This window comes from Dendrobates tinctorius, unplaced genomic scaffold (assembly GCF_039654945.1).
Source record: "Dendrobates tinctorius isolate UK_male_01 unplaced genomic scaffold, ASM3965494v1 ptg000070l, whole genome shotgun sequence".
NCBI classification, from domain to species: domain Eukaryota; kingdom Metazoa; phylum Chordata; class Amphibia; order Anura; family Dendrobatidae; genus Dendrobates; species Dendrobates tinctorius.
In genome coordinates, this window is record NW_027361738.1 from 69,479,642 (window position 1) to 70,633,074 (window position 1,153,433).

At 43.5% G+C, this 1,153,433-nt stretch overlaps 3 protein-coding genes across 5 annotated transcripts in view; all 3 read right to left on the reverse strand.

Moving 5' to 3' along the window:
• Positions 1–206,180: 206,180 nt before the first annotated feature.
• On the reverse strand, positions 206,181–881,021 carry PLXDC2 (plexin domain containing 2). 2 transcript variants are annotated; one of them, XM_073581846.1, is made up of 14 exons: positions 880,080–881,021; positions 634,781–634,974; positions 523,267–523,413; positions 497,625–497,694; positions 442,598–442,720; positions 438,647–438,765; positions 380,288–380,387; positions 372,781–372,876; positions 357,842–357,923; positions 273,768–273,828; positions 268,844–268,991; positions 267,103–267,141; positions 210,782–210,942; positions 206,181–208,235 (listed from the first exon to the last, which is right to left on the reverse strand). In XM_073581846.1, the coding sequence occupies exons 1-14, from the start codon at positions 880,177–880,179 to the stop codon at positions 208,119–208,121; spliced, it is 1,557 nt and encodes a 518-aa protein (XP_073437947.1). In that variant the 5' UTR covers positions 880,180–881,021; the 3' UTR covers positions 206,181–208,118. The 2 variants fall into 2 exon arrangements, with proteins under 2 accessions (XP_073437947.1, XP_073437948.1); XM_073581847.1 differs by lacking the exon at positions 880,080–881,021 and adding an exon at positions 776,581–776,653.
• Positions 825,773–828,792, reverse strand: LOC141095662 (uncharacterized). Its single transcript, XM_073581845.1, has 2 exons — positions 827,381–828,792; positions 825,773–827,270 (listed from the first exon to the last, which is right to left on the reverse strand). Exon 2 carries the CDS (start codon positions 827,033–827,035, stop codon positions 825,833–825,835), a length of 1,203 nt encoding a protein of 400 aa, XP_073437946.1. The 5' UTR covers positions 827,036–827,270; positions 827,381–828,792; the 3' UTR covers positions 825,773–825,832.
• Positions 881,022–959,302: 78,281 nt separating the features above from the next.
• The window catches only part of MALRD1 (MAM and LDL receptor class A domain containing 1), a 586,417-nt gene continuing 392,286 nt past the window's right edge, over positions 959,303–1,153,433 (reverse strand). Inside the window, exons 30-41 of one of the 2 annotated variants that reach the window (XM_073581848.1) lie at positions 1,142,938–1,143,066; positions 1,138,671–1,138,820; positions 1,118,539–1,118,696; positions 1,114,336–1,114,537; positions 1,089,042–1,089,311; positions 1,076,565–1,076,687; positions 1,075,094–1,075,160; positions 998,580–998,662; positions 985,700–985,781; positions 974,399–974,474; positions 970,368–970,430; positions 959,303–959,691 (exon numbers count right to left, since the gene is read on the reverse strand). In XM_073581848.1, the coding sequence (XP_073437949.1) occupies positions 959,620–959,691; positions 970,368–970,430; positions 974,399–974,474; positions 985,700–985,781; positions 998,580–998,662; positions 1,075,094–1,075,160; positions 1,076,565–1,076,687; positions 1,089,042–1,089,311; positions 1,114,336–1,114,537; positions 1,118,539–1,118,696; positions 1,138,671–1,138,820; positions 1,142,938–1,143,066 (1,475 nt within the window). In that variant the 3' untranslated portion in view covers positions 959,303–959,619. Of the gene's footprint in view, positions 959,692–970,367; positions 970,431–974,398; positions 974,475–985,699; positions 985,782–998,579; positions 998,663–1,029,241; positions 1,032,040–1,075,093; positions 1,075,161–1,076,564; positions 1,076,688–1,089,041; positions 1,089,312–1,114,335; positions 1,114,538–1,118,538; positions 1,118,697–1,138,670; positions 1,138,821–1,142,937; positions 1,143,067–1,153,433 lie in introns of those variants that run through there. The other variant, XR_012233447.1, reaches the window with a different exon arrangement.

Below are 1,153,433 nucleotides of genomic sequence, written 5' to 3' on the forward strand. Positions count from 1 at the left end.
GTATTGTTAGCGTTGTTACTAGAGTTGAGCGATACCGTCCGATACTTCAAAGTATCGGATCGGAATGGATCGGCCAATCTTAAAAAAAAGTATCGGTATCGGAATAAGAAAAACCCTGTTTTTGCCTTGTACAGCCTCTCTGGGGTCTGTACGGGCCTTTCGGGGGGCTGTGCCGGCCTGCCAGGGGGTCTGTGCAGGCTCCGGTGGTCTGTGCCGGCCTGCCGGGGGGGGCTGTGCCGGCCTGCCGGGGGGGCTGTGCAGGCTCCGGTGGGCTGTGCCGGCCTGCCGGGGGGCTGTGCAGGCTCCGGTGGGCTGTGCCGGCCTGCCGGGGGGGCTGTGCCGGCCTGCCGGTGGTCTGTGCAGGCTCCGGTGGGCTGTGCCGGCCTGCCGGGGGGCTGTGCCGGCCTGCCGGGGGGCTGTGCAGGCTTCGGGGGGCTGTGCAGGCATCGTCCGATGGGACTACAAGTCCCATCGGGCGATGCCTGCTACCATGACAGTGATTGACACATTAGCCAATGATGGGACAGTAGTAGTCCCATCATCCGGCTAATGTGTTGAATGTAAAAAAAAAATAAAAAAAAAAAATTACATGCTACATACATGCTACATTCATACTACATACATGCTACATTCATACTACATATATACTACATGCAACATACATACTACATATATACTACATGCATGCAACATGCATACTACATATATACTACATGCATGCAACATGCATACTACATATATACTACACGCTACATACATACTACATATATGCTACATATATACTACATGCATGCTACATACATACTGCATGCTACATACATACTACATATATACTACATGCATGCTACATACATACTACATATATACTACATACATACTACATGCATGCTACATGCTACATACATACCACATACATACTACATACATACTACATACATACTACATGCTACATACATACTACATATATACTACATGCATGCTACATACATACTACATGCTACATATATACTACATGCTACATACATACTACATGCATGCTACATACATGCTACATACATACTACATGCATGCTACATACATACTACATGCTACATACATACCACATACATACTACATATATACTACATGCATGCTACATACATACTACATGCTACATACATACTACATATATACTACATGCATGCTACATACATACTACATGCTACATATATACTACATGCTACATACATACTACATGCATGCTACATACATACTACATACATACTACATGCATGCTACATACATACTACATGCTACATACATACCACATACATACTACATATATACTACATGCATGCTACATACATACTACATGCTACATACATACTACATATATACTACATGCATGCTACATACATACTACATGCTACATATATACTACATGCTACATACATACTACATACATACTACATGCATGCTACATACATACTACATGCTACATACATACCACATACATACTACATATATACTACATGCATGCTACATACATACTGCATGCTACATACATACTACATACATACTACATGCTACATACATACCACATATATACTACATACATACTACATACAATACATTCATACAATACATACATAGACATACAGTACATATAACATAGAGTAACATACTTACCAATACTTGTCACATTGTTCCCCGAAGCCATTGTCTTTTAAAGGAATAAATATTAACATAACAAACCACAAAAAATACTCACCCACGATCCGAAGCAGTCCACGAGTGTGTCCCACGACGATCTTGGGTAGAGAACTGCAGCATCAGCTGATGCCGCCGTTCTCTACGGGCTGCAGGAATCCAATGACGGAAGGTAGGTATCCTTCCGCACTGTATTCCTCCGCCACTTAAAAAAAAAAAGTCCCTAGTCTCACTTTATGCCATTGCTGTGTGGGAATTTCCCACGCAGCAATGGCATAAAGTGAGACTAGGGACTTTTTTTTTTTTTAAGTGGCGGAGGAATACAGTGCGGAAGGATACCTACCTTCCGTCATTGGATTCCTGCAGCCCGTAGAGAACGGCGGCATCAGCTGATGCTGCAGTTCTCTACCCAAGATCGTCATGGGACACACTCGTGGACTGCTTCGGATCGTGGGTGAGTATTTTTGTGGTTTGTTATGTTAATATTTATTCCTTTAAAAGACCATGGCTTCGGGGAACAATGTGACAAGTATTGGTAAGTATGTTACTCTATGTTATATGTACTGTATGTCTATGTATGTATTGTATGAATGTATTGTATGTAGTATGTATGTAGTATATATGTGGTATGTATGTAGCATGTAGTATGTATGTAGTATGTATGTAGCATGCATGTAGCATGCAGTATGTATGTAGCATGCATGTAGTATATATGTAGTATGTATGTGGTATGTATGTAGCATGTAGTATGTATGTAGCATGCATGTAGTATGTATGTAGTATGTATGTAGCATGCATGTAGTATGTATGTAGCATGTAGTATATATGTAGCATGTAGTATGTATGTAGCATGCATGTAGTATATATGTAGTATGTATGTAGCATGTAGTATGTATGTAGCATGCATGTAGTATGTATGTAGTATGTATGTAGTATGTATGTAGTATATATGTGTTATGTAGTATGTATGTAGCATGCAGTATGTATGTAGCATGCATGTAGTATATATGTAGTATGTATGTAGTATGTATGTAGCATGCATGTAGTATGTATGTAGCATGCATGTAGTCTGTATGTAGCATGCATGTAGTATGTATGTAGTATGTATGTAGTATATATGTAGTATGTATGTAGCATGTAGTATGTATGTAGTATGTATGTAGCATGTAGTATATATGTAGTATGTATGTAGTATGTATGTAGCATGTATGTAGTATGTATGTAGCATGTAGTATGTATGTAGCATGCATGTAGTATATATGTTATGTATGTAGCATGCATGTAGTATGTATGTAGTATGTATGTAGCATGCATGTAGTATGTATGTAGTATATATGTGGTATGTATGTAGTATGTATGTAGCATGCAGTATGTATGTAGCATGCATGTAGTATATATGTAGTATGTATGTAGCATGTAGTATGTATGTAGCATGTATGTAGTTTTTTTTTTTTTTTTTTTTAACATTTAACACATTAGCCGGATGATGGGACTACTACTGTCCCATCATTGGCTAATGTGTCAATCACTGTCATGGTAGCAGGCATCGCCAGATGGGACTTATAGTCCCATCGGACGATGCTTGCACAGACCCCCGGACATCAGCACAGCCCCCCGGCAGGCCGGCACAGCCCCCCGGCAGGCCGGTACAGACCCCCACAGGGTGCACAGACCACCGGCAGGCCGGCACAGCCCCCCGGCAGGCCGGTACAGACCCCGGGCAGTCCACACAGCCCCCCGGCAGGCCGGCAGAGACCCCCGGAAGGCCGGAAATGACGGCGCATCATGATGCGCACACACCGCGCATCATGATGACGTCAGGCTGTCAATCAACTTTGAACTTCCGATTCCGATGCCGACTTCCGATATTGAAAAAATATCGTAAGTCTGTATCGGAATTCCGATACAGCAAGTATCGGCCGATACCCGATACTTGCGGTATCGGAATGCTCAACACTAGTTGTTACTTATGACTTGTGTTTTGAAACTGTTAAACTGTAAAGCGCTGCGGAATATGTTGGCGCTATATAAATAAAGATTATTATTATTATTATTATTGATCATGTCACAAGGGCTTGAAACGGGTAGCCTAAATTATTATTTGCCTGGCATCCTGCATTTCCACCAGTTTTCCCCTTTGCAGTCTATATCTAAAATTTCAGTTGTCTCTAAGCTAGAGGGTGGAGACTCTCTATGTTGTCTCCCACTCACAGCACACACAGACATGATGGTTTCTTGCTCCATTATTCCTTTCTAGCACACCCTTAGAAGCAGCAGGAGCAGCATGGAGGACATTATACAGCAGCAATGTACTGTGTAATACAGTGGTGAGATAAAACACAAAAAAGAAAGTAGCAACATCCTCTCTGCGTGTCTCGGGTCTCTACCTTTGTTTTTTTCTGCAGCTGCTTCTTCCTTTTTTTTCAAATTCCATTTCACTATATAGGTGGCGGAGACAGCTGCGCTCCTTAACATCATTGACCAGGACATACAATATACTTTAAGAATACATATAACAAGTACTTTTTTAACTTTTCCACTTAATACCTGTCAGGAACACCGCACTGCACTTGCTCACTGAGCCAGTGCGCGTGTCCTGAATACAAAAACAGTGCTCAAAGATACCTGTGGAGCGGGACAGCAGCGGTGACGATACGTGCTTCAGACTATCAGGACCTGAAGCACGTGACTGCTGGGGGCATGACCTAAGCTCCACAGAGCTAGGAGCTGCAGGGAAACTCCTAGAAAGGTAACTACAGGACAAGTTACCAAGGGGCATAGACAGAGACAGAAACCAGATCAAGCCGGGTCAAAGCATGAGATAGCAGGACAGTACCAAAGGGTTAGACAGAATGGATAGTCAGGATGTAGCAATAGATTAGAAAACCAGAAAGGGCAATAGACGGTACAATAGGGACAAACTGTAACAGAGTAACGATAGCCAAGCCGGGAGGTCAGAACCGGAAAAGACAATGGTACCAAAACGAGAGACAGAGTTCAGAGTGAGGGGACAGACCGGGTCATACACGGGAATCAAACAAGCAATGCAGTATACACGCACACCAGGGGTCAGACACACAGCCAGAATAACAGTATAGCTGACAGGGAATCCTAGTCTGGAGTGAGTATAAATACCCCTCCCAGATCCAAAGAGAGGCTGTTAAAAGTTAACCCTGTGAGAACAGGACATTAACCATGTCCTAACCATGACAATACCACTATATGTCACCATTGCTCACAGGTGAAAGGAGTAACTTAGACATGAAAACTTGAAAAAACATTATTATAAATCTACATACATTTTAAAAAAATTAATCTTAGGAATTTCATTGGACCTGGTTAATTCGAACAATTTGCAATTTGATTTGCGCAACTGGCTCAAAAAATGCCCACCATTATTTTACACGAATCAGAAGATTTTGCATGAGCCGGAAAAGGTTCACATGACCTTTCATGTGGTCATGCAGGCTTCTCCATAATGCCTTGCATCTATCACATTATACTTTCCAGCACTATTGATCAGGAAGGATGATCATAGACTGTATAAAAGCAGAGACAGTTAATGCAGCGGCCATTTTTTAGTGACTAGTGTGTAACAGCAGTGGAGTAAAAAACAGCTACTATCGGTTGACCCATATTCATATCTGTTGCAATTCCTAAGGCGATATCTGGGTTAAAAATATTGAAATGTGCTCTAGAAAGCCCTGGGAGTGTCACACACTTGTTTTCAGGGCATTTGGAGGCTTTGCATTACTTGCTATTTGCTGCAAATCTATGAGCTACAACTCAAATTTTTAGGAACAATTTGATAATACTGGAGAATTTGATTTAAAAAATATCACTCACTTTAGTAGATAAAGTATGCGTTTATCTGTAATTTTATATCCATTAGTTTTAATTATTATTTATTATGCATTTAGCCTAAGACTTGAAGCTTTTGTCTGGACCTTGATGTCAGTTTTGCTTATTAAACTTGTAAAACTTACAATAAAGCACAGAAATATTTAACTTAGTGTAAAACACTCCCTTTAATCTAATCAGATATCTGACTAGACAGAGGTATACATTTTCTGCAATTTGCCATTGACGCTAACTGTGATTTTGAATTGAAGAGCTGGGGAATGATTGATGGCAGAATATGTACGTTGGACGACCTGACAGCTCTTTTCTTTCCTCGGCAGTATGCCTTTTAAAATGTTTTAGCTGTAGACAAATAGGTTTAATGACGGCCACTTCAGATAACCTGTCTTTAAGAGGGAACACTGACAACTGTGTAAATTGCATTTTTACAGTCTTCTCCAGCGGCTCCTCATTGCCTTCGACTGTCTGTAGAACATATTGGATATACTAAGTCAAGCTGAGGTTAATTTACGGCTTGCAGATTTAGGTTTCTGAATATTTTCATAAAACATAGTAAGGCAATCAAACACATGCTGACCCCAATCCTCGGAGGCCACGTTTCAATGGTATTTCTAATCAAAAGGATCAACAGTATAGATTGACTGTGCATGAAAAGACTGTACTTGTGTTCGAACATACAGAGAAAAATCAAAACAAACCAATCATTCTATTTGCTGAATTCTCCTCCCTTCACCTTATTGCTGAGAACCACCTTGCGCTGCTGAATAATCATATGTCCAGACATATTTCACATTACGGCTATGTGCACACGTGCTGAATTCCACAACTCTCTGCCGCGGGAAATACATGGGAAATACGCATGCGAAATTCCCGTGAAAAACTAGCGTTTTGCAAGCGTAATTAGCTTGCAGAATGCTAGCTTTTTCCAAACAATCTTTAGCGTGGGCATAGTTCGCCTTGAACAACATTGGCCAAACCCCATTCCTCCTTAACTACGGCCAACATCCTCGTGTCCCGGTGCCCATGCCCGTGTCTTCCACCGACTCTAGGGTGGCAGACTGGGCAGTGGAGGCACGCAATATTTGGGACCGCACCCAGGATGCTATTTGGGCCTCTAAGGAGAGGATGAGGGCCTCAGCGGACCCACACTGGCGTCCTGCTCCAACCTTCTCCCCCTGCAACTTAGTGTGGCTCTCCGCCCGTAACATCAGGCTGCGAGTTGAGTCCACTAAGTTCGCTCCTACATTTGTCCCTTTAAGGTCCTCGAGCAGATCAGTTCTGTGGTCTATTGGCTGGCTCTTCCACCACACTTGGCTATCTCTGACACCTTCCACGTGTCCCTTCTTAAGCCGGTCCACATGTCTCAGTTCTCCGAGTCATCTGCCGGAACATCAGACCTGTCCTCAGACAAGTTTGAGGTTAATGCCATCGTGGGATGCAGGGTGGTACGTGGAAAAAAGTTTTATTTGGTGGACTGGAAGGGTCATGATCCAGAAGCTCAGACCTGGGAGCCAGTGGAGAACATCCGCTCTCTGCTTCTCATTGCGGCATTTGAGCGTAGCAAAGCTCAGAGTGGAGGGGGCCCTAGGAGGGGGGTAATGTTAGGCGTCGGGTTCCTGCCGCTGCACTGCAGGAATCCCGAGCCTTGCATTTGGCAGTCTCCCATTCCTCTCCGGCCTCAGAGGAGGCTGCTCAGCAGACTCATCAATCCAGGCGCTCTGCTCAGACCAGCTCTGCAGGTTTGGTTGCTGCTGCCACCTCTGGTCCAGCTATAGCAACGCATGCTGGTCAGCAGAGAGCTACTCCAGGGACTAAATCCTCCTTTTGGTCCACTGAGAATGCCCGTGGGACGATCTCTCATTGGAGATCGGAGGTCACATGCTCAGGTCCTTCTACAGCTTGGATTGGACCACCAGGAAGGTCAGGAAGGTCCCGGAAGAACACGGCTATAAAAGGTTCACATGGCCGCTCGGCCATGCCCTAATATAGAGAAAGATTTAGACCATGTGGAATGAGAGTTGTATGCATGTATGAATGTCTCTGGTGAATGACTCATTGGAAACCCCTACCCTTGGTACGCATGTGTTGTGTAGCCTAGCCTGTTAGCGCCCAGGTTGAGGAGCAAGTAGGAGGCATAGTTAGAGACTGGCATGAACGCCAAGTGGTGGCTTGGTCTGTATGCCACGGTTCACTTGGTCGACACTCCACGGTCGTCAGCGTCACTTAGTGGCGTCCGCAGTTGCGACGCCGAAAGCTTAGTAGGTCTACAGGGACTATGACCCTGTGTCCTTGGGGCTGAGTTCTGTGACCTGATACTGAGCATTTACCTTGCCGAGCTCTGTGAGCTTTAACAGGCTCCGACATTTATGTTCAGTGGTAGTGCGGCTCTGTGAAGCAACAGAGTCCGCCCCTGTACACACAGGGTGACGTTAACCCACATGTGTTCCTCTATTATACCGCCATATAGCGTCCGCCATTACTGAGCAGCAGTTTACCACCCCTGCACGGTGGACCCCGGGCTGCGAACGCACCTTATTACCATCTTTATTATTTGGTGCGTTACGCCAGCCCTAACAGAAAGTGAGCGGATCAATGCATTCCGATGTGTGCGGATTTCCCGAGATTCCACACAAAGAATGAGCATGCTGTGTATTTTTCTGTGATGCGATTCCGCCGTGGAAAAATATGCAACATTAGCACAGCATGTGCGGAATGCCATTGAATTCAATGGGTTGCGTTTTGTATGAGTTTTTGCAGCGTTTTCGCGGCGAAAAAACGCGGAAAAAATGCCTACAATCCGCAAAGTGTGCACATAGCCTAAGAGAGGTGGTTTATTCAATGCATTTAAAAGTCTCAGTAACTTATTCATCAGGAAATACCACCAAGGTATTCGTGTGGTATTTCCTAATGAAGAAGTCACTGAGAGTTTGAAACGTGCTGAATAAACCACCTCTCTTTATGTGAAATACAGTACAGAACAAAAGTTTGCACACACCTTCTCTTTCAAAGAGTTTTCTTTATTTTCATGACTATGAAAATTGCAGATTCTCTCTGAAGGCATCAAAACTATGAATTAACACATGTGGTATTATGTAATTAGCAAAAAAGTGTGAAACAACTGAAAATATGTCTTATATTCTAGGTTCTTCAAAGTAGCCATCTTTTGCTTTGATTACTGCTTTGCACACTCTTGGCATTCTCTTGATGAGAGGTAGTCACCGGGAATGGTTTTCACTTCACAGGTGTGCCCTGTCAGGGTTAATAAGTGGGATTTCTTGCCTTATAAATGGGGTTGGGACCATCAGTTGTGTTGTGCAGAAGTCTGGTGGATACACAGCTGATAGTCGTACTGAATAGACTGTTAGAATTTGTATTATGGCAAGAAAAAAAGCAGCTAAGCAAAGAAAAACAAGTGGCCATCATTACTTTAAGAAATGAAGGTCAGTCAGTCCGAAAAATTGGGAAAATTTTGAAAGTGTCCCCAAGTGCATTGGCAAAAACCATCAAGCGCTACAAAGAAACTGGCTCACATGAGGACTGCCCCAGGAAAGGAAGACCAAGAGTCACCTCTGCTGCGGAGGATAAGCTCATCCGAGTCACCAGCCTCAGAAATCGCAGGTTAACAGCAGCTCAGAATAGAGACCAGGTCAATGCCACACAGAGTTCTAGCAGCAGACACATCTCTACAACAGCTGTTAAGAGGAGACTTTGTGCAGCAGGCCTTCATGGTAAAATAGCTGCTAGGAAACCACTGCTAAGGACAGGCAACAAGCAGAAGAGACTTGTTTGGGCTAAAGAACACAAGGAATGGACATTAGACCAGTGGAAATCTGTGCTTTGGTATGAGGAGTCCAAATTTGAGATCTTTGGTTTCAACCACCGTGTCTTTGTGCGACGCAGAAAAGGTGAACAGATGGACTCTACATGCCTGGTTGTCACCGTCAAGCATGGAGGAGGAGGTATGATGGTGTGGGGGTACTTTGCTGGTGACACTGTTTGGGATTTATTCAAAATTGAAGGCATACTGAACCAGCATGGCTACCACAGCATCTTGCAGCCGCATGCTATTCCATCCGGTTTGTGTTTAGTTGGACCATCATTTATTTTTCAACAGGACAATGACCCCAATCACACCTCCAGGCTGTGTAAGGGCTATTTGACCAAGAAGGACAGTGATGGGGTGCTACGCCAGATGACCTGGCCTCCACAGTCACCAGACCTGAACTCAATCGAGATGGTTTGGGGTGAGCTGGACCGCAGAGTGAAGGCAAAAGGGCCAACAAGTGCTAAGCATCTCTGGGAACTCCTTGAAGACTGTTGGAAGACCATTTCAGGTGACTACCTCTTGAAGCTCATCAAGAGAATGCCAAGAGCGTGCAAAGCAGTAATCAAAGCAAAAGGTGGCTACTTTGAAGAACCTAGAATATAAGACATATTTTCAGTTTTTTCACACTTTTTTGTTAATTATATAATTCCACATGTGTTAATTCATAGTTTTGATGCCTTCAGAGTAAATCTGCAATTTTCATAGTCATGAAAATAAAGAAAACTCTTTGAATGAGAAGGTGTGTCCAAACTTTTGGTCTGTACTGTAGTTGAAGAGTGATCTGCAGTGAGAATTATCTAGAGTTTTATGTAGAGCAGAAAAAAACAGGTGCTAGACAAGAAAAAAAAGCAATGTACTAATATGACTTTCCTTTAAACAAGGCAAAAAATTCAGTTTGTTACCCCGAGTCTTTTATTTAAACATCATGGCCGAGATTACATAATTGAGGCAAAAACCATATGTTTAAAGTTAATTTTGTGAACATCACGGCAAAAATGGCAACATAAGTGTGACATATGACTGAACTTAAAGTTACTTCTTAACCCGATTATTTAGCACATATTTTTCATAAATTTTGACAGATTTATAAAGCACATATTCATGTGCCGAGGGAACATCAGTGCAATATAACTAAAACAAAGCAAAAAAAGAAAGAAAACAGTAAAAGATTTTGTTTCAGTATGGTAGAAAGTGCAGCAGTGTAACCGTGTAGAGTTTATTATAGATCACAGAAATGAAAAGTCTATGTTGTAGCCTTGGACTTTGCACCTTCTGGGAAAAAAAAAACAAAACTGGTGAAGAACGTAATCAGCTGAAACTTCGGAACATTTCATGAAATAGAGTTTTTACCTTGGGCAGAAGAAATCCAATATATTGGAGTAATAAACAATCTAAGTTACATATGTCCATATCCGTATTTGTGCTCCTAAATTGTTCAAATCCAGCAAGGGCAGAATGTTGTTCTTTGTAACATTCCATAAAAAAATATGGGCTGAGAAAATTTATATTGGAAAACGCTCTTATAGAGGACCTGTCACGAGGTTAAAAGAGACCAGTTTTTGCTTCTATTTTATTCCCACTTCTCTCCTGATTTTTCAATTTTTTTTTGTAAATCTACCAAATGGCTCGAGAGTGTTTACTACTCTGTGGCCTTTGCCAAGGGAGCGTTGCTTACAGATCTCTTTCGGGGCAAGTCTTGAGGCTGTTCTGCAAAATTATCCTGTTGGTAACGCCCCTTTGGCTAAGACCATACATTTAGCAGTAAATAAAAAGATTCAAATTTCTGGAACTGTACAGTGGACTTCTAAAAAACAAAAAACAAAAAAAGACCCTGAATACTCAGAGGAGCTGTGGGAATAAAAAGTGAGCAAAAATGGTTCATGCTCGACCTAGTGTCAACAATGGAGATAAGCAAACCCAAATTTAAAAGTTCGGGGTTCGTACCGGACAGTTACTTAAATGCAATGTTCGGACTTCCGGGGAAAGTCTGTTGCAGGGAGAGAGGGAATTTTTCAAGCTGAAAAGTTCTGGTCCCAATTGATTTCAATTGGGTTCGGGTTTTGGCTCAAGTTCGGGTTCAGTTCTGGTACCCAAACTGAACTTTGGAATAAAGTTTGGGTCGGGTACCAGCACCCGAACTTCTATGGGTTCCGTCTATCCCTAGTCAAGAAGTAATGTAATCAACTTTGGCACAAAGTATAATCTATTGAAATACTTGGCGGTTTATTGATCCGGTAAGTGAAAAAAAAAACAATATTTGATAACATGTTTCGACCTTAAGTCATCTTTCTCAAGGTTTATCTAGGTGCATGTAATGCAATATAGTCATAAAATGGTGACCAAATATAATATCAAATAAAATATTTACATTGATAAATTTCTATGAAAAGTTCTCACACACATCCCTTATTACATTTACATTAATATGCATAGGACAACATTTTAGAGAAAGATAAAGAGATAAATGTAATGCTTGTAACTTTTTACAGAGATTCAGAGATGGGAACATACTGTAGAACTAGGTATGTGGGAAGGATCATTGGGCTAAGGTCTATGTAGGCCTGTGAAAAAAGGGGGATATGCGTGAATATAAGACAAGTAGGAAAGTAGACCAAGATAGTAGAAAAAGAGGTATTGAGATAATGAGATAACAAAAAGAATAGATGAGAGATTGAACAACAATGATCAGCATTTTTATGAAAAAATAGTGACATATAATAAAAAATAAATAAAAATAAATGAAATATAAAAATAAAACATAAAAAAAATATGGCGGTAAAAAGGTGAAAAAGGAAAACAAAAATAAGTAATGAAATGAATAAAAATGAAATTAATAAAAAAATGATTAATCATATTCACTAAACTCTGGTGCTCCTCCTCGTTTCTCATTGCATTGTTTAATCACAGGGTGAGGTGGACAGACTGCAGCTCCATCCTCCTCCTCCCCTTGTCCTTTTTTATTTACTGTTTTATACTACATCAATTTTTTTGTAATATTGTATATTTGCAGAAAGTCAGCTTGACGGCCAGTAAGATGCACCTTTCCTTGTTTTTTTAAGAATAGTTTCTTCCTTCTACATACATGATTCATTATCAAATGATCAGATTTTAGATACTACCTGAGGGGATTTTTGTCTTTTAACAAACCTCCCTAGGAATGATTGACAATCTCTTCACTGCCTTAGGATAGGTTATCAATGTCAGATCATTCGAAGCCCGACACCCGGCACCACTGCCGATGAGCTGTTCTCGGTGTCGGCGGTGCTCAATTACGGAGCTGCTCCATCATCTGATAGTGCCCATGGCTAAGTACTGCACATCCGCCTACTATTCAAATCAATAGGAGGCGGATGTGCAGGACCCGACCACGGCCACCATTAGAAGACCTCTTTAAATACTTTAAATATGAGATTAGCAATAACTGAGAGTGATTCACATTCTGCAGAACTTGTTTATTCCTGTTCCCAAATCTAACAATAAAGCAGAATCCATCAAGCTGATATAATTTAATATTATATAGTTGGATCAATTGGAAAAAAAATAAAAATAAATAAAACAAGCCTGTATTAAAATTCACCCATTATCATTGTTTAACACCTTATTTCAGTAAATAATTCTTTTTTTCATAAACATTTCTTTTTTAAACTTTATCTTGTGCCAGTCCTTTGTTACTCTGCCTAGAACTTTATCAGGTGATAATTGGGTGTTACCATTCTAAGGGAGGGTGTCCCTCCACAATATGACACTGGGAACAATGTTTGGACAGCATAAGCGTGTAGAGAACCCACCCCAACTGTTTACACACAGTTGTAATTTTTTTCATAAATGTCTAGGAAGAATAACAGGGGAGCAACACAATGTAGAAATATATGACAAGGTGTTCTAGAATTGTTATTTCACGGGAAATACAATTATTTATCGTAACAGTCATCCCTGGAGAAATAACAGGTCTAAAGATGAGCGGATGTGACAAAATTTGAATTTGCTAAATCACACAACTTCTCCTGGAAAAATCGATTCACTGCAAAGAATTTCCCTTATTGTGGTCTGGGGTCTTTGTAAAAAGAAATATAAAACTCATACCTTGCCGCTCACCTGTCTCTGCTGTGTCTGGTCCTTTGTCATGCTGCATTTCTGGCCCAGTATTCTTGACCGGGGCTTCCAGAGTGCTGTCTTATTTGTTTGCGTGTATATGAGTTGGTGACTCTAGGTAAGCACCTGTTCACACCTAGTTTATGTTTGGATGTGGCGATCAGTTTTTGAAATTTGTATTCATTAGCCTTCTGACAGCACTCCGCCTCTTAGCCACAGGCGTTTTTAATCACAGCAGGACCACTACCCCTCCACAGAGATATAGATTTCAGTTTAAGAGAGGATTCACATTAGGTTCCCATACAAATGAAGACTTTAGTCTAAGAGAGGATTGGCATTAGGTTAGGTCCTGGAAACGAGAATCGCCTTAACGTGGCTTCCAGGTACACATGAATCGGCCATTATATGGGCTAAGCTTTCTCAATTTTTCATATTTCTAATGCAGTAATGCAATTCAATTTTCATATTTCATATTTGCATGTTATGGCGCTACAGAGTGCTGCCTTATTTGTTTGAGTGTATATGAGTTGGTGACTCTAGGTAAGCACCTGTTCACACCTAGCTTATGTTTGGATGTGACGGTCAGGTTTTTGAAATTTTCACCCATGAGCAGACGTCAGAATTCTCTGCATATTCAACTATCGTTATGCACCTATTCCGGTTTCGGGCTTTGCTTCCCTCACCCCTGTCTGCTAAACTCTGTTGTGTGCCACATCAGGCTTTGCAGATGCCCTGGCATGATCCCATGTGATCATCTGCCCGTGCCTATATAAGGCCTACCAAGACACACCCTCTGCCATGGTATTAAGATTTTAGTGTTCCTGAGCACTGTCTGTGGTCTCCAAGACCCCTGCTACCAGTCTGCAGTCTCCAGGACAACTGCTATCTGTCTTCAGTCTCCATGAAATTTGCTACCTGTCTAAAGTACCTCTTCTATCTGTCTGCAGTTTCCATCATGTCTTCTGCCTGCCTGTGGTCTCCAGCACTTCTCCTAGCTGACACCAGTGGCCCGTGAGCCCACTTGGACCTTGGGCTTGAAGGATCCACCTAACCAGATAAGCCTAACACCTATTGAGTTAATAATATCTGATATATTTGGATTTGTTTCAGAGGAACTAAATATATCCGGGAATTATATAGGGAACCCCTGTACCTGGTGAAAGATGGCCACTGGACAGGTCCTTCATGGGAGATATGTATCGTCGAGGTTGGTAGCTTTGGTGATGTAAGCCCAGGAAAGCATGCTTCAGCACGTATCGTGCTGATAGAGTTAATAGGGCATATAATGGCCAGGTTTTTCGAGAAGTCAAAAGAGATGGGTGGGAATGACTGCTCACATATCCCTACTCCTGGGGCATGGTTTGGGAGATAAAATGGAGACCAAGGGTCTCATTCAGTTTCTGTGACTGGTGGTGGGGAGGCCTCCAATGTGTATTCCGAAAGACACTGACCTGAGTGGGCAGACCTGCAGTACTAAATGGACTGTTTATTTTATCATTTTTTCACTTTGGGCCAGAAAAGCCTGTCTTTTGTTTGCTCATGCTGCGTTTTATGCAGTTTTAATAAACCTGCCTGGACATTTTAATGAAACTGCTTCCTGTGCCTACCTTAACTGCAGTTGAGCGAGCACAAAACCCTACACTGGTCACATCTATCTGGGTATACTAATATCAAAGACTGACTGTCACTTCCAAACAGAATTGGTGTGCACAGGTGCTTTCTAAAAGTAGCCATCTCCATATATATATCGAACAAATAAAGCTGCACTCTGTAACGCTATAACATGCAAACATGAAATTGGAATTGCACTACTGCTCTAGAAAATAGGAAAAAATGAAGACACTTTGTGGATAAATTGACACCCAGCAGCCGAGGCAAGGCGATTTTCATTGCTGGGAACCTAATTTAATGTGACTCCTCTCAAGGACCTGCTGTGGTTAAAACCGCCACAGGCTAATGGGTGAAGTGCTCAGTCAGAGGGCCTATGTACCTAGTGTACAAATATCAAATACTGACCATCACTTTCTAATAGAAAACTGTTAATAAATAGTGATGAGCGAGAGTGCTCGGATAAGGTGTTATTTGAGCATGCTCGTGTCCTAATCGAGCATTTTTGCTGTGCCCGAAAAATATGCTGAAGTCCCCTCGGCTGCATTTCTCGCTACTGTTCGACAGCCGCAATATATGAAGGGATTGTTCAACAAACAGACAATCAGTGTATGACTCAACCATTTTTTTTGAGCACAACGAAAATTCTCGATTAGGACATGAGAATGCTCAGATAACACCTTATCCGAGTTTGCTTGCTCATCACTATTAATAAACTAATAATACCTAAAATATTTGGATTCCTTTCTGGGGAACTAAATATATCTGGGGAATATACTGGGGACCCAATGTACCTGGTCACATCTATCTGAGTATTCCTATTTATGCCCCTTATTATTTGTGCTCTTGCTGTTTATTTGTCAGCGGTGCTTTTCATTAGACCATTTCCTTTCCATGTTCCATTGTGGTGTTTATGCTATAAAAAATAGTTTTAATAATAATGAAATAAAGGTATTGTTTTTAGTGTTCTTTCTTTTTTGGTCATTGTGTTTTTTTTTTTTTTTAAATAATTTCCCCCTTGAGTTTATTTCCTTTTTGGTAAGTGGTTTCACACATGCACTGATGACCCATATGACAGAAGGGCACTCTTTAGGCATACATTTTTCCCCATATCAAATTTCTTGGGATATCTCTGGGCAAGTAGGCGTATGGATCACTTCATCTATCGTAATAGTATCGCATTGTTGTGTTCTTTTGCTTATTTTGATTATTTGACTGTGATGAGATTTGGACACAAAGGCGTTGGATCATCTGCTCTGAAGCACATAGTTAATAACAGATAAGACGTTAGACACAATTTTTACGATTCCTTACGTTCGAAGTGACAGCATCAATTTCTGTCAATGTCAAAAACGCTGACACGAGTTTTGTATTTATTGGCAAATCTGCTACCACAACATCTGTCAGAAAAATCAACTTTACCCTCATACATAAGCAATCTTACCCCCGTCTTATAAATCATAATTCAGAGCTTCTTCTCCCTCTGTCCTAAGTCATTTTTCGAGACATCATTCATAAAGTTATGCTTTTTTGGCTCAGGTTGCAAATATTAATAACTCAGGCTGTTTCATAGCGGTACTTATTTTTGTCACACGTAAAGATGTTATAGTTTTCATAGAGGGAGTAAATAGAAGAAAAAGTTGACTTTTTTGGCCACATTTTTTTTTTGTCAACTTCAAACGTATAAACCTTTGTAGTAAAGACAAAAAATATTTTTACTCGACCAGAAATTATTATTTTCAGTGCTTTCTTGTCGTCAAAAACATAGAAACCCTACCGGCAGGGCCGGCCCGAACGTATAGGCGAACTAGGCAGCCGCCTAGGGCGCCGACCCAAAGGGGGCGCCAAAGAAAAAATAGAAAAAATTATAAAAAATCTTTTCAAAAGGCAAAAAGTTTTAGGGATGGAAAGAAAAGTGTACATATTTAAGGGTAAATATGACGCAAGAGAGGTTGGTTGGGTTGGCAACAATTTCGATAGAATCTGAAGTTGCTAAACAAATTAATCTCGGTGACTTAGTGTCATCCTTTTCAAAAAAAAGGCAAGGAAACAAAATTTTTTATTACCTATGGTCGTTCTTGTTTTGTGTTATTGATTACTTTGTATATATTTGTCCTGTTCAACTTCTCAGAAGATTAAAGAGTTAGGAGAGAGTTAATTAATCATTGTTGTTGTGGTTTATTTTGCTCCTAAATTTATATCCCAAGTTTTCATCTACTGCCAAGAATAGTAGGAGCGCAACAAATTAGTTTCGCCTAGGCTCCGTAATCTCTTGGGCTGGCCCTGCCTACCGGAAACTTGAAACATGCGAGTGTTAATCAAAGGGATCCTAAAGGATTTGTAAAAATGCATCTAATATACTGGAGCATGGATGTATGTGTGCAGAGGTAGTCACATATGAACCCTACTGCCTGAAAAAAACAAATGCCCCTCTGCCACGTAACAATATACCAGTATTATAAAAGCGTTCAAAAGGTTGAGAATTTAGTTTGGAGCTCAAAAGACTCTTTAACAGCATTTATGGCTTCATTAAGAATTGAAACAAACCATGATGGTAATGTGAACAAAGCCTTAAAGAAGAAAATATTTGATGGTCTCCTCATAAACATATTAGTCCCATAAAACATGTGACTGGTGTATTCTTAGATGTCAAATGGCACAACATTTTTTGTGCCATTTTGGCAGCAAGAAGTCCAAACCTGTAAGTATAATATTACCCTAGCACTGGGCAGCAAAATAAAATGATAGTTCAAATATAACATACTTTTATTTCAACAAGGTTTGCATAAATCAATAGTACAAATGAATATCAGAAGTTTTGTAACATAGAGAAATCAGCTTCTTTTCTCCACTTATGAGCCACATCTTCCCCTTCACCCTTCATCCTGATCTCATAATTCACTCTGAACCCACCCCAACTCAAATCCATCATAGTCGAAGCAAGATGGACAATAAGCAAAATGGGGAATTGGGTTAGGCTCATAATAGTGGTTCAAAAGGGTAATCAATACCAACTGACAAAAAATAAAACCTTTAAAATTAATGTTTCACTTCCCTCTATCCCCATAGGTGAATATACAGACAAATACACTATAATATATTGTAAATACCAGATAAGATATATAGTAAATTATAACCGCAGTGATTTAATGTATATTCTATAAGCCTAAAAAAATGGGAAGATTCTTTTGTTACATACTGTATGTTATCAGAGAAATCTTCTTTTCTCCACTAATGAGCCACTTCATCCCCTCTGCCCTGTATCCTGAACTTATCATCCACTCTGGATAAAAACCCATCTCGTATTAGTCAAAGTATTATGGACAATAAATTAAGTGTGGGACCAGGTTATACATTGTATTAAACTCTAAGAAGACGGGAAGAGGAGTGAGGAACACAGCACAGTGAGAAATCAGACAGTGCAGAAAGAGGTAGAAAAATACATACTTTAAAAGCCAACGGGGACCAAGACTAGTTGAAAAGGTCAGTCTCCAGAGGCTTCTTCTTGTCCATTCCCCTTGACTGACAGGTCTTTCCCTGCTTGCATGTAAAGGGAGAGACCTGTCAGTCATTGGCAGTGGGCGGAGATTGATCTTTCCCACCAGTCTCCCAGTAGGGCTCATAATTTAGGTAGTACATTTTCCCTGTAAGGTCCCCTTTAACAAATATCTGTACATTCTTTGCAGAAAGAAGAGAAAATTAACATCTCCCTTCTGGTGAACCAAATATAAATAAAACGTAATCGTTATCAAAATAGCTACTATCGAATATGTAATGACACTGCAGACTACATGAAAGCACATCATACTTTTTTAGGTCAAAGGTGCCTTAATAGTTCCAGAGACTGTACAGATTTTTATATGAAATCTCAGTCTGAAAAATGAAAATGGATTCAAAATGGAGGTGACCCGACATTAAACTAAATATATCCTTTATGCCATCCATAAAATTGGATTATAAAATATTTTATTTTAGGCACTTTGCAGAATAATTGTGATATCAAAGTGCTTGAAATGGATCTGCAGGAGAGATACATCTTCATGGAGACTGGAATCCATTAAACGTTGATTAGATAAATGATCCAAATTTTTTTTTATATATTTAGGTGGCATCTATTATATGACGACACGGTGAAACTAGAAAGACATGCTCGAAAGCCATCTTTTATATACATTGGTGCTCCTGTATAAAATGTGCTCAAATAAGAACAGTGGTAGAAGAACCCCCCAAAAAATGATTAGCTACAAGCTGAAATTTCGTAGGAAAAATGTCAAAAAATATTCATTAGATGTCATGTTATAACTTTTCTATTGCTTTATATTCTGTAGACAATCTGGATAAATTTTGGTGGGGGCCACTATGCTAATTCTGCAACCTGAATCTCAACTGATCGTCTATTGTAACCATAAACAGAAGAGGTGTGCGTGTGTGATGCCCTACCGAGATGTTTATGCAAGATATAAATATAACTGAGCCAATGAGTCACCAGGAGCAGGGTCAGACTGGCCAACCGGGGAACCGTAGGATTTTCCGAAGGGCCCAGGCACTTACACCTGCTGGCATACAGGGCTAGTAGCTGCCTAGGGCCCCCACTGCTCCAGGGACCCCCAGCCAGTGGCGTTTCACTAATAGCGGCACACCCAGCTGCTATGGGGCCCCTGAGTCAGGAGCCTGTCCCCACTGCTAAAGAGAAATGAATATTCACACTTCCCCACGTCCCCATGGGCGTGGAGCAGAGCTGCAGGTTTCTGATGCCGTCCTGCTTGCTGCCAGGCGCTTCCTGTGTGACAAAGCAGCGCAGGTGGATGACATAATTCAGAACGCGGCTGTTTCAGAGAGAAAGCTTCCGGCGACGAAGATGCTTCCGGGATGTGCTGCGACTACAGGGTATGTGCGGAGAGGTGAGTGGTGCTGTGTGTGTGTCTGCCTGCATGCATGCGTGTGTGTGTGTATGTGGTGCGTTGCGGTGCTGTGTGTGTGTGTGGTGCAGTGTGTGTGTGGTGCTGTGTCTGTGTATTGGAGAGGGCAATGATGTGGGTGATGGAGAGAGCATTGATGGGGTGGTGGGGGAGAAGGCAATGATGGTAGTGGTGGAAAGGATGATGAGGGTGGTGGGGGAGGAGGCAATGATAGAGGTGGTGGAATGGTCAATGATGGTGTGGTGTGGGAGAAGGCAATGAGGGTTGTGGTGGAAAGGACAATGATAGTGATGGGGGAGGCAATGCTGAAGGTGTTGGGATGGACAATGATGGGGTCGTGGGGAAGGCAATGATGGAGATGGAGAGGGCAATGATAGGAGTGGTGGGGGAGAAAGTAATGATATAGGTGGAGGAAAGGGCAATGATGGGATGATGGGGAGAAGGCAATGACAGTAGTGGTGGAAAGGACAATGATAGTAGTGGTGGAAAGGATAATGATGGTGGTCGTGGGGGAGGCAATGATGGAGGTGGTGGATGGGCAATGATGGGGTGGTGGGGAGAAAGCAATGATGAGGTGGTGGAAAGGGCAATGATAGGGGTTGCGGATGAGAAGGCAATGATGGAGGTGGTGATGAGGACAATGATGGGGGTGGAGCAGAGAACAATGACGGAGGTGGGGGGCTGCATTACACCCTATGAGGGGGTTACATTATACCCTATGAAGGGGCAGCATTATACTCTATGAGGGGGGCAGCATTATACCCTATGGGGGGCTGCATTATACTATATGAGGGGGCTGCGTTATACTTTTTGAGGTGGCTACATTATATTCTGTGGGGGCTGCATTATTCTCTCAGGGGGCTACATTATATTCTGGGGGGCTACATTATACTATATGAGAGGTGCTGCATTATGCCCTATGAGGGAGCTACAGTATATTCTATGGGGGGGCTGCATTATACCTTATGAGGGGGTTGCATTATATTTCGTAGTGGGCTGCATTATACCCTATGAGGGGGGCTGAATTATGTTCTATGATGGAGGCTGCATTATATTCCATGAGGGGGGCTGTATTGTATTCCATGAGTAAGACTACATTATATTCTATGAGGGGGCTTCCACAACCACTGCTACATAAGTAAGACATGCACTACCTTATATTATACCTTGACAAATGGTGGTCTTGTATTTATTTCTATGTAGCTACTATAGTGGGCCCCAAGAATGATTTTTATCTGGTGGGCCCAAGGCTCCCATATACACCAGACTAAAGCTGCCTGAACCTGCCAATATCAGTGAGACCAATTTACAATCTAGTATGTAGTTGGATATTCCCTACCCGGACATATGATATTGGTCAAGAGAAGGATATGGCTTGTTGGATTTCCAATAGCCGATTCTGTTCTCCTGTTCTCCAGGAAATAAGCTGCGACAAGAGGAATCTGGCTGCGACTCTCTCATAGAGAACAAAGGAACTCTTGGCCGAGCCTGAGCATTCCTGTGTATGGCTGTGTTGGGATATAGCTCTAGGCTGAACATCTAATCTGTATGGTAAACTTAAAAGTGTTGCCCAGACTTGTCCAGGAGCGGGCGGTCACGTGACCGCAAGTATGCTATTAGCATACTTATTGAAACATTTCAACTAGACATGTCCAGCGTCGTTCAATTCACTTGTGTTGAGTGAGGCTGTGCATGTCCAGTTGGCACGTGACTTCATGCATGCAAATTGTATACTTGCGGTCACGTGCCTGCCCGTTCCAGTTGCCAGAGAATCCTGACAGTAAGCACATTGCACATTGTGAGGATTCACAAATGTGCAGTCACATAGAGTGATTGCACACTTGAACCCCAAGTGTGGTAAATCCCTTTAAGGCAAAGGTAGTTGAGATGAGTGCAATGATTTAAGTGGAATTGAATTCTACTCCAATTTTACAAAATCGCATTCGCCATTTCTCTGAACTGTAAAATGTAAAAAACAAAAATGCTTATACTCACCTCTCCTGCCCCTCTGTTTCACCCATCCAGTTCCTGCCTCATCTTCTCAATGTTCTTTCTCGATATGAAATACTCAAACCTTTTACACCGTTGTAGAGTGATGTGGGGCGGTAGTGCGACTGAGGCACTCATCTCCTTTTATGCCCTGGCGTTCTTCATGAATGTGTGAGTCCTGGCTGGATGTGTGGACTTGTGCTGTGAGGGTCTTACACCCATGCAGAATGCGGATAGCCTGTGGTGTGGGTGGGCAAGGACCATAGTTTCCACAGTTCAATAAAGGAGACTGTTGTTCAAACGGTCTTTACTGAATGATAACTTGGCAGCTTGGCAAAGGTTTTATGCAAGGGATACCAGGCACAAAGTCTTTTGTCCTATGTCACCACAACCCAGCCTGAACGCAGCAGTTCCATGTCCTGTTTATTTCATCATTGGAACCCTTGACCTAACACTCAGGACCCCCACAAGTCCCACAAACTCAGTCATTTTATAGGTCCGTTACCTTTGGCTTTGCAAGTTGGGAGTTCATGACTCAGACACCAACTTACAGGAGGCAGTCACTTGCCCCAACACCAATACCCTCCCACTGTGGTAAAATCCCAAACATAAACTATATCTTACTTTAATGTCACTACCTTTGATACAGTCAACTATCTACATCTTACACTACCTATCTTATACACTATGCCTTACATTATCACATCTTACACTTTACATCACTTAACAATACTTATCACACTCTATACATTACACAATTCACACTAAACAATATATACAAAATAAGTATGACACAATACACATTACAATACAACACAACGTGATTGGCGTCATCAGGGGTAGGAACACGACAGCACAGGTCACATCCTTACCTTCCTCCCCTCTTTAATTATGGTCGAACATCCGTACATCTGGAAGATGCCAACGTAATGCACGTAAAACAGTTTCTCCTATGAGGCAAGCAAAATCTCTCTCCTTAATGGATCAGCATGACCCTGGTCCTACTAGGTTGGGACACCGGAACATAGAATCCAAGTTCTTATAACTTGTTGGCCATTTTCGACCGTCAACATGGGGGAACACACACAACACATCTGCCATAGACACAACTGGGCCCACTTGACATTTCACTCTCTTTTTTTTCTTGAAGGCCACCTCCACCTGTTCCCTGGAGCTCGGTTTTTGACATATAGAAGTGAACCACTGAACCTTGCATCACCTGAACCACCTCTGGCCAGGCTTGTGTGTGGGATGAAAGGGCCACCAGGAGTATTCTGAAACACCGGAGATGGTAGCTCCAGTTTGGGACGCCTCCAAGTCCCTCTCTAAGGCACTCTCATTTTGCAAAAGAGCTCATCCTGCTCTTTGCCTTCACGGATTAGACCAATGGCAAACTACCAATGGTGACCCTCCATTTTCAGGAAGGTAACCCTTGTGCCAGCCGTAAGCTTCTGCAGTCTTCGGAGCAGGTACTCCGTATTGATCTCTCTCTGGTTAAAAAGTATATTGTGGTGGGTCCCAAATTCCTCTATGAGCCCCTGCCAATGCTGCGGGTCATAGGTGATGAACTCTCCTTGGGAATCCAGTCCCTGATACTTTTCAGCTAGCGGATCCGCTAACATATCTCTGGCCTGGGTTCTGGCCCATCCGCTCCTCTCTTCCTTCCACTCCAGACCCTTCATGTTGCTTACCAGCTGCTGAATCCTGGGTGTCCCCTCTTCAGTCTTCAGGAACCCCCGGAGATGTAGGCCACATCAAAGACTTAGATGATTTGATGAGGGAGATCACCTGATCACCAAATACTCGGAGATCACCCGAGCATGCTCGGGAAAACCCGAGCAACGCACATACTGGCTCATTACCAGTGATGATCTGAAGATGTGGTGAAGACCAGACGCGTGACAGTGAAGAGCTGAGGGGCTGGAGAAGTGAGCGATGAGGGAAGTATAAGGATTTTTTTTTATTGTTCACGTATTTCACATGTTTATTATGGTCTGGGGTCTACAGAGAGCCCAGAGCATCATAAGGAACATTAAATTTGAGGAGAATAACTTCTCTGCAAATCGGCAGGAAAAAATGCACAGACTAATTTAAATATTGCCTTATTCTCGCTCATCTTTAATAAGTAGGATCCCCAGGTATAATAGGATAATGATAATGGTGGTATGATCAGACCATGTTCCTGCACGGTCAGACACAGCCATTACACAATACGCAGCAGGGACACATTTATAAGATTATCTCAGCACAGGAACATTTTATTTAAACACATCCAATTGTGGAGATTATTATTATTCCAAGATCTATTGTTTAAAATTAACTTTTATTTGTGGGAAAACACCTTTAAGGCTTTTCGAATTATGCTTTATCCATCGCTGGGTGATATAAACACAATGTACACATCTTTTATTGTTACGTGATCTGAGTGACCTTAATAGTCAATCGTTTCGTACCTATAACCTCATCTTTATATATTTCCTCAATCTTGGGGAATAAACGTTTGGCTTGTGTTAAAATAATATAAAAACAATACACTAAGTACATAATTCTGTGCCTAATGTAGAACTATTGAATTTATTATGTGAAGAATCTCAGCAGAAAACCAGACTGAAACACAATAATATCTTTTATGAATGGACAGTTTTTATTGAACTAAGTTAAAGGGGTTGCCTCATCTCTTTACAATTGGTAAAATTGCAAAGTGATAGTAAAAAGAAGTTTGCAATTTACCTTGTATTTAAAATTCCATCCATGTTTAAAAAGAACAGAGGGATTATTATTTATATAGGTTACTGCTCACTGCCAAGGTTATCAGCCACCTCAGAGGTTGCTACACAGTTTGTAAGAGCTGCTGCTGATCCGGGCAGCTACTCTGAGTCTTGCCACTGGGCCGAACTGTCAATCATCAGGAGCACATAGTTCTCTACAAAGCTCTTTCATTGTGGGAATTATTGGTCAAGGAGATAATTTTGTATTAACAACATTGCTCTCTCATAAACAATATATGCAAATATACCTAACCAATGAATAACATAAAATTATTTTAAAATAAAACACGGAAATAAAAAAATATCGATGATTTTTATTTGCTGAATAAGAAAATGGGTTCCATTTTGAAATGCATAGAAAAATAAAAGACACTGTTATTTTAGAATAGTTCTGGAGTCTGACGCTTCTTCACAAACTGGCAGCGCAGATGTGGACCACAAATTTTCCATGTTTTATTTGCTCTTTTGGTGAAATCATCCGTGGATCTGCAACAGCCTATCAACCCTGGATCAGGTCAGCATATAGCGATACAATTCATGATATTTATCAATCAGTTTAATTTTTCTCCTCAGCTTTTTTTGCATAAAATTATTTTTGTGAAAAGGGATTTTCTCACATTCGGTCCTCAGGAGTGCACAACTCCCCTACCTTTCAGCCTCCTGTTTTCTGGGAGCAATGTGCTCCTGAAGACTTAAAGTGCGAAAACCCCTTTTCATAAAAATTATTTTTTATGATTTATTGAATAGCTATTGTGTTGGCTTGCCTGACCTGAGCCTGAGCGGGTGTTGGTGCAGCAGGCAGTTAAGGTACGCGGGAAGCAGGTAGTAGAAGCACTATAGACCAAAGGCAGACATGAGATTGGGAAGTAGGAATGGAGCAGGTGTAGGGAAGGTGACCTGACGGACGGACAGACTTGTCAGAATAGAGAAAGGAAGGTTTGCACAGTTTAGACAGGTGTCAGTTACTACAGTGGGGAAACAGCTGAGAAAGTGTAGTAGACGTGCAGTACCTTGGGTTGACCATTAGAGGGGAGGGAGGAGTGTGAGCAAAGAACTTGACATCAGCTTAGGGCTTAGGAAACCGTTGGTCATGGGGGGCGGAGTTACAGGGAACCGGGAATGATATAAATTTGACAGGAGGGTTCCAGAAAGTTCCAGTCCCCAGGGGGAGCTCCAGTGACAGGAGGACTATGACAGTTTGTGCACTGTGAGGAAAACCGTATCAGGGGGACTGAGGAGAGAGAAAGTCAGGGGGGTGGTCCTGACAGGAAGAACCGCAGTATAGACGAGACACCGGGTGTGGGACACCGTATTTGGCACGACGTCTGACCAGTGAAACTACTGTTGGTGTACAGGCCTACGGCAGCCACAGTGACGGAGCTGACAGGAGCGTCGAAGAGTGAAAAGGTACAGGACGTACATATACGTCTCAGGTGAAAAGTACGGTGTGTGAAACGGCCCTGAACACAGAGGGCAGTGAGAAAGGTACTGTGTCACATTGTGAGGAGCGTCAGTCGGACGGCGAGAGTACGAATAAACTTGGACCTGTTGGACCCGGAACCTGCCACCATCTTGTCGCTGTTTTGTCTCTGCGCGGTATACAGAGGGACCACCCCCAGCTCGGCCCACCGACCCTATACAGGGACTAGAAGCACCGGAGGCCTCAGGCAGACAAGAGACCAGGAAGCAGTTAGAAGAGGTACCGAGGCCGCAGGCAGACAGGCGACTGGGAAGCAGGTAGCAGAGGTGCTGAAGACTCCAGTCAGACAGAAGTCTGGAAAGCAGGTAGCAGAGGCACAGGAGTCCACAGACAAGCAGGAGATGGGGATGCGCTTAGCAGAGGTACTGAAGGCTGCAGGCAGACAGAAGTCTGGAAAGCAGGTAACAGAGGCACTGGAGGCCGCAGACAGAAAGGAGGCAGAGGTATTGAAGGCTGCAGGTAGACAGGAATAAGGAACACTAAAAGTCTTAATACATAGTCGCAGGTCTGTGTCTGACAGGCCTCACATAGGAGCAGAACCTAACGTGGGGTGAGGTGAGCAAATCCGGGATCTGGCACAGGTGTATCACAGCTATATTCTCGTTTTTTTATGAGAGAGAAATGTTGTTAAAACTGAATAGTCTCCTTGACTAATAATTTAAACAATGATAGAGTTTTGAAAAGAGATCAAACCATCTGTAGAGGCTTCTCAATATAGAAATCGGTGGTAATCAGATATCCTAGACTTTCTTGATGCAAATATTTTCCTATCTACTGGCTAACACGGTACAAAGATATACATCTTTCCTGACCCTAAGCCAAGTCACTTACGAGGAGACTAAGGATGAGTGAACCTGAATGGTAAAGTTTGGGATTTGTACCTGTGCTGAACCCCGAACACATTCTCTAAATGGAAGTCCATCTTACTGTTTGGCTTTGCCAGCCTAATAAAGCTTGTTGAAAGGCAATTACCCCTATAGCCTATGTACCAGGGCAATCGGAAAAGCCGAGGCTAAGCCCTAGAATTGGCGCATCTAATGAATGCACTATTTCTGGGGTGGATGAGGGCTGGTGTTTTTAGGCTGGGAAAGATCCAGTATCAAAGGACCTTCCCAGCCAATTAATATCAGCCCGCGACTGTCTGTATTGCCTTAGCTGATTATTAAATAGGGAGACTCCACGTCATTTATTTAAGGTCTCCCATTTTTAATAACTAGCAAAGGGAAAGCAGACAGGCGTAGACTGATATTAATAGGCTGGGAAGGTCCATGGTTATCTTGTCCTTCTCAGCTTAAAAATACAAGCCTACAGCTGTCTGCTTTCCCTTAGCTGGTTATTAAAAACAGGGGGGAACCCTGGCAGTTTATTTATTTATTTCATAGGTTAAGTAAGGCTAAAACATTCCAAGTGAAAGGCACTAAAGCATTCTAGTCTATTATATGTAGGTGGCTTGTAACATTAAATGTCCACAGGATATCTATTCTATCTATCTATCTATCTATCTATCTATCTATCTATCCATCATCATTCCCCTTTTTACATTTGTTTGCAAGACTATTGTCCTGCTCTTACCTCCATTTTGCTTCCTTTTCAGTCCCCTAACCCTTACTACTCCCATGTTACAGTGCCAAAGTGGGTCTATGGGGTCCGTGGTCAAGTTCGGGTCAATCCTGGGTACCCGTACGGAACTTTGGACTAAGTTTGTCAGAACCCAAACTTCCACAGGTCGATTCATCCCTAGAGAAGACCAATTTGAAGAGGAGAATGCCTTCCTTTATGGCTCTATCCACTGAGGTCCATTTAGCCCATTGTATATCTCTGCCCTCTGACTTGGCTTGAATAAGAGAGAACCAGAGAGGCACTGGACCAAGAAGGGAGACACCCCTCGGACTGGACCGCCCCGCAGGTGAGTATAATAACAGTTATTTTTCTCTCACACGTCTGGTTGGGGTTAGATATACAGCATTATGGAATGTTATATATCAGACTTTACAAGTGGTGGCCATAACTCATACAGTGTTTGCCAAACCTGGTGACAGGTTTGCTTTAATATTTATGCACTGAAACAACTTTGAGTAAGATCACTAAAATTCTCTTTTATATTTTCGATTAATTCCCATTGCAGTTGTCTCAAATTTTTTGTGGTAACAGACATGTTGCTTTCCTCCCACCAGACAAGTTGATATAATTCCTCCCTCTTGTATTTCTTCACTGAATAATAACAAATTTATTTAAGAGCTGTAATCAATTTGCAGGAACATCTTGTATGTACATTTTTTCTTTAGGAAATGAAAAATGTGAAAATGTGATCTGTGGGATTGTACTTTGTCAGCAATGTGCTCTTATTCGTAAAGATGTGCCACGGGCATTTTATACAACTTTTCTGCAGCCACTTAATACATGAAGTGCTGGGACAATGTGTTTATTGAGACAAAAATAAAGAGGGTTAGAAAAGCTAAAAAGTACAAATAATGTGTTGCACAGAATGCTGTCCCGCTTTAAGAATAAATATGTAAAAAATGCATGCTATGTTAAATTGCATACATTATTGCATAAATAACACAGGTCAACGAAAAAAATTTTTTTTTCTGGTGTCCAAAATATTTTAATGAATTTGGGGTATTTTTGGGGTGCTGATTCTGAATATGTCATCAGTTTTGCCAGATTGGCTCAAGTTTTTGAGATTTTTGGTATCTTATTTATAGCACTTGTTGGTAAATGCGACGCATCATCTCATTAATTTCTTTGGATTAGTACTTGAACTGAGCAGTTCTCAATATAGTTTTGTGTTAATTAGTGTTCTAAAAGTTTGTTCATAGCTTGATTTTTGCACTAACTTTATGTTGTTGTCTGTTTTCCAGTGAAAAGCATGAACTCATCATGAAGAAGTTGTCTTAACGATCCAGACTCATTCTGTTACATTTGTGGTGAATATACACTGCCAAAACATAGAAGAAACATAACAGACTTCGTAAAAAAAGTGTATTTTGCCTATTTTGGGGTTATGCTTGGGGACCAAGACAAGTTTTGGGCACCACACATAGTGTGCAAAGCATGTATCGAATTATTACGAAAATGGAGCAAAGGACAAAGAAAAAGCTTCAAATTTGGTGTTCCAATGGTGTGGAGAGAGCCAAAAAATCATCATGATGACTGTTATTTCTGTGCAGTGCAAGTGCAAGGATTCAATAAGCATAAGAAACGAAAATGGGAGTAACATGGAATCTGCAAGAAGGCCTGTCCCTCATTGTGAAGATGTGCCTGTACCTGTGTTTACCATAAATAACAGTCATCATGATGATTTTTTGGCTCTCTCCACACCATTGGAACACCAAATTTGAAGCTTTTTCTTTGTCCTTTGCTCCATTTTCGTAATAATTCGATACATGCTTTGCACACTATGTGTGGTGCCCAAAACTTGTCTTGGTCCCCAAGCATAACCCCAAAATAGGCAAAATACACTTTTTTTACGAAGTCTGTTATGTTTCTTCTATGTTTTGGCAGTGTGTATTCACCACAAATGTAACAGAATGAGTCTGGATCGTTAAGACAACTTCTTCTTGATGAGTTCATGCTTTTCACTGGAAAACAGACAACAACATAAAGTTAGTGCAAAAATCAAGCTATGAACAAACTTTTAGAACACTAATTAACACAAAACTATATTGAGAACTGCTCAGTTCAAGTACTAATCCAAAGAAATTAATGAGATGATGCGTCGCATTTACCAACAAGTGCTATAAATAAGATACCAAAAATCTCAAAAACTTGAGCCAATCTGGCAAAACTGATGACATATTCAGAATCAGCACCCCAAAAATACCCTAAATTCGATGAAATATCTTTGGCACCAAAAATGCTGTTGACCAGTGTAATAGATATGATGAGGCAGGTGGGGATGGAACACAGTGGCATGTAAAAGTTTGGGCATTTGACACGCCTGGTCAAAATTACTGTAATTGTGAACAATTAAGCAAGTTGAAGATGAAATGATCTATAAAATAGCTAAAGTTAAAGATGACACATTTCCTTTGTATTTCAGGCAAAAAATATATATATTTTCATCTTCTACAATTTAAAAATAAAAAAAAAAGGAAAAAATGCTTTTTATAGTCAGACAAGAATCTTTCAATTCTTATTTGAGGGATTTTCATCCATTCTTTCTTGTCAAATTCTTCCAGTTCTGTGAGATTCCTGGGTCGTCTTGCATCCTTTGCTATTTTGACGTCTAGCTACAGATTTTCAATGATGGTCAGATCAGGTTACTGTGAGGGCCATTGCAAAACCTTCAGCTTGCACTTTTTGAGGTTGTCTATTGTGGATTTGTTGAAGCCTTCCTCTTTTCAACTTTTGCTTTCTTTACAGATGGTGTTATTTTTGCATCAGAATATTGTTGAAATTTCATTGAATCCATTCTTCCCTCTACCCATGAAATGTTCGCCGTGCCATTGGCTACAACACAACCACAAAACACGATTGACCCACCCCCATGCTTAATGGTTGTCAAGATGTTCAATACCTGAAATTCTGTGGCCTTTTTTCTCCAAAGAAAAAAAGGTTTGGTACCTTGCTAGCCAGTTGTAAAAAGAATACTCTCAATGGGAAAAACAGGATAATCTTGTAGTTAGGAATCATGAGGAAGTTTTCCCACTGAGAGCATTCTTTTTCCCACACATACCTTTGATCATTGTGGACAAAGAGTGCTATTTTAACCTCATTGGTCCAATGGACTTGTTTCAAAGATGCAACAGGCTTGTTTAGTTGTTCTTTTATATACTTTTGATGCTTATTTATATGGTGAGGATGCAGGAAAGATTTTCGTCTGATGCCCCATATTTGTGCAGTTGTGCTCAGTAGAGCAATGTATCACAACTTCAGAGTCTGCAAAATCTTTCTGAAGGTCTTTTGCAGTCAAGCATTTGCCTTTCTAGCAATCCTACAAGCAGCTCTCAATAAAATGTTGCTTGGTCTTCCAGACTTTATCTTGACCTCCACTGTTCCTGTTTACTGCCATTTTTAAATTACATTTCTACCTTGGTCAAAGTTATCTGAGCACACAAATTTCCAAGAGTGCCTAAACTTTTGCATTGGCCAATTTTCCTTTTTGAATAAAAAAAATACATATATATTTTTCCCTAAAATACAAAGAAAATGTGTTACCTTTAATTTTAGTCCCTTTAGAGATCATTTAATCTTCAATTTGCTTAACTGTTCACAATAACAGTAATTTGGACCAGGGGTGTCCAAACCTTTACATGCCACTATGATGCAGGAATGGATGTATAATACCTTTTGAAAGTTTAACATACTGTAGTTTCCACCCACATACCATAATTGACAGCTCCTCAATGTCCCTCCTCCCTGCTGTGATTTCACACAGCTTAGTGCAAGTTGCAGCTGTCAGATAGGCTACATGGGTGGAGGCTATCTACAAGTGGATTTCTGATATCTCTCAAACTTTGATTGCACTCCTAAAATATTCATTTTAATATATGGATTATGCAATCAGGTCTTAGAGAGCTAGTTCATATTGCATGCAGTTTATCAAGTTTGGTGGCAGGCTTTAAATAAGACCTGTCACTTTCTCAAAAAAATGAGAAAAAAGCCTTTAAAAAATCCCTGTGCTTCCATGATTTTGATTTTTTTTTTCCATTTTGCGCTGCGTCTTTCCATTTCACAAATATTCACATTTATTTATTTTGAAGCACAGTAGGTAAAATCTTTTCTTGTACTTCAGCTAAGCCTTTCTTCAGTCTTCTATGGGGTGTGCACTTTAACCTCTCCCTCATAGATGTCGTCAATCACAGCCCAGCAGTGTCTGAGACTCATTGACTGGTAGGTCATCTGCCAAGCTCTTAAGGAACGCCCCAGCTGGACTGTCAGCAGAGATTTCACATACTGCACTTCACAAGCAACAAATGTGAAAATCTCTGCAATGGAGCGACATAGCACAGAATGGAAAAGAGTAGCAGATTCAGGGGACTTCGGGGATTTTTACAATGTTATTTATTTTATTTATTTATTTAGCAAGTGACAGCATATAGCTTTCTCAAGGGTAGGTGTCATAGTGGTACTGTCCCATCTGCTATTTGTTCCGATTCCACAGGTGCCAAATTAGTGGTGCTTGACTGCTGCCACTCCCGCCATAGGTATCGGCGATAGCCATTTTTTTTTTTTTTTTAGCAAGTGACAGATTTTCAGGCCCTAAGCTATCCAAACACGTTTTATGATAGTGCTAGTCAACCATCTAATGTACATGGACCCCTCCTGATTCTCAATTGACAGATGATTTAAGGAAAAAAATAACACCTACATGCTCAGCTGGACTGCACAAACTTGTGTATGTAGGATCAGGACTAGTGATGAGCGAACGTGCACGGATAAGGTCCTATCTGAGCATGCTCAGGTGTTATCCGAGCATCTGGGCGTGCTTGTATATATTATGTTCGATTTTCTGAGGCTGCATACATAATTTGAGGCACATGTGGGGATTCACTAGCAAACAGGCAAACCCCACATGTGTTCAGGCTGGCTAACAGCCACAAATCATGCAGCCGCAGGGACTTGAACATAGCATATTAGCACACCCAGATGCTAAGATAACATCGGAGCATGCTTGGATAAAACATTATCCAAGCACTTTCGCTCATCATTAGTCCTGACCCCACCCCACATACACGAGTATGTGTAGTTCAGCTGAGCATGAAAGTGTTATTTTTTCCCTTAACATTGTCTATCAATTGAGATTCAGGAGAAGTCCATGTACATTAGATGGTTTACCAGCACTATCATTAGACATGTTTGGATAGATTAGGGCCTGAGAATTTGTCACTTGCTTAAAAAAATAAATAGCTACAGCAAATACCTATGGTGGGAGCAGCAGCACTCATGCGCCGCTTTAATTTGACACTTGTGGATTTGGTACAAATAGCAGATGGGGCAGTACCACTCTGACATCTCCCCTTGAGAAAGCTATACATGAAACGCGCGTCGGGGCTGTGTTGGTGGGCCAATCTGATCCTCCCCTATTATGGGTAAGCAACATCATGGATAACCTTTCTTCTCTGTCTCACCCTATATCTATAGCCATCTGTGCTTTGCTATTATATATGGTGTTTTGAGACTGGTTGTACAGGTGCTCCACACATTATGTGCTGTTTGATATTTTGGATCTTGTTGTTGCTCTCCACTTTTTATTCCTCCTAATGTAACACATGTGTATGTAATGGTATCTATTTTTATGAATTGTTTCAATAATTTTTTTTTTTAAGTTTATTGGTGGTGTATAGCGACTCCATTTTTTCAGTGTTTGGTCTTTTTTGGCACATTGTAAGGTATTTGTTATACAGTATTGCAGATCGGCCAACGCTCTTTATTCCAATTTTTTGTTTTTTTGTGTGCAAACAACCAGTTTGAAGTAAACGGCAGTGCGAATATATAAGTGTGCGAATATATAAGTGTGCACTCTGTGAGCGTGTGTGCAGCTTCTTACAAAATGCTGCACCGTGACGATAAGCAGTAAACAGCGTTGAACTTGTGACCTCTTAGATAAGATCCTCTTAATTTTTGCTGGAGTTTGAAAGGTGCATGTTCGGAGGATTAACTATGGGCCCCTGGAATGGAATTTTAATCAATAAAATAAATAGGTCTAATCAAGAAATCTATAGAGTTAACTGGAAAGTACTGGTGCGTGCAATGTTCCCGAGCTCAGCTGATTTGTTAGAATCTTTCAGGACCGGGAAAAGCAGCTCAACATGATGTCGAAAACGTGATTCTTAAAAATAAAGAGATTATATTCCCTGGTGTATTTGTAGCACACTCTATATTTACTGATTTACCATTGCAATAGTAGGTAATAAATATTGATGACAAGCAAATCTTCACAGCAGAGAACAGAGGGAGCGAAGTAAAGCTGAAGAACTCACGCCAATTTCCTAACTTCTAGGCACTCTGAATGCCATTAGAATGGGTTCTGCACTGTAATCTAATATTTAATAATTATAGCATAACATCATCTTGGACATCACAAAGGGGTTTGATGATACATAGTGACCCCCCATATATAGGTTCCAATTACTATACTTTGCATAACCACACTATGATTGAATAAAGAGAGAAAAATATGATACCATTGTTACATAAATATGATTTTGTGATGCTCGGTCAGAAGACATTAATTCTACATGTATCTACATGTGACCACTAAGTAGTTGTGACATGAGCTGCATCGTGTCAAGGGTTATGCTGGCATGTCATAACAATGCATTGTGAAAAATTGGGGTCTTTAATAACAAAATCCGAGGAAGGTGTAAAGTTTAGGTAAACATCAACCGAAAATGGACACTCTTTCCTAGTCTTGGGTGTCCCTGGGGTGGTAATGTGGGTAGAACTTAAATGTCCCTATTTTGCCAACCGAGATGTTGTTAATAGAGTTGAGCGACTTTTGTTTTTTTAGGGTCGAGTTTCGTCTCGTGAAACCCGACTTTTCCAAAAGTCGGGTCGAGCAAGATCGGCCGATTATAGGGAAAAGTCGGGGTCGTCCCGAAACACGAAACCCAATGTAAGTCAATGGGGAATAAAAGTCGGCAGTGAGAGGAGGACAGGAAACACACCTACAGTGCTCATTTGAATGCCAAAAGCATCAATTCTTCTTACTTAAGCTTGTCAACCTTAATTAACTTAATAATACAAGTTACACACTGAAAAATGGGGGTTATTTGGCTAAAGTTGTGGGGGGTAGGGCTGGCTCCAGGTTTTCATGTGCCCTGGGCGAAAGAGCGCCCCTTTAACACATACCACAACTCATCATGCTCCGATACGGCAGAGAAATAGCGGTATAGTACAATGAAAAATACTTCACTTTTTACATCTCATGACGAGGCCCATCTATTTCTCCATACAGAATCATTGGTCCCATATAATGTTTGAAACAGTATATGATGAGCTCCACATAATGCTACAGTATATGTTGGTCCCCATGGATGAAGCTCCACTGTCTTATGGGCCCAAATAATGCTCCAAACATAATGGGCCCCATTTCTAATGCTCTAGAGTATAATGGGCCCTGTAAATGCTGCTCCAGTGTCTGACGTCCACCTTTGGAATGTTCCAGTGTATGGTGGGCCCCATCTATCATTCTCCAGAGTATAGTGCTCCCCAAAAATTGCTGTCCCAACATTGAAAACAATCAAATAAGTCTCCTCGCTAGGGAATCCCTGTACTAGTCTGGACTCCTCGTCGTCCCCATCTTCCATCTCACTGCACAGTATTTCAACCTTGCAAGTGCTGTGATCCTGAGCAAGCAGGGGGGGCCCACTCGTTGGCGACGGCACTGGCACAGGGCCCCTGATAGTACGGTGGTGTGTCTGATGGCGGGTGGGCCGAACCTGCACTTTCATCTGCAGCTTCCTCTTTGTCACCGTGTAAGATGGAACTGTATATGGGAAGGGTAACCTGAGTTTCATCAGGGTCAGATTTAGGCCGTGTAGCGTGCGAGGGGAATGTAGTGGTCTGGGTCAATGTACCAGCAGATTCATCGAGCAGTGGCTGGGCATCAGTGCACTTGTGTCGCCCCCAGGAGTACGGTCGCCACAGTGGCATTACCTTCCTCCTAGGGAGTGTGATGTCATGCTTGGGAGCAACGAAGGATCTCTCTAGCAGGTTAACTGATTTGGCGGCTTTATTCCCACGAGTCATGACCCTCCAAACAGCGTTCATGAAGGCAAAGTGTTTGTTTTACATGGGCAGTATGGTTGCAAAGCTGAACCTTAAAGGAATGTCCAGAAGGGCACCACCAGGAGTGGAGCCTACGGTTAAATTCGACTCCACCTGGGAAACCTCAACCATGCCAGCTACAGAACAGATGCACACATTGCAAGCTTAATTCCGTTAACGAACGAGACTCCGTCATGCCCCACGGTCCGAGTCCGGCTTACTAGAGGGACACGTGAGGCTCTGGCACATGAGATTGGCCAATAACTGGTGTGTCATGCCCTTACATGTCCGTGGCTGCATGTGCGCTACACTGAAAAGGCCAGCGTTTGTCGCTTACAGGTGCAGATAACCCGCTGAACAACGTTAGTGATGGGGATCACTGATTACAATTATTACCCGCGAACGATGATTTCCCAGTAAGTGCAGGTCAACCGCAGTTCCGGAATTAGGCCTAACCGTCATTCCTGAAAAAATGAAAACCTTACGTGTGCAAACCACAGGTGCTGTAGCTTGCTTAACAGCTCGCCAGCCGTTCTCACGCCCAGTATGGATTACACGTGATTGCACAAAGGTGAGAAAGGGTACCGTATCCCCGGATAACATGTATGGATAGCGTACACATTCAAAATATATGTCTATACATCAGGAGGCAGGCTCAGACGGTGTTAGGCCCAGTATGGATTGCACGTGATTGCACAAAGGTGAGAAAGGGTACCGAATCCCAGGATAACATGTATGGATAGCGTACACATTCAAAATATATGTCTATACATCAGGAGGCAGGCTCAGACGGTGTTAGGCCCAGTATGGCTTGCACGTGATTGCACAAAGGTGAGAAAGGGTACCGTATCCCCGGATAACATGTATGGATAGCGTACACATTCAAAATATATGTCTATACATCAGGAGGCAGGCTCAGACGGTGTTAGGCCCAGTATGGCTTGCACGTGATTGCACAACGGTGAGAAAGGGTACCGTATCCCCGGATAACATGTATGGATAGCGTACACATTCAAAATATATGTCTATACATCAGGAGGCAGGCTCAGATGGTGTTAGGCCCAGTATGGATTGCACGTGATTGCACAAAGGTGAGAAAGGGTACCGTATCACAGGATAACATGTATGGATAGCGTACACATTCAAAATATATGTCTATACATCAGGAGGCAGGCTCAGACAGTGTTAGGCCCAGTATGGCTTGCACGTGACTGCACAAAGGTGAGAGAGGGTACCGTATCCCAGGATAACATGTATGGATAGCGTACACATTCAAAATATATGTCTATACATCAGGAGGCAGGCTCAGACGGTGTTAGGCCCAGTATGGATTTCACGTGATTGCACAAAGGTGAGAAAGGGTACCGTATCCCCGGATAACATGTATGGATAGCGTACACATTAAAAATATATGTCTATACATCAGGAGGCAGGCTCAGACGGTGTCAGGCACAGTATGGATTTGACGGCCCAGACTACACAGCGGAGGAGCAGGGAGAGGTAAAGATTGCAAATGCTGGGGCCCTGCCCAAGCAAGGGGGGCCCACTCGTGGGCGTCGGCACTGGCACTGGGCCCCTCATAGTACGGCGGTCTGTCTGACGGTGGGTGTGCACCACCACCGTCAGAGACACTTGATTGCACTATGAGGGACCCTGTGCCAGTGCCCGCGCCCAAGAGTCAGCCTACCCACCTGTCCAGGACAACGGCACTCGCACGGTGTCGTGCGCTAGGTGGTGACCCCGGCCATGGGGGGGAGGCAGCACAGTTAGGGAGTTTTAGAAAGTGGCATATGTTGATGTTGGACATTCAGCTGATGCAAAAGGCGAAATAGGTCAAGTCCCAGGAAGAGGTGGACCAAAGCAAGCCATTTTTCTGTCACCCTATGTGTCATCAGGGGAAGGTGGGACAAAAACCTTGGAAACCCATGCATGGTTCATTTTAATGAAGGTTAGATCATCCACATTTTGGGTTGACAGACGGGTCCTTTTTTCTGTCAGGATTGATCCAGCTGCACTGAAGACTCTTTCCGATAGCACACTTGCAGCTGGGCAAGCGAGCTCCTGTAAGGCATATTGTGCCAATTCAGGCCAGGTGTCCAGTTTAGCGGCCCAATAGTCAAAGGGGAATGACCTGTGTGGGAGAACATCGATATGGGAGGAAAAGTAGTTTGTAACCATAGTTGACAACTGCTGTCTCCTGTCACTTTCCATCGATGCAGTATTACCAGTTGTGTGAGCGGTACTTGAAAAATCAGTCCACAACATTGTCATGAAACCCCTGTCTCCAATGCCACTTCTGCTGTGTGCACCATGAACACCTCTGCCAAGCTGCCCCCGGCCCGTATGGCTCGTGTGAGAACCATCACTGCTGCTGTGTGCTGGGAATGCCTCAAGCAACCGATTTACCAGAGTTGCTTGTTTATTAGCCAATATTAGGTCAAGGTTCTCCTGTGGCATGATGTTTTGTAATTTGCCTTTATAGCGTGGATCTAGGATGCTGGCCAACCAGTAGTCGTCATCGTTCATCATTTTGGCAATGCGGGGGTCCCTTTTTAGGATCTGCAAGGCATAATCTGACATGTGGGCCAATGTTCCCGGTGTCAATGATGCACTGCGAGTGCTGGGTGGAGGAGCACTTTCTGGCAAATCCACATCCCTCCAGTCACGCACAAACCCTGTACCAGACCTTGCTACGCCAACATTTTCACTTGCCCCACGAGATGCATCCTCCTCCCCTAAGTAATCATCCCCATCATCATCCTCCTCCTCCTCTTCTTCCTCCACCTCGTCCAGGAGAGGTCCCTGAGCAGACAATGGCTGAACGTCATCAAGGATTCCCTCCTCCTCTTCCTCCTCATCAACATTGGCTGCAGACGCCTGCTCCTTAAGGTGCGTCAAAGTTTGCATGAGCAGACGCATAAGTGGGATGCTCATGCTTAGGATGGCGTCGTCTGCGCTTACCAGCCGTGTGCATTCCTCAAAACACTGAAGGACTTTACAGAGGTCTTTCAGCTTCGACCACTGCACACCTGTCAACTCCATGTCTGCTCTCAAAGTGCCTGGCCGTGTATCCTCCCACAAATGCATTATGGCCTGCCTCTGCTCGCACAGCCGCTCCACCATGTGCAGGGTGGAGTTCCACCTTGTTGCAATGTCGATAATGAGGCGGTGGTTGGGAAGATGGAGCAATCGCTGCAGCTTCTGCATACGAACGGAGTGTACAGGCGACCGGCGGATGTGCGCGCACAGTCTTCGCACCTTCTGGAGCAGGGCTGTTAACTCCGGATAATTTTTGAGGAAGCACTGCACCACCAGGTTCAAGGTGTGAGCCAAGCAAGGTATGTGGCTGAGTTTTGAAAGGGCTATGGCTGCCACAAAATTACGGCCGTTATCACTAACTACCTTGCCTGCCTCAAGATGTACACTGCCCAGCCATGACTCAGTTTGTCGCTTCAAGTACTCGGCCAGCACCTCGGCGGTGTGTCTGTCGCCCAAACACATCATCTGCAACACAGTCTGCTGACGCTTTCCACTAGCTGCTCGATAGGGGGACACCTCGTGTGCAACAGTGGCAGCTGCAGATGGAGTGCTCGTACGACTGCGCTCTGTGGACGAGCTTTCGCTTCTGGAGGAGGAGGAGGGTCGAACGCCTACAGCCAACTGTTTCCTATACCGTGGGCTAGGCAGCACTGTCCCACCACCGCTGTCCCCTGTGAACCCTGCATCCACCACATTAACCCAGTGCGCAGTGATGGACACGTAACGGCCCTGGCCATGCCGACTGGACCATGCATCAGTTGTGAGGTGCACCTTTCCACTCACTGACTGCTTGAGTGCATGGACAATGCGGTCTTTTACATGATGGTGGAGGGCTGGGATGGCTTTGCGAGAGAAGAAGTGGCGACTGGGTAGGTCATAGCGTGGTACTGCATAGGCCATGAGTTCGCGGAAAGCTGCGCTTTCCACCAACCGATAGGGCATCATCTCAAACGAGATTAGTTTGGCAATGTGGGCGTTCAAACCCAGTGTACGCGGATGAGAGACTGAGTACTTTCTTGACCTACTCATAGTGTCTGGGAGGGTGAGCTGGACTTGAGAGCTGCATATGGTGGGAGTAGCGGTGGACAGGGCGGACTGAGAGAGGGTTGATGATGGTGATGGAGTTGGTGTTCTTTCTGATGGCCTAGATTCAGTATTTCGTTGATATAACAGTGGGATTCCCTGACTGCTGTGGCCTTGCAACGACACCTCAACATTTGCTGCTGTGCTAACCGGTGGGCTTACAGTGGGGGAAACAATGTAGCGTTGTTGACTACCTTCTTTGTGATCAGTTGCACATGTGGCACTTGAGGTTTGGTGTTGTGTCCACGCTTGCAAGTGCATGCTGGTTAAATGTCTAAGCGTGCAACTGGTATTCAAATTTTTCAGATTTTTCCTCGGCTAAAGGTCTTTGCGTACTTCTTACAGATAACCTTGGCCTGATCATGAGGATTTTGTTCAAAAAAGTGCCACACTGCACTCTTCCTACTTTGGTAGACATTTTGCGGCCTAGCACGCTGTGATCTTTTGACCCTCTGGACAAGCTGTCCAGCAACTCTTTTGATTTTTGGAACCTGTCTTTGGAGTGCTCCGGGCCTGCCAGATAACAGCTGTTGCGATGTCGATGTCTACTGTGGATGCTCCTCCTCATCTGAGCTATTGGAAGCAGCACCCTCTTCCCCCAATGGATGCCAATCTGGGTCAACAACTGGGTCATCCATCACCTCCTCTTCAATGTCATGTGCACCTTCCTCTGTGTCACTGTGTATGGTGGTATAGTGTGCGGGAAGGGGCACCTGAGTCTCATCAGGGTCAGAATCTGGCTCTGTACACTGCGAGGACAATGTAGTGCTCTGAGTGAATGTACCAGCAGAATCATCTATCAGCGGCTGTGCATCAGTGCACTCCATGTCAGATTCATCTTGGCCTGGGTAATTCACCATTTGACTTGATAATCCAGGCATGGTATGTGAAAACAGCTCCATGGAGTAATCAGTAGTATGGCCTGCGTCATCCTTCAATCTTGGTTGGGGTGAAGGACACAAGGAAAGGTGTGGTTCATGAACATGAGCCTCCAATGACGACTCAGTGCTTTTATTTTTTACAACTTCAGAAGAGGAGGCGATAGAGCTGGAGGCTGAGTCAGCAATGTAAGACAAAACTTTTTCCTGAAGCTCTGGCTTTAAAAGCGGTTTGCCAACTCCTAGAAAACTAAGCCTTCGAGGCCTTGTGGAGCCAGACGATGACGCAGGCTCAACACCTCCTGCATTCGGTCCTATTTTGCTTTTGCCACTACCATCAGATCCACCACCAACACCATCATTACCAGCTGCCAACCCCTGCCCAATTCCACGGCCTCTTCCACCAGCCTTCCTCATTTTTGGTAGAAATGTAGACAAAATCCAACAAACTATATAGTAATGTAAAACAAGGTACAAGGTGTCTATAGGACAGGGGAGATTTTGAATTTCTGCAGACACTTGTGGACACTGGACACTTTTGGATTGTGTGAGGCCCACTGAATATCACAGCGCTATGTCACTGGCTCGATGTCGCAGGTGTGAAAAAAGTGACTACAGGATAAGGGAGATTTTGAATTTCTGCACACACTAGTGGACACTGGACACTTTTGGATTGTGTGAGGCCCACTGAATATCAGAGCGCTATGTCACAGGCTCGATGGCACAGGTGTGAAAAAAGTGACTACAGGATAAGGGAGATTTTGAATTTCTGCACACACTAGTGGAAACTGGACACTTTTGGATTGTGTGAGGCCCACTGAATATCAGAGTGCTATGTCACAGGCTCGATGACACAGGTGTGAAAAAAGTGACTACAGGATAAGGGAGATTTTGAATTTCTGCACACACTAGTGGACACTGGACACTTTTGGATTGTGTGAGACCCACTGAATATCAGAGCGCTATGTCACAGGCAGAAATTGGCTAGTGTATCACAAACTACAAGGTGTATGTAGAATTGGGCAGAATAGGAATCTCCCTAGAGTGTAGGTCTGTAAGAACGGAACAAGTCCTCCACTTATCCTTCCACAGTGACACACAGATAGCTTCACTGTGGCTGTGATAACAGCCGTTACATGGTACTGTGTGAGGAGCGTACACCGCTGTATGGTGTGAAAAAATGCACGCTCAGTACCTCAGCAGGACAAAAAAAAAAATTGGGATTGCTTTTAAAAAAGCAGTTTGCAGAGCAGTGGGTAAACAGCAATGCAGCTGTCAGGAAGCCTTAGAAGGCAGCCTAACAACCAACACCGCTGATCCACCACAATATAGCCTCCCCTTGCACTGCACACACAGTGACTGGTGTGCTGTGCAGGCAAAATCGCTAGCAGCAGAAGCAGTTTTTTTTTCTTCTTCCCTGCCTAACGCTCTCCCTACAGAATCAGCAACCTCTCCCTATGCTAAGATCGGCAGAAGTAAGATGGCGGTCGGCGTGCACGCCCTTTTATAACCCCTGTGACGCCCACCAAAGCAAGCCAATCACTCGCATGCCCTTCTGAAAGATGGTGGTGACCCCTGCCTATGTCATCACGTTGCCCACAGTGTCCGTGGATCCTGATTGGCTGAAAAAGAGCGCAAAATAAACTTTTGAAACGTGACTTTGGCGCGTAAGTCGCCGACCTCGTGGCCGACCTCATCCTAGGGTCGGGTTTCGTTTCATGAAACCCGACTTTGCCAAAAGTCGGCGACTTTTGAAATTTTTCGACCCGTTTCGCTCAACTCTAGTTGTTAAGTAAACTATGGTAGATTGATGCTAGATCAGAATTAGAGAGGCCGGAGGCCGAGCGTGCTCAGATTAAAATCTCAACGGCAATCGGCTTCAGAAAAAAGGCCAGTGAGATTTCAATCTCCGCACGTCAAGCCTCCGATGGCCCATGGCTTCAGGAAGATGGCAGCAGGGAAACTGGTGATGCGCTCGCTGTGGACACTGGAGAGCAGCGTGGACACCGGACATCAGCGTGGACACATTCCTGCCGCCGGCATTCTGAGGAAGGGACCCTGCTCCGGTGCTCTGCCTCACCGCCAACACCGGACCCGCAGCATCGCACCTCGGGACTGTATCATTGCCCCACTTCTGCCGCTGCTGGCTTCCTGAGGAAGGGACCATGCCTCCTGTGACCCCGCTGTACCACCACTGGCCCCCAGGTAAGAAACCTTAAATTCAGACAATAAGACGGACCCCCATCTCATAAAAATCTTTTTTCTGCTACTTTCCACCCCACAATTTGGGGTGCGTCTTATGGTCCGGTACGTCTTATAGTCCGAAAAATACGGTAGTTACTCCAGAAACAAGAAGAGATACATTATAATAAAACATATATTATTTATTTATTTAATTTAAAACCATAAATGTAACAACAGGAACGTAAAAAAGCAGAGTGCCTCATAAGGAAAACGCCATAAATTCCCAATAATACATATACAAAAAATGAGATAAACTCCTAAATAATAATATATAGAGAGGTAGGTAAGTATATAGACAGATATAAAGAGGTGGACAAGAAATGCATTATATAATACCAATTAGTAATTGGATAGTAAGAGTTGCATAAAGTTATACCTCCGCTCAAAATAGAACAGTAACCAGCAGAATCAGTAATCCAAGATGTCCTTGCCAAAAAATAGCCAGTGCATGCACAAGTGTCACTGTATCTCCATTGCCCATAGGCTATTACCCCACTGTGAGGAGAGTTTACAGACAAAAAAGCACATAGCAAAAATAAACAAGCCCAAGTAGTTACATCAAGCAGATAGGATTGTGTCTCCCCACCCCGATGCGCGTTTCACCACTGCCTTCTTCTGGGGGCATCTTTTTTTAATATTCCGTATGTATTATTGGGAATTTGTGGCATTCTCCTCATGAGGCAATCTGCTTTTTTACCTTCCTGTATTTACATTTATGGTTTTAAATGAAATAAATATATAATATATACTTTATCATAATATATCTCTTCTTGTTTCTGAAGTAACTATACTCCAGATTGTTTTGAATTATAAGCTTATATATGCAGCAATGTGGTATCCGGATAAATTTCATAAGATGTAGCAAATTGGGACAAAGTAGTGCATGCTGTGATTTTTTCCAAGCAGAACGTTGGTGGAAAGTGTGGAAAGGCAACAATGTGCACTAGCACACTGGCTATCTATAATGTGTGCGGGTGCTCTCTGTGTGCGGTACGTGGCACACAATGACAGGATACGTCCATATAATACGCTCATCTGAATAACCCCATAAACATATTATTGATTCGATAGGAAACAAATTAATGTGGGAGAGAATAGCAGGTATATTTACACCTCTGAATACCATGTGGTCACACTGAACTGTAGTTTCCCCCTTGTCTTTCCCTCTTTTTTAATTCCTTGGTTACATTTTGTTGTCCTTGGTTGGGGTAATTTAACACAAGACTGTTGTAAGTGCAGTATTTGCCCGAGATGTGGTTTCTTATCAGACGAGATATACGCAGTGGTGGTTATGAATAATGTATGCCTTTATTGTCACATTGCTTACATACTATGTACAACTCATTCCTCTGATTTTTGCAAGCTGTATGTAAGCTTTGCAATTTTATTGTTCATGTGCAACTCTTTTTATTAAACTTTCATTTATAAAAATAACATGATGTCTGGTGGTTCAACCTGTGGGCTTGTCTACCGATCTTGTGACTGAAGAGAACACCTTGCTAATTTCAGAGATGCTTCTCCATGATAGTTTTCCCTGCCCTCCCAGCCGTCCATTTGTGAATGGACCTGCACCTGTGAAAGGACAGAATTAACTTGAATACATCCAATCTTAAGGCAACCTGCTGAGAATGGTATCTGATCTGCAGTTAGTATGTTATAGAACAGGAGGGACTGATCAGATCAATATTCATGTTTGTGTGAAAAGTTTTAGTAACTCTTACAATTTATTAATTGAAATATCTGATGTTTGCATATGATTTCAGTGGGCAGTCCTATTCAGTGATTGACAGTCTTCCTTTTATGACTGCATGAAGAGATAGCTACTAGTCTATCACTAGTAGGACTGCCCACTGGACTGAGCTGTCACTAGTGTGACTGCCCACCGGACTGAGCTGTCACTGGTAGGACTGCCCACTGGACTGAGCTGTCACTGGTAGGACTGCCCTCTGGACTGAGCTGTCACTAGTAGGACTGCCCTCTGGACTGAGCTGTCACTGTTGAACTGCCCACTGGACTGAGCTGTCACTGTAGGACTGACCGCTGGACTGAGCTGTCACTAGTAGGACTGCCCTCTGGACTGAGCTGTCACTGGTAGGACTGCCCTGTGGACTGAGCTGTCACTAGTTGGACTGCCCTCTGGACTGAGCTGTCACTGTAGGACTGCCCACTGGACTGAGCTGTCACTAGTAGGACTGCCCACTGGACTAAGCTGTCACTAGTAGGACCTCCCACTGGACTAATGAGGGGGTTGTCCAGTCTTAAGATCCAAGTCTGCAGTTATTATTTAATCATTTACTTTTTGAGTGTAAATGTTAAGTGATGTTCAAAAATTAGAACAAACCTTCTAAAAATACTTCACAAAATTATAATGTCCAAAAGAACTGTTCCATGGGATTTTTGTGTGAATCGAGGTTAGAAGCTCCTGCATATTCCAACAGAAGACAAACATTCATATTGTTGCTTCTGACAGGACGGCACAGAATAATTATCAATGACTCGATACAGATCTTATTTACTGCCCTTTGTTTTCCGTGTCTCGCTTTCTTCTTTCATTTATTTCCTGCCTTGTAAATTTTTCATTAGTTTCTCATTTATTCTCATTACATTTTGACTATAGGTTTCCCTGTATTGGCTCTGACCCAACTCTTTTCCACCTTTATGATGGGTAGCCTGTTAAGACAAAGACCATTATTGAAATAATCTATGGCGAGAACTATCTCCAATGAGGGATAATATAAATCAGCATTCCTGTCTTGAAGCAAATTACAGTTTAATAAGATTAATGTCAGAATGTGACGAGACAATGCACTTTCCGCCAGCTTCTATTGTCTATGATTTTGAAGTCTTTGTAATTGAGATTATATTATATTATTATGGAGCATTTTGAATTCCTATTTTGTAGCCATATGTAAAGCTTACATCACATATTACTCTCGTAATAGTCTTGGTAAATGTCCTAATGTTCAATCTGACTTTAAGATCTCATGGACGATAAATATTAATGCCACGCTGAAGTCAAGCCAGAATGAAGGAACGTGCAATAAGTCTTTAGAAAGGATCAGGTATACCTCATCATGAAAAAGTGAATTTAGTCAAATAAATTGGATTCTTTTTCATTCTTATATATTGTAACTTGATTATGTAGATTTCTAGCCATGAAGAAAGATGCACAATTAGATTCTAGAAATATTTTTTGTCAAAGTTTTTGAATTTAGAATCTATTGAACTACTTTGACTATCAAAATTGGAAAAATAAGAGCAGCACTAGCAACCGCCAGCTGGGTACAGAGCCTCCCAGGTATCCACCAAACCTTAATTAGATATCCAGAGATTGGAGGCGGGACACCAGCCAAAGTGAAAACGTCTTCTGTTTAATGGCCCAACATGGTGACGTTTCGGTTAATTTGTGAGAACCTTTCACAAGACTTTGACTATCAAAGACAAAATTCTCACAAAGTACATTTGTAGCCAGGGAAATAGCTACAAGCTGCAAGCTATACTATAGGGCAGGGGTCCTCGACTTGTAACTCGAAAGCCACATGTGTCTACCAGCTTGGGGCATTAGCACCAGGTGTAGCAAACAGATACTAAGAGTAGATCTCTAAATGGTGACTTTTGTGTGTAGCCCTGCACAGAAGAGGAGATCTGAATGGGGGTAAGATAGGAAATCCTAGAGCTTGGCACACTACCTTGGTGTGATTTCAGTGGAAAAGTTTTGGCTGTCAGGATACCGGTAATGAGGGCTCTGGGTGTCTCTACTGTGAGTGGAGCAGGAGCTGGATTTGGCTCGCCACCCTCTCTCAGAGCTGATTGTGGCTCGCGACCCTTTTTCATAGCTGAATGTGGCTCTCAAGGACAGAAAGTTTGGGGACCTCTAGTCTAGGCATAAGAAATGTGCATACTAAACCTATATGAGCTACCTGGGCATCACAATCCATAACCATGGGTGTTAGTAAGGAGTTTTATGCAAATTGTCTCTCCAGAGTGGAAAATGGCTTGAACTCAAGTGTCACCTTTTGGAAGTAGTAATACTAAAAGTCAATATCGGGGGGCATGGCCTGAGCTCAGCTGGATGGTGGACGTGTGAGCTCAGAGCTCCTGCGTGACCAGTCAGACAAGCAACAAAAAATATAGGAAAAAAGGAAGAACATGGATTAAATTAATCCCTGAAGTTGTTCACAACCTTCCTGAAATCGTTTGATATAATTTTCTAAAGTGTGGGACTTGTTTTTCACCTGCTACAGCTGACTGAAATAAGCGGTGAGTGAAGCCGGGATATTGGCGGGAAGCCAGCGTCAAGAGTCCGGGAGTCCCCCCTCGGTGAGGTATCACTGGTCTTTCTGGGGTAGTCAGAAGCTGTGAAGGAAAAAAAAGGACTGCCACCATTTTACCTGTGAGACCGGGGAGCCCAAGGAGTTAAGCGGTGTTGCAGTGAGTGAAGCTGCGGTATTGGAGGGAAACTGGTCGCAGAAGACTGGGAGTCCCTCCTTAGTGAAGCTTCAGTGGCTGTTCCAGAGGAGTCAGGAGCTGTGGAGTCTGCCGCCGCTGCACCTGAGCCTGAGGAGATAGAGAAGTCCAGCGTCGCTATGAGATAAGTTGAGCCGGCGCCGCCATTAAAAGAGAGGGAAAGTGAGGCGCCGCTGTGAAGAAAAAAAGGCGGGAAAATCACCGCGCTGAGGTAAACAGGAAGCGGAGGAAAGGAGAAGCAGCAACAGAGCCGGAGGAGGAAGACGTCTGATAGAACAAAAGCAGGAGGAAGAAAGAAGAGTCAGAAAGGAGCGAGAGAGAGAAGAAGCAGATAATAAAGCCGTGAGTCCTGAAAGAAACAGAGGAAAGCAGTAAGATACCGGAGCTGCTACAAGAAGAAGCGGAGACTCTGGGAAAAGCTGCAAGACGTCTGGTACACATCGCGGCAAGGAGGAAAGGCATAAGTAGCTATATTAAACCTAAATAATAGCCCTGCTGTTGCTGTGGGACGCAAAAGAGTTAAAAAACTCTGCGCTGCAGGAGATATATATTAAATCTTGTGGCTACATTGTGGGGTGGAGGTTCCTGTCAGCAGAGAGAGGCCTAGTGAATCCTGCATAAAAGTGGTGGTAAGCACATAAAGAGGAGTAGGGAGGGCATTGGAACATAAAGGGTGCCTGGAGACAGTGCATCTTAACAATACAAGCCACAACTGGTGTCAGGGGTGTGCAGACTTATTCTACAAGGGGAGAGGAATCCCTTAGGAGGCAGCATACAAATAAACTGGTGCATTATACTGTCGCGGCCTTCTTGCACATTTCTGTGAGACTGAAACTCCAACTAATATCCTCACAATCTATTGTGAAGGGAAGAATCCAGCCTGCCAGCTCCTAGTTCATCGATATCACTTGTGGGACACATATTGACTGGTATATATTACATATTGCTCAGTTATTTATAACAGTTCTCATTAATGGTTTATAAGTCTATCTTTGGATCTTTAAATGGCATCACTTGCTTTATATGCCTTTATATACTGCTTATAATAATACACAGGATTAGAGTGCTGGAAATCTGTTGTGCAAAGTGGAGTGTCTCTGCCTATAAGTTTTCACTCCCAACACAAAGATTGGCATTGCCTTTCTGTTCTACCCACCACTACACAGAGACCTCATTAACAATTTATATTTGTAAGTTATATTGAATTTCCTGCCATAACACCACCAGCGCTTGACAGAATGGCGACTGGTGGCTTGAAATTGAAAGGACAAACTAACAGAACACAAAGGACATGGAATACTGCAAAAACAAAGTTATCTGGTGACCCATTTAATCTGTTGAGCCCAACTAAATCTAGATCGCCTATTAAACGACATGAGGGACATGAGAGCCCCTCATCGAACACCTCAAACACACAGAGATTTACTCCCTGACTTCCAGAGTAATACACACAAACCTACTATAAGAGAGGGTACAAATATCGAGACAGGCAACAAAAGAGAGGATGGTATGGATATGACACATTCAGCTTAGGAAAGGGGGCTCAGGGGATGGGGGCTACAACCTTGGATTCTGACAGTACCTCAGAGGAATCTTTGATTAATGGTAGCCCGACTAAACCCCTTCCAAAAAAGGGTTGCCCAGGATCCTTCCACCAAACTATCCCCTCGCTTGATATGGTCAATTATGAGGCTTTTTTGGCCTCAGATAAACAAGTCTCAGAGGGAATCCTGGCCAACTTTTGCAAATCCTTAAAAGACTCCATTACAATGGGTTTTGAGTCACAGAGAAGCTTCATGCAGGAGATCTGTGATAAGTTTACAAATAGATTCAAGATCAATGAGGAGAGAATTGGGAAAGTGGAAACAAAAACAGAGTCACTCTTACAAAAAAGACTTAGATCTGAGGGAGGAAAATACATCTCTGAAATCCAAAATCACAGATCTAGAAGATAGGAGTCGACGCAATAACCTGAAAATCAGAGGAATACCAGAGACAGTCCTGCAAGATGATATCTCTAATTACACAAAGGCCCTGTTCAAAAAGGCAGTCCCCTCTTTATCAGATTTACAGCTGACAATTGATAGAGTCCATAGGTTGCCACGCCCACGGGGTATACCGCCAGATAAACCGAGGGACACTATCTTGCGTTTGCTCTTCTTTGAAACCAAAGACAAGGTTCTGAGATTTATAAGAGAACGTGGTGTTTTCCCGGCTCCTTATGAGCACATAAAAATTTTTTCCGACTTCTCCAGAAATACAGAGGAGGCGAGGAAAGTATTTCGGGAAGTTACTACTAAGCTAAGGGACTTGGAGATATCATATAGATGGGAGTTTCCGACCAAACTCATTGTTTGGTACAAGGGTAAGAACATCCCACTACTAAATATAGATGAAGGTCGGGATTTCATTGCCTTCCTTCACAAAGACCTTAGGGATAAGGGTTGAATATACATATTAATAATTCTAATTCTGGTTCCTTCCTTAGAGTTACTGGTTCTAACGTATTGTAATATTACAGCGTATTTTTATAGACCTTGGCTGGTCATGTAGGACCTTTGCCGCATTTTTTTTTATCCCCGAACTCAGAAGAGAAACCACAAGTGTTGGTTTCCTTCAAGAGCACTCCATTTATTTGTAATCATTTTTTCTCTTTTGTTCTTTCTTTGTTCGTTTTTCTTGTATTACATATTTCCCCAGACTACGTACCTTGGTTTGTGCCCTAGGGTGGGAACAGATGGATATTAATATCCTCTCATATAACGTCAGAGGCCTTAATAGCCATTATAAAAGATACACAAAATGGAAAGAAATCAAGCTATATCAAGCCGACGTGGCATGTCTACAAGAGGTAAAGTTGGCGATAGACAACCACCCAACTTTCATGCACAAACAATACCATCACATTTTTAAAGCATTGGGTGAGAAAAAAAGAGCTGGTGTCATAACCATTATCAGCAACAGAATATCGTTCCAACTGATTAGTGAGGAGGCCAATACTAGAGGTCGATACCACATTCTTACGTGTACGATCAATGGCAAATTGTTTACAATCGTCAACATTTATGCCCCTAATAAAAAGCAATTCCCTTTTTTTAGTAAATTAATTAAAAAAATTGACAAAGTTAAGAAAGGGGAATTGATGCTGGTTGGTGATTTCAATATTGTGCCTGATAGAAATATGGACTCGTCCTCCCTAGCATGACTATCATCTTCCTTCTTGAATAATTGGCTAATGAAAAATGAGCTATTTGACGTCTTCAGGTGCCTCAATTCGTCATCTCGGGAGTACACACATTACTCCGACGTTCACAATTCCGTATCAAGAATTGACCTTTTTCTTACTAATATCTTTTCATTGTCCAGATTCAGAAAGGTGGAAATTTTGAACAAGTCCTTCTCCAATCACACCCCGCCCATGGCAAAATTTAATGTAAGGCCCTCAACACAGAATACTTTTCTTTGGAAGTTAATCAAACTCTGCTCAAAATTCCCAAATATAGACAAATTATAGAAAAAAACATTAGTGACTATTTTATTGAAAACTCTTTAGGGGAAATTACTCCATTTACCTTATGGCAGGCGCATAAGGCTGTTGTTCGTGGATGTTTAATGCGGCTCTCTTCAAGATACAAAAAGGAAAGGAGAGAAAAAATAATCACGCTACAATTACAAATAAAATCCAAAGAAGAGCAACAGAACAGTCTAGCTACCCCATCCCACGCCCTTCATCTAGAAATATTAAAATGACGACAAGAGCTTAGCTCACAGATCCTGACCAAATGCGATTCAGCTCTTAGGGCTTCTAAATTTATTTCGTATTCGTCATCAAACAAGCCAACGAAACATATGATGGACAAGTTAAAAAGAGAACGCGCAATCAGACGAATACACAAGATTCAATCTCCATCAGGGATTGTTAAATCTCACCCGCAAGACATTGCGGATGTTTTTGCGGCATATTTCAGTGAGCTGTATAACTTAAAAAAAGACCCCTCAACTCCAATTCCTGACCAATTAGCGATTGATTCCTTTTTGGCTGGTTTAAATCTCCCGCAAATAGACCAGTCAGATTTAAGAATACTAAACCATCCTATTAGCATTGAGGAGATTACCAACACTATCAATAAGCTGAAACCACTAAAATCCCCTGGTCCTGACAGTTTCACTAATGAATATTTCAAAACATTCTCTAGTTATTTACTATTTCCCCGCAATTAAAAAATCTATTCGACCATGTATCCACTACTGGCTCCTTCCCAAAAGACATGCTAGAGACCACCATAATAATGCTTCCCAAGGAGAAAAGTGAGTCAGAAAAAATTCATAACTATAGGCCCATCTCCCTTCTCAATGGGGACATAAAAATTTATTCTAAAATTATGGCGGATCGTCTCAAAAATGCCCTACCACAATTAATAACAAATGACCAAGTCGGGTTCATAACAGGTAGGCAGGCACCTGATGGAACCAGGAGAATTCTGAATTTACTCCACTTGATCAAGACTTCAAGCGTTCCTTCTCTGTTCCTGTCTCTAGACGCAGAGAAGGCGTTTGACAGATTAAATTGGTTATATCTTAAAAACGTTTTAATTAAATTCGGATTCGACAATAAATTTCTTTCTTTCTTTAATTTACCAAATTAAAGAAAAAGAAAGATAAACTCTCTATTGTACAAAACTTTCCCCTTAAGTTGCTTACAGGGATATATAAGCTTTCTTTTCCCAATATATGGTTTGATTCAAATATAAAAAAGGTTGGAGATATCTGGAATGGTACTTGCATCGCTTCCTTTTCCAGGATTAGAGATATGTTCCATCTGCCATCAACGGAGTTTATGTCATATATGATTCTGAAAGACCACCTTCAACTATTATTGAATAATAGATCTCTAAATTTGGAAAATATTTTCTCTTTAGTGGGCAATCCAACACATAGGAATAAATGGAGCCTTAGAAATATTTACTTACAAATTATCGGGGATAATATATTCTCTAAAAATTGCTATATCACAAAGTGGGAAGCAGATCTTAAGATGACATTTCAGGAACATAAATGGGAATCGGCAATAAAATATTCTTATGGCTCTACTACATCTATGGCTTTGCATGGAGCTTACTTGAAGCTTATGGTACGGTGGTACTATACATCGACTAGGCTTTCTCACATTTGCAAAGACATATCTCTGTTATGATGGAGAGACTGTAAATTGCCGGGTAATCTCTACCACATTTTCTGGAGTTGTCCGAGTTTAAGAACTCTATGGACAGAGGTGGGAAATCACATAAATTCTATATCTTCAGTTAAAATAGAAGTTACTCCTAAGATGGCACTCTTGTCTCTGGACCTGGAATCCATTAGTCCCTCAATAAGATATAATAATTCACATTTTCCTGGTTGTCAAGAACTCCATCGCCTACTGGTGGAAAAAATCGAATGCGCCTTTGTTCTCAGATATCATTGAGACTTTGCGTTCACACAGTCTCATGGAGGAGAGGATAGCTTTTAACAATAATTCACTGATTAAATATCATCTTATATGGGAAGTATGGAATTCCAAATTTTTGTAAAACTCTGTTGCTACTCATGGGCTACATTTAATATTAGTTACACATGTTCTAAGTCTGGAAGGAAATGTTATTACCTGTATTTGTTTGCAAATGTCTTTGCACTAGAGCGGAGCTCTCCATTTTTAATTTTCCCCTATTTCCCTTGTTATTCCCCTTCTGTTCCCTTTAAATTTTAAAACTAATAAGAAATATTTAAAAGAAAAGTCAATATCGAGCCTTTAAAGAGCCTTGCCACATGACTTATAAAAAAGGCCAAACCATAATCTTAATTTGCAGACACGTGTTTCTGGCTGTTGCTCCTCCTTAGTGAAAAGCAAGAGATCTAATTTGGCTGTATGAGAAACCTCTGAATGAGGTCTAAGGGGTAACGTTTCTCTTCATGAAGAGTGGCATGATTGCGTAAGGAGACTTATAGGCCGCGCAATGCTCCTTTGGGAAATTAAATAATAAGGAGTTGGACATCCTTTGGTGTTTCTAGTCATTTAGGAAGGCTTTACCCAAGATTTTAGATGCTGTCTCTATAAACTTTTTGCCCATTCGGTCCAAAGAGTATTTGTGAGGTTAGATATTGATGCTGAAAGAGAATGTTTGGTTGGATAATGGCATTTTAATTAAACCCAAAAGTGTTGAGGTTAAAATTTATCACCTTTGTCCATCAGTGAATGTCCAAAAACACTTTTGGTGGCAGCTTGGAATTCTGTAGCGGAATGTGTGATATTTATGCACCACACGCTTCAGCGCTTTGTGAGTTTGAGTGATCTATACCTTGACGGCTGAGCTGTTGTAACGGCTAGGTGCTCACACTTATAATAGCACTTACAGAAGGCAGGTTATTGATCGGTCCGGTTGTTGAATCAGGAAGCTGCAGAAAAATGCAGAAACTATGGCTGCTACTAGGGTAAAATACCTTTGTGATATAGTATTCAATGGACGATATGACCGATATAAATAAACCTGGCACACCAAACTTCTGTGCAGCTCCATATTAAAACAGACACATCCGATAGAAGGGTAGGGCCCCTGGGTACTGTGGCTGCTGTGTGTAACCAAGCTGTACTATATCGTGTGTAACCAGCCTGAAATTCACCCCCAGGCATATCCAAGCACATAGGCCCATGCGACTCCCCTAAATTCACTCCCCAAAATGGGAGTCTCTTTTACAAACATGAGCCCGCTTGATATTAGAGTAAATAAGAAAGGGTAAAAATACCGCCAAGAAATGACCATATAATACCTCCACATAGTGACAGAAGACTACTACCATATCCATCATTATTACCAAACACAACCAATATTATAATCATTACTGCAACGTAAGACATAAACAATACTGCTTGGTCATAACCACATATTACCAGCATGCAGTAGTGATAATACCGCCATACTAAGCATTAATCAAAACTACTGTACTAAAACGGATATTACCACCATACTATGACCATAAAATGGTAGTTCCCAGCTCCACACCAGTGCTTTGCAGACAATATAAATGTATACAGTACAGATAAATCCACTGATTCACAGGTGACGTTCTCGATAATCGTAGTCATTAATTTTCACTTTTCTTTTCCATTTTGCCCAGACCGCCATGAACACGTCTTCCATCGTTAACTCGTCTCTGCAGAATATAACATACAGGCATTTTTCATGCACACTGATTTCCCAGCACATTGAAATTCTCCCATCTCGGCACAACATTTATCGTTCTACAATCAGTATTAATGCCCCCTATTAGCCCAGCCAATAATAGTACCCTCCTATTAAAGGGAATCTGTCAGTAGGATTACCACCTAGCAGGATTGTTTGCTGTGGACATGCTGACAGAACTACTGTACTCATTTTTTTTAGTCTGTCTATCTATCTATCTATCTATTATCCATCCATCCATCCATCCATCCATCCATCTATCTATTATCCATCCATCTATCTATCTATCTATTATCCATCCATCCATCCATCCATCCATCCATCTATCTATCTATTATCCATCCATCTATCTATCTATCTAAAGTAATAAATAGAGGCAGCACACCAAAACAATTAGAAAAATAATTAATTTTAAGGGTCCATGGTGGCGTCGTTTCAGTTCTTAGTGTTAGCTTGAAAAAGGTTCACATTATGAACCAAAACATTGTCACAACAGGCCATTAAAGCTTAATTATTTTTCATATTTTACGGTGTGCCGCCTCCATTTATTACTTATAAAAGGAAAGATGGATGAATAACTCAACAACACCTTCTAACAATATGAAGCAAATGTGAACAGGTGCAAGCTGCTATGTCTGTATATATAAGTATATTCTATTTGGCATCGATGCTGTTTAAAATAATTCCTATACTCATATACTCAGTTACTGCATATTTCTTGGCTCACACAACTTTATTATGTTATAGCCTCTAGCATATACAGTGTATATATATATATATATACAGTCATGGCCAAAAGTATTGACACCCCTGCAATTCTGTCAGATAATACTCAGTTTCTTCCTGAAAATGATTGCAAACACAAATTCTTTGGTATTATTATCTTCATTTAATTTGTCTTAAATGAAAAAACACAAAAAGAATTGTCCTAAAGCCACATTGGATATAATTCCACACCAAACATAACAAAGAGGGTGGACAAAAGTATTGGCACTGTTCGAAAAATCATGTGATGCTTCTCTAATTTGTGTAATTAACAGCACCTATAACTTACCTGTGGCACCTAACAGGTGTTGGCAATAACTAAATCACACTTGCAGCCAGCTGACATGGATTAAAGTTGACTCAACCTCTGTCCTGTGTCCTTGTGTGTACCACATTGAGCACGGAGAAAAGAAAGAAGACCAAAGAACTGTCTGAGGACTTGAGAAACCAAATTGTGAGGAAGCATGAGCAATCTCAAGGCTACAAGTCCATCTCCAAAGATCTGAATGTTCCTGTGTCTACCGTGCGCTGTGTCATCAAGAAGTTTAAAGCCCATGGCACTGTGGCTAACCTCCCTAGATGTGGCCGGAAAAGAAAAATTGACAAGAGATTTCAACGCAAGATTGTGCGGATGTTGGATAAAGAACCTCCACTAACATCCAAACAAGTTCAAGCTGCCCTGCAGTCCGAGGGTACAACAGTGTCAATCCGTACTATCCGTCGGCATCTGAATGAAAAGGGACTGTATGGTAGGAGACACAGGAAGACTCCACTTCTTACCCCGAGACATAAAAAAGCCAGGCTGGAGTTTGCCAAAACTTACCTGAAAAAGCCTAAAACATTTTGGAAGAATGTTCTCTGGTCAGATGAGACAAAAGTAGAGCTTTTAGGGCAAAAGCATCAACATAGAGTTTACAGGAGAAAAAAGAGGCATTCAAAGAAAAGTACACGGTCCCTACAGTCAAACATGGCGGAGGTTCCCTGATGTTTTGGGGTTGCTTTGCTGCCTCTGGCACTGGACTGCTTGACCGTGTGCATGGCATTATGAAGTCAGAAGACTACCAACAAATTTTGCAGCATAATGTAGGGCCCAGTGTGAGAAAGCTGGGTCTACCTCAGAGGTCATGGGTCTTCCAGCAGGACAATAACCCAAAACACACTTCAAAAAGCACTAGAAAATGGTTTGAGAGAAAGCACTGGAGACTTCTAAGGTGGCCAGCAATGAGTCCAGACCTGAATCCCATAGAACACCTGTGGAGAGATCTAAAAATGGCAGTTTGGAGAAGGCACCCTTCAAATATCAGGGACCTGGAGTAGTTTGCCAAAAAAGAATTGTCTAAAATTCCAGCAGAGCATTGTAAGAAACTCATTGATGGTTACCGGAAGCGGTTGGTCGCAGTTATTTTGGCTAAAGGTTGTGCAACCAAGTATTAGGCTGAGGGTGCCAATACTTTTGTCCGGCCCATTTTTGGAGTTTTGTGTGAAATGATCAATGTTTTGCTTTTTGCTTCATTCTCTTTTGTGTTTTTTCATTTAAGACAAATTAAATGAAGATAATAATACCAAAGAATTTGTGTTTGCAATCATTTTCAGGAAGAAACTGAATATTATCTGACAGAATTGCAGGGATGTCAATACTTTTGGCCATGACTGTATGTATCTCTATATGTAAATCTGAATGTTTGTGTGTGTGTGTGTATCACCAACCGATCACGAAGCAGCAGAGTGGGACACCAGCCAGTCACGAAGCAGCAGAACGGGGCTGAGGACGGATACAGCAGGACAGTGCATGTAGAGCGGGGCTGTGGAGGAAGGCAGTCTTCAGGACAGGGGCCGAATAGTGTCGGCACCCTCCCAACCCTGTCCCGGCTCAGTCGGCGCTCCCCGTCACCAACTGCGCTATCCCCCCTCTCCCCTGCAGCTTCCTGGCCTAAATTTAGTCCCCGGCTTCTACTGCGGCCTTCTACAGTGCTATGCCACGCCCCCGCAGGCTGCTCAATCACATGCGCTGCAGCTCAGCTCTAGCTCCACACACTCCAGCAAGCTCCGCCTGCTCCGGCCGACTGCACTAGGCTACGCCCCCCGCAGGCCGCCCAATCACATGCTCTGCAGCTCCGCTCTAGCTCCGCCCACTCCGACCAGCTCTGTCCACTCCGGCCAAACTAGCAATCTGCGCACCTCTCTCTCCTGGTCCCGGCGTCACCACGTGTGGTGCATGGAGAGCGGGGCTGTGGAGGAAGGAAGACAGCGGGGCTGTAGAGGGAGAGAGCGGGAGAGCAGGGCTGTGGACGAAGAGAGCGGGGCTGTGGAGGGACACCGGGACACGGATGTAGAGCGCGGCTGCAGAGGGATAGAACGGGATGGTGGGTGGAGAGCGGGGCTGTAGAAGGAGAGAGCATGATGGTGGGCGAAGAGCGGGGCTGTTAAGGAAGACAGTGGGACCCACAGTTAAGTACTATGCTCGGGCAACGCCAGGCTCTTCAGCTAGTATATATATATATTCAGCATATATACTGTATATTGTGGTGCAGTGACCGCTGTGTCCGCTAGGGGGCGCTGTGTGGGTGTCCCAGGACAGCAGTATAAGCATTTCCATTACCCTGATAGGTGTAGGATACTGAAAGATCATAATGATCAGCAGAGGTACTGCTGAGTAGCACGTTCCGTTACAATGTGTCAGGGAAGCCTATGTGTGGTTGTGTGCAATAGGACCTTGTGTGAGGTCATAGTCATGTGATCACCTGTGGGTGTGGTTATGGACCATATAAGGTACCTGAGGTCTGGTCACAGGGGGTGAATGCTGGGACCTGATTGGTCCAGTTTGGAAGGTCCCGTGAGGAGAAGGATCTCCTCACTAACAGCACGTGTGGACGCTGTGACTAATGGCGATGTGTGCCTGACCGTTCCCAGGGAGAGGGAAGGAACGTTTGCAGTGTAAAGCAGCATGCAAGGTAACCCGGAGACGGGACTGCTACTGAGAGACTGTATAGCCTGCTGGCTGGATGAAGCACAGCCTGTGTGACTAGGAGGGCTATAGGGGAGCAGAGCTCCAGTGTGACGATACCCTGCTGTCTGCTATAAGACTGTTGCATGTTACTGCTGGAGGTTTATGAAGGATGAATACACCTCATGGACTATGATTTCTTGAAAATCCTGTGCCGGATGTGTTTTTTGATCGCTGCAAGCGAGAACCCCCTACTTACATGACAGCGCTACCTCACAATATATATATATATATATATAATTGCCAAAATATTAAGATTTTACTTTTCAGTAAAATCTATATTTTAATATTACGTCGTGAGAATAGGACATAGATATAACATAAGCTGCTTTTTCCGTCATTACATATAAAAAGTGAATGCCTTAATGAACTGATAATTTGCCTACAATGACAGGCGATGTAATTTAATAGCTTCCCTGATTACGGTCCCATCAGCAGCAGAAAGCAGCAATCAGTATGGAAAGTTATTTAAGCTGCTTGACTCTGAAAGAAAAGCATAAAGTTAATTTCTAGCCACAGCGACATAATAGATGTAGACATCGGGTTTCTTTACCCTGTATCTAGAGAGCGCCAACATATTCCAAAGCCTTGTATGAAATTTGGAATCATTCATGATAAACCCTCTGCCCTTTTCCCTTCTCTCTGGGGGCATTTAGCTTTTTTGCTGTTGTTTTAAAGTGAAATTTTGTTCCTACTCACAAGGTTTCTGACTCTTTGATGGAGTCCTATACACTGGTACAATTGAATTAGAAGCACATTTACCTATCAGTATTAGAGATAAGTAAATCTTATAACATTTGAATTCACCAGTTTAGCCAAACTTAGAAATTTGATTACTAAATAATCAATTAGCTGCAAATAAAAAGTACCCCAAAGCTTTGAATTCCCTTTAAGATACGTGCATGTGTGATTAAATTGTGGCAGCACTATCAAGCAGCTGCTGCCAAGTGTTTGTTCCTCCCAGATCCTGCCTCACAGACACATTGATTCTCCTATCAATCTTTCTCACCCAACTAAATCTGTAGCATTCTCTTTTCCTAACACACTATCTGTACAGTTTCTTCACTGTTTTATAGCTTTCTTTCCCTATCTCTGACTGATTCACTACTAAACTGCTGCTGCATTTCTTGCTTCTGCTTTTATAGGGGCTATAATATTTTCTACTTATTGGCTGTAATATATCATGTAGCATATATCTCCTGAACACACCTTAGGTCATCTGATTCTTGTCTCACAGATGCAGTCTTCTGCTATGTGCAATATGGTGGCAGGTAAATACATTGCTGCCTTTTTTTCTGCTGTCTATTGTATTTTTGGAGGATTTGAGTCCTCTTTTAGTTGCTGTCTATTGATATGGATTAGTGTTAGGGACTCGCAAGTGTGGGGATCCTTGACGTTGGATTGTGAGCTTGTATACTTTGGCCAAAATATTGAATAATACCTCACATATTTCATATGTATTTTTTTTGCACTTTTATATCAGGGTGCAGCTAGGCCCTTTGTCTTGTAAACTATGGTGCCTGTTCACATGGGATGCATCTTGATAACGTTGGGCAGCCCGCCTGATCTAATAGAAGGGCGTCACTAATAGGCTGGCAATCTGAATGCTGTGCATCTCCACTGTGTGAACAGTGCTACATACAAGTCCTCATTGTGCAATCATATACTAAGCAGCCACCCCCTCCATGGATTGGTAGGTAGTGAGTGGCTGTCTCATCAGTATTTTTGCACCTGTGATACTGCCATCTTAACTACATGGGCCTGCTGCACCCTGAAGTGCATTTGGCTGGAGGCCTAGGCAGGTAAATACATTGCTGCCTTTTTTTCTGCTGTCTTTTGTATTTTTGGAGGATTTGAGTCCTCTTTTAGTTGCTGTCTATGGAGGTAATACGGCCAGCGAATCAGAATAATGCCGCTACCAAGGTGGCTACGGCATTACAGTGACTCGCAGACAATCCCCAAATGCTTACTGACTGTGTAACAGGTGCCAAACAAGCGGGGTGGGGACTCAAGCTTCAAATGATAGGGCCTAGCTTTATTTGTCGGGTACTCCTGACTGGCCATCAAGTTGTTGTTAGGGTTAATTTTTCTACTACCTTCCTCTTCCCCGGAGGGCGCAAAGGAATGGGTTAAATTTCAGCTGGGATCTTAACGGTGGTTATTTGCCATTGGAGGAGAGCGGGGCTGCCATGGAAATGGATCCTCCCCTTGATAGGGGTATTTCATGGTGAGCTCTGTTTGATCCCGCCCTCTTTGACAAGGTGTCGAGAGCGGCCCACCCTTCCCACCCTTTTTGTTTATTAATTTTGTTATTTTAGTGTGGAAATTGTTGCTTCGAAGAAATTAAAGTCGCAGTGTTGGCAGGAAGAAAAAACAAGGATGGGTAACATGTGCCGGGAGTCCGGTGACATATCCCCACAAGGTTTTACTGGATGATTAACATGATAAGCTGCGACCATAACCCTCCAAATGTGGGTGTTAAAGAGTTGGTGATTTTGTCATTCATTACCCGATAATAAAGTGGTGTTTTTCTTTTAAAAAATGGGTTTGGTTTGGTTTTCTTTGCGTCAGGGGAGGAGGAGGTGGGAAGGTTACTAATGTATGCACAGTCTCCGAGCACTCGTCGAGCGCTGAGAACATCCAAGCACCCAGATACTCGAGTGATAGGGGTCACTCATCCATAATTTTTATTAAATAGCATAAACCACCTTGATAATTGAGGTACATGTTAGTACTGTCTTTTCTATGTTTGCATTTTTTGATAAATATGCTCTATTGTGTTCAAATTTTCATTTTTTAGAATTATAAATAGAGATAATTAAACCTTCTTAAATTCGAGTTTGCTGGGTTTGACAAATTGTTTCCAAAAATGTGATTTGAGAAAAATCTCAAGTAGTCCAGTTGCCTTCAAAAGGTGTCTATAACATTTTGCAGTCCCCTAGTAGTACAATCAATATATATTTTTGTTAGTATAGCCTTATTGGAAGGAGAGAGGATGAGAGTAAAACATGATATGCTGGCTTGGTCTGTACATAGGTAATCTAGTTTATTGTGTTAACTACTGCTCATATAGGGATGTGGTAGATCCACTTTTGCAGAGGGGCCCACAGGGGAATTCAACTGTTCCCCTGTGAGCCAGTCTGCCTACCCTGTAAAAGCATAAAATAGCGCTGCTTGCCAGGCCCCGATCTTCCATACTAGCTACGACACTCCCCCTGATTGGATATGATGTGATAACTGCAAGGCATTATTAGCCCACTCTGTGACTATTGAGCAGTACGTGAAACGCTGCTGGGTATTTTTTGGGGGGGGTTGATCCGCAACCAAAACTGAAATGGAAACTTTTTAAATTTACTCGGATTTGTGAATGTCAAGAAATTTAACTGGAGCCTAAATCCATATTATGGGCTCAGGGCACTGAAACAATTATAATTTTTGCATAAAATTGATTTACGTTGATTCCCATGTACTTTAATTGTCCTTTAAAAATACTTGCAAAATTCTCTAAGACGGCATCCAAACAATTTCAAGCATTAGTAAGTTACAGTAACCTCAACATACAGTATATACAGTTGTGGCCAAAAGTATTGACACCCCTGCAATTCTGTCAGATAATACTCAGTTTCTTCCTGAAAATGATTGCAAACACAAATTCTTTGGTATTATTATCTTCATTTAATTTGTCTTAAATGAAAAAACACAAAAGAGAATGAAGCAAAAAGCAAAACATTGATCATTTCACACAAAACTCCAAAAATGGGCCAGACAAAAGTATTGGCACCCTCAGCCTAATACTTAGTTGCACAACCTTTAGCCAAAATAACTGCGACCAACCGTTTCCGGTAACCATCAATGAGTTTCTTACAATGCTCTGCTGGAATTTTAGACCATTCTTCTTTGGCAAACTACTCCAGGTCCCTGATATTAGAAGGGTGCCTTCTCCAAACTGCCATTTTTAGCTCTCTCCACAGGTGTTCTATGGGATTCAGGTCTGGACTAATTGCTGGCCACCTTAGAAGTCTCCAGTGCTTTCTCTCAAACCATTTTCTAGTGCTTTTTGAAGTGTGTTTTGGGTCATTGTCCTGCTGGAAGACCCATGACCTCTGAGGGAGACCCAGCTTTCTCACACTGGGCCCTACATTATGCTGCAAAATTTGTTGGTAGTCTTCAGACTTCATAATGCCATGCACAAGGTCAAGCAGTCCAGTGCCAGAGGCAGCAAAGCAACCCCAAAACATCAGGGAACCTCCGCCATGTTTGACTGTAGGGACCGTGTTTTTTTTCTTTGAATGCCTCTTTTTTTTCTCCTGTAAACTCTATGTTGATGCCTTTGCCCAAAAAGCTCTACTTTTGTCTCATCTGACCAGAGAACATTCTTCCAAAACGTTTTAGGCATTTTCAGGTAAGTTTTGGCAAACTCCAGCCTGGCTTTTTTATGCCTCGAGGTAAGAAGTGGGGTCTTTCTGGGTCTCCTACCATACAGTCCCTTTTCATTCAGACGCCGACGGATAGTATGGGTTGACACTGTTGTACTCTTGGACTGCAGGGCAGCTTGAACTTGTTTGGATGTTAGTCGAGGTTCTTTATCCAACATCCGCACAATCTTGTGTTGAAATCTCTTGTCAATTTTTCTTTTCTGTCCACATCTAGGGAGGTTAGCCACAGTGCCATGGGCTTTAAACTTCTTGATGACACTGCGCACGGTAGACACAGGAACATCCAGGTCTATGGAGATGGACTTGTAGCCTTGAGATTGCTCATGCTTCCTCACAATTTGGTTTCTCAAGTCCTCAGACAGTTCTTTGGTCTTCTTTCTTTTCTCCATGCTCAATGTGGTACACACAAGGACACAGGACAGAGGTTGAGTCAACTTTAATCCATGTCAACTGGCTTCAAGTGTGATTTAGTTATTGCCAACACATGTTAGGTGCCACAGCTAAGTTACAGGTGCTGTTAATTACACAAATTAGAGAAGCATCACATGATTTTTCGAACAGTGCCAATACTTTTGTCCACCCTCTTTTTTATGTTTGGTGTGGAATTATATCCAATTTGGCTTTAGGACAATTCTTTTTGTGTTTTTTCATTTAAGACAAATTAAATGAAGATAATAATAACAAAGAATTTGTGTTTGCAATAATTTTCAGGAAGAAACTGAGTATTATCTGACAAAATTGCAGGGGTGTCAATACTTTTGGCCACAACTGTAGTAATAGGGAAACAGAAGGTAACTGTTCTTCACAGCTGGGCTGTTACACACTATCTGTAATGTTTATTCAGTGTTTCGAAGGCTGTACAACCACACCTGAGGTCAAGTGATACTTCTGTGGCTGATGCAATCTTCTGCAATGTCTACAATGGAGGCGAGTATTTTTTTGGTGATTAACGTGAAATAAATTGCATGTTGTTCAAATTTGCTTGCTCCTGTGAATTTCCTAAAATTTGAAACAAATTTGATTCGTTCATCTCTAAATAATTTCCCTGGCAAAACAATGAAGACCAGATATACTGTCGTTCTTTAGGGGAAGGAAGTCATTTACAATGACCATGGGCAGAAGTGTAAGGAGGTGGCGGGGACCCTCAATTGCCTTCTCCCTCCTACACACCGAGTCCATGTGTCACATGCGACATCCCAATGGTTCCTTCATGTTTTATATTGTGATGTTGTATATTAATGTGTAATATGTAATGTACTGTATATGTTAAGTGACTGAATTTGTACATAGTTAGTTTAGGGACAGAAGGAGTTAAGAAGGGGGACGGTCCAACAGGCTTACAAAAGAAGGATTTCCTGTTTTTGGGGTAGAGCCCGGGCAGGCTTGCCCAGAGCAGGACGCTCTCCACAACCCAGAACAGAGTATACCCTGGTCGAGGGGATAAAAACTGCCACGGACAGTCGGGCAGTGCGGATGGGCCCTGGTACTGTGGGAACGCCCCCTGAAGGAGCATGGGTTTCCAAAGCAGGATGGGAGCAATTGATGCTGTGCAGCCTCATGACGTTGCAGGGACAGAGCAGGAAGCATTGTGTTGTTTACAGTAAAGTTTTCCCATTGGAACAGAATTGTGGCCTGTGGTGTTTTCCTGAGTACTCATCCCCAGCGGCTGAAGTGAGAGTGTGATGAAGGTAACTGACTGTATCGCAGGACTGGGACTTCACCTGTTGTTTTATGTGCAAGGTGCCAGGGTTCCCACTGACTGTAACTTAGTCAACTCACCCACGACTACCACCCCGTGTCTCCTTGTTACAGAAACATATGTATATCAGGGTGTTGAGGGAGTTGTCACATCTTCATTGGCACCAACAGTTTGCATCGATCCAAACCCCTAAATATGCTGGTCACAAAGGAACAAAATGATGAAGGGGTTAAGTAATAACACAGACATTCAATGCCGGTAACCTCTCTGACTTTACGTGTCAATGTACTGATATCGTCAACACAAAAGCATCATGAAACATTGCCGCTCTTTAAGAAAAAAAACTGTAGCGAGCAATTAATATGCTTTATGTATGCTGCAATGCTAAAATCCTTCATTTGCTGAATGCCATAAGTGCCCATTAAGGGCAGCATCTATTCTTGCCAAATATTGGAACATTTACAGTTTATGGAAAATGACAGAGGAAAGCGTTAGAAATAAATTCTTAACTACTTTTTGCTGTGACCTAAAAATTCGGATAGACTCTCGCTGCAAGTTTCTCTGTACCAGTGAATCATTAATTAAGAAATTCAGAGGTAGAAGGTTGTGCAAGTCTATTCACCCTCCTACGACATGAGTAATGATAAAGCTGAAGTGCTGCATGGCATGACATAGGGTTTATGTGCAAGGTCCGAGGTGACGTTCACATCTCAAATACACAATTAGAATAATAATTTTAATTTACAATTATAAAACAATTTAAAGCCCATTTAAGATAATGGAGATTTTTAGCATCAGATGATGTATTGATTATACGATATGCTGGAATGTAAATTTAAAGAGTAATACCTTATATGTCATTTACTTCTTATATGGTAATTACACTTTTACTAAACATTTTTATTGCTCTATTGCATTTAAAATTAAAATGAAGCAACTTTGCAAATTGTCTTTAACCCCTTCACTACCAAGGGTGGTTTGCACGTTAACTCCCGGGCCAATTTTTACAATTCTGACCACTGTCCCTTTATGAGGTAATAACTCTGAAACGCTCATATGGATCCCAGTGATTCTGACATAGTTTTCTCATGACATATCGTACTTCATGTTAGTGGTAAAATTTCATTCAAATAACTTGCGTTTATTTGTGAAAAAATGGAAATTTGGCTAAAATTTTTAAAATTTTGCAATTTTCCAAATTTGAATTTTTTTGCCCTTAAATCACAGAGATGTGGCACACAGAAAACTTGATAACTAACATTTCCCACATGTTTACTTTACATCAGCACAATTTTGGAACCAAAATTTTTTTTTGTTAGGAAGTTATAAGGGTTAAAAATTGACCAGCGATTTCTCATTTTTGCAACACCATTTTATTTTTATGGACCACATCACATTTGAAGCCACTTTGCGGGGTCTATATGATAGAAAATACCCAAAAGTGACACCATTCTAAAAACTGCACCCCTTAAGGTGCTCAAAACCACATTAAAGAGGTTTATTAACCCTTTAGGTGAGTCACAGGAATTTTTTGAATATTTAAAAAAAATGAACATTTAACTTTTTTTCACAAAAAAAATAATTCAGGTTCAATTTTTTTTATTTTACCAAGGGTAACAGGAGAAATTGGACTGCAAAAGTTATTGTGCAATTTGTCCTGAGTACACTGATACCTGATATGTGGGGGGAACCACTGTTTCGGCGCATGGCAGAGCTCAGAAGGGAAGGAGCGCCGTTTGACTTTTTCAATGCAAAATTGGCTGGAATTCAGATCGGACGCCATGTCGCATTTGGAGAGCCCCTGATGTACCTAAACAGTGGAAACCCCCCACAAGTGACCCCATTTTGGAAACTAGACCCCCCATGGAACTTATCTAGATATGTGGTGAGAACTTTGAACCCACAAGGGCTTCACAGAAGTTTATAACGTACAGCGATACAATTAAAAAAATCATATTTGTTCCACAATAATCTTTTCACCCCCAACTCTTATTTTTCCAAGGGTAACAGGACCCTAAAAGTTATTGTGCAATTTTTCCTGAGTACGCTGATACCCCACATGTGGGGGTAAACCACTATTTGGGCGCATGGCAGAGCTCGGAAGGGAAGCAGCACCATTTGACGTTTTTGGCTGGAATTGAGATCGGACACCATGTCACGATTGGAAAACCCCTGATGTACCAAAACAGTGGAAACCCCCCACAAATGACACCATTTTGGAAATTAGACCCCCCCAAGGAACTTATCTAGATGTGTGGTGAGAACGTTGAACCCCCCAGTGCTTCACAGAAGTTTATAATGCCTGGGAGTGAAAATAAAAAAATTGTATTTTTTCCACAAACATGATCTTTTAGTCACCAATTTTTTTATTTTCCCAAGGGTACCAGGAGAAATTAGACCCCAAAAGTTGTTGTCCAATTTGTCCTGAGTACGCCGACACCCCATATGTGGAAGAAAAATACTGTATGGGCACACGTTGGGGCTCGGAAGGGAAGTAGTGACGTTTTGGAATGCAGACTTTGATGGAATGGACTGCGGGTGTCATGTACGTTTGGAGAGCCCCTGATGTGCCTAAACTATTGAAACTCCTCACAAATGACCCCACGGAACTTATCTAGATGTGTGGTGAGCACTTTGAACCCCCAAGTGATTCACAGAAGTATATAACGCCCGGGCGTGAAAATAAAAAAATCATTTTTTCCACAAAAATGATATTTTTGCCCCCAATTTTTTTATTTTCCTAAGGGTAACAGGAGAAATTGGACCACAAAAGTTGTTTTGCAATTTGTCCTGAATAGGCTGATACCCTATATGTGGGGGTAAAACACTGTTTGGGCGCAAGGCAGAGCTTGGAAGGGAAGGAGCACCATTTGACTTTTTCAACGCAGAATTGGCAGGAATTGAGATCCGACGCCATGTTGCATTTGGAGAGCACCTAATGTGCCCAAACAGTGGAAACCCCCAATTCTAACTCCAATCCTAACCCCAACACACCCCTAATCCTAATCTCAGCCCTAACCCTAGCCCTAACCATAGCCCTAACCCTAGCCCTAGCCCTAACCCTAAAGGGAAAATAGAAATAAATACATTTTCTTTTAATTTTATTATTTTTCCCTAACTAAGGGGGTGATAACGGGGGGTTTGATTTACTATTTATGGCGGCTTTTATGTTTGGCAGCTGTCACACGCTTAAAGATGCTTTTCATTGTAAAAATAGTTTTTGCATCACCACATATTGAGAGCTATAATTTTTCCGTATTTTGACCCACTGAGTCATGTGAGGTCTTATTTTTTGCGGGACGAGTTGATGTTTTTATTGGTATCATTTTCGGGCACGTGACACTTTTTGATCGCTTTTTATTCCGATTTTTGGGACGCAGAATGAACAAAAACCAGCGTTTCATGAATTTCTTTTGGGGGGTGCGTTTCCACCGCTCCGCGTGCGGTAAAATTGATAAAGTGGTTTTATTCTTCGGATCGGTACGGTTACAGTGATACCTCATTTATTTTTTTTTTATGTTTTGGCGGTTTTATGCAATGAAAATTATTTTACATAAAAAATAATTATTTTTGCATCGCTTTATTCTGCGAGCTATAACTTTTTTAATTTTTTGCTGATGATGCTGTATGGTGGCTCGTTTTTTGCGGGACAAGATGATGTTTTCAGCGGTACCATGGATATTTATATGCGTCTTTTTGATCGTGCGTTATTGCACTTTTTGTTTGGCGGTATGATAATAAATCATTATTTTTTGCTTCGTTTTTTATTTTTAATTTTTAAGGGGTTCACTAAAGGGGTTAACTAATGGGACAGTTTTATAGGGCAGGTCGTTACGGACGCGGCGATACCAAATATGTGTACTTTTATTGTTTTTTTTTTATTTCCAAAAAATGAATTTATTTGGGAATATACAGTCATATGTAAAAGTTTGGGCACCCCTATTTATGTTAACCTTTTTTCTTTATAACAATTTTGTTTTTTGCAACAGCTATTTCAGTTTCATATATCTAATAACTGATGGACTCAGTTATATTTCTGGATTCAAATGAGGTTTATTGTACTAACAGAAAATGTGCAATCTGCATTTAAACAAAATTTGGCCGGTGCAAAAGTATGGGCACCCTTATCATTTTCTTGATTTGAACACTCCTAACTACTTTTTACTGACTTCCTGAAGCACTAAATTGGTTTTGTAACCTCATTGAGCTTTGAACTTCATAGCCAGGTGTATCAAATCATGAGAAAAGGTATTTAAAGTGACCACTTGCAAGTAGTTCTCCTATTTGATTCTCCTATGAAGAGTGGCATCATGGGCTCCTCAAAACAACTCTCAAATGATCTGAAAACCAAGATTATTCAACATAGCTTTTCAGGGGAAGGATACAAAAAGTTGTCTCAGAGATTTAACCTGTCAGTTTCCACTGTGAGGAACATAGTAAGGAAATGGAAGAACACAGGTACAGTTCTTGTTAAGCCCAGAAGTGGCAGGCCAAGAAAAATATCAGAAAGGCAGAGAAGAAGAATGGTGAGAACAGTCAAGGACAATCCACAGACCACCTCCAAAGACCTGCAGCATCATCTTGCTGCAGATGGTGTCACTGTGCATCGGTCAACAATACAGCGCATGCATAACGCCTTTTTGTATGACCAAACAACTCAATCTTTGTTTCATCAGTCCACAGGACCTTCTTCCAAAATGTAACTGGCTTGTCCAAATGTGCTTTTGCATACCTCAGGCGACTCTGTTTGTGGCGTGCTTGCAGAAACGGCTTCTTTCGCATCACTCTCCCATACAGCTTCTCCTTGTGCAAAGTGCGCTGTATTGTTGACCGATGCACAGTGACACCATCTGCAGCAAGATGATGCTGCAGGTCTTTGGAGGTGGTCTGTGGATTGTCCTTGACTGTTCTCACCATTCTTCTTCTCTGCCTTTCTGATAGTTTTCTTGGCCTGCCACTTCTGAGCTTAACAAGAACTGTACCTGTCTTCTTCCATTTCCTTACTATGTTCCTCACAGTGGAAACTGACAGGTTAAATCTCTGAGACAACTTTTTGTATCCTTCCCCTGAAAAGCTATGTTGAATAATCTTTGTTTTCAGATCATTTGAGAGTTGTTTTGAGGAGCCCATGATGCCACTCTTCATAGGAGAATCAAATAGGAGAACTACTTGCAAGTGGCCACCTTAAATACCTTTTCTCATGATTTGATACACCTGGCTATGAAGATCAAAGCTCAATGAGGTTACAAAACCAATTTAGTGCTTCAGAAAGTCAGTAAAAAGTAGTTAGGAGTGTTCAAATCAAGAAAATGATAAGGGTGCCCATACTTTTGCACCGGTGAAATTTTGTTTAAATGCAGATTGCACATTTTCTGTTAGTACAATAAACCTCATTTGAGTCCAGAAATATAACTGAGTCCATCAGTTATTAGATATATGAAACTGAAATACCTGTTGCAAAAACCAAAACTGTTATAAAGAAAAAAGGTTAACATTAATAGGGGTGCCCAAACTTTTACATATGACTGTATATATTTTTTTTCTAATTTATTTAGCGATTTTTTTAAAAATTATTTTTACACTTTTTTTTAATTTTTTTAACTTTATTAGGTTGTCCCAGGGGGGACATCACTGTCCTGTGACAGATTGCTGATCTATCACATCACAGATCACTGTGACAGATCAGCAATCTGTCACAGGCAGTGTGCAGGTTTCCTCCTTGCCTGTGCTTTGCAGGCACTGAGGAAGTCAGCTCCCTACAGGCCCCCGAAGGTCCCCGTCGCCATCTTGGATCCGGGGATCTGTAGGGAAAGAAACCCCCGCAGCAGCGCTGCACATTGCGCTGCTGTGGGGGGCTAAGGGAAGCACGGAGGGAGCCCCCTCTCTGACGATGCTTCCCTTTAACCCCCGGTACACCGCGATTGTGTTTGATCGCGGTGTGCAAGGGGTTAACGTGTCGGGGGTGGTCTGTGACCGCCCCTGACACATTGTGTCGGGTGTCAGCTGTGATAATCAGCTGACACCCGGCCGCGAACAGCGGCGCTCACCACGTGGGCGCCACTGATCGCATTAGATGTAATATTCCGTCCATGGGACTTAGGGCCCAGGTCACATGGATGGAATATTATGTCCAATGTAGGAAAGGGGTTAATGGTCTCTATTAGTGATGAGCGAGTGTGCTTGTTACTTGAGTTTTCCGAGTATGCTCGGGTGTTCTCCGAGTATTTTGGGCGTGCTAGTAAATTATGTCTGAGTCCCCATAGCTGCATGATTTGCGGCTGCTAGACAGCCTGAATACATGCAGGGATTGCCTGTTTGTTTTGTTACAAAGGGGAAGGGACTTTGCATTCAACTTGTAAAACCTCTTGGAAGTTCTTTACCTTGCTTAAATAACAAGAATGAGGGCAGCGTGTGGACTCAATATTGTGCTTTGTTGCTGTTGGGGATGGGGTCATGCAAATTGAGTTGGATAAAGAGGTGACGTAGGAGACAGATAATTGCTACCAATTGGTGGGAACAGACCTAGCTACCAATTTTGCATAAGCTTCACCACCTCACTCGGTTGTGATGGAGCATTGCTGCAACTCAAAACATTCGACCAGTGGGCCATTAAACTCATATATTACTCCACAGTTACTGCACCACCAGCACCAGCAAATTAAAGAGGTGAGAGTATAGTTGCCTCACAAGCAGATGACTGTTTCCTTGACACACAATCATGGATGGATATCTGCTGGAGTGACAGAGGAGGAGGCATACTTGGATTACGACAAGCAATAGTGGTGGATTACTATGATGATGCCAAGCAGGTACTACTTGAGATGGCTGACAGAAAGATGAGCAAGAAGAAGGGGTAGGAAGAAAACCTTAGGCTTACACCGATTGCTGGCAGGCTTTCATTTCTCAAATGAGCAGATGTTGTCTCTTAATGTGCTAATGGAGAGCCGTAGTTCCTAGCCTAAGTGGGCCGGGCCATCTATGGCTTATTTTTCTCTTGAATAGCCACAGAACAATCTAGTGGCAACAGGCGAAAGAACTCCCACAGACAAGATGCCCACAGGTACAATTCACCACAACCACAACCAGAGCTTTCAGTTGCTGTTGAGTCTCCTCCACCAACAGCACATGTGGCATCACCTGATCCAAAGCCAACCCCAGAGTATCTTTTAGGTGCACATAGCCTCTGTTGTGTATCGATGAGATGCTCACCCATCTTCTCTGATGACTTCACCTCCTCAGCAACCCTGTCTGGTTTTCAGGTTTTTTTCCACTACAGAATCATCATCGTTATCCCTGACCCAATTGACAGTTGTCTCTGTCTGGGAAATGGCCTTGCTTACCCCCACACACCTTCTTGATTCCCCCAGATTTGTCCTGGTTCAAAGTGCTACTACCCCTGTAAAAGCTCCTACCACCACAGCTCAAAGAGCTAGCAATACAGCTAGGCATTTGGAGCATCTTCTTCATCTCCACTGGCCCCATGTTATCTGACTACAAAGGCTGACTGTTCTTCACAGCTGGAAGAAGTTGTTATGGTAACGTATTCGGTATGCTTTGAGTTAGGGAACTAACGTGTATAACAGAAATGTACAGCATTAAGTGCTATTGATTCAAAGGATGTGGACTGGGCAGAACACTTGAGCTGATGATGTTGCTGTCAGAGGTTACATCATCCTGCTGGGATTGAGATGAGTGATGGGACCTATATACCATTAGTCTTTCCCCTTCCTCCTTTCTAATACGCTTGCTAGAGGCAAAGGATGTCTATTGTGACCGGCACTGGGTACTACTACTGAGTATATTATGTATCAGTGTGATGTGTACATGTCTCTGATTCGACTATCTACATAGGTGTACCAAAACAGATCTGCATAGTTAAATGTTTCGATTTAGTCTAATACTTTCTTTTTAGATTTTTAGCTAAGCAGAATAATTTCCCCTGCCCAAAAAGGATGACATAACAACAAATGCCAGGAAGCTTCCAAATGCAACACCAGCCCACAGTATAGTTGTGGGGTGTATGGTTGCCAAATTGGGCAAAAAAAAAAAACAGTTATACAAAATGAAAACTTTTCTTGAATTATGTACTGTATATATTTACATCTCCACCCTATTTGACAAAAATTACATAAGCCTAAAAAGTTATGTTGATAAATAGGCACTCGATCAATCAAACTGGAAATTGTTCTAATCTGCCGGGACCTGCGAATTTCAGGAAATTGGACTCGAAATAGATTTGTGGTGGATTGATTCTATCATTAATATTTCGGCAACAGAATAGAACTATTTGGTCACCGTACCGTGTGGCACTTAACTGATGTTGACTGTCATCAATAATATTATATGATTGATAGATAGATAGATAGATGTACAAACAGAACTTTGAATGAGACCAAATGCTCAAATTTGCTTTCACGACCATTAGCCACTGTGGGAGACTGGAGTTTTGGGTGTGTGGCCAACTGGACATCTGGTCTTAACCTAACTTATATAAGCTTTACAGCTCCACCAATCTTTAATTCAAGATAAACTTTCTTTACTAAGATCCTAAACAGCTGTGCCTTACAAAATACCATTTCCTTTTTTTTGCCTTATATAAAATAAAGTTATTTGGTTCTGGCTTTCTGTTTACTCGCATCTGTTGGATTGTAATTGATCTGGCATGCTAACATCAGAACAAAAGAGCTAACAGGTCTGACAACACACACTATAGGGAAAAGAAGAGACGAACAAAAGAAAAGCAAAATAAATATTAACTGGGAGAAAAGAGGAGCAAACAGCTGGGATAATATTATTTTAGTGGAATTCAGCAAATATTGCCATTAACTAATTCAAAGACACAAGTAAACTAAGGATGCAAACATGAAATTAGCCAGAGTAAAGAAAACATTTCACTCAGGTCCGCGAAGATGAACATTAATCGTAAAAGTAAATGTTCTTCGCTAATTTGCAGCTACGCATTTCTAGTGTAATAGTGAAAGGTTTTTTTTCCAGGAAATGGAGCTACATGTTTAACTTCATAGAAAACACTGATTAAAACTAATTAGGGGTTTAGTTGCATATTTTAACTTTTTTTTTTTTTTTTTACAAAATTTCAATATTGGTCCATTTATTTATTTAGATCTAATTACATATTTAGTGCTGATGTATTCCTAAGTACTGTGCATGGGCTGTGATTGCTTAGTCCCTTTTCCCCCTATGTGCAATAAAATTCCTTTGTATATTTCTTCCTGTTTACACATCCTTTAACCCTACAATTATCCCCATATAAGAAAGGGGAATACCTAATTTTTGTTTCTTTCCTTTAAATTTTCAATTAATCTTTTCTAGCCTGTTACCCCATACCTTTGTATCTTTGGACTTATGTACAGATTCAGATATTATGACCCTGTCTAGTCGTTTGCCACTTTTTCATTGAGTTCATAATAAAATCCCATTTTGTGTGCATGGTCTAAATATATATAAATATATTTATATAACTATAACAAAGACTAACTTACTATATATATATATATATATATCTCATGTGTCAGTGCACCATTTTTCAGCATTCTATGTGCCATTTCATTATTTTGTTTTTTTTTTATCATAATGACCTTAATTCTTAATGTGTGAACTATTAGGATATGTTTAATGTGTTGTTTATGCTGCATTTGTTTTTACGGCAAAAACATTGGTTTTTACAGAATCAAAAATCACATGCACTCGATTGTTTTGTTTCTTGCATTTCATGAGGTCCTGGGAGTTTCTTTTTTTAACGACAATTCTTTTAGCATTATTGCAGTGTTTTTTGACACTTTATTATAAAGAGGAACAAATGCAAAAAATGCTGCAAAAACACATGTAATTTATGTAGCAAAAACACCATTTGTGAACATTTCCTTAGAGTGGTAATTTCACTTTTTTCCTACATTGTTTTTTAAACCATTCTAGTTAACCCAAATTACATTTTGCAATATTTACAATTTTGCACTAGCTACCATTTTTTTTCCATATTGGCTTGATACGTACGTGTTCAGTCTTTCTACTCTTTATAAATTATAAATCTTAAGGGTACTTCACACATAGCGAGATCGTTAGCGAGAGCACTGAAACGTCACTGGTTTTGTGACGCAACAGCGATCTCGCTACGTGTGACACATAGCAGCAACCAGTCCCCCGCTGCGATATCACTGATCGTGCTCGAATGTCCTGGGCCATTTTTTGATCGTTGGTGTCCCGCTGGCCAGCATGCATCGCTGTGTTTGACGCCATAGCAGCGACGAGCGACCTCGTTGGCGACTCAGAACTCAGGGACGCAGACGTGAGTTGTCAGAATAGCTGCTGTGTGACAAGGTCCCAACGACCACCAAGGTCGTTATACGGATTGCCGTATCATTGCTGCGTCGTTGAGTAGATCTGCCTGTTTGACAGCTTACTAGCGACCATGTAGCGACGTACCAGCGATCCTTACCAGGTCGTATCATTGTCGGGATCGCTGGAGCGTCGCTATGTGTAGCGGGCCCCTTAGACCACGTTCACACGTTCAGTATTTGTTCAATATTTTACATCGGTATTTGTAAGCCAAAACCAGGAATAGGTGATAAATACAGAACTGGTGACGTGTTTCTATTATACTTTTCCTCTGATTTTTCCAGTCCTGATTTTGGCTTACAAATTCTGATGTAAAATACTTACGAAATACTGAACGTGTTGTGAATGTGGCCTTAAAGATGTCCACCACTTTACCATTGAAGCCCTGTCCTTACGATAGGTCCTCATTGTCTGATCAAAGGGGGTACAACATCAAACACCCCTGCCGATCAGCTGTTCCTGGTGTCAGCGGCGATCGGAACTGCTCAGTTACGGAGCTGCACAGCACAACTTTGTCAACTCTATTGTGGCCAAGACTGAGTACTGCACTCCCACCAATCAGACATTGGTGACTTATCCTAAGGATAGGCCATCAATGCTAAAGTACCGGATAACCCCTTTAAACATAAATTTACAGAAATTTACACACTGATACATGCTTCTCAAGTTCTTATGACACCAGGCCTAAAATCAGGTTTAATCACATTTATCTGCTTCCCATTCATATTACATATAAATTGCTAATAAATAAATATACCCCAACATGTGGTGGCGACATATCAGCTTCCTTTAACAGATAAGTGCCTAGTACAAATATGTAGTGAAAAGTAACTTGGCACTTAACTTAAGGGTCCATAGAAGAAAATTTTATTATGCAGTCTGCAAAACGTTTCGACCTACATGGCCTTCATCAGTCCACTTGCTTTAAAGTATTGTGGAGAAATAGGGAACAAGTGTTAGTTCCTACTGTAATGGAAAACTTGTAGGTGAGCTGTCCGGCTCCCTAGTATCGTATATTAATTCAGAATAGTTGTAGGAAGAACCTGTTACGTTGAAAAGGAGGCTTGTTACCAGTTTCTCTGTAGATATATTAGTTGCTGTGCGGTAGTATAGCCGGTCCTTATGAGGCATGGGAGGTCAGTGGTGATGGGCGTCAGGCTGTGACGAGACAAACGGCGGAAACTGGGTCTAGCCTGACGCCCATCACCACTGACCTCCCATGCCTCATAAGGACCTTCCTACAACTATTCTGAATTAATATACGATACTAGGGAGCCGGACAGCTCACCTACAAGTTTTCCATTACAGTAGGAACTCACGCTTGTTCCCCATTTCTAAACAATACTTTTAAGCAGTTGGACTGATGAAGGCCATGTAGGCCGAAACGTTTTGCAGACTGCATAATAAAATTTTCTTCTATGGACCCTTAAGTTGAGTGCCAAGTTACTTTTCACTATTGAGCTTTAGTTTGGGTAACCTACTTGCGCACCCTGCAGTACTGCCACGCTATATTATACATAGTACAAATATGTAAACTTATGACGACTTAGTGCTCTCTACAGGGAGAAGCTGTACCCTTTAGATTTCCTGCTAGAGGCCTCTCACTCAGCTATATCGATTCTCACTTTTGCACTGGTAAAACACCGGTATCCCAAAAGAGTTTCCGTTTTGGCTTTTTTCCCTACGTAATGTGACTGAAAATTGACTTTTTATTAATGTTACTTCCTTCCAACAGGTGGCAGTAGAGTTACAGTCCACTTCATTTCTGAACAGGCTATTTGCATAACATCAATAAGTGGTGTTTTATTACTCCACATCCTTATTATACATAGATACCAATATTTAATGTTTTTCTTTCACCTCAAACTGGACTGTTAAACAGGTAGTATAGTGCTTTGTGAAGCATTACCATTTTACTGGACAAAGACTATCTGCTTTTGACAATGGAATATATCCCATGTCCCTATTTTTTCTTATCAGTTTGGCCAGAAGTGAATATATACTATACAGTCTGATATTTCGTATCAAGGACCGTGTTTCTACTGTAGCAGCTCTCACTACTCCTCTGCACCCCAGGTTGCAATGTCAACCTGGCTCTTGTGTCCACACTCCCCCAGACTATGTAGATCAGTTTTGGTGGTGAGATACATCCCAAACATTCAGGAAGTTGCCACCAGCTACCGTTACTGGATCTTAATCACTGTGAGCTGCCAGTCTCATTCAGCCCTGTTTTACAACTTTGGTGTGCCACCATGGAAATACTGTACATTATCGCTCTTTTGCATCTGGGTGCCTCCTGACATCTACAGCTCTGCTGATCAGCTTCAATGAGTCTCCTGACAAGTAAAACTTTGCTCATCAGCTTCAGTGGGTCTCCTGACATATACCATCCTCTTCATCTGCTTCTGTGTGCCAACTGAGATATACCAGGAATCACAGAGGGAGCGCAGAGAAACTCCAGCAGTATCTAACAGGAACCACAGAGGGAGTGCAGCGAAACAACAGCAGTATCTAACAGGAACCACAGAGGGAGTGCAGCGAAACAACAGCAGTATCTAACAGGAATCACAGAGGGAGTGCAGCAAAACAACAGCAGTATCTAACAGGACTCACAGAGGGAGTGCAGCGAAACAACAGCAGTATCTAACAGGACTCACAGAGGGAGTGCAGCGAAACTACAGCAGTATCTAACAGAAACCACAGACGGAGTGCAGCGAAACTACAGCAGTATCTAACAGAAACCACAGACGGAGTGCAGCGAAACAACAGCAGTATCTAACAGGACTCACAGAGGGAGCACAGTGAAACTACTGCAGTATCTAACAGGAACCACAGAGGGAGCACAGTGAAACTACAGCAGTATCTAACAGAAACCACAGATGGAGCACAGTGAAACTACAGCAGTATCTAACAGGAACCACAGAGGGAGCACAGTGAAACTACAGCAGTATCTAACAGAAACCACAGATGGAGCACAGTGAAACTACAGCAGTATCTAACAGAAACCACAGATGGAGCACAGTGAAACTACTGCAGTATCTAACAGGAACCACAGAGGGAGCACAGTGAAACTACAGCAGTATCTAACAGAAACCACAGATGGAGCACAGTGAAACTACAGCAGTATCTAACAGAAACCACAGATGGAGCACAGTGAAACTACAGCAGTATCTAACAGAAACCACAGAGGGAGTGCAGCGAAACAACAGCAGTATCTAACAGGACTCACAGAGGGAGTGCAGCAAAACTACAGCAGTATCTAATAGAAACAACAGAGGGAGCACAGTGAAACTACAGCAGTATCTAACAGGAACCACAGAGGGAGTGCAGAAGCTCAAGTGTGTGTATGTATGTATGTGTGTGTGTGTATGTGTGTGTGTATGTCTGGGATTGGCATCCACACCGTCGCAGCTACAGCCACAAAATTTGGCACAGTCACACGTCTGGACCCCGAGAGCGTCCTAGGCTATGTTGTGAGGTGAAATTTTAACCCCGCGTGTTCCAATTCACCAAACAATTTTGCCCCTATCTACATAATGGGGAAAAAGTGTGTGTGCATCAAGCCCCGCCCCTCATTATGATGTCATAATGGTTGCCATGGCGACACTGATGCCATCATAGGTTGCAAGCCCCGCTGCTCATTATGATGTCATAATGGTTGACTATGGGATGGAGGATGTGTGATGGTATATGGGCACTGGACTATGGGATGGAGGATATGTATGACAGGTATATGGGCATGGGACTATGGGATGGAGGATGTGTGATGGGTATATGGGCACTGGACTATGGGATGGAGGATATGTATGACAGGTATATGGGCATGGGACTATGGGATGGAGGTTGTGTGATGGGTATATGGGCACTGGACTATGGGATGGAGGATATGTATGACGGGTATATGGTAATTTATATTAGCAACGGTACAGAGCCGCATCCTAAATATATTATATATCATTACTCATAGGTGTCACTCTGTTTGGAAAAAATAGAATCAATCGCTGATGTATACACCAAGAATTGTGGAAACCACAGTAAAAATTGCGACCATAGATCCATTATAATAAAAAAATTACTTCTCTTTATTGAATTATAAATAGGACAGGACAAAAAATGGGGAACTGTGCAAGGAACAAACAAAAAGTGCAATAGTATAAGTGCTCATACAAGCAGAACCCGCCCCAATCAGCCTGAACCATCATATACCAAGATAGATGCATAAATTTCCTGTGTTAATGTTCCATATGAGGAGCATTATATATCTTGCATAAAGAGGGAAACACTGCCCATCAACTATCACACAGGATAATTCTGTGCACTATCACAAAAAAAGGTAACTAGAGGGGTTAACAAATAAACAATACTACCCTCGGGCCATATAAACCATGTCTTACATCTATGGAAAGACGGAGGATGGTGCAGCAAACATTGCCCGAATTGCACCGGCAGGCAATTACCCGCCCTAAGAAAATAAGGACCCAAACCGTTACCTTAATGAGGCTCAAGGATGACCGGGCGGACCGCTCGTACCCCGACGCGCGTTTCGGAGCAATAAGCTCCTTCCTCAGGGGGCATAAATGTCAGCCACAAAGGCATCTTTATTTAAATGCGCCTGCCGGAAGTGCCGCAGCACGCGCCGTCCATCCCTCCCCCCTGCGGACACATCCCCCACCGGTGACGAGGCCGGAAGCACGTGGGCCCACGTGATCCGGCACCCGACGTCGGCAGGATACGTCACACCAGGGGTGGAGAGTGCGCGCATGCGCAGTATAATTGAAGCTCCGGCGGCCATATTGCAAGAGGGCTGATAAATGGATTCTACCCACGACAATACACCAATGCAAAACCATGTGAGCGGAGAAAAAAACAAACAAAGAAAAAACAACATGACATTATAAAATCATTATATATAAGGTCATTCAACATACTGAGATCCAATCCTCGGTTATTATGGTAACCTTAATAAGAACCATGATTATTAAGGAGGGGGAGACAGAAGGAGGAAGGAGGGGAAGAAGAGGAAAAGAAAGGAAGGAAGGGGGGAAAGAAGGAAGAAGGTAAGAAAAGGTAAATAAGGAAAAAAAGGGGATAGAAAAGGGGGCGGGGGGGGGGGGGGGGAGGGGGGGGGGTGTTATGAGACAGTATACAAAACTATAAAAAAGTTTACCTGTCTAAATATTCCCTAATATTAAATATATTATTACCTCCAAAACAGGATTATCTATAATGTATAACATGTCCCATATAACCCCACAAATACTAAAGAACCACAATAATAAGACCAAATAATCTCATATGTATAATAATCATATTCACAGACTCAATACCCAGATAAGGGGGCCCAATACTATCCCCCAATTAACGCAAAATGTCCCATATAGATGTGTTACACTGCAAGGTATCAAAACATAATATCTGCATACAAATATGGATAAAAGATCAAAATGTCTCAATAGATGTGCCAAAATTCACATCACTTCAATCATGAAGAAAGCTGTATGCCACGATGTCCAAGGTAAAGAGATCTGGATCTTCTCCATATGGTTCCATAAGAATTACCAGGTAGCCGAAATTCTGTTCTTCTTCACCGAGAGAAATATTTAAAGATATCCCCAGACCATCACCTTTAAACGACCTTAATAATAAACCAATAAAAACTAATGTTAAAAACAATTAAAACCAAAAACTACTGCACCATTATATGACCCCACACAGTCCCAAAACGAAGAACTGTCATCACAGGAAAGGGGCATAAGATAAACTTTCATTTAGTCCCCTAGGATGCACCGTATTAAGCATCCAGATCCAACGTGATTCTTTTTGAGCTAATCGTTGGGAGATATTCCCCCCTCGAATACCCATATCCACTATATCTATACCCTTAAATTTGAGGCCACTACTATCACAGTTATGATATAATTTAAAATGTTTGGGTAACGTTTTTAGTAGTTGCACCTCTTCCTCATTGGCCGCAGCCTGTATGCCCAGCACATGCTCCCTAACCCTAACTTTCAGTTGCCTAGTGGTAAGCCCTATATAGATCAGGGAGCATGGGCATGTGGCATAATAAATGACATTTCGGGACAAACAATTGATTTTTTTCTTAATAGCAAATTGTTTCTGTCCTGTGGAATCCGTAAATGTATCATCTGTAACCATGTTAACACATGCCACACAGTGTCCACACGCCACACTACCACCTTTCTTATCACGAGTGAAATTATCCAGAAAGGTTCTGGGAGGGTCTCCAACATAGTGGCTACGTACAAGATGATCACGTAGGTTCCTTGCTCTCCTAAAAGTGATTTGTGGTTTCTCCGGAATAATCTTACCCAAAATAGGATCAGTTTGCAGGATACTCCAAAATTTATTTAGAATACCCCGCACCTGACCAGACCGGGCATTAAAACTCGTGATAAACCTAACTATATCAGGTTTCATAGACTCATCCTTCTTTTTGTATAGAAGGGCATCCCTATTGTTATGTTTGGCACGTATATAGGCCCTTTTTATTGATCGGTTACTATATCCCCTATCTGCAAAACGGCCCCTCATGTCCTTAGCCTGAATTTCAAATTCTTCCTCTGTAGAACATAAACGTCTAAGACGTAAAAATTGACCTATCGGTACAGCACGTACCATGTGTCTCGGATGTGAGGAGGATGCGTGTAGGAGCATATTTGTGGCCGTTGGTTTCCTAAAGATCGTAGTCTGTATAATCCCTTCCTGGCCCTTACTAATTAGGACATCCAAAAATTCAATCCTTTCCCTGTCGTAATTGGCAGTAAGATGGACATTCAGACAATTATTATTTAATTCCAAAATGAATCCATCCAATTGATTCATATCCCCCTGCCAGAACAATAAAATGTCGTCTATGTAGCGCGTCCAAAGGGGGACGCGCTCCATAGACGACAGTTGATCTGACATCAGGAGGTCTCTCTCCCACAGCCCCAGGAACAGGTTAGCATAGGAGGGCGCGAAGGCTGCCCCCATCGCTGTCCCCTGGAGCTGTAGGAAGAAGGACCCCCTGAACGTGAAAAAATTATGCGTGAGGGCAAATTCCAAAACTTCCAAAACCAAGATCCTCAAACTCGGGGAAAGACTGGATGTCGATAGAAAGAACTTAACTGCTCGTAATCCATCGTCATGTCGAATATTCGTATATAACGATTCGACATCCATAGTGACGAGGATAGTATCAGCATCTAACGTCAAACCATCCATTTTACACAGCAATTGATTAGTATCCTTAAGATAAGATGGTAGATCTTCCACCAGTGGCTGAAGGAGAGAATCCAGCCACCTATTGACACGCTCCAAATAGCCACCACTCCCCGAAACTATAGGCCTACCCGGAGGGCATTGAATATTCTTATGAGTCTTGGGGAGGAGGTAAAACGTTGGCACCATAGGTTCCACTACTAGCAACGCCTTAAATAATTCTCCAGAAATAATATCAGCGTCCCTAGCTTTTATAAGGATCTTTTTCAACTGTGTACAAAAGGCGGACAAGGGGTTGAAAGTCAATCTCTTATAACATGTTGTATTCGAGAGCTGACGCATGGCTTCCTTTTCATACATATGTTTAGGCCACAAGACAACGTTCCCCCCCTTGTCCGCCGGCTTGATCACAATATCAGGGAGGCTTTTCAGGTGTCCCAAACGCTTCCTCTCCTCCCCTGTCAAATTGTCCCCTCGTATATGTTGTGGTATCTTAGCAAACTCATTACCAACAACTTTCACAAAGAGATCAATAGCACTACAGTTCGAGAGAGGGGGAAACTTCCTAGAGCGTACCCTCAAAGCCGGAGGAATCTTACCTCCCTCGGTGGCTGAATGCTCCTCCGCCAATTCCTCAAGGATCATCAAGGCTGATTGTTCCTCCTCTGTAGGAAACAATATACTCTTATTATCATCATAGAAGAAACGTTTAAATAATAGTGACCTCGCAAAGATATGTAGATCTTTAATAGCCGTGAATCTGTCAAAGCCCGCCATTGGTGAAAATGACAGGCCTTTATACAGTAAATCACAGTCAGCTCTGGTGAGCAAATGATCACTGAGGTTAATTACCTTATTCTCCCTACTTTGATTTTCCGGTGTTCGATTTTTCTTCCTCTTTTGTGTATGAAAGTTGGAATTCCTCATACGTCCATAATTAACTCGAGAACGAGTGATCATGGAAGCAGTAGAGGTCTCAGACGAGGCACTAAGTGATGATATAGAAGTATTGGAAACACTGCGATGTCCCACTGATAATTTATCAGTATATTTTCTCCATTGATAGACCGTTTTATCTTGATAGTCTTTACTATCCCGATTAAATTTTGAGACCTGCGTCTCATTGATTTTTTTCACCATGGTATCTACCGTTTTTTCCAAATTATCCTCATATACTTTCAATTGTTCCACAGAACAGCCAGCTTGAAGATCTAATAAAGTCTGATCAATATCTTTATCCAAAGCACTGAGGGATTTTGTATTATAATCAATCAATAGTTTCATTAATGCCACTGAACATGCCCCACACGCATCCTCCCAAACAGATATAAACTCAGCATCCTCCATGGGAAAATTTGGTAGGACCCGGACCCGTAGGCCTCTGGGTATCATATCCTTAACAATATATTTTTCCAGGAATATCCTACTCCACCAAATCTTTGTACGCTTAATGAGCAATTTTTTAAGAGACTCAAACAGCCCATCATTCCTGTGACCAACAGACAACGTTCCACCTGTCCCATCCCGTCCAAAAACTTCGTCAGCTTGTCCCAGCCAGGATTTTTCCCTGGCCTTATAATCCATTATACCAGTGCAAAAACCTGTGCAAAACACAGAAAATATTAGATAATTTATATTAGCAACGGTACAGAGCCGCATCCTAAATATATTATATATCATTACTCATAGGTGTCACTCTGTTTGGAAAAAATAGAATCAATCGCTGATGTATACACCAAGAATTGTGGAAACCACAGTAAAAATTGCGACCATAGATCCATTATAATAAAAAAATTACTTCTCTTTATTGAATTATAAATAGGACAGGACAAAAAATGGGGAACTGTGCAAGGAACAAACAAAAAGTGCAATAGTATAAGTGCTCATACAAGCAGAACCCGCCCCAATCAGCCTGAACCATCATATACCAAGATAGATGCATAAATTTCCTGTGTTAATGTTCCATATGAGGAGCATTATATATCTTGCATAAAGAGGGAAACACTGCCCATCAACTATCACACAGGATAATTCTGTGCACTATCACAAAAAAAGGTAACTAGAGGGGTTAACAAATAAACAATACTACCCTCGGGCCATATAAACCATGTCTTACATCTATGGAAAGACGGAGGATGGTGCACTTATACTATTGCACTTTTTGTTTGTTCCTTGCACAGTTCCCCATTTTTTGTCCTGTCCTATTTATAATTCAATAAAGAGAAGTAATTTTTTTATTATAATGGATCTATGGTCGCAATTTTTACTGTGGTTTCCACAATTCTTGGTGTATACATCAGCGATTGATTCTATTTTTTCCAAACAGAGTGACACCTATGAGTAATGATATATAATATATTTAGGATGCGGCTCTGTACCGTTGCTAATATAAATTATCTAATATTTTCTGTGTTTTGCACAGGTTTTTGCACTGGTATAATGGATTATAAGGCCAGGGAAAAATCCTGGCTGGGACAAGCTGACGAAGTTTTTGGACGGGATGGGACAGGTGGAACGTTGTCTGTTGGTCACAGGAATGATGGGCTGTTTGAGTCTCTTAAAAAATTGCTCATTAAGCGTACAAAGATTTGGTGGAGTAGGATATTCCTGGAAAAATATATTGTTAAGGATATGATACCCAGAGGCCTACGGGTCCGGGTCCTACCAAATTTTCCCATGGAGGATGCTGAGTTTATATCTGTTTGGGAGGATGCGTGTGGGGCATGTTCAGTGGCATTAATGAAACTATTGATTGATTATAATACAAAATCCCTCAGTGCTTTGGATAAAGATATTGATCAGACTTTATTAGATCTTCAAGCTGGCTGTTCTGTGGAACAATTGAAAGTATATGAGGATAATTTGGAAAAAACGGTAGATACCATGGTGAAAAAAATCAATGAGACGCAGGTCTCAAAATTTAATCGGGATAGTAAAGACTATCAAGATAAAACGGTCTATCAATGGAGAAAATATACTGATAAATTATCAGTGGGACATCGCAGTGTTTCCAATACTTCTATATCATCACTTAGTGCCTCGTCTGAGACCTCTACTGCTTCCATGATCACTCGTTCTCGAGTTAATTATGGACGTATGAGGAATTCCAACTTTCATACACAAAAGAGGAAGAAAAATCGAACACCGGAAAATCAAAGTAGGGAGAATAAGGTAATTAACCTCAGTGATCATTTGCTCACCAGAGCTGACTGTGATTTACTGTATAAAGGCCTGTCATTTTCACCAATGGCGGGCTTTGACAGATTCACGGCTATTAAAGATCTACATATCTTTGCGAGGTCACTATTATTTAAACGTTTCTTCTATGATGATAATAAGAGTATATTGTTTCCTACAGAGGAGGAACAATCAGCCTTGATGATCCTTGAGGAATTGGCGGAGGAGCATTCAGCCACCGAGGGAGGTAAGATTCCTCCGGCTTTGAGGGTACGCTCTAGGAAGTTTCCCCCTCTCTCGAACTGTAGTGCTATTGATCTCTTTGTGAAAGTTGTTGGTAATGAGTTTGCTAAGATACCACAACATATACGAGGGGACAATTTGACAGGGGAGGAGAGGAAGCGTTTGGGACACCTGAAAAGCCTCCCTGATATTGTGATCAAGCCGGCGGACAAGGGGGGGAACGTTGTCTTGTGGCCTAAACATATGTATGAAAAGGAAGCCATGCGTCAGCTCTCGAATACAACATGTTATAAGAGATTGACTTTCAACCCCTTGTCCGCCTTTTGTACACAGTTGAAAAAGATCCTTATAAAAGCTAGGGACGCTGATATTATTTCTGGAGAATTATTTAAGGCGTTGCTAGTAGTGGAACCTATGGTGCCAACGTTTTACCTCCTCCCCAAGACTCATAAGAATATTCAATGCCCTCCGGGTAGGCCTATAGTTTCGGGGAGTGGTGGCTATTTGGAGCGTGTCAATAGGTGGCTGGATTCTCTCCTTCAGCCACTGGTGGAAGATCTACCATCTTATCTTAAGGATACTAATCAATTGCTGTGTAAAATGGATGGTTTGACGTTAGATGCTGATACTATCCTCGTCACTATGGATGTCGAATCGTTATATACGAATATTCGACATGACGATGGATTACGAGCAGTTAAGTTCTTTCTATCGACATCCAGTCTTTCCCCGAGTTTGAGGATCTTGGTTTTGGAAGTTTTGGAATTTGCCCTCACGCATAATTTTTTCACGTTCAGGGGGTCCTTCTTCCTACAGCTCCAGGGGACAGCGATGGGGGCAGCCTTCGCGCCCTCCTATGCTAACCTGTTCCTGGGGCTGTGGGAGAGAGACCTCCTGATGTCAGATCAACTGTCGTCTATGGAGCGCGTCCCCCTTTGGACGCGCTACATAGACGACATTTTATTGTTCTGGCAGGGGGATATGAATCAATTGGATGGATTCATTTTGGAATTAAATAATAATTGTCTGAATGTCCATCTTACTGCCAATTACGACAGGGAAAGGATTGAATTTTTGGATGTCCTAATTAGTAAGGGCCAGGAAGGGATTATACAGACTACGATCTTTAGGAAACCAACGGCCACAAATATGCTCCTACACGCATCCTCCTCACATCCGAGACACATGGTACGTGCTGTACCGATAGGTCAATTTTTACGTCTTAGACGTTTATGTTCTACAGAGGAAGAATTTGAAATTCAGGCTAAGGACATGAGGGGCCGTTTTGCAGATAGGGGATATAGTAACCGATCAATAAAAAGGGCCTATATACGTGCCAAACATAACAATAGGGATGCCCTTCTATACAAAAAGAAGGATGAGTCTATGAAACCTGATATAGTTAGGTTTATCACGAGTTTTAATGCCCGGTCTGGTCAGGTGCGGGGTATTCTAAATAAATTTTGGAGTATCCTGCAAACTGATCCTATTTTGGGTAAGATTATTCCGGAGAAACCACAAATCACTTTTAGGAGAGCAAGGAACCTACGTGATCATCTTGTACGTAGCCACTATGTTGGAGACCCTCCCAGAACCTTTCTGGATAATTTCACTCGTGATAAGAAAGGTGGTAGTGTGGCGTGTGGACACTGTGTGGCATGTGTTAACATGGTTACAGATGATACATTTACGGATTCCACAGGACAGAAACAATTTGCTATTAAGAAAAAAATCAATTGTTTGTCCCGAAATGTCATTTATTATGCCACATGCCCATGCTCCCTGATCTATATAGGGCTTACCACTAGGCAACTGAAAGTTAGGGTTAGGGAGCATGTGCTGGGCATACAGGCTGCGGCCAATGAGGAAGAGGTGCAACTACTAAAAACGTTACCCAAACATTTTAAATTATATCATAACTGTGATAGTAGTGGCCTCAAATTTAAGGGTATAGATATAGTGGATATGGGTATTCGAGGGGGGAATATCTCCCAACGATTAGCTCAAAAAGAATCACGTTGGATCTGGATGCTTAATACGGTGCATCCTAGGGGACTAAATGAAAGTTTATCTTATGCCCCTTTCCTGTGATGACAGTTCTTCGTTTTGGGACTGTGTGGGGTCATATAATGGTGCAGTAGTTTTTGGTTTTAATTGTTTTTAACATTAGTTTTTATTGGTTTATTATTAAGGTCGTTTAAAGGTGATGGTCTGGGGATATCTTTAAATATTTCTCTCGGTGAAGAAGAACAGAATTTCGGCTACCTGGTAATTCTTATGGAACCATATGGAGAAGATCCAGATCTCTTTACCTTGGACATCGTGGCATACAGCTTTCTTCATGATTGAAGTGATGTGAATTTTGGCACATCTATTGAGACATTTTGATCTTTTATCCATATTTGTATGCAGATATTATGTTTTGATACCTTGCAGTGTAACACATCTATATGGGACATTTTGCGTTAATTGGGGGATAGTATTGGGCCCCCTTATCTGGGTATTGAGTCTGTGAATATGATTATTATACATATGAGATTATTTGGTCTTATTATTGTGGTTCTTTAGTATTTGTGGGGTTATATGGGACATGTTATACATTATAGATAATCCTGTTTTGGAGGTAATAATATATTTAATATTAGGGAATATTTAGACAGGTAAACTTTTTTATAGTTTTGTATACTGTCTCATAACACCCCCCCCCCTCCCCCCCCCCCCCCCCCCCCGCCCCCTTTTCTATCCCCTTTTTTTCCTTATTTACCTTTTCTTACCTTCTTCCTTCTTTCCCCCCTTCCTTCCTTTCTTTTCCTCTTCTTCCCCTCCTTCCTCCTTCTGTCTCCCCCTCCTTAATAATCATGGTTCTTATTAAGGTTACCATAATAACCGAGGATTGGATCTCAGTATGTTGAATGACCTTATATATAATGATTTTATAATGTCATGTTGTTTTTTCTTTGTTTGTTTTTTTCTCCGCTCACATGGTTTTGCATTGGTGTATTGTCGTGGGTAGAATCCATTTATCAGCCCTCTTGCAATATGGCCGCCGGAGCTTCAATTATACTGCGCATGCGCGCACTCTCCACCCCTGGTGTGACGTATCCTGCCGACGTCGGGTGCCGGATCACGTGGGCCCACGTGCTTCCGGCCTCGTCACCGGTGGGGGATGTGTCCGCAGGGGGGAGGGATGGACGGCGCGTGCTGCGGCACTTCCGGCAGGCGCATTTAAATAAAGATGCCTTTGTGGCTGACATTTATGCCCCCTGAGGAAGGAGCTTATTGCTCCGAAACGCGCGTCGGGGTACGAGCGGTCCGCCCGGTCATCCTTGAGCCTCATTAAGGTAACGGTTTGGGTCCTTATTTTCTTAGGGCGGGTAATTGCCTGCCGGTGCAATTCGGGCAATGTTTGCTGCACCATCCTCCGTCTTTCCATAGATGTAAGACATGGTTTATATGGCCCGAGGGTAGTATTGTTTATTTGTTAACCCCTCTAGTTACCTTTTTTTGTGATAGTGCACAGAATTATCCTGTGTGATAGTTGATGGGCAGTGTTTCCCTCTTTATGCAAGATATATAATGCTCCTCATATGGAACATTAACACAGGAAATTTATGCATCTATCTTGGTATATGATGGTTCAGGCTGATTGGGGCGGGTTCTGCTTGTATGAGCACTTATACTATTGCACTTTTTGTTTGTTCCTTGCACAGTTCCCCATTTTTTGTCCTGTCCTATTTATAATTCAATAAAGAGAAGTAATTTTTTTATTATAATGGATCTATGGTCGCAATTTTTACTGTGGTTTCCACAATTCTTGATGACGGGTATATGGGCACGGGACTATTGGATGGAGGATATGTATGATGGGTATATGGGCATGGGACTATGAGATGAAGCATGTGTGATGGGTATATGGGCACTTGACTATGGGATGGAGGATATGTATGATGGGTATATGGGCACGGGCCTATGGGATGGTGGATATGTATGATGGGTATATGGGCACGGGACTATGGGATGGAGGATAATTATAATTTGTTATAACTAACCACAGTTAGTTACTATGCCCGGGCAGCGCCGGGCTCTTCAGCTAGTGCCTAATAAAGTTCACATATTAGTCAGACTCTGGGCTTGTGTGTATTGGGATATCTGGTGATAGTGAAGGAGAGCACAGGGCCTGACTGACCTTTTCCACCAAGGGTAAAAAGAGCCATAGATACCAATTCCTCTCCTGAATCCTATTTTCTAGACTGCCCCATAGTCTGTGCAAAACTTCAGATGTGTCCTCATGCTTTAAAGGAGATGACACTGACAGGACACTTTGCCACCTTTGCGTCGGCTGAATTTGAACCTGTAGCACTTCACAATGTCAGACACTTCCTACGTTCCCTCTCTGCTCACTTTTGAACTAGGAATTGCCTCCCCTTTTTATCAGATCTAACCCCTCCCCACATGTGGGCTAATCCCCAGCTGTTAACTATACCTTACCCAAACTGCTGCAACTATATCCCTATGTCTTGTTTTGGTTCCCCTATGGATAGACCTCCTCAATCCCCGGGAATGGTCTTGAGGTAAAACTTCCAGGAAAACCGAGAAACAAAACGGTCATAAGGGTAAAATGCTAATTCTTTTATAAAAACATATAACTATAAAACATTATTATTCATATCATACCATTCAGCTTCTTCTTAACTCTGCATCTTTGTCACAACTCAGCTGTCGGGTGACCAGGGACTAGGGGCTCCTTCACTGTCCCTACCACTAGGGGTCGCCTTAGCTCACCCTATACCCCGAGTTACTTCTGAAGGTGATGAATTCTGGCCGCCACCCTTGCCCTATCTCCTGAGTTAGCCATCCATCAGTTCTCTTCCCCCACCCAGAGAAGAGGGGCGCTACTGTACACCATAGTGCACCAACCCAACAAACGAGGGAGTAACTGAAAATAGCAAGCATACAAATATTCCCTCACATATAACAGAAGAATGCACAGGGGAGTGGAGGTTTTGGAAAAACCAAAGTAAGAGGAGGGAAGAGAATTTCCACACTTACAATCCACGCAACAGCCACAGATAACGCCTCCAAAACTCCTCATATGAACACCTCTCCTCCTAAGCCAAGCAGCAAATGCTAGCTCTGGCATGGATTTACATTAGGACCCAGATTATAAAGGACATGGAAGTGGCTAACTGAGCTGAGAGTTCAGAGTTTCCAACATGGCCAATTAACCTCTGTTCTGCTAAAAGATATAAACAAAATTAAAATAAAGGAAAAGTGCTTCTTCTCAGCGCAGGAGTAGGAGCAATCAAACACTGCGGTCTTCTGGCTCCTCTCTGTTCTGGTAACCCCCGTGACAGTCTTCTTCTACCCCCTTACAATAGAGGGGCTGTAATTATGCTCCAGGCTGCCCCTCATTGAAGCCCCAATCTTTTTTCATAGCAGCCTGTATGCAAGTGCCCCTTTCCCTGTCATTATATTATTGTCCCTTATACAGGTAATAAATCCCAATTGTTGCAAGCTTCTAAACCCACCGTTATAGTAATAGAAAATTAGTAGTACATTGTAAGCAAATGTTGCAGCATGATAATTGTATAAATTTACAAAACATTTTCTTCTGTTTTAAGGAAAAAATCTATTTGTACCCTTGACTGAGCTGAACGTAGAAAATTAAATACGAGCAGGAACAAATTTTATTTTTCTTTCATTCTATCGTTTTATTAGTCTGAGGCAGATTTGTCTGCAGACTTTTGTTCTCGTTCTTGCCTTCAAATCGTGTTAGGTAGTTCATAAAGCAAAGTGTAATGTAGTTCTGTGATTCCTGCAGGACATAAGTTCTCAGCGGTTCTGGATTTTGTGTAGAGAGGTCACGATTTAGGAAATATTGGTTTGCTGAAGGGCGTCTCAGTGTTACGCCGAATATCAGCCCGACAACTTCTGTAATCATTTCCCAATTCATCGTAATATGTTTGTTGCTGTCTCCTGCTATAAAGAACATTAGTACATTTTCGTGGAAATAAGAAATGTCTTATGCAAAGATATTCCCTTAATAAAACATAAAATGCCGCAGTAGCCCAACAAAATGTAGTATACCAGTTTTGCATGATAGCCAATAGGCAAGAGGAAGCCTAGGGGTCAATATGGGCATTAAGCGTCTACTGTGGGAGGTAGCTATTGACCCAAACAGAACCTTTTCATTTTTGATAAATTATGTAATGTAAATAGATAATTTCCCACTATTCCCTGATTGTAGATGTTGGAAGTGGGAGGAAAGAAGACTTGAAAAAGAAAACATGTCGCATTCATTGTTCCAGTGTTGGAAAGCCATGGCCGGAGGGTAGCATATAAATGTTTGGGCACCCCTGGTGAAAATTACTGTAACAGTTAATAACTTTGAAGAAGAAATGATCTCTAAAAGGGATAAAGTAAAAGATTTACTTTGTATTTTAGGCAAAAAAAAAAATATATTGTCATTTTTTACATTTTAAAAATTACAAAAAGGACTAGGCTAAGGTCTGAGATCTAGGTGATTATCGGAATAAATTACTCTGTTTCAACTCTATATTCTCTAATTCCTCATTGGAAAGAGATGGTTTCTCCATATTTGCCATTTGTGTATTTTTTATAATTGCTTATTGGAAGGAGTCAGTTCTACTAACAGATATTTGTGGTTTTTTGTGTGAGTTTTCTAATTTCTTGTCGGAAAGATTTGGAAAGAGCAGCTTTTACTAATAAAGATCTGTGAGTACTATCAGTTATCAGTTAATTTTTTAATTCCTTATTGGAAGGAGTTCATTCTGTTTGTATGTCTCTTGTATGAATTAGGCCACTGTACCATTATTTACCACTGGGCTTATATGGCTAGGTATTTCATGTTCCATTGAAATGAATAGTCATCATACCAGTGGCAGACACAGACAGTAGATGGACCATGTGCAAAAAGAGTTTATGGGTCCTTTGCTTTCTAATAATGTGTTTGTGATCAAAGATGCTTGCAGCTTTGGAGGTATAAGTGGGCCCCCTTAACTCTTGGGCCCCTGTATGGCTGCACAGGTTGCACTAATGGTAAGTCCACCCCATATCATGTAAAAATTATTTCAGCTCACCATATCTGTTTTTCCTTAAAGTGCATTCAATCCGAGCACGGAATCATCTCCACTAAATGTAGAAAGTATCCAAAAAAATTGAGGTCCAACTCCTGGAATAAAATCAGTAAAGCTTTATTGCAAATTCAGTAAAAAGGTTAAGAAGGCTGCTATGTTCATAGAAGGTATAGAAGATATACCCCCGAAAGGGATTACCTTGGACTGGTCTGCAGAGCACCTAGGTGCGTTTCGAACAGCTGGTGTTCTTAAACTCAGGTTAAGCTCTGAGAGTAAAGGGCCTTTTACACATAGCGATATCGCTAAAGTGTCACCGATTTTGTGACGCAACAGCGATATTGGTAGCGATATCGCTACATGTGACACTTACCTCCGACCGGCACCCCCGTTGGCTATCGTTGATCGCGCGAGATTGTCCAATTGTCGTCATCGGCTTCCTGCTGGTGCAGACGAGCGACTCCATGGACGCGGGAGGAAGTCGTCAGCAGAGCTGCCGTCTGACAGGTAAGTAACGACCGCTGACCACTGCTGCATCGCTGGTGATATCTGCCTGTTTGGCAGCTCACTAGCGACCATTTAACGATGCACCAGCGATTCTGACCGGGTCGTATCGCTGTCGGGATTGCTGGTGCATCGCTAAATGTAAAGGGACCTTTACACTGCATCTTATGAAACAAGTAGACAGGTGAAAATAATTATTGCACAGCTAACATAATTAATTTAGAAAAAATACACTTAATTTTGAACATACCAAAATAAATGAAAAACAGAAAATACCCATATAAAACAGAAAACAATAAATAAAATCAATTATGTAACATGAATTCTTTTCTTAGATTGAGATCCAAAGGCGCGCATGTGTCCAAGAAGAAAATCCAAAGCGCTTCTTTGTTCTGTAAGGCTTGTTCCTGATCACCTCCTCTGGGATGTTTTTTAATGCGTTCGATTGCATAAACTCTGCAAAAAGAAACACTCCTGTTGTGTGTAGCAACAAAGTGTTTAGAAACATTAGATATATGTCTAGAGGAACAATGCAAAATATCATATAAATGCTCCTGAAATCTTTCCTTTAGTTTGCGGATAGTAGATCCTACATATTTTAATTTGCACTTAGTGCATTCAATAATATAAACCAGGGGTCCCCAACTGTCGGTCCGCGGCCCAGCATTGGGCCGATGCAGTGCCCCTGCGGGTCCACGGACACAAGGGGAGCCAGGGGCGGTGCAGCAGCTGATTCTCCTAGCCGCAGTCAGTGGCGTAGCGTGGGGGGGGCGGTCCGCCCCAGGCGGCACGTGTGTGGGGGCGTCGCGCAGCAACTCCTAGATTGCCCTCATGTGTAGCGGCGGCCAGGGAGCGATCCAAGCAGCTCCGTTGCCTGCAAGAGGGAATAGCAGGAGCGGAGCTGCAAGGACCCGTCCAGCTTCCTGCCCGCCACCCGCCCTTCCTGTCTCTGACTGACACAGAGAGGAGCGCGCCGCTGAATGACGTCATTCAGCGGCCGCTACTGTGTCAGAGCGAGGAAGCACGGGCAATGCTGCGGACAGGTGAGAGGAGAGAGGTGGTGTCTGTGTGTGTATATATAATGTGTGTATGTATGTCTGTGTGTGTGTGTATATATGTCTGTCTTTGTGTGTATATGTATGTCTGTGTGTGTGTATGTATGTATGTATGTATGTGTGGTTGTCTGTGTTTGTGTAGATTAGCCTGGCCCTGGAGGAGATGGGGACATGAGGAGAAGACCGTGATGGGGAGAGAAGGCCATGATGCCTGGGGTGATGGGAAAGGCCATGAGGGGGTGATGGGAGAAGGTCATGAGAGGGTAATGGGAGAAGGCCATGATGGGGGTGATGGAGAGAAGGCATTGATGGGATCATGGGAGTGATGGGGAGAAGGCAATGATGGGAGTGATGGAGAGACGGCAGTGATGGAGTGATGGAGAAGGCAATGATGGGGAGAAGGGAGTGATGGGGTGAAGGCAATGATGGGGTTGTAGGGAAGGTGACCGGACGGACGGACTAGTCAGAGTGAAGAAGGAAAGGTTTGCACAGTGTAGGTAGGTGTCAGTTATTACAGTGGGGAAACAGCTAGGAAAGTGCAGTGGACGTGCAGTACCTTGGGTTGACCATTAGATGGCAGGGAGGAGTGTGAGCAAAGGACTTGACATCAGCTTAGGGCTTTAGAAACCGTTGGTCATGGGGAGCGGGGTTACAGTGACAGGGGACCGGGAGAGCTATAAATACTGAGGGAGGGTTCCAGAAGGTTCCAGTACCCAGGGGGAGCTGAAGTGACAGGAGAACTGCGACAGTTTGTGCACGCTGAGGAAAACCAAACCAAGGGGACTGAGGAGAGAGAACGTCAGGGGAGTGGTCCTGACAGGAAAGTACTGCAGAATAGACGAGGCGACGAGGTAAAGCATACCGTACTGAAAGAGACTACTGTTCAGTGAGAGTACTGTTGGTTACAGGCCTAAGGCGGCCACAGTGACGGACCTGACAGGAGTGTCAACGAGTGAAGAGGGGAAGGTGTACGCATACACGTCCCTAGTGTAAAGTGCGGTGTGTGGAAAGCGGCCTTGGAAACGGAGGGCAGTGAGGTGAAAGAAGTGCGGTGTGCTTCTGAGGCCGTCAGGCGGACGGCAAGTGAGAAATAAACTTGGACTTGTTGCACCCAGAACCTGCCTTCATCTTGTCTCTGTTTCATCTCTGCGCGGTAAAGAGAGGGACCACCCCCCCAGCTCGGCCCACCGACCCAACAGGGTGATGGAGCAGGCAAGGATGGGGGTGATGGAGCAGGCAATGATGGGAGTGATGGGGAGAAGGCAATGATGGGAGTGATGGGGTGATGGAGCAGGCAATGATGGGAGTGATGGGGAGAAGGCAGTGATGGGGTGATGGAACATGCAGTGATGGGGAGAAGGCAGTGATGGGGTGATGGAGCAGGCAATGATGGGAGTCATGGGGTGACGAAGCAGGCAATGATGGGTGCTCTTCCGATGCTTCCGGATTATCAACGACCAAAGGGGCAGCAAATTTTTCGACCGCCTGGGCACCACAAACAGTTGCTACGCCACTGGCCACGGTCCCTGTCGTCATCGTCGTCGGCTTCATCCAGCGCTGAGTGGTAACGTGCTCATTTAAGGTCCTGAATATTGACACCACTGCTCTCCTATAGGCGTGGCGTCCATATTCATGGACCTTAATGAGCGGTAGCACGTGACCGCTCCACACAGGAAGAAGCTGAAGTGCCGCGAGATGCAGGGACGTGCAGCGACGGGAAGGAAGTTCAGCGACAGCGACGTGAGGGGTAAGTATGATGGGTGAGGATGGGGGAGCCGAGCGGAGCCATATATACATGGGATGGAGAGTGGGAGCGGAGCCATAAATAAGGGAGGGAGAGTGGGAGCGGAGCCATAAATACATGGGATGGAGAGTGGGAGTGGAGCCATAAATAAGGGAGGGAGAGTGGGAGCGGAGCCATAAATACATGTGAGGGAGAGTGGGAGCGGAGCCATAAATACATGGGATGGAGAGTGGGAGCGGAGCCATAAATACATGGGATGGAGAGTGGGAGTGGAGTCATAAATAAGGGAGGGAGAGTGGGAGCGGAGCCATAAATACATGGGATGGAGAGTGGGAGCGGAGCCATGTATACAGGATGGGAGAGTGAAGCCATGTATACAGGATGGGAGAGTGGAGCCATGTATACAGGATGGGAGAGTGGAGCCATGTATACAGGATGGGAGAGTGGGAGCGGAGCCATGTATACAAGAATGGAAGCATGCGAGCAGAGCCATGTATACAAGGATCGGACAGGGGAGCCATGCATACGGGATGGGACAGGGGGAGCCACACAGAGCTTGACAGGACGGGGGGAACCACACATACATTTTCTGATGATTAGAAAATAATCAGCATGTACAGTACTCCAGTACAATTTTTTTCTAAGTGCTCAATGCTCCATTTCCTTGTAGGTTCCAATCATCTTTAGCAGTGACGGTCATCAGTAGAAGTAGCCCAGTGCTCCCATTGAAACAGAGAAACAAGCCAGGTGCTCCCACTCATTCAAAACCTATGGTGAGTTGAGTCACATTATAAATGTTATAATTAAATGATAAGTGTTGTGAGCTCATTTTCAGGTTTGCCTCTGGCTTCTGGTGAGGGTTATGGAGCTGGCTGTGCTGACAGAGGAGTAGTGAGTTCTCTATCTGGACTCCCTCTGTTGGTGAAGGGAGGTAATGAAGCTGATCTAAATGGCAGAGACCGGCTACCTGAGGAAGAGGACTGTGATTGGACATCAGGAATTTCTGATTGGATTTAAGGCAGCCGACTCCCAAGTTTCTTGCTGGTAATTTCTCCTGACTTTGGCTTCTGGTTTCCAGTTTGGCTCCTGCCTTCTTAAAGCTAAGTTTTCTCTGCTATTGTTCATATGAGTTTTCGTCTGGTTTACTTCGTTTTTGTGTTCAGCCAGCCCTGGCTAGGACTGGGCTGAATCCCCATTTAGTCTCTGATCAGTTGATCTCTTTTGCTCTGCCTTCAGAATATACCTGAGTGCTGATACAGGGATTTGAAGTCTAGCGACTTCAGGGTCTTTTTCTATCAGACATGTTGGACATTTTTTGGCAGGGTTTTTTGCGTGATTGCAGACAGCAGCTTTTCTTTCCTGTCCTTTCTAGTTAGTGAGGGCCCCATCATTTGCTCAGCCTATCTTTCTATCTGTGTTTGTGTTTTCATCTTGTTTCACCGACAATACATGTTGGGGGCTGTCTATTGCTTTGGGGTCTGCTCTGGGGCAGTTTAGATTTTCCCTTTCTTTCTTTAGGCTTTTTTAGTTCTCCGGCCGTGACGAGGCATCTGGGACCACCCTGGGCGCGCTCCATGGCTACTGCTAGTTGTGTGGATAGGATCAAGGGTCTGCAATCTGTTAGTTACCAACCTCTCCGGTTTTCTGGGCTTAGCTTGCTTTTTGTTTTTTCCTCCTCGGTGACTCATTCATAACAGATAAGTATGCACTGCTAAACTACAACCACGTCAATAGCCCCGCCCCCTTATGACCAAAGCCCCGTCCCTGCCACACTTCCATCCCCGCCCTGCCGGGCCATGGAAGAATGGTCTTGCTTGAAACCGGTCTCTGGTGCAAAAACGGTTGGGGACCACTGATATAAACAACATAATTAGAATTACAATTCAAAAATTCCTGAATCTTGTGCTTAGTACCCATTGTATTATGAAAGCTGGAAGTTTTATAGGATAATGGACAAGTTTTACAATATGAGTGGCCACATTTGTGGTAGCCAGTAGTAGATAACCAATTATTGGTATGAGAATTTTTATTTGAATCAAGAAAACTAGGAGATAAAAAATTCCCTAAAGTAGGTGCCTTTCTAGAAACAATTTTTATACCATCACCCAACAAATTATCAATAATATTATCGATCCTTAATATATGCAAATTTTGGTTGATAATATTAGAAATAGACCTGAAGTAGGTACTATAGGTCAAAACTAAAGTAGGACAATCAGAAATATTGTTTTTTTTTGAGGACGTGAATATACATCAATAAGGGAATCTCTGGATTTGTTTTCAGTGATTTTTATTGCTCGATCTATAGTCCAAGTGGGGTAACCACATTTGTTAAGATGATTTTTAATAATTTTGACTTCATTATTAAAGGAAGATGTACTGCTATAATTATGTTTGGCACGGGTTAATTAACCTACAGGGATATATTTGATGGTATGGGCTGGAAGAAACTATGAGCGTGTAGAATGGTGTTACCTGCTATTTTTTTACGAAAAGAGGCACTAGAAATATGATGGTTTGGCGCAAATCCAGAAACCAAAATTCCTGGGAATGAAAAAAATGAGTAAGACTCAAATTGAATTGATTTGAATTGAGGTAATCAACAAAAGAAGAAATTAGATTAACATCTCCTTTCCAAATTAACAATAAATTGTCTATATATCTATAGTACCACTGAATATTAGTGAAAAAAGGATTATCAAGATTAAATATGAAAATCTCCTCCCACCACGCCATGACCAAGTTGGCGACTGAAGGGGAAAATTTAGCCCCCATCGAGACGCCATTGAGAACGTAGAAATTCCAAAACCAATATTATGAAATTTTATAAATCTGGGCTGAAAATACTATATTTTTTAAAATGAAATTTGACTGCTAAAATAGCAATCTGATGAGGTATAGAAGTGTACAAAGATATGACATCACATGAAAGCCATGTCCAATCAGGCTACCAAATTATATCATGAAACAATTGCAAAACATCTCTAGTATCCTTTAAATACCCTGGTATACATTGAACCAGGGGTTGGAGTACAGAGTCTAGCCATTGACCTAATCGTTCACTGAAAGAACCTATGCCCGATACTATGGGGCGCATGGGAGGTGGGAAGAGATTTTTATGCATTTTAGGTAACACGTGCAGGATTGGAATCATGGGAGAATCAACGCATAAAAATTCAGACTGTTTTTTAGAGAAAAAACCCATAGTTAAACCCTCATTAACAATTGATTTACATTCATCCACAAAATTATTAGTAGGATAATATTGCAAAGGAGTATAAACCTTGTCATCAGAAAGCAAATTGTGAACAGAAGAAACATAATCAGATGTACATTCATTACCACCACTGAACCCCCTTTGTCTGACATTTTCACAATTAAATCAGTATGTGATTCCCAAGACTTTAAAGCCTCTCTTTCAGCAAATGATAAATTGAAATGCCAAGAATTTTTTTCATGATTATCAAAAAGTTTTCTGATATCTCTTTCAACATTCTCCTGGAATCTATCCATTCCCTCTGTTCTAGTTTGGACAGGATAAAATAAAGAATTTTTTGTTCTAAATGGAAAATAAGAAGTAAGCATGTTAGAAGAGATATCAGAAGAATCCAAGTCCATAAGACATAATAGGCTATCCTGTTCTATGAAACTCTTTCCAAAAAATTGGTTTGTTGAGGAAATTTCCGAAGAAAATTCAGTTGTATCAGTGGAAAAAAATGTCTTTTGACGGTAAGATCCCTTATGAATTTATTGATGTCCTTCAACGTTGAAAAAATGTCCACTTTCTAGTTAGTAGGTGCAAAATTTAAGCCTTTTGAGAGGAGTTTAATCTCAGCTTGAGATAATGTTGCAGAGGAAAGATTAATTACATCTAATGGTTCATTCTGCTGGCACTCCTCAGACAATTTTTTTAAAAGGCCGGTGTATCGATGATGTTTTCTTCCACCCCTCCTGATCCGTTTTTTCAAAAATTTAATTTTCGTGCTTTTTTATAGTGTCTGGATTGTGATTTAGGTTCGTTCTCAATAGAATTAGAAAAATCACAAGAATGATCCACGGAAATATCCGAAGATTCACAATCAGAGGAAGAAAAAGTCACTTGGCTTTTGCGTGATGTATTCACAAACGTGTGATTGCGTTTTTTTAGAATAGATTTTGGTGAAAAAAAAGTCGCAAGCTGAAGGTTTTGCAATGGCCTACATAGTCCTCTGATCTGAACATCATTGAAAATCTGTGGCTAGACCTCAAAATAGCAGAAGACAACCCAGGAATCTCACAGAACCGGAAGAATTCTCCAAGGAAGAATGGATGAAACTATCCCAAACAAGAATTGAATGACACTTGTCTGGCTGCAAAAAGTGTTTACAAGCTGAAATGTTTTCTAAAGTGGGTGCTACTAGGTACTGACCATGTAGGGGGCCCAAACCTTTGCATTGGTAAATTTTCCTTTTTGTAATTTTTAAAATGTAAAAGATGAAGAAAAAAAAAAAATAAAAAAAAAAAATAAATAAATATATATATATAGACCTAAAATACAAAAGAAATTCCTCATCTTTTCCTTTAGGCCTTTTAGAGATCATTACATCTTCAAGTTGCTTAACTGTTCACAATAATAGTAATTTTGACTAGGGGTGCGCAAACATTTACATGCCACTGTAACCAGTAGTCTATGATACATTTCTATAGCCCAGAATTCTGATATGCAGACATCTGCTACTTTCTCCTGTTACTTGTAAAATAATGATAATTATAGTAAAATCTGTATAAGTTTCTTCAGGCTCAAAAAATAATGTATGCCTCAATTTTCTATTTTATGGACAAGGCAAAAAAGAGCCTCTATTTTTGTGGAGTGGAGTTGGCAAACCTGACCCCTTCTCTTAATGCTACAGACAACAGGTGGGTGGGAGAGAGTGTTATACATAGAATTTAAGAATAATTCTTGACAGTCTTTACAGTCTCAGGTAGGGCAGATAAAACGGGATATAGATATGAGGAGAAAGCATGAAGAGAATAATAAGTGCAGGATAGAAGCTGTGCTCATACGTGAGCAACTGAAGACGCTGCTGTCTTCAGTTACTCATATATCAGCACAGCTTCTATCCTGCACTTATTGTTCTCTTCACATGTTCTCTTCCTATCTTTCTCTTGCTGCTACCCTGAATACACACAGAAAAGTCATCCAGCCTGTATTACTGGGAGAGACACATCCACAAGAAAAAAAATCTGAAACTTGGACTAGACTTCAAACTGCATATCAGTAGGTCAGAAATGAATGAAGGAATGAAGACTGCAGACTGAAATTTAGTGAAACCAACCAAACACACGTTCTAAAATAACATTTCTATGTCAAAGATGTCCATAAACTTTAAATTTATTTATCTCAAGTCCATTTTGTTAGGAACGGCGGAACACACGAAATAAAAATAAATAATAAAGTGCGTTCGCCGCTCAGGGTCCACCGTGCAGTAGGTGATATAACCGCTGCTAAGTGGTGGCAGGAGCAATATGGTGGAAATGCGCACAGGGTTAAACTTCACCCAAGTGCGCAGAGCAATCTCAGTTAATTCACAGAGATGCCAAATAAGTACTAACACAAATGACTGAGCCTGTTGAGGTCACAGTACTCAGTAAAAACGCACACACGGTATCAGGTCACAGGAGTAGCCCATGACGGTGGCACTACGTCCGTCTAGACCTACCGTGTGCGGAGCGTCGCAACTGCGGACGCAAAGGGGCTGCTACTGCAGCGCGGCGTGGACACTGCCGCTAAACGACAAAGCTATGACGCAAGCGCAATGTCGGACGCTAGCAGCTGTGGATGTTGCAGCAGAGGAGCACTGGCGCTGATTCTACCTCAGTCCCTAACCACATACGTAATATCAGAGGGATGGGGTTTTTTAATGAGTCATTCACCAGAATCATACATCCGTCCTCATACACACAGCAGCAAGTAAGTCTATACTAGCACATGGCGGAACAGCCATGAACGCCTTTTATAGCAGCCGGGACCTTCCGCAAGCTTCCAGATCTCTGAGATGGACCAATGAGATCTGGAGCGGGACCTGAGCACATGACTCCCAATCTCCAATGGGAGATCGACCCATGAGCATGCTCAGTAGGAGGACAGAAGGACTTAAGCCCCCGTTACACACAGCGAGATCGCTAGCAATATCGCTGAAACGTCACAGGTTTTGGGACGCAGCAGCGATCTCACTAGCGATATCGCTGTGACTGATACTTACCTCCGACCGGCTCCCCCGCTGGTTATCGCTGATCGCGCGAGAAGGTCCTGGACCATTTCTCGTCGGGCGCTTCCTGCTGGGCTTCCTGTGGCGCTGACGAGCGACGCGTGGACGCGGGCGGGAGGACGTCAGGATCGCCGCGTCTGACAGGTAAGTAGCGACCCCCGACCCCTGCTATGTCGCTGGTGAGATCTTCCTGTGTGGCAGCGCACTAGCGACCACTTAACGATGCACCAGCGATCCATATCGTTGTCGGGATCGCTGGTGCATCGCTTAGTGTAGCGGTACCCTTAGCCTCAGGAGAGATTTGTTGCAAGGCAATCTCCTCTGCAATCTCCTCTGCAGTAGATAAATAGCAGGAGACTGCAGAATGTGAGGGTCTGGATCCCTGCGGAGTAAACACAGAAACCCGACGCCCATCACATTTTTTTTTTTTTTACTCTTCTAGATAAATAGCATTTGTCCTCTTGAATTTTGCATTGGCTACTTTTTGTCTTAATCTAAAAATCTATTTCTATTAGCCAAAATAACTTTTCTATACTTATATTTCAGATATATTTTGATGTACTTTGCCTAAATCATCTGATATTCAGTGCCAGAGATTTTTTTTTCCATTTCTAAACTGCACTTCATTACCAGAGTACCAAGCCTGGATTTACAGCACAGGGCCCCAGGGAAGTCTTTATTTTTGAGGTCTGTAAAGTCAATGCATCTCTCTGTAAGCCATCATCCACATCAGGACTTGTACTTTTATTATTGGATTAAGCCCTGGGCTTTTGCTATCACTTCTATTTCATGGGGAAGCTCTAGAAAGTACTATCAATAATGCAGGAGTGAATTCTGCAACAGTTTATCCTAAGTAATTATGTAAATCAGCCCACTGAATGGAGTTTCAATGACTTCAGCAGAAATGTACTTTCTATTCCAGTCTGAATAATAAATGACTCCACATTATTATCTCAGCAGTTTTAGGACATGCGGTAAAGTAAGGTGTGAAAAATATGTTTTGCTGTAGCATAAAGTCTCTGTACTTCCTCATCTTCATGATTCATCCTGCTAGAGGTGACTGACATTTAAAACTAATTAAAAACCACCACAAATTTTGGGGAGCAATTCAAATGAATGCATCCCCAATATAGAAAATTAAATTCTTCTTCTAAGTGCCTAATTAAGATATGAGGGTTACGGTTTCTCCTTGTGGAGAGTGACATGCCAGGTCTGACATGCCAGTATAAGGAGACTTAAACATCTTGCCTTCATACTGAGATTCTGATTTGCCTTCCAAGACTCGTTAAAGGATTGATAATGACTTGGAGGATTGCTACTTCCAATAGGTATCACTTGAGTTAAATTCCCCTTCCTCTCTGAAGAGACAATTTGCAGATTTAAAGGAGATATGATATCATGTTGGACGTGCGCACCTCGGCTCAATACAGGAATCCATCTAAAGTCTACCTCGGAATCGCTGGGTGTTAGAAAAAAAATACTTCAATTTTTTTTATTTTACTAAGAGTAACAGGAGAAATTGGACTGGAAAAGTTATTGTGCAATTTGTCCTGAGTACGCTGATACCTGATATGTGGGGGGGAACCACTGTTTCGGCGCATGGCAGAGCTCAGAATGGAAGGAGCGCCGTTTCACTTTTTCACTGCAAAATTGGCTGGAATTCAGATCGGACGCCATGTCACGTTTGGAGAGCCCCTGATGTACCTAAACAGTGGAAGCTACCCCCACTGTGACCCCATTTTGGAAACTAGACCCCCCATGGAACTTATCTAGATATGTGGTGAGAACTTTTAACCCACAAGGGCTTCACAGAAGTTTATAACGTACAGCGGTACAATTAAAAAATCATATTTTTTCCACAAAAATGATCTTTTCACCCCAATTTTTATTTTCCAAGGGTAACAGGACCCTAAAAGTTATTGTGCAATTTGTCCTGAGTACACTAATACCCCATATGTGGGTGTAAACAACTATTTGGGCGCATGGCAGAGCTCAGAAGGGAAGCATCGCCATTTGACTTTTTTGGCTGGAATTGAGATCGGACACCATGTCGCAATTGGAAAACCCCTGATGTACCAAAACAGTGAAAATCCCCCACAAATAACACCATTTTGGAAACTAGACCCCCCAAGGAACTTATCTAGATGTGTGGTGAGAACTTTGAACCCCCAAGGTCTTCACAGAAGTTTATAACGTACAGCCGTACAATTAAAAAATCATATTTTTTCCACAAAAATGATCTTTTCACCCTCAATTTTTATTTTCCCAAGGGTAACAGGACCCTAAAAGTTATTGTGCAATTTGTCCTGAGTACGCTGATACCCCACATGTGGGGGTAAACCACTATTTGTGCGCATGGCAGAGCTCGGAAGGGAAGCAGCACCATTTGACGTTTTTGGCTGGAATTGAGATTGGACACCATGTCGCGTTTGGAAAGCCCCTGATGTACCAAAACAGTGAAAACCCCCCACAAAAGACACCATTTTGGAAACTAGACCCCCCAAGGAACTTATCTAGATGTGTGGTGAGCACTTTGAACCCCCCAGTGCTTCACAGAAGTTTATAACGCCTGGGCGTGAAAATAAAAAAATCTTACTTTTTCCACAATCATGATCATTTAGTCACCAATTTTTTTATTTTCCCAAGGGTACCCGGAGAAATTGGACCTCAAAAGTTGTTGTCCAATTTGTCCTGAGTACACTGATACCTCATACGTGGGAGAAAACTACTGTATGGGTACACGTCGTGGCTCGGAAGGGAAGTAGTGACGTTTTGGAATGCCGACTTTGATGGAATGGTCTGCGGGTGTCATGTTGCTTTTGGAGAGACCCTGATGTACCTAAACAGTGGAAACTCCCCACAAGTGACCCTATTTTGGAAACTAGACCCCCTAAGGAACTTATCTAGATGTGTGGTGAGCACTTTGAACCCACCAGTGCTTCACAGAAGTTTATAACGACCGGGTGTGAAAATAAAAAAAAATGTATTTTTTCAACAAACATGATCTTTTAGTCCCCATATTTTTCATTTTCCCAATGGTAACAGGAGAAATTGGACCCCAAAAGTTGTTGTCCAATTTGTCCTGAGTACGCTGATACCTCATATGTGGGAGAAAACTACTGTATGGGCACACGCCGGGGCTCGAAAGGGAAGTAGTGACGTTTTGGAATGCAGACTTTGATAGAATGGTCTGCGGGTGTCATGTGCGTTTGGAGAGCCCCTGATGTACCTAAACTATTGAAACTCCCCACAAATGACTCCATTTTGAAAACTAGACCCCCCCACGGAACTTATCTAGATGTGTGGTGAGCACTTTGAACCCCCAAGTGCTTCACAGAAGTTTATAACGCCCGGGCGTGAAAATAAAAAAATCCTTTTTTTCCACAAAAATGATATTTTTGCCCCCAATTTTTTATTTTCCTAAGGGTAACAGAAGAAATTGGACCCCAAAAGTTGTTTTGCAATTTGTCCTGAGCAGGCTGATACCCTATATGTGGGGGTAAAACACTGTTTGGGCGCATGGTAGAGCTTGGAAAGGAAGGAGCACCATTTGACTTTTTCAACGCAGAATTGGCTGGAATTGAGATCAGATGCCATGTTGCATTTGGAGAGCACCTGATGTGCCCAAACAGTGGAAACCCCCCAATTATAACTCCAACCCTAACCCCAACACACCCCTAACCCTAATCTCAGCCCTAACCCTAATCTCATCCCTAACTCTAGCCCTAACCCTAACCCTAGCCCTAACCCTAACCCTAATGGGAAAATGGAAATAAATACATTTTCTTTTAATGTTGTTATTTTTCCCTAACTAAGGGGGTGATAACGGGGGGTTTGATTTACTATTTATGGCAGTTTTTATTTTTGGCAACTGTCACGCTAAAAGACGCTTTTTATTGTAAAAATAGTTTTTACATCGCCACATATTGAGAGCTATAATTTTTCCATATTTTGACCCACCGAGTCATGTGAGGTCTTATTTGTTGCGGGATGAGTTGACGTTTTTATTGGTATCATTTTCGGGTACGTGACATCTTTTGATCGCTTTTTATTCCGATTTCTATTCCGGTTTTTGAGACGCAGAATGAGCAAAAACCAGCTTTTCATGAATTTCTTTTGGGGGGTGCGCTTACACCGTTCCACGTGCAGTAAAATTGATAAAGCGGTTTTATTCTTCGGGTCAGTACGGTTACAGCGATACCTCATTTAGGTCATTTTGTTATGTTTTGGCGCTTTTATGCAATGAAAACAATTTTGTATAAAAGATAATTATTTTTGCATCGCTTTATTCTGCGAGCTATAACTTTTTTATTTTTTTGCTGATGGTGCTGTATGGCAGCTCATTTTTTGTGGGACAAGATGACGTTTTCAGCGGTACCATGGATATTTATATGCGTCTTTTTGATCGCGCGTTATTTCACTTTTTGTTCGGCAGTATGATAATAAATCATTCTTTTTTGCTTCGTTTTTTATTTTTATTTTATAAGGGGTTTGCTAAAGGGGTTAACTAATGGGACAGTTTTACAGGGCGGGTCGTTACGGACGTGGCGATACCAAATATGTGTCTTTTATTGGTTTTTTTTTTTTTTTTATCTCCAAAAAATGATTTTATTAGGGAATATTTCATTTATTTTTAATATATTTAGCGATTTTTTTTAAAATTATTTTTACGCTTTTTTTTTAACTTTATTACATTGTCCCAGGGGGGACATAACTGTCCTGTGACAGATCACTGTGACAGATCAGCGATCTGTCACTGGCATAGACGCAGACTTCCTCATGCCTGCGCTTCGCAGGCACTGAGGAAGTCAGCTCCCTGCAGGCCACCGAAGGTCCCCGTCGCCATCTTGGATCCGGGGACCTGCAGGGAAAGAGCCCCCTGCAGCAGCGCTGCACATTGCACTGCTGTGGGGGGCTCAGGGAAGCATGGAGGGAGCCCCCTCCCTGCCGATGCTTCCCTTTAACCCCCGGTACACCGCGATCGTGTTTGATCCATATTTTATCAGTCTTAAAGTTCAAATAACAAAGCAATAATGACGCTCGAACTTTATAATGTATGTGTAACATTAAAACCACTGACAAGTGAAATGATTAACATTTATTATATCGTTACGATGGTGCCTGTCATTGGGTGGGATAATTTAGGGAGCAAGAGGAATGATAGGTCTTGATGTTGATGTGCTGAGCGTGAGCGACTCTGGCAAGAGCCATATTTAGATGTAGACGACAGGGCCCAAAATTCTCCAGATTGGCAGGTCTTGTGAGGGTTCCCAATGTGAACTGGTTAGTACCTACCATAAGTTGTTGAAGAAAGGGCAACTTATGAACAGATGACTGAGTCATCGACACTCAAGTTTCATTGATGTTCATGGTATGTAAAGATTAACCCATCTACTCTGATCTAAAGGTGAGCTCCCATATGACTAACTGTTGATGGCCAATGGGCCCCCTTTATTCACTGCTGAAAGCACCACCAAAGGGCATGTGAGCTCTAGTTTTGGAATATGGAGAACTGGAAGAAGGCAGTCTGGTCCTGTAAATCATCCTTAGTTTCACAACATGGATGGCCGGGTGCATGTGTGTCAGTTACTCAGGAAAAGGATGGGAAAAGACAAACCAGAAGAAGCAGTGAGATAAGGCAATGTTCTGCTAGGAAACATGGGTCTTTGGATAATGTTTATGGCTGGGTGTATGTGTATCAGTTTTTCCAAGAAAAACATGCACCCTGAGAACAAGACAAGATGATGGAGTCAATGTATGATGTGGAGAGCAATGTTCTACTTGAAACGCTTGGGACCTTGGCACTCATGTGGCTGTGACACATACCACCTACCTAACATTGTACAGGCCAAGGGCCACCCTTTCTGGAAGAGTTATTCTCTATGGACAGTGACCTCTTTCAGGGGGATATTTTTCCTCCCAATACTGCAGAATTTTTCAAGAATTCTTGAAAGAACATGAAGAGGCGTTTAAGATGATGACTTGGCCTCCAAACTTCCCAGACCTCAAACAGATCAACTATGTGATGTACTGGAAATATAAGTCCAAGCCATGACGGACGCACCTCACAACAGAACATAAAGTATAGGCTGCTGATAGTCAGAGGCCTTCTGGAGTCCAGGCTTTACCAGGCAGAGATGTTTTGACTGCACAAGGGAAATGACAAGATTAGAAGCTCTAAATTTTAGAACATTTATTGAAAAATAAGCAAAACTTACTTGAAAGCGTAGAGAAACATTAGAAAGAAAGCCCAGGATAAAATGTTGAGATAAATGCAGTAATTTGGTAACCTTTCTATAATAAATTCTATGGCCCTGATTTATCAAGACTAATGCTTCCTATGCCAGTTTTGGCAAAGAATATGCTGGAGCAAGATGTGCCGAATTCATATAGAGGTGTTCACCTCTCAATAAATTTGGCACATCTTTCATAAGCCATGCAACGCTGCCAGAATGTACATCTGAATTTCTAATTCTTTTTTTAAGACTAATTTGTCAGCCACGCTATACCCCATCCTCCCTTAGTTAAGTTGCTTCAACTTCTCCCAAGTTGCAGGGTCTGGCCGGTACTGGCATAGAAACTCCAAGAACGCACAATTATGAGTTGGAAAAACATTATGCAAAATATTAAGCCGTTTTATGAGCCAGAAAACTGCTGAACACTACTTGATGAATCTTAATTGTTTTTTAATAAGTGGAAATTCCTAATTAGTTCTATATACTAAATTTACTGTTTTTGATCTTTGGAAATTCCACATGAGTTTGCAGTTCTGTAAAATTCAAAGGATTATCTGATTTTGTAGCTTAGGAAATGCTAATAATTGTAACGAATGGAAGAGGAGGCAGAGATGGTGAAGTTCACATTCGTTTTTATTTTTTAAGTGGAACCTCGAGACCACGGTCTGGGGGGCTCCGAAGGGGTCGTGACTAGTGAGCCCCGAGTACCCGCAGTAAAGCCCCTCAGGCAGGGCCAGAATGGAATACCTGGAGGACACAGGTGCTACATCCAGTTAGACCCCGAACACGTGGCAGCTGTCCCAGCGGGACCAAAAGGGATAACAAAAGTTACAGCAGAGTCCGTAATGAGCTGGGTCCTGGATCCGTTAGTTCACACAGTCCTTGGACTCAGATGGCTGTAGGCAGAACGGGATGGCTTAGGCCCAGATGGTTGCTGATGTAACCAGGTAACACAGGATACTGAGATGCTGTGGAAACAGAGAGCATTAGACAATGCACAGAGACTGCAGATGCAGCGCAGACAGGTAAGCATGAGAACCGGATGTAGCAATGATTGATACTCGTTGCTCCGGTGCTCTCCATATGAAGGAGAGGCCAGAAATAGCAGCCAGTGCGCTGCCATTGGTTAATTGCATTTTTTGAATAATGCACGCCGCCCTTTTAAGAAGGCAAGAGAGCGGGCGGGCGTGCCCTAATAGCCTTAGCTACAGATCTCCTCACAGGATGCCAGGAGGAGGAGGCAGGAGGGAGGACAGAACGCTGAGCAGCAGCATGAGAGGCTCAAGGTGAGTGCCCAGAATGGAGAGCAGCGGCAGGTGTTGTGAGTTCATTTTTCCCTTCATCATTGAAGTCTGAGGAACTCCCTCCTCTGGTGAAGGAAGGTAGTGAGACTGATTACCAAACACCTGGGCAGCTAGATGATAACTGGGTGGCTGGAATTGAGGACTGGATATAAGGCTGCCGACGCCCTTCTTCCTGGCTGGTGATTTTCCTGCTGGATTCTTGGAGACCAGTCTGATTCCTGCGTCTCAAAGCTAAGTTTTTCTGCTCTGCTTTGTACTCTTCAGTTTTGTTTTTGTTTTGCCTTGTTTTTTGGGAGTTCTGCCATCCCCGGCCGGGGGTGAGCTGAATTCCATTTTTGTCTCTGATCTGTTGATCTTTTGCTCTGTCTTCAGAATATACCTGAGTGCTGATATAGTCTTTTGAAGCCTAGCGACTTCAGGGCCTGTTTTTCCTATCAGTCGGTTGGCTCATTTTGATAGGGTTTTTGCGGATGGCAGACAGCAGCTTTCCTATCCTGTCCTATGTAGTTAGCTTGGGCCCCATCATTTGCTCAACCTATCTTTCTATCTGTGTTAGTGTTTTCATCTTGCTTCACCGTCATTATATGTTGGGGGCTGCCTATTGCTTTGGGGTCTGCTCTGGGGCAGTTTAGTTTTTCCCCTTTCTGTCTTTAGGCTATGTAGCTCTCCGGCTGTGATCGAGGGGTCTAGGGCACCGTAGGAACCCCCCACGGCTACTGCTAGTTGTTGTGGATAGGTTCAGGGGTCTGCAATCCGATAGCTGCCAACCTCTCTGGTTTTTCTGGACTTAGCTGGTATTTTGTTTTTTTCCTCCTTCGGTGACTCATCATAACAGAATCACCAGCCATACCGCAGATCCTAGGGTACTCAATAGCAGGAGAGAATTGTAAAAAAAAAAAAAGGAAAAAGTGTCAGAATTTTTTTTTTTTTCTTTTGTCTGCATATTTTTTCCTCTATATCTCTGAGGCCGTAGGGGGAATTTTTCTCTCAATGGAGATGAAGCAATTGTCTGATCGTGTGGAGCAGCTCGCTGCTGAAGTGCGGGGAATTTCCGCCTATCTTGCTCATTCACATGCTGCTGAACCAAAGATTCCTACTCCAGATGTGTTTTTTGGGGATCGGTCTAAATTCTTGAATTTTAAGAATAATTGTAAATTATTTTTGCCTTGAAGCCTAACTCGTCGGGGAACTCCGCGCAGCAGGTTAAAATTGTCATCTCTTTGCTGCACGGCGATCCCCAGGATTGGGCGTTTTCTTTGAAACCTGATGATCCTATTCTGAATAATGTGAACACATTTTTTCAAGCCTTGGGGTTGTTGTATGATGAACCTAATGCTATTGATCAGGCTGAAAAGACCCTGTTGGCATTAAGCCAGGGTCGGGATTCGGCAGAGTTGTACTGTCAAATTCCGAAAGTGGGCGGTCCTTACTACCTGGAATGATGCTGCCTTGGCAGCCCTCTTTAGGAAGGGTTTGTCAGAAACTGTAAAAGATACTATGGTGGGATTTTCTGTTCTCTCTGGTCTTGACGATTCTATGTCATTAGCCATTGAGGTGGATCAGCGTTTACGTGAACGCAAAACTACACGAGAGATGTTGCCACCTGTTGAACAAATGTCTGAACCTATGCAATGTGATAGAGTTTTGTGTAGGGTGCAACGTCAGGAGTTTAGAAGGCGTAATAAGCTGTGTTTTTTTGTGTGGAGATGCCTCGCATATTATTTCTGTCTGCCCTAAACGAGAGAAACGTTATGTACACACGTTTTCTGTGGGTGGTGTTCAACCTAAGTTTCTTCTGGCAATTACTCTGATCTGCTCCCTGTCCACATTTTCCACCAAGGCTTTTGTGGATTCAGGAGCAGCTCTGAACCTGATGGACTTGGATTTTGCTAAACGTTGTGGATTTCCTATGACACCTCTGCGGACGCCTATCCCTTTGAGGGGTATTGATGCTACTCCTTTGGCGAAGAATAAACCTCAGTTTTGGACCCAGGTGGTAATGGGGGTCGCCCCAGATCATCAAGAAAATTGCAGATTTTTGGTGTTGCATAATTTGCATGATACCACTGTTCTGGGGTTTCCCTGGTTGCAAATCCATAATCCAGTTCTGGATTGGAAATCTTTGTCTGTGGTGAGTTGGAGTTGTCGGTGTGCCCTTAGTGATGCTCCTGTTTTCTCCACCTCTCCCCAGTTGCATGATGTTCCTGACTATTTGGCTGACTTTTATTATGTATTTAGTGAGAATGAGTCTGCGTCTTTGCCTCCTCATAGGAGTTATGACTGTGCAATTGAGCTGAACCCGGGGTGTAAATTCCCCAAGGGTCGGCTTTTCAATTTATCTGTACCCGAGCACGAGGCTATGCGATCCTATATTAAGGAGGCATTGGAGAAGGGTCATATTAGACCATCCTCTTCACCCTTAGGTGCTGGTTTTTTTTTCATGGCTAAAAAGGATGGTCCATTAAGGCCTTGTATTGACTATCGTGCCCTCAACAAAATTACTGTTAAATATCAGTATCCGTTACCCCTGATTTCTGATCTATTCTCCAGAGTTAAAGGTGCTTGCTGGTTTACCAAGCTTGACCTCAGGGGGGCGTATAATCTTATTCGCATTAAGCATGGGGATGAATGGAAGACGGCGTTTAATACTCCGGAGGGACATTTTGAGTACCTGGTGATGCCTTTTGGGCTCACTAATGCCCCTTCTGTCTTCCAGTGCTTCATGAACGATATATTCCGAGACTTTGTGGATACATTTTTGATTATCTATCTGGATGATATTTTGATCTTCTCCAAGAATTGGGACTCTCATGTGGAACATGTTCGGACTGTGTTCCGGATTTTGAGGGAGAATTCCCTTTATGTCAAGGGATCGAAATGCCTTTTTGGGGTACAGAGGGTTTCATTTTTGGGATTTATTTTGTCTCCGTCAACTATTGAAATGGACCCGGCCAAGGTACAGGCCATTTATGATTGGGTTCAGCCCACTTCTTTGAAGGCCCTCCAGAAGTTTTTGGGTTTTGCTAATTTTTATCGGAAATTTATAGCTAATTTTTCTGGTATTGCCAAGCCATTGACGGATTTGACTAGGAAGGGTGCTGATGTGCTGAACTGGTCTCCGGAGGCTGTTTCTTCCTTTCAGGAGCTGAAGCGAAGATTCACTTCTGCTCCGGTTTTGCGGCAACCTGATGTCTCACTCCCGTTTCAGGTGGAAGTGGACGCTTCTGAGATTGGTGCAGGAGCGGTGTTGTCCCAAAAAGATCCTGTGACATCTAAAATGAATCCTTGTGCTTTCTTTTCCCGAAAGTTCTCCCCATCTGAACGTAACTATGATGTGGGGAATCGGGAACTGTTGGCCATGAAATGGGCATTTGAGGAGTGGAGACATTGGTTGGAGGGAGCCAAACACCAAGTCGTGGTCCTTACTGACCACAAGAATTTGATTTACCTGGAGTCGGCCAAGCGCTTGAATCATAGACAGGCTAGGTGGGCCTTGTTTTTCACACGTTTTGATTTTGTGGTCTCTTTTCTTCCGGGCACTAAGAATGTCAAAGCAGACGCCCTCTCTAGGAGCTTCCTTGCTGATTCTCCTGTTGTGACTAAGCCTGCTACCATCTTAGGCGAGGGGGTAGTTCTTTCTGCCATCTCGCCCGATTTGAGACGTGCTCTGAAAGAGTTTCAGGAGGACAAACCTGAGCATTGTCCCAGTGGAAAGTTGTATGTTCCTGACCAGTGGAGGAAGAGAGTGATGTCTGAAGTTCATTGCTCTGCATTGGCTGGTCATCCAGGTATTTTTGGTACTAGAGATCTGGTGAGTCGGTCTTTTTGGTGGCCCGCCTTGTCTCATGATGTCAGGAATTTTGTGCAGTCCTGTGGGACTTGCTCCCGGTCTAAACCTTGTTCTCGCTCTAGTGGCTTGTTGATGCCTTTGCCGGTGCCCAGGAGGCCATGGACCCATATTTCAATGGATTTTATCTCTGATATGCCTGTCTCTCAGAGAATGACTGTTATTTGGGTGATTTGTGATAGATTCTCTAAGATGGTCCATCTTGTACCACTCCCTAAGTTGCCATCTTCCTCTGAGTTGGTGCCCTTGTTTTTGCAACAGGTGGTTCGCTTGCACAGGATTCCTGAGAACATTGTATCTGACAGAGGAGTTCAGTTTGTGTCTAGATTTTGGAGGACTTTCTGTTCCAAGCTGGGAATTCAGTTGTCCTTCTCCTCTGCGTTTCACCCTCAGACCAATGGGCAGACGGAGAGAACAAACCAGACTTTGGAGTCGTATTTGAGATGTTTTATTTCTGCCGATCAGGATGATTGGGTTTCATTTTTGCCCTTGGCCGAATTTGCTTTAAATAATAGAGCTAGTTCTGCCACTTTGATGTCACCTTTTTTTTGTAACTTTGGTTTTCACCCTCGATTTTCTTCAGGGCAGGTGGAGCCTTCTGCCTGCCCAGGTGTTGACACTGTGGTGGAGAGAATGCACCAGATCTGGGACCAAGTAGTGGATAAGTTGTCTCTCTCCCAGGAAAAGGCCCAGCGGTTTTCCAACCGGCGTAGGACCGTTGGTCCCCAGTTTAAGGTGGGTGATATGGTTTGGTTGTCATCAAAAAATATCGCTATGAAGGTGGCTTCTCCTAAGTTTAAGCCTAGATTTATTGGACCTTACAAGATTTTGGAGATTATTAATCCGGTCTCTTTTCGGTTGGCTCTTCCTGTCACATTTAAAATTCATAATGTGTTTCGTAAGTCCTTGTTGAAGAGGTTTGTTGAACCAGTAGTTCCTGTGGTGGCACCTCCTGACCCTATATTGGTTGAAGGTAACATGGAATATGAGGTAGAGAAGATATTGGATTCCCGTCTGGCTAGACGGAGACTCCAGTATTTGGTTAAGTGGAAGGGTTATGGTGAGGAGGATAATTCCTGGGTCTCTGCCTCTGATACTCATGCCGAAAGATTGGTGCGTGCCTTTCATCGGGCTCACCCGGATCGCCCTGGTGGCATGGATGAGGGTTCGGTGACCCCCTCCTCAAGGGGGAGGTGCTGTTGTGAGTTCATTTTTCCCTTCATCATTGAAGTCTGAGGAACTCCCTCCTCTGGTGAAGGAAGGTAGTGAGACTGATTACCAAACACCTGGGCAGCTAGATGATAACTGGGTGGCTGGAATTGAGGACTGGATATAAGGCTGCCGACGCCCTTCTTCCTGGCTGGTGATTTTCCTGCTGGATTCTTGGAGACCAGTCTGATTCCTGCGTCTCAAAGCTAAGTTTTTCTGCTCTGCTTTGTACTCTTCAGTTTTGTTTTTGTTTTGCCTTGTTTTTTGGGAGTTCTGCCATCCATTCTGGCCGGGGGTGAGCTGAATTCCATTTTTGTCTCTGATCTGTTGATCTTTTGCTCTGTCTTCAGAATATACCTGAGTGCTGATATAGTCTTTTGAAGCCTAGCGACTTCAGGGCCTGTTCTTCCTATCAGTCGGTTGGCTCATTTTGATAGGGTTTTTGCGGATGGCAGACAGCAGCTTTCCTATCCTGTCCTATGTAGTTAGCTTGGGCCCCATCATTTGCTCAACCTATCTTTCTATCTGTGTTAGTGTTTTCATCTTGCGTCACCGTCATTATATGTTGGGGGCTGCCTATTGCTTTGGGGTCTGCTCTGGGGCAGTTTAGTTTTTCCCCTTTCTGTCTTTAGGCTATGTAGCTCTCCGGCTGTGATCGAGGGGTCTAGGGTACCGTAGGAACCCCCCACGGCTACTGCTACTTGTTGTGGATAGGTTCAGGGGTCTGCAATCCGATAGCTGCCAACCTCTCTGGTTTCATAGAATCATAGAATCATAGAATCGTAGAGTTGGAAGGGACCTCCTGGGCCATCTGGTCCAACCCCCTGCTCAAAGCAGGATTCGATAAATCATCCCAGTCAGATGTCTGTCCAGCCTCTGTTTGAAGACTTCCATTGAAGGAGAACTCACCACTTCTCGTGGCAGCCTGTTCCACTCATTGATCACTCTAACTGTCAAAAAGTTTTTTCTAATATCTAATCTGTGTCTCCTGCCATTCAGTTTCATCCCATTGCTTCTAGTCTTTCCTTGTGCAAATGAGAATAAAGTTGATCCTTCTACAATGTGACAGCCCTTTAGATATTTGTAGACAGCTATTAAGTCTCCTCTCAGTCTTCTCTTTTGCAAACTAAACATTCCCAAATCCTGCAACCTTTCCTCATAAGACAGGGTTTGCAGACGGGTCACCATTCTGGTCGCTCTTTTCTGAACTTGCTCCAGTTTGTTGATGTCTTTTTTTAAAATGTGGTGCCCACTGGACTTAGCTGGTATTTTGTTTTTTCCTCCTTCGGTGACTCATCATAACAGGCAGGCCTGGACGCAGCGCCAGGACGGGGGCCAGGTGTAACAGCTGCAGACCTGGGCGCAGCACCAGGATGGGGACTGGGTGTAACAATAATGTTATAATCTATTTTGAAACCATACTTGTATTAACTCCATTCCTTCAGGTCTCAATGCTCACAGCTAATCCCTGGCGCCCCCAATCTCCTGCAACAAAAATAAAATAATAAACCAACATATACTTACCTTTCCACCGTAGTCCATTTAATAAGGAGTGTCCCACGACGATCTCATGTGTAGAACTATCACATCGGGAGATGTGACCACTCTACAGGGCTCCGGTGACACACTGACATGAGGTATCCTCCCGCAGTGTATCACTGCGCTGCCATCAGAGGTCACCAGAGTTCATGCTGTCACTTGCAGCGCCGCTGCGTGAGAAAATTTTCACACAGCAGTACTGCCGTAAAGTGAGAGCGTGAACTCTCAGTGATACTGTTACGAATCCTGGCATGGACCCACTGGATCGTGGCGCCGACTGATCCCAGACGAGCTGACCAGATGGAACTGACCCTTATACAGGGACTGTTAGGGGCAGACCCAGGGGGACGATATGCCATGATAGCTAGTGCCAGAGGGACGGCTGAAAGGAAACGGAAGAACCAGGGTACTCACCAAGAAAATGAACAAACCAGAATTCATCATCTTTCCTCCATCTCACTCAAGACCCCCAAGCATCCCATCCATCAGTCAATAGCTGCTCACTCTCCTTCCCTCAATCTTGCTTTCTCGGGGTAATCCTTGACTCTGCTCACCTTCAAACCAAATATCCAAGCCCTTTCTACCTCCTGCTGACTCCAGCTCAAAAATATTTCCTGGATCCGCATGTTCCCAAATCAACAATCTGCAAATTCATCAAAATGGCGTATGCGGCTCTTGAATTTGGCACACAGTTAAAAATGGTCTTTTTTCCTGCCATTGGCTATTTTTGCAACTTTTTGAGCAACAAGTCGCATCTATTTCAAAATGTTATTTTTGAAAAACATACATAAAACCAGACAAAGAGAGTATGTGTGCTGATGTAGGAAGGGGGAAGAGCTGAAGTAGAGTTGCATCAAATTTTGCAAATTTTTAAAAAGTTTCAGTTGAATGGGAGACGAATATAACTACCAACAACTTAGTAATTCCCATTGGTTCCCACAAAAAGGAAAGGTTGATACATGATTGTATAAAAAGTGTATACTTATTATTGTCTCTCTTTACAGTTGCAGTAGATGGCGTTGCGCTAATTCTATCACAGCCGGATGCACATATGAAGGAAAGCTTCCGCTACCTATCACTCACTGCACTGATAGAAATGAGATCATTATCTCTCTAATTGGCGCCGAGTCTAATAATTTCTTATGCGGCAGGAAATCTAATTATAGGAACATGTATGTCTCTTCAGTTTCAGATTAGAAATCATCTCATGTGTAAATATGTTGCTCTCTTGTTCTCTTTTATGACCCTCATATTTCGGAATACCACAGAGAAGTGTAAGAGTGAAAACTTTTTAAAGGCGAACTATCCAAATGTGAGATAATGATTACATTCACAGCTCTGATGATTGTATTTTTGCCAATGTACGCATAACAAGACTTTGTGTACTGGTAGTTCAGTGTTGTCAAAATTCTAATTTGCCAAATTACGCAGATTTTCTTGTAAAATTTAATTTCCAGCAAAGTTAATATCTGCAAATTGAATGTCCTTTATTATGTTCTCTCTGCAGACCGCAAAGCATAATAAATGTGAAATGTAGAAAATAAAAAAATCTTTATTCCTCACTGCTCAGCTCACCGACCCGTCGCTCCTCACGGCACCCCGTCCGGTTCTTGCCACATCTTCTTATCACTGCCGCAAGCGCTGATATCCAGGACCTCTCCACACTAGGCTCTGATGAAGCAAGTGCATCATGACGTGCGTCGTCACCTTGTGTGTGCATGTACGAAAACGTTCCTTGCCCATCAGAGTCGGAAGACCTGGCTTAACATGATGAGGCCCAAGAATTTAGTGCTTGGTGGCAGTAATAAGATGCACCAGGGACGTGACAGGGAAAGGTGCAGAAGGGAGGGTCTAGATGGGTGAGCGATAAGGTGAGTATAGTTTTTTAAATTTTTTTACCTTTTCTTGGCCCCTAACGGTTAAACAAAATGGCAACCAACAAAGCGCTGTTTTACCGAATCCATGTGGAAGCAAATTGCACAAAATCCGCATTGTGGCAAAAGGGAATTATTGAAATATTCGAGTAGGTGGCAATAGAGTTCAAGTCCTTTTCCTCTCTGAAGAGACAATTTGCATATTTAATTTCCCAGAGGAGCACGCAATGCATTTAAGTCTATTTTACTGGCATGCCAGACCTGGCATGTCATTCTCCACAAGGAAAAACCTTACCCCGTAGATCCCTATTTTACATGGTGAATTAAAGATATTCGGTTGTACAGATGAACATAAACACATTTTGCTAAAAAAAAGATGTAATAAATATTAGCCACTAAATGTTATGCGCCAACATCATATAAAACATTTACCCTGGAAATCAAAAAAGCAAAAAAGCAAGAACACAAAGAGCAAGTTCATATTAAAAAAAATGTACAAATATTTTGCATCCTAATTAGAAGTAAGCAAATAAGGAAATAGTTTATATAGAATAATATAATTATACATTTTCATGATATTGGGATAGGAAATTTGGCTTTGAATTTGCATAAAGTTTATACATTTTCCCATTAACACTTTAATGAAAAAATTTTCAAAATTTCCTTGAATTTCCTCACCACAAACATTTATATTTGGCTGTCCTTATATAATAATTGCTAGGGGCATCATGGCCTATTAGTTTTTGGCACATTATTTTCTAATTAAAAATTAAATATGCGACTCCTGTCTATAAACCGACTCCCTGCAAAACATTCTCCATTTTTAGGAAGAAAAAAAAGAATTATCCTATAATTGAAAATTGCATGAAATTCAATTAGCATGTCATTTGCATACAGATGACTTTTTTTGTAAATTAATTATGAAATGTTGTGCTGTGTGCAGTTAGCATGTCTGCAGGCCACATCATAACATATGAGATCTGTTCTGTTCATCTGCAGTGGGGAATGTTTGCTGCATCTTCTACATCTCTCATCAGTTTCAACGGAAACATTTTCATTTTTTGTAAACAAGATCTTCACATCATTTACGTAAATTCTTTACATTTTTCTGATTCATTACTGCAAACTTTTAGTAAATCAGAAGTTTTCTTAAAAAGGGAAACTGTTCTTTAAACTAAAGTGCCAGGACAGGCAAGGAATGTGAGCAATTGGCAACACTTTATCAAAACTTAGGGTACACCACCTGTGTTCTCTTGTTGCGAGAAGTTCAAGGGGCTCACTGGGTGAGGTGGATCCTCGAAGCACAAGGTCTAGGTAGCATATGAGTCATGGGCGTCGGTGCAACAGGTTGGTGCGTAGAAGGACTGGAAAGCTGTAGGTAGACAGGTGGAGTGCAGGAAACCGCAGGCAGGCGGAGGATGTTAGGAAACCACTGGCAAGCAGATGGAGTGCAGGAAACTGCAGGCAGAGGGTATCAGGAAACCACAGGCAAATAGATGGAGTGCAGGAAACCGCTGGCAGGCGGAGGACGTCAAGAAATTGCAATCAAGCAGCTGGAGTGCAGGTAACTGAAGCAGTACGAGGACATTAGGAAACCACAGGCAGTCAGGTGGAGAGTAGGAAATCACAGGCAGGTGGAGGATGTCAGGAAACCACAGACAGACAGATGGAGTGCAGGAAACCGCAGGCAGGTAGCAGATAACACTCTGGAGTAGTGGGAAGGTCAACAACCATGGAAGCCAAACACAGCCAGGAAGACATCCTTAAAGCTGCAGATGGACCCAGAGTAGAGTTCCAGGAGACTCGGGAACAGGTAGCTGAAAGAACTCCGGAGTCACTAGAAGAGGCAGACAAGTAGGAAGAAGCATTACAAGCTGCTGGTCTACAAGAGACATTCTGCAGCCCACAGTCAGATTGCTGTGTAAACAAAAACAGTAAGTCAGTCTCAGATTAAATACCAAAGCCCAGGTATGTATTTTAGATATCCTTAAATAGGCCTGGCAGTTCATCACATGGAAGCACAAAAGGACACCTGCACAGCACAACATGGAGCACAAGAAAGTTCAACGGACCGGGACAGATGGAGCAGAGACCAGACCAGGGACGGGTGTGCATACTAGTTCCATATACTACTTTGTGAACACTAATGCAGGAGCTCGGTGCTCCTGAACAGTCTTTTGAATGATCGGTAAGAGTTCTGAAGGCCCAACTCTGTCCGCCACCAGGTTCTAAGGTTGGTACATTTTACTTTGAGCCCATTTTGAAAAAAGTCACTAGAAAAAGCAAAGTACAAAAAACTTTTGTCAAATTTGTCAAAAATGCAACAAATCTAACATTCAACCACCAGTAGAAAGTGGAGAAGAAATAGTAAACATTTAGCAATTTGTTTGAAGAATTTGTGAAGTGAAAAAAATAAAGGTTGAAAGCATGAACATCACCTTCAATTCAATTTCTGCGTTAAAATTGTCAGTAAGTGTAGAACCAAATGGTAAGAAAACAAAAATTTCCTCAGATCGCAAAAGCTTGTTTGAATTTGGCATTTTGGGTAAAAGAGGAATCTTACAAAATATAGAAAAGAATCAAACAAAATAAGGAAATTGTATATTCAGCATGAAAAATTACAGTATGTAAATCGATAAAGGGAAAAAAGTTACAGTATTCAGTATTACATCTTCCAAAATTCAAGTTCGTCAGATTCGCTCACAATAGCCCAGGATATTCGATTTGCCTCCAATTTATTCTACGCAAATTGAATGAGATGCACTTGCCATTAAAAAATCTATTTATAATGCTTGTATAGTAGGTCTCCGGACCCTAAAGAAAAATAAACTAATGGGCCGGAAAAAAGTTATCAAACAAAAATAAAATAAAAATAAATTCTCCCCTAGCCCCTCACCCGAGTCGTTGCCTAAGCTCCGCTCTTGTGCCAGTCTCCTCTTCACTCTTTGGCAACATTTCTGGTGTTTTCCCACATGATCACTACAGCAGAGACAGGTGGTGAACTTTGATGGCAGGGACAAGGATGTTGGTTATCGCCCTGGTAGAAGGTGTTATGGCAGCCATATTTGTTGCAGTTATTTATGCTTTTTAATTCTGGAGAATTTCCTTGAAAGTTCTAATACCAAAAATGAATTGCTGATGTTTTTGCTTTGTGCAGATCGCAGGATGTACATGGTGTGCTTTGTTCTGTATTATGCTGGCTCATATAAATAACAATGGGAATAACCACATGAGGATGTGGAATAAAAACAAATTCACAGCTAACGTGGAACTTGATACTTGGAAGGCTCAGTGGTCCATATGTTGTGAGGCAAACTTCCAGCAACCCTGCGGTATGCAAGTAATTTACTGCAGATGGACTCTTGTCTCTAGGACTCCGCTACATTTTCACGCTTACATTGTGCTGATCTACAATTTTATATCTCTATTTCTATCCATCTGTGCCCCTTTGCATTATCGAGCTGCTTTGTATTCCTGCATAGTCATTGATGCCAAGTAGTTTTATTTTCCACTGGCTGAAAATGATACAATACATTGAACTGTACCGTATATACAGTGGCATATAAAAGTTTAGACACCCTGGTCAAAATCACTGCTATTGTGAACAGTTTAGATGAAATGATCTCTAAAAGGTTAAAAGTTAAATGACACATTTGTTTGCATTTTAGGCTATATATATATATATATATATATATATATATATACAGTGCCTTATGAAAGTATTCAGACCCCTGGAACTTTTCAACCTTTTCCCACACATCATGCTTCAAACATAAAGATACCAAATGTAAATTTTTGGTGAAGAATAAAGAACAAATGGGACACAGTTGTGAAGTTGAATGAAATTTATTGGTTATTTTACTTTTTTGTGGAAATTCAAAAACTGAAAAGTTGGGCGTGCAATATTATTCGGCCCCTTAACTTTCAGTGCAGCAAACTCGCTCCAGAAGTTCATTGTGGATCTCTGAATATTGTCCTAAATGACTAATGATGATAAATATAATCCACCTGTGTGTAATCAAGTCTCCGTAAAAATGCACCTGCTCTGTGATAGTGTGGGAGGAACGGCCCCCGTCAAGTGTCCGGGCCGGAACCAAGGGAGCCGTCATCTGGGTTCCGGAGGAAACTGTCCCCGGAGGGACAGAGTTTGGGGATGGACCGTTGTGACAGACAGATGGGCTGGGGGAGGGACCAGTATAAAGGAGGCTGGGAATTCCCGGGGGGATGAGTCAGCAGACCGGGACAAAGGCAGCAGGAGACCGTGGGAGCGACTGTAAGTTAGAGCGACTTACCAGTGCCAGGGAAGACGCTCACTGAGGACTCCAGAGGGACAGCGCCAAGGCGGTCATCCGAGACTTGCTCCCCCGCTCCAGCCCGCAGCCACTGCGGCCCCAGTTCGATCCGCGGCCGATGCCGCCTCACCTCAGCTCGCGGTGGCGACCTGTCAGCGGTCGCCTACGGCCGCTGCCGTCTCGCTCCAGCCTGCGGCCTGTTCCCCGCCACCCGCAGCCGCCCTGCTCTCACCAGTGGCCATGGCAAGTACAGTGCCGTCGACCGGCCACCACTGTCCCGCTCCGGTCCGCAGCAGGGGCCGAGCCTCTGCTGGCCGTGGACTCCCTGTCACAGCCGTTAGCTGCGCAGGTGGCCTGTCATTCACCACCCCACATCGCTGCTGCTTGCCCAAGTCCGGGGGCTGCGGCCCATCCGTCCAAGGACTCCGCCGGAGCCTGTGGGGCTCCAGTGTTATCAGCGCGCCGGAGCGCGCGAAGACTTCGTCAACGCCTCAGCAACTGAGCCCAGCGACTACTACGCCGAAAGACCACCATCCTGAATGGCGAGGGACGTCTGGATGGCTAAGTTGACTATATAATTAAGGACTCGTAGTCGGCCATACCGCGTTCCTATAGTGACCGGCTATTGCCGGAAGTAGTCGTGTTCTACCCATTTGTGTTTGCTTGTGTAGAGCCCCTGCAAGGGCAAACCGTGTTACCCCTTTTGTTGATCAGGCCGTGACAGAGGAAAGTTCCCTCTAGCCTTATAAACGTTATTATAGAAAGCACCAAATTGTCTCGCGACTCGTCACTGCATCCTGCGTACCTGCAAACACCACATTTGGCGTAGTCGGCAGGATGCAGTCTCCGAGTGCAGAAACGGTGCGCCTGATCAGAGTGGGGCTGCAGGCGCTGCTGATGATGAGGGCCCCCGCTCCAGCATCTCCCTGGGGGCTATGCTAAGTAACTTGCCCCGGTTTTCTGGCTCCAATACGCTGTTGTGGAGCTGGACAGAATGCATGCGGGGCCTTTTCCGCATGCACCCCATGACCCCCAATTTAGAGGCTGAGGTGGCCCTTATGGTGCTAGATGTGGAAGCCCGGAAGTCGGTAAAGTTGAGACCCCCGCGGCGTCGCAACACCTTCGCCCGGCTCATGCAGATCCTGGAAGAGACCCACGGGGATCCAACAGACGTGGGGGAGTTGAGAACCCGGTTGTTCAGTCGGATGCAGGGGAAGGGGGAGACCATCACCCAGTATATTAACGCCCTCCAGGAGCTATATACCGCCATACAAAGGAAGGACGGAATAGGGGTAGGGCCCATCGACATTACCCTGCATGACCTGCTAGTGACTGGACTCCGGGACCCGCTAATCAAGCAGGCATTGCGGGAACAGGTTCGAGTGAACCCACGTTTAGCTTTCTCCAAAGTGGGGAGTCAGGCCTGGGTGCGAGAGCAAGAGCAGGGGATAACGGCTCCTGTGGGGAAGGCCCGAAGCATGGAGTCCTCCATAAGCATTGTCGAAGAACCCCAATGGATTGAGGAAATGAGACAAGAACTGAAGAGTATCCAGCGCGAGCTGGCTGAAGTGAAGAAGAGAACGGAGCCCGTGCCCGGCCGACCTGGCTACAATTCTGGGCCCTGGGGGCCTCGCAACACCCGGGGTGGCCAAGCCTCACCGCCCCGGTGTTGTGAGTGTGGAGAACTGGGCCACATCGCACGGGAGTGTCCACGGCGTGGGAAATATTCACCCCGGCGGACATTAAACAAGAGGACTCCGGGCATGGGGGATGCTGCTCAGAGCCGGAAGCCACAACAAGGGGTGATGGAAGTCCCAAAGAACTGGTCGCTAAGTGCCCAATAGTGTGGGCCGAAGTCGAGGGTCATGCTGTGCGGTGTCTAGTGGATACAGGGTCGCAGGTAATGACCTTGCCGGCAACGAACTTCTGGCAGCATTTCCCGGAAGCGGCAAGGCCCCAGTGGGGGCCCATGATACGACTGGTGGCCGGTACCTGTCGCCGGAGTGGTGTAGCTTCAGATGACATCGTGTAGTAAATCCCTCGGCCGTCAGGGAGTGGTCCTAACCCAAGGAGAGACTAACGACCGTCATCCGATCATATTGGGCATGAACATACTATGGGAGTTCGGCAATCTACTCCTCAACGATTCCACGCAGGAGACCCTAAGTCAGTGGGGTTCTCGCACGGCCCAGGGGCAAGTCTTCCAGTGGTTGGTGTGGGAGGCGCGAGTGCTCCAGGAGTGTCAGGAGGGAGAGGCGCTGGGCAAGGTCATCGCGCCGGCGGCCCCCCCACTCGTGCTTCCTCTGGGGCAGACGGTGGTGGCTCTGCTGATCTGTGCTCCGATGCTACTGGAGGGCATGGAGGTGCAGGTGGAACCATGTTACTCAGAGCGCCTGCACCCTGGCATCCTGGTGGCCCGCTCCCTGGCCACAGTGCGGGAAGGGACCGTCTTGGTAAATTGTGCCAACCTAGAAGATCAGGATATCGCCCTGAAGCCCCGGGCCGAAATGGCCAAACTAGTAAGGCCATTGGAGGAGATGCTGCCGGACCCCGCAGTCCAGTTGAAGGTGCAACCCGAAGATCCTTGGGCAGTACCGGTACGAACCCAACAGACTGCAGCATCCTCGGCCCCAGAAAAAGGTTGAGTCATCCTGGAGAGAATGTGGGCTGAACTTTCCGGCCTAGCACCAGCCCAGCTTCTCCAGGTAGAGACACTTCTTGGACAATTTTACAGTGTCTTCGCCAGCCACGAGGACGACTTTGGATGTACCACGGCCATCACGCATGGGATCCCCACGGCAGGGGCGGCCCCCATCCGGGAGCGATATCGGCAAATACCACCGCAGCTATACCAGGAAGTGAAAACTCTATTAACCCAAATGTTCCGGAAGAGGGTCATATGAGAAAGCCTGAGCCCTTGGGTGGCCCCTATTGTCCTGGTTCGGAAAAAAGATGGCATTCTGCATTTTTGCGTGGATTATCGGAAGTTGAACGCCTGCACCATCAAGGATTCGTATTCATTGCCCCGCATAGAAGAGTCTCTGTCCGCCCTGGGGAACGCGACGTACTTTTCAACCCTAGACCTGGCCAGTGGGTACTGGCAGGTGCCGATGTTGGAGGAAGACAGAGCCAAGACGGCATTCATCCTTCCCATGGGACTGTTCGAGTCCAATCGGATGCCGTTTGGGCTGGCCAACGCCCCAGGAACTTTTCAGCGGTTGATGGAGCGGTGTCTAGGAGACCTCAACTTTGAAGCCATGTTGATATACCTGGACGATGTTAGGAGTCAGATTTCTGCCTCTCCTTTGCTGAAATCTAGATCCTCACATTCTGCAGTCTCCTGCTCCTCATCTGCTGTAGAGGAGACTGCAGAGGAGATTGCCTTGCTGCAACTCTCTCCAGAGGCTAAGTCCTCTACTCCTGCATTTGAGCATGCTCATGGGACGAACTCCCATTGGAGTTCGGGAGTCAGGTGTTCAGGTCCTGTGTCGGATCCCATTGGCTCCTCTTGGAGACCTGGAGATTTCCGGAAGGTCCCGTTCGCTATAAAAAGTGCGCATGGCTGTTCTGCCATGCGCTAGGATAGCCATACTGCTGCTGTATGTTTGTTTGATGGATGCATGGACTGGTGAATGACTCATTGGAAACCCCTACCCTCTGATACTACGTTTGTGAGAGTGCCTGAGTTATTTCTAGTATTAGCGCCGCTATTGCTCCATTGCCACGCTGCAGTTGCAGCTCTTCGTGTGTCCGCGGTTGCGACGCTCTACATCCGATCCTTGTCGGTAGGTCTAGATGGAGTAAGTACCGCCATCTAGTGCTACTCCTGTGACCAGATACCGCGGGTGCACTGCTGTAGTTCTGTGTCCTAAACAGACTCAGCGGTTTTTGTGTTTTTTTTTTTTTTTTCTGTGACTCTGTGAGTTCAACAGAGTCTGAGCAGCGCACATTGGGTGCCATTAAACCCTGTGCACATTACCGCCAGATTGCTCTGCCATCACCTAGCAGCAATTATTACATCTTCTGCACGGTGGACCCCGAGTGGCGAAGGTACTTTATTTATATTTTTATTTAGTGCCTTCCGCCACTCCTAACAGACGATATTATCATCTATTCCACAACGTTCGAGGACCACCTGAGGCTGTTGGGGCAGATGCTCGGCCGGCTGCAGAAGTACAGGTTAAAGGTAAAGCCCCAGAAATGCCACCTGTTCCGCACCCAGATCGAATACCTGGGGCATACCGTCTCGGCAGAGGGCGTCTGACCATCCCTGGAAAAGGTCGTTGCCATCCAGGGGTGGCCTACCCCCGAGACGGTGAAGGACGTGCGGGCATTCATGGGGTTGGCCGGCTACTACCATCAGTTTGTGAAGAATTTTGCACGCCGAGCTCGAGCCCTGCAAGACCTGCTGAAGGGGGCTCCCGCCAGGGCGAATGGTCAGAAGATCCAGTGGTAGCAACCATAAGAGGATGCGTTTCAAGATCTCAAAGCTGCTCTCTCGGACGCCCCGGTATTGGCATATGCGGATTTCTCGCAACTGTTCATCCTACATACTGACGGGAGCCTCCAGGGACTAGGAGCTCTGTTGTCACAGGTGCAGGACGGCCGGGAGAAAGTGATCACCTACGGTAGCCGGTCGCTGCATGACTCGGAACGCAACCCGGACAATTACAGCTCCTTTAAGCTCGAACTCCTCGTGGTAGTGTGGGCAATGACGGAGCGATTCGCAGAGTACCTGGCGGGCTCCAAAGTAGTAGTGCAGACCGATAACAACCCATTAGCCCATTTGGAGAATGCCAAACTGGGGGCCCTAGAGCAGCGGTGGGTGGCTCGGATGGCCAAATTCAGTTACAAGATCATCTACAAATGGGGAGCTGAAAACGTGCACACCGACGCGCTCTCCAGAATCCGACTCACCACCCCAGGAAGAAGTCGAGACGACAATTTAGAAGCAGACGAGATGCCGTTCTCCCTAACCACTGCCGTGCTTACAGTCAACACGCAAGAAGCGCCTCCTCCGGGACTCCTAGAAGGGATACTGGAACAGCCCTGCGACAAGTGGATTCAGCAGCAACAGGAAGATACAGAAGTTGAACTCTTGCGCCGATGGGTGGCCACCGGTAAAATGCCCACGGGCTCACAGAGGTAGACTTTGACCCAAGATATGTTGCTGATGTTGCGCCAGTGGGAAAAACTAGTTATCAAAAAAGGACTTTTATATCGAAAAGCCATGTCACGAACCACGTCAGCTACGATATGGCAGGTGATCGTGCCCGGAGCCCATCTCAACCAACTGATCCGGGAAGCCCATGAGAAGGGGGCTCATATTGGTGCTCAAAAGACTTTACAATGGTTGCAGCAGATAGTGTACCACCCACTCTTGCACGCTGCTTTAGAAGAAGCTTGTCGAACCTGCCACCCGTGCGAGTTCGCTAAACCCCCCGCGCAACGAGCCCCGGTGCAAACTATTGTAACATCAGCACCTCTGGAGCTTCTTACGGTGGACTAACTGACAATAGGTCCTGCCTATCAGGGGTATGAACATTGTCTCGTTATGGTGGACCATTTCACCAAGTTCGCCGTGGTCACCCCCACCCGAGACCAAACAGCGGAATTGGCCGCCTATGCGATTTGTAAGAACTTTATTTAAGTGTACGGCTGTCCACAATGAATTCATTCGGACCAAGGAGCGTGCTTCTTAGGAAAAGTCATGGAAGAGCTACACCATCTTTACGGTATCGATAAATCGCGGACTACGCCGTACGACCCGCAGGGAAACGGAGCCTGCGAACGATTCAATCGTACGCTAATCCAAATGCTGCCCACCCTGGAGAGCGACCTCAAGGCCCGCTGGCCTGAATATGTCCCCGAGCTGGTATGGGTATATAACAATTGGGTGCATCGAGTGACTGGTTACACCCCCTACTCATTGCTGTTTGGACGGGAAGGCAAAGGAGTTACGGAGGTGGAATTGAACCCGGAAGAACCCCAACCCTGGACCGGGGTATCTTCGTGGGTCCGAAACCACCAGCACCGGCTGCAGACCCTCCACCGTATCGTCCATACGAAGCTCCAGGATCTAGAACACCAAGGGGGAGCACTGTTGAGTCGCCCTCCCAGGGCTGTGGGGTACTCGGTCCCGGGCCGGGGTCAGGGGGAAACGATCATGGCAGCTGTGACCCGGTCCATGGCCCTGGGCACCCAAATCAATGGTGGTTTGTAATTAATGAAATAGAATAGTTCGTGACGCCACCTGTGGTGTTCGGCAAGGGAGATGTTAAGCCGACGCTGCAGACAGATCCGCCGGGACTGATGGTGTGGTGCAGCAGCGATGGTATAGCCCTCTACAGGCAGGGCTAATGTCCCAGGGCAGTGTAGCGGTGGTTGGCACGGTGATGTAGGGTAGGAAGCAGACAAGACACAGCGGGGTGCAACTTCTGTACCTTTACTTGATAACTGCAGTCCAGGGTCCTGATTACAGATGGTATTGGAGCAGGCTAGCCTGGAAGTAACTCAGGGATTCTCTCTCACAGACGGGCTGTGCAGTCTCCTTCCTAGCGCCTTGTGGTGTGAAGCACTCCAGTACTTAGTTACTCTAGAGTTCCTCCTGTCAGATGTTCCCAAGAACCTCACTTGCACAGCAGACAGCTGTAGCCTCTCTCGGGAACTCCTCTTTAGTCCTGGCTCTCTATTCAAGCTGCTGTTGTGCCTCAAGTCTTAGATGGGAGTAGGGCATTTACAGCCTCCTACTCCTCTGGTATCTGCTGTAGGATTTTTAGTATCATAGAATCATAGAATCATAGAATCATAGAATCGTAGAGTTGGAAGGGACCTCCTGGGCCATCTGGTCCAACCCCCTGCTCAAAGCAGGATTCGCTAAATCATCCCAGTCAGATGTCTGTCCAGCCTCTGTTTGAAGACTTCCATTGAAGGAGAACTCACCACTTCTCGTGGCAGCCTGTTCCACTCATTGATCACTCTAACTGTCAAAAAGTTTTTTCTAATATCTAATCTGTGTCTCCTCCCATTCAGTTTCATCCCATTGCTTCTAGTCTTTCCTTGTGCAAATGAGAATAAAGTTGATCCTACTACAATGTGACAGCCCTTTAGATATTTGTAGACAGCTATTAAGTCTCCTCTCAGTCTTCTCTTTTGCAAACTAAACATTCCCAAATCCTGCAACCTTTCCTCATAAGACAGGGTTTGCAGACCGGTCACCATTCTGGTCGCTCTTTTCTGAACTTGCTCCAGTTTGTTGATGTCTTTTTTAAAATGTGGTGCCCAAAACTGGACACAATATTCCAGATGAGGTCTGACCAAAGAGGAGTAGAGGGAAATAATGACTTCACGTGATCTAGACTGTATGCTTCTGTTAATACATCCTAGAATTGCATTTGCCTTTTTTGCTGCTGCATCACACTGTTGACTCATATTCAGTCTGTGATCTATTAGTATACCCAAGTCTTTTTCACATGTGCTGTCACTTAGCCCTATTCCTCCCATTCTATATATGCTTTTTCCATTTTTATTGCCCAGATGTAGTACTTTGCATTTCTCCCTGTTAAAAACCATTCTGTTAGTTGCTGCCCACTTCTCCAGTTTATTTAAATCTTTTTGAATCCTCTCTCTCTCTTCTCTAGTATTAGCTATCCCTCCTAGCTTTGTGTCATCAGCAAATTTAATCAGTTTACCCTCAATTCCTTCATCTAAATCGTTGATAAAGATGTTGAACAATACAGGGCCCAGGACAGAGCCCTGTGGTACCCCACTTGAGACATTCTTCCAACTGGATGTGCAGCCATTTACGACCACTCTTTGGGTCCGATCACTAAGCCAGTTATGAATCCACCTAACAGTTGCCTTGTCCATTCCATACTTAATCATTTTTTCAATAAGGATTGTATGAGAGACTTTGTCAAATGCTTTGCTGAAGTCAAGATATACTATATCTACAGCATTTCCTTGATCCAACCAATCAGTGATACCGTCATAGAAGGAAATTAAGTTAGTCTGACATGACTTATTAGTTACAAACCCATGCTGACTCTGTTTAATCACTTCATTCTTATCCAGGTATTGACATACATGTTGTTTAATAATTTGTTCAAAGATCTTTCCTGGTATAGAAGTCAGACTCACCGGCCTATAGTTACCTGGGTCCACCTTCTTTCCCTTTTTGAAGATAGGAACAACATTTGCTCTTCTCCAGTCTTCTGGCACTTCTCCTGTTCTCCAAGAATTTTCAAAGATTATAGAGAGGGGTTCAAAAATTTCTTCTGCTATCTCCTTCAGTACTCTGGGGTGTAATTCATCTGGACCTGGAGACTTGAATTAATTTAGGCTAGCTAAGTGTTTCCTCACTATCTTTCTGTTTATAGATATCCTGGATTCTTCTATTCCCTTAATAGGACAGTGAATAACAGTTGATGTTACATTTCCTTTCTGAGAGAAAACAGATGCAAAATAGGAATTTAAAAGTTCAGCCTTCTCAACATCCTGTCTTACCATTTCATCATTTTCATCCTGTAAAAATCCTATAGCATCTTTGACTTTTCTTTTACTTTTGACATATCCCCAAAATCCTTTATTATTGCTTTTGACATCTCTTGCAAGCCTCAATTCATTTTCAGCTTTAGTAATCTGATTTGTGCCCTGCAGGTTCTGCAGACAGCATTATATTCTTCTTTAGATATGCCTCCCTCTTTCCATTTTATAAACATTTTTTTCTTCCTTTTTAGCATGTGCTTAAGTTCTGTGTTCATCCATCCTGGTTTCCTTAACTGCTTCCTATTCTTCCCTCTTCTCGGAATTGTTAACAACTGTGCTTTGAGAATTTCATTTTTCAAGATTTCCCATCCTTCCTGGACATTTTTGTCTTTAAGGATATCCAGCCATTGGATCCCTCCAATTCTCTTTCTGAATCCCTTAAAATCTGCCTTTCTGAAATCTAACCTTGACGTCTGAGTCTTCACAGGTCTTCCGCCTCTAGTTATCCAAAATTCTAAAATAGCATGGTCGCTACCTCCTAGGGTCCCAGCCACTTTTACCTCCTCAACCATTTCCTCCCTGTTTATAAGGATTAGATCCAAGGTAGCAGTTCCCCTTGTTTTCTCCCTTACTTTTACCTCCGTACAGCCGTGGACACCAGGCTCCATCTCGTGCGCTCTCAAGCTGAGGGAGCTCTCCTTCCTAGCTCAACCTCCAGCTTCCTTCTACGCGTCTGCACACTTCACCCTCCGCAGACTATCTGACCACTCCTTCCTCTTGGCCCTCAGAGGGCACCCCTCCCCTCCATCCTGGTTCAGAGTTCCCCCTGGTAGCCTGGAGTGGAACGGTGTTGCATGCATGGATTGACTGCGAGAGAGACCCATCATTGCCTCCAAGCCTGGCATTACCCTCCCCTGGAGGAAGGCAAAGCCACTGTGGCAAGCCAACAAGTTAGAACCACGGTGGGAGGTGAACCCGTACCGAGTGTTGCGCCGAATAAGCCCCGACGGGCCTGTGTACGAAATACAATCTGAAAGAAACAACACGCCTCTCACTCGGGTTGTGCACCGTAACATGTTACGGCCTTGTACGTCTACTGATCGACCAGGGCTCGAACCGACCCTCCAGGTCCCCAACCCCCTGCCCATGGTCTGGGACCTGGATGACGAAGAGGACGTCCCCGTCGCACCTGTGGGTCGCCCCAGTAGTGGCACTACAGTAGACCCGGGAATCCCACCAGAACCAACTATTCGACAACCCTCCACCACCCCAGAAGACTCCACTACACCCGAGCTTCAATGCTCTGAGCGGTCAACAGCTGGCAAACCCCCTGAACGTTACGAACAGGACCAGTTCGTATGGCGACAAGGACTGTCGTCCCAAAAAACTATCCCGAGTCTATGAAAACCCTCGCCCGAGGACTGGCGAGCATACAGGGCGGGGGAGTGTGGGAGGAACGGCCCCCGTCAAGTGTCCGAACCGGAACCAAGGGAGCTGTCATCTGGGTTCCGGAGGAAACTGTCCCCGGGGGAAAGAGTTTGGGAACGGACCGTTGTGATAGACAGATGGGCTGGGGGAGGGACCAGTATAAAGGAGGCGGGGAATTCCCAGGGGGATAAGTCAGCAGACCAGGACAGAGGCAGCAGGAGACCATGGGAGCGATTGAAAGCTAGAGCGACTTACCAGTGCCAGGGAAGACGCTCACTGAGGACTCCAGAGGGACGGCGCCAAGGCGGTCATCCGAGATTTGCTGCCCCGCTCCAGCCTGCGGCCACTGCGGCCCTAGTTCGACCCGCGGCCGCTGCCGCCTCCCTTCAGCCCGCAGCGTCGACCTGCCCGCGGTCGCCCGTGGCCGTTGCCATCTCGCTTCAGCCCGCGGCTGCGGCCTGTTCCCCGCCACCCGCAGCCGCCCTGCTCTCACCAGTGGCCGCGGCAAGTACAGTGCTGTCGGCGGCAACCACTGTCCCGCTCCGGTCCACAGCAGGGGCTGAGCCTCTGCTGGCCGTGGACTCCCCGTCACAGCCGTTAGCTGTGTAGGTGACCTGTCATTCGCCACCCCACATCACTGCCGCTTGCCCCAGTCCGGGGGCTGCGGCCCATCCGTGCAAGGACTCCGCCGGGGACTGTGGGGCTCCAATGTCATCAGCACACCTGAGCGTGCGAAGACTTCGTCAACGCCTCAGCAACTGGGCCCAGCGACTACTGCGCCGAAAGACCACCATCCTGAACGGCGAGGGCCGTCTGGACGGCTAAGTTGACTATATAATTAAGGACCCGTAGTCGGCCATACCGCGGCCCTATAGTGACTGGCTATTGCCGGAAGTAGTCGTGTTCTACCCGTTTGTGTTTGCTTGTGTAGAGCCCCTGCGAGGACAACCCGTGTTACCCCTTTTGTTGATCAGGCCGTGACAGAGGAAAGTTCCCTCAAGCCTTATAAACGTTATTATAGAAAGCACCAAATTGTCTCGCGACTCGTCACTGCATCCTGCGTACCTGCAAACACCACTATAGTCTCAGGGTTCTTTATATACAGTGATGGATCAGCTCATTCAACTGCTAATGGAGGTAGACAGAGGAACACTGTATCTTTAAATGTTTCCACTGGTTTATTGAGGTACAGCATAAACCCAGAAAAGGTTTGATACATAAACACGGTCTTTCTTGCCTAAAGGGAAAACAAAACAAAAACAAATGGCACAGTCCGCATTGCTGTGAGGATCTGTCCGCTCAGGAAACAAACATAGGGAAAAAAAAGGGTCCAACTTTTTTTTATCTTCACACACAGCTCTGGCATTCACATCTCCAGACACACCAAACAATGAATGACTCAGAAGGCTGATTATTTACCTCCTAAACTACACCCTGGGGTGGAGATATGGCAAACAGTCTCCCACTCACTCTACATTGCTCACTAAACCTAGCCCTTAACATGGCCGATTAAACCCTCTCAGCACTTAAGGCCCCTTTACATTTAGCGATGCACCAGCGATCCCGACCATGATACGACCCGGTCAGGATCGCTGGTGCATCGCTAAATGGTCGCTAGTGAGCTGCCACACAGGCAGATCTCACAGTGATGCAGCAGCGATACAGCGGTCGTTACTTACCTTTCAGATGCGGCGATCCTGACGTCCTCCCGTCCGCGTCCACGCGTCGCTCGTCGGCGCCAGCAGGAAGCCCGACGAGAAATGGAGCTGCGCGATCGATCTTGTGCTTTCAGCGACAGGCAGTGGGGAAGCCGGTCGGAGGTAAGTATCACACATAGCGATATCGCTGCTGCGTCACCAAATCGGTGATGCTTTAGCGATATTGCTAGTGATATCGCTATGTGTAAAACCCCCTTTAGTGTACTGAATAATTTTTCTGGGTTCATATCATTGACGCTAACAACCTCAGTGATACATATCTCCCGTCCAGTACTATGCCAGTGACTTTGTCACTATATATACAGTATATACATACACACACTATATGGAGAAAAGTGCTCCCCACTTTATAACATCTGGCCCTTTGCCGCAGTTTATAACATTAGGCCCTTTGCCCTCAGTATAAAACATCCGGCCGCTCACCCCAGGGGTATAACATCTGGGCCCCCCAGCATGCTGCCTGCCTTTATTCACATGTGACAGAATGGCTGGTCGTACAGAGCTCACTGATACCAGCTTAGAGCCACCAGGGTAATAAGCCCATTCATGACATTTCTTCCCTACTAATTCTTCAGTTATCATCTGTGAGTGATATTATCGAGAAGTGGAGGAAACCGCAGCAGCTCAGCCACGAAGTGGAGACCCCGTGATGTTATACAGTGGGGTCACTGAGTGCTGAGGAGCAGAGGGCAGAAAAAGTCACCCACACTCTGCTGACACCATAACTGCAGAGTCCAGACCTCCTCTGGAATTAACATCAGCACAATCACTGTGCTGGGAGCTTCATGGCATGGGTTTCCATAGCCATGTCACTGCATGCAGCCTTACATCACCAAGCACAATGTTAACAATAAAAACGTTGCCAAAGTATAGAAAATGACAAAGAAAGAAAAAAAAAGAAAAAGAAATCCTAATTTGCTTCCAATATAGCAAACCTGCATGTATAACTAAAAATGTTGGCCTCGACACTAGTTTTCTAATTGAGAGATGACCTCTGGCAGCATTTGCAACCATTTTAGACCTCTTATTCCCAGCGATGAAACATCCTATTATTTGTGAATGGCCTAGCAGTCAGTCTGTGGCCTGTAGAAGAAAATTCAATGAGTCAACAAGTTTGGGCAAAAATAAAGTTTTAACAATCAGGTTTCACAACACTTTATGCACTTTACTTTTTCTGGAGACAAACTAACTGCATAGGTTACCATTGCTGCACCAATGCAAAAAGAGTGGGTACCAAATACTTTTGGGGTCAACACCACGGGTGATAAGCAGGCCTGAAAAAATGCATTGAATTGGTACTTTGTAACCAGCAAACCATCCAGATTGTGATAAAAGGGAAGGGCAAAGAATTTGATCATTTCTAAAAACCTCCACCGCCAGTCAGCCATGAGCCCCTATCGTATATGTCAGTTTTAGACTCTTGAATTTGCATCACCACTAAAGTCATCTGCCAAGAGATTGACGGGTTGAGAACGAGATATTGTCAGAAAAATAATAATAGGTACGTTTAAACAAAGGAATCTCATACAGGATTCACACACTTGTTCTAAAGTCAGGCCTAACCGTTGTATCAGTTCATTGTATTTCTTTTTTTTCAAACCTTTTTTAAAAAAAAAAAAACTAAACAATTTTTTACATCAGACAAATCCCACACATGAAGGAGGAGCCCCCTGGCAGTTGCTTGACCACATGGACACCCCTTCTTTCCTAATTTTTCCTTATGTGCAGGCATTGCAGTACCTTGGGTATCCATGATTACGACCACTAGTGGTCCTGCAATGCCTGCACATGAGGAAAGAGACATAGTGAATCAGAACTATACTACATTTCTAATTGGAGGTATTTGCTAATATTATTATTAATACACATACTACATATTGGGACAGGATCTTGGAGATGGGAATACCCCTTAAAGTGTGCAAGAGAATTATAATTTCTCATAGCATAGCATGTGCTAGTGAACTTTGGCCAATAGGTGGCGCTAGTGCTATTTGTGCTGAACTACAAATGGAGTCTGACAGAAGAGCTCAGTAGTTGGGGCACAGGAGGAGGAGGAGGAGGAGGTAGGAGAGGCTGAACACTGAGTTGTCTGTAGTTCTGCTGCAAGAGTTCAGACTGTGCTGTAAAGCAATTCCTGTCACTGGCTGAGACCTGGCGATAGAAATCTTTGATCTTCCTGCCCTAAAGTGAACAGGCTGCTCAGCTACAGCTCATACAAAGAATCATGGAATTCTAGCATGGTAGAGTTATAAGTGACCTCCTGGGCCATCTGGTCCAAAGCAGGATTCGCTAAATCATCCCAGACAGATGTCTGTCCAGCCTCTGTTTGAAGACTTCTATTGAAGGAGAACTCATCACCTCTTGTGGCAGCCTGTTCCACTCATTGATCACTCTAACTACCCTAATAGATCTATTCAAATGTTTTCCTGTCGCCTCCTGCTTTGAGCAGGAGGAGAATGTCTGAGTTGGACTGGTGCCCTGCAAGTAGGCTGTTGGCATGTAGCTGCCAGTTGGGTGCTGAGAACACTCTCACTCACATCTGTGTCCAGCAGGGGTGACAGCCAGCTTGTGGCTTACATGTTAATCGTCCACCAGAAGTGGATGCTGTAGAGGCAAAGCTGCATCGGAGAATGCACTGGTCCGAACTATCAGTCTTCAGGAACACACCACCACCCCGGGCAAACAAGAAGCCTGGAGGCAGGTTAGTCATGTGCTCCTGAAGCTAAAAGTTCTGACTAAAGGTACTGTCACACTAAGTGATATCGCTAGCAATATCGCTATAACATGTGAAGTTATAGCGATATTGCTAGCGATATCGCTGTGTGTGACACTTACCTCTGACCCGCTCCCACCGCTGGTTATCGCTGGTCGCGTGAGAACGTCCTGGACCATTTCTCGTTGTCAGCTTCCTGCGGCGCTTCCTGTGGAGAGACGAGCGACGAGCGTGGAGCCGGGCGGGAGGACACAGGATTGCCTAGTGTGACAGGTAAGTAGCGACCCCCGCCCCCAGCGATGTCACTGGTGAGATCTGCCTGTGTGGCAGCTCACTAGCGACCACTGTTGTGAGTTCATTTTCCCCTTCACCTTTGATGTCTGATGAACTCCCTCTGCTGGTGAAGAGAGGTAGTGAAATTGATTGGGATGGGAAGAACCTGTCATCTGAACAGGCGGAGTGTGATTGGACATCTGGAATTTCTGAGTGGATATAAGGCAGCCGACGCCCTGCAGGGTTTGCTGGTGATCCTTTCTGCTCTGAGCTCTGGCATCCAGGTTTAGTTCCTGTCTACTAAAAGCTAAGTTTTGCCCTGCTATTATTCCATGAGATTTTGTCTGGTTTCCTTAGTGTTTGTATTCAGCCATTTTTGTCTCTCATCAGTTGATCTCTTTGCTCTGTTTTCAGAATATACCTGAGTGCTGATATAGTGATTTTGAAGTCTAGCGACTTCAGGGCCTTTTTTCCTATCAGACGGTTGGGACATTTTTGTAGGTTTTTTTGAGGATTGCAGCCAGCATCTTTTCTGTCCTGTCCTATCTAGATAGTTGGGCCCCATTGTTTACTCAGCCTGTCTTTCTGTCTGTGTTTGTGTTTTCATCTGTTTTTCACCGACAATACATGTTGGGGGTTGTCTATTGTTTTGGGGTCTGCTCTGAGGCAGTTTAGATTTCCCCTTTCTTTCTTTAGGCTTATGTAGTTCTCCGGCTGTGACGAGGAGTCTAGGGCACCCAGGGGTGGATTAAGGGTAGCCAGGGCCCGGGGCAGTTCAGACTCTGTGGGCCCCCCTCGTCACGTGACGGGGGTCACGAATCGTAGAGCCACACTCTACATAGAGAATAATGGGGCCTCCGACACCGACCTCCACCCGCAGAGCCGCACTCCACATAGAGAATAATGGGGCCTCCAGCACCGACCTCCACCCGCAGAGCCGCACTCCACATAGAGAATAATGGGGCCTCCAACACCGACCTCCACCCGCAGAGCCGCACTCCACATAGAGAATAATGGGGCCTCCAGCACCTACCTCCACCCGCAGAGCCGCACTCCACATAGAGAATAATGGGGCCTCCAGCACCTACCTCCATCCGCAGAGCCGCACTCCACATAGAGAATAATGGGGCCTCCAGCACCTACCTCCACCCGCAGTGCCGCACTCCACATAGAGAATAATGGGGCCTCCAGCACCTACCTCCACCCGCAGAGCCACACTCCACATAGAGAATAATGGGGCCTCCGGCACCTACCTCCACCCGCAGAGCCACACTCCACATAGAGAATAATGGAGCCTCCAGCACCGACCTCCACCCGCAGAGCCGCACTCCACATAGAGAATAATGGGGCCTCCAGCACCGACCTCCACCCACAGAGCCGCACTCCACATAGAGAACAATGGGGCCTCCGACACCGACCTCCACCCGCAGAGCCGCACTCCACATAGAGAATAATGGGGCCTCCAGCACCTACCTCCACCCGCAGAGCTGCACTCCACATAGAGAATAATGGGGCCTCCGACACCGACCTCCACCCGCAGAGCCGCACTCCACATAGAGAATAATGGGGCCTCCAGCACCTACCTCCACCCGCACTCCACATAGAGAATAATGGAGCCTCCGGCACCGACCTCCACCCGCAGAGCCGCACTCCACATAGAGAATAATGGGGCCTCCAGCACCTACCTCCACCCGCACTCCACATAGAGAATAATGGAGCCTCCGGCACCGACCTCCACCCGCAGAGCCGCACTCCACATAGAGAATAATGGGGCCTCCAGCACCTACCTCCACCCGCACTCCACATAGAGAATAATGGAGCCTCCGGCACCGACCTCCACCCGCAGAGCCGCACTCCACATAGAGAATAATGGGGCCTCCGACACCGACCTCCATCCGCAGAGCCGCACTCCACATAGAGAATAATGGGGCCTCCAGCACCTACCTCCACCCGCACTCCACATAGAGAATAATGGAGCCTCCGGCACCGACCTCCACCCGCAGAGCCGCACTCCACATAGAGAATAATGGGGCCTCCAGCACCGACCTCCACCCGCAGAGCCGCACTCCACATAGAGAATAATGGAGCCTCCGGCACCAACCTCCACCCGCAGAGCCGCACTCCACATACATGGCTGCTCTCAGTGTTCTGTGCTGTGCGCACAGGACCTGTGATGGGGTCACATGATCGGGGGCCCTGACACCTTACCTCCTGTGATCTCATCACAAGCCTTTGCACGCTACCAGCAGCATCAGCGTTCACGCTACTTGTAGATGCTGCTGGTAGCAGAGCACATAATGCCGCCCCCACGGTCACTCACTTTTAGGTGGGGAGAAGATGGAGTGCCATTGCAGCAGCCTGCAGGAATGTGATGGGGGGCCCCCTTAGAAGCTCTTGTGGTGGGGGCCCCGGGGCTGAAGCCCCGCCTGCCCTGCCTTTAATCCGGCCCTGCGCGGTGGCGGATTATAATGGGGCAATTTACTGGCCTGGGCTGTGGGCCCCTTAACCCCACTGGGCCCGGGGCAACTGCCCAAATTGACCTCATTATAATCCGCCACTGAGGGCACCATAGGAACCCCCCCCACGGCTACTGTTAGTTGTGGTGAATAGGATCAGGGGTCTGCAATCTGATAGCTACCAACCTCTCCGGTTTTCTGGACTTAGCTTGTATTTTTGTTTTCTCCTCCAGTGACTCATTCACAACAGACCACTTAGCGATGTACCAGCGATCCTGACCGCGTCATATTGCTGGTCGGGATCGCTGGTACATCGCTAAGTGTGACAGTACCTTTACCCTATAAGTTATCATAACACATTGTGAGGAGTGTTAGGAATTATAGAAAACAGCCCCTTTAAGTGATGAAATAATGGTATAATAACATGTGTACTGCAAACAGATTAGTTATCAGAGACTAAGATTCCAGTTTAGAGACACAGACAATAAAAGTTTAGCTCTCAAGGGAACGATTATTAGCATTTACGTTAAGCTTTTTCACATTTTACCGTCATTACCTTAACTGGCATTCAGACCTAACGTAAAGGTCATCACATATTACATTTTCAGCCGAGCAAAATAATTGTAGACTTTCATCTTATATAAATATAATTAATTATAGGTCAACAACTTGTAGCTTTGCTTACAGTAACAGCAATTTCGGGAGACAATCTGTCTTAGTTAAAATAAAATATATTACCGTAATTATGAATTTTGGCAAGACTATAGGGGCAGAGGTGGTAGTCACAACCTTGACCAGGGGGTCTAGGAGGAGCTGAAGGCATGATACTTGGTCTTTGGTGGAGCCAATAAGCTTTTGTTCGTTGATCAAATTATTCTGATACTGTGGTATGGGAGTGAGTTGCATTTTCGCCAAGTTACTACTCTACCGGTTGGCACATTAGAATAGGTGATAGGTTGCGGGATGGGAATCAGTGCAGATATGGAACGAGTCTATAGAACTTCAGCAATTGGGATTTTTCTTGCTGTCTTGCATATTAGAATATCCATGATTTATTCATTAATCAATTAATTTATTTAATGTTTTCGTTTGTTTTCTTGAGATTGGCTATTATTTTACTCCATGGGTTTTTTTTTTTTAAACATAATAAAGCACAGATAGTACTGCTTCCTTGTTTTTTCCATAAAATAACATAGGCACAGACAGTGCTGACTCCCAGCTATCCCTGTATGTGAGAAAAGCACAGAAAGCAATGGTACCAAAAAAAGTTAAAAAGCCAGCTCACCAATAAAGTGCAACGTCCTCCGACGCACGGAGCACAGCCACTGCCATCAACATAGTAACATAGTAACATAGTTTTGAAGGCTGAAGGAAGACCTTATGTCCATCTAGTTCAGCCTATTTTTAGTGCAGCTGTTCTGCATTGTTGATCCTGGGGAAGGCAAAAAACCCACACAGTAGAAGCCAATTTTCTCCATAGGGAAAAAAATTCCTTCTCCTAAGCTGGGTCAACCATCTACCTATAATATTCTGTTATTCGTAACCTTCTATACTCTTACTCACAAGAAAAGCATCCATTCCTTTCGTGAGTTGGCCATCTCCACTTCCTCAGGTAGAGAATTCCAGAGCCTCACTGCTCTTACCGTGAAGAACCCTCTTCTATGGTGGTGCAGAAATTGTCTTTCCTCCAAACGAAGAGAATGCCCCCTTGTTCTTGTCACAGTCCTTGGTACAAACAGTTCATTGGAGAGATCTCTGTATTGCCCTCTGATATGCTTGTACATATATATTAGGTCTCCCCTAAGTCTTCTCTTTTCTAGAGTAAATAGACCTAATTTTGATAACCTTTCTGGGTATTGTAGTGAACCAACTCCGTTTATCATTTTAGTAGCCCGCCTTTGAACCCTTTCAAGTTCAGTAATGTCTTTCTTGAGCACCGGCGTCCAAAAATTGCACACAATACTCCAAGTGTGGTCTGATGAGTGATTTGTACAGAGGGAGAATTATGTTTTCATCTTGTGTCCTCAGACCTCTTCTAATGCATCCCATGACCCTATTTGCTTTGGTGGCAGCTGCCTGACACTGGGCACTCCAATTTAGCTTCTTATTGACTAAGACTTAACAGTTAAGGATATAATGGAAATCCAATTTGGAGAAAAAATTACAGACTTTAACAAAGTGCTTGGAAATAGTGATAGTGCACCGGTAACACATAGGTGTATTTTTTGTGATTTTATCACAATTTTAACACACTTCATTAAAGTCTGGAATTTTTACTCCATCTTGAGCTGGATCTCCTCTATATCCTAAACATAAAGCAATACCTATCTGCATCTTTCTGCATATTGGTATACTGTAGGCACGGGCACAGTTAATACTGTTTCCCTATGTCGCCATAAAAATAATATGGGCACAGATAGTACTTACTCTCTAACTCTCTTTGTAAACGATGCAAGCAGAGAAAGCAACGTTTTTCTGAATCTCTCTTTATATGATTTTGGCACAGATAGTACTGCTTTCTTGAGCGCTTACAAATGATGTATACTGCCTTCTTGACCTCCTGTAAATTATGTACTTTTGACATTTATGCATGTATTGTAGTACTTAAGTCCCTGTTTGTAAGTGCACATTTTACTGCCTCACAATCTTTCTTTATAAAAAATAAAAAAGACTGGAGACAAAAAGAGTCAAAAAACTATATAATGAATATTTTATTAGTCTATTAAAAAACAAATGTGTGAGATACAGGACATGTAATATTAGATAAGATGGTCTGATGGTAAATTAGCCTAGAACAATTAAATAGAACAGCGACAAGGACAATGAAGAGGCCAATTGTAGCAATGATATCAAGGTAAATAAGTGCCTTTCAAATGTGCAATAGAAATAGTGAATGGTCATATGCAAAAAAATGTAAAGATATCAGGACATTGATCACAGTCTGTTGCACTCTACCCCTAAAAAAATATATATTAAGCTGCTGACATAGTGGTGAACCGTGCAGCTGCAGCAGACATGAGTTAGTCACCATCAACATAAAGTGCATATAATTGCTGTATACAGTATGAGCCAAAATGGCCCGTGGTAAAGTCAGCTGTAACTGCAGGACGTCACCACACAGATCAGAAAGTACAGCACTAGAGAGAGACGCAATATGCTGTCGATCGAAGTACTGTGGTCACATAAAAAGGTATATTGCACAATGCCCGCACATACACAAAAACAGTATAGTGAATCAGCACATATCCATCATGTCATGAACCAGCCGCTGGTCGGGAGACCCCAACACGCGTTTCGCGGTATAGATCCCACTTCCTGGGGGGGCGTGGCTAAAGAAGTAAATCCAACCCCTTTATATCCAGTCACATCAAGTCACATGACTACTGTAAGCCAATGCAAAGAGGAAGGTAGCGCATGTGTCCTGCGGTTGGATGGTGCCGCTACCCATAAGCAAATCCAGAGTGTGCCGACGTCACCAAGGGGCGACCGACACCTGGCCGTCTCCCAGGCAACACCAGAGACACAAAGGAAGAAACCCGAGTGTGCTGACGTCACACCGGGAGGGCCGGCGCCAGGCCGTCACCAGGGCAACGCAGTATGCAACTCAAGGATTACCAAGGGGCATGGAACATCCAAGTGCAGTGTAAAGACAATACTACATGAAGAAATAATAAGAGATAATGATGTTTTCTGTCTCCAAAAATAAATAGACCAAACATACAGATGCTATCAAATAACGTGGCACTATTGTTGGCAATATAAAATTAACCTCTCTTGGTGACATATTAATTACAATCAGATAATAAGCATCAAGTCAAGATATGACCAATATAATAACATAAGTCAACATAAAGACAGTATATAATATATTATAGAGAAATTTCTTTCTTCTTGTTGATTTTCCTAGAGATTCTTCAGAAGCATGATATATGGCGCAGACTACCAACACTCTCATAGGCATGGATATTGATGACAATGTGCATTATGTGAACCTGGATATAAGAAAAAACATGTCAAAAAATGAAAAAAAAGGATGTGAAATAAAAACAAAACCGGTTGCACATACATGTGCATACATATAGATATACATGCACATGCGTGCACACTACATGTACTACTCAATAAAAAAGAAAATAAAAACAAAAGGGAAGGAAATAAAGGGAAAACAGGGCGGCGAGATCCATTTGAGGGAGTTGGCAGACGCTCAATTTATAAAAAAGGCGCAAATCCTAATGATTCGTTTAACCCATGTGGAGTCATGGTTCCCAAAACCATGATCCACCTGCATTCCTTCTGGGCAAGGAGGCGTTTGATGTCGCCTCCCCTTATTCCACTCTTTATATGTTGGATACCTCTAACAAAAAAGGTTATCGGGTCACAGTTATGTACTGATTTATAGTGCCCAGGGATAGTTTTGAGTTGTGTCAGGTCCGTGACTGTCTTGGCTGCCAAAATATCACGGACATGCTCTCTAGTCGGTGTTTTAAGTTGACGGCTAGTTAGCCCAACATAAATTTTTGGGCACCCACATGTTGCATAATAGATCACCTGTGAGGTGTTGCAAGTTATATGCTGACATATGAAAAAAGTTTTCAAACCATCAGCTGATTGGAAAGATGAGGTGCGCAAAATATTTTTGCATGCCACACAGTCCCCACAGGGATAACATCCCAATGGGGGGCCACGAGAATTGAAATGGTTTTTACTGAAAGGGACATAATGGGAATGTACTAACATATCTGCCAGATTTGGACTTCCTTGATATGTCATGAGAGGACGTTCAGATATAACAATGGTTAAAGAAGATTCTGTTTTCAAAATATTCCAATGTTTGCTGAGTACGCCTCTCATATCATCCCATTCCCCATTGAATGTAGAGATGAATCTGACAACACCTTGCTGCTGTTTTTTATTATGATCGAGGGTAGGATGCAGTAAGGATAATCGATTAGCTCTTCTTGCTCTATCAAAACCCCTTTTTATACATCTCTTACTGTAGCCTCTAGTTAAAAAACGATCCCTAAGATCTTCCGCCTGATTGTGGAATTTGGTTTCAGAAGAGCAGATTCGTTTGATGCGTAAGAATTGGCCAACCGGGATGGCCCGTATGGTTGTCTGGGGGTGGCAGGATCGCGCATGGAGAAGAGAATTGACAGAGGTGGGCTTTCTGTACATATCCGTTTGTAGGTTTATGTGTTGATCAACCTGTATTTTAATGTCCAGAAAGTCCACCTCACTGTTGCTGAAAGTGTATGTCAATTTGATCTTATATCTATTACAGTTCAAATTCTCCATGAATTCCTTCAGTTGTTGTTGGGACCCCTGCCACACCATGAACACGTCATCAATGTACCGCAGCCAGCACTGCACATGGGCCGCGGCCTGCCCGCCCCCTCCGCAAAGACCTCCCTCTCCCAGTACCCCAGGAAGAGGCCCGCGAAAGAGGGCGCACAAGCCGAGCCAATGGGAGAGCTGCATAGCTGCAAATAAAACCTGTCCTTAAACACAAAGAAATTATGTGTTAACACGTCTTCAAGCAGTTCCAGCACCAGATCACATGTAGGGCCATCCCAGCAGCTGCCAAAAAGAAAGAATCTGCAAGCATCAACACCATCATGGTGGCGGATACAAGTACATAAGGACTCAATATCCGCCACGACTAGAGACATATCAGGTTCCAATGACATACCATCAATCCCGGCCAGGACGTCCATTATGTCATGAGCATAGGAGGGCAGCACCTCCACTATTGGTTTTAGATAATGGTCAATAAATTTACAGATGGGTTCGCACAGCCCCCCAATGCCCGACACGATTGGACGCCCTGGTGGGTCTAAAGGATCCTTATGGATCTTAGGTATAAAATATATTGTAGGGATCCTAGGAAATTTTGTGAGGAGACCCTCATAGGCCTGTTTTGGGATAATACCTTGTTCAAAGGCCCTAAAGAGGATCTCTTCTAAGCTGTCAGTAAATGTTTTTAGAGGACTATGATCTAACTTCCGATAGGTCACCCTGTCTCTTAACTGTCTGTTGGCCTCCTTCTCGTACATCTTTTGTGGCCATAACACTATGTTCCCCCCTTTGTCCGCAGGCTTAATCATGATATCTGAGAATGATCTTAGTTCCTGTATCACTGTCCATTGCTGTACCGTCAAATTATCATAATTCCGTCTAGTGGAGATTCTACGAAAATCTTCCATGACCAATTTGGTAAAAATTTCCACAGCCGGACACAAGGACAAAGGGGGAAACCTAGTGGATTTGGGACGTATAGACAGGGGAAACGTACCTGTGGGATTAGGATCCTGTTCCCTTAATAGTTCCTCCAATGCACATAGAGCCTCCTCCTCCAGCTGATCATTGTTGAGATTGTCTTGTTTGTTGCCGTTATGTAATTTTTTAGGATCAATTTACGAGAAAATAAATATAAGTCCTTTACTGCTGTAAGTAAATCAAAAGGACAAGTAGGAGAAAAACTTAGTCCCATAGACAATACCTCAATCTGTGGGGAGTCAGCACACGGGTAGACAAATTACTGTAATTACCTGAAGTGTTTGATTTTTAGATCTATCAACCTTCTTTTGTGGGGCTGGTTTAGATTTATTGGTTTGTAGATCACGATTGGTGCCAAACCTTGCTTCCATGGATTTAGAATTAGATCTAATAGATCCTTCACTAGAGGCATAAGAAGTAATAGAAGCTGATCTTCCATGATTGAAATTTTTGGGAAACTTGGATTTGGGGTTCCATCTATACACAGTATTAGACTGATGATCACCAATGTCTCTGAAATTTTTTGGTTTTAACCTCGCAAATCTCCTTTTCCCACTTTGTAAAATCAGTATCTAGGTCACAATTAAATGTGATTAATTCATCACCAGACATTTCTTTTTTAATAGAATTTTGCAGCTCTTCAATTTCAGTATCAAGATTACTTAGGCTACTTTCACACATCAGGTTTTCGGCGTCAGGCGCGATCCGGCGTCGTGCCGGAATGCCGGATCCGGCAAATGTTTTGTAAAACCTGATGTGCCGGATCCGGTTTTCTGCCGGATCCGTCTTGTTCTTGACAGACAAAACCGGATCCGTCTCATCCGGTTCATCCGTTTTTCTATCCGTTTTTTCGACGGATTACGCCGGATCCGGTTTTTAAAATTGACCCTTGTGGCCCCTCAAGGCAGAGTACACTGGCAGGATGACAGAGTGTGAAAGATTTGTGCCCTAACCAAACTTGTGTACCTTCTGGACCAACAGTATATACCTTTGCCAACCAAAGTTGGCTATCTTGTCATGGTCTTACTATTTTTAGCTTTAGGCCACAGGTGTGTACCTGGTTGTGTTTTATGCAAAGTATTTCACCTTTTAACAAAAGTTGTGTACATTGTTAGGAAATCACCAACAATAAACACAACTTTTTAGGTGAAATACTTTGCTTCAAACACAACCAGGAACACAACTGTGGCAAAAAGCTAAAATTTACCCACAGTTATATACCTGGTTTTGAATACCTTTTTACCTTTGAAATACCCTGTATTTAACCTTTTTTTTAAACATAGTTCGCCGCAGAAAGAAAAGACAGACAACCATTGTGAAACGATAATTTAACTTTTATTTAAAATTTTTTTTTTTTTTTTTAATTTTTTAAAGTGCAAAAAACTTTTTTAATAAAGGTTTTAAACCCAATGGGCATTTTTATTAAAAAACACACATTACAATTCTGTGTATTGTGGGGTGGAAATACTGCTGGAGGGGCTGCGGGACACTTCGACACTGGGAGTGTGGAGAGAGGACTGGGATCGTGGTGGGGAAGGAACAGTTAGAGGTGAAGGTGTGGAAAAAACTACAGAATGGGTGGACATGTGGGAAGCAGAAGAGGTGGTGGGTGGTGGAGTGAAGGGTTGGGCAGGGACTGTAGGAGCAGATGATGTTGATGGAAAGTTGTATGGGGAAGGAGTTTGGTACGGGGAAGGAGTTTGGTACGGGGAAGGAGTTTGGTACGGGGCAGGTTGCTGGAAGTGGGGAGATGACTGGTACTGGGGAGGTTGCTGGTACTGGTGAGGTTGCTGGTACTGGGCAGGTTGCTGGTATGTAGTAGGAGGGGGAGGATGAAAAGTGGCTGGAGGGGGTGCAGTTGTAATAGGAGGGGGAGGATGGAAAGTGGCTGGAGGGGGTGCAGGTGGAGGAACTACAGTGGTGGGAGGTGGAGGTTGGGAGGTAACCTGCTGTAGAGCACCGTGGCACGAATGCATTACATGCATCTGCTGGGCAGGAGAGAGCGTTTCCATGCGCTCCACAACAGACCTGAAAAAGGTGTGGTTTGGCGAAGATCTTGCTTCTGAATGCATGGTTTGCAGAAGTGTCTTCACCTCCAGAATGCTGGAGTTGATCTGCTGAAAGCCTGCGGAGATTTGCTCTGACAAGACTTTGAGACAGTTCTGGAAAGATGCATTCAGATGCAATAACTCTTGCGCATAACTCTTTTCCTGACCCCTCTGCCGCTGCCGCCCAGTACCCGCAGGTGTACTAGAGGCGGCAGGGGCAGAAGGGTGGGGTAAAGGGAAAGCGATCTCCTCACCAGCAGCTTCATGTAATGTAGGCGGCCACGATGCTCCTGTGCTGGTGGATGGGACAGATGGGTCGAATGTGTGGGAAGGCAGGGAAGGTGCAGATGTACCGGGGCGGTCGAAGTGTCCCTCGGTGCCGGTCTCCTCAGGGATCGCCTCAGAAGGGTCCAATCGTGCAGGCTCCCGAGTGCTGCTCACCGTGCTGTGGAATAAAGAGAAAAAAAAACAATTAAAATACTGACATGGTATGGCCCTGGCTGAAAAAAAAAAGTTACATCTTTTTCACATGTGGTGTGTAATATTTACCTTCTGGTGAGCATTGTTTCCCGGAGGAACGACAGGGCTTGTGCGTACTTGTACTTGCTCCTGCGTCCTCCAGATCCACTCGGGGCCCGCATCTCTTTATTGAACTCCTTCTTGAAACGATCCCTCACAGACCGCCACCGATTCACAATTCTGTTCCCTGAAACGAGAAAGGAGTGGTTAGTATACAACATCAGTGTTTCACAAACTCCAGTCCTCATGGTCCCCAGGGGTCATGTTTTCAGGATTTCAATAGTAAATAGAAATCCTGAACACATGATCCGTGGGGACCACGAGGACTGGAGTTCGGGAAACAATGGTTTACATCAAGCAACCGTTACTGTATATACTTACGCTCTTTAATCTGGTCCCGAGCTTCGAGGTCCTCCCAGCGGCCCACAAGGAGAGAACAGATTTCCTCCCAGAGTCGTCGGGTAATGATCAGGTCAGCGTGGCGGCGGTCAGCCATATTCCAGAGCGGCTCCCTTTCTCTGACGAGATCGATGAGGTGGTCCACATCAATCCCTCCATCCTCACCGTCAGAGTCGGGAGCAAGCTGTGAAGGCTGTTAAAGAAAAAGACAAAAATAACATAATTAGCCTCCACAAAAGAAATGAAATAAAAAGTGCAAAAAAACAAAGCAAAAATATTTATACTTACACGCTGGTGACCGCCGCGTTGCTGTCGCCGACGACCCTGGGAGGCACTGCGAGGACCTCTTGGCCGAGCACCAGATTGGGAAGACTAGAGAAGAAAACAAAAAATGTTATGAGTTTGGATGTAGGCATTTGTTTGCTGTGTGTGGTCTGCAGAACATTGTTTTCTATGTGTTGTGTGTAGTGTGATGTTGTGTTTCTGCGTTTGATGCAAAAAACTTACGAATTGTGAGCCCACTCCAAGCGTCTGTCCACCCCTTCCTTCTTCTTCTGGGAGCTCCTCTTCATCTTGTGATTCCTGTTTTGAAATAAAAGGCAATGAATAGACATATATTACAGAGATGATGGATTTTGGAAATAAAAACTTACCGTCAAACGCTGACGATGCGAGGGAGGGCTCCCAGAAGAAGATGTGCTGTCCTGTTGATGGCCAGACTCCATGGCTGTGGGTATTGCTGCTGCCAGTGATGCCATTTCTGCTGCTGCTGCTGCTGCATCTCTTTGGCGGCTGTTGAATAAAGAGAAACAAAGGGCCAATGAATATCTTGATATTCCATGGCCCTAGTTTGGAGGAATGGGGGATTTGATAATTACTGTCTCTCATCTGCTTCTGGACTCCCCTCCCGTTCAGCATGCTGCTCCATTTGGGGTGGTGCTGATGGTGCTGCTGCTGCATCTCTTTGGCGGCTGTTGAATAAAGAGAAACAAAGGGCCAATGAATATCTTGATATTCCATGGCCCTAGTTTGGAGGAATGGGGGATTTGATAATTACCGTCTCTCATCTGCTTCTGGACTCCCCTCCCGTTCAGCATGCTGCTCCATTTGGGGTGTTGCTGATGGTGCTGCTGCTGCAGATGTCTGCTGCCTTCTCCTGCGCCTGGTTGCTGTCTTGGGTGGCATGTTGGGTGTGGCTGAGGGTCCCATTGTCTTGCTTTTATATATCTCCTGTGGGCAGAGCTACTGAGCATGCTCAGACCAAAAAAACCGGATCCGGCCACCGGATCCGGCTTTCGCCGGATCCGGCGCACTGCGGCGCTCATAGGCTTTCATTGTGTGAAAAAGCCGGACGCGCCGGATCCGGCGTGTCCGGCTTTTTCGCCGGAGACAAAAAACGTTACAGTAGACGTTTTTTCCAGACGCCGGATCGCGACACATTGTGACACATTGCCGGATCCGGCGAAAACCGGATGAAACGCATGGCCATCCGGCGCGATCCGGCGCAAATGCAAGTCAATGGGGGGGAAACCGGATCCGGCATTGCATTTCGCCGGATCCGGTTTCTGTCAAAAGCGACGGATCGCGCCTGATGGCGAAAACCTGATGTGTGAAAGAGGCCTTATTGTATTCCCATTCAGCTGGATGAGGAGTTCCATAAAACCCCTGGAGCAACTACTCGCCAGGTCTCCCCATTTCTGTTTTACTGTCAGATCCTCAATAACAAAGGAAGGGAAAACTTGGACTCTAAGTCCACGTGGAATAAGACCCTTTTTGATAAATTTCTGAAGGAATGCACGGTTCCACCATGTTTTTGTGCGTCTATTTAATAAGGATCTCAATTTCCTGCCTGCCTCCCTTAAATCTCTGCTGTTCCCAGCCACAGAAGTTCCAGGTTTATCACTAAAGACCTCATCGATTTGGGTCATCCAAGTCTGTTCTCGTGCCTTATAGTCCATATGAGGCTTGGAGAGTGTAGCTGTGAATAACACAGAAAGAGTAAATATAAAAAAAGAACTCCAAAAATATATTTCAAGCACATATTATTAAATCCCTAAGTCTTGCCTGATGAAGTGCCCATAGAGACGACTCTATATCAATTGAAAAAACTGGAGAAAAAAAGAGTCAAAAAACTATATAATGAATATTTTATTAGTCTATTAAAAGACACATGTGTGAGATACAGGACATGTAATATTAGATAAGATGGTCTGAGGGTAAATTAGCCTAGAACAATGAAACAGACCAGCGACAAGGACAATGAAGAGGCCAGTTGTAGCAATGATATCAAGGTAAATAAGTGCAATAGAAATAGTGAATAGTCATATGCAAAAAAAAAAGTAAAGATATCAGGACATTGATCACAGTCTGTTGCACTCTACCCATAAAAAAATATATATTAAGCTGCTGACATAGTGGTGCAGCGTGCAGCTGCAGCAGACATGAGTTAGTCACCATCAACATAAAGTGCATATAATTGCTGTATATGAGCAATGATATCAAGGTAAATAAGTGCCTATCGACACTTAAGCTGGACTCACACATAGCGACTTACTAGCGATCCCGACAACGATATCAACGTGTCAGGATCGCTGGTAAGTCACTATGTGATCGCTGGCGATCAGCACCAGCGACGCCGAGCATGCGGCGTCGCTGTGTTCGTTAGTTACCAGCGCGCTGATGCAGGAAGCTTGTAACTAACATACACATCGGGTATCTAAGGGATGCGCGTCTCTTGGATACCCGATGTGTACGTTAGTTACCAGCAGATCGCTGGTCTCCCGCCTGTCACACGCAGCGATGCGTACTGGCCAGCGGGAGATCAGCGACGAAAGAAATGTCCAGAGGTTTCTTGCAGCGATCAGCGATACCGGCAGGGGGGCCGGTCGCTGATCGCTGGCACACACAGCGATCTCGCTGGTGAGATCGCTGTTGTGTCAGAAAACTTGTGACTCAGCAGCGATCTCGCTAGCGAGATTGCTATGTGTGACGGGGCCTTTATTCGATATGCACTTATTTACCTTGATATCATTGCTACAATTGGCCTCTTCATTGTCCTTGTCGCTGGTCTGTTTCATTGTTCTAGGCTTTCTTTTTTTATATTTATTCTTTCTGTGTTATTCACAGCTACACGCTCCAAGCCTCATATGGGCTATAAGGCACGAGAACAGACTTGGATGACCCAAATTGATGAGGTCTTTAATGATAAACCTGGAACTTCTGTGGCTGGGAACAGCAGAGATTTAAGGGAGGCAGGCAGGAAATTGAGATCCTTATTAAATAGACGCACAAAAACATGGTGGAACCGTGCATTCCTTCAGAAATATATCGAAAAGGGCCTTATTCCACATGGACTTAGAGTCCAAGTTTTCCCTTCCTTTGTTATTGAGGATCTGACAGTAAAACAGAAGTGGGAAGACCTGGCGAGTAGTTGCTCCAGGGGTTCGATAGGCACTTATTTACCTTGATATCATTGATGCAATTGGCCTCTTCATTGTCCTTGTCGCTGGTCTGTTTCATGGTTCTAGGCTAATTTACCCTCAGACCATCTTATCTAATATTTCATGTCCTGTATCTCACACATGTGTCTTTTAATAGACTAATAAAATATTCATCATATAGTTTTTGACTCTTTTTTTTTCTCCAGTTTTTTCAATTGATATAGAGTCGTGTCTATGGGCACTTCATTAGGCAAGACTTAGGGATTTAATAATAAGTGCTTTAAATGCATTTTTGGAGTTCTTTTTTTCATAAAAAATAAAGGCACAGATAGTACTACCTCCTATTTTCCTTTAAGGTACAATGCTGTGTTACATAAAGCAGAAAGGGGACCAGGCCATACTTTTTTCAGTCAGTATATAATTTAGGCACAGATTGTACCTTCACTCTATTTCTCCCTGTAATTGAGCTAGACACAGAGAGTACTACCTCCCTGTCTCTCCTTGGCACAGATAGTACAGTCTTTCTGTTTCCCTTGTAAATTTTCTAGCACAGATAATACTGGCTCCCAGTCTCTCTTTGGAAATGATGTAGCTAACACTGTCTCTATTTGAAAAACCAAGTAGGAAAAAAATGTGGCTCCTGAGATTTTAATTTTATATAAAGTATATTTAAAGAAAAAGAAAATTTAGAGATGGAATACCCTTATTTGTGGTAATAGCTAGATTTTAATCAGTCCCAAAGGATGCGTGGTGGATATTTTTTATTGTAATTTTATACTGTTAACGCCACTGTAAAGCTGCTTTGAGGTATTACGATTTCAAAGGGTCTGAGTGGCCTCTTTTATCTTAATTAAAACACAAATACGTGGTGGAATTTAGTATTGACCAAGCTACAAGCAGAAAGTTATAGCTATGAATTTCAGTAAAAATGTATCCCGGCTCTGACAGGGATACTAAATCACATCTTTGATCATAAATAATTATTTCACTTGGTTGGATTTATGTTTTCCAGCTGGCATATGTTCTGTATATTTTATGTTGCTGCTAGTGCTGAATTTATATACACAGTGCAGCCTTTTTCCAGTTTCTTGTAGTATTTAAAGTGCGCTTATCATCAAAGGCAACTTTTGAGGTCACACATCAGCAGCTGACATGGTGACTTTCTTTATACAGTTGTGGCCAAAAGTATTGACACCCCTGCAATTCTGTCAGATAATACTCAGTTTCTTCCTGAAAATGATTGCAAACACAAATTCTTTGGTATTATTATCTTCATTTAATTTGTCTTAAATGAAAAAACACAAAAAGAATTGTCCTAAAGCCAAATTGGATATAATTCCACACCAAACATAAAAAAGAGGGTGGACAAAAGTATTGGCACTGTTCAAAAAATCATGTGATGCTTCTCTAATTTGTGTAATTAACAGCACCTGTAACTTACCTGTGGCACCTAACAGGTGTTGGCAATAACTAAATCACACTTGCAGCCAGTTGACATAGATTAAAGTTGACTCAACCTCTGTCCTGTGTCCTTGTGTGTACCACATTGAGCACGGAGAAAAGAAAGAAGACCAAAGAACTGTCTGAGGACTTAAGAAACCAAATTGTGAGAAAGCATCTCCAAAGACCTGAATGTTCCTGTGTCTACCGTGTGCAGTGTCATCAAGAAGTTTAAAGCCCAAGGCACTGTGGCTAACCTCCCTAGATTTGGACGGAAAAGAAAAAGTGACAAGAGATTTCAACGCAAGATTGTGCGGATGTTGGATATAGAACCTCGACTAACATCCAAACAAGTTCAAGCTGCCCTGCAGTCCGAGGGTACAACAGTGTCAACCCATACTATCCATCGGCATTTGAATGAAATGGGACTGTATGGTAGGAGACCTAGGAAGACCCCACTTCTTACTCCGAGACATAAAAAAGCCAGGCTGGAGCTTGCCAAAACTTATCTGAAAAAGCCTAAAACATTTTGGAAGAATGTTCTCTGGTCAGATGAGACAAAAGTAGAGCTTTTTGGGCAAAGGCATCAACATAGAGTTTACAGGAGAAAAAAAGAGGCATTGAAAGAAAAAAACACGGTCCCTACAGTCAAACATGGCGGAGGTTCCCTGATGTTTTGGGGTTGCTTTGCTGCCTCTGGCACTGGACTGCTTGACCGTGTGCATGGCATTATGAAGTCTGAAGACTACCAACAAATTTTGCAGCATAATATAGGGCCCAGTGTGAGAAAGCTGGGTCTCCCTCAGAGGTCATGGGTCTTCCAGCAGGACAATGACCCAAAACACACTTCAAAAAGCACTAGAAAATGGTTTGAGAGAAAGCACTGGAGACTTCTAAGGTGGCCAGCAATGAGTCCAGACCTGAATCCCATAGAACACCTGTGGAGAGATCTAAAAATGGCAGTTTGGAGAAGGCACCCTTCAAATATCAGGGACCTGGAGCAGTTTGCCAAAGAAGAATGGTCTAAAATTCCAGCAGAGCATTGTAAGAAACTCATTGATGGTTACTGGAAGTGGTTGGTCGCAGTTATTTTGGCTAAAGGTTGTGCAACCAAGTATTAGGCTGAGGGTGCCAATACTTTTGTCTGGCCCATTTTTGGAGTTTTGTGTGAAATGATCAATGTTTTGCTTTTTGCTTCATTCTCTTTTGTGTTTTTTCATTTAAGACAAATCAAATGAATGTAGGTAATAATACCAAAGAATTTGTGTTTGCAATCATTTTCAGGAAGAAACTGAGTATTATCTGACAAAATTGCAGGGGTGTCAATACTTTTGGCCACAACTGTAGGTGCTAAGATCTCCATTACTATAAATAAATAGAATCTTTCATAAGAAAATAGGCTATTTGAAATAAAAACAATAGTTTTTTGTTATGTTTTTATTTAAAATATTTTTTCTGTGACTCATATAAAAATAAATCTCGAAATACTACACGTCTCCACACCGACCACTTGAGAACAAACAATACCCTGACACTTCCAGGTTTAAGCAGCTAAATTGTCAACTTTGCCATATATACTGGGAGAGGATTTAATGGCGTATGTCACCACTGCTGTACTGCTGGTGGGTTATATAAGGCAGGATACTAACACTACACACACAGGTAAAACTCTGCATCTCCTCCCTCTTTAGTCTCTGCAGATAAGGTTGTATTTCATCACGTCCTTGATACTGTGATAATCAAAATACATTAGTATGACAAAAAAAGCTATTATTATTTTTAAAGCTGCCATAATGCACTGCTCCTGTTACATACCTGTCCTGGGAATCCCGCGCTCCACTCTCTTCTCCGGGGGCCGCTGCCGTTGGTTGTGCTCCATGTAAAGTTTTAGAGGATGCCCGGCATGGATCAATGACCTAGACCTATTTAAGGCCCATTGATGCACCCACCTATGTCTTGGGATTGAGACTTTTATGTTCCTTGAATGGTTTGCTTCGTTATCCGTGCTACTTTGCTTCATCTTGCATCCATCCCTGCTGGGTTGCACTTCATCTGTCAGTCGGCTACTAAGTTTCCAGTTAGTTCCAATCCCGACTATTCCACTTGTCCTCTGGAATGTCTGGAATCTGTGTGCTCACCCGCACCAGGGGCTTAGAGGATCCACCGCATCGGGTGAGCCCTTCCAGCAGCATTGTCATTACTGACAATGCAATAATGAAGTTTATGGTTCTAATATGGCCGCTCCAGGATGGGTTTTATAATATGAGCACATTAGATGTCTCCCAACTCTTCGGTGCACGCTCATACCATGTATTTTCGTAATCACAGAAAGAAGCTACAGCTCTTCCTATGTACACTTTTTATATATGCCATGGATGCTTCTAAAAAGAAACCATCCAATCATGGAAAGAGAATGTACAGGTCGCAAAAAGATGATAAACGTTGCACTTTCCCATAATAACATACATTACGTTTGCAAAATATTTACATATAGAACTGATTAATGTAAACACGATTATATTGATTGGAACGCTGTAAAGAAAATTCAGTCTCAAATCGTTTTTTTAGTGTAAATTTAAACTAAAAAAAGTTTGAAAACTTTTTTTTTTTAAATTACTTTTGAAATCAATTGAATCATCCTTATGAATGGTTCCCTGGCCGCACACTCTTGTGCAGACGTGTGGATTCAATGTGTCGTCCTTAAAAGCCCTTTGAGAACTGTATCTATAACTTCAATATCAAACTAAATGGATGGGTAAATAGTGACTTTATGAAGAAGCTAAAAAAAAATGGTAGTGTCAACTCCCAGTAATTAACCCCGACAAGTACACAGAAAATGAGACTTGGGAAACATGTTTTGTTGGAGGTAATATGATTTCAAGCATAAAAATTCATTATAAATCAATTCATGCAACTGAAGAAATGGATTCCTTATTTGCAAGTAGTTCAATCTTGTTTATCTCACAACGGGGTAATTGGCATTTAATAGCAATATGAAATGTTTAAAATTGCCACAGTGTATTATCTGAAACATTCTGGAGTGTTCCCAGCTATTTATTTTAAAGGCTTCATGGATATTAAGAGTTTGTGAAATGTGGGATTTAGAAGTGTAAATTTTGCAAATCCATAGAAAGGTTTGTTTACTGTTATCAGGATTTTGCAACTCAAATTGACGGCTCAGCAAGAGCTGGCGCCATAAAAAACCAAAGCTAAGATAGTTGTATATCTGTTAGACAATATTTTAGATTTCTGGAATATATTGAATATATATGTCATACTATTATATTGATTTTACTTTTCTATAGCTATTTATATTACCTCTTAGGAGTAACTTCTGTACTTTCTTAGAATTGTTACAATAAATAAAAAAATTGTAGCTATAATACAATATTTTGCCACCCGGATCAAAAAAGAGAGGACTTAATAAAAAATAAAAAACAATTACCAAAAGTTACTGTTTTGAGAATATTTCCATGGGCATTTAGAGGACATGCTGAATTGTTAGAGGGAATTGTTCAGAATTTGAAAAGATAAAAACATTGATGTCTTGTTTTGTGATAGAGAGGCATTTGACACCCTTTGGCATTAGGGTCTTTGGCAATATATTCTTGCAAAGATTTAACGATTTTGTCAGCAGACTCCATTTGCTTCGTGGAGGAGGGCACAACCCCTACTCAGGTTAAGCAATTGATGTGTCACACAGGCAGTGATCAGCTGGCAGGTTCAAAATGGCTACCACAATCAGACTTGGCACAAGCTACTCTGTTTCCCACCCTTTAACTTTAGGGATCTAGACGTATGCAGGGGTCCCACAGTCTGTGGGCTAGGGCCACAAAGTCAGCTGCTGTTTAGTGGTGCAAACTGGCAAGACGGATGGTCAAGTAGCCAAGTCAGATCCAGGAGGTATGGGAGGTCTAAAATTGTCAAGGAGAAAAGACAATAAACTAACCGAGGTCAGAGAACAAAACAAATCAGGATGAAACTCCAGATGTACAGAACCCAGATAAAGCCAGGTAGCACAAACATTGACTGGCAGTGGGAACCAGATCTCAGGGGTTTATCTAGAGATCAGTCCCACCCAGTGCTGACAACAGGAAGAAACCCAAAGAGCATTAACACACAGCTTCTGAACTGGCAGAGCCACAAGTGTCAGGACTAAAATGGCATCAAGCATCACCTGAAACAAAACCGCAGTGCCTCCAGCACCTCAAAGCAGAAGCTGGCACAGGTAACATAAAATACCAATAATTTAACTGGTAAATTACAAGTAAATGTGTACATATAGGGATTAGTAGTATGCATCATTTTGTGGAAGAGAATAGATCTCTAATCTGACATATTGGAGGAAGCCACCACATAGGTCAATGTGGACCTCATTTGGGTTACAAAGTCAATGTCATTTTTCACATCTCCTATGGTTGTGAAGCGGAAGCATTAAACACTTGCTGCTGGATACCCAACAAATCACAGCAGATCACTGAGGTACTAGCAGCAGAATAGCCATTGACCAACTTAGAAGACCCTTCTAGCTAATAGGATTGTCAAGATCAGGAAAGACCTTTCCACTGTTTTACTTCCTTTATTTATTTAGAAAAGGTCATATTTATGTATAATCGCTTAATATGCTCTAATTCTATGAACCATCTGCCAAATAAATTCATCATCCTACTGCATCCTGCTTAAGAAACTAAGCAGAAATTCAAAATAAAATGTTCTTTTTCATTGAGATATTTTGAAGAGTTTGTCCCATGTTCTGTCTTGAACAGCGCACTGTTCTCCAGCTTCCTGCTTGCTAGGGGTTAGTGTGTTCCTGATGATTGATAGTTCAGATACGACCAACTTCAGAGCAACACTTGCAAGTTCTATAGAAAAATATTTGCATGCTGTCGCTCCTTGCATAAGGGACCTACAAGACTGGCAGCTGCTGATAGACAGAAGAGGCCAGTAATCCTGGCACTGAGCTGTAAACTGTAGCGCCGGCATCTCACCGTGCAGTCCCTCTCTTCCTGCAGAGACGCCAGTGTACTTACTGCCGTGGCCCCCATCCGGCTCTGTCTCCTTCTTCCGGGTCTGCTGCTGCCGGGGATGCGTGCACCACATTCAGGTCCCTGGGCACTGTGCTTAGGGCCCACGCACACTTCCTCTTTCTTAAAGGGACCTCGCGCATTCCCCAAAAGTGTCCCCAGCCAGTAGTTGGAGGACACTTACTATTTAAGGTACCTCCTGCAACATGGAAGTGCCTGTGCAATGTTGTAAGTTTCTTTCCTAGCACTCTTATGAGTTCTCAGGTCCCAGTGCTCATATCCCCATACACTGTACCGTCCAGTGCTCATCTGTAAGTCAGCCGGTCCCACTGCACCTGCCAGTGTTCATCTCTACATCAGCTGGTTCCACTGCACCTGACAGTGCTCATCTCTATGTCATCCAGTCCAGTTGCACCTGCCAGTGTTCATCTCCACGTCAGCTGGTCCTACTGCATCTGCTAGGGTTCATCTCTTCATCAGCTGCTCCCATATGCATACATGGTTTCCCGTGTTCTTTGGCACCTGCCTGCATTCACTGTACCTTCCTTCGGGTCGTCCCAGTTATCCATCCCTATGGGTTCAGCTGTCATCTACTCAAGGTCAGACCTGGTGTAGCACCTGGTCGACTTTTTGGTCTCTCCTCAGATCACGGTATTGTATGCTGTTGTGTATGTGAGGTCAGATTAGATGAAGCTCCTAGTTACGCCCCTCTAGGCTTTTCTTGGTCCACGGCACAGTGATTCCACCACCCAGCCAGATACATAAACTATAAGACCTAAAATTCCTCCATTCTTGAGATTGAAAAGTATTGACAATGTAAGACAATGTCTTATCTGAGCATGCTCGTGTGTTATCAGAGTATCTTGGGCGTGCTTGTACATTGTGTTCACGTCCTTGTGGCTGCATGATTTGTGGTTGTTAGACAGCCTCAACACATTTCTGTGGAGTTTCTCTAACAAACAGGCGATCCTCGCATATGTTCATACTGTCTAACAGCTGCAAATCATGCAGCTGCTGGGACTTAAACATAATATATGAGCGCTCCCGAGATACTCTGATAACACACGAGCATGCTCAGATAAGAAGTTATCCGAGCACATTTTCTCATCACTAGTAGATTGCAAAGTTGCTTGTTTTTACAAGTACTTTGCATTTTACTAATTTAATAAGATGAAGCAATCCCTTTAAGTTTGCCATGATATATAGTAAAGAAAGGTAAGTTTTATATACTTGTCGAAGTTGCCGCATGAACGGGGCACAGAGCTGGAAATAATTGCAATATTGTGACTTGAAATAACTTCAGAATTCAGTGAGTCTGGCGATGACCTCTGTATTCAGCGAGAACTTGCTGCTGTTTTATTTCCTTTGTTTGAAACACTCTTGGGAAGAATTTTTTTCCCAGTTCTGTGACTTCCATTTCACAAGGGTAATCTTCCATTTAGTGGTGATATAGTATCTCCAGGAACAAAAAGTATTAAGAGTATAGGTGTTGTTTTATGAAACCTGACATTTGCTAGTCATTACTTTTTTCTATGGTTCTAGGGAATGCATGAAGTAGCATATAAAATATTTAGTCAGAGCAGGTAATATTGATCTGTTTATCAGGTGCCGTCCATCACTGTATGACTTGCACCGAATAAAACAGCAGGATCTGATGTTCTTATACGAAGGTTGTAATCAAAATATGGAAATATAAAGAAAGAATGTCAAAAATTCATTGCCTCTGCTCAAAAATCAATCCAGTTCCCTTCCTTGTACTCAGAAAAGGTGTTTATGTGGTTATATTCTAACTTTAAATGAAAGACAACCACATTTTGAAAAAATTTGAAAGAGAGCTGGAAAATGTGATACAATGGAATACAAACTTCCCAACCACCAAGCCAATCCTAAGAATGAAGCTGAACCGCCATCACTCCGCTGATGCCAAAAGTGTGCTTTTTTGACATCCATTGGTAAACCTTTTTTTAACTACTCTATTTTATACAGAAACATCCAATAAAAACACGTAGTAAGCTTTTCTTTTAACCATTACAGCCTATGGTCTATATGTGCCAACCCATGTCGACACACTTGGTCAAAATTGTTGGTACCCCTCGTTTAATGACAGAAAATCCCACAATGGTCACAGAAATAACTAGAATCTGACAAAAGTAATAATAAATCAAAAATCCATTAAAATGAACAAATGACATTGCTTTTCATCCATGCTTCCACAGAATTAAAAAAAAATAAAACTCATGAAATAGGCCTGGACAGAAATAATGATACCCTAAACTTATATTTTGTTCCACAACCTTTTTAGGCAATCACTGCAATCAAATGATTCCTGTAACTGTCAATGAGACTTCAGTCTGGCATGACTTGTTTGTTACAAACCCATGCTGGCTCTGGTTAATTACTAAATTCTTATCCAAGTACTTACAAAGATGCTGTTTAATATAATAATAAGTTCAAAGATCTTTGCTGCTATAGAAGGTTCACTGCCCTGTCATTTCCTGGCTCCATCTTCTTTCCTTCTTTGAAGATAGGGACAACATTTGCCTTTCTCCAATCCTCGGGGACTTCTCCTGCTGTACAGGTTTTTTCAAAGATTCAGGGTAGTGGTTTTGCAATTTTCTCTGCTATCTTTTTCAGTACCATAGAATCTAATTTATCTGGATCAGAAAATTTAAATTAATATAAATTAGCTAAGCATTCCTTCTCCATCTCTATATTTATAGATAGTGTGGATTCTGTTATTCCTTCAGTAGCACAGTGAAGATCAGTAGATGTTAGATTTGCTTTCTTAGAGAACACACATGTAAAATAGGAATTTGAAAGTTCGGCCTTCTCAACATCATTTTTGACCACTTCATCCTTTTTCATCCTGCAAAAATCCCAACATCCTTTTTTATTGCTTTTGTTCTCCCTTGCAAGCCTGACTTCATTACTGGTTTTAGCTCTTCTAATGTTTGCCCTGCTTTCTCTGCAGACAGCATTATATTCTTCTTTAGATATGCCCCTCATTCCATTTGATACACATTTAGTTTTTCCTTTTTAGCAAGTGTTTAAGTTGCGTGTTCTCGTTAAATGCTTCCAATTCTTCTTTCTTGTTACTGATTGTGCTGTGAGAAATCCATTTAGCAAAATCTTCCATCCCTCTTGCATATTTCTGTCTTATAGAACATCCAGTCATTGCACCTATCCTACCCTCTTTATGAGTTCATTCAAATATGCCTCCTAAATTCCTAGTCACTATTACTTCCTCAACCATTTCCTCTCTTTTTGTAATGTTCAAGATGTCAATTCCTCTTGTTCTTTCTTCTACCTTTTGAAAGATAAAGTTGTCAGCAAAGGAAGATAAGAATTTTCTGGACCTAATAGTTTTGCCTAAGAGAGATTATTCACAAATATCTGGATAGTTAAAATCTCCCGTGATCACTGTCATGCTTTTTTGAGAGAAAAGACATCTGGTTTAAAAAGAGTTCATCTGTATCTTCAGTATGACCAGGTGGTCTATAGTAAAAACCTATAATAGTGTATTTTCTGTTCTTCTCTCCTTGTATTCTTACCCAAACAGTTTCTACAGAGCTACCATTCTCTGTAGCTTGGATCTCTGTGGAGATATAAACTTTCGTAACATACAATGCAACACCTTGTAGCCTTCAAGGTTTGCATTCCAAAAATATATATCATCCCACCAAATTACAGTGATTACTATGACATCATATTTCTCTTCATGCGTTAGCAGCTCCAATTCTCCTTGTTTGTTCCCCATGCTCTGTGCATTTGTATAGACACATTTTAATTTGTAGTCGGTTTCTCTTGCTCCTCTATTTTCATTCAGAATTTGCTGTCTTTATTCATTATTTCCACTTCTAAAAGAAGGGTTCTCAAAAGAATTCATTAGCTGCATATTTCTTCCTGGCCACATATTTCTGATCCCATATTGCTCTAGTTTAAAGCTCTCCTGGTATTGATTGTTTTTTTTTAATTCTTCATGTTATCATCTATTTTCAAAAGTCTTGTGGTTTTCACTCTGTCCATTGAGTTTCAAAATAGTCTGACTCTTACTGTTCTGTAGAGATCACTTCTCAGCAGTCATTTCATTATCATCACAGGCAGGATTACAATGAAAGGTTGAACTCCATTATAAGGCCAGAGGAAGAAAACAAAAAATCTACCGTTGACAATAGGTGATGGTTACTGCTCACCTCTCTGGGCACAATGGGGCAATAAGTTTTCTCCAGACACTTGTTTCGTTTGACCACAAAACTGCTGAAAAGCTTGTTTCTGAGCTGCCAAGACACCAGCCTCCATAATCAAAACCAAAAACTATAATAGAACAAGAGAAGGACATATTAAAAGAAAAGTCAATGATTCCCCACCTACATCCATTGGTTGCAGCTAATTTCTCCACTGTTTGTTGTTTTATTATTTAGATCAGTCAAATATTGCAGAGTTCACACTTTTTGAAATTTCGTCTTGTAATTTGGGATTTTAATGTTTTTCTAAAACTTCCCACATTTCCTAATACGTTTCCTATATTTATATAACTCCGTCTTACTGGGTGCTACATTATTACTGCTATCCATCTCTCTCAATCTTCTAAATGTTATATTAGTTGAAATGCAAGATGCTAAAACTCATATATAATTGATATGGAGCTCTTTTTACTTATATAAAATGTCTGTTATGGAAACAGCCACATAATCTGAGTGATAACTTCCAAAATAAACCCTCAGGGTCATTAAAAATGTATAATTCTCATATCCAATGGTTAATTTTATAAGAAAATGACGCGCAGAAAAAAAACTTGCTACACAAGCCAAGCATCCCAATATAAGCCAAAACAAATAATAAATACTTGACTTTACGTCTTTGCGATACAAGAGGAACGGGTCACGGTGACTTTCCGAAATAAACCTTTTAATGAGAAACAACATGGCAGCTATTAGCAGCAGTAAGAAGTTTTGGGGAACAAACTCGCTGTTAGAGACGAGAAAAATACTAACCTCGTCTGCCTCAAGGTTTGCGGTGACATGGCCTTCAGTACATTTCATGGTGAATTGGGAATGGGAAGAGTCAGTTTCGAGAGGTAGACTGCATCATGTGACATTTTTGACACAGAACTAAAAAGAGTTAAGTTACTTTGGCATTGGTGACATTTTTATCTTCTCCCACTATGAAATGCAAAAAAATATGCAGAACTTGAAGATAAATATTTATTGGTTTCCATTTGTAACATTGTGTGCACTGTTAAAGGGAATCTTACACATAGTACTCAACGACCAGTCCTATCTGTAGACGGCATTTTATAGAGATGGAGAAGATTGATATGTAGATTTCTTGGTAAAGATTCAGTATAACTTGTATTTTATTCAGTAAAATCTCTGGTGTTTGAATGCAGATGAGTCCAGTGGGCGGTCCTACTAGTAACTGAAAGCTATCATACAAGGAAGACTGTAAAGTCACTGACTAGGACTGACAACTGTAATATGCATGCAAATACCCAAAATTTCAATGAATGAAACTTTTTCGAGAAAACTGTATATCAATGTAATCAGCTCCTCCTGTTCTATAACATCCCCTGCCTGCTGATCACGTACTATTTACACCATGACACGGTCCCTTTAAATGTAGAAGAATATGGGTACTATATTCTATTAATTATAATAGAAATCTGGTGAAAAGCACTTTAAAAAGTTGCAAAATGTAAGCATGCGCAAAAAATCTTGGTGTTTTCAAAGTAGTGTCAGCCACCTCTGATAACATGGGTGGAGCGGGGGGTGGGACAGGATGTGGCGACACCCTCTCATTTCTTAGAAGCCTCATAGTAGTGCCATACCCTTTTCTAAATAGTAGTATTGTTTTCGAGGGTGTTTATTTATTTTTGTGCCCTCCTTCACCACATCACTAATTAAATGAAGGTCTTTGATTTCCCATTAGGAAAATGTAATTGAATATCTAAACACATTAGCAAAACCCATCAGAGGCTAAAAGTAACATCACAAACACTAGGTGAGAAGTGTGTGTGTGTGGGGGGAGACACATAGACATGTTTTGATTTCCAGGCTACTTATCTTTCACCGTTCTTCAAAGGATATATTAAAAATGGTATAACCAAAATCACAATTTATCCTCTATCCATGGGGATAACTGATCGATGGAGGTCCGATCCTAAGATATGGGCTTTGGAACCCTAACTTTGGGTCTATGCAGTCCTATCTTGAATGAGGGAGAAAAGCACATGCTTAACAAAAGCACCTGTACTCCATTCAAGACAGAGTCCAATTCTTGGGGTTCGCAGTATCATAGAAGCATAGAATGTTAGAGTTGGAAGGGACCTCTGGGGTCACCGTGTCCAACCCCCTGCTCAATGCAGGATTCACTAAACCATCTCAGACACATGTCTGTCCAGCCTCTGTTTGAAGACTTCCATTGAAGGAGAACTCGCCACCTCTCGTGGCAGCCTGTTCCTAACTCTGATCTTGTGATCGTTGGGTGTTCTAGTGATCAGACGTCAGAAATCAGCAAGTTATCCTCTATCCTATGAATAAGGAATAGTCTGTTATTTTGGGAATTACCCTTTACACTACAGGAAAGTTAAGAAAGGGCACATCTCTAATCGGTCTATTATCACCATTTGTGAACTTTGTACTGTTTCAGTCCTATGCTTCTTCCACAATGTTGAATAAAAGGATATATGTTAAGTATTCAGTCCATTCCCAGTTGGTTGGGATTTGCTTTTTCTTTTTCTTTTAATGACTGCATGCATGTAAATTTTGGACAAATTATAGCTATAATGAGGAGAGCTCATTCATTGGATCTGCCCTTTAGAAACATACAAAGATGTTGCTGGAATAGAAAATAATAACAATTTATTCAATATTAATAAGCCTCTTTGGCAAAGTTCTCTGAACTAATCAGCATCCAATTATGGCTAAGAAAGGAAAGACCATTTAATATTTCTCCCTTTGTTTGGAGCACATGGTCTCCCCAGGAACTAGTGTCTAACGAAAGTGATGAACAGGTTTTGGAGGAAAGGAGTCATTAAGTGTGTTTTTCTTCCAGAAGTAGACCTTGGAGACCGGAGTGAAGCCATATGCAGCATCAGCTTCTTACTTTTCTTGAACACATATTCACTCATAACAATATTTCACTGCACTGGTGATGAGGGTGTATTTCCATTCAGAGGGAAAACACTGCCCAAGAAATTTCTCGCCATTACCAAACGGAGAAACCTACTTATTTCCATACCTGCATCCTCCTGTTCAACTGAGCGACAGATGGCTCTAAATTTTCACCTTTTTTTTCTGAAATCACAAATGACTGTGGTTACCTTTGGCTGTAATGATAGAATACTTTAAGGCATTGTCTCCTATTAGAGGAAGATAATTTGGGATTTCATCTTCCTCGAATTTCTCACTTGAGCAGCAGATGGGGCAGCAACTTCCACTTTCCTATGGGTTTGTGTACATCAATCATATGTCAGAGGATGCTGTGTCTTGGGTGCCAGATCTGGTGCTTCTATTCATATTCTAGGGCCTGACATTACAAAAGGTAATTATTTTCCATGCTGCTCTCATTTCTTATGCTCTGGTGTTGTACGGCCTCAGTACGAACTATTGCATTTCCAAATATTACTTTTTCCTATCATTTTGCTCCTCAGGATGCTCTGGTGAATGTATTAACTTTTTTATTCTTTTTCATTGAAATATTTCTCTTCTTCCTCTCATTCTTCTTGGACAGGGCACCCAGAGATTTATATGATATATTTCTCTAAATATTTCGTATTTAACAGATACATCTGATTTACTTGTTGTTACGGTAATATATTCATGGAAATCTCTTTTTTCCTCCATCTCTTTCGTTTTTCTGAGGCTGGAGTCACACACAACCATTAAAAAATCGGTCCGATTTTTACGTTCCGAAATCGCACCAAGCTTTCTTGACCAGTGATCCGTCTGTGATCCGATTTTTCATCGTTGATCCCATTTTATTCGCATGTAAGCATCCGTTTGACATCTGTCTTGCGATTTTTATTCGGAGCCTTACTAAATGGACAAATAACGGTTTTTAGGCCTGAAACTAATTTAAAAATTCATCCCGCCCTATATTTATGGGCTCTACAACAGGTGTGAGCCTGTTACCTTTGCCATACAGTCAGTGCTTGGATTTTGTTATCTCTGCTTTGTGCTAAACATGACAGACAGGCTGACTTTTAACACCACTGAGCGTGTTCTTTTCTATTGGGTTATATCCCGACGTTTTGGGGAGCAATACCCTGTGATTGTGGATCTGAGGAGGCGTAGACGAATGTGGGTCCATCTGCTTTTGCTCAGAAGGATATCTAAAGGCCATTTCCATCATCTCTATACATCTCTGCGTAGCCATCCGGAGACGTTCTTTCAATATTGTCGTATGAGCCTTGCTACATTTGATCTTTTGCTCGAGATTGTGCGCCCTGGGATCACGTTTCAGGACACGAGGATGCGCAAAGCTATTTCTGCAGAGGAGCGTCTACTCCTCACCTTACGGTATGTCTTAAAGCAATATGTTGATGATGTGTGAAGCAGCATATTTCCTTACCAGACCTTGAACCTTATTATTGCCTTTTTTGATCACATTTTTACTAGCACATTTCCAAATAAACATTATATGCTTGTGTATTACTTAACCAAGCCATGGCATGTAATTTAATGTTGATCATGCCTACTTTAGAATTCCTAGACTTGAAATGCAATTTAAGCTTTATCTGTTGTTTGTGCTGTGTACTCATGTTTTTTTTTTTTAGCTTCCTTTCAACTGGCCTTTCATATGCTGGTCTGCATTTAGAATTTTTAATTGGGAAATCAACAATCTCTGGCATTGTCCGGTCTACATGCTCCGAAATCTGGTCCAGACTCCATCATGTGGTAATGCCGTAGCCCAAAATGGCAGACTGGTTGCGTATCTCCCATGGATTTGAGGCCACGTGCCAGTTTCCACAATGTATTGGAGCCCTGGATGGGAAGCACAACCGTGTGCGTAAGCTGCCGAACTCAGGGTCACAATTCTATAATTATAAACAATATTTTTCTGTAGTATTGTTGGCTCTGGTCGACACTCACTACAGGTTTATAATTGTAGATATTGGAGCCTATGGAAGAACTGGAGACTCCAGAGTCTTCAATTCTTCCATTATGGGTCGGCGGCTGCGTAATAATGAGCTTGACCTACCACCACCACGTCAGCTTCCAGACTCAAATCTGGAACCGGTGCCTTATGTTCTTGTAGCAGATGAGGCGTTTCAATTGACCAGACATGTCATAAGGCCATATTCGCGACGAACCCTTGACCGCCGGCGTAGAATATTTAACTTGCGCCTATCACGTGCTCGGCGACTGGTGGAGTGCGCCTTTGGTATTCTTTCGGCAAAATGGAGGGTCCTACAGTCCGCAATTCAGCTGATTGAAGCAAATGTCAATGAAGTTATTAAAGCCTGTGTTGTCCTACATAACTTCACAAGAATTCATGACTGGACTGCCCCTCACATGATGATGCTGAAGTTGAGTCTGCAAACGTGTCTAGGCCTAGGACACATGTAATCCCACCCCATCATCCAATTTCTGGACTCAAAGTACGTGATGTGTTCACTACTTATTTTCTAACACCTAAGGGTGCTACTCCCTGGCAAAATGATGCCTTATCTATGTAGTGGTTTGGTTGTGTTGTGTTCTCATAAAGATTTTTGCTTGCCCTTTTGTGTTTTTTTTCTGAGTAATTTTTAGTAGATCTATCTAACACATTACAGAACATGTATGAACAGGAACAGGCACACAATGTGAATGTTAACAAGTTTATTACTTGTTTTTTTTTTTTTTGGGAATGCCGAAAGCAAATGACCATATTAATGCCATATGGCATAATGTTTGCAGCACATTAGTAGTTAACATTAAAGACACAAAAAAGAAACATAATGTATAAAACAGACAACCTCAAAAAAAGGCCAAAAGGAAAACCTACAAGTCATGGTAGGTTGGGGGTGGTGAAGGTGGGGGTCCTGTTTGGACATTTGCCCTTGCTGGCTGGGCCACATCTCTGTCCCCCTGTGCGCTGCCAGTTGGCTGTGCCATCTGTTGCATCCTGGCAGGATCTATTTGGGGGTTTGGGTAGGGGTAATTTTGAAATTAGTGGGGGTAGTCATGGTAGGGCTGCCCTAATTGCCCATATCCCCCAATATGGCCATGTCTAACATACCCATGTTGGGGCCACCCTCCAACATTGGGTACGTTAAAGTGGCCATATTGGGCATGTGCGCCCAGGCCCATATATTGGACCTGTGGAGCCACATTGGGGATGTGTGCAGGCTGAGGCGGAGGTGTTGGCACCCGTGGTGGAGGAGGAGGAGGAGGAGGAACAGGTTCCAAGGATGGTTGACTTGTCACATCAAGTCCAACCAGCCTATCAATTTGATTTTCATCTGACAGCTGCCACCTTTCCAGAAACTAAAACACAGTGCGGGGATTATTGGGTGGTGTGCTGGCATCCAAAACGATTTGGAGAGCCTCTCTGGTATGCAGCCTGTACCCACGGGGAATTGCCCTCAAGTACTGTGCCAGACTGCGCCCATAAGCCTCCTCCCCATCATCATGAGCAGCTGTGGACAAGTAGTCCAAGACACCTCGGTCAACCTGCATCCTTGTTCACAATGGTGCTCCTTCTCTCCTGCGCCTGCCTTGTCGTGGTAGGGCAGAAGGCTGTGGAGAGGGATCCAGAGGCATGGTAGGGCTGCTACTGTTGCCCTGGTCATCATGCTGTGCTGCCTGGCTACCAGATTCTGGTGGTGGTGACCTTGGTGGTGGTGGTGTGGCTCTGGGAAGTCCTGCAGATGGGTCTGACCATGCAGCACCATCCGACTCTGGATCAATCACCACCTCAGAGTCGGAACCCGTCTCCCTCTCTGTGAAGTTTGACTCGGTGCTACAATTAAAAAAAAAAAAAATTTAGAGTTTGCATAGCGAAAATACAGAGTACTACATTAAACCCTGCCCTTACGGTCTCAGATCCATCACAGGAGCAAGGAAATGTAGGCGGACGAAGTAGAGGTATTTCCTCTTTGCGGTTCCGGCCGCTCCACTACGGACCCTCAGCTGTCTCTCCCTCCTATATGTGTCCCTACAGCTGCACCAACGCCTTGTCACATCAGTTACTACAATGTGAAACAAAACACAGGATTTCCTAAGACCACACATGGCTATGTTATCAACGGTATACATTTGCTTAGGCACACATTTTGAAACTTATATGAATATTTCTGATGGCTCGACACCAATACTACCAAAATAAGTAACAGGTTGAGGCCTACTACAAAAAAGGACCTTCTAAACAACTGAATTTCAAAGAAAATGTAGAAAAACTTGTGGTAATGATGCAAACATCTATTATATTTTGAGTCAAAAAACAAAAGATATATACTGGCTAAGATATGGACAAAAAAACAAGGAGAGCACTGCATTTGGTGGCAGAACAATTAGCTAAGTATTTACATTTTTAGGACTAAAAATCGTCATGATGTCACCAGTCAGGGAGGTGTAATTTAGATGTTGAAAATATGCACACATTAAATGGCGTAGGAATTTGTTACAGATATGTGAGCAATGACGCCACATCTTGTAACTTACATTGAGCATATTACATTAGGGTTTTTGATTATGTGTACTCATTATTTAACTTAGGCTGGTTTCACATTAGCGCTTTTTAAGCGCACGCACGGCCGGGGGTAGCTCCGCCCCCGAGCCGGCTCTCTGCCCGGCGTGCCCGCCCCTTGCTTGTAGCGCCGCCTCCTAGCGGACAGCGGCACCTGCGATCGGCGCACCCTATCTTTAGCATAGGGTGCGCAGATCGTGCGCAGGCCGTGCCCTAGTTGCGCTTTGACCTGCGCTGCGCACTTTTGACGGTGCGCCGGCAGGTGAGCCGGCTCGGAGGCGGAGCTACCCCCGGCCGTGCGTGCGCTTAAAAAGCGCTAATGTGAAACCAGCCTTACTAATTTGCTCATGCTCCTCCCGAGGTCTTGCCGCATAGCCACTGAACATCTGGGCACAGATTCTTCTCCACACTGCCTCCTTGCGTGTCCGGTCAGCATAGTAGGGATCTCTCTGGTCCCATAGTTCTGGCCTCTCCTGGACCAGAACTATCAGCATTTCCACATTGACTGGTGTGGACATGATGGAGGACTCTGTGGAGGCGTTCTTCCTGGGTTTTTTTTATGCTGCAAGTGTAATTTTCATCCCAAAGTTTCCTGCCAATTCCTGATGCTATTTCCTGTTGACCAGGAGAAGTGTTGCGATTTAATCGCCAGTCACACGTATGGTCTGTTTTGAATCTGATTTTTAATCGCACCCATAGACTTGCATTGGCGAATCCGATCTGAAAATCGCTGACAATCGCAGCATGCTGCGATTGTCTCGGTCCGAGGAACAGATCCGATAAAAAATCGGATGATGGGAGCTAAACCATAGAATAATATTGGGACGAAAGCAATGCGATTTTTTTATCGCATTGCATTCGTCCGATTTATTGACAAGACTGTTTGATGTATGGTAATAGAAAGTGGCTGGATAGGAGCAAAAATGTGTAAGATAATACTAGAGGTGAATATTTAAAAATGTAATATGCCATGACACCAAAGAGAGATATGTGTCAAAAGTAGTACTGAACCCATTGGGAATGCACCATATAGAAATAGATGGTAGACAGTCGATTTGGTTGAAGGGGGAGAGGAAGATTATAATATTATGATTTCGCGTAAAATTAGTTCGAATATGGCCAAGAAAAAAAAAGTTTATATAAAAAGATTGGGTTTCCTGTTTCACCCAAGCATGAGTTATTCTTCATGTTGGCTGCACCATAGTGAGGACCGAGCACCGGGAGATCAATGCTGGACTTCATGCTGATGAGTCGGTAACTTTTAACTTAAACATCCATTGTTTATAAGGTTGTTTTTTTTCAAATGTTTGAGTGGTACTGTATATGTCGACATGCCTTTTTTTTTTTACTGTATTGACATTGATAGTATAGGCAGTATAAGAGTTTTAGTCTGATCTTTCGTAGTGGTACACTACCTTTAAATTAATTGAGTTTATCAAATCACCCCACTTTTCTATATTGTTAAGCAACATGAAGTGGCTCAAATTTGGAAATTTTGGGCATTTTCACACCTATTTTGAACAAGTTCAGTGACGAGCTACCAGGATGGTGAGCGGACTGCAAATGGTGTCCTATGGGGAATGGTTAAAAGATCTGGGAATGTTTAGCTTGCAAAGAAGAAGGCTAAGAGGAGACTTAATAGGAGTCTACAAATATCTAAAGGATGTCACAGTGTAGAGGGATCATTATTCTCATTTGCACATGGAAACACAAGAAGCAGTGGGATGAAACTGAATGGGAGAAGATACAGATTAGATATTATGCTGATGACACTCAGACCTACCTCTCTGGCCCAGACATCACCTCTCTGCTGTCCAGAATCCCAGAGTGTCTGTCAGCCATATCCTCCTTCTCCTCTCGCTTCCTCATGCTCAATGTGGACAAATCTGAACGCATCATCTTTACTCCATCTCACAGATCTTCCTTACCCGACCTACCTATAACAATTAATGACATCGTAATTTCCCCAGTACCGGAAGTCCACTGCCTCGGAGTAACCATTGACTCTGCCCTGTCCTTCAAACTGCACATGCAAGCTCTTTCTACCTCCTGTCGCCTCCAGCTCAAAAATATTTCCAGAATCCGTCCTTTCCTCAACCCTCAATCTACTAAAATGCTTGTGCATTCCCTCATGATCTTCCTCCTCGACTACTGCAACATCCTTTTATGTGGTCTCCCTGCTAACACCCTTGTACCTCTCCAGTCCATCCTTAATTCTGCTGCCTGACTAATTCATCTCTCTCCTCGCTACTCCTCCGCTTCTCCCCTCTGCAAATCTCTTCACTGGCTCCCATTCCCTCAGCGCATCCAGTTCAAATTACTAATACTGACCTACAAGGCCATCTATAACCTGTCTCCCCCATATGTCTCTGAACTAATCTCCTGATACCTTCCCTCACGTAATCTCCGGTCCTACCAAGACATCCTTCTCTCCTTCACACTTATTCGCTCCTCACCCAACCTCCTCCAAGACTTCTCCCAAATAGCCCCTATCCTCTGGAATTCTTTGCCCCAAGACGTCCGGCTATCAACCACACTCGGATCCTTCAGACGGAACCAGAAAACCCACCTCTTCAAGAAAACCTACAGCCTGCAATCACTCCGCTACCTCCTCACCACTACCGGAGATATCACCTCAACCAACACCGGAACTGCTGCAACCCACCAACCTACTGTCTCCTCCCCCACCATCCTGTAGAATGTAAGCCCGAAAGGGCAGGGTCCTCTCCCCTCTGTATCAGTCTGTCATTGTTAGTTTGCTTACTGTAAGTGATATCGGTAATTTGTATGTAACCCCTTCTCATGTACAGCACCATGGAATCAATGGTGTTATATAAATAAATAAATAATAATAATAATATTAGAAAAAATTTTTTAGGCAGTGAGCATGATCAATGTTGAACAGGCTGCCACGAGAGGTAGTGAGTTCTCCTTCAATGGAAGTCTTCAAACATACCCTGGACATTTCTGTCTAATGAGTCCCAGAATAAACCTTTGTTTTTGACTTGTTTTTGCCAACTTTGTTTGGCATTTTTGCTATACCCAGCCCACTTTCATAAAATATATGTATTCCTGGGTTATTCTCTCTCGCTTTCTTGGGGTTTTTATCTGTCCCTCCTTGTATTATTCTCCACTGTATCGGGTGATTCTTGAGATGCAGATTTACCATATGTTGTTGCACTGAGGACTAGAGTTGAGCGAAACGGGTCGAAAAAATTCAAAAGTCGCCGACTTTTGGCAAAGTCGGGTTTCATGAAACGAAACCCGACCCTAGGATGAGGTCGGCCACGAGGTCGGCGACTTACGCGCCAAAGTCGCGTTTCAAAAGTTTGTTTTGCGCTCTTTTTCAGCCAATCAGGATCCACGGACACTGTGGGCAACGTGATGACATAGGCACGGGTCACCACCATCTTTCAGAAGGGCATGCAAGTGATTGGCTTTCTTTGGTGGGCGTCACAAGGGGTATAAAAGGGCGTGCACGCCGACCGCCATCTTACTTCTGCCGATCTTAGTATAGGGAGAGGTTGCTGCTGATTCTGTAGGGAGAGCGTTAGGCAGGGAAGAAGACAAAAAAACTGCTTCTGCTGCTAGCGATTTGGCCTGCACAACACACAAGTCACTGTGTGTGCAGTGCAAGGGGAGGCTATATTGTGGTGTATCAGTGGTGTTGGTTGTTGGGCTGCCTTTTAAGTCTTCCTGACACGCTGGCATTGCTGTTTACCCACTGCTCCGCAAACTGCTTTTTTAAAAGCAATCCAATCTCCCTTATCCTCTCGTCACTTTGGTCACAGGCAGCTGTGCCATCGAGCGTGTCACATAGCGCTCAGATATCAGTGGGCCGCACACAATCCACAAGTGTCCAGTGTCCACAAGTGTACGCAGAGATTCAAAATCTCCATTATCCTCTCGTCACTTTGGTCACAGGCAGCTGTGCCATCGAGCGTGTCACATAGCGCTCAGATATCAGTGGGCCGCACACAATCCACAAGTGTCCAGTGTCCAAAAGTGTACGCAGAGATTCAAAATCTCCATTATCCTCTCGTCACTTTGGTCACAGGCAGCTGTGCCATCGAGCGTGTCACATAGCGCTCAGATATCAGTGGCCGCACACAATCCACAAGTGTCCAGTGTCCAAAAGTGTACGCAGAGATTCAAAATCTCCATTATCCTCTCGTCACTTTGGTCACAGGCAGCTGTACCATCGAGCGTGTCACATAGCGCTCAGATATCAGTGGGCCGCACACAATCCACAAGTGTCCACTGTCCACAAGTGTACGCAGAGATTCAAAATCTCCATTATCCTCTCGTCACTTTGGTCACAGGCAGCTGTGCCATCGAGCGTGTCACATAGCGCTCAGATATCAGTGGGCCGCACACAATCCACAAGTGTCCGGTGTCCAAAAGTGTACGCAGAGATTCAAAATCTCCATTATCCTCTCGTCACTTTGGTCACAGGCAGCTGTGCCATCGAGCGTGTCACATAGCGCTCAGATATCAGTGGGCCGCACACAATCCACAAGTGTCCAGTGTCCAAAAGTGTACGCAGAGATTCAAAATCTCCAATATCCTCTCGTCACTTTGGTCACAGGCAGCTGTGCCATCGAGCGTGTCACATAGCGCTCAGATATCAGTGGCCGCACACAATCCACAAGTGTCCACTGTCCACAAGTGTATGCAGAGACTCAAAATCTCCATTATCCTCTCGTCACTTTGGTCACAGGCAGCTGTGCCATCGAGCGTGTCACATAGCGCTCAGATATCAGTGGGCCGCACACAATCCACAAGTGTCCACTGTCCACAAGTGTATGCAGAGATTCAAAATCTCCATTATCCTCTCGTCACTTTGGTCACAGGCAGCTGTGCCATCGAGCGTGTCACATAGCGCTCAGATATCAGTGGCCGCACACAATCCACAAGTGTCCAGTGTCCAAAAGTGTACGCAGAGATTCAAAATCTCCATTATCCTCTCGTCACTTTGGTCACAGGCAGCTGTGCCATCGAGCGTGTCACATAGCGCTCAGATATCAGTGGGCCGCACACAATCCACAAGTGTCCACTGTCCACAAGTGTACGCAGAGATTCAAAATCTCCATTATCCTCTCGTCACTTTGGTCACAGGCAGCTGTGCCATCGAGCGTGTCACATAGCGCTCAGATATCAGTGGGCCGCACACAATCCACAAGTGTCCACTGTCCACAAGTGTGTGCAGAAATTCTAAAACTCCCCTGTCCTATAGACACCTTGTACCTTGTTTTACATTACTATATAGTTTGTTGGATTTTGTCTACATTTCTACCAAAAATGAGGAAGGCTGGTGGAAGAGGCCGTGGAATTGGGCGGGGGTTGGCAGCTGGTAATGATGGTGTTGGTGGTGGATCTGATGGTAGTGGCAAGAGCAAAATAGGACCGAATGCAGGAGGTGCTGACCCTGCGTCATCGTCTGGCTACATAAGGACTCGAACGCTTAGTTTTCTAGGAGTTGGCAAACCGCTTTTAAAGGCAGAGCATCAGGAAAAAGTTTTGTCTTACATTGCTGACTCAGCCTCCAGCTCTATCGCCTCCTCTTCTTCAGTTGTAAAAAGTAAAAGCACTGAGTCGTCATTGGAGGCTCATGTTCATGAACCACACCTTTCCTTGTGTCCTTCACCCCAACCAAGATTGAAGGATGACGCAGGCCATACTACTGATTACTCCATGGAGCTGTTTTCACATACCATGCCTGGATTATCAAGTCAAATGGTGAATTACCCAGGCCAAGATGAATCTGACATGGAGTGCACTGATGCACAGCCGCTGATGGATGATTCTGCTGGTACATTCACTCAGAGCACTACATTGTCCTCGCAGTGTACAGAGCCAGATTTTGACCCTGATGAGACTCAGGTGCCCCTTCCCGCACACTATACCACCATACACGGTGACACAGAGAAAGGTGCACATGACATAGAAGAGGAGGTGATGGATGACCCAGTTGTTGACCCAGATTGGCATCCATTGGGGGAAGAGGGTGCTGCTTCCAATAGCTCAGATGAGGAGCATCCACAGCAGACATCGACATCGCAACAGCTGTTATCTGGCAGGCCCGGAGCACTCCAAAGACAGGTTCCAAACATCAAAAGAGTTGCTGGACAGCTTGTCCAGAGGGTCAAATGATCACAGCGTGCTAGGCCGCAAAATGTCTGCCAAAGTAGGAAGAGTGCAGTGTGGCAGTTTTTTGAACAAAATCCTCATGATCAGGCCAAGGTTATCTGTAAGAAGTGCGCAAAGACCTTTAGCCGAGGGAAAAATCTGAAAAATTTGAATACCAGTTGCATGCTTAGACATTTAACCAGCATGCACTTGCAAGCGTGGACACAACACCAAACCTCAAGTGCCACATGTGCAACTGATCACAACGAAGGTAGTCAGCAACGCTACATTGTTTCCCCCACTGTAAGCCCACCGGTTAGCACAGCAGCAAATGTTGAGGTGTCGTTGCAAGGCCACAGCAGTCAGGGAATCCCACTGTTATATCAACGAAAGACTGATTCTAGGCCATCAGAAAGAACACCAACTCCATCACCATCATCAACCCTCTCTCAGTCCGCCCTGTCCACCGCTACTTCCACCATATGCAGCTCTCAAGTCCAGCTCACCCTCCCAGACACTATGAGTAGGTCAAGAAAGTACTCAGTCTCTCATCCGCGTACACTGGGTTTGAACGCCCACATTGCCAAACTAATCTCGTTTGAGATGATGCCCTTTCGGTTGGTGGAAAGCACAGCTTTCCGCGAACTCATGGCCTATGCAGTACCACGCTATGACCTACCCAGTCGCCACTTCTTCTCTCGCAAAGCCATCCCAGCCCTCCACCATCATGTGAAAGACCGCATTGTCCATGCACTCAAGCAGTCAGTGAGCGGAAAGGTGCACCTCACAACTGATGCATGGTCCAGTCGGCATGGCCAGGGCCGTTACGTGTCCATCACTGCGCACTGGGTTAATGTGGTGGATGCAGGGTCCACAGGGGACAGCGGTGGTGGGACAGTGCTGCCTAGCCCACGGTATAGGAAACAGTTGGCTGTAGGCGTTCGACCCTCCTCCTCCTCCTCCTCCTCCAGAAGCGAAAGCTCGTCCACAGAGCGCAGTCGTACGAGCACTCCATCTGCAGCTGCCACTGTTGCACACGATGTGTCCCCCTATCGAGCAGCTAGTGGAAAGCGTCAGCAGGCTGTGTTGCAGATGATGTGTTTGGGCGACAGACACACCGCCGAGGTGCTGGCCGAGTACTTGAAGCGACAAACTGAGTCATGGCTGGGCAGTGTACATCTTGAGGCAGGCAAGGTAGTTAGTGATAACGGCCGTAATTTTGTGGCAGCCATAGCCCTTTCAAAACTCAGCCACATACCTTGCTTGGCTCACACCTTGAACCTGGTGGTGCAGTGCTTCCTCAAAAATTATCCGGAGTTAACAGCCCTGCTCCAGAAGGTGAGAAGACTGTGCGCGCACATCCGCCGGTCGCCTGTACACTCCGTTCGTATGCAGAAGCTGCAGCGATTGCTCCACCTTCCCAACCACCGCCTCATTATCGACATTGCAACAAGGTGGAACTCCACCCTGCACATGGTGGAGCGGCTGTGCGAGCAGAGGCAGGCCATAATGCATTTGTGGGAGGATACACGGCCAGGCACTTTGAGAGCAGACATGGAGTTGACAGGCGTGCAGTGGTCGAAGCTGAAAGACCTTTGTAAAGTCCTTCAGTGTTTTGAGGAATGCACACGGCTGGTAAGCGCAGACGACGCCATCCTAAGCATGAGCATCCCACTTATGCGTCTGCTCATGCAAACTTTGACGCACCTTAAGGAGCAGGCGTCTGCAGCCAATGTTGATGAGGAGGAGGGAATCCTTGATGACATTCAGCCATTGTCTGCTCAGGGACCTCTCCTGGACGAGGTGGAGGAAGAAGAGGAGGAGGAGGAGGAGGATGATGGGGATGATTACTTAGGGGAGGAGGATGCATCTCGTGGGGCAAGTGAAAATGTTGGCGTGGCAAGGTCTGGTACAGGGTTTGTGCGTGACTGGAGGGATGTGGATTTGCCAGAAAGTGCTCCTCCACCCAGCACTCGCAGTGCATCATTGACACCGGGAACATTGGCCCACATGTCAGATTATGCCTTGCGGATCCTAAAAAGGGACCCCCGCATTGCCAAAATGATGAACGATGACGACTACTGGTTGGCCAGCATCCTGGATCCACGCTATAAAGGCAAATTACAAAACATCATGCCACAGGAGAACCTTGACCTAATATTGGCTAATAAACAAGCAACTCTGGTAAATCGGTTGCTTGAGGCATTCCCAGCACACAGCAGCGGTGATGGTTCTCACACGAGCAGGTACGGGCCGGGGGCAGCTTGGCAGAGGTGTTCGTGGTGCACACAGCAGAAGTGGCGTTGGAGACAGGGGTTTCATGACAATGTTGTGGACTGATTTTTCAAATACCGCTCACACAACTGGTAATACTGCATCGATGGAAAGTGACAGGAGACAGCAGTTGTCAACTATGGTTACAAACTACTTTTCCTCCCATATCGATGTTCTCCCACACAGGTCATTCCCCTTTGACTATTGGGCCGCTAAACTGGACACCTGGCCTGAATTGGCCCAATATGCCTTACAGGAGCTCGCTTGCCCAGCTGCAAGTGTGCTATCGGAAAGAGTCTTCAGTGCAGCTGGATCAATCCTGACAGAAAAAAGGACCCGTCTGTCAACCCAAAATGTGGATGATCTAACCTTCATTAAAATGAACCACGCATGGGTTTCCAAGGATTTTGTCCCACCTTCCCCTGATGACACATAGGGTGACAGAAAAATGGCTTGCTTTGGTCCACCTCTTCCTGGTACTTCACCTATTTCGCCTTTTGCATCAGTTGAATGTCCAACATCAACATATGCCACTTTCTAAAACTCCCTAACTGTGCTGCCCCCCCCCATGGCCGGGGTCACCACCTAGCGCACGACACCGTGTGAGTGCTGTTGCCCTGGACAGGTGGGTAGGCCGACTCTTGGGCGCGGGCACTGGCACAGGGTCCCTCATAGTGCAATCAAGTGTCTCTGACGGTGGTGGTGCACACCCGCCGTCAGACACACCGCTGTACTATGAGGGGCCCAGTGCCAGTACCGACGCCCACGAGTGGGCCCCCCTTGCTTGGCCAGGGCCCCAGCATTTGCAATCTTTACCTCTCCCTGCTCCTCCGCTGCGTAATCTGGGCCGTCAAATCCATACTGTGCCTGACACCGTCTGAGCCTGCCTCCTGAGACATATATTTTGAATGTGTACGCTATCCATACATGTTATCCAGGGATACGGTACCCTTTCTAACCTTTGTGCAATGACGTGCAATCCATACTGGGCCTAACACCGTCTGAGCCTGCCTCATGCTGTATAGACATATATTTTGAATGTGTACGCTATCCATACATGTTATCCGGGGATACGGTACCCCTTCTAACCTTTGTGCAATGACGTGCAATCCATACTGGGCCTAACACCGTCTGAGCCTGCCTCATGCTGTATAGACATATATTTTGAATGTGTACGCTATCCATACATCTTATCCGGGGATACGGTACCCCTTCTAACCTTTGTGCAATGACGTGCAATCCATACTGGGCCTAACACCGTCTGAGCCTGCCTCATGCTGTATAGACATATATTTTGAATGTGTACGCTATCCATACATGTTATCCGGGGATACGGTACCCCTTCTAACCTTTGTGCAATGACGTGCAATCCATACTGGGCCTAACACCGTCTGAGCCTGCCTCATGCTGTATAGACATATATTTTGAATGTGTACGCTATCCATACATCTTATCCGGGGATACGGTACCCCTTCTAACCTTTGTGCAATGACGTGCAATCCATACTGGGCCTAACACCGTCTGAGACTGCCTCATGCTGTATAGACATATATTTTGAATGTGTACGCTATCCATACATGTTATCCGGGGATACGGTACCCCTTCTAACCTTTGTGCAATGACGTGCAATCCATACTGTGCCTAACACCGTCTGAGCCTGCCTCATGCTGTATAGACATATATTTTGAATGTGTACGCTATCCATACATGTTATCCGGGGATACGGTACCCCTTCTAACCTTTGTGCAATGACGTGCAATCCATACTGGGCCTAACACTGTCTGAGCCTGCCTCATGCTGTATAGACATATATTTTGAATGTGTACGCTATCCATACATGTTATCCGGGGATACGGTACCCCTTCTAACCTTTGTGCAATGACGTGCAATCCATACTGGGCCTAACACGGTCTGAGCCTGCCTCATGCTGTATAGACATATATTTTGAATGTGTACGCTATCCATACATGTTATCCGTGGATACGGTACCCTTTCTAACCTTTGTGCAATGACGTGCAATCCATACTGGGCCTAACACCGTCTGAGCCTGCCTCATGCTGTATAGACATATATTTTGAATGTGTACGCTATCCATACATGTTATCCGGGGATACGGTACCCTTTCTAACCTTTGTGCAATGACGTGCAATCCATACTGAGCCTAACACCGTCTGAGCCTGCCTCATGCTGTATAGACATATATTTTGAATGTGTACGCTATCCATACATGTTATCCGGGGATACGGTACCCCTTCTAACCTTTGTGCAATGACGTGCAATCCATACTGGGCCTAACACCGTCTGAGCCTGCCTCATGCTGTATAGACATATATTTTGAATGTGTACGCTATCCATACATGTTATCCGGGGATACGGTACCCCTTCTAACCTTTGTGCAATGACGTGCAATCCATACTGGGCCTAACACCGTCTGAGCCTGCCTCATGCTGTATACACATATATTTTGAATGTGTACGCTATCCATACATGTTATCCGGGGATACGGTACCCCTTCTAACCTTTGTGCAATGACGTGCAATCCATACTGGGCCTAACACCGTCTGAGCCTGCCTCATGCTGTATAGACATATATTTTGAATGTGTACGCTATCCATACATGTTATCCGGGGATACGGTACCCCTTCTAACCTTTGTGCAATGACGTGCAATCCATACTGGGCCTAACACCGTCTGAGCCTGCCTCATGCTGTATAGACATATATTTTGAATGTGTACGCTATCCATACATGTTATCCGGGGATACGGTACCCCTTCTAACCTTTGTGCAATGACGTGCAATCCATACTGGGCCTAACACCGTCTGAGCCTGCCTCATGCTGTATAGACATATATTTTGAATGTGTACGCTATCCATACATGTTATCCGGGGATACGGTACCCCTTCTAACCTTTGTGCAATGACGTGCAATCCATACTGGGCCTAACACCGTCTGAGCCTGCCTCATGCTGTATAGACATATATTTTGAATGTGTACGCTATCCATACATGTTATCCGGGGATACGGTACCCCTTCTAACCTTTGTGCAATGACGTGCAATCCATACTGGGCCTAACACCGTCTGAGCCTGCCTCATGCTGTATAGACATATATTTTGAATGTGTACGCTATCCATACATGTTATCCAGGGATACGGTACCCTTTCTAACCTTTGTGCAATCACATGCAATCCATACTGGGCGTGAGAACGGCTGGCGAGCTGTTAAGCAAGCTACAGCACCTGTCCAGACAAGTACAGGGATTCCCTAGCGAGGAGACTTATTTGATTGTTTTCTATGTTGGGACAGCAATTTTTGGGGAGCACTATACTCTGGAGAATGATAGATGGGGCCCACCATACACTGGAACATTCCAAATGTGGACATCAGACACTGGAGCAGCATTTACAGGGCCCATTATACACTAGTGCAGTAGAAATGGGGCCCATTATGTTTGGAGCATTATTTGGGCCCATAAGACAGTGGAGCTTCATCCATGGGGACCAACATATACTGTAGCATTATGTGGAGCTCATCATATACTGTTTCAAACATTATATGGGACCAATGATTTTGTATGGAGAAATAGATGGGCCTCGTCATGAGATGCAAAAAGTGAGGTATTTTTCATTGTACTATACCGCTATTTCTCTGCCGTATCGGAGCATGATGAGTTGTGGTATGTGTTAAAGGGGCGCTCTTTCGCCCAGGGCACATGAAAACCTGCAGCCAGCCCTCCCCCCCCACAAATTTAGCCAAATAACCCCCATTTTTCAGTGCGTAACTTGTATTATGAAGTTAATTAAGGTTGACAAGCTTAAGTAAGAAGAATTGATGCTTTTGGCATTCAAATGGGCACTGTAGGTGTGTTTCCTGTCCTCCTCTCACTGCCGACTTTTATTCCCCATTGACTTACATTGGGTTTCGTGTTTCGGGACGACCCCGACTTTTCCCTATAATCGGACGATCTTGCTCGACCCGACTTTTGGAAAAGTCGGGTTTCACGAAACGAAACGCGACCCTAAAAAAGCAAAAGTCGCTCAACTCTACTGAGGACTATTGAATATTTTCTTCATCTCTTTTTTTTAACTTTGTTAACAGAAGTTTATGGCAGCAGAGCTTAGAGAGATTTTTACTGTACTGTACTTTTGGAAGTGCATTGAGCAGCAGGGTGGTGTACTGGTAAAAGGGAAAAAAAAATCTTTTAAATCTTCTGCCTGAGCGAGTGTGAATGAGCTGAGTGTGACCTGAGCGTAAGTGTGTTACTTGAGATTCAGTGAAGAGGTATTTGGAAAACCTATAACAAATACCTGTGTGAGTTGCTGAATTGTAGGTTGCTGAGTGCTTTCTACCTGTTCAATTTTTGGGGGCTTGTTTAACCTATTTTTTCTCTCTACAGGGTTAATCTCTTATTTTACTATCTGTGTTTTTAAGGGTTAACTATATTGCATTTAAATTTTTAGGCGTAACTATATTCACAAGGGGTTAATTAAGGGTGGGAGTTCATAATTAATGGTTTATAAGGGGCAGCTGGTTGGGGCTCAACTCCTTTTGGAAGTGCATTGAGCAGCAGGGTGGTGTACTGGTAAAAGGTAAAAAAAAAAAAAATCTTTTAAATCTTCTGCCTGAGCGAGTGTGAACGAGCTGAGTGTGATCTGAGCATAAGTGCGAACTGTGGTAAGTGTTTGACTTGACATTCAGTGACTTTGGATTCAGGGAGTTTCCAAGGGAGGTATTACTGAATTGCTGTTATATTTTATTAATACTTTTTATTTATTTTTGCTTATCTTATTGTCTGGTGCAATCCCCATTAGGATGTGCTCCACTATTGCCAATGCCATCCAGTGCACGTCTTGCCGCATGTATGAAACCCTTGAACAGCCAGTCGAGGGTGCATACTGCTATGCGAGATGTGAGCACGTTGTGCATTTGGAAGCCCAGATACTGGATCTAAATGTGCAGCTGGTAACACTGAGATCCATAGACAATATGGAAAGGAGTCTTCTGCTCACTGAGCAGACGCTCAATGGGATAGATGAGGGGGGATGCTAGGTTGGAGCTGCAGGACAATGAAGCAGCTAGCTGGGTGACTGTTAGAAGGCGGGGTAGAGGGAAGAGCACCAGGGAGGCTAGTTCTGATCTGGCACACCCCAATAAGTTTGCTAAGTTGGCAGATGAGGGGAGTGTTAGTGCAGGAGTAGTACTGCTGCAGCAAGGCATGTCCTCTGAAAGCCGGAGGAGTGTCTGCTCCAGTAAGGGGGGAAATAGGAGAGCAGGGAAGGCCAGACAGGTTCTGGTAGTGGGAGACTCAGTTATTAGGGGAACAGATAGGGCAATCTGTCACAAAGACAGGGATCGTCGAACGGTGTGCTGCCTACCTAGCGCTTGAGTCCGACACATCGCTGATCGGGATGACAGATTACTGGGAGGGGCTGGAGAGGATCCAGCGGTCATGGTGCACATTGGCACAAATGACAAAGTTAGAGGTAGGTGGAAGGTCCTTAAAGATGATTTCAGGGAATTAGGCTGTAAGCTTAAAGCAAGGACCTCCAAGGTGGTATTTTCGGAAATACTTCCTGTACCACGTGCCACGCCAGAGAGGCAGCGGGAGATTAGGGAGGTTAATAAGTGGCTCAGGAAATGGTGTAGGAAGGAGGGGTTTGGGTTCCTGCAGAACTTGGCCGACTTCTCAGTTGGCTACAGGTTCTACGCTAGGGACGGGCTGCACCTCAATGGGGAGGGTGCAGATGTGCTGGGGGAGAAAATGGCTAGAAGGTTGGAGGAGTCTTTAAACTAGGGACGGGGGGAGGGTATTCTTTTTATAGGAGGGGAAGACAGTGCAGATGGAGACCTGGGCACAAATAATGAAACTGGGTGTGGGGTGGCATGGGGGGTGGGGTTAGAACAGTTAATAATTTAAGAAAGAATAGAGGTACAGAGAGATACATAAAGTGCATGTATACTAATGCCAGAAGCCTTGCCAACAAGATGGAGGAATTGGAGTTAATGTTGTTGGAACATAATTATGACATGGTGGGGATATCTGAGACATGTCTGGACGAGAGCCATGACTAGGCGGATAATTTACAGGGCTATAGTCTGTTCAGAGATGACCGTACAAATAAGCGAGGGGGAGGTGTGTGTTTATGTGTAAAATCATCCCTAAAACCCATCCTTTGTGATAATATATATGAATCTAATGAAAATGTAGAGTCCCTGTGGGTAGAGGTAAGGGGAGGGGGGAAAAATAATAAATTACTGATAGGGGTTTGTTATAAGTCTCCAAAAATAATGGAAGCAAAAGAGAATATCCTCATCAAGCAAATAGATGAAGCTGCGACTCAAGGAGAAGTCATTATTATGGGGGACTTCAACTACCCTGAAATACATTGGGGAACCGAAACCTGCAGTTCCAGCAAAGGTAATAGGTTTTTGACAACTATGAGAGACAATTACCTTTCACAACTGGTTCAGGACCCAACAAGGGGGGGGCACTGCTAGACCTAATATTAACCAACAGGCCAGACCGCATATCAAATGTAAGGGTTGGGGGTCACAAATTAATAAGTTTTCATGTATCCTTTAATAAGATGTGTAGTAGAGGGGTTACAAGGACACTAAACTTCAGGAAAGCAAATTTCCAAAGGATGAGAGATGATCTTGGTGCAATTAACTGGGACGATATCCTGAGACATAAAAATACACGAAGAAAATGGGAGACGTTTATTAGTATCCTGAATAGCACCTGTGCACAGTATATACCGTATGGGAATAAACATGCTAGAAATAGGAGGAAACCGCTATGGCTAAATAGAGCTGTAAGGGGCGCAGTAAGGGACAAAAATAAAGCATTTAGAGAATTAAAGCAAATAGGTAGTGATGAGGCATTAACTAAATACAGAAGATTAAATAAATTCTGTAAAAAGCAAATCAAGACAGCAAAGATTGAGACAGAGAGACTCATTGCCAGAGAAAGTAAAAATAATCCCAAAATATTCTTTAACTACATAAATAGTAAGAAACTAAAAAATGATAGTGTTGGTCCCCTTAAAAATAGTCTGGGTGAAATGGTGGATGAGGATGAGGAAAAAGCCAATATGCTAAATGACTTTTTTTCAACAGTATTTACACAAGAAAATCCCATGACGGATAGCATGATTAGGGATAAAAATTCTCCATTAAATGCCACCTGCTTAACCCAGCAGGAAGTACGGCGGCGTCTAAAAATCACTAAAATTGACAAATCCCCAGGCCCGGATGGGATACACCCCCGAGTACTGCAGGATTTAAGCACGGTTATAGATAGACCATTATTTTTAATCTTTAAAGATTCCATAATAACAGGGTCTGTACCACAGGACTGGCGTATAGAAAATGTGGTGCCAATATTCAAAAAGGGGACAAAAACTGAACTCGGAAATTATAGGCCAGTAAGTTTAACCTCAACTGTGGGTAAAATCCTGGAGGGTTTTTTAAGAGATACTATACTGGAGTATCTGGAGAAGAATAACCTCATGACCCAATATCAACATGGGTTTACAAGGGACCGTTCCTGTCAGACTAATCTGATAAGCTTTTATGAAGAGGTAAGTTCCAGACTGGACTAAGGGAATGCAGTGGACGTGGTGTACATGGACTTTTCAAAAGCTTTTGATACGGTGCCACACAAAAGGTTGATACATAAAATGAGAACAATGGGGATAGGGGAAAATATGTGTAGGTGGGTTAAGAGCTGGCTCAGGGATAGGAAACAAAGGGTGGTTATTAATGGAGCACACTAGGACTGGGTCACGGTTAGCAGTGGGGTACCACAGGGGTCAGTTTTGGGCCCGCTTCGTTTTAACATATTTATTAATGACCTTGTAGGGGGCATAGAGTTGAATTTCAATATTTGCAGATAACACTAAACTCTGCAGGGTAATCAATACAGAGGAGGACAATTTTATATTACAGGAGGATTTATGTAAACTAGAGGCCTGGGCTGATAAATGGCAAATGAGCTTTAAAGGGGATAAATGTAAGGTCATTTGGGTAGAACGAACAAGATGTATAATTATGTGCTTAATTGTAAAACACTGGGCAAAACAGTCACTGAAAAAGACCTGGGTGTATGGGTGGACGACAAACTCACATTTAGTGGCCAGAGTCAAGCAGCTGCTGCAAAGGCAAATAAAATAATGGGATGCATTAAAAGAGGCATAGATGTTCATGAGGAGAGCATAATTTTACCTCTATATAAGTCACTAGTGCGACCACACTTAGAATACTATGCACAGTTCTGGTCTCCGGTGTATAAGAAAGACATAGCTGAACTGAAGCGGGTGCAGAGAAGAGCGACCAAGGTTATTAGGGAACTAGGGGGTCTGCAATACCAAGACAGGTTATTACACTTGGGGTTATTTAGTTTGGAGAATTGAAGGCTTAGGGGTGATCTTATTACAATGTATAAATATATGCAGGGACAGTACAAAGACCTTTCTAATGATCTTTTTACTCTTAGACCTGTGACGGGACAAGGGGGCATCCTATATGTCTGGAAGAAAGAAAGTTTAAGCATACTCACAGATGCGGATTCTTTACTGTAAGAGCAGTGAGACTATGGAACTCTCTGCCATATGATGTTGTAATGAGTGATTCCCTACTAAAATTTAAGAAGGGACTGGATGCCTTTCTTGAAAAGTATAATATTACAGGGTATATACACTAGTTTCCTTAATATTGCGTTGATCCAGGGAGCTAGTCTGATTGCCGTATGTGGAGTCGGGAAGGAATTTTTTTTCCCCAATGTGAAGCTTACTGTTTGCCACATGGGTTTTTTTTTGCCTTCCTCTGGATCAACATGTTAGGGCAAGTTAGGATAGGATATGGGTTGAGCTAGATGGACTTAAAGTCTCCCTTCAACCTTAATAACTATGTTACTATGTTTGTAAGTTCCAAATCTGAAATAATATTCTGATGAACTCAGCAGTGCTATTTGTGGAAAGACTGTATTTCCAGTTATTTTATCAGCTTGAATGTGTGATAGATGTGGTGTGTAAGCTTTATCTCTTTTCAGTTTGTTTGCCAGGTTTTGGTCAAAGATTCAGTCAAAACAGCAAAATGTAATTATGTTCTCAGGGTCAGAAGTGGCATGTACCTTAATGCAGAAGGTTTGGAATTTGATCTATTTCCCTTGGTACAGATTAAAAATGAAAGATTTCTGCTGATGAAAACTGCAAAATATGATACAGGTATCTGGCTTTGTGAAAAAGAAACTGTCAGGATCCCTGGATAACCCCACAGAGAAACTTTTACAGCAGAAATAAATACTGTAGTTACAGTTAGCATAGGCAATAAATGTATCAAGTTCTCCAGCCTACATTATTAATAGCGGATTTTTGATAAGCACAAAAAAGGGCTGGGGTTCTATTGCCAGTGCCATATATCCTTCATAGTATGCATAGGCACCACGATGCATCCTTACATGTGACTGTGTCCAGTGCTGCTAACTTTCATCCAGTCTTATTCAAGCTTCCCTTATGGACCAATGTTATTCTATGGGGCTGTGCACATGTCCAATTTTTTCCAAGTACAAAGACTGTCCGAGGAAAAAATCTCTGCATGCCTGAGTGTGATCCAATATTTGAATCCATGGAAAACATCGAACTGCCCTCGGATGACAACTGAGTGTGGTCTGCTTTCTGCACACTGACACATTGGAGTATTTTTTTTATCCATCTTCTCTGTCCTCAACTGAGTGAATTGGATAACACTATCAACACCCTCTGATCAAACTGTGATCAGAGTTTGATCATAGAATCACAGAATCATAGAATGTTAGAGTTGGAAGGGAACTCCAGGGTCATAGTGTCCAACCCCCTGCTCAATGCAGGATTTACTAAACCATCTCAGACAGATGTCTGTCTAGCCTCTGTTAGCTTTCTTTTTTTCAACGTAAACATTCCCAGATCCTTTAACCGTTCCTCGTAGGACATGCTTTGCAGTCCGCTCACCATCCTGGTCACTGAACTTGCTCCAGTTTTTCAATGTCTTTTTTAAAATGTGGTGCCCATAACTGGACACAGTATTCCAGATGAGACCTGATGAAGAAGTAGTAGATGAGGATAATTACTTCACAAGATCTAGACTCAATGCTTCTCTTAATACATCCTAGAACTGTGTTTGACTTTTTTGCTGCTGCATCACACAGTTGACTCATGTGCAGTCTGTGATCTATTAGTATACCCAAGTCTTTCACATGTGCTGTTGCTTAGTTCTATTCCTCTTATTCTGTAGATGCAATTTTCGTTTTTCTTGCACAGGTGTGGAATCTTGCATTTCTCTCTGTTAAATACCATTCTATTAGTAACTGCCCACTGTTCAAGCTTATCTAGATCCTACTAAATCCTTTCTCTATCTTCTCTAGTGTTAGCTAACCCTCCTAGCTTTGCATCGTCTGCAAATTTGATTAGTTTACCTTCAGTTCCCTTATCTAGATCATTTATAAAAAATTTTGAACAAAACTAGGGCCAGGACAGAGCCTTGGTGTACCCCAATTGAAATACTCTTCAAATTGCATGTGAAATCATTTATTATTTTTTTATTGTATCAAATGCTTTGCTGAAGGTGAGATATACTATATCGACAGCATTTCCCTGATCCACCCAGTCAGTGATTCCATCATAGAGGTTAATTAGATTAGTCTGGCATGACTTGCTTGCTACAAACCCGTGCTGGCTTTGGTTATTTACTATATTCTTATCCAAGTACTTACATACATGCCGTTTAATAATTTGTTCAAAGATCTTTCCGAGTATAGAAGGAAAGCTCACTGGTTTGTAATTTCCTGGCGCCTTCTTCTTTCCTTTTTGAAGATAGGGACAACATTTGCCCTTCTCCAGTCTTCTGGGACTTCTCCTGTTCTCCAGGATTTTTCAAAGATTCTGGCTGTGGTTCTACAATTTCCTCTGCTACCTCATTCAGTACCCTAGGATGTAATTCATCTGGACCAGGAGATTTAAATTAATTTAAATTAGCTATGTGTTTCCTCAGCGTCGCTCTGATTATAGATAGTGTGGATTCTTTTATTCCTTTCAATGGCACCATGAAGATCAGTTGATGTTACAATTGCTTTCTTAACCCCCACGTCTCACATAGTGAGATCGCGAGCGAGATCACTGTTGCGTCACCGATTTTGTGACGCAACAGCGATCTCGCCTGCGATCTCGCTACGTGTGACGCATAGCGGCAATGGGGCCCCTGCTGCGATGTCGCTGATCGTGCACGAATGTCCTGGGCCATTTTTTGATTGCTGGTGTCCCGCTGGCCAGCATGCATCGTTGTGTTTGACAGGGACAACGACGAATGACCTCAATACGACAGGTCTGAGAGACAGGGTCCCAACGACCATCGTATCGTTCCGTATAGTTGCTGCGTCGCTGTTGAGATCTGACTGCTTGACAACTCACCAGTGACCTCGTAGCGACGCACCAGCGATCCCTACCAGGTTGTATCATTGTCGGGATCGCTAGTGCGTCACCAAGTGTGATGGTACCCTTAGAGAACAGAGATGCAAAATATAAATTTAAAAGTTCGGCCTTCTCAAAATAATTTTTGACTACTTCACACTTTTCAGCCTCTAAAAATCCTATAGCATCTTTGACTTTTCTTTTGCTTTGACATACTCCCAAAATCCTTTTTTGCTGCTTTTGGTCTCCCTTGCAAGCCTCACGCCATTTCTGGCTTTAGCTCTTCTAGATAAGAGTGTCATTTGCAATCAGCCCGATCCTCTCGAATGAAAGAATGTATGACTGTCTACACCTGCCTTTATAGAGATAAGCAATTTCTCGGAGGCAAATCAAATTTGTTTCAAATTTCACCAAAAATATGTAAAACTTTACAGAATTGTTTTGAAATTCAAAGCTATTTTTCTTGATTCCAAACAACTTTGAAAGGTCTAAAAAATCAATAAAAATAATACGGTTTGTTACAATCTTCAGTCTGATTCAGTCTCCTAGCATCTTTCTTGTTTCTGACACTTAATGAGTTTCTCAATAACAACATCACATGGCAAAAAAAGAGGAAAAGAAAAAGCTGAACAGAGCAGAGAACTGGTCAGAGGTCTGTGGTGGCAGCGGGACAGATGAACATAGAGGTGAATTTTATTCATTTTTTTCTACCCTACATTTTTTATGCTCAAGGATCTAAGGAAACCCCAATACCTAATATGCAACATTCAATTCACATCAAGCAACTTTGATACAAATCAAATTTTTCTGCCAAATACGAGTGATCTGCTGAATTCCAATAAATAAGGCAGCACTCTGTAGTGCCATAGCTTGCAAACATGAAATATGGCAGTTGAACTGCATAACTGCATTAGAAATATGAAAAATTGAGAATGCTTAGTGCATAAATTAAAGAAACAAAACAGGGCGCATCCACTGTGTGAAACCTTTAAAACACAATTGTAATGGTGAGGCAAGGAGAGACTCACCTGATAGGGTTGTGAAACTTCGGTCACAACACCTACAAACGCATGAAACAGCTGCTGCAGTCTGCACAGGGTCCAAGGACTTGTAAGTGAAGATGGCTTTAAGGTGCAATGATACACTGCGCTGCTGTAGGTATAATTCAAGGAACTTTATTGGTGCCTACGCGTTTCCTGAGCTGTCCCAGCTCACTTCATAAGGGCATAATACAAGCATGCAATGCAGGAGTTTATATACAATCCAAAGTGGAAAAAAAAAGAAAAAAAAAAAAAGGGGGCAAGACAAGGTAATATGAAAAATTGAGAATGCTTAGTGCATAAATTGGCCAATTCATGTGTACCTGGAAGCCACGTTAAGTGATTATCGTTTTCCAGGACCTAACACTGCCTTCTGACTGAGCATTCTGCCTTTCTGCCTTTTAGCCTCAGGCGTTTTTAATAACAGCAGGACCCTACCCCTCCACAAAGATGTAGATTTCAGTCCAAGAGAGGATTCACAGGTTCTCATACATATGAAGACTTTAGTCTAAGAGAGGTTTGGCAGGATCCTGGAAAACACCAGTGGCAGCACATCCTGAGTCAATGACACCGCTGGGACTGTGCTCATGAAGGTCAACTGTGCATGCATTGCCCAGGCTAGGATAGTGCTGGCACGCAATTTAGATTAAGAAGAAGATAAAGAAGCCAGAGGCAGAGAAAGCATTTTGCAACTGCGACAAACAAGTTGTAAAAAGTCCAACCGCATAGGATGTTTTGCAGCTTGATTGCTGCGGTCGCAGTATCCTTGGGTTCACAATGTGATCCCATTCACTTGTATTGCACTGTGATGTAGCAGCAGATTTTGCCTGTGCGACATGTGTTGTCGGTAAAGTCATCATGTAGTCCTAGCTAAAACATGCAATTGTTTCTGGTATGATGCTCCCATCCAGATTGTTTGTTGCCATGGTCATAGATAATGATAACTTAAAATGAGGAATGAAGAACAAAACTGGGTCAGAAAATGCGTCAAAGCAGGGAATGAAATAACTGGCAAGGAGTACAGTATGGATAACAAAGATTTAAACAAGGTTCCAAGCTTCTTTTTTAGCCACCAAACTTGCTGTTAGTGGTTTTCTGACTGGTCAAAGCAATCAACTGCTAAACAGGACCTTCATTTGCATGTACCATATAATGGCTGAGAGTCATTAAAGAAGCTCTCCCCCTCCTTCGCCCTTCAAAATTTGTATCCTCTTAATATATTGCACTCATCAAGTCATATAGCACTGTGTACTTACAATTGCTCATTTTGCCTTTCTACCCAGCTAATTCTTCTCTTTTCCATTAGATTTATGACATCATGTGATTAAAAACTGACTAGCTGAATCCTTCTAAGCTCCATGTAGAAACAGGTCGTCAGTTTTCCCTGTATGAATCATCAGTCACTGCAAAAGTCCCTGGCAGGAGGGGAGGGAGCAGCTGTGTCAGGAATGGAAGAAGGAAATGATAAATGCTGAGAAAAGAGACTTCCTGTTTCTACATAGACCAGAGAAAAGAGAAGAATTATCTGGGTAGAAAGGCAAAATGAGAAATTGGAAGTACACAGAGCTGTATAATATGATGATTGCAATATATTAAGTGGATAAAATGTTTGATGGGAGGATGAGGAGGAGTGCTTCTATAAGAAGTGAGCCTATAAAAATGCAGCAGTGACATCTAACAGTGGGAGGCAGACAGTGCGGGAGAGAGAACAGGTAAGGTTGTTTCCCTAAATAATTGCAGGATTGGACTACACAGAGTTTGTTTGTGGTTGAAGTCAATTCACTCTCTCTTTTTAAAGTCTTTACTTCCAGCTTATGACAGGAAACATCACAAACTTCTAATGTCGGCCAGAATTTGTGGATGAGAGATGAAGCCGTTAAACTCTCTACCAGTTCTTTCTCTTCTTTTGCCTCTAGGTATTTCTTGGGAAATGAACGGTCTTCACTGGCCCGAATGTCTGTATGGTGTTGGAAAGACGCGTGGACCCTCTCACCAAAAAAGGGAATGAGAAGACTGAGAAGTTATTTGAAAGCTTCGTATTTTCAAACAGGGGAACTTCAAAATCAATTAAAGAAGTTTAATGTGACTGTTACAAAGAGCTGAACCTGGGAACGTTGTGAATATGGATCAGTAAATTAATCAGTGAATCAAATCTGCACCAGTTATTTCATTCTGCTTCAATTATTTCCGCTCGCATGCTTCAGACCAAATGGCACTTCAGACTTAATCATGTATTACAAAGTTTCTGATGTTTCTGTAACATTTGATTTTTCGTTAATTCTCATGGCGTGATGGTAAAAGACAGCATTGCTATTACAGAAATGCCTGAAAACTCCATGGGGTTCTGCCGGAGATCTTCCTTTAGCGGGCGTGAATCCACACTACATAAGCTATTTTATATTGACGTCTTAGTTAAAACGATGCTTCCGTAGAGAAAACATGCACCGCACAGCGTTCTGGAGTGGAATCGAGTCATGAAGGAGCTGGATAACCGAGAGGTAAACATCCAGTCATTAACATCATTTTTAAAGCTTAATATCTTCAGAATTGCTCACTAATTTCTTAAAAGATACTTTATCTCACAGACTGCACAGACCTCCTGTCCACCACATGGCTGCTGGTGGAGGAGCCACTGATGAAACCTGTCCATCAGCCTCCTCCAATTGAAAAATACGGCAAATGGGAACGCATTTTTTCAGTTGGAGGAGGCAGGTGGACAGGTCTGGTTACACGTTTGTCCATTAGCTTTTCATGAACAGGAGAGCTGGTCAGTCTGTGAGGAAGGCTGGGCTAACAATGCATGAGAAGAACCTGCAAAATCATGACCCCATCCTCATACGTAGATTTACAAGCCCCTCTTAGTGCACGCTCTAAGCTATCTTATATTATTATGGGGGAGGAGCAATTCATTAAAGGGAACCTGTCAGGGGTGAATAAAGTTTATTTTCTCCCCACAACATTCAGCTAAATGCAGATGCCGGCCAGGTTAGTAACGCTATTAACTTGCAGATTAACAACATAACTGCAGGTTAATAGCATTTTTTTCTGGTAACAGGTTCCCTTCAATTACTTTGCGCTAGTTTTGTACTCTTGAATCTAAAGATCCATTGATCCCACTTTAGCAACAATTACTTCCAACAAATGCTAGTACTGATAAGAAAAAATTGCTAGCTTACTGTGTCTCAATAGCATTGATGCTTGGGTCAGCGTTATTTCATGGGTGCCGAATCCCACCGGTGAAGATCAGCAATCATGAAGAAAAGGGAGAAAATCAGAAGTTCCACTGGTAAAATAATAAATCTTTATTTTGGATACATATCTGCTTTTTTCTACAGTATGGGAATATTTTTTTTAATGGATCCAAAATAAAGATTTATTATTTTAGTAGTAGAAGTGCCCGTTTTTCTCACTTTTCTTCAGAAAAATTTCTTATAGCTACAAATAAAATTTGCACAATGCTGAAGAGCGATTGTGGACCACTTGAAAATGTGATTGAGCTGATCAATATTTCGGGGATGTCTTAGATGCAGACTTGTCTTTGTGTTATTCCACAGCATCTCAACAGGGTTAAGCTCAAGATTCTGACTTTGCCATTGCGAAGTGCAAATCTTCTTGTTTAAACATTGTTTTTCTTGATTTACTTATGTGCTTTGTGCCATTGTCTTATGGAATCACCCAATGTCAGCTTGCAGCGAAGTAGTGCTACTGTTACATTCTTGTGTAAAATGTACTGATACACCTTTAAATAAATGGTTTCCACAATGACAACAAGGTTGCTAGGCCATTAGTCCCAAAGCATGATGCTCCCTCCACCATGAAATTCCCTCCACCATGCTTCACCAACACAGTAATGCTTGTGTTCAGTCTTCTGTTTCCACCAACGCTAATGCTGTGCATTTCTACTTTTGTAGAAATTGAATATTTTCTTAAAATCATTGTGGAACATTAAGTGCTAGATCTTGGGCAAACTTAAGATGGGAAGAAACATTTTTTCCCGACAGCTGTGGCTTAATTCGTGTCATTTTTCATTCACACCATTCTCATTCGGTGTTTTTCTTATATTGGACACATGAGGTTTGCAGTTTGAGTTTTCATTAGGTCTTTTGAAAATCTAGTATTGTGTCCTACCTGGTTTTACTTTTTATTATTGCCCATTGGAGAATGATCTTAGCAAGAAGCTCGATTCTAAGAAGAGTAGCGACAGTCCAACATTTTCTCCATTGGTAGACATTTTGTCTAAATGTGAATCGATGTACATTCAGGTCCTTAGCATTTATTTAGTATCCTTTACTGTCTTCTTGCATCTCTATAATACACCTCTCAAAAATCTTCTCTTCTGAAAGTTTCTTGTCTCAAAATAGAGTTCACCCCAATATTTACAAGAACTGGTTTGTCAGGAACGAGGCTTTGTGTGCCTCGATTGAATGGGTAAGTCCTCTGAGAAACCCATGCTTCCAATGTCATCTACTCAACTGCAACACCTCAGTAGCTTTAGAGAAGTCATTAATACAGAGATTTACGTTCTCTTTTTCTCCTTACATAATAAAAAATATGAAGAGTACAAATATTTGTTAGTAGTTTAGTTCCATTGTGTTTGCTTGTAATGGTGATATAACAATCAGATCACATTTTATTAGTAATCAGTGCAAGATAGCTCCAAAAAATAAACTTACTTTTTTTCTTGTAGCTGTGTTAAGTGCATGTGTAAACATTTATAGTGGCAGAATGGTCGATTTTGACCAGGGAAGAGCTTATTGGAAATAACTACTTAACATGGGACAGAACCTCTCGGCAGGGGTGACCTGTTGATTTTCAGTATTTGCAAAACAAATTAATCAGAACCAGACGGCAGAAGACAGATACCACCTTCCCCGAGGCATCTGTCATGTAGCTTTATTACTGTCTCAGCATGGAGCTTAATGTCCTTTAAAAGACAGTTAATATATGTATTGAAAACAGAAATCCTGCAATTTACGAAATGAATGCATCTCCTTTCATTCTAGTTCTGGAATGCAAAAACACCTTCACTGAGAAACACAAGGGTTTATAGTCTGTAAATGCCCCTACAGATGGTAAATAGCCTCTGGAGATGGGATCTATCCCAATTTGGCAATGAGCCTTATTTCAATGGGAAGCTCCATCCACTGACTGTACAACGATAGTCAAGAATGAACTAACTGAAGGACTGGTGAAAGAAAATGGTCGTCAAATAAGTAATGACTGCAGATGGGCAAATTTATTCCAGTGAAATCGAATTCTATTCAGATTTTATCAATACCTCATTCTGGAGAATACAGATTTTTTGTAATTCACCTCAGCGTCAATTCAGAAAAACAGTGGCAAACTACAGCCACTATCTTGATGAATAGCAGAGGGCCACCAAAAGGTTGAAAAAAAACTCACTGCTTGCCTCTCCAGTGGCCTACACTGTTCCCTGCCCAATGTCCGGTTCTCTGCGCCTCCTCTGGTCACATCTCAGCACAGTGTTCACTCCAATTCAGGGCTTCCGGCTATAGGCAGATCACATAGTTGACTGCAAAAGCTTTGGGGCCTTTCCATGGCTCAGAAGCCACGGACTAAAGTGAACATTGGGCCGAGATGCGACCAGTCGGAGAAGATACAGAGTCCAGAATAGTGGGCCGTGAGCATCGGAGGTGGTTGGAGTGAAGCCCTGGCCTAGAGTGAATACAATGCAAAGGAGGTGCCGAGGACAAGAAAGTGGGAAGGCTGCTGTGGGAGTGTCCGGACAGGTGAGTAAAAGTATTTTTCTTTATTTTTATGTTTCCTATGCTCTGGGGTCTGGTGATTCTGTAGAGACCCTAGACCATAATATGGGACTATAAATTTGCGGAGAATAACTTCTCTTTGAATTGAATTTCCTGGTAAAATCCCTGCAAACAGGCAAATTTGAATTTTGTTTCTTCATCCCAAGTAATGAGATTTCTTTCCTTCGTGAGTTAGTGGAATAATGGTGTTAACCAGAATAAAAAAAAAGGGCATTTTAGTCCATGCCGGAAGGCCCAGAACCTTTATGTTTGCCTGATTAGAAATTGGGATTTTTCCTCCGTGCCAATGGAAAAAACAGTAATATGCTTTAGTTATAGGAATTGTTACCATTTTTCCATTTTTAACCTGTTTGTACTATGTTTACTCTTTTTTTTTTTATACAGCACAAAATGATCATGTAATGTGGATATTCTATCAAATCCAGCTTACCGGAATTACTTTCACTGAAGCCAATGATAAATAAAATGTGCAATAGTGTTAATAAAAAGTAAGAGGTTGCCATTTATAAATATATTTCTGTCATCCGGCAGTGCGAAGTGTGTACGTCAGAAGAAACCTGACATGTTGCAAATTAGTTTTCTTTAACAGTTGTCACATATCTGATAAATATCAAGAATTTTGCCATAAATTCAATGTGATAGCTAAAAAAGGAGCTTGTCCTACAAAAATGAAAGATTTTACTTGGTCCTCAATAGCTCTATAAGTTTTTTATTCTTGGTTCCCCGAAATTAAGACACAATTTTAATGAGCAGCATTGTATTTGTAACCCATCATACCAAGATTTTAGAGCAGTAGTGACTTTGTGGCAAAATATTACTCGATAGCATAAGGAGGCAGCTATTTTGAACTTTGAGCCAACAGCTATTTTAATTTTTCATTTTTGCAACTGTGTTTTTCAAGCAGCTTTTAATTTTTCTGTGAATATAGATGCATGTTGGCTTTTTGTTGGGTGACTTGTAAGTTTTAATGGCACTATTTGATGTATTGAAAAAAATGCATTTTTTTAAGAAGTCGAGAAACAGAAAAGTTGTGTTTTTTTAGATTTTGTGTTCTAAATTACAAATTAACTTTATTGTGCGGATTGATATGATTACATGTATGCTAGATATTTCTACAGTTTTTTAAAACTTTTTGCCCAATAGAAAAAAAAACTTAATGAAAAATTACGTACCATATGTTTTTGTGGGGTCTTACATTTTTATTATGCATAGGTCTTTTTGTCACAGGACGAGCTGTAGATTTATTGGTAGAATTTTGGGATATGTACTTTTTTTTATCTATTTATTCTTTTTATTGCTGAGGTATACAAAAATTAGTAATTATACTTTTTTATGGCATTCACGGTGAGGAAAAAGTTTGAATAGAAACTGTACTTTCACCAAACTTTGCATAAAGCAATAGTACATGCAAATTTAATAAACAAGTAAAAGATATATCTGCGCTAATGATACAAAGTGTTAATGGTGATTAACAATTACCTGTAGATGAATCTCATCTATGTTTGTGTCATAGGTAAAATCGGATATAAGGTGCGGAGGGATACACTATAAATGAATCTCTTCTATGTTTAGGACATAGATCGTTATAGAGTAAACTCAGTCCCTGAGTCTAGCGCACACTCCATAGGGTAGGTTAAAAAAATCAGTAGAAGTTTTATCCATTTTTTTTCTCGCGTGCAATCCGCATTTTTACAGCAGCAGTCATTAATTACAAGACCATTTATAGTTCCCTATGTTATGGAATTGCAATGTATCTGCAACAATTGGATGCCCTACTGTGGATCTGTATGATCCACATGATCCACATGATCTGATGAATTGTATGTACAATTTTCACATGCACCAATATTATTGAATGGAGAAGTCTCATATAATTTTCAGATTTGATCAGTGAAAAAAAAAATCGTTCTACTGCACTGTCTCATTGAATAGCATTGGTCCGAGTGCCGCCTGTTTCTTCCACGGACAGCATTCGGTGTGAATGAGCCCATATTATAATAATAATAATAATAATAATAATCTTTATTTTTATATAGCGCTAACATATTCCGCAGCGCTTTACAGTTTGCACACATTTTCATCATTGTCCCCGATGGGGGCTCACAATCTAAATTCCCTACCAGTATGTCTTTGGAGTGTGGGAGGAAACCGGAGTACCCGGAGGAAACCCACGCAAACACGGGGAGAACATACAAACTCCTTGCAGATGTTGTCCTTGGTGGGATACGAACCCAGGACCCCAGCGCTGCAGCGCTAACCACTGAGCCACCGTGTGCATATACTCACACTCTCACCATCACATTCTCACTAGAACATAATATTATTTCCTGGGGAGTTAAGGTGTTGAACTACATGACAAAGAATCGATAAAATATGTCAAAATGTAAATACAGGATTGTGATGAATACTTTGCTTTTTTTATACTTTTTTGTTCTAAAATATATTGTTTGGAAAATACCCATCATTTTCCATTATTTGTAAAATCATCTGTAAGGTTCCATATATTTATCTACTTTTAAGTCGACGAGACCTGCAGTGCTCATCCTGGGGCTCAAAAACCAGGTTGTCGTATTAAAACCACTTTTAAGCTCAGTCTTTGAAAGCTGTGCTCAGCGATGTGTGATCTCCGAATAGCCTGAGAAGCATGAGAATCAATGAAGCCTGTACAGGAACAGATGGCTAGTGTACACATGGCTTACGGAGAAGTATGGCAGTTTAGTAAAGCAGCAAACTTGGCTTTTTAAATTACAACGCTAAAGCTACATGGACAACTTTGTCTTCTACGGATGGGGCAGCAGAGCAGATTGTCACGCCGTTGGGCGTCTGCTCATACATCATGTGGTCCTCGTATGTGAGACTGCATTTCCAAAATTGCTAAAGTTATCAAATCCACAAACCATCATTCATTTTCATTTGCTAATATTACACTTGTCATTAAATCATTTAGACCTCACAGAAAAGCCGGGCAGATCAAAGAGCCCGTGTAAAGCGTGGCTTCCCATTACACAATCACTTATTCATGATCGCCCATGTAGTACTACATTTCCCTTGTAAGGTTTTCCTTGCAAAAAATGAACAAAATCAAACCACTGACCTCCATCCAGTCTCATGACTTCTGCCTCAAATCACACCTGAGCCAAGTGATTGGCTGCAGTGGTCACAAGTTGTAGACATGACATCATCACTGCCATCCGGTCAACAAAGACCATGAAGAGCAGCCAAGGCATGGAGTTGAAGCGGCGGATGCTTCAGTAGGTAAGTAATGATTTTTTAAAATATTTTAAAACAGAAATAGCATTGGCCCAATTTTGGATTAAACCGAAATGTTTGATGAAGGACAAAGTTTTTTAAATGTACAGTAACAATACTGGAGAGAATCCTACAAAGAAAGGCTATTTGACATGCGGAAATCAGCCACCTAAGAATTTGACACCAAGGGACCTTCAGAGGTCTTGTAAAGACATTAGAGGTAGATCTTCTTCTGGTGCTTTATGGTCCAGTTCTGATGCTCACTCGGTCATTTGTAGGCACTTGAGATGGCGGATAGGGGTCAACATGGCCACTCTTACCAGGCTTTGGTCTTACAGATCCCTTGATATCATTATATAGTACAGGGTGGGCCATTTATATGGATACACCTAAATAAAATGGGAATGGTTGGTGAATTGATATCAACTTCCTGTTTGTGACACATTAATATATGGGAGGGGAGAAACCTTTCAAGATGGGTGGTGACCATGGCGGCCATTTTGAAGTCAGCCATTTTGGATCCAACTTTTATTTTTTACAATGGGAAGAGGGTCATGTGACACATCAAACTCTTTGAGAATTTCACAAGGAAAACAATGGTGTGCTTCATTTTAATGTAAATGTATTATTTCATGAGTTATTTACAAGTTTATGACCACTTATAAAATGTGTTCAAAGTGCTGCCCATTGAGTTGGATTGTCAATGCCACCCTCTTCTCCCACTCTTGACACACTGATAGCAACACCTCAGAAGAAAAGCTAGTCTAAGGAGGTCAGATTCCTTGTAGGAATGCTCGGACCTGACACCCATAATGTGGTGGTTAGAGTTGAGCGATACCGTCCGATACTTCAAAGTATCGGATCGGAATGGATCGGCCGATCTTAAAAAAAAAGTATCGGTATCGCCGATTCCGATACCGGAAGTCCCATTCAAGTCTATGGGACTTCCGGTATCGGAATAAGAAAAACCCTGTTTTTGCCTTGTACAGCCTCTCTGGGGTCTGTACGGGCCTTTCGGGGGGCTGTGCCGGCCTGCCAGGGGGTCTGTGCAGGCTCCGGTGGTCTGTGCAGGCTCCGGTGGGCTGTGCCGGCCTGCCGGGTGGCTGTGCCGGCCTGCCGGTGGTCTGTGCAGGCTCCGGTGGGCTGTGCCGGCCTGCTGGGGGGCTGTGCCGGCCTGCCGGTGGTCTGTGCAGGCTTCGGGGGTCTGTGCAGGCATCGTCCGATGGGACTACAAGTCCCATCGGGCGATGCCTGCTACCATGACAGTGATTGACACATTAGCCAATGATGGGACAGTAGTAGTCCCATCATCCGGCTAATGTGTTGAATGTAAAAAAAAAAAAAAAAATGCATACAGTACATATAACATAGAGTAACATACTTACCAATACTTGTCACATTGTTCCCCGAAGCCATTGTCTTTTACGGAATAAATATTAACATAACAAACCACAAAAATACTCATCCACGATCCGAAGCAGTCCACGAGTGTGTCCCACGACGATCTTGGGTAGAGAACTGCAGCATCAGCTGATGCTGCCGTTCTCTACAGGCTGCAGGAATCCAATGACGGAAGGTAGGTATCCTTCCGCACTGTATTCCTCCGCCACTTAAAAAAAAAAAAAAGTCCCTAGTCTCACTTTATGCCATTGCTGTGTGGGAACTGATGCTGCAGTTCTCTACCCAAGATCGTCGTGGGACACACTCGTGGACTGCTTCGGATCGTGGGTGAGTATTTTTGTGGTTTGTTATGTTAATATTTATTCCGTAAAAGACAATGGCTTCGGGGAACAATGTGACAAGTATTGATAAGTATGTTACTCTATGTTATATGTACTGTATGTCTATGTATGTATTGTATGAATGTATTGTATGCATGTAGTATATATGTGGTATGTATGTAGCATGTAGTATGTATGTAGCATGCATAGCATGCAGTATGTATGTAGCATGCATGTAGTATATATGTAGTATGTATGTAGCATGTAACATGTAGTATGTATGTGGTATGCATGTGGTATGCATGTGGTATGCATGTGGTATGCATGTGGTATATATGTAGCATGCATGTAGCATATATGTAGTATGTATGTAGCATGTATGTAGCATGTAGTATGTATGTAGCATGCATGTAGTATATATGTGTTATGTATGTAGCATGCATGTAGTATATATGTAGTATGTAGTATGTATGTAGCATGCATGTAGTATGTATGTAGCATGCATGTAGTATGTATGTAGCATGCATGTAGTATGTAGCATGCATGTAGCATGCAGCATGCATGTAGCATGCATGTAGCATGCATGTAGCATGCATGTAGCATGCATGTAGCATGCATGTAGCATGCATGTAGCATGTAGCATGTATGTATGTAGTATGCATGTAGCATATATGTGTTATGCATGTCGCATGCATGTCGCATTTTTTTTTTTTTTTTTTTAACATTTAACACATTAGCCGGATGATGGGACTACTACTGTCCCATCATTGGCTAATGTGTCAATCACTGTCATGGTAGCAGGCATCGCCAGATGGGACTTATAGTCCCATCGGACGATGCTTGCACAGACCCCCGGACATCAGCACAGCCCCCCGGCAGGCCAGCACAGCCCCCCGGCAGGCCGGTACAGACTCCCACAGGGTGCACAGACCACCGGCAGGCCGGCACAGCCCCCCGGCAGGCCGGTACAGACCCCCACAGGGTGCACAGACCACCGGCAGGCCGGCACAGCCCCCCGGCAGGCCGGTACAGACCCCGGGCAGGCCACACAGCCCCCCGGCAGGCCGGCAGAGACCCCCGGAAGGCCCGAAATGACGGCGCATCATGATGCGCACACACCGCGCATCATGATGACGTCATTTCGGCTGTCAATCAACTTTGAACTTCCGATTCCGACTTCCGATATTGAAAAAATATCGGAAGTCGGTATCGGAATGCTCAACACTAGTGGTGGTGCACCATCTTGCTGGAAAAACTCAGGGAACGTGCCATCTTCAGTGCATAAAGATGGCAACACATCATCATGAGGCTATTTCAGATATCCAGTGACATTAAGGTTTCCATTGATGAAGAATGGCCCCACTATCTTTGTACCCCATATACCACACCATACCATCAATTATGCGTGTCAGGTCAGATCGTTTCTACATGAACAGTTTCACTGAAAATGGATTGGTCATCGTAGGCCAGTTGAATGTCCACCAAGGTCTCCTGATCTCACCCCCTTAGACTTTTATCTTTGGGGTCATCTGAAGGCAATTGTCTATGCTGTGAAGAAAAGCATCTGAAACAACGGATCCTGGAAGCCTGTGCTAGCATTTCTTCTGTGGTGGCCGACTTCAAAATGGCAGCCATGGTCACAACCCATCTTGAAAAGTTTCCCCCTCCCATATACTAATGTGCCACAAACAGGAAGTTGATATCACCAACCATTCCCATTTTATTTAGGTGTATCCATATACATGGCCCACCCTGTACATTGTATATTCTGACACCCATCTATCATAGAAAAACTTTATAAATCAAAGGGTGTGCACAACCAAATATATTTTATCCTTGAAAAAATAATGTGTCACACTTTGAAGTAATAAAATTAAATATCTTTATTTTAAAAAAGATAATAAAACTGTATAATTCAAATCAGGGAAATACAACAATAGCATGAAATGTATTATTCATTCTATGCTTTATATCTCCCTTATTTTAAACATACTTTTTATTATCTTTATTTTAATAATGAATTAATAGATAATTAATTTTAAAACTTCAAAGTTAATAAAGGGATATAATCTATCATAGAAAAACTAAAGAGAATGTGTAATCAGAAAACAGCCTATAATTTAAATTAAGTTTTCATGTTAAATGTGTATTTTTAAAAATCTTTAAATAGTAATTGTAGTTTAAATTTTTATTTCATAAATCAATATTACACGTAAAGAAAAACAACTTTGTAATCTTTGTAACTTTATTATCAGAGAAATCTATTTTTTTCTCTACCCAGACTGATCATTTATTTTCAAAATACCCAGGGAAAATCTGTAATCAGTGAAGACAGACTTTAATACTACGGAAATAGGAAATGGCAGTTGGTGCTTAGAATATTCTATGTAGACAGGGGGAGAGAAGGGAGGAGCTCTGCCTTTAGCTCCTCCCTCCTTACCCCACCCCTCCCCATAGGACTTTATGGGCAGAAACTGCCATTTCCTATTTCAGTAATGTAAAAATCTACCTTCACCGAATACACATTTTACCCAGGAGTTGAGAATTTTGAAAATTAATCATCAGTCCACCAGGAGAAAGGAGATTTCTCTGATGAGATATATCACAAAGTTGCTTATTTTTCACACGTATTCTTGTTTAATGACATTAAAATTACATCAATGGTTGCTCTTTATGGTTTTTTTTTCAATGTATGTAAAAAACCCCCAACAGAAATCTTCCAAGTTTAACCCTGGCTACTAGGCCTTATACTAGACTCACACTTCCTGTTCTGTTCAAAAGACTTTACAGCAGTCTTATTACCATCACAGTGAGGAATGCAATGAAACGTAAGACTTTCATATACAGTAGATAACACAGGATCTCTTATTCACACTACTGTAGGTGATGTCACAGCTCACCTCCTTCCCATCCCTTTGCAGATTAGAGCAAGGTCAAATAATGTAACTATACAACCAAATAGTGTCTGAGGCAGTCTATTGCTGCTAATCTGCAAGTGCCAATGGGAAGTTGGAGTCTAATATTAGGCTCAATGGAAAGTTAGAAAATTATTAGACTTTTTTATATAGATAGTGCTATGAAAATAAAATTAAAACATACATTCTCAATCATTTTTAAAACTTACGTTTACCATGAAAAAGTGATGGAGACAATGTCATTTTGTAATTTCCTATTTACTTTTTGAGCAATTTGTGCTCTAGGTGTTTTTCTGTAGGCAAGCTAGTCTTCACTCCCCCCCCACTAACCTCATTGACTCTTGGGATTTTGTTGCCTCTTTAATGGTTGTTCCATTTTTGGACCATTTTTAACTGTTGTGAAAGTCACTGAGATTCCAATGCTTGTCCAAGAACAGACTAATCACTTGTTGAGCAACGTATAGTATCCCTCGACAGGTCCCATTTTAACAAAATGATCAATGCTGCCTATTTCACACGCATCAAAGGGTTATTTCGCAAAAATCAAGTTATCCTTTATCCTATAGGTAGCGGATAACAAGAAGATCGTTGAAGGCCCGATTTCTAGTAATTTCAAGATTGGGAATTTTGCAGCACTAAAATGGAGCTCTGCAAGCCAAATAATAAATGAAGCGTGAGTGTGCATGAGTGACCTGCAAACCATTTATTGTCTATGGGACTTCCAAATACAGCAATCAACTTTTTCCTGCAGCCCCATAGAAAAACAATGGAGCGTAGGTCGCGCATGAGCACTTCTGCTCCATTCACAAAGTGGTGCAGCCACTCCAATTTCAGAATTGTTGGAGTTCCAACAGTTGGACCGATAACAATCAGCAAGTTTTTGGGAAATAACCTTTTAATTACGAACAATAGCATTGCATACGTTCCATGAATATGTACATATGACATTCATACCAACCCATGAAGATACACGACATGCAACCAGGCGAAAAGATAAGGCGGACATCTGTAGGTTTACACTGTGTTTATTATTATAAGTTGACCTGTTGAAGATGTAGCATTTCTAGAAATATTCCTGAGAAGACTTTGGGCAACATTTGCAAAGATCGGTTGATTTGATTTTTATATTTCAAGCACTGGCTGCAGTGGTAAGTTTACGGTCATAATACATATACATGTACTGTTAGGGTCCCTAGAGGGGACTGGTTCTACTACACAGCATGCATCTTGAACAATTTATGGAACTTTGGAAAGAAAATAATAGAACAAAGACTGGCCTGTCACATTCAGAAAAGATGAAGCATGGTAGAGCTTTTTGGTTTTATCTCAACCTGCCGAGATGAAGACGTGCGTGCAAGCAAACTCATTTTCTTCTTGCAAAGGAGAGTATGCTAATACCTCATCAATAATTATTTGGCTTCCTTCCAGTCATGTCTTCTGCAGTGCAGATATTTACAACCCTTACCTATCCACAAGATCATTTTCAGCACCATGGACAGCGCCGTGATCTAAGAGGTCAACACTATATGCGGCCAACATCGGAGAAACACAAGATCTTTGTAAATGTTACAAGACAAACCAGTAGAAAAACGGTGATACAAAATGTCTATAACCTTTATTACATGAAAAATATTATAACTGATTATTATGTTAAATAATCACAGATTAACTCAATGGAGGGCTAACAAGAAACTTTCCAAGATACATAAGCACTATTTAATTAGTATGCCCACATATCTATTGGAGTACATTCATCAGTGGTCAACGTTATAAATCAAGTAGAAGAGTGTAGGATGCAAACTTATATAGTGGTAATGTGGATCCCCAACATGTGTTTCACCCAGCTCCATCAGGGGGCATGTAAAAAAAAGCATGAAGGTGATTTTTTTTTGGCACGCCACCTGATGAAGCAGGGTGAAACACGTTTTGAAGTGCAGGGCTATACACCTAACAGGGCTCTACAACACCAATAAGTTTTCATCCTACACTCTTTTACTTGATGTTGACCACTAGAGAATGTACTGCAACAAATGTGTGCAAAATGATATACTGCTTGCAGCATTGGTAGATTTCTTGTTAGCCCTCCATTAACATACTGTGGGTTTTTTTTTTCCAAAATTAGTTACAATAATATTTTATATTTAATAAATTTTATATAAAAGAGTGAGATATTTTGCAGCGCCATTTTTCTTTTGCTTTTGGTTTATCTTGTGATGCTTAGATGTGTCTCTCTTCTTTAGCCAGATACTTTTGGTTATAGAAATATTGGATAGTCCTAACTTTGTAAATGTTACCCATCGTCTGCAGCCCCCCACATACTCGTTCACAAATACAGCTTAAATTTTGATGACAGTGCTTATAAAGGTTATCCACCCGGGTGTACCTATTTTGGGACATAAATAATAAGAATCACTTTGGCCACTTTTGTAATATTTAGATAAAAGCACAATACTAAGCAGACAGCAATAAACCACTTGTATCATGGTCACGTATCTGGGTCATTGATGTCTATGTGCACGGTTTGTAAAAATGTTTTCATAAATGCCTTATTCAGAACCCTTCATAATTCAACGCTAACATGTTGCATTGCCCGCTCATTAGCATTTGCTAGGCTGCACCATTAATTGTCCATAAAATTTCCATATATATATATCTCTTGTTGAAAGTCTCCTCTGAAGCCAGTAGAAGAGTCGTTGTCCGCTGACTACTGTTGTCCAGCTATGTTGCCCAGGACGTACTACTTGATTCCACAATAGGAAGACTACCGTGAGTGGCACTCGAACTTCAGAGCAAAGGAATCTTTTATCTCGATCGATGATCATGAAAAATAGTCGTTCTGTCTATGGATATAGGTAGCTCACAGCATTATTTTTCCTGGAAAATATATGCAAAAATTAAACGTCTTTCACCAGAAACCAGTACTGGTGCATTGTTCCAAAAAAAACCCTCAGCATTGCTCTGATACAATGAAGCCTTCTTTTTCTCCAACAGGTTCTACTTCAGCATAAGCAGGATGCCCTGATCCTCTCCTAAACTTCATTGCTGGCCACCTGCTAGGGCGTCTCTGTAAAGAAATAAATGTGAAATGATTGAAAACTCTTCATAAGATAAAAAGATATGGTGATTTTTTTGATGGCAACTTACAAGCTCATATTATCCACCCTGACTGAAGAGGCAATGGCCACACTTTTGTGCCTCGAGATGGACAAAAAGGACAAAGTGATTCCATCTGACTTATTTTGGGCAGTTCTGTCCAAATTCTATTTCTGTTGCTTTGGATGGACATCCTGATGAAGTCACTGATGTGTGGACCATATGAAAAGTGGCCATCCTTCTGGCTATGTTTACTGTCTATGAAGCGCAAACCTGGCAGAGATAGTGGTTGGCCAAACTATTGTTCGACCAACAGCTGTTCCACACAACCCTCCCATATACAAGTACGCTTGATTCAACTGAGCATATATGTTTTCTCAATGCGAGGAGGAGGAGTAAGCATCTGACAACTTATCTGCTGTGAGATCCAAGATATCGAACATCTGAAAATCTAAAAATACCCAACCCTTCTTTCTCCTAAATCAATGTGGGTAAGGTCGGTTGACATCCATCTAGTCTGTATGACCACTTCATGACTCACTGATAGACGGGGATGCAACACAGAGAGAGCAAAAAGGGCATAAACTCCAGGACCACCACCATGCGGTGGTGGCTTCTACTTTGGGGCACTTTGTATTTCAACTCGTCAAATTAAATTTACATTATCAAGACATCTAGGCCTCCCATCCCTTGAAATCAGAAATGTACCCAAAATGGCATTTTTTTATTGAGGTGTGCAAAAAATTTGCCACTTTTAGTTTTTTTTACTCTTTCTTTTGTAAGCTAGACCAGGGCAGGGCGAGTACAGTCTGATTTTATTATGTTAACAATGGCCAATAGTGGAAAACCCCTGTAAGCACTACTCTATGACAGTGTTTGATAGTCTTCCTTGGGTGTTGAAGACAGATGTGACAAGAGGTGTAGCGGGGACCATTAGCTTAAATCCTAGGGCATAACTTTACAAATTTATGAGCCCCCACTGTTCATTGGGGTAGTAATACAGCTAGTTGTTTCCTCTACGACAGGAGAACATTCAGGGGGTTCCTATCATAAAAATGACTGGGAATCAAAAAGCTTTCATGGAACATTTATCAGACAAGTACGTAACTCCTATGAGGATGGGTAGCGGAATATATGTGAAAGGAGTGAGAATTAAGAAACAAGTAAAAATCAAAAATAAATTGTAACTTCAAATGCAAATCCATATATACCGGTAATTCTCTATTTCTCTACAGTATTTTCTTCTCATGTACAAAGTATTATGGAAATGACTTTTCTCAAAAGTAACTGGTTCTCTTTGAAAAAAAAAATATATTTCACACTTGTGACTTTAAAGATATAGTAAGAAGGATTATTTGGCAAATAGTGAGCTCGGGTCTCGGGAGTGCTGTGTGATCAGCATTCTGCACAAGGTCATCACTCTTACTAAGATCTGACAGATATTTTAATAAGCTATTGTAAAGTCACATAGAAAACCTTTATCCAGCAAAAGACAGATCTGATGTTCATGAAAGAAACATGTTTTGGTATATTGTGCCATCTGAGAACCCGGCACAGGAATATGTTTATCATAATTACAATTTAGACAGCACATAGAAGACTCGAATATCATGTCAGATCAAGACGTGTAGGTCTTATGTGAGTAAGGTTTCCATGAGCACAGTAAATATATTTGTCAGAGGGAGCTTGTGTGTTGTACATGACATAATTCTGATAAAATGATGGTCCCCCTAATATATAGACAAATTTTCCCGTTGAAACAGCTTCTGGAAAATCTCCTTTTTAACGATACGTGAACATTGGCATCTTTCTGATGCCTGTAGAACTGCTGAGATGTTTAATGTGAAGCTGCTTCAGGAAAATGCCGGTCGATCTTTTTCCTGAACGGCTTGGTTGGCGGTCTTGACATAATTCCCGATGGATTCATTACATGAATCGTACAGTGACCTCTGAAGGCCTCTTTGTGCCCCGAAGACCCGGCCAAGAGTGAATAGGTTGGCGCTACGACAGCAGGAAACAGAGAACCCTAGGATCAACAGCACTGCCTGCCATCATTTTCTTTCCACGTTGACCTGTTCATTCTAGACTGTGACATCTGACTGTGACCGGGCCTCAGATATCACTGTGCATTGCACATCCATGATGTGATGACGTCAAGACATGGTCACAGCCAGAAGTCCTGCCTTACAGTGAACAGCATAGGAAATGTAGATCATGCTGGGAGATCATGCCTGTTCATGCCCGGCCTAGAGTGAATAGGTTGAAGCTGTGACAGCAGAAGAAAAGAGACCCCGAGGACCGTCAGCACTGCCTACTATCTGGTCATTTTCTTTCCACTTTCACATCTTCGACCTGTCCACTCTAGACTGGGACTTCCGACCGACCAGGTTCATCTCTAATAACTTCTCAAAACCACTCGACCCCTTTTAATGCAGGTAAGAAAATGGTCTCTAATTGAGCGGAGTCTTGTGAAGGCTCCAGGAGCCTAACCGTTTAAGAGAAATATAATTAACTTACCTCAATGAAAAAGAGACTTGCAGAAGATGTTGGATGATGGTACATGTAAATTGTTACAAGGATGGCAGCGACAACCACCAGTACGAGTACAAGTATTCCTATAATTAATCCCGTGTGCAAAGACCCGCGCTGCTTCTCCGCTGTACTGTCATCCGTCGAAGCTGCAAGGTGAGAAGAAAACACGACAAGACAGAATGAAGAACGAAACTTTGCTTTATGAAATATGGCACATTTATACATTGCAGCCTCTGGTACATGCTAATTTATTAATAGAAAATGTAAAACTATACATTGGTCTCTGTTGACACCTCTGTGGTGGTTTCTGTTTACAATGAAAGCCACAATGTAGGACCCATTGCATGATAAACCCCAACGACTTAGCTATTGATTCTGTCAGATTTTATTACTCATCAAACATGATGTAATATGAGACCGAAACTTCATTAACAATATTTACAAAACTCAGGCTCTGATTTATCAAGACTGGCGAGTTTTTTACCGGTCAGGGGTGTGGTGGCGTGAGATGCTGCTGATTCATGAAGACGTGCACGCCCCTCAATGAATCTGACAAGTGGTTTGTGCCTCTGTGCACAACCCCCAGAAATCTTTTACCTCAGTTAGTGACTGGAGTGACATTTCTGGCATAGGGAATGCCACAACTTGCCGTGAATTATATGAGCAGTGGGGTCCCACTGCCACCGCAACACCCTGTCCTGCCCAAGCTCCTCCCAGTTCGGCAAAAAACTGGTGTGAAAAACCAAAAGTTGCAACATTTTGGCACAACTTCAAGTTGCTCCAAAAATTCAAGGCTTTTACGCTACTTTTTTGGCATAAAAGCTTTGATGAATCGGGCCCTAAGGCTTTGAAGGTTGTGATAAAAACTATGGGGTCTATTCATAAAGATGTTTATGCCAGAAATCTGGCATAAACACATTTTAAGTTGCAATATTTTTTCTCAGCTCAGAAGATGTGCAAAAATATTGCTACTTTTTGCATTTACATAACGGTCCCGACCAGCTTTGCCAATATGGGCGTAGAATAAGTGGGATATAGGTGAGACACGACGTCACGATACCCAACAAATACATCATATTACAATGGCATACTTTTCTGGAGGCAGCGCATGATGGGTAACAGAAGCGCCTAAATCATAAAGTGGTACACTTAATGAATTACATGACTATGAGTGCCTCATTGAGACTGGTGTGAATCATAACATATGAGTCTTTGCAATGACTTCGGAAAACCATAGCAAAAAAATGCACAGTGGCCACAGTGGGTGAACAAAGACTAAGGTTGCGATTGATCAAAACAGGGCGTCATGGAGCACATACGTTCATGAGCACCATGCTACAAATCTTACTCCAGTCAAAGACTGGAGTAAGATTTTTGACATAGGAATGCTACCTCTTGTCATAAATTTGACGAGCTAGAGTTGCACACACCCAGTCCCACCCCGACTCTGCTCACTGAATCAGAGCTGGGCAAAAATGGTGTGTAAAAAGTTTCAAAATTTTGATATAGCCTTGGGTTGCAAAAAAGTTTTGAGACTTTTCAAAGAATTCGTGTGAAAAAGCTTTGAAGAATCAAGGCCTAAGAGTTTATATTCTATATCACTGTAAAACTTTATATATTTTTTCCAGGATTTCTCCTCAATCTATGCAAAATCACAATGTTTTAAATATTACTTGAAAAGCAATTCATTTTTAGCGCAAACCCCCCCCCCTGCAACACAGCTGTGTTAATCTAAATATCTAAATAAGAGGCTTAAAAGAGGCAAAAGAAAGCAAAAAATAAACAGCAAATACATTTCTCTAAGAATATCCTAACAAAATAAAGTACAAATAATAAATGTCCCCATCAGTTGCTCTTCCAGACAAACTTTTTAAGTGGATGTTTTGCCAAGACTTGTAGGGTATATGAATACGTTGTTTAATGTCACATATAAATGTCCCTTTGGGGCCAATATATATTTCTTTCCTATTTAATTGCTAGTTTAAACACATGACACCTTACATCTGCTTTAAAAACTAATGACACAAATAGTAGTGATAAATCCGCCGTAGCATAAAAACATAAATTGTCATATAACTTGTAAGATAAAAATTCTTCCATCATCCAAAAAAGTGAAGACGACGCTTCATTAGCCGATGTTTTATCGCCTGCAGTTGTGTAAACAAACTATATCTGAAAGCAATTTGGACACAGCGAGCGCCTTAATTACACAGATAATAAATGAGATTTCATCTTTTTTCACCATAAATCAGCAGAGTTGCCCTGCAGACAGTACACACACTCCCATTGTCCTTACAAAGTCGTAATTGATCAACGTCTAAAATATTTACATAGGCCAGAGAATGATGAATAATGTAGAATGGAGCAAAGCCCATACTTGCAGAAAATTTGTAAATAGTAATGGAATGGCGTAAGTTACCACTTGATTAACCTTTTTGCTGTCAGAACAATTTTCACACTTTTTACAAATAAAACCTTGATTGTAAAATAGTAACAGGATAGCTAAAAAAAAAATGCCTGAAAATCACTCAAAACGCAATTGTTCCTGTTCATTCGTATTGTAAAACCACTTTGCTGTTCTTCATATGTTCAGTCTTTTTTTTCTGCTTCAGGTTTCGAAACACATTTTTCAAAAAGAAAGTGCAATTCACTTCTTTGAAGGATTTCCTGATTGAAGTTGCTCTTATCAAATGGAAGCAAAAACAAAAAGGTTCAGGAAAAGATTTCTTCTAAAACCCCTATCGGCATCCGATACAGCGGCAGTAGTTTCTGCCACGCTGCAGTTAGCAGCACTTACCGGAATCCGCGGTAGCGACGCCGCACGCACGGTACAGTAGGTCAAGACGCACACCGACCTCTGCCTTGTGCCGTGTCCTGTGACCATATACCGTGTGTGCACGCCAGCTGAGACCTGTGAAGCTAACAGGCTTGGCGTTTATGCTTTATTTATACTAAAGCGCCTCTGTGAGTTTAACAGAGTCCGCTCTGCGCACCTCGGGTGACGTTTAACCCGAGCGCAGTATACCGCCATATAGCAAGTCTGCCATTACTCAGCAGCGGTTGTTACACCAACTGCACGGTGGACCCTGGGCCGCGAACACACTTCCTACTATTTATATTTTGTGCGTTCCGCCGTCCCTAACCGATACCAATCACAGCTCAGCAGCTAATCTAGCAGTTTCACATGCTGCTGAGCTTGGATTGGCAGCATCTGGGTTGGGCTGTAAGCAGAGATTTCACACCGTGTGCTCCAGAATAAACAAATGTGAATATCTCGGTAATAGACTGACACAGATCAAAATGGAAAAGAGGAAGAATCAGGGGATCTCAGCCATTTTTAAAAAGGTATTAATTAGTGATGAGTGAGCATGCTCCAATAAGATGTTATCTGGGTGCATTAAATCTTAGTCTTAGGTGAACAAAATCCTAGCCATGTATGTTCTGTATGTGCATTATTCTTCAAATTTTAAGCAAACTTAAAAAAAAAAAACACACATTGATGCAAAGATCTATAGTGAAACTCTCTAAGCCGAACTGAGGTCTATAAAAAGCCACTCTTAATGCTTTACTGTTGTCGGGCAAGACACAGATTTAAACAGCTTAGACTATTCTATAATATAATCTACCTGGCTTGATACAAACAAGTTCATTATGGAACTTTTTAAAATTTCAATTGCCTCAACAAAAATCATATTTCTAAACCAAATACGGTAATTCTCTAAACCTCTCCACCACAGTGATCTATTGGAATAGAAATCTGAAATGCAAAGAACACGTCTGAGTAACATGTAAGTCAGGGAGAAGATTGCTTCATGTAACACTGTAGACTCAGAATCAATTTTTGAATGATGTTTCTATTTTCTAGCAATAAAGTCCTGGTTTATTAGAGCATATGCGCTTATCGGTGGACCACAATGTCTAATATGGAAAACCAATCATTTCTAAAATATTGTCCTGCCTTTTCGAATTTGAAATATTTCATAGATTCTGAAAAAGAATGTAATTACCAACATACAGATCCCTACTTGTGGGACATTCTAAGCTCAACCCTGTTCCACCCCTCCCCACCAAAACAAAACCTTCCATTCTTAAAAAAAAAAATCTTTCTAAGCGCCACTTCTCTACTGTCCTATCAGTGGGACATTCCGGCAAAAAAGAGACTGTTGGATTGTGTTCAGTTGCTAACTATAAATTGTAATCGGACAAAAAATAAATTGGAAAGCTGGAGATGGTTTAGTGAATCCTGCGTTGAGCAGGGGGTTGGACACGATGACCCTTGAGGTCCCTTCCAGCTAGGGTTCTACGATTCTATGATAAGTGAAAACAGAACATGACGAAAAATAATGAGCCATTATGGATGACAATAAACTGGAAGAACATAATGACAATATCACAAAAGCCATGCTCTAATTGGGATTTATTTATATTTTCTCATGTCAAAAATTCACACTGCACTATATAAAATTTTACAGCAGCGTTGCGGATATCACCCCCGCCCCTTCATCAGACAAAGGAATATAAAGCAATGGACATTAATTGTAGTATTAAGTCCCCGGTCTGGAGTGGGATTCTCCAAGGAGCAGATCAGAAACGGTGAAGAGAAGTACAGCATCCTCATCATCCCTAGAAGCCTGATGTAGGGTGAAATACCTGAAACATTGCTATTCTCCATTATACCTAGAGTGGTGTGAATATTGGACATGAGAAAATATAATAAACCTCAATTGGAGGGTTCTTGGTGCCACCTTTTCTTCCTGAGTCCTGTGTACATTGATTAGAACTAAGCGTCAGCTCCATTGGAACAAGGACCCAGTTCCATCCAAACAATTCAGGAGAGAGCATCCTTTATTTTTCTGTTTTGAAATCTTACCAAATCATGATGGACTGTAACAGATTTGTATAATCCCAAATCATTGGAAATAAAAAAGGACATGATCATGCTTTTTAACGTTTCAAGCTGTTGCAGGCTTCTGAATTTTTTTTTTCATGGCTAGACCTTTTTGCAAGTCATTCTCCTTCAATGTCCTGTTTCCTGCTGTCCTCTGAATATGTGTCTGTACACCACAGCTCAGACTGGTCATGCTAGATCATAAAGAATCCAACATCTATCCTTTTTTTTTTTTTTAAAAAAAAGAAAAAGTTATGACATCAGTGAAAACAAAGCCTACGTGAGGGTTTTATTTGGTCTTTGAGAGGCCAACATATTTATTTTATTAAATTACTTTTTTACTGTTGGTCTTGTAATATTAAAATTGACTTACAGTTTTGCTCAAAAGTGTACATACCCAGGCCAAATTTTTGCTTTTTTCTTGGCCTTTTTTCAGAGAATATGAATGATGACACCAAAACTTTTTCTCACTCATGGTTAGTTGTTGGGTGAAGCCATTTACTGTCAAACTACTATGTTTTCTCTTTTTAAATCGTAATGACAACCCAAAACATCCAAATGACCATCATTAAAAGTTTACATACCATGGTGATTTGACCTGATAACATGCACAGAAGTTGACACAAATGGGTTTGAATGGCTACTAAAGGTAACATCCTCACCTGTGACAAATGCCAGGAAAATTGTTTGGGATGCAAATCAAAATCCACAAATAATTTTAGCTGAAATACTGGGCTCTCTGAAAACTAGTGATGTGGCTGTTTCAAGATGCACAATAAGGAGGCACTTGAAGAAAATTGGGCTGCATGGCGGAGTCGCCAGAAGAAAGCCATTACTGCGCAAATGCCAAAAGTATTTCGCCTACAATACGCAAAACAGCACATAGACAAGCATAAAAACTTCTGGAACAAGATAATTTGGAGTGATGAGACCAAAATAAAACTTTTTGGCCATAAGCATTACATTTGAAGAGAGATCAATAAGGCCTATGATGAAAGGAGCACCATTCCTACTGTAAAGCATGGAGGTGGATCACTGATGTTTTGGGGATGTGTGAGCTACAAAGATACAGGAAACTTTGTCAAAGATGAATGCAGCACGTTATCAGCAAATACTGGAGGCAAATTTGCAATCATCAGCCCGGAAGATGCGCATAGGTCACATTTGGATATTCCAACATGACACCATTCCAAAACACAAGGCCAAGTGGACCTGTTATTGGCTACAGCAGAACAAAGTGTAGGTTCTGGAGTGGCCACCTCAGTCTCCTGACCTCAATATCATTGAGCCACTCTGGGGAGATCTCAAGCACGCAGTTCATGCTAGACAGCCCAGGAATTTACAGAAACTGGAAGCTTTTTTGCCAAGAAGTGGGAGCTTTACCATCTGGGAAAATAAAGAACCTCATCCACAACTACCACAAAAGATTTCAAGCTGTCATTGATCTTAGAGGGGGCAATACACGGTATTAATAAATGGAGTATGAACTTTTCATCAGGGTCATTTGGCTTTCTTCTGGCGACTCGACCATGCAGCCCATTTTTCTTCAAGTGCCTCCTTGAAATAGCCACGCCGATAGTTTTCAGAGACTCCAGTATTTCAGCTCAAGTTATTTGTGGGTTTTTCTTTGCATCCCAAACAATTTTCTTGGCAGTTTTCACAGGTCACAGGTGAGGAAGTTACCTTTCAAAGCCATTCAAACCCATTTGTGGCAACTTCTGTGCATGCTATCAGACCAAAATCATCAGGGTATGTAAACTTTTGATCAGGGTCATTTGGATGTTTTGGGTTGTCATCATGATTTAAAAAAAGAAAACACAGTAGTTTGACAATAAATGGCTTCACCCAGCCACTAACCATGAGTGCAGAAAAAGTTTTGGATTTATCAATCATATTCTCTGAAATAAGGCCAAGAAAGCAAAAATTCTGCTTGGGTATGTAAACTTTTGAGCACAACTGTATATGCCACATTGTCATAATCAAACTGACTTGAATGTTAAGACTTTATGCACACTGCCATATTAAACCATCTTTAAGGGAATCAGTCACCAGGTTTTACTAATCCATCTGGGAGCAGTATGATATAGAAGCATATACTCTGATTACAGCAATGTGTCACTTACTGAGCTGCTTGCTGTCATTTTTATAAAATACCTGATTTATCTGGTGCAGATCTAGCAGTTCTCTGAATGCTGAGCTCTGTATAACCCTGCCCACCACACCATTGATTGGCAGCTTTCTGTGTGCATTACCCATAAGCAGAAAGCTGCCAATCAGTGGTGGGGGCGGGGTTAGACTACCTGGCGTATTGATTACTAGTCTTCTAGTGATGTTATACTGCTCATAAAGCTGTGACTTCATGAACACTACAGCAAGCAGCCCACTAAGTGACACTTCACTAGAATCAGGGTATCTGTCTCTACATTGTTCTGCTCACAGATTAGGTAGCAAAAACCTGCTGACAGATCCCCTTTAAGAAGTTATTACATTTCCATAGGATAGGTGATATCTTGCTGATCAAACTTGGTCCAACCTTTGAGAACAGAGTCAGCAATAGTATGGTCTGTATGACCCACTTGTAAATACTCTCAGTTAATATGTCTGACTAGCAAGAAAAGATGTTATAAATTAAAACAGAACTTTTGATCTAATAATGAGAAGCTGGATAAATCATACAAAAAAACAGTGATAAAGTGCAAGTGCAAGACGTTACCAGTGCTCAATAAGAAATGGTTTGCTCTCACCACGGTTGTAGAGCTTTACTGCAGGTTGCAGGTATACAGGAGTATGGAAGATGACCATATGGACATAGGGGCAATTTCTAATATCCCCTGTCATGCCCATGCATTGCTCCTGCTCTTACAAGGTCAGTCCCCAAGTAAGGCTACTAAGAAGTACCCACCAGATTGGTTATGGTCTCCCACATGTGCTGCTTGCACTTTATCACTGAGTTTTTGTATGATTTATCCAGTTTTACACTATTAGATTAAAAGTTATGTTTTAATTTATAACATCTCTCTTTGCCAGTCGGACAACCTTTGAGAACCTCACCAATCTCGAGAATGGAGTTATGCAGATTGTAGTCTGAATAGCAAGGAAAGAAGTATGCCTGTAAGGGTGTATTGGGGTCAAGTTATGCCCTGCATCCCTTCCTAGTAAAATGGGTATGTTTTCTTTGCGGGTTGCCAAGGTGAGCCGAAACAGCAGCCCCTCGCCATGACTACCACCCTGGCCACCTCACATGCTTACTACCAATGCTCCATTCAATCTCCATGGAGCTGCCATAAAAAGCCAAGAATTGTCCGCTCCTTTCAGATGGGACTCTGTAAAGCTTGGATCTTGGGATCACTGAGTGTCCCAGAGGTTGGACCCCCATGACCAACAAGTTATCACCTTGCCAATGGATAGGTGATATCGTCTAAAGATTGGAGTTACCCTGTGAGACAGACTTTGTGTTGTACAGAGCTGTATGGAGTATATGCTGTTTCTCCACAGTATGCCATATTATCACATTATTTCAGCATGGAGGCATTGATCCTAGAGGAGCATGACAGATAAACTGTTACGCGTCGGGTTCCTGGCGATGCACAGTGGGAATCCCGAGCCTTGCTTCTGGCGGTCTCCCATTCCTCTCCAGCCGCAGAGGAGGCTGCTCAGCAGACTCATCGGTCCCGGCGCTCTGCCCTGACTAGCTCCATGGGTTTGGTTGCTGCTGCCACCTCTGGTCCAGCTATAGCAACGCATGCTGGTCAGCAGCGAGCTACTCCAGGGACTAAGTCCTCCTTTCGGTCCACTGAGCATGTCCATGGGACGATCTCTCATTGGAGATCGGAGGTCACATGCACAGGTCCTTGTCCAGCTCGGATTGGACCATCAGAAAGGTCAAGAAAGTCTCGGAAGGACACGGCCATAAAAGGTTTGCATGGCCGATCGGCCATGCGCTAGTATAGACTGCATTACCAGACTATGAGGAATGAGTGTTGTATGCATGTATGAATGTCTCTGGTGACTGACTCATTTGAAACCCCTACCCTGGTACGCATGTGTTGTGCAGCCTAGCCTGTTAAGCGCCCAGGCTTAGGTGTAGGTAGAGTCTGAGACTGACATCAGTGTCCACTGGTGGCTCTTCACGCCACGGTGCATGTGCTTGACACTCCACCATAGTCAGCAGCTATAGTGGCGTCTGTAGCTGCGACGCCGTGCGCTCAGTAGGTCTAGAGGGACTCACACCTCATGTCCTTGGGGCTGAGTTCTGTGACCGCAAACTGAGTGCGCTCTTGCCGAGTGCTGTGATTTTAACAGGCTCTGGCATTTATGCTCAACGGTGGCGAAGCTCTGTGTCGTAACAGAGTTCGCTTCTGTTCACACTGGGTGAAGTTAACCCACGTGTGACCTCTTGTATACCGCTTTATACTTCCGCAATTACTAAGCAGCAGTTTACCAGCCCTGCACGATCGACCCCGGGCTGCGAACGCACCTTACTATTTTATTATTTGGTGCGTTCCACCAGCCCTAACATGAACTATATGGCACCAATCTCAATCATCATCTGTGTGCCGCTATTAAGCCTTACACACGCTACACCTATGTTCACTGGACTTTACTTTCTAGAGAATTTTTCACTACTTTTTTGGAAATGTAGAAATAAACATGAACTTTTATATGATAATTCCCTTGGAAGTTCTTCTCCTCCGCAAAGATTAATTTTATCCGAAAAAGATGGACAACTACAAAACATGAATCTGCTTATTCAATCTAAATCCTTCTTTTTACTTTATAAAGAAAATATTGTGAACCACAAGTGTTTTCTGATACTCTCCACAGTTATCACTAATCCAAATAGGCAATTCTCTGTGGTCCAGTTGATAGAGATATTAAAAACAGTGAGATAAGAATAAAACAACGAGGACTCGGCATGTCATAGATTGAAGATCTGCTCACGAAAGAGGAAATCACTGTAATCTATTGTGGTATTTTTTTTTGTATTTAGTAGTAAGACAATCCCGTCACTTCAAAGTGTCAGCGCGGTCCACGATACGCCTGTGATCACAGGAAATGTCTACAAGGTGACAACAAGGACCAAATTACCGGAGGCGCATTCATTTGGTTAACGGAATCAGAAATTGGCTGCACAAAATAATCAAGAATAATATAAAATGAAGAGCGCAAAAGTCATAAAAAATAATAACTATAAAGAAAGCAACAAAAAAATAAGTGGTGATTTCCATAATCAGAGCTCGAATCGTTCACCTCAAGGTTACACCTCTCAAGAGAAATTGATTTCAATCTGTTTTCGCCGAGACAATAAACAAAGCTGTCAACTTTGAAAATAAGCGATGCCACATATATCAAGTGACAGCTCCTAAGTATGAGAATAGCAACTGGTTCCTAGAGGCTTCTTGGAGGGAAAAACTTTATTACAATCGTTATTGAGCAGCTGGTCTTATAAATTAAAGGTTAACTAACTGGGTGGAATGTCAAAAAAGTAATTGGAGTATGGATGTCCTGCGTTTTTCAAAGCCTAATGTACTTACCGTATCTTATGCATCATGCAAACACATAAGAGGAGCATCTGGACAGATGAAATATTGATACAGTGATTAAAATAAAAAAGACAATTAATAAATTAAGATATATATAAAGGAAATAAAATGCATATAATAAATATATTGATGATATTATGAAGCCGCCGGCATTACATAGACTACTACACGTGTGTATACTACGAAAAAGTTCTTAGTAAAGTCAAAGCTACATTCATACAGTGTAGAACAAAGCTCCATTAACAATAGAAGTTGTATTATGACTCCATTAAAAAAGTTGTACCAAAATTGTATGGGGCTGAATGACAACTGTGGTTATAAGCCTGGAAAGTGGTGATCTGGGAAAATATATTATTATATTTATTATTATTATTACACCTAAAAAAGGCACGCTTATCTGCATGTCCACTTAGATAAATGACAGTGTATTTAATCAATTTCTAATGTGTTTTACCAAGAGGTCGTACAGGTGACTGGTATCCAAGCCACGCATACAAATTTGAATTGGGGAGAACGGAGTAAGTCGCTGTCAGACATCTCTGGTGATGGCTTTCCACCCAAAGATGAAATCTAAACTGCCCTAAAATTTTATCTTCTCAACATATGTCTACCAATAAGATGGTCAACTGGTCCAACCAAAATTGGGTTTGGCTAATGTGGCGCCCCGAGGCTCAGTCGCCACAGAGATACTGCACCTCCTCCTGAGGTGTGGTGCCCCACCATCCAGGTAAGTTGGAGGCTCCTGACCACGCTCCAACACCTGCATCCCACACAACACGGTAGTTCAGCAAAGCCACATTGCGGCTCCCTGCTTGGAGTGTAGCAGAGCACCTTTGATGGCTCCCTGCTTAGAACACGAAACGTGCTGGGAGGCGGGTGGAGTTAGAATACATAAAAGAGCGGGAGGGTTTAGGATTAGAGGTCAGTCAGTCAGAGAGTCACTCAGAGAGGAGTGAGGACAGAAGATCCCTGAGAGAGGGATGGAGAAAGGAGGTGCTGCAGCAGATCTCAGTGACCTGGGTCTGCTGGCACGGGAAAGGAGAGAAGGAGAAAGACATTGAACAGAAACCTGATCTTCCATAAGAAGGAAAGTCTAGTACGGAACGTAGGAGTAAAAGGGAACAGAGGACGTGGGTTAGAGGAAGAACCCTGCCTAGAAGTTGTAAGCACAAGGCCGGGGCCCGGTCCCCGAGGTTGTATGGACACTAATGGTTCTACAGCAGACACCGGTGAAGTAGTGGGCTGTAAATGCACTACTCCCATCTAAGACTTGGGGGCACAACAGCAACATTGATAGTGAGCCGGGACTCAGGAGTAAGGAGTCCCCGAAGCAGGCTACAGCTGTCTGCCGTACAAGTAGCGTTCTTGGGAACATCTGTCAGGAGGCACTCTAGTGTAACTCAGTACTAGGAGTGCTTCACACTTAAAGGCGCTATAAGAGGAGACGTTCAGAAAGGCACATGTTGGCGGAGTGTTGGAAGGGAGCATTCCATCTGGCCTGGAGGTTGATTGAGTCCCTGACCCGGAGAACACAGCACGGAGGCAGGCACCTGTGTGTAGAATCATAGATTCATAGAATCATAGAATCGTAGAGTTGGAAGGGACCTCCTGGGCCATCTGGTCCAACCCCCTGCTCAAAGCAGGATTCGCTAAATCATCCCAGTCAGATGTCTGTCCAGCCTCTGTTTGAAGACTTCCATTGAAGGAGAACTCACCACTTCTCGTGGCAGCCTGTTCCACTCATTGATCACTCTAACTGTCAAAAAGTTTTTTCTAATATCTAATCTGTGTCTCCTCCCATTCAGTTTCATCCCATTGCTTCTAGTCTTTCCTTGTGCAAATGAGAATAAAGTTGAGCCTTCTACAATGTGACAGCCCTTTAGATATTTGTAGACCGCAATTAAGTCTCCTCTCAGTCTTCTCTTTTGCAAACTAAACATTCCCAAATCCTGCAACCTTTCCTCATAAGACAGGGTTTGCAGACCGGTCACCATTCTGGTCGCTCTTTTCTGAACTTGCTCCAGTTTGTTGATGTCTTTTTTAAAATGTGGTGCCCAAAACTGGACACAATATTCCAGATGAGGTCTGACCAAAGAGGAGTAGAGGGAAATAATGACTTCACGTGATCTAGACTGTATGCTTCTGTTAATACATCCTAGAACTGCATTTGCCTTTTTTGCTGCTGCATCACACTGTTGACTCATATTCAGTCTGTGATCTATTAGTACTACAGACTGTGAGTAAAGCTTTGGAACTACAAGCCCTGGTGTCCTCCATTCATTCTTGCGCCAACGCACCCAGCACCGCTACATCTGGGTACCAGCTTCTACACCGCTTGTGCCTCTCCTCTCCCCCTACATCTACACTGCCCTGGGGCTACAGCTCCACCTGTGGGGAGCTTCACCATCTTGGCTGCAACACACCACCAGCCCCAGAGGATCTGCATGCAGCATCAGCTCAACATCTCACTTGCTGAACACCACAGGTGGCGTCACGAACTATTCCATTAACTACATTTCACCATTCAATCTCCCCTTGTGTACATTGGGTGCCCAGTACCACGGACCGGGTCACCGCTGCTGTGACACATCCCGCCGACGCCGGCCCGGTACCGAGTACCCCAGGGCCCTGGGAGGGCGACCCAACTTGGCGTCACGAACAGGATGACGAGACCTGATGCCATCGGGTTCTGTGTGCCTAAGACTTAAAGTTTTTGAAGATGTGCCGAAGACCCAATTTAATAGACTGTAAAATGAACATTAAAAATGGCCGCTGGCGCGGTGAAGAAGGGCGTGATGACATGGGAGGTCCTAAGAAAAGACCGCAAACTGTCCTGGGCCTCCCCTGCCTGAATTACTATGCGATAGCGACATGACCCACCCCCCGAGGGGTTCGTATACTGGCTTGGTATGGAGGAGTTGGAAGAGGACGCCGCCCCCAGAAGGAGGAGCGGAAGCCAGTGGCGGGAAAAGAGACGAGACAGGAAGAAGAACACCAGAACGCCATGATGGAAAGGGAAAAGAAGTCAGAAGAATCGGACTCCGAGGTAGCAGCGTCAACACCGGCTGAGTCGCGGACTGCAGCCGAAGTGCCATCGGTGGTAGCAGATATGCCGCCCCCGCGGGCAGTTGACATTTCCATGGCCCTTTCAATTACCCCGACCAGTCCTTATCTCTCCCTTTGGGAGGCAGAGTTCATGCTTATGGCAGGCAACCAGGAACAAGACGAAGCCACCCAAAGTATTTCCCCTAGAAGCAGTTCCAGTCCAGAAACCCCAGGAGGGGACAACAATTAGTCAAGATGCTTCTTCACAATAACTCTCGTTGCCCAGGAGGGTATTTGCACCGTTGTGCCTTTTGTTTCTTATTTTGACCATCATGGATTAGTTTTGTTTTTCCAGTTGTTGCCCAGTTGTATTGGCAGCCTTCACACTTGAACTGCAGAGATCATGAACGCTGAATGGTCCAGAACTGTTATTGTATAAAGTTTGCACCTCTTTAGGTGCACTCTCTTGGTTTTACATAGGACTCTCTCTTCTTGAAGGAAGAATTACCTCAGCATAAGGACATTTCCAGACATGTTGGCCAGACCCGTATCTATTATTTGCACTTATTGATAATGGTTAATATATTTTTGAAACAGAAAGCTAGAAAGAGATAATGCTTAATGACAGATTTTATGGAGAATAGTTGAGAAAGGAATACAGTGAATGTTTTACAGATGTCAAAATTTAGTAAACGATATACTAAAGAAATTTTGAAATACAATTGCCTTGAATGTGAATAAAGAATTGAAGTTACAGGTGATGAACCAAACACCAGCGGTTGTCATATAAGAAAGTAAGAGAATGTGTAAAGTAACAGAACAGAGATGTGTTGCTAGAGAAATGTGAATTGATATCGAGTTGCTTCCATAGCAGTTTAAATTAGATAGCATAATTTTGAATTTAGATAGCTAGTTAAAACTGTTTGCAACGTTCAAGAAATCATGCCTCCCACATTGGGAAGTTTAGTATAAGAAATGTTTATTCAGCATTACAAAAATTTTGTATGTTCCTGTATTGTCAACTTTGTTTGCCTTGCAGCCCGCGGACGTGCTGTTTAACGGGGGGTATGTGGTGCCCCTGAGGCTCAGTCGCCACAGAGGTACTGCACCTCCTCCTGAGGTGTGGTGCCCCACCATCCAGGTAAGTTGTAGGCTCCTGACCATGCTCCAACACCTGCATCCCACACAACACTGTAGTTGAGCAAAGCCACATTGCGGCTCCCTGCTTGGAGTGTAGCAGAGCACCTTTGGTGGCTCCCTGCTTGGAACACGAAACGTGCTGGGAGGCGGGTGGAGTTAGAATACATAAAAGAGCGAGAGGGTTTAGGATTAGAGGGAGTCAGAGAGGAGTGAGGACAGAAGATCTCTGAGAGCGGGATGGAGGAAGGAGGTGCTGCAGCAGATCTCAGTGACCTCGGTCTGCTGGCACAGGAAAGGAAAGAAGAAGGACATTGAACCGAAACCTGATCTTCCATAAGACGGAAAGACTAGTATGGAACGTAGGAGTAAAAGGGAATAGAGGACGTGGGTTAGAGGAAGAACCCTGCCTAGAAGTTCTAAGCGCAAGGCCAGGGCCCGGTTCCCGAGGTTGTATGGACACTAATGGTTCTACAGCAGACACCTGTGGAGTAGTGGCTGTAAATGCACTACTCCCATCTAAGACTTGGGGGCACAACAGAAACATTGATAGTGAGAAGGGACTCAGGAGTAAGGAATCCCCGAAACAGGCTACAGCTGTCTGCCGTACAAGTAGAGTTCTTGGGAACATCTGTCAGGAGGCACTCTAGTGTAACTCAGTACTAGGAGTGCTTCACACTTAAAGGCGCTATAAGAGGAGACGTTCAGAAAGGCACATGTTGGCGGAGTGTTGGAAGGGAGCATTCCATCTGGCCTGGAGGTTGATTGAGTCCCTGACCAGGAGAAGTCAGCACGGAGGCAGGCACCTGTGTGTACTACAGACTGTGAGTAAAGCTTTGGAACTACAAGCCCTGGTGTCCTCCATTCATTCTTGCGCCAACGCACCCAGCACCGCTACATCTGGGTACCAGCTTCTACACCGCTTGTGCCTCTCCTCTCCCCCTACATCTACACTGCCCTGGGGCTACAGCTCCACCTGTGGGGAGCTTCACCATCTTGGCTGCAACACACCACCAGCCCCAGAGGATCTGCATGCAGCGTCGGCTCAACATCTCACTTGCCGAACACCACAGGTGGCGTCACAAACTATTCCATTCATTCCACCATTCAATCTCCCCTGTTTACATTGGGCGCCCAGGGCCATGGACCGGGTCACCGCTGCTGTGACACATCCCGCCGACGCCGGCCCGGTACAGAGTACCCCACGGCCCTGGGAGGGCGACCCACTAACATCAATCTAAAGTCCTCCTTGAATTAAAGAGACTGCCCATGGAAAGATTGTAAGAACCTCCAAAGCAGGAGATGGTGTTTTTTTTTATTTAGCTCCACTCTTGTTTATGGGTGAGATTGGGGAGAATGTTTTATGATAAAGGAAAAACCTCTATGACATTAATCAGTGGGAATCATGGATGAAAGATGGCACCATAGCAAAGTTAAATGAGCCCCCATCACACTGCTGAATTTTTGTTACAAAGCTCTGGTTATTGGTTTCCATTTCTATGCCCGTTTCTTACCCCATTGATTGCTCACTATGCAATTTATTTGGGGAAGGGCAACACAGCTGCAAACATTTTGGCTACCCAATCGCAAAATAATGGATCCAACTTCTCTCTCCATGTATTCAATGGCAGCTGAATCGTTGGCTTCTGAAAGCACACAGTACTTTGAAAAAGTATTCATACCCCTTGAACTTTTCAACATTTTTGTCATGTTACACTCACAAACATTTAATGTATTTTATTTGTACTTTATGTGTCATACGAATACAAAGTAGAATATATTTGTGAATTGTAAAGGAAATGATACATGGTTTTGTAATTATTTTAGAAATATAAATCTGAAAATTGTGAGGTGCATTTATATTCAGCCTCTGTAGTCTGAAATCCCTAAATAAGACCCTGAAGTCACATAATTAGTAAATTGAGTCCACCTGTGTGTAATTTAATCTCAGTATAACTAAAGCTGTTCTTTGAAAGCCTCAGCAGTTTCTTTAATAAAATTAAGGACCAAACAACAACATGAAAAACAAGGAACGCACCAGACAGGTCAGGGGTAAAGTTGTGGAGAAGATTAAAGCAAGCTTAAGTAATGAAAAATAGTCCAAGGTCTAAACACTTCACTGAGCACTGTTCAATTAATCATCCAAAAATGGACGGAGTATGGCACAACTGCCAACTGACCAAGACATGGCCGTCCACCTAAACTAAAATCCCAAGCAAGGAGAGCACTAATTAGAGAAGCAGCCAAGAGACCCACAATCTCTCGGAGGAGAGGCAGAGATCCACAGCTCAGGTGGGAGAATCTGTCCAAAAGACAACTATTAGTCATATATTCCACAAAACTGGCCTGTATGGAAGAGTGGCAAGAAGAAAGCCATTTTTGAAAGCATGCCAAAATTCATTTAATTTGCAGTTTGCAAAAAAACTTTGGGGACATAGCGAGCATGTGAAAGGAAGTGCTCTGGTTAGATGAAACCAAAGTAGAACTTTTTGGGGTACATGAAAAACTGTATTTGCGGTGTAAAATTAATACTAAACAATACCACTCCCACCAACCAACATGGTGGTGACAGCATCATGCTGTGGGGATGCTTTTTTTCAGTAGAGGCAGAGAATCTGGGCAGAGTTGATGGCAAGATGGATGGAGCTAAATACAGGGCAATCCATGAGGAAACTGTCATGATCTGACAGTTTTAAATTGCACTGGGTGAACTTTTTTTACTTTGGAAAGTTCCAAGGTGTCTTGACTGTCCCCGGTGGTGGTTTTGATATTGCACTTTAGGTTTTTGTGCACGTAATCATGTATCAGGTGTGACACCCTATAAAGGTGTGCTAGGGGTGTGCAATCACGGCCTGTGATTGTGAGTTTGTGTCACTCTGAGTTGGAGAGCCTGGAGGAAGGATGGAGCTGGTGAGGAGTCCTGCGCAGCTTAGCCAGGGGGGGATGTGTTTCAGCTATGGTGTCTGGACGAAGGGCTGGCATGGCGTGGTGGAGTCGTAGTGATGGTGTCAGCGGGAAGTGTCTGCATGGGCTGGTGGAGTGGCGACTATGGAGAGTGGCACTCACCATGTGGGACTTGGCTGCTGAACTGGACTCAAGCATGCTCGACTTCGGGTCAGAAGCTGAACTCATCCCTGGGACTCTGGTTCTAAGCAGCTGCAACTGGTGGTGGACTCTGCTCCAAGGCTGCACTAAGGTGAAGGATCCTGTTATGGTGATGGATCCGGGTGGAGAAGACGCACGCAGGTGGTGGGCTCTGTTGCTGGGAGCGCACGCAGCAGAGCAAAGCTAAGTGGTGTTTCCCCTGTATTGTCTCTTTCCTCATGTGTGTTATTAGTGCAGTGGTGGGATTAGTCTCCGCACGGACCCATTCCCCAGTGAGGGTTTAGGGTCAGGGTGAGCAAGGGCGTTAAGGTACGCGTGCGGCGACAGGTGCGGAGCCTGTATAGGGAATGTAAGGAGTGCAGGGACACTGGCTCAGGGGAGCTTAGGAGGTCTCCATGTCCCCATTCCCTATCGCAGGGCCCACCATTGTTAAAGTTTCCCAGGTTCCCCCTTTATTATTTGATTATTGTATGTATAACGTGTAATACCTAAATTCGCCAGGTGGAGGCGGCGTATCCACCTGCACGTTTTATTATTTAAATGCGCCCCACTGGAGGCGGTGTATCCAGGGTCACGTGTGTTATGGGTCTGCCTTGTGGTATCATCTGCGTCCTGACACACGTGATCATGACAGAAACCCTGTTAGAGGCTGCAAAAGACTTGAGACTGGCGTAGTTTCACCTCTCATCAGAACAATGACCCTAAACAAATTGCCAGAGCTACAGTGGATGGTTTAGATGAAAGCGTATTCCTGTGTGTAAGTGCCCCAGTCACAGGCCAGACCTAAATCTCATTGAGAATCTGTGGAAAGGCTTGAAAATTGTGGTTCACAGACACCTCCATCCAATCTCACTGAGCTAGAGCGAGTGTGCAAAGAAGAAGGAGCAAAAAAGTCACCTCTAGATGTGCAAAGCTGGTAGAGACAGACCACACAATACTTACAGTTATAAGGTGTAAGGTGGTCCTAAAAAGTAAGGCTAGTTTCACATTAGCGTATGGAGGAGCTGCGGAGGGCTGCGGACTTCGTCCCTGAAGCTTCGCCCACTTCCGCACCTCCTCCAGTCAGTTCTGCCTATGTCCGCATGCGGCCTGCGTACCTATCTTTAGCACTGGGTACGCAAGCCGTGCGGATGTATGCGGATGCCTCCGCATGCATCATTTTGACGATGCGGCGACCGCATCAAAATTGCATCTTGTGTTCGATGCGAGTCGCCGCACCGTCAGAACGACACATGCGGAGGCATCCGCATACAGGAGGTGCGGCAGTGGGCGGAGCTTCACGGAGGAAGTCCGCAGCTCCTCCATCCGCAAATGTGAAACCAGCATAAGGACTTATATTTTTAAAATGTTTAGAAAACTATGTATCATTTCCTTTACACTTCACAAATACTCACTACTTTGTGTTTGTAGATAACATGAAATACAATTAACAAACATAAAAGTTTGTAGGTGTAACGTGAAAAAATCTGGAAAAGTTCACGGCATATGAATACTTTTTCAAGGCACTGTATGTACGTAGCAGAGTGTGGTTCATGCGCCAGAAAGGAAAAACGCTTTATGAGAGTGATTCCCATTCCAGCGGACTTAAGTCGCTGTTATCTTACATGAATGACCATTCAGCTAAAGGTCCACCATGTGATACCACACTTGCCGGCAAGAAAACTATCACTGCAATGCTAGCCATTTCCAGGGAAGAGAGAACAGCTCAGATAATAAAATGGTGTAAAGAAATTTTCTCGTGAAGAAAAAGAAAAGTCATGGAAGGGGTTCCATTGACCAAAACCGAGAGTGCCTGGGATTTTTGAGCTGTCCCTGCATTAGATGGCACTCATTTGACTGTCCGACATATAATACTATATTTCTCTAGAAATATTAAAAACCTTAAAAATCTGTTGTCTCCTGGGGGTGCTAGACACCTGAATTTTGCGAAAGGTTACCTCTGATGAGATAACCCCAATAAAGCTTCTGTTATATCTCTAAGTAGCATGCAGAAAAGCCAAATGAAAAATAATGATTAATCCATTTAAACTCTTCATGGTAAATGTATCTCAGCTTGAATCCGGCTCCGTAGCACCATCCCTGATGTTGATATAGCATTACAGGAAAGGTTAACTTTGTGTGTTTTGCCTTTGCTGACAAAATGACATTTCAGAGTTTATAGTGGTAGATTCTAAATGAGATAAAACAATGACATTTCCTGCGAGATCGAAAAGTCTAAAGATTTAACCACCGCTGTTTTATTCTCTCCCATGCTGTCAGATACAAGGGGAATTATACAGCTTAAAGTAACAGAAGTCCTGCAAAACTGTGCGCTATAAATGCTCTCTCCGAACATACAATGGTTTACTGGGAGAAGAAGAGAATGAACAGAGCTCTGCCGCTGGTGCCGTAAGGGAAACTTTCCAAAAATAGATCCAAACTGTAGGTTAATGAGAGTTCTGTCCCCATTTACAGAGATATACCGTATTTTTCGGATTATAAGCCACATTTTTTTTTTCCTAAAATTTTTTGGGGAAATGGGGATGTGTCTTATAATTCAAATATACCTTACCAGCTGTGGTGGAGCGGTGTCGCTGCTGGCGGAGCCAAGAGTGGGGCGATGCTGCGGGCCCCAGGCTGGGAGGAGGTGGTGGTCGGAGGTGCGACGTTGCGGGTGTCTTGGTGCTGAGATCTCCATCTGCGTATAGCCATTTTGTCAAAGTCCACCGCAAAGTAAACCATGGAAGAGCAGGGGATCCGGGCTATCACAAAATGTCGACTGAGCCCCCTCACCACCTAACACCCGCAGTGTCGCACCTCTGAACACCCCTTGATTCCAGATTTGGGTCCGCAGCATCGCCCCACTCCTGCCTCAGACAGCAGCGTTCCTGGAACTCCGCTTCACCAAAGCCACCACCCCCCGATAAGCATAAGATGCACGGATTATAAGAAGCACCACCATTTTTTTAAAAAAAAAGTTTTTTTTCCTATTTTTCTCCAAAATATTTCGGGTGCGTCTTACAATCCGGTGCATCTTATAAACAGCAATGTATGGTAGATAATAAAAAAGGAAGTTAAGTGAAATAGTCAAGCCAGATAGAAATCTAGCGGACCCAAAACTTTCACAGAAGAAAACTTTGATGATAGATAACAACTAGAGAAATACAAGATACATAGTATATGTATAAAAAGTGTACACACCCCTGTTAAAATGCCAGGTTTTCGCCATGTAAAAAAAAATTCTACCAAGAATAATAATTTCAGAACTTTTTCCACTTTTAATGTCGCCCATAATATGTACAATTCAATTGAACAAAATAAACTGATTTTTTTCCCAGTGGAATTAAAATAATGTGGTTGCATATATATATGCACACCCTTAATCTAATACTTTATTGAAGTATCCTTTGAATTTACAATAGCATTCAGCCTTTTTCCGTAGGAGTCATCAGCGTGGCACTTCTAGAATAGACAATTGCTGCCCACTCTGATTTGACTTGGCTCCAAATCTTTATATCCACTGTATATACATATATGTAACAGATAGCTAAATATGAGTAGGTAGATAGACAGGTACCTACAGTACATACATCTAAAAAAGTGTAGCAGCACACTTTGTGTGCCAAGATTTATGCAGAAATTGAATATGTGAAATGTAAACTTGTATTTCAAATATTCAATGTTTACATATATCTTGACTCCAGTGACTTTGCTAGCACCAATGATCCAAGTCATGTATGTAAGCAGGTTGCTTGGATGCAACAGCACCGACAAAGAGGAGACAGTGGTACATAGCCAACACTATTTAACTAACACAAAAATCTATTTATAAGTATATATATATATATACATACTTATAAATGGATTTATATATATAGTATGCAGTTGTGTTAAAAAGTATTTGCCCCTTCCTAATTTCCTATTCTTTTGCATGTCTGTCAAACTTAAATGTTTAAGATAACACAAGTAAGCACAAAATTCAGTTTTTAAATGGAGGACTTTATTATTAAGGGAAAAAGAAAATCAAACAGACAGGGCCATGTGAAAAAGGGATTACCCCCATTAAAACATAAATTAACTGCGGTTTATCACATTTCTATGAAGCTGTGTTCAAAGTCCCTAGCCACACGCAGACCTGATTGCCACACCTGTTCTCAATCAAGAAATCACTTAAATAGGACCTGCCTGACAAAGTGAAGCAGACCTACTTCATCCTACCTAGCGCAGTCAGGGTACCTCTGGCTTGGTAGGATTAAATGCCTCCCCACACCATTACTGACCCACTGCCAAACTGTCATGCTTGAGGATGCTGCAAGCAGCAGAATATTCTCCATCGCGTCTCCAGACTCTGTCATGGCTGTCACATATGCTCAGTGTGTACATGCTCTCATCCGTGAAGAGCACAGGACACCAATGTCAAATCTGCCAATCTTGGTGTTCTCTAGCAAATGCCAATTGCCCTGCTTGATGTTGGGCTATAAGCTTAACACCTACCTGTGTATGTCAGGCCCTGATATCACCCTCATTGAGTCTGCTTCTGACAGTTTGAGCAGACATATGGATGTTAGTGGCCTGATGGCCTGCTGGAGGTCATTTTAAGGGCTATGGTACTGCTCCTCCTGTTCCTTCTTGCACAAAGAGAAGGTTGAGGTCTTGCGGCTTTGTTGTTGCCCTCCTACGGCCCCCTCCACATCTCCAGACATACTGGCCTATCTCCTGGTATCTGCTCCATGTTCTGGACACTGTGCTGACAGACACAGCTACCCTTCTTGCCACAGCTTGTATTGATGTGCCATCCTGGATGAGCTGCACTACCTGAGCAACTTCTGTGGGATGTAGACACCACCTCATGCTACTGTACCTCTAGGGGTGAAAGCAATGACAAAATGCAAAAGTGACCAAAACAACAGCCAAAAAGGATGAGAACAGAGAAATGGACTGTTGTCACCCCCTGCAGAACCACTCCTTTATAGGGGTTGTCTTGCTAATTGCCTATAATTTCTACCTGTTGTCTGTTCCGTTTGCACAACAGCAAGAGAAATTGATTTATAATCAGTGTTGCTTCATTACTTTACAGCTTGATTTCACAGAAGTATGATTGACTTGGTGCTACATTGAGTTGTTTAAGAGTTCCCTTTATTTTTTTGAGCAGTGTATAAGTAATAACTACAGTTAGGTTCATATATATTTGGACAGAGACATTTTTCTAATTTTGGTTCTTGACATTACTGCAATGAATTTTAAACAAAACAATTCAGATGCAGTTGAAGTTCAGACTTTCAGCTTTCATTTAAGGGTATCTACATTAAAATTGGATGAAGGGTTTAGGAGTTTCAGCTTCTTAACATGTGCCACCCTGTTTTAAAGGGACCAAAAGTAATTGGACAATTGACTCCAAGGATATTTCATGGACAGGTGTGGGCAATCCCTTTGTTATGTCATTCTCAATTAAGCAGATAAAAGGCCTGGAGTAGATTTGAGGTGTGGTGCTGGCATTTGGAAGGTTTTGCTGTGAAGGAAACATGCAGTCAAAGGAGCTCTCCATGCAAGTGAAACAAGCCATCCTTAAGCTGCAAAAACAGAAAAAACCCATCCGAGAAATTGCTACAACATTAGGAGTGGCAAAATCTACAGTTTGGTACATCCTGAGAAAGAAAGAACTGGTGAACTCATCAATGCAAAAAGACCTGGGTGCCCACGGAAGACAACCGTGGTGGATGATCGCAGAATAATCTTCATGGTGAAGAGAAACCCCTTCACAACAGCCAACCAAGTGAACAACACTCTCCAGGAGGAAGGCGTATCAATATCCAAATCTCCCATAAAGAGAAGACTGCATGAAAGCAAATACAGAGGGTTCACTGCACGGTGCAAGCCACTCATAAGCATCAAGAATAAAAAGGCAAGACTGGACTTTGCTAAAAAACATCTAAAAAAGCCAGCACAGTGCTGGAAGAACATTCCTTGGACAGATGAAACCAAGATCAACCTCTACCAGAATGATGGAAAGAGAAAAGTATGGTGAAGGCGTGGTACAGCTCATGATCCAAAGCATACCACATCATCTGTAAAACACGGCGGAGGCAGTGTGATGGCTTGGGCATGCATGGCTGCCAGTGGCACTGGGTCACTAGTGTTTATTGATGATGTGACACAGGACAGAAGCAGCCGGATGAATTCTGAGGTATTCAGAGCCATACTGTGTGCTCAGATCCAGACAAATGCAGCCAAACTGATTGGTCGTCGTTTCATACTACAGATGGACAACGACCCAAAACATAAAGCCAAAGCAACCCATGAGTTTATTAAAGCAAAGAAGTGGAATATTCTTGAATGGCCAAGTCAGTCACCTGATCTCAACCCAATTGAGCATGCATTTCACTTGTTAAAGACTAAACTTCAGACAGAAAGGCCCACAAACAAACAGCAACTGAAAACCACCGCAGTGAAGGCCTGGCAGAGCATCAAAAAGGAGGAAACACAGCGTCTGGTGATGTCCATGAGTTCAAGACTTCAGGTAGTCATTGCCAACAAAGGGTTTTCAACCAAGTACTAGAAATGAACATTTTATTTACAATTATTTAATCTGCCCAATTACTTTTGGTCCCTTTAAAAACGGGGTGTCACATGTTAAGGAGCTGAAACTCCTAAACCCTTCATCCAATTTTAATGTGGATACCCTCAAATGAAAGCTGAAAGTCTGAACTTCAACTGCATCTGAATTGTTTTGTTTAAAAATTCATTGTGGTAATGTCTAGAACCAAAATTAGAAAAATGTTGTCTCTGTCCAAATATATATGGACCTACTGTATATGGTGGGTTATAATAACAGGGTCTATACAGTATATTATGACTCAGCAATATGACTAAATGCAATATTTATACAATGTTCTATTATATACACTGTTAATGCCTTTATATGTCAATTTCACAGTCACTCTCAGTACTAGGCACGTCCTTGATGTAGTCTCTATAAACACTTGACCAACAAGGGGTCATCGGTATTTCCTGCTAGGCCGCAAGTCCTAGATATGCGAGTTACTGGGTATACAGTGTGCTTGTCACACTGGTCGTCTCAATTCATTGAGCCCCAGCCCACACCCTGTACAGTACATCTACGCTGGAAGTAACGGCCCATGGGAACAGCTTCTGCTACAGCTGGATTGTCTCCCAAGCCTGGTTCAGATCTGGTCACGGTCTTCTACTGGTGCTACTTATGGATATTCTACTGGTGCGGGGTAGAAACCTTCTACCGGTACTGGTTTTGGGTCTTCTACTGTCGCTGTCTATGGATCTTCTACTGTCGCGGCTTATGGATCTTCTACTGGTGCGGGGTACAAATCTTACTCACAGCTCAAGCTTTCTCCAGCATCTGATCGCTCTTGGATCCTTCTGTAGCTATGGTGGCTGTAAGCCCACCCAGCAGCCTGTCCTGGTACAGGTTCTGGTGCCAACTGCCTCTTCTCGGCCCATCCAGGCCTTTTTTAAATTAGTAACTTCGACACAAATGTCACCTGACCTTGTGTTGTCTTCAAACTCTTCCAGTCAGAAAATAGATACCCACTATTAGGTTCCTATGACCGTACTTCTTCCCTGTCCTACAACTCTTTGTCCTGTAGGCTGCATGCTGCTGTAGTCCAGCAGCCAACAAGTTGTTGATGTTCTAGTGCTATCTGGGCAATGATATCACTGCATTACACCACCTGTACTGCACCCTCTTGAATGCATGCCCGAAGCGAACTTGGTGCATTGAGGGTTCAGATTGAGTATAAACATTACATTTTGAAATGGGTACGGCTCACACGGAGCATTATTACTGGGGAGGTAGGCATTACAACTGAAGACTGTTGTGGACATTATTATTCTCTTGGGGATATTTTTAAAATGTACACTCTTGATGCGCATTATTACTGAACGGAGCACTCTGACAAATTATTATTAAAAAGGGCACTGTGGGGGACATTATTACTTAAGGGTGCACTCTGCATGGTATTACTGAAGAGGGCCCTCTTAGGGGGCACCAATACTGAAGGAGGCAGTGTCATTTGCATTATTACTGAAGGGGACACTCTTGAGGGCATTAATACTTTGAGGGTCCCTCTTGATGATCATTATTACTTTAGGGGGCACGCTAAGAGCTGTTATTAATGAAGTGGGCACTCTTGTTGGAATTATTACTGAAGGTGATCCCTGTGGATGCCATTATTACTGCAGGTGGCACTATTACTGGGGGGGAGGCATACTGCAGGTGGTTAATTACTGGAGGAACACTATTACTGCAAGGGCATTTTGGAGTGACATTATTTCTACAGGGGATCTCTGGGGCACTATTACTTTAGCCACAGAATTAGGATACAGTCAAACGATCAGTATTTGGTCAGTATTTTAGATCAGTATTTGTAAGCCAAAACCAGTAATGGGTGAAAAATGCAGAAGTGGTGATGAATTTCTATGATACTTTTCTCTGATTGTTCCTCACCAGGCTTTGGCTTACAAAGACTGATGGAAAATACTGACCAAACACTGAAGGTGTGACCATACCATTTGGGGGTAACAGCAGAATGAAGAATTCGAGTAAGATGAAAATAATTGGAGGTGTGGAGGAAATACTGTATTTTGTGGATTATAGACGCTCCAGATTATAAGACGCACCCAAAATTTTCTTTTTTAATAAAATGGTGGTGCCTCTTATAATCCATGCGTCGTATTGCTTACCGGGGGTGGTGGCTGTGGTAAAGCAGGGTCCTAGGATTGCTGCTGGAGGAGGCAAGAGTGGAGCGTTGCTGCAGGCCGCAGACTGGGATGAGTGGTTGTTCTGATGCGCGGCGAGCCGCTGCGGGTGTCCGCTAATGCTGCTCTGTGCCTGGTGCTGCCGTTGCCCTGTGTCTGGTGCTGACGTTGCCCTGTGTCCGGTGCTGACGCTGCCCTGTGTCCGGTGCTGAAATCTCATCTCCTGAGATCTTGGTGCCAAGATCTCCATCTGAGCATGTGCCACCCCCGGCGGCCATCTTCCTGGAGTCCACCGCACAGGAGGACACCATGGAACTGCCGGGGGATCTAGCCTTTCACAAAATGTCGGCAGAGCCCCCCGCAGCACCGCCAGACACAGGGCAGGGTAGCGGCAGCACCGGACACAGGGCAGCGGCAGGACCGGACACCCGTAACGCCGCACCGATAAGGTATATACGCATCATAAGACACCCCCCCATTTTACCCCCAAATTTTGAGGAAAAAAGTGCATGTTATAATCTGAAAAATACGGTAAGTGAAGTAAAATGTGTGTGTATCACACACTCTGCATGTCATCAAGAAGTTGTCATGGTCGTCTGGGCCAGATGGAAAAGATGTGTAAAGTGAATGACTCCAATCAGAAAAAAACGTCAATTGTAAGTCACTATGTATAACTGTACTGCAATAATCACTTGCGTATATGGTCTGAAGAACTGTTATCTACCACTATATGGTCACTGTCTTTTATTGTTTTAGTATTTTTCTAAATAATTGTTTTCTTGTGCAATTTAGTCACTCTGTCATGGTAAATAGTATATGGAGGTTTATAGAAGAATTATTAGTAATATTGGTCTTAGTACAGTGTGTTCTGCTATGTAAAAGTATTATGTAGTCACTTTATTCCGATAATGGTAGTCGCAACATCAGAGACAGTGAGTTACATATGAAGAAAATGTGGGGGCAAGTCGGTAAGGTATTTTAAGACCATGATAACATTAAAGGAACACTTAGGCACTTTCTTAAAAGTGTCCCTGAACAGGGTCGGCTCCAGGTTTTCGTGGGCCCCGGGCAAAAGAGTCTCAGGGGGCACCTTTAACACATACCACAATTCATGATGCACAGATAATGGCAGAGAAATATACATATAGTAAACTTACTTTTTATGTTACGTGAGTGATAGCTATTGTAAATTCTACAATAGGCAGAAACCGGACAGTATTGTCCTCGATACAGTATTATGAGCCCCATATAATGCTCCATAAAGAATAATGAGCCCCATATATTGCTCCATACAGAAAAATTAGCCCCATATATTGCTAAAAAAATAATAATGAGCCCCATATAATGCTATATACAGTGTTATGGGCACCACATAGTGCTCCATAAAGAATAATGAGCCCCATATATTGCTCCATACAGAATAATGAGCCCCATATATTGCTCCATACAGTATAATGGGCCCCATATATTGTTCCATACAGTAAAATGAGCCCCATATATAGCTCCATACAGTATGAGCCCCATATATTGCTCCATAAAGTAAAATGGACCCCATATAAAGCTCCATAAAGAATAATGGACCCCATATATTGCTCCATACAGTATAATGAGCCCCATATAATAAAACAAAGAATGACACAAGCGCTTACCAGCAAAAACAGGGGAAACTGCGTCCTCAGCTGCTGAGGTCAAGTAAGGGTCGGTGTCAGCCCAAACTAAATAGGATAACAAAAGTGTACAGATTGACCTGCACTATAGGACTGGAGAAAATAAATAATAATAAGTACCAAACAGAAAAACAACTCACTCTAAAGTAAACATGAATAGAATAAGTACATGTATAAAGTTATGGCAAATGCAGTAAATGTAACGTAACGCTCACCAATTAGAGGCAGACCAATAGATATGATGCAGATTAGTGCTCTGTAAGAGAGGTGAGAAGACACACGGCAAGTGTCTTACTCCAATGGGTTAAATGAGCCTTGCTTCTTGACAAGGCAAGTGGCAGCTTGTAAAAGCTGGAGGGAATGAGCGCTTCTAAAAATAGTTTATAGCCAGATAAGTTTCAATGCAGTGGGGCTATAATGAAGCCCGGCACAGGAAGAAACTGTAGAGAGATGGACGCTGGCTAGCACAGAGTGGGGGGAGGGCAGCAGATTGAAAGTGCAAGGGAAAAGCAGGGGAACACTCCGGCCGAAAGTGTCCCTGGATACCTGCTTAAAAACTGCCGCCCAAAAGTACCTGAGCGTGTGACGTCACAGCCCGTACAGGGCAGCACAGGGATCAAAAAGCTAACCAATGCGTTTCAAAGGCCCAAGCTGCCTTCTTCATCAGGGTGCCTATGATCCTGGAATGACGCCCATAAATACCCTCGGTGACTGCTGCATTAACCCTTACCATGCCTCAGTGAAATTAACACCATGGAAATGGAGTGAACCACCCATTTCCTGACAGGACAATAAGATTGGAGAAGGCTGAGAGTTTAAAATTGTTGTAATATATTAATAAACTATAAAGGCATCTGAATACTCATGAGTCGGGTTGAAATTGGAGGGATTAGATAGAGTGGTGTGGATATATTCAGGAGATGGATGGGTCGTATACGCTGTTGTACATTTTGATTTTTTGAGAAAGTACTTTTTAATTGCTAGATTCCTTAAGTACTTCTTTAAGCAAATATACAAATCAAACGGTTTCGCCCTTGTAGTAGGTGCAAATTTTAAACCTTTTTTTTAACAAAGTGGTTTCACTCTCGGTCAGTTTGTATTAGCTGAGATTATAAATCTTTTAGGGGTTGATAACTTTAAATGTTGATTTGGTTTCTATTTTAATTTTGGAGAGTTTCCTTCCACTCCTACCCCTCTTGGTTTTAGTGGACCTGCCCGAAAAAAATGTGAGTGAATTAATGGGCATGTGTATGATGTAGTCAAATTTTTGGAGTTCACTTGGGTAGTGGGTTTATTTTTTAAACGCTTATGCATTTATTCACACTTGACTTTTTAGTAACTGTAGTCAATTAAGCAGTTTTTCTTTGGAATGCAGGTACAACTATGCACGTTAATTCACCTTACTGAAATTATGTGTACCTGCTAATTATTTACGTTGGTCAGTGCACCCTCTGTTAGTTCAACTGCTTTTGTTTATTTTGAGTTGATTTTTTACATTTTTTTGGGCGCTTGCATAAGCATATTATTATATATGCACATATAGGTGTTTGTAGTGAGGTTTCTTATGCCTTTTGTGCACTTTTATTCGCATTTTATTTTTAATTGTTTTTAATGTGTATTTATTAGAGTTGAGCGACTTTTGGTTTTTTAGGGTCGCGTTTCGTTTCGTGAAACCCGACTTTTCCAAAAGTCGGGTCGAGCAAGATCGTCCGATTATAGGGAAAAGTCGGGGTCGTCCCGAAACACGAAAACCCAATGTAAGTCAATGGGGAATAAAAGTCGGCAGTGAGAGGAGGACAGGAAACACACCTACAGTGCCCATTTGAATGCCAAAAGCATCAATTCTTCTTACTTAAGCTTGTCAACCTTAATTAACTTCATAATACAAGTTACGCACTGAAAAATGGGGGTTATTTGGCTAAAGTTGTGGGGGGGGAGGGCTGGCTGCAGGTTTTCATGTGCCCTGGGCGAAAGAGCGCCCCTTTAACACATACCACAACTCATCATGCTCCGATACGGTAGAGAAATAGCGGTATAGTACAATGAAAAATACCTCACTTTTTACATCTCATGACGAGGCCCATCTATTTCTCCATACAGAATCATTGGTCCCATATAATGTTTGAAACAGTATATGATGAGCTCCACATAATGCTACAGTATATGTTGGTCCCCATGGATGAACCTCCACTGTCTTATGGGCCCAAATAATGCTCCAAACATAATGGGCCCCATTTCTAATGCTCTAGTGTATAATGGGCCCTGTAAATGCTGCTCCAGTGTCTGATGTCCACCTTTGGAATGTTCCAGTGTATGGTGGACCCCATCTATCATTCTCCAGAGTATAGTGCTCCCCAAAAATTGCTGTCCCAACATTGAAAACAATCAAATAAGTCTCCTCGCTAGGGAATCCCTGTACTTGTCTGGATTCCTCGTCGTCCCCATCTTCCATCTCACTGCACAGTATTTCAACTTTGCAAGTGCTGTGATCCTGAGCAAGCAGGGGGGGCCCACTCGTTGGCAACGGCACTGGCACAGGGCCCCTGATAGTACGGTGGTGTGTCTGATGGCGGGTGGGCCGAACCTGCACTTTCATCTGCAGCTTCCTCTTTGTCACCGTGTAAGATGGAACTGTATATGGGAAGGGTAACCTGAGTTTCATCAGGGTCAGATTCAGGTCGTGTAGCATGCGAGGGGAATGTAGTGGTCTGGGTCAATGTACCAGCAGATTCATCGAGCAGTGGCTGGGCATCAGTGCACTTGTGTCGCCCCCAGGAGTACGGTCGCCACAGTGGCATTACCTTCTTCCTAGGGAGTGTGATGTCATGCTTGGGAGCAACAAAGGATCTCTCTAGCAGGTTAACTGATTGGGCGGCGTTATTCCCACGAGTCATGACCCTCCAAACAGCGTTCATGAAGGCAAAGTGTTTGTTTTACGTGGGCAGTATGGTTGCAAAGCTGAACCTTAAAGGAATGTCCAGAAGGGCACCACCAGGAGTGGAGCCTACGGTTAAATTCGACTCCACCTGGGAAACCTCAACCATGCCAGCTACAGAACAGATGCACACATTGCAAGCTTAATTCCGTTAACGAACGAGACTCCGTCATGCCCCACGGTCCGAGTCCAGCTTACTAGAGGGACACGTGAGGCTCTGGCACATGAGATTGGCCAATAACTGGTGTGTCATGCCCTTACATGTCCGTGGCTGCATGTGCGCTACACTGAAAAGGCCAGCGTTTGTCGCTTACAGGTGCAGATAACCAGCTGAACAACGTTAGTGATGGGGATCACTGATTACAATTATTACCCGCGAACAATGATTTCCCAGTAAGTGCAGGTCAACCGCAGTTCCGGAATTAGGCCTAACCGTCATTCCTGAAAAAATGAAAAACTTACGTGTGCAAACCACAGGTGCTGTAGCTTGCTTAACAGCTCGCCAGCCGTTCTCACGCCCAGTATGGATTACACGTGATTGCACAAAGGTAAGAAAGGGTACCGTATCCCCAGATAACATGTATGGATAGCGTACACATTCAAAATATATGTCTATACATCAGGAGGCAGGCTCAGACGGTGTTAGGCCCAGTATGGATTGCACGTGATTGCACAAAGGTTAGAAAGGGTACCGTTTCCCCGGATAACATGTATGGATAGCGTACACATTCAAAATATATGTCTCAGGAGGCAGGCTCAGACGGTGTTAGGCCCAGTATGGATTGCACGTGATTGCACAAAGGTTAGAAAGGGTACCGTATCCCCGGATAACATGTATGGATAGCGTACACATTCAAAATATATGTCTCAGGAGGCAGGCTCAGACGGTGTTAGGCCCAGTATGGATTGCACGTGATTGCACAAAGGTTAGAAAGGGTACCGTATCCCCAGATAACATGTATGGATAGCGTACACATTCAAAATATATGTCTCAGGAGGCAGGCTCAGACGGTGTTAAGCCCAGTATGGATTGCACGTGATTGCACAAAGGTTAGAAAGGGTACCGTATCCCCGGATAACATGTATGGATAGCGTACACATTCAAAATATATGTCTCAGGAGGCAGGCTCAGATGGTGTTAGGCCCAGTATGGATTGCACGTGATTGCACAAAGGTTAGAAAGGGTACCGTATCCCCGGATAACATGTATGGATAGCGTACACATTCAAAATATATGTCTCAGGAGGCAGGCTCAGACGGTGTTAGGCCCAGTATGGATTGCACGTCATTGCACAAAGGTTAGAAAGGGTACCGTTTCCCCGGATAACATGTATGGATAGCGTACACATTCAAAATATATGTCTCAGGAGGCAGGCTCAGACGGTGTTAGTCCCAGTATGGATTGCACGTGATTGCACAAAGGTTAGAAAGGGTACCGTATCCCCGGATAACATGTATGGATAGCGTACACATTCAAAATATATGTCTCAGGAGGCAGGCTCAGACGGTGTTAGGCCCAGTATGGATTGCACGTGATTGCACAAAGGTTAGAAAGGGTACCGTATCCCCGGATAACATGTATGGATAGCGTACACATTCAAAATATATGTCTCAGGAGGCAGGCTCAGACGGTGTTAGGCCCAGTATGGATTGCACGTGATTGCACAAAGGTTAGAAAGGGTACAGTATCCCCGGATAACATGTATGGATAGCGTACACATTCAAAATATATGTCTATACATCAGGAGGCAGGCTCAGACGGTGTCAGGCACAGTATGGATTTGACGGCCCAGACTACACAGCGGAGGAGCAGGGAGAGGTAAAGATTGCAAATGCTGGGGCCCTGCCCAAGCAAGGGGGGCCCACTCGTGGGCGTCGGTACTGGCACTGGGCCCCTCATAGTACGGCGGTGTGTCTGATGGCGGGTGTGCACCACCACCATCAGAGACACTTGATTGCACTATGAAGGACCCTGTACCAGTGCCCGCGCCCAAGAGTCGGCCTACCCACCTGTCCAGGGCAACGGCACTCGCACGGTGTCGTGCGCTAGGTGGTGACCCCGGCCATGGGGGGGGGAGGCAGCACAGTTAGGGAGTTTAAGAAAGTGGCATATGTTGATGTTGGACATTCAGCTGATGCAAAAGGTGAAATAGGTCAAGTCCCAGGAAGAGGTGGACCAAAGCAAGCCATTTTTCTGTCACCCTATGTGTCATCAGGGGAAGGTGGGACAAAATCCTTGGAAACCCATGCGTGGTTCATTTTAATGAAGGTTAGATCATCCACATTTTGGGTTGACAGACGGGTCCTTTTTTCTGTCAGGATTGATCCAGCTGCACTGAAGACTCTTTCCGATAGCACACTTGCAGCTGGGCAAGCGAGCTCCTGTAAGGCATATTGTGCCAATTCAGGCCAGGTGTCCAGTTTAGCGGCCCAATAGTCAAAGGGGAATGACCTGTGTGGGAGAACATCGATATGGGAGGAAAAGTAGTTTGTAACCATAGTTGACAACTGCTGTCTCCTGTCACTTTCCATCGATGCAGTATTACCAGTTGTGTGAACGGTACTTGAAAAATCAGTCCACAACATTGTCATGAAACCCCTGTCTCCAACGCCACTTCTGTTGTGTGTGCACCATGAACATCTCTGCCAAGCTGCCCCCGGCCCGTACGGCTCGTGTGAGAACCATCACTGCTGCTGTGTGCTGGGAATGCCTCAAGCAACCGATTTACCAGAGTTGCTTGTTTATTAGCCAATATTAGGTCAAGGTTCTCCTGTGGCATGATGTTTTGTAATTTGCCTTTATAGCGTGGATCCAGGATGCTTGCCAACCAGTAGTCGTCATTGTTCATCATTTTGGCAATGCGTGGGTCCCTTTTTAGGATCTGCAAGGCATAATCTGACATGTGGGCCAATGTTCCCGGTGTCAATAATGCACTGCGAGTGCTGGTTGGAGGAGCACTTTCTGGCAAATCCACATCCCTCCAGTCACGCACAAACCCTGTACCAGACCTTGCCACGCCAACATTTTCACTTGCCCCACGAGATGCATCCTCCTCCCCTAAGTAATCATCCCCATCATCCTCGTCCTCCTCCTCTTCTTCCTCCACCTCGTCCAGGAGAGGTCCCTGAGCAGACAATGGCTGAATGTCATCAAGGATTCCCTCCTCCTCTTCCTCCTCATCAACATTGTCTGCAGACGCCTGCTCCTTAAGGTGCGTCAAAGTTTGCATGAGCAGACGCATAAGTGGGATGCTCATGCTTAGGATGGCGTCGTCTGCGCTTACCAGCCGTGTGCATTCCTCAAAACACTGAAGGACTTTACAGAGGTCTTTCAGCTTCGACCACTGCACACCTGTCAACTCCATGTCTGCTCTCAAAGTGCCTGGCCGTGTATCCTCCCACAAATGCATTATGGCCTGCCTCTGCTCGCACAGCCGCTCCACCATGTGCAGGGTGGAGTTCTACCTTGTTGCAATGTCGATAATGAGGCGGTGGTTGGGAAGGTGGAGCAATCGCTGCAGCTTCTGCATACGAACGGAGTGTACAGGCGACCGGCGGATGTGCGCGCACAGTCTTCGCACCTTCTGGAGCAGGGCTGTTAACTCCGGATAATTTTTGAGGAAGCACTGCACCACCAGGTTCAAGGTGTGAGCCAAGCAAGGTATATGGCTGAGTTTTGAAAGGGCTACGGCTGCCACAAAATTACGGCCGTTATCACTAACTACCTTGCCTGCCTCAAGATGTACACTGCCCAGCCATGACTCAGTTTGTCGCTTCAAGTACTCGGCCAGCACCTCGGCGGTGTGTCTGTTGCCCAAACACATCATCTGCAACACAGCCTGCTGACGCTTTCCACTAGCTGCTCGATAGGGGGACACATCGTGTGCAACAGTGGCAGCTGCAGATGGAGTGCTCGTACGACTGCGCTCTGTGGACGAGCTTTCGCTTCTGGAGGAGGAGGAGGAGGGTCGAACGCCTACAGCCAACTGTTTCCTATACCGTGGGCTAGGCAGCACTGTCCTACCACCGCTGTCCCCTGTGGACCCTGCATCCACCACATTAACCCAGTGCGCAGTGATGGACACGTAACGGCCCTGGCCATGCCGACTGGACCATGCATCAGTTGTGAGGTGCACCTTTCCGCTCACTGACTGCTTGAGTGCATGGACAATGCGGTCTTTCACATGATGGTGGAGGGCTGGGATGGCTTTGCGAGAGAAGAAGTGGCGACTGGGTAGGTCATAGCATGGTACTGCATAGGCCATGAGTTCGCAGAAAGCTGTGCTTTCCACCAACCGAAAGGGCATCATCTCAAACGAGATTAGTTTGGCAATGTGGGCGTTCAAACCCAGTGTACGCGGATGAGAGACTGAGTACTTTCTTGACCTACTCATAGTGTCTGGGAGGGTGAGCTGGACTTGAGAGCTGCATATGGTGGAAGTAGCGGTGGACAGGGCGGACTGAGAGAGGGTTGATGATGGTGATGGAGTTGGTGTTCTTTCTGATGGCCTAGAATCAGTCTTTCGTTGATATAACAGTGGGATTCCCTGACTGCTGTGGCCTTGCAACGACACCTCAACATTTGCTGCTGTGCTAACCGGTGGGCTTACAGTGGGGGAAACAATGTAGCGTTGCTGACTACCTTCGTTGTGATCAGTTGCACATGTGGCACTTGAGGTTTGGTGTTGTGTCCACGCTTGCAAGTGCATGCTGGTTAAATGTCTAAGCATGCAACTGGTATTCAAATTTTTCAGATTTTTCCCTCGGCTAAAGGTCTTTGCGCACTTCTTACAGATAACTGATCATGAGGATTTTGTTCAAAAAAGTGCCACACTGCACTCTTCCTACTTTGGCAGACATTTTGCGGCCTAGCACGCTGTGATCTTTTGACCCTCTGGACAAGCTGTCCAGCAACTCTTTTGATGTTTGGAACCTGTCTTTGGAGTGCTCCGGGCCTGCCAGATAACAGCTGTTGCGATGTCGATGTCTGCTGTGGATGCTCCTCATCTGAGCTATTGGAAGCAGCACCCTCTTCCCCTAATGGATGCCAATCTGGGTCAACAACTGGGTCATCCATCACCTCCTCTTCTAAGTCATGTGCACCTTCCTCTGTGTCACCATGTATGGTGGTATAGTGTGCGGGAAGGGGCACCTGAGTCTCATCAGGGTCAGAATCTGGCTCTGTACACTGCGAGGACAATGTAGTGCTCTGAGTGAATGTACCAGCAGAATCATCCATCAGCGGCTGTGCATCAGTGCACTCCATGTCAGATTCATCTTGGCCTGGGTAATTCACCATTTCACTTGATAATCCAGGCATGGTATGTGAAAACAGCTCCATGGAGTAATCAGTAGTATGGCCTGCGTCATCCTTCAATCTTGGTTGGGGTGAAGGACACAAGGAAAGGTGTGGTTCATGAACATGAGCCTCCAATGACGACTCAGTGCTTTTACTTTTTACAACTGAAGAAGAGGAGGCGATAGAGCTGGAGGCTGAGTCAGCAATGTAAGACAAAACTTTTTCCTGATGCTCTGGCTTTAAAAGCGGTTTGCCAACTCCTAGAAAACTAAGCGTTCGAGGCCTTATGTAGCCAGACGATGACGCAGGCTCAACACCTCCTGCATTCGGTCCTATTTTGCTCTTGCCACTACCATCAGATCCACCACCAACACCATCATTACCAGCTGCCAACCCCCGCCCAATTCCACGGCCTCTTCCACCAGCCTTCCTCATTTTAGGTAGAAATGTAGACAAAATCCAACAAACTATATAGTAATGTAAAACAAGGTAAAAGGTGTCTATAGGACAGGGGAGATTTTGAATTTCTGCAGACACTTGTGGACACTGGACACTTTTGGATTGTGAGGCCCAATGAATATCTGAGCGCTATGTGACAGGCTCGATGGCACAGCTGTGACCAAAGTGACTAGAGGATAAGGGAGATTTTGAATTTCTGCAGACACTTGTGGACACTGGACACTTTTGGATTGTGTGAGGCCCAATGAATATCTGAGCGCTATGTGACAGGCTCGATGGCACAGCTGTGACCAAAGTGACTAGAGGATAAGGGAGATTTTGAATTTCTGCAGACACTTGTGGACACTGGACACTTTTGGATTGTGTGAGGCCCAATGAATATCTGAGCGCTATGTGACAGGCTCGATGGCACAGCTGTGACCAAAGTGACTAGAGGATAAGGGAGATTTTGAATTTCTGCAGACACTTGTGGACACTGGACACTTTTGGATTGTGTGAGGCCCAATGAATATCTGAGCGCTATGTGACAGGCTCGATGGCACAGCTGTGACCAAAGTGACTAGAGGATAAGGGAGATTTTGAATTTCTGCAGACACTTGTGGACACTGGACACTTTTGGATTGTGTGAGGCCCAATGAATATCTGAGCGCTATGTGACAGGCTCGATGGCACAGCTGTGACCAAAGTGACTAGAGGATAAGGGAGATTTTGAATCTCTGCACACACTTTTGGACACTGGACACTTTTGGATTGTGTGAGGCCCAATGAATATCTGAGCGCTATGTGACAGGCTCGATGGCACAGCTGTGACCAAAGTGACTAGAGGATAAGGGAGATTTTGAATCTCTGTACACACTTTTGGACACTGGACACTTTTGGATTGTGTGAGGCCCAATGAATATCTGAGCGCTATGTCACAGGCTCGATGGCACAGCTGTGACCAAAGTGACTAGAGGATAAGGGAGATTTTGAATCTCTGTACACACTTTTGGACACTGGACACTTTTGGATTGTGTGAGGCCCAATGAATATCTGAGCGCTATGTCACAGGCTCGATGGCACAGCTGTGACCAAAGTGACTAGAGGATAAGGGAGATTTTGAATCTCTGCACACACTTTTGGACACTGGACACTTTTGGATTGTGTGAGGCCCAATGAATATCTGAGCGCTATGTCACAGGCTCGATGGCACAGCTGTGACCAAAGTGACTAGAGGATAAGGGAGATTTGGAATCTCTGCACACACTTTTGGACACTGGACACTTTTGGATTGTGTGAGGCCCAATGAATATCTGAGCGCTATGTGACAGGCTCGATGGCACAGCTGTGACCAAAGTGACTAGAGGATAAGGGAGATTTTGAATTTCTGCAGACACTTGTGGACACTGGACACTTTTGGATTGTGTGAGGCCCAATGAATATCTGAGTGCTATGTGACAGGCTCGATGGCACAGCTGTGACCAAAGTGACTAGAGGATAAGGGATATTTGAATTTCTGCAGACACTTGTGGACACTGGACACTTTTGGATTGTGTGAGGCCCAATGAATATCTGAGCGCTATGTGACAGGCTCGATGGCACAGCTGTGACCAAAGTGACTAGAGGATAAGGGAGATTTTGAATTTCTGCAGACACTTGTGGACACTGGACACTTTTGGATTGTGTGAGGCCCAATGAATATCTGAGCGCTATGTGACAGGCTCGATGGCACAGCTGTGACCAAAGTGACTAGAGGATAAGGGAGATTTTGAATCTCTGCACACACTTTTGGACACTGGACACTTTTGGATTGTGTGAGGCCCAATGAATATCTGAGCGCTATGTGACAGGCTCGATGGCACAGCTGTGACCAAAGTGACTAGAGGATAAGGGAGATTTTGAATCTCTGTACACACTTTTGGACACTGGACACTTTTGGATTGTGTGAGGCCCAATGAATATCTGAGCGCTATGTCAAAGGCTCGATGGCACAGCTGTGACCAAAGTGACTAGAGGATAAGGGAGATTTTGAATCTCTGCACACACTTTTGGACACTGGACACTTTTGGATTGTGTGAGGCCCAATGAATATCTGAGCGCTATGTCACAGGCTCGATGGCACAGCTGTGACCAAAGTGACTAGAGGATAAGGGAGATTTTGAATCTCTGCACACACTTTTGGACACTGGACACTTTTGGATTGTGTGAGGCCCAATGAATATCTGAGCGCTATGTGACAGGCTCGATGGCACAGCTGTGACCAAAGTGACTAGAGGATAAGGGAGATTTTGAATCTCTGCACACACTTTTGGACACTGGACACTTTTGGATTGTGTGAGGCCCAATGAATATCTGAGCGCTATGTGACAGGCTCGATGGCACAGCTGTGACCAAAGTGACTAGAGGATAAGGGAGATTTTGAATCTCTGCACACACTTTTGGACACTGGACACTTTTGGATTGTGTGAGGCCCAATGAATATCTGAGCGCTATGTGACAGGCTCGATGGCACAGCTGTGACCAAAGTGACTAGAGGATAAGGGAGATTTTGAATCTCTGCACACACTTTTGGACACTGGACACTTTTGGATTGTGTGAGTCCCACTGATATCTGAGCGCTATGTCACAGGCTCGATGGCACAGCTGTGACAAAAGTGACTAGAGGATAAGGGAGATTGGATTGCTTTTAAAAAAGCAGTTTGCAGAGCAGTGGGTAAACAGCAATGCCAGCCTGTCAGGAAGCCTTAAAAGGCAGCCCAACAACCAACACCACTGATACACCACAATATAGCCTCCCCTTGCACTGCACACACAGTGACTGGTGTGTTGTGCAGGCCAAATTGCTAGCAGCAGAAGCAGTTTTTTTTTCTTCTCAGCAGGACAAAAAAAAAAATTGGGATTGCTTTTAAAAAAGCAGTTTGCGGAGCAGTGGGTAAACAGCAATGCAGGAATGTCAGGAAGCCTTAGAAGGCAGCCCAACAACCAACACCACTGATACACCACTATATAGCCTCCCCTTGCACTGCACACACAGTGACTGGTGTGTTGTGCAGGCCAAATCGCTAGCAGCAGAAGCAGTTTTTTTGTCTTCTTCCCTGCCTAACGCTCTCCCTACAGAATCAGCAGCAACCTCTCCCTATACTGAGATCGGCAGAAGTAAGATGGCGGTCGGCGTGCACGCCCTTTTATACCCCCTGTGACGCCCACCAAAGCAAGCCAATCACTTGCATGCCCTTCTGAAAGATGGTGGTGACCCCTGCCTATGTCATCACGTTGCCCACAGTGTCCGTGGATCCTGATTGGCTGAAAAAGAGCGCAAAACAAACTTTTGAAACGCGACTTTGGCGCGTAAGTCGCCGACCTCGTGGCCGACCTCATCCTAGGGTCGGGTTTCGTTTCATGAAACCCGACTTTGCCAAAAGTCGGCGACTTTTGAAATTTTTCGACCCGTTTCGCTCAACTCTAGTATTTATAATAAAGCATTTTTAGTTTATTAATATATTACAACAATTTTAAACTCTCAGCCTTCTCCAATCTTATTGTCCTGTCAGGAAATGGGTGGTTTACTCCATTTCCATGGTGTTAATTTCACCGAGGCATGGTAAGGGTTAATGCAGCAGTCACCAAGGGTATTTATGGGCGTCATTCCAGGATCATAGGCACCCTGATGAAGAAGGCAGCTTGGGCCTTTAAAACGCATTGGTTAGCTTTTTGATCCCTTTGCTGCCCTGTACGGGCTGTGACGTCACACGCTCAGGTACTTTTGGGCGGCTGTTTTTAAGCAGGTATCCAGGGACACTTTCGGCCGGAGTGTTCCCCTGCTTTTCCCTTGCACTTTCAATCTCCTCCCCTCCCCCCACTCTGTGCTAGCCAGCGTCCGTCTCTCTACAGTTTCTTCCTGTGCCGGGCTTCATTATAGCCCCACTGCATTGAAACTTATCTGGCTATAAACTATTTTTAGAAGCGCTCATTCCCTCCAGCTTTTACAAGCTGCCACTTGCCTTGTCAAGAAGCAAGGCTCATTTAACCCATTGAAGTAAGACACTTGCCGTGTGTCTTCTCACCTCTCTTACAGAGCAGCAGTCACAACAACTAATCTGCATCATATCTATTGGTCTGCCTCTAATTGGTGAGCGTTACGTTACATTTACTGCATTTGCCATAACTTTATACATGTACTTATTCTATTCATGTTTACTTTAGAGTGAGTTGTTTTTCTGTTTGGTACTTATTATGGTTGTATTTCAGAGGGGTCACGAGTTCTCTTTCCGGGCTCCCTCTGGTGGTTACTGGAGGTAATGGAGCTGATCTGATTAACAGAGGCCTGCCACCTGATAATGAGGAGGATGACTGGAGATCTGGAGTTTCTGACTGGATTTAAGACAGCCGACTGTCTCTATCCCTGCTGGTGATTTTTTTCCTGCCTCCTGAGGTCTTAGTTTCCAGCTCAGTCCCTGCATGCTCAGCTAAGTGTTCTTTTGCTATTGTTCTCATTTGATCTGGTTTTGTCTATTTCAGTTTTGTGTGTTCAGCCAGCTTCGGCTGGGGCTGTGCTGAATTTCCATCCTTATGTTACTGCTTGTGCCAGTTTGTTTTTGTCCCTTATTAGATTGGCCTCTTTTTGCTCTGCTTTCAGAATATACCAGAGTGCTGATATAGTGGGCGAAGTCTAGTGACTTCAGTATTTTTCTATCAGACGTGTTGGGTACTTTTTGAACCAGGGTTTTTTGCGTGATTGCAGACAGTCTTTCCTTTCCTGTCCTGTCTAGTCAGTGTAGGCCCCATCGTTTGCTCAGTCTATTTTCCTACCTGCGTTTGTGTTTTCATCTTGTCTCACCATCAATATATGTTTGGGGCTATCTATTCCTTTAGGGTCTGCTCTGGGGCAGTTTAGATTTCCCCTTTCTTGCTTTAGGCTTGTTTAATTCTCCGGCTGTGTCGAGGCGTCTAGGATCATTGTAGGTACACTCCACGGCTACTGCTAGTTGTGTGGATAGGATCAGGGGTCTGCAATCCGCTTAGTTACCAACCTCTCTGGTTTTCTGTGGCTTATCTTGGCCTTGCTTTCCTCCTCGGTAACCCAATCATAACAGGTGACGCCGGCCCTGTCCCTGAATAACTCCTAACAACTCGTCTTTTGCATTTAGTGATAATTTTTGTGGTTTTTACCAATGGGCCAGGCTCACATGGTAACAATGCAAAGCAGTCTAAAGACACGCCCCAGAGGATCATGTGAGCATCACCCCTTGGTCAAGACCCTAAAAATTGGCACTACAAGTATACCGGTTCTTATCTCTGGAACCGTATGGAAGATTTAAAAAAAAAACAAAAAAAAAAAAAACAAGAAACAAAATACTCAGGAGAGCAGTGAGAATAAATACAAAGCAAATATCTAGCCACTTTTAATGTGGTGACAAGCGCACTGTAAGAAGTTGTCTATGCTGAAAAATGATATTAATAGCTGACATTATAGTGGCAAGAATATGAATAGTCACAGCTTTTTAATTAATTGACTATGTTGTTTAATTCTTACAAACCAAGCTTTTTTCATCTTTTACTACCACAAATGACACATTATATATGTCCATTTTGTGAATGTCTCGATTCTCCCGACACATTTAATATCTTCTGTAAACCCTCTGTGAAGCCGCCTTTGATCTAATTGATCTGTATATTTTTCTGCTGCTAACAAATTGTTTCCTTTGCACCTGCAGAGATTAATGGAATTGCTACTTTCCTGTTTATCATATTACATACAGTTTTCTTAATGTGCCTCCAATTAAGTTTTGGTTTTAATTATCCCAAAGTCCAGACTGTGTCACATTTTAATGAGCGCTCTCATCTTTTAAGAGATGCCATCAACGACATTACATCCAAGAGGTCTTCTAAATCTTTGGCTTTAATTGGAAATGTTGCACACGAGGATGCAACAGAAAAAAAGGAAAAAGTCAATGATATCTAGTATAAAGGATTTTAGAAAAGAGGACTAATAAGATATTCCATTACCCGGAGATATCTCTGGTGTAAAGGCTGAATCACATAGCTACAAAAATTACAATCCAAGTCTTGTCAAGTGCCAAATGCAATGTTATTAGCAGAGACTGTATACAGAGGGTGAGCAATTGAAGAGCAGATAGCCTTGTCTTTACCGCTTCGTACTGTGTCTTTCACATTATTGTTTGTACAGATAGAAAAGTCAGTTAATATCAAAGTCAGGAAACTCAGAAAACCTATCTTTATATGGTAATTCTCAGCCTTGTTCTTCAGGAGCACACCGCTTGCTTGCTTCCTAGATCCTGGTTGCTGGGGGCGGTGCACTCCTGAAGATTGACAGTTTTGCCAGTGGCATGGCTGAGCCGATATCCAGAACCTTGCTCTCTCACATACTGCAATCAGATGCAGCTTTCCTCTGCAGCATCTGAGGAACGCAGGAACACTGAAGCATCGGAGGAATGCAGGGTCACTGAAGAATCGGAGGAAGCAGGAGCACTGAAGCATTTGAGGTGTGCAGGGGCACTGAAGCATTGGAGGAGTGCAGGGGCACTGAAGAATCGGAGGAAAACTGGGGCACTGAAATGTTGAAGGATTGCAGGAGCACTGAAGCATTGGAGGAAAAAAGGGGCACTGAAACATTGGAGGAGCACAGGGGCACTGAAGCATAGGAGGACCTCAGGAGCACTCAAGCATTGGATGAAGCAGGGACACTGAAGCATCTTTAGGAACGAATGGGTACTAAAACATCGGAGGAAGCAGGGGCACTGAAACATCAGAGGAGCAAGGGGCACTGAAGCATAGGAGGAGCACGGTGGCACTGAAGCATTGGAGTTGCACAGGGGCACTGAAGCATTGGAGTTGCACAGGGGCACTGAAGCATAGGAGGAGCACGGAGGCACTGAAGCATTGGAGTTGCACAGGGGCACTGAAGCATTGGAGTTGCACAGGGGCACTGAAGCATAGGAGGAGCACGGAGGCACTGAAGCATCGGAGGAACGCAATGGCACTGAAACATTGGTGGAACGCAAGGGCACTGAAACATTGGTGGAACGCAGGGGCACAGAAGCATTAGAGATGCACAGGGGAACTGAAACATTGGTGGAACGCAGGGGCACTGAAGCATTGGAGGAGCACAGTGACACTGAAGCACAGGAGGAGCACAGGGAACTGAAACATTGGTGGAACACAGGGTCACTGAAGCATAGGAGGAAGCAGGGGCACTGAAGCATTGGAGGAGCACAGGGGCACTGAAACATTTGTGGAACGCAGGGGAACTGAAGCATAGGAGGAAGCAGGGGCACTGAAGCATCAAAGGAGAACAGGGGCACTGAAGCATCGGAGGAGCGCAAGGGCACTGAAACATTGGTGGAACGCAGGGTCACTGAAGCATAGGAGGAACGCAGGAGCACTGAAATATCAGAGCAATGCAGGGTCACTGAAGCATCGGAGGAACACAGGGGTATGGAAGCTAGCCAAAGTCAGTGATCCAGCCTGCTTCATTGCAGCGTTTGCAAGCTGTATAGCAAAAAGCCTATAAGCGTGAAATCTTTGCCTTTAAAATCAGCTCCCTGTGACACTGCAGCAGTGGCCGGTAACCTAGGCAATCAGCAGTAAACTATAGAACTAAAGATCTCTTTGCTCTTGAGAACGGAGAAGATTTTTTAATAAGAGGAAAATTGTTTTTTACAAGCACTTTTACATGCAATTTTACCCACTATAGATGATAAAAACCCCTTTAAGTCACCATCTTTAAGCTTACAAATGAAATTACATGTCTCTCTGCAGAACAATGACTATGTAGTAATGGGCTCTAAATGTACAGTAATTGCCTGTACTGATATATTAAATGAGCCAAAATAACATAATGGAATCCTCAAATGGAAATATAATGGATATTGCAGGTGTTTAGCACAACCACAAAATGTTCACTAGAAAAGCTTTTAGTTAGCTAATTGCCAAGTGCTAAAGCAGCACAACACGTGCATAAATACCTTGTAAAATCTGTGCTCACATCATAACATACATTATCAGGTGTAAGTGGCCTCCACACATGGAAAGTGAATTGTCACCAAATCGGCACCTTTTTTTTTTTGCTAAATGAGTCCTACATTTAGTGCAGAAACCTGTTTTAATGGTTGGAGCACTTCTCACACAAGCTACAAGTTATTTGCACATTAAATACATGCAGTCACCACTAGAGAGGGCTTGAAGGGTTATTCCCCCCAAAAAATCCCATGTCTATACAGGAGATGATTTGCTGATCACTGGGGGTCCAAATGCTCTATTAAGGGCTGCAGGGTTATAAAACCCTGATCTCAGAATCTGGATCAGTGGCATCAAACAGCAACTTATCCAACAGATAGGGATAACTTGTTTTTTTTTTGGGGGGGGATTAACCGTTTCTGTATTCTACTTCTAGATTCATAGTTTTTAAGGTGGAAGTTAGACTTAAGTCCACCGAGATCAACATATAAGATAACACGTTGATCCAGAGAAAAGCAAAAGCTTCATGGGGCAGACACTAATAGCTCCATATTAAGGGATAATTTCCTTCCCGACTCCTCATTTGGTAGTCAGGCTAGTTCTCTGGACCAATGTCCCATCATATAATCGCCCATAACCTGTAATATTATATTTTTCAAGAAAGACATTCTTGAATTTTAGTAGTGAATCAACCATTACAACAGTTGGCAGAGAGTTCCACAATCTCACTGCTCTTACAGTAAATAATCCATAAGTCTCACTGCTCTTACAGTAAAGAATCCATAGTCTCTTCGCTCTTACAGTAAAGAATCTTCAACTGCGATTATGATTAAACCTTCTTTCCTCTAGATGTAGAAGTTGCGACTTGAGCTGAAAGTATGCAGCAAGCTACTAAGCTCCCTTTGAAGGTGCCAGCACTAGAACATCTTGGAGAATGCCAGTAGATATGACATCACTGGCTCCTATCACCTCCTGATATGGAAGTAAGAGGAATGCCAATTCAAATCTTCTACTAGGATTAAAAAAAGTTAATAAATCTCACTTGCCTTCTCGCCCTGGGTGCTGAAAAGGCATTTGCACCAGTGAATTGGAATTCATGAGATTCACCCCAGAAAGTTTATGCAGCCCAGTTCCTTAATCGCTTCCATTTATTCCCCCTAAACTTTCCACTATACTCGGATTAAAGTCAATTCTAACTCTTTTAGACCAAATCACAAAAAAGAATGGCATATATCAGACTTTCTCCTCTATCCTGCCATTTTTATCCAAAAAATTCAGGCAAACTCTGGAAAACCACAGTTTGAAAATTGTGAACTTTCCTCAAACAACAGCATCATTCACTGATGATTTAATCTCAACCCGGCTCCAGCAATCCCTTCTGTCCTACCGATTTTTTTTTACATATTTGAGAAAGTTTCTAACTTCAAAATAAACTTGGACAAGTAAAAAATATTTAATGTCTGCACTTCTTATTCACGGATTAAGATGTTAAAGGGAATATGTCAGCGAGCTTCTGCTATGTAATTTCAGCGGGTGTAAAGTATTGGAGAAGCTGCCGACATCCCCTTTTTATGGTTATATAATGCATTGCTATGTTTTAAATGCTGTTTTGTCTGGTTTGTGTTCTGCAACACTCCAGGACGGGAGTGGGCACAAAGAGAGACGGTTTCCTGTTGTCAGGCAGATAGGGAAAGTATTGAAAAGTGAACAGACCTAGTTGCCTGCAGATCTGCATGTAAATGGGTGTTTGTGATCCAAAAAGGTTGGCTATATAGGATAGATTATTCTGAAGATAAGAAGCAAGCAGATAATAACTGAAATGACGTGCTGTGCGAGTTACTAAGGCCCGGGGTCACACATGCGAGAAGCTTGCACAAGTCTCGGATCTCAATACCCGACACTGCCGCCGGCACTCGGGACCGAAGCGCTTAGCTGCATAGAAATACATGCAGCCGTACACTCCGGTCCCGAGTGCCGGCGGCAGCACCGGGTATTGAGACGCAAGACTTGTGCAAGTTTCTCGCATGTGTGACCCCGGTCTTAGACTCACAATATGATGGCTTAGGCTCAATGGACTGTGTTAGCAGGAGAACTAGTAGGTGTCAGCGCTGGAGAGATAATGACATTGTCAGCTTATTGTGAGTCTTAGTAACTCACACAACACACCACGCCATTTCAGCTATATCTGATGAAGGTCCACATTGGACCGAAACGGTATATATGCTGTTTCCCGGACTGCTTGAGTTGTATTAATAAATATCCCATCAAAAGTCAGACATGCTTTTAAAGGGAAACTGTCAGCAGGATTGGGCACACAGTGTCAGGTCGGCACCATTATACTGATTAAAATGATATCTTGGTTGATGAAATCCATCTTATGGTTGTTCTTTAACTTTTATTTTCAGTTTTGTGTTAATGAGATTCTTGTGCCTTAAGGCGAGGTTGGTGTATGTGGTGCTCTGATTAGATACTCATAATGCAGACTGCTGACAGGTCACTGCTCCCTCACTGACCTGCCCCCTAGTTTGCATAATGAATATCTGCAAAATCGCATGTTTTGTTTGCCAATAATACATTTTATTCAGGTTATTCAGCTAAGGAAAAAAAAATCAATTTGAAAATGGTGCCCATCGCGCCTGCGCAGTAGCTGCTATCAGTGTTTAGCTATGATCCCATAGCTGCTACTGCGCTTGTGCCGGCGGCGCCATCTTTCTGGAGAAGAAAAAAATAATTCCTTCTCCATGATGGCGCAGTATACAGTACTTTAAAACATGATTTCTCGCAGCCCGAGCATCACACTGGAATAACAGACGTCAACCTGCTTATGTTTTAAAGGTTACACAGTCATATGAATGGTTTGGGGACATAGAAGCTTCTAACAGGTCAGGACATAGAAGCTTCTAACAGGTCCTCTTTTACACATGGTTTCTTCTTTCCTTTAGTTTGCTGAACTCTATTCTACTTTTAGGATTTTTTTTTAAATACAACTTTTTTCTGATTCCCTACCTACAGGTGTTTCTTAATTCAAATTAATCCCTGTGTGGTGCTCTTTTATATTGCCATCAGTATAATGACCTTTTTCTCTTTTTATCACTGTTCAGTGAAAAATGCAATAAAAAACTAAAAAAAAAAATCAAATAAAAAATGAAAAATATTTTTTTCTTATAAATGCTTTAATATGTAAAAAATACAAGCAATAAACATACATTGGTAAGTAGCGAAACTATAAAATGAATGCCTTATTTATGGTGCATGGTAAATGTATTGGAAAAATAATGCCAGAATTTATGTATTTTAGTCCCCTTTTCTCAAAAAAAAAAAAAAGTGATCAAAAAGTTCTTTTTTATCTTAAAAAAGGCAATAAGAAAGCTACATCTAATCCTGTAAAAAAAAACAACAAAACAAAACGAGCTCTCACATAGCTCATTAGAGAAAAAATAAAAATTCATCAATGCTTTCTGACTGTGACAATGAAATAACTAACAAGTCACTCCATACTTGAAGAGGTATGGAAACCGCTGTAGGATAACATTAGTAACATATTATGAATTTGTACACTACTCAAAGGGAGGAGTCCGAAATATTGTATTGTGCACCAGTCCTCAAAAAATAAAATATAAATGGCAAAGGAGGTTGTCCAGGACTTTAACATGGATGACCTATCCTTACGATAGGCAATCAATGTCTGATCCGTGGGGGTGGGATACTGGGCACTCCATCCAATCATCTGTCCTTAGTGTCTGCACTGACGGAAATGCTCAGATATGAAGCTGCACAGCTCCGTTGACTGTATAGTGGCCGCGGCTGGGGACTGCACATCTGCCCCCTATTCAAATCAAATAGGTGGTGGATGTGCAGCACTCGGCTGCGGCCACTATTCCGTAGTTCCGTAACTGAGCAGTTCTGGCTGCAGCCGACATCGGGATCAGTGGGGTTACCTGGTGTTGCACCCCCACAGATCAGACATTCTGACCTATCCTAAATATACACCATCATTTTTAAAGTCCTGGACAACTCCTTTAAAGACTCCAGTACATTTATTAAAGGGGAAAAAATGGACGTGTTTTATATTACCATTCCTTTGAGCTACCAGAAGCCCAGAACATATTATAAAAGATATGACTTTCTGCTAAAATACCACTTTACCTAGGCTTCATGCAATCTTTGATCTAGATTAATTATAAAAAGGGGTTACATAATGCCAGAATACTGCTCGAAGTAATGCGCTGCCAAATGATCTTCATAGACTTCTCCGTAGGCTCTTATTGATTAAATACCTGCTCTAAAACTGGTCTATCTGATGGCAGTTTCACAAAATCCAGCCTGGAAGGAATTAACCACTCGACATTCATCACAGTTAAAACTATGAAAGACGCCTGGAACCTCACTGACGTTGTGCCCCCCAGCAACACAGAAACTTAATCTTATTAAAAATCTTCTGCTGGCATAAAAAGCATTGAATAATTGAAGTCTTCTTTACGCGATACGTCCCAGTAATGAAGGCATGTATTAAACCGCAACTGGGAAAGCGGTTTACTCCCTTTCAGCTTTAAAGTCTGTATCAAATATAAGAAATCTGCCCCGAGGAGGTGAATCTATAATGAGGTGGAGTCTGCGCACAGTAAATGTTCTCATACATCATGTCCGTTCACATGAAAGAAGCTCAGATCTTTGGTTATTCTATTGATTTTTCTCTTTGTTTTCAGATCTTGATCGGTTATGCTGTATAATTGAAAGCGGGGGGCACAATAGGTTAATGGTATACAGTCACGAACAAATCAAAATACCAAAGGTTTGTTATAAAGTTGCGAGAGTTTCCGAAATTGTTTTCTATTCATGGTTGGGAAAAAAGAGTAAAACTCAAAGTGGGAAAATATTCTTTGAATGGGAAAGGTGAGTAAAATTGTTTCTGATGAGTCTCAAAGAATAAAGACAAACAGCCAGACTTCAGTTATAAAGCAAGGTCAGTATTAATTTTACAGATATCCCCTTAAAGGAAAGCTATTATCAGAAAATGAATTACTATTCAAATCAGATTCTTGTATCACAAGTACTTAAACATGACAAGGATTTTTTTATATATATATGTTACGATCTTTATTAAAAAAATAAAAACAAAAATTAGTAATCTTTCAATTCAGACAATGGCCATTGGGGTTATTTTAGAATGTTACTTCCTCTCCTTTAAGGAACAGGTTTTCAGCAGGTTTCTTGTCATCAGAGGTGGGATTCCAATGACTGAGAAGATCTCAGACACTACACAGGATCCACCAATCACAATAGGTGATGTTGCAGCTCACCTCCTCCTCCTCATCCTGTACAATGACTGATAACACCTCTATATACAGTAGATAATACAGGATCCACCTTTTAATATAGGTGATGTCACAGCTCACCTCCTCCCCCTCCTGTACAATGACTGATAACATCTCTATATACAGTAGATAATACAGCATCCGCCAATCACAATATGTGATGTCACAACTCACCTACACCTTCAGTACAATGACTGATAACACCTCTCTATACAGTAGATAACACAGGATCCACCATCCACATTCACAATTGATGATATCACAGATCACCTCCTCCTCCTGTAAAATGACTGATAGCACTTTTATATACAGTAGATACAGTTGTGGCCAAAAGTATTGACACCCCTGTAATTCTGTCAGATAATACTCAGTTTCTTCCTGAAGATGATTGCAAACACAAATTCTTTGGTATTATTATCTTCATTTAATTTGTCTTAAATGAAAAAAACACAAAAGAGAATGAAGCAAAAAGCAAAACATTGATCATTTCACACAAAACTCCAAAAATGGGCCAGAAAAAAGTATTGGCACCCGCAGCCTAATACTTGGTTGCACAACCGTTAGCCAAAATAACTGCGACCAACCGCTTCCGGTAACCATCAATGAGTTTCTTACAATGCTCTGCTGGAATTTTAGACCATTCTTCTTTGGCAAACTGCTCCAGGTCCCTGATATTTGAAGGGTGCCTTCTCCAAACTGCCATTTTTAGATCTCTCCACAGGTGTTCTATGGGATTCAGGTCTGGACTCATTGCTAGCCACCTTAGAAGTCTCCAGTGCTTTCTCTCAAACCATTTTCTAGTGCTTTTTGAAGTGTGTTTTGGGTCATTGTCCTGCTGGAAGACCCACAACCTCTGAGGGAGACCCAGCTTTCTCACACTGGGCCCTACATTATGCTGCAAAATTTGTTGGTAGTCTTCAGACTTCATAATGCCATGCACACGGTCAAGCAGTCCAGTGCCAGAGGCAGCAAAGCAACCCCAAAACATCAGGGAACCTCTGCCATGTTTGACTGTAGGGACCGTGTTCTTTTCTTTGAATGCCTCTTTTTTTCTCCTGTAAACTCTATGTTGATGCCTTTGCCCAAAAAGTTCTACTTTTGTCTCATCTGACCAGAGAACATTCTTCCAAAACGTTTTAGGCTTTTTCAGGTAAGTTTTGGCAAACTCCAGCCTGGCTTTTTTATGTCTCGGGGTAAGAAGTGGGGTCTTCCTGGGTCTCCTACCATACAGTCCCTTTTCATTCAGACGCCGACTGATAGTACGGGTTGACACTTTAGTACCCTCGGACTGCAGGGCAGCTTGAACTTGTTTGGATGTTAGTCGAGGTTCTTTATCCAACATCTGCACAATCTTGCGTTGAAATCTCTTGTAAAATTTTTTTTCCGTCCACATCTAGGGAGGTTAGCCACAGTGCCATGGGCTTTAAACTTCTTCATGACACTGCACACGGTAGACACAGGAACATTCAGGTCTTTGGAGATGGACTTGTAGCCTTGAGATTGCTCATGCTTCCTCACAATTTGGTTTCTCAAGTCCTCAGACAGTTCTTTGGTCTTCTTTCTTTTCTCCATGCTCAGTGTGGTACACACAAGGACACAGGACAGAGGTTGAGTCAACTTTAATCCATGTCAACTGGCTGCAAGTGTGATTTAGTTATTGCCAACACCTGTTAGGTGCCACAGGTAAGTTACAGCTGCTGTTAATTACACAAATTAGAGAAGCATCACATGATTTTTCGAACAGTGTCAATACTTTTGTCCACCCTGTTTTTTATGTTTGGTGTGGAATTATATCCAATTTGGCTTTAGGACAATTCTTTTTGTGTTTTTTCATTTAAGACAAATTAAATGAAGATAAATATACCAAAGAATTTGTGTTTGCAATCATTTTCAGGAAGAAACTGAGTATTATCTGACAAAAGTGCAGGGGTGTCAATACTTTTGGCCACAACTGTAACACAGGATCCACCATTCACAATAGGTGATGTCACAGCTCCACTCCTCCTGTACAATGACTGATAACACATTTATAGACAGTTAAAAACACAGGATCTACCTATCACAATAGGTGATGTCACAGGTCACCTCCTCCTGTATAATGACTGACAACAACTTTATAGACAGTAGATAACACAGGCTCCACCAATCACAATAGGTGATGTCACAGCTCACCTTCTCCTCCTTCACTCACAATCACAGCTAGTGTTGATGCCTGACTATTATGACTAGTGTACATGTGCTGTTTCCAGAAACAAAAGGAAGATAGAGTCTAATAAAGCCCCCGTCATCAGTGTGAAAGTTGCAAGATAAATATATTTTTAGATTTAATACAGATTGTGATATGTAAACAAAAAAAAATTGCCTTTTTTAAATACATGTATCACACAATCATTTGATGACAGTTTCCTTGTAATCCCTTCATGACCTTGCTTTTTTCTGTTTATTCTTATCGCTTTTTCTTTCAAAAGCTAGAACTTTAACTTTTTTATTTTTTCCATCTACGCAGCCACGTGAGGGCTTTTTTTTGCGGCACGAGTTGTACTTTTGAATGACACCATTCATTTTATCATGTGATGCACTGGAAAGCGAGAAAAAAAATTACAAGTGCATTGAAATTGCAACAAAAAATTGCAAAAAATTGTTTTCTTTTCTATTTACCATGTTCATTGTATGGGAAAACTGACCTCACAATATGATTCCCCAGGTCAGTATGGGAACACAGATACCAAACATGTAAATATTTTTTTTTTATTTAAGTGCTAAAAAAAATGCGGAAATTTGTAAGAAAAAATTTTTTCACTTGTGTCACCATTTTCCAAGACCCATAACATTTTTATTTTCAGAATTAAACCCTTAATTCTGGTGTTTTGATTTTTTTTCTTGTTACGCTGTTTACCGAGCTGATTAATTTATTTTATATTTTGATAGACTGGACATTTATGAACGCGGCAATACCAAATATGTGTATTTTCTTTACTTTTAATTGTTTTATTTTTAATGGTGCTAAAGGGGGGTGATTTGAACTTTTGTGTTTTTTTAATTTATTCATGTTTTTGTAAACTTTTTTATCACTGTTTACTATATTTGTTAGTCGCCTTAGGGGACTTGAAGCTGCGATTGTCCATTCACTTGTGCTATAAGTAGAAGTGCTAATGCACGGCTACAGTGGGAGAATAAGTATTTCTCACGGTGCTAGCGGGGATCTTACCAAGGTCACGGCAGTTCAGCCCATCTGGGAACGCAGCCTCAGTGACCGAAGGTAACTTCGATGAGATCACCGCTGGTCCCTGAGTCTGCCCTGGCAGAAGCTCATTCACCAGTGGTTCTCAGCCTGGATGATTGCATCTTGGCACTGTCCAGGTTGGAAACTGTTCTTCATCCAAACATAGGAGAAAAAATATATATCCACCCTAAAAGTTTTTAATCATTATTTATTTAAGGAGACACACTAGAATGATATACCCAAAAGAAACTACTTAAAAATCAGACTTTTTCATAATACTCTTCAAATAGACAATTTTTATTAATTGTAGACACCAACAAGAGATTTTTTAAAAATTTGTTAAAATACAATAGAGGAAACAGATCAACACACACTGTAAGAATACAATAAATCATGACCCAGGCTATATGATATCTCCAAGAGGTTAGAGGACAATTAACATTACAATCTGTGAAAAAGTGCAGTGCTCATGTGCAATCTATTGCTAATATACTTCATCTACACTAATGGAGATATCATATAATATATCAAGTAACACAATATTAACATTATATATTAGAGACTCTGTAAAGTGCATAGTGCATTTTTCGTGTTTTAAAAGCATATTTAAGCCATAAAGATAAAGGGTTAAATAAACTACCGACCTGGATTCATGCTGTGTGAACGCTGTGGCCTCTCACTCCAACGAGTGTTTCACACATTTGTTTCCTCACTCCCTGAGGAGTGCACAACCTGCCTGATTTTCATATCGTTTGCACACTCATGACTGGCACATCGACCTTTTGAAGACACATCATTTTATCTTAATTAACCAGACGTCTACATTCAGTAAGCCAGGAGGAGTAGACTGTTATCTGTATGTTTATTTTTGCATTTATGTGTTTGTTCTTCATTTGGTCAAGAACCATACAGTGTTGTCATATGACACTTTAGGCCTCTTTCACACTTCCGTTTTTTACAATCAGTCACAATCCGCCAGGTTTTGAAAAAAAACGGATCCTCAATTTTTTTTGAGGATCCGTTTTTTTCCCATTGACTTGCATTAATGGCGGATTGTGACGGATTGCTGTCCGTTGCATCCGTTTTTTGTGAGGATCCGCCAAAAGTTGCTGTCCGTCACCATCCTCAAAGATTTCAAAACGGAGCATGCAACGTTTTTTTCTCTGGCGGATCCTCCAGACACTCATTTAACCCGAAATATTCATTCTCTCTCTCTCTCTCTCTCTCTCTCTCTCTATCTCCCCGGCCAGCGATTCCTTTAAATTTCTTCATTTTCAGGATCCGTCTGAAAACGGATCCTGTGCCATCCGTTCACATCAGTTGCGAACGGATCCGCTTGTCCGCCTTTTTGGCGGATTATAACTGATGCAAAAAACTGAAGTGTGAAAGAGGCCTTAACTGTTGACTTTTTGATCATTTTGAATGGCTAATGTTTGCCTCTTATATCAGCTTCTACAACTTATTGTCTATTATCTTTGCAAGACAGTGTTGCAGGGTCATTGAACAATGGACGTTTGCTTAATATGTTGAATGATCATTGTGTGGGTCCTGTGTCTTGTTAAACAGAGGAGTAAAAACTATGCAAATTGATTAAATAGTCAAACAATGTGAATATTAACCTCATCACATCTTTCTCTTGACCTCTACATGCTGGTTTGAAGGACAACAGTTCTGAGCTATTTAATTGGGATATGCCTCTAACAATATCCAGATAGCCAATAGAGCCAAATATCCAGAGAACCAGAGATTCTGTACAAAACCACAGCCAAGAACACTCTACAGGTTTGCCATGCTACAGGATGCCAAATTAGGGTACCATGGCCCCGGCTGAAAGAATACAGATCTGCTCCATTAACCATCACTAAACCTTGGATACGTTTTGGGTAGTCAGGATGTGGACCCACCGGTCACCTGAGCCCCATGGATACGTTTGGAAAAGTCAGGCTTGGGACCCACCGGTCACCTGGCTCCATGGAGATGTTTGGAGAATCAGGTTGTGACCTTCCGGTCACCTGGCCTTGTACTTCAATGGACTGTCAGCTTCCTGAGATTGTCATTACCTCTTCTCTGTGTGTGCCACAGGTGGGGGTAGCACTGAAATCACAGCTGCTCTTACCCCAGTGAGTCAACGGAATGGCGAGACTCTGCAATTTCGCACCATCTTTGGTATTTTGCTGGGACTGTTCTATATGCTATGGTTTGTTGGTGGTTAAGTAAATTATTACCTCACTATTTTACCCTCACCCTGTGTTGTCTGAGTAGTGTTCTGCCAACGGGAAAGGAGAGCAGGTGTTCGGTGGGATGAGCCCTGGTCCATGCGGTTTCGGCTTGCAGTCTAGAGCACCCACTGACCCCCTTGTCTCCTCAGACCTGTATGTCGGTTTTATGGGAGGCAGAAAAAAAGGATTTGACTGTAGGTCCACCCTACTACTAAGCTTATCTTAGTGTGCAGCGGTGAGTGCCCCATTTTCTTCTTACATTACTATGTGACTATTTCCTGGTTTGCACCGTTGAGATAGTTAATCAGCTGCTGAATCCGGTTAGCTTCATCTCTGCTGTCTTATCGCACACAGTGTGAATGGAAGCAGTGCCGGATCACTGTTTTTTTTACAATTAATAATAAAAAAATTTATTTACTAAAAAAAATGTAATAAATTTAATAAAATACTGTAAAAGATCCAGCATGTTTGCTCTACAGTAAAAAGCAAAGGGAGGAAGATCAATGCTAAGTTTTTAGGCTTTCCCTTTGAGTTTAGTAACTTCAGACATCTATTGTATTAATTATGCTGTACTAATTCTGAGTCCAGGTTTTCCTTTCTTAGATTACCGTACTGTAGAATAACAGTATAGGATTCTGGGAGAGTTCAGCTGTGAAGCCTGCAGACTGGTGAATACATCCATTGCTGTAAATCAGGATCAGTACAAGATAAATGATGAAATATATTTACAAAGTTGGTGAAGAATGATCTAATTAAGAAACTGTTTATGAGTTAGTGTTCTATAGACTGATAAAACTTGCTCTTACCTCCATTGTCTTTCAGATGCAGTGCAATCTTTGTGTCATCTAAAGAAAGAAAAATCACAGTTTTACCACCAGCTTTTGAAAGATAATTTAAAGCTGACAACCAATATGCCTGTACTTCCTGATGTTGTTTTAGAATAGCTACCAAAATTGAACACAAAAAGTCAATGGCCCGCAATTACTAAGTCTGGCATATCTCCCACCAGTATAAGGGCAGATGCATTCATCCATTTTTCTCTCTATCTGAGACTAATGGCCCAATCAGAGAAATCAGAATTTGACCAGAGTGGGATGAGTTATTAGTTTCTCCATGTTTTCCATGCAGTCAGTTCGTAAAAACTGGACCGCACTCTGATGTCATCCGAGTGTGATCCGATCTTTTCCACAAACCCATAGACTTGCATTTCCATTTTTTTTTTTCGATACTTCTACCAAAATTGGACATGATGTTGATTTTTTTCCTTGGACCATTCGGTCCCAGGGGAAAAAATAAGATGTGAACAGCCCCATAAAATATCATCGGTACGAGTCCTATCCATGAAAACCACAGATAACATTCGCTCAATATAAATGGTCTTGTGCACCTGTCCTAAGGGTAACTAATTGATATTATTTGTGTTAAACTTAATTAAAGGACCATAATAACTCCTCATACATTTGACACATGTGAAACTGTCCAAAGGTCATAAATCAAATATATGTCTGTTATGAGCAAAGTGTATATTTTCCCCATTTTCCCCAATTGTTTTTAACACTTTACATGAAAAAAATGATCCAAGTACAATACACGTAGATAAAAGGGTTTCCTGCTTTTCTGTCTCAATGTGGTACATGTCCAGAAGCACCAGCATTGACAACATTATACTGAGCAGTGTAGCTGTACATCCAGCACTGTGTGTGAGCTATAACACTTAGTAGAAATAATAGTAGCAACAACAACATCTGAATGTGTCTGTGTATCTATCTCACTTTGCTCTTCCATACTTCTCTTCCTCCCCTTGCCATGGACTTTAATAGGTAGCTGTAATCTGATCCCTCAGTGAGCTAACAGTCCGTCTTTTTTCTATTGGACTAAATTTAACCATTTTTCAGAGTGAATAATAAATTTAGGAGGTGATGGGGAGTAGGAGTGGTTTATAAGTGGAGAAAAGAGCATATTAATCTTATAAAGCATTTTGCTAAACTTCTTGCACGTGCTTGTACTATTGATTGGTGCAAAATTTGTTAAAAAAAAGCTGTGACCATTTAAGGTTAGGGCTACATGTGGCCATGCTTTTTTTTTTGCTGCCAAAAACACAACTATTTCTTAGTACTGTGACACTTAGCCGGGGACACATTTTTTGTCATGTATAATTTCTGAGGCTTGATGGTATGGGACAAAAGTTCCAATGCAAATTGTCTCTTCACAGAGGAAGAGGACTAGAACTCTAGTGCCACCTATTGGAAGTAGCAATCATAAAAGTCAATGTCGACCCTTTACCGAGCTTTGTTACATGACTTCAGATAAAAGCCAAACCAGAATCTCAATTTGCAGACACTGTGTTTTGGGGTACTGCCCCTCGTCAGTGCAAAGTGTGAGATCTGGTTTGGCTGTGTGAGAGGTGTTGCAATGTAGCCTTAGTCTGTGGATGACAAAAAAACAAAATTGTTGGAAAGTCTATATTTATTTCAACTTCATAAGAAAAAAAACTCTTTAAAACATCACATTTGCCATTACTATGGTACAATTGTTCCTTTCGCTCACCCTCTGTTGGGAGGCTGCTCGGTAGATGTGACGTGGTCGCTCTTGAAGCTGTGGTGTAATGTCTGGATGTTGTTACGTGTGATCTTCTGGTGGTGTCACGTGGGGCTGTTGTCGTCACCAAGAAGTCTTCACAAAGCTTCTCTCTGGACTATTAAAGGTGAAAAAGAACAGAGCAAAGTGAAATAATCTATGTAAAGTCCTCCCAAAAAAATAAGTTCCATACAGAACATTGCTCATGGTGGATGATCTCTGGACTCTGAAGATCTCTGGACATCTAAATGTTTGAAGAGAATGCAAGTTTTTTTTTTTATTGTTTTGTGATCTTTCCTATTTTTGTGAAGGAGGGAAAACACCCAACTAGCTGGACCTGGTAATTGTGTAAGGCGTACGGTTGCTTGTTCTCTAGTGTGGAGAGGCACCTGCTGCAGCTGGTTGTCTTACAACTAGGAACATAGAAGGATGACAAAATGGCTAATTTCCTGGGACACATAGAGAATTGTTAATTATACGTTTCGCAGTTTTAACTGCAACATGAGATAGAATAAGGTCGAAGGAAAGAAGATCAAAACAAATCGTGAATATTTTTAGGTGTATTTTCAATTTTTGTTGTGTTCCTTTGTAAGGGTGTGGCAGGAAACACCATTCGCCTCTCCCCCTAAATACAACATCTGCAAGGAATGTACTTAAATATGTGTTATGATGAGGTTTTATTGTATTTTGCGAGTAATGTGATTTGGGAATCCGCATAGAGTTTTAAGGACGCTAACGCCTCTTTCACACATCCGGCTTTTGTAATCTGGCACGATGCGGCGAAATTTTTAATAACCGGATCCAGCACCGGATCCGGTTTTGTCCCATAAGCTTTCATGGTCGCCGCATCGTGCCGGATGGTTATGCGCCGTGTCCGGTTGTTGCCGGACATGGCAAAAATTAGCCGTCCGGCATCTGCAAAAAACGTTCTCTGCAACGTTTTTTGTCAGCGCCGGACCGGCTTTTTCCACAGCGCATGCCCGGACTCTGTGAATGTTAACCCCACAAGTGCCCGGAGAGAGAGAGATCTCTCTCTGTCACCCGGACACTTGTGAGAGATCTCTCTCGCCGGGCACTTGTGGGGTTAACACTCACAGTGTCTGGGTGAGAGAGAGAGAGATCTCTCTGTGGGGTTAACCCCACAAGTGCCCGGCAAGAGAGAGAGATTCTCTCGCCTGGACACTGAGTGTTAACCCCACATGTCTCTCTCTCCACCCCCCTCCCCTCTCCTCTCCTCTCCCTCCCCTCTCCTCCCCTCCCTTTCAGCGGCTGCCTCTGTCCACCGGTGTATATGTTCCTCCTGCGGCTCCTTTAAATCATGTCCGAGCCATATCAGACGCCGCATACACATCTGGTGTCACCGCTGCAGGCCGGATCCGGCGGCCCGACTTTTCGCCGCCCGCCGCCGGACCCCACACACCGGATGTGTGAAAGTAGCCTAAGTGATAGGGTTACTGTAATGTAATGTAACTGATGGATAAGGTTATTCATGTATGGCGTATAGGGAAAGTCTAGGGTTAAGTTTAGAGTATATGAAGCATAGCATAGGACTTAGGGATTAAGTTATAAAGGGGGAAGATCTAGTTAGGGACACATTAGATATGGGAAGGTCAGTGCATACTGTCAGAGGGTAGTGACTGAAGTTATATAGGTGAATGGTGAAGTTTACCCAGCAACCAGCTGCTGGGGCAGACAGAGTAAGGATACAGTTGGTGATTGCTCCAACCTAAAGTGGGAGGGTAAGGACAAGTGAAAGGCAACCAGTTCCTGGATTAGTCAGTTAGTGAAGGAGTTTGTTGATGAACAGTTGCTAGGGCTAGTTCAAAGTTCAGTGGGCTGAAACATGATGTGGGCAAATATGTTTTGGTGGTATGAGGTCGCACAAAACTCCCTACAGTCATTTATGCAATGTCCAGAGCCTAAGGCTTGAGTGGGGGCTATGTAGAGTACTGACAACCCTTCTGTACAGTGGAAGATGGGCGTGGAACCGTATGAGGGAAATGTTGCAGATCTCGGTCATACTGAGGAGATGGATTGGTAAACCCTGTGGCTTCTAGATGGGAGCCTTAAAAACCTGCCTCTTATCTGATGGCATCTTCTGCTCTTCCTTTGATTAGTTGGCTTGGCGCGATGTCACATGTGCGTCACTCCGCAAACAATGGCGTTGTCCCAGGCTGGCTACTCAGAAGAGGAGTCGCAAATGCCGGGACGTAAGAGGCAGTTTTCAGAGTTCCCATTCGGAAGTCACAGATTACTGACATGGCTGGTGGCTGATGGACCAAGGCCTGCGAATACATTTTCACCAACTCTATTTATGTCATAACCGATCGGTGTACACTGTATGTATATACTATGATATAGGAAATATATAACGAATAAATTCATGTATTACTATTATTTACCACACCGGTAAGAAACTTAATGGAAATCAAATGTAAGTCTTAACATAGCATTGAACGGAAGCAATCCACTCTATAGGTGTATAACTTATAGACAATGCAATTATGCCGCCTAATTATGCAGGGTTGAAATGTGACATTGTCTTGTTCTGCGCGGCACTTCCATTACGAGTCCATTAGTTGTGTACGTTCTGAAGTGTTCACTTTGAGCCTTCGGTACGGAGCACTGGGTCACATGTGAGTGCTTTTTAGTCTACAGAAAAAAAAAAACCTGAAGCCTGCCTGGAATACAAATGGCGCGGTCACCACGTTTACTTACAACCTGTTATCAAGAGCCAAGAAATCATTAATTTGTTCCCCCGCAGTACTAGTGGCCCCTGTTATGTGTAAGTCAAAGCAAAAGATAATTGCACTTACTGTGACTTACAGAAGTAAAACATTGGATTTGAAAATGCCCCTTAAAGGGACATAATGGAAGGTCACTTATTATCCGCATATTATCTTCGTATAGTACATATTATATAGCGCTGATACAATTATACACATTCTAGATCTCATCATTTCATTTCTGCATCTTAAAATGCAGCCAAACAAATGTGCAAAATACACATAAACAGGAGGTGGCAGGTTATTTGTACATTAAATGCACTTTGAAACGACTAGCCAAATTTCCATTAAAAAGTAGTCTTCTAGGCAACGTGGGGGCCAGTATGCATAATACAGGGTGGAACTAAGAATTGACCACAAGATATCTGGTTTGGATAAGGGGGTGATTTTCTCTACCTGTGTAATGTCAAGATATACATAAAAGTTTTGGTACTCCAAGGCTTAACTTGTAATGTTATACTATATTTATTTATTTTACTCATTTACCGTATGTAGCGCCATTAATTCCACAGTGCTTTACAGACATTATTGGCACTGTCCCCATTGAGGCTCACAAACTAGATTCCCTATCAGGTTACATAGTAACATAGTAACATAGTTAGTAAGGCCGAAAAAAGACAATAGTCCATCCAGTTCAGCCTATAAAATAATAATAATAGAATAAATCCCCAGATCTACGTCCTTCTAAAGAACCTAACAATAACTGTAAAATACAATATTGTTACGCTCCAGGAAGACATCCAGGCCTCTCTTGAACCCTTCGACTGAGTTCGCCATCACCACCTCCTCAGGCAGGGAATTCCAGATTCTCACTGCCCTAACTGTAAAGCATCCTCTACTATGTTGGTGGAAAAACCTTTTCTCCTCCACATGCAGAGAATGCCCCCTTGTGACCATCACCTTCCTTGGTATAAACAAATCCTCGTAGAGGTATTTGTATTGTCCCCTTATTTACTTATACATGGTTATTACATCCCCCCTCAGTCGTCTTTTTTCTAGACTAAATAATCCTAATTTTGCTAATCTCTCTGGCTATTGTAGTTCCCCCATCCCCTTTATTAATTTTGTTGCCCTCCTTTGTACCCGCTCTAGTTCCATTATATCCTTCCTGAGCACCTGTGCCCAAAACTGTACACAGTACTCCATGTGCGGTCTAACCAGAGATTTGTACAGAGGCAGTATAATGCTTTCATTATGTGTATCCAGACCTCTTTTAATGCACCCCATGATCCTGTTTGCCTTGGCAGCCGCTGCCTGGCACTGGCTGCTCCAGGTAACTTTATCATTCACTAGGATCCCCAAGTCCTTCTCCATGTCAGATTTACCCAGTAGTTTACCGTTCAGTGTGTAATGGTGATATTGATTCCTTCTTCCCATGTATATAACCTTACATTTATCATTGTTAAACTGCATCTGCCACCTTTTGGCCCAAGTTCCCAACTTATCCAGATCCATCTGTAGCAGAATACTATCTTCTCTTGTATTGACTGCTTTACATAGTTTTGTATCATCTGCAAATATCGATATTTTACTGTGCAAACCTTCTACCAGATCATTAATAAATATGTTGAAGAGAATAGGTCCCAACACCGACCCCTGCGGTACCCCACTGGTCACAGCGACCCAGTTAGAGAATATACCATTTATAACCATCCTCTGCTTTTTATCACTAAGCCAGTTACTTACCCATTTACACACATTTTCCCCCAGACCCAGCAAACTCATTTTGTGTACCAGCCTCTTGTGTGGCACGGTATCAAACGCTTTGGAAAAATCAAGATATACCACGTCCAATGACTCTTGTCTTTGTCTTTGGCGTATGGGAGGAAACGGAGAACCCGGAGGAAACCCAGGCAATAACGTGGAGAACCTACAAACTCCTTGCAGATGTTGTCCTTGGTGGGATTTGACCCCAGCTCTAGAAAGCAACTGTGCTAACCACTAAGCCACCCTGTTCCTATACTCTGCGGTTGCATATTTCAGCTGTTTAGAAATACATACTCTTACACATGAGACTGTGTCATTCTAATTTTCTGTCCTTTCTTGAACCTCCTGAAATTATCGAGAACATAGACTAATACTAATGTAACCACGACTATATACTGTACCTCTTCCGGGCAGCTATTTTCTACCCAGTCTTGCCGATGGCGATCAAACCCACTGGAACATCTACAAAAATAAGAATAAAATATTAAAAATGTGGAAAAAAATGCATTCTGTAATGTAGTGCATCACTAAGATATTCAACACTCGGTCAACATTGCCAATTTAAGCTTATACAGTCAAGGCTGAAAGTGTTGGCACCCTTTAAATTGTTCCAGAAAAGGAAGTATTTTTCCCAGAAAATTATTGCAATTACACATGTTTATTTCCTTTGTGTATTTTGGAACAACACAAAAAACAAAGGAAAAAAAAGCAAATTGTACATAATTTCACAAAAAAAAAAACAAAATAGGCCGGACAAAATTGTTGGTGCCTTTCCAAAATTGTGAGTAAACAACTTTACGAGCATGTGATGCTCGTTCAAACTCACCCTTGGCAAGTAACAGGTGTGGGAAATATGAAACTCACACCTGAAACCAGATAAAAAGGAGAGAAGTTGACTCAATCTTTGCATTATGTGTCTGTGTGTGTCGCACTAAGCATGGAGAACAGAAAGACAAGATCATTTGAAATTGCAATAATTTTTTCTTTAGCTGAAATTAGGAATCCAATGGGCGGCTTCACTCAATAGTAAGCAGCTTTCCCAGCAGTGTGTATAGAAAGCTACCCACCAAACACTGATTAGAACCATCCGTTCCTAAATCCAGAATAAGCAAAAAAAAGTTAAAGGGGTTTTAGGTTTTGGATAAAACTCCTCTCCTACGACGGCAGCTTGTTTTAATAAAAACAAGTCCGGCCCTTACGCATCCTTGCCAGGTCTATCGCTCAGTCTTTCCCACTGCTCCTGGTGCATGTTGTTGTCTGTAGTGCTGACATCAGTGCTACAGACAATAATTGACACTGGGAGCAGTGGTGGAGTCTCAGCTTTGGACCGGAGAAGGGTGAGAAAGGCACATTGAAAAAAAAAAAAACCTGCCTTTGGAGGAAAAAGGGTTCTCCAAAACCAAAAAATCCCTTTCATATGAATAAAATAGTTTAAATAATGAATATTTTTTTCATAAATCTCTATTTCAATCTTCTCAGCTTCTTCTGCTGTCACACATCAGATGTCATGTTAACTGTTATGGATTTTTTAAGAAAGAAAGGAGAGTGTAAGTTATACACTAGGTGACATTCAGAACATACATGTACCACTTAAACCTCTTATGTAGGGTAAGTAGGATGAAATCCCAAAGTCATTCACTTTGGAGAAAGTCTTGATTGTGGACAGAGAGTGCAGCATATCCCACAGATGCTGAGTTTATCCATAGATGTCCATACGCAGAAGAATTTATGTGGCTATTTCTTATTGTAATAAAACTATTTAACACAGGGGCGTTCTGTATGGTGTTATTGACTATCATCCAATCAGTTATTCACTAGAATTAGAATATGGCTGACTTCACATCATGTGTGGGGTGAAACATGCTCACTTGTCAATGTAAGGGTGTGACAGAGACTGTCCTGTTGCTGCCCCTGATGACAACAATTGCACAGTGTGCATCCTGTTAGGCATTTTCATTGGGATTTATGGTGACATGTGAAATGTAAAATGTATAGCGTGCAATGTAAACAATGTAATGTAATAGGTACTGATGCTGCTGCGTGGGTACTGCAAAGGTAATGCCTAAGGTAACTGTCACGGGGGCTTAGTTCAACTAAGGCTGAAATACCCGGGGCCCCTGTGGTGTCCCTTTTACTAGGGGAAACCCTGTCTGACCCTCAACCCAGGGTTTTTGCTGAAGGTGCAAATGCCTGAGCCTCCGACCTTTCCTTATCTCCTGCTCAGCCCTGCACTTAACCCTCCACCCTCCACCCAGTGAGGAATCACACCACCAAAGCTCCCACACATATAATGACAGACAGGGAGAACTTAAACTGCACTGCGCCACACACACAGGAATAAACAGTAATGTGAACAGGGCACAACTAAACACAAATATGGGAAGGAGAAAGGATAACGACGGATCATACGACACCAGATATGAATCTCTCTCTCTTGAACACCTCCACTCCAGACCGGAACCACTTGGTATGAAACACAAGCTATAATCGGCGACGCCCATATGCCAGTAAGACTATTTAAAGACCGTGGGCGTGACTAACCTTCCAACCTGGTCTCCAGCAGGATTAACCCCCGAGAGCCTGAAGATCAAGCCGGCGCCACTGAGGCTATAGTGGCTGGAGGTGGAACTACCTCTGCCTGCCGGACGCTGTGGTGTGAACAGCGTCCGACATGACAGTACCCCGTCTTCTACGAGGGACCCCAGGGCCCTCAAGACTCATAGGACCCGGCTTGTCCGGATGACGACGGTGAAAAGAACTGACCAGCCGATCCGCATGTATGTCTGAGGCTGGAACCCAAGACCTCTCCTCCGGACCATACCCCCGCCAGTGCACCAAATACTGAAGAGTACGGCGTACTACTCGAGAGTCCACTACCTTGGCGACCTCGAACTCTAAATCGCCATCCACCATGACTGGAGGTGGCATCGGCGTCGTGTCCACCAAGCCTACCACCTTTTTCAATAAAGCCCTGTGAAAAACGTTATGTATTCTGTACACCGCAGGAAGTTCCAACCGATAAGCCACTGGGTTAATGATGGCAGCAATCCTAAAAGGCCCAATAAACCTTGGACCCAGTTTTAAAGATGGGATTTTGAGTTTTATGTTCTTCGTAGCTAACCACACCCATTCACCCACACACAGGTCCGGACCTGGCACGCGTCTACTGTCAGCCACCCGTTTGTACCTGGCACTCATGCTCAACAAACGCTGTTTCACCCGCCTCCAGACTGATGACAATTGGGCTCCTAGCTGATCCTCCTCCGGGACACCCCCGGAGTCACCCTGACGTAAGGTACAAAACTGAGGATGTTGACCGTACACACAAAAGAATGGAGACTCTCCTGATGACTCTTGGCGGTGATTATTTAACGCGAATTCGGCCAGAGGAAGGAAAGTAGACCACTCCTCCTGGTTGTCGGACACAAAGCATCGTAAATACTGTTCAAGATTTTGGTTCATGCGCTCAGTTTGTCCATTAGACTGTGGATGAAACGCCGATGAATGTGACAACTTGATCCCCAACCTTGAGCAAAAAGCTTTCCAAAACCTCGCCACAAATTGCGTACCCCTATCAGATACTATGTCAGACGGTACTCCGTGGAGTCTGACCACCTCCTTCACAAATACCTGAGCCAACGTCTTAGCATTGGGCAAAGAAGACAACGCCACAAAATGCGCCATCTTTGAAAAACGGTCAACCACCACCAGGATGACCGTGTTCCCTGCCGAGGCTGGCAAGTCAGTGATAAAATCCATGGAGATTTCTGTCCATGGCCTATTGGGTACCCCCAGAGGCTGTAGCGTGCCAGCAGGACGGGTTCGGGGTGACTTAGCCCTAGCGCACGTGATGCAAGCTGCCACGTACGTGACCACGTCCTGCCGGATTTTGGGCCACCAGAAACGACGCGATACCAGCTCTAAGGTGCCCTTCACCCCTGGGTGACCAGCCAGTACCGAATCGTGGTGTTCCTTCAACACCTTAAGCCGAAGATGCAGGGGTACAAATGATTTGTTGGCGGGAAGACCTGGTGGTACCTCCTCTTGGGCCTCGGCAATCTCCGCCTCTACCTCAGTCGTGAGAGCCGAGACCACTACCCCTTTCTGGAGGATGGGTACCGGCTCTTCCCGAGGTTCTCCCCCCGGAAAACACCTAGACAAAGCATCCGCCTTGGTGTTTTTAGCCCCGGGACGGTACGTCACAAGAAAATTGAAACGAGTAAAAAACAATGCCCAGCGAGCCTGCCTAGGAGACAGACGCTTGGCCGACTCCAGGTAGAGCAGATTCTTATGGTCAGTGATAACTGTGACCTGGTGAGCCGCCCCCTCCAAGAAGTGTCGCCATTCCTCAAAAGCCAGTTTGATGGCCAACAACTCCCTGTTGCCGATATCATAATTCCGTTCGGCCGGTGACAGCTTCTTGGAGAAGTAGGCGCATGGATGCATCTCGCTCAAGGACGAGCCTTGAGACAGTACTGCCCCCACTCCCACCTCCGACGCATCAACCTCTACCACAAAAGGTTTAGTCACGTCTGGTTGCACCAGAATGGGGGCTGAAGCAAAACTATTCTTCAGACGCTCAAATGCACGTATAGCCACCTCAGGCCAGTTCGCCAGATTGGCACCCTTTTTTGTCATGTCCGTGAGCGGTTTGGCGACAGTCGAAAAGTGTTTTATAAATTTCCTATAATAATTCGCAAACCCAAGGAACCGCTGGAGTGCTTTCAGACTCTCCGGCCTCTCCCATTGCAGCACCGCTTGCACCTTAGCGCTGTCCATTTTAAAACCGGCTGCGGACACAATATATCCCAAAAAGGGCAACTCCTGGACAAAAAATAAACATTTTTCCAGCTTAGCATAGAGCTGGTTCTCCCGGAGCAACTGTAACACCTGCCTAACATGCTCCAAATGAGTGTCCCGATCGCTAGAATAAATGAGGATATCATCCAGGTATACAATCACAAATCTCCCCAGGACATGAGCAAATACATCATTAATAAAATGTTGGAAAACGGCAGGCGCGGTGGTCAACCCAAACGGCATAACCAGACTCTCAAAATGACCCTCAGGAGTGTTAAACGCCGTCTTCCACTCATCCCCCTGACGGACCCTTATGAGGTTATACGCCCCCCTGAGGTCCAGCTTGGAAAACCATTTCGCCCCCGCTACCTGGTTGAACAAATCCGGGATCAACGGCATTGGGTAGGGATCACGGATAGTAATCTGGTTTAACTCTCGGAAATCCAGACACGGGCGTAACCCCCCATCTTTCTTCTTAATGAAGAAAAACCCCGCGGCTACAGGCGAGGACGAAGGCCGGATGTGACCTTTGCTCAGACTCTCCGCGATGTAGTCTTTCAGAGCCTGTCTCTCAGGACCAGAAATATTAAACATCCTGGCCTTAGGTAATTTGGCCCCGGGTTTTAACCTAATCGCACAGTCATAGGCTCTATGTGGAGGCAGTTCTGAGCAACCCTTCTCAGAGAAAACATCCGCGAAATCCTGCAAAGCCTCCGGCAGGCTGGGCGTCACGGCGGACACACATGTGGCCAAGCAATTGTCTTGGCAGAAACCACTCCATTGTACTATGTCCTGAGTTTTCCAATCAATTACCGGGTTGTGCCTGGACAGCCATGGAAAACCCAGGACCATTTGAGCTGGGAGATTACGGAGGACCCTACATGTAACCGACTCAGAATGTAGGACCCCAATGTGGAGTTTCACCTCTGCCACAAACTCAGTAATCTCCCCTTGAGGGAGGGGAACAGCATTAATGGTCACCACCTGTATGGGGTGAGGAAGTTTTTCGATCTTAAACCCGGCAGTGTGTGCAAACTCCTCATCTATGAGATTGGTGGCGGAACCACTATCCACAAATACTGATATAGGTAGCTCTCTGCCGGCGATAATAACCTTAGCAGGGAGCATACATTGAGATACCATCATGGAGGATATGCATACGCTCAGTTGGGTCTCCTCCATACCCTCTGAGCTTAACAGTTTTCCGCCGGTGTGACCCTCTTAGGTAGTACCGGGCAAACGTTAACATAATGACCTCCTTTACCACAGTAGAAACATGCTCCGGGCTTCCGGAATCCCGGAGCGCGAGGCTGAACCTGTGCCACGCCAGCAATCTGCATAAGTTCAGGGGACTCATCTACTTCAACCACACCTGCACCTCTGTTTTCCCCCAGAGGTAGCGTCTCCTGTGCCCCCTGACGAAAACGGCGATCAATACGTATCACCAAACTCATGGCAGACTCCAATGATGCCGGAGTCTCATACATCAGGAGGGCTTGTTTCACCCTCCCTGATACCCCATGAATAAACTGGCTCCGCAGTGCTGGGTCATTCCACTGTGTGTCTACAGCCCAGCGGCGAAATTCCGAACAATAGTCTTCTGCCAAGTGCTCCCCCTGGCGGAGGGCGCGGATTTTAGATTCCGCTAGAGCCAGTCGGTCAGGGTCATCGTAAATGAGCCCGAGGGCAGAAAAAACATTATCGACCGAATGAAATGTAGCAGAGTCAGCTGGTAAGGAAAATGCCCATGCTTGGGGGTCACCACTCAGTAATGACAACACCAGCCCTACTCGCTGGGCCTCATTACCTGAGGATATTGGCCGCATGCGGAAGTATAATTTGCAGGCCTCCCGAAATACAACAAATTTGCTGCGATCGCCTGAAAATCGTTCTGGCAGCGGAAACTTCGGCTCTGCACCGATACCTGCAGATGCCGTTTGCACCTTTGCTACTACCAGGCCCTGCTGCTGAACTGCCCCTTTCAACTCGGAGACCTGTATGGACAGCGCCGCCAACTGGCGGGTTATGGAATCTAATGGATCCATGGACTCCTGAAAAAATGTGGGCCGATTATAATGTCACGGGGGCTTAGTTCAACTAAGGCTGAAATACCCGGGGCCCCTGTGGTGTCCCTTTTACTAGGGGAAACCCTGTCTGACCCTCAACCCAGGGTTTTTGCTGAAGGTGCAAATGCCTGAGCCTCCGACCTTTCCTTATCTCCTGCTCAGCCCTGCACTTAACCCTCCACCCTCCACCCAGTGAGGAATCACACCACCAAAGCTCCCACACATATAATGACAGACAGGGAGAACTTAAACTGCACTGCGCCACACACACAGGAATAAACAGTAATGTGAACAGGGCACAACTAAACACAAATATGGGAAGGAGAAAGGATAACGACGGATCATACGACACCAGATATGAATCTCTCTCTCTTGAACACCTCCACTCCAGACCGGAACCACTTGGTATGAAACACAAGCTATAATCGGCGACGCCCATATGCCAGTAAGACTATTTAAAGACCGTGGGCGTGACTAACCTTCCAACCTGGTCTCCAGCAGGATTAACCCCCGAGAGCCTGAAGATCAAGCCGGCGCCACTGAGGCTATAGTGGCTGGAGGTGGAACTACCTCTGCCTGCCGGACGCTGTGGTGTGAACAGCGTCCGACATGACAGTAACTCTGGTACACTCAGCTCAGGTATAGGAAAATTATAGAAGATAGTTTAGAATTTAGAACATAGACAGTGATAGGCATTGTAAGTGTAATATGCTTAGTGCATACTGTACTAGAAGATAGTGACTGAAGTTAAGTATGTGAAAGGTTAAGTTTGCCCAGCAACAGACTGCTGTGGCAGACAGAGTAAAGAGACAGCTAATTATTGGTCTAGTCCACAGTGGGATGGGTTAGGGCAAGTAAAAGGGAACCACTTCCTCGATTAGTGAGTTAGTGAGGAGAGATCATTTGCTAAGTGATAAGGTGAACTTCAAGGGGAGTGGGCTGAAGGCATGTGGAGTACATATCATTCTGGTGGTATGAGGGATAGTACATTTCGTGCAGACATTCCTGCAACATCCGTGGCCTATGGTCTAAAATAAGCATGAGGAGAGTGCCTTAACCCCTTATATACAGAGGAAGATGAACAGAATGAGGGAAACGTAGTGGATCTTATCATCTCGGGAATACTGCGGTGCCAGACAGGGAGTCCCTAGGGCTAACAGGATCTGTTAAAGTAGGGATAGTCCAAACTGAACATAAGCAAATGCTTGAAATGTACTGTAATGATGGAGGAAGAGGGAGGTTGGAGGGTGCTGTGCTCAATACTGCATGCTAAAGACGGATGTACTTGAACTGTTCAGTGAAGTTGAACTTGTTCAAATGAATCGGGTGTCCTCTGACATGTGTGCGGCTTTTCCTGGAACTGATAACGTGAAGACAGCGATGGCCTGCAAGTGAGTACAATGCAATGTACACAGCACAACACTAATTGACTGGGACACGATTGGTTTGTAAAGTGCCAGGGTGTTATGGAGCAGCAACTTGCCCACGGCTACCATCCTTGCCACCTTACATCAATGCCCTGGCACTTCACTGATGCAATGGTTTTGTTTCTGGCGGTGATGATGACAGTGGAGAGGAGCCTTGGGTCCCTAATGCTTGGTGAGATAATTAACACATAGCAATAGCTAGTGTTGCCCAGATGCCACAGGAGCTGTCCAGTAGGCCAATAGTAGAAACATTTTACAGTTTATGGGGGGTTGGCCCGCACCCTAAAGTAATTCCTACAGAACACCCAGTCTTTCCCAGTAATTATATTGATTACGTTGCTGCTGGTGGTTTCAACCCAGACTGAAATACAATGAGATTGACAATGTACCAACAATGAAACTATGAAAAGTTCCAAAAAACTCAATTTCTATTGTGTAAAGTAAGTAAATGTTCTTCATAGCAACTAGAGATGAGTGACTTTGCCTTTTTCCGGGTCGAGTCAGATTTCATGAAACCCGACTTTCGCAAAAGTCGGGTCGAACGCAATCGGCCGATTATCGTGAAAAGTCGAAGGTCGACTGAAACACGAAACCCAATGCAAGTCAATGGGGAAGAAAAGTCGACAGTGAGTGTAGGACAGGAAACACACCTACTGTGCCCATTTAAATGCCAAAAACATCAATTCTTATTACTTAAGCTTGTCAACCTTAATTTACTTTATAATAATAGTTAGGCATTGGCTAAAGTTGTGGGGAGGGGGTAGGGCTGGCTCCAGATTTTCGTGGGCCCAGGGCCAAAGAGTGTCACTGGGCTCCTTTAACACATGCCACAATTCATGATCCTCTGATACGGCAGAGATATAGCGGTATAGTACAATGAAAAATACTTCGCTTCTTACATCACATGACTGATATCCATTTTAAATTCTCCAATAGCTTCAAAAACGGACAGTATATTACTCCATACAGTATTATGGCCACCGCATAGTGCGCCATACAGAGTAATGAGGCCCATATATTTCTCCATGCAGAATCATTGGTCCCATATAATGTTCGATACAGTATATGATGAGCTCGACGTAATGCTACAGTATATGTTGGTCCCCATGGATGAAGCTCCACTGTCTTCTGGGCACAAATAATGATCCATATATAATGGGCCCCATTTCTAATGCTCCAGTGTATAATGGGCCCTGTAAATGCTGCTCCAGTGTCTGATGTCCCCCATTTGGAAAGCTCCAGCATATGATGGGCCTCACGGATGATGCTCTAGTGTACGATTGGTCCAAATAATCCTCCATATATAATCTTCCCCATTTACAATGCTCCAGTATATGATGGGCCCCATGGATGATGCTCCAGTGTCTTATGGGCCTAAATAATGCTCCATATACAATGGGCCCCATTTCGAATGCTCAAGTGAATAATGGGCTCTGTAAATGCTGCTCCAGTGTCGGATGTCCACCCTTGGAATGCTCCAGTGTATGGTGGGCCCCATATATCATTCTCCAGAGTGTAGTGCTCCCCAAAAATTGCTCCCAACCTTTAAAACAATTAAATAAGTCTCCTCGCTAGGGAATCCCTGTACTCTGGACTCCTCGTCGTCCCCATCTTCCATCTCTCTGCACTTGGACTGTTTAGGCAGAGAGCGCACAGATGTGATGTCATCGCGCTCTCTGATCAGAATGTCACTGTCAGGAAACGTGGAAGACGTCACGGTGGTGGAGCAGGGAGAGGTAAGTATTTTAACTTTGCAAGTGCTGTGTGTCATGATCCAGTGTTGGATCTGGCGGTATTAAATTGACAAAGTGAACTTTTTTTACTTTGTCAGGTTCCAAGGTGTCTTGACTGTCCCCGGTGGTGGTTTTGATATTGCACTTTAGGTTTTGTGCACTTAATCATGTATCAGGTGTTACACCCTATAAAGGTGTGCTAGGAGTGTGCAATCACTGCCTGTGATATTGTTCACTTTGAGTTGGAGAGCCTGGATGAAGGATGGAGCTGGTGAGGAGTCCTGCGCAGCTTAGCCAGGGGGGATGTGTTTCAGCTATGGTGTCTGGACGAAGGGCTGGCATGGCGTGGTGGAGTCGCAGTGATGGTGTCAGCGGGAAGTGTCTGCATGGGCTGGTGGAGTGGCGACTATGGAGAGTGGCACTCACCATGTGGGACTTGGCTGCTGAACTGGACTCAAGCATGCTCGACTTCGTGTCAGAAGCTGAACTCATCCTTGGGACTCTGGTACTAAGCAGCTGCAACTGGTGGTGGACTCTGTTCCAAGGCTGCACTAAGGTGAAGGATCCTGTTATGGTGATGGATCCGGGTGGAGGAGAAGACGCACGCAGGTGGTGGGCTCTGTTGCTAGGAGCGCACGCAGCAGAGCAAAGCTAAGTGGTGTTTCCCCTGTATTGTCTCTTTCCTCATGTGTGTTATTAGTGCAGTGGTGGGATTAGTCTCCGCACCGACCCATTCCCTAGTGAGGGTTTAGGGTCAGGGTGAGCAAGGGCGTTAAGGTACGCGTGCGGCGACAGGTGCGGAGCCTGTTTAGGGAATGTAAGGAGTGCTGGGACACTGGCTCAGGGGAGCTTAGGAGGTCTCCATTTCCCCATTCCCTATCGCAGGGCCCACCATTGTTATAGTTTCCCAAGTTCCCCCTTTATTATTTGATTATTGTATGTATAACGTGTAATACCCAAATTCGCCAGGTGGAGGCGGCGTATCCACCTGCACGTTTTATTATTTAAATTCGCCCCACTGGAGGCGGTGTATCCAGGGTCACGTGTGTCACATGGGTTTGCCTTGCGGAAACATCTGCGTCCTGACACACGTGACCATGACATTATCACAGGCCATACAGTTTTTTTTTCTGGTGAGCTTTGGCCATGTGGAGACCGCTGAGTAATTGCTGCCGGGCCTCACTGAGGTGAGTGGGGAGCGGCATGGTGTGTTAGAGCCGCTGCAGCAGCAGTTATCAGGGTCTGGGGCCTCTGCTCAGCTAACCAGGAAATCAAAATGGCAGCTTTGGCAAATTGCGGGTCTGGCAAAAGCCCCTAGAGTCGCTGCTGGGGAGCGGGACTGGTTCATGCATGCGGGCGCACCCAGGTTGGTGGGAGGAATGGTGCCCCACGGAGCTGCCTGGTATTCCCCGAGGTGAAGGGGTACATCCCTGTGTTGAGCAGACTAGGTGTGTAGTCGCTGCTGGGGAGCGGGACTTGCTCTTACAGGGGACGCACCCAGGCAGGTGGGAGGAATGGTGCCCCACGGAGCTGCCTGGTATTCCCCGAGGTGAAGGGGTACGTCCCTGTAGTGAGCAGATTGGTGAATAGTCCGCGGGGCTCATGCCAAATCCTCAATGCCGCCCCCTCCTGGTCGTGTGGAGGCGACCAGCGAGTATATATATATATTTTCCTCCATATTCCTGCGGCTATGGTACTAAAACCCCCTTGAGTCGCTGCTGGGGAGCAGGACTGGTTCATGCAGGCGGGCGCACCCAGGCAGGTGGGAGGAATGGTGCCCCACGGAGCTGCCTGGTATTCCCCGAGGTGAAGGGGTACGCCCCTGTGGTGAGCTGACTGGTGTGATAGTCCGTGGGGTTTACGCCATATCTTCTATGCCATCGAAGAAGCCGCCCTCCTGGTCGTGTGGAGGCGACCAGCGAGAGTATATTTCCTCCATTTCCCGGTCCCCTTCTCCTCCTGGTGTGTGCAGCAGGTGTGCTGCGGGGGAGTAGGGACAAATCTCTACCCTCGCCATTAACCAACCCTAGGAGGCGCAGTCCTCATGGTGAAAGGGTTGGAGGGTGTGTCCCTTGGTGAATAGTGGGGGTGTGAGTGTGGTGACACAGGGGGACGCCTCTGTTGTCAAGTCCAGAGTGAGTTCACCAAGTTATGACATATGTATGTGTGCAATAAACGTTCAGGTCCGGACCTGTGTGTGAACGAGCATGTATGGGTGCCACCAAAAAAACATCTTGGAAATGTGTTGTGGAGTCTGATCAGCTCTTAGCATACATACACATACATAATCTCTTTCCCCAGGTCGGCGCTGTGGAGATGAGTGGTGCCTCCAAAATGAACTTTATTGCCATTACCAGCGGTGCGTTTGTCATAAACCTGAAGTGTCAGGTAATGGTGGGGTGAACTCAGGGTCTGGGCGTCCCCGCTGTAGGTGTTTCCCTAATGAGGGGTGGTCTTGAGGGTCCAGAGGCCCCTCATTAAGGAGGGGGTACTGTCATGATCCAGTGTTGGATCTGGCGGTATTAAATTGACAAAGTGAACTTTTTTTACTTTGTCAGGTTCCAAGGTGTCTTGACTGTCCCCGGTGGTGGTTTTGATATTGCACTTTAGGTTTTGTGCACTTAATCATGTATCAGGTGTTACACCCTATAAAGGTGTGCTAGGGGTGTGCAATCACTGCCTGTGATATTGTGAGATTGTTCACTTTGAGTTGGAGAGCCTGAATGAAGGATGGAGCTGGTGAGAAGTCCTGCGCAGCTTAGCCAGGGGGGATGTGTTTCAGCTATGGTGTCTGGACGAAGGGCTGGCATGGCGTGGTGGAGTCGCAGTGATGGTGTCAGCGGGAAGTGTCTGCATGGGCTGGTGGAGTGGCGACTATGGAGAGTGGCACTCACCATGTGGGACTTGGCTGCTGAACTGGACTCAAGCATGCTCGACTTCGTGTCAGAAGCTGAACTCATCCTTGGGACTCTGGTACTAAGCAGCTGCAACTGGTGGTGGACTCTGTTCCAAGGCTGCACTAAGGTGAAGGATCCTGTTATGGTGATGGATCCGGGTGGAGGAGAAGACGCACGCAGGTGGTGGGCTCTGTTGCTAGGAGCGCACGCAGCAGAGCAAAGCTAAGGCTGAGTTCACACGTGGCGTTTTTTTTGCGTTTCCGCGGCGGTTTTAACCGCGCGATTTTGCCGCGAAAACGCGAAAAATAAGCATCCCATGCATTCCTATGGGATTCCGCAATGTTGTGCTAATGCTGCGGTTTTTACCGCGGCGGAATCGCTTCGCGGTAAAAAACGCAGCATGCTCATTATTTTGCGGAATCGCTGCGATCCCCCACCCATAGGAATGCATTGTTCCGCTTCCTTCCCGCATGTGGCTGTGCACAACATGCGGAAAGTAAGCAGAACAATTGCGGATGGTACCCACGGTCCGGAGGAGAGGAGACTGTCCTCCGGGCTCTGGGTACCATATCCCTGTAAAAAATAGAATTATAAAATAAAAAATATTGTTATTCTCACCCTCCGGCGTCCCGCGCAGACTTCCCGCTTCTCTCCACGCTCCGGTCCCAGTAAGCCTTTGCGAAAATGCCCGAGATGGCGTCCGATCTCGCGGGATCGCGAAGTCTCGCGGTCATTCGCGCGACGTCATCGCGAATAACCGCGAGACGTCGCGATCCTGCGAGAACGGACGTCATCGCGGGCATTTTCGCAAAGGATTACTGGGAACGGATGCGCGGGACGTCGGAAGGTAAGAATAACAGTATTTTTTTTTTTTACATTCTATCTTTTACTACTGATGCCGCATAGGCCGCCTCAGTAGTAAAAAGTTGGTCACACTCATCAAACACTATGTTTGATGAGTGTGACCAACCTGTCAATCAGTTCTCCAAGCGATGCTACAGATCGCTTGGTGAACGCTAGCATTCTGCAAGCTAATTACGCTTGCAAAATGCTAGTTTTTCCGCGGGAAAATCGCGAGAATTTAAAATGCGATTTTCCCGCGGACTGGAATTCCGGAATTCTCGCGGTAATTGGTGCACTTAGCCTAAGTGGTGTTTCCCCTGTATTGTCTCTTTCCTCATGTGTGTTATTAGTGCAGTGGTGGGATTAGTCTCCGCACCGACCCATTCCCTAGTGAGGGTTTAGGGTCAGGGTGAGCAAGGGCGTTAAGGTACGCGTGCGGCGACAGGTGCGGAGCCTGTTTAGGGAATGTAAGGAGTGCAGGGACACTGGCTCAGGGGAGCTTAGGAGGTCTCCATTTCCCCATTCCCTATCGCAGGGCCCACCATTGTTATAGTTTCCCAGGTTCCCCCTTTATTATTTGATTATTGTATGTATAACGTGTAATACCCAAATTCGCCAGGTGGAGGCGGCGTATCCACCTGCACGTTTTATTATTTAAATTCGCCCCACTGGAGGAGGTGTATCCAGGGTCACGTGTGTCACATGGGTTCGCCTTGCGGAAACATCTGCGTCCTGACACATGTGACCATGACACTGTGATCCTGAGCAAGCAGGGGGGCCCACTCGTTGGTGACGGCACTGGCACAGGGCCCCTCATAGTACGGCGGTGTGTCTGATGGCGGGTGGGCCCTCCCAACCCTCCCAACCCTCCCACCGGCAGAAAGACTTTTGCGTACTATGAGGGGCCCTGTGCCAGTGCCGTCGCCCATGAGTATGCCCCCCCCCACCAGCTCAAGGAACCTGCACTTTCATCTGCACCTTCTTCTTTGTCACCGTGTAAGGTGATATAGTATGAAGGAAGGGGAACCTGAGTTTGATCAGGGTCAGATTCTGGCTGTGTAGAGTACGAGGGGAATGTAGTGGTCTGGGTCAATGTACCAGCAGAATCATCTAGCAGTGGCTGGGCCTCAGTGCACTTGTGGCACCCCAGGAGTACGGTCGCCACAGTGGCATTACCTTCCTCCTAGGGAGTGTGATGTCATGCTTGGGAGCAATGAAGGATCTCTCTAGCAGTTAAACCAACACACAACACAGTTCCCACTCCAGGCCATCAGGGAGAGCTCGGAACCTGACTGCTGAGGAGCTGCTCTCTGTGGTCGGGAGGAGGGAAGTTAGGGCAGTCTGTGAAGGGAAGGGGAAGTGTGTGGACATGAGAAGGGGAGCTGGAGGATGAGCAGAGTTAAGGCTCACTCCTAGCTGGAGTGCATGGTCCGGATTCCGGTCTCCGAGTTTGTAGGGACACTGAGGGTCCTGCAGCAGAAACCGGAGGAAGTAGCAGCTGTAAGTGCTCTGTTCCCAACTAAGGCTCGGAGGCGCCAGCAGCGACGTGTGTGAGCCAGAAGGAAAAGGCTACGGCTGCCTGCCATACGAGAAAGTTCCAAAAGAGAGTCAACAGGGGGAACTTCAGTGAACTCAGTACTGCGAGTACCTCAGATAAGCGTTAGAACGGAGGCCACACTACTTATCTGCAGAGAGAGAATTCCTAATTTGCTTCCAGGCTGATCAACTCCTTCTCCATCTGTACTCGGCGTCCTGGACGGCACTTACCAAGTACAGGTAAAGGAACTGCACGACTGTGTCTGTCATCTTTCTCCTGCGCCTGGAGCACGGCTCTGCTACATCCTGCACTGCACACCATATACCAATGCTTTCATCTGCCCTGCGACGAAGACCCTACCTGTGCAGGGCTTCTACATCTTAGCTGCACCACAACATCTGTCCCAGAGAAGCGACACTGCAGCGCTTGTAAATCTGATCAGAAACCACAGGTGGCATCACGTTTCATTCACCTATAAACGTTATTCACCCCTTTGCATGGATGCCCAGGGCCACAGACCGTGTCACCACCACCGTGACACATCCCTCTGAGACACCGGCCCGGTACTGATTAACACCACTGCCCTGGCTGGCAACCCACACTCCATGTCAGATACATCTTGGACTGGGGAATTCACGATTTGACTTGATAACCCAGGCATGGTATGTGAGAAAGAGCTACATGGACTAATGTGAAGTGTGGCCTGCTGCATCATTCACTTTTGGTGGGGGTGAAGGACACAAGGAAAGGGGTTCTTCCTGACCAGGAGCCAGCACTTGACGACTCAGTACTTGCATTTTTTGAAACTTCAGAAGAGGAGGGCATATTAGCTGTAGTCTGTTTCGGCAATGTAAGCCAAAACCAGTTCCTGATGCTCCGGCTTTAAAAGCAGTTAACCTAGTCCGAGAAAAGGTAGCCTTCCAGGCCTTCCGGGGCCAGACCATGATGCAGGCTCAACACCTCCTGCCTTAGCTGCTATTGTGCTTTTGCCACTACCAGCAGATGCACCACCACCATCAGTACCAGCTGGGCCCCCCACGCCCACGTCTGCGGCCTCTTCCACCATACTTCCAAATTTTGGAGAAAATGTACCCAAAATAACATCAGATATATGGTACTGTATCAGAAGCGTACAGCTGTATACAGTCAAAGGATAACTGTAAATCTCTGTATATATTTCATGAGTCACACAGAGACGCTTACAGGCTCAATATGGATTAGACAAGAATATAAAAAGTAGAAAAAGGGTACAGTATCATCAGATAGCAGGTATATATAGTATAGTTTAAACATTCTAAATCTCCGTATATATTTCAGGAGGCAGACACAGACGCTCTCAGGCTCAGTATCGATTACAACACAATATAAAAAGCCGTAAAACGGTAATGGATGTGAAGCGTACAGCTGTATAAAGTGTAGGGGTCATTGTCAATCTCATTATTTATTTCCAGAGTCAGAAACAGACTCTCACTTGGTCAGTTTGGATTAGACCAGAATATAAAAACCAGTAAATGGGTAATGTATCACAAGCGTAGAGCTGTATACAGTGTTGGGGTAATTTTTAAATCTACATATAAATTGCAAGAGTAACTCACAGACTCTCACACGCTCAGGATGGATCACACCACAATATAAAAAGAAGATCCGCAAGAAATAATCACACATGTGGGCCAATGTTCCAGGTGTCAATGAAACACTTAGAGTGGTGGGTGGAGGAGGACTTTCTGGCAGAAAGGGTACAGTATCATCAGATACTAGGTATATATAGCATAGTTTAAACATTAAAAATGTACGTCTATATATCAGGAGTAGTGTTGAACCACCCCGCTAGTGTTCGAGTTTGGTTCGGTTCGTCGAACAGGAGGCAAGTTTGTTGAATGTTCGTCGAACCCCATTGAAAACAATGGCAGGCAAACACAAACACATACAAACACATAGAAAACACATACAAAACACCTTAAAAGGTGTCCCAAAGCAGACAAAATGCTCAGATGACACAAATAACATATAGAAAAGGGCAACTATATATAGAAAAGAGGTGGAGGAGTAAAAGGAGGAGGAGGAGACACAGATATAAGCATGTCATTCCCTTATAAAGTCAAGAAAGGCTGGAATAAAAATCTAAAATACAAAAAAAATTCTAAAATTCTAAAATCGAAGACGATCATATACCGTCGGACTTCCCACCATAAATTATGCCAACTGCCGATCGGGCGGCGTTATTCCCACGACCCTCCGAACAGCGTCCATGAAGGCAAAGTGTTTGGTTTACGGGGGCAGTACGGTTGCAAAGCTGAACCTTAAAGGAATGTCCAGAAGGGCACCACCACAAGGAGTGGAGCCTGTGGCTTAATTGGACTCCACACGGGCAACTCAACCATGCCAGCCACGGAAAGGATGGACAGATTGCAAGCTTTCTCGATTCTGTGGATGGTGGTGCATGGCCGTTTTTAGTTGTGCTAGCGATTTGTCAGTTTAATTCCGTTAATGAACGAGACTCCAGCATGCCCCCGTGGTCCGCGTCCAGCTAACTAGAGGGACACACGAGGCTCTGGCACGCGAGATCGAGCAATAACAGGTCTGTCATGCCCTTACATGTCCGGGGCTGCACACGCGCTACGCTGAAAGGACCAGTGCGTGTCGCTTACAGGTGCGGACAACCCGCTGAACCCGGTTAGTGATGGGGATCTCGGATTCCAATTCTTCCCCGCAAACGAGGATTTCCCAGTAAGTGCAGATCAACCGGAATTCCGGAATTAGGCCTAACCGGCATTCCAGAAAGAATGTGCAAAAATTAAGTGTCCAAACCACAGGTGCTGTAGCTTGCTTAACAGCTGGGCTCCTCTGCTGAGTAGCACACAGTTCTTACATAAACAGGCGGCAAAGCTTGGTTCACGGGTGGGCAACTCTGCTGAGTAGCAGACAGTGCTTACATAAACAGGCGGCATAGCTTGGTTCACGGGTGGGCTCCTCTGCTGAGCAGTAGACACAGGTACTAGGCCCAAAGTATTGACTGGGCTAAATGGAGTTAAAAAATGGTTCTTACATAAACAGGCGGCACAGCTTGGTTCACAGGTGGGCTCCTCTGCTGAATAGCAGACACAGTTACTAGGCCCAAAGTATTAACTTGGCTAAATGCAGTCAAAAACTGGTTCTTTCATAAAACAGGCGGCATAGCTAGGTTCACAGGTGGGCTCCTCTGCTGAGTAGCAGACAGTGCTACAAGGCCCAAAGGGATTTTCTTGACAAGATGCGGTAAAAAATTATTAGAAACACACACAGTGCAGCTCCTTGACAGGTGTACTACACCGCTGGCTACCAGACACCGCTGCTATGCCATGAAACTGTCTATTAACATTGAAAACCATTATTAATGAGAAAATTAAGTTACGCTTTTGGTGAACGAACCGTTCTTGAACGGAACCTCGAACAGCCGAATTTTAAGCAAAGTGTTCGAGTTCGACGAACGGCTCGAACACAGCCCAAAACAGCTCGAATTTGAACTTGGCGAACAGTTCGACTCGAACACCACTCATCTCTAATCAGGAGGCAGACTCAGACGGTCTCAGGCCCAGTATGGATTCGACAAGATTGTAGAAAGTTGAGAAAGGGTACAGTATCACCGGATACCAGGTATATATAGCATAGTTTACACATTAAAAATCTATGTGTATATATCAGGAGGCAGACGCAGACGGTCTCAGGCCCAGTATGGATTCGACAAGATTGTAGAAAGTTGAGAAAGGGTACAGTATCACTGGATAACAGGAATATATAGCATAGTTTAAACATTAAAAATATCTGTGTATATTTCCGGAGTCCGACAAAGACACTCACAGCCTCAGTATGGATTAGACAAGAATCTAAAAAGTAGAAAAAGGGTAATGTATTCGAAGCGTACACCAGTATACACTGTTGGGGTATTTTTAAATCTTCATATATATTTCAGTCTCAGTAAGACAGTCCAGACTCTCCGCAAGAGGAAACGAGATGGATACAAGTACAGACGGAAAGACGAATGATTGCAGAAATTTTGGAATTACTAATCATGGGAAAAACTCCCGGGAGAATTCTCAGAGGCGATGCTGACCCTCAATTACTTTGTCTGTGGAGACAGCGAAAACAGTTCTTTGTGAAGAAAGGGTTGCTGTATCGCAGTACTGTGGATCCCATCACCGTTACTCATCTCCATCAAATTGTGATCACAGGGAGAGATGTAGACATGGTCCTCACTGCATTTCATGATCTGTCAGGTATCTTTGGAGTGCAAAAGACAGAAGCCACAGGCCGTAGGCGATTCTATTGGATTGGCATGAGAGGACACATTTAAAAATGTGGGCAGGAATGTCACATGTCTGTGAGAAGGAAAACTGTGAAAGCTGATGATAAACCACCACTGCATCTCATTGTGAGTCGACGTCCATAACAAATGGAAGCCATTGATCATCTGAATATGGAGCCCAGCAGGACAGGGCGTAGCTACGTCTTAACCATCATCTATCAGTTCACCAAATTTGTAGTGGCAGTCCCAGTGAAGGATTTAACAGCCCAGACTACATAGCGGTGGAGCAGGGAGAGGTAAGTAGTGCAAGTGCTGGGGCCCTGAGCAAGCAGGGGGGGCCCACTTGTGGGCGGCAGTACTGGCACAGGGCCCCTCATAGTACGCCGGTGTGTCTGACGGTGGGTGTGCACCCCCACCGTCAGAGACACTTGATTGTACTATGAGGGACCCTGTGCCAGTACCGTCGCCCAAGAGTTGGCCCACCCACCTGTCCAGGGCAACGGCACTCGCACGGGTGCGTGCGCCAGATGGTGACCCCGGCCCTGGGGGGGAGGCAGTCCAGTTAGGGAGATTGAAAAAATGGCATATGTTGATGTTGGACATTCAGCAGCTGCAAATGGAGGAATTTGAGAAGTCCGAGGAAGAGGAGGACAAAAGCGAGCCATTTTTCTGGCAACCTATGTGTCATCAGGGGAAGGTGGGACAAAATCCTTTGAAAGCCATGCATGGTTCATTTTAATGAAGGTTAGCTCATCAACATTTTGGGTCGACAGACGGGTCCTTTTTTCTGTCAGGATTGATCCAGCAGCACTGAAGACTCTTTCGGATAGCACGCTAGCAGCAGGGCAAGCGAACTCCTGTAAGGCATATTGTGCCAATTCAGGCCAGGTGTCCAGTTTACAGGCCCAATAGTCAAAGGGGAATGACCTGTGAGGGAGAACATCAATATGGGAGGAGAAGTAGTTTGTAACCATAGTTGACAACTGCTGTCTCCTGTCACTTTCAATCGATGCAGTATTACCAGTCGTGTGAGCGGTACTTGAAAAATCAGTCCACAACATGGTCATGAAACCCCTGTCTCCAACGCCACTTCGGATGTGTGCACCACGAACACCTCTTCCATGTTGCCCCCTACGGCTCGTGTGAGAACCATCACCGCTGCTGTGTGCTGGGAATGCCTCAAACAAACGGTTTACCAGAGTTGCCTGTTTGTTAGCCAATATTAGCTCTAGGTTCTCCTGTGGCATGATGTTTTGGAATTTGCCTTTATAGCGTGGATCCAGGATGCTGGCCAACCAGTAGTCGTCATCGTTCATCATTTTGGCAATGCAGGGGTCCCTTTTTAGGATCTGCAAGGCATAATCACACATGTGGGCCAATGTTCCAGGTGTTAATGATGCACTGCGAGTGCTGAGTGGAGGAGCACTTTCTGGCAAATCCACATCCCTCCAGTCACGCACAAACCCTGTATCTGACCTTGCCACGCCAACATTTTCTCTTGCCCCCTGAGAAGCATCCTCCTCCCCTAAGTAATCATCCCCATCATCCTCCTCCTCCTCGTCTTCCTGTTTTTCCTCCACCTCGTCCAGGAGAGTTTCCTGAGCAGACAATGGCTGACTGTCATCAAGGCTTCCCTCCTCCTCTTCCTCTTCCTCCTCGGCTGCAGATGCCTGCTCCTTAATGTGCGTCAAAGTTTGCATGAGCAAACGCATAAGTGGGATGCTCATGCTTATGATGGCGTCGTCTGCGCTTACCAGCCATGTGCATTCCTCAAAACACTGAAGGACTTTACAGAGGTATTTCAGCTTCGACCACTGCACACCAGACAACTCCATGTCTGCCCTCAAAGTGCCTGCCCGTGTATCCTCCCACAAATGCATTATGGCCTGCCTCTATTCGCACAGCCTTTCAACCATGTGCAGGGTGGAGTTCCACTTTGTTGCAACGTCGATAATTAGGCGGTGCTTAGGAAGGTGGAGCAATCGCTGCAGCTTCTGCATACGACTGGAGTGTACAGGCGACCGGCGGATGTGCGAGCATAGTCTTCGCACCTTATGGAGCAGGGCTGTTAACTCTGGATAATTATTGAGGAAGCACTGCACCACCATGTTCAAGGTGTGAGCCAGACAAGGTATGTGTCTGAGTTTTGAAAGGGCTATGGTGCCACAAAATTCCGGCCGTTATCACTAACTATCTTGCCTGCCTCAAGATGTAGACTGCCCAGCCATGACTCAGTATGTCGCTGCAAGTAGTCGGCCAGTACCTCCGTGGTGTGTCTGTTGTCGCCCAAACACATCATCTTCAACACAGCCTGCTGACGCTTACCACTAGCTGTTCGATAGTGGGACACCTCGTGTGCAACACTGGCAGCTGCGGATGGAGTGCTCGTGCGAATGCACTCTGTGGACGAGCTTTCGCTTCTGGAGGAGGAGGAGGGTCGAACGCCTACAGCCAACTGTTTCCTATACCGTGGGCTTGGCAGCACTGTCCCACCGCCGCTGTTCCCTGTGGACCCTGCATCCACCACATTAACCCAGTGTGCAGTGATGGACATGTAATGGTCCTGGCCATGCCTACTGGACCATGCATCTGTTGTGAGGTGCACCTTTCCACTCACTGATTGCTTGAGTGCATGGACAATGCGGTCTTTAACATGCAGGTGGAGGGCTGGGATGGCTTTTCGAGAAAAGAAGTGCTGACTGGGTAGGTCATAGCGTTGTACTGCGTAGGCCATGAGCTCGTGGAAAGCTTCGCTTTCAACCAACCGGTAGGGCATCATCTCTAACGAGATTAGTTTGGCAATGTGGGCGTTCAAACACAGTGTACGCGGATGAGAGGATGAGTACTTTCTTGTCCTACTCAGAGTCTCTGGTAGGGTGAGCTGGACTTGAGAGCTGCATATGGTGGAACTAGCGGTGGACATGGCGGACTGAGAGAGGGTTGGTGATGGTGTTGGTGGTCTTGCTGATGGCCTAGATTCAGTCTTTTGTAGCAATAACATTGTGATTCCCTGACTGCTTTGGCCTTGCGACGACACCTCAACATTTGCTGCTGGTGATGTGCTAACCGGTGGACTTACAGTGGGGGAAGCGATGTAGCGTTGCTGAATACCTTCATTCGGAGCAGGTGCACATGTGGTACATGAGGCTTGGTAGTCTGTCCACGCTTGCAAGTGCATGGTGGTTAAATGTCTAAGCATGCAACTGGTATTCAAATTTCTCAGATTTTTCCCTCGGCTAAAGGTCTTTGCGCACTTCTTACAGATTACCTTTGCCTGATCATTAGGATTTTGTTCAAAAAAGTGCCACACTGCACTCTTCCTACTATGGAAGACATTTTGAGGCCTTGCACCCTGTGCTAATTTGACCGTCTGGCCAAGCTGTTCTGCAACTCTTTTGGTTTTTGTAACCCATTTTTGGACTGCTACGGGCCTGCCAGATAACAGCTGCTGCGATGTCGATGCCTGCTGCGGATCCTCCTCCTCCTCTTCGGAGCTATTGGCAGCGGCACCCTCTTCCCCCAATGGATGCCAATCTGGGTCAACAACTGGGTCATCCATCACCTCCTCTTCAATTTCATGTGCACCTTCCTCTGTGTCACCGTGTAATGTGGTATAGTATGCGGGAAGGGGCACCTGAGTTTCATCAGGGTCAGATTCTGGCTCAGTACACTGCGAGGACAATGTAGTGCTCTGAGTGAATGTACCAGCATTAAAATCTAGCAGTGGCTGTGCATCAGTGCACTTCATGTCAGATTCATCTTGGATAGGGGAATTCACGATTTGACTTGATAACACAGGCATGGTATGTGAAAAGAGCTCCATGAAGTAATCTGTAGTGTGGCCTGCCGCATCCTTCACTTTTGGTAGGGGTGAAGGACACAAGGAAAGGTGTTGTTCCTGACCAGGAGCCTCCACTGATGACTCAGTGCTTTTAGTTTTTGAAACTTCAGAAGAGGAGGTGATAAAGCTGGAGGCTGTGTCAGCAATGTAAGCCAAAACTTGTTCCTGAAGCTCCGGCTTTAAAAGCGGTTTATCTATTCCCTGAAAAGGGAGCCTTTGAGGCCTTGTGGAGCCAGATGATGACGCAGGCTCAACACCTCCTGCCTTAGGTGCTATTGTGCTTTTGCCACTACCAGCAGATGCACCACCACCACAACCATCAGTACCTGCTGGCAACCCCCGCCCACGTTCACGGCCTCTTCCACCATACTTCCTCATTTTTGGAAAAATGTACCCAAAATACCACCAGCTATATGGTACTGTAAAACAAGGTACAAGGTGTATATAGTATTGGGGAGAATTTGAATCTCCCTAGAGATTTTAGGAGGCTGAACTATTATCTCAGGCCCACTATAGTTGACACCTCAATTTAACAGGCTGAAATTGGCTGGTGTATGACAAAGTACAAGGTGTATATAGTATTGGGGAGAATTTGAATCTCCCTAGAGATTTTAGGAGGCTGAACTATTATCTCAGGCCCACTATAGCTGACACCTCAATTTAACAGGCTGAAATTGGCTGGTGTATGACAAAGTACAAGGTGTATATAGTATTGGAGAGAATTTGAATCTCCCTAGAGATTTTAGGAGGCTGAACTATTATCTCAGGCCCACTATATATTACACCTCAATTTAACAGGCTGAAATTGGCTGTTGTACAACAAAGTACAAGGTGAATATAGTATTGGGGAGAATTTGAATCTCCCTAGAGATTTTAGGAGGCTGACAATAATGCTCACAGTCCAAGTATGGCAGCAGGCAGCCTAATTATCAGGACTGCTGCACACAAAAGTGTGGAAAAATGAACGCTTGGTAACTGTGCAGAAAAGAGGAAGAAACGTATTTTTGCTTTTAAAAAACCAGTTTGCACAGCAGTGTGCAAGCAGCAATGCAGCTATCAGGGAGCCTTATAAGGCAGCCTAATAATCAACAGAGCTGATGCACAAAAATAGAGCCTCCCCTGTCACTGCACACAAACTGTTGTGTTGTACAGTGAAAATCGCTACCAGCAGAAGCAGTTTTTTGTATCTTCTTCCCTGCCTAATGTTCTCCCTACAGAATCAGCAGCAGTAGCAGCTCTCCCTAATGCTAATATCGGCAGAAGTAAGATGGTGGTTGGCGTGCACGCCCTTTTATAGCCCCTGTGACGCCACACAAAGCAAGCCAATCACTTGCCTGCCCTTCTCAAAGATGGTGGTGACCGCTGCCCATGTCATCGCGTTGCCCACAGTGTGTGTCCTCCATCATTGGCTAAAAAAGGGCACTGGAAGCATCATTTGAAACGCAACTTTGACGCCCTGGTCGCCGACCTCATGGCCGACCTCACGCTATGGCCGGGTTTCGTTTCATGAAACCCAAGTTTAGCGAAAGTCGGCGACTTATGAATTTGACCGACCCGTTTCGCTCAACTCTAATAGCAACAAGTGATTCAGCTCTTGAGTTGTTACAGTCATTTCACAAGTGTCTGGTCCATCGCATCGCCGTTTTTTCTTATATGCTGCGCTGTACTAAGCAATTCGCAACCATTGTGCCTGGAAAAGTGTTTCTCCAAGGATTCACGCCGAGCGGAAATGAATTCTTGGTAGCTACAAGGTTCAAGCAGCTGTTGTTAAAAAACACATGTTCTATGCATAGTACAAAACGCTTAACTTCCCCCAAAGAAGAAACTGAGCAACAACTAAAATATTCAATGACTGTTTTACTGACACATTGAAATCTCAAGCATGTATATGAGCATATAGCAGTAAATCGTATATACTCCTAAGACATTGGGTAATGATCAAGAATGGTGTAAGAAAATATCTCCCAGGATACAATACTGCAAACCTCAGATAATAAGCAGGAAATTTCATTCTGCTATGAGAACAATAATGAAGAAATATGGCTATATTATAGCAGCTGCTGCAGATCTTCTGGGAATGTGGAAGAACCAGAGCAGGAAGGAAAGGTTTCTATCAGTCTATCACGGAAACATGGAGTATCACTGCTTCTATTAGTCTATCACGGAAACATGGAGGATCACTGCTTCTATCAGTCTATCACGGAAACATGGAGGATCACTGCTTTTATCAGTCTATCACGGAAACATGGAGGATCAATGCTTCTATCAGTCTATTACGGAAACATGGAGGATCACTGCTTCTATCAGTCTATCACAGAAATATGGAGGATCACTGCGTCTATCAGTCTATCATGGAAACATGGAGGATCACTGCGTCTATCAGTCTATCACGGAAACATGGAGGATCACTGCTTCTATTAGTCTATCATGGAAACTTGTGTGGTCAAAACCAACTTGTAAACAGTTCACCATTTGCCCAGGAATGGACCATGGACATTGATGCTTGGACTTATCATCATAGGGCTATTTTTGGAGCATGTGGTTTTTGTAAATTTTTCCTTTTTTTTAAATCTTGTAACCTTCCTATTGTTTATATGTTTATATGTTTTTCATGTTTTTCTTTTATCACTCCAGGAGTACTGACTTTCACTAGGGGGGAATGTGGTGTTCCCAGGAGAATGGTCGCCACAGTGGCATTGCCTTCCTCCAGGGAGGGTGATGGCAGGCTTGGAGGCAATGAAGGGTCTCTCTAGCAGTTAACCATGTCATGCAACACAGTTCCCACTCCAGGCCAGCAGAGGGAGCTCTGAACCAGAATTGGGGAAGGAGTGCTCTCTGAGGGCCAGGAAGGGAAATTAGGAGTTACTGTGAGGAGGGCAAAGAGTGTAGACGTGTGGAGAGAAGCTGGAGGTTGAGCTAAGGATAGAGATCTCCCTCCCAGTGATAGCACATGATCTGGAGCCTGGTCTCCACGGCTGTATGGATACTGAAGGTCCTGCAACAGAAACCAGAGGTGTTATGAATGAGTCACTGAAGGAGAAAAAAACAAAAATACAAGCTAAGTCCAGAAAACCAGAGAGGTTGGTAGCTATCGGATTGCAGACCCCTGATCCTATCCACAACAACTAACAGTAGCCGTGGGGGGTCCCTACGATGCCCTAGATCCCTCGATCACAGCCGGAGAACTAAATAGGCCTAAAGAAAGAAAGGGGAAATCTAAACTGCCCCAGAGCAGACCCCAAAGCAATAGGCAGCCCCCAACATATAATGACAGTGAAGCAAGATGAAAACACTAACACAGATAGAAAGATAGGCCGAGCAAACGAATGGGCCCAAGCTAACTAAAAAGGACAGGATAGAAAAGCTGCTGTCTGCAATCCGCAAAAAACCCTACCAAAAAATGTCCCAACCGTCTGATAGGAAGAACAGGCCCTGAAGTCGCTAGGACTTCAAAATGACTATATCAGCACTCAGGTATATTCTGAAGACAGAGCAAAGAGACAAACTGATCAGAGACAAAAATGGAACTCAGCACACCCCCAATCGGGGATGGCTGAACTAAAAAAAACAAGGAAAACAAAACAAAACGAATAAGTTCAATAGCAGAGCAAAAACTTATCTTTGGGAAGCAGGAATCAGACTGGTCTCCAAGAATCCAGCAGAGAAATCACCAGCGACTCAGAAGGGCGTCGGCTGCCTTATATCCAGTCAGAAGTTCCTGTTACCCAGTCATCATCTACCTGATCAGGTGCTTGGTAATCAGCCTCACTACCTTCCTTCACCAGAAGAGGGAGTTCATCAGACATCGACGGTGAAGGGGAAAATGAACTCACAACACAGAGGAATAGGAAGCTGTAAATGCTCTATTCCCACCTAAGACTTGGAGGCACAACAGCGACGGGTGAGCCAAGAGAGATAGAGGGCTACAGCTGTCTGCCATACGAGGTAGTTCTAAGAGAAGATAAGGAGGAACTTCAGTGTAACACAGTACTGGATGTACCTCAAGCCAGCGCTAGGAAGGAGACTACACAACCCATCTGATAGAGAGATCCCTGAGTTGCTTCCAGGCTAGCCTGCTCCTGTGCCATCTGTAACCAGGACCCTGGACTGCGTTTGCCAAGTAAAGGTAAAGAAACTGCACCCTGTTGTGTCCTTGCCTCCTTCCTGCATCATCCTCAGCACTGCTACATCTCTATGCCAAACACTGCACCCTCTTCCTAAACATTCCGCTACACTGCCCTGGGACCAACAGCCCTACCTGTGGAGGGCTACAACATCATTGCTGCACTACACCATCTGTCCCAGAGGATCTGTCTGCAGTGTCGGCTTAACACCTCCCTTGCTGAACACCACAGGTGGCGTCACGAATCACTTATAAACTTTATTCCCAACTCAACCCCTTTTACATGGGCGCCCAGGGCCATGGACCGGGTCACCACTGCTGTGACAATCCCCTCTGAGAGACTGGCCTGGTACCGAGCACCCCACAGCCCTGAGACCCATTTTGGCGTCATGAACAGGATTACGGAGTCCAGCATCCCCAGGTCCTGTGTGCCAGAGACTGTGTTTGGTGCTATAAACTATGTGTGAAATTGGCGCCATTGGCGCCATTGTCCCCCTGATTGGCGCGCGCGGGAAGAAAAGGGGGCAGGCCTTTGTGGGCGGAGCCAGCCGAGAAGCACGAAAGGAGAAGAGTGCACGGGAAGTGAAAAGCTGAGGCCTGCAGTTCCGCGTCCCCGGATCCAGCTGAGGAGCGGCATCCGGTAAGCCAGCGCAACCCCGCGGCCTGGCCCACGTTAACTAGGGGGGAGAGAAAATGTCTGAGGACAACGCCAATGCAGCGGCGGACGCCCCCGCAGTCCCCAGAGTGCCGCTGAATCCAGCAGCCAGCGTTGCTTCCTGGGCACCGCAAGAAACAGCGCCCACCGCAGCGGTCCCCATAATGCCGCTGTCTATGCCTTACATACCAGGAGCAGCCTGGCTACCCCAGTATTCAGGGGAGTCACATACCGAGTGAATTTAAAGAGCGACTGTGCAGTTTGTTCGAGGTGTATCCTCTATCTGAAAGCCAGAAGCTGTATCCTCTATCTGAAAGCCAGAAGGTGAACATCCTGACTGGGCAGCTAACAGGTGCAGCACAGAGAGAAGTAAAAGCCTGGCAGGACACTGACAAAGAGACTGTTAAAAAGATCCTGGCTAAGATAAGAAGCACCTTTGACATACGCACTGCAGCTGAAATCAAGATGAGGTTCTTTGGATGTAAACAGAAAGTGCAAGACAATATAAGGGACTATGCTCTTAACCTGCAGGAGGCGCTGCGAGCCGTCAAGCAGATTGACCCTGACAGTGTGAAAGATGGAGATGGACTGTTAAAAGAGCAATTCATCGAGGGACTCCTATCCAGTAGCCACAGAGCACAGCTGCACATCATAGCCCTACAGAACCCTGATCTAGACTTTGCTGATTTCAAGGACAGGGCTATCCGGGTGCTGCAGGAGCAAACTGTCAGCCGTCCAGCGCCCCCTAGGCACCCAGCGATCACCTACCACCAGGAAGAAACATCTTTCCCTTCCATCCCTGTGGAGGCTGATGCACAGACTCTGGATAAAGATCCAACTGAAGAACTGCGTCTTCAGGTCCAGGAGTTGACCAAAGGTATGGCTGCACTTACTAAAACCGTGTAGTCCCTGCAGGTGTCCTCCGAGGAGAAGATCCAGCTTGCTTCCCATCCAGAGGATGTCCCTTGGCTCCGGAAGAGGAGAACCCCGCCACTCCGTGGGAGGAACAACGATCGCTATGACCAGTATGGACGTCCCATCTGTTGTCACTGCCACAAGGCAGGCCACCTCACAAGATTCTGTCCTTTAAACAAGTAACCCCTGGGGCAGAGGGCCAACCCCCAGGAGTAGGACCACAAGGCCCTAGGAACTGGCGAGCCAAGTATGTTGGAGGGAGACCGATCCTTCCAGTGGTGATTGACGGCATCCCCATGAACGCTTTGCTGGACACTGGCTTCCAGGTGACCACTATGCCTTATATCCTCTACAAGCAGTATTGGGCTGACTCTTAACTCACCCGTGGCCCAAGTGATGAACTAACAGTGGTTGCCAGTAATGGTCAGTCTTTACCACAAGTGGGATGTAAAGCAATTACTGTTAAAGAGGGGAGGGTGGAGTTAAAATCTCAAGCTCTGATAGTTGTGGACATTGATCGACGAGAATGTAATCCCATGATGACTCTTGGTACAAATGTAATTGAAAATTGTCTTTCCAAGGTTATTGTCTTGTTGCAACAGGTGGCTGAGACTGCTGGTTCCAGTGAACAACGAGTCCTGCAGAAGGAGATCAAGGTCCTAATGCAAAGACAGCAGGTAGAACTCTCTGGCGGAGAAATTGGCAGTGTCAGAGTGAGTGATGCTTTCCCCATTGCAATACCCCCTAGATGTGAAATGTTGATTTGGTGTCGGGCAGCCATAGGCCTCAGAGGAAAAGATTACCAGGCAATGGTAGAACCAGTGTACTCTGATAGCAGGCCCACTGTCCTGACAGCCAGAGGGGTAGTTGATGTACGGAAAAGGAGAGTACCTGTACGCCTTTTGAATAGTGGGGAGGAGGAGGCCATAATACCTTTGTATGCCACAGTTGCTAAGCTGCTCACTGTCAGTAATAATGCAATGCAGGCAGCAGAGCCCTTGGTCTCATCCAACCAGGTGGAGGACAATGGCTCTGTAAAGCAGAGTGAGGAGTGGTATCAGCAACTGCAGGTGGGAACTGACTCCACCCCTTCATACCAAAAGAATGGGGTTTACAGAGTGACCCAGGAGTATGAGCAGGTATTCAGCAAACACCCTCTAGATTTTGGGAAGGCAAAAGGGGTTCAACATCATATCCCCACTGGAGATCATCCACCCTTAAAAGAAAGGTACTGGCCTATACCCCCAACACAATACCAATGTGCTAAAGGTATGTTGAGAGAGATCAAGGAAGCTGGGGTTATCAGAGATAGTTGTAGCCCTAGGGCAGCTCCAATAGTTTTTGTAAAGAAAAAGGATGGTACCATGAGAATGTGTGTTGATTACAGAAAAATTAACAGCATTACACATAAAGATGCCTACCCATTACCTAGAATTGAGGAGTCCTTAGCTGCACTTAAAACTGCTAACTACTTTTCCACCTTAGATCTCACTAGTGGGTACTGGCAGGTTCCCGTGGCAGAGGCAGACAAGGAGAAAATAGCATTTACCACCTCAATGGGTCTCTGTGAGTTCACCTATATGCCATTTGGGCTCTGCACCGCCCCAGGAATATTTCAACGGCTGATGGAGTGCTGCCTGGGACACAAGAACTTCGAGATGGTCCTGTTGTACCTTGATGATGTCATTGTTTTCTCCAAGACTTATGAAGACCATCTGAAGCACCTGGCTGAGGTGTTTGAAGCATTGTCCAACTTTGGCCTGAAGATGAAGCCTTCCAAATGCCACCTCCTGAAGCCCAAGGTACAGTACCTCGGCCATGTAGTGAGTGCAGAAGGTGTGGCACCAGATCCTGACAAAGTCACAGTCGTCCGGGACTGGCCGAAGCCCAGCAACCTCCATGAAGTACGCCAATTTCTTGGGTTGGTAGGCTACTACCGAAGGTTCATCAAGGGCTTCACTGAAATGGCCACTCCTATGCAAAATCTTCTGGTGGGGCAGTCCAAGAAAGCCAAACAGAAAAGTTCCATATTTGAATGGACTGAGGAATTGGAGAGGTCCTTCACCCGACTGAAGATGGCTCTCACAGGAGATGAAGTTCTGGCCCACCCAGACTATGACCAACCCTTTGTGTTGAATACGGATGCCAGCAACGTGGGACTTGGAGCAGTACTGTCACAGGTACAGAATGGAAAAGAAAGGGTGATCTCCTACGCCAGCAGAAAGCTTCGTCCCACTGAAAGGAACCCTGACAACTACAGTTCCTTCAAGCTGGAGTTCCTTGCCATAGTCTGGGCTGTGACTGAACAATTCAAGCATTACCTAGCTTCAGCCAAGTTTACCATCTTCACGGACAACAACCCGTTGACTCACTTGGAAACCTCAAAACTTGGTGCACTGGAACAGCAATGGATGGCTCGGCTGTCTAACTATCAGTTTACCATCAAGTACTGGGCAGGGTATAAGAATGCCAATGCTGATGCGCTGTCCAGAATGCCTAATCTGCCAGATGAAGGAGAAGACCCTGAGGCTCTTGAAGAAATAGAGTTACCTCCCTTCCACCGGCCAATTGTGGCCCAACGTGCTAAAGGAGTGAGAAACAGACGGTCAAGCTTGAAAGAGGTCACCCTAAATCCATTGCCCCATCATGACTGGGCAGAAATGCACGATAGTGACCCCGCAGTCCGCTTGGTGAAGGAGCTACTGTCACAAGCTGACTCACGCCCAGAGCCGGGTGCTCCGAAGAAACTCAGCAGTTGTGGAAGGAGAGAGGCCGGCTGTTCATCTATGAAGGAAAGGTGTGTCGGAGGAGTAACAATGCCCGCACTCATGAGTTGGTCTGGCAGGTGGTAGTCCCAAAGAGAGAGGCATCAATGGTCCTGGAAGCATACCACAATGGAGCTGGCCACTTTGGATGGAAGAAGTTGGAAGCATTGCTCCGGGAGAGGTTCTACTGGGCTGGTATGAGGAAAGCCATTGAAAAGTGGTGCCGGGAGTGTGGACAATGTAACCTGCGCAGAAAGGATCGAAACAGCCAGAGAGCTCCTCTACAGCCAATAATAACCAAACAGCCACTTGAGTTGGTCGCTCTAGACCATGTGAAGCTGGTCCCAAGCCGTTCAGGCTACATCTATGCTCTTACCATCTTGGACCACTACTCAAGATTCCTGGTAGTTGTGCCTGTCAAAGATCAAACATCCAGGACAGCAGCCAGAGCCTTTCAACAGCACTTCTGTAAACCACATGGATACCCAGAGCGAGTGCTTACAGATCAAGGTCCAGCTTTTGAGGCAGAAGTGTTCCAGGAATTCTGTAACTTGTAGGGTTGCAAGAAGATCCGGACAACACCGTACCATCGACAGACCAATGGCATGTGTGAAAAGATGAACCAGGTGATGATTGACCTACTGAAGACCTTGCCTTTGCAGGAGAGGAATCTGTGGCCAGAAAAGTTACCAGATCTTGTAGACCTCTACAACCACATTCCTGTGAATTCCACCAACTGCACTCCAACCTACCTAATGAGAGCGAGGCCTGGTAAACTGCCTATTGATTTGGATATGGGAGTCCTGACACCTGAAGTGACATCACCAGATGCTGACTGGGATACAGAGAGGCAGCAACAGTACAGAAGAGTACAAGAGTGTGTGGAAAAGAGTCTAGCTCAGGCAAGACAAAAACAAGAGAGGAACTATAATCAGCATGCACCTGCAGTTCCCTTGTCACCAGGAGAACAAGTCCTAAAGAGGAAAAGAAGGATGCATAAGTTGGATGACCAATGGGAAGCTGAACCCTAGACCATTCTACCCTCAAACTTTGACAATACCAAGGTGTGCCTTATTAGTAAGGGTGGAGGAGAAACCTCAGCAGCAATATCAAGGGATCATTTGAAATTATGCCCTAACCAGCTAAAGGAAAGAATGGAAGAACAAAATAACATCCAACCCATAGAGGAAGAAGAAAAGGTCAGCACTATACTTGGAGAATTCCCTGCCAATTGGACTAAAGTAAATGATGCCATAGTGGTGCCAGTGTTGACATTTCCCCAACTGGTAGTACAAGAAGAAGTGACTCATGAGAACTCTGAAAATCAGGAAGTTCAGGTAGCAGATGCCATACCAGCAGTGGAGCCAGAGAACCCTCGCCCTGCCAGTGGTGAATCTGTCATACCCCTGGTGAGACTAAGAGTCAGTAGGAGAATACTACCCAGTTTACCCACACCAGAGTTATGCAGGTCTACCCGTACTACACAAGGTATACCGCCCATCAGATATCGTGTGTAGATACGTTTATGTGAATGTTTAAATTGTGTATATATGTAACTGTTCTCAAGCTTTGTGCCTACAGATAACCTGTAAGAAGCCTTTTTGAAGTTAGTGTTTCATGTTTTAATGGACATTGGACCACAGGACTTGTGTGGTCAAAACCAACTTGTAAATAGTTCACCATTTGCCCAGGAATGGACCATGGACATTGATGCTTGGACTTATCATCATAGGACTATTTTTGGAGCATGTGGTTTTTGTAAATTTTTCCTTTTTTAAATCTTGTAACCTTCTATTGTTTATATGTTTATATGTTTTTCATGTTTTTCTTTTATCAGTCCAGGAGTACTGACTTTCACTAGGGGGGAATGTGGCGCCCCCAGGAGTATGGTCACCACAGTGGCATTGCCTTCCTCCAGGGAGGGTGATGGCAGGCTTGGAGGCAATGAAGGGTCTCTCTAGCAGTTAACCATGTCATGCAACACAGTTCCCACTCCAGGCCAGCAGAGGAAGCTCTGAACCAGAATTGGGGGAGGAGTGCTCTCTGAGGGCCAGGAAGGGAATTTAGGAGTTAGTGTGAGGAGGGCAAAGAGTTTAGACATGTGGGGAGAAGCTGGAGGTTGAGCTGAGGATAGAGAGCTCCCTCCCAGTGATAGCGCATGATCTGGAGCCTGGTCTCCACGGTTGTATGGATACTGAAGGTCCTGCAACAGAAACCAGAGGAATAGGAAGCTGTAAATGCTCTATTCCCACCTAAGACTTGGAGGCACAACAGCGACGGGTGAGCCAAGAGAGATAGAGGGCTACAGCTGTCTGCCATACAAGGTAGTTCTAAGAGAAGATAAGAAGGAGGAACTTCAGTGTAACACAGTACTGGATGTACCTCAAGCCAGCGCTAGGAAGGAGACTACACAACCCATCTGATAGAGAGATCCCTGAATTGCTTCCAGGCTAGCCTGCTCTTGTGCCATCTGTAACCAGGGCCCTGGACTGCGTTTGCCAAGTAAAGGTAAAAAAACTGCACCCTGATGTGTCCTTGCCTCCTTCCTGCAACATCCTCAGCACTGCTGCATCTCTGTGCCAAACACTGCACCCTCTTCCTAAACAATCCGCTACACTGCCCTGGGACCAACAGCCCTACCTGTGGAGGGCTACAACATCTTTGCTGCACTACACCATCTGTCCCAGAGGATCTGTCTGCAGCGTCGGCTTAACACCTCCCTTGCCGAACACCAAATGTGGCGTCACGAATCACTTATAAACTTTATTCACAACTCAACCCCTTTTACATGGGCGCCCAGGGCCACGGACCGGGTCACCGCTGCTGTGACAATCCCCTCTGAGAGACCGGCCCGGTACCGAGTACCCCACAGCCCTGGGAGCGCGACCCAAGTCTATCATGGAAACATGGAGGACCACTGCTTCTATCAGTCTATCACAAAAACATGGAGGATCACTGCTTCTATCAGTCTATCATGGAAACATTGAGGATCACTGCCTCTATCAGTCTATCACAGAAACATGGAGTATCACTGCTTCTTTCAGTCTATCTACAAAACATGGAGGATCACTGCTTTTATCAGTCTATCTTGGAGCATGGAGGATCACTGCTTCTATCAGACTATCATGGAAACATGGATGATCACTGCTTCTATCAGTCTATCACAGAAACATGGAGGATCACTGCTTCTATCAGTCTATCTTGGAGCATGGAGGATCACTGCTTCTATCAGACTATCATGGAAACATGGATGATCACTGCTTCTATCAGTCTATCACAGAAACATGGAGGATAACTGCTTTTATCAGTTGAGGACAGAAATATTGAGGATCACTGCTTCTATTAATCTAGGAAAGAAATATGGAGGATCACTGCTTCTATCATTCTATCAGTCTAGGAAGGAAATATGGAGGATCACTGCTGGACAAAATTGTTGACACCCTCAATTTAAAGAGAACTTGTCATCAGGATTTAGCCCTATAAGCTAAAGGCAAGGCCATAATAACGCTATGATGCTAATTATTATGATACATGATGTAAAGGGATCCGCTCAGTGGCTGATTCATAGTTTTCAGAAAATTATGTCTTCTGTGCTTCTTGTGTGCTTCGGGGTGGGATGTGGGGAAGGGTCTTCTTCTGGTTCTCCGCCCCCCACCAGCCTCCTCTGCTTCTTGTGCTGGACACTGATTATTCAGTGATCTGCCTCCTTTTTAAAATTCCTCGATGCTGCTGCAGATCGAGATTTCGGCTCAGTAAATTTTTCACAGAGCCGAAGTCTCTATTTGCACCTGCGCCGCCTTCTGCGGCATTTTATTGAAGTCCTGCACGCAGGACGCCGACTCACACTGCACACGCGTCACCCACACAATGATAGCAGTGCAGAATTTTAAATAATCAGTGACCTGTACAAGAAGCAGAGGAGGCTGATGGGGGGTGGAGAACCAGAAGAAGTCTCTGACCCCACATCCAGCCCCAAAAGTACACAAGACGTCACAAGACGTCATTTTATGAAAACTTCACAAGGTGAGTATTCATCAGCCACTGAGCAGATCCCTTTACATCAGGGATCATATTAATCAACATTACAGTGCCATCATGGCCACGCCTTTAGTTCATAGGGCTAAATCCTGATGTCACGTTCTCTTTAATATTTGGTTGCACATCCTTTGGAATAAATAACTGCAATCAGTTGCTTCCTATAACCATCATCAAGCTTCTTATACCTCAACTGGAATTTTTAACCACTACTTTTATGCAAAGTGCTACAGGTCTCTCATATTTGAAGGGTGGCTTCTCTCAACAGCAATTTTAAGGTCTCTCAACAGGCATTTAATGGGATTTAGATTCAGACTCAATTCTGGCCACTTCAGAACTCTCCAGTGCTTTGTTTCCATAAATTTCCGGGTGCTTCTTGAAGTATGTTTGTTGTCCTGCTGGAAGACCCATGACCTAAGATGCAAACACAGCTTTCTGACACTGGGCACTACATAGCGACCCAAAATCATTTGATAATCTTCAGATTTCAAGATGCCTTGCACACAGTCAAGGCACCCAGTGCCAGAAGCAGCATAACAACCCCAAAACATCTTTGAACCTCCACCATAGTTGACTGTAGGTACTGTGTTATTTTCCTTGTAGGCCTCATTCTATTTTCTGTAAGCAATAGAATGATGTGTTTTACCAAACAGCTCTATCATGGTCTTATCTGTCCACAATACAGGTTCCCAGAAGGACTTCGGCTTACTCACGTACATTTTGGTAGTGTTAGGAACGGCGGAACGCACTAAATAAAAATAATAATAAAGTGCGTTCGCCGCTCTGGGTCCACCGTGCAGTAGGTGATATAACTGCTGCTAAGTGGTGGCAGGAGCAATATGGCGGAAATGCGCACAGGGTTAAACTTCACCCTGGTGCGCAGAGCAATCTCAGTTAATTCACAGAGATGCCAAACAAGTACAAATACAAAAGACTGAGCCTGTTGAAGTCACAGTACTCAGTAAAAACGCACACACGGTATCAGGTCACAGGAGTAGCCCGAGCCGGCGGCACTACATCCGTCTAGACCTACCATGTGCGCGGCGTCGCAACTGCGAGTGCAAAGGGGGCTGCTACTGCAGCACAGCATGGACACTGCCGCTAAATGACAAGGCTAAGGCGCAAGCGCAATGTCAGACGATAGCATCTGTGGATGTTGCAGCAGAGGAGCACTGGCACTGATTCTAAACTCAGTCCCTAACCACATACGTAATATTAGAGGAAAGGGGTTTTATAATGAGTCATTCACCAGAATCATACATCCGTCCTCATACACACAGCAGCAAGTAATTCTATACTAGCGCATGGCGGAACAGCCATGCGCGACTTTTACGCTTCCAGATCTCCGAGATGGACCAATGAGATCTGGAGCGGGACCTGAGCACATGACTCCCGATCTCCGATGGGAATCATCCCATGAGCATGCTCAGTATGAGGACAGAAGGACTTAGCCTCAGGAGAGATTTGCTGCAAGGCAATCTCCTCTGCAATCTCCTCTGCAGTAGATAAACAGCAGGAGACTGCAGAATGTGAGGGTCTGGATCCCTGCGGAGTAAACACAGAAATCCGACGCCTAACAGGTAGACTGCAGTCTAGATTTTTTATGTCTGTATTAGCATTGAGGTTCTTCTGGGTCGTTTAATTTCATTCAAATGTGGACGGATAGTTCACGCTGACATTGATGTACCCTGAACCTGCAGGACGGGTTGAAATTCTTTGAAACTTGATTGGGGAGGCTTATTCACCACCCGGACTATCCTGTTTTGCAACTTTCATCAATTTTTCTCTGTCGTTCACGTCTAGGGAGATTAGCTACAGTGCCATGGGTTGTAAACTTCTTGATTATATGGACAAAGGAACATCAAGATCTCTGGAGATGGACTTGTAAAATTTAGATTGTTGATATTTTTCAACAATTTTGGTTCTCAAGTCCTCAGACAGTTCTCTTCTTTTTTTTCTTTTCTCCATGCTTAGTGTGGCACACACAGATGCCTAATGCAAAGATTGGGTCAACTTTCCACCCATTTCTGGGTGCTTCTTAATGAAAGTTTGGGGTCATTGTCCTGTTTGAAGACCCATGGCCTAGGCCGCAAACCAAGGAAATAAACATGTCAAACAAAACTCTTGTGACTGCAATAATTTTCTGTGAGAAATACTTCATTTATTGAAACAATTTCAAGGGTGCCAACACTTTTGGTCATGACTATATATATATATATATATATATATATATATATATATTAATTTCTACCATTATTTCATCACTTTTAATAAAAAAAATTGATACAAGTTTGATATCACCGTAATCATAATAGTATTAAATTGGTAAATCACATTCATTAGTCATTTTAACAACACAATGAAAACTGTAAAACCAAGACCTAAAAATACAACGGCGGAATTTCTTTCTTCTTTTCTCACCTTTTCATTGAGATTGGAAATTTTTTTTTTTTTTACATTTTCCAGAAAGTTGTATGGGAAAATGATCCAAGTCAGTCATTAAAATCTACAAGCCATGCTATAAAAAAAAAACAAGTCCGATGAAGAAAAAAAAAAAGTTATTGCACTTGGAAGAATGGGAAGAAAGAACGAAAGCCCAAAATTAAAATTTGGTCTGTAGCAGGAAGGGATTAAAAATTGGGCAGTTTTATTAAAATAGTCTAAAATGCATAGATAAATATTTATTTCATATGCTTGTTTATATAAATACTGACTTTGCTACTTACAAGCAACCAATAGCAGGGCAGTTTACATTTTTAAATAACTAAAGTAAAAGTAAAATATAAGTAAAATATAGGCTTCTTTGATTGGTTGTTACAGAAGCAGCTTTTTTTTAATGGTTTTGACAAGGCCTCTGTTGTGTTTCGCCATCTTTATAGTGCAACTAGCTGAAGAGCCCGGCGCTGCCCGGGCAAAGTAACTAACTGTAGTTAGTTATAGCAAATTATAATTATCCTCCATCCCATAGTCCCGTGCCCATATACCCATCATACATATCCACGATCCCATAGTCGAGTGCCCATATACCCATCATACATCCTTCATCTCATAGTCCCGTGCCCATATTCCTATCATACATATCCTCCATCCCATAGTCGAGTGCCCATATACCCATCACACATCCTCCATCCCATAGTCCCGTGCCCATATACCCGTCATACATATCCTTCATCCCATAGTCCAGTGCCCATATACCCATCACACATCCTCCATCCCATAGTCAACCATTATGACATCATAATGAGCGGCGGTAGGGCTTGCAACCTATGATGACATCAGCGTTGCCATGGCAACCATTGTGTCATCATAATGAGGGGCGGGGCTTGATACATACACATTGTTTCCCCAGAATGCAAATAGGGGCATTATGACATCATAATGAGGGACGGGGCTTGACGCGCAAACACTTTTTCCCCAGTATGTAGATAGAGGCAAAATTGTTTGGTGAATTGGAACCTCACAACATAGCTTAGGATGCTCTCGGGGTCCAGACGTGAGACTGTGCCAAATTTTGTGGCTGTAGCTGCGACGGTACGGATGCCTATCCTGGACATACACACACACATACATACACACACATACATACACACATACATACACACACACACATACATACATACATACACACACACACACATACATACACACACACATACATACACACACACATACATACATACACACACACATACATACACACATACATACACACACATACATACATACACACACACACACACATACATACTTTGAGCTTTATATATTAGATAAATGGAATCCATCAATTACAAATCAGTTAATTTGATTGTCTTTTCGATAACCGTCCTGTGTAAAGCAGCCCTCACATCTTCACAAAACCGACGGAATCCTGAAAACATGAAACAAGATTTCATATGAAAGCTGATCCTTATACACCCCACGCGCTTACAGATATGAGTGGAATACATCAAAATGGAGATGAGCAGAGCGATCACTAAGGATCACATCGGCCTTTTTATGTGTTTTTCCCCGAACGCAGGCTTATTTTTATCTCCAAGTGAATTGTGTTTGTATAGTAATATCAAATACCCTGAAAATATACCTGTGTACACATCACTACAGTGCCCAGAACAACATGCAATACATACAATAAAAACAATCACCTTTTCTGAAAATCATAATTTTTTTCTAGAAGTTTATCTTTTTTTCCCCTTAAACTTAAAACCATGCATTGTGTTTTTAGACATGCCAAGGCTTTAGGCATAGGATGTATTTTTATGGCGTATTCTGTCCAGAATCGCCTAAACAAGCGCAGCAAAATCGCCCCATAAAATGAATGTAATGCACAGCAATGCCACAATGACATTACTTTGCACAGGTTATATCGCTTAATTTATATGCTTAGGTTTTGGAAACCATTAAGTGGTACAAAGTATCGACATGCTCATTCTTCAGGTGGCTTCCACTTGGAAGTTGACTGCTCTCAATACTTAGCAGGATAGAGTAAAAGTCGCGACGGCAAAGCCCCTGGTGAAGCAACCTCAGAGTAACGACTGCCAGCGCTATCCTTAAGTGTCTTTGCATTAAAAAACTGAGCAGCTGTGTTGGCGTTTAAATGACACCATATGCACATACCCTTAGAGAGAACTTCACAGGAACGCTGAGTAAAATGAACAATGGTTATTTCGAATCTTTAAAATACAGTACTATACATACAGTGGTGCTTGAAAAAGTTTGAGAACTGTTTAGAATTTTCTATTTTTCTGCATAAATCTTACTTAAAACTACATCAGATTTAAGTACTTAAAGAAGATAAAAAGAATCAAATCAAAACGAGTCAAAAATATTAAGCAAATTCATTTTTCTATTGTGGAAAATGATCCAACATCACATGTCTGTGAGTGGCAAAAGTATGTGAATAGTGTTGAGCGAGTATACTCGTTGCGCGGGTTTTCCTGCGCATGCTCGGGTGTTCTCTGAGTATTTTCTGGCATGCTCGGAGATTTAGTGTTTGTCGACGCAGCTGTAAGATTTGCAGCTGCTAGACAGGATGAATACATGTGAGGATTGCCTGTTTGTTAGGAATTCTCCACATGTATTCAGGCTGTCTAGCAGCCGCAAATCATGCAGCTGAGGCGACAAACACTAAATCTCTGAGCACGCCAAAATACTCAGAGACCACCCGAGCATGAGCAGAAAAACCCGAGCAACGAGTATACTCGCTCATCACTGTATGTGAACCTTTAGGACAGTGTTCCCCAACTCCAGTCCTCAAGAGCCACCAACAGGTCATGTTTTCAGGATTTCCTTAGTATTGCACAGGTGATCGAATTCTTGCCTGTCCTGGTGTGCAATTATCACCTGTGCAATACTAAGGAAATCCTAAAAACATGACCTGTTGGTGGCTCTTGAGGACCGGAGTTAGGGAACACTACTTTAGGAGTAGCAGAAGATTTAAAAGTGAAACTAGGACAGGTATATTTCATCAATGGGATGATAATCAGGTGTGAGTGGGAGACCTGTTTTATTTATAGAATCGCTCTCAAGAGTGTTCTTTTAATAAATCCATGTATATACAGTATGTATGCAGTGTTGTGCGTGTGTTAATATTGCTGCCTTCTCCAGGATCCAGCTCTGTTCTGCTCCTCTTCTCAGTGATATCACCGCTATTCAGGTTCTCCAGGTCACATTGCGCTCTGTGTGACCAAGAAGTGGCTTTCAAAATGTAAGTCTATGGAGCGGCAGAACGAAGTCCCAGAGACTTACATTGCAAAAGAGAATTCCGGCTCATTTATACAGCACAGAGTGTGCCGAATAGTCTGAAGAGTGGTGACATCACTGAGAAGAGGAAAGGAACAGTGCTGGAAACCAGAGAAGGCCACGGTAGCAGAGTATGGTAACACACACTAGTCAATATTCGGAGCCCTCTTCACAGGTGCCAGTTCTGTTACATAGCTGGCAACGGAGAATATCTCAGCTCTGATCGCAACAGGTTAACCTCTTAAATGCTACTATCAGGCATGACAGCTGCATTTAAAGGCTTTAAATAAGGCCTGTTTCACACATACGTTATTTTCATCAGTTGCAATCCACGAAAATGGTGGGACACGGATCCGCAACTGTTTTGAAAGCAACGTGTGCTACTGGCGCGTTGCTTTGACGGATCCGGGGAAGGCAGAAATTTAAAGGAACCTGTGCCCGGGGAGGAAAGAGAGAGAGAATTTTTTTCAGCCGCCAGACCTGGCATTTAGGGTTAAATTTCCGGCAGAGGCAATTCTTCTGGGCATGTGCAGTGTACAAATGCGGATCCGGCCAGCAAAAAAAGTTTCAGTGTCCGTCCAGTCATGTCAGCGGACGTCAAAAGTTTGGCGGATCCGTAAAAAAACGGATCCAACGGATGACCATCCGTCAAGATCTGCCGATAATGCAAGTCAATGGGAAAAAAAACGGATCCGCCAAGAAAAATGGCGGATCCTTTTTTTGCAAAACGGCGGATTTTGACTGATTATTATTATTATGCATTTATGTAGCGCCATTTATTCCATGGTGCTTTACATGTGAAAAGAGGAAATATAGACAAGTATAATAAACATGTGTAAGACAAGGGACACACAAGTACATAAGGAGAGGGGATCCTGCCCGCGAGGGCTCACAGTCTACAGGGATGGGTGAGGATACAGTAGGAGAGGGTAGAGCAGGTCGTGCTGTGGTTCAGTAGACTGAGGATCATTGCAGGCTGTAGGCTTGTCAAAACAGGTGGTGATGGTGACAGACAGATGTGTGAAAGAGGCCTTAGCGGTTGTCACTTTCTCACTGTCACTGACCCACACTCTTTCCCCATGTGATGCGTCCATGAGATGCCTATTGAATCCATTTTCCAGGCAGTAGCCTATAAAATCCAGTCTGTAGGAGTTTATCAATTTCACACTATATTGCAATGTTTCAAATGGCAGCTAGGTTTAAGTTATCAAAGAGACTAATTAAAGGGCTTAAAAACCCTCATAAGTCCAGTATCGATGTAATTGTATGTTCCAGAGAAATCATATTGCCAGGTCACTTTTATCCCAAGATAAATGCTATTGTTAAAAAACAAATTGCATTTTTTTTTCACTATTTACTCACACTTGAATTTTTTTTCCCTATTTATTAGTACAGTCTATGGTAAAATGAATGGAGACGTTCAAAACTACAACTCGTTCCTCAAAAACCAAACTCTCATGCAGGTATTTCCGTGAAAAAATAGAGGAGGGCAAAACAAAAGGGCAAAAATGAAAAATTACAGAGTTAAGATGCACCAACATACTCCTAAATGAGAAAGAGTGTGACAATCAAGGAGTAAATATTTTGTATTTTTGAGAAAAGTAGTAAAACTTTTAGGACACATTTACATTTGTTGCTGGTATTTGTTTTTGCTTTTACAGTAGAACAGGTTAGATGACTGAATTAGATATAAGGTGCAGTACCTGGGAGCAGCCACTACACCACGCTGTCCATAATCTGCCTAGCGGAGAAGATAACATCTAATCATGGGGGTGCCTGACCTCCACAGATCTGATATTGATCGGTGTCCTATTGCTAGGTGATCAATCTGTTAATCCTGGAAAACCCCTTTAAGAATGAACAATCGTCTATAAAACACCCGCACCTCAATTAAAAGAATAATTCAGACTAGAGCAGATGTCCGACCTTTAGTTTTATGATAATGGAGTTTCATTCGTCAAGAGCAGAGAAAAGTTACTGCCCAAAAAAAAAAGTGTTAATAAAAGCTGCAGAGTGTGGATCCGGCGAGCGCGGCGTCCCCTGGAAATAGCAGAATTATTATGGATGTGTACACTATTTCTACACTCTGAAGTCCCGGTAACAGGAGCACAACTGTCACTTTGATAAATGCACAAAATTAATTTTAGAAGAGTTTTCAAGATATGGGTCAGGTTCATTGACCGGATTCTTGTCGGAATTTTCTCCTCTCATATCTCATCCGGACGGTGGGTTGATGCTCTTGTGCTTTCTTATGTTAATCAATCGGATGCTATATGTTTTGGTGTTCTGGAAGACGGGGGCTTATCGTTAAACTATAAATCACTTTCTCTTGTATAAATCTTTGTTTATGCCTTGTACGCATACTTCATAACATATTGATAGGCAGAGAAATATTACCATTAAGGCTACTTTCACACTTGCTTTTTTTTGCAGTGCGTTTTTCCCGCAAAAACGCATGGAAAAAACGCATACAAACGCATACAAACGCATACAAATGCTGCGTTTTTTTCAAGCATTTTTATGCGCATGCATGAAAAAAATGCAGCATTTTTATGTGTTTTTTTCCAACATTAGTTGGCCTCACCAAAAAAATCAAGATAGGGTTAGGATTAACACTAACCCAAACCATGACTTTACTAACCCTAACCAAACCATACTAACCCTAACCCTAACCCTTAACCAAACCCTACTAACCCTAACCCTAACCCAAACCCTAACCCTAAACCCTAACCCTTAACCAAACTATACTAACTCTAACCCAAACCCTAACCCTAACCCTAAACCCCCTTAACTAACCCTAACTCTAACCCAAACCCCTAATTTCCATTGTCTAACCAATGGTCAACAAAAAAACGCATGCGCAAAAAAACGCATACATGAGCATGCCAATGCGCACGTATGCGCACCCATAGACTATACAATGGGTGTCTTGCTGTAAAAAAATGCATTGCGCACGCATGCGTTTTTTGAGGCAAGTTGGACGCCCAAAAAATGCAAAAGGACGCATTTTGTGCGCCCGAGAGCACACCACAAAAAACGCATGGCGGAAAAAGCATACAAACGCATGTGTATGCGCACATAAGCGCATCCCATGCAAAATATAGGGAAAAAAGCGCATGCGTTTTTTAGCGCTAAAATACAGCGCAAAAAAACGCAAGTGTGAAACCAGCCTAAAGGGGCTGTCTGCTGAAAATGAGGGGATTGCTGCAATAGTCAATGCTGTGACCCTTAGCAGTAATCTGTGGGGAAAAACAAGTGTTCAAGATCCCTGCAGCGCCTCCAGAGGGGAAATGAAGTATTGCACAAATCTTATCTAAATTATTGGACTGTCTATGTACTGTACATAGGTCATCTACACTCTGTCTATTAGGGCCCTAAGTGAAGAATTATTATTTTTTAACTCCTAATTCCCCAATTAAATCAACTGCACCCAAATGCAGAAAACTCTGGTATAGGCGAAATTAAAGGTGTTGTCCATGATTTTTGAAAAATTGGCTGAAATATGTTAAAACAAAAAAAAGGGGCATTACTTCACGATGCACTCCCAGCAAAGTTTATTTGATCTTCTTAATATATTGCAGTCATCATATTATATAGCACTGTGTACTCACAATTGCTCATTTTAACCTTTTACTCAGGTAATTCTTCTCTTTTCCCTTAGGTCTATGACATCACATGATTCAAAACTTACTAGCTAAATCTTTCTAAGCTCTATGTAGAAACAGGAAGTCTCTTTCCCCTGCATGAGTCAGCATTAGAACTACAATCCTATATCAATGACAAAAGGAAACAAGGAAGAGAGATAAAAACAAAGGGGGTCAGGAGTTGAAGAGGAGATGGTGATGTGGGATTGTAGTTGTCATGATGACTCATGCAGGGAAAAGAGGCTTGCTGTTTTTACATAGAGCTTAGAAGGATTCAGCAGGTCAGTTTTAATCACTTTATGTCATAGACCTAATGGAAAACAAAAGAATTAGTTGGGTAGAAAGGCAAAATGAGCAATTGTAGGTACACAGTGCTATTTAATATGATGACTGCAATGCAACATATCAAAAGGATAATAACTTTTATGGGAATGCTTTTTTAACTATGTAATCTCTCCGCTGCCCTGGTGGCCCATCCCATCCTGCAGAAATGACATCATGTAGATCATTTGCATAAGTCAAACATTGGCCTCAACAGTCAAAGCCTGTGAATGCAAGAATGACTAATGGGACCAATGTACCCAGTGACAGACTGCAGTGGTCATGTTGATGAAGTTTATTATGAACATCGGAGCAGTGGCACTAGAGCGAGAGATTATATAAGGGTTTAATTATTTATTATTTTCTGCTCTCAGACCATTTTTATTGGACAACTGCTTTACCATAATCTTCATATCTTTTACATCTAAATTTACCCCCAACATTCCTTTATAGGGGAAAAACACCTCAGTACAACTACATGATATACTAGTAGAAGAAACTAAATGGTGGCACTCACCTACGCGTAAAAAAATCACAAAACCTTATTCCATGTACACAAAAGTTACAGTGTGGCAGGGAAGGGCATACTTTTGGATACGGACAACAGCCGTTTCGCACCGGGTAGGTGCGTCTTCCTGGTCCCGAGTCTCTATGGTTTTGTGGTTTGTTGATATCTCTTCATTATAATAATAAAAAAAAAAAAATATGTCAATTACTTCTCTGCAAAATTCGGAATGCAAGAGAAGAATCTTCATAATAGGAGGCGTACAGGGGTACAGTAGGACTCCATAGAAGGTTTGGATACTTAATTATGGCTTAGTAAAACTTTGAGTCATTAGGCTGTCATGTTTGTATGTCCTTACATTGTTACTGCTCTTGCACCATTTAAAATAACATTGCTTATTCCAAAAAATATATATATTCTGTCTATCCACTAGGATAAATTATGTTTTTAGATTTCAGTGCAAGATTGAGGAGGCATAGATTATTTGGAACGCTTAAATGATTGATGCCATGTGAAAGGAAAAATATGCAATCTGGTGGCAAAAGTAGAGGAAAAGCAATCAAAAAGGTGACTGGCATTAGACAGAATGTACCCAGTCGTAATAGCTTCCCATAAAGCAATCACCACCGGATTGTTCTGGGTCAAATGTCATCATTTTTCAGAGAAAATAGGATTGAGAGGTGTTCACTTTTTTATAAGGAGCAAAGTCCATAAACTTCATCATGAGACTCAACGGCTACTTCAAAGTTAAGTTCATGGATTTTTATTTGATAAAGTTTTAAAAGCTGTTCTGGGATGTTACAGAATAAATGGTCATCTATCTATCTATCTATCTATCTATCTATCTATCTATCTATCTATCTATCTATCTATCTATCTATCTATTCCATATCTATCCCATATCTATCCCATATCTATCTATCCCATATCTATCTATCTATCTATCTATCTCATATCTATCTATCCCATATCTATCTACTGTATCTATCTATCTATCTATCTATCTATCTATCTATCTATTATCTGAAGATACTTTTCTATTTTCTTCAGGAAATGTATAAGTAAATTGATCACTGGATGATAGCGGTTGGAATTTGTCTCTAGGTTCTCTAATACTGCCCAATCAGTGCTGACAATGTGACACTTTGTAAGGACCCTACCAGTTTCCCGGAGAAATTCAGAGAAATATCAAAATGTAGAAAAGCAATCTGTCAGCAGGTTTTTCCTGTAGAATCCGACAGCTGCATGATGTAGGGTAGCAGACCCTAATTCCATTGACCTATCACTTACTGGACCGTTTTTTTGGTGCAGCTTTCATAAACTCCCTATTTTCTCTGCTGTAAATGTAGCAGTGCTATGAATGCTGAGCTCTATATAACTCCACCCCCTCCACTAATTGGCAGCTTCCCACACTCCCACCCAATCAGTGGTACGGGCGTGGTTACATGACACCTGGTCCTGTAGTGATGATCTCCTGCTGATAAGAAACTGATTGCATTGAAACTACAACAAGCAACCTAGTAAGTGAAGCATCCCTGGAATCAGGCTCTCTGCCCTTACATTATGCTGCTCTCAGCTTCAATGGAAAATAACCTGCTGACAGATTCCCTTTAAGAAAAGTTGATCTAGATAATTTTCAAAATATTTGAAATTTGAATATTCGAAATTTGAATGTTTGAGGTACGGAAAAGGGATATCTTTCTGAAATGTATCCAAAACTCTTTATACACTTACATATCAGCCCTTTAATACTTTCACTAATGTACTTGAACTTATGCAAATTTGTGCATGGTTAATCTGAAATCACCGCGGAGATATTCCAATCGTTCAGTATCTGGAAATGTTTATGTCTGGCATAATTACATTTCTTATACCGGAGAAGTGATTTGGAATTTGTGTAACAGTATTTGGGATTCTCAAACAGAACGATTAGGCTTAATGACATCAATAACTGTCAGGGAAATTCTGTAAGAACAGAGAAATCAGTCTCATCAGTATAATGGAAGCGCACGATCTTCAATGACAAAAGTGGTTTACAGACTAATTACCAAAAACTGAACTGTAGAAAACCTATTGAGGTGCGACACGTTGTAACCTTCCCACCAAGCTCAAAATGTCTACATGAAGTTTAGTTTTTATGTTTTATTTGCGTCAATGCATCCAAAATAAATACAAAAAATAAATATGTTTTCCAGCCAAAAAAAGTAAAAAAATACATAAATAAGTGACATAGCTCACTACAATAAATTAATTGTATGCCAGTTGCTCTGATCCTCTGGTAAAAACAAAAGGTAAAGCTGGAGAAAGAAAAAGCGCAAATTGGATCTTATCTGATAGGAAAGCGGTATAAGATCTTATAGGTGCGCTTACCCGGTAGGGTTCTGACTGTCACAACACCTTTAAAAGCATAGAAAGGCTGCAGCAGGATCACCAAGGAGATACAAAGCAATGAATGAGGAATACAGTGGTTCAAAGTCCGCGCTGCCCAAGGTGGCAAAAATTCGATGAAACATGGAAATGAAGCATGAATGCGATTTATATGTCAACGCGTTTCAAAGTTTCCAAGCCTCTTCATCAGGATGAAACCACAATTATTAATGAGAAGTGTTTGACTTCACATTTCAATAGCTAAGCCAGCCCTCCTAAACAGTGACGCAGAAGGGCACTGTCTTAGGGTGCTTTCACAATGCGCTCTTCACCACACTTAGTGGTCCCGTCAGGGCTTATGGCCGAACTCTCCGCAAAACGGGATTTGAACGTATGCGCCAATGTGGCCATCGACTATACTGGTGCAGATGGAGTCACCAGGTGTATACGCCTACTGGAGGAGGGCGCCCAGATATAATATGCAGGTGCTTGGATGCAGTAACACAAATGCTGCAGAGCAGGAGTTAACTATTATTTAATTGTTCAACAGTAATTAACTCCTCGCAGGGAGATAACAGGTGAAGTGGGATCTTAAACTGAACTATAACAAGGTTGTTTAACTAAACAGCCTTTGGTTAAAAGATTCACTTATCGTGGTTCCACAGTCCATCACTCTCTGAAGGTCTAGTAGGTAACAGAATGCTGGCGGAGGTCGGTGTAACGTCTTCAGGCATCCCCATCCAACACGTGCTTCTGCTTCTGGTGGCAGCGGGTGATCTCCGGTTCTGCCCGCTGAGCCCCCAGTCCATTTAACTGTGGAGCCGAAGGGTAGCGCCAGGCTCGGACTGGCCCATAAGGGAACAGGGGAATCCCCCGGTGGGCCCCTGTGCACATCTTGGCCACCATCCCCATTGTATGCTCAGTACTTGGCATAATTCACTTGATTCACTCTGTAAAGAAAAAGTAGCTTCTCATCATTCATTAACCAAACTACCCATATTGTTAATATATAGAGATATAGGTAGATTTGTGAACGAGGGTAGTGTAATATTTGTATGCAAATGAAAAGTGGGCTCCTCAAAGCCAATGCTACTTGTGGGCCCTTGGCACCACAGTCCCACATTGGGTAGCGCTCTCCGAAAGGTTCCATGTGGCCCATGTCTCTCTGAGCAGCCGCCATCACTGCAATGGCTGCCCTGACAAGAGCTGCTCGGCGTGCACTTCTCTGTGTGTCAGCAAACACCTGGACGACCGTGCTGCGGTGCTCTGCCTGACTCGCGTTACCCTACGGGCCGCCGATATGAGTGAGTCTCTCATGCAGCCGCCCTGTCTCTGCACGCTGCGCCCTGTCGTTCCCCTCACTGCTGCCGCGATCCACACCTGCTCAGCATTCTGACAGGAAGACCCCCTGCGATCCCGCGCAACCCCTTTTAACTTACTTCCCCTGGCAACGCCGCCTTTGCCCAGGTTACCGGCTCGCTCCGTCTGCAATTTCATCCCCTCCAGCAACAGGAGTTTCAGCCCCAGCAGTTCTGGACTCGGCGCTTCATCGGCCCTTGCAGCCCGATCCTCTCTTCTACACAGACACAGTCCGCTACTTCTGAGTTTCCACCTCCAGTAGGCGAAATGATGCACTAGAGTGCACACGGTGATTCCATCTGCACTATTATAGTCAAGGTCCCCTTCCATGGACTGACAATGGAGAGGATGTAGATATTTTTTCTCCATCTTCTCCTCATCCACACTATAATCACATTATGATCAGAATTTTATCAGAGTGTGATTTGCATAATCGGCCAGATTTTCGCAGATGACAGAATATATCCTCATGTGTCCTTAGCCTTAGTATTCACATGGACCCACCCTGACCATGTCCGTGGTCATTCACTGAAGGATTACTATGCCATGCTATATTTCCCAGCAGAGGCGTTAAGCACCAATGATCACCACTTTCCGATACATAAAGGATTTGTCTTTGTAAAGGAAAATTACAGTATAGAAGAAAATGTTTCATGTTAACCGTGCTTCACCCGTTAGTAAATATCACACCAAATGTAACTAAGAATGTCAGATCTGACTTATATTGCGATGTGCTTCCTATGAAGAACGGCTGTTTATTCTGGCAGTTCTGTAATATTTATAAGATGCATTTAGAGCTATAAAACTAGAAAGGGGCCTGTGGTTTTATCGTTTCCTTATTAATTAGGAATTAAGAATGACTTTTTACTCTGTGTACTTTGTATAACGCAGTGGTATTATTTCTCGTCTATTTTGTATGCAAGACCTCATGTAAAGCAGTAATAGGACTAAATATGCAATCATTTATAAAGCATAATCACCCAAGAAACCTATCATATAGATGTCAAAGGGGTTGTCCGGTCACAACATATTAATGACCTACACAAGTTAGGTCATCGATGTCATATTGGTGGGAGTCCAACTCACAGCAAGCACACTAAGGCCTCTTTCACACATCAGGTTTTCGCCGTCAGGCGCGATCCGGCGCTTTTGACAAAAACCGGATCCGGCGAAATGCAATGCCGGATCCGGTTTCCCCCCCATTGACTTGCATTAGAGCCGGATCGAGCCGGATGGCCATGCGTTTAATCCGATTTTCGCCGGATCCGGCAATGTGACGCGATCCGGCGTCTGGAAAAAACGGCTACTGTAACGTTTTTTGTCTCTGGCGAAAAAGCCGGACACGTCGGATCCGGCGTGTCCGGCTTTTTCATACAATGAAAGCCTATGAGCGCCGCAATGCGCCTGATCCGGCGACAGCCGGATCCGGTGGCCGGATCCGTTTTTTTTGGTCTGAGCATGCTCAGTAGCTCTGCCCACAAGACATATATAAAAGCAAGACAGTGGGACCCTCATCCACACCCAACATGCCACCCAAGCCAAGAACCAGGAGCAGGAGAAGGCAGCAGACATCTGCAGCAGCACCATCAGCACCACCCCAAATGGAGCAGCATGCTGAACAACGGGAGGGGAGTCCAGCAGCAGATGAGAGACGGTAATTATCAAATCCCCCATTCCTCCAAACTAGGGCCATGGAATATCAAGATATTCATTGGCCCTTTGTTTCTCTTTATTCAACAGCCGCCCAATAGATGCAGCAGCAGCAGCAGCAGCAATGGCAGCAGCAGGAACACCACCCACAGCCATGGAGTCTGGCCATGAGGAAGACAGCACATCTTCTTCTGGGAGCCCTCCCTCGCATCGTCAGCGTTTGACGGTAAGTTTTTATTTCCAAAATCCATCATCTCTGTAATATATGTATTCATTGCCTTTTATTTCAAAACAGGAATGACAAGATGAAGAGGAGCTCCCAGAAGAAGAAGGAAGGGGTGGACAGACACTTGGAGTGGGCTCACAATTGGTAAGTTTTTTGCATCAAACGCAGAAACACAACATCACACTACACACAACACATAGAAAACAATGTTCTGCAGACCACACACAGCAAACAAATGCCTACATCCAAAGACATAACATTTTTTGTTTTCTTCTCTAGTCTTCCCAATCTGGTGCTCGGCCAAGAGGTCCTCGCAGTGCCTCCCAGGGTCGTCGGCGACAGCAACGCGGCGGTCACCAGCATGTAAGTATAAATATTTTTGCTTTGTTTTTTTTTCACTTTTTATTTCATTTCTTTTGTGGAGGCTAATTATGTTATTTTTGTCTTTTTCTTTAACAGCCTTCACAGCGTGCTCCCGACTCTGACGGTGAGGATGGAGGGATTGATGTGGACCACCTCATCGATCTCGTCAGAGAAAGGGAGCCGCTCTGGAATATGGCTGACCGCCGCCACGCTGACCTTATCGTTACCCGACGACTCTGGGAGGAAATCTGTTCGCTCCTTGTGGACCGCTGGGAGGACCTCGAAGCTCGGGCCCAGATTAAAGAGCGTAAGTATATACAGTACCGGTTGCTTGATTTAAACCAGTGTTTCCCGAACTCAAGTCCTCGTGGTCCCCACGGATCATGTGTTCAGGATTTCTATATACTTTGGAAATCCTGAAAACATGACCCCTGGGGACCATGAGGACTGGAGTTTGGGAAACACTGATGTTGTATACTAACCACTTTGTCCTTTCTCGTTTCAGGGGAGAGAATTGTGAAGTGGTGGCGGTCTGTGAGGGATGGTTTCAAGAAGGAGTTCAATAAAGAGATGCAGGCCCCGAGTGGATCTGGAGGACGCAGGAGCAAGTACAAGTACGCACGAGCCCTGTCGTTCCTCCGGGAGACAATGCTCACCAGAAGGTAAATATTACACACCACATGTGACAAAAAAATGTTTAGATGTAACTTTTTTTTTTCAGCCAGGGCCATACCATGTCACTATTTTAATTGTTTTTTTTTCTCTTTATTCCACAGCACGGTGAGCAGCACTCGGGAGCCTGCACGATTGGACCCTTCTGAGGCGATCCCTGAGGAGACCGGCACCGAGGGACACTTCGACCGCCCCGGTACATCTGCACCTTCCCAGCCTTCCCACACATTCGACCCATCTGTCCCATCCACCAGCACAGGAGCATCGTGGCCGCGTACATTACATGAAGCTGCTGGTGAGGAGATCGCTTTCCCTTTACCCCACCCTTCTTCCCCTGCCACCTCTAGTACACCTGCGGGTACTGGGCAGCAGCGGCAGAGGGATCAGGAAAAGAGTTATGCGCCAGAGTTCTTGCATCTGAATGCATCTTTCCAGAACTGTCTAAAAGTCTTGTCAGAGCAAATCTCCGCAGGCTTTCAGCAGATCAACTCCAGCATTCTGGAGGTGAAGACACTTCTGCAAACCATGCATTCAGAAGCAAGATCTTCGCCAAACCACACCTTTTTCAGGTCTGTTGTGGAGCGCATGGCAACACTATCTCCTACCCAGCAGATGCATGTAATGCATTCGTGCCACGGTGCTCTACAGCAGGTTACCTCCCAACCTCCACCTCCCACCACTGTAGTTCATCCACCTGCACCCCCTCCAGCCACTTTCCATCCTCCCCCTCCTATTACATCTGCACCCCCTCCAGCCACTTTCCATCCTCCCCCTCCTATTACATACCAGCAACCTCCCCAGTACCAGCAACCTCCCCAGTACCAGCAACCTCCCCAGTACCAGACATCTCCCCACTTCCAGCAACCTGCCCCGTACCAAACTCCTTCCCCGTACCAAACTCCTTCCCCATACAACTTTCCATCAACATCATCTGCTCCTACAGTCCCTGCCCAACCCTCCACTCCACCGCCCACCACCTCTTCTGCCTCCCACATGTCCACCCATTCTGTAGCTTTTTCCACACCATCACCTCTAACTGTTCCTTCCCCACCACGATCCCAGTCCTCTCTCCACACTCCCATTGTCGAAGTGTCCCGCAGCCCCTCCAGCAGTATTTCCACCCCACACTACACAGATTTATGATGTGTTTTGTAATAAAAATGCCCAGTTGGTTTCAAACCTTTATTAAAAAAGTTTTTTTAACTTTAAAAACAGTTTACAAAAAAAAATATTTTAAATAAAAGTTAAATTATTGTTTACACTGATTGTCTGTCATTTCTTTCTGCGGCGAAATATGTTTAAAAAAAAGGTTAAATACAGGGTATTTAAAAGGTGAAATGGTATTCAAAACCAGGTATATAACTGTGGGTAAATTTTAGCTTTTTGCCACAGTTGTGTTCCTGGTTGTGTTTGAAGCAAAGTATTTCACCTAAAAAGTTGTGTTTATTGTTGGTTATTTCCTAACAATGTACACAACTTTTGTTAAAAGGTGAAATACTTTGTATCAAACACAACCAGGTACACACCTGTGGCCTAAAGCTAAAAATAGAGACCATGACAAGATAGCCAACTTTGGTTGGCAAAGGTATATACTGTTGGTACAGAAGGTACACAAGTTTGGTTAGGGCACAAATCTTTCACACTCTGTCATCCTGCCAGTGTACTCTGCCTTGAGGTGACATAAAGTATAGTGCAAAATTGTCCCTCATTACTGAAACCGTCACAGAACTTCTAGTGGTAATGTCATGGTAATCTTGCAAGGTGGTTTCTTCAGAGGTGTCCTCAATGGAAATGGGTTCCTTGCAGATAACAAAATTGTGGAGTACCACGCAAGCTTTGATCACCTCGTCCACAGTTTCTGTCTTGAGGTTGATCGCAGTCAATAGGACCCGCCATTTGGCTGTCAGAATACCAAAGGTACATTCAACCATTCTTCTTGCTCTTGTGAGGCGGTAATTAAAAATGCGTTTTGTTCTTGTCAATCCTCTGCTAGAGTACGGTTTCAAAAGGTGTTCTGACAGCTGGAAGGCTTCATCCCCTACACAGACAAATGGCATAGGTGGACCAGATGTTTGCGGCAGCGGTCTAGGGGATGGGAACTGGAAGGTGTTTCCATACAGTTTACGCCCCATGGCAGACAGTTTGAAAACTTGAGAGTCATTGGAGCGGCCATAGGCCCCAATATCAACAGCAATAAATTTGTATTCCGCGTCAGCGATGGCCATGAGGACAATTGAAAAATATTTCTTGTAATTGAAATATTCCGATCCCGATCCGGCTGGCTTTACAATGCGGATATGTTTCCCGTCCACAGCGCCCAAGCAGTTCAGAAACTGACATATCTGTTGAAACTTGTCAGCAATTTCAATCCACCTCTCTGTTGTGGGCTCTGGTAAAAACTCTTCAGCTAAGGAGTCCCACAGTGCACGGCATGTGTACTTCACTATTCCAGATATGGTGGAAATCCCGAGTCTGTACTGGAAATGCAGTGACGAAAGGGATTCTCCAGTTGCAAGAAATCTGTGGGGAATTAAAAAACAATCAATTAGTTTTAAATCACAGCATTACATACCAAAACTCAGCTATAACACTTGGAGATACAAACTACCACCAACAAGATTGCAGTGACAGTGTGCTCTGATGCGATCACATCCAATAAATGTGGCTTACCTTAAAGTCACCATCAGACGCTCTGCGGGTGAAACAGAGAAGCGGCAATAGGTGTCTGCTTTTCTTATGAGTTGTGCAATGCGCTCCACCAAGTAATCAAAATTCTCCATTTTCATCCGAACATATCCAAAAAATGTATCCGGGTTTCGTCGAAGGTCCATGCAGAGTGTAGAATAGACCCCACGCGTCATTCTCTTGGCTGTGATGGGGTGGATCCACAAACGTCGTCTACGATGCCTGATGCGCTGCTGTCTCGCTCTCTCCTTCTCCAGAACAATCACCCTCAAACGATTCGCCTCCGCTATAAAATCCGCCAAATTCTTCAAAATATTTCCAATCACAACATCCATCTTCACCAGTAACTTGCTCTTCTCTCCAACCTGCACTTTCTCCTCTACAACCTGTCAAAGAAGGGCTGTAGGAACACGCTATATATAGTTTTCCAGTAGCCAATCCCGTTCGGAAGGCCACAAGGGTCAATTTTAAAAACCGGATCCGGCGTAATCCGTCGAAAAACGGATAGAAAAACGGATGAACCGGATGAGACGGATCCGGTTTTGTCTGTCAAGAACAAGACGGATTCGGCAGAAAACCGGATCCGGCACATCAGGTTTTACAAAACATTTGCCGGATCCGGCGTTCCGGCACGACGCCGGATCGCGCCTGACGCCGAAAACCTGATGTGTGAAAGTAGCCTAATATGTTGTTATTTGCTCCAACAATGTGTAGTGGCCACTGCTGGGCACTGCAAATATGAGCTGTTCTGTAGCACCCGGCAGCAGCTACTACCCATAGCCACTGGGGCAAGTAACAACTACGGTAATTGGTGGGAGATCTGGGTGTCTGACCCCCACCAATCTATTATAGATGACATGTTTTTATGTTATATTTTAGCTGGACAAGTTGCTGTTTTAAATGACGCCATTCTCTTTATCATGTGATGTAGTGAAAAATGAGTAAAAAAAAAATCCAAATGTTATAAAATTGTGAAAAAAACAGAACTCCACCATAATTTTCTATATTTTAGGTTCTTACGTTGTTTTTTGTTTTGGTAAATTTGACTGGGTTTTTCCAGGTTTGTACATTTATGGTGGTGTCCATTATTATATTTGAGTGTTGAAAAAAAAATCAACTGTTAACTGTCCTTTTATGGTGGGAAAACTATTTTAACCAAGCCAGTATGAGTATGAGAGATCTCTTTTTTCAAATGGATCCTATTTACTTACTTGGGGCAATCAAGTTTTTATTAGCGATTAAAGGAATGGGCAGCAGACTATTCTTGCCTCAAAAACATTGGAACCCAGACACAGGGAAACCTGCTTTAAATTTTGGTTTGAAAATGACTGGAAATGGGCAACATGTTGCCATGTATTTTATTCTTGCTGTGTATTTTTAAGGATGGAATGAAAACCGAGTTTTTCCATAAAGAGAACTGTTCTTTTGAAATACATCAAGTGCTCTTTTCATCAAGATAGGGTACAAAATGCCGTGATGAATCAAGGACCAGATTCTTCTCCTTTTGTTTAATCAACTGTTGACTTTAAAAAATTGCATTAAAAGCTGTGGAAACCAAATATACTCTAAATGCTATTTTGTTTGGGTATTGGGTTTTTAAACCTACTGTGCCACAGGGCCTGCCCAGAAAGGAGCGTAGTGTTCACTGGAGCTCCTGATGGTGGAGACAGACTTGGCTGCAGGTAGCCGCTAGGTTCCACTCCTGGATAGACCCCGGCACAGTAGCTGCTGACCCCAGGGATCAGGTACGCTGACATTGATAGGGTTAGGTCTTCGTTCAAACTGGTAAGCTCTGGCACCTTTATGGAACGGTTATTGACACGGATTCGGTCTCGGTTCAGACACGCCGGACTAGGAGACTTGTCAGGGTTTGACAGCACATGTACTGGGGGAAAATGTTCAGGAACTGACCACACAAGGACCAGGGAACGGGGTTCAGGCACTGGCCGCTCATGGACCAGGGAACTACTGATACAGGACTGGCTACGCCGGGACCAGGGAAGCTCAGATACAGGACTAGCCACACTGGGACCAGGGATACAGGTTCGGGACACTGGCCACACCGGGACCAGGGGACCTCACAACTCACTAATAGGGCATCTTACTCACTAATGACTCTACACGTTGCTAGACCACTCCCTTGGGGAGAGGGAGTCTTTAATACAAGATGCCTTCCAACTGTTGGCTGAGAGTCTTCTTGCAGGTGCACTAACTTATACTAAATGCATCTTAGCTACAAGCCCGATAGGTGCTCCGCCAGAGCTGTGGCGCACACATAGGAAGCAGGAGCACACTGAGAATTGTGCCGAGGACCGAGGCAGTAAGTAAGCCAGCGTCCCTGCATGGAGGTAGAAGAGGACACCATGCAGGGGTGCAGGCAATAGCGCCACAGTTATCCTGTTTGTGATACCATCGGTAAGTGCCAACCTCGGCACAATGGGCACTTTTGTCTGTGACACTTCTCCTGCTCCGGAGGACTTGGTGAGACTGTGCATCATCTGAATGAATGACTGTTTACTACATGATTCTTCCTTTTCATATTCTGGTCTATAGAATGTGACATAAAAGTAGTGCATTCCAGTGTAGCCAAAAAAAATCAGGAGGCAAACATGTAGTCAATTGTCTTTCCTTTCTTTCCTCTTCTCGGAGCCACACAAACTGTTCTACTCATCATGGGGTGGAAAATGCACAGAAGATGGCACCTCCCGGGGTGAAGAGAGAACTACATCTGTGATTCATTCCGGAACCTGAAGGCAGTGACATTTAGGGTTAAATTAGGTCTTTAGCCAAATCTATTTCTTCTATCTCCCATTTGACTGGAGAATGTTCTCTGGAGCCCCAATGTTAATGTTTACTGTGAATGGAATCCTTGTTTATACCAATTAGCTTTTCCTTCACATTTTTGGAAATGCATTCTTCTTCTAATCACAAGGCTTAAGCTCCGCTGTTTCACATCTCAGCGTCTTTGCACAGAGAGGAGGTATATGGAGTTTGGCACTAAATATAACAAGAAATGAACCCAAAGATAATGAGAAATGGAGAATGAATCATATCTAGCCAAGCAATTTGTGATGGATCCATGACACGATCTGCTGTCCATTAATTAGCGTACCTGTTATGATCTGCACATTTTCGCTGAAGCCACCAAATGTCATTAGAGGCAGATTTCTTCACGGCAGTCCTCCGCCTGCCCAGCCTGCTCGTGTTATTATCAGGAAGGAAAATCAGAATGCAAAAAGCAAGTTTACTCCATCTGCCTTCCAGAGTCAATTAATTACTATTTTTTTATTGATTTTGGGTTATTGATTTCAACAGCTAACCGTCTAATCTAAGAATGTATCTGCTTATTTGTTGTCTCTTAGAGATTTTCCAGGAAAATGTAGAAAAAAAAAAGATTGGTCACAGTCCGATCCCAGAAAAAAATCTGATAGGTCTGTTTATTTTTATTTTCCTTTCTCGGAAACGTCTGTAAAAAATATAATTAAAAGGGATCTGATTGTCTTTCTCAAGAGACATAATTTTACAACTAGTATTAGATTTTTGGAAATAGCATGTTGAATCTGGTATTCAAAGGTACTTTGTCAGCAGGTTTTTGCAACCTTATCAGGGAGTAGCATGATGCTGGGGAGGAGACCCTTATTCCATTGATTTGTCACTTATCGGGCTGCTTAGTGAAAGTTTTTATAAAATCATTGTTTTATCAGCAGGTTATTATTACTAGAGGACTAACAAACTTGCTGAAGGGTAGTCCAACCATGCCCCCACCACTAATTGGCAGATTTTTGACAATGCACAGTGGTGGGGGTGGGGTTGCACAGAAAGCTGCCAATCAGTGGTGAGGGTGGGGTTATGCACAACTCAGCATTGAGAGAACTGCTAGATCTGCAGCAGACAAAACAGTTTTTAATCAAAGCTTTGGCACCCAGTAAAGTCAATGACGCATCACTGGAATCAGTGTATTATCCTACATCATGTTACTCTCTGATGGGGCAGCAAAACCTGGTGACAGATTCTCTTTAAACTTTTGATATCTTTCTATTTATCTATCTATTAGTGATGAGCGAATGTGCTCGGATAAGGCGTTAGTCTCAGCACATTCTCAATAACCGGCCGATTATTGATTTACATCGAATGTGTTTAGACGCTGCAAGGAGGTGACTGCAAGGCGATCCTCCTGTGACGCCCTGTTGGAGAGTCCCCTCAAATAAGACATAACAGGAAGAAAAGTATTTAGCAAAATAGGGAACATAGCAGGGAATCTATATATATATAATCGTCTTATGGTGTCTGTCTGTAACCGAAATCTCGCGGTGCAGATCGGTCGCAGCCGCCAGGCCAGGAGCAGCCGCTGTCGGGCACAGACTCAATTGGGAGCAGCGCTTAATCTGTACAAAATAGAATTAAAATAAAAAAATGTTTTACTCACCTTCTGACAGCATCCGATCTCCTTTCCTCGCGGTACCAGTAATGCATTGCGGCTTAGACCGGAGATGACGTCACTCTCGAGAGAGAGCGCGATGTCATCAGCGGTCTAAGCCCGCCACAATGCATTACTGGGACCGCAAGGCAGGCGCATGAGAAAGGAGATCGGAGGTCGTCGGAAGGTGAGTATAACCTTTTTTTAAATTTTTTTATTTTATTTTTTTACATGCTATGTTGGTCGCGGCCTACCAATCAGCGGCAGGCACAGCTGTTTGTAACGGTAAGCTGCGCCTGCCGCTGATTGGTTGCAGCCGCCAGGGTGACGGGGACCATACATATCAGGATTGGGGGGTTCGGGGACCATGCATTCCAGGATTGGGGGGTTCGGGGACCATGCATATCAGGATAGGGGGGTGAGAGGACCATGCACATCAGGATAGGGGGGTGAGAGGACCATGCATACCAGGATTGGGGGGTGAGGGGACCATGCATATCAGGATTGGGTGTGAGAGGACCATGCATACCAGGATTGGGGGGCTCGGGGACCATGCATACCAGGATTGGGGGGTGAGAGGACCATGCATACCAGGATTGGGGGGGTGAGAGGACCATACATACCAGGATAGGAGGGTGAGAGGACCATGCATACCAGGATACAAGGTGAGAGGACCATGCATAAAAGGATAGGGGGGTGAGAGGACCATGCATACCAAGATAGGGGTGTGAGAGGACCATGCATATCAGGATTGGGGGGCTCGGGGACCATGCATACCAGGATAGGGGGTGAGGGGACCATGCATACCAGGATAGGGGGGTGAGGGGACCATGCATACCAGGATGGGGGGGTGAGGGGACAATGCATACCACGATAGGGGGGTGAGAGGACCATGCATACCACAATAGGAGGGGTGAGAGGACCATGCATACCAGGATAGGGGGGTGAGATGACCATGCATACCAGGATAAGGGGGTGAGAGGACCATGCATATAAGGATTGGGGGTGAGAGGACCATGCATACCAGGATTGGGGGGGTGAGAGGGCCATGCATACCAGGATTGGGGGGGTGAGAGGATCATACATACCAGGATGGGGGGTGAGGGGACCATGCATACCAGGATAGGGGGGTGAGAGGACCATGCATACCAGGATAGGGGGTGAGGGGACCATCCATACCAGAATACGGGGGTGAGGGGACCATGCATACCAGGATAGGGGGTGAGAGGACCATGCATACCAGGATAGGGGGGTGAGAGGACCATGCATACCAGGATAGGGGTGTGAGAGGACCATGCATATCAGGATTGGGGGGCTCGGGGACCATGCATAACAGGATAGGGGGTGAGGGGACCATGCATACTAGGATAGGGGGTGAGGGGACCATGCATACCAGGATGGGGGGGTGAGGGGATAATGCATACCAGGATAGGGGGGTGAGAGGACCATGCATACCACAATAGGAGGGATGAGAGGACCATGCATACCAGGATAGGGGGGTGAGAGGACCATGCATACCAGGATAAGGGGGTGAGAGGACCATGCATATCAGGATTGGGGGTGAGAGGACCATGCATACCAGGATTGGGGGGGTGAGAGGACCATGCATACCAGGATTGGGGGGGTGAGAGGATCATACATACCAGGATGGGGGGGTGAAGGGACCATGCATACCAGGATAGGGGGGTGAGAGGACCATGCATACCAGGATAGGGGGGTGAGGGGACCATCCATACCAGAATACAGGGGTGAGGGGACCATGCATACCAGGATAGGGGGTGAGAGGACCATGCATACCAGGATAGGGGGGTGAGAGGACCATGCATACCAAGAGAGGGGTGTGAGAGGACCATGCATATCAGGATTGGGGGGCTCGGGGACCATGCATACCAGGATAGGGGGTGAGGGGACCATGCATACCAAGATAGGGGGTGAGGGGACCATGCCTACTGGGATGGGGGGGTGAGGGGACAATGCATACCAGGATAGGGGGGTGAGAGGACCATGCATACCACAATAGGAGGGGTGAGAGGACCATGCATACCAGGATAGGGGTGTGAGAGGACCATGCATACCAGGATAAGGGAGTGAGAGGACCATGCATATCAGGATTGGGGGTGAGAGGATCATACATACCAGGATGGGGGGGGTGAGGGGACCATGCATACCAAGATAGGGGGGTGAGGGGACCATGCATACCAGGATAGGGGGGTGAGGGGACAATGCATACCAGGATAGGGGGGTGAGAGGACCATGCATACCACAATAGGAGGGGTGAGAGGACCATGCATACCAGGATAGGGGTGTGAGAGGACCATGCATACCAGGATAAGGGAGTGAGAGGACCATGCATATCAGGATTGGGGGTGAGAGGATCATACATACCAGGATGGGGGGGTGAGGGGACCATGCATACCAAGATAGGGGGTGAGGGGACCATGCCTACCGGGATGGGGGGGTGAGGGGACAATGCATACCAGGATAGGGGGGTGAGAGGACCATGCATACCACAATAGGAGGGGTGAGAGGACCATGCATACCAGGATAGGGGTGTGAGAGGACCATGCATACCAGGATAAGGGAGTGAGAGGACCATGCATATCAGGATTGGGGGTGAGAGGATCATACATACCAGGATGGGGGGGGGGAGGGGACCATGCATACCAAGATAGGGGGGTGAGTAAACCATGCATACCAGGATAGGGGGGTGAGGGGACCATCCAAACCAGAATACGGGGGTGAGGGGACCATGCATACCAGGATAGGGGTTGAGAGGACCATGCATACCAGGATAGGGGGGTGAGAGGACCATGCATACCAGGATGGGGGGGTGAGAGGACCATGCATACCAGGATAGGGGGGTGAGAGGGCCATGCATAACAGGATCGGAGGGTGAGAGGACCATGCATACCAGGATACAAGGTGAGAGGACCATGCATAACAGGATAGGGGGAAAGAGGACCATGCATACCAGGATGGGGGGGTGAGAGGGCCATGCATAACAGGATAGGAGGGTGAGGGGGCCATGCATACCAGGATAGGGGGGTGAGGGGGCCATGCATACCAGGATTGGGGGGTGAGGGGGCCATGCATACCAAGATAGGGGGGTGAGAGGTACCATGCATATCAGGATTTCGGGGTGAGAGGACCATGCATATCAAGATTGGGGAGCGAGGGGTACCATGCATATCAGGATTGGGGGGTGAGAGGACCATGCATATAAGGATTGGGGGGTGCATTGTTGCATTATTATTAAATCTTCATACATAAACTACATACATATTCTAGAATACCTGATACGTTAGAATCGGGCCACCATCTAGTTTTATTATAATGCTAATTACAGAAGGAGTTGATAGGCATTAAAAAGGGCATTAAAGGGATTGAACAACCCCTTTAATTTTTCATCCTTTAACTGGTAGTTATGATCAACGTTTCCCCTATGTAATTTCCATACAGAAATATAAATTTGACGGTCATATGGATGTTCATGTTATTTTCTAACGAAACAAATGCAAGTTGCCCCTGTATACAAGTATGAAAAAAAAAATGCAGATCAGCCGATGTGACTTTCTTCCTGATTCGTCCTGATATTTCCATCCGTCACCCAATCTGATGATTCCTGTCTCTCATTCTTTGGAATTAGTCACATCTCTGCCACATCGCAAACGACAGGTAACATTCTAAGAAAATACAGCAATACAAATAAATAGACTAAAAATGCAATTAGCAATTGCTTTTCTAATGAGACGTCATTTAATATTTTCCTCCGCAGACGACAATTTTACTGAGACTTTTCATTTTCTCGTTGAGCAGAAGAAGATAATTATCATTGTTGAATCTGTAGAAAACGATGACGGCTTCCGTCTGAGGCTGCACAAAGCTGCTGACACGGAACTCCGCGAAATGAGCGCCTGTTCTTAAAATCCTACTAACCTGCAAAATTGTGTCGTCATTTTAAATAGGTGCATAAAATCCATGAATGATTTTGGATGTATTAGAAAATAAGCAGTAAAATGTGCCAAGACAGATCGAAAACATTAGTCAAGGTAACACTGCAGGTCGGATGCACAATCAGCCTCATTTTATTCTTTCTATGTGTCGGGCAAACTAATGACTTAATCTGTTGATTCCAAAAAACCTTTGCAGATACACACTGTGCATTTAGTGGAGAAGTTGGAAAGTTCCAAATGCTTATTATTTTCACATCAGTCCTAGCACATAAGGCTGAAGTAGCAGAGAACGTATATCCAGTGTCGGACAGAGGTGCCAAGGGACCACTAGTAGCATTGACCTTGGGGACCCACTTTTCTACTATACGCAAATATTACATTACCCTCATTCACAAATTTACCTCCGCTTCAATATAATAATGAACTGGGGAGTTTGATACATGAATGATGAGATGCTGCCCTTGTATGTACATAGAGAATCAAGCATATAATGCCAATTACTGATCATATGGGCAGATGGAAAGCCCTCTCCTGCATTGGGGCTCACCAGGGAATACACCTGTTTCCGGTGGGCCAGTCCAAGCCTACACATATCCATGGTTATGCTGGTATCCTGTGTGCAGCCATTTTTCAGGGGCTTGGCTATAGGAAAAATGATACAAATGGTGCCTCAGGGTGTCCGAAGTCACTTTTAGCCACACAAGGGAATGTGCACATAGTGTCTTTCAGATACCGGCATACCTGCTAAATTTTTTCTGACGCTTCTAGCAGTGTTTTTCCTTGAGCATTTTTTTTTATGTCTTTTGTGGCCACTTTGCAGCTGACGTTTTCTTTTTCTAATTGTGTGTATTAATAGGGAGCATCTTCAAAGCGGAAGCTGCAAGAAGGATGGACAGGATCAAAAGGCAAAATATACAGCTCTGACAAAAAATAAGAGACCATCACATCAATACCCTGTCATGGGCAGCCCATTCTCCAGACCAAAACCCCAGACCTAAACCCCATTGAAAACCTCTGGAATGTAATCAAGAGGATGATGGATAGTCACAAGCCAGCAAACAAAGAGCTGCTTACATTTATGCGCCAGAAGCAGTGTGAAAGACTGGTGGCAAGCAGCCAAGATGCACGAAAGCTGTGATTAAAAATCATGGTTATTCCACAAAATATTGATTTCTGAACTCTTCCTGAGTTAAAACATTAGTATTATTGCTTCTATATGATTATGAACTTGTTTTCTTTGCATTATTTGAGGTCTGAAAGCACTGTTTTTTTTTATTTTGACCATTTTTCTTTGTCAGAAAAAAAATAGAAAATTTATTGCTTGGAAATTTGGAGACATGTGTCAGAAAAGTTTATAGACTAAAAGAACAATTTACATTTTACTCAAAAATATACCGATAAAGAGAAAAATCAGACAAACTGAACATTTGAAAGTGGTCTTTAATTTTTGCCAGAGCTGTACGCACAGCAAGTCGTTAGTGTATATGTTCATTCTTTTTGGCTGAGAAAGATCTCGTGAGCACATCTCTAAGTAGACACCAGTTTTACTGATCTTGTACTGAGAACAATAAGAATAAAGCTAAGCCTCTGGCCTGATGGATGGGATATGTTATATAGTTATATAGTTAAAGAGGTGTCGGGTACCGGACCCTGGCTGATCAGACATTGATGACCTGAGGATAGGCAATCAATATAACAAGTAGTAGACAATCTCTTTACTATATAGCAATAGATTCATTAGGTACATTTTTACTAAAAACTCCATCTAAACCATATTATGGTCCAAAAAATGAGGGTGGATATTAATGCCCTCCCAAGAAATTAATATGTAGCAATAATACAGAAAGGAGTTTTTAGCAAAAAAGACATACACTTTGACAAGCACATAAAATACACACACATGATTAAAAAAAAGGACGACAAACAAAGAACCAGTACCTGAGAAACAGATGGATCAAAAGTTATATAATGTGACAAAATTGTAGACCCAATGGAGGAAAGTGCAAAAAAGATATTATAGGGATGAAAAATACGTAATAGGCTCTAGGGGGAGAGGGGCTCTGGTCTTTTGTCCTTGGCTCCATATGGGTAAGGGTGCAATATTAGGAGTATGACTTATTATTACAGTATGGTATCTACAGTATATATCCACAGTGATATATATTTATGCTATAGACCAAGCCCATTACATATTGTTCATCCCTATAATATCTTTTTTGCACTTTCCTCCATTGGGACCTACAATTTTGTCACATTATATATTTTTTCATGCATCTGTTTCTCAGTTATTGGTTATTTGGTTGTCGTCCTTTTTTTAATCATGTTTGTGTATTTTATGTGATTATCAAATAAAGGGTATAGAATAATTAAGAAAAAACACCTGCAAAGGCTTCCTAAGCATTTAAAAAGGTCCCTTAGACTGTTTCAGTAGCTCCACAATCATGGGGAAGACTGCTAACTAGACAGATATCCAGAAGGCAGTCACTGACACACTCCACAAGGAGGGTAAGCCACAAAAGGGCATTGCTAAAGAAGCCGGCTGTTCATAGTGCTGTAGCTAAGCATATTAATGGAAATTTGAGTAGAAGGAAAACGTGTGGTAGAAAAAGGTGCACAAGCAACCGGGATAACTGCAGCCATGAAAGGATTGTTAAGAAAAGGTCATTCAAAAATTTGGGGAGATTCACAAGGAGTGGACTGCTGCTGGAGTCATTGCTTCAAGAGCCATCACACACAGACGTATTCAGGACGTGGGCTACAAGTGTCACATTCCGTATGTCAAGCCACTCTTGACCAATAGGCAACGCCAGAAGCGTCTTACCTGGGCCAATGAGAAAAAGAACTGGACTGCTGCTCAGTGGTCCAAGGTGTTGTTTTCAGATGAAAGTAAATTTTGCATTTCATGTGGAAATCAAGGTCCCAGAGTCTGGAGGAAGAGTGGAGAGGCCACAATCCAAGCTGCTGGAGGTCTGGTGTGAAGTTTCCACAATCAGTGATGGTTTGGGGAGCCATGTCATCTGCTGGTGTAGGTCCACTGTGTTTTATCAAGTCCAAAGTCAGCGCAGCCGTCTACCAGGAAATATTAGATCACTTCATGCTTCCCTCTGCCGACAAGCTTTTTGGAGATGGAAATTTCATTCTCCAGCAGGACTTGGCACCTGTCCACACTGCCAAAAGTACCAATACCTGGTGTACACAAAACAGTATCACTGTGCTTGATTGGCAGCAAACTCGCCTGACCTTAACTCCATAGAGAATCTTTGGGGTATTGTCAAGTGGGAGATGAGAGACACCAGACCCAACAATGCAGACGAGCTGAAGGCTGCTATCAAAGCAACCTGGGCTTTCATAACATCTCAGCAGGGCCACAGGCTGATCGCCTCCATGCCACACCGCATTGATGCAGTAATTGACGCAAAAGGAGCCCCGACCAAGTATTGAGTGCATTTACTGATCATACATTTCAGTAGCCCAACATTTCAGATTTTAAAATCATTTTTCAAGCTGGTGTTATAAAGTATTCTAATTTACTGAGAGAATGACTTTTGGGTTTTCATTGGCTGTAAGCCATAATCATCAACATTAACAGAAATAAACACGTGAAACAGATCACTCTGTGTGTAATGACTCTATATAATATAGGAGTTTCACTTTTTGGAATAAAGAACTGAAATAAATTAACTTTTCAATGATATTCTAATTTTATGAGAAGCACCTGTATATCCTAAGAATTGGCCATTAATGAAAAAGTTCCAGACAACCCCTTTAACATCTCAATTTGTAAAATAGGGAAGTTCCTCTCCAGGAATGGCAGAAACCAGGCCCCTTTTTGGGCAGGATTTATGTAAACACCTCCCATTTTATACCATGTCCATTTAAAAAAAATATTCTAGCCCATAAATAGAGAATTCCTATAATATTTCATTGCCTGGTCTAGTAAGAATGACCTTGGTTGTGATGGCATCTTGTACAATGTATGGGGTTTATTAGCATTCAGTGGCAGGACACAGTTTTATTTAATGTGTTTGTCATTTATTTCTGTAAATTCTATTTTATTGGGTAATATATCTTATTGATTTACTCTGCTCTGCAACTAAATGGCGAAGAATAAATCCAGCTATATATAGTGTCTATTAGATGACAGAGTAAATACAGTTATCGGGTATTATCATACAAACATGCTCAGTGATATTGCCTTGTTTCCTTAGGGAAAAAAGCAGAAGGAGGAAAGTCTGGTACTGATCTAACCCTCCGTTATCTGGCAATAAATGGATTATATGGAAAGGCAGCTCCACACATAGAGCTCAGCATTATGTACATTTAAAGAGACTTTTATCTAATAATGTTTGATTTTTTTGCGCATAGTCTTGCGTAAGAAAATACGTTTGGAAATTGTGTTTGCATTAAAGCAAAAGTTCACTCTAGGTATTGAACAGATTTTTATGGCCCCAAACTTAACCCAAGTGCGATGGTCTCCATGTCCTTTGTGATTAAAGTACTGATGAGTAAACCACTTTCCCGTTCTTGTAATTTGTGAGGGTCCTTGTGGTCGGCCCAATTGTCACTTTGCATTTACCACTAGAGATGAACGAATTTGTTCCAGTACATTTGATTTCTCTTTGAATTTTGCAACAATTCAGATGCTCCAGAGTCCAATATTTTTTGCAACTTGCTCCAGCTGACCACTGTTTTGCTTAACAGTAGAGGGCCAGCAAAATTTTTTTTTAAAAAATACTTACCTCACTTGTCATCTGTCCTGCCACCCCTGCAATGGTCCTCTGGTGCCTCTTTTTTTGCCTTCCACCATAAGCGCACATATTCTTCAGTTTCATTCTGCTCCAGTGGTTCCGATGCTGAGTAGACCTCGGATGTCAAAACGTACGTCCCCTGAGGAGCTGACCAAGTCTTGGGTGACATGTCGTAATGTCGTGATGTCACAACAAGTGCCACAATGGCAAGAAAGACAATATCGTCAGTGGACAAATGAGAATGAAGCAGGCCAAAAAGGGATGCGTATCGCCGGAAGAGGCGTGGAGGACCAGTTGAAAGGCTGCGAGGGCAGTGGGACAAGTGAGCGTTTTTATTTTTTTACATCCTCTATTTAGTATGCTCCTGGTTCTGGGTAGATCCCCGATTGTAAGGAACATTCAATTCACAGAGAATAATTTTGCTGCAAAACTAATTTCCTTATCAAATTCTAGTGATTTGCTGAATTTGAATCTCTGCTGATTATCTTATTCCTATCTACCACATTCTTTCTGGACCCCATTAAGCCATGGTGGGGCTTTAAAATGCAAATAAATTCTCCACAATTTTCCTGTTTCTTCCATTAAGCTCTTTACTACAGAAGGAAGACTGACGTAAGCTACTGTCACGGCCCACTTTTCTGAGATACCTTTAAAATGTGGGATTATTTCATCTAAAAAATATTATGAACTTAAAATGGTCACCTCTTAGGACAATCATTTCATTAAAAGGGTACTGTCACGGATCATTAAGTGATTCGTGGCAGCTCTGGGTCTGCTGAAACGTAAATGTTTTTTCCTTAAGTTCAGCAAGAGTTAATGTCAGTCTCTTGCTGGCAGTTCTTTCAGGATGGTCAGCTGATGTTGGTTGGTAACCACTCCCATCTCCCTTTTAATAGTCACATGACCCACATGACCCATCAGCTGATCGTCGGTTATAGAGTTCTTCTATGCAGACGAGATGGATGTGTGGAGCTCTCCTGTGATGGTGTTGTTGCTGTGGGAGTTTCGATTCCTGGTGCTGTTTTCTCTGCTGCGGTGGAGCTTAGCAGCAGAACCTGAGCTGAGTATTTTTTCCTTGTCTGTCCCGTGTTTGTCTCTCCCCTTGTGTGTTACCATCTGCAGTGGCGAGGCTAGTGCCCATTCTAGCCAGTGCACTAGCCAGGGTACATTGAGGTGACAATCAGGGACTAAGGCACGTGACGGCGGCGGGAGGAAGGACCCATATAGGGCATTAGGGGAGCTTAGAGACAGACATAAGTTGGTGTCAGGAGTTGTCCCATCCCTCGCTCGCTACCTTTAGGTCCTTCCTCTCCATCAGTAGAATTTACATGCTGTGTCTTCCGCCGGACTTACCTGTGTCCGAGCGTGACAGGTACCTTAAGCTGAGCCTAAAATCACAGAGTATCCCACTGCTGAAAACCCAATCGAGCAGCTGTAAACTGACGGAATGAGTTTAATTCATGCAGTGCCACCACAGGACAAGTGAAGTATTACATAGCTCCCAATGGAATGTCTTCCAGTGTTTAGGGTTTGCTTTGAAGCCTCTTTTTCCTCAAGCTTTTCAATAAGGGACCCCTTTGCTGTAGCAAATGTTTATTCCCAAAGTTCATCGGAAATAAATGAAAGATCTTTGGTTGACTGAACACTAAGACCCACAACGATTCTGAGAACTGGGTTCTGCATGCACACTACTCCTCCAATCATTGTCCATGTGACTGATGGAAATAACTGATCAGTGTTATTCTAGCCCTATAGACAGTGAATGCAGGAGAGTTCCAGTATGCACACCTGCACCCAATTCAAGACTGGACTCTGCAGAGCCCCATTCTCAAGATCTCTGTTGGTCGCAGCATTAGCACTCCCCAGCAATCACTGAGTTATCCCTTATCTCATGAAAAGGAGATTAAATTCAATTTCGGGAATGTCCTTTTAAGTTAATACATTCCAATATTTGAAATGGGATAAGCCAGATGACCCCTGTAACCTTATTTTAATGTTTAACACTAATTTCCTTTCCAAGCTCCTTTTTACTATTTCAAATGCTCGTGCTAATAAGAGAATGACCCTAGCTAAATTATCTCTACACAGTTAATAAACTGGATTAAAGGGCTTATCTTTGGAAATTTCCATGAGACTTCATAAACTCCAAGTAAGACAAATAGCCCTTCATTTTGTCAACTCATTAATTTGAGTGATTGTCCTAATGCACAATGAGCTCAGATTAAATTTCTGTATAATTGAAGATCGACTTCAGCCATGTATGAACACTTTCCTTCCTGCTCAGGTCTTGTCCATAAAGTAAAATATTATCTATGTTACTAGAGAAATAAAAATGCACAGCTTGGCATGTCAGTACACTAGTGGAATAGACTTGACAAATACTGGAACAGAAATTTGCCAACGTCTAAAATCTAATCTTGACACTTACATTCAATCTAGAAATGGCTAAGACAGTTTGATATATCATGTTAATGTTTGCACTTACTTTTAATAGACTTTTCAAGGGGGCGTGGCTGACAGGATCCTCTGGGGCGTGTCTTTAGGCTGCTAGGCGTTATTACTCTGTGAGCCACGCCCCCGGTAGAGACTATAAAACTGAGCGGTAAATAAAACGACACATATCTCTGGAATTGTATGGTGAATTTAAAAAAAGGCGTATTTAGGAGAGCAGTGTCAATAAAATAACTGAAATGAGAGCAAATACTTTTTGTTACCTTTTTTGTCCTGTTGACAGATCTGTTTTAAAATACTCCACTACCAAATTGAATGAATTAATTTAAATGAATATTAAAATAAAATTGCAAAAAAGATGAATATTATTGATAAGCGAGTATGCACCACACCACATTTTAAAAAAGACATCAACAAACTGGAGCAAGTTCAGAAAAGAGCAACCAGAATGGTGACCGGTCTGCAAACCCTGTCTTATGAGGAAAGGTTGCAGGATTTGGGATTGTTTAGTTTGCAAAAGAGAAGACTGAGAGGAGACTTAATAGCTGTCTACAAATATCTAAAGGGCTGTCACATTGTAGAAGGATCAACTTTATTCTCATTTGCACAAGGAAAGACTAGAAGCAATGGGATGAAACTGAATGGGAGGAGACACAGATTAGATATTAGAAAAAACTTTTTGACAGTTAGAGTGATCAATGAGTGGAACAAGCTGCCACGAGAAGTGGTGAGTTCTCCTTCAATGGAAGTCTTCAAACAGAGGCTGGACAGACATCTGACTTGGATGATTTAGTGAATCCTGCTTTGAGCAGGGGGTTGGACCAGATGGCCCAGGAGGTCCCTTCCAACTCTACGATTCTATGATTCTATGATTCTATGCTCGTTGCTCGGGTTTTCCTGAGCATTCTCGGGTAATCTCCGAGTATTTGGAAGTGCTCGGAGATTTAGTTTCTGTTGCGGCAGCTGCATGATTTGCGGCTACTTGACAGCCTGAATACATGTGGGGAATTCCCTAACCAACAGGAAATCCCAAGCTAAATCTCCAAGAACTTCCAAATAGTCGAACACCACTCGAGCATGCTCGGGAAAACCCGAGCAATGAGTATACTCGCTAATCACTAATGAATATCTAAGTAACTGTCAAGCACAATCCAGCTTCCCTGTTTGTTAGGGAATCCCCACATGTATTCAGGCTGTCTAGCAGCCACAAATCATGCAGCAGCGGCGACACAAACAATCTCTGAGCACTTCCAAATACTCGGAGAACACCCAAGCATGCTCGGAAATCTTGAGTAATGAGCATACTCACTCATCACTAGCTACAACAAATGCAGCTGATTCAGTGAGCGAGAACAGAAGTTGATCATCTGTAGAAAAATTAACCAGGGTAACCGGGTTTCTTGGTACTTGCCCATGTAGGAGAGACCTTCTAAGAACTAGAAACCTGAAAGAAGGAAACCTAGTTCTCCGCCTGATTCTAGTAAAGTGTTCATGTTAAACACAGAACTGTGACCCTCTATGACCCTCGGTAAGAGAAGTTGTTATGTTCATAGTTGATTTTGAGTTCCCGAGTAAAGTTAAGTCACTCTTGTTTTTTTCCTGGAATGCACCCTCCCTCTACGACTCCCCACCCACGCACCACATATGGAGAGACACTCTCTATCGTTACATTTAGTAAAAAACATTGAACAAAACAAATATCTAAAAAAAAATAGCCCAAATAAGTTACTTCTGGTCCCAATCCTATTTCTATGGAGATAACACTCACAGTACACTCTAGGAACAATTTATCTGCAATGCATGCAAATTGTTTTACTTGGATCTCCTCTTCGGAGGCTCTTCAGAGCAGGCAACAATCAGAAGAATGTGTGATTGAAGAACTAGTGTATGCCTTTACTAAGAGAACATTGCAGATATAAGGATAGAACGTTATAATAGGTCAGTATCTTATCCCACAGCCCATAATTACAAATAATCAGTGTGTGAAGAGGAACTGAGCAAGACATCTAGGTAGAACTATTGTACTTGAAATTATTCCTGCAAGTTATTTCCATAACTGTAGAAACTGAGAAAAGAGACTAATACTCAGAAAGGTATAACATTAGATATCTACTGTATATATTTCAAAAAGTAGTCTTTCAATTACTCTGTAAGGGAAATGAGTATATGCGTGGGTGTATAGAGAGAGACCTGTCACTCAAGGGGAGCGGGTGGGGAGAGGCCGAAAGGGGACCAGCCTGTCCGACTAGTCTCCCATGCGACTCAGTGCTTGGTGGCTTTTAAAGTCGTTTTTTCTCTGAAATACCACAGCCATAACCTGATGCATAGTTTGAGCATCATATATCAGCTGTCAGGTTCCCTTTACAGGGGTTGTTCAGTGAATAAAAGTTAGCAATCGACAGATAGGTAATAAATGATTGATCGGTGGGGGTCCGACTGCTGGGACCTGCACTGATTAGCGGAATGGGAATTTTTAACCCTGATGGGGCTATTTTATCCCCTCTACAAAATGGAGTGGCAGGTTGGCTGCCCGAATGCTGTTCTGTGGATACTCTCTAGGGCTGCCGAAAAAGCCTAATGATTAAGGCCTGTTTCACACTTCAGTTTTCTGGCGTCAGTCAAAATCCATCGTCTTGACGGAACGACGGATCCGTCCAAAATAGTGAAAAACAGATGCAAAGGATCAGTTTTTTCGACAGATCCGTCTAGCGGATCCTCCGAAAAAATGGATCCGTTTAATCAGTCGCATCCGTTTTTTTCATCCGTTTCTTCCGTTGCAGATTTTGGAATTTTAATGAACACGATTCTGGGGAGAGAGAGAGAATGTTTGGTGCCAGAAAGGCTTTGGGGGTTAAATTAAAGGAACAGAAATGATTCCGGGCATGCTCTTTTGGAAAAAGCAGAATCCGGCAACGGATCCTCCGCCCATAGGCGTCCATTCTAGCAGACGACGGACAGCAACGGATCTGTCGCTGTCCGCCTTTTCGACAGTAACAAAAAACATTTCTATAGACGTTTTTCCCGGCCGACGGATGCCGGCTTTCTGACAGATCCATCGCACGACGGACGAAACGGAAGGCCATCCGTCACAATCCATCGCTAATACAAGTCAATGAGAAAAAAACAGATCCGCCAGGCAAATCCGTCGGATCCATTTTTTTCTGGTAACGACGGATTTTGACTGACGCCAGAAAACTGAAGTGTGAAACTGGCTTGAAACGCGTCGACCGTTGCGCTAACATGTTTTTTAAAATGTACTTTTTCATGTTTTAATCTACGAATAAATGTGATGTTTTAATAAATTTTGCGGTTGCTGGATTTTCCAATTTTTTTTTTTTTCCATAAACCTAAACCGGCCAAGATACTGGTTTCCTTTTGGTCCCATATAAAATCCCATTTATGTAATAATAGATTAAAAAAAGTTACTAAACTATAGAAACAATGGTTTTTTCTAGAGGATAAACCCGGACGTTGCGGCATTGAGGCTGTTGATCATGAACGGGTTAAACCCAGTCGGATGCTTTTTATTTTTTTAGCCCCTCTGCTCTCACTTTCTACTCTGTCCGGCATCTCCTCTGCATAATACGACTTAATGAAAATGAAAAGTAAAAATAAAACTGTTTGCTGTTGTTCTGGAATCTGTCATCTCATTTAGCCGCCCGTACAGTCACTTTCATTAACATCTTTACCGCGAGGTTGTAATGTTCCAGTTAGAACCTTGTTCTAACATTTTCTACAGCTGCGATTTTTTGCTCCTGTGAAGGAAGGCTGCCTGCCTAGAATATCAAATCTTCCATTATCAAATGCAAATTCCCGTACAGTTTTATGCAGTTTGTGCACACAAATTATCTTGTTACATTATAACGCCACTCGGAGAGGATTCGAAGATATTGGGTGGAGAACAATTTTATGCTCCATATACTCCCTTCCGTTATCTTCTCTTATCAGAAATAACTTTCACATATAGCCATTTATAATCTACCTGTTTAAATGTGATTTAAGTGAGTGATTAGAGTTCGGGCTCATCAGAAATGATGATTACGCCATGAATTTAGAAAGAAAGAGAAGATAAAACAGAATGTTATCCCACCTACTATACCGGGTTATCAGCACAGACCGCCACATTGTGCCCATTTTTCGGTATTGGTTTATTTAGTGAAAAAAAAATCGAGCTGGTTGAAAAATTCAGTTTTTTTTTTAACAAGAAATTTTTGGCCCACTTTGTCCTCATCACTACTTATTTAGGTGTATTTGATACCTAAACCTTTGTATTGCAGTGTATTATATCAGTTTCATGCTGTTATGAGCTTATTAGATTCTGTTGCTGGAAGGACATAATAGTTTTCCATAAATGACGGATATGTTGGCCACTATTAGGTCTCAGGTTGCATTCATTCTATTGGAGCAATGGAAGTATACAGTGATTCCCTTCCTTCTGTCAACCATTTAGATGCTGCAGTCACCACAAACTGAAACATCTAGAGGGTTTAATGATTTTCCATCAGTGGTAGCACCAGCCTCAGCCTTTGAGCAGTATAGCAGTTGTATGTAACAGCTGACCAGGTAGAAAGCTTGAAGAATCTCCTACAACCGCAATGGAAAGGACTATAAAAACAATATTTATTAGTAACTATTAAAATATCAAATGGGAAAAAATACTGTGTCCAAGTCTGGGCACCACATCTTAGTAAAGACATTGAAAAACTGGAGCAAGTTCAGAGAAGAGCTACAAGGATGGTGAGCGGACTGCAAAGTATGTCCTATGAGGAATGACTAAAAGATCTTAGAATGCTTAGCTTGCAAAGAAGACTGAGAGGAAACTTAATAGTGGTCTACAAATATCTGAAGGGATGTCACAGTGTAGAGGGATCATCATTTTTCTCATTTTCACATGGAGAAGCAATAAAATGAAATTGAAAAGGAGACGATACGTATTAGATATTACAAAAAACTTTTTGACAGTGAGGGCGATCAATAAATGGAACAGGCTGCCATGAGAGGTGGTGAGTTCTCCTTCAATGGAAGTCTTCCAACAGAGGTTGGACAGACATCTCTATTGAATCCTGTATTGAGCAGGGGGTTGGACACGATGACCCTGGAGGTCCCTTCCAACTCTAACATTCTATGATTCTATGAAGGAATAAAAAGAAACACACTAGGCCTACGAGTTTTGAGCTCTAAGACTCTTAGTCGATTCACAGATTAAGAGTCTTAATGCTCGAAACACGTAGGCCTAGTGTGTTTACTTTTATTTTTTCCATTTTTATATGTTGATAGCTACTAATAAATAATGTTTTTATAGTCCTTTCCATTGCAGTTGCTGGAAGTCTGATCATTATCACCCAGTCGCTGGCCTGCGGTCTCTGTCCGTGTGCTGCACCATTACTAGACTGAATGATACCTGGACAAGGTGAGCTGATGTGATATTTTTCTTTACCCTTGTAACAGCTGAAACCTGCTGGAGATCATGATGGTACAGAGTCTAAGCCTGCACAATATAGTATACTTTCTTTACAGTAAGTGACAACGTCCACTGTATTCCTAAACAATGGCATTCGCCAAAGATAAAAGCTTCTTGTTTTTTCCATCAGTCACATGGACATATGAAGCAATATACTGTTTCTGTCTTGTAAAGAATTTTTTTATGTTAACGCTCCTACCAAGGCAAATGTCAGTGTCCAGGTAAATGACAGAAGTGACCTGTGACCATCATCTACTGTATTGTGATTTGTGGATCCTTTGTTATCTACTGTGTATAGAGATGCTACCCTTCATTGTCATGCTGTCTGTGATGATAATGAGACTGCTGAAAGTCTATCAATACATTTATTGTCCAAGTGGTGTGAATATTGCAAGATTTCATTTTTTTTCCCAATATAGTTATACGGTGTTTTTAAAAGTAAGTCATTGTTCGCGTTGGATGCCTGATGCCGACAGGAGCTCAGAATTAAACATCATAGAATTGATAAATTAAACTGTCAGTCAATATACAGTACTTTTTTATGTTTCCATTAGTTAGAGCTGCATCAGCCTGAACTTTAGCATTTTATGCAGGAGATTTGGCGCACAAAATTAAGTTTTAATTAAAATATACAGTCATGGCCGAACATGTTGGCACCCTTGAAATTGTTCCAGAAAATGAAGTATTTGTCCCAGAAAATTAGTGCAATTGCACATGTTTTGTTAGACATATGATTATTTGCTTTGTATGTATTGCAACAAGACAAAAAAAAATGATAAAAAAGGCAAATTGGACATAATTTTACACAAACCCCTAAAAATTGGCAGGTCAAAATTGTTTGTACATTTCCAAAATTGTGGGTAAACAAAACTGTTTCAAGTACAGTATGTGATGCTTGTTCAAACTCACCTGTGGCAAGTAACAGGTGTTGGAAATATGAAAATCACACCTGGAACCAGATAAAAAGGGGAGAAGCTGACTCAGTTTTTGCATTATGTGCCTGTGTGTGCCACACTAAGCATGGAGAACAGAAAGAGGAGAAGAGAACTGTCTAAGGACTTGAGAAGCAAAATTGTTGAAAAATATCAACAGCCCAAAATTCCAGTTGAGAGGTGTAAGAAGATTTTTTATGGTGATAAGAAGCGATTGTTTGCAGTTATTTATTCCAAAGGGTGTGCAACCCAATATTAAGTTGAGGGTGTCAATAATTTTGCCCTGCCCATTTTTGGGGTTCTTTGTGAAATTATCTCCAACTTGCTTATTTTTCTCTGTTTTCTTGTGTTGTTCCAATACACACAAAGGAAATAAGCATGTGTTTAACAAAACATGTGAAACTGCAATAATTTTCTGCAAGAAATGCTTAATTTTCTGGAACAATTTCATGGGAGCCAACTCTTTTGGCCATGACTGTATATTAGCAGCACAAAATTGTGGACTTGAATATGATGATATTAAAAAGGTGCATATTCACAAGTTTTTGTTTTGTAATCTGAGAGCAGCGCAATGTAGGGCAAGAGACCCTTATTCCAGTCATGTATCACTTTACTTGGCTGTGTGCTGTAGTTTCAATAAAATCAGTGTTTTATTACCAGGAGATTATCAGTACAGGACTAGGTGCCTCGTGGCTCGTGGTCCAACCCTAACCCCCAAAACTGTTTAGCAGCTCTTAGTCAATATAATGGACACAGAAAGCTGCCAATCAGTGGTGAGGGAGGGGTTATACACAGCTCAGCATTCCAAGCTCTGCTCGATCTGCAGCAGAGAAAACTGTGATTCTGGTGACAGATTCCCTGAAAAGGGTTCTCTCGGGAAATAACTTTCTAGTTTAAACTGTAACTATAATGTTAATTTACAGCTGTGTATATTTTCATTTTATTTTATCCATGTCTTTCCAAGCTTGATATCTGCTCGTCTCCTTCTACACACAGCTTAGACCTTTATGAGGTTAGATCTAGTCTCCTTTATATGTTTGACCTATAGTTGTGTCACACCTCCGCTCGCGCCGCCGCCTTCCGTGTCCCTTCATACTTACTGGGCCGCAGCTTCCCGGCGCGTCCCCGTCCTCTCTCCTGCTCTGGCAGCGGCGTTGGCTCCTTCTCGGGCGCGCGCATACTGTGGGCCTCGCCCGCGCACTTCGCCCCTTGTAGTTCGGCCACTCCTCCCAGTCCTCTCTATGATCTAGAGGACCCTGACCCGGAAACACCTCCTCACCTTCCTATATCAGGCCACCTCTTCCTATTGACGCTGCCTGATCATCACTGGTATTAGTAGTGATTCTGGCCCCACTTTTGCCTTTGTCTTCCGCTCCTTCCGTGTCCTTCTGCATCCTCCTGTTACCTCCTACCCTTGTTACCTTCTCAGTTACCTGTGCTCCTCTGTTTCAGCCGTGTCAGCCTGTGTCGCCATCCTGCCAGTGTTCCTGTGTTCCAGCCGTGCCACCCTGTGTCTCCATCCTGCTGGTGTTCCTGCGTCCCTGCCGTGTCAGCCTGTGTCTCCGTCCTGCCCGAGTTCCTGTGTTCCATCCGTGCCTGCCTGTACCTACGCTCTCTCCATATTTCCTGCCTCTTGTCTCGCCAGCCTACCCAGCTGTCTTGCCTGCCACCTGTTACGTCTCCCGTGTCTGCCCTGGGTACCAGCTGCCATGGTAATAGTTTCCCCTGGGCCTGTCCCTAACACTCCCTGTGTAGGGGGTGGTCCACCTGGCCCGCTTGCCCAGGGGAGGTTCGTTGCCGTGGTCCAATGGGTTCACCCTCGGGTATCCTCACAGCTGCCCATGCCAGCTACTTTACATGTGTAATTCCAAGCTTCTGGACTATCATAATTAGAAAGTCGATATATAAAATATGGCCCTTTTTAGTTATAATTTGGTTTTAGAAATGTTTCAAAATGAACATGAAGGTGTTATCTATTCCCAGACAGAATTTGTAAAAAAAAAACCAAAAGCTCCTTTGTGTTCTGTGATGTCCCAGCAGTATTTGTACATTACATGTGGTCAGGGTGCTTAGGGAACTGTGTTTACCAAGACAGTCAACACTTCCACTATAGATTTAGCAGTCCGGCATGAGACATACAGTAAGTGTTTTGTGTTAAGCAATAGAAATCACAAGCTAGACTGTCTCACGGAGATCTATATACTCTTTCCTTTGAGCAATTTCTCTTTTTTTCACAATACAAATTCAAGACGATTTTGCAGTATGCAACCAACAGCTTTGACAGGCTGCAGTACGAAGCACAACCGCTGGGTGGCCACATGTAGACACATTGGGACAGGAGCAGATGTGGGGAGGTTGAGCTGACGGACAGGTCTTTCTGTAGTAAGAGACAGAGAGATAGCGCAGTGTAGGCTGAGATAAAGAGAAAAAGGTGTCATGTGGTAGTTTGACCATTAGAGGGCAGTGGGGAGCGTAGGAGAGAGTCGTTATGTAACTGCCATGGGTCAAGGTAACTGCCATTGGTCAAAGGTTCCTGTCAGGTGATAGTGGGCGGAGCTACTGGGACTGGGAATATAAGAGGTCAAGGAAGGTTCTGGAAGTTCCAGTCAGCCAAAGGAGCTCACTAGAGAGGAGGATCTGCGAGGAGGAAAGTGGAAAAAACCTACAGAGAGTAATTGACAGTGGAGACGGTCACGGGGGGTGACCCAAAAAGGACAGTGGCTGCGGACAGAGACAGACTGTGAGCGTCAGGAGGATGGCGTACTCTAAAGGGTGAAACACTGTGGTGAAAGTGCTTAGGGCAGCCACAGTGGGGAAGAGCCATAGAGTACGCCACGGATGGTGAAACTAAGAAAGAGAAGCTACCCGGGTCTGTGTGTAAAAGTGAATTGTGGACTACTCCTGTGATGAAGTACGGTGGTCATCCGAAAAACGGACAATAAAATCTGAACTGTTGGACACAACCCTCATCTCAGACTCATGTCTGCTGGCGCCACGAAGTGGGTCACCCCCAGTCCTGTTGGATCAGCACCACCTAATTGCCTCCCCCAGTCCGGCCCACCCCTTACTACACAGACATAGTTAGAAAAGGGCCCCTGGTGCAAGAACAATGTATGGGCAGTACAATACCTCATCATAATACACAATTCCACCTGTTTTGGAGGTAAAAGTGGCCCTTTACCTCTTACGCCGCTGTGTGCCTGCACAGGTTGCACAATGGTATCTCTAACATAGTAACATAGTTTTGAAGGCTGAAGGAAGACCTTATGTCCATCTAGTTCAGCCTATTTTTAGTGCAGCTATTCTGCATTGTTGATCCTGGGGAAGGCAAAAAACCCACAGAGTAGAAGCCAATTTTCTCCACAGGGAAAAAAATTCCTTCCCCTAAGCTGGGTCAACCATCTACCTATAAGGCTATGTGCACACGTAGTTTTTTTGGTGTGTCGAGCCCGATTCATCAACACCGGTTGATCATGTTCGGGGGAGGCTTGCTGAAGTCAGGCACTCCCGATTCATAATAATAATAATCTTTATTTTTTATATAGCGCTAACATATTCCGCAGCGCTTTACAGTTTGCACATATTATCATCACTGTCCCCGATGGGGCTCACAATCTAAATTCCCTATCGGCATGTCTTTGGAATGTGGGAGGAAACCAGAGACCCCGGAGGAAACCCACGGGAACACGGGGAGAACATACAAACTCCTTGTAGATGTTGTCCTTGGTGGGATTCGAACTCAGGACTCCAGCGCTGCAAGGCTTCAGTGCTAACCACTGAGGCACCGTGCGCGTTTCTTCATGAGTCTGGAACGTCTGACAAATGTCATATGCCTCGGTGCGCTACACCAAAGATCTCACTCCGAAACCAAGTAAGAGTGGACACATCTGTATGCAGAGATATTAAGGAGGCGACATATGACAAGTGTCTAGAGGGGGTTTACAGATTATCATTGTATCTAATCAGCACCATGGACGGTGGACGGACTTTGTACAAGGTCTATGATGATGGATTGCTTTAATGATATGCTGTTTGGTTACTACAAAGAATAACAATGATGTTCCTTATGTTAGCTGAGATCATCACTGAAGTTGGAATCCCGAGCTTACACCTTGCGTCCTAATAAATTCCATAACATATGTGGGATCTCTACTTGTACTTCATTAGTTCTTAGATCCTCTTAATCTGCAGTTACATATCTCTGTTTAGTTTCAGCTTCAACTCATCTCCACATCTACGAGAAGTTACAACATTTCACATTCCTCGAGGATTCTTCGATATTCCTACATTATGTTTGCCGAACATGAAGAACATTCTGTGACTGTGAATGAGAACAGAGCCCTAGACACGTATTTGAGACACCGACACCTACAGTAAAATCAATAACACTCTCTATTTCATAACGCAATACAAAATGTGACGTCCTTAAAAATGACTCCATGATGGAACGGTGACACCCCAGCATGAGAGGCGAAGGGTGAACATACCATTAGCAGCCATGAAGCCATAAAGTGAAATGTGGAAAAAATAACTGCAATCAAAGCTCAGAAAGTCTCAATGATATCCGAGCATGCTCAGGTGTTATCCGAGAATCTCGGGCATGCTCGAATAATATGTTCTATTCCCTGCAGATGCATGTCTCGCGGCTGTTAGGTTAGACAGCTCGAGCGCGCTCAAGATAGTCGGATAACATAATTTAGTATTTCTTTCGTAATTTTTGCCGCTCTTGTGTCGTAAATTGTGATGAATTTGTTGGATACACTCTGCCATGTCCCCTCCTGGTTCAAAATGACGGCTGAAACGCCAACATTTGCAATTCTTTGAGAAAAATGTTTTGCCAAAAATTTCAAACACTTTTACTCCAAAATTCTGGAGAAAACTATTTGATGAACCGGTCTCTAAGGGTCACGTTTTGTTATTGCATTTGTGATATTTTTTGTTTAGCTTTTCCTGTTTTACAGCAGTTTTTTTTTGCTCCGTATTCTTCTTTTAAGTTGTGCCTATTTTTCTCTGTTTGCCCTTATGGGCATGGTTTTTGTAAAGCAGATATTTGCTCCAATTCATTATTTGCAACTTTTTTAAATCCGTGAGACATGCAGCCGCGGTGGCTCTAACATATTATTCGACTACGCCGAAGTCACTCGGTTAGCACACGAGCATGCTCGCATAACACCTTATCCAAGGACGTTGGCTCATCACTAATAAGCATGTATGCACAGTAGTACATATGTATGGATGAATGCATATAAATATTTAAATTGATATATATGTCTATGATACATATTTGTCTATGTATATTTGCATATGTGTATGGATGCGTGTTCTCTATATGTATTTGATAATCCAGCCATATGAATGAACGTATGATTGTATGAATGAATATGTGTATATTTATTTATGATCTATGTATGGTTGTATATATACATCTGCATATGTTTTATATGTATGTTCAAATGCATGTATGAATATTTAATTAAATACATTTTATTAGGAACCCAGTGCAAAATTGGAGCTTTACTTACAGCCTGAATCAGTCACATCCATCCACTGCAGTGCATAAATCAGCCTAACAACTTTTTTGATGCATATTTCCGCATTACACCTTTAATCAGAATATCCACAAGAATTAACGCAGCAGCTCACACATAAGCTTTAATATGTGCATATTATACGCACAGAACATTACGGCAAGGACGTTCTTTACATTGAGTTTTCTACTGACACAATCTGAAATTGCGTTAGAAGAAACCTTTTAGTAAATCATGTTTCTCTTCTGTAATTATTGGAACTTATTTAGCCTCTAGTTTAGTTCTGAAAAATTGTCATAAATACATTGTTACTCTGATGAATAACTGGCATATACATCTATGCAGTCAGGTGAAAAAGTAAGTACCCCCATCCAAAAAACTCTAATACCTGGCACTGCCGTCACTTGGTAGGAAGGACCTTACCGAGCATTTCCTATAATGGTCTACAAGTCTTAGACATTCTACACGGGTTCCTACAAGGAAATGCTCTCTTCTCTTAATTTTTAGATAACTTGCGTGACAACCCAACTATATTAGTGAACTGGAGGAAATTGTCCATGAGGAAAGAGTTAATATTCCTCTGGAATAGGGATGATCAGACCGGTGGAAGTTCAGGTTCTGGTAATCGACCAGAACTTTATTCCAATGTTTGGGTCGGGTACCGCAACTGTACCCGAAATTGAACCAGAAACCCAAACCCCATTGAAAAGAATGGCGACCCAAGTTTTTGAGCTGAAACATTTTCTCTCTCTGCAACGTACTTCCCCGGAGCGCCAAACATTGCAGAGTACGTGCTTTGCGTTTAGCACCAGACACAACTGTCCAGTAGGAACAACCCCAAACTTTTACGGTCAAGTTTCACTCATCTCTACTCAGGAATGCTACCGGAAGCTGGTGTCTGGCTATGCATCATGTTTGCAGCAGGTCACAACAGCCAGTGGTGCTCTAATACTGTAAGTACTAAAGATGCTTGTCATGAAGGGGTGCGAGACTGCGGAGGTCAGTGATAGCGGCTCTTGTGAGGTATTTGGAGAAACCACTTGTTATATTAGTCATGTTGAGATATTTACATTGGTCTTGTTTCAATGTAAACAATAGAAAATTGTTTATTGCAACCAAATTTGTAAAAAGAGTTTTTGGCAATTTTGATTGCAACTGTACATCTAAAAGTAAAAAGTAAAAACAGAAAAACTTTTCACCTGACCATACAGAATGTTCTTTTTTTTGCCTAATGCAATCATTCTAAATCCAAATATACACCGCATAGAAGAGGCTTCAGGCAGGTCCCTTTATAGATGTCAGCGCGTGAGACAGCTCAGGTTTAGATAAAGATAAATGAAGTCTTTTCTCCGGTCAAAAAAAAAAAGACAAAATTCCACTGTAAGCATGCATCACCAACACACATAGCAGGAATGCCAGCAATGGCAGTAATGCAGAAAGTCCGGGGTGTTAGAAGCCATTGCCGCTGATATCCAATCCCTTTATCTCATTAAGTGGAGAAATAATTACATAGAGAAAAGCCATTTTGACTGTACCTTTGGAGACTATTGCACCAGCTGCAGTTGAAACCAGTTTGGGATCTGACACAGGAACCGCAGCTGTTAAACTGGAGACAAGCTAAGGGAAGACATAGGAAACAGTGTTATAACTCATTTATCATGTCACAGAAGTGGAGAGCTTTCTATTTTATATCTATCTTATATTATTATTTATTATTATAGAGCCATTTATATATCTATTGATTTGTCTACAGTGTCTCCTGTTTAAATATCTATCTATCTATCTATCTATCTATCTATCTATCTATCTATCTATTATCTGTCTATGTATCTATCATTCTATCTAATTATCTATCTTTCTATCTGTATCTATCTATCTATCTATCTATCATCTATCTCATATCTATCTATCTATCTATCCCATATCTATCTATCTATCTATCCCATATCTATCTATCTATCTATCTATCTATCTATCTATCATCTATCTATCTATCTATCTATCTCATATCTATCTATCTATCTATCTCATATCTATCTAATCTAATAATTATCTATCAATCATTTATCAAGGTTTATTCTATAGCTATACTTTATGTATTTTTCCGTTAAGCAGAGAAACATTAAATAATGTTATTTGCGAGCTGTGAAGTCCTGTTCTGTCTTTTTCTATTTCTCTACTTGCTGTACCCTATGATTATTCCTGATATCAGGCGGTTACAATGTGTTTTGCTGATTTTTCTCATCTGTTAATAATATCTTTCTACCAGGTAAACAACGCAGTTTGCATTTCTTTTAGCCGATGGCTACAATTACGCTGAAATCTATACTATAAATTCCAGCTAGGCTCTATAAAATAATATCTGCTCAGACTGGCTTTGTATTTGCATTTCACATGTTCCTTATTGCTGGCAATTTTGCAGAGAAGAAAGCTGACACGTAATGCTATGTGCTATTAAATCCACCCAAGTGAAAACAATAATGGGGAAATGTTTCTTTCCTCCCTGTGATCGCTCCCTGGAATCGCTCACTCACCGCCTGCAATGTCTGCTCTGTAGAAAATATTCTCAATATCCCTCAACATGACTACATCATCTGGGCAACAGCTCAATGTATATTTATGACAGCTTTATTACATCACCACCGAGGAGCCCTGGATTATATTCATCTTTACAATGGAATTTTAAAAGCTCTGAGATAACGCATCGTCGCTATATCGCCGACATGCTTATCCAAACTTTGTAATATGGAAGATATTTTAAGTGGAAATTTGCATAAACAGACACACTGATTCAGAATATAATGAAGCAGACAATTTCTTATTAAAACATGGCTTCTTACAATATTGCAGCTTGTGCTCTATTCAAATAGGGTTGAACTGCAATTCCAAATACAACCAATTCAACAAGAGTGGCTCTGTTTCTGGAAGACGGACATATTTTCTATATTCAAACATTATCTATAAAGCAATGGTATGGCCTGACAGACACTTTACCATTGGGCTATGTTCGCATTGAGTATTTTTAAACATTCGAAAAACCACAGTTTTTTCAAGTGGAAACCACTTCAAGAAATAATGGGGGCTGATTCATCCTTCCTGGTGATTCTCTCGCTGATTTTGATGAAGCACCGTTTTGGAGCAGATGCTCCGGATTCATTAAGAGACTCAGGCAAGGCGCGTAGTGGCATGTTCGATGCTTTGTTCGCCAAGCCACAAATCTTACTCCAGCCTGGGATGGAGTAAGATTTGTGGAGTAGCAAATGAGCAAACACTGCTGCTTGACATCAATTTGACAAGTGGGGGTTGTCAAGCCCCTTTAAGCCCCAGCTTGCCTACTTTGTCAGGGATGGGTCAAGCATGGTGAGAAAAACACTAGAAAAGTTGCATTTTCTGGGCACCCTCTAGCTGCAAGAAAAAAAACCTGTGACTTTTCAAAACTTTTTTCGACATAAATCTAGTAAAAAAGTTTTTATGAACTGCCACTAATTTTAAACATTTAAAGAAAAAAGATTACAGAATGTTTTAGAAAGGAAAAGTCGTTTGCTTTTTTGGCAGCCCAAGAAATAATAATAAAAAAATTTGGGTTGTTAAACCTTCACTTTCTTGAAAACTTTAATAAAAAGTGTTTGAATATTTAAGCTAAGTTCCCATGATGAGTATTTGGTGCATTTTAGGCTGTTTGTTTTCGCATGCAAAAAATGGAGCGTTTTACAGTTCCAGCCAAGTGAATGGGATTTATAGAAATCTTGAGCCTACTGTGCTTTTTTTCCATATACAACATAAACTAAATACATTTTTGAAAACCACAACACGTTAATAGCTCTTGCAGTCAATATAAGTTCTATTTACAGATTTTCCCCTTCACTTCAATAAGGAAAATTTGCAAGTAAAAAAAACACATATGCGTTGTAAGTAGTGTTGAGCATTCCGATACCGCAAGTATCGGGTATCGGCCGATATTAGCTGTATCGGAATTCCGATACTTAGTTCCGATACTTTTTTCATATCGAATACCGGAATCGGAAGTTCCCATAATGCTAGGAGCCCGCTCGATTTGATTCAGCCAATGGGGATCCTCAGAAGTGTGGGCACATCCTGTTAGGCATGTAGGCATGTTAACTACTGGCATGGCTGTGATTGGCTGCTGAAATGATGTCATGATGCACTATAAATACCGCTGCAGCCGCCATTTCTGGTCACTCTGCTGTGAATTCAGTTAGGGACAGGCTGCTGTTGAAGACTGTGAGGGACAGTTAGAAATAGCGATTCTAAAAACAATATTGTGCTTTATCCAGGCTACATAAACCACCACTGTAGCTTTCTTTTGCCTAGCAGCAGTGTTCACAGCTGTCTGCAAGGGCTGTGTGAGTGCAGACCCACGCTGTGTAGTGTGTCCTGCAGGCACGTCTGCTTGTAGGCCGCCCAGCGTGTGTTTCTGCCTCATACACATTTTTCTTTTATTGCTGCTTTTTTTTTCTCCTGTATAGTGTGCTTCCATACGTATCCATATACGTTGGTTGCAAACACTAAAGAAGTGGACAGCGGAGCCTTTCAGCAGCCTTTTAGTGCTATAGTCCATTTCTCTGCACTGTTTTTGGCTGTCTGATAGGTCTCTCTGTGTGAGTGCAGCTCACGTTGCAGTGTGTTCTACAGCCACCGCTAGCTGTAGTCCGCTCAGCGTGCATCACTGCCTCATACATAGTTCTTTTTTTGCAGCTAATTTAGTCAGATTTTTGCTCCTATATTAGTGTGCTTCCAACCGCATCCATTGTCATTGGTTGGTTGCAAACACTATATAGGATTAGATAGAGGAGCCTTTTTGCTGGCTTGTGCCCTTCAGGGCCAGCCAGACTAGTATCACCCTATTTTTTGGAGCCTCATCAATTGCATTGTAGGTGAGCTTCCTGCATTGTAATCGCTCCAAAAAGTTTGTGATACTATAGCTTTCAAACTTTGGTCACATCCTTTTCTTCCCCCCCCCAAAATAAAAAGGAAATAAAGTTCACCAAACACTCCACTTTACAGTTGTCTAGGCCACATTAGATCATATTAAAGTGTAGTACACACACTCTTAGCCAAATTAGTGTTTCTTATACTGGTTAGCAGGTGTTCAGGAATAAGAACACAAAGCCACCCCTTTTTTACTTTTCTGCCTATCTTTATCAGTCTACCAAGATGAAGAAGGCAGGGAGTAAGGCACGTGGTCGTGGCCGTGGAGTTTCAGCAGGGAGAGGACGGGGGGATTCAGCAGGGAGAGGACGTGGGGATTCGGTGTCTGGTGCGGCCACCAGTGACCCGGCATCCCCCACTTTTACCAGGCAACAGTCCTTCATGCGCAGCTTTGTAGGACCTCGCCGTACCCCACTGCTGCGTGACGAACAAATTGAAGCCGTTGTCGGATGGATGGCAGCTAACGTATCCACTTCAATGACTTCCGCATCCTCCCAAGGCCAGAGCACTGAAGAGCAACCATCTGTCTCTTCACCACCTGCCAAATTGCCCAGGCAGTCTGAGAGCCCTGGACAGGAGCCATCTCAATCTTTACTTCTGTTCTCAGAATCTGTTGGCTTGGAAAAAGGTGGCCAGCCAAGCAGCATTCTAGAGCGTGAAGAAGAGGGAGTATGCAGTGATGCGCAACTGCTTTGTCCCTCTGAATCTGAAGAGGCGGGTGGGCCAGTGCCTATTGTCAGCACACCTCAGTGCTCATCTGATGATGATGAGACTCAGTTGCCAATTTCTGGTGCGTACGGTGCTGGTGAGACAACCCAGGACCAGCCGGTGCTTGAAGAGGGGAGTGGAGATGATGAGGTCCTTGACCCATCATGGCGTCAGCCACAGGAAGATGGTGGGAGCAGCTCTGAGGAAGAGATTCCCCGAACGTCCAAAAGAGGAGGGAGAGGGCGGGGGCAGACTTGGTTGCCTGTAGCCTCCACTTTGGCACCCGTGAGGAGCAATCCTCTTCCAAAACACAAAACGGGCGCTCCCAGGACTTGCAGTGCGTGGTCTTTTTTTGACACAGTTGCAGATGACATTTGCTTTGTCAAATGCAAGCTGTGTCATCAGAAAGTGAAACGTGGGAAAAATGTGAGCAACCTCAATACCACAAATATGTGGAAACTTGTGCATACCAAGCACGAGGTGGAGTTACACAGACACACTGAAGATGTCGGCCAACCTTCAGCAGCACCTACCACCTCTTCAGCTCGTGTTGGGGCCTCTTCCTCCAGCTCACACACAGCTGGTTCGGCTTCCTCACTGGAACGCCATGGAAGAACCACTGCCACTGTTGTCCAGAGACCCAGTGAAATTCCACCCACTGAACCACGTTCGCAGTCATCAGCACACTCCCATGCCACTCACCAGCAATCGGTAGCACAGGCATGGGAGAAAAAGCGGCCATACTCGGCAAACCATCCCCGAGCACTGGCTCTGAATGCCGGCATTGCCAAACTACTGGCCCTTGAGATGCTGTCATTCAGGCTGGTGGAGACTGACACCTTCCGGAACTTTATGTCATTGGCAGTTCCACAATACAATGTGCCCAGCCGCTTTTATTTCAGCAGGCAAGCCGTCCCTGCCCTGCAAAAGCATGTGGAGGGAAAAATTAAAAATGCGCTACTAAATGCCATCAGTAGCAAGGTCCACCTGACCACCGATGCGTGGACCAGTAGCCATGGACAGGGACGATACCTTTCCCTCACTGCCCATTGGGTCAATGTTGTGGAGCCGGGTACAGATCTGGAGAGTGGCTCTGTACGTATTCTGCCAACTCGAAGGATTGCAGGAATGCAGTCTGTACATATTGAGTCCTCCTCCTACTCTAGTTCCTCGGAATCAGCACTGCGTGAGCCTGTTAGGCCAGATATGAGCACAGGTGTGGCCAAACGTCAACAGGCCGTCCTTAAATTAATTTCTTTGGGGAATCGGAGCCACACAGCACAGGAGCTCTGGAATGCCATCAAGCAGGAGAGCGATGTGTGGTTTGTGCCAGCGAATCTCCAGCCAGGTTTGGTAGTGAGCGACAATGGCCGAAATCTAGTGGCAGCTCTGGGCCTAGGCAACCTCACTCACATACCATGTCTGGCACACGTACTCAATTTGGTCGTGCAGAGCTTTCTGAGGGACTATCCGGATCTTGATGCACTGCTGCACAAGGTTCGCCTAGAGTATGCTCACTTGCGGCGTTCCAGCATGGCAAGATCGTGCATTGCATCTCTGCAACGACGATTCCGCCTGCCAGAACATCGCATCATATGTGACCTCCCCACCAGGTGGAATTCAACGTTACATATGTTGGAGCGGTTGTGTGAGCAGCAGGCAGCAGTAATGGAGTACCAGCTGCATCAGGCGCAAACAAGTCGCACTGTGCGCCGGACACACTTCACCACCACTGAGTGGGCCACTATGAGGGACATCTACCAAGTTTTGCGTGCCTTCGATGACTCCACGCGGATGGCCAGTGCAGATGATGCACTAATCAGCATGACTGTCCCCCTCATCTGTCTGCTTCAAAAAACCTTACAAGCACTAAGTGAGGAGGTTTTTGAAGAGGTCAAGGATGAGCAGTCAGAAATGCCATCTGCTTCTGGCAAATCTGCGCAATGTGCTTCCACACAAAGGCCCAGGCAGGGGACACTTAGTGAGGAGGATGACGAGGAGTCAATGGAGGAGGAGGAACACATCTCTCCAGAGGAGGGAGGTACACAAGGCTCTAGTAGTCAGTGTGTACAGCGAGGGTGGGGTGATGCTGAGCAGGCAGAGATGCTGCCTCAAGCTGGGGACAGCGTTTCCGGTCCAGTTGGCAGTCTGCAGCACATGGTTGATTTCATGCTGCAGTGCTTGTTAAATGACCGCCGCATCGCCAACATTCTCCACACGGCTGATTATTAGGTGTACACCCTCCTAGATCCTCGCTACCGGGACAACTTACAAAGCCTCATACCACAGTTGAACCGGGAGCGAAAAATGCGGGAGTACCAAGAAACACTTGTGCAGGCCATCATGTTCTCCATTCCCCCCGCAAGTGTTGCTGGTAGTGCATTTCAAAGCAGCCATGTGGGTAGAGGCAGTGGAGGAAGCTCTGCACAAAGAGGTAGCAGAGGCAGTGCCCCAGGACAAGGCAAGGCCAGTATGGCCCAAATGTGGAAAAGTTTTGTGGGACTGCCACAAACGGCTACACCATCACAGACGGCTCCAGTCAGCAGGAGGCAACGTTTCCGTCAGATGGTGACAGACTACTTGTCGTGCCCTGTTAGTGTTCTCCCAGACGGCTCTTCCCCGTTCAAGTATTGGGTCTCTAAGCTGGATACATGGCCAGAGCTTAGCCAGTATGCATTGGAGGTGCTGGCTTGCCCTGCTGCCAGTGTATTATCGGAACGTGTCTTTAGTGCTGCAGGTGGTGTGGTAACAGACCGTCGCACGCGACTATCCGCCGATAATGTTGACCGGCTTACTTTTGTGAAAATGAACAAGGCCTGTATCTACCTGAATTTGCCAGCCCTCTTCCAGAATAAATAATTGGCTGGCAACAGGATCCAGGTCTCCTGTTGTGTTCATGTTTCTATGACCTGAACTTTATTTCCTGGGCTACAGCAACGCCCGTTGTTGCTCAGAAGTGCTGTCCGCACAGACAAAACACTCGCTCATGTGTAAGTGGGGTTCGGTAACGTCAGCTGATCCCCTGCTGTGTGTATGGCAAAGTGTCCTGCTCCCTCCACAGTCAAACAACCTCAGATTTACACCTGGCTCCAAGTAGGCCTCGGCCTACTACCTGATTTTCCCTGGGCTCCGACACCGCCAGTTGGTGCTCAGAAGTGCTGTGTGCACAGACAAAACACTCGCTCATGTGTAAGTGGGGTTCGGTAACGTCAGCTGATCCCCTGCTGTGTGTACGGCAAACTCTCCTGCTGCCTACAACTTCTGACTACCTCTGATTTAATATGTTCTCTGATTTGCCCTCTGTCTCCACTCTGTTTTGAGTATTTCCTCCGGCCTACAACACCGCCTGTTTCTGCTCTCAAGTGCCGTCTGCACAATCCACACTTGTTCCTGTGTTACCTGGGTCCTGTAACATCTGCTCATCTCCAGAGGTGAGCACGGCAATGTCTCCTGCTTTGTCTACATTCCCACTACTTGTAGTGGAAATGTGGACAGAGCAGGAGACATTGCCTGACTCACCTCTAGGGAGAAGCTGCTGTTACAGAACCCCAGTAACACAGGAACAAGTGTGGGTTGTGCAGATGGCATTTCAGAGCAACAACTGGCATGGTTGGAAGCCAGAGGAAATACTCGAAACAGAGTGAAGACAGAGGCCTAATTGGAGTACGTTGACAGTTAGTAGTAGTCGCAAACTGCCACCAAGTAGGCCTCGGCCTACTACCTGATTTTCCCTGGGCTCCAACAATGCTAGTTGGTGCTTGGAAGTGCTGTCCACACAGAAAAACACACTTGTTCATGTGAAAGTGGGGGTCGGTAACGTCAGCTGATCCCCTGCTGTGTGGAGGGCAAACTGCTGCTGCCTTCAAATTCAAACAACGTCTGATCTTAAATTGCCTCCAAGTAGGCCTCAGCCTACAAAAAGACTATCCCTGGGCTCCAACATCGTCAGTTGTTGCTCGGAAGTGCTGTCCACACAGAAAAAAACACTTGTTCATGTGAAAGTGGGGTTCGGTAACGTCGGCTGATCCCCTGCTGTGTGTATGGCAAAGTGTCCTGCTCCCTCCAAAGTCAAAATACCTCAACTTTACACCTGGCTCCTAGTAGGCCTCGGCCTGCACCATGATTGTCCCTGGGCTCCAACAACGCCAGTTGGTGCTCGGAAGTGCTGTCCACACAGAAAAACACACTCGTTCATGTGAAAGTGGGGTTCGGTAACGTCAGCTGATCCCCTGCTGTGTGGAGGGCAAACTGCTGCTGCCTCCAAATTGTAACTACTTCAGATTTAAACATTCTCTGATTTGGCCTCTGTCTCCACTCTATCTCTAGTATTTCCCCTGACCTCCAACACCGCCAGTTCCTGCTCACAGTTGCCGTCCACGCATTCCACACTTGTTCCTGTGTTACTGGGGTTCTGTAACGTCAGCAGATCCCCCAATATGTGTCCACCACTGTCTCCTGCGCTGTCCACCTTCCCACTGCAAGCGGTGGGAAAGTGGACAGAGCAGGAGACAGTGGCAGACACACATCAGGGGATCTGCTGACATTACAGAACCCCAGTAACCCAGGAACACGTGTGGATTGGGCAGACGGCTGCTGTACGCATAAACTGGCGGTGTTGGTGGTCACGTGAAATCCTGGAAACAGAGTGGAGACAGATGCCTAATTGGAGCACGTTGACAGTCTGTTGTAGCCTACAAAAAATCTAAAAGTGCCACCAAGTAGGCCTCGGCCTACACCATAATTCTCCCTGGGCTCCAACAACGCTAGTTGGTGCTCGGAAGCGCTGTCCACACAGAAAAACACACTTGTTCATGTGAAAGTGGGGGTCGGTAACGTCAGCTGATCCCCTGCTGTGTGGAGGGCAAACTGCTGCTGCCTCCAAATTCAAACAACGTCTGATCTTAAATTGCCTCCAAGAAGGCCTCAGCCTACAAAATGACTATCCCTGGGCTCCAACATCATCAGTTGTTGCTCGGAAGTGCTGTCCACACAGAAAAAAACACTTGTTCATGTGAAAGTGGGGGTCGGTAACGTCAGCTGATCCCCTGCTGTGTGTATGGCAAAGTGTCCTGCTCCCTCCAAAGTCAAAATACCTCAACTTTACACCTGGCTCCTAGTAGGCCTCGGCCTGCACTATGATTGTCCCTGGGCTCCAACAACGCCAGTTGGTGCTCGGAAGTGCTGTCCACACAGAAAAACACACTCGTTCATGTGAAAGTGGGGTTCGGTAACGTCAGCTGATCCCCTGCTGTGTGGAGGGCAAACTGCTGCTGCCTCCAAATTGTAACTACTTCAGATTTAAACATTCTCTGATTTGGCCTCTGTCTCCACTCTGTCTCTAGTATTTCCCCTGACCTCCAACACCGCCAGTTCCTGCTCACAGTTGCCGTCCACGCATTCCACACTTGTTCCTGTGTTACTGGGGTTCTGTAACGTCAGCAGATCCCCCAATATGTGTCCGCCACTGTCTCCTGCGCTGTCCACCTTCCCACTGCAAGCGGTGGGAAGGTGGACAGAGCAGGAGACAGTGGCAGACACACATCAGTGGATCTGCTGACATTACAGAACCCCAGTAACCCAGGAACACGTGTGGATTTGGCAGACGGCTGCTGTACGCATAAACTGGCGGTGTTGGTGGTCACGTGAAATCCTGGAAACAGAGTGGAGACAGATGCCTAATTGGAGCACGTTGACAGTCTGTTGTAGCCTACAAACAATATAAAAGTGCCACCAAGTAGGCCTCGGCCTACACCATAATTCTCCCTGGGCTCCAACAATGCTAGTTGGTGCTCGGAAGTGCTGTCCACACAGAAAAACACACTTGTTCATGTGAAAGTGGGGGTCGGTAACGTCAGCTGATCCCCTGCTGTGTGGAGGGCAAACTGCTGCTGCCTCCAAATTCAAACAACGTCTGATCTTAAATTGCCTCCAAGTAGGCCTCAGCCTACAAAATGACTATCCCTGGGTTCCAACATCGTCAGTTGTTGCTCGGAAGTGCTGTCCACACAGAAAAACACACTCGTTCATTTGAAAGTGGGGTTCGGTAACGTCAGCTGATCCCCTGCTGTGTGGAGGGCAAACTGCTGCTGCCTCCAAATTGTAACTACTTCAGATTTAAACATTCTCTGATTTGGCCTCTGTCTCCACTCTGTCTCTAGTATTTCCCCTGACCTCCAACACTGCCAGTTCCTGCTCACAGTTGCCGTCCACGCATTCCACACGTGTTCCTTTGTTACTGGGGTTCTGTAACGTCAGCAGATCCCCCAATATGTGTCCGCCACTGTCTCCTGCGCTGTCCACCTTCCCACTGCAAGCGGTGGGAATGTGGACAGAGCAGGAGACAGTGGCAGGCACACATCAGGGGATCTGCTGACATTACAGAACCCCAGTAACCCAGGAACACGTGTGGATTGGGCAGATGGCTGCTGTATGCATAAACTGGCGGTGTTGGTGGTTACGTGAAATCCTGGAAACAGAGTGGAGACAGATGCCTAATTGGAGCACGTTGACAGTCTGTTGTAGCCTACAAACAATCTAAAACTACCACCAAGTAGGCCTCGGCCTACACCATGATTGTCCCTGGGCTCCAACAACGCCAGTTGGTGCTCGGCAGTGTCTTTGGCACGGGGACTCCCTGTTGCCCAGCCTGGTTCCAGCACGCCTGCTGTTTCCGGGTAGTGTCAAGGTCACTATGCCCCCAATCCGTTGTCCTGTCGTCTTGCGGCCGGGTTAGCCGACTCTACGGTGCCTGCAGTTTAGGTGACTCCTATGTGGGCTGCGGGAACTGGCACTGAAGGCTGGATCCGTAGTGCCAATAGGACATGGACCCCCTGTAGGACTGTGGGTTTCGGTAACTGCGGCCGGCTTGCGGCCTGGCTACTTTGCTTTGAATGGGTACCTTCTGCTACCCACCCGGGTTCCAGCACTGTCTGCTGGTTCTCGCCAGAGCCTTTGGCCTAGGTGCCTCCATCTCGGTATCCGAAGTCCAGCACCGTCAGCTGGTCCTTGGTAGTGCTTTCTAGCACAGGTACCTCCTGCCTAGTAACCGTGGTCCAGCACCGTCAGCTGTTCCTCGGTAGTGCCATTGGCTCTTGTAGCTTTTGCTACCCATCTGGGTTCCAGCACCATCAGCTGGTTCTCGGCAGTGTCTTTGGCACGGGGACTCCCTGTTGCCCAGCCTGGTTCCAGCACGCCTGCTGTTTCCGGGTAGTGTCAAGGTCACTGTGCCACCAATCCGTTGTCCTGTCGTCTTGCGGCCGGGTTAGCCGACTCTACGGTGCCTGCAGTTTAGGTGACTCCTATGTGGGCTGCGGGAACTGGCACTGAAGGCTGGATCCGTAGTGCCAATGGGACATGGACCCCCTGTAGGACTGTGGGTTTCGGTAACTGCGGCCGGCTTGCGGCCTGGCTACTTTGCTTTGAATGGGTACCTTCTGCTACCCACCCGGGTTCCAGCACTGTCTGCTGGTTCTCGCCAGAGCCTTTGGCCTAGGTGCCTCCATCTCGGTATCCGAAGTCCAGCACCGTCAGCTGGTCCTTGGTAGTGCTTTTTAGCACAGGTACCTTCTGCTTAGTAACCGTGGTCCAGCACCGTCAGTTGGTCCTCGGTAATGCCATTGGCTCTTGTTCCTTCTGCTACCCATCCGGGTGCCAGCACTGTCTGCTGGTTCTCGCCACAGCCTTTGGCCTAGGTGCCTCCATCTCGGTATCTGAGGTCCAGCACCGTCAGCTGGTCCTTGGTAGTGCTTTTTAGCACAGGTACCTTCTGCTTAGTAACCGTGGTCCAGCACCGTCAGTTGGTCCTCGGTAGTGCCATTGGCTCTTGTTCCTTCTGCTACCCATCCGGGTGCCAGCACTGTCTGCTGGTTCTCGCCAGTTTCTCAGCCTTCTTGTACCTTCTGCTACATTTCCAAGATCAAGCTTTTTGAAATTGTCTTTGGTAATCCTTATTGATCTCCATGACGACGACCCTGATGACGACGACCCTGAAGACCACACCAAAGAAGACCAGAAATATGACCCTAAATAATAAGACCAAGAGGACCAAGAACATGAAGACAACCACCAAGATACAGAACAAAAGACAGAAGAACAAGAAGCAGAAGAAGCAAAAGCAGAAGAACAGAAAGCAGAAGAACATTAAGCATAAGACTAAAAATCAGCATAGAAGAAATCAAAATTATAAGCAGAAGAAGACTAAGCAGTAAATGGGGGTGAGTCCGTTCCTCCTCGTGGTGCCCCTGGAAAATGCCTGCTGCTGCAGGCCAAACTGAACGCGGACAAATCCTGTTGTAAATCTTTTGTGACAGGCAGAACGTAAGGTGTAATCTTATAACTTTTATAGATAAGTACTACAGGAATGCCTGTCACCATAAGAAAATGAAGACAAAGAAGCATAGGAAGAAGATGAAGAAATAGCATATTAAAATTAATAATAGCTGAATAAGAAGAATATGAAGAATGGAAAAAAAAATTAATGGGAAGAAGATGAAGAAGAAGAAGATGAATAAGGTGAAGAAAAAGTTGATGAAAAAAATGCTACTGCTGCGGATCATGAAGGAGAAAGTGTGAGAGAAGTACAAAAGAAGGTGAAGAGCATGGAAGTTGTGAAACATACAGTACATATCTGACAAAATATAAAAAAGGTTAACATAGTCAATATCTTTTTAACTCCGAACGTATTGAAAAAAAAATTGGAATTAATGCTATGCCATGTGATTTGAATAAACCACTATGCTTTTAATGTCTCCTCCACCTACCACAATACATTCTACATGATTCTTATTTGTTTTCAATTATGTAGAATTAGCCAACAAGGAAATAAAGGGCTTTTTTTAATTCCGATACCGGAAGTCCCATTGACTTGAATGGGACTTCCGGTATCGGAATCGGCGATACCCGATATTTTTTTCGCATCGGGCGATACCATCCGATACAATATTTTTGGGTATCGAACGGTATCGCTCAACACTGGTTGTAAGTGTGGTTCCGCAGCAGAAGCGCTCTAAAAACGTATGTTGTTCGTACATGACTTTATCTGTAAGTTTTATCAAAGTCAATGAAAAGGAGTTCTATTTAAAACATGACATATGAAAAAGAGACATAACAGTAGCTGAAAAAAACCCAATCAAAAACATGAGAAAAAAGCACTCAAAAATGAAAAAAATGCAAGTAACATAATAGGAGCAGAAAAACTGCAAAAAAACTGTAACACCAAGAACTCACCAAAAACTCATTGTGGACACATAGCCTTAAAGGGAATCTGTCATCCTTTTTTGGACTATCAGCTGCCGGCATTGACATCAGGGGCTTATCTACAGCATTCTGTAATGTAGTAGATAAGCCCCCGATGTAACCTGAAAAATAAGCAAAACATGTTATATTATACTCACCGGAGGGGGCGGTCCGGTCCGATGGGTGTCGCCGTCCGGTCCGGCGCCTCCCATCTTCATACAATGTCGTTCTCTTCTTCTCGACGCCTGTGCACTGCAGGACTCTGCTCTGCCCTCAACAGGGCAGAGCAGTGAGCCTGTGCCGGAGCCACGATAGGAAGGGAAGAAGAGGACAGCATCGCATGAAGATGGGAGGCGTTGGACCGGACCGCGACACCCATCGGCTTGGAGTATAATCTAACGTGCTTTTCTTATCTTGACTCATTTGTTCTTTGGTAGGATTTTAGAAATAGACCTATTGATCATGAAAAGAGCAAAATGGGAAAATAAAATCAAGCCAAGCCTTTCTGTCCTGGGTGGGAAAAAAATGTCACTATAATGGAAGCTATTTTTTTTCTTTTTGTCCTTTATTATTCACATCACTTAGGGTACCGTTACACTTAGCGATGCACCAGCGATCACGACAACAATATGGATCGCTGGTGCATCGCTAAGTGGTCGCTAGTGAGCTGCCACACAGGCATATCTCACCAGCGACATAGCAGCGGTCGAGGGTCGCTACTTACCGGTCAGACGCGGCGATCCGGACGTCCTCCCGCCCGCGTCCACGCGTCTCTCGCCGGCGCCACAGGAAGCCCAGCAGGAAGCGCCCGACGAGAAACGGTCCAGGACGTTCTCGCGCGACCAGCGATGAGCAGCGGGGGAGCGGGTAGGAGGTAAGTATCACACATAGCGATATCGCTAGCAATAACGCTGCTACGTCACAAAATCGGTGACTTTACAGCGATATTGCTAGCGATATTGCTATGTGTAACGGGGGCTTTAGATTCTCAGGGGTGGGGCTACAACATAAGTCAAATGTTTACACTATAGGAGCCTGTATTTTGGGATTGTCACTCTTTTAAATGTGTGCTTTTATAAAGAAATGCATGATTTTTCATTGAGAACTTCCTACTTTTGAAGAGCACAATTTTCCTTTGTCTTTTGGAAGTCAAACTTACTAAATAAATTCACACACCAAAAGCATGAAAAATTGCCATTTCTTTTTATGACTGTATCATATAAAAATATCTGTCACTTTAAAGCATTACACATATTACAATCTAGCTAAATTGCTTCACCAAACCTTTCTTTCCATACCTGTATCACATAAATCCATAAAATAATATTCAAATGGAATGAGTGCATCCATCTCTATAACGATAAGACATGGAAGATACACAACGCATATGTGATTAGGTAAGAGACTGTATAATATATCTTCTGGCTGTCTATCCTTAGGATGATATACATAACCTATATGTTTTTTTAGACATTTCTTCCATTAGAATAATTCTTCAAACTCAAAACCTCTTCTCAGCTCATTAAAACAATGGAGTGATATGTCCTTCCAGTAGTGACATATTATCCAGTAAATGACTCACTTGGAAGTGGCAGCATCTCGACTGCGGAGTAGTTCATAATTTTAGACATTTCCAGTTCCACCCTGTGATACTCAAAGATTGTCCTCCTGCGAACATCTGGCAAAATATAACATTGAAAACATCATTTAGAAGAAAAAAAAATGTTTTATTAAAGGGATGGCTACTACATGGACAACCCCTTCTCAATCTCTATGTATCTCCCTTGTAAAATAATAACACCTATACTCACTCTGGTGCCGGCGCTGTTCCAGAGGTGTCAGCACTGGCTCTCCTGGGGATCGCGTGAGATTGCTATTGGAAGCTGTCACTTCCTTTGGATGTATATGATTTATCCGAAAGAAGGGAGAGTGAAGCCAGCGCTGATTGGCTGCAGGGATCGCGTGATACAACAATGGCATGTGATCCCTGGGAGAGTGAGGGTGTGTGCACACGCTGCGGATTCTGCTGCGGAACCGCAGCGGTTTCGGCCCTGCGGGTCCGCAGCAGTTTCTGCTGCATTGTACAGTACCTTTTTAACCTATGGAAAATGAAATCCGCAGTGCACAGTGTGCGGAATTTTCCACGCGGATTTGCTGCGGTTTCAAAACCGCAGCATGTCGATTCTTTGTGCGGATTCCGCAGCGGTTTACCACCTGCTCCATGACAGGGGGCAAACCGCAGGGGAAAACTACAAGCTAAACCGCAGAAAAACTGCCGATAAACCTTTACCTGTGGTTTTTCTCAAATCCGCGCGGAAAATTCCGCATAGGAATCCGCAGCGTGTGCACACACCCTCAGTGCACCAGCATTGGAGGAGAGTATAGGTGTTAATATTTTGCAAGGGGAAAACATAGGGATACATCATATTGTAACTGGTCAAAATAACCAGTGGCAAATACTTTACAACAAAATCAGCTCCAAAGGGGATCGTCTTCTGTTGGAGCTGTGGTCCATATTTGTATCATCTGCACCTAATAAAGGATCGTCTGACTTCATCAAAAGACTAATAACATTAAAATAATGGGTACAGTCACTTGAGAATGAACAAAGGATGGATCGGAATGGAAGTCAATAAAATATTTTTTCCCTTCTTCTCTATGAGTCTTTTAGGAATTTAACTGAACCATTTAGAATCTCACAATATACTTCTCTTCAGCTCTGACATCCTTGAAATTGGCAAAAAAATAGTTGTCAAGGTTTATATCTGTGGCCCAATGTTTAACACTTTAGGATCAAATTAGTGGGTGGAGTAATGTTTAGAGTCGAGCAAATATGTTCGGAATCGGTCGACGAATCTGAATTTGCCATGTTTTTACCATATTAGCGCCCTATTCATGCCGGATTTATGTTTGATGATCGATTCTGAACATATTTGGTAATTTCTACTCCCATTGACTCCAACGAGGCTGTGTTCGGCGAATATTGCAAAAACAATGTTCTCAGCTGATCATAATCGGAAGCGAATTTTGAAAATTCACTCAACTCTAGTTATGTTGTCTTGTTAATTTATAAAAGAGATGTGATACCAGCCCCCTAAAAAAGTTTGTCATTTTTTAAAGACTTTGTGTTCTCATTGGTGCTGTGTTCTGTTTCATTTGAGATCTGATTTTTTTTTTCTCCTTTTTTTAAGAGATCTGATTTTTAATGGCTGGAGCAATGCAGTGAGCAGTGCTATACTTCTCATAAAAAGACACAGGGACATGACAGATCCTACTATGAGTCGATGACATTTATCAAGTTCCATTGGGATCTATTTGGTCATGATAGCAGTGTGAGATGAGATTGGTCTAGGAGAACAATAAATGAGCTCCTATTGAATAATTTTTAAATTTCATGAATTTTGTTCAATTACTTCATGCTTAAGTGATGATATGAATGTCCTTTCAACATCACATAGACTTATTTTGCCTTTTAAACATTAAGATTTATCAGTCGAGTATTTGGATACTATCTATCTCAGAGCACTAAATATTTTCAAAAGACTGGTAAAATCCAGGAAGATGCGATTCTTCAAGTTTTTCGAAAGGTCCTTAAAAGATTTCTTACTGTAATGACTTCCAATGACATCTGTTATTTCAATATTTCTATAACTTTTAGATTCTAAAATGTCAATTCTCTAGCCACCTAAAATGATTTTTTTCTGATGAATATTTCTTCTTTGGAGATTCTGGGTCCCACTGGATTGCACTTCAGGGAATTTACAAGAAATGTACGGCATTAAGTACAGTTGTACAGTTATACTAGTTGAAGACCTTAAAGTTCCGGCCTGATAGAAAGCAGTGATACAAGTATCCTATTTTCTGGCTTCAGACATTAGACATTTTGAATATAATTTTTCTTCCAACCTGACCTCTCTGTTCACGCAAGGGATCAATGAGAATCCAGGCCTTCCAAAGTCATAGGCAATTAGAGTAATATTGCCCAATTTGATGAGAAGTATGTATGGGGACCTTCTAACTCTCTCCAATGACAGGAAAGCGAAGGATTAATGGGAATCTGTCACCCCATTTTTCGAGTATCAGCTGCCGGCACCACCATGAGGGCTTATCTACAGTGTGCCTGCGCAGGAATCACGACAGGCAGCAAAGAAGAGGACATCACCGTTAGAAGATGGGAGGCGCCAGACCGGACCGCGACACCCATCGGACCAAAACCGGACCCGGACCGCCCCGGGGTGAGTATAATCTAACTCGTTTTTCTTATCTTTCAGGTTACATCGGGGGTTATCTACAGCATTACAGAATGCTGTAGATAAGCCCCTGATGGCTGTGCCGGCAGCTGATACTCGAAAAATGGGGTGACAGATTCCCTTTAAACAATTGGGTTTTATGTTCTCTAGAGTGATCATTCTCTGTAGACACCAGAGGAGTCTATCATCCAACACTTTATATAATGCTTAATATCAAATAACACAGAGGTTATCTTGAGACCTGCAGTAAACCTTAATTATGTAACCGGTCATCACTGCTAAACTCACTGTGTTCCAAACAACGTGGTGAGCTGTCACGTTCCTGGTGTCATTGCTCACCACAGCATTCGGATGTAGCGTAGTCGAGGATTGTCATGGAAGCTCATCATAACGGATTAACGGCAGAAAAAAACAAAATTACTTTGATTTTCTATTTTTTCTTAATAAAAAGGTAAAAGAGGGATTTTTGGGGGAGTTTTTAGTTCAATTAAAGGACTTTTCTCTACGTGTGTATGTGACTTTCTTACTTTTGACTATGGGGTAATAATGGGGTTGTCTGATAGATATATCTCCATTATTAACCCTTAGGCTTGATGTCAGAAGACATTACAAAGCTGACATCTCCAAAATAATGCTCCGCTTTCCAACGCACCAAGGCAAGAGGGAAGAGTGTGGCAAAACTCTACAATTGGTGCATCTAAGCCCACAGATTTCTGTTTTACCCTCGCTTGTTATCAAAAATAGAAAGGACCCCACATCTTTCTTTTTTTTAACACGGTTTGCTGGTCAATTACAGCCATGTCTATACTTGAGATGGCTGTGATGAGGCCAGAAGTGCCCACACATGGAAAAGCTTGTTAACTGGCTATGAGGCTTTGTTTGGGCTTCCGACCCCCAACAGTAACATGGACTTGCAGGAGAACTCTGTGTTTTCGGGATCTGTGCATGGACACTAAGTGTCCGGTAAAGACCATGAACTTTACCATTTGGGTTCACCCATCTCTATTTACAAGCTGTGTTACTTTCAAAAGGGGGTGCTACTAGATACTAACAATGCAGGGTGCCCAAACTTTTCCATCAGTCAATTTTCCTTTTTGCTCTTTTTAAAATGTAAAACATGAATATATATATATATATATACAGTATATATATATATATATATTTTTTTTTTTTTTTCCCTTAAAATACAAAGGAAATGTGTCATCTTTAACTTTAGGCCTTTTTGAGATTATTTCATCTTCAATTTGCTTAGCTTTTCACAAAAACAGTAATTTTGACCAGGGGTGTCCAAACTTTTATATGCCACTGTATATACATATATTATCTAGTACTCAGTACTTTTTTCGGCCCATGTGTATGGTTCATATGTGGTCCTTTGAAACCACTGATATTGCCTTGATCTTCATTTGATCTGTAATCATGTTTTTTAATAAATTCAAAATAAAAATTGTTATTTTTATATCGCTTGTCGACTCCAAGCTCTCTTCTACTTTTTTTTTATGCGACATCCTAAGTTGCTATGTTATAACATAATAGTATTATCTTATTGATAACCCATATCTGGCAGTACATAGGAATTAAAGTACTTGACTAATACTTGGTTAAAGGGGAATCTGCCACCGGAAGTTGCAGGCCTATGTAAATGGCCTGGGTCCGGTCTGATGGGCAGTGTTTCTTCTTTTTTCTCCACCCCATCTGTGGCCCCCATCCACGATCATCTCCGGTATTAGAGTAGTTCTTCTCCATAGTTCGCACGTGCGCAAAGCAATCTTGATTCGCGCATGCGCAATATGCTTTGCCCAACTGCTGGCAAGCTGATAATCATTACTGCGCATGCGCAGGTACACTATGTCCTGGAACACAGCAAAATACTTCTGGGACATAGTGTACCGGCGTATGCACAGTAATGATTATCGGCTATGCCCGCAGTTGGGCAAGGCATACTGCGCGTGCGCGAAGCAAGATTGCTTTGCGCACGCGCGAACTATGGAGAAGAACTACTCTAATACCGGAGAAGATCGCGGACGGGGGCCACGGATGGGGTGGAGAAAAAAGAAGAAACACCGCCCATCGGACCAGACCAGGCCATGTACATAGGGCTCCAACATCCGGTGACAGATTCCCTTTAAAACACGAACAAAACCAAGGAAGCGATGTAACAACATAAAAAAAACACAAAGCTGAGTGAAAGCCATTGTTTTTCTTTTTTTATAGCTTGCCTGCCTTTTGAACATGGAACAAAGACAGAAGCAAAGTTGAAAGTTAAAAGTTCGGCTTCTCTAGGGGATGATACATTTGCCTGTTCTATGTTTTGTTTTATTTTTTTCAGACTTCAAATTATAGTTTATGTGCTGTAAACATATGCTAAGTGTGAGCCAATGAGATGTAAAAAGACAAAGCAGACGGCTTTCATTTACATCCTTTTCATATAGTACAAAGCTAGTGATGTATAGAAATAACATGTAAAACTGTATTAATCTGCACCATGACAGATGGCCCACTACTTTAATAGCGTAGTTATAAACTCAAAAACAATCCACACCATAAAAACAATAGAAGAAAGTACTGTATATATATTTTTGAATATGTTGTTGAAAAATGCCATATATACCATCAAAGGTGCAACATGGAAGTGCTAAAGAGCATTTCGGCAATATAGATAATGAATGAAGAAAGTAACCGAATTTACAACTCAAATTAAATATATATTTATCATTATTAATACAAAATATATGGGTAGGGTTGGAAAAAAAATGCTCAGGGAACAGGGAAAGGACGCAGTACAATGGGAACAGACTGGTAAAATAGAATCAATTATAGCAGAGAAAAATAAATTATTATTAATAAATATCTGCCATAAAAATAATAACACACTATAAGATTATAAAGAATTAAGTAATAAATGGGTCCTCATACAAAAAATAGGTTGTAGAGCAGGGATGAAAAAACAGGGATTAAAAGAAAATATGATTTCATAAAGTGTCTGTGTAAAAAATCCCTGTAGAAATTATGGTAATCACAATGATTGGTAAGGGTGAGTATAAAAAAAATATATATATATATATTGCCACAAAATTATTATTACAAGATATCACATGACCAAAGTGCTAATACCAATATACTGCCATCACAGTATTCAACATTTGTGCAGAGTAAATGGACAGTGTGTACAAAGTGACATGTGCAAACAGGGGGGTTAAATACCTGCTGGAAAGGGTGATGATGAAGACCTGCGGACTGTCCCAAGGATGCATCCACCCCGACGCGCATTTCGGCGTTTGCCTGATGTTTTTATTGTCACCTTTTTAATCAATAAACTATATATCTTTTGTTATATATTGCTGGTTGTGGGCTTATTGTCATTTTTTCCCCTATTCTTTGATTTTGTATTTGCATAAACAGCGCTTCGGTTTTAATGTGAATATATAGATAGCTACAAAGTGATCTGGGCAGGCTAAACTTCTGTCGTACCCTGTCACAGCTGTAAAGCTGATGGCTGCTCCACAAAATACCCGATGATGAATAAATTATTTGATACCATAAAGCCTTGGCTTTACAGACCATTGGACCGTGGACCATTGCTCACATATCTTTGGAAATTGAAGAAAGGATTAAAATCTGTTGATGAAGTTGGAAGGACATCCAGAAGGATAGGAGAGATAAGTTAAAGAAGCCCTCCCCCTCCTCCTCCCATCAAAGTTTTTAACCTCTTAATATATTCCAATCATCATATTATACAGCCCTGTGTACTTACAACTGCTCATTTTGCCTTTCTACACAGTTAATTTTTCAGTTTTCTCTGCTCTATGTAGAATCAGAAAGTCTCCTTTCCCTGCATGAGTCATCCCCATATTCAACTCCTGATCTAACTGCTCTCTCCTCCACCCTATCAGAGACTTTTGCAGTGACTCATGACTCATTCAGGCAAAATCGGCCTCCTGTTTCTACATAGAGCTTAGAAGTATTCAGCTAGATAGTTTTTAATCACGTGATGTCATAGACCTAATGGAAAAGAGAAGAATTAACTGGGCAGAAAGGTAAAATAAGAAATTGTAAATACACAGTTCTATATAATATGATGACCGCAATATATTAAAAGAATAAAAATTTTGGGAGGGCTTCTGCAACAACTTTATAGGATGAACTTAAAAAATGTAAAAAGTATATACCGGTATGCAACTCTAAATTATGAAAAATATTATAAAAATAAAACGGGTTTCAATAGTGGAAAATCCAACTAAATTTTAGATATGGAGTTGTCATAGAATAGATAAACAGAAACAGCCTCAGTCTTGTTCTTTGGATGTACGTTGTGCTGCAGTTCATCTCCATTCACTTACATGCGGCTGCGCTACAATTCCGGATACAGATCCAATGGATTCATGGACCCTCCTGGTGCTGTTTATAAAAAAGCCGTACCATTTTCTAATTATGGAATCCCGTTTAATGTCATTCGGATAGATCAGTTTTTCGCTTATTTTTTCCTTTCGCTTAAGAAAACTAATAAAAATAATACAATTAATGACATTTAGACAAGTAGTAAATTCTCCACATAGCAGTCCCCTCTAGAACATAAAAGTGCCATGATGTGTCGTTAGGATGGTCCTTGTGGACTTATTGCACTTCACTAACACTGCTCTACATGATGTAATTACTGATCATCCCTCATTACCACTTTATCATGATGATAACTGGTAAATGGAAAAATCGTGAAGAAAATTAGGCTGAAAGATTGTGTATTGGAAGCTGGAATTAAGGAATATCCATTGTCAATTTATGGTCTTCTAATGACTTAATGTATTACAAACTTAAACACTTAATAATATATCATACACTTACTAGGAATCTGCTGAATCTTATGGACCACGACAAAAGCATCCGACAGTCCAACCTTCACAGGATGATTGGTAGAGCTGATCTCCATTACTGGAACTGGTATCTGGAAGACAAGATTTTATAATTATACTCAAGCTTATACTCAAGTTAGATAGAGATAGGCTTTCTAATTTACTGGAAGGCAGTCATTTTTCCTAAGGAGCTGTAGATTCAACATTGCTTAACAAGGACTACAACACATCAAAAATTATTTAAAAGTTTAGTTAAACTTTAAGGATTCAGCTTTCGGACATAAATTCGATACAGTATAGAGACAAGCTTGAAAAGCACTTGACACTTTGCAACTCACATCACATTGCATCCACCGGTTTTCCACACAAAAATACACTAAGCATAAACATTTCATAATAGAGTATCGTAAAACAATGTTTTCTTCAAAGATGATCATCTCCTGCCAAATTTGTTGAGCCAAGAGATAAGATAAGAAAGGACCTGTATAGAAAAGCGGGAGACAGAGGATAATCCCTGGAATATCAGAAGCAGGGACTGCAGAGACTGTGCCATGAGGGGGTGAGTATGAAAGGGAGGACGGGGGGAGCCATGCGATATTCACCTGTCCCCATTCCACCGCCGCGTGCTGCTCTGTCTTCCGCATCCTCTGGCTGTGACATTCAGGTCAGTGGGTGCAATGACATGGTTAGTGCATGCCCTCTGCCTGAACAGTCTCTGCAGAGACCTGGAAGACACAGCAGTGCACAGTGGTGGAACGGGCACAGGTGAATATCGCAGGTGCCAGTATCCCCACCTGCTCAGGACACCGGCACCTGGCCCCTAGCGACAAGAGTTAAGTATGTCATTTTTTTTAATCACAGCAGCATCATATGGGGCATATATACTATGGAGCATCTTATGGGGCCGTAACCTTTATGCAGCATTATATGGGGCATCTTATGGGGCCATCAACCTTTATGCAGCATTATATGGGGCATATATATCTATGGGGCAATGGGGCATTTTATGGGACAATCAACCTTTATGGAGCAACATATGTTGCATATATATCTACGGAGCATCTTATGGGGCCATCAACCTTTATGGAGCAGCATATCGGGCATATTCTATGGAGCATCTTATGGGGCCATCAACCTTTATGGAGCATTTTATGGGGCATATTATTCTATGGAGCATCTTATGGTGCCATTATTAACCTATGTGTGGCATTATATGGGGCATATTTTTTGTATGGAGCATCTTATGGGGCCATCATGAACTTTATGGAGCATTATATGGGTCTCCTGATTCAATATGGATATTCAAAAACATTTAACCTACTGATATCTCAATTAATTTTACTTTTATTGGTATCTATTTTTATTTTTGAAATTTACCAGTAGCTGCTGCATTTCCCACCCTAGGCTTATACTCGAGTCAATAAGTTTTCCTAGTCGTTTTGTGGCAAAATTAGGGGCCTCGGCTTATACTCGGGTCAGCTTATACTTGTGTATATATATGGTAATCAGCTTTATGCTTTTGCCAATGAGACAGCACCTTACCCTACTAAAACTCCCAGCTTGCTACTGCAGGTTGTCAGATATAGATTTACTTGACTGGTTCACACTCCTTGATTGCATATCAGGTTGTTTTAGTGTTGTTTTTATTGCTACTGACCCTTTTTGTGACTATGCGTTTGTCTTTTGATTTGGTAACTAGACAGTACTCCTGGTTCTGACCCAGCTACCTAACCAGTACTGTCAGTCAGCACCAACAGCCAGCAACCAACTCTGTGGCCCTAACACAGCGGTCCCTGGGGAAGTCTACAGCCTTGTACAGGTGTTAAAGAGTGAACGCCAAGGCCAGGGTTGGATCTGGTAAATGGAGTGGCTTGTGTAATGCCTGTCCATGGTAGCCATTGTTTGGAGCTGCATGGAGACCATAGACAGAGCTAATTTGCATAAGGAATAAAAGTTAAATCAACCTTTTTATAAAAAGAAGTATACTCTGGTATATAAAGGCATACTCAGCCATAGTAAAACCATAAAGATAGCATAAAAAGGGTGAAAATAGCAGACTGATGTATTCTAATGTTAAGTCATCCCCGTCACACCACGGCTAAGCTTTGTGATTGGCAGAAGAAGATTTCCCACTGTTATTAGATAAAAAGGAAGAAATAGGGAGAAATCTGCTGATGGACTTCCTTTAATATTCAACGTATCCCAAGCATCCGGACCTGTGGTTTCTATTATTGGAATGGATTTGGTAGCAAGAAAAAAAAAGAAATAAAAAATTACGATGTTACCGCTCTCTTTGTGTGTAGTTATAAATATTACAATTTATTACATTACGCTATTAGAATATCAATGTCATTTATATGCACTTTACGTAAGGATTTTTATGGATGTCGCTATGAAAACGAAATAAACCCATCTTTCATTTCTATAAAAGCAACGAATAGAGAATAATTCAGCGATGATATTTATGTGTTTGAGAGATTGACAATAAGAAAGAAAAACATGAAAACAACTGACTACCAGATACGAAGAGAATAAGCGACAATAATTTTTTAAATAAACTTGTCTTGACCAAATTAAAGCATTTGAGAGTTTTACCAACCCAACGATTTCAGCACAAATAGCTGACTAACCAAGTTTATTGGAGCTTCTTGTATCTCCAATGACGGATAGTGTTGGGGATGAGAAGGAGCCAATCCTTCAGTTTACAGGGGAGATAATCAGCTGCGAGACGTGTCCAACACTCGCTTCACTCTCCATGCTGAGAACATATGAGTGCTTGATCGGGTTCAGATCTCATGTGTACAGGATTGTTGACAGAAAAATAGTTGTCTGCACAACAAACGTTTGCCCGACAGTTATCTCATGTGTTTTGCCGACTTTAGAAATAAATGTGAACAGATTAGAGTCTAATTGCTACGGCTTACGTGTCAGGAGGATTCACTAAGCCACAGGTTAGGTCGCAATGTCTGAAGGAAAAGGCACAGCGGGCAGGACTTATGGACAGGGCCCGTTTTAGGCAAAGTGAGGCCCTAGGCAAAAGTTTAAAATGGGGCCCCAAATGCTAACATATTGCACATCACACAAAAGCATTTCGGTTGTATTTACGTGCGCAGAGTTAAGGTCACTAAACGAGCGTGATCAACAATATTGAAGTAGTTCAACGCTTGTTTCCCGGCCTCTTTTCACCGGCTGAGGAATAATGATGGGAACAGAACAATCACTATTACATCAATCTGTCCCCATACATTGTCATGTTATTAGCAGCACATCTACAGTTTACAACAGCGATGTGCTGCTGAGAACAATGATTTTTGTTCCAGCATAAACAATCCAATCACTCGATGAATATGCAGCATTTTGCTTGTTTAGTATAATACAACCCATAGTCCTCCATATATTATAATGTGCTCCATAGTCCTCCATATAGTATAAAACACTCCCCATAGTCCTCCATATAGTATAATGCACTCCCCATAGTCCTCCATATAGTATAATACACTCCCTATAGTCCTCTATATAGTATAATATAACTCCCTATAGTCCTCCATATAGTATAATACACTCCTCAGTCCTCCATATAGTGTAATACACTCCTCATAGCCTTCCATATATTAAAATACACTCAGTCCTCCATATAGTATAATACACTCCTCATAGTGCTTCATATAGTATAATGCACCGCCATAGTCATCCATGTAGTACAATTCAATTCCCATAGTATAATGCATCCCATAGTACTTCATATAGTATAATGTACTCTCCATAGCCGTCGACACAGTATAATGCAGCCCACATATAGTATAATGCAGCCACCCCAAAGTATAATGCAGCCATCCCACAGAATATAATGTAGACCCTCAGAGTATAATGCAGCCCTACCATACAATATAATGTAACCCCCATAGAATATAATGCAGCCCCTTCATAGAATATATGGTTGCCCCTTCATAGAGTATAATGAAGCTCCCCCATAGAATATAATGCAGCCTCTCCATAGAATATAATGCCGCTCCCTTATATAGTATAATGCAGTCCCCCATAGAATATAATGTAGCCCCCTCATAGAGTATGATGCGACCACCCCTCATAGAATATAATAAATATAATACTGTCCCCCATAGAATATAATGTAGCCCCCCATAGAATATAATACAGCCTCCCCCATAGAATATAATACAGCCTCCCACACAGAATGCAATACAGCCCACCTCCCAGTCCCCATAGAGTATAATGCATCCAACCCCCAGTCCCCATAGAATATAATACAGCCCCCCCATATAATACAGCCTCCCTCTGTCACGTGGATCTGTCCTGTGTGACATGGTTCGCAGACCGGTAACTAAAACAACAGGACGTGGCACGTGATACTGTCCTGTGTGACACGGATCGCAGGCCGGTAACTAAAACAACAAGACAAGGGGTAGGGAAACAGTATAATGCATCCACCCCCCAGTCCCCATAAAATATAATACACCCCATATAATACAGCCTCCCCCATAGAATATAATACAGCTCCCCATAGAATATAATACAGCCTCCCCATAGAATATAATACAGGCCACCCCCCAGTCTCCATAGAATATAATGTAGCCACCCCCAGTCCCCATAAAATATAATGTAGCCAACCCCCAGTCCCCATAGAATATAATGTAGCCACCCTTTCACTAGTCCCCATAGAATATAATGTAGCCAACCAACAGTCCCATAGAATATAATGTATCCACCCCCACAGTCCCTATAGAATATAATGTAGCCCCCTCATAGAGTATAATGAAGCCCCCATACAATATAATGCAGCCCCCATAGAATACAATGTAGCACCCTCATAGAGTATGATGCGACCACCCCTCATAGAATATAATAAATATAATACTGCCCGCCATAGAATATAATGTAGCCCTAATAGAATATAATGTAGCCACCCATAAAATATAATACAGCCTCCCCCATAGAATATAATACAGCCTCCCACATAGAATCTAATACAGCCCACCTCCCAGTCCTCATAGAGTATAATGCATCCAACTCCCAGTCCCCATAGAATATAATACAGCCCCCCATATAATACAGCCTCCTTCTGTCACGTGGATCTGTCCTGTGTGACATGGTTCGCAGGCCGGTAACTAAAACAACAGGACGTGCCACGTGATACTGTCCTGTGTGACACGGCTCGCAGGCCGGTAACTAAAACTACAAGACAAGGGGTAGGGAAACAGTTACAATGGTGGGCCCTGTGATAGGGAAAGGGGACGTGGAGACCTCCTGCACTCCCTGAGTCAGTGTCCCTAACGCTCTTAACGTTCCCTATGCCGATTCCGCACCGGGCGCCGATCAGGAACCTGTCACCCTAGTACACCCTTCACCTATCCCTTGCTAGGGAGCTGGGTGGCGCAGGCACTGGTCCCACCGCTGTACTAATACACACTAAGGAGAAAACACAAACGGGGAAAAACACAACTTAGCTTTACTCTGTTGCACTTGCTCCTTGCAACAGAGTCCACCACCAGCATGCAGCTCTCCTCCTGAATCGCTGCCACCAAGCTCTGTCAGAGCTACCAGGAAATCCCCTATGACTCCTTTTACACCAGGGCTCTGACTGAGCTGCCAGGACCTCTCTCTACATCCTTCCTCCACCAAGGATGGTTGAAATGAACACTATCACCAACACTGATTGCAACACCTGTGACTCTTTTATAGCAGAGCCAGCAATCACACCTGCATTATAATCATGTGCACTAAACAAAAGAAACTAGAGTGCAATGACGCTCACCACCACCGGGGGCAAACTTAGAACAAACGACACCACAGTGCAATAATCCTAATGGCCACCGGGGGCAAAAACACCTTAAGCACAGCTTAGGAAAAATAAAGGTTACCTGAGCTTTATATCAGTCCTGATCCAGCATGGATCATGACACCCTCACAGAATATAATACAGCTCCCCATAGAATATAATACAGCCTCCCCATAGAATATAACACAGGCCAGCCCCAGTCTCCATAGAATATAATGTAGCCACCCCCCAGTCCCCATAGAATATAATGTAGCCACCCCCAGTCCCCATAGAATATAATGTAGCCACTCCCAGTCCCCATAGAATATAATGTAGCCACCCCCCACCAGTCCACATAGAATATAATGTAGCCAAGCCCCAGTCCCCATAGAATATAATGTAGCCACCCCCCCACTAGTCCCCATAGAATATAATGTAGCCAACCCCCTGTCCCATAGAATATAATGTAGCCACCCCCACAGTCCCTAAAGAATATAATGTAGCCACCCCCATCAGTCCCCATAGAATATAATGTAGCCAACCCCCAGTCCCCTTAGAATATAATGTAGCCACCCCCACTAGTCCCCATAGTATATAATGTTGCCACCCCCCCACCAGTCCCCATAGAATATGTACCTCCCCCCTCGAGAATGGACACAGTCCAGTACTCACTGACATACCGGAGTGGATTACTAGTGCTATCTATTAATGCAGCCACCCCCCAGTCCCCATAGAATATAATGTAGCCACCCCCACAGTCCCCATAGAATGTAATATAGCCACCCCACCAGTCCCCATAGAATATAATGTCGTTCCCCCCACCAGTCCCCATAGAATATAATGTAGCCACCCCCCACCAGTCCCCATAGAATATAATGTAGCCACCCCCCACCAGTCCCCATAGAATATAATGTAGCCCCCCCACCAGTCCCCATAGAATATGTAGCTCCCCCCTCGAGAATGGCCCCACAGTCCAGTACTCACTGACACACCGGTATTTAAAAAAAAAGAAAGAAAACACAATCCTCACTGCTCACTGCAGCTCCTTCATCACTGCTCCTTCGTCAGGAAACACCACAAAAGAGTGTGTTTTGCTTCCTGATGAAGGACTCTTTGAACGCTGAAAGACGTTGAATAGAAACCACATTTTCCGGTGATTCAGCAGCGCAGAACAAAACCACATTTACCCATTCTATACATTTAACGGCCGGTCTCCATTGGACCTGTGGATCTGCTGCAGCGAATCTTCTCAAAGCTATATTTCAGCTCTATCTGGTGAGTGCAATTTAATTCTATCAACCCTTTTAATCCTGGATAAGACCCTATTTTGCGCTATTTCTTCCAGCAGCACTCATTTGACCTAGCCAAACCTGTCATCCTGCTTTACACTTATGCGAAGTAAACAACCCCGAAATACAACTTCTGGTTTGGTTTCTTATCCCAACTCATGTAGAAGGCACGTTAAACAAAATCTGTCACCAGGTTTTTGCAACCTCATCTGAGAGCATCATGATGTATGGGCAGAGACCTGGATTCCAGGGATGTATCACTTACTTTACTGCAGTTTTAATTAAAAACTGTTTTCTCTGCTGTACATCTAGCAGTTCTCTGAATGCTAAACTGTGTTTAATCCCACCCACACCACTGATTGGCAGCTTTCTGTGTACACTGTGCATGGGCAGGAAACTGACAATCAGTGGGGGGGGCACGGTTGGACTATCTGGCAGCAGGTTAACTAGTCCTCTAGTGATAATCTCCTGGTGATAAAATAGTGATTTTATGCAAATTACACTAAGCAGCCTAGTAAGTGACACATCACTGAAATCAGGGTCTCTGCCCCAATATTATGCTGCCCTCAGATTAGGTAGCAAGAACCTGGTGACAGATTTTCTTTAAAAGGTCGATTCAACAAAGACTTTACTACTTCCAAAAGATGGCACTAGAATTCCAGTCTTCTTCTTCCCTGAAGAGGATATTTGCACAAAACATAGATGAAAATCCATGCAAAGATTTCTCTGCTGAGTGTGAACAGGGATTTCACATACATTTTTACTCATGGAATCTGTTGCTGAAATTCACGTGAAATCAGTCAAATGTGAACAGGGCCTTAGGGTATAAATTAAAAGGCAGAAAAGAAAATGTTTAGGAAAATTGGAAAACTGGCTGCCATACAAATGAACATCTCCCATACTGGTTGAAGGTTACTTGTCTTCTACAAAACCCTACACATGACCATGAGAGATACATAATTATACTCTGCTTCTGGCATTTAATTTTTTAAATCTCACTTTTGATTGTAAATCTGAAAAGGAAACCAACAACGCGTGAAGGTTACTGAAAAATATCAATGTTTCCATAGCACAGATAAGTAAATGAGCCTCTCCAGAGATCAAACAAGTCTGCTCGGAGAATGAACAATGCCGCTCGACTTCATTCACTCGTATGTTGGGATTTCAAGCATCTCGGATGAAACAGAGAAGCAAAGCCAAAAACCCACACAGGAGCCAACAAACAAACTCCATCATCCCTGCCAGGTAAGGTGGAACAGAATGCCAAGTTTGGTCTAAGAAGAATAAATTCCCTGTATTACAATTGTTTCGCGAGGACAATGCAGAGTTTACGAAAATAAAACCCTCCATCCGTGTACAAAGACACCGAAAGGGGAATGCGGAGGGGATAGCAAGGCCAACATTTAGATAAAGGAACATCTGTTGTAATTTAGAACGCAATTAATGCTGATTAAGTGGAAGATTTAATTCAGGTTTCTAGATTATCGTCTGCTTTCTTGGACAAATTGGGGCAAAATCCCAGAGAAACTTTGGATATATTACGCATCAAACTTTCACATTGCACCAAAAGGGCAAAATACAGACACAGATTTGGCTCATTCATACCGGGGCATACATCTGAGGATCATATCAGGGTCCTGAAGCCTAAAGGACACCATAAGTCAGGGGTGGTGTTAGGGTCTTCGTAAAAACGGGGCTTGGACCCAGGATAAGTAACCATAACCACCCCAATCTCCAACATAACTGATCTATATTTACACCACAATTAGGCCACGGTTCATTATTCCCATTGGGCCTGTATTTTGTCTAGTTTTGTGTGTTTTGTGCCTTTTTTTGTTAGCCTCCACAATTCATTTTTCCATTTGCACCTTTTATGAAGTCTATTTTATTTGAGCCCTCATTTTTATTTTTCCCCACTTTGTGGGCTGAATCTAGCAATTCCAGATAGTTTTATCTGATTCATCAATTTTTGAGACTTTTGATGACAAAAGTCCCAAAAGCAGTTAAAGACAAGAAAAAAAAACATTTTTGTCCTTTGTGCCAAAGTCAGGAATCGCAAGAGCTATTTTGATTAATTTGGCTTCAAAAATGACAACTAACACCACAAGATGAAAAAGGAAAGTGATTTGAAAAAAAAAACACAAAAGACGCAAATGATGAATCGGGGCCTTTGAGCGCAGACAGACGGCGGTATAACTCATGCGAGGATCACATTACAATCCTCGGACTGGCTGCCTGCTCTCCTGGTCTGAGCTTGATAGCTGCAGAGAAATTGATTTCTACTTCGGACCCTCAGCTGCCTCTGGTGTAAGTATCTTCATACTGTTTAAAATTCCGCGCCGGTGATGTCATTGCGCTGATTAATCTGGATGCAGACTTCAGTAAAATGACGTAGACAGACGCAGATTGAGATCATGGCTCAATGGCTAGGATGGCACCTGCCCAGAATTTTAATCAGTATTAAGATACTTATGTCAGAGGCAGCTGAGGGGTCGTGGCAGAGAAGAAGACCCTACCCACAGTCGCATCCCACTGGCCTTCCCCAATGAGCGGACAGCTTATTGTACCAAAACCTCTAATGGTGATTCAAGAGTAACCAGGCTGTGTGTTTCTACAGCGAAGGTACCTATGAAAACAGCAGCACATACCTTTAGTTTATAAAGCCTGATCCTGATGACCGGTTCTCTTTAAGGTGCATTTACACTGCATGATTATCATGGATGAGCGTTCCTAGAAAGACTGGTTTCCCAATAATTGTGTAGTCTAAACAGACTACTGATCAGCTGATGAACAATGATCTTTTGTGTCATGGTCCAGTCCGGAGTTTATTTTCTGCTGTCTTCACTCTGGACTGGTCATGCGGGGGTTAATCTCCTCAGCCTCGTTCTGGAGCCAGCTGGGCTATTTCAGTCTCTCACAGCCTGCTGACCAGTGTTAGTGATAGCTCAAGCTTCCAGTTTAGAGCCTCTGACCCTTGTACCTTGGTGATCCTCCTGCCTCTGACTAGTATCCACGTGTATGACCCGGTCTGATCTCTGACCCCATCTCTTGGTAATCGTCCCTGCTTCTACGTTCCCTCTCCGGCATTTGACTCCCCGGCTTGTACCCCGACCACGCATTGCGCCTCACGTTTTGGACCCCGTGCTCATGTTTTGGCTTTCTGACCCTCGGCTTGGTATTTTGACTACGTGTATTGCTGCTCCTCCTGGTATGTCTGCTCCCGCTAGTTTCTGACTCGGTTCGTCTGACCATTCTCTCTCGTTACCTGCCACACCTGTGCTATTGCTCAGTGTTGCTACTCATAGTGTGTAACCTCTCTTCCCTCACCAGCTTCCCCTGGTGAAGGTTTCACTACATTTTGGTTTTCCATTCTTCTCAGCAGCGCAGATGTTCACTACACAAGATGTGCTGCCGAGTGCATTAGCAGCCCAAGCACACTGAGGGGTGTACATACAGGCTATTAAATGAATGACGATCGACAAATATTTACCAATTGGTGGTCATTTAACGTTGCAAAATTGGCAGGTGTGAATGAAGATCTAGTAAAACACAGGGGCACCCTCAGCTTTTTCATTGCATATTTAAGTCTGAAATGATGCGATAAAGAGAAAAAGTTTAAAGAGGCCAATGTAATTGAGCAGTACCAGACCAGTCCTGTGGCTTCTTTATTCTAGGGATTGGCAGACAGTGCCAATTCCCTAAGGACATACTAGAAAAAGACTCCTTTAAAGGGACATTTCAGCAGGGAGACAACTTTGCCACTCCTTATACATGTTGAAAACGAACGCTTGAAATATACGGTAAGCAATTTTTTGGAGTTGCCTTCCAGCCACAAGCTTCCTTTCCTTGGCACTCGTAGTGCGTGTCTTCCATGATGGTGACCAAAATGTGAGTGAATGGAGATCCACCAACACTAGGGTATCTGATCGATAAAATCAACCCATTCAGCCCTTGGATAGAGTTGGCTTATCCATTTTTGGTCTCATCCTCTTTACTATTAGTGCAGATGCAGTAATTCCCTCCCCAGAGGAACCTTCTTCTAGCAAATGGGGCAGTGATATTGGGTCAAAGAATTAAGGAAAAAGGTTAAACTAGGAAAGCAACACCAGGGTTTTCTCTATTGTGTGGGAAAATCCTGGTCACGTAGTGGTGAACCCAGTTAGTCTTGATAACATCCCCTCATTACCACCATCACCCACTGGCCCTATCATCTGTTAGATAACCGTTTTCTTTTATTCATGTGTCCATAGCAGAGGGTTGCTTTACATTTTTGTAATCCTCACCCACCAGTTTCTATGCAGAACATGTCGCTCATTTTTCTGTCCTACAGACGTTCATTGCACCAATTATAACACATAAAACTGTAAAATGACCATCCGTGGCTTAATGCAATTGGACACATGGTCAGCGTTTCCAAAATTCCGATGGCTCTTGTAGGACATCGCCTCTTGGTTGCTAAATGATCATTAGAGTTTTGCGCAATGAAACAGAAAGTCAAATATATGTGAAAATTGGAAATCTTCTTTACACTTGCACTTATTATGATTGTTACTGGTTCAATGGGGAACTGTAGGAGAAGAGTTGTCAAATATTCAGCTCTGAATGAATTCCCTTACTGAATGTATTATACTTTTCTCTATTCAGGCCATTGATTGTTCCCGTAGTTTCCACTTCAAGGGCTTTAACAATGATAGGTCTCTTAAGAAAACAATGAAATATCCTGGCATAGAAGATTCTAAAGTACAGGTAAATGCTATTTATGCCATAAAAAAGGAGATAATCTTCTTAGCATTGACATAAAGGATTATATTATTGTGGCCCTATTATGCGTTGGATGAATCGGGGAACAACTTTTTAAGTTGCATTTCTTCTTGGAGATAAACTTTAGCCAGAGAACATAGTAACACTGTAACATAGTTTTGAAGGCTGAAGGAAGACCTTATGTCCATCTAGTTCAGCCTATTTTAGTGCAGCTGTTCTGCATTGTTGATCCTGGGGAAGGCAAAAAACTCAAAGAGTAGAAGCCAATTTTCTCCATAGGGAAAAAAATTCCTTCCCCTAAGCTGGGTCAACCATCTACCTATAATATTATGTTATCGTAACCTTCTATACTGCTACTCACAAGAAAAGCATCCATTCCTTTCTTAAATTCATTCTGTGAGTTGGCCATCACCACTTCCTCAGGAAGAGAATTCCAGAGCCTCACTGCTCTTACCGTGAAGAACCCTCTTCTATGCTGGTGCAGAAATTGTCTTTCCTCCACACAAAGAGAATGCGCCCCTTGTTCTTGTCACAGTCCTTGGTACAAACAGTTCATTGGAGAGATCTCTGTATTGCCCTCTGATATACTTATACATATATATTAAGTCTCCCCTAAGTCTTCTCTTTTCTAGAGTAAATAGACCTAATTTTGATAACCTTTCTGGGTATTGTAGTGAACCAACTCCATTTATCATTTTAGTAGCCCGCCTTTGAACCCTTTCAAGTTCAGTAATGTCTTTCTTGAGCACCGGCGTCCAAAATGGCACACAATACTCCAAGTGTGGTCTGACGAGTGATTTGTACAGAGGAAGAATTATGTTTTCATCTCGTGTCCCCAAACCTCTTCTAATGCATCCCATGACCCTATTTGCTTTGGTGGCAGCTGCCTGACACTGGGCACTCCGATTTAGCTTCTTATTGACTAAGATGCCTAAGTCTTTTTCCATGTCTGATTTCCCCAGCAGTTTCCCATTTAGTTAGTAATTGTAGCATCTGTTTCTCCTTCCCATGTGCATAACCTTACACTTATCTGGGTTAAACCTCATTTGCCATTTTTCAGCCCAATTCTCCAATTTACTCAAATCTGTCTGTAGTTGCAAACTGTCCTCCTTTGTGTTAACTACCTTACATAGTTTTGCATCATCTGCAAATACTGATATTTGACTGTGCAAGCCATCCACTAGATCATTAATAAATATATTAAATAGTAGGGGGCCCAATACAGAACCCTGTGGTACCACACTAGTAACCCTGGCCCAATCTGAGTATGCCCCATTAATAACCACTCTTTGTTTTCTATCACTAAGCCAGCTACCTGCCCATCTACACACATTTTCCCCTAGCCCAAGCTTTCTCATCTTACTTACCAATCTTTTATGTGGGACAGTGTCAAATGCTTTAGAGAAGTTGAGATAAATGACATCCAATGATTCTCCTTGGTCCATTTGAGAGCTTACATCCTCATAGAAGCTGATCAGGTTAGGTTGACAGGAGCGGTCCTTCATAAATCCATGTTGATATGGAGTTAAACATTTATTAACATTGAGATATTCCATAATGGTATCCCTTAGAAACCCTTCAAAAATTTTACCCACAACAGATGTTAAGCTTACCGGCCTAGAGTTTCCACCAGATTCCCTTTTACACCCCTTTTTGAATATTGGTACCTACTACATTTGCTTGCCGCCAATCAAAAGGAACAGACCCTGTTTCTATAGAGTCTTTAAATATAAGGAATAGAGGCCTGTCTATCACATTACTTAACTCCCTTAATACCCGAGGGTGAATGCCATCAGGGCCTGGTGATTTGTCATTTTAATCTTACTAAGGCGGTTCTGCACTTCTTCCTGGGTTAGGCAGGTAATACTTAATGGGGAGTTTACATTATCACTCTGCATTTCCTGTGGCAAATCCTTTTCCTGTGTGAACACTGTTGAGAAAAAAGTATTTAAAACATTTGCTTTTCCCACATCGCTCTCTATGATTTCACCCTCATTGTTCTTTAAAGGGCCGACACAATCAATTTTAATCATTTTACTGTTTATATAATTAAAGAATAGTTTGGGGTTTGTTTTACTTTCCTTAGCAATGAGTCTCTCAGTTTCCACTTTTGTTAAATGTATTTGTATTTTTACACATTTTATTTTTTTCTCTATAACTTTGTAATGCTTCTTCATTGCCTTCTTGTTTTAGCTTCCTAAATGCCTTGTTCTTGTTATTTATTGCCCTTTTTACATCCTTATTTAGCCACATTGGTGTTCTCCTGTTCCTAGCACTTTTATTTCTGTACGGTATGGCTAGCCCGCAGTGGGTGTGTAAAACTGATTTAAATATTTCCCATTTATTTTCTGTGCTCCTATTTTTGAGGACATTGTCCCAATCAATTCGGCGAAGGTCCTCTCTAAGCTGATCAAACTTTGCTTTCCTGAAATTCAGCGTTTTTGTAACCCCCTTCCAGGGCACCTTACTGAAGGACAAGTGGAATTGTATTATATTGTGGTCACTGTTCCCTAGGTGCCCATCGACTCGTACTTCTGTTATTCTATCTGGCCTGTTGCTTAACATGAAGTCCAGAAGGTCTGTCCCTCTAGTTGGGCCCTGCACAAGTTGTGACAGATAATTATCCTTGGTCACTGACAGAAATTGGTTTCCTTTCTGAGATACGCAGGTTTCAGTTTCCCAGTCTATGTCGGGGTAGTTGACGTCCCCCAAAATAATCACCTCATTGTGATTTGCTGCTTTGTCTATTTGTTTCAATAATACATTCTCAGTGGTTTCTGTTATATTTGGTGGCTTATAACAAACTCCTATGAGGATTTTATTACTTTTCCCTCCTTGTATCTCCACCCATAGAGACTCCACCTCTTCATTTCCCTCTTGTATATCTTCTCTTAGTGTGGGCTTTAAGGTGGACTTTATATATAGACAGACTCCACCCCCTTTCCTTTTTTTACGATCCCTCCTAAACAAATCATATGCTTGCAAGTTAGCCGCCCAGTCATAGCTGTCGTCTAACCATGTCTCAGTTATTCCTACTATGTCGTATTTTTCCTCATACATTACCAACTCCAGATCTTCAATCTTATTGAAGTAGCCCAGGTTTCTCTTACCCATGGAACAAATTCACTTTGCTGCCATTAACCTTTGTTTCTAAACTCGGGACAAAGCAGAAAAGGATATTTTTTGCCCCCCTTGCCATCAGCACTTCGCATCTCAGGGAACATGTCCCTTCTCTGGGAATGCCCGTTTCCCAAGCCTATGAGAATTCATTGAATACATACATTATATCCTCTTTAGGCCTCTTTCACACTTCAGTTATTTGCATCAGTTACAATCCGCCAAAAAGCCAGAGAAGCGGATCCGTTCTCAACTGATGTGAACGGATGGCAAAGGATCCGTTTTTAGACGGATCCTGAAAATGGGGAAATTTAAAAGAACCGCTGGCCGGGAAGGGGGGGGGAGAGAGAGAGAGAGAGAGAGAGAGAGAGACAGAGAGAGAGAGAGATATTTTGGGGTTAATTCAGTGTCTGGAGGATCCGCCGGGAAAAAAAACGTTGCAAGCTCCGTTTGAAAATCTTTGAGGATGTTGACGGACACTAACATTGTGGCGGATCCTCAAAAAAACGGATGCAATGGACGGCAATCAGTCAGGATCCGCCAATAATGAAAATCAATGGGGAAAAAAACGGATCCGCAAAGAAAAATGGCGGATCCGTTTTTTTTCAAAATTGGCGGATCTTGACTGATTGTCAAAAAACGGAAGTGTGAAAGAGGCCTTAGACAGAAAAATACTAATCATAGTTACTGAAAGAAGAATCGGCCATAGAGTATTTCCCAACTGGGGTTGCATGGGGTTCCACAAAGTTGGTTGCAGCCCCCAGCTGTAAGTTTTCACTGGCTGGTTATCAAAAATACAAGGGAAACCAACGCCAATTTTTTTTTTTAAATTATTTATTTACAGCACAGGTGCCGGCTGATAAATAATCCCATCAGCCATCCCCTTCTCTTGCTGTTATTAGCGGCAGCACGTGTAGTCCCATCAACCAACGCCAATGACCGGAGGTGAACTTTTACCTCTGATCACAGTTGTGGGCTCAGGCTCTCATTTGACAGCATGGGAACCACGGCTCTCTTACCAGCGGTAATGATTTTACTGCCGATCAGAGGCAGCGTTTGCCATGCTGTCATGCACACCGGATGTTTGGGGGGGCTGATCCCGAACAGTAGCACTGACTTCCTGGTGAAGTCCGTGTTCGGAGTCCGTGACAGAACACTAGGTGTTTGATACAGACGCCGAACTTAACTTTTCAGGTTTGCCCATGTCTACTTGCTGCATGTTATCAAAACTTCTCTGCATGCCACCTCTGACACACATGTTATAGGTTAGCTATTATGGGTTTAGGTAGTAACGTTAGGATCAGAAAGGCAGAGAATAAGTCCTGGTAAGTGTGAAGTCTCAGTATTTCACACACTTGACTTTGCAGATACATTTAAAGGGAATCGGTCAGCAGGTTTTTGCTATATAATCTGAGAGCAGCATGATGTAGAGGCAGAGACACTGATTCCAAGGAAGTGTAACTTACTGGACTGTGTTTTGCGGTTTAAATACAATTAGGGTTTTATCAGCAAGATATTATCACTACAGGACTAGGTGCCTCCTGCCTCCTGGTCCAATGCCGTAACCACCACTGATAACCAACTTACTGTCAATATACTATGTATACAGAAGGTAGCCAATCGGTGGTGTGGGCGGGGTTATACACAGCTCAGCATTCTGAGCTCTGCTAGATCTGCAGCAGAGAAAACTGTGATTCTTTCACAGCTGCAGCACCCAGGAAACTAAGTGATACATTGTTGGCATGAGGGCCGCTGGATGTACAGTGGGGAAAATACGTATTTGATACACTGCCAATTTTGCAAGTTTTCCCACAAAGAATGGAGAGGTCTGTCATTTTTATCATAGGTACACCTGTGAGAAACAGAATCTAACAATAAGAACTATAAAATCACATTGTACGATTTTTACATAATTAAATTCCATTTTATTATATGAAATAAGAAGTTGATCACTTACTAACTCGCAAGATTTCTGGCCCTCACAGACCTGTTAGTTTTTTTTAAGAAGCCCTCCTACTCTGCACTTATTAGATGTGGGTCGCCCTCCCAGGGCTGTGGGGTACTTGGTACCGGGCCAGTGTCAGGGGGATGTGTCACAGCAGCGGTGACCCGGTCCGTGGCCCTGGGCGCCCAAGCAATGGGGAGATGTAGTTAATGGTAAGATAGTTTGTGACGCCACCCGTCGTGTTTGGCAAATATGGTGTTAGGCCAACGCTGCATACAGATCTGCTGGGACTGATGGTATGTGCAGCTTAGATGGTAAAGCTCCCACAGGTGGAGCTGTAGTCCCAGGGCAGTGTAGATGTAGCTGGCACGGGGATGTAGCAGTGCCGAAAGCGTAGGGAACAGACAAGTAAAACGAAAAAAGTGGTACATGACACAGTGGTTGTAGTTTCTGTACCTTTACTGAGTATATGCAGTCCAGAGTCCTGATTACAGATGGTATTGGAGCAGGTTAGCATGGAAGCAGATCAGGATTCTCTCTCAGAAGGGCTGTGCAGTTTCCTTCCTAGCGCTTTGTAGTGTGAAGCACTCCAGTACTTAGTTACTCTGAAATGCCTCTCTTCAGATGTTCCTAGAACTATACTTGTATGACAGAAAGCTGTAGCCTCTCTCGGGGACTCCTCTCTTCAGTCCTGGCTCTCTATTCAATTGCTGTTGTGTTCCAAGTCTTTGCTGGGAGCAGGGCATTTACAGCCTCCTACTCCTCTGGTATCTGTGGTAGGACCGTCAGTATCCGTACCACCGTGGAGACCAGGCTCCAGTTCTGTGCGCTCTCAAGCTGAGGGAGCTCACCTTCTGCAGCTCAACCTCTCAGCTTCGCACCTCCCGTCTGCACACTTCACCCTCCGCAGACTATCTGATCCTTCTTCCTCCTGGCCCTCAGAGGACACTCCTCTCCAGAATCCTGGTTCAGAGTTCCCCCTGCTGGCCCGGAGTGGAACTGTGTTGCATGCATTAGGCTAATTGCTGGAGAGACCCATCACTGCTTCCAAGCCTGGCATTACCCTCCCCTGGAGGAAGGCAAAGCCAGTGTGGTGACCATACTTCTGGGGGTGCCACAGATGTATTAATTGCACCTGTTTGAACTTGTTACCTGTATAAAAGACAATCTGTCCACAAACACAGTCAATCACACTCCAACCTTTCCACCATGGCCAATACCAAAGAGCTGTCTAAGGACATCAGGGACAAAATTGTAGACCTGCACAAGGCGGGGATGAGCTAAAAGAGAATAGGCAAGCAGCTTGGTGAGAAGGAAATAACTGTTGGCATAATTATTAGAAAATGGAAGAAACACAGGATGACTGTCAATCTTCGGTCATGCGAGATCTCGCCTTGTGGGGTAAGGATAATTCTGAGAAAGATCAGGAATGAGCCCAGAACTATATGGGAGGACCTAGTCAATGACCTGAAGAGAGTTGGAACCACAGTCTCAAACACTAACGTTAGTTACACACTATGCCGCCATGGATTAAAATGCTGCAGGGCACGCAAGGTCCCCCTGCTCAAACCAGCACATGTCCAGGCCAGATAGAAGTTTGCCAATGACCATATGGATAATCCAGAGGAGGCATGAGAGAAAGTTATGTGGTCAGATGAGACCAGAATAGAATTTTTTGGTATTAACTCCACTCCAAGAAGGATGAATACAACCCCAAGAACACTGTCCGAACCATGAAGCATAGTGGAAACATACTTTGGAGGTGCTCTTCTGCAAATGGGACAGGAGAACTGCACCGTATTGAAGGGAGAATGGCTGGGTTCATGTATCATGTGTATCATGAGGTTTTGACCAACAACCTCAATCCCTCAGTAAGAGCATTGAAGATGGGTCATGGATAGTGTAGAGCATTCCGATACCGCAAGTATCGGGTATCGGCCGATACTTGCTGTATCGGAATTCCGATACCGACTTCCGATATTTTTTCAATATCGGAAGTCGGCATCGGAATCGGAAGTTCAAAGTTGATTGACAGCCTGACGTCATCATGATGCGCGGTGTGTGCGCATCATGATGCGCCGTCATTTCGGGCCTTCCGGGGGTCTCTGCCGGCCTGCCGGGGGGCTGTGTGGACTGCCCGGGGTCTGTACCGGCCTGCCGGGGGGCTGTGCCGGCCTGCCGGTGGTCTGTGCACCCTGTGGGGGTCTGTACCGGCCTGCCGGGGGGCTGTGCCGGCCTGCCGGTGGTCTGTGCACCCTGTGGGGGTCTGTACCGGCCTGCCGGGGGGCTGTGCCGGCCTGCCGGTGGTCTGTGCACCCTGTGGGGGTCTGTGCCGGCCTGCCGGGGGGCTGTGCCGGCCTGCCGGGGGGCTGTGCTGATGTCCGGGGGTCTGTGCAAGCATCGTCCGATGGGACTACAAGTCCCATCTGGCGATGCCTGCTACCATGACAGTGATTGACACATTAGCCAATGATGGGACAGTAGTAGTCCCATCATCCGGCTAATGTGTTAAATGTTAAAAAAAAAAAAAAAAAAAATACTACATACATACTACATGCATGCTACATACATACTACATGCTACATACATACTACATACATACTACATACATACTACATACATACCACATATATACTACATACATACTACATACATACTACATACATAACACATATATACTACATACATACTACATACATACTACATGCATGCTACATACATACTACATGCTACATACATACTACATATATACTACATACATACTACATACATACTACATGCTACATACATACTACATATATACTACATGCATGCTACATACATACTGCATGCTACATACATACTACATGCTACATACATACTACATATATGCTACATACATACTACATATATACTACATGCATGCTACATACATACTGCATGCTACATACATACTACATGCTACATACATACCACATATATACTACATACATACTACATGCATGCTACATGCTACATACATACCACATACATACTACATACATACTACATACATACTACATGCTACATACATACTACATATATACTACATGCATGCTACATACATACTACATGCTACATACATACTACATATATACTACATGCATGCTACATACATACTGCATGCTACATGCATGCTACATACATACTACATACATACTACATGCTACATACATACCACATATATACTACATACATACTACATACAATACATTCATACAATACATACATAGACATACAGTACATATAACATAGAGTAACATACTTACCAATACTTGTCACATTGTTCCCCGAAGCCATTGTCTTTTACGGAATAAATATTAACATAACAAACCACAAAAATACTCACCCACGATCCGAAGCAGTCCACGAGTGTGTCCCACGACGATCTTGGGTAGAGAACTGCAGCATCAGCTGTTGCTGCCGTTCTCTACGGGCTGCAGGAATCCAATGACGGAAGGTAGGTATCCTTCCGCACTGTATTCCTCCGCCACTTAAAAAAAAAAAAGTCCCTAGTCTCACTTTATGCCATTGCTGCGTGGGAATTGCCCACCGGCAGGCCGGCACAGCCCCCCGGCAGGCCGGCACAGCCCACCGGAGCCTGCACAGCCCCCCTGGCAGGCCGGCACAGCCCCCCGGCAGGCCGGCACAGACCACCGGAGCCTGCACAGACCCCCTGGCAGGCCGGCACAGCCCCCCGAAAGGCCCGTACAGACCCCAGAGAGGCTGTACAAGGGAAAAACAGGATTTTTCTTATTCCGATACCGGAAGTCCCATAGACTTGAATGGGACTTCCGGTATCGGAATCGGCGATACCGATACTTTTTTTTAAGATCGGCCGATCCATTCCGATCCGATACTTTGAAGTATCGGACGGTATCGCTCAACTCTAGTCATGGATGAGTCTTCCAGGATGACAATGATCCAAAACACACAGCCAGGGCTCCGAAAGAAGCATTTCAAGTTCCTGGAGTGGCCTAGTCAGTCTCCAGACCTGAACCCAATAGAAAATATTTGGAGGGAGCTGAAACTCAATGTTGTCCAGAAGCCTCAAAACCTGAAAAATCTTGAGATCTGTATGGATGAATGGGTCAAAATCTGTGCTGCAGTGTATGCAAACTTGGTCAAGAACTACCGGAAACGTCTGACCTCTATAATTGAAAACAAGGGTTTCTGTACCAAATATTAAGTCCTGTTTTTCTATTGTATCAAATACTTATTTCATGCAATAAAATGCATATTATTTTTGTAAAAATCATATAATGTGATGTTCTAGTTTTTATTTGTAGATTATGTCTCTCACAGTTGAAGTGCACCTACGATAAAAATTACCGACCTCTCCATTCTTTGTTTGTGGGAAAACTTGTAAAATCGGCAGAGTATCAAATACTTATTTTCTCCAGTCTGTCTATGTAAACATCATGCTGCTCTCAGGGAGGGTAACAGAAACCTGGCGACAGATTCCCTTTAAAGGGGTTGTCCGGGCTTTTCAAATAATCTCAGTGCATATCTGGGCTGCAGAATGCTGACTGTTATGAATGGGTCACCGAGGGGGAAAACTAAACAAGCTAAGTCACAGAAAACCAGAGAGGTTGGTAACTATGCAGATTGCAGACCCCTGATTCTAACCACACAACTAGCAGCAGCTGTGAAGCGTTCCTACGATGAATCTAGATGCCTCGTCACAGCCAGAGGACTAAATAAGCCTAAAGCAAGAAAAGGGGAAAACTAACTGCCCCAGAGCAGACCCCAAAGGAATAGACAGCCCCCACACATGTATTGACGGTGAAACAAGATGAAAACACAAACACAGGCAGGAAAATAGGCTGAGCAAACGATGGGGCCCAAACTAACAAGAAAGGACAGGAAAGGAAAGACACTGTCTGCAATCTGCCCAAAAAACCCTACAAAAATAATGTCCAACACTAGACTTCTCCCACTATATCAACACTCTGAAATATTCTGAGACAGAGCAAAAAAGAGGCCAATCTAATAAGGGACAAAAAGCAAATTGGCAAATACAGATAAATAAGAATGGAAATTCAGCACAGCCCCAGCCGGGGCTGGCTGACCACACAAAAAACTGAATAGACCAACAAAATCAAGTGTGAACATTAGCAGAAACACTTAGCTTGAGATGACTGGAACAGAGCTGAAAACCAAGACCAGAAAAGCCAGAAGGAATCACCAGCACCAGAATAGGGCGTCGGCTGTCTTAAATCCAGTCTGAGATTCCAGAGATCCAATCGTTATCCTCATCATCAGGTGGCAGATCTCTACTAATTAAATCAACCTCACTACCTCCTGATACCAACAGAGGGAGCCCGGAAGGAGAACTCACAACTGGTAGACCAGAAAATGAGTTCACAACAGTACCCCCCCCTTGAGGAGGGGTCACCGAACCCTCATCCACGCCACCAGGCCGATCAGGATGGGCCTGGTGAAAAGCACGAACCAATCTATTGGCATGAATATAAGAGGCAGAGACCCAAGAATTATCCTCCTGGCCATAACCCTTCCATTTGACCAAATACTGGAGTCTCCATCTAACCAAACGAGAATCCAATATTTTCTCTACCTCATATTCCACATTGCCTTTAACCAATACAGGGTCAGGAAGTGCTGCCATAGGAACTACTGGCTCAATAAACCTCTTCAACAGTGATTTGTGAAATACGTTATGGATCTTGAACGTAACTGGAAGAGCCAATCGAAAAGAAACAGGATTAAGAATCTCCAAAATCTTATAAGGTCCAATAAATCTTTGCTTAAATTTTGGAGATGCAACCTAAGAATATTCTTAGACGACAATCAAACCATATCACCCACTTTAAACCGGGGACCAATGGTCCTATGCCAGTTGGAAAAACGCTGGGCCTTTTCCTGAGAGAGTGACAACTTATCCACCACTTGTTCCCATATCTGCTGCATTCTCCCAACCACAGTGTCCACACCTGGGCAGGGCGAAGATTCCACTTGCCCTGAAGAGAATCGAGGATGAAACCGAAAATTACAGAAAAAAGGTGACATCAAAGTGGCAGAATTAGCTCTATTGTTCAGCGCGAATTCGGCCAAGGGCAAAAATGAGACCCAATAATCCTGATCAGCAGATATAAAACATCTTAAATAAGACTCCAAGGTCTGGTTTGTTCTCTCAGTCTGCCCATTGGACTGGGGATGAAATGCGGAGAAGGATAACTGAATTCCCAGATTGGAACAAAAGGCTTTCCAGAATCTGGAAACAAACTGAACTCCTCTGTCTGACACAATCTTCTCAGGAATCCCATGTAACCAAACCACCTGTTGTAAAAACAAGGGCACCAACTCTGCGGAAGATGGCAACTTTGGGAGTGGTACAAGATGGACCATCTTCGAAAATCTATCACAAATCACCCAGATAACAGTCATTCTCTGAGAGACAGGAAGATCAGAAATAAAATCCATTGAGATATGGGTCCATGACCTCTTGGGCATCAGCAGGGGTATCAGCAACCCTCTAGAGCGAGAACAGGGTTTAGGCCGAGAACAAGTCCCACAGGACTGTACAAAATTCCTGACATCACGAGATAAGGCAGGCCACCAAAAAGACTGACTCACCAAATCTCTGGTACCAAAAATACCTGGATGACCAGCAAATGCGGAGCAATGAACTTCAGACATCACTCTCTTTCTCCACTGGTCAGGAACCTAAAATTTTCCCATAGGGCAACACTCAAGTTTATCCTCCTGAAATTCCTCCAGGGCGCGTCTCAAATCGGGTGAAATGACAGAAAGAACTACCCCCTCACCTAGGATGGTAGTAGGCTCGGTCACATTAAGAGAATCAGCAAAGAAACTCCTAGAAAGGGCGTCTGCCTTAACATTCTTAGTGCCCGGAAGAAAAGAGACCACAAAATTAAAACGCGTGAAAAACAAGGCCCATCTAGCCTGTCTAGGATTCAAGCGTTTGGCCGACTCCAGATAAATCAAATTCTTGTGATCGGTGAGGACCACAACTTGATGTCTAGCTCCCTCCAACCAACGTCTCCACTCCTCAAATGCCCATTTCATGGCCAACAATTCCCGATTCCCCACGTCATAGTTGCGTTCAGATGGGGAGAACTTTTGAGAAAAGAAGGCACAGGGATTCATCTTAGAAGTCACAGGGTCTTTTTGGTACAAAACAGCTCCTGCACCAATCTCAGAAGCATCTACCTCCACCTGAAATGGAAGTGAGACATCAGGTTGCCATAAAACTGGAGCTGAAGTAAGTCTCCGCTTAAGCTCCTGAAATGCTGAGACAGCCTCAGGAAACCAATTCAGCACATCAGCGCCCTTCTTGGTCAGATCAGTCAGTGGTTTGACAATACCAGAAAAATTACCTATAAATTTACGATAAAAATTAGCAAAACCCAAAAACTTCTGGAGAGCCTTCAAAGAAGTAGGCTGAACCCAATCATAAATGGCCTGTACCTTGGCCGGGTCCATTTCAATAGTCGATGGAGACAAGATAAATCCCAAAAATGAAATCCTCTGTACACCAAAGAGGCATTTCGATCCCTTAACAAACAAGGAATTCTCCCTCAAAATCCGGAACACAGTCCGGACATGTTCCACATGAGAATCCCAATCACTATAAAAGATCAAAATATCATCCAGATAGATTATCAAAAACTTATCCACAAAGTCTCGGAAAATATCATTCATAAAGGACTGGAAGACAGAAGGGGCATTAGTGAGCCCAAAAGGCATCACCAGGTACTCAAAATGTCTGTCATGTCGGACACTGTTCGCACCAGGGTGTCCGGCAGACAGTGATAATACCCCATCCTACCACTTGGTTCTCAGCGGCGCTGGTTGGTCTTCTGATCCGGCTTGGATTGCATTAACCATGTTGTCATTCTGGCTGAGGGCTTAGCCACACCCTCTGTCTTTAAATTGTCCTGCGTGACAATGGGCATCGCCGACTATAGCTCTTGCCTTGTGCTAGCAATACCGGTCTGGAGTGGTGGTCTAAGGAGCATACTGTTTCTGGTGTAGTATATTCCGTTGTTGCCATTTTGCCTCCCTGTGTTGTATTTTTTGGTTGCCCTTGCACATTATTGTATTCTCCTGTGTGTACGCGGTGTGGTGCGTTTCCTTTATCCCTGTCCATACTTATTTGTGGGGTCTGGTGTTTGGTCTCCTCACTGGGTGGAGGGTGGTGGGTTCAGCTTAGGGCTGGACAGGAGACAAGGACAGGGTGGAGGCCCAGGCAGGCACATCTTCAGTGTAAACCCTGGGTTGAGGGACAGACAGGGTCTCCCCTAGTCTGAGGGACACCGCAGGGGCCCCGGGGTTTCAGCCTAAAGTTACCTAGGCTTCCCATGATAATGTCCCTCCGGAGTATTAAACGCCGTCTTCCATTCATCTCTGTGCTTGATGCGAATAACATTATATGCCCCCCTGAGGTCAAGTTTAGTAAACCAGCAGGCACTCTTAACTCTGGAGAATAAATCAGACATCAGAGGTAACGGGTACTGACATTTAACCGTCATCTTGTTAAGGGAGCGATAATCAATACACGTTCTTAAAGAACCATCTTTCTTGGCCACAAAAAAACCCCCAGCACCTAAAGGTGACGAGGATGGTCTAATATGACCCTTCTCCAACGACTCCTTATTATAGGATCGCATAGCATCATGTTCGGGTACTGATAAGTTGAAAAGCCAACCCTTGGGAAATTTACACCCAGGCATCAACTCAATTGCACAGTCATAACTCCTATGAGGAGGCAAAGATGCAGACTTACTCTCACTAAATACATCAGAAAAATCGGCCAGATAATCAGGAATATCATGAGACTGAGGAGAGGTGGAGAAAACAGGAACGTACCTAAGAACACACTGACAACCCCAACTCACCACATACCCAGATTTCCAATCCAAAACTGGATTATGAGTTTGCAAACAGGGAAAACCCAGAGCAATAGTATCATGCAGCACCAAAAATTTACAATTTTCTTGGTGGTCTGGGGCAACTCGCATTATCACCTGGGTCCAAAACGGAGGTTTATTCTCCGCCAAAAGAGTAGCATCAATACTCCTCAAAGGAATAGGCGTCCGCAGAGGCGTCATGGACAAACCACAACGTTTAGCAAAGTCCAAATTCATCAGATTCAGAGCTGCTCCTGAATCCACAAAAGCCTTAGTGGAAAATATGGACAAGGAGCAGATCAGAGTAATTGCCAAAAGGAACTTAGGTTGTACACTGCCCACAGCAAATGTGTGTGCAAAACGTTTCTTTCGTTTAGGGCAAACAGAAATAGTATGAGAGGCGTCTCCACAGAAAAAACACAGCTTATTATGCCTTCTAAACTCCTGACATTGCGCCATAGACAAAACCCCATCACATTGCACAGGTTCAGACATTTGTTCAAAAGGTGGCAGCGCCTCCCGTGTAGTTTTACGTTCACGTAAACGCCGATCAACTTGAATGGCTAATGACATAGAATCATCCAGACCAGGGGGAACAGGAAATCCCACCATAACATCTTTTACGGTCTCTGATAAACCCTTCCGAAAGAGAGCTGCCAAAGCACTATCATTCCATGTAGTAAGGACCGCCCACTTTTGGAATTTTTGACAGTATAACTCTGCAGAATCCTGACCCTGGTTTAATGCCAACAGGGTTCTCTCAGCTTGATCAACAGCATTAGGTTCATCATACAACAACCCCAAGGCTTGAAAAAATGCATCCACATTAGTCAGAACAGGATTTTCAGGTGTCAGAGAAAAAGCCCAATCCTGGGGATCGCTGCACAGCAAGGAGATGACAATTTTAACCTGCTGCGCTGAGCTCCCCGATGAGTTAGGCTTCAAGGCAAGAAATAATTTACAATTATTCTTAAAATTCAAAAATTTAGACCGATCCCCAGAAAACACATCAGGAGTAGGGATCTCAGGTTCAGCAGCATGTGACTGAATGAGGTAGGTGGAAATTCCCTGCACGTCAGCAGCAAGTTGCTCCACACGATCAGACAATTGCTTAATCTCCATTAGAAAAAAAAAATCCTCCTACGGCCCCAGAGAAAAAGAGGAAAAAATACATTAAAAAAAAAAAAATTCTGACACTTTTTTTTTAAACAATTTTTTCCTGCTTTTGAGTACCCTAGAATCTGCGGTATGGCTGGTGATTCTGTTATGAATGGGTCACCGAGGGGGAAAACTAAACAAGCTAAGTCACAGAAAACCAGAGAGGTTGGTAACTATGCAGATTGCAGACCCCTGATTCTAACCACACAACTAGCAGCAGCTGTGGCGCGTTCCTACGATGAATCTAGATGCCTTGTCACAGCCGGAGGACTAAATAAGCCTAAAGCAAGAAAAGGGGAAAACTAACTGCCCCAGAGCAGACCCCAAAGGAATAGACAGCCCCCACACATGTATTGATGGTGAAACAAGATGAAAACACAAACACAGGCAGGAAAATAGGCTGAGTAAGCGATGGGGCCCAAACTAACTAGAAAGGACAGGAAAGGAAAGACACTGTCTGCAATCTGCCCAAAAACCCTACAAAAATAATGTCCAACACTTCTGATAACAAAATTAACCCTGAAGTCACTAGATTTCTCCCACTATACCAGCATTCTGAAATATTCTGAGACAGAGCAAAAAAGAGGCCAATCTAATAAGGGACAAAAAGCAAATTGGCAAATACAGATAAATAAGAGTGGAAATTAAGCACAGCCCCAGCCGGGGGTTGGCTGACCACACAAAAAGACTGAATAGACCAACAAAATCAAGTGTGAACATTAGCAGAAACACTTAGCTTGAGATGACTGGAACAGAGCTGAAATCCAAGACCTGAAAAGCCAGAAGGAATCACCAGCACCAGAATAGGGCGTCGGCTGTCTTAAATCCATTCTGAGATTCCAGAGATCCAATTGTTATCCTCATCATCAGGTGGCAGATCTCTACTAATTAAATCAACCTCACTACCTCCTGTTACCACCAGAGGGAGCCCGGAAGGAGAACTCACAACTGGTAGACCAGAAAATGAGTTCACAACAGCTGACAATAAGTAATTTACCTTCTGTGGTGAGTTTGCAGCGCTTCCAAGATATGATCTCTTGCTTCTATGAAAAACGTCCAGGGGGGGTGTTTTCTTGCATTGAAATGAGAACTGGTCATTTCCTCCTACTCTACTAAAAACCTGCCCTCTATAGCAACAACCCCACCCTCCATAGCTACAGGCCCTCTCCGTCCACATGAACAAGCCTATCCCTCCTCACACAGTAACAAATTCTCCCCCTCTAGCAGCCTCAGTGCATAGAGCAGGACCACCCAGCTGCTCCTCCCCCAGACACACACTGAACAGTGATCTATGGAAAGTGAAACTAGTGAGGAGTAGAGTTGAGCGATACCGTCCGATACTTCAAAGTATCGTATCGGATGGTATCGGCCGATCTTTAAAAAAAGTATCGGTATCGCCGATTCCGATACCGGAAGTCCCATTCAAGTCTATGGGACTTCCGGTATCGGAATAAGAAAAACCCTTTCCTGCCCTTGTACAGCCTCTCTGGGGTCTGTACGGGCCTTTCGGGGGCTGTGCCGGCCTGCCAGGGGGTCTGTGCAGGCTCCGGTGGTCTGTGCCGGCCTGCCGGTGGTCTGTGCAGGCTCCGGGGGGCTGTGCCGGCCTGCCGGGGGGCTGTGCAGGCTCCGGGGGTCTGTGCAGGCATCGTCCGATGGGACTACAAGTCCCATCGGGCGATGCCTGCTACCATGACAGTGATTGACACATTAGCCAATGATGGGACAGTAGTAGTCCCATCATCCGGCTAATGTGTTAAATGTAAAAAAAAAATAAAAAAAAAATTACATGCTACATACATACAACATGCATACTACATACATGCTACTTTCATACTACATACTACATACATGCTACATTCATACTACATAAATACTACATGCAACATACATACTACATATATACTACATGCATGCTACATACATACTGCATGCTACATACATACCACATATATACTACATACATACTACATGCATGCTACATGCATGCTACATGCAACATACATACTACATATATACTACATGCATGCTACATACATACTGCATGCTACATACATACCACATATATACTACATACATACTACATACATGCTACATGCATGCTACATGCTACATACATAACACATATATACTACATGCATGCTACATACATACTACATGCTACATACTACATATATACTACATGCATGCTACATACTACATGCTACATACATACTACATATATACTACATGCATGCTACATACATACTGCATGCTACATGCATGCTACATGCATGCTACATACATACTACATGCTACATACATACTACATATATACTACATACATACTACATACATACTACATGCATGCTACATGCATGCTACATACATACCACATACATAACACATATATACTACATGCATGCTACATACATACTACATGCTACATACATACTACATATATACTACATGCATGCTACATACATACTACATGCATGCTACATACATACTACATGCTACATACATACCACATACATACTACATATATACTACATGCATGCTACATACATACTGCATGCTACATGCATGCTACATACATACTACACACATACTACATGCTACATACATACTACATATATACTACATACATACTACATACATACTACATGCATGCTACATGCATGCTACATACATACCACATACATAACACATATATACTACATGCATGCTACATACATACTACATGCTACATACATACTACATATATACTACATGCATGCTACATACATACTACATGCATGCTACATACATACTACATGCTACATACATACCACATACATACTACATATATACTACATGCATGCTACATACATACTGCATGCTACATGCATGCTACATACATACTACATACATACTACATGCTACATACATACCACATATATACTACATACATACAATACATTCATACAATACATACATAGACATACAGTACATATAACATAGAGTAACATACTTACCAATACTTGTCACATTGTTCCCCGAAGCCATTGTCTTTTCCGGAATAAATATTAACATAACAAACCACAAAAATACTCACCCACGATCCGAAGCAGTCCACGAGTGTGTCCCACGACGATCTTGGGTAGAGAACTGCAGCATCAGATGATGCTGCCGTTCTCTACGGGCTGCAGGAATCCAATGACGGAAGGTAGGTATCCTTCCGCACTGTATTCCTCCGCCACTTAAAAAAAAAAAGTCCCTAGTCTCACTTTATGCCATTGCTGTGTGGGAATTTCCCACGCAGCAATGGCATAAAGTGAGACTAGGGACTTTTTTTTTTTTAAGTGGCGGAGGAATACAGTGCGGAAGGATACCTACCTTCCGTCATTGGATTCCTGCAGCCCGTAGAGAACGGCAGCATCATCTGATGCTGCAGTTCTCTACCCAAGATCGTCGTGGGACACACTCGTGGACTGCTTCGGATTGTGGGTGAGTATTTTTGTGGTTTGTTATGTTAATATTTATTCCGGAAAAGACAATGGCTTCGGGGAACAATGTGACAAGTATTGGTAAGTATGTTACTCTATGTTATATGTACTGTATGTCTATGTATGTATTGTATGAATGTATTGTATGTATGTAGTATATATGTGGTATGTATGTAGCATGTAGTATGTATGTAGTATGTATGTAGCATGCATGTAGCATGTAGTATGTATGTAGCATGCATGTAGTATATATGTAGTATGTATGTAGCATGCATGTAGTATATATGTAGCATGTATGTAGTATGTATGTGGTATGTATGTAGCATGTAGTATGTATGTAGCATGCATGTAGTATATATGTAGTATGTATGTAGCATGTAGTATGTATGTAGTATGTATGTAGTATGTATGTGGTATGTATGTAGCATGTAGTATGTATGTAGCATGCATGTAGTATGTATGTGGTATGTATGTAGCATGTAGTATGTATGTAGCATGCATGTAGTATATATGTAGTATGTAGTATGTATGTAGTATGTATGTGGTATGTATGTAGCATGTAGTATGTATGTAGCATGCATGTAGCATGCATGTAGTATGTATGTAGCATGCATGTAGTATGTATGTAGCATGCATGTAGTATGTATGTAGTATGTATGTAGTATGTATGTAGCATGCAGTATGTATGTAGCATGTATGTAGTATGTATGTAGTATATATGTAGTATGTATGTAGCATGTAGTATGTATGTAGCATGCATGTAGTATATATGTAGTATGTATGTAGGATGCATGTAGTATGTATGTAGTATGTATGTAGTATGTATGTAGCATGCAGTATGTATGTAGCATGTATGTAGTATGTATGTAGTATATATGTAGTATGTATGTAGCATGCATGTAGTATGTATGTAGCATGTAGTATGTATGTAGCATGCATGTAGTATGTATGTAGCATGTATGTAGTATGTATGTAGTATATATGTAGTATGTATGTAGCATGTAGTATGTATGTAGCATGCATGTAGTATGTATGTAGTATTTTTTTTTTTTTTTTTTTAACATTTAACACATTAGCCGGATGATGGGACTACTACTGTCCCATCATTGGCTAATGTGTCAATCACTGTCATGGTAGCAGGCATCGCCCGATGGGACTTGTAGTCCCATCGGACGATGCTTGCACAGACCCCCGGACATCAGCACAGCCCCCCGGCAGGCCGGCACAGCCCCCCGGCAGGCCGGTACAGACCCCCACAGGGTGCACAGACCACCGGCAGGCCGGCACAGCCCCCCGGCAGGCCGGTACAGACCCCGGGCAGTCCACACAGCCCCCCGGCAGGCCGGCACAGCCCCCCGGCAGGCCGGCAGAGACCCCCGGAAGGCCCGAAATGACGGCGCATCATGATGCGCACACACCGCGCATCATGATGACGTCAGGCCGTCAATCAACTGAACTTCCGATTCCGATACCGAATTCCGATATTGAAAAAATATCGGAAGTCGGTATCGGAATTCCGATACAGCAAGTATCGGCCGATACCCGATACTTGCGGTATCGGAATGCTCAACACTAGTGAGGAGGAAATGACCAGTTCTCATTTCAATGCCAGAACACACCCCCCAGACGTTTTTCATAGAAGCAAGTGATCATATCTTGGAAACTGTGCAAACTGGCCACAGTAGGTAAATTACTTATTGTCAACATTCTGCAGCTCAGATATGCACTGAGATTATGTGAAAAGCCCGGACAACCCCTTTAATTCTTGATTCACACTATAAACTATTTTGACTAGAGCCATGAAATATACAAATACAAACACAGTCTGATGATCTACTAGTTGTTGTTTTTTTTTCCAGTGATGACTCATAATAGGTTCTTCAGCCTTCTAGCAGGTTCCTAATTTTGTACTGAATAGAAATAATACAGTAAGTTGCATTTTCTAACAGTCAAAATGCCAACAGGAAATCTCTAGACAAAGAACTAAATGTGAACAGGACACAAAAATGTTTTTTTAAAAATTTGCTCTTCTTAGGCAATAATTTTAAAATCTTGGTAAATGATTTAAAATTTATTGAAAACATCTCAAATTAAAAAAATAAATAAATAACAGTGCGGATAATTTAGATTAAAGGCATCCGACCGTAGCAATTGTTTCGTGACTAGAGTTGAGCGATACCGTCCGATACTTCAAAGTATCGTATCGGATGGTATCGGCCGATCTTAAAAAAAAGTATCGGTATCGCCGATTCCGATACCGGAAGTCCCATTCAAGTCTATGGGACTTCCGGTATCGGAATAAGAAAAACCCTTTCCTGCCCTTGTACAGCCTCTCTGGGGTCTGTACGGGCCTTTCGGGGGGCTGTGCCGGCCTGCCAGGGGGTCTGTGCAGGCTCCGGTGGTCTGTGCCGGCCTGCCGGTGGTCTGTGCAGGCTCCGGGGGGCTGTGCCGGCCTGCCGGGGGGCTGTGCCGGCCTGCCGGGGGGCTGTGCAGGCTCCGGGGGTCTGTGAAGGCATCGTCCGATGGGACTACAAGTCCCATCGGGCGATGCCTGCTACCATGACAGTGATTGACACATTAGCCAATGATGGGACAGTAGTAGTCCCATCATCCGGCTAATGTGTTAAATGTAAAAAAAAAAAAAAAAAAAAAAATTACATGCTACATACATACAACATGCATACTACATACATGCTACATTCATACTACATACTACATACATGCTACATTCATACTACATAAATACTACATGCAACATACATACTACATATATACTACATGCATGCTACATACATACTGCATGCTACATACATACCACATACACTCACTGGCCACTTTATTAGGTACACCATGCTAGTAAGGGGTTGGACCCCCTTTTGCCTTCAGAACTGCCTCAATTCTTCGTGGCAGAGATTCAACAAGGTGCTGGAAGCATTCCTCAGAGATTTTGGACCATATTGACATGATGGCATCACACAGTTGGCGCAGATTTGTCGGCTGCACATCCCTGATGCGAATCTCCCGTTCCACCACATCCCAAAGATGCTCTATTGGATTGAGATCTGGTGACTGAGGAGGCCATTTGAGTACAGTAAACTCATTGTCATGTTCAAGAAACCAATCTGAGATGATTCGAGCTTTATGACATGGCGCATTATCCTGCTGAAAGTAGCCATCAGATGTTGGGTACATTGTGGTCATAAAGGGATGGACATGGTCAGCAACAATACTCAGGTAGGCTGTGGCGTTGCAACGATGCTCAATTGGTACCAAGGGGCCCAAAGAGTGCCCAGAAAAAATTCCCCACACCATGACACCACCACCACCAGCCTGAACCGTTGATACAAGGCAGGATGGATCCATGCGTTCATGTTGTTTACGCCAAATTCTGACCCTACCATCCGAATGTCGCAGCAGAAATCGAGACTCATCAGACCAGGCAATGTTTTTCCAATCTTCTACTGTCCAATTTCGATGAGCTTGTGCAAATTGTAGCCTCAGTTTCCTGTTCTTAGCTGAGAGGAGTGGTACCCAGTGTGGTCTTCTGCTGCTGTAGCCCATCTGCCTCAAAGTTCGACGCACTGTGCGTTCAGAGATGCTCTTCTGCCTACCTTGGTTGTAACGGGTGGCAATTTGAGTCACTGTTGCCTTTCTATCAGCTCGAACCAGTCTGCCCATTCTCCTCTGACCTCTGGCATCAACATGGCATTTCCGGCCACAGAACTGCCGCTCACTGGATTTTTTTTCTTTTTCGGACCATTCTCTGTAAACCCTAGAGATGGTTGTGCGTGAAAATCCCAGTAGATCAGCAGTTTCTGAAATTCTCAGACCAGCCCTTCTGGCACCAACAATCATGCCACGTTCAAAGGCACTCAAATCACCTTTCTTCCCCATACTGATGCTCGGTTTGAACTGCAGGAGATTGTCTTGACCATGTCTACATGCCTAAATGCACTGAGTTGCCGCCATGTGATTGGCTGATTAGAAATTAAGTCTTAACACACAGTTGGACAGGTGTACCTAATAAAGTGGCCAGTGAGTGTATATACTACATACATACTACATGCATGCTACATGCATGCTACATGCAACATACATACTACATATATACTACATGCATGCTACATACATACTGCATGCTACATACATACCACATATATACTACATACATACTACATACATGCTACATGCATGCTACATGCTACATACATAACACATATATACTACATGCATGCTACATACATACTACATGCTACATACTACATATATACTACATGCATGCTACATACTACATGCTACATACATACTACATATATACTACATGCATGCTACATACATACTGCATGCTACATGCATGCTACATGCATGCTACATACATACTACATGCTACATACATACTACATATATACTACATACATACTACATACATACTACATGCATGCTACATGCATGCTACATACATACCACATACATAACACATATATACTACATGCATGCTACATACATACTACATGCTACATACATACTACATATATACTACATGCATGCTACATACATACTACATGCATGCTACATACATACTACATGCTACATACATACCACATACATACTACATATATACTACATGCATGCTACATACATACTGCATGCTACATGCATGCTACATACATACTACATACATACTACATGCTACATACATACTACATATATACTACATACATACTACATACATACTACATGCATGCTACATGCATGCTACATACATACCACATACATAACACATATATACTACATGCATGCTACATACATACTACATGCTACATACATACTACATATATACTACATGCATGCTACATACATACTACATGCATGCTACATACATACTACATGCTACATACATACCACATACATACTACATATATACTACATGCATGCTACATACATACTGCATGCTACATGCATGCTACATACATACTACATACATACTACATGCTACATACATACCACATATATACTACATACATACAATACATTCATACAATACATACATAGACATACAGTACATATAACATAGAGTAACATACTTACCAATACTTGTCACATTGTTCCCCGAAGCCATTGTCTTTTCCGGAATAAATATTAACATAACAAACCACAAAAATACTCACCCACGATCCGAAGCAGTCCACGAGTGTGTCCCACGACGATCTTGGGTAGAGAACTGCAGCATCAGATGATGCTGCCGTTCTCTACGGGCTGCAGGAATCCAATGACGGAAGGTAGGTATCCTTCCGCACTGTATTTCTCCGCCACTTAAAAAAAAAAAGTCCCTAGTCTCACTTTATGCCATTGCTGTGTCAAAAAGTGTGACAAAAAGTCCCTAGTCTCACTTTATGCCATTGCTGTGTGGGAATTTCCCACGCAGCAATGGCATAAAGTGAGACTAGGGACTTTTTTTTTTTAAGTGGCGGAGGAATACAGTGCGGAAGGATACCTACCTTCCGTCATTGGATTCCTGCAGCCCGTAGAGAACGGCAGCATCATCTGATGCTGCAGTTCTCTACCCAAGATCGTCGTGGGACACACTCGTGGACTGCTTCGGATCGTGGGTGAGTATTTTTGTGGTTTGTTATGTTAATATTTATTCCGGAAAAGACAATGGCTTCGGGGAACAATGTGACAAGTATTGGTAAGTATGTTACTCTATGTTATATGTACTGTATGTCTATGTATGTATTGTATGAATGTATTGTATGTATGTAGTATATATGTGGTATGTATGTAGCATGTAGTATGTATGTAGTATGTATGTAGCATGCATGTAGCATGTAGTATGTATGTAGCATGCATGTAGTATATATGTAGTATGTATGTAGCATGCATGTAGTATATATGTAGCATGTATGTAGTATGTATGTGGTATGTATGTAGCATGTAGTATGTATGTAGCATGCATGTAGTATATATGTAGTATGTATGTAGCATGTAGTATGTATGTAGTATGTATGTAGTATGTATGTGGTATGTATGTAGCATGTAGTATGTATGTAGCATGCATGTAGTATATATGTAGTATGTAGTATGTATGTAGTATGTATGTGGTATGTACGTATGTAGCATGTAGTATGTACAGTGGGGCAAAAAAGTATTTAGTCAGTCAGCAATAGTGCAAGTTCCACCACTTAAAAAGATGAGAGGCGTCTGTAATTTACATCATAGGTAGACCTCAACTATGGGAGCCAAACTGAGAAAAAAAAATCCAGAAAATCACATTGTCTGTTTTTTTTCATTTTATTTGCATATTATGGTGGAAAATAAGTATTTGGTCAGAAACAAAATTTCATCTCAATACTGTGTGATATATCCTTTGTTGGCAATGACAGAGGTCAAACGTTTTCTGTAAGTCTTCACAAGGTTGCCACACACTGTTGTTGGTATGTTGGCCCATTCCTCCATGCAGATCTCCTCTAGAGCAGTGATGTTTTTGGCTTTTCGCTTGGCAACACGGACTTTCAACTCCCTCCAAAGGTTTTCTATAGGGTTGAGATCTGGAGACTGGCTAGGCCACTCCAGGACCTTGAAATGCTTCTTACGAAGCCACTCTTTCGTTGCCCTGGCGGTGTGCTTTGGATCATTGTCATGTTGAAAGACCCAGCCACGTTTCATATTCAATGCCCTTGCTGATGGAAGGAGGTTTGCACTCAAAATCTCACGATACATGGCCCCATTCATTCTTTCATGTACCCGGATCAGTCGTCCTGGCCCCTTTGCAGAGAAACAGCCCCAAAGCATGATGTTTCCACCACCATGCTTTACAGTAGATATGGTGTTTGATGGATGCAACTCAGTATTCTTTTTCCTCCAAACACGACAAGTTGTGTTTCTACCAAACAGTTCCAGTTTGGTTTCATCAGACCATAGGACATTCTCCCAAAACTCCTCTGGATCATCCAAATGCTCTCTAGCAAACTTCAGACGGGCCCGGACATGTACAGGCTTAAGCAGTGGGACACGTCTGGCACTGCAGGATCTGAGTCCATGGTGGCGTAGTGTGTTACTTATGGTAGGCCTTGTTACATTGGTCCCAGCTCTCTGCAGTTCATTCACTAGGTCCCCCCGCGTGGTTCTGGGATTTTTGCTCACCGTTCTTGTAATCATTCTGACCCCACAGGGTGGGATTTTGCGTGGAGCACCAGATCGAGGGAGATTATCAGTGGTCTTGTATGTCTTCCATTTTCTAATTATTTCTCCCACAGTTGATTTCTTCACTCCAAGCTGGTTGGCTATTGCAGATTCAGTCTTCCCAGCCTGGTGCAGGGCTACAATTTTGTTTCTGGTGTCCTTTGACAGCTCTTTGGTCTTCACCATAGTGGAGTTTGGAGTCAGACTGTTTGAGGGTGTGCACAGGTGTCTTTTTATACTGATAACAAGTTTAAACAGGTGCCATTACTACAGGTAATGAGTGGAGGAAAGAGGAGACTCTTAAAGAAGAAGTTACAGGTCTGTGAGAGCCAGAAATCTTGATTGCTTGTTTCTGACCAAATACTTATTTTCCACCATAATATGCAAATAAAATGAAAAAAAAACAGACAATGTGATTTTCTGGATTTTTTTTTCTCAGTTTGTCTCCCATAGTTGAGGTCTACCTATGATGCAAATTACAGACGCCTCTCATCTTTTTAAGTGGTGGAACTTGCACTATTGCTGACTGACTAAATACTTTTTTGCCCCACTGTATGTAGCATGCATGTAGTATGTATGTAGCATGCATGTAGTATGTATGTAGCATGCATGTAGTATGTATGTAGTATGTATGTAGTATGTATGTAGCATGCAGTATGTATGTAGCATGTATGTAGTATGTATGTAGTATATATGTAGTATGTATGTAGCATGTAGTATGTATGTAGCATGCATGTAGTATATATGTAGTATGTATGTAGCATGCATGTAGTATGTATGTAGTATGTATGTAGTATGTATGTAGCATGCAGTATGTATGTAGCATGTATGTAGTATGTATGTAGTATATATGTAGTATGTATGTAGCATGCATGTAGTATGTATGTAGCATGTAGTATGTATGTAGCATGCATGTAGTATGTATGTAGCATGTATGTAGTATGTATGTTGTATATATGTAGTATGTATGTAGCATGTAGTATGTATGTAGCATGCATGTAGTATGTATGTAGTATTTTTTTTTTTTTTTTTTTTTTTAACATTTAACACATTAGCCGGATGATGGGACTACTACTGTCCCATCATTGGCTAATGTGTCAATCACTGTCATGGTAGCAGGCATCGCCCGATGGGACTTGTAGTCCCATCGGACGATGCTTGCACAGACCCCCGGACATCAGCACAGCCCCCCGGCAGGCCGGCACAGCCCCCCGGCAGGCCGGTACAGACCCCCACAGGGTGCACAGACCACCGGCAGGCCGGCACAGCCCCCCGGCAGGCCGGTACAGACCCCGGGCAGTCCACACAGCCCCCCGGCAGGCCGGCACAGCCCCCCGGCAGGCCAGCAGAGACCCCCGGAAGGCCCGAAATGACGGCGCATCATGATGCGCACACACCGCGCATCATGATGACGTCAGGCCGTCAATCAACTGAACTTCCGATTCCGATACCGAATTCCGATATTGAAAAAATATCGGAAGTCGGTATCGGAATTCCGATACAGCAAGTATCGGCCGATACCCGATACTTGCGGTATCGGAATGCTCAACACTATTCGTGACAGATCCTATGCAGATCTATGTGCTTCCATGAAACAAACTCTGGGATTAATCTAATTCTGCTGTTGCGCGTTCTTCCATCTGTCACGTACTTCTAGCTAATCTACTGAATGTACGTTAGACAGAATTAAAGAATCGATTGACTCTACAGTCATGCTACATCCGTCGACAGGAACTAGCGTGGAAATACAAACTGTATGATTGAAAGCTGAAGACACAAAACATTATTTTTATTATTATTAGTGATGAGCGAGGATACTCGTTGCTTGGGTTTTTCCGAGCATGCTCGGGTGGTCTCCGAGTATTTTGGCGTGCTCGGAGATTTAGTTTTCATCGCCTCAGCTACATGATTTGCGACTGCTAGACAGCTTGAATACATGTGTGGAATGCCTGTTTGTTAGGGAATTCCCACATGTATTTAGCCTGTCTACAAGTCGCAAATCATGCAGCTGAGACAACGAAAACTAAATCTCTGAGCACGCCAAAATACTTAGATCACCCGAGCATGCTCGGGGAGACCCGAACAACAATGCTACTCGCCCATCACTAATTATTATCATATTTTATGTTTTATTTTTTGACATGCAATGCATTTAGTTATGCTTCATCAAGTCAGAAGTTACATAAAAATATTACAACTTTTGCTGTTTTCATGGCAATATCAGCCAGCTGCGCCAATATGGGCAGTGCAGGGGTGGAGCATGGGTGGGACGAGACGTGGCTATGTCCAGCCATAAAATTCATGAAAAGTTACACCACTTACTCCACAAATGTACTCCAGTCCCTGAGTCTGATCTATGAAATAAAAAAAATTAAATAACGCGTATGGAAAAGCTGCAAAGAGAAAAAAATTGAAAAGCCAGAATTGCCATTTATTTGATCACTGCATCTATCCCCTCAAAATACAATAAAAGTGATCTAAATGTCGTAAGTATTCTATAAAAATGTCAGCCCGCCACCCAAAAAACAAGCCCCCATAAAGGTCCATCAATAGAAAAATAAAGATAATGGAGTCTTAGGAAATGATGATGAAGATCCAATATTTATTTTACAAAGCTCTTAACTTTTTGACCACCAAAATGTAAAAACAAAAAAAACTATGCAAGACTGGTATCACAGTAATCCTAATAATGCGAAGAATTAGGTTGCTAAGTAAATTTTACTACACAATGAACGCCATACAAAAGAAACTATCCAAAACATTGCCAGAATTGTATTTTTTTTTTTTTCACCATTTGAACCCATGGGGAATTTTTTCCCATTTTTAATACATTACAGTTGTGTGAAAAAGTGTTTGCCCCTACCTGATTTCCTATTTTTTGGCATGTTTGTCACACTTAAATGTTTTAGATCACCAAACAAATTTAAATATTAGACAAAGATAAAAACACAAATAAACACAAATAGCCGTTTATAAATGAAAAAGTGATTATCCCTCACCACCCCCCTTAAAACATAAATTAACTGTGGTTTATCACATCTTTGGGAAGCTGAATTCAAATTCTCTAGCCACACCCAGGCTTGATTACTGCCACACCTGTTCTCAATCAAGAAATCACTGAACTAGGACTTGCCTGACAAAGTTAAGTAGACCTAAAGATTCTCAAAAGCTGGACATCATGCCATGATCCAAACAAATTCAGGACCAAGTGAGAAACAAAGTAATTGAGATTTATAAGTCTGGAGAAGGTTACAAAGCCATTTCTCAAGCTTTGGAACTCCAGGGAACCACAGTGAGAGCCATTTTCCACAAATGGCAAAAACATGGAACAGTGGTGAAACTTCCCAGGAGTGACTGGCTGACTGAAATTACCACAACAGCGCAGAGATGATCCACCAAAGAGGTCACAAAAGACCCCACAACAACATCCAAAGAACTTCAGGCCTCACTTGCCTCAGACATGGTCAATGTTAATGACTGCTATAAGAAAGAAACAGGGCAAAAATGGCCTGCATGGAAGAATTCCAAGATGAAAACCACTGCTGAGCAATAAGAACATAAAGGATCATCTCAGTTTTGCCAGAAAACATCTTGTTGATCCCCAAGACTTTTGGGAAAATACTCTGTGGACTGACGAGACAAAAGTTGAACTTCTTGAAAGGTGTATGTCCCATTACATCTGGTTTAAGTAATACAGCATTTCACAAAAGGAACATCATACCAACAGTAAAATATGGTGGTGGTACTGTGATGGTTTAGGCTGATTTGCTGCTTCAGGACCTGGAAGACTTGCTGTTGTAAATGGAACAATGAATTCTGCTGTTTACACAACCTCTGAGGGTGAGTACAGTGAACAATTCAATTTTTACTTATTATATCTGGTAAAGCCCTATGGGCGCGCTTTTGTGGTTTCTTACATCGCCATTTATTCCATGGCGTTTTACACGTGAGGAGGGGTATACATAATACATATAAGTACAGTAATCTTAAACAATACAAGTCATGACTGGTACAGGATGAGAGGACCCTGCCCGCGAGGGCTCACAATCTACAAGGGATGGGTGAGGATACAGTAGGCGAGGGTGGAGCTGGTCATGCAGCGGTTTGGTGGATTGGTGGTTACTGCAGGTCGTAGGCTTGTCGGAAGTGGTAGGTCTTCAGGTTCTTTTTGAAGGTTTCCATGGTAGGCGAGAGTCTGATATGTTGTGGTAGAGAGTTCTAGAGTAGGGGGGATGCGCGGGAGAAGTCTTGCACGCGATTGTGGGAAGAGGAGATAAGGGAGTAGAGAAGGAGATCTTGTGAGGATCGGAGGTTTCGTGCAGGTAAGTAACGGGAGACGAGGTCACAGATGTATGGAGGACTCAGGTTGTGGATGGCTTTGTATGTCATGGTTAGGGTTTTGAACTGGAGTCTTTGGGTAATGGGGAGCCAGTGCAGGGATTGACAGAGGGGAGAGGCCGGGGGATAGCGGGGGGACAGGTGGATTAGTCGGGCAGCAGAGTTTAGAATAGATTGGAGGGGTGTGAGAGTGTTAGCGGGGAGGCCACAGAGCAGGAGGTTGCAGTAATGGTAATGAGCCCCCTTACTTGTTGGTCCACAGTGCAGACATCACACTAATTATTTTATTTGCTCCTGTCCCTCCTATCAGGAACATGAGTGTTAATGAACCCTTTTACACTAGGTAGGATGGCAGGTATTGGCTACTTTCAAGCAGAGCTTCATAACTACAATTCATCGTGTTCACACCCCAACAGATGACTGCATAGACAGAACACGCTAAATTAAACCCCACGTCCAGATACAATCATTCCTTTAGGCTTTTTAAATGAAGACACATTCACACACAAGGAAACAAACAACCCTTCATTCACTCTCCAAACAATGGTGGAGAACCTGGGTAAATTAGAATAGAGCGCGTCTTCCGTCTGACTTATGATATCCTTAGCTGAGCACACAAGAACTTTAAATTGCAAAACCTCTCAGTTGTGACTTATTAAGGAAAATGCACATTCTGAGGAAACTCAAAGAACTGCAAAAGAGAATTAGCCAGGCTAGATGACAATGGCATTAGATCAGCATTACCGCAAAAGTCCTTAGAATAAAATTAACTAGTGCATTGCCGGGCAGGGTTGGATCAAGGATATAGAAAACCCAAGGGCCAAACACTTGTTGGCATTCACTCTAAATGGTAAATTCCTGCAGAATATGTTTCGATAAAGATTATTCTTATACTAAGCACTGGGTGCACAACTATTTTAATAACTTGAAAGAGTACTCCATCTTAATAAGTAGTGACATAATGGTAGGATATGCCATCACTTATTTATCACTTAGTGGTCTGACTTCTTACATCCCCATTGATTCTGAGAAAGAAACAGATGCACTTCACCCCTTTCATTTTCAGGATCTGTTGGAATCCTAAAGGTTGAACCCTTGTGATCTTTAGGTGATGGTTAGAATTGAGAGAATCTTCCAAAATTCATCAAAAGTTGCCCCCCAAATTTGTTTTTTTATGCTCTGAGTTATCTCAAGATCCCAAAGTTTAATAAATTGAGGGGAGGGAATGTGCTAAAGATAATAAGCATTATATGCTTACCTGTCCTTGACCCACCCCGCAACCGTTCTTATGCTACTACAGATTCCTGGTTCTCCATGGCTGTTTTAGATTCTTCCGACATGTGGGGCAATGTGCACTATGATGCCGATGACATGCTTCACTTCATCTCTCACGTGAGTATTTGAGGCGAATCACACTGTTAAGGGCTCACCTTACAGGATTCTCTAAGTTGCAGGTCAGGGTGAGCAGCATGGATCAAAAGCAATGGTAAAGTGGAGTGAGTCTTGATTGTTGGCATATGGTTTAGCGTGAACCAGAATAGTAGCATATGCAAGAGGCAGACACAAGTGGAGCAGGAAACACCAGATAAAGCAAAGCTGTGTGGATACACATAGGAACATAGATGTATAAACAGTCCAGGACTTGAAGAAAGGAAATGATTAATAGCAGCGGTGTACACGATCAGAAACTGTCAGCAGGCTAATTGTTGACAACAGGATAGCAGCGATGAATAGGTAAACTGGATACGTCCTTGCAGAAATGGTTGCACACAAAAATATATAAAGTGCTCTCAGTGAGACAAACAAAATAGGAATCTTGTGGGTATGATACCTTTTAATAGCTAACAAATAATAGTGAATGTTGTTACAAAGCAAGCTTTCGGGACTGCTTAGGTCCCTTCATCAGGCTGATATGACAAAATATTTGAAGAAACCTTATTTATATACAGTTTAAAGCACAACATTTCAATAAACAAACAATGAGCTTGAAGAGAGAATCCTTAATTAGGTAAGATTAGATAGGTAGTGTGAAAAGTTCTGTGAAATCAAAGGGCTACTTGGTGGAGATAGCTCAGATATGGTAATGGGTCATAAAACCTCCTGACAAATTGAGTCATGTGTGAATAGAGTCAAAGATTGTAATGAATTTGTGTTCCCACACTCTTCCATGTTTCTGTGATTTAAAATTGCCTCTTAAAATGACAACTTTCATATTGCCTATGTTGTGTCCTGGATCACAGAAATGTTTAGCCACAGGTAAATGTGTTTTTTTTGTCTGTAATTGTATGACGATGAGACCTCATCCTTGCTCTCAGTCTCTGTCCTGTTTCTCCAACATAGAGGCCACCCACAGGACATACATTGCATAGAATTAAATACACCACATTGGAAGAGGAACATGTGAATGTCCCTGGGATCTTATAGTCCTGCTGTGTGTTGGGAATTTGGATTTTGTCTTTGGTCTCTATATGAATGCAGGTTTTGCATCTTCTCCCATTGCAAGGATATGTTCCTCTTGGTGAATCTGAGGGCATTGAACTTCGGATAATGATGTTTCTTAGATTGGGAGGTTGCCTGTAACATAGCAAGGGGGGTCTTTGAATAGTGTTTTTAACCGGTCATCCTTGTGTAGGATATGGTGAAGTTTCTTAGCCATTTTTCTGAGTATTTCAAGCTGTGGGTTGTAGGTCACTACACGAAGATTTTCCTCTTTTTTTCTGTATTTAAGTACTTGACTTCTAGGGATCCTTGTGGCCCTAACGATCTGATCATCAATGGAGGTGGGATGGTAACCTTGATTTAAAAATGACATTTTAAGCTGGGTTAGGTGTTCATCCCTGTCCTTGGGACTGGAACAGATATGGTTATATCTGAGGGCCTGGCTGTAGACAATGGACTTCTTAATGTGTTTAGGATGGAAGCTGTCCCATTTGAGGTATGTGGGAAGGTCAATTGGTTTCCGATATACTGATGGTTGCAATGAACCATTTTCGATTTTTATGGTGGTGTCTAGGAAGTTGATTTTTGTTTTTGAATGGTCTAATATCAAGTTTATGGTTGGATGAAATTTGTTGAATTTGTCATGGAAATTTAGAAGTTCTTGTTCAGGCTCGGTCCAGATTATTAATATGTCATCGATGTAATGGAAATAGGCAAAGGGTTTGATGGAGCAGGATGTTAAAAAGTAATTTTCCAGTTTATCCATGAAGAGGTTAGCATACTGGGGTGCCATTTTACTTCCCATAGCGGTGTCGGTGCGTTGTAAGTATAGCTCCTCACCGAAAGAGAAAAAGTTGTGTGTGAGGATGAATCTGGTAAATGCTATTACAGACTCGGAGGGGATCCCATTGGCCTCAAGAAACATTCGGCAGGCGGCTAGTCCATCTTCGTGTGGGATGTTGGAATATAAGGATTCGACGTCCATGTTGGCTAAGATAGTGCTGTCGGGGAGGGGACCTATCGTGGATAGCTTATTAAGCAGGTCTGTAGTGTCCTGTATATAGCTGGCTGTCTTCCTTACCAGCAGCTTGAGGATGTTTTCAACCCACCCTGAGAATTTTTCAGTGAGTGTTCTTACCCCTGAGATGATTGGCCTCCCTGGGTTGCCTGGCTTATGAATCTTGGGAAGCATGTAGAAAGTTCCCATCCTTGGATTCTCGGGTATTAAGTCCAGAAGGTTTATGGGGTCTGTACATAGACATTTGATGACTCTTTTCAACTCCCTCAGATATTTTGGAGTTGGGTCATCATCCAGTTTGGTGTAGTACTGTATATCCATCAGTTGTCTGTGTGCCTCTTTGAAGTAGTCGGTTGTATTAAGGAGAACTATGGCCCCACCTTTATCCGCAGGCTCAATAGTGATCTCTACTTTTTTCGTTTTACTAAATGGTGGATATCAGAATGTACCGTACATCTATGGAACTGCAAGATCGTCTGAAGAAACTGGCATAACTGGATAGCGACATCTTCTTTTTAATAAGATGCAAGAAGGAGCACTTAATACCCAAAGGACTAAGCTTAAAGAATCCCATTCGGAATACCTACAATACTCATTACTCACAACACCTCTGCTACAGAACTTCAGAGAGACTACGGAACCTCCTTATTCATGTTTTCTACAGCACCAAGAAAACGGTCCAAATGGAAATACAAACTTTAAGGAGTACAATTGCTGGTGACATACAGCAGAAAATGCAGCTTTTCTATACAACACTGCAGTCGTACCTAATATACAACAAGAAAAAGAAACTCCACAGACTTCGACTGAAAGCAGGATTACATTCCAGCACCAGTCAAGACCCTCCTAAACACTACAGTATGGGGGCAAAACCACCAGAAGGACACAAGTACAGTCAGCTGTGTTATTAATCTGTCATCTTACAAACCCACTAATCTAGAACTCAATGTACTTTTCAGAGGTCTCACATTCTGTCCTACAAAACCTCTAGACAAAACAGAACTTTGTATTGACATGGAACAATACTTCAGGAGACTTAGACTGAAGGAGTTCTTCTCTGTCAAAGAGGACTTGGGGCTTTTGGGCAGCCAAACTCAAGTCAGACTAGAGAATAAGAAAAACTCTGACTGGACACCTCCCTCTGGCCGCAACACCATTTTGGACCAATATATTGACTCATTTAGACATTCGATGCAGTCCACGATATTGGATAAAAAAGCAAAGGAAACATCTAATATCAGTTTGCAGGAAAAAAAGGCGATTCATGGCCTTAAGAACAACAGGGAGATCACTATTAAGCCTGCAGATAAAGGTGGTGCCATAGTTCTCCTTAATACAACCGACTACATCAAAGAGGCACACAGACAACTGATGGATATACAGTACTACACCAAACTGGATGATGACCCAGCTCCAAAATATCTGAGGGAGTTGAAAAGAGTCATCAAATGTCTATGTACAGACCCCATAAACCTTCTGGACTTAATACCCGAGAATCCAAGGATGGGAACTTTCTATATGCTTCCCAAGATTCATTAGCCAGGCAACCCAGGGAGGCCAATCATCTCAGGGGTGGGAACACTCACTGAAAAATTCTCAGGGTGGGTTGAAAACATCCTCAAGCCGCTGGTAAGGAAGACAGCCAGCTATATACAGGACACTACAGACCTGCTTAATAAGCTATCCATGATAGGTCCCCTCCCCAACAGCACCATCTTAGCCACCATGAACGTCGAATCCTTATATTCCAACATCCCACACGAAGATGGACTAGCCGCCTGCAGAATGTTTCTTGAGGCCAATGGGATCCCCTCCGAGTCTGTAATAGCACTTACCAGATTCATCCTCACACAACTTTTTCTCTATCGGTGAGGAGCTATACCTTCAATGCACCGGCACCGCTATGGGAAGTAAAATAGCACCCCAGTACACTAACCTCTTTATGGCTAAACTGGAAAATGACTTTTTAACATCCTGCTCCATCAAACCCTTTGCCTATTTCCGTTACATCGATGACATATTAATAATCTGGACCGAGCCTGAACAAGAACTTCTAAATTTCCATGACAAATTCAACAAATTTCATCCAACCATAAACTTGACATTAGCTCATTCAAAAACAAAAATCAACTTCCTAGACACCACCATAAAAATCCAAAATGGTTCATTCCAAACATCAGTATATCGGAAACCAATTGACTGTCCACATACCTCAAATGGGACAGCTTCCATCCTAAACACATTAAGAAATCCATTGTCTACAGCCAGGCCCTCAGATATAACCATATCTGTTCCGTCCCAAGACAGGAATGAACACCTAACCCAGCTTAAAATGTCATTTTTAAATCAAGGTTACCATCCCACCTCCATTGATGATCAGATCATTAGGGCCACAAGGATCCCTAGAAGTCAAGTACTTAAATACAGAAAAAAAGAGGAAAATCTTCGTGTAGTGACCTACAACCCACAGCTTGAAATACTCAGAAAAATGGCTAAGAAACTTCACCATATCCTACACAAGGATGACTGGTTAAAAACACTATTCAAAGACCCCCCTTGCTATGTTACAGGCAACCTCCCAATCTAAGAAACATCATTATCCGAAGTTCAATGCCCTCAGATTTACCAAGAGGAACATATCCTTGCAATGGGAGAAGATGCAAAACCTGCATTCATATAGAGACCAAAGACAAAATCCAAATTCCCAACACACAGCAGGACTATAAGATCCCAGGGACATTCACATGTTCCTCTTCCAATGTGGTGCATTTAATTCTATGCAATATATGTCCTGTGGGTGGCCTCTATGTTGGAGAAACAGGACAGAGACTGAGAGCAAGGATGAGGTCTCATCGTCATACAATTACAGACCAAAAAAACCATTTACCTGTGGCTAAACATTTCTGTCATCCAGGACACAACATAGGCAATATGAAAGTTGTCATTTTAAAAGGCAATTTTAAATCACAGAAACATCGGAGAGTGTGGGAACACAAATTCATTACAATCTTTGACTCTATTCACACAGGACTCAATTTGTCAGAAGGTTTTATGACTAGAGTTGAGCGAAACGGGTCGAAAAATTTCAAAAGTCGCCGACTTTTGGCAAAGTCGGGTTTCATGAAACGAAACCCGACCCTAGGATGAGGTCGGCCACGAGGTCGGCTACTTACGCGCCAAAGTCGCGTTTCAAAAGTTTGTTTTGCGCTCTTTTTCAGCCAATCAGGATCCACGGACACTGTGGGCAACGTGATGACATAGGCAGGGGTCGCCACCATCTTTCAGAAGGGCATGCAAGTGATTGGTTTGCTTTGGTGGGCGTCACAGGGGTTATAAAAGGGCGTGCACGCCGACCGCCATCTTACTTCTGCCGATCTTAGCATAGGGAGAGGTTGCTGCTGCTGATTCTGTAGGGAGAGCGTTAGGCAGGGAAGAAGAAAAAAAAACTGCTTCTGCTGCTAGCGATTTTGCCTGTACAACACACCAGTCACTGTGTGTGCAGTGCAAGGGGAGGCTATATTGTGGTGGATCAGTGGTGTTGGTTGTTAGGCTGCCTTCTAAGGCTTCCTGACAGCTGCATTGCTGTTTACCCACTGCTCTGCAAACTGCTTTTTTAAAAGCAATCCCAATTTTTTTTTTTGTCCTGCTGAGGTACTGAGCGTGCATTTTTTCACACCATACAGCGGTGTACGCTCCTCACACAGTACCGTGTAACGGCTGTTATCACAGCCACAGTGAAGCTATCTGTGTGTCACTCTGTGAGAATAAGTCGAGGACATGTTCCGTTCTTACAGACCTGCACCTACTAGTTTTGTCTAGCTTTCAAACAGTTAAATATATTTGCTGTTTGATCACATTCAAAACTATAGAGAGACAGCGTGTGTTAGTCCGTATACTTAAAAAACACGGAGCTTGACAATTTTACGTACACCGGACAGCCGTGTACGTGCACGCTCCTCTCAGTACCGTGTAACGGCTGTTATCACGGCCACAGTGAAGCTATTTGTGTGTCACTCTGTGAGAATAAGTCGAGGACATGTTCCGTTCTTACAGACCTGCACCTACTAGTTTTGTCTAGCTTTCAAACAGTTAAATATATTTGCTGTTTGATCACATTCAAAACTATAGAGAGACAGAGTGTGTCAGTCCGTATACTTAAAAAACACGGAGCTTGACAATTCTACGTACACCGGACAGCCTTGTACGTGCATGCTCCTCTCAGTACCGTGTAACGGCTGTTATCACGGCCACAGTGAAGCTATCTGTGTGTCACTGTGGAAGGATAAGTGGAGGACTTGTTCCGTTCTTACAGACCTACACTCTAGGGAGATTCCTATTCTGCCCAATTCTACATACACCTTGTAGTTTGTGATACACTAGCCAATTTCTGCCTGTGACATAGTGCTCTGATATTCAGTGGGCCTCACACAATCCAAAAGTGTCCAGTGTCCACTAGTGTTTGCAGAAATTCAAAATCTCCCTTATCCTGTAGTCACTTTTTTCACACCTGTGCCATCGAGCCTGTGACATAGCGCTCTGATATTCAGTGGGCCTCACACAATCCATAAGTGTCCAGTGTCCACAAGTGTGTGCAGAAATTCAAAATCTCTGTGATCCTGTAGTCACTTTTTTCACACCTGTGCCATCGAGCCTGTGACATAGCGCTCTGATATTCAGTGGGCCTCACACAATCCAAAAGTGTCCAGTGTCCACTAGTGTGTGCAGAAATTCAAAATCTCCCTTATCCTGTAGTCACTTTTTTCACACCTGTGCCATCGAGCCTGTGACATAGCGCTCTGATATTCAGTGGGCCTCACACAATCCATAAGTGTCCAGTGTCCACAAGTGTGTGCAGAAATTCAAAATCTCCCCTGTCCTATAGACACCTTGTACCTTGTTTTACATTACTACATAGTTTGTTGGATTTTGTCTTCATTTCTACAAAAAATGAGGAAGGCTGGTGGAAGAGGCCGTGGAATTGGGCGGGGGTTGGCAGCTGGTAATGATGGTGTTGGTGGTGGATCTGATGGTAGTGGCAAGAGCAAAATAGGACCAAATGCAGGAGGTGTTGAGCCTGCATCATCGTCTGGCTCCATAAGGCTTCGAAGGCTTAGTTTTCTAGGAGTTGGCAAACCGCTTTTAAAACCAGAGCATCAGGAAAAAGTTTTGTCTTACATTGCTGACTCAGCCTCCAGCTCTATCGCCTCCTCTTCTGAAGTTGTAAAAAGTAAAAGCACTGAGTCGTCATTGGAGGCTCATGTTCATGAACCACACCTTTCCTTGTGTCCTTCACCCAAACCAAGATTGAAGGATGACGCAGGCCATACTACTGATTACTCCATGGAGCTGTTTTCACATACCATGCCTGGATTATCAAGTGAAATGGTGAATTACCCAGGCCAAGATGAATCTGACATGGAGTGCACTGATGCACAGCCGCTGATAGATGATTCTTCTGGTACATTCACTCAGAGCACTACATTGTCCTCGCAGTGTACAGAGCCAGATTCTGACCCTGATGAGACTCAGGTGCCCCTTCTCGCACACTATACCACCATACACGGTGACACAGAGGAAGGTGCACATGACATTGAAGAGGAGGTGATGGATGACCCAGTTGTTGACCCAGATTGGCATCCATTGGGGGAAGAGGGTGCTGCTTCCAATAGCTCAGATGAGGAGCATCCACAGCAGACATCGACATCGCAACAGCTGTTATCTGGCAGGCCCGGAGCACTCCAAAGACAGGTTCCAAAAATTAAAAGAGTTGCTGGACAGCTTGTCCAGAGGGTCAAAAGATCACAGCGTGCTAGGCCGCAAAATGTCTGCCAAAGTAGGAAGAGTGCAGTGTGGCACTTTTTTGAACAAAATCCTCATGATCAGGCCAAGGTTATCTGTAAGAAGTGCGCAAAGACCTTTAGCCGAGGGAAAAATCTGAAAAATTTGAATACCAGTTGCATGCTTAGACATTTAACCACCATGCACTTGCAAGCGTGGACACAGCACCAAATCTCAAGTGCCACATGTGCAACTGATCACAAAGAAGGTAGTCAGCAACGCTACATTGTTTCCTCCACTGTAAGCCCACCGGTTAGCACAGCAGCAAATGTTGAGGTGTCGTTGCAAGGCCACAGCAGTCAGGGAATCCCACTGTTATATCAACGAAATACTGAATCTAGGCCATCAGAAAGAACACCAACTCCATCACCATCATCAACCCTCTCTCAGTCCGCCCTGTCCACCGCTACTTCCACCATATGCAGCTCTCAAGTCCAGCTCACCCTCCCAGACACTATGAGTAGGTCAAGAAAGTACTCAGTCTCTCATCCGCGTACACTGGGTTTGAACTCCCACATTGCCAAACTAATCTCGTTTGAGATGATGCCCTATCGGTTGGTAGAAAGCGCAGCTTTCCGCGAACTCATGGCCTATGCAGTACCACGCTATGACCTACCCAGTCGCCACTTCTTCTCTCGCAAAGCCATCCCAGCCCTCCACCATCATGTAAAAGACCGCATTGTCCATGCACTCAAGCAGTCAGTGAGTGGAAAGGTGCACCTCACAACTGATGCATGGTCCAGTCGGCATGGCCAGGGCCGTTACGTGTCCATCACTGCGCAATGGGTTAATGTGGTGGATGCAGGGTCCACAGGGGACAGCGGTGGTGGGACAGTGCTGCCTAGCCCACGGTATAGGAAACAGTTGGCTGTAGGCGTTCGACCCTCCTCCTCCTCCTCCAGAAGCGAAGCTCGTCCACAGAGCGCAGTCGTACGAGCACTCCATCTGCAGCTGCCACTGTTGCACACGAGGTGTCCCCCTATCGAGCAGCTAGTGGAAAGCGTCAGCAGGCTGTGTTGCAGATGATTTGTTTGGGCGACAGACACACCGCCGAGGTGCTGGCCGAGTACTTGAAGCGTCAAAATGAGTCATGGCTGGGCAGTGTACATCTTGAGGCAGGCAAGGTAGTTAGTGATAACGGCCGTAATTTTGTGGCAGCCATAGCCCTTTCAAAACTCAGCCACATACCTTGCTTGGCTCACACCTTGAACCTGGTGGTGCAGTGCTTCCTCAAAAATTATCCGGAGTTAACAGCCCTGCTCCAGAAGGTGCGAAGACTGTGCGCGCACATCCGCCGGTCGCCTGTACACTCCGTTCGTATGCAGAAGCTGCAGCGATTGCTCCACCTTCCCAACCACCGCCTCATTATCGACATTGCAACAAGGTGGAACTCCACCCTGCACATGGTGGAGCGGCTGTGCGAGCAGAGGCAGGCCATAATGCATTTGTGGGAGGATACACGGCCAGGCACTTTGAGAGCAGACATGGAGTTGACAGGTGTGCAGTGGTCGAAGCTGAAAGACCTCTGTAAAGTCCTTCAGTGTTTTGAGGAATGCACACGGCTGGTAAGAGCAGACGACGCCATCCTAAGCATGAGCATCAAACTTATGCATCTGCTCATGCAAACTTTGACGCACCTTAAGGAGCAGGCGTCTGCAGCCAATGTTGACGAGGAGGGAATCCTTGATGACATTCAGCCATTGTCTGCTCAGGGACCTCTCCTGGACGAGGTGGAGGAAGAAGAGGAGGAGGAGGATGATGATGGGGATGATTACTTAGGGGAGGAGGATGCATCTCGTGGGGCAAGTGAAAATGTTGGCGTGGCAAGGTCTGGTACAGGGTTTGTGCGTGACTGGAGGGATGTGGATTTGCCAGAAAGTGCTCCTCCAACCAGCACTCGCAGTGCATCATTGACACCGGGAACATTGGCCCACATGTCAGATTATGCCTTGCAGTTCCTAAAAAGGGACCCCCGCATTGCCAAAATGATGAACGATGACGACTACTGGTTGGCCAGCATCCTGGATCCACGCTATAAAGGCAAATTACAAAACATCATGCCACAGGAGAACCTTGACCTAATATTTGCTAATAAACATGCAACTCTGGTAAATCGGTTGCTTGAGGCATTCCCAGCACACAGCAGCGGTGATGGTTCTCACACGAGCCGTACTGGCCGGGGGCAGCTGGGCAGAGGTGTTCATGGTGCACACAGCAGAAGTGGCGTTGGAGACAGGGGTTTCATGACAATGTTGTGGACTGATTTTTCAAATACCGCTCACACAACTGGTAATACTGCATCGATGGAAAGTGACAGGAGACAGCAGTTGTCAACTATGGTTACAAACTACTTTTCCTCCCATATCGATGTTCTCCCACACAGGTCATTCCCCTTTGACTATTGGGCCGCTAAACTGGACACCTGGCCTGAATTGGCACAATATGCCTTACAGGAGCTCGCTTGCCCAGCTGCAAGTGTGCTATCGGAAAGAGTCTTCAGTGCAGCTGGATCAATCCTGACAGAAAAAAGGACCCGTCTGTCAACCCAAAATGTGGATGATCTAACCTTCATTAAAATGAACCATGCATGGGTTTCCAAGGATTTTGTCCCACCTTCCCCTGATGACACATAGGGTGACAGAAAAATGGCTTGCTTTGGTCCACCTCTTCCTGGGACTTGACCTATTTCGCCTTTTGCATCAGCTGAATGTCCAACATCAACATATGCCACTTTCTAAAACTCCCTAACTGTGCTGCCCCCCCCCATGGCCGGGGTCACCACCTAGCGCACGACACCGTGCGAGTGCCGTTGCCCTGGACAGGTGGGTAGGCCGACTCTTGGGCGCGGGCACTGGCACAGGGTCCCTCATAGTGCAATCAAGTGTCTCTGACGGTGGTGGTGCACACCCGCCGTCAGACACACCGCCGTACTATGAGGGGCCCAGTGCCAGTACCGACGCCCACGAGTGGGCCCCCCTTGCTTGGGCAGGGCCCCAGCAATTGCAATCTTTACCTCTCCCTGCTCCTCCGCTGTGTAGTCTGGGCCGTCAAATCCATACTGTGCCTGACACCGTCTGAGCCTGCCTCCTGATGTATAGACATATATTTTGAATGTGTACGCTATCCATACATGTTATCTGGGGATACGGTACCATTTCTCACCTTTGTGCAATCACGTGTAATCCATACTGGGCGTGAGAACGGCTGGCGAGCTGTTAAGCAAGCTATAGCACCTGTGGTTTGCACACGTAAGTTTTTCATTTTTTCAGGCCTAATTCCGGAACTGCGGTTGATCTGCACTTACTGGGAAATCATCGTTCGCGGGTAATAATTGTAATCAGTGATCCCCATCACTAACGTTCAGCGGGTTATCTGCACCTGTAAGCAACAAACGCTGGCCTTTTCAGTGTAGCGCACATGCAGCCACGGACATGTAAGGGCATGACACACCAGTTATTGGCCAATCTCATGTGCCAGAGCCTCAGGTGTCCCTCTACTAAGCCGGACTCGGACCGCGGGGCATGACGGAGTCTCGTTCGTTAACGGAATTAAGCTTGCAATGTGTGCATCTGTTCTGTAGCTGGCATGGTTGAGGTTTCCCAGGTGGAGTCGAATTTAACCGTAGGCTCCACTCCTGGTGGTGCCCTTCTGGACATTCCTTTAAGGTTCAGCTTTGCAACCATACTGCCCACGTAAAACAAACACTTTGCCTTCATGAACGCTGTTTGGAGGGTCATGACTTGTGGGAATAACGCCGCCCAATCAGTTAACCTGCTAGAGAGATCCTTCGTTGCTCCCAAGCATGACATCACACTCCCTAGGAGGAAGGTAATGCCACTGTGGCGACCGTACTCCTGGGGGCGACACAAGTGCACTGATGCCCAGCCACTGCTCGATGAATCTGCTGGTACATTGACCCAGACCACTACATTCCCCTCGCACGCTACACGGCCTGAATCTGACCCTGATGAAACTCAGGTTACCCTTCCCATATACAGTTCCATCTTACACGGTGACAAAGAGGAAGCTGCAGATGAAAGTGCAGGTTCGACCCACCCGCCATCAGACACACCACCGTACTATCAGGGGCCCTGTGCCAGTGCCGTCGCCAACGAGTGGGCCCCCCCTGCTTGCTCAGGATCACAGCACTTGCAAGGTTGAAATACTGTGCAGTGAGATGGAAGATGAGGACGACGAGGAGTCCAGACTAGTACAGGGATTCCATAGCGAGGAGACTTATTTGATTGTTTTCAATGTTGGGACAGCAATTTATGGGGAGCACTATACTCTGGAGAATGATAGATGGGGCCCACCATACACTGGAAAATTCCAAAGGTGGACATCAGACACTGGAGCAGCATTTACAGGGCCCATTATACACTAGAGCATTAGAAATGGGGCCCATTATGTTTGGAGCATTATTTGGGCCCATAAGACAGTGGAGCTTCATCCATGGGGACCAACATATACTGTAGCATTATGTGGAGCTCATCATATACTGTTTCAAACATTATATGGGACCAATGATTCTGTATGGAGAAATAGATGGGCCTCGTCATGAGATGTAAAAAGTGAAGTATTTTTCATTGTACTATACTGCTATTTCTCTGCCGTATCGGAGCATGATGAGTTGAGGTATGTGTTAAAGGGGCGCTCTTTCGCCCAGGGCACATGAAAACCTGGAGCCAGCCCTACCCCCCCACAACTTTAGCCAAATAACCCCCATTTTTCAGTGCGTAACTTGTATTATAAAGTTAATTAAGGTTGACAAGCTTAAGTAAGAAGAATTGATGCTTTTGGCATTCAAATGGGCACTGTAGGTATGTTTCCTGTCCTCCTCTCACTGCCGACTTTTATTCCCCATTGACTTACATTGGGTTTCGTGTTTCGGGACGACCCCGACTTTTCCCTATAATCGGCCAATCTTGCTCGACCCAACTTTTGGAAAAGTCGGGTTTCACGAAACGAAACTCGACCCTAAAAAACCAAAAGTCGCTCAACTCCATTTATGATCCATTACCATATCTGAGCTATCTCCTCCAAGTATCCCTTTGATCTCACAGAAGTTTTCACACTACCTATCTAATCTAACCTAATTAAGGATTCTCTCTTCAAGCTCATTGTTTGTTTATTGAAATGTTGTGCTTTAAACTGTATATAAATAAGGTTTCTTCAAATATTTTGTCATATCAGCCTGATGAAGGGACGTAAGCAGTCCCGAAAGCTTACTTTGTAACAACATTCACTATTATTTGTTATCCATTAAAAGGTATCATAAACACAAGATTCCTATTTTGTTTCTCTCACTGAGAGCACTTTATATATTTTTTTCTACTGGCTAACATGGTACCAAACCACAGAAATGGCAACGAAAAATGATAATCAAGTACCTAGCAAAAATACTAGTGTGCACAGAACTGATAATAGCTGAGATTAGTTAATTCAAAAGTTCATGCAGCTGCAGTCATCAGAATTCAGGGCCTGAAGAGTTAACTAGACTACTGAGTGAACTGGATGATGAGGCAAGCTCATGTAATGCCCAAAGTAGCTGAAAGCTAAGCTTCCAGAATACTCATACAGAATATGCCTGCCTGAGCCAGTCTTAATAGGTCTTGGTTGATGATACCAGAGCTTTTTGTTGGATTACCACAGTAATCTCATGTGGACTAGCACAAAGGAAGCCAGCCATAGGGGAAAGAAACAAGACTGTACACCTGAGCTGGGACAGGTAAGTAGCATACAGTGTTTAGCAATGGAAAGGAATGTAGTAAGGTCTGCAGGGCCGGCCCAAACGTATAGGCGAACTAGGCTGCCGCCTAGGGCGCCGACCCAAAGGGGGCGCCAGAGAAAAAATTGAAAAAATTATAAAAAATCTTTTCAAAAGGCAAAAAGTTTTAGGGATGGAAAGAAAAGTGTACATATTTAAGGGCAAATATGACACAAGAGAGGTTGGTTGGGTTGGCAACAATTTCGATAGAATCTGAAGTTGCTAAACAAATTAATCTCGGTGACTTAGTGTCATCCTTTTCAAAAAAAAAAAGGCAAGGAAACAAAAATTTTAATTACCTATGGTCGTTTTTGTTTTGTGTTATTGATTACTTTGTATATATTTGTCCTATACAACGTCTCAGAAGATTAAAGAGTTAGGAGAGAGTTAATTAATCATTGTTGTTGTGGTTTATTTTGCTCCTAAATTTATATCCCAAGTTTTCATCTACTGCCAAGAATAGTAGGGGCGCAACAAAATAGTTTCGCCTAGGGCGCCGTAATCTCTCGGGCCGGCCCTGAAGGTCTGAAGACTGGTTGCCGAGGATCAGGGTACTGCAGTGGTATTGGGACAGGTGAGAAGCAGGCCTAGCACAGGTGAGTAGATAATGTTTATTATTTTTTAACTCCTTCCCAGATCTCAAAAGAACACAGCAAATGTTTGGGGCTTAATTACCCTGTTAATTATATATAAGGCCCTGTCTTTAACACAGTGATTCCAACTAGAACATGTCATATCAAAATGATATTGGACAGTGGAAGAAACAGTAAAAAAATAAATATTATTAATAATAAATAACACAAAAAAATGTGCTAATCAGATGTAAGGAAGGGGTTATAGTGTGTAATTAAAAAAAACATAGCCCTATTTATCCTGCACAAAAAAAAAGAAGCACAAAAATTACTTTAATATTTTATCAATAAAAATGTTATGTGACCGGTATATATGAACAAGTTAAAAAAATGTGATTAGACTACATTTGTTAACAAAAATATGTTTTGAATCTATGTAAAGATCATTAGGCACTGTATGTTTTCTTTAGGTGGGATTTAAAAGCTTTAGTAATAAAATCTTAGGAGAATGCAGATTTTATGTTTTATGGTAGTTTCCATCTTTGATATTTATGGCATATGTGGCCAAGTTGTCTCTAGATCGATGTGGGGACCACCAGTCATCTCTTCTGGCTCAACAGTCGTTAGGCGTACTGGGATTACCAAACGCAGCCACTTATGACTTGTCGTATACTTTTGCTATAGGATGGTATGGAGTGGTATACAGAACAAAAAGAATGGACCATTACTTGTGTTTAGATATTGTACTGATATGAGAGATACTTTTTCAGAGACTTACTTCTTTGTATCCAAACACTATTCGACCATCATTGATTAATGTGGCCTGAAAGGTGAAGCTTCCGAGACTGTAGTTATCTTGCAGATGAACATGATCCCACTGCACCACCAGCGCAGTACCTGGAAAAAAAATGTAAAGATGAAGAACATTTCCCAACAATAAATTCTTCCTTCTGCTTAAAGTGTCCATGTAACTTCAGGTATCTGGTTAAAAAGCTGAAGGATAACATTATTTCGGCCTACTATATGACTTGTGTCCTGCATGTTTCACCAGTTTTCTCTTCTTCAGGTGCTATTTCTAATTTTCAGCTCTCTCTGAGCAATTGGGTTGAAACTAGTTGCTTTGATGTCTCCCATACACAGCACTCAGACGTGAGGGATTCCTGCTCTTCTGTTTCTGTGTAGCACATGTTCAGAAGTAGTAGCAGCAGTGCAGGTCTGTGTGTGACTGTGCCTCCCTACCCCTGCCCCTCTCTCTTTTTCTCTCTGCTACCCTCTACATAGACTACAATAGTCAGCTGTAATCTGAAGCCTCAGAGAGAGGGCAGTATGTCTTGTTTTGACCAAGATGGGCTTTAATGTGTTTCAAAGTTGAATTATTGTGAAGTGAAGTTGAGGAGACAAAGTAAAAATGGCTCATAAGTGGAGAAAGTAGAATTCTCTGATAGGATATATTACTAAGTTTCCAATATTCCCTTGTACCATTGAATAGCGTCGAGTTTGTTGAAATGACAATTTAATAGGGTTGTCCGGTCTAGAACCACAAGTCTGCAGTCACTCTAGGTGAGTAGATATGGGGCTGTGTGAAAGCTTATCTTTTGTGACCTGAGCTGATGTTTCTAATGATACCCTTTATGTTGCAATGATGCGGCTGCCAAAACAACGTAATTCTGGAGTTTAGATTTTTTTTTCCTTCATTAATCTGTTTACTGATTAGATTAATTTATTTTATATTCTGATAGATCAGACATTTCTAAATGCAGGGATACCAAATATGTGTATTTTTTATCTTTTTTAATGGTTTTATTTTCAATGGGACAAAAAGGGGGGTGATTTCAACTTTTGTGGGTTTTTTAAATTTTTTTCACATTTAAAAAAAAAATTTCCTTTTTACTTTATTTAATAGTCCCATTAGGGGACGTAAAGCTGTGACTGACCTATCACTTGTGTTATACATAGCATTGCTGCAACACTGCTATGTATAATAGAAATCACGATCTCCTATGAACGATGGCCATAATGACAGATGGGGGTCATCAACAACCCCCTGGGTATCATGACAACCCATCGTTGCCCCACGATCACATCACTGTTGTGCTGTTGGGAGTGTAGAATTATGTGCGCCCCTGTCACCATGTGTTAAATTCCACTGACAGAGATTGACAGCAGGATTTAACAGGTTGACAACATTGCATGATGGCTGATTAAATAAGCAGTCATGTGTCGGCAAAGATGCAGGCTCACGCGACATATGACGCAAATATATGTCATATACCATGTAACCATGAAGGATTTAATCCACCATACATTTCTAGAGATATAGGCCTTTTTATTTAGTGTTGATTTTTATAGTCTTTCCCAAGGGGGCCTGGCTCAAATAATTCACCGGAAGGGTGTACCTTTAGGCTGCTCTAAATTATTACCCTTCAAGTCATGCCCCCCTGCAAGTTCATTAAAATTAGCACTAATAAAAGCTGCAGTGCTATCCACTGAGCCACCGTGCTGCCCTAAAAGGCCCAAGTATCTGGAACCGTATGGTGGAATTAAAAAAAAAAGGAATATTCAGGAGAGCAGTTCCACATCACTGTGAGGACCACGCAGTGGTACAGGTCTTTCTCTACTCCTGCCCCCACACTAATCAGTTTGATTGGTGCAGGGCAGGAGAGAAAGTTATCAGGACCTGTACATGATTAAAGGTGATATTTCAGATGTCATGGGTTTACTGCGACAGAAGACCGCGCTGTCTGATTTCTCTGCACTGATTAGAAGCACTTCACCTTCATATTAAACAGTACAGGTTTCTGCTAGCACTGCAGGGGTTAAGCTGTTCAGGGTTGGCCACTCCCCTCTGCTATATCTAGCCTCTGGCAAGCAGGCATTGCCAGAGTTTGATACTGCTGGGTCTGGAGTTGGAGGGGTTGGTTATTTGAGGGGGCATTTTTGAGTGTTGTTGTTCAGGAGACTGTTGCTTGGAGATTTATCTGTGTAGATAGTCTTATCCTCTCCTATTTGATTTTCTCTTCCTTTACTTCCCGGTGTTCCACTCTGTTGTTCATGTGTGCATATTTGTATGACTGGTATATTTTATTTATCCCAGTATGTTTTCCCTTGTTAGTCTTGTTTGTGTATTCATATACACAACCACTCCCCACTTCCCTGGGTGGGGGAACAGACAGATAAGGGCTGATTAAGGAGCTCTGCAAGGCATGTGGTCCTGGCATCTTCACCATAAGAAAAAATCAAGGGAGCAGAGATAGCTAGGGCACCCCTAATGTTAGGGATAGGGAAGGAGTCCCTAGCCCTGAGATATCTTGCAACTGTGCCGTGACAGCAGAGGTGATTGTGTCTGTAGAAGAGCTTTGTGAATGTAGTAAAGCTGAGTATGTGTTTATATATAGCATAGCTATGTGTGTATATTTGTATATGTAGCAGAGCTATGTGTGTATAGAGCAGAGATGTGTATGCAACAGAGCTTTGTGTGTTGCAGACTGGTGCTTTGATGTTACTGAGCTGTGTGTGTATGTAGCAGAGCTGGGTGTGTGTATATACAGCAGAGCTGAGTGTGTATATATAGCAGAGCTGAGTGTGCATGTACTGGACATGTTGCAGTGATGTGTACTTTATATGTGTGTGTAGGTTTGCACAGTTTAGACAGGTGTCAGTTACTACAGTGTGGAAACAGCTAGGAAAGTGTAGTGGACGTGCAGTACCTTGGGTTGACCATTAGATGGCAGGGAGGAGTGTGAGCAAAGGACTTGACATCAGCTTAGGGCTTTAGAAACCGTTGGTCATGGGGGGCGGAGTTACAGTGACAGTGACAGGGGACCGGGAGTGCTATAAATACTGAGGGAGGGTTCCAGAAAGTTCCAGTCCCCAGGGGGAGCTCCAGTGACAGGAGGACTGTGACAGTCTGTGCGCTGTGAAGAGAATCCAAACCAGGGGGACTGAGGAGAGAGAACGTCAGGGGGGTGGTCCTGACAGGAATACTGCAATATAGACGAGGCACAGAGGTTATATCAACGAGGCACAGAGGTTACGGATACCGTGTTAAGAAAGATGTTGTGACCAGAGAAATTACTGTTGGTTTACGGGCCTAAGGCGGCCACAGTGACGGACCTGTCAAAAGCGTCAACAAGAGTAAAGGGACGGTACGTATATATACGTCCCTGGCGAGAGTACGGGGTACTGTGGTGTATTGTAACCAAAGAGCCTTGAGGAAAATTGCGGAGTGCTGTGAGGCTGTCAGGCGGACAGCGAGTGAATAAAGCTTGGACCTGTTGCACCCAGAATCTGTCTCCATCTTGTCTCTGTTTCGTCTCTGCGCGGTAAGAAGAGGGACCACCCCCCCAGCTCGCCCCACCGACCCTACATGTGTTCTGCAGAGAATGTACATCGTGTGTGATATAAAGCTATATGTGATTATCACACATTCTGCAGAGAAACACTAATAAAAGATCTTCCATATTCTACACTTGTGCATTAAAATTAATTAATATTGACCCTTCCACTTCTTTGCATCTCAAACAAAATTGTAATTAGTAAGAAATAAGATTTTTCTTGGTTTCTCTTGTCTAAACCTAGGGTGCATCCTATACTACAAAAATACGGTAGATGGTGATTGCCTCCTTTGGAAAAAAAACAGTGATTTGTTAATTAAAGTGTTTAGGAATCTTTTTTTATTCCTGGTGAGCCCCTTTTAGAGCTTGTACATCAACATGAATTTGATACATACCATTGTCAAAGTATCTGACTGTAGAATTTCTGGACACGCTCGGATCAAAATTGGCCATCAAGGGAGCGATATATTGTGTTGCCGTGAGCATCCGGTGAACAACTTCTCCTGTGTATATAAAACCTGTAGAAAGCAGAACGGATAATATAATCAGAGTTTTTCTAGCGAGTTTAACAGCAGGGAATAGAAAATGCTAACAGCAGCTTTATGTGTACACACCGGAAGAACGCTTTATCACTTTGCTGATCTACTACGTGCCAGAAATTTGCCAATTAAGTCTATTTTATATGTGTTTTGCTGAATTAAAGAGGTTCATATACAGCGAAGCAGAGGGAAATACATCTGTTTGTAGGACAGGAAAATGTCTGATAAGCATATGTTGTAGCATATTGGATAGTCATTCTCATTTATACTTTACCTTCCGTATCTATTTTCTGCGTATGTTAGGCTAGTTTCACACTAGCGTTCGGCAGAGCTGCGGAGGGCTGCGTAGTTCCTCCATTAAGCCCCGCCCACTGCCACACCTCTTCCTTCATCCTGCATACCCTATCTTTAACATTGAGTACGCCGGTCATGCGAATGTATGCAGATGCCTGCGCATGCGTCATTTTGACGCAGTGCCGTTCGCAACATTGTTGCATTTTGTTGCGGTCGGCGCAGCACCAAAATGATGCATGCGCAGGCATCCGCATACATTTGCATGGCCTGCGTACCCAATGTTAAAGTACGCAGGACGCATGCCGACATAGGCGGAGCTGAAGGAAGAGGTGCGGAAGTGGGCGGGGCTTAATGGAAGAACTATGCAGCCCTCCGCAGCTCTGCCGAACACTAGTGTGAAACTAGTCTTACTGGATTTTGTTTTATGCCATCAGAATTACCTTTATCATATTTTATAAAACCCCGAAGATGTTAATGAGAGTTGGAAAAAAAGAGAACCTAGAAATTTTGAGATCTTTTAGGTTCTAAAGGGAATATGGAAGCAAGATTTCACCCTCCAAGCTATTTATATGTACATGTAGATCTTTCAAAGAAAAGTCCAGCAATACCTTTACATGGCCAGTCCGCTCTTCTGTCCCTGAGAAATCAGTCTTCGAAATGGCACAAAATGAGGCTGAAGACCAATTGTAGATCTGAAGACTGTCACTCCAGCTCTATTCCCATCTCAGCACCGCCTCCTCCTGCTTAGCTGAAGTCAAACAGCATAGAGGCTGTCAGTCAAGCAGAAGGAGGCAGTGCTAGGTGGGGAATAGAGCTGGAGTGACAAAGGCTTCAGCTCTACCATAGCTTTGCAGCTATATTTGCATATCAATTTACTTCTAACTTCTCAGAAACAGAGGAATGGACACGACATGTAAAGGTATTGCTGGACTCATCTTTGAAAGAGCTACATGCGCAAATAGTTTGGGCATAAAATTAATTCCTTAGGTCTGCTATATAGGAGCAACATGGAATAGAGGAGGTGAACCTGTATTCAGGGATATATACTTTTCCATTATTTTATTCAGTATTTGCATTTAAAAAGTTGTTCAAAGGGAAAATGTCATCTGAAAATTATCTATATATTTTTTTTTATCTCAAATGTATTTTTTTGTACAGTTAAGAAAAGGAATCTAGTATTAGGTACAGTGATTGCTTTGAAAATTGCAAAGAAAATATTAATATAACATAGTTATATGAAAATAAAAAAGATGTTTTTTCAGAACATAAGTTTAACATAAAAACATGATTTTAACAATAGATCATTTTCCTGCACTCCATACCCACTCATAGAGAAACTGTTAGTCCTGCTCTGTGCTTTCCCTTCCACCAGGTAGAGAAAGCCTGTGAGTCCCATTTCCCTGCCCAACAGATAGCGAGGAACCCATGACTCACAGGCTTTCTCTACCTGTTGAAGGAAGCAGGACTCAGAGGCTTTCTCTTACAGATAAAATCCTGCTTCCTTCTCTACCACAGAGAGAAAACCTGTTATTCCTACTTCCTTCTCCAACAGATAGAGAAAACCTGTGAGTCCTGCTTCCTTCTCCAAGATAGACAAAGCCTGTGAGTCCTCCTTCCTTCTCCAACAGATAGAGAAAACCTGTGAGTCCTGCTTCCTTCTCCACAAGATAGAGAGAGCCTGTGAGTCCTGCTTCCTTCTCCACCTGATAGAGAAAGACTGTGAGCCCTGCTTCCTTCTCCACCAGATAAAGCCTGTGAGACCTGCTTCCCCTCTACCAGATAGAGACAGTTTGTGAGTCCTGCTTCCCCTCCACCAGATAGAGAAAGCTTGTGAGTCCTGCTTCCCTCTCTACTACATAGAGAAAGACTGTGAGTCCTGCTAGCCATTCATAAGATACAGAAAGCCTGTGAGCCCTGCTTCCTTCGCCCCCAGATAAAGCCTGTGAGTCCTGCTTCCCCTCCACCAGATCGAGAGAGCCTATGAGTTCTACTTCCTTCTCCACCAGATAGAGAAAGCCTGTAAGTCCTGTCAGCCCTTCACCAGATACAGAAAGCCTGTGAATCCTGCTTCCTTCTCCACCAGAGAGAGAGAGCCTGTGAGTCCTGCTTCCCCTCCACCAGATATAACCTTTGAGTCCTGCTTCCCTGCCCATTCATAGAAAAAGCTTGTAAGCACCGCTTCCTCTGCCTACAAACAGTGATTGACAGCTTAATTCTGTATTTAGTATATACAATCATTTAATCATTTGTGGATGTGCTACAGTCTCCAGAGTCACTCTGCTTAGATAATGGAGCACATAAATAAGAGAACCCTTTGATAATTCTGAATTCACTACTAGAGGATTAAAAATAAGTTATATAAATAAGACAACCCCTTTAATAGGAATGTATCATCAGAAAATAGCTTATTATTTAATTCAGATTTTTGTGTTACATGTATTTTTTATGTTTTGGCAATGTTTTCATAACACAATCTTTATAAAAAAAAAAAAGACAAAAAACAGAAATCTTGCAATTTTCACATAGGCCACTGGGTCTATATTAGACTCATACTTCCTGCTCTATCCAGAAGACTTTTCAGCAATCTCATTATCATCAGAGGCAGGATTACAATTAAAGTTAACGTCTCTATTCACAGCTGATAACACAGGGTCTACCAACCAATCACAATAGAGGCTATCCCAGCTGACCCTGCTCCTCCTCCTGTACTAGATGATTCAATACAAAAGATAGGGTCAAGGTCTGTTCATTGTGGCTTATACATTTGTTGTTTCCTAAAACAACAGGAAGCATTTTATAAAAAAAAAAACCCAGTGGCCAGTGTGAAAATTGCAAGATTTCAAAGTTGCATTTTTTTTATAGATTATGATATGAAAAAAAAATTGTCAAAATTAAAAAAATATAGATTAAAGAAATTAAACAGAATTAAACAATAGGCCATTTTCATAGGAAACATTTTTAAGGTAAGCCATTTCCTAACAATAATTTCTGAATTGCTTTCAAGAAACCCCTTTAAGTGTAATTTTATATTATCCACTATCCACTTAGTCATTTAATCATTATTGGTGCCAACCGAAGCATAGATACATAAATACTTTTGAAGCCACTAACTAGACATTACAGTTGCCCTTAGGATTTGTCACACATAATGCTTTAATACTTTCCTCTGTGTTTTAATCTTTAATCCTATGTTTGTTCGGAACAAAATATGTTTATTTAATGCCTCCAGTTAAGCACCAGACTACATGCTTATTCCCATTAATTCTGTTTATTATGCAAGAAGCTTGTTCTGATGTGTCTCGCAAGCGGAATGTAAGATTTTTTTTTTCCTTTTATATGGCCAGCTTTGTACACATACAAATATTAGTCTTATCAAACATTTATCCTTGGGGAAATAGCATATTATTTGTTTCTCCAACATAAACCTCTGGTTCCTCATTTATCTTATATGTCCTTCAGATGTATCTTCCATAAATCTGCTCTCCCATAATAACCGTTCATTATATTGCTTTTCTCTTGGTACTTTGCTTATGAAGAATGTAATTCTCTTCGTTTGGAGGTTTATGATAGAAGCCGCCATGTGTTGCTAATTTTCATTGATGGAATTCTTTCAACATAAAGGCTTGATGCATAAAATATTTTCTAAAATGTCCTGGCGCAGATGTGCCCACCTGCATACATCCGTAAATTTCATCAAGGAGCCTGGGGAGACAGGCCCGCGGGGCATTTGCCCCTCTGCCACCCGGCCCAGCCCGCCCCTGAAGGTCTCTATAAATTAGAGATGAGTAAATCCGAACTGTAAAGTCCTGGGTTCATACCGGTGCTGAGCTCCGTATACGGACTTCTCCCAGAAGTCCGTTTTAGTGCTGAAAGTTCTGGGAAAACAGGGAGAGAGATCCCTAGACCTTACTACGACCATCTTACAGCCCTATTAGAGCACCAAAGTTTGGGTCACTTTTGACTTCTCTGGGGTTCGGGTGTAAGTTTCAGTGGCGTTTTGGTACCCAAACAAAACTTTGGTCAAAAATCTGGTCGAACCCGAAGGACCCAAACATCCACCGGTCTGCTCATTTTTACTTACGATACAATATAGTGAGTCACATGCCAGAAAAAAAACCTTCACGGACTGCAATTCACACCTCAGCCATTGGGTGGCCAGATATAGACATATCAGAAACATCTCCTGACAGAATATCACAAAGTCATTTTTTTTCTTCAAAGCTGATCATCTTGTGCCACTTATTTTGGAGCCAAGAGGATTACTAATAAAGGACATAACTTTGGTAACACAAAGAATTGGAACAGTATAGTCTAAAGGGTGGAATTTAAAAGGTTCTGTTTCTGTCCATAAACAGCACCACAGTATCCTATGGGCAGCATCTGCTATTACAAAAAAGTAATTGAACAACGGTTAGCTGCAATACCAGACACAGGTCATAGACAAGAGTGGCGCTATTTCTGAACTGTTTCTGTTTCGGCTGGCGTCATGCCATTTTTGCAAGATCCATTAAGATATGGTATGATCCATCGTGGACTGTTTTTTTTTTCACCTTCAATCTTGTCTAAGGGATCAGTCAAATTTCCACCAGGGTTGGCTTTCTGCTGGACAGAAAATCTGAGCATGTACAGTGGGCAAAAAAGTATTTAGTCAGTCAGCAATAGTGCAAGTTCCACCACTTAAAAAGATGAGAGGCGTCTGTAATTTACATCATAGGTAGACCTCAACTATGGGAGACAAACTGAGAAAAAAAAATCCAGAAAATCACATTGTCTGTTTTTTTTTCATTTTATTTGCATATTATGGTGGAAAATAAGTATTTGGTCAGAAACAAGCAATCAAGATTTCTGGCTCTCACAGACCTGTAACTTCTTCTTTAAGAGTCTCCTCTTTCCTCCACTCATTACCTGTAGTAATGGCACCTGTTTAAACTTGTTATCAGTATAAAAAGACACCTGTGCACACCCTCAAACAGTCTGACTCCAAACTCCACTATGGTGAAGACCAAAGAGCTGTCAAAGGACACCAGAAACAAAATTGTAGCCCTGCACCAGGCTGGGAAGACTGAATCTGCAATAGCCAACCAGCTTGGAGTGAAGAAATCAACTGTGGGAGCAATAATTAGAAAATGGAAGACATACAAGACCACTGATAATCTCCCTCGATCTGGTGCTCCACGCAAAATCCCACCCCGTGGGGTCAGAATGATCACAAGAACGGTGAGCAAAAATCCCAGAACCACGCGGGGGGACCTAGTGAATGAACTGCAGAGAGCTGGGACCAATGTAACAAGGCCTACCATAAGTAACACACTACGCCACCATGGACTCAGATCCTGCAGTGCCAGACGTGTCCCACTGCTTAAGCCTGTACATGTCCGGGCCCGTCTGAAGTTTGCTAGAGAGCATTTGGATGATCCAGAGGAGTTTTGGGAGAATGTCCTATGGTCTGATGAAACCAATCTGGAACTGTTTGGTAGAAACACAACTTGTCGTGTTTGGAGGAAAAAGAATACTGAGTTGCATCCATCAAACACCATACCTACTGTAAAGCATGGTGGTGGAAACATCATGCTTTGGGGCTGTTTCTCTGCAAAGGGGCCAGGACGACTGATCCGGGTACATGAAAGAATGAATGGGGCCATGTATCGTGAGATTTTGAGTGCAAACCTCCTTCCATCAGCAAGGGCATTGAAGATGAAACGTGACTGGGTCTTTCAACATGACAATGATCCAAAGCACACCGCCAGGGCAACGAAGGAGTGGCTTCGTAAGAAGCATTTCAAGGTCCTGGAGTGGCCTAGCCAGTCTCCAGATCTCAACCCTATAGAAAACCTTTGGAGGGAGTTGAAAGTCCGTGTTGCCAAGCGAAAAGCCAAAAACATCACTGCTCTAGAGGAGATCTGCATGGAGGAATGGGCCAACATACCAACAACAGTGTGTGGCAACCTTGTGAAGACTTACAGAAAACGTTTGACCTCTGTCATTGCCAACAAAGGATATATCACAAAGTATTGAGATGAAATTTTGTTTCTGACCAAATACTTATTTTCCACCATAATATGCAAATAAAATGAAAAAAAAACAGACAATGTGATTCTCTGGATTTTTTTTTCTCAGTTTGTCTCCCATAGTTGAGGTCTACCAATGATGAAAATTACAGACGCCTCTCATCTTTTTAAGTGGTGGAACTTGCACTATTGCTGACTGACTAAATACTTTTTTGCACCACTGTATATCTGCCCTGACCATCAAACAGTAATAGCAGTGATTCTGTGAACAGAGCCACATTGGCACTAGAGTTCAAGTCCTCTTCCTCTCGGAAGAGAATATGCATATTTAATTTCCCATAGGAGCATGCAAGGTGTTTACGCTTACTCATACTGGCATGCCAGACCTGGCATGTCACTCTCTACAAGTAGAAACCTTACCCCTTATATAGGGTCAATTCATCAATCATGTAGCTGTGCAAAATTTGTGAAGCTTTCTGACATTTTTATGCCATCTTTGCTAAGTTTTTGGAAAGTTGGTGAAGATTAGCAGGAGGGACATGACCTAGTGTGGCCTGAACAAATTCAATATAATTTATGCCAAAAAATGGCAAAAATTATAGTAGAAGTGTCCTCTATTAATGGGATACATTTCTGTCTCTGGATCATGGCAGCTGAAAGAAGCACCAAACTCAATAAGAGGTTTAAACCTTATCCATGAATGACTCCAGTGTAATCTGCATCAAGACTGACAAACAAAACTACAGCCACAGAGAGGGCGATACAGTAAGGCTGATCTAGCACACTTAGTGAAGCGCTCGCGTCTGGTATTTAGTGTGCACTGTCACCGTAAATGAATGCTATCTGGCATAACTTATGATGAATTTGATGGGTGGAGGTGACCATACCCCATCCTGTCAATGTCCTGGCCATGCCACGACAATATTGGCGTAGCAGGCCATTACTGGCATGTAAATGCCAAAAGTCACAATATTTTTGGGCAAATGCAAAGCTGTCCCAGGACCTGACTCCAGTTGACCACTCTATTCTTTTTTCAGTTTTCCTTCTTCTTTCCTCAGGATCACGCTATCCACTGTCTCAGTTTCCACTCACATATTAAACACCAATATCATGTGGTTCTGCTTACTAGTCAGACTGTAGGTCTGCTATAACTGCATGCTGGCCCCTATCTTTGTCAGCACAGAGAAGTCACCGGCCTCTGCTGACAATATCCACAGAGCAGCTCTTCCTCTTCCGGGCTGCTCTGTCGATGGGGCATGACTGCCAACATCATGCTGATTGACAGCCAGCTCCCCAGTTAGGCAGTGGGGAGTCAACTGTCAATCACCTATGATGTCAGCAGTCAAGCCCCATGAAGAGAGCAGAACAGAAAAGAAGCCACTGCTTTGTCGACATGACATCAGCAGAAGCCATTGAATCGCCGGCAAGAGCGCTCTGTGACAGCTCTGTTGCGGCAGATATCGGGCGCCGGGCTTAACTGGCAGGTAGGTGGAAAGTTTTTAGGCTCATAGTAAAAAAATGGTCCTGGATAAATCCTTTAATATTACTAAGGCTAGTTTCACACTAGCGTTACCGGGCGCAGCGCCGCTGCTTAGCTCCGCACCCGGCCACATCCCCTCCGGTCAGCTCCTCCTCTGATCGCATGACGCTGCATGCGATCAGTGTACTCTATATTTAGCGTTGGGTACGCTGGTCGTGCGCTGGCATGATTTTGATGGCGAATGCACCCTTTTGGCCCTGCGCCGACGTTCGCCAAACGCATTGCGTTGCATTTTTGTGCGCTCGGTGCAGCACCAAAAGGGCAAAAGCGCTGTCAAAATCATGCCAGCGCACGAACAGAGTACCCAATGCTAAATATAGGGTACGCTGATCGCATGCAGCATCATGCGATCAGAGGAGGAGCTGACAGGAGGGGGTGCGGCCAGGGGCGGAGCTTAGCAGCGGCCCTGCGCTGCGCCCGGTAACGCTAGTGTGAAACTAGCCTAAATTGACTACAAAAAACAAGCAAACAAGGGGGGATTGACAACGTAAACTGTTATGATTGAGTCACCGTAGGAGGCAAAAACAGAAATGCTAGCTAAGTCCTGAAAACCAGAGAAGTTGGCAACTATCAGATTGAAGACCCCTGAACCTATCAACACAACTAGCAGTAGCCGTGGGGGGTTCCTACGATGACCTAGACCCCTCGATCACAGCCGGAGAGATACATAGGCCTAAAGAAGGAAAGGGGAAATCTAACTGCCCCAGAGCAGACCCGAAAGCAATAGGCAGCCCCCCACAAATAATGACGGTGAAGCAAGATGAAAACACTTACACAGACAGAAAGACAGGCTGAGCAAAGACGGGGCCCAAAAACTACCTAGATAGGAACGGATAGGAAGGCTGCTGTCTGCAATCTGCCAAAAACCTATCAGAGACAAAAGCCAACAAGCTGATATAAAAATGGCCCTGAAGCAACTAAGCTTCAAAACTAAATCAGCACTCAGGTACTTTCAGAAGACAGAGCTCAAGGAACACTGCACACTCCAGCAGGGAGTGGCAGAATCCAAAAAGCAAGAAAAACAAAAACAAATCTTAGATGCAAAAGGCAAAACAGAAAACTTAGCTTTAGGAGAGCAGGAATCAGACTGGTGTCCCAGAGTCCACAGAGAAATCACCCGCAGGGCAGAAAGGGCGTAGGCTGTCTTAAATCCAGTCAGTGACTCCACTCAGCCAATCGTCTTCATTAGTCCCAGGTGCCTGATAATCAGGCTCACTACCTTCCTTCACTAGAATAGGGAGTTCACCAGGCCTCAGTGACGGAGGGGAAAATGAGCTCACAACAGTAAACTTTGCATTTTCCATATGATCAACTCTTCATCTTACTTTCACAGTTATTAGACAGAGCTCAGAAACTTCTTAGCTACTTTTTAATTACAATTAGATGGATGCAAAAACAGTATTTATCAAAGGCTGCATGCAGCTAAAATATCTTTTTTCTGCTTTATGTCTATTATGTTTATGTAAAAGATTTACTTATGCTAGAGTCTATGAGAAAGAGGACAACCGAAAATCTTGTGGATAAACCCATATGACAATTCTACAAGGGTGTATCACTCCGTAAGAGTAGAGTAACATGACCGTTTTTTCCACTTCTGAGAAAATCTGTCTGATTATTCTGGTCAGACTTTGATCATTTCTCCACCGTCTCTATTCTGTCAAAAATTGCATCGCACTCGGATGCCGCGTTAACCTTACTTCTATTATCCACTTCCCGTTACTGACCCAGTTGTTTGGTCCTGTCTGATCTTTCTGCTCCTGACCCTGGCTATATCTTTTGATCTTTTGATCCTGTGCAGCCTGATCTGGCCTCGGACCGGCTGCCCCGACCTCGGACCATCTGATCATGTCTTTGTACCACATACTCTTGCCTCTGACCCTCTGGTCAGCTGCTGCAGATCTGGGGACTGTCCTGGAGTGACACCTCGCGACTACCTGCAGCCAAGCCTATCCTCACCACCAAAGGCTTTAGCGAAAACCAGGTAATCGCTTAGTCACGCCTCTCCAGGATAACCCTGGACCACAACGGAGTGGGTCCACACCCACCAGCGTTACACAATTCACATCACTAGCATTAACATTTTCCAACAGAGAATCACAAAATCATGTTAATTTTCAAAGCTGGTAATCTCATGCCACCCATATCAGGATACGTTGAGCCAAAAGAAAAGGTAAGGTAGTAAACATTTATACATCTCTAAAACAAACCAACAGTAATTGTGAGCCATTAAACTCATTCATTCAGTCCTTTACAAGCCCTTTGACAGTTGTTTATTAAGCAAACTCTGCCGGTACACAACATTGAGCCCTTGATAGCTAAACTCCTCAGTAAAAGATGTCTCCCTTGTCTGGCATAGTCTATTAAGATGCCTTCACGTCCTCAAGTGTCGCCACCAGTTCCTTTTTAATCCACTGGATATATTTCCATCCATAATACAGAATCAGCGCTTCCACGATCAACATTCACTTTAATTTCCCTTTCATGCTCCACGAATGTAAAGTGTTGCTAATGTTTATACTGTGTTCAAAAGGAAATCACTTAGTTAATTTTCCCCAAGCTTCCACAACCATACCTCCTAACAAAAAGTGACTCAAAATAGAATTGTAATTGATTTTCTCTCATAAAATATTAAATTCAATTTTCTTATCACTTGTTCTTTTTAGCCCAGTAAAAACTTGCCGAGCCTGGCGCGAAAACAATTTCACGAATTTTAATGGTATTTAAACATTCCAGACAATGCTTTTATATTAATCCAATTCCACACTATTTTCTTAATTTAATTTCAGTGCATTCATTTGAATCAAAAGCAAGTGACATAGAGCTGTTTCATCAAGAAACTTCTCAACCCGAAAGCTATAACCAACCACATGTCACATAAAACAAAGAAAAAGATGGATTCACGAAAATGGAACAAATGGAAAATGTACTCCACTCTTCTAGCTTATTTTCCCTTATACAATTGGAAAAGTCAATATGTGTGTGGTTCATTGTGTACAACGAGAAAAATAATACGACAACAGACAGCAACATCAATGTAAAAAAAATCTACGGTATATACAATGGTGCATAAAAGTTTGTGAACCCTACAGAATTTGCCATATTTTTGGTTCAATTTTTCTAAAATTAGACTTTTTCATTTTTTTAAATGAGGAAAATTTTCCAATATGAAATTTTTATGAGTAGCAAAAGTATGTGAACCTTTACGATTTGCAGATAATTAAATGGTGGAATTAAACTCTGGTGACAGTCAGGTATGGCTGGGTGACCTACCAAACTCTGATCTACGGTATATGTCATCCGCTATCTATTCCAGTGATTCTTACACTCCAAAAGTCAAATGGTGCCCCTTCTCTTCCAAGCACTGCCTTGCACCCAAAATGTAGTTTTCCCCCACATATGGGGTATAAGTGTTTTCTGGAGAAATTACACAACAAATTTTATCGTCCATTGTTTCTCCTATTATCCTTGTGAGAAAGATACATTTGGGGCTAAAGCAACATTTTTGAGGGAAAAATGTATTATTTTAATTTTCACAGATCAAAGTTACAAAATTCTGTGAACCACCTGTGAGTTCAAAATGCTTCAGGTAAGTTCCTTGAGGGGTGTAGTTACTAAAATAGGTTACTTTTGGGGGGGTTCCACTGTTTAGGCACATCATAACTATTCTAGTGATTTTTGCGCCCCAAAAGTCCAATGGTGCTCCTTCCCTTCCGAGTAGTTACCTACCACATATGGAGTATCGGTGTACTCAGAAGAAATTTCAAAACACATTTCATGATCCTTTTTTTTCCTGTTTTCCTAGTGAAAATGAAAAATTGGGGCTAAAGCAAGATTTTGTGTTGCTTTATTTCCTGTGAAGCATCTATAGGTTTAATAAACTTCCTGAATGTGGTTTTGAGCAGTATGAGGGGTACAGTTTTTAAAATTTTTGGATATTTTGTAATGCATAGGCCCCTCAAAGTCACTTTAAATGTGATGAGGTCCCTAAAAAAATTGGGTCTTATAAATTTTGTTGGAAAAATGAAAAATTGATCATTAACGTTTAACCCTTCTAATTTCCTGGGAAAAAAAAATATGGTTAAAAAATGATGCTGGTATAAAGTAGACGTGTGCTAAATATTATTTATTATCTATTTTGTGTGGTATAATTATTTGGCATAAAAATTCAAAGTTTGAAAATTGCGAAATGTTCTCATTTTTTGTTTGATAAAAATTTAACACTAAGGTGAAGTACAACATGCCTTGAAACAAATTTTTTAGATTCAATGGGATATGTTGAAGCGGTTCAGCATTATTGCCACATAAAGAGACACTGGTCCAAATTGTAAAATTTGGTCTTGTCAGGAAATTGAAAGAGTAAGGGATGAAGGGCTTAAAAATACAATCACATCTCTGGGAATGATGTAACTCTCTGCACATGGTCAATCTTACCATCAATAAAAGTTCATCAGCCTTCCGCAGCACTGAGATAATAACGACTTTAGGTACTTATCTGTATTTTAGTGACAATTTGTGTTCAGGTTCCTGCCGCTGCACAGTGGGAATCCTGAGCCTTACTTCCGGCAGTCTCCCATTCCTCTCCAGCCACAGAGGAGGTTGCTCAGCAAACTCGTCGGTCCCAGCGCTCTGCCCAGACCAGCTCCGTGGGTTTGCTTGCTGCTGTCACCTCTGGCACAGCTATGGCAATGCATGCTGCTCAGCAGCGAGATTCTCCAGGGACTAAGTCCCCATGTCGGGCCACTGAGCATGCCCGTTGAGTGATCTCCCTTTGGAGATCAAGGGTCACGTGCTCAGGTCCTGCTCATGTTCGGATTGGCCCATCCGAGAAGCCAGGAAGGTCCCGGATGCTTGCGGCTATAAAAGGTTCGCATGGCCGCTCGGCCATGCGCTAGGATAGCCTGTATTTTCAGACTATAATGAGTGAGTGGTGTATGCACGTATGAATGTCTCTGGTGACTGACTCATTATGAAACCCCTACCCTTGGTACGCATGTGTTGTGCAGCCTAGCCTGCTAGCGCCCAGGCTTAGGTGTAGGTAGGTCAGAGTTTGAGTCAGGCATTAGCCATCATCAGTGACTCGGCACGCCTCAGTGCCCCGTGCTCCACACTCCATAGTCAGCGTTTATAGCGGCGCTTGTGGCAGCGACGCTGCGCGCTCAGTGGGCCTAGAAGGACTCTAACAACGTGACCTTGGGGTAGAGTTCTGTGGCCACTTGCTGTGCGCTCTTTGGCTGGGCTCTGTGAGATAAACAGGCTCCGGCATCCACGTTCAGCGGCTGTGCGGCTCTGTGAATTAACAGAGTTCGCCCTGTTCACATTGGGTGTCGTAACTCACGTGTGACTGTTTTTACGCAGCTCTATTCTTCCGCCATTACCTAGCAGCAGTGTACCACCTCTGCACGGTGGACCCCGGGCTGCGAACGCACCTACTATTATTTTATAATTTGGTGCGTTCCGCCAGTCCTAACAATTTGTCAGCTTGTCTAAGGGCCCCGTCATATATAGCGACTCACCAGCGATCCCGACAACGATATCAACTTGTCAGGATCGCTGGTGAGTCGCTACATGATCGCTGGTGAGCTGTCAAACAGACAGCTTCACCAGCGATCAGTACCAGCGATGCGCGGCATCACTGTGTATATTAGTTACCAGCGCGCTGATGCAGGGAGCTGGTAACTAAGGTACACAGAGGGTTTCTAAGCAGCGTGCGCCACTTAGAAACCCGATGTGTACCTTGGTTACCAGCTCCCTGCATCAGCGCACTGGTAACTTAGGTACACAGAGGGTTTCTAAGCACCATGCGGTGCTTAGAAACCCTGCGTTTACCTTAGTTACCAGTGCACTGATCGCTGGTCTCCCGCCTGTCACACGCAGCGATGCGTGCTGGCCAGTGGGAGACCAGCGATCAAAAAAATGTCCTAGCCATTCCAGGACGATCAGAGATAACCGGCAGGGGGGCTGGTCGCAGGTCAGTGTCACACACAGTGATCTCGCTGGTGAGATCGCTGTTGCATCACAAAACTTGCCACTCAGCAGTGATCTCGCTAGCGAGATCGCTATGTGTGACGGGGATTAACTCTTCAGAGATTGCTAAAAGAAACATACAACAGATAAATTTGAGTAAAAAGATTCATGCTGCTCTGGTCTGATGTCTAGTCCTGTCCTCTATTGCTGCCAGAGTCGCTTAGGATGCTGGGGTGGGGTGGAAGCCATGGCTCAGGTGCGGTATGATCCGTAATCCACCACGCTACAGGAAAATGGAGGTCCTTGCTGGGTGTGTGTGCTGCTGTTACTTTTGCTATATACAGTCATATGTAAAAGTTTGGGCACCCCTATTAATGTTAACCTTTTTTCTTTATAACAATTTTGGTTTTTGCAACAGGTATTTCAGTTTCATATATCTAATAACTGATGGACTCAGTTATATTTCTGGATTCAAATGAGGTTTATTGTACTAACAGAAAATGTGCAATCTGCATTTAAACAAAATTTGACCAGTGCAAAAGTATGGGCACCCTTATCATTTTCTTGATTTGAACACTCCTAACTACTTTTTACTGACGTCCTGAAGCACTAAATTGGTTTTGTAACCTCATTGAGCTTTGAACTTCATAGCCAGGTGTATCAAATCATGAGAAAAGGTATTTAAAGTAGCCACTTGCAAGTAGTTCTCCTATTTGATTCTCCTATGAAGAGTGGCATCATGGGCTCCTCAAAACAACTCTCAAATGATCTGAAAACCAAGATTATTCAACATAGCTTTTCAGGGGAAGGATACAAAAAGTTGTCTCAGAGATTTAACCTGTCAGTTTCCACTGTGAGGAACATAGTAAGGAAATGGAAGAACACAGGTGCAGTTCTTGTTAAGCCCAGAAGTGGCAGGCCAAGAAAAATATCAGAAAGGCAGAGAAGAAGAATGGTGAGAACCGTCAAGGACAATCCACAGACCACCTCCAAAGACCTGCAGCATCATCTTGCTGCAGATGGTGTCACTGTGCATCGGTCAACAATACAGCGCACTTTGCACAAGGAGAAGCTGTATGGGAGAGTGATGCGAAAGAAGCCGTTTCTGCAAGCACGCCACAAACAGAGTCGCCTGAGGTATGCAAAAGCACATTTGGACAAGCCAGTTACATTTTGGAAGAAGGTCCTGTGAACTGATGAAACAAAGATTGAGTTGTTTGGTCATACAAAAAGGCGTTATGCATGTGCTGTATTGTTGACCGATGCACAGTGACACCATCTGCAGCAATATGATGCTGCAGGTCTTTGGAGGTGGTCTGTGGATTGTCCTTGACTGTTCTCACCATTCTTCTTCTCTGCCTTTCTGATATTTTTCTTGGCCTGCCACTTCTGGGCTTAACAAGAACTGTACCTGTGTTCTTCCATTTCCTTACTATGTTCCTCACAGTGGAAACTGACAGGTTAAATCTCTGAGACAACTTTTTGTATCCTTCCCCTGAAAAGCTATGTTGAATAATCTTTGTTTTCAGATCATTTGAGAGTTGTTTTGAGGAGCCCATGATGCCACTCTTCATAGGAGAATCAAATAGGAGAACTACTTGCAAGTGGCTACTTTAAATACCTTTTCTCATGATTTGATACACCTGGCTATGAAGTTCAAAGCTCAATGAGGTTACAAAACCAATTTAGTGCTTCAGGAAGTCAGTAAAAAGTAGTTAGGAGTGTTCAAATCAAGAAAATGATAAGGGTGCCCATACTTTTGCACTGGTCAAATTTTGTTTAAATGCAGATTGCACATTTTCTGTTAGTACAATAAACCTCATTTGAATCCAGAAATATAACTGAGTCCATCAGTTATTAGATATATGAAACTGAAATACCTGTTGCAAAAACCAAAATTGTTATAAAGAAAAAAGGTTAACATTAATAGGGGTGCCCAAACTTTTACATATGACTGTACCTCTGCAAACTACATGCTGCTGTTTGACATGGCAAGCCAGAACCAGATGGAATAGAGATGAATGAGGGAGACTAGAGTGCAAGAATAACCTTTTCTTTATGGAATAACTTAATGATATATATACATACAGTGGGATGGAAAGTATTCAGACCAGACCCCTTTACATTTTTCTCTCTTTGTTTCATTGCAGCCATTTGGTAAATTCAAAGAAGTTCATTTTTTTTTCTCATTAATGTACACTCTGCACTCCATCTTGACTGAAAAAAAAATTATTAAAAAGGAAAAACCGAAATATCACATGGTCATAAGTATTCAGACCCTTTGCTCAGACACTCATATTTAAGTCACATGCTGTCCATTTCCTTGTGATCCTCCTTGAGATTGTTCTACTCCTTCATTGGAGTCCAGCTGTGTTTAATTAAACTGATAGGACTTGATTTGTAAAGGCGCACACCTGTCTGTATAAGACCTCACAGATCACAGTGCATGTCAGACCAAATGAGAATCATGAGGTCAAAGGAACTGGCCAAGGAGCTTAAAGGCAGAATTGTGGCAAGGCGCACAGATCTGGCCAAGGTTACAAAAGAATTTCTGCAGTACTCAAGGTTCCTAAGAGCACAGTGGCCTCCATAATCCTTAAATGGAAGAAGTTTGGGACCGCCAGAAGTCTTCCTAGACCTGGCCATCCAGACAAATGGAGCAATCGTGGGAGAAGAGCCTTGGTGAGAAAGGTAAAGAAGAATCCCAAGATCACTGTGGCAGAGCTCCAGAAATGCAATAGGGAGATGGGAGAAAGTTCCACAATGTCAACTATCACTGCAGCCTTCCACCAGTCAGACCTTTATGGCAGAGTGGCCTGATGGAAGCACCTCCTCAGTGCAAGACATATGAAAGCCCGCATAGAGTTTGCTAAAAAATACATGAAGGACTCCCAGACTATGAGAAATAAGATTCTCTGGTCTGATGAGATGAAGATAGACCTTTTTGGTGATAATTCTAAGCTGTATGTATGGAGAAAACCAGTCACTGCTCATCACCAGCCCAATACAATCCCAACAGTGAACCATAGTGGTGGCAGCATCATGCTATGGGGGTGTTTTTCAGCTGCGGGACAGGACAACTGGTTGCCATTAAAGAAAACTTGAATGGGGCCAAGTACAGAGATATCCCAGATGAAAACCTCTTCCAGAGTGCTCTGAACCTCAGACTTGGCTGAAGGTTCACCTTCCAACAAGACAATGACCCTAAGCACACAGCTAAAATAACAAAGGAGTGGCTTCAGAACAACTCTGTGATCATTCTTGACTGGCCCAGCCAGAGCCCTGACCTAAACCCAATTGAGCATCTCTGGAGAGACCTGAAAATGGCTGTTCACCAACCAACCATGGGCAGCATGGTGGCTCAGTGGTAGCACTGCAGCCTTGCAGCACTGGAGTCCTGGATTCAAATCCCACCAAAGACAACATCTGCAAGGAGTTTGTATGTTCTCCTCGTGTTTGCTTGGGTTTCCTCCGGGCACTCCGGTTTCCTCCCACATTCCAAAGACTTACTGATAGGGAATCTAGATTGTGGTCCCCATCGGGGACAGTGATGATTATGTGTGCAAACTGTAAAAGCGCTGTGGAATATGTTAGCGCTATATAAAGAATATTATTAACCTGACGGAACTGGAGAGGATCTGCAAGGAAAGAAGACTCATGACTTATGACCATGTGATATTTCAGCTTTTCTTTTTTTAAAAAAAGTCTACATTTCTGTTTTTTTGTTCAGTCAAGAAGGGGTGCAGAGTGCACATTAATGAGAAAGAAATTAACTTTTTTGAATTTACCAAAATGGCTGCAATGAAACAGAATGAAAAATTTAAAAGGGTCTGAATACTTTCCGTACCCACTATATATACATCAGGTAGCAGACATAACACTTTGCAAATACTTCGGCATAATTCAGAGGCACTAACTTTACAGTTACACATGATGGTACATGTTACATAAGTTCTTAAAACCATTATAAGAACCTTCATATTCCCCTGTGAGGACTGCACAAGTGTGTCACTATGGCCCCTCACAGCTAGTCTCAGCCCCCAGTAGATTTGCAAGAACCTTACTGGTTGAGGTGCATCGCTACGACTCCTCACTGCTATTCCCCAAATGCATTTGATGAGGGCCACATACCCCTTGGTGTGCCACTGCATCTTCAGTTCCCCATAGGAGAACTCGTGCTCAAGCCTGGCCATATTCTCCTTTATGACCCTCAGGCCTAGAGACATTCTAGCGTCTTATGTAGTACTTTGCTTAAGACCTGCTTGCTTAAGATAAAGAATCCTTTGTTAAGCTTAGCTTTAGGCTTCCTTGCCTGAGATAAGGAATCCTGTTTCCACTTAAAGGGAATCTGTCACCCCTTTTTTTGAGATATCATATGTTATCATTCAATTGTGTGTCACATAAGGATTCTCTTAGTACTTTTGCTTCCCCCTGACCCCGCACCTTTCATGCATAAATACCTTTTTTTATATCGGTTCAGATGTATGTAAACTGCCACGGTCCGGTCCGATGGGCGGAGCTTATTCACCTGCTCCCCCCTCTCTGTCTTGCTCTACACAAGAAGAAATGCATAGAGCAAGACAGGGAGGGGGGGAGCAGGTGAATAAGCCCCGTCCAGCGGACCGGACAGCGGCAGTTTACATACCTCTGAACCGATATAAAAAAGGTATTTATGCATGAAAGGTGCGGGGTCAGGGGGAAGCAAAAGTACTAAGAGAATCCTTATGTGACACACAATTGAATGATATCATTATATGATATCTCAAAAAAGGGGTGACAGATTCCCTTTAATTCTGGTTTCCTTCAGAACATGCTATCCGATATTGTCTCCATTTCTGGACATGCAAACACCTGCTTTAATTCAGGTCTTCGAGCAGAAAGACCATACGTCTATTCATGTCTCAAAACTTCTCTCTATCTGTGTAACAACAGGAAACTGTATTTCCTTGTGCCCACATAAGTCCTCCCATCCTGGACGGGCCCCAATAGATAACCTTGTAGATAACCCATTAATGCAGGTCACAAAATAGATAAAACAGAATTAAGACCATGGGAATGCATTATACAATCGCAGTGTGGGCAGCTTTTCCACTCCTTTACAGTGACACTCAGAAGTGAAGTCTGCCCTCCTGGTTTAGATGCCACGGTGGACCAGAATGGATGCCAAGCCAGGGCAAAGCAAATCTTTCTGCTCAACTCTAATAAAAGAATTAACTCAGAATGTAGAAACTGCTCCCTACACAAAGAAAAAATGTTTTTAGAAGAATGTAAGCTTAACTTTTAATGTTCAGTAGTTTTTAATAAAAAGTCAGGAGTGGATTACGAATAAAATGAGAAATAAGGCTTTTATACTTATTCCTGTTGGATCCATGACTGGCTTTAATGCAAAAACTAAGCAGATTACCAGAAATGGTGTTGGATTTTTAACTCTCTTCTCTTCCTCTCCTCTCTGTATATTCAGGAATAACCCAGATGAGGGCTTTTAGTTCAGTGCAGTCAATTCATTGCCATTGACAGTCGCAATGTATGCTGGGAAAGGAAGTCCCAGTGCCTACAATGCTGGCAGAATACCGATGAAGAGAACAGTCTAATAACAACCAGAGGATGGCATTAGATGAAAATCTGGACCCATTGGAATAATACGTACACAAGAAGCAGGTTTAACTTGTTGCGGCAAGTAAGAGCAGCAAGGCAATGCCTTTCTACAGATTTTAAGTATAAATATTCCCATATTATTACTCCTGAAGAAGCTAGAAACCTGGCCATACAGAGGTATTGCCAGGCAGAAGCTTCTTCAGGGGTGTTGTCCTATGAAAATGAATATAAATATTGTGGCTAACTATGTGTAATAGATAAAAAAAAACATTTATATCACTTCTAGAGCATTTTATCCATTGTTAACATCCTTTTTCAACCAGGTAAATTTCTGGAAGTACTGATAAAGAATACACATTGGCGGAAATCTACGGAAGAGAGCACAATTATTAAGTAACATTTTCAGAGCAGTAAAAAGAGCCTCCACAAATGCGCACCACCTGATTCTTTTATACGCTGATAGTCTGTTACATTTATAGGCTCTTAAATGTCAGTAGGTTTCGATATCATTTTATAGCTCTCTGTCTGCCAACTATACCGTTCATGTAAGGTAACATGACAGCAGAAAATTACAAAGGCGACAGGAACGTCTATTCTGTTGTTGTAAAGAGTAACAATACTTATTCATGGGAGGTGTGACTCATTTGTTTATTGCACACATCAATTCCGAGGATGACTGTTGCCTGGCAACAAGTCTTTTTTCAAATGGACCTTAATTTCTTGACAGGACACCAAAGACTTGTTTTAGGCATCACATCTGGATAGGCGTTCCTCCGATCTGATCTCACTCATGATTAACCCCTTAGTGACAGGGCCAATTTGTTAAATTCAGACCAATGTCACTTTATGTGGTAATAACTCTGGAACGCTTCAACAAATCTCAGTGAATTTGAGACTGTTTTTTCGTGGCACATTATAATTTATGATAGTGGTAAATTTAAGTTGATATTTTTTATAAATAAACAAAACATATCACAAACTTGAAAAAAAAATGCAATTTTCAAGCTTTGAATGATTATCCCTTTAATCCAGATAATCACACCACACAAAAACATTAATAAATAACATTTCCCACATGGTTGCTTTACATCAGCACCATTTTTAAAACTCTAATATACTTTGTTAGCCTTTTAGGAGGTTTAAAAATGTAGCAGTAATTTTTCATTTTTTCAAGACAATTTTCAAAATTTATTTTTTTGAGGGACCTATCCAGGTTTGAAGTGACTTTGGGGGTCCTATATATTGGAAAACCCCAAATGTGATACCATTTTAAAAACAGCACCCCCCAACATATTGAAAACTTCTGTCAGATAGTTTATTAACCCTTCAGGTGATTTTCAGGAATTAATGCAAAGTGGTGTAGCAGGAATGGAAAAGTGTTTGTTTACCACCTAAATGTCGCTAACTTCTGAACTAATCGCTACAATCGGGAGACTCTAAGGCCGCTATTTGGCCATGAACTGCTATGGCAAACATCAGGACCACACAATCATGATCTCGGTGTGTCAATTAGATTAAAGCAGAAGCCCCCACAATCTATTAACCATTTATTTGATGTAGTCACTTTTGACAGCAGCAATTAAGAGGTTAAACAGATATGGACGGCGCCAACACTGATCGTTTGTGATACAGCAAGTTGTCAGCTATAGTGTACAGCCGACAGCTGCTGGATTGTCACCTGTAGGGGGATGATATTCTCTTATATCTCAGGTCAGTAAAAAGACGTATTGGCTGTCATTAAGGGGTTAATATGGCAATACAATTCAATGACTTTGTAAGCAGAAAATACTTCAAAGAGACTATATATAATGTCACTTTTTCAGTAAATATAGATCCAATCTTATTTTTTTTTTGGGGGGGGTGAAGGGTTTGGCACACAAATTAATTAACTGAGCTGTTCTCTAAATCAGGGTCCCCAACTCCAGTCCTCAAGGCCCACCAACAGATCATGTTTTCAGGATTTAGAAGCAATTATCACCTGAGCAATACTAAGGAAATCCTGAAGACATGATCTGTTGGTGGGCCTTGAGGACTGGAGGTGGGGAACCCTGCTCTAAATCAGCAAAGGTAAATATGAGTAAAAGAAGCACATTCCGTTGTTGGAAGCCACCTTTTAAGAAGGCCAGTGAATTACCAAAAAATAAGTTAAATACTTTATAAAAATCTCTGAGCTACACTGATTCTACAGCTCTTTTGCTTTTTTAGCTTCTTCGCTCCTTTGCAGAGATATTTGTTTCCCTTAGGTCTCCTTCACACGTCCTGGTGATTCCTGTACAGGAAAAACCAGTACTGGTGAGATCCGTGGTCCATGCCCATGTGCAATTCGTATGTACGTACATGGCATCCATGTGACATCTGTGTATCCATTTGCTGTATGTGTCTATGATGTATCACATCCGTGTGCCATCTGTCTGCACGTTCCACGTGTACCGGCTCCTGAGAAAAGCCGTACAGTTAGCTGTTTCCAGGTGTCGCCTAGTCTTACTGTGATCAGCACAACCAGGCGGCAATGATGGGAGTTTTATTCGACACCTGCTGCATACATTGTGTGTAAAATGAAGAATTTATTTAAAAATATGGCGTGAGCTCCCGCATAATTGTGCTAGCCACCAGAGGGAAAGCCCACAGAAGGTGGCTGATGTTATTAATCTAGGAAAGGGGACAATGTCCCAAAAGGTTCCTAGGCTATTAATAACAGCTCATAGCTGTTTGCTTAGCCTTTACTGGTTAGTTTATGGGGGACCCCCCAAAAAAATGATGTAGAGTCCCCCTATAAATTCTGACCAGCAAAGGCTAAACAGACAGCTGTGGGTTGATATTAATAGCCTGGAAAGGGGCCAGGGATATTGCCCTTCCTCCTTGGTTACCAACATCAGCCCTCAGCAGCCACAGAAATGGTTTTAAATCTGCTGGTTATCAAAATTACACAGGAGTCCACATCATTTTTTAAAATTAATTCTTCATTTTACACACGATGTACACAGCTGCTGCTGAATACAACTCCCATCATTGGAAGTGTACAGATTTTTTCCATGTGCCTGTATGTGCCATGCTGATGACACACAGATGTGATCAGTGTGTCATTAGTGTGCGGCACACATTTTGTCCTTGGTGTGCATCTTTTTGATTGTTTTTCACACAGACACAAACTCCTGACATGTGTGCACTATTATTGAGTACAATGGGTGTGTGTTTTTCCATATTTTCGCATATGTACACATAAAACAGATGTGTGAAGGAGGTCATAAAGCGCAGGATGTGGTAACCCCACTGAAAGTGCAATTGGGCATTTCTTCGGAGGATTACCTAGGGGTGTATGCTTGTGTTTTCACTCCTCTCTCCCAGATGTGTGGGAGGGAGGGATGAAAGCTTGTATTTTTTTCCCCAACAACTTAGCCATATGAGCAGGGCTGACGTCACCAACCGGCACACCCAGGCAAGTGCAATGGCTCTTGAGAGACGGGGGCCAACTCGCATTGAAGATACCAGCATGCTATGGGACCTGTGAGACGGGGTGCCCGGTGCCAGCGCTGGCACATTCCCCCTGCACCGCACCTTAAACTGTTTCCAATACTGATCTTTCCCCGTTACCCTCTGCTCCGATTTCCGCTGCTCCGGTCTCCTCCAGCATTTTCTCTCTGTGACATCTCAGTGCAGAGAGCATGATGACATTATTACAGTGTGTTCTCTGTGCAGAGTCTGAAGATGCAGTAGAGACTAGAGTAGCGGAGACTGGTGCAGCGGGGATCCGGGAGAGGGGATTATTTATCTATTTATTATGACTGTAGCAATATTTGAGGTCCAATATTCTGAATGGAGCAATATAAGGGGCAATATTTCTGTATGTAGCAATATATAGGGACCATTATACTGTATGGAGCAATATATAGGGACCATTATACTGTATGGAGCAAAAAAGTGGGCCATTATTTTGTATGAAGAAATTTATGGGGCCCATTATACACTATTTGGGGCCATTATACTATATAGAGCATTATATGAGGCCCATTATAATGTATGGAGCAATATATGGATCCCATTATACTATATGGATCACTATGTGGGGCCCATTATACTTTATGGAGTAATATATGGAGCACATTATCTGTATGGAGCACTATGTGGGGCCTATTATATTGTATGGAGCACTGCACTATGTGGTGCCCATAATACTGTATGGAGGGCAATGTGGTGCCCATAAAACTGTATGGGGGACTATGTGGTGCCCATAATACTCTACGGAGGACTATGTGGTGCCCATAATACTGTATGGAGGACTATATTATCCAGTCTAAAATGAAAAGTCTGCAAGGACTCACGAGTTTCTGAGCTATTGTTGAATTTAGATACCACGCATGTAATGTAAGAAGTAAGGTAAATCTTTGGCATTGTACTATACCTATATTTTTTCTGCCGTATCTGTGAATAATGAGTCATGGTATGTGTTAAAGGGGTCCACTGAGACTCTTTCACCCAGGGCTTACGAAAATCTGGAGCCGACCCTGCATACGAGGACATGGGTTTTGCAGGACAAATTGTAGTTTTGATTTGTTAAGTGACTTATTAAAAATAAATTGCAGGCCTTGTTTACCGATTGTTTACCGGGTTTTGTTTTTACTGAATTTATTGGCAACATGATTCTTCGGATCAGTGCATTTACAGCGATAACAAGCTTGTATCTTTTTTTTTTTTTTTTTATTTTAGTGGTTAAAAAAATGGTTTGTGTCATCATTTTTATGAGACCCATAACACTTTTGTTTTTTCATAAATGGATTTGTGTGTGGACTTGTTTCCTGTATGATATCACTTTGGAGTGCATACAATATTTTTAACGTTTTTTTATTGTACTTTTTGGGTGAGGTGGCTTAGCCAAAAAATGACAATTCTACTTTTCTAATTTTTTAATTTGATTTATGATGTTTCCCATATGTGTTTAAGCATCTTATTTTTTTATTTATTTGGAAAACCTTTTATTTTTCATTTTTTTAGGCACCCTAGTTGACTTGAACCTGTAATCATTTGACTTTGGACTGTAGTATATAGTTGTCATGGTTTGGACAAGGTTCTTGCCCTGCACTCACAGGGTTAAGTGTACGTGGCCTCTTTCTGGATCTGGGAGGGGAATTTATACTCACTCTTTACCAGGGATCTCTGTCAGCTATACTGTTGTTCTGGCTGTGTGTCTGACCCCTGGTGTGTGTATACTGCATTGCTTGTTTGCTTCCCATGTATGACCCGGTCTGTCCCCTCACTCTGTACTCCGTCTCTCATTTTGGTACTATTGTCCTCTCCGGTTCTGACCTCCTGGCTTGACTATTGTTACTCCATTACAGTTTGTTCCTATTGTACCGTCTATTGCCCGTTCTGGTTTTCTGATCTATTGCTACGTCCTGACTATCCACTCTGTCTCACCCTTTGGTACTGTCCTGCTTTCTCATGCTTTGACCCCGGCTTGATCTGGCTTATGTCACTGTCTATGCCCCTTGGTAACATTGTCCCGTAGTTACCCTTTAAGGAGTTTTCCTCAGCTCCTTGCTCTCTGGAGTTTAGACCACGCCCTCAGCAGTCACATGCTTCAGGTCCTGTGAGCCTGGAGCATGCGTCATCACCACTGCTGCCCCGCTCCACAGGTATCTTTGTGCATAATTTTTGTACTCGGGACACGTGCACTGGCTCAGTGAGCAAGTGCAGTGCGGTGTTCCTGACAATAGTGAAATGAACAGTCAAGTTTAGCCACAGACTGGACTTCTTAGTAGTACATAAATGGTGGCAAATGGGGTGTGGGAGCCCTACATTTATGACATGGGCTAAGATCACCTGAACAGATGTCCCACCTGGATCAAGCTGCTATGATGAATTGACAATGGTATTTATGCAGTTGACCAGCAGCAATTGGAGTTAGCTCCTTTCACTGCTGTTATAGACAGGGGTAATCTGTATAACACAGCTGGCATCCATAGTGTATGGAACAGTGGTTGCGCTAGTGAAGATTCCATTTCCAACTAGGCCAGCTCTTTTAGACAGTTTTATAAGTCTTCACCTATATCTTTAGCACCATTGGAGGACATATGAGAAAAGGGAGGGCATAGCTGTGTTTGGATGGGAGCTATCAGCTGGGATTTGATGGGTGATAATGTCATCCAATAGTTTGCACAGTAGTGCATGTAGTGAACTAATCGTCAGACTGGAGATTTGCATGCCCCAATTATGATGGGGGAGGAATGTAACTAAGGTGCAAGAATATTGATGATGAGTAAGAATTATATGCAAAAATATATTTAAAAATATGAAGCGTTTCTTTATTACTATGAGAAAATCATGATAAAATTCAGATGCTGGAAGTTCCCGCTGGGAGAGAGGGAGAGAGAGCTGTCTCATTTAGTCTTGACAGAGTATCTTATTGCTAAAATCCAAAAGCTTCATGATTTTGGAAGGGTAAATCATTTTAAACACCCTTTCCTCTGCCATATGTATGGGTTTTGCTTGAAGGGTTCTTTCATGTGCGAATTTTCTGGAGGCTTCATTTCTAAAACTCAACTAAACTAATCAAGTGAAAAGTTTACAGTAAATGTTTTCCTCCTAAATGTAAAAATGTTAAGTTTGCTTCTGTAGTTTGACTTTGTGGAAACAAGTGGAGCATTCCTCACCACGGTGGCTGATGAAATAGAATATATGAATGTTCTATTCCAACATCAGAGAGTCTGTAAGTCGATGCGGCACACTTGATGCCCTGCATTAATTCTCTAGAGAAAACAAAAACTTCCAAAAGTCACTTAGAAAAATTAATCTATCTACAGTTCCCAACTACAAAATACAACAAGGCAAACAGAAAGTGGATTGTTGCTTGACAAATTGATACATGAAAGCTTCTATCTTTGTCCTTAAATTGAACATGTTTTCTTTTCTTCACTTATTTTAATGTTTAATCTTTATCTTTTTTTTTAATTTTTTTAAATCGATTGTAAAAATTCAACATGACGATAAAACTCCTGGGAGAACAGTGAAGGCTTTTAACTTGAATTCAGAATTACTTTTTTTTTTTTTATTTTACAATTTATCTATAAGAAATAAGATAAAAAAAGAATTATTTACAGGATAAAAGAACCACTGAAACTTCCTTATTGGACTCTCCCTCAATAACAATGCGCTTTCTGTGCTTGTGACTGCTTAGAGGAGGAATTCTAAAACACCAAGGGTCCGCGATTCATCAAAGCTTTTAAGCTTATAAGGGGGTGCAAAAGCTTTGAAAAGTCACAACATTTTGGTGCAACTATCAGTTCAATATAAAAATTGAAATAATTAAAAATTGATGAAAATTATTATCATTCTTTAATTGTTTTAATCTTTTATTGATTCAATAAAGTATTTGTTTTTAATATTGTAATATTTCTATATACAGTAAGGAAAATAAGTATTTGATACACTGCTGTTTTTGCAAGTTTTGCCATCTACAGGAATGGAGAGGTCTGTAATTTTTATCGTATGTACACTTCATCTGTGAGCGACAGAATCTAAAAATAAAAAACAGAAAATCGCATTGTATGATTTTTAAATAATTAAATTGCATTTTATTGCATGAAATAAGTATTTGATACAATAGAAAAACAGAAGTTAATATTTGGTACAGAATATGTTTGCAATTACAGAGGTCAGATGTTTCCTGTAGTTCTTGACCAAGTTTGCACACACTGCAGCAGGGATTTTGGCCCACTACTCTAAACAGATCTTCTCTAGATCTTTCAGGTTTTGGGGCTGTAGCTGGACAACATTGATTTTCCGCTTCTGCCAAAGATTTTCTACGGTATTTGTTCAGGTCTGGAGACTGGCTAGGTCACTCCAGGACCTTGAAATGTTTCTAACAGAGCCACTCCTTAGTTCCCCTGGCTGTGTGTTTTGGGTCATTGTCATGCTGGAAGACCCAGCCACGACCCATCTTCAATGCTCTTACTGAAGGAAGGAGGTTGTTAGCAATATCTCACGATACATGACCCCATCCATTCTCCCTTCAATACGGTGCAGATGTCCTGTCCCCTTTGCAGAAAAGCACCCCCAAAGTAAGATGTTTCCCACACCATGCTTCACGTTTGAGATTGTGCTCTTGAGGTTGTACTCATCCTTCTTCTTCCTCCAAACACGGCAAGTGGAGTTGATACTAAAAAGTTCTATTTTGGTCTCATCTGACCACATGATCTTATCCAATGCCTTCTCTGGATCATCCAGATGATCACTGGCGAACTTCAAACCGGCCTGGACATGATCTGGCATGAGCAGGGGGACCTTCTTTGCCCTTCAGGATTTTAATCGATGACAGTTTAGTGTGTTACTAACGGTAATAAGAGTCAGTGATAAGCGGTCATAGAGAAGCGCTTAGGAAGCAACCCAGGGGCAGACAAAAATGTCAGGTCTCCACTGCAGCTCCAGCCGAAAACCTCCAATGGAGGATAGGAGCAATGAGAAAATGGAAACGGTCTTAGGAGCACAGGAAAGAGACTCAGACAAGAGATGGGGTTAAACCACAACGTGTTTCTACGGAGAATCCGTCTTCCACCTAATGAAGACGGATTCTCCGTAGAAACGCGTTGTGGTTTAACCCCATCTCTTGTCTGAGTCTCTTTCCTGCGCTCCTAAGACTGTTTCCATTTTCTCACTACTAACGGTAATGACTGAGACTGTGGTCCCAGCTCTCTTTAGGCCATTGACCCGGTCCTCCCGTGTAGTTCTGGGCTGATTCCTGACCTTTCTCACAATCATCCTTACCCCACAAGGCGAGCTCTCACATGGAGCCCCAGACCGAAGAAGATTGACAGACATCTTGTGTTTCTTCCATTTTCTAATAATTGTGCCAACAGTTCTTGCCTTCTCACACCGACACTATTACTATATGGAGATATGGAAGAGGGCATTTTTAACACTGAGGCACAAAGGGGGGTATTGTTAATGCATGGAAGCACAAAGGTGGCATTATTAATAAATTGAGGTATAACAATTTTTCTGTAAATTGTTAATTTTTAGGGAAAGGGAACCTATATAAACCACAAGTTTCTATTAAGAGAAAAAAATGCAGCACTGCCTAATATATTTATGTATTAATGATGCCACAAATAGTGAGTGCCTCTTGGATTATTAACATATATGGACCTTTCCAACCTCATTGTAGCATAAAAGCAAAAAGCTAGTGATGGGAGATGCAGATCCAAAAGTTGCACTGGAACCCAGAGATCTCAGTTACGCCCTTGTTCCTACAGCATATGCAATACAGACGGAATTGATGGGCACTCGTAATACCTACTTTGCATATTTTAATAAACATTTAAATCAAAATAATAAAACTATCCAAACATCTCTAGCTGTTGTCCAATACCAAGCTTCATGGACTGGTGTTAACAGTGGGAATTGATGGTTTTGTCGGAATGTGATAGGTTGTGCATCATGTATTCAGTTGATGCATTGTATTTCTATGCAAGAGCAGTTTGTTAATATTCTCAGACCTTGCTGTTGTTTGAAATGCATAATAATAATAATTTTGATTGAATTTTGACCTTGTCTAGAGCGTCTGTGCTCTCTGTTCACTGGAGATCAGGAGTAGATCACTCGCTTTTATTTCAGATCTCCTGTAAACAGATCGTGCGCTACTGAAAAAAAAATGGTGGGAAACCCGTCCAAAGGTTCACAAAACAGATAGTATCCTACAGAACAGAAATACCGTAACTACTATAAGGCTTCCTTCACATGTAAGTGTCTCCGGTAAGTGTGGCATCTGTTTTCACAAGAGACACGTCTCCACACGTACCCATTATAACCTATGAGGCCGCGCACATGTCCATCGTTTTTTACACGGACTGTATGTCGGTGTGACCCACACGGAGACATGTTTGTTTTTTCCGGCAGCATGGATGACAAGGAATAGTAAACTTCTATGGGTCCGTGTAAATATGTACAGCTCATGGATGGCATCTGTGTGACACGTACCGGAATAGAATGCAGAATACATATTACTGATTTTTATGTATAAGAGATGTGCAAAGATACAGATAGATACATACATACAGTGGGGCAAAAAAATATTTTTTTTTCATTTTATTTGCATATTATGGTGGAAAATAAGTATTTGGTCAGAAACAAAATTTCATCTCAATACTTTGTGATATATCCTTTGTTGGCAATGACAGAGGTCAAACGTTTTCTGTAAGTCTTCACAAGGTTGCCACACACTGTTGTTGGTATGTTGGCCCATTCCTCCATGCAGATCTCCTCTAGAGCATTGATGTTTTTGGCTTTTCGCTTGGCAACACGGACTTTCAACTCCCTCCAAAGGTTTTCTATAGGGTTGAGATCTGGAGACTGGCTAGGCCACTCCAGGACCTTGAAATGCTTCTTACGAAGCCACTCCTTCGTTGCCCTGGCGGTGTGCTTTGGATCATTGTCATGTTGAAAGACCCAGCCACGTTTCATCTTCAATGCCCTTGCTGATGGAAGGAGGTTTGCACTCAAAATCTCACGATACATGGCCCCATTCATTCTTTCATGTACCCGGATCAGTCGTCCTGGCCCCTTTGCAGAGAAACAGCCCCAAAGCATGATGTTTCCACCACCATGCTTTACAGTAGGTATGGTGTTTGATGGATGCAACTCAGTATTCTTTTTCCTCCAAACACGACAAGTTGTGTTTCTACCAAACAGTTCCAGTTTGGTTTCATCAGACCATAGGACATTCTCCCAAAACTCCTCTGGATCATCCAAATGCTCTCTAGCAAACTTCAGACGGGCCCGGACATGTACAGGCTTAAGCAGTGGGACACGTCTGGCACTGCAGGATCTGAGTCCATGGTGGCGTAGTGTGTTACTTATGGTAGGCCTTGTTACATTGGTCCCAGCTCTCTGCAGTTCATTCACTAGGTCCCCCCGCGTGGTTCTGGGATTTTTGCTCACCGTTCTTGTGATCATTCTGACCCCACGGGGTGGGATTTTGCGTGGAGCACCAGATCGAGGGAGATTATCAGTGGTCTTGTATGTCTTCCATTTTCTAATTATTGCTCCCACAGTTGATTTCTTCACTCCAAGCTGGTTGGCTATTGCAGATTCAGTCTTCCCAGCCTGGTGCAGGGCTACAATTTTGTTTCTGGTGTCCTTTGACAGCTCTTTGGTCTTCACCATAGTGGAGTTTGGAGTCAGACTGTTTGAGGGTGTGCACAGGTGTCTTTTTATACTGATAACAAGTTTAAACAGGTGCCATTACTACAGGTAATGAGTGGAGGAAAGAGGAGACTCTTAAAGAAGAAGTTACAGGTCTGTGAGAGCCAGAAATCTTGATTGCTTGTTTCTGACCAAATACTTATTTTCCACCATAATATGCAAATAAAATGAAAAAAAAACCAGACAATGTAATTTTCTGGATTTTTTTTTCTCAGTTTGTCTCCCATAGTTGAGGTCTACCTATGATGTAAATTACAGATGCCTCTCATCTTTTTAAGTGGTGGAACTTGCACTATTGCTGACTGACTAAATACTTTTTTGAACCACTGTACATACATACAAAGCAGCACTCCAAACAAGATGAAAATAAATATAAAAATTGACTTTATTGAGCCCAAATGGCAATGTTTCGGTTCATAAAACCCTCCTCAAGGCTCCAGGTTTTTGTGGGCCCTGGGCGAAAGAGTCTCAGTGGGCCCCTTTAACACATACCACTATTCATGATGCACAGATATGGCAGAGAAATGTAGGTATACAATGCCAAAGATATCACTTACTTCTTACATTGAATTGTAAATTTTTAATAGCTCAAAACCCGGCGAATACTCACAATGCACAGTGTATGAACTGGGGGGATTCAAAAGTTTTCAGTCATACAGAATGACTGCAGACTTTTCATTTTCGACCAGACAGTCTGGTTCTCCATACAGTATTATGGGCACCACATAGTTCTCGATACAGGAAAGTGGCCCCACTTAGTGCTCTATACAATATAATGGGCCCTATATATTACCCCATACAGTATAATAGCCCCACATACCGTAATGCTCCATACAGTATAATAATCCCATATATTGCTCCATATGGTATAATGGCCCCATATAGTGATCCATGCAGTATAATGACCCCACCTAATGCTACATACAGTATAATGGCCCCATAGAGTGCTCCATATAGTTTAATGGGGCCCCTATATTGCTCCAAACAGAATACTGGGCCCCCTATATTGCACCATAAAGTATAATAGCCCCATGTAGTGCTCCATAGAGTATAATGGGCCCCTTATCGTGTTCCATGCAGATTAATGAGCCACATATATTGCTACATTCATAAAAATTAATCAAATATTCACCTTCCCGCTACCCCCATCTCCTCAGCATCTTCTGACTCTGCACAGAGGGTGCGCTGCAGTGAAATCATCGCGCTCTCTGCCCTGAAACATCACAGAGAGTCAGAAGATGCTGGAGGAGACTGTAGCAGCGGGAAATGTGGAGAAGTGAGAATCAGAAACAATTGAAGGTGCAGGATGGGGAATGCTCGGGCCCCGTAGTGTGCCAGTTTTTCCGACAGCAAGTACCCCCCACCCGTCTGTCAAGGGCCTCAGCACCTCCCCTGGCGTAAAATTTTTAATACAATAGATGTGAATGAAATTTTCTAAAGTTTATGCAGATGTAGTTGACCGAAATCTGTCTGTATTTCATGACACTCTGCGAATTTTCACATGTGCAGATTTTGTTATGGATGCGATACAGATTTACAGTAAAATTTGAGATGGAAAACACAGTAATGTCCAAACTAGAGTTGAGCGACTTTGGTCGGATCGGGTTTCATGAAACAAAATTTGAGTCGGATGAAACTGGTCCGACTAGGGTAAAAAAAAGTTGGAGTTTCGTCCGAAACCCGGCCTCATTGCAAGTCAATGGGAAATAAAAGTCGGCATTGAGCGGATGACATTACCTTCCTGTTACTCTTTAGGCCCATGGTAAGAAAAAACTCCATAGTCCTGAATAGGCCCTTTAAAGGGAACCTGTCAACTGTTTTGGCTGCTATAAGATGCGGCCACTGCCTTTCAGGGCTTATATACAGCATTCTATAGTGCCCCCGGTCTGACCTGAATGATAAGACAAATAAGTTTTATTATACTCACCTGGGGGGCGGTCCGATTCGGTCCGGTCCGATGGGTGTCGCAGGTCCGGGTCGGGCGCCTCCCATCTTCTTGCAATGCCACCCTCCTGCTTGCTTCATGGTCCCTGGCATCGCACTCCTGCGCAGGCGTACTTCTCTGTCCTGTTGAGGGCAGAGCAGAGTACTGCACTGCACAGATGCCGGGAAAGGTCAGAGAGTTCCAGCGCCTGTGCACTGCAGGAATTTGCTCTGACCTCAACAGGGCAGAGAAGTACGCCTGTGCAGGAGCGCGATGCCGGGGAGCCTGTGAATCAAGCAGGAGGGTGGCGTAGCAAGAAGATGGGAAGTGCCGAACCCTGACCTGCGGCACCCATCGGACCGTACCAGACCGGACTGCCCACCCCCCGAGTGAGTATAATAAAACTTATTTTTCTTATCTTGCTGGTCGGATCGGGGGCTTATCTACAGCATTATGCTGTAGATAAGCCCTGAAAGGCAGTGGCCGCATCTTATACTGGACAAAACAGCTGACAGATTCAATTTAGGCTATGTACCCACGTATGCAGAAAACAACGGACTCCTTCCCTGACAAAACACGCAGTTTTTTTATGTGTTTTTTGTGCAATTTTTTCGCATTTTTTTGGTGTTTTTTAAGCGTTTTGTACAGGAGCATCTACATGCTCATAGAATATAGTTAGAAATGCGTTTTTTTTCCACAAAATTAATGAACATGTTGCTTTTTTTCCGTGGAAAAAAACGCATCATGTGCACAAAAATTGCAGAATTCATTAAAAATAATGGGATGCTTCTTGTAAGCTTTTTGACAGGAAAAATGCTTAAAAAACGTGAAAAAATGCTTACGTGGATACACAGCCTTAAACAGTTTAGATCTCTGTAGCCTTTGTTTGATAGTGTTAGTTAGTAAAAGTTGAGTTATCCTTAAAGGGAATCTGTCACCAGGTTTTTGATATCTCATCTGGGAGCTGCATAATGAAGGTAAAATGCCCCTTTTTCCATCGATGTGTCACTTACTTTTCTAGGTTCAGCAGTTGTGACACAATCATAGTTTTTGGATGCAGCATGTAACAGAGCTCAGATTGCTAACCCCGCCCACACCACTGATTAGCAGCTTACTTTCACTACATAATGTATACAGAAAGCAGCTAATCAGTGGTGGGGACGTGGTTGGACCAGGATGCACGCCAGCTATAGTCTGGGCAGTTATAATCTCCTGCTAATAAAACACTCATTATAATACTACACCACACAGCCTAATAAGTGACACATCACTGAAATCAATGTCTCAGCCCCTACTTAATGCTGTCCTTGGATTATACTGCAAAAACCTGCTGACAGATTCCATTTGAACTTTGGACCCATGTGAGGCTTGAACGTTGATTGTGGCACTCACAGAGGGAATATCTGCCTTTATGCAGTGAATAGTATTGGTCATATTGGTCATGAATATATGGAGGTTTATATGAGGAGGACCACCATATAAACTCCAATGAGGGTACACTTGTTGGCCACACCACAAGAGCCTTTAGTGGTCAGCAGTGTGGGATTTCAGATGACTCAGACTTTGCAAATGGGCAACTGACCAAGAAGTAGGCAAAAAAAAAGAATTATTTATTTCTGACAGTACTTTTACTTTGATGTAGGAATGCTAAAAATTGGAGCTTTGCCTTGTGTGCCAGAATAACAGAGATGAAAACAATAATGTTATGCAGTAAGCTCCTTGGCAATATTTTTCTAGTATCTCTTCCATTTAATAGACCCAGACAATGCGCAATAATGTTATGAATACAGAAAAGAAACAAACAAATAGGTAGAAACTGTGATAGGAGAATTCCGAATCAGCATTTATCGTCTACCACCCACTGACACTCAAGAAACATAATTCATTAAAGTCGTTCATGCACTTTCCTGGCCACTAAACACTTCATTAATATGCATTAAGGAGTACTTCAGCCTTATCTTTATAATTGAGGGGAATACTAGCTTTCTAGCCATTAGACTTAGTGCTTATGCTAGCAACTGAATCCATTCCCAACTACTAATTGTAATGCATTTTATACAGGTCAATTTAAAAAAAAAAAAGATCTAAAACTATCTAGTTTCATATTTGTTTAGTGTCTTCTGAATATACAGTATTTGCATTAAAAGGATTGCACACTTAAAAATATATTGTCCTATTACTTTATTAGGCAATTACAGATTACGTGGAAGGTCTCTTTTTCAGTGCTACTTACCTGTTCCGGCTCCAGCACCAGCCTTACTTTCTTTTCCAATGACTGCTTTCCTTTGCAATACTTCATGCCATGTTTCTCGGGTTACCTGGAAAAATGCTCTGCCATCGCCCTAGATGTTTTATGGCAGGCTCAGGCAGCAGTCAGGTGTTTGGCTATTAAGTAGCCTGACCCAGAGTTATCTCCATTTTGTCAGGAGTTTGATCCTACTTCCCTTGGCTCAGCTACAACCAGGTTTCTATTAATCATCTGTGCTGCTCCTGACACCATCATTTCCAAACTCGGCCTACACCTACATCTCAGCAAGCAAGTTATCAACTTCTCTTAACCAATGATCATAATGTTTACACCCAGCATGTGCAATCAAAGTATCCCATCTCTTCAATCGATTCTCCAAGGTTGCCTATACTTAACTGCTATATAGCAGTTAACCATTTCTTAGTCCTAATTTTCATGCAATTAACCATTGCCCTTCTGGAAGATTCCTGACTATATTCCTGTTATTAACTGCTTCCCTGCTGGATGAAACCAGTTTCCAATACAGTGACTGTTCCCATGTGATATCCTAGCTCTGGTTAATCTGGTGCTACCTGCTCCACTTATTTAAAACCTAAGATAGAAACAAGATGAACATATACCCTGCTGTAAGTAAATTAATAAAAGCAACAGTGCATATAAATAACATAGGGCACTTAGTAAACACTGTTGTTGATAAAAAAAAAAAGCATATAAGCCATTCCACCAGCATCAAGGTACCCTCAAATTGGGATGGCACTTATCTGTAGTATTAAAACCCTTACCATGTGTCAAAGTGAAGTCAATGTGAAAAATGGCCAAGCAGGATCGGGTCAAGAATATGGATACCCAGCCATGGGAAGCTACATAAACGTAATGTCCCTACCAAAGAAAGAGAGAACACACAATTACCTGCACTAAGTGCAGAAACCTGGAAAATTGAACTGGAGTATAAGTTGGTGTGCATGCAAAATATAGGAGCAGGTTCACACTGGCCTCCGTTTCTTTGAGCGGTACACATTAATGTGAACATGCTCCTATGTTTAGCATGCATACCAACTTATACCCCTGTTCATTTTTTTTCTGCTCCACTTATTTTCTCACTCTGCTCCTCATTCCTCCTCCTCTCCATAGAGTATAAGAATGTATAATGTAATATTTCATGTGTATGGCCGCCTTATTATTCTTCCTAGCATTGATCTTCCTAAACGCAACAAGGCTTGCTGAAAAATAATGGTTGATCCATTTACAGTGGACCTCTCTGACCTTTCCTGGCGCCTGCGCACTGCAGTACTCTGCTCTGCCCTCAAAAGGGCAGAGCAGTACGCCAGCACTGGATCCGCGACGGGAAGCAAAGAGGACGTCATCGCTAGAAGATGGGAGGTGCCGGACCACGACATCCATTGGACCAGGACCGGACCGCTCCCCCGGTGAGTATTATATAACTCGTTTTTCTTATCTTTCAGGTTACATAGGGGGCTTATCTACAGCATTACAGAATGCTGTAGATAAGCCCCTGATGGCGGTGGCCGCAGCTTATATGTGAAAAAATAGGTGACAGATTTCTATTTAATCTGACACATTAGGTTCAAGATCACATTCTCCAGTCTCATAATAAGTAATAACTAAACTGGCGTTCTTCTAATTGTAACCCAGTCTAGACTGTACATTACTCTGGATCCTCCAGACCACAAGTATTTCTTTTGACTGTTATATTATAAACAATGAAAGAAGTAAAATTTGATGCTGACTGCAAAGAAATGTCTAACACATCTCTAATTTCAGTAATTTAGCACAAATTAAAGCAAATTATAAACATCCATTCTGTCGGAAGAGGAGCTGAACAGTTGGAAAAATGATTAAAAAAAAAAGTGTAATTTTGTTAGAATAAAAGGAGAAAAATAAAAATATATAATCAGCGCCCTTTGTGCACAAGGCAGAGAAGGATCTTGAAATTGCAATCGTGTTAGAAATCCTTTATGGAGAAAATTACCTTTGGGGATAAACTTTTTTTTTTTCTTACAACATAGCATATAATAAGAAAATGCCTCTATAATAAGCAGAGGTGGACTGGGGAAATTCAATTCACACTGCAAACAAATAGCGGAAAATCCAAAGGAAAATTAGTTTTCCGGTAAATATTGTATTAGTGCTTATTTTCTTACATGTGATGGATCAATCTGCGGATAACTATTAAATTGAATCACAGATACATCCAATTTCATACTGCAACTCAATGTAAGCACCAAACTGTATTGTGCAAGAAAATAGTGCCGTACATTGGTTAAATAGCACTCCCATACAGTGGTCTAAATAATGATGATGCTGCCGTCATACACTACAAGAATAATATATTGTACATTGTCTACGTAGCAGCGCTATAGTAAATACCACCAAACAGTGCTCAAATCATACCAATACATAGTACAGTGACCAAAGAAAAGCTATGCACATAATTGAATAACAGCACCAGTGGCATAACTAGACTCTGATGGGCCCCGGAGCAAGATTTGGATCGGGCCCCCCATCCTAGTATAGATAGATAGATAGATAGACCCTGTAGACCCATGAATAGCCTGCATTAAAGGGGTAATCTGGGAGAAAAAATTCTACTATGGGCCTAAGAAATAACAGGCAGGTAGTTGCTGCTTATCTGCCTGTTGTGCCCGGCACCCATCTCTGCCATCACAGACTGCTACTGCCGGCGATTCAGCGGCTTCCCCTGACGTCATGTTGACAGAACAGCAGCTTTTATTCCACTGTGTTCTGCTGACGGAACATCAATAAGGATGTCATGCTGATTGACGGCAAACTCCCTGCAGTTAGTCTGTCAATCAGCATGACACCAGCAGTTACGCCCCATTGACAGAGCATCGCAGAAGAGCAAGAGCTGATCTGTTGATGTAGAGCACCTGAATAGCTGGCAAAAGTGATCAATGACAACGGACCCTCTAGTATAATGACACAGGCGAGTTATTTATATTTCTGGGTGGCAACTCCCATAGCTTTTATTATTTATTTAGTGGCTAGAAATGGCTACCTACAGTTGTGGCCAAAAGTATTGACACCCCTGCGATTCTGTAAGATAATACTCAGTTTCTTCCTGAAAATGATTGCAGTTGTTTTGGCTAAAGGTTGTGCAACCAAGTATTAGGCTGAGGGTGCCAATACTTTTGTCTGGCCCATTTTTGGAGTTTTGTGTCAAATGATCAATGTTTTGCTTTTTGCTTCATTCTCTTTTGTGTTTTTTCATTTAAGACAAATTAAATGAAGATAATACCAAAGAATTTGTGTTTGCAATCATTTTCAGGAAGAAACTGAGTATTATCTGACAGAATTGCAGGGGTGTCAATACTTTTGGCCACAACTGTAGTAGCCCAAATTTCACAATGCTGCTATGCCATGTATCAATCACTATATGTAGGAAAAAAGACCCTGAATCCAACAATGTATCACTTAGTATGCTTAATGCAGCTGCTGTGACACAAGTAAAGCTCTTTTTGCATAAAGCAAAGCTCAGAAAGCTGTTCCAACCCACACCACAGCCTATTTCAACCCACAGCACAGTTGATTCTGCCCACACCTCAGCTGACATCCACAAACACAGCTAATCTTACCCACATCACAGCGGACACCACCCACACCACAGTTTATCCCGCCCACACCACAGCTTATCTCGCCCACACAACAGCTTATCCCACCCACACAACAACTTATTTCACTCACACCACAGCTGACACTGCCACATCACAGCTGACCTTGCCCGCACCAGACTCTATCTAAATTGTCTATTGACAATGAGCTGCTGATCAGAGGAGGGGGCGTGGTCAGACGACTTGGCACAAGGCAGTTAGCCTGAGCAATGATAATGTCATGGTGGTAAAACATTCATTGTAAGTAAACAACAGTACACAGCCCAATAAGTGACACATCACTAAATTCAGTGTTTTAACCCTTACTTCATGCTGTCCTCAGATTATATTCCCCTTAATAGATGACAATTGACACCCAAATACTTTGGACCCAAAACAAACTGTTTTAAATACTATAACCAGTTGGCCATATCTTTTATGTGACTATTTTACAATTTTTGCAAATCAGACATTAATAAATGACTTCTCGAAGCTTAACGAGCATTATTGAGAAGGAGTAACGTGTACATTCTGTTCTCCTCTCACCATAAAATGTGCAGGATCAATAAGAGACATATAATACATTTCCTCTACCTTATTATGGAGCAAATTGATGCAAGATACAAAAAAAAATCTTACGGCTCATTATCTTGATGCCCTCAGTATGTTCCAGTATAAATAGCAATTTTAATCTTTTATTCTTTTGTCCTTCCTTGATCTATCTTATAAATTGGAGAGCTGATGCAGAGAGAAAGAGATGGGAAATGTTGTATGGAGCTGTCTTTTGCAATTTGGCTTTGTGAAAGAAAATAAGTGGTGTGACGCTTAATGCCTAATATATAAAGCAGACCCTATGCATTATAGGAAACCTGTGATATAGATGGAATTGATAATTTAATATTAGACCAGTTAAGCAGAGATACACTTTATAGTGAGACATGGGATATTACAAAGGGTTTTAGTACTGTCAATAAGCAACCATATTGATATAAATTATTTCTTTGCAAGAAAGCGTACCATAGTACATGAGCCTTAGTGAATAATCTCAATTTCCAATCTAAACTTAAAAATGAGCACTCTCAGCAATTTGTTAGCTGTAAGTGTGGACTATATGTGAAGACCTAATAGGGCTTCCATGGGCAGACTTTTTGCAAGTCCCTCAATTTAGCAGGTCCCAGAGGTACCCTGGCCTTCAGCCTTTAACTGTTATACAAGGATCGGGATTTACTGCAGGGACTCTTGGGTTGTGTCTGCGGAGTAGCTGCTGGCCGGTGGAGTTATCAGTCAGAGAATAGTCAACTAGCCGAGTTAAAATCAGAGAGGGCATATTGCCAGCCTAAACATATGACCCCTCTGCTTGATGTTTCTCTATGGTGCATATTGTTACCTGATGAAGACAGAGTTGTTCCGTCAAAACCCGTTGTGTATATCAATAAATGAAGAACATTTTTTAACCTCATCTGTGTCCTTCGCCCTCCCTTGCGACTGGGGTATCTTGCACCATTGTCTTATTCCTCTCCTGAGGCACCCAGCAGGAGCTGCCTCATCTCCTCCCTACTGACCGTCAGCTTGGCGCTCCGTTAACCTGTCTTCTTTGATCGTGCCTGATGTTTGTCTATAGCCAAGTCTTCTCAACAATTATATGCAACAATTACTGTTCTGTAAACTTATTTCTGGTTGTTGTGTCAGAAGATCAGAAATCTAAGCAAACATTTAATCTTCATTTCTAATCCCAATATGCACAGTGGTGAAGTCAGCTGTTTATGTCCCACAGAACCCTACATTTCTGCTTTCTATTTCAACCTAGTCATCAAGAATAAATCTTAGCACTTTTATCAGTTCCATCTTAATTATCATCCTGCTCCACATTCAGATGATTCTGTACTTGGCTTTTCACAAGTTTCTATCAATCAATCAAACTTTTCAGTCTTTGTGAGGTATGAAAGCAATTTAAGAGCTGAAATAACTTTAAAGGAAGCTATTCATTTCATTTCAATATTTTCATTGCAATCTTTCCAGACAATGTCATTTACTTCAGTCGTACAATTATGGCTTCTTGCCGTTATCATTACTACGGATATAGACTGTGAAAATCCAGAATTTGTTGGCTTATTTGCATATACCTTTTAAATTGATTTAAAAAAATGGTAAATTGACAAAAACAAATATTTGGGACTCTCTCGGATCATCTGAACCAGGAACTTATGTCAGCCACTCTTCCATGGTCCTCCATTTTAGTATATGGCACTGCTAACATAGCTGATCATAGGCTTGGCTACCATCACTCCTAGATACAATGAAGTAAGCAGCATGCCATTTGCCCAAACAGCCACCTCATTCTATTCCTCCTGGCTGTGGCCTAATGGCTAGTAGAGAACATATGACCAAGGTCCCCCATTTTGGCAATCGTTCAAGGCCACACGACTCTAATAACTATGACTTATCCAGTTGATAGGTTAGTTTTGTGAACTGAAATACACTTTTAACAATGTGTGGCGCCCCTGAGGGTCCAGTTGCCACAGAGGTACTGCACCTCATCCAGAGGTGTGGTATCCCACTCTCAGGTAGGGAGGGAGCACTACCCAGGACTCTAACACTCGCACCCAATACACACCAGTTCAGTCATGGCATCTCGGTGTACTCTTGGGGAGGATGGCCTCATCCTAGGCTGGCTAGGAAATGGTGTTGAGGAATGAGTGGGGAAGGTAGAGAAGGGGCGGAGCTTGAGAGAGTCACAGTTGGTGGGAGGAGTTAGTGCTGAGGTAAGAAGATTGTTCTGAAAAGAGTCAGTCAGTCAGAGGGGAGTGAGAGAAAGAGTGAGGGCTGACAGAGTCTGAGGAGAGTTGGAGAGAACGTGAGGAGACAGAGAAGGAGTGCAGTAGGAAGAGCTGGAGAGAGTTGTGGGGGAGCCTGAAAGAAGCTCCCGGGAGGACAGAAGGGGTCCTTGGGGCACAGGAAGTGCGGAGGCCACCCGTGGGGCCCGCATCCACATTGGAGGGACCAGGTCACAGTGGAGGAGCTGGCCCCTAAGACTAGTGGAGGACTACAAGACTCAGCGAGCAAGCCGGAGGCTGGGGTAGCTGTACATACCTCAGCCACAACCACATTCATTCGTCAAAAAGGCAGCCATATATAGGAGCAAGGGGACTCAGAGGACGTCGCCCGACAAGGTCCGCGGCTGCTGGCTTGGGACACTGTGAAGGTGCAGGGCAGGAGAGCGGAAACCAGCACAGTGAGATGGCCAGGAGGGAAACACACAGAAGGGAGTCCTGGAAAGGTGTATTCCAATCTATCTGGGAGTTTGCTGGACTCCTCACCTGGAGGACATCGCATCTGTGCACAAGTGAACTGTGAATAAAGAATTGGAAACTGCACCCTGCTGTGTCATCTGAGTCATTCACATCTCACCTGCCATGCACCACAATCACCACAACAGCCACTATCATCACTTTCAACATCCTAACTGCCTTGGGACACAGCTCTACCCATAGAGAGCTTAACCATCTTTGCTGCCGTAACACCATCCCAGTGGATCTGCATTGCAGCGTAGGCTACCCTTTCTGAATACCAAGGGTGGCATCACAAACTATTTCCTCTACAAACTACCCTATCATCATTATTTATTAACTAGCTGAAGAGCCTGGTGCTGCCTGGGCATAGTAACTAACTACGGTTAGTTATAACAAATTATAATGATTATATCTATATATATAAAGCTGAGTGTAGAGCCCCACCCACTCCACATAGCCACATTCACTATAATATCCCACATCATCTCGTCAAAGCCACTGGACTACTACCCCTAATATTCCACATCATCCCGTTAGTCTGGGGTCAGAACCAGAGCGCTGAGTGGAACAGTCCTAACTTCCATACCGGGGATCCCTTTAAGAGAGACCTGGGGTCAGTACCAAAGCGCAGAGTGGATTTGCCCTCACTTCCATACCGGGGATCCCTTTAAGAGAGGCCTGGGGTCAGAACCAGAGCGCTGGTTCTGACCCCAGGGATAAAAAAAAGGGGAAAAAAAAAGGATGGGCGGTCCGGTCTGATGGGTGTCGCCGTCCCGTCCGGCGCCTCCCTTCTTCATGCAATGCCGTCCTCTTCTCCCATCCTGTAATGGCTCCGGCGCAGGCACACTGCTTTGCGCTGTTGAGGGCAGAGCCGAGTCCTGCAGTGCGCAGGCGTCGGGAGAGGTCTGGCGCCTGCGCACTGCAGAATTCTGATCTGCCCTCAACAGGGCAGAGCAATGCGCCGGAGCCATTTCAGGACGGGAGAAGAGGACGTCATCGCATGAAGAAGGGTGGCACCGGACCGGACCGCAACACCCATCGGACTGGACCGCCCACCTCGGTGAGTATAATATAACGTGTTTTTCTTCTCTTTCAGGTTACATTGGGGGCTTATCTACAGCATTACAGAATGCTGTAGATAAGCCCCTGATGTCTATGCCGGCAGCTAATAGGGGATAAAAAGGGTGACAGATCCCCTTTAAGAGAGCCTGGGATCAGAACCAGAGCGCTGAGGAATTTGCTCTATCTTCCATACAGGAGATCGCTTTAAGAGAGTCTGGGGTCTGTACCAGAGCATTTGAAGGCAACTGCCCTGACTTCCATACTGGGGATCCCTTTAAAAGAGGCCTGGGGTCAGAACCAAAGTGGTGGATGGATTTGCCCTGACTTCCATACCGGAGATCCATTTAAGAAAGGCCTGGGGTCAGTACCAAAGCGTAGTGTGGATTTGCCCTAACTTCCATACCAATGATCCCTTTAAGAGACCCTGGGGTCTCTCTCTCTCCCCTTTTCCAAAGTTCTGTTCCTTTAAATTTCATACACTGGCTGCTGCGACGGATTCAACCAAAAACCAGATCCGGTGCATCAGTTTTTTGCAAATCTGCAACGGATCCGTTTTTTCACACTTTGACGGTTTGGTATGGAGGATGTGTGATGCGTATTTAGGCACAGGAGGGGGGATCCATTTCTGTCATGAGCTCGCTGCTCCTTTCTGGGGAGCAGGCAATGGCTGGGAACTTATATTCCCAGGGATGCTAGATTTCTCCCACCATGTCAGTGTCTGCTGAGGTGTAGTCAAGTGGGAAAACTTGCTCATAGCAACCAATCACAGCTCAGCTTCTTTTAACCAGCTCTGGTGAAATGCGAGATACATAGTGATTGGTTGCAAGGAAAACTGTTACTCATAGCAACCAATCACAGCTCAGCTTCTTTTGAACAACTCTGGTGAAATGAAAGATTCTTCGTGATTGGTTGGTGATACACACATACATACATTCAGTTTTATATATATGGATTTTACTGGATGCCCAGGGCCACGGACCGGGTCACTGCTGCCGTAACATCCCCCCTTAAAGAACCGTCCGGCCCGGTACCGAGTACCCCACGGTCCTGTGGGGCGCGCCAAATTGTCTACATTTTTTGGACACCATCAATGTGTAATTTGTGGAGGACTGCCTTACAAGATCTACAGTTCTTTGAAAAAATATTCATACCCCATGAACTTTTCCACATCTTTTCACCATACACCCACAAACCGAAATGTTTTTTATTGGGATTTTATGTGATATACCTTGACAAAGTAACATATTTGTGAAGTGTAAAGGAAATGATACATGGTTTTCTAATTATTTGAAAAATATACAAGTTTTTTCCCATTCTTCTTTGCACACTCGCTCTCGCTCAGTGAGATTGGATGAAGTCGTCTGTGAACAGCAATTTTTAAGTCTTGACACAAATTCGCAATGGGATTTAGATCTGGATTGTGACTGGGCCATTCAAACACATGACTAGGCTTTGATCTAATCCATCCATTGTAGCTCTGGCAGTATGTTTAGGGTCGTTGTCCTGCTGGAAGGTGAAACTATGCTTCAGTCTAAAGACATTTGCAGATTTTCCTTCAGGATTTTCTTGCATTTAGCTCCATGCGTCTACCCATCAACTCTGACCAGTTTCCCTGTCCCTGCTGAAAAAAAGCCTTCCTATAGTATAATGCTGCCACCACCATGTTTGACAATTGGGATGGTGGTTTCAGGGTGATGTTCAGTGCTAGTTAACAGCCACAAATATTATTTTGCATTAGCCCAAAAAGGTCTCATCTGACCAGTGCACCTTCTCCCACATGTTTGCTGTGTCACTTGCATATCATTTTTCAAACTGCACATGGGACTTCTTATGGCTTGCTTTCAAAAATGGCTTCTTCCATACAGGTCAGATTTGGGGAGAATATCAGTAATAGTTGTCCGCTGGACAGATTCTCCTACATGAGCTATGGATTTCTGCAGCTCCTCCAGAGTGACCATGGGAATTTTGACTGCTTCTCTAATTAGTGCTCTCCTTGCTTGGGATGTCACTTTAGGTGGACGGCCATGTGGTCGTAGGTTTGCAGTTGTGCCACATTCCCTCCACTTTCTATGATGGATTGCACAGTGCTGCTTGAGATGAGATGATCAGAGCTTGGGCTATTATTTTATAACCTAACCCTTCTTTACTCTTCTCCTCAAATTTATCCCTGACCTGTCTAGTGTGTTCCTTGGATTCCATGATGCTTTTTGATAACTAATTTTTTATGACAAACCTTTGAGGCCTTCACAGAACAGTTGTAGTTATACTGACAATAAATTGCACACAGGTGGACTCAATTTACCAATTATGTGACTTCTGGAGGCAAGTGGTGACTCAGGATTTCAATTAGGGTTATCAGATAACAGGAAGCTGAATAAACTGCACATATCAATTGTCATATTTATACTATTAAAATAATTAGAAAACCATGTAACATTTGCTTTAAACTTAACACATACTTGCGACTTTGTGTTGGTATATCACATGAAAGTCCAATAAAATACAAAAAAAAAGCTTGTGGGTGTAACATAAAAAAATGGAAAAATTATACATGCATAAAAAACATTCCTCTATATTGTTGCACAACCCCCCCCCCTCCGTACCCTCAGTGCAACGCCTCTGACCTCACATTATCTACTAGTACGTCACCACAGAGCACCAGAACCATGGTCCCGTAGGTCAATGCTTCTTCCTCTTACAGGGTGGCACCCAGAAATATTTTGCGTGTTATCAACTAAAACCGGATACACCACTGGGAAAAGTCCTCCAGGCCTTACTTTCTGAAGGATAAACGTTAAACACAAACTCCAAAACAATAAATGGAGAAAAAGGATGATACAATGCAAAATAGTACAAAAGATAATCTTTATTATTGTATAGAGAATAAAAAATAGATATAAAAAATAACATCAAGAATACTCGAACCACAATCCAAAGGATCACGGATCAAGGGACATAAGGTAAGTACCTGAAATTTGTACTTACCTTAAGTCCCTTGATCCGTGTCCTTTGGATTGTGGTTCGAGTATTCTTGATGTTGTTTTTTATCTATTTTTTATTCTCTATACAATAATAAAGATAATCTTTTGTATTATTTTGCATTGTATCATCCTTTTTCTCCATTTATTGTTTTGGAGTTTGTGTATAACATTCATGTACTCTGGATGTTTTGTTGCCATCATTATCAGACTGTGTTAACTTTTTCTGAAGGATAAGCCATAAATGTCTGCTAAATGTGGATCCCACCACTGCATCTGTCTCGAGAAAACTGTCATATACAGAACTAGTACAAAAGACTCTTATTAGTTGAGGCTGTATTTTCATAACAGACGGCCGCAAAGCCCATTGTATTTACTTGGTACTTATGGTACATTTTTTTGACACTTCTGATTTCCCCAGGTGGATAAATACATACATTATTATAGATTTTGATAAAAACCTGAGTTGCGATACAGAAAGGTAGAATCCCTATTTTATCCTTCAGTCAACAAACACTAAAAATGACAGTTTAATGTAAAAGAATCATGACTGTGCGAGGAGTTGTTCTTCAAAGTTAAACCTTTACAGCCAGAACTCCTTACTTCACAAACCTGTTAGCCCATATTCTCTACAGATGAATACTCAGTGAACGTTACACAAGTCCATGGCTGTAGTACTGTGACACGACAAAGGACTCCTCTCTAATAATACTTAACGGGAGTCTATCAGCACAAAATAGCTGTTCAAACTAAGCACTGGCGCTTGGTGCACCTTCAGTGTGGTCAAACAGGTCAGTGCACCTTCCCACCTGCTTGTTTTGCACCAATCTTTCGCTCCTCTTCCTTGATTGACAGTTCTGGCCTCATAGGAAGAGTGCAGAGATAGATGGAACACCGGTAGGTGCACTGAACTGTTGGACCAATCATTTTCCGCTGACAGGCTCCCTTTAAAGATGCACTCCCACTAAATATTTTATTAATTAACTGTGTGTACATGCATGTAATGTAGGATGATTGTGTTATTATAACCCAACTACCGCCGTTCTCTCCGGAGTTCAGCGCCGTTCTTCTCCTCTTCTGAGTGACTTTGGCATAATTATGACTAGCAGGCTAATGCTATGTGTGAGCCTTGGGTCTATTTTACAGTGAAAGCCTTTGGAGCCTTGTTCGTCTGCTCCATAGGCTTACACTGTAAAAATCACTTCTGGCTCACGCGGAGCGCAACGTGATGTCACCGAGAAGAGAAGTATGTGTAATGCTTGCTGCAGCGCAGTAGCACACAAACCTCCACCTGGGGGTGCAGGTGAAGGAAAATGGGTACAGTCACAGAGAAACCACAGAGCAGCAGGCAGGAGCCACTAGATGGTGGAAGAGTAGTCAGAAAAGCTGGGTCAGCAACAGAGAGGGAATGAAGTACCAGAGGTCACAGCAATACACATGGTCAGGAACAAGTCTAAGAAGTCAGAGCCGGTCAGGAGCAGAAAAGCCAGAGACAGAAGACAATAGAACATGTCAGGGGGCAAGCCGAGTCAAATACCAAGAGGTCCACAACACAGAGAGCGAGTACTACGACAAGCGAAGTCACAAGGGGAAACAGGAACCGGACCTAGGTAAACGGGCAGAAGACAAATCCGGGTATAATGGGGTCAGCTGCTCAAGCCAGAGACTAGAAATATAACTGACAAAGCCTGCAGGTAAAAGCGACTGAAATAGCCAGACAGATAACAAAACAAGGCAGGAAAAATTAACCCCTGCATGACCATCCCAGGGAGAGAATAATCAGAAACAAACCACGGACTGGATCATGACAGTATGGCGCTGGACACCGGAGAGAAAAGCGATTGAAATAAGTCAAACATGCAGCTTTTTGAGGTAGAAAGTTACAGAAAATATTAAAAATAAAAAATAAGAGCATTTTTTATTTTGTGTAAAATTCATGAACAAGGTATCTGATTTTGAAAGATTTGGCTCAAAAAACATCAACGAATACAAACTTTACATGTCATATTCTCCCAGTCTACTCATTCTTTAAGCACTCTCTCTCTTCCCTCTTGTCTATCTGAGGATGGGCGCATTCAGATGTCTGTGCAAATAAGTAAGAGACTGGACCAGCACTGATGTCTGAACGCGCCCTCATACTAAATAGCCTTGTTTGTACATGTAAAGATAAAGAAAGACAATCAGATATCATATTGAGCAGGAACAGGAATAAGAGAAAGGGAATTTTGATTCTATAATAATACCACCAAATAATTAGGTTCTGGCAGGGCTCGACCTAGATGTCTACAATAGGAATGAGTGAATTGTTGCCATTTCTAGGCCCCCCAATAAAATTTTCTGAACTAGCGTGTGTTTTTTAATAGTCTGGGAAATAAATATTTGGCATCACCTGTCTTGTTTTCATTTCTAATCACAAAATTTTTTTTTGGGACTAGTGTGTGTTTTTTGGAAGTTTAGAAAAAAAATAATTGGCATCAACCATGTCTTTGCCATTTCTACGCCTCAAATATAATTCTTCTGGACTAATGTGTGTTTGTATAATTTTTTTGGACTTGTGTGTGTTTTTTTTAGTAGTCTTGGAAATACGTAATTGGCATTACCTGACCAGTTGCCATTTCTAGACACACAAAAATTTTTTTTCTTTCTGGACTAGTGTGTGTTTTTTAGTAGCCTCGTTGCCTTTTTTAGACTCCAAAAGTAATTTTTCTGGACTAGTGTGTGTTTTTTAAAACTCTGGGAAATAAGTAACTGGAATCAACCATCTCACCGTCAATTCCAATTTTTCAGGAGTGCTATTTATTTTCCAGTACTGTTGCAAAAAAATAAATCTACTCTTCCCAGCCGCCGCTACTTTATCAGGTGAGACATCCCTGCTTTAAACAAACATGTTGCAGACCAAATCATATGTGCTCTGTGCAATGCCATCAGTGGCAATGTCTACATAACCACCGATAGATGGACCAGTAAGCATGGCCAGAGATGTTAATTCTCCCTAACTGTCCACCGGGTAAAGCAAGTGGCGACTGAGACAGAGGCGGAAGGCATTCTAGCTCATGTCCTACCACCTCCTAAGATTGCTGGATGTTTATCTTTTCAAGTTGACTCCTCCTCCTACTCAAACTGCTGCTGCTCGACTGTCTGCTCTGCAGCATCACTTCTGCCTTCCTGCCCATCGGCTGATATGTGACATACCAACAAGGTGAAACTCCACCTTGCATATGCTGGAGAGACAGTGCGAGCAGCAGCAGCCAACAGTGGAGTTTCAGCTGTAGCATGCACGAGTCACCATGTCCACCTCTTCCTCCACTTGGAGCTGTTCCTCCTGGTTTAAGATTCTTATTTTTATTTCTGCTCTGTTTAGCATAGGGACAGGACCCAGCTAGCAGGACAGTGTTAGGTTTTGTGTGCGCGCAGTTTTAAAAAAACACTCTATGTGTACTGTGCACCCATGTCTGTGATAGTACCGTGTGTAACCAAAAGTTTTAATAATCTTCAAATGTAACAGTGAGAGTGATGTAGATCTAAGAATATTTTTCTACTCTTACTTAACTAACCATGTCTGTGACAGTACTGTGCCAAAAGCCTCTGTGTATTCTTTAACACATATCTGTGGGAGTACTGTGTCTTTAAGCAGCTGTGTGTACTCTGCAACCCTGCTCATGGGGGTACTGTGCCTCTTTGTGTGTGAAAAATAAAATGCAAAGAGAGGCGCAATGAGTGTACCTATATTAAGTTGCTTTCCTAACTAAATCGATAAGGTCCGCACCTTGCAGGGTTGTGCCACCCTTGCACAACCACGGTATGAACGTAAATGGTAGTTGGGGAGAGTGTCCTCGCAGCCCAGAAGGGCACTGCATGTGGCTGTCAGCAACCTCCGCTCTCCTGGTCAGTCCATCTCACAACGGCTTCCGGACGTGGTGTTGAGACCGATCCCAGCTGTAAGTGTACACCAGGGGTCCCAGAGCTTCCCAGAACCGCTCAGCAAACGCAGGTTCTCCCACAAACAACTGCCCTCCAAGCTGCTCCTGCCGCTAATCCTCAAGGAGGAAAAGACAATGTGAAGCAAAAAAAAAAAGCGGTCTGTAGGAGCACTAAAGGAGAGGCAGAAACCAGAAAAAAGGGTAAAAAACAACTTTTGGAGGAAGAATAAAAGTTGTTTTTTACCCTTTTTTCCTTTTCTGGTTTCTGCCTCTCCTTTAGCGCTCCTACAGACCGCTTTTTTTTTTTGCTTCACATTCTTTGTTTGTGTGTGACATTTTTAATTAGCTTTCTCAGGGAACTGTGAAAACATGCTCTGTGGGTGTAATGTGGAAACTAGCTTTGTGGGTGAAATTTGTTATCACTTATTAGCTTCTTTGGGTGAAATTTGTTATCCGCTTCTGTGGGGGAAAAGTAAAAACATGCTTTATTGGTAAAATTGTTAAGAAGATTCTTTGGGGGTACTCTGGCCCATGCTCTGTGGGTGAAATTTATCAGCTTCTGTGGGAAAAATGTGGAAACATGCCCTGTGGTTGAAATTTTTAACTGGACTGCCGGTAGCAAGCCTCGCTGCGAACCTCCAGCTCAATCCAAAATCATACTACTAGCTTTTCATTGGCGGCATTTGTAAAATATGCTACTGGAAGCAGACTTTTTTTTTAATAATCTTATCTGGGGGTATTGTTCCTCATGCTCTATGGTGACATTTGAATCAGCTTCTGTTGGGGGTTCTGTTCCCCATGGTCGGGGGTGAAGTTTGTAAGCTGCGTCTGTGGGGATACTTTTCCCCAAGCTCTGTGGGTGAAATTTTTAACTGGACTGGTGGTAGCAAGACTCAGTCTCTTTGAGGGCACTGTTAAATTTTTATTTTATTCATTTACTTCCTATTTTACCATGATTACTATGGTGAAATAACCCCTTTAAGTTATTTTCCTATTCACATTTATTTGCTGGGCAATTGCCACTGCTCTTACCCCCATTTTCCTTCCTTTTACAACCCCCTAGCCCTTACTCTGACCATTTTACAGCACTGAAGTTCGGGTCCCCATTGACTTATATGGAGTTCAGGGTATGGGGTCAAGTTCGGATTTCGAACCGGACTTTTTAAAAAGTCCGTCCGGCCCTGAACATCCATGGGTTTGCTCTTCACTAGTCTACAATTACAGTTTCTGCAGAAATTAGTGAAGCTGACAGCCTGGAACAAAGGTCTATTTATGAGTTATTGTAGATGACAACAACATGACTGAGTGCCACACTAGTGCATTGTCTAAGTCTGGTAGCATGATTCTACTTAAAAAGGACCTGTCATTTGCTAAAAAAAAAGCTGAGCTACATAGTTTGTAAAAATCCTTGAGTTACATTGTTTCTGACACTTTTTCCATTTTGTGCTGCGTCCCTCCATTGCAGTTATAATCAAATTTGTTGTTTTTTATATCACAGTATGTGAAATCTCTCCTTACAATCCAACTGAGCATTTCTTCAGAGTTTATTCTGGAGACATGTGATGTTACCACTATCTCCCATACACTGTCAATCTAAGGTTTTCAGCTTCTCAGACTGCTAGATCAGATGACGATCTATGATTACCAGTATCTAGGAGGGTGAACCCAGTTGAACTATAAGTAGAGATTTCACATAATGTGCTCCAAAAGCAACAAATGTGAATATCAGAGGAGCTAGGCAAATTTACAAGGTACAGTATTTAACTCAATTTTTTGTAGAAAGCTACAGGTCCTCTTTAATGCCCTTGCTGATTGGACAAGTTTTTTTTATATTACTTTCAACTATAAGAGAACAGTAAAATTATCTAATTGGCAAGTGATACAAACGTAACACAAATTAGTGCACGTGTTCTAAATTCCACCTTGTTGAGGTTTTTCCTCTACAAGTCTTCATTATTATACAGGAACTAGCTATATTTAACATTATTATACAGTAATATTATACAGTACAGCCATCTGTTTCTTTCTCTACGTTGCAAACCTATTCAAGCACTTTTCATTGTGCTCACGGTATTTATAGATGTACAGATTACCTGCAGGCAAGATGGACACATTCCCAGGAAATGCAACCGAAAGGGCTAAAAGGCCAAATTCCTCAGCTTATGACTACTGTACGTGATGTATATGCTGATGTCCTGCTAAATATGTTATGATTTCAGTGCATGCATTCAAGTCCAGTGCGGAGCTCCAACAACCCGGGTTCCAAAAAGTCTTATATCTTATTCACCCACACAACATATTCATGAAGGAAAAAACACAGGAATAGTGGTGCAAATTTGTCATGTCCATTTGATAAACAACCAGTTACTTTTTACTTTGATGCTCAGACTTCTGGCTTGAGTTTCAGTCTCCTACTCTGCCTGCACACATACGTCAGGCTGCTAGGGCAACCTGAACTTGAAGATGATATTAGTTCTGGCAACCTATTTAAAGGGGTTTTCTCATGTTTTGCAATTCACCTCTTATTAAAAATTTGCTCCAGTTTATTCGTAGCCTAGGTTAATAGCCACTTTAGCGCAGCTGGTTTCCCAGGCAAAATGTCTCGAGTGTGTCACATCCTCCTGGGAGATCTGGGTTTGGAAGATTACTACTTAAATTTAGCCTGTGTGTTTGGATCCCATATTAAATGGATTCGGTTTCCATTGGTGCTGAAGAGACTAATGATGACCCTTTCTTTGCTGGTCAGAAACTTGCAGCTCCATTTTCAGCTGCTTCTGATCCGGTCATTACCTCTCCGTATATATCTGGCCAGACCTTATCTGTCATGGCAGTGAAAGCTTTGCTTCCTAGCTCCTTGGAGACGCTGTGCTGAATAGGACATGGTTGTTGTTACAGGAGAATTTTCTGTGCTGTTTTGGGGTGTATGCTTTCCTCATTGTCCTATTCCCATTTGGTTGGTACATTCCTATCATTACCTACATACCTCTCTACCTTTGGTAACTGTTAGTATGATTGTTGCTTTCTGTTATCCCTGTTTTTGTCTTTGTGCCTTGTTCACCTTACATTTTTCTCCCATGCCTCATGGTGTAGGGGAGGGGATGGATCATGGTTTTGCAGGAGCATGGTATGGTTGGAGCCTCAGTCCTCTCTACCTTCAAGAGTACTTCCGGGACAAAGATAGAGTCCAGTTTCTGGGACAGTTTGATGCCCCTCTTCCTTACGAAAGACTGTCACAGCAGAGAGAGCATTGGTGCAAGCTGCTTGCTTTTCAGCTTGAAAGCGCTGCTCTGAAGTTGGCTGAATTGTTAAATATAGCTAGTTCCAAGCTTCCCTGTGCTGCACTGAAGCTGCAGAGGCAAAGATGCCTTTTCTAACAAATTAGGAGAGTAGTAGCTCAGAATAGCATCTCAGCCATGTTGCTGCACTGAACTCTTCATCTTCAGGAGCTCACCAGCCCCTTCAAATAGGAATGAGTGGGCAGGGGAGCTGTGTGCTCCTGAAGATAGGAACTTTAGGCAACTACTTTAAAAGTGGATTAGAGTAATCACTATGTTACATATTGCCTAAGCAGTAAAGACTTATATTCTTTTCTTAACATGACATTGGTTTGAGTCACCTACTAATATATAGGAATAACAGGTTCCGAGGCAATTCACTCCTTTGTGAAATAGATCCCACCTGTTAATCCAGCCTGCTATCAAAATGACTGCTGAAAGAGGAGCATGTGACAAGACATGCCCATCAGTCTCCTACAAGAGAAAAGCAGCTTTTCCATGCAAAGTGATTTCCAATTGATGGAGGCTGAAGGACAAGAGCACTGTGTAGTCTATGAAGAAGGCTACACTACTAAGAGCAGGAGGAGAAGCTGTCCATGGCATCTAAGGAGGTAGATGTGGGCTCCGTATCCCCCCTTTGGGCCCACGTGATGCGATTTCGGGAATCGGATGGATTGTTCAAGAGCAACCAAGGGTCCATGGGGGGCCCCAATTCAGACTTTTGGGCCCTGATATTCACATGGATGAATAGATACAGTAGATAGTTTGTACAGCCTTTTTTGCAGCATTTTTTATGCAAATAAGAAGCCACTTTTTACAGTACCAGCAAAAGCTATGAGATTTCAGAATTCTCATGAACCCGCTTATTTTTTTGTTTCCTGCTTGAATTTGAGAACTGCAGCGTTTTTTAAATCCGCAGCTTGTCAATTTTTCTAATGTTTTTACTTTGTACTTTTGCTGAGTTTTTTTGCGAATAAAAATATCTTCATGAACCCCTTCATGATCTTTGAAGTACACATACGTGTCCCTGACTTTAATGCGGGCCCGCACAATAAGAACGCATCTTTCCCGGTAGATGATGGCTGATTTAATCAGACATCATGTGCCTTTGACATCCGCAGGTGGAGTTGGATTTATTTTTATAAATATGAAAAAACCAAAAAAAAACACAAAAGTTTAAATCATCCCCTTTTTCCCAGATTAAAAATTAAACAATTATTTTAAAAAATAAAGCGTACACATGTTTGGTATCGTTGCATTTGTAAAAGTTTGATCTATCAAAATACAAAATAACTTTATCCGATCGTAACGAGAAAAAAAGTACAAATGCCAGAATTGCATTTTTTTGTGAGCCGCAACATAAGTCCTCACAAAGCTGCATATCCTGAAAATTGAAAGAGTTGCAGATCTCGAAAAATAACGACAAGCAAATTTTTTTTTTTTTACAAATTTTCCACAAAATTGTTGACCACATAAATAAAAAAGAAACTATGCATGTTTGGTATCTGTGTAATTATACTGACTTGGAGAATCATATATATATAAATAAAGAAAACAAAAATCAAATCACATCATTCTAGAAAGGGCTGATTGCTTCTATAAGACCATCGAGACAAAAAAAAAAAACCTTGTTATCTGTGAGTCGAATTTTGTCACACACTGGATGTGCTCATTGCTCCCTAGGAAATATCCAGAAAGCATAGGAGAGGAAAATATAATCATTGGTACAAAACCATGAAAAATGAATTTTCTGCTTAAAAGGCTTCAATCATTTGACTATCATGAGGCATGAGAATTATTCTCCCTAGGTTTGAACTCCTAACTTCTCCGATAAATGGCTTCCTAAAGTATTCGACTCCTTCCATTGTTTACTTTCCAGGCGCCGTAGGTATATTACTTGATTCCGAGCCGGGAGGAAATCCATACACAATTTCTTGTAGTTGATAAGTCTAGTGGTACTTACCTCCAGTTGCCACTGTAATTTCACGTAGGAAATGGCCGTAGAACGGAAAATCAAAGGACAGGTTCACTCTCTGTAAGGAACAATGATAGAAAAAAGAAGTCACTTTTTTTTGACAGAGGGAAATACTGAATCAAAGTTTCATGCCAATGAGTGTTTTATTCATTATACTCCATATTCTACTTCACTTTAGCTTCTAATAACATTCACTTTCAAGCTGTTGCCATGGAAACAATGCTGCCGATGTAATAAAAAGAGAAATTCTGTAAAAGGAAATGCTTACCATACTCCGAAAACAGATTTATTTTTCTCCCTATCATCAAAATAATTTAACCTTTAGGTCTGAGAAAAGCAAATGCGCTCTTATTGCACATTGTCACCTCAAATGTTGCCTTTCGATGGATCTTACGTGTAGAAGATGGGAGGGATAGTGTTAGTATAAATGTAATGTTTATTGGAAGGAAAAACAGGATAATATGATCTGTAAAAGGGGTCTGAGATATACGGTGCTCACAAGGTGGGACAAGGGGTAGGCAGGTTAGGCAGCAGCGCACAAGGATCCCATTGAGAAAAGAGGACCTTTCATTAGAAATGAGTGGAATGGGGACAAATTAGAATTTGCTTGTTTGCGTGGAATTTAGGCTGGTTTCACACTTGCGTTTTTTTGCGCTGTATTTTAGCGCTAAAAAACGCATGCGTTTTTTCCCCTATATTTTGCATGGGATGCGCTTATGTGCGCATGCACATGCGTTTGTATGCGTTTTTCCGCGCATGCGTTTTTTGTGGTGTGCGCTCGGGTGCACAAAATGCATCCTCTTGCATTTTTTGGGCGTCCGACTTGCCTCAAAAAAACGCATGCGCGCAATGCGTTTTTTTAAAGCAAGACACCCATTATGTCTATGGGTGTGCATATGTGCGCATTGGCAAGCATAGTATGGTTTGGTTAAGGGTTAAGGTTTAGGGTTAGTTAGGGTTTAGGGTTAGGGTTAGGGTTTGGGTAGGGTTTGGTTAAGGGTTAGGGTTAGAGTTAGTATGGTTTGGTTAAGGGTTAGGTTTAGGGTCAGGGTTAGGGTTAGGGTCAGGGTTATGGTTAGGGTCAGGGTTAGGGTCAGGGTTAGGGTTAGTAAAGTCATGGTTTGGGTTAGTGTGAGGGGCCAAATAATGTTGGAAAAAAACGCAAACGCGGTAAAAACGCACTAAAAACGCATACAAAAGCATAAAAACACTGCGTTTTTTTCATGCATGCTCATAAAAATGCTTGAAAAAAACGCAGCATTTGTATGCGTTTTTTAATGCGTTTTTTTGCGGGGAAAAACGCGCTGCAAAACAAAGCAAGTGTGAAAGTAGCCTTACCAGGAAATTCTGTCCACAGAAAAGTTATTCTCCTATAGTCACTTCATCACTCATTTTTCCGGACGTCCCCGCCATCTGATCCTCTGTGTCTCCATTGGCCCGGAGTTCACTCTAGCCCTGGCCTAGAGTGAATAATGGGCTGGGAACCCAACATGACTGAGGTAGAGAGGACCAGACAGGAAGCAATGGGGTAGAACAGATAAGTGGGGAGGTGTGGAGTTTTTTTTTCTTCTTTTTAACCTTTTTTCTGTCAATAATTCTATTTAGCAAGATGGTGGCTGCAATTTTGCTGAGTTTACATGGAGTGAATTACAAATATTCTATCCCCACCAGATTGCAGATTTTTGTAAAATTGTAATAGAATTCAATTCCACTCGACTAAATTTGCCCATCTGTTCTTTTCTCCAGTTTTAGAATGTAAAAGAGGCCACATCATGATAAAGTGACTAAAGATCCAAATAAAACTTAGTTTTTATTTTTTTTTTATTTCTCATCTATTTGCGAAGAGATCAGCTAGTAAAAGGTTATAATTTATTAGCAAAGACGCCATTACTTTTTCCCCTGCATGATGTTGCTAAATCATACGCAGGAGGAAAAAAGAACAAGCTCATAGACAAGCTTAGAACAGGCTCTACCTGTATGAGACACACAACACAGCTCTCCTTTATTATCTCTATTATCTCTCAGTAGAGCAGAGCCACGTGTTATTACAAACACATCTTGCAGCTTCAATCTCCAGGCACTCAGGGCACTGACAGCTCTGCTCTACTCCGCCTACCCCAACACTAACTGTTGCAAGATGAAATCTGCAAGAGGGGTTTGTAATGACACATGGCTCTGCTTTACTCTACACAGTAGGTGACAAGATGACAGAGGAGAGCATACCTGTTTGTCATTACATAGCTCACATAGGTAAAGCCTGTTCTATGCTTTTCTGGATTGTATTCTTTTTTATACTGCATATCTCCTACCGCTTATGATTGGGCATGCTGCTTATGACTGTCATACAAGTGAAAAAGTAAACGCTCCCAGAGATAGATCTCTGCTAATGTTCCCTTGATTGAAAGTGAAATTAGGAGCCCTTTCACCAGATTTTCATGTTGAAATAGTGGATGCAGAGCAGAATTAAACGTGTTTGTTTTTTATTTAGCCCTTCCATTGCGCAGATAATAGCAATCCAAGTGTTTGGCACCTAGTGAGTGAACTTTTTTAAGTGGGTGTTGTCAGACAGTTTTCACTAGGGGTGTGTTCTTCTACTCAATGTATGATGCTGGCAAATCATAAGCAGGAAGCAACACTGAAAGGAAAGAAGAACATCCCCCACTATAGTTTAGCACAGGTATCTCAGTATGTGAGACATATAATGTCACACAACCTGATCTCCTGGTCTAAACTTCTGCATGATTAGAACACAGAGATAACTAACACCTTTCAGATAAGGTCACTGTAGAGGGAGGGGCAGAATGGTTGAATTTATGTGTGTTACAATAAAAACACTTCTATCAATTCTCCTCCTCTCATAGCATTGTCAGTTCTGCTGTGCTGCCACTTTGTCTCCTCCTCGCTGCCTGTTTGGTGATGTATCGGTAATCACTCCCTCTTGTACTTAACTTGTTCTCGTTCTGCAGTAAGATCTGTTCTGACTGAGTTTTATTACATCTCACACAGGAGTAGCGCTGAACAGGCAGGCTACTCCTGTGTGAGATGTAATGACAGCCCTGATCTCACTGCAGAGCAATTACAAGTTGCTTGAATATAGCAGACATAAGTGTGATAATGACACACTCCATAATCAAGACAGCTGATAGAAAGGTCTGTAATGTGACACAGCTAAACTCAGCTGTGCTGCCCCTTCCCCCCAGACTGTCTCACGCAAGTGGTTAGAGCAGGAGATCAGGCTGTCTGTCAACTAACATACAGAGAACTATGATCTGATCTATGGTGGTGAGTATTTTTGCCTGCTTATGATTGTCAGAATCATATCGGGAGAAGAAGTGCTTGTCCCCAGTGAAAACTGTCTGGTAACACCTGCTTGGACTTAAATTAACTCATTAGATGCTAAATACTTTTATGGCTAATATTTCCGCAATGGATTGGAAAATTTGAAATATATACTGTGGTTTTTACTCTGCTATGCAGCCACATCATGTGTCTTGTTCAACATGAAAAATTTAATGAAAAGTCCTCTTTAATTCAATCCATGTTTCCAGTTTTCTTGGGAAAAGATCAAAAATGGTTGAAGATTGAGACAATAACACTGGACCCTAAGGCACCAGGTCATGTTATTGTAGGTTACCTCCCTGAGAGAGGAATAACATTTCATCCATTCTAGAGACTAATTAAAGGTGCCTTTAAACATTAAAGTTTAGTTCATGAAAATGAACAATATCAAGAAAATGGTTGTTAGTTTTAATAACTTATCACAGGCCATCATAGTCTGAAAATACTGTGTTTAATTTTTTAGCCGAAATATGATAAAAGACTCAGTAACAATCTTTTAATGAACAAATATTCCAGGAAAGTCCTTTGTTCATTGTTAGGTGATATTGAACCAGTATTGGGAAGTGCACTGACTATACCAGCACTGTATTGTATCTATTGATTTAAATGAGTATGGGAGCATACTAGATGATCATTTGTGCAATAGTTGTTCAACCATCAAACTAATTTTATGTAATGTATATAGCCACCTTAAAGGGGTTGTCTGGTCCAAATCAAAAAATCTGCAGTCATTCAGTATGAGTTATACATACTCCCAGCCAGTGGGCGCAACCTTGCTTTCCATACACTTGTATATGTAACTCTCCAGTACTCGGGTCGGAAACCGGTGAATTCCCGCAGTGCACAATGCATGCGCTGGGGGGATTCATAAGACTGCACCCACACAGAGGGACTGCAAACTTACCAATTTGGCTGGTCAACCCCTTTTAAGCTAGCAAAGTAAAACTGCAACACTATTACAAGATACAGTAGAGTATATGGCCTATAGCGATGGGCGAATGTGCTCGGATAATATCTTATAGGATCATGCTCGGGTGTTATCCAAGTATCTTGGGCGTGCTCATATATTATGTTCGAGTCCCGGCGGTTGCATGATTTATTGTTAGATGGCCTGAATACATGCGGCGATTCCTTAACAAACAATCCCTGTTTCTGTTCAGGTTGTCCAACAGCGGCAAATCATGCAGCCGCAGGGACTCGTACATAATATACAAGCACGCCCAAGATACTCGGATAACACCCGAGCATGCTCGGATAAGACGTTATCCGAGTACATTTGCCCATCACTAGTCGTATGTGCAATGTTGTCCAATAGGGAAAAAAAATTACACTTTAGATTAGATATTTTGCTATGGTCACAAGGTGGCATGTAACTTTTTCTCCAATAGAGAAACATTAAAACTGAATAGAGATTTATGGCAACCATACCATCATTTTATTACATCTCATGGATGATTGTGCTAATTAATGTGCAAGTCTGAACCAGATCACAAAGGGATGCAAATATAAAAAAGAGTAGAAGTTGTATATAAGAATGACTGATCATCATGTGACGTTCCAGCTGTTCACTTTTACAATGTTATAACCCAACAGATGTTATACCTTCTCTTCCAGGAGACATATAAATCACACACTTCTGACAGCAAATCACAACATTCATTTTGTAGCAGACAGAAAAAATGTTCAAAACAGTAACTGAGTCCAAAAAAATTGGCATGAAATTATTTACCTGTTTAAACTTTTTATAGCCATGGGTTTAAGGACAGTTTCTACAATTTTGCCATTAAAAATTTACATTGATATGAAAAACACAATAGTACCCCATACCTATAAATTTACTGAAAGTGGAACTTGGTAAATTATGAAAATGCTGTTCAATACTTTCTAAACATGGACACATTTGTACACATTTGCACTGAAGCCCAACATTTAAAAAAAAAAAAAAAACATTTTAGAAAAATTAAAGGATTATTTTACTATACCTTTGAAATGTGTTTTGTTTTGCTTTTTTACATTTCATTTCCCCCAACTGATCACTCAAGGTGCGCAGTTCAGGAGACAGAAGATAGGAGTGTCCAGCTCCAGGCTGAGCACATGTACCGAGCAGGCTACGGACTTACTAGAATGTATGGGCTTCATAGTCTATTGAATCCGTGCGCTCAAGCAAAAACTGCACGTTCTTGTATCCTCAGTTGTACACCTCTCAGGGATGGAAGCATTGAGCGATCTGTCAGGGGGTCTCAGTAACTAAACTCCTACCAATCTACTTGCCATTATTAGGGCAATTCAATTTAAAAAAAAATCAAAAGTTTAAATACTCTTTAAAGCGGTTGTCCAGGCTGTGTGGAGCTGTTCACATGCTGTGAGGGTTCTCCGGTATTGGTGTTGAGAGTGGGCAGTCACATGGTTGCAAGTATCCATTTGCTTACATATGATCACATGCCAACTAGACATGCTGAACCTAGCTCATAACAAGTTAACTTAGAGAGGCTGGGCACATCTAGTTGGAATGTGGCGGAAAGTATGCAAAATGCTAAAATGCTCTATTGAGATCACAAGGCCACCTGCTCCAGAATCAGAGAAGCCTCATGTTTGGCAAATGCTATGAGCATTCGAAAGTCTGCAGTCACAGTATGATTGCAGACTGTAACCTCAATCCTAGACAACACTCTTTTATGTTTTCTTCTGACCCAAGCAATGTTTGAATACATGGCATCTTATAAAAGTCCATACATGGACAGGTGCTTAAAGCGCCATGTGCAAAGACAAATGGTCTTATAAGGTGTAAGAGGGTCATCATCTCTGATCCCCCAATCAGAATGCTAATGTCCATTTTTATTAGTATGGGGGGGTGATAACATGAGGAAAGGTACCCCCTCCTGTGATGACTGGAGGTTGCACAATGGAAACATGACAGTATTTGGGTACATGCACATTGGGGTTTCTTTGAGGCTATCACAAATTATGAATTTTCAAGTGGAACGTGCTTCAGGAATCTCACTTTCTTTGGGGAGTTTTTGGAGGAGTTTTTGAATTTTTGGAGTGGGTCTGAAGAGGTTTTAAGCATTTTTGAAATTTTTTTCCTGAACCATTTTTTTTAAAGCTTTTCGACTGGACAGTGCCCTATTTGGAAGCTTCAGGAGAGTAACATGCACTTTGTTTTCTCCAACCAGGCATTTTTCGAAACCCAAAGTAGAAAAAAAACACTCAAAAGGCTAAACTTATGACCAGCAAAGTGGTTTTGCAATAGAATTGAATGGGAAGAATTCTGGAGCCATTTTTCATGTGTCTTTTGGAACTGACCTGCCCAAAAAGAGTCCTCAAAAATCTCTTGTGTCTTCTTTGCTCCTGGCTGTCACTTCTGCTGCTTTCCATAATCTCTAAGCCCTGCTCACTTTTTATCGCCTTTCCTCCTTACTGTATATCAAATAAAACCTAGACAATATAACAAAGTATACAAATAACATTTACATTAAGCACCTAAATAACATAAACTGGGGGATGTAGCCAGTGTTGGACTAGATGCAAAGGGCCCACCAGTAACATTGACTATGGGGGGCCCACTTTTCACCTGTATGCAAATATTACACTTCTCTCATTCACAAATTTACCTATGTGTCTATGTAATAGTAAACTTGATTAGTTTGGTTAATGAGTGATGATATGCCATTTTTGTATGTACAGAGTAAATCAAGTGAATTATGCCCATAGAGTGGCGTTGGGAGCTCATGTTTGGACAGAAAGGAATAATTTTTATAGGTTTCTTGAAGGCATCCAAACTCCACATAGCAGATATTAGGTACAGTACATAGTCTGTACTGAGAGGATTTCACGTTTCCACATTCATTGTTCAAATTAACAAAGGTTTATAACTTGGGGCCAATTCTACAGAACCCTACTTTGTAAAGACAATGATTCCGAATGGTCTTTATAACTTTTTATTGCCGAATGCCGGCAGATTATGCATGGAACAGAATGCAATTAGTTCCAATGTTACTGCGTCTAAATATTTAAAAAGGCTAAAAAGGCAACTAAATGTTATAATGATTAAATTTTAAAAAAAAGGTAAAAAGTCTTAGACTGGTTTCACACTTGCGTTTTTTTGCGCTGTTATTTAGCACTAAAAACCGCATGCGTTTTTCCCCTATATTTTGCATGGGATGCGCTTATGTGCGCATACCCATGCGTTTGTATGCGTTTTTGTGTGCATGCGTTTTTTTGTAGTGTGCGCTCGGGCGCACAAAATGCATCTTGCTGCATTTTTTGTGCGTCCAACTTGCCCCAAAAAAATGCATGCGCATGCAATGCGTTTTTTTTTACAGCAAGACACCCATTGTAAGTCTATGGGTGCACATACGTGCGCATTGGCATGCGCATGTATGCGTTTTTTTGTTGTACATTGGTTAGACAATGGTTATGGTAAGGTGTTGTGAGTTCATTTTCCCCTTCACTACTGAGGCCCGAGGAACTCCCTCTTCTGGTGAAGAAAGGTAGTGAGCCTGATTGTCAAACACCTGGGGCTGATGATGATGACTGGCTGAGTGGAGTTAATGACTGGATATAAGGCTGCTGACGCCCTTCTGGCCTGCGGGTGATTTCTCTGTGGACTTCTAGGAAACCAGTCTGATTCCTGCTCATCTAAAGCTAAGATTTCTGCTTTGCCTTTTTGCATTAGTGTTTTGTTTTCCTTGCTTTTCTGGATTCTGCCATTCCCTGCTGGGGTGAGCTGAATCTCCTTTTGCCTGTTGCTCTGTCTTCAGAATATTCCTGAGTACTGACATAGCCTTTTTTGAAGCCTAGCGTCTTCAGGGCCTTTTTTACTGTCAGTTTGTTGGCTCTTATTTTCATAGGGTTTTTCATGGATTGCAGACAGCAGCCTTCCTGTCCTTTCCTATCTAAGCTAGCTTGGGCCCCATCTTTGCTCAGTCTATCTTTCTGTCTGTGTTTTGTTCTTTCTTCTTGCTTCACCGTCACTATATGTGGGGGGCTGCCTTTTGATTTGGGGTCTGCTCTGGGGCAGTTTAGATTTCACTTTCTGTCTTTAGGCTATGTAGTCCTCCGGCTGTGATCGAGGGGCCTAGGGCATCGAAGGAGCCTCCCACGGCTACTGATAGTTGTGTTGATAGGTTCAGGGGTCTGCAATCCGATAGCTGCCAACTTCTCTGGTTTTCTGGACTTAGCTAGCAATTCTATTTTTGCCTCCTATGGTGACTCAATCATAACAGAATCACCCGCCATACCGCAGATCCTGGGGTACTCAATAGCAGGAAAGAATTGTAAAAAAAAAAAAAAAGTGTATATTTTTTCCTCTATATCTCTGAGGCCATAGGGGGAATTTTTTTTTCTCTCAATGGAGATAAAGCAATTGTCTGATCGTGTGGAGCAGCTCGCTGCGGAAGTGCGGGGAATTTCCGCCTACCTTGCTCATTCACATGCTGCTGAACCAAAGATTCCTACACCTGATGTATTTTTTGGGGATCGGTCTAAATTTTTGAATTTCAAAAATAATTGTAAATTATTTTTTGCCTTGAAGCCTAACTCGTCAGGGAGCTCCGCGCAGCAGGTTAAAATTGTCATCTCTTTGCTGCGTGGCGATCCTCAGGATTGGACGTTTTCTTTGAAACCAGATGATCCTATTCTGACTAATGTGAATGCATTTTTTCAGGCCTTGGGGTTGTTGTATGATGAACCTAATGGCATTGATCAGGCTGAAAAGACCCTGCTGGCATTGAACCAGGGTCGTGATTCTGCAGAATTGTACTGTCAAAAATTCCGAAAGAGGGCAGTACTTACTACCTGGAATGATAATGCCTTGGCTGCTCTCTTTCGGAAGGGGTTGTCAGAAGCCGTAAAAGATACTATGGTGGGATTTCCTGTTCCCTCTGGTCTTGACGATTCTATGTCTTTAGCCATTCAGGTTGATCGGCGTTTGTGCGAACGCAGAGCTGCACGAGAGGTGTTGCCACCTGTTGAACAGATGTCTGAACCTATGCAATGTGATAGAGTTTTTTCCAGAGAGCAGCGTCAGGAGTTCAGAAGGTGTAATAAGTTGTGTTTTGTCTGTGGAGATGCCTCACATATTATTTCTGTCTGTCCTAAACGCGAGAAACGCCTTGCACACACGTTTTCTTTTGGTGGTGTTCAACCTAAGTTTCTTCTGGCTATTACTCTGATCTGCTCCCTGTCCACATTTTCCGCCAAGGCTTTTGTGGATTCGGGAGCAGCTCTAAACCTAATGGACTTGGATTTTGCTAAACGTTGTGGATTTCCGATGACACCTCTGCAGATGCCTATCCCTTTGAGGGGGATTGATGTTACTCCTTTGGCTAAAAATAAACCTCAGTTTTGGACCCAGGTGGTAATGCGGGTCGCCCCAGACCATCAAGAAAATTGCAGGTTTTTGGTGTTACATAATCTGCATGATACTATTGTTCTGGGGTTTCCCTGGTTACAAATTCATAATCCAGTTTTGGATTGGAAATCTGTGTCTGTGGTGAGTTGGGGTTGTCGGTGTGCCTTTAGTGAGGCTCCGGTGTGTTCCACCTCTCCTCAGTCGCATGATGTTCCTGATTATTTGGCAGACTTTTATGATGTATTTAGTGAGAATGAGTCTGCGTCTCTGCCTCCTCATAGGAGTTTTGACTGTGCAATTGAACTGAGCCCGGGGTGTAAATTTCCCAAGGGTCGGCTCTTCAATTTATCTGTACCCGAGCACGAGGCTATGCGATCCTATATTAAGGAGGCGTTGGAGAAGGGTCATATTAGACCATCCTCGTCACCCTTAGGTGCCGTTTTTTTTTTTGTAGCCAAAAAGGATGGATCATTAAGACCTTGTATTGATTATCGTGCTCTCAACAAAATTACTGTTAAATATCAGTATCCGTTACCCCTTATTTCTGATCTATTCTCCAGAGTTAAAGGTGCTTGCTGGTTTACCAAGCTTGACATCAGGGGGGCGTATAATCTTATTCGCATTAAGCATGGGGATGAATGGAAGACGGCGTTTAATACTCCGGAGGGACATTTTTAGTACCTGGTGATGCCTTTTGGGCTCACTAATGCCCCTTCTGTCTTCCAGTGCTTCATGAACGATATTTTCCGAGATTTTGGCGATACATTTTTGATTATCTATCTGGATGATATTTTGATCTTCTCCAAGGATTGGGATTCTCATGTGGAACATATTCGGACTGTGTTCCGGATCTTGAGGGAGAATTCCCTGTATGTCAAAGGATCTAAATGCCTTTTTGGAGTACAGAGGATTTCTTTTTTGGGATTTATTTTGTCCCCGTCAACTATTGAAATGGACCCGGCCAAGGTACAGGCCATTTACGATTGGGTTCAGCCCACTTCTTTGAAGGCCATCCAGAAGTTTTTGGGTTTTGCTAATTTTTATCGGAAATTTATAGCAAAATTTTCTAGTATTGCCAAGCCATTGACTGATTTGACTAAGAAGGGTGCTGATGTGTTAAATTGGTCTCCGGAGGCTGTTTTTTCCTTTCAGGAGCTGAAGCGAAGATTCACCTCCGCCCCGGTTTTGCGGCAACCTGATGTCTCACTTCCATTCCAGGTAGAGGTGGATGCTTCTGAGATTGGTGCAGGAGCTGTTTTGTCCCAAAAGGATCCTGTAACATCTAAAATGAATCCCTGTGCTTTCTTTTCCCGAAAGTTCTCTCCATCTGAACGTAACTATGATGTGGGGAATCGGGAACTGTTGGCCATGAAATGGGCATTTGAGGAGTGGAGACATTGGTTGGAGGGAGCTAAGTATCAAGTCGTGGTCCTCACTGACCACAAGAATTTGATTTACCTAGAGTCGGCTAAGCGCTTGAACCCTAGACAGGCTAGGTGGGCCTTGTTTTTTACACGTTTTGATTTTGTGGTTTCTTTTCTTCCTGGAACTAAGAATGTCAAGGCTGATGCCCTCTCTAGGAGCTTCTTTGCTGATTCTCCTGTGGTGACCAAGCCTGCTACCATCTTAGGCGAAGGGGTAGTTCTTTCTGCCATCTCGCCCGATTTGAGACGTGCTCTGGAAGAGTTCCAGGAGGACAAACCTGAGCGTTGTCCCAGTGGAAAGTTGTATGTTCCTGACCAGTGGAAGAAGAGAGTGATGTCTGAAGTTCATTGCTCTGCTTTGGCTGGTCATCCAGGTATTTTTGGTACTAGAGATCTGGTGAGTCGGTCTTTTTGGTGGCCCTCCTTGTCTCGTGATATCAGGAATTTTGTGCAGTCCTGTGGGACGTGCTCCCAGTCTAAATCGTGTTCTCGCTCTAGTGGGTTGTTGATGCCTTTGCCTGTCCCCAAGAGGCCATGGACCCATATTTCAATGGATTTCATCTCTGATATGCCTGTCTCTCAAAGGATGACTGTTATTTGGGTGATTTGTGATAGGTTCTCTAAGATGGTTCATCTTGTACCACTCCCTAAGTGGCCGTCTTCCTCTGAATTGGTGCCCCTGTTTTTACAACAGGTGGTTCGCTTGCACGGGATTCCTGAGAACATTGTATCTGACAGAGGAGTCCAGTTTGTCTCTAGATTTTGGAGAGCTTTCTGTTCCAAGCTGGGAATTCAGTTGTCCTTCTCTTCTGCTTTTCACCCTCAGACCAATGGGCAGACAGAGAGAACAAACCAGACCTTGGAGTCATATTTGAGATGTTTTATTTCTGCTGATCAGGATGATTGGGTTTAATTTTTGCCCTTGGCCGAATTTGCTTTAAATAATAGAGCTAGTTCTGCCACTTTGATGTCACCTTTTTTTTGTAACTTTGGGTTTCATCCTCGATATTCTTCAGGGCAGGTGGAGCCCTCTGCCTGCCCAGGTGTTGACACTGTGGTGGAGAGAATGCACCAGATCTGGGACCAAGTGGTGGATAAGTTATCTCTCTCCCAGGAAAAGGCCCAGCGGTTTTCCAACCGACATAGGACCATTGGTCCCCAGTTTAAGGTTGGTGATATGGTGTGGTTATCATCAAAAAATATTGCTATGAAGGTGGCTTCTCCTAAGTTTAAGCCTAGATTTATTGGACCTTACAAGATTTTGGAGATTATTAATCCGGTCTCTTTTCGTTTGGCTCTTCCTGTCACATTTAAAATCCATAATGTGTTCCATAAATCTTTGTTGAAGAGGTTTGTTGAACCTGTTGTTCCGGGGGTTGCACCTCCAGACCCTGTATTGGTTGAAGGTAACATGGAATATGAGGTAGAGAAAGTACTGGATTCCCGTCTGGCTAGACGGAGACTCCAGTATTTGGTTAAGTGGAAGGGTTATGGTCAGGAGGATAATTCCTGGGTCTCTGCCTCTGATATTCATGCCAAAAGATTGGTGCGTGCCTTTCATCGGGCTCACCCTGATCACCCTGGTGGCATGGTTGAGGGTTCGGTGACCCCTCCTCAAGGGGGAGGTACTGTTGTGAGTTCATTTTCCCCTTCACTACTGAGGCCCGAGGAACTCCCTCTTCTGGTGAAGAAAGGTAGTGAGCCTGATTGTCAGACACCTGGGGCTGATGATGATGACTGGCTGAGTGGAGTTAATGACTGGATATAAGGCTGCTGACGCCCTTCTGGCCTGCGGGTGATTTCTCTGTGGACTTCTAGGAAACCAGTCTGATTCCTGCTCATCTAAAGCTAAGATTTCTGCTTTGCCTTTTTGCATTAGTGTTTTGTTTTCCTTGCTTTTCTGGATTCTGCCATTCCCTGCTGGGGTGAGCTGAATCTCCTTTTGCCTGTTGCTCTGTCTTCAGAATATTCCTGAGTAATGACATAGCCTTTTTTGAAGCCTAGCGTCTTCAGGGCCTTTTTTACTGTCAGTTTGTTGGCTCTTATTTTCATAGGGTTTTTCACGGATTGCAGACAGCAGCCTTCCTGTCCTTTCCTATCTAAGCTAGCTTGGGCCCCATCTTTGCTCAGTCTATCTTTCTGTCTGTGTTTTGTTCTTTCTTCTTGCTTCACCGTCACTATATGTGGGGGGGCTGCCTTTTGCTTTGGGGTCTGCTCTGGGGCAGTTTAGATTTCACTTTCTGTCTTTAGGCTATGTAGTCCTCCGGCTGTGATCGAGGGGCCTAGGGCATCGTAGGAGCCTCCCACGGCTACTGCTAGTTGTGTTAATAGGTTCAGGGGTCTGCAATCCGATAGCCAACTTCTCTGGTTTTCTGGACTTAGCTAGCATTTCTATTTTTGCCTCCTACGGTGACTCAATCATAACAGTAAGGGTTAGGGTGAGTTAGGGTTAGTAGAGTCAGGGTTTAGGGTTAGGGTTAGGTTAAGGGTTAGGTATAAGGGTTCGTTAGGGTTTAGGGTTAGGGTTGGGGTTAGGTTAAGGGTTAGGGGTCAGTAGGGTTAGGGTTAGGCTAAGGGTAAGGGGTTAGGGTTAGGGGTTAGTAGGGTTAAGGTTAGGTTAAGGGTAAGGGGTTAGAGTTAGTTAGGGTTTAGGGTTAGGGTTAGGAGTTAGGGTCAGTAGAGTCAGGGTTTAGGGTTAGGGTTAGGGTTAGTACTACTAACCCTAACTAACCCTAACCCCTAACCCTAACCCTAACAATTGCTATCTTGATTTTTTTGGTGAGGACAATGTTGAAAAAAACGCAAACGCACTAAAAACGCATACAAATGCATAAAAAAGCTGCGTTTTTTTCCTGCATGCGCATAAAAATGCTTGAAAAAATGCAGCGTTTGCATGCGTTTTTTCCATTCGTTTTTTGCGCAAAAAACGCGCAGCAAAAAAAAGCAAGTGTGAAAGTAGCCTTAGAAAGATTTGTGGTAGGTTCTAAAGCATATGAGTCTATCAATATTCATCCACTGGTATTAAACCTTTATGGGAATAAAGAACGGCTGTTATATTGTCTGTCATGGTTAGGACATGGTTAATGTCCTGTTCTCACAGGGTTAACTTTTGCCGGCCTCTCTTTGGATCTGGGAGGGGTATTTATACTCACTCCAAACTAGCATTCTCTGTCAGTTATACTGCTGTTCTGGTGTGTCTGACCCCTGGTGTGCGTGCACTCTGCGTTGTTTGTTTGCTTCCCGTGTCTGACCCGGCTTGCTCCCTCACTCTGTACTCCGTCTCTCGTTTTGGTACCATTGTCTTTTCTGGTTCTGACCTCCTGGCTTGGCTATCATTACTCCATTACAGTTTACCCCTATTGTACCGTCTTATGCCCGTTCTGGTTTTCTGATCTATTGCTACGTCCTGACTATCCATTCTGTCTAATCCTTTGGTACTGTATTGCTATCTCGTGCTTTGACCTTGGCTTGATCTAGTTTCTGTCTCTGTCTATGCCCCTTGGTAACATTGTCCTGTAGTTACCTTTCTAGGAGTTTCCCGGCAGCTCCTAGCTCCGTGGAGCTTAGGCCACGCCCCTAGCAGTCACGTGATTCAGGTCCTGGAGCATGCATTGTCACCACTGCTGCCCGCTCCGCAGGTATCTTTGTGCACAGTCTTTGTACTCAGGACACGCGCTCTGGCTCAGTGAGCAAGTGCAGTGCGGTGTTCCTGACATTGTCACTACAGTTTCTCTATAAGAACAGCTGTTCAATTCGGAACATGTGGATCGGATTGGACCAGTGATGTTCCAGTGGATCCACCAGTGATACCATAGTCACATTGGTCCACCAGGACCCAACTGGACCTTCATTCATGTGTGGCCAATCACTGGCTGATTAATAAGAAGTGATGGATGGTAGTCAGATTATCACTGTCAGAACAGTAAGGAGTGGACCACAAGAGTAGAAGGGCTGGATGGGTGAGTGATTAAATTGGTGAGTAATGGTTATTTCCAACATATTTCCAACGTGTAGTCCAAACATCCCAGAAAATCACTTAAATGGAAGTTTTATTTGGGAACTATATAGGTGCCTAAACATTACATGATATTTGTTGGGCATTATATGGTGCTAATCAAATGCTTCTTTATTGTATTTTGGACACTGTGTATGAGTATTATTTGGGTATGATGTTGTGCTATTTTTATTATTCCTACAAAGTATGAAGGCATTGTTTGTTCACGATAAGTTGAAGAGAACTTGTTATCAAGATTATAAACCACCCAAAAATCCGTGTTCTATAAATTTATTTCCTTTGTCAAAAGAATCGTAAGGGTAAGTTAACACTTGGAGTTTTATCAGTGTTTTTTTCTGCAGCAAAACCTGATCTCTTGGCAGAAGCTGCAGAAAAAAAACAAGTTTTCATTGGTTTTTGCAGCTTTTTTTTGCTGCGGTTTTGGCATGCTAGATTTGCTGTGGATTTTCAGCGTTTTTTTCACCACCCATTCATGTCAATGGGTAAAAAATCCTATCACACAACTATCAGTAGCCGTGGAGTGTTCCTACGGTGATCCTAGACACCTCGTCACAGCCGGAGATCTACATAAGCCTAAAGAGAGAAAAGGGAAAAACTGACTGCCCCAAAGCAGACCCCAAAGCAATAGGCAGCCCCCAACATATAATGACAGTGAAGCAAGATGAAAACACTAACACAGACAGAAAGATAGGTTGAGCAAATGATGGGGCCCAAGCTAACTAAAAAGGACAGGACAGAAAAGCTGCTGTCTGCAATCCGAGAAAACCCTGCTAAAAATATTACCAACACAACTGATAAGCAAAAAGGACCCTGAAGTCACTAGACTTCAAACCCTATATCAGCACTCAGAATATTCTGGAAGCTGAGCAAAAGAGAACAGTGATCAAGGAAAAAGAATCCAGCACACCCCCGGCCGGGGATGGCTGAACTCCAAAAAACAAGGTAAACAAAACCAAAACTAATAAGTTCAATAGCAGAGCAAAAACTTATCTTTGGGAAGCAGGAATCAGACTAGTCTCCAAGAATCCAGCAGAGAAATCACCAGCGACTCAGAAGGGCGTCGGCTGCCTTATATCCAGTCTGAAGTTCCCGTTACCCAGTCATCATCCACGAGATCAGGTGTTTGGTTTCTTTCATCAAAATCAGCCTCACTACCTTCCTTCACCAGAAGAGGGAGATCCTCGGACACAAAAGATGAATGAACAGATGATCTCACAACAGTACCTCCCCCTTGAGTAGGGGTCACCAAACCCTCATCCAAGCCACCAGGCTGATCGGGATGAGCTCGATGAAAAGCACGCACCAATCTTTCGGCATGAATATCCGAGGCAGAGACCCAGGAATTATCCTCCTGACCATAACCCTTCCACTTAACCAAATACTGGAGTCTCCGTCTAGCCAGACGGGAATCCAGTATCTTCTCTACCTCATATTCCATGTTACCTTCAACCAACACAGGGTCAGGAGGTGCCGCCATAGGAACCACTGGCTCAACAAACCTCTTCAACAAGGACTTATGAAACACATTATGAATCTTAAATGCGACAGGAAGAGCCAACCAAAAAGAGACCGGATTAATAATCTCCAAAATCTTGTAAGGTCCAATAAATCTAGGTTTAAACTTTGGAGAAGCCACTTTCATAGAGATATTCTTTGATGACAACCAGACCATATCACCCACCTTAAACCGGGGACCAATGGTCCTATGCCGGTTAGAAAACCGCTGGGCCTTTTCCTGGGAAAGAGACAACTTATCCACCAATTGGTCCCAAATCTGCTGCATTCTTTCCACCACAGTGTCAACTCCTGGACAGGCAGAAGACTCCACCTGCCCTGAAGAAAATCGAGGATGAAACCCAAAGTTACAGAAAAAGGGTGACATCAAAGTGGCAGAACTAGCTCTATTATTTAAAGCAAATTCGGCCAAGGGTAAAAATGACACCCAATCATCCTGATCAGCAGATATAAAACATCTCAAATAAGCCTCCAAAGTCTGGTTTGTTCTCTCCATCTGCCCATTGGTCTGAGGATGAAATGCAGAGAAGGACAACTGAATTCCCAACTTGGAACAAAAGGTCCTCCAGAATCTAGAGACAAACTGAACTCCCCTGTCCGATGCAATGTTCTCAGGAATCCCGTGCAAGCGAACCACCTGTTGCAAAAACAAGGGCACCAACTCTGAGGAAGATGGCAACTTAGGGAGTGGTACAAGATGGATCATCTTAGAGAATCTATCACAAATCACCCAGATAACAGTCATCCTCTGAGAGACAGGCAGATCAGAAATAAAATTCATTGAAATATGGGTCCATGGCCTCCTGGGCACCGGCAAAGGCATCAATAACCCACTAGAATGAGAACAAGGCTTAGATCGGGAGCAAGTCCCACAGGACTGCACAAAATTTCTGACATCACGAGACAAGGCAGGCCACCAAAAAGACCGACTCACCGAATCTCTAGTACCAAAAATACCTGGATGACCAGCCAACGTGGAGCAATGAACCTCAGACATCACTTTCCTCCTCCACTGGTCAGGAACATACAACCTACCACTGGGACAACGCTCAGGCTTATCCTCCTGAAACCTCTCCAGAGCACGTCTCAAATCAGGCAAGATGGCAGAAAGAACCACCCCCTCACCTAAGATGGTAGCAGGCTTGGTCACAATAGGAGAATCGGCCAAAAAACTCCTAGAGAGGGCATCAGCCTTAACGTTCTTAGTGCCCAGGAGAAAGGAGACCACGAAATCAAAACGTGTGAAAAACAAGGACCACCTGGCCTGTCTTGGATTCAAGCATTTAGCCAACTCAAGGTAGATCAAATTCTTCTGGTCAGTGAGGACCACAACTTGATGTCTAGCTCCCTCCAACCACCAACCAATGTCTCCACTCCTCAAATGCCCACTTCATGGCCAACAGTTCTCGATTCCCCACATCATAGTTGCGTTCCGAAGCAGAGAACTTTCGGGAAAAGAAGGCACAGGGGTTCATTTTTAGATGTTACAGGATCTTTTTGAGACAAAACAGCTCCTGCACCAGTCTCTGAAGCATCCACCTCCACCTGAAATGGAAGTGAGACATCGGGTTGTCACAAAACCGGAGAAGTGAACCTCCGCTTCAGCTCCTGAAAAGAAGAAACAGCCTCTGGAGACCAATTCAGCAAATCAGCGCCCTTCTTAGTCAAATCAGTCAATGGTTTGGCAATAACAGAAAAATTGGCTATAAACTTACGATAAAAATTAGCAAAACCCAAAAACTTCTGGAGAGCCTTCAAAGAAGTGGGCTGCACCCAATCATAAATGGCCTGTACCTTGGCCGGGTCCATTTCAATAGTTGACGGAGACAAAATAAATCCCAAAAATGAAATCCTCTGTACAACAAAAAGAGATTTCGATCCCTTAACATACAGGGAGTTTTCTGTTATGAATGAGTCACCGTAGGAGGCAAAACAGAAATACTAGCTAAGTCCATAAAACCAGAGAAGTTGGCAGCTATCGGATTACAGACCCCTGAACCTATCAACAACAACTAGCAGTAGCCGTGGGGGGTGCCCTAGACCCCTCGATCACAGCCGGAGAACTACATAACCTAAAGACAGAAAGGGAAATCTAAACTGCCCCAAAGCAGACCCCAAAGCAATAGGCAGCCCCCAGCATATAATGACGGTGAAGCAAGATGAAAAAACACTTACACAGATAGAAAGATAGGCTGAGCAAATGATGGGGCCCAAGCTAACTACAAAGGACAGGATAGAAAAGCTGCTGTCTGTAATCCGCAAAAACCCTATCAAAAGAGCCAACAGCTGATAGGGAAAAAAGCTCTGAAGACGCTAGGCTTCAAAAAGACTATATCAGTACTCAGGTATTTTCTGAAGACAGAGCAAAAAGGAATTCAGCACACCCCAGCAGGGAATGGCAGAAATCCAGAAAAACAAGGAAAAACAAAACCAAAACACAAATGCAAAAAACAGAGCAGAGAACTGCTTTTGAGGAGCAAGAATCAGACTGGTCTCCTAGAATCCCTCAGAGAGATCACCAGCAAGGCAGAAGGGCGTCGGCTGCCTTATATCCAGTCAGAAATTCTCGTCACCCAGTCATCATCATCCAGCTCAGGTGCTTGGTAATCAGCCTCACTACCTTCCTTCACCAGAAGAGGGAGTTCATCAGACCTCAATGGCGAAGGGGAACATGAACTCACAACAGTTTTCCCTCAAAATCCAGAACCCAGTCCGAACATGTTCCACATGAGAGTCCAAATCCCTGGAAAAGATCAAAATATCATCCAAATAGATGATCAGAAACTTATCCACAAAGTCCCGGAAAATATCATTCATGAAGCACTGGAAGACAGAAGGGGAGTTAGTGAGCCCAAAAGGCATCACCAGGTACTCAAAATGTCCCTCCGGAGTATTAAACGCTGTCTTCCATTCATCCCCATGCTTAATGCGAATAAGATTATACGCCCCCCTGAGGTCAAGCTTGGTAAACCAGCAAGCACCTTCAACTCTAGAAAATAGGTCAGAAATCAGGGGTAACGGATACTGATATTTAACAGTAATTTTGTTAAGGGTGCGATAGTCAATACAGGGCCTTAATGAACCATCCTTCTTGGCCACAAAAAAACCCCCAGCACCCAAGGGTGAAGAGGATGGTCTAATATGACCCTTCTCCAACGACTCCTTAATATAAGAACGCATAGCCTCATGTTCGGGTACAGATAAATTAAAAAGTCAACCCTTGGGAAATTTACACCCCGGACTCAGCTCAATTGCACAGTCATAACTCCTATGAGGAGGCAAAGATGCAGACTTACTCTCACTAAACACATCATAAAAATCAGCCAAATAGTCAGGAACCTCATGCGACTGGGGAGAGGTGGAGAAAACAGTAGTGTCACTAAGAGCACACCGACAACCCCAACTCACCACAGACACAGATTTCCAATCCAAAACTGGATTATGGAGTTGCAACCAGGGGAACCCCAGCACGATGGTATCATGCAAATTATGCAACACCAAATATCTGCAATTTTCTTGATGGTCTGGGGTGACCCGCATTACCACCTGGGTCCAAAACTGAGGTTTATTCTTCGCCAAAGGAGTAGCATCAATACCCCTCAAAGGAATAGGTGTCCGCAGGGGTGTCATAGGGAAACCACAATGTTTAGCAAAATCTAAATCCATTAGGTTCAAGGCTGCTCCTGAATCCACAAAGGCTTTAGCAGAAAATGTGGACAGGGAGCAGATCAGAGTAATTGCCAGAAGAAACTTAGGTTGTACACCACCTACAGCAAATGTGTGTGGAAAACGTTTCTCTCGTTTAGGGCAGACAGAAATAATATAAGAGGCATCTCCACAGAAAAAACACTGCTTATTACGCCTTCTGAACTCCTGACGTTGTGCCCTAGACAAACCTCTATCACATTGCATAGGTTCAGACATTTCTTCAACAGGTGGCAGCATTTCCTGTATAATTTTACGTTCACGTAAACGCCGATCAACCTGAATGGCTAATGAGATAGAATCGTCAAGACCAGAGGGAACTGGAAATCCCACCATAGTATCTTTTACGGTTTCTGACAAACCCTTCCGAAAGAGAGCTGCCAAGGCACCATCATTACAAGTGGTGAGGACCGCCCACTTTCGGAATTTTTGACAGTACAGTTCTGCAGAATTTTGACCCTGGCTCAATGCCAACAGGGTCTTTTCAGCTTGATCAATCACATTAGGTTCATCATACAACAACCCCAAGGCCTGAAAAAATGCGTCCGCAGTAGTTAGAATAGGATCATCTGGTACTAAAGAAAACGCCCAATCCTGGGGATTGCCGCGCAGCAAGGAGATGACAATTTTAATCTGCTGCGCAGAGCTCCCTGATGAGTTAGGCTTCAAGGCAAGAAATAATTTACAATTATTCTTAAAATTCAAAAATTTAGACCGATCCCCAAAAAACACATCAGGAGTGAGGATTTTTGGTTCAGCAGCGTGTGAACGAGCAAGATAGGCGGAAATTCCTCGCACCTCAGCAGCAAGCTGCTCCACACGATCAAACAATTGCTTAAACTCCATCAGAAAAAATATATATATATTCCTCCTACGGCCTGAGAGAAAAAGAGGAAAAAATATACACAAAAAGAAAAAAATTTCTGACACCTTTTTTTTTTTCAAACAATTCCTTCCTGCTTTTGAGTTCCCTAGAATCTGCGGTATGGCTGGTCATTCTGCTATGATTGAGTCACCGAGGAGGAAAAAACAAAACACAAGCTCAGCCCAGAAAATCAGAGAGGTTGGAAACTAGCGGATTGCAGACCCTTAATCCTATCACACAACTAGCAGTAGCCATGGAGTGTTCCTACGGTGATCCTAGACACCTTGTCACAGTCGGAGATCTACATAAGCCTAAAGAGAGAAAAGGGAAAAACTGACTGCCCCAGAGCAGACCCCAAAGCAATAGGCAGCCCCCAACATGTAATGACGGTGAAGCAAGATGAAAACACTAACACAGACAGAAAGATAGGATGAGCAAACTATGGGGCCCAAGCTAACTAAAAAGGACAGGACAGAAAAGCTGCTGTCTGCAATCCGAGAAAACCCTGCTAAAAATATTACCAACACAACTGATAAGCAAAAAGGACCCTGAAGTCACTAGACTTCACACCCTATATCAGCACTCAGAATATTCTGGAAGCAGAGCAAAAGAGAACACTGATCAAGGAAAAAGAATCCAGCACACCCCCGGTCGGGGATGGCTGAACTCCAAAAAACAAGGTAAACAAAACCAAAACTAATAAGTTCAATAGCAGAGCAAAAACTTATCTTTGGGAAGCAGGAATCAGACTAGTCTCCAAGAATCCAGCAGAGAAATCACCAGTGACTCAGAAGGGCGTCGGCTGCCTTATATCCAGTCTGAAGTTCCCGTTACCCAGTCACCATCCACCTGATCAGGTGTTTGGTTTCTTTCATCAAAATCAGCCTCACTACCTTCCTTCACCAGAAGAGGGAGATCCTCGGACACAAAAGATGAATGAGCAGATGAGCTCACAACAACACACACTGCATACACACACTGCCCACACACGCTGCACACAGACTCTGCACACACACGCTGCACACAGACACTACACATGCTGCACACACGCTGTGCACACACGCTGCATACACACTCTACACTGACACAGTGTCGGACTGGGGTGCCAAGGGCCCATCAATAGCAATGACTTTGAGGACCCCACTTTTCACCTGCATACAAATATCACACTCCCCTCATTCACCAATGTACCTATATCGCTAAATAATAATAAGCTAGGTAGTTTGGTTAATGAATGATGAGAGGCTGTTTTTTTCTGTACAGAGTAAATCAAGTGAATTATGCCAAGTACTATCCATATAGTGGGTTTGGGGGCACAGATCTGCACAGGGGCCCACCGAGAGTTTCCTCTGTTACCCTGTGAGCCAGTCCGAGCCTGCACTGATACCACACATGCTGCGTACACATGCTGCGTACACACGCTGCGTACACATGATGTACATACATGCTGCACACACATGATGTGCACACATGCTGCACACAGACACTGCACACATGCTGTGCGCACACACACACTGTAGACACACACTGAACACATGCTAACAACACATACAACGCATGCGCGCTGCAGACCAGGATGTCAATCATAGTGCAGGGGAGTGATTAAGGCGCACTCACTTCGTACTGAGTGGTGACTAACTGCTCCCTGCAATGTCCCAATGACTGGAAGTGAGCAGCTGTATGGAGGACATAATTTCATTACCCTCCTATAGGCACTGCAGGGTGCAAATGCTATTTACCAGCAGATTAACCCTGTATCTGCAGGTAAATAGTGTTTATGGACGAGACAGGTTCCCTCTAAAGATGCTGTTTATTTTGGTTAAACGCTACATTGTCAAGTTTCTCTTGGCATAAAGCTGATCAGATCTAAGATCTGTAGGGAAACATCACAATAAGTGCTTAATTTTCTTACAGCGCCACCATGAGAGAAATTAGGCACTGCTTGGTGTCCATTCAGATCAATGTAGCAATGCAGGACAGGACGAGTCCAACAGAGGGTGACACACTCTTTGTAAATACTGATAAGGATCCCGAACAGATCCTTCCCTATTATTACTGATCCATTCTGATGATGGGTTTCCTAAAGTAGGGAACTTGCTAGAAACTAACTACATTGCTGGGTAGGGTTCTAAAAGACAAATTAAAACATAACTTCCTAGTGCAAAAATTGATTTTTAATTGCTGAGAAAATCAACTTTGAACTTTATGTAAATGAAGCTGCAAGTGCACCGAGGGAGGGCTGATTCTCAACTATTTCGACGATCTTCTGCATTTCCATCTGTCTAGTACCATCCTCATATACTTCATTAAAGTCCTTTCTGCGTCATCAAGAAGAGATATGAATCAAATTGGGTATGTCATTAGGCAGAGAATAACCAAAAATCCTGGCACTTCCCGGGAATCTGCCCGCCTTCGGTGCACTTGCAGCCTCATTTCCAGATTCAACGTTCTTTTTCAGGAATGGAATATCAATTTGTGGCTTGGAATGTATGATTGGATTGCACTTGTCTTTTACCCTACTCAGTAATGTAATTAGTTTGGTGACCTTAAAGCTTCTGACAGATTCTTTTAAATTATCGAGCCTTAGTAAAATCAATAGATCATACCTTGTAAAGAAAACTGACCCGGCTAATAATATGCTGACCTTTTCCAGGTATAAAGGAATGCTAAAGTAAGTGGGAACAGAAATAATTTCAGGCCACTCCGGTGTTAGTAGGTCGCAGCTCACAGTAATGTGTGTGAAGAAGTCGTTTGTGACCTTAATCGCCCGCAGTTTCCAATTCTTCCATTATCCACTCTTCCTGTAATGCTAGGAACAGGCTATTGCACACAGCTTGCCTTTCACAAACTCTTACTATTCCAAGTCCCATTAAGTTTATTTTTGTACATTAAGTCTGCACATTGGGCTGGTATTTCATTTTCTGGTAGAGCAAACACCATCTTTAATCTGCAAGCATTGAATACATGTTAATGGCATCTAAAGATCGTACTACCCATACGTAGAAACGGTATTCTTCATATTCTGTCTAACATGTAATGTGATATCATAAAAAGTAAGTGTTCCACAGTAGAATTGCACCATACATAGTGTATACATATAATTATAGCTGAATTAAGTTACTGGGTCCCATTGCGAGTCTCACAAAAAGTTAAAACTGGTGCACATACCAGTCCAATATGTTCAGGAACTGTCCCGATTCTTCTGATTTGCAACTCTCCATATATGTATTGTCATACATATGTGGATCCTGGACCCACTGTGCCACGGGGCCGGGCTTACCCAGGAGGGGCATGGCTAAGTGGCTACCTGAGTTTCACTAGAGCTCCTGATTGAGCAGAAGGTAACCGCCAGGTGCCACTTCTGGGCAGTCCCCGATACTGCAGCAGCTGACTCCAAGGGTCAGGGTTGCAGTCATGGACGTGGACTCAGAGTCACTGGCAGGAGAGGATTCAGAAACTGGTTCTGGTTCAAACAGTGCATATTCTTAAACACAAGACAGGACAGACACTGGTGTTGGTTCAATTACCACTGGAGCGGCTGCAGGTTCAGGTACTGTGAAAGCGGTTTCAGGTTCAGGCAACATGTGTACAGGTTCTAGATTAAATGACATGGGCTTCAGGAACAGGTTCTGGTTCAGATAACGTGAGTTTCAAGGACAGGAACCTGGCAACATACCAGTTGCACATTTTAAGTAGGGAAATTACAGGAGTTGCTCAGGCACTTTCCTACTGGGGAGGGTACCTCATACTCATATACCTGGTGCCTCCCAGCTATTGACTGGGGGCATTTTCAAAGTGCGAGTGCTGCTCCTTTAAGAATCGAGAAGCGCACACACAAGGCGTGCTGCCAGGAGACCTGCATGGTATGCGTAGGCCCATAAAAGCAGGAAGCCACAGCAGGGAACGGAGACACTACCGCACGGTTGGGGTGGTAAGTATGTCAGCTTCCTTGCCAGGAGGAAGGAGAGGGACACACGGGGACACGAGCATTGGTGTTACATGTATATTCTTTTTGAATGGGTGGTTCCTCTTCATTCATTATTTCAGCACTATAGGTGCTGGAACTTCCTTTTCCTCAATCAGCTTACATCATTCCTGCCATTGTCCACTAGCTTTCTAAGCTGAAAGCCTGCCTCTCTGTTATGCCTGTGTACAGTCTGATAGGCAGGAAAGCGGGGCAACGAGGCAATACCCAGCACCTAAACTGCTGTAATCTGTATTAGCGTCTCTCCTTCTAAAGATGGATTACACTTGACAACAGGCAGAAGGAAAACAGTGAGTGACCAAATCTTTGGATGGATTTTTTCAGGGTAGCACAACATAATGTTTAAATCAAGTGATTTGCAGATTATCTGGTTAATACAATATCCATCAAATGAAGTCATGTTTTACAGTGAGTATTTCATTGTACTTACAGCTGCCTGCCGATGAGTATTTGATAGAATCCCATGAATCTTTACTTTTTCTTTTTCCATTTGATCGATGTTGACCCATAAATCTCGACTGGCAGAATCCAATGGACCAAACATTCTGGAAGTATAATATTTGTGATCCATGTCTTCCTGTAACACAGAAAAAGATTTATTATAAGAAATGTTCATCTCTAAGATCAATAATACTTCACTTTTACATAGTAAAAAAAATCTCTGCAAATTGTAATTTATAAATAAAAGCATAATTTAGTATAAAACATCATTTTTCATTGTAGACACAAAATCCGTTACTGCCTTGTACATAAAGGACACATTAACTATTCAGCTCGATCACTCTCAGTTGTTGTATTCAAATTAGATCGCTTATCATTTAATGATTTCCTAATATTAAGATGATAACACTGACTGATGCCAGGAACCACAATGAATTATGGTCTCAAGTTACCAAATATTCCGTTCGTTTAGGTCACTGCAATTTATTTATTATTAATACTTCTGAAAAGATAGCTGGCAAGTAATGTCATTAATTGTTCCAAGGATAATCTTTTCGAGGTTAATTAGCTTATACCGATATATGAGAATAAGGATTTTAGCGCAATTAGCCTATTAAATAATACATCTGAAAGGCAGAGCATGCAAGGGTTTTGCGAAGCAATTAAACAAGAAATGAAGCACCTGAAGATCTTCAGATGTGTTAAATGAATGATGAAATCTCCAAATTTCGTACAAGGTCAAAAATTAAAGGCATGAAGAATTGCTTTATGCGAGGGGTTTGCATGTTCTCCCCTTGTTTGCGTGGGTTTCTTCCGGGTTCTCCAGTTTCCTCCCACATTCCAAAGACATACTGATAGGGAATTTAGATTGTGAGCCCCAATGGAGACAGTGATGATAATGTCTGTAAAGCGCTGAGGAATGAATGAGTAAAATAAATAAATAAAGACAATCAATGGTTTCAAAGTTTGGGGTTCAAAACTATTAAAAGTCAGAGAGATCTAGTATATGCAGGAACAATGTCCACATTATTACTCTGATAATGCTCTGTTCTCGGAAGTTTTTCTCACACAACCATATTTCCATTTCAATTTAGTACAGATCCATTATACCAAGGTCAGACTGGCCCACCAGAGGATGAAGGATGTTCGACGAGCTCCAGATTCCGGCAAAATTCCGAATTCTTTATGCAGCAAGATCCCAATATTCCATCGGAAAGTAACCCCATTTGGAGTAAATCAGTTGCCACTAAAGTCTACTTCAAAGGTGCATCCATGCATGCAAAGAACATATGTATCCAAAATAAAAGGGGCACCCGGGCCAGAAATTCATAACCCCCATTGACATAGCTGAAGCAATTTGATGCTATTATAGCTTGCTATATAATATTCATGAACTATACCATGAAATGTCACATAATATTCTTGAAACAAAAAATGGACAAATATATTATGGACACTGCCCTTCCCTATTGGAAAGAGCCCTGTGCCAGATGGATTCAATAATAGATTTTATAAAATATCTACACCCCATTCATTACCATTTATAGTAAAAAGTGTTCTTTAATATCTCAGAAGACTCTCCCATTGTCCACAATCACTTGAGGCTATGGAGGTTTGATCAAAGCCTGGAATTGAAAAAAAACAAATGCCTGCCCTAATTTACCTCCAAGATCATTAATTAATGTAGATGTAGATTATTCTTTAAAATAATTGCAGCATGGCTCTCCCATTACCTACCCTCAATTGTTAGCAACAATCTGGTTGGCTTCATTAAGGGCAGGGAAGCTCATGGTAATACAAATAAAACATTGCTAATTTCACATGCAAAAAACAAGGGGATCCCAATGTGCCTTTGTTTCTGTCGTCGCAGAAAAAGTGTTCAACAGAGTACAATGGACATTCTTGAAGAGCACCCCAAGATAAATTGTGTTGGGGCCCTTTCTTGCTATTTAAAATTCTATCCTCATACACTGACCCTAAAAGAATAGTGAGAGTAATCGGCCTCCTATCTGACAGATTTTCTATTAAAATTGGGATGAGGCAAGGGGGTCCCTTATCACCTCTCCTATAGACATTGGTAGTGAGACCTTAGAGGTCGCATTAGGTAAAAATCCAGATATTAGTGGAGTTGCTATAGTCTCACATAACTATAAATTAGTTCTATACACAGATGACTTGCCGCGCTATGTTTCTAACCCAATGATTTAATTTCGCTCTATAATAAAGGAATTCAAAGAATTCAGCCATGTGAGCAATTTTAAATCAATTACTCTAAAACAGAAGCCATGAACATAAATTTTAACGCTGGACTGACCCAAACACTAATTTCTAGACAAACACAATTAAGTACCTGAGTACACAAATTCCCAGGAACTTGGATGATCTGTATCGTATAAATTATATCCATATCCTTGTCCTGGTTTGGTCGTATCAATGTGAACAAAATAGACATTTTGCCAAAACTTCGTTATATATTCCAGACCGTTCCTGTCTGTGTTTCTCAGACCTTTTTCTCCTGTCTCAACAAGGCTATTAACAAGTTTGTATGGGGAATGTCAAGGCCTAGGGTATGTTTTAAAATATTGTGTAGTACCAAAAATATAGGGGCTACTAGTCTGCCCGATCTAAAACAAAAACCATCAGTCTGCAATTCTTGTGACACCAGTGGACTGGTTCAAGTCTGTGGACCATAAGTAAAGTGTGAAACTGGAAGGGAACCTCTCTCCTTGGACTCTCACATCTTTACCTTGGAACAATTACCAATACTTACTCAACACTTTTTGGAAACATGGGAGCAAGTCTTAGGGTACCGTTACACATAGCGACGCATCAGCGATGCCGACAATGATACAACCTGGTAAGGATCGCTGGTGCGTCGCTACATGGTCGCTAGTACAATGTCAAACAGGCAGATCTACTCAACGACACAGCAACGATGCGGCGATCCATATAACGACCTCGGCGATCGTTGGGACCTTGTCACACAGCAGCTATTCTGACGACTCAGACCTCGATAAGCGTGAGTTCTGAGTCACCAACGAGGTCGTTCGTCATTGTTATGGTGTCAAACACAGCGAAGCATGCTGCCCAGCGGGACACCAATGATCAAAAAATGGCCTGGGACATTCGAGCACGATCAGCAATACGCAGCGGGGGTCCGGTCGCCGCTATGTGTCACATGTAGTGAGATCGCTGGCAAGGTCGCTGTTGCGTCACAAAATCTGTGACGTTTCAGTGGTCTCACTAACGATCTCGTTATGTGAGACGGGGCCTTTAATCTCATCAACTATATCATGTAGGCTGGGTCTATTTATGCCCTTGTTTGAAAACCCAGATTTCTGCACTGCTTCAGGTACGGACTCATTTCTAATCTAGGACTGGTCCTCTGGGGTTAGATTGTGACCCGTTCTCATGGGATCGGGCTCTTTTCCTTCCTTTACAGAACTTTATTGCTCGTGTTCAGGTAGGCATCTATCCTGACTGCCATATTTTCAGCTCAGCTCATTTATAAATTCTCACACAACTCTTACTAGTATAAAGGAAGAACTCACTCCGTTGGAAACCTTAATCAATCAAGTAGGTTCTGTTTTTATATCAATGTTGTTAAAACCCAATAACAATATTTAAAGTAAAAAAAGGTCAGGAAATAAGCGCTCCCGTTGTAATAAAAATGGAAGGTGGAAAACTCACCGTTAAATATTTAAAAAAATGCACAACTGTCTCCAGCCTTCATTAGGGTTCTCTTTTTTTCCATGATCATACTCTTTGGGAACCAATATCAAGAAAGGAAGACTGTAGCACTCACTGATCCGAATGAAAGGTCAGCGTTATTTGCACACAATTAAAACTTCATGGCCGGGACGCTGAAGGAGAGAGTGAGCATGCACCGACGACGGCCGTTTCGCACCCAATAGCGCTTCCTTCTTGGAGGAAATTCCTGGAGCACACAAGGTCAGCTGCACCCATTTGATATGCTTCTCACACATGCACAATTTTATCAGGCGGGTACTGAAGTTTTCCTCTTAATGGTCATGATAGTTTGAATTTTACTACTCTCAGATCGTGCTACTGTCTTTCCCTTCCTCCCTCCAAGGGAATTCCATATTCAGTACCCTAGAGTCTACTTATGAGTCCTTTTACAACTTAAAGCTGGGCAAATTGATCCGAAAGATCCAGCTCCAGGTCAGTATTCCATGTATGCTGGATAGGAGCTCTGCAATCCACCTTTTACCTGCCAGGGCATACCTGACTCCTCTTTTGAGTAGGAAACTTGACACAACATCATCTTTGTGGTGTGCCGCACATGTGACATTGCGGCAGCTTGGCTAATAAAGAGACAACAACCAAAAAGTGATAGCCAAAAGCCAGAGATAATGTTATCCCAATGCAGATGAATGATACGAGAGAACTGAAGAAAAGATGTGCAGGGTATAGTAAACCATGATAAAATATACAATTTTATTGAGTATCAATAAAAAAAATTACATATATAATATGTGTAAAAACGGGTAAGGTAAAGAAAACCAAAATCCACAGACAAATTGACTAGGGTCGTGGGTGAGACGGAGAGATAAAAGACCTAAATGTCTCTCAGTGTTTAACACAAGATATATAAATAAAAGGCACAGATGTAGAGAGTACAATACAGATGGAAAAATATCATAAGATGCAAAGTAAAAACTAAAAAAATTAAGAAAAATTAAGTGGCATAGGTCACAGTGGACAAAGTATCAATTCCATAGATGCCTAAAAATGTATAACCAGTCTAATGCTTTATTTTATAATGCAAATGTTGATGGTTACCATACTACACAAAAAGTTATTTTAATATATTTTTTGTAATGCAGTCCATTTTCTGCCACAAATGATCCGCCTCATCTAGAAAGAACACAGATTTTTTGATGGAGAATGAAAATTGTATCCATGCATGCAGTTCGTGAAAAATAGAGTATGAGTACCATTTTCTCTAAATTATATTTGAACGCATAGTAAAGTAGCTTAAAAAATTAGTTTATTTTGGGGTTTTTTTCCTATAGTAATCACACAGCACAAAATTGCCAAATTTTATTTTTAAGATATTCATGGATCTCATCTGATCACAATGTAAATTAGTTTCTATGGAGAAAGATGCCCATAACTTTTACAGGAAATTCAGCTGAAGCAGCTTTTTTTTGTCATAACAGGTCAGCTATCTGATGGGTATGGGGTATCCTGACTGTCACTCAAGAGCAGATGTCGGGGAGGGGGGAGGGGGAGTTCTGCTGTTTGATCCTTGGCTCCTGCAGGAGATAAGCTGATGTTTGTAGGAAAGATATAAAGATATTATCAGAAAATGACTTATTGTAGGAGATAAGTTGATGCTTAAAGGGAAGTTATAATCAGAAAATGACCTATTGTTTAACTCAGGTTTTTAGTGTGAAATGCATTTATGAAAATATGGTATTCTTTTTTGATTAACATACAATGGGGGAAAAAGTAAAGTACGGTATTTAGTCAGCCACCAATTGTGCAAATTCTCCCACTTAAAAAGATGAGAGAGGCCTGTAATTGACATCATAGGTAGACCACAACTGTGAGAGTCAAAATGAGAAAACAAATCCAGAAAATCACCTTGTCTGATTTGGCAAGATTTATTTTGCAAATTATGATGGAAAATAAGGATTTGGTCACCTAAAAACATGCAAGATTTCTGGCTCTCACAGACCTGTAACTTCTTTAAGAGGTCCTCTGTCCTCCACTCATTAGGCTACTTTTACACTTACCGCATTTTTTGCGGTCCGTTATTGCGGCCGTATCGCTGCTTTTTTTGTGGGCTGCCGCAATAATAGACCGCAAAAAAAGTTTGTGGATCGCCGTTTTTTTTCCCAATATCCGTACGCTGTGTAAAAGATCGAGCAAAACGGTCCTCATGGCCGTACGGCACACAGCGCATCGTGGAAGTTTTGCGGGCCGATTTTGCGACCCCATAGAAATCTATTGGGGCAGCAAAATTGGCCCGCAGAAACATGGTAAGTGTAAAAGCAGCCTTACCTGTAGTAATGGCACCTGTTTGAACTTGTTATCAGTATAAAATACACCTGTTCACAACCTCAAACAGTCACACTCCAAACTGGAGTTGGATGGAATAGCAGTCAGCCAAGTAAGCATTTGAACACCAACATTGTAAAGTGTATAGACGAATGGCCCGATTCATGAAAGCTTTTACAATTTTATACTGGCATAACAAGCTTTAAAAAGTTGCATAATTTTTACGCAACTCGAGCATATGCTACACTTTTGAGATTTTTGATGTTCTGCACCATTTTCAACCAGTTCTGACAATATGAGCAGATATGTGGCAGGAGGGGGTCATGGCAACCGTTGCTCATTAAATTCATCACAAGTAGCGGCATTTGCTGTGCCACAAAACTTACTCCAGAAGGGACTGGAGTAGGATTTTTAGTGAGGCGTACACACAAGTACACGCCAGTTGTCCAACACTCCTGATTTATAAAAAGACATGCACCTCTTCATGATTTAGGAGTGTATGATTCCAGGATGCCTCCTCATCCAGACCGGCATGAACAATGCTGGTATTGATGAAACAGACCCAAAGATTTTAAGGTGGTGGTACCTATGAATCCTAAGAACACAAGCAAAATGGTGGAATACGTACTCCAAGGAGATGTGACATTATTTTATAGACCTAAGACTGGTGGATGGTGACTGTGGTGAGGCTTTCCAATTTCAACTAAGGCAGTGTGCTCCTGTGGTCTTTAGTTGCCCTTGAAAGTGCAATGTAAAGACCATCCCCCTTCACGCTGATCTCTTTGAAATGGAGCTCGTGTATCTTCTCCCCTTTTTATGGTGTCTCCGTCTCTTTTTTGTCTGCTCGCTGTTGCACCATTCCGTTTTTTTACTTGTCGAAGTCGGGTGTACCGCATCTTCTAATGGCTCCCCAAAACATGCCTCCCCTCTCAACACCCTTTTCCATCATCCACTGAGCACAGGGGCTCAGGCTAAGCCTATATGGCGCTCGAGTGCATTTACCCCTCTTTGGATGGGTTTCATCCCTCATTCTCACCCGAGGATTCCTTGGAGGTTGAAGATTCTGCAGCTCTTCTTCTGCCACCCTGGACCTTTGGTCTCCAAGGTGAAAAGGATTTGCCTTTTCAGTGCTTCCATTTTAATAGGCCCAGTGCGCCCCCTTGTACTTGACGGCCTCACTGGCCTTAGGTAAGTGAATCCTTCTCCTCTTTCTTACTATCTTTGTACCTCTTGAATCCCACCCCTTCAGCATTCTTTCATTCTCAAATCTCATCTAATCATATCATATCCCCCCTGGAAAAAACTGCCTACCTTCTAATAATACCCTTTACAGTCTACAGGCCCTTTCTTAAGCAGTTTGGGGCTGTATAATCCTTGATCTGACTATTTAAAGAAAAATTAGGCAAGGACATAGCCAGGAATGCTTAAAAAATAAGTGACATACTGAACCAGCCTGGTCATTTTTCATCAGCAATACCATATATTTCCTTAAGGCGTCATCTAACATGCACTATTATTCTGCTACATAATTTGGTGATTTGGAAATCGCACTTATTTTTGACCTTACAAATGCCGATCCGCTCTTGACTTCTGTTAAGTTTTAATCATTATACATCTTGGTATTTTAAAAACTAATCAATTTAACATTTAGATGTTTAAGTTCACAGTTTCGCCCAAATAAAACTTATATCACGAGAGAAAAGATCTTCGCGGTTCTCCTGGTCCATGTGTATCAGATCTAGGGGTATCATGATCCACCCTTCCTCCTAGATTTCACACCACTTCATTATTCTGAGAAAATGGGTCCGTAACTCAATAAAGCATTCGACTGGCAAATACAATAAGTAACGTGACTATTACTCTTCCTTCAGGGATGAAGATTCTCTTTATTTACAACACTGCATCCCATTGAAATGCAATGAAAAGACTATATCCAAGCCAAAAGGTGTTTTCACAGAAGACCAAATATATTGCAAATTCAGGGGTTTTGAGAGTTGGAACGTTGCCTAGGAACAATTTATTATTCTCCTATGCCTCTTAACACATTTTGGTGTACATAATACCGTTCTGTGCCCAATTTCCAGTGAGGTCACTTTGCGGAATAATGACAAAGAAACGGTAAAAACAAATAACTACTGCATTCAATAAGCACAATGCAATGTCTGACCAATGAAGTTCATAATTACATTGTTTTATAGCTTTATCTGAATGAGAATAAAGTAAGGCTTGAAGTACACAAGCTGACACTGGAGCCATTTTTCAATGTCATGGTCTATTCATTTACATTACAAAAAAAGGTCGAAGCTTGATGGTAGAGTCATTTCTGGAAAATTTCGCTAACAGGGCAGATGTCCAAAAAGCACATAAACATTAAATTTTTCATCTAGATAATTTTTCATTTTTCTAACTTAATCTACCAAAACACACAATTATTAATGCAGTTAAATTGTGACTAAATAAGACTGCTATCTCAGCACGCACGAAAGATCTGCTCTTCTACTTTCTTAAAATCAAGAATGGACTGCAGCAAAGAGAAGTAGAGAAACATGTTGGGAAATGTTTCTGTTCCCCCTTGTTTTGGGATCCATTTCAACTTTGTCAAAAATGGTGAGATCTACAATAATAAAGGCTAAAATGGAACCTGACAGCTACCAGCCTCCAAACCACCAATATATATTTATTGTTAAGGCCAAGATCACACATGCGAGAAACACGTCCGAGTCTCACATGTTAATACCCGGCACTTCCGTCGGCACTTAGGAGCGGAGCGTGCGGCTGCATGTATTGTTATGCGGCCGCACGCTCCGATCCGAGTGCCAGTGGCAGTGCCGGGTATTACATGCAAGACTCGGACGTGTTTCTTGCATGTGTGATCCCGGCCTTAATCTTTACACCTTTATCGATTACGGCATGTGCCAAAAAACAATTTTTTTAACTGCACTGGTAATATGTTAATTAGTGGGTAACTAGTCATGAGGATATTCTTCTTCCCAGACAAGTCTTCCCACTAATCATGTTGTCACTCCTCAGTGGCCGTGAATAACATTACTTGCAAGAGCAGAGTCACTGTTGGTGCTTTGTACATCCCTGCCCCCCTGATAATGTGCATTAAGCTGGTTGTACGCATTTCGGCATCATTGACCCATTTTGCAAGACCATAGAGGCAGTGGTGACCCAAGACTCAGCCGTCTGTTACCATCAACTTTGCAAATCTCATGGATGGCTGCAACCTAACTCACCGCTGCCCCCAAGTTTGGGTATGTAGCGAATCCTAGGTGTAAAACAACTTTAAACGTTGCAAACTTTGTTGCGCAACTCGAAGTTGCGCAAACATTTTGAAACTTTTGCTGTTTTTACAGCACTCGCGACCAGCTCTGGCTCTGGCAGCTTTTATAAAAGGTGGACAGGGTGCACCTGACTAATTCTTAATAATTTATGTCACTACAGGGGTGTAAATTACATGAGAAATCTACTTTTTGAAGAAGTAGTTGAGGGGTTCAGGGCCATTTACCTGGTGGTCTATGGAAATATTAAAGTGACCCTCCACTCTGGAGAGTAAAAGGTGATTATACATTTTTCATGTAAAGTCCCTCTACCTTGTGTCCTCAGTTCACCTCCTGCTTCCTCCTCTGCTCAGATTGACATTTTGTCCTTCAAAGATGGCTGAAGGACATGAAAAGTGCAGGGATAAGTCTTAGCCACGCATTTCATGCCTTTTCTACACTGTGGAATAATAAAGGCAGTGGAGACATGGCTCATCTGTCATTGCGGTGGCTGTCTAAGAAGAAGGAAGAACAGAACAATGACCTGAGTGGTGGAGGCAACCGGACATAACCTAAGAATGCAATGTAGATGGACTATTAGAAATGTATAAATCACTTTTTAGCCCCAGGGTGGAAGGTGGCCTTAATACTTGATGCCCTACAGTGGTTTACCATACCACTCCATGCTCAAAGGATGTTTTTGTATCCTGTCTCATCATTTATTTTCCATATGTAACAGCCAGAAACCTTTAAGTTCAAATTTTCTGACTTTACAACACTGTAAGGATAAATTTCATAGTTCCAGATGTTACGATCAGTTCTAGATTATTTATCCTGAAAACAGACTGTCAACACAACGGTACAATACTTTGAAAGAACTTTAATAGTGATAACATTTATAATATTTATAATCTGAAAAATTACATTTACATATAATAACAAACTTAGGCTAGTTTCACACTTGCTTTTTTTTGCAGCGCGTTTTTCCCGCAAAAAAACGCATTGAAAAAACGCATACAAAAGCATACAACTGCTGCGATTTTTTCAAGCATTTTTATGAGCATGCATGAAAAAAACGCAGCGTTTTTAAGCGTTTGTATGCGTTTTTAGTGCGTTTTTACCGCGTTTGCGTTTTTTTCCAACATTTTTAGGTGGCCCCTCACACTACCCAAACCATGACTTTACTAACCCTAACCCTGACCCTAACCCTAACCCTAACCCTGACCCTAACCCTAACCCTAACCCTGACCCTAACCCTTAACCAAATCATACTTAACCCTAACCCAAACCCTAAACCCTAACTAACCCTAACCCTAACCCTAACCCTGACCCTAACCCTAACCCTGACCCTAACCCTAACCCTAACCCTAACCCTGACCCTAACCCTAACCCTGACCCTAACCCTTAACAAAACCATACTTAACCCTAACCCTGACCCTAACCCTAACCCTAACCCTGACCCTAACCCTTAACCAAACCATACTTAACCCTAATCCTGACCCTAACCCTGACCCTAACCCTAACCCTAACCCTGACCCTAACCCTTAACAAAACCATACTTAACCCTAATCCTGACCCTAACCCTGACCCTAACCCTTAACAAAACCATACTTAACCCTAACCCTGACCCTAACCCTAACCCTGACCCTAACCCTAACCCTAATCCTGACCCTAACCCTAACCCTAACCCTGACCCTAACCCTTAACCAAACCATACTTAACCCTAATCCTGACCCTAACCCTGACCCTAATCCTTAACAAATCCATACTTAACCCTAACCCTGACCCTAACCATAACCCTGACCCTAACCCTAACCCTAACCCTGACCCTAACCCTAACCCTAACCCTAACCCTGACCCTAACCCTTAACAAAACCATACTTAACCCTAATCCTGACCCTAACCCTGACCTTAACCCTTAACCAAACCATACTTAACCCTAACCCTGACCCAAAACCCAACCCTAACTCTGACCCTGACCCTAACCCTAACCCTAAACCCCCTTAACTAACCCTAACTCTAACCCAAACCCCTAAATTCCATGGTTAAAAAAAAAAAACGCATATGCAAAAAAACGCTTACATGAGCATGCCAGTGCGCACATATGCGCATCCATAGGCTATAATGGCCATTTTTAGCGCAAAACGTGCGCATATGTGCGCATGCGCTTTTTTGCAGGGCCAAAAAATGCAACATGATGCGTCTGGAAAATCCAATCGCACACCCCAAAAAAACGCAGCGCATGAAAATCGCATACATGCGCTTACAAGCGCGCAGGTATGCGCACCCATGTTAAATATAGGGGAAAAAACGCATGCGCAGGTTAGCGTTTTTTTCCAGCGCTAAAAAACGCAAATGTGAAACCAGCCTGAGATGAAACTTTAAAAAAATGACATCGATACAGCGGCAATACCAGCAAAAAAATTATCAAAAAATTTAAATGATCTTCAATTGAATACGCTCCATAAAATGTTCTATACAGATTCTCATTAACCTATTTGGGAGAATTCTGGCACTTGAAATCTAATTTTCAGCCTCACAAACAGACTGTGGTGTCAGAAAACATTGTATGAAGTGGCTGGAGCCCACAGAATTGGCTGGATGGTGATGGAATACTGGGCATAGTGACAAGTGCATCACAAACAATAGAATGTTCTTGAATTTCTGAAGGAAAATGATTATTTCACATTTTGTGTTATTATACCAAGAATACGATGTAGTAAAAAAAAGGAAAATTACTTAACAAGGCCAGAAACTCCAGTAAGTACAGCTTAAAGAGTAACTGTCATTTTAATTGTTATTTCATACTTCAATAGTACACATAAAAAAAGAAACTTTGTAAAAAATCCTATCAGAGAAATTTGTTTCTTTCTCCTCCAGGACTGATCCTTCACTCTAAAGGGCCTGTCACACTAAGCGATATCGCTAGCAATACCGCTATAACGTCACTGGTTTTTGTGACGTTATAGCGATATTGCTAGTGATATCGCTATGTCTGATACTTACCTCCGACCGCTCCCCCGCTGGTTATCGCTGATCGCGCAAGACCGTCCTGGACTGTTTCTCGTCGTCAGCTTCCTGCTGGGCTTCCTGCTGTGGAGACGAGCGACGTGTGGACGCGGGCAGGAGGACGTCAGGATCGCCTCGTCTGACAGGTAAGTAATGACCCCCGACCCCTGCGATGTCGCTGGTGAGATCTGCCTGTGTGGCAGCTCACTAACGACCACTTAGCGATGTACCAGCGATCCTGACCGGGTCATATCGCTGGTTGGGATCGCTGGTGCATCGCTAAGTGTGACAGTACCTTAAATTCAGGGTAAAGTCTGTTTTAAGGAAATTAAGACTTTTCCATTCCACAGATAAGAGATGACAGGTAAGAGTAGAAGAGCCAGAGGCAGACACAGACATTCTGCTACAGTTCCGCCTGAAATGACAGTGACATTTCTCTATAGAACTTCATGAGCACCAATTGCTATCTCCCTATCTCAGCAATGAGAAAATGTGTATTGAATGCACACATATTTCAATGGCAAGTCATTGGCATATTGCAATTGCCTCATAGGGAGGCTAATACCAACCGGATTGTACGTCTTAAAAGCCTCTGACAGATTGACAGTGTCATTTAAGGGGTGAAACAGCAGCGATTGGCGCTAGCTCCTTTCACTGCTGTTGGCGGCCAATGTTGACTGTTTAACACATCATCCACCATGTGTAAATCAGGCTTAGTGCATGAGTTTAGGAAAAACATTTTCATACACCCTATTAGGGAATTCTGAGTTAAAGAGGTTGTTTAGGCTTGGCGTACAAGTGTGCGTTCACTATATGTGACTGCAAATTTGTGAATCCTCACAATGAAAGCTGTCAGAATTCTTAAGTGATGGCGCCGGCCTTATTTTGGATACTTCTGGCCACATTCCAACTAGATGTGTCCAGCCTTACTCAGTTCACTTGCACTGAGTGAAGCATCGCACGTCTAGTAGGCGCGAGACCACATTTGCTAAAATTGCATACTTGCTAGTCATGATGAACCCGATGGCTCCAGGTGCCATGAGGATTCTCAAGTCTGCAGTCACATAGAGTGACTGCAACTCTGAACCACAAGCCTGGACAACCCCTTTAAGAATATTCATCTCTTGACCAGAGTGGGGAGCCGTTAATAAGAATGCCTCTCACTGCGTAATACTTCATTACCCCTGTTGGGGGGCACTACAGAGAAATTGATTAATGAGAGGGGCGGTTTGTGACCCCTTTACTGTCTTTCGACCTCTCAACACAGAGTCAGTGGGAATATAATTTTAGAAAACCTGTTTTAGACTATTTTAAAATTTTAAAAAAAATTAGACCCAAGTGTTATTTTAATAACCTCTTTTACAAAAAAACATTTTAATTATGCTCCCTTTCCTGATATGACCTGGCATTTACTCTAAAGAATACTGGAAATCGTGATTATACCTTGGAAAATAGATTCCTAGGAAAATGCACTATTAACATTTGATGGTAAAAATTCCATGAGATGGAGATAAATTGAGAGAGATGATAGTAAAACCTTTCCCTTTTATCCCATATGAATTTCTCTTTATGCTTTAATTGACCTTCAAAAATAAGACAAAACTCAAGGCCCCTTGCGGAGTCTTTTATCCTAATGTATGTATATTTTTATCCTTCCTCTGTGCAAGTATCGTTCCAATCACAGCAAAATAGGCTCCAATATAAAGACCGTACAGTGTACACCGGGGGCCTGGTTTTAGGCTTTTTAATTTCATATCAAATAAAAGGGAGGATCTTGGTCTCAATGATTTACAACTAAGAGTTAATTATTCTTCAAGATTATTTTATAAGACCTGGTAATGGACATCCGGAATCCATGTGAACATAGAGACTGACCTACTAATATTTTATATGATTATAATAATAGCATAAGACTTGCGCTTTAGAGGATTTTTATTAGTATCTTGATTAAAACCCCATACGCACATCTTATGGCTCTGCACCAGTTCTAAATTTTACAGGGTGGTAAAATCATACCCATAGAGGTCTTTGGGGTCATACTGTGTCTTGGTAAGTCTTTGATTTTATAAAAAGTCCAAAGTATCCAAACTATCCAGAAGAGGGAAGAGAAGTGTTTGATCATTGGGAGATCCCACTGCTGGGACTTGTGTTCCCCAGGGAATGATGGTTCCGCATGAGAAGGGAGTGAAGGTTACGCATTAGAAATGATGCTCCTTTCCCTGGCTATGAGATTGGAAGGAGTTAGTACAACGTGCCTTGCCATATGACTTAGGACAAAAGCCAACACATAATCTCAATTTGCAGACACGTGTTTCGGTGTGTTGCCCCTCCTCAGTGAAAAGCAAGAGATCTGATTTGGCTATATAAGAGACCTCTGACTGGGATCTATGGGATAGTGTTTTGCTTTGTGGAGAGTGACATGCCTAACTTGCCAGTGTAAGGAGACTTATACAACCCTTGGCAAAAAATATGGAATCACTGGCCTTGGAGGATGTTCATTCAGATCACAGACATGGCACAAAACTAAAGTAATTTCAAATGGCAACTTTCTGGCTTTAAGAAACACTAAAATAAATCAAGAACAAAAAATGTGGTAGTCAGTAATGGTTACTTTTTTAGACCAAGCAGAGGGGAAAAATTATGGAATTACTCAATTCTGAGGAAAAAATTATGGAATCATGAAAAACAAACAAAAAAACACTCCAACACATCACTAGTATTTTGTTGCACCACCTCTGGCTTTTATAACAGCTTGCAGTCTCTGAGGCATGGACTTAATGAGTATCACACAGTACTCTTCATCCATCTGACTCCAACTTTCTCTGATTGCTGTTGCCAGATCACCTTTGCAGGTTGGAGCCTTGTCATGGACCATTTTCTTCAACTTCCACCAAAGATTTTCAATTGGATTGAGATCCGGACTATTTGCAGGCCATGACATTGACCTTATGTGTCTTTTTCAAGGAATGTTTGCACAATTTTTGTTTGATGGCAGGATGCATTATCATCTTGAAAAATGATTTCATCATCCCCAAACATCCTTTCAATTGATGGGATAAGTGTCCAAAATATCAACATAAACCTGTGCATTTATCGAAGATGTAATGACAGCCATCTCCCCAGTGCCTTTACCTGACATGCAGCCCCATATCTTCAATGACTGTAGAAATTTGCATGTTCTCTTCAGGCAGTCATCTTTATAAATCTCATTGAAATGGCTCCAAACAAAAGTTCCAGCATCATCACCTTGCCCAATGCAGATTCGCGATTCATCACTGAATATGACTTTCATCCAGTCATCCACAGTCCACAATTGCTTTTCCTTAGCTCATTGTAACCTTGTTTTTTTCTGTTTAGGTGTTAATGATGGCTTTTGTTTAGCTTTTTTGTATGTAAATCCCATTTCCTTTAGGCAGTTTCTTACAGTTCGGTCACAGACATTGACTCCAGTTTCTTCCCATTCATTGCTCATTTGTTTTGTTGAGCATTTCCTGTTTTGGAGACATATTGCTTTAAGTTTCCGGTCTTGACGCTTTGATGTCTTCCTTGGTCTATCAGTATGTTTGCCTTTAACAACCTTCCCATGTTGTTTGTATTTGGTCCAGATTTTAGACGCAGCTGACTGTGAACAACCAACATCTTTTGCAACATTGCGTGATGATTTACCACCTCTTTTTGAAAATCTGGATGAATTGTGGCCAAGAAAGTCCTGAAGATTCACCCTAGTTTATGCCATAGATGTGGCATCAATTACAACACAAAAGTGATCCAGTCTAAGAGAGATGGACCAAGTTAGATGCAGGTCTTTGGTTCATCTTACGCCAGCACAACACTCGTCAAGATTTGTACACAGTATGTCCGTCTTGCTTGAATTGGGGCCTAAAATTTTTCTAATGATTTATGGATTTTTATTTGCCTTCCTGTAAACTAATAGGGGAAACAAAATGTTAAAATTTTCTTCTACCCCTCCCCTTCGTCCATATCCTATTTCTTGATGCACAGGAGTATTTTTTAAGAAACCACTTTCCAGCCTTTTACTGTACAAAGCATCTACCAATGTCAACAGAAATCTTATTAAATGGATATTAATAATATATGGCTCTCGATGGAGTAACATTCTTTTGATATAAATCATACGAATAATGTAAAATCATGTTTACAAAACACCCGTTGACCCTAAGCAGAAGTGCGATGTAATCCCCCAGCCAAGAACATGGTTTTCCAGGATATTTTATTTTGCGTATTTTGAAGGGAGTCATATTCCTGAACTTTCAACAATCAATACATGTGTCAGATTGAAGAATGAGCCAATTATTATTGCTGGAGCTATCCAGCAAAAGATCATAACAAAGTAGAAGCTCGATAAAAGCCTGGATCATTTTCCTCGGAGATGACATGAACACTCCACCATTTGGAAGATTTTCACTTAGTTGTTTCCTAGATGCCCGTGTATGAAGGCTGTTTACGATTCATGCACTATGTTTTATCACAGGTATACAGGGAGGCTCGTGGAGGGAATTTCAGATTTGAAGATTGATTTTCCGCTATATGCATGATTGATGGTGGCAATCCAAACTCCAGGAAAGTCAACAAATACTGCAGTCCTCAAACTCCTCCACAAAGTACCATACCACGGATGGGACTGGCACAGAGTCGAGCGATGGAGGTTCTGTGTCCAGTAATGCTTTTAAGTATGACTAAAAGGGTGCCCATATTAGGAGAGGTGCAGAGGTATTTAAAGTCAACCTGTCAGCAGGACTGTGCTAAGTAAACTACAGACACGGTCAGGTAGGCACCGTTATACTGATTAAAATGATACCTTGGTTAATGAAATCCATCTTGTGTTTGTTATTTGTAGCTTTCAGTTAATAAGATTCTCGTGATCTGGGGTGACCTGTGGGCAGGCTGGCGGCTCCTGCGCTGTAGTATGATATATGCTTATATGTATTAATCCTTTATGCCTTATGTCTATACTATCGCGGCATAAAAAAAAAATGTGGCTCCATCAAAATGGCGCTAATGGTGGTGCCTGCACAGTAGCGTTTATCGACGATAGATGCTACAGCGCAGGCGTTGCTGCTGGCGCCATTTTGATGGAGTCACTTTTTTTATACTGCGATTGTATAGACATAAAGCAAATAGGCATAAAGCATAAAGGCATATAGGTATGAATCATGCTACAGAGCAGGTGCCGCCATCATCACCATTTTAATGAAGTTGTTTTTTTTCTAATCCCACAATAGTATATGCAGTGTGTAAAATAGGAAGGTCGCTGAAAAATCAGTGACCTATCATTAGCCCATACGGATGAATAAGTAAGCAAAGCACCACATAAAGCCCCACCCATAGCCACACCCACAGCCCCGCCCCAGAGCACGAGAATCTCATTAACTGAAAACTGCAAATAAAGATTACACAATAACCACAAGATGGATTTCATCACCCAGGTATCATTTAAATCAGTGTAACGGTGCCAACCTGACAATTCCTGTAGTTTACTTAGTAAAATCCAGCTGACAGTTTCGCTTCAAGCATACCTTTCTTGAATTTTTTCATGAATAAATGATATGCATTACCCACTGGATAAGGAGTAAAGGATTGCTTCCACCACTAGGACACTCCCTGCAGTCCCAACAGGGCTATGTATGCAGCTGCCGAAGAAGCAGACTGCAGGGCTTAGTTTCCTTCACCAGTCCCTTTCACAATAAATTAAGTAGATGTGCATGTTCAGCCATTTTAAGAATTTTTTTAAATTGTCTTTCTTAAAAGAGAAATACATAATTCTATGACATAATCTCCCTGCATTTCAATACATTTTGTGCACCTGTCAACAAGCTTTTGCATTCCCTCATTAAACAAAATACTTTAAGCTGAGCTGTGAGTCACAAATGCACCGCTATCTTCACCTCTTTATCAGGCTTTGGCTTTGCTACATAATCTACTAACACTCATCTATCCAACACATCGGGGACATCATTGCAATTGCACAGGGAGCTGCCAGCAGAGGATCTTGATGATTTGCCAGAGTGCATACAGTATGGCATAACATTCCTCAGACGGCCATTAATAACCTCACTGATAGCAGATGAGGTTGTAAATGCAGGGATTTCTAAAAGTGGCGCTCATACTTCAAACTGAATAAATCGAAATGTTTTGGAAAATTTGTTTTGTATTTTTCAGAGTTTGCAAATCAGTGGCTTGTTTATCCGTCCTGTTATTTCTATCATTCCACGACTTTTCCGTTTTGGTCTTGCAAGTACAATGTTGAAGAGAGGAGTGTACACACACATATTATATATATATATATATATAGATAGATAGATAGATATAGATATATATGTGTGTATATATATATATATATATATATATATATATATATACACAACATATATACACAATTGGGATTTATATATGCTGAAATTTCAAAATCTTACATTCCCTATTACTATGTCAACTTCAGAAAATGGGGATTAAGATTTATATTAAACATTCGATCAGATAGTTTGTTTATCTAGGATCAGATTTACTCAATCTGCAAATGTATTTTCACAGTGCAGTGACCACGAATCTCTACAGAATAAGAAAAGTAAGAGATCTCCATTTCATATGAAAATTCACTGCATATAATTGTAGGTGAATGTATGTATTAGTATTTAGGCTGAGGCTACACGGCAACTTTGGCTGCAACATAAGTCATGTGGCCAAAGATTGTTATGTGACACTACTATAATAATGTAGGCGGATGAGGTTGTACTCTGTCTCCAAGGCTAATGTGGCTACAACAAGCAAGTTACAAACAGCTGAACCCAGTCAGATATTTGGTGATAGGTTTTGTCACTGTCACGGTACTCTAGAGATCGCAATACAACTTGATTCTTATGCAGCAATGTAGAGGCGGTATCACCTTGTAGCATCACACTTATAGTAAAGATCTAAATATTTCTATATAATGTATGTTCAATAAAAATGTATTATAGCAATAACAAAAATACAAAACAAACAGAAAGCAAAAGCCATGATAGGAGCATATACTAAAGCGACATACAGTAAAAATGTATTTTATACAAATTTAAAATAAAGGAAAGAAAGAGAGAGAGAGATAAAGAAAGAAAGACAGAGAGAGAGTGAGAGATAAAGAAAGAAAGAAAGTAAAAGTGAAAGAAAAAGTGAAAGAAAGAAAGAAAAAGAGATAAAGAAAGAGAGTGAGAGAGAAAGAAAGAAAGAAAGAAAGAAAAAAAGAGAGAAAGAAACCAAATAGGGCATGAGGTTTTTCCTAATTATCCATATATTAGACTGCAGGAAAACATAGCATTAGACATTCAAGACATTTTTAGAAATATAAAAAAGATGACTGATTTCTGAATGAAGCATATTACATAGGGTTTCTTTCTTGGGTTTACCTATAAAAAAGAATCTGTTATAAGATCAATCCTCTTCCAAACTGCATATAAGGGCAAGCAAATCTTTGAAAGTGAAATCCAATGACAACACCTTTATATCTTCTGTCTGTTGCTGCATTCCTAAGTAATTAGCATTTAAATTAATATGCAAATGTGAAGTTAAGTACTCTGGGTGTGACAGGACACTTCCTGAGCTTATGCCACTTAAGGTTGTTTCCCCACCCAACACCAGTCTCTTTAACTTGATTAATAGCTCACTGTGACCTCAAGTACCAGACAAGGAACTCAGACCATGAGGCATAAGTCAAACTAAAGATTCTGCTGCTTAGCATGGTAACAAAATCGGGAGTTAGAAGACCAAGAAGTGCTTAGATATTCTGAGAGCACTTAACTATTCATTTTCATATAAATTAAAAAGCTGATTTCCCAGCAATGCAGCAACAGATAGAAGATATAAAGTTATCAATGGATGTAGCTTTCAAAGACCTGCACCTCCATAAACACAACTTTGGAGGAGGGGAGGTTATCTTACTGACAGTTTCCATTTAATTAAACAGACAGAAACCTTCTAGCCCATGTCTTTACATGTTTGGCCATTTATTTGACAGGTAGAGTGTCCATGCACATCAGAACAAAGTGAAAAGGAAAGAACAATTGAGCAGTTGAATGTTTACACCCAATCCTACTGTTTTCATAGTAGATAATCAGCCACCAGTGGTTTCTTGCAGCAGCTTATTTGTCTTACTGAAAACACATGCACACTCAGCCAAATTGCGTGTCCATGTGTAAGGTTGGGATCAGCAGAAATAGCTCTCAGATAACTGAGCAATTGGCCATCAGCTATTATCTATGTACATGCACCTTATCTTTACATTTCCTCTGCAGAGAACAATAATAGTTGAGGTTCCAGAAGGCAGAACAGCTGTTTTTATGCAACAGAAGAAGAGATCATGAAGCACAGAAGCTTCACAGGTCTTCCTGTGACCAGTGGGGTACCGCAGGGGTCGGTGTTGGGATCTTTTCTCTTCAACATATTTATTAACGATCTGGTAGAAGGTTTATACAGTAAAATATCGATATTTGCAGATGATACAAAACTATGTAAAGCAGTCAATACAAGAGAAGATAGTATTCTGCTACAGATGGATCTGGATCAGTTGGAAACTTGTGCCGAAAGGTGGCGGATGCGGTTTAACAATGATAAATGTAAGGTTATACAGATTGGAAGAAGGAATCAATATCACCATTACACACTGAATGGGAAACCACTGGGTAAATCTGACTTGGAGATGGACTTGGGGATCCTAGTTAATGATAAACTTACCTGGAGCAGCCAGTGCCCGGCAGCGACTGCCAAGTCAAACAGGATCATGGGGTGCATCAAAAGAGGTCTGGATACACATGAGAGCATTATACTGCCTCTGTACAAATCCCTGGTTACACCGCACATGGAGTACTGTGTACAGTTTTGGGCACCGGTGATCAGGAAGGATATAAAGGAACTTGAGCGGGTACAAAGGAGGGCAACAAAATTAATAAAGGGGATGGGGAACTACAATACCCAGAGAGATTAGCACAATTAGGATTATTTAGTCTAGAAAAAAGATGACTGAGGGGCGATCTAATAACCATGTATAAGTATATAAGGGGACAATACAAATATCTCTCCGAGGATCTTTTTATACCAAGGAAGGTGACGGTCAAAGGGGGCATTCTCTGCATCTGGAGGAGAGGTTTTTCCATGAACATAGAAGAGGATTTTTTACTGTTAGGGCAGTGAGAATCTGGAATTCCTTGCCTGAGGAGGTGGTGATGGCGAACTCAGTCGAGGGGTTCAAGAGAGGCCTGGATGTCTTCTTGGAGCATAACAATATTGTATCTCACAGTGATTAGGTTCTTTAGAAGGGTGTAGATGTGGGGATTTATTCTGACGGAATAATAGGCTGGACTGGAAGGACAAATGTCTTTTTTCAGCCTTACTATGTTACTACATGTTCCTTTGGCTCCACCAATCTCCGCTTTACCAACATAATTCTCTCTTTAAGCCAATTACCCAAAGAGGTTTTGAAAAGTGGTCCACAAGAATGGTGGTCTACTCAAAGAAGATGGCCAGAATGCAAACAATATGATGGAACGAAAAATCTTTCTAAAAAGTCGTCTCAAAGAGGTGGCTTCAATCATTGCATGTGAAGACCAAACATTACTATGTTCTGGCTGATGGGACATCAGCAGAAAAAGTTGTAAAACTCTGATAGTTGCTTATATATCTTATGGGAAAGAATTAAATTGAAAATCATCAGAATGTTTTGGATGCAATGATGAACAATATCGCAATCCAACAGGGATTTGCAGCCTCCTCGCTGAAACTGAAGTCCTTCAGGGCCCACTTGTTGCTAGTCCTTCAGGGCCCACTTCTTGCAAGCCCTTCAGGGCCCACTTGTTACTAGTCCGTCAGCGCCCACTTCTTGCAAGCCCTTCAGGGCCCACTTCTTGCAAGCCCTTCATTGTCCACGTTTTGCAAGCTTGCATTGCACATACTATTACCAGGGACAACAGATGAACTAAAGACTTGATAAATTGTTTTAACTTTATTTGGAATAAGTTGTAATATTTACTGAATTCCCACACGTGGACCTGGTGATTGCTTTCTTATACTTTATGGTTATTCTCTGTTTGTGTCTTCATTAATTGTTAGAATGCTTATAAAGGGGGTTTTACACATAGCGATATCACTAGCAATATCGCTATGTGTGATACTTACCTCCGACCGGCTCCCCCGCTGTCTGTCGTTGATCGTCGGACGCTTCCTGCTGGGCTTCGTGTGGCGCCGACGAGCGACGTGTGGAGGAGGGCGGGAGGACGTCAGGATCGCCGCGTCTGAAAGGTAAGTATCGTCCGCTGTATCGCTGCTGCATCGCTGTGAGATCTGCCTTGGCGCGGCGGGGTTGGCTCAATTGAATTGATCAATTTTTTTGCTAAATATCTCATTTTTGAATACAGCTAGACATTATGTGCATATGCACTCCAATTTATGCGTTCTAACCTTAAGCAGTGCTGGCTTCCCCCCCTATTTTCTTGTTGTTGGTTTGTGGCTCACCACCACTGTTGCCGTGCACGCTTGGTTATGTCCGCCATAATTTTTCTGTGTTCATTGTGATGGATTAGGCTGCTGTGCACACACACGGCAGCCCCGCCCTGCCCCAAGCTTTATTTAATTGTGCACCTGTGTCTGGGCCAACATCGCCCTTCATCTATGTTTGCTGGTCAGGCAATGTGTGGAGGCCATTCCTGATATGTCTATGTTCAGACCTGGTTGGCCTTCATCTGCACTTGCTCCATCTGGCTTCATGGGAGCGATCCAGTAATGTTCAGGTACAGATTGCACTTGATGTGGTCATGCTCTAAATGTATTTAGGAGGCCATAATGGCACAGCATTTATTAAAAATATATAGAGTAGGACCCCCCATATGAGATTGCCTTGGCGCGGCGGGGTGGCTCAATTGAATTGATCAATTTTTTTGCTAAATATCTCATTTTTGAATACAGCTAGACATTATGTGCATATGCACTCCAATTTATGCGTTCTAACCTTAAGCAGTACTGGCTTCCCCCCCTATTTTCTTCTTGTTGGTTTGTGGCTCACCACCACTGTTGCCGTGCATGCTTGGTTATGTCCGCCATAATTTTTCTGTGTTCATTGTGATGGATTAGGCTGCTGTGCACACACACGGCAGCCCCGCCCTGCCCCAAGCTTTATTTAATTGTGCACCTGTGTCTGGGCCAACATCGCCCTTCATCTATGTTTGCTGGTCAGGCAATGTGTGGAGGCCATTCCTGATATGTCTATGTTCAGACCTGGTTGGCCTTCATCTGCACTTGCTCCATCTGGCTTCATGGGAGCGATCTAGTAATATTAAGGTACAGATTGCACTTGATGTGGTCATGCTCTAAATGTATTTAGGAGGCCGTAATGGCACAGCATTTATTAAAAATATATAGAGTAGGACCCCCCATATGAGATTGCCTTGGCGCGGCGGGGTGGCTCAATTGAATTGATCAATTTTTTTGCTAAATATCTCATTTTTGAATACAGCTAGACATTATGTGCATATGCACTCCAATTTATGCGTTCTAACCTTAAGCAGTGCTGGCTTCCCCCCCTATTTTCTTGTTGTTGGTTTGTGGCTCACCACCACTGTTGCCGTGCACGCTTGGTTATGTCCGCCATAATTTTTCTGTGTTCATTGTGATGGATTAGGCTGCTGTGCACACACACGGCAGCCCCGCCCTGCCCCAAGCTTTATTTAATTGTGCACCTGTGTCTGGGCCAACATCGCCCTTCATCTATGTTTGCTGGTCAGGCAATGTGTGGAGGCCATTCCTGATATGTCTATGTTCAGACCTGGTTGGCCTTCATCTGCACTTGCTCCATCTGGCTTCATGGGAGCGATCCAGTAATGTTCAGGTACAGATTGCACTTGATGTGGTCATGCTCTAAATGTATTTAGGAGGCCGTAATGGCACAGCATTTATTAAAAATATATAGAGTAGGACCCCCCATATGAGATTGCCTTGGCGCGGCGGGGTGGCTCAATTGAATTGATCAATTTTTTTGCTAAATATCTCATTTTTGAATACAGCTAGACATTATGTGCATATGCACTCCAATTTATGCATTCTAACCTTAAGCAGTGCTGGCTTCCCCCCCTATTTTCTTGTTGTTGGTTTGTGGCTCACCACCACTGTTGCCGTGCACGCTTGGTTATGTCCGCCATAATTTTTCTGTGTTCATTGTGATGGATTAGGCTGCTGTGCACACACATGGCAGCCCCGCCCTGCCCCAAGCTTTATTTAATTGTGCACCTGTGTCTGGGCCAACATCGCCCTTCATCTATGTTTGCTGGTCAGGCAATGTGTGGAGGCCATTCCTGATATGTCTATGTTCAGACCTGGTTGGCCTTCATCTGCACTTGCTCCATCTGGCTTCATGGGAGCGATCCAGTAATGTTCAGGTACAGATTGCACTTGATGTGGTCATGCTCTAAATGTATTTAGGAGGCCGTAATGGCACAGCATTTATTAAAAATATATAGAGTAGGACCCCCCATATGAGATTGCCTTGGCGCGGCGGGGTGGCTCAATTGAATTGATCAATTTTTTTGCTAAATATCTCATTTTTGAATACAGCTAGACATTATGTGCATATGCACTCCAATTTATGCGTTCTAACTAGAGTTGAGCGATACCGTCCGATACTTCAAAGTATCGGATCGGAATGGATCGGCCGATCTTTAAAAAAAGTATCGGTATCGCCGATTCCGATACCGGAAGTCCCATTCAAGTCTATGGGACTTCCGGTATCGGAATAAGAAAAACCCTGTTTTTGCCTTGTACAGCCTCTCTGGGGTCTGTACGGGCCTTTCGGGGGGCTGTGCCGGCCTGCCAGGGGGTCTGTGCAGGCTCCGGTGGTCTGTGCCGGCCTGCCGGGGGGCTGTGCCGGCCTGCCGGTGGTCTGTGCAGGCTCCGGTGGGCTGTGCCGGCCTGCCGGGGGGCTGTGCCGGCCTGCCGGGGGGCTGTGCAGGCTCCGGGGGGCTGTGCCGGCCTGCCGGGGGGGCTGTGCCGGCCTGCCGGTGGTCTGTGCAGGCTCCGGGGGGCTGTGCCGGCCTGCCGGGGGGCTGTGCCGGCCTGCCGGTGGTCTGTGCAGGCTTCGGGGGTCTGTGCAGGCATCGTCCGATGGGACTACAAGTCCCATCGGGCGATGCCTGCTACCATGACAGTGATTGACACATTAGCCAATGATGGGACAGTAGTAGTCCCATCATCCGGCTAATGTGTTGAATGTAAAAAAAAAAATAAAAAAAAAATTACATGCTACATACATGCTACATACATACAACATGCATACTACATACATGCTACATTCATACTACATACTACATACATGCTACATTCATACTACATAAATACTACATGCAACATACATACTACATATATACTACATACATACTACATGCATGCTACATACATACTGCATGCTACATACATACTACATGCTACATACATACCACATATATACTACATACATACTACATGCATGCTACATACATACCACATACATACTACATACATACTACATACATACTACATGCATGCTACATGCATGCTACATGCTACATACATAACACATATATACTACATGCATGCTACATACATACTACATGCTACATACATACCACATACATACTACATGCATGCTACATACATACTACATGCATGCTACATACATACTCCATTTTACATACTACATATATACTACATGCATGCTACATACATACTACATGCTACATACATACTACATATATACTACATGCATGCTACATACATACTACATGCTACATACATACTACATATATACTACATGCATGCTACATACATACTACATGCTACATACATACTACATATATACTACATGCATGCTACATACATACTACATGCTACATACATACTACATATATACTACATGCATGCTACATACATACTACATGCTACATACATACTACATATATACTACATGCATGCTACATACATACTACATGCTACATACATACTACATATATACTACATGCATGCTACATACATACTACATGCTACATACATACTACATATATACTACATGCATGCTACATACTACATGCTACATACATACTACATATATACTACATGCATGCTACATACATACTACATACATACTACATGCATGCTACATACATACCACATACATACTACATATATACTACATGCATGCTACATACATACTGCATGCTACATGCATGCTACATACATACTACATACATACTACATGCTACATACATACCACATATATACTACATACATACAATACATTCATACAATACATACATAGACATACAGTACATATAACATAGAGTAACATACTTACCAATACTTGTCACATTGTTCCCCGAAGCCATTGTCTTTTCCGGAATAAATATTAACATAACAAACCACAAAAATACTCACCCACGATCCGAAGCAGTCCACGAGTGTGTCCCATGACGATCTTGGGTAGAGAACTGCAGCATCAGCTGATGCTGCCGTTCTCTACGGGCTGTAGGAATCCAATGACGGAAGGTAGGTATCCTTCCGCACTGTATTCCTCCGCCACTTAAAAAAAAAAAAGTCCCTAGTCTCACTTTATGCCATTGCTGTGTGGGAATTTCCCACGCAGCAATGGCATAAAGTGAGACTAGGGACTTTTTTTTTTTTAAGTGGCGGAGGAATACAGTGCGGAAGGATACCTACCTTCCGTCATTGGATTCCTGCAGCCCGTAGAGAACGGCAGCATCATCTGATGCTGCAGTTCTCTACCCAAGATCGTCGTGGGACACACTCGTGGACTGCTTCGGATCGTGGGTGAGTATTTTTGTGGTTTGTTATGTTAATATTTATTCCGGAAAAGACAATGGCTTCAGGGAACAATGTGACAAGTATTGGTAAGTATGTTACTCTATGTTATATGTACTGTATGTCTATGTATGTATTGTATGAATGTATTGTATGTATGTAGTATATATGTGGTGTGTATGTAGCATGTAGTATGTATGTAGTATGTATGTAGCATGCATGTAGCATGCAGTATGTATGTAGCATGCATGTAGTATATATGTAGTATGTATGTAGCATGCATGTAGTATATATGTAGTATGTATGTAGCATGTATGTAGTATGTATGTAGTATGTATGTAGCATGTAGCATGTATGTAGTATATATGTGGTATGTATGTAGCATGTAGTATGTATGTAGTATGTATGTAGTATGCATGTAGCATGCAGTATGTATGTAGCATGCATGTAGTATATATGTAGTATGTATGTAGCATGCATGTAGTATATATGTAGTATGTATGTAGCATGTAGCATGTATGTAGTATATATGTAGTATGTATGTAGCATGTAGTATGTATGTAGCATGTATGTAGTATGTATGTAGCATGCAGTATGTATGTAGCATGCATGTAGTATATACTGTATGTAGTATGTATGTAGCATGCATGTAGTATATATGTAGTATGTATGTAGCATGTAGCATGTATGTAGTATATATGCAGTATGTATGTAGCATGTAGTATGTATGTAGCATGTATGTAGTATGTATGTAGCATGCATGTAGCATGCATGTAGTATGTATGTAGTATGTATGTAGTATGTATGTAGCATGCAGTATGTAGCATGTATGTAGCATGTATGTAGTATGTATGTAGTATATATGTAGTATGTATGTAGCATGTAGTATGTATGTAGCATGTAGTATTTATGTAGCATGCATGTAGTATATATGTAGTATGTATGTAGCATGTAGTATGTATGTAGCATGCATGTAGTATATATGTAGTATGTATGTAGCATGTAGTATGTATGTAGCATGCATGTAGTATATATGTGGTATGTATGTAGCATGTAGTATGTATGTAGCATGCATGTAGTATGTATGTAGTATATATATATATTTTTTAACATTTAACACATTAGCCGGATGATGGGACTACTACTGTCCCATCATTGGCTAATGTGTCAATCACTGTCATGCTAGCAGGCATCGCCAGATGGGACTTGTAGTCCCATCGGACGATGCTTGCACAGACCCCCGGACATCAGCACAGCCCCCCGGCAGGCCGGCACAGCCCCCCGGCAGGCCGGTACAGACCCCCACAGGGTGCACAGACCACCGGCAGGCCGGCACAGCCCCCCGGCAGGCCGGTACAGACCCCCACAGGGTGCACAGACCACCGGCAGGCCGGCACAGCCCCCCGGCAGGCCGGTACAGACCCCCACAGGGTGCACAGACCACCGGCAGGCCGGCACAGCCCCCCGGCAGGCCGGTACAGACCCCGGGCAGTCCACACAGCCCCCGGCAGGCCGGCAGAGACCCCTGGAAGGCCCGAAATGACGGCACATCATGATGCGCACACACCGCGCATCATGATGACGTCAGGCTGTCAATCAACTTTGAACTTCCGATTCCGATGCCGAATTCCGATATTGAAAAAATATCGGAAGTCGGTATCGGAATTCCGATACAGCAAGTATCGGCCGATACCCGATACTTGCGGTATCGGAATGCTCAACACTAGTTCTAACCTTAAGCAGTGCTGGCTTCCCCCCCTATTTTCTTGTTGTTGGTTTGTGGCTCACCACCACTGTTTCCGTGCACGCTTGGTTATGTCCGCCATAATTTTTCTGTGTTCATTGTGATGGATTAGGCTGCTGTGCACACACACGGCAGCCCCGCCCTGCCCCAAGCTTTATTTATTTGTGCACCTGTGTCTGGGCCAACATCGCCCTTCATCTATGTTTGCTGGTCAGGCAATGTGTGGAGGCCATTCCTGATATGTCTATGTTCAGACCTGGTTGGCCTTCATCTGCACTTGCTCCATCTGGCTTCATGGGAGCGATCCAGTAATGTTCAGGTACAGATTGCACTTGATGTGGTCATGCTCTAAATGTATTTAGGAGGCCGTAATGGCACAGCATTTATTAAAAATATATAGAGTAGGACCCCCCATATGAGATTGCCTTGGCGCGGCGGGGTGGCTCAATTGAATTGATCAATTTTTTTGCTAAATATCTCATTTTTGAATACAGCTAGACATTATGTGCATATGCACTCCAATTTATGCGTTCTAACCTTAAGCAGTGCTGGCTTCCCCCCCTATTTTATTACTATGTTCTGGCTGATGGGATATCAGCAGAAAAAGTTGTAAAACTCTGATAGTTGCTTATATATCTTATGGGAAAGAATTAAATTGAAAATCATCAGAATGTTTTGGATGCAATGATGAACAATATCGCAATCCAACAGGGATTTGCAGCCTCCTCGCTGAAACTGAAGTCCTTCAGGGCCCACTTGTTGCTAGTCCTTCAGGGCCCACTTCTTGCAAGCCCTTCAGGGCCCACTTGTTACTAGTCCGTCAGCGCCCACTTCTTGCAAGCCCTTCAGGGCCCACTTCTTGCAAGCCCTTCATTGTCCACGTTTTGCAAGCTTGCATTGCACATACTATTACCAGGGACAACAGATGAACTAAAGACTTGATAAATTGTTTTAACTTTATTTGGAATAAGTTGTAATATTTACTGAATTCCCACACGTGGATCTGGTGATTGCTTTCTTATACTTTATGGTTATTCTCTGTTTGTGTCTTCATTAATTGTTAGAATGCTTATAAAGGGGGTTTTACACATAGCGATATCACTAGCAATATCGCTATGTGTGATACTTACCTCCGACCGGCTCCCCCGCTGTCTGTCGTTGATCGTCGGACGCTTCCTGCTGGGCTTCCTGTGGCGCCGACGAGCGACGTGTGGAGGAGGGCGGGAGGACGTCAGGATCGCCGCGTCTGAAAGGTAAGTATCGTCCGCTGTATCGCTGCTGCATCGCTGTGAGATCTGCCTGTTTGGCAGCTCACTAGAGATCATTTAGCGATGCACCAGCGATCCTGACCGGGTCGTATCGTGGTCGGGATAGCTGGTGCACCGCTAAATGTAAAAGGGCCTTTAGAGTTGTCTTTATGTACTCACTAATTAATCTCTTTGAAACTTGCAACCCTCACCATTGGGAAGGATAGAACGACTCAGGGGACAGTAATATGTCCTTTTGCGAGAAGGACCAAACACGATGTGCTGATTGGCAATAAGTGACTTCATCCATTTACTTGATGAACTGCTTTAGAAGAGACGCTCATGTGACTTTTTACACCATTTAACAGCAATCAGTTGTGTAATGAGATTATTGGATGGATGAAAAGAAAGATATCATGGAGAAAATCACCAGCTGAAGCTTTTCCTTGCATAAGCCCATGGAAGGGGAATTTGCCAACTAGTCCTGGTATTTCTGATACAATCCAAGTCCCAGACTGAAAAAGGTTTATTTATTCGATTTGCTTATATAGCGCCATTGATTTCACAAACATTGTCATCACTGTCCCCATTGGAGCTCACAATCTAGAAGTCACGCACAGTGTAGGAAAAGCTAAGTGCAACAGGAAGGGATAAGGGAAGTGGAACCAAACACTAGGGAAAGGGGGAATGGAGACCACTAGGCAAATCTAACATCACCCTGTCTGCCCTACCATCCATATATTGGTTCCTCACCTATCGCTGAGCAGGATACCTAATTCCTGCCAGACCCTGGCGATACGCCCTGCATAGGGAAGGACATGATATACACTAGTCAATCCCTACTACCACTAAAGACAGATGGGATATTCAAACAAGGGGAACAATTTTCTTGAGTAGGCTCAGAGAGAAACACAAAAGTCCTCCTGCAACACCAAGAAGGAAGACAGTCGACTGCTATGGCTCCAAGCCTCAACAGGGAAATGGAAATAGAAATATCAACCGCAACTTCCAGCAGCACCCCGGTCCAGGTATGTCAACTAGTGCCGGGGAGGTTGTCACTGGGTCCTAAAGTCAGAAGGACTAGGAAGGAGTCTGCAGCTAGATGAAGTGCGACTGTCTGCAGCCTCTCCATGACAGTAGATTCCCTATCAGTATTTCCTTGGAATGTGGAAGGAAACCTGAGAACCCAGAGGAAATCCACACAAACACGAGGAGAATATACAAACTCCTTGAAGATGTTGTCCTGGTGGGATTTGAGCTCAGGTCCCCAGTGCTGCAAAGTAACAGTGTTAATCACTGAGCCACCAAGCTGCCCTCAGATTGGGTTTATTTTGCATTTGCCCATAATTAGGTGATTCCTTCAAATCAGTTTGGAGACGTTTCAGGGTAAGTTGGGGCATTCACGGGACTTGGTATTGCTGGTAAGTATGTGAGCATGTAATACATGGTTAGACACTTAATTCATGGCCAACAGTAAATTCCACTGGACGTTAGATTACCTCAGTACCGAAAGATGATAGATAGATGCCAAGATCTAAGGCTGGTTTCATAGCGCATGGTGTGCTATCAGGCGCACGCGCAATGGTCCCTTATCTCTAACATGGCGGGCACAGTATTTAGCGATTGCACGCGCTCATCAGCGTTTGCGTGCGCTGCGCATTTTCCAGGTGTGCGTCCATACGCGCCATACGCTACAGGTTGCATTTTTTGTTCTGCCCAACATCGTTAAAAAATCGTGCGTGCACGTGTGCGCACGGTATGTGCAAAAAAATAGCATTACAGTCTATGGGGTCGCTGGAATGCGCTTGGATGTGCGCACGTCAGCACTTTGTGAGCGCACGCGATTTGAGTAAACAATGTCTAGACACTTGTTTAAACCTCTCCCTAAAAAAAGCAACATTGTTTGGGAGGAGTGTAGATAAAAAAAAGGTGTCTTCAGGGCCACACCACTACAGCCTTGAAGATAAGAGCAGCTACAGACAGCAAGAGAAGAGCAGATACAGACAGCCTTGAATAGAAGACCAGACAAGAGCTTTGGATTCAAGCTTCAGCAGCCAAAATGTGAGTATTCTTCAACATAATGTCTGTGTGTCCTGTACAATTTATTATGTACTAATGGTTTTTTTTTTGTTTAAATTTCAGCATGTCTTCTTCTGAATCGGCCTTTTCGCCATCCCAGGAAGAACTGGCCTAAGCAGATCGTGAGGTGAGGATCTTGCTGCCTTTGGGTAAGTATAGCTGCTGCATCTAGAAATGTGTAATAATTAGAGTTGAGCGAAACAGGTCGGTCAGATTCAGAAATCGCCGACTTTCGCCAAAGTCGGGTTTCGCCGATCGAATCCCGACCCTAGCGTGAGGTCGGCCATGAGGTCACCGATCAGCGCGCCAAAGTCGAGTTTCAAATGATGCTTTCAGCGCCTTTTCTCACCCAATGATGGAGGACGCACACTGTGGGCAACGCGATGACATGCGCAGCGGCCAGCACCATCTTAAAGAAGGGCATTGAAGTGATTGGCTGGCTTTGTGTGGTGTCACAGGGGGTATAAAAGGCTGTGAATGCCGACCGCCATCTTACTTCTGCCGATCTTACAATAGGGAGAGGTGCTGCTGCTGATTCTGAACATGGACCGCGTTAGGCAGGGAAGAAGAAAACAAAAACTGCTTCTGCTGATAGCGCTTTTCACTGTACAGTTAGTGTGCAGTGAAAGGGGAGGACTTTTGTTGTGTGCAGCAGCGCTTGTGGTGATTAGGCTGCCTTTTAAGGCTACCTGCTAGCTGCATTGCTGTGTGCACACTGCTGTTCAAACTGATTTTTTCAAAGCACTCCAACTTTTATTACTTTGTCCTGGTGAGTTACTGAGCGTTCATTTTTTCACACACCGTCTAGCGGTGTATGCTCATCACACACTACTGTGTACCGGCTGGTATCACGGAAAAATAGAAGCTATCTGGGTGTGACTCTGAAAAAAAAACCGAGGAGTTTGTCCGTTTTTCCACACCTACACCCAGGCCCGGATTGGCAATATAACCAACCGGGCATTTTCCCGCTGGGCCGCTGTCATGTGGGCCGCGGGCGGCAGCGCCCAATCATCTGGCCGCTTGCCAGCTGCTGCGGCCACTGTTGCTCCCGCACTGCAGGGAGATAAGCCGCCACGCCCCCCATCCTCGCCTTAGCATGAGACCCCCCCGCAGCCACTCACAGCGTCGCACTCGCTTGCCTGCTCGCTCTGTTCGCAGGACCTGTGATGAGGTCACAGGAGGGGAGGAGTCAGGGGGTCACATGATCAGGAGCCTTTGTCCAGACCCCCGACATGTCATCCCTTACTCCGCCCCTCCTGTGACCTCATCACAGGTCCTGTGCGCTCAGCCTTGCCTCTACCGTCTGCAAGACTCTGCTTTGCTGTTGCCATGGTGCTGGTTGAGGTAAGTATGTGTGGGGTCAGGATTTACAGTGTGGATGTAGCAGAGCCGTGTGTGTACGAGGTGTACGGAGCGGAGCCGTGTGTGTACGAGGTGTACGGAGCGGGGCCGTGTGTACGAGGTGTACGGAGAGGAGCAGTGTGTACGAGGTGTACGGAGCGGAGCCGTGTGTGTACGAGGTGTACGGAGCGGAGCCGCGTGTGTACGAGGTGTACGGAGCGGTGCCGCGTGTGTACGAGGTGTACGGAGCGGAGCCGTGTGTACGAGGTGTACGGAGAGGAGCCGTGTGTACGAGGTGTGCGGAGCGGAGCCGCGTGTGTACGAGGTGTACGGAGCGGAGCCGTGTGTACGAGGTGTACGGAGCGGAGCCGTGTGTACGAGGTGTACGGAGAGGAGCCGTGTGTACGAGGTGTACGGAGCGGAGCCGTGTGTGTACGAGGTGTACGGAGCGGAGCCGCGTGTGTACGAGGTGTACGGAGCGGAGCCGCGTGTGTACGAGGTGTACGGAGCGGAGCCGCGTGTGTACGAGGTGTACGGAGCGGAGCCGCGTGTGTACGAGGTGTACGGAGCGGAGCCGCGTGTGTACGAGGTGTACGGAGCGGAGCCGCGTGTGTACGAGGTGTACGGAGCGGAGCCGCGTGTACGGAGCGGAGCCGTGTGTGTACGAGGTGTACGGAGCGGAGCCGTGTGTGTGTACGAGGTGTACGGAGCGGAGCCGTGTGTGTGTACGAGGTGTACGGAGCGGAGCCGTGTGTGTGTACGAGGTGTACGGAGCGGAGCCGTGTGTGTGTACGAGGTATACGGAGCGGAGCCGTGTGTGTACGAGGTGTACGGAGCGGAGCCGTGTGTGTACGAGGTGTACGGAGCGGAGCCGCGTGTACGAGGTGTACGGAGCGGAGCCGCGTGTACGAGGTGTACGGAGAGGAGCCGTGTGTGTGTACGAGGTGTACGGAGCGGAGCCGTGTGGGTGTACGGAGCGGAGCCGTGTGTGTGTACAAGGTGTACGGAGCGGAGCCGTGTGTGTACGAGGTGTACGGAGCGGAGCCGTGTGTGTACGAGGTGTACGGAGCGGAGCCGTGTGTGTACGAGGTGTACGGAGCGGAGCCGCGTGTACGAGGTGTACGGAGAGGAGCCGTGTGTGTACGAGGTGTACGGAGAGGAGCCGTGTGTACAAGGTGTACGGAGCGGAGCCGTGTGTGTGTACGAGGTGGACGGAGCGGAGCCGCGCGTGTACGAGGTGTACGGAGAGGAGCCGCGCGTGTACGAGGTGGACGGAGCAGAGCCGTGTGTGTATGGAGTGGAGCCATATGTGTACGGGATGTACGGAGCGGAGCCAAGTGTGTACAAAGCGGGCTTTTCCCACGGACACAGGAGTACACGGCAGAGCCCCGAGGAGCATTTTAAAACACACACATGACGTTCCACCTGAAGTGACGTGCTGGAAGCTGACCGGAAATGAGATAATTTCTTGAGGAGATTGTGACGGAACCAGGAATTCTTCAGATCCATCACCGTGTTCTCCTCCGACAGCGCAGACAGCAGGATCGCCTTGGAATCGGGGATGCCGGCCATGTGAGCGGATCATGATAGGTCCTGCACCGGGAGGCTCAGGTAGGCACTACAATGGGAGCCGGGAGCCGGGCTGCTATAGTATCTTTATAGAATCTTTCTTTATTTCTTTCTCTCTTTCTCTGTTCTTTCATTCTCTGTTCTGTCTTTCCCTCATTTTCTTTCTCTCTCTAATCTTTCTTTTTTCTCTCTCTGTTCTTTCTTCCCCTCTTTCTTTCTTTCTTTCTTTCTTTTTCTTTCCTCTCTTTCTCTCTGTTCTTTCTTTCTTTTCTTTACTTCTTTCTTTCTCTCTCTGTTCTTTTCTCTCTCTCTGTTCTTTCTTTCTTTCCCCTCTTTCTTTCTCTCTCTGTTCTTTCTCTGTCTCTCACTGTTCTTTCTTTGTCTCTCACTGTTCTTTCTTTCCCCTTTCTTTCTCGCTCTCTCTGTTTTCTTTTTTCTCTCTCTCTGTTTTCTCTCTTCCTTAGTGCCAGTCAGTGTGCCCATAATGCCAGCCACTGTGCCCTCAGTACCAGTCAGTGTGATCAGCAGTGCTAAATGGGTGCGATTAGGTGTGGACATGGGTGTGACTAGTTGTGAAATGGGTGTGGCCAAAATTTGCAGCGGCGCGCTGCACGCGCCGCAGTCTTTCTCCATCTTTCCCTTCTTCAAAAGTTGGGAGGTATGATAGGGGCGGCTATGACCAGGGGGTCTGGTTGCCCAATGGATAGCAGTTCTGCCAGGAATTCTGTCACTGTGCCTACAAAAGGGGACAGAGCTTTGGGAGGAGTACTGTACCTAAAAGCAATAAATAGGACTGAGCTGAAATACTGGGCACAGCTCTGATTACACGTTATATAGTCGTGTTAATCTCCTCTCACTTCTTGTAACCTACAAGTGTACAAAGATATTATATAGTCACCATGTGACTAGTGGGCCTGTGTAACTTCAAATGCCAGGGCTGAATTTTAGTCCCAGTCCGGCCCTGCCTACACCTTAGAGTCGTGTCTGTTTTTCAAACAGTTTCGTATATCTGTTGTTTGATTATGGTCTAAACTAGACAGAGACAGCGTGTGTCAGTCCGTATACAAATACACGGAGCTTGATAATTTTACATACACAGACCATACAGCGGTGTACGCTCCTCACACACTATCGTGTACCACCTTCTAGCAAGGACAAATAGAAGCTACCTGTGTGTGACTCTGGAAAAAAAGATGAGGAGTTTTTCAGTTTTTCCAGACCTACACCTTAGAGTCGTGTCCGTTTTTCAAACAGTTTCGTATATCTGTTGTTTGATTACGGTCTAAACTAGACAGACACAGCGTGTGTCAGTCCGTATACAAATACACGGAGCTTGACAATTTTACATACACACACCGTACAGTGGTGTACGCTCCTCACACACTACCGCGTACCGCCTTCTAGCTCGGACAAGTAGAAGCTATCTGTGTGTGACTCTGGAAAAAAAAGACGAGGAGTTTTTCCATTTTTCCAGACCTACACCTTAGAGTCGTGTCCTTTTTTCAAACAGTTTCATATATCTGCTGTTTGATAACGGTCTAAACTAGACAGAGACAGCATGTGTCAGTCCGTATACAAATACATGGAGCTTGACAATTTTCCTTACACACATCGTATAGAGCTGTCCGATTCTCCAACAGTATTGTATATCTGCCGTGCGCATTACAGTCACTTTTATACCTAGTCGGCGTGTGTGTGTGTGTGACACTCCGAAAAAAAAATACGGAGATTGTTAGTTGCACAAAAATCGTATACAGCAGTACATTTCTGATACAGTTCCGTATATCTGCTTGTTGGATTACGGTCCAATACATACTGTGAGAGCGTCTGTGACTAACATAATATATACGTTGATTTAATTTGTTCAATACACCTTACACAGCTGGACGCTCCTCATACAGTACCATCTCTTGGCGCTCCAAGGTCAGGTACAGTGTTTGTGTGTGACTGTAGGGATGTGGATTTGCCAGATACTGCTCCTCCACCCACCGCGGGCAGTGCATCATTGACACCTGGAACATTAGCCCACATGTGCAATTATGCCTTGCGGATCCTAAAAAGGGTCCCCCGCATTGCCAAAATGATGAGGGATGACGACTACTGGCTGGCCAGCATCCTCGATCCACGCTACAAAGGCAAATTACACAACATCATGCCACAGGAGAACCTAGAGATAATATTGGCAAACAAACAAGCAACGCTGGTAAACCGTTTGTTTGAGGCTTTCCCAGCACACAGCAGAGGTGCTGGTTCTCCCACGAGCCGTAGTGGGTACAATGGAAGAGGTGTTCGTGGTGCACACAGCAGAAGTGGCGTTGGAGACGGGTTTAATGTCCACGTTGTGGAATGATTTCTCAAGTACCGCTCACATAACTTCTAATACTGCATCGATTAAAAGTGACAGGAGGCAGCAGTTGTCAACTATGGTTACAAACTACTTTTCCTCCCTCACAGGTCATTCCCCTTTGACTATTGGCCCTCTAAACTGGACGCCTGGCCTGAATTGGCACAATATGCCTTACAGGAGCTCGCTTGCCCTGCTGCTAGTGTGTTATCTGAAAGAGTCTTCAGTGCTGCTGGATCAATCCTGACAGAAAAAAGGACCCGTCTGTCGACCCAAAATGTTGATGATCTAACCTTAATTAAAATGAACCATGCATGAGTTTCAAAGGATTTTGTCCCACCTTCCCCTGATGACACATAGGTTACCAGAAAAGTGCCTTGGTTTTTACCTCCTCTTCCTCGGACTTGCCCAATTATGCCATTTGCAGCAGCTGAATGTCCAGCCAACACATCTACATATGCCAATTTTTAAACCTCCCTAACTGGGCTGCCCACCCCTCCCCCAACGGCTGGGGTCAAGACCTGGCGCACCCGGGCAAGTGCCGTTGCTCTGAACAGGTGGATGGGCCCACTGATGGCCGATGGCAATGGCACAGGGCTTTTCATAGTACAATACAGTGTCTCAGATGGTGGGAGGGCCTACTCGCCATCAGACACACCAGCGTACTATGAAGGATCCTGTGCCAGTACCATTGACCACAATTGTGCCCCCCTTGCTTGGTCATGGCCACAGCACTATTAAGTTGCAATACTTAACTCTCCCTGCTCCACGGCTGGTAGTCTGTGCAGTTAAATCCTTCACAGGGACGGCCACTAGAAATTTGGTGTATTGATCAATGATGGTTAAGATGTAGCTATGGCCTGTCCTGCTGGCCTCTACCATCAGATGATCAATGGCTACCATTTGAAATGGACGTCAACTTACAAGCGGATGCAGTAGTGCTTTATGATCACCTTTCACAGTTGTGATAGTCACAGACGTGTGACATTCCTGCCACCATTTTTCAATGTCTCCTCTCATGCCAATCCAATAGAATCGCCTACGGCCTGTGGCTTCTGTCTTTTGCACTCCACAATGACCAGACACATCATGATAGGCAGTGAGGACCATGGGTACATCTTTCCCTGTGATCACAATTTGTTGGAGACGAGTAACGATGATGTGATCCACGCTACTGCGATAAAGCTATCCTTTCTTCACAAAGAACCTTTTTCGCTTTCTCCACAGACACAGTAATTGAGGGTCTGCATCGCCTCTGCAACATCTACCGGGAGGTTTTCCCGCGATGAGTAATTCCAAAATTTATGCTAACACTCGACTTTGCGTCTATACTTGTATCCATATAGTTTCCAGCAGCGGAGATTCTGGACTGGCTTACTGAGATTGAAATATATACGAAGATTTAAAAGTACCACAACATTGTATACTGGTATACGCTATGAATACCTTTCCCTTTTTCTACTTTTGTAATTCTGGTGTAATACATAGTGAGCCTGTGAGTGTCTGTGTCTGACTCCGGAAGTAAAGACGGAAATTTAACCCTAGACTGGACACACCTGGTATGTGCTGATACAGTTCCTTGTTTCAAATATTTGTATTAAGGTATCATCTGTAGGATAACCAACTGTGAGGGGGGGATCCTCTTCTTGCCGCAGACAAACACGAGACTGAGACAGAGTTTGTATTGAACAGGTCCGTTTTTAGTGCCCATCCTTCTGTCGACAACAGCAATTCACCACAGCCGTTTCACATTTCTCTGCACACAGGCCCCGGTACCTTCACTTCCATTGTAACTATAATCGTGGCGTCCTCTGTGGCTCTTCCACTGTGGCTGGCCTAGGCCCAACCACCACAGCGCTGCACCAGTCTGAGCATACCGTCCGTATGATAGCCCCAGGCCGTCTTCGTCTGTGGTTACCGTCCTCTGGCCACCCTCCCGTGACCGCCTCAACTGTTAGTCTTCTCTGGAGCCTTTCCACTATCTCTATTTCCTCAGCAGAACTTCCTCTTTACTGTGCTCCCTTCACTGACTGACTCTTCCAGAACCTTCCCTCAGCCTTTTATACTTCCAGTTCTGGTAACTCCGCCCACCATCACTTAACAGTTTCTCTGACCAATGGCAGTTATTCAGTCCCACTCCTACACTCTCCACTGCCCTCCAATGGGCAAGCTAAAACACTGCACCCTTTCTCTTTATCTTAGCGGTTTCACACCTACACTGCGCTATACCTCTGCTTCTCACTACAGGCTGGTTTGTCTGTCAGTCCACCCTCCCTACATCATCGATAGTGAGTGAGCGTGTGTGGGTTACGCCATCTATATATACGGTGAATCGGAAAAACTAATTTTTACACTGTACTCGATACAGCTTGCATCTTGTTATACAGTACCTTTGTTCGACATTTAGCATTATGGTCAAATCCATACTGTGTAAGCGTCTGAGAGTGACTACGGGACTATTTATATGGAGATTTCAATTGTACTCTAAAAAATATATACTTGCTATCTTGTTATCCAGGACCTTTTTTACAACATTTTTTATTATGGTCAAAACCAAACTGAGTGAGCGTCTGAGGGTGACTACAGAAATATATAACAATATTTTCAATTTGGCCAACACTGTATACAGCAGAACGCTTCTGATATAGTAACCTTTTTAGCTATTTAGATTCTGGTGTAATCCATAATGAGCCTGTAAACGTCTGTCTGTTACTCCGGCAATATATTTGGAACTTTAAGATTACCCCAACACTGTATACAGTTGTACGCTTGTGTTACATAACCCATTTACAGCTTTTCATATTCTTGTGTAATCCATACTGGGCCTGAGAGCGTTTGTGTCTGCCTCCTGAAATGTATACAGAGAATCAGAATGTTTACACTATACTATATATACCTTGTATCTGGTGATACTGTACCCTTTTTCAACTTGTTATTTTATTGAGTAATCCATACTGAGCCTGTGAGCGTCTGTGTATGCCTCATGAAATATATACAGAGATTTACTGTTATCCATAGACTGTATAGAGATGTAAGCTTCTGATACAGTACCATATATCTGCTGGTATTTTGGGTCCATTTTCAAAGACATGAGGAAGTATGGTGGAAGAGGACGCGGATGTGGGTGTGGAGGGCCACCTGGTACTCATGGTGGTGGTGGTGCATCTGCTGGTAGTGCCAAAAACACAATAGCAGCTAAGGCAGGAGGTGTTGAGCCAGCATCATGGTGTAGCTCTGGAAGGCCTGTAAGGCTCCCTTTTCTGGGAGTAGGTTTTAAAGCCGGAGTATCAGGAACTGTTTGTGGCTTACATTGCTGAAACAGCCTCCTGCTCTATCGCCTCCTCTTCTGAAGTTGTAAAAAATGCAAGCACTGAGTCGGAACTGCAGGCTTCTGGTCAGGAGCAACCCCTTTCCTTGTGTCCTTCACCCACACCAAACGTGAAGGATGTGGAAGCACACACCTCAGATTACTCCATGGAGCTCTTTTCACATACCATGCCTGGGTTAATTAAAAATAGGGCCCATCGTGTACTGGAGCATTGTAAATGGGGAAGATCAGACACTGGAGCAGCATCTAAGGGGCCCATTATACACTGGAGCATTACAAATGGAGCCCATTATACATGGAGCATTATTGGAGCCGATCATACACTGGAGCATCATCCATGAGGCCCATCATGTACTGGAGCATTGTAAATGGGGCAGATCAGACACTGGAGCAGCATCTAAGGGGCCCATTATACACTGGAGCATTACAAATGGGGCCCATTATATATGGAGCATTATTAGGGCCCATGATACACTGGAGCATCATCCATGAGGCCCATCATGTACTGGAGCATTGTAAATGGGGCAGATCAGACACTGGAGCAGCATCTAAGGGGCCCATTATACACTGGAGCATTACAAATGGGGCCCATTATATATCAAGCATTATTGGAGCCCATCATACACTGGAGCATCATCCATGAGGCCCATCATGTACTGGAGCATTGTAAATGGGGCAGATCAGACACTGGAGCAGCATCTAAGGGGCCCATTATACACTGGAGCATTACAAATGGGGCCCATTATATATGGAGCATTATTAGGGCCCATGATACACTGGAGCATCATCCATGAGGCCCATCAAGTACTGGAGCATTGTTAATGGGGTAGATCAGACACTGGAGCAGCATCTAAGGGGCCCATTATACACTGGAGCATTAAAAATGTGGCCCATTATATATGGAGCATTATTAGGGCCCATGATACACTGGAGCATCATCCATGAGGCCCATCATGTACTGGAGCATTGTAAATGGGGCAGATCAGACACTGGAGCAGCATCTAAGGGGCACATTATACACTGGAGCATTACAAATGGGGCCCATTATATATGGAGCATTATGTGGAGCTCATCAGATACTGTATGGAACATTATATGTGACTAATTATTTGGTATGGAGAAATATATGGGGCTCATTATTCTGTATGGTGCACAATGTGGTGGCCATAACACTGTATGGAGTAATATACTGTCCTGTTTTTGAACTATTGTACAATTTAAAATAGATCAGTCATGTCATGTAAGCAATGAAGTATGTGTCATTGTACTATACCTATATTTCTGTGGCGTATCGGAGCATCATGAGTTGTTGTATGTGTTAAAGGGGCGCACTGACACTCTTTGGCCCAGGGCACATGAAAACCTGGAGCCAGCCCAATCCCCCCACAACTTTAGCCAAATAACCCCCAGTTTTCAATGCGTAACTATTATTAGGAAGTAAATTATGGTTGACAAGCTTCAGTTATAAGAATTGATGTTTTTGGCATTGAAATGGGCACTGTAGCTGTGTTTACTGTCTTCCACTCCCTGCCGACTTAGCTTCCCCGTTGACTTGAATTGGGTTTCGTGTTTCAGTCGGCCTCCGACTTTTCCCTATAGTCGGCCGATTTCGTTCGACCCAACTTTTGCGAAAGTCGGGTTTCATGAAACCCGACTCGACCCGAAAAAAGGCAGAGTTGCTCATCTCTAGTAATATTTTTTTTTCTTTACAGACATTGGACATGGCAAGTGAAGGTGAAGAGCTGGAGCAGCCTGAGCGGGAACAGCCTAGCCAAGTCGCGGCGAGGAGACGTAATGTAAGTATATAGTCTTTCAATGTTCCTTTGTTGTTGTTTTTTTTTTCTGTCTTTATTTTCAACTTTTATCTTGCTTCTTCTCTGTTTCTTTTTCCATCTTTTTCATTCTCCCAAATTTCCAAGATTATAATTTTTTTGGTTTGTTCTAGGTTCCACAACGGGTTGAAGAAGACGTGTACATCGACAATGAGTGCCTGATCCGCCTTGTTGAGGAGCGCATCCCATTGTGGGACAGCCGTGACCAGCAGTACAAAGACACAGTGGTGACCCGGCAGCTCTGGAATGAGGTGGCCACAGCGATGATGGACGGCTGGGACAGCGCCTCTCCCACTTCAAAAAAGGCGTTCAGTAAGTATAAAGCTGCTCTGTGATGCTGCATTGACTCTTGGTCCTGATGGTACAGATGTGTTGGTAGCAAGATATATTCTTGCATCAAACACACCAGTGCCCTCTGGATCAATAGTGATTGCTTTGTGTATTGGACTGCTGTATTGATTCTGTTTTCACTCTTGCTCTTGAAGGTACAGGTGTGTTTGTTGCAAGATATATTCTTGCATCAAACACACCAGTGCCCTCTGGATCAACAGTGATTGCTTTGTGTATTGGACTGCTGTATTGAATCTGGTTTTATTCCTGCTCTTGAAGGTACAGGTGTGTTTGTTGCAAGATATATTCTTGCATCAAACACACCAGTGCCGTCTGGATCAACAGTGATTGCTTTGTGTATTGGACTGCTGTATTGAATCTGGTTTTATTCTTGCTCTTGAAGGTACAGGTGTGTTTGTTGCAAGATATATTCTTGCATCAAACACACCAGTGCCGTCTGGATCAACAGTGATTGCTTTGTGTATTGGACTGCTGTATTGAATCTGTTTTTTTTCTTGCTCTTGAAGATACAGGTGTGTTTGTTGCAAGATATATTCTTGCAGGATACACACCTGTACCATCAGGATCAACACTGACTGCATTGTGTATAGAATTATTTTGTGATGCCGCATTGACTGTTTGGAAAGTTCACTCAGGTTTGTGTGCTGATAATGATGTTGGCATCAGTGCATTGCATAATGTTTTTTCTTTGTTTTTCCAACAGTGAACAAAGTCCGCACACGTTGGCGCTCGATGAAGGACTGTTTCAACACTGATGTTCGTGCTGAGGGACAGGTTCGCAGTGGTTCAGCGGCAAGGACCAGAAGAAAATATCGTTATTATCACGAGTTGGCGTTCCTGAAACCGGTCCTTGCCAGCAGACCGTAAGTATTATTTTTTTTTAACCTGTCCTTTTCTATTCCACAGCTGATGCTTCTTGTAAATGCATGATAGTAATGTATTTCCTTTCTTTCCACAGCACCTGGAGCAGCACCCTGCAACCTGCCTCTGGAGCGGTCCTTCATCGGACGACCTCGGACCCATCCCAGCCATCCGACAGCCAGGAAGGATCTTGCAGGTCAGTAACACAGACAGCTGGTGACCAGGAAGCTGATCAATCAGGTGTTCCCCTGTCCCAGTTCTCTGCCACTGCTTATGCGGGCACTACCCACCAGCGGCAGAGGGCCTTGGACAGGCCTGTCATTCCCGAGTTCATGCACTTGAGCGAGGCCTTTCATGCCAGCCTCAAGGCGCTGTCAGCCAGAGTGGAAAGCGGTTTTTCCCTGATGGAACGCGGTTTTAACCACATGGAACACCGCTTCCACTCTGTCGACCAGCACCTTGACCATCTGGAGGCCGACCTCAACAGACCAGTGCACTATTTTTTCAGTAAAATTGAACAGGGCATGGTGGAACACCTTAGTCCTGAGCAACAGCTGAGTGTGTTACAGGCCTGCAACACTGCTTACTTGCAGGCTATGCAGCAGAATCGGTATGTGCAGCAGTCAGTGGTGTCATTTCCAACAGTGACACCACTGACTCGCTACACCTCACTACCGAATTCTGCTGCATACCACTGCACGGCCACCTGAATTCCAAGCCAAGCCGGACACCACTGCACCACCCCAAGTCTGAGTGCTGCTGGACACTCCACCACCACCACCACTATGGCAAGTGCTGCTCCTGTCTGGAGCACCACCATTGCCACCGCACCACCTGCTTGGAGCACTGCCACCACAGAACCTGCTTGGGCCACCGACACCTATTCTCCTGTTCAGAACACCACCACCATTTCTCCGTCTAGGAGCACCGACACCAACACTCAACAGCATTCAAGGAGCACCGCCACCACTCCTCATCATAGGAGCACCGCCACCACTCCTCATCATAGGAGCACCGCCACCACTCCTCATCATAAGAGCACCGCCACCACGCCTCATCATAGGAGCACCGCCACTACTCCTCATCAAATGAGCACCGCCACCACTCCTCATCAAAGGAGCACCGCCACCACTCCTCATCAAAGGAGCACCGCCACCACTCCTCATCAAAGGAGCACCGCCACCAATTCTCCTCCTAGGAGTCCCACCAACACTTCTCCTGCTCGGAGCACCGACACGTATCCTCCTTCTAGGAGCACCGACACGACTTTGTCTCCTAGGATCACCGCCACCGCCACACCATGGTCCACCAGCTCCAGGCGGTCGAGCAATGTAAGGCGGTCACACGGTGGAAGTCGGTCCAGGCAGGATACTCCTGCGCCAAAGAAAAAAAAAAGACTTTGTTTGTCCATCCACCCTCTCCTCCTAATGTGTCTCAACCTGCCTCCATGTCCATCCCTGAGCTCCCTTCCCCCAGTACTTTCGTCGCCCCTTCTCCTAGAACCCCTTCCTCAACTTCCAGCCGTTCCTCGTCTCTCCACACCCCAAAAGTATCCCAATCTTCCCCCAAATGTCATTCATAATAAAAAAAAATTAAAAAAAATAAATAAATGTGCAATTCTGCTTTCAAAAAATATGGTTTGATTAATGTGTCTTTTGCCGACGACACACACTGCACCGTACACACACTGCGCCGTACAGTTAGCGTTTTTGACACCAGATATCTCCATTACTGAGACATGTTTCTTGTGTCAGTCTTGGAGATATGTGGTGTCAAAAAAACAAATCAATATGACTTGTATTTTCCACAACAGTTTCTACATTCTTCTAATATTGCACAGACTGAATCGCGCAGGGTTCCCCAACTGTAGTCGTCAAGGCCCACCAACAGATCATGTTTTAAGGATTTACTTTTTTATTGCTCAGGTGAAGCAGTTATCACCGGAGCAATGAAATTCCTTAAAACATGATTTGTTGGTGGGCCTTGAGGACTGGAGTTGGGGAACCCTGCTCGATTCAGTCTGTGCAATATTAGAAGACTGAAGAGACTGGAGTGGAAAATACAAGTATTGGAATAGAGGATGGTGTTGAGTGCAAGGCATATCTATTGTTACCTTGCCTATTTTTTTTTTATCACCATCATCATTTAACTATTTTTGAGACAAGGCAAGGGGATTGTAGATATACCTTGTAATTAACCACATACTCTATTACGTGTGTGTTGAATAAACTGATGACATGATGGTGAAAATAAATGTTATATTTACTTCACCAATGACCTTGTATCATAATTATCACACCTGGGGAGGTGAATACACATGAGTTTTAACCTGCAGCGTTGCTTCAGTCTCTATATATTTGAAGCAGACTGTAGCGATGCAGCAGTTTAAGGCTAGTTTCACACTAGCGCTTTTGAGCGCAGGGACGGCCTGCGCACGGCCACCGCTAAGCCCCGCCCCCTGCCGCGCCTCCCCCGGTCGCTCCGCGTACCGGCGCATGACGCTGCATGCGTCCTGCGTCCCCTATCTTTATCACTTGCGCCAAACGCAACCTGCTGCAGGTTAGCGGCGGCCTTGCGCAGGCCGTCGCTGCGCTCAAAAGCGCCAGTGTGAAACTAGCCTAAGTCATATGTGTATTCTCCTGCAGATGTGTGATAACTTTGTGAAGTCAGGATGCATTAGTTTGTGCGTCCTCACTTCAGCATGACACCAGGCCTGGGTATTGTAGAAGTTGTATAAACTTTATTATGTCTCCAGTGTGCATTCAAACTCAAGCCACAGTGGTGATCCTACAAATAATATTTATAGTCACATGTTTAGGTGTCATAAAAAGTGAAGGATGCCAGTGCATCCACAAATCACTATTTGTAAAATCGGCCCATGTAACACAAATATTAGTTGTATTATCTCCACCGTCGCTGCTAATTGAACACACACTGTAGAGATGATAAAGTACATACAACTTGTGTGTGTATGTATAGTCACCTGGTCAGGAGTACTAGTAAATTCATGATGCACAAAACACAGCATCATAAATTCACTGGTACACCTGGCCAGTTGGGAGTGTAAAAAGACATAATGCACTCAGTACAGGTATCAAAACAGTGTTTTTATTAACATACCAAGAAAAATTTTTTACACCATTTGCTCTTGCCATTCCACCCGTCCTACATCTGAGTTGAAGTAGGCCGCAAATTGGTCCCTCATTTGGCCAACTTCAACCGATGACCTGAGAGGGTGCTGAGTAAATTCAGGCAATGGGTTAGGAGCAACAACATCAAGATCTAAGTTCGGGTGCTCTCTAGCCATGACAAAATTATGTAGAACCACACAGGCCTTCACCACCTCATCGACTGTTTCCAGTTTCAGATTAAGGGCTGTGCCGAGAATGCGCCATCTGGATACAAGTATACCAAAGGCACACTCAACAGTTCTTCTGGCCCTGGTCAGCCTGTAACTAAAAATTCTTTTGGTATGGTCCAAGTCCCGGCTGGAGTAGGGTTTGAGCAGGTTTTGGCACATCTGGAATGCCTCATCCCCAACCATTACAAAGGGCTGTGGGGGACCTTCGGTGTTGGAAAGAGGCCGTGGCATGGGGAAATTGAACTGGTTGCCATACAACCTCTGTCTTATGTCCGAGTTCTTAAAGGCCTGGGAGTCATTCCCACGGCCAAATGCACCAATGTCCACTGCAATAAACATACAGTCTACATCCGCAATGGCCATGAGTACAGTACAAAAGTACTTTTTATAGTTGTAGTACTCCGATCCAGTTCTTTTTGGGTTGATAATCCGGATGTGTTTCCCATCAACCACTCCCAAGCAGTTGGGGAAATTGCAGACTGTCCAGAATTTTTCGGCGATTTCCAACCACTTTTCTGCGGTGGGCAGGGGCATGAATTCTGGACAGAGAACGTTCCACAAAGCCCAGCAGGTGGGGTATTTCAATACGGTACTGGAAGTGGAGTGAAGAGAGGGTCTCTCCAGTAGCCAGGAATCTGGGAAACCAAGAAAAAACAAAAATTATTATTTATGTATATGGATTTTTAAAAAACCAAAAATAAAATTTAAAAAAAAAAAATTCATAAAAATACATCTGCAGCCTTTTGTTCACTGCATGCCATAAAAAAATACCGCAGCCTTTTGTTAACTACATGGCAGAACTATAATTCTGCCAGATTTGGAATAGTACATGTCACAACAAAGAAAATGATGCAGGCATTGGTTTTGCAATACTATGTACCGTAATGTAACCAGGAGAAGTTCCTCAGGAGTAATCGCACGCCGGAGCTGCGTGTCCTGTCTCCGGATGGCTTCTTGGACATGACCAAGCAAATCGTTAAAGTTTTCTTGGGACATCCGGGTATAGTCAGTAAATTTCTCCGGGTTTGCCTGTAGCTCACTGTAGAGGGTGTGGTACGCTCCACGGTTCTCCCGGAGTTCAATAATGGGATGTATCCGCAAACGCCGCCACTGCCGTGTTCGCTGCCTCTCTCTCTCCCTTTGTTGATGGCATGCAACTGCATAAGCCTGAGCTATCCTGATGTCCAGATCCAAGTCAAAGTCAAAACTCTTCGAGCGCAGATCCATGTTTCACAAAGGAAAATGCAAGCAAATGTGAAGAATTCAGCAAAAAGGCGCAAGTGTGAAGCTAGCCTATGATCTTTCATGCAACGCAGACCAAAGATCATTTCTCCCGACGCACAAACTTTTTGCTCATTTGTCAGATGATCATCAGCTTCTTTAGACAGCATGGTGAAAAAAATCTTTATAGCAAAAAGCGTTCCTAGCATAGGAGACCGGCCACCATTGATTGCAGAGGTGGCCGAAAACCTTAGAAACAAGCAGTAAAGTTTAAATGTAATAATTCCTTCATTTTGGAGAGCAGAAAGGATTTTTAATAAGAAGCACATTGCATATTAATGATACAACCCACTAATGACTAGCAAGATGCTTTTATGACTTTATCATGAATCTACAATTATCCATATTTTTACCCCCCAAAAAACCAAGCACAAAATAATAATTAATTGAAAATAATGCACACAAATGACCCATTGTCATTCCTTTAATAGGGTCAACACAGTGACAGATCCACACAGTGATTCTCACTTTCTCATAATTTGTGTCGCTGCTCTGATACAATCTTTCTATTAGTTGCATGATTCCTTCATTGATTCCAGCTCCTCATCTCTTTGCAGCCATATAAACGTCCCCCTGGAGGTTTTAATAAAATGACTCTATTTTATATCGATGTTTTTTTTTTTTTCTTTTTATAAAATGCAAAGAGCTTGTAAAACGCCTGAAGTGTGTTGTTTTATATGTTGTTACAAATTGTACAACTGGGAGTCGTTGCATTCTTTGCATTCCTATTAATGTGCATTAGCGTGTGGAAAATATTTAGGATGGCTTATTCTCAGCCGGTCACATCAAATCCATTAAGTCTGGGTTTGCAAAAGATTTCTGTTGGAAAGCAAGGACAATTTTCTACCACCTTATGTCTATTAACCATTTCCCACACCTTGACATAATAGTATTTCAAGGGACTCAAGTCCTTCAGGAACCTTAATGTGCTATCAAGGACTCGGTGTTATCTGTAGACTTCATACAAAACTCAATACAATAAAAATGCTGCATAATCCATCGAACGTCACGTATAAGAGCTGCTCTCTCCTAGAAACTTGGCTGCATAATACTGCACATGACAAAGAAGTCTACATAACACAACACTGTATGGAGGAACCCCGCGCCACCATCTGCACCCGACATATGGAGGTGCGACCACTGTGCCGAAGAGATCATAGCTGGGAGCACTATTGTAGTACACAGCTACACTTCTGTAGAGTTGGCAGCTGACCCCTTAAAGGGAATCTGTCACCTATTTTTTGCCTATAAGCTGCCGGCACCGCCATCAGGGGCTTATCTACAGCATTACAGAATGCTGTAGATAAGCCCCCAATGTAACCTGAAAGAGAAGAAAAAGGAGTTATATTATACTCACCCAGGGGCGGTCCTGGTCCAGTCCGGGTCCGAAGGGTGTTGTGGTCCGGTCCGGCGCCTCCCATCTTATAGTAAGGATGTCCTCTTCTTTCCTGCCTCTTGCAGCTCCGGCCAGGCGCACTGCTCTGCCCTGTTGAGGGCAGAGCAAAGTACTGCAGTGCACATGTGCCGAAGCCGCGACGGGCAGGAAAAAAGAGGACGTCATCACTATAAGATGGGAGGCGCCGGACCGGACTGCGACACCCTTCGGACCCGGACTGGACCAGGACCACCACTGGGTGAGTATAATCTAACATGTTTTTCTTATCTTTCAGATTACATCGGGGACTTATCTACAGCATTACAGAATGCTATAGATAAACCCCCCGATGGAGGTGCCGGCAGCTTATAGGCAAAAAAATAGGGTGACAGATTCCCTTTAAAGGGGTGGTCCAAAACTAACAATTATTGTAATCATAAATACCTGTCATAATCTTGTCAGGATCCCGTGACCGACCTGTCAAGCTGCGGACACGGGTCCTGCGCAAAGCAGAGTGGGTTGGGTTGGCGGTATCACGGGCACAGCAACCAACTCACCCGGGTCCATGCACGTCCTGTGTCAAGCAGGGGATGGTGGCGTAGCGGTGCACGGGGAAGCATGAGCAGCCCGACCGCTAACTAACAGGACCTGTGGCACGTGATCGCAGGAGACGGGGCGAAACACGGAGACCCTGCTCGTTGGGGAAAGGAGTGCCGGAGGTCAGGTTAAAAGGGGACCAAAACGAGGAATTCCGACAAGCACAAAGACAAGAGTAATCAGGTGAAAGCGTGGGTCAGAGAACTGGGCGAGCCAATATCAATACCAAAGGGATAGACAGGAGGATAACCAGAGAACAAGCCAGAGTCAGTACCGAGAGAGCCACAGGCAGTATTAAAGCACAGGAAAAGAGAAATGTGAGGGACAGGCCGGGTCAAAAATGGGTTACACACTCAGAAACTCAGGCACAAGGCACACAAAAGCACAGGGGTCACTTAACTCAGCCGAGGACAAAAATTATAACTGACAGGGATGCAAGCCTTGAGTGGCCATAAAAAGCCATGCCCAGTTCAAAGAGAGGCCACATGCATTAACCCCTGAGGTTCCTGCTCAGATCCTTACCATAGAATCATGACAAATCTAACTACTTTTCTATTATAGTTTAATTAAAAAGTCCCTCTTATTCCATCAGTCCTCTATCTGACTGATTTACTTTATTTTTTTTACTACTTCCTGTTTGACGAGGCTCCATTTGCATGGTGAGTAGTGTTGAGCATTCCGATACCGCAAGTATCGGGTATCGACCGATACTTGCTGTATCGGAATTCCGATACCGACTTCCAATATTTTTTCAATATCGGGCATCGGCATCGGAATTGGAAGTTCAAAGTTGATTGACAGCCGAAATGACGTCATCATGATGCGCGGTGTGTGCGCATCATGATGCGCCGTCATTTCGGGCCTTCCGGGGGTCTCTGCCGGCCTGCCGGGGGGCTGTGTGGACTGCCCGGGGTCTGTACCGGCCTGCCGGGGGGCTGTGCCGGCCTGCCGGGGGGCTGTGCTGATGTCCGGGGGTCTGTGCAAGCATCGTCCGATGGGACTACAAGTCCCATCTGGCGATGCCTGCTACCATGACAGTGATTGACACATTAGTCAATGATGGGACAGTAGTAGTCCCATCATCCGGCTAATGTGTTAAATGTTTAAAAAAAAATATATATATATATACTACATACATACTACATGCATGCTACATACATACTACATGCTACATACATACCACATATATACTACATGCATGCTACATACATACTACATGCTACATACATACTACATATATACTACATGCATGCTACATACATACTGCATGCCACATACATACTACATACATACTACATGCATGCTACATACATACTACATACATACTACATACATACTACATGCTACATACAGTACATACCACATATATACTACATACATACTACATGCATGCTACATACATACTACATGCTACATACATACTACATATATACTACATGCATGCTACATACATACTACATGCTACATACATACTACATATATACTACATGCATGCTACATACATACTACATGCTACATACATACTACATATATACTACATGCATGCTACATACATACTGCATGCTACATACATACTACATACATACTACATGCATGCTACATACATACTACATACATACTACATGCTACATACATACCACATATATACTACATACATACTACATGCATGCTACATACATACTACATGCTACATACATACCACATATATACTACATACATACTACATGCATGCTACATGCTACATACATACCACATACATACTACATACATACTACATACATACTACATGCATGCTACATACATACTACATGCTACATACATACCACATATATACTACATGCATGCTACATACATACTACATGCTACATACATACCACATACATACTACATACATACTACATACATACTACATGCATGCTACATAAATACTACATGCTACATACATACCACATATATACTACATGCATGCTACATACATGCTACATACATACCACATATATACTACATGCATGCTACATACATACTACATGCAAGCTACATACATACTACATACATACTACATGCATGCTACATACATACTACATGCATGCTACATACATACTACATGCTACATACATACTACATACATACTACATGCATGCTACATACAATACATTCATACAATACATACATAGACATACAGTACATATAACATAGAGTAACATACTTACCAATACTTGTCACATTGTTCCCCGAAGCCATTGTCTTTTACGGAATAAATATTAACATAACAAACCACAAAAATACTCACCCATGATCCGAAGCAGTCCACGAGTGTGTCCCATGACGATCTTGGGTAGAGAACTGCAGCATCAGCTGATGCTGCCGCTCTCTACGGGCTGCAGGAATCCAATGACGGAAGGTAGGTATCCTTCCGCACTGTATTCCTCCGCCACTTATCACCGCAATTCTAGAAAATTGCCACAACACGGCTTCAATAATGAATCCAGTTTATATAAAATGACTTAGGTTAGGTTAGCAAGTAATGTCAAATAAATACGGCTTTTCTTTATGTGATACAACTTTTAAATTAAATCCAATAAACATTAATTGCTAATGTATATGTACCCCAAAATAATGCACATTGAAAAAACATAAATAAAAATACATCAATATATATTTAATATTTTATTTGTTCTTGTTTATATATTTAGTTTGTTGTATTTTTGCATTTTTGTTTGTTTAAATATATACATACAAGATCTCATATACCGTAACTGCATCAACACAAAAATAAACTAAACTTATCATTTCTAAAATGTCAAAAGTAAAAATAAGAAGCAATTTTATGGTCATAAAGACCTTAAGTTGTTTGGTTCTATCCCAAACGTGTCCATTCAGCACTATATAAACCTAGTAAAGAGGAATCTTCATACATTATAGGCAAGAGGATGGAGAAAATGGATAAGGAGATAAATGAAAGGCGTAAAATGAAAAAAGAAAAAAAAAAACTAAAGTCCATAGAGAATAAGAGATGAAGAGATCAGGCAGAAGACTATGACGACACAGAGGTAAATATACCAGGGAATATTGGAATTCCAATGAGGGCTCCAGGATTACAGTGACAACGAATGGTAGATAGCAGCAAATGATAGGCATCTCTATAGAAATGTGATTTATACTGTATGTACAAAGGAGGGAAAAGAAAATGACATTGATGATAGATAGCGGAAAGAAGAGAGACCAGGAAATAAAGCTATGGAGAAAGGTGAGATTGTGACCCACTAACATAAGGAGTCCTATAAATGAGAAGAGTCCCTTGATAGCATCAGTATATATTTATATAAGATTTTCATCTGATACAATAATGGTAAATGAGCTGTTTGTGATTGTAAAAAGATTTTAGCCTTATTCTAACATTTTATAAAATGTACCTCTTATTTGATATAACACCAATAGTCTTACTGCACTTTTCACCCTGCTTCACTGTTAAAACAGCTTATGGTGCACATACCAGCCTAATATGTCTGGGAACTATTTTCTTAATCAACATTCTGCCAGCACTATGGGTACTGGAATTTTCTTTTCTCCACTCACTAGCATGCATTTTGCCTGGACTTAGAGATTATGTATACCTGTGCAGTGAAGTTTTTTATACATTTCTTTGCTTCCTAAATGCAAAATTGCACAACTTTATAAATAGTCTTTGTGATGGTGTGATATGCTATGTGGATATCATTTTGTGTATATTTCTATTTCACTGATTTTCATAGTGTTTTTCTTGTTGCCTTGTATGTCTGCAGCCTGACTGTATCTATGTCTCTTGATGACCCCCTGTACTGTCTTAATCCCCCAGGCACCTTTGTCAGGTCTGGGAGGCCTGAAAACCACCTCAACCTGTCTGACTACTCCTGGACATAGGAAGGGGGTTGGAAAGGACAGGAGGGGGGAAGTCAGTTCCTGTGTGAAGAGCATCGTGTGAACACAGCACGTCAGAGAGAAAGGGAAGCGTATGGACTTTTCATCCTCTGGCTGCTGGATTTTTGGACTCTCATCTCCCTGGACATTTTATCCTGTTACTGAACTGCATACATCTTCTGGACTATTGTATCCTCAGTGTGGTGTATTGTTTATGGACCTTCTAATTTTGCCTATAATAAAGGTCTTGGGATTGTTCACACTTTCCTCGCTCTGTTGATTGTGTGATACCGGAGAAGGACCCCGTGACAGTATTCATTAAAAATATACAGTGGGGAAAAAAAGTATTTAGTCAGTCAGCAATAGTGCAAGTTCCACCACTTAAAAAGATGAGAGGCATCTGTAATTTACATCATAGGTAGACCTCAACTATGGGAGACAAACTGAGAAAAAAAAATACAGAAAATCACATTGTCTGTTTTTTTTCCTTTTATTTGCATATTATGGTGGAAAATAAGTATTTGGTCAGAAACAAAATTTCATCTCAATACTTTGTGATATATCCTTTGTTGGCAATGACAGAGGTCAAACGTTTTCTGTAAGTCTTCACAAGGTTGCCACACACTGTTGTTGGTATGTTGGCCCATTCCTCCATGCAGATCTCCTCTAGAGCAGTGACGTTTTTGGCTTTTCGCTTGGCAACACGGACTTTCAACTCCCTCCAAAGGTTTTCTATAGGGTTGAGATCTGGAGACTGGCTAGGCCACTCCAGGACCTTGAAATGCTTCTTACGAAGCCACTCCTTCGTTGCCCTGGCGGTGTGCTTTGGATCATTGTCATGTTGAAAGACCCAGCCACGTTTCATCATCAATGCCCTTGCTGATGGAAGGAGGTTTGCACTCAAAATCTCACGATACATGGCCCCATTCATTCTTTCATTTACGCGGATCTGTCGTCCTGGCCCCTTTGCAGAGAAACAGCCCCAAAGCATGATGTTTCCACCACCATGCTTTACAGTAGGTATGGTGTTTGATGGATGCAACTCAGTATTCTTTTTCCTCCAAACACGACAAGTTGTGTTTCTACCAAACAGTTCCAGTTTGGTTTCATCAGACCATAGGACATTCTCCCAAAACTCCTCTGGATCATCCAAATGCTCTCTAGCAAACTTCAGACGAGCCCGGATATGTACAGGCTAAGCAGTGGGACACGTCTTGCACTGCAGGATCTGAGTCCATGGTGGCGTAGTGTGTTACTTATGGTAGGCCTTGTTACATTGGTCCCAGCTCTCTGCAGTTCATTCACTAGGTCCCCCCGCATGGTTCTGGGATTTTTGCTCACCGTTCTTGTGATCATTCTGACCCCACGGGGTGGGATTTTGCATGGAGCACCAGATCGAGGGAGATTATCAGTGGTCTTGTATGTCTTCCATTTTCTAATTATTGCTCCCACAGTTGATTTCTTCACTCCAAGATGGTTGGCTATTGCAGATTCAGTCTTCCCAGCCTGGTGCAGGGCTACAATTTTGTTTCTGGTGTCCTTTGACAGCTCTTTGGTCTTCACCATAGTGGAGTTTGGAGTCAGACTGTTTGAGGGTGTGCACAGGTGTCTTTTTATACTGATAACAAGTTTAAACAGGTGCCATTACTACAGGTAATGAGTGGAGGAAAGAGGAGACTCTTAAAGAAGAAGTTACAGGTCTGTGAGAGCCAGAAATCTTGATTGCTTGTTTCTGACCAAATACTTATTTTCCACCATAATATGCAAATAAAAGGAAAAAAAAACAGACAATGTGATTTTCTGTATTTTTTTTTCTCAGTTTGTCTCCCATAGTTGAGGTCTACCTATGATGTAAATTACAGACGCCTCTCATCTTTTTAAGTGGTGGAACTTGCACTATTGCTGACTGACTAAATACTTTTTTGCCCCACTGTATCTACATTTATTTGCTTCAGAGTGTCTATAAAATCTTCTTCCTGCACTCACATGGCTGCTTCATAGGGTCCAGAAAATGTAACATAAACGTCCACCCCTGTATAGCAATATACTGTGCTGATATAATTATATTTGTATAGTTTGAAATAACAAATGAGATTAAGATAACGGTAACTACATAAGGATTAAATTCATCCGGTCCCTGTATCACTCAGGTCATATAATCATTACTTACGGTATGTAACATACATGTCCATTTACTATCACTGATGTCCGAATTATTTTGGACATTTTTGGATGGATATAACCCTTCCTAATATACGTATAAACAACAATGGGATTGGAGGAAATTAATGCAATGAGAAAACGCAACTGCAGAATAAACATTGTCTCACGTTCTAGTTCTATTATTCACGGAAGTAAATAGCCCATTATTGTATAATTGTAGAATTAGTTAATTTACTTTATGTGTTAAGAGCATGACTTGAGTTTAATAAACAATTTTCTTAATTGTCTGAAAAAGCCTCCGGAAAAGTTTGTGCAATGCAATCATAGCAGTAATCTCCATAAAAGCCAAGCACTTTATTGACATTACTCAATATCTATTTTCTGCAGTTTAATACATTTTCTTTGCGTTCACATAGCTGCTTCGTAGGGATCAGAAAACGTAAAGTGACTATCCTCCCTTGAATACAAATGTAGCCCATCATTTTGATTAATTTCGTTATATATCTCTAATGCAGTAGGGGGAATCCATTTTCCTGTTAAACTTCGTAAAATAGACATAAAAATAAATTTGTCCTCCCCAAAATGCAAATTCAGCTACTTAAATAATTATAAAGGGGACTTAGCCCCTGTAAAAATCACGCCAGTAATATACATTCTAGTATTGTAGTTGCAGAATGGGGGGACTTCGGTGCATCCAAAGAGTGGCCACACCATTACTCATGCTCGGGTGCTGACCGAGTGTCTTTGGCGTGCTCGAATAATATGTTCGAGTCCCCGCAGCTGCATGCTTCACAGCTGTTCTACAGCTGCAACACATACAGGGATTGTCTAACAAACAGGCATATGTTGTGGCTGTCGAACAGCCGCGAGACATGCAGCCCGCGGGGCTAAAATGTATTTATCGAGCACGCTGAAAACCCGAAGACACTCTGTTAGCACCCGAACATGCTAGGATAACATCTTATCTGAGGACGTCCGATCATCACTAAAAAGCATTAATATGGAAATGTGAAGTTTTGCTTTCCCTAAATGTTGCTCTTTTAGAAAGATGTTTAATTAAAAAAACCCTCTGCTTACTGATTTCCCCCACAGTTCCCATTCCAATGGTCTCACCTCAACACACCAGATATTGACTATAATGTCCACACCTCCAGTTAATAGCGGCCACACTGACTCGCCTCACCCAGTGATGAGCGGAACTTTCTACCTGTGCTGAGGCTGGACTGGGAAGTAGAAACCAGCAGGGACAGGGTTAACAGCAGAGGATTAGGAAGGCGCTTCTTTTATTTTTTATACTAGTTCCAGCTGTTTTATAAAAATAATTTTTAGCTCCTGTACAATCGCTTTATAGATTGTACTTATCCCACTGAAGAATGTTTTGGAAGGATCCAATCTAACCGTATTATGAAGTGAGACTTCCAAGATACTTACGCTGTAAATAGAAATAGTCATTAATACACTGGACACCGAGCAAAGCTCTGTAATTGTCCGTCATGCATACATAAGAGTCCAAGACTCCCACAGTGTTCACACTTTAAAGTCTTAAATGCAATATTTCAATTCAAATTCCATTAATGCAGTTAGATTTTTAGTAAAAAAGGAGCAAGAAACAAAGACATAAACCTTACATTAAGCATAACTGATGTCATTCTTTTCCCTAGCAATGGAAATCTTTTACATGATTGTATTACTTATATTTCCTTTACTTACCTGTATTATTTAAAATCAGGGATGGAATTTATGGAATCAGTGAGTTATCAGAGTTTTTAAGTTATTGGTGGAGATGAGGGAATTGTTTTGTATGATCCTAGCCAAGTGGTCAAGTCAGTATTCCTTTCCCTGAGAGCCGCCATCTATCTGATGGCATCCACTGCTCCTCTTTTGATGAACCAACCTGGTGCTATGTTGTGTAATGACACAACAATGACATTACGCCAGGCCGGCTAATCAAAAGAATCCATTAGGTAGAAGAAGGTTCTCAGGGCTCTCATCCAGCATCCACGGAATACTGTCCTTACCACTGGACCAGAGTAGGAAACACATTACAGATGTAACTCATATTTGCCAACTTTCCTGAAAAAAGGGTGAAGTCAATGAGTTGGCAATTCTCTTGGGTGCTACAGAAACCTCCCATAAATCAATGCTCCCTAAATATTTTCCAGGACGATCTGTCATCAGACTCAGATTCGGAGTCCAGATGGACATTCAATGGTGTGAAAGCCAAGTATGAAAATGGAATGTGGTCTTCAAAAACAGAGATGAGCCAATATATTTGGAAACGATTGCCGAATCCGAATTTGCCATATTCGTGCCATATTGGTACCTATTTGTGCCTATTTTGCGTTTGACGATCATCTTAGAACGTATTCGCTCATTTCTACTCCCATTGACTTCAACGGCGTTTGGCTGTGTTCGGCAAATATTGCAAATACAATATTCGCCGGTGATCGTAATCCAAAACAAATATTGAAAAAGTTGCTCAACTCTATTTAAAAAGTGCATTCATGTACGAGAACATGGCATGGAATGGGCCATGTACTGTTCTGTTTCATTTCACCTCATCTCTATGCTGTGGTGTACATATAGGATGGTGGTCCACAAGGGAAAGTTAAAATTTAGACATCTGGTGCTGCTTGACTCCATTACACTTCTAACCACCCTTAAATAGAGGTCATGGTGCACCCATTCTATTTTCATGATTACAGTGCATTGTTAGTGTGGCTAACATCATTAGAATGGTGACAAGACCAACCTAAACTGGACTCCCTTTCTCCATGGCTTCCTGGAGGATCCATATGGTGCTCTATTTTATGATTTGCGTATTTTGGTGGAAGGGGGTTTGAGTCACTTTTCTTTTTAGTTTTGTGTCAATCATTGACGTTCTTTGTGCTTAATTCTTCAAAATGGTGCACATGCTTAATGAATTTTGTGCAAAATCTAAAATTATCTTTATTTTTGTCTTTGACCTGTTTTCAAATCACTCAGTGTCAAAAGTCAGACGTTGCGCAGAACGGCAAAAAAATAGAGGCAAAATAGCTACCATATAAAAAATCACTCTTGGGTGGTAGGAAGGGAGGTAATGAAGTATATTATGGTGGCGGCTAAACGAGTATCCTTTTGGCTTCCTTAAGGCCTGAAGATATCAATATATGTTTTTACGATGTATGGAATTCCATCAAGTAAAAGATGGTTACAACGTGGTATATAGTTTACTTTTACAATGGGAGCCAATGAGAAAATGATGCCACTGTCCTCCATATGTATGTAAGGTCGGCCAAGAACGGTTGCCTTCTTATTAAGCGTCCCATGTTTATTTTTCTCTTTTTTACAACTCCAAGAGTTTATTTTGGAAGGAAAAGAGAGAAGAGCCAGCACTGCCAGTGGTCAGAACGCATAACATGAGGTGCATATGCACATACAGTGGGGAAAAAAAGTATTTAGTCAGTCAGCAATAGTGCAAGTTCCACCACTTAAAAAGATGAGAGGCGTCTGTAATTTACATCATAGGTAGACCTCAACTATGGGAGACAAACTGAGAAAAAAAAATCCAGAAAATCACATTGTCTGTTTTTTTTTCATTTTATTTGCATATTATGGTGGAAAATAAGTATTTGGTCAGAAACAAAATTTCATCTCAATACTTTGTGATATATCCTTTGTTGGCAATGACAGAGGTCAAACGTTTTCTGTAAGTCTTCACAAGGTTGCCACACACTGTTGTTGGTATGTTGGCCCATTCCTCCATGCAGATCTCCTCTAGAGCAGTGATGTTTTTGGCTTTTCGCTTGACAACACGGACTTTCAACTCCCTCCAAAGGATTTCTATAGGGTTGAGATCTGGAGACTGCCTAGGCCACTCCAGGACCTTGAAATGCTTCTTACGAAGCCACTCCTTCGTTGCCCTGGCGGTGTGCTTTGGATCATTGTCATGTTGAAAGACCCAGCCACGTTTCATCATCAATGCCCTTGCTGATGGAAGGAGGTTTGCACTCAAAATCTCACGATACATGGCCCCATTCATTCTTTCATATACCCGGATCAGTCGTCCTGGCCCCTTTGCAGAGAAACAGCCCCAAAGCATGATGTTTCCACCACCATGCTTTACAGTAGGTATGGTGTTTGATGGATGCAACTCAGTATTCTTTTTCCTCCAAACACGACAAGTTGTGTTTCTACCAAACAGTTCCAGTTTGGTTTCATCAGACCATAGGACATTCTCCAAAAACTCCTCTGGATCATCCAAATGCTCTCTAGCAAACTTCAGACGGGCCCGGACATGTACAGGCTAAGCAGTGGGACACGTCTGGCACTGCAGGATCTGAGTCCATGGTGGCGTAGTGTGTTACTTATGGTAGGCCTTGTTACATTGGTCCCAGCTCTCTGCAGTTCATTCACTAGGTCCCCCCGTGTGGTTCTGGGATTTTTGCTCACCGTTCTTGTGATCATTCTGACCCCACGGGGTGGGATTTTGCGTGGAGCACCAGATCGAGGGAGATTATCAGTGGTCTTGTATGTCTTCCATTTTCTAATTATTGCTCCCACAGTTGATTTCTTCACTCCAAGCTGGTTGGCTATTGCAGATTCAGTCTTCCCAGCCTGGTGCAGGGCTACAATTTTGTTTCTGGTGTCCTTTGACAGCTCTTTGGTCTTCACCATAGTGGAGTTTGGAGTCAGACTGTTTGAGGGTGTGCACAGGTGTCTTTTTATACTGATAACAAGTTTAAACAGGTGCCATTACTACAGGTAATGAGTGGAGGAAAGAGGAGACTCTTAAAGAAGAAGTTACAGGTCTGTGAGAGCCAGAAATCTTGATTGCTTGTTTCTGACCAAATACTTATTTTCCACCATAATATGCAAATAAAATGAAAAAAAAACAGACAATGTGATTTTCTGGATTTTTTTTTCTCAGTTTGTCTCCCATAGTTGAGGTCTACCTATGATGTAAATTACAGACGCCTCTCATCTTTTTAAGTGGTGGAACTTGCACTATTGCTGACTGACTAAATACTTTTTTTCCCCACTGTATCTTACTGCATTCAAAATGAGACATTTAGCAAAATATTGATCAATATATTGAGCCACCCCGCCATGCCAAGGCAATCTCATATGGGGGTCCTACTCTACATTTTTATTTATTCACTGTGCCATTGCGGCCTCCTAAATGTTTTAAAAGCAAGACCATATCAAATGCAATCCATACCTGAAGCATATCTGCATCACTCCCGTGCTGCCAGATGGAGCAGGTGCAGATGAAGGCCAACCAGGTCTGAACACAGACATCTCAGGTTTGACCTCCACACACTGCCTGACCAGCAAACACAGATGAAGGGCAATGCAGGCTCAGACATGGATGCAAAAATAAATAAAGCCTGGGGCAGGGCGGGGCTGCCGTGAGTGTGCACAGCAGCCTAGATCAATCACAATAAACACAGAAAAGATGGCGAACATGACCCAGCGTGCACGGCAACAGTGGTAGTCAGCCACAAAACCAATTTGCAATAAAAAGAGAGAAGAGCCAGCACTGCCAGTGGTCAGAACGCATAACATGAGGTGCATATGCACATATCTTACTGCATTCAAAATGAGACATTTAGCAAAATATTGATCAATATATTGAGCCACCCCGCCACGCCAAGGCAATCTCATATGGGGGGTCCTAACACAGACATCTCAGGTTTGACCTCCACACACTGCCTGACCAGCAAACACTCACGGCAGCCCCGCCCTGCCCCAGGCTTTATTTATTTTTGCATCCATGTCTGAGCCTGCATTGCCCTTCATCTGTGTTTGCTGGTCAAACCTGAGATGTCTGTGTTCAGACCTGGTTGGCCTTCATCTGCACCTGCTCCATCTGGCTGCACGGGAGTGATGCAGATATGCTTCAGGTATGGATTGCATTTGATATGGTCTTGCTTTTAAAACATTTAGGAGGCCGCAATGGCACAGTGAATAAATAAAAATGTAGAGTAGGACCCCCCATATGAGATTGCCTTGGCGTGGCGGGGTGGCTCAATATATTGATCAATATTTTGTTAAATGTCTCATTTTGAATGCAGTAAGATATGTGCATATGCACCTCATGTTATGCGTTCTGACCACTGGCAGTGCTGGCTCTTCTCTTTTTTTTATTTTGGAAGGGTATATTCACGCTGAGTTTTTTTATGTTGATTTTGGAGCAGATTCTGTTTCAGAAATTCACATGAAAAACCATTTCAAATACTCATTGAATGAGCTATTGACTTCAATGGCAAAAAGGTGAATTTTTTTATCCACGTTTGGTTCCACATGGAAAAGTCGAAACAAGTCAATTCTTGAGATGTTTCTTCAAAAAAACAAAGCTCCAAATTTCATTAATGAATCAATAGAAGCAGAAATATTTGCATAAGGAAAGAAAGGCTTCTATGATGCCAGAGGAATTTTCTGACTTATTCCGGAATCTTGGAGGTCTTACTTTTTCACGGAATTTACTGGACAATCCTGGAGAGTTTGTAATAATCATGATAACTTAAAAACAAAAATGTCTCCAAAATTGCCAATACATTTTTTCCTTCATGCTCTATTTTAGCAGAAGCAGCTGCGTGCTCCTAGACTCCTTTTTTTGCTGAGTCAATACCTTAATTCTAGCGATAATCATTCCGTTTTCATTAGTTCAGCTCATCATCGAAAAATATTAGAAACAACACAAGTGTCGCTAATGACCCAATTTAAAATAATTGCTTTAAATCAAATAAAACATCATAATTGAGAATTACAAGAAATGGGACTGGTATATTTTATATATATCCATCCCGAACAGATGTGCCCGGCCGGACAAATCCATACGTGATATGGGTCAATCTAGAGCTTCATTAAAGAGGTTGTAACAAGTTTGGAATTTTTGACCTATCCACCATATAGGGGATAACTTCCCCATCACTCGGGGGTCCAACCTCTGGGACCCCCACAATCACAAGAACTAGGGCTCTGAAGAGTGTTAATGGACCGGTAGTCAATACTGCTTCATTCATGCTTATTGGGACCAAAGGAGGTAGTTGAGTGCAGAGTTTGGCTGGTCTTCAGTGCTCCCATTAAGAATGAATGAACGGGATCGACAAGAAGAAAACTTATCTGAAACTGTTAGGCTGAGTTCACACATGGCGTTTTTTTCGAGTTTCCGCGGTGGTTTTAACCGCTCGATTTTGCCGCGAAAAATAAGCATCCCATGCATTCCTATGAGATTCCTCAATGCTGTGCTAATGCTGCGGTTTTTACCGCGGCAGAATTGCTTCGCGGTAAAAAATGCAGCATGCTCATTAATTTCGCGGAGTCGCGGCGATCCCGCACCCATAGGAATGCATTGTTTTGCTTACTTTCCGCATGTGGCAGTGCACACCAAGCGAAAAGTAAGCAGAACATTTGCGGATGGTACCCACGGTCTGGAGGAGAGGAGACTGTCCTCCAGGCTTTGGGTACCATATCCCTGTATAAAATAGAATTTAAAATAAAAAATATTGTTATTCTCACCTTCCGACGTCCCGCGCAGCCTTCCCGCCTCTCTCCACACTCCCGGTCCCAGCAATCCTTTGCGAGCGATGACGTCCGTTCTCGCGGGATCGCGAAGTCTCGCGGTCAATCGCGCGACGTCACCGCGAATGACCGCGAGACGTCGCGATCCCGCAAGAACGGACGTCATCACGGTAATTGTCGCAAAGGATTACTGGGACCGGAAGCGTGGAGAGAGGCGGGAAGGTTGCGTGGGATGTCGGAAGGTGAGAATAACAATATTTTTTTTTTATTATTATTATTTACATTCTATCTTTTACTATTCATGCCGCATAGGCAGCCTCAATAGTAAAAAGTTGGTCACACTCGTCAAACACTATGTTTGACGAGTGTGACCAACCTGTCAATCAGTTCTCCAAGCGATGCTACAGATTGCTTGGAAAACGCTAGCAATTCTGCAAGCTAATTATGCTTGCAAAATGCTAGTTTTTCTGCGGGAAAATCACGGGAATTTAAAATGCGATTTTCCCGTGGAATGGAATTCCGGAATTCTCGCGGTAATTTCCGCGAGAGTTCCGCTTCGTGTTAACCCAGCCTTAATGGGATAAGGCACTATCTGCTGGAGCTAGACCATCAGTTGCAGTTAGTATATGTGTTAACAGGCAGAAAAGTTTGCCACTGTAATCCACAAAAGACTACTGGCATGAAGTTTTTCATCATCAAATCCATTAGTTGAACTCTTACATGTTGCTCCTCTGATCTTGGACAGCTTCTTACATGCCAGGCTATAACACTTCTCTATAGCTGTCCCTATCCTCTGGAATTTTCTTCCTTGCTTTATTGCCGCATCCTTCCTTGCTTCAGTCTCTTAAAGGGAATCTGTCACCTCTTTTTTTGCCTATAAGCTGCCGGCACCGCCATCAGGGGCTTATCTACAGCATTACAGAATGCTGTAGATAAGCCCCCAATGTACCCTGAAAGAGAAGAAAAAGGAGCTAGATTATACTCACCCAGGAGCGGTCCATCCGGAGGGAGTCACGGTCTGGTCTGGCGCCTCCCATTTTGTGGCGATGACATCCTCTTCTTTCCTGCCCGTCGCGTCACTGGCGCAGGCGCACTGCTCTGCCCTGTTGAGGGCAGAGCAGAGTCCTGCAGTGCGCAGGCGCTGGACCGCTTCCTGCATGTATTTCTATGCAGCCGCAGCTCCGCTCCCAAGTGCAAGGGCTAGCGCCGGGTGTTGATGCAAGAAACTCGTGTGAGTTTCTTGCATCACACACGGTAGTGTGATCCTGGCCTGATCCTGAGAGGATTACTGGATGCTCAGCTGTGTGATTTCTTATGGAACATGCAAGCATTGCCTCTCATCAATTTTTTATTTTAGGTTGTACCTTTCGATGATTACCGTAAATGCCTAAAAAGTATCTTAGACAGGAACACATGGAAATGGAAATGTAAAAAACCTTTATGGATGACTTATTCTTAAATAATTAAAGACTTCTTTATGTGACGGTTCATACTTCTAAGCCAGTCAACTGGAAAAAAGATGCATGTTCATTGAATAGAAGGAAATTGCATGAAAGTCTTGGCTTCGCAATTTGCTACATCTAACTACTGCATCACTGAACACAGGGAGAAAAAGGGAAAACTGGAGACTATGACTTGGAATTTTTCTATAACATTTCTTGTTGTTCCAGTTATAAAAAAATATATACAAGTATATTAAAAAATACTCCAATGAAAAAATACACTGACAAAAATAGGAAGATTGTAAAATTCAGCAATATTTACAAGCAGATGTAATTAATAATGAGTGAGTGATGAGTAACGTCAAGGAATAATCGACTTGACAAAGAAGGGACAAGCATTTTAGTAACTATTCCGTGGAGACAAATAGATGCCATCATTGCTTTATAATACGAGGCACACATTTTATTTTAACCACTTCATGACTCTTAATATTTTTCTTTTTTATGCTTTCATTTTTACCTTCCCTTCTTCCAAGAGCCATAACCTTTTTATTTTTTCACATAGCCATACTGCCATACTCAGGGCTTGTTTTTTCTTTTTTTTTTTGCAGGATCAAATGCACTTTTGAATGACACCATTCATTTTATCATGTGATGCACTTGAAAGCGGAAAAAAAAATCCAGGGGGGGGGTTGAAATTACAAAAAAAAGTGCAAATCCACCATTGCTTTTTTGGGCTTTTTACTTACCATGTTCTAACCTATGGTAAAACTGACCTGGCAATTTAATTCTCAATAGTCAGTATTATAAAGATTCCAAAAATGTACAGTTTGTATTTTTATTTAAATGATAAAAAAAATTGTAAATTTCTGCAAAAATTTTTGCTTGTGTTGCCGTTTTTTTTTCAAGATTCGTAAAGTTTTAAATTTTTGAGATTTGGGGCTGATTGAGGGATTGTTTTTTGTGCCCTGTGCTGATGTTTTTATTGATACCATTCTGGGTTACATACAATGTTTTGATCGCCTCTTATTGCATTTTATTGTAATGTTGCGGCGGCCAAAATAAACATAGTTCTGCTATTTCAGTTCCTTCCCTTGTTATACTTTTTACCAATTGAATTAATCTATTTTATATTTTGATAGATCCGACTTTGACGAATGCAGTGATACCAAATGTGTATTTTTTATTAATTGTTTTATTTTGAGTGGGGTAAAAGGGGGGTGATTTGAACTTCTGTATTTTATTTCATATTTTTCAAAAAAATGTTTACTGTATTTAATAGTCCCCTCACGGGACTTGAAGCTGCAATCATCCGATGGCTTGTTCTATAAAAAGCAGTGCATCAGCACTGTTATGCATAGCAAAATTCAAGGTCTCCTTAAATGCCAGTTGTCATTACAACCCATGACCACCCCGCGATCACATCAAAGATTGACAGCAGCATATACAGTAACATGCTAACAGCCACGGGCAGAGCTCTGCTCCACCCGTGGCTGTTGGAGGCAAATGACGGCTGAATTATTCAGCCATTATCTGCTGGGAAAGATGCGGGATAGGTGTGCGAGCCCACTCAACATTTGATGTAACTGTACGTCATATGTCGGGAAGGAGTTGAACAGATTCTGATCCACCGATTTAATCTCAATTTATTGAGTCTGGATGACTTTTATCTGTTGAAAGTTTACTTGTACGGCCCAGACTACGGCATCTGCATGAGTCCCATAGAAAGTCAATGGAGCAACGTTCAACCATGTAGACCAATTCTCCAAACACAGTGGACTTTGTGGCTTTCCAATCTTGTGATCAGTGGAAGTCCCAGCTTTCACACTAATATCAAAACAGCATTTATAACCTACCCTGTGGAGAGATGATAAATATAAATAAAGGGAAAACCCAAAATTCAGATACAATAATGGAGGTCCAGCAAAAGACAACCCTGTGTTGATATTGACTATAGAAACAACCAATACAAATTGTGTAAGGCCTTAATACTTTTCAAGAATGTCTACAAAAGAAAGAGTATAAATATGTCACTTATTAGAAACATACCTAGCAAAGCTGCATCATTTTTAAACACTAGTAATTATTTCCACATTGTGTGCACCAGTTGAGACAGTGTGTAAATTGTCCATTTACAACCAGTCACAGCAAGGCGTACCTTTCTTACATGGGACCCTAAAATTGGTAATATTTTGGCAAGGGTAGGAAAGTTTAGGGGCCATTGTACTCCTTGTCATGGCTGGTGGGCACACACGAATTGTCTGATTTGTATGCTATTTACTTCAATTTTATAAATATGTTCTATATAGCAGTAATGCAGTTTACATTTCAGATATTCAATGTTTGCAGACATCTTAGCGTAGACAGTGAGCTACTACACTCTTTGGTACTTATTAATGCAGTCATAGCAGGACAGATTTTTTTTTCCAGAAATGTATTTATCCTGAAAAACTAATTTTACCATGTTTACTAACTGAAAGCACACTGTAGCATGCAGACTATAGTTCCATGTTCACACATCCAGGTGTCCCAGCCTTTCAGCTATGGAAGGCTGAATCAACGGAAGCTCTGACCCTTTCTAAATATACTTAAAAACTCTTCACTTTAAAAACCCCAAAGATTTGCTGCCAAAATCAATTTTAATAATATAGTAGAAGATAGTGAGCCTTTTGGAAAAAGGAACAAAGTCAACCTAAATAATAGATGTGAAGTAAAGCACTGCCACACACGCTGTAGATAAAGAGCATCAGCTGGTGCAAACAGACAGTAAATTTGTAGCGGGCACCCACCATGTCTTATCTGATTACTCATGTCAATGAGTCTGAGACAAATGAACTCTTGGAGGCACAGTTCATAGATCTTATATATGCAATGGTCTTCTGATTTAAGCTTTATTATAGTATTCCGCAGTAAAGCATATTGCAATACATCAAGACCTAATGCAATGCACTAGACTGATCTGATCTAAAGAAGTAGGCTGGGCTCATTACTCATGCTTAGTCCGGGACCTAATGATTGATGGAAAAGGAATTTAACCTTTACTTCTCTCCAGGGGTGTACATAAAAATCATGGAGCCCCTTAGCAAAAATCACAATTGGTCTGCTGCTATTACTGGTACGTACGCCACTGGTTCTCTTGGATTCCATGTGTCATACACCGCCCCTCAGGTTCCGCCCTACGTATAGTACAGTAAGGGACGTTGTGTTCTTGCTGCATTTTTTGTTACGGTGACAGCAAAATGAATGACATTTCTGAAATTTCATGCGGAAGTTTCCTATTTTTTCCTTGCAGATTTAACCCCTTTACCCCCAAGGGTGGTTTGCATGTTCATGACCGGGCCAATTTTTACAATTCTGACCATTGTCCATTTATGAAGTAATAACTCTGGAACGCTTCCATGGATCCTGGTGATTCTGACAATGTTTTCTCGTGACATATTGTACTTCATGTTAGTGGTAAAATTTCATTGATATAACTCGTGTTTATTTGTGAAAAAAAGGAAATTTGGCGAAAATTTTGAAAATTTCGCAATTTTCCAACTTTGAATTTTTATGCCCTTAAATAACAGAGATAAGGCACACAAAAAACTTAATAAGTAACATTTCCCATATGTTTACTTTACATCAGCACCATTTTGGAACCAACTTTTTTTTGTTAGGAAGTTATAAGGGTTAAAAGTTGACCAGCGATTTCTCATTTTTACAACACCATTTTATTTTTAGGGACTACATCACATTTGAAGTCACTTTGAGCGGTCTATATGATAGAAAATACCCAAAAGTGACACCATTCTAAAAACTGCACCCCTCACGGTGCTCAAAACCACATTCAAGAAGTTTATTAACCCTTCAGAAGCTTCACAGGAATTTTTGAATGTTTAAAAAAATGAACATTTAACATTTTTTCACAAAAAAATTACTTCAGGTCCGTTTTTTTATTTTACCAAGGGAAACAGGAGAAATTGGACTGCAAAAATTATTGTGCAATTTGTCCTGAGTACACTGATACCTGATATGTAGGGGGGAACCACTGTTTGGGCGCATGGCAGAGCTCAGAAGGGAAGGAGCGCCGTTTGACTTTTTCGATGCAAAATTGGCTGGAATTCAGATCGGACACCATGTCACATTTGGAGAGCCCCTGATGTGCCCAAACAGTGGAAACCCCCCACATGTGACCCCATTTTGGAAACTAGACTCCCCCAAGGAACGTATCTACATATGTGGTGAGAACTTTGAACCCCCAGGGGCTTCACAGGTGTTTATAATGTACAGCCCTACAATTAAAAAAATCATATTTTTTCCACAAAAATGATCTTTTCACCCCCTATTTTTATTTTCCCAAGGGTAACAGGACCCCAAAAGATATTGTACAATTTGTCCTAAGTACGCTGATACCCCATATGTGGTTGTAAACGACAATTTGGGCGCATGGCAGAGCTCAGAATGGAAGCAACGCCATTTGACTTTTTCGGCTGGAATTGAGATCGGACGCATGTCGCGTTTGAAAAGCCCCTGATGTGCCAAAACAGTGGAAACCGCCCACAAATGAAACCATTTTGGAAACTAGACCCCCCAAGGAACCTATCTAGATGTGTGGTGAGAACCTTGAACCTCCCAGGGCGTCACAGAAGTTTATAACGTACAGCCGTACAATTAAAAAATCATATATTTTCCACAAAAATGATCTTTCACCCTCAATTTTTATTTTTCCAAGGGTAACATGACCCCAAAAGTTATTGTGCAATTTGTCCTAAGTATGCTGATACCCCATATGTGGGGGTAAACCACTATTTGGGGGCATGGCAATGCTCGGAAGGGAAGCAGCACCATTTGACTTTTTTGGCTGGAATTGGGATCGGAAGCCATGCCGCATTTGGAAAGCCCGTGATGTGCCTAAACAGTGGATACCCCCCACAAATGACACCATTTTGGAAACTAGACCCCCCCCCAAGGAACTTATCTAGATGTGTGGTGAGCACTTTGAACCCCCAGTGCTTCACAGAAGTTTTTAACGCCCGGGCGTGAAAATAAAAAAATCATATTTTTCCCACAAACATGATCTTTTAGTCCCCAATTTTTTAATTTTGCCAAGGGTAGCAGGAGAAATTGGACCCCAAAAGTTGATGTCCAATTTGTCCTGAGTGCACTGATACCCCATTTGTGGGAGAAAACTACTGTATGGGCACACGTCGGAGCTTGGAAGGGAAGTAGTGACGTTTTGGAATGCAGATTTTGATGGAAAGGTCTGCGGGTGTCATGTTGCATTTGGAGAGCCTCTGATGTGCCTAAACTGTTGAAACCCCCACAAGTGACACCATTTTGGAAACTAGACCCCCCAAGGAACTTATCTAGATGTGTGGTGAGCACTTTGAACCCCCCAGTGCTTCACAGAAGTTTATAATGCCCGGGTGTGAAAATAAAAAAATCATAATTTTTCCACAACCATGGTCTTTTAGTCCCCAATTTTTTTATTTTCCCAAGGATAACAGGAGAAATTGGACCCCTAAATTTGTTGTCCAATTTGTCTTGAGTACGCTGATACCCCATATGTGGGAGAAAACTACTGTATCGGCACATGCCGGGGCTTGGAAGGGAAGTAGTGACGTTTTGGAATGCAGACTTTGAAGGAATGGTCTGCGGGTGTCATGTCGTGTTTGGAGAGGATCTGATGTACCTAGACTGTTGAAACTCCCCACAAGTGACCCCATTTTGAAAACTATACCCCCAAGGAACTTATCTAGATGTGTGGTGAGCACTTTGAACCCCCAGTGCTTCACAGAAGTTTATAACGCCCGAGCGTGAAAATAAAAAAATCATATTTTTTTCCACAAAAATGATATTTTTGCTCCCATTTTTTTATTTTCCTAAGGATAACAGGATAAATTGGACCCCAAAAGTTGCTCTCCAATTTGTTCTGAGTAGGCTGATACCCCATATGTGGGGGTAAACACTGTTTGGGCACATGGCAGAGCTTGGAAGGGAAGGAGCACCATTTGACTTTTTCAACGCAGAATTGGCTGGGATTGAGATCAGACGCCATGTTGCGCTTGGAGAGCACCTTATGTGCCTAAACAGTAGAAACCCCCCAATTCTAACTCCAACCCTAACCCCAACACAACCCTAACCCTAATCCCAACCCTAACCCTAGCCCTAACCCCAACCCTAGCCCTAACCCTAACCCTAGTCGTAACCCTAGCCCTAACACTAATGGGAAAATGGAAATAAATACATTTTTTTTTTATTTTATTATTTTTCCCTAACTAAGGGGGTGTTAAAGGGGGGTTTGATTTACTATTTATAGCGGGTTATTATGTTTGGCAGCTGTCACACGCTAAAAGATGCTTTTTATTGTAAAAATAGATTTTTGCATAACCACATTTTGAGAGCTATGATTTTTTCATATTTTGACCCACAGAGTCATGTGAGGTCTTACTTTTTGCGGGACGAGTTGACATTTTTATTGGTACCATTTTCGGGCAAGTGACACTTTTTGATCGCTTTTTATTCCAAATTTTGGAACGCAGAATGAACAAAAACCAGCATTTCATGATTTTCTTTAGGGGGGTGCTTTTACACCGTTCCGTATGTGGTAAAATTGATAAAGCGGTTTTATTCTTCGGGTCAGTACGGTTACTGCGATACTTCATTTATGCCTTTTTTTATGTTTTGCCGCTTTTATGCAATGAAAACTATTTTATATAAAAAACTATTATTTTTGCATCGCTTTATTCTGCGAGCTATAACTTTTTTATTTTTTCGCTGATGATGCTATATTGCAGCTCATTTTTTGCGGGACAAGATGACGTTTTCAGCGGTACCATGGTTATTTATATCCGTCTTTTTGATCGAGCACTTTTTGTTCAGCGGTATCATAATAAAGCATTGTTTTTTGCTGTTTTTTATTTTTATTTTTTAAGGGGTTCGCTAAAGGTTTTAACTAATGGGACAGTTTTATAGGGCGGGTCGCTACGGACGTGGCGATACTAAATATGTGCACTTTTATTGTTTTGTTTTGCTTTTATTTCCAAAAAATGAATTTATTAGGGAATATTTTTTTATTTATTTAGCGATTTTTTTTTTTAAATTATTTTTACACTTTTTTTTTTTTACGTTATTACATTGTCCCAGGGGGCACATCACTGTAATATGTCAAATCGCTGATCTGACAGTTTGCACAGCACTCTGTCAGATCAGCGATATGACAGGCGCTGCACAGGCTTTCTTCATGCCGGCAGCGAGGAAGCCGCCTCCCTGCAGGCCCCCGAAGGTCCCCGCCACCATATTGGATCCGGGGACCTGCAGGGAAGGAGGACCCCGCAGCAGCGCAGCACCTCGCGCTGCTGCAGGGATCTCAGGGAAGCACGGAGGGAGCCCCCTCCCTGCTGATGCTTCCCTGATCCTCCGGTACACTGGGATCATGTTTGATCGCAGTGTGCCAGGGGTTAACGTTCTGGGGGCGGTCCATGACCACCCCTGACACATAGTGCCAGGTGTCAGCTGTGATAATCAGCTGACACCTGGCCGCAATCAGCGCCCCCCCGGGAGCGCCGCTGATTGCGATGACGTACTATCCCATCCCCGGTCATAGTACGTCAGATGGCAGAAAGGGGTTAAAGAAGTTTCATATCTTTGGTGTGTCAATTGTTTTAGCATTTCTGCAATGTTTTTCATCCATTCAAGTGAATTTTAAAAAATGTACCAGAAAATGCATCAAAAACGTCCATAATTTACTGATGCAAATATTGAAAGTGTCTGTGCACATATCCCTAATCTGCTTTGTCCAAGTTGCTGGTCCTTTAAAGAAGTACTCCCGGAACTACAATTTATCCTCTAACTACTAGAGATGAGCAAATTTGTTCGAAAATGATCGCCAAATCTGAATTTGCCATATTCGTGCCATATTGGTACCCTATTCGTGCCGAATTTATGTTTGAACATCGGGTCCGAACATATTTGGTAATTTCTACTCCCATTGACTCCAATGATGTTCGGCTGTGTTCGTCGAATATTGCAAAATCAATATTCACTGCCGATCGTAATCCAAACCAAATTTTAAAAAATTCGCTCATCTCTACTATCTACATACGATAAATGTAAGGCCATACGCTCAACTTCAGTATTTTACATTAGTATTTGCAATTGGTGATGATCGGACCCATGGATGTTTGGCAGGTTCGACAAATATACAGTTAAAAGTTCAGTTCGGGTGCAAACTTGACCCTATACTTGACCCTGAACTTGAACCCAATACAAGTCAATGGGGACCCAAAGTTTGGTGCTGTAAAATGGTCATAGTAAGGGCTTGGGGTCTACAAAAGGAAACAAAATGGGGGTAAGAGCAGGACAATTGCCGTGCAAACAAATGTGGATAAAAAAAATGACTTAAATCCCTTAAATTAGTCAGTAAACACTGATGTCACCTCAGTTCACAGGAACAGGTTCTCACGAGTTCATCGCGAGTGCCAGACTGATGAGCGTCTTCGAGTCCGGCACTCAAAAGTCCGGAACTTGAGCTACCATGAGACTGGGTGGCTGTGAACTCAGGTAACATTAAAGGTCTCATAACAGCTGTGTGGCCCAAAACCCTCATGGGAACCTTTGAGGGACACTATAAGATTACTGCAATATCCAGCAGCTGCTGGAACACCTGGAGGCTGTGAACTAAGCTTACCTTGGGTGTGTATTTTACTGTCCCTTGTTAATACATTTTTAATAACCAGCTGAGGGAAAGATGACAACTGGGGGATAGTGTTATTGTTCTGGAAGGGACCAGTATCCAAAAACATTCACATCCTAATAATATCAGCTCACAGCTGTCTACATAGCCTTTACTGGTTATTAAAGGGGGACACAAAAATAAAGTTGTGGGGTCCCCCCTATATTTAATAGCCAGCAAAGGCTATGCAGACAATTGTGGGCTGATATTAGAAGGCTGGGATGGATCCATGGGTATTGGCCCCCTTTCAGACTAATAACACAAGCCCTCAGCTGCCCCAGAAATGGTGCATTCATTAGATGCGCCATTTCTGGCACTTAGCTTCAGCTCTTCTGGGTTGTCCTGGCGCATTGGTAAGCGGGGTAATGGTTTTGAGGTGGATGTCAGCTGTTTTATGATCACTGACATCAAGCCCAGGTTTACTAATGGAGAGGCATCTATAAGACACCCACATTACTAACCTTGTAGTCAAAAGAAAGAAAGGCAGAGAGCGAAAAATCCTTTAACTGAACAAAACACTCCCCGACAAATCCCCTCTTTTATTCATTTATTAAGATAAAATAAAATGAATATGCAATTTCTGGGATGGCTGAGGGCTGTTGTTGTTAGTCTGAGAGGGGGCTAGTATCCATGACCATTTGCCAGCCTATTTATATCAACTTGCAGCTGTATGCATAGCCTTTGCTGGTTATTAAATATAGTGGGAACCCAATGTCACTTTTTTGGGGGTCTCCCATTTAAAAGGCTATGCAGGCAGCTGTTAGCTCATATTTTTGGGCTGGGAACCTTTATAGATATTTGTCCCTTCCCAGAATGAAAACACCAGCTCACAGCTTTCTGTTTTGCCTCCGCTGGTTTTAAAAGAAACAGGGACATTATGTTGTTTCCTTTTTTAAATTATTTTTTATTTTACAGTCAGGCCGGGTCACATGTTGCACTGGCCAATCAAAGCCATGTCATTACTTGCTATGACTGTGATGGAACTGTAAGTGCCCACAGCCTTAAAGCTTGTTGATTGGCTGTGCTGCAGCCTTTCAACAAGCTTTATTAAGATAGGATGATGAACCCGAACAGGAAACCAAACATACAGTAAGTAGTCCATGTTCGGGGTCGGGTACCAGACACTAGAAGTTCGATGCGAACCCCGAACATTCCAGTTCGGATTCGCTTATCCTTCTTTGTAATCAAATCAAAATAACGGATAACACTTGCCAGATTATTATGTTCATGTTAGTAGTGGGGTACTGCAGGGGTCAGTGTTGGGCTCGCTTCTTTTTAACATATTTATTAATGACCTTGTAGGGGGCATAGAGAGTAGAATTTCAATATTTGCAGATGACACTAAACTCTGCAGGGTAATCAATACTGAGGAGGACAGTTTTATATTACAGGAGGATTTATGTAAACTAGAAGCTTGGGCTGATAAATGGCAAATGAGCTTTAATGGGGATAAATGTAAGGTCATGCACTTGGGTAGAACAAACAAGATGTATAATTATGTGCTTAGTTGTAAAACACTGGGCAAAACTGTCACTAAAAAAGACCTGGGTGTATGGGTGGACGACAAACTCACATTTAGTGGCCAGTGTCAGGCAGCTGCTGCAAAGGCAAATAAAATAATGGGATGCATTAAAAAAGGCGTAGATGCTCATGAGGAGAACATAATTTACCTCTATATAAGTCACTAGTGCGACCACACTTAGAATACTGTGTACAGTTCTGGTCTCCGGTGTATAAGAAAGACATAGCTGAACTGGAGTGGCTGCAGAGAAGAGCGACCAAGGTTATGAGGGAACTGGGGGGTCTGAAATACCAAGACAGGTTATTACACTTGGGGTTATTTAGTTTGGAGAATCGAAGGCTTAGGGGTGATCTTATTACAATGTATAAATATATGCGGGGACAGTACAAAGACCTTTCTAATGATCTTTTTACTCCTAGACCTGTGACGGGGACAAGGGGGCATCCTCTAAGTCTGGAGGAAAGAAGGTTTAAGCATAATCACAGAAGGGGATTCTTTACTGTAAGAGCAGTGAGACTATGGAACTCTCTGCCGTATGATGTTGTAATGAGCGATTCCCTAATAAAATTTAGGAAGGGTCTGGATGCCTTTCTTGAAAAGTATAATATTACACGGTATATAAACTAGTTTCCTTGATATTGCGTTGATCCAGGGAGCTAGTCTGATTGCCGTATGTGGAGTCCGGAAGAAATTTTTTTCCCCAATGTGAAGCTTACTGTTTGCCGCATGTTTTATTTACCTTCCTCTGGATCAACATGTTAGGGCAAGTTAGGATAGGATATGGGTTGAGCTAGATGGACTTAATGTCTTCCTTCAACCTTAAACACTATGTTACTATGTCACTATGTGCATGAGCCCTTCTACTGAGTCATCAGATTATCATCCAGTAGAAAGTTTAATTTTCATGCCCCCATCCCACCCCAGTTTCACCCATTTTTGCAAAGCTGGGAAACACTGGGGAGAAAAAGCCAAAAGTTGCTACATTTTTGTGCAACTCCTGTTGCTTAAAGATTTTGCGACTTTTCACAGCAATTAATGCAAGAGTTCTGGCGAAATTGCTTTGATGAATGAAAAATGAAAATATAGACTTCCAGCAACATCCATGGACAGGGACATTGGAGGGATGCAAAACATTGCTTTGTCCTGCATATTAATTTACCTTCCAATTGTTTTAGCTGTTAAGAGTTGTTGAGATATTCAGAAGTGACTTTACATAGAAACTAGTGATGAGCAAAGGTGCTCGGATAACGTCTTATCTGAGCATGCTCGGGTGTTATCCAATTATCTTGGGCGTGCTCGTATATTATGTTTGCGTCCCCGTGGCTGCATGATTTGCGGTTGTAAGGCTAGTTTCACACTAGCGTTTATGAGCGCAGCGACGGCCTGCGCACGGCCGCCGCTAAGCCCCGCCCCCTGCCGCACCCCCGCCGGTAGCTCCGCCCACCGGCGCATGACGCTGCATGCGCCCTGCGTCCCCTATCTTTATCACAGGGGGCGCAGGCCGTGCGCAGTATGCGTTTGGCGGCGCATGCGTCCTTTTGACGGTGCGCCGACCTGCGCCAAACGCAACCTGCTGCAGTTTGGTTGCGTCGGCGCACCGTCAAAAAGGCGCATGCGCCGCCAAACGCATACTGTGCACGGCCTGCGCCCCCGTGATAAAGATAGGGGACGCAGGGCGCATGCAGCGTCATGCGCCGGTGGGCGGAGCTACCGGCGGGGGCGCGGCAGGGAGCGGGGCTTAGCAGCGGCCGTGCGCAGGCCGTCGCTGCGCTCATAAACGCTAGTGTGAAACTAGCCTTAGACAGTCTCAACGCATGCAGAGATTGCCTTTTTTATTTAGGGAATCCGCACAAGAAACCACCAGAGCACTGAGCAGAGGAGGTTATGACTTTGGGAGGGGTGGACCTTTAACTCCTGCAGCTTTGTTTGTATAGTGGTATAGACTTTAATAAAGAGTGATGTTGCTTTAAGAGGAAGGAACACAGTATGTCCGTGCCTGGTGCGTTACTGAGAGAAGTGTGGGGCTTATATAGAGGAGGTAACTGTCCATTTCTGTCCCTCTTTCTCTTACCGGATAAAGTGGAGGAAACATCACCCGCCATCCTGCCCTGTTATATAATCACTGTCCTAAAATGTTTTATTTAACCATTACTTGTATAATGATGAATGCTTTATTGTATTTTATTAATTCGCCATTGTATATCTTGTACCAGGTCCAATCTTATCATGGTTATAAAGAGTTACATTAACATTTAGGCCTCTTTCACTCTTCAGTTTTTTGCATCAGTCATAATCCGCCAAAAAGGACGGTTGGCGGATCCGTTGTAGTACTGATGACAACGGATGCCACCCGTCCGTTTTTTTGACGGATCCGACAAATGAAGAATTTTAAAGGAATCGCGGCCTGGAAAAGGAGAGAGAGAGATCCGCAAGAAAAAAAAACGTTGCAAGCTCCGTTTTGAAATCTTTGAGGATGATAACGGACAGCAACTTTTGGCGGATCCGCAAAAAAAACCGGATGCAACGGACGGCAATCCGTCACAATCCGCCCATAATGCAAGTCAATGGGGAAAAAAACGGATCCTCAAAAAAAAATTGCGGATCCGTTTTTTTCAAAACCTGGCGGATTGTGTCTGATTGTAAAAAACTGAAGTGTGAAAGACGCCTAACCTGTGAACCCAACAGAAGGGCAAACCTTCAGCCATGGTTCCCTAGAGGTTTCCTCCACAGGGTTTTTTTTCCTTTCCTGTGTGCTGTAGGATGAATCTTTGTGAGTGGGAGGTTTACCAAAGTTTAGTCCCATGAATGCTTTTGCAGGGACTTCTACTTTATAAGTTTACTAAAGTGATTCATGAAAAAAAAAATCAGTAAACGAATAATAGTGAAAAAAAATGGCTAAAAGTGTCATATGTGACTTGGAATTTATAACCCGTCACAGCTTTGCGGTTTAGGAGTCAGGTGGAAGTTGCGGACATGTTAAGGTGGGATCATTATAACTAATAGAGGATGTAAAACCTCATGGTGGTGAACAGGCTCGGCTTTGGTGGCCAGCCTCAAGGACGTTGTAATGGTAACGTCAATCAGGGGCGGGCACAGTGGTTAAGCACAGGAGTGAGGATAATAGGATCATTGGTGCCCTGAAAGTTTACTGGCTCTGCTTCAATGGCAAGCCAGTGCGTGCCGCCCCTTTATGGCTGTCTGTCCTGGTTCTGTATGTCAGACAGCTGGGATATCACAGTACTTGTGAACCCCAATGTACTAGCACTTCACCTGACTCCTACTGTGATTTTTTTAATCCTGTGATTAAGTAAAGCTGTGGCCATTCTGACAACCAAAATAATGTGTTTTGTGTATTTATTCCAGTGTCTAGGTTTACTGTAGTTATGGTTTTTTAAGATGGAGTGGGGGTCCGTCTCATATCCAAAAGTCATGTGTTGAGGCAGTCTAACAGCCGCACATCTCGCAGCCACAGGGACGCGAACACAATATAGGAGCACGCCCAAGATACTCGAATAATACCCATGCATGCTCGGATAACACGTTTTCCGAGCACGTTCGCCCATCACTAATAGGAACTGAATTTCTACATGTATAATATTTTGTGCATTATTGCTGTAATGCACTGGAGGAAACCTGTGACAATAAGTCAGGGCACAAATTTGTGGAATTAGCAGAGCATTGACATAGAATTGTCACAGTAGGTTGGTAGTAAAGAAAGTAAAGTGCCGATATGGGTCTGTGAGGTTATATCAAGCTGTTGCGGTGGTAGTTAGTGAGCTGTAGATTTATATCCTTCCAGATTAGAGCTCTGTTGATGCAAAAGTAGATAATTACTGATGGCTCTTGTCTGCCTCATCTCCTTCACTGTAATTTCTATTAACGTTTATATTACAAGAAAATTGTTGTAATTTTTGGATACATTTTAGCTGAGCACAGATGCCATGGTTTGATTCTATCAGCATGGCGTCCTCTGTGAGTAGAATAAGGATCTACAAATGAAGCTAATGATTTATGCTATTTTAAAACACACTGCCAATGAGACAAGTAGCAAGTAACAGTACAGTTACTTGCTTAATATCATTGGACCATTACACTGTTTTGCTCTTTGATTAGACTGAGGATCTGAATATTATGAAGCTAAGGGCCCCATCACACATAGAGATCTCGCTAGCGAGATCGCTGCTGAGTCACAATTTTTGTGACACAACAGGGATTTCACCAGCGACATCGCTGTGTGTGACAGCGATCAGCGACCGGCCCCCCTGCCGGTATCGCTGATCGCTCTTGGAAAGCCCTGGACATTTCTTTGATCGCTGGTCTCCCGCTGGCCAGCACGCATCGCTGCGTGTGACAGGCGGGAGACCAGCGATCAGCTGGTAACTAAGGTACACATCGGGTATCTAAGGGACGTGCGTCCCTTAGATACCCGATGTGTACCTTAGTTACCAGCGCGCTGATGCAGGGAGCTGGTAACTAAGGTACACATCGGGTTTCTAAGTGACGCATGTCCCTTAGATACCTGATGTGTACCTTAGTTACCAGCTCCCTGCATCAGCGCGCTGGTAACTAACGTACACAGCGACGCCGCGCGCTCGGTATTGCTGGTGCTGATCGCTGGTGAAGCTGTCTGACAGCTCACCAGCAATCATGTAGCGACTCACCAGCGATCCTGACACGTTGATATCGTTGTCAGGATCACTGGTGAGTCGCTATGTGTGACGGGGCCATAAGGATATATTCTATTTTATTACACACTGCCAATCATACACACATCACCAAACAGTTAAGTTACTTGTCTAATGTCATTGGACCATTACACTGTACTACTCTTTGATTAGACTGATGATTTGAATATTATGAAGCTAATGATATATGCTATATGAGACAAGTAGCAAGTAATGATACAGTTACTTTCTTATTATCAATGGACCATTACACTGCACTTCTCTTTGATTAGACTAATTCTCTTCATACAGCTTACTAATTCTCCAACGCATGAAGACGGAAACTCCCTCGACTTGGTCTTCTCTCGGCTTTGTGCAGTGGATGATTTTGCAAACTCCCCTCTCCCGCTCTCTGACCACAATCTTCTTTCATTCTCTGTCAAGAACTGCCAGGCTGCTCAGGTCACTCCCACTGTCCAGACTTATAGAAACATACAGGCCATTAACACCCAGAAACTTATGAAGAACTTGCAGTCTTCATTGGCCCCTATGTCCTCCCTCTCATGTCCTGATTCTGCACTGAAGCATTACAATGAAACACTTCAAAGAGCCCTGGATGAATCTGCACCCCCTGCGACAACCCTGGCACACGGTGCAAACACGTTTTCTGCAGTGGTGCTCCAGGTGCGCCGAACGTCTTTGGAGAAAATCCAATCTACATGATTTCATCCATTATAAGTTTATGCTTAGAACATACAAAACTGCCCTTCACCTCTCCAAACAAACCTATTTCAACACCCTCATCACCTCACTATCCAATAACCCGAAACGTCTCTTTGACACTTTTCATTCTCTACTCAACCCAAGAGTCCAGGCCCCAACCACGGAGCTCCGAGCTGACGATCTGGCCAATTACTTCAAAGAAAAAATTGACCAGATTCGACAGGAAATTATCTCCCAATCACCTCATACCATGCACTGTCCTCCCTCCCCCACTGCATCTAGCTCACACTCTGATGTTGAACCAGTCACAGAAGAAGGAGTAAGCAGGCTCCTTGCATCTTCTCTCCCAACCACTTGCATCAGTGACCCATTTCCGTCGCATCTCCTCCAGTCCCTTTCCCCTGCTGTCACCCCTCACCTAACTAAAATATTTAACCTCTCTCTCTTCTGGTATCTTCCCTCCTCATTTAAGCATGCCATCATACATCCACTACTTAAAAAACCATCCCTCGACCAAAACTGTGCCGCTAACTATAGACCTGTCTCTAATCTTCCCTTCATCTCTAAACTCCAGGAATGCCTGGTCCTCTCCCGTCTTATCCGCTATCTCTCTGGTAACTCTCTTCTCGACCCTCTCAATCCGGTTTCCGCTCGTTACACTCTACTGAAACTGCCCTCACTAAAGTCTCTTATGATCTACTAACAGCTAAATCAAATGGTCATTACTCCATGCTAATTCTCTTGGATCTCTCTGCAGCATTCGACACTGTGGATCATCAGCTCCTCCTCACTATGCTCCATTCCATTGGCCTCAAGGACACTGTTTTCTCCTGGTTCTCCTCCTATCTCTCTGACCACTCCTTTACTGTATCTTTTGCCAGTTCCTTCTCCTCTCACCTTCCCCTTACTGTTGGGGTTCCTCAAGGATCGGTTCTAGGCCCCCTTCTCTTCTCCTTGTATACTGCCCCTATTGGTCAAACAATCAGTAGATTTGGTTTCCAGTACCATCTCTATGCTGATGACACCCAATTATACGCTTCTTCTCCTGACATCATGCCAGCCTTTCTAGAAAACACCGGCGATTGTCTAAACGCTGTGTCTAACATCATGTCCTCAATATATCTGAAACTGCACCTGTCAAAGACTGAACGCCTTGTGTTTCCTCCCTCTACTAATGTACCTATACCCGACATTGCCATTTCTGTGTGTGGCTCCACTATTACTCCCCAGCAACATGCTCGCTGTCTTGGGGTCATACTTGATTCCGAGCTTTCCTTTGCCCCCCACATTCGATCACTGGCTCGCTCTTGTCATCTGCACCTCAAAAACATTTCTAGAATTCGACCTTTTCTTACTTTTGACTCTGCAAAAACTCTTACTGTTTCTCTTATTCATTCTCATTTCGACTATTGTAACTCTCTTCTAATCGGTCTCCCTCTTACAAAACCCTCCCCTCTCCAATCTGTCTTGAATGCTGCAGCCAGGATCATATTCCTCACCAATCGTTACACTGATGCCTCTATCTTGTGTCAGTCATTACACTGGCTACCCATCCACTCCAGAATTCAGTATAAACTTATTACCCTCACCCACAAAGCCCTCCATAGCTCAGCAACACCCTACATCTCCTTCCTTGTTTCAGTATACCACCCTACCCGCGCCCTCCGTTCTGCTGATGACCTGAGGTTAGCATCCTCAATAATTAGAACCTCCCACTCCCGTCTCCAAGACGTTACACGTGCTGCGCCAATTCTTTGGAATGCACTTCCCAGGTCAATAATATTAGTCCCCAATCCCCACAATTTTAAGCGTGCCCTGAAAACGCATTTATTCAGACTGGCCTATCACCTCAACACATTAACCTAATCTATCCCTGTGTGGCAGAGCCAAAAGTTTTACCATAACCAGGTTCCCCGCATCATGTTCCCACATGCTTTATGCATCCATTAGCCCTCTGTGTTTGTACTGTTACACACTTAACATTATGGCTGGTCCATACAATCAGGGCAACTGTTACCACCCATTTTTCGTGTCTACCTCTTTCCTCATAGATTGTAAGCTTGCGAGCAGGGCCCTCATTCCTCTTGGTATTTGTTATAATCTATGTGATTATTGTTATGCTGTAATGTCTATTGTCTGTACAAATCCCCTCTGAAATGTAAAGTGCTGCGGAATATGTCGGCGCTATAGAAATAAAATTTATTATTATTATTACTAAGGATCAGAATATTATGAAGATAATCATATGTTCTATTTTATAAGATACTGCCAAATAGATAAATAGCAAGTAACAGTAAAGTTACTTGCTTATTATTGTTAGATCATTACACTGTAACACTCTTTGATTACACTAAGAATCGGAATATCATTAAGTTACTGATGCATGCTATTTTATAAGACACTGCTAATGAGATAAGTAGCAAGTAACAGTAAATGTACTTGAATACTATTATAGTTGAGCCATTACACTGTACTACTCTGAAGCTGTTGCATACTCACCCTGAGCCCTACATCACTCTATCCCTGCCAGCATGACCTGACCATAACCTGTTTGTTGCAGAAAAACAGTGGCGAAGATTAAAGGGAACCTGTCACCTGTTTTGTCGCTATAAGATGCGGCCACCGCCTTTCAGGGCTTATCTACAGCATTCTATAATGCTGTAGATAAGCCCCCGGTCCGACCTAAAAGAAGAAAAACAAGTTTTATTATACTCACCCAGGGGGCGGTCCGATCCAATGGGTGTCGCAGGTCCTGGTCCGGCGCCTCACATCTTCTTATGATCGCCTCACTCCTGCTTGCTTCATGGCTCCCCGGCATCACACTCCGGCACAGGTGTACTTATCTGTCCCGGTGGACACCGCATCTGGAGGCACGTTTACCCCTCTCCTATATACTGACAAGCTCATTACCTTAGAGAGATCATTCTCCTCAATGCCTAAAGCACCATCGTCCTTTCTGATAGATGCCTATAAGCTCTTCACAATCTATATACCACACGTAACTGAAGAAGGTCACATTGACCGAAACGTCTTTTTTTGTGTACTACAATAAACCGCCTTACAAATACCTTTAAGTTGAGTGCTAGGTTCATATTTTTTGCTTTAACGGTTTGGGAACCTAACCTTAGCACCATCTTGAGTTGTGCTCACGGTGTTCTTTCTATTCCTGCAGTGCGCAGGCGCTGGGCCTCTCTGACCTTTCCCGGCACCTGGGCACTGCAGTACTTTGCTCTACCCTCAACAGGGCAGAGGAGTATGCCTGAGCAGGAGGAGCCTGTGAAGCAAGCAGGAGGGCAGCGTTGTAAGAGGAAGGGAGGCACCGGACTCGGACCTGTGACACCCATTGGACCTGACCGCCCCCTCCAGGTGAGTATAAGAAAACTTATATTTCTTATCTTGCAGGTCAGATCAGGGGCTTATTTACAGCATTATAGAAAGCTATAGTTAAGCCCTGAAAGGCAGTGGCCACATCTTATAGTGGTGACAGGTTCGCTTTAACCAATCCTGTGCAGATGCTGTCTCTAGACTGTTATATATTATATTCATTTCCTATGTTTTACCTTGCACTTCTCTGGATTGTATCCATTGTTTTTTCTTTTGATTGTAACGGGCTTCAAATTCTGGTCTGAAATCTGACTCTGTCTCCATTTTCACTTTTAGGCCAGGATCACGCTTGCGAGAAACTTGTACGAGTCTCACATCTCAATAACTGGCACTGCCGCCAGCACTTGGGACCGGAGTGTGTTTCTATGCAGCTGAGCTCTCCGGTCCGAGTGCCAGCGGCAGTGCCGGGTATTGAGACGTGAGACTTGTGCGAATTTCTCGCAAGTGTGACCCCGGCCTTACTCTGATCCACAACTCTCTTTTACTACTCTCCAGTTGGATCTTCATGGTTGTGCTCTGATGCCAACAGGTGGTTACAAGAAGTACTGCGGCCCGGATATCAGATCAGTTAAGTCCAAACTCCCTCATGGAACTCAGCGATGCTGCCCACATTAGTCAGCACCAGACTATTTGTAGCCTTGAGGTTCAGTTTTTAAGGTACATCAACCGGAAATACATCACTGTTTTTTTAATGTTACTGTATGAAGAATCATATATCAATGATGAAGAAAGGTGTTCTCCCTTGAAATATGCAGAAAATACTCCAAAAGAGTTGTCCACCTTTGGGTGATAATTTATTTTTTACTTAAATGCATGAATTTGGGGCTTTTACAGGTTCTTTGTTTCTACAACCCTTCAAGTTTGTTGTAATCTGAGGTCACAAATCAGCTGAAAGGAGCATAGAAAACGACAGATAAAAAAGTTACAAACTCTCTGGCCAAAATGGTGTAAATTTTTTAATGTAATTGAATTAGAAAAAAATATTTTAAGCTCTAAATTTGCGCATATAGGTAAGAAGCCTCTTTAATTGACCATGATACATCATTGTGAGTTACAAAAAATGATGAAAATTTGTCACCAGATTGATACTCTTCCTTGATTGTGTCTATCTGATCAGCTTTCTAAATTATTGCAGTAACTACCATTGCATGGCTGAAAGGAACCATGATTTCTGTAGTGCACTAATACAGGCTCTATATAAAGTAGAAGTGAAGGTGCCTTTTGGCTTTACCACATGACCATGCCAAGGAACAATTAAAAGACTCTATTTTCTATTATAACCCACCATTTCCCACACTGCTGAAGCATTAGAGAGCAGGAAACCTCATTTTTCATGGCATATGCGAGGTCTTCCCATAATGCCCTGCAGCAATGACATATTACCTTGCTCAGTGGTGGTCAGTTGCTGGACCATCAAAGATCAGTGGCTCCCAGTGGAGTACACAGCATACATACCGGGGGGGTCAGAGGGTGCCGCCGCCCCGGACCCCGCACTCAGAGGGACCCACTCTAAGCTATGCTAAACTTATCTGTTTTAGCGTGTGGTAGAGAAGAGAGCGACGATCTGCTTACACTACCATTCTCAGCCACAGCAAGATAATGCTATGGCCAAGGTGCTGGCTCTCACACAGGAAGGTCAGAGTCCTGAAGCAGTGCTGTGCTAAAGGAACACATTAGGGTAATAGCAAGATGAGGAGTTTGTGCAGGTTGGGAATAGATGAGAATGGGGCTGGAAATGTTAGAAGTCAGATGTGTCTTTGTTGTAGTCTCTGCAGATGAGTCCTGGGTGGAGCAGTCGTCATGTCGGTCTGGGCCAGACGAAAAAAACTGGAAAACTGAAAGTCTCCATCAGAAAGAACATCATCTGTAAGTCATTGCCTATAACTGTACTGTAATCTCTTACATTTTTTGTAGCACTGGAATCTAATACTATATGGTCACCATATGGTAATATCATTGTTGATATTGTATAATGATTTATTTTCACCAACAGCACCATCATCTGCTGTAGTTCTCCTATTTCCATGATTAGGGTGCGCCACCATATTTGTAATCAGGTTAACCTGGTTAGGGGCCCACTCATATGCATCGCCCCTCCCTCTGATCTGAACCCATAGCTGTGTCTCTGGTAGCACAGTTTGTAAGAGTCGTTTTCAATCTCCAGGGTCACTGGGCAAGTCCCTTTCTTCAGTAGAATGGTAGAGTGCAAGCTCTTATGGTCAGCAGAGTTCTCTCTCTTCTGCAGAGTGTAAGCTCTTTTAGTCACCGGGGTCCTCTCTGTTGCCTGTTGAGTGTAAACTCTGGGTCCTCTCCCTCTACTGTAGAGTGCAACTTCTTATGGTATGTGGGGTCCTCCCTCTTTCCCTTCCCCCACGTGTATTTTCTGAGTAATCACAAATTTTCCAGTAATGAGATTCAAGTGAAATTTTTTCACCGCAAATTGAATTTTTGGGGAAAATTCAGCAAAGTCAGAGAATTTTAATTTCAAAAGATCCACTGATCTCTACTAGGGGGCACTGTTTCAGCTTGTGGAGACCATAAATTGGTGTAGGTATTAATATAGGCCAGTCTATAGTCCCTGGGAAATCAGATGTCCTCTGAGGGAATGAAAGTTGACAAAAAATCAAAGAAAAGCTTATTATACCATACAAATAATAGTTTGGTCACCACTAATCTATATATGTTTCAGAAGAAAATTAACATAGTAACATAGTTTTGAAGGCTGAAGGAAGACCTTATGTCCATCTAGTTCAGCCTTGACTTTTCCCAGAATGTTAGACTTATAAGTTCTGCAGCACCTGGATCCTCTATTTCTGTACTATGAGGGGGTGATGAGCCTGACATATAACTCATACAGGGAAAACTGAACTGTTTATTGCGGCACCACATGCCTTGCGCTATGCACATACTTCTCTAATACTTTTCCGCCTACACGATTTCTATTTTTTACTTGACTTATTTTTCCTTTTGATTAACTTTATTTAGACGCTTTGGAGAATCCATAGATTAAGTATGCACAGGAGCCAAAAACTTTCAGAGGGTGAAAAAAAAAATATAGACATTTCTTGTCTGGGGGGTGTAAAAAAGTGGAATAGCAAATTAGAAAATCAAACTGCTGGCAAAGAGAAAACAATGATTGCCATTCTCTTCCCAGTAGTTGAGATGAATAATTAGACTTGTCTGGCGTGCTCATACTGCTCGTAATAATCACCTATCGGCTGTGACCGCACTCGGCTTCCTGACAGTCTATCTAGTAATCACTTTCTGACTACTTAGAATAAATATGAAGGGATGATTGCTAATTCCAAATTTACTGAAAACCTCAGTTCGGAATTTCTTGGCTGAAACCCTGCAGGGTCCAGAAATTTTAGTAAAATTATTATAACTAATGTAATGTGTTACTTTATTAAAGCGTTGTTCTACAATTGTTATACAGTTGAACGGATCTCTCGAAATTTGATTCACTCAATTCTGGCAAATTAGATTTGCATTAAAAAATGTAGGTCGAGAAGAGATTAGAAAAAAATCTTATATTCATCTCTCCTTGGCCTTCCCCGTATCTGTCCCATTTACATTGGTCGTCCGATAGACTCTTCTATATTCTAGATTTTATCTTCTACTTTCCGAATCATCCATTAACTAACCCTTGTGCTGTTACATCAAGAGTGACACACATCAGCATCGTTCGTCGCGCTCCATGTAACCGCATGACCACATGCGGGCTGATGCACATCACTTGATGTGCACCGTGCTCATGTAATCAGTGAAGTGTGTTCCGTGCCGTTCACTCACGTGGGGCATAGTCAATGGATGACCCAACCGAAAGGAAGATACAAGACTGAAGACAGATGACGACAAAGCTGACTGGAGGACCAGTGGGACTGGGAGGGACAAGTAGTGACTATAAGATTTTTTAACCCTTTTTTGGCCCACTATAATCCAGAAAAATCCAGTCACCAATTTAATGGATTTACTTAACGCAAATTGCCAAAGAAAACATCAGATTCTGGTGATTCAAATTTTTTCTTGTAAAATTCAAATCAAATTTGATTCACCTCGAATAGTTCTGACACCCTGTGGTGCGCTATTGATTCCCAGCATGTTCACCGTAGCTCAGTAGCTAGATCCAACAGTTTGGACACTGGCAGTGGAGTCCTACCAGCTACTGTACAGACCTGAAACTCAAAATTGAAACTGTTGTTCAATTTAAGTTGTGCAAGATTTTACATCATCAGTATAGATAAAAGCCACTAGATGGAAGGCAAAATCTGAACGTCATGCTAATATACATTGATATAACTACCAGCTGAGTTTGTAGATGCTGCAAACAATTCGTAGCAAGGTTCTTGGAAGGGTAGAATGTATCAGCTGAATCAAATACGACAGTTGCTTTGAATGCAGCAGTTGCCCGGAAACAAAAAGTTGCATCAAAGCAGAAATTTTTGTGGATATATTTGTGAACAAAATATTACATTGAAACTGTTAGGGTTGCGGATCGCACTAAATATAAAATATGATTTGAAAGTGCGATCGCAACACAGGGTCCACCATGCAGAGGTGGTATACTGCTGCTAGGTAATGGCGGACGCTATATGGCGGTATAAAGGAAGAACACATGCGGGTTAACGTCACCCGATGTGTACAGGGCGAACTCTGCTACCTCACAGAGCCGCACTACCGCAGAACATAAATGCCGGAGCCTGTTTAGCTCACAGAGCTCGGCAACGGAGTGCACAGAATGCAGTCACAGAACTCTGCCCCAAAGGACACGGGGTCAGAGTCCCTCTAGACCTTCTTAGCGCGTGGCGTCGCACCTGCGGACGCCACTATAGACGCTGACTATGGTGGAGTGTCGAGCACATGCACCGTGGCATGCAGATCCACCGGTGGACACTGATGCCAGTCTCAGACTCTGCCTCTACCTACACCTAAGCGTGGGTGCTTAACAGGCTAGGCTGCACAACACATGCGTACCAAGGGTAGGGGTTTCTTAATGAGTCATTCATCAGAGACATTCATACATGCATATAACACTCACTCCTCTTAGTCTGGAAATCTGGAAATGCAGTCTATACTAGCGCATGGCCGCTCGGCCATGCAACCCTTTTATAGCAGCATCCTTCTGGGACCTTCCTGATGGTCCAATCCAATCTGGAGAAGGACCTGAGCATGTGACCTCCGATCTCCAATGAGAGATCGTCCCACGGGCATGCTCAGTGGACCGAAAGGAGGACTTAGTCCCTGGAGTAGCTCACTGTTGACCAGCATGCGTTGCTATGGCTGGGCCAGAGGTGGCAGCAGCAACCAAACCCACAGGGCTGGTGTGGACCGACGAGTCTGCTGAGCAGCCTCCTCTGCGGCTGAAGAGGAATGGAAGACCGCCAGAAGCAAGGCTCGGGATTCCCGCTGTGCAGCGACAGGAACCCGACACCCAACAGAAACTCCATTTATTTATATGGCTGTCTCTGTAATTCTACGTTCTGGTCTCATATACCAGTTGCATGGTTATAGTGGTAGTGCAGCTCTACAGCGTGGATGTATGAACATGTGGTAGAAAATTGGTGCAAAAAACCTCTTTATAAGGGAATGTGCAGACAACCGTATATCATATAAAAGAATCGGGCCCATTATGCAAATGACACTCAGATCACACTCTGATCATAGTATGATCCGATTCTCTCAGGTGAGGAAAAGATTTGGAAAAAATGTCTCCATCTTCTTCATTCTGTGAGTGCGTGGAAATTGGACAGAATCCATATGTCATCTGAGTGCGATCCGATGTTTTCCATTAACTCACTGACATGCATGGCCAATTGCGATCAAAATATTGGGTCCAACTCGCGCAATCAGCAATTCTTTATTTTTAGCATGTGCACGGCCCTATAGTATAACATTGGTCCCAGTGAGATCCAATGTTTTGTCGGATGACACTGGGACTGAGAATACGGCCATGTGAGGAGACCTTACAGCTATGGTAGTTGTGCCCATAACTGCTTTGCTATAACACTATCAGCATTCTGTACCAGGGAACTCACAGAGTACAGATTTACATAAACTTCATATACAACCTGCTGACAGGTGTTGTTTATGGTAAAAATAGTTAAAAAAATCTTTAAAGAAGCACTCATGCATATTTTTGCTTATAAGGAACAGCATAGGCTATCGTTAAATAAAATGTAGAGGCTCTTTTGTATACCTGTTATATGGTTTCCTTAATGCAGACTATATTAATATAGTACCTTTGTATTTGCATAGGAGTCGCATCTCATTGCTCTGTTCATAGTACTGAAGGTAGCTAGTCTCAGTATATTCTATGTGATGTGGCCACACTCTGTGGCATGTTAGTGTATCCTACAGGTAGAGCAGGTGACAATCAAACTTGCACATTATGGCAATATCATAGCAGGCCCATGCAGAGGTGTATCTGGAGGGGGGATGGGGGGGCATTTGCTGTGCACAAAGCTGGCAGGGGGCCTAATGCGGCAGTCAGAGTTTTCTCCCCGGTGGCAGCATTTTGCCACCCTCTGTACAAGGAGTTGGTCGTTTTCTGAGCTGGCTGTGAAGCCGATAGCTGGCTCAGAGAAGGTGCAACCTGCCGCCTTCCAGTGATCAATTGTACTTGTGACTTTCAAAGGGCGAAGTTAGCAGCGTGATCAGGTCATGTGATCACGCTGTTGATGTCACTCCCTGATGCAGCAGAGGCACAAAGAACATTAGGGGTAAGTGCTCCAGTGGAGCTAAAGACACCAAAAATGTATTGCAACGAGAGTGGGGAAGATTTGAGGACACCGTTTGGGGAGCGAGGAAGGGATGAGTGCAGACACAATATGGGAAGCGGGAGAAATTTAAGAACACAGTATGAGGAGCAAGAGGGAGGACGCGTGTGATGGGTGCAGACATAGATGTACTGGAATTTGTAGGTTCATGCAATAAAATGTACTGTATATGGGTCTGACCTGACATTACAATTGATGTGCCATGTACTGATGGTGGTTCTAATGCTGAATTCATGTACTGATGGTGGTCCTAGTGATGTATTCATCAACTGATAGTGGTCCTGGTGATGTATTCCTGTACTGATGGCGGCTCTTCTGATGTATTGCTGTACTGATGAGGGTTTTGATGCAGTGTTTCTGTACTGCTGGGGGTTATATGGCAGTATTTATGTACTGCTGGTGGTTTTGTTAATGAATTTCTATACTGATGGTTGCTCTGATGATGAATTTCTGCACTGCTGGTAGTTCTGGTGATGTATTTCTGTACTGATGGGGGTTCTAGTGATCTATTGCTGTGCTACTTGTTGTTCTGGTGATGAATTCATGTGCTGTTATTGGTTCTGATCCTGTACACGTGCAACAATCCATAACTTGTAAGATTATGAGATACATGGCTACATTAACAAAGTATTGTGCCATCTGACAAGTTAAGGGTTACTACGTTTTTATTTATGTTAGGAGCATTAAAGGGGTTGTTCAAGTTTGTGACGAGTCAATAGTCATTCTATGTGACTGAAGTCTTCTGAATTCTCACAGCATGCACTGCACGCTGCCAGGATTCTCTGGTGCCAGCAGTAAGACTGGGAGGTCACAAAACCACAAATATGTGACTTGCATGCGGTCATGTACCGACTAAACATGTGTGGACTCACTCAATGAAAATCAAATGAGCAAAGCTGGATACGTCTAGTTGGAATATGGCCAGAAGTATAGAACTCGCACACTTGTGCTCTCTTGACCGTCCACTCTTGCCACCGACATGGGAAAATCTTAAAAGTATGCAGTGCATGCGCTGTGAGAATTCAGAAAGTCTGCAGTCACCTAAAGTGACTGCAGACATTCATCTCAAACCTGAACAAATCCTTTAATTATAAAATGAATCACTGTAGCATAACATGCCAATCCTAACAGTGTGTACTATACTCACTGTCAGCTATGCTTGCTGGCTCCAGTAGTCATCACATGGCCATTTCACTCACATGCGATATTCATACTTCCGGTCAAATGACAACTAGCTTTTCTTCTTGCTTATCTTAATTTTTCACTGATCGCTGAGAGAAGAAGCAGCTGGCCGGCAAGTGGCTGTAAGTGTGCAAATCACATATGTGCTTGGGGGGTGGGGTGGTGCCAAACTGAATACTTGTCCAGCGTGCCAGAAAACCTAGATACACCTCTGGGTCCATGTATGTAAAGCAGCTTCATGCTGTCTCCCTGCCAACTGCTTGTGATAGCTTACAGTCAGCAGCTCTTGCAAGCTGGAAAGAGTAGATAACATTTTCTATAGGAGAGGGCATGTACAATTCACTTGGTCAGACTGAATATCTCATGACTAGAGTTGAGCGAAACAGGTCGGTCATATTCAAAAGTCGGCGACTTTCGCTGAAGTCGGGTTTCATGAAACGAAACCCGACCATAGCGTGAGGTCGGCCACGAGGTCGGCGACCAGAGGGCCAAAGTCGCGTTTCAAAAGATGCTTCCAGCGCCCTTTTTCAGCTAATGATGGAGGACGCACACTGTGGGCAACGCGTTGACATAGGCATCGGTCACCACCATCTTTGAGAAGGGCAGGCAAATGATTGGCTTGCTATTTTTATGCATCAACTCTGTTGGTTATTAGGCTGCCTTATAAGGCTCCCTGATAGCTGCATTGCTGTTTGCACACTGCTGTGCAAACTGCTTTTTTAAAAGCAAAAATACTTTTCTTCCTCTTTTCTGCACAGTTGCCAAGCGTTCATTTTTCCACCCTTTTGTGTCTGCACTGTGCAGCAGTCCTGCTTATTAGGCTGCCTGCATCCATACTTGGACTAAGAGCATCATTGTCAGCATCCTCCAATCTCTAGTGAGATCCAAATTCTCACTAATCCTATAGATACCCTACAACTTGTCATACACCATCCAATTTCAGTCTGCAACATTGAGGTGTTATCTCTACTGGGCCTGAGACAATAGTTCAGCGTCCTCAAATCTATATTGAGATTCAAATTCTCACCAATGCTATAGACACCCTACACCTTGTCATTCACCATCCAATTTCAGTTTGTTACATTGAGGTGTAATCTCTCCTGGGCCAGAGACAACAGTTCTGCGTCCTCAAATCTATAGTGAGATTGAAAATCTCACCAATCCTATAGACACTCTCCACCTTGTCATTCACCATCCAATTTCAGCCTGTTACATTGAGGTGTAATCTCTCCTGGGCCAGAGACAATAGTTCTGCGTCCTCAAATCTATAGTGAGATTCGAACTCTCACCAATCCTATAGACACCCTACACCTTGTCATACACCATCCAATTTCAGCCTGTTACATTGAGGTGTAATCTCTACTGGGCCTGAGACATTAGTTCAGCGTCCTCAAATCTACAGTGAGATTCAAATTCTCACCAATCCTATAGACACCCTACACCTTGTCATACACCATCCAATTTCAGTCTGTTACATTGAGGTGTAATCTCTCCTGGGCCAGAGACAATAGTTCTGCATCCTCAAATCTATAGTGAGATTCAAAATCTCACCAATCCTATAGACACCCTACACCTTGTCATTCACCATCCAATTTCAGCCTGTTACATTGAGGTGTAATCTCTACTGGGCCAGAGACAATAGTTCAGCGTCCTCAAATCTCTAGTGAGATTGAAATTCTCACCAATAGTAGATACACCTTCTACCTTGTTTTACAGTACCATATAGCTGGTGGTATTTTGGGTATATTTTCACAAAAATGAGCAAGTATGGTGGAAGACGCCATGGAAGTGGGCAGGGGTTGCCAGCTTGTCCTGATGGTGGTGGTGTTGCATCTGTTGGTAGTGGCAAAAGCACAATAGCACCTAAGGAAGGAGGTGTTGAGCCTGCGTCATCATCTGGCTCCACAAGGCCTCGAAGGCTCTCTTTTCTGGGAGTAGGTAAACCACTTTTAAAGCCGGAGCTTCAGGACAAGTTTTGGCTTACATTGCTGACACAGCCTCCAGCTCTCTCGCCTCCTCTTCTGAAGTTTCAAAAAATAAAAGCACTGAGTCGTCATTGGAGGCTCCTGGTCAGGAACAACACCTTTCCTTGTGTCCTTCACCCCTACCAAAAGTGAAGGATGTGGCAGGCCACACTACCGATTACTCCATGGAGCTCTTTTCACATACTATGCCTGGGTTAGCAAGTCAAATCGTGAATTCCCCAGTCCAAGATGAATCTGACATGGAGTGCACTGATGCACAGCCACTGCTAGATTTTTCTGCTGGTACATTCACTCAGAGCACTACATTGTCTTCGCAGTGTACTGAGGCAGAATCAGACCCTGATGAAACTCAGGTGCCCCTTCCCGCATACTATACCACCTTACACTGTGACACAGAGGAAGGTGCACATGAAATTGAAGAGGAGGTGATGGATGACCCAGTAGTTGACCCAGATTGGCATCCATTGGGGAAGAGGGTGCCGCTGCCAATAGCTCAGAAGAGGAGGAGGAGGAGGAGGATCCGCAGCAGGCCACGACATCGCAACAGCTGTTATCTGGCAGGACCGCAGCAGTCCAAAAATGTGTTACAAAAACCAAAAGCGTTGCAGGATAGCTTGGCCAGACGGTCAAATTAGCACAGCGTGCAAGGTCTCAAAATGTCTTCCATAGTAGGAAGAGTGCAGTGTGGCACTTTTTTGAACAAAATCCTAATGATCAGGCAAAAGTTATCTGTAAGAAGTACGCAAAGACCTTTAGCCGAGGGAAAAATCTGAGAAATTTGAATACCAGTTGCATGCTTAGACATTTAACCACCATGCACTTGCAAGCGTGGACGGACTACCAAACCTCACGTACCACATGTGCAGCTGCTCCGAATGAAGGTAGTCAGCAACGCTACATCGCTTCCCCCACTGTAAGCCCACCGGTTAGCACACCACCAGCAGCAAATGTCGAGGTGTCGTCGCAAGGGCAAAGCAGTCATGGAATCACAATGTTATTGCTATGAAAGACTGAATCTAGGCCATCAGCAACACCACCAACACCATCACCAACACCAACCCTCTCTCAGTCCGCCATGTCCACCGCTAGTTCCACCATATGCAGCTCTCAAGTCCAGCTCACCCTACCAGAGACTCTGAGTAGGACAAGAAAGTACTCATCCTGTCATCCGCGTACACTGGCATTGAACGCCCACATTGCCAAACTAATCTCGTTAGAGATGGTGCCCTACCGGTTGGTTGAAAGCAAAGCTTTCCGTGATCTCATGGCCTATGCAGTACCACGCTATGACCTACCCAGTCGGCACTTCTTTTCGCAAAAAGCCATCCCAGCCCTCCACGTGCATGTGAAAGACCGCATTGTCCATGCACTCAAGCAATCAGTGAGTGGAAAGGTGCAACTCACAACAGATGCATGGTCCAGTAGGCATGGCCAGGGCCGTTACATGTCCATCACTGCGCACTGGGTTAATGTGGTGGATGCAGGGTCCACAGGGGACAGCGGTGGTGGGACAGTGCTGCCTAGCCCACGGTATAGGAAACAGTTGGCTGTAGGCGTTCGACCCTCCTCCTCCTCCTCCAGAAGTGAAAGCTTGTCCAAAGAGCGCAGTCGCACGAGGACTCCATCCGCAGCTGCCAGTGTTGCACACGAGGTGTCCCACTATTGAACAGCTAGTGGTAAGCGTCAGCAGGCTGTGTTGAAGATAATGTGATTGGGAGACAACAGACACACCGCAGAGGTACTGGCCGACTACTTGCAGCGACAAACTGAGTCATGGCTGGGCATTCTACATCTTGAGGCAGGCAAGGTAGTTAGTGATAATGGCCGGAATTTTGTGGCAGCCATAGCCCTTTCAAAACTCAGACACATACCTTGCCTGGCTCACACATTGAACCTGGTGGTGCAGTGCTTCCTCAATACTTATCTGGAGTTAACACCCCTGCTACATAAGGTACGAAGTCTGTGCTCGCACATCCGCCGGTCGCCCGTACACTCCAGTCGTATGCAGAAGCTGCAGCGATTTGTCCACCTTCCCAAGCACCGCCTAATTATCGACGTTGCAACAAGGTGGAACTCCACCCTGCACATGGTTCAGAGGCTGTGCGAACAGAGGCAGGCTGTAATTCATTTGTGGGAGGATACACGGGCAGGCAGTTTGCAGGCAGACATGGAGTTGTCTGGTGTGCAGTGGTCGAAGCTGAAAGACCTCTGTAAAGTCCTTCAGTGTTTTGAGGAATGCACACGGCTGGTAAGCGCAGACGATGCCATCATAAGCATGAGCATCCCACTTATGCGTCTGCTCATGCAAACTTTGATGCACATTAAGGAGCAGGCGTCTGCAGCCGAGGAGGAAGAGGAGGAGGGAAGCCTTGATGACAGTCAGCCATTGTCTGGTCAGGGAAGTCTCGTGGACGAGGTGGAGGAAAAAGAGGAAGAGGAGGAGGAGGAGGAGGATGATGGGGATGATTATTTTGGGGAGGAGGATGCTTCTCAGGGAACAAGAAAAAATGTTGGTATGGCAAGGTCAGGTGCAGGGTTTGTGCGTGACTGGAGGGATTTGGATTTGCCAAAAAGTGCTCCTCCACCCAGCACTCGCAGTGCATCATTGACACCTGGAACATTGGCCCACATGTCTGATTATGCCTTGCAGATCCTAGAAAGGGACCCCCGCTTTGCCAAAATTATGAACGATGACGACTACTGGTTGGCCAGCATCCTGGATCCACGCTATAAAAGCAAATTCCCAAAACATCATGCCACAGGAGAACCTAGAGCTAATATTGGCTAACAAACAAGCAACTCTGGTAAACCGCTTGTTTGAGGCATTCCCAACACACAGCGGCGGTGATGTTTTTCCAACAAGCCGTAGGGGGCAACATGGAAAAGGTGTTCGTGGTGCACACAGCTGAAGTGGCGTTGGACACAGCTGAAGTGGCGTTGGACACAGAGGTTTCATGACCATGTTGTGGACTGATTTTTCAAGTACCGCTCACACGACTGGTAATACTGCATCGATTGAAAGTGACAGGAGACAGCAGTTGTCAACTATGGTAACAAACTACTTCTCCTCCCATATCGATGTTCTCCCTCACCAGTCAATCCCCTTTGACTATTGGGCCAGGAAAACTTGACACCTGGCCTGAATTGGCACAATATGCCTTACAGGAGCTCGCTTGCCCTGCTGCTAGTGTATTATCTGAACGAGTCTTCAGTGCTGCTGGATCAATCCTGACAGAAAAAAGGACCCGTCTGTCAACCCAAAATGTTGATGATCTAACCTTCATTAAAATGAACCATGCATGGGTTTCAAAGGATTTTGTCCCACCCTCCCCTGCTGACACGTAGGTTGCCAGAAAAATGGCTTGCTTTTGTCCTCCTCTTCCGCAGACTTCTCCAATTACTCCATTTGCAGCTGCTGAATGTCCAACATCAACATATGCCAATTTTTCCACCTCCCTAACTGGGCTGCCTCCCCCCACAGGGCCGGGGTCACCACCTGGCGCACGCACCCATGCGAGTGCTGTTGCCCTGGACAGGTGGGTGGGCACACTGTTTGGCAATGGCACTGGCACAAGGTCCCTCATAGTAGAATCAAGTGTCTCTGACGGTGGGGGTGCACACCCGCCGTCAGACACACTGGCGTACTATGAGTGGCCCTGTGCCAGTACCGCCGCCCACGAGTGGGCCCCCCCGCTTGCTCAGGGCACCAGCACTTGCAATACTTACCTCTCCCTGCTCCACCACTGTGTAGTCTGGCCTGTTAAATACTTCACTGGGACTGCCAATACAAAGTTGGTGAAATAATAGATGATCGTTAAGACGTAGCTATGCCTTGTCCTGCTGGGCTCTATCTTCAGATGATCAATGGCTTCCATTTGTTATGGACGTCGACTCACAATGAGATGCAGTGGTGGTTTATCATCCGCTTTCACGGTTTTCCGACTCACAGACGTGTGACATTCCTGCCCACATTTTTAAATGTGTCCTCTCATGCCAATCCAATAGAATCGCCTAAGGCCTGTGGCTTGTGTCTTTTGCACTCCAAAGTTACCTGACAGATCATGATAGGCAGTGAGGACAATGTCTACATCTGTCCCTGTGATCACAATTTGATGGAGATGAGTAACGGTGATGGGTTCCACAGTACTGCGATACAGCAAACCTTTCTTCACAAGAACTGTTTTCGCTGTCTCCACAGACAAAGTAATTGAAGGTCAGCATCGCCTCTGAGAATTCTCCCGGGAGTTTTTACCGTGATTAGTAATTCCAAAATTTCTGCAATCACTCAACTTTTCGTCTGTACTTGTATCCATCTCGTTTCCTCTTGCGGAGAGTCTGGACTGTCTTACTGAGACTGAAATATATATGAAGGTTGAAAAATACCTCAACAGTGTATACTGGTGTACGCTTCAAATGCATAACCCTTTTTCTACTTTTTAGATTCTTGTCTAATCCATACTGAGGCTGTGAGTGTCTTTGTCGGACTCCGGAAATATACACGCAGCTTTTTAATGTTTAAACTATGCTATATATACCCTTTCTCAACTTTCTACAATCACGTCGAATCCATACTGGGCCTGAGACCGTCTGAGTCTGCCTCCTGATATATAGACATAGGTTTTTAATGTTTAAACTATGCTATATATACCTGTTATCCGGTGATACTGTACCCTTTCTCAACTTTGTACAATCACGTCAAATCCATACTGGGCCTGAGACCCTCTGAGTCTGCCTCCTGATATATAGACAAAGCTTTTTAATGTTTAAACTCTGCTATTTATACCTGGTATCTGGTGATCCTGTACCCTTTCTGCCAGGAAGTCCTCCTCCACCCACCACTCTAAGTGTATCATTGACACCTGGAACATTGTCCCACATGTGTGATTATTTATTGCGGATCTTCTTGTTATATTGTGGTGTGATCCATCCTGAGCGTGTGAGAGTCTGTGGGTTACTCTAGCAATTTATATGTAGATTTAAAAATTGCCCCAACACTAGTGTATACAGCTCTACGCTTGTGATACATTACCCATTTACTGCTTTTTATATTCTGGTCTAATCCAAACTGACCAAGTGAGAGTTGTTTTCTGACTGTGGAAATAAATACTGAGACTGACAACAATGACCCCTACACTGTGTACAGCTGTACTCTTCAGATCCATTACAGTTTTACGGCTTTTTATATTGTGTTGTAATCCTTACTGAGCCTGAGAACGTCTGTGTCTGCCTCCTGAAATATCTACGGAGATTTAGAATGTTTCAACTATACTATATATAGCCTGCTATCTGATGATACTGTACACTTTTTCTACTTTTTATATTCTTGTCTAATCCATACTGAGCCTGTGAGTATCTCTGTGTGACTGATGGTATATATAGGGAAATTGACATTCATCCTTTGACTGTATAGAGCTGTACGCTTCTGATACAGTACCATATATCTGATGTTATTTTGGGTTCATTTTCTGCAACATTTTGAAGTTTCGTGGAAGAGGCCGCAGACATGGGTGTGGGGGGGCCAGCTGGTGCTGATGGTGGTGGTGCATCTGCTGGTAGTGGCAAAAGCACAATAGCAGCTAAGGCAGGAGGTGTTGAGCCTGGGTCATGGTCTGGCTCCGGAAAGCCTGGAAGGCTACCTTTTCTGGGAGTAGGTTATCCGCTTTTAAAGGAGGAGCATCAGGAACTGGTTTTGGCTTACATTGCCGAAACAGACTCCAGCAAATATGCCCTCCTCTTCTGAAGTTTCAAAAAATGCAAGCACAGAGTCGTCAAGTGCTGGCTCCTGGTCAGGAAGAACCCCTTTCCTTGTGTCCTTCACCCCCACCAAAAGTGAATGATGCAGCAGGCCACACTTCACATTAGTCCATGTAGCTCTTTCTATCATACCATGCCTGGGTTATCAAGTCAAATCGTGAATTCCCCAGTCCAAGATGAATCTGACATGGAGTGTGGGTGGCCAGCCAGGGCAGTGGGGTTAATCGGTACCGGGCCAATGTCTCAGAGGGATGTGTCACGTTGGTGGTGATGACCCGTTGCATGGCCCTGGACATCCATGCAAAGGGGTGAATAACATTTATAGGTGAATGATAAGTGACGCCACCTGTGGTTTCTGATCAGATTGACCTGCGCTGCAGTGTCGCTTCTCTGGGACAGATGTTGTGGTGCAGCTAAGATGTAGAAGCCCTGCACAGGTAGGGCCATAGTCGCAGGGCAGATGAAAGAGTTGGTAGATGGTGTGCAGTGCAGGATGTAGCAGAGCCGTGCGCCAGGCGCAGGAAAAAGATGACAGACACAGTCGTGCTGTTCCTTTACCTGTACATGGTAAGTGCCGTACAGGACCCAGAGTACAGATGGAGAAGGAGTTGGTCAGCCTGGAAGCAATTTTGGAATTCTCTCTCTGCAGATAGGTAGCGTGGCCTCCGTTCTAGCGCTTATCTGAGGTACTCGCAGTACTGAGTTCACTGAAGTTCCCCCTGTTGACTCTCTTTTGGAACTTTCTCGTATAGCAGGCAGCCATAGCCTTTTCCTTCTGGCTCACACACGTCGCTGCTGGGGCCTCCGAGCCTTAGTTGGGAACAGAGCATTTACAGCTGCTACGTACTCCGGTTTCTGCTGCAGGACCGTCAGTGTCCCTACAAACTCGGAGACCGGAACCCCGACCATACGCTCCAGCTAGGAGTGAGCCTTAAATCTGCTCATCCTCCAGCTCCCCTTCTCACGTCCACACACTTCCCCTTTCCTTCACAGACTGCCCTAACTTCCCTACTCCTGACCACAGAGAGCAGCTCCTCAGCAGTCAGGTTCAGAGATCTCCCTGCTGGCCTGGCGTGGGAACTGTGTTGTGTGTTGGTTTAACTGCTAGTGAGATCCTTTCGTTGCTCCCAAGCATGACTGTGACGTTCAGGAAGAGATAACGTCTGAGAGTGGACCCTCTGGATCGCGGATCCGGAGCCCCTGGGTCGAGCGCACCAGGTGATGACCGACCCCTGTACAGGGATCGTTTGGGGCAGGACCGCAGAGGGCAGAACCGCGACTGCTGGAACTGAGAGGGGCGGCTCGAGGGACTGGAGAAGGCAATCGGCTGGCGAGGCTTACCAAGGCCCGGAACTCCGTGCAGGAGGATGAGGACAGAGGGCTGGATGCTGGGCAGGGAACAGAACGGACACCGGAGGACGGAACAGAGACAGGGAACCGGGGGGACGAAGGTAGTGGCACTAGGAGAAGGCAGGACAGATGACGGGCAGGAAGACAGGGCAACACCAGAGGTAGAGAAAGCAAGACTAGGGAATGTAAGAGAACCTATAGGCGGCCAAATTAGAGCAGGTATGGACACACAATAATCAGGCGTCCTCCCCTTGTGGGAGACGCCTGATATATCCCCTGCTGGTAGGCAATAGGCTGGCCACTAATCGGCCGCCGCCCACCGCAGGGTTAAACTACCCGACGGGCGCGCGCCCGCGCCCTAATGCGCAGGAGGAGGAAGGAGGCATGCGTGGACCGGAGGAGGGAGGAAGCGGCGGCACGCGACGGAGCAGGTAAGAACTAGCCGCGGGGGGGGCCCGGAGCCAGGGGACCGGCGGCGGTTACGACCGGCGCCGTTACAGTACCCCCCTCCTTACATCTCCCCCTTCTGAGTTTGGCAAAAAACTTTTTCAGAATTTGTGGGGCATTTACATTCTCCCGGGGTTCCCAGGACCTCTCCTCGGGGCCAAATCCCTTCCAATCGATAAGGAAGAAGGTTCTTCCCCTGAATCTTTTCATGGCCAAAATGTCCTTAATTTCAAAGGTGTTATCATCCCCAATTGGCTGAGGGGAAGAGACAGGTGGAGGATGGAACTGATTGAGAATGACAGGTTTAAGGAGCGAGACATGGAAGGCGTTAGGGACCAGGAGTGAAGCCGGCAACTTCAATTTGTAAGCAGCGTCATTAATGCGTCTGAGTACTTCGAATGGCCCAATGTACCGAGGGCTTAATTTGTACGAGGGGACTTTCAGACGGATGTGCTTGGTCGAAAGCCAGACTTTGTCACCTGGATGGTATGGTGGAAGGTCCCTCCGTCTCTTGTCGGCATGCTTTTTCATGCGGGCGCTGGAGTTCACTAGGGCCTCCCTGGTCTCTTTCCAGATTTGAGAAAAGTCAGCGGCGAGAGCATCTGCCGCAGGCACCTCCGAAGATGTAGAGATGGGCAGCGGGATGCCAGGGTTCTGGCCTGTAACCACAAAAAACGGTGACTTGGAGGACGACTCATTAGGATGATTGTTGTGGGCAAATTCTGCCCAGGGAAGAAGTGAGACCCAGTTGTCCTGGTGGGCGTTGGAAAAATGACGCAGGAAGGACGTCAGAACTTGAATGACTCGTTCCACTTGCCCGTTGGTCTGAGGATGTAGGCGGAGGAGAAATCCAAAGATGTACCCATTAGCCGACAGAGGGCTCTCCAGAAACGAGAGGTAAACTGCACACCTCGATCGGACACGATCCGTTGGGGGAGGCCATGCAGCTTAAAGATTTGATGGATGAAGACCTCGGCCAACTTAGGAGCCGAGGGAAAGCCGGGTAATGGGATGAAATGGGCCATCTTGGAGAAGCGGTCTATCACAAGAATAGTAGTACACCCCGCAGAGGAAGGCAGGTCTGTCACGAAATCCATGGCAATTTGTCGCCAAGGCGCCTCTGGAACAGGTAGCGGGTGAAGAAGGCCAGTGGGCAGATTCCTAGGCACCTTGTTCTGCGCACAAGTGGTACAGGATGCTACAAAATCCTTCACATCCTGGAGAAGAGTGGGCCACCAATAGTAGCGGGAGAGAAGCAAGCGAGTCTTTTTGATCCCGACGTGTCCTGCAATCTTGGACGAATGCCCCCAACGTAGCACCTCCAGTCTTTTGCTGTGTGGAACGAAGGTTCTGCCGGGCGGAAGGGTAGAGAGGCTCACAGGGGCCACAGTGATGATCTTCGTGGGTTCAATGACATATGATGGATCTTCCTCTAACTCTGGTGACTGCTGAGATCTGGAGAGAGCATCAGCCTTGATGTTCTTATTCCCGGGACGAAAATGGAGCTGGAAGTCGAAGCGGGAGAAGTACAGCGACCACCTGGCTTGCCTAGCGTTGAGTCTCTGAGCAGACTGAAGATAGGCTAGGTTTTTGTGGTAAGTGAAAATAGTAAAGGGGTGGACCGCCCCCTCGAGCAGATATCGCCACTCCTCCAGAGCCATCTTTATAGCGAGCAGCTCCCGGTCTCTGATTGAGTAGTTACACTCAGCAGAGGAGAAGGATTTGGAAAAATACCCACAGGGAACCAGGTGACCAGATGATGCCCGCTGGGAGAGTACCGCCCCTGCCCCGGTGGAGGAGGCATTCACCTCTAGGATGAAGGGCTTGCTGGTTACAGGGCGATGTAATATTGGTGCAGACGCAAAGGAGCGTTTCAAAGCAAGGAAGGCGTCTTCTGCTTCAGGAGACCAGGAGTTTGGTTTAGTTCCCTTTCGGGTCAGGGCCGTGAGGGGCTTGGTTACGGAGGAAAAGTGAGGAATAAACTGTCTGTAATAATTTGCGAATCCCAAGAAGCGCTGAATGGCTTTCACCCCGAGAGGACGGGGCCATTTGAGTACAGCAGAGAGCTTCTCGGGATCCATCTCCAGACCGGAGACAGTGAGAATGTAGCCCAAGAAGGGCAACGAGGTTTGCTCAAACAGGCATTTCTCCAATTTCGCATAGAGCTGATTCTCCCGAAGACGTTGCAAGACCAGGCGAACACTTCTTCGATGCGAGGACAGATCGGGTGAGAAGACGAGAATGTCATCTAAGTACACCACAACACAGGAGTACAGTAAATCTCGAAAAACCTCGTTGACGAATTCCTGGAACACTGCCGGGGCATTACAGAGTCCAAACGGCATGACCAAATATTCATAATGGCCATCACGAGTATTGAAAGCCGTCTTCCACTCGTCCCCATCGCGGATTCGGATTAAATTATAGGCTCCTCGCAGATCCAGTTTGGTAAAGAGCCGGGCCCCCCTCAGCCGGTCGAAGAGCTCTGGGATCAGTGGGAGAGGATACCGATTTTTAACAGTGACATTGTTCAGTCCTCGATAGTCGATGCATGGCCTGAGGGATCCGTCTTTCTTCCGGACAAAGAAAAAACCCGCGCCATCTTCTTCGAGAAGAAGATTTTCGAATGAAACCTTTAGCCAAGTTTTCCTGAATGTACTCTGTCATGGCCGAGGTTTCTGCTGGAGACAGGGGATACGTTCTCCCCCTGGGTGGGGTAGCTCCTGGAATCAACTCAATGGGACAGTCAAAGAAGCGGTGTGGCGGCAAGGAATCTGCTTCCTTCTTACTAAAGACGTCGGCATACGCGTGATAGGGAGCCGGAAGTCCTGAAAGGTCGACTGGCTCCTGAGGCGGGTGAGGATGGAGCACCGACAACAGACAGCTTTCTTGGCAAGAATGACCCCAACGCAGAATCTCTCCAGAGCGCCAGTCCAGCACCGGTTCATGCAACCTGAGCCAGGGTAATCCTAGTAGAATGGTGTGGGACAGATTGGGTAGGACATAGAAAGCTATTTTCTCCCGATGAAGAGCTCCTACTTGGAATTCCACTTCGGCGGTAACCATAGTGATAAGTTCCGGAAGTGGTCTGCCATCCACAGAGGAAATCACACGCGGGCTTTCCAAGGTAACCACTGGAATCTGGAACTTGTCCACCTCCTCTAGCTGAATAAAATTACCAGCCGCACCCGAGTCCACATACGCCTCCACATATCTATGCTCCTGACCTAGCATAATCAAAGCAGAAATGGTAAGGGGCAGAGAGGAACTAGAGTCACCTAGGGAGGCCTCTCTTACCTGGCCTAGGTGGAGGCGTTTCCCGGCCTCACAGGACAGGTCCGCAGAAAATGATTGGCTCCGCCACAATACAGACATAGGCCCTCCGTCATCCTCTCCCTGCGCCGTTGCTCAGACAATCTTACACGGTCAACCTGCATGGGCTCAGGGGCGGCACTGGTAGAGGGTGCAGAAGAACGCGGAATAGGGGCTTGATAGAGCCTAAAGGGTCTCCTCTCCCTGGCTGCTTCACACGAACGCTCAAAGAACCGGAGATCTATACGGGTGGCCAGGGATATGAGGTCCTCTAGAGTGGTGAGGGTATCCCGACCGGCAAGCTCGTCCTTTATTTTGCTAGAGAGACCCCTCCAGAAGGCTCCCACTAGAGCCTCATTATTCCAGCCAGGTTCCGAAGACAACGTCCGGAAACGGATGGCATATTGTCCCACGTTGAGCGAACCCTGACAGAGGTTGAACAGAGCCTCAGTAGTAGAAGCCAACCGTCCAGGCTCGTCAAACACCTTGCGGAACGTATCATGGAAATTTTGAATACTAGAGACCACAGGATCGTCCCTCTCCCACAAAGGATTCACCCAGGCCAAAGCCTCTCCCTCCAGGTGGGACACGATAAATGCCACCTTGGTGCAGTCAGAGGGGTATTGCTGTGGTAACAGCTCAAAGTGCAGTCTGCACTGGTTCAAGAAGCCCCGACATAGCTTGGGATCCCCGCTGTACCTGGGGGGCTTTCCCAGGCGTGGTGGAGGGTGAGATACTGGGTCCCGGGGTTGGATCGGGGCAGCCGCCGCGGACTGTAGGGACAGTAGGCGGTCATCGACGGACGCCATGTAGTTTAAGATGTGGGACTGGGCATCGCGCTGCTGTGCTAGCTCCTGCTGGAGACCTGCTAACATGGGAGCGTGGCCGGGGTCGGCGGTTTGAAGGGCGGAAAGTCAGGTGTCCATGGACTTCATGAAGGACATTATCCGGGTCTGGTTTTCCCGTAAAAAAAGCAATTCTTTTTGCGTAGCGGCCGCGGCTCCAGCGGGGTCCATGGTGTGATTATACTGTGACGTTCAGGAAGAGATAACGTCCGAGAGTGGACCCTCTGGGTCGCGGATCCGGAGCCCCTGAGTCGAGCGCACCAGGTGATGACCGACCCCTGTACAGGGATCATTTGGGGCAGGACCGCAGAGGGCAGAACCGCGACTGCTGGAACCAAGAGGGGCGGCTCGAGGGACTGGAGAAGGCAATCGGCTGGCGAGGCTTACCAAGGCCCGGAACTCCGTGCAGGAGGATGAGGACAGAGAGCTGGATGCTGGGCAGGGAACAGAACGGACACCGGAGTACGGAACAGAGACAGGGAACCGGGGGGGACGAAGGTAGTGGCACTAGGAGAAGACAGGACAGATGACGGGCAGGAAGACAGGGCAACACCAGAGGTAGAGACAGCAAGACTAGGGAACGTAAGAGACGAAAAAAAGAGACCTATAGGAACCTATAGGCGGCCAAATTAGAGCAGGTATGGACACACAATAATCAGGCGTCCTCCCCTTGTGGGAGACGCCTGATACATCCCCTGCTGGTAGGCGATAGGCTGGCCACTAATCGGCCGCCGCCCACCGCAGGGTTAAACTACCCGACGGGCGCGCGCCCGCGCCCTAATGCGCATGTGCGGGGTCGCCGCTGTTGGGAGACCAGGAAGGCGGGGCGCACGAGAGCAGGAGGAGGAAGGAGGCGTGCGTGGACCGGAGGAGGGAGGAAGCGGCGGCGCGCGACGGAGCAGGTAAGAACTAGCAGCGGGGGGCCTGGAGCCAGGGGACAGGCGGCGGTTACGACCGGCGCCGTTACAATGACATCACACTCCCTAGGAGGAAGGTAATGCCACTGTGGCGACCGTACTCCTGGGGGGTGCCACAAGTGCACTGATGCCCAGCCACTGCTAGATGATTCTGTTGGTACATTGACCCAGACCACTACATTCCCCTCGCACTCTACACTGCCAGAATCTGACCCTGATGAAACTCAGGTTCCCCTTCCCGCATACTATACCGCCTTACACGGTGACAAAGAGGAAGGTGCAGATGAAAGTGCAGGTTCCTTGAGCAGGTGGGGGGGCATACTCGTGGGCGACGCACTGGCACAGGGCCCCTCATTGTACGCAAAAGTGCCCACCTGCCGTCAGACACACCGCCGTACTATGAGGGGCCCTGTGCCAGTGCCTTCGCCAACAAGTGGGCCCCCCTGCTTGCTCAGGATCACAGCACTTGCAAAGTTGAAATACTTACCTCTCCCTGCTCCACCTCCATGACATCTTCCACGTTTCCTGACAGTGACATTCTGGTCAGAGAGCGCGATGACATCACGCCTGTACGCCCTCTGCCTAAACAGTCCAAGTGCAGAGAGATGGAAGATGGGGACGACGAGGAGTCCAGACTAGTACAGGGATTCCCTAGCGAGGAGACTTATTTAATTGTTTTCAATGTTGGGACAGCTATTTTTGGGGAGCACTATACTCTGGAGAATGATATATGGGGCCCACCATACACTGGAACATTCCAAAGGTGGACATCAGACATTGGAGCAGCATTTACAGGGCCCATTATGCACTGGAGCATTAGAAATGGGGCCCATTATATATGGAGCATTATTTGGGCCCATAACACAGTGGAGCTTCATCCATGGGGACCAACATATACTGTAGCATTATGTGGAGCTCATCATATACTGTTTCAAACATTATGTGGGACCAATGATTCTGTATGGAGAAATATATGGGCCTCATTACTCTGTATGGTGCACTATGCGGTGACCATAATACTGTATGGAGCAATATACTGTCCGTTTTTGGAGCTATTGGAGAATTTAAAATGGATATCAGTCATGAGATGTAAGAAGTGAAGTATTTTTCATTGTACTGTACCGCTATTTCTCTGTCGTATCAGAGGATCGTGAATTGTGGCATGTGTTAAAGGAGCCCATTGACACTCTTTGGCACTGGGCCCACAAAAATCTGGAGCCAGCCCCCCCCCCACAACTTTAGCCAAATAACCCCCAGTTTTCAATGCCTAACTATTATTATAAAGTAAATTAAGGTTGACAAGCTTCAGTAATAAGAATTGATGTTTTTGGCATTAAAATGGGCACTGTAGGTGTGTTTCCTGTCCTACACTCCCTGCCGACCTTGGTTCCCCATTGACTTGCATTGGGTTTCGTGTTTCAGTCGGCCTTCGACTTTTCAAGATAATCGTCCGATTTCGTTCGACCTGACTTTTGAGAAAGTCGGGTTTCATGAAACCCGACTCGACCCGAAAAAAGGGAAAGTCGCTCATCTCTACTTATGACCAAGATTGATGAAGGTTAATAAGGTGGTGACTATGAGTTTTTGAGAATCAGTTGGGATGGTGATAGATTTTTCTTAAAGCCCTTACATTATAGGCACAGCCGTGATGAAAGGGTTCAAAATGTGGAGATGCAACTGAGCAGGAATGAAGCAAATTACGCCTCTTGATTACTGCTTATGCTCCCTTCTTAACATTCCATGTCCAAAAAATTTAAAAAAAAAGCAAGGACTAAACTGCAAAATAAAAAATGCCATTTAACTCAAATGATTTACAGCACCACTTATGCAAATATAAACTGAATTGAGCTTTGCTTTTAATTGGTGAAGTGAATTTCATTTTTCTACTTTACCTCGTTGACAAATTCAGACCGGTTACAAAGAAATAATATTTTTCTATTTATCCTTCTCTACTGATTCTTCCTTCAGTCCACATTTCTTTCATGCTTCACCGCCTCTGTTTTTGTTTCCAGGTTTTTGGCATTTTTGCAGTCGACTCAGCAAAAAAGTGCCATGAGCTCTAACCTCTGGAACACCTTCAGAGGCCGGCTTTACAGTTACAGACTGAGGCCGATAAATCAAGGAACGGAGGTTATGTAGGAATGAACATATTCTTATATAAGCTATATCTGCAGCAAAATTCATATAATATGATACCGGCAACCTGCATAAGTGGCCCAAACTGATATTCTGCAGAAGTGACCCCTGTAGCTATATTCACCACCTTTGACAGATTTTTGAAATTGTTTCTTGCTCCCATGTCTCCAAACTGCTGTAACATCCTTGTTATAGCACCCTCTAGTGTTCTGTTGATTCCCTCTTAGAACATCACCCCAATGTGTCCAGCGCTCGTGGTTGCGGTCACACATGCTCAGTAGCTCAGCGCCATCATCAGACAGAACAGCGATTTTTGCTATGATACAAGCTAGCCAATAAGAACAGGTGTACAAGAAATGGTTTCTTCCAACCAACACTGGATACAGTTGGACGTTCCGGAGCAGAATGAAAAGAACACAAAGGGACAACATAAAAAGTACGTAACAACAATATCTATGGACAGGAAAATTTTTTGCAATGATTTCACTTGAAAAATTATCATGTTTTGCCTGATCTAACATAATAAATCAGAATTTCACCATCGGACAACCCGTTAATTCAGTTAAATCCCCATCATTCCTAATTTTGTACAGACAATTCTAGGAAATGAACAGTTAAAAGGGTCCTAAAAATAGAAAAACTGTTCCCAAAAGTGCAATTTTTTCCTGTGCGATCAATGTTATGAATTTTTGTGCTTTAGATGTTGCAAAATATGCTGATAATACATAATTTTACACAGGATATTAGAAGGGTTGTCCAGGACTATCTCCTTTTTTTACTATGGGCATGAAAACTAACAGGCAGGTAGGTGCTAACAAAAGCAACTACCTGCTTGTTCTACCCGATGCCAGCTCAGAGTGGTCACCAACCGCTCGTGTCGGCGATTCGGCTGCCCCGACAGAGTATTTCTTCCGGGCTTCTCTGTTGACAGTGTGTGACTGCTGATAGTATGCTAATTGAGTTAGGCAGCAGGGAGCCGGTTGTCAATGAGTATGAGGTCGATACCCACAACCCCATCGACAGATCAGAGAGGAAGAGAAGCCACTGTTCTGTAAATGTGACGTCAGCAGAAGATACTGAATCGAGGGCAGGAGCGGTCTATGACCACACTGTAGGCAACACAGGCAGGTAGTTTGCAATTACCTGCCTGTTAGTTCTTAGGCACATAGCAAAAATATTATAGAGTCTTGGAAAACCCTTTTAACAACCGTAAAAGAAAACTTATTTAACCTACTTGTAAGGGATAGACTTTTGGAAAGACAGTACATTTTTTTTTAAAGACTAAATGCTATAAGTGGACAACAGAATAAGTGTCCAAAGAAAATAATAATTGCAGAGTGTTGGCCTCATAACTAGTATGAAAATAAAATAAAAAGAGAAGGTTTCTACATGACCATGGAACAGTTTGGAGCTCTCAGCCACATGATGTTTTGTCGTAGGCTGAATCCTTGAACAAGTTTGAGGCTTTGGACAAGATCCTGGATCATAACTTTAATATGTAATATTTATACAGATTGGTCTCTCACTCTCTAATCCCCAAAATTTGCTTTGATTGCTGAATTTGAAGTAAGGAAGATATTTTCTCTATTACATCAAAGGAATTGCACCCTATTCATATGCATTTTTGTTTTCCTTTAGTTCAACACAGTAGGATTATTGGTTGGCCACTTTTTTATCAAATGTCAGAAATTCCCTAAAAAAAAGTCATGTTCTGACACAGGCAAATCTTAACACCCCGACTGAACATATTTACATTGCATTTAAAGTATCCTTGAGGTTCCTGGATTGGCTTTCTAAACAGTTGGCTCTGACCATGATCCTGTGTATAGGTCCATAGATGATGGCGGGGGAGAAGCCGGATTCAGGGGTCGTAGTAACAAAGCTGATTCAGGGGTCATTAGGAACCTTCAACTGGAACACAATCACTTAGGGTATTTTTTTTATAGGTCCCTGTGTCTCAACATTGCTATTTAAGACATTTTGAATTTTGACAGTAAAGTGACCAACCATTTTTACTATGTAACTAGCCCATAATTCATTGGAATTCATTTTCACTTCCACGTTACTTATGTATTTCCTTTTCAAAAATAGCTTACAAAGAATTCTTCTTCAGTAGACAATACATGTTTTGATAGGGACAGGTGTTTTTTTACCTTCAAGCACTGATAACTCTACAAAGAGGACAAGTCTTAAAAATTGACTTCGGGTTTTTTTTTTTTGTAAATCCAGGCCTTTTTAGAAAGTTTTTTTTAATCACCAACTTCCACATCGGATTCTTTTTCAGACAAGAAGCAATATAAGAAATCGACAGTTGTCCTATTTCAAGAAAGAATGCATTCAATCACGTTACCTCAATGTCTGTGCCATTGTCATTGTCATCGAGAAAAAGGTCTGACAGACCTGCACCATCAGAAAAATCATGACCTAAGCTCGGCCGGTTTGTATCCACGGAACGTCTTCTCCATCTGTGCCTGGGGACGTGTAAATCCATAGAAACTGTTTTATCCGTGTTGGCCACAATGGGAGTAATTGAATAAGACACATCTGTAAGAAACAGAAATGTGAGGTCACAAGACATGAATAGTGGAGTAATCAGTAGTCTTTCCATTCATTTCATTAGACGAGGGCAAGGCCATCATATTGGAGACCAAGAGAAGACACGTACAGAATACCGCATGTTGTAATGGAGCAAAAATGGAATAATTGCATTCAATACATTCAGAGCGTTCTTCGGGAATCAGAAAAGAAACAGATTATTCAATTATAATAAAAATGCAAAGAAACATTAAAATAAGATGAATCCTCAGTTATTAAAGATGGAAACCACTTTTAGTCCAAATAGCTGGATATTTAATAATCGTGTAGACAAGCGGCAAAAATGTAAAAAGTTTAAGGTAATGGTCTCTGAGAAAATTATGCAAAATAGCTCCCCCTCTAGAGGAAAAGAAAAGTCTCTAAAGCACGAACGACAGGTCAGCTAACCTTGAAATGTGACTTGGGTATAAGCAAAACTTGGGCTACCCATCTGTAGCCAGCACATATATGGAGTTTGCTCTCCAAGGTACAACAAAAGGTTAAAATCAACTTAAGGCTGAGCTGCTTTTTTCCACCACCATCTACCAGTGTTCCCCAACTCCGGTCCTCAAGAGCCACCAACAGATCATGTTTTCAGGATTTCCTTAGTATTGCCCAGGTGTTGGAATTCTTGCCTGTCCAGATGATGCAATTATCACCTGGGCCATACTAAGAAAATCCTGAAAACTTGACCTGTTGGTGGCTCTTGAGGATCAGAGTTGGGGAACATTGATCTAGACCAGTGGTTCCAAAACTCCAGTCCTCACGGACCCCAACAGGTCATGTTTTCAGGATTTCCATAGTGTTACACATGTGAGAGAATTCCTGATGCCTTGATGATACTTCCATGACCTGTGAAATACTAAGGAAATCCTGAAAACATGACCTGTTGGTGGCTCTTGAGAATCGGAGTTGGGGAACATTGATCTAGACAATACAGGACAAGGGAATCTGTCAGCATGTTTTGCTATGTGAATCTGAGAACAGCATGAGGTAGAGGTTAAAACACAGAATTCAATGATGTGTCACATGTCAAGCTGTGTGCTGTTGTTTACTTAGACTGAAGGTTTATTCACCTAGTGATTATCATTGCCTGGACTACAGCAGCTTCAGCAGTGCATTCATGTGAATCCGACTCCGCCCCCTACTGTGATAAGCAGCTCACTGTCTAATGACTATGTACACTGACTCCTTGAGAATGCCAAGGGCGAAAGATACGTTGGAATCCTGGGGTCCTGTATTTTATGTTATTTCTCTTCCACATGGTATATTGTTCTTGTAATATGTATATGCAGTGTATCTATTTATCTATTTTTTGTATTTATATATTTATTGATTGATTTAATAGATACAGGCTATCTTTCATTTCTATATAATTGATATAATGAGAATATATCCTTGAGCTCACTTATTAATACATTTAATGCATACGTTTGTCGTGAACTTTATTATATTCCTTCTGTGTATTGCTCCCCACAATTTTACATATTTTTAATTGAAGGTACCAATACATTTTTTACTTTTTTTAATATAATTTTGTCTTCACCTTTGGTCATTCACCCCATTGTGTAGTCCTATATATTTTTCTGTGGATATCCATTTATATCAAATAAGATTAATTTTCTTGTGTTTGGGTATGTTTCTCTATGTACACGGAAAGCCTGGTGTGGGCATGGGAAACTTTTCAACTCTGCTGCCATGCAAGTCAATGAGTCCGTGGAACAAATCTGACGGATTTTGACTGGCGGACAGAATGGAGAAGATGGAGAATTTTTTTTTCTCCATCTTTCTTCCGTCTGAGAAAATTGCATCATACTCTGATCAAACCGATTTTCTCGGATGAGAGAACATATGGTGGTCTGTACCTGCCCTCGTGGTCATTTTGTTGAAGAATGGCTACTGACAGCCTAATAAAGGATTTTTGGATTGTCTTCTTAAATTATCTTTTTGGCTTTTAAGTATATAAAGACTGTGCAAACAATGGCGATATGCCCTTTTGTCAACTTATTGTGGGTCCCAAAAAAGTCCCCTTCCCATGATAAAAAAAGAGAAAGGAATGAAAAACAGGAGAGAAATATATAGTCCATACAGAGAGCAAAGCGTTGCTAAAATATATGAAATGTAGATGACACTCCGTATCTTGGCTAAGCAGTACACGCAGTTTATAATTGAAAGTGCAGGCTTAGACATTCAAAGCATATTACGAGCTTGTCAAGTCTCACTTGTACGAGAGAACATTAAATTAGGTTGAGGCTCCGTACTGAATAGAAGAGAAGAATAAATACACTTTGGGAGGGATCTTCGCTGTCTGCACTAGTAATGCCAAAATTAAATGCTGTTACCCAGATTAAGATCAACAGAAACATTTACCAAGCAATATTGGAAAGTGTAACGCTGACATGTAAGACGTCTGAATGACGAGATATCTTGTTACAATGGATCCCAGGTATTCTGTCACCAGTCGAGACAAAACACGGTTTACTAGAAATAATAATAGCTGAATATACAAATACAATAACCTGTTTGCAGTTATGCAAAGCGAGAGCGGAAATGGCATTTTCCAGAAGTCGGAAATACCGATAGCGACACCCCGCACAATACAATAGCGTGAATATATGGCACGAAGAAAACAGTCAACCACATTCATGACTATTCCCGATACAGTTTAAGTTCCAAAAAATGAAATAAAGTTATCTGTGAAACACCTTGTTACATTTTTGTGATGTTGTAAATATCTAATCCTGTGTTACAGCCAGAGCTGTGCGGACAATTAATTCTGCGAGATTCGGAGCCTAAATCTCCGAACATTCCGTGCTATAGTAACACAACATCTGCACATATCTGTATGATGACGGTAAGGGTGATAAGCGGAAATGAGCAAATCGATTCCATGCCAATTAAACTTGGTTAGACCTTTCCAAACTTCATGGATTCAGGCAAACGTTTTGGGTAATTTCCTGCAAAATGAAAGCCGGATAGTTGACATATTGCTGGATTCTGATGGCCAAGAAGAGATTGAAGTGCAAAAAACTCCAACAACCGCCTCTCTTTTGCCTTCCAAAACTTTTCCTACCATCACTGCTCCTCCTTTGGTTCTATAATCAGCTCTTCTTCTCCCTCCCGGTCTTCCAGACGGCAATGCCACTGACTAACCCCCATGTAGTAACACGATGCCCTTCACTGATCCCGTGTGACCACATGGAGAATGGCACACATCATTAATTTTAGTGACCTGCACCACACATGATTATCTGGCTCCTTGATAGCGTCTCGGAAGATCCGAATGGAGGACAGGTTTACAAAACAAAGTGCGCCATGGGACAGGGATCTTCTAAAAGTGAAAAATCCCTTTAATTGATCTGAAATATCTATCACATGTCCTGTAAAAATCTGCCAAATTTTGACTGAATGAGTAAATAATTAAGGATGTCCCATCCCCTGAGGATGTTATTAAGCAGGGCTGGGACAACAAGCACTAAAATATAACAACTTGTGGTAACATTATAAAAGCAGCATTGAAATCCATTAGTTACAGATAATCCTATGTGATTTGAAATGTCTGTTTTTCAAACTTAACAACTGCAAAAAAGTGAATAACCATCTTTAAAAAATCATCTCCACAATTCCAATATTCTGATTAATTTCTGTCATTCTGTGACAGTTTTCGGTAAGGAAGGGATGAGCCCTCAAACTAGGGCTACTCTTGAAGGTAGAGAGGCCCAAGTCTCCGACCTTACTATGCTCCTGTTAAATTTTGATTTGTCACCTCCAACGCATGAGACCTGGGACAAAAATATAAGGTAAACAAGGCCCAAAGATAAAATAGGGATAACAGAAAGCAACAAACATACAAACAATACCAAAGGTAGAGAGGTTTATAGGAAAGGATAGGAATGTACCAACCAAATGGGAATAGGACAAAGAGGAAAGCATACACCCAAAAACAGCACACAACAATAGCAGCAACGATCTCCAACTCAGCACAGCGTCTCCAAGGGCACAGGAAGCAAAACTTTCACTGGCAAGACAGGGAAGGTCTGGCCAGGTTTTATAGGGAGAGATAATGACCATATCAAAACTAGCTGAAAATAGAGATGCAAGTTTCTGACCAGCAAAAAAAAAGGGTCTTTAACCTCTTCAGCACCAAAGGAAATCAAATCAATTTAAAATGGTACACAAACACAGAAGCTAAATGGAAAATCTGCGATTCATAATACGTAGTGATCTTCAAACTCTAGATACCCCAGGAGGCCGTGACATACTCGTGACAATTTCACAATATGTATTTAAAGTAGTTAGAGGTTCAGAGTTTATAATACGGATCTTTAAATCTCCTGCCCATACATAGTAATAAAGCATATCGATGCTTTCATACAAAATCTGTTGAAAAACATGACCTTGTTGCTCTCATCCCCCACAACAAGATAAAACTTCATTTTGGGGGCATAGCAGTCTAATATACCCAGGCTCTGTCACTTGTCACCCACTATTTTTCAATGGGTGCTTCTGTGGCGCCCCTGAGGCTCAGTCGCCGCAGAGGTACTGCACCTTCCTCTCTCCTAAGGTGTGGTGCCCCACCATCCAGGTAAATTGGAGGCTCCTGACCACGCTCCAACATTCGCACCCCACACAATAGAGTAGTTCAGCATAACCACATTGCGGCTCCTTGCTTAGAGAGAAGCAGAGCACCTTTGGTGGTTCCCTGCTTGGAACACTAGACATGCTGGGTGGTGGGTGGAGTTCAGAATATATATATGAGCGGGATGGTTTAGGATGAGAGGTCAGTTTGACAGGCAGCGTCGGCTTAACACCTCCCTTGCTGAACACCACAGGTGGCGTCACAAACTATTTATCTAACTACATTCCACCATTCACATCTTCCTATTACTTGGGCGCCCAGGGCCACGGTCTGGGTCACCGCTGCTGTGACAAGTCCCACTGATACTGGCCCGGTATCGAGTACCCCACAGCCCTGGGAGGGCGACCCAACTTGGCGTCATGAACAGGATTACGAGACACGATGCCATCGGGTTCTGTGTGCCTAAGATTCGTTGGACTTAAAACTTTTGAGAATGTGCAGAAGACCCAGTTTAATAGACTGTGAAATGAACCTTAAAAATGGCCGTTGGCGTGGAGAAGAAGGGCGTGAAGAGATGGGAGGTCCTACGAAAAGACCGTGAAGAGTCTTGGGCCTCCCCTGCCTGAATTACTATGTAACAGCAACATGGCCCACCCTCTGAGGGGTTCGTATACTGGCTTGGTATGGAGGCGCTGGAAGAAGATGCTGCCCCCGGAAGGAGGGGCAGAAGCCAGTGGCGGGAAAGGGGCCGAGAGAGGAGGGAGAAGAACACCAGAATGCCATGATGAAAGGGAAGAGAAGACAGAACGGGGGGAGGAGAAGTCACTCGCCCCCAGGCCACCCCTGCGGAGGCTGCGACAGCTGATACAGCCTCTGCAGCGCCCGCCACCACCTTACAACCGATATTTCCATTGGGTGAGCCCCGTCCGGAGGAGATATATGAGGGCACTGGAACAGAACAGAGGGCTGGGACCGCGTCCCCGTCTGGACCGGGCGCGGTTGCACCGGCCTCCACCGACGACCCCAGCCGAAACCGGCCTTGTCCCTGCCCGGATCCAACTGCGGCCCATCCCATCTACAACTCCAGGAATTGTGGCTGCCGCTGTCCACTACCAGGTGCCGGGATTGGAGCCGCGCTTGGAGGCACAAGGTATGACCACTGCCCCTGACATGACCCTAGTCTTGGGAACGGAACTCACGGATAGGAATGGCCTAATTGACCTCCGCCGGCAGCCCCAGGCTGCGGTGCTGCCACCCGAGGTCCCGATGGACATTGAGGAATTGGATCCCGAGGAACCGGTCACAGCACTGGCTGAGTCACCAACGGCAGCAGAAGCGCCATCGGAGATAGCGGATATGCCATCCCCGCAGGTAGCAGACGTTTCTATGGCCCTTTCAATTACCCCGACCAGTCCCTATCTCTCCCTGTGGGAAGCAGAGTATATGTGATTAGCAAGTAATCAGCAGGATGAAGACACCCAAAGTATTTCATCTGGTAGCAGTACCCATCAGCAGCTTCCAGAACCCCAGGAGGGGACCAGCACTAAAAATTTACACTCTCATTACCCAGGAGGGTTTATTTGCACCGTTGTGCCTTTTGTTTTATTTTTGACCATCATGGTTCAGTTTTGTTTTCCCAGTGTTGCCCTGTTTTGGTTGGCAGCCTTCCTATTGAACTAGCGATCATGAACTTGGAGTGATCCGAAAACTTTTACTTGTAAATAGTTGCACCTCTTTAGGTGCCCTCTCTTGGTTTTACATATGGACACTTTGCGAAGATTACGTCTACCTCATTTGGAGCATGACTCCAATCAAAGGACACTGCAAGAGATCCCGGCTGGTAGTGGTGTTCAGCACTTACAAGAATTATTGTTGAAAGTTTTAATGTGAAGTATTTGATAATGTGTCTTATGATAGCTTTTATATAGAATTAGGAATGTTTTTGATACAGAGATGAGGGATTTGAATAAAGAATTGCAAATGTATATGGTGAACCAGGCATCACGGTTGTCACTTGAAAGAAAGTAGAAAATGTGCACTGGAGAGAGAAAAGAAAATGTGTACTAGAGATGGAAAGATGAAGAATACTGAAGTGATAGTGAGTAACAGATAATAGCACTTTGAATTAAGTGTGGTATGGAAAAATTGCACTTTTTGACTTAGAATTTTAGGTAGTTAATTAATAACAGTTTGCAACATTCAACAATGAGTGCCTCTCACATTGGGAAGTTTAGTATAAGAAATGTTTATTCAGCATTGAAAAATTTGTATGTTCCTGTACTGTCAACTTTGTTTACCTTGCAGCCCACGGACGTGCTGTGTTTAAAGGGAGGGGGGTATGTGGCGCCTCTGAGCCTCAGTCGCCACAGAGGTACTGCACCTTCTTCTCTCCTAAGGTGTGGTGCCCCACCATCCAGGTAAGTTGGAGGCTCCTGACCACGCTCCAACACTCGCACCCAACACAATAGAGTAGTTCAGCATAACCACATTGTGGCTCCTTGCTTAGAGAGAAGCAGAGCACCTTTGGTGGTTCCCTGCTTGGAACACTAGACATGCTGGGAGGTGAGTGGAATTCAGAATATATATGAGCGGGATGGTTTAGGATGAGAGGTCAGTCTGACAGGAGGTCAGTGAGGAAGGAAGCCACTTGGGAGGAGTGGGGATCCCTGGAAGAAGGGATGGAGGAAGAAGTACTGCAGCTGCCTCAGTGACCTGAGCCAGCTGGCACGGGAAAGGAAAGGAAAGAAGGAGAAGGACGTTGACCTGAAGCCTGAGCTTCCATAGAAGGGAAAAGACAAGTACGGAACGTAGGAGTAAAAGGGAACACAGAGGACGTGGGTTAGAGGAAGAACCCTGCCTAGAAGTTCTAAGCGCAAGGCCGGGGCCCGGTCACCGAGGTTGTATGAACACTAATGGTTCTGCAGCAGACACCGGTGGAGTAGTGGGCTGTAAATCCACTGCTCCCATCTAAGACTTGAGGGCACAACAGCAATACGGATAGAGAGCTGGGATGTCATGGTCACGTGTGTCGGGACGCAGATGTTTCCGCAAGGCGGACCCATAACACACGTGACCCTGGATACACCGCCTCCAGTGGGGCGCATTTAAATAATAAAACGTGCAGGTGGATACGCCGCCTCCACCTGGCGAATTTAGGTATTACACGTTATACATACAATATCTGGAAACACCGCCTCCAGTAAGGCGCATTTAAATAATAAAGGGGGGAACCTGGGTAACTATAACAATGGTGGGCGCTGCGATAGGGAAAAGGGAATTGGAGACCTCCTGAGCTCCCCTGAGCCAGTGTCCCTGCACTCCTAACGTTCCCTATGCCGGTTTCGCACCGGGCGCCGCACGCGTACCTCAACGCCCTAGCTCGCCCTGACCCTAAACCCTCACTAGGGAATAGGTCGGTGCGGAAACTAATCCCACCACTGCACTAATAACACACATGAGGAAAGAGACAATACAGGGGAAACACCACTTAGCTTTGCTCTGTTGCGTGCGCTCCTAGCAACAGAGCCCTCCACCTGAGTGCATCTTCTCCTCCACCTGGATCCATCACCATAACAGGATCCTTCACCTTAGTGCAGCCTTGGAGCAGAGTCCAACACCAGTTTGCAGCTGCTTAGAACCAGAGTCCCAAGGAAGTGTTCAGCTTCTGCCACGAAGTCAAGCATGCTTGAGCCCAGCTCAGCGGCCAAGTCCCACATGGTGAGTGCCACTCTCCATAGTAGCCACTCCACCAGACCATGCAGACACTTCCCGCTGACACCATCACTGCGACTCCACCACGCCATGCCAGCCCTTCGTCCAGACACCATAGCTGACACTCTTCCCCCCTGGCTAAGCTGCGCAGGACTCCTCACCAGCTCCATCCTTCATCCAGGCTCTCCAAAAACAGAGTGAAAACAATCTCACAATATCACAGGCAGTGACTGCACACCTCTAGCACACCTTTATAGGGTTTCACACCTGATACCTAATTAAGTGCACAAAAACCCAAAGTGCAATACCACAACCACCACCGGGGACAGTCAAAACACCTTTGAACTTAACCAAAGTAAAAAAAGTTCACTTTGTGCTTTTAATACCGCCAGATTCAACACTGGATCATGACATGGGACTAGAGAGTCCCCGAAGCAGGCTACAGCTGTCTGCCGTGCAAGTAGAGTTCTTGGGAACATCTGTCAGTAGAAACTCCAGTGTAACACGGTACTGGAGATCTTCGCACCTAAAGGCGCTATAGAGGAGACGTTCAGAAAAGGCACATAAGTTGGCGGAGTGTGGAAGGGAGCTTTCCATCTTGCCTGGAGGTTGACTGAGTCCCTGACCCGGAGGACACGGCACAGAAGTGGGCACTACAGACTGTGAGTAAAGCTTTGGAACTACATGCCCTGGTGTCCTCCATTCCTTCCTGCGTCTGTCCGCCTGGCACTGCTACATCCCCTGCGCCAAACACTATAACATCTAAGTGTCTCCATATCTACACTGCCCTGGGACAACAGCCCTGCCTGTGGAGGGCTATACCATAATTGCTGTACCACACCATCTGTCCCGTAGGATCTGCATGCAGCGTCGGCTTAACACCTCCCTTGCCGAACACCACAGGTGGCGTCACGAACTATTCATCTAACTACATTCCACCATTCACATCTTCCTATTACTTGGGCGCCCAGGGCCACGGTCCGGGTCACCGCTGCTGTGATACGTCCCATTGATACCGGCCCGGTACCGAGTACCCCACAGCCCTGGGAGGGCGACCTGCTTCGTCTTTATATGCATTCTGCCAGCACTAGAGGTACTTGGCCTACCATTCCTGTTGTTCTTAACATGTATTACACCTGATATTTCCAATAGTTTTCCTTCCATGAAATGAAAGCTCACCTCTCTGTTATCACTGTGTGCACGTTACCCAAAAGAAAGACAGGAGGAAAGAGACAAAAATCTGACTCCTGTAATCTGTCTCAATATCTCTGACACAAGATATGGATTACATTTACAGTACACAGCAAGTAAAACAAAAGATATATATATATATATATATATTTATTTAAGTGAATTACACAAAATGATGGGTATGAAACATCATAGTGTCGTGCTTCCTTTAAGTATAATAAACACATTTAAAACAAAAATAAGGAAATATCAAGCTCACTGCTAGTGACTGTATAACCACCACTGAAAAAGTTAATTTTTCAACATTAAAAAAACAAAAAAATTTACATTGTTTCAAGAGGTCCAAAGTGATGAATTATGCATTACATAAATGTTAATCTAAAGTAATAATCACATTGCTTCTGGTATGTAATAATTGCAGCCTCAATACATTCTTCAAACCATCTGAACAAAGTCTGGTAATTAGACATGTGAAAAATGATACCGAAAGCGGGAAATGTAGTTGTAGCCTTTTTAATTTAATTTTTTTTTTTTTTTTGCAAAAAGATGAAAATGGTTAATGAGTTTTTGGAGCATAGAAAAAAAAACCTATCTCCGAGAAAAATAATGAACTTTATTACTCATGACTTTTAGAGCTTAACATTGTGAACCAATTATTTCAAGGTTATACTGTATGTGATAAAGCACAATCTCTATTAAAGGTGTCTGTTTCTAAGTATAATTCTATATTTATATATACTGCATATATATAACTTTATACACGGTGTCTAAACGGGCTGTCTTATACGGGTTATGCAGCTAAAGGGCAATTTACCACAAGGCCATTATTTGTAAGGGTAGGGCACGACACCATTGGTTTAACATATCATGTACTGGAAAACGGGAAAAAATTTCCAAGTGTTATTATGAAATTGCAAAAAAAAGTGCAATCCCACAGTTGTTTTTTGTTTGGCTTTTTTGCTAGGTACACTAAATGTTAAAACTGACCTGCCATTATGATTCTCCAGGTCATTACGAGTTCAAAGACACCAGACATGTCTAGGCTCTTTATTTAAGTGGTGAAAAAAAAAAATTGTTAAAGAAAAAAAATTGTGCCATTTCCAATACCTGTTGCGTCTCCATTTCTCGTGATCTCAGGTTGGGTGAGGGCTTATTTTTTGTGCGCCGAACTAACGTTTTGAATGACACCATTTTGGTGCAGATACCATCTTTTGATCGCCCGTTATTGCATTTTAATGCAATGTTGCGGTGACCAAAAAAACGTAATTCTGCTGTTTTGACTTTTTTTCATCGCGATTCCACCCGCGGCTGGTAGAGGCACATGTCAGCTTTTCAAAACAGCTGACATGTGCCAGCAAAGATGTGGGCTCAGGCAACGCCGGAGCCAACATCAAAGGGAGTGAGTCCGACATCGGCGTACATTTATCACCGATGTCAGAAAGGGGTTAAAGTCCTGGACATCCCCTTTAATTCCCCCAATAGTCTTTTTTTCTGAATTCTACACTCATCAAACCTGCACAGCTCTTTATTGTGAGGTCCCTGCAGCGGTCCCTATCTCTGCTCCCTAGTCATTGAGGGTGATGGGATATTATCCACATTGAAACCTGATTTTCATGACAAGGCTATGTTTTGAAATATGTAACATTATTCTCTGGCAACAATTATTTTCCTTAGGATTTATTTCAGTATTTGTCAATTTCTTATTTATTTATTTATTTTTTATTTATTTTTTTTTTAGCTTAAAGTAAAATAATTTCAGAAACTCTCCTTTCTAGTCTCACAGGGAGAATTACAAGTGTGACAGTGGCTGATGTAAAGTTTATAAAAAAAAAAGGAACACATCATATTCCATATTATTTCTATTTTTTTAATCTCGCTATGTGCTGGAGTCAGAATGCTTTACATAGGCGCTGTAATTGAATTCCAGAAAGGCTGAATGCATATCGTACAATACTCTCTACGAGCAGCGAGATCACAAGTGACACTGCGGCGCACCACACCACTGGTACGGAAGAGAATGAAAAATGTAAAAACTGACTATGATATGTCCCAAAATGAAATGATTATTTTACCTTTTTTTTTAAAGTTTATCTTTTGGCAAATGTCTACTGGATCCGTAGAGATGTACTTGCTGCAATAAGAGAACTAAGGCGAGGAGACTTGGCCTTGATTTATCAAAACTGTCTAACCATACCTTCGAGCAGTTCAATTCCAAAAAGAGGACTTTGAGTGCCATCAGCTATGCCCAAGAATGCACCCAGCAGTCATCCACTGCTCGGTGCCCAGTAGACTGTAAAGATAGGCAGCCATTCCTTCTTTCGGGTAGTTTTATGTCTTACAATGCTGTTTTTTGTCTGCTTTTTTTTAGATTTTTTTTCTTTTGCTAGCTCTCAGTCAAATGCAGAAAAAACATTTATGTAGGATTCTGTAGAAGACGTGTGTATAAATAGAATGACTAAATACACTTTTGTAAAAAAAAAAAAAAAGATGAAAAATATAACCACATATACGCCAGTTTTTTTGCGTTAAAAAATTTGACCCAGAGGGTATTGAGAAACAAATGTTTAAAAATTTGTTGTCCGATTCATCATCGACTTTGCGCCTATTTTTAATCTACTTTTGTTTGCACCCAGTTCATTATTCTATTTGCTCACAGCTCACCTGTTTTGTTTTGTATGGTTCCACATTATTGGCGAAATTTACTGTAACAATTCCAGATTTTTTCACCTCTTTTAGTAATTGCCACTTTTCAAAAAAATCACAAAATTTGACACAATTTTACTCCAATTTCCCCCTTCTTCCACCCCCCTTCCCGATGTAGTTTTGAGCACGCCAGTATTTTGGTGCAATATTTGTGAAAATTGTGACTTCTGGCACCAAAAATTTCTAGACCCAATTCAAAACAGACAAAAAAAAGACCATTTTTGTTTTTGCACAAAATGTATGAATCGCGTACACCGTTTTGAAGAACTTGGCACCATAAATGGCAAATAATACCAGAAGACAATAAAAGGAAAGTGTGTTTAAAAAAAAAAACGGAAATGATTAATTGGAGGCTGCCTTTGCCTTTTCGGCCAACCTATTGAGAAAAGTGGGGATGCCTAAGACTTTGTGAGCACAGTGTCTTTTAGACTCTGGTGCTGCCGCCAAGGTTTTCCAGGGGAAGTTCTTTCAGGAAAGTTTAGTATTGCCGGTATTATTGGCGTTGTTCTTGTAGCGCAGGGTTCCCCAACTCCAGTCCTCAAGACCCACCAACAGATCATGTTTTCAGGATTTCCTTAGTATTGCTCCGGAGATAAGTGCTTCACCTGTGCAATACAAAGGAAAATTCTGAAAACATGACCTGTTGTTGGGCATTGAGGACTGGAGTTGGGGAACCTCTGCCATCGGAGCATGACTTTATATTGTCAAGCTTAGAAAGTGAGCGTTTTCCGCAAAGAAGCCGCCTGAAGGATGAGCATGTCACGTCTTTTAACCACTTCATCCTGAAAAAGATGCTGTGTGCCCATAGCCTCATGGTATTCACATGGAGTTTTTTGGGGGGCATTCCAAAAAAAAAAAAGGAATGATACACAAGTTGTATAGCATTTCTTTGCTACATTAATATCCTATGTAATTAGAAGAAAAACTTGTGCAAATGTATGAATGTTGTGAACAAAGAAAGACCAGAAATGTCTACATTGCACCCTCAATGTACCACATTAGGAATAACTATACTCCGATTGTAAGATTGCAAATAACACTAGTAATAATAATGCAGAGCGAACTGCAGCTTTGATATTGTTTAATTACTCGTTATCTTTCAAAACTAATTAACGCTTTCCGTGTATTAATTTGACCTTTGTGAATATTTGCTTACTGTACTGGAAACTGTTGATGGATTGATAATATCTTTATGCATCGTTAAATATCTTGGAGATTTTGAGTCGGACTTTTACTCATGTGACCGTACACTGAAACTAAAATATCAGCTTATGCAAATCCAGCATAATTGTTCAGTATTAAAACACTAAATCTACAAAAAAAATTAATGTTCGAATTAATAAACGATAATAGACGCCTTCACGGATAGTCTGCAGCATTTTAGTCCCGAAACAATATGCAGAAGTCCTGCAAAGAACTCAGTGGTTAAGAAGAAATCTGTCTGTAGGATTTCACATCCTAAATACCGTAATTTAAAGTATATGCACATTTAGCTCTTTCAAAGTCAAATCCAACAATACCTTTACATGGCCAGTCCGTTCCTTAGTTAATGAGAAATCATTGTTTGAACTGAAATGTAAATGATGCTGAAGAACTATTTGTAGATCAGAAGCCTCCGTCATTCCAGCTCTATTTCCTACCCAGCACCGCCTCTGAATAGATATGTAAATAAAGCTAAAGAACTATTTGTAGATCTGAAGCCTCCATCACTCCAGCTCTATTTCCCACCCAGCACTACCTCTGAATAGATATGTTAATGAAGCTGAAGATCTATTTGTAGATCTGAAGCCACCATCACTCCAGCTCTATTCCCCACCCAGCACTGCCTCCTCCAGATTGACTGACAGTCTCTGTGCTGTGTGATTACAGGCAAACTTGAACCTGCAGTTGTTTCATTATTTGCAAGTGTATAGTAGATATAATGAATTCCTATGAAGCTCAGCTTGAGTCTTCATGGGAACTCAAATCCCTCTAGCTGTCATGGTGGCCCATTAGCACCATGTGATCGTGCTACAGATATCAATGGGCACCGGATTGGATGCCAGTTAAATGTCACAGTGAGGGCTCATTCACACATCTGATTTTTCCACGTATGAGAAAAAAGGTCTGGTTATTCTTATCAGACTTTGATCAGTCTTTTTTCAAGCACATGGAGAAAAAAGCACATGGAGAAAAAAAAAGAGTTTCTCCACCTTCTCCATTCTGACAGTCTTGAAAATCAGATTTTGGTCTGATTTTATTAATGGACCCATCGACTTGCATTTCCAATTATGATCTGACCCTTGGATCAAAACCTCTGGGTCAGCAACAAATCATAAACATGTGAATGACCCCATAGACTATCACAGGTACAAAAACCCAGATAGCACTCGCACGTCTCAATGAGCATTTACAGATAGACACGATGAAGTAGCAGAGATTGGAGCTAGCTCAGGACCCAACAGTTACCAGGCAGGCATCGGCTGTGTAACACAGCTGGCACCCGCCCTGTATGGAGTGGGATGAGCTCCTGAGTTTGCCCCATACGCCTACATATTTATATATTATTTTACTTACATTATCCTCGCTGTCTCCATTGGGGCCCACAATCTAGATCCCCTATCAGTCTTTGGAATGTGGGAGGAAACCGGAGAATCCGGAGGAAACCCATGCAAACAAGGGGAGAACATGCAAACTCCAGATGTTGTCCTCGGTGGGATTTGATCCCAGGACCCCAGTGCTGCAAAGTAATAGTGATAATCACTGAGCCACACTGCTGTCCTATGAAAATGTACATCACAAATAGGGAAAAGATTAAAAGGATTGTAGTATAATAATTCTATTATTGCATTTATGACATGTCAGTTCAATTTTAATGGGTGTAAAAAAAACAATAAAGTTTTTGAAGTTGACTTTTTATCAATAAAGTTTTTGAAGTTGACTTTTTATACAATAACTGAACATGTCCATTGTAGAAGCGGAACGCTTTCATTCTCTCACCCTGATTAAGACAATTGATAATTTAGGGCTGAGGAAACGTCCATGGTAATGACTAAATTAACAAGAACTGGAAACCAATTTACGGAGAACCATTATTTGGTAACAACATAGTTGTTTGGCCAATAAAAAAGGCCATTGACGAATAATATAAGAGATAAACACATTCTAAATGGTGATGAACAGCAAGAAGGTTCGACATTAAGTCTACGAGTTCCCATAAATAAGCACGGAGCAATCTGCCAGCTTCTTAAAGGAAAGTCACACTTCTCAACAGAAGTTTCCAAAAATCCCCTGATTAATTCTTGAGTTATTTTTCACATTTCCCTGTATTTACTATATTCTTATCTTAAAGACGACCCGTCACTTGCCATAAATATGAAATATATGTACGTTTTGTAAACAGCACTGGTCTCCCGAGTCTGGGGTTATTTTTGAGATTTGGACGCCTGTTTTTGCAACCTATATACAAAAAATTGTCTTGTTAATCAAAAGTTTTGTTAGCCAAGTGGGCAATGTCCTCAACCCTTCTCTGTGGTTGGCTTTTTGAGGATCACACTCCCTTGACTAATAAGAGTAGATTTACATAAAAAAAGAGGGAGCCATATCTCTGGAACAGACAGGCACAGAAAAAAAAGAAAAATCGCTAGACTCAGGAGAACAGTGGCATGTACACCATGCAACACAAATACATATTTAAGGTAAGTGACAGGATCCCGTTACATCCCATCCTGCATTCCTCTACATTTATCAAACAGCTCTGCAATGTTTTGCTTTTAGTGATGCCAATCATTGGGCATGAAGAAGTAGTGCTGTTTCTCAGGTGTCAGGGCCATAACGCAGGTCGCCATTTGAATTCCTCTTAGCGCTACTCGATAAGTCATGAGGGAGGGCAAAGGGGGTAAGTTGGATCCCAATGTATAGCAGGTATTATAGGGCCATTACCTACCAGGAGTCATTTTAAGGAGGTTTTCTTAAAATTACAAGTTATTATAGACTTGTTAACTTGCTGATTGCTGGGGGTCCATCCACTTGAACCCCCAGCAATCCAGAGAACAACCACCACTCAATTCACTGGCAATGGGACTGCTGGAAATTGTTGATCACTATGCTTGGCTTTTTTCCAGCAGTCCCATAACCTTAGTTTAAGTTAAGTTAAACAGGTGGTCCGACACTAATAGTGAATTTCATACTATATTTCTACCTATTTTAATTATGGTTGGTGGTTGTCAATTGTGATGCATACTTAGTTTGGTCTCCCTGCTCATGGCGCTCCTTGATTGCGCTCCTTCGTCGGCTCGCCAGGTCCCTTTACTGTAAGGTATTTGCACAGCAAGCTGGCGAAGGAGCGCAATGAAGGAGCATGACGAGCAGGGAGACCATACAGATCGTGCTTCAGAATTGACAACCACCGCATGCTCAGTTCAACGGACACATTTTTAACTCTGCAAAAAATGTGTCTGAAGATATCCGATATCTGGGAAGGAAATTAACTCTGGTGAGAGACCACAGCGTCGCCCCCGAGCCAAGTTTTGTTTTAGGGAAGAGCAAGATGTTGTGTAAGTAACAGCAGCCCAATCAACTTTTGAGGATTCATTTGAGAATCTCTAGTTCATGTTGGTAGATTCACACGAATCATCATCGGAAGAAAGTATAAGAAAAAAAGACTGGAAGTTAGAGTAGACAGGGGAGGGGAGGAAATTTAAAAATGACCTGCATTAGAAAAATGGTTAAATTAGTAATTAAAATAGGTATACATATAGTATGAAATTCACTGTAAATATCGGACCACTGTTTAATTTAAGAAGACCTTACACCAAATTTATTATTTTGAAGTGGACACAAGACGTAATAGAGCGGAATAACGTTTCTTTTTTTGCTTTGTTTTTTCCAGTTGACCCCTTCATTGCGGAGATTTGAGCAATCAAAGTATTTGGCACCTAAGTCTATGACATGACGTGATTAAAAATAGATTGGCTGAATCCTTCTAAGCTCTATGTAGAAACAGGAGGTCAATTTTCCCTGTCTGACTCATCACTGCAAAATAGCCCTAGCAAGGGGATGAACAAGAGCAGCTGTGTCAGGAGTTGAACAGGAAGAGATTTCCTGTTTTTACATAAAAGAAAAAGAGAAGGATTAACTGGGTAGAAAGGCAAAATGAGCAATTGTAAATACATAGTGCTGTATAATATGATGACTGCAATATATTAAGAGTATAAAGTTTTTGATGGAAGAAGTGCTTCTTTAATCAAAAAGTGTTCCCATGTAGGATCCCCAAGCAATCAGCTGTAATCTGTAATGCAGCGAGGCAATAAGTTTACAATTTCTCTGCTGTGCCATCACAATGAAAAATGAGTATTGCACAAAGCTTTTTCAAGTCAACAAGTTTTCTGTTTAATTTCAGGACAGATTGTGATATGGAACACTAAAAAAAATTAAACATTAAACGTTTTAAAAATATAAATAACCTTATAAGTCTGATAAACAATAGATCTTTTTCCGATGACATATCCCCTTTAACTACTGGAAAACCAACACTGAATACAGTCCAGAATAAGCAAAGTATCATCACCCTAAACCAAAGTAAAGGGGGTGTTATCTGTGAAATATGCGGCCCAATTTAGTTCCTCTGTGTATCTCAGAATCGGGTCTTCTATACTTTACTATATTATTGACCATTGACAATTGAATATTAAAATATAAAAGCTAACCCAAATTAAATGCTGGGATTGTGTGATCAGCAGTAAAGTCTCAGAACGTCAATTGCAGTAAAAAATAAAAAGTGCTAAAGTTAAAAGCAAATATAAGAATTAATGACATATTAAGATTAAGTAATGAATTGGCAAAAGTTACACCAAAATAGCCAAGTTGGCAACTTCCATGGAGATCGATTCAGGAGCCAAAAGTTAAAAGCATTAAGGAGGAAGAATGAGAAAAGAATCTGCTACTTGACCAGTGGAACATAATACTCTACTTAGCCTAATTATTGATTTATATTACAACTCTCTCTGAACTTTAATGAATAGCAAAACTTTTCTATTTAAGACCAACTTGTCTTAGGAGTAGAGGTTCAAAGAGGTTTTCCTATATAAAGTATCTGGCGATCAAAAGAAAAAACGATCAGGTGAAGCTTTGTGCTCCCCTCACTGTTTTCCACCTGTAAAGTGTTAACCGGGTGTCCAAGGAATGACAGCACTGCTCAAGTTGAGCGAATTCCCAGTTTCCGACACAACTTGGTAACTTGGAGGTCTGTCGTGAGCAAAAAAAATAGAGACGCTGAAGCCCCTTTAAACTCATGATTACGTGTTTAGAGAGTTTGGCCCTCCACCAGTCATAAAGTGATAGCACTCCCTTGAGATATGTCATCACTTTCCCTTATTTAGCTGTGAAGACAAACGTTTGATTAAATTCAGAGGGCTTAGCACTGTAGGGTAAGGCGGTGTCTGGACATTCACATATTGCTTTTGAAAGATGAAAATTACATTTTGAACTTGATTGCAGGCGAAAAGATGATGCAGCTGTAGCTTCACTGTGTCTGTGAAGGTGCGAGCTGTGAGAGCGGAGGAGGCACTGAAATAGAGACAAAGCTTGGCTTAGAATATTGAGTAAAGATGAGCAGATCGATTCACGGAGGATTGGGTTTGAGTTGAATTTTTGAAATTCGTGGTTTCACGCAAGTTGGAGCATTTTGAGATTTACTGAGCATTAATATGCAACCAATAATAGGAGCCACATACAACCTTACTGAGGATATTCACAATGGATTTTGCTGTATGCTGTACTTAGTTGCACTTGGTAGCTAATCACGGTGATGACGCCATCAGCATCCGGACTTCCTCATTTGGTGTATGGACATTGAGATAGCAGCTGCCGGCAGGGGCTCTATCCTAAGAAGCACTTACAGAGTCAAGCATATTGTGGATGGTGTAACCAGAGTGAACACTATGGATATATAACTGCTTTCCATTTATTGGACATGTGGACATTTGGACAGCCGATATCGCAACCAATGGATGAATCTGTGTGATTATCCTCAGTAAGGTTGTACGTGGCTTCTATTATAAGTTACATATTAGTGCACAATTGATAGTTATCATTTTAGATTTTCACCTTCTCACTTTGTGCAATTAGGGTAATATTGTATTGCTTAGTATTTCATTTTAACCTGTGGTGATCAGGGCAACTTATCTGCAGCAGGTGACGTTTATGTTGATTACAGCTAGCCCCAGCGGTAAATATTTGAATCTCATTTTGAGATTTGTGGTTCAAAAAAAAAAAGTGCTTGGCACCATTTCCCAAACTGCTGACGCATCAGAGTGTGGGCTAACCTCATTTTGCATTGCTGCGCGGGACTCCCGATAATGCCCTGCAGCTATATCATCTAGATTATCACACCTTGTATAGTGGTGGTCAGTACCTGGGTCATCACAGTTCTGTTACCAGTGGAGCACAGTTTGTACGTCAGAGTCGTTTTTCATCTCTAGAGCCACTGGGTAACACTCTCTTATAGAGTGTAAGCTCTTATGGTCATCTGAGTCTTCTCTCTCCTGTAGAGTGTAAGCTCTTATGGTCAGCAGGATTCTCTCTCTCCTGTAAAGTGTAAGCTTTTATGGTCAGCGAGATCCTTTCTCTCCCCTATAGAGTATAAGCTCTTATGGTCAGTGGTGTTCTCTCCCCTGTAGAGCGTAAACTCTTATAATCAGTGGGGTCTTCTCTCCTGCAGAGCGTAAGCTCTTATGGCCAGCGGGGTCCTCTCTCCTCTATAGAGTATAAGCTCTTATGGTCAGCAGGTTCCTCTATCCTGCAGTGTAAGCTCTTATGGTCAGCGAAGTCCTCTCTCCCCTATAGAGTATAAATTCTTATGGTGAGTGGGGTCTTCTTTCCTGTCGAGTGTAAGCTCTTATGGTCAGCGAAGTCCTCTCTCCCCTATAGAGTATAAATTCTTATGGTGAGTGGGGTCTTCTTTCCTGTCGAGTGTAAGCTCTTATGGTCAGCGAGGTTCTTTTTCTCTCTTCTGTAAAGTGTAAATTCTTATGATCAGCAGGCTGTTTTCTCTCTCCTCTAGAGTCAAAGTTCTTATGGTCAGTGGGATTCTCTGTCTCTCCTGTAATGTGCAAGTTTTTATGGCCAGCAGGATCCTTTCTCTCAGGTATAGTGTAAGCTCTTATGGTCAGCGGGGTCCTCTCTCCTCTATAGAGAATAAACTCTTATGGTCAGTGGGGTTCTCTCTCCTGTAGAGTGTAAGCTCTTATGATCAGTGGGGTCCTCTCTCCTGTACAGCGTACACTCTTATGGTCAGCGGGGTCCTCTCTCCCCTTTAGAATATAAGCTCTTATGGTTAGCAGGGTCCTCTCTCTCCTGTAGAGTGTAAGCTCTTATGATCAGCGGGGTCCTCTCTCTCCCCTAACCAAAATCCCACGTTGCTGATTGGTCGCGGCCGCCAGGCCTCGACCAATCAGCGACAGGCGCAGTGCGCAGGCGCAGTCCTCAATTAGAAGGACGCACACCACCGCTACCGTCGGGAGATCAGCGGCGCTAGCCGCTGATCTCCCGATGGTTGCCGCGGGTCATCTACGGGCGCACGGGCGTCAGCAGCTACGCAGCCGGGAGAAGACCGGTGCTAGCCGGTACCCAGGGTCCAAGGGAGAGGAGACTCCTCTGGACCTTGGGTACCATAAACGTGTAAAAAATAGTATTAAGATAAAAAAGAGTGATATACTCACCTTCCGACGGCCTCCGGACTTTTTCTCTCCTCTCCACGCTCCCGACATCTTCCGTTCCCATTAAGGCTTTGCGCCAAAGACCGCTGATGACGTCGCGCTCTCGCGAGAGTGATGTCAGCAGCGGTCTTTGGCGCGATGCAATACTGGGAACGGAAGATGCCGGGAGCGTGGAGAGGAGGGACAGAGTCCGGGGGCCGTCGGATGGTGAGCATATAACTTTTTTATTTTATTCTCCCGCTGGCCATATTCTAGAGTACCCGATGCATAAGAATCGGGCCAGCAGCTAGTAGAATATAAGCTCTTATGGTCAGCAGGGTCCCCTCTCCTGTAGAGTATAATCTCTTATGGTCATGTAGGGTTGAGCAGGTTCGCAGGATGCAGTGACGAGACACTAGACGAATGATGGTTTGCGAAATAACTTTTATCTAACTTTAGCCGCTGGGCTTGGCTGAACAAACATAAAATTAAGAACAAAAACAAACAGTCCACGCAGGGACTCAACAATCTTAACCAAATTATAACGCCACTTAGCCTTCCAGGGACTGCTGGTTTCGTGAGCATGGCCACGTAGAGGTCGCTGAGGCGGCTGTCCTGAAGCTTCGCTAATCCGGGAAGGAATGGGGCTCAACAGGCCCTGAAGAAAGTGATGTCGGTGGGGTGCAACAGGCCCTGAAGAAAGCGATGATGGTGGGGCGCAACAGGCCCTGAAGAAAGCGATGCTGTTGGGGTGCAACAAGCCCTGAAGAAAGCAATGCTGTTGGGGCGCAACAGGCCCTGAAGAAAGCGATGAAGGTGGCGCGCGGTGATGACGCAGTTCCCCAGATGACCTGTAGCAGTCCTTTATCAAGGAGTCTCTCCCAAAGCCGGGGTAGCGGGCCTTTTATTTCACCTGTGACGAGATGGCGTATCTTCAGGCCGGTGACAGCCGGGTCGGCGTGATGGCGGAAGGCTGGGGGGAAGTGCCCAGGCCTCTGTGGCCTGGTTGTGGGTAGTCACGGCCACAACCTGAGGTATAGTTCCTCTCTCACCAAGGCAGGGGGCAGCAGGGATGATTCTCTCAGAACGGGGGCGGGGAGCAGTCTCTCGGAACAGTCTCTCACGTCTCTCTTGTCGGTAAATCAGCAGCTTCTTCCTCACAGGCTCCTCTCGGTGCCCCTGCAAGTCACCCTGCGTCCTGCCTTCACTCTCTCTCCCTCCCAACTGCCACTGCAGCGCGTTCCCTGCTCCTTTTACCCTAGCCCCGCCCCCTGTTGCCCTGACAACTTCAGTCGCATGTCTCCCTTTGTAATCCTCCTGATGTTATTCCTTCAATAACCCTGATGGCGGTCCCCTTGGTTCCGGCCCAATCACTATATGGGGGTCCTCCTCCCCACAGTCACTGGGTCTTTTTCCCTCTCTCTTCTGTAGAGTGTAAGCTCTTATAATCAGCAGGCTGTTTTCTCTCTCCTGTAGAGTGCAAGTTCTTATGGTCAGTGGGATTCTCTCTCTCTTCTGTAAAGTGCAAGCTTTTATTACCAGCAGGATCCTTTCTCTCATGTAGAGTATAAGCTCTTAAGGTCAGCAGGGTCCTCTCTTTCTGATCAGTGGATTCCTCTCTCTTTCTCTCTTCTCTGCTATGTGTATTTTCTGTGCAATTACATACTTTTCAGTTACATAACTTATGCCGCTGAATGTGAATATATCCTATAAGTCACCGCAGACAAGCAGTGACATGTTCTTCAAATAGTGTCCTAATTTCTGCCCAACGCCCGTCTCCACCACATTTCCTGTTTCGTACCATTTAACAAGATTATAAGGCAGCGTAAAATATCCCACATTACGGCGGTGCCATAGGTGATCGGATCTTTTTATTTTGTGTACTTTGATCATAATTAAGCTCAGCTGTAGCCTCCTTATGTTATTAAAAATGTCATCAGCAATAAAGCTAATTTGTGCCTGACCAAGTCTGCTACAGCAACTGATTACTTACAGATGCCAAGTCTCCAAGTGAAATTTTTGCCACCTGTTTTCAATTTCCACGGTTCCATTTTCACACTTGTAAAGTGTATTGGCATCATGTGCACCTGGCCATCTGTTACTGAGAAGTGTGTGTCCGATTGATAGCACAGACCCGTGGTATACCGTGATGCCAGTCTATACCAGAAAACAAGCGGTGCACAGGGTATTATAGAACCGATACTATTTACTTGGGTGTGAATGTAGGACATTGTGCCATCTGGACCAATAATGTAGTTTGCTTGGGAAATACTAGAAAGAAGTCAGTAAAACATTAACATCTGACCTGTTTTAATTGTATCACAGGCGCCATGATCATCATGCTATAAGAAGAGACCATTACGATGTACTGCATTAGCCGCACCATGCACTAAATATAAAAGGCAACACGGCATGGGCGATGCAGCAGGAGTCAGCTCTAATTAAAGGTTTATTCCCATCTTAGCAAGTTATCATCTTTCAATAGGATAGATAACGACTTACCAGATTGTTAGGAATCTGACTGCTAAGACCCCACAACTTCTGAGAGTGGGACTCCAAAATGCCCTGTTAGAACGGTGCTCAACTATGTCCGGCAGTCCCATAAATAATGAAAGGAGTACTGCTCCATTTTCATGACGAGCAAATTAAAGACGAGCAAATTAATTCTAAATGACTAGAGGGGCCGATTCTTCAACACTTATGGAATTAATTTGACGACTCTAGTAAGTGGCGTGCGCCTCCTTGTGTATCGTCAGATATACTGCTCCAGTCCTGGCTCCTCCTCAGCTTCACTTATTTTGGCAACGATGATCCAAAGTGGCGTAAAAACTTCAAAAGTCACATATTCCTAGCATAATTTGCGTTGTGCAAAATTTTTGCAACTTTTCAAAGCTTTTGTATAGATGTAGAATTAGGGTGCACCACTAAATATGTCATATATTGAAAAACAAGAGAAAAGACAATACTTAGCGATAAACACACCTAGGTAATGATAAAATATGAAAATGTATTGTGCACAAAGAAAACTATTGAAACATTTTCAAACCTTTTAAGCCACTTTTGTGATGTAAAAGATTTGAAAAATCACCCTCAAAGTCTTTATGAATTTCCTAAATTTTTTTGAGATTCTGTTTGACTGAATCCAGAAAGATGGCAGCCATCTATAGTTAAAAACAGGAGTTAAAGGAGTTAAGACTGTATTAAAAACAGTACACTATTATACTGCTCTCTCTTTGGCCCTCCCCATAGCGATCCCACCATTGTCAGGTTTTCCTATCGCTCTTCTTTGGCCTCCTCTTTTTTAAGAGATCTGGTGCCGCCATTCTTCACTAAATGCCATGCTGCCACATGGAGTGTGATGCACATCAATCATTTGCGTCGTGACCCCCCCAAGAACGTGCCACCCATGTCACTAATATTAATGAAAAATGTCCAGGCCCATGTAATAGGAGAAGAATGGCAAAACTTGAGGTCTGGAACAAGAAGATGATGAGAGAGGGAAGAAAGAAGATAGAGGAGCATATCGCAGGACCTACAGCAGTGAAAGAAATATGGGGAGAGCCAAGAAGAGGTGAATGTAAGAGAGATTATTTTCTTGGCACATTTGATTTGCGCTGAATTTATTTGATGCAAATTACATTTCCCAGCAAAATTGAAGCTCAATCGAATTTAGGCAGATTGGGTTATATCTACTAATAAGCCATTTCGGAACTCTGTTATCAGTGTCGTGGGGTCACAGCAATTGGACCATCAGTGACCAGTACCCTCAGTGATCAGCAAGTTGACAGCTAAGATGGCTACAACCCCTAAACAGCCAATATTCAGGCCAATAAACCACTTATATTTGTGGCAGATAGTGACCCATTGTAGTTTTATTACAGCCGCTCAACAGCACCCAAGTTATCATCCTATTCCTCGGAAAGTAGTGCAGTGCCAGAGACAAAGGACTATAATAATACAAGGAGCGAAAAATGAATCAGGCTGATTGATTTTCCTTTGTGCTCTGAATTCTGGATTTGCGCAGAGCAGAGTAGGAAACCGATCCCCAGCAGAGCATTATTACCGTGCCTCTATACATGAATTCATAGTCTCACTGCATTAGAGACAAGTTCTTGTTTCCAGCTGCTTTTGTCATGCAGCGATGCCGGTGTGAGGCTGTGAGCAGGGGAACTTATGATGCAATGGACATGATCTCTTCAATGCTGTCAGTGCGGGCAAGAACCATTCCAACTGTGCTCTATTAACCAGACTGTGTTCCCACGCATCCCTTCCTCCTCCTGCTTCTTCTCCATCAAGGCTCAACATATTATCTACCAACGCTTCAGACCATGACTTCTGTGCTTCCAAAACAATCAAGGACTCTTATGTAAAATCAGTATATATGTGTACAAACAGAAAGTGTTAAATAATGTCAGCTAGAGACATAGGGAACATATGGTATATATGGTCAATATGGATATACATGACTTCTATAAGGGGCATTGATGGTGAATAAATTGTCTCATAGATTGTTTAATGGCTAATAGACTTCACCACAAAATGTCAAGAAGAGTTGTTATAGCCGTGCTACATTGGTGGTCTGGGTTCAAACTCAATCAAGTAAAATATCTTCATGAAGTTTGTTTTCTTCAGTGCTCCTTCCAAATTTTAATACTCTAATTGGTTTACGATGAACTTGGTCCTTATGGTCACATAACGATGGATGTAAAGCTCAGTATATGGTTATGAAATAAATAGTTTTTAAAAAACATTTGAGGTCAAAGAGCTTGTTTGGGAAAAGAAAAACATTTCAGGAACAAGTGCAGCACTGTACATGGGTGGGTTTTGTCTGGTATTGGAGCTCAGATCTATTGACTTGGTAGCATGGCCTTAATATTGATCGCAAACAATAATGCGTTATGCTACATAGATGCATCACCACTCCTAGAGTACCCATATGTATTAGATTCAATTCTGCGGAATTTGCCCTTTTCCGTGGCACTGGCTAACCATGCAAATTGTATGGAGATGCCGGGGAAAAAAAGGCCATGCCTGCTGGGGTATGGACATACACCAAAGTACCGTAATTTAGATCACATATAAAGGCATCTACAAGGGGCAAACCTGGGAAAATGTGCCCTAAAAATGGAAAGAAATATTAAGTCTGTAGGATATCGCAAGTCAAATAATGGGGCATGGGGGTATACAGATATAGAGGGGGTCGTATGCTAGGACTGCAGACAGTAATGGGTTTCCATAATGAGGCATTGATCGTCTTGTTGTAATAGTAAACACAACATTTATATGAAACCTCATAATGTTCTTTAATCATCCGTTTTAAACAGATTCAGTAAGTAAAAAAGGAAGAAATACAGCAGGCTATTTAATGCATCCGTTTCTCATAGACTTTAATGTTGAAAAAAGGATCCAGTTGCAATCCATTTTTAAGCCAGACAAAAAAGTTATGTCTGCACAACTTTTTTTGTCCAGGCAAGATAACTGATTGCTGCTGGATCGGATTCAAATGAATGATTACCGGACACATGAGCTTAGCCAAACTCTATAAAGTGACGTATCGGAATCTAGGCTCAGGGCAAAGATTCAGTCTGGTGCATCTTCTCCTCCCAAGCAATAAAATGAGCTTCTAATTACATAGGCAGGACTAAAGTTACAAACTGAATTCACATAAAGTCATTGTACTGCTTATCTGTACACATTAGGGCCGGACTGGTCATCTGGTTATTCTGGCAAATGCCAGAAGGGCCTGTCTGGTCGTGGCTGCCTTGTCTGCTACATTGTTAGCAGAATCGGTGTTCTAAAAACACCCATACTGTTACTGTATGAGTTGTGATGGAGCATAAAGTCGCTGACTCCGTCCCTTACCCCAGCAGGTAACAGGTATCATTAGAAATATTGGTCTTGTAGTAAATCTTCCTTTCCTCCATCCAGATTAATATTAGTGGTAATATATCCCATCTGGTGCTTGGGATGAGGAAAGCATGGGCCTGTGTGATTTTAAATGCCAGGGCTGAAATTCAGCCCCAGTCCATACCTCGTACGCATAAATACTACCACTATACCATATGTATGATAAACACTGCTGTACATACATAAAAGCATCACTACACTTACACAATAATTTTACTTCTAAGCCAAATACCATATATACAAACACAAATAACTGTATATTCTGTATGCACATATTTAAAGAGTGAAATATTGATATCTGGGCTGGCTTCATCTACTTCTACATCTGTTGGTCGGTGGTGCCACAGCTTCCCTGCAAATAATCGGGGCCGACATGGGAGCAGTTTTGGGACTTGTGGGGTCATGCAAGCAGTGAGCTTGGGGGTTAATACCTGAATATTATTAGTGTTATGATTATTTGATTTCTGCTTTCTCTACTTAAACCTCTAGCAGTCTGTTTACAGTTGCCAGTTATAACTTATGCTTACTTTGGTTCACTCCTGCTTCTTAGCTGTGACTCAGCCTGTTTATTCCCTTCCTTGACCTCGGGCCATATTTTGACTAGACAAATGTTTCTTGATTCTTTTCCTGACCTTGACTTCTTGGTTCTGATTATTCTCTGCCAGCCCACTTCTCGGCCAGCAGCCCCTCTGTTGACGAAACCTTGGGGGGAATCTGCGTAAGTTCAGATTTCTGAAAGGGAGTTAAAGGGTGAAAGCCATGACTGACTAAGGACCTGCTAGACAGAGTGACTTACACAAATCCTGCCTGTAGAAACCAAGTTAGTCCTTCTAGCCTTCCAATGAAGGTGATATACACACATTTTTTCCACATACATATTAAAGACATTCATATATGTTACACACACATGCGGTCCTGTAAGGTGTGGCCACAATGGATCAGTTTTGTTTTTCCAGCATATTCCACGGATGATTGACTGGATTGAAATCTGAGGAATGTTCTAGGCCAAGCTGTTCTCCAGCTGCAGTGGCGTAGCATGGCACAGAAGCGGGGGAGGGGATGAATGTAGCGGTATTTTCTCTGGGAGCAAAATTCTATGGGGTTGCAAAAATGCTGCCTCCCATAGGATTAGGGTTAGAATTAGAACTAGGGTTAGGGATTATGGTAGGGTTGGGGCTATGGTCATAAAATAATTACATAAAAATAAAATAAAATGCTAAAAAACAACAACATGTGACTTTTTATTTTTAAAAGTTTGCAAAAGCAGAAATAACTAGATGATGAAAGAACAAACTATAATTGCATCAGTATTGTTGGAAATGAATATAATACATGTGAATAATTGGTTCAACACTAACTGGACTGGTGGAAGGGAATCAGGGAGTTCTAACAGTTCACAGATTAGAGTGCACAAACACTTGTCTTGCCCTGGGTACTGGCAATCCTTACTATGCCACTGCTCCGTCAAATATTGCCCCATTACACCGCCCCTGCTAGACTGTCTTCTTCCCATAGTGCATCCTGATGCCATCTCTTCCTTAGGTTAATGATTCACAAAAGAAATGATACATCAGATCAGGCCACTTGATTTCTTTGGTCCTTGGCCCAGTTATGATGCTCATATTCCCATTGTAGGCACTTTGAGCATTGACGAGGGTCACCATGGACACTATGAATTGCCTGTAGCTAGGCAGCACCAAACGGTGATTCTCTGCGTGTTCTGACACCTTTCCATCTTTGCCAGTAGTAACAGTTTCTGCGATTTGCGATACTGCTACAGTAGATCTTCTGAAGGATCTGTCCAAGGAAAGTAAAATAAAACATCCGGCACTGTCCCTGGGAAAGAAATACCCGCAAAGCTGCTTGTAACCGCTATCAGTGTAACACCTGTAACCCTTTACTGAACAGGTGCTCTATCCATATGAGGAAAAACACGGAATGTCATAGTAAAAAAGACAGCAGGATGGCACTCACCGTTCTCTTGGAATGATTCACTTTATTTCATATCGACAAAGCATAGGCACCGGACTGTAAAAAGACGGACAACAGTCGTTTCGTGCACAATGCACTTCAACAGGACCTATATGAAATAAAGTGAATCATTCCAAGAGAACGGTGAGTGCCATCCTGCTATCTTCTGAAGGATCTTCTGAAGGATCTGACCAGATGACTTAGCCTAAATTTCCAACCCACATCAATGAGCCTTGTGCATCCATAACCTTGTTACCAAATTACTGGTTGTCCTTCCTTGAACCACTGGACTGTCTTGTTTCTGCCCTTGAAGAACAATTGCATTGTGTACATAGTGTTATGCATCTCTTGTATATCGTGTGAAGTGTAATATGTTTACTTGGGTAATGTATTGTGATTAGTGATGAGCGAGTGTGCCCATTACTCGAATTTTCTGAGCATGCTCGGGTGTTCTCCGAGTATTTTGGCGTGCTCTTAAATTATGTCTGAGTCCTCGCAGCTGCATGATTTGCAGCTGCTAGACAGCCTGACTGTTATGATTGAGTCACCAAGGAGGATAAAAACAAAGCACAAGCTCAGCCCAGAAAATCAGAGAGGTTGGAAACTAGCGGATTGCAGACCCCTGATCCTATCACACAACTAGCAGTAGCCGTGGAGTGTTCCTACGGTGATCCTAGACACCTCGTCACAGCCGGAGATCTACACAAGCCTAAAGAGAGAAAAGAGAAAAACTGACTGCCACAGAGCAGACCCCAAAGCAATAGGCAGCCCCCAACATATAATGACGGTGAAGCAAGATGAAAACACTAACACAGATAGAAAGATAGGTTGAGCAAACGATGGGGCCCAAGCTAACTAAAAAGGACAGGACAGAAAAGCTGCTGTCTGCAATCCGAAAAAACCCTGCCAAAAAATACTACCAAAACAACTGATAAGCAAAAAGGACCCTGAAGTCACTAGACTTCAAACCCTATATCAGCACTCAGAATATTCTGGAAGCAGAGCAAAAGAGAACACTGATCAAGGAAAAAGAATCCAGCACACCCCCGGCCGGGGATGGCTGAACTCAAAAAACAAGGTAAACAAAATCAACAGGTATATATAGCATAGTTTAAACATTTAAAATCTCCGTGTTTATTTCCGGAGTCCGGCAAAGACACTCACAGCCTCAGTATGGATTAGATAACAATGTGAAAAGTAGAAAAAAGGAAATGTTTTTGAAGCGTACACCAGTATACACTGTTGGGGTATTTTTAAATCTTCATATATATTTTATATTTCTGTCTCAGTAAGACAGTCCAGACTCTCCGCAAGAGGAAACGAGATGGATAAAAGTACAGACATAAAGTTGAGTGATTGCAGAAATTTAGGAATTACTAATCAGGGGAAAAACTCCCGGGAGAATTCTCAGAGGCGATGCTGACCCTCAATTACTTTGTGTGTGGAGACAGCGAAAACAGTTCTTTGTGAAGAAAGGGTTGCTGTATCGCAGTACCCTTGATCCCATCACCGTTACTCATCTCCATCAAATTTTGATCACAGGGAGAGATGTAGACATGGTCCTCACTGCCTATCATGATCTGTCAGGTAACTTTGGAGCGTAAAAGACAGAAGCCACAGGCTGTAGGCGATTCTATTGGATTGGCATGAGAGGGCACATTTAAAAATGTGGGCAGGAATGTCACACGTCTGTGAGTAGGAAAACTGTGAAAGCTGATGATAAACCATCACTGCATCTCATTGTGAGTCAACGTCCATAAGAAATGGAAGCCACTGATCATCTGAAGCTATTGCCTGGCCAGCAGGACAGGGCATAGCTACGTCTTAACCATCATCTATCAGTTCACCAAATTTGTAGTGGCAGTCCCAGGGAAGGATTTGACAGCCCAGACTACACAGCGGAGGAGCAGGGAGAGGTAAATATTGCAAATGCTGGGGCCCTCCCCAAGCAAGGGGGGCCCACTCATGGGCGTCGGAACTGGCACTGGGCCCCTCATAGCACGCCGGTGTGTCTGACGGCGGGTGTGCACCCCCACCATTAGAGACACTTTATTGCACTACGAGGGACCCTGTGCCAGTGCTGGCGCCCAAGAGTCGGCCCACCCACCTGTCCAGGGCAATGGCACTCGCAAGGTTGCGTGCGCTAGGTGGTGACCCCGGCCATGGGGGGGGCAGCCCAGTTAGGGAGGTTTAAAAAATGGCATATGTTGATGTTGGACATTCAGCAGCTGAAAATGGAGGAATTGGAGAAGTCCAAAGAAGAGGAGGACAAAAGCGAGCCATTTTTCTGGCAACCTATGTGTCAGCAGGGGAAGGTGGGACAAAATCCTTTGAAACCCATGCATGGTTCATTTTAATGAAGGTTAGATCATCAACATTTTGGGTCGACAGACGGGTCCTTTTTTCTGTCAGGATTGATCCAGCAGCACTGAAGACTCTTTCGGATAGCACACTAGCATAGAATCATAGAATCGTAGAGTTGGAAGGGACCTCCTGGGCCATCTGGTCCAACCCCCTGCTCAAAGCAGGATTCGCTAAATCATCCCAGTCAGATGTCTGTCCAGCCTCTGTTTGAAGACTTCCATTGAAGGAGAACTCACCACTTCTCGTGGCAGCCTGTTCCACTCATTGATCACTCTGTCAAAAAGTTTTTTCTAATATCTAATCTGTGTCTCCTCCCATTCAGTTTCATCCCATTGCTTCTAGTCTTTCCTTGTGCAAATGAGAATAAAGTTGATCCTTCTACAATGTGACAGCCCTTTAGATATTTGTAGACAGCTATTAAGTCTCCTCTCAGTCTTCTCTTTTGCAATCTAAACATTCCCAAATCCTGCAACCTTTCCTCATAAGACAGGGTTTGCAGACCGGTCACCATTCTGGTCGCTCTTTTCTGAACTTGCTCCAGTTTGTTGATGTCTTTTTTAAAATGTGGTGCCCAAAACTGGACACAATATTCCAGATGAGGTCTGACCAAAGAGGAGTAGAGGGAAATAATGACTTCACGTGATCTAGACTGTATGCTTCTGTTAATACATCCTAGAATTGCATTTGCCTTTTTTGCTGCTGCATCACACTGTTGACTCATATTCAGTCTGTGATCTATTAGTATACCCAAGTCTTTTTCACATGTGCTGTCACTTAGCCCTATTCCTCCCATTCTATATATGCTTTTTTCATTTTTATTGCCCAGATGTAGTACTTTGCATTTCTCCCTGTTAAAAACCATTCTGTTAGTTGCTGCCCACTTCTCCAGTTTATTTAAATCTTTTTGAATCCTCTCTCTCTTCTCTAGTATTAGCTATCCCTCCTAGCTTTGTGTCATCAGCAAATTTAATCAGTTTACCCTAGCAGCAGGGCAAGCGAGCTCCTGTAAGGCATATTGTGCCAATTCATGCCAGGTGTCCAGTTTACAGGCCCAATAGTCAAAGGGGAATGACCTGTGAGGGAGAACATCAATATGGGAGAAGTAGTTTGTAACCATAGTTGACAACTGCTGCCTCCTGTCACTTTCAATCGATGCAGTATTACCAGTCGTGTGAGCGGTACTTGAAAAATCAGTCCACAACATGGTCATGAAACCCCTGTCTCCAACGCCACTTTGGATGTGTGCACCACGAACACCTCTTCCATGTTGCCCCCTACGACTCGTGTGAGAACCATCACCGCTGCTGTGTGCTGGGAATGCCTCAAACAAACGGTTTACCAGAGTTGCTAGTTTGTTAGCCAATATTAGCTCTAGGTTCTCCTGTGGCAAGATGTTTTGGAATTTGCCTTTATAGCGTGGATCCAGGATGCTGGCCAACCAGTAGTCATCATCGTTCATCATTTTGGCAATGCGTGGGTCCCTTTTTAGGATCTGCAAGGCATAATCACACATGTGGGCCAATGTTCCAGGTGTCAATGATGAACTGAGAGTGCTGGGTGGAGGAGCACTTTCTGGCAAATCCACATCCCTCCAGTCACGCACAAACCCTCTACCAGACCTTGCCACGCCACATTTTCTCTTGCCCCAGGAGAAGCATCCTCCTCCCCTAAATAATCATCCCCATCATCATCCTCCTCCTCTTCCTCTTCTTCCTCCACCTCGTCCAGGAGAGGTCCCAGAGCAGACAATGGCTGACTGTCATCAAGGCTTCCCTCCTCCTCTTCCTCATCCTCCTCGGCTGCAGACGCCTGTTCCTGAATGTGCGTCAAAGTTTGCATGTACAGACACATAAGTGGGATGCTGATGCTTATGATGGCGTCGTCTGCGCTTACGAGTCGTGTGCATTCCTCAAAACACTGAAGGACTTTACAGAGGTCTTTCAGCTTCGACCACTGCACACCTGACAACTCCATGTCTGCCCTCAAAGTGCCTGGCCGTGTATCCTCCCACAAATGCATTACAGCCTGCCTCTGTTCGCACAGCCTCTCAACCATGTGCAGGGTGGAATTTCACCTTGTTGCAACCTCGATAATTAGGCAGTGGTTGGGAAGTTGGAGCAATCGCTGCAGCTTCTGCATACGACTGGAGTGTACGGGCGACCGGCGGATGTGCGAGCACAATCTTCGGACCTTCTGGAGTGGGCCTGTTAACTCCGGATAATTATTGAGGAAGCACTGCACTACCAGATTCAAGGTGTGAGCCAGGCAAGGTATGTGTCTGAGTTTTGAAAGGGCTATGGCTGCAACAAAATTACGGCCGTTATCACTAACTACCTTGCCTGCCTCAAGATGTAGACTGCCCAGCCATGACTCAGTTTGTCGCTGCAAGTAGTCGGCCAGTACCTCCGCGGTGTGTCTGTCGCCCAAACACATCATCTTCAACACAGCCTGCTGACGCTTACCACTAGCTGTTCGATAGTGGGACACCTCCTGTGTAACACTGGCAGCTGCGGATGGAGTGCTCGTGCGACTGCGCTCTGTGGATGAGCTTTCGTTTCTGGAGGAGGAAGAGGGTCGAACGCCTACACCCAACTGTTTCCTATACCGTGAGCAAGGCAGCACTGTCCCACCGCCGCTGTCCCCTGTGGACCCTGCATCCACCACATTAACCCAGTGCGCAGTGATGGACACGTAACGGCCCTGGCCATGCCTACTGGACCATGCATCTGTTGTGAGGTGCACCTTTCCACTCACTGATTGCTTGAGTGCATGGACAATGCGGTCTTTCACATGAAGGTGGAGGGCTGGGATGGCTTTTCGCGAAAAGAAGTGCCGACTGGGTAGGTCATAGCGTGGTACTGCGTAGGCCATGAGTTTGCGGAAAGCTTCGCTTTCAACCAACCGGTAGGGCATCATCTCTACCGAGATTAGTTTGGCAATGTGGGCGTTCAAACCCAGTGTACGCGGATGAGAGGATGAGTACTTTCTTGTCTTACTCAGTCTCTGGTAGGGTGAGCTGGACTTGAGAGCTGCATATGGTGGAACTAGCGGTGGACATGGCGGACTGAGATAGGGTTGATGATGGTGATGGAGTTGGAGTTCTTTCTGATGGCCTAGATTCAGTCTTTCGTAGCAATAACATTGTGATTCCCTGACTGCTTTGGCCTTGCGACGACACCTCAACATTTGCTGCTGGTGGTGTGCTAACCGGTGGGCTTACAGTGGGGGAAACGATGTAGCGTTGCTGACTACCTTCATTGGGAGCAGTTGCACATGTGGTACATGAGGTTTGGTAGTCCGTCCACGCTTGCAAGTGCATGGTGGTTAAATGTCTAAGCATGCAACTGGTATTCAAATTTCTCAGATTTTTCCCTCGGCTAAAGGTCTTTGCACACTTGTTACTGATAACCTTTGCCTGATCATTAGGATTTTGTTCAAAAAAGTGCCACACTGCACTCTTCCTACTATGGAAGACATTTTAAGGCCTTGCACGCTGTGCTAATTTGACCATCTGGCATAGCTGTCCTGCAACTATTTTGGTTTTTGTAACCCGTTTTTGGACTGCTCCGGGCCTGCCAGATAACAGCTGTTGTAATGTCGATGCCTGCTGTGGATGCTCCTCCTCCTCCTCTTCTGAGCTATTGGCAGCGGCACCCTCTTCCCCCAATGGATGCCAATCTGGGTCAACAACTGAGTCATCCATCACCTCTTTTTCAATGTCATGTGCACCTTCCTCTGTGTCACCATGTAAGGTGGTATAGTATGCGGGAAGGAGCACCTGAGTTTCATCCGGGTCAGATTCTGGCTCAGTACACTGCGAGGACAATGTAGTGCTCTGAGTGAATGTACCAGCAGATAAATCTAGCAGTGGCTGTGCATCAGTGTGGTTCCTGACCATGAGCCTCGAATGACGACTCAGTGCTTTTATTTTTTGAAAGTTCAAAAGAAGAGGCGATAGAGCTGGAGGCTATGTCAGCAATGTAAGCCAAAACTTGTTACTGAAGCTCCGGCTTTAAAAGCGGTTTACCTACTCCCAGAAAAGGAAGCCTTCGAGGCCTTGTGGAGCCAGATGATGATGCAGGCTCAACACCTCCTGCATTAGGTGCTATTGTGCTTTTGCCACTACCAGCAGATCCACCACCACCAACACCATCATTACCAGCTGGCAACCCCCGCCCACTTCCACGGCCTCTTCCAACACACTTCCTCATTTTTGGGAAAATGTACCCAAAATACCACCAGCAATATGGTACTTTAAAACAAGGGACAAGGTGTATATAGTATTGGGGAGAATTTGAATCTCCCTACAGACTTGAGGACACTGAACTATTATCTCAGGCCCAGTGTAGATTACACCTCAATATAACAGGCTGAAATTGGATGGTGTGTAAAATGTCTATATAGAACTGGGGAGAATTTGAATCTCCCTACAGACTTGAGGACACTGAACTATTATCTCAGGCCCAGTGTAGATTACACTTCAATATAACAGGCTGAAATTGGATGATGTATAAAATGTCTATATAGGACTGGGGAGAATTTGAATCTCCCTACAGACTTGAGGAAACTGAACTAATATCTCAGGCCCAGTGTAGATTACACCTCAATATAACAGGCTGAAATTGGATGGTGTATAAAATGTCTATATAGGACTGGGGAGAATTTGAATCTCCATACAGACTTGACGAAACTGAACTAATATCTCATGCCCAGTGTAGATTACACCTCAATATAACAGGCTGAAATTGGATGGTGTATAAAATGTCTATATAGGACTGGGGAGAATTTGAATCTCCCTACAGACTTGAGGACACTGAACTAATATCTCAGGCCCAGTGTAGATTACACCTCAATATAACAGGCTTAAATTGGATGGTGTATAAAATGTCAATATAGGACTGGGGAGAATTTGAATCTCCCTAGAGATTTCAGCAAGCTGACAATGATGCTCTCAGTCCCAAGTATGGCAGCAGGCAGCCTAATAAGCAGGACTGCTGCACACAAAAGGGTGGAAAAATGAACGCTTGGTAACTGGGCAAAAAAGAGGATGAAAAGTATTTTTGCTTTTAAAAAAGCAGTTTGCACAGCAGTGTGAAAACAGCAATGCAGCTATCAGGGAGCCCTATAAGGCAGCCTAATAACCAACAGAGCTGATGCACCAAAATATAGCCTCCCCTTGCACTGCATACAAACTGTTGTGTTGTACAGGCAAAATCGCTAGCAGCAGAAGCAGTTTTTTGTATCTTCTTCCCTGCCTAACGCTCTCTCTACAGAATCAGCAGCAGCAGCAGCAGCTCTCCCTATTCTGAGATCATCAGAAGTAAGATGGCGGTCGGCGTGCATGCCCTTTTATAGCCCCTGTGACGCCATACAAAGCAAGCCAATCACTTGCATGGCCTTCTCAAAGATGATGGTGACCGCTGCCTATGTCATCGCGTTGCCCACAGTGTGCATCCTCCATCATTGGCTGAAAAAGGGCGCTGGAAGCATCTTTTGAAACGCGACTTTGGCGATCTGGTTGCCGACCTCGTGGCCAACCTCACGCTATGGTCGGGTTTCGTTTCATGAAACCCGACTTTAGCGAAAGTCGGCGACTTTTGAAATTGACCGACCCGTTTCGCTCAACTCTAGTCATTGGTATTCTCTCTCTCTCCTGTAGAGTGTGAGCTCTTATGGTCAGTGGCATCCTCTCTCTCTTTCTCTCTCCTGTAGAGTGTAAGCTCTTATGGTCAGTGCCATCCTCTCTCTCTCTCCTGTAGAGTGCAAGCTCTTATGGTCAGTGCCATCCTCTCTCTCTCTTCTGTAGAGTGTAAGCTCTTATAGTCAGTGCCATCCTCTCTCTCTTTCCTGTAGAGTGTAAGCTCTTATGGTCAGCGCTGTATTCTCTCTCTTTCTCCCCCTCACCTGCCATCAATGTTCTATTGGAACAACCAAAGATTTTTCACAGTGGCCCCTAAAGGGATTAAAAAATATTGTGTTATATGGAAAATGTCCCCTACAAAATTTTTATGTTTCGTTTTTTTAATCGCTGCTTCTGTTCTGCAAAACCTAAAGTTTTATGAAATATGCTAATTAGGGTGCTTGATGCATCATTCCACCCCCTGGTTGTCTATGCCCCACCTCCTTCACCTCCTTCACTGGTGATTGACAGCACTGGCTTGCAGGAGCTTTATCTACAAACAGTGCTCACTTCAGACAAGCTAGAGCTGTCATTCATCAGTCTAATCAAATTAGCATGTTTGATTAATCTTCAGTTCCTTCAAGCAACAATTAGAACACTAAGGGTGCAATTTTTAAAGGAGAATAAGGCTTTGTGCTTAGTTTATACTGTCAGTTTGGGCTGACAGACTCCCTTTAATGCTATTTGTATTACAACCCCCTGCAGACTCAAAGCAATCTACAGATGGAAACAGTTTGTACTTCTATCTACTTCTCACAGATAGAATTATGTAATAAAGTTAGAGGTGAGATATTATATTTTGAATTTGGGAGCCTTATATGTAGCAAACAAGCAGATATCAAAAATTCACACAGCGGTACTGAGATACTGATATTATCAGAAAACAAGTAGAAAAACATTTAGTAGCTTATAAGAATCCCTCACGTATTTAGCCAAGAACATCAAGACTAGCATGATAGATAGCAAAATAATCTAATATAAATATCAGAGTACAACCATGGTTAGAAGCTATACTGAAGATGTCAGGACAGTAAATGGTTAAACGGAATCACACATAAAAGAGAACTGAACAGAGAAATCTGCTTATTTCTTTACTTAAGACTGAGTCACTTCTTCTTCCCACTGCCACCTAAATTTGCCATCCACTCGGAAAAAAAGCCTCAACTCAGTCTTGCACAGACAAGAAGGACTGCCAGCAGTGATGTATCAAGTTACACAGTCTATTACACTCTTTGTACACCAGGGGCAAAGACAGAGTAAGGGGCAAAGGAAAAAAACAGTCAGTGGGAAACATATAGAGACTGTGCTGAGCTTTCTAACAAGTCTTTTATCTCCCCAGAGCTGGATTCACATATACACTGCTCAGTACTGCTGTTTAATATCATCTTTGCTGTTGCTTCTCTTTGTGCACTAAGGTATAAAGAGCACTAATCAATCTATAGCAGAAATCAAACGAGCTAGTTTTCTCCCACCAGCTCAGAACCAATTGTAAATCAAGAAATGGAGCCTACAGAGCTGAAAACTGATGAAAATGTGCTTACCCTTAAATGGAAAAAGGAAATTAATTTAAATTCAGAAAAAATGAATTAATTTATATATTTTTAGCTATTGAAAACTAATTTTTCTAATCTGTTATTTTTTTCTCAACGATAGATTTTTGGATTACATTTTCTGTACATAAATAGACATTATGCAAATACAGCAACCCACAAAGATTATAGAAATGAGACTGGAGATGTTCTCTGTTGGCATGCTCTGTAACCTGTGCACAGGTCCCTGTGCAAGGATGGGGAGGAAGTGTGCTGTAAAAGCACACCTATTAACACTTATTCCCTGTGTAAATTTGAAAATGTATGCTATTAAAGAGTAGAGGCATGCATAGTAATTTCTCACACTCTTTTTAAAAATCTTAAAAAAATCTTAAAAAAAAATAAAAAGCAACAGAGAGGTGCCAGAAGACTGCAGCGTGTGATTTCACACATTCCTACACTGATTAGAAGCATGTTTCCTTCTTATTAAATAGTTCAGATTTCTGTTAACAGTGCAGGGGTTAAATTGTTCAGTTTAGAGTCTCTGAAGCCTCCCTGCTTGGATTATCTCAGCTGTTCAGTATTGGCCACTCCCTTCTGCTATATATACTCATCTCTGGCAAGTGTTAAGTCTCGTTCTGCCTTGTGGGAGTGGAGAAGTTGGTTGTTGGTAGAGGCATTTGAATTAATGTTTTGTGACTGTTGCTTGGAGTTTTTGGCTGTGTGCAATTCCTCTTCCTCTCCTATTTTGATTTACATTCTTTTTCTACCATGTTCCCCTCTGTTGTCTGTGAGTGCACATTTGTATGATTGGTATTTTTCCTTTATCCCTGTACATCCTTCCTTGTTTGTCTGGTTTGTGTATAGACAAATACTATTACTCCCCACTTCCTTGGTTTGGGGTGGGGGACAGATATAGGGCTGATTCAGGAGCTCAGCAAGGTACGTGGCCCCGGCCTCTTCACCTTCAGAAGAAATCTGGAGATTAGGGATCGCTAGGACAGGCAAGGAGCTCCTAGCCCAGGGTAATCCAACATCAGAGGCAAGACACTTTTAAACCTTTGGAGTTATGCTTACAGTAGACTCATAATACCTGTTCTGTAGAGATCACTACTCAGCAGTCATTTCATTATCATCACAGGCAAGACTACAATGGAAGGTAATATGTTGTGAGTTCATTTTCCCCTTCATTACTGAGGCCCGAGGAACTCCCTCTTCTGGTAAAGAAAGGTAGTGAGACTGATTGTCAAACACCTGAGGCTGATGATGAGGACTGGCTGAGTGGAGTTCCTCGGGCCTCAGTAATGAAGGGGAAAATGAACTCACAACAGTAGTGTGTTTTCTCTGTGGGATCCTTTGAGACCAGTCTGAATTCCTGCTCCTCCAAAGCTAGGTTTGCTGTTCGGCCTTTTGCTTTTGTGCTTTGTCTTTGTTTTTGCTTTGTTTTTCTGGATTTCCGCCATTCCCTGCTGGGGTGTGCTGAATTCATTTAGCTCTGTCTTCTGAAAATACCTGAGTGCTGATTCAGTTTTTGAAGCCTAGCTGCTTCAGGGCCTTTTTCATATCAGCTGGTTGGCTTATGTCTTTGATAGGGTTTTGGCAGATTGCAGACAGCAGCCTTCCTGTCCTTTCCTATCTAGGTAGTTTTGGGGCCCCGTCTTTGCTCAGTCTATCTTTCTGTCTGTGTTAGTATTTTCATCTTGCTTCACCGTCATTATATGTTGGGGGCTGCCTATTGCTTTGGGGTCTGCTCTGGGGCAGTTTAGATTTCCTCTTTCTTTCTTTAGGCCTATGTATTTCTCCGGCTGTGATCGAGGGGTCTAGGGCATCGTAGGAACCCCCCACGGCTACTGCTAGTTGTGTTGATAGGTTCAGGGGTCTGCAATCTGATAGTTGCCAACTTCTCTGGTTTTCTGGACTTAGCTTGTATTTCTGCTTTTGCCTCCTACGGTGACTCATTCATAACAGAATCATTTCTTTTCCTGAAAGTTCTCTCCATCTGAATGTAACTCCACTCAGCCAGTCCTCATCATCAGCCTCAGGTGTTTGACAATCAGGCTCACTACCTTTCTTTACCAGAAGAGGGAGTTCCTCGGGCCTCCGTAATGAAGGGGAAAATGAACTCACAGCAGTAATAGCTATAGATAAATAACCCAAGGTCTACCATTTTCTATAGGTGATGGTCACATCTCACCTTCTCCTATTCCCTCCACATAATCATTTTATTATGGCAACGTTGGTCCTAGTTCTATTAGTCTGTAGCCTAAAATTATAATTCTAACTCTATTGAGAGACCTGTGCTAATGTTCATTAAAGAAGAATGATAATAATGGTCATTGTCTCTGTAAATATAACTCAACATTTCATTTAAAGCATTGCATGAGACTGAAAAGAAATGGTCTGCTTTTTCAAGAAAACCACTACTGTTGTTTGCTGGCTGTGTATAGCCCTATTTATGAATATGCTTAGAACCCTTTTCCAAGAGAATGAGAGTATTTCTATGTTAACATTTCTCCTCTATGACTCATAAGTAGAGTCCTATGGAGGGAAGGTCCACCCTTGATGACATTTATATGTCCTAAAAGGGAATATGGGAAGGTGTTGTCTTCATTAAACAATTCATTTAATCTTGCACTTTTCAATTTATGTTGAATCCAATTCACAAAAAAATAGCAAAGGGCTTGTTCCATCTTGTCAATTTATATGATAACTTGCTGATCGCTGAGGGTCCAACCACTGGGACCCCACTGATTCACAGATTGGGGCTCTGTCCTGTTAGAATAGAGCAGTGGCAATGCATGACGGAAACCGCTCAACTCATTGTCTACTGCAGGGGTCCCCAATCTGTGGCTTGGGAGACTCATGTGGCTTGCAGGTCCATGATGTGTGGCTCAAGGCTGCGTGACATTTTGGTGCATTAGCACCAGGTCAAACAAACATTTTTGAAAAGCAGGTATCTAGATGGTGACTTTTGTGAATAGTAATACAGCCCCTAAATTATGCTGCTCTCACTTAAGGTACTGTCACACTAAGCAATATCGCTAGCAATATCGCTATAACTTGTGACGTTATAGCGATATTGCTAGCGATATCGCTGTGTGTGATACTTACCTACAACCCGCTCCCCTGCTGCTTATCGTTGATCGCGCGAGAACGTCCAAGACTGTTTCTCGTCGTCAGCTTCCTGCGGCGCTTCCTGCTGTGACGAGTGATGCGTGGAGCTGGGCGGGAGGATGCAGGATCGCCTAGTGTGACAGGTAAGTAGCGACCCCCGTCCCCAGCAATGTCGCTGGTGAGATCTGCCTGTGTGGCAGCTCACTAGCGACTACTTAGCGATGTACCAGCGATCCTGACCGCGTCAAATTGCTGGTCGGGATCGCTGGTACATCGCTAAGTGTGACAGTACCTTTAGAGTAGTAAAAACCTGGTGAGAGATTTCCTTTAATTTGCATTTTAAAAATTGCAGTCATTAAAAGGTTAGTTAACATGTGTCTTCAAGAGCACACTGCTCCCCAGACCCCCAGCCTCTTGATTTTCTTGTTACTAGGGGGCTGGAGCTACTCCATAAATGATAGTTCTGGTTTAGCAAAATCATCCTTCTGCTTACCTGACTGTGCTACAGACAGTGCACACTGCTCAGCACCTCACAGGAATAGTGAGTAATAATTAGAGGAGCTGCTTAAAAGCCGATGGGTGGAGATTTTCGGTTTGTGAATTTGCAAGACTGATAACAGCTGTTCCAGGTCAGGAGCTCACAAGGAAGGAGAAGTGAGCGGCACTGGTGAACATCTCAATAGAATGTAATGGGCTGGAGAAAGGTGGCTGTGATCTCAGGAGCTAGTTCTTGAGATCCCAGCCTTGATTATTATAGCTACAGGACATTTTTAGAAACTTTCTTGTAGCCTATTTAGCAACAAGCCATAGGCAATATAAAACAAAAGCTCTCATAGCAGGAGCTTCACAGCAGATAGAAAAAGAAAATCAATTTCAAACTTGCTTATTTTCATGCTAACTATACCAATTTCACATCATGAGAATAACTCTTTTGCGAAATTTGCCGAAAGGTAAGGGTACGACTCATCGGTATCTAGTGAATTGTAACCATGTTAAGGGAAGGGCAATAAAATTCTGAAAATATCATTAAAAAGATAACTTAATGCAAAATGTTCTTAGAAACTATCATTTCATCAATAATTCAGCGATACAATATATTTATATTAGCTTTGATTCTTTTTATTAGCTCTGGTGCTTTGGAGATTTAATGACCTTTTCCTTTTCTTCATGCACAAAATTCATTTTTTTTCTTGAAGCATGAGGTCAAAATGAAATGCGCTTTCTGCCCCCAGAAACTGATCTATCTTCGAAATCATAACATGTGTGAGCAGCTTAATGGAAAGACAGTCATTACACCAGAGATGATAGCAACAAGCGATACTGAATTACCTTTTACCTCGCTGCAGAGCGGTCACACATCTGAGAACTTGAGAAATGCTCGGGGCCAAAATCAAGAGTTCAGAATGTAATGATCTCAGCTTTATTTAAGCTTTCCCTCTCTAATGAGATTGCTGCTAGATATGAGCTGTGGAGAGTCAGTGACCGATCCGGCAGCGATTGACTTGTCCTGCATGAGGATAATAGACACTATTGATGACTGAGTATACATCTATAATAAACAAACATACATAATATTCCACCGTAAGTAATGAATTCTTATGTGGCCTCGTTGTTGAGTGGGAAGATCATATCTTTGTTTTATATTGCTTTTTTCTATAAATGTCAAACTTCCATCCAAGAAAAGACTTACGATGATCATCTTAGGCTCTACAAACTTCGGGGTTGAGTTGACCTATACATTGGGAGAATTGAAGTTTACAACTGTTTGAAGGCTTTGACGTGGAATATTTGACACATAGGTTGCCATATAAAAAAAAAAGTTATGTATAGCGTTGTATCCCTTCTCTTTTGATATCCCTCTTAATGAGGATTTTTTATGGACTTCAAAAAAAGTACTTCAAGAGATGAACGCCAAAAGGATACTCAAGTGAATGGGTCTTTATGGATATACTGATGTGTGTGCTGGGACCTTTCTCTATGCAAATGCCAAATACAAGACACAAATGCAATTTGCAAATGCTTCTGTTCAAACATGAGCATATCTTATACGGTAGTAGGTTTGGCAGCTAATATAGGGACAAACAACTGAGGACCAGTTAAAGGGGTTTTCCAACCTTGGTGAAATTTTCAGCAATCCTGTTAGGAACCAGCGTTGCTTTCCGATTGCAGTGGTCATCACTATTCCGCAAGTATGTGATTTGTATACTTGAGGTCACATGCCAACTAGAGTCTGATCCACACCTTTCAATGTTCTGTTGAGAAACGTGGCTGACCAGTGGAACCGCAAGCGGAGACGAATCTTAACGGTGAGTAAAGCGGTGCAGAACTTGCCGAAGATTTCACTAAGGATAGACAAGCCCTTTAAAGATAACTATAAATAATGAAGGTCAAGAGTAGCAGTAGGAAAAATGAAAAAGGATTACTGGGAGACCAAGGAAAGTAGTGATAGACACAAGAGATTAGGTAGAGACAAAAATAATTATAAGACTTTCCTGTTGTAATAGAGGTGACTATCCATATAAAGTCCTTATCTAAAGCCACATGGTTACTCGTTAGACCTTTAGCTGAGATCTACACTGATGGTCCGATTTAACAAACCTTTTATGCCAGAAAAGTGGCGTATGTGTATTGAAAAGACACGCATTTTTTGAGCAACGGGTTTCACACCAGTTTAAATCAGCTTGGCTGAAATGGGCAATGTTGAGAAGGAGCGTTACTATGGTTGCCCATCCATTTCATCCAAAGTGCTGGTGTTTTGTACTGCTCTGACCAAAGTAGTATTTCTGGTGCCGATGCCGCCACCGTGACTGAAACCAGAACACTGCCGGGGGAATAAAGTTCATTTTCTCCCTGCAGCGTTTGGCTAAGTGCAGGCAATGGGCAGGTTAATAATGCTATTAACCTGTAGATTAACCCAATATCTGCAGGTTAATAGTGTTTTTTTCTGATGACAGGTTCCCTTTAAACATGTCAAGGAAACCTTGTAAATAAAGAGGAATAACACTACAATATGGCAATAAACAGTATATAAATGAAGAGAAAAATGCATATCAAATCCAATGTCTCTTTGTCTGTTTGAAAAATAATTCAAGTTTAGGAATCTAAGAGGAATACAATCTTTTAATAATTACTCTTTTCTGTCGCGAAACAGGTGGCTTTTCTCACATACACAACCATGGAGTCACTGAATCCCCACTAGCGATGCCCCTATGACAGGAAGCCAAACTCATCCGGGGGGAATAAAGTTAATTTCCTTCCAGCAGCGGGGCTCTAAATAAAGTTGCTAGGTAGGTTCAGAACGCTATTATCCTGCTGATTAACCCCATATCTGCAGGTTAATAGTGTTATTTCACGTGATAGATTCCCTTAACGGCAGTGTTTGCTGACGAATGTCTGACAAGAGCCAATACAACACATCCAAATTAGAATAATGCTAGCATAGCCAAGTGCAGAATTGGTATATAGAGTTGAAACATGTCATATATGCCTATATTCAATTTCATGCACCATCACAAAACTAAATAGAGCAAAAATCTCTATGATCCAGATAACTAAAACATTTGTGTCCTTAGTCAAACGACTTTGATTGGAAAAAGGTGGACTGTATGCCCCTTCTGGGGTTACTGGAAGCTGAACAGGGTAAGAAGGGTGATAACATAAAAAAGTTCTCGCATTTCCCTCACTTTAGGTCACTGGAGGGTGTACAGGGGAATTATAACAGTAGCAAGCTGGTAATGGTAAGAGGGTGTGACAATATAAAGAAAAGGTCCCATATTTCATTTTAGATCATTGGAGGGTGTACAGGGAAAAGATAAGAGTAGCAAGCTGTGAATGGTAAGAGGGGGTGATAACATAAAGAAAAGCTCCTGTATTTATCTCACTTTGGGTCATTTAAGGGTTTGCAGGGGAGATATAACAATAGATGACTTTGATTAGTAAGAGGGGTGATTATATGAAAAGTTCCTGTATCCTCCATTTGGAGTCATTGAAAGAGACTGATTTTTTCTCTTGATGTCACTGTCACGCTGTGATGGACTTTTGTTAAAGAGGCGGCCTCAAACTGTCCCTGGACCTGGGACCCTAACTATTCCTGTCCCGGGAGTACTCTTAATGGTAGAGAGGCTCAAGTCTCCAACCTTACAGATCTCCTGTAATTCTATAAGCTGTCCCCTCCCCTACCCCTGGAGACCCGGGGCAGGAAAGCTGGTGTGTATCAACACGTAGGACAGACAGGGGTAAAAGAAAGCAACAAACATACAAACACTCACCAAAGGTCGCAAGGTATAAAGGGAAGGATAGGAACGTACCAACCAAATGGGAATGGGATAATGTGGAAAGCATTCACCCCAAAACAGCACACAACAATCTCCAGTAACAACACAATCTCCAATACAGTACAGCATCTCCAAGGAGGCAGGAACCAAAGCTTTCATTGGCAAGACAGAGATGGTCTGATCAGGTTTTATAGGGAGAGTTAATGGCCCTACCCCAGGTCTCCCAGGTTAACGTGACACACTCGTGACAGTCACTTGTTCCTTCTCTCCACTTTTCCCTTACACAGACACGTAGTTGGTGTTGCGTCACCCCTAATTTCAATATTGCACCCATAATATTATACGTGCTATGAGTTGAAAGCTAAGAAAGTTAAGCCTGTTATACACATTGTTGGCAGTGAGAGGGTTTATGTAATACACCCATTTATTTTATTTCAGATATGACCTTGATGCTTGACTGTATATCAAACTACTAAATTCTTTGGCTAAATGTAAAATTATGACTTTAATTTTTCACTATTTTTTTAAACGAGTCTTTCATAAGCAACATGAAAAGACTGAAGAGACCATGGATAATATCTCTTATCCCCTTGTACTTCTTTCTACAGGATGCACCACATTGATAGCATAGCTTTTGACCCTGAGAAACCAGCCAAACCAGCAGCTGCAACCACCTGCAGGGAAAACTGGAGATGTTAACTGCGATACCAATGAACCTTGGGAGACTCAGAGCTCAATTTGTAATAAAAAAGGAATAACTAATTGTGAAACCCAGTATAATAAACATGCTATACAAAACAAGCTCACTTTGATGTGAATGCAAGAAAGATCTAGTAGAAAATTCTGAAAACAGACGCGCCTGACGCAAAGAAGCCTCAGGGTTTAATTAACCAGTACTTGTTTTTAAGCATTTTTTTTGCTTAACATGTAATTCCAAAGCTTTCATGAACATCCTAGATTAGTAAAAATTACAAACTGTTATTCAATGTCTTCGTGGAGGAAAAGTACAGGCAGTATAAGATTTTAATACCCAAGAAAATTGCTCGAAGCACTTTAAATACAACATGCCGGCGGTTTTTGACGTTTTTTGAAAAAAAAAAACTAAATTTGAGAAACCAAAGCAAGCTTAACAGAGGAAAACAGAAATAGATTGGAACATAGATTTCTTACAGGGGCTATATAACTTAGAAAACCCATTTTCACATACCCAATAAGAAAATTCGGAGCAGGACAGGTTTCACACATACAACATTTATGGTCCAAGTATGGAACACAATGTCCTGAGTGACTGTGGTACTTCTGACCCAAACTCAACAGCCTCATACAGTATTTCCCTTAACGACCAGGACAAATTTACGTGGCAATAATTCTGGAATATTTGAAAAAATCCTAGTGATTTTGAGAACGTTTTATTGTGACACATTGTATTTTATGATAATTATACATATAGGTTGATATGATTTGTGCTAATTTATAATATTAGAAATCTGACAAAAATTTCAAAACATTATCATTTTTTTTCAAATTTTGAATGATTACCCCTTTAATCCCGATCATCATACCACACAAAAAAGTTAATGAATAACAATTCCCTCATGTTGGCTTTACATCGGCACATCTGTAATATATTCTTCTATTTTGTTAAGATTTTAGATTTAAAAATGTGGCAGCAATTTTTCTTTTTTCAAGGAGATTTACAAAACCATTTTCTTGACGTATTCAGTAGAGATGGTCGGACACCTGGATGTTTTGGTCTGGTGGGTTCAGCCAAACAGTTACAAAAGGTTCAGGTACCAGAACAGTGCTCGGACCCGAACCCAGACCCCATTTACTTGAATGGGGGGCCCCAAACATCCAGTGCTTGTCATGCTGTTATGTGCATGACAGTGCGACAAACATCACTTCTGATCAGTGGTGAAATGATCCCCACGGGTCAGAGAGCTGCGGCTCCCACACTGTCAAAAGACAGCGGGAGCATTCAGCTGTGATCGGAGGTATAAAGCTTATCTCCGGTCACTGGTGTCAGCTGATGGGACTAATTATCCCATCATCTGACACCTACTTCCGATAATTACAGTGAGAGCAGGAGCGGTGGATGGGAGAATTCATTAGTCACTCCAGCGCTGTAAATAATTTAAAAAAGTGTGGGTTCCCCTCTATTCTTTATAACCAGCCAGGCAAAACTCACAGCTGGGGGTTGCAACCCTCAACTGTCAGCTTCAGCAAGGCTGGTTATCAAGAATTGAGGGGTCCCCATGCTGTTTTTTTAATTACAGTATTTAAATAAATAATTTAAAAAAAACGGCGTGGGGTCCTCCCCTTTTTTGACAACCAGCTTTTCTTAAGCAGACAGCACATGCACATGACAGCGCAACAAACACTTGGTATTCGGGCAGCCAAACCCGAACAGTAACACAGACTTCCTGGTGAAGTCTGTGTTCGGTGTCCGTGCCCAAACAGTTGGTGTTCGGTATGGATGCCGAACTTTACTGTTCAGGTTTGCCCATCTCTAGTATTCAGTTTTGAAGTGACTTTAGGGTAGAGTTGAGCGAATATGCTCGGAAACGATCGCCAAATCTGAAATTGACATATTTATGCCATATTGTTACCCTATTCGTGCTGAATTTATGTTTGATGAACGTTTACGAACATATTTCCACATTTCTACTTCCATTGACTCCAATGGCGTTCGGCTATGTTTGGTGAATATTGCAAAAACAATATTCGCCGGCAATCGAAATCCAAACCAAATATTGAAAAATTCGCTCAACTCTACTTTCAGGTACCAATATGTTGGAAAACCCCCGAAAATGAGACCATTCTAAAAATAGTGCCCTTAAATATATTCAACACTGCCAGGTAGTTTATCAAACCTTCAGGTACTTTTCAGGAATTATCGCAAAGTGGCATGACAGGAATCAAAAATGCTAATTTTACCACCTACTGTAAATGTTGGTAATTTTGAACAGGTCCCTACAGCCGTCAGACATTAAGGCCGTTATTTCATCGTAAATTGAAATGGCAAATATCAGGACCACACAATCATGATCTCAGGGTGCTGAGGGGGTCAAGGAGGAGCCCCCACACTCCGTTGATCATCTAGATGCTATAGTCACTATTGACAGCAGCATCTAAAGGATTATACGGCCATGATTGGTTTCAAATCCGATCGTGGCTTAGGCAACATCGTGTACAGCTAACAGCTGGGGTGTCCCAAGAATAAAATGACTTTACATTTATTTAGATTCTTAATCTATTCATTTTTGTTGAATAAAAAATAAAAAGAGTTTGATGTTGATCCAATTAAATAAATGCTTTGAATATTTTAAAATCTAATAATTCACATAGGAAAGGATTCTTTACAGTCCGAGATCATATTTAAGTACAATATATTATAGATTCATGTTGTACAAATCGGTAATACTGTGCCCACAGACAATTGTCGATCCATAATGTACTTCTAGGTGCCTCTGATATCATATGGAAGCACACAGAGAATTATGCTATTTTATAGTAAACATTACTTTTCGAGGAAAATATGGAATATCTAGAAAATAACATTCCTTCACACATGAGGAATATATTGGCAAATACAACAGTTTAGAAAGAAATAGATGTTAATATAATGACTATTGATATTCAGAAATATAACTAAATTGTATTTCCAGCTAAATTAAGGCTATTGAATAAGGTTTCCTATCTTTCACAGAATATCCACAGGATTTTGAAGTGATGAAAGATCTGCTGGCATTGAGAACAAGGAAAACATCTAAATTCTTTCCACTGCAGCGTTTCAGAGAAAAGCCTACTTTAAGAGCTGCTAGGAACAAGCCGCTCAGGAGACTAGTCAGAGACGCAGATCCACGGCGGCTTCTCCCATCCTGCTGCCCATGAGTGTGAGTTCTTTGTCTACGTGTACGTATAAAGAGAGACCTGTCATTCCAGAGGAGCAGGTGGGAAGAATCTGCCAGGGACCCAACTGCTCAACTAGTCTCCCAAGTGGCTCAGAAAGTATGTTTCAGACTTAAACATACCTGGCTGAGATCATACAGCCAGCGACTGATACATGTTGCCCATGGATCGAGTAGCATGTATCAGTCACCAGGTTCTGTTTAAACCTGTAAAAAGAATATGGCATCGCGGTACTCAACACAAGGAAATGGTGGCAGCAAAGATGAACTTAGTTTTGATGGAAACCAACTTTACTCCAGATGGGAGACACCTCTTAGTGGATTGAGATAGTGGCGGTTCGATTGGAGGTTAAAGATTTTGGTGCAGAGTTTGCTGAACTCAAGCACCATGGAGGCACCGGTTCTGTCCTTACATCTCTACGGTCTGGACTCTGCTCGCAGTCTCAATATGCAGGTCCTCATAGAATGTGTTAACTTTACTTGTTTTGTTTTTTTTTCCCTTGAGAAAGGAGCTGCTCTGGCTCTGAATGACTATAAAGGACCATTTTGGAACACAAAAGGCTTCTAATTTACCACAGTGGAACCCATTCAATGTGATATCGTCCTCCTCTACTAACTTCAATTACACAGGCTCATTCTCAGCTGCACATATCTTTGCTTAGACCTGCACCCCTTATGTGTATGGCCGACATGGACATTTGCCCAAACTCCAAAATAGTGCCAAAACACAATTATTTATTGAAACACCTCCTTCTACAGCCAGCAGCACATGTCATCAATAGTCCTTAGAGAGTTATTTTGGACTACCCATTTCCTTACCGGGACACGAGCAAAGACAGTGACATTATGTCCATCATTTCCTGCCAAGACGTGCGTGCAATCGGTTGGTATCATAAATCTTTCTGATTCTAATAATTTGGTGCACGTTACTTCAGATAATTAGCTTTACCCAAGATTTGCAACTCCATTAAAAGCAGAGAAACCGAATAAGAAATGCATAGCCAGAAAATAGAAATTAGGTTTTTTTTTACAACAAAGTTTAAATTTCATTTTGTATAATTTGTGATTCTTGAAAACAAAGATCATGCATGGTAATGTTTATTCCACTGAGGTCTAATACCTGCATGGTAACCAGCTTCTTACCCAGTTTTATCAAGACTAGCCATATGATTTAATGCTCACTACATGGCCTTGGATTGGGAATTTGTAAGACTTGTGCTCTCATGCACAAACCGGAGATAGACAGCTTGTAGCCCCCCATAGAATACCAGGATGTGCAGGGATTATGTTTCCCACAGCAGCTGGAAGTCAGCACGTTTCCTATCACTGTCTAGTAATCCCAAAAGTCAAACTGCAGTCAGTTGTAACAGAGGGAATGTGAATTTCCATCCAATATTAATGTAAAAAAAAAAGAGGAAAAATACAAACTGAATGACTTCAATTTTAAATTTGAAAGTTTGATTTATACTTAAAAAATGTAATAAAAAAATCAGAATTTTCTTTTCAGTAAGGAAGTGACTTAAAAAGTAGAAAAAAAACAGGTCTAGATGGAAGTATTGCATCTGAAGATTTATCAAACATCCAATAATGCTTTGGTAAATTTGGTGCAAATAACAACCAAAACTGATTGCAAGAATTCCCCTTATGTTGAATTCCCGATGTCCTGCCCTACAAGCATCCCCTGGATGAAATGTGACACATGATATGATGGAACACTATAGGGGAACTCAGACTCCTATGACTGTTGTATTATGTCTCTATGCATTATTTATTGTGCTTGTATGGAGCCAAAATACATGAGCTCTAAGGGTGAGACAATATAATTCAGAATTGTTCTTACGTTGGCTATTCAGGAGTCAGCCATCTCCCGACTTCCTGGCTTCCTGTTTGCCGCTGGTGGTGTGCTCCTGAGTCCTGGTGAATGACAGTTTGGACAAGCGGCAAGGTTAAGCTGCTGGCCCGAACTGTACTCTCTCCAATACTGCAAAGAGACAGCTTTGACTTTGCAGCATCAAAGGAGCACAGGGGACTGAAGCTGGCAGGAACACTACAAGGGCTCATACATCTGACCAACATGCAGGTGGGGCAAGGTCCAAATTTTGCATGAGGGCCCATTGAACTCTAGTTGCACCACCTCCTACAGGAATTATATTGTGTTGGTATTTTTATAAAACCCCATGAACGGAACACGAGAAACCAGAAACCATAGGGTCTTACACTTCAAAACATTCTGGCATCTTTACCATTTCAATAAATATATTGCAGTCTACAGCCTAGATACGTTGGAGACAGCTGGTATGTGGAGCATTTATTTAGTGTTTTTCCTAGGAAGATTACAACATGTCAGTGACACGAATGATATTTGGAATTCGAAAAAGAAGTCATCATGACCTAATAATTGACCACATTTCCAACATTCCAGAAAAAAATCAAAACAAAACATTCTTTAATAAAATATTTCCTCTGCCTTTAAGGGGTTGTTGCAACATCACTAATGGATAAAATTGCAAAGTGCTTGTAAAAACAAGAAAGTTTGCAATTTACTCTATTAAAAATAATTTCCATTCTGAATAATGAAGAGTTTTAAATTTACTGTCTAATGCTTGTTTCCTAGATTACCGGCCACCGCTGTGTCCTATCAGGGGTGATCGAGCATGCACAGTGCATGCTACATGCATCCTACCCTAATAATTCTCACATATAAGACCTTACTACAAGTGTATGCAGTGTGGACAACCCTCTGTGAGTGGAAGATATCTTTTCCATTTTTAGTTTCCAACAATGTATCCATATATTTATTATTTACCACCCTAGAGATCAAGCTCACAGGGGATTGTGCTTACTGGAAACATTCTAGCACAGTATCATCTGTAAGAGTTTTGGTGACTTTCGGACAACTGGTAGTCTTCACACAGATCCAAGAAGGCAATGCGGTTGGATCCAAGCTGTTGAAGTTTATGATCTTCATAAACTTTGGAATAGCTGTCTTTTTACATCAGCTTCCCTTGCTGTATTAGACGATGGGAATGACCAGTCCCACGCAGCTTTTTGGCCATTCCTAAAACCTGGACCCAAAATCCAGGTCCAGTAAAAACACCTCTCAACGTGCTGTGATTAAAAAAAAGAAGGCCAGTCTCATAATGAAGGTGTCATGTAGGATAATACCTACAGAAATTACTGACCAGAAGAGAGACCGAAGAGGAGGAGAAAATTATTTGTGATATAACAATAAATTCTTTATTCAATATTCAAACATAGATAATATATACATGGTGGACAATCTGCTAAAAGATTAGAAAGAGAATGAAGATCACCCCACTAGATTGCCTGTCTATACAATTCTCAGTACAAATTACAAATAAATACATTGGTAACAACGGTTGTAACTCAGACCCAATTAGATTAAATATATGTTAGTCAACAGGTATACAATCTTAGTCTCTATACAGTATACTTTGAGACTGGTGTGACATTCTATAAAGTATCCAGAAGATTGATACCTGCAACCAGGCGCCATATCTGATGTTCAATATGAGCATATAAAAAATCATTATGTGCCTCCTGAGGAACTCCCTGGATGGGAGGGAAACGCGTCGAGGCGAGGCGAGATAAGATTGAAATCAACAATAAGCTAAGTTTTATTTGATATATATATTTGCTGATCTGTAATTTGGGCATCATGCAATATAAGGGAATATGGCAATAAGATTAGCATTTTGATATGTGCATAGACATATGGAAGCGATGGTGAATTCATTTTTTACTGTATCTTTGATGCTTCTATGATTATTAGCCCCTTTGTGTATTAAGGGATAGCATTTGGGAGCTTATTGTCTTCATTCATGATGACCACTATTTGGGCATTTGAGAGGAATATGATTCAAGTGGTCAAACAGTCCATTACTTAATTGCCACATTTTCGCTATGATTTGATTTATGGTATGAGACATAGGGTTAGTGAGGAATAGTCGACGTGGTGCGGGGGCACCATATTAAAGTAGGGTGAAAAAGCTCTGCTGGTAGGCAGGGATTGATTTAAATAGGGAATCTAGGCCAAATTCCCTGTTTTTTTTCCCACAAAGTAAATAAGCCTGCTTATCGGTTACTGGTTGCATACCCCTCACCCTCGTCATTTAGATTTTTGTTGGTTTGGGATGGTTTATGGTTATTGGATTTAGATGTATAGGACTGTTATTATTGTTTGTGACCGCCATCTTTTGTCCTATTGGTATTTATTTTTGCCCTGAAGAGTAGCAATTAATAGGGTAGATAAGGGATAGCCATCATGGAGGGGGGGCGCCATTTGCGATTCAAGAGGGTGCCAACCTCCGCTGTTAGGCAGGGGAAAGCTAAGGGCCATACAGGGGCAATTAGGCCACATATCCCCTTATCCTATTCATCTGTGTGATTAGAATTCTAATTTGGGTCGGCAAATACTTTGCGTGATGTTTTTCGTGTGTTTATGGTTTTAACGTTCAATAATAAAGCATATTTTTAGGATTAGTATTTTGTTTATGAGAAGTTTTGTGACTAATTCAATTTTAGAGATAATTTTTCTGAGCTATCCAGAAAGTCATTTGTCTACACAATTTAGACCTAATGGTATAGATAAAGTTACAATGTGACTGGTAGTAACAAATATTTGTGTAATTGATAAGGCATATATAGATCCTATGTAATCATGTAACATGAGTTATAGACCTCAGCACAACATAGTATATAGCAGTATAGGATCTGCGTATGATGGTAATAGAAATGTAATGAAAGCTGTAGTATGAGATTCAATCACTTCATTCTTTATGGAAGAAAGACATTTTCATCATCCTCTCTTCAAAAGGGTAGGTAGCTGAAGAATCTACTGTGTAATATGAATATTACAAAATATTAAAATAAAACAATTTATAGAAAAGACTTGAACTAATTGATCCATTGAGACCATTCAGTGTTGCTGTATTGAGGGTAACTATCCACGGAGTTTCCATTTGGAGAAGTCTGCATTTTAGAAAACCACCTCTCTTCAGCATGACAGCACATATCTGACAGCGCTTTATTTAGGATTGTTTCATTGTCTGAAGAAGGTCCATTATAGTGACCGAAACGTTACGCATATATTGAATGTACATCGTGTGGATTACTAAGCTGTGAATCATAAAAAGAATCTTCTATTTTTCTGCATTTGGGAGTGCCGGATTTTTTCCTCCATATACTCCATACAGGACCTGTCCACCCACTTTCTTATATTCTCTATGAATGAAAAGGTACTATACCCTTAAGGAGTGGGTGATTTTTTTTTTATGTTTAGCTTTTTGTTATTTCCTTCCTTTCTTACAAGTGCCCAAACTTTTTTATTTTTATAAATAAATATCTGTGTCATCGTAAAACTTTTTATTTTCATATTGAAAGAGCTGTGTGAGGATTTTTTTTTTGTGGGGCAAGCTGATGGTTGTCTTGGTACCATTTTGGAGTTTATGCAAGATTTTTGCCACTTTTAACTCCATTTGGCAAGGTGCAATTACAGAAAAACATTAGTTTTGGTGTTTAGCCCTAGAACGCATGACCATAAAAATCTACACTTTCACATACCTGGGGCCTTTTAGGCCCGTGTGCAAATAACATGGAATAACTCAAACAAAAATAATTTTCAAAGTTTATTTGAAAATTGCAAAGTAAGGATGCATTCCCACTAGCGCTGGTGTCTGCCAGGAGGAGATCTATAATGAATCTGACCTCCTGGTGACCCCAGCTAAGGCTGGCAGAATCCCGGCATTCCAGCAGCCTTAACTGGAGTTACCAAGAGATCAGATCCATTACGGATCACCTCCTGGCAGACCCCAGCGCCAGTGGGAACACAGCCTAAGATGTGAATAATTCAAAACATTACTATGTGCAAAAAAAACAAAAGAGTAACTGAACGGGCTTAAAACGCCCAATATACGCATTCGATATAACTCTTTATAATAATGTTTTTTTGTCTAAAAGTTTTTTATACAAAAGTTGCAGTAAACATGCTGCAGGAATATCTCTTTTCAAAGGTTCTTTTTCTACTTTACTAATGACTGCAACAACTGACACAGGTCGAGTTCTCTTGTCATCAAAACGAAGGCTTCTCCGAATATCCTCAAATCTATTGACTGACATTGTAGCTTTGTAATGTGTATCTGAAAAAGGGTTCATAAAGAGTTCTCTGATATGAACATCGTATGATTTTGTACTCCCTGCCAGAAGAGTAAGGCCAACTTAAGCATACAGTTCCTCTTTTGTTATATTTTTCCATGTTTTTTTTGTTCCTGAAGCGATACGTTTTCCTTCTAAGTTAGAACACAAAACTACCTCATCTACAATATCATCTGAAAAAAATTTACAGAACATATCTCTTTTGGACAAGAATTGTGGAATTCCTACAGTTCCTTGAGCAACTCTTACAATATTATGTGATGGGGTTCGTCCAAGAACCTCAGCAGTACTGTTCCAAAAAACATTAGTTTTGGATGTTCTATTTGTACGTTCTGCTGGATCCATTACTTCTTCATCATCTGAAGAATCACTGGACGATGAAGTAGAGACATTAGCTGGTGGCATGTACTCTTCATCAGACAAAGAAAGTTCACTGTCTTCATCACTATCAAAAACGATTGCTTCGATTTCTTGGTCAGTCAAACCCCTGGATGTAGACTGTGCCATTGTAACCTTAGAAGTCAGTAAACTAAAATGAAAAAAAAAAAGATTACAATCACGCTTGTACACTCTTTGTTAGTGTGTGTGCTAAGGGTAAAGTGCAGACCCCTCCTCTCACCTTCAGCAGGTCATCACTTTCTTTTAGGTGCTGCAGAAGCTTTTGGATTTTTGGAACTCAGAAAGTTTCTTTTTCAAGAAACAAGAAAGCTGACTCCTTCCTCCTAAGTCTCTTCAGCAAGTAGCACACAATGAACAGTGTTCAGGACCTATGATGATGTCAGAGACGCATGACGTTGTGAGGGAGCCTCCTTCCCAAGATCACATGACCATGTAGTCAGGCAGAATTCACACTCTTCATAGCAACAGCAGAGTCATAAAGACTGAGTAAAAGTCTTCTCCAGCAACAGTGAAGACAAAAAGACTTAGGATCACATGTAAACCTAGTACGGGCCTAAAAGGCCCCAGGTATGTGAATATGGGGTATTCACAAAAAAGAGTTGCTATACCGAAATGCCTGTAACATAAAAATAAATGAACAACTGGAAATGACAAACAACTATATACCTGAGGAATACCTAGAGTTTCAAAATTCTAACTAAAGTAATCTTGCAGAAAATAGAAAACAATTAACAGGGCGGGCCTGCGAGGCCCCAGGTATGCGTTCTAGGGTTAGATTGTTTTCTCTTTACCGTTTACACTATAGATTAATTTTAGATTTTCTTAGATTGGACTTTTATAGACTTGTCAGTACAAAATATGCTAATTTTCATTTATGTATTTATTTTTTAATTTGGAAAAGGGGTGATTCAAACTTTTAGGCTGAGTTCACACGTGGCGTTTTAACCGCGCGATTTTGCCTCGAAAATGCGAAAAATAAGCATCCCATGCATTCCTAAGGGATTCCGCAATGCTGTGCTAATGCTGCGGTTTTTACCGCGGTGGAATTGCTTCGTGTTAAAAAACGCAGCATGCTCATTAATTTCGCGGAATCGCGGTGATCCCACACCCATAGGAATGCATTGTTCTGCTTACTTTCCGCATGTGGCTGTGCACACCATGCGAAAAGTAAGCAGAACATTTGCGGATGGTACCCACGGTCCGGAGGAGAGGAGACTGTCCTCCGGGCTTTGGGTACCATATCCCTGTAAAAAATAGAATTTAAAATAAAAAATATTGTTATTCTCACCTTCCAACGTCCCGCGCAGCCTTCCCGCCTCTCTCCACGCTCCCGGTCCCAGTAAGCCTTTGCGAGCGATGATGACCGTTCTTGTGGGATTGTGAAGTCTCGGGGTCATTCGCGCGAAGTCTCACTGTCATTCGTGCGACGGCATCGCGAATGACCGCGAGACGTCGCGATCCCGCGAGAACGGACATCATTGCGGTAATTGTCGCAAAGGATTACTGGGACCAGGTTTTTACCGCGCGATTTTGCCACGAAACTGCGAAAAAGAATCCCATGCATTCCTATAGGATTCCGCAATGCTGTGCTAATGCTGCGGTTTTTACCGTGGCGTAATTGCTTCGCGGTAAAAAACGCAGCATGCTCATTAATTTCACGGAATCGCGGCGATCCTGCACTCATAGGAATGCATTGTTCTGCTTACTTTCCACATGTGGCTGTGCACACCATGCGAAAAGTAAACAGAACATTTGCGGATGGTACCCATGGTCCGGAGGAGAGGAGACTGTCCTCCGGGTTCTGGGCACCATATCCCTGTAAAAAATAGAATTTAAAATAAAAAATATTGTTATTCTCACCTTCTGACGTCCCGCGCTGCCTTCCCGCCTCTCTCCACGCTCCCAGTCCCAGTAAGCCTTTGCAAGCGATGACATCCGTTCTCGCGGGATCACGAAGTCTCGGGGTCATTCGCGCGAAGTCTCACTGTCATTCGCGCGACGTCATCGCGAATGACCGCGAGACGTCGCGATCCCGCAAGAACAGACGTCATCGTGGTAATTGTCGCAAAGGATTACTGGGACCGGGAGTGTGGAGAGAGGCGGGAAGGCTGTGCGGGACGTCGGAAGGTGAGAATAACAATATTTTTTTTTATCATTATTATTTACATTCTATCTTTTACTATTGAGGCCGCATAGGCGGCCTCAATAGTAAAAAGTTGGTCACACTCGTCAAACACTATGTTTGACGAGTGTGACCGACCTGTCAATCAGTTCTCCAAGTGATGCTACAGATCGCTTGGAAAATGCTAGCAATTCCGCAAGCTAATTACGCTTGCAAAATGCTAGTTTTTCTGCGGGAAAATCTCGGGAATTTAAAAAGCGATTTTCCCACGGAATAGAATTCCGGAATTCTCGCGGTAATTTCCGCAAGAGTTCCGCTACGTGTGAACCCAGCCTTAGGTTATGTGCCCACAGTAGCATTTTTAAAAACGCGTTTTTTTGCCGCGATTTTTGTGTGTTTTTTTACGGAAAAAACGCGCATCTTCTGGGCTATAGGAAATAGCCAAAAACGCGGACCTAAGCAGAAATTAATGAACATGCTGCTTTTTTAACCGCTAAGCGTTTCCTTAGCGGTAAAAAACGCATCCATTGGCACAAAAAGGCCAAAATGCATTAAAATTAATGGGATGCTTCTTTTAAGTGTTTTTGATGCGGTTTGACCCCGAAAAACGCATAAAAAACGCTTAAAAAACGCAACGTGGGCACACAGCCTCAAATAGTTTTTAATTTTTTTACTCATTTTTTCACTTCATTTTTTAGGGGACTTGAATCTGCAATTTGGATAACACAAATAACACAGTATTTCAGCATATAGTATAAATGGAAATCTCGTATGAAGCTCAGCCATTGGTTGGGCTTCATGCGAATACAAAAATTCAAACACTGCAGGAACAGGGGTATTCAATAGGCCTTTGGCTTCCATGGCACCCCATGTGCAACCCTAAAACAAGCTGCAGAGATGCAAGTGTAGTGAAAGCCACAATGGTCGTGTCACACAACTGCACCATTGAAATGCCGCTGTCAGAGATTGACAGCAGTAAATAGAATAAGTGGTTAAAAAGCAGTTCAGAGTTGGCTCTGATTGCTGCCGTTAGAGACACATTCTGTCTGTACAGCACAGCTGGAACCTGTCCTTTAAGAAGAACACTCAGCTGCTGAGCCCACATGCTACATAGCATGTATGTTTATTCCCCTGGTGATCTACTCCTCCATCAATGATCCCAGCCGGTCTCTAGTTACTTTACTGCAGTGATGGTGCGCTGTACATCCACATGACCACCTAAGTAGGGATGAGCTAGTATTCTCGATAGGATTCGATACTCGGTGAGTAGAGTTGAGCGACTTTTGGTTTTTTAGGGTCGTGTTTCGTTTCGTGAAACCCGACTTTTCCAAAAGTCGGGTCGAGCAAGATCGTCCGATTATAGGGAAAAGTCGGGGTCGTCCCGAAACACGAAACCCAATGTAAGTCAATGGGGAATAAAAGTCGGCAGTGAGAGGAGGACAGGAAACACACCTACAGTGCCCATTTGAATGCCAAAAGCATCAATTCTTCTTACTTAAGCTTGTCAACCTTAATTAACTTCATAATACAAGTTACGCACTGAAAAATGGGGGTTATTTGGCTAAATTTGTGGGGGGGGAGGGCTGGCTGCAGGTTTTCATGTGCCCTGGGCGAAAGAGCGCCCCTTTAACACATACCACAACTCATCATGCTCCGATACGGCAGAGAAATAGCGGTATAGTACAATGAAAAATACCTCACTTTTTACATCTCATGACGAGGCCCATCTATTTCTCCATACAAAATCATTGGTCCCATATAATGTTTGAAACAGTATATGATGAGCTCCACATAATGCTACAGTATATGTTGGTCCCCATGGATGAAGCTCCACTGTCTTATGGGCCCAAATAATGCTCCAAACATAATGGGCCCCATTTCTAATGCTCTAGTGTATAATGGGCCCTGTAAATGCTGCTCCAGTGTCTGATGTCCACCTTTGGAATGTTCCAGTGTATGGTGGGCCCCATCTATCATTCTCCAGAGTATAGTGCTCCCCAAAAATTGCTGTCCCAACATTGAAAACAATCAAATAAGTCTCCTCGCTAGGGAATCCCTGTACTTGTCTGGACAGGTGCTGTAGCTTGCTTAACAGCTCGCCAGCCGTTCTCACGCCCAGTATGGATTGCACGTGATTGCACAAAGGTTAGAAAGGGTACCATATCCCTGGATAACATGTATGGATAGCGTACACATTCAAAATATATGTCTATACAGCATGAGGCAGGCTCAGACGGTGTTAGGCCCAGTATGGATTGCACGTCATTGCACAAAGGTTAGAAAGGGTACCGTATCCCCGGATAACATGTATGGATAGCGTACACATTCAAAATATATGTCTATACAGCATGAGGCAGGCTCAGACGGTGTTAGGCCCAGTATGGATTGCACGTCATTGCACAAAGGTTAGAAAGGGTCCGTATCCCCGGATAACATGTATGGATAGCGTACACATTCAAAATATATGTCTATACAGCATGAGGCAGGCTCAGACGGTGTTAGGCCCAGTATGGATTGCACGTCATTGCACAAAGGTTAGAAAGGGTCCGTATCCCCGGATAACATGTATGGATAGCGTACACATTCAAAATATATGTCTATACAGCATGAGGCAGGCTCAGACGGTGTTAGGCCCAGTATGGATTGCACGTCATTGCACAAAGGTTAGAAGGGGTACCGTATCCCCGGATAACATGTATGGATAGCGTACACATTCAAAATATATGTCTATACAGCATGAGGCAGGCTCAGACGGTGTTAGGCCCAGTATGGATTGCACGTCATTGCACAAAGGTTAGAAAGGGTACCGTATCCCCGGATAACATGTATGGATAGCGTACACATTCAAAATATATGTCTATACAGCATGAGGCAGGCTCAGATGGTGTTAGGCCCAGTATGGATTGCACGTCATTGCACAAAGGTTAGAAGGGGTACCGTATCCCCGGATAACATGTATGGATAGCGTACACATTCAAAATATATGTCTATACAGCATGAGGCAGGCTCAGACGGTGTTAGGCCCAGTATGGATTGCACGTCATTGCACAAAGGTTAGAAAGGGTACCGTATCCCCGGATAACATGTATGGATAGCGTACACATTCAAAATATATGTCTATACAGCATGAGGCAGGCTCAGATGGTGTTAGGCCCAGTATGGATTGCACATCATTGCACAAAGGTTAGAAGGGGTACCGTATCCCCGGATAACATGTATGGATAGCGTACACATTCAAAATATATGTCTATACAGCATGAGGCAGGCTCAGACGGTGTTAGGCCCAGTATGGATTGCACGTCATTGCACAAAGGTTAGAAAGGGTACCGTATCCCTGGATAACATGTATGGATAGCGTACACATTCAAAATATATGTCTCAGGAGGCAGGCTCAGACGGTGTCAGGCACAGTATGGATTTGACGGCCCAGATTACACAGCGGAGGAGCAGGGAGAGGTAAAGATTGCAAATGCTGGGGCCCTGGCCAAGCAAGGGGGGCCCACTCGTGGGCGTCGGTACTGGCACTGGGCCCCTCATAGTACAGCGGTGTGTCTGACGGCGGGTGTGCACCACCACCGTCAGAGACACTTGATTGCACTATGAGGGACCCTGTGCCAGTGCCCGCGCCCAAGAGTCGGCCTACCCACCTGTCCAGGGCAACGGCACTCGCACAGTGTCGTGCGGTAGGTGGTGACCCCGGCCATGGGGGGGGAGGCAGCACAGTTATGGAGTTTTAGAAAGTGGCATATGTTGATGTTGGACATTCAGCTGATGCAAAAGGTGAAATAGGTGAAGTACCAGGAAGAGGTGGACCAAAGCAAGCCATTTTTCTGTCACCCTATGTGTCATCAGGGGAAGGTGGGACAAAATCCTTGGAAACCCATGCGTGGTTCATTTTAATGAAGGTTAGATCATCCACATTTTGGGTTGACAGACGGGTCCTTTTTTCTGTCAGGATTGATCCAGCTGCACTGAAGACTCTTTCCGATAGCACACTTGCAGCTGGGCAAGCGAGCTCCTGTAAGGCATATTGGGCCAATTCAGGCCAGGTGTCCAGTTTAGCGGCCCAATAGTCAAAGGGGAATGACCTGTGTGGGAGAACATCGATATGGGAGGAAAAGTAGTTTGTAACCATAGTTGACAACTGCTGTCTCCTGTCACTTTCCATCGATGCAGTATTACCAGTTGTGTGAGCGGTATTTGAAAAATCAGTCCACAACATTGTCATGAAACCCCTGTCTCCAACGCCACTTCTGCTGTGTGCACCACGAACACCTCTGCCAAGCTGCCCCCGGCCCGTACGGCTCTTGTGAGAACCATCACCGCTGCTGTGTGCTGGGAATGCCTCAAGCAACCGATTTACCAGAGTTGCTTGTTTATTAGCCAATATTAGGTCAAGGTTCTCCTGTGGCATGATGTTTTGTAATTTGCCTTTATAGCGTGGATCCAGGATGCTGGCCAACCAGTAGTCGTCATCGTTCATCATTTTGGCAATGCGGGGGTCCCTTTTTAGGATCCGCAAGGCATAATCTGACATGTGGGCCAATGTTCCCGGTGTCAATGATGCACTGCGAGTGCTGGGTGGAGGAGCACTTTCTGGCAAATCCACATCCCTCCAGTCACGCACAAACCCTGTACCAGACCTTGCCACGCCAACATTTTCACTTGCCCCACGAGATGCATCCTCCTCCCCTAAGTAATCATCCCCATCATCCTCCTCCTCCTCTTCTTCCTCCACCTCGTCCAGGAGAGGTCCCTGAGCAGACAATGGCTGAATGTCATCAAGGATTCCCTCCTCCTCTTCCTCCTCATCAACATTGGCTGCAGACGCCTGCTCCTTAAGGTGCGTCAAAGTTTGCATGAGCAGACGCATAAGTGGGATGCTCATGCTTAGGATGGCGTCGTCTGCGCTTACCAGCCGTGTGCATTCCTCAAAACACTGAAGGACTTTACAAAGGTCTTTCAGCTTCGACCACTGCACGCCTGTCAACTCCATGTCTGCTCTCAAAGTGCCTGGCCGTGTATCCTCCCACAAATGCATTATGGCCTGCCTCTGCTCGCACAGCCGCTCCACCATGTGCAGGGTGGAGTTCCACCTTGTTGCAATGTCGATAATGAGGCGGTGGTTGGGAAGGTGGAGCAATCGCTGCAGCTTCTGCATACGAACGGAGTGTACAGGCGACCGGCGGATGTGCGCGAAAAGTCTTCGCACCATCTGGAGCAGGGCTGTTAACTCCGGATAATTTTTGAGGAAGCACTGCACCACCAGGTTCAAGGTGTGAGCCAAGCAAGGTATGTGGCTGAGTTTTGAAAGGGCTATGGCTGCCACAAAATTACGGCCGTTATCACTAACTACCTTGCCTGCCTCAAGATGTACACTGCCCAGCCATGACTCAGTTTGTCGCTTCAAGTACTCGGCCAGCACCTCGGCGGTGTGTCTGTCGCCCAAACACATCATCTGCAACACAGCCTGCTGACGCTTTCCACTAGCTGCTCGATAGGGGGACACATCGTGTGCAAGAGTGGCAGCTGCAGATGGAGTGCTCGTACGACTGCGCTCTGTGGACGAGCTTTCGCTTCTGGAGGAGGAGGAGGAGGGTCGAACGCCTACAGCCAACTGTTTCCTATACCGTGGGCTAGGCAGCACTGTCCCACCACCGCTGTCCCCTGTGGACCCTGCATCCACCACATTAACCCAGTGCGCAGTGATGGACACGTAACGGCCCTGGCCATGCCGACTGGACCATGCATCAGTTGTGAGGTGCACCTTTCCGCTCACTGACTGCTTGAGTGCATGGACAATGCGGTCTTTCACATGATGGTGGAGGGCTGGGATGGCTTTGCGAGAGAAGAAGTGGCGACTGGGTAGGTCATAGCGTGGTACTGCATAGGCCATGAGTTCGCGGAAAGCTGTGCTTTCCACCAACCGAAAGGGCATCATCTCAAACGAGATTAGTTTGGCAATGTGGGCGTTCAAACCCAGTGTACGCGGATGAGAGACTGAGTACTTTCTTGACCTACTCATAGTGTCTGGGAGGGTGAGCTGGACTTGAGAGCTGCATATGGTGGAAGTAGCGGTGGACAGGGCGGACTGAGAGAGGGTTGATGATGGTGATGGAGTTGGTGTTCTTTCTAATGGCCTAGAATCAGTCTTTCGTTGATATAACAGTGGGATTCCCTGACTGCTGTGGCCTTGCAACGACACCTCAACATTTGCTGCTGTGCTAACCGGTGGGCTTACAGTGGGGGAAACAATGTAGCGTTGCTGACTACCTTCGTTGTGATCAGTTGCACATGTAGCACTTGAGGTTTGGTGTTGTGTCCACGCTTGCAAGTGCATGCTGGTTAAATGTCTAAGCATGCAACTGGTATTCAAATTTTTCAGATTTTTCCCTCGGCTAAAGGTCTTTGCGCACTTCTTACAGATAACCTTGGCCTGATCATGAGGATTTTGTTCAAAAAAGTGCCACACTGCACTCTTCCTACTTTGGCAGACATTTTGCGGCCTAGCACGCTGTGATCTTTTGACCCTCTGGACAAGCTGTCCAGCAACTCTTTTGATGTTTGGAACCTGTCTTTGGAGTGCTCCGGGCCTGCCAGATAACAGCTGTTGCGATGTCGATGTCTGCTGTGGATGCTCCTCATCTGAGCTATTGGAAGCAGCACCCTCTTCCCCCAATGGATGCCAATCTGGGTCAACAACTGGGTCATCCATCACCTCCTCTTCTATGTCATGTGCACCTTCCTCTGTGTCACCGTGTATGGTGGTATAGTGTGCGGGAAGGGGCACCTGAGTCTCATCAGGGTCAGAATCTGGCTCTGTACACTGCGAGGACAATGTAGTGCTCTGAGTGAATGTACCAGCAGAATCATCCATCAGCGGCTGTGCATCAGTGCACTCCATGTCAGATTCATCTTGGCCTGGGTAATTCACCATTTCACTTGATAATCCAGCCATGGTATGTGAAAACAGCTCCATGGAGTAATCAGTAGTATGGCCTGCGTCATCCTTCAATCTTGGTTGGGGTGAAGGACACAAGGAAAGGTGTGGTTCATGAACATGAGCCTCCAATGACGACTCAGTGCTTTTACTTTTTACAACTGAAGAAGAGGAGGCGATAGAGCTGGAGGCTGAGTCAGCAATGTAAGACAAAACTTTTTCCTGATGCTCTGCCTTTAAAAGCGGTTTGCCAACTCCTAGAAAACTAAGCGTTCGAGGCCTTATGTAGCCAGACGATGACGCAGGGTCAGCACCTCCTGCATTCGGTCCTATTTTGCTCTTGCCACTACCATCAGATCCACCACCAACACCATCATTACCAGCTGCCAACCCCCGCCCAATTCCACGGCCTCTTCCACCAGCCTTCCTCATTTTTGGTAGAAATGTAGACAAAATCCAACAAACTATATAGTAATGTAAAACAAGGTACAAGGTGTCTATAGAACAGGGGAGTTTTAGAATTTCTGCACACACTTCTGGACAGTGGACACTTGTGGATTGTGTGAGGCCCACTGATATCTGAGCGCTATGTGACACGCTCGATGGCACAGCTGCCTGTGACCAAAGTGACGAGAGGATAATGGAGATTTTGAATCTCTGCGTACACTTTTGGACACTGGACACTTGTGGATGGTGTGAGGCCCACTGATATCTGAGCGCTATGTGACACGCTCGATGGCACAGCTGCCTGTGACCAAAGTGACGAGAGGATAATGGAGATTTTGAATCTCTGCGTACACTTTTGGACACTGGACACTTGTGGATTGTGTGAGGCCCACTGATATCTGAGCGCTATGTGACACGCTCGATGGCACTGCTGCCTGTGACCAAAGTGACGAGAGGATAATGGAGATTTTGAATCTCTGCGTACACTTTTGGACACTGGACACTTGTGGATGGTGTGAGGCCCACTGATATCTGAGCGCTATGTGACACGCTCGATGGCACAGCTGCCTGTGACCAAAGTGACGAGAGGATAATGGAGATTTTGAATCTCTGTGTACACTTTTGGACACTGGACACTTGTGGATGGTGTGAGGCCCACTGATATCTGAGCGCTATGTGACACGCTCGATGGCACAGCTGCCTGTGACCAAAGTGACGAGAGGATAATGGAGATTTTGAATCTCTGCGTACACTTTTGGACACTGGACACTTGTGGATGGTGTGAGGCCCACTGATATCTGAGCACTATGTGACACGCTCGATGGCACAGCTGCCTGTGACCAAAGTGACGAGAGGATAATGGAGATTTTGAATCTCTGCGTACACTTTTGGACACTGGACACTTGTGGATGGTGTGAGGCCCACTGATATCTGAGCGCTATGTGACACGCTCGATGGCACAGCTGCCTGTGACCAAAGTGACGAGAGGATAATGGAGATTTTGAATCTCTGCGTACACTTTTGGACACTGGACACTTGTGGATGGTGTGAGGCCCACTGATATCTGAGCGCTATGTGACACGCTCGATGGCACAGCTGCCTGTGACCAAAGTGACGAGAGGATAATGGAGATTTTGAATCTCTGCGTACACTTTTGGACACTGGACACTTGTGGATGGTGTGAGGCCCACTGATATCTGAGCGCTATGTGACACGCTCGATGGCACAGCTGCCTGTGACCAAAGTGACGAGAGGATAAGGGAGATTGGATTGCTTTTAAAAAAGCAGTTTGCGGAGCAGTGGGTAAACAGCAATGCCAGCGTGTCAGGAAGCCTTAAAAGGCAGCCCAACAACCAACACCACTGATACACCACAATATAGCCTCCCCTTGCACTGCACACACAGTGACTTGTGTGTTGTGCAGGCCAAATCGCTAGCAGCAGAAGCAGTTTTTTTGTCTTCTTCCCTGCCTAACGCTCTCCCTACAGAATCAGCAGCAACCTCTCCCTATACTAAGATCGGCAGAAGTAAGATGGCGGTCGGCGTGCACGCCCTTTTATACCCCCTGTGACGCCCACCAAAGCAAGCCAATCACTTGCATGCCCTTCTGAAAGATGGTGGTGACCCGTGCCTATGTCATCACGTTGCCCACAGTGTCCGTGGATCCTGATTGGCTGAAAAAGAGCGCAAAACAAACTTTTGAAACGCGACTTTGGCGCGTAAGTCGCCGACCTCGTGGCCGACCTCATCCTAGGGTCGAGTTTCGTTTCATGAAACCCGACTTTGCCAAAAGTCGGCGACTTTTGAATTTTTTCGACCCGTTTCGCTCAACTCTATCGGTGAGTAATGCGGTACTCGCGGTACTCGAATCCTGGCGAGTATTTCACTACTCGCTTCGCAATATTCGGCACAGCCCGCACAGCCCAGCACAGTCCCCGCACAGCCCAGCACAATCCCGGCACACTCCAGCACAGTCCCGCACAGCCTGGCATAGTCCCTGCACAGCCCAGCACAGTCCCACACAGCCTGGCACAGTCCCCACACAGCGCAGCACAGTCCCGCGCAGCCCAGCTTGGTCCCCGTACAGTCCACGCACAGCCCAGCACAGTCCCCGCACAGCCTGGCACAGTCCCCGCACAGCCTGGCACAGTCCCCGCACAGCCCAGCACCATCCCGCACAGCCCATTACTCGCATTTACCATAGGCTTACATTGGACTCGCTACTCGTTACGAGTACCCAAGTATTAGGAGGTACTCGTAACGAGTACAGCGAGTCCGAGTATTTCACTACTCGCTCATCTCTACACCTAAGCTAATCACTTTTAGTAGTATTACTGGCTGAATGCACGGCACATGACCAATGAGACCAGCGATTGGCTGCAGTGGTTAGTTACAGAATATGTAAGGCACTTGATTAGAGACCATCGGGAAACACTAGAGCTGCAATGTTGGATCGTCAGGGGAATAAACATTTGAGTATTAGTTATTTTATAGAATTCTCTGCTATTAGGATAAACTCTTTTTAATCCTTGACATCTACTATAAAGATAATCGTAGAACATTTCTCGGAAATCACCAAGTCTCTGCAGCAGAAATAACTTTTCAATGTTAAACACTGTCCTAGAGTTGGACGGTCATCATTTTATATAACCATCCTCTGGTATAAATCTGAATAGTATTTTCTTAAAAATGAACTGATCAAAATAAATTAAGAAGAAGAAGAAGACGAGAAGTGCCGGGTAAGCATTCGGATGGGCGCATATTTACAAAAGTCTCATGAAAGATGAAGGAAAATATATTTTGTAAAAATGCTAAGTACCAACAGTCAAAAAAACAAATCACTTTTTCTATTGCTGTCTCTTTTAAGTAAACAATTTTCTGAAATTATTGCCTTTCTCCCTCCATCCTTATGGAAAGATACACACATTATTTATGGTTTATTAAACCGGAAGGTCAGACTATATTTTATTACTGCTGACAAATATTTCTATTAAAAGAAAGCCACTCGGCAAAACAATGATAAAGTAAACAGAGGCGGCCAAATCACCTTCACCAAAACCAAAAGAGACAATCGTAAAGCTTTGTGTTATCATAAATCTGAAAAATACACTGATTCTGGAACCACAAAGCTTTTTAATTTTCATTTTAACGTCTGATAACAGAATTAAATTGGCACTGTCTAGACCGGTCTCCACTAGTGATGGGGAAGCACTAAAATGCTTGGGTGCTCATTGCTCGAATTAAACAAATCGTAATGTTTGGGGGCTCGTTTTGCGTAACGAGCATAATGGAAGTCAATGGGAAACTCAAGCATTTTTCCGGCAGACCTGAAGGCAGGAGGTCTGTGGGGGAAGGGGGGCGGAAATTAGCTGAAATAGATGGAAACCTTACTGAAATGGAATAGGAACAGCATGGGGAAATGACCATTGGGGATGCATCTCTGATTCCCAGGTTACTGCTGGGAACAATATTTTCAGAATATTACGACACTTTTACAGACTGACAATAAAACATACAAAACCGAAGCTATAATAGATTTTACAGGAAAAAAATTATAGGAAACATTATTTTCTGTAAAATGACTTATATATAAGGCAAAATAAAAAAAGAGAAGAAAAAAGCCATCTCATACCATATTTCCCCGTCATTTCTAGCAATAAATAAATAATGTTCATCTTGGGAAAAGCAAACCAGAATCCTGCAAATTACACTACACAGTACTTAAAAAAGATTTTGTGGAACATCAAGTTCCATGCTTATGTAAAAGTTTATCTGGAATCTGGTCTCGTCATACATGAGAATGGCAATTTTTGTTAAATTGTTTAAATTTTTTGCACCATTAGGTCTTATCGCCAGTGGAAGATTCTGGTAGTTACACATTTTCACTGTACGAAAACAGTGGTATTTAAATGGTATTTAAACTCAATAGTAAAACCCTATACGACATACACATGTCAACGCTCTCCAGAGTAAAGGCAGATTAATGGAGAAGGAACTCTACTCTATGAAGATGATTTGCCTTAACAGGACAAATGGTCAGAGTTTATTCTAATGGGACAATTGTTATGTCTAATTATTAAGGATGATCAAAATTATTTCTGCACAATTTGATCTTGATATAAACTGTTCAAAATTTGTCAAACTTGGCAAATCGACATAATTGCTTGCTTCAGATGAATAGTCCAAAATAGAGAATAATGCAAATCAAATCACAAGACCCGATCCATTGGCTATGACAGTAAACTATGGCCGTAGGACAGGAGTCGTAAAGACCAGCAATAACCTAATGGCTAGGACAGTAAACTATGGTCATAGGACAGGAGTCGTAAAGACCGGTTATAACCTAATGGCATCCGCAGCTCTTCTTTTGATTAGCTGGCCTGGGGCACATCACGTGCATCACACCGCAACTTTGATGTCGTACCAAGGTGGCTAGTCGAAAGAAGAGTCGTTGATGAAGTCAGGTAAGAGGATTGTCTCACGACTTCTATCCAACTGCCAGAGATTACTCTCCTGGCTGATAAACCAGGTCATACAAATTGATGGGATAGAAATCTACTAATATGGACAACGCCATGTTACAGATAGTATAAGACAAAGAAAAAGGATCACACGACTACACAATGACTTGTAAGTGCCACAGCTTATAGCACAGTCAATCATGAGGAACCATAGCTATGAAGTCACCAATGACTCGCAGTCACTATAAAAGCCCAAGCAGGAGGATGCTGCTGTTATTTTGTGGAGAATGAGGGCAGGAGAGAGGATCTCAGAGACATAATACACATAATCCATATAGCTAGTGAAAGGATTAGTGGGTGAAGAAGACAATGGATAGTTTTAATTACAATAACTTAATCAATATAGAGGATTTAGGGAGAGAGATAGGTGTCTCACTATATTAGGCGGACATGGCACTAATTTTCTTGCTTCTGGGACCAGGATCTGTAGAGATCAGATCCTTCAAGGTTTCTGAAATATTACCCCATGAACACTGGAGCATGTAGTGCTATTCTTGCAATAAAAAGTGGCAAAAATACCAATGGATCCCTCCAATGGAGGCATCAACTAGTGGTGTGAATGATGTCTAAAAAAGATAATTACTTTTAAGTTGTCCTTGACTGAAGACTAATCTGTCAAAAATGTCAGACTGCCCTGTAAGTGGTAAGTGGACATAATTTATTACATTTACAACTCTTCCGTGAAAAACCAGAGCATTTTCCAACAGTTTCGGCTTGTAAGAAGGCTGAAATGCCACTCTCGTAATCTATAGTAGATCAGAATAGCTGCATATTACAGAACGTTAGAAAACAGACTTTGTAGCTGGAAGTAGTATGAAAGCCTTTATCACTAAGAGCCGTCCGGGTATTTAAATGCACTCAGGTTAGTCTTCTATAATCCTTGTTCTTGTTTTATCTCCAAGAAATATGGTGAAAAGAAAATAATTACATTTTTTTTTCTTCCGTTTCTTATGACAAAATGAAAGTGCTTTCTCAGAAATAAAACATCTGTACAGCCCAGAGGAGGATTTTGTCTCTCAAAGAACACATTTGTATAAGACACATCCAAACTCAATGCGTAGACCTTTACGGTTAAAATCAAGCTAATCACGCAAAACCACATGCTTTCCTTGACACTATCTAGACTTCTCCGAAAGAAATTCTACGTCTATTGTTCAAAAAAGTTTTGCGCTTTTGAAGATAATTTTCTTGTTTTAAACCAGGAACATAACTACTGTTCTAGACTTGGTATTAAGTATAACTTTTTATGACCCCAGGAAGTCAAGAGGAGTTGGGAACAAGGAGTTAACGTAGACCACATCTTCCAAAGACAATGACTAACAAGTAATAATGCCATTAATATACCCACTTTTAGAGCTGAAAATTAAACTTTTTTGGGCTGATACAATCTGCAGCGATTTTCAGAATACATACAGTGAAAACGCTCCAGAAAAATCATTCTCTATGAGAAAGGATGCTAGCATTTTTTCTTTTTTTTTAATTTCTTTATATCAAATCTTATTGGAGTAATTCAAATACAGTGCATGTTACTTAACATAATAACATGCTTAAAAGGAGCTGTCCAGGCTTGAGCTTCAAGTCCGCAGTCACTCTATGTGACTGCAGACTTGTGAATTCACAAAGCATGCAGATTTCTCCCGTTGTCAGGAGCGGACAGGCGTACACGCAGTCACATGCCGACTAGACGTTCACAACGTCAATAAATGTGAATTAAGTGAGGCCTGACATGTCTAGTCGGAATGTAGCGTATCGCCCTGAAAAGTCCCCTGACGAAGAGCTGCTTTTCAGGGCGACACGCGTGGGGCCATGTTTCTTTTCTACTCAGAACTCTGATTCGGGGGGTTTTGGCCCTGCTACATACACTGCATATCTGGTAACTTAACTTTTTATTTCTTTCAGGCTTTCATGGGGCCGTTGTCTCCACTATCTCATTAGCAATTCCAGTTATTGTGCTGGCTTGTGTTTTTTCTTGTGAGGGGGACTCCGCATCATGGGGGTTGTCCCCTCCTATTCATGTGGGTTAAACCAGGTTTCTATTTTCCTGGGTTCTATATGTATTATATGCCTCATGAGCCATTAGTTGTAGGGTTCGCATTTTTCCAGATATGTGCCATGCATCTTGAACTTATTGGGTCGATAGCTATGTTTCTGAGTAGACATGTGTTTTTGGTTTTAATTGTGTTTTAATATTTCTGTGTGCCAATAAAGCTTGTATTATTATAATTAGGCCATGTGCACATAATGCAGATATCCAGCGGATCCACAGCGGATTTTACCGCGCAGAAACGCTGCATATCCGCATTGTGATGTACAGTAGCATGTAAGTCAATAGAAAAAAAAAACCGCTGTGCAGACGATGCGGATTTTTCCGCGCGGTTTTCTTGTGGTTCAAAATTAGCAGCATGTCACTTCTTTTGTGCGGTTTTCCACCTCCTCCATTCTCCAAATCCGCAGGGGGAAATCCGCAGGGGAAAACAGCAAGAAAACCGCAAGAAAAAAGGAAGAGATCCGCAGGAAAAATGCAGGTCTTTTGACCTGCGGATTTCTTCAATTCTGCGCGGAAAAATCCGCAGGGCAAAAAAGTACGTCTGCACTTAGCCTTATATTGCTTTAATCAAATCTTTTGTGGTGTGCATTTTCTTACAGTAGTGCCTTTTTGTCCAGTGTCACTTATTGTTTCACTACTGTTACTGCACCCCTTGTTATATTAGATTGCTGTGCGCCTGGTGAATTTTTTGCATTTTTACCAGGAATTCTCCTATGACGTCATTGATACGCACACGTCATCCTCGGGTGCCACCAGTGATGTTCCGGTATGCAAGACTTTGGAGACATGCGCACAGATCATTTCCTGTCCGAAAGTATATACTTGTAAAGCAAGACATAACATGTTAATATGTTGTTTATCTGTAATATGTTTTCTGTTTTGATGATATCCTGTCACACATGATACTGTATGTTTGTAGATTGTAATCATGAAGATACATGAGTCTGTGTAGGAGCTGTGTGCACAAGATACTACTACATTTTTAATTATACACCAAACAGATCAAGGAAAGCATATTGCCATAAAATACATATTGCTTTATTGAAATACATACAAAAGACACAGACATCATAAAAAGAGATGGATATATCAATGGATATCACAAATGCATACGTATTAATTAAGTGTATATCAGAGGTAATGTATCAAAAAGTCATAATAAAATACATCCAGTATGGAGCATAGGGGGCATACAGAACACAAAAAGTCAAAGGCAGAAAGACTGTAGTCTGCTGCAATAGTGGTAATGCCTGACTGATATGCTATGTGAGCATCCAAGATTATGAAATAATATGTTAGGTACAGCCCAGACAGTAAATCCTGAAATGGAAGGGAGGCTCTCTACAATCTATGTAAACATGTCGCCAAATTCAGTGTATATCACTGACTAATTTTAGGGCAGAAAGCATATGGTAAAAATGTGCTAATAATTAGTATTAATCTGCTACAATAGCACTGACACTGGACAATAGTATTCCAATGGCATCCAAGATCATAAGATAATACATTTAAATATGGCCGAAGTAGTAAACATGAAAGTGAAAATAGAGAGACTCACTCCAATATATGTAAGTATGCCGCCAGACTCCGTGCCTAACACTATCTTGATTAGGGGCAAAAGATATTTGTATACTCAAAGTAAATGCCATCAAAGCAATGTAATTAACAACACAGGTGTGCACATGGCATATACTCCCCTGTTCGAATTGTGTGACAGCAGCCCCTAAGAAGAAATGAACATATGACCTGTGATACCGCGATCCCCGACGCGCGTTTCGCCTTAGCTTCATCCTGGGAGGTAAGTGACTTTATTACACAGTTGTTTAATGTCTTTTTTTTAATTTACTATAAATACTCTGTAAGATTTTAGGCAGAAATAACACTTTCTCTTCCAAACTTTTTGTTTTTTGCATGATATTAGTTTTTAAGCCTCGGAGCTATGAGTTATCCTTCTAGAACATACACACAACACCGCTACTAATATTATGCTTGTAATGTTCTCAGCTAGAAGAAACAGTCACTTAATGTGCGGCACGGCAACAAGGCTTTGATAAGGCTTTAGCTGTTTGATGTTCCTTTTATCCTTCATAAAAGGGAACACAGCGCTCGGCAATAAATACTGTATTTTAGCATAGTTTTCCTGCCAGCGCCAACAAACTTATCTATCATGGGTTATGTTCTGATCACTTCAATAAAATAAAAAGCCAGGAAAGCATTAACTTGTAATTAAAAGCCGATCAATTTGTTTGAACAAGTAGGTAATGGGCTTATTGTACACTGCGGCAGTACACAGAAAATGAAATTACAAGTCCGGGCTAAAAATTTTTCAACCCTTTGACGGGAACATGATGTAAATTGTCAGACGCAGTCATCCATAAACCTGTAACATGCAGAGAAGATTAAACAAAGCAATGAAATCCGAACACGTATTAATTTGGATGGAGATATAAGACTCATGCAAATGATAACAATTTTTGTACAATTTACAAAAACAATGGGCACGACTGGAGAAAACATTTAAGGGTCCAGGTAAAAAAAAAAAAAAATGGGTTGGAGCGCACATCCCACCACTCCGATATGAACCTCATATGACCCCGTGGCCGTACATACGTGTGACAACCTATCCAACTCCATTGGGCTGGATGGGAACACTAAACAGTTCTCACAGACCCCTGTTTTGCTGAGAGGTGGAGGTCCTGGAGCACAGCAATGAATACACTGATACTTTCAATCAGTTCTGACCTTGCAAAGAAGGATTCCAGGAACTGCATGAAAAGAGGCATGATTTAGAAAAACATCGGGGAGGTATCCCCGGAAGTAGCAGAAAAAGTTTGGAATTTCGGATTCTAATTGGCATAACTAGAAAATGCTGGGACAGTACTTTGTCCGGCAAGGGTTGATGGCTTTTAGAGACTACCTAGGCCAATAAGGAGGTAGAACCCTTCATATAATCTGCACTCCATATACTTTGTCTTGTAGCAAAGGGAAATAAAAATATTGGGTTATTGGGTGTTAGCCCAGCGCAGAATGACAGGGCAGCTGTCCAGAAATGTAAGTTAATGTTAAGTTAATGTTCAAAAGGGATTCTTTGGGCTTTGACACTAATGGTGTATGCTTGGGAAAAGCCACCAAAATGTGATTATTCCTGAAGGACGGGCAGCACGGTGGTTCAGTGGTAGCACTGCAGCCTTGCAGCGCTGGAGTCCTGGGTTCGAATCCCACCAAGGACAACATCTGCAAGGAGTTTGTATGTTCTCCCCGTGTTTGCGTGGGTTTCCTCCGGGTTCTCCGATTTCCTTGCAAACTGTAAAGATTATTATTTATTAGGACACAAAATGAGCCAAATGGATTTAACCCCTTAGTGACCTGTGATATAAGAGACTAGCATCCACCGGACGAGTGACAATCCAGCAGCTGTCAGCAGTCACCGACGGGTGACGATCCAGCAGCTGTCAGCAGTACTCTATAGCTGACAACTTTCTGCATCAGCCACGATCAATTTTGGTGCCAACTAGTCATTTAACCCCTTAAATGCTCCCGTAAATAATTATTACAGCTAGATGGTTAACAGAGTGTGGGGGCCTCCATCTTTAACCCCATCAGCACCCTGAGATCTTTATCGTGGTCCTGGTGTTTGGCCTGGCAATTCATGGCCAAAAAATGGCCTTAAAGTCTGCCGGCTATAGCGGCCTGTTCAGAAGTGATCAACATTTAGATGAAAAAAATACATTTCTTCATTCCTGTTATACCACTTTGCATTAAATCCTGAAAAGCACCTGATGGGTTAATAAACTACCTGAAAGTAATTTTGAATATGTTGAGGGGTGCTGTTTATAAAATGGTATCACTTTTGGGGGGCTTCCAATATATAGGACCCCCAAAGTCACTTTATAACTTACTAAGTCCCTAAAAAATTGCAAATTTCCTTAAAAAAATTAAAATTTTTGCAAATTTCCTTGAAAAAATGAAAAATTACTGCTACAATCTTAAACCTTCTAAAATGATAACAAAATGAAGCAACATTTTACAAATGGTGCTAATGTAAAGCAGACATAAGGGAAATTTTATTTTTGTTTTGGTGTGGAATGGCTATCTGGATTAAAGGAATAATCAGTCAAAGTTTGAAAACTGCAAATTTTTTAAAATTTTTGTGAAATTTCTGATATTTTTTAACCGCAGAAAATATTGAGAAATTTACCATTAGCATAAACTACAATGTGTCCCAAAAAACAGTCTCAAAATCAATATTATATGTGGAAGCGTTCCAGTTATGAACACATAACGTGACAATGGTCAGATTTAAAAAAAATTGGCCGGGTCCCTAAGGGGTTATTTATTACATAAATCTGCTTCTTTCACCTTCTGGATTGATTTTTCACTGTCAATTCAATGAAGACAGATTTTCCCATTATGGAGATAGGAAATGACATTTGGTGCTTTTAACATTCTATGGAGGGTGGGAAAGCTAGAGGCAGACACAGACATACTGCTGCACTCATGAAACAGCAGTTACAGTTCTCCATAGAACTTTATGAGCACCAACTGTCATCTCCGTATCTGAATAATGGGAAAGTCTGTATTCACCGTAGACACATTTTACCCAAGAATTGAGAAGTTTGAGAATGAAAGTAAAATCCAAGAGGAGAAAGAAGCAGATTTGTCTAAGAACATATTTTACAAAGTTTCTTATTTTCACGTGTATTATTAATTTCAGAAAAAAATAAATATAAACAATGGTTACGTTTTAAGTTTTATGACCCGTAGACTGGATGGGCACCTGTGTGTACTTGTGTGGATATATATACCGCTGTCCTCGCTGCAGCTGATCTCCGAATACTTCTTTAACACTGCAATAAACTACAGAGGGGATCTGTAGACTTCTGTGCAACTCCGTATGGATCTGTAATATGACTGTGTGCATGATTCCTAATAGATCAAATGATCAAACGTGGGAATCCCAGTGGTCGCCTGTGTGTCTGTTTCCATGCTTTATTTTAGTGTGGGGTTTTTTTTGCACTGGATTACATTTGTACTTGACTCATCCATGACTGGTATATGTGTGCCTAATGTTGCTCTTCCGTGATACTAGGATGAAAATAAGCCAATTAGCATGCAACTATTGTTATTGAGCTAACCGTTATGTCGGTGATTAGGGCACCGCTCCCAGACTAATTCTTCAAGGTACAAAATGAAAAGAGAGTGAAAAAAAAAAGATCATAGATGTTAATTAAAATATCTACAGAATATGATGTTGAATGTAGATCTAATTGATGATGAATGCCATGGTGCCGAGAAGCGGGCACCTACTCGTCCTTGCTGGCACACTTTGTAACATGTTGTATAAGGAGAAGCGTCTGACATTAGGAGGAAAATATCGTACATTAAGGAGGATCCTCTATTCAGTCGAGAGCTAGTTGTTTATTAAACAAGCTGAATTTTAATTAAACTCCTGTAATTAACAGCATGGAAGATAGAATTTCTGCAGAGCCGAGATTATCTGCCTGGTACACTTCCAATCTGCAATGGTTTTAGTCTTGCCAACATCCTGTTCGAAACTGGAATATGGCGCGTATGACTGACTATCAGAACAAGAAAACTGGTTCCGTGTCTCGCCCCCCCCACCTCTGGGCGTATTCATGCCTGGACAAGCAGCAGCTGGTGGCACTCTGCAAATGATTATAGTATGTAAGGATAGAGCAGATCTGGGATTCATTTATTTTTGGAAAACCCCTTTGAAATATCATATTGCGGAGTCATTATCCGTGGTTTTGTTTTGAGCTGGACCACAAGCAACTCAGTGATTTATCGTGGGGCACGAAAGAGAAAGCTCATTCAACGCATTCCTGTATTTATCTATAATATATCTGTCTATTGTCCATTTGTTTAAACAGCAATTTTGCCTACTTTCTGTAAATGTTTGGACTGTATTGATTAGGCAGGCACCAGAAAAGGATCTGTACCAGTGATGTGCTACCTAAATAAAAGGACAACTATGAAAATATGGGTTGACCAGGTCTGTCGGAGCGTGAGCCTCCTTTAAATGTGGGCTTCTTTTGAGAATGCCTCTGAAATTTTGCAGCCGAGCATATATATTATTTTTCCTATACTAGCATGGCAATACTTTAGTGATCTTTCACTGGATCAATGGACTATGAATTGTATCAATAAGACTTCCAAAGTAGGTCTTTGGGGGGCCACTCTTTGGGAGGCAACTAGTATAAATGCTGTGCCTCTGGGGTCTTTGTGCATTAAACATCACACTACCGTTAAAAAATTTAGTTTCTACTCATTTCTGTGAGAATGCAGCATATATATCACACCAGCAGCATGGAGGCTCAGTGGTTATCACTATTGCTTTGCATAACTGAGCTTCTAGGTTCAAATCCCACAAAGACAACATCTGCAAGGAGTTTGTATGTTTTCCCCATGTTTACGTGGGTTTCCTTCAGGTTCCCCGGTTTCCTCCTACACGCCAAAGACAAACTGATAGGGAATGTAGATTGTGAGCCCCAATAGGGACAGTGATGATAATGTCTGTAAAGAGCTCTGAAGATTTATGGTGCTATATAAACAAGTGTGAAGGACCACGGCCCAGTATGCTTTTGTATAGTTTTGACCCATCAGCTGCAAGAGCTAATGAAAGCTGGTCAGTGGTGGTGCCGGGGGTCATAGTGCCTCCTGCTGTCCAAGCCCTGGGTGGTCCCTGGATCCTGCTAACCCTGCCTAGCCCTTGTCTCCCCTACAGTGACCTCTACCATCCGGGCTCCTGGTGGTCCCTGGACCTTGCTCCTTCTCTTCTGTCTTTTCGTCTCCTATCCTCGGTACTCATCCAGCCTTGCCTGGATTTCTAATTCCTCATGTGGCTACCCTTTGTGTTCCGGTTCTCCACATGTCACCTTATCTTTGTCCTCCTCGTATGCTCCTCGTGCTGCTACCCTCTGTGTTTCGGTCCTTTCGAGACGCCCTCTCAGTACCGGCAGTTGTGGTATTTGAATCCCCTGGGCTTGCCCCTGAAGGTCATTGTATAGAGGTCGGCCCTCTAGGGTTAGCTCAACCAGGGGAGGTTCAGTACCATGGCCCTGAGGGTCCACTCTTGGATAACCTATTCTATAGCGTTACAAGGTTAATATTTGCATCCCCTTACAGCACACTATATTGTTTTCTGTTTCCTGGTGGATCCTCTGCATCATACTGCACCACTCCATACTTCTGGGTTGCTATACTCAAGCCAACAGTGCTGCAAGGCAACAGTGATCACCTTTGATCTACAGTGATTTATTTTTTTGCATTAATGTTATATAATTTTAAGATGTGGTATTTCATTCATAAATTTACTACATTAAGCAACTTTGTTTTACACTATACAAATATGCCTAGTAATCAGCATAGGCAGTCATGGAAGATGAAGGGGGAAGGTAACCTTCTGAGCTTCCAATCATTGGCGTCTTACATGAGTTATGCCCCAACTATGTCAAAATAAAAGGTCACATTTTTGCTGCTCTATATTTCAGCCTCCTGGGGAAAGAAGTAACATCTGTCTAGTACAGAGGACATTGCAATAGAGAGACGGAATCAGATTGAGAATTTCCAAAAATATTCAAGAACACTTCCAAATCCATTTGAGTTTATTTTATTGTACTGAATAGACATCTGTTCTGCATTACTGTAAAGGTAAAAAGCTACATTATGACTTGTATTTGTCCCCAGAAATCATAAAAATAATTCTTTACTGCATACTGTATCAGTCAAAAGTTTTTACACACCTGTTCATGCAATGCTTTCCTTACTCTCATTGTAATGTGCACATTGTAGATTCAAACTAAAGGCAAAAATACCTTGCAGGAACATAAATGGAAACAAGTTGCAGAGAAACATGAGTGAAACAAACCACAACATGTTTTAATCCTTAGAATCCTCAAAGTACCCCCCTTTTACCCTAATGACAGCTTTACACCCCCTTGGCATTCTCTAAAGGACCTTAATCAGGTAATCACCTGGAATAGCTTCTAATGAACAGATATGCCTCATCAAGAGTTCATTTGTGGAATCAATGACCTTCAGAAAGTGTTTACGAGTATGATTATTAGGTGTGTTTTTCAGAGGCAGTGTGGGTGTGCAGTTATAAGAACCACTCAAGTTAAGAGAAACAACAGCTCACAATTACTTTAAGACATGAAAATCAGTCTTGGAAAAATGTTAGAATCTTGAAGGTACTCTCATGTACTGCCATGAAAATTGTCAGTCGCTATGAAAAAACTATCTTTCATGAGGACCACCCCAAGAAAGAAAGACCAATAATTACCTCTGCTGCAGAGGATAAGTTCATCAGAATTAGCAGTCTATGACACTGCAAATTGACAGCACCTCAGATAACAGCCCTCATAATTGATGTACAGACATCAAGTAGCAGACACATCTCAACATCAACTGTTCAGTAGACACCGGGGAGTAGCAAATTGCTGAAAAGAAGTCACTACTGAGGACAAGAAGAAGAGACTTGTTTGGGGCAAGCTACACAAGGACTGGACATTAGATCAGTGGAAACCTGTACTGTGGTCTGTTGAGTCAAAGTTTGAGATTTTTGGTAGTAATTACCATCTTCCTGAGAAGCAGAAAAGGTGAGCAGATGGTCTCTACATGTCTTGTGCTCAAGGCACATTCACCCAGCATTGTGACCTCAGCATTCTGCAGTGATGTGTCATCCCATTTGGTTTCCACTTAATGGGACCATCATTTGTGTTTCAACAGGACAATGACCCAAAACACATCTCTAGGTTATGTAAGGAAGAGGATGGAAGGAGAGGATGGAGTGCAGAGTGCAGTGTCAGTTGAAAAATTACATTGCCTCCACAATCATGGCGCAATGACAGCTGCCAGAAGACCCAGAGAAAAGACTAAAAAGGAGTCAATTGGATGACTGGGTGGGAAGAGGTGGCAGATATTGGGAGGGACAAGCAGACGAGCATTGGGAAGGCCAAGTTTTTGGGAGACATAGGTACTGAGAAACGCAGGTATTGACAAGGCCAAGGTATTGGGAAATACAGTATGGGTATTGAGATGACCAAGTTATTAAGAGGGACAGATATTAGATGGACCAAGGTGAGTACGAGTTTATTGTTTTTTTAACCACCCCATCATCCTTCCTCTCCGACTCTCCAAATCCATCAAACTGGAGGTGAGCATATTCTTTTGAATCCAAACATTTTGGTGAGATATCTTAATCTTAATGTGTCCTTTATTTACAGCTTGGACCATGGAATAACTATCCGGATAGTAGCCACAGCATCTGCTACGGGGCCAAGCATTCAGTAGTAAATCATTTTAGCTTAGAGTTCCCCAAAATTTCCTTGTGGCTGGAGTTGGGGTGGAACGGTTCTATTTGTTACACCCCCGGCTTGCACATTTTAATTCTCGCCTTATGTAAAACCACAGAAAATATCACATTGTATTATTGCCAAATGATAAACTCCGCTGTGCTACGCCTGTACAGCGCCTAGGGCAACATCACCTATAAATATGCATGCATGTAAGGATGCATGTAATACGAATGCTCTGCCGCTTCATATGTTTTATCCAGATTTTTTTTTTTTACATAATGTAACAGCCAAAGAGTCATCAGTCACAGGAGAAAAACACAAGCTTTTGACAGAAAGTTCATTTAATTTACTCTGCTTCTTCAAAAGGAAATCTCAAGGTGACAGGACGGCAGCGAGCTGCACCCTGAGCTGCGAGTATTCTCCGCTCTTGTTCCGTCTGGAGCTGGAGTCTACTAATGAGGCTGCTTTGCATTTCAGTGGAGAAATGTAAAAAACCGAGAAGGCTTACTCTGATTACCTCATAAATATGTCATTTCCCCAACTTTTTTTTTCCCCCTGTAAAAGGCTTATGATGCAATATATTAACAGAATGGATTAAAATTAATCTTACCTGGGCATTAAAGTAAAAGAGAACGTTATCCAAGCGCCGGCGCGGCCGACGCAAATTTAGCTACTGTCTTTCTAAAGACCAGCGGCTGTGGCAGGTGCTTTACAAGACACTCGGCATCAACCCATCCGTGTGATTTGCCGATGGCTTTTAAAGTGATCCTGCTGTCACTGCGAAGAAGCAGACGAGTATGGACGTAGAAGAGCCGCCTCTGCCATTTAACCATTTATTTTCTGCAATGCTATAGCAAAAAATAATGAGCTAAATAGATTTTACCTAGAAAGAACTAAAAACAAAGGGACAGATTTTTTTAAAACTGTCAAAAAGAATAACTGCCCTTGTTGCCCATGTAGGGTCGGACAGGTTCGCAGGATGCAGTGACGAGACACTAGACGAATGGTGGTTTTCGAAATCACGTTTATATAACTCTAGCCGATGGGCTAGGCTGAACAAAACAAGGATAAAGAAACAACACCAACAGTCCACGCAGGGACTCAACAAACTTAACCAAATATAGTTTCACTTAGCCTTCCAGGGACTGCTGGGTTCAGTAGCGTGGCCGCGTTGAGGTCGCTGAGGCGGCTGTCCTGAGGAAAGTGACGTCGGTGGGTGCAACAGGCTCTGAAGAAAATAATACCGTTGGGGCGCAACAAGCCCTGAAGAAAATGACGCTGGGGCGCAACAGGCCCTGAAGGAAAGGGGGACGTTGGGGCGCAACAGGCCCTGAAGGTAACGCTGCCACTGGGGCGCAACAGGCCCTGAAGGAAACACTGCCGCTGGGGCGCAACAGGCACTGAAGGAAACGGGGAATTTGGGGCGCAACAGGCCCTGAAGGTAACGCTGCCGCTGGGGCGCAACAGGCCCTGAAGGAAACGCTGCCGCTGGGGCGCAACAGGCCCTGAAGAAAGCAATGCCGCTGGGGCTCAACGGGCCCTGAAGTAAATGATGGAGGTGGCGCGCGGTGATGACGCAGTTCCCCAGAAAGGCCTGTAGCCGTCCTTTACCAAGGAGTCTCTTCCTAAGCCAGGGTAGCGAGCCTTTTATCCCACCTGTGACAATGTGGCGTATCTTGAGGCCGATGATGGCCGGGTCGGCGTGATGGGGAAGGCTGGGGGGAAGGGCCCAGGTCTCTGAGGCCTGGTTACCGGTAGTCACGGCCACAACCGGAGGTATAGTTCCTCTCTCTTCAAGGCGGGGGTTAGCGGGGATAATTCTCTCAGAACGGGAGCGGGAAGCAGTCTCTGGGCACAGTCTCTCACGTCTCTCTTGTCGGTAAATCGGTCGCTTTCTCCTCGCAGGCTCCTCTCGGTGCCCCGGTAAGGCACCCTGCATCCTGCCTTCACTCCCTCTCTTCCCCAACTGCCACTTCAGCGCGTCCACTGCTCCTTTTACCCTAGCCCCTCCCCCTGTTGCCCTGACAACCTCAGTCGCATGTCTCCCTTTGTAATTCCCCTGTTGTGCTTCCTTCAATAACTCTGATGGCGGTCTCCTTGGTTCCGGCCCAAACACTATATGGGGGTCCTCCTCCCCACACCCATAGCGACCAATCACAGTGCAGTTTTCATCTTTCAAAAAACAGAATGTAAAATTGAAATAATTGGTTGCTATGGGAAACAATGACAGTTTATTTATTTTTTTAAACCGCCAGTCAGCCATTATGAGTTTTGCCAAGTCTATAACAATCCTTTAAACATATAGTAGTTAAAGGGGTTGTTGCTACTTGACAAAACAATATTAATTGCCCAAGTGTGCCTTAAATTAAAAAAAAAAGTATATTATTTACCTCCCAGACCGGCTTTGTTTCCTCCTCTTATGACACAAACAATGTTATGTAATTGCTGTAGTCAATCGGTGGCCACTGATGCCTTGATATCATTATGGTGTGTATACCACATTGGCCATGAGGATGCCCATTGATATTGATCACCAGCTACCGCTAGGAAACACATCACAGGCTTTCATATAATGTTGGAGACAGGTAGTTTGTTTAGTTTAGGTTGTTGTATATACCCGCTATTGAAAAATTCCTTATTATTTGTCTTCTGCCATTGGAATAATATACTCAGTGTATGCACAAACTGCCCTTATGGTTTACTATTACCTTGTCTTTTATGGATTCAGGGGTGCTGTCATTTTCCACTTTTCTGTGTGGTTTTACATGTTTTTATTATGGTTGCATGTCCCATTGGTGTGAAATAAAATAGTGTTTTTTATTAATATATTTTACGTGTGTACATTTCATATGCACTGGTCTTTTTCTCTCCCTTGTTGCAGTTACTCCCGTGCATTATGTAGCACCCTCATTTTATATTTAATGGTGTTATACAGTAGTGCACCCTGTTCGTTGTATCTCGGTTTACTGAAGGTTGGGAATGGATTGGCCAATGGAGAGATAGGTATGGAGGCGTGACGTGGAGCCTGACGGAGAGTTGTGTACAGATCTAATTTTCTGGACAGCTCTACTGCTTTGTTAAGCAATACCTGGAAGTCATGGAAGCAGATACTCACTTTCCATGGTGGAGGAATATGGTTACCCTATTTTAAGCAGTTCTTTGTGACTTTTGATTTTCTACCTAGGCACGTAGATAAAGTAACAAGTTTTATACAACTTTATGGAGGAGCTGAATCGCTTCCCCAGGTGATAAAAACAAAACTTTTGCCTCTACATTATGAATTCAATATCTTTTCAGTTCAGAAAAACACTTCCCCTTTAAGTGCGGTGCTTATACAATATTTAGCTATTAAAGTCAAGTTCACACAAAAAATGAAAAGACTTGTCGGGAACTTTTATTATGAGCGATTAAAAGCCCTCTCTATAGTAATTACAAGTCATCTAAACATGTCTCTAATCTGATTATAATAATGTGTTATGTGAATATGGAAATGTATTCATCGAGCTTTAGAAGTATCGTAAAGAATGGTTTATAGAATAGCTAATAATGCTCCCACTCAGCGGGAAGTCTGCCGTGCTCACGACGTGCCCATCAACCATTGTCTGAGCTTCAATCATTCTTTTCTGTGGGCTACAAATGAACGGTCATAAAAGAATACATGAATGGAGAGTTTTATCAGGATCTCTTAATTGGGTCCGTTAGTCCAGTGCGTAACTGTGGTTTTACTTTCCAGCACCATTAATTGGCACACCCATACCAGACTATGGAATTAAGATGCTACCAAAATGTAATAATTCTCTCTCTCTCATCTCTACTCTTAAAATTAAACCATTACCATTAGGCTCACCTTGTGAGATATATCCACTAGGCTTCAGCTTTGGGTGGGCACTTGGGAATCTGGGCATTGGTACAGCAGGCAGGAAGGAACGTGGGAAGTGAGGACTTGGCATATTCAGGAATCACAAGACAAGTAGGACAGATGAAGTGGGTTCTAGCGGGGTTGAATGCAAATTCAAGCAGAATATAGACAGATGGAGGAGCACCCCAAAAATAGGAGTTTCAATCCTAAGACACAAGTCTTAGTGGGCCTTAAATATTCCTATGCAGAAGATATCATTGAGCAACTTGCAAAACCTAACGTGGAGCACAGCAAAGGGCAGCAGACCCAGGGAAAGAAAGCGGAGACAAAGATACCAGGGAACAATTGTAGATTTTGTTACCCTCAAAAACTCTTGCATCTGATATGACTCGATTTTCAGCATCAGAGACTTCTAATTGGCATCAGATTGTACTAGTCCACCAGATAGTTACAGAATCCTATTGTGACTTTGATGAAATAATGGACTTTACAAGTTGCAGGAAAAGACCACCCCATTTTAAAGTGAATTTGGAGCTAATCAGTTTCTTCTAGGGTAATTTTATTATGTGTATATCACAAATATCCCATTAGATTTAATTGATCTTCCGGTCTTTCCATAAATTTTTGAAGGACGTCAAGCTCTTAGTAATGTCCCTGTTGTGATAAATTTAAGTCACTTCTCGATAGTCGTCTTCACAGCGCTGCAGGGTATATATAATGACATGGAAAATTTTTGCAACATTCTCCTGACTGATAGCTTGCAACAATTAGATACCTTTGCTATGTTGTAAGCTGTTTTTGGGTCATGTCAGGTAAATCCTACAAAAAAAAAAATTTTATATGGGGGTATTCAGAATCCCTGTAAATGATGGCACCTGTGTACTGACTACTATGTAACATGAGTTTAAATGTGATTGGCTAATTCTGAACACAATCACATCCCTAATTATAACAGGCTGTTCACATTCATGCAACAACATCAATTTAGTTTTGTTATTATTATTTCCCCCTCCAAATGATTTTGGTTCGATTCTCAATGGATTCGTACAGATTATGGGTGATATTAAAGGGAATCTGTCACCTCATTTTAGCCCTATCAGCTGCCAGCACCGCCATCAGGGGCTTATCTACAGCATTCTGTAATGCTGTAGATAAACCCCCGACGGAACCTGAAAGATAGGAAAAACAAGTTATATTATACTCACGGGGGGCGTGGTCCGGTGGGTGTTGTGGTCCGTTCCGGCGCCTCCCATCTTCATGCGATGACGTCCTCCTTCTTACTTCTGCTGTGGCTCCTGCACAGGCGTACTTTATCTGCCCTGTTGAGGGCAGAGTAAAGTACTGCAGTGCGCAGGCGCCGGGAACGGTCAGAGAGATCCGGCGCCTGCGCACTGCAGTACTTTACTCTGCACTCAACAGGGCAGATAAAGTACGCTTGCGCAGGAGCCATGGCAGAAGTAAGAAGGAGGACGTCATTGCATGAAGATGGGATGCGCCGGACCGGACCGCGACACCCATCGGACCGGACCGGATGCCAGGATGAGTATAATCTAACTCGTTTTTCTTATCTTTCAGGTTTTATCGGGGGCTTATCTACAGCATTACAGAATGCTGTAGATAAGCCACTGTTGGTGGTGCCGGCAGCAGCAGATAGGGCTAAAATGAGGTGACAGATTCCCTTTAAAGGTGAAAAAAGTTCTGAAATGATTCTTCTCGGTATGATTTTTTTTTCTTAGATGACAAAAACCTGGCATTTTAACAGGAATGTATAAACTTTTTAAATTCATGGCAACTGATATTCAGCTTCTGCCGGAGCAGTTTTCAGCTCATCAGTGTTAATGTCAGAGGATCCCCATCAATCTTATTTTGATGACCTATCCTATTGATAGGTCAACAATTGTTAAGTCAACTGCTTTTAGGTAATAACGTTAGAAGAACACTATACCAAATTTGCATCTGCCACCAGCATGTTAAAACAAAACAAATAACCCAAAAATGAGACAAACTCAAATGTTGTGCATGTAGACTTTTCTGTAATTAGCTATAGGTTGAAGTTTTTGACCAGACCGTAAGTTAAAGCTAAAAAGAACATTATAGAAAATGTTGATGCTTTCAGTCCAGGTCATTAATCCCAGAGCGTTTGACCTTAATATGGGTGCAAAAATTAGTCTGAAAAATGCTCATGGGACTCTGGCCTTATTTAGGTTTCCAGGACTATAATATTAATGGCCAATCTCTAGGCTATGTCTCCAATTTCAGTTACGTGTGAAAGGCGACACTCAGGATCATCACACCAATGGGAAATGAGCTGCCGCACTGGGAACGGCCATTACATATTGTACGGAACCATGATATTCTGGCTATATACATTATATATTTCTTGCTGCCTTATGAGATCCAAACAGCTACTCAATGGGGATGACTAGTGTTGGACCCTCACCAATCTGATATGAATGTCCTACTCTGAGAATAGGTAATCAATTCTTAAATCCTGGAAAACCATTTTCAAATTTCTTAGGTTAAATCCTGAGACTGGATTCGGCAGTCACTATAACGTAATAGTACAGTACTGAATTCAATAGACAAAGGGTGAACATTGAACAAGTCTTCAAAGTGGAACATAAAACATTTTCTAATTAAGCATTAATAAAAGAGTTGTGATAACCAGCAAAGTCAAATCAACTGAGAATGTATCATTTCAGTCTCCTAACTAACAGATTTTAGGTTAACCAATCTTTTCACCAAAAACTGTTCAACTACCTTTTCCCGTAGATCCTTTGACAATTCTTTTGCTTTCCCCATGACTCACAATCCAGAAATGTCAGTGGCTGGATGAAATATGCAAGAGTCTGTCTGGATCCCAGAAACTCACTCAGCTTTTATGCACGCACACTGATAACAAGCAAACAAGTCACAGGTGAGGATGTTACCTTTAGTAGCCATTCAAACCCATTTGTGTCAACTTCTATGCATGTTATCAGGCCAAAATTGCCAGGGTATGTAAACTTTTGATCAGGGTCATTTGGATGTTTTGAATTGTCATTATGATTTAAAAACAGTAGTTTGACAATAAATGGCTTCACCCAACCACTAACCATGAGTGGAGAAAAAGTTTTGGTGTTATCATTCATATTCTCTGAAAAAAAGGCCAAGAAAGCAAAAATTCTGCCGGGGGTATGTAAACTTTTGAGCACAACTGTATGTGGAAGAAGACTACAATCACCAAGTTATGGTGTAATAGACTGTAACCATCAAACTATGTGACAGTAGACTGTTACCACCAAGCTGTGTGGCAATAGATTGTAATCATCAAGCTTTGTCGCTAACAGCCTGTAACTTTACGAATTTTTATGAAAGTGTGGATAGAAACCGGTGTTACTTCACCATCCTCATGTTGGGTACTGTAACATAGTCCAAAGGCCAAAAAACAACCCTCTTGCGTAGAGAAACAGCCTAGGGCTGATGTTGCATATACCGTAAATTCCTAAAATTGGAATACCCTTTTAAAGCTTTATATAACTAAGTAAATAGAATTATGGAAAAAGAATGGGAAGATGGGATACATGTATTTTTACTCTGAGAGTGTTCTTCTCTATAAGTATCTATGACACTTATTTGAACACATTTTCTCTTGATATCATCTTCCCTCTAATTATAGATTATGTTTAAGAAAATGTCTTAGTTAATTATATTGTCCGCACAAACTCTATTTCATGCTCATCATACAGTTCAGTATATCACCACTGGCCCTCTCCTACTTATTTTAATTAGTGTCCATACAGTACAGAGAACAATATTGGAAATGATAATTAAAGGACCTCAGTTATGAAGGCAGAGTGTACCGTATAGTGACTCGCAGTCATCACAGTCTGTAATTCAGTGAATGGGCTGACAATAATGAAAACACCACGCTACGAGATTTATTTTTACTGAAGTCAGTAATGAATGTCTCTAGATGTGTTCTCTGATAATTATCACGAGAAGCTGATTTTGAAAAGGCCACAAAATCCAACACATGATGACAGATTTACTGCCGCTTCCACCAACTAATCTCTGTCTTGATATTCCTGTTTTAATCTCTTCAATTTTATCTCATATACATTGAGAAAACACCATACAAGTCTATTGGTTGTGTCTGGTATTGCAGATGTGTTCCACTGAAGTGAATATAGCTAAAAAAGGATCTGTCACCAGGTCAAAATAGGCTATTAATTTCTCTAATTATATTCCCCCTACCCCCTCCCTGAGTATTTTTTTTTTTTTTAAATCCACCATATGCTTCCAGAGATAAGGGTCTTTTCATTTAGTGCTACTTTTTATAGTTTATACCATGGGGGCGTAACTCGCAGAGCAGCCTAGAGACACACCCCCAGAGACTCCCGTGAGCCCTGCCCCCTCGGAAAGCCCCGATAAAGGCAATAAATAAAAAAGCCCATATTTCTGGAATCTTATGACAGATTTAAAAAAAAAAAAAACCTACTAAATATTCAAGGGAGCAGTGGGAATAAAGTAAGAGCAAAAAATAGAATTTTTGACTTAATGATAGGTCTTCTTTAAAGAAAGTCAAACGGCACAAGTAAATTTACAAACCAAGCATAGGCACTTGGTGCACCACTGGCATGACTTAGCAGTTCAGTGATCCTTCTCATCTGCTTCCCGCTTACTTTCCACAACAAATGTGATATTTTATTACTTTGTACCATTACAGGTATGGTATATTGTTCCTGACATCTCTTGATAATGGCTATCTTTCCCAGCTATAATAAATCTGTCTTCATTTTGATAAATTCAGTGAAAAGTCTATTGGCATAGAAGCAAAGCATACTCCAAAAAAGTGACCCCAAAATCTCCTGTGATAATAATTTACCCTCTATGCACTATTGCACTATTTAACAAATCTGATACCAACAGGTCTGATTGCCGAACAGAGAGTAGAGTTAAAGGGAATCTGTCACCCCATTTTAGGCCAATAAGCTGCTGCCACAGCCATCAAGGGCTTATCTACAGCATTCTGTAATGATGCAGATAAGCCCCTGATGAAACGTGAAAGATAAGAAAAGCAAGTTAGATTATACTCACCCGGGGGTCCGGTCCGATGGGTGTCGCCGTCCGGTCCGGCGCCTCCCATCTTCTTACGATGATGTCCTCCTCCTTGCTTCTCCCTCGGCTCCTGTGCAGGTGTACTTTATCTGCCCTGTTGAGGGCAGAGTCAAGTATTGCAGTGCGCAGGCGCAGGACCTCTCTGACACCCACCGCCCCCGACTCCGCCCCCTGGTGAGTATAATCTAAGGGGTTTTTCTTATCTTTCAGGTTTCATCGGGGGCTTAGCTACAGCATTACAGAATGCTATAGCTAAGCATCCGATGGCGGTGCCGGCAGCTTATAGGGCTAAAATGGAGTGACAGATTCCCTTTAAACAGATGCTCTATACTAACATGCATATGGCATTTGCATATGTCTTTCAGAGCTTTCCTATACCTATTAATGACAACATTGGCTTTACCCACAGAGTAATATCACACCATATAGTGATAGAGTCTGGCCTGAGACTAATAAGAAGCGCACATAGCTGTCTCCAGTCAGTTAGCAGCTGAATATTCGCACTTTGTTGGAGAATACCATGCTGAATTAGATGCATCTGAGGGACTGTCGGCTTTCATCAGAAAACCACACAAGAAAAAAAGCTTCTTCTGTCTATTCAAATAAGGTCTCATACTTTTTGACAAACTATGAATGACATAATTTTGCCTTGGGCTCTAAGAAGAGAGCGAGAGAAAGTAATGATCAGACATGAATAATGGTAAACACGGAACATTACACTTACAGCCGAGTCCCAAGGCCTGCCAACAAGTCACACTGACTCGCCTAAATGTTACCAGACACATAAAAATGAACATCAAATCTTAAGACGGGGTCTTGGGATGAGTAAAACAGTTATGTCTATTTATTAGATCTATAACCTGGAGCATACATAGCCGTCAAGTGCATTTATCTACATCATAGAGGAAGACTTCAGCTAGCCAGCACACTATTCATCGATGAGAAAACATAGAGCTACATAGATAGAAGATAGATAGATTTTATTAGAAAGATAGATATAGCCAAATAGAAATTACATTTATAGATATATTAAATATTTACTAATTATACAGTATATTTATCAGATAGCTAAATAAATACCATCTTCTCTGCATCATGATAGCATTTATCTCTGACTCCTCATTTAAAGCCCCATTCGTTCTCATGACTAGTGATGGGCGAATCCCTCGATGTTCAGGTTTGGTCGAACAATTGAAAAAAGTTTGGTTCGGGGAGCAGAGCAGTACCTGAACCCTGAATTACATTCACATGAATGGGGGTTCCAAACATCCATTGTTTGCCAGGTTGCCATCTGCATGACAGTGCGGCAAATTCTGCCTCTGATTGGCGGTAAGCTTATGACCACTGGTCAGAGAGCTTCGGTTCCCACACTGTTAGATGACAGTGTGAGCTAGCAGCTGTGAATCAGGGGTAAAAAGTTTACCTCCAGTGACATATGTCAGCTGATAGGAGTATTTATCAGCCAGTAACTGCGATATAAATAAATTTAAAAAATGACTTGGGTTACTGTCTATTTTTGATAACAAGCATGGCAAAACTGACAGCTACAGGTTGCAACCCTCAGCTGTCAACTTTTTCATGGCTGGTTATCAAGAATAGTGGGGTCCCCATGCCATTTTTTTTAATTATTTAAATAAATAATTTAAAAAACAGCATGGGGTCTCCAGTCTTTTTGACAACCAGCAAAGCTAAAGCAGACAGCTGGGACTTGATATTCTCAGGCTGGTATTTACTATTGATAATAGCCTCCCAGCCTAAAAATAGCAGACCACAGCCACCCCAAAAAGGTGCATCTATTAGATGCACCATTTCTGGTGCTTTGCCCACCTCTTCTCACTTGCCCTTTGGTGGTGGCAAGAGAGGTAAGATGCCTCTCCATTACTAATCCCATAGTCATATTGTAAATAAACACACACGAAGAATAATGTCGTTTATTTGAAATAAGAATACACACCATTTTACTTTTTTATTTAAAAATAAAAAAAAATTATTCTCACCTTACCCCTATTCCACTGAAGTCCTCATCCCCTGTAAAAAAAACCCAGAAAATAAAAGACAACAATAATACTCACCTAAAGCCCATTTCATTGAAACCCTGGTCTCCTGTAAAAAAAAAAAAAAAGCAAAAAAAAACAAAAATAAAAAACAACCTTTTTCTTACCTGTCTGATATACTGCCCCATGCCATAAACCATGTCTGCAATAAATAGTTTTCAACCTGGATGGTGCCAAATTTCTCATGGTAAACTACGGTGAACTCACTGTGCTCAGCTCTGCAACGTGAGGCTTTTTCTCACAGTGCTGGTGGTGATCTCACTGAGGTCATCACAGTTCATCAGCCTGGCTCACAGCGAAGTGAGCTGGGAGCACAGCCTCAGTGACCTGTGGTAACCTCCGTGACATCACCGCTAGTCACTGATGCTCTGCTTGCAGTAGCTCGTTCTACGGTGCAGTCAGCGTGGACGGTCTTAACACTAGCCAGATTGAAAACCACTTTTTGCAGACATGGACTACAGCTTTAGTTACATGTTGATGCAGGAATCATTGTCCTGTCTCTGACACAAACAGGAAGAAGTCTTGCCATGAGTGAAGCTTATACCTAAAGATCATGTGTTACATATGTCTTATAGATAATATTAAAGGCAATCTGTCAGCAAGTTTTTGCTATGTAATCTGACAGTAGAATGAGGTAGAGACAGAGATTATGATTCCAGCAATGTATCACTTAGATTACTGGATGCAGCAGTTGTGATAGAATCATAGCTTTCTCTGCTGCAGATCTAGCAGACCTCGGAATGCTGAGCTGTGTATAACCCCGCCCCCACATCACTGATTGCTTTCCATGTTTACTGTATATTGGCAACTGCTAATCAGTGGTTGGGACGTGGCTGGACCAGGAGGCATGAGACAACTAGTCCTGTAGTGATAATCTTCTGCTGATAAACAGCCTAGTAAGTGACACATCGCTGGAATCAGGGTCTCTGCTCCTACATCATGCTGATTTCGGATTACATAGCACAACCCTGCTGACAGATTCCCTTTATAAAAGGTATATTCATAGGAGTTGGCTGCTGCCAGTCGATAATAGCTGACACGGAAAGGATTTACAGATGCCATAGTTTGACATTCATTAAGAGTCATGGTGATACAATAATATATTTTTCTGTGTGCTATTGGCTGCAGGTAAATAATTTATCAGGGAAGTATAATAAAAATATTAACATAAGTCCATGGTAGAATTATCCAGTTTTAGCTCACACTTTCCCCTGGTAATGTTCAGATAGTGAGCTTTGCTCACGACTGAGGCTTTCTTTTGCAGTGGTGATTTTTTTTGGTTACGTAATTTAATTTGCAAATGCACTGCAGTACAGAAACTCTGACAAATTGCTATAATTTAGAAGGATAATTGCATCACTGTCAAAGTGGAAAGCAAAATCATAACTCAAAATTGATACGTTCAGCACAATAAATTATACTTTTAACAGGTTCACTTTGCAGATTTCCATTAGCTGCAACACGTAAAAGAAAGCTCTAGAAATGTTATACTGTTTAATTATCATTATATTTTTATGTTTTGGAAGTTTTAACAGTTGCTGTATGTAATCAGATTTATCTGCTCGGGTCATTATCGTTTTGTTCTGCATTTGGCAAAATTGGATAGATTATAGTGGCAGGCTTTAGGGGATTTGCAAATAATAGGGTACATTCCTGGTTGGTTCCATCCTCTTTGAGATTAGGTTCAAAGAATCTCCCCTCTCAAGAGAAACTATATTGTTAGTGAATGTGATGGTAGGAAATTGATCACGAGTAATCAGTTTCGAGTGCAAATGAATTGTACTCAAATTTCACAAAAATTCACATTCACCAACTTTTTTTGTAATTTGCTTCCACAAAAGTGACAATGTTTTCAGGGGTAAGGCTGATCTCTGCTTTTACTGCTAGCCTATTATTTCCTTACAATGCACACTGACAGTGCGCTCTATTGCCAGCTCATTACTTCTCATCAGAGTCAGTGAGAGAGTGCACTGTCACTATGCATTAAAAAGAACATTGCACAGTGACAAGATCCTAATGAGTACATGTCAGAATTGATACCCAACACATGCTGAGTAGAGCAGGGACTAGCCCAGTCCCTGAAACGGACGCCACTAATAACACTTCACTTAGTTTAAGTGTTAGAGGCTTTGGCAGTGACCACAGCCTCTGCTCCCTGATGATGACTCATTTGAGGATCCCAGCACGCACAGGGATTCTCAAGCAAAACATCATCAAATAGGAAGTTAGAAAAAAAGATGATGGTTTCTTTCTTTGTTTGGTTGTATTCGAATGTCACATTATTTCTGCATTTTTCTATTGATATGGCACCATGCACTTTACATATTTACCAAATATAAAATCTTGGTATGACCCAAAACTTAAAGCTTCTGGGCCCAATGAAAATGCTGTAATAAGACCCCCTAAAATGTAAATGTCTTTTATACTAGTAGACTCCATAAATGTGGCTGAAAGAGCGTTGAGCATTCCTGCTAACAGTCTTAGATTGTCCAAAAGGCTCCTGGAAAAAGGGCCATCCTTCTAAACTTCCAGGCCAGTCAACAAATTTTCCGGTCACCACTGAAACCTTCCAGAAAGCGTCACTTTCAGGAGGTTTTTCCCAGTTATTCTCCATGAGTTTAATGCCCCTCATTATGCTTGGAGATCTCTCCAGACCCTAGCACATAAGAAATATAATATGAAAAAAATCTTACAATCACCTCTCCAGCCCCTGCGCTCCTCACCATCATCCATCCGGTCATCGTCACATCTTCTGATCCCCACTGCCCCTGTTGAAATCCCACAACCTCTCACACTAAACCAGGACTTTCGGCTTTGAATATTTGTGCCAGAACAAACTTGGACCTGATCACCAGAGCTAGGAGTCCCAGTTCATTGTGAGAGTCCAGGGAATTTTAGCACCAGCGGTGGGAATCAGAAGATGCGTCAAAAACCGTATGGGTGACGGTGATGAGCAGAGGGGATGGAGAGGTGAGCAGGAAGGTAAGTATAAGTCATTTTACATTTCTTTTTGACCTATTAATGATCCTTTATGGTTCCGAAAAATGGTGGCCAACAGCTGTCACTTTGCTAAATCTGTGTGGAAGCACCACTCAAATATATTCACTCATCTCTAATGTTTTCTCATCGAGTCAGCAAATGTGTTTTTCAAGCCTCCTAAGGCTTCATGGTCCAGGTGCAATCACATTTCCAACACTTTTGTTGTCTACTTCCATCTTTTATATATTACGAGGCACGTGGTCATTTTTTTCTTGCAAACTCCCCTACCCTATCTTCTAGCTGGGAATATCTGATAAAAGCTGGGAAAAACTGAATGGTGAAAGCCCCTAAGTAAATTAGGTCCCGATTCTCTAGGAATTGTCCACTTTGCCCTCGATTTAATTTGTCCCTCAAATATTCTGTAAAAATCTGTAAAAACAATCAATAAAAATTGTACATCCCATAAATGGAAGGAAAAGTGAACTCCCCTATTTGACATCAACATACTTAGATTGTCCATGTAGGAACCTTCAGGTTTTATTTCTCTTTGATATGACAAACAAAGCTTTCGACAGAAGAAAAAAATCTTCACGACGAGTAACGAGTAGAGGGACAGCGACTTTGGCACAGATCACCTTTTGAAAAATCATTCTGGCAGTGAGTCGCTCACACATGCAAGTCTAGGGGAAATCTGCATCGATCCATGTTGACAGATTTCTTAAAATCTTCTGCTTAAAGAAGCAACAGCGGCGTGGTTCATTAATTGTCAAGTGGAACAAGCTGAGTAAGTTGTGTAAGGGCCTCACATCTGCTATAACCGTTCCTGGCAAGACAAGTTTTCCAAAAAAAAAGCTTTAACTGCCTTTAAATGTCAGGCAGAGCTGTGCATTAGTCGTTGATCAGCAATTGACTGGGGATCGCGAGACGGCAATTATATGGCCACTTAGCCGATATATGTTTCATATGATATGTCAAATGATTAATCTTTGACTTGTTACTTCGAAACCTCTGATTATATAGAAAGCATTGAGTGAGACATAAAATACCAGTCTGAAATCACACATCAGGATGATAATTTGATATTGGTTGACAGAGATGAGCGAATATATTAGGTTAGGGTCACGCGAGCGCATAGAAAAGTGGGACAATTTTTTCTCACTTGTCATCCGTATTCAATCCATTTTTTTTTACTCATTGGCAGCTATTAATCATTTACACGACCATTTATAATTTCCTATGCTACAAAATTGCGATGAATGCATAAAAATCAGATGCCGTACTGATGGTCTGTATGGCATCCAATTTTTTTCTTGCATCCATCCAATTTTCTCAGGCCGAATGCAAGTGAGAAAAAATATGCAGATCTACACTGCCTCATTGGTCAGAGTGCAATCCGATTTTTTATCAGATTGCACACGTCTGATTTATACAGCCAAGTGAGTGAGCCCTTAAAGTGGAAATGAAGTCTTGTTGAATTTTTCAAAAATCCCCGTTCACCAAAATGCTGATTTTATTGTGATGCACTACTGAGCGGTTAAAGCAAAATGGCAGCAGCTGGTCATCATTTTATTAAATCTTAAAAGGCCATGAAAAGGTGAAAAAAATCCTTACCGCTCACATCTCTGAACCCTCCGCTCCTCACAATCTTCCATCCGGTTCTCAACACAACTTTTCATCTCTGACATCCCCAGGCCTCTCACAATGAGCTGGGGCTTCCACCTCTGAGGAGACCTAGGACGGTTCTGTACATGCGCGCAAAACCCTACTGAATCTCAGAGCTGGAAGTCCAGCTCAGTGTGAGATTTCAGCACTCTCAGTGGGTATCAGAAGATGCAGCAAGGACAAGTAAAGCAGGTAAGTAACCATAATAGGTGCAGGGGTTGCAATCGAACATGGACCCTAGGGGCCCAAAAGGTCCCTTTGACCCATATGAAAAGTCCATTACTATTAAAGACTTGCATTGGGGCCCACAATGTTCAAGTTACACCACTGAAAACAGGTGACTGTGAGAGCGGAGGGTTGGAGAGGTGATAGGTAAGGTCAGTATATAGAATTTTTTATTTTTTACAACTTACTTGTGTTATGCTCTGAGGTCTGGGTAGACCCCCAGGAGTATAATAGGGGATAATAAATTCATAGAGAATAATTTCTTTTAACTTCGAATTTTCCTGGAAAATCCAAGAAAATAGGCGAATTTGAATTTTGTCCAAGTCGCTCACCTATGGTAGCTCCCTTCAATATGTGGTACTAGATAAGACACAATTCTTCCTGCTAGAGGTGAGTTAGTTTGGATGGCTTGTCTTGAAAGCCCAGTTTTTGAATGTCACTCAACACATTCTGGTGGACTCCATTGACTCGTGATTTGTAGATTTACGTCATCACACAAGTCTCAGTATTGTTCTAAAAAAGGTTAGCGTAAGGGTACCGTTACACTTAGCGATGCTCCAGCGATCCTGACGATACCACCTGGTAAGGATCGCTGGTGTGTCGCTACATGGTCGCTAGTAAGCCGTCAAACAGGCAGATCTACTCAACGATGCAGCAACGATACGGCGATCCGTATAACGACCTCGGTGGTTGTTGAGATCTTGTCACACAGCAGCTATTCTGACGACTCACGCCTGCGTCCCTGAGTTCTGAGTCGCCATCGAGGTCGCTCGTTGGGGTCAAACACAGCGATGCATGCTGGCCAGCGGGACGCCAATGATCAAAAAATGGCCTGGGACATTCGAGCACGATCAGCGATATCCAGCGGGGGGTCGGTCGTCGCTATGTGTCACATGTAGCGAGATCGCTGTTGCGTCACAAAATCGGTGACGTTTCAGCGATCTTGCTAACGATCTCGTTATGTGAGATGGGGCCTTTACAGACTGCCCAATTTTAGACACCAAAATACCATAACCTCTAATCGAAAGAGCCAAACACAAATTTCAGTCTTACTGTTTGAGAAGATTTTCATATAAATAAAAAAACTCCAGTAAAATATAATAGAAAAGTAGCAGGTCATCTGTGGTTCTTAATTGCACTAAAGCTTCTTCACCGATGCAGCAGACCTCATTAATCATTATATGTCAGCTAGTGAAGAAATTACTTTTCTCTCCATTAATTCTTTCAATCGGCAGTGTACTATATATAGATTAAAATGGAATCATCAGTTTATATCAGTGGAAAAATAAGGTGCCCTTATCGCTAAATGGTATCGACTGTTCCTTTAATTGAAGCCGTTTAATTAACCAAGCCGATTACTATGCATCAATGAATAAAATAATAGCAATAAAGACAACTAATTATTTGTACAATAAAAAAAAGAGATCACATTCTAGGATATATGATCGAAGAAATGTAGTCGAAAAATGGTGATGGATCTTGATCTTTCCAATGTATTATGCCTTGATCTTATTTCTATGGATCCCAGACATGGTTGCCAACTTTACTTTTTATTTTTTTCTGGACAGTTAACCAAAAAATCATGGACAGACGATATTTTTTACAGACCCCTTGTAAAACCATTATTCATTATGTTTATGTAAGTGACAAAAGTCTGCAGTCCATAATTCTGATATGAAGACATCAGCTGTATTCACTGCATATTGTAAAGTGATAATTATTACAGTCAAAATAATCTGTAAAAGTTTTTTCAGCTGTAAAAAAAATCACCTACGCCTTATTTTTTTTCTACAGACCGGTCAAAAAAATGAACAATTTTAATGGACTGTCCTCAAATTTATGGATGATTTCTGGCAACCCTGGTTGCTGCTTCGATTCAAGGGCATAACAGTAGAAAGTGAAGAATCCCTGACGTTCAATAGGATAGCTGAAAGAACCAAAAGAAATTAACTGTAATATAAGTTGTTATGCATGCAGCATGTAGGCGCATGTTCACACTGGCCACTAAACAGACAAAACCTAACATAAGAACAAAATAAGAAAATACCCAAATACCCTGCAGGAAGTAAATAAATAGCAATAGTGCAGGAAAATAACATAGGGTACTTTGCTAACTTTATTTTGTTTAAAAAAAAAAGCACAAAACCAGCCCACCATGTCAAGGTGACCCAATCCAGGAGAGTCCTAAACTCTAGTATTAAAACATTACTATATGTCAAATTACATAAATGTTCATAAGGGTCGAGCAGGACCGGGGCCCCGACTAATGGACACCCAGCCATGGGAAACTGGGTGACATATGGTAAGGTTTTAATACTAAAGGTTAGGATGGTCCCGAGTAGGGTCACCTGGATGTGGTGGGATGGCTTTTACATTTTATTCTATCAAAACAATTTTAACTAAGTACCCTATGTTATTTTCATGCAGTATTGCTATTTATTTACTTACTGCATGCTATTTGCTCTTTTTGTTTTGATCATGGGTTTTGACTGTTTAGTGGCGAGTTTGAACATGCGCCTTATATTAACTTATATATAACTTATATTTGAGTTCATTTCTTTATTTCTTTCATTGCTTTAGGTTTTTGCACTAATTGCAAATATAGGCATGGCATACCTTTTCTTTGAGCTGGACATTGTGTTTATATAACTTCCCATGGCTCGGTGTTCATTAGTCGGGGCCTCAATCTTGCTTGACCCTAATTCACATTTATGTCATTTGACATATGGTAATGTTTTAATATGAGAGGTTAGGACCGTCCCGATTGGGTTACAGCTTGCTATAAAAGTTAGGATCGGACACATTATTGGTGCAACCTGGTGAAGAGGCCCTTTTTTTTTTTACCTCTAAAGCAGGTGGAAATGTACACTATGATGACCTATACTTTCTAGTAAGTTTTTTTTTCAATATCTTACCTAGTGCTGATTTCACAGCTACACTGTTCAGTACTGCCAAATATTTTCATCCATGCTGTTGCTGTTTCTTAGCATGTGCTACATATAGACAGAAGCACAGGAACCCTTCTTGTCTGTGTGTAGTATGTATGGAAGACATCATTGCAGCTGGTCTCTACCAACTAGATCAGTGACAACACAAAAGAAGGGATAAATCCAGCAAAGAGGATACAAGTCATATAATGGTCAGAAATAGTGTTATTCCTCATGCATGCACTCATGACAGCTTATTCTGAAAAGTCATATGAAACAATAGTTACATTTTAATCTGTTGTAGGTACCATGTCCATCCATCATTTAACAAATGATGTGCAATGTAATGGTTTTAATCTCTAACATACGGCGTACTGGGATCCGATCTTATTATATTGTATTGAGCAAGTAGTGCAATACTGTCTTGTAAATGAAATACACCAATTGGTTGTTGCTTGGGGCTAGATCAATAACCTACAACTGGGACATAAATAGGTTTTGTATTGAATCGACTGCAAATTCCTGCCAGCCCGAGATACTGTCTAACAATTTCTGCCGTAACCTGCAGGCATATTAAATAAGCCCCTTAGAGAGACAAATCAATGTGTGAATGAGCTGAAAAATTAACAAGTTTAGTATAACCAAAATATCTAATTTCCTTACATGATTTTGACTTTATCGGCAGTACATCAGGCTAGCAATAAAAATTAAAAGCTGTAAGTCAGATAACCTGTGAATTTTTATATTCGTGACGTGAGGGTAAGGGGTAAGGTTTGTCCTTGTGGAGAGTGACATACCAGCTCTGGCTTGTCAAGGTAAGGAGGCTTATTCGCTGTGCAATTTTTGCAAATTGCCTCTTCAGAGAGGAAGAGGACTTGAACTCTATAGCGCCACCTGTTGGCAGTAGCGATCCTACAAGTCACAAGCCTTACCTTGACAAGCCAGAGCTGGTATGTCACTCTCCACAAGGAGAAACCTTACCCCTTAGACCTCAGTCCAGAGCCTCTCACCTAGCCAAATCAGTTCTCATACTTTGCACTGACGAGAGCCAATAGCCTGAAACACCGTGTCTGCAAATTGTGATTCTGATTTGGCTTTTATACTAAGCCATATTACAAGACTCGTTAAAGGGTTGATTGTGACTTGTAGGATCGCTACTACCAACAGGTGGCGCTATAGAGTTCAAGTCTTCTTCCTCTCTGAAGAGGCAATTTGCATATATTTGTGATATCATTTCTAATTAAAATGATACTGGTTAATTGGTTAGAGTAGGAAATATTAACAAAGTAAAGCAGCATATAAAAAAGGACACTGGAACATATCTAGTCAAAGGAGGGATGACAACAGTTGGCCATCATGGTCTACACCTTAACTCTACAAAATTTGTCTTCTGATAGATCCAAAATGTATCAAAGTTACTTCCCAATTTCACCAGTAAGAGCAGCCCCAAGGATATCTTTGTCAGCAATGTGTTATTATCACTCTACTGGCCTATCAAAGCTTGTAGTGAATCCTTTAGGAAGATTCTCATGCAACAACATAAAAAGTTACAGGAAATGAAGTGCCTTGGTTTGAGATTTTACAAAAGTCTTTTTGGAGTCATTTTTTAAAGGGGTTGTCCCCTATTTGGACAACCCTTTTGGAATCAACATGTTTGCCCTGAGTAAAATAATTATACTCACCTCCAGTGTTGGTTCCATTCCAGCGGTGTCGACACTGGCTCTCCCGGGGCTCACTTCACACTGTTATGTCATGTGAGCCCTGCACCCAATCAGTGCTGTCTTCACTCTCCCTGCCTTAGGATAAATCAGATATCAAGCAGAAGTCAGAGGGAAGGCTGGCCACTCACTTCCTCTCAATGTCTGATACATCCAAAGGTGGGGAGAGTGAAGCCAGCACTGATTGAGCTCAAGTGACGTAACAATGTGACGTAAGCTCGGAGACAGCGCAAGTGCTGACACCACTGGATTGGTGTAGGCACCAGAGAGAAACATAAGTGTTTTTATTTTACTTGGGGCAAATATGATGATTAAGAACGGGTTGTCCGAGTAGTGAACAACCCCTTTTAAGATTGCAAAAAGAGTGTCTTGCATAGAGGAGTTCATAGACGTGATTTGATTAGTCAACTCCCCAAAAACTTTGGCTAGCATTGGCTAGTTAGATTCCATCAATGGTTGATACCTCTTAATGTCTAAGTGAAAAGAAAAGATCAACTTGAGTATTCTATAAAAAAAATGTATTTTGTCTCTACTCGCGAGCATGGTACAAATATACGTGTCATTTAAATTTTTTTCAGAAATTAAAAAAAGAAATAATTGCATTCTTTTGAAAATTTTAAAAAATTTTGATTGATTGGAATCAGGTTCGCTATTTTTTCTGAAAGACAGAATGTAACTCTTTGTATCTGGACAAAGAAACCCACAGGGGTCAATTAATTAAGACCGGTATTGAATTCTGCACATCTAATAAGTAACAAGCGCCACCATACATCTGGACAGAAATCCAGGGACTGCAGTAGCAATCATGGCATGAGAAACACCGACACTAATGCTGAATTTGACCATCCCACCCTGGATCCACTCATTTAGCTACTTTTCAAAGCATTTTACCACATTTTTTATTGTCAAAAACAATTTTGATAATCAGCCAAAGGGTGAAACAAAGAATGGAAAAGTACAAGAAATCTAACAATTTAAAAAAAGACATAACGTTCTTAGACAAAACGTGAGGCTAAGGCTAGTTTCACACTAGCGTTTATTCCACGCAGCGCATGGCGCCGCTAAGCCCCGCCCCCTGCCGGCTCCCTGCCCGCCCCATCCGGTCATCGCCGCCTACTATGGCACAAAGATGCTTGCGATCTGCGCACCCTATCTTTAGCATAGGGTGCGCAGATCGTGCGCTGGCCGTGCGCTAGTAGGATTTGGGCGTGCACTGCGCACTTTTGAAGGTGCGCCTAGCACGCCGAAATGCAACATGCTGCGTTCGGCGCACACGGGCGCACCTTCAAAAGTGGCGATGACCGGATGGGGCGGGCAGGAGCCGGCAGGGGGCGGGGCTTAGCGGCGCCATGCGCTGCGTGGAATAAACGCTAGTGTGAAACTAGCCTAAGAGACAGCTATTGATGAAGTTAATCGAGGGGGACATTTTGACAGAAATATTTTGCATGCTGCAAAAATAGTGCACTTTTCAGTGTGTATCCCTTCATCAGAGCAAAAGAGACCATCAGCTGAAACACAATTGACTACAATTAAGTGTTTTAATAAAGTACTGTATTTTAAGACTCCATCTGTTCTTTAGGAAAATGACATCAACCATCTGTAAGACCGATTATTTGATACATGATTTTCACAATTTCAGGAAAGTTCAAACACTCGGGCTCAGCAAAATGTATGAAGGACTACACAGGCCTTTGTACACATTTTTGGGTAAGGGTTCTCAAAGACCAGAAAACCAAAATGCATTTTTTGGTAACATGACATCAAGTTATTTTGCATCTTTCTTCCTCTGATCTGCACAACATACAAAATATTAATTTTATAGAAAAAAAGGAGAAGTAAAAATATCAAACCATTTCCGACCACAAAATGAATGTTCAGTTTCCAAAAATGCTCTTATTTGGCCCCCATGCTTAAGCTTAAAGAAGCCTACATCCTACCATCAAAGTTGTTATCCGATTAATATATTGTAGTCATCATATTATATAGCGCTGTGTACTTACAATTGCTCATTTTGCCTTTCTACCCAGACAATTCTTCTCTTTCCTCTCCTCTATGTTAAAACAGGAAGTCTATTTACCCTGCATGAGTCATCCCCCCTCTTCAACTCCTGACCCAGCTGCTCACTCTTCCTTTCCCTGGCGAGGACTTTGCAGTGAGATAGACTTGTAGCTCTAATGATGGCTTATGCAGAGTAAAAAGAGGGACACCGTCAGTTATTAATCATGTGATGCCATAGATCTAATGGAAAAAAGAAGAATTAACTGGGTAGAAAGGAAAAATGAGCAATTGTAATTACACAGTGCTAAATAATATCATGACTGCAATATAGTAAGAGGATAAAACTTTTGATGGGAGGAGTGCTTCTTTAAACTGAGTATATCATCCCTGTATATACTTACTGCATGTACTCTATTTATTGTTGCAGACTACACATGTATAACATAAGGTGAACGTAATCCTAATAATGATTGAAAATTACAGAAATCTTAAATTTATCAAATTTCCCATGTACTTTTTGAAACATTTTACCAGTGTTATTTTTTAATTTCACAATCTGCATAAAAAAATAGAAATTTAGCAATTTTTATATTAGTCATAGGCTATTTTCTAGTCATTACAGATAACATTTCCGAAGTCTTATTTTCATCACAGGTAGGAATGCAATAACGGGTAACACCTCTATAAACAGCTGATAGCAAAGTTCCATCAGTCACAATAGGCGATGTCACGTGTCCTCCTTCTCCCCTTCCATTCACAATGACCTTTGCACACAATTATTAAATGCTTCAGTAAAAAAAAATAGGGTCTGAGTCAGTCTATAGCTGCCAATGTACATGTAGATTTCATAAAAGAACAGGAAGTATTCATCTATGACAGTCTTAAGCCCCCGTTACACACTGCGATATCGCTAGCAATATCGCTGTAAAGTCAACGATTTTGTGACGTAGCAGCGATATCCCTATGTGTGATACTTACCTCCGACCGGCTCCCCCGCTGGTTATCGCTGATCGCGCGAGAAGCTCCTGGACCATTCCTCGTCGGCCGCTTCCTGCGGCGCTTCCTGTGGTGCCGACGAGCGACGCGTGGAGCCGGGAGGGAGGACGTCAGGATCGCCGCGTCTGATAGGTAAGTAGCGACCCCCGACCCCTGCGATGTCGCTGGTGAGATCTGCCTGTGTGGCAGCTCACTAGCGACCACCTAGCGATGCACCAGCGATCCTGACCGCGTCATATCGCTAGTCGGATCGCTGGTGCATCGCTAGGTGTAACGGTACACTTAGTGACCCGGGTACAAATTACAGGATTCCTTTTTTTTTAAATACAGATCATGATATTGAAAAAAATTTTTTAAAAAATTAAAAAAATATTAAAAAAGTAAAAATAAAATACAACATAATGACCTGATTTAAACTGAGGTCATTTTCTTACGACACATTCCTACATTAAACTCTACTGATCTGCAGATAGAATTCCAAGAGACATATCACTGGGTGGAAGCATGTACTTCCCAGAAAAATTCAACTAAAATCTAATTGTATCGTTATAACAATAATTTTCCAAAAGAATGTTTTTCAAGCTGGAAAGAGTCCACTGATTACAATGATTGCTGTTTGGTCTAGACTAACTCTTGGTTTGTGGTTCTGGAATGTATATAATTATTTTGTGATACTACATATGTACAACGGCAATAGACCATAATCCCAATAATGACTGAAAATTGTCGAAATCTTAAGGGGCTTTTATCAAATTTCACTGCTGGAATAGATTTATGTTGAGTGCTTTTATTAAAATTCATGATGGGGTCAGGGGACAAGAGTCCATGTGTCTACATATTACCAGCAGATGATTACAAAAGTTTTGTTGACTGGGACTAGAACTGCTCCATCGTCTGGAGATTCCACTGGGTAACAATTATGCATTTGTCAGTATCTACCAATGTCACCTGAGATATAACCTATCATAGAAAGTTGTCCGTCTTCAATATATTACACATCTAGAGAATTTATCTTCACCAATGTTCCAGAATGTCATAATATTAGATAGGAAGTCCCAGTAGTTTGACTTGACATATGGGAAGTTCATTTTAATTTGCGGCAATCCGTAAACAAGTCATTTCATCGATCTGAAAATAACGTTCTCGGAGAAAAGTAATTAGGAAGATGCAAAATTAACTCAATTAGGTTTACTAAGCGTGTCCAATCCCTTACTCCCTTTGACAAAATCTAATGTTTTAGAAATTTAAAAAACAATTGAAATAATTACATTAACTGAAAGCGCAACATTTGTTTAACTTGTGGGACATTTTTTCAGGAGTAATCATCGTCTCAACCCGTACATTAACTACATGGCCTAAATTGGTGGAAATGGCCAAACATCTAATGTGTATGGTGGCCTCCCAACTCTCCTATGAAAATGATATTGGTGGATAGAAGGATCTGGTAAGTTGGCTTCAAACATACAATCATTTTGTTCTCCAGGAAGGTGTTACAGATGCACTTTTTGCTAATTATTCTAGCATTTTTAGTCATTGACTTTAGTCATTGAGCTCTATTAGTCTATTCAGCATATTTTGTGCAATATTTTGAACATAAAAAAATCCTTTTTTATCAATATGTGCATAAAGCCTGAAGCCCTGATCCTTGTGAAGTGTGGATGTTCCCCTCAATCTGACTCCTCTATGTTGTCTGGTTTGAGGCACCAATGTATAATTTTTTCTTGTATGAATTTTAATGATATTTTTCAATAAAAATCTATTTTTTAATATTTTTGTGTAAGACACTATTTGATCTCATCTATGGTGTAGCAACTATGGGATCAGTATGTTTATCTATTATATGTAGTGTTACCCATCCTACATTTTAGGAAATGGGCTTTGGGTCGTATGTTTATCAATTTTACTTCACTGCAAAGTCACTGGCACAAGGAGGGGCAAAGAGCAAAGCAGAATCAAGAATAGGACCAAAATAGCAAGAAATGGTGCCAGAGACCTATTGGGATTGTCAGAGACCATCAAAACATCAGCTGTGTCATGCTATTTGTGTCCACTGTGTTTGGTGATTGCAAGTACAGGTGGTGGCGCAAGACAGTGCACTGCAAATCACTTTGGAAAGAGCCGGGTTCAGCATTAGTAAAAAGTTGACTTTTCCATTGCAATGTTACAACTATTACAACTCTATGTTGGAAGAATACGCAAATGACCTTGAGTTGTTTTTAAGAAGTCTTGAGTCACGTCAGTGCCTTGTCAGTGAGTCAAGAACCATCTGGTTATAAGAAGATGCTAGATTCATGGCTACACTGCCTCCTGCACCCGTAGACAATTCCAGAGAGTGCTCAAATCCCCGTAATTTTTAATTTCAAAGGAAATCTTGGTGAGGGGTGTATAGACTTTCTTTGGCCTTCTTGAAAAATCCTTTAATGTTGACCTTTGAAGATTGTCAGTTGAACATCTCTTCCGGTTTCCTATATACACAAATGATTGGCCATGTATTCTCTATGGGGAAAGTGGAGTAGGCTGTTATGTTGTGGATGTGCCTGTATTATGCTGGCCGTATGCGCTGTAGTGGCCTGCAGAGTGTTCTCTATTTGTACACGATGATTTACACTGACAGGCATGGTATGGGCTGGCTGATATGTGTTGTATTGATGTATTGCCCGCATGTGCTGTAGTGGGGTTGTTTGTGGCTGGGTTACTCGCATGCGCTGTAATGACTTGTGCAGCTCTTTTTTATGGGCAAAGATTGACGCGATCTACATTGACAGGCGCGGTTTGAGATTGCCTGCACTAGCCGGGTTAAATATCGCTACATATAAATGTTTATACTAAGTGCACGTCACTTGTGCTTTGAGATGGTTTGTGCGAGCATGGGTTGAATGCTATGATTGGTTCCAGTTGGTCTAATCTCTCTTCTCTTGGCTCTGATTCAGTGGCCGGTGTGTATATGATACGGGTAAGGTGATTGGGTATGGCTGTGATAACTCCTCCCCTTTGATCCCTGATTGGCTAGCCAGCGGTATAACTTCCATGATGCCCGCTCTTAGACACGCCCCCAGGAAGAAGCACTTGCTGTGCGAAACGCGCGTCGGGGTCTGGAGGATCAGCTCGTCACTTGACATTCATTCATTGGGGACCACCATCTCGGGTAGGAGCAATTGAAATGGGCTTTTTCACTGTTTTGTGGCTATGCAGCTAGTTGAGCACTGCATGGGCTCTCTTTGCAGGCTAGAGATGCATGATATGTCTCAGACAGTCGGCTCTGGTCATATGGAGGTTATTAATATACTGTGAATTTTGCATTTGCACTTTTTACTAATTATTCTAGCATTTTCAGTCATTGACTTTATATTCAGAGCTCTATTAGTCTATTCAGTATATTTTGTGCAATATTTTAAACATAAAAAAATTCTTTTTTATCAATATGTGCATAAATAAAGCATGATGCCCTGATCCTTGTGAAATGTGGTTGTTCCCCTCAATCTGACTCCTCTATGTTGTCTGGTTTGAAGCACCAATGTATAATTTTTTCTTGCATGAATTTTAATGATATTTTTCAACAAAAATCTATTTTTTAATATTTTTTGTGTAAGACACTATTTATTCTCATCTGTGGTGCAGTGAAGTAAAATTGTAGTTCTAATGATGACTCATGCAGGGAAAATAGACTTCCTGTTTCTACATAGAGATTAGAACGATTCAGCTAGTCTGTTTTTAATGAAGCACTTCCATCAAAGTTTTTATCTCTTAATATATTGCAATCATCATGTTATATAGCACTGTGTACTTACAATTGCTCATTTTGCTTTTGTACCCAGCTAATTCTTCTCTTTTCTCTGCGCTATGTAGAAACAGGAAGTCTCTTTTCCCTGTACTTATCATTACCCTCTTCAACTCCTGACCCAGCTGTTCTCACCTCCTCTCTGCCAGGAACTTTCCCAGTGACTTATGACTCATACAGAGAACATTAATCTCATGTTTCTACATAGAGCTTAGAAGGATTCAACTAGTCAATTTTTAATCTCGTGATGTCATAGACCTAATTGAAAAGAGAAGAATGAACTGAGTAGAAAGGCAAAATGAGCAATTGTAAGTACACATTGTCATATAATATGATGATTGCAATATATTATGAGGATAAAAACTTTGATGAGAGTGCTTTTTTAATCTCGTGATGTCATAGAACTAATGAAAAAGAGAATTATCCGATGAGAAAGGCAAAATGAGTACACAGTGCTATATAATATAATGACTGCAATATAGTAAGTGGATAAAAACACAATCATCCCTTTGACTATCACAATAAAATCTAAGAAATCCATGAACCACTGTACACTTCAATCTTGGAGAGAATATTTCCAAGATACTGTATGGCAAGCAAAGGAGAATGCCACTTTTTTTCCTATTAGATGTAATCATGTGGAGGAGCAATATGGACTCCAGGGCAAAACTTGTCAGAATATTGCTTTGACAAGACTTTAATTATGTGTCTAAAAGTTTCTATCAAAGTAGTTTTATAAATGCTGACTTCCATTTCAAAGTTTTTTAAGGCTCAGCTATTCGGAAAAAAAAAAAAACCAAACAGAAGTAACTGCTTAACCACTTGACACTCCTGAGATTTTCCTGGAGGTGGAAGGTATTTGGAGCTGATTATACAATTTGACTGGAGTTATGTTAACTTCTTGTCCCTCTGGGAGTAATTATATAGCTGAGTTTACAAAAACCTTTACATCTATGACACGTTCAAGTGAATTTGATATCACAGATAAAATGTGTCTCCTCACTCTTGAGATATTTCTTCATATGATCTGCAGAATTCGGAAACAACTTAGCCGACCGTCATACCCTTTCCATCTGTGTGGTCAACTACAGTGGACATGCATTGACCTACAATCATTCGTTATGAGTATTATAAGAGTTGTGCCATCTGGTACTGAATGGACCAGGAATGATGGAAGAAACACTGTCACCACAACCCTACCGGATTGGGTTGTGATGACAGTGTTTCTTCCATCATTCCTGGTGATCCTCTGTTGTTAAAGGTTCAACCCCAAAAGGTCATGTTTGATGTTTGTCAGCACTAATCTTTATGCTATAATGAAAAAAGTATTTTCAATTTTTGTAATAATCAGAGTATATGCCATAAATAACTGATATTTGTTCTCCCACCGCTGGGACCCTTGCCTTTTGTGAAAGTAGAAGTCTGCTGACCTCCATTTGACTATATATGTCTGAATTAGAAAAAGCTGAATAAACAGCTGTATTAACTTTTTGTCATGATACCAGTGCTAGGTGACCGGCACTCAGGCCCGGATTGGTAACATAACCAACCGGGCATTTTCCCACTGGGTCGCTGTCATGTGGGCCGCGGCCGGCAACACCCGATCATCTGGCCGCTTGCCAGCTGATGCGGCCACTGGCCTGGCTGTTGCTCCTGCTGCCAGCCTTATGTGGGCACGGTGGTTATAGCTTCCAACCCTCCTGCACTGCAGGGAGATAAGCCGCCACGCCCCCCCAACGCACCCCATCCTCACCGTAGCATGAGACCCCCCCCACAGCCACTCACAGCGTCGCTTGCCTGCTCTCTTCTCTGTTCACAGGACCTGTGATGAGGTCACAGGAGGGGAGGAGTCAGGGGTCACATCAGTAGGAGCCTTTGTCCAGACCCCTGATCATGTGACCCCTGACTCTGCCCCTCCTGTGACCTCATCAAAGGTCCTGTGCGCTCAGCCTTGCCTCTTGGTGTCTGCAAGATTCTGCTATGCTGTTGTCATGGTGCTGGATGAGGTAAGCATGTGTGGGGTCAGGAGGGGTTAACAGGGTAGATGTAGCAGAGCTGTGTGTATGAGGCGTACCGAGCGGAGCCGTGTGTATGAGGTGTATGGCGAGGAGCCGTGTGTGTATGAGGTGTACGGAGCAGAGCCGCGTGTACGAGGTGTACGGAGCAGAGCCGTTTGTGTACGAGATGTACAGAGCAGAGCCGTGTGTGTACGAGGTGTACGGAGCGGAGACGTGTGTGTGTACGAGGTGTACGGAGCGGAGCCGTGTGTGTACGAGGTGTACAGAGCGGAGCCATGTGTGTACGAGCTGTATGGAGAGGAGCCGTGTGTGTACAAGGTGTACGGAGCAGAGCCGTGTGTGTAAGAGGTGTACGGAGCAGAGCCGTGTGTGTAAGAGGTGTACGGAGTGGAGCTGTGTACGAGGTGTACGGCGCGGAGCCGTGTGTGTACGAGGTGTACGGAGCGGAGCCGTGTGTGTACGAGGTGTACGGAGCGGAGCCGCGTGTACGAGGTGTACGGAGCGGAGCCGTGTGTGCACGAGGTGTACGGAGCGGAGCCGTGTGTGTGCGAGGTGTATGCAGCGAAGCCATGTGTACCAGGTGTACGGAGCGGAGCCGTGTGTGTACGAGGTGTATGGAGAGGAGCCGTGTGTGTATGAGGTGTACGGAGCAGAGCCGTGTGTGTACGAGGTGTACGGAGCGGAGCCATGTGTACAAGGTGTACTGAGCGGAGCCGTGTGTGTATGAGGTGTACGGAACAGAGCCGTGTGTACGAGGTGTACGGAGCGTAGCCGTGTGTGTACGAGGTTTACGGAGCGGAGCCATGCGTGTACGAGGTGTACGGAGTGGAGCCATGCGTGTACAAGGTGTACGTAGCGGAGCCGCGCGTGTACGAGGTGTACGGAGCGGAGCCGCGCATGTACGAGGTGTACGGAGAGGAGCCGCGTGTGTATGAGGTGTACGGAACAGAGCTGTGTGTACGAGGTGTGCGGAGCCGCGCGGGTGCAAGGTGTACGGAGTGGAGCCGCGTGTGTATGGGTTATACGGAGCGGAGCCGTGTGTGTACGGAGTGGAGCCATATGTGTACGGGATGTGCGGAGCGGAGCCAAGTGTGTACGAAGCATACAAAGTGGGCTTTTCCTACGGACACAGGAGTACATGGCGGAGCCCCGAGGAGCTTTTTAAAACACACACATGACGCTCCACCTGAAGTGATGTGCTGGAAGCTGACCGGAAATGAGATAATTTTTTGAGGAGATTGTGACGGAACCAGGAATGCTTCAGATCCATCACTGTGTCCTCCTCCGACAGCGCAGATAGCAGGATCGCCTTGGAATCGGGGATGCCGGCATGTGAGCGGATCATGATATGTCCTGCACCGGGAGGCTCAGGTGGGTACTACAATGGGAGCCGGGCTGCTATAGTATCTTTATAGAATCTTTCTTTATTTCTTTCTCTCTTTTTCTTTCTTTCTTTCTCTGTTCTTTCTTTCTCATTCTCTGTTCTGTCTTTCCCTCATTTTCTTTCTCTCTCTCTGTTCTTTCTTTCTCTCTCTAATCTTTCTTTTTTTCTTTCTCTTTCTCGGTTCTTTCTTTCCCCTCTTTCTTTCTTTTTCTTTCCTCTTTTTCTTTCTCTGGTCTTTCTTTCTTTTCTTTGCTTCTTTCTTTCTCTCTGTTCTTTCTCTGTCTCTCTCTGTTCTTTCTTTCCCCTCTTTCTCTCTCTCTCTGTTCTTTCTTTCTCTCTCGCTCTCCTTTCTTTCTCTCTCTTTTTTCTCTCTCTCTCTGTTTTCTCTCTTCCTTAGTGCCAGTCAGTGTGCCCATAATGCCAGCCACTGTGCCCTCAGTACCAGTCAGTGTGATCAGCAGTGCTAAATGGGTGCGATTAGGCGTGGACATGGGTGTGACTAGTTGCGAAATGGGTGTGGCCGGGCGTGGTCTAAAATTTGCAGCAGCGCAGCAGTCTTTGTCCCTCTTTCCCTTCTTCAAAAGTTGGGAGCTATGATAGGGGCAGCTATGACCAGGGGGTGTAGTTGCCCAATGGATAGCAGTTCTGCCAGGAATTCTGTCACCATGCATACAAAAGGGGACAGAGCTTTGGGAGGAGTACTGTACCTAAAAGCAATAAATAGGACTGAGCTGAAATACTGGGCACAGCTCTGACTACATGTTATACAGTCGTGTTAATCTCCTCTCACTTCTTGTAACCTACAAGTGTACAAAGATATTATAAAGCCACCATGTGACTAGTGGGCCTGTGTAACTTCAAATGCCAGGGATGAATTTTAGTCCCAGTCCGGCCCTGCCGGCACTTCTGGGGTTAATGTTCTGATCTCAGTGCAGACTCTCACCTGCACACCTGGGACCTATTATGGTGGCCTCTCATTGGTTTTGGGGAGGCTTCTTATAGCCTCAGGAAGCTTCCATCTCCCGTCAGTTATACTTTCGCCCTTGGCATTGTGTGATGACCCCTGAGTGTGTTAGTGCTGTGTTCTGGTTGCATGATTCTCTGTGTATGACACGGTCTGTTCTCTGGATATTGCTTTGGATTCTGCTTGGTACCTTCTACGTCTGTTTGGTTTTGATCTCTGCTTGGCCCTGGCTATCCGTTCTGTCTCATTCCTGGGACTTTACTGATACCTTGTGTATGATCTTTGGCTTTGTCTGACCTCCCGTCTGTTTATCCCTCCTGTACCTCGCTTGCCTGTATTGTGCATGACCTCCGCTTTGCCCGACTCTGAGTTTTCTACCTTCTCTGAAAGCAGGACGCTAAGCCCCACCCCCTTGCAGTCACATGACCGTAGGTCCTGTGCCGGCTTGCTAAACTTCTACATTCAGGTCCTGTGCATCTTTATTTTCCAGCTGTTCTTGTCCCCAGGGGTCCCTACGGAGCGGGTGAGTCCCTGCTTAGTGGAGGCTGTATGCCGGCACTGTCAGGACCCTGACACTTTTATGAGAGATCTGTTCATGCAAGGAGAAAAATAGAGCAGACGGGTGAATGAAGTAAAAAAGTAGTCATCTTTATTAGTTAAGTACAGACAAGTATAATAACAAATAGTAATAGATAAAATCGTGAAAATAGCAACACCGCAGGATAAAAGAACAGAAACCCCCGGGCAAAAAGACAGCCACCATGCATGTCGTGGCGTACAAATATATGTAGTTCAATGGTAAGTATCACCACACAGCATCCACCTGGACAGTGCTACACCGCAATATGTGAGTATGGAGGTATATCAGAGGCGCTAAAAGCGCCAAATGTAAAGAGCGGTATCTTACCACAGGTGGAGGCAGAGGCTGAATGAGTCCGGGGCCAGGTTAGGGGCAGGCTGTCTCAGATCTGAGCTTTGCTTCCCTCACCCCGTTCTGCAAAACTCTGCTGTGCTCCTCGTTTGGCTTGAAGATGGCCCAGCATGATCCCATGTGATCATCTGGCTCACCAAGACACACACCTGTCTCTTGGTATTAAGATTTTTACTTTGTCTGTGACCAGTTCCGTATCTGTGGGCTCCAGGCCGTCTCCTGGCATCCTGTGGCTTCCAGTGCCTCAGCTACCTTTCTGACTGCAGCTTTCAGTGTGATGCTGAGTAAGTCCTCATGGAAAAGCCAAGGAGTGTGAGGTCATATGCCAAGAGGGTACGTTATAAACAGAGGGGTAAGACAAAGACATAGTCATGTATCAAGTATATCGAGTAAAGTATAGAATAGATAACCAGTAAAAAAATTTTAGCACTCAACTTTTTGTCATAAGTAGTGTTGAGCATTCCGATACCGCAAGTATCGGGTATCGGCCGATACTTGCTGTATCGGAATTCCGATACCGACTTCCGATATTTTTTCAATATCGGAATTCGGCATCGGAATCGGAAGTTCAAAGTTGATTGACGGCCTGACGTCATCATGATGCGCGGTGTGTGCGCATCATGATGCGCCGTCATTTCGGGCCTTCCGGGGGTCTCTGCCGGCCTGCCGGGGGGCTGTGTGGACTGCCCGGGGTCGGTACCGGCCTGCCGGGGGGCTGTGCCGGCCTGCCGGTGGTCTGTGCACCCTGTGGGGCTCTGTACCGGCCTGCCGGGGGGCTGTGCCGGCCTGCCGGTGGTCTGTGCACCCTGTGGGGGTCTGTACCGGCCTGCCGGGGGGCTGTGCCGGCCTGCCGGTGGTCTGTGCACCCTGTGGGGGTCTGTGCCGGCCTGCCGGGGGGCTGTGCTGATGTCCGGGGGTCTGTGCAAGCATCGTCCGATGGGACTACAAGTCCCATCTGGCGATGCCTGCTACCATGACAGTGATTGACACATTAGCCAATGATGGGACAGTAGTAGTCCCATCATCCGGCTAATGTGTTAAATGTTAAAAAAAAAAAAAAAAAAATACTACATACATACTACATACATACTACATGCTACATACATACTACATATATACTACATGCATGCTACATACATACTACATGCTACATACATACTACATATATACTACATACATACTACATACATGCTACATACATGCTACATACATACTGCATGCTACATACATACTACATACATACTACATACATACTACATACATACTACATGCATGCTACATACATACTACATACATACATACTACATGCATGCTACATACATACTACATGCATGCTACATGCATGCTACATACATACTACATGCTACATACATACCACATACATACTACATACATGCTACATGCTACATACATACTACATACATACTACATGCATGCTACATACATACTACATACATACTACATGCATGCTACATACATACTACATGCATACTACATGCATGCTACATGCATGCTACATACATACTACATGCTACATACATACCACATACATACTACATACATGCTACATGCTACATACATACTACATACATACTACATATATACTACATGCATGCTACATACATACTACATACATACTACATGCATGCTACATACATACTACATGCATGCTACATACATACTACATGCATGCTACATGCATGCTACATACATACTACATGCTACATACATGTCGTGGGACACACTCGTGGACTGCTTCGGATCGTGGGTGAGTATTTTTGTGGTTTGTTATGTTAATATTTATTCCGGAAAAGACAATGGCTTCGGGGAACAATGTGACAAGTATTGGTAAGTATGTTACTCTATGTTATATGTACTGTATGTCTATGTATGTATTGTATGAATGTATTGTATGTAGTATGTATGTAGTATATATGTGGTATGTATGTAGCATGTAGTATGTATGTAGTATGTATGTAGTATGTATGTAGCATGTATGTAGTATGTATGTGGTATGTATGTAGCATGTAGTATGTATGTAGCATGCATGTAGTATATATGTAGTATGTATGTAGCATGTAGTATGTATGTAGTATGTATGTGGTATGTATGTAGCATGTAGTATGTATGTAGCATGTATGTAGTATGTATGTAGCATGTATGTAGTATGTATGTAGCATGCATGTAGTATGTATGTAGTATGTATGTAGTATGTATGTGGTATGTATGTAGCATGTAGTATGTATGTAGCATGTATGTAGCATGCATGTAGCATGCATGTAGTATGTATGTAGTATGTATGTAGTATGTATGTAGCATGCAGTATGTATGTAGCATGCATGTAGCATGCATGTAGTATGTATGTAGCATGTAGTATGTATGTAGCATGTAGTATGTATGTAGCATGTAGTATGTATGTAGCATGCATGTAGTATGTATGTAGTATTTTTTTTTTTTTTTTTAACATTTAACACATTAGCCGGATGATGGGACTACTACTGTCCCATCATTGGCTAATGTGTCAATCACTGTCATGGTAGCAGGCATTGCCCGATGGGACTTGTAGTCCCATAGACTTGAATGGGACTTCCGGTATCGGAATCGGCGATACCGATACTTTTTTTAAAGATCGGCCGATCCATTCCGATCCGATACTTTGAAGTATCGGACGGTATCGCTCAACTCTAGTCATAAGTGAAGAGTTTTATTTGCAGTCACATATAAACGTTTCGGCTGTAACAGTAAACCTTCATCAGTACACTGCAAGGTCAATAAGAATATATACAGACAAATCAGATGCTACAAATAGGATCAAAAACCAAATGATTTAAAGAAAATACACAGCCAGAGTCCCCTCTACCTATAATTTGGGAAACCCATAAGTCAGTGATTAGAGGGGAACTTATAGCTTTGGGCTCCTATATATAAAAAAATAGAAATAAGGAGACCTCATCTACTATCCATCAAATTAATACTCTGGAAACTGTTCACAAGAAATCTCTAGCTACCCAAGCACAAGAATCTCTAAAAATCCTACGAAACAAATTGACAGATATATTGAATGTGCGTTCTGCCAAAACTTACCTAAGGAGCAAACAGGCATTCTACATGCATGGTAATAGGGGAAGTAAACTTACCGCATCGCTTTTAAAAAAACAAGCAGATCGAGCTTTTATTCAGAAAATCAAAAATGACCAATTCCAAATAGTTTCAAAAACAACCGATAAAGCGCATGCATTTATGCGGTTCTATGAAAACCTCTATAGCCTGCCCAGACCCACCTCTATGCTTGATCCGGTAGTAGCAGAGAACAAAATCCTTTCTTTTCTTTCCACTATTGAACTTCCCAGACTAAATCCTGCAGACAAAGACATGCTACTGGCACCATTCACAACACAAGAGATTTTAGAGACCTTAAAATCAATACCCAAAGGTAAATCACCAGGCCCTGATGGTTTCCCGATTGTATACTACAAAAAATTTGCCGAAATCTTGGCGCCACACTTGTCTAATCTATTTAATGATCTCTTAAATGGCTCCTCCTTACCCAAACAAGCGTTAGAAGCCTTTATAACCATTATACGTAAGGAGGGGAAGGATCCTGAGCTATGTGGTAGCTACCATCCCATATCCTTGTTAAACACAGACGTTAAGCTATGGGCAAAGATCTTAGCCACCAGAGTAAGCAAGTTCCTACCCAAACTGGTACACTCTGACCAGGCTGGATTTGTGAAGGGAAGGGAGGGGAAGGACAACACAACTAGGATTCTTCATGCTATAAATTATGCTCTTAAAACAAATTCCCCCCTTACCCTTCTGTCAACCGATGCCGAAAAGGCCTTCGATCGTGTTAATTGGCACTTTATGGAAAAAACACTTGAAAAATATGAGTTCCCCAGTAGCTTTGTTAAAGCTATATTTTCTCTATATTCAGCCCCGTCCGCAAAAATAAAACTCAATGGAACGTTTTCTCAATCCTTCAGTATCCAAAACGGCACACGACAGGGCTGCCCCCTATCACCCACCCTCTTCATACTGGTAATAGAAACACTAATGCAAGCAATACGTCAAAATCCTGACATTAAGTGACTAAAAGTTAAGCATACAGAACAAAAATGTGCAGCCTTCGCTGATGATTTACTCATCTTATTAACCAACCCAAAAACAGCGGCACATAGTGTAGTAGACCTTATCCAAAAATTTAGTGAAGTTTCAGACTTCAAAATCAATTGGGATAAATCAGAAGCATTAAATATATCCGCTTCAGACGAAGATGCCTCCTTCCTGAAGGGTTCAGCCCCGTTCAAATGGTCAACAAACCATATCAAATACCTGGGGATCAGCCTCACCAAAAAAACCCTAGACCTCTATAGAGAAAACTATAAAACTATGTTAAACTAACTAAGATAGTCGAGGAGCTATTGAAGATGTATGACCATCCATATATTTCATGGTTATGGAGGATAAACATAATTAAAACCTATATCACACCTTAAATACTTTATACAATGACCATGGTACGAATCCCTCTCCCTAAGACTTTTTTAACTTCCATCAGGAGAACCATCTCACAATATGTTTGGAAGTATAAAAAGCCAAGACTGTCTCATAGGCTTCTTACTCTTCCGAGACTATCAGGAGGCTTAAATCTCCCAGACTTCATCTCCTATGATAAAGCGATACATATGTGTAGATGGTTAAAACTTGCTTCAGCTCATCAGTCCTTACACCATAATAATTTCGGGCATCTTCTTCTCGAAAATAACATGCACCAGTATATATGGAATGATTTGGTACCCCCGCCTCATCTGAAGCTAGACCCAATCACCCTGACTACCTTCAAAATCAAAAATGACTTATTTAAATCTCAATCTGTAAATGAAGGACCTTCCGCAGCAACTCCCATTAGTGTCATACCGTATCTTCTCAACCCCAACTATACTGATACATTTAACCTTTGGCACCGTTTGTCTTATAGGGCAATATCCCAGCTAGACTTAGGGAACATTTCTCTCTTAGATGTCTGGCCTACAAATTCCCACACGCACCCTAAGAATTTCCTACAAGAAACTCATGCGTTGGAAATTATAAAACAATTCAATGCTAAATTTTCTAAAACCAGAGGCTGGTCCTGGAGTGAATTGCTGTTGAAACTCCGAATGCCAATTCCCAAGTTGCTCTCCAAAATTTACAAGAATGTCATTTCTCTACCCAGCGCATTGAAACCAGTTTGCCTTCTCTCCTGGGAAAAGAACTGGGCATCTCATTAACTGAACTAGAGGTGAATAAAATTCTAGCCAATTCAAAAGGCTTCTCTAGATGCACGTTGTTACAAGGAAACGCGTACAAAATCTTCACAAGATGGTATAGAACACCCGAGTTTCTCCATCATCTTGGACTAACTAAATCAAAATTGTGCTGGAGATGCGGCTTGGGAACGGGCAATATGTCGCACATATACTGGACCTGTCCTCTACTTAAGGAATTCTGGTCAGGGGTCAATAAAACATTGAAGGACCTTAAACTAATTACCAAAACCCTTTGCCCTAAGTAGGTTTTGCTTTCCTGTACCACATCTGGTTGCAAGCTAAAGAAACATGAACCCTTTGCCTTGCTATTGAGCGCCGCTAAGCACCTAATCTCAACCCATTGAAGAGACCCATCTCCTCCATCCCTCTCCGAATGGATTGAAAAAGTAAAGCTTATATACAGACTGGAGGAGCTCTCCAGTTGGGAGTCTCACTCGCAACCATTTTTCCTAAATGTTTGGTCCTCTTGGAGGCAAAAATATGCCCAATAGATCCCTTAGTTGTTCTTTGATCTTTGTTTGTTTTTCAATTGACCTTTTTATTCACTTCCATCCACCCTGGGTATTGTCTACAGCTGGAGGATTTCCGCCCCACAGGCTACTATATTCCACATCCAGGCCCCCTCTGCAATAATAACTTTATTGACTTACACTTATATCTACCTGTCGCTGATAACATAACACTTCTCTTTAGTATTACCTTCTTAAACCTGTACCACTGTTCTATACTGTTTTGTTGTGATTAGTGTTGCATTATCGGGTTTGACCCTGTTAGTCAATCCCTATTCCTCCGCGACAGACAGACTGTCTAATGTACGTTTTTGTTCTGCAAATGTTCTTAATAACTGTACTGCCGCTTCATTCTGATTGAATAAAAAGATATATTACAAAAAGAAACCAAATGATAAACAAACGAAAAAACTTTAATCAGTGCACAGTGCATCAGTGCTTGGGAGGATGGGTTGAAACAATAAAAGGTAAGGTTTGGACAAAGGAAGAAAAAAGCGGACATACCAAGACTGCTCTTGTTCTTTGAATTGCTGAACGTCTGGAAATAAATATCAGCACCAGTGTATCAAATATTTATGTAATCATATTGGAGATTGTGAATGAGGCTCAAATAGAAGTGAACCAACATATACTCAGTAAGATAGGGAGCCACTGCAATAATGGGAGTGATGAGTAAGTAATGTGCCATCCACACTGGATTACAAGGCCTGGAGACCTGAGCGTGAGAAATATGTGGATAAATACTTAATGTGTCCCACTTGAATAAACCAATATAATAAAAAAATAATATAATAAAAATTAATGTATGAGTCAGACCTGAAGGAGAGGGGACGCTAGATCAGTGTCCACAGCATATGGAAAATAATAGAATCAATCTTCTATGTGGTCTGGTAAGAAAAACAGAAAGTAAAATCTACCAATAGTTGTCTCTTGTTAGCTAATTAATGAAAGAGAAAAAAAAGGGTTCTTACCCACGTTTAGTATGGGGATGGAATGACTTGGAAGTATCTAAGCGGCCTCAGGAACATATATGAATATATGGATGGCCGTGTTCATGTGCATGTGGTTATATGGATAGCCGTTTCTGTGGGTAAATGAAGGCGGGGGTTAAAACGGCAGTCTGTAATAAAGTAAATATGTGTGTTAAAGGAATCAATGTCTTATCGTTGGTGGGTGGTGGCGCCGTGTGACCTGGACAGTACGCGGAATCCACCGCTACTGTGACAGGCCATGGTGGTGTGTAATGCCACGGTATAAGAAGGCGGAGGGCGGGACCATCATCTGAAGTGATTGGATAGCATCACAGGAAGTGATGCGGTGGAGTGTGTCATCGCTCTGAAACCCTGTGAAGCAGGGCGGTGAATGAGGGGCGTTTCTGTGTGTGACGTGTAATGGGGATAGCGCGGACATGCGCCTTCTGTATGCCTGCACTCAGTGTCTCATTAAGGAGGACATGACGATCTGTGTGCTGCCTTGTATCAGTGCATATGTGTCTGCACCAACATAATAAGGATGGAGTGGACCTGCGTCTTCTATATGCCTGCTATCTGTGTGCTGCCTTGTATTAGAGCACACATGTCTAGACCACCAATGATATATGTCTATCTGTCTGTAGTGCCTATAAATATTGAGGAAAGGAAAATAAGAGCAGAAAAGGAAGGGAGGAAAAAAGAAAAGGGAAGAGTGGTGTTAGGGGACAAAGAAAAAAGAGGAAAAAATTGAACAAATGGGTGCGCAAGGGGAGAGTCCGAGGGGTAAACAAGACCAGGAAGGTGACAATTGCGTGACGTTTCAATAAAGACGACTCTGTGGAGATAAGACAATATGTTAGAATTATCATACAAATGAGTTCAATGACAAAAATCAGATCCACACAATTAATGTAACCATACTGTAGCCTTGTGGGTTTACCTAATTGGATATATTACAAATACCCCAATATATGGATAAATAGAATCCAATAGCCAGGACACACTTCACTCTCTGTGGCCAATATCTATTAAATGAAAGATAAGTCATATTCCCTATTGAGACCTTTTGGCGTTAAGGTCTGTAATTCATGTATCCAAAAGGCTTCTCTTTGTTTGAGAAGTTGGATACGGTTACCCCCTCTCCGGGGAGAGGGGACGTGCTCGATGACTTGAAATTTCAATTGTGGAATGGTGTGTCCGGCTGTGATGAAGTGATAGGGTAAAGGTAGTAGTGTATTTCCACATCTTATTGTAGACTTGTGCTTACTGATGCGGTCCTTAATGGGTTGTGTGTAGAGTTGAGCGATACCGTCCGATACTTCAAAGTATCGTATCGGATGGTATCGGCCGATCTTTAAAAAAAGTATCGGTATCGCCGATTCCGATACCGGAAGTCCCATTCAAGTCTATGGGACTTCCGGTATCGGAATAAGAAAAACCCTTTCCTGCCCTTGTACAGCCTCTCTGGGGTCTGTACGGGCCTTTCGGGGGGCTGTGCCGGCCTGCCAGGGGGTCTGTGCAGGCTCCGGTGGTCTGTGCCGGCCTGCCGGTGGTCTGTGCAGGCTCCGGGGGGCTGTGCCGGCCTGCCGGGGGGCTGTGCCGGCCTGCCGGGGGGCTGTGCAGGCTCCGGGGGGCTGTGCCGGCCTGCCGGGGGGCTGTGCCGGCCTGCCGGGGGGCTGTGCAGGCTCCGGGGGTCTGTGCAGGCATCGTCCGATGGGACTACAAGTCCCATCGGGCGATGCCTGCTACCATGACAGTGATTGACACATTAGCCAATGATGGGACAGTAGTAGTCCCATCATCCGGCTAATGTGTTAAATGTAAAAAAAAAAAAAAAAAAATTACATGCTACATACATACAACATGCATACTACATACATGCTACATTCATACTACATAAATACTACATGCAACATACATACTACATATATACTACATGCATGCTACATACATACTGCATGCTACATACATACCACATATATACTACATACATACTACATGCATGCTACATGCATGCTACATGCTACATACATAACACATATATACTACATGCATGCTACATACATACTACATGCTACATACTACATATATACTACATGCATGCTACATACTACATGCTACATACATACTACATATATACTACATGCATGCTACATACATACTGCATGCTACATGCATGCTACATACATACTACATACATACTACATGCTACATACATACTACCTATATACTACATGCATGCTACATGCATGCTACATACATACCACATACATAACACATATATACTACATGCATGCTACATACATACTACATGCTACATACATACCATATACATACTACATGCATGCTACATACATACTACATGCATGCTACATACATACTACATGCTACATACATACTACATATATACTACATGCATGCTACATACATACTACATGCTACATACATACTACATATATACTACATGCATGCTACATACTACATGCTACATACATACTACATATATACTACATGCATGCTACATACATACTACATGCTACATACATACCACATACATACTACATATATACTACATGCATGCTACATACATACTACATATATACTACATGCATGCTACATACATACTACATGCATGCTACATACATACTACATGCTACATACATACCACATACATGCTACATATATACTACATGCATGCTACATACATACTACATATATACTACATGCATGCTACATACATACTGCATGCTACATGCATGCTACATACATACTACATACATACTACATGCTACATACATACCACATATATACTACATACATACAATACATTCATACAATACATACATAGACATACAGTACATATAACATAGAGTAACATACTTACCAATACTTGTCACATTGTTCCCCGAAGCCATTGTCGTCTACGGAATAAATATTAACATAACAAACCACAAAAATACTCACCCACGATCCGAAGCAGTCCACGAGTGTGTCCCACGACGATCTTGGGTAGAGAACTGCAGCATCAGCTGTTGCTGCCGTTCTCTACGGGCTGCAGGAATCCAATGACGGAAGGTAGGTATCCTTCCGCACTGTATTCCTCCGCCACTTAAAAAAAAAAAGTCCCTAGTCTCACTTTATGCCATTGCTGTGTGGGAAATTCCCACGCAGCAATGGCATAAAGTGAGACTAGGGACTTTTTTTTTTTTAAGTGGCGGAGGAATACAGTGCGGAAGGATACCTACCTTCCGTCATTGGATTCCTGCAGCCCGTAGAGAACGGCAGCATCATCTGATGCTGCAGTTCTCTACCCAAGATCGTCGTGGGACACACTCGTGGACTGCTTCGGATCGTGGGTGAGTATTTTTGTGGTTTGTTATGTTAATATTTATTCCGTAGACGACAATGGCTTCGGGGAACAATGTGACAAGTATTGGTAAGTATGTTACTCTATGTTATATGTACTGTATGTCTATGTATGTATTGTATGAATGTATTGTATGTATGTAGTATATATGTGGTATGTATGTAGCATGTAGTATGTATGTAGTATGTATGTAGCATGCATGTAGCATGTAGTATGTATGTAGCATGCATGTAGTATATATGTAGTATGTATGTAGCATGCATGTAGTATATATGTAGTATGTATGTAGCATGTAGTATGTATGTAGTATGTATGTAGTATGTATGTGGTATGTATGTAGCATGTAGTATGTATGTAGCATGCATGTAGTATATATGTAGTATGTATGTAGCATGTAGTATGTATGTAGTATGTATGTAGTATGTATTGTATGTATGTAGTATATATGTGGTATGTATGTAGCATGTAGTATGTATGTAGCATGCATGTAGTATATATGTAGTATGTAGTATGTATGTAGTATGTATGTGGTATGTATGTAGCATGTAGTATGTATGTAGCATGCATGTAGTATGTATGTAGTATGTATGTAGTATGTATGTAGTATGTAGTATGTATGTAGCATGCATGTAGTATATATGTAGTATGTATGTAGCATGCATGTAGTATGTATGTAGTATGTATGTAGTATGTATGTAGCATGCAGTATGTATGTAGCATGTATGTAGTATATATGTAGTATGTATGTAGCATGCATGTAGTATGTATGTAGCATGTATGTAGTATGTATGTAGTATATATGTAGTATGTATGTAGCATGTAGTATGTATGTAGCATGCATGTAGTATGTATGGAGTTTTTTTTTTTTTTTAACATTTAACACATTAGCCGGATGATGGGACTACTACTGTCCCATCATTGGCTAATGTGTCAATCACTGTCATGGTAGCAGGCATCGCCAGATGGGACTTGTAGTCCCATCGGACGATGCTTGCACAGACCCCCGGACATCAGCACAGCCCCCCGGCAGGCCGGCACAGCCCCCCGGCAGGCCGGTACAGACCCCCACAGGGTGCACAGACCACCGGCAGGCCGGCACAGCCCCCCGGCAGGCCGGTACAGACCCCGGGCAGTCCACACAGCCCCCCGGGCAGTCCACACAGCCCCCCGGGCAGTCCACACAGCCCCCCGGCAGGCCGGCACAGCCCCCCGGCAGGCCGGCACAGCCCCCCGGCAGGCCGGCAGAGACCCCCGGAAGGCCCGAAATGACGGCGCATCATGATGCGCACACACCGCGCATCATGATGACGTCAGGCCGTCAATCAACTGAACTTCCGATTCCGATGCCGAATTCCGATATTGAAAAAATATCGGAAGTCGGTATCGGAATTCCGATACAGCAAGTATCGGCCGATACCCGATACTTGCGGTATCGGAATGCTCAACACTAGTTGTGTGGTCTCACCGATATATAGAAGACCGCATGGGCATTTAATCAAGTATATCAAATAGGTTTTGTCGCAGGTGGTAAAGTCTTTAATCTTATATCGTTTGCCTGAATGTGGGTGATAAAAATGGTCACCCTTTAGTACATTCCCACATTGGTTGCAATACAAGCATGAGTGGGTGCTTGTCTTAGGAGTGGAGAGAAATCTTTGTGTTGATAATCTTATACCCGAGCCAATGTCAGCTATGATTAAAGAGTCCCGGATGTTTTTAGGGCGTTTGTAACATGGTAAAAAATTCAGATGAAATTCAATGACCTCAGGATGTGCCTCCCTTAGAAGACCCCAGTGTTTCCTTATGGAACGATGTAAAATGTGTACATATGGGTGAAACGTATGAACAAAAGGTACTCGACCTGTTGCTGTAGAGCGGGTCGAGGTAGGAGGATGAAGTGCATGATCTAATAAGTCAGGAGGATAGCCTCTCCCTTTGAATTTTTTGTACATCTCTTTAAGTCTAGTCTCACTAACAGCAGGATCAGAGACAATGCGTTCAACCCTCCTAAATTGTGATGAGGGTATGGACTTCTTAGTGGAGAGGGGATGTAAGCTTTTGCAGTGTAATAAACTGTTGCGATCTGTAGGTTTAACAAACAGGTCAGTGCTTAAATGTCTCTCTTGACTCTTGATAATCTTAGTGTCTAGGAAGCTCACTTCACGTGCATCACTCGTGATGGTAAAAGATAAGCCAGACCAGGCCATATTCAATGTGTTGTAAACTCCTCCAAAGTGTGTGGTGGACCCGTCCAGATACAAAAAATATCGTCTATGAATCTTTTCCATATTAAACAGTGGGTCTTAAAAAGAAGGTTAGAATACACTATTTCGTCCTCAAAGATCGCCATGAATGTATTTGCATAAGGTGGTGCGACGTTGGACCCCATCGTGGTCCACTTTGTCTGCAAATAAAATGTATCCTCAAAGAGGAAGCAGTTTTTGGTGCGTACCAATGTAAGTAACTCAATGCAAAAATTGGCCATGTCACTATTAATTTCAGATCTTAATAATAGTTGCTTGATGCAGCTGATGCCCAAATCATGTGGAATTGAAGTATAGAGGTCCTTAACAACGAAGGACACTAAAAGGGAGTCTCTAGGAATGTGGTCTAAAGAACGTATAACCTTAAGAAAATCCCCTGTATCAAGTAGAAAAGATGGTGCTTGGCGTGTGAGGGGAGTAAGTGTTTTCTCCAAAAGTATGGACAGGGGTGACAGAATGGATTCTGTCTACGCCACTATGGGTCGGCCCGGGGGACACTCCAATTTCTTATGTACCTTTGGAAGAATGTAAAACACCGGAGTAATGGGGTCTGTTTTTGTCAGGAAGTCACGTGTTTTTGTGTCAATCACCCCTCTGAGGGTATAATCAGTAATGATGGTGTTAATGAAATCCCTGACACTTTTTATGGGATCATGTGATAATATTGTATAGGCTGAACTGTCACTGAGTTGGCGCATCACCTCTTTCAAGTAGTCCTGTCTATCCATTACGATCGACCCGCCTTTATCGGCGGGTTTAATAATGATGTTGTGGTCTCTCCGAAGGGCTTCTAATGCTTGGAAACCTAATGAACAAGAGCAGTCTTGGTATGTCCGCTTTTTTCTTCCTTTGTCCAAACCTTACCTTTTATTGTTTCAACCCATCCTCCCAAGCACTGATGCACTGTGCACTGATTAACGTTTTTTCTTTTGTTTATCATTTGGTTTCTGATCCTATTTGTAGCATCTGATTTGTCTGTATATATTCTTATTGACCTTGCAGTGTACTGATGAAGGCTTACTGTTACAGCCGAAACGTTTATATGTGAGTGCAAATAAAACTCTTCACTTATGACAAAAAGTTGAGTGCTAAAATTTTTTTTAAAGTCATAGTCATGTCACAGTCTGGGGTCTGAATTCCAAGAAGGAAGCGGATCAAGACAATAGAGATAAGCTGACGTATGGTCAAAGGCAAATCCAAGGCTGAAAACAAAGATCATAATATAAGAACTCAAAGTATAGAGAAAACACACAGAAATTAAGCTAAGCTACAACCGGCAACCTTCTAATCCCTGCCAGCAAGCTAAATAGCCAGGTAATTATCCTGAATGGGCGACATCTGGAGAAAACCCCAGAGGTTCCGCCAGATTGGACAGCCGAGTTGTCATTCATAATACTGACAGCTCATTATGCCCTTAAACCTATAGGACTGGTGAATTGTCACTCACAGCATCCTTAGGATGCGGTGAATGGTGGAATTGTAACATCCAGTACCTCAGCTCCCTGTCTGCCTGTGGCTTTCAGTACCTGAGTTACCTGTCTGCCTATGGCTTACAATACCTATGATGCTGGTGGCCCATGTGCCCACCCGGACCTTGGCCTTGGAGGATCCACCTCCCCAGGTGAGCCTAACATAATCATAATTAAAAATTGCTTACCACTTTGTGTATGCAGCTTCCATTTCCAGACACATCCAGACCTTTGATGTGTTTCCATGGACCACAAAGGTGTAACCTGTTACTCTTTTTGATGAACAAGAATGTCATCGGTTCCAATCCCGGTGAAGGCTTTTGTAACAGCCAAAGCTTTAGCTCGATGTTTCAATTGAATAAATATACCTCATTTTATTATTGAAGACCATCCCTGCCATTTTTTTATTTTTTTAAAAAGCTGGACAACTCCTTTAATTTGCAAATGAACTAGTAGTCTATAATGCGTTCTGTACCACACTAGTGTCATATAATAAGAAAGACAACGTTTTGGCCGAATAGTGGCTTTTCTCTAACGTAGACACAAATTTCCACTACAGCAAATTTGACAAATTTATTAATGTACATGAAACATAGCATAAACCTTTATCACTATAGCCAAATGTAACTATTGAAAGGTGAGAATGTCCAACTTTAGCTTGTCTCCTAAATTAGTACTGGCTTTTTATTAGCTGCATACTTTTCTTTAATTAGATCATGACCTACACTCCGATCAATACAAGTTTTATGACTCTTTCAGGAGCACTTAGAGCCATTTAAAGATATTTATCAGTAGGAAGCAGCACTGGCATTTAAAGATGGCCTCCTGCTGTTGTGCACCATGAATACTTTGCTAATGACCATGTGCAATGAAGCCTGAGCTGTCATCTGTAACAGAGACACCATGGCCACTAAATCAGGTGTTGCAAAAACAAGTAGTGAATTGAGGATGATACTAATTGTCTCCGAGCTCTTTACATGCAAGAAAAGGGTTTTCTGACAACTCCAGGTCACCAAATGCTTATGTAAATCAGCCTGTCCTTTCCTCAATAGATGTCTATCATAGCAAACAATGGCAGAGAGTTTAATGGAAGGCGATATAAATGGCAGTATTATTCTCTGCTCCGACACCTCGCCATGTGTGGGTCATCTCTCCGCTGATAATGGGAGAATCGCCTCCAAGCTACTAGGATCAAGGGAGAAAATATTAGAAAACATTGAAAATTCTGCCCACTAGTAGATATAACTAAAGCCACATGCGCGTTATAAATGAGTTCCATGGACAGAGGCCTTAAGTGTCCTTACAGCGAAATCTTGCTCGGCTCAAAGGGATAATTATGATAGACAGAAGATTCTTGCGTTAAAAGCAAATCCAGAATCTGCTCACACTGTGGGGTTCATATAAAAAAGTATGGTGGTAACAATCAATTTTCATATATTTTCATCAGTTTTTCACAGTTTAGTTATCACATGCTGATCTTTTTATGCTGATCTTTTCTTATTCCGCAGCTTACATGGCCAATTGACGTTCCTCCTTACTTTCCGCTACAGATGTGTCCTTCCTTACCTTTGCTCTTGGCTCAACATACCCCAAGATATGAGTGGAGAGAAGATCTACTTTGAAAAAAAAAAACCTTGATTTTGTGATACGCCGTCGGGGGATGAGTATGCTATATAGTGGGGGAAATAAGCATTTGATACGCTGCCAATTTAGCAAGTTGTCCCAACTACAAAGCATAGAGAGGTTTGTAATTTTTATTGTAGGTACACTTCAACTGTGAGAGACAGAATCTAAAAATAAAAAAAAAATGAAAATCACATTGTATAATTTTTACATAATTAAATTGCATTTTATTGCATGAAATAAGTATTTGATCACCGACCAACCAGCAAGAATTCTGGCTCTCACACACCTGTTAGTTTTTCTTTAAGGAGCCTCCTACTCTGCACTCATTACCTGTATTAATTGCACCTGTATAAAAGATACCCGTCCATACACTCAATCAATCACACTCCAACGTCTCCATCATGACCTTGACCAAAGAGCTGTCAAAGGACACCAGGGACAAAATTGTTGACCTGCACAAGGCTGGGATGGGCTAGAGGACAATAAGAAAGCAGCTTGGTGAGAAGGCAACAACTGTTGGCACAATTATTAGATAATGGAACAAACACAAGATGATTGTTAATTTTCCTCGGTCTGGGGCTTCACCTCGTGGGGTAAGGATGATTCTGATAAAGGTCAGGAATCAGTCCAGAACTACACGGAGGGCCTGGTCAATGACCTGAAGAGAGCTGGGACCACAGTCTCAAACATTACCGTTAATAAAACACAACGCTGTCATGGATTAAAATCCTACAGGGCACGCAAGGTCCCCCTGCTCACGCCAGCACATATCCAGGCCCGTTTGAAGTTCGTCAATGACCATGTGGATGATCCAGAGGAGGATATGTACATCTTACCAAGCTCTACATGATCAGAATTACCAACTTCTTGACTCATCTGGCCACTCTTCTGAGTTTTCACAATGCCTTCACATTTCTGCACTTCAACTTCTCAACCCCTTCCATTTATTTATCGTTGGGGGGTCTAAGAGCGCAATAAACATTTTGTCAAAGAACTCTCGATTCATGATGAACCCACTCAATCCATAGGGAGTGACGTAGAAGAGGAATTAAGCAAGTCAACCCAAAATCAGTAATTGAATATCAAGTCAGTAAAGCAACAAGCCTAGAAAGGGAAATATTTTTTTATCAGGCACTGAGGCAAGTGTGTTGCCATTTTTAATACGACGCCTTTCTCACTAATTAGCTGGTCTTTGTTCATGCGCCGTCTCTCCTCCACCGCGAGGATCACTGAGCAGCTGACGGATCTGGATCATCAGATGACAAGTGCTTTACAAGTAGGTATTATTTACAACCTTCCTGTGTCCTATACATTTCAGTCAGGACTTTGCGAAAGTTTTTTTGAGTCTTTAATTAAAAAAAATATTGACAGGTACATTTTTGACCATAGAAAACAAGAACGGTACTAGATGCCACTTTGTGCTGCTTTCCAGAAAATCTCTATCAACCTGGGAATAAAAGTTAATGTATTTGTTTTTCACATGCCGAGAGACTTGACAGTTAAATACTGCATGATATCTGAGAGACTATAACAATCTTGTGCATGCTCTCCTGGGTATTTCAGTCTTTATGGTGTTCACAAAATTCTTTCAGAAAGCAATATTTTAGAAGCTTCGCATGTCAGTGTGTATTGTTACACCAAAATGACTCTCTGTGCCAACTATCTGATTTTATTGTAATGAACTCGTCCATTGGAGAACTGCGCACAGTAACCGGCCCACAAATCTGTGCAGCAATAAACCTCGAAATTATAGCAATAATTGTAACCAGAGTTCTAAAACCAGAAAACTGTCTCCTGGCTTAAAGGGACCGATTGTTAAAGTCAGGTTTTGTGTTTAATGCATTATTTGTTATCAATTTGTTGGCAATGTATCTTTTTGATATCATAATATTTTTAAAAATACAATATTCACACAGGCCTCTGAGTTTTTTTTTTTAGACTTTATAAACCCCCCAAAAATGTATTCCAAAAGTAGGCACAAAAATCAATATGCATTTAGGAATTTTATTGATAATTATATAAGGACAAAAACAACATAGAGCAAATATATAATATTGACCTCTATGTTACATATATACAGTGGGTACGGAAAGTATTCAGACCCCTTTACATTTTTCACTCTTTTTTTCATTGCAGCCATTTGGTAAATTCAAAAAAGTGCATTTTTTCATTCATTAATGTACACTCTGCACCCCATCTTGACTAAAAAAACAGAAATGTAGAAATTTTTGCAAATTTATTAAAAAAGAAAAACTGAAATATCACATGGTCATAAGTATTCAGACTCTTTGCTCAGTATTGAGTAGAAGCACCTTTTGAGCTAGTACAGCCATGAGTCTTCTTGGGAATCATGCAGCAAGTTTTTCACCCCTCAATTTGGGGATCCTCTGCCATTCTTCCTTGCAGATCCTCTCCAGTTCCATCAGGTTGGATGGTGAACGTTGGTGGACAGCCATTTTCAGGCCTCTCCAGAGATGCTCCATTGGGTTTAGGTCAGGGCTCTGGCTGAGCCAGTCAAGAATGGTCACAGAGTAGTTCTGAAGTCACTCCTTTGTTATTTTAGCTGTGTGCTTAGGGTCATTGTCTTGTTGGAAGGTGAACCTTTGGCCAAGTCTGAGGTTCAGAGCACTCTGGAAGAGGTTTTCATCCAGGATATCTCTGTACTTGGCCGCATTCATGTTTCCTTCAATTCCAACCAGATGCCCTGTCCCTGCAGCTGAAAAACACCCCCATAACATGATACTGCCACGACCATGTTTCACTGTTGGGATTGTATTGGGCAGGTGATTAGAAATGCCAGGTTTTCTCCACACATACCACTTATCACCAAAAAGTTCTATTTTCATCTAATCAGACCAGAGAATCTTATTTCTCATAGTCTGGGAGTCCTTCATGTGTTTTTTAGCAAACTCTATGCAGGCTTTCATATGTCTTGCACTGAGGAGAGGCAACTCTGCCATAAAGGCCCGACTGGTGGAGGGCTGCAGTGATAGTTGACTTTGTGGAGCTTTCTCCCATCTTCATACTGCATCTGTGGAGCTCAGCCACAGTGATCTTGGGGTTCTTCTTTGCCTCTCTAACCAAGGCTTTTCTCCCACGATTGCAGGTATAGGAAGACTTCTGGTAGTCCCAAACTTCTTCCATTAAGGATATTGAAGGCCACTGTGCTCTTAAGGCCCCGTCACACACAGCGAGATCGCTGATTTTGTGATGCAACAGCGATCTCGCCAGCGAGATCGCTGTGTGTGACACGCATCAGCGACCGGCCCCACCCGCCGGGTATCGCTGATCGTGCAGCAATGTCCTGGGCCATTTTTTGATTGTTGGTCTCCCGCTGGCCAGCGCACATCGCTGCATGTGGCAGCGGGAGGCCAACGATCAACGAGCTCCCAGCACTGTAAGCAGATGCTGTGAGCTGGTATCCAAGGTAAATATCCGGTAACTAAGCACGCGCGTCGCTTAGTTACCCGATATTTACCTTGGATACCAGCATCCTCGCTGGTCCTGATCGCTGGTGAGTCTGCCTGTTTGACAGGTTACCAGCGATCATGTAGCGAGGCACCAGTGATCCTGACCAGGTCATATCGTTGTCGGGATCGCTGGTGCATCGATTAGTGGGACGGGTCCTTTAGGAACCTTGAGTACTGCAAAATTCTTTTGTAATCTTGGTTAGATCTGTGCCTTGCAAAAATTCTGTCTTTCAGCTCCTTAGCCAGTTCCTTTGACCTCATGATTCTCATTTGGTCTCACATGCACTGAGAGCTGGGTGGTTTTATATAAACATGTGTGTGCCATTACAAATCAAGTCCTATCCGTTTAATTAAACACAGCTGTGTAACAACCCTGCTGGCATCACTGCATGGCCTCTCTTCCGCCGCACACCACCTTACTCACTGCTCCGGGTCATGCTGTGAATTCTGTTTGCTGCCAGTCCTGTGCTCTGTGTCTCTGTTCTCCTGTATGCTTCCTGGCTATGTGTATATAGGGGGGCGGCGCCAGAACTCTCTGGTTCTTATGCAGTCAGGGTGCACCTGTTCAATCTGTCCCTGACCAATTACCTAGAGCCCTTGACTATTTAGATCCACCACACCCACTGAACATTGCATGTGCAATGTCTATACTCAGTTAGTATCTTGCTGCTGAGGAAGCCAGGCCCTGTTCTGTGTATCTCCTTCTCTGTAGGAATACTCTTAGCCTCGCTTTGTGTTCTTTGTCTGCCCTCCAGGAGGCTGCATATCCTGGTCTCTGTGTCTTGGTCCTAGCTTTGTGTTTACTTGTCCTTCCGCCTGCCAGGAGGCAGAATATCCTGGTCCTTGAGTCTTTGTCCCTGTACCTTGTCTGAACTCTGTCCTACCCCTGCCTCCTTGTCTTTGGTTTCCTTCCCTGCTGTGTCTTTCCTTGTGTCCTCCCTGTCTGAGCCTCTGCACCCTTGCAGCTCTGTCTGAGCCTCTGCACCCTTGCAGCTCTGCCTGAGCCTCTGTACCCTTGCAGCTCTGTCTGAGCCTCTGCACCCTTGCAGCTCTGTCTGTGCCGCTGCACCCTTGCAGCTCTGCCTGCTCCTCTCCTGCTGCTGCAGAACCTCTTGCTGCAGCTTCTCTCCACAGACCTTGTGGTTCAGCTTTGCTCTGCTGCTGCAGAACCTCTTGCTGCAGCTTCTCTTCACTGACCTTGTGGTTCAGCTTTGCTCTGCTCCTGCTGCCGCTGCAGAACCTCTTGCTGCAGCTTCTCTCTGCAGACCTTGTGGTTCAGCTTACTCCGCACTCCTGTGGCTCCGCCTATTCCACTCCTTCCTGCCTGTATCCATACCTGCACCTCCTGTGTGAACAGGTCCTAACCTGTTCCTTCATATTCCACTCCTTCCTGCCTGTATCCATACCTGCACCTCCTGTGTGAACAGGTCCAAACATGTTCCTTCTTATTCCACTCCTTCCTGCCTCTATCCATACCTGCACCTCCTGTGTGAACAGGTCCAAACCTGTTCCTTCTTATTCCACTCCTTCCTGCCTCTATCCATACCTGCACCTCCTGTGTGAACAGGTCCAAACCTGTTCCTTCATATTCCACTTCTTCCTGCCTGTATCAGTACTGGTACCCGCTGTGTGAACAGATCTCTACCTGCTCCCTCATATACCGTGCCTGCTTGCCCTGTGTCTCCAAGCCATGCATTCTTGCCCTGTGTCCCCAAGCCGTGCCTGCTTGCCCTATGTCTCCAAGCTGTGCCTGCTTGCCCTGTGTCCCCAAGCCGTGCCTGCTTGCCCTGTGTCTCCAAGCCATGCCTGCTTGCCCTGTGTCTCCAAGCTGTGCCTGCTTGCCCTGTGTCTCCAAGCCATGCCTGCTTGCCCTGTGTCTCCAAGCTGTGCCTGCTTGCCCTGTGTCACCAAGCCGTGCCTGCCAGTGTACCAAGCCGTGCCTGCTTGCCCTGTGTCTCAGCTGTGCCTGCGTGCCCTGTGTCTCAGCCTGCCTGTTAGTCACACCTGTCCAAGTGACTTGTCCCCGAGTGGGATCAGCAGCCACAGCCAGACACCCCCCTGGAGTGGCACCCGACAGCTATCTGCCGCACAAGCCTGACCTCACCATCAGAGGCTCCAGCGAAGACCGAGGTAGCTGTCATAGTCACACCCCTTCCAGGGTAGTCTGGTCTTTGGCACAGTGGGGCCACAACCCCCCGGCTCGCACCATTCAGCCAAGGCGCAAGCGTGACAGTTTGCACAGGCCATGGTCCCTGCTGAGTCCCAAGTCCTTCCGCTCGCACAGCGTCATGAACTTTTGTCCTGCCAGTATGAGCAACCGGAAGAATTTGTTCCGCCCTGCGTGGTTCCGTTTGTTGAGACTTTTGAACCACTCATAGTCTCCAAGGCCATCTATGAGCAGCTCCTGGCCTATGAAGAGCATGACCCAGCAGACCCTCCTAGGTTCTACGGGGACCCTAAAGAGTGCCAAGGGTTCCTGAAAAAGTGCCTGCACTACTTCCTGCAGAATGCAGCTTGTTTCCCCTCTGACCGGATCAAGGTGGGACACATTATGTCCTACCTAGCTGGTGATGCCTTGATGTGGATCTGTCCCCTTTGGGAAGCAGGGGACCCTGTCGTCATGAGCCTGGGGGCCTTCCTGGTGGCCTTCCGTAAAGTGTTCGACATGCCTCGTCCAGCTGCTCCTGAAAAGTCTTCCCCTCCAAGATTCCAGAGACGGACCAGACAAGAGGAACCTGTGGGTGAATCGTCTCAACCGCCTGTGACAGTCCCTGACACTCCTGTTCCAAGTCGGCCTCCCGTGTAAGATCCAAGCGGTCTAAGAAAAAGCAGCTGGCAAGCTAGCAGCCACAATCTGGTCTGGTGAAGGAACATCCTGACGGTTTCTGTCCTGTGAAGCCAATGACTGTTTCTCTGCCTTCAGGGAGCTTTGGTGTGTATAAACTGCCAGCCATACGGAGTCAGTGTGTGGTCTCTGTCATACAGCTCCCAAAGCCGACGTGGGCGTTGTCTCGAGGTGGCCGAGCCCTATTGAGAACAGACTAGTCCTACAAGGACAACTACAGCTCCAGGTCGTAGCTTTATACATGAAGAAGTTCATCTTCCACTTGTTGACTCGTATGCCCATGGGCCATTCTGAACCAGAAATCCTTGTGCCCATTTACGTCTGGAGACCCAGCAGGGCACCGCACTTAAAACAACCAAGTGACAAGAGGTGTCTGGTTCCCGTGCATTGCATTTAGTCAGCAAGGTCGTCTTCTTCGCCTGGTTCACTAGTCGCCGAGTCAAGGTGTGAGGATGCCTCTGAAGAGGGGGAGGCGGTCTCAGTCTCCTCACACATCCCCAGCAACTATACCGGTCATCTCCTCCCTGGAGCATCCCTGCCTCTTGACTGTCTTCCCCAGGATAAAGGGCTGAAGATGGATCCGGAGTGTATGCCTTCAGCTTCCCTGTGGCCTAGTGGTGAAGGTCCCAAGACAGAGCTTCACTCAACCTCTAACCAGGAGGAGGTAGTCCAGTTTTTTCTGGTTAATAGGCTGAAATTAATTCCTGTATGTATGCCTCCAGCTTCCATGTGGCAGGTGGATGTAGAGATGGAAACAATGGCCTATGTATCTCTGTTTCCCACCCACCTGGAGGAGGTGGTCAAATTTTCTTGGGATAACGGGCTAAAAATGGACTCGGTGAAGGTGTCTTCAGTTTCTAGCTGGCCGGCTGATGTAGGGGTGAAGTCTGAAGCTTCCAGGTGCCTGCTTTCTGCCAATCAGGAGGAAGAAGTCTTTGTACCCTCTGTGTTGGAAGTGACTCCGCTGGACACCAAGAGACTTGGCATGCTAGGATTCCTGATGGCCCACATACTCCTCCCTACCTGAAGAGAATCGTGTCAGCCTGGACTGTGTGTGGTTCCATACTCCTTCATAGGGTCATTCTGGCAGGCTTAAGGAAGAGGGGCCGTAAAGGGGGGGTACTGTAACAACCCTGCTGGCATCACTGCATGGCCTCCCTTCCCCCGCACACCAACTTACTCACTGCTCCGGGTCATGCTGTGAATTCTGCTTGCTGCCAGTCCTGTGCTCTGTGTCTCTGTTCTTCTGTATGCTTCCTGGCTATATGTGTATAGGGGGGCGGCACCAGAACCCTCTGGTTCTTATGCAGTCAGGGTGCACCTGTTCAATCTGTCCCTGATCCATTACCTAGCGCCCTCGACTATTTAGATCTGCCACACCCACTGAACATTGCCTGTGCAATGTCTATACTCAGTTAGTATCTTGCTGCTGAGGAAGCCGGGCCCTGTTCTGTGTATCTCCTTCTCTGTAGGAATACTCTTAGCCTTGCTTTGTGTTCTTTGTCTGCCCTCCAGGAGGCTGCATATCCTGGTCTCTGTGTCTTGGTCCTAGCTTTGTGTTTACTTGTCCTTCCGCCTGCAAGGAGGCAGAATATCCTGGTCCTCTAGTCTTTGTCCCTGTACCTTGTCTGAACTCTGTCCTACCCCTGCCTCCTTGTCTTTGGTTTCCTTCCCTGCTGTGTCTTTCCTTGTGTCCTCCCTGTCTGAGCCTCTGCACCCTTGCAGCTCTGTCTGAGCATCTGCACCCTTGCAGCTCTGTCTGAGCCTCTGCACCCTTGCAGCTGTCTGTGCCGCTGCACCCTTGCAGCTCTGCCTGCTGCTCTCCTGCTGCTGCAGAACCTCTTGCTGCACCTTCTCTCCACAGACCTTGTGGTTCAGCTTTGCTCTGCTGCTGCAGAACCTCTTGCTGCAGCTTCTCTTCACTGACCTTGTGGTTCAGCTTTGCTCCGCTCCTGCTGCCGCTGCAGAACCTCTTTTTGCAGCTTCTCTTCGCAGACCTTGTGGTTCAGCTTACTCCGCACTCCTGCGGCTCCGCCTATTCCACTCCTTCCTGCCTGTATCCATACCTGCACCTCCTGTGTGAACAGGTCCTAACCTGTTCCTTCATATTCCACTCCTTCCTGCCTGTATCCATACCTGCACCTCCTGTGTGAACAGGTCCAAACCTGTTCCTTCTTATTCCACTCCTTCCTGCCTGTATCCATACCTGCACCTCCTGTGTGAACAGGTCCAAACCTGTTCCTTCTTATTCCACTCCTTCCTGCCTCTATCCATACCTGCACCTCCTGTGTGAACAGGTCCAAACCTGTTCCTTCATATTCCACCCCTTCCTGCCTGTATCAGTATTGGTACCCGCTGTGTGAACAGGTCTCTACCTGTTCCCTCATATACCGTGCCTGCTTGCCCTGTGTCAGCAAGCCGTGCCTACTTGTCCTGTGTCTCCAAGCCGTGCCTGTCAGTGTACCAAGCCACGCCTGCTTGCCCTGTGTCTCAGCCGTGCCTGCTTGCCCTGTGTCTCAGCCTGCCTGTTAGTCACACCTGTCCAAGTGACTTGTCCCCGAGTGGGATCTGCACCCACAACCAGAAACCCCCCTGGAGTGGCACCCGACAGCTATCTGCCACACAAGCCTGACCTCACCATCAGAGGCTCCAGCTCCAGCGAAGACCGAGGTAGCTGTCGCAGTCACGCCCCTTCCAGGGTAGTATGGTTTGTGGCACAGTGGGGCCACAACCCCCCGGCTCACGCCATTCAGCCAAGGCGCGAGCGTGACAAGCTGGACTCCAATAAAGGAGTAGAACCATCTCAAGGAGGATCACAAGGAAATGGACAGCATGTGACTAAAGGCCCCGTCACACTAAACGATGTCCCAACGATCCCACCAACGATCCGACATGATGGGACCACTGGGACATCGTTAGGCTGATCGCTGGAGAGCTGTCACATGGAGAGCCCAAGCGATCAGGACCAGCGACGCTGGTTTCTAATGTAAACGTTGGGTATCCAGGAGCCACGCGACTCCCGGATACCCGCTGTTTACCTTGGAAATCGGCGTACACGCTGGTTTCCAAGGTAAACATCGGGTATCCAGGAGCGCGACTCCTGGATACCCGTTTACCTTGGAAACCAGCGTGTACACCGGTTTCCAAGGTAAGCCGCGGCTCCTGGATACCCGACATTTACATTAGCAACCAGCGTCCAGCGTCGCTGATCGCTGGTCTCTTGCTGCCACACGCAGCGATGCGCACTGGGCAGCGGGAGACCAGCGATCGAAAAACGGCCCAGGCCGCTCGAGCACAATCAGCGATAACCAGCAGGGGGGCCGGTCGCTGATCCCCGTCACACACAGCGCTCTCGCTGGCGAGATCACTGATGTGTCACAAAATCAGTGATCTCGCTAGCGAGATCGCTTAGTGTGACGGGGCCTTTAAATGAGTGTCCGAGCAAAGGGTCTGAATACTTATGACCATGTGATATTTCAGTTTTTCTTTTTTAATAAATTTGCAAAAACTTCTACATTTCTGTTTTTTTCAGTCAAGATGGGGTGCAGAGTGTACATTAATGAGAAAAAAGTGAACCTTTTTGAATTTACGAAGGGGTCTGAATACTTTCCGTACCCACTGTATATATGCCTGTATATATATATATATATATATATATACTGTATATATATAAAACGGAAATCAATATTTAATACTATATTATTGTTGAAAGTCAATTCTTTTTTACATTTTATTAACATTTCTTTATGCAATTGTGAATTTTATAGATAATTACATAAGGACAAAAAAATTAAAAACAGCACAATATATATATAACTATATAAAATACTATAATACTGTACTTCATAATACTACACTACTGTAAATGTGTAAATATATATATATATATTAGTGTAGTGTTATAAGTACAGTACTAGCTTGGCCCGTGCAAAATTTTCGCACATTGGTTGTCTGGGGCGAAGGCAATTTCAGAAAAAGCAGGCTGGTCAAATGTAAATGTATTTAATGAGATGATGGGTTTTTTCTTGCTGCTGAAGGGAGCAAGTTTACTTTTCAAATGGTGTATGATTTGTGTGTGTGGGGTGAAGTAATCAGCGAAAAAGCAATGCATGGTTACAAATGTGTTTGCATATGTGACTCATCTGCAGTGAAGTGTGCAATCCTCCAATGTGCCTGAAATAGGCTGGGCAAGCACTTGAGCAAGCTGGAAAGACCCCAAGGCAAATGTTTGGATTTGTTTGTGATGTCTATAAGCAGCTTTGAGGTAGTGTGCTGCCACCTGCAGGTAATTTGACCTTTCAAATGGTGTATCATTTGTTTGTGTGGGTGGAGTATGAATGGAGCAAGTGTGCAATTCAATAGGCAATGCATGTTTACAAATGTGTTTGCATATGTTTCTCACTTGCAGTGAAGTGTGCAATCCTCCAGTTTGGCTAAAATAGGCTGGACAAGCAGTTCAGCAAGCTGGAAAGCCCCCAAGGCAAATGTTTGGATTTGTTTGTGATGTATGTAAGCAGCTTTGTGGTAGTGTGCTTTGGGGTACTGTGGTGCTACCTGCAGGTCATTTTTCCTTACTGCAGGTTATGAAAATGAATGTTTAAACTGTATTTTGTGATCAAATCATGGATGTGTGGTTTGTTTGGCTATTTTCTTGCTGAAGGGGGCAAGTTTACCTTTCAAATGGTGTATCATTTGTGTGAGTGGGTGCTGTATGAGCGGAGATACAAAGTAATCACCGAAAAACAGTGTTTAGAATAGTGTTCCCTTTATTTTTTTGAGCAGTATATATATATATATATATGTACCGTATATATATTATTTACCTCTATGTTTTATATATATATATATATATATATATATATATAATACAAGTCAATATTTAGTACCATATAATCATTGATGAAAGTCGATTATCTTTTCTTTTACATTTTATTAATGCATTTGTCTTTTATATAAACATGTTTTAGATTGTGGGAATGGAAAGTATAACAGAGCATGAAAATACGGTTTCTAGGATGACACGATGGTCCTTGTCTGGGGCGATTCTAAACGTTCCCTAAATAGAGAGCCCGCATTTACATTTTTATTGCCTAACAAGGTCTTGGCAATGCTTGATGAATTTCACCTTGCAATTTATTCTAAGAAAGACTCCGGTCCCCCTTGGTGACTTTTTCTCAATAGTTACTTTAGCACAAGAGACCCATACATCCTTGATTCTCAAATTATTTTCTAAAAATATACAAAACGCACACAATAATCTCAAATGCTACAACATTCATGGTATCTGTGAACTGTCTGTGAATACAAACTAAGTTTTTAATACCATCTGTAATTTGCAAAAAATGTCATCTCTTGGTTATGACTGTATTAAATGGATTAGGTGAAATGATTTAGCTTAGTGGTTTTTAAACCTGGTCTTGTGGGTATCATGGACTGTCTTGTCGCTAATAGTAATCTATAGTATATAGTATATGGGCAGCATGGTGGCTCAATGGTTAGCACTGTTGCTTTGCGGTGCTGGGTCCAGGGTTCAAATCGCACCAAGGACAACATTTGCAAGGAGTTTGTATGTTCTCACCGTGTTTGTGTGGGTTTCCGCCGGGTTCTCCGGTTTTCTCGACACACTCCAAAGACATACTGATAGGAAGTTTAGACTGTGAGCTCCATCCGGGACAATGCCGATAATGTCTGTAAAGCGCTGTGGAATTAATGGCGCTATATAAATGAGTAAAATAAATAAATAGTATACTATGAAGAATATGTACTGTTAAAAGGAATCTGTAAATAAAACAGAGCACTTAGTTAACACTATTTTGATTAAAAAAAGAATAAAATCAATCCAACCACAGCAAGGTGTATACAATCGGGGTGGTCCTATCCTATCTCTACTATTAGAACCTCACCTTGTGTCAGCTGACCTCTATATAGATAAGATACAGACCCGAGTGTTCGGACACCTGTCCGTGGGAAGCTATATTTAATGGAATGCCTAGCTCAAAAAGAGGGAGTCATGCCCCTGTTTCTACAGAGTACAAGAAACTCCCAGTGTGAACACATTCCTACACAATGCATGTATACCAACCTATGCTCATTGTAGAGTGTAAGCTCTCACGAGCAGGGTCGCTTTATTTTGCTCCGGATATCTGGGCTCTGTTTCCTTCCCCTGAATTTCGCTGCCCTCTGCTGTGCTCCACGCTGGGTTTTATAATTTGTCTGGAGTAGATCAATGACATCATCTTTCTAAATCTATTTAAGGCTTCTTAGATACACACCTGTGCCTTGGGATTGCGACCCTAGTCATATGTTTGGTGTGCTCCCCCATCTGTGTTTTTGTGTACACACCTGTACCGGATTTCCGGGCTCTGTTTCCTTCCCCTGAATTTTGCTGCCATCTGCTGTGCTCCACGTTGGGTTTTCCAAGTTGACTGGAGTGGATCAATGGCGTCATCTCTCTAGACCTAATTAAGGGCCCTTAGTCACACACCTGTATCTTGGGATTGAGACTCTAGTCCTATTTTTGGTGTGTTCCACCATCTGTGTGTTTTGTGTTTATGTTTGTGTGTGCATTCATTCTCTCTGGGTTCCATTTCATGCATCTCAATGCTCCTTAGATTCCTGTGTGTGCCAAGCCCTCGATCCCCACGTGTCTTCCTGCTTGCTGGGTCAACACTCTGGGTCCGTGGGCCCATCAGGACCTAAAGCTTAGAGGATTTATCTCACCCGGTGAGCCTAACAATAGCTGGCAGGTAGCTTAGATATTGAGCAGTAAACTGTAAAATTAAAAATATTTTTTTTTACAATCACTTTGCAATTTTACCAATTTAACAAGATGAAAAAAACCCTCATTCAGGTCATTTTTAGAAAACTGGGAGTAAAATGGTTTTCTGTAAAGTGTTGAGGTGTGACACATTTTTAGTATTGTTTTTTTGCTCGTTTTTCCTAACTGTCATTTTGGTCAGCCATTAAAGAGTAGTTTTTTATTAACATCAAACTTCAGATATTTTATAATAATTTCACCAGAAAAGTAGAGGGTCAGGGCCTGGCCTGGGGCCATAAGGTATAGAAACTTTCAGTATTCAAAACATTCTACCACCAGAGGGTACGTTTTCAGCTCGTGGTATGCAGACATCAATATCAGTATGTAAAAAACTATAAATCAATCTCTTTGCACCATGGTAAGAATACAGATAATGGTTTGGCAGATATTTCTGGAATATTAAGATACACAGAATAAATCTAACCTAACTTATTGCTAAAAGAAAATTCTCAAATCACAATCGGAAACCAATAAAACTCTAACTGGGATGCAGCGAGTAACATTTTTTGTTATATTCCAGGCAGTAATTACTTTTCCATTTGAAAAGCCAGATTGCAAACTTTCCCTCCGCAGCCCAGACACAGGCACAGCATGCAGGCCCCGTATCTCAAGGCTAAACAGTCCCTTTAAAAGTCACAATAATTAATGTTCTATGCAAAAGTGGCTCGCACACAGAAATCCAAATGAAAAATTGAGAAAATGACTTTGTCTTTTGCAAGATTATTATGGCAGATTATATTCAGTTTTTTTTCCTGTTTATTTTTTTTTCTTCCTCGCCCGTTTTATGCTTTTGTAAAGAGGTTTAATATATGCAAAGTACCCATTTTGCACTTATGGGAATACCGCGGATTAATGAATAGAGAACATAAAAGAAGGATAACTGGAAACTGTGAATAACCGGCATGTAAAGAAATTCACTATAATTAACAACTTATAGCAGGAATCGTTTTGGCAAACTATCCAAATGAAAACATTCTCCTCTGCAAAATTAAAATAGTCGGTTACTCGCTGAATGCCGGCCTGTAAATCTATTGTGCATCTAGACGTCTTGGGGTTTCTACTTGCAAAATGCTGTTGTTTGGTCTGTGCCGGAGGGGGCTAATTACAACTTCCTTAATGGAGCAGGGATCTTTTTTAATCATTTTCCTCTTTGCTAAATTTCAAGAAGGAAAATAATAAAAGACGTGCAAAAATAAAAAAAAGTTGCTGCCAATATTTAAACTTAACTTAATCATTGTTTTAATTGTTGCACTATTGTTATTGTTGTGCCACCCACAAAAGCAAATTTTTATATATGGTATTTTTTTTATGAGGTGTCATGCACATTCCAATGTTCAAGGAAAATGTTGCGCGGAACACAGAATCCCCATCAATTTCGAATTCTGTACGTAACTTCAGAAGTAGAAGCATTGTGCGCAGTGGATGATGTAGCTGACGCCAAGCTGGGACTCACAAAAGCAGGCATTAGTACTTTTTTATTAGTTAAATACCCAAACCAGGTATGGCCAACCTGTGACTCAGGAGCTACATGTGGCTCTCAGGACCCTGATCTGTGTCCCGTGGCTGTCTGTCAACTTGGTGCACTACCACCAGGTCTAGCAAACTGCTGTGAATATCAGGTCTCCAGATGGTGACTTTCGTTAGTAATCCCACACAGACAAGCAGATCTGGATGTACATACAATAAACATGCGGTTGGAGATATAAATTAAGTGGTCAGCTGGACATAGAATGATACTGCCAGATATAGGGGCTGCTTGAAGTTGGGTGCAATAGCCTGGTGGGAATGTCTGATGAAAAAACACTGAATGATGACAAGGTGGAAACCCCTGGATGCAAGTATACTGCATGGGTTTTATTTCAGTGGGGAATCTTTGGCTGTCATTACACCTATCATGCGGCATATGGGGGTAACTACTGTGAAGGAGGCGGGAGCTGGATGCCACTACTAAGGGGAGGGCTCTGGATGTGGCTTGCAACCCTCTCGGAGCTGAATGTAGCTCTCACGATAAAAAAAGTTTGGTATCACTGCCCTACACAATAGTTCACAGAAGGACTTGTTTCTCTCTGCATCCTGCAGAGGGAAGTAAGTATATATGGAAAAATACAGGAAAGGTAAGCAAAATATAGGGAGGTATAAAGACTCTCAGCTTCTTCTTACATATGCAACTCCTTAACAAGATGCATTGTGTGTAGTGGATGTGTTATGACTGTATGAGCACACGCAAATGGGTTACATACAAACACCTAACCCAACAGATCCCGGTTCAGACTAGTAAAGTCCCTAATCTGACCCTGATTTGTCCCTGCCTGACCGCGGAGGTTGTCACCCTTAGTATTCGCAATGGCGTCCCCACTCAACGTCAACTTACCCTAAATGTCCTTTCCTGTACCCTCTCTATAAACATGTGTGCAACACTAACACTATAATAAATATAAAGTAAAATACATAAAAATCAGAGGAAGAGGCACAGGCCCATGAACATATTGACACAGACACACAGGAAAGATGGAAGAAAATAATAAGAACTACAGAACAAAAAGAAAACATGGAAAACCTCCCAGACCTCAAACGTAAAGTTCAGGAAAGGGTACTGGGTAGGAGAACACAGAATACAAACCATAGGAAATGCAACAGAGATTAACCAGGTAAAATAATACTTAGCCGAGGAGCTGGATCTCCAAACACTTATGTCTTGAAATATAGCCAGCAAAGAAAGAAAGTGTACAGTGAGTATAAATTGCTCCTCCCAAGATGTGATAACCATCAGCAGTTGGACAGAGACCAAACATGCTGTGGCTCAGCAGAAAGGAAAACCAACTACACAGCAAGAGGTCACCAGATCAAGTCCCAAAACTGAGGCATGACAAGATGCTACAGCTGATGCCAAGTAATGACTCACAAAAGCAGGCATTAGCACTTAATTATTTATGAGGGATTGCAAACTTGTGGCTCGGAAAGTGTTGCTTGCGAGACCCTGATGTGTGTCTTGTGTGTCATTATCACGAGGTCTAGCAAACAGAATAGCAGGTCACCAGATGGTGAATTTCATGGCTAGACCTACACAGATCAGCAGATCTGAATACGCATATAATGACCTTACCGTTGGAGAGATAAATTAAGTAAGTGGTCAAATGCATATATGATTATACTGCCAGACATATGGGACTGCTTGAATTTGGATGGAATAGCTTAGTGGGAATGCTAGATGCAAGAATACAGAATGAGGGTAAGGTGGAAACCCCTGGATGTAAGTATACTGCAACGGCCTTATTTCTGTGGGAAAGTTTTGGCTGTCATTATACCTATATTGCGGGGTATGGGTGTCAGTACTGTGATGGGGGAACTGGATATCACTACTCAGGGGAGAGCTGGAAGTTGCTTGCAATCCTCATACAGCTGAATGTGGTTCTCAATGTAAAAAAAAGTTGGGGATCACTGCCCTAGAAAATAGTTCTCAGAAGGGCTTGCTTCTCTCTGCATCCTGGAGAGGGGGTGATGGCAAAGGTTAGAAAAGTATGGGGAGGTACAAACAGACCCTCAGATTCATAAGAAGGAGCATTGTGTGCAGAGGATGCTGCAGCTGATGCTAATCAGGGACTCAAAACAGCAGGCATTAGTGTAAGGAGGGGGCAGGGACCCTCGCATGCCTCCTCTCCCCTGGACATTGTTCGCATGATTACATGCGGCACCTCATCGTTTATCAATGTGAAATGTAAGGTGTGTGTAGTGTTATGTTGTATACTGTGTATAGAGTTAGGATTAGGCATAGAAGTTAGCATAGAGTAACAGCAGGGTTAGAATAGAAGGTGGGTATATTAGAGATAGCTATTGGAGTGTTAGTTAGATTATGCAGCATAGGGATTAAATTAATGGGAGGGGTTACAGAGCAGGCCAGCACAGAGTAGGGAGATATGGAACAGGCACTTCCTGGTTAGGCAGTAGAGCCCGGTCAGCCTTGCCCAGGGCAGGTTGTGTGAGAAGCAGTGGAGCAGACATTTACTGGCTGTGGGGATAAAGCTGCGATGGCTGTAAGGGGCCTCAAGCGGATTAGTGCAGTCGGGCACCAGCTCAACAGGACCATCTCGAGGAAAGATCTGGGGTCTATGACCAGCACGGGAACAGCAGAGATGGTATTTCCAGAACCTTTCCCAATTTTAACCGGACAAGGGTCTGACAGGGAGCTGTCAATGTCTGCGGTTTGGATGGGACACAAATTGTCCAAGGAGATGGCAAAGATTGTCAGGAGGAAAGAGAGAGAGATTATGGAAAGAGTAGAGTCTGCCCGGAAGGCAGGGAAAATGCAGGATACGTGGCTCTTTGTGAATTGTACTGCCAAGGTGATGAGTGCCCTTTGCTTAGTAAAGTTGAACTGTTTGAAAAAGACTGTGACTCCGAGGTGTTATGTGAAGCTTGGAAACACGGAGCCGGACTGCCAGGACTGGAAGGAACTCCGACAGTAACCGTACTTGTTCTTCTGCATACGCTGGATGAAAGGGCATTGTGTTTTATCTGTGGGGCACCAGGGTGTGGGAACTGTAAAGACACTGCCACGACTACCACTCTGGCAGCCTTACATTAGCACTGCTTTCCTGAAATACAGTGTACTATAGTTTCCAGAAGTGCTTGCTTCTCCTTGCAACCTTGAAAGGGAAAAATGGCAGAAGTACTAACTGCCTGAGTAAGGGTATGTGCTCACAATCAGTAAACGCTGTGGGTTGGAGGCAGCATACTTCTGCAGCGTCCGACCCGCAGCGTCCAGTTGTTACAGTATAGTGGATGGGATTTCAAGAAATCACATATCCACTATACGTCCAGACACACACGGATCACTCAAGGAGACAGACATGCTGCGTGCCTCCCCAGTTAGAAATTTTCCCCGTAGAATGTATTGGACACAGTGATTCCGCACAGTTTAGTGAACACATGCGGATTTAAAGAAACGGCAGTGCTTTGGATACAGTGAACATGCGCTGCGTCCAAAGCGCTGCCACTTCTGGATTGTCTGCACATATTCTAAGAACTAGAAGGAATGTATTGTACAGAAAGGAAATGGGACAGTCACGCAGCCCATATTTATCAAGAAGTCATCATTTGTACCCGTTAGTGTATTCACTGCATCTCTGCCACTCCATATTTACCAAATCTATGATAAATTTGTAGTGAATTAAATCAGCACATCTTTTTAAGCTCGATAGTACACTTTCTAATGTAAAAGCCACAGACCAATGTGTCAATGTCACGACTCTGTTGTCATGAGTCTCAGGACCAGGGGCTAATTCCTTGTCTCTAAAGCTAGGGGGCACCCTAGCTTGCCCTGTTCCCTAGATTACTTCTAATGGTGAAGATGCCAGGAACATGTACCTTGCCTTAGCTCCTGAATCCGCCCTCAGTCAGTACCCTTCCCCCATTTAGGGAAGATGTAGTAGTGTACCGTAATACACCAACCAGACTAACAAGGTAGCACAAAAATATACTCACACAGATAACAGAGGTAAACACTGGGGAGTGGAGGATGGGATTAAACCAAAGTAGGAGAAGAAAGGGAATTATCAAACACTCAAAACCTAACAGCCACAGATAAATCCACCAAACGCCTTCTATAATAACCAACAGCAACCTCCAGCCATGCAGCACAAGCTAACTCTGGCAATGAGTGCTAGCCAGGGCCCAGATTATACAGGAGATGGGAGTGGCTAACTGTGCACAGTTAAGTTTTAATTCAAGAAAGTTACAAGGAGCTGTCAACTGAGCAGATTAACCTCTGTACTGCTAAAAGAAACTTACACCATTTAATATGAAGGTGAAGTGCTTCTGTTCAGTGCAGGAGTAGGAGAAATCAGGCGCTGTGGTCTTCTGGCTCCTCCCTGTAAACCCGTGACAGTCAAATGCTGAACGGTAACATTTTTTGTACGATTGCGACTGTTTAAATATGTTAATTAACACACGTCACAAAATTAGGAAAGCATCTGGGATCCAAAGTCATCCCCTGGCTAAGGTCGTAAACACTTCTTCATAACTGCAGAGCCCCTAGATTTTAGTGGTGGTGAATGGTTACATATAATAATGTACAGTGAAGATATTCTTTGGTGGAATCCATGATTCTTTGCAGCATACCTCCATAATATGGCATTCAATGGAGCACATAACAACTGTTTCTGGTTGGAGGAATACAGAGGATTAAATAGGAAGCCATACAGTATGCCTATATGGGTGACATATTACAACACTTTAGACATTATGCAGAGCCATGATACATACATGTGCATGAAGTCCTAGAGTCACTCAGTCTTTAGAGAAGAATACCTCTATAATACAGCAAGCAATAGAGCATAGCGTAATTTTTCTCTATTAGAGATATGCTGAGATACAATATGACCCAATACAATATTATGGGTGGCCTATGTACAATTCGGAGATTGTAGAGCACCACAGAATACTTATGTCCAAGAAGTCTTAGGGTATGTGCACACATTGCGGATTCTACTGCGGATCTGCAGCTGATTTGGCCCTGCGGATCCGTAGCAGTTTCTGCTGCGGTGTACAGTACCATTTAAGTCTATGGAAAATGAAAAACGCAGTGCACACGTTGCGGATTTTTCCGTGCAGATTTGCTGCGGTTTTAAATCCGCAGCATGTCACTTCTTTGTACGGAATCCACAGCGGTTTGGCACCTGCTCCATTACAGGTGTCAAACCGCAGAGGAAAACCGCAGGCTTATCTGCACTAAATCCGCAGGTAAAACGCAGGTCTTTTGACCTGCGGATTTAGCCAAATCTGCGCTGAAAAATCTGCAGCAGAATCCACAACGTGTGCACACAGCCTTAAGCTGCCCATGCATCTTCAACAACTGTCAGCCAAACGCTTGGTTGCCTAACAGTTATTTTTACTTAGTCCGCACCCCCTATTCACAATCACGCTAAGTTTAGCCAAGCCTGCATTTGTTTTCATTGGTGAAAGAGGAGCCTGATATCTGCGGTAGATGTTTTTTTCCCCTTAGGAAAAAAGGATCACACATTGAAACTCATCAGGAACGATCCTCCTCTTCTCAACATCGTCAGTCAAGGAGAAATTGGGAGACAACTATTAACAAAATAATCATCTGGTCCCACCAAAATCGTGACACTCGCCAAACTTTGCTCTTGTGCAAGAGAATGGTAATTTATAAGGATGAGTATGTGAGGCATAAAGGAGCTGAGAGTTCATATGGTTATAGAGGTTCACCTTATGGTGTTCTGCATCAATATAAGACCAGCACTATATTTGCACTTGTCAGAGCGCTGCCGGTGCCAAGTGTTTCCTAGCTATGCTGACCACTCTGAAACCATTCTGCGATTAAAGTGTCAACTAGACTAATGTTAGGTAATTTATAGACACATGTCCAAGTGTTTAATAGACCGCAGTCCTCATCCCTGCCACACCTCCACCTTCATAAAGTTATTGACATAGATATGGCACGAAGCTGATAAATGATGGTGTGGTTCATGGGACACCACAGTTTAGCCTAAGTTTAAGATTTACAAAGTCAGAATCTTGTAAACTAATTGGATTATCCCTGACCGAAAATGGTGTAATATCTATCTGTCTGTCTATCTGTCTGTCTGTCTGTCTATCTATCTATCCTATATGGTCTCCTAATTTTTAACTATAGATGACTAGTGATACACACATAGCAGGCACAGTAATAAAATCATTCCATGAAATCTCTATAAAGAAACATTGGCAGTTATATAGGTCACATTGGTAAAATTTCTAATTTGCTAGGCCTACCCCGGTGAGCTATGAGTGCTATTACTGTGACGTGGGAACTTTTCTAATTTTGTGACGTGTGCTAATTAACATATTTAAATAGTCGCAATCGCACAAAAAATGTTACCGTTCAGTCCCGTGATTGTCAAGGGTTTACAGAGAGGAGCCAGAAGACCACAGCATCTGATTTCTCTTACTCCTGCACTCAACAGAAGCACTTCACCTTCATATTAAATGGTGTAAGTTTCTTTTAGCAGTAGTTAATCTGCTCAGTTGTGAGCTCCTGGAAACTTTCCTGCATTAAAGCTCAGCTGTGCACTGTTAGGCTACTTTCACACATCAGGTTTTCGGCGTCAGGCGCGATCCGGCGTCGTGCCGGAATGCCGGATCCGGCAAATGTTTTGTAAAACCTGATGTGCCGGATCCGGTTTTCTGCCGGATCCGTCTTGTTCTTGACAGACAAAACCGGATCCGTCTCATCCGGTTCATCCGTTTTTCTATCTGTTTTTCGACGGATTACGCCGGATCCGGTTTTTAAAATTGACCCTCAAGGCAGAGTACACTGGCAGGATGACAGAGTGTGAAAGATTTGTGCCCTAACCAAACTTGTGTACCTTCTGGACCAACAGTATATACCTTTGCCAACCAAAGTTGGCTATCTTGTCATGGTCTACTATTTTTAGCTTTAGGCCACAGGTGTGTACCTGGTTGTGTTTTATGCAAAGTATTTCACCTTTTAACAAAAGTTGTGTACATTGTTAGGAAATCACCAACAATAAACACAATTTTTTAGGTGAAATACTTTGCTTCAAACACAACCAGGAACACAACTGTGGCAAAAAGCTAAAATTTACCCACAGTTATATACCTGGTTTTGAATACCTTTTTACCTTTGAAATACCCTGTATTTAACCTTTTTTTTAAACATAGTTCGCCGCAGAAAGAAAAGACAGACAACCATTGTGAAACGATAATTTAACTTTTATTTAAAATTTTTTTTTTTTTTGTAAAATGTTTTTAAAGTGCAAAAAACTTTTTTAATAAAGGTTTTAAACCCAATGGGCATTTTTATTAAAAAAAAAAAATTACAAATCTGTGTAGTGTGGGGTGGAAATACTGCTGGAGGGGCTGCGGGACACTTCGACACTGGGTGTGTGGAGAGAGGACTGGGATCGTGGTGGGGAAGGAACAGTTAGAGGTGAAGGTGTGGAAAAAGCTACAAAATGGGTGGACATGTTGGAGGCAGAAGAGGTGGGGGCGGTGGAGTGGAGGGTTGGGCAGGGACTGTAGGAGCAGATGATGTTGATGGAAAGTTGTATGGGGAAGGAGTTTGGTACGGGGAAGGAGTTTGGTACGGGGAAGGAGTTTGGTACGGGGCAGGTTGCTGGAAGTGGGGAGATGTCTGGTACTGGGGAGGTTGCTGGTACTGGTGAGGTTGCTGGTATGTAATAGGAGGGGGAGGATGGAAAGTGGCTGGAGGGGGTGCAGATGTAATAGGAGGGGGAGGATGGAAAGTGGCTGGAGGGGGTGCAGATGTAATAGGAGGGGGAGGATGGAAAGTGGCTGGAGGGGGTGCAGGTGGAGGAACTACAGTGGTGGGAGGTGGAGGTTGGGAGGTAACCTGCTGTAGAGCACCGTGGCACGAATGCATTACATGCATCTGCTTGGTAGGAGATAGTGTTGCCATGCGCTCCACAACAGACCTGAAAAAGGTGTGGTTTGGCGAAGATCTTGCTTCTGAATGCATGGTTTGCAGAAGTGTCTTCACCTCCAGAATGCTGGAGTTGATCTGCTGAAAGCCTGCGGAGATTTGCTCTGACAAGACTTTTAGACAGTTCTGGAAAGATGCATTCAGATGCAAGAACTCTTGCGCATAACTCTTTTCCTGACCCCTCTGCCGCTGCCGCCCAGTACCCGCAGGTGTACTAGAGGTGGCAGGGGCAGAAGGGTGGGGTAAAGGGAAAGCGATCTCCTCACCAGCAGCTTCATGTAATGTAGGCGGCCACGATGCTCCTGTGCTGGTGGATGGGACAGATGGGTCGAATGTGTGGGAAGGCTGGGAAGGTGCAGATGTACCGGGGCGGTCGAAGTGTCCCTCGGTGCCGGTCTCCTCAGGGATCGCCTCAGAAGGGTCCAATCGTGCAGGCTCCCGAGTGCTGCTCACCGTGCTGTGGAATAAAGAGAAAAAAAAACAATTAAAATACTGACATGGTATGGCCCTGGCTGAAAAAAAAAAGTTACATCTAACATTTTTTTTCACATGTGGTGTGTAATATTTACCTTCTGGTGAGCATTGTTTCCCGGAGGAACGACAGGACTTGTGCGTACTTGTACTTGCTCCTGCGTCCTCCAGATCCACTCGGGGCCCGCATCTCTTTATTGAACTCCTTCTTGAAACGATCCCTCACAGACCGCCACCGATTCACAATTCTGTTCCCTGAAACGAGAAAGGAGTGGTTAGTATACAACATCAGTGTTTCACAAACTCCAGTCCTCATGGTCCCCAGGGGTCATGTTTTCAGGATTTCCATAGTAAATAGAAATCCTGAACACATGATCCGTGGGGACCACGAGGACTGGAGTTCGGGAAACACTGGTTTACATCAAGCAACCGGTACTGTATATACTTACGCTCTTTAATCTGGGCCCGAACATCGAGGTCCTCCCAGCGGCCCACAAGGAGCGAACAGATTTCCTCCCAGAGTCGTCGGGTAACGATCAGGTCAGCGTGGTGGCGGTCAGCCATATTCCAGAGCGGCTCCCTTTCTCTGACGAGATCGATGAGGCGGTCCACATCAATCCCTCCATCCTCACCGTCAGAGTCGGGAGCACGCTGTGAAGGCTGTTAAAGAAAAAGACAAAAATAACATAATTAGCCTCCACAAAAGAAATGAAATAAAAAGTGCAAAAAAAACAAAGCAAAAATATTTATACTTACACGCTGGTGACCGCCGCGTTGCTGTCGCCGACGACCCTGGGAGGCACTGCGAGGACCTCTTGGCCGAGCACCAGATTGGGAAGACTAGAGAAAAAAACAAAAAATGTTATGTCTTTGGATGTAGGCATTTGTTTGCTGTGTGTGGTCTGCAGAACATTGTTTTCTATGTGTTGTGTGTAGTGTGATGTTGTGTTTCTGCGTTTGATGCAAAAAACTTACCAATTGTGAGCCCACTCCAGGTGTCTGTCCACCCCTTCCTTCTTCTTCTGGGAGCTCCTCTTCATCTTGTGATTCCTGTTTTGAAATAAAAGGCAATGAATAGACATATATTACAGAGATGATGGATTTTGGAAATAAAAACTTACCGTCAAACGCTGACGATGCGAGGGAGGGCTCCCAGAAGAAGATGTGCTGTCCTGTTGATGGCCAGACTCCATGGCTGTGGGTATTGCTGCTGCTGTTGCTGCTGCCAGTGATGCCATTTCTGCTGCTGCTGCTGCTGCATCTCTTTGGCGGCTGTTGAATAAAGAGAAACAAAGGGCCAATGAATATCTTGATATTCCATGGCCCTAGTTTGGAGGAATGGGGGATTTGATAATTACCGTCTCTCATCTGCTGCTTGACTCCCCTCCTCAGCATGTTCCATTTGCTGCTCCATTTGGGGTGGTGCTGATGGTGCTGCTGCTGCAGATGTCTGCTGCCTTCTCCTGCTCCTGGTTCTTGGCTTGGGTGGCATGTTGGGTGTGGCTGAGGGTCCCATTGTCTTGCTTTTATATATCTCCTGTGGGCAGAGCTACTGAGCATGCTCAGACCAAAAAACCGGATCCGGCGCATTGCGGCGCTCATAGGCTTTCATTGTGTGAAAAAGCCGGACGCGCCGGATCCGGCGTGTCCGGCTTTTTCGCCGGAGACAAAAAACGTTACAGTAGCCGTTTTTTCCAGACGCCGGATCGCGACACATTGCCGGATCCGGCGAAAACCGGATGAAACGCATGGCCATCCGGCGCGATCCGGCGCAAATGCAAGTCAATGGGGGGGAAACCGGATCCGGCATTGCATTTCGCCGGATCCGGTTTCTGTCAAAAGCGCCGGATCGCGCCTGACGGCGAAAACCTGATGTGTGAAAGAGGCCTTAGCCTCTCCCATCTCCTGTATAATCTGGGCCCTGGCATGCACTCATTATCAGAGTAGCTAATGCTGCATGGCTGGAGGTTGCTGTCGGTTATTATAGGAGAAGGCGTTTGGTGGATTTATCTGTGAATGTTGGAGCATTTATTGTTGAATTACAATTTGCAGTACTTCATCAGTGCTGCCCAAATTGGTTGTTTGCGACACTGAAGGTGCTTTATCCTTGGATACATTTATTTACTCGTTGCAAGCAAGGGCAACCATGGATCCAGGAATGGAGCAGCGAAGAGTGTGCAAACTATCTGTGATTACCGATATCATTTTTTTCACTCCATCATGCATTGTATTAAAAAATTCATTTCAAAGAAGGAAAAAAACTTGAATTCTCCTTGGGAAGTGAACGTGATGTATTACATTTTCTATGAGGTGACTGGAATCTTAGAGTACTTTTCTATTCCCAGAAACAAGGTTGTGAAATTAATGGCTGAACATCTGCAGCACTCTAGCAGCTCAAACTGTTATCGTAATAATTATGCCAAGTTTAAAGTTCAAGCACTGCCAACAGAACATTAGTAAAATGTCCGTGTTTGTTCCCCTTAGGCCGGTTTCACATTCGCGCTTTTGAGCGCAGCGACGGCCTGCGCACGGCCGCCGTTAAGCCCCGCCCCCTGCCCCGCCTCCACCAGTATCTCCGCCTCCGGGCGCATGACGTTGCATGCGTCATGCGTCCCCTATCTTCATCACAGAGGGCGCAGGCCGTGCGCAGTCTGCGCACAGTCTGCGTTTGGCGGCGCATGCGTCCTTTTGACGGTGCGCCGAGCACAACCAAAATGCAACAGGTTGCGTTTGGCGCTGCTCGGCGCACCGTCAAAAGGACGCATGCGCCGCCAAACGCAGACTGTGCGCAGACTGCGCACGGCCTGCGCCCTCTGTGATGAAGATAGGGGACGCATGACGCATGCAACGTCATGCGCCCGGAGGCGGAGATACTGGTGGAGGCGGGGCAGGGGGTGGGGCTTAGCGGTGGCCGTGCGCAGGCCGTCACTGCGCTAAAAAGCGCGAATGTGAAACCGGCCTTACTGAGATGTAATCATTATTGTTCCATTGAAATAATTTTATGGATAAAGTCCTGCTCAAGCCCAGACAATCTGCTCTGTAGAAAGACATTTTACTTATTGGTAGCAGAATCAACGACTTGTAACTTCTTCTTTAAGCGGCTCCTCTGTCCTCCACTCATTACCTGTAGTAATGGCACCTGTTTGAACTTGTTATCAGTATAAAAGACACCTGTCCACAACCTCAAACTGTCACACTGCAGACTCCACTATGGTGAAGACCAAAGAGCTGTCGAAGTACACCAGAAACAAAACTGTAGCCATGCACCAGGCTGGGAAGACTGAATCTGCAATAGGCAAGCAGCTTGGTGTGATGAAATCAACTGTGGGAGCAATAATAAGACTATGGAAGACATACAAGACCACTGATAATCTCCCTCGATCTTAGACTCCACGCATGATGTCACCCCCTGGGGTCAAAATGATCACAAGAACGATGAGCAAAAATCCCAGAACCACACGGGGGAACCTAGTGAATGACCTGCATAGAGCTGGGACCACCATAACAAAGGCTACCATCAGTAACACACTATGCCGCCAGGGACTCAGATCCTACAGTGCCAGACATGTTCTCCTGATTAAGCCAGTACATGTCCAGGTCTATCTGAAGTTTGCTAGAGAGCATTTGGATTAACCGGAAGAGTATTGGGAGAATGTTACATCATTTGATGAAACCAAAGGAAAACTGTTTGGTAGAAACAAAACTCATCGTGTTTGGAGGAGACAGAATGATGAGTTGCATCCAAAGAACACCATACCTACTGTGAAGCATGGGGTGGAAACATCATGCTTTGGGGCTGTTTCTCTGCAAAGGGACAAGGATGACTGATCTGTATACATGAAAGAATGAATGGGGAAATGTATCGTGAGATTTTGAGTGCAAACCTCCTTCCTGCAAGGGCAGTGAAGATGAAACATGGATGGGTCTTTCAGCATGATAATGATCCCAAGCACACCCCCAGGGCAACAAAGGAGTGGCTTTGTAAGAAGCATATGAAGGTCCTGGAGTGGCCTAGCCAGTCTCCAGATCTCAATCCCATAGAAAACCTTTGGAGGGACTTGAAAATCCATGTTGCCCAGTGACAGGCCCAAAACATCACTGCTCTAGAGGAGATCTGCATGGAAGAATGGGCCAACATTTCACCAACAGTGTGTGCCAACCTTGTGAAGACTTACAGAAAACTTTTGACCTCTGTCATTACCAACAAAGGATATATAACAAAATATTGAGATGAACTTTTGCTAATGACCAAATACTTATTTTCCACCATAATTTTACAAATAAATCTTGCCAAATCAGGCAAGGTGATTTTCTGGATTTGTTTTCTCATTTTGACTCTCATAGTTGTGGTCTCCCTATGATGTCAATTACAGGCCTCTCTCATTTTTTTAAGTGGGAGAACTTGCACAATTCGTGGCTGACTAAATACTTTTTTCCCCCACAGTACATATTGTGGCGTGGCTAAGGGTTGTATAGCTGATGGGAGGTATGTGTCACAGAGATGGCTTGTCTCTGTGATGTAGCCCGGAGTGTTTTCATTAGTGCACGTACCTCTATATGTGTTTGAGGACTTGCGGTGATGTCACAGTCACGTGACTAGTCAGGTAATGGGTTCCTGGGTGTGGTTATACCTATATAATGTGGGCTACTGCTTAACACAGGGCTGTATGTGGGGAGGGGGAAGCCTCCTGTGTATGTTGTGGCTCCAGGACCGAGCCTGAAGTACTGGACACTTGTACTTTGTTTTGGCTGAGCTAAAGGCTATTTTCTTGTTCTGTTCTGTTTTGTGGGTTTGTGAAGCAATAAACCCTGTGAACTTTAAAAGGAACGTGCCTCCTGATTGTCACCCGTTGCACCTGAGCGAGTACAATCCCTACACTATATATACAGCTCTGGCAAAAATTAAGAGACCATTGCACAGTTTTATAAAAATGTGCTTCTCTACATGTCTGACAGTCATTCCATTCCAGTGTCAGTTGAATTCCAACCAGAGTACACCTCATTCTACTTAATGTGCTTCTGACTAGGCGATCACCTGAACCAAATCTAATTTAATGAAGGAAAGTATAAAAAGTCCTGCTGTGGTGTTCACAATCCTCTTGCAATAGGACAAGATGGATGGCAAAACAAGTGCTAGTAAAATCTCAAAAGTAATAGGAATGAAAAAATAACTTTTAACCATGCCAAAGGAGTTGAAAAGAAAAGTCTTCAGTGAGGAAAAGAAGGGCTCAATTCTGACTTTACTAGCAGAGGGATACAGTGAGTGTCATGTTGCCACCGTCCTTAAAATTTCTAAGGCGGCAGTCCATTACAACAAGGTCAAGCAGCAGACATTGGGGACAATGAAGCTACAGACCGGCAGTGGGCAAAAACGACTCTCCACTGACTGTCATGATCTTATTCGAATGTCACTCGGCAAACATAGGATGACATCAAAAGGAATGGCAAATGGCAGCTGGGGTGAAGTGCACGGTAGGAAAAGTTTGTAACAGGCTCCTAGAGGCATGGCTCAAGTCATGTAAAGCTAGAAAAAAGCCTTTCATCAATGAGAAGCAAAGGAGAGCCAAGCTAAAGTTTGCCAAAGACCATAAGGATCGGACCATAGAGGTACCATAAGGTAATCTTCTCTGATGAGTCTAATTTTGAGCTTTGCCCAACACCTGGTCACCTAATGGTTAGACAGAGACCTGGAAAGGCGTACAACGCACAGTGTCTTGCACCCACTGGGAAATTTGGTGGAGGATCAGTGATGATCTGGGGATGCTTCAGCAAGGCTGGAATCAGGCAGGTTAATCTTTGCGAAGGACGTAGGAATCAAGCCGCATACAAGGTTATCCTGGAAAAACAATTGATTCCCTCTGCTCTGGCAATGTTCCCCAACTCTGAGGACTGTTTTTTCCAGCATGACAATGCGCCATGCCACACAGTTAGGTCAATCAATATGTGGATGAAGGACCACCACTTCAAATCCCTGTCATGTCTAGCCCAATCTCCTGACCTAAACCCCATTAAAAACCTCTGGAATGTAATAAAGAGGAAGATGGATAGTCACAAGCCACCAAAGAAGAACTGCTTAAATTTTTGTACCAGGAGTGGCATAAGGTCACCCAAAAGCAGTGTGAAATACTGGTGGAAAGCATGCCAAGACGCATGAAAGCTGTGATTAAAAATCATGGTTATTCCACAAAATATGGATTTCTGAACTCTTCCTGAGTTAAAATTAGTATTGTTGTTTCTAAATGATTATGAACTTGTGTTCTTAGCATTATTTAAGGTCTGTAAGCACTGCATTTTTTGGTTATTTTGAACAATTCTCATTTTCTGAAAATAAGTACAAAATTTAATGCTTGGAAATTCGAAGACATGTTGTCAGTAGTTTAGAGAATAAAAGAGCAATTTACATTTTACTCAAAAATATATTTATAAAGAGAAAAATCAGACAAACTGAAAATTTTGCAGTGGTCTCTTAATTTTTTGCCAGAGCTGTATATATGCTGTGTGTATATATATATATATATATATATATATATACAGTATATATGTAATTCAGATTGAAAACTTGCATACAATTAACCATCTCTCACTGACATACCCTTGCAAAATGCGATAAGTGAGATGCTCTTCATATTGCCTGTAACTGGGGCCATTCTTCTCTCCTTGTATACTGCCTAGATTTCCAAATAACTTCCCTTCCTACTGCACTCAAAGCCTCTCTCGACTGAGATCTAATGAATACCTTTCCTACAAACTAGATTAAAAGAATACATTTACTTGAAGTCATAAGTACCGTATTTTTCGCTTTATAAGACGCTCCGGATTATAAAACGCACCCCAAATTTTGAGAAGAAAAATAGAAAAAAACTTTTTTTTAATAATATGGTGGTACTTCTTATAATCTATGCGTCTTATTGCTTACTCGGAGTGGTGGCTGCGGTGAAGCGGGGTCCCAGGGTTGCTGCTGGAGGAGGCAGGAGAGGAACGTTGCTGCTGGGATGAGGGGGTGTTTTGATGTGCTGGGCGCCGATGCTGCTGCTGTGCTATTTCCCCAGTGTTGCCGGGTGTTGCTGTCACTGCGCTCTGTCCCTGGTGCTGCCGGGTGCTGCCGCCCGCTCTGTCCCCCGATGCTTGCTGCCGCTGCGGTGGATTCCTTTCAGGAAAATGGCCGCCGCGCATGTGCAGATGGAGATCTCGGCACTGAAATCTCGGGAGATCACCGGGGGATAAAGCGCGGTGGCAGCACCAGGGACAGAGCGCGGCGGCAAGCACCGGACAACTGCAGCACAGATAAGGTATATCCGCATTGTAAGATGCACCCCTATTTTCCCCCCAAATTTTGGGGGGAAAAAGTGCGTCTTACAAAGCGAAAAATATTTTACAAGTGCAAATATCTGCTCATAGACAAAAATACCATTTAATCAATATATGATATTAAAGGGAACCTGTCACCCCCCCCCAGTGCGTTTTTAAGTAAAAGAGCCACCTTCAACATCACTAAGGCTGCATTCTGTGAAGGTGGCTCTTCTGTTTCTTATCCCTAGGAACGCTGAAATAAACACTTTTATAAATTGCCCGCCGTACCTCTACTGTGTCCACTAAGACGCTGTTGAGTGCGGACGCATTACGGTGGAGGAAAGAGGGGGAGGGAGATGGGGACAGGCGCAGAGATCCTCACGGCACAGACACCAGATTCCCAGCCCCACCGTGTGAATACATAACACACTGCAGGGAGGGATCTGTGGCCTCCGCTTCATGCAGGCGCGATATCCTTACATCATCACCTGATGTAAGCTCACGGGCAGCGTGCATGGCGCATGCCCGAGAAATGTTTGCAGAGCGCAGGCGCCGGTCACGTAACGAGGAACAAAGGAAGCGGTACACAGAGGTAAGAGGGAGATGATGGATGGCTGTGAGGCGGTTGACACAAGGGGAGAAAACATACCTCCAGGACACAATAGAAGTATGGCGGGCATGATGTAAAAGTTTTTATTTCGTCGTTCCTAGGGATAAGAAACATAATAAGAGCCACCTTCACAGAATGCAACCTAAGGGCCCCGTCACACATAGCGACTCACCAGCGATCCCGACAACGATATCAACTTGTCAGGATCGCTGGTGTGTCGCTATATGATCGCTGGTGAGCTGCCTAACAGGCAGCTTCACCAGAGATCAGCACCAGCGACGACGAGCGCTCGCGTCGCTGTGTACCTTTGATACCAGCGTGCTGATGCAGGGAGCTGGTAACCAAGGTAAACAGTGGGTTTCTAAGTGCCGCATGGCGCTTAGAAACCCGCTGTTTACCTTAGTTACAAGCTCCTGCTCGCTGATAACTGGTCTCCCACCTGCCACACACAGCGATGCGTGCTGGCCAGCGGGAGACCAGCGATCAATAAATGTCCAGAGCTTTCAAGAACGATCAGCAATACCCGGCAGGGGGGCCGGTCGCTGATAGATGTCACACACAGCGATCTCGCTGGTGAGATCGCTGTTGCGTCACAAAACTTGTGTGTGACGGGGGCTTTGGTGATGCTGAAGGTGGATCTTTTACTTAAAAAGGCTCTGGGGGGGTGAGATGTTCCCTTAATGTAGCATCGGGGGTGACTTCCTGTCTACCTCTTCTTCTAGTCAACCTGAGCATTTTTATGTATAGGTCCGGAGAACTAGCTGATGGATGCTCCACTGCTTGGTCAACAAAAATCTAATATGTATAACTACATGTGTAGTTCCCCGAGATTACATATGAATGGTGAATGGAATCATAAATGTGAAATAAATGGATAAAACCTGGGACTATAGATGGCTTCAAAGTGGCCTGAGATGAACCATGTAAAATAAATATTTGATGGCTCTAAATAATATATATTGGGTTATTTTCCCCTCTGTTGTTGTCTTCACTGCTTATTGTTTGAGTTAATCCTGACAATATAACAAGCACAAAGTGATAAGCCCGGAGTCTGCACAGAAATGTAAAGATGCACACAGCTGTTGTGATCTTCCATAAAATCTCCAAAATACTGTATGTATGGATACATGTTCTTATAGAAGTATTGCTTTTAGCAGAGGATATCTCTCTCAATATACAGTCATATGTTAAAGTTTGGGCACCCCTATTAATGTTAACTAGTGATGGGCGAGTCCTAAATTACTCGTAATCGCTTGACTCTAGCGAGTCCGAGCCCGGGACTCGCTACTCGTTGCGAGTCTAGCGAGTCCAATGTTAATGAATGGGGAAGCGAGTCTTAGCGAGTAATGTGCGATTTACAAATTACAAAGGAACATAACAGATTCTATATTTGCGAGTCCCGAATCCAGTATACAGGACTCGGGATTCGTAGACTCGCTCAGACTCGCTCTCACAATCGCTGTGTGTTGACATAGGCTGTCTTGGAAACTTGTAGGAACATAACAGATTCTGTATAAGCGAGTCCCGAATCCAGTATACAGGACTCGGAATCGTAGACTCGCTCAGACTCGCTGTTGACAGCGATGTGATATAGCGAGTCTAGCGAGTGAGAAAAAAAAACTCTGACAAAACTAGGATTGCCATTGACTTGCATTGGACTCGTTACTGTGCGAGTAATCACTGGGAGACTCGCCGAGTAACGAGTCCAGCAAGTCCCTTACTATTCGCCGAGTAACGAGTCCTAGCGAGTAGACTCGCCCATCCCTAATGTTAACCTTTTTTCTTTATAACAATTTTGGTTTTTGCAACAGCTATTTCAGTTTCATATATCTAATAACTGATGGACTCAGTTATATTTCTGGATTCAAATGAGGTTTATTGTACTAACAGAAAATGTGCAATCTGCATTTAAACAAAATTTGACCGGTGCAAAAGTATGGGCACCTCAACATAAAAGTGACATTAATATTTCGTAGATCCTCCTTTTGCAAAAATAACAGCCTCTAGTCGCTTCCTGTAGCTATTAATGAGTTCCTGGATCCTGGATGAAGGTATTTGTGACCATTCCTGTTTACAAAACAATTCCAGTTCAGTTAAGTTTGATGGTCGCCGAGCATGGACAGCCCGCTTCAAATCATCCCACAGATGTTCAATGATATTCAGGTCTGGGGACTGGGATGGCCATTCCAGAACATTGTAATTGTTCCTCTGCATGAATGCCTGAGTAGATTTGGAGCGGTGTTTTGGATCATTGTCTGGCTGAAATATCCATCCCCTGCGTAACTTCAACTTCGTCACTGATTCTTGCACATTATTGTCAAGAATCTGCTGATACTGAGTTGAATCCATGCGACCCTCAACTTTAACAAGATTCCCGGTGCCGGCATTGGCCACACAGCCCCAAAGCATGATGGAACCTCCACCAAATTTTACTGTGGGTAGCAAGTGTTTTTCTTGGAATGCTGTGTTTTTTAGCCTCCATGCATAATGCCTTTTTGTATAACCAAACAACTCAATCTTTGTTTCATCAGTCCACAGGACCTTCTTCCAAAATGTAACTGGTTTGTCCAAATGTGCTTTTGCATACCTCAGACGACTCTGTTTGTGGCGTGCTTGCAGAAACGGCTTCTTCCATACAGCTTCTCCTTGTGCAAAGTGCGCTGTATTGTTGACCGATGCACAGTGACACCATCTTCAGCAAGATGATGCTGCAGGTCTTTGGAGGTGGTCTGTGGATTGTCCTTGACTGTTCTCACCATTCTTCTTCTCTGCCTTCCTGATATTTTTCTTGGCCTGCCACTTCTGGGCTTCACAAGAACTGTACCTGTGTTCTTCCATTTCCTTACTATGTTCCTCACAGTGGAAACTGACAGGTTAAATCTCTGAGACAACTTTTTGTATCCTTCCCCTGAAAAGCTATGTTGAATAATCTATGTTTTCAGATCCTTTGAGAGTTGTTTTGAGGAGCCCATGATGCCACTCTTCATAGGAGAATCAAATAGGAGAACTACTTGCAAGTGGCCACCTTAAATACCTTTTCTCATGATTTGATACACCTGGCTATGAAGTTCAAAGCTCAATGAGGTTACAAAACCAATTTAGTGCTTCAGGAAGTCAGTGAAAAGTAGTTAGGAGTGTTCAAATCAAGAAAATGATAAGGGTGCCCATACTTTTGCACCGGTCAAATTTTGTTTAAATGCAGATTACACATTTTCTGTTAGTACAATAAACCTCATTTGAATCCAGAAATATAACTGAGTCCATCAGTTATTAGATATATGAAACTGAAATAGCTGTAGCAAAAACCAAAATTGTTATAAAGAAAAAAGGTTAACATTAATAGGGGTGCCCAAACTTTAACATATGACTGTAGTTTTGTGGAGCATGACACACATTTGTACATATGAAATTAAACCCTAACAATGAGGTCCAGATTTAGACAAAACATGGCCCTGGGCAAAATTAAAAGTGGGGCTCCAAATGATAAAATATTTACACACAATCTATACCATACACAAGCTATACTACAAACACCCAATCTAAGTCAGACCTGGGCAAACTGCAGCCTGCAGGCCACATTCAGCCCTCTGGCTGCTCCAGACCGGCCCGTGGACCGAGCTAGCCAAAAGGCTAAAACCGTGGCCCATGGGCCACACCATGCCCTCCTTCACTGTCCGTCAATCCAGTGCTTCCGCCTCCCACTGACACCACTGCCTGCATTCTCAGGATGCAAAATACATTGGTGGAGGATGGGGCCGCCAGCTGTATCTTCCACCAATGAGTGTGTGACACAGGAGATGTGATGAGGTAATTTAATCGCGCTACCGCTGAGACTCACAGGAGACAGGAGCAGAGCACCGGGGGAATGGCAGCGAAGTGAATGTTTTTTTTCATGTGTATGGGATATTTGTATGTATATAGGAGGCTATGTGGGGCTCACACTGTATATAGGAGGCTATGTGGGGCTCACGCTGTATATAGGAGGCTATGTGGGGCTCACGCTGTATATAGGAGGCTATGTAGGGCTCACACTGTATATAGGAGGCTATGTGGGGCTCACACTGCATATATGTAGACAATGTGGGGCTCATAATGTATATATTGAGCCTATGTGGGCTCACACTGTATATATGGAGAGTATGCAGGGCTTACACTGTGTATATAGAGGCAATATGCGGCTCATACTGTATATATGGATGCTATGTTGGGCTTACACTGTGTATATGGACGCTATGTGGGGGATCATATTGTATTTATGGAGGCTTTGTGGAGGGCTCATAGTGTATATATGGAAGCTATGTTGTGGCTCATACTGTATATTGGAGGCTCTGTGTGGGCTCATAATCTATATAGTAAGGCTATATGCTGTATACAAGAGCCTATGCGGAGCACATGCTGTGTTTCAGAGACTATGTGGGGCACATGCTGCATATAAGCTCATATTATATATAGAAGAATATGTGCAGGCTCGTACAATATATAGAATATAAGGGGCTCATACTGTATATAGGAGGATATGTGAAGGCTCATGTCATATATAGAGAGGCTCATACTGTTACGCCCAGTCCTGCTGCACCCGGCCCCGATCCCATACCCCAGTCCCATACCTCTGCGGGGTCCCCGTTGGGACTCCCGTTCTGTGCCAGCCTGGTGCCATCCTGCCGCAGCCTCTGCTCCTTCCTTCCCCTCTGCTTCCTGGTGCGCTGTCATCAGGTCCCCAGGGAGAGTGGTTAGGTCACGCACGCGCATTCCCGGTCTCTTAGAGAGACAGCACACATTTTTCAAAAGTGTCTCTAACCAATGGCGTGGTACTGATTACTATTTCTGGCCCCTCCGCCATAGGGAGGATGCCAGAGCAACAAGTATCTCTATTGCTAGCTTCCGGTTCCGCTGCTGTTGTACTTGTGCGTCTGCAGTGTTCTGCCAAGTATTCCGCTTATACTGTTTGTCTTCGCAGACTATCTGTTACCTGTTACCCGGCTGTCCATGACGACGTGTGTACTGTCTACGCCAGTTCCATCCCTCTCCGCCACTCAGCCATCCGAACCACTGGACAACGCCTGTGCCAGCTTATACCCGTGTACCCGGAACCTGACGGTCAGCTTCACCATTTCTGTTAACCTTGTTTATCCATCTGTCCCACTGGGACAGCTGCCACGTGTCTGGGGTCTAACTGGATGTAGCACCGGTGTTCTCCAGACATTCCATTCTGAGTCTGCTTGAGGGGACTTACTACAGGTGTCTGGGGCTCACTTAGTCATGCCCCCTTTGGAGCCGCCCGGACCGTGGTCCCGAGGTTCCACAAATATTGCAATAAACAACGAATGCGAACTTCACCTCCTGTGCCTCCGCTTCCATTCATTACACATACTGTATATACAGTACGAAGCTATGCTGGGGCTCATACTTTATATTGGAGGCTTTGTAGAGCTCATACGTTATATAGGAGGCTATGTCGAGCCTCATACTGTATATAGGAGACTATGTGAAGGCTCATATTGTATATAGAAGGTTATGTTGGGGCTCAAACTGCATATAGGGGCTGTGTCTGGGTTTATATTGTATATAGGGGCTGTGTATGAGCTCATATGGTATATAGGGGGATGTCAGCATACTTCTTAGAGCATGAGCTCTAATATAATCGTTACGTTATATACTGTATCTTCATACATTTCCTTTGTGCTTCACAAATTTTGCTTCTTAGTCCTCTATTAAATGGTAAATGTAATATGAAAGTTCCTGAAGTTTTCCTTGTGGTAATAACTTTCTGGACTATATTCAGCTCAGATGTCTGCTGGCTACATTTGATTTAAACATGTCACCCGGATGCTGCTCTGCATATCAAATAACCAACCTTAAGATGTGCTGGCTAGCTGATAACATCAGACAACAGAGTCCAGACCCTGCCTCCAGCTGATACTTTCTGATGTTCACCCTGGTGAAGATGTTTCTTCCGTAAGATAAATGAGATGCCTAGGACTACTGAAAAGCAGGCTAGAATATTAAGTCTATGGAAAACCTGCACTTAGAAAGTAATTTTCAATTAATACAAATTCATAAACCACTTATAACGGATACACTATTGGGTTATAAAGAAACTTAAAGGGGTTTCCTCATATTCATTAATGGTTAAAAGTGGTAAAACAAGCAACATAGCAACTCTTTTTTCTTTTGTTTGACAGTTGTAGGGACCACCTCGAGCCATGATGACTTGATGGAGGAACGATCTATAGGAAAATTGATCTTCAGCAAGTCTTGAAAGGTCCACCAGGGTCTTTTCCACCTATAGAATCAAGCCATTGAGTTGCTGGTCGTCCTCTTCGCCTTGCTTCTTCTGTTCTTCTGACCAGTATGTCCTTCTCCAGTGATTGCTGTCTTGGTATGATGTGTCCAAAGTGGCAAGTCATAGCTTTCTGATTCTCGCTTCAAGTGACGTCTGGCTTCATCTGTTCTAAGATTGATTTGTTTGTTCTTCTTGCTTTCCATGGAATTGATAACATCCTTCTGCAGAACCATATTTCAAAAAGCGTCAATTTTTCTTTTGTCTTGTTTCCTTATCATCCAGCATTTTACTTCTCATTTAAAATCGCTTAAATTCTCAAGATTGGAGGGATTTTTAATGTTTATACTGAAATGTCCATTGCGCAGGATACTAGTAGCCACTTCTGAATTGGCCGGTTCCTTAGGTAAGGAGTGCACGCTTAGTAGCTTTTGCTATATTGATGCAGCACTCCCCAGAAGCTCATGAGATCACTGGTTCCAGTGCTCCTCCGATGCTGTCTGCCTTTGTTTGCAGAATTAGAAAGCACTCAGTTTGGTTAAGCAGGTTATACTGCCTGGTAGATCCGTCAATCTTCAGGAGCACACCGTTCTTTGGCAAGCAGGAAACCAAGAGGCAGGGGAGCGATGTGCTCCTGAAGAACAAACTTCAGACAAAAGCTTCAAAGTACATGTTCAATTTTTTTGAAAAACGAGTGGTGGGCCTAACTTTGAAGGACTTACTTTCTTTGTCATTGTCACCAGGTAACTGGTGCAGAAACTATGTCAGAAAGTTGTAGAAGTTTTCATATATACAGTGATTCAGTTACAATGATATATAATCAGAAAACACAGTTTATTATGATCGAAGCTCGCCTGTAATGTATCCCTGTGGATCCAGACAACTGTAAAGAAAGCAGTGAAGCAAAAATGAAAAGAATCAACTACTAGCATGTGAATGGATTAAATGGAGCCCAAAATGATTAGTGAGGAGGGAAGAGATGAAAGGATAAGCATCGCCAGGAAGGATGTGAGACTTGGCGCCAGCTCCACCAAATAGCTATTCTCATTACTTAAGATTCCTGTTCGAAAGAGGATTCTTTTTTTTTTTTTTTAATTTAAGGTTAATGTAGAAAATGATTGAGGGGGATATGAAGATTTCAGATTTCCTTGACTGTCATTCAAAAAATAATAAAGATCTTATAAAAGAAAAATGTGATACAAAGCTAATGATTTCATATAATGTCTTCACAGAGAGAATCCAGGTGATCACATGTGGTGCTGCCGTTACGCTCACTGCCGACCCCCTGGTGATATATGCTCATGATGAGAACTGCAAGGAGCAGTGGGGGAAGGAAGCTGATAATGATAAGTGCCTTCAGCATATTTAGATTTTAGAAAATCTGTTATTAATTATGTGAGTCCCATTCAGCCACTGTTCGGATAAAGGCTCATTCTGACATTCGACTTTCCACGTACGAGAAAAACTAACCGATTACTGTGATTGGAGTTTGATCATAGTGTGGGAGAAGTGTCTTCGGTTTTTCTTGTATGTGGAGAAAAAAAAAAAGTTTCTCCAGCAACTCCTATGTGAAAATCGGACTGCATTCATATGTCATCACAGTGCGGTCTGATTTTTTCACGGACGCATAGACTTGCATTGAAGATTTTGACCTGATGCTCGGATTAAATTTGAACATGTCTGCACGTTTTTACATGGACCACTCGGTCACCGGAAAATCATGAACATGTGAATGACCTCATTCACTATTGTAGGTACAAGTGTTATTCAGGAAAAACAATAGTACGTGAAAAACCTACATTTGAATGAGGCCTAAAGAGGAATATGCAGATTATATTAGAACCAATTTCTATTATTCTGCTTTCTGGAATAAGTCTCCAATTCTCGTTAACCTGATAACAGATTCATAGCGTTGGTCCAGATTTGGGATTATCTTTCTAGTCTTAATGTTTTACCTTATTCCAGAACACACCCATGAATTTCCCGATCAACAAGGACCAAGACTTTAGAAGTGACTTGATCTTCTTTACTCTGGGCAAAACTGGATTTTTTATCGTCTTTCTAGATAGTTAAAGTGGACCTGTCAGCAGGATACTTGACCCCTAAATATAGGTTTGTGTGTAAAGCCCCTTTAATGTGTATTATAATCTATTTTTAAAGTATTATTTTCCAGTGTATAGGGGCAGGCACTCCACTCACTCATTATCTCTGTTGTACTTCGCCGCCCACCACCGGCCGCTGGTCATTGATTGACAGTCACTCTTCCCTAAGAGCTCAGTGACATGTCTCCCCTGCGCAGGCGTCATCATAGCCTGAGTTTGTTTCATAAGAAGGGACGGTGCTGGAGCAGTGACTCCTGATGAAGCTGTGAGACCAATATTATGACACTCACATCATCATAAGGAGCTCACTGTGCAAATGCCATTGGTGCCCAGGTTTGTAGCAATGGCGGCACCTGCACAGTGAGCTCCTAGAGATGTTGCAAGAGCCAGTACATTGATTTGACAGAGTCATCAGGAGCTCACTGTGCAGGTGCCATCCCTTCTGGTGAAATGAACCCGGGCAATGACAGTGCAGGATATAAGGGAGACAGGTCACTGTCAATCAATGACCAAAGGCCGGTGATGGGCGGCGAAGTACAGTGGACCTGAGGAGTGAAGTGGCCGCCTGTAAAACGTGAGAATAAACCTTCAAGAATACATTGATCAAAAATGCTCCAATGAAATTCTGCTAGAGAAATATGGATGTAATAATCATTAAAGGGGCTTTAAACTCGTACCTTTAGCTTGAGGTCGAATATCCTGCTGACAGGTCTTCTCTAAAGAGTTTTTCCAAGATATAAAATTATTTTTAAAGGCTACATTTTGATGTGATTCTTTTTATTGTTTATTTGCTTCCCAAAGGCAAAAATAGGCAACTTTCTAGCCAGTTTTCATGCAAAAAATTCCCAATGTTTTGCTGCCTTCACCTAGCTAGCTGCTCAGCAAATCGGTCACAAGCTGTCAGAGCTTTGCTATCTTTAACATTGGGCACGCAGGTCATGCGAATGTATGCGGATGCCTCCGCATGCGTCATTTTGACGCTGCGCCGACCGCACCAAGATGCAACATGTTGTGTTCGACGCAGTTCGGCGCAGCGTCAAAACGCAGGACGCATGCCAATGTATGCGGAGCTGATTGGAAGAGGTGCGGCAGTGGGTGGGGCTTAATGGAGGAACTATGCAGCCCTTCGCAGCTGTGCCCTACGCAAGTGTGAAACCAGCCTAAGTGGGATCCATATGGGAATATTTCAACTAGGAGCAGATTGAAAACTGAGGGTTCAACAATTTCAGCATGAAGCTTTGTAATGAAAATTAACCATTAATTAACTAAGAATGTCAATAGCATTTAAATGGATTTTACGATTTGGACAATCCCTGTCCCCTGATTGCAGTTTGTTTTAGGAAGAGACAAATTGTGTTTTGTGTTAACCTCTCCAGGTCCAGTGCCGAGTCTCTGCTGCAGCTCCTGGTGTCTGTTATTGTTTACAGCACTGACGTCATGCCGATATCACTGCAACCAATCACTGACTGTAGCAGCTCTGCCTGAATTTATGCCAAAGCTGCTTTGCTACTGTTTGGCTGCAGAACTGTCAGCATTACATCAGCACAGAAGGCAACGACAGACAGTGTGCGCATCAGCGGAGACTCAGCACTGGACTCAAACCCACAGTTTGTTTCTTAAAACAAACTAACGCCAGGGGAAAGGGTTTTCTAAAACTGGAAAAACCCTTTAAGAAAAAGGAGGGCTTTGCTATATCATGTTGGTAAAATATTATATATTTTTTATATATATATGATATATTATAGAAATACTGTATCTGCCACTATATACAGTAATACCGCATCAGACTGGAAGCAAAACAATTCTGAAAAAAAAAGAAGTTATATATGAAATTGTTTGCGTACAATATGGCCCCATAGACTCCGATGGGTGCTGTAATACAGCTCTGTACAGCAGGGGATTGCACAAAGCCATAAAACGTTTCCATGCTTGAGCCCTAACACCATTAGTTCCAAGTCACACACCTAGAAGAGAACAATGCCGTTAATATATGTGTAGCACACAGTATAGTCGACGAGCCTGGCAAGAGAAAACGGCTATCTCCCACGTAACTAAAATGTTTTATTTCCGTCATTTTAATTGCCACTGCAAGCTCTTCAGATGTGAAGGAAAAGCCATTGCAGCTCAACATCAACTTAAAGGCCTGTTAAGGATGATGTTCCCTGGATTTAGAACTGCGGACATTTTTTCTGCTTGATGGCTTCTCTGTAGAGCTATGGCTGTTGCTTTGTCACTGCCACTTTGATAGATAAAATAACAGCGTGTGTGGATCCAGTCCATTGCTCTTCCTGCTAATAACCTGCCAGGTGTGAATCAAACATTGTAACCGGAGAATAACGATGACTGGTTATGGTGGAAAAATACAGCGGCACAAAGCAAAGGTTCCATTCCTTGTGTCCAAAGTGTTTTACCCTTCACATCCATCTGAAGAAATTGCCAACTGAGGTCTCTCCGCTGACTTTACAGGATGGAGGAACAGATACAGTATACATTTGATATTATGATGGCATTGCGTATATTCTAAAAATGGCACAGGATTATAGCAATATACCTAGCCTAATACATCATGTGTCTAAATACTATAAAAAGTATTATAATCTCCATCATCTGCAATGTCATTAGCAATGCATCCTAGATGGAGGCAAAAATTGGGCAGCCAAATGGAAGAAAGGAAACATAAAATGTATTGGAAGAAGGCAGGAGGTCCTGGATGGAAGGTATGTGTTACTGAGAAGGTTGGGTCCAGGATTTAGGAACGACCAAAAGAGCCTGGGTGGGAAAGGTTGCTTCTATACTCCAGTCTGGGTCGTATTGGCCTAGCAAAATGCACCTGGTCTAGCTCAGGTAGAATTAGTGTGCTGAGTCTAGAGAAAGACAGAGATGATGGACAGTCTAATGCAGCCTTAGAGGTTCTGGTAATACCAAGTTGGTGAGATCATTTGATTTAGTTTGCCTTACCCAAAGAGAAAACTGTTTTGTTATTCATTTGTGCTGAAGACAGGACTGTTTTTTTTTTATTCACTTGTGCAGAGTAAAAGCTATTTTCATTTTGGAGTTGTAAAGTTTATGAAGGACAATAAACTGCATTCTGTTTTTATATGAAAACCCTGTGTTCTTGGGTATCTAAGCAGCTACCAGAGAGCTGGAGCCCATACAGTAAGTAAATATACAGCACATGCTGTATGTTTCATTCCTTACCTTACATTTTAGCTCCATATATCCTGACATGAATGAAACACAATGACCAGCAGTGAAAAAAAACATAGTTTTGTGATACTGTTGGTTGATGTATATGCTACATGTGCCTATATGCAGCCATTCAGTAGTTATGATGTTAATTGTAGCCCATGTAGGGTTTTGCTAACATGTTGCGATAATGTAATACATTTGTATTTTGCCAGATATTGGGAGTCAACAAAATCCACACAAAGGTTATGGTGGATACAACTGTATCTCAAAAAGATCCTGTCCAATTCAAGACTATGGAGATTTTTTGGGAAGCTTTTTCAAAAGTTCATCAGCTACTTTATGTATAGGACAAGCTTAAAAGAGTTGTCCTGGACTACATTACTGGTGATCAGAAATAGATCAGTGGGGATCTGACACGCATCACTCCCAGTAATCCGCTGGCAGCTTCAAGAAACACCAGATAGTGCACAGAGCTGTGATTGTTCCAGATCCATACACTGTGTACTTCTGGTAGTCGATGGACCTGGTATCAGCTGATCATGGTGCCAGGCATTGTATCTGCACTGATCTCATATTGAAAAGTCATTAATATCTTAATCCTAGTCAACCTATTTAAAGGGAATCTGTCACCAGATTTTTGCCACTTAATCTGAGAGCAACATAATCTAGAGGTCGATACCCTGATTCCAACAATGTGTCACTTACTTGGCTGCTCCTGTAGTTTTGATAAAATCACAGTTTTATCAGCAGGAAATTATCACTAAAGGATAGGTAAACCTGCCATGTAAGTCCTCCATATCCATGAGCTTTGTAGAACCCCATCCCCACCACTGATTGGCAACTTTCTACCTATGCACATTATGCACAGATAGATGCCAACCAGTGGTTTGGGTGGTGTCATACAGAGCTCAGCATTCAGAGAACTGGTAGATCTGCAGCAAATAAAATTGATTTTTATCAAGGATACAACATAAGCCAAGTAAGTGACACATCACTGTAAAAAGGGTCTCTGTCCTTAATATTTTGCTACTTTCAGATGGAGTATCAAAATCCTGAGCTCCATTAACTCTAGATCTCTGAACTGCTAGGTTATTTTTATTGTTGTCCATCTAACTGTACCAACCGAAAAACCTAATTTTTGTAGTCCATCCATTGCATCGACTCTAACCACACAAACTACAGTACAAAAAATAGACTATGTTGCTAACATGGTCTTTTTAATGGTATTGACTTTTTAATTAAAGGGCGTTGTCTGGGAATTTAACATTGATGGCCTATCCTTAGAATAGATCAGCAATGTCTGATTGGTGGGGGTTGTCACACTCGGCACACCCGTCGATCAGCTATTCCCGGTGTCGGTGGTGGCCGGAACTGTTCAGTTACAGAGCTGCACATCTCCATTGACACAATAGTGGCCGCGGTTGGGTACTGCACATACACTGCCTAATGATTCGAATAGGGGACGGCTGTTCAGTATCCAACCGCGGCCACTATAGAGTCGACAGAGCTGTGTTGCGCGACTCCATAACTGAACAGTTTCAGATGACACTGGAAACAGCTGAGCAGTGGGGTTGTCAGGTGTACAACCCCCAACGATCAGATATTGATGACCTATCTTAATGATATTATGTCAATGTACACTACTGTTCGAAAGTTTGGGGTCACCCAGACAATTTTGTGTTTTCCATGAAAACTCATACTTTTATTAATCAAATCAGTTACCAAATTAATTTATAACCTAGCCCAGACATTGAAAAGGTTAGAAAAGGTTATTTGAAATAATAATTTTCTCCATTAAACTTTGCTTTCGTCAAAGAATGCTCCCTTTGCAGCAATTCCAGCATTGCAGACCTTTGGCATTCTAGCAGTTAATTTGCTGAGGTAATCTGGAGAAATTTCACCCCATTCTTCCAGAAGCCCCTCCCACAAGTTGGTTTGGCTTGATGGGCACTTTTTGGTATCATATGGTCAAGCTGCTCCCACAACAGCTCAATGGGGTTGAGATCTGCTGGCTGCCCTGGCTACTCCATTACAGATAGAATACCAGCTGTCTGCTTCTTCCCTAAATAGTTCTTGCATAATTTGGAGGTGTGCTTTGGGTCATTGTCCTGTTGTAGGATGAAATTGGCTCCAATCAAGCGCTGTCCACAGGGTATGGCATGGCGTTGCAAAATGGTGTTATAGCCTTCCTTATTCAAAATCCCTTTTATCTTGTACAAATCTCCCACTTTACCAGCACCAAAGCAACCCCAGACCATCACATTACCTCCACCATGCTTGACAGATGGCGTCAGGCTCTCTTCCAGTATCTTTTCAGTTGTTCTGCATCTCACAAATGTTCTTCTGTGTGATCCAAACATCTCAATCTTGGATTCGTCTGTCCATAACACTTTTTTCCAATCTTCCTCTGTCCAATGTCTGTGTTCTTTTGCCCATATTAATCCTTTCCTTTTATTAGCCAGTCTCAGATATGGCTTTTTCTTTGCCACTCTGCCCTGAAGGCCAGCATCCCGGAGTCACCTCTTCACTCTAGATGTTGACACTGGCGTTTTGCATGTACTATTTAATGAAGCTGCCAGTTGAGGACCTGTGAGGCGTCGATTTCTCAAACTACAGACTCTAATGTACTTGGCTTGTTGCTCAGTTGTGCAGCGGGGCCTCCCACTTCTCTTTCTACTCTGGTTAGAGCCTGTTTGTGCTCTCCTCTGAAGGGAATAGTTCACACTGTTGTAGGAAATCTTCAGTTTCTTGGCAATTTCTCACATGGAATAGCCTTCATTTCTAAGAACAAGAATAGACTGTCGCGTTTCACATGAAAGTTCTTTTTTTCTGGCCATTTTGAGAGTTTAATGAAACATTATACAATGTAAAACAGTATTCCAGTTACTGGACGATTATTATTTTCCCGTGAAGCAGTTTCACTTACGACACAATATATGAATTTTCTTCTTCTTAGCCTATTATTTGGAAATAATTGCTCTTGTCTTTGGGTTTGGAGAGCGGACTCTAGAGAGCCATATTCAGAGATGAACTGTCACAACAAATGAATCTGTTCCCACAATAGATGGTTTAGTCACCTTTTTTCTTGAATCGCGGGTTCCCTTGGAGCCCTCAGAACACAATTGTGCTGATTTGCCTTTTTCTCTCCTTCCTAGAATTTATTGGTGTTTTGTCATTTTGAGTCACTAAACAAGGTCATTGTTACAGGTTTCAGCTCCTTGCAGATTACTTTAAAAAAATAAAAATGTATTACACGTGCATAAAAGAGATGTCTCGCTAAAGAGTGTGAAAGGCCTGAAGCGGCTCCTCGGTTGTCATTTGCCATCTAACAGATCACTTTTAGGATCTAATGAATATGCAGAAGAATCGTCGACTCATAAATTGTGTTTGCATTACATTCTGCGATTCAGCACAACGGAGAATAAACCGGTGCGTCAAACGGTTTCACTCCAACAAACCAACATATGTATTACCTCCAAAGCACCGGAAACCCCAAAATTGTCATTCACTTAATCTGTTTATTTATGGCGGCAAAGCTGTACGGGGTGGGGGGGGACACCTGAGAAAGAGAAAGCTAATGCGACATATAGACAGTAACACCAATATTCATGAATACTGTCAATTTAGTTCTCTGATATATTGCATTATTATCTCTATCAATGGCTTCTTTTTTTCAAAAATCATAAAGCAAAAAAATGCAATGATTATTATGAGTGAGGCAGTTTGATTTTTTCATAAATTTGGTGAAAAATTAAAGGGTTGTTTCAATCTCAACCATTCATGATTAAGTACTGGAATACCTGTCTCTATGCGCTGGTCTCAAGTGATCGCAGGTATGCAAACAGCTGAGAGGGCTGCGATGAGATGGCAATAACCCTTTAAGCATTTTTCTCATGTTGCGTTTTTTTTTTGCTGTGTTTACTTGTGCAAATTTTAACCTGTGCTTTATAGTACCAGCAAAAGCTACGAGATTCCAGAAATCTCATGCACACATGCTGTTTATTTTCCTGACCGAATTGGAAAACTGAAGTGTTTTTTTCACCCATAGAAAGCAATGAGTAAGTGCAAAACCACAGCAAAAATGCAGTGAAAAAAAGCATGTACAGCAATGTGTGAAACCCATTTATTTTGTGATTTTTCCAAGTTGAAACCTTAATGCCTTGTTCTCCTCATGCCTGCCTGAATCCTGCACATACAACAGAGTATTTTTACATTTGTTTCACTGTAATTTTCTGGGCTTCAGTCTTTTGGTGGTGTGAACACTGTCAATCAGACTTGTTTGCTGTGTGCACGGCCCTTGTGTGTTTTTGTGTCTAATTGGTTTGTTGCTATTGCAAGTCTGGGGAGGTTCCACCCCTCTCTTATGGGCCGTGAACACAAAAGCCGTCTTCCATAGCGTGTCCACATTGGACATTGCCTGCCTGAATCCTACATACACAGATACTATACACATGATCAGGCTTTTAAATACATCAGTTAGGGACTGGTCTAAAATGGGTATACCTTGACGCTGGTGGAGTGCCTTAATATACATTTTTTTGCAAAAAATGTATCAACTAAATACCCTGTTCTTGTTATCATCTTTTTACTAGCACTTGCTGTTTACTGTTACTTTTTTTTACAACAGAGTATTTATACATTTGTTTCGCTGTATTTTTCGGTGCTTCAGACGACTTATGAATCCACCCAGCGCACGCACTTGCACTGCGAGAATTCACCGGTTTCTGAATTGGGCCTGGAGGGTATGTATGAGTTATACATACTCTCGGTTAGTGGATGTGGCACTGTCTAGTGAAGTGACTGACCAGTGGATGTGGCCAACTGGTGCAGCCTCACTCCATACAAGTATATGGAGCAAGTATATGCCAGTGAGTATGTATAACTCATATATACTGTCTGGGCCGGATTCAGAAACCAGCGACTCCCCGCAGTGCGTACGCTGGGGGATTCATAAGTCTGTTGTCCCACAGAGTGACTACAGACTTATTGGTTTGGATTGGACAACTCCTTTAACATGCCCACATACCTTATATGGGGAAATAGTTTAGTCGTGGTGTTTACATAGAGATCTCCTAAAGGGTTTGGTCAATGGGATATAATAAGCCAATTCTGGTTCCTTTATAGCCAATAAGTGCAGGAGCCTTGTATGTTCTATCCAACAAAAGTCATCTTTCAATCACATTTCTTGCTGCGCCCCCAGAGAAACATTATCAGGTTTTAAGGTTCTTTTCAGCCCTTGACCTCTGCAATATTAGGTCAGCAGTCTGCTGTGATATTGCAGACTGTTTACACGCCTCAGGACTGCATGTCTGCAGCGGAACATATTTCATCTATCTGCAAGCTTGTCTTTACTACAAAAATGGTTCAAAGAGGCGTTTATTGTCTAGAGAATTAAACCTATAAATCATCCAAAAATGACCCCTGCAACTAGTTGACATTGCAATCACAGCGCTAACCCACAATAGGTTTATTTCTCATGTTTATAAATAAATAAAACAAAATGATATCACTCGGAAGGAAGAAACCTCTGCTTTAGTTGGGCTCAATGGTCACGTGATTAATCAGATGTGGTTGAAGAAGGGTAAGGAAAAAATGTATTAATATAATGTACTCTGAAGGTCTTTGCGTGTAGAAAAAAAATAGGGAAACGTGTCAAAGTAAAAATGTAAAAATTTTAAAAAATTGTGAATTTTTTTAATTGTAAATATTAATCATGAATCTGTAGACTCTTCCCTTTTACACAAATATATATACTGTGTGTGTATGTATATATATATAATCTTTAATAAATAATCTTTATTTTTATATAGCGCTAACATATTCCGCAGCGCTTTACAGTTTGCACACATTTTCATCACTGTCCCCGATGGGGCTCACAATCTATATTCCCTATCAGTATGTCTTGGAGTGTGGGAGGAAACCGGAGTGCCCGGAGGAAACCCACGCAAACACGGGGAGAACATACAAACTCCTTGCAGATGTTGTCCTTGGTGGGATTCGAACCCAGGACTCCAGCTATATATATATATATATATATATATACACACACACACACTGTATTTTTTGGATTATAAGACACACTTTATTTCCCCCACATTTGGAGGAAAATGGGGGTGCGTCTTACAATGTGGATATACCGGTCGCAGAGGAGCAGAGTCCCAGGGTCGCTGCTGGAGGAGGCATGAGTGGAGCGTTGCTGCAGGCCATAGGCTGGGATGAGGGGGTGTTCCAATGTGCGCCGCTGAGGTTGTTCAATAGTGTGGGGGCTCTAGTGACATTTTGTGAAAGCCCAGAGCCCCCGCACTTACATGGTTTACTGTGCAGTGGACTCCGGGAAAATGGCTGCTGGGGGCGGCGTATGCACAGATGGAGATATGGACACCAAGATCTCGCTGAGATCTCATCTCCTGAGATCTTGGTGCTGAGATCTCCACCTGTGCATGTGCCGCCTCTGGCAGGCATTTTACCGGAGTCCACCGCATAGGAAAGCATGTAAGTGCGGGGACTCTGGGCTTTCACAGAATGTTGGCAGAGCCCCTGCACCACCGAACACCGGCAGTGGCGCACATCGGAACACCCCCTCATCCCAGCCTTCGGCCTACAGCAACACTCCATTTTTTCCTCCTCCAGCACCGAGCCTGGGACCTCACTTTACCGCAGCCACCCCCCCCCGGTAAGCAATAAGATGCATGGATTATAAGAAGCACCACCATTTTATTAAAAAAAAGGTTTTTTTCCTAATTTTCTCTAAAAAATTTGGGGTGCGTCTTATAATCCAGTGTATCTTATAATCCGCAAAATACGGTGTGTGTATATATATATATATATATATATGTATAATTATGGGGGAAAAAGTAGCCGTTAGACGCAGAAAAATTCCGCTTAAAATGGCAAAAAAATATTCCAAAACATAGAGCATTACAGAAAGGAGAAAAAAGGAGTTATATGCTTAAACATAATAATTTATTCACACATAGAGTATAAAGTATACATAAAATTCATAAAGGTAGAAGGACAACAAATAGTTAAGCTGGTCAGTACAAGCAGAATATCTGTAATGAATAGATGAATAGACACCTACTGTAAAAATGAATGAGAGATAGTCCACATATTATAGACAATAATCACGAGTGAACATGCAAACATTTAAGTGTCATAATGAATGCATAATATACCCCGTTCGCCCCCATTGATCGTTTCCTGATGTCCAGTCCTCTTCTTTCCACAATCATATTCTGCATCTCCGGCCTTTTCACTAGAGGCCAGGACTTTTGGCCGCCTCCCGACCTTGTAGGCTGGGTGGAGAACGTTGCAAACTTGCTGTTCTGTTATTTGTCATGGATCACACTCCTTGGATATCTCCAGGCTTTTTATTACATGAGACTTGTGAAGCATTCCTAACCAACAAGTTCTTAAACTCTATAGTATACACATCAACGTAGTGAGACCCCGAGGGGCCACATCACATATAATATAACATATTGCTACATCCTTTCTCGTTTAACTGGAAGAACAATAAAATTAATAGAACAATGGATACCCTGACCAAGTTAGAGCTATAACATAATAAGTCCAGTTAGATATAATCCTTGAGGTGCGCCGGCTTTCTGATAATTCTGCCAGCTCTAGTAACATGAGATGTGTCACTGTCTATATCTAGTAATTCTTCTGATTCTGGTAATATGCCTTCTGATATTGCTGACTCTGGCCCGAATTCTCACCCTGATGGTCAGCTGTCACTGTTGGTACTTGACTTGTACTTGCTGCCTCGTTGTCTTGGGTGTGAGGATACTGCTCAAGAGGCCATGAATCATCTTTCTTGCGATTTCCTCAGATATCTCCGATTTCTCCTTAGTCTTCTTCCTTCCTCTGTTGGAATTTCGTAGGACCGAGGTCCTAGTTTCTGGACAACTTTTGCCTTTTGCCACTGTTTGTCAAACGTGCTGCTTGGCTGCAGCCGAATGTTGCCATTTCTCTGGAGCTCCGGCAGATCCTTTGCAGATTTATTGTAATAGAAAGCTTGCCTATCTTGATTCTTCTGTAGTTTAGCTTTGATGTTTCCCAACAACTTTGGCTTTAACAGATGACTAGCAGTTGGTAAGAGTGTCTTTGTACGCCTACTCATGAGCCTCTGTGCCGGACTGGTGTCTAAGCCTTGGGTAGGTGTGTTTCTATGATCCAGTATAGACAGATATACATCAGTACCTGCTCTATAGTACACACATCAACGTAGTGCGACCCCTAGAGGCCACATCACATATAACATATTGCTACACTTGCAACACACAGTGACCTCTGAGGCCCACCCATGGCTGGAAAGTCCTGGCCTATAGTGAAGAGGTGTGACAATGGAAAGAAGAAGACCAGACAATGAACAAGCAGCGGGTTTTCTATTTTTCACTGCCATGTTTCAACTTACAAACAAATTTTGGTTACAAACAAACCTGAAGTACCTTTCCAGTTTAGGAGGTAGGGGAGAGGGGAAGGTTGGAGCTGTTCACGCTAGTAATATAGGTAGATCCGTTGCTGTAATAAGAAACCAGTGGGTGCCGTACCTGCTGGTGATTGCAGCTGACAAAGAAAAATTAGAGGGTTGTTAACGGCACAACCAACTGGATAAAAATTGTAAGTTTATTAAATCAAGTTAAAAACCTCAAAACTTGCGCGTTTCTGGTGTACTATGACACCCTTAATAATCATCCTACGATTAAGGGCATCTTAGAACTCCAGAAATGTTTAAGGTATTGAGGTTTTTAAATTTTATGGACTTTTAACTTGATTTAATAAACTTACAATTTTTCTCTAGTTGGCTGCTCAGGAAACTACCCTCATTTTTTTTTTTTACCTATCTAGTTTGTAATTCGAGGACTGCACATAATATTCGAAAATCCCTTTATAGTATTTTTGGTTTTAAAGGTGTTGACTCATGACTAGTGATGAGCGAGTATACTCGTCACTCGAGATTTCCCGAGCATGCTTGGGTGATCTCTGAGTATTTGGATGTGCTCGGAGATTTAGTTTCTGTTGCTGTAGCTGCATGATTTGCGGCTGCTAGACAGCCTTAATACATGTGGGGATTACCTGTTTGTTAGGAATTTCACACATGTATTCAGCCTGTCTAGCAGCCGTAAGTCATCCAAATACTCGGAGATCACCCGAGCAAGCTCGGGAAATCTCAAGTATTGAGTATACTCGCTCATTACTACTCATGACAACAACCCCTTAGTTAACTGAAGCCAACATGGCTCCTCTTGTCTTGGGTTCAAATTCAGTAGGCCAGCTATTATCGCTAGCAGGAGGTGCTGCTGGCCATATATATCTGCGCCCAGGGTTGATTAATTTACAATTCCGTCTTCTTCTTTTATGCAGATTTAATTTATCTAAAATGTTACAAAACTATACCTGATAAATAAACTTCCCTTTTAATTTGTTGCCAATTGCAGAATGAGCTAATGGTAAAATTAAGTCGGGAAAACTAGAAAAATGTAGAAAAAAAAAACAAAAAAACATTCACGTTCACAGGAGCTGACTGGCTTCTTTATTTTGATTAATATTCCCTCTTACTATAAGAACAGAATTTGCATAGTCTACTTATGTGGGCAAGATTAGAGAGCTGGCCATGAATACAGATGAGGATAATGTGATTATTGTAATCAATAGTTCTTGATTTTTGACAATTCTGAATTTTATTCCACGTCCCCATTATATATTCCATTAACATATTCTTCATGGAATTGTTTCTGTGAATGCTGTGCAGCCGGTGGAAAGCAACGTTCCGAAACTGTGTTGTAATTCAGAAAGTAATTATTATTATTTGGCTCCCCAAAGGTTAGCGTAGGTCCTGAAGTTCTAGAGGAATCCAAGCAAATCGTGAAGAACGACCTCCTCTAAATGATACCGGCCTGACTGATACCTGGAGTGGGTAGTAATTACTTGAAGATGAATGATATTTTCCTTCTCTATAATTTTCCTATTTAACAGGTCAAAAATTCGGATGACTTTTTAAAGCTTACCTATTATTTTTATTTTTTTTATATGTTTTATATACTTAAATGTGCTGCAAATCATTGGAGGTCTTGGTCCTGAGACCCCCTTCGATCGCTTCAAAAACTGCTCTGATGCAAGCACTTCTGCAAACAACTGCACTCAGTTCTTGCATGAATGGTGTATGGGTCCTATAGAAAATATATGAGCCCGTACTTGTAGGGGAAGTGGACTGACCTATGGACCTGTCTGCAGCAGGAGGGTAAATGTACACTGTGCTTGATGTGGACTGCTGTATATGAAGGTGGGAGACAGCTAGAAATAGGAGAAGGATGGTGAAGTACTGGGTTTGGCCACTAGGGGGAGACCAAGGACAGCAGAAACAGAAGACGGTGTAATACTGTAATTTGACCACAAGATGGCAGCAGAGAGCAGTGAGAAAAGGGATTTACAGTACATCAGCTTAAGGCTACGAAACCGCAGAGTCATGGGGGGCGGAGTTACAGGAGCTCTAGAGGGGAATTGCCAGAGAGAGGGAATATAAGAAGGGGTAGAGAGTTGCAGAAGGAGCCAGTCCAGGGAGAGGAGCAAAGGAGAGGAGAAAGACTGGAGGGAGAGACGGACAGAGAAGAAGCTCCAGAAGGGACTGAGGAGGAAGACAGTCAGGGGGGTGGCCCTGACAGGAGAGCCGCAGGATAGAGAAGGGCCGGGGGTACCAGAGACGACGGACTCGGACGGGTGAAGCGCTGTGGTGGTAGGCCTAGGGCAACCACAGTGAAAGAGCCGCGAGGGACGTCAATTAGGAAAAGGAAGGAAGTGAAGGTACCCGGGCCTGTGTGCGGAGTCGAGCAGCTGCTGTATAGTGCTGCAGGTCGTCGAGAGGATGGCCAATAAAGAAGGCACTGTTGAATGCACATCGGTGTCTGTCTAGAATCTGTTTGCGGCAAAAAAGGGACCACCTCCCGGTTGGCACACGAACCTACATACTCCCTAATTATAAACTTTCCAATGAGTCTGAACACCGGTATATGCAAGTGCTCATGTAAGAGTTGAGGTCCGCAGACTTGAAGCAGTGCACGCATTAGAACAGTGTTTTGAGCGATTAATGGGGGAGGGGCCCTCAGGAACCAGACACCCATGGATCAGGCAGCACATTTAAGGATGTAAAATGAATAAGGATAAGGAATTTAATCCTTAAATTTTTTTTAAGGATAAAAAAATATAATTCAAATTATAGTTACCCTTTTAAGGAGCACTAAACATACAACAGTAGTGAAGGTTACAAGTAAGGCCGGAGTCACACTACAGCGAGATACGGCCGAGTCTCGCAGGTTAAAACCAAGCTCTGGCACCGGCACTCCGAATCGGAGTGTGCAGTTCCATGTATTGCTGTGTGGCTGCACGCTCCGCTCCGGAGTGCCGGCGCCAGAGCTTGGTTTTTACCTGCGAGACTCGGCCGTATCTCGCTGTGTGTGATCCTGGCCTAACAGAAGAAATAGTTGCCAGTATTTCCCAGTTTGCAAAATTTCTTGAATATCTCTTAGAATCTTGTACAAATATTGCAAGTAGTAGAGTGGAGCTTAACCCCTTTACTCCCAACGGTGGTTTGCATGTTAATGTCCGGGCCAATTTTTACGATTCTGACCACTGTCCCTTTATGAGGTAATTATAACTCTGGAACGCTTCCATGGATCCCGGTGATTCTGACATTGTTTTCTCGTTACATATTGTACTTCATGTTAGTGGTAAAATTTCATTCATATAACTTGTGTTTATTAGTGAAAAAAATGGAAATTTGGCGAAAATTTTGAAAATTTCACAATTTTCCAACTCTGAATTTTTATGCTCTTAAATCACAGAGATACGGCACTCAAAAAACTTACTAAATAACATTTCCCACATGTTTACTTTACATCAGCACAATTTGGGAACCAAATTTTTTTTTGTTAGGAAGTTATAAGGGTTAAAAGTTGACCAGCGATTTCTCATTTTTACAACACCATTTTATTTTTACGGACCACATCACATTTGAAGCCACGTTGAGGGGTCTATATGATAGAAAATACCCAAAAGTGACACCAATCTAAAGCCTGCACCCCTCAAGGTGCTCAAAACCACATTCAAGAAGTTTATTAACCCTTCAGGTGCTTCACAGGAATTTTTTGAATGAACATTTAACTTTTTTTCACAAAAAAAATACTTCAGGTTCAATTTTTTTATTTTACTAAGAGTAACAGGAGAAGTTGGACTGCAAAAGTTATTGTGCAATTTGTCCTGAGTACGCCGATATCTGATATGTGGGGGGAACCACTGTTTCGGCGCATGGCAGAGCTCGGAAGGGAAGGAGCGCCGTTTGACTTTTTCACTGCAAAATTGGCTGGAATTCAGATCGGATGCCATGTCGCGTTTGGAGAGCCCCTGATGTACCTAAACAGTGGAAACCCCCCACAAGTGACCCAATTTTGGAAACTAGATCCCCCAAGGAACTTATCTAGATATGTGGTGAGAACTTTGAACCCACAAGGGCTTCACAGAAGTTTATAACGTACAGCCGTACAATTAAAAAAAATCATATTTTTTCCACAAAAATAATCTTTTCACCCCCAATTTTTATTTTCCGAAGAGTAACAGGCCCCCAAAAGTTATTGTGCAATTTGTCCTGAGTACGCTGATACCCCATATGTGGGTGTAAAAGACTATTTGGGCGCATGGCAGAGCTCGGATGGGAAGCAGCGCCATTTAACTTTTTTGGCTGGAATTGAGATCGGACGCCATGTCGCATTTGGAATGCCCCTGATGTGTCAAAACAGTGGAAACCCCCCAATTCTAACTCCAACCGTAGCCCTAACCCTAATGGGAAAATGGAAATAAATAATTTTTTTTATTTTATTATTTTTCCCTAACTAAGGGGGTGATAATGGGGGGTTTGATTTACTATTTATAGCGGGTTTTTATGTTTGGCAGCTGTCACACGCTAAATGACGCTTTTTATTGTAAAGATAGTTTTTGCATCACCACATATTGAGAGCTATAATTTTTCCATATTTTGACCCACCGAGTCATGTGAGGTCTTATTCTTTGCGGGACGAGTTGACATTTTTATTGGTACCATTTTCGGGCACGTGACATTTTTTGATCGCTTTTTATTCCGATTTTTGGGACGCAGAATGAACAAAAACCAGCGTTTCATGAATTTCTTTTGGGGGGTGCGTTTACACCGTTCCGCGTGCGGTAAAATTGATAAAGCGGTTTTATTCTTCGGGTCGGTACGGTTACAGCGATACCTCAGTTATGTCTTTTTTATGTTTTGGAGCTTTTATGCAATGAAAACAATTATATATAATAATTATTTTTGCATCGCTTTATTCTGCGAGCTATAACTTTTCTATTTTTTCGCTGATGACGCTGTATGGTGGCTCGTTTTTTGCGGGACAAGATGACGTTTTCAGCGGTACCATGGATATTTATATGCGTCTTTTTGATCGCGCATTATTGCACTTTTTGTTCGTCAGTATGATAATAAATTATTTTTTGCTTAGTTTTTTATTTTTATTTTTTAAGGGGTTCGCTAAAAGGGGTAACTGATGAGACAGTTTTATAGGGTGGGCCATTATGGGCGTGGCGATTCCAAATATGTGTACTTTTATTGTTTTTCTTTGTTTTTTATTTTCAAAAAATGAATTTATAAGGGAATATTTTTTTTTTTAAATTTATTTAGCGATTTTTTTTAAAATTATTTTTACACTTTTTTTCCTTTTTTTACTTTATTATAATGTCCCATGGGGGACATCACTGTCCTGTGACAGATCGCTGGGACAGCTCAGGAAACGCGTAGGCACCAATAAATTTCCTTGAATTATACCTACAGCAGCGCAGTGTATCATTGCACCTTAAAGCCATCTTCAATCACAGATCACTGTGACAGATCAGCAATCTGTCACAGGGACTGCTGCAGGCTTCCTCATGCCTGCGCTCTGCGGGCAGTGAGGAAGCCGGCTTCCTGCAGGCACCCGAAGGTCCCTGTCGCCATATTGGATCCGGGGACCTGCAGGGAACCCCGCAGCGGCGCTGCATATCGTGCTGCTGTGGGGGGCTCAGGGAAGCACGGAAGGAGCCCCCTCCCTGCCGATGCTTCCTTTAACCCCCGGTACACCGCGATCGTGTTTGATCGCGGTGTGCCAGAGGTTAAAGTGTCGGGGGCAGTCCGTGACCACCTCTGACACATTGTGCCGGGTGTCAGCTGTGATAATCAGCTGACACCCGGCCGCGATCAGCTGCGCTCCCCCCGTGAGCGCAGCTGATCACATTAAACGTACTATTCCATCCTTGGGACTTAGGACCCAGGCCACATGGATGGAATAGTACGTCTAATGTAGGAAAGGGGTTAAAAAAAAGTCCAGTTGGAAGGTGGCTGGGAATATCCATATCACATTCTTGCAGTAACATGACCACTCGTTCCAGGCGCCACCACCAGAGAATCCTCAAAGCGCGCAAGAGTGACTGCAGTTTAAGAATGAGCAACCCCTTTAAAGATGACCTGTAAGGCTGGTTTCACACTTGCGTTTTTTTGCGCTGGATTTTAGCGCTAAAAAAAGCATGCGTTTTTTTCCCCTATATTTTGCATGGGATGCGCTTATGTGCGCATACACATGCGTTTGTATGCGTTTTTCCGCGCATGCGTTTTTTTGTGGTGTGCGCTCGGACGCACAAAATGCATCCTGTTGCATTTTTTGGGTGTCCGACTTGCCTGAAAAAACGCATGCGCGCGCAATGCGTTTTTTTTACAGCAAGACGCCCATTATAAGTCTATGGGTGCGCATTGCCATGCTCATGTATGCGTTTTTTTGCGCATGCGTTTTTTTGTTGACCATTAGTTAGACAATGGAATTTAGGGGTTTGGGTTATAGTTAGGGTTAGCTAAGGGAGTTTAGGGTTAGGGTTAGGGTTTGGGTAGGGTTTGGTTAAGGGTTAGGGTTAGTATGGTTTGGTTAAGGGTTAGGGTCAGGGTCGGGGTTAGGGTTAGGGTCAGGTTTAGGGTCAGGGTTAGGGTTAGGGTATGGTTTGGTTAAGGGTTAGGGTCAGGGTTAGGGTCAGGGTTAGTAAAGTCATGGTTTGGGTTAGTGTGAGGGGGCACCTAATGTTGGAAAAAAACGCAAACGTGATAAAAACGCACTAAAAACGCATACAAACGCATAAAAACGCTGCGTTTTTTTCATGCATGCTCATAAAAATGCTTGAAAAAAACGCAGCATGTGTATGCGTTTGTATGCGTTTTTTCCATGTGTTTTTTGCGGGAAAAACGCGCTGCAAAAAAAAGCAAGTGTGAAAGTAGCTTCACTTCTTAGAAAAATGCAAAATGTGACAAAATGTGAAATTGTAAGACTTTTCTCAAATATTTGTCATTAGCAAATCAGCTGATTTTTCTCAGCATTACAGGGACCCAGCATGAAGTCTGGTAAGATTCTCTTCTCAAGGAGATACCAACTGTGAGAGGGGCAACTGATTTTATACAGTATATGAATGGTAAATCAAGCCTAAGGCTAGTTTCACACTTGCTTTTTTTTGCAGCGCGTTTTTCCCGCAAAAAAACGCATTAAAAAAACGCATACAAATGCATACAAACGCTGCGTTTTTTTCCAGCATTTTAATGCGCATGCAGGAAAAAAACGCAGCGTTTTTGCGCGTTTGTATGCGTTTTTTGTGCGTTTGCGTTTTTTTACAGATTTTGGAAAAACCCCACAAAAAAGAAAAAACAACCATTCAACAACACACAAGACCAATGGGACTTCATTGTGGGTGTGGTATGTTAATATATATACACCCTGTCTACAGTATTCTTCACATTTGCTTGATTCTTCTCGTGACCATGGATCTGCGCTGGAAGAGTTTTCACTTCAACTTGGATTTGGACATCGCGATGGCTCAGGCGTATGCAGTTGCTTGCCATGAACAAAGGAAGAGAGAGAGGCAGCGAAGACGGCGGCGTATGTGGATACATCCGATTGTTGAACTCCGGGAGAGCCGTGGGGCATACCACACCCTCTACAGCGAGCTACGTGCAAACCCGGAGAAATTTACTGATTATATCCGGATGTCCCACGAAAGTTTCATGGATTTGCTTGCTCGTGTCCAACAATCCATCCGGAGACAGGACACACAGCTCCGTCGTGCGATTCCTCCTGAGGAACGGCTACTGGTGACATTACGGTATGTTTTAAAAACAAAGGGGTGTGGTCTGATGTTTTTTTTTGTAAATTTAGTATTCAAAACCTTGGGTAATTAGTTTTCGTGAATGTACTAATATTTTTTTTATAATTTTTAAAAATAATATACATAAATATTAATTTTACTTCTTTGTCTGTTCACAGATTCCTGGCGACTGGAGAAACCCTATCCTCACTACACTTCCAGTACCGTATTGGAATCTCTACCTTGTCTGGAATTGTTGCTGACACCTGCCGGGCTCTCTGGAATGTTCTTTGCCCAGAATTTATGCCCCTGCCCACCGCTGAAAAGTGGATGGAAATTGCTGACAAATTCTGGACAGTATGCAATTTTCCCAACTGTTTGGGAGCTGTTGATGGGAAACACATACGGATCATCAAACCCCAAAGAACGGGATCTGAGTACTATAATTACAAAAAGTACTTTTCAATAGTACTCATTGCAATTGCGGATGCCGGATGTATGTTTGTAGCAGTGGACATTGGAGCATTTGGCCGTGGTAATGACTCGCAGGCTTTTAAAAACTCAGACATGGGCCGGAGGTTGTATGGCAACCAATTTAATTTCCCTATGCCACGGCCTCTTCCTCACACCGAAGCTCCGCCACTGCCCTTTGTAATGGTTGGCGATGAGGCTTTTCAAATGTGCGGAAACTTACTGAAACCCTACTCCAGCCGGGACTTGGACCACACCAAAAAAATTTTTAATTACAGGCTGACCAGGGCCAGAAGAACTGTCGAGTGTGCTTTTGGGATTCTTGTTTCCAGATGGCGAATTCTGGGCACGGCCATTAATCTTAAACTTGAAACAGTCGATGAGGTGGTGAAGGCCTGTGTGGTTCTACATAACTTTGTGATGGCTAAAGAGCACCCGACCTTTGAACTGGACGATGATGCTCCTAACCCATTGCCTGAATTCACTCAGCACACTCTCAGGTCATCCGTTGAAGTTGGCCAAATGAGGGACAAATTTGCGGCCTACTTTATTTCTGATGTAGGACGGGTGCACTGGCAAGATGAAATGGTGTAATGTTGTTGTTTATGGTAATAAAAATCCTTATTTGATACCATTACTGAGTGCACTATATTTTTTAAACTCCGATTAATTAAAAAACTTCCCATGTATAACTGAATTTTGTTATGTTCACACACCTGGGCAGGTAAATACACATACGAGTTAAAATGCAGCATTGCTAGTCTGCGTGAAATATATTGGAATGAGCAAAGCTGCAGGCCATGAATCAGGAAACCATTTTTTTTCAAGATAAAATTGTGCAAATAGTTTAAAACAAAGTATGTGATTTTCTCAAAACACAACACTCAAAACCCAACCCCAATGAAAGTCCATGGGGAATACAAGTCAGCATTGAGTGGATGAATGTAATCTGCTCCATTAAAAGTTATTACACTAGGCCTTTGAATGACTATACTAGGCCGTGGTATTTCAAATATGAGTATACTAGGCCTTGGGGCTAGTAGTATAGTAATATGTGAAATACCACGGCCTAGTATAGTCATACCAAGGCCTACTGTAATAACTCGATTTTTAACAACTAGCATCTTGTTTCACCAAAAACAAACTGGTGAAACTAGAAAGAAACTTATTTTTTAGACAAGTTTCAACAGTTTGTTTTTCATGAAACCAGATTCTATTTGGTAAAACTAGAGTTATTACACTAGGCCTTGGAATGACTATACTAGGCCGTGGTATTTCAAATATGAGTATACTAGGCCTTGGGGCTAGTAGTATATGTGAAATACCACGGCCTAGTATAGTCATACCAAGGCCTACTGTAATAACTCGATTTTTAACAACTAGCATCTTGTTTCACCAAAAACAAACTGGTGAAACTAGAAAGAAACTTATTTTTTAGACAAGTTTCAACAGTTTGTTTTTCATGAAACCAGATTCTATTTGGTAAAACTAGAGTTATTACACTAGGCCTTGGAATGACTATACTAGGCCGTGGTATTTCAAATATGAGTATACTAGGCCTTGGGGCTAGTAGTATATGTGAAATACCACGGCCTAGTATAGTCATACCAAGGCCTACTGTAATAACTCGATTTTTAACAACTAGCATTTTAAACAACTAGCATCTTGTTTCACCAAAAACAAAGTGGTGAAAATAGAAAGAAACTTTATTTTTTAGACAAGTTTCAACAATTTGTTTTTCATGAAACCAGATTCTATTTGGTAAAACTAGAGTTATTACACTAGGCCTTGGAATGACTATACTAGTCCATGTTATTTCACATATGACTATACTAGCCCTTGGGTTGGTTTTTAACATGTATTTACCCATCAGTGTGTGTGAGCGGCGCAAACAACATTAATGAAACTTATTAATGGTGAACCACAAATGTAAATTTATTTTTTATCACAAAAAAAAAAATTAAAAATTATTTTTTACGGCGTTTGGGGGCAGATGGTTTCAATTTGGGGGTGTGCAGGGAATATGCAACACTTGCAGTTGAAGACGGTGTTTGAGGGGAAGGGGCAACAAAACTTGTGGGGGAAGGTAGTCCAGTTAAGGGAATTAAACTTGGAACACTTGTAGGAGAGGAAATCTGTTCAGTTACATTAGTTGTAATGGCATGTCGCCGTAGGCTTGTGTGCCTGGACCGACTTTGGCCCAATGCCCGCCTTGATTGATTTCGCCTTGAAGTAGGGGCAAATATGGAATGTAGGTCCCCCGTCTGCTGGTATGGCTGCTGCTGCTGAGGTGGCGGCTGCTGCTGCAGAGGTTGCGGCTGCTGCTGAGGTGGCGGCTGCTGCTGAGGTGGCAGCTGCTGCTGAGGTGGTTGCTGCTGCTGAGGTGGTTGCTGCTGCTGCTGAGGTGGCGGCTGCTGCTGAGGTGGTTGCTGCTGCTGCTGAGGTGGCGGCTGCTGCTGAGGTGGCTGCTGCTGCTGAGGTGGCGGCTGCTGAGTTGGCTGCTGCTGCTGAGGTGGCTGATGCTGCTCTTCTTGGTCAGTGCTCGTCCTTGCAGGAGGACTGGTGGCGGCAGTGATGGCCCAGGTTTGCAGAGTGGTGGTGGCAGGGCTACTACATGTTGTTGTAGCGGCAGGGCTGTTCCATGTTTGCCTAGTGGTGGCTGAGCTCCACGCATGCATGGGATTGGCGGTGGTGCTCCAGACAGGAGCAGCGCTTGCCATGGTGGTGTCGGTGAAGTGACCAGCTGCACTCAGACTTGTGGTGGTGTAACGGTGGGTGTCCAGCCTTTGAAGAGAGGTGTCCGTGCAGTGGTATGCAGCACAAGTCGGTAGTGAGGTGAAGCGAGTCAATGGTGGCACAGGTGGAAAGGACACCACTGACTGCTGACCGTACCGATTATGCTGCATAGCCTGCAAGAAAGCATTGTTGCAGGCCTGCAGCACATTCAGCTGTTGATCAGGACTAAGGTGTTCCGCCATGCCCTTTTCAATCTTACTAAAAAAATGGTGTGCTGGTCTGTTGAGGTCGGCCTCCAGACGGTCAAGGCGCTGTTCTACAGAATTGAAGCGGTGTTCAAAGTGGTTAAAACCACGTTCCATCAGTGCAAAACCGCTTTCAACTCTGTCGGACAGTGACTTGAGGCTGGAATTAAATGTCTCGCTCAAATGCATAAACTCGGGCAAGACATTCCTGTCCAAGGCCCTCTGCCGCTGGCGGGTAGTGCCCGCATAACCAGTGGCAGAGACCTGGGACAGGGGAACACCTGATGGCCCAGCTTCCTGGTCACCAGCTGTGTGTGTGTGGGACCTGCAAGGTGCTTCCTGGCTGTCGGATGGCTGGGACGGGTCAGAGGACGTCCGAGGAAGGACCGCTCCAGGGCCAGGTTGCAGGGTGCTGCTCCAGGTGCTGTGGAAGAAAGGAAAATCATTACTACCATGCCTTTACAAGAAGCATCAGCTGTGGATTAGAAAAACACAGATTAATAAAAATAAAAACCCAAAATGTATAATACTTACGATCTTGTGGCAAGGACCGGTCTTAGGAACTGCAACGCGTGATAGTGACGGTATCTAGTTCTGGTCCTTGACGCAGATCCACTGCGAACCTGGCCCTCAGCACGAACATCACTGTTGAAGCGGTCCTTGATCGAACGCCAACGTGTTCGGACTTTGTCCACTGTTGATAAAAAAAAACAGTGCCGTCAAGGACAACAGTCACTGCTTCACAATTTAGCAATACAATACTCAAAGCAGTCACTGTACACCCCGATGACACTGTTGGGTTTCCTGCTAGAATACACCTAGCACGAAACCCAACAGTGCCGTCAAGGACAACAGTCAATGCGGCACAATGTAGCAATACAATACTCAAAGCAGTCACTGTAGACACCGATGACACTGTTGGGTTTCCTGCTAGAATACGCCTAGCACGAAACCCAACAGTGCCGTCAAGGACAACAGTCACTGCGGCACAATGTAGCAATACAATACTCAAAGCAGTCACTGTAGACACCGATGACACTGTTGGGTTTCCTGCTAAAATACGCCTAGCACGAAACCCAACAGTGCCGTCAAGGACAACAGTCACTGCGGCACAATGTAGCAATACAATACTCAAAGCAGTCACTGTAGACCACGATGACACTGTTGGGTTTCCTGCTAGAATACGCCTAGCACGAAACCCAACAGTGCCGTCAAGGACAACAGTCACTGCGGCACAATGTAGCAATACAATACTCAAAGCAGTCACTGTACACCCCGATGACACTGTTGGGTTTCCTGCTAGAATACGCCTAGCACGAAACCCAACAGTGCCGTCAAGGACAACAGTCACTGCGGCACAATGTAGCAATACAATACTCAAAGCAGTCACTGTAGACCACGATGACACTGTTGGGTTTCCTGCTAGAATACGCCTAGCACGAAACCCAACAGTGCCGTCAAGGACAACAGTCACTGCGGCACAATGTAGCAATACAATACTCAAAGCAGTCACTGTAGACCACGATGACACTGTTGGGTTTCCTGCTAGAATACGCCTAGCACGAAACCCAACAGTGCCGTCAAGGACAACAGTCACTGCGGCACAATACAGAGCAGGGAAATACTCACTAAACGCCTTTTTGGCGGATGCTGTGGCGCTGTCCCAGCCATCCATCAACGCTGCGGCCACCTCATTCCATAGCCGCCGTGTCACCACATTGTCCTTGTACAGCCGGTCACGGCTGTCCCACAACGGCGAACGCTCCTGGACCAGGCTGATGAGCTGCTCATTATCCAGGTAGACGTCTTCATCCCGTTGTGGAACCTAGACAAAACACATTCATTAGAATAATCAAATTTAAATTGACTAAAAAGTTACAAAAAAAGAAACAAAAAAAAGAGTAAAAATAGAAGATAAAAAAAAAAAAAAAAACATTACAAATCATTTGATACTTACATTACGTATAACCACCGGGAATTGGCTTCGCTGCTCCTGCTGTTCGCCCTCACTATTCCCGTCCGCAGATGATGATGACGATGTCTGAAAGTTGAAAAAAACGTAAGAGATTTGGAGAAGCAGCAGATATACTTACCAGATGCACGAAAATAATCACCTCACGGTCTGCTTGCGCCAATTCCTGCCGCGATGGGGAATACTCCGATTCTGAAGACATACTGCATGTAAAAATAATAAAAATCATTAGTACATACATAATTTAAAAGGACAGGCATATAATGTAATATACTCACATTCTTCGCTGATATAATGGGTTCTTGGTTGAATGTCTGCTCTTCAATCTGTCTAGTGTAGTAGTGGCAGAGTTTTGGCAGGCACCTCCTTTATATAGACTTTTTTTTTTGGACTTTAGAAGATTCTAACTAGGATAAAAAGTGGACACCACCCAAAAAACGCTGCGCTAAAAAAGCGCATACCTGCGCATGCCAGTGCGCACGTATGCGCATCCATAGGCTATAATGGCCATTTTTAGCGCAAAACGTGCGCATACGTGCGCATGCGATTTTTTCAAGGGCCAAAAAATGCAACATGCAGCGTCTGGAAAATACCAACGCAAACCCAAAAAAACGCAGCGCATGAAAATCGCATACATGCGCTTACAAGTGCGCAGGTATGCGCACCCATGTTAAATATAGGGGAAAAATCGCATGCGCACGTATGCGTTTTTTTCCAGCGCTAAAAAACGCAAATGTGAAACCAGCCTTATATTGAGCGATTCTGGATGAAAAAAAACTATTTGCCTCTTTTGCCGTTTTGTACATAGGACATGATAAGTGAACTGATTCACCTATTTTTCCTATAAATTTGCCAAAAGCGAAGCACAAATGTAATAAAAAAAATATGTGTGATAGTGATGAGAATTATCAAAATCCAAATCCTGGAAAAAAATTTCCTTACTCTCACTGCCAGGAGCCTGAATCAGATTATTATTTATTGGCATGCAGCAAAATGCCGTGGCAGCTTCAAAAGAGCTATTCTACTAGAAGAGGAAATATCTACCATGGAGAACATAGCTGCATCTAAAAGGTCCTGAGATTGCACCTGAGTTTTTCACCACTTACACACATAGCCTAGAGAAGGCACACTTGGGAGAAACTGTCAGGTTTTAGCTGCTGCTCAATAATAGTGGAATCCACCTTACACAGCTTTGAATATCATTACATCCAGCATGAGTGTCATCACAGATCTCCCTTGTTTTGCTTTTTTCTCATTGTAAATATTTCTCATACTGTATGTCTATATTTTGCTCATCATTTAATTTATGAAGTTTCACAGTCGGTGATAGGTCTTCTTTAACGTGACTGATAAAGTACATGTCTTATATCTTCTTTTAGAGACTACACCATTGCAGATGCTGAAAAACAGGACTCCCTTCCCAGAAACCGCGCGTTTTTTTTCTGCGCGCTTTCCGCGCTTTTTTGCGCATTTTTACCGCGATTTTTGCACGTTTTTTTGCTTTTTTTTTCCACGTGGTTTCTAGAAACATGGGAAAAGCCAGAAACGCAGAAAAAAACGCGAAATTAATGAGCATGCTGCGTTTTTTTTACCGCGATGCATTTTTTTGCGGTAAAAAACGCATCAATGTGCACAAAAAGTGCTAAATGCATAGAAATGAATGGGAAGCTTCTTTTTCACGTTTTTCCTGCGGATTTTTTGGCAAATCTGCGGAAAAAACGCGAAAAAAACGCTGTGTGTGAACACAGCCTAAATGTAGGATAATTTTACATATTTGTTTTCACTGGGGCATGATATGGTGTATATACAGTAAAGCCTGCTGTCTTAGAGCACTTTTGGGTAGGTGGTACCGTTATAAGCCACTACCATCCACTGTGAGGCAATGATATGGGCACTGTGACTAGTTGTCAGTATTATAATTACTACTGTTCTGGAAACACTGACTTGGAGCCCTTAGCTGGATGGTACTATTATGATGCACTGTTACATGGTATGGTTTATGAAAGGCAGAGGTATGGCATGGGCACTGTGGTTTTTTGGTAGTTTCATGAAGGGGAACAGCTGAATATCCCTTTTGTGACACACTGAGGCTACTTTCACACTTGCTTTTTTTTGCAGCGCGTTTTTCCCGCAAAAAAACGCATTGAAAAAACGCATACAAACGCATACAAATGCTGCGTTTTTTTCAAGCATTTTTATGAGCATGCATGGAAAACAACGCAGCGTTTTTATGCGTTTGTTTGCGTTTTTAGTGCGTTTTTATCGCGTTTGCGTTTTTTTCCAACATTAGGTGCCCCCTCACACTAACCCAAACCATGACTTTACTAACCCTGACCCTAACCCTGACCCTAACCCTGACCCTAACCCTTAACCAAACCATACTAACCCTAACCCTAACCCTTAACCAAACCATACTAACCCTAACCCTTAACCAAACCCTACTAACCCTAAACCCTAACCCTAAACCCCCCTAACTAACCCTAGCTCTAACCCAAACCCCTAAATTCCATTGTCTAACTAATGGTAAAAAAAAAACGCATACATAAGCATGCCAATGCGCACATATGCGCACCCATAGACTTATAATGGGTGTCTTGCTGTAAAAAAACGCATTGCGCGTGCATGCGTTTTTTTGAGGCAAGTCGGACGCCCAAAAAATGCAACAGGATGCATTTTGTGCGCCCGAGCGCATACCGCAAAAAAACGCATGCGCGGTAAAACGCATACAAACGCATGTGTATGCGCACATAAGTGCATCCCATGCAAAGTATAGGAAAAAAACGCATGCGTTTTTTAGCGCTAAAATCCAGCGCAAAAAAACACAAGTATGAAACCAGCCTGACTGTTAGGAATTAAGCTGGATGGCAATGTTGTATGATATAGTATACAATAGTATGTAAAAGTTTTGGCACCTCTGATAAAATTACTGCTATTGTGAACAGTTAAGCAAGTGGAAAATTACATGATCTCTAAAAGGCCTAGCGTTTAAGAAAATTAAGACACATTTCCTTTTCATTTTGTGGCAAAAAGAAAAAAAATATATACATACATTATACATAATAATATAATAATAATAAATGTTATTTTTATAGCGCCGACATATTCCGCAGCACTTTACATTTCAGAGGGGATTTGTACAGACAATAGACATTACAGCATAACAATAATCACATACAGTAGATTATAACAAATAACAAGAGGAATGAGGGCCCTGCTCGCAAGCTTACAGTCTATGAGGAAAGAGGTAGACACGAAAGGTGGGTGGTAACAGTTGCTCTGATTGTATGGACCAGCCATAATGTTAAGTGTGTAACAGTACAGACACAGAGGGCTAATGGATGCATAAAGCATGTGGGAACATGATGCTGGGAACCTGGTTATGGTAAAACTTTTGGCTCTGCCACACAGGGATAGGTTAGGTTAATGTGTTGAGGCGATAGGCCAGTCTGAATAAATGCGTTTTCAGGACACGCTTAAAATTGTGGGGATTGGGGACTAATCGTATTGACCTGGGAAGTGCATTCCAAAGAATTGGCACCGCACGTGTAAAGTCTTGGAGACGGGAGTGGGAGGTTCTGACTATTGAGGATACTAACCTCAGGTCATCAGCAGAACGGAGGGCGCGGGTAGGGTGGTATACTGAAACAAGGGAGGAGATGTAGGGTGGTGCTGAGCCATGGAGGGCTTTGTGGGTGAGGGTAATAAGTTTATACTGAATTCTGGAGTGGATGGGTAGCCAGTGTAATGACTGGCACAAGGTAGAGGCATCGGTGTAACGATTGGCGAGGAATATGATCCTGGCTGCAGCATTCAAGACAGATTGGAGAGGGGAGAGTTTGGTAAGAGGGAGACCGATTAGAAGAGAGTTACAATAGTCGAGACGAGAATGAATAAGAGAAACAGTAAGAGTTTTTGCAGAGTCAAAAGTAAGAAAAGGTCGAATTCTAGAAATGTTTTTGAGGTGCAGATGACAAGAGCGAGCCAGTGATCGAATGTGGGGGGCAAAGGAAAGCTCGGAATCAAGTATGACCCCAAGACAGCGGGCATGTTGCTGGGGAGTAATAGTGGAACCACACACAGAAATAGCAATGTCGGGTATAGGTACATTAGTAGAGGGAGGAAACACCAGGAGTTCAGTCTTTGACAGGTTCAGTTTCAGATATAGTGAGGACATGATATTAGACACAGCGTTTAGACAATCGCCAGTGTTTTCTAGAAAGGCTGGCGTGATGTCAGGAGAAAAAGCGTATAATTGGGTGTCATCAGCATAGAGATGGTACTGGAAACCAAATCTACTGATTGTTTGACCAATAGGGGCAGTGTACAAGGAGAAGAGGAGGGGGCCTAGAACCGATCCTTGAGGAACCCCAACAGTAAGGGGAATGTGAGAGGAGGAGGAACCGGCAAAAGAAACAGTAAAGGAGCGGTCGGAGAGATAGGAGGAGAACCAGGAGAGAACGGTGTCCTTGAGGCCTATGGAATGGAGCATAGTGAGGAGGAGCTGATGATCCACAGTGTCGAATGCTGCAGAGAGATCCAAGAGAATTAGCATGGAGTAATGACCATTTGATTTAGCTGTTAGCAGATCATTAGAGACTTTAGTGAGGGCAGTTTCAGTGGAGTGTAAAGAGCGGAAACCGGATTGGAGAGGGTCGAGAACAGAGTTTTCTGAGAGATAGCGGATAAGACGGGAGTGGACCAGGCGTTCCAGGAGTCTAGAGATGAAGGGAAGATTAGAGACAGGTCTATAGTTAGCGGCACAGTTTTGGTCGAGGGATGGTTTTTTAAGTAGTGGATGTATGATGGCATGCTTAAATGAGGAGGGAAAAATACCAGAAGAGAGAGAGAGGTTAAATATTTTAGTTAGGTGAGGGGTGACAGCAGGGGAAAGGGACTGGAGGAGATGTGACGGAAATGGGTCACTGGTGCAAGTAGTTGGGCGAGAAGATGCAAGGAGCCTGCTTACTTCTTCTTCTGTGACTGGTTCAAAATCAGAGAGTGAGTTAGATGCAGTGGGGGAGGGAGGACAGTGCATGGTATGAGGGGATTTGGAGATAATTTCCTGTCGGATCTGGTCAATTTTTTCTTTGAAGTAATTGGCCAGATCGTCAGCTCGGAGCTCCGTGGTTGGGGCCTGTACTCTTGGATTGAGTAGAGAATGAAAAGTGTCAAAGAGACGTTTCGGGTTATTGGACAGTGAGGTGATGAGGGTGTTGAAATAGGTTTGTTTGGAGAGGTGAAGGGCAGTGTTGTATGTTCTAAGCATAAACTTAAAATGGATGAAATCTTTGTGTAGATTGGATTTTCTCCACAGACGTTCGGCGCACCTGGAGCACCGCTGCAGGAAACGTGTTTGCACCGTGTGCCAGGGTTGTCGCCGTCTGTGTTGTGGTGTTCTATTTATAGGGGGTGCAAATTCATCCAGGGCACTTTGAAGTGTTTCATTGTAATGCTTCAATGCAGAATCAGGACATGAGAGGGAGGAGATAGGGGCCAATGAAGACTGCAAGTTCTTCAGAAGTTTCTGGGTGTTAATGGCCTGTATGTTTCTATAAGTCTGGACAGTGGGGGTGACCTGAGCAGCCTGGCAGTTCTGTATAGAGAATGAAAGAAGATTGTGGTCAGAGAGTGGGAGAGGGGAGTTTGCAAAATCATCCACTGCACAAAGCCGAGAGAAGACCAAGTCGAGGGAGTTTCCGTCTTCATGCGTTGGAGAATTAGTAAGCTGCGAAAGGCCAAATGAGGAGGTTAGAGATAAAAGGTGAGTAGCAGATGGGGAGAGGGGAAGAGCAATGGGGATGTTGAAATCTCCCATGATGAGGGTAGGGATGTCACAGGAGAGAAAATGTGGAAGCCAAGTGGCAAAATGATCCAGGAACTGATGGGAGGGGCCGGGAGGACGATACACCACCGCCACTCGCATGGAGAAGGGGGTTTAGAGTCTGACGGCATGGACCTCAAAAGAAGGGAAGACAAGTGAGGGTACTTGAGGGATAACCTGAAAGGTACATTTTGGTGATAGGAGCAGACCAACGCCTCCACCAGCTCTATTGTCTGATCTTGGGGTATGAGAGAAGTGTAGCCCCCCGTATGAAAGAGCAGCAGCAGCGGTAGTATCTGACTGCTGGATCCAGGTTTCAGTAAGAGCCAGGAGGTTAAGAGAATTAGAAAGGAAGAAGTCATGAATGAAGGAGAGTTTGTTACACACTGAGCGAGAATTCCAAAGTGCACAATTAAGAGAGACAGATGGCATGCAGGGAATATTAATAAGATTAGGGGGGTTTCTGAGTGTAGCAGTGGGTGGGTTTGACTTTCTATAACATGGGGGACCAGGGTTGGGAGCAATGTCAAAAAGGGGAAGAAGGTGGACCCAGGCAACTATAGGCCGGTGAGTCTGACTTCTATACCAGGAAAGATCTTTGAACAAATTATTAAACAACATGTATGTCAATACCTGGATAAGAATGAAGTGATTAAACAGAGTCAGCATGGGTTTGTAACTAATAAGTCATGTCAGACTAATTTAATTTCCTTCTATGACGGTATTACTGATTGGGTGGATCAAGGAAATGCTGTAGATATAGTATATCTTGACTTCAGCAAAGCATTTGACAAAGTCTCTCATACAATCCTTATTGAAAAAATGACTAAGTATGGAATGGACAAGGCAACTGTTAGGTGGATTCATAACTGGCTTAGTGATCGGACCCAAAGAGTGGTCGTTAATGGCTGCACATCCAGTTGGAAGAATGTCTCAAGTGGGGTACCACAGGGCTCTGTCCTGGGCCCTGTATTGTTCAACATCTTTATCAACGATTTAGATGAAGGAATTGAGGGTAAACTGATTAAATTTGCTGATGACACAAAGCTAGGAGGGATAGCTAATACTAGAGAAGAGAGAGAGAGAGGATTCATAAAGATTTAAATAAACTGGAGAAGTGGGCAGCAACTAACAGAATGGTTTTTAACAGGGAGAAATGCAAAGTACTACATCTGGGCAATAAAAATGAAAAAAGCATATATAGAATGGGAGGAATAGGGCTAAGTGACAGCACATGTGAAAAAGACTTGGGTATACTAATAGATCACAGACTGAATATGAGTCAACAGTGTGATGCAGCAGCAAAAAAGGCAAATGCAATTCTAGGATGTATTAACAGAAGCATACAGTCTAGATCACGTGAAGTAATTATTTCCCTCTACTCCTCTTTGGTCAGACCTCATCTGGAATATTGTGTCCAATTTTGGGCACCACATTTTAAAAAAGACATCAACAAACTGGAGCAAGTTCAGAAAAGAGCGACCAGAATGGTGACCGGTCTGCAAACCCTGTCTTATGAAGAAAGGTTGCAGGATTTGGGAATGTTTAGTTTGCAAAAGAGAAGACTGAGAGGAGACTTAATAGCTGTCTACAAATATCTAAAGGGCTGTCACATTGTAGAAGGATCAACTTTATTCTCATTTGCACAAGGAAAGACTAGAAGCAATGGGATGAAGCTGAATGGGAGGAGACACAGATTAGATATTAGAAAAAACTTTTTGACAGTTAGAGTGATCAATGAGTGGAACAGGCTGCCACGAGAAGTGGTGAGTTCTCCTTCAATGGAAGTCTTCAAACAGAGGCTGGACAGACATCTAACTGGGATGATTTAGCGAATCCTGCTTTGAGCAGGGGGTTGGACCAGATGGCCCAGGAGGTCCCTTCCAACTCTACCATTCTATGATTTTATGCGACTAGGAGGAGGATAGAAAGAGTGAGCAGATGGTTAAGTGATTTGTGAGAGCGTCTCTGGTGTTGAATGGTGGGACTGCCTGGATCTGTGCAATTTAACAACGTGAAAAGAGCGTGAGTGCTATACATAGGAGAGGAAAGAAGCGAGGGGCCAATATGGATGGAGTGTGGAGAGTTAATGCCAGGGCGGTGGATGTGTGTGAATGCAGCGGCCAGGATATAAATTACACAAATGCATATGGTATATATTTGTTGTACTCCAAATGTACAGGGAGTAGATGTATATAAATGTCTTACCTGTCTCCTGCCCTGTCTAACTGCCATGTTATAACTGCCAGAAGTACTTTGATACATGTACTTCGATTACATGTGCATAAATGCCACCCCTGCATAAATGCTCCCCCTAGCTATGTCTGAATATATAGGAGGTTAAGGCTAAGTTTTTTTTTTTTTTGGCTCTCTCTTCTCGTTAATCAATCACACTAAATTGAGACACCAGGACCCAATAAAATGTTGTGGTCAAATAAACACATGTCCAGCACTACATGGATCATAAAGCACTTTGAAAAGTTTCTTGACCTCACAACATAAGGGGACAAGCAGAGTAAGTTGAAAAAAACTATATACTAGAGTTGAGCGACTTTTGGTTTTTTAGGGTTGCGTTTCGTTTCGTGAAACCCGACTTTTCCAAAAGTCGGGTCGAGCAAGATCGTCCGATTATAGGGAAAAGTCGGGGTCGTCCCGAAACACGAAACCCAATGTAAGTCAATGGGGAATAAAAGTCGGCAGTGAGAGGAGGACAGGAAACACACCTACAGTGCCCATTTGAATGCCAAAAGCATCAATTCTTCTTACTTAAGCTTGTCAACCTTAATTAACTTCATAATACAAGTTACGCACTGAAAAATGGGGGTTATTTGGCTAAATTTGTGGGGGGGAGGGCTGGCTGCAGGTTTTCATGTGCCCTGGGCGAAAGAGCGCCCCTTTAACACATACCACAACTCATCATGCTCCGATACGGCAGAGAAATAGCGGTATAGTACAATGAAAAATACCTCACTTTTTACATCTCATGACGAGGCCCATCTATTTCTCCATACAAAATCATTGGTCCCATATAATGTTTGAAACAGTATATGATGAGCTCCACATAATGCTACAGTATATGTTGGTCCCCATGGATGAAGCTCCACTGTCTTATGGGCCCAAATAATGCTCCAAACATAATGGGCCCCATTTCTAATGCTCTAGTGTATAATGGGCCCTGTAAATGCTGCTCCAGTGTCTGATGTCCACCTTTGGAATGTTCCAGTGTATGGTGGGCCCCATCTATCATTCTCCAGAGTATAGTGCTCCCCAAAAATTGCTGTCCCAACATTGAAAACAATCAAATAAGTCTCCTCGCTAGGGAATCCCTGTACTTGTCTGGACAGGTGCTGTAGCTTGCTTAACAGCTCGCCAGCCGTTCTCACGCCCAGTATGGATTGCACGTGATTGCACAAAGGTTAGAAAGGGTACCGTATCCCTGGATAACATGTATGGATAGCGTACACATTCAAAATATATGTCTATACAGCATGAGGCAGGCTCAGACGGTGTTAGGCCCAGTATGGATTGCACGTCATTGCACAAAGGTTAGAAAGGGTACCGTATCCCTGGATAACATGTATGGATAGCGTACACATTCAAAATATATGTCTATACAGCATGAGGCAGGCTCAGACGGTGTTAGGCCCAGTATGGATTGCACGTCATTGCACAAAGGTTAGAAAGGGTACCGTATCCCCGGATAACATGTATGGATAGCGTACACGTTCAAAATATATGTCTATACAGCATGAGGCAGGCTCAGACGGTGTTAGGCCCAGTATGGATTGCACGTCATTGCACAAAGGTTAGAAGGGGTACCGTATCCCCGGATAACATGTATGGATAGCGTACACATTCAAAATATATGTCTATACAGCATGACGCAGGCTCAGACGGTGTTAGGCCCAGTATGGATTGCACGTCATTGCACAAAGGTTAGAAGGGGTACCGTATCCCCGGATAACATGTATGGATAGCGTACACATTCAAAATATATGTCTATACAGCATGAGGCAGGCTCAGACGGTGTTAGGCCCAGTATGGATTGCACGTCATTGCACAAAGGTTAGAAAGGGTACCGTATCCCCGGATAACATGTATGGATAGCGTACACATTCAAAATATATGTCTATACAGCATGAGGCAGGCTCAGACGTTGTTAGGCCCAGTATGGATTGCACGTCATTGCACAAAGATTAGAAAGGGTACCGTATCCCCGGATAACATGTATGGATAGCGTACACATTCAAAATATATGTCTATACAGCATGAGGCAGGCTCAGACGGTGTTAGGCCCAGTATGGATTGCACGTCATTGCACAAAGGTTAGAAAGGGTACCGTATCCCCGGATAACATGTATGGATAGCGTACACATTCAAAATATATGTCTATACAGCATGAGGCAGGCTCAGACGGTGTTAGGCCCAGTATGGATTGCACGTCATTGCACAAAGGTTAGAAGGGGTACCGTATCCCCGGATAACATGTATGGATAGCGTACACATTCAAAATATATGTCTATACAGCATGAGGCAGGCTCAGACGGTGTTAGGCCCAGTATGGATTGCACGTCATTGCACAAAGGTTAGAAAGGGTACCGTATCCCTGGATAACATGTATGGATAGCGTACACATTCAAAATATATGTCTCAGGAGGCAGGCTCAGACGGTGTCAGGCACAGTATGGATTTGACGGCCCAGATTACACAGCGGAGGAGCAGGGAGAGGTAAAGATTGCAAATGCTGGGGCCCTGGCCAAGCAAGGGGGGCCCACTCGTGGGCGTCGGTACTGGCACTGGGCCCCTCATAGTACAGCGGTGTGTCTGACGGCGGGTGTGCACCACCACCGTCAGAGACACTTGATTGCACTATGAGGGACCCTGTGCCAGTGCCCGCGCCCAAGAGTCGGCCTACCCACCTGTCCAGGGCAACGGCACTCGCACGGTGTCGTGCGGTAGGTGGTGACCCCGGCCATGGGGGGGAGGCAGCACAGTTATGGAGTTTTAGAAAGTGGCATATGTTGATGTTGGACATTCAGCTGATGCAAAAGGCGAAATAGGTGAAGTACCAGGAAGAGGTGGACCAAAGCAAGCCATTTTTCTGTCACCCTATGTGTCATCAGGGGAAGGTGGGACAAAATCCTTGGAAACCCATGCGTGGTTCATTTTAATGAAGGTTAGATCATCCACATTTTGGGTTGACAGACGGGTCCTTTTTTCTGTCAGGATTGATCCAGCTGCACTGAAGACTCTTTCCGATAGCACACTTGCAGCTGGGCAAGCGAGCTCCTGTAAGGCATATTGGGCCAATTCAGGCCAGGTGTCCAGTTTAGCGGCCCAATAGTCAAAGGGGAATGACCTGTGTGGGAGAACATCGATATGGGAGGAAAAGTAGTTTGTAACCATAGTTGACAACTGCTGTCTCCTGTCACTTTCCATCGATGCAGTATTACCAGTTGTGTGAGCGGTATTTGAAAAATCAGTCCACAACATTGTCATGAAACCCCTGTCTCCAACGCCACTTCTGCTGTGTGCACCACGAACACCTCTGCCAAGCTGCCCCCGGCCCGTACGGCTCTTGTGAGAACCATCACCGCTGCTGTGTGCTGGGAATGCCTCAAGCAACCGATTTACCAGAGTTGCTTGTTTATTAGCCAATATTAGGTCAAGGTTCTCCTGTGGCATGATGTTTTGTAATTTGCCTTTATAGCGTGGATCCAGGATGCTGGCCAACCAGTAATCGTCATCGTTCATCATTTTGGCAATGCGGGGGTCCCTTTTTAGGATCCGCAAGGCATAATCTGACATGTGGGCCAATGTTCCCGGTGTCAATGATGCACTGCGAGTGCTGGGTGGAGGAGCACTTTCTGGCAAATCCACATCCCTCCAGTCACGCACAAACCCTGTACCAGACCTTGCCACGCCAACATTTTCACTTGCCCCACGAGATGCATCCTCCTCCCCTAAGTAATCATCCCCATCATCCTCCTCCTCCTCTTCTTCCTCCACCTCGTCCAGGAGAGGTCCCTGAGCAGACAATGGCTGAATGTCATCAAGGATTCCCTCCTCCTCTTCCTCCTCATCAACATTGGCTGCAGACGCCTGCTCCTTAAGGTGCGTCAAAGTTTGCATGAGCAGACGCATAAGTGGGATGCTCATGCTTAGGATGGCGTCGTCTGCGCTTACCAGCCGTGTGCATTCCTCAAAACACTGAAGGACTTTACAAAGGTCTTTCAGCTTCGACCACTGCACGCCTGTCAACTCCATGTCTGCTCTCAAAGTGCCTGGCCATGTATCCTCCCACAAATGCATTATGGCCTGCCTCTGCTCGCACAGCCGCTCCACCATGTGCAGGGTGGAGTTCCACCTTGTTGCAATGTCGATAATGAGGCGGTGGTTGGGAAGGTGGAGCAATCGCTGCAGCTTCTGCATACGAACGGAGTGTACAGGCGACCGGCGGATGTGCGCGCACAGTCTTCGCACCTTCTGGAGCAGGGCTGTTAACTCCGGATAATTTTTGAGGAAGCACTGCACCACCAGGTTCAAGGTGTGAGCCAAGCAAGGTATGTGGCTGAGTTTTGAAAGGGCTATGGCTGCCACAAAATTACGGCCGTTATCACTAACTACCTTGCCTGCCTCAAGATGTACACTGCCCAGCCATGACTCAGTTTGTCGCTTCAAGTACTCGGCCAGCACCTCAGCGGTGTGTCTGTCGCCCAAACACATCATCTGCAACACAGCCTGCTGACGCTTTCCACTAGCTGCTCGATAGGGGGACACATCGTGTGCAACAGTGGCAGCTGCAGATGGAGTGCTCGTACGACTGCGCTCTGTGGACGAGCTTTCGCTTCTGGAGGAGGAGGAGGAGGGTCGAACGCCTACAGCCAACTGTTTCCTATACCGTGGGCTAGGCAGCACTGTCCCACCACCGATGTCCCCTGTGGACCCTGCATCCACCACATTAACCCAGTGCGCAGTGATGGACACGTAATGGCCCTGGCCATGCCGACTGGACCATGCATCAGTTGTGAGGTGCACCTTTCCGCTCACTGACTGCTTGAGTGCATGGACAATGCGGTCTTTCACATGATGGTGGAGGGCTGGGATGGCTTTGCGAGAGAAGAAGTGGCGACTGGGTAGGTCATAGCGTGGTACTGCATAGGCCATGAGTTCGCGGAAAGCTGTGCTTTCCACCAACCGAAAGGGCATCATCTCAAACGAGATTAGTTTGGCAATGTGGGCGTTCAAACCCAGTGTACGCGGATGAGAGACTGAATACTTTCTTGACCTACTCATTGTGTCTGGGAGGGTGAGCTGGACTTGAGAGCTGCATATGGTGGAAGTAGCGGTGGACAGGGCGGACTGAGAGAGGGTTGATGATGGTGATGGAGTTGGTGTTCTTTCTGAATACTGGCCTAGAATCAGTATTTCGTTGATATAACAGTGGGATTCCCTGACTGCTGTGGCCTTGCAACGACACCTCAACATTTGCTGCTGTGCTAACCGGTGGGCTTACAGTGGGGGAAACAATGTAGCGTTGCTGACTACCTTCGTTGTGATCAGTTGCACATGTGGCACTTGAGGTTTGGTGTTGTGTCCACGCTTGCAAGTGCATGCTGGTTAAATGTCTAAGCATGCTACTGGTATTCAAATTTTTCAGATTTTTCCCTCGGCTAAAGGTCTTTGCGCACTTCTTACAGATAACCTTGGCCTGATCATGAGGATTTTGTTCAAAAAAGTGCCACACTGCACTCTTCCTACTTTGGCAGACATTTTGCGGCCTAGCACGCTGTGATCTTTTGACCCTCTGGACAAGCTGTCCAGCAACTCTTTTGATGTTTGGAACCTGTCTTTGGAGTGCTCCGGGCCTGCCAGATAACAGCTGTTGCGATGTCGATGTCTGCTGTGGATGCTCCTCATCTGAGCTATTGGAAGCAGCACCCTCTTCCCCCAATGGATGCCAATCTGGGTCAACAACTGGGTCATCCATCACCTCCTCTTCTATGTCATGTGCACCTTCCTCTGTGTCACCGTGTATGGTGGTATAGTGTGCGGGAAGGGGCACCTGAGTCTCATCAGGGTCAGAATCTGGCTCTGTACACTGCGAGGACAATGTAGTGCTCTGAGTGAATGTACCAGCAGAATCATCCATCAGCGGCTGTGCATCAGTGCACTCCATGTCAGATTCATCTTGGCCTGGGTAATTCACCATTTCACTTGATAATCCAGGCATGGTATGTGAAAACAGCTCCATGGAGTAATCAGTAGTATGGCCTGCGTCATCCTTCAATCTTGGTTGGGGTGAAGGACACAAGGAAAGGTGTGGTTCATGAACATGAGCCTCCAATGACGACTCAGTGCTTTTACTTTTTACAACTGAAGAAGAGGAGGCGATAGAGCTGGAGGCTGAGTCAGCAATGTAAGACAAAACTTTTTCCTGATGCTCTGCCTTTAAAAGCGGTTTGACAACTCCTAGAAAACTAAGCGTTCGAGGCCTTATGTAGCCAGACGATGACGCAGGGTCAGCACCTCCTGCATTCGGTCCTATTTTGCTCTTGCCACTACCATCAGATCCACCACCAACACCATCATTACCAGCTGCCAACCCCCGCCCAATTCCACGGCCTCTTCCACCAGCCTTCCTCATTTTTGGTAGAAATGTAGACAAAATCCAACAAACTATATAGTAATGTAAAACAAGGTACAAGGTGTCTATAGGACAGGGGAGTTTTAGAATTTCTGCACACACTTGTGGACAGTGGACACTTGTGGACTGTGTGAGGCCCACTGATATCTGAGCGCTATGTGACACGCTCGATGGCACAGCTGCCTGTGACCAAAGTGACGAGAGGATAATGGAGATTTTGAATCTCTGCGTACACTTTTGGACACTGGACACTTGTGGATTGTGTGAGGCCCACTGATATCTGAGCGCTATGTGACACGCTCGATGGCACAGCTGCCTGTGACCAAAGTGACGAGAGGATAATGGAGATTTTGAATCTCTGCGTACACTTTTGGACACTGGACACTTGTGGATGGTGTGAGGCCCACTGATATCTGAGCGCTATGTGACACGCTCGATGGCACAGCTGCCTGTGACCAAAGTGACGAGAGGATAAGGGAGATTGGATTGCTTTTAAAAAAGCAGTTTGCGGAGCAGTGGGTAAACAGCAATGCCAGCGTGTCAGGAAGCCTTAAAAGGCAGCCCAACAACCAACACCACTGATACACCACAATATAGCCTCCCCTTGCACTGCACACACAGTGACTTGTGTGTTGTGCAGGCCAAATCGCTAGCAGCAGAAGCAGTTTTTTTGTCTTCTTCCCTGCCTAACGCTCTCCCTACAGAATCAGCAGCAACCTCTCCCTATACTAAGATCGGCAGAAGTAAGATGGCGGTCGGCGTGCACGCCCTTTTATACCCCCTGTGACGCCCACCAAAGCAAGCCAATCACTTGCATGCCCTTCTGAAAGATGGTGGTGACCCGTGCCTATGTCATCACGTTGCCCACAGTGTCCGTGGATCCTGATTGGCTGAAAAAAAGCGCAAAACAAACTTTTGAAACGCGACTTTGGCGCGTAAGTCACCGACCTCGTGGCCGACCTCATCCTAGGGTCGGGTTTCGTTTCATGAAACCCGACTTTGCCAAAAGTCGGCGACTTTTGAATTTTTTCGACCCGTTTCGCTCAACTCTACTATATACCATATATAAGTTTGCAGAGTTGAAAACACATAGATAGCATTCAGGATTAACTGCTTGCTGACATTGAATGGAGACACAGGAGTGGATTCAGAGCAGAGATTGGAAAAGCTGGTTACCAGATATAAGTTTGCAGAGTTGAAAACACATAGATAGCATTCAGGATTAACTGCTTGCTGACATTAAATGGAGACACAGGAGTGGATTCAGAGCATTTATACATGGTTAGTGTGCATCGTAGCACCGCCTTTTGCAAGTATCGCAGCTTGTAAACGCATTTTGTAGCCAGACAAGAGTCTTTCAATTCTTGTTTGAGGGATTTTCTTCCATTCTTTCTAGGATAATTCTTCCAGTTCTGTGAGAATCCTTGGTCTTCTTGCATCCTCTGATATTTTGAGGTCTAGCTACAGATTTTCAATGACGTTAAGATTAGGGGATTGTGAGGGCCATTGTAAAACTTTGAGCTTGCTCCTTTTGAGGTCATCTATTGTGGATTTTGACCTGTGCTTAGGATCTTTATCCTTTTGTAGAAGCCATCCATTTTTCAACTTCAGATTTTTGACAGGTGGTGTTATGTTTGCATCAAGAATTTGTTGAAATTTCATTATATCCATTCTTTCCTTTACCTCTGTAATGCTCCCAGTGGCCACTGGCTGCAACACAACCCCAAAGCATGATTGATCCACCCCCATGCTTAATGGTTGGCGAGATGTTTTTTTTTCTGAAACTCTGTGCCCTTTTTTGTTTACACATACCTTTTGATCATTGTGGCCAAAGGGTTCTATTTTAACCTCATCAGTCCACAGGACTTGTTTCCAAAATGCATCAGGCTTGTTTAGATGTTCTTTTGCATACTACTGACTCTGAATTTCATGGTAAGGACCCAAGAGAGGTTTTCTTCTGATGACTCTTCCAAGAAGGCCATATTTATGCAGGTGTCATTGAACAGTAGAACAGTGTACCACAATTCTAGAGTCTTTCTGAAGGTCTTTTACAGTCAAGCAGGGGTTCTGAGTTGCCGCTCTAGCAATCCTACGAGAAGCTCTCACTGAAATTTTGCTTGGTCTTCCAGACCTTATCTTGACCTCCACTGTTCCTATTAACTGTTATTTTTTAATTACATTTCAAATTGAGGAAAGATTGCTTTGCTATCTTCTTATAGCCTTCTCCTACTTTCTGGGCTTCCACCATTTTCATTTTTAGAATGCTATGCAGCTGCTTAGAAGAACCCATGGCTTCTATTTTTGGCACAAGGTTAGAGGAGGCTGGGTTTTTGTAAAGCTGAGAAATTTGCATCACCTGGCCTTACCTAACGATGATAGTGAACAAGCCATAATCTTAACAGGATAATTAATGTCTGAAACCTTGGTCAAAGTTATCTGAGCACAAAAATTTCCGTGGGTTCTCAAACTTTTACATTGGCCCACTTTCCTTTTCGTAATTTTGAAAATGCAAAAAAATGACATTTTTTTTTTTTGCCTTAAATACAAAGGAAATGTGTCACCTTTATTTAGGCCTTTTAGAGATAATTTAATCTTTAACTTGCTTAACTGTTCACCATAATAGAAATTTTGACCAGGGGTGGCCAAACTTTTACATGCCACTGTATGTATGACAGTGTCATGGGGTACTGTGGCTGATACTGTTGTTAGAATAGAGCGACAATCTGGCACTATTATGGAGTCACTATGACTTGCACCATTATAGAGTATTTCGGCTGGCACACACTGCACAGTATCCCCAAAAGGCCCAGGAGGCATTATATCATTGTACATACTTCACACATAAGTTTATGTAGTCAATAACATTACATTTCCAGTCCACCACTGTCGCTGCGCAGGATTTTTTTTCCATCAGTATTCTTAGAATGAAACTCATGTTGCGCCTACATACTGGGACAGAGCTGAACTGATCTCTGTCAGTATATATTACCAATTTACCCTTTCAATAGAACGCAGCTTTATTACAAGAGTTCTAGATTTCCTTTCTGGTTAATAATATAACATCATGCTGTGACTACACTGAGATGTCAAAGTTTAGGCCACGTTGGGATGACCTGTACTCATAATACATATCAGCAGCTGCATGTGGCACCAGAGCATCCAGTAGGTCTGTGATGTCTTCCTTCCCAGAGCTGAAGATGCTGTTCCGTGACCTCTCTCTTTTGCCAAGAAACAATCATTAATTCTACAAACAAAGAACCATTCTAATGCTGACAATCTCTGGCATCATGACTAGGATGGATTATAAATGTAATCGGTTGAAAAATTGGTTTCCAGTTGGGTTCTGACCTTACCTGAAATAGGAAGTGTTTTCAGCAGAAGTTTAGTCATTTATACAGTCAAAGCTAATTACGGCTTCTAGGAAAAGCTGGAGAATGACATCTTCTGAAAAGTCTACTAGTATTTATACGTAACAGAGAGACATTGTCAAGACGCTGTGCAACATGTTGCATTTCAACAACAGATATATATATACACAAGTGCTTCTCACATCCAAAAATTAATTTCACTTCTTCAATACAAAAAGTGAAACTCATATATTATATAGAGTCATTACACACAGAGTGATCTATTTCAAGAGTTTATTTCTGTTAATGTTGATGATTATGGCTTACAGCCAATGAAAACCCAAAAGTCATTATCTCAGTAAATTAGAATACTTTATAACATCAGCTTGAAAAATGATTTTAACATCCAAAATGTTGTCCTACTGAAATGTATGTTCAGTAAATGCCCTCAGTACTTGGTCGGGGTTCCTTTTGCATCAAATACTGCATCAATGCGGCGTGGCATGGAGGTGATCAGCCTGTGGCACTGCTGAGGGGTTATGGAAGCCCAGGTTACTTTGATAGCAGCCTTCAGCTCGTCTGCATTGTTGGGTCTGGTGTCTCTCATCTTCCTCTTGACAATACCCATAGATTCTCTATGGGGTTAAGGTCAGGCGAGTTCGCTGGCCAATCAAGCACAGTGATACTGTTGTTTGTAAACCAGGTATTGGTACTTTTGGCAGTGTGGACAGGTGCCAAGTCCTGCTGGAGAATGAAATTTCCATCTCCAAAAAGCTTGTCGGCAGAGGGAAGCATGAAGAGCTCTAAAATTTCCTGGTAGACGACTGCGCTGACTTTGGTCTTGATAAAACACAGTGGATGTACACTAGCAGATGACATGGCTCCCCAAACTATCATTGATTGTGGAAACTTCACACTAGACCTCCAGCAGCTTGGATTGTGGTCTCTCCACTCTTCCTCCAGACTCTGGGACCTTGATTTCCAAATGAAATGCAAAATTTACTTTCATCTGAAAACACTTTGGACCACTGAGCAACAGTCAAGTTCTTTTTCTCCTTGGCCCAGGTAAGACACTTCTGGCGTTGTCTATTGGTCATGAGTGGCTTGACACAAAGAATGCGACACTTGTAACCCATGTCCTGGATATGTCTGTGTGTGGTGGCTCTGGAAGCAATGATTCCAGCAGCAGTCCACTCCTTGTGAATCTCCCCCAAATTTTTGAATGGCCTTTTCTTAACAATCCTTTCAAGGCAGCGGTTATCCCACTTGCTTGTGCACCTTTTTCTACCACACTTTTTCCTTCCACTCAACTTTCCATTAATATGGTTGAACAGGCAGCTTCTTTAGCAATGACCTTTTGTGGCTTACCCTCCTTGAGGAATGTGACTGCCTTCTGGACATCTGTCAGGGCAGCAGTCTTCCCCATGATTGTGGACACAATGTGGAGCCTATTAAAATAGACCAAGGGACCTTTTTAAACGCTTAGGAAGCCTTTGCAGGTGTTATTGTAAATTATTCTACTTTACAGAGATAATGACTTTTGGGTTTTCATTGGCTGTAAGCCATAATCAACAACATTAACAGAAATAAACACGTGAAATAGATCACTCTGTGTGTAATGACTCTATATAATATAGGAGTTTCACTTTTTGTATTGAAGAACTTAAATAAATTAACTTTTTGATGATATTCTAATTTTGTGAGAAGCACCTGTATATTCAAGGTGTTTACATCTGGAGGCCACTGAAGCAAATAACAGCTGATCAGTGGGGGGTTGGGTGTCAGACCCCCAAGTAACTCATTTTGATAACCCATCCTATGAAAAGTTCATCAATATTTTGTCAATGGACAAACCCTTTAACTTGTCTCTGTTAAGCCAAGGTGCTTTCCACAACCTCAACTCTGCAACATCAAGTTACGTGTCAGTCACTTAGTTTTAGTAATGCTGAATGTCTGAACAGCACTTAGAAACAGCAGAGCTAAGTAGGTAATCAGGCGCTTTGCTGTTGGGAGAGCTGGAAGTACGGACAGCCACTCAGAAACAATTTAACAGAGTAGACAATCGGGCATCTGGCTGTAGCTGAACTAGATAGGATTTGTGGATAGACTCATAAATAGCATGTGGAGGCAGGACTACTACCTGAATACTCAAGAGGTGCGCAGGTGCCTGAGCCTGCCTTAAAAAGCGTTGGATGATGACAGCATTATGCTAAAGGATTATTATAGAAAACTGATGCTTACTAGCACAGAGAACCATCTATAGGGTAAGCAAGCAGAAATCAACATCTGTTACTGAAGCCAGGACAGGTGAGTAACAGTATATTATTAAGAAACAACTAAAAGGAAAACATTTTCCATATTTTATTACTACAGACACAAAGAGCCTCATTTACTAAAACTGCCTAAAAAGAACACTGGTAAAAGAAATGCTTTGGTAAAAGTTCTAATCTTTCTTATATAGTTTTGTTAAATGAGACACAAAGTAGAAAAAAAAATTAAAATTAAAAAACTATTGCAGGGTCGTGGTTTTTAATTTCATTTATACTATAATTGCCTATGTGCTGATTTGTTGTCTAGTTTTGTGCGTTTTGCACCTTTTTTTTTGTTTGCACCAATTCATAATTTTACTTTCACCTTTTTAAAGTCTATTTTATGTCTTCGCCAGGGTGTTTTTTTTCCGCTTTGTGGGTGGCGTTTAGTGATTCCAGATGTTTTCGTCTTATTCATCAGTTGTGATTTTTTAAAAAGTTGCAAAAGTTGGCACAACTCTTCTCCAGTGTCCCCTCCATTGATGAGCTATGTGTTTTTCAAAAGCCTCGTCTTTTACGATATCTTGAGAAAGATGCAACTTTTTCTCAAAAAGTCGCAAAACTGATTAATGACGGTTGAGAAGACCTTTTTCTATTTTTTTTTTACTTTGCTCCAAATTTATGAACCCTGTTTGACATTTTGATTAATTTTGTGCAGTAAACATTAGCGAAGACCTCAAGAAAAAGGAAAAGTTACTTAAAAAATGCTAATGATGAATCAGGGACTCTGTGTCTGGAATAAAAAAGTATTGAAGATAGAGGAAAAAATACTAAATGTATTACTTCTGTGAAACTACAGTATATACAGTGATATTAAATTCCAAGCAAATGTTCCCATTTTATACATGACACTTACACGCCCTCTGAGATTACCCCCATTAACAATGCCCTAAGAATTCTTCACCCTTCACCCTGCCTGCCTCCTGCAAGTTACAGCATGTATCTTATTTATGTTGTTTCCACAAGGACAAGTCTTAACCTATGAATTACTTAGAGTCATGTCTGGAAAATATTGATAGAGCTGAATTAAATGTATTCACCTGGAGGATACTACATGTGGGAGACATTAGAGCAAAATCTGTAAGCAGCATTCCTTCCTAGAGGTGTATTTCCATCTTATGCCTTCCTTTACACAAACATTAGGAATCCAATTTTCTGTTCAGTCATAGAAAACAAAAAAACAGAGTTAATGTTTAAAAGGTTTAGTTTAAGGTGTCCATCATCTTACCGGCAAAAATAGTGCAAGATGTTGTTCTTTAACCATTCTGCAGTATATGTCTCCTCTCAGCCCCCTGTATAAAGCCCAACCGGAATGATATCTCTCCTCTTATCTATATACAGCTCTATCCTGCAGTATATCTCTCCTCTCAGCCCCTCTATAAAGTCCAACCTTAAGTATATCTCTCCTCTTATCTATACTGCTCAAAAAATAAAGGGAACTGATAATAATCCCTGATTATTCTGCTTGTTAATGTTTTCATTGTTTCTAGCTCCCTCTAGTGACCAGAGTCATAACCGCAGTGTTATTGTGTTATTTTACTTTCACTTCCTGAAACTCTATTTCCCTCCATTCGCAATACATCCTGGTAAGCTTTGCAAAGGATTATGGTTAGTCCAGCCCCCATTTTCCCTCCAGTTCTCCATTTTCCCTCAGCCTGCATCGTGGAAGCATCTAATTTCTCTTCTCCCCTTGTGAGCACATCGCTGGTATGTAATCATGCTTCCTGTATCTAATTTCTATCCTATATTAGCCTGCCTAGTTAGTTTTCCCATGCTCAGCTAGTAGTACAGATGTTGATTTATAATGTATATATGTATTCCAATGTACCCCGTACTGACTGAGTGTATATATGTTTGTATTGTAGTTTCACCGCATCAATATACCATCAAGTTTAATAAAGCACAGATTCAACCTACAGTCTCCTTATTGGACCCCGGTATAGCGGTTTAGCTGATCTGTATAGCTGCAAATAAATGTCTGCCTTATTCAGTGAGAACAGAACAGGAACACTTAAACAACACAATGTACTAGGATGTGTTCCCTTTATTTTTTTGAGCAGTCTATATACAGCCCCTTCCTGCATTACATCTCTCTTCTCAGCCCCTGTTTAAAGCACAACCTGAAGTATATCTCTTCTCTCATCTAAATACAGCTCTATCCTGCAGTATATCTCTCCTCTCATCCCCCGTGTTACAGAACCACTCAGCACCCAGAATATGTTGTGCAGTTATATGGATGTATAATAGGTTCTATGTGAGATGTATGTCCCTAATGTATCAGCATTACCCTTTTGTCCGCCCTCCCCCCACCTTTGTCATTTCCACAGTAAACATCGGCAGGCTCCGGCCACATGCGGCTTTTGTAATGCAGGTCTGGCCTGCCCTCTGTATTTGGGTGATATATTCTATGTCCTGTGAGTAAAGTGTTGTCAGACTGGAAATACATGGAGAAGCAGTGATCTTTTATATGCTCCCAAGTAACCCAGGGATTCCAGCCAGCGTCATTCATTCAGACTCCAGCCAACGCAAAGCGGACCTCCGAAAACACGGGGTGGTACTGAAAGAGGTACCCCAGCTTGGTAGACCCCGTTACACCCTGGTATAAAGCTCAACCTGAATTATAGCTCTCCTTTTATCTATATACAGCTCCATCCTCAAGTAAATCTCTACTCTTCTCTATATACAGCTCCATCCTGCGGTATATCTCTCCTCTCCACCCCTCTGTAAAGTCCAACCTCAAGTATATCTCTCCTCTCATCTAAATACAGCTTTATCCTGCAGTTTATCTCTCCTCTCAGCCCCCTGTATAAAGCCCAACCTCAAGTATATATTTCCACTTATTTATATACAGCCCCATCCTGCAGTATATCTCTCCTCTCAGCCTGAGCTCCTACAGTACGTCACTCTTCTTAGATACCAGACCACACACCCGATGCTGCTTCATGGTATTAACTCCCACTGTGCAATGAATAAAGTTCTGCCCCTTTCCTTGACATGAAACCTCACCGTAAACTCTCTGGTCTACACAAAGCACAGCTATGTTGACAGAATGTTAGCCGGGAGAGAGCACAGCACAGGATTGACCATGAGCTGAAAGTACTAAAGAATGGTTCCAATGGTAACTAGAGAGTTAACAGAGCCTGGAAGTTCATCCTTAGAGGGGTGATATGTGCAGATTTTTAAATTGGTTATATTGGCACAAATATGTTTACATTGTGAATTTTGGGAAAAAAAAAACTTTCATTCTTAGGTTTGTTAAAACGGAGGTTGGTATTTTGGCGTGCTCGGAGATTTAGTCTTCGTCGTCTCAGCTACATGATTTGCAACTGCTAGACAGCTTGATTACATGTGTGGAATGCCTGTTTGTTAGGGAATTCCCACATGTATTCAGGCTGTCTACAAGTCACAAATCATGCAGCTGAGACGAGGAAAACTAAATCTCCGAGCGCGCCAAAATACTCGATCACCCGAGCATGTTCGAGGAGATCCGAGCAACGATGCTACTCGCCCATCACTAGTGAGGACAGTTCCGGCAAATTCGGCATGTATGACTAAATGACATACCATTTCATTTCATTACATTTTTCCTCTAATATTTCTATAGCATATAGAATATTGCACAAGGTCTGTTCGGCAATGGTTTGTTTCCAACTTATCGAGTGACCATGATATTCACAAAAATAACAAAATGAAGGTGTAGGGGGGTTTGCAATTGGCTCCATCTCTATAGGAACAAGGTTAAAACAAGGTGAACGCGCTCTGAACTTCCCACCCTAACACCTCCATATATTCATGTCTTCAGTGCTGAACTTAGAAAATATCCATTTAGATGACTAAGCTTTCCAAACGCTGCGGTCTACCATAGAGAGTGAGCTGATTCACCGCCGACTAAACCTGAGAAGTAGGAAGGAAAAATGTGCAGATTCAGAAATGCGAAATAAGGAAAATATTAAAATTTCCATGAGCGCTCGAAACAAGCTGGGGGCTCGTATGTTTCATGAATCATGAATGAAAGAAGGGTTTTATAAAAATGTTCTACTAGGAAAAATTAATTTAACCCCTTAAAGGGAATCTGTCACCTCATTTTTGGCCTATAAGATGCAGCCACCGCCATCAGGGGCTTATCTACAGCATTCTGTAATGCTGTAGATAAGCCCCTGATGTAACCTGAAAGATAAGAAAAACGAGTTAGATTATACTCACCGGGGGGCGGCCCGGTCCGATGGGTGTCGCGGTCCGGTCTGGCACCTCCCATCTTCTAGCAATGACTTCCTCCTTCTTACTTCTGCCGCGTAAAGTACTGCAGTGTGCAGGCGCCGGGAAAGGTCAGAGAGGTCCGGCGCCTGTGTGGCGCCCCTGAGGGTTCAGTCGCCACAGAGGTACTGCACCTCCTCCTGAGGTGTGGTGCCCCACCATCCAGGTAAGATGGAGACACCTGACCACACTCCAACACCTGCATTCCACACAAACACAGTAGTGTAGCAGAGCAACCTTCATGGCTCCCTGCTTGGAACACGAAGAGTGCTAGGAGGTGGGTGGAGCTTAGACTGCACTGAAAGAGGGAAGAAGATAGGATTAGGGAGTTAGTCACAGGAGTCTGACGAGGTCGGACCTGTGTAAGGAGATCCCTGGGAGAGGGATGGATGGATGGAAGTGCTGCAGCAGGCCTCAGTGACCTGGGTCTGCTGGCACAGGAAAGAGACATGTAAGAAAGTCTGATTCTCCATAAGAAAGAAGGATTAGTACGGAACGTAAGGAGTTGAAGAGGATTGTGGAATTGGGGTTAGAGGAGAATCCCTTCCAAGCCTAAGCGCAAGGCCGGGGCCCGGTCCCCAAGGTTGTATCGACACTAATGGTTCTGCAGCAGACACCGGTGGAGTAGTGGGCTGTAAATGCACTACTCCCATCTAAGACTCGGGGGCACAACAGCAGCTTGAATAGTGAGCCGGGACTCAGGAGTAGAGAGTCCCCGAAGCAGGCTACAGCTGTCTGCAAGTAGAGTTCTTGGGAACATCTGTCAGGAGGCACTTCAGTGTAACTCAGTACTGGGAGTACTTCACACTTAAAGGCGCTAGAAAGGAGACGTTCAGAAAAGGCACATTTGTTGGTGGAGTGTTGGAAAGGAGTGCTTCACCTGGCCTGGAGATTGACTGAGTCCCTGACCTGGAGGACACGGCACGGAAGCGGGCACTACAGACTGTGAGTAAAGCTTTGGAACTACATGCCCTGGTGTCCACCATTCATTCCTGCGTCCGCCTGCCTGGCACTGCTACATCCCCTGCGCCAGACACTACACCATCTAAGTGTCACTTCACCTATTCTGCCCTGGGACAACAGCCCTGCCTGTGGAGAGCTATAACATCCTGGCTGCACCACACCATCTGTCCCAGAGGATCTGTCTGCAGCGTCAGCTTAACACCTCCCTTGCCGAGCACCACAGGTGGCGTCACAAACTATTCATTCAATTACATTCAACCATTACATTTCCCCATTGCTTGGGCGCCCAGGGCCACGGACCGGGCCCCCGCTGCTGTGGCACATCCTGCTGATACCGGCCCGGTACCGAGTACCCCACAGCTGTCACGTCTGCCATGTCTGTTTGTCTCAAGAACTCCTGGAGCGATGTGCATGCGCATGTTTTGTCTGCTGTCCTGCATGTTCGCTAGAGCTGTGTGCAGACTCACCTCATGTCTGAGCTGCAGGATCCCTGCGTTTCTGCTCTGCCTTCTGTGATCTTCTCGTCATGTCTGGAGTCCTTGATCATGTGATGTTTCTTAAGATCCTGCACTGTCTGGTTCTGCAATCATCTCGTCATGTCTAGAATCCCGGATCATGTGTTCTTCCTAGGATCCTGCACTGGTTGGTTCGGTGATCATCTCGTCATGTCTGAAACCCTGATCATGTGACGTTTCCTAAGATCCTGCACTGTCTGGTTCTGCTATCATCTCGTCATGTCTAGAATCCCGGAAGTTCTCCCCTGGTCCTGACCTGGAGGAGGAGGTGCTATGCCCTATATCAGGCCGCCTCTTCCTATGCTCAGGGCCTGATTATTGTGTTGCTTCCCTGCAAGGCTCTGGGTCTGTGGGGTTGCTCCCTCTATTCTGTGCCCTTGCACTTTGCTCTGTAGTGCGTCTCTGCACACGCTCCGTGCTCGTATTCCGCCTCTTGTCTTGTGCCATGTCTTGTGTTGTCTCTCGTGCCATGTTTGTCTTTGCCTTGCTTTGCCTTGTAGTCCTTCTGCTGTTCTTTGTCTTAGTCTGTTTTGCTATGTCTCGCCTTAGCTATGCTTTGACTTGTAGTCCTTCCTTTGTTCTCTGCCTCGCCTGTTTTGCCATGTCTTGCTTTTGCTATGCTTTGACTTGTAGTCCTCCCTGTGTTCTCTGCCTTGCTATTCCTTGCTTTGTGTTCCTCCCTATGGTCTCAGTCTTTGCTTGCTCTGCCTCGCTCTCTCTTATGGTGCTCTGTAGTGCTCCCTGGCACACGCACCATTTCTCCTCTCCTTAGTGCTCGTTTCTTTGTCTAGTCCCAAGGTCTTCCCTTGGCCCGGCTCTGGGCTTCTGCCTACGCTCCGCTGCTAGACTCTGTCCTCTCTCTGACCTGGCTCTGTTTCTGCCTGTATTCCTTGCCTTGTTCCCTGCCTTGTCCTTGCATTGAACCCCGGCGTGGGTTCCCCTTGGCCGTCTCCTGTGCCGTGGTAAGTGCCACGTGTTTGTGTACAGCCGTGTGTACTGGCCAGTGTGGCGTGCCCCCTGCGTGGCTCCTAGCATGCAGCCCTTCCTTGTGCCCTGGCGTGGCTCCTAGCACGCACCCTGCCTTGAACCCTGGCGTGGCTACTAGCACGCACCCTGCCCTGAACCTGGCGTGGCTCCTAGCACGAAGGTTCCTTTGCCCCCTCCTGTGCCTTAGTCGTGCCTCGTGCTGGCGTTACAGCCGTGTGCATTGGCCAGTGAGGTGTGCGTCCCTGCGTGGCTCCTAGCACGCAGCCCTTCCTTGTGCCCTGGCGTGGCTCCTAGCACGCACCCTGCTCTGAACCCTGGCGTGTCTCTACACGCACCCTGTCTTGTGCCTTGGCGTGTCTCTACACGCACTCTGTCTTGTGCCTTGGCGTGTCTCTACACGCACTCTGTCTTGTACCTTGTCGTGTCTCTACACGCACTCTGTCTTGTACCTTGAACCTTGGCGTGTCTCTACACGCACTCTGTCTTATACCTTGTACCTTGGCGTGTCTCTACACGCACTCTGTCTTATACCTTGTACCTTGGCGTGTCTCTACACGCACTGTCTTATTCTATGCTTTGGCGTGGCTACACACGCACCCTGTCTCGTTTGCGAACCTTGGCGTGTCCCCTACACACGCACCTCGCTTTGAACCCTGGCGTGTCCCCTACACACGCACCTTGCCTTGCACCTAGCCTTGGACCCTGGCGTGTCCCCTACACACGCACCTAGCCTTGGACCCTGGCGTGTCCCCTACACACGCACCTAGCCTTGGACCTTGGCGTGTTCCCTAAACACGCACCCTGCTTGGATATCTGTCGTGCCTCCTTGCCTGAACCCTGGTTTGCCTGCCGGATGCCCGGAACCTGCCGACCGTTGCCAGAGGTCCGGAACCAGATGACTACGGCCTGATGTCCGGAGCTGACGTCCGCAGCCTGATCCCTGGACCCTGTCGGTTTGCCAGCAGTCCAGAGTCCGATGCCATCTTGCCATTACCTGTGCCTAGGCGTGCCATCTGGCACGTACCATGTTATGGACCTTGGCGTGCCCACGCGCGCACCTTGCACGTTTTGCTTGTTTTCTCTGTATGTGATCTTGTGTTATTCTAATGAAGATACCTTGCACCTACGTCTAGTCTCGTCTTGCTTCCTGCTTGTCGTCAGACACTCGTCTAGTGTCCCCTGAGCCGGCCGTCTGGTGCCAGCAGTCGTGGTGGCTCACCCCCTTGGTCTTGCCCCTGACACTCCCTGTATAGGGGGTGGATTCTCACAAGGTCAGCTCGCCCTCGGTGGGTGGGTGCCACGACCCAGAGGGTCCACTCAAAAAATGGGCTCAGCAGGAGCTGAGTCCGTCACAACAGCCCTGGGAGGGCGACCCAACTGCACACTGCAGTACTTTACTCTGCGGTCAACATGGCAGATGGCAGATAAGTACGCCTGTGCAGGAGCCGCGGCAGAAGTAAGGAGGAGGACGTCACCGCTAGAAGATGGGAGGCGCTGGATCGGGCGACACCCATGGGACTGGACCCCCGGGTGAGTATAATCAAACTAGTTTTTCTTATCTTTCAGGTTACATCGAGGGCTTATCTACAGCATTACAGAATGCTGTAGATAAGTCCCTGATGGCGGTGGCTGCATGTTATAGGCCAAAAATGAGGTGACAGATTCCCTTTAAGGACCAGAAGATTTTTCCTTTTTGCTGCTTTGTTTTTGTTTCCTCCCTTTCTTCCGACAGCCATGGCTTTTCTTTATTTCTCTCCGTAGACATAGCCGTACGAGGCTTTTGTTTTTTGTTTGATGAGTTGCAGTTTTTGATTGACGACGCTCATTTTCCCGTATAATGAAGAAAATTTCAAATGAGGAGAAATGCTAAAAATAAAACTATTGGGATGTTTGGGCATTGGGGGCTTTTTTTTTTTGTGTTCATTGTGGGACAAAAATAACTTGGCTTCATGATTTCTTAGGCCAGAACGGTTAAGTCAATCTCAAACTTCTAAAGTTTTTATTTAATATTTTAGGGGATAAAAATTTCAGAACTTTATAAAAATCAAAATTGTTTTTTTTACACCATTTTCTGAGACTCCAACTATTTTATTCTGCTGTCGTTAGACCTCTAATAAAGTTTGGATTTTTAGTGTCTAGCTGGAGCTTTTATCAATACCATTTTGGGGTACAAATAGCATTTTGATCTCTTTTCATTGTGTTTTTGAGAGGATTTTGTTAATGTTACTACTCTCCATGTACCAGAAAAATGGAACAATTATCAGAGCTTTATCAGAGTGTTTTCTGAGGGCGAACAGTTTTTCTCAAACAGTTTTAGGCTAAATGAGGCAAATTGTGCAAAATTGTAATGAAACCCAATAGCGAAAACTGATTTTTAGCCCCAACTGCATACAGTTAGGTCCATATATATTTGCACAGAGACAACATTTTTCTAATTTTGGTTCTAGACATTACCACAATGAATTTTAAACAAAACAATTCAGATGCAGTTGAAGTTCAGACTTTCAGCTTTCATTTGAGGGTATCCACATTAAAATTAGATGAAGGGTTTAGGAGTTTCAGCTCAACATGTGCCACCCTGTTTTTAAAGGGACCAAAAGTAATTGAACAGATTAAATAATTGTTAATAAAATGTTCATTTCTAGTACATGGTTGAGAAACCTTTGTTGGCAATGACTGCCTGAAGTCTTGAACTCATGGACATCACCAGATGCTGTGTTTCCTCCTTTTTGATGCTCTGCCAGGCCTTCACTGCGGTGGTTTTCAGTTGCTGTTTGTTTGTGGGTCTGTCTGAAGTTTAGTCTTTAACAAGTGAAATGCATGCTCAATTGGGTTGAGATCAGGTGACTGACTTGGCCATTCAAGAATATTCCACTTCTTTGCTTTAATAAACTCTTGGGTTGCTTTGGCTTTATGTTTTGGGTCATTGGTCGTCGTTTCATACTACAGATGGACAATCAGTTTGGCTGCATTTGGCTGGATCTGAGCACACAGTATGGCTCTGAATACCTCAGAATTCATTTGGCTGCTTCTGTCCTGTGTCACATCATCAATAAACACTAGTGACCCAGTGCCACTGGCCGCCATGCATGCCCAAGCCATCACACTGCCTCCGCCGTGTTTTACAGATGATGTGGTATGCTTTGGATCATGAGCTGTACCACGCCTTCGCCATACTTTTCTCTTTCCATCATTCTGGTAGAGGTTGATCTTGGTTTCATCTGTCCAAAGAATGTTCTTCCAGCACTGTGCTGGCTTTTTTAGATGTTTTTTAGCAAAGTCCAGTCTAGCCTTTTGATTCTTGATGCTTATGAGTGGCTTGCACCGTGCAGTGAACCCTCTGTATTTACTTTCATGCAGTCTTCTCTTTATGGTAGATTTGGATATTGATACGCCTACCTCCTGGAGAGTGTTGGTCACTTGGTTGGCTGTTGTGAAGGGGTTTCTCTTCACCATGGAGACTATTCTGCGATCATCCACCACTGTTGTCTTCCGTGGGAACCCAGGTCTTTTTGCATTGATGAGTTCACCAGTGCTTTCTTTCTTTCTCAGGATGTACCAAACTGTAGATTTTGCCACTCCTAATGTTGTAGCAATTTCTCAGATGGGTTTTTTCTGTTTTTGCAGCTTAAGGATGGCTTGTTTCACCTGCATGAAGAGCTACTTTGACCGCTGGTTTACTTCACAGCAAAACCTTCCAAATGCAAGCACCACACCTCAAATCAACTCCAGGCCTTTTATCTGCTTAATTGAGAATGACATAACGAAGGGATTGCCCACACCTGTCCATGAAATAGCCTTGGAGTCAATGGTCCAATTACTTTTGGTCCCTTTAAAAACAGGGTGACACATGTTAAGGAGCTGAAATTCTAAACCCTTCATCTAGTTTTAATGTGGATACCCTCAAATGAAAGCTGAAAGTCTGAACTTCAACTGCATCGGAATTGTTTTGTTTAAAATTCATTGTGGTAATGTCTAGAACCAAAATTAGAAAAATGTTGTCTCTGTCCAAATATATATGGACCTAACTGTATATCTAAGTAAGAAAAAAAAATAGGTAGCGGGAGTATGGAACGGGCTCACTTTGCAGGTAATGGACATGTGTTAGGGCAGATGCAGACAAGTGTATTTTCAGTCCGAGTGTCATCTGACCGAACATCATATTTCACTTGGACCAATGCTCGTCTATGGGGCCGTGCACATGTCATGGGCTGCATGCCCGTTTGATCCGATATTCAGATGGCACTCGGACATCTGAATCAATGAGTCTGTGGAAACCATCTGATGACATCTGACTGCAGTCCGATTTTCATGGCCTCACAGAATGGAGAAGATGAAGAATTGTCTTTTCTCCATCTTCTCATCCGACAAAATCAGATCCCATTGCAATTATACTCTGATCAAAGTGTGATTTGCATAATCAGCCCGAAACTGAAGACAGCTCAGTTTATGAAGCCCAGCATCAGTGTTGACAGCACTTGGTCAAGTGCTTCTGCTCTTTCACAAGAGGAATTAGCTCTTAGATCCAGGACACCCACATATCAGAACTTCTAAATTGTCACAATGACAGGTCAAAAGTTTTTTTTTAAATGACAGTAACTCTTTAAAACGAATTCGTCAGCAGGTTTTTGCTATCTAATCTGACAGCAGCATGATGTATAAACAGAGACCCTGATTCCAGCGATGTATCAATTAGTTTACTGGGTGCTGCAGTTGTGACAGAATCACAGTTTTTCTGCTGCAGATCTAGCAAGGCTCGGAAAGCTGAGCTGTGTTTAACCCCACCCACACCACTGATTGGCTGCTTTCTGTGTACACTGTATAGTGACAGAAAGCTACTAATCAGTGGTGGGGACATAGTTGGACTAGGAGGCACAAGACAACTAGTCCTGTAGTGATAATCTCCTGCTGATAAAACACTGAGTTTATTGTGATTTTATTGAAACAAATACACATTCCAGTAAGTGACACGTCGTTGGAATCAGGGTCTCTGCTCCTAGATTACACTGCTCTCAGATTACAGAGCAACAACATGCTGACAGATTCCCTTGAAAGAGTTATTCCTATCTTTATAAAGGCACTTTTGCAACTTAATGCTTGTTAAAATTTTGCAGCCGTTCTTGAGATATTGAAACTTTCCATTTGTTTTCTCATCGTTGCCTGCCAGCTTCAAAACAATGCTTACAAGCGCCATTGAAAAGAGCTTGCATTCGCTATGTATGTTTAGCTGTTTAGCAGAGGTGGTCGGTCTCCAAGGTAATGAGCAATAAACAAAAGAAAACTTTTAATATTGCAAGAATGGCTGAAAATTTTAATAAACCAAAAATTGCAAAATTGCTTGCTTTTACCTCAGTGAAGATAGGTCTCAAATCATCATATATACAGTATATATGTGCTCCCTTGAACTTTTTTATGGAGCCACATTCTTTTATGTGTGCCGCTGGTTGGTTGTATTGTAAGGGGTAAGAATAATTTGTTGGTAATGTATGTCTACATACTCGTACTGCTACACCACTTGGTGTATTGCAACTGGTTATTTAATGGTATTGCTACACAGCTACGTGTATTACCATACTTGCTAAAAGGTATATTTGCTAACTTGTCCCTTTGTTCTGCTATGTATATCTTATGTTACAAGGCTGTTTAATGTATTTAAGTTTATTATAGGGAAAGTGTAGTGCCTATCTTTGGCCACTAGATGAGGGGCATACTAGTATACATAGTTACAGCATAGGAGTTCCACTTAGGAAATAGTTAAACTACGAAGGGCTGCTGGGTGATAAGGCAGGAGTATCAGGAAGTTTAGCTGAGACGGGGACAGGGTGCCCGGTGTGTCCACATGGGCTATAGGCCCATGACTACTCGGTAGTCACACAACGTTAAGCAGCAACAGCCCACATTATCCATGGCCACTGGACATCAATACAGTGGACCAGTACAGTAGAGAGAAGATGTGGCGACTCATATCCTGGGCAGACGCCTTTAGGACGGGAGTCGGTTGGAGTGAGGAACAGATGGATGCTGAAGCTTCGCAGGGAATGGTACAGACGGGTCAGATGCTTTTCTAGAGGCAACCACACCAGGTGACTAATGATTTCAAGTCTGGGGCGAAACAGGCAGGAGGAATTGTCATCATGGTGAGGTTAGGCCAGGAAGAAGCTGGGAAGCAGTCTAACACGGTCTGGTCCGGACATGTGCCATATAGAAGCATCAGTAAAGTAGGGAGAGCTGAGCAAGCAAGTAAAGATGAATGTATACCCCATGATGTGCCAACTGTGGATATATTGTGTGAAGTTATCAATAAAGAAACTATTCAAGTTACCATGAACTGTGTCTCTGTTACTGGTAGTCGCCTCGGAGAAGGGCCATCACCGCTTGGGAAGTGCCCAGGGGGACCCAATCCTGGAGACGCAGGTACGCTGAAGAGTGAAATGCAATTCTCTGTGAGGTAAGGTCGGGACACTGATGCTTTAGCATCTCTGGCCACGACTACAGTCCTGGTCAACCCTTACAGCATCACTGGAAGGTTTGTGTAGAAAATGCGCTCTACCTCTTTTTAGACCCTTCATCTTGGCTACTCTGGACTGATGCATCATAATATCTGATTGGTTCCAGTGGTTTTGAGCTCTTGCACCACACTGCTAAAAACAGCCTCAATACCTCTACCCTGTCCTTTCTATTTCCTGGATATATTTTATGATTATGAGTCCTATTATTAGAGAAATGGCCACAAATATTATTTTCTTTTTTAAAGTGATGGGACATAAATTAGAATGTGACTGTTCTAATGTAATCTTAGACAACTGTGAATTTCTGATCCAAGGCAAACATCAATAGAGACAAGTCAAAAGAAACGTCGAGTCAGACAGGAGCCCTTTAACCATAAAGCATACCACGCAGCTCAAAGCTTGGACAAAGCCAACATTTTTCATACTCGTAGATGGTCTTGTATAATTAGAGGGTGCCAAAAAAGTCATAACATTGTTGTTTAAATCTTCAGCTCTTCTTTCCGTAATTCTTTTTACAAATATTGCAAAACTATTAGACTGTAGCTCATATTTGCAGAGACTGATACAATATTACTGAGAGACGAGGCAATAAAACTGCATGCTGCAACGATTGCACCACCAACATCTCTTCTTGTGAGAAGAGAATAAGAAGAAGATGAGGAGGAGGAGGAGAAAGGAGAAGAAGAAGGATAAGAAGAAGAAGGAGAAAAAGGAGAAGAAGTAGAAGAAGAAGAAGAAGAAGAAGGAGAAGGAGGAGAAGGATAAGAAGAAGAAGGATAAAAAGGAGAAGAAGAAGAAGGAGAAGAAGGAAAAGGAGAAGGATAAGAAGAAGAAGGATAAAAAGGAGAAGAAGAATGATAAGAAGAAGAAGAAGAAGAAGAAGAAGAAGGAGGAGAAGAAGAAAATGTCTGTCTATTTGCTTGGACAGTCAGTTAGAGGAAAAAAAATCACAGCATGCCTGAGTTTGATTCGGCTATGCAAGTCATTGAGACAATGGAAATCATTGGATTGGTTGACATATGAGTGCAGTCCAATTTCCTCGGACTCACAGACTGGAGAATTTATTTTCTCCATCTTCTCTTCATCCAAGAGAATCAGATCACACGATGATCAGAGTTTGATCAGAATGTGCACAATCGAGCAGATGTCTCTGGTGGCACTAGAGTTCAAATCCTCTTCCTAATTTCCCAGAGGTGCATGCAAAGCCTTTCACGTGTGTGACAGCTCACCAGTGATCACATAGCGACTTACCAGAGATCCTGACACGTTGATATAATTGTCGGGATCGCTGGTAAGTCGCTATGTGTGACTCCAGCTTAAGTCTTCTCATACTGGCATGTCACTGTCCACAAGGAGAAACCTTATCCTTTAGATTTTAGAAGAGAACAGACTAGATGAGCTCTAGTGGTAATTCCTGTGCGGTCTACTCCAAGAAAAACTGTCCACGCTCCTGTGATTATTACTCCTATTATCCAATTTGCATTAGTAGCATTTCTTCTTTCACAATTGCTTTACTTGCCCCGGAAGCCATTCTGTTCTTTGTTTTTCCCCTTTGCTGGGGTGCCATTACTACCCAGCATCCTATATTTCACGCGTTACGGTATAAGGCTTACAACCTCGCGTAAGCTGGCAACTCCCTTCCAGTAAGTATTATTATCAATGCAGAACAGGCCATTAGCATAGTGGATATGGCCACAGGGCGAATTATACAAGAGACGCGAACACACCGCATGCAAAGCAGATTTCCAGCGTTCCAGGAACACGCGAGGATAGATAGATTATATTTATTCTCTGCCACATGTCATTAGCATAACTTGTAATAAAGTCTTCATTTCATTAGACTTTCCAATATCCATATGTAAAATCATTACCGCAGTCTCATTTCCTATTAGCTGCTTTTAGAAGAACTGAGTAAAAGCGATGGAAAAAAATATGCGTAAAAGCCATGCACCATTTCTCCATTTAAGCAGGCCACTATATGGGATCAAAATATGAGAAAAGTAGACAAAATAGCCAAATAAGTGCAATATTAATTTTTTTTTATGAGAATTAACTTTTGTTATTTCGTTAATCGCTCCCCTAGTGGCTATAAACTGCATTACATATTCCTGCTACTTCACTTGCAGACATTGCTCCTATGACTTGCAGACATTGCTCCTATGACAAACAAGGACAGCGAGATGCATATAGTACATTTTCTGCACCCAATGGAGCAGGAAAAATGTGTTTTTTGGAAATCACCACTCCTAGAGAACGCAGCTGTTTGCCCTCCAAATATTTTAAATCAATGATGTGCAACCGATGGCGCTTCAACTGCGGCTTTCCAACAAGCTGCAGACCATCTGCTGAAAAGCTGCTTTTTGGAAATGGGGTGTCATAATCTCCTGCAATTAAACAGCAAAATCAGAACACAATGGTCCTACATAATCCCAGCCTGGATACTAGTATGGAAATTAGCCCTCCTCCAGAAAGAACAAAACTGTCTTTCTAGTCCTGCCCTGTAGAGTCAATGTGAATAGGTTGCAAAAGAGAGATAGTTTTCTTCCAACTAGAAGAGAACTAATTTGCATACTTTTTCCCAGAAGACTTGTCTACATTACTCCCTATACCATCTGTACCGACCAGGAGAAGGTTCATAAAAAGTGGTGATCAGTGATGAGCGAACAAGCTTGGATAAGGCGTTATCTAAGCATGCTCAGGTGATAACCAAGTGTCCTCGATGTGCTCAAAAAATATGTCCGAGTCCCCGCGACTTCATGTCTCGTGGCTGTTAGACGGCTGCAACACATGCAAGAATTGCCTAACAAACAGGGGAACCCCGCATGAATTGCGGCTGTCGAACAGCCACGAGATATGCAGCTGCAGGGACTCAAACATATTATTCGAGCACGCTGAAGACACTTGATCAGCACACGAGCATGCTCCCATACCACCTTATCCGAGCACATTTGCTCATCACTAGTGGTGATCCGGAACACGCCCCAAAAGGTTAAAAACAAGAAGGTGTTTTCAGGCATATTGCATGAAAAATCCATCCAACTGTTAAAAAAGACAACCCTTGACCTTTACTGCGTTTCTAACCCCAACTTTCAGGATAGTGCTCGAAATATGATGAGGAGAACCTGACAGCTGATACATGATGCCTGATCCACCGGAAGCATGTATCAGATTTTGGCCTGCGGATTTACCTGCGGATTTTACAAAATCCGCACCCGTGTGCACGTAGCCTAATAGTACAGCTGCAATCCTCATCCTCTGTACGACAGTGAGAATGTCTCTCTGGAGCAGCAGGAAAGATCTATGTTCACATTTAAAGCTTCTTGGACTGTATCCTATCCAGCCCTAAAGCTGTTTCTAACCTTCTCACTGCATTGTGAGCTAGAGATCTCATCTAACATGTATCAGTATATCATGACACATAATAATAACCTGTTTTCTCTTACTGGCCACCGCAGAACATGGTCAGAATTATAGACTTTGTGTCCTTCCAGCTCTGCGGAAAAAAAAGCATTTGGGAGATGCATATTAAATAAAATATTAAAATAAAATGAAAAAATAGAAAAAAGTTTTGCCCTGTATGCACAGTGGATATAGAAAGTCTACACACCGCTATTAAAATACAAGGTTATTTTCATGTTAAAAAAAAAATTTGCCAAGAAGAACTTTTTCCACCTTCAATGTCACCAAGTCATGTGAATCAACTTTCACCATCTGTAATCTCCATACTCTCCATCTAAAACACATTTTTCAGTGATAGTGTCAATTGAATTCCGCTTCATAATTAAATTATAACCAGATTGTGAAACCTTTTTTTCTTTTTTGCTCTCATACCACAGCCACCGGTTACAGATGTGGCCGATGATCAGGCTCCTGTCAATCGATTTGCACCCACTCTAATGAAGAGATCTGCTCAAAGAGATTTCTCTGTATACTGTATGTATACTGTTTGGACACCATAGGAACATGGCGAAGTAGCAAGGATCTGAAAAAATTCAACCCTACTTAAGGCTAGAGATGAGCAAATAAGTTTGGATTTTGGCCCCAAATGTGATTTTGACATATCCGTGCCATATTCGAACACTACTCGTGCCGAATGTATGTCTTATGATCAGTTTGGAAAATATTAGGTAATTTCGACTCTCATTAACTATAATGACGTTCGGCTGTGTTCGACAAATATTGCAAAAACAATATTCAATTCCGATCATATTCGGAACCAAATCCGAATAAATTCGCTCATCCCTACTTAAGGCCCCCATAGAAATTAGAGTAATGTTGGCTGCACTTGCTGATTTTGACTGGATTTGGATGACAACCTAAGGTGTATGGGGTTCTCCCAACTCTTCCCTGAGAGATAATGTCACAGAAGGGAAGGAACCGGTTTGTTGAATTTCATAGAACATGCTTTTTTTTTTAACTAGGAGATAAGGCGCTGACAGTTGCGTTTGGTGGTTACAGAGGAGTCTGGAGGACCCAAAGAAGTCTGAAGGAAGGCAAAGCAGTCTCGAGGACACGAAGGAGTCTAAAGGAGGACAGAGGAGTCTGATGGATACAGAGGAGTATGGAGGATACCAAGGAGTCTGATGAAGGGTAGAAGAGTCTGGTGGATACAGTGGAGTCCGGAGAAAAAATGAGAGTCTGCAGAAGGACAGAGAAGTCTGGAGGACACATAGGAGTCTGAAGGAGGGCAAAGCAGTCTGGTAAATACAGAAGAGTATGAAGGACATAAATGAGTCTTAGGTAGAACAGAAGAGTCTAGAGGACACAAAGGAGTCTGAAGTAAGACAGGAGTCTGGTGGATACAGAGGAGTCTGGAGGTCACAATTGAGTCTAAAAGAGGACAGAGGAGTCTAATGGATACAGAGGAGTATGGTGGACACAAAGGAGTCTGACGAAGGGCAGAAGAGTGGTGGATACAGAAGCGTCTGGAGGACAAATAAGTGACTGAAGGAGGGCAGAGGAGTCTGGTGGATACAGAAAAGTCTGACGGACATGAATAAGTCTTAACCCTCCGTCAGGCGCAATAGATCTGACAGGCACACAGTAATTAGTTTCACTTCTCTCTCCTTTGCCAACTTATCAGAAAACCCCACCCCTCCTAGTTATCTCCTGACTCTACAGGCTCTGTGAAACCTGATATCACAGTGACTCAGCAGACCTTCTAGTGAGCAGATATCAACACTTTGGCTTCTCAGGCACATTGCGCCTGATTTCAACACAAATTGAAAGGTTAGTATTTTCTTTTTTTATTCATCACGATTGTGTATTTAGCTTGTTTTATGAAGGATTAATGCTAAGTTAGTGTACATAAGTACTGTTTTCTTAGAGAAAAGGAGGGTGGCTTCTAAGGCACATTGCGCCCTAACACATACTCTTTCTCTCTTGCTTCAGATTTTCTGCTGCAATGGCCAGAAAACAGTATGATTCATCTAAACCCCTTCTTTTAGAAGAAATGAAGATTTTTTTGTTAGAAGATGATGAGGAAGAACCAGCAGTAACTGAGGATTTAGAGGAATCTAGTGACATTTCATCTGAAGATGAGGTAGCAGAATGTAACACTGATTCTGGAACAGAGCAGGATGGTGATGACACTGATACAGAGGAAACAGACACAGATCTAGCTTATTATTTGGGCAAAGATAAAAATACAAAGTGGAACAAAAAGGCACCCAAGAACAAACAGCGCAGAGAATCCCACAATATTATTACACACCTTCCTGGAGTTATTGGAAGTGCTAGAAAAGCTAAAACTGTAGTGGAATGTTGGAGTAATCTAATTACAGATAGCATGTTGGAAACTATTGTTCGGTTCACTAACCAGTATATTGACACAATCAAAGAGCAATTCTCCAGAGAGAGGGACATCAAAAACACTGATGTGATTGAACTCAAGGCATTTATTGGCTTGTTATACCTAGCTGGTGCTTTCAGAGCAAATAGGCAAAGTTTGGAGGAGCTGTGGGGGACAGACGGTGATGGCATTGAAAAATTCAGCCTTGTGATGAATCTGAAACGATTCAAAGTCCTGATCCGTTGCCTCCGTTTCGATGATCGAAGTACCCGGACAGAACGAAAAGGTTATGACCGGCTTGCACCAATTCGGGACATATTTCAACAATTTATTATGAATTGTCAAAAAAGCTATTGCCCGGGGCAAAACCTCACTATTGATGAGATGCTTCCAGGTTTCCGTGGAAGATGTGGTTTTCGGCAATATATACCATCAAAGCCAAACAAATATGGAATTAAAATTTTTGCCATGGTTGATGCAAGGATGATGTACACTATGAACATGGAAGTTTATTGTGGAAGACAGGCCCAAGGTCCTTGCAATGTGAGCAACAAGCCTAGTGATGTGGTAAAGAGAATTGCTGAGCCAATGTTTGGATCTGGTCGAAATATCACTGCTGACAACTGGTTTACTGACTTTGATCTGATTGATTTTTTAAAAACGAAAAAGCTGTCATATGTGGGAACTGTTAGAAAAAACAAAAGGCAGTTGCCGCCAGATTTTCTATATACAAAAGGCAAACAACAGTATAGCACTATGTTTGGGTTCAGTAATGGAAAGATTTTAGTTTCTTACATCCCACGCGAGAGGAAAAATGTGATTTTGGTCTCTTCATTACATAATGATTACACCATTGATCCAGAGTCTGGGGAGCTAAGGAAACCAGAAATCATAACTTTTTATAATTTGACCAAAAGCGGCGTTGACACTGCTGACCAAATGTGTGGCAATTTCAATGTAAGTCGAAATACCAAACGCTGGCCGATGGTAATCTTCTTTACAATGCTGAATGTGGATGGCATCAACTCACAAGTAATTTACCTCGGTAATGAACTTAAACAAATGCGCAGAAGAATGTACCTAAAACAATTGGCTAATGAACTGGTGAGTGGAGAGCTAAGCCTAAGAAGTACAAAGACTGTTGGAATGCCCCTTGCCCTGCAACACCGGTTGAAGAGATATCGTCCCAAGGACGTTCCAGAACAAACACCGACTCTACCACCTTCTAAAAGACGCAGTTGTACTACCTGCTCATTTGTATCTGGTTTCAGAAGGCTTTCTAAATATGACTGCAAAATATGTAAAGAATCAATCTGCCTTTCCCATGCAACTTTCGTCTGCCAGCCTTGCTTTTCTAAGTGTACCTGTGCTGCTTCTGCTGCAATTGAAACCACTGAAGATGAGTAGAAAATAATTAAGTAACATCTAAGTGCAATATCCTTTAAGTTTTTTTCCATAATTTTATATTTAAGCAATAGTTAAGTAAAGATAACTGGAGCCTATTTGGCGGTACTACCGAAAAGTGGTACTTTTAGTTTTAATAAGTTTATGGTTAATAAATGGGTTTTTTTGCATCTGATTTGGTGTAATATCTTTTAATACATTCCTATGAAGGTCACTGACTACTTCTATAGTCCTGAAATTGAAATATGTAGCTACTATAGGTGGTTTTCTGACCTGTGCTTGTCAGGCACATTGCGCATGAACTGAGGAGAATCTATATTGCGCCTGACGGAGGGTTAAGGAGAATACAGGAGTCTGGAGGACACAAAGAAGTCTGAAGTAGGACAGAGGAGTCTGATGGATGCAGAGGAGTGTTGTTGAGGACACAATGAAGTATGAAGGAGGACAGAGTACTCTGATGGATACAGAGGAGTCTGTGGAAGGTCAGAAAAGTCTGGTGGAAACAGAGGAGTCTGGCAGTCTCTCTCTCATAGAGAACACAAGAGCACTCAGCCAAGCCGAGTGTTCCTCAGCACAGAGGAGTCAGGAGTGAAAACCACCGGCCGAACAATCCTTCAGCCAATGACAGCTATCTAATGTCTATGGCTGACTTAGCAGGGTGTCTGCCCCGAAATCGCTACTTTCTCTCAAATATCTTGTGTCCTATGTGCCTACAGGACCATTACTAATACAAGTGTGACTTATGTTAGCAGATAGTAATAATATCATCATTTTTATTTCTATACATATTACGCAGCACTTTACAGTTCACTTATTTAACATGTCAGGCCTCATTTATACAATCTGTCTAAAACTGTCTTGGTTGCCCATAGCAACCAATCACAGTGCAGCTTTCATTTCACAACAGCAGTCTAAGAAATGAAATGTGAACTCTGATTGGTTGCTATGAGCAACAAGGAGAGTTTTTCTTTATAGACTGTTTTGATAATTGAGCCCTTTAGGCTTTACTGCTCCTTTACGTAGTATCCAGAGCTTCATAAAACCACAATTATCTGCATAACGGTGTGGGCAGAGCGCTCAGCCTGTGCATCAGTAAACATTAACGTGAGAGGAAAAGAACAAAAGGGAATTCATGCAAATTTTAGTACAAATAGCTTTACCTACAAAGCGGCCATGCACAACATGCAGGAAGCCTCTGAGATACATGGAAGGAGGGAAACAGCAGATTGTATGCTAGTGGAAGGCATAAGACCAGCAAGGGGGGAAATTGGGGGTCTTACTCTTAATATGGTTAGGGTCGCCCAGACATATTATATTGATGACCTATCTTTAGGATCAGTGGGGGTCCGACAGCCGACAAACCCACCAATCTGAATCACAGTTGAGAACTACACATCAGATCCTATTCAAAATCATATGATCAGACAATCCCTTTAACCTTAAAGGGGCTGACAAAAAAAAAAAAAAAATATATATATATATACACTCACTGGCCACTTTATTAGGTACACCTGTCCAACTGTGTGTTAAGACTTAATTTCTAATCAGCCAATCACATGGCGGCAACTCAGTGCATTTAGGCATGTAGACATGGTCAAGACAATCTCCTGCAGTTCAAACCGAGCATCAGTATGGGGAAGAAAGGTGATTTGAGTGCCTTTGAACGTGGCATGATTGTTGGTGCCAGAAGGGCTGGTCTGAGAATTTCAGAAACTGCTGATCTACTGGGATTTTCACGCACAACCATCTCTAGGGTTTACAGAGAATGGTCCGAAAAAGAAAAAAAATCCAGTGAGCGGCAGTTCTGTGGCCGGAAATGCCTTGTTGATGCCAGAGGTCAGAGGAGAATGGGCAGACTGGTTCGAGCTGATAGAAAGGCAACAGTGACTCAAATTGCCACCCGTTACAACCAAGGTAGGCAGAAGAGCATCTCTGAACGCACAGTGCGTCGAACTTTGAGGCAGATGGGCTACAGCAGCAGAAGACCACACTGGGTACCACTCCTCTCAGCTAAGAACAGGCATCTGATGGCTACTTTCAGCAGGATAATGCGCCATGTCATAAAGCTCGAATCATCTCAGATTGGTTTCTTGAACATGACAATGAGTTCACTGTACTCAAATGGCCTCCTCAGTCACCAGATCTCAATCCAATAGAGCATCTTTGGGATGTGGTGGAACGGGAGATTCGCATCAGGGATGTGCAGCCGACAAATCTGCGCCAACTGTGTGATGCCATCATGTCAATATGGTCCAAAATCTCTGAGGAATGCTTCCAGCACCTTGTTGAATCTCTGCCACGAAGAATTGAGGCAGTTCTGAAGGCAAAAGGGGGTCCAACCCGTTACTAGCATGGTGTACCTAATAAAGTGGCCAGTGAGTGTATATATACATACACACATTTTATTATATACTAGCTGAAGAGCCCGGCGTTGCCTGGGCATAGTAACTAACTGTGGTTAGTTATAACAAATTATAATGATTATATTGCACATAAAAACATTTCACATCATATATTCAACACTACAGATTTTCAACACAAATTAACTAAACGATTACCCAAGTATTGATAGTATTTTATTTTCAACTCATTCAGGAGCCTTTTGATAAACAACATTTTTGTTTTTTCCTTTCGGTGCGAGGATGAACAGATTTTTGGCTGTTCCAACTCTTGAACAGACCACGTAAAGTTGACCATGAGAAAAGCATGGAGATTGCAAATCGATCCATACTACTTTCAAGGACTGTCCCTGAGTATTGTTAATGGACATTGCGAATGCCAGTCGAAGTGGAAACTGGAGGCGTTTAAAATCAAAAGGCAAATCAGATGGAATGAGTGGAATTCTTGGAATGAAAATGTCCTCTCCTTTGGCACATCCTGTTGCTGAGCCGTGTATCTAATCCTGTCCTGTGTGATACATTCTGCTGAGCTGTGTATCTAATCCTATCCTGTGTGATACTGACTGCTGAGCCATGTATCTAATCCTATCCTGTGTGATACTGACTGCTGAGCCGTGTATCTAATCCTATCCTGTGTGATATTTTCTGCTGAGCCATGTATCTAATCCTATCCTGTGTGATACAGTCTGCTGAGCTGTGTATCTAATCCTATCCTGTGTGATATTTTCTGCTGAGCCATGTATCTAATCCTATCCTGTGTGATACTGACTGCTGAGCTGTGTATCTAATCCTATCCTGTGTGTTATTGCCTCCTGAGCTGTGTATCTAATCCTATCCTGTGTGATACTAACTGCTGAGCTGTGTATCTAATCCTATCCTGTGTGTTATTGACTGCTGAGCCATGGATCTAATCCTATCCTGTGTGATACTGGGCTCCCCCTGTGCTCCCCCTGCAGTCTGTATCAGAGGGGGGTCTGTGTCGGCACGGTAATAAATTGTGTTATTTCCAGCTTTAAAGAAGGACAATAACACCATAGAAATGATAAGAATAATAGACCTCAGTTACCACAACTGTCTTCAAGGAAAACTGTTGCTCATAGCAACCAATCACAGCTCAGCTTTCATCTTTTAAACAGCTTTGGCGAAATGAAAGATGCTATGTGGAGTGGGCATGGCCGATACACACACACACATACATACACTCATTTTTATATATATATATATAGATATATATTATATGTTTTATATATTATATATTATTATAATATGTAGGGCTACCTGATAGCATTTTTACTGGTCTTATATTGATAATCTCCTTTAGATAAATATTGCTTATCAAAACTGCAGCAAGCAGCCCAGTAAGTGACCCATCCCTAGAAGCATGTTGTCTGCCCCTACATTATGCTGCTCCCAGATTAGGTGTCAAAAATCTGATGACAGATTCCCTTTAAGACCGTTAGTACTTGAATAATAATTCAATACCAAAGAAAAGAAAACTTTCTCTAAAGCAATACTTTTATTAGATACTATTAAACCAAAGAAGTGTAGGTATATACAAATGTAGGTATACGGAGTGTCTCCGGCCGGTGGAACGCACACTCTCGAATTAAGTAACTTCATCTCTGGGAATGAGGGGAATTGACATCACTCTCTGCTACTGTACAGGAACACAGACCGGCTCCAATGTGCTCGCAGTGTATTATCCTGGCGGCCATAGGGACCTGACTCCACATTTGTGGCACCTGCTCTAGAGTTTGGATCTTTTGAGTCTCCTGATGAACCCCAATAACTAGTGAGGCGAAAAATATTGAGAGACTGTTATATGGAACAATGGATCATGAAATCGCCATTGGATGAGCACTCATTGCTTTTATACTTATAGAGCTTATTCACTGCTTATAGAATCCTGGGACATTGTTGTTGGGAGCTGCTTCTCCTGATTAAGGGGGTTATTACTGCATCTAATATGTCTCTATATTACTCCAGATTTCCTCTGGGAACTTTTTAAATCAGCAGCTATTTTTATAACTGTGTATTATATGTTTTTATATTCTTGCACTTGTTTCCAATTAACACTTTATTAGTGGCAGGCGCACGGTAGGGCAGCACTAGGGCCTGTCTCCATTGAGTGGGGGTGCCAATTCGCATATATGTGCATAGCTGAACTACAAGAATCACACAAGGGATAAGACAGTAAGACAGTGCCCCCCCCGAAGAAGCTCGCGAGAAACGCGCGTCGGGGCTACAGACGGACATTGGTTCAGTTGCATATATGGGTAGGCCATGCATTTACATCAACCTTTAGTGACCGTTCTCCTATCAATAGTGTTGTGAGTTCATTTTCCCCTCCGTCACTGAGGCCTGGTGAGCTCCCTATTCTAGTGAAGGAAGGTGGTGAGCCTGATTGTCAGGCACCTGGGACTAATGAAGACGATTGGCTGAGTGGAGTCACTGACTGGATTTAAGGCAGCCTACGCCCTTTCTGCCCTGCGGGTGATTCTCTGTGGACTCTTGGACACCAGTCTGATTCCTGCTCTCCTAAAGCTAAGTTTTCTGTTTTGCCTTTTGCATCTAAGATTTGTTTTTGTTTTTCTTGCTTTTTGGATTCTGCCACTCCCTGCTGGAGTGTGCAGTGTTCTGTGAGCTCTGTCTTCTGAAAGTACCTGAGTGCTGATTTAGTTTTTGAAGCTTAGTTGCTTCAGGGCCATTTTTATATCAGCTTGTTGGCTTTTGTCTCTGATAGGGTTTTGGCAGATTGCAGACAGCAGCCTTCCTATCCGTTCCTATCTATGTAGTTTTTGGGCCCCATCTTTGCTCAGCCTGTCTTTCTGTCTGTGTAAGTGTTTTCATCTTGCTTCACCATCATTATATGTGGGGGGCTGCCTATTGCTTTGGGGTCTGCTCTGGGGCAGTTAGATTTCCCCTTTCCTTCTTTAGGCCTATGTATCTCTCCGGCTGTGATCGAGGAGTCTATGTCATCGTAGGAACCCCCCACGGCTACTGCTAGTTGTGTTGATAGGTTCAGGGGTCTGCAATCTGATAGTTGCCAACTTCTCTGGTTTTCAGGACTTAGCTAGCATTTCTGTTTTTGCCTCCTACGGTGACTCAATCATAACACAATAGGTTGAAATTCACTTTTGCGAAAAATATCCATCTGTGTCTTCTCTCAGAAGTTTGAGAAACACTGTTGAAACGTTTCTAGTGGCTACTGATATCAATTTATATCATGCTTGAACTTTGCTGAGGGTAAGCTTAATTGAATGGGATCAATAATTAACTAGACCCTATACCCATTTATTATTAACATTGTCCCTCTATCTTTCTGTTCCTGGTGTCATTACCGATGACCTACCATATTATTGTGTTATAACCGTTGATTCTTGATTGTTCTTTTTACCTGTTTTTATTACTTTTTGATATACAATAAACATGATGTTTTATCTAATCATGGAACATGATCCACGTTATTTCATGACCAGTTGTCTCCATGATTTTGTAGGACGTAATTATTGGGGAGTTCTGTGTATGACTTGGAACTATGGTCCCTATATATTGCCATGCTTTTCAGTATATACGATTTCAAGGAATAAGAAAGTGTATAAGAAGCGTATAGAATCTAAATGGAATATTCCTGACACAGTTGACATCCTAACTGAGAACATCTTACTTATCTTATGTCCATCAACATGACAGTGTATCCAGCCTGAACATCAGTAGCATACATATCTAAACATTTGCTATAATGTAACAGTAAATATGTAAACAAACAGAGATTTAGAATATTGCTAAAAATTAAAACTCAAAAAGCAAATATTTAGTTTGCAAAGATTATCTAGAGCGGATAAAATGGTGACAAGCTCTAAGCTGATGGAGGTATTAGTTCTGGACAGATTTTAAGCCTCTACGTATAAATAAAAACGTTCCTAGTCAAGTAACAGTAAGTAGAGATCTTGAAAATGGTGAGAAACAGTCCCTGTCATTTAAACACACTGGTTAAGAGCACTGTAAAGGCAATGGTTGCATGTCCTCTCCATGTTTGCATGGGTTTTCCTCCTGTCGATCCAGTTTCTGCATACACTCCAAAGACAGAGATGGGGACAATGATGATGACGATGTCTGTTAAGTGCTATATTAATTAATGGCGCCATATAAGCGAGTAAAACAAATCATAGAAATTGAATCACTTTTTTAGATTATTTACTGAAAATTACATTTTATGGCTAAAAATGTCAAATCCCTGACATGCTAACCACTGGGTGGCTTTCTTCTGTTTAACCTACTGTCCACAGCTTGTGGTCACCTGTACGGGTTTAAAAACAGAAACAGCATCGCATCAGACAATGCATGTGGGACGGAGGTATAATGCATGCTGGAAAGGGAAGGAAAGAATGTTCCAGCACCTATTGTGCTGGAAGAATGCTACAAAAGAGAAACATCCCACTTGAAAAGAGTGTATGGCAATTCACAATGCATCAGCTCCGCGACTCTTACTGGTTATATTAGATTGATATATGGACCAAAAATAGTTTCAAATTATTGTACGGTATGGAGCAGCGAGCACGGCTTTTATAATGTTTGGAGTAACATGACATGCGCCCTTTAAACTTGGATACAATGACCAGATATAGGAAATATTCAGTCTGTACTGATCATAGCCTGTGGAGTTAATTCAGAATGGTACTAATTTCTCAGAGCAAGCAGAGATCTTGAAATTGAGATTGTGCAAAGTGTAAACAAAATATGGCATACGACACAATACTCGTAAATATTGACTTTCAAAAGGAAATTAAGGTATTTCCTATGTCTATATATTTCCTACAGCCTGCAATGATCCTCGGTCTACTGAACCACCGCACGACCTGCTCTACCCTCTCCTACTGTATCCTCACCCATCCCTGCAGACTGTGAGCCCTCGCGGGCAGGATCCCCTCTCCTTATGTACTTGTGTGTCCCTTGTCTTACACATGTTTATTATACTTGTCTATATTTCCCCTTAAATGATGCTATATAAATGCATAATAATAATAATAATAATAATAATAATAATATCTGACAGCAGATAAGACGTTTTACAGGGTAATATGTGCCATGGTATCAGTTGGAGCAGAGATAACATCTGTACTTCCCAGATAAGGACTAATACAACAAACCAGGCAACCATGCTGAAGCCTTCAGGATCAGAGTGATGCTGGACATGGCCATATACAAAGTCCCATACTAAAGGCACTGTCACACTAAGCGATATCGCTGGCAATATCGCTATAACTTGTGACGTTATAGCGATATTTCTAGCGACATCGCTGTGTCTGATACTTACCTACACCCCGCTCCCCCGCTGGTTATCGCTGATCGCGCGAGAACGTCCTGGACCGCTTCTCATCGTCAGCTTCCTGCGGAGCGACGAGCGTGGAGCCGGGCGGGAGGACGCAGGATCGCCTCGTCTGACAGTTAATTAGCGACCCCCGTCCCCAGCTATGTCGCTGGTGAGAACTGCCTGTGTGGCAGCTCACTAGCAACCACTTAGCGATGTACCAGCGATCCTGACCGGGTCATATCGCTGGTCGGGATCGCTGGTGCATCGCTAAGTGTGACAGTACCTTAAGTTTTGTGACACAACAGCCATCTCACCAGCGAGATCGCTGTGTGTGACAGCGATCAGCAACCAGCCTCCCTGCCGGTATCACTGATCGCTCTTGGAAAGCCCTGGACATTTCTTTGATCGCTGGTCTCCCGCTGGCAAGCACGCATCGCTGCGTGTGACAGGCGGGAGACGAGCGATCAGCTGGTAACTAACGTACACATCGGGTATCTAAGGGACGCACACCCCTTAGATACCCGATGTGTACGTTAGTTACCAGCTCCCTGCATCAGCGCGCTGGTAACTAACGAACACAGCGACGCCGGGCGCTCGGCGTCGCTGGTGCTGATCGCTGGTGAAGCGGTCTGTGTGACAGCTCACCAGCGATCATGTAGCGACTCACCAGCGCTCCTGACATGTTGATATCATTGTCGGGATCACTGGTGAGTCGCTATGTGTGACGTGGCCTTTAGTCCCATCTTTAAAATTTTGACACATATGTTATCAGAGAAAAAAAATACATTTTTAGAGATTCACCATCAGAAATTGGGACTGGTAGAGGAAAGTAGGGACAACCATAGATGAATACATTCTATTTAGAGGGCGTTTGATGTCAGTAATCAATGACACAGTGGACGTCTCCGACTTTCACATCAAAGAGGCGAAATTTCTAGAAGAAACTTTGTTTACGTCACGCATCCTCTATGGAAATGTGATGGGAATATTCTGCAGTCAAATATCTTGTCATAATGGGGTCGTACATTATAATTGAACAGGGCCGTAGCCCCCGCACCCTGGCCCTAATTTACTAGGAATAAAGGAGAAATTATTTATTACCCACCGTCCCAAAACCCCAACAACATGCACATTATTGTAAGCCATTAAAGTCAACGATGGAACAGGGAAGATCAGGGTAATTGGAGGCATTATTAATGCTGGTGCCTCATTACATCGAAATCCCACAGAGCTTGTCATTAATTAATACAAGTCAGGGACTGAACATGGAGAGCCTGGGGACAGACACTGAAGGAATATGACCTGGTTTGGCTAAAGTCACCTGCAAGAAACAAATGAGCAATTAACTAAAAGCAGACAGGGGAACATACAGCGGTGACAAAGGGGCGAATGGGGTCTACAGTACCTTCATAGATCTAGACAGCTATAATGCAATGATAGATAGATAGATAGATAGATATGAGATAGATAGATAGATAGATAGATATGGGATAGATATGGGATAGATATGAGATAGATATGGGATAGATAGATATGGGATAGATAGATAGATAGATAGATAGATATGGGATAGATATGAGATAGATAGATAGATATGGGATAGATAGATAGATAGATATGGGATAGATAGATATGGGATAGATAGATATGGGATAGATAGATATGGGATAGATAGATAGATATGGGATAGATGGATAGATAGATAGATATGGGATAGATAGATAGATAGATAGATATGGGATAGATAGATAGATATGGGATAGATAGATAGATAGATATGGGATAGATAGATAGATAGATAGATAGATAGATAGATAGATAGATAGATAGATAGATAGATAGATATGGGATAGATAGCTAGATGGATAGATATGGGATAGATAGATATGGGATAGATAGATAGAAGATAGATATGGGATAGATAGATAGAAGATAGATATGGGATAGATAGATAGATAGATAGATAGATAGATAGATAGATAGATAGATAGATAGATAGATAGATATGGGATAGATGGATAGATATTAGACAGCTATGTGAATTCTGCATGGATTTCTGATAAGAATGTCTCCAGTAACTCCCCAGTTCTGGTTACAATCACTTGATGGCCAGAATATTCTAAATGTTTTACAAATCGATCATGGATTATAATATATCTAGGTCGGACAACATCTACAGTACCTGGAGCCTGCACTAGAAGGTTTTCTCCATGAACTCTTGAGTTTCCTTTAATATTGACCCAATCTATGACTGATACAGGGAACGTGGATGCTGAGCATCACTGGGGACAGATTTCTCCATACAGCACCGCGGTATATGTTGGTGATATACCTATCTCAGGTGATGGCTAATAGCACATTTCCTTAGTGTCTTCCTTCTGAGTGAATAACACAAGACTTGCACATTACAGGTGGCCTCCATTAACCATCTGTCCACAATGTGTCACTGATCATCAATCTGCTGTATGTGTGGGAGACATTTAACTCTCCACCCCCCCTTATTGTTAAAAAAAACCAAAAAACAGTAAGCCACATGTCATGAATATAGTGTAGCAGGCTGTATATTGGTTCCATGGGTAGATATTAGCTGCTTATAATGTCCTGTCCTCTATTCTCCAAGCATTACATTGGGGCAGCCTGGGTTGAACTGACTTGTACTCAATACAAAAACATAAAAGCAAGACCAATTTGTGGAGCTGCCAGGCAAATCTCAGCCAACATTCCTCATACTTGTCCCTTACACCCAATAAACCATTAGTCAGGACGGCTATATTTTTTTGTAGTGCCGACAATAGGCTTAACCAACCCTGGTTCTCCACATTTCATAGAACATCTGCTTAACCTCTTAATTCCTGGATTGCACATTTTTGGCTCACTGCTGGATTTTCTCAGGATATTTTTTTTTTTGCAAAGACCATGAGTATTCAGGAATCCTACTGATGCTATATTATTAGCCTGTTATGGCCAACAAATAAGAATAAATTAAGATCTCTCTTCTTACCTTGCTCCAGCTCTGCTGCTGTCAACTGATAGTGATCAATTAACAACTTGAAAAGTAATAAAACTCCAAATATCGAGTTGGCCTTCTTAATCCTTCCCATAGTGCAGAGGAAACCTTCAACTCCCAAGGGAGATCCAATGCCAAGGTAAAGACAATCCTTCTTCTAGGGATGGCCCGCTAGATCCAAAAGGAACAGTGTGAAGAAAAGTTCTACCAACACCAAAGGAAACTGTGGTTGTCTCTGGGTTCCACAAGGATTGTGCAGAAGATCTGACTTGTCCAGACACACTCCTAAAGCTATGAGGAACTCCTTGGGATGGCTCTTTCCCCTGATCACATAATACCCTGTGGCAACTGTCAAAGAAAAACAATGAATGAGGACCAATTAGACTCCAGGTGGGATTCCTAGCTTCAGCAAACTTCAGCCTCCAGGCTATGAGAAGATGATGGTGGGGTCTTCTGACAATGTTTGAGGTCCAAAGGAGTGGTGACAGCATAAGAACACATCAGAAAAAGGAGGCATTGCTAAAAATTAGGAGCAATCCTATTCCCTAAGCTCATAGTAAACAGATGAGTATTCCAGACACCCAGATGTCAAGGGCTGTGAAATAGTTCTGAGGAGTGAGAAGCAGTCCCACCACTCCCCAACCCTCTCACTTCTTGATGGACACTTCACATGCACTGAAGGCAGAGGATCCTCTATTTGATCCTTCTCTGTATCTCATGCACCTTCTCCTTCTTCAGATCTTTAGACAAGTAAGGTCGATGTCTCCAATTACTGGAGAAGATGCAAAAAGAAGCATCTTCCAGATCTCCTGTCCTCCACAAGCCTGCTGCTGGATGTAAGTCAGTTAGTTTAGAAAGGATCAGCTACTAGTACATTGCTGTCCTTTGCAAACACAGCTTGCTCTCTCTCTCTTTCTCTCTCTCTTTCTCCCACCTTAAAAGCTGATTGCTCTTAGAAAGAAGAGGAAAAAAAAATCACAGGCATGTTCCCTCCTTCCTCCTCCTCCTTCCAACCACCCTCCTCCTCCTTCTCTGCTGCCTTCTAGAGCTGGACTGCTCCAAGTCTCTGTTTACAGCCTGAGAGCACAATACTCATCTCATCTGTAGACACTTTCCATGTAGGACATACAGTAACTGGAAGGGAATCGTGGAGCTGAATGGTGGTGGAGGCTGTCTGCATGCACACATTACTGCAGCTCTGGACAGGAATGATGAGACATTGCAGGATAGGAGTCCTGCAACAATGTATCAAACTTTAGACTGTTTTATTTGGGCAACAGTAATGTAGAAACTGTACTGTGCTGTATATTTATATACCTGCTCAAGACAATACTGTATATAAATATATATATACTAGCTGAAGAGCCCGGCGCTGCCCGGGCATAGTAACTAACTGTGAGTTATAACAAATTATAATTATCCTCCATCCCATAGTCCCGTGCCCATATACCCATCATACATATCCTCCATCCCATAGTCGAGTGCCCATATACCCATCACACATCCTCCATCTCATAGTCCCATGCTCATATACCCATCATACATATCCTCCATCCCATAGTCCCGTGCCCATATACCATCATACATATTCGCCATCCCATAGTCCCATGCCCATATACCCATCACACATCCTACATCCCATAGTCCCGTGCCCATATACCCATCATACATATCCTCCATCCCATAGTCCCGTGCCCATATACCCATCATACATATCCTCCATCCCATAGTCCCATGCCCATATACCTATCACACATCCTCCATCTCATAGTCCCTTGCCCATATACCCATCATACATATCCACGATCCCATAGTCCCGTGCCCATATACCCATCACACATCCTCCATCCCATAGTCCCATGCCCATATACCCATCATACATATCCTCCATCCCATAGTCCCGTGCCCATATACCCATCATACATATTCTCCATCCCATAGTCCAGTGCCCATATACCCATCACACATCCTCCATCCCATAGTCAACCATTATGACATCATAATGAGTGGCGGGGCTTGCAACCTATGATGACATCAGCGTCGCCATGGCAACCATTGTGACATCATAATGAGAGGCGGGGCTTGAGGCGCGCACACTTTTTCCCCAGTATGTAGATAGGGGCAAAATTGTTTGGTGAATTGGAACGCGCGGGGTTAAAATTTCGCCTCACAACATAGCTTAGGACGCTCTCGGGATCCAGACGTGTGACTGTGCCAAATTTTGTGGCTGTAGCTGCAACGGTGCGGATGCCTATCCCGGACATACACACACACACATACATACACACTTTGAGCTTTATATATTAGATATATACAGATGCATCTCACAAAATTAGAATATCATCAAAAAGTTAATTTATTTCAGTTATTCAATGCAAAAAGTGAATCTCATATATTGTATAGAGTCATTACAAACAGAGTGATCTATTTCACGTGCTAATAATAATAATCCTTATTTTTTTTTTATATAGCGCTAACATATTCTGCAGCGCTTCACAGTTTGCACACATTGTCATTGATGTCCCCGATGGGACTCACAATCTAAATTCCCGTGTTTATTGTTTATTTCTGTTAATGTTGATGATTATGGCTTACAGCCAATGGAAACCCAAGTCGTTATCTCAGGAAATTAGAATACTTTATAACACCAGCTTGAAAAAATGATTTTAGAATCCTAAATGTTGTCCTACGGAAATGTATGATCAGTAAATGCACTCAATACTTGGTCGGGGCTCCTTTTGCATCAATTACTGCATCAATGCGGTGTGGCATGGAGGTGATCAGCCTGTGGCACTGCTGAGGGGTTATGGAAGCCCAGGTTGCTTTGATAGCAGCCTTCAGCTCGTCTGCATTGTTGGGTCTGGTGTCTCTCATCTTCCTCTTTACAATACTCCATAGATTCTCTATGGAGTTAAGGTCAGGTGAGTTTGCTGCCAATCAAGCACAGTGATACTTTTGTTTGTAAACCAGGTATTGGTACTTTTGGCAGTGGGGACAGGTGCCAAGTCCTGCTGGAGAATGAAATTTCCATCTCCAAAAAGCTTGTCAGCAGAGGGAAGCATGAAGTGCTCTAAAATTTCCTGGTAGACGGCTGCACTGACTTTGGTCTTGGTAAAACACAGTGGACCTACACCAGCAGATGACATGGCTCCCCAAACCATCACTGATTGTGGAAACTTCACACTAGACCTCCAGCAGCTTGGATTGTGACCTCTCCACTCTTCCTCCAGACTCTGAGTCTGAGACCTTGATTTCCAAGGTCTGGTGTGAAGTTTCCACAATTATTGATGCTTTGGGGATCCATGTCATCTGCTGGTGTAGTTACACTGTGTCATTCATGTGAAGAACATCACCACATGTAGCACAGAAGGATGGCATTGCAAGAAGAGAGGAGGCACGGGACCAAAACAGGCGGCGCCCATTAGACCGGACCGCTCCGTAGGGGAGTATAATAAAAGGTCTTTTTTTTGCCTTGCAGTTCGAATTGGAGCCATACGTGCAGAATTTTAGAATGTTGTTACATGGGACTGAAAGGTAATGGCCATAGGTTATATCAGAAAATAATGATGACAGGTTCCTTATAATATATTGTAGTCATCATATTATACAGCACTGTGTACTTACAATTGCTCATTTTGCCTTTCTGCCCAGTTAATTCTTCTCTTTTCCAATAGGTCTATGACATGACGTGATTAAAAACTGACTAGCTAAATCCTTCTAAGCTCTAAGTAGAAACAGAAGGTCTATTGTACCTGTATGAGTCATAAGTCCCTGCAAAAAGCATAGAAAAGAAAAGGATTAGCTGGATAGAAAGGCAAAATGAGCAATGGTAAGTACAGTGGGTACGCAAAGTATTCTGACCCCTTCAAATTTAAAGGGGTCTGAATACTTTCCGTACCCATTGTACACAGTGATGTATAATATGGTGATTGCAATTTACTAAGAGAATAAAAAAATTGATGTGAGGAGCGCTTCTTTAAAGTGATTGCATGTTATCTTGCTATTAGGACCCCCAACACATTATCACCCATCCATAGTATAGGGGAGAAACTTGCTAATAGCTGATGGTCAGAATGATGGGTCCCTCAACATTCCTGAGATTAGGGTTCTGGAACCCAGAGAACAGGGCTCTGGAGCCCTATTTTGAATGGATATGTGCTGTGCATGCTCAACCTCTGTTGCGATCATTGTCTATAGGACTGCCAGAAATAGTCGACTGCTGTACTTGGCACTCCCTTAGTCAATGGATCAGAGGCTGGGCTTGCACGCTTAGGCCGGGCATGGGGGGAACAAGCCAAAAAAATACAATCATATAATCCGTACATGTGAAATAGACAATCTTTATTGGTTACATAAGCAAGTAAAAGGCAAGCAGGGTTAAAAGTGGTTTGCAGAACAACATGCACATGATGCAGGGGGCGGGTAAGACCACATATATATATCATACTTTAACAATCAATTAACATGATCAGCATAATCATTCTGAATGAGACCCATTGCAAAAGAAATCCCAAAGTCAAGTACCCTATATGTCTATATAGATAAGATATCGTGCTCTAAACAGGACATCCATTGGAAATATACTACATCTATGAGCACTAGGAATACAAGAAAAAAACATATGGGACTAGAATAAATACCTTGCAGAGTGCTGCAGCGGAATCTCCCATGGTCAGCCCGCTCAACCCAACGCACGTTTCTGAGAATGCTCCTTCCTCAGGGGGCCACTTAGAACGGGGTCAAACTTGCGAGAAATTGGCGCGAATCTCTCTTATCAATACCCGGCACTGCCGCCGGCACTCAGGACTGGAGTGTGCGGCCGCATTTATTTCTGTGCAGCTGAACGCTCCGGTCCTGAGTGCCGGCGGCAGTGCCGGGTATTGATAAGAGAGATTCGCGCGTGTTTCACGCATTGCTCTCGCAAGTCTGACCACAGCCTTACACTGTATTCAGGATGGGGCTGTAGAACCCATTCTTGAGGTTCTAGAGCCCCCAATGTCAGGATAGATTGGGGCCCAAGTAGTCCACTGGCAGACACCGATAGAAAGGCTCCTGTGCAAGAAAAATATATGGGCCCTCTGCAGTCCAAGAGCTCATCATTATGTACAATTCCACCTGCTTTGGTGGTGGAAATGAGCAGCTTTACCTCTTGGGCGCCTCTGTGGCTGCACAAGTTGAACTACTGATTTGTCCGCCTCAGCAATAATTGAACCACCAGCAAACACCAAGTTTTCTGTTATAGGGCAGAGTCACACTGCCGAATTATTCGGCCGAGAATCACATTGTAAAACTCACACTGGCTGTCGGCTCTCCTGACCTGAGCTTGACACCTGCATAGTAATCCATCACGCTGTCATGCTCAGGTCAGGAGAGGTGCCGGCCAGTCCGTTCAGTGCGATGCGATTATCGCATGAGAAATACGGCAAGTGTGACTCTGCCCATACTATGGATAGGGCACAACTTTAAATATTCTCCAGCACCATCACAGGGGAGATGAAGCAGTGCCCAGATCCCATTAAATACAATAGGCTGTAGGTGTATGGCATAGGACATAAGTGAAAAAAAGCAGAATCATAAAAGCATCAAACACTGATGGGAAGATAATTGCAAATACAATGCTGATATTTTTGCATGAATTCTTGGGTCAGGGAAACCTGCCAAACATGTGTGAATATAACCAAATGCAAAAAAACCCCCTTCCAACCACTTTTTTTTTACGGTCCTAGAAGTGACTGGACCGCACACCGACCGTAGTAGAATGGCGCAGATTAATTATCTTGCATCCAAGGCGGTTTATTCCTGTTTCTTCTTTCCTTTGGGCTATGTGACTTTTTCTATTCTTCCTTTTCACACTGGTGTTGCAGATTTGGCACCTCTTCGCTATACACATTTAACTTGATTTAGTTCAGGCTATTGAACTTTGGTAAAACAGTCTTATTTTTCCATCCAGTAAATAGATAAAAGCCCTATTAAAAAAAAAAAAAAAAAAAAAGCACCCGGAGACCTCCTCCCCTTGCCCCTCTGACAAAGTGTAAAGAGACAAGAAGCATGAGGCAGTTCTAATGGTATTCGGTTTAAAGGGCCAGTGAGTGTTATAGAAAGACTGTCACAAATAAAGCAAACATTACATATATGATAAAGGTAAACAAATAAACACTGCACACAAAAGAGAAAAGAAATGAGAACTACAAGGAGGAAAAAGACTAATATTCCAAAATTCATTGAATTAATAAGCCTTATAAACACACAGGATACTATGTGTGCAGATGCATATGTAGACGCTGCCTCTATGAGAAGAGCTGGAAATATCATTGCATGAAGGAAGAAAGAACAGAGATTTAGGAATGTACATTTTCATTCCTAAAATGAGGGAGTCATAGTCATTACAGACATTACAGCAGATCCGTCTCCAGATGTTACAAAGCTAGCTACATAAATTATTGCACGGATCTCTTAGACCCAATGGTGGACACTGATCTGATTAAGGAAAGTGCCACTGACTGGGTGTGCCTTTCCTACCCTCCCCTTACCCCTGATTGGTTCGGGCATGACAGCTGCTCTTCCATGATTTAATGAGGTGGGATTTAAGTATGGGGAGCCAATTGGGATAAAGAAGGGATTAGCACAGCCCCTTCCTATGTATATAAAATCCTGGGATTTTAGCAGCCCTTCCTCTTCCTCCGTTCACTGCGGTCCTGGAAGTGCTTTTTTAGCACTGTCTGGCAGGAAGATGGCAGACCCTCTGATGGAGGCCCTGCGAGCTCGGGTTATGCAGGAAGGTGAGCCCTGGTTTCGGACATTGGTGGAGGGGATCAGCGCTCACCTGTCCTCGGCGGTTATGCCCCCTGGCGCGGTTCCAGCGGCGGTCGCCCCGGCCGCCGCCGCTGCGGCTCAGTGTGTGCAGCCGGCGGCGGGGGGGCAGGGAGGAGGCAGGCGGTCTGAGCGCCGAACCCGCCCTCCTCTGCGTCTTTGGGAGGCCTCGCCGTTGCCTGCCGGGGTTCGTGGGCGGCGCGCGGTGAGGCGGAAGTCGCCGCCCCCTCATTTCCGGTCGGGCGCCGATGCACGTGGGGCGGCGGCGGCATTACAGGAAGCAGCGCCGCGGTCCCCAGCAGCAGCACGCCGCAGCGCCAGCGTGCGCACGTCAAGGACGGCGTCTACAGAGGCGGGTATAGGGAGGGAGGTGTGGGGTCAGCACAGCGCGGGGCTGCAGGTCCCAGCGGCGGGGCCCATTATGGGGAGCAGGAATAGTACCTCCTCCGCCTGGTCGGCGGAGGAGGCGAGGCATGAACAGGCCACGGTGGCTGTGGGGGGGGTACAGGGCCAAGCCACAGCTTTGCAGCAGCCAGGATCAAGCCCTGCTCAGCCGCCCTTGATTCCGCCCGTTAGTGTCACTAGTGGTAGCTTAAATACAGGGGCAACTGGGGCTTCTTATAATGCTGCCCAGTCTTCGGCGGCCCATGCCCCGAACGTTATGGATGCGGACGGGGTTACAGAGGTCCATGCAGGGGTAAGGGGTTCCCCAGGCAGGAGGGAGGACAGGCGTAGGCGCCGGAGATCCTCGTCCTCTTATTCGTCGTCCCCACAGTCGCGGCGGGAGCGTCGCACTTCTCGGAGGAATAGGAAGAGGTCCCGGCGGTCGGGGCACAGGGAAACTTCTCGTGGTCGTCATCATCATCGGTCCTCGAGGCGTGGCTCCCCATCTTCGGTGTCAGAGGTGTCCAGCACGTCTGCGAGTCCTGAACATGGCCAGGGCCCTCCTCCTGGTCATCGGGAGTCAAGGGCACGGTCAAGGACTTTCAGCCTGGTCGAGGTGGCCGTGCCTCCCAGGGCTTCAAGTCGCAGCACTTTCAGCCAGGAGAGGTGTCAAGGAGCCGGAGTACCTCCATCGATGGGAGTCCCTCCTCCATCAGCGGACGCGGGTGAGTGTTCCCTTTTGGGACTAAAAAGTGCGGATAATGCTGTGGTTCTTTCAGCTCTGAAGGCGTTGCTTGGGCAATTGCCCTTAACATCCGATGTTGTGCAAAACAAGGCAAAAGTTGATACCGCGCCAGCGGGAGTATATAAAGATACCATGTTTTGTGGGGTGAGTGCGCTTGGGTCGCACATCGACGAGGAAACTAAAACAAAAATTTGGAATAATGGTTTTATAGATATTTGGTCGCTAATTTCTGTGGATCAACATACGGTGGATAAAGAGAGGAGAACGTTTGAGAGATTTACGGATAAAGGGCGCCAGAAGATGGCGAAAACGATGAACAATTGGTTGCAGGCGTTTGCAGTGCTGGGTTGCATTATGGGTCAGAAGCATCCGGGTCGTTGTTCGGAGCTTTTTATTTACCAAGATTTGATTTACAACTCTTATAAGGCTCATGGTGGATCGGCATGGTGGCGGTATGACGAAGAATTCCGGAGGAGATTGGCTCTCCATCCAGATATTGGTTGGGGGGTGAAAGTGACCGAGGTTTGGTTAAGGTTGATGATGACACAAAGGCCATCTCCCTTTCCATCAGCGGCTGCTGGACAAAGCGCAACAGGTTCCAGTTCAGTGGTCGTGCGAAGACCCGGTGCCTGTTGGTTGTTCAATGAAGGGCACTGCAGATTCTACGGCCTTTGTAAGTTTAAGCATGAATGTTCGGCATGTGGCGGTTCCCATCCAGCATGTAAATGTTCGCGGCCAGCAGGAAAGTTGCCCATTAAGCCGCAGCAAACTGATAGGAAGGACGCCGGTGAGCGTAGTCGAGATGGGACCGTGGTTAGACCGTTATCCTAATAAAGAAGCGGCTGGTCAGCTGCGTTTTGTTTTTTCTGAGGGTTTTTTCATCCCGTTCCGACTGCAAAAATGCAGTGGTTTCCCGGCGAATTTGAAATCAGCCCGGGAACATCCAGAGGTTCTTGTCGAGAAGATACAAAAGGAGGTTCGTCTTGGTAGGATGGCTGGCCCCTTTTCAATACCGCCATTTTCGGAGTTTAGAGTGTCGCCGTTAGGGGTCATTCCGAAGAAGGAGCCGGGTTCGTTTCGATTGATACATCACTTATCGCATCCGAAAGGGTTTTCCGTCAATGACGGGATTTCGCCCGAAGATGCATCGGTGTCTTATGCATCGTTTGATCGGGCGGTAACGTTGATCAGAACGGCGGGAGAAGGTGCTTGGTTGGCAAAATCTGATATTGACTCGGCGTTTCGTTTGCTGCCAGTGCACCCGGATTGTTTTCATTTGCTAGGTTGCCAAGTGGACGGCGAATTTTACTATGACATGTGTCTCCCCATGGGATGTTCTATCTCTTGTTATTATTTTGAGCTTTTTAGTTCATTTTTGGAATGGGTAGTGAGATGGGAATTGGGGAGCAGGTCCGTTACCCACTACCTGGATGATTTTCTTTTTGTTGGCCCAAAGGGCTCGGATTTGTGTAACAGGCTGCTTATGGCTTTCACGACCATGGCAGACAGATTTGGTGTGCCATTGTCCCAAGAGAAGACCATCGGCCCGGAGCAAGTTTTATCGTTTTTGGGCATCGAAATTGATACGGTCGCAATGGTGTACCGTCTTCCCAGTGAGAAAGTTCAAAAATTGATGTCGATGATTGATGGATTCCTGTCTGTTAACAAGGTGACCCTTTTACAGATGCAATCGCTGTTAGGTCTCTTGGTTTTTGCCAGCAGAATCATGCCAGTGGGCAGGGTTTTTTCGCGGAGGCTATCCTTAGCTACGAAAGGTGCGTCTAGCCCCCATCACAGGGTGCGGGTTACAAAGACTATGAAGGCGGATTTGGAAGTGTGGCGTTTGTTTTTGGAAAAGTTCAATGGTCATACCTGTTTCATGTTGCCCCGCCGCATGGCTCGTGATATGGGATTACGTTTCACAGGAGATACAGAGACTGGTTTTTTTGCGGTTTTCGAGAACAGGATGTGTAGGGAGCCGTGGCCGGAGGTTTGGCGGAGTTCGGAGTTATGTCGGGACGGGACGTTATGTGAAATTTTTGCGATTGTCGTTTCAATTGAACTTTGGGGTGAGTTACTCAGTAACCAAGAGATTCATATGCAGACTGCTGATTTGCGCGTTGCTAGATGTATCAATCATATGTCGTCCAAGTCGCAGCCGGTATTGAGCCTGCTGCGCCGGTTGGCTTTATTGAGTCTGAGATTTAATATCTGGCTTCGAGCTCAATTGGTACAAGAAAGTGATCTTTGCATGTCTAACTTTTCCATTCACCCTGATTTACAGGTGCTATCAGGTTCTTGCCCCAATGCTCTCCAGGAGGTTTTTCGATGTCCGCCGCACCTGTGGGAGTTGGTCGCGAACAGCTGATGTCGCTGGTTCGCTCGTCGGTGACTGCGTCTACGTGGCAAGCTTACGGTAAGGCGTGGAAGGAATGGTGTTTAGTGGCGGGTTCCAGGCCGGTGCAAGACTGCGGGGAGGCGAGATTGCAAGTGGTAATAGAGTACCTCTGCCATTTGAGGGATAGGGGTTTGTCGGGGACATCAGTACAGCAGCGTTTGTCGGGTATTGCCTTTCATTTTCAATTGTTAGGTTGGGGGGATGTGACAAAATCCTTTATTATTCGGCAGGCCATTAAAGGGTGGAAGAGGATTCATCCTTCTAGTGAGTGTCGGCGTCCTATTTCGCTAGCCTTACTGGGCCAGCTGATAGAGATTTCGCAAAAGGTCTGTAGTTCGAAGTTCGAAGCGGCCCTCATATCCGCGGCGTTCAGTTTAGCATTTTTTGGAGCATTAAGGGTCGGGGAATTAGTTCCGCGTGGAAAATACGGTTCAGAATGTGGATTACTAGTTGGGGATGTGGTTTTCTTGGACACAGCGGTGCGGGTACGAATAAGGAAGTCTAAGACTGATACATTGGGTCGGGGTTCTTGGGTGTTGCTGAATGCCTCAAACTCCCCAACGTGCCCGGTTGGTTTGCTGACGGTATACTTGGAGGTTAGATGTGGTGGTGAATTTTTCTTCACGCACGCAGATTCATCGCCATTGACGAGATACCAATTCCAGGCGGTATTCAATAAATGTTTGAAGGGGGTGGGAGTGCCGGTTCGTGATTATGGCACACATTCTTTTCGAATTGGGGCTGCTACGGAGGCTGCTAAGATAGGTTTGCCTGATGAGGAAGTTCAGCGGATCGGGAGGTGGCGTTCAGCGTGTTTTGCTAGGTACATTCGTCCGGATTTATTGTACTAACGCTTCAATTCTTTCTGCAGATCCAGTTAGACCAATGGTATGGCTGCTGGGACACTCGTATATATTTTGGGCAGCGCAGCGAGCGGAATGACGCCCTGGTGGGAGACATTTAGGCTTTCGAGATGTGTCCTGCATGTGGAGAGGCATCCGGGGGTTGCAATGGCCGCAAGTTCTCCCGGAGTGGTGTCGATTTCAAGAGGAACCAGGGGTCCGACAATTTTGGTTTTGCATGCAGGGGGAAATGATTTATGTTCCTACAAAATGGCGGAGCTCCTTACAATGATGCGAGCCGACATGGAGCGATTTCATGGTTTTTTTTCAAGAATTGGTTTTCGTATGGTCAGAAATTGTTCCGAGGGCAGTGTGGCAAGGAGCGAGGGATGGTATAGCCGTGGAGCGTACCAGGAGGAACATAAATGCTCGGATTTCTAAGTTCGTTCGCGAGCGTTTTGGGGTAGTGGTTAGGCATAGACAGTTGGAAGGGGACAATGCTGCATTGTTGAGACCCGATGGTGTACATTTGAATGATATCGGGCTCGATATTTTTCTCTCTGGTCTCCAAGATGGCATTGAGCAGGCATTGCTGTTGATGGGTGGGGGTCGGAGTCCTGTCTGAGGTCAGGATCCTCCGTGGCGTTGGAGAAGTTATTGCACGAAGCTACGGCTTGCCGGCTGACTTGCCTGCGTCTATGGAGCGGGGCATTGAGCGGCTAGCGCGTTTTAAGAAAGCTAAGTGCCTGTTTACAAATGGTTGTTAAATTTTACAAAAGAAGTTTAATAAAGCTGTGACCGACTTTCACCCATCATTTGTTTTCAGTGTCTAATTAATAGTGGTTAAGAGGGGCTGAGGAAATGCGTTAAGGGGTTACCTTCCCCTCCTTTCAGGTCAACACAGTCTGAGACTGTTGCACTTACTCTGGAAATAACATAGATCTCTTAGACCCAATGAGACTGTTGCACTTACTCTGGAAATACATGTACAAATGTATTGTAAAAGTTTTCCAGCCAGAGTACAGCTCGAGTGGCTCGTTTTAATTTATCTAGCTGTTCTGACGTGGCATAATACATGAAGTAAGTACACTAGTCACATCAGGTCTAAGAGATCTATGTTATTATGTACGCAGTTTGTATTGTGGAAAGTGGTAACAGACTCGCCGGTGAAGTTTTCCGCAAGCACCAAAGAGTGCCTGAGATTCTATCGTCGGGCCAATTATGTTAATCACACTCTGATCGGAGCATCAGCATAGTGTGATCCGATTCTTTGGACTGATTCACCAGTAGGATTTTTTATGGATTAAACGTGCGCTGCCAGACCATCACTCCTCACAAGTTGTGTGCTTAATATATTTATTTCCCAACGCGTTTCGAAGTTAAAAACCTCTTCTTCAGGGGATGTCATCCCCTGAAGAAGAGGTTTTTAACTTCGAAACGCGTTGGGAAATAAATATATTAAGCACACAACTTGTGAGGAGTGATGGTCTGGCAGCGCACGTTTAATCCATAAAAAATCCTACTGGTGAATCTGAAGATTTATGGCCACAGCGTGGTCATTTGGATGTGCAGCAAGCTGACCTTGTTCCTTTATGCCTGTTACTCTCCTGCATAGGGTGAGTATAATTAATTGTTTTACTTCTCGATTTTCTCAGATAAGACCCTATTGCGCTCTTTTCCTTTCAGTTTCCACGATTCTTTGGACTGAGAAGATGGAGAATAAAAAATCTCCCTCTTCTCCATTGTGAAATCAGACTGCGCCGAAATGTCATCCGAGCGCAGTCTGATTGTTTCACAGACTTTTTCAATTGACTTACAGGACATGGCTGAGTGCAATCCGAATAACGGATCAAACTTGGTCATGCGGCGATTTTTTCCTCGGACGTGTGCACAGACCCATAGAATAATATTGGTCTTAGTGTGATCTGATGCATTGATGGATCGCACTTTGATCAAAAATATGGCCATCTACACAAGCCCTACTGCTTGCCTGCTACCTCTCTTCAACTTCTGATTGGCTACTGTCTAAAAGCAAAAGCCCACCACCCCCGATGTGAGTGCAAGGGAAAATAGTTCCTGCAAGGTTAGCGCTGCACAACTACTGCACTGCAGCAAGTCTCAAATAAGCGGTGCATGTTGGGAAGTGAGAGTTCTAGCACCTATAGTGCATGCAGAATTCTGATTAAGGCCGGGGTCACACTAGCGAGGAATACGGCCGAGTGAGAGGCGCTAAAAGCACGCATTAGACACGGACAAATTATTTTCTATGGGGTCCCTCGCACCAGCCGTATATTTCTCATCCGTATCCTACGCTCCGTGCCACTCGCAGCAGGCTGCGATTGTCAGCGTACTACGGCCGTAGTACGCCAATGCAAGTCTATGGGTGCGCAAAAAATACGGATTACACACGGACCACACATGTGACTTGCGAGAAATACGCACCCGGTGTCTTTTAGCAAAGCCGGCAATTCGGTGCGCTATACAGTAAACTCACACTGACAGGTTTAATAAAGAAACGAAAGAATAGATATAGACACATAGAATACACACATATATATATATATATATATATATATATATATATATATATGCATTCTATGTGTCTATATCTAATCTTTGGTTTCTGTTATAAACCCTGTCATAGGGCTCCATTATATGTCCATTTTGCAAGCCTGCGAGAAAATCTCGCCATACGGATTACATACGGATTACATACGGATGCTTACATGCGCAAAATACGCGACCACACCTTGATTACGGATGACATACGGAGCACTGTTTAGGGGTCATTCATCCGTATTACGCATGTAAAATACTGACCGTATTTTGCGTCGGTTAGTGTGACCCCGGCCTAAGGAGAACCACCTATTCAAAAATAGTGGATGGCAAATTACAGAGCATGACAATTAAACAGTTTGTGGACATATTAGATGAAGGCAGCAAGACTATACTTTCACATTGAGCCGGGATTGGTGACTCGGATGAGACCCGGGATGGTTTTTCTCATGTCTGTGCAGGGTCACAGCGCAAGTCGTGACATTATGATGTGAATTTGCGTAGAATCATACCTGGCATCATCAGAACCTGAAGTCTCGACCCAGAATGAAGACTCCTGGGGATTCAGAGTGATCGGAGGTGATAAGAAGATGCAATGAGAACCTGACAGTGATGGTGAGTAGCGGAGGGGCCAGAAAGGTGAGCAGTAAAGAAAAGCACCTTATACATGGCTGTGACTTAAAATGGACGAATTTGCTTGAGAATACGGATCAAAGTAGTGCATGCTGCAATGTTTTACATGTCCATGTCTAAAATTGTTCACGTGAACTCACAACACTGAGTTGCATTGGTCAGTGAGCTGTGTGTATGGGCTATCAGTGTCAGTGAGCTGTGTGTACGGGCTATCAGTGTCAGTGAGCTGTATGTACGGGCCGTCAGTGAGCTGTGTGTATGGGCTATCAGTGTCAGTGAGCTGTGTGTACTGGCCGTCAGTGAGCTGTGTGTACGGGCTATCAGTGTCAGTGAGCTGTGTGTATGGGCTATCAGTGTCAGTGAGCTGTGTGTACGGGCCGTCAGTGAGCTGTGTGTATGGGCTATCAGTGTCAGTGAGCTGTGTGTATGGGCTATCAGTGTCAGTGAGCTGTGTGTGCGGGCTATCAGTGTCAGTGAGCTGCGTGTATGGGCTATCAGTGTCAGTGAGCTGCGTGTACGGGCTATCAGTGTCAGTGAGCTGCGTGTACAGGCTATCAATGTCAGTCAGCTGCGTGTACGGGCTATCGGTGTCAGTGAGCTGCGTGTACGGGCTATCGGTGTCAGTGAGCTGCGTGTACGGGCTATCGGTGTCAGTGAGCTGCGTGTACGGGCTATCGGTGTCAGTGAGCTGCGTGTACGGGCTATCGGTGTCAGTGAGCTGTGTGTACGGGCTATCGGTGTCAGTGAGCTGTGTGTATGGGCTATCAGTGTCAGTGAGCTGCGTGTATGGGCTATCAGTGTCAGTGAGCTGCGTGTATGGGCTATCGGTGTCAGTGAGCTGCGTGTACGGGCTATCGGTGTCAGTGAGCTGCGTGTATGGGCTATCGGTGTCAGTGAGCTGTGTGTATGGGCTATCGGTGTCAGTGAGCTGCGTGTATGGGCTATCGGTGTCAGTGAGCTGCGTGTACGGGCTATCGGTTCTCTGTTCGGACAGCACATAGACATTTAATACGCTAGTCTGAATGAGCCCTGAGCTGTGCTGGCGTCTGTCTTGCTTCATCTACTCCCGCTAACTTCCGTTTTTGACAATCAGTCAAGATCCGCCAATTTTGAAAAAAACGGATCCGCCATTTTTCTTTGCGGATCCGTTTTTCCCCCATTGACTTTCATTATTGGCGGATCCTGCCTGATTGCCGTCCGTTGCATCCGTTTTTTTGAGGATCCGCCACAATGTTAGTGTCCGTCAACATCCTCAAAGATTTCCAAACGGAGCGTGCAACGTTTTTTTGGCCGGCGGATCCTCCACTCATCCACTGAATTAACCCCAAAATATCTCTCTCTCTCTCTCTGTTCCTTTAAATTTCCTCATTTTCAGGATCCGTCTAAAAACGGATCCTGTGCCATCCGTTCACATCAGTTGAGAACGGATCCGCTTGTCTGCCTTTTTGGCGGTTTGTAACTGATGCAAATAACTGAAGTGTGAAAGAGGCCTATGGAGTCTTCTTGCTCCAGCAGATCACACGTTGGCTCTGACCTCATACTTGGCTCTGAACATACAACCAAGTTCTGCATTTATTTGATAATTATAACGCTGATAATGTTGTACAAGTCTGATATAATTCCGGGCAGTGTTCTTGGAGATTCAGCACAGGCAGATTTCCTCTGCATCGGATGCGCTGCACACAGATGAATGGCACTTAGCTGAGTAGTTAGCTGATAAAGAAAATCAAGGGAAAGAAATGAGTCTAATCTATCACCAGAAGCTGATAGCCACTGATTGGATTTTCATACTACGCATCCACAAGCCGAGCGGTTTGTATTCTCTGGAAGCGACGGCATTATCAAGGCATCCCGAAAACACCTGCCGGTGATCCAGCAACCAGTTTATCTCTGCACCGAGCTCTGAGCCCCTGCTGCCATCTATAGTGCGAATAATATATGAGGAGCCGGGGACCGAGCACAACCTGCTGTCCACCAACTGATCAGGAGCGGGAGACGAAAACCTGCTCCATGTCTGCAGCAACGTGGGGGACATCTGTATGGGTGGGAGACTTCCATTACGGATAGATAGATAGATAGATAGATGAGATAGATAATAGAAAGAGATAGATAATAAATAGATATATAATAGATGATAGATAGATAGATAGCTAATAGATAAATGGATAGATAGATAGATAGATAAATGGATAGATAGATAGTAAATAGATAGATAATAGATACATAACAGATAGATAGATAATAGATAGATATTAGATACATAATAGATAGATATGGGATAGATAGATAGATAATAGATACATAATAGATAGATAGATATGGGATAGATACATAATAGATAGATATGGGATAGATAGATAGATAGATATGGGATAGATAGATAGATAGATAGATAGATAGATAGATAGATAGATAATAGATACATAATAAATAGATAGATAAATAGAAATAAATAACAGCAATGGAGCTGACAGAGAACAATTATAGACATTGATTATCTCAGGACAATGGCATCTGACAATAGATGGGACCTGTGAGGCTGTAAGTGAACACTCAGTTCTTAAAGTCAATATATTGAAAGCAAGAACAATGGGCAAGAAGGATTGTGGCAACTTTGACAATGGCCAAATTCTGATGTCTAGACCACTGTGTCAGATGCTCAGAGCATCTCTACGGAAAATCTTAAGGGAACCTGTCATCTGATTCATGCTGCCCAAATGGCAGGCAGCATAATAGCAGCCTGGCTGCACTTATCAGGTTAAATATGGCACCAAGATGGGAAGATCTGTCACTACTGTAGTTTATTACTTAATGCAAATCTGTCATTAGATTTCACAATGCAAACTGTATATCTTATTACCTAGAGCTCTTAGACCAGATGGGAATGATGTACTTTCTTTGAAAATCCAATTTGAGGATAGCTATACAATCATATAATGATATAACCCTGATAATTAAATGAGCCTTTTGTGAGTACAGCTAAAAAGTAGCACAGCTTGTACTGAGCAGTGTGAGAGCTCAGCAGGGAGGAGGTACACTGGGGAGCTGTCACTCTGACTATTTAGGAAGATATTGAGTAAAATTTTTGTCATGTCCGCCATGTCTGTCATGTCTGCCATGTCTGTCATGCCCCAAGATGCCTGGAGCAGTGCGCACGCGTGCCTTACCTCATGGCTGCACGCTGTTGCTGGGTAACCATCCGTCTCTGTCTGACTCTGCAATCCGCTGAATTCCTGGAAACCCCTGATCATGTGACCCTTCCTATGTTCCAGTTCTGCTCTGATTCTGCAATCCGCGGTATTCCTGGAAACCTCTGATCATGTGACCTTTCTTATGTTCCAGCCCTGCTCTGATTCTGCAATCCGCTGTATTCCTGGAAACCCCTGATCATGTGACCTCCTCTATGGTTCTACCCAGGCTGTTCTAGCGATGCTCTCTATGATCCTGGAGGATCTGAACCCAAAGTCCCTCCCTGGTCCTGACCCAGAAGTACTGGTGCTATGGTGCTGTATCAGACCGCCCTTCCCTATGGTCAGGGCCTGAGTATCATGTTGCTTCCCTGCATGGCTGCTTGGTCTGCTCGGTCGCTCTCTGTATTCAGTGCCTCTGCACTCTGCCCTGTCATGCGTCTCTGCCCACGCTCTGTGCTTCTACTCTGCCTCCTGTCTCGTGCCATGTCTTGTGTTGTCTCTTGTGCCATGTTTGTCCTTGCCTTGCTTTGCCTTGTGGTACTTCCGTTGTTCTTTGCCTTAGCCTGTTTCGCCATGTCTGGTCTTTGCTATTCTGAGCCTTGTAGTACTTCTCATGTTTCTTGTCTCTGCCTGGTTTTCCGTACTTGCCCTATGGTGCTCTCTTGCACATTTCCATGTCTAGTCTCAAGGTGCTCCCTTGACCCGGCTCTGGGCTTCAGCCTACGCTCCGCTGCTAGACTCTGTCCTATCGTGCTCTCTTGCACATTTCCACGCTAGTCCCAAGGCTCTGCCTAGGCCTAGCTCTGGGCTTCGGCCTACGCTCTGCTGCTAGCCCTGTTCTCACTCTGACCTGGCTCAGTTTCTGCCTATGTTCCGCTCCGTGTTCAGTACCCTGTCTTGCCTTGTTTCTCGCCTAGCCTTGCCTTGTTTCTTGCTTTGCCTTGCCTTGTTTCTTCATGTGCCCTTTGCATGCACCTGGCCTTCCTAGCCTCCTGCTTGTGCCTCAGCCGTGCCTGCCCTAGCCGTGCCCGCCTGCTTGTGCCTCAGCCGTGCTCATCGGTCAGTGACAGCTGTGTCGCCTGCTATGCCTCAGCCGGGTTCGCTGGAGTCTTGCCCGCCTGTTAGTGCTGCAGACCGATCAGCTAGCCAGTGCCCCAGCCGTGCTCTTTGTGCTTCCTTGCACTTCATGCTGTTTCTGCACTGCGCTCTACGTGCTCTCTATAGAATGCGCAGGTCCTCATCTGTCCTTGGCATACCTCCCGTGCTTCTCTAAAAGTACGCGCAGGTTTTGCCATATACCCTGTCGTGCCTTCTAGCCTGCACAGGTCCTAGTTTGTACCTTGTCTTGAACCTTGACCCTGGTGTGTTCCTTTGCACGTGCAGGACTCTGCTCTGAACCTGTCCCTGGCATGCCCCTCTGCATGTGCAGGCCTCCGTCCTTGAACCTGACCCTGGTGTGTTCCTTTGCACGCACAGGACTCTGCTCTGTACCTTTCCCTGGCGTGTCCCTCTACACGCGCAGGCCTCCGTCCTTGAACCTGTCCCTGGCGTGCCCTTTGCACGCGCAGGCCTTCGTCCTTGAATGAACCCTGGCGTGTCTCCAAGCATGCATCCTGCCTTGAACCCTGGCATGGCTCCAAGCAAGCACCCTGCCTTGAACCCTGGCTTGCCTGCCGGATTCCCGAAACCTGCCGACCGCTGCCAGAGGTCCGGAACCAGATGACTGCGGCCTGATGTCCGGAGCTGATTTCCGCAGCCTGATGCCTGGATCCTGTCGGTCTTTGCCAGAAGTCCAGAGTCCGATACCATCGCACCCTTTCTTGGATCCTGGCGTGTCTCCTTGCACGCACCCTGCCTTGGACTCTGGCGTGTCTCTCTGCGCGCACCTTGTCTTGGACTTTGGCGTGTCCTAGCACGCATCCCTCCTAGGAACTCTTGTGTGATCCCTAACACTTACCCTGCCCTGGACTCCGGTATGTTTTCTGCACGTGTTATGTCTGAACTTTTGGCGTGCCCTTGCACGCACCTTGCCGTCTTTCACCGTTGGTGCCCTGCATTTGATTCTCTGTTTTTGCCTTGTATCTGATTAAAGTGTGTAACCACGTTTGCTGAAGAAACCCTGTGACCTCGCTTATGTTTCATATCCTGTTCGTCCTGTTGCTAGACACTCAATAGTGTCTCCCTGGTCCAGCTGCTGTGGTGGCTCACCCCCTTGGTCTTGCCCCTGGAGTGGGTTCTCACTAGGTCAGCTCGCCCTAGGTGGGTGGGTGCCACGGCCAAGAGGGTCCACTCTAAAAGGAAAAACAACTCAGCGTAAGCTGACGCTCGTCACAGAATACTCAGGCCATGGACTCCACTGGTACCTCGGCCTCTTTTCTGATGAAGAATGTGACCTGGTCACAATTTTAGCCCCTTAAGGACCATACTTAATATGACCTTAAAGTTCACACATCTTTTTTTATTTTTGTTTTTCATTATCACAATCCTGAAACCATATTTTTTTTATTTCTTCAACATAGCTATATGAGGAATTTTTTTGTGCGGAACAAATTGCAATTATCCATGGCGCCACTTTGTGTTACATATAATCCATTATCTAATTTTTCTTAAATCAGGCATTAAACAATAATATAATTCCACAATTTAAGCAAGAGGAGTGAAGTCACTCAAGAGGTTATAATCTATAAGAAAAAAGTGCTTTTCGTGTATGGTCCAGATGTCATTATATATACAATAAGTGATGAGTGAACATGCTTGGTGACATTCAGATATCACGAGAGTATCTGGTTGCTTGGACATGCCTGGCACTCATCGATCATTGCCTGATTTAATGCTCAAATCCCTGCTCCCATTACGCAGCCAGTAAATATGCGGGGATTGCCCGCCAGACACTGTAATGCCGTAGCCATCTTGTTAGTGGCATTACTATGATTAGTTAGCTGCATGACCTCATCTGAGGTTTTAATAGGACCGTCGACACCGCACTTGGTCCACTGACACGTTTACAAAGCTCAGAGACAGTTGTGATTGGAGAGAGAGAGAGTAGTTGTCCAGGACTGTGTGTGCACAGTTTCATTAATCAGAGTCCTCTAGTGGTGCTATTAGTGCTGATGCTGAACTATCATACTAAAAGTCTTTCTTACGGCTAATCTTGTTGGTTTTCTGTTTCTATGTGATACATTCTGCATTTAGCCTAGGGAGCAAAGAGAGTGACAGAATACAGCCTCTAGGCAGGGCTTAGGGCTTTGCAGTCCGTTGCTAAATATATAGCTGTTGCAGGTGACCACATTTTTTGTCATCCATACAGTTTAATGTGCTTTGTGTAAAATTACGGTGGCTTAAAATTTTTAAAAACCGCCTGTCCTGCCACAGTTCACAATTTTTTTATTTGGTCCAAAAATTGAGTATTGTCATCCGTATAGTTTAAAGTACTTTGTATAAAATTATGGTGGTTTAAAATGTTTCAAAACTGGGAAGAAGGGGAGCAAAAAACAGAAATTCAAAAGCTGAAATACCCCTGGTTGTTAAGGGGTTTATCAACTGTATTTATTTTGTTTCTGCATTGTCTGTCTATTCACATTGTCATGATTAGCTTTATTATTTTTAGCCTCCATACAGGTGATACTGTGGCGCCCCTGAGGGTTCAGTCGCCACAGAGGTACTGCACCTCCTCCTGAGGTGTGGTACCCCACTATCCAGGTAAGGTGGAGACACCTGACCACACTCCAACACCTGCACCTCACACCACAAAGTAGTGTGGCAAAGCACCTTCGGCGGCTCCCTGCTTGGAGTGTAGCATAGCACCCCTTGGTGGCTCCCTGCTTGGAACACGAAACGTGCTGGGAGGTGGGTGGAGTTTAGTTGACACAAAAGAGCGGGAAGATTTGAGTTAGTCAGTCAGTCAGTCAGTCATTCAGTCAGTGAGTGAGGATGTAGAAGGACAGAGTGTAAGACAGAGAAGATCCCCAGGAGAGGGATGGAAGAAGGAAGTGCTGCAGCAGGCCACAGTGATCTGGGTCTGCTGGCACAGGAAAGAGACAGAGAAAGGAAGCTTGATTCTCCATTGGGAAGAAGGATTAGCACGGAACGTAAGGAGAATAAGAGAACAAGGACCAGGGTTAGAGGAGAACCCTTTTCAAGTTCTAAGCGCAAGGCCGGGGTCCGGTCCCCGAGGTTGTACGGATACTAATGGTCCTGCAGCAGACACCGGAGGAATAGAAGCAGTGACCACTTTATTCGCACACAAGACTTGGGGGCACAACAGCAACATAATAGTGAGCCGGGACTTAGTAGCAAGGAGTCCCCGAAGCAGGCTACAGCTGTCTGCCGTACAAGTAGAGTTCATAGGAACATCTGACAGGAGGAACTCCAGTGTAACTCAGTACTAGGAGTACTTCATTCAAAGGTGCTATCAGAGGAGACGTTCAGAAAAGGCACATGTGCTGGCGGAGTGTTGGAAAGGAGTACTTCATCTTGCCTGGAAGTTGGCTGAGGTCCTGACCCGGAGGACACGGCACAGATGCGGGCACTTGTACCTGCAACAGACTGTGAGTAAAGCTTTGGAACTACATGTCCTGGTGTCCTCCACTTATTCCTGCACCAACCTGCCCAGCACTGCTACATCTCTTGCGCCTGACACTACACCATCTACATGCCACTTCACCTACACTGCCCTGGGACTACAGCCCTGCCTGTGGAGGGCTATGACATCACTGCTGCACCACACCATCTGTTCCAGAGGATCTGCCTGCAGCGTCGGTTCACATCTACATTGCCGAACACCACAGGTGGCGTCACGAATCACTCATCATAAGCACACTGAACATTCCCCTTTTTGCAATGGGCACCCAGGGCCACGGGCCGGGTCCCAGCTGTCGTGACATCTCCCATTGAAGCTCATCGGGCCCGTACCGAGTACCCCACAGCCCTGGTAGGGCGACCCAAAAGCATCATTGCAGCAGCTGGACAGAAATATGAGCCTAGATTCTGCACTCAGGAAAGATTGGAGATGGGAGATAGATTTAAAAAAGATGAACTCATTAATTCGCAGGACCCAGGTCCATCGACAATATCAGTATTGAGTGGCCACTGGATGGGAGTACTGTGAACCGCCTCCTATCTACTGGCATTCCAGGCTCCTTTTTTAAATTACTGTCCCAGTATGATGTAGTGTATGATGATGTCTCACCAGGCAAGCTAATCAAAAGAGAAGCCGAAGATGCTGGCAGATAGGAGGTGGTTTGCAGTGCTCTCATACAGTGGCAAACAGTGAGTCTTTCTGTGAAAGCAATCCACTGGACCCCATTGTAAGACCAGATCCCTATACAGGGGTTAAAGGATGATGTTTGGGGTTTTTCTGAAATCCACTAGATGGAGTGGCTTGTGTCAAGTTTGTCTGGTCTGAGGTAGCCTTTTTAAGCCTGTGGCCTTGCACAAATGTGACAGAGAGTGGTCCACAAAATTAAGAAAAGAGATAATTTCTTTGCGCAAACAAGAAACAAAGGCACTGAATATTTCTAAAATTACAAGTGGAAGCTTAAGTTTGTACTATAAAAGTTAGAGGAACGCCAGCTGTACTACCTGGATGTGGCAGGAAGAAGATGCGATTAGATTTCTGAAGAACTAGGTGATCAAAAATCCTTGAGTGGCTTCAGGAGAACAGCAGCAAGATTGGGAGGCAGCAGAAACTGAGGTTTTAGTTTGCATAGTAAGGCACACACTGAAGGTCTTCATGTCTGAACTCCAAGATGTCACCTCTGCTGACTCCTAAAACACATCCCATATACTCAATACCATATAAATAAATCAGAGAAAAATTTTGTTTTCTATTCTGTGGTGTAATGAAACAAACCTGAAACTTTTCAGCGTTAAGAAAAAGAGTGAAGCATATTCTTAAATAAAACAGTGCCTACAGTGAAGCATGGCGATGACTTGGTGATGCTTTTCTTCCTCTGGCACTGAAAACCTGAAGCTTATAGAGGAAAAGATAGATTCAATCAAAAGCCTAGAAATCCTACGAGAATATGTCATGTCTTCTATGAGGAAGGTCAAAGTCCATCAAGGCTTGATTTCAGAAGAAGTCTTGGAATATTCTGGTGTTACTGTTACAGTTGTCTAACTTGAACCCCAAATGTGGTATCCCACAAAGTGGCCATTTCCATGGGGTACCAGATGTATATTATGTTCCATGCAAATACTGTGATTTCTCTGTAAATTGTATGTTATAACATATGGTGAGGCTTTCTGACTGGCATCACTCAAAGGGTTAAAGGGACTTCTTTACATGACTCAGCTCTGCATTTTATGCATACATTTTTGGAAAGAGCTGGAACACGCTCCCCCGGCAGTCAGCCAATGGCTGCAGCTGACAAGTCACAGGAGAGAGAAGTCAGTAGAGGAAAGCAGGCTGCAATGAGGAGATGTTGATCACCCTCTGACTGCTGGGCCTGAAAGGGACCTATGGAAAAGGAGGGGAGCTCAGAGTCTTCAGATTGGAAGGATTCACATTGCACCTCCCGGAGGAAAAAAGTGCGCAGATTTGGGATTAGTTATCATTCCTGTGTCCAGGAGCCCATCTTCAACTGTCTGATATGCACCTGGCGTTGCGACAAACTATTTCTATTTTTATTTATTGTAGTTTTTTTGTGGGACTTTGTGTGTATAATTGGAGAGGGGGAAATAGGCGACAGAAAACTTGGCCACAGTGACGCAGATTGTAGACCGCCAGGATCACCAACATCCACCCACACCGTATACCACATGAAGTTACTGCACAAATAAACTATTTGGTGAGATTTATAGAAGGAGAGAGAGGAGCCAGCGCCGCTTAAGGATAGAACGCATAGCATAAAGTGCATATGCACATAATATCTAACTGTATTCAAAATGAGATATTTGCCAAAAAAATTGATCAATTCAATTGAGCCACCCCGCTGCGCCAAGGCAATCTCATGTGGGGGGTCCTACTCTACGTTTTTAATAAATACTGTGCCATACGGCCTCCTAAATACATTAAAAGCAAGACCACATTAAGTGCAATCCGTACCTGAGCATATCTTGATTGCTCCCATGAAGCCAGATGAAGGCCAACCAGGTCTGAATGTAGACATGTCAGGTTTAGCCTCCACACATTGCCCAACCAGGAAACATAGATGAAAGGCGATGCAGGTTCAAACACAGGTACACAATTAAATAAAGCTTGGGGCAGGGCGGGGCTGCTGTGTATGTGTGCACAGCAGCCTAGATCCATCACAGTGAACACAGAAAAAATGGCGAACATAACCCAGCGCGCACGGCAAAAGTGGTGGTCAGCCACATACCAACATACAAAAAAAAAAGAGAGAGGAGCCAGCACCACTTAAGGATAGAACGCATAGCATGAAGTGCATATGCACATAATATCTAACTGTATTCAAAATGAGATATTTGGCAAAAAAAAAATAAAAACCTGGTTGGCCTTCATCTGCACTTGCTTTATCTGGCTTCATGGGAGCGATCAAGATATGCTCAGGTGCGGATTGCACTTAATGTGGTCTTGCTTTTAATGTATTTAGGAGGCCATATGGCACAGTGTTTATTAAAAACGTAGAGTAGGACCCCCCACATGAGACTGCCTTGGCGCGGCGGGGTGGCTCAATTGAATTGATCAATTTTTTTGCCAAATATCTCATTTTTAATACAGTTAGATATTATGTGCATATGCACTTCATGCTATGCGTTCTATCCTTAAGCGGCGCTGGCTCCTCTCTCTTTTTTTTTTGTAGATTTATAGAAGGAACACAAACCATGAAAACTAGAAAGTTGTAAGCCTATGTCCATGGGGATTCAGAATGAGTTTAGATTCCTCAGGAACATTTCCAGAAGCTGGTGTCTGGCTGTGTATCATAATTGCAGCAGGTCATAACAGCCAGAGGTGTCCTACTAACTATTAAAGACACTTGTCATGAAGGGGGTTTATAGTTCTGAGACTGCAATAGTCAGTAAAAGTGGTACCATGTGTTGTGTCGATTAAAAAACCCCCACAAATATTTAATATATAGTGACATATACTAGATGTGTTGAGATACTTGAATTGTTTTTGTTTGACTTGTTTATTACAAACAGCAGACAGTTTATACATTTTGCTAATAAACCTAAACTTACAATGATTTTGATTGTAACTGCGAAATAATGTCATCTCTAATGTCTATCTTACCTTGCAAACCTATTATGAGATGTTATTTCCTCGCTCTGCGTTCTTCCAGGTAGGAGACATCTCTCAGCCTCTGTGTCTTGCAGGACATTTCGTCCCAATTCCATCACAATCCATTTCCATTTTGCAGCATGTGTAACCTTCCTAAGTCATGAAGCGAGTGTGGTTCATAGAAATGCACTGAAAGCTCTTCCTTCTTATCCCGCTTCACCTTGCCTACTGTGTCTTTCAGGAGATATTAGAGGAAGGTCGGTACAGATTGCTCTTTTTATTCCTTGTCAGAACTGACTAGCTTCTAAATGAGAGAGCTCAGTAAAGTGAATTGCACGTTATGGGAGGTTAGGCTATGCCAAGGACTTACAACGTAAAAAAATGTACCGTCTAAAAAGTGACTTCTCAGCCTTAAAAAAGCATCCAAGATGACTGGTCAGCAATGCACATAGGATGTTCTTGGGTCATCGGACCTTGGGTCATTAGTACTTACATGCCCAGCAAGGATATTATGGACCCGTTCCAACACATTCACATTCCTGTTCCAGAACATTTACACTCATTATTTATGACAGGAATCAATTTAAAGGAACAGACTGAAAATCATCCAAATCCTGCGGACATTATAGTCAGGAGTCCTTTTCCATCCATGATACAGTTTTGTTTTTTCATTTTTTTTATATACATGCATATTTATTGTCTGGCTAGTCCCATCTTTTACATTTATAATAGATGTGGGTACTAAGGTGCTAGCTTGCACTACAATTTTTGGAGCTTCTGTAGAAATAGAGAGAGCTGTTAATGTGCCACCACCTTTCTTTTGAGAGTAGCGCACAATGGAGCCCCGCTCTCAAGCTAGATGGGGGTCCTTGTGACGTGACCTGGGATACCGGATCATATTCCAGGATCATATTCCTCACCAATCGTTACACCGATGCCTCTACCTTGTGCCAGTCATTACACTGGCTACCCATCCACTCCAGAATCCAGTACAAACTTATTACCCTCGCCCACAAAGCCCTCCATGGCTCAGCACCACCCTACATCTCCTTCCTTGTTTCAGTATACCACCCTACCCGCGCCCTCCGTTCTGCTGATGACCTCAGGTTAGCATCCTCAATAATCAGAACCTCCCACTCCCGTCTCCAAGACTATACACGTGCTGCGCCAATTCTTTGGAATGCACTTCCCAGGTCAATACGATTAGTCCCCAATCCCCACAATTTTAAGCGTGCCCTGAAAATGCATTTATTCAGACGGGCCTATCGCCTCAACTCATTAATTACCTCAACTCACTAATCTATCCCTGTGTGGCACAGCCAAAAGTTTTACCATAACCAGGTTCCCCGCATCATGTTCCCACATGCTTTATGCATCCATTAGCCCTCTGTGTTTGTACTGTTACACACTTAACATTATGGCTGGTCCATACAATCAGGGCAACTGTTACCACCCACCTTTCGTGTCTACCTCTTTCCTCATAGACTGTAAGCTTGCGAGCAGGGCCCTCACTCCTCTTGGTATTTGTTATAATCTATGTGATTATTGTTATGCTGTAATGTCTATTCTCTGTACAAATCCCCTCCGAAACGTAAAGTGCTGCGGAATATGTCGGCGCTATAGAAATAAAATTTATTATTATTATTATTATTACTAACAGATGTATAGTGTGTTCATATATCCGGTACATTTAACTGGTTGTCCTCAGCTAGCAAAATCTTTTGTCATATTCTTCTTATCTTCAGAAGTCAATCCTTTGTCATTCCTCATGTTTGGCCCCATTAATATAAAAACACCTAAGCAGTTTTGACGCTTAGTGTTCCTGGGGCTCACGTGAGGTTGTTATGTCACAAGAGCCCTAAACCCAATCAGTGCTTCACTGTCCTGGATGTCAGACATGTTGAACATCAGCAGGAAGCCAGGGCTCCAGCTGCACTCTCACTTCCTCTTGTTGTTCGATTTGTTCGAAGGCAGGAACAGTAAAAATTTAGACAAAATTTTGCAATTTTTTAAAAAGTGGCAAATGATTAATCAGGTCAAAAAAATCAGGAAACCCCAAACACTTCTCACAATGCCAAATATAAAATAAACAAAAACAAACATCTGAACCCATTTCAAATAGACGTCAAAAAGGTACAAATAGAGCAAACAGAAATAGATTTGGTGCAAACAGAAAAGATGCAAAATGCAAAAAGGTCAACAAAAACAGGAGTAAAAACAAGCCTTATTAAAACTACTAAAATCTAATTATTATTATCCTTTTAGTATTTGGCAGGGGGTAGTCACTATTGAAACATTATGGCCCTGATTCATCATGACTGACACTTTTCTCACCAGTCTTGAGGGACCATGGTGGAGTCAGATGCTCCTGATTCATGAAGATTTATCAAAGCGTTTGCGCCACTTTATCGGCATAAACGCATTGGTGAATTGTGGCCTCTAGAATATTGTACTGGTATACGTCTTCTATTGCTTTGTAAGTCTGGCAGGACAGGTTTCATATGCAGTCTGTCGGAGGGGATTTCTGTAATGGTGCTGTTCACATAAAGAATATATCTTGAGGGCATAAAGAGCTCCATGGCTTGGCCAAAGTCTGATTTTTTTTAACTTTTTGCCAGATTGGCTCTTTAATGGGGTTGTCTGCGTTTTGATTCGGAAAAGTAGTGTAGCAATGCAACACAGACTGATGACGATGAAGTAGCAAGGTGAACCAATGGAGGCAGGATAGCAGTTAGAGGAATGGAGGTTGTACGGGACCACAGCAAGGTGAACCAATGGAGGCTGGATAGCAGTTAGAGGAATGGAGGTTGTAAGGGACCACAGCAAGGTGAACCAATGGAAGCAGGATAGCAGTTAGAGGAATGGAGGTTGTTAGGGACCACAGGAAAGATGAAATCTTAGTAAATGTAAAGCAAAAAAGCAGAGCCAAGACTATGGCACAGTACAGAAGACGTGTAGCTTTAAAAGAAGCTCAGCAAAGTTGCATAGTTGAATGATGGAGACTGAGCCCAGCAGAATAGCAAAGCTTCTTATGTCAGGAAGCACACTTTTGATCCCGCAGCAGAGCCCAGCCATGTAGCAAAGCTCGGTATGTCAGAAGACTAAGAAACAGAACAGATTCCTTAGGACTGCTGGTACCTGAATACTCAGGCACTGTGCAGCCACCTGAACCGGCCAATAAGACATAGTAGAGTGATATCAGAGAGAATCAGAGGAAGCTGGAAACCAAGTGAGGTAGACAGAAAGAACAAAGCCGAAGCCAGGCCAAGTGAAAATCAGTAGATAAACTGGGCTTCACTCATGTCCATGATGGGGTGGAGGAGTAAACAAGTATTTCATTTTACCATGGTTGCCCAGGACATAATATGTCAAGAACCCTAACAACTAGAATAGGGCCACATGGGACAGCACTGACGAGACCAAAATCTGTGCCGCATGTAACTGATTTTGAAATGACTCTTAAGTGGGTTTATGATTTTGCTAGAAATATTGTTTTCACCTGTAAAACCGCGCAGTCATTGCAATCAGTTTTATGGATAAGACAGACTTTTTCCATAAATATCAAGCACCTATTTAACAATTAATTTAAAAACTTTAGGGCCTAAATCAGTAAGGCCCCTGTACTTAATGGACTTATGTGGTTGTAGGTTGAGTCCCCCATAGTAAGTGTGTGTCTCTGTAATATATAAAACATTATAGTCTACGATCTGATTCTTCTTAGTTCTGTAGTTTTCCAGCTAATGTTGTTTTCTCTCTGCTGGTTGGAAAAAACAGCTTCATGTTCTCAAGATAATTGCATCATCTGTTGAAATCTGGACAATGTCATCATGGTAAGGGTGGAATCCAATAAAGACCTCACTGCTTTTTATTATGTTGGTAATAATTCTATTTTTCGGTCACAATGGAACATCGTGGGACAGCTGTTAATTTTCTTGACTTCCTTCTGTGTCTTGGAAACTGCAGGGTGTCTCCTCCATTACACACAATGCCAGAGTTCACAGTAAAGCCAAAGGAAAAGAGCGAATTTCATTGACTTTCAGCTATTTAGTTATTTTCTAAACTATTTGCTTAAAATAAAAGCTTGAAGCAAAAAGTAATTTTGGGAAAATATGGACGAAAAATTAAGTTGCAATTCTAAACGTGTCTGCTTCTTTCTGCAAAAAAAAAAAAGCCTAAACTTGTCTAATGAGTACAGAAAAAACTAAACTGTTATAGTGGATAACTTGGGGGTGAGACCACCATCGATGCCTAAAATTAGGCTCTGCAGCTCATTTTTGAAAATCAGATTACAGCAGGCACACCATGAGTCATTTCAGGGTCCCTTTTTGGGGGGTGTTAATAGGGGTTTGACTAAAGAGGTTGTCCTGCTAACAGTACATTTTAATCACTAGATCTTAGAATAATAATAATTTTCACAACTGGATGTGCTAAAAGTAATGTTCCTGTGCTGAGATAATTTTATAAGTGTGCCCCTGCGTAATGGCTGTGTCTGACCGTGCAGGGACATGGTCGGCACAAACAATAGCTCCTAGATAGGTGATGAAGCAAAAGAGAGTATACACACAGGACAGCACGGGATGGGAATACAGTCCAGTCTGGAGGCAGTAGGTGATAGGGCAGGGGAAGCTGAATCCAGATGGTCTACCTGCTCACTTATTGACAGCGTTCTCTGCACGGGTGGGCATACAGAAATCACGAATTAGGACCACCCACTGGACACGAGTAACCTTACCTTACATGCCTGTTTTTCCTTCTGGAGAATTTATTTTTATAACTCCGTATACAAGAAGCAAGGAGACACAAGCCACTGAGAAGATGAGCCAAATTCATTAAGTGGCATGTAATAATAATCTTTAATCTTTATTTTTTAAATAGCGCTAACATATTCCGCAGCGCTTTACAGTTTGCACACATTATCATTACTGTCCCCGATGGGGCTCACAATCTATATTCCCTATCAGTATGTCTTTGGAATGTGGGAGGAAGCAGGAGAACCCGGAGGAAACCCACGCAAACACGGGGAGAACATACAAACTCCTTGCAGATGTTGTCCTTGGTGGGATTTGAACCCAGGACTCCAGCGCTGCAAGGTTAACCACTGAGTCACCGTGCTGCCCCGTGTACCTCGTACTCGAGCGAGCCTTCATGAACACTGGCATGCATACCACCAGCCTTAGTGATTTAGACTTTATGACTATAAAGGGACACATGTCAATGTTTTCATACATTTCCAATGGAATAGCACAATGCGAAGTCATACAAAAATGTATCCAGAAGGCAAAACAGGCATGTAAGGTCACATGTGTCAGGGCTATGGAGTCTAATGGGAGGTCCTAATCAGTGATTGACAGCTATCTTTGTATCTCTTAATGAACTTGGCTCATCTTCTCAGTGACGTTAGTCTCCGTGCACCTCGCCAGAAATGTTACTCCAATCAGAGACTGGAATAGTATATTATTTTTGGAGTACGAATCACTGACACAGTTGTTGAATTGGAAACATATCCACGCCTCGTCCCGCCCTGGCTCCATCCCAGCTCCGCACATTTTGGCACAAAAGCAATGACCGGAGCTGAGCCTCCCCCTCCCTCACAGAAGAGGCATGGGCGGAGGCCAACATGACGGGGGGTTGGAAGGAGAGGGTGGGGGGAGCGTTTTGGGAAATGGGGGCGTTGCACATATATAAGGGGTGCAGTGGGCCTTCCTCCCTCTCTGTTCCCGCTCTTACCGGCAGCTTGTCCCGCCCTCCCTCCCTTTAGCTGATGGATAGTAGCGTTGGTGTCTACTTGGGTCATGGCGGTTTGGAAGGGGGGGAGTCCTTGGAGTCGGTTGGAAATTGGTTTTGGAGATTCACTGTATAGGGTCTCCTCCATTTATAAGTTGGTGGTGGTGATCTGGAGAAAGGTGGATGGGGAGTTTCCGTAAAGAGTGCGGATCCCCTAGTTGCATAGTGGACAGATGTGTCGGTGGTTGGTGCTCCCGAGCCTGTGGGGTAACGGCTGGGAGTAATATGCTGGGTTCTGTCCACAGCATTTTGGGGTCAATTCACCTAGATCTTGTGGCTTCAAGGACTCCTCCTCCGGGTTCAAGTTACTGTATTTATGTTATTTATAATGCTTTATTATTATTGTTGTTTTGCTGTTTTAATAAAAGGCTGCTGTGGCCATATAAATTCCAAAAGAAACCTGTGGTCTTTGGTTTTATGATGCGGCGTATGGAGGTTAATACGAGTTGGGGGGGGGTGCGGGTATTTGGGATGGTCCCGTCTCCCCTGCTCGGAGCAACTTGACAACGTCATAATACAACTGACATGAAAAACTCCAAGAGTCACAAAATTTTTGAGCAATAATTTCGCAGCTTTTCAAAGCTTTTATGCCAGTTTTCTGGGGAAAAAAAGGCTTTGATGAATCTGAGCCATAGACTGTTGAGACTCATTGATAAGGGGAATCATATGACATTTAATTCTCCGGATCCGTACTGCGAATGCCAAAGTGCAGCTTTAAGGTCCTTGCTTCTTTAAATCATAAGTATTTTGGGCTATAATGAAGTCATGTTTGTCATCGTATTTTTGTGTGTTCTGTGTAAGTAGAAATAAGTGCAGAGCAGCAGATGATCAATCCACAATGATGGGTGGAATACACTGAGGGGCAATAGACAATCTGGAGCAGTTCAACACTCCAAAAAGTATTTATTGCCTCTTCTACATGTTCTGTTTCTACATTTGTAATGTTGTCAGGGCTCGGCTGTTACTGTGCTGTTTGGAAGGAAAACAATAATTATTTGATTGTTGGAGCTAAAACAGCGACCTAAGAAAACCGGTAAAAGAAGAACCGCCAGCAACGACTTATGTTACTAGGCAGCTATGAATACAAAGCACCCCTCCAGGGACTGAGCCTGGTGGTGGAAGAAAGGTGTTAAAACAGAATTTGGCGCATTTTGACTTAATATTTGTATGGATAGGCATAGATCTGCATCAGGATCTCTTAAAGGGAGGTCATTCGTGCAAAGCATTACTGGGACCGGAAGATGCCGGGAGCATGGTGAGAGGCGGGAAGGACATTGGGGGACGTCAAAAGGTGAGAATCTTCTTTCTTTCTTCTTTATATAGCGCTAACATATTCCGCAGCGCTTTACAGTTTGCACACATTATCATCACTGTCCCCGATGGGGCTCACAATCTAAATTTCCTATCATTATGTCTTTGGAATGTGGGAGGAAAGCGGAGAACACCCACGCAAACACGGGGAGAACATACAAACTCCTTGCAAATGTTGTCCTAGGTGGGATTTGAACCCAGGACTCCAGCACTGCAAGGCTGCAGCGCTAACCACTGAGCCATAATACAATGCTATCCACCGAGAGAATAACAATATTTTTTTATTTTTATTCTATTTTTTACAGGATTATGGTACCCAGGGCATGGAGGAGAGTCTCCCCTCTTCCTGGGTACCATCCGCAAGTGAAGCGCTCACTTTATGCATGGTGTGCATAGCCACATGCGTAAAATGAGCGTTTCAATGCAATCCTATGGGTGCGGAATCCTCATGATTCCGCAAACAGAATGAGCATGCTGTGGATTTTTCCGCTATGCGATTCCGCAGCAGAAAAATCCACAGCATTAGCACAGCATTGCAGAATCCCATAGGATTGCATGGGATGCTTTTTTTTTGCGTTTTAGCGGCGATTTCGCGAGTAAGAAAATGCAAAAAAACGCTACGTGTGCACACAGCCTTAAGTCTTGAGGAACAAAGCTTTCATCATTAGCATAGACAGAATTCTTTAAAGTAAGAGCGGTGAGATAATGGAACATTTTGCTTGAGGAATCTATAATGTTCAACCAACTGTAAAAGTTGAAATGGGCCTGGATCAATTCTTCAAACAACATTATTAATATTAACGTTCCACCTAAAGAGGGATTTATTCTGAGTGCCATACTTAAAGGGAGTATGTCTGTATGATCAACCCTTCTAAGCAGTCTATATGTGCATATAGGTCATAGAAAGTTGAATAAAATGACACATTAATATCTGAGATCCGATGTTTTATTCTCGAAACATCCACATTTCTCTCAATAAGTAAATGAGCTGTTAAGATCTATGGGTTGGACAAAGATCTCCCCTAGAATCTGCCTCCAGAGCTTATTTCAAATGAAAGGGAGCATTACCAATGTGAGACATGTAATGACTGACACTCTGAACTACAATCTCACACTGATAACGCCTCCTTTCATTTAAACAATCTCTGGAGGAAGATTCTCAGGGATATATGTCCGGCCCATAGATCTGAGTGGCTCAGTTACATATTAAGACAAATCTTGAGAATAAAACATCAGATAGCAGATATCAAGGTGTCAGTTTATTGAGCTTACTATGACCTGCATTCCCATACAGACATCTTAGGAGTGTTGATTCGACTGACAAATTCCCTTTAAAGTCAGGGAGGCTTTAATTTTCTTAAAGGGGTTGTTCATTAATAAACAAGCCTTTATTCACAGCTCCACTGTGTGGCATAAAATAATAAAAACTGAATGCATAAAGTACCATGAAGAACCAGTGTGTGTGTGTCTAAACTCATAAGAATAATATCAATGCTGTGATAAGCAATGTCATGTGACCGCTGCAGACAATCAGCCAATCATGTGACTACTGTGGGACACAGTGCTGAGATTGGAGAAATGACACTTGTCTGGGAGATACATATTTGATCTTTTTATTTTTTGCTGCACTGTAGAACTGTTAATAACGGGATGGTCCGGTAATGGACAACCTCTTTACGAAGAGAAAAATTAGCTGTTGTGTCGTGTGAATTTTTGTTACCAATGAGACTGCACTGGATGGACTTTTTCATCCTTACTCTGTTAGCATTGTGGTAGTCCAACTCACGTGGCAGTATACAGGGGTAGAAAATAGGAGCACCATCTCTTTAAATCTTCAGTTGGTTTATTGTATTATGTGGCGCCCCTGAGGGTTCAGTCACCACAGAGGTACTGCACCTCCTCCTGAGGTGTGGTACCCCACCATTCAGGTAAGGTGGAGACACCTGACCACGCTCCAACACCTGCATCCCACACAACACAGTAGTGTATTAAAGCACCCTTTGGTGGCTCCCTGCTTGGAACACGAAGCGTGCTGGGAGGCGGGTGGAGTTTAGGTGGCACCAAAAGAGTGGCAAGAGTTTAGGATTTAGTCAGTCTGACAGAGTCAGTGGAAGAGTGAAGATCCCCTGAGTGGGATGGATGAAGGAAGTGCTGCAGCCGACCTCAGTGACCTGGGTCCGCTGGCACAGGAAAGAGACATTGATGGAAAACCTAACTCTCTCCATAAGAAAGAAGGATTAGTACGGAACGTAAGGAGAGGAGGACTAGGGATTCGGGTTAGAACAGAACCCTTCTCAAGTTCACAGCGCAAGGCCGGGGCCCGGTCCCCGAGGTTTTATGGATACTAATGGTCCTGCAGCAGACACCGGAAGAATAGAAGTTGTCACAACTTTATCCCCACACAAGACTTGGGGGCACAACAGCAACGTGAGTGAGCCGGGACTTAGTAGCAAGGAGTCCCGGAAGCAGGCTACAGCTGTCTGCCGTACAAGTAGAGTTTATAGGAACATCTGACAGGAGGTACTCCAGTGTAACTCAGTACTGAGAGTACTTCACTATAGGCGCAAAAGGGAGACGTTCAGAAAAGGCACATATGTTGGCGGAGTGTTGGAACGGAGTACTTCATCTTGCCTGGAGGTTGGCTGGGCCCCTGACCTGGAGGACACAGCACCGAGGCGGGCACCTGTATGCTCAACAGACTGTGAGTAAAGCTTTGGAACTACATGCCCTGGTGTCCTCCGCTTATTGCTGCGCCAACCCACTCAGCCCTGCTACATCTCGGTGCCAGACACTACACTCTCTCCCTTAACACCTATCTTCTTCATCTACTCTGCCCTGGGACTACAGCCCTACCTGTGGAGGGCTACACCATCATTGCTGCACCACACCATCTGTCCCAGAGGATCTGTCTGCAGCGTCTGCTTAACATCTTCATTGCCGAACACCACAGGTGGCGTCACGAATCATTCACTCATAAACTTTATTCCATCACCCTTAACCCCCCTTTTACAATGGACGCCCAGGGCCACGGACCAGGTCACAGCTACCGTGACATCTCCCATTGAAATCCATCGGGCCCGGCTCCGAGTACCCCACAGCCCTGGCACGGGGTGATCCAATTGCGGCATAAACCAACAAGAAGGGAAAATAAATGCAGCCTTTCCGGCTAAAACAGAAGACAGCAAAAAAAAACAAAACACTGCGACACAGTCCATACATATTCGGGTGGCACCCTGCTCTGGAGCAACACAGGTTCAGACTTTCTTCAGGCCACCAAACTACTGTAGAATCCTCTCTCCAGTCTAGCTGAGCCCAGACTGCCTGTAGAGCCCATTTATTTAAACCCCAGACCATGTAACTGTGCTGGAGAAAAATACTCTGGTTTGATATCACTGACGCCATTAAGCGCAGTGACACATATCTCCTCTATATTACATTACCAGTGACTTTGTCACACCATATTAAGTTTCCAATCATAACAATACATTACATCGTTGCTACAAATTCTGTATTAAATTATGCTGAGTTCAAAATGAAGCTGAATTTTGGATAAGGGAATTGCTTCAAAGGTCAGATGTTTCCACCAGCAGAGGAGTAATCCTCGGAGAGTAGCAGGGTGCCCAGGAACATGTGTCTAATATTTCACTGGCAGCTTCAATGTCCGATCTTTCCAAATTATATTGCGAGCCGGTCTGTAGAGAGCCATCATTGTGCTTGTTTCTTCCATTTAGAAAGGTCACCGCAGTTTACAATGAGATGTTTAATGACTGTATATCGAGTATTAAAGTAACTATGTATCGTGATATATATAATAAATCCACCACTCAAAATATTAGCCAATACATCAAAAAGAACAAAGTAACTTACAGTATACAGTATATTAAAAATCTCCTATTGTTTCTTATAAAGCTTGGTGCAAAACTCTGAACTTCATGGCCAAAGGCTATAAAGATTTTCTAAGTATCAAACAACTTTACGTTTCCTCTTTTCTTACTAAATTTACAATTCAGTTACTTAGTAAGATGTAGAGGTCAGATGCAAGAGAGTATAACTAAAGCCGGCCATACACATTAGATGGCTACTGGACAAACGATATTTTGCCGAACATTCGTCCGGCAGCCATCACTGCCCACTCGCCGCACACAGGAGGGTTCGTTCATTCTAGCGCTCGTGTGCTTTATAAGAAACTAGCTGAAGAGCCTGGCGTTGCCCGGGCATAGTACCTAACTGTGGGTCCCGCTCTCTTCCTTAACAGCCCCGCTCTCCACCCACCATCACGCTCTCTCCTTCCGCAGCCCTGTTCTCCACGCGCCATCACGCTCTCTCCTTTCGCAGCCCTGTTCTCCACCCGCCATCACGCTCTCTCCTTCCACAGCCCCGCTCTCCACCCACCATCCCATTCTATCCCTCCGCAGCTGCTCTCTACATCCATGTCCCGCTGTCCCTCCACAGCCCTGCTCTCCACCCACTGTCCCGTTCTATCCCTCTGCAGCCGCACTCTACATCTGTGTCCCGCTGTCCCTCCACAGCCCCGCTCTCTCCCTCCACAGCCTCGCTCTCTCCCTCCATAGCTCCACTCTCTTCCTCCACAGCCCTGCTCTCCTGCTCTCCCTCCACAGCCCCTCTCTCCATGCACCGTCCTGCTGTATCTGTCCACAGCCCAGCTCTCTATCCGCATCCCACTCTGATGCTTCGTGATTGGTTGGTGTCCCACTCTGATGCTTTGTGATTGGTTGGTGATACATACACACATACATTCAATTTTATATATAGAGATTTGCCACTGACACATCGGCTGGTGGCTTATCTCTGGGAGAACAATATGATCTGTCGATATGAACCTGTCGATATCAATGGGTTTGGCTGACATTAGTCTAACATCGGGTCTTTAGTGCTCAAGAGATACATGGCAACTTTGTCACACTCTAAAGTAGTCCTGGAGACATAAATTTGCTTAGGAGCTGTATACACAAAGCATCTAAAAAATGGAAGGCAATGGAGTTCAGTTTCAAGGTTCATATATTTCTTAATGGTTAACCCATTATGTGAGAAATGTGAGAATATGACGACAGACACCTAAGATCTTCTGTAGTGAAATGTCCATTTTATATTTGGACACTTTTTAGTTTTAAGCGTCTGTTTTGTCTTTTGCAAGTAAGTTCTATAAAACAAACAGCAGGTTGTATTCCCGCAGAGCACAGCCATATATAATCCCAGGATCCAGCTGTCCTTGACCTTTTCTATATGTCTCCTACATACTGCTGGGCGCTGTGTGGGAGGGAGTCTGACTGTTTTACTTGCTCAGTATTTTGTACCTGAAGGCCCGCTGACACGTTAGGTTACTGCACATCATTCTAAGCACCTGAGCTACTTATTAAACATTGATACAGTGTAAAGGGTGGATCATGCACATGTTGCGGATCTGATGCATATTTCCCGCATTGATTTGCATGCAGAAAATCCGCAGTGTGATCCAATACCAGTTAGGCAAATGAGATTTAAAAAAATGTTGCAGACATTTTCTGTGCATGTAACGACTGGCAGCACAGATTTTAAATTCAGCAGCTTATCAATTATTTGTGTGGAATTCACTGCGGTCTTCAGTCTCACAGAGTGCAACGTTGCTGAAATGCTGCAGATATGCACCCGATGCACAGCCGAAAATCTGCATCAAAACTACAAAGTGTGCACATACCCCTAGTATCCAAGGTGCAGAGGAGTGACTTGATTCTTAATTAATCAAAATCAATACTAATTTCCCCCCAAAAAAAATCACATCTGACAGAATTATAATTTTTTTGGCATTACAGTCTCATATTCTCTGTAAAATAGTGAGGTCTCTCCTGTCTCTACAGACTCCCCTCCAGGGGACTCTTTCAAGTCTTCACAGACTCTCCTCTCAAGGGTGTCTCTCCAGTATTTATAAACAGTGTTGGACTGGGGTGCCAAGGGCCCAACCAGTAACATTGACTTTGGAGGTGCCCATTTTTAACCTGCATATAAATATTACACTAACCTCGTTCACAAATTTACCTATAGCTCTATATAATAATAAACTGGGTAGTTTGGTTAATGAGTGATGAGATGCTGATGCTGCTTTTTTTCTGTACAGAGTGAATCAAGTGAATTATGCCAAGTACTGCTCATATAGGGAAGTTGGAAGCCCAGAAGCCCAGATCTGCTCAGGGGCCCACCGAGGGATTGCCCTGTTACCCTATGGGCCAGTCCGAGCCTGTTTATAAACATTCCTCTCAGGGATCTCTCTCCGGTCTTCATCTACTCTCCTCTCTGGAGTCTCTCCCCAGTTCCTATTGTCTCTCCTTTCAGGGGTTTCTCTCCAGCCTCTATAGACTCTCCTTTCAGGGGTTTCTTTCCAGTCTTCATAGACTCTCCTCAAAGAGATCTCTTTTCAGTCTTCATAGGCTTTCCTCTCAAGGGTGTCTCTCCAGTATTTATAAACATTCCTTTCAGGGGTCTCTATCCGGTCTTCATCTACTTTCCTCTCAGGTGTCTCTCTCCAGTCCCTATAGTCTCTCCTTTCAGGGGTTTCTCTTTAGTCTCTACAGACTCTCCTCTCAGGGGTCTCTTTCCAGTCTTCATAGGTTCTCTTCTCAGGGGTTTCTCTTGCTTCTCTATAGACTCTCTTCTTGAGGGTCTCTCTTTAGTTTCTACAGATTGTCCTCTCAGTGGTCTCTGTCCAGGCTCCTGACATTTTGCTGGGTTCATTTTAGGTCCTGAGAGGAGTTAAAAATGAAAAACAAATGATAATACACACCTGTTCTAGGCCTACTCTTCACCAGTCCTGCCATCTCAGCTCCCTACCCCATCGACTTTCTCAATTTTCCTCACTAATAATCTTTATATAGCACTAACATATTCCGCAGCGCATACAGTTTGCACAAATTATCATCACTGTCCCCAAAGAGGCTCACAATCTAAATTCCCTATCAGTATGTCTTTGGAATGTGGGAGGAAACCGGTGTGCCCAGAAGAAACCCACGCAAACACGGGGAGAACATACAAACTCCTTGCAGATGTTGTCCTTGGTGGGATTTGAACCCAGGACTCCAGCGCTGCAGTGCTAACCACTGAGCCACCATACAGTGCTATCCACTGAGCTACTGTGCCGCCCTCATTGGTCTGGTTATTCTGGCATTGACTAGGCCTCACCTAGTCACAAGGAGCACAACACACATCATTGAGCTGGAAATGAAAGCTAAATTTCCCAGGCCAACTGCTCCCATCATAGACTGCCGATTCTTAGTAGGTATGGCACTCATGGCTTAAAGGAGGTGCTTCAATGGCAGGGAAAAATACCATCTGTATTTGGAAAAATAACCCCGGCACTCAAAGTTGCAGTTAAAATAAAATGAAGTGATTTATTGAAGTGTCAGCAAGAATTGCTCCATATAATGCAAATGCCAAGATTTCAGTCACAACCAGACCTTGATCACAGCCAGAGACAAAAGGAGCATGTGCAAGTGTCAAAGCTTGAATTGGCAAGCCAACATAGCCCATCATTGGGTGCCACTTGTCAGTCAGGGTCACGTAGGACTGCTTAAGGTGATGATTTTTGAACCATCCAATTGAAGATATCACTGAAAAATATTGACAATTGAGCTATGAGGCATGTAAGGAGTGTACGCTCAGTGTAATGTATGAGCACAGAAGACACGCAGGTGGCAGATAACAATACAAGATCGGTCTCTGCTGATATCCAGATTAGGCCGGGGTCACACTTGTGAGAAACTCGCATGAGTCTCACGTCTCAATACCCGGCACTGCCGCTGGCACTCGGCACCGGAGTGTGCGGCTGCATGTATTTCTATGCAGCTGAGCGCTCTGGTCCGGGTGCCGCGTACTGAGATGCGAGACTCGTGAGAGTTTCTCACAAGTGTGACCCAGGCCTAACACAGACAGAGGATTTTTCTCACCTCCTATCAGCCACATGTCAATTAAAAAGGAATTCGTAGCCACTCCTGTCATCTCATCTCCCTATAAATACGTCTCTTCTTGAAGACTCCACTCTCAGGGTCTCTCTCCAGTCTCTATAAACTCTCCTTTAGGGGTCTTTTTATAGACTTGTGGACAGGTTACTAAGCCTCAACACTCAGACAAGGACAAGGCAGAAGTAACCAGCAAAATTAGTTATTCTCTTAACACAGAAATGAAGGGGTTAAAAAGAATCTGTCAGGTTCCTCATGCCCTCCAACCCAGCAGCATTCACCTAATTCCCTGCCTAACCTTCCCTGCCTTTTTTATACCTTGTTTTCACTCAATAACACTCATGGTGTTATTGAGTGAAAACAAGGTATAAAAAAGCATTTATAATGTCCCAGTTTCCATACTAATGAGGGCTTTGACTAGTAGATGGGGCGTTCTCCAGACTAGTCAGCCTCTTTCCGTGTTATCCCTCCACTGTGGGCTTGATAACGTAATTTGCATGAGCGGCGTCATCGCCTCTTATGCAAACCTAGCACATACTCGCCGCACATTCTAGTAGCGTCACTGCGTCTATGAAGCTGGGTTTACGCTTCCCGGCTTCAGATGCCCGTACTGTGTATGTTCAGAAGTTTTAGAAGATGGCTTCCGGTCATGCGCAGTGCACAGAACAGATTATATACAGCACTGATGTCATCAAGGGGGAGCAGGGCAATATGTCCATCTCCTTACATATCCTCATCATATTATACAGCACTGTGCACTTACAATTGCTCATTTTCCCACCTACCCAACTAATTCTTCTCTTTCCCATTAGGTCTATGACATTATGTGATTAAAAATTGACGAGCTGAATCCTTGTAAGCTCTGTGTAGAAAGATGAGTTTAGGTTTCACATCACAAAAAAAGTCAATAGCAAAGGGGAGAGGAGGGAGCAGCTGGGTCAGGAGTTAAAGGGCGGAATGATTTCTGCATTGACAAGAGACTTTCTATTTCTACATTTAGCAAAGAAAAGACAAGAATTAACTGGGTAGAAAGGCAACATCAGCGATTGTAAGTACACAGTTGTTGGAATATGTTTGGAGCAACAACTCCATTCCTGTCTATGAGTGTTTAGTTGCTAGATTTGCATGCTGTTCATAAAGTTAGGACAAAAAAAAACCTCCCAGAGGCTCACACAGGGATAGCATGTGACTATATTTCCTTTTTTTCCCTGTGTCTGTGTATGAGAGAAGCAGCCTGCTGTAGGTGCTGCACAGATAGAGCCACACAAATGATTTATTCCTGATCTTTTAAGCGTATCATATATTGTTCCTAATTGTTCCTGAATAAAGAAGCTCTGTTGTCACACGCTTGGAGAGAGTCCTGAATAATCCGCTGCCAAAAACAGTGCTACATAATATGATGACTGCAATATATTAAGAGGATAATAATTTAGAATAGAGTGCTTTTTTAAATATTTTGCAGCCCCACCCAAAACACATGCGATGCCCGCTAGGGCCAGGCGACTCAGTCCGGGCCTTATTCAGCTCTTCAGGGCTTTTGTCACGGCAGCGGTGACCCGGTCCGTGGCCCTGGGCATGCAATGGAAATAAAGATTATGTTGATGATGGTTTTGGGGAATAAAGATGGGGATAAGTCGTGACGTCACCCGTGGTGTTCGGCAATGATGATAAAGCCGACACTGCAGTTCAGGTCCACTGGGGCAGTTGGTGACGCAGCAGAGTTGATACAGCTCTCCATGGGTAGAGCTAGGCCCCAGGGCAGTTATGTAAAATGTGATGATGGTGGTTGTAGTGCAAGTCAGGTGACGACGTAAATAAGTTGGACGACACAGTGGAGTGCAGTCTTCACACCTTTACTCACAGTTCTTCCAGTTTCAATCCCCAGCCGGGGTGCTGTGTCCTCCGAGTCGATGGTCCAGCCAGCTCTCAGGTAATTCGGGGTGCACTATACCAGAACCCCCTTCTGATGTTCCTTTCCTGGCCATCTCACTGCACTGGCTCCCACCTCTTCTGCCCTGCGTCTTCACACACACAGTTTCCCAAGCCAGCAGCCTCGGATTCTGTCGGGCAACGTTCTCTTAGTACCCTTGATCCTATCTGGCTGCCTTCTCAGCGAATGTGTATGGAGTTGGCTGTAGCACATACAGTCGATACAGCCTCCGGTTTTCTAGTTGAGTCCTTAGTTTCTCCACTAGTCTGGGGCCAGTCTCCTACTGAGACCTGGTCCCTCCACCCGACTACAGTCGGTGTGGATTCGGGCGCCACGGGTGGATTCCTCACTTCCCGTGCCCCTAGGACCCCTTCTTTCTCTTCTTACTCTTCTCTAGTCTAGGGATGAGCTCCTCACTCCTCCAGTCTCCAGCACAAACTCCCTTCTTCTCCTGACTCCTCCTCCAACTGTCACTCCTGTTACCCTGACAATTCCCCACTCCCAACTGTCAGTTTTCTCTCCAGCTGTCCTACCCTTATCTACTTCCTCCACCCACACCCTGTACCTAGTTCCCCCTTGGCCTAGAGTGATCTGGCGTTGGATGCTAGTGTGTGGGTACTGGGTACTGTCCTCTCCTTGCCCAAGCGCGGAGTACCACACCTCTGGCTGAGGTGCAGTACCTCTGTGGTGACTGGACCCTCAGGGGCGCCACACACACAGGAGTTAACTTTATGTCTCCCAGTATGAATGGGATTACAAATTCTAGAGGACATAAAACTAGAACTGTAGCCCTAGGTCGCACGCAACGACAGCGTGGCACCGCCTAGCGACAGGAGCAGAAGCATTAAGGGCAGACACCGATACAAATGTCACAATCCGGCTATACATCATGTTTGCAGCAGGTCATAACAGCCAGAGGTGCTCTAATAAGAATTAAAAATGCTTGTTATGAAGTGGGTGAATGATTCTGAGACTGCAGTAGTCAGTAAACCTGACGTCATTTTACGTCAGATTTTTGGAAGCAGAAGATAGTTTGGAAATTTTGCTAATAAGCCAAATTGGTAATGGGGGCTGTATAACTTAGACTGAAACTGTATACAACCAGATCGACAGGAAATGTGACAATATAACAGTGTCATATCTTTCCACATAGTACACTCAACAGTATACAAGTTTCACAGATACTAGAACAGATTTCAGCTACTTGTATATACTCCAGCTGTACTTACCTCTTTTACAGGCTGAACTATTCACTTTCTGTATGCACAAGATGTTTGCTTCAATGAAGGACACTTTTTCAATGTGGATGCTGTCTCCTGAGCTATGACTTATCTACTGTCTGGAAGGGAACTGTCCCCTTGAGACAACTCTGTATCCCTAACAAATACGGAGCAGATGCTGTTCCTAACTATTAAGGCGAGTTTCTTTACTGCACCCAGCATTGACAACTAGAATAATGCAGGTAAGGATGTGAACCCATCTGCATTTCCCATACAATAAGGGTTGGAGCAAATTCTATGAAGGCACATAGTCGGGCCGGTAGTTGCCACCAGGCACCACCTCCAGTGCCTAAGGCGGCTGGGTTCAAGGGCCAGCGCAAAAAAGAGGGTGGAAAATGTTTTTTTTTTTTTTTTTTACCTCCCATCTCCTCTGTGAGACAATATCTTTTCAGTGGAGGAGAGAGCGCGCACCTTCATTCATTTTTAATCCCATCTTTAAGAACACAGACACAAGAAGCTGATTGACCCTGGAAGTAGTGGGCTAGAGAAGCACCAATCAGCTGCCTGCTCTGAGGTGCTGTGGTATTCAAACGCTGCTGACGTACTTGCAGCATGATTAAGTCATCTCATCACGCTGCAGACGTCACAGCAGGGCACCGCAGAGGAGGACAGACATTGGAGCCTGGAGGAAGACAGACACCGGAGGCAGGTAGAGGACAGTAGCCAGGAAAAACACAGACACTAGAGCCTGGAGGAGAACAGGAGCCAGGAGGAACACAGACACCAGAACCTGGAGGAGCCAGGAAGAAGACAGACACCAGAGCCATGGGGAGAACAGGAACCAGGAAGAAGACAGACACCAGAGCCATGGGGAGAACAGGAACCAGGAGGAAGACAGACACCAGAGCCAGGGGGAGAACAGGAGCCAGGAGGAAGACAGATACCAGAGCCTGGAGGAGGACAGGAGCAAGGAGGAACACAGGAGGAACACAGACATCATAGCCATGGGAGAACAGGAACCAGGAGGAAAACTGACACCAGAGCCTGGAGGAGGACAGGAGCCAGGAGGAATGTGGGAGAAGGGGCCCCCGTCGAGTGTCCGGGACAGAACCAAGGGGACCGTCATTTAGGTTCCGGGGCAGGTTGTTTCCGGGGGACAGAGTTCAGGGCCGGACCGTTGAGACTGACAGATGGGCTGGGGGAGGAGAACGCTAGTCACAGTGAGTCAGCAGAACAGGAGAGGTGGAGGAAGGAAGCCAGGAAGCACCAGAGAGCCAGAGCAAAAGTCAGAGCAGAGCAGGGAGAGCAGCGACCAGAGAGACCGCAGGGAGACTCACCACAGGCAGAAGGGAGACGGCACCTAGCTGTCCCGGAGGGAGACGCCGACCGTTCAGCCACGCTCCTAGTGGCTGCCACCGCCCGACTCCACCCCGTGGGTGCGGCCCGTCCACTCCCGCCCGCGGCAGCCGCCACCTGACTCCACCCCACGGGTGCGGCCCATCCGCCACCGCCTGCGGCAGCCGCCACCTGACTCTGCCCCGCAGGTGCGGTCCATCCGCTCCTGCCTTCGGCCGCCGCCCGACTCCGCCCCGCGGGTGCGGCCCGTCAGCTCCCGCCCGCAGCAGATGACGCCCCGCTCCAGTTCGCGGCTGCAGCCTACCTGCTGCCACCCGTGGCCGACTCCACCTCACTCCAGTTCGTGGCTGCAGCCTGTCCGCTGCCAGCCGCGGTCCCTGCAGCACCATTCGGGGCTGCGGCCTCCATTCTCCAGCCCCCAAGCGGCAATGCACCGCCTCCGCCAGGGGGCGCCGCCTGCGGAACTCTTCCGGGGCCTGTTGTGCCCCCACCTTGCCTGGGCACAGGACGCCCGAAGTCTTCATCAGATCCTTGTCGTCTGGGCCCAGTGGCTGCAACGCCGAAGCATCATCGTTCAGGACCCTGCCGGACGTCAGGGAGGATAAGTGACACTTTTATAACTAAGGACCCGTAGTCGGCCATACCGCAGCCCTATAGTGACTGGCCTTTGCCGGGTTAGTCGTGTTCGTATTACCGTGTGTTTCTTGTATTGATCCCCTGCGTGAGCAGTTATTGTTAACTTGTTCGGTTGCTCAAGACAGCCCCAAAGGCATCTATAGATATAAAAGTTACACCTTAAAGCTCAAACCGTCTCGCGCCTCGTCACTGCATCCCCTGTACCTGCGAGTACTACAGGAACACAGAGACGGGAGCCAGGGGAAGACCAGGAGCAAGGAGGAAGACAGACACCAGAGCCTGGAGGAGGACAGGAGCCAGGAGGAAGACTGACATAGGAGCAGGTATCTGCAAAGGAATACGTGGATTTCGTCCGCGCTGCCCAAGTTTGGGCAGCGCGGACGAAATCCACGTATTCCTTTGCAGAGCTCTGTTTCAGATAGTCGGTGACCGACTTGTGGATCTGCAGCAGCCCTTATCTATACATGCTTTGAATACCTACTACAAGGTGGGCAGTTTTTTGTCAAACCGCTTACTTTATTTGTGGGATAAGACCCTATATTGCGCTTGTGTCTCCCTCTTTCCTCACAATAATAGGAGCAGGTAAGCACTCAAAGAGTTGAAGATTCGGGGACTATTAATATAGACTGGGGTTTCATGGGGACTCTTAATGTAAAATGTTGGTTGGGCGAGCTAGTAGTGTAGAATGAGGTTGGAGAGCTATTATTGTAAACTGGGTTGGGAGCTATTACTGTAAGCTGGATTGGGGGCTATTACTATAGAATGGGGTTGGGGGGCTAGACTGGGGTTAAGTAACCCATCCCTATCACTATATACTGGGTTTTAGGGGGGCTATTACTGTAGACTTGGGGTTATTGGGCTATTACTGTAGACTGGGCTTCAGTGGTCCTATTACTGTAGACTGGTGGGAGGGCTATTGCTGTAGACTGGGTTTTAAGGAGGCTATAACAATAGACTGGAGGTTAGGGTGGCTATTACTATAGCTTGGGGCTTGGTGGTCTTTCTACTGTAGAGTGGGAGTTAGGGGGCTATTATCGTAAACTGGAGGTGAGGGGATAGTGCAGGTGACAAAATGGATGGGGGACAGTGTAAGGACTCTAGTATGGCAGGGGGGACAGTGTGGAGAGAGAGCAGCATGGGGTGGCTTAGTATGAAAAGAGGCAACATAGGGCACTCAGTATGAAAAGTGGGTCAGTGAGAAGGGTCTCAGTATGGAGAAGAGACAGTGTCGGGATCTCATTGTGGGGAGGGGGCATTAAGGGTCTCATTATGGAGAATGGGCAGCATGGAGAGCTCAGTATGGAGAAAAGGCAGCATGGGGAGGTTTAGGAAGGATTCAGAGGGGCAATTTGAGGGCACAGTATGGAGAGGCACAGTTTGGAGGGCTCAGTATAGAGAGGGGACAGGATAAGTGGGACATTGTGAAGAGAGAGCAGCTGTAATGTCTGCCTGAGGCTACAAGCTCCAAAGCCTGCCTAGGACAGACTTGGCACAAACCACTCTATCTGGCAGACTCCAGAGAAATCCCAATACCCTTTAACCCCTGCACTTGGATAGGACACATTGGAATGCTACCACGGAAGAGCTGCTGTCCGGAGGTAGGAATGGTTGCCAAGCAGGGTCAGAGCCAAAAGGTCACATCAAGGACAAAATCGGGATTCATAAGAATAGTCAGAATCAAGCCGGGGTTAAAACAGGAATACATTAAACTAAACAGGAGCAGACGATGCACACCTAACCAGAGAAACACTAAGCTATATCTGGCAGCCCCCAGCAGCAAGCTGGAAGCCTTAGTAGGGTGTGGTGCCCTCTAATTGGCTGGAGTAGGCAGGTGATGACTTCAGCTGGAAGCACACATCCATATTGCCAGACTGGACAGCACTACAGGTCCCAGCCACTATAACTTTAGTGGATGGACAGAGCACGCTGTCCAGAGCTTCTGGTTTTGACATCTCTATCACCAGTGCCACCTGCAGAGTGAATATGGTGGCACCTAGCGACAGAAGCAGGAGTCGCAGGAACAGGTTCTGGTGGAGATGTGACAGCAGCATGATGTGGTGACAGTGTGGGGATCATAGTTCATAATTGAGAGACATGTGAGTATAATTTATAAGGGAGGACAGTGTGGCATTATAGTTTACAAGGGGGCACACAAGGACAGACAGTGTGGTGGTCATAGTATATAAGGGCGGATGGTGTGGTTGGAATATTTTATAGGGTTTATAATTTATAAGGTTTTATATTTTATATTGGCAGCATGGTGACTCAGTGGTTAGCACTGTTGCTTTGCAGCGCTGGAGTCCAGGGTTCAAATCGCACCAAGAAGAACATCTACGAGAAGTTTGTATGTTCTCCCCATGTTTGCGTGGGTTTCCTCCGGGTTCTCCAGTTTCCTCCCGCATTCCAAAGACATACTGATAGGGAATGTAGATTGTGAGCCCCATCTGGGACAGCGATGATAATGTGTGCAAACTGTGAAGCGCTGCTGATTATGTTAGCACTATATAAAATGAAGATTATTATAGGAGACGATAGCATGGAGGCCATATTCCGTTAGGCTGCTTTTACACTTACCGTGTTTTTGCGGCAAAATCGGCCTGCAAAAATTCCACGGTGCGCTGTGTGCCATATGGCCGTGATAAAAGATTGAGCTTGCTCGATCTTTTTCATAGCGTACGGACACGGCCCCCATTGAAAATCTTGGTTTTAACATATCTTTATTCTTTAATTAGTTATTTACAAGTTTATGACCACTTATAAAATGTGTTCAAAGTGCTACCCATTGTGTTGGGATACAACGGATACTGGAAGCCTGTGCTAGCATTTCTTCTGTGGTGTTGCTATCAGTGTGTCAAGAGTGGGAGAAGAGGGTTGCATTGACAATCCAACACAATGGGCAGCACTTTGAACACATTTTATAAGTGGTCATAAACTTGTAAATAACTCAAGAAAAAATAAAGTTATGTTAAAACCAACCACACCATTGTTTTTCTTGTGAAATTCTCAATAAGTTTGATGTGTCACATGACCCTCTTCCCATTGAAAAAAATAAAGTTGGATCCAAAATGGCCAACTTCAAAATGGCCGTCATGGTCACCACCCATCTTGAAAAGTTTCCCTCCTCCCATATACTAATGTGCCACAAACAGGAAGTTGATATCACCAACCATTCCCATTTTATTTAGGTGTATCCATATAAATGGCCCAGCCTGTAACATGAGAAGTCTGCAGTCACTCTGTGTGACTTCAGACTTGGCAATCAGTCCTCCCAGTGCACACAGTGTATGCTACAAAGACTCACAGAGAGCTGTGGTCAATTATGCAATATGCATATGTAATAATGTGCAGGTGCTGAGCATGTCACCACGGGACATAGACAGACCAAAAGTTAAAGGGTTTATTTACAGGGGTCAGAATCTACTCCCAGTGGGAAAACAGTGGGGGTTAAACTGAACAGGTAATAGTGATTTAACGGTATATGAAAACTAGACAAGGTTATCAGTCAAGCAAAATTACGGTAATAAACGGGTATTCTTGCAACTTATCAGTCTGATGAAATCTTGACTGTAGGATCATCTTCTGCAACATAAGTACCATCAACAGCGGCACTTGTAGTCTCTGTAAGTTCTGTAGTCTCTGTAAGCTCTGTAGTAGGTAACCGGGGCTTAAGGGGTTAAAGTGGGAGGCAGGGGGACACTGGGCAAACTGGGTCTCCCCTGCTCTGAGTCTCTGCTTTCAAACTAACAGTCTCTCTGCAGGAACGATATTCCGTCCCTTGCTAAGTCTCTCAGCTGGAATCAGGGGCTCTGACCGGACACCGAGGCGGCGTGCGCGGGTCACCGTCTCTGCACGGTCAGGAGGACGTTCTCCTGTGGTCAATGGGGACTCTGAGTCCACGTACTCACAGACAGCAGTTTCTACGTCACGTCCTCCTGTCTTAGCCCTCAGACCAGGATTCCGCTCTCTTCTGGTGCTTGAGGCTGCGACCTGCTCTCTCTGCTGCACACGCTGCTCTGACACACGCACGCTCTCTTTTTGCACCCTCAGCCTGAACTGCTTTCTGTCCAACGCCCCTTCACCTTCACTGCTGATCAGCTCAGCGCCGGAGACCGCATCAAATGCAGGGAGATGGCCTTGAAAGGAATTGTGAAAAGCACACCACCACACTCTTATGAACGCTGTCTATAACAAAATCTGCATTTGCTCTCCATAGCAAACAATCACAGTGCAGCTTTCATTTCTTATACTGCTGAGGTAAAATGAAAGATATGCCATGATTGGATGCTGCGGACACCACCACTGTCTTTGGAAGCTTGGTCAAGAAAATCTTCTCTTCCATTCTTTTTAGCGTTTAGCACTTTTTCTGGCCGGTTTCATAGCCGATCAGAAAGGCCGGAGCCGAGCCGTCCCCCACCTCCCACGGTCTGGGCGGAGTCCGACATGACAATGGTTTGGAGGGGGGTAGGGGATAATCATTTAGGGGGTTGACCTCTGTGTGGGGTTAAGGATTGGTTGGGGGTTGGACTGGTCACTTTCCCGCTTTCAAGGGGCAAGCTTGGTCCCGCTCTCCCGCCTCTTTTTATTTTTGTCAGCACGGGATGTCACTTTGGGTATAGTTTTTTATTGGGTCATGGTGGCTGAGGCGGTTGGGGGGAGTCCTTGAAGTTGGCTTAAATTGGGATGGGGTGTTATGATGAGTCACTGAAGGAGGAAAAAACAAGATACTAGCTAAGTCCAGAAAAACCAGAGAGGTTGGCAGCTATCGGATTGCAGAACCCTGAACCTATCCACAACAACTAGCAGTAGCCGTGGGGGGCTCCTACGGTGCCCTAGACCCCTCGATCACAGCCAGAGAACTACATAGCCTAAAGACAGAAAGCGGAAAAACTAATCTGCCCCAGAACAGACCCCAAAGCAATAGGCAGCCCCCAACATATAATGACGGTGAAGCAAGATGAAAACACTAACACAGATAGAAAGATAGGTTGAGCAAATGATGGGTCCCAAGCTAACTAAATAGGACAGGATAGGAAAGCCGCTGTCTGCCATCCGCAAAAACCCTATCCAAAATGTGCCAACCGACTGATAGGAAAAACAGGCCCTGAAGTCGCTAGGCTTCAAAAGACTATATCAGCACTCAGGTATATTCTGAAGACAAAGCAAAAGATCAACAGATCAGAGACAAAAATGGAATTCAGCTCACCCCCGGCCGGGGATGGCAGAACTCCCAAAAAACAAGGCAAAACAAAAACAAAACTGAAGTGTACAAAGCAGAGCAGAAAAACTTAGCTTTGAGATGCAGGAATCAGACTGGTCTCCAATAATCCAGCAGGATCACCAGCAAGGCAGAAGGGCGTCGGCTGCCTTATATCCAGTCCTCAATTCCAGCCACCCAGTCATCATCTAGCTGCCCAGGTGTTTGGTAATCAGCCTCACTACCTTCCTTCACCAGAGGAGGGAGTTCATCAGACCTCAACGGTGAAGGGAAAAATGAACTCACAACAGTACCTCCCCCTTGAGGAGGGGTCACCGAACCCTCATCCATGCCACCAGGGCTATCCGGGTGAGCCCGATGAAAGGCACGCACCAATCTTTCGGCATGAATATCAGAGGCAGAGACCCAGGAATTATCCTCCTGACCATAACCCTTCCACTTAACCAAATACTGGAGTCTCCGTCTAGCCAGACGGGAATCCAGTATCTTCTCTACCTCATATTCCATGTTACTTTCAACCAATACAGGGTCAAGAGGTGCCACCACAGGAACTACTGGTTCAACAAACCTCTTCAACAAGGACTTATGAAACACATTATGAATTTTAAATGTGACAGGAAGAGCCAACCGAAAAGAGACCGGATTAATAATCTCCAAAATCTTGTAAGGTCCAATAAATCTAGGCTTAAACTTATGAGAAGCCACCTTCATAGCGATATTTTTGACAACCAAACCATATCACCCACTTTAAACTGGGGACCAACGGTCCTACGCCGGTTGGAAAACCTCTGGGCCTTTTCCTGGGAGAGAGACAACTTATCCACTACTTGGTCCCAGATCTGGTGCATTCTCTCCACCACAGTGTCAACACCTGGGCAGGCAGAAGGCTCCACCTGCCCTGAAGAAAATCGAGGGTGAAACCCAAAGTTACAAAAAAAAGGTGACATCAAAGTGGCAGAACTAGCTCTATTATTTAAAGCAAATTCGGCCAAGGGCAAAAATGAAACCCAATCATCCTGATCGGCAGAAATAAAACATCTCAAATACGACTCCAAAGTCTGGTTTGTTCTCTCCGTCTGCCCATTGGTCTGAGGGTGAAATGCAGAGGAGAAGGACAACTGAATTCCCAGCTTGGAACAGAAAGTCCTCCACAATCTAGACACAAACTGAACTCCTCTGTCAGATACAATGTTCTCAGGAATCCCGTGCAAGCGAACCACCTGTTGCAAAAACAAGGGCACCAACTCAGAGGAAGATGGCAACTTAGGGAGTGGTACAAGATGTACCATCTTAGAGAATCTATCACAATCACCCAAATAACAGTCATTCTCTCAGAGACAGGCATATCAGAGATAAAATCCATTGAAATATGGGTCCATGGCCTCCTGGGCACCGGCAAAGGCATCAACAAGCCACTAGAGCGAGAACAAGGTTTAGACCGGGAGCAAGTCCCACAGGACTGCACAAAATTCCTGACATCATGAGACAAGGCGGGCCACCAAAAAGACCGACTCACCAGATCTCTAGTACCAAAAATACCTGGATGACCAGCCAATGCAGAGCAATGAACTTCAGACATCACTCTCTTCCTCCACTGGTCAGGAACATACAACTTTCCACTGGGACAACGCTCAGGTTTGTCCTCCTGAAACTCTTCCAGAGCACGTCTCAAATCTGGCGAAATGGCAGAAAGAACTACCCCCTCGCCTAAGATGGTAGCAGGCTTAGTCACAACAGGAGAATCAGCAAGGAAACTCCTAGAGAGGGCGTCTGCCTTGACATTCTTAGTGCCTGGAAGAAAAGAGACCACAAAATCAAAACGTGTGAAAAACAAGGCCCACCTAGCCTGTCTAGGATTCAAGCGCTTGGCCGACTCCAGGTAAATCAAATTCTTGTGGTCAGTAAGGACCACGACTTGGTGTTTGGCTCCCTCCAACCAATGTCTCCACTCCTCAAATGCCCATTTCATGGCCAACAGTTCCCGATTCCCCACATCATAGTTACGTTCGGATGGGGAGAACTTTCGGGAAAAGAAAGCACAAGGATTCATTTTAGATGTCACAGGATCTTTTTGGGACAACACCGCTCCTGCACCAATCTCAGAAGCGTCCACCTCCACCTGAAATGGGAGTGAGACATCAGGTTGCCGCAAAACCGGAGCAGAAGTGAATCTTCGCTTTAGCTCCTGAAAGGAAGAAACAGCCTCCGGAGACCAATTCAGCACATCAGCACCCTTCTTAGTCAAATCAGTCAATGGCTTGGCAATACCAGAAAAATTAGCTATAAATTTCCGATAAAAATTAGCAAAACCCAAAAACTTCTGGAGGGCCTTCAAAGAGGTGGGCTGAACTCAATCATAAATGGCCTGTACCTTGGCCGGGTCCATTTCAATAGTTGACGGAGACAAAATAAATCCCAAAAATGAAATCCTCTGTACCCCAAAAAGGCATTTCGATCCCTTGACATACAGGGAATTCTCCCTCAAAATCCGGAACACAGTCCAAACATGTTCCACATGAGAGTCCCAATTCTTGGAGAAGATCAAAATATCATCCAGATAGATAATCAAAAATTTATCCACAAAGTCTCGGAATATATCGTTCATGAAGCACTGGAAGACAGAAGGGGCATTAGTGAGCCCAAAAGGCATCACCAGGTACTCAAAATGTCCCTCTGGAGTATTAAACGCCGTCTTCCATTCATCCCCATGCTTAATGCGAATAAGATTATACGCCCCCCTGAGGTCAAGCTTGGTAAACCAGCAAGCACCTTTAACTCTGGAGAATAGATCAGAAATCAGGAGTAACGGATACTGATATTTAACAGTAATTTTGTTGAGGGCACGATAGTCAATACAAGGCCTTAATGAACCATCCTTTTTAGCCACGAAAAAAACCCAGCACCTAAGGGTGAAGAGGATGGTCTAATATGACCCTTCTCCAACGACTCCTTAATATAGGATCGCATAGCCTCGTGCTCGGGTACAGATAAATTGAAAAGCCGACCCTTGGGGAATTTACACCCCGGGTTCAGCTCAATTGCACAGTCATAACTCCTATGAGGAGGCAAAGATGCAGACTCATTCTCACTAAATACATCATAAAAGTCAGCCAAATAGTCAGGAACATCATGCGACTGGGGAGAGGTGGAGAAAACAGGAGCATCACTAAGGGCACACCGACAACCCCAACTCACCACAGACAAAGATTTCCAATCCAGAACTGGATTATGGATTTGCAACCAGGGAAACCCCAGAACAATGATATCATGCAAATTATGCAACACCAAAAATCTGCAATTTTCTTGATGGTCTGGGGCGACCCGCATTACCACCTGGGTCCAAAACTGAGGTTTATTCTTTGCCAAAGGAGTAGCATCAATACCCCTCAAAGGGATTGGCGTCCGCAGAGGTGTCATAGGAAATCCACAACGTTTAGCAAAATCCAAGTCCATCAGGTTCAGAGCTGCTCCCGAATCCACAAAAGCCTTGGCGGAAAATGTGGACAGGGAGCAGATCAGAGTAATTGCCAGAAGAAACTTAGGTTGAACACCACCCACAGAAAACGTGTGTGCACAACGTTTCTCTCGTTTAGGGCAGACAGAAATAATTTGCGAGGCATCTCCACAAAAAAAACACAGCTTATTACGCCTTCTGAACTCCTGACGTTGCGCCCTAGACAAAACTCTATCACATTGCATAGGTTCAGACATTTGTTCAACAGGTGGCAAGATCTCTCGTGTAGTTTTGCGTTCACGTAAATGCAGATCCACCTGAATGGCTAATGACATAGAATCGTCAAGACCAGAGGGAACAGGAAATCCCACCATAGTATCTTTTACAGTTTCTGACAAACCCTTCTGAAAGAGGGCTGCCAAGGCACAATCATTCCAGGTAGTAAGGACCGCCCACTTTCGGAATTTTTGACAGTACAACTCTGCCGAATCCCGACCCTGGCTTAATGCCAACAGGGTCTTTTCAGCCTGATCAATAGCATTAGGTTCATCATACAACCCCAAGGCTTGAAAAAATGCGTTCACATTATTCAGAATAGGATCATCAGGTTTCAAAGAAAACGCCCAATCCTGGGGATCGCCGCGCAGCAAAGAGATGACAATTTGAACCTGCTGCGCGGAGTTCCCCGACGAGTTAGGCTTCAAGGCAAAAAATAATTTACAATTATTCTTGAAATTCAAGAATTCCCAAAAACACATCAGGAGTATGAATCTTTGGTTCAGCAGCATGTGAATGAGCAAGATAGGCGGAAATTCCCCGCACTTCAGCAGCGAGCTGCTCCACACGATCAGACAAATGCTTCATCTCCATTGGAGAAAAATTCCCCCTACAGCCTCAGAGATATAGAGGAAAAAATATGCACAAAAAAAAAATTCTGACACACTTTTTTTTTTCTTTTTTTTTTTTTTTTACAACTCTCTCCTGCTATTGAGTACCCTAGGATCTGCGGTATGGCTGGTGATTCTGTTATGATGAGTCACCAAAGGAGGAAAAAACAAGATACTAGCTAAGTCCAGAAAAAACAGAGAGGTTGGCAGCTATCGGATTGCAGATCCCTGAACCTATCCACAACAACTAGCAGTAGCCGTGGGGGGTTCCTACGGTGCCCTAGACCCCTCGATCACAGCCGGAGAACTACATAGCCTAAAGACAGAAAGGGGAAAAACTAAACTGCCCCAGAGCAGACCCCAAAGCAATAGGCAGCCCCCAACATATAATGACGGTGAAGCAAGATGAAAACACTAACACAGATAGAAAGATAGGTTGAGCAAATGATGGGGCCCAAGCTAACTAAATAGGACAGGATAGGAAAGCCGCTGTCTGCCATCCGCAAAAACCCTATCCAAAATGTGCCAACCGACTTATAGGAAAAACAGGCCCTGAAGTCGCTAGGCTTCAAAAGACTATATCAGCACTCAGGTATATTCTGAAGACAAAGCAAAAGATCAACAGATCAGAGACAAAAATGGAATTCAGCTCACCCCTGGCCGGGGATGGCAGAACTCCCAAAAAACAAGGCAAAACAAAAACAAAACTGAAGTGTACAAAGCAGAGCAGAAAAACTTAGCTTTGAGATGCAGGAATCAGACTGGTCTCCAAGAATCCAGCAGGATCACCAGCAAGGCAGAAGGGCGTCGACTGCCTTATATCCAGTCCTCAATTCCAGCCACGCAGTCATCATCTAGCTGCCCAGGTGTTTGGTAATCAGCCTCACTACCTTCCTTTACCAGAGGAGGGAGTTCATCAGACCTCAACGGTGAAGGGAAAAATGAACACAACAATGGAGGATCCATGGGCATATGGTTTGCCTCCTTTTGGAGTTTTAACATGGTTTGGATCTGGTGAAATGTGGTTGGGAGTTTCGGCAACGGTGGTTGGACCCCCAGGAAATTCTAGTGAACATTGGAACCCTTGTGGGCATGGTGCTCCCCAGACAGTGGGGTAATGGCTAGGAGTAGTTTGTATTTTGTGTTCACTGTTTATTTTTGGTAATAGCCAGATTTTGGTAGCTTCAAGGACTCCTCTCAGTGTGTAAACTGTTATTTATATTTTATTGCTTATTTGGTTGTTTGTTTAAATAAAGGCTGCTGTGGCCATAATTATCCAAACACTGGTGTCCGTGTTCTTTGGGGGGTAATGCTCATCATGGGCGGGAACAGTCGGGAAGAGGCTGACGGTTGAGGTTCACTCCTAAATGACCTCGACAACACCAGGGTCATGCCTTAAATAGATGTCGTGCGCACATGCTCATACTTTGACTTATCAGTAGGGGACGCGACCAATTAAAGTGCCTAGGGCAGCGTGAATGCCGAATACAGCCCTGCACATAGTTGCGGCTCTCAGGCTTCCAATCGATCAATATTTTATGATTTTTTAATAGATGCATGTGAGAAATTTGTGCGTCAGGGATTGAAAATAGTGATGCAGTGCGCTACTCTGCAGGAAACACTTCAATCTATTGCATAAAGTTTTTTCTTCGTAAGTCAATTACATGGTAATTCACATTTAGTTGTGTCCAGGGACTAACCAGATGGCAAAACCTGGGAAGCAGATTGGCAGGCGAACCAAGCACCCGCATAACGGAGGCCGCAGAGCTCATTTTGTGAACTCGTGTTAATATAACGTAGTGATGAGTTATTTGTAGATTTTAATGGGAATACAGATAAAAACACTCCATTAATATAATTCAGTAAAGATAGACAAGATTAACTAGAAGCAATGGGATGAAACTGAATGGGAGGAGACACAGATTAGATATCAGAAAACACTTTTTGACAGTTAGAGTGATCAATGAGTGGAACAGGCTGCCACCAGAAGTGGTGAGTTCTCTTTCAATGGAAGTCTTCAAACAGAGGCTGGACAGACATCTGTCTGGGATGATTTAGCGAATCCTGCTTTGAGCAGGGGGTTGGACCAGATGGCCCAGGAGGTCCCTTCCAACTCTACGATTCTATGATTCTATGAACAATTCCACCAGGGGCGTAACTATTACACAGTGGTACAAAATAAACTCTTTATGTTTGGCTTAGTCTGTATATCAACAGTAAGTATGCATTTACTGTGCTTTCTGAAAAATGATGCAAATAAACCTTTAAGGGCTTTTTTTCCTAGAAGCAGTATGATATTATTCTACTGGATGTGTCAGAGATTGAAGCAAAAACAGCACAGTGTCTGGGGGGTAAAAAAATCGCCTCTGTTTCTTGACCTGGTAAATCCCTTGAAATTGCTTACCAGGTAGTATCCAGTAGCTCCTGTATTTAGACTTCTTTGCCTATTGCAGAAATGTTGGGTCTCACATTACTTCCGGCACCAGGCTCCACATCCGTTGGGGTTTCCAAACATGTACACATTGTTTCTCCAAAAGGGAGTCTTAAATCTTGCAGTACTTCTCTGTTCCTCTGCCCATTTCATTATAAATCTTTTTTTTCTTCACATTTTATGTCTTTATTTGTGTATTGCAGTGAAACTTCTTTGAATCGACCATCCAAGATTGTACGTTGCATGTATATTGTACAGTATATTACATGGTGCAACTCAGTGTCGTAACTTTAAGTTCCAATGCAAAATCTCCAGTAGAGCCCCCCAATTATCAAAAGTCCTTATTACTGATGGGCGAGTAGCATCACTCCTTTCTTTCCCCTATATATGCAGCCCATCATACAGTATATCTCTCTTTTCTGCCCCCTCTATATACAGACACAACTGCAATAAATCGCTACTTTCTGTCCCTTCTATATACATCCCATCCTACAGTATCTATTCTCTCAACCCTCCTGTATACAGTTCTATTCTGCTGTACATTGCTCCTCTTACAAGCACACCCTGCTGCTACCTAGTATAAGCTTTGCACTGTAATGATGTAGGCTGCACGACTTTCCGTGACATCATCCTTCACAGTAAAAGCTCCAGTCTAGATAGAGCACAGACTTGCTGGCAGGATCTCAGCTGAGAGATAGACTGTACTATGCAGGATCGACCAAGGTCCCAGAAATTACAAGATGGTTCCAATGGCAGCTGAAAGATGTATGGAGTCTGATGGGGCATCCTCAAGGGGGTGATATGTGAAACACAGGGCAGATTTAAAAATGTGTTATATTGGCACATACAGTATTTATAAATATATGTGTATGTGAGCAGGTGCTAAGATGCAGTAATGGACCGGAGGCAGAGCAAGGGTTGATGTGGGATCGCAGCATAACTGAATCTCTCACCTCTCCCTCCAAAGCCATCATGGCGACCTCCATCTGCAGGGAGGGGACCATAGGGAGCATTCTTATCATCCCTCGAATACGCTCAGTCCAGCTCCATAACATGGTTTTATTCTCATTGAATTTCGGGAGGTTAGTTAACATTGCCCCCAGGGAGATGCTGGACCTTGGGCCCTCCCCAGATGCATGGTCTGCCCCCTCCGTGCGGGTAGACTGCATCCTGCCGACTACGCCAAGTGTGAGCAGGTGATAAGATGCAGTAATGGACGGGAGGCAGAGCAAGGGTTAACGTGGGGTTTAATTTAACAGAGGATACACCACGCAGGGAGAAGAGGAGGTAGGGTTGAATTAAGGTGGGAATTTGGAACTTGGGAAAAACAGGTGATGGTAAATATGGCAAAGAGTTCAGGGGTAATAGACTTATCAGTCTGACAACGTAAACAACGCCAGAAGTTGAATTCCTGGATGCAAGCACTGGCGCCAAGGCCGTGGCACATAAGGGGGTCTGGTGTAGTCCTGAGAAGATGGCATACTGGATCCTGGCTGCGGTGGTGATTCCTCATGGTCCCGACAGGGGTCCTGGGTCCGGAAAGCGAAGAGCAGGCAAGGTTAAAGTCTTTTACCCTGGCAGAGTCTAGGGATATTCGGCGGTTAAATGTGGACTTATCAGGAAACAGTTCACAGCGGGTCACCTGGCTTCCCTGCCGGTGCGTGCGTGCATATGTGCTCTGACAGTGGAACTTGTCACTCACGGTCAGTGATGTCGGCGGTATCAACGGTATCAACTGACATGGGGTCTCTGTCGACAGTCTAGTCGTGGATCTGCGGCCCCTCAGACTTAGGCCTTCTCCATCTTGGTGCTCAAAGGTCGGAGCGCTGACACTGTCCTCCTGCGTGCTGTACGTTCCTGCCAAGACTGACTGGTTTCCTGCGCACCACGGCTTTTTTAGCTTAGCCATGTCCCCTATCTCTGAGTGCAAAGGTCAGTCTGAGGCCTTAAGCCTTAAGAAGTCTTAAGAGCAGGCAAGGTTAAAGTCTTTTACCCTGGCAGAGTCTAGGGATACTCGGCAGTTAAGTGCGGGCTTATTATTATTATTATGCATTTATATAGCGCCATTTATTCCATGGCGCTTTACATGTGAAAATGGGAAATATAGACAAGTAAAATAAACATGTGTAAGACAAGGGACACACAAGTACATAAGGAGAGAGGACCCTGCCCGCGAGGTCTCACAGTCTACAGGGCTGGGTAAGGATACAGTAGGAGAGGGTAGAGCAGGTCGTGCGGTGGTTCAGTAGACCGAGGACCATTTCAGGCTGTAGGTTTGTCGGAACAAGTGGGTCTTCAGGTTCTTCTTGAAGGTTTCCGTTTCCATTTATCAGGAAACAGTTCACAGCGGGTCACCCGGCTTCCCTGCCTGTACGTGTGCGCATATGTGCTCTGACCGTGGACCTTGTCACTCACGGTCAGCGGTACTAGCGGTGTCAACGGACATGGGGCAAGTCCCTGTCGACAGTCTCTAGTCTAGTTTTTAATTCTAGGTAATAACAGCAATTAACCATGCATCTCACCGCAGCTTTCTTTCTATACCTTAAAGGGGTTTTGCACTTCAGAATGTCCTTGAAAATCTAATTTCATGACAATAAAAATGTCTCTCTACTGATACCTCCAGCAATCAACTGTAATTTGTGTGAAAATATAGAAGAAAGTGTTGAATGTCCTTGCAGCACCACCACAGGAAGTAGAATACATCTCAGAAATATCATCAAATTAATTATTGGAATACTATTGCTTAACTCTAAACTACTCTTTAATCTTTGATGTAGTACATGTATAAAGTTTGCAAAATAAGTATACTGTAATTAAAAGTACAGAGGTTTTTTGCTATCTAGAAATCTTGTGCCTAGAGTGGCATCTGAAGTTGGTACCAATCTTTTTTATCGTTTCTAGCTCATCTGAGCACCATCGCACTTTTAAATCCAGTTTCTTCATTTCTTGGAGTTGAGGTTAACCTCCTGTGTTGGTAGTATCTTGAGCCTTAACCCTTTTTTGAGATCTGGCATAATAGTACGCCAATGTCGGACTCCCTCCATTTGATGTGGGCTTGGCGGTGAACCCACATCTTTCCCGGGACATGTCAGCTGTTTTGAACAGCTGACATGTGCCCGCAATAGCTGCGGGTGGAATCATGATCCAACCGAGGCTATTAACCAGTTAAATCTGCTGTCAAACTCTGACAGCTGCATTTAACAAGTGCTTCCAGAAATCGCACCGGAAATACGCCCACCGGTGACCCATGTCACGTGATCGCGAGTCACTGGTGTGTTGACATGACAACCGGAGGTCTCCTGGAGACCGCTATGGTTGTCAGTGCCGCATTGCTCTGAGCGCCACCCAGTGGTCGGCGCTCATATTAAGTGAGTAAATTTGGTTTATAGAGGCGATCTGATCATCGCCTGAATGTAGCAGGGCCGATCAAGTTGTGGCAGCTTCTAGTCTCCCATGTAGAATATTGAAGCATGACAAAAGTAAAAAGAAAATGTTAAAAAAATTTAAAAAAATTAAGGTTCAAATCACACCCCTTTTGCCCCATGCAAAATAAAACAATAAAAATAATATCAAACATACACATATTTGGTATTGCCACATTCAGAATCGCCCAATCTATCAATAAAAAAGGATTAATGAATGCTAAATGGCGTAGCGAGAAAAAAACTAAAAACGCCAGAATTACTTTTTTTTGTTTGCCATGATATTGCATTAAAATGCAATAATGGGCGATCAAAAGATCGTATCTGCACTAAATTGGTATAATTAAAAACATCAGATCGGCGCACAAAAAATAAGCCCTCACCCAACCTGAGATCATGAAAACTGGAGACGCTACGGGTATCGGAAAATGACACAATTCTTTTTTAACAAAGTTTGGAATTTTTTTCACCACTTAGATAAAAAAGAACCTAGACATGTTTGGTGACTGTGAACTCGTAATGACCTGGAGAATCATAATGGCAGATCAATTTTAGCATTTAGTGAACCTAGTAAAAAAGCCAAACAAAAAACAAGTGTGGGATTGCACTTTTTTTCGCAATTTCACCCCACTTGGAATTTTTTTCCTGTTTTCTAGTACACCACATGGTAAAATCAATGGTGTCGTTCAAAAGTACAACTCGTCCCGCAAAAAACAAGCCCTCATATGGCCATATTGACAGAAAAATAAAAAAGTTACGGCACTGGGAAGGAGGGGAGCAAAAAATGAAAATGCAAAACTGAAAAAGCTCCAGTCATAAAGGGATTAATATTGATTACCAGTAATATTCAAGAAAATAAAATCTATGATGTAGTACATGTAGAAAGTTTGCAAAATTAGCGCAATATGGGGTAAAGGGGATTTTTGCTGCCCAGGTCCAATGCATAAGGTGGCACCAATAATGGTCACTTTTTTCTATCGCCCCTCACTAGGTTTCACGTGAAATCCAATGCACTTAAAAATCTAAGTTTTTGGCTGTGGAGTACATTTCTTAAAGGGAATCTGCCACCCTTTTTTTTGACTATCAGCTGCTGGCATTGACATCAGGGGCTTATCTATAGAATTCTGTAATGCTGTAGATAAGCCTCCGATGTAACCTGAAAGATAAGAAAAACTCGTTAGATTGTACTCACCGGAGGGGGCGGTCCGGTCCGACGCCTCCCATCTTCATACGATGCCGTCCTCTTCTTCCCTTCCTGTAGTGGCTCCGGCAGAGGCGCACTGCTCTGCCCTGTTGAGGGCAGAGCAGAGTCCTGCAGTGCGTAGGTGCAGGGAGAGGTCTGGCGCCTGCGCACTGCAGTATTCTGCTCTGCCCTCAACAGGGCAGAGCAGTGCGCCTCTGCCGGAGCCACTACAGGAAGGGAAGAAGAGGACGGCATTGTATGAAGATGGGAGGCATCGGACCGGACCGCGACACCCATCGGACTGGACCGCCCCCTCTGGTGAGTATAATCTGACGTGTTTTTCTTCTCTTTCAGGTTACATCGAGGGCTTATCTACAGCATTACAGAATGCTGTAGATAAGCCCCTGATGTCAATGCCGGCAGCTGATAGTCAAAAAAAAGGGTGACAGATTCTCTTTAAGGAATTAAGGTTAACCTGTACTGTTGTAGTGTCACTGAGACTCATTATCCTGGTAGCAGCAACATTACAGAAAATAAAATGTTTATGAAGTTTTTTTAAATGACTATAAGGGGTAGAAGAGAATTTTGCTGCCAAAGAACTAGAAGTCCAATGCCTATGGCGGCACCTGGCCGCTGGCGGCACCAGTAATTGCATTTTTTTTTATATATATTTACCCTGCATTCAGTGGTCTTTATGTGAATACCAATGCACTTGAAAACTGATATTTTTGGCTATGGAATACATTTCTTGTGGAGTTAGGGTTAACTTCCACTGTTTGTAGTATCAGTGAGGCTCATTATCCCGTTATCATTTTTGTTATTGAAAATAAAAGGGTTTTTTTTATCATGAATGTTTCTAAGATGAATGAGTAATTATATTTCTCAGTTTCTACATCTGATAATAAATTCTTGAATCAGTTTTACACAAGAGATACCAGTTGTGGTTCACTGGGTCGGCGCCATCAGATTCATTGTAGTAGAAAGCACTGAGGGAATATTTTCTTCAATATTTTAGCATTCTGTATCCATAGTGATTAGAGAAACTATTTTCCTGAGGGCGATAGTTTGCAAGTTTATCACCAATGACTGGAGCTAAAGTTCAGCATTTCTCTTCGGAGAATGGAAAATCATTCGAGCTTCAGTCGCTGCAAGAATGTAAATATCTGCGAATGAAATTCTCTGTTTTCAGAAATTGTGAGATCATTAAGAACTCATAAGTACATCCCAAATCAACCAAACCAAAATTGGGGGGGAGATTTATTCAGCTAAATGAGCCAGAATTCTGGAAAAAAACCAAAATAAATGCGGTATGTATAAAACTGTTGTGCGAGTTTTTTGGCGTCCAATGTTCACAAATTCTGGCAAATTCTGTCAGTGTTTCAAAGTGGGTTGTTAGCTTTGAAAATGAGGCTTGAGACCAACTTATGATTTTTTTAAAAAGTCGCATAAAAATGTTGCACACTCATTCCATTTAGCATTGTCGTACAAAATAGAGTAACATTTCTATACAAAAGTGTAATACCGTAAGAGTAACAAGGTAGCCATCCGGAACTGTTATCCTTTGCCATTACTTCCTGAACTGTTGGAAAGAGTTCGACATGCTAAGATTTTCTCTAAGTTGGATCCTCGAGGAGCTTATAATCTGATTCGGATCGGCTCTGGGGATGAATGGAAGACTGCGTTTAGATGCTGTTACGGGCACTTTGTATACCTTGTGATGCCTTTTGGTCTCTGCAATGCTCCGGCAACCTTCCAACACCTATCTAATGACATTTTTAGAGATCTGTTAGATCATTTTTTCGTAATCTATGTGGACGATATTTAGATTTTTTCTGATTCGTTGCAGGAACTTCAAGAGCATGTTAAAACTGTTTTGAGATGCCGGAAAGAAAATCATCTCTACATCAAGCCTGAGAAATGTGAGTTCCATCGCACAGAGATTCAATTTCTGGGTTATGTCATCTCACCACAAGGGCTTAACATGGAGGCAAGTAAAATCCAGGCTAAAAATGTCAAAGAGATACAACGTTTCATCGGATTCGAAAACTTTTATAGACGATTTATTTGTAATTTCTCTGAAATTGTTCGTCCCATTACGCAACTAACAAAGAAGCAAAAGACTTTCTTGTGGTCTACGCGGGCACAAGAGGCTTTTGATTGTCTTAAGAGTAGACCCGTTTTACTTCTGCACCTGTATTAATTCACCCTAACCCAACATATCCTGCAGTAGATGAGAGGTTGGCAGTGATGAAACAAAATCTGGAAACTTTGAATGAATCGCTATCTACTGCACAGGAGACATACAAGGAATCTGCCTATAGGTTTCGGAGACCTGCACCCATGTTTAAGGTAGGAGACTCTGTGTGGTTATCCACAAAGAATTTGAATTTCCATGACAAAATCTGGAACAAAAATTCACCTGTCCATTCAAGATCTCTGGGACTGTGAGCTCCGTGGTCTGCCGTCTGAAATTACCAAGGACTATAAAGGTACATCCTGTGTTCCATGTCTCCTTATTGAAACCGTCTCCGAATACTTTTCAGGGTCATATTGAGCCTTCTGCTCAGCCTGTGTTGGTGGATGGGCATGAACAATTTGTTGTGGAGAAGATTCTGGACTCTGAGATCCACAGGAATCAGCTGCATTACCTCATCAAGTGGCAATGATATCCATCTGAGGAGAACTCTTGGGAGCCGGTGAGTAATATCTGTGCTTTTTAAAAGACTGCTCTGTTTCATCAAAAATATCCTGGAAAACCTGGTCCTGGATCGTCCTGAAGCCGCATCTAAGGTGGGTGTAATGTAAGGGTTCTGATTGTTACTTGGAGCCTGTTTTGCCCTTGTCCAAGATGGATTCTGGTACTTCATCCTTTCCTGGAACTTCCTGACTGTCCTGCTATTTAAGTCCGGGTTGGGAGATCCTCCTTGCCTGAGAATTTTGTTTCTGTTGGCTCCTGAGCTTCTACCTGCTTCTTCTGGAATCCTTACTGCTGCTGCTGCTCGTTACTCGGTGCTCTACCTCCCCACGTTTTCCTACCTTCAGTCCTCTGTGCTGCTCCTTGATCCTGACCAAGATTACTTTCAGTCTAGACTTCTGGTGTGGAGCTACTCGCCTATGTAACTGCTGTGGTCGGTAAGAAATTCTGACACCATTATTTCTTCCTGGACTGTGTCTGTTAGGCTAGGGTGCTGGACTTGAGCGGGGCTTTTCAGCCCAAAAGGTACATATATTTTTTTCATGAGGACACTTGGTACAGCGTAATTGAATAACATTGGTTTAATGATGTCCATATTATTTCAGTTTTTTCCACAAACATCAGAAAATATGGTCATGCGAACGTAGCCTTAAAGCGGGTCTGTCACCCTCAAAAAAGGAAATTGAACTTTTTAGACCTTTGTATAGGGGTAGGGGACTTAGCACCTATAAAAATTATATGTACTGGAGATTTTAGTAAATTTGTTGGAGATTTTAGTAAATTTGTTGAATAGAAAAACTATTTTTTACATATGTACTTTATGAGTGTTGGCTTCAGTGTATCCTTGGTTTGTCCAAGTGCTTAGTCCCCTATTCCATTCCCATGATTACTATTCTCTGCCCCTCCTCTTATGATGATTGCCAGCATTCGCTTTGGAGCACTGCTTAATTTAAATCCACAGCGCTGCACATACCGAAAATTCAAGAGCTTAGAGAAAATGCAGAACAAGTGAGTACAGGGACTGAGTTCCCATGCATCTCTTGTGCATAGCGGCCACTGTCTGCACACTGGATCACACAACAGCGTGTGGACAACGCAATGTCTGTATTTACACATGCTGTTTTGGTGCAGTTTTCTGTTGCAGTTTTACAGTAAATATGAAGATTACATATTCAGATTACTTGCATAATCATAGAACATATGGCATCAGTATATTATCAGCATTGCTTATTAGTTTTCCTGCTGCTAAAATCTCACACTGCTCAGTGCAAGCTGCAGCTATCAGGCTGGTTGGGCAGAGATTGAATACACTTACAATCTTGAGCTGTAGCTAGACTCTAGGTATTGTGACATAGATTTTCAAAGTATAATTTATCAGTCTATTGAGGTCTAACAGATCTAGTTAATTATGTATGCAGTTTGCTTTGTGAAATCTGGTGACAGATTCTTTTACGCATGCTATCATGAATACTTCTTCACCTTGTAAAAAGCTGTTAGGAACATTTACACAATCACATACAGGTAACGGACAAGAGGAAGTGCAATCAAGGGAGATGTCGCACCTACACCCAACTGGTCCCTGTGCAGACTAGAAAGGCTGTAGCCACACAACTAAAACACCACCTTGGACCTAACTCCCTAAAAGCCTGTCAAGGGGTTTCTAGTACCTTCTGAGGAACCAGAGGGGAGGCCGCAACACACTGCCAACAAGGGGAGAGGAAAGTGTGAAGTAAGATATGAAAAACCCAGGGTGAGAAACTAAAACACTTTGATGTACAGTCATGGCCAAAAGTTTAGAGAATGACACAAATATTAATTTTTACAAAGTCTACTGCTTCATTTTTTCTAATGGCAATTTGCATATATACTCCAGAATGTTATAAAGAGTGATCAGCTTAACAGCAATTACTTGCAAAGTCAATATTTGACTAGAAAATGAACTTTATCCCCCAAAACACATTTCAACATCATTGCAGCCCTGCCTTAAAAGGACCAGCTAACATCGTTTCAGTGATTGCTCCATTAACACAGGTGTGGGTGTTGATGAGGACAGGGCTGGAGATCAATCTGTCATGATTAAGTAAGAATGACACCACTGGACACTTTAAAAGGAGGCTGGTGCTTGGCATCATTGTTTCTCTTCTGTTAACCATGGTTATCTCTAAAGAAACATGTGCAGTCATCATTGCACTGCACAAAAATGGCCTAACAGGGAAGAGTATCGCAGCTACAAAGATTGCACCTCAGTCAACAATTTATCGCATCATCAAGAACTTCAAGGAGAGAGGTTCCCTTGTTGCCAAAAAGGCTCCAGGGCACCCAAGAAAGACCAGCAAGTGCCAGGACCATCTCTTAAAAGTGTTTCAGCTGCGGGATCGGGCTACCAGCAGTGCAGAGCTTGCTCAGGAATGGCAGCAGGCAGGTGTGAGTGCATCTGCACGCACTTTGAGGCGGAGACTCTTGGAGCAAGGCCTGGTCTAAAGGAGGGCAGCAAAGAAGCCACTTCTCTCCAGAAAAAAACATCATGGGCAGACTGATATTCTGCAAGAGGTACAGGGAGTGGACTGCTGAGGACTGGGGTAAAGTCATTTTCTCTGATGAATCCCTTTTTCGATTGTTTGGGACATCTGGAAAACGGCTTATTAGGAGAAGACCAGGTGAGCGCTACCACCAGTCTTGTCTCATGCCAACTGTCAAGCATCCTGAAGCCATTCATGTGTGGGGTTGCTTCTCAGCCAAGGGAATGGGCTCTCTCTCAGTCTTGCCTAAAAACACAGCCATGAATAAAGAATGGTACCAGAATGTCCTCCAAGAGCAACTTCTCCCAACCGTCCAAGAGCAGTTTGGCGATCAACAATGCCTTTTTCAACATGATGGAGCACCTTGCCATAAAGCAAAGGTGATAAGATAACTAAATGGCTCAGGGAACAAAACATAGAGATTTTGGGACCATGGCCTGGAAACTCCCCAGATCTTAATCCCATTGAGAACTTGTGGTCAATCATCAAGAGATGGGTGGACAAACAAAAACCTTCAAATTCAGACTAAATAAAAGCATTGATTTTGCAAGAATGGACAGCTATCAGTCAGGATTTGATCCAGAAGTTGATTGAGAGCATGCCAGGGAGAATTGCTGAGGTCCTGAAGAAGAAGGGTCAACACTGCAAATATTGATTTGCTGCATTAACTCATTCTAACTGTCAATATAACCTTTTGTTACTCATAATATGATTGCAATAATATTTCTGTATGTGATAAAAACATCTGACAAACACACATAAAAACCAGAGGCCAGCAGGTCATGTGAAAATATAATATTTGTGTCATTCTCTAAACTTTTGGCCATGACTGTAAGGTAGAGAGGAAAAACTAAGGAGAACCAAAATAAAAGGAATAAGTATCCTTCCAGAAACCTAATCTTGTTAGACGGAAAAGATGCAGAGAAGGAAAGCAAACAGACTCACTGCAGGCATACAATTGGAATTTACCAAACAAGGTAAACCCCTTAGCTGATGGGGCTTGAACTAATGAACACACATCCAGCAAGAGTTATAGTCAGCAAGGAAATGCAGTGAAGGGTGAACAAATTAAACCCCACCGAGAATGTGATAGGACAAACTAAAATGGGAAAATGAAGAACATTTGGAGAGGAGCAAACCAAGAAGTTAAAAGAAAGACAATTGAAACCAACAGCATTTGCAGGGGAAAAAAAGGGCAATAGCTCAACAGAGGAACCGACTATGAAGAAACAGATCACGGGTCGAATACCTAAGCAGTGGCATGACAAAAGCCTTAATATTTCACCAGTAGGATTTTATGGTTCCCTATTCTGCCTGTAATTATAGAATTCTACAATTAAAGTCATATATCCAAGATTTTATCTTCTAGAAGTAATGACTATAGGGAAGACTAGCTGAAGAGCCCGGCGCTGCACGGGCATAGTAACTAACTAGGTTAGTTATAACAAATTATAATGATTATATCTATATATATATATATATATATATATATATATATATATATATATACATATATATATATAAAGCTGAGTGTAGAGCCCCGCCCATTCCGCATAGCCACATTCACTATAATATCCCACATCATCCCGTGAGCCAGAGCTACCGGACTACTACCTCTAATATCCCACATCATCCCATCAGCCAGAGCCACCGGACAACTACCACTAATATCCCACATCATCCCCTCAGCCAGAGCTAACGGACTACTACCCATAATATCCCACATCATCCCGTCAGCCAGAGCCACTGGACTACTACTCCTAATATCCCACATCAACCCATCAGCCAGAGTCACCGGACAACTACCACTAATATCCCACATCATCCCGTCAGCCTTGAGTCAGAACCAGAGCGCTGAGTGGAATGGTCCTAACTTCCATACTGGGGATCCCTTTAAGAGAGGCCTAGCATCAGAACCAGAGCGCTGAGTGGATTTGCCCCGACTTCCATACCAATGATCCCATTAATAGAGGCCTGGGGTGAGAATCAGAGCACTGAGGCATTTACCCTAACTTCCATACCGGAGATCCCTTTAAGAGAGGCCTGGGGTCAGTACCAAAGTGCAGAGTGGATTTTCCCTCACTTCCGTACTGAGGATCCCTTTAAGAGGGGACTTGGGTCAGAATTAAAGCACTGGATGGATTTGCCCTGACTTCCATACTGGAGATCCCTTTAAGAAGGGCCTGGGGTCAGTACCAAAGCACAGAGTGTATTTGCCCTAAATTCCATACCAATGATCCCTTTAACCCCTTACCTACAATTGACGTAATATTCCGTCCATGTGACCATGGACCTAATTACCATGGACGGAATATTACGTCATCGCGATCAGCGGCGCCCACGTGGTGAGCGCCGCTGATCGCGGCCGAGTGTCAGCTAATTATCATAGCTGACACCCGGCACAATGTGTCAGGGGCGGTCACGGACCGCCCCCGACACGTTAACCCCTTGCACACCGCGATCAAACGCGATCGCGGTGTACCGGGGGTTAAAGGGAAGCATCGGCAGGGAGGGGGCTCCCTCCGTGCTTCCCTGAGCCCCCCACGGCAGCGCAATGTGCAGCGCTGCTGCGGGGGACTCCCTTCCTCCAGGCCCCCGAATCCAAGATGGCGACGGGGGCCTTCGGGGGCCTGAGGAAGCTGGCTTCCTCAGTGCCTGCAAAGCGCAGGCATGAGGAAGTCTGCAGCAGTGCCTGTGACAGATCGCTGATCTGTCACAGTGATCTGTGATGTGACAGATCAGCGATCTGTCACAGGACAGTGATGTCCCACCTGGGACAAGGTAATAAAGTAAAAAAAAAAAAAAAAAAAGTGTTAAAAATAATTTAAAAAAAATCGCTAAATAAATTAGTTAAAAAAAAAAAAATATTCCCCAATAAATCCATTTTTTGAAAATAAAAAAAAAACAAAACAATAAAAGTACACATATTTGGTATCGCCGCGTCCGTAATGACCTGCCCTATAAAACTGTCCCATTAGTTAACCCCTTTAGCGAACCCCTTAAAAAATAAAAATAAAAAACGAAGCAAAAAATAATGATTTATTATCATACCACCGAACAAAAAGTGCAATAACGCGCGATCAAAAAGACGCATATAAATATCCATGGTACCGCTGAAAACGTCATCTTGTCCCGCAAAAAACGAGCCACCATACAGCATCATCCGCAAAAAAATAAAAAAGTTATAGCTCGCAGAATAAAGCGATACAAAAATAATTATTTTTTATATAAAATTGTTTTCATTGCAAAAAACCGACAAAACATAATAAAACGACCTAAATGAGGTATCGCTGTAACCGTACTGACCCGAAGAATAAAACCGCTTTATCAATTTTACCGCACGCGGAACGGTGTAAACGCACCCCCCAAAAGAAATTCATGAAACGCTGGTTTTTGTTCATTCTGCGCCCCAAAAATCGGAATAAAAAGCGATCAAAAAATGTCACGTGCCCGAAAATGGTACCAATAAAAACGTCAACTCGTCCCGCAAAAAATAAGACCTCACATGACTCGGTGGGTCAAAATATGGAAAAATTATAGCTCACAATATGTGGTGATGCAAAAACTATTTTTACAATAAAATGCGTCTTTTAGCGTGCGACAGCCGCCAAACATAAAAACCGCCATAAATCGTAAATCAAACCCCCCGTTATCACCCCCTTAGTTAGGGAAAAATAATAAAACTAAAAGAAAATGTATTTATTTCCATTTTCCCGCTAGGGTTAGGGTTAGGGTAGGGTTAGGGCTAGGGCTAGGGTTAGGGCTAGGGTTAGGGCTAGGGCTAGGGTTAAGGCTAGGGTTAGGGTTAGGGCTAGGGTTAGGGCTAGGGTTAGGGCTAGGGTTAGGGTTAGGGATAGGGTTAGGGCTAGGGCTCAGATTAGGGTTAGGGGTGTGTTGAGGTTAGGGTTGGAGTTATAATTGGGGGTTTCCACTGTTTGGGCACATCAGGTGCTCTCCAAAGGCAACATGGCGTCTGATCTCAATTCCAGCCAATTCTGCGTTGAAAAAGTCAAATGGTGCTCCTTCCCTTCCAAGCTCTGCCATGTGCCCAAACAGTGTTTTACCCCCACATGTAGGGTATCAGCCTACTCAGGACAAATTACAAAACAACTTTTGGGGTCCAATTTCTCCTGTTACCCTTAGGAAAATAAAAAACTGGGGGCAAAAATATAATTTTGCGGAAAAAAATGTTTTTTTTATTTTCACGCCCAGGCGTTATAAACTTCTGTGAAGCACTTGGGGGTTCAAAGTGCTCTCCACACATCTAGATAAGCTCCGTGGGGGGTCTAGTTTCCAAAATGGGGTCACTTGTGGGGAGTTTCAATAGTTTAGGTACATCAGGGGCTCTCCAAACGCACATGACACCCGCATACCAATCCATCAAAGTCTGCATTCCAAAACGTCACTACTTCCCTTCCGAGCCCCGACGTGTGCCCATACAGTAGTTTTCTCCCACATATGAGATATCAGCGTACTCAGGACAAATTGGACAACAACTTTTGGGGTCCAATTTCTCCTGTTACCCTTGGGAAAATAAAAAAAATGGGGACTAAAAGATGATGTTTGTTGAAAAAATACGATATTTTTATTTTCACGCCCGGTCGTTATAAACTTCTGTGAAGCACTGGGGGGTTCAAAGTGCTCACCACACATCTAGATAAGTTCATTAGGGGGTCTAGTTTCCAAAATGGGGTCACTTGTGGGGGGTTTCCACTGTTTAGGTACATCAGGGGCTCTCCAAATGCAACATGACACCCGCAGACCATTCCATCAAAGTCTGCATTCCAAAACGTCACTACTTCCCTTCCGAGCCCCGACGTGTGCCCATACAGTAGTTTTCTCCCACATATGAGGTATCAGCGTACTCAGGACAAATTGGACAACAACTTTTGGGGTCCAATTTCTCCTGTTACCCTTGGGAAAATAAAAAAATGGGGACTAAAAGATCATGTTTGTGGAAAAAATACGATTTTTTTATTTTCACGCCCGGTCGTTATAAACTTCTGTGAAGCACTGGGGGGGTTCAAAGTGCTCACCACACATCTAGATAAGTTCATTAAGGGGTCTAGTTTCCAAAATGGGGTCACTTGTGGGGGGTTTCCACTGTTTAGGTACATCAGGGGCTCTCCAAACGCAACATGACACCCGCAGACCATTCCATCAAAGTCTGCATTCCAAAACGTCACTACTTCCCTTCCGAGCCCCGACGTGTGCCCATACAGTAGTTTTCTCCCACATATGAGGTATCAGCGTACTCAGGACAAATTGGACAACAACTTTTGGGGTCCAATTTCTCCTGTTACCCTTGGGAAAATAAAAAAATGGGGACTAAAAGATCATGTTTGTGGAAAAAATACGATTTTTTTATTTTCACGCCCGGACGTTATAAACTTCAGTGAAGCACTGGGGGGTTCAAAGTGCTCACCACACATCTAGATAAGTTCCTTGGGGGGTCTAGTTTCCAAAATGGTGTCATTTGTGGGGGGTTTCTACTGTTTTGGTACATCAGGGGCTTTCCTAATGCGACATGGTGTCCGATCTCAATTCCAGCCAAAAACGTCAAATGGCGCTGCTTCCCTTCCGAGCTCTGCCATACGCCCAAATAGTGGTTTACACCCACATGTGGGGTATCTGCGTACTCAGGATAAATTGCACAATATCTTTTAGGGTCCTGTTACTTTTGGAAAAATAAGAATTGAGGGTGAAAAGATCATTTTTGTGGAAAAAATATGATTTTTTAATTGTACTGCTGTACGTTATAAACTTCTGTGAAGCCCTTGGGGGTTCAAAGTTCTCACCACACATCTAGATAAGTTCCTTGGGGGGTCTAGATTCCAAAATGGTGTCATTTGTGGGGGGTTTCCACTGTTTTGGTACATCAGGGGTTTTCCAATCGCGACATGGTGTCCGATCTCAATTCTAGCCAAAAACGTCAAATGGCGCTGCTTCCCTTCCGAGCTCTGCTATGCGCCCAAATAGTCATTTACACCCACATATGGGGTATCAGCGTACTCAGGACAAATTGCACAAAAACTTTTAGGGTCCTGTTACCCTTGGAAAAATAAAAATTGTGGGTGAAAAGATCATTTTTGTGGAAAAAATATGATTTTTTAATTGTACCGCTGTACGTTATAAACTTCTGTGAAGCCCTTGTGGGTTCAAAGTTCTCACCACATATCTAGATAAGTTCCTTGGGGGGTCTAGTTTCCAAAATGGGGTCACTTGGGGGGGTTTCCACTGTTTAGGTACATCAGGGGCTCGCCAAACGTGACATGGCGTCCGATCTGAATTCCAGCCAATTTTGCATTGAAAAAGTCAAACGGCGCTCCTTCCATTCTGAGCTCTGCCATGCGCCGAAACAGTGGTTCCCCCCCACATATCAGGTATCAGCGTAGTCAGGACAAATTGCACAATAACTTTTGCAGTCCAATTTCTCCTGTTACCCTTGGTAAAATAAAGAAAATTGAACCTGAAGTATTTTTTTTGTGAAAAAAAGTTAAATGTTCATTTTTTCTTAATATTCAAAAAATTCCTGTGACGCACCTAAAGGGTTAATAAACTTCTTGAATGTGGTTTTAAGCACCTTGAGGGGTGCAGTTTTTAGAATGGTGTCACTTTTGGGTATTTTCTATCATATAGACCCCTCAAAGTGGCTTCAAATGTGAAGTGGTCCCTAAAAATAAAATGGTGTTGCAAAAATGAGAAATCGCTGGTCAAATTTTAACCCTTATAACTTCCTAGCAAAAAAAAATTTTGGTTGCAAAATTGTGCTGATGTAAAGTAAACATGTGGGAAATGTTATGTATTAAGTTTTTTGTGTGCCGTATCGCTGTGATTTAAGGGCATAAAAATTCAAAGTTGGAAAATTGCGAAATTTTCAAAATTTTCGCCAAATTTCCGTTTTTTTCACAAATAAACGCAAGTTATTTGAATGCAATTTTACCACGAACATGAAGTACAATATGTCACGAGAAAACAATGTCAGAATCACCAGGATCCGTGAAAGCGTTCCAGAGTTATGACCTCATAAAGGTACAGTGGTCAGAATTGTAAAAATTGGCCCGGTAGTTAACGTGCAAACCACCCTTGGTAGTGAAGGGGTTAAGAGACCCTGGGGTCAGAACCTCAGAGCTGAGTGGAACGGTCCTAACTTCCATACCGGGGATCCCTTTAAGAGAGGCCTGGGGTCAAAACCAAAGCGCTGGATGGATTTGCTCTGACTTCCATACCAATGATCCCTTTAAGAGGGAAGATGTGCCTATGGGATGGAGGATGTGTGATGGGTATATGGGCACAGGAGGGGGGATTCATTTCTGTCATGTGCTCTGTGCTCCTTTCTGGGGGGCAGACAATGGCTGGGAGCTTATGTTCCCGGGGATGCTAGATTTCTCCCACCATGTCAGTGTCTGCTAAGGTGTTGTCAAGTGGGAAAACTGTTGGTCATAGCAACCAATCACAGCTCAGCTTCTTTTAACCAGCTCTGGTGAAATTAAAGATGCTTAGTGATTGTTTGCAAGGAAAACTGTTGCTCATAGCAACCAATCACAGCTCAGCTTCTTTTGAACAGCTCTGGTGAAATGAAAGATGCTTCGTGATTGGTTGGTGATACACACACACAAACATTCATTTTTATATATAGAGATTATACATTCTGGCAATGTAAACCCCATAAGGTGGCATATAAATTACTGTGGGGGCTGTAATAAATTCTTGCAGCTGAATGGACTTTGTGTGCCACCATACTCTCAAATGTGGTGTGTGCACGAGGCTTAACATTACTATCATTTCCATGGATAGCTTTGGTTTATTGACATATATTTTTATGAAGTATGAGTGACCGATACTATCAGATATTCACACAGCAGTAGATTTATCTCACTTCCATTACACTTGTACAGTTTATTTTCTGCAGATTCTTTTTAATCACACTGAAATTTTTGGCACAATTTCTATAGTAAATAAATGTGAGCTGGGTTTTTGTCGTTGCAGAATGACTAAATGGATGGCTGCCCGGAAGCCCTTGCTTTGTCTCCGTGCTGGTATCAGGTTGGCGACTTCATCATGTAAGCGCGGTACTTCTCTCTGCTATCGGCTGTGCATCAGGGATGCTGTAACTCATCGTTTTACGAATGGGATTGTTAATTCTTGGCTGTAGCTTATAGACTGCATTACAAACTGAGTGGCGCGTCACAGCAGGGAACCACAGCTACATGTGTACATGGCTTTTTGGACGTACTTTATATAAAATGTTACAAGGGTATTATATTTTAAGATGGGAGCATTCTCCATGCAGCCACTGTGTAAACCACCAGTCAATAACAGTCAGAAATACCGTTGGCTATTAGCCTATTAACTTGAAAAATGCTAAAGGTTGCACCGTGATTTACCAAGAATGATTACTCTAGAACATTGGAAACTGCATTACTGCTGTAGAAAATGGGAAAAAAAGAAAAAAAAAATACCCTATCGAATATATATATGAAATATTCATCTGCAAAATTGCTGTGAAAAATACAGTAAAAAAGAAGGTACTTAGCGCATAGATCGATCAATATATGCGAGCCCAACTGCCATGTCAAGGCGTCCTTCAAAAGTAGGGTCCCTATCCTGATATGTCACCTCTCCTGGACAAAAAAAGCCTACAAAAAAGCATATCACTTAAAAAATGATAAACAATCTATGCGCTAAGTGCCTTCTTTTTTTACTGTGTTTTTCATAGCAATTTTGCAGATGAATATTTCATATATGCACTATATAGCGCCTTTTTTCCCATTTTCTATGGCAGTAATGCAGTTTCAATGTTCTAGAGTAATCATTAAATTATGGTGCAACCTTTATCGTTTTTCAAGTGATGTGCTTTTTTTGGTTGGCATCTGTTCACACTACCTTGGATGTGCTGGTCTTTTTCTCCATTTGTATCAAACACTTTTTGGACATGTGCACTCCCACTCCCATCAGCCACAGGTGATTTTAAGTAGTTAGCTGGTCCATTCCTGCCCCATAAATTGTAGGCTTTTTTCCCCAGGAGAGGTGACATATCAGGATAGGGACCCAACTTTTGAAGGACGCCTTGACATGGCAGTTGGGCTCACATATATTGGTCGATCTATGCTCTAAGTACCTTCTTTTATACTGTATTTTTCATAGCAATTTTGCAGATGAATATTTCATATATAAATTACTGATATTTTTTCTTTTTTCCCATTTTCTATGGCGGCTATAAGCCTATTGCCAGGTCAACCTGTGCGTATTTCACGGTTTATTTACGCACAACAATGCCCGATCTGACAGTGATCTGACAGTGGGTCTCCAGACCCAAACCTTTAGCCACGTAGACAAATATAAGGCTGGAATTTGGGGGTTGAAATCGCTGATGTCAGATCGTGCATTGCACTCTGTCTACTGATCATGAAATATGCTCACATTAATCCAGCCTATAAGTGACAGGATGGGGAAATGTGAGAACAACTAAGGATCCAAACAATTATTTTCATTGCTCCAATGCATAATAATAATCTTTATTTATTTTTTTTTTAATAATAATCTTTATTTTTATAGAGCGCTAACATATTCTGCAGCGCTTCACAGTTTGCACACATTATTATCACTGTCCCCAATGGGGCTCACAATCTAAATTCCCTATCAGTATGTCTTTGGAATATGGGAGGAAACCCACGCAAACACGGGGAGAACATACAAACTCCTTGCAGATGTTGTCCTTGGTGGGAGTCGAACCCAGGACTCCAGCGCTGCAAGGCTGCAGTGCTAACCACTGAGCCAAAACATTTACAACAACTTTGCAACTAGTCTTTATTTTTAAAACATCTCAACATATTGCAACAGAATAGATAAAATAACACGCAACACAAGTCAATGCATTATATTACAACGTGATCTCCAAGGGAGGGTGTCAACAGCTCCTCTACAGGTACCTCTTGCAAGTACCCTATGACTCGTGACATTACAGTGTGATGCACTGATCACATAAGGCCAAATGACTATGATTCATGCAACAACATGAGGTTGCGAGGCGTTATGGTCAGTGGTCTTTGGAGTGTGGAAGCAAAGCAGAGTACTCAGAGGAAACTTACACAAGCATGGCAAAAACATACAAATGCCTTGCAGAAGATCAACAAGTCAAATAGATGATTGGCGGTCCATTAGTGCTCCTTGTTGGTTATTGTAAACCCAGAAACTAGCTTTAAATGCTTAGTTGCTGCTGTGTGTGGGAATGAGGGGAGACTGTTCCGTCATAGACTGTCAGTTCTCATGCATCATGGATGATCGAAAAACACGAGGGCTCATCAGAACACAAATGAAGACCCTCTGGTTATTTTGTAGCAGCAGGCACAGAATTATGAGTTGGGGATCAGGGTGCAGTGCTTCTGAGTGCAGAAAAACATCTAAGCCAGTAATGATATTCCTTCTAGAGCTGAGCTCAAGAATAACAGAAAATTATGGACAATGATTGAAAATTGCAAAAAAAATGTATTGTACAGGTAACATTATGGTTGGGAATAATGTACATGGACACATCGGTGCAGTGCTTCTGAATGGGTAGAACATGTAAGCCAGGAATGCTGCTTTGACAGGAGTTGACCTCAGTAATAGCTGAAAATTCTAGATAAATTCTGCTAAAAATCATATATTATACAGGTAACAATGTGGTAAGGAACAGGACCGGCCCGAGAGATTACGGCGCCCTAGGCGAAACTATTTTGTTGCGCCCCTACTATTCTTGGCAGTAGATGAAAACTTGGGATATAAATTTAGGAGCAAAATAAACCACAACAACAATGATTAATTAACTCTCTCCTAACTCTTTAATCTTCTGAGAAGTTGTATAGGACAAATATATACAAAGTAATCAATAACGCAAAACAAAAACGACCATAGGTAATTAAAATTTTTGTTTCCTTGCCTTTTTTTTTTAAAAGGATGACACTAAGTCACCGAGATTAATTTGTTTAGCAACTTCAGATTCTATCGAAATTGTTGCCAACCCAACCAACCTCTCTTGCGTCATATTTGCCCTTAAATATGTACACTTTTCTTTCCATCCGTAAAACTTTTTGCCTTTTGAAAAGATTTTTTATAATTTTTTCTATTTTTTCTCTGGCGCCCCCTTTGGGTCGGCGCCCTAGGCGGCCGCCTAGTTCGCCTATACGTTCGGGCCGGCCCTGGTAAGGAATACTGTATAGGAATACATCAGTGCAGTGCTTCTGAGTTTGGAAAAAAATCTAAGCCAGTAATGCTGCTCCTTCCAGAGCTGCGCTCAGGAAAAACTGGGAAAAACTGAAAATATTAGATGAAGCCTGCAAAAGGAAAATTTGCACAAAAATATACTAAACAGGTAATGTTATTGTTGGAAATAATGTACAAATATTGTACCGGAATACAACGGTGCAGTGCTTCTGAGTGTGGGAGATCAACTAAGCTGGTAGTGCCAATATAATAGTGACGTTCAAGAAACCCAAACCACACATGAAGGTTTACAGAAGATTTAATTATTACAGCCTCCGCCATACCAATCCCATATTAACCATGTATAGAAATATAATAAAGGGAGATGAATTTCTTCCATGTGGTAATGTATGGCTCAGAGAATATCTGCCAGTAACACATCCATTCACTGATGCCGGCGGCGTGTACTAATATCCACCGCGCAGCAGCCATTTATTACCCACTTTGTCTGTCTGGAACAGCAGGTGGTATTTACATTAACAATCGCTGGAGCTGTAAATGATATTATAATTTATCTCTCGGAAATTTCGACATGGAACGAGATGACGGTGAAGTGAAAATTACAGGTTTTCTTCTTTTTTGCCGTATAGAGGGTTGGAGAACGAGCAGGCCTTCAGCGCTTTCCGAGAATTCTACGAGATACAAGATATGATTAGAAAGACAACATTTTCACTAGAATGTCATAGAAATAATAAGATCTAAATGAAATGAGTGAACGGTGAATGATTAGTTACTAGAGAATAAAAATAGCGCTTGTATTTCAGTAGTGTTTGTCCTTTAGCATGATGTGTGCGTTTAAGGAAATATTTATGTTCCAAATCAAAATAATTCTTTAGTGTTTTGTTCCTCTGTTATTCCTCCTGGAAATGTATTAATAAATTGAAAACTGGGCGTAATCTGAGCACAGGAGTGTTTTACTGTGCTCCGATTACCGTATGTAGGAACACTCTTTCTTGCCCAATTGTTAATGTATTATTGCATTTCCAGAAGGAATATCAGAGGAATGTCACAAGTTCTAAGAAAATATATACAAGTGCTTCTCACAAAATTAAAATATCATCAAAAGGATAATTATATATATTATATAGAGTCATTATCATTACAAACAGAGTGGTCTATTTCAAGTGTTTATTTCTGTTACTGTTGATGATTATGGCTTACAGCCAATGAAAACCCAAAATACATTATCTCAGTAAATTAGAATACATTATAACACCAGCTTGAAAAATGATGTAAAAATCCAAAATGTTGTCCTACTGAAATGTACGTTCGGTAAATGCACTCAACACTTGATCGGGGCTCCTTTTGCATCAGTTACTGCATCAATGCGGCGTGGCATGGAGGCGATCAGCCTGTGGCACTGCTGAGGGGTTATGGAAGCCCAGGTTGCTTTGATAGCAGCCTTCAGCTCGTCTGCATTGTGGGGTCTGGTGTCTCTCATCTTCCGCTTGACAATACTCCATAGATTCTCTATGGGGTTAAGGTCAGGCGAGTTTCCTGCCAATCAAGCCCAGTGATACTGTTGGTTGTACACCAGGTATTGGTACTTTTGGCAGTGTGGACAGGTGCCAAGTCCTGCTGGAGAATTAAATTTCCATCTCCAAAAAAGCTTGTCGGCAGAGGGAAGCATGAAGAGCTCTAAAATGTCCTGGTAGACGGCTGCGCTACGCTGACTTTGGTCTTGATAAAACACAGTGGACATACACCAGCAGATGACATGGCTCCCCAAACCGTCACTGACTATGGAGACTTCACACTAGACCTCCAGCAGCTTGGATTGTGGCCTCTCCACTCTTCCTCCAGACTCTGGGACCGCGATTTCAAAATGAAATGCAAAATTTACTTTCATCTGAAAACAACACCTTGAACCACTGACAACAGTCCAGTTCTTTTTCTCCTTGGCCCAGGTAAGATGCTTCTGGCGTTGTCTATTGGTCATGAGTGGCCTGACACAAGGAATGCGACACTTGTAGCCCATGTCCTGGATAAGTCTGTGTGTGCTGGCTCTTGAAGCAATGACTCCGTTCTTTGTGAATCTCCCCCAAATTTTTGAATGGCCTTTTCTTAACAATTCTATCAAGCCTGCGGTTATCCCGGTTGCTTGTGCACCTTTTTCTACCATACTTTTTCCTTCCACTCAGCCGTCCATTAATCTGCTTGGATACAGCGCTGTGTGAACAGCCGGCTTCTTTAGCAAAGACCTTTTGTGACTTACCCTCCTTGTGGAGTGTGTCAGTGACTGCCTTCTGGACATCTGTCAAGTCAGTGGTCTTCCCCATGATTGTGGAGCTACTGAAACAGACTAAGGGACCTTTTTAAATGCTTAGGAAGCCTTTGTAGGTGTTTTTTGTTAATTATTCTAATTTACTGAGATAATGACTTTTGGGTTTTCATTGGTTCTAAGCCATAATCATCAACATTAGCAGAAATAAACACGTGAAATAGATCACTCTGTGTGTAATGACTCTATATAATATATGAGATTCACTTTTGTATTGAAGAGCTGAAATAAATTAACATTTTGATGATATTCTAATTTTGTGAGAAGCACCTGTAGAATTTGCTACTGCAAAAGATATGTAAGAATGCAAAAATATATTGAAACAGACATGTCATTTCAGGAATGAGGTCACCATGCCTTCCTTCAGCGAGTGCAGGGAAGTCGGGAACATTCTATGGTGCAGTCTGCATGACCAGAAAGGCATAGTAAAGCCATTCCAGAGATTACATGGCCAATTGAGAAGATGTCACTCACACCTCGGTGGGCATGATGACAGCATCTTAAACCAGACTAGTTTGAGTAAAGAGATAGCTATCCGGACTAAACCTAGCCAACATAATCCCCGGAGATCTGATTTCTAGGACACTCACCGATCCTGAGGGTGAAGGGTTCACAGTGCTGTTTCAGTTGCACTGTTGCCACTTCACACTTTTTCCTATGCACGACAGCATTCACCCGCGTCAGCACCGCTCCATTAAAGGTTATGTGGCCAGCTGCAGATTCCTGCACAGCCAGGATGCCGGTACAGCCGCTGTGCAGGAGAAAACTGTAAGGCTGCTTTCACATTGCGCTTTTTCCACATTTGTGAGTCCAGTTGGTGCTTGCATCCGAACCCCCCAGCGAAACGAAATTTGGACGTATGTGCCGACGGGGTCATAGACTATAATGGTGCAGGCAGAGCGAACGTGCGCTCTGACGTGCATCACTTTCAGGCGTGTACGCCTATTGGAGGCTGACACCCAGACAAAGCCTACTACGTATGAGTATCCACATTCAGTAGGCGCACATGACCAAAAATTATGCACATCAGAGCGTACGCTCGCTCTGCCGGAAACATTATGGTCTATGGCCCCACTGGCACATACGTTTGAACGTGAGCCCTGACGGGACCCACAAACGTGTTGATGCACCATAAAGGGGCTGCCACAGCAAATCTTCAACATTACAGGCATCTGCAGGACATTAATTTTTGGGGGAAATTTGCTGTTCATTTTCAACTCAAACTTCAGCCTTTACAAAAGCTGAAGTGGGATTCAGATCTTGATTAGGATTGGCCTTACTCATCACCCTTTGCATTGCAATAGATGGAAATTAAAGAAAATTCATAGGGAATTTATAAATCAAAATTCTCAACATGTCTTCAGAAAAAAAAACACCAGAAATGACCTGGATTTGGATGTTATGACTGTACAGATTCATGTGCACATATGAGTATTTAGAGATTTTAGAAAACAGTCCCCTGCAGTAGCCAAGGTGGAGACCTGCCAGTGAAGAAGGACCCATCTCCCTGCCCTGGGAGTGGAGAGGGGGCTGTGCGTGTGCGGCTCTCTCTAATGGATTCTCTGGGAAATCAGAAAATTGCTGTGCAAGCGAGAGACCTACATTTATGGCCCATCCTATGTGTCAGAGTTTAAAAAAAAATACGGCTTTTACATTAGTAACAAAGATTAAATGAGTAACAAGAATGGATGTGGATCTGGGAGTCGTTGCATCTATGAGTGGCTGATACAGCACAGCGAGGTGACCATGAGTATCACTCCTCTTCAGATAAGATCTCGTCATCATATCGCTCATTGCCTCAGGTTCATCATCTTAATCTGTGCGCTGGGAACAGTCCCTGGAATACTTTGTCAATTACAATTTACAGGTAGCCGCTCCTCATGCAAAGAGATACTGAAGTAAAAGGTACGAGACGAGGATGTCCGTATATCATTGATCACGTTCTGACCCTATGGGAATGAGAGCACGCAGAAAAGCATCCAGGCTTTGTATTCAGTAAATTGCAATTTTTACACTGTGGAATTGGAGGAAACCTCAGTTTTAGTGTTCAAGATACAATAATGAGAAAAAAATAAGTCCGTGCATTTCAATGGTTTGTTTTCCCAGCTTAGCAAGACTGGTTTAGATGATTGCGCTTTGTTTCCCAGTGGCTAGTACCACTTAGCGCCTCAACATCTGCCATATAGGGTTTTTATGATGACGTCTGATGTATTGCCTTTTTATGGCTTTAAAGGAAGATCAGAGAGGTAAGTAATGTCAAGTCGCAATTCTCTGTCGTTAATAGTCTTTGGAATTAAGTAATTGGGGCGAGCGATGTCATTTGCTCTGGCCTTTGGGAAGATGGGCTGCAGGGCCTGGGCCACCAGCGACATTTTTCTGACCACCAGCCCTTTAATTCTACCCTAGAGAGTGTGCAGGCAACATTCACTACTGAACTGCACACGTTCACTGACCATAAGAGTTTACATTCCACAGAAGAGTGAGGACCCCGCTGACCATAAGAGCTTACACTTTACAGGAGAGAGAGGATCCCGCTGACTATAAGAGCTTACACTCTGCAGAAGAGTGGATCCCGCTGACCATAAGAGCTTACCCTCTACAGGAGAGAGAGAGGACCCCGCTGATCATAAGAGATTACACTCTATGGAAGAGAGAGAGAAGACTCCGCTGACCATAAGAACTCACACTCTACAGGAGAGAGGACCCCGCTGACCATAAGAACTTACACTCTGCTGGAGAGAGGACCCCGCTGACCATAAGAGCTTATACTCTATAGAGGAGAGAGGACCCCGCTGGCCATAAGAGCTTACACTCTACAAGAGAGAGGACCCCGCTGACCATAAGAGCTTACACTCTACAGGAGAGAGGACCCCGCTGACCATAAGAGCTTACACTCTACAGACTAGAGAGGACCCCACTGACCATAAGAGCTTATACTCTATAGAGGAGAGAGGACCCCGCTGGCCATAAGAGCTTACACTCTACGGGAGAGAGGACCCCGCTGACCATAAGAGCTTACACTCTACAGGAGAGAGGACCCCACTGACCATAAGAGCTTACACTCTACAGGAGAGAGGACCCCGCTGGCCATAAGAGCTTACACTCTACAGGAGAGAGGACCCCACTGACCATAAGAGCTTACACTCTACAGGAGAGAGGACCCCGCTGGCCATAAGAGCTTACACTCTGCTGGAAAGAGAGAGGACCCCGCTGACCATAAGAGCTTACATTCTGGTTATCGAGGCACTCTGCAGGGAGGGCAGTATATATAACACCAGTCCCAGGCCAGGAATATACATATATAAACCTCCAGTCTGTCACTGCCAAGATCCCCCAATAACACCAGAATGGCATGCTGCCATCAGTTCCTCTTTAGATATAAGCCCGGTCCATTAACAAGCTTATATGAGGTCAGAAACCAACCCCAGGCAGCGTATAAGTACTAGCCGGACTCATGGACGTGGGAAATCGGGTTTCGAGATAAAAGAGCAGTCCAAAATTAATTGATATTTTAATTGCCGAAAGGCGCACTAGATACTACAAATATATACAGAGAAATATACAGATATTACAGCCAGAAGTACAGATAAAAGTAGGCTACAGGTTGGGATTGCAGTTAGATGTATGTGTCACGTTACCGTTCCGTATAACTTGTGGATGAAGGGAAGCTCTCGCATCCACAGGCATCTTCTTAGTTTCTGGTCCGTCTCCATGCGTGACATGACGTGGCTTCCATGGCCGGAAAATGACAGAGGCTAAAGGTGTGTAGCTATCTTTCAACCCCTAGCTCGCCCCTTCACATATTTGCCACCGCCCCTCTGGGTTGGACTGAACTCTTCTTCCTTTACCTACTAGCTGAAATAATTCCAAATATCTAGGATGGGTGATAACTTCCTAAGGGGAGGTCCAAATGGGACGACTGATGTCTCAACGGATTAGTTGGGACTGGACCGATACAGAGAGTCCAAACTTGGGTCGGCTAAGAGGTTCTAGAAAGTCTCGATAGGTCGGTATCCGGGACAGCTATAGAAATATGAGACGCAGGGGTGTGTGCGGACGGTTCCCAGTAATCTGGTGGTATATTGGACTTACCCAGAGATGCACGGTATTCTTGCAATTCATCTCTAGGTGTCGGTGCTCAAGTGTCTAGAGCTTTCATTAATGTTGGCCGCCTTGCACAAAAGACAACAGGGAGTCTCAGCTCTGCTCCTCATTGCCATCATTAACACGTGGCCTCTAATTCTCTCGCCATATGGTAAAATTCTGTTCTTTTGGGAATTGTGTACTTATCTCAAGGGTGGGGGCCTCACCCCTGCTGTGGAAGTGAGATCTCTGGATAATCTATGGGGCCTGAATTAATAAATCCAAAATGGAGTCTCCCTCGTCCCTCACACCTTGAGTAATGTTAAATGATGTTAGCCCGCTCTCTGATGGTTCGGCAGTGTGGGAAATGGTGCTGGGCAAGCTTTTGCTTATTAATCTCAATGCTTGAATTCGCAAGTAATCGCGAATTACATGAAGTTCGACTTGAACTTGATCCTACGTGGATCCATTCAGCTCTACATGTAACTTAAGACTCCTTCATATATCAGTGAAGTTTCTCACATGCAAAAATGGCCCGCATTTCATCAGTGTTTTTGATCAGAGTGTCATCAGAGTTTTGCCAGTGCCAATTTTGTACCGTCAGAGTTTTATCAGAGTTTCATCAGTTTTTCTCTGATGAAATTAAAAATTGATGGTGGTTTCTCCAGTTTCTCCTTCAAAAAGGCCGTGAAAATTAGACAGCGCACAGATGGCATCCTTTTCTTATGCGATTTTTTTCACTGATCTAGAATTGCATTGTTGAGTTTGACCTGACACTCAGATAAATATCGGAAAAGTCTCAGCGATTTTGTGTGAACCACTCAGTAAGAGGAAAATACTGGACATGTGAACTACACCATAGGCACGGATAGCACTTATACGAGTAAAACCGATTTGTGTTGGAGCCCTAAATCTTAAGGTACTATCACACTTAGCGATGTACCAGCGATCCCGACCAGCGATATGACGCGGTCAGGATCGCTGGTACATCGCTAAGTGGTCGCTAGTGAGCTGCCACACAGGCAGATCTCACCAGCGACATCGTAGGGGTCGGGAGTCGCTACTTACCTGTCACACTAGGCGATCCCGACGTCCTCCCGCCCGGCTCCACGCTCGTCGCTCGTTTCTCCACAGGAAGCGCCGCAGGAAGCTGACGACGAGAATCAGTCCTGGACGTTCTAGCGCGATCAGCGATAACCAGCGGGGGAGCCAGTCGTAGGTAAGTATCAGTCATAGCGATATTGCTAGCGATATCGCTTAGTGTGACAGGCCCTTTACTCTCAAGTTTTTGCCCAAGTCTTGCCTGCCAATGGGCCCAAAGAATGTTTTGCACAATTTAGCTTCTCAGAGGGTATTCAAATTTTATACAAACAATTTTAAAGGAAAATAAATGTTTATAGTACTTGTTCTGAGTTTTCGATGTTTAGAAATTTGTGCTTATGCGATATTAAAGAAAAAATTCTTCTTAAAAAGAAGCCTGAGTGCATTGGTTAAAGTGTTTGGTGTTGATAATTATCCGTTACCATTAGTTATCCACAAATGGTGAAAACATGGAACAGTGGTGAACCTTCCCAGGAATAGCCGACTGACCAAAATTACAGCAAGAGCAAACAAAGACTCATCCAAGAAGTAATAAAAGACCCCACAACAACATTCAAAGAACTGCAGGCCTCACTTGCCTCATTTAAGGTCAGTGTTCATGACTCCACCATAAGAAAAGACTGTGCAAAAATGGCCTGCATGGCAGCGTTCCAATACGAAAAGCACTGCTGAGCAATAAGAACAGAAAGGCTCTTCTCTGTTTTGGCAGAAAACATCTTGATGATCCCCAAGACTTTTGGGAGAATACTCTGTGGACTGATGAGACAGAAGTTGAAGTTTTTGAAAGGTGCATGTCCCATTACATCTGGCATAGAAGCAGCACAACATTTCAGAAAAGGAACATCATGCCAACAGTAAAACACAGAGGTGGTAGTGTGAAGGTCTTAGAATGTTTTGTGTTATGATTAGGTAACTGAGGAGGATAATAGGGGAATAGGCGAGGCAACCAGATAACCAGGTAGGTTGGTAACTTAGCGGATTGCAGACCCCTAAACTGACAACACAACTAGAATTAGCCGTGGGACGCACCTACGATGCCCTAGAAGCCTCGGCACAGCCAAAGAATTAACTAAGCCTTAAGAGAGAAAGGGGAAAGATAAACTGCCCTGTAGTAGAACCCCAAAGGAATAGATAGCCCCTGAACATATATTGCTGATGAGACAAGATGAGGCACAAACACAGGCAGAGAATAGAGTAAGCAAATGATGGAGCCCAAACTGTCTAGATAGAATAGGACAGGAAAGGATACTGTCTGCAATCACGCAAAAAACCCTAAGAAAAACTCCAACATGTCTGATATGCAAAAATACTGAGGCCATACGACCTCTCCCCCACTAAATCAGAACTCTGGAGTAACTGGACGCAGACAAAAGATACTGATATAACAGGGGATTAGAAATACTGCAAAGACTGACATGAGCTGTGGCAAATGAAAGAGTCCAGCACAGGTCCCAGCAGGGAACTAGGCTGGACTCACACCAGCAAGGCAGAAATCAGAGAAAAGCAAAGAATGAATCAAATGCAAAAAGATTCAAGCAGACAAATAACTTAACTGAAAGATGCAGGACGAAGCAGGAGGCAATCAGACTTCCAGAAAGCTCAGGAAAAAAAAACCAAATCACCGGCAAGAGCTGAGGGAAGGTTGCTCACTTAAATCACTCCAGTCTGTAACACCTGACCTCCAATCATCTTGCTCATGTGATTGACTTCTGTCAGCCAGACCAGCTCCATTACCAGCAGCAACCACCAGAGGGAGCCCAAACTCAGAAGTCAGGTCAGAAGTGTTCACAACAGTTTTGCTGATTCAGGACCTGGAAGACTTTTGCAGTCTACCAAAAAATCTTGAAGGAGAATGTACGGCCATCTGTTTGTGACCTCAAGCTGAAGCTGGCTAGCATTAAGCAGCAGGACAATGATCCAAAACATACCAGCAAGTCCCTCTCTGAATGGCTTAAGAAATACAAAGTTAAGACTTTGGAGTGGCCTAGTCAAAGTCCTGATCTTAAAACGATTGTGATGCTGTGGCATGACCTTATAAAGGTGGTTCATGCTCGGAACCCCTCCAGTGTGGTTGAATTCCAACAATTCTGCCAAGATGAATGGGTCAAAATTCCTCTGGAGGGTTGTAAAAGATTCATTGCCAGTTATCGCAAATGCTTGATTGCAGTTGTTGCCGCTAACCCAACCAGTTATTAGGTTTAGGAGGCAATCACTTTTTCACACAGGGCACTGTAGGTTTGGATTTCTATTTTCCCATAGTAATAAAGATCTTCATTTAAAATCTGCATTTTGTGTTTACTTGTGTTATCTTTGTCTAATATTTACATTGGTTTGGTGACTTGACACATCTAAGTGTGACAAACATACAAAAGAATAGGAAATCAGGAAGGGGGCAAACACTTTTTCGCACAACTGTAGCTTTCCAGGCAGAAAACTCTTATTGGTATTCATGCATTGTAACAATTGATTAGTGATAAATTGGAATTGCGGAACAACCTTATTACTTGGGGACCCTCACCAATCCTCATAATAAAGCAGCAACACTGATTTAGTGCTGCATCCCTAAACCCATTTTTACAAGCACATTGACACCCTGCTGGCTGTGCCGTGACCTGCAGCCGAGTCCATTCACAGTGTACCGGGAAATGCTGTGAATGAGCGCAGTGATGAATCAGTCCTGTTGCCCCTGCACTCCCAGACCTCCACCAGTATTAGGCTAAGTGCACACGTACCAGAACTCTCGCGGAAATTACCGCGAGAATTCCGGAATTCCATTCCGCCGGAAAATCGCATTTTAAATTCCCGCGATTTTCCCGCGGAAAAACTAGCATTTTGCAAGCGTAATTAGCTTGCAAAATGCTAGCATTTTCCAAGCGATCTGTAGCATCGCTTGGAGAACTGATTGACAGGTTGGTCACACTCGTCAAACATAGTGTTTGACGAGTGTGACCAACTTTTTACTACTGAGGCCGCTTATGCAGCATCAGTAGTAAAAGATAGAATGTAAAAAAAAATAAAAAATAGTGTTATTCTCACCTTCCGACGTCCCGCGCATCCGTTCCCAGTAATCCTTTGCGAAAATGCCCGCGATGACGTCTGTTCTCGCGGGATCGCGATGTCTCGTGGTTTATTCGCGATGACGTCGCGCGAATGACCGCGAGACTTCGCAATCCCGCGAGAACGGACGCCATCGCGGGCATTTTCGCAAAGGCTTACTGGGACCGGGAGCGTGGAGAGAGGCAGGAATGCTGCGCGGGACGCCGGAAGGTGAGAATAACAATATTTTTTATTTTAAATTCTATTTTTTACAGGGATATGGTACCCAAAGCCCGGAGGACAGTCTCCTCTCCTCCGGACCGTGGGTACCATCCGCAATTGTTCTGCTTACTTTCCGCATGGTGTGCACAGCCACATGCGGGAAGTAAGTGGAACAATGCATTCCTATGGGTGCGGGATCGCCGCGATTCCGCAAATTAATGAGCATGCTGCGTTTTTTACCGCAAAGCGATTCCGCCGCGGTAAAAACCGCAGCATTAGCACAGCATTGCGGAATCCCATAGGAATGCATGGGATGCTTATTTTTCGCGTTTTCACGGCAAAATCGCGCGGTTAAAACCGCCGCGGAAACGCGAAAAGAAACGTCACTTGTGAACTCAGCCTTAGTGGTGGCACTTCCTAGTCCTATGTCATTTTGTGGTACACCTGTTAAGGCTTTATTATGAAAGGAAAAACCGTATTAAAAGATTATTTTCTAGAGAAGTTTCCATTTGACTCAGACCCAAAGCTGAAATAAATAGGTTTCATTCTATCACTAACAATATACACATCAATAATCACACGTACCTGGTGGCCTGATTTCCAGGGAAAAACACTGACTTGGACATTAGGATGTACTGTTTCAGAAAGCTAATAAAAGGTGAGAAAAAATAGTAGAGAAATAAATATAATATATACACAAATAATCTTCTTTGTATAAATTTAAAGGGAAAATGTCATCATAGAAACTCTGTAGGCATCATGATATAGTGCAGGAGTTGCTGGGAAAGGATTCAAAATACCTTGTATTTTATTCATTGAAATCTCTGGTGTTTGTCTGCATGGGAGTCCAGTGGGCGGTCCTACTGAGTAAAAGTCAATTCTGTTTTTCATTGAAATTAATGAATTAGTCAATCACTGGTTAGCACCCCCTCCTTGACTCTTGAGAGCAAAGTTATCAGTAATTTTAATGAATAGAATAAAAATTAAACTGTATCTTTTCCCATAAAAACTATAACTCAATCTGCTCATCTCCTCCTGCTCTATGACATGGTGCTGGCAGACACATTGCACATGCAGTCTGACCTGTGGACAGCACGGTATAGAGGAGGACAAGTTCCTGGTGACATGTTAAGACTTAGCAGAGGAAATTTCAGAACCACTAGCCAGAATCTTTTAAAATTCCTGGAGAACAGGAGAAGTCCCAGAACACTGGAGAAGACAAATGTTGTCCCTATATTCAAACAAGGTAAGAAGACAGAGCCAGAAAATTACAGGCCAGTGAGCCTTACTTCTATACCAGGAAGGATCTTTGATCAAATTATTAAACATCATTTATGTAAGGTGGTGCAAATCAGTGGTGGGTGCGGGGTTACACAGAGCTCATGAATATGGAGGATAACATGGCAGCAGGTTTGCTAGTCCTCTAGTGATAACCTCTTGCTGATAAAACATCCCCGGAATCAGGAACTCTTCCCCTACATTATGCTGCTCTTAGATTAGGTGACATATTCCCTTCAACATATGACATTAGCTCCAATATATTTTGTACCTATCTGTTTTTCATTCTTTATATCCACGAGGGTCAAGGCTTGACCAGATGGTGTTTTGAGCTGCTGAATCTTGAAGCGTTCTACCCGATTATTTTGTGTTATTATATGTTAGTGCATAACCATAAAACATGATAAATCTGCCATAGAGAATTCATAGAAAAAAGAATCTCATATTTACCAAGGGGGAAACATTTATCAGTGTATGCCTCTGCATAGATTAGTGTTATGATTGAGTCACCGTAGGAGGCAAAAATAGAAATGCTAGCTAAGTCCAGAAAACCGGAGAAGTTGGCAGCTATCGGATTGCAGACCCCTGAACCTATCAACACAACTAGCAGTAGCCGTGGGGGGCTCCTACGATGCCTTAGGCCCCTCGATCACAGCCGGAGGACTACATAGCCTAAAGACAGAAAGGGAAATCTAAACTGCCCCAGAGCAGACCCCAAAGCAAAGGCAGCCCCCCACATATAATGTCGGTGAAGCAAGAAGAAAGAACAAAACACAGACAGAAAGATAGACTGAGCAAAGATGGGGCCCAAGCTAGCTTAGATAGGAAAGGACAGGAAGGCTGCTGTCTGCAATCCGTGAAAAAACGCTATGAAAATAAGAGCCAACAAACTGACAGTAAAAAAAGCCCTGAAGACGCTAGGCTTCAAAAAAGGCAATGTCAGTACTCAGGAATATTCTGAAGACAGAGCAACAGGCAAAAGGAGATTCAGCTCACCCCAGCAGGGAATGGCAGAATCCAGAAAAGCAAGGAAAACAAAACACTAATGCAAAAAGGCAAAGCAGAAATCTTAGCTTTAGATGAGCAGGAATCAGACTGGTTTTTAGAAGTCCACAGAGAAATCACCCGCAGGCCAGAAGGGCGTCGGCAGCCTTATATCCAGTCATTAACTCCACTCAGCCAGTCATCATCATCAGCCCCAGGTGTTTGACAATCAGGCTCACTACCTTTCTTCACCAGAAGAGGGAGTTCCTCGGGCCTCAGTAGTGAAGGGGAAAATGAACTCACAACAGATTAGCATTGCCTACTTCACTAGTCCATACAGTGGAAAAATAAGTATGCCGATGACTCCCGAAATCCCAGATGATGGAAGTACACGCTTTGGGCATACATGTGATCAATGGTTCAGCATCAACACAACACCCATAATCTTCAATGGGGAGAGCCACGTGCATGGTCTCTTTTACTCTGGAGTGCTAGTTGGGAGAGAAGAAGAACCCCATTTTCCCAATAGGTGGGAGTCCTAAAAGTGGAATTGGACTCTACCAGATATTTATGTCATGTAGTCAATGGTGGAGATTCATCTAACAGTTGGTAAGCACAGACGTAATTGTTAGAATCTGTTTAATTTGTGACTATCGGCCATTTTCTTGTAGTGTTCTGGTTGCTGGTCTTTTTCCCCTGGTGCTGGGTTTGTCTTGGGTCAGGTGATTGTATCACCCTTTATTAACCTGCACCTGTCTCCCATTTCTTGCTGGACAACAGTGTTATTCTGCTTGAGTCCTGGTTTGGAGCTTTGCTTTGCCTTCTGTGTGTTGTGAGCTCATTTTCTCGTTCACCTTTGATGTCCGATGAACTCCCTCTGCTGGTGAAAGGAGGTGGTGAAACTGATTTGGATGGGAGAAACCTGTCACCTGAACAGGTGGATTGCGATTGGACATCCGGAATCTCTGAGTGGATATAAGGCAGATGACACCCTGTAGGGTTGCTGGTGATTTCTCTGTTCTGAGCTCTGGCCTCCAGTTCAGTTCCTGTCTTCTAAAGCTAAGTTTGCTCTGTTATTGTTCCATGAGATTTTGTCTGATTTGCTTAGTTTTGTGTTCTGCCAGCCCCGGCTGGGGCTCTGCTGAATTTCCATTTTTGTCCCTGATCGGTTAAATCTCTTTTGCTCTGTCTTCAGAATATATCGGAGTGCTGATATAGGGATTTTGAAGTCAAGTGACTTCAGGGCCGTTTTTCCCATCAGACGTGTTGGGAAATTTTTGGTAGGGTTTTTGCGGATTGCAGCCAGCATCTTTTCTGTCCTTTCCTATCTAGTTAGTTGGGCCCCATCGTTTGCTCTGCCTGTCTTTCTGTCTGTGTTTGTGTTTTCATCTGTTTTCACCGACAATACATGTTGGGGGCTGTCTATTGCTTTGGGGTCTGCTCTGGGGCAGTTTAGATTTCCCCTTTCTTTCTTTAGGCTTATGTAGTTCTCCGGCTAGGAAGAGGCGTCTAGGACCACCGTAGGAAAGCTCCACGGCTACTGTTAGTTGTTGTGAATAGGATCAGGAGTCTGCAATCTGCTAGCTACCAACCTCTCCGGTTTTCTGGACTTAGCTTGCATTTTTGTTTTTTCCTCCTCCGGTGACTCATTCATAACACTGTGTGTTTAATTAGTTCAGTTCTGGGACCTCTGGTTCTGCTAGTCTTAGTTTCTGTTTTCAGTTTGTTTCTGCAGCCTTCTCTTTACTTTCTATTAGGAGGTGACCCGTTTTGTACCCAGTCCTTAGATCTTTCAGGGACCCCCTTCCCCCTATCTATAGGTCTTCGCTTGAGATTAACCTAGGATCGTCGGTGGGTCTATTCGTTAGGAATGGGTCGCCCACTCCATCGTAGGGTATCAGCCTAGTCGCAGTGCAGGGTCAGTTTTGCCCCCTCCTACCCTAGTCCTATGCTGTAGTACCGTAACAGTAATACTCGATAGACACTTTTATGGCTGTGTTAGCTGGTGTATCCCAGTAGTAATCAGTTATTTGAAATAAATAAATAAATAAATATGGAGATCAGAAGTTTCAGATATTTTGTTCCCAAACTTCAAAGCCAAAAATGAGTTTAGGCATAACGAAGATGTGAAAGCATTTTATATTCTGCTAATCTGACGGGAGACCCCCGGTAGAGAATGATATATAGTATTGTACTCCGGATGAGCAGAATATTACCCTCAGACCCGGGGAACGCAGCTTGTTTGCTAAACAAAGAACACATTTCATGAAAGAATAAAGTATGTGAATAAAGACACGCGTTCCTCTATGGCTCAAAGCAAAGGCGCTGTAATGGTTGATAAAGATTTTATGCACCTCGTTCAGTGAAGTCGTGCTGCTCCCTGCATAATTTGGATTGGAAAACCCACTGGTGATATTGCCTTTATGTTTCCTGTTGGAGAATAAAATGAAAGGAAGCATTAATTTTAATCATAAGATCATGAAGTTTTAAAGGGAGAAGCATCTAAAATGTACGAGGACATAACAGCAAAATGTTATTTTCTTACTACTCACATATACTAGCGAAAATGAATGACAAAAAAAGACTGCAAGATCGAAAGAGACTTTTTAAGAAAGCAAAACGGTATAAGAAATAATGTCCAGTCTGTGGCTGATGTAGAACTATAGATATACAATAGAGGGAATTTGTCTCAAGGTTTTTTTTGCCACCTGAGAGCAGCATGATGTAGAGACAGAGACCCTGATTTCTGCCATGTGTCACTTACTGGGCTACTTGCTGTAGTTTTGATAAAATCAGTGTTTTATCAGCAGGCGATTATCACTGGAGGACTCCAAAACCTGCTGCCAGTTAGTTCAATCCCTGATTGGCAGCTTTATGTGTACACTGTGCATAGGCAGAAAGCTGACAATCAGTGGTGTAGATGGGATTATACTGGGCTCAGTATTCAGAGTGTTATGAATGAGTCACCGTAGGAGGCGAAAACAGAAATACAAGCTAAGTCCAGAAAACCAGAGAAGTTGGCAACTATCAGATTGCAGACCCCTGAACCTATCAACACAACTAGCAGTAGCCGTGGGGGGTTCCTACGATGCCCTAGACCCCTCGATCACAGCCGGAGAAATACATAGGCCTAAAGAAGGAAAGGGGAAATCTAAACTGCCCCAGAGCAGACCCCAAAGCAATAGGCAGCCCCCAACATATAATGGCGGTGAAGCAAGATGAAAATACTAACACAGACAGAAAGATAGACTGAGCAAAGACGGGGCCCCAAAACTACCTAGATAGGAAAGGACAGGAAGGCTGCTGTCTGCAATCTGCCAAAACCCTATCAAAAACATAAGCCAACCAGCTGACATGAAAAAGGCCCTGAAGCAGCTAGGCTTCAAAAACTGAATCAGCACTCAGGTATTCTCAGAAGACAGAGCTAAATGAATTCAGCACACCCCAGCAGGGAATGGCAGAAATCCAGAAAAACAAAGCAAAAACAAAGTCAAAGCACAAAAGCAAAAGGCCGAGCAGCAAACTTAGCTTTGGAGGAGCAGGAATTCAGACTGGTCTCCAAGGATCCCACAGAGAAATCACCCGCAGGGCAGAAGGGCGTCGGCAGCATTATATCCAGTCCGTAACTCCACTCAGCCAGTCACAATCATCAGCCTCAGGTGTTTGACAATCAGGCTCACTACCTTTCTTTACCAGAAGAGGGAGTTCCTCGGGCCTCAGCAAAGAAGGGGAAAATGAACTCACAACAGTACCTCCCCCTTGAGGAGGGGTCACCGAACCCTCAACTATGCCACCAGGGCGATCATGGTGAGCCCGATGAAAGGCAAGCACCAATCATTTGGCATGAATATCAGAGGCGGAGACCCAGGAATTATCCTCCTGACCATAACCCTTCCACTTAACCAAATACTGGAGTCTCCGTCTAGCCAGACGGGAATCCAGTACTTTCTTTACCTCATACTCCATGTTACCTTCAACCAATACAGGGTCTGGAGGTGCCACCCTCGGAACAACAGGTTCAACAAACCTCTTCAACAAAGATTTATGGAACACATTATGGATTTTAAATGTGACAGGAAGAGCCAAACGAAAAGAGACCGGATTAATAATCTCCACAATCTTGTAAGGTCTTAAATCTAGGCTTAAACTTAGGAGAAGCCACCTTCATAGCAATATTTTTTGATGATAACCACACCATATCACCAACCTTAAACTGGGGACCAATGGTCCTATGTCGGTTGGAAAACCGCTGGGCCTTCTCCTGGGAGAGAGATAACTTATCCACCACTTGGTCCCAGATCTGGTGCATTCTCTCCACCACAGTGTCAACACCTGGGCAGGCAGAGGGCTCCACCTGCCCTGAAGAAAATCGAGGATGAAACCCAAAGTTACAAAAAAAAGGTGACATCAAAGTGGCAGAACTAGCTCTATTATTCAAAGCAAATTCGGCCAAGGGCAAAAATGAAACCCAATCATCCTGATCAGCAGAAATAAAACATCTCAAATATGACTCCAAGGTCTGGTTTGTTCTCTCTGTCTGCCCATTGGTCTGAGGGTGAAAAACAGAGGAGAAGGACAACTGAATTCCCAGCCTGGAACAGAAAGTTCTCCAAAATCTAGACACAAACTGCACTCCTCTGTCAGATACAATGTTCTCAGGAATCCCGTGCAAACGAACCACCTGTTGTAAAAACAGGGGCACCAACTCAGAGGAAGACGGCAACTTAGGGAGTGGTACAAGATCAACCATCTTAGAGAACCTATCACAAATCACCCAAATAACAGTCATCCTTTGAGAGACAGGCATATCAGAGATGAAATCCATTGAAATATGGGTCCATGGCCTCTTGGGGACAGGCAAAGGCATCAACAACCCACTAGAGCGAGAACACGATTTAGACCGGGAGCACGTCCCACAGGACTGCACAAAATTCCTGACATCACGAGACAAGGAGGGCCACCAAAAAAACCAACTCACCAGATCTCTAGTACCAAAAATACCTGGATGACCAGCCAAAGCAGAGCAATGAACTTCAGACCTCACTCTCTTCTTCCACTGGTCAGGAACTTACAACTTTCCACTGGGACAACGCTCAGGTTTGTCCTCCTGGAACTCTTCCAGAGCACGTCTCAAATCGGGCGAGATGGCAGAAAGAACTACCCCTTCTCCTAAGATGGTAGCAGGCTTGGTCACCACAGGAGAATCAGCAAGGAAGCTCCTAGAGAGGGCGTCAGCCTTGACATTCTTTGTTCCAGGAAGAAAAGAAACCACAAAATCAAAACGTGTAAAAAACAAGGCCCACCTAGCCTGTCTAGGGTTCAAGCGCTTAGCCGACTCTAGGTAAATCAAATACTTGTGGTCAGTGAGGACCACGACTTGATGCTTAGCTCCCTCCAACCAATGTCTCCACTCCTCAAATGCCCATTTCATGGCCAACAGTTCCCTATTCCCCACATCATAGTTACGTTCAGATGGAGAGAACTTTCGGGAAAAGAAAGCACTGGGATTCATTTTAGATGTTACAGGATCCTTTTGGGACAAAACAGCTCCTGCACCAATCTCAGAAGCATCCACCTCTACCTGGAATGGAAGTGAGACATCAGGTTGCCGCAAAACCGGGGCGGAGGTGAATCTTCGCTTCAACTCCTGAAAGGAAGAAACAGCCTCCGGAGACCAATTTAACACATCACTACCCTTCTTAGTCAAATCATTCAATGGCTTGGCAATACTAGAAAATTTTGCTATACATTTCTGATAAAAATTAGCAAAACCCAAAAACTTCTGGAGGGCCTTCAAAGAAGTGGGCTGAACCCAATCGTGAATGGCCTGTACCTTGGCCGGGTCCATTTCAATAGTTGACGGGGACAAAATAAATCCCAAAAAAGAAATCCTCTGTACTCCAAAAAGGCATTTAGATCCCTTGACATACAGGGAATTCTCCCTAAAGATCCGGAACACAGTCCAAATATGTTCCACATGAGAATCCCAATCCTTGGAGAAGATCAAAATATCATCCAGATAGATAATCAAAAATTTATCGACAAAATCTCGGAAAATATCGTTCATGAAGCACTGGAAGACAGAAGGGGCATTAGTGAGCCCAAAAGGCATCACCAGGTACTCAAAATGTCCCTCCGGAGTATTAAACGCCGTCTTCCATTCATCCCCATGCTTAATGCGAATAAGATTATACGCCCCCCTGAGGTCAAGCTTGGTAAACCAGCAAGCACCTTTAACTCTGGAGAATAGATCAGAAATAAGGGGTAACGGATACTGATATTTAACAGTAACTTTGATGAGGGCACGATAATCAATACAAGGTCTTAATGACCCATCCTTTTTGGCTACAAAAAAAAAACCGGCACCCAAGGGTGACGAGGATGGTCTAATATGACCCTTCTCCAACGCCTCCTTAATATAGGATCGCATAGCCTCGTGCTCGGGTACAGATAAATTGAAGAGCCGACCCTTGGGAAATTTACACCCCGGGCTCAGTTCAATTGCACAGTCATAACTCCTATGAGGAGGCAGAGACGCAGAGTCATTCTCACTAAATACATCATAAAAGTCCGCCAAATAATCAGGAACATCATGCGACTGAGGAGAGGTGGAAAACACCGGAGCCTCACTAAAGACACACCGACAACCCCAACTCACCACAGACACAGATTTCCAATCCAAAACTGGATTATGAATCTGTAACCAGGGAAACCCCAGAACAACAGTATCATGCAGATTATGCAACACCAGAAATCTGCAATTTTCTTGATGGTCTGGGGCGACCCGCATTACCACCTGGGTCCAAAACTGGGGTTTATTTTTAGCCAAAGGAGTAGCATCAATTCCCCTCAAAGGGATAGGCGTCTGCAGAGGTGTCATCGGAAATCCACAATGTTTAGCAAAATCCAAGTCCATTAGGTTTAGGGCTGCTCCCGAATCCACAAACGCCTTGGCGGAAAATGTGGACAGGGAGCAGATCAGAGTAATAGCCAGAAGAAACTTAGGTTGAACACCCCCAACAGAAAACGTGTGTGCAAAGCGTTTCTCTCGTTTGGGACAGACAGAAATAATATGCAAGGCATATCCACAGAAAAAACACAACTTATTACGCCTTCTGAACTCCTGACGCTGCTCTCTGGAAAAAACTCTATCACATTGCATAGGTTCAGACCTTTTTTCAACAGGTGGCAACACCTCTCGTGCAGCTTTGCGTTCGCGCAAACGCCGATCAACCTGAATGGCTAATGACATAGAATCGTCAAGACCAGAGGGAACAGGAAATCCCACCATAGTATCTTTTACGGCTTCTGACCACCCCTTCTGAAAGAGAGCAGCCAAGGCATTATCATTCCAGGTAGTATGTACTGGCCACTTTCGGAATTTTTGACAGTACAATTCTGCAGAATCACGACCCTGGCTCAATGCCAGCAGGGTCTTTTCAGCCTGATCAATGGCATTAGGTTCGTCATACAACAACCCCAAAGCTTGAAAGAATGCATTCACATTAGTCAGAATAGGATCATCTGGTTTCAAAGAAAACGCCCAATCCTGGGGATCGCCACGCAGCAAAGAGATGACAATTTTAACCTGCTGCGCGGAGCTCCCTGACGAGTTAGGCTTCAAGGCAAAAAATAATTTACAATTATTTTTGAAATTCAAAAATTTAGACCGATCCCCAAAAAATACATCAGGTGTAGGAATCTTTGGTTCAGCAGCATGTGAATGAGCAAGGTAGGCAGAAATTCCCTGCACTTCCGCAGCGAGCTGCTCCACACGATCAGACAATTGCTTTATCTCCATTGAGAGAAAAAAAAATTCCCCCTACGGCCTCAGAGATATAGAGGAAAAAATATACACACTTTTTTTTTTTTTTTAAACTACAATTCTTTCCTGCTATTGAGTACCCTAGAATCTGCGGTAAGGCGGGTGATTCTGTTATGAATGAGTCACCGTAGGAGGCGAAAACAGAAATACAAGCTAAGTCCAGAAAACCAGAGAAGTTGGCAACTATCAGATTGCAGACCCCTGAACCTATCAACACAACTAGCAGTAGCCGTGGGGGGTTCCTACGATGCCCTAGACCCCTCGATCACAGCCGGAGAAATACATAGGCCTAAAGAAGGAAAGGGGAAATCTAAACTGCCCCAGAGCAGACCCCAAAGCAATAGGCAGCCCCCAACATATAATGGCGGTGAAGCAAGATGAAAATACTAACTCAGACAGAAAGATAGGCTGAGCAAAGACGGGGCCCCAAAACTACCTAGATAGGAAAGGACAGGAAGGCTGCTGTCTGCAATCTGCCAAAACCCTATCAAAAACATAAGCCAACCAGCTGATATGAAAAAGGCCCTGAAGCAGCTAGGCTTCAAAAACTGAATTAGCACTCAGGTATTTTCAGAAGACAGAGCTAAATGAATTCAGCACACCCCAGCAGGGAATGGCAGAAATCCAGAAAAACAAAGCAAAAACAAAGTCAAAGCACAAAAGCAAAAGGCCGAGCAGCAAACTTAGCTTTGGAGGAGCAGGAATTCAGACTGGTCTCCAAGGATCCCACAGAGAAATCACCCGCAGGGCAGAAGGGCGTCGGCAGCATTATATCCAGTCCGTAACTCCACTCAGCCAGTCACAATCATCAGCCTCAGGTGTTTGACAATCAGGCTCACTACCTTTCTTTACCAGAAGAGGGAATTCCTCGGGCCTCAGCAAAGAAGGGGAAAATGAACTCACAACACAGAGAACTGGTAAATCAGCAGCAGATAAAATAGTGATTTTATCAAAAGTAGCCTAGAAAGTGATATATTCCTGGAATCAAGGTCTCTGCCCCTACACCATGCTGCTCTCTGATGGAGTAGCAATGTGGGGAAAATCAAGTTTGTTTTGTAAGTTAGCTGGACAACTACCCCAAGAATAGTCTCAGGCTCATTCCAGCTCTTCACACTAAACCTGTTGGCCTTAAAGAGGTTTTCCAGTTTTGGAAAACCCCTTTCACCCGGCTGAATTTTGTTTTAAATATCCAAAGTGTGCTTTATTAACGATCTCCAGGTCCAGTGCTGGTTCTACGCTGCTGCTCCCTGTGCTTTTCTCAGCAGTGCTGTTGTCACACTAACTATGCTGCATCCAATAACTGAGCTCAGAGGCTTGTGTCGTCGAGTCAGGCAGCGCCGCTCTGAGCTCAGTTACAGACTGCAGCTCCGTCAATGTGATATCAGCGCTGCAGACAATAACAGACACCAGGGGCTACGGCAGAAACTCACCGCTGGACCCGGGAAGAGTGAGTAAAACACTGTTTGTTTGTTTTTAAACAAACTGTAACCAGGAATAAATTGTTTTCTAAAACCAGAAATAAATCCCCTTTAATGAACACCTGTCAGCTTGCAACAGCATTGTCATCTGTTTTCAAATCCTGCTCATATGATTTGATAAATGTGCTGCACAGTGCCACTATTATGGGTCGTGCACATGGCCGTATTTTTGGCCTGACGGCAATCCAACAGAAGATCGGATTGCACTTGGAACAATGTTATTCTATCGGCCATGCACATGTCTGAGTCAGTTGAAGGAAAAAAATCCCAGTACACTCGATTTTCATCTGATATTCAGACTGCACTCGGCCGTGCAAGTAAATGAACGGTGGGGTAAAAAAAGTCATAGCATAGTCAGCCCAATTCTCTTGGAGGAGAGACAATATGGTGGTGTGACGCTAGTCTCATGCTGCACATGTCAGATGCTGAACCAGTTCATCCCTCCAAAGTCTAAGGGTCCCGTTACATTTAGCGATGCACCAGTGATCCCGACAACGATACGACCCGGTCAGGGTCGCTGGTGCATCGCTAAATGGTCGCTAGTGAGCTGCCAAACAGGCAGATCTCACAGCGATGCAGCAACGATCCAGTGATGCTCGGTGGTCGCTCTTACCTGTCAAAAATGAGGATGAATGAACTCACGGAGATCAACATCCAACACTGCGGAGACACCATCACATGTTTCTCAACGCAGTGATTCTAGAGCAATGCCCCCATCCCTTATGGGAAATATGTAAAAATATGCAAAACACAAGCCGCGGAGACACCATCACATGTTTCTCAACGCAAGTAATGACTAGCCAGGTCTTTCCCCGGGAAGGAACAACCACGGGAAGGGCAGTCTCCAATGAAGGAAACCACCTACTGTATGCCAAAACATGGTAACCATCCACAGACAGCTGTTTCGGAGTATTGCCCCTCTTCAGTGTGGAGTAGGAAACTGGCCAGTAGGAGCAATGTCTACATATTTCCCATAAGGGATGGGGGCATTGCTCTAGAATCACTGCGTTGAGAAACATGTGATGGTGTCTCCGCAGTGTTGGATGTTGATCTCCATGAGTTCATTCATCCTCATTTTTCACAGTCTTCTACTAGGCACTGCTCCTACTGGCCAGTTTCCTACTCCATACTGATGAGGGCAATACCCCGAAACAGCTGTCTGTGGATACCATGTTTTGGCATAGGTGGTTTCCTTCATTGGAGACTGCCCTTCCCGTGGTTGTTCCTTCCCAGGGAAAGACCTGGCTAGTCATTGCTTGCGTTGAGAAACATGTGATGGTGTCTCCGCGGCTTGTGTTTTGCATGCTCTTACCTGTCACACGGCAGCGATGATAATGACTTCCGCCTGCGTCCATGCATCGCTAGTCGGCGCCATCAGGACGCCAACGAGGAAAAAATGGCCCAGGACGTTTGAGCGCGATCAGCGATATCCAGCGGGGGGGCCGGTCACAGGTACGTGTCACATGTAGCCAGATCGCTGGCGATTACGCTGTTGCGTCCCCAAAAAATCGGTGACGCTTTAGCGATATCGCTAGTGATCTCGCTATGTGTAAAAGGCCCTTGACTGTATCCGTGTCCTTGGTTACACCCATTGTACATAACTGTTTTAAGAGCTGGTAACGTTCCGTTGTTATATTCGTAAATATTTTTATTCGTCCTTCTCCCTTCTTGAGAAAGTCAAAGATCCTGGATCACCACCATGAGATAGAACATCAGACGAGTACCTGCCATTTGCTTTATAAAGATACCTGCAGTGTGTTTGAAAAGCCCCTTAATATCGTCAGATTTTTTGATCAATGGCTAGGTTTGAGTGGATAGACTTATAATTTTTAAAATGAAGGAACAGAAATGTGAATGTCTTCCGGAACAGAACTCAATTGAAATTATGAGAGTCCATCTTTAGCGTTGGAAGAGAACAGTGCTTGGCTGAGCACTTCTGCACCTCATGGTACTCAGTGAGAACCTCAGCATTCTGAAGCCCACCGATCACAAGTTCTTCTAACATATCTGTATGACAAGTCAAAAGTTTTCCTAAAGTGCAGTGTCACTTTAAAGAGGTTCTACAGCTAATACAAAAAATCTGAAAGAATTACTAATTCCCCACTGCTTTGGCTCTGATTTCTCTATAACTCCCAGCAGCTTTCCATGGGTCACCTAGTCAGAAGATCAGTCGCTGGCAGTAGTGGCCATGTGGCTACATAACCTGAAATCAGCATGGCGGAGATATAGAGACTGGCAGGGAACCAGGAGACATCAGAAAAACAGCGCCGGGGGACTGGCAAGGTATTTTATTTTATACCATTCTAAACTGTTTTAGAGATGTTTTTATGACTGAACACTCCTCTGAAATTTTTTTTGTCCTGTATTTCAATATCTGGCATTCATCTATGGCCCAAAAGTGCTAGCACAAAAGCAATATGAACCAAAGTGGCCATATTGGTCTCTACCAGAGCATAAAGATCCACAAAGGGCAACCAGGCATTTTTTGGATTCTTCATCAAGGTCCAACAAACAGAGAGTTCATTGAAAAAAATACTACAGTTTACATTCAATTCATCTGCTTCTCAGATTCCCTTAATAATCTACCTGAACTTGTCACCACAGGAAGTTTGGGAGCCTCATGAGGTCCAGATGAAGGACCACTTATGGTTCCTGGACATGAAATTTGCTAGTTTCATAGTGTTTAGCAGTTTTATAACATGGTGGGTGCTTTTATTTGTTTGCGCTTGTGAAAGCAATTCTGAGCTGTAACCCTTGTGCCATATATTAAGGGGCACATTTGGGCTAAGAAGGAATGTTGTAGACTATTGATTTTTATATGTTCTCATAAAGAACATTTTGTGTTTGAAGTAAAAGCATCCATGGAGGCAAAGACACGCTGAGCTCTTCAAGGATAAATTCTTTTTTGTTTCCATGTTTCTAGTTCCAGATTATTTGTATTTCTTCTCCAAACTTTTATACCACTTATTGTAAATTAATGTACCCTGAATGTCAATGTAATAGATAGAGGAGATTTATTCTAGTTTATTGGAATATTTCCTTGCTTACCTATTGTGACAAAGTCACTGGCAAAGTACTAGTGTGGAGATATGTATCACTGAGGTTATTAGTTTCAGTGATATGCACACAGAAAAATGCTCCAGCACACTAAGTGCTGAGAGGGGTTAATCGACCATGTTTAGGGCTAAGTTTAGTGAACAGCTGAAGAGTGGGTGGGAGGCTGTTCACCATATCTCCAACCCAGGGTGGAGTCCAGAGGATAAATACACCGCCTTCTGGCTCACTGTGTGCCTGGAAATGGGAGCTATAGAGCTGTGTTGGAGAATAAGTAAAGTGGAAAGTTTTTTATGTTTGTTTCCTGAGCGGGCGGATCCCCACAGCAACACAGACTGTGCCATTTGTTTTGTTTTTCCTTTAGGAAAAAATGCTGACCAAATATTAAAGTGTGAATAAGCCCTAATGCAAAAATGTAGGCAGCACTCCAAGCAACTTCTTAAATGAAAAAATGCAAAAGCTTTTTATTGGCCATGTGTACAGTGGCTACATTTTTTATTTTCTTATGTAGTCACAACCTGTGGGCTAGCACCACCTACTCATTTGATAGATAAAAAAAAATTAAGGTTCTCTAGCCTATCTATGGAAATCCTTCTCCCGGTGTGGGGAAACATAGTATAGAGTAGTTGGATCCCTTTGACTTCATTACAGGTGCATTAACAGCTCGGTGTTTCATTGGTTTGGTGGTGGAACCAGTGGTACGGCTATTTCTCCAAAGTATTCCAGAAGCCGTTTTTCATCAAAACACCAGGTCACATGTTTCTTGCACTACTGTGAGTAGCCTCCATGGCCTAAACGTGGTACCATGGCCTGCAGCGTCTCCAGACTTGTCTCCCATTGAGCACATCTGGGATGTCATTGGTCGGCAATTACAAAAGGAGCTGTCAACAGTGGATCTTGATGATTTGCCCAAGTGCATTAAGCGTGGAAGAAAATTTTTCAGGTGACCATTAATATCCTCATTGGTAGCCGCCAAGACTGTAAGAGCGTGAATGTCTGCATGTGATGCTCGCTCATTCTCAGTACAGAGTAAGTCAAGATTTTCTGAAAATGTTATTTCCATTTTTTCATAATTTGCAGATCAGTAACTTGTCTATCCATCCTGTGATTTCCATCATTCCATGACATTTCCTTTTAGGTGTTGCCATTTCAATGTTGAGTATATATTCCATACTTTATACCTCCCTAATACGGCATACAATAGACCATGCCACAATTTTCCATCTTTCCTTTTTAGCTCAACAAGTATGACACGTCTCCTGCCATATAACCCGGTAAAACTGAGAAAATGTTCTTACCTTTTAGAGAAGTAACATATGTAGACAATGATAATGTCTATCAGTAGAAACGTAAATCCAAGGCTAACACCAATCCACAGACCTGTATGGAAAGAAGGCAGATGGATAAATTTTAGTATCTATCAATATCAACAAAAATTATTGATGCCATTAAAGGGGTTGGTTGTTCCACTTTCAGAACATTTTCTGGGGGGATAAAAATCAAATTTACAAGAGGGTTTCATTAAACATTTTGCACCATTTGCCTTCTACAGTCTCTTTATTGCACATAAATGGCTGCACTAAAAATTATCCATCAGAACTCTATGACAAACTGATAGAGGGTTTGTAACTCTTTATCTGTCTTTTTCTGAGCTCCTCTCAGCTGATATGTGTCCAAAGACTAGATGTGCAAAGAGCCTGTAAAAGCAAACTGTTGCAATATGTGCAATGATACCCAACTGCAAAAATGATTAATAATATTCTAGTAGCTGGAAAACCTCTTTAAAGAGGTATTTCCATCTTATAATGTGATGACATGTTGCTAGGATATTTTTTTTTGTTTACAGTATAGTATTTCACTACTATACAAGCACATGTTAGAGTGCTGCTCAGAGACAGAGGGTTAAACCCTACTACAACTGCCAGCCATTTAGGAGATAGAGGAGAACTGATTTTGGCCAGTCACTAAACTTTGCTCTTCCCTTTCCCTCCTGTCTATGTGTTATCGCACAAAGTGTCCAGTGTTGGATACTGGATGTGTAGTGTGTCCTGTAAAAATAGTGTGAAATCTGTGTAAATTGTATGCTGTAACATATTGTGAGACTTGCTGATAGGCAGAACTTTAAGGGTTAAACTTCTCTCTCAGGGGCTGGTTTACATGACTCAGCTCTGCTTGTTATACAGAAGTATCTGGAGAGAGCTGGAACAAGATCTCCTGGCAGTCAGTCAATGACTGCAGCTGTAAAGGGTACTTCACACATAACGACATCGTTAGCGAGATCGCTGAAACGTCACAGGTTTTGTGATGCAACAGCGACCTCACCAGCGATCTCGCTACGTGTGACACATAGCGGCGACCGGCCCCCCCTGCTGCGATATCGCTGATCGTGCTCGAATGTCCTGGGCCATTTTTTGATCATTGGTGTCCCGCTGGCCAGCATGCATCGCTGTGTTTGATGTCATAACAAAGACGGGCGACCTCGTTGGCGATTCAGAACTCAGGGACACAGGCGTGATTTTGCTTTGTCTTTTCAACGCCCCCTCAGCTCCGATTGGTGGCCACTAGTGCGCTATCATTCTCTGATTGGACGACCTCGTCATAAAATAAGACAACGTAGTAGCGCTTCCATCCTTTGCTTCTGAGCGCTGTGGATTGTATTATATGGTTTTCCTTAAGCGTCCCTGTCTGAGTCGCTTGTGTGTTATTATTCGTGGATACCCAGTCACTAACACAGGGTCGCTAGTGCGTTATTATTCGTGGATCTCCAGTCACTGACACTGGGTCGCTAGTGCGTTATTATTCGTGGATCCCCAGTCACTGACACGGGGTCGCTAGTGCGTTATTATTCGTGGATCTCCAGTCACTGACACTGGGTCGCTAGTGCGTTATTATTCGTGGATCCCCAGTCACTGACACGGGGTCGCTAGTGCGTTATTATTCGTGGATCTCCAGTCACTGACACTGGGTCGCTAGTGCGTTATTATTCGTGGATCCCCAGTCACTGACACTGGGTCGCTAGTGCGTTATTATTCGTGGATCCCCAGTCACTGACACGGGGTCGCTAGTGCGTTATTATTCGTGGATCTCCAGTCACTGACACTGGGTCGCTAGTGCGTTATTATTCGTGGATCCCCAGTCACTGACACTGGGTCGCTAGTGCGTTATTATTCGTGGATCTCCAGTCACTGACACGGGGTCGCTAGTGCGTTATTATTCGTGGATCTCCAGTCACTGACACTGGGTCGCTAGTGCGTTATTATTCGTGGATCTCCAGTCACTGACACGGGGTCGCTAGTGCGTTATTATTCGTGGATCTCCAGTCACTGACACGGGGTCGCTAGTGCGTTATTATTCGTGGATCTCCAGTCACTGACACTGGGTCGCTAGTGCGTTATTATTCGTGGATCCCCAGTCACTGACACGGGGTCGCTAGTGCGTTATTATTCGTGGATCTCCAGTCACTGACACTGGGTCGCTAGTGCGTTATTATTCGTGGATCCCCAGTCACTGACACTGGGTCGCTAGTGCGTTATTATTCGTGGATCCCCAGTCACTGACACGGGGTCGCTAGTGCGTTATTATTCGTGGATCTCCAGTCACTGACACTGGGTCGCTAGTGCGTTATTATTCGTGGATCCCCAGTCACTGACACTGGGTCGCTAGTGCGTTATTATTCGTGGATCTCCAGTCACTGACACGGGGTCGCTAGTGCGTTATTATTCGTGGATCCCCAGTCACTGACACTGGGTCGCTAGTGCGTTATTATTCGTGGATCTCCAGTCACTGACACGGGGTCGCTAGTGCGTTATTATTCGTGGATCTCCAGTCACTGACACTGGGTCGCTAGTGCGTTATTATTCGTGGATCTCCAGTCACTGACACTGGGTCGCTAGTGCGTTATTATTCGTGGATCCCCAGTCACTGACACGGGGTCGCTAGTGCGTTATTATTCGTGGATCCCCAGTCACTGACAAGGGGTCGCTAGTGCGTTATTATTCGTGGATCTCCAGTCACTGACACTGGGTCGCTAGTGCGTTATTATTCGTGGATCCCCAGTCACTGACACGGGGTCGCTAGTGCGTTATTATTCGTGGATCTCCAGTCACTGACACTGGGTCGCTAGTGCGTTATTATTCGTGGATCCCCAGTCACTGACACTGGGTCGCTAGTGCGTTATTATTCGTGGATCCCCAGTCACTGACACGGGGTCGCTAGTGCGTTATTATTCGTGGATCTCCAGTCACTGACACTGGGTCGCTAGTGCGTTATTATTCGTGGATCCCCAGTCACTGACACTGGGTCGCTAGTGCGTTATTATTCGTGGATCCCCAGTCACTGACACGGGGTCGCTAGTGCGTTATTATTCGTGGATCTCCAGTCACTGACACTGGGTCGCTAGTGCGTTATTATTCGTGGATCCCCAGTCACTGACACTGGGTCGCTAGTGCGTTATTATTCGTGGATCTCCAGTCACTGACACTGGGTCGCTAGTGCGTTATTATTCGTGGATCCCCAGTCACTGACACGGGGTCGCTAGTGCGTTATTATTCGTGGATCTCCAGTCACTGACACTGGGTCGCTAGTGCGTTATTATTCGTGGATCCCCAGTCATTGACACTGGGTCGCTAGTGCGTTATTATTCATGGATTTCCCTGTCTGAGTTGCTGAAGCAAACCGCGTAGTGATAGCGCAGTAGTGGCCACCAATTGGAGCAGAGGGGCGTGGAAAAGGCAACGCTGAAGCACGCCTATTGAGGTCTGAGTCGTCAGAATAGCTGCTGTGTGACAAGGTCCCAACGACCGCCGAGGTCGTTATATGGATCGCTGGACCGTTGCTGCGTCGTTGAGTAGATCTGCCTGTTTGACAGCTTACTAACGACCATGTAGCGACGCACCAGCGATCTTTACCAGGTCATATCATTGTCGGGATCGCTGGAGCGTCGCTATGTGTAACGGGACCCTTAGAGTCACATGGTGGTGGGAGTAGATTGTAAAAAAAAAAAAGTTCAGTCCTGAGAGAGAGAGAGAGAGAGAGAGAGAGGAGCCAAGAGGAAGGGACCTCCCTCCCTCTTGATACTCCTTCATATTAGGATATCTATTGCATGTCTTAAAGGAAAAGTCACTTCAGAAGAGAAGCAAAACTTAGACCTAAGTAAGGAGTACCGACTGAGAAATACTAAAGGGGCAGTTGAGAACGAGTGAATGGAGTTGATAAGACAAATATCCCACAGAGATCTGCCTGACTGTATGCTTGGGTCAATTTTTAGCTGCGGGTGTAATCTTGATCACCAATTACCTACTGTTTGTATATAGTCATTTACCGCATTGTTATTAGTAAAGAGACTGCTTCTTCATGATTGGGGATTAGCTGCACAAACAGCCACCACCACCACCGTATCCTTATTCTGCACATTCCCCTCTCTGAGGTCTGCAGATTTGGGATCCATCATCAGCCCTGTGTCCAGGAGCCCATCTCCAACTGGCCGAGATGCACCAGGCGTCGCAGCAAACTATTTCCTACTGTCACTATTATAATTTTTTAATTTTATTTATTTTTTATACAAATTAGGCGACTTTGTGTTTGTATAATTGTGGAGAGGGGGAAACTCATTGTGACAGAAAGCTTGGCCACCATGACACAAAGTAAGGCCACCAGGAGCACAAACTACACCATATGAGGATACCGCACCTATAAGCACGGTACGTCTCGTGTTAGGTATGTCTATAGCCATGCCTCAGTGTCTTTTTGGCTTATCACACAAGAGAAAAATACTCTTAAAATTAAAAGGGTATTCCCAAATCCTATCCCTATATGTAGATGCTTACCCCATGTGCAGGGCATTGCAATAGCTTAGGTATCCATGGTTACGACCACTAAAAGCTGTCTAACTAACTGTAACTATATGAGTGGTAATAACCATGGATACCTAAGCCAGCGCAATGCCCTGCCCATGGGGTAAGGCCTCTTTCACACATCAGGTTTTCGCCGTCAGGCGCGATCCGGCGCTTTTGACAAAAACCGGATCCGGCGAAATGCAATGCCGGATCCGGTTTCCCCCCCATTGACTTGCATTAGAGCCGGATCGAGCCGGATGGCCATGCGTTTCATCCGATTTTCGCCGGATCCGGCAATGTGACGCGATCCGGCGTCTGGAAAAAACGGCTACTGTAACGTTTTTTGTCTCCGGCGAAAAAGCCGGACACGCCGGATCCGGCGTGTCCAGCTTTTTCATACAATGAAAGCCTATGAGCGCCGCAATGCGCCTGATCCGGCGACAGCCGGATCCGGTGGCCGGGTCCGTTTTTTTTGGTCTGAGCATGCTCAGTAGCTCTGCCCACAAGACATATATAAAAGCAAGACAGTGGGACCCTCAGCCACACCCAACATGCCACCCAAGCCAAGAACCAGGAGCAGGAGAAGGCAGCAGACAGATGCAGCAGCACCATCAGCACCACCCCAAATGGAGCAGCATGCTGAACAACGGGAGGGGAGTCCAGCAGCAGATGAGAGACGGTAATTATCAAATCCCCCATTCCTCCAAACTAGGGCTATGGAATATCAAGATATTCATTGGCCCTTTGTTTCTCTTTATTCAACAGCCGCCCAATAGATGCAGCAGCAGCAGCAGCAATGGCAGCAGCAGGAACACCACCCACAGCCATGGAGTCTGGCCATGAGGAAGGCAGCACATCTTCTTCTGGGAGCCCTCCCTCGCATCGTCAGCGTTTGACGGTAAGTTTTTATTTCCAAAATCCATCATCTCTGTAATATATGTCTATTCATTGCCTTTTATTTCAAAACAGGAATCACAAGATGAAGAGGAGCTCCCAGAAGAAGAAGGAAGGGGTGGACAGACACTTGGAGTGGGCTCACAATTGGTAAGTTTTTTGCATCAAACGCAGAAACACAACATCACACTACACACAACACATAGAAAACAATGTTCTGCAGACCACACACAGCAAACAAATGCCTACATCCAAAGACATAACATTTTTTGTTTTCTTCTCTAGTCTTCCCAATCTGGTGCTCGGCCAAGAGGTCCTCGCAGTGCCTCCCGGGGTCGTCGGCGACAGCAACGCGGCGGTCACCAGCGTGTAAGTATAAATATTTTTGCTTTGTTTTTTTTGCACTTTTTATTTCATTTCTTTTGTGGAGGCTAATTATGTTATTTTTGTCTTTTTCTTTAACAGCCTTCACAGCGTGCTCCCGACTCTGACGGTGAGGATGGAGGGATTGATGTGGACTGCCTCATCGATCTCGTCAGAGAAAGGGAGCCGCTCTGGAATATGGCTGACCGCCGCCACGCTGACCTTATCGTTACCCGACGACTCTGGGAGGAAATCTGTTCGCTCCTTGTGGACCGCTGGGAGGACCTCAAAGCTCGGGCCCAGATTTAAGAGCGTAAGTATATACAGTACCGGTTGCTTGATTTAAACCAGTGTTTCCCGAACTCCAGTCCTCGTGGTCCCCACGGATCATGTGTTCAGGATTTCTATTTACTTTGGAAATCCTGAAAACATGACCCCTGGGGACCATGAGGACTGGAGTTTGGGAAACACTGATGTTGTATACTAACCACTTTGTCCTTTCTCGTTTCAGGGGAGAGAATTGTGAAGCGGTGGCGGTCTGTGTGGGATCGTTTCAAGAAGGAGTTCAATAAAGAGATGCGGGCCCCGAGTGGATCTGGAGGACGCAGGAGCAAGTACAAGTACGCACGAGCCCTGTCGTTCCTCCGGGAGACAATGCTCACCAGAAGGTAAATATTACACACCACATGTGACAAAAAAATGTTTAGATGTAACGTTTTTTTTTCAGCCAGGGCCATACCATGTCACTATTTTAATTGTTTTTTTTTCTCTTTATTCCACAGCACGGTGAGCAGCACTCGGGAGCCTGCACGATTGGACCCTTCTGAGGCGATCCCTGAGGAGACCGGCACCGAGGGACACTTCGACCGCCCCGGTACATCTGCACCTTCCCAGCCTTCCCACACATTCGACCCATCTGTCCCATCCACCAGCACAGGAGCATCGTGGCCGCCTACATTACATGAAGCTGCTGGTGAGGAGATCGCTTTCCCTTTACCCCACCCTTCTGCCCCTGCCACCTCTAGTACACCTGCGGGTACTGGGCGGCAGCGGCAGAGGGGTCAGGAAAAGAGTTATGCGCCAGAGTTCTTGCATCTGAATGCATCTTTCCAGAACTGTCTAAAAGTCTTGTCAGAGAAAATCTCCGCAGGCTTTCAGCAGATCAACTCCAGCATTCTGGAGGTGAAGACACTTCTGCAAACCATGCATTCAGGAGCAAGATCTTCGCCAAACCACACCTTTTTCAGGTCTGTTGTGGAGCGCATGGCAACACTATCTCCTACCCAGCAGATGCATGTAATGCATTCGTGCCACGGTGCTCTACAGCAGGTTACCTCCCAACCTCCACCTCCCACCACTGTAGTTCCTCCACCTGCACCCCCTCCAGCCACTTTCCATCCTCCCCCTCCTATTACATCTGCACCCCCTCCAGCCACTTTCCATCCTCCCCCTCCTATTACATCTGCACCCCCTCCAGCCACTTTCCATCCTCCCCCTCCTATTACATACCAGCAACCTGGCCAGTACCAGCAACCTCCCCAGTACCAGCAACCTCCCCAGTACCAGACATCTCCCCACTTCCAGCAACCTGCCCCGTACCAAACTCCTTCCCCGTACCAAACTCCTTCCCCGTACCAAACTCCTTCCCCATACAACTTTCCATCAACATCATCTGCTCCTACAGTCCCTGCCCAACCCTCCTCTCCACCACCCACCACCTCTTCTGCCTCCCACATGTCCACCCATTCTGTAGCTTTTTCCACACCATCACCTCTAACTGTTCCTTCCCCACCACGATCCCAATCCTCTCTCCACACTCCCAGTGTCGAAGTGTCCCGCAGCCCCTCCAGCAGTATTTCCACCCCACACTACACAGATTTGTAATGTGTGTTTTGTAATAAAAATGCCCAGTTTTTTTTCAAACCTTTATTAAAAAAGTTTTTTTAACTTTAAAAACAGTTTACAAAAAAAAAATATTTTAAATAAAAGTTAAATTATTGTTTACACTGGTTGTCTGTCATTTCTTTCTGCGGCGAAATATGTTTAAAAAAAGCTTAAATACAGGGTATTTAAAAGGTAAAAAGGTATTCAAAACCAGGTATATAACTGTGGGTAAATTTTAGCTTTTTGCCACAGTTGTGTTCCTGGTTGTGTTTGAAGCAAAGTATTTCACCTAAAAAGTTGTGTTTATTGTTGGTGATTTCCTAACAATGTACACAACTTTTGTTTAAAGGTGAAATACTTTGCATAAAACACAACCAGGTACACACCTGTGGCCTAAAGCTAAAAATAGAGACCATGACAAGATAGCCAACTTTGGTTGGCAAATGTATATACTGTTGGTACAGAAGGTACACAAGTTTGGTTAGGGCACAAATCTTTCACACTCTGTCATCATGCCAGTGTACTCTGCCTTGAGGTGACATAAAGTATAGTGCAAAATTGTCCCTCATTACTGAAACCGTCACAGAACTTCTAGTGGTAATGTCATGGTAATCTTGCAAGGTGGTTTCTTCAGAGGTGTCCTCAATGGAAATGGGTTCCTTGCAGATAACAAAATTGTGGAGTACCACGCAAGCTTTGATCACCTCGTCAACAGTTTCTGTCTTGAGGTTGATCGCATTCAATAGGACCCGCCATTTGGCTGTCAGAATACCAAAGGTACATTCAACCATTCTTCTTGCTCTTGTGAGGCGGTAATTAAAAATGCGTTTTGGTCTTGTCAATCCTCTGCTAGAGTACGGTTTCAAAAGGTGTTCTGACAGCTGGAAGGCTTCATCCCCTACACAGACAAATGGCATAGGTGGACCAGATGTTTGCGGCAGCGGTCAAGGTGGTGGGAACTGGAAGGTGTTTCCATACAGTTTACGCCCCATGGCAGACAGTTTGAAAACTTGAGAGTCATTGGAGCGGCCATAGGCCCCAATATCAACAGCAATAAATTTGTATTCCGCGTCAGCGATGGCCATGAGGACAATTGAAAAATATTTCTTGTAATTGAAATATTCCGATTCCGATCCGGCTGGCTTTACAATGCGGATATGTTTCCCGTCCACAGCGCCCAAGCAGTTGGGAAACTGACAAATCTGTTGAAACTTGTCAGCAATTTCAATCCACCTCTCTGTTGTGGGCTCTGGTAAAAACTCTTCAGCTAAGGAGTCCCACAGTGCACGGCATGTGTACTTCACTATTCCAGATATGGTGGAAATCCCGAGTCTGTACTGGAAATGCAGTGACGAAAGGGATTCTCCAGTTGCAAGAAATCTGTGGGGAATTAAAAAACAATAAATTAGTTTTAAATCACAGCATTACATACCAAAACTGAGCTATAACACTTGGAGATACAAACTACCACCAACAAGATTGCAGTGAAAGTGTGCTCTGATGCGAGCATATCCAATAAATGTGGCTTACCTTAAAGTCACCATCAGACGCTCTGCGGGTGAAACAGAGAAGCGGCAATAGGTGTCCGCTTTTCTTATGAGGTGTGCAATGCGCTCCACCAAGTAATCAAAATTCTCCATTTTCATCCTAACATATCCAAAAAATTTATCCGGGTTTCGTCGAAGGTCCATGCAGAGTGTAGAATAGACCCCACGCGTCATTCTCTTGGCTGTGATGGGGTGGATCCACAAACGTCGTCTACGATGCCTGATGCGCTGCTGTCTCGCTCTCTCCTTCTCCAGAACAATCACCCTCAAACGATTCGCCTCCGCTATAAAATCCGCCAAATTCTTCAAAATATTTCCAATCACAACATCCATCTTCACCAGTAACTTGCTCTTCTCTCCAACCTGCACTTTCTCCTCTACAACCTGTCAAAGAAGGGCTGTAGGAACACGCTATATATAGTTTTCCAGTAGCCAATCCCGTTCGGAAGGCCACAAGGGTCAATTTTAAAAACCGGATCCGGCGTAATCCGTCGAAAAACGGATAGAAAAACGGATGAACCGGATGAGACGGATCCGGTTTTGTCTGTCAAGAACAAGACGGGTCCGGCAGAAAAACGGATCCGGCACATCAGGTTTTACAAAACATTTGCCGGATCCGGCGTTCCGGCACGACGCCGGATCGCGCCTGACGCCGAAAACCTGATGTGTGAAAGTAGCCTTACTGACCTAGCTAATCTGAAGAACTATACTAAATTTCTAATTGGAGGTACTTCCTAATATTGTTACACCTACTACATTTTGGCATAGGATCTTGGAGATAGGAATACCCCTTTAAGTAGAAAAATTAACTTGGCAGGCAGCATACATATTTGGTGATGTCAAAGCAAATACCCAATTGTTGTGTTCCCAATTTTTTAATTGATATTAGGGCCTAAAACTGGAGGAGTACTCAATTTCATCACCGTATTGAATCATTATCCAGTAGAGTACAGGATTAGTAACATCCATGTGTCCAGAAAGGTTAATTCCATCAAAAACATATGTGGTATATCCATAGACTATGTCATTAATGCTTGACTGTGGCAAGTCTCACCTCTCTTTATCCTCCATATGTAGCAAACTGGAGTACAGTAGGGTAAGTTTCCTGATTCCAATCAATTGCTGTCCCCAAAATTCAATAAAGAGGAGGCAACGCATTGGCAGTCTATGGGATTTAGTGCTGGCTAATGAAGTTGCAGGATCCTATATATTCACACAGTGCTTTTTTTTGCAGTATGAAAAATGTAAAGTGTCAGGAAAAAAACATTCCATACATTATGCACATTTTTTCTGACTTTTTCATGCATTTTTTATACTTTTTTTGTGTTTAACTGAATTAAATGCAAAAATTCTACAGATTTAATATTAATATTATGGATTACCAAAATATTAGATAATAGTAATATTAGGGATAAAACACACAGCAGAGGCACAATTATAACATTATCTCAGCACAGAAACATTTTTTTTTTCAACATATCCTATTGTGGAGTTTATTTTTATTCCAAGATCTGTTGATTAAAATATACTGTACTTTTCTTCATGGCATAACTCCTTTAACCAACAGAATCCCACGTTAAAGCGGTTGTCCAGGCTTGGTGTTCAAGTCTATTACACCGAAAAAAACGGAGTACACGTCCAATGTAAATAGAAATACAATTTATTTACCACATCAAAAATTAATTATGACATAACAATGTATAAAATACACGAATAAAGGATCCGGTAATAGAAGCTGCTTTTGTCCAGAACAAAATATATATATAAAGTGCTTAGTGCATGCAATAATGATGGGCCAATTATTAAGAACTCTAAAGTTAGAGGAGATCACAAACAGGTGCGCAATCTGAATGAAAAGACCCCATAATCAAGCGCAATTGTGCTTACCCATCTTCAATCAAACAGGACAAATGCAGCGCCGCCCCCGACGCGCGTTTCGCCTCTTTCTCAAAGTGCGGTGATGTTTTGTGTGCTGGATCAGGGTTAAATACCCTGTCAGCAGGTGCTCATTAAAGGTGCATGTATCCAGTCCTGCGTCCTGAAAATTGCATCACCAACGGCGACCAACATGGTGCCGCATGTCAGGAGACGTCGCATTGACGTCACTGGCACACAAACATCATAACAAAGCGCCACCGGCAATGCTCCAAAAGACACAGACCGCAGACATGCGCACTAGAGCACAGAACCAGCGGACAAACCCGGATGAGAAGGGGAGAAGTGTAGATAGTTACATATTATAAAACTGTGTATATGATATCAAAAATACTGTGCATATCTTATATACCAATATATATCAATTAATCGGGCCTAGCTATGTAATATTTTCCAGGACGCGGGACCGGATACATGCGCCGTTAATGAGCACCTGCTGACAGAGTATTTAACCCTGATCCACAACACAAAACATCACCGCACCTTGAGAAAGAGGCGAAACGCGCGTCGGGGGCGGCGCTGCATTTGTCCTGTTTGATTGAAGATGGGTAAGCACAATTGCGCTTGATTATGGGGTCTTTTCATTCAGATTGCGCACCTGTTTGTGACCTCCTCTAACTTTAGAGTTCTTAATAATTGGCCCATCATTATTGCATGCACTAAGCACTTTATATATATATATATTTTGTTCAGGACAAAAGCAGCTTCTATTACCGGATCCTTTATTCGTGTATTTTATACATTGTTATGTCATAATTAATTTTTGATCTGGTAAATAAATTGTATTTCTATTTACATTGGACGTGTACTCCGTTTTTTTCGGTGTAATATGCTATGCAGGAGTGTCCACCCATGATCCCTTTCAGTCAGCACTACATAGTGCATGACTTTTCTGGGGTCTTTATGTTTGTGTTCCGTATGGTTTTGTTTTATATTGGTGTTCAAGTCTGCAAACACTCTATGGGACTGTAGTCTTGTGAATCCTCACATTGCACGCTGTCAGGATTCTTCTGGTGCCAGGACGTTATGTGGCTCCAAGTATGGGACTTGCATACTTCCGGGCTACATCCTGACTAGACATGTCCTACCTCGCTCAATTCACTAATATTGAGCGAGGCTGAGCATTTCTAGTTGGCAAGTGACCGTATGTATGTAAATTGCATACCGTACTTGCGATCATGCACTTGCCCGTTCCTGGAGAATCATGACAGTGCGCACTATGCATGCTGTAAGGATTCACTAGCCTGCTGTCACATAGAGTGATGATAGACTTGAACCCCAAACCTGGACCATTTGTTTAAAACACTAAAGGTTGAATATATATGTATATACATTTCTTTACTGGCTGGCACAAGATTGTATTAAATTGGTATCATAACAAATTGTATAACCTGTATGTTTGGTGTATACATCTGGCTGTTATGAGCCCATGGTGCCATCCCTTTTACTACTAGGTGGCAAATACTTGTGTAGGTCTCCATTCTCCTGGAACGGAGCAAACAAACAGTTTGTGCACTGGCCCACAGGTCACTAAAATACGTGTAAGGGGAAACAACCACCAAGAATGATAAAAATCCAGCACCATACGGGGGTCCCCTCATGGTATTTTCAGTGGGGCTCCCTTTATTATATCCACCCTCCAAAGACATTACAAATAGCAGCTAAATCTGGGCGGCGTAGCCAACATCAGCTCCTATGAGCCTTTGTGCATTTATTCTTACCAGTAGTATCAGCTTCTGACTTGTGAGAAGATATTTCTGGAGATCTGAGGTGACATCTTGTCCCCTGCCATTTTCCTTTGCATCTGAAAACAAGGTCGTGAGAAAACCTACTGGTCAGAGATTGTACATAAATAGGGATCAAATAGGTCAGATATTTTGGACACTACTTCCTACCCTATAACTCCATTTATTACCTTATACCTGATAAACTGACACCTGGATAGATCATCACATACACAACGGCCAAAATATGGACACACGCTGCCTAATGTGCATAAGCCAAGTGCCTGATAAAGGCATGGACCCCACAAGACCTCCAATGTGTTCTGTGGTGTCTGTCACCAAGATGTTGGTATCAGACCCTTCGTGTCCTGTAAGTTGGGAGATGCAACCTTCATAGATCAGACTTGTTTTTCCAGCACCTCACAGAACACTGAACAGATTGGTATCTGGGAAATCAAGTCATCACCTTGATCTCTTTGTCATGTCCCTCACACTATTCGTGAACAACTTTTCAGTGTGGCAAAGGCTTCATCTGCTGAAAGAGACCACGGCCATTAAGGAATCCCACAGTCATGAAGGCGTTCCTTGGTTTGTATAACATTTAGATACACCTCATATCCATCTGATGCCAAAAGCTAAGGCTCTCCAGCAGAACATGAAGAACATCACATTGCCTTGAATTCTACCAATAGCGTATCCTGGTGCCATATCTTCCCCAGGTAAGTGATGCTCCAGGATGTCCATGTGGTGTATAAGAAAATGGGATTTATGAGACCAGACTGCCCTCTTCCATTGCTCCATTATAAGTTCAGGTGTTTAGGGCCATTTAAGGAGCTTTTTGTGGTGACGAGATAGATCAGCATAGGCACTCATACACTAGAATGGTTTGTGCTCACGTGTAGCTCGAAGTCTACACAGTACATTTGAGCTCTATATCAGAAAATTAAAGTGATGTAAATAAAAAAACCTCCTATAAATATACAGACATACTGGAAAATGGACTTAAAGGGCATCTGTAAGTAGGATTAACCCTTCTAAGCCGTTTACATGGGCATGCAGGTCATAGGAAGCTGAATAGAATGAGACCTTGATATCCGTGATCTGATGTCTTATTCCAGAGAAATCTACTCTTTTCTAAATATGTAAATGAGCTCTTAAGATCTATGGGTCGGACATAGACATAGATCTCCATAAGAATCTGCCTCCAGAGCATATTATAAATGAAAGGTGGAGTTACCAGTGTGAGACATGTAGATCAGTAGACCAGACGGTCAGTCAATACATGTCTCACACTGCCATCTCTCCCTTGGTGTCAAGTGGTTGGGACCCGGTCCTTGTCTGCCCTTATTCACACAGACGTCAACTTTGACACATGATAAGGTTTTTAATATTAGACAGTGTAGGACCGCCCCGACCACAGAGTCACCTTGTCGATGGTGGGATGGCTTTTATGCTGTTTTATCAAATACAGCATTACTAAGAACTCTGTATGATTTAAATGCACTTTTGCATTTTACTTATATAATTACAGCAGGGTTTTTTTCATTTTGTCTTTTGTAGGTTTTGTATGCTTTTTGGCCATGTCAACATGCATTTATATGCTGCATGTGTACCAACTCAAACCAAGCTCAATTTTTGTGTTTTTTCTTTGTATTTTTGCATTCTGTGCAAGCTGGGGTGTGGCCTCCCTCTCCTGAGCTGGAAATTGTATTTAAAGGCTTCCCCTGACTGGTGTCCTGTGGTTGGGACCTGGTCCATGTCTGCCCTTTTCACACAGACGTCAACTTTGACACATGATAAGGTTACTAATACTAGACAGTGTAGGACCGCCCCGACCGCAGAGTCACCTTGTCGATGGTGGGACGGCTTGTATGCTATGTTTGATCAAATACAGTAATACTAAGAACTCTGTATGATTTAAATGCACTTTTGCTTTTTACTTATTTAATTACAGCAGGGTTTTTTTCACTTTGTCTTTTGTAGGTTTTGCAACTCTCCCTTTCATGTAAAATAAACTTTGGAGAAAGATTCTCCGTGAGATCTATGTCCGGATCATAGATCTTAACAGCTCTTTTACCTATTAAGAAAAACATAGATTTCACTGGAATAAGTCATCGGATCGCAGATATGAAGCTTTCATATTATTCAACAATACCACCTGCATTCCCATACAGATGGCTAATGGGATTGATCCTACTGACAGATGACCTTTAAAGAAAAAGGTGAAAATTTACATTAAAAGGCTTTTCCACCTTGGGAGGCATTTTTTTTTACATATGTATTTGGAACTAAAAATAATTTTTTTCAATTAGTTTTCATACAAAATTTTTCACGGTTGAGCCCTTACAAGCTTTTTGTTTTCCTACACAGTCAACTTGGATGTGGTCTGTGGTCATGAGTCAGCTGAGAAGAGATCAGAAAAAGACTAAAGGGCATGTCACACTAAGAGATATCGCTAGCAATATCGCTATAACTTGTGACGTTATAGCGATATTGCTAGCGATATCGCTATGTGTGATACTTACCTACAACCCGCTCCCCCGCTGGTTATCGCTGATCGCGCGAGAACAGGCTGGACTGTTTCTCGTCGTCAGCTTCCTGCGGCGCTTCCTGCTGTGACGACGAGTGACATGTGGAGCCGGGCGGGAGGACGCAGGATCGCCTGGTGTGACAGGTAAGTAGCGACCCCCGTCCCCAGCGATGTCGCTAGTGAGATCTGCCTGTGTGGCAGCTCACTAGCGACCACTTAGCGATGCACCAGCGATCCTGACCGCGTCATATCGCTGGTCGGGATCGCTGGTGCATCGCTAAGTGTGACAGTACCTTAATGAAAGAGTTACAAACTCCTGTCAGATCATCACCGTAGGATCATTGCCAGATGAAAAGTAACCATCGTTGTAATTTTTATTTCATAATTCAATAGTAGACGTAGTATAAAGCGACAACCAATCAGTTTGGCTGCATTTGGCTGGATCTGAGCACACAGTATGGCTCTGAATACCTCAGAATTCATTTGGCTGCTTCTGTCCTGTGTCACATCATCAATAAACACCAGTGACCCAGTGCCACTGGCAGCCATGCATGCCCAAGCCATCACACTGCCTCCGCCGTGTTTTACAGATTATGTGGTATGCTTTGGCTCATGAGCTGTACCACGCCTTCGCCATACTTTTCTTTCCATCATTCTGGTAGAGGTTGATCTTGGTTTCATCTGTCCAAAGAATGTTCTTCCAGAACTGTGCTGTCTTTTTTAGATTTTTTTTATCAAAGTCCAGTCTAGCTGTCACGTGGACCTTTCCTGTGTGACGCGACCAGCAGGCCGGTAACTGAAACAACAAGACATGGCACGTGAAACTGTCCTGTGTGACACGGCCCGCAGGCCGGTAACTAAAACAATAAGACATGGGGGAAGGGGAAACAGTTTCAACAGTGGGCCCAGCGATAGGGTACGGGGACGTGGAGACCTCCTGCACTCCCCTGAGTCAGTGTCCCTCACACTCCTAACGTTCCCTAGGCCGGTTCCGCACCGGGCGCCGATCAGGATACCTGTCACCCTAGCACACCCTACACCTATCCCTTGCTAGGGAGCTGGGTGGTGCAGGCACTGGCCCCACCGCTGTACTAATACACACCAGGGAAAAATACAAACAGGGAAACACCACTTAGCTTTGCTCTGTTGCTCTTGCTCCCAGCAACAGAGTCCACCACCAGAATGCAGCTTTCCTCCTGAATAGCTGCCACCAAGCTCTGTCAGAGCTGCAAGGAAATCCCCTCTGACTCCTTCCACACCAGGGCTCCGACTGAGCTGCCAGGACCTCTCTCTAGATCCTTCCTCCACCAAGGATGGTTGAAATGAACACTTTCACCAAACAGTGATTGCAACACCTGACACTCTTTTATAGCAGAGCCAGAGCAATCACACCTGCTTTATAATAATGTGCACTAAAGAAACCAGAGTGCAATGATGCTCACCACCACGGGGGGCAAACTCGAACAAAAGACACCACTGTGTAATAATCCTAATGGCCACCGGGGGAAAAAACAAACATAAGCACACAGCTTAAGGAAAAAAAAAAGGTTACATGTGCTTTTATCTGTCATGATCCAGCATGGATGATGAAACTAGCCTTTTGATTCTTGATGCTTATGAGTGGCTTGCACCGTGCAGTGAACCCTCTGTATTTACGTTCATGCAGTCTTCTCTTTATGGTAGATTTGGATATTGATACGCCTACCTCCTGGAGAGTGTTGTTCACTTGGTTGGCTGTTGTGAAGGGGTTTCTCTTCACCATGGAGATTATTCTGCGATCATCCACCACTGTTCTCTTCCGTGGGCGCCCAGGTCTTTTTGCATTGATGAGTTCACCAGTGCTTGCTTTCTTTCTCAGGATGTACCAAACTATAGATTTTGCCACTCCTAATGTTGTAGCAATTTCTCGGATGGGTTTTTTCTGTTTTTGCAGCTTAAGGATGGCTTGTTTCACCTGCATGGAGAGCTCCTTTGACGCGTGTTTCTTTCACAGCAAAACCTTCCAAATGCAAGCACCACACCTCAAATCTACTCCAGGCCTTTTATCTGCTTAATTGAGAATTACATAAAGGGATTGCCCACACCTGTCCATGAAATAGCCTTGGAGTCAATTGTTCAATTACTTTTGGTCCCTTTAAAAACAGGGTGGCACATGTTAAGGAGCTGAAACTCCTAAACCCTTCATCCAATTCTAATGTGGATACCCTCAAATGAAAGCTGAAAGTCTGAACTTCAACTGCATCGGAATTGTTTTGTTTAAAATCCATTGTGGTAATGTCTAGAACCAAAATTAGAAAAATGTTGTTTCTGTCCAAATATATATGGACCTAACTGTATCTTATCAGATAAATCTACTTCTTTCTCCTCCTGGACTGATCATTCACTCTCAGTTCAGGGGTAAAATCTGTATAATCTGAATTCAGTAAAGAAATTTTTTCCCAATACTGAGATAAGAGAAGACAATTAGTGCTTTGAAAATTCTATCGAATTCCATATTCAAGTTCTCCTGAAACAACAGTTACAGTTCTACATAGAACTTTATGAGCACTAACTGTCATCTCCTATCACAGTAATGGGAAATCTGTATTCACAGAAGACACATTTTACATAAATTGAGAATTTTGAGAATGAATGACCTATCCAGGAGGAGAAAGAAGCTGATTTCTCTAAGAATATATATTACAAATTTTCTTATTTTCATATGTAGAATTGATTAATGCAAATAAATAAATAATACTATGGTTACTCCCATTCTGCAGCCAGAAATAGACAGTACAACATAGAGGCTATGGAAGACAGATGGTGCAAAATGTTTAATGAAACACAAATGCAAAAAAATGTTTTTGGCCCCAGTTACATAAATTTAAGTAAAATGTTGTCCTCGTAAAGGTGGAGAATCCCTTTAAAACTTTGAGGGAAAAGTAAGAAAATGACTTCAGCTTCATTCACCATTAGGCTTCGTACTTGCTCAGTTAAACTCCCTCATACAAACGCTTTTCAGCATTTTCATCCCATGAACTTGTTTAAAAGACTGGGCAAACACATAACTGGAGATGTGCTGACTCTTCATGCTGCAGATCCCAGATGCAATACTAAATGAATTTGCCAATGGATGCGCCATGAGTTTATTTCTATTCTAGTGACAGGATGATGATGGATAAGTCATTAGACAAGCGCCTGGGGGCCTATAGGTAGGCTCATCTCAAATGAAACAATTCAATGAGCAATACTCGGAAAGGTCAAATAGAAGACTTGTTGTAGGCAGCAATTCTATAAACAGGAAAACAATACGCAGAGCAAATGAGATGGAAAAGTAGGCGATGTTTATAGAAAGTGCTGGAAATATCGCAGAAACTGCCAAGCATTCTGTGTTTTGTGGGGTTTGAGCTCCAACACATTTTTTGCATTTGTTTGTGCAATTAATACACACCAATTAGTTATGGCTAAAGGTCCCGTCACACCTAGCGACGCTATAACGATCCCGACAGCAATACGACACGACAGGGATCGTTGCCGCATCGCTATGTGGTCGCTATTGAGATGTCAGACAGTCCAATCTACCCCACGACGGAGCAACGATCTAGCGTGTCATAGCGACCTTTGTAACGATGTCGGTGGTCGTTGGGACCCTGTCACATTGCATGTTCCATTGATGATTCACACCTCGATGAGGGATGTACTGTGTGACGCTGTATTTACACAGGCGTGGATTGCGCTCCCTTTCTCACGCCCTCTCAGCTCTGAATGATGGACGCTGCCGCGTCCTGATTGGCCGTGCATTTAAAAGAAGGTGACGCACTAGCGCTCCATTTCATTGTTCTCGAACACGTCTTTTGGCTAGCACACCCGAGTAACGGTCATCGGCGTCCTATTTGCATTCACCGCCTGCCCTAGTAGCGTTCACCGGCTGTCCAAATAGCGTTCACGGGCTGTGATTCCATGTTGATTTACCCAGACGCCAATCAGGATGCTGTAGTGACCACCAATCGGAGCCGAGGTAGGCGTGGAAACGGGAACGCTAATCCCCGCCTTGTCTTGCTTCTGAATCGCTAACGAGGTCGTTAGGCTAGGTGTCAAACGTGACGATACAAGTGACTCAGCGGGACATGAGCGACCAAAGAAATGTCCAGACATTTCAGGCACGATCAGCGATACCCGGCAGGGGGGCTGGTCGCTGGTCACTGTCACACACAGCGATCTCGCTGGTAAGATCGCTCTAACGTCACAGTTCTAGTGACTCAGCAGCGATCTCGCTAGCGATCTCGCTTAGTGTGACAGGGCCTTAAGTGTGTGCAAGGTCAATCATGCAACAGATCTCAAAGGCATCAATGTATGTCTTAATGTCTTACAAGTAACCTATTGGGGATTCATTGTGGTTTGAAGGGCTCATGAATGCTCCAGCTCTGCCAACTCAATCTCCAACTCCATTGTTCCAACTCTGCTATATCAGTAGTCCTTATCCACTGTTCTAGCTCTGCTGCATCAGTTCTTAACCACTGGTTACAGCTTTGCTGCATCAGTCTTCATCTCCACCACAACTCCACTTTACAGCTTTGCTACATCAGTCTCTAATTCCACTGTTCCAGCTTTGCAGCATCAATATTTATAAATTGTTTCTTCTCTGCTGCATTAGTCCTAATCCACTGTTCCAGCCCTGCTACATCAGTCCTTATCCACTGTTTCAGATCTGCTGCATGAGTCCTTATCCATTGTTCCAGTTCTGGTGCATCAGTCCCTATCTGCTGTTGCAGCTCTGCTGCATCAGTCTCCAACTCCACCACAACTCCACTTTACAGCTCTACTACATCAGTCTGGAACTCCACTGTTCTAGCTCCGCTAGATCAGTTTCCAACTCCACTACAACTCTGCTTCTCAACCCGTCACGATTCCTCCGCTTAGTGAGTAATTATTATGCTGTCCTAAGGAAACTGGGTCATGCTGAGTTGTCAGTGTTTTGATTGACAGCTCGGCTGTACACTCTTGTGATGGTTGTGCTGAGTTGTCAGTGCTTTGATTGACAGCTTGACTGTCAAATCTGTGACTGGGAGGGGCAGGACTTTATCCTGGTGTTCTGTGTTCTGGAGATTGCACAAAGTTTTTTACTGAGCTGTCTGCTACCGATCCTTGCAGATGTAGTTTGTGCTTTCTGGGGAGTGTTTGTCTGATTCTGTTGTTCTGAGTTCTAATTTTCTGCTGCCTAACCCTTTGGACCGTGTTCTGACTATCCCTTTGTCTTGTCCTTTTGCTTTCATCTGCTATCTCCTGGTATTTTGACCCTTGGACCGTGACCTAGCTTATGCTTTTGTCATTTTCCCTTGGTTATCTACGTGCTCTCTTGGTACTGACCCCAGAACGTCTAACTTCTCTGCCTCACGGTCTGTCCATGATTAGTGACTAGCATCACACATCCATATCAATTTCCCACTCGACTATAACTCCATTGTTCCAGCACTGCTACATCAGTCTCCAACTCCACTACATCTCTGTTTTCCAGCCCAACCACATTAATTTCAAACTCGACTATAACTCTTCTGTTCCAGCTCTGCTATAATAGACATGTATTCAAAAAGACAAGTGAGACAGACAAGAAAGGGGTTGTCATAAATTGATTGGTTTCCAGGCAGAGTTGTCAAAAGGAGGGTAAAGGAAGATTCAGGGTGCAGTATGTACCATAGTAGAAGACAGACCCCAGAGAGAATATCAAACTGGACGTGTTACTTTTTAAAGGGCATGTCCAAAACTTATATATATTATATCTATATTGATAGGATAAGTATCAATTGGTGATACTTATCCTTGGTGGGGTCTGACACCCGGCACTCCCATGATCAGCTGTTTGTAGTTGCCATTGAAACAGAATGAACACAGTGTACAGAGCTGGAACAGCACTGCTTCATACATTGTGTAGTAGCCATATTGGAGACTTCAACTCAGCTACTATTGACTTCAATAGGAACTGAGCGGCAGTATCCAAGAACAGTCGCTGCACAGTGTTTTATCCATGCAGTTGCAGCTCAGTACACTTTACATTTGTCCACAGTGGGAGCTGCAAACAGTTGGTTGTTGGTGGCAATGAGTGTTAGATCCCCACTAATGTAATATAGATGAACTATGGTAACAGTGGGTATCAATATATAATTCCAGCACAACCTGTTTAATGAGTTGTCAGAACCTCCTCAGCATCAGGAACTTCTATCACAGGTGGTAAGGATTGTGGTGGTGTGAAGTAGGGACCTTGTTGATATTTTTACTATGAGGCCATTCATCCACAAATGTATAATATTGGGCTAATAGAGGGGGATTCTGAAATCTGAACCCTTCTATGATCCGTATTTGCAGCAGATTTTTGCATTTTTGAAGAGGTTTTGACGTGTCTTTGCATGCCTTTTTCATGCATTTTTCCCATTCACTAAAAAGGGTGAAAAATGACAAAAATATTGAAACTACTTCAAATCAGCAAGGAAAAAATAAGCAAAGTGTGCATGAGACTTCAGGAATCTCAATCACTTTACAGGGACTAGGAAATCCTTCAGTTTTTGTGCTTCTCACTAAATTAGAATATCTTCAAAAAGTGAATTTATTTCAGTTTTTCACTACAAAAAGTGAAAATCATATATTCTATAGAGTCATTACACACAGAGTGATTTATTTCACGTATTTATTTCTGTTAATGTTGATGATCATGGCTTACAGCCAATGAAAACCCAAAAGTCATTATCTCAGTAAATTAGAATAGTTTATAACACCAGCTTGAAAAATGATTTTAAAATCTGAAATGTTGGCCTGCATCAATTACTGCATCAATTACTGCATCAGTGCAGCGTGGCATGGAGGCGATCAGCCTGTGGCACTGCTGAGGGGTTATGGAAGCCCAGGTTGCTTTGATAGCAGCTTTCAGCTCGTCTGCATTGTTGGGTCTGGTGTCTGTCATCTTCCTCTTGACAATACTCCATAGATTCTCTATGGAGCTAAGGTCAGGCGAGTTTGCTGCCAATCAAGCACAGTGATACTGTTGTTTTTAAACCAGCAGCAACACTTATTTTTAAACGCAGCAAATACTGAACATGTGCACTTACCAGGGTGTATTACGCTGCGTTTTTCCTGCCATCACATCAGTATTTTTCTGCTGCAAATACTAAGCCTGAGCACATACCCTAAATTAGCAGCCAGGGGGTCCAACTGTGTCATGATACATTCCCCCTGTGGTGGTGCTGCAGAAGAATTGAAAACCTGCTGCTGCGTTCCCCTGAAGATCGCAACTGATTGCTGGGGGTCCCAGCAATATAACCTTCTACCTTACAAAAAAAGAAGAAATTGCAGAAAGTGAGGAGCGCCTTTATTCTGCAAAGCATTGATGCCAGAAGACCTGAGAACAAGTAACTGAAAGATATATTCTCATACATTACATGTGCTGGAGAATCAGGAGAAGAAGAACGCTGCCATGTAAATCTGATTGTACTGGGAATATTGCCAAAGCAGAAAATATTATAGGCATCACACATTGGATGTGAAAAATAGGAAACTGAGAAGAAAGAAAAGACAGGGAACAGAACGAGCCAAACGTATTGTTATAAATGGAGGAGTGATATCTGAGGAAGAAGATACCTTCGAGCAACTCCAGACTGCAGCAGATGCAATGTGCCTGACTTTCTGCCTAAAGCAAAGACCACACAGAGAGATAACACAATGTATCAGAAATTCTTCATGCCTGACTCAACCGATCCGCCAGCGCAGGCAAGAACAAGACTAGATATTCTTATACAAACCTGGCAAAGTACCCACCGCCCAGCGAGGAAGCCCTCCTACCATCCAAGTGCTGCTATACTCTCTATTATCTATCTATCTCTCTATCTATCTAATATCTACCTATCTATCTAGAAAATCAGAAAAAAAGCAGGCAGCACTCCAAAAATAAAAGTGAAAAACCATGGCTTTACTGATCCATTAGCAGCAAAGTTTACGCAACTTTCTCTGCCTTTCTCAAGAAAGATCCCGGACAGGTTTTCAGGAGGTAGGGACAAGTTTTTTTTGCATATAAAGAAGCTTGTAAATTGTATTTTAAACTTCATCCTTACTCCTCTGGAGATGAGGAGCAACAAGTGGGAAATGTGATTTCACTGTTGCGAGGGGATCCTCAATCCTGATCTTTTTCTTTATGATGATTCTGACCGAATTTCCTTGGCTGAATCCAGGCTGCGTCACATTCAGCAAGGGAATCGTTCAGTGGAGACTTATAGCTCTGAATTCCACAGGTGGTAAAATGATATCAAATGGAATGACCCAGCTCTTAGAGGCCAATTTTGTCAAGGTCTTACTCAAAGGTTAAAAGATGTCTTGGCAGTGTATGAAACCCCAGAGTCATTGGAGGCTGCCATGTTATTGGCTATACGGGTGGATAAACACCTGAGGGATATAAGGGTGAGACCACCTGCTCCTGAGCCCTCTTTCCAGGACAATAAACCTGTACTGGGGGGACGGTCCATGGGTGAACCAAAACTTGTGGAGTTAGAGGAACCCATGCAGGTAGGAGGTGTTTCTGTGTCGCATGTTTCCCCAGACATTCGCAAGAAAAAGGGTGTGTATTTTTTGTGGGAAGAAAGGACATTTTAGGCCGGTTTCACATTTGCGTTTCAGGGAGCAGCGACGGCCTGCGCACGGCCGCTGCTAAGCCCTGCCCCCTGCCACGCCTCCACCGGTAGCTCCGCCTCCGGGCGCATGACGCTGCATGCGTCATGTGTCCCCTATCTTTATCACTGAGGACGCAGTCCGTGCGCAGTATGCGTTTTGGCGGCACCTGCGTCCTTTTGATGGTGCGCCGAGCGCAACCAAATTGCAACAGGCTGCGTTTGGCGCTGGTCGGCGCACCGTCAAAAGGATGCAGGCACTGCCAAAACGCATACTGCGCACGGCCTGCGTCCTCAGTGATAAAGGTAGGGGACACATGATGCATGCAGCGTCATGAGCCCGGAGGCGGAGCTACCGGCGGAGGCACGGCAGTGGGCGTAGCTTAGCGGCGGCCGTGCGCAGGCCGTCGCTGCGCCCTGAAACGCAAATGTGAAACCGGCCTTTCTGGGGCCTGACCTTTGATTGCCAAACAAAAAAAGAGACCATTGAGAGTCTGGAGTTTGATAATCAAGGAGTATGTTTGTCTTCAAACTGTTATTCTTGGTTTGTCCTGACAGCAGAGGTGGTGCTAGAGAGCAGGACTGAGATAATTTCTGTGTTTGTAGACAGTGGAGCTGGAGTCAGCATGGTTGATGCTGAGTTTGGTACAACTCATGGGTTTGCTTGCTCTACCTCAGCTAAGCATTCCTATTTACGCCATATACTCAGCACCACTTGCACAGAGAGCATTGACTCAGTTTGTACATAACATAAAACTGAGGGTGGGGTCTTGTCATCATGAGGTGATTCCTTGTTATGTCCTGGAGGGTCTCCCCACTCCAATTTTACTGGGATTACCCTGGTTGGTGAATCCCGATATTGGATTGGCAATCCAGAGATATTTTGAGTGGGGAGATTATTGCCATAATAACTGCCTAAACATTTCCCTTTCTGCAGTATCTACTGAACCTTACCTGCGTTTTTGTCTGGTTTTGAGGATGTATTTTCTGAGAAGGGGTGCCAGGATTTGCCTCCCCCCATCGTGCATATGACTGTCCTATAAACCTGACTCCTGGAGCTAAACTACCTAAGTCCAGACTGTCCAGTTTGTCCAGTCCTGAGAGACAAGCCATAAAATATTTTATTACTGAAAGTCTTGAGAAGGGACAAATCAGACCTTCACCTTCGCCCATAGCAGCAGGGGTCTTTTTCGTGAAGAAGAAAGACGGCGGTCTCCGCCCCTGTTTAGATTTCCAGGAATTCATTCTAATTACTATCTGAAATCCTCCATATCCTCTTCCTCTGACTCAAGATGTATTCAACCAGGTTGTGGTAGCGAAGGTTTTCTCCAAGATGGATTTAAGGGGGGCTTATAACCTGGTTAGAATCAGGGAAGGGGATGAAAAGAAAAGGTGTTCAATACCCATGAGGGACATTTAGAGTGTCTGGTTATGACTTTCAGTCTAACCAATGCACCGGTGGTGTTCCAATATTTCATAAATGATATTTTCCATCATTTGGTGGGCAGGTTTGTGGTGGTCTATATGGATGACATTTTGATTTATTCACCTGAATTGGAGATACATCAGGGGCATGTGAGACAGGTAATTCAGATATTAAGAGATAACAAGCTTTATGCCAAACTAGAGAAATGTGTTTTCGCCATCCAGGAGGTACGGTTTTTGAGGTACCTATTGTCATTTTCGGGTTTTCGTATGGATCAGGAGAAGGTTTGTGCTGTACTTGATTGGGACTGTCTCAAGAACCTGAAGGAATTACTGCGTTTTCTGGGCTTTAGTAATTTTTACCGAAAATGTATTCAAAATTATTCGGTAATGGTGAAACCCCTTACTGACATGACAAGGAAGGGGTCTGATTTTTCTAAATGGTCGGATGCTGCTCAGCAAGCTTTTTCCTCCTTAAAAAGTTGTTTTGACACTGCACCTATACTCGATCAACCCATTGTTTCTCAACCTTTTGTCGCAGAAATGGATGCGTCATAGGTGGGGTGTTGGAGCTGTGTTGTCTCAGGGTCTATTCCCTGGTAAATGGCATCCATATGCCTTCTTTTCCAAAAAATTATCATTGGCTGACAGAAATTATGACATGGGTAATAGGGAGCTTTTGGCAATTAAATTGGCGTTCGAGGAATGGCAACATAGGTAGGAGGGGGGAATCCATCCTATTACTGTTATCACGGACCACAAGAACCTGTCATATCTTAAATCAGCTACACGTCTCAACCCTAGACAAGCTAGGTGGTCCCGTCCAGGAGCTAAAAACACCAAGGCAGATGCTTTGTCCCGGAGCTTCACTGGTGGTGGAGATCATGAGGACCCTACCCCAATTTTGCAGAAGTGGTAGTCATTTTGCCCTTATACCCTGACTTGGAGGTAGAGGTGTTGGAGGCTCAGGGGGACACCCCCGCCTCCTGCCCTTCAGGGAGGTTATTTGTACCGCCTGATTTGTACCTTAAAGTAATTAGGGAACATCATAACTCTGCACTTGCTGGTCATCCAGGTGGTAAGGCAACTGCAGAGCTCCTTTCTCGTCATTTTTGGTGGCAGGGGTTGCATCGGGATGTGGTTGAACAGATGTCCGCTTGCAGTATTTGCTCTCTCTCTAAAGTATTGCATACCTGTCCGTCTTATCCTCTTCTTCCACTGCTCATTCCTAGCAGACCATGGACACTCTTGTCCATGGATTTTATTACTGACCTACCAGTATTGGCAGGCAAGACTGTGGTTCTGGTGGTTGTAGATACAGTAGATTCAGTAAAATGGTGCATTTCATCGCATTACCGAACACCAGGACTCTTGCTCAGGTTTTTGTTAATGAGATCATGAAGCTTCACAGGGTTCCCTCTGATATGGTATCAGATCAGGGGACTCAATTTGTTTCTAAGTTCTAGAAAGTTCTAGAAAGTGTTCTTTACTCAACTAGGGATGCAGCTGTCCTTTTTCTCTGCTTTCTATCCTTAGTCAAATAGACAGACTGAGCGCACTAATCAGAATATGGAGACTTACCTCAGGTGTTTTGTCTACGAAAACCAGAAGGAGTCCATACGGTTTCTATCTACAGTTTGATACTTTTAGTGGGGGAGTTCCTGAGAAGGAACGTTTTGCTTTGTTGTTCTCTTCGGTGTAGCAGGGGGTTCAGAGTAATTTGAAGATCATGGGAGACAGGTTCAAATGTATGGCTGACAGGAAACGCTCAACAGGTCCGGACCTAAATGTGAATGACTTTGTGTGGTTGTCTACCAGGAATATCAAGTTGAAGATCCCTTCCTGGGAACTGGGATATAGGTTTTTTTCCCCTATAAAATAACCGCCGTCATTAACCCTGCAGCTTTTCGTTTTGAGTTACCTCAGGTTCTTAAAATCCACAATATGTTCCACAGGTCTCTGCTCAAGAAGTACGTTGAACCTCTTGAGTCCTCTCCCTTGCCGCCTCCCCCAATCATTGTTAATGGTAATTTTGAAGTTCCAGATTTTGAGGATTGTTGATTCTCATTTTCAGCGTCATTCCCTGCAGTACTTCGTGCAGTGGTGGGGTTATGGTACAGAGAAGAGAATGTGGGTTTTCAGAATCAGAGGTGCCCCTAGACTCGTTTGTTCGTTCCATGACTTTCACCCTGAGAAACTGGGTCCAGAGTGGCCGTATCCTTCTCCTTCTTGGACCTAACAGTTACAACCACCTTCTACTGCTAATTAACACACCCTTGCTGAGGGTTTAAATACCTTCAGTCTCTTCAGCTAGGTGCTGGTGTTAGTGCAATTTTCCTCTGTCTGGTTGGAAGTACTAGCAGTTTGATAGTGTCTTCTTGGAGTACTCTTGGATGATTTCTGGCATTATATCTCTGTGGTCTTCTCAAGCTAAGTAGATCCCCTCATTTGTTCACCCTTTCTGTCTTTAGTTGTAGTGGGGGCTGACTAGTGCATACCCCATCCCCCTAGCCAGGGCCTATCATTAGGGTCAGACAGGGATTAGGTTCCCGCTTGGCGATAGGTGCGGGACCTATTTAGGGACATCAGGCGAGACAGGGATCTGCCTAGGGGTCTCCACTCACCCCTTGCGTAGTGCTTGGGCCTCCCCTCCCTTTTCCCATTATTATGCACCTTGTTTCTCCCTCACCCAGTGCAACATCTATCTAATGTGTTAAGGCACCTTTACATTTAGCGATGCACCAGCGATCCCGACCACGATACGACCTGGTCAGGATGCATCGCTAAATGGTCGCTAGTGAGCTGCCAAACAGGCAGATCTCACTAGCGATGCAGCGACGCAGCAGCGGTTGTTACTTACCTGTCACATGCAGCGATGATGACGTCCTCCGCCCACGTCCACGTGTTGCTCGTCGCCGCCAGCAGAAAGCAGCCGACGAGAAATGGACCTGCACGATCTTGCACGATCAGCGATAATCAGCGGGGGAGTCGGTCGGAGGTAAGTATCACATGTAGCGATATCGCTAGCAATATCGCTGCTGCATCACAAAATCGGTGATATTGCTAGCGATATCGCTATGTATAAAGCTCCCTTTAGACTTATGTGTTGCAGTCATGGTCACTTTTATGAAACTTTGTTCTTCACAGATCTATATTTTCAATGTTACAGCAACTTTAGTAGAAGGGTATTCTACATAATGATTCATTGCTTAAATCCATCTGCAATTACACAAAGTCATTAGTCTATGCTGGCTGATAGGATGAGGATGCAATGTCAGCAAAACCACAGTCACATTTGGTCTCTTGTCATCTGACCATTATCAACATCCAGTTCATGACGGCAGCGGCAAACGATTATTGTCTACTTACAATACAAGGAATATACATGAGGTGGATATGGGTCACCCTCCCAGGGCTGTGGGGTACTCGGTACCGGGCCAGTATCAACGGGATGTGTCACAGTGGTGGTGACCCGGACCGTGGCCCTGGGTACCCAAGTAATAGGAAGATGTGAATGGTGGAATGTAGTTAAATGAATAGTTTGTGACGCCACCTGTGGTGTTTGGCAAGGGAGGTGTTAAGCCGACGCTGCATGCAGATCCTCCGGGACAGATGGTGTGGTGCAGCAATGATGGTATAGCCCTCCACAGGCAGGGCTGTTGTCCCGGGGCAGTGTAGATGTGGAGACACTTAGATGGTGTGCTGTTTGGCGCAGGGGATGTAGCAGTGCCAGGCGGACGGATGCAGGAAGGAATGGAGGACACCAGGGCATGTAGTTCCAAAGCTTTACTCACAGTCTGTAGTGCCCACTTCTGTGCCATGTCCTCCAGGTCAGGGACTCAGTCAACCTCCAGGCAAGATGGAATGCTCCTTTCCACACTCCGCCAACTTATGTGCCTTTTCTGAACGTCTCCTCTAAGTGTGAAGATCTCCTAGTACTGTGTTACACTGGAGTTCCTCCTAACAGATGTTCCCAAGAACTCTACTTGCACGGCAGACAGCTGTAGCCTGCTTTGGGGACTCTCTACTCCTGAATCCCGGCTCTCTATCCGTGTCGCTGTTGTGCCCTCAAGTCTTAGATGGGAGTAGTGCATTTACAGCCCACTACTCCACCGGTGTCTGCTGCAGAACCATTAGTGTCCATACAACCTCGGGGACCGGGCCCCGGCCTTGCGCTTAGAACTTCTAGGCAGGGTTCTTCCTCTAACCCACGTCCTCTGTGTTCCCTTTTACTCCTACGTTCCGTACTTGTCTTTCCCTTCTATGGAAGCTCAGGCTTCAGTTCAATGTCTTTCTCCTTCTTTCCTTTCCCGTGCCAGCTGGCTCAGATCACTGAGGCAGCTGCAGCACTCCTTCCTCCATCCCTCTTCCAGGGATCCCCACTCCTCTCTGAGTGGCTTCCTTCCTCACTGACCTCCTGTCAGGCTGAACCCCGACTGAACTCGAACCTCAATCCTGGAACTGTCCCGCTCTTTTATATGTATTCTAAACTCCACCCACCTCCCAGCACGTTTAGTGTTCCAAGCAGGGAACCACCAAAGGTGCTCTGCTTCTCTCTAAGCAAAGAGCCACAATGTGGCTTTGCTGAACTACTCTATTGTGTGGGGTGCGAGTGTTGGAGCGTGGTCAGGAGCCTCCAACTTACCTGGATGGTGGGGCACCACACCTTAGGAGAAGGTGCAGTACCTCTGTGGCGACTGAGCCTTAGGGGCGCCACAGATACACCAACCTCCTATTACATGGACTGATCCGTGTCCTGCTGCCACCCAGTATTCACCATTGGCCAAGGACAATAGTGTCGGTAATGAGCGAGCATTAATTGGATTAACATCATCATAAAACAGCTCATCTGCATGCACATAAAGTGCAGCGTGATCTCTGATATTATCTGCCACATGTTTCGGCAATTCATAAAATGAACTTCATTATTTCCTGGCGCAATGTTGTTATTTTTTTTTTTTTTTTGCAAATGTCTATTAAATAGTGATGAGTTGATAATACTGACACGTTACATACTGATTGGAAAATAATCTCCTGCATTTTAGTGTTAAATTTTTTTTAAAAAGTTCAAAAAATTTAAAATGCAGCCCTTGATATCCCTTACTTGCTAACGTTTAGTGTGATCATAGAATCATAGAATCATAGAATCATAGAATCGTAGAGTTGGAAGGGACCTCCTGGGCCATCTGGTCCAACCCCCTGCTCAAAGCAGGATTCGCTAAATCATCCCAGTCAGATGTCTGTCCAGCCTCTGTTTGAAGACTTCCATTGAAGGAGAACTCACCACTTCTCGTGGCAGCCTGTTCCACTCATTGATCACTCTAACTGTCAAAAAGTTTTTTCTAATATCTAATCTGTGTCTCTTCCCATTCAGTTTCATCCCATTGCTTCTAGTCTTTCCTTGTGCAAATGAGAATAAAGTTGATCCTTCTACAATGTGACAGCCCTTTAGATATTTGTAGACAGCTATTAAGTCTCCTCTCAGTCTTCTCTTTTGCAAACTAAACATTCCCAAATCCTGCAACCTTTCCTCATAAGACAGGGTTTGCAGACCGGTCACCATTCTGGTCGCTCTTTTCTGAACTTGCTCCAGTTTGTTGATGTCTTTTTTAAAATGTGGTGCCCAAAACTGGACACAATATTCCAGATGAGGTCTGACCAAAGAGGAGTAGAGGGAAATAATGACTTCACGTGATCTAGACTGTATGCTTCTGTTAATACATCCTAGAATTGCATTTGCCTTTTTTGCTGCTGCATCACACTGTTGACTCATATTCAGTCTGTGATCTATTAGTATACCCAAGTCTTTTTCACATGTGCTGTCACTTAGCCCTATTCCTCCCATTCTATATATGCTTTTTTCATTTTTATTGCCCAGATGTAGTACTTTGCATTTCTCCCTGTTAAAAACCATTCTGTTAGTTGCTGCCCACTTCTCCAGTTTATTTAAATCTTTTTGAATCCTCTCTCTCTCCTCTCTAGTATTAGCTATCCCTCCTAGCTTTGTGTCATCAGCAAATTTAATCAGTTTACCCTCAATTCCTTCATCTAAATCGTTGATAAAGATGTTGAACAATACAGGGCCCAGGACAGAGCCCTGTGGTACCCCACTTGAGACATTCTTCCAACTGGATGTGCAGCCATTTACGACCACTCTTTGGGTCCGATCACTAAGCCAGTTATGAATCCACCTAACAGTTGCCTTGTCCATTCCATACTTAGTCATTTTTTCAATAAGGATTGTATGAGAGACTTTGTCAAATGCTTTGCTGAAGTCAAGATATACTATATCTACAGCATTTCCTTGATCCACCCAATCAGTGATACCGTCATAGAAGGAAATTAAGTTAGTCTGACATGACTTATCAGTTACAAACCCATGCTGACTCTGTTTAATCACTTCATTCTTATCCAGGTATTGACATACATGTTGTTTAATAATTTGTTCAAAGATCTTTCCTGGTATAGAAGTCAGACTCACCGGCCTATAGTTGCCTGGGTCCACCTTCTTCCCCTTTTTGAAGATAGGAACAACATTTGCTCTTCTCCAGTCTTCTGGCACTTCTCCTGTTCTCCAAGAATTTTTAAAGATTATGGAGAGGGGTTCAAAAATTTCTTCTGCTATCTCCTTCAGTACTCTGGGGTGTAATTCATCTGGACCTGGAGACTTGAATTCATTTAGGTTAGCTAAGTGTTTCCTCACTATCTTTCTGTTTATAGATATCCTGGATTCTTCTATTCCCTTAATAGGACAGTGAATAACAGTTGATGTCACAGACTTGGCCCTCTCCTGGATCTCATCATACCTAACAGACCGGACATTCAGCGTCTCCCACTCACACACCACCTCCTCACCTCGCCCCCTATCTGTCGGAGTCCCACAAGGTTCAGTCCTAGGGCCCCTGCTGTTCTCTATTTACACCTTTGGCCTGGGACAGCTCATAGAATCTCATGGCTTTCAGTATCATCTTTATGCTGATGACACACAGATCTACATCTCTGGACCAGATATCACCTCCCTACTAACCAGAATCCCTCAATGTCTGTCCACTATTTCATCCTTCTTCTCCACTAGATATCTGAAACTCAACATGGACAAAACAGAATTCATCATCTTTCCCCCATCTCACGTGACCCCCCCTACGAACCTATCAATTACAGTAAATGACTGCCCACTCTCCCCAGTCCCACAAGCTCGCTGCCTCGGAGTAATCCTTGATGCTGATCTCTCCTTCAAACCACATATCCAAACCCTTTCCACTTCCTGCCGACTTCAACTCAAAAATATTTCACGCATCCGTTCATTCCTCACCCAAGAATCTGCAAAAACCCTAGTCCATGCCCTCATCATCTCTCGCCTTGACTACTGCAACCTCATGCTCTGCGGCCTCCCCTCAAACACTCTCGCACCCCTCCAATCTATTCTAAACTCTGCTGCCCGACTAATCCACCTGTCCCCCCGCTATTCCCCAGCTTCTCCCCTCTGTCAATCCCTTCACTGGCTCCCAATTGCCCAGAGACTCCATTACAAAACCCTAACCATGACATACAAAGCCATCCACAACTTGTCTCCTCCATACATCTGTGACCTCGTCTCCCGGTACTTTCCTGCACGCAACCTCCGATCCTCACAAGATCTCCTTCTCTACTCCCCTCTTATCTCCTCTTCCCACAATCGCATACAAGATTTCTCTCGCGCATCACCCCTACTCTGGAACTCTCTACCACAACATATCAGACTCTCACCTACCATCGAAACCTTCAAAAAGAGCCTGAAGACCCACCTCTTCCGACAAGCCTATAACCTGCAGTAACCACCGATCGACCAAACCGCTGCACGACCAGCTCTACCCTCGCCTACTGTATTATCACCCATCCCTTGAAGATTGTGAGCCCTCGCGGGCAGGGTCCTCTCTCCTCCTGTACCAGTTATGACTTGTATTGTTTAAGATTATTGTACTTGTTTTTATGTATACCCCCCTCACATGTAAAGCGCCATGGAATAAATGGCGCTATAACAATAAATAATAATAATAATAATGTTGCATTTCCTTTCTGAGAGAAAACAGATGCAAAATAGGAATTTAAAAGTTCAGCCTTCTCAACATCCTGTCTTACCATTTCATCATTTTCATCCTGTAAAAATACTATAGCATCTTTGACTTTTCTTTTACTTTTGACATATCCCCAAAATCCTTTATTATTGCTTTTGACATCTCTTGCAAGCCTCAGTTCATTTTCAGCTTTAGATAATCTGATTTGTGCCCTGCAGGTTCTGCAGACAGCATTATATTCTTCTTTAGATATGCCTCCCTCTTTCCATTTTATAAACATTTTTTTCTTCCTTTTTAGCATGTGCTTAAGTTCTGTGTTCATCCATCCTGGTTTCCTTAAATGCTTCCTATTCTTCCCTCTTTTCGGAATTGTTAACAACTGTGCATTGAGAATTTCATTTTTCAAGATTTCCCATCCTTCCTGGACATTTTTGTCTTTAAGGATATCCAGCCATTGGATCCCTCCAATTCTCTTTCTGAATCCCTTAAAATCTGCCTTTCTGAAATCTAACCTTGACGTCTGAGTCTTCACAGGTCTTCCACCTCTAGTTATCCAAAATTCTAAAATAGCATGGTCGCTACCTCCTAGGGTCCCAGCCACTTTTACCTCCTCAACCATTTCCTCCCTGTTTATAAGGATTAGATCCAAGGTAGCAGTTCCCCTTGTTTTCTCCCTTACCTTTTGGAAGATAAAGTTGTCAGCAAGAGAGGATAAGAATTTCCTTGACCTGTTAGTTTTGCCTGAGAGAGATTCCCAACAAATGTCTGGATAGTTGAAATCTCCCATGACAACCATGTCATATTTTTTGGAGAACTTGGCCATCTGATGCATAAAGAGTTCATCTATATCTTCGGCTTGCACAGGCGGCCTGTAGTAAATGCCTACAATGGTGTTCTTTCCATTGTTCTGTCCTTGTATTCTTACCCAAACAGTTTCCACAGAACTCCCAGTCTCTGAAGCTTCAATCTCTGTGCAGATATACGCGTTTCGAACATACAATGCGACACCCCCTCCTCGTTTATCAAGTCTGTTTCTTGCAAATAAGTTGTATCCTTCTAGTCTTGTATTCCAATCATGTGTATTGTCCCACCAAGTTTCAGTGATTCCAATGACATCATATTTCTTTTCCTGTGTTAGTAGTTCCAATTCTCCTTGTTTGTTGCCCATGCTTTGTGCATTAGTATAGAAACATTTTAGTTTGTGATTGGTTTCTCTTTCTCCAATATTTTTATTAATTAGATTCTTTCGTCTTTGTTCTTCCTTTCCACTTCTAATAGCAGAGTTCTCAATAGCATTTGTCAGGTGTATGGCATTTTCTGGTCTTTTGCTTCCCTTCCCATGTTGTTCTAGTTTAAAGCTCTCCTTACAAGTGTAGCAAGGCGACTTCCAAATACATGCTTTCCAGTCTTCGTAAGGTGCACCCCATCTCTAGCAAGTAGAGATCGTTCTCTCATTTAAAGAAGTTTAAAAAAAAAAGCAAAAAAATAAAAAAGCTGAATTGCTCCATGATGCATGAGGGATTATTTTATTGCGGCATGAGTCGTATTTTTAATAGCACCATTCTGGGGGACAAATAATGCGAAGATTTTTTTTCCTTATTTCTGCGTTCACCATGCTGTAAAAGTGACATGTCGCATGTAGTGATACTAATTGTAGTTCTTTTTTAATGTCTTATTTTTTACTTGAGTAAAAGTGAATTTTTTGCAGATTTTTGTTAACATTTTATCATACTTTTTTTAGTCTCACTAGAAGACTTTAATCTGGTTGACCCGCTTGCTCATATGATATAGCTCTTACAATACTTCTGTATTACATTGTATGCTGCCAGTTGGTGTAATGCAGAAAGGCCTGCCATTAGACCCCGGTTTATAGTAATACTTCTAGGACAATTATAGGGGCCATTGCTAAGCCCTATCTGCCATGATGACACAGTGACACCCCTCAAACTTGTCCCATCTGATCCTGTAAATGCCCCAGTCATCATTGTGCGCAGCATATAAGGGGTTAAACTAAGGGGATCAGACTACTCATGAATCCCTACAGTTATAGCTGCAGCTTGGCCAAACCTGCTACACCGTCCAGATTACAGACTGATACTTTTTAACAGTATTTATCTCGCAGAGCATTGTCTAGACTTAATATAACACTATCCAATTCTCAGCTGAGAGCAGGATGAGTGTGTACGGGGTTGTACATTTATGTTAAAACAAATCTGTCACTAAGATCAACCCCCTCAAAACTGCATATGTGGATATGCAGATTTTTTATCTAAATCCATTGACACCTTTATATATTTTATCTGTTGCTGCATTCTCAAGTAATTAGTTTTTTTAGTTCATATGCAGTTGAGGAGGTAAGTGCTCCGGGCATAGCAGTAAAATTCCTGATCCTCTGCCTCCATAGTTTGTTTTCCCGCCCTGTACCAGCCCCTTTAGCTTGATTGATGGCTCACTGTCAGATTTCCTTTCCTGGCGCCTTACTGTATGTCACATAGCAAGTGAGCTATCAATCTGTCAGTTATATGGAGTGCAGGTTTTTGAAATCTAAATCCATCAACACCTTTATATCTTCTATCTGTTGCTGCATTTTCAAATAATTGGCTTTTTAATTCTTATGCAAATTAGGACTTAATACCTCATTTGCATATGAATTAAGCTGATTGCTTCCAAATGCAGGAACAGATAGAAGATATAAAGTTGTCAATGGATTTAGCTTTCAAAGTCCTTCATCTCCATATATATGGGTGGGGGAATGGGGAGTGATATTACTGACAGATCCCCTTCAAATGATCTCACTTATTTGACAGCAAAAAAATGTTGAAAATTATAATAAATTGCAACGAAAGTATAGATGTATCCACTTGTCCTTTCTCTATAATTTCATTAAGGACCCCAGTTTATCATTAAAATATTTAGTACAAAAGCGTTACATTCTAGCAAAATCCTTGACATGCTGCAATTCACATCGCAACTACTGGGCGGCCACACAGAACGTAAACATCTCCCGACAGCGCTATTATATGCCAAGGGAGATATCAGCACCATTTTAATAGCTTTGGTATAATTTGTACCTAAGTGTGTGAATCTCACGATACTTTACATACATTTCGCCCAATATTTGCAGTCATGGTTACTGTCAGTTGGAGTTTTATTTCCTCTGCCTACCTCCATTGTTCTTCTACCATGGTCGCCACGGGCTTGAGATAGTATAGTGGAAGGCAGCATAGTGTTGTGAGTTCATTCTCTGGTTCACCAGTTGTGAGTTCTCCTTCCAGACTCCCTCTGGTGGTAACAGGAGGTAGTGAGGCTGATTTGATCGGTGGAGATCTGCCACCTGAGAATGAAGATGACGATTGGACCTCAGGAGTCTCAGATTGGATTTAAGACAGCCGATGCCCTATTCAGTTGCTGGTGATTCCTTCTGGCTTGTCAGCTCTTGGTTTTCAGCTCTGTTCCAGTCATCTAAAGCTAAGTTTTTCTGCTAATGTTCAGACTTGATTTTGTTGGTCTATTCAGTTTTTTGGTGTGGTCAGCCAGCCCCGGCTGGGGGCTGTGCTGAATTTCCACTCTTATTTATCAGTATTTTGCCAATTTGCTTTTTGTCCCTTACTAGTTTGTACTCTTTTTGCTCTGTCTCAGAATATTTCAGAGTGCTGATATGGTGGGAGACGTCTAGTGACTTCAGGGTTAATTTTGCAATCAGAAGTCTTGGACATTATTTTTGGAAGGTTTTTTTGCAGGTTGCAGACAGTGTCTTTCCTTTCCTGTCCTTTCTAGTTAGTTTGGGCCCCATCGTTTGCTCAGCCTATTTTCCTGCCTGTGTTTGTGCCTTCATCTTGTTTCACCGTCAATACATGTGTGGGGGCTATCTATTCCTTTGGGGTCTGCTCTGGGACAGTTAGTTTTCCCCTTTTCATGCTTCAGGCTTATTTAGTCCTCCGGCCCTCCAGCTGTGACAAAGCGTCTAGGAACATCGTAGGTACGCTCCACGGCTGCTGCTAGTTGTGTGGTAGGATCAGGGTTCTGCAATCTGCATAGTTACCAACCTCTCTAGTTTTCTGTGACTTAGCTTGTTTCTTTTTTCTCCTCAGTGACCCATTCATAACAGCATAGGCTGAATATGGACTACTGTTCTTCCTACTCAGAAATATGCGCCCCACCGTGTCTCCATATAAAATTGTTGGGACAGTCCGTGTCCGTAGGTGCATGCATGGGCACCCAATGAAAGGATTCTTCTAATTACTAACCTTTTCATCAAACTTTATCTCACAATTTTGTATCAGCTGGAAACAATGGGGCTTAACAACTAGAAATAAATGTTTAATTACATTTGGCAGCGTTCCTTTAGAAACTAAATCTTCTTTGTGGCTGCAGCTGCTATGTCGATTTTGCAGTTTGAGGAAACCAACGCATTTCTGAGAGTATAAAAACCATATTAAGGTAAAACTTTATGTAGTGGTAGGGGTAGATGGCTATGACTTAGTCATAATGACTGGTGGATAATGATGTATCATCACCATTGTGCAGGGGTTATATGTTAGAGGTACCTTTGAGGTAATGAGCCCAGGGGAGTGTCCATCACTTCCTCTTGGGGGAGGAACTTATTGGATTACTAAATGTAAATAAGGTCCTTCTGATCAGACAGTAAACTCATAGCAGAGTGGTGAAACGGACAATGGAGGAGCACAGTGCGCTGCCAGGTCGTATTGGATTTGATCCCAGACTATCTGACACCTGCTCGGCTCTCTACTACTCTTCCGATTAACTGATTGGAAGTCGTATTGGATTTGATCCCAGACTATCTGACACCTGCTTGGCTCTCTACTACTCTTCCGATTAACTGATTGGAAGTCGTATTGGATTTGATACCAGACTGTTTGACACCTCCTCATTTCTGTCTGACCATCTAACCTTTACCACATTCTTTTCCGTTGACTACTTCACTGGTCTCTACTTCTTTGGTATCTCATTCCACAAACCGGGAGTTATTAAGTGTACGCAACCTTGGGGCTTGTGCTTCAAAGACCACATCTTTTCATAGGGGTTGGAAAAGAGAGGACCTGCCAATTAAGGTCATTTATACCAAATCTGGGTTTTAGTTGCCAATATTGAGTTGAAACTTTCCATTACTCTATAAAAAAATATTAAGTGGTTGATACCTCAGTGGTTGATACCTTTTTAATGGCTAACTGAAAAGATGGTAACAACCAGAGATGAGCGAATTTATTCAGATTCGTTTCCGAATACAATCGGACTCGAATATTGTTTTTGCAATATTCATTGAAGATAGCCGAACGCTATTTGAGTCAATGGGAGTAAACATTACCAAATATGTTTGGAACCGATCATAAGACATACATTCGGCATGAACATTGTTCGAATATGGCCCGAATATGTCAAAATCAGATTCGGGGCCAAAATCCGAACAAATTCATTCATCTCTAGCAACAAACTGAAGCTTTCAAGATTACACAGGTCTCTTCATCAGGCATAGATAAGACAAGGGATGGGAAGAGAAACTATCAGTATAGGAAGGGGAGAAACAGTTGTGGCAGTAAATATTGGAACAGTTGATAGATAAGGAGTGTGAAAGTTTTATTGTCCTGTAATTGAGGTCTGGTCCATGGTTGTGATGCCCCCAAATGGTCTGAGGAGCACATTCCTTAGTTGATGTAGAAAGACATAAATCCATGTGACACATTCATTCCTGCACTGAGTGTGTCAAAGGTTGTCAAGTTTATACTCCCAGACTCTTCTGTCTCTCTGAGATTTGAAATTACCTTTTATTACCAGTAATTTCATATCCATGATGCTGTGATCAGGGACACAAAAATGTTTTGCCACAGGTAGATCCATTCTTTTTTCTCTTATTGTGTGGCGATGAGAATTCATCCTTGTTCTCAGTTTTTGCCCTGTCTCCCCCACATACAGACCCCCAGTTGGACATTTAGTACAAATAATTAAGTACACATTAGATGTAATGCAGCTCAAAGTACCTGGGATCTTATAGTTCTGATGTGAATTGGGGATCTTTATCTTGTCCGTGGTCATTATAAATGGACAGGTTTTCCTTTTTTTCTGGTTGCAGGAAAAGGTTTATGTAGCTGTTGGAGAGGACAGGGAGCTTCTAACAATGATGCTTCTTAGATTTAGGGGCTGACTAAAACACAGTAGTGGGTGGTCTGGAAATATGGATTGTAATTGGGTATATTTTCGTAATAAAGGTTGTAGTTTCTATGCAGCTAGCCTTAGTACCACCAGATTCGGACTATAGGCAACTACTAGAGGCATGATTACCTGATATTCTGGTGGCTCTTGCATTCTGGCTTTCAATTGTTTTCATTTGTTCTGTAGCCCTGATTCACAAAGGTCTTTCTGAGGCCACCAAGGTGTTTGTCTCTATCCATAGGGGTGGAATATACATGATTGACAATAGTTTTTATGTGTTTTAGATGAAAACTTTCTCATTTAAGGTATGTTGGATGGTCAACTGATGAAGAGACCCGAGTAGTCTCGAAAGCTTGCAATTTTCAGTTAGCCATTAAAAGGTATCAACTCCTGAGGACTCTCAAATCTCAAGAGTTTTCTATCTACTGTACTGGCTAACACAGTGCAAATATATATATTTTCACTATATCATTATACTATAATAAACTTGTGAAGATTCATGTGGGTCGCCCGCCAGGGGCCGCGGAGTACTTGGTACTGGGCCGGTATCTCAGAGGGAAGTGTCACAGTGGAAGTGACCCGGTCCGTGGCCCTGGGCGTCCATGTAAAAGGGGGTTGAGTGATGGGGATAAAGTCATTGAGATGATTTGTGATGCCACCTGTGGTTTCTGGTCAGTTTGACCAGCGCTGCAGGGTTGCTTCTCTGGGACAGAGGGTGTGGTGCAGCAATGATGTTGTAGCCCTCCACAGGTAGGGCTGTAGTCCCAGGGCAGATTAGATGAGGTTAGTAAATGAGGAGATAGGGAGAAGTAGATGGTGCAGTGTTAGGCACAGAGATGTAGCAGTGCTGAGTGGGTTGGCGCAGGAAAAAGGCAATGAGACAGCTGAGTGCAGATCCAGTTTCTTTTACTCATGTTCTTGGCACAGACAGGTGCCCGCTTCAATGCCGCGGTCTCCAGATCAGGGCCTCAGCCAACTCCCAAGCAGATGGAATTAACCTTTCCAGCTCTCCCATTCGTGTGCCTGTTCTGAATGTCTCCTCACTAGCGCTTGTACTGAAGTACTTGTGGTTGTGTGTTAAACCGAAGTTCCTCCTTCTTGATGTTACTTAGAACTCTACTTGTATGGCAGACAATTGTAGCATGCTTCGGGGACTCCTTGCTATCAAGTCCCGGCTCACTCACATTGCTGTTGTGCCCCCAAGTCTTAGGTGGGAATAAAGTGGTGACAACTTCTATTCCTCCAGTGTCTGCTGCAGGACCATCAGTATCCATACAACCTCGGGGACCGGACCCCGGCCATGCACTTAGAACTTGAGGAAGGGCTCTGCTCTGACCCTAGTCCTTAGTTCTCTTCTTCTCCTTACGTTCCGTACTAAACTCTCTTCCTTCTGGAGAATCAGGCTTTCTATTTCCCTTTCCCGTGCCAGCAGCTTCAGGTCACTGAAGTCTGCTGCAGCACCTCCTTCACTCCATCCCTCTCTGGGGATCTTCTCTTGTGCAGTCTAAGCTCCACCCACCTCTCAGCACTCTTCGTGTTCCAAGCAGGGAGCCACCAAAGGTGCTTTGCTACACTACTATGTTGTGTGGGATGCAGGTTTTGGAGGCTGGTCAGGTGTTACCATCTTACCTGGAGAGTGGGATACTACACCTCAGGAGGAGGTGCAGTACCTCTGTGGCGACTGAACCCTCAGGGGCGCCACACATGCATGTTATATTACAGAGGTTTATGGAAGCAACATAGGCGAAATATACGCCACAATAAAGAAAAAATCATCAGCTAGCATCAAGTGCACAGGATCCCACAATCCAGGGGGAAGCAATCCATGAAGAAAAACGAAGAAATGGATCCAGCATTGAAGTGCTGGATCCATTTCTTCATTTTTCTACATAGGCGACAAATAGTCTGCTGATGGCTTTATAATACATAGCTATGGGGCGCTATGTTCCTCCATATGTGTCCTGTTTGCATGAAAGCTCAACGGCATGTTGTCCACTGCTGGACTTCAAAGACCTTCTTGTGGATCGAACCCTTTACCATGCCAGATTGTAAGCCTTCCTGAGGGTCTGCTGCTCTGATCTTTATGTTATATCTCATTTCTCAGCAGTGCATACACAACCTTATTACAGCATAGTTTTGTATGGTGCATTTATAGTTCTGCCATAGAGGTGCACAAAGCTGGTTGAATATCTTTGCAGCAGATGGAGCCTGTGGGACAGTGCAAGGAGAAAATACAGCTTTGTACTAAAGGAGCCTCATAGACAACATGCGCTACCGTAAAGGCTCTGTGCGCAGGATTCTGATATATGAATGATGAAGAGTTAGGCTCGAGTTTCACAAGTTCTCTGTACTATAATTATCATGGGACATTTGCTACAAATTTTTACACTGGAGCCTTAAAATCTCATTGTACAATTAGCTGCATATATCCTGACTATATCTATACCTATAGAGGTTCCCATGGACAACAACTGTCCCTCCATAGGTACACAAAATAAATTCTATAAATAAATCCTGACTTTAAAGGGTTATTCCTACAACAGTACAATATCCCCTATCCTTTCGAAAAAGGAAAACTTTATAATCCCTGGGTGTCTGATCACTGGAATCTCCATCAATTTCGAGAACGGAGCTCTGTATCCCGGGAACAGGCCTCTGCTCCATCCTGAGAGGAGGTTCCAGAGCCCCATTCTTGGGACCACTGGGTGTCCCTGTGGTTATCCCATATCTAATTGATAGGGCATAGGTTGTTATCCTCCAAGAAATCTTTTTATGTTATCAAATCTTTATTAGAGTCAAGTGCAATTTTACTTAAAGGAGTTTTCCAGGTTTGAGGTTCAAAATTGCAGGCACTCTATGTGACTACAGACCTCTGAATCCTCACAGCTTATGCACTGTGTGCTGTTGGGATCCGTCGATGCTGGCAATTTGCATACTTCCGGCCATATTCAGACTAGTCGTGTCTGGCCTCACTTTCCGTGTAAGCGAGGGTGGCATGTGACTGAATGTTTGCAAATCGCTTACTTGCCCTCTCTATGAATCCTGACAGCGCGTACACTGTGCACTGTGGGGATTCACAATTCTGCAGTCACATAAATGGATTATTGTTACAGGAGCAATGATGATTAGGTAGGACTGGATATGAGAAATATTTTTTATTTGAATTCAGAATTTCAACATTAATCGGATGTCAGGATGGAAGTAAAAAATAAATCATAGTTACGTAAAGCTTAATGAGCGCTATGAAAATAATTTACTAAACAACAAGTCACGTTGCGTTCCAGTTGTGCCAAATCGATCACATGATTGATGTGAGATGATTACTGCAAGAGCCACTAAGTCTAGATCAGTGCTGAAAAATACACTCATGATGCTGCAATATCCCTGTAACTGGAGCTCATATTAATAATTAGTGAGTCTCAGTTCCAGGGGAAATCCGAAGTAAAGAAAAAAAAAGTAACTATTTTTTAAATAACTCTCAAAGATCCTTTGTGATCATATGGGGAGCACAAAGTCACAAACTCTAAAAAGGTAAAAATAATGAAATATAAAACAAGACAAAAAAAAGAAACCTCTACCGCTAGCCCAAATGTTTTTTGAGATGCTCTCTGACATCCTAAAATGATCTATCTCTAGTGATGAAGTATTTTAAAAATGTATTATACTAGCACTTAGTGCAATTAAAAACAAAAAGTAAAAATGTGAAAAACAGACACTTTGTTGCATTCAAAAATTTACAATATCCCCCGACATCACAAAAATGCAAGAAACTAATATAAAAATGGCTTAAACTAATGTCCTATATCTCACAGAATAATTAAATGAGATTAGATTTTACACTCCAAACCAAAACTATACCTGGTTACTGTGGAAACTGGTCCGGTCTTGCACTGGTTGAATAAAGTTTAAATGAAATTTAAATCAAGTTTTATAAAAATGTATTAAAAAAATGAGATCTTAGCAAAAATAAATAAAAGTGTTAATGTACTTTGCAAAACTTATTTTTAGTAAAAACCGCACTGATATGGTATTGCTGCAATCAATATGATCAATATAATATATAAAGAAAGTTAATCAATTTTTTTGTTAACCTTAAAATGTTTCTTTAGAAAATATGTGCATATACAGTGGCTTGCAAAAGTATTCACCCCCTTGACTTTGTACCTATTTTGTTAAATTACAACCTGTGTTTAAATATTTTTGTAATCCGATTTGTTTGTGATGCATCAGCACTAAATAGTCTAAGTTGGTGAAGTGAGAAAAATATAGGCATAAATTAAATTTATGGGATCAAATAAATAAAAATTGCCATATGCTTATGTATTCATCACCACTTTTCTTATGAAGCCCCTAAAAATTTCTGATGTAAGCAGTTCCCTTCATAAGTCACTTGCTTATTGACAGGACATCCACCTGTGGGTAATCTAAGTGTCGCATGGTCCGTCAGTATATACACTTTACCTTTTCTGAAAGGCCATAGAGGCTGCAACACCATTAGCAAGAGGCACCACTAACCCAACCCCAAGAAGACCAAGGAGATCTCCAAACAAACAAGTCAGGATTTGGTTATAAAAAAAATACAATATCTGATGATCCCTGGAACACCATGAAATACATTTTCATGAAATGGAAAGAACATGGTACCACAACAATCCTGCCAAGAGAAGGCCACCCACCAAAACTCTTAGCCCAGACAAGGAGGGCATCAATCAGAGAGGCAGAATAGAGACCAAAATTAACCCTGAAGAAGCTGCAGAGTTCCCAAGCAGAGACTGGAGTATTTGTCCATATGACCACAATAAGCCATACACGTCATAGATTTAGCCTTTACAGAAGAGTGGGCAGAAAAAAGTACTTACACACAAAAACTGTAAGGCTCATTTTGAGTTTGTCAAAAGACATGTGGGAAACTCTCCAAATGTATGGAGGAAGGTGCCGTGGTCAAGTGAGACCAAAATGTAACATTTTGGCCACCAAAGTAAACGCTTAGTCAGGCGCCAAACCAACATACAGTAGCTCATCACCCATAGAACACCATCCCCACAGTGAAACATGGTGGTGGCAGCATCATCCTGTGGGATTTTTTTCAGTAGCAGGGACAGAGAAAATGGTCTAAGGTGATGGGAAGACGGATGGTGCGAAATACAGGGATATGCTTGAGCAAAACTTGGTTCAGCCCGTCAGTGATTTGATACTTGGACAGAGGTTCACCTTCCAGCAAAAGAATGACCCAATGCATACTGCTAAAGCAACACTTGAATGGTTAAACGGGAAACATGCAGATGTTTAGGAGGGGCCTAGTAAAAGCCCAGAACAGAATCCAGTTGAGAATCTGTGGTCAGACTTGAAGATTGTTGCTCACCAGACGAAACCATCTAACCTGAAGGAGCTGGAGCAGCTTTGCCTTGAGGAATGGGCAAAAATCCCAGTGGCAAGATGTGGAAACCTCATAGAGACCTATCCAAAGTGGCTTGTAATTTCTGCTAAGGGAGGTTCTACAAAGTACTGACTTTAGGGGGATGAATAGTTATGCACACTGAAGTTTTCAGTTATTTTGTCCTATTTGTTGTTTGCTTCACAATAAAAAGAAAACCAAATGGTTACAATTGTAGGCATGTACGTTACATGAACTGATGCAAACTAAAAAAAAACAGTGAAATTTCTGATTGTCTGGTAGCAAAGCATGAAAAATGCCAAGATGGGAGGAATATTTTCATAAATCACTGTATGTACTGTATATAATTCATCCCGTTTCACTACAATGGAAGCTGGGCTGCAATACCCAAGAATTGGCACTACACAACCGTACGTCCCCATATACCGTGAACTTCTGGTGAACACTAAACACGGTCATAGCTGAGAAGCTGGCTCCCACCGATCTGATAGTGATGATCCTAAGGGTAAGTCAGGAATATTTTGGCCCTGGATAACCCCTTTAATGTGAAATTAGAGTTGGTCCTCAAGAGGTTAATATCCGGCAATATTGGGCAAGACTTCGCCAAATATATACTGACTGTGATACATTTCGCACTCTGTGAGCTCTAAAGATTACAGATCTGTTCTATAAAGCAGGATGCCCAGGATAGGCTATTATTATTTAACAGGTTCCAGATACATCTCCCTTAACCCATGATTGTCTATGTGGCACCGCGCTTCTCTTTGCTTCCGCTTTGTGTATTATATAGTGCAGTTTCTGGATGGTTATAAATCATTTTGTCATTTCCAGACAATCAAAAATTCATCTTCCCCCACAGGAGACATTAAATCATAAAGCTTAGCTCAGTCTCCAGTGTATAATGTCGAAGTCGGGGGGCACAAGCCGAGCTGCAATCTACATCACGAGTATGTAATTTATTTTTTAGTAAACTTGTATTTAATGCGCAGTTCTGCCAATATACTTCCAGTTATTTATGAGTTTTATGCAGCATCTAGGAGTGAAAACAAAGGGAGAGATGAGAAATGGCTGGAGGTGCGCACTGAATGAATATTGCAAAGATTTGATAGGTATCCAAAAAATAAGGAATTTATAAAAAGGAACCTTCTTACATCATGAGAATTTCAAGTCTTCAAATCTTCTGCCAGGTAGATCAGAATGTATCGTATGAGCACATACAATGGAGATAAAAAGTCTACACACCCCTGTTAAAATGCCAGGTCTTCATCATGTAAAAAAAATAATAAGAAGAAGAATTTCAGAACTTTTTGCACCTTTAATAAAGAATTAAAATAATATGCACACCCTTAAACTAATACTTCGTGGAGGTACCCCTTGAATTTGTGACAGCATTCAGTCTTTTTGGGTTGGAATCTATATGCATTCCACATCTATAATTGGAAATCTTTGTTCACTCTTCCTTGTAGTACCTCCAAATCATTCAAAATGCGAGGGCATCTCCAGTGTACAGCGCCCTCTTCAGGTCACACAACGATTTGCAATTGCATTCAGGACTGGGTTCTGGCTGGGTAATTCAAAAACTTAGATATTCTTCTGGTGAAACCATTATTTTACTGATTTGTAGGTTACTTTGGGTTCTTGTTTTGAAAGGTTAAATTACTCTTTATTTTCAGCTTTTCAGCAGAGGCCTGAAGGTTTTGTTAAAACATTTACTGATATTAGGAACTGTTCATAATTTCCTCCACCTTGAATTAAACTCCCTGTTCCAGTTGCCAAAGAGCATCCACAAATCATAATACTGCCTCCACCATGCTTCACTGTGGGTATGGAGTTCTCTTGATAGTCTGCCATAATGGCTTTGTGCCAAACATACCTTATGGAATTATAGGCAAAAAGTTCCACCTTGGTATCATCAGACAATAACATGGTTTCCCATGTTGATGTAGGCCTCTTGGTAGCCTCTCAAACCAATTTTCTTTTTGTTTTTCCATTCTGACTAAGCAGTTGGCGCAACCCTGAAATGCGTCATCAATAAAACCTTCTTGTCTGTATCTTGCTGGATACATCTTTACTCTGGACTTGTCAGTGCCTGGCATCACCACATTTCCTCTTTGTCTTCCGTGGCAATTTTATGAGGGTACTAACTGAGAATGTTAATATTACGAGGGCACCGACTTGCCTTGCAGAGCAATGACTGTGATTAAAATTAATTTAGATGATGGGTGTGGAAAGCAGTGAAGGAACTGATTGTAGTTGGCAAACACACGTAGTTTTCACAACAATGAAACGAAATATTTTCGGAATGCAAATTGCAATTGGTGAAAATTTAGGTAAAACATCTTATTAGCACCTAATTGCTACATGTACTGGTCAATTGTCCCCGTCTAGGTGGAGATCTGGGAAAACACTTAGATATTTATTATGAATTATGAAACTTTTGCAGTTCTGACGTGCAGTATATAGGACTTATAGTGATGAGTTGCCTTTGTTTCCTGTATCCCCACGTGCTCACAGAGACCCACCATATAATTCTCTACAGATAGACTAATATTCACATCAGGCTCCCGAGCCGCGTGCTGCCAGGAGGAAGGATTAATGACTGCAGGAAAGAAGGGATTGCATAGAGAAAGAGACTGGATAATTATATATGAAACCCATGTATAATCATTCCCACCGAGCAACCTTTAGTAAGCTAACCGTGCTCATTTTTCATAGCACGCCATTAAACACCTGCAAATCAGGATACAATGGTGGCTGAAAAACATGGAACCGCGAGAGCCAAGAAATCAAGGATTACCGAATTACTAACCATAGATATAATATAACATCTCATGTAAAGCAATGGTGAGATGGTCTTTATGGGGTCCAAGAATTGATTACTTATCGATCACTCCATGTGATTGGGAGAAAGGCATCATAGGACAGTAATGGAGCTGGAGATGTTAAATGTGAACTAAAACATTTAATGCTGATAGTGCAGTAATCTGAGACTGCTGAAAAACTGCATGCAATAAAACCAGAAAGATGTAGGGCATGATTCTTCATTTGTGTTTTTTTTTCCCAAGTCACTTTTTTTTTTTTGCCTTGTGGCATTCCCAAATGTGTTTTCATGCCAAAGGTATCAAAATGGCGCATGCAGTTCATACATTTCGCGCAGTCTACTTTTCTCTCTTTAACCATCTTTAACCATTTTTGTAACTTTTAAGTTGTACGTTTTGGAAAAATGGTACGAAAATTGTTCAAAAATTACTGTCGTACATAAAATCCCTCCAATCCTTCCAAGGGAGACTGAAGAACATTTGAGACAAATTTTGCAACTAAAAAAAAAATAAGAAAAATAGGCGAACAGATATGATACTTTTAAAAAAGTCGCAAACTGAAAGATGAACCAGCAAAATACTAAAAACTCATCAAAATAAATAGGTGCAAATGTAACCACGAATTGGGACCGATGATGTTTTAATTTATCACCCAATATCTTATAAGAAAAGTGATAAGATTAGAAAATTCAGCAGAAAGAAGATTTTGATGTCATTGGAAGTTAAGCCTTTCTATGCAGCCTGTGAGCTTCAGTCTTGGCCAAATCCCGTCTCGAGACAAACGGCCCGATTCATTAAGATTGGTGTTGGGCGTACCAGTGCTGAGGATCGGTGGGGAGTGAGATGCAGCTAGTTCAATACTAATCTCTTGTTAGGTGTCGGGTTTCTGTGTCTGCTCTGCAGGAATCCAGAGCCTCACATTCTGCGGTCTCCTGCTGTCTATCTACTGCAGAGAAGATTACTTTGCAGCAGACCGCTCCAGAGACTAAGTTCCTCTGTGCTCCTACTGGGCATGCTCACGAGACGATCTCCCATTGGAGATCGGGAGTCATGTGCCCAGGTCCTGCTCCAGATCTCATTGGTCCATCTCGGAGATCTGGAAGGTCCCGCAGGGCTATAAAAGGCACGCATTACCATTCGACCATGCGCTAGTATAGACTTTTCAAGCTAAATATGTGAATGGTGATGGATGTATGACTCTGGTGACTGACTCACTTGAAACCCCTTCCCTCTGATATTACACATGTGGATAGAGAATTAGTGCAGCAGTGAGCGCCAGTCAGTGGCAAGCCTTAGGCTACTGTGCACACCGCACCTCTTCTCTAGCGTCCGACATTGCGCCTGCTTCCTAGCTTTATCGACTAGTGGCAGTGTCCTACGCCGCGCTGCAGTTGCAGTCCTCCTTGGCGTCCGCAGTAGTGACGCCGCACACACGGTAGGTCTAGTCAGACGCAGCTCCTCTGCCTTGGGTCCTGCTCCTGTGACCTGATACCGTGTGTGCTTTTCCCTGTGGTCTGTGACACTAACAGGCTCAGCGTTTTGTATGTTTTTGTTGCAGCGCCTGTGTGTGAACACAGCCCGGTTTGCGCACTTCGGGTGAAGTTGAACCCATGCGCATTATACCGCCATATTGCTCGTCTGTCATTACCTAGCAGCGGTGTAACACCTACTGCACGGTGGACCCCGAGCGGCGAACGCACTTTATTATTTATTTTTATTTAGTGCGTTCCGCTGTTCCTAACATTATACTAGTGCCAGGGTCTGGCTAGTAATGGCAGATCAGCAGCAACTCCTTCAGTGCATTCGCCAGCTAGAGGGCCGGTTGGCTACTCTGGAGAGTGTTATCTCAGTGGTGAAGTCTTCGGAGGCTGCTGTACAGGCGATCGCAGAGGGGGTTTCATGTATGTCCACGTCCTCCCCTGCGCCGATAGTTTCCCGCCTTCTGTTGCCCAATAAATTTTCTGGCGATTGCGCCTCCTGTAGGGGTTTCGTGAGCCAGTGCTCTATCCAGCTGGAGTTACTGGCTGCACGATTCCCTATGGAACAGGTTAAGGTGGGGTTTATTATTTCCCTTCTGTCGGGCAGGGCGTTGGAGTGGGCCACGCCACTGTGTGAGCGTGGTGACCCTGAGGTTCGGACTGCTGCTCAGTTCTTAACATCTATCAAACAGGTTTTCCTGGAACCACGGGTCACGCACGATACCTCTCTTCAGCTCCTTGCATTAACTCAGGGATCCCTCTCGGTCAGCCAGTATGCCGTTCGTTTTCGGACACTGGCTTCCGAGCTGGAGTGGTCTGATAGAGCCCTCATCCCTGTGTTTTGGAGAGGTTTAGCTGAGCATGTTAAGGATGCTCTATCTACCAGAGAGGTTCCTGCAAGTCTGGAGGAGCTGATTGCCATTGCCACCCACATTGATCTCCGTTTCTCGGAGTGCGGGCTGGAGCATGCTCAATCCAGACGGAGGATTACTCCAGCTCCCAACCTGTTTGAACCTCTGGAATCACCCGAGCCAGAGTGTTCACTCCCAGAGCCCATGGAGGTGTCTTGCGCCAGTCTCGAGGCGCGTCCGGCACTAAGCTCCACTTGCAGCTACCACTGTCAGCACTCTGTTCCCCAGGGTAATGAGGCCCCGCAATGGTCAAACTCTGTGCCACCGGGCAAGACCTTTGTCCCCCCTCGCCTTCAGTCGAAGGTTCTCGCGTGGGCACACGCGTCCAGGGCGGGTGGTCACTGTGGCTACATGCAGACCACAAAACTCCTGGCAGGGTTGTATTGGTGGCCGCACAGGGCTCGGGACATTAAAAAATATATTTGGACATGTGCCTCATGTGCTCGCGATAGCCTCCTTAAACAGGGAGTGGAAACGTCCACAGACACACCGCGGTGTTCCACTTGAATCTATGCTCCAGGCGGTTTTGCCGCTCCCGTTGTCTCCCACGTGTCCCTTCTTAAACCTGGCGATCTTGCCGCCTCTGATACCTTCCACGTGTCCCGGTTTTCAGTGTCATCGACCGGGGCATCAGACTTGCCTTCGGACGAGTCTGAGGCCTATGCCTCTGATGGACACAAGGTGGTGGATTGGAAGGCTCAGTGGTAAGGGGCCCTTAGGAGGGGGGGTAATGTTAGGCGTCAGGTTTATGCGTCTGCTTTTAAGGAATCCAGAGCCTCACATTCTGCGGTCTCCTGCTGTCTATCTACTGCAGAGAAGATTACTTTGCAGCAGACTGCTCCAGAGACTAAGTTCCTCTGTGCTCCTACTGGGCATGCTCACGAGACGATCTCCCATTGGAGATCGGGAGTCATGTGCCCAGGTCCTGCTCCAGATCTCATTGGTCCATCTCGGAGATCTGGAAGGTCCCGCATGGCTATAAAAAGCACGCATGACCGTTCAGCCATGCGCTAGTATAGACTTTTCAAGCTAAATGTCTGTATGGTGATGGATGTATGACATTGGTGACTGACTCATTTGAAACCCCTTCCCTATGATATTACGCATGTGGATAGGGAATTAGTGCAGCAGTGAGCGCCAGTCAGTGGCAAGCCTTAGGCCACTGTGCACACCGCACCTCTTCTCTAGCGTCCGACATTGCGCCTGCTTCGTAGCTTTATCGACTAGCGGCAGTGTCCTACGCCGCGCTGCAGTTGCAGTCCTCCTTGGCGTCCGCAGTAGCGACGCTGCACACACGGTAGGTCTAGTCAGATGCAGCTCCTCTGCCTTGGGTCCTGCTCCTGTGAACTGATACCTTTTGTGCATTTCCCTGTGGTCTGTGACCGTAACAGGCTCAGCGTTTTTGTTGCGGCGCCTCTGTGTGTGAACAGAGCCCGCTTTGCGCACTTCGGGTGAAGTTGAACCCGTGCGCATTATACCGCCATATTGCTCGTCTGTCAGCAGCGGTGTAACACCTACTGCACGGTGGACCACGAGCGGTGAACGCACTTTATTATTTATTTTTATTTAGTGCATTCCGCCGTTCCTAACATATCTAATGATTTTGCATTTTATTCCTTAAATGTTTTTTCCATCTCCTAAATTCATGGCACATCCATGGACAGGTGATAAATGTAAGATAGGTGTAGTTCCTATTAACCAGTTTGGGAGTTGCAAAAATTGTCTTGGGCACTTACTTGACAGTTTTCAGACACAGTTACAAAATAGACTGAGATGAACATGCAAGGTCAACTCTCAGTTTTAGTATGGCACATGGCCCCATTTTTTTAGGATTTCTACCTAGATGCACAATATAGAAATACCCATTTAAGGCCCTACCGTGAACTTTACAAAAAGCATAAAAGATTTTCTATTACCCTTTCCTATAGAATATTGTTATAGTTTTCATTCCAACCTTCTTTCGATAGCCGGCGGAATATAACTTGGGTCGACATCGGCACTAGAGGTAATAAAACATTCATGCATCAAACCGGAATTTAATAAGCCGAAAGTTTGCAGAACTTCTGGAATATGAAGGGATTGTTTCAACCCAATGTATTTCAGCACCTTTAGCGTCAGGTTGTCTAGTCATGATCATTGAGCCTCAAGCCAAAAATCACAACAGCTAGACGTAAGATTCACGGGCGATCAGGAATGTGCTCGGAGGAGAAGATTTTATCAATCACGATTTCTGGAACGAACCCTGCCAGAATACGGAGAGCACCCACGTATCGGCACTCCCTACGCTCTTCACCTTTTATTCTTGTTTTAAGACATATCTTGAGTTATCCTCCTATTATCGACTTTGTCAGTTGTTCATATCAAGTCACGTGAATTTATGGCAAAAGAGGGTGAAGACTTTGTAGATTGTGGGTTGTTTGCTCTTCATCAGTATTAGGCTCGGGTCACACGAGCGTATATTCTCTCATCGGAGAGAATCTGGACAATTATGCTAATCACACTCTGATCACTCGGAGGGATATCAGAGTGGGATCCAATTTTCACAGATGAGATGAAGATGAAGAAAAATAAAACCTCCATCTTGGCCATTCGTTCAGATGTCATCCAAGCGCAGTGTGATGTTTTCCACAGACTCATTGACTTCCATGGCAGTGTGTGATCGGATCAAACTCAGGCTTGCTGTGATCGTAGACATGCGCACGGCCTCATAGAATAATATTGGCCAATCGCACTTGGACTGAAAATACAGTATACAGTTGTCTGCATCTGCCATAACGCAAACTCTCTGTAACGCCCGTGAGGCAGCATGGAAGAGGTACTGGTCCTTCTTAAAGAGACCACCAAAGCACAAAGTCTTCCTGGCAATGCATTATGGGAGAAAAACATGCAAATTAGCCAATCAGCATCTGCTCTTCATTGATGACCCTTTGTTTCCCAAAGACATAGTTCTACGTATTGATACATGTATATAGCCACAGTATTTCTCTGGCCTCCTATTAACCTATATACCTATTTATGACCATGTTGGATGACGTAGCAGTCAGCCAAATATGTACATTTCCTGCATCACAGCCTCCAGCATATATCATGGCCTGGGGCAAAACAATAATTGCTACAAGTCATGTGACCATACCCAGATCGATGGGGTTGGGGGCCCTTTACAAGTGCACAGGCATCTCCAAAAGCAGCAGCACTTCGAGTCTTGCCTCACCCACATGAGCATGCACAGTACAGGCCGATGCTTATGAGCGTGGTGGCTAAAAAATTTAGGGTAAGTCCTGTAGGTGGGTGTGTAACACTGCATGTCCCTTCTCGTGAGAAGCACATAGTGCCCATCGCACACTTCTGTCAACTCAGGTGCACCAAGTTTTCAGCACCTAGCTTGTTTAAATAGAATGTGTCCACCAGGTTGTTGTCACCTAATGTGAAAGCAGCATGATATAGGGACAGAGAACCTGATTCCAGCAATGTATCACTTACTGGGCTGCTTGCTGCAGCTTTGATAAAATCCCTGAGTTATCTGCAGGAAATTGTCACTAGAGGACTAGTAAACCGGCTGCCATGTAGCCCTCCGTATTCATGAGCTATGTCTAACCCCAACCCCACCACTGACTGGTATTTTCCTGACCATTGTGAAGAGAAAGGAAAAAAAAAGAAAAAATAGGATGGCACTCACCGTTCATGTGAATCAAATCACTTTATTTCACATACACAAGGCATCGACATAGGCACGGGAGCAATGTGCTGGAATACGGACAACAGCCGTTTCACGCTCAATACGCTTCAACAGGTTGAGGACCTGTTGAAGCGTATTGAGCGCGAAACGGCTGTTGTCCGTCTTCCAGCACATTGCTCCCGTGCCTATGTCGATGCCTTGTGTATGTGAAATAAAGTGATTTTATTCACATGAACGGTGAGTGCCATCCTATGTTTTCTTTCTCTTCACAATGAAATGTTCTGTTTTTTCAACATGGGATTGAGCACCCGTTCCAAGTGGGATTAAGGTGTTTTTTTTATTAATGTGAAAAATATATGTGCAGACATCCAGGGTATTTTTCCACACAACGGTGCCGGATATCTATTTTCTCAATTTTCCTGACCATGCATAGTGTACACAAAAGCTGTTAATTAGTGGTGTGGGCGGGGTTACACAGGGATCAGCATTCAGAGAACGGCTAGATCTGCAGAAGAAAAAACTGTGATTTAATCAAACCAGAAGCAAGCAGCCCAGTAAGTGAGACATCGCTGGAATCAGACTCTCTGGCCCGACATCATGCTGCTCTCAGATGGGGTAGCAAAAACTTGATGACAGATTCCCTTTACGGCATGATGGCTGCCTTGACCAGCTATGTGATAACTCGGTGTCAGGATTCGTACCGGGGTCTAGTCTGTGTTCCACAGCAAGTCTCGCTGCCTTACTGGCTGTGCCACACAACCAGTCTTAATATACAGTTTCTGATCAACTAGTTCTTTTTCGTTCATCGTTCTTCCTCCGTTCTGGTGATTGGCTGCTTCACTGTTTCCTGTGCTTATGTCCCGCCTTCTTCCTATTTAGCCTCCACAGGGCTTTCACTCCTTGCCGGTGATTCTTCTGTGGTACGGATTCCTGCTTTCCCTACCGCGCTGTCCGGTACTACCTCAGACAGCCTCCCGGTCTCTCTTTCGTTGAGTACCTCTGGGACTCCAGCTTTCCGCTTTTGTCTTTGCTGAAAGCTTAGTATTTTTTGTGTTAGTTTGGGGTTTTCGTGATTTTACCCTTCAGGTTCATTCACTCCTTAGTTTCACTCTAGTAACCCTCCTTGCTGCTGCTTGTCTCCCTTAGGTTGTCCTGCACTCATTCCACCCTCGGTTACCCTCACTGTAGCTCCCTGCACTTACGTCGAGGTAGGGACCGCCGCCCAGTTGTCGCCCAGCGGCTAGGGTGGGACCGGCAAGTAGGTAGGGTCAGTGGGGGGTGGAGTTCAGTGGCACCTTCTTCCCCCGCCGTGTGGTGGAATCATAACAGAATCACCGGCCGTCCCTATGGACGCTATGACCTCTTTAGTCAATCAAATGCAGGGTCTTACTCAGCTGGTGCAAGATCTTGCTGCGCAGGTCCAGCGTCAGGAGCAAATTCAAGCAGCTGCCGTTGCAGGGACAACTAATTCTGAGCCTAGAGTTAACTTACCTGAGCCATTTTTCGGAGATAGAAGCCAATTTGCTTCTTTTAGAGAAAATTGTAAATTATATTTTCAATTACGACCTCTTTCTTCTGGCCCCCCAGCTCAAAGAGTACGTATCATAATCTCTCGCTTACGGGAGGGACCTCAAGAGTGGGCCTTCTCTCTGCCGCCAGATTCAAATCTCCGTGATTCAATAGACAACTTCTTTCAAGCCTTAGGGAATATTTATGATGAGCCTGACCAAGTCGCTTTGGCCGAGGCAAACCTTACCTCCCTGACCCAGGGTGATCAGGAGGTAGAGGTTTATTGCACCCAGTTTCGTAGATGGAGCTTAGCTACCCGTTGGAATGATCCCGCCCTTCGGGATCAATTTCAGCGGGGCCTTTCACCAGCCCTAAAGGATGAACTGGTACACTACACCCTGCCCCAGTCTCTGGAGGAGCTGATGGCTTTAATGGTCAGAATAGATCGCAGGTTAAGGGCGAGGAGATCGGAGCAGGCAGCAGCGCAAGTTTCCGTTTTCTCTAGGGTCACTCCGGCTGTTCCGAATCTGCCAGCTGCCGAACCTATGGAATTGGGAGCCATGCAAGCTACCACAGATCCTAGTCCTTGCCGTCCACGCCACGCACTTGGAACCTGTTTTTACTGCGGGGATCCTCGGCACTGGATAAAGGATTGCCCGCGGCGCCCTGGCACTCCACAGGAATCTTCTCGGAATACACCACCTAGGCCTGTGGGTGGACAGGTAATTCCTTTAAGTTCTAAGAGACTCTTAGTGCCAATTTCTATTGCTTTCACCTCCTCTAAGGGAGAAGGAGTTGCCATGATTGATTCAGGGGCTACTGCTAATTTTATGTGTTATGAGTTTGTTGTCTCTTTGGGTATTTCTTTAATTCCACTTGCTCACCCCACTAAATTAGTTGGTATTGATAACACCCCACTAGCAAGTGGGGAGATTAGTCTCTGTACTCCATTACTATCATTTCAGGTTGGTGTACTGCATGTGGAACAGCTGTCATTTTTGGTTATGCATGACCTCCCAACTAGTGTCATACTGGGGCTTCCATGGCTCCAGCTCCATAACCCCAACATTAACTGGGTTTCTGGTGAATTAGAGAAGTGGGGTGCAGATTGTTCACAGAAATGCTTGTTAACACACGTTTGTGGTATCGTCTCTGTACAAGCTTCTCTTCAGAATCTTTTGGGCCAATTCGCAGATGTCTTTTCTATGAAGGAGTCTGAGCGGTTGCCACCTCATCGCTCCTATGACTGTACTATCAATCTGGTTCCCAATTGTAAATTCCCTAAGGGACGCCCATATAATTTATCTCCTCCTGAAAGAGAAGCTTTACATGAGTATGTACAAGAGGCTCTAAGAAAGGGGCATATCCGTCCGTCCACCTCACCCCTGGCCGCAGGTTTCTTTTTTGTCAGTAAAAAGGATGGAGGACTTAGGCCGTGTGTAGACTACCGAGGTCTTAATGAAATAACTGTCCGTAACCAATATCTACTACCGTTGATTCCGGACCTGTTTAACCAGGTTCAGGGGGCTCGATGGTTCTCGAAGTTGGACCTGAGAGGGGCGTATAATCTCATTCGTGTAAAGGCTGGCGACGAGTGGAAGACCGCCTTCAATACCCCCGAGGGCCACTTCGAGTGTCTAGTTATGCCCTTTGGGCTGTGCAATGCTCCGGCGATTTTTCAAAATTTCACCAATGACATTTTCCAACATGCTATTGGCCGCTATGTAATTGTCTATCTGGATGATATTTTGGTGTTCTCTCCTGACTGGGACTCACATTTAAATCATGTAAGGGATGTACTCCAGGTACTCCGCAATAACCAACTTTTCGCCAAGCAAGAAAAGTGTATTTTTGGGGTCCAAAGTCCATCTTTTTTGGGTCATATTTTGACACCCCAGGCCATCACAATGGATCCGGAGAAGGTAAAAGCAGTTCTTAATTGGGCTCGTCCTGCATCTTTGAAAGCTCTTCAAAGATTTCTGGGGTTTGCCAATTTTTACCGCAAGTTTATTAAAAACTTCTCCATTGTGGTGAAACCTCTCACAGATCTTACTGTGAAAGGTTCCGACTTGGTAAACTGGAGTAAAGATGCAGTGGACACCTTCACGTTTCTTAAGGAGAGCTTTGCCACTGCTCCTGTTCTTACCCAGCCCGATCAGGAGAGACCCTTTGTTGTTGAGGTTGACGCCTCGGAGGCAGGGGTGGGGGCAGTACTTTCACAGGGGACTTCGTCTTTGACTCATTTGAAACCCTGTGCGTTCTTCTCAAAGAAGTTTTCCCCAGCTGAAAAAAATTATGATATTGGGAATAGGGAACTGCTCGCTATAAAATTGGCCTTTGAGGAATGGCAACATTTCCTGGAGGGGGCCAAGCATCCTGTTACTGTCCTCACCGACCATAAAAATCTTGAATATCTCAAAACGGCCAAACGGCTTAATCCAAGACAGGCAAGGTGGGCGTTGTTCTTTTCACGTTTTAATTTTGTGATTTCTTTCAGACCCGGCTGCAAAACCGCCAGAGCAGACGCGCTATCTAGAAGCTTCTTGCCTGAACAACCGTCAAACATCCCACCTGTTCCCATTTTACCTGATAAAGTATTTTTGGCTGCTAATTCCTCTGATTTGTTTGCTGAAGTTAAGCAATTTCAACATTTGTCTCCGTCCGGCTCTCCTGATAATAAATGGTTCGTTCCCTGTCATTTGCGTTTGAGACTGCTGAATGAACACTACAACTCTCCTCTTTCAGGTCACCCTGGTATCTCTGGTACTATGGAGTCAATCTCCAGAAATTTTTGGTGGCCGACTTTACGCCGGGATGCCTCTGCCTATGTCAAGGCGTGTGACATTTGTGCCCGGTCTAAGGTTAACCGCTCACGGCCTTTGGGAGAACTATGTCCTCTACCTGTTCCCTCCAAGCCATGGACCCATCTTTCCATGGACTTTGTTACTGATTTACCTTCCTCCCTGGGAATGACTACCTTGTGGGTTGTGGTGGATCGCTTTAGTAAGATGGCACACTTTATTCCTTTACCCAAATTACCATCCGCCAAGCAATTGGTCCCCTTGTTTCTAAATCATGTGGTGCGGCTGCATGGAATTCCTTCTAATATTGTGTCAGATAGGGGTACCCAATTTGTCTCCAAATTCTGGAGAGCTTTCTGTAGTAAAATTGGCGTTTCCCTTGCTTTCTCATTGGCCTTTCACCCGGAGACCAATGGGCAGACAGAACGGGCCAATCAAGCCCTTGAACAATTCTTACGTTGCTATGTGGCTAATAAGCAAGAGACCTGGGCATCTTTTATTGCTCTGGCAGAGTTTGCCATAAATAATAGGGTGAACTCTTCCACAGGGATATCTCCCTTCTTCTGCAACATGGGATTTCACCCTAAATCCAGCTCTTTCTCTGAGGACCCCTCGGACAATCCTGAGGTAGAGATTGTTTCCTCTGATCTGCGGTCAGTTTGGGAGCAAGTCCAAAGCAACATCTAAAAGGCTCATGAGTCACAGTGCCACTTTGCTAATATGAAAAGGAGGAGAAGTCCTTCCTTTGAAGTTGGGCAGAAAGTGTGGCTTTCTACTAAAAATCTGAAACTAAGAGTCCCCTCTGGTAAACTGGCTCCCCGGTACATTGGTCCTTTTAAAATATCTCAGATAATCAACTCTGTTTCTGTCAAATTGGACCTCCCCCAGGCGATGAGAGTGCATAGGGTATTCCATGTCTCTCTCCTAAAACCTTATGTACCTCCAGTTTGTCCGGCTGACACACCTCCTGCTCCTGTTGTTGTACTTGGTCACCCTGAGTTTAAGGTAAGAAAGATCCTGGACTCCAGGAAAGTTCGTGGGGTCCTGCAGTACCTGGTGGACTGGAAGGGGTATGGCCCTGAGGAGAGGTCGTGGGTGTCTCATTCTGAGGTTCATGCTCCCAGGTTATTTAAGAGGTTCCATATCAATTTTCCTGAGAAGCCTTCCCTGAGAGAGGGTCCAGGGGCCCCTCATAAAGGAGGGGGTAATGTCAGGATTCGTACCGGGGTCTAGTCTGTGTTCCACAGCAAGTCTCGCTGCCTTACTGGCTGTGCCACACAACCAGTCTTAATATACAGTTTCTGATCAACTAGTTCTTTTTCGTTCATCGTTCTTCCTCCGTTCTGGTGATTGGCTGCTTCACTGTTTCCTGTGCTTATGTCCCGCCTTCTTCCTATTTAGCTTCCACAGGGCTTTCACTCCTTGCCGGTGATTCTTCTGTGGTACGGATTCCTGCTTTCCCTACCGCGCTGTCCGGTACTACCTCAGACAGCCTCCCGGTCTCTCTTTCGTTGAGTACCTCTGGGACTCCAGCTTTCCGCTTTTGTCTTTGCTGAAAGCTTAGTATTTTTTGTGTTAGTTTGGGGTTTTCGTGGTTTTACCCTTCAGGTTCATTCACTCCTTAGTTTCACTCTAGTAACCCTCCTTGCTGCTGCTTGTCTCCCTTAGGTTGTCCTGCACTCATTCCACCCTCGGTTACCCTCACTGTAGCTCCCTGCACTTACGCCGAGGTAGGGACCACCGCCCAGTTGTCGCCCACCGGCTAGGGTGGGACCGGCAAGTAGGTAGGGTCAGTGGGGGGTGGAGCTCAGTGGCACCTTCTTCCCCCGCCGTGTGGTGGAATCATAACACTCGGGGGCTATCAAGGGTGAGGACATAGTAATAAAATATGCTCAGTGGGTGAAAGTATATTGTCCAAGGGGGGGAAGGGAGCCCAATACAAAATTTTAGGAGAATCAGAACAATTGTATTTTTAATCTTTTTTGTGTATTTTATATCACCCCAATAAATCCAGATTCAATACCTAATGATCCATCAGATGAAGGAAGACTAAATGCTACAGGGATCGGCAGGAGGTTTCAATAAAACACTTTTTTCCCAATACTTTGGTCACCCACACAGCAAAAAAGGAAGTTAAACTGTTTGCTGACATGACTCTTGTGGCTTGGATGGACGCCTATTATCTTGACGTCGTTGCCAAAACCTGACGGGAAGAGACAGATAATATATTGAGGCGGGTTGTTTCAGTGCAAAATCAGAGGCCACAGACGGAGCGTGAAGTCTGTGGTGGCCGCAGGCCGACCGCAGCTGTGGGATCGTAATGAATACTTGCAGGCATTACAATCCCAGGCTTTCACTGGAGACACCAACGTTGTGGTTGCCCTGTAACAGAACCAGGCACTGTCTAAGCTAATCAGGAAAATGGATGAAAGTTGGACGTTTCTTATAATAATCTATGTAAAAAGCCATCCAGAGTCCAAAAACTTGGATCCACATGGACGATTACAAAAAGCGTTATTTTATTGCTATTGTTATTAGTTCTGAATGTAATAGCAGCTCATAAATGAGGCTAATAGACCACGTAATCATTGCCCGCGCCGTCTATAATCAGTGATGGTTGCTGGTAAACATTCCTTTATTGTGGAATATACAGAACTTTTTTTTTCGCAATTGTGATCTGGAAAATGTATCAACCCAGATCTAAACTGTTCTACTTTAGCAAACATCCAACAAAAACTCGTAAAAGTTTCCTTTATTGTTCATTGGTAAAATCTGTTAAGTCTTAAGTCAGGAAAAGAGTACGCACTGGATGTAAATGGGACGGAGCGGTTCCTAGGACTTGTTCTTGACTCTTATTTTCAGACTATGTCCCTAAGGTGCAGTGGATCTAACATATGCTAAGAATGTGTCTTATGACATATGCTTTGGCCATACTTTTATGTATAGTACACTTGGGTGAGTCAATAAACAACGTATAGATGTAGCAAATGTTAAAGGGTTGTCCTCCTCTAAAAAAAAAAGTTTTATAAATTTGATAGGGAATAACTTGCTAGTCACTGGGAAGCCAACTGCTGTGACCCTCACGGGCCTCGAGAATGAGAATCTGCAGCCCAGTCTTGAATAGAACGGAGGCTATCATGCTTGTTCTCTGCTATATTCATTGACTATGGCACAGCTGGAGAAAGCTGAGCACTGTATTCAGTTTTCGCTGTCAGTCCCATTGACCAATATATGGAAATATATATTGTGGTGTGACAGGTGAACGCGTGGTTAATGGGAGATATGTCACATGGAGGGATGCTCCCTGCGATGCAACCCGGAGTATTTTGCCTATAGTGTACATGAGCACTAAAGATGTCATTTAGTGCACTGGGTGCGGAATGTACTCTGTTTTGCCTGAAGATATGTGTATGTTCAGGACATGTGGTGAAGTCCTGACCATGTGACCAGCTCATGTGATCCATACCTCACCTATGGGTGTGGTTACAGGGCTATGTAATTAAGGTGTTTGGCACATGTGAGAGAGACTGTGAGGAAGTCTGGCAGAGTGTGGACAGACTTCCATGTGTCCAGGTGCGACACTACAGAGAGTGGTCTGTGTTCCAAGGAAGGAGAAGCCTTCCTGTGTCTGCGGCTGCAGATAGAGCGCTGCTCTGGACATTGCCCTGACCTGTGTGCACAGGACCTGAGGGAACACAGCCCAGCTAAGGACTGTTTATGTGCTGTCTCTGGTTTATGGAGTAATAAACCCTGTGAAATTTTAAAGGAACGTGCCTCATGTTTGACTCCCGCCGCACCTAAGCGAGTCCGAATCCTTACAATTGGTGACAGACTGCGGGCAGCGATTCCCAGGAGCACAGACGGTATGGAAAATCGTGAGTAATACTGACCGAGGTCAGAGGAAATGACTGTATGGAGATTTGTGGGATGCCTATGAGGAGAAGAGGTACCCGAGAACCTGTGTGGCCGACACCAGCAGGCAACGGACAGGAATCCGTGTTGCACTGACCAGAGTCAGTGAGAGACTGTGCTTGTGTTTTTTTTTTTCCCTTTTCCTCGCTTCTCTGCAAAAAAAAAAAAAAAAATCCTGAAAGTGCTTGCTGTGGCTCAGTACGCTCACGAAGGTCTCGCAGCACGGGGACCTGATGTTTTTTCTTTTTGGGATCTCCTATTTGAGCATTGGTAGCAGACGCTGTCTGTCTACACCATCCTGCTGCAGCTTTATGGCATATGACTAAGCGGATACAGTAGTTGTGGCTTTACACAACTATTAAGGGTGAGTACCCTGTATTATGTCCTTATACCCATTATACCTGCACTGGTAAGGCCCTATGGGCGCACTTTTGTGGTTTTTTTATCTTTGAGGGTGACAAGTGGCTTCCGGTGGATCGGCGGGTCCTCGAAGATGACGCAGCAGGAGCTGCAGAAACACCAGCAGCTGCTTGTGAGCGACGGCAGGAGCTGGGGCAGTGCCAGAAGGAATTGGTGTGGTGTCGTGCTTAAAGGGCCAGTACCAGAAAAAGGCATAAACTGTACTGTGTGAACTGTGGCCTAAGAGGTTCTGCAGGACAGACATGGGGAGATCCCGTAAAGGGGTGGAGTCCCAAAAGGGGGCGTTGGCCCAAATCGGGGAGGTAGCCCATAAAGGGGTGGAGTCCCAAAAGGGGGCGGTGGCCCAAATCGGGGTGGTAGCCCGTAAAGGGGTGGAGTCCCCAAAGGGGGCGGTGGCCCAAATTGGGGTGGTAACCCAAAATGGGGTGGAGTCCCGGGAGGGGGCGGCAACCCAAAGCGGGGTGGTGGTCCAGAAAGGGGCCAAGTTTGAAGAAGTGACAGCACTGGGTGACTCAGTAGGTACGTCTGGAGTACCGCAGTGTATGTGCAGGTCTTTTCCAGAATGTGGAATATCCTTTCCAGGTAGTAATGACGGGCCACAGATGTGTCCAGTGATGCTGCACCGGGAAGGAGCCTTTGGTCGGCTGGAATCAGAGAATCAGGTGACTCTGACAGGAACTCCTCTCACTTTCTCTCTGTCCGAGAAAAACGTCAGGGTTCGCTGTAAACACGGGGTCACGGTGAACTATGCAGTAGACAGAGTAGTGTTTGAGGGGACCAAAGGTGGTGAGTGCCAAGGGGGAGGGATACCACGGGACTTAGTCTATGCCTGGGAGAGGGGCCGGGACTTTGTTTTGTTTGATGACGTTTGGTCGGACGATGGAGATGCTTCGACTGTGGGGCCAGCGGACACTAAGATAGTGACGGCTCCTGACGTAGACAGGTCAGAGGTAGAACTGACCAGAAGGAGAAGGACATCTGCCCAACTTACGGACCTGACGTCTCGTGACATGACGGATGGTGGGCTGGGAGATGAGACGACTGTGAGTAGCTCGGTCAGTGAACCAACACTACAGTGCCCCTTCTGGCTGGATGGAGAACGGGTGATGGGATTGTTAGACCCTGGGAGTCCGGTATCTGTGCTAAAAACCACTCCTGGACGTTCTGTGTCGCCTGGGACGGTGACGAGAGTGAATGGCTTTGGTGGGGACGATAAAGAACTTTTGACAGCATACCTCTACATTGACACGACTGAGAGTTCCACGTACCATGTAGTGACAGTAGACCCAGACTTACAGTATACTATGGTAATAGGGCGGGACTTAGAAGCCCTGTGGGACTGGTGGACAAAAGGAGAAGTGTCTGTTGATATAATGTGTATGGGAGGTAATGGTGTGAAAAGTCCGCCTCCTAAAGTTGACAGGCCTAAGTTAAACATGACCAGAGAGAACAGTGCGTCGGCCCCACTTACAGACATGATGTCACCTGACGGGTACCAGAGAGAGACTGATAGTGGTGTGGTAATTAAAAAGAGTGGACCTGACACCCGAACAGAGAGCAACATGAACATTTCCCATGCGGTGGGGTGTGACACAGGTACCAGGCGTGACTGTAATATGTTATTGCCAGTAGCAACCACTAGGGCTGAAGACAGTGTTTGTCAGACAGAAGCACGAATCCAGTGTAATGACAGTTTGCACCAGGTAGAAGCGCACCTACGAGACTTGGAGCAAGGGCGCGAAGAGATGTGTCAGCAGCTGGCGAGGGAGTGTCTGAAGGTGGCGAGTCTGGAAGTCGCCAACTCCGCGCAGGTGGAGCGGTTGCACCACCTAGAGTCCGAGCTCTTGGCAGGCAAAGCACTGAGACAAGTGACTGAGCACAGAGTGGATGAGCTGGAGAAGGAAGTCTCTGAGCTCAGAGGTCACCTGTCAGCGTGTAAAACCATGAACAAGACCCTGTTGGAAGATATGGAGGTGCTCAGAGAGGCCCAAGAGAAGTATCAACAGGAGATTCTCAGGAGAGAGGATGAGCGTCGCTACCTGGCAGAGGAGCGAGATAAAGTTCTGCAAGAACTCAGTGGAGTAGGAAAAGGTCTTCTACGGGAGAAGTGGATGGGCGAAGACGTACAGCAGCCGTGCCCGCCTGATAGCAAGGCAGAACTGCCAAAGCCCATCTTGGAAAAGGGTCCTGAAGACTGTAAATCTCAGGAAGATGGTGAGCCAAGGGCTGCTCAAGACAGTCATCCAATCGTGACAGATATCTTGAGGGAAGTGTCCGTAGGGAACCCAGAGCCATCTGTTCAGGGTGAGAGCAAGTCCACGACCTTCAAGGTTGTAATTGATGTACCAGAAGACATGCAGGAAGCCTGTGCTGAGGAAGGTGTGCATGAGGCCTTTAGGAAGGCTATAGAAGCATGTAGTGTGATCTGGGCACCAGAGACGAAGCAGCTGGTCATACTGTCATCTAAGGAAGTCACAAGGAAGCGGGTTACTATCCTGAGGGATATGCATCTACAATGCCTCCGCACAAGGCAGATGATCCTGTTGGGAAAAAAAGAAGCCGCTCGATGTCTAGAGTGTGCGAGGAAAGTTCAAAGTCAGCAGGGCATTGCAGAAGACATCATTCAAGTGCCCGGAGGTCTGGTGAGGAAAGTCATCGGAAGGTTTGGGAAAGTGATGCAGGACATGGTGAACAGGTCTGGCGTGATGAGAGTGAGGATTCCGGCTAATGACGAAACCCAGGACAAGGGTGAAGATGGGATGGTTCCATTCCTCGTTGTCGGGTCCATGGAGAGCCTTGGGAATATCCGGATGCTCCTGGAGTATCGCGTGTCATACCTGAAAGAAGTAGAGCAGCTAAGACTTGAGAGGAAGCAGATCAGTAGAGAGCTGGAGGAAATGGAAAGAAGATGGCCGCCTCCTTCAACTCGCGGTATAGAAAGGCAAAGAGGTTCACTTAAGACTGGAAGTCCTAAAGATGGAGATAAGAGAGTACATAGAGATAAATGGAAGGGCTGCTCTCGGGACCTTATAGACCTTAGGAGAAATGGCCAGCAGAGAGAGGACAGTAGGTGGCCTGATGGAAGAGGAAGTAGTGATGCCTCAGTTAGCTCAGAGCTGAGTGACCTAGGCAGGAGACCCTGTAGAAGACGTGGTGACAAAGAGTCAGTCCAGACAAGAGGTATGGGGGCAAGGGAGTCGCAACACCATACTGACCGCCAGGGATGCGGGTGGTCTGACGTGGGCCCATCTTTATCAAAGAACAAGACAGAGTCGGATAAGGGACGCCTACTGAAGAGTTCACTAGCAGGGCCTGACTTTGATAGACGATTTGACTGGCAGAGACGACCGAGAAGGATCTCTGGTCGAGTAATAGAAAGTGCCAAGCCCCACGGCTTTAGGCAGAGGAGGGGGATATGTGGTGTGACAGGTGAACGCGTGGTTAATGGGAGATATGTCACATGGAGGGATGCTCCCTGCGATGCAACCCGGAGTATTTTGCCTATAGTGTACATGAGCACTAAAGATGTCATTTAGTGCACTGGGTGCGGAATGTACTCCGTTTTGCCTGAAGATATGTGTATGTTCAGGACATGTGGTGAAGTCCTGACCATGTGACCAGCTCATGTGATCCATACCTCACCTATGGGTGTGGTTACAGGGCTATGTAATTAAGGTGTTTGGCACATGTGAGAGAGACTGTGAGGAAGTCTGGCAGAGTGTGGACAGACTTCCATGTGTCCAGGTGCGACACTACAGAGAGTGGTCTGTGTTCCAAGGAAGGAGAAGCCTTCCTGTGTCTGCGGCTGCAGATAGAGCGCTGCTCTGGACATTGCCCTGACCTGTGTGCACAGGACCTGAGGGAACACAGCCCAGCTAAGGACTGTTTATGTGCTGTCTCTGGTTTATGGAGTAATAAACCCTGTGAAATTTTAAAGGAACGTGCCTCATGTTTGACTCCCGCCGCACCTAAGCGAGTCCGAATCCTTACAATATATATCGATATATACTGTATATTGTGAGGCAGTGAGGGGGATCATATGAAAGGGTCGATCTGTGTCCCCCAGGATGCGGACAGAGTCCTATTAAACCCACTAGAATGCCTTCTGTTCACAGCAGGATGTCTGTGAGTCACAAGGCAAAATAAAAGAAAGAGTGGATTGGGTCCAAGTAATGACTCAGTCAGAGTTTTAGGAAAACCTGTTAAGGGATTTTATTTTTGGAGGGATTTGCAGGTTTTGTAGTGGGGCGAATCCCTCTCTCCACTCTGGATTTTGGAAGTGACTCTATGGCCACGATTCCATTTAATTCTGTCAGTTTTTGCTTTGTGTGTGTCAGTTTGGAGTTTGCAAGCTGCAGAGCAGGAGGCTCTGTGCAACCCCAGGACTGTATGGAGCTAACACAGAGCCAGGGACTTCAAGGCGGCTGACGCACCCAAGAGACACAGCAGTGCCATTGCCCACAGCAACAGGTTTTGAGTTCTGGACTGTATATGGAAACCCAGCTGTGATCCGGAGGACAGCACTCCTGGATGTGAGTCTATAAATAAAGCCATTGCTTATGTTGGACATTTCTGTGGTCCCTGCCTATCTGTTGCAGTGTAGAACCTTGATTATTATTGAGTTATTTACCACAATGCATTAAAGATGGAAATATCACCTTTCTAGAGCAGTCCATATGCTGCACCATATACATGTGTGTGTGTGTGTATATATATATATATATATATATATATATCTAATATATAAAGCTCAAGTGTGTGTATGTATGTATGTACGTCCGGGATTGGCATCCGCACCGTTGCAGCTACAGCCACAAAATTTGGCACAGTCACACGTCTGGACCCCGAAAGTGTCCTAAGCTATGTTGTGAGGCAAAATTTTAACCCTGTGCGTTCCAATTCACCAAACAATTTTGCCCCTATCTACATAATGGGGAAAAAGTGTGTGTGCATCAAGCCCCGCCCTTCATTATGATGTCACAATTGTTGCCATGGCGACGCTGATTCATCATAGGTTGCAATGGTGATGGTTATGTCATAACGTTTGCCATGGTGATGATGATGTCATAATGGGTATATGGGCACGGGACTATGGGATGGAGGATGTGTGATGAGTATATGGGCACTCGACTATGGGATGGCGAATATGTATGATGGGTATATGGGCATGGGACTATGGGATGGAGGATGTGTGATGGGTATATGGGCGTGGGACTATGGGATGGAGGATGTGTGATGGGTATATAGGCACTCGACTATGGGATGGAGGATATGTATGATGGGTATATGGGCACGGGCCTGTGGGATCGTGGATAAGTATGATGGGCATATGGGCATGGGACTATGGGATGAAGGATAATTATAAGTTGGGCTCTTCAGCTAGTATATATATATATATATATATACATACAGTTAGGTCCATATATATTTGGACAGAGACAACAGTTTTCTAATTTTGGTTCTAGACATTACCACAATGAATTTTAAACAAAACAATTCAGATGCAGTTGAAGTTCAGACTTTCAGCTTTCATTTGAGGGTATCCACATTCAAATTGGATGAAGGGTTTAGGAGTTTCAGATCCTTAACATGTGCCACCCTGTTTTTAAAGGGATCAAAGTAATTGGACAGATTAAATAATTGTAAATAAAATGTTCATTTCTAGTACTTGGTTGAAAACCCTTTGTTGGCAATGACTGACTGAAGTCTTGAACTCATGGACATCACCAGACGCTGTGTTTCCTCCTTTTTGATGCTCTGCCAGGAATTCACGGCGATGGTTTTCAGTTGCTGTTTGTTTGTGGGCCTTTCTGTCTGAAATTTAGTCTTTAACAAGTGAAATGCATGCTCAATTGGGTTGAGATCAGGTGACTGACTTGGCCATTCAAGAATATTCCACTTCTTTGCTTTAATAAACTCCTCGGTTGCTTTGGCTTTATGTTTTGGGTCATTGGTCGTCGTTTCATACTACAGATGGACAATCAGTTTGGCTGCATTTGGCTGGATCTGAGCACACAGTATGGCTCTGAATACCTCAGAATTCATTCGGCTGCTTCTGTCCTGTGTCACATCATCAATAAACACTAGTGACCCAGTGCCACTGGCCGCCATGCATGCCCAAGCCATCACACTGCCTCCGCTGTGTTTTACAGATGATGTGGTATGCTTTGGATCATGAGCTGTACCACGCCTTCGCCATACTTTTCTCTTTTCATCATTCTGGTAGAGGTTGATCTTGGTTTCATCTGTTCAAAGAATGTTCTTCCAGAACTGTGCTGGCTTTTTTAGATATTTTTTAGCAAAGTCCAGTCTAGCCTTTTGATTCTTGATGCTTATGAGTGGCTTGCACCATGCAGTGAACCCATGCAGTCTTCTCTTTATGGTAGATTTGGATACTGATGCGCCTACCTCCTGGAGAGTGTTGCTCACTTGGTTGGCTGTTGTGAAGGGGTTTCTCTTCACCATGGACACTATTCTGCGATCATCCACCACTGTTGTCTTCCTTGGGCGCCTAGGTCTTTTTGGATTGATGAGTTCACCAGTGCTTTCTTTGTTTCTCAGGATGCACAAACTGTAGATTTTGCCACTCCTAATGTTGTAGCAATTTCTCAGATGGTTTTTTTCTGTTTTTGCAGCTTAAGGATGGCTTGTTTCTCCTGCAGGGAGAGCTCCTTTGATCGCTTGTTTCCTTCACAGCAAAACCTTCCAAATGCAAGCACCACACCTCAAATCAACTCCAGGCCTTTTATCTGCTTAATTGAGAATGACATAACGAAGGGATTGCCCACACCTGTCCATGAAATAGTCTTGGAGTCAATTGTCCAATTACTTTTGGTCCCTTTAAAAACAGGGTGGCACATGTTAAGGAGCTGAAACTCCTAAACCCTTCATCCAATTTTAATGTGGATACCCTCAAATGAAAGCTGAAAGCCTGAACTTCAACTGCATCTGAATTGTTTGGTTTAAAATTCATTGTGGTAATGTCTAGAACCAAAATTAGAAAACTGTTGTCTCTGTCCAAATATATATGGACCTAACTGTATATATATATATATATATATACATACGCAGTGCTCATCATCAATGAGCACACCTCATTTAAATAAATATTTCACTGAATACAAGAATGATATCCAAAATTTTGACGTTATTCCATAACATGAAAGGTTAATAATATAACTCAGTTTACAAATTCAGTTTTACTCAAATTTGTTGATGCAAAAATGAATACACCCCACGTAAAAAACTACTACATTTCGTATTTTGTATATCCCTGACACCAGCAGTGCTCATGCGGCCCCACATGACGATGCTGCTACCACCATGCATCACTTTAGGCACCATGCATTTAGAAAAATGCAGGGTGCATACAGTGAAACATGATGGTGACCGTGTCCTCATCTGGGGCCACATGATCGCTGCTGGTGTTCGGAGCTACATGTAATTGATGGTATCATTAATTCACAGATGCACTGTTCAGTATTGAAAGAGAAGATGCTGCCATCACTCCGTTGCCTTGGTAGACATGGACTTTTCCAACATGAGAATGATCACAAACACATATATGTTGAATTCCTGATGACGAATAGGGTGAAAGTGATTAAGTGGCCAAGTGTCTACTGTTCTCACTCCAACCAAACAACTATGGGAAATTCTGAAAAGACAAGTTATCATCACTCTTCATCCAGCATGCAGGCTCTAAAAGAGGTCGTTCTTGAAGAATGGGAAAAGGTAGATGTTGCAATATGTCACCAAGTTGTTCATTCCAGGCCTAGAAGACTTGATGCTGTCCTTAAAAACCATGGAGATCATGCAAAATACTAGGCATAGTACTTTTTCATGAGGGGGTATTTATTTTTTCATCAACAAATCTGGGTAAAACTGAAGATTTTATAATGAAAGTTATATACAGTAACTAACCTTACTTTCATGTTATGAATTTGTTCTATAAAACTCAGTCCTGTCAACATTTTGGAATCCCTGCTTCTCTGGTGCTTTATATGTCTGAGATACAGGCACTCAAGCTAAGGGTGGTACAGCCAACATACTGCCACCATTAATAGTAAGTAAGGTCGATAGGGAGCAGTTTGCTCTAGTTTTACGCTAGATGCAAGAATATAATTAATGGTTCTAGATCTCCTGGAAATTATCCTAGGGCAGTCGGGCAGCTCAACCATATTATAGGAGTCAGAAAAATAAAGATGAATGTGCTATGGAGTATTAAAAAGTGAGGTATCTACTTAATGGAGGTCACATCTCCAGTGTCTTCCGCAGCCCAAGAACCAATATTCTTTAGGACTTCCAAATTATTTGGCTTGTGGCTTAGATCTGGTGACAGATGGTCACCAATATGAGCACCTTTAAACCCATGTGTACATTAAAGGGAATCTGTCACCCCATTGTTGCTCTATGAGCTGCGGCCACCGCCATCAGGGGCTTATCTGCAGCATTCTGTAATGCTGTAGATAAGCCCCCGATGTAACCTGAAAGATAAGAAAAACGAGTTAGATTATATTCACCCGGGGGTCCGGTCCGGTCCGGTGGGTGTCGCGGTCCGGTCCGGCGCCTCCCATCTTCTAGTGATGACATCCTCCTTCTTACTTCTGACGCGGCTCCTGCGCAGGCATACTTTATCTGCTCTGTTGAGGGCAGAGTAAAGTACTGCCGTGCGCAGGCACCGGACCTCTCTGACCTTTTACGGCGCCTGCGCACTGCAGTACTTTACTCTGCCCTCCAAAGGGCAGAGCAGTGCGCCTGCGCAGGAGCTGCGGCAAAAGTAAGGCTGGTTTCACTCTTGCGTTTTTTGCGCTGTGTTTTAGCACAAAAAAAGCATACTTTTTTCCCTATACTTTAACATGGGTGCGCATATGTGCGCATACACATGCGTTTGTACGCGCATGCGTTTTTTGTAGTGTGCGCTCGGGCGCACAAAATGCATCCTGTTGCATTTTCTGTGTGTCCGACTTGCCCCCAAAAAACACATGCGCACGCAATGCGTTTTTTTACAGCAAAACACCCATTAAAGTCTATGGGTGCGCATACGTGCGCATTGTAATGCGCACGTATGTGCAAAAAAACGCATGCGTTTTTTTAAAAAACGCACCAAAACCCACAAAAAAACGCACACAAACGCATGATGCGTTTGTGTGCGCAAAAAACAGCAAGAGTGAAAGTAGCCTAAGGAGGAGGACATCATCGCTAGAAGATGGGAGGCGCTAGACCGGACCGTGCCCCCCGGTGAATATAATCTAACGTGTTTTTCTTATCTTTCAGGTTTCATCGGGGGCTAATCTACAGCATTACAGAGGCCGCAGCTTATAGAGCAAAAATGGGGTGACAGATTCCCTTTAAGAGCTTATGGTCTACCTATTTCTTGTCCTTTACCCCATACACAGCCAAATTCTCAAAATATTGGCCTAAAATTCAATTCACATCAGGAACGAAAATTCTAAAAATCATAAAATAAACGTATAACCCTCTTCATTAAAGCAGCAAATTTTTTTTGCCTATATTTTATTCTAATTTGCTATAAATCTGCTAATGTGTGAATGCAAAACAAGCAGGATAATTATCTTAAATAAATGGAAATTCTGCTGGTTATCACTATTAAAACTTCCCGAAAATCATAAAAGTCATGAATAAAGCTGTTCTTTTCTGACAGGTTTGGATATTAATTGCATTCATTTTCGTTTGTGTCAGCGCAGTGTGAATTAAAAGAGAGGAATGGCTTATAGTCAAGATATATATCTCATTTATAACAGAACAATAGGTATAATGAAACATTCTCCGCCGACGCTCGCTACGCCAACATCTAGTTAATAGAACGGTCTGTGAAGTTTAGTAATCCTTTCATCTCTCATCTTCTCGAACAATGGATATAAATTATATTCACAGCCTTAAACTTATAAAAAAAAAAATGGACGAACCAGCAAGATATCCAACTTGTTAAAGGGAATGTGTATCTTAAAGGGTAAGTTCACTTTTCAGAATTTATTAAAGGGGTTCTCCCGGCTCTTGATTTTGGATGATCTTTTCTAAGGATAGTGAATTAGTTTCAGATTGGCGGAGGTCTGACACCCGGGAACGCCACTGATCACCCGTTATCAGCTCCACCGACTGTTAATGGAGCTGTACTGAGTAGTGGACTGCATTTCAGCTTCTATAGAAGTGGATAAACTCCAAATACCATTTTTTATATATATATATATATATATATATATAGACTTACAATTAGCATCCGGCCACAGGGTTCTAATTCTTAGAACCAGAAGAAAATTGGCAAAAAAAATGCAAGGAAAATCTCCACCAAAAATTTGGCTTTAAAAAAAATATGTCAAGAGGGTACAAATTTAAAAAAAATTTCCTACCAAACTTTATAAATGGCTAGGTATTAAAATATCATGAGTCAGAATATCAGCTAAGCCTGACAATTATATTCTGTCCGTGTAATAAAAGGGATTCTCTGAGAAGCTATCCTAAGTGGCCATCATCTATGTTAGGCTGTAATCTGCTTTAAGCACGCAATTTGGACGGGTTGCTTGGAGAATCAGTGTACGAGTCAGATGTCTCTAGGCAATGTTAGAGTTAGAGCAAGTTCATCTCAGGCTGAGGAGCAACATTGTGAAGGAACATAACTGATCTGCTACCTCATCCTGGACAAGGAGCAGAAAACAAAAAAGCCTTTTCTACTCAATTAGCAGTAGGAGTTCTTGTCCTACTTCAGCCCTTCTCTGTGTTTAGAACATATTGCAATTTGAAATATGTGATGTGGCCATTCTGGTCAACTTCCCAGAGAACTCCTTTGATATAAGTATTTTGTTTAGGCCCCATATACATGGAATAGCTTGGGGGTTGGAGCATATGGAGTCCCAATAGAGTCATATGGTTAGCACGTTGGTTCAGAGGCTAGCACTGTAGCCTTTCAGCGCTGGGGTCCTGGGTTCAAATCCCACCAAGGACAACATCTGCAAGGAGTTTGTATGTTCTCCCTGTTTTTGCGTGGTTTCCTCCCGCACTCCAAAGGCATGATAGGGAATTCAGATTGTGAGCCCCATTGGGGACAGTGATGATAATGTCTGTAAAGCGCTGTGGAATTAATGGCGCTATATAAATGAATAAAATAAATCAATAGGCGATCTGTGAACCTCTATATGGCTTCCCTTGAACAGCAATAGACCGTATTATAGAATATTGGGGTGGATTATAAAAAACTGTCTAAATGACAAATGGTCTTTATGTCCACTAGGAACCAATCACAACTCATCTTTTATTTTTCAAGAACTTAAAAATGAAAGCTGAAAGCTAGGCTGCGATTTGTTGATACGGGCAGAAAATCTTTTTTTTTTTTAGACAGTTTCCGAAATCTTTCCCATTCTCTTCTACAAACAAGGTCAAAGGTAAGAATACTCTAATAATAAAGAAACTAAACGAATGGGCTGGAACATTGCATTCATGCCAACATGAGTTTCAGCTAATTTATTTGGTTCATCTAAGTCAAGTGTTCATGTGCTTTTCACAGGAAGAGAGGAGAATGCCACTTCCAGACATTCCTGCTTATCTCCCCTAAAAACAAAAGGATTAGAAGTAAAAATCCCAACATCCCATTCTTTCTCTCCAGTGCCATCATCTGTTGGAGGTTCCCATACATGTCAGATGGTTGGTCCGGTCCTACCAAAAATGGTGGGCTTTCATCTAATCTATATGAGGGATCGCAGTGTATTATATGACTGATCAAGTTCATTAAGGTTCAAGTTCCTTAGTCAGACTAAAATAAAAAGTCAGAATAATTCATAAAATATTTATAAATATAAAAAAAGAAAAAAAAGTTATTTTCCCATGAAAATGCTTTGTAATGAAAAAAAAATAAAAACATTAAAAAATTTGCACATCACCGGCATCGCAGCCTTCATAGTGACTCGACCTACTCAATTACTGTGTAAATTAACAAAATAAAAGGTGAAAAAACAATGCCACAATTGGTGTTTTTGCTATTCTCACCTATCAAAAAAACTTAAAAAAAAAAAAACCTCAAATAAAAAAAATCCTATGGCATGTGAAAATACTACAGCTTGTTTTGCAAAAACAAGCCCTCCTATTAGGGGTGAATAAAGAAATATAAAAAATATATATATAAACTGATTTCTGCTTATATATATTTTTTTAATTTCATTATACATAATAAAATATATAATAAGAAGGGAAAAGTTCCAAATTCTTTGTAGATAAAATGTTGGACATTCCATGAAGGTATAATCATGTTTGTATGGATTACATCAAAAAATAAGAGCTCCGATGTTGTAATAAAAACAACTTTTTACTGAAAATCCTTCAAGCTTTATTCGTTTCCTGGGATATAAACCTCCCCAGGGTTCTGCTTTGATTTCTGCAAGTAGAAAGAAATGCAGACAAAAGGATGCTGCACCTAAATCTCCGTAGCACCGAGCCATAGCATAATCCTCAAAAGAAAAACACTATAATCTATGAGCACACAGACAATGATGCAACCGAGGTTTACACTTCTCCAGTCATCGTTTTAAGAAAACTCCCATGTTTTATTCATTTGACCCTGAATTTTTTCCCCCAAGAAGCATCAAGATTTTTACTAAAAACCTAAGCAAAATCTAAAACATATAGAGTAAAATCCCTTAAAGTGAAATTCCTATCTCCAAGATCTTATCCCAATATGTAGTACTAGCAGGTGTAATATTAATAATATTAGCAAACACCTGCAATTAGACATGTAGTATAGTTCTCCTGATGTGCTATGTCTCTTTCCTCATGTTCAGGCATTGCAGGACCTTATGTATCCATGGTTACAATCACTAGCAACTAGCTGTCATTTTATCAGTGGTCATAACCATGGATACCTAAGGTCCTGCAATGCCTGCACATGAGGAAAGTGACATAGCAAATCAGAAAAACTATACTTCATTTCTAATTAGAGGTGTTTGCTAATATTATTATTGTTACGCCGACTACATATTGGAATAGGATTTTGAAGATGGGAATACCCCTTTAAATCAAGCTCCAGTGGGAGTCGAAAGGTAGCTGTTTCTGAGATATTCTGGATTATCAGTTATAAAAAGCAAAGTTTAAAACTTGAAAAAAACTTCAAAGTATAAAGTCCCAACGTAGGAAATTTTTCACAAAGAAAACAGTGGACGCTAAATTTACCATGGCTCAGGTTACATTATGGTCCACATACAATGGTCTAACCAGGGAAACTGTCATTTGTAGCCACACTCAGCATCACAGTCAGTCCGGATCAACAACGTGGTGACCGGCAAATCCAACCAATCAGTATCGATATTTTACTGGCAAAACTCCCTTTAGTACTGTGGAGCATTTAATTGGCTGCATAGTAGCGCCCTTCTGCAGTACAGTGCGGTACTGCATGTCTACGTGCCCAGTACTGCCCTCTATTTGTGTCATGATAAGCTGCCCATCTGGATGCCAGATCAGGAGGGTTTATTTTATCTTTCAGGTACACTGCCTATATGTGACCTTAACCTGTTCATGATCTGGCCAGTTATTATTATTATTATACATTTATATAGCTCCATTTATTCCATGGCGCTTTACATGTGAAAAGGGGCAAATATAGACAAGTACAATAAACATCAGCAATACAAGACACACATAAGTACAGAAGGAGAGAGGACCCTGCCCGCGAGGTCTCACAGTCTACAGGGGATGGGTGAGGATACACTAGGAGAGGGTAGAGCTGGTCGTGCGGCGGTTCAGTAGACTGAAGATCACTGCAGGTTATAGGCTTGTCAGAAGAGGTGGGTCTTCAGGTTCTTTTTGAAGGTTTCCATGGTAGGCGAGAGTCTGATGTGTTGGGGTAGAGAATTCCAGAGTATGGGGGAAGCACGGGAGAAGTCTTGTATGTGATTGTGGGAAGAGATAAGAGGAGAGTAGAGAAGGAGATCTTGAGAGGATCGATGGTTGCGTGTGGGTAATTACCGGTAGACCATGTCACAGATGTATGGAGGAGACAGATTGTGGATGGCTTTGTATGTCATAATTAGGGATTTGAACTGGAACCTCTGGACGATAGGAAGCCAATGAAGGGCTTGGCATAGGGGAGAGGCTGGGGAAAAATGGGGAGACAGGTGGATTAGTCGGGCAGCAGAATGTAGGATGGATTGGATTGGTGCCAGAGTGCTAGAGGGGAGGCCAGAGAGTAGGAGGTTGCAGTAGTCAAGGCAGGAGATAAGGGCATGCACTAGTGTTTTTGTGGTGTCATGGTCAAAGAATGCACGGATTCGGGAAACATGTTTGAGTTTCAAACGACAGGAGGAGGCTAGGGTTTGTATATGTGGCTGGAAAGAGAGGGCAGAGTTGAGGATCACCCCGAGGCACTGAGCATGCGGGACTGGGGAAAGTGAGCAGCCATTGACATTGATGGATAGGTCTGGTGGAGGGGTAGAGTGAGATGGGGGAAAGATTATGAATTCTGTTTTGCCCATGTTCAGCTTTAGAAAGCAAGCAGAGAAGAAAGCTGAAATAGTGGACAGACATTGTGAGATTTTGGACAGTAAGGAGGTGAGGTCAGGTCCAGATAGGTAGATCTGCGTGTCATCGGCATAGAGATGATACTGCAAACCGTGGGATTCTATGAGCTGTCCCAGGCCGAAGGTGTAGATGGAGAAGAGTAGTGGTCCTAGAACTGAGCCTTGAGGAACACCGACAGAGAAAGGGCGAGGTGAGGAGGTAGTGTGGGAGAGGGAGACACTGAATGTTTGGTCTGTTGGATATGATGAGATCCAGGATAGGGCCAAGACTGTGATGCCCAGAGATAAGAGAATATGGAGTAGGAGGGAATGGTTCAAGGTATCGAAGGTAGAAAACAGATCCAGGAGAAGGAGGACAGAGTAGCGTCGCTTGCTCTTGGCGGTTAGTAAGTCGTTGGTGACTTTAGTTAGGGCAGTTTCTGTTGAGAGATGCAGTCAGAAGCCTGATTGTAAGTGGTCACAGAGGGAGCAGGAGGAGAGGTGGGAGGACATTTCAAGATGGACATGCTGTTCCAGTAGTTTTGAGACATAAGGGAGACGAGATATCAAGCGATAGCTAGACACAGAGGATGGGTCAAGGGAGGTTCCTGTCAAGGCACATTTTCAGGTTTTATTATACAAGCGCTTTTAGCATCTGCATACTCCCATGATTTTTGCACCATTTTTCGTGAAAAAAGGGGCTTAATTATTTTCATTATTCTATTCCCTTTTTTATTTTGCTGATAATCAGGGGAAAATATAAAGAAAAATAGAAAACACGTGTATATTTTTTACTTTTTTTTTTTTACCAGAAATGACTGCTAAACATTTTAAATTGTGTTACCCTTTCCGTAGAAATTATTTTTATAAATTGGACATTTTTTTAATCAATAGGGGCATGGCTACAAATAGTGATTCAGACTGGCAATGTATGTATTTTTTTATTATTTACACACTGTGCCCCCCATAAAGTCTTAAAAGATTTTTTACATATTAATACATTTATTTATCTATTGCTTATTTCCCCTGTAACTGGGGCTGTTATATTGGCTCCAGTTACAGTAGAAATTCAACCTCCTTCCTGCATAACAGATCTGACTGGATCTCCTAGGGCCTAGCTGTTCAGTTAGTATTGTAACTTGAAGGACCACTATACATATTAAATTATTTCAGAGACTGGTAAGTAGAATTCTCTGCTTTTTCTACTGATTCTAGTCTTAGGAATTTCAGTAAAGTGCTGTAATTCGGGGCTGCATTGAACTATAAGATCCCAAACAAAAAAACTATACAGCATATAGAGAGTCTGTAATTAGCATTATACATAGTTTTGGTAATGTTGATGCCCCTGCTGTAACAGTGCTACCTTCCAGATTCTTCCTGGAGTTCTTTAGAGCTAAGGTTAAGCCGTCACTTCTACAACACATGACTGCTGCAAACGATCACTGCCCTCAGCAGTCATCCCAAGGTAGACAGCACAAGACCACTGAATTCACTGATTGTGTGCAGAGGTCATATGTTGTAGATATGATGTCACAACCACTGCCCTCGTGTGGTGGCAGGGGCATGAAGAAGTCATACTTAGTCAGTATTTTGTTAACAAATAATTGAATTATTATAAGTTTGTAAATGTATTTCTTAAGTGGAATCTAAGAGGTAATGTCTCTCCTTGTGGAGAGTGACATCCCTGGCATGCCAGTGTGAGGAGACTTATAGGCAATGCAATGTTCCTCTTGGAAATTAAATATGCAAATTGCCACTTCACAGAGGACAAGAGCAGGAACTCTAGAGCCACCTACTAGAAGTAACAATCCCAAAAGTCAATATTGATCCTTTAATGAGCCTTGTCACATGACGTAGGATAGAGGAGAATTGCAAGGCCTATAAGTCTCCTTACACTAGTATGAAACTCTTTCCATAATGAGAGAAGTTACCACTGAAATGCGAGTTAGAGGCCTCTCATTCATCCAACTCACACATCCTGCTTCAAACTGATGAAGGGTAAACACCCCGGAACATGTGTCTGCAAATACAGTATCTGGTTTGGCTTTTATACAAGTCATGTAGCAAGGCTTAAAAGAGAGTCGATATTGACTTTTAGGTTTGTTGCTTCCAGCAGGTGGTACTAGAGTTCCTGTCCTCTTCCTTTCTGCATATTTTCTAAACTGGGAAACCCCTTAAAATGCCATATTATATACAGTATGGGTAAAGCTGAAGTCTGCTGTACACTAAGGATAATCTTGGCTTATATTCAGAAACAGTTTACTTCTTTACTGCTGAAAATAAGAAAAAGTGACAGAACACGCTTTCTAATTTACTGAATGGCTGTATAATGCTCCTAAACTGTAGAACATTATTAATATCTGGGAGAACATTCAGATCATGCGGCAGAGTCTACAGCCGGCGGACAAACAGGCCAATGTTTTCTATATCACATAACTGTCATAATGGACGCTGATTAGTTTAATAAATCAATACACGTTGCCCAGCACCTCATACAATTTTCATACTCGGCCGCAATGTTACATTCTATTCTAGAGAGCGTTATTACAGAAAAACTGTGAATTATCTTGCAGTGTGAACTCATTGATGTCTACTAAGTAATCTCTTTGAGTTCTGTTCTTCGGAGAGATGATACGTTCAATTCCATAACTGCTAAAATTTCCACCTGGGATCTTAGGAATTAGGTCCATGAAATCACATATAGCATCTCAGACAGGCCATTGCCGAGTGATTAATGACCACGCCGCACTGCAAAAAGTAGGTTGCAAAATATCATAAAAATGTTGAGATTCAGAAACGTGGACTGTCATGGGCAGGAACAAATGTGATATCTCCAGCTAAACACTGTGGTTTTGTCACTGAACTAATGAATGAATGCATGTTGTTGAGAAATTATTATTGTTATGTTCTACTGCAAAAATAAAGCAATCTGTCAAATCTCCCATACGAGGGTAGGAGATGATGGAGGAGTAGGCACCGAGCTTATTTCATGTAAGTAATGATTAATGATGTGTCCATCTATAGCCTTGCTTAAGCAAAAGGCATGTCAGCAAGTTCCTAGGTAGACTGCAACTCACATTACAACCACTAGGTGGCCACACATACGTATCTAGCATAGACAACTCCTGACAGAGTAGCACAAAATCATGTTTTTTTTTCAGGTGGTCATCTAGCTTCTCACGTTTTAGGATATATTCAGCAAGCAAGGACACATCTGTAGATGAATGATTTTAAGACTCGTAGAGAAAGCCCGTGAGTTCTGCTTTCACTGCTCGCACACAGCGATTGGACAGTCAATACTGTTTACAAACTCATACAATAAAAGGTGTGAAAAGCTGTGTGCACAAATGGAAGTGAAGATCCAGCTATAGCAAGTAAAAATTCAAAATGTTTTTATTAGATCAATTTAAAATCATTGGCATTACTGTGACTCACCTGTTAGGTGTAGTTGGAGTATGGAAGGTGAATGAAAATTACCAAGCGCATTTCGAACACTGTACATGTTCTTAAAATCAGTCAGGACTACACTCCTAGGCTTTCTCCTGTGAGTGAGCAGGGTAAGCAGCACAGAGTCTTTCTCCTGTGAGTGGGCAGGGTAAGCAGCACAGAGGCTTTCTCCTGTGAGTGGGCAGGGTAAGTAGCACTCATAGGCTCTCTCTTGTGAGTGGGCGGGGAAGTGGCACTCCTATGCCTTCTCCTGTGAGTGGGTGGGGAGTGGTGCTCACAGGCTTTCTAATGTGAGTGGGTGAGGAAAGCGGCACTCCTAGGCTTTCTCCTGTGAGTGGGCAGGGGAAGCGGCACTCCTAGGCTTTCTCCTGTGAGTAGGCAGGGGAAGCGGCACTCCTAGGCTTTTTCCTGTGAGTAGGCAGGGGAAGAGACACTCCAAGGCTTTCTCCTGTGAGTAGGCAGGGGAAGCGGCACTCCTAGGCTTTTTCCTGTGAGTAGGCAGGGGAAGAGACACTCCAAGACTTTTTCCTGTGAGTAGGCAGGGGAAGAGACACTCCAAGGCTTTCTCCTGTGAGTAGGCAGGGGAAGGGGTACTCCTAGGCTTTCTCCTGTGAGTAGGCAAGGGAAGCGGTACTCCTAGGCTTTCTGTTATGATGAGTCACCGCAGGAGGAAAAAACAAAATACCAGCTAAGTCCAGAAAAACCAGAGAGGTTGGCAGCTATCGGATTGCAGACCCCTGAACCTACCCATAACAACTAGCAGTAGCCGTGGGGAGTTCCTACGGTGCCCTAGACCCCTCGATCACAGCCGGAGAACTATATAGCCTAAAGACAGAAAGGGGAAAAACTAAACTGCCCCAGAGCAGACCCCAAAGCAATAGGCAGCCCCAACATATAATGACGGTGAAGCAAGATGAAAACACTAACACAGATAGAAAGATAGGTTGAGCAAATGATGGGGCCCAAGCTAACTACATAGGACAGGATAGGAAAGCTGCTGTCTGCCATCCGCAAAAACCCTATCAAAATGAGCCAACCGACTGATAGGAAAAACAGGCCCTGAAGTCGCTAGACTTCAAAAAGACTATATCAGCACTCAGGTATATTCTGAAGACAGAGGAAAATATCAACAGATCAGAGACAAAAATGGAATTCAGCTCACCCCCGGCCGGGGATGGCAGAACTCCCAAAAACAAGGCAAAACAAGAACAAAACTGAAGAGTACAAAGCAGAGCAGAAAAACTTAGCTTTGAGATGCAGGAATCAGACTGGTCTCCAAGAATCCAGCAGGAAAATCACCAGCCAGGAAGACGGGCGTCGGCAGCCTTATATGCAGTCCTCAATTCCAGCCACCCAGTCATCATCTAGCTGCCCAGGTGTTTGGTAATCAGTCTCACTACCTTCCTTCACTAGAGGAGGGAGTTCATCAGACCTCAATGGTGAAGGGAAAAATGAACTCACAACAGTACCTCCCCCTTGAGGAGGGGTCACCGAACCCTCATCCATGCCACCAGGGCGATCCGGGTGAGCCCGATGAAAGGCACGCACCAATCTTTCGGCATGAATATCAGAGGCAGAGACCGAGGAATTATCCTCCTGACCATAACCCTTCCACTTAACCAAATACTGGAGTCTCCGTCTAGCCAGACGGGAATCCAGTATCTTCTCTACCTCATATTCCATGTTACCTTCAACCAATATAGGGTCAGGAGGTGCCACCACAGGAACTACTGGTTCAACAAACCTCTTCAACAAGGACTTATGAAACACATTATGAATTTTAAATGTGACAGGAAGAGCCAACCGAAAAGAGACCGGATTAATAATCTCCAAAATCTTGTAAGGTCCAATAAATCTAGGCTTAAACTTAGGAGAAGTCACCTTCATAGCGATATTTTTTGATGACAACCAAACCATATCACCCACCTTAAACTGGGGACCAACGTTCCTACGCCGGTTGGAAAACTGCTGGGCCTTTTCCTGGGAGAGAGACAACTTATCCACTACTTGGTCCCAGATCTGTTGCATTCTCTCCACCACAGTGTCAATGCCTGGGCAGGCAGAAGGCTCCACCTGCCCTGAAGAAAATCGAGGGTGAAAACCAAAGTTACAAAAAAAAGGTGACATCAAAGTGGCAGAACTAGCTCTATTATTTAAAGCAAATTCGGCCAAGGGCAAAAATGAAACCCAATCATCCTGATCGGCAGAAATAAACCATCTCAAATACGACTCCAAAGTCTGGTTTGTTCTCTCCGTCTGCCCATTGGTCTGAGGGTGAAACGCAGAGGAGAAGGACGACTGAATTCCCAGCTTGGAACAGAAAGTCCTCCAAAATCTAAACACAAACTGAACTCCTCTGTCAGATACAATGTTCTCAGGAATTCCATGCAAGCGAACCACCTGTTGCAAAAACAAAGGCACCAACTCAGAGGAAGATGGCAACTTAGAGAGTGGTACAAGATGGACCATCTTAGAGAATCTATCATAAATCACCCAAATAACAGTCATTCTCAGAGAGACAGGCATATCAGAGATAAAATCCATTGAAATATGGGTCCATGGCCTCCTGGGCACCGGCAAAGGTATCAACAAGCCACTAGAGCGAGAACAAGGTTTAAACCGGGAGCAAGTCCCACAGGACTGCACAAAATTCCTGACATCACGAGACAAGGCGGGCCACCAAAAAGATCGACTCACCAGATCTCTAGTACCAAAAATACCTGGATGACCAGCCAATGCAGAGCAATGAACTTCAGACATCACTCCCTTCCTCCACTGGTCAGGAACATACAATTTTCCACTGGGACAACGCTCAGGTTTGTCCTCCTGAAACTCTTCCAGAGCACGTCTCAAATCGGGCGAGATGGCAGAAAGAACTACCCCCTCGCCTAAGATGGTAGCAGGCTTAGTCACAACAGGAGAATCAGCAAGGAAACTCCTAGAGAGGGCGTCTGCCTTGACATTCTTAGTGCCCGGAAGAAAAGAGACCACAAAATCAAAACGTGTGAAAAACAAGGCCCACCTAGCCTGTCTAGGATTCAAGCGCTTTGCCGACTCCAGGTAAATCAAATTCTTGTGGTCAGTAAGGACCACGACTTGGTGTTTGGCTCCCTCCAACCAATGTCTCCACTCTTCAAATGCCCGTTTCATGGCCAACAGTTCCCGATTCCCCACATCATAGTTACGTTCGGATGGGGAGAACTTTCGGGAAAAGAAAACACAAGGATTCATTTTAGATGTCACAGGATCTTTTTGGGACAACACCGCTCCTGCACCAATCTCAGAAGCGTCCACCTCCACCAGAAACGGGAGTGAGACATCAGGTTGCCGCAAAACCGGAGCAGAAGTGAATCTTCGCTTCAGCTCCTGAAAGGAAGAAACAGCCTCCGGAGACCAATTCAGCACATCAGCACCCTTCCTAGTCAAATCCGTCAATGGCTTGGCAATACCAGAAAAATTAGCTATAAATTTCCGATAAAAATTAGCAAAACCCAAAAACTTCTGGAGGGCCTTCAAAGAAGTGGGCTGAACCCAATCATAAATGGCCTGTACCTTGGCCGGGTCCATTTCAATAGTTGACGGAGACAAAATAAATCCCAAAAATGAAATCCTCTGTACCCCAAAAAGGCATTTCGATCCCTTGACATACAGGGAATTCTCCCTCAAAATCCGGAACACAGTCCGAACATGTTCCACATGAGAGTCCCAATTCTTGGAGAAGATCAAAATATCATCCAGATAGATAATCAAAAATTTATCCACAAAGTCTCGGAATATATCGTTCATGAAGCACTGGAAGACAGAAGGGGCATTAGTGAGCCCAAAAGGCATCACCAGGTACTCAAAATGTCCCTCCGGAGTATTAAACGCCGTCTTCCATTCATCCCCATGCTTAATGCGAATAAGATTATACGCTCCCCTGAGGTCAAGCTTGGTAAACCAGCAAGCACCTTTAACTCTGGAGAATAGATCAGAAATCGGGGTAACGGATACTGATATTTAACAGTAATTTTGTTGAGGGCACTATAGTCAATACAAGGCCTTAATGAACCATCCTTTTTAGCCACGAAAAAAAACCCAGCACCTAAGGGTGAAGAGGATGGTCTAATATGACCCTTCTCCAATGCCTCCTTAATATTGGATCGCATAGCCTCGTGCTCGGGTACAGATAAATTGAAAAGCCGACCTTTGGGGAATTTACACCCCGGGTTCAGCTCAATAGCACAGTCATAACTCCTATGAGGAGGCAAAGACGCAGACTCATTCTCACTAAATACATCATAAAAGTCAGCCAAATAGTCAGGAACATCAAGTGACTAGGGAGAGGTGGAGAAAACAGGAGCATCACTAAGGGCACACCGACAACCCCAACTCACCACAGACAAAGATTTCCAATCCAGAACTGGATTATGGATTTGCAACCAGGGAAACCCCAGAACAATGGTATCATGCAAATTATGCAACACCAAAAATCTGCAATTTTCTTGATGGTCTGGGGCGACCCGCATTACCACCTGGGTCCAAAACTGAGGTTTAGTCTTCGCCAAAGGAGTAGCATCAATACCCCTCAAAGGGATAGGCGTCCGCAGAGGTGTCATAGGAAATCCACAACGTTTAGCAAAATCCAAGTCCATCAGGTTCAGAGCTGCTCCTGAATCCACAAAAGCCTTGGCGGAAAATGTGGACAGGGAGCAGATCAGAGTAATTGCCAGAAGAAACTTAGGTTGAACACCACCCACAGAAAACGTGTGTGCACAACGTTTCTCTCGTTTAGGGCAGACAGAAATAATATGCGAGGCATCTCCACATAAAAAACACAGCTTATTACGCCTTCTGAACTCCTGACGTTGCTCCCTAGACAAAACTATCACATTGCATAGGTTCAGACATTTGTTCAATAGGTGGTAACATCTCTCGTGTAGTTTTGCGTTCACGTAAACGCCGATCCACCTGAATGGCTAATGACATAGAATCGTCAAGACCAGAGGGAACAGGAAATCCCACCATAGTATCTTTTACAGTTTCTGACAAACCCTTCCAAAAGAGGGCTGCCAAGGCACCATCATTCCAGGTAGTAAGGACCGCCCACTTTCGGAATTTTTGACAGTACAACTCTGCCGAATCCCGACCCTGGCTTAATGCCAACAGGGTCTTTTCAGCCTGATCAATAGCATTAGGTTCATCATACAACATCCCCAAGGCTTGAAAAAATGCGTTCACATTATTCAGAATAGGATCATCAGGTTTCAAAGAAAACGCCCAATCCTGGGGATCGCCGCGCAGCAAAGAGATGACAATTTTAACCTGCTGCGCGGAGTTCCCCGACGAGTTAGGCTTCAAGGCAAAAAATAATTTACAATTATTCTTGAAATTCAAGAATTTAGACCGATCCCCCAAAAATACATCAGGAGAAGGAATCTTTGGTTCAGCAGCATGTGAATGAGCAAGATAGGCGGAAATTCCCCGCACTTCAGCAGCGAGCTGCTCCACACGATCAGACAATTGCTTCATCTCCATTGAGAGAAAAATTCCCCCTACGGCCTCAGAGATATAGAGGAAAAAATATGCACACAAAAAAAAAAAATTCTGACACTTTTCCCTTTTTTTTTACAATTCTCTCCTGCTATTGAGTACCCTAGGATCTGCGCTATGGCTGGTGATTCTGTTATGATGAGTCACCGCAGGAGGAAAAAACAAAATACCAGCTAAGTCCAGAAAAACCAGAGAGGTTGGCAGCTATCGGATTGCAGACCCCTGAACCTATCCACAACAACTTCTTTCCTGCTATTGAGTACCCTAGGATCTGCGGTATGGCGGGTGATTCTGTTATGATTGAGTCACCGTAGGAGGCAAAAATAGAAATGCTAGCTAAGTCCAGAAAACCAGAGAAGTTGGCAGCTATCGGATTGCAGACCCCTGAACCTATCAACACAACTAGCAGTAGCCGTAGGGGGTTCCTATGGTGCCCTAGACCCCTCGATCACAGCCGGAGAACTATATAGCCTAAAGACAGAAAGGGGAAAAACTAAACTGCCCCAGAGCAGACCCCAAAGCAATAGGCAGCCCCAACATATAATGACGGTGAAGCAAGATGAAAACACTAACACAGATAGAAAGATAGGTTGAGCAAATGATGGGGCCCAAGCTAACTACATAGGACAGGATAGAAAAGCTGCTGTCTGCCATCCGCAAAAACCCTATCAAAATGAGCCAACCGACTGATAGGAAAAACAGGCCCTGAAGTCGCTAGACTTCAAAAAGACTACATCAGCACTCAGGTATATTCTGAAGACAGAGCAAAATATCAACAGATCAGGGACAAAAATGGAATTCAGCTCACCCCCCGGCCGGGGATGGCAGAACGCCCAAAAAACAAGGCAAAACAAGAACAAAACTGAAGAGTACAAAGCAGAGCAGAAAAACTTAGCTTTGAGATGCAGGAATCAGACTGGTCTCCAAGAATCCAGCAGGAAAATCACCAGCCAGGAAGACGGGCGTCGGCAGCCTTATATCCAGTCCTCAATTCCAGCCACCCAGTCATCATCTAGCTGCCCAGGTGTTTGGTAATCAGTCTCACTACCTTCCTTCACTAGAGGAGGGAGTTCATCAGAACTTAATGGTGAAGGGAAAAATTAACTCGCAACAGCTTTCTCTTTATGAGTGGGCAGGGGAAGCAGAACTCACAGACCTTTTCCTGAGTGGATGGAAGAAGCAGCACTTGCAGCAGGCTATCTCCTGTGAGTGGGTTACGGAATCAGTACTCACAGGACTTCTTCTATGAGTGTACAGGGGAAGCAGCTTTTGCAGATTTTTCCTGTGAGTGGGTGAGGGAAGTGGAACTCACAGGCTTTCAACAAGTACTGTACTCATTTACTGTACAAAGTTTTACATTAAAATCCTGAATCACATTATGGGCAAGTATACATTCTTAAACTCAGTATGTTTCCCTGTGAGTGGGAGGGGGAAGCAGCACTTGCAGACTTTCTCCCGCGACTCATCTGGAGAAGCTGCACTCACAGACTTTCTACTGTGATTGGGTGAGGGAAGTTGCAGTCCTTGGCTTTCTCCTGTGAGTAAGCAGACCTTTTACTGAGGTGATGGAGGCTGCTACACATGCAGGCTTTCTCCAGTGAGTGCGTGGGGAAAACGGCACTCATAGGATTTCTTCTATGTGAGTATGGGGGAGGCAGCACTCACAGACCTTTTTCTGAGTGGATGGAGGAAGCAGCATTTGCAGGCTTTTCCTGTGAATGGGTGAGGATGCGGCACTCGCAAACCTTTTTCTGAGTGGAGGTAGGAAGCAGCACTTGCATCAGGCTTTCTCCTGTGAGTGGGTGGGAGAATCGGCACTCACAGGATTTCTTCTATGAGTGTGTAATACAAAGGGCACCAGGTTGTTAGTCAGGACCCACTAAACACATTCTGTAGACATCCCGGCCCCTTGTATATGAAATCTGGTATGGATTCAATCTTTCACCCAAACAGAGTTACCTTCTCTTTCTTCTGGTCACAGCAGTCCGGGCTATTAAGAGTCCAGGGATGCAGCTGCATTCCAACAGGGAATAGTAACTTATTTATTGAACAAAGTTGAAGAATGGACATGAAAGACAAATACAACACTGGCTTTCCTGCTCTTTCCCTGACGTTTGCTGCAGTCGCACCCACAACGGCCGCAGCAGCCAAAGTTCACAGTAAATCGCTCACTGGAATCTGGGCACCTGAGAACCCTTCAGCGAATGGCCCTTCAAAGTCCTGAGGGCCTGTGTTGCCTGTGTTGCAATCCTTTAGTCTGTAAAGGTTATTGGTCCAGCGCAGCAGATCTTTCCCATCCGGGAGTCTGGCAATGCCCCTCTTGTTGTAACGTCTGCCCTGGCTGACACTCTGGGAGAACTGGAGGGAAACAGCAGCTTCCTCTCTCTGCTGCTGGCCCAGGCCCTCACATTTAACCATTGCTGTCTCTAACTAGTCAGGCATTTAAAGGAGAACACTATAAGACAATTTGATTCACATGACATGACATGACATAACACATTACAAAACATTACAGAAAGTAACATGGGTACATAGGAAGTGCGCAGGGGAATCACATGGCAGAAGGAGTGGGTGCAACTGAGGGGACCGGCCATCTCCTTACAAGTGTATAGGGGAAGCAGCTTTTGCAGACTTTTCCTTTGAGTGTGTGGGGGAAGCGGCACTCACAGGCTTTTCAACGAGTACTGACCTCATTTACTGTATAAAGCTTTACAGTAAAATCCTGAATCACATATAGTATACATTCTTAAACTCAGTATCTTTCCTTCTTTCCACTACTACCCCCGGACAAGAGACATAATGGAGGTTCTTTAAGGCACACATGCTTGCTTCTATACAGGTTGCGTAAAGACAATGTCTTACTGTTTGCTCCTTATTCATTGTTCTCAAACCTCCTCTTCCTGCCATGCAGCACATCGATCTCTTTTTGTAGTGTTATATTGGATATTAGTAAGTTAGGAATCAGGAACATTTTTCAATGTGGGCCAAGAGGCTGGAGTAGATTGGAACCTCAGCTGATCATGTACAAATAATAAAAGCTGCGATACCACTGAGGATTCTCAGTTTTCATTATTTTTTCTATCTGCTGGCAAACATGGTACAAAGATATATTTTTCTGACTACAAATATATATGCATAGTGGTATCCATACTGCGGTGAGGGTGTGGTACTACCAAGAAACACCAGTATTTGTGGTTTGTTTAAGTATCACTACAAGGCTCGATTTGGCCAGACCGACAATATATCAGTACATACTTTGGGTACAGTATATGGTAATTCTGTTTTTAAAGGCATGAATGTTTTTATGACCCTTACCTGCATATTGGAACCTTGTTTTCTAGAAAACAGTTCCCTCCATTTCTGCAGTATCTATCCGGACATTCTGTAAAATATCAAAATGGTATATAATGTATAAATTTATACTTGGTGTTCAATGGAACGAGGACATTTATGTAGAGCCTGGTATTCCCTCTTAGATGCAAGCCCCATAGTGGAGAATGCAGAACCCCCCATAATTAGGGATAATGTCAGAGGTGTTAAATCACAATGGACATTTATTACCTATCTACCCTCTGATTACTTAGGACCCGACCATTGGAATAAACACAATCATTAGTTCATAGATCTCTAGCCAATGCAGAATTGAATTGAAGGATAGTTAATTGGAGCGATGGTCTAGGATGCCGCTCTAATTAACGTCCATAGGGCTTACAGATATAACGAGATTTGGCTGTTCAACTGATGAAGAACTGAGGGTAAGAAGAAAGCAATGGGGCCACTGTTTTAGCAATTGATAGGGCCTACAGAGATCAGAAATTTTTCTCCATCAGCCAACTGCGGATAGATGGAAATGTTAGTTGTGGGCAACAATTTTAATACCAAATGCTTCCTTAAAAAGTTGGCACTTGCAAGCGTAGTATGGGCTCACAACATGGATCTGTAAATTGTTGTTGCATCCTAAAGAGCCAAGTAAATCGCTAAAATTCCTAAAAAGACATCATGACTTCGGATGTTCGACTAAACCAACACTACCCCAGAAAAACACGTGTCCTGAGAAAACAGCCACATTACTCTCTTCGCCTCATTCGTTTCTGACAGTGGCTGCCCCCATCCCGTGCTAAGTCTCTATTAGGAGACCAAGATGGCAAGCTCTACCCATCAGCCATCTCCAAGTCAAAAATAGAAGGAATCAGAAAGAAAAATTACCCTGTCTGATTCCTAGAAAATTTATATAGAAGATCCTACAGACTAAATTCTGGAAGGTCACCTCCTGGTTTTCAGCATGGCCTTTGACGGAGCATTTCCATCTTAGACATATATGGCATAGTCATAGTATAAGGGATGATAGAATAATCACATTCCGGACCAGAAAAACATTTTTTTGGGGTCGTTCTGGATTATCTTTTTGTACTTTATACAAACAGGGGAATGGCTTCTCTTTCTTGGGCTGGTCATTTTGTTTATATACCATAGCTATCCTTGGGCAGGCGTCTGAACAGTCTGCTGACTACAACAGTTATGTACTCTCCAGATTTGGGTACACCTTGTTGTGGTGGGATGGCTTTTATGTTTATTTTTGTATCAAAACAATGTTAACTAAGTGCCATCAATGGGACCAAAATAATGGTTGTTCCAAAAGCACATTGGATCTCTACACAAACATTATCATTTTTATTAGGGGACTAGCAACTAGACAGCAAAGCATTAATTCCAGTGTGCTGACCGGTTCCCTTTTAAAAAAAATGTATTGGTCTTTATTATTGTATATTTAATTTAACCTTAGTACCTGAACAGCCGGACTCATCAATAAGGTCACGGCAATCTGCTGATCCATCACATCGCTTTTCAATAGTCACCCAGGTGTTTGAGGGAATGCAAAACACGGAGCCGTTGACAACCATCACTATGGCTAAAATAAAACAGACAGAACTATTACTTGGCTGGAAAAAAAAAAATCTTGTACTGTAATTTATCATTACCTCTCCAAGTACAACTTGTATTAAAGGAAATCTGTCAGCAGGATTTCAACCCCAAAACTATTTATATGCAGATGTAGATCTTTCAAACAAAAGTCCAGTATTATATTACTGAGAAATCTGCGTTTACAACTATATGCAAATGAGGCTGAAGAGCTGTGGTAGATCCGAAGCCTCTGTCACTCGATCTCTTTATCCCGCCCAGTGCCACCTCCTCCTACTTGAATGACAGCCTGTTTGTTGTGTGACTTCAGGCAAAGGAGTCATCAGTCAAGCAGGGGAATAGAGCTGGAGTGACCAAGGCTTCAGATCTACCATAGTCCTTTAGCCTCATTTGCATACGAATTCAAACATTGATTTCTCAGTAATGGAGGAACAGACTGGCCATGTAAAGGTATTACCGGACTTGTCTTTGAAAGAGCTACATGCTCATACCGTTTGGGGTGTGAAATTCTGCTGACATTTCTTTAAGGCAACATTCAAAGCGAGGGACCTGTGGCAGTCCTATAAGATGCATTGTCTGCCACTGTTGAAAGACTGCCATAGATCTCCCTTGTGATAATGAAAATCGTAAAGGAAACCAGTAGCAGCATATAAAGCAGAAGGGAGGTGGATTTTCAAACTATTCATGCATCCATTAGACAATGCAGTTGAGCTGTGTCCTAATGATGGATATGGATGTTTAACCCCTTAGTGAAAGAGCCATTTTTTTTTTTTAAATTCTGACTAATGTCACTTTAGGTGGTAATAACTCTGGAACCCTTCAGCAAATCCCATTGATTTTGAGATTATTTTTTCGTGGCACATTATAATTTATGATAATGGTAAATTTAGATCAATATGTTTTGTGTTTATTTATAAATAAATATCAGAATCTTGACAAAAATGTAGAAAAAATTGCAATTTTCAAACTTTGAATGATTATACCTTTAATCCAGATAGTCATACCACACAAAAACATTGATAAATAACATTTCCCACATGTCTGCCTTACATCAGCACCATTTTTTAAACGCTGATTTATTATGTTAGCCTTATAGGAGGTTTAAAAATGTAGCAGTAATTTTTCATTTTTTCATGGAAATTTACAAAATGTATTTCTTTGAGGGACCTATCCAGGTTTGAAGTGCATTTGGGGGTCCTATATGTTGGAAAACCCCAAACGTGATACCATTTTAAAAACAGTGACCAATGACATATTGAAAACGTCTGTCAGATAGTTTATTAACCCTTCAGGTGATTTTCAGGAATTAATGCAAAGTGGTATAGCAGGAATGAAAAAGTGTTTTGATTATCACCTAAATGTCACTGACTTCTGAACTGACTGCTATAGCCGGCAGACTCTAAGGCCGCTATTTGGCCATGAACTGCTATGGCAAACATCAGGACCACACAATCATGATCTGTGTGTCAATTAGATTAAAGTGGAAGCCCGCACAATCTATTAACCATTTATTTGCTGTAGTCACTTTTGACAGCAGTAACTAAGGGGTTAAACATATGGACGGTGCCAACACTGATCGTTTGTGATGCAGCAAGTTGTCAGCTATAGTGTACAAGTGACAGCTGACCTCTCTGACCTTTCCCGGCGCCTGCGCACTGCAGTACTCTGCTCTGCCCTCAATAGGGCAGATAAAGTACGCCTGCGCAGGAGCCGAGGGAGAAGTAAGAAGGAGGACGTCATCACTAGAAGATGGGAGGCGCCGGACCGGACTGCGACACCCATCGGACCCGGACCGGACGCCGGGGTGAGTATAATCTAACTCGTTTTTCTTATCTTTCAGGTTACAGCGGGGCTTATCTACAGCATTACAGAATGCTGTAGATAAGCCCCTGATGGTGGTGGCCGCATCTCATATCGGAAAAATGAGGTGACAGATTCCCTTTAAAAACAGCTCATCCAGACCAAAGGCTTCAAGGTTTCACCACTCCTGGAGAGACAGAATGGATCCGTTCCTATTTTTGGATAAAATAAACCTGATATTAACTGCACCAAAAAAACTATGAACTGGGTCTTAGAAGTAAATTTTATATGAAATATCTATTCTGCTTTTATTCTCTTGCACATGGATATTTGCAAGAAAAATATTTTTTTTTTATGATAGATTTCATAAAACGAAATTAATCAGCTACAAGCATTTAGCCAACTGTTTGTACCATAAGGCTTTATAGAAATGCACCCTTGTTAGTCATCTAATGTGCTCCATTAAACAGCAGGGTGAACTATGAGCAGCGAGATTGGTAATGTGCGAAAACGAGTGGGAATATGCCGCTCTTCACTTGCCAGACGGTACACGCAGGGGTGAATGCTGGAAATGGATTTTTAGGCTACAAATTGTGAAGAATAGTGCTTCAAAAATAAAGACGGGGGAATTTCCTAAACTATTAAAGTGAGGTTTCTTGTAAGTTATTGCCGCATTGTAAAAGAGACAAAGAGTTCAGTTAATGGCAGTAAAATTGGCATCGTCCCCCAAGAAGCAATAATGGTCAAAGAGCCTTACCTCCGAGAGAAGAAATTTCCTGAAATATTACATCTGGGACATTTATGACATATCCAGAATGGATTAACATTCAATTGTACGGGAGTTCGAAAAATAACTGAGAAGCACAACTGTTTGGCAATTTTCAGAACTCACATAGAAGTAAAAGGAGAGATCTGCAAGTTTGTGGCACTGGCCACCTCTCCATTCTTAGTGGTGAACAATGGAAGTCCCTTTCTAGAGCTAGATGTGGAACCTGTGGATGTGTCACAAAATACCCGGATAGGAAAAACCCTCGAGAGAAAAAACATGATTTTGTTATACTCTGTTGATGCCAAATGCAGCAGTGATCGTGTAAATTACGACGTCACGTTAAGGTATTAAAATTGTATTGTGAAATATTACAAGTCTTGAATGTACATTTGTACAGGTAAATTATAGAAATATATCCAGGGAGGAACAAGAAGAAGGCTACTGTGTGTGATAGATATGGTGAGAAGTCAAAGACAATATTCTGCTTTATCTCGTACTAGGATACAACTATTTTTAAAGCCGAACATGACTTAGGCTTTGTCCTATTTAATTCCCGGAAAAGTCCATTGGTGCATTTACAATTTACAATTGGTAAATTAGTGTTTGCAGAAAATATTCTTCCCAATTACCCGCTGGTGTAAATATGTAGGCGATCAATTGATGAACTAGTAAAACACTCATCGCTTTGGTTGATCGAATCATTTATTCCGGGAAAACAAATCATTGTTAGAGGCAGCACCTTGTCCCTTGTAAACATCAGTAGTGATATTAGGACAATAGTGATTGTTAATAGTGCACTGAGGGTCCAGTATTGGTACGTCTCAATTCACCATAAAGCTGACCATACATATTAGATAACTATTGTTCGGCCGACAGCACCCACAAACCCAATAACACTCAGCCAAGCATTTCTGTTTTCTCTATGGGGAGAGTAATTTACCTGCCTTGTAGGGGAGTGACTCTCTCGTAGAGTCTTTGGTATGCACAGGAACAAAGTTCTTGTATCAAGCAGTTTATTAAAGTCCAGGAAAGTAGCCCCAGCTCACTAGACAAAACAACCTTTTCTCCTCAAAACAGAATAAAGAGTTCATACACAGGCACATATGGGCTCACATGTTCAGATAAATGTTCAGCTCTGGCAAAGACTAAACAATACAGTGGAGTGGAGATATCGGAACGGCCAGTCCCACCCAGCTCTTCTGGCCACTCCTAAATCCGGGCCCATTAAAAACCTCTCAGCAACTACTTTGCTGGAGATTTCTCTCCAGGCTTCACATCACCAAGGCTAACCACCTCGGTGACACATATCTCCCATTCAGGAAATGTCCAGCTGCATCCTTATAGCTTGTAGAACAAAAGGACTAGGCAATATTGAATTCCATTGCCCGATCCTTATCTCCCTCAACAAATCTGTTTGAGTCGGCATATCCCTATACACATTAGATGGTAAGCCCATCCTGTTAAAATTGGTGGTGTTGGCTGACTTTTATGTATTGTGTATACATACAAACAATTTGGCCCTTAGGATGGAAATCACGTATTGCCAACTACAGTAGAGCTGTAAGCAGAGAGCTGTGCCTTTTTGATGGTGCCATATTAGAAAGTTATTCTTTCAAAGAACTGATCCTTCTGGAGGCGAATACCATGTGAGGTTCACTTCACACAAGCAGTTTTTAGTGCACTTTTTTAAAGTCTCAGATCCAGCCACGAATTCCACTGCAAATACGAATTGGATCAATCAAGAAGAAGTATTCTCCTTTAATATTTCCTTTATGCTTTGAATCATATGTGGATTAAAACGGAAAAATAAAGATTTTTTTCTGACTTTTTTTGCGGCACAGCAAGTTATTTTGTACTGGCTGTGTATTATGTTCATTATTTGTAGTATTTTTGTAGTGCTTTTTAGGCAAAATCCACCTGAAAAAGACATTGTGTTCACATACCTTAATACATCATGCATTGGATTCCACTAGAATATACAAGACACCTGTCATATGACCGATATAATACTATAGGTGCCTCTTTACAGCTCGGTACAGACTTCCCAAGAGCCCTGATTTTGAAAAATGAAAAAATAGACTTCCAAAGGATGGTGCTTAATAAAACTACACCTAAAAGGGGCATTCTTGGGCATTTTTGGAGGCATTTCATGGTTTCATGAGAGCGGTGTTTAAAAGTAATGAATTTTATGTTAATGTTGCTGACTCTGAGTACCTCTATACAACTCCGGAGTTGTGCAGAGGATCAATATGGTCGTGGTCATGAGGCTTAGACGTTGCTATTCACTACTAGATTAATATTTGTGTTTCTTATTCTTGATGTAAAGTAGTTGAGTAGAAGCCACGTAGCAAACTTCAGAAACACGTACACGAAAATCCAACTCTAAAGCCCTGCATAAATGTTCAGATCTCGGAGTCTCGTTAGAAACTTTATAGAATTATTTTTCAGAATTCTAAGTCTTGTTTATTTTACTTCTTTTGTCCGTCTTTCAGGTCTTATATTTTATCTCGAAAAAACAGATTTTTCATTGAGATATGTCATAACCTACAAAGATTATTTTATCAGGAAAGTGTATGTGCAGCTACAAAGTGAAGGCAGCGTTTGTCGCTCTGTGATTATATTTCAAAGTAAATGAAATCATTAGAAGGAAACTATTGTGTTCTTTCAGCCAACGTGTTGGTACAATAGTTTCTATTCTATTAATTTTAGAAAATAAAAAGGGGGAAAAAAGAACTTTGTTACAATCAGATCCCTTAAAAGATATTCCAAGGTTAGGGGAATATCGATGCCGTCCGTGATCTCTTTAATAACACTAAGTTTTCCTTGTAATACAGGGGTCTCAAACTCGGCAGGGTAAATGGGCACAGAAAAAAATTGAAGTTGAGAAGAGATGATGTTTTCAGTGAGATATATATATATATATATATATATACACAGCTGTGGCCAAAAGTATTGATACCCCTGCAATTCTGTCAGATAATACTCAGTTTCTTCCTGAAAATGATTGCAAACACAAATTCTTTGGTATTATTATCTTCATTTAATTTGTCTTAAATGAAAAAACACAAAAAGAATTGTCCTAAAGCCAAATTGGATATAATTCCCCACCAAACATAAAAAAGAGGGTGGACAAAAGTATTGGCACTGTTCGAAAAATCATGTGATGCTTCTCTAATTTGTGTAATTAACAGCACCTGTAACTTACCTGTGGCACCTAACAGGTGTTGGCAATAACTATATCACACTTGCAGCCAGTTGACATGGATTAAAGTTGACTCAACCTCTGTCCTGTGTCCTTGTGTGTACCACATTGAGCACGGAGAAAAGAAAGAAGACCAAAGAACTGTCTGAGGACTTGAGAAACCAAATTGTGAGGAAGCATGAGCAATCTCAAGGCTACAAGTCCATCTCCAAAGACCTGAATGTTCCTGTGTCTACCGTGCGCAGTGTCATCAAGAAGTTTAAAGTCCATGGCACTGTGGCTAACCTCCCTAGATGTGGACGGAAAAGAAAAATTGACAAGAGATTTCAACGCAAGATTGTGCAGATGTTGGATAAAGAACCTCGACTAACATCCAAACAAGTTCAAGCTGCTCTTCAGTCCGAGGGTACAACAGTGTCAACCCATATTATCCGTCGGCGTCGGAATGAAAAGGGACTGTATGGTAGGAGATCCAGGAAGACCCCACTTCTTACCCCAAGACATAAAAAAGCCAGGCTGGAGTTTGCCAAAACTTACCTGAAAAAGCCTAAAACGTTTTGGAAGAATGTTCTCTGGTCAGATGAGACAAAAGTAGAGCTTTTTGGGCAAAGGCATCAACATAGAGTTTACAGGAGAAAAAAAGAGGCATTCAAAGAAAAAAACACGGTCCCTACAGTCAAACATGGTGGAGGTTCCCTGATGTTTTGTGGTTGCTTTGCTGCCTCTGGCACTGGACTGCTTGACCATGTGCATGGCATTATGAAGTCTGAAGACTACCAACAAATTTTGCAGCATAATGTAGGGCCCAGTGTGAGAAAGCTGGGTCTCCCTCAGAGGTCATGGGTCTTCCAGCAGGACAAAGACCCAAAACACACTTCAAAAAGCACTAGAAAATGGTTTGAGAGAAACCACTGGAGACTTCTAAGGAGGCCAGCAATGAGTCCAGACCTGAATCCCATAGAACACCTGTGGAGAGAACTAAAAATGGCAGTTTGGAGAAGGCACCCTTCAAATATCAGGGACCTGGAGCAGTTTGCCAAAGAAGATGGTCTAAAATTCCAGCAGAGCATTGTAAGAAACTCATTGATGGTTACCGGAAGCGGTTGGTCGCAGTTAATTTGGCTAAAGGTTGTGCAACCAAGTATTAGGCTGAGGGTGCCAATACTTTTGTCTGGCCCATTTTTGGAGTTTTGTGTGAAATGATCAATGTTTTGCTTTTTGCTTCATTCTCTTTTGTGTTTTTTCATTTAAGACAAATTAAATGAAGATAATAATACCAAAGAATTTGTGTTTGCAATCATTTTCAGGAAGAAACTGAGTATTATCTGACAAAATTGCAGGGGTGTCAATACTTTTGGCCACAACTGTATATATATATATATATTAACAGTGCTCGTCATATGAGTTATGGTACAGTTTTATAGCTTGACTTGTTCAGAATGTGGCAAAAGCAAATATGTACTTTTTTTGCATAGTTTTTACATAAAATAGTGATAAATTATTGTTTTGTCATTTTTCCATACTTCATTTTTTAATTAATTTTTATTTATTTTTTACGGTATTTCATTTAATTTTTAAACTTAGCCAATATATAGGTCTTTTACTTGCCTAATCGTTCATCTCCAATAATTATCCTACAATAATTCTGCACTGCAGGATATTTGATTTGCCAGTTTTATTCCAGCACTTTGCTTATTAGACCCTGATCACTGCAAAGCCTTACAGATGACAGTAGCTGGCTGACTCGACCCAAAGGCCTTGGGTTGCCAATGCAACTGCCGGCACCCAATGATAGGTGCTGATAGGCTTAAAGAATGAGCCACCTCCCTCGACCATTTAGATACCGCTGTCACTGTTGACTATTAACTAAAGGGTTAAAACAGTCATGATCGGTGCTAATACTAACCATGAAAAATATTCAGAATTGAGAGTCCTCAGTGGTTGATACCTTTTAATGGCTAACTGAAAAGATGGTAACACATTGCAAGCTTTCGAGACTACCCAGGTCTCTTCTTCAGGCTGGACTAATACAGAATCTGAAGAGTCACATATTCATGCACAATACAACAAATAAATATGTGACTCTTCAGATTCTGTATTAGTCCAGCCTGAAGAAGAGACCTGGGTAGTCTCGAAAGCTTGCAATGTGTTACCATCTTTTCAGTTAGCCATTAAAAGGTATCAACCACTGAGGACTCTCAATCCTGAATATTTTTCTATCTACTGGCTAACACGGTACAAAGATATACATCTTTCCAGTAATACTAATCATGACCATTGTAGTTGGGTGTCAACTTTGATATAGCTAATAACCGGTGATGATGTTGCCGACTCTGCTCGACATTATCGCTCCATACATGTATGACCTTTTGCGGAGAGTCACCTCTCATTGAGCTGCACATATATGGGAGATGTGCTGGGAAGGGGTTTAGAAAAATCTGAGTCTTCATATTCATCTACCACCAGCGAGGGAAAAAGACGCCTCCACTCCGACACACTGTGACCCAGTGTGATGTCATGAAGGGGCACTGGCACTCTCATCCTTCGGCCTGCTCTTTGCTGTCCCGAGGATGTCTGGGAAGCTACGTGGCCCCATGGGCTGCAGATGACAGCTTTAGGTATGGCGCTCGGGCTGGGTGCTGTAATAGGTCATCTTTGCACCCGAATAATGCAAAATAGGCTCGGTGATACTGAGACACAAAATGTTACATATGGAAAAATACAGTATATATACAATGAAATTCCTTTTGGTACAGCATCGGGCAATGTTTTTGGCAAAAACCCATATAATCTGCTGAACTTTATAATACACAGGCCAGTCCCGTTCACAAATTACACAGCGAGCCATTCTAGTGGATGCTGCAATTTTTTCAGTATGTATAGAAAATCACTTATGTGCACGAACACGCTGACTTTAAATTAGTCAGTGTGGTCTCCATGTGTGGTCTGTTAGGCCTCTTTCACACTTCCGTTTTTGACAATCAGTCAAGATCCGCCAATTTTGAAAAAAAAACGGATCCGCCATTTTTCTTTGCGGATCCGTTTTTTTCCCCATTGACTTTCATTATTGGCGGATCCTGACTGATTGCCGTCCGTTGCATCCGTTTTTTTGAGGATCCGCCACAATGTTAGTGTCCGTCAACATCCTAAAAGATTTCCAAACGGAGCTTGCAACGTTTTTTTGGCCGGCGGATCCTCCAGACACTGAATTAACTCCAAAACCTGTCTTGGTGCTGGACAAAAAAAAAAATTATCTCTCTCTCTCTCTCTCTCTCCTCCCCGACCAGCGGTTCCTTTAAATTTCCTCATTTTCAGGATCCGTCTAAAAACGGATCCTGTGCCATCCGTTCACATCAGTTGAGAACGGATCCGCTTGTCTGCCTTTTTGGCGGATTTCAACTGATGCAAATAACTGAAGTGTGAAAGAGGCCTTACCTACATGGACCAAAATTACATTGGACTGTACATAGAGTCACTGCTATATATACACTAATTAATAACTTATGCATTTTGTTTCTGAGAAATTATCCTCTTAAAGATAGTTTTGAAGAATAATGCAATTTGTACTAATACTTCCTATATCAAATGACTTGTCCACTGATAAATGTTTTAAAAATGGCGCAATAAAATAAAAGAAGAGCATGCCTACTGGACACCGACCACTCCTCTGTACCACTGCAGATGTCCCTTACCTGTTTTCTGATTTCCTCCTCTGAAGGGAGGCATCATGTGATCACTTCAACCAATCAACAGCCACTGATTGGCAGCAGCTGTCACATTCCATCTAAGCCAGAAAAATCAGTCTCCTGGAAGATGAGACTGTTTCTTCTGGCTGAGACTTAATATGGCCCAGGACAGCACTAAAATAAAAGAAAAACATACTTACCTACTGGGCACTCACCACTCCTCTCTACTTCTGCTTGTGTTCCCCACCTGTCTCCTGACCTCCTCCTCTGACGTAGGGAATCAGGTGACCACTATAACCTATCAGCAGCCACTGATTGGCTGCAGTGGTCACATTCCGTCTAAGCCGGAAGAAACTGTCGTCTGACTCTTTCTTCTGGAGAAGAGACTGTGTCTTCTGGATCAGACTAAATATGACTGCTGCAGCCAATCAGCAACCTTCCTGGAAGAGTAAGCTAATACATATCACTACCAATGATTAGTAGACATGACCGCCACTGATTGATGTCCCTCCCTGGAAGAGAAAGACAGGAGATTGGTGGGAGACTCCAGCTGTAGGATGGAGGAGTTGCAGAGATCCAGAGGATCAGTACGTTTTTTCTCTTTTAGCAACACAATGGGATAATTTTTTTAAATATGATTAGTCGTGAAAAAACCCCCACATTTTTCATGGTTTTCAAGATCCCTGCTTGCTGTAGATCAATAACAATCCTTTTTGGTTTACTTTCAAGGTATAAAAAACTGCTGTGGTAATGTGATAGGCTTGTTCAGAACTCTGTCTTGTAACATCACTAAACCAGGACACAGTCACATCCACTAACCATAAATTACAGAAGGATGAAATCTTTAAAATATGAAAAATTAAAACAATTGATTGGAATATTATATAGCTCTTCCCAATTCACAGAATAACATTTGCGGAAATGAAATTACCCGTTTAGGATACTTTCCACTGCAGACTGCTCATAGGTGAAATCTGCAGCTTACAACAAGCTATCCATTCATCTGAATGAGAAAAGTCAGCTACAGAGCACAAATCCTATTTTTTTTTGCATATTTAAAAAAGTTGTGTCAATTCTTTGGTGTGTAAATCACAGTAAAACTTGCATTTTTACGTGGATTTTATTGTGTTTTTTATGCAGTTTTTGGCAAGGTTTTTGCTACGGAAATCCACTAAAAACCACACCGTATTCATAAAACCTATATTATGTAATTAAAAATGTATAAAAACAAAACACTTTAGCGTTTTAAAACGCTCACTAAAAACCGGACTCCTTCCCAGAAATCGCGCGTTTTTTTCCGCGCGATTTCACCGCGATTATGATCGTGATTTTGCCGCAATTTTCGCGTGCGATATTCAAGCACTTTCCAAGCGATTTGAAGCATCGCTTGGAAAGTGATTGACAGGTTGGTCACACTCGTCAAACATAGTGTTTGACAAGTGTGACCAGGTTTTTACTATTGAGGCCGCCTATGCGGCATCAATAGTAAAAGATAGGATGTTAAAATGCTAAAAAAAATTAAAAAATCGGGGTATATTTACCTTCCGGCGTCCCGCGCTGCCATCCCGGGCCACAGCGTTCCCAGTAATGCCTTGCGAGACCTGTGATGACGTAGTCTCTCGTTGCTATAGCGATCTCGCGAGACCGCTAGAGTCACGCGAGACTACGTCATTACAGGGCCTTGCCGCAAGGCATTACTGGGAACGCTTAGGCCGGGAATGCAGCGCGGGACACCGGAAGGTAAATATACCCCGATTTTTTATTTTTTATTCTTTTTTTTACAGGGGTATGGTACCCAGGGCCTGGAGGACAGTCTCCTCTCCTCCACACCGTGGGTACCAACCGCACATGAGACGCTTAACTTCCCGCATGGTGGGCATAACCACATGCGGGAAGTCAGCTGTTCTCATGCATTCCTATGGGTGCGGAATCGCGGCAATTCTTTGCGATTCCGCACAAAAGAATGAGCATGCTGCGATTTTTTCCGCGATGCGATTCCACCGCGGAAAAAAGCGCAGCATTAGCACAGCATGTGCGGAATGCCATTGGAATGCATGGGGGACGTTCTGTACACGATTTTTAAACGTTTTCGCAGCGTTTTCGCGCCGAAAATCGCGGCAAAAATGCTTAAAAATCGCTACGTGGGCACACAGCCTAAAAACGTTCCTAAAACTGGATCGAAAGAGCAACAAAAATGCATATTCTTGCAAAACCGCATCACAAGCTATGTGATTTTTAGAAGCAGTTTCTGCATGTGGATTTTTCTGGCTGACTGCGCTATTTCTGCAAAACTGTGCTGCTGTGAATAATAAGCAAAGCAGGAAACTACCTTCTCATATGGATTTAGACTTCAGTCTAAGAGAGGATTCACATTAGGCAGGTTCCCAGCAACAGGAATCACCTTATCCTGGCTGCTGGGCACACATGGATTGGTCAATTTATGTGCTAAGCATTCTCAATTTTTCATATTTTCTAGGCAGTCATGCAATTGAAATTGCATATATTTCATGTTTACATGCTATAGCACTACAGATGCAACTATATTTGTTGGTTATATATGGAGATATCTACTCTTAGTAAGCACCTGTTCATACCTGTTATCTATTTGGACGTGACGGTCAGTCTTCTGATATTTATATCAATAAGCAAACCATCATGGAAAATGCTGATTACTGGGGGTCCCACCACTCATGAGATTTGCCCCTAGTGGGACTTCAGGAGGTCTCTCCATTTCTCAGGAGTCTTCTGGATGTTTCGGGAGAATTGGCAAGTAAAATGGACATTATGATGTAATTGTTGTGATGGATGCCAAGCAAATTTAGCTCACTTGTATAATAAAAGATTGGGATCCTAGCAAGACATGTGCACTAAATAGGAGCTACTCACTGCAGGTTTTCTCATCCTCCCCAAAGAGACAATCTGTCACGCCATCGCACTGCATAATCAATGGGATGCATTTATCAGAGCACTGGTACTCGGTAGCACCGCACTGTGGTCCAGGGCTGGCGGGTGGTGATGGAGTAGGGCAGAAGATTTCATCTGTACCATCCCTGCATTCTGCTGTCCCGTTACATCTTGCTGATAAGGAAACACATTGCTTTCCATATATACAGGTGAACAAATCCTGGGGGCAGGACGGTTGTGGTATAGATGGTCCTGAAAAGCAAAAAAAAAAAAAACAGAGCAGCTGAAAAAATAACAGGAAACATCTGTAAACATTAAAGAACAGGAATACATAAAAATATACACCAAAACATATTTGCTAGTTTAAATATTTGCTCTATGATGATGGGAGCGAAAATTTTGCCTGAGTTGCTTCAATAGCAGTTTGAACTGTTTGCTTTACTGCAGCCATCTGAACATAGCAATGGCAGAAAACAACCCATTGATTTCTATCGGAGAGCATTGTTGGTGTACTCAGTCGCGTGTGCATGCTTCTCAATAGGCCTGAACCGAACAGGACAGTCCTGGATCCAACAAAAAAGTCCTGGATCCAACAGGACAGTCCTAGATAAAACAAAAAACTCCTAGATCCAAGAAGAGTCCTAGAGCCAACAGGATAGTCCTGGATCTAACAGGATAGTTCTGGATTCAACAGGAAAGTCCTGATCCAACAGGACAATCCTAGATCCAACAGGACAGTCTTGGATCCATAAAAAAAGAGCCCTTAATCCATCAGGACAGTCCTGGATCCATCAGGAGAGTCCTGGATCCATCAGGAGAGTCCTGGATTCAACAGGAAAGTCCTGATACAACAGGACAGTCCTGGATCTAACAAAAGAGTCCTGGATCCAACAGAACAATACTGGCTCCAACAGGACAGTTCTGGATCCAACATAAGAGCCCCAGATCCATCAAGACAGTCCTTGTTCTATCAGGACAGTCTTGAATCCAAGAGAGTCCTGGATCCAACAAGAGAGTCCTGGATCCAACAAGAGTGTCCTGGAATCAACAAGAGTGTCCTGGATCAAACAGGACAGTCTTGAATCAAAGAAGAGAGTCCTGGATCCAACAAGATAGTACTAGATCTTACAGGACAGTCCTGGATTCAACAGGACAGCCTTGGGTTTGGGAAGCTGTTCACTGTCACGGGAAGTCAGTGGCAAGTCTCGCTTTTAACTGTACCTGCACCCAGAGGATGATGGTGGAGCAAGAACCATTAGTTTCCCATTCCACAATACAAATTTGCTCGCTGAAGCTTAAAACAAGGCAAAACCTTGGTGAGTAATAGAAAGTTGGTCTTCCCAATATGATGCTCAAGGTGAAATTCTCCCTGACATCATGATAGACAAGACCTCACAGCTACGACTAACAATGGATCACATAGGTTGAGCTATTACAGCAGGGTACAACCAGTATAGTCATGTTTTCATAACCAAACCTGTAATAACATAGAATGCTAAGGTTCCCACAAGGAGTATTTTGATGTTGCAGATTTTCTGTACCTATTATCTAAATTAGGTTACTTGTGATTTTTTTTTGTTGCATTTTTGAGTGTGTTTCTTTGCGTGCGTTTTATGCTGTGATTTTTGTCCCCTTATAGTATGTCATGTTGTAAATAAACTGATTTGTTTTGTCACTTCCTATTTCTTTGGTCTGATAAAACTTTAGGGTGCTTTCACATTGTGTTTTGTCACATGCTAAGTGGCTCTGTCAGGGCTTAGGTACGAAACTTCAAAATTGGATTAGAGCATATGCACCATAGATCATAATGGTGACAGAGTGAACGTGCGCTGTGTTGTGCGTCATTTTCGAGTGTATACGCCTACTGGAGGTGGATGCTCAGATGTAGTAGACTGATGTACTGTGACACGTAGAGTCAGTGAAAAAAACTGCTCATCATTTCTTCGCCATTGAATAACTGATCCAAGTGTTGCCCGTTTTTGATGGACAGCACTCAGACCGAAAATGTTGCTGCAAAACCTGTAATAATATGTGGCAAATGAACATTATTGCCTAATAATAATAGATAAAATGCTACCTGAGGTCCATGGGTGGAGGAGGTGATGGCACCCCACTCCTGTTACGATGGCAGACAAGTATGGAGTCTCATTCATTTCTACTGATGCCAAATCACAGCTCCCTATGACTACGTTCCCAAGATGAGTTTTTGGTGATTTTTTTACTCTGTGTTTTTTGAAAAAATGCAAGTAACCTATTTTACTTAATGGGTGTAGAAAATCTGCAACATCAAAAACTCACCAAAAGCTCATTGTGGGAACATAGGCTTAAACTCGAAGCTTGAATAGAAGCATTATACAGTTTTGCATATGAACTTGTAGCTTGTACATAACTATTATCATATGTTCTGGCCTAAATTCTCTTAGCAACATGGAATCGAATTAGCTGTGCATTTCCATTTCCAGATCAGCACATTTTTGTCAGTTGCGGTGTATCAATGACTTCCATCCAATAGACTAATGCATGAGAATCTAATTAGTTTTATAATTGCCTGTTCCCTTCTTTGACACTCGGCGTCTCCCACTATTATCGTTCAGGGGAGTTCACAGATGAAGTCCATTATTCATACATTGTCTTTGGAATGCTAACAAATTTAAAAAAAAAATGACCAAAAGAAAAAAAAGAAGTGAACAACAAAGCGGCACATGCACAGGACTCCCGTTCTGTCGCTCCACTAAGCCCACTGTCAACATAAGATTATTATGCTGCTCTTCTACATTTTACTAAAGCCAAATAAATTCCATTAAACTGCGAGCGGGAACTCGGGAACGTTTAGTGACATTAAAAATCTACAGTTCAGCAGCAATTTGAGCATGATCAACAAACAATTTGTAGAATATTCTCATTAATCTGCACGTCACCCCTTTCACCTCCTTGTAGTATTTTCTGTTTGGGCGAGCATGCCTGGCATTTAAATGCGTGACTTTATTATTGGGAACTCTTATTACAGCAGTGTGACGGTCTATGTATATTGAATTTCGTCTTCCTTCTGATTGCCTCTCGGAGATTAGCATAACATATTGGTAGATCATTGATTTTTCCATGAGAGATTGGTAGAAAATGAATATGGCCGTTTGCATGACATGACATGGTGAAATTGATAAGTGTGCAGTGACAGATTAGCGGCGTCTAATGGATTGTGCAGTAAATATAGCGTATAGCAAAAGCGAGGAGCGTGGGTGATAACAGAAAAAAAAGATAGGAGGAAGAGGAAAAGAAAGATCTAAGTGAGAAAAAAGATAAAATAATGAATCGGTGAGATATGGGTTAAACATAACAGGAATTACCGTAAATAGATTTCAGGGAAAGAAGATAAAAAAATGTTGAAAAAAAATCATCAAACTGGTTACATAAATGACTACATATTAGACTAATACTATCCTATAAGTTATTAAAAAATATGCAAATAACCACTTTTGAGAGGAAAAAACTAGAACTCTATTGCCACCTATTGGGGTTTATTGTGGCAAGACTTATTAATGGGTGGTCCGTAGGTAATATTATAAACTCCTTTCTTTGCTAATATACTTTAATTTAAAATGACATTTGTGGGGCAGCACTGGTCTCTGCTTATTGTACATGCCGAGCATTCATGTTACAATGCGTAGTAACAGTGCGCTCGCTTGCTGGCTCCTTACTTCTGATCACATTTGACAAAGGAGCGCACTGTCACTGTGCATATTGTATAATGACAAGAATTTACGATTAAAATAAATTTTAGCTCCGGACCACCCCTTTAAAAGGTCGCAATTGACTTTTTGGGATTGCCATCCTCAGAAGGTAACACTAGAGTTCTAATCCTTTTCCTCCCTAAAGAGGTTATTTGACTATTTAAATTCCCAGAAAATCACTCCATGGCTTCTGAGTCTCCTTACCCCAACTTGGTTCTCTCCACAAGGAGTAAGATTTTTCCTTATCACCTTGTTAGAAGCCTCAAATCCTGCCAAATAAGACCTCATGCTATGCACTGCTGAGGAGCAAACACTCTGAAACATGTGGCTGCAAATGGAGTGCATGAGCAGTGAACTTGTTGAGGCTGAGATGTATGCACTTCGGTTCACTGCACATGCAAGAGGCATTCTGAGCCAAGATCATGAAAGTATATGTGTAAGGAGATAGATAAGTTTAGAAGATGCACACAGTTGAGTGGCTGCAAGTGAACACCACCATCTGCTGGTCAAAGACGATAGAGATAGTGAAAGAAGAAAGAATTTAATTAGTAGGAACCCAAGAGTGAAGTGCATGTTCCCTCGGGGAATGAATTGGAGAAGACACTAGGTCAGGTGATAGCTGAGGTGCAGTTAATAATTATAAAAGGCCCAGGAGAGCAGTGAAGGGGAGGAGTTGTAATCTGTAGCTGGACGAACGTGCACTGCAGCAGGCTGGCTTGTAGTGTAGATGTCATTATGAAAGACCAGATCCTAGTGAAGAAAGAGAGACCAGACCCGAGTGAAGACCTGAAAGAGACTAGACCCGAGTGAATACCCGGGAAAGACCAGACCCAAGTAAAGATTTTAGAGAGACGAGAGCTGGGAGAGCCGAATGAGCAGAGTCAGAGCCGAGAGAAAGAAGACTAGGCCGCAGCGGAGGGATGTTTGTGTGCGCGTTTGCTTCCAGTGTAGGGTAGATGACAAGTAAAAAGTTGGGACCGGGGCTGTGCTTTAGGGAATGATGGTGGCCAGCGTGATGAGTGGGCCAAGTAACTAACCAACCTGGGACTTGCGGCCTAGCAGGTTACATCGTCAACCCCCATTGGGGCCTGTGTGACGTTTTGTGTTGCCAAGAGAGTGACAATGGTGACGGGCCCAGTAGTGACAGTGTCGTCCTGTGGATTGACATATTAGGACTAAGACATCACTGACAATTACAGTTATTTAATGTTAATAATAGAACGATAGTGTGTAAATAGCATTGAGTCAATATCATGTTAATCTGAATTACTGTATTCTTCTTGTAACACAACTTGTTTCATTGTCAGCATTTGTGCTATCCATTGATATTTTGCCGAAGGCTTCCCTTTGATGGCGTCAACTGAATAAATAGTTGTTGGTTTAAGTACCACTGTCTTCTCATTGTGTGCGCTGTTGCATCAACATATCTTCTAACATATGTGCTGGATTTCAAAGAGATCTGCACTGACGTCATCAAAAACTAAAGCAGTAAATCAAAGACAATGGGCTTATTTTTAAAACAAGACTTGGCCAAGTTACCATACTACCCGGATGACTCGGTCTAATGATTTTACATGCACAGGAGCAAATTTTTAATTTATAACAATAGCAAAATCACAAAACACATATGTTATCTACAAACCGCATTGTAGTTATCATGTAATTGCCTACAGTTGCACAGGGGCTAGGCTAATAGGCGATTTTTGGACAGAGGGTTCCTTATAAGTAAGAAAATTTGCTCCCAAAATATGTCCATATACAGTAAAGCACCACAGGTAGTTGAGGCACTCGTATATACTCGTACATCATTGTGATTTTGTTGGCACTGCCATGGATTTGCCCTAATAACTAGTAGGAGGACAGCTTTAATGCACAGCCATGCCCCTGTTCCAATGGATACCCCTGCAGCTACCCTTCCAAATGGAATGGGGCACTGTATAAGGGGTTGAGACTTGGTGACCTTGATTGCCAGTCCAATGCCATTACTACCAAGAGCTGGTGTCACCATGCAAGAGTCTGGACCTGGATAAATGTCTCCAGATTTGACACTTGTAAAGTATATTGGGGCATTGTATGCATTTTTTTAATGTGCATTTTCCTAATTTTTTTTTTTTTTTACAAACGAGCTTGCAATTATACTGTAATTAAGGCCGGTTTCACACTTGCGTTTAGGGCCGCAGCGTCAACCTGCGCATGGCCGCCGCTAAGCCCCGCCCCCTGCCGTGCCTCCTCCGGTAGCTCCGCCTCCTGGCGCATGACGCTGCATGCGTCATGCGTCCCCTATCTTTATCACTGAGGACGCAGGCCGTGCACAGTATGCATTTGGCGGCGCCTGCGTCCTTTTGACGGTGCGCCGAGCGCAACCAAATTGTAACAGGTTGCGTTTGGCGCTGGTCGGCGCACCGTCAAAAGGACGCAGGCGCCGCCAAACGCATACTGTGCACGGCCTGCGTCCTCAGTGATAAAGATAGGGGATGCACGACGCATGCAGTGTCATGCGCCCGGGGGTGGAGCTACTGGAGGAGGCGCGACAGGGGGAGGGGCTTAGCGGCTGTGTGCAGGCCGATGCTGCGGCTCTAAACACAAGTGTGAAACCGGCCTTACACATTACAAATCATCCATTTATGGGATTAAAGAGAAAAAAAAATAGAATTAAAGGGGTTGTCCAAAACTAAAAAAAAAAAAAAAATCAAGCATTAACCTTTCTAAAATAAAAAATTAAGGCATACTCACTTACCAACAGCCATTCATGTGATCGTCTGCAGTGGTCATCAGAGAAACATCTGATGACATACTCTTCGAGTCACCTGACCACTGCAGACGATCACCAGTATCAGAGATAATATGACTTCTAAAAGGAGTTGACATCGCTTCCTTAGCCGTTGCACACTTCTCAATCGGCTTCCTCTGGATCCACAGGGATGCTAGTAGAATATTCTTCCATTTTTTTTTCTGCGTCACACAACCAATTAAAATATTCTTAAAAAATGTATATTTTTGAATAGCAAAACACAACTTTGGTACTCCTAAACATAGGATGGTAACATAGGATAACATATTGTTTCCCCTTAATGGTACATGTAGAAACTACAAAAGATCCTAAAAAAAATAAGTCCCCCATATTGCTGTGAGGATGGAAAAAAAAGTTATTACTTTATGAATGGAGAAATTAAAGATCTAAAAATTGTGTCTGGCTCTGAATGCCAAAAAACGGCCAGGTTTCTAAAGTTTTGGAGAAACCATTTAACAGCCAAGGAAAAAGAAAACCACAATAACTTTAGTTGACAAAAGAATTGTAATATAAGATGCACATGAATTATTAAGATGCCTGTGAGAATGAAATCTTCCCCCCCTGAATTGTGGTGTGGATTGTTTTATCTCCGCAGTGGTCGGAATGTTCACAATTCCCAAAAGAAATAAGTTATTTTCACTGGAGACAGCCATCTATGGGAAGTGTTTGTTGAGTTTCTGTGTGGCTTCTGCTGAATTTTATAGACGTACTTCATGCTAAAAACACTTTATACAACTTTTAATAACCTCACAAAGATTCGGAGCCGCCATGTTAACATAAAAATGGAATGAGATTGAGGATGAAGCACAGATTTCACACCATTTTATACCCTGAGAAGTGCTTTTTCCCAGTCTCGATGTCGCCTCCTGCAGTGTAATATTTTTTGTATGCCCTATAATATAATAATAATAATAATAATAATTGTATTTCTATAGCGCCGACATATTCCGCAGCACTTTACATTTTAAAGGGGACTTGTACAGACAATTGACATTACAGCATAGCAATAAACACATAGATCATAACAGATACCAAGAGGAGTGAGGGCCCTGCTCGCAAGCTTACAATCTATAAGGAAAAAAGGTAGACACGAAAGGTGGGTGGTAACAATTGGTTTCATTGTTCTGACCAGCCATAATGTAAGAAATCGGGTGTTCATGTAATGCTGCAGGAACCGGTCATCAGCCTGAATATATAACAGTACAGACACAGAGGGCTATTAAATGGATAAAGCATATGAGAACATGATAAGAGGGTCTGGTAATGAAGAAAATTTTGAATGGACAACACAGGGATAGTTAGATAAAAGTGTTGAGGCGATAGACCAGTCTGAAGAAATGCATTTTTAAGGCACGCTTAAAACTGTGAGGATTGGGGATTAATTGAATTATCCTGGGTAGTACATTCCAAAGAATTGGTGCAGCACGCGAGAAGTCCTGGAGACGGGAATGGGAGGTTCTGATTATTGAGGATGATAACCTCTGGTCATTGGCAGAATGGAGGGCACAGGTAGGGTGGTAAACTGAGATGAGGGAGGAGATGTAGGGTGGTGCTGAACTGTGGAGTAGTTTGTGGGTGAGAGTGATAAGCTTATGCTGAATTCTGGAGTGGATAGGTAACCAGTGCAATGACTTGCACAGGGAAGAGGCATTGGTGTAAATGTTGGAGAGGAATATGATCTTGGATGCAGCACTCAAGACAGATTGGAGAGGGGAGAGTTTAGTAAAAGGGAGACTGATTAGTAGAGAGTTACAATAATCCAGACGAGAATGAATAGGAGCAACAATAACAGCTTTTGCAGAGTCGAAAATAAGAAAAGGTCGAATTCTAGAAATGTTTTTGAGGTGTAGATAACAAGAGCAAGCCAGTGATCGGATATGGGGGTGAATGAAAGCTCGGAATCAAGTATGACCCTAAGACAGCAGGCATGTAGCTGGGGAGTAATGATAGAACCACACACGGAAATGGCAATAAAGGGCATAGGTAGATTAGTGCAGGGAGGAAACACAAGAAGCTTTATTACTACTAAGGTAGTTGAGAAAAGACAACTGCTCTGAGCACATTTCTGTTGCTTATGGTTGCCAATATTACTAATACGGCCCTCTATGAAAACAGGAAAAAAATTCCAAGTGTTAGGATATTTGCAATAAAAAGTGCAATTCCACAGTTGTTTTTTTTTTTTTTTTTTTTACCATGTTCACTAAATGCTAAAAATGACCTGCAATTATGATTCTCCAGGTCACTACAAGTTCGTAGATACCGAACATGTTTTGGTTCTTTTTTTATTTAAGTAGTGAAAAAAAATCCAAATTTGTTATAAAAATATGGCGCCATTTTCCGAGATATGTACCATCTCCATTTTTCGTGATCTGGTGATGGGTGAGGGCTTCTTTTTTGCGCACTGAGCTGACATTTTTAATTATACAATTTTGGTGTAGATACAATGTTTTGATCACCTATTATGCATTTTATTGCAATGTAGCAACGACCCAAAAAAGTAGTTCTGGCATCTTGAATTTTTTTCTCGTTACGCCATTTAGCGATCGGGTTATTTCTTTTTTTATATTGATTGGGCGATTTTGAACGCGGTGATACCAAATATGTGTATATTTGATTTTTTTACTGTTTTATTTTGAATGGGGTGAAAGGGAGGTGATTTAACTCCTTTCTGACATTAGGCGTAATAATCCAACCATGTGACCTAGGTCTATGTGACCAGGGACGGATTATTACACCTACGTGATCGCCCGCACACACGTGGTGTGCGGGTGATCGCCACCAGGTGTCAGCTGATTCTGACAGTTGACACCCAGTACTAAGTGTCAAAGACCACGGGTGGTGTGCGAGCGATTGCCACCAGGTGTCAGCTGATTCTGACAGTTGACACCCAGGACTAAGTGTCACAGACCATGGGTGGTGTACACGTGATCGCCGTCAGGTGTCAGCTGATTCTGACAGCTGACACCCATCACTAAGTGTCACAGACCGCTCCTGGCACTTTAACCCCAGAAATCGCAGAATTCCGGGTGACGGCGGAGGGCTGATAACCCCTCTGCCTTTGGATTGGAGAACCAGTGTTGTGACGAGGGGTGCCGATCATTGCCATGGTGACTGGATGTCGTCATGATGACATCCAGGTCACCACAGCTAGGAAACATGTTGATCATGAGCAGTGCATTATCAGCAATTCTCTCTGTCAGTGCAGAACTGACAGTTTCTACAGCATGGGGATGCTGCTGCATCTCCATGCTGCATAAGTGATCAGCCTGCAAAAAATAATTGTCCCATAGTGGGACAAAGTAAAAAAGTTAAAAGAAAGAAAAAAAATAATTTTTTAAATAATTGTAAAAATATTGAAAAAAAATCAAAAATAAGTAATAAAATAATAAAAAAATCTAAAGATATTGTATCTACAAATAAATATTCGAATAAAACAAAAAATATATAAACAATAAAAGTATACATATTTGGTATTGCTTTAGTGAACACCATAAAAAATAAAAAACAAAGCAAAAAGCAACGCTTTATCATCATACCTCTGAACAAAAAGTGGAATAAAACGCAATAAAAAAGATGGATATAAATAAACATGGTACCACTGAAAAAATAAAAAAAGCTATAGCTCTCACATTAAAGGGATACAAATAATTATTTTTTTTATAAAATAGTTTTTATTGTGTAAAAGCACCAAAACATAAAAAAGCGATATAAAAGCGATATCGCTGGAATGGTACTAGCCCGAAGAATTAAACTGCCTTACTGCCTTATCAATTTTACCACACATGGAACAGGATTCCTATAATAGTCAGTCAGGAGCCTCACCCCTGTGTGCTCGGGAGGGCTATTTGCACTAGCTGCCTAACTACTCCGTAACATTGAAGCATATTCCCAGCCATCCAAGGGGGTACTTGGAGAAGAACAAGGTACAGCAGAACCAGCAGTAGAGAGGAAAAGAAGGAATCCTCCAATAATAGAAAACAGTAAAAGAGCAAAAAGGTTCACCCGTCCAGGCCTCCAGACAAATGCACTATCAGGATGCAGTGGACCCATATAAGTTTTTTTTAATGTGTTTTTTGCACTTTTTATTCAGGGTGCAGTTGGGCCCATTTGGTCTTGTAAACTGTGGTGTCTGTTCACATGGAATGCATTTTGATAACGCTGGGCCAGCCCGCCTGAGCTAATAGAAGGGTGTCACTACTAGGCTGGCCTGGATGCTGTGCATGGCCATAGTGTGAACAGCGCCGCATACAAGTTTTTTATTGTGCATTAACATACCAGGCAACCGCCCCCTCCATGTATTGGTAGGCTGTGAGCGGTTGTTTCATCGGTATTCTTGCACCTGTGTTGACATCTTAATTATATAGGTCCACTGCATCCTGATAGTGCATTTGTCTAGAGGCCTGGACGGGTGAACCTTTTTGCTCTTTTGCTGTTTTCTATTATTGGTGGATTTTTAAGTCCTCTTTCTGTGCTGTTTCAATGTTAGGATTTAGGAAAAGAAGGAAGTGGAGGAAGATTGAAGGTCACCGTAAAAGTGTACGAGAAGGTAACTCCAGAATGTGACGGATAGCCTCGTGGGCTGGATCTCTGATGACCGGGGTGAAACGGACAGGAGAACACTTCACCGTGGTAACGCTTGACAGGGAGAACACTAAGGGGTCGTCTGAGATGCTCTGTCCCATGGAAACACTTAGGCTGGTTTCACATTTGCGTTTTTTAGCGCTGGAAAAAAACGCATACCTGCGCATGCGTTTTTTCCCCTATATTTAACATGGGTGCGCATACCTGCGCGCTGGTAAGCGCATGTATGCGATTTTCATGCGCTGCGTTTTTTTGGGGTGTGCGTTGGGATTTTCCAGACGCAGCATGTTGCATTTTTTGGCCCTGCAAAAAAGCGCATGCGCACATATGCGCACGTTTTGCGCTAAAAATGGCCATTATAGCCTATGGATGCGCATATGTGCGCACTGGCATGCTCATGTATGCGTTTTTTTGCATATGCGTTTTTTTTTTTTAACCATGGAATTTAGGGGTTTGGGTTAGAGTTAGGGTTAGTTAAGGGGGTTTAGGGTTAGGGTTAGGGTCAGGGTCAGGGTTAGGGTTGGGGTTTGGGTCAGGGTTAGGGTTAAGTATGGTTTGGTTAAGGGTTAGGGTCAGGGTTAGGGTCAGGATTAGGGTTAAGTATGGTTTTGTTAAGGGTTAGGGTCAGGGTTAGGGTTAGGGTCAGGGTTAGGGTTAGGGTTAGGGTCAGGGTTAGGGTTAGGGTCAGGGTTATGGTTAAGTATGGTTTTGTTAAGGATTAGGGTCAGGGTTAGGGTCAGGATTAGGGTTAAGTATGGTTTTGTTAAGGGTTAGGGTCAGGGTTAGGGTTAGGGTTAGGGTTAGGGTCAGGGTTAGGGTTAGGGTTAGGGTTAGGGTCAGGGTTAGGGTTAAGTATGGTTTTGTTAAGGGTTAGGGTCAGGGTTAGGGTTAGGGTTAGGGTCAGGGTTAGGGTTAGGGTCAGGGTTAGGGTTAGGGTTAGGGTTAGTTAGGGTTTAGGGTTTGGGTTAGGGTTAAGTATGATTTGGTTAAGGGTTAGGGTCAGGGTTAGGGTTAGGGTCAGGGTTAGGGTTAGGGTTAGGGTCAGGGTTAGGGTTAGTAAAGTCATGGTTTGGGTAGTGTGAGGGGCCACCTAAAAATGTTGGAAAAAAACGCAAACGCGGTAAAAACGCACTAAAAACGCATACAAACGCATAAAAACGCTGCGTTTTTTTCATGCATGCTCATAAAAATGCTTGAAAAAAACGCAGCAGTTGTATGCTTATGTATGCGTTTTTTCAATGCGTTTTTTTGCGGGAAAAACGCGCTGCAAAAAAAAGCAAGTGTGAAACTAGCCTTAGTGACGCAAAGAACAGTGAAGGGAAAGATGAAGTAATGTGCCGTCTTTACTGTGGTGAAAATGCTGGATACTACGTGGATGTGCTGTGTCCTGAAGTAAATAAATTTGTTCAGTTAAGAGTTGCCCTGGACTGTGTCTCTATTCTTTGGGATCCAGTATCAGCTTCAAGTCAGTGCAGCAAAGAAGACGCTGACAGCACCGTTAGTACTGATTGTACCATGTAAGAGAAAGGGTACCGTTTTCCTGTAGAGGGAGGCCAGGGTATACAATGCCACGACTACTGCCCTGGCCGACATTTACACTTACACCAGGGTTTCCTTGTAAATCTCTGAAATACGTGATTCAGACGGAACTTCTGGCGGAAGATTCCCTATAATGAAGCAGATGGAGGCACAGTGGACACCATCTGACCTGTGATCTGTTGGTGTCCATATTTTTAGGCGTGCATAAAAGTGCCATTGACCACAGTTTTGTGCACTTTTGAAAAGAAGGGCACCACTAAACAGAGGCCATATGGAGTACAGAGTAACTGCTGCCTCACTATAGTGAATGGATATCTCGGGGGTTTCATCTGAGTCATGTCACTCAGAGATTTAGATGTAAATCCCAAAGTAAGTGCTCAGCATAGAGCGCCAGATAAATGTGATCCCAAACGTTATGTAAAATGTTCCCAATAAAAGCTTCAACTCAATCCACAAAAAAACAAGTCCTCCCTTAGGTCTATCACCTGTTAACAAAAATATAGAGGGCTTCCACGTTACTGGTAGCACAAAGGCACTGGAAAAGCTAAATGGCTCCTCACCCACCAAAAGAAATTCAACAAAATTCTGCGCTCCCAAATCCAAATGCCTCCCTCCCTCCTGAGCCCCACAGTGTACCTAAACAACATATAGCATTAATATTTGGAATTCCTGAAGCAATGAGAGCCCACCTAACTTAATGGGTGCATGTCTCCAGAACACACGGGCTGAGCATAATGTACTGGTGATTGCAACATACTGGTCACTGCAGCGTATTGGTCACTGCAACGGCAGTTTGCAATTTTCACTTGGCAACATTCATTGCTGTTTGTTTCTTGAAAATAGCCATCGAGTCAAAATCAGCACTACACCTGTAAATAAATTCCCAGAGGGGTATAATTTCCAAAATAGGGTCACTTGATGGGGAATTCTGCTCTTCTAGCAATTAGGGGCTCTGTATATGGATTCTGCAAACTCTTCTAGGAAAATCTGCGCTCCAGGAGGCAAATAGCACTCCATTCCTCCCGAGTCTCTCTGTGGCTAAAACTAAATTTTGATGGTAAAAATGTACGGTAGTTATTTTTTCTTCACTGCTCAATGGTATAACATTCTGTGACACACCCATGGCGTCAATATGATCACTGCACCCCTAGATGAATTCGCTGAGAGGTGTAGTTTGAAAAATGGGGTCACTTATGGTATGGTTCTGCTGTTTCGGCACCTCATGGGATCTCCCAGTGTGTCATGGTACCTGCAAACCATAACAGTAAAATCTAGCGCTCCTTGCCTTCTGAGCTTTGTACTGTGCCTGAAAAATATTTCCCAATTACATGTAGGGTATTTGCGCACTCAAGAAAATATGGACTTCAGTTTGATGTAAAAAGAATTGCTATTAGCCATTAGAAAAATTAAACACTTGGGGCTAAAACAACATTTTTGTGAGGAAAATGTGATTTTATTATTTTCAAGGCTCAACGTTATAAACTTCTGTGAAGCACCTGGGGGTTCAAAGTGCTTACCATGCATCTAAATACATTCCTTAGGGTCTATTTTCCAAAATGGTGTCACTTGTGGGGAGTTTCCACTGTTTAGGCACATCAGGAGCTCTCCAAATGTGACATTATGTCCCCAATTGTTCCAGCAAATTTTGTATTTAAAAAATCAAATGGCGCTCCTTCCCTACCGAGCGCTGCAGTGCGTCAAAACGTCAGGAGAAATTGCACAACAAATTGTATGGTGCAATTTTTCCTGTTACCCATATGAAAATACAATATTTTGTGCAGAAAACATATTTGAAGGGAAAATTTGATTATTTTTTATTTTTACAGCTCAACATAAACTTCTGTGAAGCACTTGAGGGTTTAATGTGCTCACCACATGGTTCTCTGAGGGGTCTAGTTTACAAAATGGTGTCACTTGTGGAGGATTTTCACTGTTTAGGCACATCAGACGTTCTCCAAATGCGACATGGCGTCGGCCAATTGTTCCAGCAAATTTTGCATTCAAAAAGTCAAATGGCGCTCCTTCCCTTCCCGAGCTCTGCCGTGCTCCTGAACAGTTTTCTCCCTCATATAGGGTATTGGCATGCTCAGGAAAAATTACAAAACAATTATTGGGGTCCATTTTTTTTCCTGTTACCCTTGTCAAAATAAAAAAAAATGCATCTGAAGTCATTTTATGAAAAAAAAATTAAATGTTAATTTTTTTTCCAAAAAAAATCCTATGAAGCACCTGAAGGGTTAATAAACTTCCTGAGTGTGGTTTTGAGCACCTTGACGGGGTGCGGTTTTTAGAATGGTGTCACTTTTGGGTATCTTCTTTCACACTGACCCCTCAAAGTGACTTCAAATGTGGTCCCTAAAAAAATGGTTTTGTAAATTTTCTTGGAAAAATGAAAAATCGCTGGTCAACTTTTTTTTTAATCCTTATGACTTGAACTTCCTAACAAAAAAATATTTGGTCCCAAGATTGTGCTGATGTAGACATGTGGGAAATGTTATTTACTAACTATTTTGTGTGACATATCTCTGTGATTTAAGGGCATGAAAATTCAAAGTTTGAAAATTGCAAAGTTTTCCAAATTTGCGCCAAATTTCAGTTTTTTTTACAAATAAATGCATGTCATGCTGAAGAAATTTTTACACTATCATATAGTACAATATGTCACGAAAAAACAATCTCAGAATCACCAGGGATCCGTTGAAGCATTCCAGAGTTATAACCTCATAAAGGGACAGTGGTCAGAATTATAAAATTTGGCCAGTTATTAACATGCAAACCACCCATGGCAGTAAAGGGGTTAAACTTTTTTAAATTTTTCTAATATTTTTAAAAACATTTTTTTTTACTTTTTTGCATGCTACAATAGTCTCCATGGGAGACTAAAAGCTGCAGTACTTTGATCGCCTCTTCTATACGTAGATGACCAGATTGCCTGATTGTAGCAGAAATGCTCTCCTGTTATGAGCACCAACCATGGGGTCGGCGCTCACAGCAATACGGCAATGACAACAACACAGGTCAAGCCGATCCATCGGTGACCAGCGATCATGAGATGGGGTCACAGATGGGCGGAGCTAGTGACCCGCTTCCTGTAAGCGCAAGTTAAAAGTCGCTGTCAGAGATTGACAGCGGCATTTAACTAGGTAACAGAACCCCCTACAGAAAATGTAGCTACTCTCTCACACAAGCATGAAGTGGTATTTTAGAGGCAATTGCGGCCCTCATTCCCTATGTCTTCGCATTGATGAGAGTGTGTAGATTGCTATTTGCCAAGTCAGCGTACTCGTTGCTTTTTTTGACAGGCTGGATTGCCATTTACAAAGAACAATCAGGGAAAAACTTCAAAGGTTTGTGATTGTGTTCTGTTGGCTGAAGTATTATAGATAAGCACATGTGCTCTCCGGGATCGTCTGACATAATGCTGGCCTCAATGAGGATACATATCATGCATGTAAACTTTCTGATCTAACTACTAAAACACACAGTAAAAAGCTACAAAGAACCTAAGCCGTTCATTCCTGGCATAAAAAGGATTCATCATCCACTCATGAGCAAATCCTTTCTATATGATACCTTTAGAGTCTGGCCAGAATGCCCCAAGTCAGTACCAGATGGCCACAGATTAATTTAACATATGCTACCAGGAGGCAAAAACATATTAACGCAATATGCTGCCAGTGTGATACCGTTATTTTATATGTGCCTATAAACGTGGCAGCTTCAACATTCAAAATGATCCTCCTACTAAGTATACTGTTGAATTATAATTTTTGAATTTATTTTTACTATTAATTGTACTGTAAAATATTAAAAATATATATTGTTTACTAAAACTTTTTCTAAAATACTTTGTTTTCAGTTTTCCCCATTTTAAGATTACCTTGCTGGCAGAGAATGAAAACACTCTTCTTTACCTCAAGAAGTTCTAAACAGATCTAACCTTGCTTACAGATGAAAGGTGGATCCAACTGTATCCAGCCATGGCAAGCATTTTACTACATGTATTGATACTGTTGTACCAAGCAGTCAACTACAGTGTATCCTGTGCCATATATGCTGTATTTATACATTTTTGCATACTGTGTAAGGAAGGGGCTCATGCCTTCAGGCCTGCCATATCTCACAGGATGTGGTAGCTATCAGAATTATTAGACTAGGGTCACGAGAGCTTAGGTTTGCTCATTTAAGAAAATTGTGTCGATTATGAAAATCACATTCTGATCAAACTCTGATCAGAGTGTGACCCAATTCTCTCCGATGTGGAGAAGATGGAGAAAAAAAATTCTCCATCTTCTCCTTTCTGCAGATGTCATCCAAGTGCGGTCTGACGTTTTCCACGGACTTATTGACTTGGGATCTGAATATTGGAACAAACTCAGACATGCTCAGATTTTTTTCCTCATCTCCGTCCGAGGAAAAAAATTAGATATGTGCAAGGCCCTAAAGAATAATAGCGGTCCAAGTGCAACCTCATGTTTTGTCGGATCGCACTGGAACCAAAAATGCAGTCATTTGCACGAGTCCTTCAAGCAAAGAATTGATGGAGGTATGACCAAGCTGGGTGGATCCAGGTAGTGTCATTTAGTTATGCAGCTACAAAGAATTCTGTTTGCTGTTATGTATGAACACCTATATTCGTAAAGGGTATAAAATACACGAACACTCAGGTAAATCTTGGAGATTGTTGGAAATCACATATGTGTTATTTTCTTCTGTTCTCAAAGGCTTAAAACTGAAACCTAGAAACTTCTATGCTGGACTGAGTTCTATACTGAGAAAAATCATATAACTTTTAACTTATAAAACACAGGGTAATCTGCTATAGGAAGCTATAGTAATTTTTTGCTGTGCAATGAAAACCTCTGCAAACATCTGATGTGTTATGTATAAATTCCTTCTGCTAGATTTCTACTTGAAGTCAGTGAAAGCATCTGAGAGACCATATCCATCAATGAGACAAAAAGCAAGCAAACAAACATTAATTTAATACAATTATATTGGCCATGCCACATTGTCTAAAAAAAACTCTTTTATCTTTTTGCTTATTTTGGAGTGCTCCCTCCTTTTTTCATTATATATATATATATATATATATATATATACTAGCTGAAGAGCCCGGCGCTGCCCGGGCATAGTAACTAACTGTGGTTAGTTGTAGCAAATTATAATTATCCTCCATCCCATAGTCCCGTGCCCATATACCCATCATACATATCCTCCATCCCATAGTCCCGTGCCCATATACCCATCACACATCCTCCATCCCATAGTCCCATGCCCATATAGCCATCACACATCCTCCATCCCATAGTCCCATGCCCATATACCCATCATACATATTCGCCATCCCATAGGCCCGTGCCCATATAGCCTTCATACATATCCTCCATCCCATAGTCCAGTGCCCATATACCCATCACACATCCTCCATCCCATAGTCCAGTGCCCATATACCCATCACACATCCTCCATCCCATAGTCCCATGCCCATATACCCATCATACATATTCTCCATCCCATAGTCCCATGCCCATATACCCATCATACATATTCGCCATCCCATAGTCGAGTGCCCATATACCCATCACACATCCTTCATCTCATAGTCCCATGCCCATATACCCATCATACATATCCTCCATCCCATAGTCCCGTGCCCATATACCCATCATACATATCTGCCATCTCATAGTCCCGTGCCCATATACCCATCATACATATCCTCCATCCCATAGTCCAATGCCCATATACCCATCACACATCCTCCATCCCATAGTCCCGTGCCCATATACATATCCGCCATCCCATAGTCCCGTGCCCATATACCCATCAAACATATCCTCCATCCCATAGTCAAGTGCCCATATACCCATCACACATCCTCCATCCCATAGTCCTGTGCCCATATACATATCCGCCATCCCATAGTCCTGTGCCCATATACCCGTCATACATATTCTCCATCCCATAGTCCAGTGCCCATATACCCATCACACATCCTCCATCCCATAGTTAACCATTATGACATCATAATGAGCGGCGGCGGTGCTTGCGACCTATGATGACATCAGCATCGCCATGGCAACCGTTGTGACATCATAATGAGGGGCGGGGCTTGATACACACACACTGCTTCCCCAGTATGCAAATAGGGGCATTATGACATCACAATGAGGGGCGGGGCTTGACACGCACACACTTTTTCCCCCAGTATGTAGATGGGGCAAAATTGTTTGGTGAATTGGAATGCGCGGGGTTAAAATTTCGCCTCACAACTGTTTAGGACGCTCTTGGGGTCCAGACGTGTGACTGTGCCAAATTTTGTGGCTGTAGCTGCGACGGTGCGGATGCCTAACCCGGACATACACACACACATACACACATACATACACACATCCATACACACTTTGAGCTTTATATATATATATATATATATATATATATATATATGCACACACACACATATATATATATATATATACACACACACATGCACATACATACAGTTGTGCTCAAAAGTTTACATACCCGGCTGAATTTTTGCTGCCTTGGCCTTTTTTCAGGGAATATGAATGTCACCAAGACGTTTTCTCCACTCATGGTTAGTGGTTGGGTGAAGCCATTTATTGTCAAACTACTGTGTTTTCTTTTTTCAAATCATAAAGACAACCCAAAACATCCAAATGACCCTGATCGAAAGTTCACATACCCCATTTCTTAATACCATGTATTGCCACCTCCAACATCAGTGACAGCTTGAAGTCTTTTGTGGTAGTTGTGGATGAGGTTCTTTATTTTCTCAGATGGTAAAGCTGCCACCTCTTCTTGGTAAAAAGTCTCCAGTTCCTGTAAATTCCTGGGCTGTCTAGCATGAACTGCGCGCTTGAGCTCTCCCCAGATTGGCTCAATGATATTGAGGTCAGGAAACTGAAATAGCCACTCCAGAACCTTCACTATGCTCTTCTGTAGCCAATGACAAGTTGACTTGTTCTTGTGTTTTGGATTATTGTCATGTTGGAACTTCCAAGTACATTCCATGTGCAGCTTCCTGGCTGATGAGTGAAAATTTGCCTCCAATATTTGCTGATAATGTGCTGCATTCATCTTTCCTTCAACTTTGACCAAGTTTCCTGTGCCTTTGTAGCTCACACATCCCAAAACATCTGCAATTCACCTCCGTGCTTTACAGTAGGAATGGTGTTCCTTTCATTATAGGTCTTGTTGACCGCTCTCCAAATGTAACGTTTATTGTTGTGTCCAAAAAAAGTTCAATTTTGGTCTCATCACTCCAAATTACCTTGTTACAGAAGTTTTGAGGCTTGTCTCTGTGCTGTTTTGCATACTGTAGGTGAGATACTGTGCGGCATTTGCACAGTAATGGCTTTCTTCTGGACTCGACCATGTAGCCCATTTTTCTTCAAGTGCCTCCTTATTGTGCATCTTGAAACAGCCATACCGCTATTTTTCAGATAGTCCTGTATTTCAGCTGATGTTATTTGTGGGTTTTTATTTGCATCAGAAACAATTTTCCGGACAGTTGTGGGCGACATTCTTGTTGGTATACCTGACCGTGGTTTTGCTTTTACAGAGCTCCTGATTTTCCATTTGTTAATCACAGTTTGAACGCTGCTGACTGGCATTATCAGTTCCTTGGATACCTTTTTGTATCCCTTTCCTGTTTTATAAAGTTCAACTACCTTTTCCCATAGATCCATTGACAATTCTTTTGCGTTCCCCATGACTCACAATCCAGAAACGTCAGTGGCTGGATGAAAGATGCAAGAGTCTGTCTGGATCCCAGAAACTCACTCAGCTTTTATGCACATACTGATTACAAGTAAACAGGTCACAGGTGAGAATGTTACCTTTAGTAGCCATTCAGAGCCATTTGTGTCAACTTCTGTGCATGATATCAGACCAAAATCACCAGGGTATGTAAACTTTTGATCAGAGTCATTTGGATGTTTTGAGTTGTCATTATGATTTAAAAAGCGAAAACACAGTAGTTTGACAAGAAATGGCTTCACCCAACCACTAACCATGTGTGGAGAAAAAGTTTTGGTGCTATCATTTATATTCCCTGAAAAAAAGGGCAAGAAAGTAAAAATTCAGCCAGGGTATGTAAACTTGAGCACAACTGTATGTATGTATATAATACACATATACAGTATATACAGTATATACTATATATATATATATATATACACAGTATATATACTGCTCAAACAAATAAAGGGAACGCTAGACACTCTCACAATCAGTGTTGATTTCACAGAAGTGTGACTGACTTAGAGTTACATTTTGATGTTTAAGTGTTCCCTTTATTTTTATGAGTAGTATGTATATATATATATATATATATATATATATATAAAATAGTTACATGAGCATGTCCTAGCGCTTAGTGATCTTTAATCACATTACACCCTGGATACCTTTTATTATCATATGTAAACCCTTTGTATCGTGGGCTTTTACCATATACTCTGTCAGGTGGCTGCAGTCCTATGTAAAACTACCGAATATACATCATGATATGGCATTTCATGACACACTCAGCTCTCCTAATCACCTGCTATTCTTTTGCAGAAGTGTAGAAATTATTTCATCATCTGTTGCCGTCCTTTAATAATAATAATAATAATACATTTTATTTCTATAGCGCTGACATATTTCGCAGCACTTTACATTTCAGAGGGGATTTGTACAGACAATAGACATTGCAGCATAACAATAATCACATAGATCATAACAGATACCAAGAGGAATGAGGGCCCTGCTCGCAAGCTTACAATCTATGAGGAAAAAAGGTAGACACGAAAGGTGGGTGGTAACAATTGCCCTGATTGTATGGACCAGCCATAATGTTAAGTGTGTAACGTACAGACGCAGAGGGCTAATGGATGTATAAAGCATGTGGGAACATGATGCGGGGAACCTGGTTATGGTAAAAACTTTTGGCTCTGCCACATAGGGATATATTAGGTTAATGTGTTGAGGCAGTAGGCCAGTCTGAATAAATGCGTTTTCAGGGCATGCTTAAAATTGTGGGGATTGGGGACTAATCGTATTGACCTGGGAAGTGCATTCCAAAGAATTGGCTCAGCACGTGTATAGTCTTGGAGACGGGAGTGGGAGGTTCTGATTATTGAGGATGCTAACCTCAGGTCATCAGCAGAATGGAGGGCGTGGGTAGGATGGTATACTGAAACAAGGGAGGAGATGTAGGGTGGTGCTGAGCCATCAACAGCTTTGTGGGTGAGGGTAATAAGTTTGTACTGGATTCTGGAGTGGATGGGTAGCCAGTGTAATGACTGGCACAAGGTAGAGGCATCGGTGTAACGATTGGCGAGGAATATGATCCTGGCAGCAGCATTCAAGACAGTTTGGAGGGGGGAGAGTTTAGTAAGAGGGAGACTGATTAGAAGAGAGTTACAATAGTCGAGATGAGAATGAATAAGAGAAATAGTAAGAGTTTTTGCGGAGTCAAAAGTAAGAAAAGGTCGAATTTTAGAAATGTTTTTGAGGTGCAGATAACAAGAGCGAGCCAGTGATCGTATGTGGGGGACAAAGGAAAGCTTGGAGTCAAGTATGACACCAAGACAGCGGGCATGTTGCTGGGGAGTAATAGTGGAACCACACACGGAAATGGCAATGTCGGGTATAGGTACATTAGTAGAGGGAGGAAACACAAAGAGGACATGATGTTAGACACAGCGTTTAGACAATCGCCGGTGTTTTCTAGAAAGGCTGGCGTGATGTCAGGAGAAGAAGCGTATAATTGGGTGTCGTCAGCATAGAGATGGTACTGGAAACCAAATCTACTGATTGTTTGACCAATAGGGGCAGTATACAAAGAGAAGAGGAGGGGGCCTTGGACTGATCCTTGAGGAACACCAACAGTAAGGGGAAGATGAGAGGAGGAGGAGCCAGCAAAAGATACAGTAAAGGAGCAGTCAGAGAGATAGGAGGAGAACCAGGAGAGAACGGTGTCCTTGAGGCCAATGGAATGGAGCATAGTGAGGAGGAGCTGATGATCCACAGTGTCGAGTGCTGCAGAGAGATCCAAGAGAATTAGCATGGAGTAATGACCATTTGATTTAGCTGTTAGTAGATCATTAGAGACTTTAGTGAGGGCAGTTTCAGTAGAGTGTAAAGAGCGGAAACCGGATTGGAGAGGGTCGAGAAGAGAGTTATCAAAGAGATAGCGGATAAGACGGGAGTGGACCAGGCGTTCCAGGAGTTTGGAGATGAAGGGAAGATTAGAGACAGGTCTATAGTTAGCGGCAAAGTTTTGGTTGAGGGATGGTTTTTTAAGTAGTGGATGTATGACGGCATGCTTAAATGAGGATGGAAAGATACCAGAAGAGAGAGAGAGGCTAAATATTTTAGTTAGGTGAGGGGTGACAGCAGGGGAAAGGGGCTGGAGTAGATGTGACGGAAATGGGTCACTGGTGCAAGTGGTTGGGCAAGAAGATGCAAGGAGCCTGCTTACTTCTTCTTCTGTGACTGGTTCAAAATCAGAGAGTGAGCTAGATGCAGTTGGGGAGGGAGGACAGTGCATAGTATGAGGGGATTGGGAGATAATTTCCTGCCGGATCTGGTCAATTTTTTCTTTGAAGTAATTGGCCAGATCGTCAGCTCGAAGCTCCGTGGTTGGGGCCTGTACTCTTGTCCTTTATATTTATTAAGTGACTCCAGGGGATATACTGTTACAATCTCACTGCTCATTGTACTAGTGTTGTTTATATTTTGAACAAGAAAGTGGATGAAAAATATTTTCTAGGTATTTCAACGCCTTAATGGGGATGTTCACTTTCATGAAAGGGGGTCCCAAATTGTGTAAAATACATAAAATAAAAAGGCAACAGGTGATCACTCCATAGCCCCCCACCCCCCTCCCCGTTCAGCTCCTATTTTCCTCCACTGCTCCAATGCTTTGACTACAGCAGTAAGGTCACTTCAGCAGCATGCATCACCGCTCTACCTAGTCATTGGTCTACGTAACTTCAGTGCTCAAGCTCTGAACTCAATGACTGGCTAGAACGGTGCGCACGCTGTTAGCGTGATGTCACAGCTGTAGTCAAAGCACCGGGACCGAAGCATCTGCAGGGAATCGGGCTGTACTCAGGGAGAGTGAATACCTACTGAGTTTGTGATTTTATGTAATTTACAGTTTCCTAAAAGTGAACATTCTACGTCTAGAGGTAACGTCTCTTCTTGAGGAGAGTGACATGCTTGACATGGTACTAGTGAAAGGAGACTTATAGGCCATGCAATGCTCATCTGAGAAATTAAATAAGTTAACTGCCTCTTCAGAGAGGAAGAGGCCTAGAACTTTAGTGCCACCTATTGGAAGAAGCAATTCTAAAAGTCAATATTAACGCTTTAATGAGCCTTGCCAGAGGACCTAGGATAAAAGCCAAATCTCACACTGTCTTCACAGACGCTTGTTTCAGGGTGTTTTGCCCTCTCATGGCAGTGTTCTTTGACAAAATTGTGAGTGAGCCCACTCCCTTGGATGAAAAGTAACCCCAAATATGAAAGGTGTCAGTGTGCTTTACTATTTGCATTACGCATGACTCTTGGCAGTGGACAATCATTTTTCCACATATCCCAAACAGTATGAAAAGGACTTCAACAGAGAAAATTACTTTACCCTAGTCCTCTGCAGTCCAATCATTGTACTAACTGCAAAAAGGCAATCTGTTCTTGGTGATTTTCTTGGAGAAAACCTTTGTGCGTTGCTATCCTTCTTGACATCACACCAGACTCCAAAATCCTTTACCACACTGATTGTGCAGATACACTGACACCTGCCTGCTGCCATTCCTGAGCAAGCTCTGCACTGGTGTTTAACAGATCCTGTAGCTGAATTTTCTTTGACGAGATGGTCCTGGCATGTACTGGACTTTCTTGGACATCTAGTAGCCTTTTCCACAGCAACTGAACCTCTCTCATTGAAGTTCTTGATGAGCCAATAAATGGTTGATTTAAGGGCAATTTTACAAGCAGCAATGTCTTTGCCTGTAAAGCCTTTTGATGCAAAGCAATGATGACGTGTTTCCTTGGAGATAATCATAGTTATCAGAAGAAAACAATGATTTCAAGCACCCTTTTAAAGCAATCACACTTCTCTGATCTCTCCGTCATTCTGATTAACTTATATTAGCTGCCTTATCCTTACTAACACTTTTTCCTGAACTATTGAGGCGATCACAAAACAATGTAAATAGGTCATTTTGAGTGAGGGTGAAATTCAGTGAAAATGTGTTTTTTTTGTAATTAGGTCAATTTTCATGGCAAGGAATGACTTTACAATTCATCTGATCACTCTGCATAACAAACCTGATGCAAATAGTCGCTATAGAAACTGAAACACCAAAGTGTAAAAAACAAAATTTGCTGTCCGTTTCAAAAATTTTAGCCAGTACTACAGTACTGGGGAGAGCAGGTATTAAAATAGGAATTTTTTGCTTGTGAGTCGTGACCTTTCCTATCTCCCATCATACACTTTTAACTTTCATTACAAAGCCATAGTCGCACAATATGCGTCATTCCAGTCCTACATACATCGCTGCTTAGATGTCTCTAGTCTACATGTAAACCAGTTAAATAATGAGCTAAATCCACTCACCCTCTCCTTGGCAGGCCAATGTAAATGATATATCATCCAAAGCAATGTGAACTTTTTTGTTCCGTCCTACTTGAGCTTCGAAGGCCACCCGAAAAGGACTGTGGCTGGCCAAAATGACACTGCTGTACATCCACCCTGGCTCCATGCTCTCAGTCGCTGACCACAGAAGAATATTCAGCCCATATTCAGTGACTATAAATACCTGCAAAAGCGTCATATAAAACACAGAACGTTAAATATTGCGTGTTATTAACTTATGGCAAAACCGCCATTAATCACAATTTACGTGATTTAGACGGATCTCCAGCACCGCAGATGGTACATGCTGATTGATGGTATAGACAGCGTCACCCAGACAGCAATTTATGCCGATGATAAAGCTAATCAGTCTTGCTTTAAAGGACTCTGTGCATGATGCATGCAAACCTATCATAAAAAGTGAATGACTTTGAAAAGCTGCAAAAGGCAAATGTCTAAATAATCAATTTTGTCTCATATTCCACTGACACAATACGGTGATGTGAAACAGGAAATACATGCATAAACAGGGCAATATGCAAGAAATCCTGCTTATTCTATGCAGATGAGAGAAGCGGGAAAAGGTGACATTCAGGAATGTGTTTACCACACGGAAGCGAGAAGCATGAAGCTCCGACATTCACCGCAGCTATTGGAGAGAAATTGGACTGTGTTACCTTGTTGAATATTTGCTGAGATTGGAATATTAAAGGTGTTGTCTGTCCTGAACAATCCGTTTTTGTTTAAAGACTCCACCAATAATATATTGATCGTTGGGTGCCCTCCTTGTAAACCCACCCCTGAGATCTCCAGTAATCTGTGCATGCAAGGACCCATTGATGAGCAAATAGGTGCAAAATGGCCGTCGTCCACAACATGTATTTCATCCACTCCTGCAAACTGTTCTTTTAATGTTGTGTCAATAAAGAGAAGAATTTTAAAGGGACGGTGAGCGCGGCCTCATTACCTCTACTTTGGTCTGAAGTTCTGGTAGCACCAGGGGATCCTCTTGTTTGGCATCTCCTGTTAGTTCAGTATGTGGGGAAATCGTTGGCTTTCAGATAGTGCTGGTATGTATTTTTTGGTGAGAAGCGCCCAGTTTGCCTACAGTGCCCCTACATGAGAAATGAGGCATTACACAGTTCCCACTGACTGCCTTTCTAAGGGCGCATGCACACAACCGATTTTCGCCTACGAGGGCAATCCATGGTTTTCACAGATAGTACTCATTCCTATTATATTTCATTGGGCTCGCACATGTACTATTTTTTTTCCAAGGACTGAATGATCTGCAGAAAAAAATCGGAAACAAGTCCAATATTGATCTGAACGTCATTTCAAAATAGGTAATGCAAGTCTATGGGTCCATGATAAATTTAGGCCACACCTGGATGACATCCACGTGTGGTCCGATTTTCACAGACTGTCAGTGGAATAAGGTGGAAAATCCTTTTTTTCCTCTCCACGTCTGAGAAAAAATAATGTCCCTGTGGTCATACTCTGTTCAGAGTCTAACTAGCATAACTGGACCGTTTTTCTCAGATGTGCACAAATCGGTCGCGTGAACCTTCCCTAAGGATATGTGCACATGACGTCTTTCCAGGGTGAGACAAACCAGTGCGGTTTTCATGTGGAAGCCAATGCAGGAAACGTTGGCATTTATTCTCCTGAAGTACCTTTTTGCGCATTTTTTCAGCGTTTCCTGAACCGGTTTGGAAACACTTTTTATTGGTCCTTTAGTAAGTGAAGTGTCTTTTCAGCATTTTTGTTGTTTTCTTTGGGGAGATTTTAAGGCATTTCCTAAAGGGAGTCTGTCACCACATTTGACTTATCTAAACTAATGATATGGGCAAACAGGCTATAGAATGCTGAAAAAAGTCCTATCTGTATGTGTCATATCAGATGCCTTGTTACGGAGAAATTAAAAAAAAATCGTCTTTTATCACATTATGTAAATGAGTTCTTCAAGGCTATGGGGAGGGCGCTGCCTGGAAGATAACTCTTCCTCTGCACTCCCATTATCGTATGTATCACCTCCCACAGGGTCACTGTGTTCCTCTGACCTTGGGTTTTCATCCTGTAATCTCACGCCTGCGCATTCCCACGGCCATTGTTCCTCTTCAGTGTTCTGCCCTCCTATAGGCATTGCTCCTGCGCAGGGGAGTTCCAGTGACTCGCCGGTGCCTGTGCAGAAGCAACGTGAAGCCAATGCCCATAGGAGGAGATGTGTTGTTCACTACGGCCACCACAGAATGCAGCAGTCACGTGACGTCCCTGTAAAGAAGGAGACCGAATGCAGCACACAGGAGGCACGAGGCGGACACAGTCATGAAACAATTTATTTCTATCTGATATAGCAGGAATTCGCAATGGTTTAGAAACAGTTAATACTATAAAACAATGTAAACAGCAGTAAACCATACAACAATAATCATACGGTGACTTAAAGAGTACAATTTGAATAACTGAAATGTCTCTCAAGAACTATGTTTCTGTCCTTCCTACAAGGGTGGTACACCCATTCCTGGGAGTTACAACATTATCTCTTGTGCAACAATGACCCTAGTGGGGTCACCGGGGTTTCCCACTAGGCCACAAGTCCTTCTGAAAATGTCTATCAAGTAACGTTAAGTTCTTGTGCACCAACTGGCCCCCACCTCACCTATGGTCCTAACCCTGGCTGACCCCTGTCCCGTACGTAATAGCGGGAAATGACAGCCCGGCTCACTTTTATCATCCAGTTGTCTCCTCGCTGATCTTCAGTGCTTGACCAATGGCTAGCGTCTACTAGGCTTGGGGAAGAAAGGGCTTGGTCCTGGCTCTCGACGAGCGTCATCTGCGCTCTGGATCTTGACCTGCATAGGTTGAAGGTTCTGACCTTGACTGGCGCAATCTGAGCTATGGGTCCTGAGCAGCGCAGGTCGGATCTTCGGGTCTTGACCGGCATGGTCAGTTCTTTTGGTTTCACTGGACATCAGCCGTGCCTTGTCTGATGTCGGGCGCTGTCCGGGCCTTGTCTGACGGCGGCCAGCGTCCTGCTGATGTCTTCTCTCCACTGAAACCTGTCACACTGGCTTCAGCGTCATCTCTGGCCCATGTCTGAACCCCTCCACTGCTTGGTGACAAATTCCACTGCGGTTTCGGGCACAAGACTTTTACATCTGGGAACTCCATCATGCAAGTACCTGACCGGGTCCCGCATATGAACTGGTTCCCCCTGCAACTGTTCTGGTGCCGGTTGGTTCCTCTTTGCTTTGTCCAGCCAGCAATTAGCAGTCTTTCTTCACAAATGCCACATCACACAGGCGCTCTCCAGGGGTACCATCGATTCTTCTTACATCCCTAGTGGAAGGCTTCCAGATCCAGGTCCCAGCAGCATTACAGAGAGCACTAGGAAGGTGAGTATATATATTTAAAAAAAAAAATTGGCCATGCTGTAGTGTTTTTTTGGAACAAAAAAGTGCTGAACAATTTCTTTAACCCGCAATAACCAGGGCTTTAATAATTTGCAAACATTTTTTGTTTCTCCTATGCCTTTTTTTTCTGACATGGTTATATAGGCCAGGAAAAGTGTTATTATTATTTACATTTTTTTCAGTTCATCAGTTTTTAGCATTTTTTTTACTATATTAATATGTAACATAAATTACCCTGGTAAATTATATCTTCAAGTTATTACAGTTGTGTGAACACCTAATAAATGTAAGTTTTTATTTTTGATGTAATGTTTGAAAAAAAAAAGTGTTTTATATTAATATTTAGCCTAAACATTTGTTTATATTTTGGAATATTATGCCCCCCATACAGGTTGTCTTATCATGATAAACTATTTAAAGTGTGAAGGTGGTACAGCGAACAAACACAACAGTTGATCAATGGAACTTACAGAACAAGGACTCCTAGCTGGGCCACCCCATTATTTCCAAAGTTATCAGGTTTTCCCATCGATGTTGTAATGCTGTATATATGAAGCCTAGCTCTGCCCGTGGCATAGCTTTTATGGGTGTATAGCATTGTACATACTGTATGGCACAGAACATTGTACAGCTCACTCTCTATTACGTGTGTACTGTACATGGTGCCTAGGTTTTGGAAATTGATAATGATATAAGGTAAAAAAAAAAATCATTAAAAAGTTATAAATTATCAATTAAAGGAAATTATTATTTCCCATTTTATTTTTACCTTTAACATCCCAGACTGTGGAGGTCCGTACATGTAATACCAAAATCGGACTCGGCAATTCTCATCGGTGGCTGGAAAAGCTTTGCTGGTAAATATCCGTGCAGAATCTCCATCTTTTGGTTTGTCTGCATTGGCATAGAGAAAGAATCTTCCTTTACCTTTTAATGGAGAAATAAATAGTAATTAGCATCATCCAATGAAGCAAAGCACCACACCATTATCCCACAGGTATCTTACAGTGCTTTCCCGTTATGATATATAGTGAAAGTTACCGAACAATGCTTTTTAATCTGTATTTGGGGTAATTTACTAAGACTGGGTGCCATTCTAACAGGAGAAGACAGGTATGTGCTCAATAGAGTTGAGCGAAACGGGTCGAAAAATTTCAAAAGTCGCCGACTTTTGGCAAAGTCGGGTTTCATGAAACGAAACCCGACCCTAGGATTAGGTCGGCCACTAGGTCGGCGACTTACGCGCCAAAGTCGCGTTTCAAAAGTTTGTTTTGCTCTCTTTTTCAGCCAATCAGGATCCACGGACACTGTGGGCAACGTGATGACATAGACAGGGGTCACCACTATCTTTCAAAAGGGCATGCAAGTGATTGGCTTGCTTTGGTGGGCGTCACAGGGGTTATAAAAGGGCGTGCACGCCGACCGCCATCTTACTTCTGCCGATCTTAACATAGGGAGAGGTTGCTGATTCTGTAGGGAGGGCGTTAGGCAGGGAAGAAGAAAAAAAAACTGCTTCTGCTGCTAGCGATTTTGCCTGTACAACACACCAGTCACTGTGTGTGCAGTGCAAGGGGAGGCTATATTGTGGTGGATCAGCGGTGTTGGTTGTTAGGCTGCCTTCTAAGGCTTCCTGACAGCTGCATTGCTGTTTACCCACTGCTCTGCAAACTGCTTTTTTAAAAGCAATCCCAATTTTTTTTTTTGTCCTACTGAGGTACTGAGCGTGCATTTTTTCACACCATACAGCGTCAGTGGGCCTCACACAATCCAAAAGTGTCCAGTGTCCACTAGTGTCTGCAGAAATTCAAAATCTCCCTTATCCTGTAGTCACTTTTTTCACACCTGTGCCATCGAGCCTGTGACATAGCGCTCTGATATTCAGTGGGCCTCACACAATCCAAAAGTGTCCAGTGTCCACTAGTGTCTGCAGAAATTCAAAATCTCCCTTATCCTGTAGTCACTTTTTTCACACCTGTGCCATCGAGCCTGTGACATAGCGCTCTGATATTCAGTGGGCCTCACACAATCCAAAAGTGTCCAGTGTCCACTAGTGTCTGCAGAAATTCAAAATCTCCCTTATCCTGTAGTCACTTTTTTCACACCTGTGCCATCGAGCCTGTGACATAGCGCTCTGATATTCAGTGGGCCTCACACAATCCAAAAGTGTTCAGTGTCCACTAGTGTCTGCAGAAATTCAAAATCTCCCTTATCCTGAAGTCACTTTTTTCACACCTGTGCCATCGAGCCTGTGACATAGCGCTCTGATATTCAGTGGGCCTCACACAATCCAAAAGTGTCCAGTGTCCACTAGTGTCTGCAGAAATTCAAAATCTCCCTTATCCTGTAGTCACTTTTTTCACACCTGTGCCATCGAGTCTGTGACATAGCGCTCTGATATTCAGTGGGCCTCACACAATCCAAAAGTGTCCAGTGTCCACTAGTGTCTGCAGAAATTCAAAATCTCCCTTATCCTGTAGTCACTTTTTTCACACCTGTGCCATCGAGCCTGTGACATAGCGCTCTGATATTCAGTGGGCCTCACACAATCCAAAAGTGTCCAGTGTCCACAAGTGTCTGCAGAAATTCAAAATCTCCCCTGTCCTATAGACACCTTGTACCTTGTTTTACATTACTATATAGTTTGTTGGATTTTGTCTACATTTCTACCAAAAATGAGGAAGGCTGGTGGAAGAGGCTGTGGAATTGGGCGGGGGTTGGCAGCTGGTAATGATGGTGTTGGTGGTGGATCTGATGGTAGTGGCAAAAGCAAAATAGGACCGAATGCAGGAGGTGTTGAGCCTGCATCATCGTCTGGCTCCACAAGGCCTCAAAGGCTTAGTTTTCTAGGAGTTGGCAAACCGCTTTTAAAGCCAGAGCTTCAGGAAAAAGTTTTGTCTTACATTGCTGACTCAGCCTCCAGCTCTATCGCCTCCTCTTCTGAAGTTGTAAAAAATAAAAGCACTGAGTCGTCATTGGAGGCTCATGTTCATGAACCACACCTTTCCTTGTGTCCTTCACCCCAACCAAGATTGAAAGATGACGCAGGCCATACTACTGATTACTCCATGGAGCTGTTTTCACATACCATGCCTGGATTATCAAGTGAAATGGTGAATTACCCAGGCCAAGATGAATCTGACATGGAGTGCAATGATGCACAGCCGCTGATAGATGATTCTGCTGGTACATTCACTCAGAGCACTACATTGTCCTCGCAGTGTACAGAGCCAGATTCTGACCCTGATGAGACTCAGGTGCCCCTTCCCGCACACTATACCACCATACACGGTGACACAGAGGAAGGTGCACATGACATTGAAGAGGAGGTGATGGATGACCCAGTTGTTGACCCAGATTGGCATCCATTGGGGGAAGAGGGTGCTGCTTCCAATAGCTCAGATGAGGAGGAGCATCCACAGCAGACATCGACATCGCAACAGCTGTTATCTGGCAGGCCCGGAGCACTCCAAAGACAGGTTCCAAAAATCAAAAGAGTTGCTGGACAGCTTGTCCAGAGGGTCGAAAGATCACAGCATGCTAGGCCGCAAAATGTCTGCCAAAGTAGGAAGAGTGCAGTGTGGCACTTTTTTGAACAAAATCCTCATGATCAGGCCAAGGTTATCTGTAAGAAGTGCACAAAGACCTTTAGCCGAGGGAAAAATCTGAAAAATTTGAATACCAGTTGCAGGCTTAGACATTTAACCAGCATGCACTTGCAAGCGTGGACACAACACCAAACCTCAAGTGCCACATGTGCAACTGATCACAAAGAAGGTAGTCAACAACGCTACATTGTTTCCCCCACTGTAAGCCCACCGGTTAGCACAGCAGCAAATGTTGAGGTGTCGTTGCAAGGCCACAGCAGTCAGGGAATCCCACTGTTATATCAACGAAATACTGAATCTAGGCCATCAGAAAGAACACCAACTCCATCACCATCATCAACCCTCTCTCAGTCCGCCCTGTCCACCGCTACTTCCACCATATGCAGCTCTCAAGTCCAGCTCACCCTCCCAGACACTATGAGTAGGTCAAGAAAGTACTCAGTCTCTCATCCACGTACACTGGGTTTGAACGCCCACATTGCCAAACTAATCTCGTTTGAGATGATGCCCTATCGGTTGGTGGAAAGCGCAGCTTTCCGCGAACTCATGGCCTATGCAGTACCATGCTATGACCTACCCAGTCACCACTTCTTCTCTCGCAAAGCCATCCCAGCCCTCCACCATCATGTAAAAGACCGCATTGTCCATGCACTCAAGCAGTCAGTGAGTGGAAAGGTGCACCTCACAACTGATGCATGGTCCAGTCGGCATGGCCAGGGCCGTTACGTGTCCATCACTGAGCACTGGGTTAATGTGGTGGATGCAGGGTCCACAGGGGACAGCGGTGGTGGGACAGTGCTGCCTAGCCCACGGTATAGGAAACAGTTGGCTGTAGGCGTTCCACCCTCCTCCTCCTCCTCCTCCTCCAGAAGCGAAAGCTCATCCACAGAGTGCAGTCGTATGAGCACTCCATCTGCAGCTGCCACTGTTGCACACGAGATGTCCCCCTATCGAGCAGCTAGTGGAAAGCGTCAGCAGGCTGTGTTGCAGATGATGTGTTTGGGTGACAGACACACCGCCGAGGTGCTGGCCGAGTACTTGAAGCGACAAACTGAGTCATGGCTGGGCAGTGTACATCTTGAGGCAGGCAAGGTAGTTAGTGATAACGGCCGTAATTTTGTGGCAGCCATAGCCCTTTCAAAACTCAGCCACATACCTTGCTTGGCTCACACCTTGAACCTGGTGGTGCAGTGCTTCCTGAAAAATTATCCGGAGTTAACAGCCCTGCTCCAGAAGGTGTGAAGACTGTGCGCGCACATCCGCCGGTCGCCTGTACACTCCGTTCGTATGCAGAAGCTGCAGCGATTGCTCCACTTTCCCAACCACCGCCTCATTATCGACATTGCAACAAGGTGGAACTCCACCCTGCACATGGTGGAGCGGCTGTGCGAGCAGAGGCAGGCCATAATGCATTTGTGGGAGGATACACGGCCAGGCACTTTGAGAGCAGACATGGAGTTGACAGGTGTGCAGTGGTCGAAGCTGAAAGACCTCTGTAAAGTCCTTCAGTGTTTTGAGGAATGCACACGGCTGGTAAGCGCAGACGACGCCATACTAAGCATGAGCATCCCACTTATGCGTCTGCTCATGCAAACTTTGACGCACCTTAAGGAGCAGGCGTCTGCAGCCAATGTTGATGAGGAGGAAGAGGAGGAGGGAATCCTTGATGACATTCAGCCATTGTCTGATCAGTGACCTCTCCTGGACGAGGTGGAGGAAGAAGAGGAGGAGGAGGAGGAGGATGATGGGGATGATTACTTAGGGGAGGAGGATGCATCTCGTGGGGCAAGTAAAAATGTTGGCGTGGCAAGGTCTGGTACAGGGTTTGTGCGTGACTGGAGGGATGTGGATTTGGCAGAAAGTGCTCCTCCACCCAGCACTCGCAGTGCATCATTGACACCGGGAACATTGGCCCACATGTCAGATTATGCCTTGCAGATCCTAAAAAGGGACCCCCGCATTGCCAAAATGATGAACGATGACGACTACTGGTTGGCCAGCATCCTGGATCCACGCTATAAAGGCAAATTACAAAACATCATGCCACAGGAGAACCTTGACCTAATATTGGCTAATAAACAAGCAACTCTGGTAAATCGGTTGCTTGAGGCATTCCCAGCACACAGCAGCGGTGATGGTTCTCACACGAGCCGTACGGGCCGGGGGCAGCTTGGCAGAGGTGTTCATGGTGCACACAGCAGAAGTGGTGTTGGAGACAGGGGTTTCATGACAATGTTGTGGACTGATTTTTCACGGACCGCTCACACAACTGGTAATACTGCATTGATGGAAAGTGACAGGAGACAGCAGTTGTCAACTATGGTTACAAACTACTTTTCCTCCCATATCGATGTTCTCCCACACAGGTCATTCCCCTTTGACTATTGGGCCGCTAAACTGGACACCTGGCCTGAATTGGCACAATATGCCTTACAGGAGCTCGCTTGCCCAGCTGCAAGTGTGCTATCGGAAAGAGTCTTCAGTGCAGCTGGATCAATCCTGACAGAAAAAAGGACCCGTCTGTCAACCCAAAATGTGGATGATCTAACCTTCATTAAAATGAACCATGCATGGGTTTCCAAGGATTTTGTCCCACCTTCCCCTGATGACACATAGGGTGACAGAAAAATGGTTTGCTTTGGTCCACCTCTTCCTGGGATTTGACCTATTTCGCCTTTTGCATCAGCTGAATGTCCAACATCAACATATGCCACTTTCTAAAACTCCCTAACTGTGCTGCCTCTCCCCCCATGGCCGGGGTCACCACCTAGCGCACGACACCGTGCGAGTGCCGTTGCCCTGGACAGGTGGGTAGGCCGACTCTTGGGCGCGGGCACTGGCACAGGGTCCCTCATAGTGCAATCAAGTGTTTCTGACGGTGGTGGTGCACACCCGCCGTCAGACACACCGCCGTACTATGAGGGGCTCAGTGCCAGAACCGACGCCCACGAGTGGGCCCCCCTTGCTTGGGCAGGGCCCCAGCATTTGCAATCTTTACCTCTCCCTGCTCCTCCGCTGTGTAGTCTGGGCCGTCAAATCCATACTGTGCCTGACACGTCTTAGCCTGCCTCCTGATGTATAGACATATATTTTGAATGTGTACGCTATCCATACATGTTATCCGGGGACATGGTACCCTTTCTCACCTTTGTGCAATCACGTGAAAGCCATACTGGGCCTAACACCGTCTGAGCCTGCCTCCTGATGTATAGACATATATTTTGAATGTGTACGCTATCCATACATGTTATCCGGGGACATGGTACCCTTTCTCACCTTTGTGCAATCACGTGCAAGCCATACTGGGCCTAACACCATCTGAGCCTGCCTCCTGATGTATAGACATATATTTTGAATGTGTACGCTATCCATACATGTTATCCTGGGATACGGTACCCTTTCTCACCTTTGTGCAATCATGTGCAAGCCATACTGGGCCTAACACCGTCTGAGCCTGCCTCCTGATGTATAGACATATATTTTGAATGTGTACGCTATCCATACATGTTATCCTGGGATACGGTACCCTTTCTCACCTTTGTGCAATCACGTGCAAGCCATACTGGGCCTAACACCGTCTGAGCCTGCCTCCTGATGTATAGACATATATTTTGAATGTGTACGCTATCCATACATGTTATCCGGGGATACGGTACCCTTTCTCACCTTTGTGCAATCACGTGCAATCCATACTGGGCCTAACACCGTCTGAGCCTGCCTCCTGATGTATAGACATATATTTTGAATGTGTACGCTATCCATACATGTTATGCGGGGATACGGTACCCTTTCTCACCTTTATGCAATCACGTGCAAGCCATACTGGGCCTAACACCGTCTGAGCCTGCCTCCTGATGTATAGACATATATTTTGAATGTGTACGCTATCCATACATGTTATCCGGGGACATGGTACCCTTTCTCACCTTTGTGCAATCACGTGCAAGCCATACTGGGCCTAACACCGTCTGAGCCTGCCTCCTGATGTATAGACATATATTTTGAATGTGTACGCTATCCATACATGTTATCCTGGGATACGGTACCCTTTCTCACCTTTGTGCAATCACGTGCAATCCATACTGGGCCTAACACCGTCTGAGCCTGCCTCCTGATGTATAGACATATCTTTTGAATGTGTACGCTATCCATACATGTTATCCGGGGATACGGTACCCTTTCTAACCTTTGTGCAATCACGTGCAATCCATACTGGGCCTAACACCGTCTGAGCCTGCCTCATGATGTATAGACATATATTTTGAATGTGTACGCTATCCATACATGTTATCTGGGGATACGGTACCCTTTCTCACCTTTGTGCAATCACGTGTAATCCATACTGGGCGTGAGAACGGCTAGCGAGCTGTTAAGCAAGCTACAGCACCTGTGGTTTGCACACGTAAGTTTTTCATTTTTTCAGGAATGACGGTTAGGCCTAATTCCGGAACTGCGGTTGACCTGCACTTACTGGGAAATCATCGTTCACGGGTAATAATTGTAATCAGTGATCCCCATCACTAACGTTGTTCAGCGGGTTATCTGCACCTGTAAGCGACAAACGCTGGCCTTTTCAGTGTAGCGCACATGCAGCCACGGACATGTAAGGGCATGACACACCAGTTATTGGCCAATCTCATGTGCCAGAGCCTCACGTGTCCCTCTAGTAAGCCGGACTCGGACCGCGGGGCATGACGGAGTCTCATTCGTTAACGGAATTAAGCTTGCAATGTGTGCATCTGTTCTGTAGCTGGCATGGTTGAGGTTTCCCAGGTGGAGTCGAATTTAACCGTAGGCTCCACTCCTGGTGGTGCCCTTCTGGACATTCCTTTAAGGTTCAGCTTTGCAACCATACTGCCCACGTAAAACAAACACTTTGCCTTCATGAACGCTGTTTGGAGGGTCATGACTCGTGGGAATAACGCCGCCCAATCAGTTAACCTGCTAGAGAGATCCTTCGTTGCTCCCAAGCATGACATCACACTCCATAGGAGGAAGGTAATGCCACTGTGGCGACCGTACTCCTGGGGGCGACACAAGTGCACTGATGCCCAGCCACTGCTCGATGAATCTGCTGGTACATTGACCCAGACCACTACATTCCCCTCGCACGCTACACGGCCTGAATCTGACCCTGATGCAACTCAGGTTACCCTTCCCATATACAGTTCCATCTTACACGGTGACAAAGAGGAAGCTGCAGATGAAAGTGCAGGTTCGGCCCACCCGCCATCAGACACACCACCGTACTATCAGGGGCCCTGTGCCAGTGCCGTCGCCAACGAGTGGGCCCCCCCTGCTTGCTCAGGATCACAGCACTTGCAAGGTTGAAATACTGTGCAGTGAGATGGAAGATGGGGACGACGAGGAGTCCAGACTAGTACAGGGATTCCCTAGCGAGGAGACTTATTTGATTGTTTTCAATGTTGGGACAGCAATTTTTGGGGAGCACTATACTCTGGAGAATGATAGATGGGGCCCACCATACACTGGAACATTCCAAAGGTGGACATCAGACACTGGAGCAGCATTTACAGGGCCCATTATACACTAGAGCATTAGAAATGGGGCCCATTATGTTTGGAGCATTATTTGGGCCCATAAGACAGTGGAGCTTCATCCATGGGGACCAACATACACTCACTGGCCACTTTATTAGGTACACCATGCTAGTAACGGGTTGGACCCCCTTTTGCCTTCAGAACTGCCTCAATTCTTCGTGGCAGAGATTCAACAAGGTGCTGGAAGCATTCCTCAGAGATTTTGGACCATATTGACATGATGGCATCACACAGTTGGCGCAGATTTGTCGGCTGCACATCCCTGATGCGAATCTCCCGTTCCACCACATCCCAAAGATGCTCTATTGGATTGAGATCTGGTGACTGAGGAGGCCATTTGAGTACAGTGAACTCATTGTCATGTTCAAGAAACCAATCTGAGATGATTCGAGCTTTATGACATGGCGCATTATCCTGCTGAAAGTAGCCATCAGATGTTGGGTACATTGTGGTCATAAAGGGATGGACATGGTCAGCAACAATACTCAGGTAGGCTGTGGCGTTGCAACGATGCTCAATTGGTACCAAGGGGCCCAAAGAGTGCCAAGAAAAAATTCCCCACACCATGACACCACCACCACCAGCCTGAACCGTTGATACAAGGCTGGATGGATCCATGCTTTCATGTTGTTTACGCCAAATTCTGACCCTACCATCCGAATGTCGCAGCAGAAATCGAGACTCATCAGACCAGGCAACGTTTTTCCAATCTTCTACTGTCCAATTTCGATGAGCTTGTGCAAATTGTAGCCTCAGTTTCCTGTTCTTAGCTGAGAGGAGTGGTACCCAGTGTGGTCTTCTGCTGCTGTAGCCCATCTGCCTCAAAGTTCGACGCACTGTGCGTTCAGAGATGCTCTTCTGCCTACCTTGGTTGTAACGGGTGGCAATTTGAGTCACTGTTCCCTTTCTATCAGCTCGAACCAGTATGCCCATTCTCCTCTGACCTCTGGCATCAACAAGGCATTTCCGGCCACGGAACTGCCGCTCACTGGATTTTTTTTCTTTTTCGGACCATTCTCTGTAAACCCTAGAGATGGTTGTGCGTGAAAATCCCAGTAGATCAGCAGTTTCTGAAATACTCAGACCAGCCCTTCTGGCACCAACAATCATGCCACGTTCAAAGGCACTCAAATCACCTTTCTTCCCCATACTGATGCTCGGTTTGAACTGCAGGAGATTGTCTTGACCATGTCTACATGCCTAAATGCACTGAGTTGCCGCCATGTGATTGGCTGATTAGAAATTAAGTCTTAACACACAGTTGGACAGGTGTACCTAATAAAGTGGCCAGTGAGTGTATACTGTAGCATTATGTGGAGCTCATCATATACTGTTTCAAACATTATATTGGACCAATGATTCTGTATGGAGAAATAGATGGGCCTCGTCATGAGATGTAAAAAGTGAAGTATTTTTCATTGTACTATACCGCTATTTCTCTGCCGTATCGGAGCATGATGAGTTGTGGTATGTGTTAAAGGGGCGCTCTTTCGCCCAGGGCACATGAAAACCTGGAGCCAGCCCTACCCCCCCACAACTTTAGCCAAATAACCCCCATTTTTCAGTGCGTAACTTGTATTATGAAGTTAATTAAGGTTGACAAGCTTAAGTAAGAAGAATTGATGCTTTTGGCATTCAAATAGTCACTGTAGGTGTGTTTCCTGTCCTCCTCTCACTGCCGACTTTTATTCCCCATTGACTTACATTGGGTTTCGTGTTTCGGGACGACCCCGACTTTTCCCTATAATCGGCCGATCTTGCTCGACCCGACTTTTGGAAAAGTCCGGTTTCACGAAACGAAACTCGACCCTAAAAAACCAAAAGTCGCTCAACTCTAGTGCTCAATGTTATAGGGAAAATTACATATTGGTTTAAATCAGAATTTTAGGTTAAATGTATTTTTTCTGTTTTTAATATTTTTTTTGTATATCAGTATCTATATAAAACAATCTGAAGTATTACAATTTTAACACTAACCGCTAGGCCTGAGACTAGACTAGATACAGGATACAACATTCACAATAGGTGATATCACAACTCACCTCCTCCTCCTCCAGTAAAATGACCGATAACACTTCTATATTCAGTAGCTAACACAGGATCCACCATTCACAATAGGTGATGTCAAAGCTCACCTCCTCCCCCTCCTGTACAATCACTGATAACACCTCTATATTAAATAGATAACACAGGATACAACATTCATAATACATGATGTTACAGCTCACCTCCTCCTCTTCCTCCTGTACAATGACTGATAACAGCTCTATATACAGTAGATAACACAGGATCCATCATTCGCAATAGGTAATGTCACAGCTCACCTCCTCCTCCTCCTGTACATTGCCTGATAACATCTCTATATACAGTAAATAACACAGGATCGACTGTTAATAATAAAGGATGTCACAGCTCACCTCCTCGCCCTAATGCACAATCTATGGATATAATATATTTCTATATTTCGTCTGCTGCTGTCTTTCCATCTATACCAGATTATTCTTTTTAATAGTTTTTATTTATCCACTATTTAATTTTATGAGCGCCTCCTGTGTCACCACTTGCCATTGTATTAGTTACTAAAGGTAATTTTATTTATAACATCTTCTTGATACTTCGATACTCAACTATTTAACCTGTGTCTCGGGTTTGCTTTTCTTGTATTACTGCAACCTAGTGCTGACCGATAGGCTGAAGATCCTCTTCCAGAAAGTGACAATCTGGATGTGTGTACGATATAGACAAGGCAATGGAAGAATCGTTTAGACCTCCAGTTACAACTCCGTTTATTGATTCTATCATCGTACTATAGTTTGGGATGATAGTTGCCATGTTGGATTTATAAACCACATTCATCAATACGTTCAACACAGATTTTTTTCTCCATTCAAAATCACTTTTCCTTTTGTGTTGTTTTTTTCTGCTTTACACTTCATACCTAACCACCGGCCACAGGAGGCCACTTTCCCCTATGACTCTTCTATGACTCTTGTTGGAACCTGCGTACAGGACATATATACACATATTGATACCCAGTTCAGTTAGGAGACATAAAAACAGCTCCTCTGTTGGCAGAGACTTGTGCCATGTTAAACATACTCTGTCCTGCTGGTCTGAACTTCATTTTGCCAACGCCAGACAGAGCCTCAGACTGGGGGGGGGACAGTGCAAGCAAATAGGAGGAAGTGCATCACAGGACAGTGCTGATGGGTGGCCATCTTGGGAGAGGAGAGTGAGAGCTGCAAGAGAGAGGGACCTGAGGATATTCATCCAGTGCCCTCACCTGAGGGCACTGGATGAAGATCCTCAGGTCCTCCAGAACACAGAGATGCCCGTGTTCTGGATTTTTTTGTGTTCTTTTTTTACTTCCGACCCCCCACTATAAGACTAGACAGGGCCTCATTTGCTGACCGTCTAGTTTCCAAAAAGTGTTAATATCAGTCACACGCCTATGACACTGGTATATTGCTAAAGTATTAGCCATTTTCCCCTACTGATACTTAGTAGAGGGGGGAATCGCAATCTTCTGCAGATGTACTCTTCTGCCTCTTCTGATAGCACCAGTGGCTTCATGCAAGTGGAGAACCAGAAGATGGAGAAGGTGAGTTTTCTCCTGACTCTTGAAGTGACGGTGGGGTGTAGTCCTGTTTTTGATGCCTCTGTAATCCAAACATTGGAATACATGCATGTGACACGCCCAAGGGGCCGTGGGATACTCGATACCGAGCCCATTAACTGACCCGGTCCGTGGCCCCAGGCGGTCATGTAAAAGGGGTAGAATTGGATGGGGATAAAGTTTATGTAGTGATTCGTGACACCAGTTGGAGTGTTCGACTGTAGTATAGCCGGAACTGCAGATGATCCCTGGGGGGGTAGATGGTGATGGCAGTGCAGATGTTAAAACCCTCTCCAACCAGGGCAGGACCCCAGGGATTGTGATGCAAGTAGAAGGCATGGAGTAATAAGGCAGGAGACAAGGAAAGTCACTTTATCATTTACTGTAGTTCAGGTACAGTTCAGAGGAGATATTACAACTCTCACCAGGTGACAGTCAGCTCTGCAGAATGGGGGTTATCTTTCCCTCTGCTGTGATTCAGTGTAAGCTTCCTGCTATTCTAATCCCTTCTGGGACCAAGGCTTTCCGGAGTTTAGAACTTCCCAGCATTGCCTCTACTCATTGTGTATTTCGCCTTCAGCAACTTGCAGCTTGAATCCTTTGTGATGCAGCTCAAGTTCCCAATTGCACTATCCTTCACTGATTCCAGGTTATTGCAGTATTTCAGAGGGAAAACACTTTTCTGCTGGTTGTGTAATCCCACGCAGTCTCTCAGCTTACCACCCAGCTCTGAAAGCATGGATGATCTAGGGGCTGGTTCCCTGCTATTTAGCTCTCACTCCTGGATCAGCCACATGTCATCATGGCTTCCAAGCTTACTTCCTCCTTCACACTGAGAACTACAAGTCGGCCCCTCCCCCTCCCAGTTAGGATATGTCTGCAAAGCTCTCAGCTTCAGACAAATGAGGGAATGAGGCAAATTGTGTGTGTGTTGTGGTCTGTAGCAGAGAAAGCATAACTCCCATTGCTCACAAAACACATACAGAGCAGGTCATATTTAACCCTTTTGTGGCGATAAAGATGCAGAGCACCACACATGTTGATACTGACAGAGCGCACACTGTGTTATCTCATTTGGAGGTTTTGCATGTTTCTTACAAAAGTTATATGACACTTTTGCATATTATATTTTATTGTAACATCATGAGTCTATATTGTGAGCAGCAGTAATGGAATCAACCCGCCACCTTCCATAAATGCGAGTAATGCTGTGGTGTTTTGAAGCAGAATACGTAGAGTTCTGAGCCCCTGGCTGACTTTTCGGAGAGGGAATAGATAGTCCCGGCTTCCTAAAGCTTACGTGGTTTACAATCGTCTCTACCTAATTAGTTCTCAAGGACAAACATGCTAAGCGCGAAAGGTCTGACACCAGTATGTGATCCAAATGCAGAAAATAAATAGAAGGACGCAATGTTCTCTTGTGTTTCTGAATCTTCTGTTCTTCGTTCATTAAGTGGTCAGAAAACTAATTATAAGCCAAGAATAGATGGCGGTACAAAGAGTCAATGTATAATGCTCCGATTCAGCCGCAACTCTCAACTTAAGAATGTAGAAATCCTGAATAGTACCATGACAACCTTTTACTCACCTGAAATACTATAAAATGATGGGTGTCAAAAGGGTTAGTCCAGGATAAACGCGTTTTGCTTTCCTATTTTTATTAAACACTTTTGCCCATTGGTTGCATCTTTTATTGCAGCTCTGTCCCATTCAATACCAGACACAATCAATGAATGAGTGAGGTGCAGTATCTAGAAGAAAAGTTTTTACTAAATTCTGGACCTTTCCAAGTTGTGTCTTCCCAACTAAGTCAATTAAAGGGGATGACTACTTTATCTTTCCGAGGGTGAGGGGACTAATCAGCACCGAAGATTCCAAGAGCTGGAGGGAGATACCGTATCAGATATAGACCTGCGGTGGTGACGGGACAGATGAGGACCAAGTGAGTATTATTTTTTATCCCCTTCCTGGCACTATGTTATTCCAGCAAAATAGCAACCAGTTTGCCACTCTTTTTCTAGAGAGAATAATGAAAAATTAAAGTTTGAAATTTTTCCATATTCAAGTTTTTTTTTTAAGGCGAATTTGATTTGCCTTGTTTTCTTACCTCTACTCACTAATTTGCATGTATTACAGGTCCTCCTTCTTCCGCAAGTCTCCAAAGCTTTTCTGCTCTATTAATGGTTTCTGATGGACAGGTCTGATCGCCTGGTTCTCCATCTGCCTCCTCCAATTATCAAACAAAAGTCCCACCTGCAGTATTTAGGAGGACCCTGGACAAGTCTGGTCACACACTACTTCATCAGCAACCATTCTAAGAACAGGAGCTGTGCGTTCTATGAGGAAGGAAGCACTAACAAGTTCTGGAGGAGAACCTGTAACACTGACTTATAGTAAGTGCTACAAAAACTTGTCCCCAACATACAGTGGGGAAAAAAAGTATTTAGTCAGTCAGCAATAGTGCAAGTTCCACCACTTAAAAAGATGAGAGGCGTCTGTAATTTACATCATAGGTAGACCTCAACTATGGGAGACAAACTGAGAAAAAAAAATCCAGAAAATCACATTGTCTGTTTTTTTTTCATTTTATTTGCATATTATGGTGGAAAATAAGTATTTGGTCAGAAACAAAATTTCATCTCAATACTTTGTGATATATCCTTTGTTGGCAATGACAGAGGTCAAACGTTTTCTGTAAGTCTTCACAAGGTTGCCACACACTGTTGTTGGTATGTTGGCCCATTCCTCCATGCAGATCTCCTCTAGAGCAGTGATGTTTTTGGCTTTTCGCTTGGCAACACGGACTTTCAACTCCCTCCAAAGGTTTTCTATAGGGTTGAGATCTGGAGACTGGCTAGGCCACTCCAGGACCTTGAAATGCTTCTTACGAAGCCACTCCTTCGTTGCCCTGGCGGTGTGCTTTGGATCATTGTCATGTTGAAAGACCCAGCCACGTTTCATCTTCAATGCCCTTGCTGATGGAAGGAGGTTTGAACTCAAAATCTCACGATACATGGCCCCATTCATTCTTTCATGTACCCGGATCAGTCGTCCTGGCCCCTTTGCAGAGAAACAGCCCCAAAGCATGATGTTTCCACCACCATGCTTTACAGTAGGTATGGTGTTTGATGGATGCAACTCAGTATTCTTTTTCCTCCAAACACGACAAGTTGTGTTTCTACCAAACAGTTCCAGTTTGGTTTCATCAGACCATAGGACATTCTCCCAAAACTCCTCTGGATCATCCAAATGCTCTCTAGCAAACTTCAGATGGGCCCGGACATGTACAGGCTTAAGCAGTGGGACACGTCTGGCACTGCAGGATCTGAGTCCATGGTGGCGTAGTGTGTTACTTATGGTAGGCCTTGTTACATTGGTCCCAGCTCTCTGCAGTTCATTCATTAGGTCCCCCCGCGTGGTTCTGGGATTTTCGCTCACCGTTCTTGTGATCATTCTGACCCCACGGGGTGGGATTTTGCGTGGAGCACCAGATCGAGGGAGATTATCAGTGGTCTTGTATGTCTTCCATTTTCTAATTATTGCTCCCACAGTTGATTTCTTCACTCCAAGCTGGTTGGCTATTGCAGATTCAGTCTTCCCAGCCTGGTGCAGGGCTACAATTTTGTTTCTGGTGTCCTTTGACAGCTCTTTGGTCTTCACCATAGTGGAGTTTGGAGTCAGACTGTTTGAGGGTGTGCACAGGTGTCTTTTTATACTGATAACAAGTTTAAACAGGTGCCATTACTACAGGTAATGAGTGGAGGAAAGAGGAGACTCTTAAAGAAGAAGTTACAGGTCTGTGACAGCCAGAAATCTTGATTGCTTGTTTCTGACCAAATACTTATTTTCCACCATAATATGCAAATAAAATGAAAAAAAAAAACAGACAATGTGATTTTCTGGATTTTTTTTTCTCAGTTTGTCTCCCATAGTTGAGGTCTACCTATGATGTAAATTACAGACGCCTCTCATCTTTTTAAGTGGTGGAACTTGCACTATTGCTGACTGACTAAATACTTTTTTTCCCCACTGTATCTGTAAAGTTAAAGTGGACAGTCCCTCTACGGCATCTCTAAAATATGCCATAACACGTCTTATGGATGGTGATTAGGGTCTACATTCATGCTTTTCCTGGATGTAACCAGCATGGTAGGTAAAACAAACTCTCATTTATCTTAGATGGAAAAACCTCTTTAGTTAAACGTAAAGTTTCTAATTAGCAAAATATATAGCGTAGAAGTGATGGGCAGCGAGTCAGCCCACAGAGCTCAATCTGCAGCCTGACTTCAGTTGTAATACTCTACAAGACCGGCTTTACTTTCATCCACTTTGCAAGCATTCATTGGCTGATATCACAACATATGAGTCCTGCAAGGCCGGACTGGCCATCTGGCAATTCTGGCAAATGTAAAAAGGGCCTGTCTGGTCATGGGCCACCTTGTCAACTACATTGTTAACAGAATGGCTGATCTCAAGACAGGGCTGTGATGGAGCACAAAGTCGCTGACTCCGTCACTTACCCAGGCAGGCCATGCGTATCATTAGAAATATTGGTCTTGTAGTAAATCTTGCTATCCTCCATCCAGGGTAGTAATATATATTAGTAATATATCCCATCTGGTGCATGGGGACGGGGACACCATGGGCCTCTGTGAATTTCAGTCCCAGTTCGTACCTGGGGTCCTGTGTCCCCAATCTGCCTAGGACATGTGTAGATACTGTCCAAAGTGGACCAGAGATATGCACCCAAGGGTTAAGAGTACTAACTGGACTTCCATCCTGCTGACTACCCATTAACCCCTTCACAAAAAAGGAATTGTGTGAGTTTTAATTTTTTCCTCACCTTCTTCCCAAGAGTTATATCTTTTTTAATTTTCAGTCCACATAGACATATGAGGGCTTTTGGTTTTTTTTGCAGGACGAGTTGTGCTTTTGAATGACACCATTCATTTTATAGCATAACGATCTGGAAACGGCAAAATAAAATTTCAAATGGGGAGAAATTGTGAAAAAAAAAACGCAATTCAGACACTGTTTTTTGGGAATTGTTTTAACGGTGTACACTGAGTGGTAAAAATGAACTTGCAATATGGTTATCCTTATCGGTATGATTATGGCGATGCCAAACAAGTTCCATTTTTTTTACATGGTGGAAAAAAAAATCAGAAGTTTGACAAAAAAATGTGTGAGTTGTGTCTCCATTTTTCAGTCAATGGAGCTGTGTGATGATTTGTTTTGTGGGGCAACACATACTGTAGATGTGACATTTTGATCACGTGTTACAGAATTTTATATTGCATTGCAGTAATAAAAAAAAAACATACGTTTGTCATACCTGAATTTTCTCAGTTTATAGTGTTTACCGATCTAATTATTTTTATGTTTTGGTAGATCAGACTTTTCATATTTTTTTTAAATAATTTTTTTTTTACTTTTCACTGTACTTGTTAGTCCCCTTAGGGGACTATAATCTGCAAACATCTGACAACTTTTGCTACACATACAAATACTGCAGCATTGCGGCATACAGTAAAAATCACGGTCTCCTTTGAAGTCCGGTCACAGAGGGGTTTCAAGGGATCTCTCTATTGACAAGAACGGATGTCAAAGCAACTCATCGGCAACCCTCGATCACGGTCCAGGTGCGCAGATAGGCGGATGGATTAATGCACTCCCCGTGGAAACACAAGGGTCAGTGAGTGCTCTTGTCCGGTGGCCTGGATGTCTCTACAAAGCCCGCACGGGCCGGGGCTCATCCCACTGTATGCAAATCTGCACTCAAATCCTATGAGCACTGAATCAGTGTACAGTGATGCAGTGTACCATATGCAATTTGTCTGAAGAAGGCCCTATTGACTGAAACATTACTGTTTTTGGATTGCATTGCTAATAAATCTGTTATTATTTTTCTGCAAGTCTTTGAGTGTCGGATTCTTTCTTCACTGAGTATATGGAGTAGTTTCCTATCCTGACAATGCATTTTTATACATAATGACGTACATCCTACCTATACCAATGAGTTTTAGAGTCAGGTCCTGGTTGTAATACATGTTCATTACCTGTTGAGCATGGAGAAAGCTCTCCCCGTGAGCCTGCTAAATACATTGCGCTATACATGTGCAGCAGATGTCGTGAATGGGTTAAGTTTGACAACGGAGGGACCTAGGACAATGGATGTGACAACTGTACCCCATCTTATTGTGCTACTTTCAGTTTTTATTGCTATAGGGTTTATTTTACAAAAACTCCTTTTCTGGCGAACACTAGAGGACATTCCAATATTTTAGAACCTCCTACAGTTGTGGCCAAAAGTATTGACACCCCTGCAATTCTGTCAGTTAATACTCAGTTTCTTCCTGAAAATGATTGCAAACACAAATTCTTTGGTATTATTATCTTCATTTAATTTGTTTAAATGAAAAAACACAAAAAGAATTGTCCTAAAGCCAAATTGGATATAATTCCACACCAAACATAAAAAAGAGGGTGGACAAAAGTATTGGCACTGTTCGAAAAAATCATGTGATGCTTCTCTAATTTGTGTTATTAACAGCACCTGTAACTTACCTGTGGCACCTAACAGGTGTTGGCAATAACTAAATCACACTTGCAGCCAGTTGACATGGATTAAAGTTGACTCAACCTCTGTCCTGTGCCCTTGTGTGTACCACATTGAGCATGGAGAAAAGAAAGAAGACCAAAGAACTGTCTGAGGACTTGAGAAACCAAATTGTGAGGAAGCATGAGCAATCTCAAGGCTACAAGTCCATCTCCAAAGACCTGAATGTTCCTGTGTCTACCGTGCGCAGTGTCATTAAGAAGTTTAAAGCCCATGGCACGGTGGCTAACCTCCCTAGATGTGGACGGAAAAGAAAAATTGACAAGAGATTTCAACGCAAGATTGTGCGGATGTTCGATAAAGAACCTCGACTAACATCCAAACAAGTTCAAGCTGCCCTGCAGTCCGAGGGTACAACAGTGTCAACCCATACTATCCATCGGCGTCTGAATGAAAAGGGACTGTATGGTAGGAGACCCAGGAAGACCCCACTTCTTACCCTGAGACATAAAAAAGCCAGGCTGGAGTTTGCCAAAACTTACCTGAAAAAGCCTAAAACGTTTTGGAAGAATGTTCTCTGGTCAGATGAGACAAAAGTAGAGCTTTTTGGGCAAAGGCATCAACACAGAGTTTACAGGAGAAAAAAAGAGGCATTCAAAGAAAAGAGCAAGGTCCCTACAGTCAAACATGACGGAGGTTCCCTGATGTTTTGGGGTTGCATTGCTGCCTCTGGCACTGGACTGCTTGACCGTGTGCATGGCATTATGAAGTCTGAAGACTACCAACAAATTTTGCAGCATAATGTAGGGCCCAGTGTGAGAAAGCTGGGTCTCCCTCAGAGGTCATGGGTCTTCCAGCAGGACAATGACCCAAATACATTTCAAAAAGCACTAGAAAATGGTTTGAGAGAAACCACTGGAGACTTCTAAGGTGGCCAGCAATGAGTCCAGACCTGAATCCCATAGAACACCTGTGGAGAGATCTAAAAATGGCAGTTTGGAGAAGGCACCCTTCAAATATCAGGGACCTGGAGCAGTTTGCCAAAGAAGAATGGTCTAAAATTCCAGCAGAGCATTGTACGAAACTCATTGATGGTTACCGGAAGCGGTTGGTCGCAGTTATTTTGGCTAAAGGTTGTGCAACCAAGTATTAGGCTGAGGGTGCCAATACTTTTGTCTGGCCCATTTTTGGAGTTTTGTGTGAAATGATCAATGTTTTGCTTTTTGCTTCATTCTCTTTTGTGTTTTTTCATTTAAGACAAGTTAAATGAAGATAATAATACCAAAGAATTTGTGTCTGCAATCATTTTCAGGAAGAAACTGAGTATTATCTGACAGATTTGCAGGGGTGTCAATACTTTTGGCCACAACTGTAGATAAATATATATGTATATATATACAAAAACATACTAAAATTTGCGTATTCCAACTCTATAAAGTCAGTGATTCAAACCTATAAACCATTGGAAATAATGGAGGTCACTCTTTGGTATCGGGTTTCTACATAATTTTTAGGGATATTTTTGTGACCTAAGGTTTGATAACGTAGATGACCACTTACCTGGAGTGTGGTCTGCGTGTAGGTGATTGGTGACTTTGTATTCTACCGTCCAGATAAAATCATTTGTATCGTCTTGAGAGAGATCACATCCAAAATTGGTCCCATCTGAATTCTCGAAATTACAGCTCCCAGGAACATTGGTGTACTCATCTATGTATTTTGGAAGTAAAGTTGTTTTTTTAATGGATAAGCACATGGGAGACATTCACTCAATATGTCCTCAGAAATTCAAGCAAAAATCACTTTACTATGAAAGCAGAAAGATAAATGCTTAATTTACTTAAATCAAAATCTGATTTACCCTCCTCTCCAGCTATGCCATCTTCGCCTGCTGGAACTATGGACGATTTCCTATAAGTCTATTAAGGGATTAGCTCATCCTGGCTTAACATATTTACTTAATTTCACAAAGGAATTCCTCATCTTCATATCAGTACTTGCTTCAGCGCCATTTAACCGAGTGTGAAAATTGTAAATAAGATCATTTACATTTCCAATGAAATATATTCCTGACATTGAAAAAAGTAAACCTGACATACAGTGGGAAAATAAGTATTTGATATGCTGCCGATTTTGCAAGTTTTCCCACCTACAAGGAATGGAGAGGTCTGTAATTTTTATCGTAGGTACACTTCAACTGTGAGAGACAGAAACTAAAAATAAAAAAACAGAAAATCACATTGTATGATTTTTACATAACTAATTTCCATTTTTTGCATGAAATAAGTATTTGACCACCGACCAACCAGCAATAATTCTGGCTCTCAAGACCTGTTAGTTTTTCTTTAAGAAGCTTCCTACTCTGCACTCATTACTTGTATTTGCACTTGTCTGAACTCGTTACCTGTATAAAAGATACCCGTCCACACACTCAATCAATCACACTCCAACCTCTCCACCATGGCCAAGACCAAAGAGCTGTCTAAGTGAAATATGCAGGTGCTCGGATGCAGTAACACAAATGCTGCAGAGCAGGGGTTAACTATAGTTAGTTAATCAACAGTAGGGAACTCCGCGCAGAGAGATTGCAGGGTAAAAGGGTACAAAACCAAACTGAATAAACAGTTGTTTAACTAACAGTCTCTGGTTAACAGTTCACTTATCGTGGCTCCACAGCCTGTCACTCAGTGAAGGTCCCATTGGTAGAAGGATGCTGGTGGTGGTCAGTGTGGTGTCTGCTAGCATCCTCGCCCAACACACGGTCCTACTTCTGGCAGCAGTAGGCGGTCTCCTGTTTTGCCCTCTGAGCCCCTAGTCCAAATATCTGCGGAGCAAAAGAATATAGATCTCCGCAGGATTCCTCTCGGCGCATGTCTCTTTGAGCAGTCACTGTCACCTGAAGGGCTGCACTGCAATGCTCTGCCCGATGAGCGCCTCTCTGGATGTCAGAGCTGCAATGTTCCGTTGGACGTATGCTCCACTGTGCACCCGCCAGTTTTGGTGAGTCCTTCACTATGCCACCTTTTTTCTTCACATTGTGGCCTGTCGCTCCCCTCAGCGTTTGCAGTCTGTACCTCATCAGCGTTCTGGCGGGAAGAGCGCTTCTGTTGCCACGTAACCCATTTTACCTCACACTTACTGGCTACGCCCCCTTCATCCTGGTTACCGGCTCACTCCGTCTGCAATCTCGTTCCCCCCAGGAACAGGAGGATCGGCCCCAGCAGTTACGGACTCAGGGCTTCAGCAGCTCTGACATTCCGGTCTTCCCTTTACATCAGGACACGAGAGAAAAACTTGTAGAGCTGCACAAGGCTTGGATGAGCTACAGGACAATAGGCAAGCAGCTTGGTGAGAAGGCAACAACTGTTGGCACAATTATTAGAAAATGAAAGAAACACAAGATGACTGTCAACATTCCTCGGTCTGGTATTCCATGCAAGGTCTCGCCTCATGGGGTAAGGATGATTCTGACAAAGGTCAGGAATCCGCTCAGAACTATATGAGAGGTCCTGACCTGAAGAGAGCTGGGATTACCATTTTAAACACTACCATTAGTAACACACTATGCCATCATGGATTAAAATCCTCCATGGCACGCAAGGTCCCCCTGCTCATGCCAGCACATCTTCAGGCCCTTACGAAGTTCATCAATGACCATCTGCCTGATCCAGATGAGGCATGGGAAAAGGTCATGTGGTCAGATGAGACTAAAATAGAGCTTTTTGGTATCAACGCCACTCGCAATGTTTAGAGGTAGAAGAAGGATGAGTACATCGCCAAGAACACTGTCCAACTGTAAAGCATGGTGGGAGAAACAACACTCTTTTGGGGGTGATTTTCTCCAAAGGGGACTGGACGACTGAACCATATTGAAGGGAGAATGGATGGGGTTAAGTATCACTAGATTTTGGCCAACAACCTCATTCCCTCAGTAAGATCATTGAATATGGGTTGTGGCTGTGTCTTCCAGTATCTTCCAGTATGACAATGACCTGAAACACACAGTCAGAGCAACTAAAGAGTGGCTCCTTAAAAAGCATTTCTGGGTCCTGGAGTAGCCTAGCCAGTCTCCAGCTCTGAACCCAATAGAAAATCTTTGGAAGGAGGTGAAACTCAATGTTGCCCAGCGACAGCTCCGAAACCTGAGTGTGCCAACTTGGTCAAGAACTACAGGAACCGTCTGACCTCTGTAATTGTAAACAAAGGTTTCTGTACCAAATATTAAGTTCTGTTTTTTATTGTAATCAAATACTTATTTCATGCAATAAAATGCAAATTAATTATGTAAAAATCATACAATGTGAGTTTCTTATTTTTGTTTTAAGATTCTGTCTATCACAGTTGAAGTGCACCAACGATAAAAATTACAGAGCTCTCCATTCTTTGTAGATGGGAAAACCTGCAGAATCAGCATTTTATCCAATACTTATTTTCCTCACTGTACAATATGGTTGCTATTATGAGGACTTTTTCTTAAATTCCTATAACAATATGGCAGATTTGATGTCACATGACATAAAATAATGACTGATACAAAAATATTTGTAAAAGTAAAGAATTAAATAAAGTGGCATTAATGCCGTATCATACAAATAAAGGTCTCAATGACCTTGGGCCATTACATAGCAATAAGGCTGAGTTCACACGTGGCGTTTTTTTTCACGTTTCCGCGGCGGTTTTAACCGCGCGATTTTGCCGTGAAAAATAAGCATCCCATGCATTCCTATGGGATTCCGCAATGCTGTGCTAATGCTGCGGTTTTTACCGCGGCGGAATCGCTTTGCGGTAAAAAACGCAGCATGCTCATTAATTTTGCGGAATTGTGGCGATCCCGCACCCATAGGAATGCATTGTTCCTCTTACTTCCCGCATGTGGCTGTGCACACCATGCAAAAAGTAAGCAGAACAATTGCGGATGGTACCCACGGTCCGGAGGAGAGGAGACTGTCCTCCGGGCTTTGGGTACCATATCCCTGTAAAACTAGAATTTAAAATAAAAAATGGTGTTATTCTTACCTTCTGACGTCCCGCGCAGCCTTCCCGCCTCTCTCCACGCTCTCGTTCCCAGTAATCCTTTGCGAAAATGCCCGCGATGGCGTCCGTTCTCGCGGGATAGCGAAGTCTCGCAGTCTTTCGCGCGACGTCATCGAGAATTACCGAGAGACGTCGCGATCCCGCGAGAACAGACGTCATCGCGGGCATTTTCGCAAAGGATTACTGGGAACAAGAGCGTGGAGAGAAGCGGGAAGGCTGCGCGGGACGCCGGAAGGTAAGAATAACACCATTTTTTATTTTTTATTTTTTTTTTTTACATTTTATCTTTTACTACTGATGCTGCATAGTCGGCCTCAGTAGTAAAAAGTTGGTCACACTTGTCAAACACTATGCTTGACGAGTGTGACCAACCTGTCAATCAGTTCTCCAAGCGATGCTACAGATCGCTTGGAGAACGCTAGCATTCTGCAAGCTAATTATGTTTGCAAAATGCTTGTTTTTCCGAGGGAAAATCACGAGAATTTAAAATGCGATTTTCCTGCAGAATGGAATTCCGGAACTCTTGCGGTAATTTCTGCGAGAGTTCCGCTACGTGTGAACTTAGCCTAATTCAGGAATGCAACTTCAAGTCTGCAGCATGGGGTAAAAAAAAAAAAAAAAAAAACCCTGATGTATACAGTATATACTAATGTTACAATATATTATGGATATGCTGGAGATACAATAGCTACAGGACAGATATAATCAGGCAATAAGCACCATAATAAATATGTAAGCTCATAGATAGAGTAAAATAGTAATAAAAAATAACATAGTAGTAACAGCTACATACTGCAGTCAGCTTCATCTGAAGAGTCCTCACAGTCAGCCTTGTAGTCACAGACATGGTTGGATTCAATACATTTTTGGTTTTTGCATATAAAATCTGTGTCTTCAGGGCATTTTCCAGGCTCCTCTCCAACTGCAACCGGCAAGACATTAAAATCAATACTCAGCCGAATCGATGCATGCTCCATTTCATTTGTTGATTTAAGTTTAGCAACACGTTGTTTCCATTAACATCGTGTCATCTCTTTACCATTATTTGTACCGGTTTTAATACTTGGCTTTTCTGTTTTTATTTAAGAATTAAAGGAGAATTTAAATGGAGAGACAGCAGCTCATGAAATGATAGACAGTAGCCTAGAGCCCATACTGTATACTGCACATCATTCATAAGAGTATGAAAGTTGTAGGACTTAACTTTGTGAGACATTCAGGAGGGGCCCAGGTTGGAGATTCCATTTCAGGGCGCTACGTAGAACCACCCCCAAACTACATAAATTGGCTTGCAGATCTTTGAAAGCGAAATCCATCGACACCTTTATATCTTCTATCTGTTGCCGCACTCCTGAGAAATCAGCATTGCAAATCAAATGTAAATGAGAAGTTAAATGCTCTGGGGTGTGATAAGTGTTCCTCTGCCTCCTGCAGTTGTTATTCCACAAAGCATCAGATTTTTTAACCTGATCCATAGCTCACTGTCTATGTGCCATCAGGATCCATCAGACACTGAAGCTGAAGAGGCTGGTGCTAGGCAGGGGAAACACCCTCAAGTTGCAGAGGCTCGGAAAGAGCTCTGCCATGCCCAAAGCCCTCATTTGAATATATTAAAACGCTGTTTTTTTCAGGAGTGCAACAGCAGATAAAAGATATAAAGTTGCCAATTAAAATAGCTTTTAAAGACCAACATGCCCTTACATGCTGTTTGGGGTGGTTGATATCACTAACAATTTTTTTTTTAAGAGACTTTTGACTTTTCATAAATTAAACATATTTTGCTCTAGCTAGTCTTAATAAATGTGTAAAATCAAGTCGAGGAACATAACCTGGATTATACTTTAAGCCAGATTGCAGAAGTAAAGCATGGGTCAGATGAGAAGACGGTGAGTATATCTGCATATATTTGTGGGTTTTAAAAAAAAAAAAAAGATTGAATAGTGAGGCAGCTGTACAGGGACGTAGCTATAGGAGATGTGGAGGCAGCAGTCAGACCAAGGATCTGCTGCCTCAGGGGCTTGAAGGTCCCACAGCAACTATAGAGGTAGTTGGGTGGCCCAAGAGCTTCACGTTACCAATCTGTAAGGTTTGTTTTATATTCCGTGTGTATATAGAGGTAAAGGTTGCACATATCACCCTCCTCAATGACATATGGTATACATAAATGTTTTCGGCAGGTTATAATAGCTCAATATTTAGTGCATCAGTCAGCGATATAAGTCTCATTGGTTTTCAGTTACGGAACAAGGTCAGGAGAAAATCAAGACCCAAGGAAGCTACAAGGTGTCTTCTATCTGTTCATCAGATTCAGGACAAGTCAGTTTCATCTATTTACCCAGAAGTCAGAAACCTGAAGGTGAATTGAAATGAACATTGCAGGGTCATTGCCCGATGATGGGCTCATTACTTCAGTGACCTCTTATGTGTGCTTCAAAGTCAAATGCTCCGCTCTTCTGTCGTTCTCTCTGCACTTCTTTAAAGTATTTCTGTAAATGGCATTAAAAGTTTTGTGCAACTCAAAGGAAAAGTACAAAGTTTATGAGAAGGACAAGTGCTGAGAGCACGATTCAATGCTGTCTTCCTACATTACTTAAGAGGTGGTTTTATAGTTTTACTTTTTTTTTTCATAACTAAAGTTAGGGATTGGTTTAGGGTTAGACTTATATTTAGGGTTAGAATTAGGGCTAAGAACTGGCTTAGAGTTAAACTGCGGGCTATGGTTAGTCTCAGGTTTCGGCTTATATTTAGGGTTAGAATTAGGACTAGGAGTTGGCTGAGAGTTAAGCTAAGGGCTATGGTTAGTCTCAGGTTTCGGCTTATATTTAGGGTTAGAATTAGGGCTAGGAGTTGGCTGAGAGTTAAGCTAAGGGCCATGGTTAGTCTCAGGTTTCGGCTTATATTTAGGGTTCGAATTAGGGCTAGGAGTTGGCTGAGAGTTAAGCTAAGGGCCATGGTTAGCCTCAGGTTTCAGCTTATATTTAGGGCTAGAATTAGGGCTAGGAGTTGGCTGAGAGTTAAGCTAAGGGTCATGGTTAGTCTCAGGTTTCGGCTTATATTTAGGGTTTGAATTAGGGCTAGGAGTTGGCTGAGAGTTAAGCTAAGGGCCATGGTTAGCCTCAGGTTTCAGCTTATATTTAGGGCTAGAATTAGGGCTAGGAGTTGGCTGAGAGTTAAGCTAAGGGCCATGGTTAGTCTCAGGTTTCGGCTTATATTTAGGGTTAGAATTAGGGCTAGGAGTTGGCTGACAGTTAAGCTAAGGGCTATGGTTAGCCTCAGGTTTCAGCTTATATTTAGGGCTAGAATTAGGGCTAGGAGTTGGCTGAGAGTTAAGCTAAGGGCCATGGTTAGCCTCAGGTTTCAGCTTATATTTAGGGCTAGAATTAGGGCTAGGAGTTGGCTGAGAGTTAAGCTAAGGGCCATGGTTAGTCTCAGGTTTCGGCTTATATTTAGGGTTAGAATTAGGGCTAGGAATTGGCTGAGAGTTAAGCTAAGGGCTATGGTTAGTCTCAGGTTTCTGCTTATATTTAGGGTTAGAATTGGGACTAGGAGTTGACTGAGAGTTAAGCTAAGGGCTATGGTTAGTCTCAGGTTTCGGCTTATATTTAGGGTTAGAATTAGGGCTAGGAGTTGGCTGAGAGTTAAGCTAAGGGCTATGGTTAGTCTCAGGTTTCGGCTTATATTTAGGGTTAGAATTAGGACTAGGAGTTGGCTGAGAGTTAAGCTAAGGGCCATGGTAAGTCTCAGGTTTCAGCTTATATTTAGGGTTAGAATTAGGACTAGGAGTTGGCTGAGAGTTAAGCTAAGGGCTATGGTTAGTTGGTTAGTCTCAGGTTTAGACTTATATTTATGGCTAGAATTAGGGCTAGGATATGGCTTTGAGTTCAGCGAAGGCCTATGGTTAGTCTCAGGTTTAGGCGCAGAGCTAGAGTTAGGGATAGAGCTAGGTTAATAAAAATTGCTGCATAAAAATAATATATAACTTTCTATTTGTAAAATTTCAGTAAAAAAAGGTGAAAAGAAAGCAGGACTACAAAGCGCTGACATGATTACATCGGTATGTGCTTGTGAGAAAAGGGGTTCAGTGCTGGACTGATGGAAGGAACTCTGGGAGCGCTAATGGATCACAGGCTAATTTCACAAAATATTTCCCTTGTCCAAAGCACTGACAACCCACGCTACGCCACTTGCAGGATGTGTCTGGCATTGCAACGCAGCTCCATCAAAGTGATTGGGACTGAGCTATAATACTATACAACCTGGGGACATCTTGCTTTTATGCCTACCAGAAAGTAAAATATATCTTACAGTCAATCTATCACCATGTTTTTGCCACCCCACCTGAGAGCAGAATAATGTAGGGAAATTGACCCTGATTACTGTGATGTGTGACTTACTGAGCTGCTTGCTGCAGTGTTGATAAAATCACAGTTTTGTCTGCTGCCGATCTAGCAGTTCTCGGAATGCTGAGTCCTGTATAGTCCCGCCCACTCCAATGATTGGCAGCTTTCTGTGTGCACTGTTCATAGGCAGAAAACTGCCAATTAATTGTAGAGGGGTGTTATAAATGAATATGATGGACTACCTGGCAGCAGGTTTATTAGTCCTCTAGTGATAATCTGTTGCGGATAAAACAATGTGCAGTAAATTAAGTGACACACTGCAAGAATCAGTGTCTCTGCCCCTACATCATGCCACTCTCAGATAAGGTGACATAAACCTGGTGATTGATTCTCCTTATTAAAACCATTAACAAGCTATTTTATGCAGGAGATAATAACAACCATCAACCATGGAAGTTTTGAACTTTTTCTACAGTTATTCAATTTAGCTAATAAAATACTTCAAATAAATAATAAAACAAAATAGATTGATAACATAGAAGGAGTTAGGTGAAAAAAAAACATGCACATAATTAGTAAGGGTTTCTACCAACAGTCAATTAATTTTACAAAAACAATAAACCTAGAAAATAATGGGTAAATTAAGCAAGAAACCTAGCTGTCAGTCTTGTAGGAACCCTGTAGTGAAATCAGAAGGGAATCCTCTTACTTATAAATTCAGTCTTCAGCTGATGGCTGCCTGAAGTCCAGTCCGGCTAATGGGGTGTGGTTTAGTGAATGTTACCTGTAATGTCCACATGGTAGAAGGAATTCAAGAGAGAACGCTTTAACTGTACTTTATTCTTCTCGCTCTTCCTCCAGCACACAGCATCCCATTTTTCCTCATCAGGCTAAAACTGAAACGGAAACTCCCCCAACCCACTTCCTGTCTATAACCTTCCAGTCACAAGATTTCCTTTCATAGGCACATCAGTTTTTTCTGTCAGTTAAAATCCGCTAAAATGGCGGACAACGGATCCATTCCTGTACTGACCACAACGTTTGCCACCGGAACGTCGTTTTAACGGATCCGGAGAAGGAAGAATTTTAAAGGAACCGCTGGAGAGAGAGAGAAAGAATTTTTTCAGTCACCAGAACTGAGTTTAGGGTTAAATTTCTGACACAGGCATTTCTCCCGGGCATGCGCAATAGAAAATGCGGATCCGGCCGGGGAAAAAAAACGTTTCATTGTCCGTCCTCTCTGCTCAGCGGATGGCAAAATCTTGGCGGATCCATAAAAAAACGGATCGAACGGATGACCATCCGTCAAGATCCGCCATTAATACAAGTCAATGGGGAAAAAAACGGATCCGCCAAGAGAAATGGCGGATCCGTTTTTTTTTGCAAAACAGCGGATTTTGACTGATGGGGAAAAACGGATGTGTGAAACAGGCCTTAAAGAGACAGGTCAAATCATTATACATTACATCGTCCCTCTTGTTTTTTTACATATTAACAACCTCAAAAAAAATATTGACAAGGCAACAACGCGAAAATAAGAAAGAGAAAAGAGAGAAAAAGAAAAAACAAAGAAGAACATCAAAGAAAAGACATACACTGTGTGCAGAATTATTAAGCAAGTTGTATTTGAGAGGATTCTTTTTATTATTGAATAACAACTATGTTCTCAATCAACCCCAAAGACTCATAAATATCAAAGCTTAATATTTTTGGAAGTTGGAGTGGGGTTTTTTTTAGATTTGGCTATCTTAGGAGGGTATCTGCTTGTGCAGGTAACTATTACTGTGCAGAATTATTAGGAAACTTAATAAAAGCCAAATATATACACATCTCACTTGTTTATTTTCACCACATAAACCAATATAACAACACAAAATTTAGAAATAAACATTTCTGACATTCAAAAACAAAACAAAAAAAAATTAGTGACCAATATAGCCACCTTTCTTTACGATGACGCTCAAAAGCCTTCCATCCTTAGATTCTGTCAGTTGCTTGATCTGTGTACGATCCACATTGCGTGCCACAGCCACCACAGCCCCAAGAGGTGTACTGTTTTCCCTCCCTGTAGATTTCACATTTTATGAGGGACCACAGGTTCTCTATGGGGTTCAGATCAGGTGAACAAGGGGGCCATGTCATTATTTTTTCTTCTTTTAGACCTTTACTGGCCAGCCACGCTGTAGAGTATTTGGATGCATGTGATGGAGCATTGTCCTGCATGAAAATCATGTTTTTCTTGAACGATACCGACTTCTTCCTGTACCACTGCTTGAAGGTGTCTTCCAGAAACTGGCAGTAGGTCTGGGAGTTGAGCTTCACTCCATCCCCAACCCGAAAAGGTCCCACAAGTTCATCTTTGATGATACCAGCCCATACCAGTACCCCACCTCCACCTTGCTGGCGTCTGAGTCGGAGTGCAGCTCTCTGCCCTTTACTGATCCAGCCTCGAGCCCATCCATCTGGCCCATCAAGAGTCACTCTCATTTCATCAGTCCATGAAACCTTAGAAACATCAGTCTTAAGATATTTCTTGGCCCAGTCTTGATGTTTTAGCTTATGTTTCTTGTTCCAAGGTGGTCGTTTTCAGCCTTCCTTACCTTGGCCATGTCCCTGAGTATGGCACACCTTGTGCTTTTTGGTACTCCAGTAACATTGCAGCTCTGAAATATGGCAAAACTGGTGGCAAATGGCATCTTGGCAGCTTCACGCTTGATTTTCCTCAATTCATGGACAGTTATTTTGCGCCTTTTTTTATCAACATGCTTCTTGCGACCCTATTGGATATTTGCCATGAAACGCTTGATTGTTCGGTGATCACGCTTCAAAAGTTTGGCAATTTCAAGACTGCTGCATCCCTCTGCAAGACATCTCACAATTTTTGACTTTTCAGAGTCCATCAAATCTCTCTTCTGACCCATTTTGCAAAAGGAAAGGCAGTTGCCTAATAATTAAGCACACCTTATATAGGTTGTAGATGTCATTAGGCCACACCCCTCCTCATTAGAGATGCAAATCACCTGATTTACATAATTGGCAGTTGGCTTTCAAGTCTATACAGCTTGGAGTAGGACAGCATGTATAAAAAGGATGATGTGATCAAAATACTCATTTGCCTAATAATTCTGCACACAGTGTATGTCTGTATTGTCTTATTTGTTCATTTCAAATCAGGAATTTTAATTACATCTCTTCAATAAGTCTCGATGGAGCCCTTCTTTCCCGTGTAGGGTAATGTCTGGGTTCATTGGGGGGTGTCCATTGCTGATGGATCAACTACCCCCTGTTGGCCCTCTCCACCGTCGGGTACCAAATCTTCCACCGGTGGGAGTTCATTACCATTGGCATGCGGTAAAATTTTAAAATGTGAGGAATTTCGGGTTATAGAGTGTCCATCTTGTTCAGCCTTGACCATGTTGCCTCTTCTACCAGTAACATTATATTTTGCCGGCCCATATACAACTGAGGTTTTGTTGGTTGATCTTTGATGCACAACAACAACATCACCTCTTTTGATGGCACTTGGCTGTACCCTTCGCCTTCTGCCTGCATAATGTTTCATGGCTTGCTTGTTAGAGAAATCTGTTGATCGCACTGAAGAGTCACTTGGCAGGGGATGGCTAGTCACATCAGGGATCCGTATACGAAGAGTTCTGCTGAACATTAGATGAGCTAGAGCAGCATTAGTGGTGGAATGTGGTGTATTGCGGTAATTGCATAAGAATTTGTATACTGACTGTTTCAGTGGGGTGTGCTCCAGACTAGCTGCCTTGATTCGTTTCCCCATAGTGCACATGAAACACTCTACAATTTCACTGGTTTGCGGCCAGCAAGGTGTGATTTTCCTGTGGCTGAACCCTATGTATTCAGAAAACTGTGTAAATATATGTCCATAGAATGGAGGTCCATTGTCTGTTTTAACCACTCTTGGAATGCCATAGGCAGAGAATATGTCGTCCAGTTCTGGTATGACACTATTAGCCGACGTTGAAGAGATGAACGAAATAACAGGGTATCTAGAATATTCATCAATTGTTACTAGAATGTATTGGCCATTTGGTAATGGTCCATATATGTCGACGGCCACTTCCTCCCAGACAGCAGTGGGTAACGGAGACATTTGTAATGGCTCTAACCTTGATGATGGTGTAATTAATTGACAAGTGGAGCAGTGTCTAATCTTCTCTTCCACCAATTGATCCATATTTGGGAACCACACTTTTTCTCTGAGTAACTTTTTTGTACCAACAATTCCTAGATGACCTTCGTCTGTATGACTAAGTTGCGCAAGGCCTTAGGTACAACCAGTTTGGTACCTCGAAGGATGAGGTGCTCTTCAGTGACTGACAATTCCTCATGCACATTTGAAAATAGTTTTAATTTCTTCGGATCAATCCCAGAATCAGGAAATTTTTCCTTTTGAATTTCATGCCACCTTCGATTTTAGATGATTTGTATTAAGGCACAGAGTGTTTTGTCACTTGTTTTTGTATTCACAAACTGATTAACAGAAAGTGCTTTTGGCACGGCGTGAGCTGCAACAAATCGTATGTATTCTTCCATGGAGGAATGCCCAGGTATATCATCATTCACAGGATGTCTTGAGAGATAATCAGCTGGATTGCTATATTTTCCAGGTTTGTGAACAATGTTATAATTGTAGTCCTGTAGACGTAGACCCCATCGTTCGATCCGTGTAGGCATTTTAGCTCTGGGATTTCCAAAAATTGTAAGGAGAGCTTGATGATCCGTGACAATGGTGAAGGGAGCTCCATAGAGAAATAAGTGAAAGTGTTCGCATCCCCAGACAACTGCCAAGCTTTCTTTTTCAGGTTGTGAATATTTTCTTTCAGTGTTTGTTAGGCTTTTGCTTGCATAAGAAATGATGTGGGGACTTTGATTGTCATCCTAGTATTGCGCTAAAATAGCACCCAGTCCCATAGGACTGGCATCCACAATCAGTTCAGTTCAAAGAGCTGGATCAAAATAAGCCATGGTGGTTGTTGAGCAGAGTTCATTTTTAATTGTGTCAAAAGAGACATGACAGTCCTGCGACCATTGAAAGACACAACTTTGTTTTGTAAGTTCCCTTAATGGAGTGCTGATTGTTGAAAAATTTGGAATGTATCTAGCACAGTAGCTGGCATCCCAAGAAAAGAGCGCACTTCACTGGCATTCTGTGGAATTGAGGCTGCTCTTATGGACTCCACTTTCTTGGGATCAGGTCGTACTCCTTCCGCCGAGAAGATGTGACCATAGAACTCCAATTAACTTTTATCAAATTCACATTTCTCTTTGTTCAAAGTAAGTCCAGCAGAGAGCAGGCATTCGAAGAGAGCATATAGAGCACGATTGTGTTCAGCTTGAGTTTTCCCAAAAACCAGCATGTCATCACTATAATTAAAGGCATTCGGAATGTGTTGAATGACGCTCCTTATCGTGTCTTGAAAAATTTCCGCTGCTGAGCAGACCCCAAAAATCAATCTTTTATATCTTTTGAGACCCACATGGGTGGAAAATGTTGTTAAGTATCAGGATTCAGGACTCAATTCTAATTGATGATAGCCTTTATTGAGGTCAAGTTTTGAAAAACGGTTGCTCTGTTTAATAAATGAAAGATGTCATCAATTGTAGGTGAGATATGTCTTTCTCTGTGAATAGCGGTGTTGGGCAGGCGCATGTCAACACACAGTCTCACCTGTTCTGGAGTCTTTGGTTTTGGAAATACCACAAGTGGAGAGACCCACGGAGTGGGACCAGTAACAGTTTCAATAATGTCCTCATCCATGAGCAATTGGAGTTCCTTTTCTACCTTCTTTCTCAGGTGAAATGGAATGCGCCTGTGAGCCTGGACTACTGGACGAACACTGTCATCTACATGAAGATGCACTTGAGAGTTCTTTAGTTTTCCCAAACCACTAAATAAGGATGGAAAGCTGTTCACCATGGCTTGTACATCCAGATCCACTGGGTCAGTTATAGTATGAATAATCTGGATGAGTCCTAGCTAGTGTTGAGCATTCCGATACCGCAAGTATCGGGTATCGGCCGATATTAGCGGTATCGGAATTCCGATACTGACTTCCGATACTTTTGTCATATCGGATACCGGAATCGGAAGTTCCCATTATGCTATGAGCCTGCTTGCTTTGATTAAGCCAATGGGAATCATCCGAAGTGTGGGCACATCCTGTTAGGCATGTAGGCATGTTAACTATTGGCATGGCTGTGATTGGCTGCCGAAATGATGTCATGATGCACTATAAAAGCCACCGCAGCCGCCATTTCTGGTTCACTCTGCTGTGAATTCAGTTAGGGACAGGCTGCTGTAGAAGACTGTGAGGGACAGTTAGAAATAGCGATTCCACCAAACATCTAGTGCTTTACCCAGGCTACATAAACCACCACTGTAGCCTTCTTTGCCCTAGCAGCAGTGTTCACAGCTGTCTGCAAGGGCTGTGTGAGTGCAGCTCACGCTGTGGAGTGGGTCCTGCAGCCACGTCAGGTTGTAGGCTGCCCAGCGTGCCTCACTGCTGCCTCATCATCTTTTAATTTTTGAGCTGCATTTTTTACATAATTTCAATCTAGTGTGCTTCCATCCGTATCCATATACGTTGGTTGCAAACACTAGTAGTAGACAGCGGAGCCTTTTTGCAGCCTTTCAGTGCTAGTGTCCACCTTGCTGCACTGTTCACGGCTGTCTGAGAGGTCTCTGACTGTGTGTGAGTGCAGCTCACACTGAGTAGTGTGTCCTGCAGCTACGTCTGGTTGTAGGACGCTCAGCGTGCGTCAGTGCCTCACACATATTTTTATTTGAGTGCAGCTCATTTTTTCTTCTATTAGTGTGCATCCATCCGTCTCCATCTACGGTGGTTGCAAACACTATATAGGAGTACACAGCGGAGCCTTTCTGCAGCCTGTCAGTGCCAGTGCCCACTTAGCTGCACTG

What these genes read in the sequence shown, in the direction of transcription:
- LOC141095662 (XM_073581845.1), bottom strand. Translation starts at nt 827,035, where the DNA reads ATGCATTTGAGCGAGACATTTAATTCCAGCCTCAAGTCACTGTCCGAC.
- PLXDC2 (XM_073581846.1), bottom strand. Translation starts at nt 880,179, where the DNA reads ATGGGAAGGATTAAGAAGGCCAACTCGATATTTGGAGTTTTATTACTT. An exon ending in AAAATAGCTGCCCGGAAGAG is followed by an intron (nt 268,992 to 273,767) that starts GTACAGTATATA and finishes CACCTTTAATAG; the next exon opens with TCCAGAGAGAAGCTTTGTGA. An exon ending in GAGCAGCCTCCCAACAGAGG is followed by an intron (nt 267,142 to 268,843) that starts GTGAGCGAAAGG and finishes TTCTTTCTTTAG; the next exon opens with ATGACACAAAGATTGCACTG.